Source organism: Bactrocera neohumeralis, chromosome 6 (assembly GCF_024586455.1).
Source record: "Bactrocera neohumeralis isolate Rockhampton chromosome 6, APGP_CSIRO_Bneo_wtdbg2-racon-allhic-juicebox.fasta_v2, whole genome shotgun sequence".
Lineage (NCBI taxonomy): Eukaryota > Metazoa > Arthropoda > Insecta > Diptera > Tephritidae > Bactrocera > Bactrocera neohumeralis.
The window spans coordinates 24,418,607-25,572,039 of record NC_065923.1 but is presented as its reverse complement, the minus strand read 5'-3'; the positions used below and the strand labels follow the sequence as shown (position 1 = coordinate 25,572,039).

The 1,153,433-nt window shown below is 36.2% G+C and overlaps 20 protein-coding genes across 35 annotated transcripts in view; 11 read left to right on the top strand and 9 right to left on the bottom strand.

Moving 5' to 3' along the window:
- LOC126761820 (mpv17-like protein 2) overlaps positions 1-727 on the top strand; it is a 1,208-nt gene extending 481 nt beyond the window's left edge. Inside the window, exon 1 of the mRNA XM_050478229.1 lies at positions 1-727. This exon is cut by the window's left edge and continues 481 nt beyond it. Coding sequence (XP_050334186.1) covers positions 1-381 — 381 coding nt within the window. The 3' untranslated portion in view covers positions 382-727.
- LOC126761819 (integrator complex subunit 10) lies at positions 728-3,360 on the bottom strand. The gene is made up of 7 exons (XM_050478228.1): positions 2,953-3,360; positions 2,808-2,875; positions 2,501-2,753; positions 1,980-2,448; positions 1,586-1,917; positions 1,345-1,512; positions 728-1,282 (listed from the first exon to the last, which is right to left on the bottom strand). The coding sequence occupies exons 1-7, from the start codon at positions 3,082-3,084 to the stop codon at positions 836-838; spliced, it is 1,869 nt and encodes a 622-aa protein (XP_050334185.1). The 5' UTR covers positions 3,085-3,360; the 3' UTR covers positions 728-835.
- Positions 3,361-3,702: 342 nt separating this feature from the next.
- Positions 3,703-7,639, top strand: LOC126763547 (DNA repair protein Rev1). Its single transcript, XM_050481152.1, has 7 exons — positions 3,703-3,808; positions 3,873-4,680; positions 4,748-5,222; positions 5,284-5,563; positions 5,626-6,055; positions 6,115-7,012; positions 7,088-7,639. Exons 1-7 carry the CDS (start codon positions 3,782-3,784, stop codon positions 7,251-7,253), a joined length of 3,084 nt encoding a protein of 1,027 aa, XP_050337109.1. The 5' UTR covers positions 3,703-3,781; the 3' UTR covers positions 7,254-7,639.
- A 322-nt stretch (positions 7,640-7,961) lies between these two features.
- LOC126763548 (staphylococcal nuclease domain-containing protein 1) lies at positions 7,962-14,222 on the bottom strand. Its single transcript, XM_050481153.1, has 4 exons — positions 13,886-14,222; positions 11,490-12,327; positions 9,696-11,134; positions 7,962-9,247 (listed from the first exon to the last, which is right to left on the bottom strand). The coding sequence occupies exons 1-4, from the start codon at positions 13,979-13,981 to the stop codon at positions 8,834-8,836; spliced, it is 2,787 nt and encodes a 928-aa protein (XP_050337110.1). The 5' UTR covers positions 13,982-14,222; the 3' UTR covers positions 7,962-8,833.
- A 591-nt stretch (positions 14,223-14,813) lies between these two features.
- On the bottom strand, positions 14,814-15,693 carry LOC126763549 (EEF1A lysine methyltransferase 2). Its single transcript, XM_050481154.1, has one exon. It carries the CDS (start codon positions 15,528-15,530, stop codon positions 14,877-14,879), a length of 654 nt encoding a protein of 217 aa, XP_050337111.1. The 5' UTR covers positions 15,531-15,693; the 3' UTR covers positions 14,814-14,876.
- A 633-nt stretch (positions 15,694-16,326) lies between these two features.
- Positions 16,327-19,370, top strand: LOC126762446 (ATP-dependent RNA helicase p62-like). The gene is made up of 3 exons (XM_050479180.1): positions 16,327-16,731; positions 17,128-17,903; positions 17,995-19,370. Exons 1-3 carry the CDS (start codon positions 16,515-16,517, stop codon positions 18,856-18,858), a joined length of 1,857 nt encoding a protein of 618 aa, XP_050335137.1. The 5' UTR covers positions 16,327-16,514; the 3' UTR covers positions 18,859-19,370.
- A 90-nt stretch (positions 19,371-19,460) lies between these two features.
- Positions 19,461-142,167, bottom strand: LOC126762449 (uncharacterized). 3 transcript variants are annotated; one of them, XM_050479183.1, is made up of 6 exons: positions 141,231-142,163; positions 71,632-71,705; positions 53,678-54,552; positions 37,990-38,127; positions 21,309-21,536; positions 19,461-19,824 (listed from the first exon to the last, which is right to left on the bottom strand). In XM_050479183.1, exons 3-6 carry the CDS (start codon positions 54,321-54,323, stop codon positions 19,793-19,795), a joined length of 1,044 nt encoding a protein of 347 aa, XP_050335140.1. In that variant the 5' UTR covers positions 54,324-54,552; positions 71,632-71,705; positions 141,231-142,163; the 3' UTR covers positions 19,461-19,792. The 3 variants fall into 3 exon arrangements, with proteins under 3 accessions (XP_050335140.1, XP_050335142.1, XP_050335141.1); XM_050479185.1 differs by lacking the exon at positions 37,990-38,127 and having other exon boundaries at positions 141,231-142,167; XM_050479184.1 differs by lacking the exon at positions 141,231-142,163 and having other exon boundaries at positions 71,632-71,724.
- Positions 142,168-243,183: 101,016 nt separating this feature from the next.
- Positions 243,184-321,958, bottom strand: LOC126762451 (uncharacterized). Of its 2 annotated transcripts, none has more exons than XM_050479187.1 (6): positions 321,829-321,958; positions 317,678-317,848; positions 280,248-280,663; positions 272,828-272,965; positions 251,900-252,079; positions 243,184-244,680 (listed from the first exon to the last, which is right to left on the bottom strand). In XM_050479187.1, the coding sequence occupies exons 3-6, from the start codon at positions 280,465-280,467 to the stop codon at positions 244,658-244,660; spliced, it is 561 nt and encodes a 186-aa protein (XP_050335144.1). In that variant the 5' UTR covers positions 280,468-280,663; positions 317,678-317,848; positions 321,829-321,958; the 3' UTR covers positions 243,184-244,657. The 2 variants fall into 2 exon arrangements, with proteins under 2 accessions (XP_050335144.1, XP_050335146.1); XM_050479189.1 differs by having other exon boundaries at positions 321,854-321,958.
- Positions 321,959-438,725: 116,767 nt separating this feature from the next.
- On the top strand, positions 438,726-439,588 carry LOC126762450 (39S ribosomal protein L17, mitochondrial). Its single transcript, XM_050479186.1, has 2 exons — positions 438,726-439,045; positions 439,107-439,588. The coding sequence occupies exons 1-2, from the start codon at positions 438,851-438,853 to the stop codon at positions 439,521-439,523; spliced, it is 612 nt and encodes a 203-aa protein (XP_050335143.1). The 5' UTR covers positions 438,726-438,850; the 3' UTR covers positions 439,524-439,588.
- A 2,416-nt stretch (positions 439,589-442,004) lies between these two features.
- LOC126762445 (uncharacterized) lies at positions 442,005-449,276 on the bottom strand. 3 transcript variants are annotated; one of them, XM_050479176.1, is made up of 14 exons: positions 449,084-449,276; positions 448,884-449,009; positions 448,521-448,745; positions 448,353-448,463; positions 447,959-448,273; positions 447,761-447,892; positions 447,455-447,694; positions 447,282-447,401; positions 445,469-445,730; positions 444,770-444,894; positions 444,575-444,706; positions 443,964-444,487; positions 443,259-443,348; positions 442,005-443,193 (listed from the first exon to the last, which is right to left on the bottom strand). In XM_050479176.1, exons 1-14 carry the CDS (start codon positions 449,133-449,135, stop codon positions 442,210-442,212), a joined length of 3,438 nt encoding a protein of 1,145 aa, XP_050335133.1. In that variant the 5' UTR covers positions 449,136-449,276; the 3' UTR covers positions 442,005-442,209. The 3 variants fall into 3 exon arrangements, with proteins under 3 accessions (XP_050335133.1, XP_050335134.1, XP_050335135.1); XM_050479177.1 differs by having other exon boundaries at positions 448,521-448,742; XM_050479178.1 differs by lacking the exon at positions 448,353-448,463.
- A 1,301-nt stretch (positions 449,277-450,577) lies between these two features.
- LOC126762448 (ZZ-type zinc finger-containing protein 3) lies at positions 450,578-452,423 on the top strand. The gene is made up of 4 exons (XM_050479182.1): positions 450,578-450,950; positions 451,022-451,135; positions 451,204-451,341; positions 451,406-452,423. Exons 1-4 carry the CDS (start codon positions 450,807-450,809, stop codon positions 452,069-452,071), a joined length of 1,062 nt encoding a protein of 353 aa, XP_050335139.1. The 5' UTR covers positions 450,578-450,806; the 3' UTR covers positions 452,072-452,423.
- A 5,991-nt stretch (positions 452,424-458,414) lies between these two features.
- Positions 458,415-900,546, top strand: LOC126762443 (uncharacterized). The gene is made up of 19 exons (XM_050479175.1): positions 458,415-461,222; positions 519,750-519,859; positions 557,129-557,357; positions 572,383-576,822; positions 582,822-584,431; positions 696,118-698,069; positions 704,383-704,965; positions 705,266-706,387; positions 708,444-709,442; positions 712,483-712,722; positions 861,560-861,632; positions 886,452-887,213; positions 888,832-889,054; positions 889,152-889,196; positions 889,384-890,128; positions 890,194-890,356; positions 890,432-890,538; positions 891,894-892,147; positions 892,218-900,546. The coding sequence occupies exons 3-19, from the start codon at positions 557,223-557,225 to the stop codon at positions 893,159-893,161; spliced, it is 14,397 nt and encodes a 4,798-aa protein (XP_050335132.1). The 5' UTR covers positions 458,415-461,222; positions 519,750-519,859; positions 557,129-557,222; the 3' UTR covers positions 893,162-900,546.
- On the bottom strand, positions 734,425-737,180 carry LOC126762447 (fibrinogen-like protein 1). Its single transcript, XM_050479181.1, has 4 exons — positions 736,499-737,180; positions 736,185-736,428; positions 734,723-735,232; positions 734,425-734,666 (listed from the first exon to the last, which is right to left on the bottom strand). The coding sequence occupies exons 1-4, from the start codon at positions 736,734-736,736 to the stop codon at positions 734,534-734,536; spliced, it is 1,125 nt and encodes a 374-aa protein (XP_050335138.1). The 5' UTR covers positions 736,737-737,180; the 3' UTR covers positions 734,425-734,533.
- A 2,573-nt stretch (positions 900,547-903,119) lies between the features above and the next one.
- On the top strand, positions 903,120-907,893 carry LOC126761895 (ankyrin repeat domain-containing protein 18A). Of its 4 annotated transcripts, none has more exons than XM_050478329.1 (11): positions 903,120-903,270; positions 904,095-904,304; positions 904,393-904,551; positions 904,648-904,845; positions 904,913-905,125; positions 905,348-905,368; positions 905,601-905,760; positions 905,827-906,179; positions 906,305-906,396; positions 906,452-906,554; positions 906,845-907,893. In XM_050478329.1, the coding sequence occupies exons 2-11, from the start codon at positions 904,182-904,184 to the stop codon at positions 907,370-907,372; spliced, it is 1,950 nt and encodes a 649-aa protein (XP_050334286.1). In that variant the 5' UTR covers positions 903,120-903,270; positions 904,095-904,181; the 3' UTR covers positions 907,373-907,893. The 4 variants fall into 4 exon arrangements, with proteins under 4 accessions (XP_050334286.1, XP_050334288.1, XP_050334285.1 ...); XM_050478331.1 differs by lacking the exon at positions 903,120-903,270 and adding an exon at positions 903,926-904,015 and having other exon boundaries at positions 906,473-906,554; XM_050478328.1 differs by lacking the exon at positions 903,120-903,270 and adding an exon at positions 903,926-904,015.
- A 1,255-nt stretch (positions 907,894-909,148) lies between these two features.
- LOC126761984 (ATP-dependent RNA helicase DDX54) lies at positions 909,149-912,321 on the top strand. Its single transcript, XM_050478441.1, has 9 exons — positions 909,149-909,256; positions 909,316-909,513; positions 909,589-909,937; positions 909,999-910,178; positions 910,244-910,407; positions 910,469-910,879; positions 910,942-911,220; positions 911,294-911,455; positions 911,518-912,321. Exons 1-9 carry the CDS (start codon positions 909,254-909,256, stop codon positions 912,226-912,228), a joined length of 2,457 nt encoding a protein of 818 aa, XP_050334398.1. The 5' UTR covers positions 909,149-909,253; the 3' UTR covers positions 912,229-912,321.
- Positions 912,322-912,427: 106 nt separating this feature from the next.
- On the top strand, positions 912,428-959,958 carry LOC126763552 (integral membrane protein GPR155). Of its 3 annotated transcripts, none has more exons than XM_050481161.1 (13): positions 912,428-913,401; positions 952,833-953,122; positions 953,187-953,326; positions 953,385-953,713; positions 953,778-954,375; positions 954,449-954,602; positions 955,112-955,204; positions 955,271-955,616; positions 955,683-955,890; positions 955,979-956,154; positions 956,236-956,361; positions 957,986-958,007; positions 958,783-958,881. In XM_050481161.1, exons 1-12 carry the CDS (start codon positions 913,169-913,171, stop codon positions 957,987-957,989), a joined length of 2,697 nt encoding a protein of 898 aa, XP_050337118.1. In that variant the 5' UTR covers positions 912,428-913,168; the 3' UTR covers positions 957,990-958,007; positions 958,783-958,881. The 3 variants fall into 3 exon arrangements, with proteins under 3 accessions (XP_050337118.1, XP_050337117.1, XP_050337116.1); XM_050481160.1 differs by lacking the exon at positions 957,986-958,007 and adding an exon at positions 959,095-959,958 and having other exon boundaries at positions 912,430-913,401; positions 958,783-959,028; XM_050481159.1 differs by lacking the exon at positions 957,986-958,007 and having other exon boundaries at positions 912,430-913,401; positions 958,783-959,958.
- A 21,941-nt stretch (positions 959,959-981,899) lies between these two features.
- On the top strand, positions 981,900-1,007,415 carry LOC126762511 (prostaglandin E2 receptor EP2 subtype-like). The gene is made up of 5 exons (XM_050479303.1): positions 981,900-982,702; positions 1,001,048-1,001,264; positions 1,001,485-1,001,677; positions 1,006,317-1,006,606; positions 1,006,730-1,007,415. The coding sequence occupies exons 1-5, from the start codon at positions 982,449-982,451 to the stop codon at positions 1,006,898-1,006,900; spliced, it is 1,125 nt and encodes a 374-aa protein (XP_050335260.1). The 5' UTR covers positions 981,900-982,448; the 3' UTR covers positions 1,006,901-1,007,415.
- A 23,702-nt stretch (positions 1,007,416-1,031,117) lies between these two features.
- LOC126763308 (prostaglandin D2 receptor) lies at positions 1,031,118-1,069,011 on the top strand. The gene is made up of 5 exons (XM_050480657.1): positions 1,031,118-1,032,589; positions 1,063,798-1,064,014; positions 1,064,234-1,064,426; positions 1,067,613-1,067,899; positions 1,067,960-1,069,011. The coding sequence occupies exons 1-5, from the start codon at positions 1,032,333-1,032,335 to the stop codon at positions 1,068,206-1,068,208; spliced, it is 1,203 nt and encodes a 400-aa protein (XP_050336614.1). The 5' UTR covers positions 1,031,118-1,032,332; the 3' UTR covers positions 1,068,209-1,069,011.
- A 3,123-nt stretch (positions 1,069,012-1,072,134) lies between these two features.
- Positions 1,072,135-1,081,312, bottom strand: LOC126763307 (zinc finger protein on ecdysone puffs). Of its 3 annotated transcripts, none has more exons than XM_050480655.1 (4): positions 1,081,133-1,081,302; positions 1,079,336-1,079,678; positions 1,076,343-1,076,560; positions 1,072,135-1,074,198 (listed from the first exon to the last, which is right to left on the bottom strand). In XM_050480655.1, the coding sequence occupies exons 2-4, from the start codon at positions 1,079,642-1,079,644 to the stop codon at positions 1,072,716-1,072,718; spliced, it is 2,010 nt and encodes a 669-aa protein (XP_050336612.1). In that variant the 5' UTR covers positions 1,079,645-1,079,678; positions 1,081,133-1,081,302; the 3' UTR covers positions 1,072,135-1,072,715. The 3 variants fall into 3 exon arrangements, with proteins under 3 accessions (XP_050336612.1, XP_050336611.1, XP_050336613.1); XM_050480654.1 differs by lacking the exon at positions 1,081,133-1,081,302 and adding an exon at positions 1,079,803-1,079,950; XM_050480656.1 differs by lacking the exon at positions 1,076,343-1,076,560 and adding an exon at positions 1,079,803-1,079,975 and having other exon boundaries at positions 1,074,000-1,074,198; positions 1,081,133-1,081,312.
- Positions 1,081,313-1,083,649: 2,337 nt separating this feature from the next.
- On the bottom strand, positions 1,083,650-1,134,818 carry LOC126761692 (transient receptor potential cation channel subfamily A member 1). 4 transcript variants are annotated; one of them, XM_050478052.1, is made up of 18 exons: positions 1,134,668-1,134,818; positions 1,134,292-1,134,447; positions 1,113,936-1,114,092; positions 1,113,721-1,113,811; positions 1,111,495-1,111,690; positions 1,110,885-1,110,992; positions 1,101,989-1,102,177; positions 1,096,374-1,097,183; positions 1,095,971-1,096,285; positions 1,093,205-1,093,312; positions 1,090,839-1,091,083; positions 1,089,298-1,089,676; positions 1,089,118-1,089,234; positions 1,088,848-1,089,034; positions 1,087,846-1,087,958; positions 1,087,609-1,087,768; positions 1,085,835-1,085,968; positions 1,083,650-1,085,757 (listed from the first exon to the last, which is right to left on the bottom strand). In XM_050478052.1, the coding sequence occupies exons 1-18, from the start codon at positions 1,134,779-1,134,781 to the stop codon at positions 1,085,584-1,085,586; spliced, it is 3,753 nt and encodes a 1,250-aa protein (XP_050334009.1). In that variant the 5' UTR covers positions 1,134,782-1,134,818; the 3' UTR covers positions 1,083,650-1,085,583. The 4 variants fall into 4 exon arrangements, with proteins under 4 accessions (XP_050334009.1, XP_050334007.1, XP_050334008.1 ...); XM_050478050.1 differs by lacking the exon at positions 1,093,205-1,093,312 and adding an exon at positions 1,095,670-1,095,780 and having other exon boundaries at positions 1,088,848-1,089,010; positions 1,134,668-1,134,814; XM_050478051.1 differs by lacking the exons at positions 1,093,205-1,093,312; positions 1,134,292-1,134,447; positions 1,134,668-1,134,818 and adding exons at positions 1,095,670-1,095,780; positions 1,123,105-1,123,564.
- Between the last annotated feature and the right edge of the window lie 18,615 nt (positions 1,134,819-1,153,433).

The window sequence follows — 1,153,433 nt, the reverse complement described above, 5'->3', positions numbered from 1 at the left end:
CGAGTTTTTCGTATGTTTGTGGTGGGATGTTTACAAGGGCCATTACACCATTATGTTTACAAGTGGATGGATTATGCGATGCCAGTTCGTAACGTGAAGAACACTCTTTGGAAAATATTAATTGACCAAATATTTATGTCACCAGCTTGCATTTTAATATTTTTTTATTCCGCTTGCTATCTCGAGCAGAGGTCTGTGCAAGACACAAATAAGGAGTTGTGTGATAAATTTCCAATTATTTATTTAATGGATTGGGCTATGTGGCCAGCAGCACAATATATAAACTTTAGATATTTGGATACCAAATATCGGGTTATGTTCGTAAACGTATGCACAGCAGTTTATAATATATTTCTTTCGTATATGAAACATGACTATTAATGTGAACTTTTGCTGTATTGCTTTAATATACGTGTGATATCGTACCTAATAGAAAATTTTGTTTTTAAATAAGCAATTGAGTAAATCGTAACAGGCTATACCAGAAATAAATTTCTGATGGAAATGGCATTGTTGTTATACAACAAAAAATTCAAATTCAAATAAACGGTTATTCCACCAGCACGACTTCACGGTGTGGAATATCTTTATCACGCTCAGGATTAATGATATGGATAACTATAACACAATGTAGTTTTAATTTAATTTTTTAGAAATAAAAAAAATTATTTATTATAAAATATTAAATAAATAGCCATTCGTAGAATAAATAGCTATAAGAAGAATCCGCGTTGTGTTTTTTTATATTTATAGTTTATAAATATTATTTTCAACTTGTACTTATTTATTTATGCACAAATAAGCATTAAGCAAAAAATACACATTTGTATGCAAATTATTGGAATCCTACGTCATCAGTGACTGCAACACCGAACATGTTTCGCGCTAACTGCATATGTTCCTGTTGAATAAAATTGGCCATTAATGTTGTAAGTACCTCATTTGCTCTTAAAATCTGCTGCTTTATGATAATTCGGAAATCTTCACGGGCTCCTTTGTCAGCACCACGGGTACCAACGCGACAAACACTTGAGCCGGTTTGCGCAGGCGACAAATCAAACGCAAAGTCTTCATTATGTGCATGCCAAATATGCAAGAATTCTTCGATAAAATCGATTGTTATTATGTAGGTAGTAAATAAGCGATAAGCGAATGCTCTTCGCGATGTTATCAGCGTAAAGATTTGCTCAGCCATTAGCGTCTCACGCGGATATTCAAGTTGTAGTAATACCAATAAGTCACCCAGTATTTGATCAGGACAGTTAGGTTCGTAAAGCTTTCGCTGTAAAATAAAATAAATTTAATTAAAGATATTTCTGTTGTATATTTCTGTTTAATACTCACACTTAGGGTATTAATGATGGCTTTCGTACAGTACTGTATTAATGCTTTCTGTGTCAATGGTATAAATATCATATGGCGGGGCACCTTTAAAGTTAAATGTTCCAAATTATGTCCTTGGGTTGCTGGCAATTCGTCAATAATTTTGACTATGCATTCGAATCCCTGTAGCTGTTTAAAAATGTAATTTAAGATTTAAATTACTGTATTAAAACGTATATATAAGTAGGTCCAAACTACTTACCGTCAAATTTCCTTGTAATAGGTTTAAGCTTAATATTTGCAAATTCTGTACCAAGCTACTAGTTACTATCATCTCAGACATTAATTTCTTTGCCTCTTCCTGGTGGCCGAAGTATATCGCCAAATCAAAGAGAAATCGCGATATCCATGCAGCCAAAGGTAATGTGAGTAGTAATTTGCTGAAATCACGTTGAAATTGCTCCGTATTTAAAAGTTGCCAACATTGTGCGGCGTGAACAAATGCTTTGGAAATATCTTTGCTTGTTGGTGTGGTTAGTGAGATCTGTGGAGGCTCCATACTTTGTACATCTGGTGCTTCCATTTTCCAGTCAACTGAAATTTATTGACAATATATATCAGTTTATAAAAAATTTATAATTTTTTTTTAATTTTACCTGTGAAACCTTCCACCAAAACATGATTAATTCCAGCATCTTCTGATTGTGTATAACAATTCTTGATATAACAATGTAGTGAATAAATAAATAAAGTTGTAGCATAAAAAAGCACTTGGGTACTGCCAGCTGGACTAATTGACACAATTTCTATAAGCTTATCCCAATAAACATTTTGGCCCCAAGTTTTATTGAACGGTAAAAATGTTTCCCAACGTAAAATTTTACCACACAACATCAAAACTTGAAATATCTTTTTCCATATTTCAGTGTTATCACACTTATTCTCATCATCAATTATCTGACGTATATAATATTCCAATGAAATTGTGAATAATCTGCAAACGAGTACAGGAGGCAGCTCTGGTGTTTTGTGGTAAATCAGTGGTAATGCCTCTTCTACAAGCATTTCTTGGTATTTTTGAGGATTTTGTTTCATGCCGTCCGCTATCATTTCTAGTAATCTTGGCTACAATACAAATAATTAGTTATTATTCAAAGTATGTCACTTCTAAACTTACCGAGTGTGTGATGGCAGCTTGTGGGAAACGTTTCAATATGAGTAGCAATAATTTGCATTGATGGATACTGTTTTCGGCATTATTAACTGTAAGCAATAATATTTTATGCTGCACGTCATATGATACATGCTGGAACATTTTCACGTAGAATTCTTGTGCCGGAGTAATTTCATTTTCTGGAGCTCGCAGAGCATTGGTCAGCTCATTTACTTCATTCCACAATTCCGCATTTTGGTTTTGAAAGTTTAACGCTCTACAAATAATTCTATTAAAATGTGCCTTTTAAAATGTCGGTAATATTACTTACATATTGCTAAAGCATTTCGCAGCCTCTTCAAAGTTTTTCGATTCTTTCTCTAGTTTATATGCTTCAAACTGAAATTAGAAATAAATTATAATATACATATATATAGATTATAATATATATGTACATATATTTGTTTTGCGCTTACCAATATTTCAAAGCTGGTGGGATACAATGTTTTTGCTGTTATCAACCAGGCCTTGGCTGATGCAGCATCAGTGCTCCGGAGCTTTTGTGCCTGAGACACCAAATAACTTTCTTCAGAAGTAATTGTTTCCATTACTTATTGAAAAATTATAAAAAAAAACTGTTCAAAAAGTCAGGGTTCTAAGAGCAATCTAAGTTTTTTACAAAACCGGCAACCAGGAAGACTCGATTCAACAACAAATTAATTTATATGAAGAATCAAATGATGGAACCGTTTATTTCCTATAATGATGTTATGCTTGTTGGAAGCAAACGATGAACAATTAAATGAAGAAATGTTATAATATTTTACAGATTAGTTACAGCTCTACAAGAATTTTATCTGACTACAAATGGATATAAAAAAATAAAATTCAATGTTTCTCATAAAAAACCAAAACAACCTGAAGTTGGTTGTGCTTACAAATTCAAGTGCATGAAAGTACCCAGCAAGACATGGGAAGCGAAACTCCAAGAAATAATCTCTTAGTGTATTTCTTTTAGCACAGGAAAGTATAAAAGTTAACTGTTATGCTTGCTTAAGTTTTTATTTCTGAGCGTTGGCTGCTTAAAATGCGTGTACTTTCGAAACCGTACGGATTTGCTTCTGTCGCCTTTACAACGATTTCTATAAATTATCGATAAATGTTCAACTTTTAATAAAAGTCGATTTTTATCAATTTCACCATAACTGGTTGTGCAAAATGTGTAAACATCCATCTCCAAAAATCACATTATTTAAATTTTTAAATATAATATCATTCAAAGTTTTTTTTATTTTTGCTTCCAGTATGAACGCGAATGGGTTTGAACAATGGGTAAACATTAATAAAATGCATTTTTTCAGAAGAAAAATGTACATACTTAATTTGAATTATTTAGGGAGGCTATATGGAAGCAAAAATCACCAAGCTCGAGGAACAATTTTCCGCTGGTAGCAATCCCTATAGAAAATCTAATTTATTTTCTGGAATATCCATATTTGTTAACGGTTTAACTAATCCTTCAGCTGATGAGTTAAAACGAATCATGATGGTTCATGGAGGGATCTACCATCATTATGAACGTTCACATACTACATATATTATAGCATCTAATTTGCCAGATGTAAAAGTTCGTAATATGAATACCAGTAAAATTATAAGCCCACAATGGGTGGTCGACTCGGTAAAAGAAATGCGCGTATTGGATTATACCCGTTATTTATTGTATACAAATCAAAAAGTATCGCAACCAAGCTTAGTCTTTAAGAATGTTAAAAAGAGTGTTTGTGAGAATGATCAATCAAAAAAAGAAAATCACAACGCTACACAATGTAATAACGCTGTAGTTTCGCCCGATACAAGTACATTGACAGATGTTGATAAAATCAGTGGAAAAGATTTGGCGCGTACTGCTGTGGATCCGAAATTTCTTTCAGAATTTTATAATAATTCGAGATTACATCATATCGCAACACTTGGTGCTGGTTTTAAGCAGTACGTCTCCGATTTGCGTGATCAACATGGCACAAAAGATTTTCCAGCACGAAAGGAACTAAAGGAAAAACTAAATGTTGGTGGAAATCTAAACACTAAAACATCTAAAAAATATGTAATGCATATCGATATGGATTGCTTCTTTGTGTCGGTTGGCCTGCGGAAATATCCCGAATTAAAGGGTCAACCAGTGGCTGTGACACATTCTAAAGGTTTAATGTTCTTTAGTTTTCATCCATAAGTGTTATTAAAACTCTTTATATATCGTACATTTTGCAGGCGGATCCAGCGCAAATGAAGTGCCCGTTCACCCTAGCGCTGATCGCAAAACTGAAATGGAATTGTTTGCAAAGCGTTTTGAACAACATTTACACAATAATATTTTATCTGAGAAGGTACGTGGAGGTTTCGAAGCTAAAATGTCACTTTCGGAAATTGCTTCTTGTAGCTACGAGGCCCGCGCCAAAGGTATACGCAATGGCATGTTTGTCGGAAAAGCTTTAAATTTATGTCCCGAGTTAAAGACCATACCTTATGATTTCGAAGGCTATCGTGAAGTAGCTTACACCTTATACGATACTATAGCGCAGTACACCTTAAATATTGAGGCTGTAAGTTGTGATGAAATGTTTGTTGATTTAACGGAGGTATTAGACGAGATGCAAGTGGAACCCATGGATTTTGTGCGTGCTGTGCGCGAAGAAGTGCGAGCAAAAACTGGATGTCCATGTTCCGCAGGTGTAGGTGGAAATAAGTCAGTATCAAAGTACTAATTTCTGCCAGTGAGATGTTAATTGGATTTTTTTATTTCGCAGATTGCAAGCACGTATGGCAACAAAACAAGCCAAGCCAGATGGTCAATACTTGTTGCTACCAGAAGTTGCTGAGAAATATATGGCAAATATAAAAATCGAAGAGTTACCCGGTGTGGGAAGTAGCACGGCTTATACTTTGAAAAATAATAATTTAGTAACTTGCGGAGATCTTCAAATGATTTCGTTATTGAAATTGCAAATGCATGTTGGCAAAAAATTTGGAGAGACGCTTTATCAGTTCTGCCGTGGTATCGATAATCGACCGCTGACTTATGGTCAAGTAAGAAATATAGTAATTAAATTGAGTAGAAAAATTAAGTACACATTTCTTTTTAATTTCAGATACGTAAATCTGTTTCAGCCGAAGTAAATTATGGTATACGATTCAAAGAATTTAGTGAATTGGAAACATTTTTGCGGCAATTATGCACTGAAGTGCACACTCGCCTTACCGACATAAAACGACGCACGAAATGCATTACCCTAAAGGTAATGGTGCGTGCCAAAGATGCGCCCCTTGAGGCAGCCAAGTTTATGGGTCATGGCGTATGTGATCACGTGACAAAATCAGTTTCACTATCAGATTATACAAGCGATGTAGAAGTAATCATACGAACCGTAATTGCTACAATGAAGGCATTAACGATACCACCCAATGAATTGCGTGGCATAGGCATTCAACTTTCTAAATTAAATGATCCTAACGAAGGCAAAGCACATAAGGAGAATGCAATAATGAATATGTTTAGCAAAGTGGTGGAAAAGAAAAAAGGTGAAATGCTGTTTTTTTACATTAATACCAAATTACTAATTTTCAAAACTTTTTCTCAGACAAAATCAGTGAACCGTCCGATAATAATAGTGACTGTATTGTCATAAGCGATAATGCTGGTACCACAAATGCCAATGTGCCAATAATAAGTAAGCCAGCATCAAATGAACACAAATACGAACAAAACAATAAAGATATTGGAAAGCGCACTCGGGGTAAGGCCACTAGTGTTGTCTCGGAGAAGAAATCCAAAAAAACACCTGATATATTGGACTTGATGCAAAAGGCCAAACAAAAGCAACCAGTTGTATCTGTAAGTAACGCTGCGACTATTAATAATTCCATACCGAAGGATATCGATCCAGATGTTTTTGCGGCTCTACCAGCCGACATACGTAATGAAATTTTGCAAGCTCATAATGAAAGTATAAAACAAACAACGAAACCAGTTATGCCAGTTCAACCGCCAACCAATTCGAATTTAAGCATTCTCAACGAAAGTGATTTCCAACCATCAACGTCCAAAGCAGCAGAACACAGAAAACAACGTAAACAGCTGCAGAAATTACAAAAGCAACAAGAAAATCATCCATACGAACATAATTCATCAGATGTGCCGCATGTTGATCCGGAATTTCTAGCGGCGTTGCCACAAGAGTTGCGTATGGAACTTGAGAAGGAATATGCGCAGCTACCGGGAAAAAGCAAGTCACCTGATCTTAAGAAAATACCTAGCACACAGACAGCTGCTAATACTGACGCACAGCGGCCGGAAATACAAATATCTGCCGACAATATTTTCATGCAAGTGAATTGTAAAGAAATGATTTTAGCTTGGTTAAAGAGCGCCGACAAACCAGAAGCATATGATGTTGATTTAATTGCCAAACACGCCGAAGAAATGGTCAGTGCTGATGAAATTGATACACTATACACGCCGCTGATTTATCTCTGCAAGTACGTTTCCATTGCTTATAATTTAATAAGATGTATATATATATATGTATATAAAATATTTATTTCATTTTGAAGGTTAATAAATCACCAGAAGAGTAGTGGTACACCCAGTGATTGCGTGTGGCATAAAGCCTACCTTGACATAATTAAAGTAGTTCAGAAGAGAATGGCCGAAGCTTATAACGGCCGTAGTCTGTTTTTGGGCGCGAAGTTGAAATGTGATAATTGTGATAATTCGTAATTAACATATTTAGAGCTTTCCTACTCTCAAGTATTAAGCACTTCACCACCAACCACTAAGTGGTAAATCTGATGGCTCATTGTGGTAACTGACTTTGTTGGGAGTCGTAAAGTAACGTAAACGGCTACGAATTCGCTGGAGTTTATGGGGTAACTACCTTATCACTTACACAAACATTTGAGTGGCACAAAGCATTCAGTGAATGTTGTAAAGTTATCGAAAACTTGCCTCAGCGAGGTGTCAATCTACCTCTGTTAAACATAAGAAAACATTGCTTGAAAAATGTCATGTTGGAACGTGAGATTGTGAAACAATCTGGCGAACGGTGCTCCAAAAAAGAGTGTATATTTGAAGACGATAACAAAGATTTAAATTAAAATATGTCAGTATGCAGTTTTTTTTTTGTCAGCTTGGGACAAATCAGAAGGTATTTACAAAATACGTTGAATGAAGTGACCAGCACACAATAATGCGGTGAAATGAAATTGCGCACAACAATGAAAATGGAATTGAAGAATATCCACTGAGTTTATAATTTGCGTTATTGACTTGCTATCATGTTGCGTTTGAAAAAATCTCATTTGTCTTCATATTATCCCTCAACCTTGTACTTATTTATTTTTTTTTTTTAATATGTTTCTTTTTATAATGTGATATATTTATCGTTTGACTGTATATATGTAGTATATTATTTAGAAAAACACTGAATTTAATTCATAAAAAGCATTTTCTCATTGTTTTAATAAAAAATCATAGTAAAGAAAAAAATTTATAATCATAAAAGTTGGATTTTTGTTTGTTTGTAATAGTTGATTTTGTAGTTAAATTTGAAATGCTTTCATTAATAGTATGTTTTGTTTTGTTTTTTGTAGTGTAACAGCATACATAAGCAATGATATACGTAAGTGCGCAGCATTGAAGTTGTATTTGAAATTCATTTTCTCTTCCACATGCTTCTTTTAAACTGTTTCTTTTTTAATTGTCTCTAATTACCGTCCATAAAGTGGGAAGCGTAAGGATATTTTTAGGCATATAATAGAACGTTTTGTCATAAAAAATTTGGATTTTATTATTTTACAATTTTCGTGGCCATGGAAGTATATATATTTATATGCGAAGACTGTGTGGCTACTTCAGCATTTCTATAATGAGACATTGATCGTATATCGAGCTGTATATATAGTGGAATTGTTGTCGACGTTGTTGCGCAGTGTACAATTTATGTGAACGTCCTGTTGTTATTTGCACAACAATATCGATTTAATTTTTTGTACATGTGTTGTAATTTACATGTAAATTCTGAGCTTTTTTATTATATGTAATTACTACATATAGTTACTGAATCTCTGCTCGAATTTTCTTTTGATTTTACTCCACTCGAGAGCATGTTCTGAATCAATACTCGTCTTTTCATTGTATTTTTTTTTTATTTTTTTGTTTTGTATTCTTACTATACCTCAGTTTAATTTCATTTCCATTATATTCTTGTATGTATGTATGTAGCTATGAATGTTGTTGTTGTTTTTGTAGGGCGGGTATGTGGCAGACAAACATTAAAAACGCTATCGCGCACGTCCGTTTTAGCGGCTGAATTCAGGCGCATCGTCCTGGGTGATGTCACCATACTTCCAGATGACCAAATGTGCAGCCAAGGCAGCTTGTTGAGCGGCTCTATACTGCTCCACCAAATCCTTGAGTTTACGTTCGCGACGCTTCTCGGCTAACACATAACCATCGGCTACCAACTGTTTACCAATGTCCACATTGGTGGCTGGATCATGCACCGTTGCTAATGCCGGCCCAGTGGCAGGTTTTAGTTCGACATTCAATTTAACAGTACGATTGAGCACATCCTCGGCAAAGATACGTAAGGCTTCTTCCTTGTCTTCATTGTCGGAGGGAAGTTGTACCAAGGCCAGTGCATACTCCGTTGCGTACGGCCTGTCGCTGGTGAAGCCGGCTGGTAGGGAGGCCAAACGGCTTGTAGGCACAGTCTGAAAATGGTAGAAACTCGTAAGATATTGTATTTAATATATGTATGTAATATTATAGTGAAATTGTTGCGTGATAACCGAGCTTCACTGCACACATAATCTAATCCCCTAACATCTACCGTTGGCGGTTCAACCGTTTCGTTATCTGTGGCGTCACGGCGTTACATAACAAAAATATATTGTTTCTACACCATCAACCACGTCCAGCAATCGGATTGAATGACGCTACAGTCAAAATGACGATAGGGTTTATGCTCACGACAAGCAATGATTAGGCAGTGAACAATGCCGATAAGGCTTGCCCGATTTTCTCGCTATTTTCTCTAGCAAGCTTATGACTCATACGTTACACTTTGAAACGGTAACGGATCTAAGGAGCGTGCAATAATGACAAACAAATATAATGATTGCATAAAAAAGTATATTAACAAATTTTGGATATGCTTACCTCCTTGTTGCCGTAGTCGATGTAAAGCACGGTAGCGTTGTTGCCTTGCAAACGTTCGATCTTGGCACGATACCACTGATTATCGGCAGAAAATTGCGCTGCGCACACATCTCCACGTTTTGGAGTGTAGGCACCCACGATTGGTGGATTGGATTGAAATTCAGCGTGCAATTTGGCCATCATCGCTTCCAATTTGGCACCATTTTCCACGGCTTGTGCAAAGAAAGTCAAATCGGCAGTAATCTCAGTTACAATAACATCTTCATAATGAACTTTGCGTTCTACGGGTACTTTCTCGTCCTTCTCCTCTTCAACGACGACGGGTTTCTCCTCAATTACTTGCTCAACGTAATTGGCCCAGATGTTCTTCTTAGCCGCCTTGGCACGATCTTCGGCATTCTTAAGCTGACGGTAATATTCAGACTTTTCGGCACTGAAGTGCACCTCAGCAAGACCTTCCTCAACCAATGCAACCGACAAGTTCACATTATTGTCCGTCCAAAGCCAACCGATAACGGAAGAGCCGGCTTTATCGGTGGTATCAATATGTACTGATACATCACGTTGAAGAACGCGATCACGTGTGAATGCTAACGCCTCCTCACCATAAGGTTCGCCATCTTGAGCTGGGACATGTGGGGAGCTTAGAGCAGGGCGTGAAGAACGCGGACAAGAAATGCCAGCCAACAGGAATGTTACCAGACAACTATCTTTCGGCACATACAAACGCAGACGTGAACCACTAGCGACGAATTCAACAATAGCTTCGGTACGTAAGGCACGTTGCCAAGAAGGAAGATACTGTACTTTGATACGGGAATGGTCAACTGTCAAATCATTGATACGCAATGGCACATTATCTTTTTTGCCAAACATGCCCTTTTGACCCTTAATAGCTTGACTCTCGGCAGCTAAAAGCTGATCGTACACTGAAGAACGTTGATCATCATCTTGACGATGACGTACGCAGGTTGCTAAACCCTTAGCAACCATAGCTTCAGCAACATTTTGTCCGCCAATATTCACGGTATAACAATATTTCTCTGGGAAATTATCGCGTGCTGGCGAAATGTAATCCAAGTTACATTGCACTTTTTTGTTGATTAACTTTTTACGCAAAAATTCACGAGCTTCGAACATGAATGGAATCTCATAAAGCGGACGGTAGTTCTTACCGCGTAGAGGTACACCAACCTCACCATCAGCGCCGACAACTGAACGTTGGTCACGTGGTGGGCGTATCGAAGAGAAGAACACTTTCTTAACTTGTCCATTTGATAGGCGTACACTAACGGCATCCCCGTTGAAAACTTCTACCACTGTGCCGGTGAAATCCTTCTCCTTAGCATTAACAGTAGGCGCCTTGGATTGATAATCATGCCACAAACGTAAACGCTTTTCTTTAGCAGTTCGCTCGGCAGCACGCAACTTCTCGGCTCCTATTTAAAACAGGATAATATATGTTTTAGGTACACACATGTAAATTTGCATTTATAGATAAACTCGTAATAGTAATTTTACAAATGTACAAATAATAAAACCTTATTCATTCATACATGTGAGTTGAAATTGGAATGTCGACGGGGTGAAATGATCTTTTTGCTTATAAATTTAAACGCATCAAAATCTTGGAGTCCGTCTTTAATTTAGCATCACATTGTGTTAAACAAAAGCAGTTCAATGATATTACAAATTAGTGCTTTAGTAACACAAAATGATGCTTTCGTTGCTAACAATTTGCGAAAATCTATCAATAAACATCATTTTAAATAAATGTATGCTATCAAAACTTACCGCTCTTCATTACGGCCATAGACCAGTCAACACATTTGGCCAAACCTTCGCGCAGCAATGATTCAGCAATGTTGCCCTTTGGGAACAGAATCGTACCAATGAAATTTGAGTTGTTTACAGACTCGAGACGAATTTCTACTTCGCGTTGTAGCAATCGTGATTCTACATAGAAACGGGCTTCATCGGCAAAAGGAATTTTCACGCTTAAGTCTGGTTTGCCATCGGCATCAAGTTTCACACCTGGACAACGGATTCCCGAAATCATCAATGTTATGTATTGGAAATCTGGCAGGAGGAAGGCACGAACCGTCGAACCATCTCGAACATGTTCGATAATCGCTTTGACGGGTTTACCACCATAGTATTCAACGATATGGGCGGGATTCTCTTGAGTCCATTTAATATGGCGAACTTTTTCAACAGGTGGCACATGTGACCATTTACCGCGATTTGCACTTTTGGCTTGATCTTCCAACTCGATAAGTCGTTGCAATTCGCTGGAAGGTCTTCCCTCTCGACGAACAGTTACATATCCCTCACGCACCATGGTTTCAACAACATTTTCACCAGATTCCGCATCCTTGCCCAGCCATACGAAACCATATTCTCTATTAGAATTGGCAGGTTTTTCAAACGAGAACAAAACTTCTTCACCAATGAGTTTCTTTCTTAGAAATTCACGTGAGTCCCAGGCCCATGGTTCATCCTTAGTCTCATCACCTCCTGCACCGGGACGACGTGCTAACTTGGGCGCAAGAACGTAAGAGAATGTAATTTGCTTTTCCGGTGGTGGTGCGCCTTTTAATGCACGAATAACCACAGTGTCTCCCGAAAGTACCTGTTGAGAATAAAAAATTATTTATTATTTATACACATATAACAAGAAGGTTAAATACAAATTGCAGGTATATTGAAATTACTGGTCTTCCTCACTGGTATGTTGTAATTTTTTTAGGCATGTGTTTTAACATGAAATGAGTGAAGTGTGCTGCAAAAAATGAACAGCTTAGGTATTTTCTGCGCCATCTATATTTCATTGTGTGTAAGCAGTGAGGATCGACAGAAGTTTTTTTGATAGAGGAGCACGAAAAAAAATTTGTCAACTTTTTTGCATTTTAAATTTTTTTCTTGATTGTAAACTATAATAATTATAAATAATAATTTATGTTTACGTAGCACAAAAACGAATTATTTGATTCGGTAGTTGTGTAAACCTTTAACACTTGTGCACTTCGGCACATGAAGTAAAAAACAAATACGAGAGTTCACACTTACAATTTGATTAAATATGAAATTGCAATTTCCTTAAGTTAACTAAATTGGTCCTTACAAACATTATTCTAATTACAGGCAAAACTTCGTTAATCTTATCTAGTATTGTATGAATGTTTTGAGTTGAACTAAAGTCATGGATATTCGTAATTATATAAAATATGTATAAGAACACTTCTTCAATTACCATTAGTTTTTACTCTTTGTATCCGAGGATTTTTATGTTATAATCAAAATAAATAAATAAATATGAATTCTGTAGTGTATATTATTTTGAAATAATACCAATGTCGAACAATATATTCGAATAAAAAGTAATATAAATTTGTAAACTGTAAAAACCGCATAACAAAATGCGATCATTAAATATAGAAATTTAAAAAATGAATATAGATATGTGGAATAGCCAATCTGTTATCTATTGAAACATTAAAACTCTACAATTGGTTTGGGTTGAAAAGTTATGCTTGTGAAAAGTCCTATAATCTTGGATATTATGTTAAAATATGTATGTGGTAGCAGCATTTTTATCGAAATTGAGGTTATAAACGAACTATGAATTCTGAAAGCGGTGAGCAGGCAAACATCAAAATTTGCTGCTGCGACGATGTTAGGGGCAGCGACGCCAGCTGACGCTGCCAATGATGTGCTTGTTTGGTAAATACAAGTGAGAAATAATGCAATTATTCAACCGGCAAATTAAGTATTGTATGCATATGGATAATAATTAACAATGCATGGCTGTTTCTGAAGCCTTCGACGCAGAATCCTTTGCTGAAGTCATTCAGTATATACGCGTACATATATGAAAATACCAACAGTCTATTTCAAAATCTGCCAAGTTGGCACCTCCATGAAACTTTCATTTCATGTATTGCTGTTTGTACTGCTCACTCACTTTTTAATGTCTATATACATATCGCATTCACACATACATAAAAGCAACTCTGTCGGCGTATTCGTTTGTCGTCAGCACGCTGCCTCAATTTCATTCACTTTTTCTTACCGTCCCTTAAATGAAAATCTTCAAACACCAATATCTTTTAAATTTAATTCAAATTTCCCTGCCTTTCATATGTATATTAAGTAAAAAAAAAATAAGATTTTGAAATTATTTTACTGACCTGTTTCACAATACCACGACGTTTTGGTGCCGACGACGCGGAATCACCATCCTTATTTGTCGCCGTGGCTGGACTTGTCGATGCGGGTCCACTCATTTTCTTTAATTTTCAATCACTTTTTAGAGCGGGTGTGTTAGCACTGATAATTTATAGCGAATGCGCTATTTAATAAACTTTTTTCTTGCTTTCTGCAATTAAAATATAATTGAAAACGGGGAAAAATTATTCCTCTGCTTGAACTCGATGTCCACCTATCTGCTTCTGCTTCGTCCGTTCCACGTTTGCACGAGTACGAACACACCACCGCCCGTGAAATTTTGCTTCGGTTTGACAGAAGCTGCAACGAATACGAACAAACGTCAAATATTGAAGAGGTGTCATGTGACGTCATACACCGTAGAGTTGCTTTCATCACAGAAATTAATATAATTTTTTGTATTTTTAATTATCAAGTGGATTGAGTAAAATTTTTCAATTAAGTATATTAACATTTGTAAATTAAATATCGCAAAAATTCTTAAATTTTTAAACTGAAAAAATTCAAAAATAATTTTAAAAATTTTACATTACCTTAAGATTTTATTGGAAATATTCTAACAAATATATTAAAAAAAGGAATTCCAAGAGTCATGAATGAATAAAGATACACGTTTTATTTAAGGCTAAAATTCTTTTAAATTTATGTACGATAATTGAAGAAAACCGGAATGCTTCATTGTGAAATCAATGCAAACGCAATAATTTTAAGAATTTCAAAATGAAGAGGAATGTCAAATTTTTATGGCGAATTGAAGTTAACACGAATGCGAGGGGCGTTATAAGACGCATCTGAACACAGACTTACATATATGCATGTATGTGCATGTGCATTAACGTTTGTGTGTTTTAATATGTGTAGAATTTTTTTGTAAATAAAGAATTTAAAAACTTTCCACTTTTAATTATTTTTATTATTATGTTAAAATATCGTTATTTAAAAGTATGTGTACATCTACTTTTTTGAAAAGACCATGGAAGTGACAACACTACCGATCTTGCCACCGAATTTGAAAGTAGGTGTAGGAATTGAACATTGCTTAAGGAACTTATTTCCTAAACTAATTAAGAGCTCATCTTCCGTCCAATTGCAAGATGTTAAAATAAATAAGCTGTTCTCATCCATAATACTATAAACTGTATTAAGATATGTGTCACGTTTTTCTTTTGGATTGTCTGGACATAAGCTGATGGCATCATAGGTGCCTTTGTCATGAACGATTCCGAAAGTTCCGAGTTGTCGACAGAGTTCCGTATTCAATAAATCTACAACTTGATAACGAATGTTTAACTCCTGATCTTTGGCTATTTGCTTAGCTAATTCAATAGCGCCTTCCGAGTAGTCCACACCAACTAAATTGGAGAAACCTTCACGAGCTAGCTCTATTAAGAACATACCATTGCCACAGCCCATATCCACAATATTTACATCATTACTCAATGTATCTTGCTTCAATATCCAATTTATGATACGAATTTGAGAATCTTCGTCAAACCAAATTGTACCCACGTCTCCATGATTTTTATAATTAGCAATTTCTTGGTCATAGCTGTTATCCCAGTAGTTCTTGGTACCAAGTTCAGATCCTTCTAGCTCTTCCACAGACATTTTATTAAATTAATTTTTGAGTATGTGATTTTATATACATATGCAAAGTTGTAAGTTAAAGTAACTGCTATTATTTTTACAAAATGCAATGTTTATGCCCGTTCACTATATTTATTTACAAATTTATACACTTGCAATTGTATAATGGCCGGTACCCAATAATGTTATTATTCACAATAGCAGGTTTTTATGATTGCGAATTCGTTCTAGAAGAACAAAATTGCAGAATCATAGTTATTTCTTTCAGATTATTGTTATAACATATATAATACAGTAAAAACTTACATAATTATTATTTAAAACTTTTAATATGCACATATTTTTCTTACATAAACTTTTGCTGTCGAGTTGACAGTACTAATCGCTTGAAAATTGTATCTGTTTCGAATACGAAGATCCGACTGTTGCTAATTAAAGATTGTATAAATCTAGACTTAAGGTTTAAATATAGATTTATTCAATGGTTGATAGTTCTTGACCTGATAAAGAACCGGGTCCGTCTCGGTCACTTTGACCCGACTGTCGTAGGAATAGATCGGGATATCGTGGCTTGCAACCCACACATGATTTACTTTAAATTATTACATTACGTTATGTTTTATAACATAAAATTTTACTCATTTAAATGCATACATTGAAGTTGTGAAAATTTCACGCAAATAAATGCATTTCGCACGTTTAAGCTTGGGAATATATTTTCGCATGTATTGTAGTTTTAGCTTCAGTTTAAGTTAATTATTATTTTTGAATGCATCTACCGCGAATTTTGCTAATATACTTTGTACTTTCCGAACATTTCCCAAAAAATGCCAAAATATTTTCTCTGTGCCGTTTTGGCGATATTTGTGGGCAATTAGGAAAATAATAATAATTAGTTGAAACCCAATAAATATTTCTTCTTACTTGTCAATAAAGGGTGCATAATAAACAAAGAAGTTGTAAAAACTAAGTGCGAACCGTTAAATTGAAGAGTATATAAAGGAAATGCCACAACGCCGGATTGGTAATCGTCGAGAAAATAGCAGAGGAGGTGGTGGTGGAGGAAGTGGCGGTATGCGTGATGGTGGGCGTGGCAGAGGTGGAGGTGGCAGAGGACGCGATGATGGTGTACGTTCCGGACGTGTAGAGAAGCGCTATGATGATCGAAGCCGTCGGGGTGGTGGAGGAGGTAATAGCGGCGGTAACAACAACGACTTTGCCGGTAAATTTATTGTACAACTAATTTATATACTTATGTATCTACATGGTGTACCGCAATTAACACTATAGCGACTAATTGAAATAATGTTTTTTAATGTAATTGGTTATTTATCAAAGATCTGTTATTTTTATTTAAGTTTGGGATAAAAAGTTTTTTATGTTACTTACTGTTCACCCAAAATTATAGTAGATTATTAATTTGATTTCTGTTTTCCCTTTTTTTCTTGAAACAACCAGGTTTTGCTTTTAAAATCAAAAAAAAAAAATAGATCAAAATTTAAAATTTCCGTGAAAAAATAATATAAAAATGCATCGACTATTTAAATTTTTGTAGGCTTAAATATTTCAAAACGTATTATTCTTATGAAATATTCTTCTAATAATCCTTATTTTTTAGGACTACGCACCATAAACTGGTCAGACGTACGCCTGCCGCCTTTCCAGAAAAACTTCTACCAAGAACATCCAAAAACGCGAAATCGCCTACCACAAGACGTAGAAAGATACCGCGCAGCTCACCAAATAACGGTTCGTGGTCCAGCACCCAATCCAATACAATACTTCGACGAAGCCTGCTTCCCCGATTATTGCCTCAACGAGATCAGACGTCAGCGTTATACAGAGCCAACACCTATACAAGCACAATCATGGCCAATCGCAATGAGCGGATGCAATCTCGTCGGCATCGCTAAGACCGGCTCTGGCAAAACCCTTGCTTTCATTCTTCCCGCTATCGTACATATAAATAATCAACCACCATTGCAACGCGGTGACGGGCCCATTGCACTTGTTTTGGCGCCAACGCGTGAGCTGGCCCAACAGATACAAACTGTAGCAAATGATTTTGGCTCGAGCGTTTACGTGCGCAATACATGCATATTTGGTGGTGCACCAAAGGGTAAACAAGCAAATGATTTGGAACGTGGCGTAGAAATAGTAATTGCCACACCGGGACGACTATTAGATTTCTTAGCAACTGGCGTTACAAATTTGCGACGCTGCACTTACTTAGTTTTGGATGAAGCTGATCGTATGCTTGATATGGGTTTTGAGCCGCAAATACGAAAACTTCTCGGACAAATACGACCTGACAGACAAATTTTAATGTGGAGCGCCACTTGGCCAAAAGAGGTCCGACAACTGGCTGAGGACTTTCTCGGTTCGTATATACAGGTATGCATTTTCCGCTTCACATTACTGTGGAAAATATATTGAGTTATAATCTACCATCCATTTTGTTTTAATTTCATTTATAACTTTACAGGTCAATATTGGTTCATTAGAGTTATCCGCAAATCACAACATACGTCAATATGTCGACGTTTGCAATGAGCATGATAAGGGCACAAAACTAAAGGATTTACTTTCACACATTTATGACCAGTCACATGCGCCGGGTAAAATTATCATATTCGTCGCAACAAAAAAGAAAGTGGACGAGCTGTCACGCTTTATCAATGGTTTTGGTGTACGTGTCGGTTCAATACATGGCGACAAATCACAAGTTGATCGCGATAATGTGTTGGCCGAATTTCGTAGTGGTCGCTCGAATATTTTAGTCGCCACCGATGTAGCGGCGCGTGGTTTAGATGTGGATGGCATCAAATATGTCATCAATTTCGACTTTCCACAATCGTCTGAGGACTATATACATCGAATCGGACGTACTGGGCGTAAACATTCCACAGGTACATCGTATGCATTTTTCACACGCAAGAACGCCAAATGTGCGCGCGCTCTAATCGACATACTGCGCGAAGCTAACCAAAATGTAAATCCCGAATTGGAGTATATAGCACGAAGTTCGGGTACTGGTGGTGGGCGCAGTCGTGGTGGTCGTGGTGGAAATGGCAATAGTGGTGGTGGTAATATGACGTCGAGCAGACGAGGTGGCGGTGTTGGTGGTGGCAATAATAGTGCATTCAGCTCTGGTGGTGGTATGAGCGGACATTCTAGTTCTGGCGGTCCTGGCTACGGGAATGGTTATCGTGGTGCTGCTATGGCTGGCAGTCATAGCGGCAATGGTGGTTATGGTGCCAATAGTGGTACTGGTGCAGGTGGTGGTTACTCGAATGGCAATTTATCTGGCGGCGGTTCGAGGTCGCGTAGCTACAATTCCCGTCATTAAAAACAAACATACTGTGTAAAGACAATTGTGTAAAAATGGAGAGAACTTGTCAACTGCAAGAGTTGGTTTTGTTTAACATATACAAAGCATATACAGGGTATAAAATGAATTCGCATTAATTTCGTTTCGATTTTCGAATTTCGCAACGTTTCTTAAGACAAAGAAGAAGTATGAATTTGGCATGAGCGCGCATGTTGAAAATCCATATCACTTGTGCTTGATGTGCGGTGCAACAATCGATGGCAGCATGTTCATTCGCACCACACCAAGTCATAAGTTTACAACAGCTCAATTGTAAGCTGAAATTATTTTCGAATTTAAACACTTTTGGATGGCAGCAACCGAATTTACTATTTTTTGGCATATTTTCGGCATATCTATTTTACTAATGCATCAAACCCTTGGTATTTACGTTGGGGAAAGAAGATAGAGAAGAAAGAAGAGTTATCGCTTTGTATACAGCAAAAAGGAAAGAAGTGCACATATATAAATATGTACATTTTCGTTTTAAATACTTTACATTTAAACATTTGTAATTGAAATGAATGCATGGAAATAAAGCTACAACAGCAAATACTGAAGCAAAAAAAAAAGAAAAAAAATAAAGTTTTATTATTTTTATTTCAAAGAAGTTTGTTTTATTCTAATTTGTTGTGCAATACATGTACAATGTTGTATGTATGTATGTATATATTAAGGTATTTTAATTGTAAAAGACATGCATGTCCCTCCGCTGCGCGTTCTGCTCTACAAATTTAGAACTTAATACTTTATTATATTATGTAAAATGTTTGTATGTATATATGTATTTTAAGTATACACTAGTTCGTGTTTTTAAAAATAAATGTTAGAATTATGATATTTTAATTTAAAACCGCGTGCCCTTGTCCATTTAGCACATTTTTGATAATTTTTTTCTCTCTTATATCTCTTCTCATTGAGCCTGCTGTTGTGTTCGGCGTTGTCCTGCAATGAGAAGGAAAAACATACATGAATATAATGTAATTGAGGTACCATAATAATATATATGTATATATTTAAATTATATGTTTATTCTATTCAAACTGGTTTAGATTGATGAAAGAGCAATGAGATCGATGATTAAGCTAGGTAATATTACGCCTATGGACATAGTGGCAGTGATATTGCGGTGAAGGCTGCTTTAAGACTCAGCTAAGCTGAGAATAATTAGGGTTTCTTGGAAGGGACGTTCTGAAATCTTTTGCTACCTAATCGAAGCTTAGTTGGAAGACGTGATTGGGAATCTTCAGTCGGTAGCAACTAGAGTAACTTGCAAGTTGAGGTGGCTGCCAAAAAGGTAGCAGTAGTTTTACTGCTCCAAAATTCAGCATCCTTTCGTTAGCGAGTTTAAGTTGCAATACCAGGTTTGAGTATGCTCAAGACTAGTCAGGAGTGTCTGACTTCCCTATAATAATCCTATCAATAGCACTAAGCTACTCTGTTATCCGACATATTTAGGCCTAATCACAGCAGATTCGCCTGATACTACAAAGCCAATGAGTTTCTTAGGAAGGTAAATTTTATACGGTGATACACTTCTGGCCCAAAGTGGAGCGCAAGAGATCCTCTGAATTATTAGCTCTTAGCAAGGTACTACTCGCCATCAATGTAGGTGTTCTGACTGGACACTGTCCAATAGGTTCATACCTACATACCTTGTCGACCTCAAATAGCCAAAGTAGTATAGAAGTAAGGGATTCAACAAATCCCACAACAGCCGGTTTTACTCACCGTAATTGACCCGGATTTTATCCGGAAAAGGGTTGTTATTTCGGAGTTCTAACCCGGTTTAGATCGGCAAGTCTTGTCTTAGGGGGATTCAACTGGGGACGTTCATCGTAACTGTCCAGTTTTTGCCGGATTGGGATTGAAAAATCTCGGTAGTCACATTTTCGGGAAACCGCTTGAAGTGGCTAGGATTGATATTAATCACCTTAAAAAATTTGTAGTAGCAATACAAGTTCTAAGATCCAAGGCCATGATCCAAAACTAGTGTTCTGCTTAAACCCACTCTCAATTGCAACGAGTTAAGAAACTGTAAGTAAGCTGGTATTTTCACTTAATCTCTTTCGGTTGACGTATGTATTTCTCTAGTTCTACGGATTCATACTGATTCTTTGTTCAATTGGCTTTTAGTCGTTTAGCAATTTACTACCGGTAGTCGAATTGTAAAGAACTTAGTACAAATTTTTGGCATTACAAAGGATCTTCTTCGAGATTCTTGGTCCGTTCCAGATTCGTGGACCTGAGTTAAGGAAACAGGGGACAACCGAAAAATCAAACATAACCTAATAAATTAGTAAAGAACATTCTCTGAATACTTGTCGACATAGCGACAGCAGATTTTACAAGGCAATACAAAACTTATTCCGTTTCGGTTAGGTACGTCCATTTTGTTATTATAAATCTAAATTTTTCTATACATTTACCTTTATCCTTATGTTTGCGCTCCTTGTTGGACTTATTAGCCATCTTTGCGCCGCCGACATTACATCTCTTGGTGAGTTTGCGCATTGCCTCACAGTTTGAATCTGCATTGGTATCAGTGGTGTCAGTTGCAACAGTTGGATTAGTTGTTATGGCCGATTTCAATTTATCTTGTCTCGTCATTTGACCGTTAGTACATTCCGACCAGGCGCCCTTTTCATAACGGCAAGCTGTTGAAGAATGAAATTGTGAAAGATCGTTAAAATGGAATAAAGAAATAGGTTAAAGGAGTGAAAAATGCTTATTACTCAGGAAACATCAAAAAGGTAGTTCGAGAAAGTAGGTACTATGAAGATAAATAAAGATATGAACGAGTATATCATATCATTCACGAATATTTGGGTATAAGAAAGCTCTGGGCAAAAGGGTGCCGCGCGAGAGCTCTTTTGACCAAAAATAAACGACGAGTTGATGACTCGGTAGCTTTGTTTGACCATTTGAAGGACAAAATCGCCGAAAAAGCGGCCGCCTTTGAAGGAAAAGAAAGTGGTGTTTTACCAAGACAATTCAACGTCAGTCAGCGAAAACGATGGCAAAAATCCATGAATTGGGTTTAGAATTGCCCATTGAATTGAGATCTGTCCTTCAGTAATTATTTGATGTTCTCAGAATTCTAAAGAATGCTGAGAGTGTACACGAGGTCGATTCGGCACCGGTCGTAGCAACTCTGACTGACGTATGGAACAACATGGCGCATTTTACGTCGAAATCTTAAACCGTAAGTGTACAAAATACAGCTTGTGCAAGAACTAAAGTCGCTCGACCTTCTCAAGCGACATCGCTTCACTCTTTGGGCTCTTGAAGAGTTCCAAGAAAATGCGACGTTTTCGAGCCAAATTTGGTTCAGCGTTGGGGCCCATTTCTGGCTCAATGCGTATGTAAACAAGCAAAATTGCCGCATTTGGGACGAAGAGCAAAACTTAAGAGATTCAAGAGCTGTCATTTCATCAAGAAAAAGCAACAGTGTGGTGTGGTTTGTGGGCCGGTGGAATCATCGGTCAATAGTTTTTCAAAAATGATGCTGGTGAGAACGTCACCATCAATGGTGACCGTTAACGCGCCATGATAAGCGATTATTTGATGCCTGAAATTGAAGCTTGTGATCTCGGGGACATTTGGTTTTAATAAGATGGCGCCATTCCACACATCGCATCAATCAATGGATTTTGTGAGTACTTCAGTGAGCAGATAGTTTCACGTTTTGCTCGGTCGATTGGCCACCAAGATCGTGTGATATCATACGTTAGACTTTTTTCTGTTTAGATATGTAAAGTCTAAAGTCTATGCGGACAATCCTGTTTCGATTCAGGCCTTGGACCAAAACATCACGCGTGTCAATCGCCTCGAAATGAATCACCCTTTACAAAAATGGTATTGAAAAGTTGGAGGGTCGCTATAAACAATGTATCATCCTTGAATAAACAGAGCGAATTATGTAAAAAAAAATGTGTTTTACTTTGGTAGTCCGGGGACTTTTTAATTGACTTCTTATCTTGTCAAGTAAATAATTGATTCATACAACGACTTTTTTACGTCGTTTATATGTATGTACATACTTATATAATTAAATAGTTATAACAACAAAATAATGCTCGATCAGACGCTGGCTTTACACTCCCCAACATCCGCTTTAAAGTAAACTTTTCATTCGCAGAATGCTCACAATGCACAGAAACTAACGGAAATGCGCCATATTTTTATACATTTGAAGGGAAAATAAACTGTGCGCTGCTGCAGTTTCACAACCTGCCGCACCATTCCACAAAACGCGAATATGAAGAGCAAAAATTTGGTTTTCTTAAGCTTCCGCTGCGTCAAGCGTCTACTGCAATTGCATAAAATGCGAGAATGCCTTTGTGCAAAGCAGAAAAAAATTCTAAAAAAAAGTAAATGAAATACAATTTTACAATTTTAATTGGGGGTAGCCACAAAAAGTGAAAGTCGCATAAACACACACTCACACACATACATATGGCACACATACAACAAACTTTTGTCACCGTTAATATGCAGTGCAGCGTTCTTTACATACAAATTTATATACACACACATACATGCATTCAGACTTTAAGCGTATAAGTGTGTCACCGTGCGCGGTAAAGTGAGCAAAAGCTGTAAAGTGGCAAGTGCAGTGAGGCATTGAGCTACTGCGGTTCCACATACAACTATTGAGGCTATGCGCTGCCATGGCTGCTCCTAACCGTTAGCATAGTCAATTTAATTAGAGCAAGCGCGCGTGCAGACAAACATATTCACACACACACCGATGCATAATCATAGAAATATTAAATGCGGGGAGAAAGAGCTGCAACAAATGCACACTGCAACTGAAACTAGTCGAACTGGTTACATAAATAGCCACTTTGGAACTACATCGCTTTTGAAATGACCGCGGAGTCCTCGGTTATGCTCCCTGTCAGTGAAACGAGTCGTTGGCATAGTTCTGGGTTTTATCAGCGCGAAAATTAATTTTTTAAGGCCTTTTCAGCTCGGTGTAATATAACATAACCTCAAAAAACGATTGGAGAAATTTTGTTGTAGCGTCCGTGGAAACAAATTAACATTTTATACTTGAAAACTGAGTATTTAAACGGATTAGTATAGTCTTTCTATTCTTCTTCTTTACTGGCGTAGAAACCGCTTACTTGGTTAGAGTCGAGTTAACAATAGTGCGCCAGTCGTTTCTTCTTCAATTGGAGATTCCAGGTCCTTCTCCACCTGGTCTTTCCAATAGACTAGAGGTCTTCCACTGCTTCCCGCGGTGAATACTGTATCGAATATTTTCAGAGCTGCAGTGTTTTCGTCCATGCGGACGACTTGATCTAGTCAGCGTTGGTTTTAATTCGGGAAGGGAATAATGAGTGACTTATAGAGTTTTGTTTTTGTTCGTCGAGAGAGGACTTTACTTCTCAGTCGCCTACCTAGTCCGAAGTAGCCCCTGTTGGCAAGAGTTATTCTGCGTTGGATTTCGAGGCTGACGTTGTTGTTGGTATTAATGATGGCTCTAAGGTAGACGAAAATATCTACGATTTCGAAGTTATGGCTGTCAACAGTGACGTGGGATCCTAGTCGTGAATGCGACGACTATTTGTTTGATGACAAAAGATATTTCGTCTTGTCCTCGTTCACCACCAGACCCATTTGCTTCGCTACCTTATCCATTCTAGGGAAGGCAGAACTAATGTTAAGGCCAATGATATCAATATTTCTTTCTTTCTGCCTTCTACCTTCTCTGTTTAATTCTGCAGCTCGAATTATCTTCTCCAAGAGTAGAGTAAAGAAGTCACACAAAAGGGAGTCGCCTTGTCTGAAATCTCGTTTGGTATCAAAAGGCTTGGGAGGTCTTCCTCGATTCTAACGGAGATTTTGGTATTGCTGATTGTCAGTTTACACAGCTGTATTAGTATTAGTTTGCGGGGATACCAAATTGAGACATCGTGGCATAAAGGCAGCTCCTTTTCGTGCTGTCAAAAACAGCTTTGAAATCGACGAGAAGGCGGTCCGTGTCGATTCTCTTTTCACGGTTTTTTTCCAAGATTTGGCGCATTGTGAATATCTGGTCAGTAAGGTCCAATCAGTTTGTGGACGGTGGGCTTTAATCTTTCACACAATACGCTCGATAGAACCTTATATGCGATGTTGAATTGGGCACAGCGCACTTAAATTCCAGACGTTAGACATGCTTTCGTCCGGCCATATTCTACAAAGAAGCTGATGCTTGCTCCTTATCAGTTCTTCACCGTCGTGTTTGAAATGCTCGGACGCCAATCCATCGGTCCCCGCCGCTTTGTTGTTCTTCAGGCGGGTAATTGCTATTAGGACTTTTTCATGGTCGAGCAATGGACCGTCTCCGGTTCGCCATCTCCTCATGTTATGCCTTCATTGATATTTATTAGACTGAAGAAGTGTTCCCTCTACAATTTTAGAATGCTCTGGGCATTGGTTACTAGATCAACTTTGGGGGTTCTACGAGAGTATGCTCCGGTCTTGAAACCTTCCGTTAGTCGCCGCATCTTTTTGCAGAAATTTCGAGCATTTCCCCTGTCGGCCAGCTTTCCAAACTCTTCATACTCTCGCCTTAGTATAGTGTTTTAAAAAATGGTTCTAACTTTGACAATTTATGCTGGGAGTAAGGAAAAATTAATAAATCGAGACTCTCTCTCTTAGGCTTTATGAAACATATACATATTTGAGTATACAATAAATTTTTTTATTTCATATTTTGTTACAAATTGACGATATAATCCTCGCAATCACCTTCTTCAAGAGGATGTCTACTGGCGTCGGCCAAAAGTTTGATCTTGATCGGTGTAGCTGTAGCTGTATGTTATAGTGCTCCGTTGTGGGCGATTCCAACAACTAAGACATCTGAAAAACTGGGGATCTACATATTTCGCGTATATACAGACAGTCAGACGGACAGATTGATGACATGACTAATCATTTCAGCTAGTCAAGTTGATCACTTATAGAATTATACTTGCACTTATAAACTCTATAGAGTTTCCGTCGTTTTCTTCTGGGTATTACAAACTGCGCTGTTGGGGGTTAACGTGAAACTGCAGTAGGTTTGACAGACACATTTTTACCTTAAGACAGATTTTTATTTCGATTTTTCTAAAATCAAAGTTTTTACGCCAAAATGGCTCAAAGCCCAACTAGTCCGGCACTACTTCATTCCCCACCAGCATATATACCTGCACAAATGCAACGGAATGAATACGCATAAGTCAAATGCAACCCTGCGTGCATGCAGTAGAAGCTGCGCACAGCACAAAGCATAATTAAAATTCAAGAGAGTGAAAACGCACAAAACAGTCGCTGGAAATCCTGCAAAAAAGGACTTTAAACTGTTTGGCAGCCAACATTCAGCAATCAGCGGTCTCTGACAGTCGGCTTAAAAATGTCAACTGCAATCACATTACATTTATGCGCACACACTAACATAAATACATGCATACGCACACATACATAAAAACGCTTCGTGATTGTGCAGTTTTTTACATTCATGCGTGCCACTCAAGCGCATTTTAATATTTTAATTAGAATTTTCAAATAAAAAGCGGGCATAAATATTTGCGCACCCCCATGGCGTATGAGTGACTTTTTTCAGTGTGCTTACCCCAAACATATTACGAAGCAATAAAGGGCATGTGAAAGGCCATTTGCAATAGCCGAAATTGAAATTATTCATAAAAAAATGTATTAATTTTTTTCAAATTCATAGTTGCATTAAAATCGCAAACGTCAACTCTCATAGCAGGCGTGTATTTCATTGCGCTGTTTGTTACTCATACGCCCCCAAAGACCCTGCCTTCAGTGGCTCAGCGGTGCAACTCTAATGCGATTAGTACTTTCAAAAGTTAATAATATTTAAAAAAATGTGTATGCATATAAGCTTTTGGTGTATGGACGGTCTCCTTTGCTTATTATTTGTTTTTTTTTTATAAGTGAGTTGAATAACGAATAAGTTCGGAAAACTGTTAACGAATTTTATTAAAATTTTTTTTAAATTTGGAAATGAAGCTTATATACAATATGTAATGCATCTTTAGTGTGCTATGAACACTTGAAAAAGTGGATAAATAGTTAAAGAAGAGATAGAAAGAATTTAAAATAACTGTAGGTGCAATTGTTTATCCTTACGTTATACCTGTACACCTCAACGCAATTTTTTGTTAATTTTTTTTATCGTATTTCATTTAATAAATAACTAAAAAGAATGTAAAAAAATCTGTAATTCATTTTGAAAAATATTGGATTCTTCGATCTCTAAGAGGAAAAAAATGTATCGGGCGGATGTTAAGTTTATATCAATATGGCAGAAACAGTACATTTTACAGCGTAGATGTACTAGATCTACTTTTGGTAACAATCTCAACAACTACTCGATCGATACACGGTGTGAAAATGTGCGACAAATGTGTGGTTGCATCCTACAAGTTGTTTTCCAAAGTAAACAGGACCTTTTGAATCTAGCGCCACCTATATATCGACTGGTGCGTTAGAATCTGCTATCTTTATCGATGGTCCAATGAAAATTTCATGACTTTCATTTATTGGAAGTGAAATTATTGCGTTTTAAGTGTCAGTATGTTTGTGTCATCGGTGCGAAAATGAGCTTCGAACAAAAAGCCAACATAAAAGTTTGTTTTAAAATTGCCAATCAAAATCCGTGATCACCGGAAATTCCATCGAAACTGTGCGTGAATTCATCAAAAATCAGCCGAAATCATCATTGAAATTCATGGAAATGGAATTGAGCATCTCCAAAACATCGATTTATCGCATTTTGACCAAACATTTGGGCTTACGAAAGGTGTGTGCACGGTTTGTTCAGCACAAATTGACTGACGACCAAAAATTGCTCAGAATCCAACATTCGAAGGACACCGTTAAAGAGGTCAAAAATGACAAAAACTTCCTTTACAATATTGTGACCCAAAAAATCCCGCATGGAGAAGTCAAAAGAGAAAACAATGCTGATTTGTTTTTATGATTCCAAGGGTATTGTCCACAAAGAATTTGATCTACCCGGCGATCTACGTTAATGCGGTATTCTACCTTGCAGTTTTGAAGCGTTTGGTGCGCCGTATTCGATCGACGCTTGTGACCGATTATTTGATCAAAAATAACATTTTAACCATTAACTACTCCCCGTATTAACCTGATATGGCACCGTGCGACTTCTTCCTTTTCGGAAAAATGCATTTGCCCATGAAAGGTAAGCGTTATGCAGACGTAGAGGCCATTCAAAAGGCTTGCACCGGCATACTGGCGGCCATACCGGCCAGCGAACTAAAACACTCGTTCGACATGCTTTTGGACCGTGTAAAAAGCTGTATAGAAGCAGAAGGAGACTATTTTGAATAAAATAAATTGATTTTGCCGAAAAAAACTATTTGTTCTGCTTTTTTTAAGTCCTGTTTACTTTGGAACGCACCTTGTATATACTTTCAATGCATCGAAATTATGATTTTCATCTGATTTTTTTTACTTTAGTATATGTAAAACAAGCACTTACAAAGATATCGGTATAAAATGCCATCTCATAACCGAAAATTGTTCAAATTGCACAATAACTTTTCAAGCCCCCATATACCGAATATGTGGACTTCAGTGTCAATGTCTGATTATACTGAAATTATCAATCGATGAGTGGGATATATATTATTGAAATTAGTAGATAACATTTTTCTGATAAAAATGTGTTAAACTTTTTCGTGCCTGAATTGGTGTATGTTGATGTGGATGACCTTCGGTTCCAACAAAACAACCACCATACAATCAATTGGATCCACCCAAACTTCGCACTTCAAGTAATTACTCCCAGCAAACCCAGTAAAAATATACTAGAGTCAAATGACTGGTTTATCAATTTCCACTATTGACCATTCACTTCAAAAATAAAAAAAACGTTCAACTTAACAAAAATCAACTTCCTATATATGTACATATAAAAATGCAGTTACGTGCTTGCTCCAATGGAAAGTGTTGCAAAAACACTGGAAAAGGTCTCTCTTGCCATGCATTGTGACACGTAGAAAAAATCAGTGTCGTAAAAGCTCTGCCTGAAGACGTGCCACCATTAATAAAATGCAACAAAAGTGGCACGCAACACACCGAAACACTCAAGTGCATGCAATATTCACCTAAACGGTATATATGTATGTACATATGTACGTATGTATGGTGCTAGGACTTTGCCGCAAGCTAGTTGGAGCGATAGTGAAGTGTGAAATTCCTTTCTGACACTGTTATTTCTTCTGGTCTAAGCATGTAGGCATTTTTTTAGTGTGTAACTTTTGCCAGCAACAATGGCTGTGTTTTGTGTGCGTCTTTTAAGCTCTGGCCAAGCGTATCCTATTTTGCATTTTTTCCATATATTTGACTTCCGAGTAAGTGTTTGTTCTTTACTTCATTTGATTTTTCATTCTTTTGACATTTCAACAACAACTACAAAAGTGTCTTATTGCAATAGAACGATTTATTTGATTTTGGGGGAAAAAAATGTTGCTGTTATAATAAAAACTGAAAGTTCTTGGCTAATGTTTTCTTTTAATCTTAAGTTGAAGATAGGTTAGGTTCAACTGGTAGGCCAAGAAGCCATGTAGGCTGATACAAAGACAGAATCCGAACGTGCCAATTAACGACTGGAGACTGTTAAGCGTGGAGAAATCGATCAACGAAGATGGACGCCAAAGCTACATCCTCCAGATCAATAAGGCGGCAGAGGATATTCTGTACGCGAGGTTCGGAAAGATGACGTGGGCGTGGGAAGTGTGTTCCTTCGTCTCAAGAAATGCCATTCCGCGGACGGCAATAAAAACACGTTGGTGATGGGTGAAGTAGAAAAGGATCTCGGCATCTCGGGATCTACTTCACTTATCCTACTGGAGGTGGAGGTGGAGAAAGGACACAGTCAGCAGTCTGATGGTCCAAAACCAAGAGCTGAGGGTACTTTAAGTGAACCTCCACAAGAGTAAGATCGCCTCTGTCGAGCTTCTTCTCAATTTTAGAAAACGGCGGCTACGACATGGCTTTAGTCCAAGAACCATGGATTGCATCGGTTAATGTGGTCGCTTGGCTGAAGTCACAAAACTACACCCGAGTGTAATTAACAATGTAAGATCAGTCATATTGGTTAAAGTCAAGGATAGGTAAGAGAAATTACTATTGAAGTTTATACCGAACCTCTGATTTAGCTTCTACTGCTTCATTTGATAATGCAAGCACCAAGCAGGATAATATGGTCTCCTTTTAGCTCGACACACTTCAACCAGTGGTGCTCAAACTTCTTTAATCTATCTGAAAATACTTTTTTGGAGGTCTGCCATAAATAGCCTGGTACAATAATTCGGCATAGTAAAGACCTGTGATCAATTTCTTCTTCCACAAATAGTGGCAAAAAATGGTGAGCATCTCTTCTTCGGAGCTGGTTCGCCAGGCCATATCGATAGTTCGCGCGACGTGTTTCTGTGAGTGGTGCAAACCGAAAATGCATCGTTCGTTAGAGCAGTGCCCCGCGATTAAATTCTGTGTGAAACTCGTAAATCTCCGACAGAGACGTTTGATATGATCAGATATCGCTTTAGCAAGAAATGGTGTGTTTCGGTGGCACCAGGCTTTTTAGGACGGCCGGCGTCTCTTCGCCCTAAAAAGGGAAGAATGCGCAAATCCAAAGTGAAAACGATGCTCATTGTCGTTTTTGACACCAAAGTCATCGTCCACCATGCATTTGTTCCTCTTGGACAAACCGTCAACGCCAAGTTTTACATGGAAGTCCTCAAGAGACTCAAACTAAGGGTCAATCGGGTCCGACAAGACATCGCAGCCGATTGGAAGTCGCACCACTACAACGCCCCGGCTCACACCGCCATTCTTGGGAACAGCTACCTAATCAGGGCTGGCATCCCAACGTTTCCGCAGTCGCCCTACAGCCCAGATGTGGTCCCCCCGGTCAATCGGTCAATCCAAATCGCGAACTCTTTTCCTCCGTGGTAGCCATTTTCGGAGCACCTGGGACTGTCACAACAAAAACGACTAGCGATCTTAATGAAAATTGTTTCCCTATATTTTGACGAACGTTATCTAAGGAGAATAGTCACCGCAAACAGCATCCAAGCAATTTCAGCCTAATGCTCATTGTATGTTTCCCAAATTCATATTCAGTCATCTTGTTTAATGAAATTATCTTTTTATATATATTATAAAAATAATCGTTATATGAACTATGAGGAACGTACCGTCAACTCAGCGAGTTGGTGCCTAATTTACTGCAAACACTTTTTGCCAGAGCAAAGAAGAAAATATCGTCTTAAATATATACACGTAGTACGTGGTACAAGTCATAAGCATTTGCCCTGTAGAGGTATATAGAGGTTAGATCTGTGATAACTGTCAGTGTGAAAATTTCAGGTTAACTGGCCTTTCTTCTAAAGCGCCGCATGTGTACAAAGAATAACAAAAGGCAGATAAAATGTGGCAAGTGCAACACTTTCCCATGCACTCTGTGCTGTTGTTGCATTTAGTGTCCCTACCGTCGCATCAAGTGTGCTATTTCACACTTAAAACTATTGAAGTGAAATCTTTCCTTTAAGCAAAATTTTTTTCCAAGTCATTTTCATAGCAACGTGATAGTGTTAGAGTGAGCGGGTGATAAATAGAGTGTGTCAAACGTGTACCAAATGCACTTGCATTCGCTTACAACGTTATATACATATATACATATATGTATATATGGTATATAGAACTACATATACTACTACATATGCAATAAATTGCTTTCACAAGTTTTTCCAACGCTCACGTTTTCTTTCTTCTTTCAGTTACACTTGAATAAAGATTGTATTTACTTTCGCACACACACATCCACAAATTACACATGTACATATAAGCTAGAACTCGCGCTGAAGATATTTGCAGGTTTTGCGTTTGTGTGAGTAGTAGTGCACACGAAGGTCAAGCGTCTGTTTCACCAGGTGCTAACCCATTTGTTGCTGGTGGCACTTGAAATGCATTGCAAAGTGCTGTGTGTGTGTGTATGTTTATATTTGTGTGTGCCTGCATTGAGCGAAAAATTCCTAAAAAATAAACGAAATTTCGTGATAAAAGAAAATGTGCTGCTGCATTTGCTCACCTCTTCCCAGCGCCGTCGTCGCCATTCAAAGCCACATCAACTTGGCCACGTTTTTCTTGCTCTTCAGCGAGCAGCGAAAAGGTTGAAGAGGACTCGCTGACATTTAAAGCAATCACAAATGGTGTGGTGTGGTTCATTGCATGAACAGAAAATGAGCAAAAATGCAATGAGTTTGCTGTTTTTTTCGAAAAATTTCAAGGACGAAACGTGAGCAATTTGGAAAACCAGTAGTTTGAGTTTTAATTAAGCGGAAATATGGAATTTTGAAATAAATCGTAATGCCGTTTAATTAAGCGAATTAATTATCTGCCGAAAAAGTTTGTGATTACGTGTTCCTTTATTTAAAAAATCTGAATTTGAGGAATAAGAATGGACTAAAATTCGATGGGTTCAAACATCGGTTACAAATAGAGAAACATTTTTGTAAGGAAAGACAGATCTTGCAAAATGAGTATGCTTAAGAAACCCGATTTGGTTTTAAATTAATTAAATAGTAGAGAATAATTGTATAGGCCGAAAAACTCAGCAGATGCAAATAGCTTGTATTTGTTATAAGAAAACTTGCCTCAAGAGAGTCGTCCATCCACCTCTGCTATTGACGCTCGATAAAGTTAAATAAACAGTGCTTAAAAATCTTCGTATCGACGTAAGACTTATAGCAGAGTATCCCAATATTTCATATGGATTAATTCAACCAGTTTTGGTTAATTTATTAGTTAATGTATAGGTTAATATATTGGTTAATGTATTTGTTAATGTGCTGGTTAATGTATTGGTTAATATTTTGGGTATGTAGCATGTCAATGCTAGACTCGTACCAAAAAACTTAAATCGATATGCGGTCGCAAAAAAACTGCTTGACGACGTAGCTGAATACCTCACGTTCATCAATCGTATCATTAGTGGTGACGAGACGTGGGTTTATAAATATAACGTCGAAACTGAATAACGATCTAGCGAAAAGCGCTTCAAAAATGAGTCGAAAAATCAAAATTCGCTCGAGTGTCTTCAGCTATCCCAGTCGAGGCTTATAACATGTGTATGGAAAATTGGATAGTAAACAGAGATTTGTATTAAAATACGTGAAAGTGCAGTTTTTTTCTTTATCCGGATCGAATCTGACCTGAAGGTAATTTGAGTTTTCTACAGGGTGCATAATCTTTTCTGTTAGTATGTAGACATTTGGTAACTTTGCCATTTGCTATCAGAAATATTTTTAAAATCTTAACTTGGGAAAATTCTATCGTAAATCGCTTTACACATAAACGATGAGTCAAAAAGTTACAATTCACATTGAAAAAAGCCTCTGAATAGTGTTGTCTCAATGATCAAACCCATTTCACATTCAAGATAATGCTTGAGTCAAAACTTTCGCCATATTTTTGGAACAATACGGAAATCAGAAGATGGGAATAAATAACCATCCATGTTGACTCACTATTTTAGTCAGCGACAAGGTGGCTACTACCTTTCGTGCGACGTCTTTCATCTATTGCTGGAAACAATAATTCGAGCTGCAGATTTCAATAAAGAAGGTACAATCTTCTATAAGAGTGTACACCTGTCGGCGTACGCCGATAACATCGATATCATTGGCCGTAACAACCGCGCCGTTAGGTTTGCTTTCTCCAGATTAGACAAAGAAGCGAAGGAAATGCAAGAGGAAATACTTCCTTTCATCAAATAAACAGTACGTCGGATTCGCACAGCACAATTGATAGTCATAACTTCGAAGCATTAATTAGACAAAGAAGCGAAGGAAATGCAAGAGGAAATACTTCCTTTCATCAAATAAACAGTAGTCGGATTCGCACATCACAATTGATAGTCATAACTTCGAAGACGTAGATAATAACTCTTGCCAACACGTCCTACTTCGGACTGAGTAGGCAATCGAGAAGTAAATCACTCTCTCGACGAACACATACCAAAATCTATAAGTTACTCATCATCTCCGTCCTGCTATATGGTGAAGAAGCATAGACGATGACAACATCTGATGAATAGGCGTTACGAGTTTTCGAGAGAAAAGTTCTGCAAAAGATTTATGGTCCTTGAGGTCCGATGAGCTGTATGAGATATACGGCGACATTGACATAACTCAGCGTATTAAGAGACAGCGGTTACTCTGGCTAGGTCATGTCGTCCGAATGTATGAAAGCAGAGGAAGAGGAGGACCTCCACCTTTGTAAAGACCAGGAGGAAAAGGACCTGGCTTTGGAATTTAAAAAATACCATTAGTTATTTTATTTCGTTGCTTTCTGACCTACTCTGATAAGGCATTTCTATTTAAATGCTTTCCATAAAAATTCTTTATCTTGACAGCTATTTGCTAAAGTGGTCTGATCTAATCAACTTGTTTGGAGACTGCAGAGCTGCTTTGAAAATAGTCCTTGTCAAATTTCGCGCAGACATTTAATCAAATAAAATTGTATTCCATTATTTGCAGCGACTTGATTTAAATCGGTAATTTTATATGACAGCTATAAACTTTCCGATCTCGGCGATTCCGACAAATGAGCATCTTCTTGGTGTAAAAACGACGTATGCAAAATAATAGAACGATGTCTCAACAGAGGTACTTTGCTTAAAACACTACTCCAATGCTTTCAGAAAAATAAAACGTTTATTTAACCTTCATTTTAATTTGCGTTTAATAATAGGTCATGTATAATAGGACAGCTTTAGTATTGGAGGGAATTTTAATTATGAAAGACTACGGATGAGTGATTTCTCCTTCTTTGGATAGTATGAACGGGAACAGGAAGATACTAACTGTTTTTGCAAATATATAAGAAAATGTCTTTCAATCTTCTTTAAAGATTTATACATTATTTTGTATGATTTGATTAATACAAATATTTAATATGAAAGTATTTTAATTATATTTGAGATTAAAATACGTCATAATTTGTAGGGCATTTTTGCTCCGTTTTGTGGCACTGCAAGCACTTTGATGTGATTACTTAAATTAATTTTGCTACAATGTACTCCACTTTGGGAGCCACATAACGAATTTGAATCGATGGGTATATATGTATGTATAAGTATGTATGTATGTGTGTGAGTGTCTTTAAATTTCTCTGTTGCAGTACGCCTGCAAATATAAAAAGGACACATGAAAGAGACGCCTTTGATATACAAAAGGAGCATGCGGGTCAAGAGGGTGTGCTGGCTGCGTCAAAGGATCAAAAACAAGCAGATAACTTTTGGCCTGAAGGTATAATTAAATACGATATGCAGAACTAAGTTGACTTTATAGTTTCCCGTATGAAAGTGCTATTGTTAATGCATGGGCATATATTTGAGGTTTAATACTTTGTTGGTTTTAATTCACAAAAAAATACCATATATTGGAAAGATTTGAAAATTTTTAATTTTTGTTGATAGTAATTCATTAGCGAAGTAACGGTAAAATTTTGAAAGTACAAAAATGCATCCCTGGTGGAAAGGACACAACTTTCAGAACACTCCTAGCTTATCATTGTAATACTCTAATACTACATATGCGGCCATAAACATATTAATACACGTATGTACATATGTATGTTTGTAAAGTGACATTCTATCTTAATGACTTGTGTTTTTGACATCTGCGAAGTCTTTGTAATAATTTGTGTTCCTGTACAATTTGTTTGACCTTGCGCTGAATGACAGGCACGTGGATAATTACACAAATAAATATATGGTATATGGTAGTTCCGTATGCATGTATAAAAGTACATTGAGAGAAATCTACACAAAATATCCATATATGTATATATGTACGAGTATGTTGTCGATTGCAAAAAATTAAAAAAAAATTGTGTCCATGCTTGATTGCTTTGGGAGTTGGAAAGAGCAAGAGAAGCTTATACATACAATATTTATGTATGGATATGTTTATATTCTTATCCTAGCCTGACCAAGGTACCTAGAAAGCTGTGGTAATACAGTTTTTCGCTATTTTTATACTGTTGGAACATGTTGCTGCAGAGTATAATAGTTTTGTTTATCTAACGGTTGCATGTATCACTTAAAACTAATAGAGATAGACATAGGGTTTATATATAGAACTGATCAGGATGATGAGTCGAGTTGAAATCTGAGTGACCAGCTGTAACCTGTAAAGATTAAGATATCTTGATGAAATTTGGTACCCATGTTCCTTTGCAAAAAAGTATAGCGGTGATTCCCTTTGACAAATTTTTTGAAAAAGTGGGCGTAGCCCTGCATTTTATTTGGTTTATTGTATATATCACCTAAACCACTTAAGCTACAATAACCAAATTCGCTTACAGCAAATTCCTTTAGCACTCCTATATACACTGTAATAGTTGAAATCAGAAGATAACTCCGATCATTCCCCATATAACTTCACTGTAAAAAACCACTAAAAGTGAGATAAATCAATGACTAAATATGTCAGAGGTGTAAAATTTTACGATTGAGATTGTATAAGAAGACTTTATGGGAGCCGGGGTAAAAATTGTACGATGGGCGTGGGTGAAATCTCACTCACTTCCCTGAGCTCCCCATATACCTTATATTGGGTAGTCGAAAAAATCTTTTCGTATTTTGACAATAGATAACGTTGTAGTCGTATATCTCCAGTGCTACCAAAAGTTGAAACAAATTTACAGCTGTTCAAATATAAGTGGAATTAATGAAGAAATTCTCTATATTTAGAATTAGATAGAAATACAAAAAACTTTTTCGACTAGCCAATATAAAGATTTTCGAACTTCCGGGTGTCTTTATTCCGCATATATCGGCTAATAGGAGAGAGCGTGTTTTACTCATAACAGTATAACTTTGTGCCTAAAGTAGAGCATAAAGTTGGGCATAAACTTGACTTAACCCCCATATAACAAATATCAGGATTTTTGAACAATGATGAAACCTTGGGAGCATTGCATTTTTTTAGCCTGTGGCATTTTAATTGCATGTAGTATTAGCAAAAAATAGATAAAATTGGGTCACTGCTATCTCCTGAATACCTAACTTCAAATCATCAAAATTAACTGAGTGTATAATATTGGATATATTATAGTTTCGTGTGTAAGGTAAAGAAATTTTTAATATGGTTGACGTATTCTTGTTTTTAACTTCGAAATAATCTACAGACTCGAATACCGCGTCGGCAAATTAACTTATAAAACAACCTATTTTTATGAAGGCTTAACCAAATATTTACATAAAGGTAGCCCCAAGTTCGATAACATTTAATTTACTCAATCTCCCAACGGGGAATATGCGTGTTTTCCAACCCTTCGATGATTTTTCGCACAATTATGCTTCATAACTTGTCTCACTCCAATCCAAGCTGCGCAGTTAATCAGCTATTAAAGGCCTAATTAACTGACTACAAGCCTTTTAATACAAAAATATATATTTAACAGTGTGTACAGCATATTTCGTTGTTCTTTGCCCACAAATTTCTCATTTTCTCCGGAATGTAACTTTGTGTGGCAAATTTTTCATTTCCTTTTCCACTCAATTTTATTCCCACTATGAAATTTTTGTTCCCATTCGGTTATATTGTAAATACAGGGTTTTGCATTTAGTATGCTAGCTTTAATTGACTTCTGCTGCTTATATGTGGTACATATTGGGTTTCATTCAATTTTAATGCATAAAAATGCTAAAGCTTAAAATTTCGTGGGAGACCGCAGGGTTCTTGATTCCTGGAACCTCAACAAATACTTTTTATTTTATGTGAAATCAGCACATTTTAAAAATTATTTCAAACATCAAGGTTTGTAAAGTGGGTAAATTTGTTACATATCAACATACCGAAAAAGTAAACTTTAGTTTTGAATTCTTCTTTTTTACAACTTTTTTTGGAGGAAGATTTTAAAGATTTTTTGAAGTCTCTTTTCCTGTAACACCCTGTGCAACATTTGATGCTACCTCCAAAAGTTGATTATGTATTTATTTATCCCTTTTAAACAATTTTGCTTCTTTAACTGTAGTTATTTACTCGCAGATATGTTTGTACTTACGCTTCTTGCATTTCTTTTGCATGGTTCTGGTGGTCAAGCAATTCGCCTCGCCTTTTTTCAGCGTCAAAGTGCGTGTGCGCACATTGGTTTTGGGATCGCAATCGGTCCAAGCGCCTTTCGAGTAACGACAACTGGATTCTATAATATGTAAATAAAGTGAAAATATAAAAAATAAGATAAATAATTATAAGGTAAAAATAAAGGAAAAAGTAAAATTAAAATTAAAACAAAAAATTAAATTAAAAAAAGCTGAAAAATACTTGTAACAAAAGCGAACGGAAATAATAAATTGCCTACTAATGATTAAAAAATCACCTGAGAGGAAAATATTGGGTAATCAAGAAAGTCTTTTTGTATTTTGTCAATAGATGTCGTTGTAAATATTGTTGGTAATACCATGTTCCGAAAATTTAAAAGATTAAAAGCATTTCATAACCCAACAGTGTTCTTGCCGTTAGAAAATCAAATGTTATTGTCATTCAAGAATTCACATCGCTTAATATTTTCAAAAGAAAAGATTGTCATATGTATTTTGAAATTGTCAATAGATGTCGTTGTAGTCGTATATCTCCAGTATAGTGTTGGAAAGGTGAGAAGCGTAGTTAAGCTTCATTTAACCAAAAAAAATTAAATTTGGGGAAGTTGAAGAAAAGTTACAGCTGTTCAAAAATGAGGGAAAATAATGAAGAAATTCGTTATATTTTGTTATTTTACGGAGACAATGCTGTATCAGTTCGTACAACAATGGTTCGCTCGCTTCCATTCTGGAAATTTCGAAATTTCGATTTACACTGATGGAATAATGTCTCTAGCGGAAAAATGGCAAAAAGTAGTCGACCAAAATGGTACATGTTTGTTTATTTATTTATTAGTATAAATATAAAAAAATTGAAGTTTTATTAGAAATACCAAAATACTTTTCCAAATTCCAATATATTCAAGCTTCTATAAAGTAGTTAATGAAAACCTTCCTCTTTTTACATTGAGAAGCTTCAATGGTTTGGTATATTGTTAATTGAGTCCAAATTAATTGATCTTCGATTTCATTACCATCACGATCTCGACTTCGTTCAAATCTCAAATTAAATTTTTATTTAAATTTTTTTGATTATTTTAGTTGATATCATAGTATCGCGATATCATTCTATAGGATTTTTTTCGTAACCGCTTAGACCACAAAGTCAACACTAAATGAAAGATTTTCCAGAAACCACTGTCCATACCGCCCTTGCTATATTTGGACGAAACACAGCAAGACTCCTAGACATTCAGTTCGTATTACATGTAAGAATGATTATAGAGCTGAGACTACGAAAGTTCTTGTATACTTATACCAGTTTAAGGGAGTACACTTAGTGGGAAATTAAAAAAAAAAAAATATTTGTTTTAATTATTCTATAGGTTATATCTTCATACTAAAACTGCAATTCGATTTCCTTCATAGTTTTTGAGTTTCAATTTATCATTAAATGCGTTTTTCTCGAAATAGCATTTCCTCTGCATACTGTGTATATAGTTCTCCATACAATGACCTCCCAGTTGTTTTTATCTGATCGAAAATCGAATTTGGCAGACCCAAAATTAGGGGTAAAGTTGAACTTTTTTTAACGCCGCCATATTGTCAATTTTTGATTTTTTTTGGTCGGGTTAGATTTGTAAGGATTATATCTTCGGACAAATTTAATTTTGTATTCTCAAAATTTTCGCTGTGTATTCTTGAAACATGCTTAAATATACCTTGAAAATTTTAACAATTGATATAGTAACTTTTTCAATTCCCAAAAGGCGATGTTTGTTTAGGTTGTCACACTAGTTGTGCCTCTTTGGGGTTATATACAGTTAGAATTTTCAAAAAATCGTTTTTTTTTTTCTTAAAGTACATATAGTTCATATCGGCGACCAATATTACTCGAAAACGGCTAAACCGATTAGTCTCAAATTTTAACACGAGCTTCTTCTTTTTTTTGGGAAACCGCACTTGACTCCGATCGTACAGTTTGTGTGATAGCTATATGTTATGGTTGTCCGTTATCGGCGTTTCCGGCCGTGTTCAAAACTTCAATATCAATATCTCCGAACCTGAGAGACTAGCACACGTATATACAGACGGATGGATGGACAGACAGAAAGACATGGCTAAATCCACTCAGCTCGTTGTGCTGATCATTTTTATATCGATCGGGACTTCGACGTTTCCTTTTGGGTGTTACAAACATCCTGGCAAAATTAAAATAGCTTATTGAATTTTCGATAAATAGATAGAATAAAAATAGATATTTAGTTCGTCTAGCGATCTCGAGTAAAGCAGTATCAGTATATTGTATCCATATTTGCTCATGACTTAATAGTATGGGAGATGCTTGAATTTTTGCTAGGTTTTATGGCTCTAAAAATTATTCTACACAGTTTCATTCTGGAGCATTTAAAAATGTCTTCATCTATTCTAGTTAGTATTAGTATTTGCCTTATGCCTTAAAACTTAGTTTAATTTTCTAATATGTCTTTGTAACAGTTTATAATAGCAAACGAATAGTTCAAATAAAAAAAAATCTCTATTTTACGCGTACATTTATTTCTCAGTGTTAACTTGTTGTACAAAACGTGTCTCTGTACAGTTTTCTCGAACATGTGTTTGCACTCCACTAACTTTCACATTTCGACTCTTTGTATTACACACTTTCTATAAGCTCGACAAAGAATACAAAGAATTTTTATTAAGGCAATATGGCTTCAGGCAATTCGCTTAAAATTGAATTTAACATTTGAAATACTTTTCAAAGTTTTCCAAGTTAAAGCAGCATTATATGGACTGCACATTTATTTGGCTATGCTTTGTGTGAGAACAAATGGTCGACATCTGTATTTCTTTAAATTCGTGACCTTCGAACTTTTACGCTTCACTGCACTCAAGTATGCTTACATAGCTCACATACAAACACACAGAGCTACGCAATATTTGTACAAATAACTATACAGCTGCTGTACGAGTAATAAGTGTATATAACTATGTGAGTACGTATGTGTACGTATATTTGTTGGGCATTAAGCTAAGCTGTAGCATCGACTTTTTTGTGCCAAACTTCCATTCAATGTCGGCAAATGAGTTGCAAATTGGCTTTAACTGCGCACAAAAACCCACAAAATTCATCAACTCTTGTCATTGCAATTCCAGCCGCAGCAGCTCACATACGCATATGTATGTATAGTTGTATACATAAATGTGTGTATTTTCCTATTTTATCAGTATATTGTATGTATGTATGTGTACATAGCAGTAATAACTGATATGTACTATAAATGCATTAGGTGGGTTCGATAGCACTGAAAATATATTTAATATATTTTATTGGCAAATTTAAGTTCAAAAGAAATTTCGAAATTTTCTGAAATGTTTTTCGTAACTCTGTAGTCTTAGTCTTTTAATAAACATATTTTCTTAACCATTATACTTAAAGTAAAAAAAATCTTCTATTTCCGATATAGTTTCCTACCTATTCTCTTCTTCGGTTCCTCTTCCTTTCTCTATATTTTGTCTGTATAACCTAATACAAAGGGGCGGGCGGGAGCCGATGGATTGCCGGCCGAGCTATTCAAATACGTCGGCGAAGCACTGATAAGGAGCATGCATCAGCTTCTTTGTAGAATATGGTCGGACGGAAGCATGCCCGACGATTGGAACTTAAGTGGCCTTTGTGCAATCCGCAAAAAGGGAGACCCCACAATCTGCGCCAACTACAGTGGGATAAGCCTTCTCAACATCGCGTATCGAGCGTATTGTGTGAAAGATTAAAGCCCTCCGCCAACAAACTGATTGGTCAGTGTGGCTTTAGACCTGGAAAATCAACAACGGATCAGATATTCACCATGCACCAAATCTGGGAAAAGACTTGCGAAAAGAGGATCGATATCCATCACATCTTCGTCGACTTCAATGCCGCTTTTGACAACACGAAAAGAAGCTGCCTCTCCGAGACGTTCGATACCAAACGAGGTTTCAGACAAGGTGACTTCTTCAATCTATTGCTGGTGGAATTAACACGAACTGCAGAGCTTAATAGATATGGGACAATCTTCTATAAGAGCGTACACCTGCTGGCGCACGCCGATGATATTGATATCTAAGCGAATGCGACTGGTGTTGAACGAGGGCAAGACGAAATATCTTCTGTCATCGAACAAACAGTCGTCGCACTCAGTCATAGATTGCTATCTTGGAACCAGTATTAACAGCAACAACAATGTCATCCTTGAAATCCAACATACAATAACTCCCACCAATAGGGGCTACTTTGGACTGAGTATTCAATTGAGAAGTAAAGTTCTCTCTCGACTTACAAAACCAAATTCTACAAGTCACCCATCCTCGATGTCTTGTTATATGGTGGAGAGGCATGGACAATGACAACATCTGATGAGTAGGCGTTACGAGTTTTCGAGAAAAAGGTTTTGCGGAAGTTTTATGAGCCTTTGCGAATTGACAACGGCGAATGCGGTATACCATGGAACGATGAGCTGTACGAGATGTACGACGCCATTGACATAGTTCAGTGAATTAAGAGGCAGCGGCTACTGCTAGATCTTGTCGGCCGAATGGAGAAAAACACTCCGGCCATGAAAGTGTTCGACGCAGTACTCGCCGGGTGAAGCAGAGGAGAGGAAGAACTCCACTTCGTTTTTTCATACTTCTTCAAACATGTTGCAGTCAATGAGAAACTTTTTCGTGCCTGATTGATAAAGTATGTTGATGTGGACGACCAATGCATTGGTGCCAACAAGAAGCGCTATATGCCAAACAATCAATTTATTGAAGGAAACTTTTGGTAAGCGCATTATCTCGTCTCGTGGGCTTGTGGCGTGACCTCCGTGATCGTGCGATTTAACACCGCTGGACTATTTTTTGTGGTATGTGAAGTCGTCTGTCTACGCAAATAATCCCGAGATGATTGACGCTTTGAAAGAGATCGTTCGGCGCTAATTGCAGACATATGGCCCCAATTGCAGCAAACAGTTGTCGAAAATTGGGCCTTTTGGCTGAAATTTAGTCGAGCCAGCAGTTTTAGAACAAAATGACAATCTCGTATCCTTATAGAAAATTGTTGGCCATTACATTGAATTATATAAGTTTTACTTTTTCTTGAAAACCAAATGTCAAAACACCCTTAAGTCAAGTCTTCACTTTGTTCCTCATCGAATATTTCAGTGCTTAGTTGGAAATATTTGGACTTGATAAATATTTCCACTTCACTAGAAAGAAAGCTAATGCACTTTACTTTTATACGATAGAAGTCCACTTGGAAGTGGAAGTCCTTTGAGTTTTAAACCATCATCTACGTATCAAATCTGATCTAAGTTCTGCAACTGAGCTTATATGATATTGTGCTTATAACGGTGTAAAGGTATTTTATACAGCCATCCTTTTTCGTTATTTCTACTTACTTAATGGGAGTGACAGAGAGAAGATGAAGTTACCGTCTAGACAAGATATTATTTTTCGATTTATGGATATCCTGGTTATATACCTGTTTTTTAAATTTCTACATATCGTGAGCTTCTTATCATGATATGTCTTTGGTTGCAGTTATAAGAGTTTGAAAAAAACTGTGCCATAACTTAGTGTGCAGACCCAATGTATTCTCCCTTACATATACAAATATTTTACCATGAATGAGTACATTACGGGAAAACATAAATGTGTAGTTTGTCCGTTACATTAAAGCTGCCCCAAATGCTTTCAAGCTTATTTATTCTCCACCAAAATATGTACGCACATATGAATATACTTACATATACATATATTTAGTACGGATTTGTGTATGTCAGCGCAAGGACACAATATATTCCCATATTCGTAAAAACCTTGCCGCATGCACACGTAAAGCAATTATCCATACGTTTTTCGTTTTCATATCTTTTTCCACTTTATTCTCGAATGGAACTCCCGCAGGAAGCTGGACAATATAATTTTCCTTTCGTATGTTTTGCACAGTGATTCGTGTGGGTTACTATATAAATACGCACACAACCATGAAACTACTTAACGGTTGTCTCTACTTCTGTGCAGAGAAATTGCAAGGAATGTAGGGAATGCTGCGCATTTGTGTATGGAGTCAGTAAGCCCAAGCTCAAGTTATATACACACTATACATATATGTATCTCTGTATACTAGGTATATTTATGTGTGTTTGTAGTGTTGTATTGCCAATATATACATATGTATATGTATGTAAAATTCTATCAATTATGGTCTGTTATCATTATACATCGGCCATTAGCATACATACTCGTGTCATTCTACAAAAAGTTGGCCGTGCAAACGCCAGCTAAGCCTTAGTTTCAGCTGCTACTGACATGAGTCCGATTGGTATTTTTTTCCAAATTTCTTTCATCTAGTTTGTGGAAGTAAATGCGGGTTAGTACGAGTCTGCACTTAATTACAACTTTTTCATGACTTTCTGACAAAAAAAAACACTGGCAGTTTTCTTATTTGCCTTTCCTTACTTAATTTTTTTCTGTTAGCGTTTTTTGAGAAGTTTTTAATAAATTCACCATTTTAATTGTAATATGGTTTTGTCTCAGCTATCAATTTTTTATACAACTCCCAGTAGAAGAAATTATTATCAAAAGAATTGATTTTTTGGTAGATCTATGGTAAGGGTAGGACAGCTACATAGTATTCCATAGCCTCAGCACTAACGCAAGATAAGAGTCGAAATTTCAGCCAAATCGTATCGTTTTGATCTTGAGTGGCTCATATTATATCATGCTTGAAATATTTGGTACACGTTATGTTACTTTAGGTTAATCTGGTAGGCCAATAAGCCATGCATAGACCAGTTTTGGTCCTTTGCGATACCAGATGGAGTTCAGTTGCTAGGTGCAAGAGGAATAGTCATCCTTTAGGATGCCTGCGCTTGACGCGAATTTTAAAAGACCCTGCGGCCTCACTATCGATACCACCTCCAGCGAGGGGACCACAGATGCTTACACTATAGTCTTGCCAATGCGAAACAAGTGCTCCATTGTTTCCGATCTACCATTTGACATGACTTTTGCAGTTTTGCACTCAGGCAGCTCGTTCCATCGGATTTTGATTTTCTAACTTCCAACCACTATTTCATTGCCCTCTATGCCTTTGTGGCCTGGCACCCAGTAGAAGTGAAGCTGCTTGCTTCTGGCAACACTTTCTACTGCTGCCCTGTTTCCCAAGACACTTCTGGTCGATATGCGATATGAGGTTACCGCCTTTATTGCTGCTTAGATGTAGATGTTCATTTTGGAATTGTCTGCAAGTGCATTAGAGGCCAGCTCAGCGGCTTTCGCAATAGCAAAAACCTCAGCTTGAAATATACGGCAATGGTCCGGCAACTTAAAAGGCTGTCTTATGTCTAACGCACATACGAATATATAGTATATTCCTGTACCAAACTCATCGTCCATTTTCGAGCCATTCGTATAGATGTTTACCATAGTAACTTATATAAGAATAAGAGTGGTATAAGAAAGCAGTCGACGCATTGGATGCCACGGTGGCTCACTTTAGGCAACAAGCGCAATGGTGAGATTGCCCGAGATAGACAAAGTCTGATCCACATCGACCAGCCTGCGGAAGGAAAAAATGATCACAGAACTCTCCTACACCGAATTATTTAGTTAAATCAACGTCGAATTGCAGAAAAAAGGTTCCCAAAGACAATGTATCGGTTCACACCTTCATAATCGCAATTGCTAAATTGGACGAACCACTCCCCTATTCAACATATACTCCAGATTTGGCTTCGTAGAACTTTTTTATGTTTCCAAACATGAAAGAGTCAAAATTCTTTCGAAATTTGGGTTAAATGATAAGATGTTCACATTCACGGCGGTCTACTTTCAAGACCTTCAGAAAAAAATATTTCTCTGTTGCGTGAAAAAAGTTGGAGAATTGCTGTAAAACAGTTAGATCCCTTCACAATCACCCATTGCGAAATGGCAGCGCTATTGTCTAAGTCAAAAGTAATAGCTCAAGACAAATTCTAATATTGTCCGAAAATTTACTTATTAAAGTAATGTTAAAAAAGAGAAACCGTTTACTTCGGTTGAACCGAAACCATAATACCCTTCACAAGAGCATTTCATATAGCAAATAAATGTAGGTATTCATAAGCTCACGTCTCGTCACTAGTACTGTTGCCTTGGATGAATGTAGGGTTCCGTGCTACTGACACGCTTCATACCCAAAATATTAACCAAAAATGAGTCGATCCACAACTGATTTTGAGATCCCTCTGTAACTTTCTGATGACAATACGATGATTTTAAAGCACTATTTCTTCGAAGTTTTCGAGGTTATCAAGATTAACAGAAGTGTATGCTTATGTTCATGATAATGGAAATATCTCAAAAGACTTCTGGAACCTTTTCAACGATTCCGTAGCCGTTATGCCAATGGAAAAATAAAATATGTTGACAGACAGACCGAAAGAAAAACGGTTGATTTAGTCGACTGAGCTTGTTGCGCCAACCATTTATATATACTTCGCCTCACTGGGGTATACTCGTATCTGGTATAAAAGTTATGTGATTTAATTTAGCAACATAAAATTTTAATTCCTCCCATTAAATTTCGCATATTTTGTTAAAAAAAAAAAATAATTTGCTTTAAAACAGTCCTTTCTGCCTCGAGCTGTAGGTACTCGTATATGCAATGGGCTGGCGAATGCCTTCGCAAATTAACACTTCCACAATAACCGAAGAAAATATTTAAATACTTTGCATAACCTTTTTATTTCCCTTTATTGTATGAGCATACCTTAGGAAAAGGTGAAAAACGTCAACGTGATGCTAAAATGGAAATGGAATACCGTTAAACGCTGGTAATGGTAAATCTTAGTATTTTTTTATGCAGTTATTTATGAGAATTGATTTGCCATGTTTGGAGGTGCATATTTGATGTTGTTCGGCAATATCTGTCATTATTTTACGATCCTCGAAGATTTTGCACTTTATAGCTTTCAACTGCTTATCATAACTCTGGCTGGGTATGAAAGTGGTTATACGAGTATTACTGAGAATACATGCATACAACACGAGTGCACATAACGGCAATAAACATATTTTTGTGCGTATCCTTAGAGATTTTCAATGGAATACCCCAAATTCACACAGTGACCTGGTAGCTCTCAAAAATCGCCCATTCATGCCACACACAAGCATTGGTTCATACATAAGTGTGTATGGATGTGTGTATTTATGAATACTCATGGCAATAAATTGCGGCAGTAAAATTCGTATGCGTAAATGCAGTGCATGATTTCGCTTTATTTATGTTGTGAACGCGTGAGATTATCCAAACGTTCGCTTGGGAATTCATACGCTGGTACATATTCGGATAATATTATGAACCCTGGCTATGTTTATAATGGCGAAATCGTTTACTGCTATTTTAAAATTTACCACAAATACATAAAATGGCCTGCACTAAGCTCTTGGCGCGAAACTTTGCGTGAAAAAATCGTTTTTATTGTTGTAGATAAAGTGGAATCAACGTGGAATGTGTGTTGGTAATGAGGGTAATTATATTAAAAATAGAACATTTTCACAATTTATGTTAATGTATCAAGGCTTTGAAAAGTATACACGTAAAGAGTAAAGAGTTTGTACAGTGTACCTGAAAGTATTGAGCACTTGGTTCTCAAACAGTTTACCAAGCAAGTCGATTTCTACGCAAACCATGCTAAACAATCAGTATAAAATTTCATGAAGATCGGTTGAGTAGTTCTCCAAAAGTCTTGTCAGGCGTTTTAAAAACAGTTTCGAGAAAAACGCGTTTAAAGACGGCGCACTTCAGCCTAGCAAGCCTCGAGTGCACAAATTCTCAAGGCTTTATCTCCGAAACTATTACTCGGATGAACTTGAAAGTTTGGGACATTAGTCTAGTGGTGCTGCTGTAGAGTTCAATAAGGTAATAAAAAAATTTGATATTTTGAAACCAGTAAACCCATGTAACGCCTTAAGATTGAATAAAGATGAAAGTGACTTAAGCACAGGGTAACTGTGGATTTAAGGCATTTTTTATGAGATCGCGGTGAAGCATGGCTCAAGATTTTGTATAAATAAGCAAGTGAACTCGAAGGTTTTTTGTTTCACTTCTTGAAGAGAGAGAGAGAGAGAAAAAGATGTATTAAGGGTTATATCGACATGTAAATCAAATTTTGGGTTCCCTACGGGGGCTACGGACCTCTGAAAAAAGATGTCTTGCGAGAGATTGCTCTTCAGAAAATTACCTAAGGAATATCCAAAAACAAAAAAGTTATTACTTCAAAATTTTGATATTAGACAAAAGGGCGGCTTCTCAAAAAAAAATGTATTTTTGTGACAGAATCAAAACTTCAGTCCAGCCTAAAAATCGAAACCGGTATCAAAAATTTTATTCCTTCGATCTTTTGCGAGGTTTGACCAGAGACTTAATTTCGATACCACGGGCAGCAGGAGCTCTTGGAGCTCGCTCCAACCGGCTTATGCGGACTGCCCCCTTGGGGAGTGTCGTGGTGGTTGTGGTTAAAAACCCACCGACCTCGAATCGCTTAAATCGCTGTGTTTTGTTTTGAGCGCCGTGGGGTAAGGCTGTTGTCAGCATTTACTCACATTAAACACACTGGACGTTGCTGCGATCTTTATCTGACAAATATATTTAAAAATATCGATTTCATGTTGATAAGCATTTCGAGGAAAAAGTGTTTAAGTTGTGGGAGACGATTTGACGGATGAGTTGCAAAATTTCGAAGCGACTAATTTCTAAAGCTTTTGTCGTCCATTATCTTAGACTTTGAGAAGTTATCCAATAAGTTGTGAAACGACATGAGCTAGACCTGCAACGTATCTAAATGAGAACCAATGCCTTCGTTCAAAATCTATTTCTCAATACGGTCGGGCCTAGTAACAAAGATCAAAGGAAGAAGTTAATTGCTACAGTGTATAAAAAAAGGCTAGCAAAGACTCACCCCTGAACCTCCGTGTTCACATTTACGTTTCACGTTTAATGGGTATCTTAGCCAGCCGTGAAATCCAACGAAGAATAACTCTTGGTAACAGGTGCTACTTTGGACTAAGTAGGCAATTGAAAAGTAAATCATCACTTTCGTTCTGCTATATGGTGGAGAGGCTTGGACAATGACATCATCTGGTGAGCCGGCCTTAGGAGTTTTTGAGAGAGAGGTTTTGCGGAAGATATAAAGTCCTTTGCACATTGGCAACGGCGTTTACTGCAGACGATGGAACGATGAGCTGTACGAGATATACGGATAAAAGTGAACACTCCAGCTTTGAAGGTTTTCGATTCAGTACCCTCAGGTCGAGAAGGACCTGTACATGGTATCTCGAATTGGCGCCAAATAGCGAAAGGAAGAAATAACTGATACGCTGCTGTTAACTCGGCTATAACCGCCTAAGCGTTGTTAAGGTCAGTAAAGAAGAAGCAGCAATGAAAAGTGATAAAAGAGAATGGTTGGAATGGTTTTCAAGACGAAGTCACTATTGGTTCATACTTTCTTAAAACTGAAGATGGCACAACGAGAATTTTTTGGTTAAAACAATAAATCCAGCACTTGAAACTATCTAAGCTACGGCGAACCAAATTGAAACCATTATTCGATGCGTTACTAAGTTAGAGCCGACTTAAATCAAATATAAATCGATAAATACTTACTAATTTGAAAGTAAATTCTCATTGAAACTCACGTTACTATTGGCAAAAGACTGAAACTGTCGACTTTGATAAGCTACCTTTGAAAATTAATCGCCATACACAGAAATTGGTGCTATTTGGTGCCAGGTTCGAATTATGAGGTGGATGAAAAATAACCTCCTACCCAAGCTTTCGGAGATTCTGGCTGGTCACTTTCGATTATCGATGTGTATTGGCCAAACCTTTGCATTATTGATTTGATATTGTACAAAGTCATTAATGGCGTTCAACGATCTATTGGGAGATTTCCATACTAATGAAGTTGTTAATATCTTATAAGCCCCTTTTTTCTTTAAAGCTCCACCAGTTTTGCCTCAAATGAACAGAAGGTCCTTGAGTAGTCATATGCGTTTCTTTACTGGGGTAAGCTCTTCGAAAAATTGACGAACATACAAAATGACTTATGGTGAAATTTGCTGATGGATGTTAGTTGTAATGATTAGAAAATTGATTCCCATTTTCAATTACTTTCGTTCAACACTTTTCAATCCCAAGCATAGAAAATATTTCTATCAGCAACTTTCAAGTTCATTGGGTTAAGAGTAAGCCCTTTTTAAGCTATTATATTGTTAAGTGTCTGTGTGTATTTGGGCTCGAATCAAAGCGTATTGCTTATGAGAACCTCTGGGAAGTTAACGTCTCCATTTAGACACGCCTTTAATAGCTTCATCAATCGTTGCCCGCATTGACTGTTGCTGTCAGCCACAAACGAAACGCTTAACAACGCCCAGCTAAAAATTCTCAGCCAAAATACAACAACAACATACAAATTTTCTTTAACTGAAAGCAAAAGCAGTTAGCATGGCTTGTTGTTTCCACATTCATATCTTAAGCGTGAGTTGCCGGCGTCGGCATGGTGTTTTACGCTTATTACTTTCCTGCTTGCTTAAGTTCATAAATAAATGGGTAATTGCTTTGGCCAGTGCTGAGGTGTTTGTGTGTGTGTGTGGGTGAAGGGCGCGTATTGATGAGCACAAATATACAATATACATATGTACGTATATATACATATATATACATATTTATAAAATAAAGTGCTCAGTTGCTTTTGGTTATTTTCTTGCCCGACGCTCTCAACCATTTCGTTGTATTGGCTAATTTGTATGCAAAAAAGGTTGTGCGCAATTTTCCAGCAGCTCATCACCCTTGGGCATCAATACCAGCGCAAATAGGAGTATTTACATGCACAGCTTCTTGAACGAATGAGGTCAGTAACGGAATATTTGAGTGTATCGTGTTTCCACCCTTTTACGATTACACTATACATGCATATATTATTTGCAAGGCGAGCCAGTAGGAAAAATTTGAGCAGAAATAAATATAATATAAATATAAGTATAGCTGATCTGATCAAATTCGACTCGAACTGTCAATGAAAAAGAAAAACATTTTCGGGTATTTTAAAACAAGTCCTTATTATCGCCTTCAAAATAGGCTTCTGAGCCAAGAAAAGCCGGTTCATGTTTAATGCAAATTTTCATGCGAATCGGTTGGAATGACCTTCAGTAAAATTTTTGGCTTCCTATTTTTTATATTATCTTAATTTTTGGAGCGCTATTCTCTAAATTATTGGACAGTCTCGATTACATATTCATAAACTGACGTCACATCATCAGTAATCATGCGTTTGCTGAATGTACACTCCTCCATTCCATTGTCAAGCATCTACATATTTTGCAACCTCAACTCGACGCCGTTTTTGCTAAAGACTCAGATCTTTTGATATGATCCATTAGAGTTGTTGATATCTAAATACAAAAGCAACCAGACAAACCTTTCGCGTCGTGAACAGAACTGGTCCACACACACCAAATGAAAAATAGAAATTAAACTTCACGTAAACATAAAAAAGTTGCAATAATCTAGGATTTTTATTGATTTTGTTTACGTTCGCAGTTTGAATGGATTTATCTTCATTAATTCAGTCCCAAATCAGTCTCTCACACGTCGTTCTCAAGGGATGGGCATCTTTGTGACGACGTTGAGGCGAATTTTGTGAAAGATCTTGGCCTACATCCTTAAAAAATGAAATTGATGCAAGAACTGAAGTCGCTTGTTCACCAGAATCGGCGTATGTTCGTAAATTGGGCTGAGCAACAACTTGAAAATGATCCGGAATTTCATCGAAAAATCGTCTTCAGCAATGAAGCTCATGAATAACGGCTTCGTCAATAAGCAAAATATGCGTTATTGGTCAGGCCGCAATCCACACGTACTCCTTGAGTCACCATTGAATCCCAAAAAAATTACGATTTGTTGCGGTTTATGGGCCGGCGGCATCATTGGGCCGTACTTCATCCGTGATGATTAAGACCGGCCCGTTACTGTGAATGGCAATCGCTACCGTTCAATGATAACCGAATATTTTTGTCCGAATTGGATGATATGGACTTGGAAAATATGTGGTTCCAACAGGACGGCGCCACAAGCCACACTGCGAATGTCACAATCGATTAATTGAAAACTAAGTTTGGTGAATGTGTGCGAAATGGTCCATTCAATTGGCCGCCTCGACGATTGATGAATTCGTACGAATATCTAATGTGAAATTGCAGCAGTATCGGTCAATTTATGCTTCAAAATCGTCGAGAATTGGGTTTAGTGTCTGGACTTCTGGAAGAAATCGAGTTCCATACATAATGACATCGAATGAACAGAAGTAAAGAATTTTATTGATATCCCAAACCGTTCCTGTTTGTAGCGCTCTTATTGTAAATCCCGTTATATTGTAACCAAATTTATGTTATGTTTCTACTTTTGGGCAATAATTATAATATTGCTTACAGTTTTCTTTTGACTTTAGAAAATAGCAAATAGAAAATTTCGGAATTTCGAAAAGTTGACCTGGAATTTCCTACTGGGTGTGTTACATACATACATACAGTACTTTCCTATTGGGTACGCAAACCAGTTTATGTTATGACGTTGCTTTCGGCTTCCTTTAATAAACATGTATACTCTTCGTCGTAAGTATTGCTATTAATATTGGCATTGAATCTATTTTTGTTGCCTTAGGTTAAGTGATTTTGCGTTAATATGTATTCTAAATGGGAAATTAAGACATGTAACATTAAAGGCTTGCTTAAACAAAAAAAAAATTACCAATTTCTTTAGTCTCTTGCCTAGAAATAATGAAAATGGAATGGCAGTTATTGGAACCCTTAAGGGTATTACCGGAAAAAGTGGGCAATCGAAAGTGAGGTCTATCTTTAGTTGGAGGCATATAATTACTAAACTCAGTGTCAATAACGATAATCTGCTATCGAATGTGCATTGGACACTTCGGTTTTATCAATACCACAAAATGGTCTGAAGGAGTGAAATAGGAGCTGTTGGAGATCACACTCTTGATATGTCTTATCGACTTTACCGTTAACATGCAGAAGCTCACAGCTTCGTTTCTCTAGCTCACCATCCACGCAACCTCCAAAACTTGTCATTTTTTCTTTCACTGAATCAAAATAGTTTAGACTTATAGAGATTACTGGTAAGACCGTTTGCGGCTTTGTCTTGGGTTGAGCTAACCTGGAGTTTACCCTATAGACTTTATCTAGGAAGTTTTGATATTAAGGAAGCTAGGTGAATAATTTATATTAAATCGCTCTTAACTTTTAGAACTGTTCTATTTGTATGGGAGAAGTGAAAATAAAAATGGATAACCTTTTATATTCATCTTTGGATCTGAGATTAAAATTTCCTTCGCAGGAAATTATCATGATCTTACTGAAAGACCGCTCCGTTTGATATATTGCAAGAAAGGATCTTCGAAACCTTTATAACAAACTCATCAGATAATATCTTAAAGCGCTGTCTTCATCCCAGCTGCTTCTTTTTTTGACTTTGACTTTCAAAATTGATATTCGAAAATGTATTCTTGCCTTGCCGGTTATACATTTTTTCTACTTACATCTAATAATCTTGCAACTACAACTGATTAATTTAGTTTTTTGTCCACAACTTACGTGACTTTTCCGAAGTTGAGGTCTTCTCCACGCTCTCCATGCGCACTTTGGCGCCCGAACCACTGCCATTGCCGTTGCCGCCGCGTTTGCCGTGTCCCTGATGTTGTTGCGAACGCAGTTGCTGGCGTTGTCTGCCCTTGCCGCTGCCATTACCGTTACCACTGCCGTGATGCTGTTGTTGTGCTTGACCGCCAATTGCAGCTGAGAACTTTTTGTCCTGTTTCCGACCGCCGTTCGACGCATCCGAGCTCTTGTTCAATTTCTTATTATTGTTGTTGTTGCCATTCTTGTTGCGCTTTCCACCGCCAACAGCAGCTGCATCAACGTTGCTTGCGCTGTCATCGCCGCCCTCAACATTGGCACCACGCGCTGCACGCCGCACCAATACGTCACCCGACTCCATCGCCATGACAAGCTTGGCATTCGCCTGCTCAGCGGCCGAAGCGTGTGGTAAATGGGAGCGTGAACGTTTCACTTTGCCGCCAAATGTTTTGATACTACGCTGATGGTGGACGAGCTCGTGGTCGCCGTGGGTGTTGGGGACTGCAGCGGCGGCGGAGTTGTGACTGCCGCGTAGACCATAAATCAATGTTGGCTGGCAGATAAATGCCACCAGCAAGAGTACGCAGACCATTAGAAGATTCATTTTAACAAAGAGTTGACGTTTTGATTGGTGTTGTTGTTTTTGTTGCTGCTGTTGCTGTTGCTCGGCCTCGAGTGGTGTCGGTTTTCTAGCCCTGGTGACAGCGTTGCTAGCCCGAATCGCAGTGCGTGTGCTGCGGCTGGTTTTTCTCGTCGTCCAACGCCGTTGCTGTTGTTGTAGCTGTCGGTTGGTGTGCAGATTTGATGGTGAACTATTGGCCAAGAAGAAATCTCTGTAATGACGTTAGGAGAACAAAAAAATTTGAAGAGTTATTGAAGTGCAAGATAAATAGTGGTAACAATAGAAACATATATTTTGTGAGTGGAATTGGCTGAAAATTGCTTTGACCATTTCCAAAACTATATGTGTCAGTTCCAGGTTAAGATTAAAAAAGAACATTAGCTTTATAAAAAAGAGTTAAACCATTGAAAATGTAGCCTAAAAGTACCTGATAAAAACTATATGCCATATAGTAAAAAGGCAAATGATGGTCTAAGCCAGAGGTCGATATAAAGAGGTCTTTCTTTAGGAAGAAATTATATGATATAGGAACCCAATAACTACTTTGAAATGAGCGATTTCTGAGAATAAGAAACAATAAGAATCAATAGATATGTATCTATGTATGTATATTATACCATCAGATCAAATTTGACTCGGACATTTAAATGAAATTTTCATATATTTTAACACAAATCTTTATTAACGTTTTCAAAATAGGCTTCTTTGAGCCGATACAAGTATGTCAACGCTTAATTCAAATTTCTATATACCTACTTGCTATAAGCTTCGGCTGGGATGGCTTTCAGTGCCTTTAATGCCTTCAGTGCTTTTATTGGATTTTGTGCTTTTGGTTTCGGCTTATTTTTGGAGCGTCATTCGCTAGATTGTTGGTCAGTTTTAACGTCATATTCATAAAACCACGTCTCGTTACCTGTTGAACATAGCGATCCTCAGCTAAATTGTTAATACAACTGGCCACCATCTCCTGGTTCTTATTAGGATTCGTGTTTCGTAAACGTCAGTTAAAAATTTTACATGTGAATACAAGAGCAAAGATAATGAGTCAAATTTGATACAAAGAAGTATGCGGATAACTCTTTGAAATGTTATAACTGCTTCCTTCATTGTTTCAGGTTTTTCTTTTTGCAAATTATATACCAGTTTTATTAGAAAAATTACGGTAAATAGAAAAAGGTTTATTAAAGCCTTAAGACATGAAATGGGGTTTAGTTGTTTATAGAAAAGATAAGGCTCGAAACTAAGAGGTTACTAAAATGTAATTGACGCGCAAAGAAGTATTACTCCATCAAAGAGAGAAACGAAACCCCATGAGGACATGTTAGCGGAAGGTTGCATCGCAAACCCTGACAGTCTGTTTCTCAGCTCTATGTAAAATAAAGGAATTGGTGTTTGAAAATCGACGATTAACAGTCGGAGATCTTTCTGCCATCGTTGTCATATCGGCAGAATCAATAAAACCATTTTGAAAGATCATTTGGGCCGAAGTGAAAGCACGTTTGGTCCAAAGTCACTAATTTTTTTCGAAAAACGTATTACTACTGGCGGTGAGTCTTGCATGTATGATTACGACCCGGAAATAGACGATCAGTCGGCCGAATATCGTGGCAAAGGTAAGCCAAAGTTGAAAAAACCACGTTAAAGCAGGTCAAAAAACAAGGTTATGATGCCAGGTTTCTTCGATTAACGAGGCACCACACCTCTTAAATCTTTCCAAGCATCCAAACTGTTAAAAGGAATACTATTTGAATGTTATGGGTCGTTTTCACGAAGATATTCGTAAAAAGTGGCCGAAATTATGGGCCGACAACTCTTAGTATTTGCAGCACGACAATGAACCGTCGTTTACTGTGTCGATTCTACGTGAGTTTCTTGCCAAATTTTCAAGAAATTTCGTGCCGCAACCACCATATTCATCTGATTTAGCTCCGTGTGACTTCTGGCTATTCAGCAATTATAAACGAACGCTCCGAAGAGAAAGTTAAGAATTTTAAAATTGTGAACAAAGTCTTACTATTTCTTGATAGTAGTACATACATATATTTAAACTCTTTTTGGAACAATGTCTCAAAAACTCGGCATTAATATGGTCTCATAACCGTTAATTTCGAAATAATAAGTGATCTTCAGCTTGACTTATGTAGTGCGTTGAGTTTGTGAGAGTTGAAAATCTGAAATTAGGGATGTGTTATATCTATCGAGTCTTCATGTGTTTTTACATGAAGTCGTGCATTTGTTCGAGCAACCTAAGTTAAGAGAGAGAATAGGCCAGAAAAGCAAATTGTTTTGGAATTTGTCATGCATTGTAGCAGCTGCATGGTGTTGCTGTCATAGAAAAAAAGGAAAAAGATAACACGTCACGAGTAGTGAAACGATTAAAACTTCATTAATACCAGCACAGCGCAACATTAGCCGCTCACATTTCCAAACATATATTATACACATACAAGTATATGCAAGTATACATACGTAAGTAAAAGAAATGCAGCAAATGTGAAGGAAAAAGTGCACACTTAACTGAAACAAAAACAACGTTAACAGCAGAATCGAAAAACGGGGCATAGAAAGGGAAACGAAAAGTGTGAAATAGCACGAAATCCGCTACTAACCAATTTTCCATCATCGCCAGCTGCTGCTTGGATGGCACAGAAATGCAACACTTGCTTTATTTGCTTCGTTGCAGTTTAGCACATATGCACACACATACATATGCCACCGTGCGGATGGTTGCATGCCGTTCTCCAAGCGCGCATTTCGCAACAAATCAATAAGGCGTGATCGGAAACATGTGTGTCGTTTTTTCCACTTACGCCAACAGCCAACAAGTCTCTTCCTTTTCTTTTTTTCTTTTGAAAATGCGCGAAGATGCAGCAAATCAAAAACTTCATTTATCTGTGAAATTCGATTTTCAGAAATAATGATATCGTTGTCTTGTACATTCTCCTACGCCGTGTTGTAGTGAAGAATGCATGTGAAATGGGTTTTCGGTTAGTTGGTAAGATAGTTTGGGTTAAAGGCTATGTTGGATTATAGGTTATGCTGAAGTTGGAGTTATGTTGCGTTAAGTTATGTCTAACTGAGTAGAGTTAAAGTATGTCTTAGCACAAAAAAGTGTCTTTTGTAGTTTAAAGACTCACGTTTCGCGCGCTTTGCTCAACTTATGGTCACTTAATCGGCCTGCTGAGCGTACTATTCGCACGACTATCACCCATCTTGAGATCTAGCAATCATTATTAGATAATATTCGACCAAATAGACCACATCCAGCACGCTGTGTATCAGTCGTAGCTGAAAGTGTACACGAAGACCGTGAAGAGTCGATTCTGCGCCTTTCGCAGCAACTCGAACTGACATATGGAACGACTTGGCGCATTTTACGTCGAGATCTTAAATTGAAAGCATACAAAATACAGCTTGTGAAATATTTTTTTTTTTACAGTCCGGGTCAATTCTGATCAGATGGCATACCAAAACTTAAGGTGCTCGAGTTCGCTGCTCGATCTCGATTTTTGGTATATATTTGAAGGCGCTAGTATTGACATGTATTAGAATCTTAGATCTTTCTCGGTTGTTTGAACCATTTTATCAATTTTTTTTTGTTTGCGTTGTTCGACTAACTGAGGACCCTATATACTTTAAATGGCTTTCTGAGGAAAGAAGGTATAAATTCAAATATTTTCTTTCCAACCTTGGAAATTCAACTTAGTGATTGAAGAAAGGTCTATGCATTCTTCCCTAGTTCTCAGACTTACTTTTCGAAAGTAGTGTTACTCAGTGATGGATTAAATTTGCTATGGGAGGGGTTAGGGGTAAAGTAAAAGTAAAAAAAAAAATACTTTTTTTTGCGAATTTATGTCTTAAATATGGATTGAAAAATTTAATTCGGACCTTTTGTGCATTATTGAGCACACTTTTGGTAATATAGGGTAACTTTTTTCGTCACATTTTTAGTTCATTTCATTGATATCGTGCAAGCAAATACTTTACGTGAAAGCGCAAGCTTTGAATTGGATTTGTTTGTGGCACCAAAACCCAATTTAACTGCCTTTAAAACCAACTGATTCTGTTATAGAAGAGCGTATTTCAATTGTACTTATGTACAAACTCACTCATGTGAAATTCGTAGTTGTAAAAATTTCTTCAAACCGGTTGAAACCGCCTTATTAAAAATAATGTGAACTTTACGAAGCTTTTTATTGCTGCACTAAAAATCGGGAGATAGAGAGAGCTTTCACGAAAAAACTGGTGGCGCATTAAAAAAATCCATCTTATTTCTGCGGCTAAACTGCTGCTTATGGATTCTTTTTCTTTTTACGTCTGCCATTGGTATAAGCTATCGTTTAACTTATTTAACGGCAGCAAGCGTTTTTAATATCTCTTTGGTAATGAGTTGTACTAACTGTTTTTAAAAGAAAATATATATCTATTAAATTGGCCGTATCTCTTCACCAATATTAAACTTTCACGAGTGAAGAAAAGTTTTAAAAATAATTTATGTCGCTCTTGAATTTTATTAAGAATTTTAAAAACAAATCACTTACACACACATACACACAAACACACTAACCAAAAGCATATTTCAGCCACCGAACAATGCCATGCATGCATGTGTGTGTAATTTTTATAACAACTTTAATTACATTCTCATTGTGGTCGGCAATTAACGCTTAATTAATTACCCATTCAAGAGCGACAAGAATAAAATAAAAATAAAATAAAATTTGCACTTGCAATTTACATTTAATTGCAATTTACACTAGCCTGCCACACTTTATAGCGAAATTATGTGCACACATTTGCGTAAAATGCACATTTTCATGTGCAACAACAAGGCGATGCAACGTACATTTAAACGTGCTGCAATAAAAACGGCCGCTGAATAAACGGTGAAAGTCGTTGCAAGCAAGTTTCTATGTCAGTGGTGGTTGCAAGTAATGGCCTTTCTCATTTTTAGTAGCATTAGTTGGTGGAAATAAAGCGAGATAGCGCTGCTACTTTGACATTTGCAATGAATTTTAGAGTATTTCACACGGTGCTACGCGCCGTATACGTAACCTACTTGCTGAAGTGAGCATTTGAGCGCAAGTTTGAGGAAGAAATAAATTAAAGAACTGTTGCTTTAATTTTATGTGAAATAAGAAATTTTCACTGTTTTTTAGACCAATTTGATTTGCGTTTATAGTCTTTCTTAGAATTTGCTTGATGTTTTCTTTTTATTTTCGGAAATATCTTTGCGAGTTAAGCAGAACCCCTTATTGTATTTGCAAGTTAGAAAAAATGTGTGTAGCAATCGGTAGTTTTGAAAAATTGTAGATTCCTTGCCCGTAGAACATTTCTAGGAGCACCTTCGACAAAAGGTGTCTGGCGGCGAAGAAGATTTTTCGGCTTAAAATCAAGTTAGAAAAAATGTGTATACAAATCGGTGATTAGTTTTGAAAAATTTTGGATTCCTTGCTCCCGTAGAACATCTCTAGGAGCCCCTTCGACAAAAGGTGTCTGGTGGCGAAGAAGATTTTTCGGCTTAAAATTATTTCAAAACCAAAAAAAAAATATTTACTCTTGTATGATTGTGACTGACTTTTTGGCTAAACACGACAAGAGAGTAATCGTTAAGTTATTTCATTCGCCAGATTTGGCTTCCTGTGACTTTTTTTCTGTTTTCTAAACTGGAAAATCCGCTACGGCCCTAGTGTTGTACAAAAAAGCTATTTGGAACTATTTTGGAGGCGAAGATATATTTAAAAAATAAATGTTTTTTTGACAGTCCGGGTCATTTCTGATCATATGGTATACCAAAAACTTAGGTGCTCGCGTTCGCTGCTCGATCTCGATTTTTGGTTTACTTTTGCAGGCACTAGTATTTTCTTAGATAAATACAGGCAATGATCGAGGCCTTAAGGAAAATTTAGATTTTTGGTAAATTACCTGGTTCCCAAAAAATTCGTACTTTCTTAAAAAATTTACACTTTAGAGTGGCATAAAAAAATCGAAATTATTATTCAACATCTTATTCTATACATCATTACTGGCCAATTATGCCTCAGAAGGTCGTTTGAAAAAATCCAAAAAACTGTTCATTGACATACATATGTATGTATATGTTTGGCTAAATGTTTTTTTTGCCAGTAATCAAGTTAGGGTGGACACCCATTGAAACTTGTGTTTTTTGTTCGTTTCGTTAAACGAGTGTCATTTCAGCGTTCATCTACCGTCCATTAGCCTAAAATGCAACCTTGTCGACTGTTAATATGCGACTAAGAGAGCCAAATCGAGAGCTCTTCAAGATTTGTTGATTAAGCAAACAAATATTAGGTTGTCAAAAAGGTCTTGCGGTATTTTCGCTAGTTGGCGCTGAAAGCGCGTAGTTCTAGTTTTATTCGTTTAATCGGGTCATGCTATACCTTTTTGGAAAGCTCATTTCACGCGCTAACACGTGTTTGATTGATTGTCGTTTCTTTTAAGTCGTTCGTGAGTTATAGCGTCGCAAACATGGGGAAAAATAAAGAGAAAATACGGCATATAAATAAAATAATATAAATAAAATTTGTGCAGTTTATGGACCCGATACGGTTTCCATTTCCACCGCACAACGATGGTTTCAACGTTTTTGTTCTTTTGTAGAGGTGGTCGAAGATGCGCCATGCTCCGGAAAGCCTGTCGTCGAAAATTGCGATAAACTTGCTGAATTGGTCGACAGAGACCGGCATAGTAGCAGCCGTAGCATCGGTCAAGAGCTGGGCATGAGTCATCAAAATTTCATTTCAATTTCAATAAAAAAAAAATTCAATAAAAATACCGCAAGACTTTTTTGACAACCCATTATAAATGGGAAGCAAAACCAACTAATAAGTTTGATTTACATTATGAATAAATTGATTAGACGTAGGCTCTGGATTATACATCGAAAATAAGAATGTCTTTTAGCGATCTTTACTATAATTTTTTTTGCATAGAAATTATGGCTCTTGGCTCGATTCATGCAACAACACTACAATGTACTCAACAATAGCCATCTTCGATTCGCAATTTCTCTGCTCGCTATCCTTGAGCGCTGCGCTTTTGTCAAAAATTTTACCTGTGAAAGTAACAACAAAGTTAGCGCGTTGAAGTGTATGCGGATATCGCTTTAATGCAGAACAACAACTTTCTCAATGCTACCAAATTATGTTTCACAAATATTAGATCAGTTTTATCTCCTAACAAATTATTCTCAAAAAACACTTTTTATTGATCTTAAAACCTTTAGAAGCATAAGGGGTTACATGGGTTTACGGGTTTCAAAGAATCGATTTTTATTGTCTCATTAAATTCTACAACACCTCTAGAATATTGTCCTAAATTTTCAAGTTGATCCGAGCAATAGTTCTGATTTTCAGTTTTTTTCCTTTGTCAAAGTTCTAAGTTAAGATTTTAACTAAAACACGTTTGTTTTTCACTTTAGAAGATCTTGTAAGAAGTTGTCCCGCCAACGCCGGCGCATCTTTTTTCAGAGCGGTCACCGGAATAGCGTCGCAATGGCCCAGGGTAAAATATTTTTTTTTTTTCAAAAATTTCAGAATTTTTTTGTTGATATGGTAGTGTATGTTTGTAACAATATTTTCATATTTAATTTTTCATATGAGAAAAAAAATTGTGGAAAAAGGCTGTTTTTTACCCGAGGAAACCCATGTAACCCCTTAAGGCACTTAAAAAAATAATATTTTGTTTATAGAAACCGAGTTTTCTGAAATGTATTTTTATGCCGAAAGAAACATTTCTTCCAAAGAGAGGTGCTCAACACAACTGCGTATGCAAAAGCAAAAAAATAAACCAAAGATTTCATCGCAGTAGTACCACAATAGTTGGCATAGTTTGTTCGATACGCTACTCTCTACGCTTAGCGAAAGAAAGCTAAGATAACTCAATTTGTTCGATTTCTAATACCAATTTCGAGTACAATTTTATTCATTAAGAAATGACCTTACGTAATTCTTTGTGTCACTTAAAAATTTGCATTTTTAATAAAAATTTTCGAAGGTATATAAAGAAATACTAGTGTAAGACCCATTAAAGTCTCTTATCACCTTCATAATGCACTCAAATAGGTTGAACTAACCTAAAATTAAGCCAACTTATTTATGTGAATAGCTTAAACAGACGGCTTTAGTCTACTTTAATCAGATGGTATTTCATTTGTAACTCGCCTAAACTTTAAATATTGGATTGGTGGAATCAACTAAAAGTCCCTTTATGCTTGATTTAATCATTATAGCACCATTTTAAACCCCGCTTTGGTGTGAAGGATAAATATTAACGATATGTATTTCCAATGGATCCGATTTCGGTGCCAAATTGACTTCAAGTCAAGGTTCATTAACCGCTTTTGCGACCAAAAACTCGATATTCGAATAATCAAAAAACAATATTTTTTTATTTGATTGACTGTCATTTGAATACATTTTAATTTAAAAATCACTGCATACATCTTTATTTATTAGCGCAATTTTGTGTTCCAACTCATTGGAGAGTTTAAAACTGTCAGAGACAGAAGAGACGTAACGATGGTCATTTGTTTATTAGCCATTTTCAATTTATTACTCTCTCCTCGTCAATCATTTTTCATATGCAAATTGTTATGTTTGTATGTGTGTGCATATAGATTAAAGAATGGATTTCTGTACATATACATATATGTACTTGTATATATACTTATGTGTATGTGAATCGTATCGAGTTTCGTTTCATAGAAAATTTGAAGTTGGCAGCTATGGAGCAATGCATGGAAAAGTGCTTAATTGACATGCAGTGCATTTGCTGGATATTGAAATATTTTTGACAGTTTAGCAGGAAACCACTGGTCACCAACACACAACTCAATTTATGGATGATGAATGCCGTTGGGTATAAACCGTCTATGCACAATCACTTAAATCGGAAACATAGCTAGATATACACAATTACAATCACATACATTTGAATAAATATATATATATGTATATGTAGATATGTATAGGAAGCACTAGCAAATTTATAGCACATTTTGCTGCACAATTGTTTTTGTGCGCTTTTCTACTAACACTAACGAATTTAGTTGGCCGGATTGTTCGCTGAAAATATTTTCTGACACTTTTTCAAACTGACTTTATCGCAGTTGTTCATTGTTGTTTTTACATTTTGAATAGTTTTCAATGATTATTCATTTGGTACTTTACGTTGCTGCATTTTGCCTATTAAACAGCATTTAGGGCTGATTGCATGTCATCGATTTTTTCAATAATCGATATTTTGAAATAATTTATATGTAGTTTTTTGCAATAAACGATATTTAGATATGATAATCTATCGATTTTCCAAAACTCGATATTTTGGAATCGATTAATTTTCGGAAACATCTATTTTGGCTTAGTTTCAATAATTGATATTTCGAGATAATATGCATAGTTGTTTTTTTCAATAATCGATATTTCGAAATTATTATAATTCGATTTTTCCAATAATCGATATTTTGGAATCGATTAACTTTCGGAAAGAAATATTTCGGCTTAGTTTCAATAATCGACAATTCGAAATAATGTATGTATTTTTTGTAATAAACAATATTTCGAAGTGATAATATATCGATTTTTCATTAATAGATATTTTGGAATCGATTATTTTTCGGAAAAAAATATTTTGGCTTACTTTCAATAATCAATATTTCGAAATAATTTATATATGTATTTTTTTCAATAATCGATATTTTGAAATTATATATCGATTTTTCAAATAATCGCTATTTTGGAATCGTTTAATTTATCGTTTAAAGAAATATTTTCGCTTAGTTTCTTCTTATACGTTGACAAAGTTTGAACAAATACGTTCCACTTGTTTATCCTAAACTAATCGAATTGTGGCTATGACATGTTGCTGGTGGTTATCGGTGTATTTAGCAACTGATTATTATACTCAGTTTCAGGCAGTTACTTTTGTACGATTTTGTTATCTATCAATTGAAGTCTTAGACCAATATTTTCGACATAAACTTGGATTATCCATTGAGGTCTTTCCATTCGATATCACACATATCTATCGATTTCATATTACAAATTTTACATCTCTAACTTCTAAAGTTAAATGTATGAATGTGTGTGTACCACGTATATGTAACATACATATGTTTTGAAACATAATTGATGTTTCATGCGAAATTCGACGTTTTTATGATCAGAGTTACTTCATAACTTTTAATTGTTCCGAGTTAATTGATTTTTTTTTGAAAAATTGGTTGAACGCCATACTCAGAAGTAAAAATAATTTACTTTGATTAAGATTCCGATATTACTCAATGTTATCCCTGACGAAGATAAGGCTCCACTACTTCCTAGCTACTCGACGTAGCTGAAAAAACATTTCGATGCTAGTCGAAAAAAAACATCGCCATCTGCTTCATTAGAGGAGTTGTATAATCAGTGCCTTTTCTTCTTTAATAAATTTTTTATTCTGATTTTCTTGGCGATTCGGTTGATGTAGACCCCGAGGTAACTGAATCCTCCAGCGATTAAAGTTCATTTTAGAGAGACTTCCACACAAAATATATATCAAGCCGATCCCTTCGTAAGGGAAACTGGTTTAGAATATGAAAAAATAGTATTTTTTTATTAAATTTAGTAATTATAGGTATATAAAACTGGTTGTTATATGTTGAAGAAATGAAATTCATGTCTTTAACTTTATCATCAAAATTTATACTGCATCGCTTCGTCATAAAGTTAATGTTTAAATTTATGAAAGATAAAAATGCGTCCATTTAACCTTCTTGAAGTGCCAGTGCCTCTCAAACGTTCATTGGTTATGTTATGTGCAAAAAAATCAATCATAAGTTCATAACGGCATAAATACATCGTCTCACATGAAGCAATATCCTTTGGATATGGTGTAAAATATCATTCAAATACTCGTCTGTACGCACATGAGCGCTTCAGAAGTGGTTTGATATGGAATTTCCAATCAACAATTCTCAAGAGAAAATATTGCCAATACAAAGTTAGCTGTGAAACGGCATATTTCACCTAACCATACTTTCTACGTAGTTAATCCTAGAGGGTTCATACATGTTCATGTACATATATATACATATAAGTGTGCAATATTGATTGCAAATTTGTTTCATGCCATTTATTGAACTGTTGCGAGGGTTGCCAGTCATTTTTAATTTCAAGTTTTCTATAAAGAAATATATTTTTTGTGCATTTTAGAAGATATAGATGTTACTTATGTTTTGACAATTTTACTGTGATAAATATATATATTTTTTCTATCTTATTATCGATCATATTTTTTATAAAGGGTGATCCATTTCGTGGTTCCCTTTTTTATAGAAAAAATTTAGAAACCTTTATGAAACTAATGTTTATTATCATTCGAAAGAACATTATTTGGCATTTAGTTTTGGAAGATTGTCTCTTTCAAATGTTGCCGCGGCTACGTCTCAGATGGTCCATCCGTTGAGTCCAATTTTCGATGACTCGTTCAAGCATTTCGAATGGCAACTGGCGAATGACACGCGTGATGGTTGTTCCAAGACCAGAATCGAAGCGGGGTTGTTCCCATAGACTTTACACTTTACATATCCCCACAGGAAAAAGTCTAATGGTGTGATATCACACAATCTTGGTGGCCAATCGACTGGCTCAAAACGAGAAATTATCTGTTCACCGAAGAGTTCTCTCAATAAATTTATTGATTGATGCGATGTGTGGGAAGTGGCGCCGTCTTGTTGAAACCAAATGTCGCCGAGATTACGAGCTTGAATTTCAGGCATCAAATAGTCGGTTGTCATGGCGCGATAACGGTCGTCATTGACGGATACGAGCTCATCGGAGTCTATTTTAAAGAAATATGGACCGATGATTCTTTCTATATGAAATAGCAGCTCTTGAATCTCTTCAGGTTGCTCTTCGCTGCCTCTTAAACAATTCATAAGCTTAATCATGAGGAAAATTTTAATTAATTTATACATAAAAATATAAAATTTCTCCTAATCTTTATAGGTACCTCAAAAATCAAAATTATAATTTGCTACAGAAAGATGTAGTGTTGCGTGTGCGTGTAGTATAAAGACTGATCAAACTATTGAACAATACTTTTCTCTATACTCGTATGTATATACATACATATGTAATTGCAGATAAACTTTCTAATCATAAAATCTCTGTTTGGTTTTTCTTTTTATGGCAATGCAAACAATTGCTTTCACACGCCAAATTGTCAAGCCAATATTGCTGCAACAATAAATTCGTTACATTTTTACTTGTATTTTACCTTTCATGGCATACCATATTTTGCACCTTACCAATACCACAATGGCATGAAATATTTGTCAGCAAAGCAATTTATTAATTAAAAAATAACGAATAAGCAATGAAATACAGTTTGCGGGATCTCCAATACGCACACATACATATGTCACCACGCAGATATATGTATATGAATTTGTAGACTACACATATATATAAAGGACTTTTGGGTAGGAAAGAAATACCAGAAACAAAAAATCTAATAATTCCCCCAACGCTTGCGACTAGTAATAAAAACAATGTCTGAATTGGCCACAGCGTTATGTATGGAAGTATGTATATGTGCATATATCTATATATAAATGCATGTACCATATATTTATCTGCATGTATAAATTTATGTATGTACAATAACTACCTGCGTGGATATTAAAAAAAGCAATAAAAACCAAGGTATCAGCATTACAATGTCAAAAACCTTGTGGGGGAGAAGTAGAATAGTCAACGCGCCATAACGGAAAATATTGGATAAAGTGTTGGAAAATGTATCCTTGTTATTGTCGTTGTATAGTACAATACAGGTGAGAGGGGTAAAAAAGATGAATTGCAAAGCGGATTCACATACATGAAAATGAAAACTTTATATGTGAAATTATTTTAGGTTTTTTTTTTTTATATAATAAGTACGATGAAATAAATATTAAAATTAGCTCCTGTAACAGTTTAATGAGAAAAAGTATTCAATTAAATTTTTTGAATTCAAACATAGGTAATTTGCGATTCGTCATTGCGCTCACCGTAGTTGCACTACAATTTCCTGTAAAAAAGTTCTCATTTTAAAGCAACAACAATGGGAGACATCCGTCGGATACAGTGAAAAGTCGATGATTCATTCTGAATAGGAAGCTTTAATGGAAGCCGAATATCGAAGAGAGAGCATAACAGGCATCGATTGCCTTGTGCTGCTGTAGAGGGGTCATTGGCAAAATGTGGAGTCTCTCACCGAAAGTGGTCCTCTGGTTCTACGACACCATAGTCAAGCACATTATGTATGGCGACGAAAGTTGCTATCAGACTCAGAGAATCTGGATTTTTAAAAGAACACGTATCTGAACACTCGGATATCCTCACACACTTTTACTTTATACCGGATCACTTGGATCATGGAGTCGCCAAACCGAACTCAGGCGGCTGTTTCTCTGGCCATATATCGACAAGAGAGTTGCGGGTGAGAAGAACCCGTTGGAGGAGAAAGGCATGTGACAAAGCTTGGGGGAAGGTTGGTGGAGGGGTTTATTGTCACGAGCTTTCTATCACTCAGATAGGAGAGCGGCGATACTAGCCTTAAACTCATTTACAGTGCGTTCAGGGTAGGTCGAGGAGTGCCTAACCTCGCTATCAATAGCATCGAGTGTCTCTGTGAGAAGATTGGCATGGGTGGAAATGCAGGAAATTGCAAAGCTGAGGTAGCTAGGATAGGCACCCTAGAGCCGCTATCGGAAGAATGGGAGCGGGTTGGTGCTCCTGTATATTCTTGTGTTCTACTAGCTGAGCTTCGCAGAAGCTTGGCCAGCACTGAGCCACCATTGGTTCAAGCGTTGTCGCAAAAGCCGTTTACTCCAAGTTTGTTCGGAGGGGGATCTAGTGATTTCTTTGCCCTCAGTAAGGCTAGCCTCTCCCTAGTTGTGGGGAGTGGAAATTAAACGCCTGTGCAAATTTGTATTGGCTACTAAGCGTTTTGCAAATTCATAAGTGTGAAACAGGAGTTCTCTTCTCTATGGCTTCCTAAAGCACTACATTTAGTAGTCCACGTGCGATGTTCGATCAGCCGTAAAATGACAACAAAGTCATCACTAACAGTGAATACAAGAGACGTTTTTTTAATTCCTTTTTCTTATGTTTATACCGTTATATTTTTTGAATTCAGTTATATATACAACATACTAAAGGTCTACACAGGGTTAATATATGTACATATAGTACATTTTCGTTTCTATTTTAGACAGTTCAAATGCATCATGTGAGTAAGGTGTTTACCTTATACAAAAAAGATTAGAAAAATTGGATGAGCTGCTCTATTATTTCTTAACCAATTATATGTATTTAAGCTAATCTGTATTTCTATCATTGCGCGACGCGGAAATACTGTGGAATAAAATACTTTTTACGATCTGAAATATACAAAAAGTTCATTGACTGCTCAAACTACCCTCACATAGCAAGGACTTCATTTAGAGAACATTATAATGCCTACTTCAGCGCTTCGCCATTTATTGCCTGAGCCAACGTTTTCTTAAGTCATGCTTGAAAATAAAAACCCTTTCAAATAAAAATAACTACCATAAAATAATTAAAAAATATTTAAAAAAGACTTAAGTTGAATTTTAGTAGGAAAAATAGAGTGCCAGTGATGGATGACTGAACGAAACAGACGATTTTTGCACTTTAGTTATTACATACTTATTTTAATGGCTGGTGATAACTAAAAATACGAAGAGAGTGCCAAAATAAAAGCAGAAAAGTAAAAAAAAAGAGTAAATTAAAAAAAAAAAAATGAAAAAACGGAAAAGTGAGGAAAAGGAGAAAAAAAGAAAAGCAGAAAAAATTAATTTGTGAATGTAAAAAACAGAAGGCAAAAAGAAGAAGCGAAATGTTGAAAATTTCTTTTGGCAAAGCAAAAATGCTGGCGGAGCGGAAGTGGCAAATGAAAAAGGAAGGTGGCAAGGTATGGCAAAAAGTAACAACTTAGTGCAAAAGTAGTAATTGAAAAAATTTAGTAGCACTTATATAAATATATGTATGTGTGTATGTGTGCGAGTATAAATGAGTGCTTATTGCGAAAAGGGTTGTAGTTGTGCGGGAAATAATGAAATACTGCAGTACTCAAGAGTCTTAAAGGAACAGCAAACAGTTTGGGAGGGCAAGAAGCAGGGCAGTTGGTGTAAAATTTGAAGCTGACGAAGCTGGCGTGTATATGTGTTTAGGTGCGTGGGTGTGTGTGCGTGACTCTGAGTGCCAACTGCTTACATAACGAATACATATATTTGTAGTTGTAGTTTTTGTAGTACATTTATTCAAGTTTCTCGTATATAACCAAAAGAAGCTGGTTCAAAGAAAATAGAAATTAAAAAAAAAAAAACAAAACGACAACAGCAACAACAAAATTTAAGTAATTGTGGTTGCCTGCTCAAACACAAAGTATGGGTAAGAATTAATTTAAATGAACTAACGCTCACAAACAGTTCACGAGAGGGCGGGCTAAGTGGGCATGGCTCACGGAAGTGTTAACTACTAATTGAGATGCCATGTACCTACATACACACATACAAAAACATATACATAACCGTACATAGTTTGTATAATGAGTGACAAAGCCGCGCATTTTTCATGCCAAGGACCAAACCGGCAGCGCCGCAAAAGTCACGAAGACAAAAGTGGCGGAGTGCTGTATTATGTTGTATAAGACGGCAGCAAGCATAAGCAACAAAGGCGTAAAACAAGAAAAAAGCTGGTTGAGGGTATTGAGCGCGTAAGTCTCTGAAGAATTTATTGAAATAAGAATAAATTTGTTGACGCCGTGGGGGGAAGGTGAGGGGGCGTTGCTTAAGCTTCAAAAGCGGTTTTTGTCAGCCTGCAAATGAGTTGGGCAAATTTAATTTTTTTATCCCATTTTTACATAATTAAAAGCGTGATAAGTTAAATATATGCCAAAGCATGCCTTGTTGCGTATTTTGTGGCACAAAAGATGACAGGCTAGCTTCGGTAATAGTAAGGATAAAGAGCAATTAAGAAGTCGCAACGCGCACTTGCTGACTCACCTACTTGTTACCATGTTACATAAGATAGCAAAGATATTTTTAACACTTTATATATATTTTTTGCAAACCATATTTTATAGGTTATGTACAAGAGCCATTGAGAAACCGCATAAAAATCATTTTTGACACAAATTATCTAGTGTCTGATGTCGAGCGCCATTATTATTGTTGCGCTCAAAGCAAAAACACGAAAAAAGGAAACAAAAAAAAAAAAATAATAAAATGCGCAAAAATTTATGCATGAACGCTATTAGAAGTACGCAATTATTTTTCAGCTGACTGAGAGCGGCTTAGTTGGCGGCAATGGAGTTTGCGTTTGCTATTCGCCTCAGCGGCACTACAGTCCCTTTAAGTGCGCAAAATATCAGAATTCGAAAAATGCGGCTTCACGGTAGCTAGTATAATACCCTTCAGAGGTGCATTTCTTATGGCTTAAAAGGGTATAAAAAAAAGGAATTTATCTTGGTTTTGATGTGTCAGTTTGTATGATAGCTATATGTTATGGTGGTCTGAACTGAAAAATTTTTTTGGAGATTGGAGCGCTGTCTTAGGCAATAATCTCTGCCAAATTTCATGAAGATATCGCATCAAATGAAAGAGTTTTCTATACAAGCACTTGCTTCCGATCGTTCAGTTTGTATGGCAGCTATATGTTATAGTAGTTCGATCTGAACAATTTCTTTGAAGATTGTAACGTTGCCTTGGAAAATAATCTATGCCAAATTTTATGAATATATCTCGTTAAATTAAAAAGTTTTCCATACGCGGACTTGATTTTGATCGTTCAGTTTGTATGGCAGCTATATGCTATAGTTGTCCGATACCGCCTGTTCCGCCAAATGAGCAGCTGTTTTCAGAGAAAATGATGTCTGCAAAATTTCAGTTCGATATCTCGAAAACTGTGGGATTAGTTCGCGTTTGTATGAACTGAAATACCCTATACAGGGTATAGGAATTAAATAAAATAAGCCACAGTGCCACGCTGTCTATGTTTATCACGAATACCACGAATATGCAATATTTTATGTTTTTTAGGAATTTTTTAATTTTTATTTTTGGAATTTTTGTTGTTGATATCCTAGCTAAAAACCCTTACATTTTAGTGCGGTTTTCGAGGGGATACGCACAAATACTGACACATACACAGAAATACACGGTACATAGTTGCTTCGAAATCGTCATTTGTTGACTAACGGTGTAATTGTGAAATTTACTTACATTTTGCTTTTAATTGGAATGCCCAGTTTTATGAGATGACCGCCTTTAACGAGCAGCTATCGCTACAGTTTTGTCTGCAAAAAAAGTAAAAAACTAATAAGTTTTAGATATATATGTATGTATATAACTGTAAATAAAAACGTTTGTCAAGAAATATAATATAAATATCTAAATATAGTATAATAAAATGTTTTCTTTTCGACACATAAAAAGGCTAATTGGCGAATCGTATATGCAACTGGTATAAATCATAAATACTAGCATAATCTTAGAGTGGTGGAATAGAAGGAGCTTATACAAATTTTATAAGCTACACACGTATATTGAAATTAATGTGCAACAATGTTGTTGTTGTAAATATGAAGAACATGGAAGTGGTGAATCGAACAAGTAACTGGTATAAATCATTGAGACTGACATTTTCTTTTCAGTATTACTATAAATATAATTGCAAGCTGCCAAAAGTTTGCAATGCTGCGAATCGAACATGCAACTGGTATAAATCAAAAATACTGGCATAACTATGTACCTGCAATGGAAGTAGATTATATGGTACAAATTTTAAAAGCTACTTAGAACCTTTTCTTCATTAAAATCAATAAGTAATAAATAAGTCGTAAAATAACTGGTATAAGTCATATAGACTGACATATTGTGAAGAAAGGCAATGAAAAAGGTTGTAGATTGCAATATTTTAATGAGTTATTTGAACTAATCTTTTACTAATGACAAAAGCCTTCGTCAGCGAAGATAAGATTTTAATGGACTTAACAATACTTTCTTTTGTGGAGTAAAAGTATTAACCGAGACGGCAATTTTCTCATAGTACTGGAATATTTGATTGATAAACGAGGAATGCACCGCGACCTTAGGTCTACTGTACCTCTCCTAAATCACAAAGACTCATCTAGCCTCAAAATATTGATAAAGTCCAATATTCTGCTAGGTGCTAGCGAAGAGATGTGATCCCTATTTGGAAACATAGATCCAAGGGCCTGTCGCAGAACCGGCAATTTACGCAAGAAGCTAGGCCCATGTTGTGTAAATGCTTCTTCAGCTTACAGTGGCCAGTGTAAAATGCGACCAGTAGTCTGAGTTTATCCCTTGGGAGGTTGATTGCATATTTAAACTTGCTGAGGTTAGACCCCCAATACCAACTTGGCAAGATGTATTATAGTTGTTACCAATACCCTATTACTTCTTTCTAGCGGAGCAGTTTTTTTTATGGTATGGGGACCCACCTAAGTGTAGGGTTCAGGTGTTAGTGGATGCTACGAAGCGGGCGAGTTCATTAGCCAGTTCATTCCTGGCTATACCTTTGTGACTGGGCACCCAGATGAGGTGCACTTGGTTATGTTTCGCTAGGCTATTCAGTCGTTCTCTGCACCCCTGCTCCAGTAGCGATTTGATCTCATAGGAGGAGATTGCTTTAAGTGCCGTTTGACTATCACTAAGTATGGTTATAAATTCGTTGCGATAGTCGCGTTAGAGGTTTTTCTCTATGCACCGACTTATGGCAAAGACTTTTGCCTGAAAAATGCTCCCAAAACTTCCTATAGGTATGGAGAGTTTGGTGTGTGGTCCTGCACCGATTCCGTCCGACGTTTTCGTCATGGTATTTAAGTGCTTGTACCTCTTGATTGTACCATCTCTAAGCGGTAGTTCGAAAGTGGAATTATTCCATTCAGCCTTGCTGCCTAGGGTAACTTTGAACTCTTGGTGAATTCCTTTTGGCAATTGTTACTTGGCAGAAGGGCCAAAGGTATTGTACTATTTAACTCTTTCATCCGCTACGACGAGATTATCTTACCGCTGCCACATCCTTCTGCTGTCATTTGTTGCAGTGTGTGCTTGGCTACCTGACCGTTTATTAGATGAAATGGTGTGAGCTCACGCATGGAATATTTTCTTCAGGCAACTTGAAATTTTGAAAACATATGTACCATATACTCATAAGTATCATTTTTAAATATGATTACAGTAACGTAAACTTCTGCTGAAGCATGTACAAATAGGGGAGGCCAATCACGTTGTGAAATCGGGTTGTTAAAGATAAGGTTATAAATTGACCACAGAAAGATGTATTAAATTGAAGTGACATAGGAACATCAATTCGATTTCCTTTTATTTTATGGTTTAGGCTTCGAGGTACCAGTGGAGGAACTTAAAGAAACATTTGGTCCAGTACAAATATACTGGAAATTATATCAAAAGGCTATAAAAACAGATTTCCCCATATACAATTTAACATAACTGAACCTAAGAAAGTGGATAGGAAATACTTGTATAGCTGATTACAAGATTGTTTTAGAAGCAGAAGTGGAAATTCTTTTTGGATAAAAAAACGTCAGTCAATATCATGTCTGCCTAACACGAACTTCATAGCGAAGCTTATTAAAATGTCTTTTTCGAATAAATTTATGCTGAAATAAATTTAATTTTAACAACTACTAAACATAGCATTATGAAATGCATTTTAGAGAGACTGTATACATCATTGCTCTATGACTCGACACGCTCGTGTTTGTTGTTGCACATCTGTCAAAATTTTGATTTTCGTATTTTCAATGAAACTGTCAGCAACTGATGGCAAAGCGCACATTCGTATTACATTCAAACATTTAACGGTTTACTTATGTAATATTACAAATGCGTATATGTATGCATGCACTTATGTATTTATGTAAGCGCACTAACAACAATAACAACAATGTTGTTGTTGTTACAACATGCAACGCAGTTGCAAATTGCAGAAATCGCTCGCAATGAGCCTGACGGCAGCAACACACAGCATAGTACAAATGTATGTACGTGGCAGTAGCAACTACTTTAAAGCAACACCAACAACAGCCAGTGCAACACATTTTTCATTTCATATTCGCAGCGAATATCACCATTCAAGTGCGATAATAACGGTGCTCTCACTTCAAGTGCAAGGATTTTATACAAAATGAGTTCCTATTTTACATTTTGATTTCCTCTCAAATGCCATTGACGTGAAATTGATTTTGTTGAAACATACTCGCGTATACCAATGTATTAGGGTGATTCGATTTGTTGTAAAAAGTATAAAATTTTTTCAAAATTTCCGATCTCGAGTTCGAAAATCTTTATATTAGGTATAATGGGCAAAGGGAAGTGTTGGATTCAGCCCATTTGTGACATGCAGACATACTATCATCAGTAGAAGATTCTCTCTGAATTTCAGTTATATATCTCATATATTGACCGATATTTTCGTTAAAAAGTGAACTAAAAATACTAGGGCTCACATTTTACCTCGGTACCTAGGGACTTGAACAGTTTCGGTTCGATTTCAATATTTTTTTGGAAAAGTTTTTTCCCGCTACATTAATTGGAGCTTTATTTATACGCTGAAATGTGAAAGAATCAGATGGAATTTACAATTGTGTTATATAGGAGGTAGGCGTGGTTGTAATCCGATTGCCTCCATTTTTTACAGTGTAGCATAGGATTATATATTACTATGTAGCGAATTCGGTTCAAATCGGTCGAGGATATCCTGAGTTATGTGATTTTATTTAAAAGTGTGCGGCGCCACGCTCATTATCGAATTTTGACACCGGCTCCTATAAGACCCTCTTGTGCCATCCTGGATGTAAAATTTAATGGCTCTGATGCATTAATTCAATGATTAATCGCACTTTTAGTATAGTTTAACATAACAGTTTTGATGGCGGGGCCATCATCCGATTTTATTAGGGACGGGGTACGCCTGTCCACGCCCTTCGCTCAACTTATGGTCAACATAATCGGTCTACCAAGCTTACTTTTCGCAACACAAACACTAATCTTGAGACCCAGCACAGACCACGTCCAGCACGCAGTGAAAAGAATATAGCAGCCGTAGCTAAGACTGCACACGAAGACCGTGGAGAGTCGATTCGGCGCCGTTCGCAGCAACTCGGACTGACGTATGGAACGACTTGGCGCATTTTACGTCGAGTTTACAAAAATTGAAGCCATTCGACCCTACCAAGCAACATTGCTTCGCTCTATGAGGTCCTGAAAAGTTCTAGGAAGATCCAACTTCATCGATGAGACCCATTTCTGGCTCAATATGTATATAAAAAAGCAAAATTGCCGCATTTGGAATGAAGAACAATCTGAAGAGTATCAAGAGCCGTCAATGGCAACCGTTATCGTGACATGATAACTGCCTATTTGATACCTGAAATTGAAACTCGTCATCTCGGCGACATTTGGTTTCACAAGACTGCGCCACTTTCCAAACATCGCATCAACCAATTGATTTATTGAAAGAACACTTCGGTGAGCAGATAATTTAACGTTTTGGGCAGGTTGATTGGCCACCAAGCTCCAACCAAGCTTTTACACCGTTAGACTTTTTCCTGTGGGAATATGTAAAGTCAAAAGTCTATGGGGACAATCCTTCCAATATCTAAAGTCATAATATTTGCCTTAATTTCCACAAGTAAAGGATAACCAAAATCCGCTTGGCCTTAACCAGAAAAGGCTCCACCACAACCTCTATTATTGGACTTTATCTGAAATCAAAATGTTACTCTAAGTACAGTTGAAGTTATAACGATTATACTGAGCAAAAGGCACCAGTTGAAGAACTACTTCCAACTGGTATCCATGAAGTTTAAAGAACTTTCACATTTACATATTCAGACACTACAAGGCGTTTATATGTATATAGTATGTCGTAAAATGTGCTCACATACCAGCTCAACTCATTTATGAACTTTTCGTGGTAATCAAATTTTGCATAATGACAGTTTTCTAATAGTTAGTTTATCATGGCGTCGTGTTGCCGCAGTCCACACACACACCCATGCACACACCTGCGCCGGTATTCATGTATGTAGTTGCCAAAATATGCAAAGGATACAATGAAAACATGGCTATGCACGTCATCTGTGGCATGCGGCATGCCACGGTGCATAGGTGGCTTTAAGTCTCATAGTGCGGCATAAACAAAAAACAACCATTCGTTTGCTTGTTCGCTCGAGCTGTGTGCAAAGTTTAAGAATTTATTGGCAAGTTATCTCATTTAAGTACCATATAGTGGATTCTGGTTGCCCCAGAGGCGAGCAGAGTGGGTGGCTTTGGAGATAGCTTCGAGCTTATAGGCGAATTCGGCACTAAAGATGCGAGTGATTGAGTGGGTGGAGCGTGTGTGGCATGTTTGAGTAGGTGCAACTATGTTTGCACACATTTGTAGAGAGTTGCAGGTGAATATTTGCCCCGAAACGTCGGTATTTGTTGCTTGCGGTGCAACATCTCGGCAAATATCTCAATTTGGGTCAAATGCATTAGAGAGTGGCTCCAGACAGCCGCTTTATGGTTACTGTGTTCAGGCGAAATTCCAGCGATTTACCTATAAATATGCAATGAAGTTCCATGAATTGCACGCAAAGTTCTAATTAAGGTTAATTAGTGGAATCTTAATAAGACTCTACTAGAGTGTACATAAATATGAATTATGTTCATATATGTGGATGAATGGTGGGTAATGGTGACGAAAATTGTTTGAAGAGTGATTTCGTTAGCTAGAATTTTCCGATAACCATTTTGTAGTTTAGCTGATTGCGTGTCTAAAGTTAGCCAACGTTGATGTTGTGAAGACCAAGTAACTTAAGAATCTACACTGTTATCACAAGTGGTCTAGGAAAGTTTCTACATGCCTTTGTCTGGCATCAAAACGGTGGGACATGAAGCAAACATTTTCCATTATCTCACACTGGCGCAAAAATAAACTAAATAAGGTTAGGTTGAACTTGGTCGACCACGAATTCAAACTTTAAGTACCCGAAATACGAGGATCATCGCGGCTGGTCTTCAGTGATATAGCTTCCATTTGGTGGTTCTTAATTGGCGTAGACACCGCTTACGCGATTATAGCCGAGTTAACAACAGCGCGCCAGTCGTTTCTTCTTTTCGCTACGTGGAGCCAATTGGATATTCCAAGCGAAGTCAGGTCCTTCTCCACTTGGTCCTTCCAACGGAGTGGAGGTCTTCCTCTTCCTCTGCTTCCCCCGGTGGGTGGTGGTTCACTAGTTCAAATTTCGATTGAGGAGCATTTGTTAACTTATAAAGTCAACGAAGGTTTGACGTCCATCGAAAGTGTCTTAAATCTTATAGAACGGTATTGTTAGAAGTCCAAACAAATAAAAATAAAGCTTTGTCCAACATTTTATATACAGTCTGTAGGTTTAAGGTGATAGGTCTAGTAAAAACAAATCCATAATTTTTTCAATAGACAGCTCTAGTAATCTGTATCTCACCTTGTACAAGAGATTGGCAGGGTATCATCTACAAGGAGCTATTCCTCTAAGTCCACGTCCTTAATTCGGACACGTACTGTTAACTATTAGATTGTTGCTCATCTTTAGCCGTTAGGAGAGGAATTATGTTCAATCTGAAGCATGCCAGGCCACACATATCAATAGACACTCTACAGAAACTCCGGGAGCTTGGTTTGGATTTTCTTATGCATACACTTTATAGTCCGGACTACCTGTTTCTAAGATGGTGAATGATTTTGTTGAATTATTCGCTTTGAGAGAAGCTTGTGAAAATCGATTGTTCTAGTTTTTCGCCAATAGGGTCGAGGGTTTTCAGGAGAGCGTTATTATGAAGTTTTCTTCCGAATGGCAACAGTTATCGAATGAGATGAAAAATTATGGATTTTCCTTTTTTGAGACTGAACATATTATTTAAGTCGAAACGTTTTTGTATTAGATATCCTTTCTGAAAAACTATTTTTTTGTGAAATACAGTGAACTGGAGAGTTTGAAGAAGCTCCGCGCGATAGTTTTACTCTCGAAAAAATCTGCTCGGATCAATAAGAGTTATGCGAGTTCGTGAATTTCAATTTGTTAATATCCTTATCCGATTCTATTGTTATTTCCTTATTCATTACGAAAATCAGGCGATCTTTGACAGGAAGTAACTCAAAAAAATTATATCAACTAATAAACATCGTTTAAATTATAATTATTGATATTATTGGCTTTATTGGTCAACAATCCCAAATTCGATCCCGAAGCCGTCTTGAATTTGATCCCGATCCCGAAAATGGTTTTCTTATTTATGAAAATACTTAACTTCCCGAAGCCTATCTCGAATTCGATTCCGATCCCGAAATGTTTTTTCTTACTTACGAAAGTACTTAATCCTTATATACATGCAACCATTCGATCCCGAAGCCAGTCTCGAACTTGATCCCGATCCCGAAAATTTTTTTCTTACTTACAAAAATACTTATTGCTTATGGACATGCATACATTCGATCCCGAAACCAATCGCGAACTTGATTCCGATCCCGAAATTTTGTTTTCTTACTTATGAAAATGCTTTAACGCTTATATGCAACCATTCGATCCCGAAGCCAATCTCGAACTTCATCCCGATCCCGATTTTCTTTTTTTACTTACGAAAATACTTATTGCTTATGCACATGTATACATTCGATCCCGAAGCCAATCGCGAACTTGATCCCGATACCGAATTTGTTTTTCTTACCTACGGAAATACTTAACGATTATACACATGCAACCATTTGATCCCGAAGCCAGTCTCGAACTTCATCCCGATCCCGAAATTTTTTTTAACTACGAAAATGTTTAACTCTTATACACATGCAACCATTCGATCTCGAAGCCAATCTCGAACTTGATCCCGATCCCGAAATTTTTTTTCTTACTTAACGCTTATTTACATGCCACCACAGTTTAAGTCTTTCCACTAGCATGCGATTATTTTCTCAGTTTTACTCAATTTCTGCGAAAACGTTAAGGTGGCATGGAAATTCTTTCAGCAAGCAACGAAGGCTTAACCGAAAGCGAATTCATCTTGCGCACTACGCTGGCGTGCACTCCATGTATTTTGCACTTTAATAAATGCATTTTTCATGCTGTCATCACAATGTAACAGCTCGGAAAGTAGTTGTTAAATGCAATTGCAATATACGCTTATGCTGTCGTTTTTGTTGTTGTTGCTGTTATAAGATGTTACTAAAGCGTTATTGTTGCCGGCAGAACCGTTATATTACTAGTGCATATTTTCATTTGAAGGCAATAACAGTCAACAAACTGTCGCCGAGCTGTGATTTATGGCGTCAAAGTGGGGAGTAAGCAAGTTGGGCGGTGGAGATACGGAGAAGGAGAAAAAGAGTGAGGTGGCTACGTGAGAGGTGCTTAGGTGAGGGTAGTGATGGACAACACCATTAGCAACTTAAGTGCATTTGTATATATACGTATTTATATGCAGGTATACAGCTTCTTTACACACACACACATGAACATGAACACATACGCACTCATTTCCCTACAAAAACCAAAGAAAATATACAAATTCACAATATACATCTGAGTACAGCTGACCATCCCACCGTAAATTGTAAAAGCATCACGTTGCCGTTCAGCAGCCATTACCTCTTCACATTGATGATGTTGCACATGTGGCAACATCAATAGAGCGCATGTCGGATGGTTGAACGATCAACGCAGGCAAATACTAAATATAACAGTGCAGGAAAAAGAAACAAGAAAATAGTATTTTCCATAAACAGAGTTATGTAAGGCTTGCTACGCGAACGGTAGTGAAGTCGGCGAATTTCATGGTAGTGCGCCTGGATGTAGGCAATGTATAAAATGAGAAGTGTAGTGCACGTGGGCGGCGAGGAGTGTTATGTGAAATATTTTAGTGTATGCAAGGATTTCGGTTTTATAGGAAAATTTATATTTCGGGATCCCGATATTTTTCGGAATTTATTAATATACATGTGTACCTACATATGTATGTACATATGTTTATATATATATTTTAATAATTCAACGGAACTGCTTACGGTTGGAAATTTTATTTAGCGCATAATTTGCGGATACAAACATTTCGGTCTTCCGGGCTTATGAGAAAAGTATTTTTTCGGGATCCCGATATTTAGAGAAAAATTTATTTTTCAGGATCCCGATATTATTCGTGGTTTATGAAAATTTTTTTTCAACAGAAATGCTTAGTGGAAAGTTAGCGCTCAATTAGTGAATGCTAAGATTTCGGTTTTATGGAAAATTAATTTGTCGGGATCCCGATATTTTTCGGGATTTATTAATATATTATTTTTATTTTTGTATTCAACGGAAAATTTGAAATTTAGCGTGGATGCAGAGGCTTAAGCACACTCAAAGTAAAATTTTTGACCTTGCAATATTTTTAAATAATATACGAAATTACTTTTGGATACGTATGTATGTATATTTGCCGATTTTATATATGTATATGTGACCTGGTCTACGAAAAGGGGGCTTAGGTGTCAAAAAATAACGATAACGGGAAACTGACGAAACGAGTTTAACAGCTGTTTCCCAGAAAACTAGTTTTCGCACGTTAGCTCCCTTTTCGTAGACCAGGTCACATATAATGTTTTTTTAATTCTGAAATAATGCGCTGCTACAAACCGCTTTCTATCCGCTAAAATTTAGTATAAATAAGATGACTTCACATTAATTGTATTAATAAATACTTTCTAGTCTTATTATATTGCATACATACATATGTATGTATATTATATTAACTAGGTATAAACGTTGCCTACATTCAGGGGCTAGCCCTTAAAATTTGCCTCTACTCAATTTATTTTGTCATTATTACATTTCTAAACTGAATTTTAATTAAAAACATGTAAATGGAATATTTTTGAAAATTTCGGGATCCCGAAATTATTCATATACAATCCCGAAAAATTTCAAATGTAGTTTAAGGCTTCAGTAAACTTACATAAGAGCATTAAGTGAAAGAAATAAACTTTTGATATATTCGCAAACTTCGAGATCCCGAAATTATTTACATATCAATTTAAATACCAACATTTTTAATATCAAATTTAGCTTTTAATGGAACTCACATTTGAAATTATATAAAATAAACGCATTTAATATTTTATGAAAATTTCGGGATCCCGAAATTATTTATTTACTCTACCAAATATTTGTTATATGACATTTTAATTTTTTTTATTTACTCATATTTGTAATTAAGTATAATAAATGTGTGAAACTCAAAAGTCCTTGCAGTCTGAAGCCGCGTAGAATTCGGGATTCCGAACACTAACTTGACATGTGTACATGATTGAGAAAGTAATAAATACGCGCCTTTCTGAATGCAGTGCAACAAGGCAACAAAGTGGGCAACTAAATTTTATACTATATACTCGATTGTAAATACAGCATCCTACAACTGTTATTGTGTGCGTATATGTACAAATATTATTACTAATACATACATATATAAATATGCATTTTAATTTCGCTGTTCGGTTGCATACATATAAAAAGAACGTATGTATTGGCACTAAAAACCATTCAAGTGTAAATGGAAATGGCCATTCATGCTGCATTCTGTTGCAAGCAAACAATCGGCAAAGCAAATAGTGCAATGCGCCTACAAGTAGGCAATATAAAGTTAGTATTTGTGCTTTAAATGCATTGGCGCATGTCGCTGAGTTACACCCACAAATTGCGGGAGTAACGGTAGTTCGGTAGTAGTAAATGTGATGCTGGTAATATTTTTACTTGCAACAACAAAAGCAAAAAATAGGCGAAAGAAAAAATGCGACGAACTGGAAAAAGGAAATGAAGTGTATGGCTACAATAAAAACGGCATGAAATGTATGTAAAATTAGATTTAGAAATGACCAGAAGAGCAGAGCGTACACAAATAAGAAAATGGAAAGAATACAGCGAGAGAGATGATAACGGAAATGTTACGGAATATATTAGGAGTGTGCAAATGTATGTGTATATGTGTGTTTCTGTGTATTCTTGTGTGTGTGAGTGCTAGTGAATGCATTTACTTAGGAGCCTTGTAACCCATACCTACATACATACTCACACAAACATATATTTACATACATATATTTATATACACACACCCACATCCTCATGCTAATTTCATATATTTTTCTCTGCCTTGGCTTCGTGTTTCCGTACAATTCTATTGTGATTTCACATTTTTACACATTTTTTCTTTGCTGTCTACCGATTCTTCCGCCATTTTCACTGAATTTATTTATATTCAAATGCATTACATTATTCTATTTATTTCTGCTGGCAGACTTTGTGCAACAAATATGCAAATAAATGCCAACAAAGTGTGGATAAAGAGCATACACATTGTTATATTTGCCGATTGTTTAACTATTTGTAGATACAAACACACACACATATATATACACACACACTTGAAAATGCCCTTGCAACAACTACATATGTATGTGTTGCAAAAAGTGGTGCCGTGGCACAAAAAAACTTGCCCTGCCTGATAACGTAAAATTTATTATTTTCAACACAATGCAAAAATGTCTTTGTTGTTGTTGTGTTTTGTTGGAAAAAACTTTACTTTCTTTTTACTTTTAGTTGCTTTCTTTGTCCAGTTATTTGCAACTGATTTGTTTGCGTTGTTCGACTGAAATTGCTGGCATGGAATTGAAAGAGCAGACACAAACGAAGAGAGAAAAAAGTGACAAAATCCGGAAAATTTGTGAAATTCATCCAGTTACCTAACAATTTAATACCAAAACAGCTCAAGCTTGTATGCTAATAGAAAAACTTTGTTCGGTTACCTTTTTGCTATGTTCTCTTTCAGATTTGGACAATATTTGGGAGCTTTTAGTGGCGTGTGACAAATCCTTAAAGGACAATAACCCTTTACAGCAAAAAGATCGCAAACTCAAATGCTCCGAAGGTCATAAGTGGACATTGCACAAATTTTGTTGTTGTAATTTTAGGCAAAGTTTTAAATTGGAACCTTTTGTAAAGAAAACAAACTTAATTGACACATTGATACGTGTGTCTATCTGCTTACGATAAGCAGCTTAAAGTCTTTTGAAATCTACGAGGGTGATTTGACAGATAGATAACAATAACGAATTAGTATTAAAGAAACGCTTAATGCTGAATAAAGGTGCCTTTAAGATATGGTTTTAAGCTTTTTTTTTTTTTTTCTGCCCAACTAGTTATTATTAAGCTGGTCCGTGTGTTATTTTTTAGTTAGTACTATTGTACTTAACCTCTGGGTTGGATAGATAGACCAAAGTATTTATGGTGAAGGCTTTGTTTTTGATAAATCTGAATCATCGTTAGCTTTTTCCAACATTCTCAACGATTCCGCCCACGAATTTTGGTTAGAAATAGAAAATTTGAGACAAATTGTTTGCTCGATTTTTTATCCATTGTAAAAACCGCAACGCACTACTGAGGTTTATCGACTTAAGCAGCTGCTGTAAATTAATTGGTTGACAATTTCCATGTGTTTTTTGTCACAATATATATGAGTTTAGAGCGCGCATATTAAAGTTTATTTTTGCATCCTTAAAATATTTTCCATTAGGGTATATAAGCGTCGTTCGCCTAATGACCAGATTTCGGCAGAGGAATGTTACTTACATTAAGACTAAGTACTCTCCATACTCTATGCAACTCTTATTCAAAACTGGATACACGCCGTCTATGCTTCATTTTAGTTGCCCTATACTTAATATATAGCATTCAAGACCTTAATCCAAACATACTTCTCATATATTCAACAACAATTGAAAAATATTATATAATTGGGTCTGATCTTTATGCCTAGCGCCGAAAATGGAAAATATTCTCTTCCATACGTATGCCAAACCTAAGGTTTTTCAGAACGAATATGCTTTCCTTTTTATTTATAGTATATTGCAATCAAAATGTCAGTATAAGAGATATCTCACTAAATTTTATAAAACTGTGTATCTTATTTATAATAAAGTTTTGTTAATATCCGAAAATATTTGTGACTGCTTAAAACCTTACCAATTGAGAGAGAATACTAAATAAGTATCTTTCATATTTTTAAAGTCAGTTTATTTACATTATTTTCTAATAATGAAAATCTTTATTTCGTCACTTCTCCGATAATTTTGAAAATAAAATCAGAAAATGTATGTATAATTCCAGCACTGAAGAATTAAGTAGGCAGAAAATATTTTAGTTTATATCCAAAATTTCTTAAATGACGATATAATCTATTCTTTCCCTTATTTCGATAATGTAATGGGCTTTTCAATAAGAATGCTACAAATGTAGACCGATAGGGACAGCAAACGACGCCAAACTTTTTAACGTTGTTTTGACATTTCTCTTCAGTAAGTTCAGTTCATAACATTATGTAAAGATATACGATCCAACAACGAGTCAAAATTATTAAAATTTACTACCGAAATTCAGAGCCTCTAGCCTAAACTTTAAGGGCGCTACGTCCAATTTATCAGATCAACAATTAAGCCTCTAGTGAAAAAATTTGAATCCACAGGCACAGTACAAAATGAAAGAACAAAGAAGTGCCCATAGTGTCGAGAATATTGCTGCCGCTAGCGCATCAATTGAGGAAGACCCGAATCAGTCTCTCACACGTCGTTCTCAAGCGTTGGGCATCTCTGTGACGTCGTTAAGGTGAATTTTGGGAAAAGATCTTGGCCTACATCCTTACAAGATCAAATTGACGCAAGAACTGAAGCCGCTTGATCACCAGAATCGACGTATGTTCGTGAATTGGGCTGAGTTTGAAAATGAACCGGATTTTCATCGAAAAATCATCTTCGAAAATCATCTGCGATGAGGCTCATTTCTGGCTGAATAGCTTCGTCAATAAGCAAAATATGCGTTATTGGTCAGGCAGCAATCCACATGTACTCCATGAGTCACCATTGCATCCTGAAAAAATTAAGGTTTGGTGCGGTTTATGGGCCGGCGGCGTCATTGCGTGACGATCAAAACCGGCACGTTACTGTGAATGGGAATCGCTACCGCTCAATGATAACTGAATATTTGCAGCCCGAATTGGATGATATGGACTTGTATAATATATGGTTCCAACAAGACGGTGCCACAAGCCACACAGCGAATGTCACAACGTATTATCTCACGAAATGGCTCACTCAATTGGCCGCTTCGGTCGTGCGATTTGACGCCATTAGACTATTTCTTGTTGGGCTGCGTCAAGTCTATGGTCTATGCCAACAAGCCAGCGACGATTGATGAACTTCGTACGAATATCGAACGTGAAATTGCAGCAGTATCGGCCGATTTATGCTTGAAACCGTCGAAAATTGGGTTCAGCGTCTGGACTTCTGCAAGCGTGCCCGCGGTGGCTATGCAAAAGAAATCGAGTTCCATACACAATGGCATCGAATGTACTTTCATAGGAATAAAGAATTTCGTTGATATCCCAAGCTGTTTTTGTTTTATTTAAAAAAAACTTTTGTAGCGCTTTTATTGAAAGACCCGTTTTGTTGAATAAAAAAAGACAAATTTTGTCAAAAAACGGGTTTTACGATGATAGGCCATGGACTTTTCCTTTGAAATGTTATGCAGCAGAAGTGAACGCTTTTTCCTTTTCTTCTTCTCTTTTCTTTTTTCCGAACAATTTTTAAAATTTTTTGGAATCGTCTTTTTCTTTACTTAAAAAAATCGGATTTAATACCTAAACCTATAGGAGTTTTCAACAAATTGTGTATTCGACTGACCCCACAGTACAACTTCGACTCCATAAAATCAATATTTCCACACATTTTCTTTTCAAATTTATGCATTTTATTATTATGCCGCTTATTCACTTTATATTAATTGAATAATGAAAGCGCTCAGTTGTGGCATGGTTGCATATGTGAATATGCTTTGTGGCATGAAATTCCGCCACTAAAATTATTGTATGCAAACAAAAAAAAAAAAATAATAAAAAATGTGAAGTAAATCTCCAGCAGCTGCTGATGTAGCGCGTCTGTGCCACACATTTGTGCCACAGATGCACAGATTTTATTATTAACAGCGCTGCTTCATTGCCACTGCCAAATGCTGCGCTTTTATTTGTTTTTGTAACTGCTTTCTTTTCAACATTTTTATGATGCTTTTTTAATTTTTCTTCTCTTTGTACAATATACAAGTATGTTTTTGTGGAGCGATCATTATGGCTGTAGCTGCTTTATCGCAACATTTGCGCACCAGATGTGGCACGTTAAATGCTTTATTAACTTTGTCGCCTCAAACCCCCAATTACAAGCGCGTACGGTGCTTTAACACGACGCACGCACACATGGAATGGTATGCAAATGTCTCTCTGTGCGTGTGTGTGTGTGCACTTGAAAAATGGAGTGGGTGTTACGCGTGCAACGTCTGCTATTAATAATGCTTTACTTGAAACAGTTCTTTCGGCTCCATGAGCTCCATCCACAAACATACATACATACATACACACACGTATAGCTTCTATTTTAATTCAATTAAACGCTTTGTATACAAATATATGAATATGTGTCTGCCTTATTGCATTTATGCCTACATATGTATCTGTAAGCATGTGGGGGCATGTTGTTTCTTGTGTTGCACGCTCGTAAAATAAAATTGGTGTGAATTGATATATGGCCGTGGCGCTTGAATTACGCTCCATAGATGTGTCAGCGTCTGCCTGTTATTCGTTTTTGTGTCAGACTGTCTAGATTTGTGGCACATATGCATGTTGTTGGTGTGTTTGTTTGCTCCTCCAGTGTCTGTTGCATGTTCCTCTCCATAGAAATAAATCTGTCTGTTTCCCATACGCTGTACTTATTTAAATTCTAAATATCTTTTTAATGATCATGGAGTTGTTGTATAGTACAACAACGTTACAAAAAGCATTTGTGAGAGATCTATTCTGTGGTAAAAGATATTCGTCAAATCGAAAATAAAATAATTGTTGAAATTGTTCTTGTTGACGTAATATGAGTTTTTCACAATTTTTTTTTTTTTACTTTTTTCTATAATTTATAATATTTGGGGTACTCACAACCCGTCGTAAAGCATCGTAAAATCGTAAAATCATACATTTTTACACTTGTTTAAAAAAATTGTTGTTGGATTTCATACAAAAATGAGTTTACACATTTACTATTCTCAATGCTATGTTTTCGAATCGTTATAACTTATAACTTTATGAGACTTGTGAAAACCCTAATTATATTTTCGTTACAATTTTTTTTCAAAAACTTAATTTTTCAAAAATTCTCATTTTTTAATTTTTTTTTATTGTATTTTTCAAATATAGTATTTTTCGAAAAGTTTTGTTTCTCAAAAACATATTTCAAAAATTTTACTTTTCAAACATTTTTTTTCAAAACTTTATTTTTCAAAATTAAAAATTTTCAAGCACAAAATTTTATTTCAATTCCCTTTAAAAAATTTCAATTACTGCGTATCTTTCCTCATTATCTTTGAAAAATTTATGAATGTTTTGAACATACAATATTTTTTTCGGTCGAGAAAAGACGAATAGTGATGTACTACGTTAAGAAACCGATTTCAGAATAAGCGTCGGATCATATAGACTTCGAATTGATGCTTTTAATGTTTTAAAGATGTTCGTATAAAGAATTGCGTGAGAGCCCGAACTCCTTCTTTTTTTACATTTCGAAGAGTTATTACTCATTGAAATCTAATTTCTATACCTAAATTATTTAATCTTTTAAAAACTCATCTGTTTAACTAACACAAAATCTCAGTAAATCTAATCTCAAACGTTCCATGGCCTGCCTGCACAAATCGCAACCAGCTTAGGTTAGGTTACATCGTGGTTAAATCGATGAATCTCATTTGGCCAGAAGTTCGTCCGTTTGTTACACATAAACTCTTCAAAAGTTGATCACCAGTGCCTCATAGATCAGCGAATGGTTTTGAGTCTATCAGCGTTCTGATTGTTGACCACCACTTGATGAGCTCACTGGAGGTCCAAAGGTCTAACGCGAGAACGCAAGCAGACATCGGAGAACCGACTCGACCCCAACCTCCCTAGTCCCCTCATGGGCTTTGCAGTTTCCAGCAATTCCACTGTGACCATCGATACGAAACTAATGTAGAAGAAGCTTGATGGGAATGCTAATGAGGTCATGCACTCCTTGCCTAGTTTAGAGCTCAAAGCCCGTACAGACGCTGCGCCGTCGGAGTGAATGAACACCTCTCTGAAGGAAGCTTGTAGTATATCTACTGCTATTGGCAGCTACTTTCACTTGAAAGACGCTGTAGTGGTCTGGTAGTCTGAAACTAGAGTTGATATAGAGCTCCCGCCAGAAAACTTCACTACCCCCCTAACTTCAATCCATCTCTGAAAATGCTAAAATGCTCACTGCACCCCTTTTCCTTACTCCCGTAGCTTCTCTCGAAATGTATGGAGTTCACAACAAAGTCCTATTCGCTTGGTTGCTGCAAAGTCGCTTTTTCTGCGCAGTAAAGTTTTGAGCCTTTTTTCAAAGTTTATTATACTGGTATTGTCTTCTTTAAGAAAGAGAAGAACAATCTGTTTCTGAGCACGTATAACCCTAGTTTTTCGGATCCAGACTTCGGTTTATGTCCATATAAACTTGCTTTTTAACCCTGTAATCTATTCTTGGTCTCAAATTTAAAATATTAATTGAGTCAAAGATTTCTGCAGTGAACAGAGGTTGAACAGGTACTACGGGTATTAAATTTACAGCGAAGTTTGTAACGTAATATGCGTAAACCTTTAAAGGACCTCTTCGAGCCATTCGATATCAAACGAGCTTTCAGATAAGGCGACTCTCTATCGTGCGACTTCTTCGATCTAATTCTGGAGAAAATAATTCGATCTGCAGATTAGAATGGAGAAGGTACAGTTTTCGACAAGAGTGTACAGCTCCTGGCGTACGACGATGATATTGATATCATTGGCTTCAACAACCCCGCCGTTAGTTCTGCTTTCTCCAGGTTGGAAAAAGAAGTGAAGCAAATGGGTCCGGTAGTGACGAAATAACTGCTGTCATCTAACAAGCACTCGCGACTTGGCTCACACGTCACTGTTGACAGTCATAACTTTAAAGTCGTAGATAATTTCGTCTATCTTTGAACCAGCATTAACACCAACAACAATTTCAGCCTCGACATTCAACGCAGAACAACTCTTACCAACAGGTGCTACTTCGGACTGAGTAGGCAATTGAGAAGTAAATTCCTCTCTCGACGCATAGAGACCAAATTCTACAAGCCACTCATAATACCCGTTCTGCTATATGATTCAGAGGCATGATCAGCGTTACGAGTTTTCTAGAGAAAGGTTCTGCGGAAGATTTATGGTCCTTTGCTCATTGGCAACGACTAATAGCGCAGCCTATGGAACGATAAGCTGTACGAGATATACGACGCAACTGACATAGTTCGGCGAATCAAGAGACAGTGGATGAAGAGGAAGAGCTCCACTTCGTTGGAATGACCAGGTGGAGAAGGACCTGACATCACTTGGAAAAGGAAGGACAAATTCTTGTGAAATCGATCTGAAATTTTCCACACGTCTTTTTCTCCTCAAGAAATTGCAAATTTGTCAGAATCGTCCGTATCGCACCACAAAAGGATATATCTGTCATACAAATTGATCCATCAAAATCATACTTGAGAGATGAACTCTCAGTTCCGTGGGTGATTTTCCGTCTTCGTTTTGCGCTTCTTTGCAGCTGTTGTATAGTCAGAAGAATGGTGCATCTTTTCTATAAGAAAAATCGTGATACATATAAGTGAAACGAGTTGCTCAAGCTCCGTATATTTCTTCATAGATGATCACGTCATTATATAAATACGAGTACCACATAACGGTGTTTTTCAAAACCAGAAAGGTATATATGCTCAACACCCGGATTTACCACATTTTTCCTTTATTTCTCTTACAGTACCGATTAAGTCCTTCGAAGTGATCTTTCGAAGCTCTCAATGCAAATGGCTTTTATTAATTATGACAATAGCCGGCTGCATAAACAGTTATGTGCTGCGGCAACAAGCAATTTGAATAATAATTTAACCAACTGCCGCTTACTATAAAATTTTTGTTGTTATTTTTGTTGTTGCATGAAAGGGAAGTGCGCGTGACGAAAGGTAATTGAATATATTTGAAGCCAGCAAAGTAATGTTGCAACAACAGTAGCGCAAGTGGAGGAGGTGATGCCAAAAGCAATGGGAACTTACGTAAATATAACGGCAATTTAGGTTGTAAGACAAGGCAAGTCTTCAATATCACAGGTATATAGGCAGCCTTATGTAAATGTGTTGTTGTTTTTGTGCTTGCCACACTGTCGTCTAGTTGCGCTTTCACTAAGCAATGTTGCTGTTGTTGGCTGCAGCTGTTGTCTGGGTTGTCTGGGTTACTTACTCGTCAACGGTTTTACGTCAGCTCTCCAAGCGCTATTTTCGTCTGTGATGTGCATCAATATAATTGCTAGTTTTGCTACATTGACGGCTCGGCTCAGGCGACACGCGCACGTTGCACGTTGCCTGCTGCAGTATCCTGTTAATAATGTTGCATGACAATTTGCTACACTTCACCGTTACAAAGGCAATCTGCCGTCGTCTCATCAACTTCAGCGCCATTTGGCACCGCTCTCTTCTCCGCCGATTGCAGGTTGCTCACAGCATCATAGTCAACCGTTTCCTGTTACACTCAGTCGTTTTAGGTGGCAAGTGTGGCACTGTATACATACATACTTATATGCATGCTTATATAATGCACCATAATTTTATATGCGTCTACAAGTAAGCGCACCCACACCGCACTCTCTCTAGGAATTTGAAAGCCTCTCTTCCTTCCTTTCAAAAGGAGGGAGGGAGGAAGCGCTGCTCTGTCTTCCTCAAAAAGTGTTGCTTTGAAAGCGCAATTGCTTGTTATTGTTGTTATTTTGTTGTTGCTATGCAGCGTTGCTGTGTTGCATGCACTTTACGGTATTCTTTATAATTGAGCACTTACACTAGCGCGCTGACAATCATTAAACCAACTTAGTTTGTGTCTTGACAGTGAAATTTTCTTGTTGATTTTTCTTCACAATTCAACAAACACTTGCACACACACATATGTACATAGCTAGGTATCACTTTTTGTTTACATGCATTTAGTTTGCATTTGCCTCGAGTACTTGTTTACACTAGTGTTGTTGTAACAATTGTTGCTTTCGTTTTTTGTTTTCCTGTCATTATCTTCTGCTGTTATCCTATTATTTCAACTTATTTGCAATTACAGCATAGGAATGCGTTTTGTATGTATGTATATGTGTACAAGCGAACTTGTAAAGGCTTTATAAGCAATGCTACTGGGTCAGGTTGGCACAAACGGGCTCAGTGATTCGTGTGAAAATTTATTTGAGGTTACGAAAAACCAATGAGAGGAAGGAAGTTAGAAAACAATTAATTTAAAATTCTGAGATAAATATTTAAAGGTATACATATATTTTTTCATAACCAATTTTAGCTCTTACTTCCCTTTATATTATTGAAAAGGTAAAAATAAAAATAACGAGAAAATTATAGAACTAACACTTTAAGATATAATTATTAATAATACAAATTTTATTTAAAATTATTAATTATTATTTCGGAAAAAATTATTAAAAATAAAAATTTAATTAAAATATAATTGATTAAAAAATATATAATATATTTATTTTAATTAAAAATTAACTAAATATTTCATTTATTAAAAATAATGTTAATTCTAATTTTTTTTTTTAAATTTCAAAAAAATTAGTAAAAATAAAACCTTAGTTAAATAAAAAATTCAAATATAATAAAAAATAATTAAATATTTAATTTCTTAAAAATAATGAGTAGTAAAATTAACACCTTCAGAAAAAATCCTAAAAACATAAATTTAATTAAACAATAATTCATTTCAAAAAAATATATATTTAAAAAAATTAAAAATTAATTAAAATTTTCTTAAAAATAATGAATAATAAAATAAACGTTTTCAGAAAAAATTATTAAAAATAAAAATTTAATTAACACATAATTAAGTAAGAAATATATATTGAATAAAATTAATTAAACTTATAAAGTATTAAAAATTAATTAAATATTTTATTTCTTCAAAATAATGAATAACAAAATTAACATTTTTCGAAAAAAAATATTGAAATTAAAAATTTAATTGAAAGATAATTAATTTAAAAAAAATACATATTTAATAAAATTAAAACTGAATTAAAATTTTCAATTATTAAAAATAATGTAATTATTAATTTTATTATTAACATTTTCTAAAAGATGACTAAAAATAAAAATTTAATTAAATAATAATGAATTACAAAAGATATTTATTGTACATATTAAAAAATAATAAATAAAAAATTTAATTACTTAAAAATAATGAGTAAATAAAAAAATAACATTTGCAGAAAAATGCACAAAAAAAATAAATGATTTAAAAAGTATTTATTTAATTAATTAAAAATAATGAGAAATAAAATAAGTTTATTTAATGAAATTAAAAAAATTAAATACCATTTTTTATAATTTTTTTTGGAAGTTTTCGAAAATTGTTGATGAACTTAATTTATATAAAACTTGTGAAAAATAAGTTTTTGCTGTTAAAAAATTAATTTTTTGTTCTGTAACTATTCTACTACTAAGGAAAACTAAGAAGAACTGAATTGGGAAACATTTTTAAACACCAAAACTAGTTAACTAACCTCAAAAATGTTTTATGTAAATACACCACATAATGAAATGTTTACGGTCGACAAGAGATGGAAAAAATATGAGATATCCAACAGGTGTCTACATTATTTAAGACTATTGTTATTCAAAAATGTCTATGTACAAAATTTTTACTTTTTTTGAATAACGAGAAAAAAAGTATCCTCGAAGCTCAAATTTTTAACATTATGAAAAAAATACAAATTCACAGATTTATAATTACATCCTCTACGAAATGTTGCACCAAAAAAAAATTCATTTGAATTTTGATATTTAAACAATTCGTTCAACTAGTTTGGGAACCGCTGCCTACACTTTGCATCATTGCATATAAAAGCTTCTGCATCGTTGAATTTCAATTAGATGACTGCTGTCGATATTTGCATTTATATAATTATAATAATTGCTTAGAAATATTGTAGTATTTTACGTATTCATTGTTTTCCTGCATAAATACATACAAGTACTCATACACAAATACAAACATATCAGTGAACTGTAGTATTAAAATAATTGGTTTAGAATTGAGTGTAATGGATGATTGAATAACATATTATAATGAACAAGTGTGCTTATGTTTGTGCGTGTGAGTTAGTATAACAACAATAACAATAAATAACTGAGAATGCAAATTATGACAGGAAGTTACTCCAAAAGCGGCAAAGAACTTTTTTAAAGTGAAACCATTGATTAACTGTGCGATAATGCTCTAATCGTCTTAAAATGAATATATCTTTTTCATTAATGAGGGAAAATTATAAAAAAAGAAGATTCCATTGTTCCTTTGTTTAATTCAGAATGAGTTGAATATCCTTTTTGGATCGCCCTGTCGTTATCGTTAATGTTCAAGCCTCTGTTCCTACTTCAAGCTTCCGATGGGTTGATAAAATTTGTGGAGACAGAATCATACTAAATATAAATTAGTTCTTTAAGAAGGAACCTATTACTTAATGCTGAGGTTTGCGGTTTAGAACCTTAATTTTTATTGCAGTTTCAGGAATTAATTTTAAGGTATCTAAGTATTGTTTGAACGTTTCCGGTAGCATATTTCCGGTATTTGTATTTCGGATACAGCAAAATGTCGCATGAAGCAAATAAGGTCGCTCAATAAAGGCTTCCGTCTCATGTTATGTTAAACATTTTGTTAAAATTAAAGATAATTGTGAATATGAATCATCGCGATGAAAACTCCGTAAATTGTCTTTCCAGAATTTAAGACCTTTATGATAAAAAGTAAAAATAATATTCTTTACGATATTTTTGACGCTTCGTTTTTATTCGTTGCAGAAGAAAATGATGACTTTTCCATTGATTTTTATGTTCTTTAAGTGCCTTTCTATGGGACTACGGAATTGTCAAAAATTTTGCTGAAATATTTTGGGGAGTCCTCTTTTTCACGAACAGACGTATTTCAGTATCACAAAGCATTTAGTGAAGGAATTCGTGAAGTCTTCGAAAACTGGCCCCATGCGAGTCGTCCATCTACCGAGATAGATGGTTAATATCAGATAGATAGCAGAGGATCTCAACATCTATTATGGATGGACTTCACACATTTTGTCTAATGCTTTGGATATGAAGTGTATTAATGCTAAACTCGTACCAAAATACCGCTATTATTGGCAAAAACGACGTGAGTAGAGGTCGCAAAAGAAATGCTTGACAACGTAGCTGAGGACCCCGCATTCATTAAACGCATCATTGCTGTGAAGTGTGCGAGATGTGGTCTTATGAATATTTTAACGAAACTGTCCAACTTTCTAGCGAATGATATTTCAAAAATTAGTCGAAACAGAAACAACCAGAATTCGCTGAAGGCAGTGAAGGAAATACCAGCAGAGACTTATAATAAGTATATGGAAATGGAGTAAAAATGTGATGTGTTTTTGGTTAGGACGGAGCAAATTTAATGTGTTACGTATGTATATACTTAAGAAGACCCTTTTGACTTGGGAAAGGCCTTGCTAAGTATTATGCTAGCTTTATTAATACTCAAAATGGCATTAGTATCGAACATATGCAGTACTTCTGAATCAGATCTTGTCTATTTTAATCAAAATTGATTTACAAATATGTATAACAAATTTTTACAACAATTTTATAAGAAAAAATTAAAGTAAAATTGTGTCAACGCTCCGGCCAAACTAAAGTTATGAAAGAAAATATTTGAATGTAATTAATTCAAGGCAATTAGATACAGAAAATATAAAAAAGAAGGAAATAAAAATAAACGCAATAAATATAATTTTTCAGGCAATTTAAAAACTCATTGCATACTTTTGAGCGCCTATAATGATTGCTTTAGATCAAATCAATCTATGATTTTGTTGTTGCAAATGAAACAATTTTAAATTCAAATATAAGTCTACATATGTAAAGGATTCCTAGAAAACCATTTTAACGGCAGCAATTCAAGAGCTTTAATTTTCAAATGTACTTACATGGCCTAAGGGTATGCTATGTTAAATGACTGCACGAAAGGTCAGTTCATAAAAGACTGAATGTTACAAAGTAACTAGAAAGGATATGAGCATTTTAGAGAGCGAGGTAGACGTCTACAAACGATTGAGTCGTTGATAGCGAGTAAATTGTGAATATAACTGTTAGTGCGCATGTAAGTATGCAACAATAAATGCATATCTGTAGGCAGAAGGGAGATATAAAAGAAATGTAGAAACGAAGAAGCCAGAAAAAAGTAATTAATTACAAAGTATTTGATAAAAAGGGCAATGTATATGTATATATTTATAACATATATACTATATATATGTATATATACCATAAAAACTGTACTTATGTGAGTGTGTGCATATAGCATATATGTAGACATATAAATGTAGCCAACATTTCTGAAAATAAATGCTATGGAGCAAGCAAGGATTCAATAGCCAAAGCAGGACTTGCCTGGCATGCTGCGAATGACGCATTAAAGCGAAATAAAAAAAGCTTCAAAGCACTTCCACAAGCGCGCTTCAAATGTTTTGTTGTATTTTGTTTAAAGTTAAGCAAAGTTAAGTGATTTTAATCAGCAACCAGCCCACAAGTATTCAAGTTCATTCTAACCACACTTTCGGCACGCCAGAAGAAACTTTTCATTTTTAACTTATTTCGGTTTTATGGTGAATTTAATTTAAATTTGTGCCACACAAGAGAATTGCGTTGATGAATTAAATGAAAAGTTAAATATTTACATATCTTTTTGTTGCTGAAAAACATTATAAAATAATAAAAAAAACACACACGAGCGCTAAATTACACAAGCAATTATATTTTTTGCGTATGTTTGTGTGCATGTGTGAGAAAAAAAATTAAAAAAAAAAACAATTTAAATAATAAAAGTTCATAAGCAACAACAAAAATATTGTGAGCTGACGCGCAGAAAATAAATTACAAACTCACACACTTACATGAAAATTCCGCCAACCAGCATCACTTGGCAGCGATCTGCCACGGCTCATGCGAGACCAGCAAAGTTTGAATTTTTAACTAGATACGTGTAAATATTTGTGCACTCCATCCGCACGCCGTGTATTTGGCGTTGCCGGCGTTTGTTGTGACGACAAGCTTAGAATTTTAATAAGCCACATTGTCTAACCAAATTTCGGCGATACTACAAAGGCCGCTATGTTGGCTGCTTACCATGCGGCGGCAGCAACGACTTTTGTGTTGCGTTGGCCTTTGCGCCCGTAAATATGCTTCGCACAATTTCACTTCCGTGTGGTGGTACATGAACCGACATGCTTTATATTGTCCCCCTCTCACCTTTGCACTTGCTTACATGCGCATACTTTGTAGTTGCTTTTGTTTTAGGCTGCCATTTCGCTTTTATTTACTTGTGAACGATCGCAATCACTGGCGTAGGACGTGAGTGTAGTCGCCTAGAGAAGAGGTAAATTGGCGCAAAGAGGCATTGTGAGTGCGTGACAGTGAAGCGGCGCCCGTTTGCCATTAAAATAAACAGAGGCGCAGTGGGAGAGGTGGTGAGAAAAAATATTTCAAGTAGTGGCTGGTTTAAAACTTGAGATAATGTGATCCATTGGGGTCTATCTGAGTTATTGGTGGAGTATTTTTTACAGTTGAATCAAAATTTGTCAGCCAAATTGGTCCCTGAGCTGTTTCATAGTAATCCAGACTTTCTGTCAATATTTTTATGGTACTGAAAAAAATCAAGCTAACGTAAAACTGGTGTGATAAGCAGGAACGAGAGTAGTGTTTCTTTCCGAAAATTCTCAGGACGAATTAGCTAAAATTTAGCTCTCTTTTTCAGGTAGGTATTGTGGAAATTTTAAAAGATACCAAGAACACTTTCTTTTTGCCTAAGAAGGCAATCTGTTTTATGGTAAAGTTGCAGGGCGGTTTTTGTACTTGGCCACGCCATCGGACGACGGGTATTATCAAAATTGTACCCGAATCGTGCTCTTATTTTTGGTTTGGGCGCATGGGAAAGCAGGAGGGTCCGCAGATTTCAGGAAGAAGAAAGAGCAGTATCGGTGATTCGATTTTGGAATTTTGGAAGAGAAATCCCGCAATGATATCAAATAGGTGTGGGTGCTGCATACTATGGCACTTCTTATTCGATAGTGACCGTTAAAATTTGGTTTAATGGGTTTCGACGTGGTCACATCCGTGTTGATACGGAGGATAACGCGGCAAAAGTTCTCTATCCCGAGTGGGGATTGTAAATACACGAGATAGGTGAGACAGATATCTCAGAAGACCAGACACGAAATCTAAAGAAAGCTGCCGAAATGGTGGCACTCCAAGAAACAAGTTCAATTTTAGGAAAACATTGAAGCAAAATTTAAGCGAGATTGGAGGGACTATCAAACACCGAAACATTGATCCAATGGTACACATCAGAGGCTCAGAAAAAGTCAAAACAATGAACTTCATCCGAGGAACTTGGTCCGAGAAATGCGAAGACCGTCTTATCTAACGAAAAGGGGAGGTCCATGGTTTTCTGAAATATTGAGCTTGGAACAGCTGTCGCAGGGTAGCACTCTAAACAGCAAGTTGAAACATTAAAGACCAAAACATGGATCCAATGGTAAATAAAACAGTGGACTTCACCTGAGGAACATGTTCCGATGAAGGTGAAGACTGTCTTATTGTCCGAAAAGGTCATATTTATCGTTGGGCATGAGAAAGCTTTCGCGTTGTGGCCCTCCGAACAACAAGTTGAACCAACAAAGACCAAAACAGGCATCCAATATTTAAAACAGTGGATTTCACCTGAGGCACTTGTTCTGAAGAAGACGAAGACTGTCTTATCTGTTCGAAAGGTGATGTCCATCGTTTTCTGAAATAGTGACAGCTGTCGTCGCGGTAGGTGCCGCATTTCGAGCGACAAAGGCGAAGAAGTATCGAAGAAACATGGATCCAATGGTATACGCCAGAGACCAAGGACCACTCGAAACAGAGGTCATGCCCCGACGAATCTGCTTTGAAGAATGCGAAGACTGTTCTATCTGCCGAAAAGATAATGAACACCGTTATATGTGATTCACAGTAACTACTTGGATATGGTAAAAATGGTCACAAGGCCCTACCATGTAGAATTATTGGCCCGATATACATATGGAACTGGTCAGAAAGTTGTAGTTGTACCAACAAAAAAAAAAAAAATAAATGACAAAAACCCCTTTGTATCCTCTCTTCTGAAAATACCGAAACAAATTTCCTTGTTAATATCCTCAGACAGCCTTCCGCCACCCACCAGCCCACTTCCGTAGCGCCAGTGTTGTTCAGTTATTTGAATTCGCATAAATTTTAAATTTCAACAGCATCGATTGCGTGCTGACGCGTGTGCGTGCGCCTCAACGGAGCTCCCCTACTGTTAGCTCAACGCACACATCTCGCGTGCGCGAGTCGTCACTCGCACCGCACCCATCCCCACACCTATTGCTGCCAACACCCCTGCCGCTGATGGTATGCGGCGTTCCTTCACACAGCTCACGCGGCTGCTTCGACGGTCGTCGCGCTTCGCAGGCAACTTCACAGATTTACACTTCAGAACAAGTGATAAATGCAAGAATAAAATTGGGGAGCGTGAGCCCGAAAAAAAATTCGTCGACCAGAATATTGTGCGCGTATTTGATGAGAGACAATACAAGCCGCCTCTCCGCTGCCACCCACATGAATCAACCGCAAATATATGCAGACGTCTATTATATACATATATTATGTGTATTTGTGTGTGTGCGTGTGTGTCTGTGTTTGCAGTTGACAGTCGCTGTTGAACTGGCAGCGGGAACTGGCTCTGAACGCTTTATTAGCCTTTTATGGCTGTGTGCGTGCGTGTGGCACATGCGAGCACCCGCTTCACTCTTCGTTGAACAAATTGCCATGCAATGGTTAGCGGGAGGTGTGGTGGTTTGATGGTGCTTTTATTGGTGGCGGTTGGGGTGCAGAGGGCAGCCGATCTGTGTGGCAGCGCTGGTAAGACAATGCCTTGAATACCGTGAATGGCGTGAAATGGAGCAGACGCAACGTGATAGCGTCGTTGGCGAATGCTGTAATTAATGGAAGCTATGAGCCGGTATATGCAGGGTGAGGAGGTGGCAACATTTCCACATAAATGCTTACATGCATAAGTTAGCATAAGTCCGCATATTCATAGTGTGTGAAAGCGTAAATGTGTTGTAACTTGAAATTGGAACAAAATTCAAGTACAAAAAAAAAAAGGAATTTTGTGTTAGAATTATTGCTCGGAGATAGCGAAATCTCAGTGGCTATTTCGCCACACTCTTCATGTACGAAATTTTAAATTTATTTTTATTATGCGAATAATTACGAAAATATGTAGATTTGCGTGCGTAAGTCATTATTAATGTCGTACAATATCTACAGTCTTGTGAAAGCGTTTCAAGGGGCACTTTCAAAATATTTGCGAGGGAGTCTGACATTGAAAATATTTAATAAATTATTGAATGACTATGACATTACTAACAAGTAAGGAAGGGCTAAGTTCAGTTGTAACCGAAAATTTTATAGTCTTGTAACTTACAAGAATCAAAGTCCGAGAAGCTCTTCAGGAAAATATGGGAGTTGAGGGTAGTATTGGTACTTTATATTATATATTTTTGCTTGGCACGCAAATCACTGTTGACATCATAACTACGAAGTCGTAGATAATTTCGTCTATCTTGGAACCAGTATTAACACAAACAACAACGTCAGCCTCTACAACCACTGCAGAACAACTCTTGCCAACAGGTCCTACTTCGAACTGAGTAGGTAAAAATTGAGAACAAAGACTAAAGTAAAATCATATGGAACCTGGAGATGGACGATAACAACATCTGACGAGTCGGCATTACGAGTTTTCGAGGGGAAGGTTTTGCGGAATAATTATAGTCCTTTGCGCATTGGCAGTGGCGAATACCGCAGTTGATGGAATGATGAGTTGTATGAGATATACGACAATATTGACATAGTTCAGCGAATCAAGAGACAGCGGCTGCGCTGGCTAGGTTATGTCGTACGTATGGACGAAAACACTCCAGCTCTATAAGTATTCGACGCCGTTGGAAGCAGAGGAAGATCTCCCCTCCGTTGGAAAGACCATGCGGAGAAGGAACGGTTACACTTGATCGGCGCCACGGAAGGCATTCTCTGGAATAGCCTTTGGAGCCGAAGTGCATGCTGCTTGGATCCCCTCTGTCGTTTGAAAATGTTTGCCTTTCGTCGGCCTTTTCAGGTAAAGAAACTAAAAAATGTCCGGAGACCACATCTGTGCTGTAGGGAGGCTGCGGAAGCGTTGGGATGCCGGCCTTGGTTAGGTAGCTGTTCACAAGAAAGGCGTTGTGAGCCGGGACGTTGTCGAGGTGCTGCTTCCAATCGGCTGCGATGTCTTGTCGGGCCCGATTGACCCTTCGTTTGAGTGTCTTGAGGTCTTCCACGTAAAACTTGGCGTTGACGGTTTGTTCAGGAGGAACAAATTACTGTTGGACGATGCTTTTGATGTCAAAAAAGACAATGAGCATCGTTTTCACTTTGGATTTGCTCATTCTTCTGGTCTTCATCAGCGAGTTCTACCCGGCCCTCCAAAAACACCTGGTGCTACCGAAACACACTACTTCTTGCTAAAAGCAACATCTGGGTAAGTCTGCTTGATCATATCAAACGTCTATGTAGCTCGTTCGTTGGCTAGGAACGCCCTCTACCGAATACAGTCGGTGCGCGCACGCTCTGAAGTACAGTCGCGGCAAAAGAAAATCAGTCCTAGTACTTTCCGGACAAACCTTGCACAGAGATAATTTTATCAGGGGAGGATGTTCTGTGAATTTTAATTGTTCACCGATATCTTCGGTCAAATGTCAAACCTAGATAGTGGAGTCCACATTTCCGGTATTTGGGGCTTGAACAATTTTGGTAGAATTTAGACTGTTTTTGGTCATAAGGTGGCATTCTTTAAATAAATTGTTGGTGCAAAGTTGTATCCCGTTTTATTAATTTCTTCTTGATTTTTGTACTGGAAAGTGAAGGAATGAAGTGGAAGTTACTCTGTCTCCTATAAAGCCCTGTCATATCATCTCGGGTGTAAAATCTTATATCTCTGTCGTATTTGATTATTGATATATCAGCCTTTTGGTTTTTAAAAGAGAAAAGGAACTAAATTTTGCCCGGGATATACTTGCATTATTGGGCATAAATTCAATACCTGAGAAATATGGCACAAAACACCACCCGAATGAAGAGGTGATCACCAAATGTGAGGCCTATTTTGAAGCAAAGAACAGTTACCAACCGATCTACGACGAAATATAATATATATTATTATATAAGATAGTCAAGTAACTTCATTATTGAAAGCTACTACTATCCACTTGAGAGTCAGAAATATATTTCGATCCTTTGAAAATTTATAAGAATTTGGTGGCAATTTCATAAGACTCTTATCATCTAAGAATCTCAGCGTCTGTTTCCTTCAGAATGAAATATGTCAACTGTCCGTATCAGATTGGGCCCTTGGGTATGCAAACATAATTCAAAAATCCGCTTACAATGACAAGGGCAAGTCTCAAAGCATTGGAAAAAAATACTAAGAATAAAATACATTTACGCTTCACTGCTTGATTTAGGTAAGTAGTAATCGACACACTCATATTTATTTACCGCTATTCGACACATACCTCCATTGTGTACCTTTCTGCAACATATTCTTGCCAATATTTGCCGTTAAAGTGTCAAACACGATTTTCATAAGCACATTGACATAAAGTGTTGGCCAATATTAAGTCAAGCGCACTTCAACGCCTTAGAGCCATATTCCCTTTTAAAAGTGTAGATAAAAATGCAACAACACCAACAACAACGGCAACAGTAAAAGTAATAACAAAATGACATAAGTGTGAAAAATGCTAGCGAGTTACAAGAGAATTGACAGCATTTGAGAGGAAGCTATGAAAGTCAATAACTTTGGTGCTAGAAAAATGATTGGAAGTCACATAACACTAACACACACACACACGCATACATATATGTATATATATATATAATAAATACATACACTTGACACTATAACTGAAGTTTACAAAAGTGTGCAGAAAAATGCATGTGTGCGAAGAACAAATAAGTGTAAACAACAACAATAAAGTGCTGGCTTCAGTTGATGCCCAGGAAAGCTAGCAGCAACGTTGACAGGCATTCGTAGTAAGCTGAGCTGTCATAACGCTTTGCGGCAAAGCTATTGATAAATGCTCATTGAAATGCTGCTGGCGCGGGAAAAATTCTAAAAAATGTAGGTGTGTGTATGTGTGTGTTTGTATATCTTATGTAAGTGCAGTTCCGTAAGTTGTGGGGAAAAGTGCATAGTGCTTTTAAAGCTTTTAAGCATGGGTTAACTCACATTATACACCTACATATGTTTGAGCGTGTTTTGATAAAAGTTAGAGAAGAAGCAGCAGGTAAAAGAAACAAGAAAAAACGGTAACTTCGCTTGCACCGAAGCTATTAAACCCCTCACAAATTACAAAAGATTTCTTACAAGATCTTGACTCCGTTCGTTCTGTTTGTAGGGCAATTAAATGTATGTTATAGAGGTCGTTATCGGCATTTCCGAGAAATGTGCAACTTCTAGAGAAGAAAATGGCGTATGCAAAATTTCAGTTCGATATCTTAAAAACTGAGAGAGTAGATCGCGAATATACAAGCAGACGAACATGGATCATGTATATACTTTATATGATCTCTTTATCTCTCTGGCCTTTTCTTTTGGGTGTTACAAACATGAAAAACTTAATATTGCAAATCTAATATCTAAAAATCTAACCTATAAAATATATTTTTAAAATCGATTTTGCTCTGAAGCTTTCATCTTGGCTGTAAAGACTGAAAAATACATTTTCTGGAGGTCAGCACCTAAATATAGTATGTCCAATGCACCAAATTCGGAGTACACGGTAGATAGGGTAGAAGTTAGTAAACTAATTCGGTTAATTTGGTCGTGACGACGGCGAAGAGAAGTTAGAGAAGGAGCTGAAATTCCACGAAAAATACAAACTTTTGAAAAGAAGCCTAACCTAAACAGTATTTTTTCAAAGTCGGCGGGGAACAAAATCCGAATTCGGCTCTATCAATCGAAAATACGTGTTCTGGACGTCAGTACAGCAGCGACCGTCCTTATTCGACTCAAATTATTGCTCAGCGACTGACTTTTCAAGTTTGGAATAAAATATCCTGAGTTAAATCTGAAGAATGGAGTACTGATTCGGAAGCAAATTCGAACAATTTCGAAGTGACAAAAGCGGCAGTGTGAGTGGATGCTTTGTCGTGGTAGAATATCAACTTTCTTTCGCTAAATAGGATCGTATTTTCTCGATTCTCCATCGAATTGGTTCAATAATTCGGCGTAGTGGAGTTCTTTAGATCGTGTTGACCTCCTACAGATAGTCGATGTAGATCACATATTATAAACCGCAGCAAACAGTGGTTATTATCTTTCTGATCGACGATCGTCTACGTCTTCTTAGACACAATCTCGCCTAGTAAGCTAGTTTCAACTGTATTGTGGTCTCTTGTATGTACCAGTAGATCCTGGTTTCGTTGTTGTTGTTTTTGTTGGAGCGGCAGAATTTTTCCGAGTTGTCAGTCCTTAAACGGTTAAAAAATCCGGGTCCCTCCCGGTTACGTATACCCAACTGTCCTGGGATCGGATCCAGGTTTCGTCGATGACCACGGTACGACGCAGAAACTCCTTCGGACTGATCTTCAAAATCGTCAAACTTTGTTGTGAAGTAGTCTCATGGTTGTGCTTGTTATCGGGAGTGAGCAAACACGGCATCCATTACTCTGTAAGCTTTCTCATGCCACATATTTCGTGTAGAATTTTGAGCAAGTAGTCTTTTGAGATGCCTACTATTTAAGTTACCTTTGGGACCAATGTAATGGACGGTATTGTGGACTTTTGTGGTAGCTGTTTCGAGCTAGCTGGGCGTGGCTAAACAAAAACCGAAACTTGTATAACTATTTGTTGATGATCGCAATGGAAGGAGAAGAGTCACTGTATGCAGAATGCAAACGATTTTTGATTTCATTAGTCGACTTTTCTGATGAATTGAATCACCGATATAATGGGTTGTCAAAAAAGTCTTGCGGTATTTTTATTGAATGTTTTTTTTTTATTGAATTGAATTTGTGTCTTCGACCACCTCTACATCAGAACGAAAACGTTGAAACCATCGTTGTGCGGTGGAAATGGAAACTGTATCGGGTCCATATACTGCAAAAATTTTATTGGCGGCTTGAGATGCATTTTTGCCTTTATCGTAGTAGTACTGTAAAATATGCCGTGTTTTCTCTTTATTTTGCTCCATCTTTGCGACGCTATAACTCAGGAACGACTTAAAAGAAACGACAATCAATCAAATACTTGTTAGCGCGTGAAATGAGCTTTCCAAAATGGTATAGCATGACCCGATGCGACGAATAAAACTAGAACTACGCGCTTTCAGCGCCAACTAGTGAAAATACCGCAAGACTTTTTTGACAACCTAATATTTTGCCTTGATATTCAATAAATTTATGAAATGGTTACGTGATCGACAAATTATAAGGTTAAAGAGTCTTTCCGAAGGAATGAAATCAAATAAGATACTCTTGTTTAGAAAGCTGGATGCTTGACACCAAAAATTTTTTTCTTCTTTAAACCCAACACTTGAAAAGGCATTAAAGTCTTCCTTAAAGAACGCCGCCAGCATCCGGTGGTAAAATATATACACGCATTCATCCGCATAAAACAAAAATAACTAATCAAAACAGTTTCAGTTTCCCGTTATGCATGTGAAATACACGCATTCAAACATAAATAATTGACGTGAGTAAACCGAAAACCAGCGAAATTATTATATTCAAATTACCGTCGGTCCAAAAGATTTGCCTGCAAAAACTGCCGAACCTTCATAAACTGTCAGAAATATGCAAACAAACCGCAAAAATCACAAATCTCTGCAACAATTTCATACGTAAACTGCTGGCAAACGCCGCAACAGACGCCAAGCATTCGACGCTTGATTGCTCATACGCCCCGTGGCACTGGCACAAATGTGCGAATGTAGCGCTGCGCTGCGCTGAGAAACGAAGCAGAAACTGCCAAGCAACCAAAGTGATGTGCTCCACAGCAGAAGAAGACGGTGAGAGCTACAAGATGCGAGTTATGCGAGCATAAACGGGACTAAAAGCGATAAAAACGGTAAATTATGTGCATACCACGCTATAGATATATACGGATATGTATGTGATTGCATGGAAAGTGAAGCAGGCACAACCAAAAAGTACAAGCACTAAACACAAACAAAAGCAAATACACAAATTGAAAGCAGAAAGCAAAGCGATTTGAATGAGTTTTCCACAAATGCCCCGAAGGCTGCGCCGAACAACAAGAATCACATCAATGAAGTGAGGAAAAGCATCAGAGCCACAAATTAGTGTTTGGTTGAGTGTGTGTGTACTATAACACGTTGTTTTTTGTTTGTGATTTGCGCCCAAGGAATATTGCAAAGTTTCTTCGAGGCACATGTGCAAAAGTTTATTTTAGCCCCCATTCATTGTATTTATCTAGACCTTTCTTCCAGTATTTGTTTGTGTGTGTGTGTGTGCCTGGCTGCAGGTTCATAAATTTTTGTATATTTTGCCACATTTATTGCATGTAGCATCCGTACGAAAACGCTTTGAACTTTGCTTAAGTGTATTAGAACTGCTGCGCGTAACGGTGTACGTGTAACTGTGAATTTAGTTAAGTGCTTTGATTATTATTGACGCGATGTAAAAATTCCACAGACTTACAAATATATTTTATACAACTTAATTCGCCTGAAAATTGAGTAGTGATAATCTATGAATACTCTACTAAATTTCTCAAAATTAGCAAAATATTTCGTAGATCATGAGAACATGATATTTATGGTAGGGTTGCTATTATGTTTTTTTCTTAAAGAGATATATTAATATACATATATATATAATATAAATATTAATATATAAATTGAAAATTAAATATTATATTCACAAAATTTCGAAAATCTATTGGAAGTGAATATGCAATATCTGTATTATATATATTTCCCTTTTCTATTCGTGTGAAGTTTGATTTTCATATGTCAATTATAATGTACGAGTATGTGCTTGACTGCTGTTTGTTTGGCTGGGGTTTTTGGTGATTTTTACTATAAAAAAATATATAAAAATATTATATTTGCTTAAAATTTTGTGTTTTCAATGAAATCACGGCTACGGAGTCATTAAGAATGTTGCAAAAGGGTTTTGGTGACTCTATTTCATCACAAATACAAGTATTTGAGTGGTGCAAAACACTCAGTGAAACCATCAACAACTCACTTCATGTAAGTCGCCCATCCATCGCTGTAAATGCGAGGATCGACTCAACGCATTTTGGTTAATGTTTGCGTATGATGCGTGTCAATGTTAGAACTGTATCAAAACAACTGTATCTTTTTCAAAAACATAGTCGAGTAGAAATTGCAAAAGAGTTGTTTGACAAGGTAGCTGAGGACCTTACATTCATTGAATGTATCATTACTGCAGGCCAGAGGTGGGATATGAATGTGGCGCCAAAACTGTGCAACAATCTAGTAAATAGCACTACTAAAAGCAGCCAAAACCGAGAAACACAAATTTCTCTGAAGGCAATGAAGGCCATCGCAGCCAAGGCTTATAACAAGTCCAGGTCAAATTAGCTGTGGAATACTTCAGAAGACTCCTTTGGCTTGCAATTGGCCGAGCTATTATCGTTAGTGCCAGGAATACTCAACGAGGTATTAGTAAGTGTTTGGAAAATTGAATTAAAATACATGAAAATGTTGTTTCATCAGACGATTTAGCCACATATGTATGTATCTGAGCAGTGAACCATCTCAATGCTGAACGTTCAGATATAGCTGCACTTAAAACAAGTTTGTTTTGTGACACTTTTTCCATTCATTTCTGGTATTGGCTGATTATTACGATTCAATTTAGTAGAAGTTTTGCTGTGGACTCTAGACACTTGAGACGATAAAATAAAAGGAATTGTCAATTAGTGTTCACAGATCTATTAGTTTATTTCCAATGTGTTTGTACTCATATCGCTGTATTACTCTTGGAGTATATATTGGTTAGTCGAAAAAGTCTTTTCGTATTTTGTCAATAGATTGCGTTGCAGTCGTATATTTCCAGTACTACCACTACCATGTAGTTTTGGAAAGAAAAGAAAAGCTTCATTTAATCAAACATAATTAAATTCGAGGAAGTGAAAAACAGTTACAGCTGTTCAAAAACTAGTGCAATTTTTGTATAAAAAAGGGAAGAAGTCGATGAAATTACGGAAAAGATTGACCAGGACCATCACATAAGCAGTCATGACATCGCTAAGGAACTAAATATTCATCATCATAAGGTTTCGAAGAATTTAAAAAAGGGTGGCTACAAAAAGAAGCTCGATGTTTGGGTACCACATGAATTGTCTGTGAAAAATGTAATGGACCGAATTAACATCTGCGATTCTTTGCTGAAACGAAATGAAATCGAACCATTTCTGAAGCGACTGATAACAGGAGACGAAAAGTTGATGAAGTACGACAATAATGTAGAAACAGAATCATGGTTCAAGCGCGGTGAAGCTCAACAAATGGTCGTAAAGCCAGGAATGGCGCTTCGAAAGGTCATGCTGAATGTTTGGTGGGATTGGAAAGGAATCGTTCACTATGAGCTGCTCCAGCCTGATCGAACGATTGATTCTATATTTTACTGTCAACAACTGATGAGATTAAAGCAAGCAATTCAAAAACGGCCAGAACTGATCAACAGAAAGGGCTTCGCCTTCCATCAAGACAACGCTAGACCACACACGTCTTTGATGACTCGGCAAGAATTGGAAGAGTTTGACTGGGAAGTTTTGATGCGTCCACCATATAGCGCTGGTCTTGCACCATCGGACTACCACTTGTTTCGATCAATGCAGAACTCCCTTAATGGAATAAAGTTGGCTTCACGATAAGCCTGTAAAAATTACTTGTCGCTGGTTTTCGCCGAGAAACAAGAAGATTTTTACACTGATGAAATAATGTCTCTATCGGAAAAATGGCAAAATGTGGTCGACCCAAATGATACATATTTAGTAGACGGCTTTTTGTCTACTCTATATGATTCAGTTCAGAATTTCTGTCTATTAAAAATCTATTGGATTTTCTCGTTCTTCTTCGCTCTAGTTTCCTCAGTCCCTCTAAAATATGATAGTTAATTTCACGAGGATAAGTTGGGTTGACATTGATCAGGGTGACGTTCAAAGGCTTTAATTTAAAGTTACTTGCTTTTGAATCAAAATTTGTGGAAAAATAAAAAATTTTGTTGTTAAAGCTTTAAAGTTAGTGAATATTACGTTAGCTTCTTCATTTCGTTTCTGCGATTGATCTCATTTGAATTGTTATAAAGACAATCTTTTGTGAAGGTATTTTTGTAAAGTTTAATATCAAAGTCTTGGTGTAACATCCTTAGATCATTAATTGAATATTTTTCTGAAATTAAGTGATCCCATTATTATTTGATCCCATTTGTATTGTTATATACGTAGATAGCCTTTTCTGTAGACTGAAAATACTTATAGTTGTAGTTTATCTGATATAAACCTGCACGACTAAAAATGTGAGATACGAGGTAATTTTGAATTAACCTCGCTAAGAAATACAGTCAACAGAATATTGAGATGATTCTTTTTCGTTTTCTTCCAAGCAGTTGCTACAAATGGTATTCGGTGAGATTTCTAACCTTATTATGTAGATACCGATAAGGCAATGATCAGTTAGAGCCCCTACAATTTGGGGAAGGTAAACATTGTTACGGGCAAAGAACTGCCGAGATCAAGGGTTAGAAGGATCTTGCGACTGCTTTAGGTCGAGTAAGTAGTTGACCAGCGTTGGCTAAGCCCACTTGAGGCAGAGGCATTTAGTAAGAAAAAGCAATTAGGCAGTGGAGGTCCTTTTTTCAATCATTTTTGAGACTGGAGAAAAATGGCAGCGTAAAAATTTAAATTGTAAAATTATTTTTATCTTGTAATATTACATTTATTAAAGTCGCATATTTTATAAGCAACCTGGTGTACTTTAAAAGTTAAGTGCAATTTTTTTTTAAACAAAAAACGCATTTTTTTTGAAAGTGCCATTTTATCAAAAATAAAAATTTTGACGAGTCCTTCGATTATTACCTCTATTCATCTATAATAATAATATTTTTTTGGGGATTTTGAATTTGAATTAAATTTAAGCAAACAAATTTTCTCCTTATCTTGACACCTGTTTTCAGAGGTCCTGCTGGAGATTGGCTACAGGATCAAAGTTCATAAAATCATAATTTTTGAAAATCATTCATTGCTAATGTACTTAAATGTACAGTTTTTTTGTTTAACTATCAAATAGAACGCGTTCTTCTGACTTGCGAGCCTTGACCCGTAAGCGATTGTTCTTTTGCTCCACTTACTAAGAAGAAAATCGTTGAAGCTCAATAAGTATAAAAAAAAAAATTTTAGCTTTTGTTTAAGAAACTATTGCTAAATTAAAAGTAAAAACGAAAATTTAATACTATTTAATGCTTTTTTTAAATTTACATACTATTAATTCTACTTTGAGGTTAAGTTCGTTTGTAAGCTACTTACAATAAATATAACTAAAGAGGCTTTGTGCCTGTGAAGTGCAGTGAAAACCAGACAAAGAATTAAATTTAAAACAAAATTAAATAACTGCATATTTTCAACACAAAATCTGAGGAAATGGAATGCATTTTACAACAACAAGCGTTGAGGTGAACTTTGCTGCCAACACTTAAGAAATGCAGAGAACTTTTACAAAGGCTGAGTAGCAAAATATATATAAATACATAAATATTATAAGAGTATTTATGTATCGTACTAAGTAAATTACAGCAACAATGCCTTTTACAGTGTAATAATTGATTGTTTTTAGCTTTTACCATAAGTGCGGTTTTCAGTGTTATTATTATGATGAGTATTTGTTGTTTATTTATTTTGCCATATTTCTGCTGCCTTTGGCAGGGTTGCCACAAGCACTAAGCCATCAAAAAAAAGAAGAGAAAATAATAAAATGCTTTGAAGTCAGCAAGTGAAAATTTATAATTTTTGTGCAGCAGCCACTGACAGCTCGAGTGTAACTGTACATGTGTGTATGTATTACGTACATTTACGTGTGCGTTTGTGCTTTGAATGATGAGCCACCGACAAGATGTGGCTGCACATAAAAATTTAATTAAACAATAGAGTTTATTCTGTTTTATTTTTGTGAAATTTGCTTTCCTTGTTCAAAATATCAAGTGTTGTAAGTTGAGCCGAGTGCTTGTTAGCGCTTACAACGAACACTTGTGCTGGGCATACGAGTAGGTAAAACATAGCTCTGAGTGTTGCGCATAATGAGGCACCTTGTGCTAGTTGGACAACGAGTCTGACAGCAGTGGAGCGCTAAAGTCAATGTTACTCGGCCGGTTTTTGGTGGCATACGATTTCATTTGAGTTTGGCAGGCTGCGTTGCATTGTGACCCTCAACTCGATATTCTTTTACTAAATTTTTAGCCAAAGGTGAGATATGTTAAACTGGTTCTGGGTTAAAGGAACTACACTTGAAAAAATTATATTGTAAGAATATATTTATTTGAAAATTAAAGCTTACAACTGCCGATAAGGTAAGTAGTTAGGAAGGTGGCTGTCTCACAACGCTCATGGGCTTTTAGGAGGCCCATTGAATTACCACCGGAACTAAAGTCTCTGAACCATTCCCTGCCTTTCATGAAGTTCATCAGCATGAAAAGTTTTATCGAAGCAACCTCTGAGAAGTCGTCAAGAAACCCTCGAGTGATAGTTGGGATTCTTTTCCTATATAGCGCCTGACAATCACATAGAAGATGTTTGATTGTCTCCTCTGCTTCTACCTCCTGGCAGCCTCTACAATAGTCGTTATAATACGTCCCTAGTATATATGCATGTCTGTCTATTAGACAGTGACCTGTTAGTATTCCTACTTCTTCTTCTTCTTTACTTGCCCTCAATTGCCTACTCCGTCCGAAAAAGCACCTGTTGGTACGAGTTATCCTGCGTTGGATTTCCAGGCTGATATTGTTGGTGGTATTTATACTCGTTTCTACTAATGTTCATATATCATTCCTGTTCTGCTTAATTCAACTGCTTCACAGTTCCCTTGGATGTCGCTTTGTCCTTGGATCCATTGCAGGTTTATCGTGACGTTAGATCCATTAAGATATCAAGGTATTGTTTCGCTAACTTAGACGAAACGCTGTGAGATTTTAGTGATCTGTCAACTCAAAGCAAGCCGCCCTGCCTGGCTATCTGCATAACATATAGTATATTATATTCCCTGTTGTGAGCACACTAATTGTTAGAACAAGAAGGTTTTCTTTAATTGCTATAATCTCTGCTTGGAAGACACTACAGTGGAGTCGTAGACGGAAGGCGATTGTGGTATCTAGTTTAGCAGAGCAGACAGCACCTACCACTCGGTTAACTGTCGAGAAAGATCTATGTAATTAACTTTTTTCAACACTAGACTATCAAAAGGCGAGGTATGGAGATATGCACGTTTAGAGTTTTTAAGATATATATTGATCAATTCAAAGTTTTGTTTCAGCAAAAATGATGACATACCATAAGATCAAATTTGACCCGGACTGAAAAAAAAAACGTTTTCAAGTATGTTAATACAAACTTATTGGCTCCTGTTACAATTTAATCATGCCAACGCTTAATCCATTTCCAGCCACTTTTTATAAGCCTCGTCTGAGATATCTTTCAGTGTTTTGGATTATTTTTAGTGCGTCATTCCCTAGATTGTTGGACAGTTTCGATGTCATTTGCACAAGCCTACGTTACGCTACCTGAATATAGGGTCCTCAGCTACGTTGTCTAACTTCTCTTTGCGACTTCTAATCAACGTCATATTTGCAAAAGTTTTACGCCTTTTGGAACGAATTTAGCAGTGAACTGCTTTGTACTCAAAACATTAACCAAAATGTACCGAGTTGATCTATGTTTTATATGATTTATTAAGCGTTTGGTTTGTCGAGGTACAGAACCCTGATTTGTTCCATTTCTTGATAAAAGCTTAAGCTCAAAAACGACTTTACCAGCAGAGCGCGTTCCAAGTTTAAATAGTGGTCATTAAAAATATAGTATATCAAAAAATTCTTACGTTTAATTATGACTCTCTAACAGAAAAACAAACCGTCTAACTCGAAATTGCCTATTAAAAATACGGAACTTTGTTCTTCCAACATTATAACCACCCGCCCTTCTTCCCTGAGATGGAATATGCTTAAGGTTCTTAGATTTCTCCGAACGCAGAAATAGTCGAAGTTGACTAAACCGCAGTTCTCCAGTTAGTAGGTTATATTACAATGCATGAGCCCATTCAAGACTATGAAGTGGTTATTTTTATGAACCATCAACTGCTTATGGAATGTTTTATTTTGCAGAGTTCAGAATAAACTGGCATTGGTTCGAGAAAGACTCTCGGATATTTCCTGATAAAGCCGTTAACATTTTCAGCTTACTTTGGTTTTCGTGTTCCATCTGAATAAGCTATTATTGGTCAAATTATTTTATATAAAAACTTCGGCAAATAAAAATCACAGAGCCATGGTCGCTACGATAGTATGTATTCGACAATCACACAACTGTACGGTGATACCACTTCAAAAGAGCATTTCTAATGACAGACTTTTTGTGTGATTTCAGAATCGACCTGAGCTTCGGGGTATGTGCTAGAAATTGGGTTACAGAATTAGTTCGGTATACGTATAGTTGCTATGAAAAATGTACATCTGAAGGGTAGTATAGCTTCGGTGCCTCCGAAGTTAATGATTTTTTCATTTTTCAAGAATCTATACACAGTTTTTAATTAGAAAAGTTGTGACTCCGATTATTTAGAACCGCTTTTTTGTGATTGATGGTCAATTTTATACTTTAAAGATTATATAGGTCATACATCAAACAGGAGCGGAACTCCTAATTCAATTGAGTTCAAATATTTAATAAATTTGACTTTAAATTAAGGCAAATATCAGACTCACAAATGATATCATTTAAATTTAAATATACTCACACTGTTGAGGATTTACATAAGTATGCATGTATGTTTACATTATATAGTATATATGTATATATGTACAGAGTACTCATATATTCGACGGTTTAAGTGCTTTAATTGCACAAAAGCTCTTGATTTTTGTTAATTGTGTGCTCAACCTTTCGAAGAGTTGTGTGCATACAAATTTCTGTATAATCCATAAACTCACCTGCAAAAGAAACAAAACAAAGGAATTAGTGTGAATTACAATACAAACATCATGGTTCGTGGAAGTATTTAATTATTTTGATTGACAGAGTTTTGAAATGAAATGAATGTTTTTTGCAATTGATTCAATATTAGTTCACTATGTAAATTAATTTTTTTTGTTAAAGTTCATTTAAAAGTAATATTTTGTTGGAAGATAAAAGAAGTTGTAAAAATTGAAGTTTGATCAACATTGTTTTTCCAATGTCGTGTTCGATTCACCACTTCTCTGTTTAATATGTATGAGCTATGCTCTCGTGTTAAAAAATTTAATTTTGCTCAGAAATGTACTTCACCTAGCAATTTAAAATACTGGAATTATTTTATGATTCCAAATATGTCATTTGATTTCGTGGATTGGGTTATTGAAGTTGGTAAATTTAATTAACTTAAAATTACCCTCCCAACAACTAATAATTTTAGCTGTTAGCGATTTTTGTTAGAAGTTTTGTAATTTCTTTATTTTATTTATTATAATGTTGTTGTGAAAAAGTCCGATCTATTGCAGAATCAAACAAATACAAAGAAAAAATTAAAAAGGTGGCAACCCTTTTTATAAGAAAACGAAAATAACTTTAAAATAGCAAAGTAATAGCATTGAAACAAACTTTTAGAAAATTTTTTGCAACAGAGTTGCCACCCGATCAAAAAAGTCTTATTTTATCAAGAGTATAATAATTTTAAAAATATCCGTAATAACTACCTTGAGAACGAAAAACTTAGCAATATTATTTAAAACTTGCTTTTTGAGATGAGGAGAGGGAAGTTGTTGGTACAGTAGAGGCGCGCTAATCCGGACATGGCTTAATCCGGATTCCACTGTAATCCGGAGAGGGTTAAAAAACTCAAAATTTCTATTATATTCCTTGTAATCCGGACCGGAATTCTCTATCCGTATTCTCTAATTCGGATCACATGTTTATTATTCACTATATTCGCTTTTATGCTTTATTGCTTTAAGTTTTTTTTTGTTTTATTGGAACATGTGTATTATTTGTTATAATAAACAAACAGAAATTTATAAATATTTTTTCTTAATACATAGTTCTGATATGTCTTTGGTAATCCGGATTTCCTTATATTCCGGATAGGGGCCGGTTTTAATTGATCCGGATTAGCGGGCCTCTACTGTACATACTTCAATTTGAAAAAAAAAATCGCATAACAGAAAAAAATATAGAGTTGCCATATGGGTTTTTTCGAGAAAAAATGTAGTTATAAATAAAATTACTAGAGAAAAAAATTTTCGAGAAAAAATATAGTTATTAGGAGTTGCCACATGTTTTTAATAAAAAATAAATTTAATAAAAAAATATAGTTATAAATAGAGTCACAAGAAACAGCATTTAATAGATTTTATTAAGAACAAACAAACACTTAATAATAGTTTTATTATGAGGCAAAGCTGCCACATGTTTTTTAATAAAAATTAAATTTAATGAAAAATATTTTTAAGTGACAAACTTACAATAGTGTGTACGCAGTCATAAATGTATGCCAAAAAATAAGTTTTAGTATGAGATGAAATGGGGTTGCCACTCTTTTTAAAAATCTCTATTAATATTTATTTGGAGATTAAGTATAAAATATTTGAGTGAATTATTGTTTTTAAAGAAATTATTATTCCAAAAATATTTTCGACAACGTTGCCAGCTGACGTGAAATATAAAAATTTAAATATTTGTAAATGCTTAAATTTCTTTCCATATGGTATTTTAGGTTTTAAGCTTACAGGGAAACGACAGAATTTTGCTTCAAATTTGTCGGTAGGGTTGCCATTGAAATTTATTTGTGCATAAATTTTAATTTGAAAATTAACTGAAATAAATTATAATATTATATGAAAAAAATGTTTTTAATGAAATTATTATCAGAAAAAAATATTTTCTGATAACCTTGCCACCTGATTTGAAATATAAAAGTCTTAATAATTTTTAATGCTTAAGTTTTTGGTTTATGATATTTTTGGTTTTGGACTTACAAGAAAACGTCAGAATTTTGATTAAAATATTTCGTAGGGTTGCCATTGAAAATGTTTTGGTTATAAATTTTAACTTGAAAATGTAAGATGTAAAAATAATCCATTATCAATTTTTTTTTATTGACATATATTTTTACATATTATAAATTGTTGCAAGTATTTTGCGCAAAATCTCTGCAAATTTAATTGAAAATATTGCATTAAAGCAATAGGGCAACGCCACACTTTATATCCCAGCAGCAAGAATTATGCGAAACTTTCGTAACTTTTGCACTTTTGCGTTTTTGTTTTGCCTGTGTTGGCGCGCATATTACATAAGACATGTTGCATGCCACAACGTTGCACACTGTTTGCCATTCTGGCAGATTTTGCGACACACTGCTTTGTATTAACATATTATTGCTGACTATTTGTTTGAAAATAGACCCAAATACTTTGGCACATGAGAGCGCAACAACAACGCACACATATATGCATCTATATTATATATATTTTGGTGCAACTTCAGTTTTTCCCAGCCGCGGCGAAGTTATTGTTCAAAGTTTTTCGCTTTTTTTTGGTCGCCTAGTTTCGCAATGCGACTGACAGCGTACAAATTTCGCCACTTTGCGGAGCTTGCGCGCATGCGGCAATATGGGCGTTTGTGCAACGTGCGCAGAAAAAATATATGTTTTCTATAAATTTTCATGCAACTTTGATGGCAGCTAAGTTTTTTTTGTTTTGCGCGCAGAAGTGTTGCGTTTTAAGTCATTCTTGTCATTGTTGTTGTTGCTGGTTGAAACTTTTTAAGATAACAGCGCGTTGACAGCGCTTTGCCTGCAGAATGCTCTTAGCGGCGCAACAACAATGCACATGCGATAGAACTAAACAAATAACAGCAACAACAATAAATAACAAGAACAAAAACAACAGCAAATTGTTGTGGCAACTAGCATCACAACTATGTTGCGTGCGAGAAACGAAAGGTTCGGATGACATGCGTGCCAGCAACAACAAAAACGGCACAAACTAAGACTACAACAACAATAACAAATGCAAAATCAACGGCAACAACAGAAATAACAAATGTACCAACAACAACAAGCGCGAATATTGGTTAAGCATTTCCCAAGCAAACTCCAGCACAGCACTTTGCTGCCAACTGACTTTGCCGCAGCAGCCGCTTGGCGGGCGTTCGTGCCACATGTGGGAATTCCAATGCGTATAAAGTTGAAGTTGAGAAAACACAAAAAAAAAAAAATTGTAGAAAAAGTGGCAAACAAACTTAGATAGAGGAAAAATGCAGCGCTGGCAACAAGCTATCGCCGAGCAGCGACGTCAGCGCCAAAAAGCAAAAGATCTGAGTGCGCATCTTAGAATCTGACGGCGGCAAACTGGTTGCTGCGACCATGACTGCCACTGCCACTGCCACTAGAAGTTGGAGCTGCCTGCTGCCTACATGTATAACTCCACAAGCACATTTCTTCTGTGTTTTTTTCTTTGTGTGTTGTTAGCAGCGCTGTTGTTCTCGCATATGTGTGCGTGTGTTTGTGGCGTTTCTGGTGGGGCAGCCTGCTGGTTTCTGTGGCAACATTGTGCTTTGTTTCTTACTTGTCTACCCTGTTGTTGTTATTATTGTTGTTATTACTAATGCTGTAGTTGCTTTTGTCGACAAGTTTGTTCTTTGCTTGTTCTTGTTGTTGCTATTGGTACTTGTATAATTTCTGTAGAAAAGTTTGTTTTGAAATCGGACACAAATGGGAATCATTGGCAGCCAAAGTAGCAGCAGCCAAGTGTTGATGAAAATAGAAGATGCATTGTGGGATACACATACACAAGTATGTATATAGAGACCTACATATGTATATGTACATATATATATATATGTATAATCTTTCTATTGTACATACAGCCTTTTCTTGCTGTTGTTGGTGATTAAGGCGTTCTTTACTTCGTGTTATGTCATAATACTTATTTTTACCATAATTATCGCCTGTCGGTTGCCGGTTCGAAGAAATTCTAAAAATTTTTGTGGTTATGTAAGTTATTTGTTTGCAAACGAAACTGAAAATTTGTTGAGAAACGAACGCAACTTTGACCGACCAGGCATATTGCAGAAACGCTATATCATCTGATTGACCTTTGCACCAGGTTTGCCTGGCGATTTTTATCATGGAAAAGAAATATTTGAACATATTCAGTGAAGGCCGTGAAGTCTCAACTTCGAGTTGTCCATCTTCCACTGTTAAATACGTTAACATCGAAAAAGTTAAAAAAAAACATCTTTGAAAATCGTCGCGTTAGCATCAGAGAGATGGCAGAGGATCACAACATCTCTTATGGATTGGTTCAACATATTTTGGTTAATGTTTTGGGTATGATGTGTGTAAGTGCAGGACTCGTACCAAAAGCTCTGAATCGTTTGCAAAAAGCAATCGAGTACAGGGGTATAGTCATGGGGGTGTAATGGCGAACAGTCATGCTTCTAGGTGAGCATTTACAGTCATAGTACTAAACCCAATTTTTACTCTTGCGTCCTCGCCGCGCATCCTGGAAACTTGAGTAAATTTTATGTAAGATGCGGTAGCCAGCCCGACAAACGGAAGGTTTAAGATCGGAGCTTACTCTTGTAGGACCTGTAGCCTGCTGAACAGCAGTGTATGTGTAACATCTGCAGATGGCCAGCCCGATTGCGAAATCGATGACGATAAAGCAGATGTTCTATTGCCTGACTATGATGGAGTTCCTATAGAAATTACCCGCCTGAAGAACAATAAAGTGGCAGGGGCCGATGGATTACCGGCCGAGCTATTCAAATACGGCTGCAAAGAACTGGTAAGTTGCATGCATCCGTTTCTTTATAATATTTAATTTAAGTGAGCTCTGCACTATCCACAAAACGGGAGACCCCACAATCGGCGCCAATTAAACGCTCCTTAATATCGCATATAACGTCTTATCGAGCATAAAGTGTGAAAGACTGAAGCCCACGGTCGACAAACTGTTTGTCCTGAAAAAAACTGGCTTTAGTCCTGGCAAATCAACATCTGAGCAGATATTTACCGTGCGCCAAATCATGGAAAAGACCCGTGAAAAAAAGATCAACTCACACCAATTCTTCGTCCATTTTGACAGCAACAAAAGGAGCTGTCTTTATGCTGCTATGTCTGAATTTGGTATCCCCGCGAAGCTAAGAAGGCTTTGTAAGCTGACGTTGAGCAGGATCGTCAGGATTGGTAAGAATCTCTCCGAGCCGTTCGATATCAAGCGAGGTTTCAGACAATGAGACTCCCTATCGGGTTACTACCTTAATTTATTGCTGGAGAATATAATACGATCTGCAGAGCTAAATAAAGACGGTACAATCTTCCATAAGGGTATTTATAATAGCTGCTGGCGATGATATTGATATCATTGGCTTTAACAACCGCGCCGTTAGTTCTGTTTCTCCAGACTGGATAAGGAAGCTTAGCGTATGAGTCTGGTTGTGAACGAGGACAAGACAAAATATCTGCTGTCATCAAGAAAACAGTCGTCGCACTCGCGACTGGGCTGCCACGTTACTGTTGACAGTCATAACTTCGAAGTCGTAGATAATTTCGCCTATTTCGGAGCCAGCAATAACACCAACCACAACGTCAGCCTCGAAATCCAACGCATAATAACTATTGTCAACAGGCGCTGCTTCGGACTGAGTGGGCAATTGAGAAGTAAAGCGCTCTCTCGACGAACAAAGACCAAACTCAAAAGTCTAGCGAATGAATGAGTCGAAAACGAGAAAATTGGGCAATGGATGATAATAAAGATTTGTATTAAAATAAGTAAAAATGTCTTTTTGTAAGTCCGGGTCAAATTTGATCTGATGGTATAATTGAAGCTGGTGATATCCAGATATGCTGGTTGAAGATAATGGGCTCTGAAAATAATTTTGTAAAAAATGTTTTCAGAAACTATTAGAATATATTATATATGTATGTACATATATCATACATATTTGGGACTTCGATACTAGATAACTTTATTTTTTATATTTTCAGTATATTCGATACAACCCAAATTTCTATAGCACTCTTTTAGGCAAGGCAAATATCAAAAACTGTTTCCTTACTCACTTAAAATCGGAAGTTACCGATTATTGCTGCTAATGGGCGTAGTGGAGGGCGTACTTGGCGGGATACAACATGTACGTAAGTATATAGTGTATATCTATAATTCTCCTTCTTCTTCGTAAATAGAAGAAAGTAGAGCATCTTAATGTATCGTTGGATCAAAGTACAAAAGTGTCTATAAAACGGTTAGTTCACCTTCAAGGCTACAGTTATGAAGCATTTAAGAAGAATATGTGATCTGTTCACAGGAAAGTTGGATCTACGTAACCGGAACGAATCCAAAAATAACAAGTGAAAGGGAGTTTGTGAGATTTTCAACAACATTGTTAAAAATATCTTTTTTTTTTAAATCATGTGATAAAGCAACTTTACAGCTTTTTTCTCTACATAATATCAAAAAATAATGAATTCATTTCCCGAAGAATAATGTGTTTTTGGATTGGAGTGATCGTGATTAATTTTATCTTTAATTTTTTGAAAAAAAAATCATAAAAATACATGCTGGGCAACATTGTTTAAAAATGCCCAATTTTCATCTATTGTGAATGTCACTACAAACCTTGGACAGCTGTTTATCAAATTCTCAATATACTATCATTAAACATTATCTGTCAGTTTTAAAAAATGTGTTGTATCTTTTTGTAATAAAAAATGTTGTTTGCGTAATGTTTATCTTCAAATTTTATTGATATTATGGACAATTCAGTTTCCTCTCGAATCACCTACGAAATTTGAAATTTTTGGATGTTAATCCGGAGATCTGTCAGTGTATAAAAGACTGTAAGAAAGTCTGAGATCGGGACTGAGATAAGTAACGGTATGTAGTATTCGCCTATGAAGGAACTTATTTACTTGCTTACACGCTGTGCTGTTGCAACATGTTTAATTCTGTGTTAATTGAAGACATAACCAAATGAAGTACTGTTGAAGTCGACACTGAGAAAGACGTGGAGAAAAACAATGGGCGAGCTAAGTTGCACAATTGCAATATACAATGTTACATATGTACGAGCATATACATACATACGTACATACAAGCAAATGAGCACAAACAATCAGAAACGAGTGCTTGCAACACAATGTGTCCAACTCAGCAATTGCGCAGCCGCCTTGCCATTTCACTGCAGCCCAATGTGGATGCATTTCAGCGCTTTTTGCACACACTTGCATCCAGAAACATACAAACATACAAATATACACTGTGGTGTACTGTTTTCGCAATTACATGCAGCATTTACCTTAACAATTCACTGCTCGTTTGCTGCAAGGCAAGCAATGCGAGGCATGCAACTTCATTTTGCATATGCACTCAACTATGCAAGCACACACACATACACACATATAAAGCGTTTATTTACACAGGTGCACACGCTATCGCTCGCAGTCGTGCTGTTGTTGTTGTTGTCAGCGAAGTTGTGTTGTGTCGACTACAGTTTGGCGGTGCAACTGCAATTACAAATCTGCGTTTGTTGCATGCCACATTTTTAATTGTACTTGGTTGTATGGGAAACACGTTGCAGCATTGCGATAAGATATGCTTGCAAACACACACACACGCACACATGCAAATGCACATGTGGTATGCGCGTGCAAGACGTGAAATTGCTATGCTCCAGCAGCTGTGGCATACACACGACGCTTGGTGTTGCAAGTGCTGGACGAACGTACAAAGAAACCAGCTTTCCACATATATACAGAGAGACATAGCGATATACATATGTATGTGGCATGCAACTTGGTGTTGTCGCTGCCGCAGTGTGATTTTGGCGTGGCAATAGCATGTGGCATGATGCGGAAAACGAGAATCACAGCCGTTGACTGGTTAAACGGTTGCCTCCTGGTTGGCTAGTGGCCTGACTGTTCGACTACTTGACTGTCTTGACTGTGGCATGCAATGCTAAGTAAAATGTGGGTTGTTGTTGTTGTTGCTATTATTATTGTTGTTGTTGTTAGTGTAACACTACAAATCTAATACTTCCTTGACATTTAATTCTTTGTGGTTGCTATTTCTATGTAAATGTTGTTGCTGTTTTAACCACTGCATGCGTTTTCCGCCTGACGAGCAGCACCTGTATGCCTTAAGCCGGAAACTAATCAACAAGAAAATATGCGAAAAAATGATCGACAACAGGAATGCGGTTGTGACCGCTTTTCAACATTTCAACATTTCAACATTTCAGCTTTCCAGCTTTTCCATTTCCTTGGTTCTTTTGTCCGACCGCACCGCTGCGAAGTTGTGGTAAACGGTGAATTTTCATTTCACGAGTTGGCCTTTGTGGCTTTCGCAGCTCACGCAGCGCAAACGAAATGAACTGAAATATATAGTAAATACATATCTACAAGTACACATATCCACCGGTGTACAAAGTTTACGATGGCAGTTCGATAAGTCGATCTCTGTATGCCAACTCAATGATGCGAAGCCGACTGGTAAGGTTCGCTGGTTAGAGGCTATACTCATATCTATATAAAGGTTGGAAACTTGACTTTTTGGTATAAAGATGCATCTAGCCGTTCTTTGCTGAGCGTTCTCTCGAAAATTGGTTCGTGTTTAGTTATCTTTGAATTGAAAAATATTCATTAGTCTTTTACCGACACGGAAAGAGATTTATATCGACACTGCGATCGGTTTTTAAGACTTAAAAAACTTTAATCTTACAAGTGGACCAGTCTGCTAAAATATTGGGTAGTCGAATAAGTTTTTTCGTATTTTGTCAATAAATGTCGTTGCAGTTGTATATCTCTAGTGCTACCAATCACATTGCGTAATACCATATAATGTTGGAAAGGTGAGATTTTAAGCTTGATTTAACCGAATTAAATTCTGGGAAGTTGAAAAAAGGGAAGAATGCCACGTAAGCCACCAATGAAATTTGTGAAGTTTGCGTAGACGATGCTGTATCAGTTCGTGTAGCACAACAATGATTCGCTCGCTTCGGTTCTGGAAGTTTCGATGTGAAAGATGCACCTCACTCTAGTCGACCTATCGTTGAAAAATCGATGAAATTATGGAAAAGATTGAGCAGGGCCGTCACATAAGCAGCCATGGCACTTAACATTCATCATCAAACGGTTTTGAACCATTTAAAAACGGCTGGCTACAAAAAGAAGCTTGATGTTTGGGTACCACATGAATTGTCTGTGAAAAATTTAATGGACCGAATTAACATCTGCCATGCTTTGCTGAAACGAAATGAAATCGAACCATTTCTGAAGCGAATAGCAACAGGAGACGAAAATTGGAACAAATACGACAATTATGTGCAAAAAAGAACATAGTCCAAGCGTGGTGAAGCTCAACAAATGGTAACAAATCCAGCATTGACGCCTCGAAAGGTTACGCTGAGTGTTTGGTGGGATTGGAAAGGAATCATCCACTATGAGCTGCTCCAGCCTGGCTGAACGATTGATTCTACATTTTACTGTCAACAACTGATGAGATTGAAGCAAGCAATCGAAAAAAACGACTAGAACTGATCAACAGAAAGGGCTTCGTCTTCCATCAGGACAACGCTGGACCACACACATCTTTGATTACTCGGCAAAAACTGGGAGAGCTTGGCTGGGAAGTTTTAATGCATTCACTATATAGCCCTGACCTTGCACCATCGGACTACCATTTGTTTCGAACAATGCAGAACTCCCTTAACGGAGTAAAGTTGGCTTCAAGAGAGGTCTGTGAAAATTACTTGTCGCAGTTGTTCGCCGAGAAACCAGAAAAGTTTTGCACTGATGGAATGATGTCACTAGCGGAAAAATTGCAAAAAGTGGTCGACCAAAGTGGTATATATTTGGTTCATTAAAGTTCATTATAAATATAAAAAAATAAGCTGAAGTTTGATTAGAAATACGAAAATACTTTTTAGACTAATATTATACCAATAGTGTTTTAACATTCTCTATCCAATTCTCAATTCCATCAATTTACTCTAAGAAATAATAATATAGAACTGTTCTGATGGGGTTTATTTTATCGAAACTCTTCCAAACTCTTCTCACAATAATATTGATCGACTGGACTGCGGTTTTTAACCAAATTCTTTAATACAAAAAAAAAAAACAAAATACCTAACTAAACTTAAGTCGATTTAAGATTGATCGTGTTAAGTTTGCTTTAACATAAACATCTTGACATTTAGCATTATTTACATTTTATTTTTAATTTTAATTGCAAAGTAAATATTTATCGGTATACTGACCCACCTTTACCCCCTGACGTTGCCAACTAATCAGCAAACAGGCAGTTTTGTGGGTCTCATTTGATTGCCTTGATGCCAGCCATATGGCTAATGTGATTTCAGTCAATTAGATATACGAGAACAAATATATACATATGTACATATATATACATATATATGCGATTTAATATCCGCCAGAGAAATATATATATGTTTCGATATAAACATCTGTCAATAATCACACAGGTAATGTGATTGAAATGAAAACGAATTTATAAATAGAAAAATTAATCAAAGGTAAAAAAAAATATTTCTAGGAAAATATTATGAAAACATTCGCTTTAAAGCAAAACATCGCTTTTCTCATTCTTCATAATTTTTTATGCATATTTATAACTGTAAATAGATATGCATGTATGTATGTATGTACAACATCTATTTATCATTCATAGAAGTACTTATCATCGCGTGAATAATGTGGCAACCATATGCTTTATAACAGCGCCCAAACTTAATCAACAAAACTACAAAACACCCAAACAAAATAAATGTTTCACTTTAACGCCACAAAATTCAACATTTAATTGTGGTAATGTAAACTTTTACGTTTGTGAATTTTTCAGTTTCAACTGCAGATTTGATTAATAGCGCGCTATTTAGCATTTGCATGAATTCAGCCTGCGAGGGCAATGTGTTTTTGTGCCAACCTCCATGCCAGCAAATCTCGAAGTAGTCTTTGGAGATTTCGTGGAATTTATTTGTATCTTTTTAAAGTAAATTTTCGCAAGTTTTCATATATATATATGTGTATATAAATATGGCTTTCCATATGCTTATTTGTTTGTAATTAAAAGTCCAACGATTTGTGCGAAATTTCCAGCTGTTCAAGTGTTCAAGTGCGGCGATAAAATCGTTATTAAATTTTTTTGATACAAAATCAGTTTGTGAATCATTAGTTGATTTTTGAATTTGGTAAACTAATTAAATAATTTAATTGCATTAATGTAGCGTTATTATTGTTATTGATGCCGCCTGTGTCATTGTTTTTCATTGCTAATTTGCGACAAAATAGCGAAATCTTTTGAAGCTGTGCTTAATTACACCAATAAATAAGAACATATCCTAATATTATACTTTTGTTTTAAATTAAGAAAGTAATTTAATTATTATATGTTAATTTCATCAAACCCCGTTGAATATTATACACCCTCTACTGCCATGTTCGATTCGCCACTTCTTAGCTCAATAAGTTCGAGCTCTGCTTCTTTGCCCAAAAACTTACAGGTCAGATCAACAAGTTGTCCAGTTGCTTTGTTTAGAAGAGAGTATAATGATACTGTTATATTTTCTATAATCTTTTTCCATATCTTATTAATTTTTGGTCTATTTGTCTCATACCAGTTGCTTGTTCGATTCACAACTCCCAGATTTTATTTAACTCTTTAGTTGATTATTTTGGAAAGCCGCTTCTTACAAATAGAGAAAGTCATCTACTTCTATTAGTAACATTAGCTTAGTATAATTTTTTTTTGGCTAGAGAGTCAATTAATTACCTAAAAACATACCAATATGTTAGAAAACAAAAAAAAAATGTTAATTTCGGTACCATCGAAGTCATAAAACCCTTTACAAATAAAAGTTTTCATGCAAAAACTTGATTTTCATCGTTCAGTTTGTATGTCAGCTATGTCAGTGGTTCGTTAAGGTCGGTTCCGAAAAATTTTAAAAATTTTAGATCGATACTTCAAAAACTGAGGATCTGGTTCGCATACATATAGATGGATAGACAGAAAACTGAACTTGGATGAGTTGACTCAGTTCGTAATGTTGATCATTTATATATTATACATATACTATCATGAACTTTGCTCATAATTTTAAATTTCTTAATTAATCCCTCTATGGTCCCAATGTTTTCCACTCCTCGAAATAGTTGTTAAAGTCAATTTCCGGAATAGCCTTCAATGCGCATAGCGATTCACGTTTAATATCTGCAATTGACTTAAAACGGTTTCCCCGGAGCGGTCGTTTGAGTTTGCTGAATAGCCAAAAAGTCACACGGAGCGACGGTGCATTATTGTGGTGTAAAAACCAAGAGTTGTGGGCCCATAATTCCGGCCTCTTTTTACAAATGGCTTCGCGGAAACGACACACAACACTCAAGAGGTATTCCTTGTTGACAGTTTGGCCGGTCGGAGGGAATTCGGAGTGCACCACACCTCGATAATTGAAGAAAACTGTTAACGTAACCTTGATGTTTGACCTGCTGTGACGTAGTTTTTTCGGCTTCGGCTCACTTTTACCAGGATATTTAGTCGATTGATTGTCTGTATCCGGGTCGTAAGCATAGATCCCAGGCTCATCGCTAGTAATAGTACGTTTCATGACATCGTGGTAGTCGGAAAATATGGTTGCACAGATGTTAAATCGACGCTGTGCAAGGTTGTCATGTGACCTATCCTTAGATATCGTAGATTGGGACCAACATTTATTCAATATTGCATGATTTGACAGTACAAAAATGTTTATGTTTGATCCCACACAATTTGTCAATCGCTCAAATAAAGGTTCATGTCGATTGGTTGAGAGAAATGTTAAAAAAATACGACAACGGTTCGAAGCAGGTTTTTGACAATGTGACAGGTGATGAATCGTGGATTTATACATATGAGCCTGAAAATAAGCAGCAATCGACAGTTTGGGTGTTTCAAGATAAGCCGAATGCAATAAAAGCCATTTACGCACGAAGCACTTCAAGCAAATGGTTGTTCGTTTGTTTGGAAGAACTTGTCGCAACCATACCACTAGAACAACGCAGAACGGTAAATTCTTAGTGGTACATAACCATTTTAACCAAGTTTGTAACACCCAGAAGGAAGCGTTGGAGACCCTATAAAGTATATATACATAATGGGTTGTCAAAAAAGTCTTGCGGTATTTTTACATTTTTTTTTATTGAAATTGAAATGAATTTTTGATGACTCATGCCCAGCTCTTGACCGATGCTACGGCTGCTACTATGCCGGTCTCTTTCGACCAATTCAGCGATTTTATCGAAATTTTCGACGACAGGCCTTCCGGAGCGTGGCGCATCTTCGACCACCTCTACACCAGAACGAAAACGTTGAAACCATCGTTGTGCGGTGGAAATGGAAACTGTATCGGGTCCATAAACTGCACAAATTTTATTGGTGGCTTGAGATGCATTTTTGCCTTTATCGTAGTGGTACTGTAAAATATGCCGTATTTTCTCTTTATTTTGCTCCATGTTTGCGACGCTATAACTCACGAACGACTTAAAAGAAACGACAATTAATCAAGCGCGTGAAATGAGTTTTCCAAAAAGGTATAGCATGACCCGATGCGACGAATAAAACTAGAACTTCGCGCTTTCAGCGCCAACTAGCGAAAATACCGCAAGACTTTTTTGACAACCTAATATATAAATGATCAGTATGTTGAGCTGAGTCGATTTAGCCATGTCCGTCTGTCTGTCTGTATATACACGAACTAGTTTCTCAGTTTTTAAGATATCGTTTTGAAATTTTGTAAACGTCATTTTCTCTCCAAGAAGCTGCTCATTTGTCGGAACTGCTGATATCGGACCACTATAGCATATAGCTGCCATACAAACTGAATGATCGGAATCAAGTTCTTGTATGGGAAACTTTCACATTTGACAAGATATATTCAGGAAATTTGGTATAATTTTTTTTCTAAGACAACAATGTAATTGCTGCCATATAAACGGAATGATTAGAATCAATTGCTTGTATGGGAAACTTCCTCATTTGACGATATATCCTCACGAAATTTGACATGGATTACTGCTTAAGGTAATAACATAATCTCCGAAAAAATTGTTCAGATCGGATTACTATAGCATATAGCTTCCATACAAACTGGACACATAGTTACTAATAGAAATGCACCTGTGAAGGTTATATTAGCTTCGGTGCAGCCGAAGTTAACGTTTTTTCTTGTTTTGTTGTCTTTCAAGAAATCTGGAAAACCAACCACTGATGACGGATCACCACAATATGAGCTCTAACACATCGAATAAAACCACTGGATTTTTGAACACTTCAAACATTGATTGAAAATAGTTACATACAAGTATATTGGTTATATCTGATAGCGGAATCGTAAGCGATAAAAACTCTATTGTTTTTGTTGATACCTTGTTTTGTCATTTTAGTTGACGATATGTAGCATGTACCATAAGTCATTATGGATCTTAACTGAGAATATTTTAAAAAACAATAAAGCGTTTTTCGTTGATTAGTTTTTTTCTTTTTGTTCGCTAATGCCGAACTATATGTTAAAAGGCAACCTACACATGTGTTCGTTGTGTAATTTGTTATAAAAAATATTGTTTGCATTAATTTTTTGAAGACTATATGTTGAATACCTATGCATGCATAAGTTCATTAGCTGGATTAAAATATTCATATATTGGAAATATACATACTTGCATATACAGACAGACACATATGCTAGGTGTTTTGTCGCGTACTCATTTTTTCTAATCGCATAAATTAATTGACATTATCAGCCTAATGAATGCATAAATTTTTATGTTGTTTTTTTTTTTTACGAACACGGTCAAATGTAAGCATCAGTTTTGATAGGAGAAATCCTTTCATTAAAATCCAAATACTATATATTTTTACACATCTGAAAACAATACCCATTTTTTTACTTTGTTTTTTAAAATTCATGCAAATTCGGTTTCAATTAATTTGAATTCATCCAATTTCACTAACAAGTACTTATTTTTACACAATTTTATTATCATTACTCTCTTTCACAAACTTTTTTTGTTAGAATAATGTTTACCGAAACTATCAGATTTAAGTTCATTTATACATTAGTTTAAAGAAAGAATAAATGAGATTTGTTAACACATTTAAACAAAAAAGTTGGAAAAACAATTTTATGTACTTCATAATAATATCTAGCTTTTTGATGCGCATGATTTATGTAAGTGAATATTTATTTTTCATGTGAAGTACAATCGACATTAAGTTCTGAATATAACATCATTGCAATGGCCACCAAGACTTCTTTTGCACGAACGAGTTCGATGAACCCAATTTTCGAGTATTTTTTTCACGAAATCATGTCATGAATAGTACATTCTACATCGACTTGAAGAGAGTCTGGCTTATTGTAAGACAACAATGATTTCAAATAACCCCACAAGAAGTAGTTTAACGGTGTTAAATCACAACTTCTTGGGGTCATTCAATGTCAAATTTTCTTCAAATAATCGAATCTCCAAACATTTCTCGCTATAATTCGATTGTTGCAAGTGCTGTGTGACACTTAGCCCCGTCTTGTTGTAACCATATATTGTCAAGATTAACTTCTTCCAATTGCGGTCATAAAAAGTTGGTTATCATCGATCTATACCGCTTTCCATTGGCAGTAACAATGTGACTAGCTTCATTTCGAAAGAAGTACGGTCCAATGATTCCACCAAACCAAAAACCACACCAAACGGTCAATTTAGGTAAATTCACGAATATTATGTTGTTTATGAATAATTTGTGGGTTTTTTTGCTACAGAATCAAGAGTTTTGTTCATGTACCGCTTCACTCAGATGAAAGTGAGCCTCATCGGAGCAGATGATTTTCTTAAAAAAATCATTATTGCTTTCAAGTTGCTCCAAGGCAAAATCAGCAAATTTTATTCCAATAGCTTCAGTTCTTGAGTGCAAGCCCAAATCCTTTTTCAAAATCTGCCAGGTTGCGGTTTGAGACAGTCCCAATTATAGAGAACATCTTGGAATCGACAAATTGCCTGAACTGCGGGAATATTTTCATTACTTCGGTTCCTTGGCTTATTGGCACTTGAACATTATGACAATTGATTAAGTAAGTATGTACTTCTTGTAGTGATTTGCTCCATTTAGGCCGCCTAGAAGTCTTATATATACAGGGGACGTTAGACTTTTCGATGTTCGTCTGGAATTGAGATTGAATCTTAGTTGCGTGGATTGGGAGTGCATCAATTGGCTGTTCATACAAAATGTTTCAGAGAGTCTGTATGGCGATTGCCTGCACAAAATTCTCATCATTATTATTCACATCGTTCTTGTTTATTGGACAGTCGGTCTTGTCTTTACATTCCTGAATCTTGTAATTTGTATTTATTTTGAACTCGCCTAATCTAATGTTCTCATAATGGACCCTACAGTTGTTGTTACCGATTGGACAAAAATTAGGTTGAAAATACAATATACTGAGATTTGTTCACTTATAGAAAATAATTTGAATTGGTTTGACGGTCTAAGCTAAGTTTAGGTCATAGCAAAGGAATTTTGCTAGGTTTATTATTTATTTTAATTAATTTTTCCATTTCTAAGAATTAGATGTAGTATTACACATTTGGAAGTAAGATAAGCTACTCTGACACATACGGTATTACTAATGAGATATGAAAAGAACGTGAGAATACGAGGAAAAGATGAAGGAACGTTAATCGAGAATAGTAATAGGTGCAGAAAGCGGTCTTAAAATCGGTTTAGTCAAATAGATCGAACTTGAAAAGTCACGTTCACGTTGCTGACCTTATGGCAGCGATGAGGCCCATTTCTGGCTCAATGGGAATGAAAGCAAGCAAAAATGCCGCATTTGGGACGTAGATCAACCTGAAGAGCTTCCATTTCATCTAGAAAAAACAACATTTTAGTGTGGTTGAATTATCGGTCCTATGATAACCGATTATTTGATGCCTGAAATTGAAACTCGTAATCTCGGCGGCATTTGGGTTCAACAAGACGGCGCCACTTACCGCACATCGCATCAATAATCAATGGATCCAGTGAGAGAACACTTCGGTGAGTAGATAATTTCACATTATTGGCCGGTCTATTGGCCACCAAGATCGCGAGCTATCACACCACTAGATTTTTTCTTGTGAGCATAAGTAAAGTTTAAAGTCTATGCGGACAATCACGCTCCGATCCAGGCTTTGGGTCAAAAAATCACGCTTGTCATTCAACAGTTATCAGTCGAAATGCTCGAACGAGTCAACGAAAATTGAACTCAATGGATGGACCATCTGAGACGTAGTCGCGGCCAACATTTGAAAGAGATAGTCTTCAATAAATATATGCAAAAGAATGTTCTTTCGAATGATAGTAAACACTTTCCATTAAATTTGAAGTTGAAGTGTTTTTTCTTTGAAAAAGTTCAAATGGATTCCCTTCAGTTTTCTCCCTTTGTTTTCTTTCTTTAATTCCTATATTTTTAGTGCCATGTTTAAGATCTTCATTCCACTCTGGTCTAATCTAAGCCCATTCCTTACACATCAATTATTATTATTTAAACAAGAAGATATCTAATGACACTTTCAAAAGCTCTGACAAAGCTCATTTGTGGTCTAATTTACTAATCAGCGTGCAGCTGTCAAAAAATGCAGAAATATGTGACAGAGTTGTCACTCCCCACACGCTCACTTAACAAAACCTGCTCAATATGCGTTTTCAATTTCTTTGTTCATAATTTACATAATCTCAACTCGAATTATCCAATAAAACTGGTAAAAAAGTAACAAAGAAATGTCAGCGATTAACGCTAATCCCCTTAAGTGACATGTTGTTTTTGTATTTCTTTCTTACTTTTTTTTAATTTTTGTCTTCATTTTTTCTTTCTTATTGCTCTTTTTTCATTCAAATGACTATTAAAAATGAAAGAAAGCAAAAGCTTGCAGCAAAAGCGGGAAGGCGATTCAAAGCCGGCACGAAAGTGTAGCAAAGAAATGGCTAAGCTGGGGTGCCAAGCATTCATGATTTATGATTTATGGGCGCATAAATTGCTTTTGAAAATGTCAGCGCGTGAAATGAAGGCGGACAAGCGTTTAAAGTGAGTGACAAACGCATATATGCACCAAAGCAGGCAGTTATTTTTAATTTTATTATTGCTTTATGTACATGTGGCAACTCCACACGCACACAGCATGGCATATTTACCGCATTTCTTGTTATGAAATCGGCTTAGAATCACTTAGCAGCCTAACCATAAATAAATATTATTAATAAAATGTTATGCCATACTGCTTCGCTATAATAACAATAATAATAAATTTATATGCACACACACATATATAAACATATTTATTTAACCGTTTTTGTTTGTGCAACCAGTAATTATGCACAATAACGGTTAAGCGCCCAAAACACACCAATGCTGTTGAAATTGTTGAAAGGAAAATGATTATGCATTTTGTTGTTGTGCGTCCATCAGTCATTGCATAAGCACACGCTAGCATGTGAGTGACATTTTCAACTTGCTTACATAATCACATAGCTGGAAGTCATGTTAGGCGACATAATTTGGCACTTTTTTCACATAATTTATATTTAACAAGCGTTTAATTTGTGTAAAATAATTAAGCTAATGGCTAAATTATGCAATAACAAGCAACTAACATATATTTATATACATATGTATGTATATGTTGTATAATCTGAAACTTGCAACTTCAGCCAAGATGTCACAGGTGCTAATTTATACGTGGTTATAAAGTTTTATGGTGTGGAGTTGTGCCTTGAGGTAATTAATTGTCATAAACTTGGCTTGCGATGAGCTTCTTATTTCATAAGTCAGTTGAGAAGTACAAACACAGTTTCAACTATGAGGCAATTATGCGTTGTAAACGATCTTTAGGTTGAGAATTTCACCTTCTAAGCGAGAGTTTTCAATGTAATAAAGTTTCTGCAACATTTGCAATAAGTTTTGTTTGACATTTATGTGAATTAATGCATATATATACAACGACCGATCCGTAGAAAAAAGTTTTAAGGTTTTAGTTCGAAGGGATCGGCTGAAAAATCAAACTTTGGTAAACCAAAAATGACCAAAATTTTGGCTTTTAAGTCAACAGGTCAATTTGGGTCTCCAGCCTGACACTTGGATGTATTTACTAGCACTAAATTCATATAATTTTTAGTTAGCCCTAATTTCAAAAGGCGCTTGTATAAATTTGACAGCTGTCGGATCATTAGTTTGTATGTAAATTATATCATTTTGAGTGAAGCAACCCTGGTTATTGTGAAAAAATTTATAAAAAGTAATTTCACATGTTCAAAAAAATACTGCTTTTAAAGGTGAAAAATACAGTTAAAACCAAAACTTGTCATGATGACGAGCATCCGGACACTACCTCAGGAAAATCAACAATCAAGAATTGGTATGTTTAGTTTAGACGTGGTGAAACGGGAACCAAAGTCGGTGAAAGCAGTGGCCGCCCAAAAGAGTTTGTTACCGACGAAAACATCAAAAAAGTCCGGAAAATAATTTTGGTGAAGTGAAGTGAAGTTGTTCGAGATAGCAGACACACTAAAGATATCAAAAGAATCTGTACATCATAACATTCACAAATATTTGGGCATGAAAAAGCTCTTTGCAAAGTGGGTGCCGCGCTAGCTCACTTTTGAGCAAAAACAACGACGAGTTGATGATTCGGTGTAGTGTTTGGAGATATTCAAGCATAATTTACCAGAGTTTTTGCAACGATATGTTCCAATGGTTGAAACATGGATGCATCATTTCCCTCCGAAGTTAAATCGACGGTCATCCGAGTGGACTGCACACGAGGAACCCGCTCTAAAGTGCGGAAAAACGCAATGTTGGCTGGCAAATTTATGGCGTTTGTATTCTGGGATGCACATGAAACAATTTTTCTTGAAAAAGGAAGAACAGCAATTATTACAAAGCGTTACTCGACCGTTTGCCGAAATCACTGAAAAATGCCCACATTTGAAAAAAAAGTAAGTGCAGTTTCACCAAGTCAGTGCACCGTGACACAAGTCAGTAAAAAGAATGACAAAAATCCAAGAATTGGGCTTCGAATTGCTTCCGAGACCAACGTATTTTCCAGATCTGGCTCCCAAGCGACGATTTACTGTTCTCAAATCTCAAAAGAATGTTCGCTTACTATGATATCGGAGACTTTCCAATTAACTCTTAGAAAAAACGCTGCTGTTTTTTTTTTCAATTATTTAGCATCTTAACTCCAACTGGTATCGCAAAGGACCATACTGGTCTAGAACTACCAGACTAACTTAACCTAATCTAACTTTTGTCAATTATGTTTTTTTCGACCATAAGCCTTTGTATGGACAACTTCCGGTGTCCGTACCGGTAGCTTTTTACGATGGCCTTACCCCACGGCCTATTAAACCACGACCACCACGATAGTCCCCGTAAGGCCATGCCGCATGAGCATATTGAAACGTACTTCAAGGACTCCTGCTCCCCATTGTACCAAAACTAAGTCTTCCGTCATATTTCGTATCCGAAACTATTAATAGTGTCATTCACACAAAAAGTTAACTCTAATTCTAAATTAAACGCCTTCGCCGCATTAACAATTCAAATGGAAGCATAACATACGATCCCAACTGTTCGGCATACCGACTAAGCAAGAAGCAAGAAACCTAGTCCCAGACAAAATATGAAACCTGGGTTACGCTCAAGAAACGGAGTCCTGGATGTAATTTCCTAAGTACTGGAAAGAGACTGATGTCCTGATAAGGAGGGTCATTCTAATCTCATCAGTGGAGTTCAAAAGGTGAACAACTATAGCATTTTAGACTTGTGAGGTAAATATCCCTCCCGGATGACCTTATCAATAATGACCTCATCGTCTAACAGAGGAAAAGGAACCTCTTGTGCTTGAGGTGCCTGTACCTCTGACCAGGGAAGAACGCTCCTAACAGAACCCCCGCATACTCTTTACACGATTATCACCACGGTCATTGTACAGACAATATTTTGCATTCAACCGCTTTTAGATTTCATCGACGGAGAAGGTCGAAAACAATACAACACAGGATGACCTTTTATTTCAAGTGCCGTCGATTTTGCGACTTTAATTGCTTTCTTCAAAAATTTTACATTCTATTAAAATACATCTTCCAAAAATTATATTTCTGAGGCTGACACACTAGATTTGAACCTAAGACCTGACATATGACAAACGAACATGTGATATACATAGTTGCCAGAACTGGGATATTTCTCGAATATTGTAGCGTTGTCTTAAAAAATAATTTATGCCAAAATTTGTGGAGATATTTTGTCAAAAGTTTCTCATACAAGAATTTGATTTTTCTCGGATGGCAGCTATATGATATACAGGTTCGATATCGACGGTTCCGACAAATGAGCAGCTTCTTGGGAAGATAGTGACAAGTGCAAAATTTCAGATCGATTTCTCTAAAAATGAGAGATTATTTCGGGTATATACAGACAGACGGATATGGTTAGATTGACTCAACTCGTCCCGATTATCATTTATATCTACATATATGTACATATATACTTTATAGGATCTCCAAAGCTGCGTGCTATAAACTTTGGGGGAAAGAAAATATACCCTCTTCAGTGCATACAAATATTTTTGGCTCTTTTTCGGTCCGTCGAGAATATAAGTAAACTATGAAATTAATACTTTCACCTTTGTGAATCAAATTCTGTTTCCAGCTTACGTGCACCCACACATTCAAGAGTTGTCATATTATCTATTAAACGGCATACACAACCGTAATTAGCACATTTCAACATATTAAATAGTTGCGTGAGTATTGAAACATACATATTTATGTATGTAGGTATGCATGTGTGTGTATAAGCGTTAGTGTCAATCAGCGCTGACTTACAATGGCGGCCAATAAGAGCACACATGCACAGCACACTGTGACTGTTGATTGTGCATTAAATGCAATCGAAGACTACTTTCACACAAACACACACATATACGTGCATTATCCATGTGATTATCGCCACGGTTACGATATGTGTGTGTGTATGTGCGTGCGTCTACTTAGCAATAGTAAATTCGCTTCACATTTGATTGGCAGTGTCATTGCTGGTGTCACCAGCACACACACACCTACATATATACACACACTTAGATATAAGTACTTATGCACTGGCATATGAGGGAGTGTGTGTAAGCGCATTATTGGCTTTTATTGTCGCTTGTCAAATTGCATTGTTTCCAGGATTTTCATGCAGTTTATTATGTCTCTGTCGTTGCATTGTCTGTTCATTATAAATATACTCTATGCATTGGAATTTCTGTGTTTTTATACCCTGAGTAGGATATATATAGTCTCTCAGTTTTAGAGTTATCGGTCTGAGACTTTGCGCACTTTATTTTTTTCCTAGAAGCTGCTTATTTGTTGGAATCGTCGATATCAGACCACTATACCATATAGCTGCCATACAAACTGACCGATTCAAGCCAAGTTCTTGTATGGAAAACTTTTTTATTTGAGAAGATATCCTTACGAAATTTGGAATACGTATTTAAGCAAAAGAACGCTATATTTTCCTTGTATAATATTGAGATCGAATCACTATATCATATAGCTGCCATACAAACTCACCGCTCATAATCAAGTCCTTATATGGAAAACTTTTTTATTTGAGAAGATAACTTTACAAAATTCAGCAAGAATTATTGCCTTAGGCAGCGGTATAATGTCCGAAGAAATTGCTTAGATCGGACCACTATATCATATAGCTGCCATACAAACTGCACAAACAAAATTAGGACAAAGATATTTTTATAAATTTTATAAAGTGTATTTCAGCCTCGTTACAGCCGAAGTTAATGCTTTTTCCTGTTTTCTATACTTATATGTATTTATTCACGTATAGACATACATACATATATGAATATGTCTGTGTTTAAGCGCACTGTCATTGGGTTATTATTATAGTTCACACATAATGACAGCATATCACGGAAATTAACGACTATCTTTAAACGCTGCAATATAAGAATTATTTTTATGGATGAGTTTGGAGTATGGATGAGTTTACAAAGCATTAAACTGTATTTGTGCCATTTGCTATGCATAAAAGAAGCATTTACGGCATATATATGTATAAACATAAATGCATGCATATACAGATTATCATATATATACATGCATTCTGATATACATACATATATATGTAATTATTTGTGCTATCACTTCCTTTTAATGCAATTTGAACTATCTGCAGTGGCAACAACACTAAATGCTGTGTATTTTTGCAGCTCGCGTTGCAATCAAGCTCACACACAAATATATGCATGTATTTCAAGCATTGCTTTTGCAGAGCTCATATATCTGAACGCTGCAGTAACAATCCCTTTCATGAAAATCCATAATTGTTTATCAAACTTCCGCGCATGAAATTACTTATAGTCACATGAGCATTCAGCCACCTCAATCAGTGATAAAGCGGTTATTCCAGCCGATAAATAAAAAATTCAGCTCCCGCGGAATTTCATACCTAGAGACTAAGTGCTTTTTTCTTACCGTAGATTACTGCTGACAATTTGACAAACGAGCAATTAATATTCATACGAGGCACCTTAATTGCTCTGTTATGAGCTGGTGATGTGGGATCGTTGGAGATTTTAATTCTTGGTTTTAGTTGTCAAGCATACTTGTAGAATAAGAAGATGAGGTAGAAGATTTGTAAAACATTAATCTTTACATCAGACTCGAAATTCGGGTATTATGTTTCTCGAGCGTCCTTTAAGTTCAATAAGTTTCTGATATTTATGAAACGTTTTCTTGGTTTGGTATTATTCTTGGTGAATATTCCCACAATTAGAGAAAGGAACTATTTACCTATGAAAATTCTATTTTGAGGTCGTTAAGTTAATTTAGAGCTAATTTTTAACTTATAAAGTAAGCAAATAACTCTGTAACTTGGATTTCCTAACGTCGTTGGATAGAGTAGAGCAGTTCAGTGACTTATGCAAAATTCTGAATTATTTTAGAATATCTGTTTCACTATATTGTGTAGCACCTTAGATTGTTATGTATACTATATATGTATATATGTGACCTGGTCTACGAAAAGGGAGCTAACGTGCGAAAACTAGTTTTCTGGGAAACAGCTGTTAAAAATAAACAACTCGTTTCGTCAGTTTCTCGTTATCTCATTAATTGTTCTCCTTTCCAGAGGCTTCAAGGACGTCCAGTAAGTGTTGTTTTTGGTCGGAATATTATTATAGTTCATCGTGTAGGTTGCTAGTGTGTTCATTACAAAAAAAATTATATTTTTTCGTATTTTTAGTTTTCCTTCTCTACATTTTTAGGGAACTTTCAAACAAGTTATGACTTTTGGATTCTATCACGTGAAAAAGCATCTCATCTTCCATCCGAATCAACTAAAAAGTGAAAATTGATTTTTTGACACCTAAGCCCCCTTTCCGTAGACCAGGTCACATATACTTGTAATAGAGTGCTGTCCTGGCTGAAGATGTTCCCACACTAGCATGCCGATGAAGATTCAATTATGAAATCTTCATCGGCATGCTCCACATTTTGCTTTGCTTTTTCATGTCAGTGACATATATTATTGCATAAAGTCAACATCCGGTATATTAATACATTTATATCTGGTATATTACTAAATATAAGTACATATATCTGGTGTATTACTTAATGAACAATATATCTGGTATACTACATTATCTTTCAGGGTTTAGCTTCCGTTTAACAAATATAAATCCATATAACAAACCCAAAGGCGACGACCATAAAACTCTCTACTATTGTTAATGTTATATGGTATTATCTTCCAGTTAATTGAAGTTAATTTGAACTCATTTAATTAAATCTATCCTCAATTAGCTTTTTCAAAAATCAAGATTTCTCCTTGGTGAGATTTTTTTTAGGAACAAACCTGGTTAGGCTGACAGCATCATATCTTAGTGGCCAGGTGCTACACAAAGTTTTAGAAATTAGAAGTAGAATATATGTATATTTGAGACATAGTAAATAAAAATAAGTTTAAACCCCAGAGTAAGTTTCCAAAACCAGTCAAGCTAGACAAATTTTACTTTACACATAAATTTGTAAAAAGTTTTCGTCTTTGTTTTTAGCGCTGATCTCTCTCAAAAGTAGTCATAAATTTTTTTTAGATACAAAAAAGTAACAGCATTCCATTATACATACATACAATATCATAATATTTATAGAACTGATTGTTCGATTCGTCACTCGCCAAAGTTCGTCAAATCAATGACAACCAATAGCTTATGAACTGAAATCTTTAACAGATAGAACATTCTTTTTCCTTGTTAGGATATTTTAGAGCTTCTGCGATCAAGAAGAGAGACTTACTCTAGTTTTTCATAAATTGTCCCAAGTTTTAGTGCCAAATTTGAACATCTGTAATATACTTGGCGGTACACTGTACAACAATTAGCTGAGTATTGAACCAAAAGAATTTCATTCGAAATATTGTTTCGCTTTTCGAAAGTAGTCTTGAAAATCAAAATATTTGCCTTTAAATTCCCAACTGGAGTTTCAATATACAATAAACGTAATCATTAATTTTAGTATGTGAGTTCTCAAGGAATTAAAAATTTGGATGTCATCAACGTTTTCCTCTCATTTGAATGGTGATAAATGTGTTTTGATCAAGTTTACTAAACAAATGCGAAGAGTGATCAAAATCAGGCCAATATTTTTATGCTCTTGCAACATGTTGTTACAGACTATTGCATTTTTCGAACTTCCAGTTGATTTTAAACGGCATATATCGGCCAACATTTGAATTATCTCAATGAAAATGTGAGAGCGTGTTTTGTTGTTGTTATGTGTGCCTAAAATAGATAAAATTGGGCGAAAACTTGATCTAGCCACCATATAACAAACATAAAACATACGCGTGACTTTACTCCAAATGATTGGAAATGGTATGTGAGGTACCCTAATGCATCTCAGGGAATATTTTATTAGCATGTGGCATATGAATGGTATTTAGTATAGGCAAAATTAGATAAAATCGGGTCAATAATACTTCCAACCTTTTTATACTACATATGTACATATGTTTAGATGTCTTTCCATAACTCGAAGTCTCTCTAAATCGAAGTCTTCTTTTGGGGATCATGGTGATTCAGGTTGGGGAATTTCAGCAGTATACATAACTGCTTGCTTGACGATTTGCACCTTAAGATTTTTCCCTGCTTAAGTTGAAGGAGTATAAATTGTACGGTTACATTCATAAGTATGCAATATTTCCGTACTAGTTGATGTAGAAAATATTAATTTTTTACGAAGACCCGAAAGCGAAGCCATAAAGCAACTGTCTATATCAAGTAAAAAATGGTTTGATGAAATACCAAAAAAAAGTATTTTGAAGAAGAATACTTTGAAATTACTGAGTTACTTAGACCTAGGACACATTTTTTTTGAGGTTTTTTACAGGCCAATAAGTTTAACATCGCCATTTGAATTCCTAAATATCTTGGTTTCTAATCAAATTTAAATTATATACTAAATATTGTAAAGCGAGGCTAATTTCAAAAATATTTCCAGCGAGCTTTATTTTTAATTTTCGTCAAACTTAACTTAAAATTCACCCTGTAACTTAAAAAACAAACCGTTATGTAATCTAGAAATGGCTAGATCAATAGAGTAGTGTGGTTCCAGCTGTTGTGTGCTGATTATTTTTGAAAAGGGACTCCTTTTGATGCTTCGAGCATTTTGTGTTCTAACTGTTGATTGTCGGCTTCAAAATTATTTAAAGTGCACCGATTCATACATTTGAGTCGCTTAGTGTTAGTGTAATGTAATACTAAGTCAGCCTTCAAGAGGCAATTACGCGGTAACAAGTAAGTTCGGTCGTAATATTTTTTATAGTTTTCGACATAAGACTTCGGAAAATTATTTCTCTTCGTTTTGGGATGTCAACTATTTCAATAATTACCAGAAAGGATAATGTGTAAAGCCAACAAAGGGTGATGAGGGGTGGTGAAGGGAAAAATCGATTTGACACCTACGCATTTGTTGTTGTTGTTTGCATTTTATTAAGCATATGAAAATATGCAGATAAGCTTTGTTACCTTTTCAGATACATATACATACATACAGACATTTTATTGACTCATTCAAGTGGAATTGCATGCGTGTGTGTGTGTGACTACCACTTATAATCACAGCGGATTTGCCGACTTTTTATCTTACCTGCTTCTGTGTGGTTGAGTGTGTGTTTGTGTGTGAGCGGAGGCGATAAATAAATGGCAACGGAAAGAAAACTGCGCAACACGCAAGCAATTGCTTTGTTGTTTTTGTTATTGCTGCTGCCTTTACTTTGCTGTGTGGCTGAAGGATGCCGCTGGCGATGCTGGCTGACTCAAGCCCTATTTGTTGAATAAGCGGCGAACAAATGCAAATTGTGGTGAATAAACAAATACGACGAAGTCACTCTCGAAATTATTCGCGTTTAATTCGTGTTCTGTTTTTTTTTGCGTACACTTTTGGCTTTTTGTCAGCGAATGAAGCGTTCACTGCACTCTCCTGTCAATAAATTTGAGGTTTTGCGAGTACTATGCGCGCGCACTTGTCATACAATTCCCGTTATAAGCACTTACGTACGCAGTAGTTCAACACGAGCTTCAAGGAGGATATAGCACAGTGTTGTTGTTATTGCTATTAAGTCCTTTTGTGAGCGAATGAACGGCTAACAACGCCCACACAAACGCTTTTACACAACAGTTCACTAGGCTCAGCGGCTCACAATTATAACGGTATTCAGCTATAAGGCGCTCTCCGAAAAGGATATGAGACGCTCTGCTAAAAGAAGTTGAGATGCTTTCCCAAAAGGATATGGATATGTGGCGCTCAGCAAGGACTCTTTTTGCGCAGAGATGCTGTGTCTGAGTTTGAGAGCAATTAATGCTCCTTCTGTTACTTATCGTTGTTGTTTGAAACACTCACTTTATTTGCATTGAAAATTTCAAATTAAAAATCGCTATTTCTTTGTATCAATTTAATTGCCGAAAATATATAAGATTTTCTCGAAGTTATTACGAATCACTACAATCGTTTGAGCGCGTTGAAGTCAAACTGATTTCAAGTGGCGTACAATTCCAGCGCCGGGCAATGGTTATGGAGGTAAATGTGCTCACTACTTGGCCAGACAATGCGCGCAGACTGGTTGTTGACACCATTGGGTGAGTGGGAGAGAGATTGAGTGGATTAAGTGCTCTTGAGACCGCTGTGAAGCGGTGAACTTCTGATTTGACACCATTGAGTGAGTGGGAGAGAGAGTGAGCAAATGAATGGATGAGTGAGTAGATTAAGTGCTCATGAGATACACTGCGAAGAGTTTAATTTGTGAGTGAGCGTAGAAAAGTGAGTAATTATTACTTCAGTATGAGTGTGTTTATTTTCTATAGCTGTAAACTCGTTGGAGCGCTGAGTGCTTTGGAACTTAGTATTGAGCGAAGCTGTTTAACCGGCAGATTTTTGTTGAGTGCCCATTTTCTCAGTACTTGCAAGATTTTTATTTTCACTCCATCACAAAAATACTCTCTTTCAACTCAGTTTAGTATTGAGTGTAAGTCCCTATTTGCGCTTTGAGTGCCCTTAGTTTACTGAGAATTTTATAATTTATTTTTTGTTTGTTTTAATTTAAACAGGTTCTTTGCTCTGTGTTTTGATTGTCTTCGTTCTCATGAACTGACAAATGGTAATGGGAGCTTCTTAGGGTCAGCGCTTTTTTAGTGGCACTGCCACACATGTGGAGTTTTGTAGCCAAGTCACATACATACATATGTATGTACATATCCACATAACTTTATTAGATTCTTGTGCTCCATTCTAGCAATAAAGGGGAATATGCATATAAATACGCACTTTCCATTATATAATTGTTTACAACTTTTTATAGTCCATTATTTTTCTATATTTATTTCGCGGCGGTTCTTATCAGCACTTAGTACTTTAATGCAACTACTTTATATGTAAGCATACATAATACGTACATATACATATGTATGTAAGTATATACATACATATGTATGTACTTTGCAAAAGTATTCACATATTGCTTGTTGATTATTTGATGCTCGTGCCGGTGGGTAGGTCCACGTAAAAAATCTCGGATTCTATATGAAATATTAGTAGCCATATTTTCTTGTAAAGAGAAGGCAAAATAATATTAGACAAATTGAACCACGTTATTTAACCAACCAGAGAATCACAATTCGTCTAATATCCAAACATCCAGGATCACCACGTTCCAGGCAGTATCAAAGTTTCAAGCGCGTTTCTATAACGAAACTTTATCATAAAGTCGACTTTAGGTTTCGAGTCGGCTTGTAGAAACTTCTTGAGACTCCGCATTTGCAAAGATAACATAAAGCCTCATATAATAAAAGAGCCTGTTAAAGATCTAGTTAAGACATCCAACTACTCGACTACGAGATAGAACTTTAGATGCAAAAATAATCCTAAATTTCATAAATTTTTCAAAGTTTTCCACATGACAGATTAAACTTTATGTTAGAGATTAAAAAAAACTTAATACAAGGAGTCCAAAATGGACTGCGAAGTATGGGCGGGGATATATTCCAAGTATTTTGACATCTCTCTTTCTGTTCGTCAACAAAACTCAGGCCGCATCTTCCAAGCGGACTGTCTAGATCCATTGAATGGGTTATATTTATTTAGATTATGTTAATCTAGTAGGCTAATAAGCCACGCATAGACCTGTTTTGTGAGATAGAGTTCAGTTGCTAAGTCTAAGAGGAGTAGTCATCCTTTGTAATGTAATCGCTTGACGCGAATTTTAACAGACTGTGCGGCCTCACTATCGATACCTCCTACAGTGTAACATACCGCGGGGAGCCCAGATGCTTACAGCGTAACACCAGCACCAGTTACACCAGAGAGTGACCAGTTAGTATTCTCATCATTTTGCTACAGTCTCTTCTATCGAGTACCAATAGGAATTTTGTGTACTTCCGAACTACCGTTTTGTACATGACTTTTGCAGTTTTGCAGCCAGGTAGCTCGTTCCATCGGGTTTTGAATTTCTTTACCATGCTTCTGTCAAGATTGTCATATAGACAATGCATGGATCTTCATTCCATTGAATAACTACGGGAGAATAAAATTGCAGGAATTCTTTTAACTCACTGGCAGGTCAGCTCCACTTGCTCATACATTGGGTTTCCATTTAAACGAAATTTTTCGTCAACTAGAAGGCAGACAAGTTAGTCAAGCTAGGCGCCTCTGAGACGGAGTTAATTTCATCACCCTTGAGAGCAAACAAAAAAAGCGCCTATATGTGTGTATTCAGAACAAATTCCTCCTAGCAGATGGGAATCCATAACAAGCTGCAACACCATAAAACAGATATGAACAGACTCAGGAATAGAATCAAGAACTTATTGAAAATGTCCAGAAATAGTATACACAGATTTACAGCTACTATAATGGGGATACAACTTCTTATGTTGGCGTGAAATTTGATATCCATACATATGTATGTCAATTACTTTGTTTGTTTCTATATGACGAGGAAGGTTTGTTTGGCGATTTTTATCTTGGAAGTTTACCTTAAATTTTGTGTTTCCAATGAAATCATATCTACATAATAGTCGAAAATATTGCAAAAGAGCTTTAGGGAGTCTACTTTATCATGAACTCAAGTATTTGAGTGACACAAGGTACTATTATAAATAGCGCTATGATATCATGGTGTTGGTATCAGAGGAGTAGCAGAAAATCACAACATCTTATGGATCTAATCAAAACATTTTGGTTGATGTCTTCGCTATGAAAGGTGCCAATGCTAGACTGATACCAATTTTTTTAAATTTTAATCAACGTAGCTGAGAGTCCTACATTTATCAAAGGCATTAATGCTGTTGACCAAGACGTCGATTTATGAATATGATGTCGAAAGTGTCCAACAGTCTAGCAAATGGCGTTCCAAAAATTAGCCAAAGTTGTTTGGAAGAACAATAGGTAAAATGATCTCAACTCTTTTTTCGTGAATGTTCAACTTTTGTGAGATCAAATTGGAAAAACCACGGATCTTACGCCTTCAGATTAACATCCGTGAGTTATAGCGTCAAACATGGAGCAAAATAAAGAGAAAATGAATTAATAAAACGTTTAAGGAAATTTATTATAAAAGCTTGAGCAGCCGTAGCATTCAAGAGCTGGGAGTCATCAAAAATTCATTTCTTGTATGGAAAACTTTCATGACAATTATTTGACAATGTATCTTCATGTGAAATTTGGTATAGATTATTTTCTAAGGCAAAAATGTAATCGATATCGGACCATTATAAGAAATATAGTTCTTCTATGGAAAATTTTTATTTGAGCATATAGACATATTACTATATTTTGCATATAGCTTCCATACAAAATTGAAAAATATATTTTTTCATATTTAATACTAAAAGAAATGCACCTGTGAAGGGTATATTAGCTTCGGTGCAAGCAAAGTTAGCATTTTTGCTTATTTTATGTATCGTTCGACTTACGTCTAACCTTTTAGTCACCACTTTTGCTTATCCTGCAGGATACTTGCTTATTTTCATAAAGTTCTTTGATGATTGATTACCGTCTACAAATTGAATGCCTGGTTTCCACGGGGATTATTACTGGTGGTGGGCCGTCGAGCGTTTGAATGTCAGTGCCTGGTGTCGTCTGGCCTCTTAAATGGTTATCCCTGTGGCTGTATGCGTGTCTATATGTACATAAGTATGTATACTTATGTATATGTTTATTTGCAGAGCCAAGATGGATGACCGGCTGCAAGCTGCACGGCGAAGTGACTTCTTCTTCACGATTTTCACGCTCCAGTAGCGGCGCTGCACTGTTGCCTTGGCGACTCCTGCTGCTTCTTCTTCTCCCACGAGCGATAAGCGCGTCCAAATGGCGCATTTGCTGATAGCCGCCGACTTTTTTGTCGAGATTTTTTTTTTCGTCGAGAATTTTTATGTTTTTGCTGCAACGCGCTTTGCTTAATTCACTTCGCTTTTTTCATGGTTTGTTTATTTTTGTTTTTGTACTTGTTGTTTTTGCTTCTACACACAGTTTACTTACTATTTTGTTGACTCTGTTTACATTCGATGGTTGTTTGCATTTCGCTTCTGTTTTGCTTACTGCACAGCGCTCCATTAAAAGTGTATGCATGTGTGTGTGTGTGTGTGTTGTTGCTTGTGTGTATGCGTGCCTTTATTAATCAACTGTGGCGTTTATTTTTAGTCCCAATGCTCAACTGATAAGCGTTTGTTTTCTCAAATTGTTTTTATAAAAATTATTTATTCTTCGTTGTTGTTGCTATTGTTGTAGTTATTGATTTGCGTGCCTTTTTTTGTTTTTTGTGTTTATTTGTCAACGGGTACGTTGTATAATTTATGATTGGTAAGGTGGGAGATACCAAAATACCATTCCAAACCCACACTGTACCGCTAGAGTTACCGAATAACTGTGTTATGTTCAATTTCCACACACATACACACGCACATTTTATATACATATATACATACATACATTTCTCGTTAGTGATAACTTGTCAAAGCGGGTTATGCCGCAATTGAAGCGTTGAAATTAGAGCGAAAAAGTGTGGCGTTGCATTGATCTACATACATACATACATATATACATATGCATGTACATATACATGTATTTATTAGGGTGAGGAAAAAAAAATCGTTATTTTTTAATTTCTCTTTTGAAGAATTGGTTGGTCGACACCTCAAAAAAATCGCTGCAGGAATGAACTTTTAATAATTATATTTAATTATTTAATTTAATTAAAATTAATAGGAAGGTCCTGGACTTTTCAGTTTCCTATTTTTTCCTTACAATTAGAATGACTCTTGTAGAACCCCCAGAGGTGATCTCGTGACTGATGCCCAGAGCATACTGAAATTGTGGAGGAAACACTTCTGCAGCCTGCTGAATGACAGTGAAAACATAACACCAGCAGGTGGCGAATCCTATTCCCTAATCGATGACAATGGAGCAGACGTTCCCTTGTCCGACCATAAAGAAGTTCAAATAGCAATTACCCGCCTAAAGAACAACAAAGCGGGGGGCGCCGATGGATTGCCGGCCGAGCTATTCAAATACGTCGGCGAAGAACTAATAAGGAGCATGCTTCAACTTCTTTGTAAAATATGGTCGGACGAAAGCATACCCAACGATTGGAATTTAAGTGTACTCTGCTCGATCCACAAAAAGGGAGACCCCTTAATCTACGCCAACTAGCGTGGGATAAGCCTCCTCAACATCGCATATAAGGTTCGATCGAGTGTATTGTGTGAAGATTAAAGCCCATCGTCAACAAACTGAGTGGACCTTATCAGTGTGGCTTCAGGCCTGGAAAATCAAAAGCTAACCAGATATTCACTGTGCGCCAAATCTTGGAAAAGACTTGTGAAAAGGCAATCGACATCGGGAAGTTTTCAGACAAGGCGACTCCCTATCTTGCGACTTCTTCAATCTACTCCTGTAGAAAATAATTCAAGCTGCAGAACTAAATAGAGAAGGTACAATCTTCTACAGGAGTGTACAACTGTTGACGTATGCTGATGACATTGACATCATCGGCCTCAATACCCGCGCCGTTAGCTCTGCTTTCTCCAGGCTGGACAAGGAAGCACAGAAAATGGATCTGGTAGTGAACGAGAGCAAAACTAAATATTTCCTGCCATCAAACAAACAGTCGTCGCACTCATAACTTGGTTCCCATGTCACTCTTGACAGTCATAACTGCGAAGTCGTGAGCCTCGACGGCGAATATCGCAGTCGATGAAACGAAGAGCTGAACGAGATGTACGACGATATTGACTTAGTTCAGCGAATTTAGAGACAACGGTCATGTCGTCCGAATGGATGAAAACACTACAGCTCTGAAAGTATTCGACGCAGTACCTGCCGGGGGAAGCAGAGGAAGAAGAAGACCTCCACTCTGTTGGAAAGACCAGATGGAGAAGGACCTGGCTACACTCGGAAACTCCTATTGCCAACAAACAGCAAGAAGGAAGAACGACTGGTGCTCTGATGGAAACTTGACTATAACTGCGAAAGCGGTGTCTACGCTAATGAAGAGAAAGAGAAGGTTAGAATGAAAAGTTTATATCTTGGTATCTACTATGTGAAAAAAATATCTTGTCTTTTAGATTTTTAAGAAATTCAATTCTTTAGTGTTTATCCGTGGTAGTAAACTTTTATGGAGGCTAAGCGTTGAGGAAAGAATAATGTCTTAGTACCCGTAGACATTGTCAGCAGGTGCATTGCTGAAAAGTGAGCTCTTCGTCAATCTTAGCCTTAGGCTACCGAACCACTGTTGTGTTTTTCAGGCAGAAGCGGTAGACGTACTGCTACGAAGTGCAGACTCTTTCAGGGAGATGTGCATTCACTCCGTCAGCTGAGCGGCAATACTAGTACTAATAAGCTAGGCAAGGAGTGTCTGTCCTCATTAGAAATAGCATCAAGCTTCTTTATCATCAGACTCGTTGCGGTGCCTTATCATAGTGGACTCGCTGGCAACTGAGCTCACATCGGAATGGCACCGAGTGTGTTCTAGTTTGGTGTCTTGCTTTCTAGCAATTGAACAGAGGACTTCAAGTTATTTTTGGCTAAGAGTGAAACGCAGGAGATCTTCTTAACTAAATGCTCTTAACAGCGGGAGGCGACATATTAAGCAGAAACTGACATTAGCCGTCTGAAAAAAATGTGTTAGGCTCGAAACGCTTTGTCGATTTATGAGGGTCTTATGATCTATTATATAGGAGTTTTAGGTAACATAACGGAGAGCTTTTTTTGTCATTTCAGAAAAATGTGTTGGTTTGACCCACGTGTTAGGAAATTTTTACTAACATTTTCAGTTTTAGCCATCCAAAATTAGCAAGAAACAGCCTCTAACATCACAGTTGCTGAAGTGTCTACCAACCAATTCTTCTGAATATAAAGTAAAAAAAAAAATAATATAAATTTGTTGGTTTCACCCTAATATTTATCTCTATATATGTTTAGATGTATAGGAAATACTGGCAAACAAGAAAGTGTTTTCCCCAATCAGCTTGTTAGTAATAGATATCTGTATAGCTAAGTAAGTATATCCTATGTAAATATGCCAGGTAGTGTGAGGTGTTATACTCATGTATTCAAATGCTCGGTGCGTATGTATTCGTCCATAGTTAGTTATGTTAATAAGTAGTTTTAGTTATAATTATTTTAATTTATATTTTTAATGTCTTCTTTAATATTTTGATTTTATATTACGTACATTATACATTCATATATGTACCTATGTACATATGTATATGTATGTATATTAATACATATGTACATACATTTGGTTAATGCGTTTGCGCACTTTATGGTTTGAGGTAGGGCAATTTATTTTTGAGATTACTTAAGTTGTTTTTTGTGAGGTCATTGAACGTCTTGAAAGCACACGCACACATACATACATACATACATACATGTTTACATTAGTTGATACAGACAGCTGTGTGTGGTAGAGCTTTAGTGATATATTACCTTAAAATACTATTACATAAAGTAGCTCGCATATATATACATACATAAGTACATATGGGGTATTCCATACCAAATCGACCACTTTTGTACCCGACCCCTTTAGATTTTGCTGAAACTTAACCATCCTTTTCTACCCTTTGAAAAACATTTTTGAGAATTTTTTCAAAATTCTTTGTCCAACTTCAAAAAAAGTTATGAATTTTTCAAAAAAAGGCTTTTTTATTTTCAAATAGCCATAACTTTTGTAGAAATTGACTTTTGGGGACCTTTTTTTAAATTTTTGTTTTTGAATGAACTTTTCGAAAAAATACACGAAAAAAATTTAACACGATCAATTATATAAAATAATCGGGTTTTTAAGTAAAATCGTCATTTTTTGGAAGATCGCCATTTTTTGGAAGTTCGCCATTTTTGTTTTTTTTTCCCTCAAAAAAAACTTCAATAAGTTTGACAACTATCCCTGCTAATCCCGGAGTGGACCGATTTTTTTATTTATTTTTTTTTTCATTTTTGAAAATTTGACAAATTTTTTTTTAAATCCCGGAGTGGGGCGATTTTTTTTATATTTATTTTATTTATTTGTTTAAAAAATATTATCAAAAAGCCGCCATAAAAAGTGACTAAGCCAGGATTGATGGTAAGGATTCACGGCCAGTTAGGTTTTGCTATGTGGTTTGGATGGGATTCGAAAGGAATTACCTACCATAAGCCGTCTGAACGAAGTAAACGCCCATAAACGGCAGCTTGGACCAATAGGAGGGGAATAGTGTTCTGTCAGGACAACGTCATACGACTCACAGCGTTTGTAGCTCCTCAGAAGCTTCGGTAGCTTGGCAGGAAGATTTTTATGCATCAAACTTATAATCTAGATCTGGCGACAAGCGTTGACTAGCTGTTCCTGACTATGGCAAATGATTTTGATGGAGAAAAATTTGCCTAAAGTGAAGCTTGTGAAAATCCAGTGTGTCAGTAAGGAGGATCGTTTATCTGAGGGTGTCATTATGAAATTATTTTCAAAATGGCAAAAATTTATCATAAAAACCGGAATATTTGACTTAAATCGTATCTTTCAAGCTTTGCCAAATAAAACCTTCAGTTAATGGATTTATTTTTAGTAGACATTATAGGACCATTACTAGCATTGTCAGGATTGCTTAACCGAAACAGACCCGGATTCAAAACCGGCCAAGGCCTGTATTCAAATGTTACAACAACAACAACAGTATCTAATTCTTCAAAACTGGAACTAGGAGAAATAAGTGGTCAGTGGACTTACTATATAAGATTTGTTATGGACTTTCATATCGTTTGTCTGTATGTTTGTATAAAAAAGTATACATATGTATGTATTTGTATGTGTACATTCAGATACAAATGTATGTATGTATGTGTTATATAAAAGCATAAGAACACACTTCGCTGCCTCGCATTCATGAGTGAAGTTGTTAAACATTATTGACCGTACTCATTTGTTATTGTTGTTTTTTCGGCTCATATATGCCAGCGACGGCAGTCCATGCAATCAGCATGACCGTCATAGTATTTTCCTGCTCCACTGAAGTTGCTTTTGCTCCGCTGAGTTGAGTGAGCGCATACCTTTCCACTAACACTTCACTTGCAGCCTGTTGTGTGATCACATACTCATATACATGTATGTATGTATGTATGTATATATATACATGTCCACTATAACTCATGTGGTTGTTATGCCGCTGCGGTGGACAGTCGCGGACAGGTCTGCTAAGGAGTAGAATGCTCATACACACATAAACAACAACAATAATGGTAAGCACGGTTGTTAGGCTGTCAAAGCGATAGGCAGGCAAGCAGGCAGGTCGACCGGCAGCAGTCAAACGGGTCGGTGACTGGACTTAGCAGACACAGCGCACCAGTCCACCACAGTCACACACACCACTCACACAGCGGTGGGGCGCTTGGCATGTGGGTTGCCGGGCACAGCAGCAGCGGCTTGGTTGCCTGGTAGTCGATTTGTGTGCTGCGCTGTTCGAATTCTGTTTATTTATTTTGGTTTCAATTTTCAATAATTTCTTCTTCTTCCTTTTTACCAATTTCAATTGCTCGGCTGTTGTTCACAGTTTTTAGTGGCTCAAGTTGCTGTGTTATTGCAGACATCTAACATGTTGTTGTTGTTGTGATTGTTATTGTTGTTGAATTTTTTGTTATTGCTGTTATACTCCTTGTTATTGTTGTTGTTGCATTACTTGTTGTTGTACTGCTTGTTATTGTTGTTGTATTGCTTGCTATTGTTGTTGTACTGCTTGTTATTGAATTGTTTGTTATTGTTATTGTACTGCTTGTTTGTTGTTGTTGTTGTGCTGCTTGTTATTGCTGTTGAAGTTTTGTTTGTAGTGGCAACACGGATACGTTTGTTGTTGTCGTTTTTTCTTTTTGTTGTTTTCTGCTTTTGCTGTCTGTGTTGTTGTTGTTTTTTATTGTTTTTATTTTTGTTTACTGAATTTGCTGTTTTTGTTCTTGCTGTTATTGTTGTTGTTGATGTTGTGTGTATGAGTGGCAACATGGGTTCGTTTGTTGTTGGTTTTTTGTTGATTTCGGATCTTTTGTTGTTGTACTGACTGTTTATTGCTGTTGGTTTTTCTTTTTTTGTTATTTTCTGCTTTTACTGGTTTTGTGTTGTTGTTCTTGTTTTCATGTTATAGTTTTTATTTTATTTTTGTTGTGTTCATTGTTGTTGTAGTATGTTTTTGCTTTGTTGTTTTAATTTCAAATTTGTGTTGTTTTTATTTTTTTGTTTTTATTGCTCTCATTTCTCTGCTCCTTCCATTCCTTTACTTTTGCTTAGACCTCAATTTTGGCTTGGCATTTTCGGTATAAATTTGACTTCGAGTGGGTAAATATGCTTTTGGAGTATATTTGCTGCTTTTGTTGTTGTTTCTCCTTTACTCCATTGAAGTGAATTAAATAAGTGGAAGTTGTTGTTGGTAGTTAGTTACGAGTTCAAGCCGCCAGCGAAAGCCGCTACATTACAGCGATTAGAATGCTTTGAAGTCTTCCTCCAGCGCAGTGGTCCGTGCACTTTTTGCGCACACTGTGGTCGCGGATGTAAAAGTTATCGTTGCAACCTAGCGGCACATACCCACCCACACACTCACACACATACGGAGGACGTGTCTCTTGTGTATTTTAATTCCGCACTATGCTAATCTTTACCCGTTTTGCCTTTGCCGTTAATTTATTCCGCCATTTCGTGAGGATTTTTGTGGTGTCGAATATTTTCGTTTGTTTGGCATTTTTCGCCTCTTCGGGTATTTGTAATATTTTTATCATTTTAGCTGTTTTCAGCAAATCCGCCGACATGCGCAGTTGTTGTTGGCGCTGTTTCGTTTGTTTTGGTAGCGTAAGGTAGGGATTTGTGGCGAGGTACATATAAAGGTTTGATATGTGGTAATATTTACGTAGGTATAGGGTGATGCTTATCATGTTTTATTTTACAGAAAAGTAACTGAAGAAGCGCCAAGACCGTCTAAACGGAATCTTCGACTTTCCAATTGAAGGCATATTAGCAGTATTAAATTTGTCGGTGATCAGATGATTGAGATGATATATGTATATACTAGATCAAAATTTCATTAAATTTTGATTCGAAGGAATTAGCTTAGTAAATACTTGTTTACCCTTAATTGTCCATCATTTGCCAGACTGAGGTTGCAACATCTTGATAGACACACTTTCAGCTAACTGGCGAACTTGCTGCGATTGTTATTAGTCGTCTTAACAAATTTGTGGTAGGCTCAAAGCGTCTATCTATAGGGTTTTGGAGATCCATATCTAGCAGTTTTTCAGAATCACAAAGAACCAGTATTCACAGCCATCCAAGTGGGATTGTGCTTTCCCTTTGGTAACAAGACCAGCCCTCCTACTCAAACTAAACATATATTTCATAAATTTTTCGCAGAATCCATTTTAGAAACAACTGCACTTGTAGTTACAATTTTCGTTTGACAGATTTCGCAAGACTTCGTTGGTGGTTTCTGTTCTAAGAGTTTGAGTCCTTACATTGTTTTTAGAAAGTAAAGATAATTAGATGTTAAGAAGAGATTGAGCAAGATTAGAGCGGTTGCTACTGTAGAGAAAAATATAATGAAAGGTATGAACCGCAATTAATTGATTTAGGAACCAAAACACTAAGGTCTGATCCAAGAAGAGGTACTTTTTTCTATAGCCTTTTTTTGACAGATCCCGCGTGAGTTGTGTCAAGCTGTCATGGTATTTTTGTTCAATATTGTTTGGCATTTCATCGTGGCAAGACTTTCGCCCGAACAAAGTTTACAAATCGTTCAACGAAATACGAAAGTTCACGTTCTGTAAAGAACTTGTTTCGCGCGCTTCGCTCAACTTATGGTCAACAAAATCGGCCTACTGAGAGTACTATTCACAACAGCATCACCAATCTTGAGACCCAGCATTCATTATTGGATAATATTCGACTGAATTGACCTCGTTCAGCACGCAGTCAAGAAAATATAGGAGCCGTAGCTGAGAGTGTACACGAAGACCGTGGAGAGTCGAATCGGTGCCGTTCGCAGCAACTCGCTCTGTTTTTGGTTACAACTTGGGGCTTTTTATGTCGAGATCTTAAATTGAAAGCGTACGAAATACATCTTGTAGAAATTTGAACTAAATTTTGCCAGCGATGAGGCACATTCCTGGCTAAATGGGTGTGTAAACAAGCAAAATTGCCACATATGGGACGAAGAGCAACCTGAAGAGATCCAAGACCTGCCATTTCATACAGAAAAAAAACAACAGTTTTGTGTGGTTTGTGAGCCGGTGGAACCATCGGTCTATATTGCTTCAAAAATAATGCCGGTGAGATCGTGACCGTCGATGGCGACCATTATCGCGCCTTGATAATCTACAATTTGATACCTGAAACTGAAGCTCGTGATCTCGGCGACATTTTGGTTCCAACAAGATGACGCCAATTCCTACACATCGCTTCAATCAATGGATTTACTGAGAGAACACTAGGCTGAGCAGATAATTTCACGTTTTGGGGCGGTCACAATAATCTTCAAGAAATAATTTCCAAAAAATGAAATTTCCTAAATTATAGTCGGAGTCTTTCTGTGAAAAACAGTAATATTATGTATGAGGTATAATAAATTATATCGTGAAGTAATTACCACGAAGCACCCTGTATAGTAAATGCGGTGAAGATATAAGCATAACTTGATGGTGATGATGAACACACACAGGCAAGCACATAAAACCCATGCATAAATATATCTATATACATATATTTGGACATACATATCTATGTGTACACATACATACATACATATATTAATATTCGTGTTTATGTAGTCACACATGTCAGCAAAAGTGTGTGTTTATTTCCTTTTATGAGCTTTAGAACTTTCAAGCGATACAAGCTCAACACATCACCACATGCACATACACATACACACATACACATTTCTCACAAACGTATGTATGTACATTTACATTGCTTGTGTATTATTTCTGTGTGCTTTTCGGTGTTTTATGCATTGCCACTTTTATTTTGCATCCAAAAAAATTGTTTTTGTTGTCCAATTTATTTTTGGAGTTTTGCATTAAAAGCAAAAATTTCTCGCGTGAAACGTGAACATTTTAATTTATGAAATATTTGAATTTCACCAGGATATAATAATTTGCTATATGGATGTGTGCATGTAGGTGTGTACGCGAGGTAAAGAGGGGTCAATGAAATTTAGGTATGAATATCTGATTTGCATACCAAATGCTTTTGGGTTAGTGAGTAATTTTTTAGGGAAGCGCTTCTTTTATATTCCTTGACATATTTTTAACTCTTAAATTAAATTATTATACAAAACTTTTAGTGAAATAACGCCTAAGTGAAGCATAAGAAAATGTTCCAAAAAGTTGGATTTAGTAAATATGTTATTCCTTTCCCAACTTTGTGTAATTTTTTACTTGGAAAATCAGCAACTTTAAACAATTTTTTAGCGAAAAATTTTAGCAATTTTTCATGCATTAATTTTTCAACATACTACTGTGGGCAAAAAATAGTAAGACTTTTTAATAAAAGTTTCGCACGAAAAACCCATTCGTTGAAACATTTTTTTTTCCTGATTGGTATAACTGTCAGTGACATATGTGTCAAATGTCTTTCTGAAGTCGTAAAGTGCATTCGTCGACTTTTTCGATGAGTGAAATTATTCATTCCATTAAATTATGTGTACGAATCAAATTTCTGGCGCCAAAACGTTTAGATTGTTGTAAAAGGCCTTTGATGATAACTGGTTATCACGAGCAAGTGTTTTTGATTAGAACACATTATTTGAAGAGGGTCGAGAACGATTTGACGATGAACCACGTTCAGGATGGCCATCAACATCAACCGATGATCAACAAGTCAATAAAATAAAGGAATTGGTACATGCGAATCGGCCATTACTGGCGATGAGTCATGTATCTATGCTTACAGTCCGGAATCAGGCAAGGGATTACTTTGAGGAAGCGAAAACAATATATTTTGAAATTGATGAATATAAAAGTATATTTTATTATTATGAAAAAAGTTTGTAGGGATTACTTTGGGGATGAGTAGTATTTTGAAGAATAAATTCAATTTATTATTATGAACGTTTTACTAACATAACTTTCAATTTACATTTTTAACAGCATTTTTCATATTCCTATTACCAAACCATTTATCACTTGATCATCACTTTTGGTATCTTGAAAGCAAGAAACGCGATTCTTCGTCTTTGATAGCTATCGGGAAAAATATGGTTTAAGGGGCTATATACGTACCAGTGTAACGCATGAAAAATTAGGCGATTTTCTTGAAAAAAAATTACCCTACCGACCCCTTAAAGCTTCACTAATATATGAAAATACCTGCGAGCGGTCGCTCTTTAGAACGCTGCCATCCAAAAACTATTCAAGATACGACCTTGCCGATTTCACAGAATATTTTTGAAAATACAAACTATCGAAAAATCAAATAAAATTTTTTTTTGAAAGTGTTACACTGGTATAACCCCTTAAAGAGATTTAAAACATACAAGATTACGAAATCTTGTAGATCATAGACTGGAAGTGAACGAAATAGCTGAGACAGTAGGTATCTCATACATATCTTACATGGAGAATTGACCTTAAGGCCGTGAGACAAATTCACAACAGTGTATGAATTTGTTTAAGCGCAATCCGAAATAGTTTTTGAGATGTTTCGTGATCGTCACCGAAATATGGATCAATTAGGCTGGGAACGGCTGTCTATCTAAAATTCTTTTTATATTTTCATTTTCAGACTTGTAAAAAATGTTCAATTTCGCATATTTACATTATGTCAACATCCCTACTAATCTATAATAAATAAAGTATTTTCTATGATCATGAAGAGTAAGTGGTGAAAATTGCTATTTTGTATGAAACGTCAAATTATATTATACAGCTTTAGGTAATCTGTTTATGTATATAAAAGAATTCCACTCATCCTCTTATTAAAATAGTGCTGCACTTGTTTTGACCCAACTCAGTTTACTGCAAAACAAGTAAGCAAAGCCTATTTTTGGAATAAATTGCATCAAAATAAATCTCATACTTGGAGATTACGTCTTTATTGTTGGTATTTTTTCCAGCGAATTTTTTTGAGGCTTGAGATTAGAAAAAAATCGGATATCCAGAAATTACCATATGGTACGTACGGATGCAATTTGAAGTAATATTAGGTCTTATTGCCTCAAAAGCTTCTCTTGAGGTGAATTTTACACCAGCAAACTCATTCGCCATGTAATGGGATAGATATGATGCGATCTGGACAATAAGATGAATGCAAAAAAACCTCCCAACCAAGCTCTCGGAGCTGCTGACTATTCAATATCGATGCGTGAGGACGTTGTCGTAAATGATCCAAGTTGCGTTACCAGTAAGCATCCGCTTCAGAAATGAATTGTTTTTGTTGTGATTCAGCAGCGATTTGCAGATGGAAACTCAGGCTCTGAGGTTTTTTTTTTGCCGTGAGAGGTATGGTATCCATACTTCAAATGGATCCAATCGGCATTTTGAAACAGTGATCAAATAATGATCGGACTCGACGATTTCCAATATTTTATTGATTTTTTCGACAATTGACCATGGTACATCTTTGACAATTACAGGATATGAATTGAGGAATCCAAAATTGCAAATTGCGGAAAACTGCCTTTTTCCTGTGGTCTTATTAATTATATAATTTTATGTTTATAATACTTTATAGCGTAGCCCGGTCGCACTTACTTATACCATACAACGCGAGATAAAGATTTTTGAATTCATATATTGGAAAAATAATGGATATCCTTTACTATACCTATTTTTAACATACATAGAGATAGAAAAATTGAGGCTTTGTATTGCGACCTATGGTGTATTGCGCCCTCTCCTATATCACATATGGTCACAAAAGTTCAGCATTCTGAACAACTTAAGGAGCCTGCTGGGCGCGACTGAGGTGATGTGATCCCTATCCACGTAGATGGAGCCTAGGGCCTTGAGCCTGCTTCTGCAAATTGCTGGGCAATCCAGAATCAGGTGTGCTGGAGTTTCCTGTTCCATGTCGCAGAACCGACAGTTTGCGTAAGAGACTATGCCTCTGTTGGACAAGGGCTTCCTGAGTTTGCGGTGACTTGTATAGACCGTGACAAGGAATTGGTGTCGGGGAAGGTTGATCATTTCCTTAAATCTTGCAAGGTTTTACCCTCCCAGAAGTAGCTTGGCATGGCGTAAGTCAAAGCTGTTTTCTCCTCACTCTCTCCTTCGTGCGGAGCAACTTCTTTATGGCGTGGAACCCCACCGCAATTCATGGTTCTAGCCTAATCATCCTGGTCGCTGCCTCAGAGTGGGCTATGGTAGTTCGTCGGCCAGCTCATTGCCGGCAGATTATCCAAACTTCCTATGCCCGCGGCACTGGAGATTGAGGTTGGAAACTGACTTATAGATAGGCGAAAGATTCGGAAAACTTCCGTATGGATATATATCCCGCAATGCCTGCTCCAATGTCTAAATGTGTTTTCGAGCCGTCAGTCCACTGAGTGACGCGATTTAATCGAACGTGGTTCCATTTCATGTTGAGATACGCAAACTTTTAGTGTGTCTAAACATAAAGCCTTTCATAACAATCTGATTGAAATCGATGCTGTAAACAAAGTAGATACGTGGAAGGTGACATTATACGTGCGGCTACAGGAGGGGCCTCATCATGACAGCAATTCCTTTACTGCCAATTTCAAATGTGGCATATTTGCTTTTGATATGAAATAAAAAGTCAACAAAAGCAAACAACAAAGAAATTTACAATAAAAATCAACAAAGTTTGTTTGCCTGTCATTTTGACAACAAAAACAACAACAATCGAAATAAAACTAAGCGAAAATTTGCAATTTCCAGCCAAAGAAAATAATGACAATGTGACAATAATCAGACGCAACATCCACAAGAATATTCGATAACATATACATACATACATACAAATACACATTACATACATACATACATGGAACATATGCGCTTGTGAACTCATGCAAATTCTATTGGCGCCACAAAATAGCACCAAATAGCAAGAAAAAATAAGAAAATAGTAAAAAATGTGCTGAAAAGTGAATGTGGCATAATGCGCTGATGGCAACAGCAAATGTGAAAGGTGTTAACTGATAGGGCTGCCATGGCGGCAGAGCGCGCTACGCCAAGAAGTGCCAAGGTAAGTTGTTGCTGAAGCACCAGCCACCACTTGCAGACGCGTAAAGTGGCACTGAGCAATAAAAATCGACACGCTCGACAATTGCTTGCGAAATGCAAATACACACACATACATATGTACATATCTATGTAAATAGTAACGCAGGAAATATTTGAAAGTATAAGGCTATCAACTGTAGTTGCGACAGCTGAACGTCATGGCAGTTGCAAAGCGCAAATAAGTACACGTGTGCATGCATGTGTGTGTAATGACAGCTATGCCAGCGGATGCCCAGACATTTGAACTTATAAACATTTGTAGCAGAAGTGTTTGTGCTCAAGAGACCCTGCAGGAAAATATACTTGTACATTGTGTTCTGAAACAAAATAATTTTTTTGGTGCCAAAAACTTTATACTGAGCATTAAATTCAATACGTTTAAGGAGTGTTAGATAATTATTAACTGATACATATTTTTTAAAATCTGGCAACCTTCAACAACAACAAAATTAAAAATATGCTCCTTAAACTTATCTAGTTTCATACTCACATTCCATAATTCACTTATTTTATTAATTATATTCAACTACATTTTTAAATTAGGTGGCAACCTTTATCAAAAAATATTTCGGTAGCAGCTTTCTTGAAAAATTGTGTCTAAAACCATGTGCTGAGCATTAAATTCAATAAGTTTTAGCAGTGTTAGATAGTCATTAGTTGATACATATGTATTTTTTTAATATCTGGCAACCCTGAACAAAAATAAAATTAACAATATGCTGCTTAAACTTATTTAGTTTCATACTCATATTCCATAAATCGCTTATCTTATTCATTATATTCGGCAACATTTTCAAATCAGGTGGCAACCTTTAGTAAAAAATAATTTTGGTAGCAGTTTTCTTAAAAATCTTGCATTTTGATATAATATACGTATTATTAGTCTTCATTTAAACTGTAAAAGTTTTTGCAGTAAAAATTTTCCAAAAGTTGGCAACCATATAATTTTTGTCTTATTAATTCTTTCTGTTGGTTTCTTTAAGGGGTAGAAGTATTATACTCTCGATTCTGTCAAATATCTTGGAGTTAGCTTAAATAAAAAACCCAGTTGGAGAGAATACATTAGGAGCAGGGCCGCCATAGCCCTTATAGAACTCATGCAAAAGAGCCATGGCTTCAAAGGCGGGTTTATGACCACGTGGTTTAATGGCTCTATACAAGTGTGTCCCATGTCAATATATAGTGCGATGGTGTAGTGTATAGTATTATCGAACAATTGTCGCATTAAATCCTTGGAGCAGGTGGAACTAGCCTGCTTGCTGCGGATTACTGGCGCAATCAAAACTAAATCAGCAAAAGCTCTGGAGGTTATCCTTGATATCGAGCCAGTACATATTTAGGTAAAGCATGAAGCAATGCTTACGATCCAGCCTCGGTGCCACTACTGGAATGGTATCATGCTCGAACTTGTTAATGAACTCGAGCTTATTTGTAATGCTTTTGAGAAAAAGAAAACAATGAGGAATTAAACACAACGTTTTCATTCCGTGGAATAGAATGGACCAATGATTCTGTGAAACACAGTTTCAACGACGAAGTCTACACATTCATCGATTGATCGAACGGTGAAATAGGAACAGGAGCCGGCTTCTTCTGTAGTAACCCATATGCCGAAGGTAGCTTTTCTTTCATTCGGGTCGAAATTGTTGGCATAACAGAAGGTTCCGAGTAGGCTTCTGCTCTAACCCGCAAGTCCACAAACCTTCTAGGGGACGGCCAAGTGGCATTTAAGGGTATCCGTAGCGCCACTACTAAGCCTCACTGCGTTAGATTATACAAGGAGACAATAACTAGTCCTCAGTCAGTTAATAACACACGAAGAGGTATAGTAGAGTTGGCATGATCAGGGACAGCTGGGAACACAGTTTCCAGATCAGACCATTCAGTTACTTCAGGGGTTCTTTGAAGCCCAGAGGAACACCTCAGTTTTTGGACACGGGGCATACTACAATGTTACAATTGACGGTGGGCAGATCAAAAAGCTCCTACTAAGCAAAATGGGTCATCACAGGGAACCTGCTTTTAAGATCCCACCTCCAGAAAATTGGAAAAGTGGTTTCGATGGAATGCAGATCATTTAAATGCGCGGAGGCTGATCACACTCTGAAATATTATCTTTGCCCATGCTCAGCCGGATGAGATGGGATATATTCCCCGGTTCCCAATGTTCCAACTTAAGAGACATTGGGCAGTTGGGGCAGGTATGTTACCAAATCCACGGAGTTCCTGGACAAGCCTTAATTTCATTACGACTCGATGCAATCTAAATGAGTTTGAGTATTCCATATAAAGTATTAAGTTTACAGATATAAAAAGGAACCCATACAAATTCTCAGTAAACATTTCGTTCTTGACAATTTTATCTTCGATGGAGATGAATTTCCCTTTGTAATATATTTTCGAATTATATAGTAAACATTTCAAACCACTTAGCCAGATATTATTCATATGTCCTAAACATACTAATCTCCACAAACTCTTATCATTGTTAGGACCTTCTACTTCGGATTTATGTATTACACGGTATCAGAGCCCCTAGCATTTATGAAGTTTAGTAAGCCCTATCAGTTCGAAAATGATGACCCTAGCACCTTCATCCATACCATGATGGTATTCTAAGCTTTCTGAGAACACCGAAATTTCGATAAACTCCTTTACATCCCAACTTACTTTGTTATGGACAACGCCATTGCATTGGACAAAATACAAACAAACAGTTATCAACATTTGCGAAAATTGCTGGCACTCAAATGTGAACAAGTTGCAACTAAGTGACTGTTGGAACATTTGCTATTGTGCTACAGCAGCCGGCAGCAGGCGTCGAATAGCAATCAGCAGGCTTCTTTCTCTTCGCCGACCATAGCACGCCTCCCAATCGACAGGTGAATCAATATCTTGCCCAAATGTGTAGCCAATGGATTGTGGCATAAGTAGAAGCAATGTGCGGCAGCGCCACCGGTGACTGGGGATAGCAACAACAATAACAACAACAGCAGCGTTGATAGTAAATTGAGTCAACTGCAACGAGAGAGTGAGAAAATTTGGAAAAATTATTGAATTTCAATTGAATTTGATTGTTTTATCGCCGGTTCCGGTGCAGCGTCGACATCATATTACCATGCCACATTCCACATGTTGCCACTGCTGCTATTTTTCGCCTATTTCTCCATTCCATGTTCTTTCTCGTATTCGAGTTGGTTTGAATAGAATTTCGGTTCTGGTCCCGGCACGTTGCACACACACACACATACTTACATATACATATATATATAGACAACCTCGTCTGTATTTTAGAAATGTCGCATACTTCCTTGCCACACACATTACATACTTACGTATATACAAAGTTATTGCGCCGAAAAGCGCTCATGTGACACTTGAAAGTTTCATTCACACCGCTCGTCGTGAGTTCTTGGAAAGAGAGTGGGGGGCGTGGGGTTGCGAATGGTTGAAACAAATAACCGGTAAAGTGTGAAAAAACGTCGAAAATAAAACTTTCGACAATTTTGACAGTTATAAGGTTATTTGCGTACCAAAATATCACTGGCATATCGGATAGCTCTTTGGTTACATATGTATCTACGTAAATATTCAGCTGTGCCACAATCTTGTTAGCAAGTGTATGAAAATACATACATACAAGTATGTGAATACAAAAGTCAAGCTTGAGGCGATGTTTTTTTCTGATTTCTTCAATCCCTTAAGCTCTTTGGAATTAGCTACAAATTCTAAGGGGAGCTTAAACCCCAACTCGCTGAAAGCATCTATGAAATATGTCTCTCAAACAAACATATCTGCTCTGCTGAACTTTAAAGAACCCTGCACTCTTTGCTTTGAGGAAATGTCGATCCTTAAGGCGGTATTAGGTGTAGAAATTAAAACAATTCGAAAAAACTGTTTTCTTTATTCGATAGTTGAGAAATTCAAAAATATCCCTCTAAAACGGTTTTTCGAAATACACATTACTTCCAAATTATTGTTTACCGTTTTAGTGTCGTGTCAACTGAACAGGTTTAGCGAACGACTGCCACAATAGCCGACAGTAAAACTTTAAACGTCTTTTTTCGAAACTACTTTTTTCGATGGAGTTGCTACATACAGCTCAAGTTCTAATCAGTCAATTTTCTTGAAATATGGCATGAGTAATGAAAAATCGAAATTTTTAACATTAAAAAATGGACAAAGCTAAAAAATTGCTGAATAAAACGATTCGTGACTCATAATTAAAAATTTCGACTACCCCGATCTCGTAGTCGATCTCCAAGAGCATCTGTGAAAAACGTATCTGGCGGTGAGGAGGATTTTTCAGTTTAAAATTATTTCCAATTCAACAACATGAAAAAACGTTAACTTCGGCTGCACCGAAGCTAATATACCCTTCACAGGTGCATTTCTTTAAGTAACTATGTGTTCAGTTTGTATGGCAGCTATATGCTATAGTGAGCCGATCTGACCAATTTTTTAGGAGATTAGATTATTATATTAAGGTAGTAATCCATGCCAAATTTCGTGAAGATACCACGTCAAATGCAAAAGTTTTCCATACAAGAACTTGATTCCGATCGTTTAGTTTGTATGGTAGCTATATGTTATAGTTATCCGATATGGCCAGTCCGACAAATGAGCAGCTTCTTGAAGAGAAAATGACGTTTGCAAATTGATATCTTAAAAACTGAGGGACTAGTTCGTATATATACAGAAAGACAGACGGACAGAAGACATGGCTAAATTCAGCTCAACATATTGATCATTTATATATACATATACATACTTTATAGGGTCTCCGACGCTTACTTCTGGGTGTTACAAACTTCGCGGCGAACTTAATGTACCCTGTTCAGGGTATAATAAAAATGGTAAAACTGATTATTACTATAAGTGAATACAGACAATGATCGAAGGACTAGGCAAAATGTTGGTCTTTGGCAAAATGGCGGTTTCCCAAAAAAGTTCTTTTCTGTGAAAAAATTTACACTTCAGAATGACTAAAAACCCGATCCTTCAACGTTCGATCATTACTTGATAGATATACATATGTATCTAAAAAGCTGTTGTGGAAATTTCAAGCCGATCGGTTCAGCGGTTTCGGAGAAAATTTCTTCACCATCTCTGAAAACGGTGGTCCGGAGAAAAGCGTTTACAATTTTGGGCGCTTGTTACACTAAGATAAAAAAACTACCATAAACCATTTGCCGGATCAATTTAAATTTTTCGGAGAATATTCTCAAACATAAATACATTCGAAATATACGCATAAAAAACTCAAAAGAAGCATTCCGATTACTCTTTTTGAAAAATCTGTAAAATATTACAAACAGCAAAAACTCAAACATTAAAATAAGTGCTGACAGTTGGGTCAGAGATAATTAAAAAAAAAACGGAAGTATTTTTGGATTATTTAGCCAAAATATTTTCCTCATATGAAACACATCTTCATTATTCTACTGTTTCCAGTCAAGAATGCGAAGGAATCTCAAGTTGCACAAGCAGTAAGCTGAGTGAGGAAATCAAAAATCTAAAAAACAAAAAATCCCCTGATTACTGTCGAGGTTCTAAAACAGCTTCCTCCAATTAGTACAGTAAAAATTACCATTATTGGAAAATTGCTGAAGTTATGAAGATTCAAAAGTCAGGGAAACCAGGATATGATAGTATCATAACCATTCTACCATTGATCAAATCCACAGAATCATACACATTATTGAAAAAGCCTTTGAGGTGAAAAAATTCTCTTCTACCGTGTTTCTGGATGTTACAAAAGCGTTAGATAAAGTGTGTCACAAACTGATTTTTCGGAAGTGGCATTCTGATATCATAAAATCATCAAAAAAAAATTTATCAGGTCGCTACTTCCACGATAAACACGTAAAAAAGCAACAGTTCCACAAGGTGGTGTGTTGGTTCCTCTTCTTTATATTCTATTCACGCGTGACCTGCCAGTAGACTGCAATTATACAACAGCCACATTTGCAGGTGATACCGAGTTGCTTGCTGTTGGTAGTAGTGAACACGAGTCAACTATGTACTAATCTCCAAAAAGCTGTAAACAAAGTCCTACAATGGACAAAGAAATGGCAGATAAAACTCAATGAAGCTAAGTCTGTAGGCTTTATTTTCATACACAACCAGAAGAATACCATACTTTAAACCCGCTAAATTTATTTATTTAGGAATGACGCTTGACTCTAAGCTAAACTACATCCGACTCAAAAATATTAATTGATTAATGGGTAACAAATCAGTGTTATTCATCAAAAATAAGTTACATATCTATGAACAAAGCGTAATATATGCGTACACTCGCGTTACGCGGAAATTATTTTCACTATAGCTCCTGCAATGAGAAATTCGCAGGAAAATCGAAAAAACGGCTTTGAATCTAGAATAACTGAAGACGAAAAACGCCGCTTTGTTCTAGTGAAATGAATATCATAGAAGCTCAAATTGATCCTCTGTTTAAATTTAGTTTCTTTATTGGCGTAGTCAACGCTTACGCGGTTATAGGTTCGTCATCAAAAGGGGAGTCTCTCATCCAAGGCTGTTTTGTCCTTTTCATTGGAGGTGTTTTTTTACGTGGCGGGTCCCGAACCCAGCTCACAATCCTGAGGAGGGATGATTCGCTTCCTCACTTTGCATAATTGGTCTAAGACCGAAAGCCGTGAGCTGTTTGAGCCATATGTAAAAGAATCGTTTCTGCCCAATTTATAGTAAATGGTGCTCAGAGAACTTTCCGGACTTGTGTGAACTTTTACACATGGCTCTATCCTCATCTGAAGTTAGTTTAGTTTCATTCAAACTAACATGCCCAGAAGGAGACCTTACAGTACTCAAAAATGCTTTTAATATCATATCAATTTAAAGAGAACTTACAGTCTTTATTAAACGGTTTTCAAATTTTAATTAAAAGTCTTTAATAATACCCCTAATGATTTATCCGATTATCCTTTCATTGAAGATAATATATAAAATGTTATTGAGAGTTTCGACTGTTAGTCTTAACTTTTTCAATAAATTGAAATTCACAAAACTCATATTCGAACTCAGAGGCAAGAGTGGAATGCTGATTGGAAGTCTTATTAAAAAAATGAATACTCTTTTTTGAAAATATTTCCTCATTGGAGACATGACAGTTATCCGTAATTCGAATAAGTAATAGTGCAGCAAGGATCCACTTAGGTAAAAATATAGAATAATGTGCTTTGAAAATAAAAGAAATGACCATGTTCTTTGGGAGAAAAAAGGGTTTTATTTTGTAATTTTGTTTTTGTAAATATACCGAATTCATAGATCATCAATTCAATCCCGTAAATTTCTACATATTCCATTCCTTAGACACTTCTTCATTTCCTCTAAGAACTTTGCTTTTGCTCACATAGGTAGTTGATTGTCCAACAATCCTGGCTGTCCTAAAATAAAAAGGCGTAGAATCAGCTGCGCTCTACTGTCACAAATTCTGATCCCATATGCCTAACCAAACAGTTATAATAAACTTAAGATGGTAATTTTTAATCTTAGAGTATTTAATCGCTTTTCTTCAGAGGTATTATTCTGCTGAATTCATTCTACTTTTGAATATGATAATTTAGATCTTGATAGGACTAAGTTCCACCACACTAAATTCGGTGTAAGAGAATAGTTTCTTGAGCTTAGCATTGGTTCTCTTAACTATTTTTTTCAACTACTTGAACACTTGTGACAATTTGAAGAATCGATTAGATGAGAGCTGTACATATATTGCAGTCGTACAATTTGCTTGTCATCACTCATATTCCAAAATCTGTAGTAAAGGTATCAGTAGCCGTTTACTCAATACTTTATATACCATCTTAATTTGTATTCTTTTCACCTTCTAATTTTAACTACCCACATTACTGCCGATCTTATGCTGACTGGGTTCAATTGGTGAACAACTTTTCTAACAAAAACACAAAGTTTAGTAAATGTCGATATGCAAGGTAGACACACACAATACCATTAATGTCACAAAAAAAATTCACTTCAGTGTATTGGTGGCTTAAGGAATTATGATTGTTGACTATCCACAGCTCAAACACCTACTTGTATGTCCATACATTCTATAAATTCTTGTTTTTTTGTACACGCCCTCAGGGTAATCTTGTGAAATTTAATTTCACCAACTTGCAAATCGATTCGAAATGTGAAATGCAAAGTGTGAAATGAAACTTTTCAATAAAGAATTTTTCGCAAAATAAGAAATGAAGTCAACACCACCTACTGGAACTGTAAATCAAACTACAACAGACCTAAGGGAGTAAGAGCAAAAGTTCACTGTGTGGTCTGCAAGCATAAATGTTTTAACGTGAATTTGTGCAGACGAAGAGACATGTGAATATCACACAAAAACTTTTTACTATACAATAAATTGGATTGGGAAGAAGTTCACGAGGTAAGAATTTGCGAACAGAATATGATTGATATTAGTATTTGTGCAAATGTGGACGAAAGACGAAAATTCTATTAGAAAATCTTAAAGATTTGGTAATAGTATTTCTGGATAACCTTACGAAAGAAGCGTTCACATAATTGGAACATAGCTTGATCACTTAAAGATCCCTCGAAGAGAATTGATTTTGATATACTATGATAACAGCCCAGGTTTGACTTCAGTAACGAGTTTTTAAGTCAACAATAAGTTTCCTCGCCGGTGCAAAAATATTATTATCTCTGCTGTCATTGCTACTTTGAGCGAATTACTTGTAGACTCTGAGTTTGCTGTGAGAAACTATTTTTACTTTTAGAAACCGTTTTTTTTCAGGAATTTTTAAGCAATCATCTTTAGCATTGCTAAGGATCATTAGGCCTATGTCTGACGTGACTGCCGGACAGTTTAACCTAACCTAACTTCCGTTCCCACGACAGTCGGGCTTACGTAATCGGAACGGGCCCGGATTTTCTATTTGGCCAAGGACTGTCAACTCGGATTTTTTATTACATACCATCTATGAAAATTCTATAAAGCCTTACTTAAAAAGCCGAATATCTCGAGAAGTATTAATGATAACTGTTTTGACCTCGGATCTTTTTTCTAGCAAATAAAATTTCTTACAAGTTTGTCATGCACATCTTTTCTATAGCTCTTGTCGTTTACGAGATATATACAAAAAAATGCGAATTTCGTGAAAAGTCAGGTTTAGAGCCCCTTACTATCTCGTCGGTGTGAGTTTCGAATTTGACGCAATGAGTGCTTTTGTAGAGTGTTCAATTCTGAGAAATATCTGTCTAAAGGCAAACCGGTACCATAAAATGCCACTGAGCTATAGAAATCTAAAAGATAAAAAATCACGGTTGTCCTGTATTTTCTATGGAAAATTTTTACATGCCTTGGTCCAGTCCTTAATGTTAATATTAAGAGCTCAAATTTTTCTAGGGAATTTCCAAGGAAATTTCATGATGGGACTAAAAAAAATGAATAGTTAAAAAAAACACCCTAATATACATACATACATATATACATATGTATTTCTATTTTGTGTGCCACAATCATTGAAATATTTACCATAAATATCACCCGACTCAAACTGAAATCCGAAGCTCACTTTGTGTGGGTTCATGCTCATGAGTTTTCGATTATTTGCATTTGTCATAAGATTCAATTTAAATTTTCTCTTTGCCATTGAATGGCTTCACGCATAAGATGCTTACACAACAAGAATTCGATTTGATATCAACAATTCCAAGTGAAGAAATGCGATTCTGAAACCAAAATTCACAGATATTTTTATACCCATGGCTGGGTTCTTATGTAGAGATAAAGTTGTTCAACTAACGGTTTCTTAGTAAAAGTTGACACATACATTTTTCTCTACTAAATAAATTTAAATAACGAAACCAAGCAAACGGGTTATATAGGAAAAGGTTAGAAACAATGATCTTTTGAAAACGTACATATGTACATATGTATATCTATATGAATTGAGGCATTAAAGACTGGCCTATAATATTATGAAAATGCTGGGATCGTATTCTTGCTGATTATTTTATTTAATCTCCAGAAGCAATTTTTATATTCTCGCAACATGTAATGGATACAAATAACCACCTAAAACTAATGGAAATAGATATGGAGTTATAGAATAAAAGTATTCAGGATGACGGGATGAGTTGAAATCCGTTTGACTGACTATCTATTCCTCCTTACCTTTGCACTGCAACTTGCTGATGATGATTTTTTTCAATACCTCCCCAATCGGTGTGAAAATAGACGAAATCGGATAGTTACCACGCCCACTTCCCATAACGATTTTTTTGAAAACTACTGCAAGCTCCATAACTCAATAAGCTTTGAACTATACAGATGTTATACGAAAAGGAATATTTTTGTAGGAGCCTGTGACAAAATAGGAAAATAGGCGTGGCACCGCCTAACGTTAGGTGAAATGCCATACCTCCGCCTTGCTCAATCAATTTTGATTAAGTTCTATACATCACGCTATACTATCCTGTCGTTCCTATATTACGATACGAAAATTAACGAAATCGGACTTTCTATATAATGTAATTATAAATTCCATCTGATTTTTTTTCTTTCCAGTTAACAAATCAAGCAACAATGAATATATCAGGACCAATCTATACACATATAGGATTAAGGTTTGCCTTTTCACGACTAAAAGTCGAAATCGGACCCTAACTGTTCGAACCTCTATACATATACCGAATATAGAGACCTCAATGCGGTATTAACTACGAACTTTTTAGCAAAAATATCGGTCAATCTGTGTAATATATTATTGAAACTGGGAGTGATTATTTTCTTGATATTCGTGCGGTTGTCTGTACTAATTAAGTAGAATCGGGCTAATGCCGTTCTTAGACTTCACAAACCTTAAAGGAAGATTTTTCGAAGTTTGAGTGACTTTCCAAGGCATTTACCAGTCAATATGTGAGTTATTTTAATAGAATTCACAGAGTGTCTCTTGCCAACAACAGTGTTTCTTTGTGCCTAAAATAGATATGTACAACCGAGGGAAAATTTACTTTTTTGGATTTTTTTCTGGATTTTCAGATATTACATGTATGTATATGTATATTGTTCGTAGAGGTATCTTAAAGCAATTCTGAGAACATTTTTTTCTTCTGATTTAAAAGAGTGGTCTATATAATTCCTTTTCCATATGTTAAGTCTTGCCTATGTTAATCTTGAAAGAAAAATAATGTTACAGATCTTCTAGAATATAAGTATCTATCGCAATCCCTGCCAAAGCCAATTTTTTGTATATTCATTTCGCTAGTACCGTTATCAGTCGTCTCATAGATATCAATTGAGCTGTAATTTTGACATTTTAAGGAGCGCAACTTGAAGCAAATCTTATGCAAATCATTCTGATTAGATGAAGAATGCGAGAACCTTTCGTGATATACATATGTATGTAAAATCGGAGATTGGGAAACTCGGTTGTACACATTACAAGTAGCGGATTGAGAAAATAAAGTAATAATACTCTATCAAACGTGTGGTGTTGTATAAATATTAAAAATTCTTTAAAAAATCCACCGTATGTATCACTCTGTGTACATGTACATTGTATGTATGAAGGTATATCAAAGGACGGATGCATTTTTATACGTGTGTTCGAATTGATTTAAATATGTTTCTTTTTCATGCCTCATCTGTTGCCTTAGTGACATCGTAGAATGTTGAAATATATCATATGTATATGTATACTTATAAAGCATGTACATATGTATGTAACATATTGTAAAAAAGTTCCGTTATATACATACACATATTTGTATATACTACGTATATGCACAGTGTGGGTTGTATAATCCTTTTCAATTGAAGCTTTGATTGATTATGCGGCACATTGTAAGGGTTTCGCCTTGATTGATTGCGTATAATGCTTCAAATATATGTATGTATGTATATACATATATGTACATTAGGGTGATTCAAAAAAATTTTTTTTTTTATTTTTTCAATTGGTACTCGCAAAAAATAGGTTCCTAGACACCTCTAAGAAAGCCTCTCCAAATATGAGTTTTTAATTGTAACGCCTAACGGTTTTCTATTTTTTCTTATTATCAGATTAACCAACCGTTTAAAAGATATTAACGGTTGAAATTTGACTATTTTTGGAAAAATTCTTTTTTTCTTATTAATTTTATAACTCAATGAAAAAAAATTATTATGAATAGATTTTTGGAGAGGCTTACTTAGAGGTGTCTAGGAACCTATTTTTCAGAGTACCAAACGAAAAAAAAAAATTTTTTTTTGATCCACCCTAATATGCATTGATGTTTGACGATGAATATCTCGTAAACGCTTAACTTAATCGAAATATCGTAGTGGACCATTTTTACAGAGCAGTAAATTTCCTACAAAACTATGTGTATCATCATTCATAATAATTTTTTTTCATTGAGTTATAAAATTAATAAGAAAAAAAGAATTTTTCCAAAAATAGTCAAATTTCAACCGTTAATATCTTTTAAACGGTTGGGTTTACGAAAAAATCGTAAGAGACCATATTTTAGAGCATTCAATTTCCTACAAAACCTAATTAACAAAATATTTTTTCAAGTAGTTGGAAGCGAGATATAAATTTTTCTATCTGATAATAAGAAAAAATAGAAAACCGTTAGGCGGAGGACCTTCCCGTTACAATTAAAAACTCATATTTGGAGAGGCTTTCTTAGAGGTGTCTAGGAACCTATTTTTGCGAGAACCAAAAATTTTTTTTTTGAATCACCTAATGTACATATTCACGTTTATTTGAAAAAGAGTATAATATTTGCCCAAATAACATGGAAATGCATGGATAAGCGTTTTTTCCTGTTTAATTGTGCATGTAGCAAAAATAATAGATACGCACATAAAAAGAAAAAAATCGATATTATCGAAAAAAATATGTATAGTATATACATACATATGTATGTACATACATACGTTATATATACTTTAATTAATTTTATATTTATATTTTTTTTATTTTTGCAACATTTATCTTTATTTATAAGACTTATTACCTAACGGTTATTAACAAAAGACTTACTTGAGTGAAATTTGAAGCTTTTGTGTTCGGAAAATGTATTTTATAAGAATGCATAATGAAAAAAAAACCTTGTTAATAACGTCTAGCAAAATTTAAAAGAACATAACGATTGACTCGTATTTCTATAATATTTTTCTTTCATTAACAACAACAATCAAACGCTTTAATACTTCCGCTGCTACTACAGGAATGAATATAACCTTTCATAATCATATGTATTTCAATAAAAAAAATTAATTTATGTGTTTATAATATTCTCACATTGAATAACGGTATTGTAAACACTTTAAAAAACATTTAAGAATTTGAGAAGCAGTGAATGCGTGAGCATAAATAAATAATGACAAATCATTCACATATCCCTTTACTTTCTTTGCGACCGTGGGAATATACATAGATACATACATATGTTTGTATACATGGAAAAATATATGTATGTACATGACTATATGAGTGTATTGCATAATTAAAATATAAATATTCGGGCAAGAAAATGATATGAAAGAAAACGAAATGAAATTGGAAAGAAGTTTTACGGCATTTCGTACAAGTCAAAATCGATGTCGTAAAGTTGTTAAATTTCAATTTGGATTGAATTTTCTTTCTCTTAAATTTTCCTTTTTTAACGGTTGGAATTTAACTGCGCTCTTTCCAATTCACAAAAAGGGAGACGCCACAATCTGCGCCAACTACCGTGGTATAAGCCTTCTCAACATCGCTTATAAGGTTCTATCGAACGTATTGCGTGAAAAAAAGATCGACTCACACCACCTCTTCGTCGATTTCAAAACCACTTTTGTCAGCATGAAAAGGAGCTGCCTTGATGCCGCGATGTCTGAATTTGGTATCCCCGAAAAACTAATACGGCTGTGTAAACTTACCCGAGCCTTTCCGTACCAAACGAGGTTTCAGACAAGGCGACTCCGTCGTGCGACTTCTTCAATGTGCTGCTAGAGAAAATAATTCGAGCTGCAGAGCAGAATCGAGAAGGCACAATCTTCTGTAAGAGTGTATGCCGATGATTTTAATATCATTGGCCTCAACATCCGCACCGTTAGTTCTCCTTTCCCCAGAATGAATAAGGAAGCGAAGCAAATGGGTCAGGGAGTGAACGAGGGCAAAACGAAATATCTGCTGACATCAAACAAATAGTTGTCGCAGTCGCGACTTGGCTCCCACGTCACTGTTGACAGTCATAACTTCGAAGTCGTAGATAATTTCGTCTATCTTGGAACCAGCATTAACAGCAACAACAATATCAGACTCCAAGGCAGAATAACTTCTGCCAACAGACTGGACTGAGTAGGTAACTGAGAAGTAAAGTCCACTCTCGACGAACAAAGACCAAATTCTACAGTCAATCATCATCCTCGTCCTGTTATATGGTGCAGAGGCTTGGACGATGACATCATCTGATGAGTCGGTCGAGAGAAACGCTTTGTGGAAGATATATGGTCCCTTACGCATTGGCAACGGCGAATACCGCAGTCGATGGAACGATGAGCTGTACGATATATACGACGACATTGATGTAGTTCAGCGACTTAAAAGACAGCGGCTACACTGGCTAGGTAATGTCGTCCGAATAGACGAAAACACTGCAGCTCTGAGAGTATTCAACGCAATAGCCGCCTTGGAAAGCAGAGGAAGAGAAAGACCTCTACTCCGTTAGAAAGACCAGGTCTGGAAGGACCTGGCTTCATTTGAAATCACCAGTTGATTCCAAACAGCAAGAAGAAACGACTGGAGCGCTGTTGTAAACTCGGGCATAATCGCGTAAGTGGTGCCTTCGCCAATAAAGAAGAAGAAGAAATTGTTTTCACAATGACTTACGGTGGAAAAAATCAGAATTTGAAAGTGATATGCTATTACTGAAGGTTTTGACACTCGAAAAAGTATGCAAGAATAAAAAATTTGATCTTTCGAAATTTCATACTGTTGTAACCCTTAAATGTGGTATGTTGTTTAGTATTAAATTCAATGCGAGACGTTTTCATGGGAGTCATGATAGTCTTAAATTGTCTGTCAGCTTCGAGATCGGTTGGCCCTAGTTATGATATATCTCTTACTAATTGGAATTCTGTAGCTGCTATCTTTAGGTTTGGTCTTATAGGAACCAAGTCGTCTATAATATAAAATAAAACAATGACCACGCCTTCGAACGATACAATATCTAATAAAGCACCGTTAAGCAACTATCATGTTGAAGTTAAACTGCAGCGCACAAAATTGAAAGCATTATATTACCGTTACCATTATTATGATTATTTATATTGGTATAAATTTCACCGACTCATTTTCATTCAATATTCATAATATCAAATTCCGCTTTATGCGCGCCGCCTTCGAAAGCAGTTTCCAGTTTCCCCATTTGTTTAATCATAATTTGCGTGGTGCGCTTCGCATGCAGCGTGTTGCAGCGTTGCACTGAGCTCCCATTACACACTTCCGTCTCACATTATGCTTAAGTGTATTTGTGGCGAAGCGCGCGGAAGCATGGGCAGTGGAGAGGGTGTGGATTGTTTTAATCACTCTACTCGGCACGCCTACCAACAAATGGGCTGAGTAAATAAGTTTGCCGGCAAAGGGCCGAGGGACGACAGGTGGCGCATATGCATTGGTGGCTGCAAATAGGCTGTAGCGGCTGCCACACGAAGTGGCACATCATTGAATTTAATGCAAACGACGATGCGGGCGTTGGCACATTTGCACGTTGCATGCACCACGACAGGCTGGCAGTTTGTGGAATGTGTAAGTTTGTGTGGATGTGGGTGTTACCCTGCAAGAAATCAAAGAGAGCTATATGCTACGGTAGTCCGATCCAAAAAATATGTTCGGAGATTGTCCTATTACTCTACTTTGATATACCTTGTCAAATAAAAGGGCATACGTTGCGAGCATCTGAGCGTCGTGACTAATTGTCAGATAGCGAAGAGAGACCAAAGAAGGCATTGATTATCTTATACTGTTGCAGAGGAGCCTTTGGCAATACGTGGAGTCTCTCACCGAAAGTGGTTCTCTGACTCCACGACACTATAATCAAGCCCATTATGTTGTCTGGAGTTTTGTGTGGTGGAGGGCTCTAGAAAATACCACACTTGCAAGGAAATTCGAGCGCGTTCAACGAGCTGCGCTCACAAGTATGTGTGGTGCACTAAGGTTCACTCCAACCATGGCAAATAGTGCCCAAAGATATCGATGGAAAGTGTATGGCGGCGAAAGTTGCTATCAGCCTCAGTGAATCTGGGTTTGTAAACGAACATAAGTCTGAACACTCGGAGATCCTCACACGCTTTGACTTTATACCGGATCTCATGGATCATGGGGTCGCCAAAACGAACTTTATTGCCTTCATTTCTGTCCATATACAGGCGAGGGATCATTGGTAGAGGGGTGTATTGTCAGGAACTCTCTGTCAACTATAGGTTCAAACTTACTGACTATTGCAGTGTTTTTCAAGCCGATAGCAAGGCAACGTTACTAGCATTCACGGGATTTCAAAGGCATCGTGCAACTTTGTGATAAGGCTAACATTGTTTGGCAGGACACAGCAGAAATGCAGGTAACTGTAAAGCTGTTGAGTTAGCAAGAAAAGGTGCCCTAGCCCCGCGATCAGTAGAATGGAGAATGCGAACGGGTTGGTCCTCCTGTCTCATATACTGCTACCAGATAGCTGGTCTTCCGGGAGCTTGGTCAATGCTAGAGCTACGATCGGTTCGTGAGCTGTTCCAAGACTATTTTGACTCAAGTACGATCGTAAGAGATCTGGTGAACTCTTTGCCCTCAGTAAGGCTAGCTTCATCCTGGTTGTCTGAGCCATTGCCCTTTAGGCGGTCATGCTGTAAGATTGGAAATGTTAATGGAAGCCAACTGCAGATGCAGTATGGAAGAAGACGAGGTGGAATCATCTCAACCCTTCCGTCTGGATTGCTCCGCGTTCGGGAGCTCAAGGCTGAAATATTTGGGAGCGCATCAACTCTACCCAATTTTTATTGACCACTAGGCGCTTTGCTAACTTATGAGAACCAACACAGCAGTTTTATTTTTCTATTTATTTTCTTTTTCTTTGGATCTGCTATCTAATCTGAACTAACCTACATATATGCCATAGTGGTCCGATCTCGGCGGTTTCTGACAAATGAGCACCTTCTTGGAGAGAAACAGACGTGTACGATGCTTTCTTATAGGTGTTAGACACAGTGGACAGTTAGTAGAAGAAGAAGTAAATGCTGCCAAATCCGGTTTCAAAGAGACTTGGGAATTTGTTTTCTGTTTTATTGGTAGAGAGTCTTACATATCAATAGTAACTACTTTTTATAATTCTTTGAAAGGTTATAAAGGCTTTTGTTATTGCCTTTCAAAACATTTGTAATCGTTATTTTGGATTTTTTTTCGATTTATTGTTCCCGTATTTTTTTCAGGCCTCATAAGCATTCAACTCTTTGGAAAGGGGTTAAGCTCTCTTCTTGGTGTTTGGAACCATTTGCTTACCTCGTTTTCGACTTTGAAAGAACTAGTTCAGTAAGCTTATGAAATGGGTCAGTTTTTCGGATCAGATGCTTCTCAATAGATTCTCATCATAGTTTTCTTCTACTAGACCAGCAGCTTCGTCAAAACTTTGGAATGGAAAGTCGTGCTCATCGTAATTAATATGTTTTCAAGTTTGTTTTCTTCAAGATTTCGCTTTTGATTTCTACCAATGCAGCAGATATTTGCCTCTGTCGCCTTCTTTAAGTATGTCTCTCTTCTCTTATGATAGTACATCATTCCAAGACTGTACAGTGTTTTTATCGAACTCTCCGGAATCCGCACACCATTTACTGTGAGACCTGTGTTTAAGCATTTTCTCTCTTACGTCGAAATTTCTATTTATTACAGTTTATTTTTTTTAAGGTTTAAATATTAATATTAAATATTATATATCTAAAAGTCAAAATTTCTCACACGGTAGTTTGAATTTCCTTCACACTTATGTGTGTGCGTTATCATGGCGCACTGCATATCGCCTGTGAAAATTCACGCTTGCAAACAAGACCGCCGTTAACGTTATCAGCTGGTGGTTCGGTTAAGGTAATGTAATAGTGGATACAACGTTTGGTTTACATAAACAACAACAACAAAAGCACTAAATAGCTATAGGTTGCCAGCTACTGGATGGGTACGGCAACGTTGCACCATCGTGTTGCACACAAATTTTTATAACGGGATTAAATTGAGTTGGCGCTGCAAGTTGAATGCTGCTGCCTGCTGTTGACTTTTATACACTCGGATAATATTAGTTTCAGAGCCGTTGAAGCATAGTGGAAAGCTCTCCTAACCACTGCCATTATGGCTAAAATGTACGCGGCGTATGCTTCTGTGTGTGTGTGCGTGGATACGTTTATTTGATGTTCTAAAAATAATTGCGTTATTGTAATGACTGTTGAATAATGTGATCCTCCTACATTCGCAATGCAAGCAGATAATTTCCTGTTGTTGTGAGAGCAAAAAAATATCCAAATGTCGATTTTTAGGTTATTTTTCAGCTCAGTGGTATTCTTTGGGAGAAAAGTACGTGTGCAAAATTTCAGATCGATATCTGAAACACTGAGGGACTAGTTCGCGTATATGTAGACAGATGAATGAACAAAAAGACATGTCTAAATCAACTCCTCATGGCTTTCAGGAAGATACTCATATTTAAAAAAGCCCTGTAAAGATCGTGGAGAAATGTTTCTCTATAATAAATCTTCTAAAAAGTTTTATCTGAACCTAGCCATTAATAAAGTTGGAAATCATACTCGTTGTGGTATTCTTCTAAGTTAAATTAGACACTGTTCCCGATGACAATGAATCTAATGGTCTTTAAAACCCATAATGGATACTGAATGCATGATACGCATTTTGGATACATCTGGGGAAGGTTTCACTTCAACATTCCTCATACTTTCGCTACAAAAAATAATCTGAAACAAACTATAGCTCTATGCAAAGACTATCCGAATTGAGATCAGAAAATATTATTATTTCTCCCAATTACTCTCTAGTGTTAAAAGCATTGAGCTACTGTATTCTTACATTCTTTATTCTTAATATCAATCGCCGAGCACTCCCTGACTTTAATCTCAGGCAACTCTTTTAATCTTCTCATTTTGAACTTCCGGAACACTTTGACTCTGAGAAATTAGTAATAATTTATTTTGAGGCAGTAAACCGTAATTGGGTACTATCAGTACACAGATAGGAGAAAATGTTCATATTAATACTTATAGCTATTCATAAGCGATGAGTCCTCAACTCTTGGGAACTACGTTAATGCTCGCAGCTACAAATTTGAAAAAGTGAAGGACTTTGTATATCTCGTAACCATCTTAAATTCCATCAAGAATGTAAGATTGGAGATGAAGCGCAGAACAACTATTGTCAACTATTGGTGTTACTTGGAATCGGCGGCGAACAAAAAATACTCTCTAGAAGTATCTCATTATTCCCGTGCATTTATACTTGTATGGCGCAGAAACATGGACGATGACAAATTGAAAACACTTCGAGCATTCGAAATAACTGTTCTCCAAAAGCTCTTTGGAGCGGACCGCGTGAGCGATAAATATCGAAGAAGATGAGACCAAAAGCTATATGAGCTCTATGTTGATATTGATAAGTTACACGCTTAAAAATATCACGAATGAGCTGGTTAGGCCATGTCGTTCACGTGGAAAATGATGCGTCAGCGAATTTGATTCGAGACCAATAACTGGACAACGGAAGCAAGAGCGCCCAATCATCTAATATCAGAACAAGTTCATAGTGTTCTGTCTGCACTTGGAATGTATAACAGGCATGACAGTTTTGTGTTCTAGGCTCAGACCGATCCGCGATGGTAGTGCTAAAGAATAAGAAGATCAAAAAACATAAGCCATATTCTTTGGCCTGCCACCCAGCACGCATCTTAGATCGTTGCATTTCTGAGGTTATTATACTTAAACGCCTCTGTCGCCAGAAAAAGCTTATCATAAAGTAAAAAGATAACTTACGACTTACCATAAAGTAGAAGAGTTAAATACTACAGCCAATGAAATTCATTCATTATATGAACTTGCAGGTGCGAATGCTCCAAAAGAACATCCGCTCAAATTGCTAACATCAAAAGCAAATTAGCATAAATTAGGCTAATAAAGAGAAGAAGAAAAACAAATGAAAATTGATTGAAAACAAAAAAACAAAAATGTGTGCCAAAAATGAAAGATGAGATGGAGAATGAAACAATTGAAGTTTTGGAATCGACTAAAAGGGCCACCCGAGATAGCAGATTGCTGCATGTGTAAATGAGGGTTGTTGGATAAGTTAGTGAGTTTCTTCATTAACTAATTTTCTTGAATTGAATTCAAAAATCTTTATATTAGAGAGTAAATTTTCCTCCGACCCGAAAAAGCTCAAAATCGAGCAGAAGAGGTAACTCTGGTTACACTGAAGCATAATACCCTTCTTCTTCTTTGTTATTGGTGTAGTCATCGCTTACGCGGTTAAAGCCGAGTTTACAGCAGAGCGCTAGTTGGCCTTTCTTTTCGCTGTTTGGCGCCAATTGGAGATTCCAAGTGTAGCCAGGTACTTCTCCACCTGGTCTCAAAAACTGAGGGACTAGTTTCGCGTATATACAGACAGATGGACTTAACTAATTCGACTCTGTTCGTCATGGTGATATATGTATATTTTAAAGCGTCTCTAACGTTTCCTTCTGCGTGTTTCAATCTTCTTGGCAAACTTAATAACAGAGTATAAAAATGGCGCTTGAAAATCGTCGTGTTGTTGGCGACATTTTCGTTAACTTGTACCAACAGACTGCCCTTTCTTCTGCCTCTTTTGCAAAAGCGCCGCTGGGTAGAGGTCGCAAAATAGTTCTCGATAGTATATATGAGACCCTACATTCATCAGACGTATCAATACTGGTAACGGGACGTGGATTTATGAAAATTGTGTCGAAACTGTCCAACAATCTGGCGTATGATATTCCAAAAATGAGCCCAAACCCGTAAAAACCAAGTTTAACTGAAGGCCATCCCAACCAAGGGTGTGGAAATTTGGATTGAGCATTGGTATATTTGTTTTGGCTCAAACTGTGAAGGCTAGAATGAAAATTTGTATTAAAATGGGTGAAAAGTTTTTTTGTCAGTCTGGGTCAATTTTGATCCAATGTTATACCACTTTAAAAAAGTTGAATTCGGAGTTTTCTGAGGCAATTTGAGCAACCAATCCGTCTTTGAAACAAAAATTTGGCATCCACATATCAAATGCACTTCGATTCTTTTATTACCTGGATTTAAGTCTTTATAACTGTGTCGATTTTCGATTTCAGAGATTTGGAACTGAAAATTTTTGAAATTTCTACTAAATATACATAATTTTCAGGAGCACCGAAACTCTTTCGCATTTTCGCCAAAAACTAAGTAATCTGCTACGAAAATACGATTAAACTAAGCAAACCAACCGATGGCAGATTTGTGCAAAACATTTCGCATCCTTTGCGAATGGGAATCGGCGAGCGAGCGAGCGTCTGGCAAACACATGAAAATCATGAGGCCAAAAACAAGTATGAAATAACGGATATGCGGCACGGAAAAGTTAAATCCCATGAGTGCCGGAAGCCGGAAATTCGCACAACAATGCGAAATCCAGAGGCAATGGCAAAGCCGAAAACCAGAAACTAAAACTGAAACAGTGAAGCGTCAATGCGCATTGCCAAATATGTACAACTGGCGGCAGAAGAAGAAGAAGAGCAGCGTCGACAGGAGCGCCAAGCGAATCCAAGGGAAGTTGTAAGTGAGAATGTGTTTGTGTGTGTGTAAATGTGGCATTTGAGGGATATTGCAAAAAAATGAAAGGATTTCGGTTTGGCAAGGATCTGTAGCCCTAGACCGTTAGAGTAACCGAAAGTACGTACATACAGACATACATATATACATTATACGCTGACAACTTCGGCGCCTTATGATTTTATTTGCTGTTGAATATATGTATAACTATATACTTATATACAAAAGTATATGTGGTTATATAGTTCAGCTAATATACTTCTACACATACCTGTAAGTATATACATATATTCCTGTTAACATCGCAGTAATATACATTTATCCGAGCGTTTGCCCGGCGGGCGAAGCGAGTAAATTAGAAAATCATGCAAGCATATCCGTCTTATATTCCCCAAAAAGAAAATCAAATCGGAAAACGGAAATTACTAAAATACCTGTGCGGCGAGACTGTGGAGTTAGAGTTGGAGTTGGAGTGCATCTCGAAGCGCTGTCAACCGATGCTCTTGAATATTGCAGGCATGTGTGAGTGTGTTCGAGTCGCCGGTGATAAGAATATTGAATGTGGGGTTGGAGGTTTATAAGTATAATATAAAAACTTCTATACGTATAACAATAAGAGCTTCCTTTTAAGAGGGAATTTTGGGTATAGAAATGGGAAAAAGTCGAATTTTTTTCATTTAAAATTCCAATAAGTTTGGCATTCGAAAATATTTCTCTAAAAATATTTTGCAAAACTTAAGTAATATTAACAGTTACAGCCGTTTTTGGATCGAGGCAGCTAGATTCGGGCCTCCGGACTAGTATACCCCATTAAAAACGGTAGGAAAATCGATCACATCAAACTACTGCACGCTCAGCCACTTTAATAATTGCTTTGGTATCCTTTAATGTAAGTCTTGCATCACAGGGTTTGTTACTTTGCGATACCAGATGGAGTGCAGATACGCAAACCATGCGGAGTAGTCATCCTTTAGGATGCTTGCGCTTGTTGCGAGTTTCAATCGACTCTGTGGCCTCACTAACAATACCTCTTCTAGTGTCTCATATCGTGGGGCCTTAGAATGCTTAAAGCTTTGCTTTGCCAATGCAGGACAAGTGTTTGCAGTTTTGCATCCACGTAGCTCGTTTCATCGCGCTTTGATTTTCATCGTCATGCTTCTGTCCAGATCGTCGTACAGACAAGACATGAGTTTATCTGTGTTGATCATGTTTTCAAACGACAGCCATATATAACTCTTCGTAATTCCGTACACTATCTCGTTGCCCTCAAGGCTTTTCTGAACTGTCAGCCAGTAGAAACAAAGTCGCCAGTTTCTGACTGTCCTCTTCACAGCTGCCACGTTTTCTAAGACCTTTCTGGTTGATATGCGAAACGAAGTTAAAGCCTTGATTACTAAAATATATTGCAGTGGCAGCTTAAAAGGCTGCCTTAGGCTGACCTCTGGACGGTAAATCTCTGCACAACTCCGTCTTCTATTTTCGAGATGTATACGTACATATAAATGTTCAATGTGTTGCGAGGATCTAATATGCCTCTACGCCAACCATATCTTTCTATGTTTACTCCGAACATTTTTTTCCAATTGAAAAATAGAATCATGTAGTCGCTGCTGCCAAATCGTCATTACCCAACGAACTACTTTCTCAGTTTTCGAGATAATTTGCACACGTCCTTTCTTCCCCAAGAAGCTGCTAATTTGTAAGAACCACCGATATCTAATCATAATAGGATATAGCTGGTATATAATATATGATCGAAATCAAGTCATTGTATGGGAAACCTTTTCATTTGACAAGGTATCTTCACGAAACTCGGCTTGGAATCCTGTCCAAGGCATCACTACAATCTCCGAAATTAGACTGACTGATCAAAATCTAGCTGAAGATCGTAAAATATATTTTTCCGATAAACTCAATTCGACTTGATTGCTGCGAGCAAGTTTTTATGATTGGTACATTTTATTCAAAGAGGGTCGAGAACGCGTTGACAACGGACGCGTTGACAACGGACGGCCATCAACATCAACTGATGATCAACATGTTAATAAAATAAAAGAATTGGTGCTTCGAATCGACAATGGTCAGACACAGTTGAAATATGGAAAAGATCAGTGAAAACCATTTTGAAAGATCATTTCGGTCTAAGGAAAGTGAAAGCAAGATTGGTTCCGAATTCATTAATTTTTTTCGAAATACAACGTCGCGTCAACGTCTGTAAATTAATAATTTCCGACTATCACGATGTCATTATTACTGGCGGCGAGTCTTGGATCTATGCTTACAAACTGCAAACAGAAGATTAATCGGCCGAATATCGAAGCTAAAAAAACACATCAAAGCAGGCCAAAAATAAAGGCTAAGTTGACAGTTTTCATTATCGAGGTGTGGTGCACTTCGAGTTCTTTATGAATGAGGAAGGAACAAGCGAAACTTGGTAATTTTGATAACGAATGGCTTCTGAGGCGCTATGTAATACATATATGTTTAAGGGGTTACATGGGTTTACTGGTTTCAAAAAATCGATTTTTTTATTGTCTTATTTGATTCTACAATACCTCTAGACATTGAGCCGAGTAATAGTTTCGGAGATACAGCCTTGAGAGCTTGTGCGTTTGAGGCTAGCTTGGTTAAGTGCGCCGTCTTTAAACGAGTTCTTCGAAACTGGAGGCTGTTGGGAAAATTTCCAATACAACTATTTGAAAAAAAAATTTCGCGATATTATTATTTTTTTGTGAAAATATCTGCTAAAAATCCAATTGCCAGTTTTTGTTCCTTTGTCCAAGTTCTACTTGTAAGTTAAGGTTTTAACAAACATTTTTTCATTTTGAATGATACTGTACGGAGTTATTCTGCCATCGCGGGTGCATAATTTTCCGAGGCATCACCGGAAATGTTGTCGCAATGGCCGAGTTTAAAATATTTGCTTCCAAAAATTTCAGAATTTCTTTGTTAAAAATGTTTTTTTGGAACAATAAAAAATTATAATAAAAGAATTAATTTTTTATGAGAACAAAATTGTTGAAAAAGGCTGTTTTTTACCCGAGAAAACCCATGTAACCGCTTAAAGAAGTTCACGGAATTATAATACTTTTAAGACACAATGTTTAGATTAAATGTTTTAATAAAATCAATTGATTGCGATTTCTTCTTAAACATTACCTTTTTTGACCTTATAGTATACAGAACATAGCAATATGGACCTTGAAAATGGTACTCACCTGAAAAGAAAGAAAGAGAAAATGTTCGTTACAGTAAAGTTATCTCAATTTTGATAAGAATGAAAATTGATTTTATGAATATTTTAGGGACTCTATGTACGATAGAAAAATACGAAGCGAAAGCAATCATTTCATAATTATCTATTATTATATATACCATAACAATCGGCGCTGAAAGTCAGTTCACCAGAAGCTTAAAAATTTAGCTTCCTCCAACAGGCGCTCGAACGAGTTTTGGCATCACTTTGAGGCAGTACGACCACTTCCAAAATAACCACAACAAAGGTACAAAGTTAGGAATGATAGGACTATTGTGTCTAACCGACACATAAAGGGTTCCACAAACTTTAACCATCTGCGAACATCTAAATTGATTCATATAAAATGTTCTTTTATATTATTTAATATAATCACCAGCATCTTATTATTACAAATCTGTCTTCTGCGCTCTTCACTATATCAGAGTTGTATAATAAGTATGAATAAATTATGAAGTTATACTTTTTGTCATTACTGTTTCACTGCACATTGGTACCTTTGGATTCATCGCTTTGTCATACCACTCACCTTCCTGGTACATATTTGCGGCGCATAATTCCAGGAAGTGATTTTACCCGTGAGCTAAACAAGTTTGAAAATATTAGCTGAAACTTTTTGTGGATAAAATTCATTTTATGCGCAGAAAAGCAGCAAATGTATGCATACGAGTATATATGGTATTTGTATATATGTATACTTGTATATTGTATATGAGAGCTCTCCATACATATTAGCGTAATTGGCGAAAGTTTTGACTAAAAGTTATTTGCGCCGGAAACCGTGTGACAAAGTACGAATACATGCAGAAATATGCTTTCAAATACATAAGTATAAGTGCATTTACCATGTATGTACATATAAAATTGTATATATGTAACTATAATATGTATGAATATAAGACTCCAATGATTCGCGACAAAAGCTTGGGGGGTAAAACGGATTTTAAGAGCGTAAGCGTAAATCAAATCAAAGCAAAACGCAGCATAAGGACTTCATTAAGTAAATATTCGGAAAGATGTACATATATGTAGAAATATATATGGTACATATGTATCACTTATGCCCAGCAATAAATTAGATTGGCTCATCACCAGCATAATTTTGCCCAAATAACTTAAGGGGACACAGTCTAGGGTTGAAATACTTCGGAATGATATTTGGTTACCAGTCAGGTTTTATAGTTTGCTTGGAAACAGAAAGGGGTTTCTCTGAGCGTCATTCACATGGGAGTTGCTAGAACCAATACATTAAATATGGCTCAAGCAGCTCATGACTTTCGCCTGAAGGAGAGACCTACCTTTTGATGACGACCTTGGCAAATGCATTAAGGATTATGATTTAATGGTAAGCACCTGGAATGTTGCCGCTGCCAAACTGGTTGATGACCTCGTTAAAGTAAAAAATGATGTCCGAGAAATGCGATGGACGGGACAAGAACTGAGACAAGTATGGGATTCGTTGTGGGCGAGAGACTCCGTCGCTGAGTACTGTCAGGCACCTCGGTGGATGAACGTCTAGCCACAACCGGCATCAAAGCGAAGTTCTTCAACATATTGCTGATATGCGCCCACGCAAGGAGAATGACGATGTGACCACAGATGTCTTCAATGAGAGCTTGGACACACCTATGAGTGCTTCCCCCGCCACGATGTCAAAATCGTGCTTGGCGACTTTAACGTGAGGGTGGGCGAAAAATGTATCTTTGGCACAACGGTCGGTAAATTCACCCTCCATGATTCGCTGGTGCCCGAAACGGCACCGCTATTTGCCCCCTCATGTCAAACAGCAATACTACTTGCCGAATAAGGATTTCGGTATTCTCTTATACCAATCAATTATATAATAAAAGATCTCTATACAGAAATTCTACTAGACGACTGTAAGTTACCTCACGATAAGAAGAATTGTGAGGCTAAGTTCGAAAGTCTTAAGCAGTTAGCGAAGAGTTCATCCCAGAGAGTTTTATAATGCATAAAACCGTCGTGAAAAACAAACTGAAACTTTAATATACACCAAATGAATCGATGCCAGTTAAAAATTCTTTAAATGTCGAAAGTTTTGTTTCCCTACTCTGAGGAAGCATCGATCTTTCAACCTTGCTCATAATCATTACGGGATCGTACAAGTTCCAGTCCTATTTCTTAGTTAGTAAGTTGTCTTTCTGTACATCTGCCTAAAATCAGTAAATTGTAGACAAAGGTTTCTCGTTTTCTTCTCCTCTATATCAATATATTTTATTAAAAGTGAAGCTCTTATCTATTTCTATGAATCTTCTTTTGAAGAAACTAAAAACTTTCTGTCCTTTTGTCAAATTTCAATACCATTTAGATATTTGTTTAAAATCCAGTACTGTTTGTGAAATAATTTAGTCAAAAAATGAATATCGCAATCATCAAATGGCAGACCTTGTAAAGGAAGTGTTTCGAAGGAAGCGAATAATAGAGTTAGGAGTGCTTAAGTGATAGATTGGAGCTACGACTATGTAAGTGCTCTTTAATTATAATCAAATTTGAGTAACATAATACAGCTATTTACCTTGGAAGATAAACATTGGCTGCTCTTGAAGATAATACGTTCTTTGGGAACCCTGTCCCTTTAGTTTTAATAATTAGATTAGGTTAGATGAAGTAATCAGGCTGATATTCGTGTAGCTACGCATAATCCCACTTAAGCGTTTAGAAACGTCGGTCGACAAAAGAATATCGACAATGCGTTTTGGGTCTGTTACAAAGTTGTTAAGATGATTAATATCAACTTTAACTATCTCTCCTGATTTGGTGATAGTACGACTGCTGAGGTGTTTCAATATCAGTCTTTCAAAAGTTGGACATTGAAGGTTAAAATGTCTGGAATTTACTTATTATTGAGACGAGATAAACCTTGCAATAGCAAGTAATTCAAAAGTTCTCTAGCGTTCCATTCTAGGCCAACCGAACATATGCTATATACTAACTAACAGAGCTCGCGTCCATGCTAACTGCTAACTTGATGGATGCCACTTCTTCTTCTTGGACTAGCAGTCTGAATCGAGATTGAGAGCTCCCGAAAGGACTTACCCTCCCAAATTCCCACTGAGCTTCGATTCTTTTTTAGTTCTTAAGAATCGGTTACACTAATTGCAATCCTACAATAATAACAACGCTAATTGCACTGACGTAGTCACAATTTTCGAATGTCAGGTGTTTCATAAGTTCATAATTGAACCTCATTGCTGTAAAACAGATCAGTTGAGGGATATCTGCTAGGCACCTCGAAATTGTAAATGTATTCCTACAGGCAGTACGAAAATATCGTCAAGGAAATAATCATCCTCGTACGGATTACAAGGGCATACTGTTCAGTTCCATCTAGTGCCGGCCGAGTGTTGCTAAGAGCTTTGGGATTAAACTGAGTAGAGAAAGCTAAGCGACTAGTCTTATAGTAACAGCCACATTTGGCATTTACTAGCGGATATTGACATATTAGTTAAGAGCATTCATACTACAGTATGCGAGCATATCTATATAAGCATACATATCAACATAAAAGCGTCCTTCTAAAGAGCTTAATATAAATCTCCCCAAACACGTGCACGAATTTATTCGTATGTGTATATTTAATATTTATGAATTATGCAGAGCAACTCAAACATTTTCCTGTAACACATATATACATGTATATATGTATGTGTACGTGTGTGTGTCTCTTCAATCAACTGAATGTTAACTCGTGCTTTATACTGGCTCACCTTCAACAAAACTTCATTAACATAATCAGAACCTCTTTACTGAAAATGAGCCAGTAAGGACGAGCTACAAAAGAGTGTTTCTGGTAGGTATGTATGTATATGTATGTATATTTGTGGGAATGACTGTGGTTAGCCGGTGCGTTTTGATAGCTTAGTGTGGAAGAGGAAGCGAATCAGTACAATGGCAGTTACTAACTCCCTGAGTATGAGCATAATTGCAACACATTCTGGTGCAAAGGATACTATGGACATTTATACACATACTTACATATACATACATGGTACTTACTAAGTATATGGTGTAAGTATATTTCTGCTTATTCCCAACTGCATATGTATTTAATCACCACTATAATTTTTTATATATTCTGCCAGCAGCTGAAATTCCTATTAAAAGGTGTCACTCTCTTATGAGATTCGCACTAAAAGGATTTCACACACACACACATATACACACACACACACACACACAAATGCATTTATTAAAGGCGCACACCCACACTGTCTACATACATACGTATGTGGTTAAGCGGAAGACAAATGAGCTCCGTGTGTTTGGTGTGATTATTCTAAAGAAAAACGGAATAAAATTGCGATAAAAGCAACGGTACACCTACAGCCACGACAATAATTATATTTCTTTTAGCATGAAAATCCAATTATGTAGTTAGAAATTGTTGTTGTTGTCATTTGACATTGACTTGTATGGGAAAAGAGTTGGCGTCCAACAAAAAAAAGGTAAAGTGAATTAAGTTATTTTTTTTAGAGTGGCTTATTGCGATTTAGCAGATGTAAATGGTGAATGTGTGTGTTAAAAATGGCGAGATATGGAGACGGATAAGCTTTAAATTTGAAATAATATTATTTTATAAAAAGTTAGCGTTTTGTCTGTATATTTTTAATCAACAGACAGAAAATTATTTCATGTCAAAAATTACCACAAAATAAGAAAAGTAACGTTCGCTTCAGCAGAACTCCTCACAGGCTCATTTCTTATAGCATTAGAGGGTACGTTTGTTGCCTCTTATATTTCGAGATTGGGCAACCTTAATGTTGCAATCTGGCAACTGACAACTTGATCGTAAAGTTTAACAGTTTTGATATTATAAATGAAATTAAATCGTGAATATTTTAGCGCGATTATCAGCACAGTACAGTGCAGTGTATCGATGAAATCATTTAAACTTTTAGCGAAGGAACTTCATCAAAGATAGTGTTTATCGATTGTTATGCTGATTAACTACATATCATATCGAGGTATCCATAGATTACTCTAGTTTCGTGAAGGTCGTCCAAAATCTGTTATTGTGTAAAAAGAGACAACTATAGGCATTACATTTGGGACCAGCATACATTCAATTATGCATACACATTTGATTGTAAGAAATATTTGTTCACTTTGGAGTTCACACAATTTGGCGATCGTCCAAAAAAATGCTAGTGTCGATTGGTCGGAAGAAATGTTAAAAATAAAGTAGCGGTGCTTCGAAAAGCGTCCATGAACAATTTTGGTGTTCGCCAATCGTTATATTTTCGAAATATTTGGAAATACATGCGCAGCTAAGTCATTCTCAACAACTGATCTCTATTTCACCGGCGGGTACTTGAATCGAATAATCTGGAAAATATGGCATAGTCATCGTGGCCGCTGCCTCTTGATTCGCTGAACTATGTCAATTTCGTCGTATATCTCGTGCGGCTCATCGTTCCATCGAATGCAATATTCGCCGTTGCCAATGCGCAAAGGACCACAAACCTTCCGCTGAACCTTTCTCTCGAAAACTCGTAACGCCAAAATATTGGACGGAAATAATTAGGGACCTGTAGGTTTTGGTCTTTGTTCGTCGAAAGAGGAGTATTGACCCAATTCTCATTTTTGTTTTTTTAGTTCAAAGATAGAATTTTTTCTGTTTTAATTGTAATTCTATACGTTGGATATTTAAGGCTGAATTGTAGAAGCCAATGAAATCAGTTATCATCGGTTTGCGCCAGCAGTTTTTCTGTAACATATTATAGAAGGCAAAGTCCCATGGAATTTAAGCTGTGTTCTATGGTTCGTGTTCAACCATTTTCCACCAGCAATGGATTAAAGAAGTCACATGATATCGAATTTCCTTGTCAGTAAGAAATTGTTATTACTGTTAAAACTGGTTCCAAGAAGATGGGTTCTTATCGATCCTGATGGATGTTATGTGCTGCTCAACATCTGGACATGCGACACAAGCGTATGTATTTGTTTTACGGGAGATACAAAATTTGATATAGCACAACCAGACCCATTTACTTCGCATCCTTATCCAGTCTAGATAAATCGATTAATGGTGCGGTTGTTAAAATCAGACGAAGAAGAGATTGTATGTGTCTATTCCTGCTCTGTAACGTATTATATTCACCAAACGACAGGGAGATCCTTGTCTGAAACCTTTGTCCTGGAGAATTTCAAGAGTATGAACTATTCGGTTACATCCTAATATAGCCCTTTCTTACTTGTTTAATTATTAGTTTGAAAATGAAGAAAAAAGCTTTAATAACAATGTAAATGAACGAAAGCAGTGTAAAGAAAAAATTGAAAAATATGCGGATAGAAAAAAGGTGTGGGGTTTGAGGGAAAAACTTAACAGGATTACCATAAAGCAGAATTAGGGATGAAACTGTTGTAAATGCCCATTTAATCTGTGTCTGTATCCTTACGGTATAACAGAAAGTATATAGCACCAGGTAAAGGCAAAGCTGAAATAAAATCAACTCAATCATAATTAAACGACTGCCATAAGGAAGCGGATAAAAGGGAAGTGATTACTTACAATGCTAATTTGACTACAAACAACGGAATATTTTATGCATATGAAATGTGTGCATGCGAAAAAATTTCATTTTATTTTAAATTTACGAAAAATATGAAATTTTTATTAAAAAATATTTATTTTAATTAAAATTTATTATTTATTTTGGTTAAAATTTTGTCTAAACTAAAGTTAACAATTTAGTTTTAATTTGAATTTTTTTAATTCTTTATTATTATTATTATCAAATTCAATTTCATTTAGGTTTAATTTTTATTTTAATATTAATTTTAATTTGCATTTAAATTGGAATATTAATTAAACGTAAATTTTTAATATAAATATTAATATTAATTTAAGTTTAATTTACATTTAATTATAAATTTTAATATTAATTTGATTAAAATGTAAGTTTAATGTAAACATTACTTATGTTTTAAGTTTTTAGTTTTCAGTTTTTAAGTTTTAAATTTTATGTTTTAAGTTTTAAGTTTTAAGTTTTAAGTTTTAAGTTTTAAGTTTTAAGTTTTAAGTTTTAAGTTTTAAGTTTTAAGTTTTAAGTTTTAAGTTTTAAGTTTTAAGTTTTAAGTTTTAAGTTTTAAGTTTTAAGTTTTAAGTTTTAAGTTTTAAGTTTTAAGTTTTAAGTTTTAAGTTTTAAGTTTTAAATTTTAAGTTTTAAGTTTTAAGTTTTAAGTTTTAAGTTTTAAGTTTTAAGTTTTAAGTTTTAAGTTTTAAGTTTCAAGTTTTAAGTTTCAAGTTTTAAAGTTTTAAGTTTTCAAGTTTTAAGTTTTAAGTTTTATGTTTTAAGTTTTATGTTTTAAGTTTTAAATTTTAAGTTTTATGTTTTAAGTTTTAAGTTTCAAAGTTATAAATTTTAAGTTTTAAGTTTTAAGTTTTAAGTTTGAGTTCATTTTCGTTTTGGATATAATAATAAGAAGTAATGTATTTTAATTTTGTTTATTCAATAAAAGTTATTTGTATCGTCGGTTTACAATTACTTTATCATGTATGTATACAAACATATACATGTCTATATATTTGAATCTATGTACATATGTAGTAGCGCCCCATTACGTTTAAGCACTCGAAAGCAAGTGTTAACATTTCTGCTTGAGTTTGAACATCAACCGGAATATGGTTAATTAGGAAATGCGCCACAAGCTTTCAAAGCACTAAGCCGCACCGGATGAGACAAATGCCCGCAGGCCAACCAATACATTTACACATTAGTACAAGAGTGTGGAAATGCACACACAGACACACAGAGCTATTAATCTAAGCCCTTTTAAAGCGGACAAATGAACCGTTGGTCAAAGGCTAACCATTGAACATGCAAAAACAAAAGCAAACATTACTCATATCAAGCGCCAAGCACACAAGAAGAACCGGAAAAGGTAGGGCCGTGCGAAGTAAAGGGTAGCAAAATGAAGCGAAGCGCCTTTAAAAAATGGGTAACTAAAAGCTGAAAGCATTGCTTGACACAACTCCAACGGTTATTGGGTCGCAACGCCTCTAATTATGCAACGCAATAAATTATGACACTTACACGCCGAGTATGCTTATGGCGCTTCACTGTTGTTGTTGTGAGTTGTAATTTCCATTTTTTCTCCAGCGCACATTAGCATTTTATTTGTAATCGATGCATATACACACACACAGACACAATTTGTGTTAACAAATTTGCTGAGGGTTAAAGGTCTTGGCGGCAAATTGGGTTAGATTTGCTTTTGTTGCGGCGTTTTAGGCGCATATCTTAGCACGCAACTCCGTTTATAAATGCCAGCTGTGACAGCTTATTAATATCAATATACACTAGTGGCATATGCAAATAAGCAAACGAGGCAAATATGTGGCATGTTTTATGCGAGAGGGTGTGTATAGGTGTGTGCGTGCGTCTTTTCATGTGTATGTGTGACAGACTGATATGCTTCAATTTCCTCTTCATGGTTCTACCTCGTTTTTGTTTCGTATTGTGGCCGCACAGACATGCACTGATACACATCCGTAAGTCTTTGCCTACTTTTAGGGTTCGATTCGCAGACATTTTATGGCTGAGACGCTACCGCAATCGCTGGTAAATACAATTTTTTCCACTTGCGCACATTATTTGAAACGCTTCTAACACATGACAAGTTAAATGTCTGCCATTTGATCCGTCTGTCTGCGTTTAGACACGAGCATAAGCCGCCGGAATGTATGTGTCGGTAGCTTTTGTTGCGCCAATTTTTATGCAAACACATTTCGAGCATATAAAATGTTGACAAAGGACAATGCGAAGCTCACCATAAATATTTACGCTGAAACAAAAACATATTTATACATACATATTATACAATATATATATCTCTCGTACGACGTTCCCTTTCATAGGTATTGTGTTGCGTCTACATTGTGTCTTCCTTAAAGACGCATTAATTAAATGATGCATGTAAATGAAGTGAAATTATGGAAAACATACAATTTGAAAATGTTTATTAGTGCCACATAATGGTGGTCTGCTTGTAGCAGTGTGTATATACCATTGCTGTTAGTCATATCAAGTTAATGAGATGTAAAATGTATTTATATATGTGGCATGTAAGATTACAACTGTCAGTTTTGTTTCGGGTAAAATGGAGAGGGGTACTTTTGTTTAGCTTGAGCAACATTTTTTGTACTTTTTGGAATTGAAAATTTCACTGTTTTCACTTTACTCAGCATCAGAAGAGATAAATTCCCTTTTTAGGTATATAACTCTAGATGTTTTTTTGGAAAAATTTTTAAGGTCTACAGAGAAAAGTTTTTTCATACGACATCTACCATCTGCACAGATTTGATCAAAGAAAATGAAGGTTTGTAGGTAAACGTCTTATACGCGGGCATCTAAAAAGTATACCTACTCGAAATGAAAAGTAAAACAATAAATTAACACAAACTTCTGATCTGTGGAAATGCTTAGCAAAGAAATGGACGAGATTACTTCATACAATTTATGTGTATCAACTGGGTTTTTCAATAGGGTTCGAATAATATTTCAGTGACAATATGACAAGGAACCCGAAATAATGAAAATATTGCTGTCGTTCAGGCAAGTGTTGCTGAAGACCGCAATTTGTTCTCAAGAATTGCGACTCTATCAAACCATAACCTGGCGGATTTTGATAAAGGCTTCGGGCTTGCATCCATATAAAATTGTTCTCACTGAAGAACTGAAGCCATTGGACCACCGTAAACGTCGTGAATTTGCTGATTTTGACTTTGCACAACTTGAAAACTATAACAATGGTTCACTTTCATCTGAGTGATGCGATAAATAAAGAAAGCTGTCATTTCTCGTGCGAAGAAAATCCACAAATTATTAATGAAAAACAATTTTATTCAACTAAATTGACAGGTCATCGGTTCATACTTCTGAAGCAAATGAAGTTGGCGACATCGTTACTGTCTTTAGGCGACTTTATTAAATGGAAAAAGTACTCTGAAATTAGATTTATCGAATTCGTTCCTGCAAATGTGCACACCAAATGAGTCCATTCGCCATCGAGCGCAACAATTGGAGCTGTGACCACCCACTTTATGGCATTTTTTCCAGAAGGATTTTGGTTTGAAGGTTTACAAAATCAATCTCGTGTACGAATTGAAGCCGAAAGACCATCAAGCGCATCTCACGTTCGGTTAATGGGCCCAAAACGAGATGGCCATTGAACCTGATTTTCACAATAAAATTAATTTTGTTTATCGATTAAGATCACTTTTGTTTGAATGGGTACGTTAATAAACAAATTTGTCGCATTTGGAGTTTGATCACAAGCCATTGTTGAGACGCCGTTAAATTCTCAAAAAGTCAATGTTTGGGGTGCTCTATGGGCATACTTCTTCTAACATGAGGTTGACCATAATGTTGCATCTGAATTGGATATTATTGATGTGGACGACCTTTGGTTCCAACAAGACGACACTACATGCTTTATGCCAATGAAGCCTGAAATAGGTATATTGATGGAAAATTTTGGTGAACGCATTATCTAGCCTCCTGGATGATAGTGTGATTTAACACTCCTGTGCTATTTTTTGGAGGTTTATATGATGTCAGTTGCCTGAAACAATTGACGCCTTAGAATATAGTATTCATTGTGTTATTGCTAACATACATCCCAATTACTGCAAAAAGTGTCTAAAAAAATATAAACTTGTGATATCGGTCGAAACTTTTTCCCCTTAAACTCATTACTGTAATTTCAGACGTTTTGGTTGGCTATATATTATCTCTCAATGCTATTACAATGCTCTAGTGACATTCTAGTTTGGGACTAGTTGAAAAATGCTACATTTTCGACCGCTTCTGCTTTGGAAATCCTAAGCTGTCAAACGTGGCTAAAATTGGAACTAATGATAGAATTCAGATCTTAGCTCAGGTCCTCAAAGGTCCACCAAAACTTTACTTAGTATTTAATGAGCGATAAATATTTCTTCATAAGAAATCTTCTATTTGATGGATTCTTGAGTACCCTTACTCTTTTCATATTTAAACGAAAGAACTGGCAGCCTTAGCTCAGTACATCGAATGGGTCATAGACTAGTGCTATGTCAAGATCTCTGGTAATACTGTTTGTTGGCACGAGTGATTCCTGAGGGGATAGGGCATCTCAAAAATATGTGAGCTCTTGTGTTGTGTTGTGATTTAGGAAAATATTCATTTATGGAACAACGCTAAAATTACACCCTGAATAGAATACATTATAACCGACAATTTAACTTGGAATTTGGGAGCATTGAGAGATTCCCAGAGAATGTTTATATCAGTTTTTAAGATTATTCAGTTCTTGGAATATGGTCTTAGAACGTATGGAAATGGTCACACATTGCTAAAATAGAAAACGCAGTTCATCTTAAAATAATCTGAATTGCATTGAAGTCGAATTTCGAATTAAGGTGTTCGTATCAATCTAAAACATACTCAATATCATAAAATCGGGTTATTCTGTGCAGCATACAACTTTTCACAATGTGAAAGTGGTAAGGTATATTGAATGAATATTCCGTTTTTACACAACTTGAGATAAGTCTAGCTATAAAAGGATAAAATATGTCTAATATCGAAAATATGTATTCATAAATATGTAATGAATGGAAAAACAAGGAAACAAGTTTTATTGGGATAAGGATTATCTATTTAGCAAGATTTCTAAAAAGTGGTTTGTGCAATATTTTCTGACCCTTGAAAAACATCAGTTACATAAGTCTAAATATGAAGTCTGTCCAAGCTTAATGTTGTCTATATGAGGTTTCTTTAAAAAAAAAACCAAAATTATACGAGACCACAATCGTGACATTAAATTTCCTTAACCCATTGAGTGCATCTCAATTAGCAGCATGAATTGACTGCATTTACTTAAGACCACAAAAATTTAAGTCGTCAAACAATAACACGGTGAATAACAGAGAAAAGTGATTTGAGCCGATTATGTTGATTATATTTCTCCAATATGCTCACACACTTATCTCGCCAAATGCATCTCCATTTGCGTGCGTTTGTGCGTCTTTGTTATCGGAAAGTCATTTAGCGGTAATTTGGTTGACGGACCATTTCGCTAAGCAGCTTATAAAAGTTTTAAAACGTTTTCAATTTACTCAGCGCGGCGTGTTGCGTAAGCTACAATGAATGGAAGCGCGAACGCCACTGCGTTAAGGACACTACAAGTGTATGTACATATGTGTGCTAGGGTGGTCCTACGAAGATCTCAAATTAATGATTTTTTTGGGTGTTGGTGGTTATATCGATAAATTTCTAGTAAAAAATTATCTACCGGTGCGTTCCGATAAGTATTTAGTCTCAGCACACGGAGACTCTCTTATCGGTCGGAAAGGAGATGGTCACCTTTGTCTAACAAGTTATGATTTATATCGTATATTTGGAGAATGTTAAAACTGGGCTTCCTTTCAGTGAGCTGATTCGGAACGGTTCCATTTGGTAAAGAATAAAGTGCTCTTAGAGCACGACAATGTATCGGCTCCGCCATCACCACGCCCAAAATGGTCGAATTAATCCACGAACTTTTTCTCATCTACCGTATTTTCTACACACCGGTCAAAAACTTTAGTTGAACCAGAATGAGGAAAATGGGAATACCGTTATGGACCTCAAGTCCTCAAGAAAAATTTTTAACCGTTTAAAGTTGAAGCTTCACTGGATTATGAAGAAAAATGAGGGAGATACCGTTTGTGGGCCATTACGCATTCCCAAATTCATATCAAATAAGGCTCTTCAAATATAGTACTTTCGACAGATTGCGACAATCTGTTGTAAACATTTTTCCTTCTCCACTTAAGTGCCACCCTAATGTAGATACAAGCTTTCTAGGTGGTACCTATCTTCGACCATAACACTTTGAATAACCTAGGTTGAGAAAATCCATTAAAGAACTTTTTTTCTTCTTAAGTACCACCCTAGTACAGCTTCATAGTAAGTAACGCCACGGTCACTGTTCATTGGACGCTACGCAAAATCCTTCAAACCGCTAATTTATAGCTGTTGCTAAGCTGATGAGGCAAAGTCGGCGGCGGATGAGCTGTTTTGAGAATGAGTGATAGAAGCGCGCAGGCAAATAGACAGACCGAACGCGAGGAGAGTGAGAGAGTGCGAATACTCTTACATAGTTGCAATGAAAGTGTAGTCAAAGGATGCTGGAAAAAGCACACGTATAAGTAGTGAGACGCCCGCGATTGCTTTTTGCTGCAAGTCAGCAAAATTTATTAGCGGTAATTATATTGCCAAAGCAGAATCATTTTAAGCATTTGCCGAACGCCAATAAAAAGCTGGAGCCTTTGAGCGCGGCTAACGTGACGGCGGTATTGCGTAAATCCATCAATATGGATGATTCGACAATTGGCTGGACCGCAGGCAACATTATGCGGATAATACGACTCATCCATATCATCAGCAGCAACATTATCCTTTGCGTCCTCTCGTCCTCTTGTTAAGCCGCAGCAGCCAGCAAAGCGTACGGCATGCCGCTAAAGGCGAACTCCTTGCGCTTATAATCATCAGCTAACAGTAAAGAAACCCGAAAGAAACAATGGAAGCGCTGTGGCGCTGTCTGTAGCCACTCGTCGGCTGCCAGTCGTCAATTTGCATGACCTGAATGTGGGTGGGTGATTGGCAAGTGCTTGCCAGTTCGTGTTTGGAGCGCAGCGGATATCGCCGCTTTTCAAAGCTTTGCATTAGCAGCGATTTCCGTTCGTCATCGCTTGTCAATGCCGGAATACTATGTATACACATCACCAAAGCTGGATAATATCAGCTGCAAAATGCTCATATCATTCGCCTAATGAAATTTCAGAAAAATCTACTTAAGTCGATAATCGATATTGGATAACAAAATGGTTGTTAAGGCGAGAGCGTCTTTGCTGCTTCTTTGCACACACATACACAAGCATAAACGCAGCTGCAGGAAAGCAAATAAAAAGTTGATAGTGTAATAAAGAATACGCGCGTCAATTATGACTTTATTGTTGCAGCGTGATTTATGAAATCTGTGTTGCTGGTTAATGGCAAGCATAAACAAATGAAAAGTTATGTTAGGTTACGTTACGGTTAGGATTAATGTATAATAATGTTTAGACCTTGAGATCGAGGTGAGAAAAGTTTTAGCAGAAAAAATGTGAGCAAATTACTTTGGTCGTAAGTGTAAGGCCGAGACATTACCTAAAACTCAATAGGTAATATCAAGGTAAGCGTTATCCACCATCCGGGATAAAATATTTTAATAAACGTTTCATATATGAACAAAAACCTCTATCCGAAGAACTCAAACATCCACCGTCTTGTGTAGGTTGAACAGTAAAACAAAATCATGCCTCAAGATCTTATTTTCTTCTATAGGTTATAGCCTAATGTGGTTATAGCCGAGTTTACAACGCGCCAGTTTTTCCTTTTCGATGTTTGGCTTTAATTGGAGATTCCTAGTGTATCCAGGTCCTTCTCTAACCTGGTATTTCCAAAGGAGTGAAGGTCTTTCTCTTCCTCTGCTTCCCGTGGCGGGTACTGCATCGAATGCTCTCAAAGCTATCGAGCGTGACTGCTCACTCTTAATTGGCTCTCTCTCTCTCTCTCTCCGGCGTTGATATAAATCTGTCCTCATATGAACCTTCTCAATCAAAACTCGTAACGTCGACGCATCAGATGTTGTCAGCGTCCATGCAGGACGGGGGTGATGAGTTACTTACTGAATTTGGTCTTTGCTTGACGAGAGAGAATTGCCTACTCAGTCCAAAGTGGCACCTGTTGGCAAGAGATATTCTGCGTTGGATTTCGAGGCTGACGTTGTTGTTGGTGTTAATGCAGGTTCCAAGATAGTCAAAATTATCTTCGCCTCCGAATCCGCTGATATATCATAATATGTGCTATATAAATTAGTTGGATTTATAGCGGTTTTCTCGGTTACAGGTTGTCGTAAGGTTTGACTGCTTTACAGAATTTTAACAAATATATATTATTGGATGCCCACTAAAGTCATCTGTAACCTTATTTTGTAACAGATAGATGACTAAAATTTGATTGATTTTAACTAAGGAAGTGATTCACCTTCCTTAAATGCTTGGTTGTAAAGTCCATTAGTGGTGACCACCGAAAGATGGAGGATGCTATAAGTTTAAGCCTACGTTTTAAGTTTTAAAGGCCAATTGCGACGATTTTGTGGTTATTGATCTTATCTTCTATGCTGACTCCAAACGGTTCATGGATTTAAGGGGCTATACCAGTGTGACACTTTAAAAAATATATATTATTCAGTGAAATGTTCGATGAAAGTTTTTGAATTATATATTAAAAATATCCAGTGAAATCGGCAAGTCGTACTTAAAGTTTTTGAATGGCATTTTAACTACAGCGAACGCTCAGAGGTGCAAACATTCACCTTCATTTTTTTAAAAATCTTAAAATCCATTAGTGGTGAACCGATATATATAGTCTGTTATTTTTCAACATTTTTGTAAAAAAAAATCTACGTATTTAAAGATTATTGAAGTATTCGGCGATTTTATGGTTATATGATCTTATCTTCTTTTAAAAATCACGAAAATCCAATTTTTCGTGCGTCACACTGGTATAGCCCCTAACGAAATTGTTTAGATATCAAAAACCCGACTGAAAGTTAATGAACGAATTTGCTTTATTTTGGTTAGGATCGAACTCTTATTGATTCGCTTATTGTAGAAGAGTCGAATGCAAAAATTAGATCTTTGTAAGGCTAAAAGTGAATTTATTTCAAAAACCAAGGCTTTTTATTAAAATTTTGTTAGTGTTTCGATATTCTGAAACCTTAAAAGCAGCCGTCTGGGATCTCATATAAATAGAATATATCTAGAAACTGCCTGAATGTTCATCTAATACGTCCCAATTTCGAATAATTTGTTTAACATAAATGAGGTTTTAAAAATCCATTGCTCATTCACACTAGTTACTTTACTATATAGATGTCCCTCTCCCCCCACTAGGAGACTCATGGCTTTAACCTATGGACAAGATGAAGTACATGGGTATTATCTGTAATAGGAAACTCTCATAAAGCATAAGCATTTATAATAGAGTTAGGAAGGTATCCGTTACCCTACATTGTTGCAGATGAGCTATTGGGAAGAATGGATCCTGTTTCCGAGGGTTGTGCTTCAGCTAAACGAAACTGCAGTCATGCCAATAAACTTTTTATAAAGCATTCGTCTGGTGGACGGTGCTCGATAAAGCAACGGTCGGTAAGGATTTCAATTTGTTTGTTAAAAAGCACCATGAGACTGAGGAAAGTTGGCTATATGGAAGGATCCAGACATGGACATTTTGAAATTTAATTCTAATTCAACATCATTCTTGAAAACTTGAACAACTGTGTCGCAGAGTCTACTTCTGATAGCTTTCTCTCTGATCACATATCGGATGGGACGAAGTCGCTGAAGAAGAGGCGTAGTGAGCTTTATTGCGGTTAGTACTAAGTTCAGAGGAGAGATTTATAAAATGAGATCTGTGAGCTTAATTTTAGGATAACGAATCTCGGCATAATCTTTAAATCTCCTATTTCGGTACCAGTAGATATGTCTTTTACGGAAGTGAGCATTGCACCAGTTCTAGCGTTGAGCTTCTCCAATGTGCATTAAAAGTTTCTGTGCATTCAAAGTTTATCTTCACTATCAATAGCATTAATATACTCGTTTGGGTGCCTGGTCATAGCGGAATCGCTGGAAACTGAAAAGTGGATGAGCTGGCAAGAGGCGGCACTTTCGTTCCATTTACATCGAAGTGGGAACGAGCTGAATACCGCGTGAGCTTTGTAGACGTTGTTCGATGATCAGCTCCTGTGTGACTGGGAGACCCTACGGGCCTAGAACCCACTAAACTACTTTCTCTTAGCAAGTAATTGTAGCAGTTTTTACTAGAGATTGTCTAATAGGCATACATGCTGTAAGGCTAAATATCCTATCGGAAGAAATTGTTACAGTTTTATGGAAAAATATGAAATAGAAACATCCAAGTATTTTCTTCTCCATTGTTCATATTTGAGTCTGAGGAAAAATCTTGACAGTCATATATAATATATCTAATTCCAAGTAAGATTTCTATTATTTTTCAACTTTTTTTTTTCAACATTTAAAACTCAAATATTGTTTTTTCGAAGCGAGTTCTTAAATTGAAATATTCGTCTCTTTAATTTTTAAGCCATAAATGTATCTAAGCTACTTAGCTGCCTTCCTTTCTATCTTTAAACCACTTAGTCTCGCCATGGAATTTCTCATCAACCTTGCGGTTGGTGTAATTGAACCTTCTCCACCGAATTCCGCAAATATTTTAATCAACGGAAATGTTTACTGATCGTCCGCTTCCGATGCAATAAACAAGCGACACACTCGATACGCGCACGAAAGAAATGGGGAAATTTTGAAATTGTATCGCGAAAAAAAAATCAAAGAAAATCGCTTACGCTCCACATACAGCTAGGCCAATTACCGAAGTGTGTCACGCGTGGCAGTTGGCATGTTGGCATGCGATTTGTGTGGCAAGTAAACTTGACTTGAATTGACTGAGTGCCATCAAGTCAAGTGAAGTGAAGTTTTGAGATGCCAGCTAAGTGGATTTCAAACACACTAGTTGTCGGATATATGTAAGTACATATGAACAAATATATACATACTAAATGTGCTGTATATTGAAAGTAATTATTAGACTGGTTCAAAATTTAAGAATTAATTTTTATGTTTTTTGCAACAGAAAATTGAATATAAAATGTGAGAACGCTGCTAAAATTTATTAATATATTTTCTTCCCTTGTTATTCTTGTTATTATGTATGTGGCAACTCTATTTTAAAATGTATATTATAATGTAAGGTGGCAACTCTGTTATACCATATATTAATAGCGCAGATGAATGTGAAATACCCGGCATTCTTCAGCGTATTATTAGCTTTTTTGTGTTTTATAACAAACTGAGGAATATATTTGATTAATTTTCTTAACAGCTGGCAACCTTTTTCAAAAGATATAAAACTTTATTTCATGCAATGAGATATTATTATGGATTTGGAAGTATTTCCAAAATTTAGAGAGAAAAGGAAATGTTGCAATCTCTATCTCTCACCTTAGGTAAGGTGGCAACTCTGGTAGCGTAAACACGTCTTATTGACATCTTCGGCATATTACCAGTTTTTTGCTTTCTATACTACACTGAGCTAAATATTCGATTAATTTTTTTAACAGGTGGCAACCTTGTTCAAGGAATATATAACTTTATTTCATAAAATGAGATATTAATCTGGGTTTAGAGGTATTTCAAAAAATTTTTAGAGAAAAGGAAATGTGGATCTTTCTCTCTCTCTCACTTTGTCTAAGCTGGCAACTCTGTTGTAAATTGGTAGCGTAAATGTGTCTTATTGACATTTGCGGTATATAACCATTTTTTTGCTTTTTAAATGCCAAACTGAGCTATATATTTGATTAATCATAACATAACAGGTGGCAACCTTGGTCAAAGAATTTATAACTTTGTTTCATACAAAGAGATATTATTATGGATTTGGAAGTATTTCAAAAATTTTGAGAGAAAAGGAAATGTTGAACTCTCTCTTTCTCACTTTAGGTAAGGTGGCAACTCTGGTAGCGTAAATACGTTTATTGACATCTTCGGCATATTACTATTTTTATGTTTTGCTTTTTATATACTAAACAGAGCTATATATTTAATTAATTTTCTTAACAGGTGGCAACCTTGCTCAAAGAATATGTGATTTTATTTCATATAAAGTCGATATAACGAGAAATAATTCTATTTTTGGAAGTATTATATTTCAAAAATTTAGCTGAAAAAGAAATGGAGACCTCATTCTCTCTGTCTCTTTTTGTCGCTGCTACTATGAGGAAATGCCATTTAAAAGAAGGGACAAAACAAGAAGTTGCTTGTGAAAATGTGTTAACCATAAGAAGATATAATATATCGTGTATTCATTTTTGGAAGTCGAGATGCTTTTGATCGTACGCGAAGACGTCTGTTCCACTCCTTTTTGGGTGGGGTCTACATATATAAAAATAATAATTCGTTTTCGATATTGTTTAGACCATGTAATGTCACCATTGATGTCCATATAATATTGTTATCGATCTTGCAGAATCGTAGCAAGATCTGACTTAAATATATTCAAAACCTCCTCCAAACCACAAAATTCTTTAGTAGATACTTTACTCAAACACCAGTCGAACCCTATTAAAACCTAGTCTGACCTAATGTTGAAATATGGGAAAGTGTGTTGGTGTTTCCGCTGAAATTGACTTTCATCAAAGATGTCGAGTTGGTTCCGACAACCGCATCAAAAGCGTACTCATGCGGGGACAATGCACTTGTAACTGTGACAACTCGCTGCTAAGAGTTTGCGGTAAGTACTTATATGCCATACATACTTATGCATATACATATACATATATACATACACACATGTGGTTGTATTGGTTAACAGCTTGACATACATTTTTTATGTTTGATTAGTGTTTGATTTCACTTTAAACTTCCAATACATGCTGAACTATTCGATACACAAACAAATACAAAGCAGTATAGTTGCGAACAGTGGAGAAAACTATAAAGATCTCTTGTTTAAACGACATCCTAAAAGATGATTACTTTTGTTGGACCGAGGAACTGCATTCTATCTGGTATCGCAAAGGACCAAAACCGGTCTATCAAATCAAATTTGGCTGAATCTTGCAAAAGTGTTTTGGAAAGCCTCCTTTATCATGAAGTTTTTGACTGGTAAAAAAGCATGCAGCAAAAGTCGTGAAGTAGTCGAAAACTTGCCTCATACGAGTTGTCCATGCACCTCTTTTAACGACGATAACATTGGACATTTGAGAGATGGCATTCGAGTGATAGCACAGGATCTCGATATCGCTTCTGGATCGAGTCAACACATTTTGGTTGAAAGTATGAAGCATTTCCAGGCTAGACTCGTTCCAAAATACTTGAGTACTTTGTAAAATGTCGTCCCGTAAAGTTCACAAAAGAAATGCTTGTAACGCAGCTGAGGACGCTACATTCATGAAACATAACATTACTGGTGACAAGACGTCGAAACTGACCAATAATTTAGCGAATGGTGCTTCAAAAATGAGACTAAGCCGAAAAAACAAAATTCGCTGAAGGCACTGAAGGCCATGCCGAGGCCGAGGCTTATAACAAGTGTATGGGAAAAATGGATTTAGTCTTTTGAAGGCGATAATAAAGATTAATATTAAAATAATGATACATTGTTTAGACAGCGATATACTACTTGTATAAAAGTGAAAGGATTAGCAGATAAACTGACTTGAGTAGGGACCTGACAATGTTTTGTTGAGCAGAAAGACTGCGTTATTCCACGATTTTTTGTATTGACGGCAATCGTTTCTGAGCATAGTAATGTGTCATTTTAGGGTTATGTGAAGCAAAGTTTTCAGTAATGATGAAAAACAGGATAAATTGGGTTATGAGTTTGAGTTTTTAAGTTGTGGCAAATCCATTTTCAGTTATGGAATTAACAAAGTTTTGTTTTTAATAAAAATGCAACATAATGCGAGATTATATTTGAAAGAGTCCTTCGAAACTTCGACAAACTGAGAAAAGTACAAATAAGAAATGTTATGCGTACTATTCGCATCATCATCATTCATCTTGAGACCCAGCATTCATTATTAGATAATATTCTACCCCATAGACCACGTCCAGCACCGAGTGAAGAAAATATACCAGTCGTAGCTGAGAGTATACATGAAGACCCTGGAGAGTCGATACTGCGCCGTTCGCAGGACTGACGCGTCAGTCATGATGTATTGAACGACTTGGGGTATAAAATACAGTGAAGCAGCACGACCTTCACATGCAATATTGCTTCGCTCTAAGGGCTTTTGAAAAGTTCTAAGACCACTTCCCACACCTCGCATCAATCAATGGATTTATTGAGAAAACAATTCAGTGAGCCGATAATTTCACGTTTTTGGTCGGTCTGGCTATCAATACCGTGTAATATCACACCCTTAAACTTTTTTCCTGTGGGGATATGTAAAGTCTAATGTTTATGCTGACAACTCCGCTTCGATTCAGGCCTTGGAGCAAAACACCACGTGTGTCATTCGGCAGTTACCAGTCGAAATGCTTGAATGAGTCATCGAAAATTGGACTCAACGGATGAACCATCGGACAAGTAACCGCAGACAACATTTGAAAGAGAAACTCTTCAAACAATAAATGCCAAAGAATGTTCTTTCGAATGATAATAAACATTCCCCCTTCAATTTGAAGAGTCTGTGTTTTTTCTTTCAAAAAGCAGGGAACGAAATGGATCACCTTTTAGTTATACAACCAGTAAATTCGAACTGAAATGTCACACCACCGACTTTATTTGTCATAGAAGAAGTTTTCCAGAAAAGTGATGTTTAAAAGCATGTTTGAGTAACAGATCGTCCGGTTTACCTGAAAGCTCATCTGATTTTGGATGTATTTTCGTTGAATTCTTACCGACTAAGGTGCTGCAATTACTCACTTCGATGGTCTTTAATATTTAAAACTGTAAACTGGATAATTATTAACACATTGAACACAGTTGAGATGGCATTGCTGAAAGAAATTTTTTGTGAGAGAATTTTTTGGTTAGCACAGCTGATCATATAGACTTCTACTCTTTTGAGAGTGTAAGACCGCAGAAAATAATTCTGAACACAGTTTTATCTTGAATACTTCGACTCTTTATGTTAATGAAAAGCGTTTGTAATTCTCCCAAAATTTTTCAAGGATTCGAAAATCGCTCTCTATGTATTCGTGCAAAACTTTGAGTCTCTACTTTTCTTTTATGTAAGTTCTTTATGTTCTGTCTTTGTGGTTAATGTCGGATTTATTTTTTTCTCGGCTAACAGAACTGCTTTATTAAGTTACTGTACTTTAGAAATGAGAGAATTGCAATCATTTACGAAAGAAACATTCGACAAAGCTCTGTGTTACATTTATAAGAAACTTTAGGGGCACACCTAGTGTGAGCATCTATAAAAAGTCGTTTTTTGAGAATTGGAAGAAAGTACTTTTTTGGGTTATATTTATTCATATTCTAAGAATACACAGTAAAATGTTTGAAGAAAAAATTTTCATATTTCTCAAGTTACACGCGATCTCTGGACAGCGCTCAAAGAAAAGAGGTCCTCCACTGCAGCAATGACTACGACCTTTTCTGTATTGAAACCGAAAGAATATATTATCGGTACAATGACCTGCGGTCTAAAAAACCAAATATTTATGAAATGGTGGCGTTCATAAAAATGACATTTAGCTGAATGGTCGCTTTTGACCAAAATTCGAGTTTTGAGCAGACCAAAAAACTGATAGATAATTGAAACTCATAATTGAAAGACCAGGTGGAGAAGGACCTGGCTACATTTGGAATCTCCAATTTCGAAAACTTCTTTAGAAAATGGTTTCATATTATTATCATATCGAAATTTTGATTCCAGAATAATGAGTTCATATTTCTTGGCTTAAGGCAACGCCTTTATAATGCCTTCAGGGGTTACATGGGTTTACGGGTTTTAAAAAAAATCGATTTTTTATTGCCTTATTAAACTCTAGAGCACCTCTAGACTAATGTCCCTAATTCTTAGTTTGATCCGAGTAATAGTTTCGAAGATACATCCTTGAGAACTTGTGCGCTCGAAGCTAGCTAGGCTAAGTGCGCTGTCTTTAAACGCGTTTTTCTCGAAACTGTGTTTTTGAAGTTGGTTGGCAAGATTTTCATTGAAATTATCATTTTTTTGTAAAAATATCTGGACAAAATCCAATTTTCAGTTTTTCCCTTCGTCCAAGTTCTAAGTTAAGCTTTTAACTAAAACACGTATATTTTTATACGCTGAACAGGGTATATTAAGTTTGTCACGAAGTTTGTAACACCCAGAAGGAATCGTCGGAGACCCTATAAAGTATATATATAAATGATCAGTATGTCGAGCTGAGTCGATTTAGCCATGTTCGTCTGTTTGTCCGTCTGTCTGTCTGTATATATACGAACTAGTCCCTCAGTTCTTAAGATATCGTTTTGAAATTTTGCAAACGTCATTTTCTCTTCAAAAAGCTGCTCAGTTGTCGGAACGGCAGATATCGAACCACTATAACATATAGCTGCCATACAAGCTGAACGATCGGAATCAAATGCTTGTATGGAAAACTTTCACATTTGACAAGATATATTCACGAAATTTGGTATATATTATTTTCTAAGGAAACAATGTAATATCCGAAGAAATTGATCAGGTCGGTTAACTATAGCATATAGCTTCCATACAAACTGAACACATAGTTACTAACAGAAATGCACCTGTGAAGGGTATTTAGCTTCGGTGCAACCGAAGTTAACATTTTTTCTTGTTTACCTGTAAGTAGTTATCCTGCCAAAGCGGGCGCATCTTTTTTGCGCGGGGTCACCGGAAAATATTTTTTCCAAAACCTCAAAACTTTGCAGAAATAAGTTCAAAAGGACACCAGATTTTTCCCAAAATTCCCTAAAACTTGTGTTTTCGCTAAGCAAGATCATTTTCTGGTCCATTCTCCTTAGAAGACACCACTGTGCGTCTTTCTTATGATAAATAAGTGCATATTTGTATGTATGTGTTTGATTGACACATTTTAATGAAGCATAGTCGGGATGGGGGTCGGCAAGTAATTGTAAGGGGGCGACATTCAGGCGATACTGATGAGTACGAAAACTACTGATACGCAGCAAGCAAATCTAGTTCAATTACGCACACTTGCATACAAACACATACACACAGCTATATTTATGCGGCATATTTATAAAACAAACTTCTGCCAGCACTAAAACAATGTATGAGGGGCTCGAGTGAAAGTAAGAGTTATTTCTCTGTGCTTTTAATGCACTCGCATGTATATGTGTCTCGCTGTGTGTGTGTGTGTGTGAACATGTGTAAGCGCCTTGTTTGTTCACATTCACTATAAGATCAATCAACCGGTTCGCTTGGCGCATGCACTCCTCGAGACTCGATGGCACTTGTTATTGTGTCTTCTTTCAACGGCTCACACACACACACTGAGACAAAAGCCAGCAGCCTCGGCTGTGCTGTGTTGTGATAACAAAAGCCTGCAATAAACTATCAACTATGCAAGTCGGCTTCAATGTACGTGTGTTCAATGTATGTATGTGTGTATAGGTTTGTATGTGGTATAGGTAAATGTACTGGCAAAACATTGGCGACTTGCCCGACTTTCGACCAACTTGAAGTGCCTCTAAAAATACAAATGACAGCACACACACATGTAGGTATGTTTGTATATATATATAGTATATAGGTGTAAGTACTATATATAAGTCCCAACCCTTATACATACATATATCTATACTCTTAGGTATATTTACCTTATCAGCTCACCAAGTGCTCACCATTGTACTTTCGCTCAAGCACTCATTGGGCAACGAAATCAATTACTTCTACAACCGTTGTTCACATTGAACCAGCTGTGACCCGCGCAGCCCCTTCACCCACCCACCACTTTGAGCACAATGCATCGCCCGGTTTGTATGTATTGCAGGTCAAGCACGACACTGTCATACTTGTAAGTGGTTGTATGTATGTGCGTCTCATAGTTATTGCCGAGCTCAAAAGGACATTTGTTTAGGGCAAAAGTGTCTCCGCTGGCTGGTACACTGGTTTGTTCAAAGGAAAATGACACTCAATCATTGAGGGCGCTCGCTCTGCTGCGAGTCAAGTGAAAGTGTGTTGCTGTGTTGTTGTGCGGCGCAAAGTCTAGAGAATAGATGGGCCAGTGAATAACTGAGTGTATGTATTGTCGTTGTTATGAATTGTCTGTTCATCGATCACTTTTAGAGCGTCTCCGGCTCGAAGAACAATTAACGACAGATTTTGTGTATGTCTATATATCTCTTAAGAATTCAATTTAAGAAAACATGCGTGCAACATGCTTCACCGCAGATGTTGGAAGCGTCTAACAAATTAAAATGTTGCTCAGGTGATTTCGGTCCGTGTCGGCATTTACGGAGAGGACCTCGCCCAGATTCAAGTATACACATCTTCCTTTGTCCAAAGATAGCTGGATGGTTTGACTTCTAAAAAGTCAATTGAAAAGCCCCCGGCCTACCAAAGTAAAAGCCATTTTTTGCCAAAATTCTTTGTTTTTATCCAACATAGTTCCCTTCAAGGGTAAAGCATCGATTATAGCGACTCTCCAACTTTTCGATGACATTTTTGTTGTACGATTTGTTTGTTTTGCTTCAAAATAGGCCTCTTAGGTTTCGGCGATGACCTCTTCATTCAATGAAAATTTCTTACCCTTGAGCATTCTTTTGAGATTTGAGATCAGCAAATAGTCACAAGGGGCCTGATATAGATAACATGGTGGAGGCGGAAGCAATTCGAAGCCCAGTTTATGAATTTTGCCACCGTTTTCACTGACTTGTGCCACGGTGCATTGTATTGGTGAAACATCACTTTTTCTTCCTCAAATCTGGCCGCTTTTCGGCGATTTTGTCCTTCAAAAGGTTCAGTAACGCTATGTAATAGTCGCTGTTGTTGATCCTTCCTTTCTCAAGGTAGCTAATATAAATTATTACATGTGTATCCCAAAATAAAGACGTCATAGTCTTGCTAGCCGACTGTTGTGCTTTTCGACACTTTGGAGCGGGTTCATCATGTGCAGTCCACTTGGATGACTGTCGATTCGACTTTGGACTGAAATGATGGAGCCATGTTTCATCCATTGACACATATCGTCGCAAAAACCCTGGTTCATTACGCTGGAACATCTCCAAACACTGTTTCTAGTCATCAACTCATCGTTGTTTTTGGTCAAAAGTGAGCACGCGCGGCAACCACTTTGCACGGAGCTTTTTCGTACTCAAATATTCGTGAATTATTTGATGTACACATTCAGATGATATCTTTAGCCCACCTGCTATCTCGAACAACTTTACTTTACGGTCATCCAAAACTGTTTTCATGACTTTTTTTGATATTTTCGTCGGTAAAAACCTCTTTTGAAAATTAATTCAGTTCTAGTAGCGCCATTTATATGTTAGTCCGGGGACGTTTCGATTAACCTGTTAAGTTCGCCGAGAGTATTAGGTATGTACTACAGATCTCCGCCCAGTTGACGCGTTCTAGATACGTCTGCGGCCTTCACGGCCTTTAATTCTTCGACTTTCGATAGCTCTTTAGTTAATAATTTAATTCTTCGATCCTATCTTTCAAATTGGACTTTGAGTTAGATAAGTTTTGTTATAGCGCAGGGCTGGTGGTTTTCGCATTCCGCTAGCTGAGTTTGAGAACTGACATCCATCAGAAATGGCTGAAGTCTTACAAGTAATTCGCAACTGACTCCTCTCCATCCCGTTAACACTCTGGCTGGTTTTAGAGTACGGTCCCCCCGTCGCCGTTAAGTTGGTAAGGTAGGTGCTAGCAAGTCTGAGTGGGAATCCAATCAACATGGACCATTAAATTAAAAACAACAAAACAAACTATGGTAGAAAGTAGTCAACGGGAAGTGAAAATCCAAGCCGATACTCAGATCAATCTGGGGTAATTGTACTGCGTTTGGGATGACGAAACCGTTGTCAATTACAGGTAGTGAAATGACCGCTACCCCAGACATATGAAGTTAGATGGAAACCTCTTCGGTGAACAATAGGTTGGAAAAAGTCGGTGGGAATTTGACGGCAGGCGACGTGAGTAGAGAGCGAGTTTGGGCGAAATTCGATTTTTTTTATATAAATCGATATCAATTTTTAATATTTTTGTCGACCTTAGGTCATTGGACAAAAACCTCTACAAGAAATTTCGTTTAAGATTTCATTCACAGAGAAGGCCAAAATCATTGCAATATGTAGAGTATTTTCTTTTAGCGTCTTCAGAGATCGCTTATAAGTCTTAAAATAATAAATTTCTCTTTAGGCTATGGCAATTGGCTTCCCTCATATTTTTATTTCGAGCCTAGAAATCATCAATTGAAGGTACGATGTCGTTGCGATCCATTAGTCCAGTGCAATAGGCCAATTTTGAAAAGTGGAAGAAACTTGTGTTCGGAATTTTTTGTTTTAGATAGGAAGCAAAGCTGAGGCCCTTAGCATCTCCAATTGGATCGACGAAAAATCTCTTATGCTTAATGACTTGGCTTTAAGCGTTTTGCTACCTGACTAGTACCAAAATAGCATAATTTGTCCAAAGGATATAGAATTTAGGTAGCAGGGAAGATACTAGGAAGTCGTATTCATCACTTTTGATTCTCGGTGACTTCTACCCAAATCCGAAACTTAAATATACTTGTATATTCTGTAGACCGAGACATGAGTCATCTGAGGTTGCCGAAAGACTTTTGGCAGATAATGATTACCACAAAAAAAAAGACGCCTAGGTCGATTTTAACAGACTCACAAGTATAAAAGCTCTCATATAGTCGTTAGACCTATTTAAGTTTTTATAGCGGTCTTCCATTCGGCACTTATCTACGCACTTTGCTTGAGGACCCCTCTCTTGTCAAATAAATTGAACTATGGAATTCAATAAAAGAGAATTGTGGATAGCTCAATTGTGTGGTATAATCGTAGCTACTCTATACCTATTAATTTATACCAGTTGTTTCTTCGATTCACTACTCTCAAAGATTTGGCAAATCGAAGACAACTCATACACATTTTATGTTGTACTTGCACATACATATGTACTCAGTAATATTAATTTGAAGGAGAACACACAAAATTAAAACAATAATATATATATTCATAGTATAACCCATATCTACTACTACATACATACCTATATTCCTACATAAATTTAATAAGTAAACAGGGCACACAATCGCATAATTCCCAGCACACTAGTAAAACAGGATTATATCCGCTCGGTTGTGAGGACATAGTACGAGTGCTTATGTGTACGCGAGAGCAACAAAAAGCATAACAGAATTTGACACAGCTGTGTCCTGCTCGGCCTGACAGCTCGTGACACCAGCAGCTTTGGGAGATGAATAGTGCCGTGCGCGTCTGTATGTGTAAGCGAGCTGGAGTGCTGCAAGCGCATAAAAAGCGATGAAACGTAATTTTTGGAATGTCACACAAAAAAATATGTGGAATTTTGACAAGAAAGGATGAAGCAACAAAAACAAAAAAAAGAGAATATCGCAGGGAAGATAAAAAAGGTACATGATGAACAGTGAAACAAGAACACGGGGGTTGTCGAAGATTTTTTACAACGCTCTTAATATCAGCTCACGTAGATATGTAAGTTTATAGATCTAATCAAGGTGACTCTCCTATATACATAATATACATAATTGCTTTATAGGACACTATGACCAAATGGTGTCCAAATTTCTGGGAAATGATGCTCCGGTAGATATATATTTACATATATATTATATATTACAAAAGGTGGCATTAATTTAGGTCAACCGGAGCAAAATTTCCCAGAAAAATAGACATACATATTTATAAGTACATAACTTAATTCCACTGGAAATGACATTTTGCTTGCTCTTAGCTCTTAGCTGTAGGTAATATCAACAAAATTAGTTAAAATTCTGTTGTTCTCTCGACTTAACTAACGATGAGTTGAAGAGTCATGGCTTGGTTTAATAATTACAAGACCTTAGAGATGTTGAAGCAATTAAGGTTTTAATAAAATTTTCAACCAATTCAAATCTTTATCTGCCTATAGCATAATGCAGAAGATGGAATGGTCGTATGGGCCAGATATCACAAGCTCTATTTTGAATATCAGCAATTTCAAGACTTCGGACCGGTCAATTTAAATTGCGAGCGTTAGATAATCTATAGAGTTTTGTTTCCTAAGCTGGTAAATCTACTTTTATTTTCATGCGAAGTTTGATTCCCATTTATTAATTAGAGTATATTTGGCATGGAGGATCGAGTCATGGGCGGAAGCTCAAGAAGTTCATGACTTCCGGTTTCAGACCAAGTTTGCTCTACGTAGCCAAACAACATCCGTTTGAAGGCGAGCTAAGGTGAGAAAGCGAATCGTACCTCCCCACGGTTGTGCGCTAGGTTCGGGATGCCCCACGTAAAACAACACAAATAAAAATTGCTCGGATCACATTTATGTTCCAGTGGGCTGAACACAGATTTTCCTAATAATAATGATAATGCGAGTCATACATCCATTCCAGGTTACGACGATATCCTCGTAAAAGTTAAAGAAACAGTTTTTGAAAATTGTCATTTTGGGGTCATAGTTATGGTAGCGGACCTCAACCTCTTTTATGGAACGATTCAGCACACTTTGGTTAAAATTTTGGGTATGTTTTGGGTATACATACATATGTATATATTTGTCAAGGCTAGACTCATACCATAAGTCTTGAATCTTTTACAAAACCGAGTTGACATGCTTGCATTGGCTCGTGAGCATTGTTTGAAAGCGGTAATAAAGATTTGTATGAAAATATGTTAGAATGTAGTTTTTTGTCAGTCCGGCTCAGTTTTGATCAATTGGTATATAATCGGACGCCAATACTAATTTATCTTGTGAGATTCAGGGAATTCGAAAGACCTTAAAAGACGAAACCTTTTATATCGATATAGTATAGCCATCAGATTTAAGTGAATCTATTAATCAAACGCATGAAAATTGGATCAGTCGTACACCTAATACGCTATCAAGGTAGTAGCAGATATAGTTCTGCAAGTAGAGCTCCTATATAAGCCTTGACCTCGCTGATAATAAGGAAATTTAGAAGTACATAACCTCACCAGCAGTAGCATCAAGATACTTCCATATTAAACTTTTCCGGAAATTGTAAGGCCGATTATCTTGCCAGAAAAGGCCCAAGTCTACAGGATCTAAGTGTATCGCGCGAACTCAGAAACCAGCACCTGTGGAGTTTTGAATGTTTCTTAGCCCAGTGTGGATCGTAAAGGATCCATTGAACTGCTAGCTCTTACCAATACCTCAAAAATACTCGCAAGTCGACAAAAGGAGACTAGCTTTTACGGTGCAGTCACTTTTTCTACCCGTATTATTATACCCTGAACCAAATGTCCTCATTTTTAGAGATATGAATCTCAAATTCTGCACACTTTCTTTCCCGCTGAACTGTAGGAGGATTCATGTGGAATAGAACAAAGCCAGATTGTTCACATTAGCATAAACAGTAAATCCTGTCGTTTACTGTCACTTCTCCTGTGACCCCTTGTAGCCAATGAGCTACTGGAAACTGATAACTTGTACAGATGTCATAGCTATACTAGTGGCGTGCAAGTGCCTAAGCACAATTAGTAACATGATGGACAACGCTCTAAGGATCATATGCTGTTGATCGATATCGGCTAACCTTGAAGTAAATGCTTATAAGGCGGATATGGTACTCTTTAAAAGGAGGTACAAAATCCCGATATCAAAACCCCGAAGCTCAGCGGGGTTAAGTTAACAATTAAGCAGCATATCAAGTACCTGGGGTTAACTTTGAATGGCGCACTGATGTGGAAACCCAATCTAGAAGAGATAGAGTAAAAAATGCCAGTGGTGGTCTCTTTCTTGTAAGAAGATACTAGGATCTATGGTACATGGGGCTCTCTCCTGGCTTCATGTCAAGCCAATCGATTGCTCGGAGCTGGATCTCAAAGGTGCTATTCTTCTGGCTACGGAACCAATGTATGAAATATGTAAGTCACCCATAACGATAGGTAATCAAATTTTCGAAAGGGCTGACCAACAGATCAGGGTGAAATGAAATACTTTAAGGAAATGGAAAGGATCGTCAAGATTTTGTGTCAGGATGACGAAAAAAGAACTCCAAGCTTTTACATTTTTTATTCCTACTTTAACGAAAGAACTTTAGGAAGTTTGTTGGCCTATTGACAGGTCAAAACTTACTGGCGCCATATGCGAGCCGGATGGGCATTAGTACAGAAAAGTGTCCTATGCTTCTGACCAGCATTATCTAGAACGCGTCTTAGTTTTCTGGGAGCTTCGCAGTTCTAGGGAACCCATAATAAATCAGTATTAAACATCAGGTCGTTCTTAAAGTTCGCAAATACCATTGACTTCCTGTCACTGACGAATACTTCAGCACAAATTAAATTGAACCGCCGCCTGGCATTACTAAGGGCCACTGAGTCTATGTATGGCGTGAAGGCGTGAACCGGCCTTTATGAGCTAACTCAACCTAACCTTTGTTTCCTAAGAAGCTGCTCATTTGTTGGAACAGCCGATATCGGTCCACTATAAAATACATCTGCATATAACTAGACTTGGCATGGACAATACTCCAATCTCCGAATAAATTCTTCAGATCGAACTACTATATCATATAGTTGCATTCAAGTTGAGCGATCGAAATTAGGATAATGAAATGTACCTGTGATGGGTATAAGACTTAGCTTCGGTGCAGGCGAAGTTAACAGTTTTCCTTATTTTGAAAACCAGTTATATAATTTATAATTTTAAATCTCTGAATACACCTAAAGTTATCTGTGTGGAACCAATACCTTACTGTAGCCTAAAGTCTTAAAGGTATATGTTGGTGACCAACTCATATCCAATTCTACAGCATATCGAGTAGTCTCGCTGTACTTTCTTTAAAGATTGTTTGCTAAATTTTTTGCAGGTTATATACTAAAGCCATTTAATAATGTATAAAAACGAATATATAAAGTATATACGCATGTTTATTGCCTCATTTAGCTATTTTACATTATCCTTCAAGAGTAAAATATTCCATATAAAGCTTGGCAATCAACATTTCTTTTCCATTACCAACTAACCAACGGCATCGGCAAATGGAAAAATGTTTGACTTACCCTTTTCTTGCCCCTAAATCAAGCGATTGAGTTTCGCACGAGTCTAATCTGACAAGTAAACGCCACATCATTTAACCTTTTCCAATTTTTACCCAGAACTATACGCTCTAAAGGGGAAGCCAAAAATACGAACCCACACGCACAATAACTGAGAAGGGGGTGAGTTCTTAGCGAAAGATAAAAAACAAAAAAAATGTTGAAATGTTGAAACGTAGAAAAGAGTAAAGTGAAATGTGCTGAATTGTTTTTCCAAATGGCCAAGTTAACGTCAAGTCGACTAAAGTACGACTCCCGCCCCCAGAAAAGTGCGTACACGCATATCGAAGTACATTTATTTACATATCACGAAATGGCAGCTTACAGCATCAACGTCATATCTGAAAACGATTCCAGCATATCCAGTACAATGATGTCTTATTTAATTCTTTGCGTTTTTTGTTTTCGTGCTTTCGACGAAAACTCACGAACCAATAACTTTGCAAGTATAATTTAATGACGCAGTAATGTAGGTATGTAGATACTTGGATTGGCAGAAGATGTAGGGATTACGCGAAAATGTTCCATAAACTTCTGCAACAGGTTACTGAAGCAAACGAAATTGTAAATTTTGTGCCAAAGAAGAAAACTAAAATACTTCTCATATCAGAAATGTCATGGTAAAACGTTCTTAACTTTATCTCATATGAAGCGACGAGAAAAATTTGCTAAGATCATACAATTTACTCGTATAACATGTACAACGAAAGCGCAGAGTAAAAGGGTACTTTTAATTGCTGGATGTTTGCACTTTGAAGGCTTCAATTACTGATTGTACAGCTGCTGGCGTACGCGGATGATATTGATATCATTCACTGGCCTCAACATCCGCGCCGTTAGTTTTGTTTTTTCCAGACTGGATAAGGAATCGAAGCAAATGGGTTTGGTGTTCAAGAGACTTGGCTCCCACGACACTGTTGATAGTCGTAACTTTGAAGCCGTAGATAATTTCGCATACCTTGGAACCGGCTTTAATACTAACAACAATGTCAGCCTCGAAATCCAACGCAGAATCACTCTTGCCATAAGGTGCTACTTCGGACTGAGTAAGCAATTGAGAAGTAAAGTCCTCTCTCGACGAACAAAGACCAAATTCTGCAAGTCACTCATCATCTTCGTCCTGCTACACGCTGCAGAGGTATGGACGATGATAAGATCTGATGAGTCGACGTTACGAGTTTTCGAAAGAAAGGTTCTGCGCAAGATTCATGGTCCTTTGCGCATAGGCAGCGATGAGTCCTATGAGCTGTACGAGTTATATGGCGACATTGATATGGTTCAGCGAATTAAGAGACAACGGCCACGCGTCCGAATGGATGAAAACATTATAACTCTGAAAGTATTCGACGCAGTACTCGCCGGGGGAAGCAGAGGAAGAGGAAGATCTCCGCTCCGTTGGAAAGACCGGGTGGAGAAGGACCTAGCTAGACTTGGCATCTCCATTTGGCCCAATGTTCTGCTCAAAGGCGAAATGAGAGTTTTCGTTCCACCGCTGGATTCACCAGATTTGAGTACCGGTGACTGACACCACTTGTAACCGATTTCTAAATATGCAAGCTGTACTTTCGGGGTTTCATTCCTTTGAACGAAAAGTTGGAAATTGGTAGGTAAAAGAAAGAAAACAAGAAGGTAAAGTTTATGACTCAAGTCGAGTGAATTGGGTACACGTATTGGCAGGACCTTAGTTCAAATCAAAAGTAGGCAATTGAAAATGAGCTAAATCAGGCAAATAAGGTGCTGCGGCGCGATATTGGTTAAAATTCGGCGAAAACCTCAAGAAGAATCAATTCAGTATTCGACGGTGCAAAAACCAAGAGCTGTCGGTCTATAAGTCTGGCCTCCTTTTAAATACCTTCAGGTAATCGACGCATTACACTCAAATAGTATTCTTACTTAGTTGACAGTTTGGCCTGTCGGAAGTAATTTGGAATGCACTGCCCCTCGATAATCGAAGAAAACTGCCAACATAACCTTGATTTTCGATTCGCTTTGACGTGGTTTTTTCGGCTTCGGCTTCGGCAGTAATAATACGTTTCATGACAGCTTGCTAGTCGGAAGACATTGTTTCACAGACGTTGAAGCGACGCCGTTTTTAGGAAAAAATTGTGTGATTTTGGAAACAATATTGCTTTCTATTTTCTTAGTCGCAAATGATCTTCCAAAAAGGTTTTCACTAATGCTTCCGTTATTCCAATGCTACCAGTAAGATCTCTGACTGTTAATCGTTGAATCTCAAGCATCAATTCCTTTATTTTATTGACGTGTTGATGATCAGTTGTTGTTGATGGCCGTCCTGGACGTGGTTCGTTGTCAACACGTTCTTAACCCTCTTTGCATAATTTGTGCCAATCAAAAACACATGCTCGTGCCAAAATAATATATTATCCCCGAAGGTCTTTTCCAACATTCTGAAAATTTCGGCACCAGATTGAATGATATGTTGAATAATTTCACTCACCGCAAAAATCGCCGATTGCACTTTATGTACTTTAGAAAGACAAGCGTATACGAAACATTAATATTTATTGAACAACTGAAAACAAATATTTCAACGAATGAGTTTTCGCGCGAAATTTATATTAAAAATCTTACTATTTATTGCCCACATTAGAGTACCGCAGGCAGGGCATAAAAAGAAAGCAACACCAAATCTAAGCTCATGAAAGACGTTATCCCAACTAGAATGCTGCTAAATTTACTTTCTCCAAATTTCGCAAGCATTTTGGAGCCAATATCTTTGATTCACTTTCAATTTGCATTTAAATTTGTTTGCGCTTTTGACATTTCCTCACTTACAGCAAATGTTTTATCCTGCGGCAAGGATCCATTGATGTATTTAACGAGCGATTGTTGCAACAAGGAATACCTAACGGCACGTTCAACGGGTTCAAGTGTGGCAGCAAGAGCGAAAATAAAAGATAAGTAAAGATAAAGAAAAATAAAGAAGCTTTAGCTAAACTTTAGTCGTGAAGTGGAAGAATAAAAGTGTAAAGGTAACAACACTTGGCATTTACGCGAACACCTCGAAACACATTTTCAACTGCATGTACATACAGTTATACTTAAGCCATAGCGCTGGGTATTCCCCTTCAGCAAATCACGAAATCAAAAAATGTTTCTCGCTCACTTGGGATTGCACCTCGGCGCAGATGACGCAGAAGATGGCTAAGCTCAACCGACTGGAAGCACAGAACTCACATTAAATGTCGTTGAAAGCAACAAAGCATAAGCTGGATGAAAATAACAAAGCGGCAGGAGCAAAGAAAAAAACTACAAAACGAAATCTGAGGAAGTTCAAGTGCCTATGTTTGTGTATATGTGTGTATATGTGAGTGTGAACGACTGCAAACATATCCGAAACGCAATTGACTGGGGTACATATTGAATGAGCGGCCCAGCCATTGCACTGCAAACTTGACTGGGGATAAAGATAACGTACACTTATACATATAAAGCACGTGTTTGAACCTTGCTCACAGTATAAAAATTATATACCATACAAGAAAAATAACATATATGTATCTAAGTCCCAGATATGTTTATTTTTAGCTTCTTTATAAATTTTCTAATGTCTCGGACCAGTAAAAATTCGATAATCGGAGCAGACTAAGGCAAATATACGGCTCAAAAGGCTGTCATCGTCGAAATAATAGTTATGTTGGGGTCTCTTGGCTTCTTTTAAAATGTGTATGGTTATATTAAGGCAAATACTTTTATTTTTTGAAACTCAGCATCAAAAGAACACTCGCTTAAATAAACAAAAAAATATCGAAACCAAAAAATTTTCGAGATCAAACATTTTTCTTTGCAAAATAATATTTTTTGTATAAGTGAGCCAGAAAACACTCGCTAAAATAACAAAATTTCTGAAAAAAACAATTCTTACTCAACTTATTTCCGAGTTTGGCTTTGGTTTGGTTTGATTATGTACTGAAAGATTTCACAAAAATAAAGCGAATAATAGTAAACAAAAGTGTATTATACTCTTCTCGCTCTCTTTCATTACTGATACATATGTAAGTATATTACGGTGCAGCTACAACCTGCTAACAGAGTTCAGTGTTCTTTTGTCACTTGCTTACCAAAAATAATTTATTTTGTAATATTTCAAAGTTTATTTCATACTGTTAATAACTACAAAATATTTCTAGCTTAGCATAAATTCCAGTTCCAGCACTTACATACTCAAAATGGACCAAATTGTAACAGTTTTGAGCGAAAGTTTGTTTGACTAGTTCACATGGTCCTGCAGGGTATATACCACTCGCTTAAAATTACAAGTAAACTAAAGATGAAATGGAAATGAAATTGAAGTTGAGATGCAACGATTGGTAGCAGAGAGCATTTCACAAAGAATTTGTTTGTATATACATATGTACATACATATATACATACATATGTAACTATGTATATGACTTAATATACGTATGTATGTACATATATTAAATTTTGAAAATTTTTGTGCGCCATATTGAGGAGCCGTAATCGAACAAAATTTAGGTGAATGGAGAATGATATTTCCATCGACAATTTCTTAAAATAAAGGTATGTATATATAATTTGTATATTCTATATCCGCATATTTTTGTCTGCACATTTTTCTTAACAAATATATTTTTAATTTAACAAAAGTCTTTATCTTTTGGTTTAAGGCTTTTTACCGTATTTCTATGTCTCTCCCATAACTAGATTTGGCTCGATGGATAAGTTTTTTTTAACTACTACATATGAGCAAGTATTAGAGAATGCTCGAATAACATACAATGTAATAAACAGCTGCACAAGTCGACTTCCAGCATGTTTCAAGTCATTCGTTCGTTTAACATAACTCTGTAAAGTTTTTTCTTAACGAATGATACAATTCATGTGAGCACATGCAATAACATGCAAGACGATTTTCTTTCCAAGCATTGTTGTTTAAAAACAGTACTACAGTAGAAGACAATAATGGCAAAGGCAATGAAAATCAAGTAATTTGACAGTGTGCAACAAAACATTTTCCATATTTCTGTAAAATATTTGTGCATGTTATTACTATTAATTATTGGCTTTCTTATCACATTTATGTTCAGGATATGCAATATTATATCTCTCTCGTTATGAATACGTATTTTTAATAGGCATAAAATATTAAGAAAATGTTGGATATTTGTGTTAATATAAATTTAACATCATTCAAAAAAATCCTATGTACTTAATAACATAAGTTACATTATTTACTTCCGCTATTCATAAAATTACAAAGACTATTTTAATTACACTATTATTACATATTATAGTTTTGAATAAGTTTTTAGTGCACCTCGATTATGAAAATGTAGTAAAATTTAAATCGAAATGATTTTCTAACATTTTTCATTTCTCATACATAGAACACGCACTTTTAACAGTAAGTGCATAATGCACTCGTTGCTTTTGAGCTAGGCAATAAAGGGAATGATTTACATTGTATTGCCTTTTAAGCATCAAAACAGAGCATGTGCTGTTCGGTTTGTTTACAGAACCGATGAAGTCATGTTTGTTTGTGTCTTTTGCCTTCGTTGCTATTTAAGTTCACCACTTAGCATATATTGCTGTAAATGATATCAAGCGCTGTTAATACAGCAAGTCAGTCGTTGCTTCGCTGATATCAAGTGTACTTGTGCAGCAGCCTATTATATACAAATGTATGTATGCACATTTATTTAGAAATGTTTTAATTTTATTCATTTACAAGAGAACTAATTATAAATAATTAATTCACTGAGTTGAAGCGCTTGCTACTGAGGCCTTCGGCTCTTATATTACTGTACTATGTGTGGATAATTTTAGAAAATTCTTGATTACCTTGCTGCTGTCTTGGCAGCACAGAGATAGTACTCCTTATAATGATATGTAAAATTCCAACGGTTATGGTGACACGTTGGTCGTTTGTTACCGCAAATGAAGTGAGAGCGCCTGATTTGGATACATCGGTGTATATTTTTTCCGGTTTGTATTTTTCCACGTAATTGAATAGCCGGATATATTGCTCTGCATTGGTGGTTGTTTTTCTTTTCAAATGTGAAGGGCGTACTTATTATAGACGATTGCAGCGTCAGCCAGTGCGGATGAGTGTTCACTTTTGTGTCGAATTCATATGAAGCTGATTGATAGTATTCGAGCATTTTATGATCGTAGATGACTTTTTGATTTTATGATTCGTTTTTAATAGATTAAACAAGTTCGAGTTTATACAATGCAGAAACTTTGGTATGAGCATAATTGTGTTGAATTTTGTTCTATGATGAATGTTAGGAAAACTTAGAAATGTTATCGTAAAGTACGCGAAACGAACACAAACAACTTTGAGCTCCTCATAAATCTTGATCTTCAAATCCTTTTATCGACTTTTCTCTATAACTATTGGCCCAGAGTTCCCTCTGACACCTTGAAGATAATTGCTAAATCTGACTTTTTTTATTTTTATCGGGAGATGGCACCATCACCACCATTGTATATTTTGGCATAAAATCGGTACTATACAGCAACATATTTGTATGTACATCACTGTGACACATACCCAGGAAATTTTTACAGCATATGCGCCTTTGGATATGCAATTAATCAACAAAATTATGTGAAAGGAATATAATTTTATTTTTTTGTTGCATATCCAAAGGCGCATATGCCAGAAATCCCATGAATTAACATTTTTATGTGTTTAAGCCATTAAACACATTTGTTGCAGCTTTTGAAAGTTGTTAACAATTATTGTGCACATTCCTACATATATACCCCCGACAAATTTGTCATATAAAAATTATTTTTATTGTTTTTTCGTAATTTTCTGCTATAATTATTTAACCAATTCACTTCTAGCTCAGCTCTACGCTTTTCGGTGCGATTACACTGGTAGCTACACACATACATACATATTTCTCTTATCTAGCTCCTCCGAAACTCTCCATGTCTTCTTTTCCTTAATTGCCGTTGCTTGTGTGCGTGTGGGTGGCAGCACAGCTGTTCTCGCTTATCATTACTGATAAGAAATAGCATAATTGCCGCTATCTAAGCTGAGAATTTGTTTCAACTTCTTCAAACTTCTTCGGCAAGATTTTTCTTAGAATATTAAAGAAATTATCTTCAGCTGTGTGTGTGTGTGAGCAAATCCTCAGCAGGCAGCAAATACACTTGCAGGAATAACCTGCTGAACTTGGCACGTTGGTTTGCTAAGGAAAAAAAGAACAACAACAACAATAACGACACACACAAGCTGGAAAAATATGGCTTAGGCCATGATAAAGCGCCGCTAAACTTTCCATTTTCTCTTTTTAAATCCTTTCGTTTGGCACACAACCACAGGCGCACGTGCTGAAGTGCCCATATATATATACACACATATACATATATATATATATATATATATGGTTATATGTATATAAGCTTGTAGGTGTGTCAATATGGAAAATGAAAATAAATATTGACTTTGAAAATTGCATGGATTTTCGTTTGTAGGAGCGCACTCTCTCAACCTTAGACACACACGCAAACACATGCTAGCAAATTGAGTAAAAAAGTGTATTTTGCATATTTCTTTTTTTTTTTGCGTTTAATAAGAATAAAGTGTAGGAAGATGTTAGTCGAGAAACTTTGCACAATTCAAGTGCTACTTGTTATGATTGCTGCTTTGCCAATAACATTTGAACCCAAGCCTCCAACACTTTTTTGCAAATAACTCTTTATGCTGCTTGTTTATTATATTGTTGTTGCTTTTTTGAACCATGCCAAGAAATTGGATGATAAAAATGTTAAATGAAAGCTGGAGAGAGAAGTTCGGGTTGAAAAAACTATGAATATAGTAATAAAAGACCGTCCAATACAGCGCTGTCGGTCTACTGAAATCTTATTGTTATTGTAAAATTTTTCAAATTACAAAATATGTATATTTGAGAAATACTATTTTGTTGACAATTCTTAGACAGATATCTGCAAATCTGTATTGCTTTGTCTAAAAAACATGTCCTATTAGCCTAACTTAAAGTACATAACAATCACATTTAAAGAGTTAAACAGCTGAAATTTGGTACAAGCAATTGTTTTCACAAATGCCTCGACGAATTTCAATATGAACAAGATCGAAGTAAAATCACACCTACTTTTCAAATAACGGTTTTCTATTGGATTGACGATTCTTAAACAGATATACATATGTATGTCAATCCGTTTTGAATTGCCTTATGAAACATCTATTTGCCTACGTAACAGCTGCAATTAAAGAGACAAAAAGCTGAAATTTGGTACACGTAGTTATTTTCGAAAATGCCTCGACGAATCTTAATATAAACCAGATCGGAGGGAAATCTAATAAACTGCGCAAGTAACGGTTTTTTTATCAGTTCGACAATTTTTAGGCAGATATCCGTGTATATCCGTTTCATTCGTTTTAAGATCCCCTCCTATTTGCCTGACTTACGGTAAGTAACAGCTACAATTAAAGAGATAAAAAGCTGAAATTTGGTACAAGCATTTATTTTCACAAATGCCTCGACGAATTTTAATATGAACAACATCTGAGAAAAACCAACAAACTAGCTAAATAACGGTTTTCTATTATAAGTTCCGGTGAATGGAAACATTAACACACTAAGTTGAAGTTAAGTGCACTTTCTTGATCCAGGATCCAGCAACTGTGGTATGTTAAAAATCTTTCTTATTACTTTCATAACGGTTTTCGTTCTCTAAGGTTTCAATAAGCTTACGTATTAAAATTTGATATAGTCCTGCCTCTTGAGTCGAAAAATTTGAATAACAAAACATGTGGATATTTCCATAAAAAGCAAGCATGATGAGGTAAAAATTTTTTTTTGATCTTGGGAGCAAAAAATCTAATTTTTCCCTGTAACCTGCTTTAAATAGCCAAAAATAGTCAGAATCGGTTGAAGATCGTTATTGTTTTGAATAAAAAGGGTACTCTGTTAGCTATTGATTCAGAAAAAGTTGGTCTCACCAATTAGAACTGAATATAGTGATTAAAAGAAAATACGTGTTATAATAAAAGTTAAGGGTAGTTAATATACAGCCTAGTAAAACCAATTTATAATGATTCGATTTGCCATTTGAAGGTAAATTCATAATTACTGGACTATAAGCTGGATGTACAGAGTTTGTCCGGAAAGTAATAGGACTGAGTCGATTTAAAAAAAATTATTGAATCAATCGTTACAACTCTTTCTGCGTCGATAAAGCGCTGCCAGCGCGATTTCCAAGCATTGAAGGTGTCATGGAAGACATTCTCCGGAATAGCCTTGACAGCCGAGGTGCATGCTGCTTGGATACCCTCTGCCGTCTCAAAATGCTTGCCTTTCATCGGTCTTTTCAGGCAAGGAAGCAAAAAAGGCGGGGGGGTCACATCTGGGCGGTACAGTGGCATTAGAAGCTTGGGATGCCCGCCTAGGTTAGGTAGCTGTTCACAAGAAAGGCGGTGTGAGCCGGGGCGTTGTGGTGGTGCAACTTCCAATCGGCTGCAATGTCTTGTCGGACCCGATTGACCCTTCGTTTGAGTTTCTTGAGGACTTCCACGTAAAACTCGGCGTTGAAGGTTTGTCCAGGAAGAACAAATTCATGGTGGACGAAGTCTTTGAGCAATCCAGAGCATCGATTTCACTTTGGATTTGCTCATTCATCAGCGACCTTTTCCCAGCCCTTCTTGCTAAAGCAACATCTGGATAAGCCAGCTTGATCATATCAAACGTCCCTGTCGCAGATTTACCGAGTTTCACACAGAATTTAATCGCGTACCTCTGCTCTAACGAACGCTGCATTTTCGGCTTGCACTACTCACAGAAACACGTCGCGCGAAAATGTTTGTCCTGACTTCACAGGTGTTCGAAACTACTGACCAGCCGCTCGTTCGTTAGCTAGGAACGTCCTCTATCGAATCTAGTCCTGCGCACATGCTCCGAAGTACAGTCGTGGGATAAGAAAATCAGTCCTATCACTTTCTGGACAAACCCTGTACAAGGTCCCTCATCTAAGCTCCCGGCTTCTGGTGAGTCAGCGTTGATGTGTGTGGCCTGGTATAGCACTAATGGAACCCAATCTTTCTACTTGCTAAAGTAGTCTGATTTTGTGTGATTATTTCATTCCGAATTGTTGCCAGTACAATCTGAATTAAGAGTTTGGCTGTAGAAAGCAGCTCATAGTAGTTGATCCCCTGCCAATCGCACCAAACATATGTATATGTGGCTAAACCTTCCTGTTCATCAACCCAGGCTTAACCACCGTTTGTATCGGAATACCGGCATTCGGTAACAACCTTTTTCGCTTGAAGTTGCCGCAAGTGACCTACCTTTAATCACTTGTAACGAACCAGTTACCAGAATGGAGTCAACGAAATCAAAAATGAGTTTTATTGGCTGTTATAGTATTAAAACCATGGACGCTATTTACATGTTCAGCTGCTTCCATGCGTTTTCGTCTTGATCGAAGAACAATTGTAAGATATAGCGTATATTCACTTTGTTGGTATTAATACCGAGTGAACAATGTTCGAAAAGATTTTTTAGTACGATATCTTATGTTTTGTTTCCTTCTACTAGAGTAGTTGAGTTCCTTCTAGTGAGTAGTAGAGTAGTTTCCCTCTACTTTAACAGAAAAAAATCGAGTTCTGTAATTCTTCAAACCTCCCAGAAATTATGCAGCAGATGTAGATATCGGATTCCCTTCTCCATGTTGTTTTTTAGTTATCTTACATATACTCAAGCACTTCTATCTCTCTCCAGTGCTTCTAACATGCGTGTTCCATTATATAGCAGCACTCCTTAGCGCCTTTCAAGTGTAAATAACTGTCGAACCCGCATCCCATGTGTTTCAGCAATTATTCCCTTGCCGTTTATCAGCGCTTAATATGTATTTCTGCGATTTAATTCAGTCGACAAACTTTACGAATAAAAATGGCTGCCATTGCGGTTCAAGGCGCTCGCATGCTTTATAAATACAAAAATAAATATTGCTAAACTTATACTTTCACATATCTGTCTTTATATATACAAGATATGTAAGAACACAAACACACACACTTAATGGCCACCATTTTGGCACGATTACAAATATAAATAAGAAATATAAAAGAAAACTGTAAACCGACTAAGTCTTTCGACGTGACTTTTCGTCAAGTTGTCGCACTTTTAACCTGTTCAGTCCGCCTAAGCCACACTCAACACGACGAAAACCGAAATTTTTTACTCCTTTTACACTCTTTCTCCTTTAGCTTTGTCTTTCAATACCGCACGCTCCGTCCCACCTTGCTTCTCAGTACCTTATCCCTCTTTAACTGTCGGAACTGTTTGTATTTACCGGTCGCTCGTTTCGGCATTCCACCCTTCCCCCATCTTGCTGTGCTTGTCCCGTGTTTATCCGCCTGACTGACATTTGTCTGTCGTTTCGCATCCATTGCGGTCTGGTGGCGATGATCTAAAGTGCGCGTCCGCTTGTTTCGCCGTGCCGGTCATGATATGTGGCACACCGGTAGTGGCATTATGGCTATGCTGTGTTATTATGCGGCTTGTGCTAAGCTGTCGCTTGTGTTTTTGTTTTTTCCCCCTCTTTTTACTACTTGTTGTTTTGTTGTGTTTCATTCGTCCACTCCACCCTGAAGCTCAGTTCTTTATCTTTCTTTGTGCGCTGCGCTGCTCATCCCTTCGACGGATAATGCTTTCCGTTTGCAAGGGTTTCAAATGCTGAAAGCTAACCATTATGCATGTATGACAGACAGTTCACCGGCTACTAAAAGCCGACCCCACAACTTGATGGGATGAGATGGTGTGGAGTCAGCTTGTACATCTTTTATAGCTGCTCTGGTGACTCATTATAGTTTCAAAGCTAGAACTGGATGACGGTCGCTCCTTTGAGATTCGAACTTTGTGAAATTAACATAAACTAAGCATAAGTTTTTTGCGAGATATATACTAGACAATCGTGGTTTGACCTTAAAGCTCAAAGGCCTTAGGTGTACTATAGAGATAAGGACCGATTTAAAATCAAAAAACACTTCTAAACCATTTAAAATACTCAAGACACAAATAGTCTAGTCGGAGCTAAAAATCTGTCTGCATCCCAGCGAAGTCATCTTGCGCGGAATCTAATTTGATGGTGTTATAACCCTTACCAAGAAAAGGAATTAAGATATATATTTAAGAAAATATATTGGCAGAACCTTAGTACTACAATAGAGAGCTGATCTGGGGCGTATAAGTGTTACAGTTTACCTTAGCTAAAGTCTCTGATCGAAGTAAATAATTAAATATTTCGTTGATGGTCTATGAAAATACTATTCGGCCATAAAATTCCTTTTCCACTACGGCCGAGTTTACGTAAATGGACAGACGCGAATTTCGATCTGGCCAAAGATGGTCGTTTCGTTAAAGCTTGATCCCAACAGGGATCACATAAGGACAGCTTAGAAGTCCGGTTCTTTGTGGTACCTAAAAGCTCCAATATTTTGTTTATAAAGATCTTCTTACAGGGTTTGTCGGGAAAGTAATAGGACTGATTTTCTTCCGCCGCGACCGTACTCGAAGCGTGTGGGCATCGACTAGATTTGGTAGAGGGCGTTCCTAACTAACGATCGAGCGGCTGATCAGTTGTCTCCGAACACCTGGAGAGTCAAGACAAACATTTTCGAGCGACGTGTTTCTATGAGTGATGCAAGCCGAAAATGCTGCGTACGTTAGAGCAGAGGTACGCGATTAAATTCTGTGTGAAACTCGAAATCTACGACAAAGACGTTTGATATGATAAAGCGGGCTTACCCAAATGTTGCTTTAGCTAGAAGTGGTGTGTTTCAGGGCCGGGAAGAGGTCGCTGACAGCTGATGAAGACCGGAAGAATGAGCAAATCCAAAGTGAAAACGATGCTCATTGTCTTTTTTGACATCAAAGGCATCGTCCACCATGAATTTGTTCCTCCTGGACAAACCGTCAACGCCAAGTTTTACGTGGAAGTCCTCAACAGACTCAAAAGAAAGATCAATCGGGTCCGACAATACATCGCAGCCGGTTGGAAGTTACACCACGCCAACGCCCCGGCTCACACCGCCTTTCTTGTGAACAGCTAACCGCTCTACAGCCCACATGTGGGCCCCAGACTTTTTTTTGTTTTTTTGTCTGAAAAGGCCCATGAAAAGCAAGCATTTTGAGACGACAGAGTGGATCCAAGCAGTATGCATCTCGGCTCTCAAGGCTATTCTGGAGAATGCCTTCCGTGACGCCTTCAATGCTTGGAAACCGCGCTGGCAGCGCTGCATCGACGCAGAAGGAGCCTATTTTGAAAGTTTTGAAAGAATTGTAACGATTGGTTCAATAAATTTTTTTTAATCAGTTAAATCTTATTACTTTCCGGACAAATCCTGTAAAACGATAAACGCTACATGGAGGCTTTATCTCCAGGTTTGCCGAAGGTTTGGCGGCCAAGATGTTTCAACCTCGTACTTTTAAAATTGGGTAATGGAGGAGATAGTGCCTGGATATTTCTATTTCTTCTTCCCAACAACATGGACAATTTGCGTCCGACAAGTTGTTTAGCCTTAGCGCATAAATGCCTGTTGGACAATGTCTGAATACCGAGCTTGTGCGATTGCTGCAAGATGAACTTTGTTAAGGGTAAGAGATCCAACTCGTTCCCACTTCGATGCGAATGGGTCATAGCTATCCTGTTATGATGGCAGTTTCCAGTGATTTACGATATCCAAAAGAGTCTGATAATGTGTATAGCTTGCTGCTTTGAGCACACAGTTAGCTAGCTTAACATTTATAATGCCGCTTTACTGACGGAGTGACTGAAGCAATACATCTACTTCTTCCTTAATACCAGCCACTTCTGCTTAAAAAACACTGCAGCGATCCGGTGTCCAAAAGCTAAGCTTGACAGAAATCTCTTTTCGAAAACGGTCTGGGCTACTTTCGTTCGAAAATAGATTCAGCAAAAGTTTTACGATGTTTGGGTGCAACTTCCCAAAAGAACTAGCAATGCCTGCTGTATTTAGGTCAGGAAGTAGCTAGCACTATCAAATGGACCGCTCTGCATCGTAGAGTGTAAGATACCAGACTCTACTTTGAACTGCCATCAAATTCCGGCAGAAAGAAAACACGAGTTGAACAAACTCGGTTCGGTGTTTTCTGCCGAATTTTTCGATTTTTTAGTACCTTAATTTACCTCGATGTGATAGTTTATAAAAATTCGATTCAATATTTGATAAATGCACTTAACTTTTTTTAATAGTTTTAACAGCTATTGTTATGCTCTATTATTGTCATATTTTATGCCGTTATTTCCACACAATGCCCGAAGCAACAATAGTTCTTTTCGCTCGTAATTTCTCCCCAAACCCGTAATGGTCAACGTTGGCTTGCCAGCTAACCTGCCGAACGCGTTTTATTGCTTTATGATACTACTATCGCCAACACTAAATATGTAGCAAATATGTCTTTGTTATTTTCACCCCCACCCGCTGCCAAATTTTGATTTCATTCCATTCCATTTGGCGCGTGATTTAAAAGTGTAGAGCTTGAAAATGTCTCTCTCAGCTCGACGCAACTCAATAGAATGAAGTTATGCGCCTATTTATATGCTTTATTTTTTGTGCCGCAATAATAATTGCATGCTCGCTGCAACGTGGTCAGTGTTTGCACCCTGCAAGAAAAGCTACGTCTAAAAATATGTTTTGCCTGCGATAAAAGTCAACGGAGCTCTGGCGCTTAGTTATAACGAAAGAAATCTTAATTTTTTACCATTTTCCCAATAATTTTCTATACAAAAAGTGATATGTACTTTATATTTAAATTCAGCGCTCCAATATCACTACAGGGTCTGCTTTACGGTGCGCTGCACAAAAAATTTATTCCGTAGCGCAGCCATTGTTGTCGGCTTGGCAAGCTTGGCGGCATTATTCCCATCCATTTTGTGACTTCTTTCCATTGTAGCCAACGCACATTGTTGTTTTTGCTAGTTTTCGGTTGTTTTTGTTGCTTTAATGCAATTGTTGTTGAGTTTTTAGAGCAACAATTTTTTATTGTTGCTGCGTTGTCCGCTGTGCGCGTGACGTGGTCACATTGCGGTTTGTCGTTTCGGTATTTATGGCCCTCCGCTCTGCTGGTTTGTGGGAGTTGACATGCGGATATGGATGCGTTTTTGGTGCCTGTGCGAATATTTGCTCTTGTAATCAGTTTGAATTTCCGATGCAGATAGAATGTGGTTCTCGAGGCATCAGTCTCTCAAATAACAAGCACTTTTGTGGACTCAAATTGTGGATTATCGTTTTGGATTAAGCTAGAAATGTTGTGTCTGATTTAAAAATTAGCAACGTTGCAGATAATATATCTGCAAATTCTTATGTTCTCAGAAATTTAACGAACGAAGCCACAGTCTCGACTTGGTAAGCTAAAATCTGCATCAAAATGGTAAGGATCGTATTGCTTTCAGAGCAAAATTCGAACAAAAAGTTCAAAAAAAGCTTTGAGCTTCTTCACGGATGGGTTAAAGCTGTCGTTGGCGGAGGGGTCTACTGTCGGGAGCTCTCTATCAACTCCAGTTTCAGAATTTGTTACTATTGCAGTGTCTACCAGGCCGAGGTTTGCAGCCATGCAGGTAGTAGTAGATTTACTACTCCGGAGTGCAACCTTATTCAGAGAAGTGACCATACACTCAGATAGCAGAGCGGCGATACTAGTCTTAAATGCAGTTACAGTGCGTTTAGTGCTGGTCGAAGAGTGCCTAACCTCGCTATCAATAGCATCGAGTGTCATTGTGATAAGACTGGTATGACTGGTATGACTGCCAGGCCACTGTGGAATCGCAGGAAACTGTAAAGCTGATGAGTAGCAAGAAAAGCCAGCTATCGGAAGAATGGGACACACTCTTGTGGTACTGCAGCTGGGCGTCGCGGAAGCTTGGTCAGCGCTGGGACACAATCGGTACATGCACTGTTGCAAAATCCTTGTGGCCCAAGATCGATGCCAAAAGATTTAGTGATCTCGTTTCTCTCAATCAGGCTAGTCTCTCCCTAACTGTGGGACTTGTTAAAGGCCATTGCACTATTTTCGTTCATGCAGTAAGATTGGGATTTCTACCAGACGCCATCTGCAGAAGCTGTATGGAAGAAGATGAGGTGGAGACAACTCAACACTTCCTTCTTGAGTGTCCAGCGTTTGGAAGGTCAAGACTTAAGCACTTGGTTGCGTATACCTTCGGATATCCCACCGAGCTGGCGGGAATGGTAATTAAACGCCTGTGCAAATTTGTGTTGGTTACAAAGCGTTTTGCTAATTTATAGTTCCAACACAGTTGTCGTTTTTTACGGCATCACAAAGGACTACATATAGTAGTTCATATGTGATCTTTGATTAGCCATCTACCCTAACCTAACCTAACCCCATCCTACTTTCGATAAGCATATAGTATATGTTCAGTCATTATTTTGAGTAATCGAAAATATTTTGTATTGGGAACTAATCAAGGAAACACAGAACAAATACAGAGTGCTAATTTTAATTTAATAATATCAGATTGCAAGATCTGATCATCATATCCATTTATGAAAAAATCCATTTATTGAAATAGTCCAAAATCTAGTGTTGGGATCATGATCTTCTCAAAAACAAAAATGGTCTTGGAGGTTTCATAAGAACAGCTCACAACAAAGCAAACATGATATGTCAGAAGTAAAGTCTGTTTAAAAGTGAAGGTCCTTGTAAGTAGTTCATATCTTTTGTGATCTTAAGATCAATATTACCTCAATATTCGGACCAATACTAAAGTTAATGGCGCTGATACTATTAAGTAGATATTCCGTCGATAGAAATTAATAATATAAATAAATTTGAGAGGCTACTTCAAAGAAATATCTACCTGAGTTTCCCAAAGCATATGAGTTTGATAAAGATCCTTTATTCAACTTATTTTGTATTTTAAGTAAATGTCTCGAAGACCTTTCAACGGCTAAAGGGAGAATGTAAAGGTAAAAGATGAAATGTTGCAAGGTGTCAATTAATGAAGGCAGACGGATTTGTAGACATTGTTTTAGGTATATCGACTGGACGATAGATGCCACAATATCAAGCATCGTAAAGATAAGTTGAGCCTCTACTAACTAGGCATGTACAATAAATGGGGTTTAGACAAATACAACTTTCTAGAAGGATGTTTGTTAAAGTTAACTTACTATTTTGACATTTGTCATTTGCATATCGTAAGAAATACTATACTTAAGTTATTTTTGCTCCTAAAAACAGCGCGCGACAACGTCACTATATTGGGAGAACACTGGTTGACAAATTTACATTGTTGGTTATATTATTTCACTTATTTGATGTATACTAACATTTAGTGGAGGTACGTATATGGTTTATGCTGATAAATCAGATCTGATCAAACCGCTCGAAATCAATACTTAATGTGTGGTGGGATAAGGTACTACAAGGTGTGTTCCAAAGTAAACAGGAACTGGTGCGTTAGAATCTGCTATCTTTATCGATTGTCCAGTGAGAATTTCATGACATTTCATCTACTGGAAGTGAAGTTATTGCGTTTTAAGTGTCAGTATGTTTGTGTTATCGGTGCGAAAATGAGCTTCGAACAAAGAGCCAAAATTAAATTTTGTTTAAAAATTGGTAAAACTTTTACCGAAACGTTTCAATTGATGAAACAAGTTTATGGCGATGATTGCCTATCCCGAGTTCACGAGTGGTTTCAACGTTTTCAAAGTGGTCGTGAGGATATAAAATACGATTAACATGTGGTCCAATCAAAATCCGTGATCACCAGAAATTCCATCGAAACTGTGCGTGAATTCATCAAAAATCAGCTGAAATCATCATTGAAATTTGTGGAAATGGAATTGAACATCGATTTATCGCATTTTGACCGAACATTTGGGCTTACGAAAGGTGTGTGCATGGTTTGTTCCGCACAAATTGACTGACGACCAAAAATTGCTCAAAACCCAACATTTGATCGACGCTTGTTACCGATTATTTGACCAAAAATCACATTTTAACCATTAAACACTCCCCGTATTCACCTGATATAGCATCGTGCGACTTCTTCCTTTTCGAAAAAATGCATTTGCCCATGAAAGGAAAGCGTTATGCAGACGTAGAGGTCATTCAAAAGGCTTGCACCGGCATACTGGCGGCCATACCGGCCAATGAGCTAAAACCTGGTTCGACATGCTTGTGGATCGTGCAAAAGGCTGTATTGGAGCAGAAGGAGACTATTTTGAATAAAATAAATTGATTTAGCCGAAGAAACCATTTGTTCTTTTTTTTTTCTAAAAGACCTGTTTACTTTAGAACGCACCTTGTATGTATATTCGAAATAGTGGTACAAAAATAAGTATGCGGATCTGTAGGTCTTTACACGAAGCAGTTGACAATTTCATATTATTTCAGTGTTTTATTTGAAAAACAGTTCTATAACTACACAATAGTAGACTAGTTGAACTCCGTATGCCAAGATATGTGAGTAGATCTTAGTAAATGGTTGTTTTTTGTTGGTCGGCAAACCATTTGATGACAGAAGATGGAAACTTGGTTCATTTTCGTAATATCACGCTCGGATTCGCTGGGTCAAGTCTAATGTCTTTGAAAGTCGATTTAGTCGACTTAGTACCGTCTGTCGGACCTTTCGCCTGTCTGCCGCTGTATTTGAGATATTGATCTGAAAATTTTCACACGTTCTTTTCCCTTAAAAAGTCGTACTATAGCCTAGAGCTGCCATACAAGCGATAGGAATCTAGTCCTTGTATGGAGAACTTATTTATTTGATAAGATATCGTCACGAAATTTGGCATGGCTAGTTATCGGAAGCATAGCTGCAATCTTCGAAGAAATCCATGAGAACGGATAATTATAGCATTTAGCTGCCATAAGGACTGAACGATCGGAAACTAGTGTTTGTATGGTTTATTCTAAGGCAATAATATAATCTCCAAAGAACATGTTCGGATCGGAATCGAGTTCTAGTAAGGATTTTTTCGCATCTGTTGGTGTTGGTGCAACTGAAGCTTACATTTTTTCTTGTTTAATTTATTTATTAAACAAAAAGCCGCTTTAATAAAATTAAATTTACTTTTTCAGTTAAACAAGTGGTTATATCCCCTTCAACTGTTGTTTGACTCTCGAGTTTGCACAGAGTCAACGCCGTTGTTATTATTTTGCGATTTGCCCGCAACTGTGACAGCTGTTGTCTGAATATTGAATACTCCATCATGTGGTTTAGGGAAGTTAATTTCTTTTTGGATTTTATTTCGTGTTTGCAAACTCGCCCTCACGCGGATTTAAATGCAAATTCAATGCACCACCTAGTCATCACCTATTCAAGTTATAAGCACACCGATGTTGTACCACCGACCACAGACACGCTTTGAAGTTCCTGACTGCCAGCTATGCGTGTGTGGCTATGGTGTGCATGCGTGTAGCATGGCATGGCTAACGGTTTCGTTGCCATTACCATTGTTGACCGGCAGCGTGGAATGGATGTACTCGCATCATCAACTACAAGCAAACATTTTTACAACACATGTGTGTGTAGGTGAGTGTGTGTGGGTAGCAGCATTTGTGATTTGCACCAACCCATTTCAGCGCCGCACGCAGCTGCTTTCTTTTGCCTTCTGCCCCGCTCTCGGTCGTCGCTCGTGTGCATTCGACCAAATTTTAATGGCTTACACACAGTGTATTGCCGTGGGCGCGGTTATGCTGGTCATGGTGTAACGGGCACTGGATGAAATAGGATCAGTGGCCTGCTTTGCCCGGATCTGGCCAGCGGCGGCGCCTATTTAATGGTGAATACATAGAGTTGCTGAGTTGTAACGGCGCATGCTGTGTATGTGGAGCTGTTGTTGTGGCATACAAATAAGGCCGCAACAATGATGCAGGGGAGCAACTGGCACACACGCACACACACATGCATCTTTATATGTATTCATAACAGTACTCTCGCTGGCATTTCCCTCCTACTTTCCGCTCCAATTTCGGTTGAGTACTGTTGCACAGGATAGTACTGCATATCCTGGCACTTTTTTCGCATTCTCCATACAATGACACGTACCGTTATACTGTCATTGCGTTGTTATTGTTCTCTTAAATGTTCAATGGTTATGTATTGTCTCGTAGTTTGATTTTGTGGCACCTACTTTTTTGCTCGAATTCTTCATGGATGGCATTATTGCCATATCTCATAGATAACAGTTACTGGATGACGAAGGTATCCTTAATTTTTAAACGAGGAACCAGGGTCTAATTTTTGTTTCTTTTATTTCAATATAATACTCAACAGATTACTTAAGTAAAGTATAAAGAGTAATTATATCTCTTACAGCTCATCGATCCATCGAATGCGATATTCGCCGTGGCCAACGAGCAAAGGACCAAAAATGGGTCGGAGAACCTTTCTCTCGAAAACTCGCAACGTCGATTCATCAGTTGTTGTCATCGTCCAAGCCTCTGCACCATATAGCAGGACGGGAATTATGAGCGACTTATAGAGTTTGGCTTTTGTTCGTCGAGAGCGGACTTTACTTCTCAATTGCCTTCGAAGTAGCACCTGTTGGCAAGAGTTATCCTGCGTTGGATTTCCAGGCTGACTTTGTTGTTGGTGATAATACTGGATACTGGTTTCAAGATAAACGAAATAATCTACGACTTCGAAGTTGTGACGTGGGAGCCAAGTCGGGAGTGCGACAACTGTTTTTTTGATGACAGGAGATATTTCGTTTTGCCCTCGTTCACTACCAGACCCATTTGCTTCGCTTCTTTATCCAACCTGAAGAAAGCAGAACTAACGGCGCAGTTGTTATGGCCAATGATATCGATGTCATCGGCGTACGCCAGTTGTACACCCTTACAGAAGAGTCTGTTTACTTCTGCAGCTCGCATCATTTTCTCCAAAAGTAGGTTAAAGAAGTAGCACAATAGGAAGTTTCTCTCGTTTTCTCAAACTTCGTTTGGTATCGAACGGCTCAGAGTGATCCGTTCCGATTCTGACAGAGCTTTTGGTATTGCTCAAAGTCAGTTTACACGGCCGTATTAGATTTTCGTAAAGATACCATATCAAATAAAAAAGTTTTCCACACAAAAATTTGATTTTGATCGATTAGTTTGTATGACAGCTGTAATAGTTCGGTTACGACAAATGTTTAGCTTCTTGGGGAGTTATATGGTGGATAGGTAAACTTTTTGCCCAATTTTATCTATTTTAGGCACAAAGATAGTCACCTGGAAGTAGGAAAATTTATGTTTTAGGTATATGTGAGCTAATTTAAAAATTCTATTCAACCCATTTTCGATACACAGATAAGGTTGTTAGGAAAAGATTATCCCAAAATGTCAATTATATATAGTATCGCACACAATGAGCGATATTTTTTGTCAAAAGTCCACTATACGTACTGGGGTCCAAGTATTCGATACCTAGGGCCTTGAACAATTTTTGTTGGATTGGAACAATTTTTGGTCATATGGTGTAATACTCTAATGGGATTATTCGCGCAAAATTTCATATCGTTTTATCAACTGCTTCTTGATTTGTGTACTATAAAGTGAAGGAATCAGATGGAATATGTGTTGTATGGGGGAGTGGGGGTGGGGGTTATCATCCGATTTCATCAAGATATCTTAATGTTTAGTTACAGGTATGCTAGCTGCGCACATTTATATGGATAGCTCGAAAATGGATGAAGGAGGTTGAGTAGGGATTTACTGTTCAGAGTTAGGACACGTTGACTACGTTGACAGCCAAGCAGCAATCGAGGTGGTAACCTCGTTTCGTATATTGGCAAGAATTGTCTGGAAAAGCAGGACAGTAATTGGAGAGCGCCTCCAATACAAACGACTTTCCTTCTGCCGCGTGCCAGGCTGTCATCCGACGTGACCGACGTTGGTAAAGCCATGTAGTGTCTTTAAGACGACCAGAGCATAGCAAGGAAGAGTAAAGTTCGATGGAATGCTATATCGGGATACAAAACTGCAAAGATCATGTGCGAAGCGGTGGATTAACAATGCACAAAGCTAAGCAGAAGCTTTATAGAAGAGTTTGTAGGAACATGATTAAAATAGTTACTGGTCACTGTCTGGTAACAGCACACATGTGCAGAATGAGGCTGACCCATCGAGATAACTTCAGGAAATATCAAGAGCAAGACAGCAGGGAAACGATGAATTGTGAGCCCAAGGAGATAAAACACTGGAAGAGGTGTCGAGAGTGAGGCCGCAAAACCTATTGAAATGCACGTCAAGCACTGGCGTCCCGAATGATAACTACTACTGTGTGCAGTAAATAGTAAGCCTTTTAAATTTAAATTCCGCGCGAAACCCATTCCTAGAAATATTTTATTTCTAGATTTGTATAACTGTCAGTGATATCTTTGCCAAATGTCACATCAAAATAATCATTAGTGTTTGGTTTAAGCTTGTTTTTCTGAAGTACATAAAGTACATTCGGCGAGTTTTCCGATGTGTGAAATTATTCAACACAGAAGTTCCATTAAATTTTGTGTGCGGAATCAAATTTCTGGTGCCGAAACGTTCAAAATGTTGGAATAGGCTTTCGGTAATAATTGTTTGTTGCGAGCAAATGTATTTTGTGTTTTTTATTGGTACCAATTATTCAAAGTGGTTCGAGAACGCATTGACGACGAATCGCGCCCAGGACAGCTATCAACATTAAGTGATGTTCAACTCGTCGATAAAATCAAAGAATTGGTGCTTGGGCATCGACGATTAACACTCAGCGATCCTACTGGCATCGTTGTAATATCGGAAAGACCAGTGAAAACCATTTTGAAATATCATTTGGGCCTAAGAAAAGTAAAAGCACGATTAATTCCAAAATCACTCGTTTTTTCGCATAACAGCCTCGCGTTAACGTCTGTTCAACAAAACGTTCTGACTACCAGGATGTCAAGAAATGTATTATTACTGGTGATGAGCCTTGGATCTATACTTACGACCTGGAAACAGATGATAAATCAACCGAATTCGAAAAAAACATATCAAAGCAGGCCAAAATCAAGATTATGTTGACAGTTTTCTTCGATATCGAGTTGTGGTGTACTCCGAATTTCTTCCGACCAGTCAAGGTGTCAACAAGGAAATACTATTTGAGTCTTATGCGTCGTTTATTCGTAAAACGAGGTCGTAGTTATAGGCCGACAGCTGTTGATTTTTGAACCACGTTAACGCACCGTCGTGAGTTTTTTTGGCAAACTGAAACGACCGTTCAGGGAGAACTAATTTGAGCCAATTGACGACATTAAACGTTAGTCGCTACACTTATTGAAGGGTATTCCGGAAATTTACTTTAACAACTGTTTCGAAAATTGAAAAAAACGTTGGAACAAGTGTATTGGGGCCAAAAGGGGTTAGTTAGAGCTGGCCTATATAGATTGAGAAGAATTAATTAAGAATTTTAAAATTATGAGCAAAGTCTTGGTGTCTTTTGGTCATAGTAGTACTTCTCATTAGCAGATTAACGGGACCCCAAGTACCAAAAGTGGGCTTCGAGCCTCAAAGACAGAGCCTTACTTTTTTGGAATAAAAAATGTAGCACCTTAATTAAAAGACAATTTTTATAAACTAACATCAAAAAAAATTCCAAAAAATCCTATATGAACTATAATGAAAATACAACACTGCGCTTTGTGTTTTTTGTTTGTTTTTATCGTAAAGTTTTTTATTTACTTTTATTTATTTGTTTAAAATTTTATATTCTCAGTTATTTCTCATATACGTCATTAAATGTGTCTTGTTGTTGTTTTTTGTTTCTGTTGTTGTTTTATGTTCATCTGTTTTGTCCTTCTATTAATGTTGTTGCAGTGTTTAGTGTACACATTTGTTGTTAAATTTATTGTTTTCCATATTTGCATATCTGCCATTTATCGGGTCTGTCGTTTTTATATTATATATAGTATATGTATATATATTAATGTAAATATTGTAACTGTAATTGTAATTTCCATCGAAAATAATGCTCAGACAATTAAAAACACTCATTTAATTTTACTGCTGCTTCGAGCGCTTAGTACATACAATATCAACTATTTTTGTTCTTGGTTATATTTTGTTGTTGTTGCTGTTGTTTTATTACCATTTTTCATTGTTTTGTAGTGTGTGTTTTCATTTGTGTGCGTGTGATTGGTTTGTGTTTTTATCTGTTTTTGTGAATTGTGATTGCTGCTTCATGACAGAAGATTTATTTGCTTTGCTTTTTGTAGGAAGGAGAGTAGGAAGGATGGAGAAAGTTGTTGTTTGTGGCTGTTGAGTGTTCCTAAATAATACTGAAGAACTTTGATTTGAAATTTGGGCAGTTTGATGATTTCGTGTGCGATTTTTGTGATGATAATTGAGTCTTTTGATTTTTCCTTGTGTTTAAGTGTGTATGTGTGCGTGAGTGAGTGTGTGTGTGTTCATCCTTTCTTTACAATATTTACAGATATTAATATTTAAATTTCTAAAAACCTGTTTAAAAGTGTTTTGTTGTTGATTTTTTAAAACTGTGTGTATTTTGTTATCGCTCTTGATTTTCGTTTTCTTTGTGTTTGGGAACTACTTGATTTACAAAATTGTGGAATTTCATTGGAAATGGGGAAAATAAAAATTTGAAGGAAGCTGGGCGGCTTTAATGGTTTCGCCTGTTTTTAAAATAATAAAAATTTAATTTCAAATTGAATAGATAAAATTTAATACATTCGTAAGAAATATATTTTTTGTAAATACATATTTTATCTTCAAAAAATTTAATATCGCTTGTAAGGTTTTATTAGTGTTAACAAATTTATTAAAATAATTTTTAAATACTTTCCCCTTACTTCAAGCAATAAAAACCAAATTAAATAAAATTTATTATTTCAATTAAAACAAAAAAATAGTCAAAAAAATTATTTCGTTTCAAATAAAAAATCATAATTTAAATAAGTTAAATAGAAAAAATAAATTTTTAATTAAAAAAATTTAAAAATTAATTTAAATTAATTATTTAAAATAAAAAAATCAAGAAATTAATAAATAAAAATTTTAATTTAAATTAATTATTCAAAAAATTAAAAACAATTATTTTTAATTTGAAATTAATTATTCGAATTCAAATAAAAAAATAGTTAAAAAATAAATAAGAGAAAAATTTAAATTTAAATGAATTATTTAAAAAAGTGAATATATATAATTAAAAATAATAATTAGCAATATTCTCATAAATTGCAAATTAATTATTTAAATTCAAATAAAAATATAATAAAAGTAATTTATTCATTTTATTTAAAAAATATTAATTTTAATTAATAAAAAAATTAATTATTTAATTTCAAATAAACAAAATATTAAATAAAATAAATTTAAAAGAATTAAAAAAATTGAGTTTTATTTTCAATTAATTGAAATTAAAACTTAAAATTTATTGAATAAAAATTTTAACTCAATTAAAATTTATGAAAAATTTATTTCTTAATTAACTAACCAATTTTTTGATTAATTAGCTAATTAAAATGAAAACTATATATTTATTGACAAAAAATTTTTACTCAATTAAAATTTATAAAAATGTATTTCTTAATTAACTAACTAATTTTTTCATTAATTAGCTAATTGAAATTAAAACTATAAATTTGTTGAATACAAATTTAAGCAGAGTTAAAATTTATACAAATTAATTTCTCAATTATTTAATTAATTAAAAAATTTAAATTAATTTAAAAAAAAATAATGAAAATAACCTTAATAATTGCAGAGTGCTTCTTAAATTACTCAATTAGCAAATTTTTCATTGCGTTTTTAGTATAGCGAATTCACTAATTGACTAAATTAGGAGGCTGACTGAAAATATTTCTGAAAGGACTCTGAACAATATTTAATTAAATTAAACAAATTTTGAGTGATTTTTTCACAGTGATTGGTATACGCTACGCCTACTTTATGAAAAAAATTAAACTGATTTAATTCGTTTCAATGTTAGGCGTTCAAACAGGCCCTCAAATGAGTCCATTAGCAATTTTATAACAGCAGATATTGGTATGAATAAAATGCTAGTGACTAAAGTAAAGGACTAACGGACTAATGCAGCTGGTAAAAGTTATATTTGCAGATTGATGAAGTAAAATTAGCACGTCAGACTGCCTTAATTTACTCCATTAGCAATTTTTACTTTTGCCGGCTCGTGCAAGCAATTTGCTGATGGAATGTGTTTAATTTAAAATATAATTTAGAAAATATTTAAATATTTAGAAAAATTACAAAATATATGAAATATAAAAAAATGTATAAAATATAAAAAAATTAAAATAAAAATTATTAAAATGATAAAATATTAAATATTTTTTTATATGAAAGTTTTTTGTTTTCTAATAATTCTATTCCAGTCGTTTAAGAAAACCCTTAATGTTGTAATTAATTAACATTTTTCAGACTGAAAACGTGCAAAAAGTCACTAATTGACTAAATTAAGTGTCTGCCTTAACACACATATAAAGGTATTATGAAATAGTAAGTTTAATTCAAAAGAAAAAATTTAGAAAATTTAAAAAATACATCAAAATTTTAGAAACCAAAATATATATGAAAAGTGTTAAAAAATTAAAAAAAATATATAAAAAATTTAAAAACATATAAAAAAGTTAAAGAAATATATAAGAATAATTAAAAGAAAATACATAAAAAAAATTATACAAATATAATAAAAATTTTATAAAAGAATTATAAAAAAATTAAACTCACCAAAATTATATAATTTCTTTCAGTGTAAAAACTTATTTGCGGCCATTTTGTAGTAAGTAAGAAGCAAAATAAGCGTTTTCCAGCTTTAAACTCATTAAAACATTTCTGTAAATAATACACTTGTGCGCAAATAAATTGCATTCGTAAGTTTTTTGCAAGTCTGTCGCTTCCACTGCTTTTATGTAAGGGTTATTTAATTAGCTCTCTGTCAACATAGAAATGCAAGTATTTATGAATTTATTCACTATTTTCGGTAAACTGGGTTTTTTGCTTGGAAATTGTTTAATATTTAATTGTTTTCTGCCTTCATCTTCCATTTCACTTTTATAGTAAAATTTATTTTTTTTATTTTTGGATTTGGCTTTTTTCTAAATTAATATCTTAATTTTTTTTCTGTGTAAAACAAATATGTATAATTTAAATTTGTTTCATACTCTCTCAATATTTTTCGTATTTTGTTTTGTTTTTGTTGTTGTTTACCACCTCATTATGTATCGTATGTATATAAGTAATAATGCTTAATTTAAATGCTTTTGCATTTTTTTAATTTTTAATTTTTTAATTTTAATTTTATTTCTTTTAATTTTAATAAAATTTAAATTTACTCGCTCACGCTCGCTCTGTGAACTCGCCGCGCCTGCATGCAAAACCACAGCCACAGAGAGCCGACATACCGACATGTGAGTGTGTGTGTATGTGGCTCGAGTCCATCTCGTTTCGTCTCGTCGCGTCTCGGCTGCCGATTTGGGTCCATTTAACTGCATGCTTACTTTTACGGTATGTGTGTATGTATGTATGTATATAAGTTTACTGGCTCCTATTTTCATTTCAATAATTTTTAATTAATAATTATTTTTTTGTTTTTGTTTTTGGTATGTAATTGCAACTCTTCTTGTTTTTTAGCAACTCTTAATGTATATATGTATATATATTTATATATATACTTATGTATATATATATGGTATATAAGTCTGTCTTTTAATTTAATTTACTTTTTAAACTTATTAATGTGTTGTTGTTTTTGTTCAGTATTTACTATTTTGTTTTGTTGTAATCAAATTTTGGAGATCTCTATAAATAATTTTGTGTTTTGTTGTTTTTTTTTTCTTGATTTTAAGGGTTCACACTTTTGTTAATTGTTTTTGTAATGTCACTTTTGCTGTAGCTATGTATTTGTTGTATTTGTTGATTAATTTTATATAACTTTTTAAGTCTGATTTAATTAAATTTTATTTTACTTGCTATTTTTTGCTTTTCTTTTCATCTCTTGGTTTATCGCTTTTACTGTTATCTATTATTCGTTTTACTTCTTGGTTTTGTTGTATATGTAGTTGTTGTAGTGGCTCTTTGTATGAAATCTGTCAATTAGTTCAGTTTTTGTTGTTGTTCTTGTGCTTTGTATATAGTTTGTCAGTTGGTTGTGTTGTTGTTGTTGTGATTCTTTGTATGAAATCTGTCAGTTAGTAGTGTTTTTGTTGCTGTTTGATTCTAAAAATGAACTGCTCTCTTCCTCTTCAACCTGCGCTTTTGTGCATTCATTTTGGTTTTTGTTGTTGTTTGTGTTTGTGGCGTTGTTGCATGCGTTTTTATATGTGTTTTGCATAATGTTTCAACGAAATCAGTTGTTGTTTTTGCTTTTGTTTCTGAATTCAAATTGAAACAGTTCGCTGGGTTGTTAGTGTGTTGTTGAAGAATTAGGCGCGTGCTTTGCGAACACCTGCAATGAGAGAAAGAAAAAAGGGAAAGGATGTGAAAATTGTATTTAATTTCAAAAGAGTATTGAAGAAAACATAAAACAGAAATTTTTCCTGTGAGCCAATTGCTCTGGATATCTCAAATTTCAACTTTGATTTGCGCAAAATGATTTCGAGAAAATATGGAAATTTGAAATCAATTTTTCCGATTTAAGGCAATAAGATTACATTTATTATTATATTGTCTATATGTCAGAGACTGGAAACTAACACTTCGATCTATAGTTTATCCTGGTAGTAATAGTTACGCTCTTTAGAAAACTCGAATATATGTATCCATAAGTCACTCTTTCCTCAAGCTTTGATAAGTGAAAGAAACCTCGTTGGAATTGGCGAGCAAATGTCAGAAACAGTAGCCACTTCATACATTATGGAAGCATTCATTGTTGTTGTTGTAGCGTCAGAAAACATTACTGAAGTAATTTCGATGAATGACAGTTGACAATTCTTGGTCGAATATAAATCTAGATTCATTCTGGTTACTTAGACCACACTGTCGTAGAAATATTCCTCTTATTTGTCGGTATTAAGGTCAGAATTGTTTATTAATGCTACAAAGCTTAGGGTTGACAATTATTGGAACTAGTCTTAGACCTTTTATCATGAGATCAAATTTGATCCGGACTAGCCCACTTCAATGTATGATACTTTAAGATGTTAATAAATTGGTACAACCTAATAGAAAATCTTACAGAAGTGTTTTGGGGACTCTACCTTAACACAAACACAAGTACATGAATGGTACAAAGCTTTCAGTGAGGGTCGTGAATTCATTGAAAACTTGTCTCATGTGTGTGGTTCATTCTTTTTCTTATTTGGCGCAGACACAGCTTACGTGGTTATAGCTAAGTCGTCCATCCTCCTCGATAAAATTAAAGAAACCGTAATTCAAAATCGTCGCATTGGCATTAGATGGATAGCAGAGGATCTGAGAATTTTCGTTAATGTTTTGGGTATGAAGTCAATGCCTTGCCAGGTGGTACAAATCCTAAAACTATCTCAAGACTCTAATCAGGTCAGTCTTATATACATTTTTCTTTAAGCTGAGAAATCTTTCACATCCTTTCAAGATCCTTTGTCAGTTGTTTCGTTATTTTCCAAGAATATTTTGAGGTTCGAACAAAATTGAAGTCATCTCACGAACCATAGTGCAAATTTGGCTTAAAAGTCAATGGCATAAAGTAACTCTAAAATACTGAGTCGGAATTGCTCCAGTAAACGAATAATGTTGAGGCCAACAAAAGACCTCCAACCCCTTGCGATCACAATTCTAAACTCTAAACACACTTTTTAAACTGAACTCGTAAGTATTTTTCCGAAACTAACTCCCTTTTGAAATATTCAGGAATTTGCTGCACGTCAACAAGGGTTCGCATGTTAGCACTTTGCTGCCAGCCACACCTAGACGCGGAAAGCGAAAGTCAAAAATAACTTCACGACGATTGCTATACATGCTCATTCCCTTATGAAATTCATGTTTCAGACGTTTATTTACCAAATACGCTGGCTATAACGGAACAAATATTTGAGAAAGGGCAAATGGCAGAGCGGCGCTCAAATTGAGTTGATTAATTCCTGGTGTGAGCGTGTTGATAAAAAAAAGGAATGCCAACAGCAGGCACCGCCATAAAAGCAATAATAACCCGAAGTTCATGTTGATTAGGGAAAACGCGGCAGGGATTCAGACGAACCTTGCATAACGGCGCAAAGCGTTAAAGGACAGCGCAAACTTGCCCGCTGTTACTTAATAATGCAAAATTGTTCGTGGAAATAACGCAGATAGACAGCGTTCAATTAATTTGTAAACTCATTTCTCGCTTTTTCTTTGTACAAAGTATCATAAACAGGAACGCTCCCAGGGAACTCCTGTCATATTGTGGGAGGTGTGGGAAAATAATAAAAAAAAGACAAGAATAAAATATGACAAAGTGTAATCGAAGCTCAGTTGGGTGTACCTTTGGCTAGACAATGTTTGATAAAGAGAATACAAATAAAAGCGCCGTGGGGGTTTCGCTCACTAAATTTTACTGTCTGGCTTTTAATAAACGAGTTCAACACTGGAATGACTTTATATTAGTTTTTACTTTGAGGGATAGAAGAAAGAAATACCATAAAACTTTGAAAATAAAATGCTATTTTTATGCCCTGAATGGAGTATATAAAATGTGCCATAAAGCTAGTACCATCCAGTAGGAAAAGTCGAGACCCTATAAAGAATATATACAATAGATGTTCAGGGTCACGAGTTGAGTATATATTCAGCCAAGTTCTTCCGTCTGTCTCTGTACGCAAAATAGCCCCTCCGTTTTCGAGTTGTCGATCTTAAATTTAGCACTCACTTTGCGGAACGGTCGTTCTTGAACCAATTGATCATTAAGTTTGTCATACAAACTGCTCTTCACCTAAAGTTTTGCTAAGTAATGTAGATCTGAGAATCAAGAGTGACTTTGAAGGAATCTCTGTGGAATTTCAAAGCTTGGTTTACTAGAAAATGAGCTCTGACTGCGATGTGGTACTATGGTAAATGATGCCTTTCCCTAATCTCAATCAAACTATAAGATTGGAAGTCTTCAAAGACTGAAGACTGCTTTGAACCAGAGAAAGTTTGTACTTTTTTGGTAGATAATATATATTTATCCGAAGCCATACTTCTTCCGTTTGCATGTGCACAAGTTTAATTTTCGTTCAATTTTCCCGGATTTTTGAAGATCATTTATGTGTGTGGATTTGTCAAGCTTGGTTCCGGTCCTATCGGTAAAACTATGAAATTTATCTGTCCTTGAGAAGGACTCATAGAAAACGGCGGTGCTTTAGGTATTTCCTCGATGTATTTTCTACAACATAACCTTACAATACAAATATTAGGGACTGAAGATGAGGGACATATTATGACTTTAAGTAATCGGGGTTTCATCACGAGCTCTGTATGAACCATATTTCTCCTGCATATGCTTTTTCACTGTCTTTTTATTTGAGATCTACTCAGCTACCTTAAACTCCACCGGCCATCCACTTACATTTGCAAATCGATATGTTTAATAATGCTTAGCAGACATATCCCTAAGAGAATTGCAAAGGACACTTGCTTTGCGGTCAAAGGATAATAATTTACATCGCTGCTTATGGTCAGCATTGCATGGAATTAGTTAATTTAAATTGGCAATTAATTTGAGCGAATCGAAAGCGGAGCACTAACACATATTGAACCGATAGCGCAGAAGCTCGTTAGAGAGATATTGCCTGTTGCTCTTTGTTGGCTGACAGACTGATTTAAGAGGTTATGGGTATATGTTAAGTATATAACTATTTGTATTCTCATATGAGTAATGGGTTATTATATTGTCCTTTGTGACATTAATGGAAGTAAGTGTGAGAAATGAATTGTAGTTAGGTTAGAACATCTCAAAGGATTTCACTTAGTAAATTAGAACATTGTGTGTCCATAGTTCTGTCTGGCACTGTCTCTGTAGAGCTTATGGGTTTTTTGTGAACGTAAGGTCAACGATACAACTTAACAAGTAAGGGAATGCTAAGTTCGAGTGCAGCCGAACATTTTATATTCTTGTAACTTACAAGAAACAAAGGCAGGGAAATATCATAAGGAGCAAATCAAACCAGTGGATCAACAAACATATGATCGTTGAATCGAATAAGCGAATTATAAGTGGTTGTTGGATTTTTTGCCAATAAGAGTGGCTTTATATATATATATATATATATATATTTATAAAATAATTTAATCTATTTTTGATAAGTGTATTAACATGCCCAAAGTATTAAAATGTTCCCTGAGATTCATGGTACCTAACATACCATTACATTCATATGGAGTAAGGTAACATGGGTTTAAATTTGTTATATCAAGTTTTTCATCAAATTATACGGGCACAAAGATAATCTGCTATCAGAAAAACACGTTTCTCTCTGAATTTCAATTGTATATCCCATTCATTGAGTGATATTTACGGTCAAAAGTCAGCTTAGATACTGGGGTCCAAATATTCAGTACTTAAAGGCTTGAACCGTTTTGCTGGATTAGGAAATTTTTTGGTCATAAGGTGGAATATTCTAGTGGGATTATTCACGAAACGTTGTATTCTGGTATAATAATTTCTTATTGATTTCTACACTGGAAAGGAAAGAGTCAGATGAAATTTAAAATTATGTTATATTGGAAGAGGGCATTTTTGCGATCCGATTTCGCCCTTTTTCACATTGTAACTTAGGTATGAAATTTTACCTAAGAGTGAGCAGTGCCACTCCAATCGTCCAATTTTTACATCCTTTAAACCATCTTGGGTCTGTGGCATATTAAGTTATTGATTTATCGCGCTCCAAGCAGTTTTTAACCGTCCAGTTATAGGGGTGCGGTTATCTTCCGATTTTATCCACTTTTACACTGTTGGTTAGAGTTCTTAGAGGAATTGTTCTAATTTGGCTATTGTGGCTTTAATGGTCAGGGCGATATGTATATCAAACTTGTTAGAGGCCCCCTTTTTCAAAAATTTTAGCCCATAAGTGCCTTTTGCTACTGCGATCCTCTGAGCTAAATTACATGCTGATATCTTAAGTTGGTGCTTAGTTATGGCACTTTATTGGTTTTTCTTTAATGGCGTTTTTTGTGGGCGTGGTAAGCGTTCGACGATACAACTTTAATTTTTGGCCAGGAAGGTGAGTACTAAAATGAGCCTATATCAATATGCTTAGTTGAAGATGATTTTTTAGTGCTGTGCCCAAAAAAAAACATTTGAAATTAAACTGCGCGCGTCGAAGGATATGGAGAATTATTTTTTTTTAGGTTAGTAGTACTCTCAGTCACATTTATGTAAAATTTCATGTCAAAATATTCATTAGTGTTTGAGATACATGTCGTTTTGTGAGCTGCTAAAAGTGAGTTTTTCGTTTTTTGCGATGTCGAAATTTGTTGAGCAAAGAATTTGCATTAAATTTTGTTTACGGAATCAATTTTTGCTGCGGATACGTTGAGGATGGTGCAGAAAGCCTTTGGTGATGAGGCTATGTCAAAAAAAAATGTTTACAAGTGGTATAGTGAGTTCCAAGCCGGCCGTGAACGTGTCGAAGACGAAGAGCGTCCAGGGCGACCATCAACTCAACCGACGAAGCTCACGTTCAACAAATCAAAGATTTGGTGTTGAAAAACCGTCGATTAACAATTAGAGACCTTGCTGATGAAGTTGGCATGAATACCATTTTGAAGGATGTTTTGGGCCTCAAGCGCGTCAAATTCCGACTGGTACCGAAAACATTGAATTTTTGGAATAAAGGCGTCGCGTTGAAGTGTGTGAAACGATGCTTTCCGACTACCAGGGTGTCATGAAACGCATTATAACTGGCGATGAGACTTGGATCTATGCTTACGACCCCGAAACAACCGATCAATCGAGCGAATATCGTGCCAAAAGAGAGCCGAGATCAAAAAAATCGCGCCAAAGTCGCTCAAAAATCAAAGTCATGTTGACTGTTTTCTTCGATTATCGTGGTGTTGTGCATTATGAATTCCTTCCAACCGGTCAAACAGTCAACAAGGAATATTATTTGAACGTTATGCGTCGTTTGCGTAACGCTATCCGCCTAAAAAGGCCGGAATTGTGGAAAGACAATTCTTGGTTTTTACACCACGATAATGCACCATCCCATACTGCCCTCGTAATTCGTGATCATTTCGCCAAAAACTCAACCCATATCGTTCCGCAACCACCGTATTCATCTGATCTGGCGCCGTGCGACTTCTGGCTGTTCACCAAGCTCAAAAGACCGCTCCGGGGACACAGTTTTTATACGATAGAGGAGATTCAAGCCGCAGACGGAACTGAAGGCCATCCCGGAAAGTGACTACAACCAGGGTTTCGAAGATTGGAAAATCCGTTGGAAGTGCATTGCATAGAGGAGGATTTTTGAAGGGGATGAAAATTTGGAAGAATAAATAAAGAATTTTCAAAATAAATACAATGTCACCTTATTTTTTGGGCACAGTTAACCGTTAGGTGAATAAAACTATTATACTCTGTAGCAACATGTTGCAAGAGCAAGAGCATATCTAAAGTAGTCGATGCTTATGAGGTAATACGGTTTTGAGGTTAGTGTGTCAGAAAAACCGTACCACTAATTGCTTTTTGATTTCTTTGGAAAAGAAAGAGTGAGGTGGAAGTTAAAATTTTGGTATATGGGAAGACCGCAACTGATTTCGCCCATTTTCATCCTGTGACATTAGAATATTATAAATTAAAGAAAACGCCGGGAACCTTTGAAAATGTTCTCTTATTTCGACATATATGTTTATTTTTGTATTAATCGTTCGTTCGATCGAGTGAATATTGATCAAAGTGCCGATTAGGAAAGTGTAAAGATATATCTGGAGTTCCATTTTTGATTGTATTATTGTTATTTAGTCCAATACAATGGTCCTGAGCGCACATCAACTTTGAATGTGGAAAAAATTGGAACCAATTTATCTATAAGCTAGGCTAAAACTTATGCTCAGGGTTGATAGAAAGTTGATGGTAGAGTACTTTCAGTCCAATTTTGTCAAATGGCGGAAGTTTAATTAAAATATTGTACGGTAACCAAAGGAATAATGGAAAAAATTTGTTTGTTCTGTGCCATTAGGACTACATCTACTCCTCTTTTTTTTTGGCACTGCAACTGTAAGTCAGTCTGGGTCGAGAATACAAAACTTCGCTACTTGCCGCTTTCTTTTGCTAGGTCGCCAGGGCATCTCAAGTGTAGGGAGGTACTTATGCGCTTGGTTTTTCCATTGGATGCGTCGGCGTCAGTGCTTTCATAGTCCTCATGGGTCTCGAAGCAGTTTTTCGCAAAGCATCGTTTTCTATGCGTACGACATGGCCTAATCAAGACGCTAGGAATCTATATGTGTGGCCTCTTAGTACTTTGTCTTGTTCCTATTCACCAGAAGGACAAGGTTTCATATATATTCTATAAATTAGTGACACCATAAATTATTATTATTATTGAAGCCATAAAAGACATTAAGATCACATTTTCAAGCTCAAACCGCGGTCTTATACTAAGAATATAGCACTTCAAGGTTTCAAAAACCGACTTCACGTACAAGAAGAATGCTTCAAAGGCCTATCGCTATCATATACATACATATATATATGTAGTATAAATTACTCATCAATCATATTGAGCCACACTCACCTTTATCCTTATTCTTACGCTGCTCCTTGGCGCTCTTATCCTTGGACTTGCCGGGTTTGCAATTCTTCTTGATGACACGTGTTGCTTCGCACGATGGATCGCTGGTCGCCTTTAATTTGTCAGCGCGTGTCATTTGACCGGTGGCACACTCAGACCAGGAACCCTTCTCATATCGGCAGGCTGCACGCACCACAGATTAATACGAAGCACATGCAAAGAAAAAGAGAAAAATAAAGGCATAAGCTTTCAGTATAATATTGCCAGGCGATGTAAGCAAGAGGAGATTAATTGGAATAATTACATACATGAATATAAACGAATGCTGCAGTAAAGATAAGCGCGTGCGATTCTAATTGATGGCATAAATTGGCATCTCGATAATATTACACATATTTACTTATATATATACATACATATGTGTGTGTCTGTTAGTCATTGTCTAAGCAATAATACAAATAAATTGCAAGACGAGTATCGAGTCACTAATTGAATTCAAGTGGCAGCACTAAGCACCAGCATTGGTTAGTTGCATGTGTATATGTATGTGCGTATGTACATAAACTTATGTGTATGTATTGATCATTATCACTGTTATATATTAAGTAATTAGGCTAAATTTCTTCGATTACCACATTGCCGCATTATATAGTATCTTCTTTGGAGTGGTTTCAAGTGAATATATAGCTCAGACATCTGATAAATTTATGACTAATGTTTGCTATTGGAACGGCGTTAAGCTTTTTTTTTGCAGAAATGCACTGTAGGTACGAAATTGGCTTCATAGGTCGGAATTCTTGCTCGAACCTGGCTTTTTCGAAATGGGTAAGGATTAGAGATTGGCGTATACACCTCTTACACCAAGCGAAGCCAGGTCCTTCTCCACCTGGTATTTCCAACGGATTGGACGTCTTCCTCTTTCTATGCTTGCCCCGAATACTTTCTCAGCTGGGGTGTTTTCGTCCATTCGCACGACATTACCTAGCCAGCGTATCCGTTTTAATTCGTTGAACTATGTCTATGTCGCCATATATCTCGTACCGGTCATTTTAAAGGCTCATAAATCTTCCGCAGAATCTGTCCCTCGAAAACTCGTAACGTCGACTCATCTGATGAGGAGTAACTTAGAGAATTTGGTGTTTCTTCGTAAAGAGGACTTTACTTCTGGCAAGAGTTATTTTATTCTGCGTTGGATTTCGAGGCTGACATTGTTGTTGCTGTTAATACTGCTTCCAAGATATATGACGTTATCTACCACTTTGAAGTTATTACTCTCAACTGTGACGTAGGAGCCTAGTCGCGAGTGCGACCACTGTATGCTTGATGACAGAAGATATTTCGTCTTTCTCGCATTCACTTCCAGACTCATTTGCTTCACTTTCTTATCCATTCTGAAGAAAGCAGAACTTAAGACGCGCTTGTTGAGGCCAATGATATCAATATCATCAGCTGTAACTGTAAGAAGACGATACCTTCCTTGTTTAGTTTTACACTTCAAATTATTTGCTCCAAGAGTAGATTGAAGAAGTCACACGATAGCGAGTCGCCTTGTCTGAAACTTCGTTTGGTATCGAGTGGCTCGGAGAGGTCCTTCCCGATCCTTGCGGAGCTTTTGGTATTGCTCAACGTCAGTTTACATAGCTGTATTAGTTTTGCGGGGATACCAAATTCAGACATCACGGCATAAAAGCAGATCCTCATCGTGCTGTCAAAAGCAGCTTTGAAATCGATGAAGAGGAGGTGTGTGTCGAGTATCTTTTCACAGGTCTTTTCCAAGATTTGACGCACAGTGAATATCTGGTCAGGGTTGAATTTCCAGGCCTAAAGCCACACTGATAAGGTCCAATAAGTTTGTTGACGGTGTTATCCTTTTCCACGGTTATACTTGTTCTACGGTAGTTGGCGCAGATTGTGGTGTCTCCCTTTTTTTGGATTGGGCAGAGCACACTTAAATAACAATCAATGGGCATGCCGACCATATTTTACAAAGAAGCTAAAGCATGCTCCTTATCAGTTCTTCGCCGCCGTATTTGAATAGCGTGGACGGCAATCCATCGGCCTCCGCCGCCTTCAGACGGGTAAATGCTATTCGAACTTCTTCATGCCTGCTCCATCGTCATTGATTGGGGAATAGGGTTCACCATCTCCTGGAGTTATGTTTTCACTGCCAGTCAGCAGGCTGGAGAAGTGTTTCCTCCATAATTTTAGTATGCTCTGGACATCAGTCACTAGATCACCTTTGGGGGTTCTACAAGAGTATGCTCCGGTCTTGAAACCTTCTGTTAGTCGCCGAAGTTTTTGGTATAATTTTCGAGCATTACCTTACCTCTGTCGACCCGCTTGTGAAGCTCTTCGTACTCACGCATTTTGGCCTCTATTTTTTGTCTGTAAATGTGTCTCGGACTCCTTGTCGTACCAGCTCTTCTTTTGCATTTTCTGAAAACCAATGGTCTCATTTGCAGCTGTACGTAAGGAGTTTAAAATCGATGCTTACAATCGAAAAATATGAAGCTAAAATCGGAATCGAGAATCAGTGCTTTAAAAAATATTTCCATCGCTGTTATTAATGCAATTTCTGGCACTGATTTTCACGGTCCAAGATCTAGAGTCAGCAGATTGAAACATCATGGTTTGAGAAGTTCTGGTTCTCACTGATAGAACAGGTTTTTAACTTCTTAATACAAATTGAAAATATTCTGCATCTTTGGGTTTTAATATAGTCCGAACTCTAAAGGTGAACCGAGACAGCTTTCTTGTAGTTTTGGTTTTTTGTCAGTCTGGGTCATATTTGATCAGATGTTAAACATTAAGAATGTGACAGAATTATTGGATATGCCAATGTTTTATTATTTGTTCCACAAGTAAGGGTTCTTAAGGCCAATTTGTAGCCAACTTTTGTGCTGACTATAAAATAAATTGTTTTCTTTTTTACTCCAAATTAACTCGTTCAGAAGTTGCCATTAACAGTACTTCGCTTACGACTTTTTTAGTGCTCTTTAAAGCAACAATTTCCACTAAAATTAACTTTTTAAGACCACATTTGGCGCTCTTAAAAATAGTGAAACATTGTGCCATAACTGACCACAGGCTGCTCGGTCATACGAAAAAGCGAGCCCCCTGCCCGCCACCAACCGCCACCTCGCTTATCAATGTGAAGAATCTACAATAAACCACCGCAAAATAGACCATTTGTGACTACTTAAATGACCTGCAGGCGCAATAACACATAAAATGCAACAACAAAAGCAGCAACGACAACGGCAACGACAACAAATAAATGAAAATAAGCTGAACAACAATGGCAAGAGGTAATATAAAACCGTTGGCCATTTGTGGCAGCCAAGTTTTTGACTATGGTCGTAAATTCTCGTAAATTCATACGAACAACAATGTTACCACGAAATTGGCTGCTTCCCGGTGTGTGTGTTATTGTGTGTTTGTGTGCGTAACTGAGCGCATAAACAAAAGTGCGTCTGATTGTGTAAGTAAATGAATACCGATATCTGTGTATATATGTATATAGGGCTGTGAGCCTATATTTGAATGTTTGCTGGAGCAATAAAATCCGAGCCCGAGTGTACGAGGAGTATGCTGCGAAATTAATGATGCATATGTGAAGCGTGCGTTCGTTCGTGTCCTGTACGAGGCCGGAAGGACGCAGCGGATACGAGTTATAGTCGCCGTTAAAACGTTATCTCCGACATGTGCGTTGGTATGTGTGTGTTTACTCAGTGTTTTTATGTTTACAGTACGAGCGCAGTTCGATGCGTCCCTTTTAGTAGGCGCAAATGCAACCCTGTTGCTGTCAAAGATCAGCTGTTTACAGACAGCTGTCAAATATACAGTATACTTAAGAAATTTGGGCTTACGGCGTTTGGAGAATTTTAATATTTCATCAAAACAGTTAAGTTACTAATGAAGTCCAAGGAAAATCCTTTCAAAATTTATAGTTTCCATATTTTATAGAATGATTTACTGAAATTCACTAAGCACGATCGCACAAACTCTGAATTGCGGGTAGTTCTAAGCTCATAGTCTACCTGCTGCAAAGGTTCATAGAAATAAAATAAGCTGAACTAAACACTACAGATCTCAGACGATCATACCAAAGACTAAGAAAGTTAAGGGATCGAAAAACAAAAGTTTGGCAGTTGGTTGGATCATCATAAAACTTGCAGCCGAGTTTGAATGAGCGACGACGTTTATTAATCGTGTGTAATCGAATAAAAAATGGCAGCACATGGGAAACGCTGAGAACTCTGTGTTTAAAGATTATTAAATAATCTACTGTTTGTAGCTTCGTAACTTTTAGGTTACGAAATGAAAACGGATTACGATGAATTTTATTCGGATGACACTATCTGATGATGACTTCAAATATACTAAGATCCTCGTCAAAGTGAATGGTGAATTTAAAGCATAAATGGTCTTTCAGGAAACGAAAAGTATATATTCCTTTGAAAAATTAATCAGAATGAGCATTATATAATCAATCATTATCAAAGTTGTGAAAAGTCAACTTTTAGACACATAAGTATGTACATTTTTATTCAGTTATAGAATCCCCTGGTTCTGGAACTCAGAATGTGATGCCAGCGGCGTTGTGTAGATAACTAAATTTTGGTGATTGCTTAGAAAAGCTGCTAACGTCGGCACGCCAAAGAGGTTTACACAACCGAAACGAAATGGGATTTTTTCGATCAAGAAATGTCAACGGCGGCATCTTCAATGGTTTAATGAATGTTATACCCCCTCTACGCACACAAATACAACCACACATTAGGACACCAAGAGCTAAAGTAGGTTTAACCGGAATTTAGAGCAAAAATGCGTGACTGAAGAGTCGCATGGCTAAGCTTGGCCCCACGATGTAATGCCTAACGGCAGTCCCGTGGGCCGAATACAAGCAATGACGACGGAGTTCAATACGAATCGTGAATATCGTCCGGAAAAATGACGATTACTTGTACTCCTCCGAGAAAACAAAAAAAAAAAAATAAATAAAATAAGAACCCCACGCTTTATACCACACCAAAGAAAAACAAAAGCGATCGACGGACGATATCGTCTTCTTCTTCTTTTTCAATACGACTAGGAGTACAAAGGTACGCGTTCATCATCCATTTCCAATTTTCGCCATAACTTTTCGTTATCTATTTTTCCGTGTATTAAAATGTGAGTCTCCCGAAACTGTGGAGAGTATATACATTAGGGTGATTCAAAAATATTTTTTTTTTTTTTTTCAATTGGTACTCGCAAAAATAGGTTCCTAGACACCTCTAAGAAAGCCTCTCCAAATATGAGTTTTTAATTGTAACGGGAAGGTCCTCCGCCTAACGGTTTTCTATTTTCTCTTATTATCAGATAGAAAAATCTATAACTCACCTCCAACTACTTGAAAATATATCTTGTTAATTAGGTTTTGTTTTGCTCTAAAATATGGTCCCTTATAAACCCAACCGTTTAAAAAAGATATTAACGGTTGAAATTTGACTATTTTTGGAAAAATTTTGTATTTCTTATGAATTTTATAACTCAATGAAAAAAAAATTATTATGAATAGATTTTTGGAGAGGCTTTCTTAGAGGTGTCTAGGAACCTATTTTTCAGAGTACCAAACGAAAAAAAATTTTTTTTTTTGATCCACCCTAATATGCATTGATGTTTGACGATGAATATCTCGTAAACGCTTAACTTAATCGAAATATCATCGTAGACCATTTTTATAGAGCAGTAAATTTCCTACAAAACTATGTGTTTCATCATTCATAATAATTTTTTTTCATTGAGTTATAAAATTAATAAGAAATAAAGAATTTTTCCAAAAATAGTCAAATTTCAACCGTTAATATCTTTTAAACGGTTGGGTTTACGAAAAAATCAAAAGAGACCATATTTTAGAGCATTCAATTTCCTACAAAACCTAATTAACAAGATATTTTTTCAAGTAGTTGGAAGCGAGATATAAATTTTTCTATCTGATAATAAGAAAAAATAGAAAACCGTTAGGCGGAGGACCTTACCGTTACAATTAAAAACTCATATTTGGAGAGGCTTTCTTAGAGGTGTCTAGGAACCTATTTTTGCGAGTACCAATTGAAAAAAAAAAAAAAAAATTTTGAATCACCCTAATATACATACTCAAAAATATCAGATAAATTTCTTCTACTGCTATAATTACAACAAGAGGAAGTATCAGTATTGCAGCCCACATCATTTTTCAAGGTTTACTTCCGAGCTGCTTGATTCAATATATCCAGATTTTTATCTTTGTAAAACTCGCAAACACTCACGGCAAGCATAGGTTGCTAGTTTCAATTTCGATAGAACGGCGGCGCAATAAAACGCCAGATATAAAAGTACTAAGAACAACGGACTTCATCCTGTAGTTTTTCTGGAAAGTTCGGGTATGGCATTTTCAAATATGGCGGTTATAGAAAATTAGCGCAAAGAAGAAGAATCATAAATTTTGTACAAACACCATCGACAACCCCAAAAGCGCTTCAATATTTGTAGGTTTGATTTTTGAATACCATTGAATATTGTTGGATGGGTCGGCATGCTGAAAGCTGGGTGCATCAAGAACTAACGTTCTAACGAACAACGTGATACTGTTTCCAAGTGCATCCTAACTAATTTCGGTTCAAGTGAAGTTATATTGCACCGAACTCTCATCGGTTTTGAGTTTTCCTCTAGATGGTGAATTTCGTTCTTATTACAGCGAACCCGGTTCAACGACGACTTATCAAATTACTGGCAATTGGAAGGGCTTCTGAAGGTTGTTGCGCAATGAAAAATAACAGTTTATACGATTGAATACTGCTTATTCGGAACACGGCCGGTATTAGTAAAAAAACAAGAGAAATTGGAAATGTTGAATGAACACTTTCGACATATATTCTTAATACTTTAATCTATAATATCGGATGGGGAGTTTCAGTCATTCGAAGCATATGTACTTATATGATTCTGGACATGCATCATCAGTCTGTCTTTTGATATGGCCGACGCAGGGCGCTGAGGATATTAAAAACAATCACTATTCTTGGGCTACAGAGATAAGAATCTGTTCTACATCTTCGAAAACGAAAATTCCATTTTCTACTGAGTCAACGACGTTTGTAAAGCTGGGTATACGGAATGGATATGTATTGGCTATCTCAAAAAGGTTTTCAATAAGAGCGCTACAAAAGTAATAAAACAAATTTAGTTTAGCATATCAACGAAATTCTTTTATCCTGTGAAAGTACATTCGATGCCATTGTGTATGGAACTCGATTTCTTTTGCATGGCCAGAATTCCAGGTGTTGAACTCAATTTTCGACGGTTTTCAAGCATAAATCAGCCACTGACTTGTTGGCATGGACTATTGACTTGATGTAGCTCCACAGGAAATAATCTTCAAATCGCACGACCGAGGCGACCAATTGACTAGGTCATTTCTTGAGATAACACGTTCACCAAACTTGGTTTTCAATAAATCGATTGTGACATTCGCTGTATGGTTTGTGGCGCCGTCCTGTTGGAACTACGTGTTGTCCAAGTTCTTATCATCCAATTCGGGCCAAAAATATTCGGTTATCATTGAGCGGTAGCGATTTCCATTCACAATAACTCGACCGCACCAAACCGTAATATAGTATATTCGTGATGCAATGGTGACTCATGGAGTACGTGTGAATTTCTTTCTGATCACTAACAGATATTGTGCTTAGTGACGAAACCATTCAGCCAGAAATGAGCCTCATCGCTGAAGATGATTCCTCAATGGACGTCCGGATCATTTTCAAGCTGTTGTTCAGTCCAATTCACGAACAAACGACGATTTTGGTGATCAAGCGGCTTCAGTTCTTGCGTCAATTTGATCTTATAAGGATGTAGGTCAAGATCTTTACGCAAAATATGCCACAATGACGGTACAGTGATGCCCAACGCTTGAGAACGACGTGTGAGAGACTGGATTGGGTCTTTCTCAATTGATGCGCTAGTGGCAGCAATATTCTTGACACTACGGGCACTTTCGTGGCTAACCGAGATGGTCACAAATTTCGAAAATAATTCTTCAGTTTTTGAGATATCGGTCTGAAATTTCGAACAAGTCTTTTTCTCGACAAGAATCTGCTTATTTTCCGCAACCGAAGATATCGGGCCACTAGAGGATGTAGCTCCAATACAAATTAATCGATGCAAATCAATTTCGTGTATGAAAAACTGTTTTATTTCACAAGTCTTTTCACTAAACATTTTACATAGTCTAGCTAATTTACTTTTTACAAGTTATTGAATCAATCGCCGAACATGTTCTTCTCTAACAATTGGTAACAATAGAATATAGTTGCCATACAAACTGGCTGAACAAAATCAAGACAAAGAACTCTTTATAATTTTTACTAAAAGAAATAATTCACAGGTGAAGGGCATTTGAGCTTCGGTGAAGCCGAAGTTAAAGTATTGTTAGGTTTTATGTTTCTTTTGGCGAGGGATCAGTCTTAAACTAGTATATTTTAAGGTGTCAGAAAGTTGAAAACGAGCCTAAAGCCGTGTGTAAGTTAGAGTTTATCGAAAACTTTGTGAAACGTATCGACTTATCGAGCTACCCCCGTTTATTTTGCCATCGTATGTTTACTATAACTATGTGGCGGCAGTTTCGGCAATAAAATTTAAACGAAATCCTGCCAATTTACATTTTACAATCTGTGTCGCCGAGCAACGTTATCAGTGACACTGAATGGCACGAGCCTTGGATAGGCATATGTGGCATGAATGAGCTATATACATACATATATATAAGCCAATATACCAAAAACCATATATACAGAGGCGACAGTGTGTGGTATATAGAAGGCCGACTGTGGTTAATGTGCGTGCCACGCCCATGTGGGTCAGCTATAAAAAGCGGCCAAAAAGGGAATTATGGGTTTGTGGCGCTGAAGGCACGGTGTGCCAATACAGCCATGTATATGTATAAATGTATATGCATATATATTTCTGCTATTGTTGTTTTTATTGTTCGAACGCAAGCTTATTGTGCATTTCATGCGTTATTGTGACCGTTAAGCGACTACTCTCATACAAATACACATATTCATCCACTGATATATGTATGTAGATTAAACAACCTGTCTGTTGCTCTGTCCAACTGTCCGTCCATTTGAGTGCTGGTCAGCCAATTGGACAACAACATGTCAGTTTGTTCACGCGCGTTGCCAATGCAATTTGCTGCATTGCTACTTGGCAGCTTGTTCGCTCGTTTCTGCCACATGTCTACGGGGGACATGAGAATTGTTGCTGTTGTTGTTGCTTTTATTGGTGCAGCTGCTGGTGCCGCTGGCTCGTTGCAATTGTTATGTTAATGCAGACAAACGAGATAAGGCAAACGCGCACACAAACTGCCTTAGCACCAATTTATATTTATGTGTGTATGTGTGGCAAGTCTATATGTACATGTACAGAGGCATGTGTAAATGTGTCCCTTTGGTGAGTGCATTTCCTGGTTAAAATACTATGATAGTTTGCAAAAGAATTAAATTCATGTTCCTGCATGCCGAATCGGAAGAAGAAGAGCTTGAGCGCTTGATTGTGTTTAAAGTGGGAAAATCATGTTATTCTCTTGCAATTACCCACACGACCACAAGGACAATTAACGTCGACCAAAAAAAAAAGCAATCAGCGCACAATTCAGAGGTTGAATACATATGTACTATTACTGTATATACATATATAAGAGTATGTGTAATGGTACAAAATTGTTCATTATGGTTTTAAGAAATATAAATATTGCTAAATTATTCCCTGATCAACTCAGCTATCTTCCACAGATACACTACTCTAGTAACGGGGTTTTCAATCAGTTTTTTTTAAATAAAACAAATGCACGCTGAACCCAATTTTCCACGGCTTTCGAGCATAAATCGGGCGATACTGCAGCAATTTCACGTTCGATATTCGTACGAAGTTCATCAATCGTCCCTGACTTGTCGTCATTGACCATAGACTTGACATAGCCTCACAGGACATGGTCTAACGGCGTTCCTCAAACTTGGTTTTCAATAAATCAACTATGACATTCGCATATTGTACAAGTCCACATCATCCAATTTGGGCCAAAAATATTCGATTATCATTCAACGGTAGCGATTCCCATTCACAGTAACGTGTCGGTCTTGATCATCACGGAAGAAGTACAGTCCAATGACGCCACAGGCCTATAAACAGCACAAAACCGAAATTTTTCCGGCATGCAATGGGTACTCATGGACACTTTGCCTCACTGGAAAGGGAACATTTTGTACTGTGACTGTGGATCCAAATTTTTCCATTTGACGCTCAATTGTTGATCTGACAGGACGATTATGAAGACCATAAATCTGACGTAGCGCTCTTTAATTTGAGGCCACTGAATCAAAGTTTCGGTAGTTAATTTTAATAATTTCGACTCGTAGTTGGATCGCATATCTTTCTATGATGAAATGGCAAAGATTACTGAAGACAAATGTCAAAAGAGCTGTGAAAATTATGGCCCTGTTTGTAGCGTTCCTATTGAAAAACCCGTTAATATTCTTCCCTTTTTCAACGTGAAGAGACAAATTTGTCCGAAGGTTGTAGCGTTGCTTTGGTCAATAATCTATGACAAATTTCGTGCCGATATCTCGTCAAATGAAACAGTTTGCTATACAGGGACTTGAGTTTGATCAGTTAGTTGTATAACAGCAATATACTATAGTGATACAATATTGGCGGTTTCGACAAATGAGCAGTTTGTTGAGGAGAAAAGGACATGTACAAAATTTCAGAAAAAACACAGGAACTAGTTGGCGTACAAACAGACGGACAAATGCACATAAATAATTCTCAGTTTGTCACGATGATTATTTATATACATATAGTATATACTTTATAGGGTATCCAACTTTTCCTTCTAAGCAATACTTTCGGACAAACTTAATACATTTACATTTATTGGTGCTTGATTTGTATTTTGGAAAGTGAAAGAATCAGATGGAATTAGAAATTGGGTTATATGGGAAGTAGGCGTGGTTGTAGTCCGATTACGTTCGTTTTAGCACTGGGATTTGATCGATATCGGTCGAGTAGGTTCTGAACTGTAGGCTTTCATCGAAATGTGGGCGGTACAACGCCCTTTTCTAAGACTTGCTAAACGTGAAGAAAAATGTTTTTTTTTTATTAGTTGAGGCAATCAAGTTTAATTTGAGACACAACGAGAAGTCACGAAAACTCTCTAAAGACAATACTAGACATAAAAAGATAAAATAGTTGAAACACAAATATATGGGTAATTTCTATTTTTAAATTCGACACTCTTTCTTTTTTTTTTCTTGGGCTCAGGCGTAAAAAATGTTTGAACATCCCAGATCCCTAAGATTTTACAGCTCTTTCGAAGATGTGAACTCACATATACAATTATTTAATCTGCAGGTTATTTGTGTCCTTGCCAAAATCTGATTTTCAGTGTTCATTAGCTACTTTAGCATTGAAAAGGATTTTTCTCTATCTCAAATTCTACCAAAATTAAACTGTAGCAATTGCGAGTTTAAAATATGCTCAATTTGCTCAGCGGGCCATCAAATTAACCATACCTGCATTGCAAAAAACTGAGAAAAAAACTCTTTGATTGCAAGTTGAATTCAAATAATTCTAGGTCCGAATATAGAGCAGGCCGCAACAATGCGTTCGAGCGCAACCGCTTGCCTGCTGCATATAAGCTATATTATTATACCCTGAACAGGGTATACTAAGTTTGTCACGAAGTTTGTAACACCCAGAAGGAAGCGTCGGAGATCCTATATACATATGTATATACATATATACAGTATGTTAGCTGATATATATATGTCCGACTGTCTATATCCATTCACTTTTTAAGATATCGTTTTGAAATTTTGCAAACGTCATTTTCTCTTCAAGAAGCTGTTCATTTGTCGGAACTGCCGATATCGGACCACTATAACATATAGCTGCCATACAAACTGAACAATCGGAATCAAGTTCTTGTGTGGAAAACTTTCACATTTGACAAGATATGTTCACGAAATTTGGTACAGATTATTTTCTAAGGCAACAATGTAATCTCCGAAAAAATTGGTCAGATCGGTTAACTATAGCATATAGCTGCCATACAAACCGAACGATCGGAATCAAGAGCTTGTATGGAAAACTTTTGCATTTGACGATATATCTTCACGAAATTTGGTATGAGTTATTGTTCATAGAAATAATGTAATATCGGAAGAAATTGTTCAGATCGGCTCACTATAGCATATAGCTGCCATACAAACCGAACGATCGGAATCAAGAGCTTGTATGGAAAACTTTTTGCATTTGACGTGGTATCTTCACGAAATTTGACATGGATTACTGCTTAAGGTAATAACACAATCTCCGAAAATATTGTTCAGACCGGATTACTATAGCATATAGCTTCCATATAGACTGAACACATAGTTACTAAAAAAAATGCACCTGTGAAGGGTATATTAGCTTCGGTGCAGTCGAAGTTAACGTTTTTTCTTATTGTTAAATGTTTTTTGTTGTCATTCTTATTTTTTTACTTTTTTATTACTGCATTTCCGTTATTTCGCATACATTTCTCAGTGCTTGTTATCCGGGCGCTGCGGTGCTAAAGCCATAACCAGCACAGCGGCCACAGCTACGAGTGTGTATGTGTGGAAGGTATTCGTACATAAATATATATGTGTGTGTATAGTATGTCTGTGGCAATGTGGCAGTGGGGGTAAAACCGTTTTTCATAGCTGTTAAATTTTTTATTGCTGCGAAATGTAAATTTTCTGTTCGCAGCGCACAAATTACCGCTCAATCTCCAGGATTTCGGTTGTTAATTTTTGGTAGCTAGTATAAAACAACAACAACGTAAAACAAAATAGTGTGGAAATGAATGTAAAATAACGGTAGGACAATACATGCACATTCCATCAGTGCAGCAATATTTTTTCCCACTAAAATGTCAGACTTTATTTTATTTATTACTTTAATACACACATACTCGTATTTTTTGGTGTTTTTGTATTTTTACCAACAGCGTGGAATTTATGTCGAACGTGTAGTTGCGAGTAATTATGGAAATATGCGAATATCTATGAAAGTATGAGCGGGTGTGTGTGTGTGCATGTGAGGAATGGCTTAATGAGCGCAGCGCGGCGGATATGAAGTCACCAATACAGTGAAGTACGCACACACACATATACATTTGTAGGTACTTATAGGACTGCAGTCCACATCCCAATTAAGGCATTTTTCTGTTAAGCCTTTAATTTCAATACCTGCATAAGTCGAGTTAAATGTTTCGTTTTCGAAAAAAAAAAAAAAAAAAAAAAACGTAATATAGGGCTACACCTGGTCAGTGTAAAACCGATGACTTTAAGTTGGTATGTAATGTGAGAGCAATATTGGTTATTGTTTGAGCGTTCTTCCACGAACAATTTGATTTCATGTAGCTTTGGCTGCCACCTGGACTTATTCTGATTTGCAGGCAGTTTTATGAAGCAATAAATTTAATAGCAGAGGATAAACTTCGTTTAAAAATGTCATACTAAAATCTTAAATCGACATCTCAAACATTTTTTGAGTTAAAGCCTTCTAAAGTGCAGCCGTAGTGTTCAGTATTTTTGGCTTTTCATCATTGAAGGACCTACGCCTGAACAACGTTTACAAATCGTTCAATTTACTACGAAAATTCACTTTCTGTAAAGCGCACTTCGCTCAACTTATGGTCAACATAATCCGGCCTACTGAGCATACTATTCGCAACACCATCAACCTAAGACCCAGCATTAATTATTCGATAATATTCCACCGAATAGTTCAGCTTAGATAGCTTGTGCAAGAACTGAAGCCGTTCAACCTTCCCAAGTGGCATCGCTTCGCCCTATGGGCTCTTGAAAAGCTCCAAGAAGATCCGACGTTTTCGAGTCAAATTTTGTTCAACGATGAGACCCATTTCTGGCTCGATGGGTATGTAATCCAGAATTGCCGCATTTGGGACGAAGACCAACCTGAAGAAATTCAAGAGCTGCCATTTCATCCAGAAAAAACAACAAAATTCTTTGTGGGCCGTTGGAATCTTCGGTCCATATTTCTTCAAAAATGATAACGGTGAGAACGTAGCCGTCTAAGGCGACCATTATCGCGCCATGATAACTATTTGATGCCTGAAATTGTAGCTTGTGATCTCGGGGACATTTGGTTTCAAAGAGACAGCACCATTTTCCCACACATCACCAATCAATGGATTTATTGAGAGAACACGTCCGTGAGCAGATAATTTCACGTTTTAGGCTGGTCGATTGGTTGATTGAGTCGTGTGATATATAACATCGTTAGACTTTTTACTGTAGGGTTTTGTAAAGTCTAAGGTCTATGCGGACAATCGCGCTTCGATTTAGGCTTTGGATCAAAATATCACCCCTGTCATTCGCCAGTTACCAGTCTAAATGCTTCGAACGAGTCATCGAAAATTGCACTCAATGGATGGACCATCTGAGACGTAGCCGCGGCCAACATTTGAAAGAGATAATCTTGAAAATATAAATGCCAAAGAATGTTCTTTCAGATGTTCTTTCAAATTTAATGGGTAAAATTTATTAATTAATTCATTAATATTACCCATTAAATTGGAAGTTTTTTCTTTAAGAAAGTAGGGCTCCTCGAAATAGATCAACTCCACGTTGGTATAAGAATAATAATGGGTCAGGAAACCTACTCCGATATTAGATACAAACTGAAATCCATCGTTAAGATTTTTAAAAGCTCCGCACTTTCGGAACCAGTTTAGTTCAATAAACCCAAATTGATCTCTAGTGTGCTGGAGATAGTACAAGGTGCGTTCCAAAGTAAAAAGGACTTTTTGAATCTAGCGCCCCCGGGTGGCGCCATCTATATATATCGACTGGTGCGTTAAATCTGCCGTGCGACTTTTTCCTATGATGATCTTTTGGAAGCAATCAGGAAAAATTGAGACTTTTGAGAAAACTGATCACCTTGGAGTCCTTAAAACTAATGAAAATAGTTCAGAAGTTCAGCTCAGGTTCAGAGTGTTCCTTGAAACTTTTACTTGACAATTTTTTTTTATTGATTTTCTGTTCAATTTGACTTCTTCCCTTTGAACCATTGAACAAATGTGCTTTGTAACAGTTTTCGATTCGCGTAATTGTTTGTTCCTTGCAACTTGCCATACGAAATTTCTTTCCAACCGAACTTTTCTTTCGAAACTCGACGTTTAAGTAATTTTGTAATTTCACCATTGTCAGCGAAAAAATATAAACTGCCGAAAAACAACAACAAAGACTACACTTAAAATGTGCCTCAAAGTATGTCAGCAAACTAACAAAGCGTAAAAGTTCGTTAGCATTGCATTTCAGGACACAAAAGAAGGGGTACAGCGGAGAGAATGCAACACTGCAAAGGAAATGAACAGAGTGACGGCGCAGAGAAACACGTTGGAAAAATAGAAGAAGAGGAAGATGTCGAAACCAAACAGGAAACACGAAAAGTGCAACTCAATGCAAGAATGAGCGAATTCGCGTGAGTTGCACAATGCGAAAGGATGTAATGACGAAAATGGAAAAAAAATTTTAAATAAAGAAAATAAAGAAAAATAACACAAGATAAGAAAATACGTTTACTTCAGCTGCAAAGAAGCTTTAAGCCCTTACATGTGCATTTTTACGTGTGTATTTCTATAAGATATAATGATGTATAAAATATTTTTAAAATGAGTTTTTAGAAAATAGTCTATTGTTCGTAAAGTTCGCACTTCATTCGGATCGTTCAGTTTGCTATGACAGCTATAATATCCGATCTAAATAATTTCTTCGGAGATTATAGCGTTTTTTCAGAAAATAATCTATGTCGAATTTCGTAAAGATATCTCATCTAATAAAAAAGTTTTCCATACAAGCACTTCATTCCGATCCCTCAGTTTGTATGACAGCTATATCTTTCAATGATCCGATATCGGTGATTCCCACAAATAAATCGCACCTTGAGAAAAGAGAAACTTGTGCAAAATTCCAGATCGATATCTCAAAAAGTGAGCGAGCAGTTCGCATATATATCGACTCAGCTCGACTGACATAACATCTTGTCAAAATTGATCCGGACCGCTGCTAGACAATTTTAAACTTGAATGTATATACTTTCTAGGATATCCGACGTCTACTTCTGTGTACTACAAAGTTTTTAGCAAACTTAATACACGCTGTTGAGGGTATAAAATTAAAAAAATTAAAACAACAACAAAAACAAGCGAAGCAAAGAAAAATTGCAGAAAATCGTTACTAACAGCGAAATCAATAACAACGGTAACTACGTTAAAAGCACGCAAGAGCAGTGACTGTGTGATTACACAAGTACCATTATCTCAGTATCTATGTATATACGTGTGTGTGTGTGTCGCTGATGGAGGATGTGCTGCACAATCAGTGAAGCCAATAATAGCACAGCGAAGAATAACAAATGCGAACGAATGATGGAAAAATTACCAACAACCCTGCATACGTATATTCATGTGTATGTATTTAAGTCTGTATGTATGTATATGTGTTTATTCGTGCACGAGCGCCTATCTAATGCTTGCTGCAATCACATGTGGAAATGTGCAACAAGCCGTGCTAAATGTGTGGCAGCAGCGGAATTGACGCTGGCAAAAGCATGAAGCATACACACACATACATACTAAACACACACACACACCTACAAATATACATATAATCACACAATACCAAAACCAAAAATATATTTTCTCATACATATACAACGATCTATTGTAAAGTTTTGGCTAAACGCTTGTTCGCATGTCAGCGGAAAATTTGCTGACTGCAAAATAAAGGCAAAAATTGTCAGAAAATTACTGTGTAACGGTAAAAAATACGCTGCGAAATTGCTTTGTGCACAAGTATTCGGTTGCATCATTTGTTATTATTGTTGTTGTTGTTGCTATTTTGTGCTTTTGCCGCATTATGTCTGCAAAGTGAAGTGATAGGAAGCGATCAGAGTTCATCGCAATTATCCGTTAATATCCGATTGTTGTCGTCATAAATGCTTGGACGCGCTGCGCTGTCATTCGTTTGGAGTCACATTTCCGCTGCTGTCAAAGAGCATTGATTTCAGTGTAATTTATGGGTTGATAACAAACGAGGGGAACTGAGATTGATTCAATAAGAAGTAGATTCTTCTAATATCTCTAAGTAAAGCTGAAAGAGTTAATATGCCGTCAGCAAAATAGTGAAATACGAAGTCCACTGCGACGAATTCCGAAGTTAAAAAACTATGGAAGCTTTTAGGCCAAGCTTCTAATCATGATTTGTTCTTAAATGCTGTTCTGTGAGGTTTATATTGGACCAAAAACTGCACTTCGGCAGTATGACATGACGTATACGTTATTATCCATCTCATGTTACCCACTAACTTAGCATCAGACTACTTATATTCAGTTTCAGAGGTTTCAGAGATTCCAAATTTCACACTCTATTATTTAGCCTAGAAAATGCTTCCTAGTTTAGCTCAGATTTTATATAACCGATAGGCGAACATTTCTTAAGCCATCGAGTTCTCTAAACGACATGGAAATAGTTTCAAGCTAGAACACCATTCACAAATTGAAGTGCTCTCATCTATCCCAAGGTGTCACCTATCAACTTTCTCCTAAACGTTTAGATCGACTTATCCGATTACTTGCAGGAGGTTTTTGCACCGGAAGTCAAAAAGCAGTTCTATGTGGCCGTATTAAGACGTTTGCGTGAGAACATCCGTCAAAAAAGGCCGGAATTGTGGAAGAGCAAATCAAGCATAATGCAAATCAAGCATAATTGTGACCGAATTTAAATCCAAAAAACGCAATGCAATACAATCGATCAACCACCGTATTCATCAGATTTGGCTCAGTGTGACTTTACTGGTTCCTGAAACTGAAATTGCCGCTTCTTGAAACCCAAAAATGGAGGAAATAAAATGATACAAGAGGTGTCTCTAGAATTGACTGAATTCCACGAAAAAATGGAAATCTACCTAAATGTGTTTTTGCGACATTAGAAGTACTAAATATTGGACTATGTGTGACTTGTGGTAAATCATTGCTTGACTACGAAAGATGCCGAGATAATGAAAAATGGGTCCGAAAATAAAACTGAAAATTTACGAAGTGAGTACGTTATGAGCAAGGTTTATAATGACTGAAAAAGGCAAGAAAAATCCAGGTTTTTAGAACTTTCTTATATAGAATTATTGAAAAAATGTATGCAATACTTTTGAATACCCCACAAGTCCTTTTTAGCATGGAAAACCAATGTTGAGGAAGCGGTTAGAAAGGTATTGCTTTATAAATATGTTGAAAAAGAGGTATTAGAAAGCGTTGGAGTCTCTCAACAAAAGTTGAGCTTTGATTTTACGAAACCACAGTTAAGCGACTACTGTTTTATGGCGTATTTGCCTGGTGGACTGCGCTCAGGGGAAGGCACATTCACTAAACAGCTGGAACGTGTTCAACGAGCGGCTCTCAGTGACATCAGTACTTGTAGTTCACCACGAACTGCACCTACGATGACACTAATATAGTCGGCAGATGAATAGCTGAGAAGGTTGCTATCAGATTCCGGGTAACTCTACATTTTCAACTCCGAGGAATATTCTCAAATCTACTCTCACTTCGACTGCATCCGTGATAACTTGGACCACGGGGCCGCAGAGCCTACTCCGAGAGTATAGTGGAGAAGAGGCGGCGCAGTGAGCTATTTCACGGATTTTCAAAGCTCAAGGAGGGCCGGTGTTCAGTCGGCAGTTATCAATTAACTTTTGTATCAGAGTCTCAGACCACTGTAGCGTTTTTCAAGCAGAATTGGCAGCCATCAAGGTAGCAACAGATGTACGATAGCTGAGCTTATTATACAGGCCTTGAGCTCACTGATAATGACCTACTCTATACTAAACTTTCTAGGTTTCTGATAACAGCGGAATTATCGGCAACTGTAAAGCCGATGAGCGCGCTAGAAACGGCACTCTTACCCAAATCCAAAGCAAAAAGCTTACAGTTGATCTAACTATATGAATAAGTTCCTACACTAGTCCTTTTCCCAGTAAGACGATATCATCAAGAGGACGAATTTCACCGAGATTTGAAGTCACTCGGTGTAGTTCAGAGAAATCACTATTCATTGGAATACTGACATCTCTGAAATGGAGGAGGGCATTGTTGCAGGCATTTCTCGCACTAAGGTCTCTTTGCCTATGGACAGCTTTCCGATAATAATGGATAACAATAAATCGGTGTGCAGAGATCAATTTCCAGCGCAACTATCGGAATGGCCGTATTGCTGTATTCAGCAATAGTCAGACCGCAATCAAATCGATTCTACGAGATCAAATCGCTATTGGTTAAGGAGTGTGTAGAACGGCTTAACAGGCGATTTTGAAGTGACCGAGTTCACTTCATTTGTGTACCGGGAAACAAAGGTATAGCCGAGAATGAAATGGTTGACGAGTTTGACCGATCAATAACGACTTCTATACCGCTAAGACCAGAACTCTTCAGTCCATTGCGGCCAATAACATAAGATAAGAAGGAGGAAAGGACAGAGAGAGATAAGCATTGACTGCAAAAATCTGGGTTGTGCCATACAAAACTGCAACTGGAGTGTAGAACCTCGAGAGGTTCAAGTAAATAATAGACCTCCAGACAAATTCAGGCTCCTCTTCTCAATATACACCAGTCAATGCAAGCTCAAGAGATGCCCATATAGTAAGGGTTTAGTCTCATCTGTAATGTGTAGATTCTGTGACATTGAGCCATGCGCAGAAATAAGACCTTGAGATCCTTGTATCCTTGCAGGGAATACATCTATTCTCCATCTATCTACCAAGATCCGTTAATTTTTAAGGGTCTTCGGCCAAAGTGAGTTAATTTGAAAGAGAGGAGTGCTTAACAGACCATAGGTCGAAGTGCATACCTCAATAACTTTATATTCTTCTATTCTCCTCAAGAATCTCTTCATTGTAAAAATGTTTCTGACGCTTTCAGCCAGTTTACAGTTATTTGCAATTCTGAATTAACTATTAATATCCGCAAAATTTGCCCATTTGCCGTAAATGCGCCTGACGGTACACAGCTGCGTAGCTGCCATTTTTATTACAAGTACACTCACGAAAAAATACCAGCACCGAAGAACAAACACGAACACGCAAAAGTACATTTTGACTTCTTTAATTTCCACGTCAACAGTTTCATGATAACTGGTCGCTCTATCTTTCACGCGCTCTCGCCTACACTCTCCCCCCCAACTCTCTCTCTCTCACCACCTCTATCACGCTGGAGCTTTGCGCTTTGCTCAAGCTTCAGCTTGACTTGCAACATTTGCTGCCACACGCTGTGCCACAGAGAATAATAAAAAGTAATTACGCGCCAGCGAGGCGCAATAATGATGATGATGGTCGTGACGTCGGTAATTCGCCAGTGCAGATTGTCGAGAAGTTAATGGTGTTGGCGTCAAGGCGCTCACTCTCTCTCTCTCGCGCACAAACAAACAAAAGCAGTGGAAATGGCAATTGCAGTGGCAATAATGTCAGCGAAGCCAACAAAGTCAGCAATTATGTGTGTTGCTGCAAGTAATGGCGTGCCGGCTGATAACTTTTGTGTGCATGTATGTATGTATGTATGTGTGTGCTTGTGTTTTTATGTTCATATTTCTGTTTGTGTGTGTTTTTGTGCGCTTTGCGTTTTGGTGTTGCTGATCGCATTTGTGAAATTGCACTGCAAAGTGCCGAAAACCATTTGCCAAAAGTTATTGCCTACATTTAGGCGTAAACGACGTTAATCTGACCAATTTTAATATGCAAGCGTAAGTTCCATAATAAATTTTTAAAATCCATATTGTTGTAAATTTTTGATTTCCCCATTTCGCTTACCTTTTTTGCATTTCTTTTGTATGGTTCGCGTTTGATCGCATGCCGGATCGCCCTTCTTCAATGTCAACGTTCGTGAGCGTGTGTTGGTTTTCTGGTCGCATTCAGTCCATGGATTTTTGCCATAACGACAGGAGAGACCTGTAAATGAGAATATATAAATTTATAGCGGTAAATTTTTAAAAAGTTGTAAGCGAAATAAACCGTTATACCTAAATAAATTTTTCATGGAAGACCAAATTATATACATATAGACATTACTTTTTATTGAGCCCATCATCATAATTGATTTTTTATTTATCGTTGAAATTGTTCCATAAGTTTTTTATAAAGTCGGCTTGATCACGAGCTCTTCATTCGAAACAGCCTATATCTCTTTTAATGACGGTAATATTGAAAAAGTTAAAAAGCAGTGCTTGAAAATCGTTGTGTTGGTATCACAGGATCTCAACATCGCTTTTGGATCGACTCAACAAATTGGGTTTAAAGTTTCGGCTATGGAACACATTTTGGTTAATGTTTCGGGTATGAAGCGTGTTCAAGATAGACTTGAACTAAAATATCTTAAACTTGTTTAAAAACAGCGTCGAGTAAAGGTCTAGTGACGACTGATAATGGAACTGAACACCCTACATTCATCACCGAAATCGAAAGAACTTCGACAAAGTCGGTCAAAAATCAAGGGGACGCTCATTGTTTTCTTTGATTGGTGCCGTGGTCCATCATGAATTCATTCCACCGAATGAAATGGTTAATAACCAATATTACTTGGACGTTTTGAAGCATCTGCCTTAAGCAAATCGTCGTAAATGACCGGATTTATGGCCAGAAAGTTCATGGGGTTTCACCATAATAAGGCTCCGTAATATTCTAGCTTGCTTGTTATTGACTTTTGTTCAAACTCGAAACGACAGTCTTTGCTAAGATACTGAATACTTCGCAAATTGGAAATGCGGGCTTTCCCAACGGGTGTGAGTGGTTCTACAAAGTACTTTTCAAACTGTACTCAAGAAAATGCTTATGTGCGAAGATCAAGAGCTGTCAACTTCTAATCCAAAGTGTTATACTACTCATGTGTCAGTTTGATGATATGCAGCCAGGAGGTAAATTAATAGGAATGGAGCCTTCCCAACACTTGTCGCCTTGGTAAGTTACCGAAGTATGACCGCTTTGTGGAGCTCTAGTGTTGCGGAACATTCCATTCAACATAACTACATTGAACGCGATAGTTCATTGCAAAGGGCCGAGGGTCGTAGTAATCACATGACTATAACGACAAACATACACAACAACTGCTATGAATCCAGCGTAAGAATACAAAACTAAGCCGGGAAAAAGTCGATAGTTCAGTTTCCTGGAAACGCTGTCACCAAATGAACGTTTCGTATTTGATGGCATGCCAGGTATGATGATATAAACTTGGAGTCGTCAGATCTCAACTAAAGTGGCAGAGCCTTGTGTAGTTACAAATGACAAAGAAATCGAGAACCCCACAAAAACCGCTTGCTGCAGGATACACTGCTAGGGATCGGGTGACCCACAACGAAAAAGTACCGGGTGAAAATAGAAGACAAAAAAGGGGCGGCAGACTACCTTTTCAAGCAGCTGTCTAGATGGTCCTAAGCACCCAGACACCGTAAATCAGAGGTACGTCGAAACAGGAAAATTCCCAGACGAGAATGAGGATACTTCTCTGGCAGAAAAGTGGGACAAATACAGCTCCGTGTGAGTGAGAGAAGCAGCAATCAGAGGCGGTGTACTTTAACAGTAAACGGTGGTTGTTAGTTGAAACAGCGAGATGGTGATGTCTCATAGTACAATAGACCGAGCTGTAGAAAAAATGAGCGAGATAATAACACCTTATAAGTCACCTAACTACAAGATGCCAAAAACAAAATCCGTTTTAAAACCGTGCATAAAGTCACCCTCAAAAGGCAATTTATCCGATAGATGTCGCAACGATAAAGATATTTCAATTGATAAGTGGTGCGATCTAACTGAATATGGGTTTTTACTTTAAAACACTTGAAATATTTTTTTCTCAATTTTCTCTGTTGTTGCCTTAAGTGAGTTTACCGGGAATACGTTTTACTTTTACATATAATTTAGGCTGGACAAACCTAAACTATTTGTCGCCAATCTTACTCTGATAGAGTAACTTCTACTGATGGAAATACTAAAAAAGTGAGGGATATGGTGATTGAAAATCGTCAGACAAGTGTTAGAGAGATGGCAAGAGAACTCCAGATCTCTCACGGGTCCGTTGGTGGATATTTTAGGTATAAAGCACGTCCTTGCTTGACTCGTTTCGATAAAGAGGAATGTTCCTCAAAACGAGTAATGTAAACAGGTCTCTTTAAATTTGCTTGATCGTGCGAATACTGATCCCAAGCGTTATAAATGCCGATAAGACGCTTTCAGTCGATGGAAGAGATAAAACAAATCTCGCTGAAGGAGCTGAATGTCATCCCAAAAAGTAAACTATTTCGAGGACTGGAAAAATCGTTGGCATAAGTGTATTACATCTGGTGGCGATTACTTTGAAGGAGACAAAATAAATATTGATGAATAATTAAGGGGGTATTCTGGTCTAGAAGCATGAATTTCAGGTAATTTTTAAAGTGTCGTAAAAAAAGGCAATTAATATTTTTACTATCCATTTTTTTATTAGTTATTTGTTAATTTTAGAAGACTACAGAAAAAAATTAAAAACTAAAAAAAGTAAAAAATTTCAAAAATTATGAGCTGACGAAGTGGGGGTCTCTAAAAATTTCCACGTGACCATACCCATGATTTCAACCCTCCTACTTATCTGAAACCAAAAAAAAAAAAGATTATTAATCTAGAATAATGTCGCAATGGCCGGAACTACGGAAAAGTGGGAAAAATTTTTTTCACAAAATGGCGATTGCCTGAAAAAAAAGTTTTTTTGGATCACTTTTTCTGACTATTTCGAATTTTTTAAAAATAGAAAAAATAAAAATTTGGGGATGGGGCTAGTTCCAAATATAGACAAGCTTATAAAGAAGACTCTATAAAAATTTCAAGTAAATCGGTCTAGTAGAACCTGAGAAATCGTGGGTATCGTTCCGAAAAAGTCAGTTTTGAGAAAAACGCGTTTAAAGTTTCGCGTAAAGTCTTTTGTTCGATTAGTTCCGGCCGAACCAGTTTGATTGCCGGGTCAGAAAAATGCCTATATCTCCGAAAATAATTTGAGTTTTGAAAAATCCTCTTGTACACATATTCTTGAATAGTTAAACTTTGAAAATATAAAAAAAAATTCGATTTTTTTTAATTTCTAGACCAGAATACCCCCTTAAATATTTTGTGTTCTCATCTTTCTTATCCTTAATTTCCTACAATCATTCAAATAAATTGGATTAAGATTTCATAGAATTTGCCAGTTTCGGCTATGTTTCCTGATTCACCGAAAGTATGACTGCCGAGAGGTTTCAATCTTAGGCTTGCAAAGCTGGAGAATGGAGGTAAAAGCGCCTGGCTGTTCCTGCCTTAGCTTTCACCACTTTTACAACTTGCGTCCGATTGCATTTTTAGGCTTACAGCGCGAATGCCTATCGGACAATACTCAGTAAGAACTCCTACAATTGCAACAAGTTGACACTAAGTCCCAAAGACATTAGTTTGTCCTAAATTTTTAGCTTGAACCCAAATCCGCGTTTGGTGAAATTTAAAATTATTTTTTTTTCTTTTGGAACTCTATACTAAGAGAGTAGTTTAGATGCACCTTCCGACCATTTGAGGAGCAATTACACAGTCGCATGTCAATACTTTTTTCATCGAAAATTTCATGATCACATCAATTTTGGCCACTTGGCACAGAACATCCACCAAAAATTCGTTAAAAAGTAAATCAAAACAGCGCTGTGCTCTCACGCCTAGAGTTCATAAAATTAAAATGTAATGTTCATCTTAATTACATAATGGAAATGTTATGTTAGGTCGTTAAGCATTTTCATTTCACACAAACGAATTCGAGGCGAACGCAATTTAAACACGTAAGCTAATAATCGTAAAACCATTGAGTAATGCCAGCAAAATAAAAAAAATCCCAATTAAATTAATTTGTAATTAAAACGACAACTGACAGCCATTAAAAAAAGCGCGATTAATCAAATTACAATTTGAGTGTCGTTAGCGCGCAAAACCTACCAAAAAAGAGAGGAAAAATGGTAAAAATAAAAATAAAAAATGAGAGTACGGAGGCAGCGTGAATAAGCGAAATGAAGTCGGATAACTCAATGGTCAGAGCAGTTAGGGGACCATAGAGAATTTCTGTTCTTAGCGACGTCACATCATTATAATCAATCTTGCACATTTAAACAAAGAGCTTAGAGGAGCCAGCGGTAAGTGCGAAAATAACGGTATTATTTTCGGTACGAATACAGTGGTGCTTATAAACTGAGGCAGGGCTAAAAACTGAAAGTATATATTCTTCTAAATTCAATTAAACAAATTATTTTAACAGAAGGGTTGCCAAGTAACGAAGATTGTAATGATAGCAGGAATAGGAAATTATAGTGAAAGTTTTTGACTTGGCAATATTTGACCGAATGAATTGTATGTTTGTCCATTTCGGTTACGAATATATATAAAGATTAGTGCGAGCGAAAGGCCAAAGAACAGCTGGAACGATGAGAAGTGCAGTGTCACAGTGAAGAGAAAACACACTGCCTACCTCGCAACGTTACAATTGACCACAATACAAGTATGTGCGGGAAGGGATCGTACCGAATGTTGAAGAGGGAAGCATGACGCCTTTGGAGGCAAACAAAAAGAGAAGCCGAAATGCGTGAGTACGAAGAGCTTGACTAGCTGATCGACCGAGGTAATGCTCAAAAATTCTATGAAAAAATTCGGGGATTAACAGAAAGTTTCTAGACCGGAGCATACTCTTGTAAAACCCCTAGAGATGATGCAGTGACTGACGCCCAAAGCGTACCGAAATTGTGGAGAGAACACTACTCCAGCCTGCTGAATGGCAGTGAAAGCATAACACCAAGAGATGGTAAACACTTTTAACCAATTGATAACGATGGAGCAGACGATCCATTGCGCGACCCTGAAGAAGTTCGAAAAGCAATTACCCGTCTGAAGAACAACAGAACGGCGGAGGCCGATGGATTGCCGGCCGAGCTATTCAAATACGACGGCGAAGAACTGATAAGGGCATTCTCTTTCTTTCAGCATTTTTGTGGGATACGGTTGAACTAAAGGAAATTAAGTGTGCTCCGACCAATCCATAAAAAACTAGACTTTACAATCTGTGGCAACTACAACGGGATAAGCCTCCTCAACATCCCATATAAGGTTCTATCGAGCGTACTACCAGTAGTAGAGTAGCGAATATCTGCGAACAGTAAAACTAGTGAACTTGAAAGGAAGAGTTCTCTCGTACGATTATATTCGGACTGGGCCCAGATGGAAGTTCGTTTTTATGTGGAGGTTAATTGTTCCGCAGCTGAGCCCCACATGAACTCAGACAAAGGTTTGGTATCTGCCGTTGGGAAATGACTGAACGAACCTGTTCCGAAAGACTAAAAATTTCGTCTGAGCAATGTGTATTCTCTGCCATATGGCAAAGCAGATTCTCTAACTTTCAAGCCTTTGAAAAATGTTTTTCAAAATATACTCGTATTTGAGATAACCCCAAAATTTATCCATACGCGTACTGATTCCTCATTCCTAATCAGCTTGTCTCTTATGAATGGTCAAGACATTTTTCTGCTCACGTAGCGACGAGAGAAATATGGACGTTGAGAAGTCGCTGGAGAAGTAGAAGTGAGAGCTTATTCATGGATGCGTTGAAGAAAGGAGGAGAGATTGAAGAAAAGTCGTCAGTACGTAGCTCCCTGACAAGCTTGGCTTTAGGCTGCCATTAAGGTAGCAGTAGACGTATTGCTTCGAAGTGGTGCCTCTTTCCGTAAGGTGAACATTCACTCCGACGGTAGAGTGGCAATACTAGCGCTGAGATGCTTACTGTGCGCTCAAAGTGAGTCACGGAGTTCCTGTTCTCATCATAGCTACTTCATTACCAGACGCCCTTGGATACTGAGTCATAGTGAAATCGCTAGTAACTGTAAAGGCAACGAACTAGCAAGAGGGTGCTCCTTTAGGTAAAGTGGCTGTCTGACGACACAAATAGGCATTTGGGAGCTCCATTGTGATATCACCGTGGCTAATTATCCCTAACTCTATTGTCTCTTCTATGAATCACCCTGATGAAGTTTATCATCTCATGTAGTTTTTTTTCAGCTACCTTTAAAACGTCGTCCAGAAAACCTCGGCAGATAGTTGCGATTATTTTTCTGTTCTGTAGAGCCTTGCATTCGCATAGAAGATGTCTCCTCTTCTTCCACCTCCTGTCAACTTCTACAATAGTGTCCAGAGGCAAGTAAATACCTTCTTTTTCGGAGTCTAGTCGTTGGGTAGTGCCTGTTTTGTCTAGTTCATCTGCTTCACAGTTACCAAGGATATCACTATGCACTGGAACCCAGTGCAGATTTATCGTGAAATATGACGTTAGATCCACTAAGAGATCACCCCCACTAACTTTGACGAAACCTCAGTAGACTTCAGTGATTTCAACGCCGATTGTATATCCGCATATATAAATATATTCCTTGTTGTGAGCACGCTCTTTGACAGAACAACAAGACCATCTTTGATTGCTGTGATCTCTGCTTGGAAGACACGCTGTGGTCTGGCAAATGAAAGGTCATTTTGGTATATAATATAATTTTGCTGAAAAGACACCACCTCCCACTGTCGGGCACAGCACCCGCTAAAAACAAAGTGGGAACGAAATCCTTGTGGATTAGATCAGAACGCGGGAGACCTACTGAACTACTTGCCCTTAGTAAAGTTCGTCCTGTCGTCATCTTGGGATTTCTTACTGGGCATTGTTCAATAGGCTTTCATGCAGCAGCGATAAAAATATTGGCAGATGCAAATGGTCACAGTTTAATGGATGAAGCTGAGGGGAATCATTTAGGTGTTTTCACCTCAATGTTGTAGCCTTTACAGTACTGAGGTTGGAATAATTAGTCGGACTTAGTTTCGGTGAATCAGGAGAGCTGAAACTAACAAAAGCCTCCTTAAGAAATTTGGATCAGGGGTTCGCCCATTTATGAGTGTCCTATGGTGAAATATATAGAAGTTTTAGCTACACAAATAACAGGCGTTCCAAGCTGTCCAAGGCAGATCCTTGTCAGGTTCGATCTATTAAGCTTGCCTTACCTTAACTTTACATTTTCTGTCTGAATTTTTGTTAATTATAAAGAATATTGTGATTGCTATAAGAATTATGGATACAGTTAACTTAAGATAATGGATCCCAACTGAATTTCCTTCTTTAGAAATGAAAAATGTGATTAAATTTAGTGCTTCTTTGCAGTCAACTCACCATCGCTCTTTGTGCCGCGTTCGTTACGTATCAAAATCTCATGATCGTCTTCCTCCCAAATTTCGCCCGGTGTAGCCGTGGTCGGCTGTGTCTGTTCGGCGACGGGCAACGCCAATGGCGTCTCCTGCACCTCTGTCGTGGCGCACACGGTGGCTGGTATTAGCGCCAGTGCTGCCACACAAACACCAATCGACAGCGCAATTAAATGGCAACTTCGCATTGTGTGCTCAATAAAGTGCTCGCGTGCTCGGGCGTGTGTGCTTTGCTGGGTGTATGGGTGCACGGTGCTGCGCGATGATGAAGTGCGTGAGGGCAGAGGTCTGGCAGTCGAGATGTGTGCGTGCCTTATTTGCTGTGCTTGTTGTTGCTATTGTGGCTGCTGCTGCTGCTACCTTTGCTCTATATTAATGCTTTACCTGCAAGTAGAGAAGAGACAAAGGCATATTTAAATGATGGCTTTTGTGTGCAACAGTAAGGGGTCAGAATTCTAAGGAAGCTTGAACTGTCTGTAGTCGCCTGAGGCCTTTTCTGCGGTGCGCCGGCATGAGTGTAAAAGGAGAGATGTGAATGTGGAGGGATAACGGTACAAAGTAATGTTGCTGCTGTCAACTAAATTTACATTCGCATGTCTGTGTCGTCTCATTTCACGCCCTGACGCTCAAGCTATCTACGTGTCTGCCGCTGTCTTTGCCCGGTGGCGCCGTCAAACAGTTGAAATGTTGTTGGCCTGATTGATGTGCGCTTCGTGGTTGCTGTCATACAGCTGTCAGTTGGTTGACAGGCCTCAGCTGGCATTAATATGTTTTTCGTTGTTATTGACAGCAGCGAGTGAGAGGAATGTAGTGTTGGTGAGAATAGTGAAATTAAGTTTAGAAGTGATTAAATTTAAAATTTTAATAAATATTGCACATAAATTGGAAAAATATTTGACGATCTCAGAGCAATGCATTGTAGATTGAACTAATTAAGAAGCTAGTGGTTGACAAAGATTCGAAAATTTAAGACGAAATAATTAGTACAACAGCCTTAATTGAAGAGGAAGATACTATCCCAATCTAATGGAAATGGAGGTCGCGGGATACTCCAAGGATCTTGACATCTCTCTCTCTCTGTCCGTCTAAATAATTCAGTTAGCATCTTCCAGGTAGAAATACTAGTTATAGAGAGAGCCTGCGAAGTTATATTCAATAACGATGTGACGATACTGAAAGCAATCATATACACAGTCAGTCGTCTCGGCACTACAAGAGGCAGCCCACAGGGTGGAGTGCTATCTCTCCTGTTATGAAGCCTTGTCGTGAACGAACTACTCGTTTTGCTAAGTAAAATGAGATCCGCTGTCAAGGATATGCGAACTACGACATTATCAAAGCTAGAGGAAGATTTAAAGACAATTTCAGCGATGTCGTACAAAGAGAATTCGGCCCTTGAAGACGACCATCGTCCCCTTTACAAGTCGCAAGTCCCGGCTTGGCCTCAGGAACCTATCCCTTGGTGCCAGAGAGATAGAGGAAGCATACTGGAACTCACAAAGCTTCACAAGCACACACTGCTTCAAATGACAGCAGAAGGGTTTGGCAGAGGAAAGGTTATAAGGTTCCTAGCGCATGAAGAACTTAAGTGGCTCTTCTCCCAAGAAACATCATTACCAAAAGTGCAAACTTCATTAAGAATTTCAAGGTTACGCTTACCATTAAAACTGAATGAAATGATTCCGCTCTCGATCTACTGCTTAGGGTAGGTACATTCAACTGGTACATCAACGGCTCGAAAGCGTCGGAGGGAATTGGTGCAGGAGTCGCAGGACCACGCACTAAACTCTCCAAACCTATGGGAAACTTGCCGACTTTGAACGTTCAGAACACCACAGCAGCGCGTAGGCGCAGGATAAAAGCCTTGGATCCATGTTTCTAAATAGGGATCACATCGCCTCAATAGCACCTATGTAGCAGTACATTAGAGATTAGAATATGCTGCGGCTAAGTGAAGAAAAGAATCACACTTGGAGTTCTGTTATTCGATAATACATATATGTACCTATACTATAAAATATTCAGTTCTTTGTGAAGCCATAAAATAGAACTTCTGTTATCAGATCTTATAAGTCGACAAAGTGCCTTAAGGTCATTACAAATGTTCTGAGACTTTTTATTTCTATTCCCTCCAGCTCAGCAGGATGCCTCCAAAGTGTTTAAGTCTTGATCTCGCAACGGCGAGATAGTCAAGAAGAAAGTGTTGGGATATTTCTATATCGTATTCTTCCAAACTACTTCTGACAAAGGGGTCCGGTAACGTTTTCAACCAATGATTAGTTAGAATAACTACATATAACTAGAGAAAGGTTGGGTTTACTGATGGCATAGTACATATTGGATCTCTTACGATCCACCTTTTATCAAAAGGTTCTGACGATAATGGGAAAGCTAATTTTAGCCCAACTCTAGTTAAGCTCCAGCGAAGCCTAGCTATTCAGTAGCAGAACGCACAAAGAGAGCGGAATACCTACCTCTTCCCGTTCCACTGATAGCTGAGCTAGTGTGTCTTTTATTGCCAGTTGGTCAGTTTTTCAGTAACCTGCAATTCCACTGTGACCAGGCACCCACACTAGTCCTATCGCAAAGTGACTTGATGCTATTGGGAGTGAGGTTCAGCGTTCCCTAAGTTACTTTGAATGCACGGCAAGTAAGGTCCAAGTATCACCGTCTTGCTATCAGAATGCACAGTCACTTAACTAAAGTAGGCCGCTCTCCGAAGCAGTAGACCTACCGCAAACTTAATGGCAGAAACCACGTCTTGAAAAACCCCTGTGATAGCCAGGAAGCCTGAAGCTGGAGTTTGGATGGGTCTACTTTTTATATTCCTAAAGATTTTGGAAGTAGGATTTTGGAAGTAGGATTTTGAAACGAAAAAGCTTTTTGATGACAAAAAATTTGAGCGAACATTGTTTGAAGGACAGACAGGTTAACCGAATTTAATCTGTGATTAACTCAACCGTAAAACTGTTTTCGGATAAGTATATAAGAAAAAACCCTGAATAAGGCTTGAAAGGAACTTAAATTTTTGAACCACAGTCCAACTTCACTGATAGCATTAAGTGACGTTTGAATGATTTCCAAAGAGTAAACGCCTACAAATTAATTAATGGTCAATATTTTTCCTCAAAGCATCGCAGGAAAATACATTTATGCAGCCATATATGTACATATGTATATATTATCTCACACACATATATTTTCATGGTGTTTAAATAGCTTTTCACCACGGGAAAAACCCATCTCTCACATATGTATTCGTGTAGAGCATGAAAGCCTATTGGTTTGAGTACTCATTTGCATTTTAAATGAATGCGGTTTCTCATATTAATTTATGCATATTTGTGGTTTCGAATTTAATTATTTGCTGCATTGCACACGCCCTGTGCAAATAAGTGCATGTCGAATAAATGAAACCACGAAAAAAATCGGTTTTGCCGAGGTGACCCAAAAGGAAAAGTTTGGTGGTAGAGTAAGTTTGGATAATTTTTGGAGAATATATACATATAATAAGATTTTTCGTTATGCTATGATGATATATTTCGAAGAAAAGTCTTTCATAATTAGAGAGAGTTGAGATAATATCGACATATCGTCACCGAAAATGCAAAGTAACGTAACATCACTTTTCATAAATTTATAAGTTTACAGATGAAGGGAAAATCATATAATAGAAACCACTTATATTAAATCAAAATTTGAGTTTTGATTATAAAATGGTTATATACTATTTATGTATTGGTTATATATTAGTTATATATTGATTATGTATGATATATGTACATATATGCTGTAGTGAATCGTAAGCAATAAAACACTAAATTTCGATTTTTTTTGATGGTACGTTCTTTTGCATTTTAGGTGACGATATGCTCTTTCGTTGAATGACAAGAGAGCAGAACATTAAGTTTAAGAGAGAACAAGCTTGAGATTGAACAGAATAATGGCGAATCGAACACCACTGGCTGGAAATTTTCTTTATCGAAAAATTTATTTATTAATTTTAAGGGTGACATCCACTTTTGAATTTCAAAAACTCTTTTTTTTAACATATATCGATGTAGGTGTATTTGAGAACATTCTCCGAAAATTGTTGATCTGGCAAATAGTCACGAAGATATGAGTAAGTAATAACTTCTGAGTTTAGTGCAATCGGCTCTCAAAATTTTAAACGAGTTTCTCTGGATACGTTGTTTTCAGAGTCGGTGAGAGAAATTTCTCTGAAACGGTTGGACCGATCCCGTTAAAAATTTCGTACGAATTTTTAGATATATTTTTCACATACCAAAAGTAAAAATAAGATTTTTAATAATTATTTCGATTTTAATATAAGTGTGTTGGATATATGTTCATTTCTTCATAAAAAATGATTTTTTTGGCAAGTCCCCATTTTGTGCAAAATTAAAATTTCGACCGGTCCTTCGACCACATCCTTTGTATAGTATAATATAATATATAATATATATGTATAATATTTCATTTTGGTTTTGAAACTATTATTTGAGATATTTGAGTAAATTTTAAGCAGAAAATTCTTCCACACTTTCAGAGACCTTTTTTCAGAGGTGGTCCTGGAGATCGACTACGGTATTAGGGCAATCAAAAATTTTTTTAAAATGAAAATTCGATTATTAATAAAAAAATTTCTGAAAATTTAATTTATTGTACTGTGAACAGGGTGCTCGTTTATCAGGTTTGCTACAAAGTTTGTAACATCCAGAAGAAAGCGTCGGTGACCCTATACAAAATGTATATATAAATAATTTGTACATTGAGTTGAGTCAATTTAGTCCGTTTGTTCAAAAAAACCGCAGAATTGAACGTTTTTTCTTGTTGTTATTGTTTTTTTTCAATTAATTAAATGTCTCTTTAGGAGAAAATTCATCTCAAGAAATGGACCCGATAAAAAAATTTAAAAAAAAATTATTTATAAATATAAATAAGTTGGCCACCAAGATCATCCGATTTAACGCCTTTAGACTATTTTTTGTGGGGCTACGTCAAGTCTAAAGTCTACAGAAATAAGCCAGCAACTATTCCAGATGGAATTTAAAATAGCTTTGGAAGACAACATTTCCGAAGAAATTCGGGCTATTCCTGAGATATGGCCGAAATGCTCGAAAAAGTTGCCCAAAATTAGTGTTTCTGACTTTCCGAATGGACCACCTAAGATCCGATTTCTTCCATTTTTGAACTGTATATGGAAATGCAGCCGCGGTCAACATTTAAATGAAATTATCTTCAAAAAGTAAATGTCATGAACCAATCTATACGTTTCAAATAAAGAACCGATGAGATTTTGCAAATTTTATGCGTTTTTTTTTTTTAAAAAGTTATCAAGCTCTTAAAAAATCACCCGATACATTTACATTTCCGATAAAAAAAAATTCATAAAAAAACTAAATATAAAAAATTTAATTTTTCCTTAATCTGCTAATAACAAATTTTTCCATTAAAAAATTTTCCAAAAAAAGGTAAAAAAGTTGCAATTTTTTCCTATTAGGCCACTTGATGCACATATCGCTTGGCGCTTAATTTTATGTTTGCTTAAGTGGCATATGAATAAATATTTGCCCATTAATTTTTCAGTCTGTGTCTGTTGTTGCTTTTGCGCGTAATTAGTGCGCATTTAAAAAATATACATATTTAATACATATTTTTGCTGCTCTTGATTTTACCGTTACCACACTCGACACGTTCTGCTACGGTTTTGCTCATTTCCGCTGCATTGAAGCACACATACACTTACATTTTAAATTATTTTTTTTTCTATATTAAAAAAAAAATTTTTGTGCATTAATAATAACTTTTTGTTGTTGCTGTTCAATGAATATTCACTTGTTCTGTTGTGGCTGCGCGTTTAATTTAATTTATTGTTCTCATTTTTTATGCCGAAATTCTCCAATAGATAATAGCAGCTGTTTATTAATTCCTTAAATAAAAGTTACAGCGAAATTATATATTATTATATTAAAGTATAAATTTGCTACAAAAAAAAAAAATCCATTTGATTGGAAAATTCAATATTTGCTCAAACAATTGTTCATTTGCGCCATTGTGTGTGCTGGCCTGTGCTCTCAATTAAATTGAAGTGGCTGATTTGACAATTGAAGGTTTTTAAGGTTAACAAAACAATTTATTGCAAGAAAAAATTGCAAATGGAAAAAAGTTTTAAATGAAAAATATAAAAAAATTATAATATGCAAATTAAGTTTCATGGAATTTCTCATTTTATATCTAGTTTAAAGTTATTCCTTTTCAAACATAATTGACAGGTTCGATTGATATCTTTTTCATGTGTGTCTAGTATTGGTATTCGGTTTTCATTTCATATTTATTTTTCCAAATTTAGCTTAAACTAAGAATCACAGTATCATTTTAGTCTAAGTCCATCAAATTTTAGTTTTTTTTTTTTTTTTTTTTTTGAAATAGCAATGAAAGAAACAATTTTCTTTATGTGTATTATTGTAAGAGTCTGTTACTTAAGGAAATCAAGTACATTAAGGATGGCATAGCTACCGATTACTTTCAGAAATACACTCATGTTTTAGCTTTTTAACTCAAGAGAAAGAGCTGTTCTTCAGTTCGGCATGCTTCTAAGAGCTTGTGATTACTTTCAGATATTCGGTTAGGGTACTCCATAAATGCAATACATTAACATTGAAGATGGAGATTATTATATATATAGTAGTATTTATTCAGTTTAAAATCATTGGAGGATGGAGTCATGTGAGGTAAGTTCTCTGATCGCCATTCACTTGGGAGTGGCCAGAAACGATTCTTTTACATATGACTCAAGCAGCTCACTACTTCCGGTCTTTGACCAAGTATCCTCTGGGTAGCCTAAGAACATCCGTTTGAAGGCAAGCTAAAGTGAAAAGGCGAAATATCCCCTACATAGGGTTGTGCGCTGGCTTTGGGACCCGCCACGTAAAAAACAGTACCAATGAAAACTAAACGACAGCCTCGGATGAGAGACTTTAACTCGGCTATAATCGCGTAAGCGGTGTCTACGCCAATTAAGAAGATTATCATGGTGGAAAAATTACAAATTGACCTTCTAATATCAATTCCAACTAAATTGAAAGAACACATTATGAATGACACTGCTAGTGATCAAGTTCATCTTTGAGCTTCAATCGTCACATGACTTTGTCATTATGCAAAAGGCCTTTGCATCTATCTATCAAGTAGTCAATAAGATATTATATTTCTTTGGTTTTCAAAGCACATACTTTTTCTGGAAGCAGCAAATTCTAGAAAAGCCTTCGCCGATTGTATCAAACAGAGGATTGTACACCATATCCCCCCTCTGACTAAATACATAGCATAGTTTATAGTTAGTTCTTCGATCTGCATACATAGAAAATCAGAAATTTGGTTTACCTGAACATAAGCGAAGAAGTACGAAGGCTGCCTTTCTATTTGTGTTGTTTACAGTAACTTAAAATACTCATTTCGGACAAAAAATTGATTATTTATTACAACTTTCGACGTGAATTATCTCAGCAATAGTTAAACGATAAACTAATTCAATTTTGTAACGACGAAGTTTCATCAAGGACCAGTTGTTGTTATTGTAGTGGCACAATTTTGCTGAGTTGACAGTCCTTGACCGGATAAAAATTCCGGGTCCGCTCCGATTACTTACACCTCACAATCGTGGAAACGGTACAAGGACCAGTATTTATCGATGGTATGGTGAATCCAATCGAGGTCGTTGATGACTCCAAGGCGACTTTCATGAAGGTTGTTCAAAATCAGTTTTGTTTCGGAAACTATTGATGCTGTGTTGGCAAAATAATATTGCAAGATCGGCATGTGATCTATCATGAGATTGAGACGACTATAGGCATTAGAGGGTGACTGTAAAAATGTGTTCACTTTGGAGCCCATACAAATTGTCAATCGCTCATAAAAAAGTCTTGTGTCGATTAGTCGAGAGAAATGTTAAATAAATGCGATAATGATGCTTCGAAACATGTCTATAAGTACGAGACAGGTGATGAATCGTGGATTTACGCGTATGAGACCGAAAGTAAAGAGTAGTCGACCGAATGGGTATTTCAAGATAAGCCGAAACCAACTTAAGCTGTTCGCACATGAAGCACTTCCAAGTAAATGGTTGCCTTTTTTTTTGGAAAAACTAGACAATTCACAATCATACAACTAGAGCACTGCAGAACTGTAAATTCTGAGTGGTATACAACCACTTGTTTGTCAGTTTGTCTTTCAAGAAATCAGGAAAACCAACTGCCTATGACTGATGACTCTTTACCACGACAACGGAAGCCCTCACACATCGACTGAATCAACTGCATTTTTGAGCACTTAAAACATCGATTTGATGAGTAGTCCACCGTACACTAAGAGGTGAACATTTTTTTGACACCTGAAGAAGCGGTTATGCGCTCAAAAGCCATGTTTTGGAAATATCTCAACCAGAGTGGCAAAAGTACTTCGACAAGTGGTTCAAACGAAGGCAAAAGGGTATAGATCTCAATGGAGAATATTTTGAAAAACCATAAAGCGATTTTCGATAATTAATATTTGTTAAAATGACTTATCATAATTTGAAGGTCTGAGACCGAACTGCTTTCAAAAATAAAATGGGTTGAAGTCTCGAATATTTTGGCCGGAATAGCTCAAATTGTTCCCAAAAATCATAATTAAGTCACGTTTGGCAAAAAAATGCCGAATGCAAAAGAAGCTCTGTATGGTGGCCACATGAGTTTACGTAAAAAGCCTCACGGACCCTATTTCCTTCCGCAAATCGCCACTAAATCGCAAAAATTTATCTATTTTTGAAAAGAATTTTTCCTGGAGCTTTAAAGTGTATCACTTACCGCAACGTTAAACGAAAACGGTCGTGGTTGACCAGCAATCAACCCGCGCAAACTGTGACCAAGCTAAGACTGACGGTCAGTTAAGTTTTTCTATGTGTTTGTTGGATTTGACCGGGAACTGTCCACTGTTGCTGTTCTACGGCCAGATTTATAATTTTGGTCTGTACTATCTGAAAAAGCAATCGGCAAGCTTTTTCTAATAGGCGAAGGATTGTGTCTCATCTAGACAAAGCCACGCTACACAAATCGTCAGTGTCTTCCCAGAATATCCACGAGCTCGGCTGGAAGTTTCTTATCCATGCACTTTATAATCCTGACTTGGCACCAGAGACTACCACCTGCTCCGGTCTATTACAACCTTTTTTTCTTTAGAAAAAATGTATTACCTAACACCTTTAGTTATGCATACGGATATGCTTGCCTATTAATTGAAATGACTAAACTACGGTTTCCCATTAATTTGCAACAAAACTCTTACGCTCTTTCCAACTAAAGTCTTTGAATAAAATTTCAAGCTAAAGGCCTGCATTTCCCAAGAAAAAAACTTTAAATATGAGAGGCAGCATGACTACAAGTAAATACAAAAACAAACACAACAACAAACAACACTATCAAGTATGCAAATTCATGTTAGCAGACGTGTAAGAGTATAATGAGAGAGGAAAGTGACGTTAAGATAACGAGCGGAGCGCACTTGCCGGTGCAGTGGCGTATGAATTGCAAGTGCCGCACGAATGTGCTAAGAGTACATAAACATATATATATTTGTATATATATATATAAAATAAATAAAAATATGCAACGGTATTTGCCAAGCATACAAGCACATTGAAAGTTGGTGTGTGTTGTGCAACCGCATATGAGTACTCGGGGCGCAGCTGGAGTATATGTGGCAACAAAAGCGTGCTGCAACACACACGCATACAATTTTAATACCTAAATATACATATGTATTATGAGCAGGAGCAGAAATATTCAGCATTGTATAAATACACTTGGCAAACGGTGTGGCTTGCATGAATTTGCAGACACACATATACACGGCGTAGTGCATAAGTAGCGGATATAGATGGCGCTCACGTACCTTGCCGCACAGTCAAATGCAAATGAAACGAAGCGTGACGTTCTAGTGCATGATAAAGCCGTCGCGTCGCATTTGCCACTACAGTGTACACAGTGGATACTACTATATATATGTATGTATGTATGTATATAAGGGTCTCTGTTATTTTCGAAGTTGATTTTTTTTGGAAACGAACCTGAAGATTATGGTTTTTGTTCCAAAAAAATATGTTCAATGCAATGAAGCTCTTTATATTTAATTTAAATGTGTATAAAATATTTTAATGGTCCAATATATTTAACATGGGATCTTTTGATCTTTGCAATAATTTGTTTTCTCCAAAACGGTAAAACCTACAAGATTGAAAATTTGATATTCGAGTAGAAAAAATGCTACTCTACAAAAAAGGTTTTAATAATTTTTTCCATTAAGTCATTCTTTTAAAAGTAGTACGCAGTTGAAATTATGCTTCAAATGTACTATACTGTACTCATATGGTACGCCATGTCGTATGAGTAACACAAAATGTAGTGAAAATCAGTTATATGAATGCCAGTATACTTGATATATGATTTCGACAGCGTATAACGTTTAAACGAATGGTTTTATGAAAAAAATAATTAAATCTTTTTTGTAGAGCGAAAAATTTTGTAATAGAATATCACTTTTTCAAAACTGTAGATTGACTTGCTTAATGCTTAATAAAAAAATCGGCTGCTATACTAAAAATAATGAGCTTGTTTGCTTTTCAAACTTGTTTTCTTCTTTATGTAGCATTTGCAAAAAAATTAAAAAAATAATAATAATAATATGAACTTGCCAAATAACGAACACCCTAATATCAACACATCCATATACAAACATAAACATAAAAATATACATATTCGCCTAACGCATATGCAACTTCACTAACTGCCGTTGCCCATCAACGACATTGCCGGCTGCTGCTGCTGAAATTTTGTTGTAAGTTAACTTAAGTAACACAAACACATGCCAAGGCGGCTCTCTGTAGGATTTTCTACGACTCACTGATATACCCAAATAAATTTGCATACAACATATTTTATTTAACTACAATGGAAATATACTTTATTGTGGCAAGTTGCGTGGCGCAGCAGACTGCGTGCTGGCACTGATTTTACTAAAAACAAAGCGGAAGAAGCACTAGAAATGTAAAATGGCTGCTATTAAGTGCCAGGAGATACGAAAAATATAACAATCTACACACTTTATGCACTGACATACATATATATACACAGACTTACACATATTTACATGTGCATATGAATTTGTGCAATCATATCTCCGCTAATCATTTAATAAATCACTTTTGATCATGCAAGCAGCTGCTGAATATAACAGTTTATCATTGCATATGTCATGACGGATTTGAAAATAAAGGCTTTACCAGCTGGCGGCAGCAGAAGGTGTAGCATAATACTTGAGAAAGATAGTTAGTGCTGGGCTCTAGCACTTGCAGCGATTTCGTACAGGAGCACTGAAACATTCTTTTCTATTTCTGATCACAGTAGAGCCCACTTAAACACCATGCACCTGGCGCACAGTTCATAGATTTTTAGGACTTTTTTCTTGCTGCTCCAACAACACACAACAATAAGCATCTTTCACAGGCTCGAAAGGCCAATGAAACTTAAGTTTTATTCTATAATGACTTTCAATATACAAAGCTATTCACTGTAATATGACTTCAGTTGTTTTACAATTTAAGTTTTCTTAGTGAAAATCTCAAAATGCTGTTACCTCAACTATTTTGCCTATGTTCAAGGATTTTAACCCATCGCGGAAATTTTTCCTGCTCAAGTTTTTCTTCACACAAATTTTGTACCAAGCACTGGCTCAGGCTCTGTAAAATCTAAAGAAAATGTGAGTAAAGCTGATCTTAAACTATTAATAAAGGTCAAAGACAAGCTCTTAACTAGCTAGCTTATATTGTTAGGTTAGTTGCAATCAGCAATACGTGGTACTTCCTGATCAGGCTAGGTAGAAAATAAGAACTCTTGGCGTTCTTTAGACTGAAGCTAATAATATAACACACCTTAAGCATCCCTTAAATGCCACATATACCTCCCTCTTCGCAAGCACTCTTTGCTTAGAAATCTACAAACTACTGAGAACTACTAATACTCCACTCAAACGACAGATATGACTATCTTTCCAAAGTAGCTTGTAGGGTAAACTCAAGATATTTTACTTGAAAACTAGACAGTTTCTGAAGTACCTTTGAGTCTGTGTCATAGCGAAGTTGTTGGTTTGTTTCTAGTTGAGGCCTCTTCTAATTTGTGCTCAGTCTGGGTTGCTAGTATAAAAAACCTTAGAAGTTTTGTAAAATTGCGTAGGAAACCGGTTTTTGAAACTGACTACTTACAACAAAGTATATTACATCAAAGTACTAGTTCTTTCACAATGCCGACAATTTTCGATGAATTGAACTCTTATTGAACATCTGTACCTCCGGAACGAATTAACGATGCACCAAGCAAGGAATATACTATAAGCGTCACATTGATTTTTGAGCGGCTTTGGCGTGATTTTTTTAGTTTCGGCTCGTTTTTCTCTCCATTCCAATGTTTGCTGACTTGTTTGCATGTTAAACTCATAAACCCAAGCTTCATCGGCCGTAATAATGCTATCCATGAATGAGGGATCGGATATCGAAGCATGTCCGAAAAACATATGTATTTACTTGTCATCTTTCTGAAAAAATTCACTTTATCGGGACGTGTCGCGTGACGATTTTCAGACCCAAAATTACTTGTTTAATATTTACATCCGTTTGAGATGTCGATCTCTCGACTTTGAAGGCTTTGTACCACTCATAGGCTGTAACACGGCATTGTAAAAATCGTAACACACTACTGAGGCGTACCGACTTAAGCAGCTGCTATAAACAAACTGGTTGACAGATCGCTCTCATATTTGGCATAGTAATTAAAAACAGTCCATCCAACTTCGAATGAATTAACTTGCGATATAGCAAGTGCTTATTTAAATAAGTAACCTAAAGGGTGCCCCTAACTTGAAGAAAATTTCAAGGAAATTGTTTTTCAATGGTATTCTAATATTACAAGAATATAGGAAAGAATAATGGAATAAAAAATTTAAAAATCTCAAAAATTATCAGTTGCTAAATGGGAGAGATCTCAAAAACTGGCACATGACCTTTCAGATTTAAACCCTCTTAGCAATTTAAAACAAAAGTCAAAACCAAAATTAGTAATCTAGTAATAGTGTGGCAATGTCTGAAGCTATGGAAAAGTTGAACAAAACTTTTAACGTAATGGCGACTGCCCGAGAAAATGGAAACAATTTTTGTACTATTTTTGTTGTAAAATAGTAAAAATTTAAGTTGGCGATTTCAGCTAAATCAGTCGAACACAACCTCAGAAATTGTGAGAATCGTTTAGAAAAATGCAGTTTTGAGAAAAACCTGTTTAAAGTTCCTCACGAGCTAGTTTGAATTCCGTATCAGCAAAATACCTACATCTCCGAAAATAATTTGAATTTTGAAAGAATTCCTCGTAGGCATAATCCTGAACAGTTGGACTTTGAAAAACAACATTTCTAGACAACAATATTCCCTTAAGAAGTTATTATTCGAGAATAAAGCGTTGGTTTACAACGCAGCACCCTCCACTTTACTTTTCTTCTGACAAGTATCAACTTTTCTGAATGGATTTGAAACAGAGTTCAGATATATTATTTTTTATGAAAATTAAACATTTACATAATGTATATTGTAATCTTTTTAACTCTCAAACAAAAACAAAATTATTATAGTTTTGTTCACATAACGGTTGATTGTAAGTCCTAAAACTAAAAAAGTCAGATATAGGGTTATATATACCAGGGTGACGAGTAGAGTCGAAATCCGGATATCTGTCTGTCCGTCCGTCCGTCTGTCCGTCCGTCCGTCCGTGCAAGCTGTAACTTGAGTAAAAATTGAGATATCATGATAAAACTTTGTACACGTATTCTTTGGCTCCATAAGAAGGTTAAGTTCGAAGATGGGCAAAATTGGCCTACTGCCACGCCCACAAAATGGCGGATTTCACCTAAAAGGTCAAACAAGCCATAAAGAAAGTTGTAAAGTGAAATTTGGCACAAAATCGCATTACAGTTTTGAGCAAAATTTTTTTGGAAAAGTGGGCGTGGCCAGAAAAGTTTTTTGAATATCTCGGAAACTACTATAGCTATGTCAAAAACTCTACAGTCATTTTTTTCAAGCATTTCCAAATAATCCAAAAATGGAAGAAATCGGATAAAAACCTCGCCCACCTCCCATACAAAGGTTATGTTGAAAATCACTAAAAGTGGGTTAACCGACTAACAAAAAACGTCAGAAACACTAAATTTTACGGAAGAAATTGCAGAAGGAAGCTGCACCCAGGCTTTTTTAAAAATTGAAAATGGGCGTGGCCTCGCCCACTTATGGACCAAAAACCATATCTCAGGAACTACTCAACCGATTTCAATGAAATTCGGTATATAATATTTTCTTAACACCCTGATGACATTTACGAAATATGGGTGAAATCGGTTCACAACCACGCCTTCTTCCAATATAACGCTATTTTGAATTCCATCTGATGCCTTCTCTGTATAATATATAGTACATTAGGAACCAATGATGATAGCGGAATAAAACTTTACAAAAATACGGTATTTGAAAAATATGTAAATGATGTATATATGAAATATATATCACTTTATATATATATATATATATATGTATATATCTTACTTGTTCTTTTTGAAGTTCCACTTTTTTTGAGGTCGAAAATTATATATATAAAATTCTAAGCTCAAACGTTCTACTATATCTACACAAAAAAATATAAACTCACACATATAGCAATCTAACTTAAGTCGTACCAAAAATCGCCTTCCATATGAAAGCAAAATGATTTTTACAAAAAAACAAAAAAACCAAAACAAATTTGAATAAACTGCAAATCCGTGGAATGCTACTCAACGAAAACGCGCCAGCTATTTCCGCTTCCGTTAGAAAAAAATTCGAAACCCTTTCACACACACGCACACATGCATATCTTCATGCATAAACCAAACATATTTATATGCAAACACAAGCGGCTTACAGCCAGTTTTGTATGCAATTTGAATGCGCCTTGGCTATGGCGGCGCATGTCGGACGGGGCGTATGAGTGATGAAACTATTTGCAAACTTTGTGCGCGTCACTTTTACATGTGCACGCAACAACAAAAACAACAAGGCATACGCATATGCTTAGTTGCTTGCTTCAGCTTATGTTTTCTCCACTTTGTTGCTACTAACGGTGCTTATATTGGCTAACGGCGTTGCAAAGCAACAACAATGACGTTGATGTTGGCATTAGCGTATAAAGTTGGTATTTTTTGCGCTGTGTGTTTACAAAATGGCTGGAAATGTAACGGTGGATTTGTATATACATATGTATATTTACATATATGTGTGTGTGTTTTTGGTTTAGTTATATTTGCATGTATGTTTGTACTTTGCATACAAGCCAGACATAAATGCGCAAGCTGACGTAAAGTTCTGAGAGGTGTTGAGTAGTTTTATGTTGCTGTCTTGTTACGTAATACTGGCTGGATATGTAAAATGATTTCTGTTGTGACTTATTAGAATTTTTGCTTAAGGTTTGGCTTTGAAGTAGAGCCTTTTCATTGCCTGGCACGCTTTAGTAGTGGTTCATGTATGTTTCGTAGGTTGAAAGCTTTTATTCGAGTGATGTTAACAATGCTTGCAGAGGTCAAAATTGTAGCATTTTGTGATATCTGCTGATCTAGAGAGTTATCTTTTAAAAAGTGTAAGTATTTCTGCATAATTTATGCCAAGAATACAAGAACTTGAATGGAATGTTCCGCCAGCTTGTATGAAGCTATATGTTATAGTGGTTCGATCTGAACAATATACTCGCAGATGATAGATCTTTCTTGGACAATAATCCATGCTAAATTTCTTAAACATGTCTTGTTAAATAAAAAAATTTTGATGCAGGAACTTGATTTTGATGGATCAGTTTTTATGGCAGCTATATGCTATAGTAGTCCAATTCAAACAAAACGTTTGAGGATCGTAGAGCTACTTTAGATAATAATACGTGCTTGATTTCATGAAGATATTGCGCCAAATAGAGAAGTTTTCCGTATAAAAGCTTAATATTGATGGATCCGTTTGAATGGCAGCTATATCCTAAAGTAGTCCGATTCAAACAATATGTTTGTAGATGGTAGACCTTCCTGCAGTAATATTTGTTACGAAAGTTCGAAAAGATATCTCATCAAATAAAAGAGTTTTTCTATGCAAGAACTTGATTTTGATAGGTCAGTTTATAAGGCAGCTATATGCTATAATTGTCCGATATCAGCGGTTTCGACAAATGAGCAGATTCTTAGCGAGAAAAGGGTTTGTGCAAAATTTCAGATCGATATCTCAAAAATTGAAGGACTAATTCGCTTATGTACAGACACTAGAGCGGGTTGATTTTTTTCCACTAAATCGCGTATGTGGAAAATGTGAAATTTTGCCTAAGAGACTATGGGTCTAAATAGGTTTCGAGACGGTGATTTTTAATGCCAAGTTAAAATTTTTTTAAGAATCTGTTATATGGGAGATATGTTGTAGGGTTGTGCGATCTAGCCAACTCTCACAAATGGTCAATAAAATATTAAAATATACCTACATATTAAATTTCATTTGGTTATCTCAAAAACTGACGAACAAAGTTTTGTAATCCCTAAGAAACTTTATCCTAGTTTTTTAGGCAAAGTTATCCAGAATGATCCGTAGAACATTTCTCAAGAGTTCCAACCTTACAGCATGGACGCCAATAGGGCAATGACCTGTTGAAAGTCCCACAACTAGGGAGAGGCTAGTCTTACTGTGCTGGCCTAGTTTACGCGAAGCCCAGCTATCTAGTAGTAGAAAACAATAGGATACGGGAGCACCGCCCCACTCCCATTCTACCAATAGCGGTTCTAGGGTACGATTCCTTGTAGCTCATTAGCTTTGCAATTTCCTGCAATTCCACTATGGCCCGGCATCCCTACCAGTCGTATCACAAAGAGACTCATTGCTGTTGATAGCGCGTTTAGGAACTCCTCGATCAACCCTGAACGCACTTCAAATGAGTTCAAGTCTAGTATCAGCACTCTGCTATCTGAGTGAATGGTCACTTCTCTAAAGGAGGCTGCACTCCGGAGTAGCATATCTACGGTTACCTCGGCTTGAAAGACACTGCAATAGTCAGGATGTCTGAAGTTGGAGTTGATGGAGAGCTTCTGATAGTAGAAAAGGCACATGTTTAAATCGACTCAGTTCGTCATCTTTTATAATATATACATACACATTCCTTGTATAAAAATGGTGAAGTGATAGTAATTATAAACTGTAAGCTAGTAATCATTACCTAGACGTCTTCTGTACAGATTCTCTTAAAACCTGAAACTTGCTAGAATTGCCCAGAAGGCATTTTCTCATATGGCCACATGGATTGAACCAACGATAAATTATCTCTTTATTATTTCCTTTCTAAAAACATTCTGCTGCATACTTTCAGACTGGCAGCTTTATTCTTTTCGTTTGTGGAACACATTATTGTACTTCTCAAACGGTTAAAGTAATAATACTTTATATAGCTCAAAGAGTTACATGATGTATTCTGAAGAATTATGTTGAGATATAACAGAAGAATATGATTCTCCAATAAAATTTACGGTGGAAAATACTCTGTTAACCAAATCTTCTTATAAATTAAAGTATTAAAATGGAATGTAATAAAATTTAAACCACTTAAGGTGGTCATCCCATGTGATGGGCTCAAAATATCTATTTTTTTTCATAAATTACTATCTTAACATGTCCAGAATACGGTAGTAAAAGGATTTTTGAAAATTCCAAGTCGTTTTAAAGATTCAGCAGGTAGAAGTAAGTGCTGTTCGGAGCGCTGAGTTGGCTGTTACGGTTGGAGCCTATGTATTGTGACTTGAAACTTTAAACGCGTTTTTCTCAAAACTGTATTTTTCAAACTTTCCTCCATCGTATCTCAAAAACGGCTTGACCGAATGATTATTATCAATATCGCAAAAAACACAAAAAATAGTGCAAAAAAACGGAAAAATCGGAAAAAATTTTATTTCAAATGTCTACCAAAAGTCCAATTTTTTGTATATTCATTTGATAAAAGTTCATTTCATTTATAAAGTTTAAACGCCGTTTTTTTTTTTCAAGAAAGGCCAATGGAATCGTAATGCAAAAATTTAAACAACATAATTTTAGTTAAAAATTTATATTTATATTGTCGAAATGTATATTAATAAATAATATTAAACTTAAATCTCTATCTATTTACTGGTCGAAGATATATAAAAAATTCAAACACAAAATAGTAATCATGGTTATCAGTAGAAAAAAAAATTGGTTTCAAATGCCCCTTTTTTGCCCGCGAACTACTAAAACTTTTACCAGAAGTTAAATAAAAACAGTATTGATATTGAACCCTGGACGACAAAATTGTGGGATCAACTAAATGATGACCTAAACGAGCTACACAATCTACTAAAAGACACATTAATATGAACGCCACTGTATATATTTTTAAATTTATTGCATTTTACGTTGCGCTTGAATGTTTGCAAAGTTAACGTTACTGGCTTTATGCATTTCATTTTCATAACCCTTCAGTCCTCTTTGACATCGCCACATAGCTCATTTTTATACTTGAAATACACAACATTTTGCTGTTGTTGCCTTGTTTGTTGGCATTTTTTGATGTTTACCAGCTGTTAACATTGTTGAATTGTCAAACGACATTCTTGCTGCTAAATCTACAATGCTTTTGTGTCAGTGTCTAAGTAAGTAAATGTGTAGAAGTAGTCTTTGAACCCTTTAGGAAAGTACAGAAAGTCTAAAGTGATGAAATATAGAACATTGTTTTTAATGGAAAAACACATTATACTAAAATTTGTAAAAATATGAAAGTAAAAAGTAGTTTCAAGTGCAACTCATTCCAGACACCCTAAATGTAGGCAACGATTTATTCATTGCCTACCTTTAGGCTAATTAATATGCAATATTTCAGCACTCTGAGAGAAACAACTCACATAAAAATGAAGAAAGACTTTCTTTCCAAAGAAAAAAGTGTTTCTGAGCTAAATTATATACATTTATTTAACACTAGTTCAGGTATGCCCTGCAGGGTTCATGCTTGTTGTCGCGCAATGCCACTTGTCACACATTGACATTCGCATAGGCAATGAACGAGAGTAGGTTGATTGAAGCATACAACTGTCACAGACGAGATATGCTTTTTAAGCATTACATATTATCATATATAGTAAAAATATGTTTATTCGTGTGTGTTAACGTTTGTGACTACGCCTGACGCGCGTTTGCATGCAAATTTATTTTCGCTGCATTCGTGTGCCTGCTGCCTGTATCATCGGGCCTCTGCTCAACTCAACATATACTTTGAGTTCAAGTGCCCTCAAGTGTACGGCTATGCGCCGACAGTCATTCTAAAGTACAAAACCATTGAGAAAGCGTGTTGGTACTTACAAAGGAAATTTTTTTGCAAACGAGAACATATGTAAATATCAAACATTTGCATAAACTTTTGTGTGGATGTGAAATTATGAAGAATTTTCTAGCAGCGAATTTAAATTTGTAATAAATTTTAGTAAGAATTTTTATTGAGATTTAAAGCGGCGGGACCAGATGGGATTATCTCCATAATTCTGCAGAAACTAAAGGATCCTATTGTTCAAAGGATCATAATTGTATATCCCAAGAAGCTGGAAAAGAATCAAGGTGGTGTTGCCACCAAAACCAGGCAGAAGAACACACAATACTGCTTCAGACTTTAGACCCATTAGCCACACGTCCTTCCTGCTGAAGATCTAGAGAGGCTAACGGACATTAGTTCAATTAAAGTGGATAACGTATCAACTGCACAACATGCATACATTAAGGGTCGATCACAAGAAACTGCACTACGCGTAGTAGTAAATATAAATAAAAGTCATTGCACCTTAAGCAATTTACAATGACTGCCTTTCTGGACATAGAAGGAGCTTTTAACATCATAACTAGAAGTAAACACGATCGCAGTCTCCGACACAGAGTGGTATAGACGGCAGGGTGTGCAGATAGATTCCAGCAAAGCTTATGAGCAATATTATTATAGCATCCCACGGCTGAGTGATTTCCTCTGTGAGTGCCCAACTCTATTACAGATCAGACATCGAAATTTACATTTACAAAACCTGTATGTATGTCTATCAACAAAAAGCATAACGGAGATATATAGTTTCAGTGAGGGAACCAAATGGTTTGAGCACAAAAATGGATTGTGATATCAAGATATATTGGCTTGCGAAAGTGTATCAGAATGGCGCTTCCGACGCTAATTGATCCCGAAGGAGCAGTACTCTTACCCACATATCTTCTTCCCAAGAAGCTCATTTTTGTTGAAACTGCCGATATTAACCTTCTATATAGCGAAACCAAGCCCCTGTAACTTTATTGTTTAGCAAGATATCCTCCTGAAGTTGGCTACAATACTACAATTTCGGAATATATTTTAGATAGGACCAAACAAACTAACTGGCTAATATATGAAATGGACCTGTGAAGGATATTACAGCTAAGGTGCAGACGAAAATAAAGTAGATAACAGTACATAATTATCAAATGTTGCAGAAAAATTTCATCACAGAGGTTCGGAGTTGCCTCACGTAAGCATTCATTTTGTTCTTCTTATTTCTTATCTCTCGCCACTTAAGATAACGATCTCCGGGACCTAACTAGAAAAGTGAGAAACCCCCTTATAAGCGGATATTGAGTTTGACGAGTGTTCGGTTAACAATTTTTTTGTTGGTTAGAATTTTTAAAGTTTAGAAACTACTACAAAACCTCATGAAAGTGGAAAATCAAGAAAAAATCACTTAAAATTTCATAACCAACTGTGAAGTTCAAAAAAGCTTTGCTTTTGAAGGTTCTGTTGTTGTTGTAATTTCATTAGTGATTTAATTCCCGCTTGTGGGGTAAGGTTCGGGTGGATCGTTATCGAAATCATCTAACGCTAGGTCCAGGAATCGTGGTATTTCGAAGGGATCGCACGATAGGGAGAGGGTTGTTATATGAATGGGGCCCGCTCGGCATGCAAAGCGGTGGTTAGAGTCATGCGGGGACTCATTACACGCAGGTCATGTATTGGACACGGGGTTTGATTCTGCATAAGTAAAAATTTAGCCGGCTACATTATCCAGAACGAAGTTGCGCAAGGGTTACCTCAAATTCTCGTGGAAACTCGTGCTCTTCGTCTGCAATGAGTGGGGGCTTGACTCCAAGTACGCCATTTACCGAAAAGTAGTCGGTGAAGGTGTTAATGGCTTCACTGTGAATGGTGGTCAGTGCGGGTCTAAAGTTAATGGCCTCCGAAGTCTGGTCGGCGAAATGTTTGATCTCGTCGACGTAATCAAAGAAAGAGTTCATGATGTTCTTAGTAAGCGACTCCGCTTCAAGCAGGTGACTGCAAGGATGGTTTCTGCATACAACCCGGAGGTGGATGGAGACATGCGCAGAAATTCACGCAAATGAGAAAAGTTTTCTGAGCGCCATTCACTTGGGAGTAACCAGAATCAATTATTTTACATATCGCTTAATCAGCTCACGACTCCCAGTCTTAGATCAAGCATTCAAAAAAACAGGTAGCCTCAAAACATCAGCTTGAAGGCGAGCTAAAGTGAGAAGGCGAAAAATGCCTCCCCAAGGTTGTGCGCTGGGTTTGGGACAGGCTACATAAAAAACACTCCCAGTGTAAAGAAAAAAACAGCCTCGTATGAGAGACCCATCTTTTGATGACGATCACTGAAAACGTGTTAAGGATAATGATTTAAGGGCACGCACCTAAAATGCCAGGTCCTTTAATTGGAAAGATGTCGCTTCCCAGTTGGTTGATGTCCTCGTTAAAGTGAAGGCTGACATCCCCGCCGTCCAAGAAATGCGAAGAACCTTACAAGGACTTAGGCGACTAGGTCCTTATGGCATTTATTACAGTGGTCGAGCGCTAATTCGGTGTGGGATTCACAGCGGGATAGAGACTACGTCGCCGAGTCTTGGCATAATTAACTCGCATCTCTGCGGCTAGTTGTATCAGACAAACTGCGTAATCCAAATCACTTTTTTAGGCACTAATGGGTGCCAAGGGGTGACATGTTTGCACAGTACAGCAGTTTTCGGTCGATTTTCAAGCTCTCAGGAGAAATCTCCGATTGGTGACAAGTAGTGAAACAGAAGAACGTCTAGCGCGCTGTTGTAAACGCGGCTATATACCCTTAAGCGATGTTTACGCCAATAAAAAAGAATAGGAAGCATATATTCTCTTAAAGCGAAAAGAGTTACCTGATCCTGTTTATACAATTTTTGGTTATATTCATGCGTATTTGATACTTCTGATCCTCAAATAAAATTTTTAGAACTACTGAGAGCGAGACAACAACATCTCTACCCTCAGTCATATCATCTTCCCCAATTTTCTAAAGCGCTTCGAGCGAAATAACCGAACAAAAAGGAAAATAAATAAATAAATTATTTACGCAGACGCTCATTTTAGAGCCAACAGCATTAATGCGCCACCCCCCTGCACCGCCATACACCGCTCACGTAGCATAAATACATTAAGAGTTTATAAATAAAAAATTTCAAATGCCAAAATTTAAAAAATAAAAAAAAAATGCAGCAAAATAAATTCAATTACATTTAGTGAAGAACATACAAATTACAAAAACAAACATGGCACAAAACTTAGCCAATTTGGTGGGGGAACGCAACTCCGCTGCTCAAAGTGAAAGCTTAGACAGCATCAGGGGTGTTCCGCTATGACAAACAAGTGTGGCAGCAGCGGCAGCTGAAGCAATGTGGCATAACGGAAATATGTAAGTGAAATTATTCAACAGTATTAGCTGTAACTCTAGTGTTGTTGTTGTTGCTATTTATATTTTATTTTTAACATGTTTCACTTTAATTTCGCAAAGCGACAAGCGAACTGAATGAAAGCGGCGGCAAGCAGAAAAGCGCAGCGACACAGCTGTGTGACAGAAGGGGGTGGAACGGATGTCTGAGGTACAAGAACATAGCCATGACATTCGTAGCGACCGTGGCGTGCACACAAACAACAAATAAATACGTGTGTCTATCCACACCACGAGCGTCCATAATGTCAAGGCTTTGAAGATTGTCTCTGCCGCCACACCAAGCGCGCAGTGGGGGAGGTGTGGCAAGGGAGTTCATGTCTAAAACTCACCGGCTGATTGGCTCGTGAGCTGCTGAATTGCTGTTGCCAAGCAACCATCGCTTGTGGCGCGCTGGCTTAGTCGCACGTTGCTATGCTGTGGGCATTCACGTAGTCTGCTTTAAGGCGCATTAAAGTGGTGATTTAAAATTCATTTATTAGACCGTTAGTTGTTTGGGGCAAAACACGAGCAATTAATTTATTAAATGTCTATTTGCTTTATAATTAAGCAACGGAAATGCAAATGCTAATTTTTGTTAGAATTTACGTGCACACACATCCACACACAAACCTTTGTGTGTCCATTTGTAAATGAAATTTCCAGAAATTTTCGCCAATTTAGGAAAGCGTAAAACTTTGCAATTAGCTTGAAATCAAAAGCGCATAAACAAATAATTTATTTATCTCCCAAAAAAAATACAAAAAAAGAATGTCAAAACAAATGCAAATAACAAAAATTGTATTTGTTTTCAAAGCAAACTATTGGCTTTCCGGTCAGTGAGCTTTTAAGTGTAAGCTTTGGTAGTGGTGAAATTTTCTATGGAAATTAATTTTTTTTCAAACGAAAAGCGAAAAAAAATGTGTGTGTATGGTATGTATGAATGATTTGTGGTCAGAACTTGCTTCAAAACAAACACACTCCAACTTGGAGGTGAGTGCAAACAATATTGTGGGGTGTGTGTGGTATATGATATATAAGCCTCAAAGGGACTGAACTAATGTAAAAAATAGGAAAACAAAACTATTCATTTTGATACCACCCAAAAAGTTGTTAGATTTGTAAAAGTATTTCTGTGGTGTATCAGGTACAAATATTTTGGAACTATAAAAGTTTTTGTACAATAGAGTAGCCAACCATTTCGAAAGTTTTTCTCTAATTATAGAAATGAGAAAATATAGACCCTTTTTTCGCAGAATTGCCATTTCATCAGCAAAATATAATGGGTTGTCAAAAAAGTCTTGCGGTATTTTTATTGAATTTTTTTTTTATTGAAAATGGTCATGCCCAGCTCTTGACCGTTGCTACGACTGCTACTATGCCGGTCTCTTTCGACCAATTCAGCGATTTTATCGAAATTTTCGACGACAGGCCTTCCGGAGCGTGGCCCATCTTCGACCACCTCTACACCAGAACGAAAACGTCGAAACCATCGTTGTGCGGTGGAAATGGAAACTGTATCGGGTCCATAAACTGAAACAAATTTTATTGGCGGCTTGAGATGCATTTTTGCCTTTGTCGTAGTAGTACTGTAAAATATGCAGGATTTTTTCTTTATTTTGCTCCATGTTTGCGACGCTATAACTCACGAACGACTTGAAAGAAACGACAATCAATCAAACACGTGTTAAAGCGTGAAATGAAATTTTCCAAAAAGGTATAGCATGACCCGATGCGACGAATAAAACTAGAACTACGCGCTTTCAGCGCCAACTAGCGAAAATACCGCAAGACTTTTTTGACAAACTATTATTAACATAATACCTAAAGTTGCCACCAATCAAATATTTATAAATAGTAACAAATAAAAGAAATATGAGAGTATATAACACTTGTGATATGTTACTGTGGGCAAAAGAGAGTAAGACTTAATTTCAATTTGACGCGAAATTCGTCAAAATATCTTTTTCCTAGGTTGGTATGACTATTAGTAACATCTGCGCCAAATGTCACATCAAAATAATCATTAGTATTTTTAGTATACGCTTGTCTATCTGAAGTAAATAAAGTGCATTCGACGATTTTTGCGGTGAGTGAAATTATTCAACAAAGAACATTAAATTTTGTGTGCGGAATGAAATCTCGTTTATCCTAATTTCAGAAGTTAAAAGTCTTTCGGTAATAATTGTTTTTAGCAATTGTTTTTATTGGTACAAATTATTCAAAGAGGAACGAGAACGCGTAGATTACGAGTCACAACCAGGACGGCCATCAACATCAACTGATGATTAACACGTCAATAAAATAACGGAACTGGTGCTTGAGAATCAACGATTAACAGTCAAAGATCACACTGCCATCGCTGGATTATCGGAAGGATCAGTGAAAACCAATTTGAAAAGTCACTTGGGCCTAAGAACAGTAAAAAGACGATTGGTGCCAAAATCACCTTTTTCGAAAAACAACGTCGTGTTAAAGTCTGTGAAACACTGCTTTCCAACTACAGTATGTCATGAAACGTATTATATATTACTGGCAATGAGTTTCACTTGTATATCTGTGCTTATGACCCGGAAATATACAGTCGACCAACCGAACCTCGTGGCAAGGATGAGCCGAAGCCGAAAAACCCACGTCAAAGCAGGTCAAGGTTATGTTGACAGTTTGCTTCGATTAACGAGGTGTGGTGCACTCCGAATTCCGGTCAAACTGTCAAAAAGGAATACTATTCATATATTATGCGTTGTTTGCGCGAAGCTAATCGTAAAAAAGTGCGGAATTATGTGCCAAAAACTTTTAATTTCTGCTGGACGATAATGCACCGTCGCATACTGCATTGATTCTTAAATGTTCAATTTTCAATCGATATCGTGCCACAATCACCGTTTTTGGCTAGTTTAGCCTCGTGTTTCTTCTGGCTATTCAGTAAACTAAAACGACCACTCCGGGGAAACCGTTTTGAGTCAGTTGAATACATTGAATGTGAATCGCTACTCGCATTGAAGGCTATTTCGGAAATTGTCTTTAGCAACTGTTTCGAAGATTGGAAAAAACGTTGGTACAAGTGTATTGAGGCCGAGGAGATTACTTTGAGTGGGGCGACATAGATTTTAAAGAACAAATGAAGAATTTTAAAGTTATAAATAAAGTCTTCCTATTTGTTCCTCATAGTAGTATGCACGTAAAAATATTTTGATTTCTATAATATCTCCCTTCCGAAAATGTCACCATGGATAAGCCAGCCGGCGGAAGACCTGGGGCGATGAATTCCGATCGAATCATGGAAAACATCGAGTTAGAGCGGCATGTGGCATATCGTGACATCGTTTCGTTAGTCACCAAACCATTTTAAACCATCTGCAGAAGGCTGGATACATAAAAAATCTTGATGTTTGGATGCCGCATGATTTGACGCAAAAAAACCTTCTGGACCGAATCAACGCCTGCGATATGCTGCTGAAACGGAACGAACTCGACCCATTTTTGAAGCGGATGGTGACTGGCGACGAAAAATGGATCACATACGACAATATCAAGCGAAAACGGTCGTGGTCGAAGGCCGATGAATCGTCCCAAACAGTGGCCAAGCCGGGATTGACGGCCAGGAAGGTTTTGCTGTGTGTTTGGTGGGATTGGAAGGGAATCATCCACTATGAGCTGCTCCCATATGGCCAGACGCTTAATTCTACCATCTACTGCGAACAACTGAACCGCTTGAAGCAGGCGATCGACCAGAAGCGTTCAGAATTGGCCAACAGGAAGGGTGTAGTGTTCCACCAAGACAACGCCAGACCACACACTTCGTTGATGACTCGTCAGAAGCTACGGGAGCTCGGATGGGAGGTTTTATCACATCCACCATATAGCCCGGACATAGCGCCAAGTGATTACCACCTATTCCTGTCCATGGCGAACGCCCTTGTTGGTGTAAAGTTGAACTCAAAAGAGGCTTGTGAAAAGTGGCTGTCCGGGTTCTTCGCAAATAAGGAGGGGGGCTTCTATAAGGGGGGTATTTTAAAGTTTCCGTCTAGATGAAAACAGAATTTCGAACAAAACGGCGCATATATGAACTAAATCCGATGCCTGTAAAACTTTTTATAAAGCATTAAATAAAGTGCAAAAAAGCGGAAGGGAGATATTTGACAATATTTGTTTTCAATTCTTTGATAAGAAACACACTAGCAATACCATATATTAAATATACAGCGTGTCTATATCAGAGCTCTGAAACCTTAGTAAACATGAGTTAATAAAACTATCGTAGGGGCGCCAACGATACGCAATTTAAACAATAAAATCTATAGATGTTTTAACAGAAAATTAATCGAGATAGATATAGATTTACATATGTATATATTATATAAATGATCAGAATAAAGAGAAGAAAGAAAAGAATTCAAATCCGATTTGTTTGTTCGTCTCATACTCTGGGATACAACAAACTTTTAAATCTCATATCATCCTTTCACTTTCATTTTACGCCCAAAAATTTTCGAAATCGGACTTTAACTTTTCAAAGACCCAGACTCTAAATATGTAAACCACAGTGCAAAAAACTGATTTTTTGACGAGCATATTGGTTAATCTGTAAGTTCTAGTATTGAAATTTGTGGAGAAAATGTTGGTGATGACAGCATGTCCGTGTGCCAAAAATGGCCGTATATCGTATTGACCGATATACATATATAGAATCATATATTTCTATGCAAGCAATTGAACAATTTCAAAAAAAAGTGTTTATCCTACTTGAAAACCTGTTTCGAGTTCGAATAATTTTGTTTTAAAATAAGATAAAACAATATATTAACAAGTAAGGAAGGGCTAAGTTCGGGTGTCACCGAACATTTTATACTCTCGCATGATAAAGTGATAATCGAGATTTCATTATACGTCATTTACATATTTTTCAAATAGCGTATTTTTTTAAAGTTATATTCCGCTATCATCATTGGTTCCTAATGTATATATTCGTATTATACAGAGAAGGCATCAGATGGAATTCAAAATAGCGTTATATTGGAAAAAGGCGTGGTTGTGAACCGATTTCACCCATATTTTGTACATGTAATCAGGGTGTTAAGAAAATATTATATACCGAATTTCATTGAAATCGGTCTAATAGTTCCCGAGATATGGTTTTTGGTCCATAAATGGGCGACGCCACGCCCATTTTCAATTTAAAAAAAAAAGCCTGGGTGCAGCTTCCTTCTGCAATTTCTTCCGTAAAGTTTAGTGTTTCTAGTGTTTCTGATTTTCAGCATAACCTTTGTATGGGAGGTGGGCGTGGTTATTTTCCGATTTCTTCCATTTTTCAACTGTATATGGAAATGCCTGAAGAAAACAACTCTATAGAGTTTGGTTGACATAACTATAGTAGTTTCCGAGATATGTACAAAAAACTTAGTAGGGGGCGGGGACACGCCCACTTTTCCAAAAAAAATTACGTCCAAATATGCCCCTCCCTAATGCGATCCTTTGTGCCAAATTTCACTTTAATATCTTTATTTATGGCTAAGTTATGACACTTTATATTTTTTCGGTTTTCGCCATTTTGTGGGCGTGGCAGCGGGCCGATTTTGTCCATCTTCGAACTTAACCTTCTTATGGAGCCAAGAAATACGTGTACTAAGTTTCATCATGATATCTCAATTTTTACTCAAGTTACAGCTTGCACGGACGGACAGACGGACGGACGGACAGACAGACATCCGGATTTCGACTCTACTCGTCACCCTGATCACTTTGGTATATATAACCCTATATCCGACTCTTTTAGTTTTAGGACTTACAAACAATCGTTATTTGAACAAAACTATAATACTCTCCTTAGCAACTTTGTTGCGAGAGTATAAAAAAAATTGAAATAATGTAAAAAAGGATCATTAAAGATTAAGTAAAGTTTAGGATTTGTTTTTAATTTTTCCAAATACTAACCTAACTCTCCTCATTAGAAATCCATTTTATCTGATTTGAAATTATGTTTTCCAGCAAAAATGAAATATATTATATATTGATGTACATTTTATTTACAATAAAGTTGTTAACATTTCTCTTATTTTTTTAGTAGATTTGTTTCCGATTTTGTGATTCTCTAACAAAGCACAACTATGTTCAACTTATTCGCCATTCAATCCACGTATTGCGGTTCAATGAATTTTATGTAGTTTTTTTTTATTTTTTATTTGTATTCCGCAATTTTCGCTTTAGCGCTTGGCTTTTGTTTAGCCAACTTTTCAGCTAACGGTATTTTAAAGTAAGCACCAATTAAAAGTCAGTTTTTATGTAGTTGCAGAACAGAAAATGTGTTACCAATACATACATATACAAAGTAGCTTTGAAATTGGCATGCACTTGCTCAACACACACATATACACACGTATACACACACACATATACACACCCATAAACACAAGCTCACCTTACCACCTCAAGCCAATTAGTCTCGAGTTGCAATTAGTTCGAAGGAAAGGTTCGCAATTTGTTTCGAGTTATCATGTTTCGCCATCTGATTTGTGTGGCGTATAAGAATTTTAAGTGGATATATGTATGTATGTGTATGTGTATGCATATGAATGTATTAAGCTAGAAAGCAATGAAGTGGATTAGTGATTGAGGTTTAGAGGTTGGGTTAGAAGTAAGGGTTTAACTGTTGCGAATCAAGGATATATGAGTACATCTATATACTATATGTAGAGGCAACCACAATTTTTCCAGAAATGAAATATTGTCGAAAATAAAATTTGGCATATTTCGCTAATTATTGATTTTCAGCGCCTATTCAGCTGATAACAATGTTTGCTGAATATCTGAAAAGATTGAGAGAAGTTTCACTCTAAATATTAAACTTTTAAAATTGGAGCAGGATTGAAATTGATCAAATTTGTTCCAAAAGCAGCTATTGGCTTGATTATGAGTTTACGAATAGTTCCCAGGAAAATCAACCATTAAGGAATGGTATGCTAAGTTTGGATGTGGTGAAATAGGCATCGAAGACAATGAAGGCAGTGAACGCCCTAAAGAGGTTGTTATCGAAGAAAAAATCAAAAACGTTCACAAAATAATTTCGGTTGTCCGCAAAGTAAAGTTTTTCGAGACAGCAGGTACTCTAAATATATCAACTGAACGTGTACATCATATCATTCACGAATATTTAGGTATGAGAACGCTGTATACAAAGCGGATGCCACGCGAGCTCACTTTTGGGCAAAAAAACGACGAGTTCATGATTCGGAGCAGTGTTTGGAGATGTTCAAGCGTAATGAACCCGAGTTTTTGCGTCGATATGTGACAATAGATGAGGCGTGGCTCCATCATTTCACTCCGATGTCCAATCGACAGTCACACGAGTGGACCTCACATAATGAACCCGCTTCAAAGCATAGAAAAACGCAACTGGACCATCAAAATCTATTAGATAGCGTTATGGGAACGTTTGAAGCACGATATCGCCCAAAAACGGCCACATTTGAGGAAAAGGAAAGTGTTGTTTTACAAAACCAATGCACCGTATAATAAGCTAGTGAAAACGGTGGCCAGAAATATTGAATTGGGTTTCGAACTGGCTCCCTACCTACCGTAATCTGGCCCCAGCGACTATTTCCTGTTCACAGATCTCAAAAGAATGCTCACTGAAAAGAAATTTTCATAAAACGAAATGGTGTTGGTCGAAACTGAGGCCGGTTTTAAAACAAAGGACAAATCGCACTACAAAAATGGTAACGAAAAGTTGGAGACTGACTAAAATTAGTGTGTCAGCCTTGAAGGGAATTATGTTGAATAAAGAAAACGAATTTTGCAAAAAAATTTCTTTTACTAGTTTTACTCTTTTATTAGGCCGGAGACTTTTCAATTGACTTGGTGATAAGCTTAAGCAGTTACATGGGTTTCCTCGGGTTAAAAACAGTCTTTTTTCAACAATTTTTTCTCATATAAAAAATGAAATATTTTATCAGAACTTTTTATTATTACAAACATACACTATTAACAAAGAAAAATTGAAATTTTGAGAAAAAATATTTTAAACTTGGCCATTGCAACGCCATTTCCGGTGAACCCTCGGAAAAAAGATACACCGCGTTGGCAGGATAACCGCTTACAGGATCATCCGAAGTAAAAAAAATACCTGTTTTAGTTAAATCCTTAATATATTTACACTCGTGGCCACGCAAACTTTACCATTAAAAATTTTCATGTATTATGCATTTTTGACTACATTTTATAACGGTAATTTTTGGGGTATAGAAATTTTTTATTTAGAATAAGTTAATGACATGTTATTAATCAAAAATATCAAAAAACTGAGCTCGAAATGTAAGACACTGACATTAGATGAAAAAATGATAAAATTTATTTTTTATGTTTTTATTTTTATTTCATTTACACTATATTTGAAATTAATATTTTACTTTGTTTTTAATTGAAATACGAAGTTTAATAGGCGTATCATTTTAAAAACAATAAAATCGGCCGCTTTTGTATAAACACTGAAAAACTAATTTGTATTTGACTCATTAAACGTAATAAATAAAAAACTATAATAATAATTAGATAATATAATTTAGTTTACTTCTGCGTACTAAAAACTTACAAAAAATAAAATTGAAGAAAATCCCGAACGAACGAAAAAGTCTGAAAAAAATATTTAAGAAAGTATAGTGGTAAGGTTTGCGTGGCCATGAGTGTATTATATATTTTTAACTTGGTCGAAGGAAAAAAACTGAAAATTGGATTTTTGGTGGACAATCGAAAAAAAATCCTTCACCCAAGTCTTTAAGAATTTTATCTCAAAGACTTATGTGAAATTTTATGAAGAATGGTTGAGTAGTTCTTAAGAAATTTTGCCAACCGACTACCAATACACAGTTTCGAGAAAAACGCGTTTAAAGACGGGGCACTTAGCCTAGCTAGCCTCGAGCGCACAAGTTGTCAGAAACTATTACTCGGATCAACTTGAAAATTTAGGAAAATATTCTAAAGGTGTTGTTGTAAAATTTAATAAAAATCGATTTTTGGAAAGCCGTAAACCCATGTAACCCTCAAAGGAAGAAACTGGATGAAATACATTGTCATATTATAATCTGTTCTTGAAAAGCTGGAGAATCACCGGTACTTACAGGGCAATGTTAATAGTAGAAAGTGTATAATGCTTCATTCACTTACAAATCAAATCTCTCTCCAGCTTCAGTTTTAGAAATCCTCTTTGGTAAATATAAAAAAAAACCATGTGGACTAGCTAAAAACTCTTCCCGTTCCATACTGTCAAAATTGTCTGAAGCTGCGACTGAGAATCTTGGCTTTAACTTCAACACTTGGCTTTAACTTTAACCTAACTTGTGAATTACCTGTTATTAGAATTAGTCACCTCAACAGGTTTGTGTTGGGTTCTTTCATTTCAATATTTATGGCTTCACAACGGACATTTTGAAAACTATTTGTGAGTGATATTGATCGGGAATCAACCATAGCTAAGGCAAACCAATGAAAACATAGGAAAGTATGTTAGCATTTAAGTGGAAAAAAATGTAAAAAAAAATCTTTTAGTTAATGTCAACATTTCCGTTAAGAGATTAGTCCTTCAAAATTATTCAACAAATACAATTTTTCCTCATATACCTAAATATCTAATGCCTGAAAAAATTCTTTAATATTTTAAGATATTTTGCAACATTCTCTTGCATAAAAAGTATACACTTTATGTACTCTTACTTATGTCTCTTATTTTCTGAATAGAGATATATATATGCATATATAGGGTATACTATACTTCAAGTATCCTTTACAGCCTTGTATCCATCTCGCATCTGCGTGTATTTCTTTGTTACGAACATTTGTTACAACGATACGTTGGCATTCAGTTGTATTCTACTACTCAAGTTTACTGCATTGTTGATTTCTTTCATCTTTTCTAAGCAATTTTCAATTAACTTTAAATTTTGTTTTCTAATTTTCAAAGAATCCACAATAAACAGAAAACTTTGCTGCTGCTTGGCAAATTATTACGAAAATTTCGGAACTCGAGGAAATTGAAATGCAGATATACCAAATGCTTCAAGTAAATTCATGCATAAGCATATAAAAATACATTTATATATATATGTATATATGTAGGGTTGAAAGTTGAGTATTGCTTGTAAGAGATGTTCTGGAAATTATAAGAAAGGCTGTCTTTGTTTGAACAACTGATATATGCAGTAAAGTTTGTTTGTAAAAAACGTGCTTAGACTTTTTGGCGTAGTATTTGTTTGGTGCTCCATAGAAGATGGAAGAACGAAAACAGCATTTTCGGCACACTATTTTACTGTTTTACTATCAAAAGAGTAAAAATACGGTTCAAGCAAGGCGAAAATTTTTTGATGAGTACGTAGAAGATGTGCTGACCGAAAGTCAATGCCGAATTTCGTTTGCAAAAGTTTCGCTCCGGCAATTTCGATCTTGAAAATGCACTGTCCTGGTTCTGGAGGGCCATTGTCTTGCAGCCAATGTGGATAAAATAATTTCGTTGGTTGATGCAAATTGAGAATTTGCTGAAATATTAAATTTATCTAACACGACCATTCAGAAGCACATGGATTCATTTCGAAGAAAAAAATATTTTTTGTGAATTTTGTGAAAGTTGCCTACATTTAGGAGTTTTTCAAAATAAAAAGGGGGAAGAGTAAGAAAAGGTGCTTTAATATTTTAAAAAACTACTTTCATAAATTATTGAAAAGTTCAGAAACGACAAGTAATAATATTTTGCTATCTAACACCGCTAAAACCTCTTAAATCAGGTTAACACAAATAAATTGTCCTGGTAAACACTTAACCGCTCTCGCAATAAAAATAGTATACAATTTCTAATCTAAACTCCGCTAATGCGTCAACTTTTCAGAAGAATGCTGCAGCGTTCGTTTTGCCATATAAATCACTCACATTGAACGATTACTTCCTCCTGTCGCAACGCACGACCACAATGCGCCGCATAAATCCACTGGTCATGGCAATTATTAACGCTTTGCTGTTCGTGCAGCTTCCTGCTACAAATAGCTGCGAGCTCGCTACGCGATTTCGTGTGTATGTGTGAGTGTGTGCGAGTTCGTGGTTCGTTTGATGTGCGCGGTCCCTTGACCGTTTTCGAGTGTCAGCTTGAAATATGAGCGTCATTATGGAAACCCATCTTAGCCCGGCAATAATGACCAGCATTTTGCTGCAAACATTTACAACAAGTACATATGTACATTTGTGCTATAAGTGTGTGTAGAAAATGTTTATTTGGGCTTAATGTACCGTTAGTTTAAATTTTAAAGTATTTTTTGAAAATTAAAAATAATTTCTGTTAGAAAAGTACAAAATTTATAAATATTTGTACCAAAAATTATATGCCAAAATTAGTCACCCTGTACTTTTTTCTTAAATTTTGAATTATTTAAAAATTGTTTTCGAAATTAAAAAAAAATATTATAAAAAATTAAATATTAATCACCCAGTATTTTCTTTTAAATATTGAATTATTTAAAAATATTTTTCTAAATTAAAAAAAATATTTTGCTTAAAAAAATTATTTCAAAATGTGGCGGTCAAAAATAATTTTTATTAGAAAAATACAGAATTTAGACAAAAAAAAAAATAAATAAAAATAAAAAAAATTGTCGCCTTGTAGTTTCTTAAATTTGGAATTATTTAAAAAATAATTCTAAACTTAAAAAAACAATTAATGAAAAAATCCTCAATTTAGAAATACTTGTAGAAAAAAAAAAAAAATAAAAATTAGTCACCCTGTATTTACTTAAATCTTTTAATTATTTAAAATTATTTTTCTAAACTTAAAAAACAAAATAAATTTTGCTGAAAAATACAAAATTTAGAAATATCGCAAAAAATTACGAAAAAATCAAAATTAGTCACCCTGTATTTTTTTAAATTTTGAAGTATTTGAAAAATTTGTATAAACTTAAAAAAAAATTGATAAAGGAAACCAAAAATTAGAAATACTTGTTTAAATAAAAAAAAATAAAATAATAATCACCCTGTATTTACTTAAAATTTGGAATTAATTAAAATTATTTTTCTAAATTTAAAAACCAAAAACATTTTGCTGAAAAATCCAAAATATAGAAAAATTAAAAAAAAACATTTTGCTGAAAAATGTTTACATTTTTTACTTTTCATGGCTTCAAAATAATTTTAGTGGAAATTACAAAATTTAGAAATATTTGTTTAAAAAATTCAAAATTAATCACCCTGTATTTTTTTTGCACTTACAATGCTGACGATGCGATTTCTAAGCAACGCTAAATATATATAACGGTAAAATATATCATTCACACATGCACCCTTAAATGTATTTGTTTGCTTTTGTGTTTTCTTTTTGTTGGTCTGGTCCCATGCCCCACGGCTGCCATTAAACGCTGATGCTTGGTCATAAATAAACGCCAAATGTAGTTGTTGCTGCGGCAAATGTTGTTGTTGCATTGTAAAATGCTGCTGGCGCACACGTGTGTTATTATTGTCCTTTTGAAGTGCAATTTCTGTGTGCATTTGAGTGTGTGTGTGTTTGAGTGCGCCAGGATATGAGTTATTCGTTTTAAGTACGCTTATTTGTATTTGTTGTTGTTTGTGTAAACAGCTAGACTTTCAACTCTTTTAGCTACCGATAAATCAAACGTTATTTGGACAGCCAAAAATGCCAACTCGCCGTGGTTCAAGGCAAACGAACGCTTTCGCAGCGAAAACGATGCAGAAAATGCATTTGTCATTCGGGCTAATCGCATTAATGCATCGGACGCTGGCTCAGAGAGTTTAGTAAGAGCATGGGTGCATAAATTTTCTTTATGGGATCAATACCAGATACAGGCATAAATTTATCATTGGATTTATGTGTGTAGCTGAGGTTAGTTTGATTGCCTTACTCAACCAGAAGCAACTACCAAGACGCTTTCAACTGATTCACAAAGGATTACTCAATTATAATATATTTCTATTTCTCAAAAATTAACCTACAAAGTAATTTAAACTATAGCTCTGCCAAAAAAAAGAACAATGTAAACTTTTAATATAATATATTGATTATTCATTGCCACCTGATCAGATTTGAGTCGGAATAGTTAAACTGCGTGATGCAAAGCATTCAGTGAAGGTCGTAAAGTTATCGACGGTACTCGAAAGTACCCGAAAATTGTAATTAACTTCCCCGGGTAAATTATATTAAAAAAATGTTTTCTGCTAAGTTAGTTGGATTGTCCTTAATTACTGTGCCAAATATGAACGCGATCTGTCAATCAGTTTGTTTACAGCAGCTGCTTAAGTCGGTACACCTCAATAGTGCGTTGAGATTTTTACAACGAACAAAAATATCAAATACGGTTCGTTGAAGACATGAGTCGTTCTGGATGACTTTCGACCTCTTCAACTGATGAAAATATTAAAAAAGTAAAGTACATGGTGCTTGAAAATCGTCAGGCAAGTGTTAGAGCGATGACAAGAGAGCTTGACATCTATCGTGAGTCCGATTGAATGATTTTGGTGGATATTTTGGATGTGAAATGCATTGCGAATTTCGATCACTTGACTCGTTCTGAAATGCAAACAAGTCAACAATTCTTGGAATGGAAAGAGTAGCCTAGAAATCTATGAACATGCTTGAGTCATGCGAAGACGGTCGATGAGGAGTTCTATTTGGTGGTTTTGGTACTAACGATCAATCACAGTATTCTCCACAGTTTGTTTTATGAAGAGCATCATAGCTGACATGGGTTTATGATTCTGAAATGCAAACAAGTCAACAATCATTGGAATGGAGAGGAAAAAAACGAGGCCAAACTAAAAAAAAACTACACCAAAGCCGCTCAAAAATCAGGGTGATGCCCATTGTTTTTTTAGATACCTGTGCTTTGGTGCATCATGAGTTTGTTCCGGAGGTACAGACGGTCAATGAGGAGTTCTATTTGGTGGTTTTGGTACTAACGATCAATCACAGTATTCTCCAGATTTGGCTCTGTGTGATTTTTTCTTCTTCTCTATTTTGTTACGTTGTATATGGTAGTAATTAATCAATACATTTCCCTGACCCCCATACACTGAAAATAATGATTTCCGGCTATTCGATTGGTAGCACAAGCTATAACACTTTTTTAATGAAGACTCACGGTTGCCGTTGGAATTGTATTTGTCGAATTTGAGACAGGTTTATAATAACACAATTAAAAAAAATTGTAGATTATACCCAAGGAATTACTTATCCAAATTTGACTTCGACGTTTCCATACAATTTCATACATGAAAGATAATAAGGCGATTAGTATGCCTGAGGACATCGATAACTGTTGAGCAGCTTAGTTAGAAAAAATACTAAAGAGACATTGTGTTAATTCCACATGAATAATACTTAGAAGAAATACGCTTAATAACAATTTAGAAGCAGCTTTCTGGATCAAAAAACGATACTCGAATATTTTAAATTTAATTTACCCTAAAATAGTGCTTTTATATTTACAAATTATAGAAGAGAACAGAAAAAAAATAATAAATAAAACGACTTACCACTTATTTGAAAATCCGCTGCAGGTTATCTGAGAAGCTGCTGATTTATTTATTCCTAAATTTCTTTACGGAACACTAATTAAGTTCACCAATGTAAACAGTTCTCAATTCAAACACGCGACGACTGAGGTCGATCGGATTGTTTGGTTTTCAATTAAAAACACTGTCACTCTGAAAATTAAGCGGAAGTAAGTGATTAAACTTTAGCGTTTTGAAATTTTTTTTATTTATTTAGCACTTCTTTCGTTTTGTTGTTTGTTTGTGTAAATTCTGCCGCTGTTGGCATGGTTGTAGAGTTTATGACTATTGTAATTTCTACATTCTTCAGGCTTGATAGATTTTATATTTACAAGGCAGAGATAAAATGATTTTATTTTGGAACAGATTTAACTTTAAGTTTTTTTATTCATCTCTGAGTAGAGTTTTGATGATATATTATATGCATATTGAAAATGATAGGAGTTTTTAAGCAAAAGCACTACTAAACATTTCTTTTTTTTCCCACATACATAAACTATTTCTTAGATTTTCAGATATTGAAGGATATTAGATTGTACTCTTTAACATAAACTACGTTTGGGGGATGAAAATCATTGGTCTTCTTATAAAATAAGTGTAAGCAAATACCGTCTCTTAAGGGTTAATATTTATTCAATAGGTACAGCTGTAGAGTCGTAGGTGGTGTTTTCTCAAGACATAAAATTATTACGCTTTGCTGCCAAAATGTTTCATTATCTAATCTTTTTTTATATTGAAAGATGCAGAATAAAATCTTTTCAGGATATTAAATTAAGAAATTGGTCTTAATACCTAAGTTATAATTGTATTCTTTCCAATGGGGTGTACATTAAATACACTTAGATCTAGCTATATTTTGTTCCTATGACAGTTAAGGCCATCCGTGATGGGTTCTTCCAAGCTATTTTCAAAATGTCCTATGCTCCCAACGAAAACACTGAATTTAGGAAAATCAAGCTTGAACAAAACATAAATACTTTCAATCCAACAAAAATCATATACAACATTAGCATGTGTTCTTTCAATTCCAGAGTATTACAAAATAATGCAATGGAGTATATTACTTGATATTGGCTTTTTGGAATGATTTTTATTGTTTAGAATTTTGGTGACTCGAGAAATCACAATTAGAGAGTTTTAGGTACGCTGTTCGTAAAGCATTCTAACACACATCGAGACGAAATATGCTATTTCGTAAATATTTTCGACTAATTTCGACAAAGAAGTGATTACCAAGTTGTTTCGGGAAATGAAGATGGTGAAAAAGGATTTATTAGTTTACTAACCTTCCCTCAGAATTATTAATAAGAAAATCGCTCAGCAATAGATTTACTTAGCCGCTTTTCTTTATATTGCTAATATTAAAAAAAAAATATTATGCAAATATATGCAACTATTATAAGCCAATTCAAGAACCATTTTAATGACATATAGATATTCTTATTGGAATTTATTTTTATGCCCAGAACGGGGTATATTAAGTTTTCCCAACAGGAATCATTAGATACTACTCTATAGAGTATACAACGACCCCTAAAACGCAAAACAACGTTTCCTCAAAAAAAAATTAAATATCGTTGCCTGATATAATAACCAATATATAACCATTGTAAAACGAAAACTCGATTTTTTTTTAATATGAGTGTGTGATAACCAATACATTGGGTAGTCTAAAAAGTCTTTTCGAATTTTGTCAATAGATGCCGTTGCAGTCATATATCTCCAGTGCTACCAATCACATTGTGTCATACTATATAAAGGTGGAAAGGTGAGATTTAAGCTTTGTTGTACCAAAAAAATTAAATTTGTGGAAGTTGAAAAAAGTTACAGCTGTTCAAAAATGAGTGAAAATAATGAAGAAATTCGTTATTTTCTGAAATTTTTGTATAATTAAGAGAAGAATACCACGAAAACCATCAATGAAATTTGTCAAGTTTACGGGGACGATGCTGTATAAGTTCGTGCAGCACAACAATGGTTCCTAGCTTCTGTTCTCGAAATTTCGACTTACACTGATGAAAGTTTTACACTGATGGAATAATGTCTCTATCGAAAAAATGGTTTGGTCGACCAAAATGGTACATATTTGTTTACTTATTTATTAGTATAAATATACAAAAAAAAAACAAGTTGAAGTTTGATTAGAAATACGAAAACACTTTTTCGACTACCCAATATAACCATTTTATAGCCGAAACTCAAATTTTGTATCAATATTAGTGGTATATATATGGTTTTTCCTTCGCCTGTAAACTTATGAAAAGTGATGTATAAATAATCTGCACGACGAGCTGAGTACTTTTAGTCATGTCCATTTGAACGTTCGTCCATCTGTATATATGCGAATTAGTCCCTTAGCTTTGAGGCATCGATCTGAAATTTTGTAAACGTTCTTTTCTGACTAAGAAGCTCCTCATTATCTGTCATTCAGGCTGAACGATCGGAATAAAATGTTTGTATGGAAAGACTTCATGAAATTTATCATGGGTTATTGTCCGAAGCACAGCTGTAATCTTATCAACTTATTCAAATCAAACCACTATACCAAATAGCTGCCATACAAACTGAACGATTAGAATCAAGTTTTTGCATGGAAAACTTTATTATTTGAGGAGATATCTTTACGAAATTTCGCATGAGTTATTATCTGAGGTAGTGTTGTAAATTCCGCAGAAACTTTCCAGATCGGCTCACTTTAGCATACAGCTGCCATACAAACTGACCAAACAAAATCAAGTTCTTGTATAGAAAACTTGTCGATTTGATAAGATATCTTCATGAAATTTAGCATGAATTATTAAAGCAAAGCAAGGCTACAATCTGTGTATAAATTGTTCAAATTGGACCAGTATAGCATATAGCTGTCATACAAACTGATCGATTCAAATCAAGTCCTTGTATGAAAAACTTTTTTAGTTGACGAGATATCTTCATCAAATTTAGCATGGATTATTATACAAAGCAATGGCATAATTTTCGAAGAAATTGTTCAAATCGGATCACTGTAGCATATAGCTACCATATAAACTGTCCGATCAAAGTCAAGTCCTTGTATAAAAAACTTCTCGATTTGACAAGATATCTTGATGAAATTTGATATGAATTGTTGCCAAATGCTAGGCTATAATCTATGTAAAAATTATTAAAATTGGATCAGTATAGCATATAGCTGTCATACAAACTGACCAATAAAAATCAACTAAAAGATATTTTGTACACTTATCCCCTGTTAGAAAAGCAACTGTGCGGGGTATTATGCTTCGGTGCAACTGATGAAAACGTTTTTCTTGTTTGGTCTTCAAATTCTGATCATGTTTGGGACAAAAATTTTTTTTCGAAATTTCATAAATATTTTTTTAATTTTTTATTGCCATATAGAAGGCTTAGAATAAAAAAAAATATATAACAGATAGTTTTTCTAGATTTTTAAAGACATTTTTCATATTATTTTCATTTGTTCACATATTTCATCATTATTCGTTAGTATTTGTACAACTTTCAAACTTTTTTCAATGTTCCATATTTCTCAAATTTGTAAGATACATTACTGTAATTAAGTTTGTTCATCAAATTTTAACTATACGCCAACCAATTGCACAATTTACACCAACAAACAACAAAATTATAAACGTTTTTAATATGTTTTGAGCACTTTTGTTTTGATTTTATTAAAAAATGTATTCTTTATCTTAGATTCTTGTTGACTTTCCAAAAGTTTTACTTTAAATTATTAGAAACACTTTTTTTTAATAATCAAACTCTGAGCACAAGCATTTTCTGCCACTTTTTGTATTTTTTAGTGTTTAGACATATTATATTAAATTTTTATTTCAAAATTTCTTTTTTTATTTTTGTTTTTTTTTTTTCAGTAAAATATTTGTCTTAACACAAGAGTAACGCTTCTGTTAACGCACACTGTATATATACACACACACACACACACGCACAAAAATCACAAAAGTCAGCCAACAATGCCACGTCGCTGTCTGTTGAGGTGAAAAGTCCTCTCCACACACTTTCACCAAACAATTTCTTTAGACTTTTGAAAAATTCGTTCGAAAATCACTTTTTTCAAGTTAAAATATTTCTTTTGTAAACCAAATTTTCCATAAATAATAACTCTATTTTCTTACAAATAAAACTGTTTCAATTTTCAACCATTTGATTTGCTATTTGCTCAAAGTGAGTTTTGCCTCTCTGCGTTGCCAAACTGTGCACGTTGCACGCTGCCGTCGTACTGAACACAACTCGAACTGGAACTGAACTAAAACTTTTCAATGGCTGACATGCTGACTTTGGCGTTGGCGTTGGCCAGCGTTTTCCCAGCGCTTTTGAAGAGGCACACAACGCACGCACACATACGCGCACAAACACACACACACACATATCAACTCACAAAAACACCCACAAGTTCCAGCAGCAAGCAGCAGAACCTGCGAAAATGAATGAAAATTCTTAGAATCCGAAAAAACGATGGTAAAGCAAAAACAAAGAGGAATGAATGAAATGAACGGCGAGCGCATAAATTATTTTTGCATTCAGCAAATTCATTCCGTGGCTAACGGTATCCTTGTAATGCAGCGCAGCTAAATATCCTGCAGGATATACACCTATATTGCGTCTCAGCGTTACACAAGCACACACACACACCCACACATGCGCGCCACAGCATCTCAAATATCACCACTATACACTCGTTTGCATTCGTCCGCACGAACGCAGCTCGAAAGTATTCAGCTGAGCAACTCGTGCATTCACAGAGTTAATGCGCTCCAAGTGGCATAACTTTTCTCCCCCATTTACTCAATCCCTGCGCTTTTGAGCGCGCTCAATCTCGCTCTCTCCCTCTCTATTGTTTTTCCTATATCGCCGCGCTTTGAAAGGTGTGCAAAAATTGTTGCGCATGTTCCAAAAATAGTTGCCTAACACTAAACAAACCAGTTATTAATATTCTTGTGGTTCGTAAATAAATTCATAGTTCGTATTTACAGTTACTAAAAATATCCATATTGCGTGCATAGCTGTTAGGTACACTGTTAACTGATGAAAAAATGCGCTCAACATGCATTCTTACATTGGGTGAGTGTTTCTCTTTTACTCACTCAAGCTTTGCACTCACTTCCTGATAAGAGTTATCGGAAATATCGATGTTGTTATTGTAAAATATGTTCCTTAAATAGTTGTAGGGAATGGCGTTCTGTTGAAATGCTTTTATTGAATGAAAGCTGGGGTATTTCCTGTTCATGTACCATATATACGAGACGATAGTGGTAATGAGCTGACCTTCGATCTTTTGAGATAGTAATTACCGAGCTTCACTATCCCTTCCAGCATTTTTAGTATTATCACAGAGTTTATTCGTCCCATCAATGGTTAAGACGTCAGTCCTCAACCGATAGCATTAAAAAAAGTTTCGACTTTAGTATAGACTAAGTTAGATCATAGGGTTATGATCCACTTATACAGCTGTGACTGCTGATCCTTTGTGTATCCGAACACAATTAGATGTGGCTCCCCTGACACTTATACACCGAAGAAACGCTTGAGCCTACCACAAATTTGTTAATCCCAGCAACTTCGCCGGGTTCGCCGAAAGTGTGTCTACCGAGATGTTTCAACGTTAGTTTGGCAAAAGCTGTACAGTTGAGAAAAAGTATGTAGATGATTCCACAACACCTTTTTCCATACAATTTTGCTAATTTCTGTTCGATAATGTCTAGTCAGCACGCCTGCCTTGGCGGCAAGATAAACCTTCCCAATAGCACGTAGCTCAGAAGCCCCAGGGTTCCACTTTGAGCCAAAAGGATCTCGGAGTTGAAAGCGTACAAAAACCAGCTTGTGCAAAAACTAAAGCCACTCGACCTTCCCTAGCGACATCACTTGACCTCTTGAAAAACCTTTAAGAAGATACGACGTTTTCGAGCCAAATTTTGTTCAGCGATGAGATCCATTTCTGAAACAATGGATACGTAAACAAGCAAAATTGCCGCAGTTGGGACAAAGAGCAACCTGAAGAGATTCAAGAGCTGCCATTTCATACAGAAAAAACAACAGTTTTGTGTGGTTTGTGAGCCGGTGGCATCATCGGTTCATATTGAGAATGTAATCGTCAACGGCGTCCGTTATCGCGCCATGATAACCGACTATTTGTGATCTCGGCGACATTTCGTTTCAACAAGACGGTGTTGCTTCACACACATTGCATCAATCAATGGATTTATTGAGAGAACACTTCAGTGAGCAGACGATTTCATGTTTTGGGCCGGTCCATTGGCTACCAAGATCGTGTGATATCACACCGTTAGACTTGTGCGGATATGTAACGTCTAAAGTCTATGCCGACAATCTCGCTTCGATTGAGGTCTTGAGCAAGACATCTCGCGTGTCATTCGCCAATTACCAGACGAAATGCTCGAACGAGTCTTTGAAAATTGGACTCAACGGATGGACCGTCTGAGACGTAGCCGCGGCCAACATTTGAAAGAGATAATCTTGAAAAGATAAATGTCAAAGAATGTTCTTTCAAATGATAATAAACATTCCCCATTAAATTTGAAAGCTTTCTGTGTTTTTTCTTTAAAAAAGTAGGGAACCTTAAAATTGATCACCCTTTACTTGCCCAGAGCAGACGATTCTTCGGCTTAGTAAAAAACAAAAAAAAACGTTGCACCGAAGATAATATACCCTTCACAGTTGCATTTCTTTTAGTAACTATGTGTTCAGCTTGTCCGATAGACATTATATTATTACCCTAAGCTAATCCATGTCAAATACGTCAAATGCGAAAGTTTTCCATACAAGCCCTTGATTCCGATCGTTCAGTTTGTATGGCAGCTATATGCTATAGTTAACCGATCTGAACAATTTCTTCGGAGATTACATTGTTGCTTTAGAAAATAATTTATACCAAATTTCGTGAATATATATGTTATAGTGGTCCGATATCGGCAGTTCCAACAAATAAGCAGCTTCTTTAAGAGAAAATGACGTTTGCTAAATTTCAAAACGATATCTTAAGAACTAAGGACTAGTTCGTATATATACAGGCAGACAGACGGACGGACAGATGGACGGAAATATAGACGGCCAGACAGACAGACGGACATGACTAAATCGACTCAGCTCAACATACTGATCATTTACATACATATATACTTTATAGGGTCTCCGACGCTTCCCACTGGGTAACACTTCGTGGCAAACTTAATATACCCTGTTCAGGGTATAATTACTCAAAAATGATTTACATCCAAGGGTATTGTTGAAGGCAAACTTGGTCGGGGATGCTAATGGGATGGCGACGCCATTTTTAAATCTCTCTTCTTTAATCGCTGATCTCACCAACATCGGGTTGCATTCTGTGGATCACAAAATAGGCTCTGTCGATCGAATATATGTAGATTTTTTACTGTTGATCTGTTAGTGGACATTTCAACCCGAGACCTTGAGATATAACATGCTATCAGCTGGCTGGAACTCGGTTTCGAAGACGAAGGGTAATCCACTTGGCGGATATTAATTGTTATGAAAGTAGCACTAAAGCCTCAGAAAATTACTCTAAACGGCGCTAACAGCAGGCCAAAGGCCACAAAAAGCTGTAGCATCGAAAGATGATGTTGATGATCTGTCCAAGTAAAGATCACCCCTCTAGAAGCTTCCACAAATAAAGGGAGCAAATAACTGAAAATATTTATGGTATACATTTCCATACTTAATAATTCCAAAGTAACAGTTTTATATTCGTAATAATTCAGATAGGAGGAAATAGCAATTTAGATATCGAGACTAATTTCAAACAGCGATAGCGTTAAGTAAGTATATTTTGAAATTCTATTGTTGCTATGCTATGCTTCTTTGAAACGCTTAGCCAACCAGTCGAACTAGCGCCTAAATATATACTACAAACGCGTTCACATTAATATTCCCTAAAATTCATAGAAATATGTCGAATTTCTAGGTATAAAAACTAATTTGAATAATATAACAAATATTATACTACAACTACAACAACAGCTCAGAACTTGTAAAATGTAATTAACAACAAATCTAAAAATAGACAGAAGCTCAACGATGAATACTACATCTAAACCAGCAACAACATAAACATGACGACACATTTACGCCCCTGTTATTCTCTAAGCTCTGCGTGTGCGTTATGTGTTCACAGGTGTCCTGATTTAGAGCCATCAGCACATACATACACTCACACGCATATACATATACTATATGTGATGATGTGTTGTGTATTTTTACAATCAGCATGCAATTTTATGGCATGTTTGTTGAAATCCACATTTACATAGCATGGCATAATGGCAGCGTTGCATTTGCACAAAAACAAATGACCTGTATGTGTGCATGTTCAGTTACACTTATAAAAATATTCAACATTCTTAAAGTATAAATCTATACAGTTTTGTTGTGGTGGCAATCATAATAAAATATAGCATGACTTAACGTAACATAACATAGAATAGCATTTTATAACATGAGATAACACAACATAACGTAGCATAGAATAAGTGAAGATAACTGCATTTTTCATGAAGTCTAATGGCAGCGTCTGTTCACCAAAGAAGCGGTTGCGAGTGGGCTCCGGTCGTTAAACAAGCGGCTCGGAAAATAAATGATCGACGGAAGAAAAGGGCGATATGACCAAAGAAGCCCAAGGTGAGCCAAGAAGACAGCTTTGGTACAACAGTTGGAAAATTCAGCGTTCATGGCGAAATCTCTCCAAATGGGTTTAGGCTGATTGACTTCGCAGGAGCCCGAATTATGGTTGTCTACAGTATTAGATTCCAGCACAAGAAAATTCATCAAGCTACTTGGCTGTCTCTGGATCGAAAAGTTCGTAATCAGATCGATCATGTTGTAAGAGACGGACGACACGTCTCCAGTGTCCTTGACATCGACTCGGACCACTATCTTGTTGTACCGAAGATACGCACCAGCCTCTGTGCAGCAAAGCTTGCGCGTCAACGAACACAGGGAAAGTAAGACGTCGAGAAGCTGCGTAATGGTATTCCACTCGACTTGCACTCCTGCTATCTGAAAGCATTCATCAGCAACTCGATATAAGGGAACTGAGAGACGGCAAGAATCGGGAAGGACCTCTCCGAGTCGTTCGATACCAACCAAGGCGGACAGATAAGGCGACTAGCTACTGTGTGACTTCTTCAACCTATGTATTTCTGGAGAAAATAAGACGATCTAGATAGAGAAGGTACAATCTTCTATAAGAGTGTCCACCTGCTTTCGTACGTCGATGAGATTGATGTCGTTGGCCTCAACAACGGAGCCGTTAGTTCTGCTTCCTCCAAACTGGATAAGGAAGCGAATCGTATGGGCCTGGTTGTGAACGAAGACAAGATGAAATTTCTCGAACGTCACTATGGACAGTCATAATTTGAAGTCGTGGGTCCTCTCCCGACACACAAATACCAAACTCTGCAAGTCCCTCATCATTCCTATTCTGGTATATGGTGCGAAATCATGGACGATGACATCATCAAATGAGTCAGCTTTAAGAGTGTTCGAGAGAAAAGTTTTAAGGAAGATTTATTTTCCTTTGGGCATTGGCACAGCGAGTCCCGTAGTCGAAGAAACGATGACGATGTACGAGATACGACGACATTGATATTTCAGCGAATCGAGAGCGGCTCTGCTGGCTAGGTCATGTTGACGGATGGAAGAGAATATTCCAGATTGGAAGATTTTCGATTCCCTACCGGCCGGTGAAAGCAGAGGAAGAGGAATACCTCCAGTCCGTTGTAGAGATCGATTGGTGAAGAACCGAGCTGCATTTGGTATCTCGAATTGGCGTCAAATAGCGAAAAAAAGAAACGACAGGGCGATAACCGCGTAAGCGATGTCTATGCCATTAAAGAAGATATGCACCTAAAGTATTTCGATATGCACCAGCTACATTTAATCAAGACAAATAGCATTGATAATCGCAACATGATCGATATCCCCATATAATTACATTTGAAAGATACGAGGGACCTTTGCTCATCGCTTGAAAAAAAATATATTCTCAAATTCTGCCTCGAGCACTTAATACCGTGTTCCGATCGAGACTTATCACGAGATTTAGGTGGTTGAGTAGATTATCTAACTAATCCACTAGATTTAGCCAGATTTCGCCATACAAAAACAATTGTTAATCTCCTCACCGAGGTGATTTGAGGCTCGAAATTTCACTGTGTGACTCTGATTTAGCAGAAATTATCAACTACCACATGGAGAAACAGCAAATATTTGGTCGAAACATGGTACAAGATCGAAGTTCACACGCAATCCCCACAAATTGCAGCGCTTCATACTCCCTCTCTGAAAGTATGTAATGTCAAAACCCTAGAACGATTTTTATAATTAGTAAAACTTTCGAACTTTATGTTGAGTGGCTTTTCGTTGAACTACCCAGAGGTTTATATAATATAAGAGTTGTTTCAAACAGAGAGGGGCTTTTAGAACATCTTCCATGAAGTAAAAAAAAAACATATTCCGAATTATATTTTTTTACCAACGATCTTCTAGGAGAACTATAAAAGTTTGATCTCTCTATAAAAGTTTAAAAACATGAAATGATTTGAAAATATCTTATATGACCACACAATTTCTCCGAGTGCATAAAACATATTAATTTACTTATGTATATGCAAATGTAGGTAAATGCAATTTCCACGCAAGTAAGAATTGGTCGTCGAAACGGAAATTATATTTCCCATGTCGAATCGTATGTATTATTTTCATAATATTAAAATCATGAATTATGAGATTTTAGATATAAATATGTACCATGTACCATGGTATACTACTGTGGGCAAAAACTAGTAAGACCTTTTAATTTAAATTTCGCGAGAAAACGCATTCGAAGAAATATCTTTTTTTATAGGTTGGTGTAACTCTCAGTGACATCTGTGTCAAACGTCATATCAATATAATCATTAGTGTTTAGTATACGCCTGTCTTTCTGAAGTACATAAAGTGCATTCGAGGATCTTTACGATGAGTGAAAATATTCAACAAAGAAGTTCCATTAAATTTTGTGTGCGGAATCAAATTTCTGGTGCCGAAACATTCAGAATTTTGGATAATTGTTTGTCTTCGGTGATAATTGTTTATTGTGAGCAAGTGTTCTGATTGGTAAAAATTATTCAAAGAGGGTCGAAAATGCGTTGACAACAAACGACGTACATGACGGCCATCAACATCAACTGATGATCAACACCTCAATAAAATAAAGGAATTGTTGCTTGAGAATCGACGATTAATAGTAAGAGATTTTACTGGCAGTGTTGGAATATCGGTAGGATGAGTTAATACCATTTTGAAATATAATTTGGAACTAAGAAAGGTGAACGCATGATTTGTGCAAAAATCAATAAATTTTTTCAAAAAACAGCGTTGCATTAACGTCTGTGAAAGAATGCTTTCCGACTGCCAGGATCTTACCAAGCATATTATTACTGGTGATGAGTCTTGGATCTACACTTATGATCCGGAAACAGACGATCAATCTGCCGAATAGCGGTGTAAATGTGAGCCGTAGCCGAAAAAACCATGTCAAAGCAGGTCAAAAATCAAGGTTTTGTTGACAGCTTTCTGGAATTACCGAGGTGTGATGCTCTCCGAATTCCTTCGGACCAGCCAAACTGTTCACAAGGAAAACTATTTGTGAGCTAAGCGTTAGTTGCGCGAAGATATTCGTAAAAAACGCCGGAATTATGGGCCGACAACTCTTGAATTTGGCGCCACGATAATGCACCATCGTAAACTGCATTGATACTTCGTGAGTTTTTCGCCCAGTTTTTAACGAATATTGTGCTGAAACCACCGTATTCCCTGATTTAGCTTCATGTGACTTCTGGCTATTCAGAAAGCTTAACTGATCATTCCGGGGAAACCGTTTTGAGTCAATTAAAGACGTTAAACGTGAATCCCTAAGGCTATTCCGGTAATTGACTTTAACAACTGATTCGAGGATTGGAGAAAATGTTGACACAAGTGCTGTGACCAAAGCGGATTATTTTGTGGGAGACGACATAGATTTTGAAAAAAATAAAATAAATTATGAACAAAGTCTTACTATTTTTTGCTCATAGTAGTGAGAGATCCATTTTTCGGTCAAGTTCATATGACAGATGCCGTAAAGCGCAAGTATTTTCCATTTCAAAAATACTAGCCCGACTTATAAACTCTATAGTTTCTCTCATATGACCTTGCATACTTAAAGGACAAAATTCTGTGGTCCACTAAAAGAAGACCTTTCTATATTTAAATCGAGGTCAACTTTACTTGACTGAATTAAAATTATATATTCTTACTCAAATAGAATGTTAAATAGTCGAGTGAGCATTATATAATCCCATATTAGTCAATGTTCCTTAAACATTTTTCTACCTGTGACCACAATCACAGTTTGGAGCTATGTTAAGCTTCACGTCCAATAACCTCCACAAAAACTCCCCTTACAACCCTACAAAGCAACGCTTGTCACTTTAACATCGTTTACTTTAAATCATTTAATGAAATTCAACGAAAGAGCCGTTATTGCTCCATTACATTGTCACCACGTCCATTTCCCTAACTGCATATACACAACCAAATCTCCAATACAGCACGCTGTGGACCTTGTTTACCGTTATCAAATTTAATAATGCAAACCTAATTAACTTGTATTGTTCCGTAGTTGGTTTGTTCAAATCTGATTAACACTCAAACGGTCGAACGGCTGGACGGCCGGACAGGTCGACGGCTGTTGGGCATGCCCTGTGGCACATATTCGCCACCTATCAGGAGAGCGGCCGCAAGGATGGTAATTACGACTGCTCATCAAAATAGCAGAGACCTGTCGATTCAGCGGCGGAGAAAAACAAAAACTACAATAACAACAAACAGCAACAACCATGTGAAGGGCCCGACACTATAGTGTGATAATAATAATAACTTGTCATATGTGAGTGAGCATATTTGCATTAAGTGGCATATAATATAACACGCACACACACAAACACACTTACATTACTAATTAGCAGCAGCCGAAATTACGCTATAAATATTTATGTAATTTTTATGACTGCACGCAGAATTGTTTGTGAATTGCGTACGCTTACGCATTTGGTGCTGGCAGTGAGAGCAATTACTCATCAACTGGATAATAACTAGTAAGAAACTCATGACTAACTGGTTTGTCGGCTTGTTCACATTGAATAGGGTATACAAAGGGTTTGTAACACCCAGAAGAAAACGTGTGAGGCTCTATAAAATATATATATATAATTTATCAGCGTTGGGAGCTAAGGATTTTGCCATTGTCCACCGATAATATTTATGCCAATCAGGCGCTCAGTTTTAAGATATCAATCTGAATCATATGTCTTTTCTTCCCAAGAAGCTGCTCTTTCGCCGGAACCCCTTTATCGATCAATACAAGTTCTTGTAATAAAAACTTTTTAATTTGTCAATCGACCGGCCCAAAACGTGAAATGATCTGCTCATCGAAGTGTTCTCTCAATAAATCCATTGATTGATGCGCCGTATTGTTGAAACTACCTGTCGCCGAGATCACGAGCTTCGATTTCAAGCATCATATAGTCGGTTATCAGGGCGTATTTTGAAGAAATATGGACCGATGATTCCACCGGCTCGCAAACCACACCAAAGCGTTGTTCTAAATACGGGAATTTTGCTTGCTTACTTACCCATTGAGCTAGAAACGAGCCTCATCGCTGAACAAAACTGTGAAAACGTCGGATCTTCTTGGAACTTTTCAAGAGCCCATAGAGCAAAGTTCTTTCAGAAGCTGTATTTTGCATGCTTTCAAATTAAGATCTCGGCGTAAATGCGCCAAATAGTTACATACGTCAGTCCGAGTTGCTGCGAGCGGCTCCGAATCGACTCTCCACGGTCTTCGTTTACACTTTCAGCTATGGCTGCTTTGTTTTCTTCCCTACTTGGATAACCCGTTAGAAAACTTGATCCGAATCGGTCCAAGGGTTGTAAGATATGATATTTCTTCTAAAAACGGCTGATATCCTGATCCGCATGTGAGCTAGCACTGGCACCCTTATGACCGAATTTCATATTTGTAGTCTTAACGGCAGACAAACTTTGTGGAGTTGCTGCATAAATTTATAAAAAAGATTCTGGTTTTTTGACTAGTTCTACCTCTACCAGTTAAATACTAGTTCATTTCCTGATCAATCGCTTGTTTTACCTTCAAGGTAATTTAATAAATTGGATGATGTATGAATGATTAGCAGCAAAATGAGATTATGCTCTTAAGGTCTATATTGATCCGGACTTGCCCATATAAACTACGCTGGGAAACGAATCAATAAATTTTACTCCTGACTAGGACAACCTTTCTTATGTTCGTGTGAAGTTTAATATAAAAGCCGCTCTCGAAAAAACCGACAGGAGCTGACTATTGCAGAATAACATTGATTACAACCATCAGATCCTTGAAAATTGCTCTGTACGCTGGCTGGCTCATGTCGTCCGAATGGTTGAAAACACTCCAGCTCTATGAGTATTCGACGCAGTAACCACTGGCGGAAGCAGAAGAAGGTAAAGACCTACATTCCGTTGGAAGGACCAAATGAAGAAGGACCTGGCTTCGCTTGGAATCTCCAATTGGCACCAAACAGCGAAAAGGAAGGACGATTGGCACGCTGTTATATACTCCGCTATAACCGTGTAAGAGGAGTTCATGCCAAAAAAGAAAAGTGCTGAAAAAAGTGATACGTACCGCTAATCTGAATCGCAGTGGCACTGTTTATTCTTAAAGTACAGTTTTACTAAGAGATAATATTGACATTGTGGGACCTAACAACAGAGCCGTCAGGGTTAACCATTTCCAGCCTGGAAAAAGAAGCGAAAGAAGTACCTAGAGGCCCCACACAAAGATTCCCCGCAACTTAAAAACTATGTCACTGTTGACAGCTATAAATTTGAAAAAGTTAAGGAATTTGTATATCTCGGCATAAATTCCACCAACAATTTAAGACTCGAGATGTAGTGCAGAACAACTCTTGCCAACATGAGCTACTTTTGGATCCTTGGGTAATTGGAAGCAGATCCCTCTCTAGATAAACAAAAATTACTCTCTATAAGTCTTTCAATATTCTCGTTCTATTAAACGGCGAAGAAACTGGAACGATGACGAACCGAAATGAGAAAGAACTTAGAACTTTTCTTCGCAAAGTCTCTGGAGCCATGCCTGTAGGATAGCAGTATCGAAGAAGAAGACGTAGTTATAAGCGCATAAAAACCGAACGAATGCTCTGGTTATGCTAAGTCATTCGCATGGAGGATGATGAGTCAGCAAAAAGCTTCAGGACAACGAAAGCACAATGGAAGGACCGTAGCGAAGTATCTGCGAAGTTTTCAGTTCTCGGCGCAGACTGACTCACAGTTATAGTGCCAAAGAGAGATAAGCTGAATCTCCATTTGTCAATAATAATGTGTTTTCAAACTCCAAAATCATCGAAAACTTGCCTCATGCAACCAAACTTCTGTAAACAAGCATAAAAGCATAATGATATTTTAAAATAGAATTGATTCGAAGAGATCATCCCATATTCTCAAGCGCGCATGGTTCAGTAGTTAGTCTTTAGTAAATTTTCAATGTAATGACGATGGATCGCCTTCAAATGGGACTTTGACTTGTGTGATCCTCTTTTGAACAGAATTTCCCTACTTAGTGAGAACCATTTCTTTTGATTAAGTTCGCTGAGATTAACAGTTAACGTCAATTGGACCAGCATTTTCCACATTTAGATATATCATTTGATACACCGCTATGTATGGTCTACTTAAAAAGTTCAAAATTTTGTTCCTTAGCTGAAGGATTCTTGCTACTGGTTTAACTTTAGATTTTTACATGTAAAATCAACTGGTTTCCAAAAAATAAAGACTTTAAGTGGACCAATCGATAGCCTGTTTTGAAAAAAGAAACGTTGAAGATATGCCACTCCAGGTTTTCCTCCCAAAACTTATGGGATACGATGGATTCTTGGCTACTAATGTCATTAACCAGCATTAATAGCTCCTTCGGGGGAGACATATTTAATCTGGTAAATATAATGGATAGTGAGGAAAATAGATAATGGAAAAATAGTCAAACTCCCTTTCCCTCGAAATATGTTCAAACATTGTTGGCAAAAGAACCAAGCTCGATCAAAAAGCTATTATCTGTTAAATCAATAATACGAGTAGAAGAGAAACAAACACGAAAACGAGTTTTCCACAACTTATAACCCTTTCTTCAATAAATTTCCCTGCTTAAAATTTATTGAGTTTAAACCATCATTAAGTCAACCTGAAACTAAAGCGACTCAATTTGAAAAACTATTTCGCTAACTACATCATTAAGTCGCTATACTAATATATTTGCGGTACAAAACCGTTACTGATTTATGTTTGCAATTGTAATGCTGTCAAAGTTTTTCCAAGTCCACGCCAAGGAAGGCGAGAGCACAGCTATAAACTACGCTTCGCCAAATGCTATAAATCATTTGGGAAAATAGCCAAGTTTGAGGTAAATGGCTGAGCATAAGATAATGTCATATTTATTGCCTTCCTATGCGTTGGCCAATTCTCATGTGCGGCCAATAAAATGAAATTAAATAAAATAAATTTTAAGTGATTTAAAGAATACTCGGATATACGTAATAGCCGAGCAAATTATGTGATTCAACTGTGGAGAAATAAATGCAGTCGACCACATAACGGATAACGGTGCATTCAAGTGCAGTGAAATATGGCAAATGAAGTTGGCTGCAATGAATTGAGAGCAAGTGACCGAGTACAAAGGGGAGATACTATAAGTAGACCAGCTGATAGTGGCGTAAACATGTGTGTTCTTTCAAGTAGATATGATTACGTGAATCAAAGAATATCGGTGGGGTGGGAAAAACACTTTCAGCAGAACTCAAAAAGATATATGCGTTGAGTACCAGATTATGCTTTCCGAATGCGTTAACTTCGCTTACTGATCATTTGGACCGTATCTACCAGATCCCAATTTAAGTCTAAACAAACAATTTTCTATATTGAAACCCCCTGGGAAGAATGTTGTTTCACATATAGAACTCTGTAGCTGACATATATTCATATAGACATTCGCTAGGACATCCCTTAATTGCCTGCGACTTATACTATTTGGATGTAAGTTGGGTCGGCTATTCGCGGTGCATCCTTAGTAGTGATAAATGACCCACAGTCTTCTTGTCTTAACTCTTAAGGAACCTTGACCTCGTATCCGACTCAAAATTTGATTCCAGGACTGATGCCTTTTTTTTTGGATTCGGTTGAAACCTGGTATTACATCACCTGAGTATGTGGATGTGACACTCTGCAGAAATTATTGGCTAGTTTATTCCGAGAATGCCTTTGTCCCGTTAAAACCCTGGCAAGCCTAATTAATTTGACGCAGTAGGTGTATGTTGAGAAAACTTCCTCTTTGCGCTGATCAGACCTAAACATATTCTTCCGTAAGGACGTTCGTCAACCCCCATCTTAAAAGAGGTAACCTTGGGACCATTAAAGACGACTAACTTGCGGGCGTTGGAACGAAGCTCTGAGAGGGGACTTAATAGACAAAAATAGTTAGAATAACAATGACGAAATGGATGTGCGTGCAAGTAATCCAGCATCGACCTTTAAATCGGACATTGTCCGGGGGACGGTATCGTCCTCTAAGAAAATTAATGAAAATACTTATCCTTTGAAAATGCGGTTACCGGCTTTGAATGGTAAGTCAGTCAGCAGAAGACTGCTTAGCTGGATGCGTAGGTAGAGCTGAGGTGCGGCGCGGAATCGCCACTACCTACAGAGGAATCTCTCTTAGGTTGACGATGGGTTCGGTAATAACAGGCAACGTTAAAAGCCCCGTTAGTTAGCAGGCGACGGCAGAAAGAAAGTTGAAGTCGGACCGCCCCTTAAGATAAAAGTTCACTACGGTGGCAGACAGACTTTTCAAGATCCTGAGGTGCATGCTAGCGCCAGTACACTTGATTGGGCTAGAGTGGTGCTTAGCGGTGGCCAGGACGACGGATAAGCGGGCTCAAGTGTGCTCCAACCTAAAGTTAAGTGACATGAGGGGGATCATTCTCCTGTAAAAAGCAAAATAGATCGAGAAAATCGAAAGACTTTTGCCATCGGGGAGTGAAATTTAAGCTCAACAGTCACCCATAGTTAACAATCTTCCCGGTAACAACTACTTACTACGACTTCCTTTCCTTTTTTAGCTGTGAGCATACCAAAATTGATTTCTCTCATCAAAACCAACGCTTTCTTAAATACCAGTGATACTTTTGGCACAAATTCCCTCACTTTAGCCAATCAAATATATCTCATAAGCCAAACTTTAAAAATTGCATAAGCGCCTGCAACTGCAACTTGCAGCTTCTCTTTAATTTAACTCGTTCACTTAAAACCTCGGCTACCTCGCTGCATCCACCGAGACGGAGTGCATAAGCTTGGTAAGCGCCGAGAAAGTTTTCGCAACATTTTTCAATTAATTCTTGCTGCCTTCTGATAACTCGTTTACCTCAGCGTTTCAGCTGCATTTTCATATTTTATATTTTAAGTAAACTTTATAGTAAAAGTTTATGTTTGTGTCTTATGCGTCTTATGCGGACACGTTTGCCACTTATTTCTGTGTATGTATGTGTGTGTGTGTGCGTTCTTAGAGCTGCCAGTTCTGCAGATTGTGGAGGCTGCCACCAGCTGCGGGGCGCTTGAGTGACTTTGCTCGTTGTCAGCACGAGAGACTGGCTGGTGTCTGACTTTTGTTTATAATTTGCAGGATTGCGTGTATGCGTGCGTATATGTATGTATGTGTGTATATATGTGAGTGTGACTTTGTCTATTTTCAGTTGCTGCCAAAGTTTTTGCAGTGTTTTTGTTGCTGTTTTACAGCAGTTAGCCAAAGTAGTTAACTGCCACTATTTGTTGCACGTTGTCGCTACTGAAATGTTGTAGGACAAATCTGGTGACAAGAGGTTTGTTGGTGGCAGTGGTAACACCACTGTGTAAATGGAGACAGATTATACTTCGAAGACGTATTTTTGGAAACGCCCGTTTATGAACACTCTAATGTTTTTCTTCCGCTTCGGCTTTGATCACTTCAGTCCGACGGTTTTTGGTATTACCGAAATAGCTCGGGGCTACAGATAAAGTCCACTTCCCGAGTTATTATGGTTTATGCAACCGTTCACGTATATTCTCTCTTCACCCCAACCAATAATATGTAATTTATTTGGTAAAGAGCTTAACAGAGAACTCTGTCCCTCTTATTCTAAGCCTGCAGGTCAGATATGCTTCGGAAGTACTAAAAAAGATCATGTACCGTTTTGGCCCTTTCCTGTTTTCGGCACAAAAAGTTGGCCTTTCTTTGTTTCTACAAACCTAAATCTTCTCACAATTATAATTAGAAGTCCTCAGGTCGGTTTAAAGGAAGACAAGATAACTTCGAAGTCGTAAATAATTTCGTCAGTCTCGAAATCCAACGAAAAAAGTTACCCGCCCTGCTGTAGGGTGCAGAGACATGGACGATGATAACATTTGTTGAGTCGGCGTTACGAGTTGCCGAAAGAAAGGTTCTGCGGAGGATTTATGCTTTGCGCATTGGCCACGGCGAATATCGCATTCCATGTAACGACGAGCTGTATGAGTTAAACGCGACATTGGCTAGGTCATGCCGTCCGGAGGATGCAGAGAAAGAGGAAGACCTCCATTCCGTTGGAAAGATCAGGTGGAGAAGAACCTGGCTACACTGGAATCTTCAATTGACGCCAAACAGCGAAAAGGACGTAGAGAGTATAGCAGTATAGTGACGAACTTAATATCTTATCTGAAGAGATGACAAACACATGTTAACTACACAAAAGCCATAATACCCAGGTACTTTTCTGTAGCATAAAAGGGAGTAAAAAAATTTTTCATCTTCATTTTAATCGGTCGGCCAGCTATAGGTTATAGTCGCTCAATCTGAACAATATTTTCATAGGTTTTAGCGACGCCTAAGGTAATAATCTTATTTCATGAAGAAACCTTATCAAATCAAAAAGCTTTTGAATCAAGGACTTCATTTTGATAGGTCAGATTATATTGCAACTGTATTATATAGTGGTCCAATTGATATCTACATATGTAGTTGAGGAATATATTTCTACACAGACAGTTAGACAAATGGACAGGTTAAATCGTCTCATCTTGTTACGCTGATAATTTACATACCTAAATATAGAGTCTCCGATATTTCCTTCGGAGTGTTAGAAACTTATGTAATTGATAGATTTTCTTTTACAGATCCATATTCATGTCCACCTACCTACCACCGACTGTTACGTTTCAATCCTACGCGCCAAATCTGATTACATACCATAAACATTGATTTTATAATATGTAAAAATTCACTCCTATAGTCGAGGTTTCTTTTTAAAAGAGGACTAGAAGTTTCATCAAAAGAAGGATAATTCGGATAACATACTGAAAATGAGGGAAGCTTTGGAGTGTGGTCTTGCTTCTGAGTACGCAGCTACCCAAAAATACCCAATTTCTACTCTTGCGTCTTCTCCGCGCAACCTGGAAGTGAGTAATCCTTGAGTAAGTTGCGGCAGCCAACCCATAAGCAGCCTGGTTCGGTTTTAGGGATCTTAGAGATCTAATTGCAGCGTCTGCTCATCAGAGAGGCTTCGAGTCTAGCGAAGTTGTGCGCTGGATTTAGGACCAACCTCGGATAAAAGACCAAACTCTACAAGTCTCTCATTATTCCCAATGACAATGTCATCGTCTGATGAGTCGGCCTTAGGAGTGTTCGAGAGAAAGGTTTTGCGGAAAATTTATGGTTTTTTGCACATTGGTAACGGTGAATAAATGAATGGTGAATTTAGTTCAGCGAATCAAGAGACAGCGGCTGCGCCGGCTAGGTCATGTTGGTCGCATCTAAGAAAACACTCCAGCCTTAAAGGTTTTCGATTCAGTGCACGCCGATAAAAGCAGAGGAACAGAAAGATCTCCGCGTCAAACAGCGAAAAGAAGAAACGACTGGCGTACTGTTGATAGTTTGGCTATGACCGCGTAAGCGGTGTCTACGTCAGTTGCTTGCCCTCGTTCACTTCCAGACCCATTTGCTTCGCTTCTTTGTCCAACCTGGAGAACGCAGAATCAACGGCGCGGTTGTTATGGCCAATGAGGTTGATGTCATCGGTCCATCGGAATAAGTCTGCAATTGTAGATTCGTGTAGATTATTGTACTTTCTCTTTTCAGCTCTGCAGCTCGAATTATTTTCTCCAAGAGGCGATTGAAGAAGTTGCATGATAAGGAGAACGGCTCGGAGAGGTCCTTCCTGATTCTGTCGGAGTTTTTGGTATTGCTCAACGTTAGTTTACATGGCCGTATTACATTTGCAGGAATACTAAATTCAGACATAGCGGCATGATCGCATCTCCTTTTCGTGCTGTCAAAAGCAGATTTGAAATCAACGAAGGAGTGATGTATGTCGCTCCTCTTTTCACGGATCTTTTCTTGTTGGTTTTCCAAGCCTGAAACCACACTGATAAGGTCCAATCAGTTTGTTTGTGTGCTTTAATCTTTCACACAGTACGCTCGATAGAACCTTATATGCGATGTTGAGGAGGCTTATCCCACGATAGTGGGCACAGATTCCAATCGTCGGGCATGCTTTCGTCCGACCATATTCTACACAGAAGCTCATGCATACTTTTTAACAGTTCTTCCCCGCCGTATTAGAATAGTATGAATATTCTAGATTAGATTTAAGCAAAAAAAAAAACGATTTTCTGAAACCGTCACACAGAACGAGTTTCTAAACACTAGAAGAACTACTCAAACAATAAAGATTCAATATTGTGAAAGAAGCTTGGAAAATGTTAACCTTGTAGTATATTTATTTTTCTAACTCAATGCTCTCACACATATTTTCTGTCAAGCACACTCAGATCTTGAAATATGAAAATCCAATCTTCTCAAATCCAATCAAGACCTACTGCAATAATACAACCGACACTAAAGTGAGTCAAGTTGTTGTTACTTAACAAACATTTATGTAATTGTTTCATAAAATCCGCTGTTTATCATACAGTTAAATAACAGTTATGCGAGTATTTACACAGACTTTATGGCAAACAGGAAAACTGCAAAACTACACGATAATGAAAACAGTTGCTGGCAGGCGGGCGGACAGGCAGAAAGGCTGGGTCCCGTAAGGGTGCATATTTTAATTAAGTAAATGCCACTTTGAAATGCGCTGCACCATTGTTGTTTTGCTAGACTCGCGCGCGCTCTATTTCGACGATAGTCACGCAACTTGAACAAAAAAGGATGCGCCACACAGTGGAAGTGGCGGCTGACGAGTGGAGCGCAAAACAACACGAAAAAGTGTAAAATGTAAATAAAGTTACGCTGTTTACAATTCCTATTTTCCGCTTCAATATTTTTTATTTCAAGCTCTTGTTGTTGTTGTTATATCTCTCTTTGCTGTCACCGCTTTTGAATTGTTTAGTGGATTTACGAACTGCTGCAACGACTTCTTCAGCGAAAGAGTAAAGCAAACAAAAATATTAAAAAATAAATCTCACATTATCAGAAGGAACGCGGTACGCCCACGCTCAAAAGAAAGCCGGAATGGGCGGAAATCTGCAGATGGACAGCCGACTGGAGATCTGGAACCAGAAGAGCGCGACGAGAAGCGACTACCAGGCATTAAGTAAACGAACGGAACGCACAAAGCCGCAGCGACAAACCAACAAAGCAACCAACAAACCCTAACCAAGCGACCAATGTGCAAACAAACTCGAGCTCGAGCTCGCCCGCTTAAGCGCTCGAATGACACCAGCCGCATGAAGCGGGGGCAGCCGAAAGCCGGGAATGGGGCCGGTAGTAAGTAGCAACGGCGGCAGCGACAATAATCAGCGGCAAATGGCATTAGCGTGTATTTATGAGTATTTAAGCGGAAAACCGCTTAAAAGCTTTTCAGCGCGCCGCAGTGTCAACAAAACTCCGCCGAGCGGAGAGCGCCGTGGCGGCAAAGTTGGTAGTAGAAGAAGCTGTGTAACGTCAACAAATGCAATGGTCGCAATTTCTGTATGCAGCATCATAATGTAAACTTGCCACAAGTGGCGCGGCGGCAAGGCATGCAACTCTGCTGGCTCACCTAATTTTGCGGGCCGAGCGCACGAACGTATTGTGACAGCTGTAGAGACCAAAGACGAAGTAGTCTAAAAAGACATTGTTCTCGCGCACACATTTTCTTGTTGCTGCTGCTGCATTTTAGTTGTTGCTGAGGATTGTGCTCGTGTCTGTGGCGACAGCGTCTTCTTCGGTCGTTGCGAGCGCCTCGACCAAGTTGCCGCGTTGCATAATTATTACGCGCATAAACTGCTTTCTCACTTCAGTGTGCTTTCTTCCTTTGTCTTCTCTAACCGCGTCTTCTCTCTGCGCCGTGTGCAATCTTCCACGGCTGGTGACAGTTTTTGGGTTGGCTTGTTTGAATTTATCCACTTTGCAGAAATGCTTATTGTCTTATTTGCATTTTGAAGAGTAAATGAAATTATAAATTGAACTTGAATGCAATTTTCGGGTTTTCAACACATAAACCGTTAAGTTTGTGTAAATTGTAGTATATTTTATAAATATGTTAACGAGTTATTCTGAGATTGCTCTCCAACCACTGAAATGTCAAGACTTTTGTTTTTCGTCTGATAAACTAGATGCCCTTATTTATGTGCTGTCATAAACAATGGATCTGAAGCTGCGACTTTGCTGTAGTACACGTTTCTAAACGAAGCCTCTTACAAGAAACGACGTATTTTACTATAAACTTAGTGCGGTCGGATGATATGTAATTTGTGTCCGAAATCGCCTCGTTTGCCGCTGAATAAAAATCTGTCTCGCATACCCAAAACAGTTACAAAATATCAGACGATGAAACTGTATCGTGAATCAGCAATCCATTATAAGAAAAACAGCCCCAAACCATCCTGCTTACTCTCTGGCGTACTGTTGTCTGAAGTCATCCTCGGCTGAACAGTTTTCCCGAACTCTTCTAAACATGGTGAATACCGTATGATCCAAATATATGAAACTTGAATTCATTCGAGAAAAATACGATCTGCCACTGATCAACCGACCAATTTTATTCCACCGATACATACCTCTGTTCCTCATTCGTTTGCTCAAAAAGTATTTTTTTGAATTCTGCCTCTGTCAATCTCCATAGATGTATCCACTTCACTCCTGTCGAATCACTAAGATCCTATTTAATATCTTACTTGGTTTTAAAGGGAATCACTAGACAAAATCGTCGGATGAGCCGCTCTTGGACGCCTGTCGTTTTTCGGACCCTTCCAGACTCATTTTTTTGTACTATAGATGTATTCTACCATCAATCGATGCAATTTCGCTATTCTGGATTTTTATTGTACGTACCAATAGTAGCCGGGATAGAGCTCGCCATCATTGCATGGAAGCTGCAAGAAGATTAATGCAGAATGGAACGAAGCCAAATTGCACAGATTAAAGTGAACAGGAACTCCTCCCGGCGTAGACTGTCGCCTCTCCCATGATCACTTGTAGCAAATGAGTTACTGTAAAAATTTGGGAAGAGCATCCAAACTCATACCAAATGCAGATTACTCAATTAGTAGTGCGATGAATATCGCTCTAAAATATACCGCGCGTTCAGAAAATGGATGATGATTTACAAAAACGTTACACAATGAAATTTCCAAAAGGGCTAACAGGTGGTCCCTTATGCAAATAAACCAAATCGGCCCGGAAGCCGATGTAAAAATTGGTCAGTGGACGTGGCACCGCCGACTTTCTGGTGAAATCCCATATCTCGGGATCCGACTAACCAATTTAGACAAAAATTTGTAAGTGCAATTTTTCTCATATTCCTGTATCACAGTTTAAAAATAGACAGCATCGGACTACAATCACGCCTACTTTTCATATAGCACAATTTTTAATTCCACCTGCTTCTTTCACCTTCAGCAAATCAAGAATTAAATACTATAACGGGATAAAACTTAGCAGTAAAATTTCATTAAAGTAGACCACCTTATGACCAAAAATTGGCCAAATCCAACTAAAACTGTACAAGCACCTATATACCGAATATTTGTCCCCAGCACCTTTAGTTGACTTTTGATCGAAAATTTCGTTCAATGTGTGAAATATGTAATTGAAATTATGGAATAATCCTCCTCGGATAATGGTATGTGTGTATCTCAAAAATTTGTTGAATCGGACCAATGCTTCCCTTAGCTCTAAAATACCTAATATAAAACTCTTCGAACTTCCTGGTGACTTTCTACCCACATCTCGGCCAATATGTCAGTTATCTCAAAGAAAATGAGAGAGCGTATTTTACTCATAACAGAGTATCTTTGTGCCTAAAATAAATGAAATTGGGCAAAAACTTGACATAGCACTTATAAAACTAATATCAGGATTTTCGAACAGCCGGATGACTTTACTCTATATGATTCATTTTGCAACTTAATGTATTTCCTTGGCTTTGATTCTTGCAAGTTGCAAGAGTATAAAATGTTCGGTGGCACCCGAACTTAACCCTTCCTAACTTGTTTTCCAATAAACTTAATTCACAGAAATATGTATATATCGGGTGATTTTTTAAGAGCTTGATAACTTTTTTAAAAAAAAAACGCATAAAATTTGCAAAATCTCATCGGTTCTTTATTTGAAACGTTAGATTGGTTCATGACATTTACTTTTTGAAGATAATTTCATTTAAATGTTGACCGCGGCTGCGTCTTAGGTGGTCCATTCGGAAAGTCCAATTTTGGGCAACTTTTTCGAGCATTTCGGCCGGAATAGCCCGAATTTCTTCGGAAATGTTGTCTTCCAAAGCTGGAATAGTTGCTGGCTTATTTCTGTAGACTTTAGACTTGACGTAGCCCCACAAAAAATAGTCTAAAGGCGTTAAATCGCATGATCTTGGTGGCCAACTTACGGGTCCATTTCTTGAGATGAATTGTTCTCCGAAGTTTTCCCTCAAAATGGCCATAGAATCGCGAGCTGTGTGGCATGTAGCGCCATCTTGTTGAAACCACATGTCAACCAAGTTCAGTTCTTCCATTTTTGGCAACAAAAAGTTTGTTAGCATCGAACGATAGCGATCGCCATTCACCGTAACGTTGCGTCCAACAGCATCTTTGAAAAATAAGGTCCAATGATTCCACCAGCGTACAAACCACACCAAACAGTGCATTTTTCGGGATGCATGGGCAGTTGGCCACCAAGATCATGCGATTTAACGCCTTTAGACTATTTTTTGTGGGGCTACGTCAAGTCTAAAGTCTACAGAAATAAGCCAGCAACTATTCCAGCTTAGGAAGACAACATTTCCGAAGAAATTCGGGCTATTCCGGCCGAAATGCTCGAAAAAGTTGCCCAAAATTGGACTTTCCGAATGGACCACCAGCCGCGGTCAACATTTAAATGAAATTATCTTCAAAAAGTAAATGTCATGAACCAATCTAACGTTTCAAATAAAGAACCGATGAGATTTTGCAAATTTTATGCGTTTTTTTTTATACAAAAGTTATCAAGCAATTAAAAAATCACCCGATATTTATTTCCGCAATTTTCTGTACGAACCATTAACCGAGTGGGGTCATCATACGCATTTTCATAAATTTTCTATTAAAAACTAAATTTTTATTATACACCATATTGTTTAACCCAGAGTAAGGCTGTCTTGCCAAGCAACCTTATTTTTGCTGCTCGAGTCCGTGCATGTCTATATGATAAACATATGCAGTAGTTTAAACTAAATCGAATAAAGTGCGCTAGCAAGAAAGGTCATTGCAAGATTAGATGGAGGAAAATTTGTTGAACTCCAAGTACGTGCTCCAAGTTACAATTACCTAGCAGCGCATAGCAGAGTGTTTATGCAACATAAAAGTATATATTCGGACACATATGTATGTGTTATTGTGATGTGAAAAGGGGACCTGCTTCCACACATACACGCCGGCGGCAATTGAAAGGCACTTTAACAAGCAATTGATCATTTGAATGGAGGCTCATGAACTGGGGATGCCTGCCTATTTACAACCTTCATTCAGGTAAGTAGTGGCAGATGTTTGTATGTATTGGTGTGCGATTGTGGTATAAATTTGACTAAGTAGTATGTCCAGTAGAGAAATCTTCTTTTTTTGAACTAATTTAATGGTAATATATACCATACAAATGTGAGCTCCTTTACTTTCTAGAAATGCTTTACAATTTTTAGCAACACCAAAAACCAAACTTTATAATATGAACTTACTTATTTTCAAAGTTATCTAGGCTAGAAACCGAATGATTTGCCCAATAAATTGTATCAGTGTTAAGGCTTTCTGCTGATCTTCTGACCCAAGCTTTGTTTTAATTTATGTTTCGTCCTTTAAATTCGGTTCCATGCTAATAAAACATTTATTTTTCCTACAAGGTACGAACTTTTTTGTTCTGCTCGGCCTATCTCGTGATAACAAGTGCATTGCATCTTCCAAATCTGCAACGTACTGTTTACAGTGCACGGTTAGATTAATAGAAGCTGTTTATTATTCGTTAGGCATTGGAGAGTGGCGAATCAAATAAGCAACTGGCATACACAAGACGAATCCGCTAAAAGTCTAGATCATTTGGTAATTGAAAAGGAAATGTCTTTCGACTTAGAAGGCATTTGAGTGTCACAGTTTCCCAATAATTAAGGGAACAAAATGTAGTTAGCATGGTAAAGCTGTGGAAACAGTATGAGCGTTCTCAACTCGATTGATACCACGCATTTGTTGTCTCTAGGAAAATATAAGGCCACTTGAGGCTTCCGGATTTCCTCCAAAATTATTAATGGTAGACGATCAGTGTTCGTTCTGGTCCTAGTACAAATTTGAAGTATCATTTTGATAGCAAGTAAAAAATTCGTTCCACCTCGCCTTCCAAACGAGGTCTTTCATTCCTTATTTTATATTGGTCTTATTGACCAATCAGCAAAAGGAACGAATCCACGCATGATATTCGCCTAACAGAAGTTTAGATATTCGTGTAAATCTACAACGAGCCAAAGAATAATTCGAGAAATCAACGACCTTCATACCATTAATAAAGGGAGGTAAGCTTTATTCAATTGACATAACTGAGCTGATCGCTGTTATTTGCTTTGGAAGAGTTTTTCCTCCTTGTTTTATAAATATTTTGAGTATCTTACAGACGTCCATCACTAAATGCTAATAAACTCAGTTGAAACTCTGACTTCCTCTTTCTACTTTCATAATTCAATGGCGTTCAATCGAAGTGCGACTCGGCAAGATATTCATTAGAATATATTCACACATAGATTCTTTTTGTCGGCCAAATCGGCTTTTGTTGGAAAGAAGGCGACGAGAAAAGACGAAGGAACCTTGCCAATAGTACTCTGTGTCTATTCTTTGCTCCCAAAACTAAAGAGGCCCATGAAACGGATATGACGCCACGTTACGATTGTGGAGACAAAAACTACATCGAAGAAGCAACTAACCAATATTACAAAATATAGCTTTTATAAATGCTTTGAGGATTGACAAACACGCTGGCAGAAGTGCAATAATTATTTATATTACAAGGAGTATTCCAAAGTAAACAGGACTTTTTGAATCTAGCGCTTCTGGTGGCGCCATCTATATGCGACTGGTGCATTAGAATCTGCTATCTTTCTCGATTGTTCAGTGAGAATTTAATGACATTTCATCTACTGGAAGTGAAGTTATTGCGTTTTAAGTGTCAGTATGTTTGTGTTATCGGTGCGAAAATGAGCTTCGAACAAAGAGTCAACATTAAATTTTCTTTTAAAATTGGTAAAACTTTTACCGAAACGTTTCAATTGATGAAACAAGTTTATGCCGATGATTGTCTATCCCGTAGAAGAGTGCACGAGTGGTTTCAACGTTTTCAAAGTGGTCGTGAGGACATAAATGACGATCAACATGTGTGCCAATCAAAATCCGTGATCACCAGAAATTCCATCGAAACTGTGCGTGAATTCATCAAAAATCAGCCGAAATCATCATTGAAATTCATAGAAATGGGATGGAACATCTCCAAAACATCGATTTATCGCATTTTGACCGAACATTTGGGCTTACGAAAGGTGCGTGCACGGTTTGTTCGGCACAAATTGACTGACGACCAAAAAGTGCTCTCATCGACGCTTGTGACCGACTATTTTACCAAAAATCACATTTTAACCATTAACCACTCCGCGTATTTACCTGATAAGGCACCGTGCGACTTCTTCCTTTTCGGAAAAATGCATTTGCCCATGAAGGGAAAGCGTTATGCAGACGTAGAGGCCATTCAAAAGGCTTGTACCGGCATACTGGCGGCCATACCGTCCAACGAGCTAAAACACTCGTTCGACATGCTTTTGGACCATGCAAAAAACTGTATTGAAGCAGAAAGCGATTATTTTGAATAAAATAAATTGATTTTGCCGAAAAAACCATTTGTTCTGTTTTTTTTTAAGTCCTATTTACCTTGGAACGTACCTTGTATATGGTGGTGATTACTTTGAAGACGATATTCATGAGTAAATATACCGTTTCTTAAAAAAGAACGCGTGAATGTCGAAGATCCTCCAGGACGGTCACCAACATTAACTGATGATCAATACGTCAATAAAATAAAAGCTTTTGTGCTTGAGAATAGACAATTAACAAATAGCGATCTTACTGGCATCGTTCGCAGATCGAAAGGATCAGTGATAACCATTATGAAAGATAATTTGAGTCTACGCAAAACGTAGTCGGAAAGCACAATTGGTTCCAAATTCACTCGATTTGTTTGAAAAACAGTGTCGCGTTGACGTCTATGAAACAATGCTTTCCGACTACCAAAATGTCGTGAAACATATTATAACTGACGATGAGTCCTGGATCTATGCTTACGACCCGGAAACAGATGAATAGCCGAATATTGTGGATAAGGTGAGCCGAAGCCGAAGCCGAAAAATCCACATCAAAGCAGATCCAAAATCAAGGTTATATTGACAGTTTTCTTTGATTATCGAGGTGTGGCGCACTCCGAATCCAAGGAAATACATGCAACCACTTAAGTTAACTTGACTTTGCTTATTATAATCTTTGGTGTACTTATGTTGTTGAACAGTGCTGTAATGCACTTTACAAACGAACGCTGCAAAAACACATAAAAGCGAAATACAATTCCGCACAGGGGAATTTGGAAGTGAATTTCGGTATGACAGGTTCAAATGTTAGCATTTCAGAGGACTCCAAGCGGAAATTAATGTTTGTACTAATTCAATATCAAAGGCCTAGGCAAATGCATGAGTAAACACATGCAAATACACACACACACACATACATATATATATATATAGACAAATACACATATGTTATTGCTAAGGCTTCAGTTTCGGTTTACATTTGCTAATTGAATTTCGCAGAGATCCACAGACTTTCACTTATAATAAATTCAAATTGTCACCGACAGCTTGCAGCAAACACACACCCAAACATACAGAGACACATACGCATAGAGGCACTTAAGTCGGCATTAAGTCACAAACTAAAAGTTAGTGCCAATCCACTATGCAACTACGCATTCATATGAGTTTAACACAAGGAATTGGACTTCCGTTTGCAGCAGCAGCAGCAGCAGCATCAGTGGGAGCAGCTTTGTGGCACAAACACTCATATATACATATGTATGTTGATTCATAGACGCATGCATGACTATGCAGGCGATGCATATTAATTTGTGCAACGGCATGTCGCAACAGCCGTCTAGTAGCATTTATGCAACTGCAACATATGTGCGGCATCAGCGCGCCTTACCAATTTCTGGCTTGATGATAAGCCATCGCCAGCGACATATGAGGTCTGCACTTTCCAAAATAACCGCAAAATTCAATTCCACACAGGCCAAAGCCGGAGTGCGCGCCACAGAGCACACACCACACACAAATCCATATTTGCTTATGTATGTACGTATGTATGCTTGCAACATGCATGTGGCAAGTGACAACTGCCAAAAGAGCTGCCACTGGCAATTGCCCAGTGCAGTAATATTTTCAAGGAAATTAAAAAGCGCTTCAAATAAAACTATTATGTGCGCGCATGTCTGTGTGTGTGTGTGTGTGCTTGAGAGTTCGTGGGGCGCAGCAGTGCCGGGAAATGGCATAGAATTGAGGAAGTACCGAAACGTGACCACAAGCGTCGGTACTTCATCCGCAGCGGGCGCCATCTCGCTCTAACTAGATTGCTCACGCTCATCTCCCACTCTTCTCCTTCTCTCCACCTACCCCTCCTGCACCTGCTCGTTAGTTGCTTCGCCTGCATTTTCACTCCAAATTAGCATATTCGTTTTGTGCTCGCGTCGGGTATTTGGCAGCGCTATGCTGCATTTAATGCGCCGGCTGCAGGATGACTGCCAGCGCAGCGAGGTTTTGTGGCCGGCTTTGGCTCGGTCAGCGACTTTGGCTGTGTGCGTGTTTTTCATGTTGCACGCTGCTGTAGCTGCAGTTTTAGCCGCTTTGCATTGGAATTGGCTTCAGCGTTAAACGAGCTGAAATGGCACACGCACACATACACACATACCCACATGCTTATATTTCTAATATACCTTCATGCACGTGTGTGTATGCATGTATGTATGTGTATGTGCGTGCAGCTGATCCAACAGCTTTTTGCATTTGCCTGCCACTGCTGGCATGCACTGTGGTAAATCTTTTCTCTGATTACCGCAAAGCTCGTGCACACAGAGTAGCTATTTGAGCTTTGCAGCGGTGGATAAATGTCCGCCAATGCACTTTTCGGTCGAAGCATTTTCGCTTCGATGGCAGGCAAATTTCACAATACGGGGGGAGAGGCAATTATTTGATAAGCTCGGGGTACATGTGTAGATAATGCAAATGGCAAATGCAAAATTTAGAATAAATTGAATTTTAGAAAATGTGCAGCTAAAAGCTACAGTCAAAGCTCATATCCCTTAGTCTTATCTGTCACTTTCTCCATTGTTCTCACTTTAAACCAAAATCAAGAACATTTTGAGGTATTTTTGGAAATTTATCCAGAAAACTGTATATTATTTGAGGTTATATTGAATTAAATTGAAGACCCTTTGAAGCGTATTTAGTAAAAGATCAGTGTGACGAGCTGAGACGATTTACCCTCGTCCTTCTGTCTGTACGTGTGTCTGCATACAGGGGAACTAGCATCTTACACGTCTATTTCTTCTCAAGAAGCTGCTCATTTTTCGGAACTACCGATATCGAACCACTGCAGCGTATAGCTTCCATACAAACGGAGCGATCAAAATCAAGTGCTCGCATGAAAAACTTCTTTACTTCACGAGATATTTCCAGGAAATTTGAATGGACGGAAATGGATGTTCTCCGAACATATTGTTTGGATCAAAGCATATCTTATTCTTTTTCTTCACTGTCGTAGACACCGCTTACGCGGTTATAGCCTAGTTAACATCAGCACGTCAGTCGTTTCTTCTTTTCGCTATTTGGCGCCAATTCGAGAAACCAAGAACAGCCAGCTCTACCTGATCTCTGTGAAAGTCTTCCTCTCCCTCTGCTTCCCCCGGCGGGTAATTCGCCGGTCCATTCGGACATGACATGACCCAGTCAGCGTGAGAGTGAAGGTCTTCCTTTCCTCTGCTTCCTCCGGCGGGTAATGCGTCGTATACTTTCAGAGCCGGTCCATTCGGACGACATGACCTAGTCAGCGTAGAAGTTGTCTCTTAATTCGCTGAACTATGTCAATGTCGTCGTATATCTCATACAGCTCATCGTTCCTTCGAATGGGGTATTCGCCGTGGCCAACGCGCAAAGGACCAAAAATCTTCCGCAAAACCATTCCCTTGAAAACTCGTAACGTCAACTCATCACATGTTGTCATCGTCCATGCCTCCGCGCCTCTGCGTTTGATTTCAAGGCTAATATTGTTATTAGTACTGATTCTGGTTCCAAGAAGGATGAAATTATCTACGACTTCAAAGTCAACAGTGACGTGAGAGCCAAGTCGCAAATGCGAAGACTTTTTGTTTGAAGACAGGAGATATTTCGTTTTGCCCTCGTTCACAACCAGACTCATTTGCTTCGCTTCTTTATCCAGTCTGGAGAAAGCAAATCTAACGGCCGAGATCTAAGAGGCCAATGATATAAATATTATCGACGTACGCCAGCAGCTCTATACTCTTATAGAAGATTGTACATTCTCTATTTAGCTCTCCACCTCGTTTTATTTTCTCCAACAATAAGTTGAAAAAGTCACACGATAGGAAGCCTTGTATGAAACGTTCGGAATGGTCCTCCCCGATCGTGACGGAGCTTTTGGTTTTACTCAACGTCAACGTACACAGCCGTATAAGCTTTGCGGGGATACCAAGTTAAGACATAGCGGCATATTCGAACCTCATCCAAACATCTATTCCACTGTCATCGATTGGGTTCACGATCTCCAGATGTTACCTATTACTGCCGTTCAGCAGGCTGGATAAGTTTTTCTTCCATAACTTCAGTATGCTCTGAACATCAGCCACTAGATGACCACTTTGGCTCCTACAAGATGATGTTCCGGTCTTAAAACCTTACGTTAGTCGCCGCATCTTTTCTTAAAATTTTCCAGCATTATTTTTATCGGCCAGCTTCTCATACTCTCCCCTTTTCTGTCTGCAAATGCCTCTCGCTGCCCTCTTCAACTCTCTCACCCCGCTCGTGTTGTGGTCACTCGCAAGATTGTGAGGTAGGCTGTCTGCTTTCTCCCTACTGCGACACGACAGTCCTCATCGTACCAGCTGTTCTTTCAGTCTTTACGAAATCAAATGGTAGCATATCGCTGACATATAAACTGTTTGCTTAATGTCAAGATAAATATTTTGATAGTCAGATTTAGCCACAGTCACCATATAAGCCTTTAAGAGCAGAGCAGTGTGGGCTCCAAGTAATAATAATACTGATCAAAAAATGTAGATCTAGTTAAAAGAAAACCATTATTATTCCAGTAGATGCCAATAGATGGCTTTTGTGCTCTGCATCTCGCCTTATATAAGTGCGGTCAAGTTATGCTATATGTCGTTATAAGGGGAAGCTTTCTTACTAAGACTTTTGTAATTGCTACACCCAGTATTGTTTGGACAATAGATGGACTTTATACTACCTGCAATTGTGGTTTTGTTCATTACTTTTCGGTAATTTGATGTCAAAGATGCATCATGCTCTGAAAGCACAACTGACGAAATTATCGATCAAATAATGGAAATCGTCGAGATCGACTTCATGTAAACACAGTTTCGATTTCCCAGGTGATAAAATTGCACAAAAAATCAACTAAATAATGCTGCATACAAACAGAGCTGGATGTATTGTTGTCGCACGAGTTAACAGAAAAAACAGATCCATATCTGAAGCGGATGGTTACTGCAAGCTGAGGCCATTCCAGGATTTTATGTTTTACTATGCGTTTGGTGAGATTGGATGGAATTCACCTTCCTTTCCTTTACGGCCACACTCTAAATTTGAACATGGGATGTCAAAAATTGAACGATGTGAAGGCAGCAATCGTCCAAAAGCGGCCAGTCTTTGCCAATAGAAGAAGAATTGTGCTCCATCAAGTCAACGTTATGCCAAAATTTGGCAGTGCGTAGTTGGAAGGTTATCCAAATTATAGTCCAGCTCTGGTGCCAATTTGCTTACTACCTGCTCCTGCCTGTGGCGAATGTTTTTGCTGGTGAGAAAATTTATCTCAAGAGAACCTTATAAAAATCGACTCTCTCAGTTTTTTGCCAATACTAACAAGGGCTTTTATGAAAATGCCATATTCGGAACATACTAACTATGCTAGATATTACTTTAGATGCGGGAGCTCTCGAGAGATAGCCGAAATTATATATAGTAAGTCTCTCAATCAAAGTGGATCTCTAATATTTTGTTTAAAAAACTTCGTTTGAAGTTAGAAGTTTGAAACTGATGCTGAACGTCACTGTGTAGTATGAAAGCGCTTAGAATGGAACCAGAGTTAAACTTTTCCCGATTACACAGTTTTGTAAAGTTTGAATACGTAGTTGGAGAAGGTAAGTCATCACAGGATCACATTGTGATTTAATAAGCTTGATCTAATTCAGAACAATTACAATATCAACTGTTCATTTATAAACCTGCTGAAAAGAATCACAAAAAACAAAGTTCTGAGTCCAGCCAAGTATTTTACCGACTGCCCCTGAGATCAACAATGTCTATGGACTTGTAATGTCTTTCCGTCTTCAGGTTGCAAATTGTTTAACACTACTGATATATTACTTACTATGGTGGAAAACGTTCCTAAGCCTTCAGCAGGTGCCAAAGTTCCTGAAATTGGCGAAACCGATTGTAACAGTTGAGAGCCTATGGAATGGATTTCAAAAAATACAGATACCCTTACTTTATACATGGTTGAAGGCTTGCCAAACCGCAGGAAGTTCCACAGTTTCTGAAACTCGTGATTCCGATATTCGCAGGTGGTGTGGATCTATGGAATCGATCTCAAGTACAAATACTATTATTTTAATCGCTTAGAAGGTCTTCCTAACCGGATAACCGAAGATCGTGAAACTTCTTGGTGCCGATATGCACAGATGAGAATCTATGGACTCGAACTCAGATATACTGACACGATTATTTGAATCAAATTTGAAAGACCCCCTACCAGTAGTTGTCAATTTGCGGACATTCAGAGATGAGGATCTAAAGCCTCCCTACCAGAAGTTCCAGTCATGATACGGACACTGCGAGCTTTAGGTTCTAAAGCCACCATACCAGATGTTTCTGAGTTCCCCCTACTCATGATGCGGCCATTCAGATATGAAGATCTATTGGATCAATCTAAAAAATACATATACTATTACTTGAATCATGACAGAAAGCCTTCCGAACCGCAGGAGGTACCGAAGTGTCTGAAACTCGTGTTACAGATCCAATTATTTGAATAAAAGTAGAAATTTCAACATTCAAGAAGTACTTAAAAGCCTCCCGAATCGATGTTCTTAAGACTCGTGATAGGGATATTCATAGAAGATTCTTTAGAGTCGATGTCAAAGATACAGTTACCATTATTTTAATCATTGTAGAAAGCATTCTAAACCGCAGGAGGTTCTGATGTTTCTGAAACTCGCGATACCGATTGTCGCAGGTGAGGGGCTGTGGTCAATGGAGAGATCTCATAGATATTGAGTTTCGGATGGATATACATACGACGAGTTTTACTTAACAAGAAGGGAATTTATCATATAAGTAAATTCCTTAAGATGTCGACTTCGCTTAGATGTAAAAATTGTTATCACATAAACTTTGGCGATGCTTTGTGACTCTGTGTCTTAACTTTTAATCTTAACAGATTCGAATGTACATTTCCTGCCTAAATTTTAATTTTTCTGCCGACAAAAATATACACATGTAACGGCATCTCGATCTGCGTCTCCCTACATTGGTATGGTATTTGCAGCAAAGTTCGGGTAAAAAAATGTCTCTGGTTAAATCTTAAACGTGTTCGCCATTAGCACGATAACCGCAAAATTTCAACTAACCTCCAAGTACTGTGTATGCTTCCCGCTCACATGCAACCCTGCGCACCGCAATCAAAGCGTCGTACATTTACATTTGCCCGACCGACAACGAGAAACTTGGGAAGTATCTAGACAACTCCAAGTAAGTTAGTGTGTGTGTGTGGATGTTTGTGGCTGTGTGAGTGTGTGTGCAACATTAGTGGCAACGCTCAAGCAAAGGTGAATGAATAGTCGTGAGTGGCGCTGTGGTTGGGCTGGTCGAGCTGCGAGGCAGCCAGCTAGTCGGCCGCACAACCGCATTCGCCGACTGTAATTTGCAACTTGAGTTGTCCTCCGGCGCCTGCCAGCTACTGCAAATGAGCAAAACTTCAACACACACGCATACAATCGCTTGAATGTACATGTGTGGGTAATAATTTCTATGCGAATATGTGTGTGTGCGTGTGGAAGATGTATGTAGTTGGCAGTGCAAAGCGTTGTGTTGGCCACGGCATGACCGTAACTTTCAACTTTCAACTTCGCTATGGACAATTCCGTTTGCGGTATAAACAACGCTTCAGCATTCGGTTTCGCCGCGAGCGCTCCCTGCTTCTACGTGTGTATGTATGTGTGCATCACTTTGTAATTACTGCGGCGTATACGTAATGTGGCGGTGAAATGGAGTTCTAGTCGAGCAAACTCAACTTGCAAGTGTTTGTGTGTGTGTATGTGTGCATGCTTGTCTTACCACATTTATCGTCGTAGTTGTTTTTGTTTTTAGTCGCTTTTTTGTTTGTTTGTTACTCGGCTAGCAGTTTTTTGTGTGTTGCAATTCAGTGAATCTCATTTTGTAATGTTTTCCTGCCAACAACACTAGCAACAATGATAATGCTGATGTAACTCGCTAGTTTGTTGCTGACTCAAACTTTTGCAGCGCTGCAACGCGTTTGTCGTGGGCGCTTGGTCTAGACTAGCTATTTTTATCTACCCTTAAATAGTAATGGCAATCGAAATTAGTTGAGTGAAAATTGTAATAAAAACTGTAGTATAAAATTTCGGGATCCCGAACTATTATTGTTAAGACTTCGGGATCCCGAAATTGGAGTAAAGATAAACTAGTTAAGTGTCGAAAAACTGTATTATAATTTTCGAGATCCCGAAATGTTAATAAAAACTGTACTATAAAATTTCGGGGTCCCGAGCTATTATATTTAAGATTTCGGGATTCCATAATAGTAACACTGCTAGACTAGTTATGTGTCAAAAAACTGTATTATAATTTTCTAGAAATTCTAACCTTAGTAGTTCGGGATCCCGAAAATTCACAAAAATATTTGAAATGTTTGTAGTATTGAAAAATAGATATTTTATTTTGTGTATCTTTAACTTTCCATATAAGTTCTTGAAAAGTTGGAACATCTGTACTAATATCCCAACCATACTACTTCGGCACCCCGAAAGTTCACAAAAGTTTTTGAAATGTCTGCAATTTTGAAAAATATGTAATTTGTGTTTCAAGATTTTTTGGAACATGTGCGCTAGTATCTCAACCATTGTAGTTCGGGAGCCCGAAAGTTCACAAAATTTTTTCAAATATCTACGGTATTGCAAAATATGTCTTTGATTTTTTGCCTTCTTTACTTTCCACATAAGTTCTAGAATATTTAGAATATCTGTACTAAATATCAAAGCTGTAGTATTTCACAAGTTTATAAATAATAATCTCGAAATGCAACAGTTCACTTTTGGATCCAGCAGTGTTACATGCGCGAATTGCGGAGGCACCAAGCCTCGCTATTTAGTAAATAACGGTAACACGTTAGACTAATGCTGATTTCTGCTGAATCAATCAGACAAAGAAAAAAGAAAAATCAGAATCTATAACCCTCATTCCTTATTTCTTGATAAAAAATCAAAATCTATATCCCTCATTCCTTAAAGTCGCCCGCACAGCCGAGGAAAGGATCAGTAGTTCTTGGTTCTAGTAAGGACTCATGGACATACGATTAACGCATTTCAGTATTCAAATTGGCGATGGTTCCATAGAATATATTATTCAAACTGTGCTAGAAAAAATACCTGGGTTCATTGGGTACCAAGATTCGCCTAATGTGGGTGCGCTTTAGAATCGAAAACCTCATTTTTAACAAAAAGGAATGAGATTACGGATTCTACTATCTTAAAGATACTCGAACGAACAAACGGGATATGTATATCTAAGAAGTTTTTTTTTATCCTGTGGAGAAATCTGAAGGATTTGAAATAATAAAATTAAGACTCTTTCGAAGTAATGTCTTTACTTTTATGGAATTACGTCGAAGAAAAGTTTTAGTTAAAAAGATAGTATAATATGGACGTAGAATACGTTTTTTAGGTCTTTCGGAATAAAAGTCTTTCTTATAACAATGGGACGAGGCTACGGAAATCATATATAGGGCCAGGAGAAAAATAAGATTTGAACAAGTTCTTTAAGTGCTGCTTAGTCAAGTTGTCCGCAAACAAATATGTCAAGTCTTAATATCAAAGTGTGAGATGAACGTAAAAAACTACTAATACTAACGGATGAACCAAGTGGGAGTACTTTTTTCAATTCTGATTTCAACTTATGGTCAACGCAATCGGCCTACTGATTGTGTTTCGCAACACCATCCATATCTTGAAACCCAGCACTCATTATTGGATAATATTCGACCGATCATGTCCAGCATGCAGGGAAGAATATACAGCAGCCTCTTCTGAGAGAGTACACAAAGACCGTGGAGAGTCGATTCGGCACCGTTCGTAGCAGTTCGGACTGACGTATGAAACGACTTGGCCCTTTTTACGTCGACATCTTTATTTGAAAGCATACAAAATAAAGTTTGGGTAAGCGGCATAGCTCGCTTTATGGGTGCTCTATGGAAAAGTTCCAATAAGATCCGAAGTTTTCAAGCCAAATTTTGTTCAGCAATGAGACCCATTTCTGGCTCAAAGAGTATGTAAACAAGTCAAATTTTGCATTTGGAACGAAGAGCAACTTGAAGAGATTCAAATGCTGCCATTTCATTCAGAAAAACCAACGATTTGGTGTGGTTTGTGGGCCCGTCGCATCATCGATCGACATTTCTTCAAAAATTATGGCGGTGAGAACGTAACCGCCAATGGCGACCGTTATAGCGAAATTGAAGTTGGTGATCTCGGCGTCATTTGCTTTGAACAAGAGAGTGCCACTTCCCACACATCGCATTAACAAATGGATTTACGTCACGTCACGTGGATAACGTTTTCGGCCGGTCGATTGTCCAACAAGATCGTGTGATATCACACTGTTAAGCTTTTCCTGTGGAGATATGTAAAATCAAAGGTCTATACGGACAATCCCGCTTCGATTTAGGCCTTGGAGAAAAACATCAGAAGTTTCATTCGCCAGTTACCAGTCGAAATGCTCGAACGAGTTATCGAAAATTGGACTCAACGGATGGATCACCAACATTTGAAAGAGATAATATTCAAAAAATAAATGTCCATGTCCAGAATGTTTTTTGGAATGATAATTAACATTCTGTGTTTTTTTCTTTGAAAAAGTAGGGAACCTCGAAATGGATCACCTTTGAAATATAATCAATTTAAGCACCATGTCAAGTAAGCAATAGAGAAGGCGGTAGTTGGTTCACTCATGGCCGAAGTTTTTGAGGTATTGATCTTATATTTGTTGAAACCGCCGATAGCTGACCACTATATCTTGTAGCTGCCATGCAAATTTATTGGTCGGCATGAAGATAAAGATCTTCTTATACCAGAAATGCACCTGTGAAGGGTTTTGTAACTAACATTTCTTGTTTTTCAAACTTCCATCTCGAAAATTCGAAATATTCTCATTTTAATGTCGACATTTCGGGATTGTCATTGACTATATACATAACTCAACACGAACTTCCACCAACCAGCATTGAGGTAGGTCCACGAGTTTTAGTGACTGTGCGGTTGGAACCACAAAAACTTTTCACATTGCGCCAGTGGCAACATTTCGCAACTGTGCAACAAAAAAAGCAAGCACGTATGACAGTAGTATGTGTGCAACGATGAACTGTATCTATGCGTGAAAATGCACAAAATGCAGGAACAAATTTTGATTTTCCACCCGCAATGCCGCTCCCTTTTTAAATAACCTCAAACCTAAATATAATTAAATGGCTACGCTTTGACCTTTCGCCCATCTTTCGCACGACCAACACACAAACACATATATATACACATACATACATACATATGGACAACTGTAGCACTTCTGTGTTGTGGTTGCTAATGTTTATTTGTACATTTGTTGCTGGACTACAAACAAGCGGCGCAAAAGTTCCGCAACACCCACAAGTACCCCTTCTGAAGTGTATATATGTGTGTGTTGCATGAGTGTGCGCATGTAGTTGTTATTTCGTGTAGGTAAATTAGCTACTTTGCCAAAAATACGACGCCGCTTCACTGCCCTTCTTGCTGCTCGGCCGAGTTCCGTTCCGAATTGTGTTTACGAAAATGCTTTTTTGTGCAAATATTTGTTGGTTGCCTCGCTTGAAGAGCTTTTGTATGACCCTTGCTTGCATTTGCCGGGACTTGTAGTGGCACCTTTTTGGCTGTGTTAGTAAGATAAATAGGCATTGTAAATGATTACAAGTGTTTTTCTTGTATAAATATTTATCTGGCAATAACCAAAGTCAAGCAGTGCACAAAGTGTGTAAAGACACTAACACTTACACACATTCAAAACACACATTTTGGTCGTTGTTTCTTCGGCACTTGTGTAATTGAAAATTGAATTTCAGGTGAGCCGGTATTTTAAACAAGAAAGAAGCGTTGTTTGTGGCAGCTAATGATATTTTAATGGTGTAGTTGGTAGGAATACCCATAAATTTGCTATAAAAAATAAATGCATGATGTTTGGAATAACGAATTACAAACACCAGCGAAACAGAGAAATTTCGGGAACTCAATTAATTCTTTACTAATAGTTTTAGAAATCATTACGAATAAAGAATCAATAATTAAGTGTTTTATGCTTAGGGAAGACTGTAATAAATCCTTTAAAACTCTACTAATATTTATTGGATGGCGCCGAGTATGAACTGGTACCGACATTAAATTAAATTTTATTAAAAATAAGAAAAAAATGTTAACTTCGGCTGCACCAAAGCTATATACCCTTCAGATGTATATTTCTTCTAGCATAAAGGGTATAAAAAGATCTTTATTTTGATCGATCGAGAGTATGACTAAATCGACTCATCCCGTCGCGCTGATCATTTATATACATAGTATTTGCTTTTTAGGGTCTTCGATGTTTCTTTCTGGGTATTACAGACTTCGTGGCTAACCTTATATACCCTGTTCAGAGTATAAAAACAACTAAAAGATGTATACATATAAGTCAACTAGACTGAGAAATAGTTTACCAACGTACAGTTATTAATTGGACACCATCACTTTCGACAATATCTTTTTAGAGAAAGAGATAATACATATCAAAGGCTCTTTTTTCTCTATAACAAAAAATTTGGAGATGGATTAATACTAAAATAACGCAAAAAAGAAACTAAGAAATTCGAATATATAAAACTAACGATTCCAATTATTCAAGGCCTTTGCGAAAACTCGTAGTTATTGACACTCGGCATTGAGAAAGCAATATATTATAAATGAGTTAAGAGGAATACAGAGGGTTACCGACGTAGCATTTAAGGAGTCATTAGATCTTATCAAAACGTGGCCCAGAGTCAGTTACTTAGTGACAGACTAAGGAAATTGGTAAGTTTGACTCACATTCAAGTTAATCATAATGGAATCCTAATCAAATACTCCTTCTTTAGGCCAGATTACAGGTTGAATTTCATGAAATGTATGCTTTTGATTTTTCGATCAAGTTATGAATGGAAAGACAGCTCCAATGAGAAAGAAGGCCACTGTTTTGAACTTTATAGAAACGTCAGAAAAGGACTACATTCAGATATCTTTTTATTTTATTTTATACCAAACTCGACTAGCATCTACCGAAAGGAAGTAGCCATAAAAAGAATGTATTTACGGACATAGGGTGCCTGCAGAGTGGACGCTTAAGCCGAGCCGAGCTCATTTAACCATATACGCTTTACGCACATTTACGCTCGCCTCGGCTTTCAGCGTTCACACTGCAGGCAACCTAACAACCAGATTAATAAAAAAGCAATACAAGGTGTGTTCCAAAGTTCCTTTTTGAATCTAGCGCCCCCTAGTGACACTATCTATAAGTCGATTGGTGCGTTAGAATCTGCTATCTTTATCGATTGTCCAGTGACAATTTCATGACATTTCATTGGAAGTGAAGTTATTGCGTTTTAAGTGTCAGTATGTTTGTGTTATCGGTGCGAAAATGAGCTTCGAACAAAGAGCCAACATTAAATTTTCTTTTAAAATTGGTAAAACTTTTACCGAAACGTTTCAATTGATAAAACAAGTTTATGGCGATGATTGCCTATCCCATAGCAGAGTGCACGAGTGGTTTCAACGTTTTCAAAGTGGTCGTGAGGACATAAATGACGATCAACATGTGGGCCAATCAAAATCCGTGATCACCGGAAATTCCATTGAAACTGTGCGTGAATTCATCAAAAATCAGCCGAAATCATCCCTGAAATACAAGGAAATGAAATTGAATATTTCCAAAACAACGATTTATCGCATTTTGACCGAACATTTGGGCTTACGAAGGGTGTGTGCACGGTTTGTTCCGCGCAAATTGACTGACGACCAAAAATTGCTCAGAATCCAACATTCGAAGGACGATTATTTGACCGATTATTTGATGAAAAATCACATTTTAATCATTAATCACTCCCCGTATTCACTTGATATGGCACCGTGCGACTTCTTTCTTTTCGGAAAAATGCATTTGCCCATGAAAGGAAAGCGTTATGCAGACGTAGAGGCCATTCAAAGTGCTTGCACCGACATACAAGCGGCATACCAGACAACGAGACAAAACACTCGTTCGACATGCTTTTGGACCATGCAAAAAGCTGTATTGAAGCAGAAGGAGACTATTTTGAATAAAATAAATTGATTTTGCTGAAAAAACCATTTGTTCTGTTTTTTTTTTTAAGTCTTTCAATCCACACAGGTGGAGCACAGGGTGTCGACCTCTCAAGAGTTTAAGTTTTACTTTAAAATGAATACAGATTTACCTAAACTATTAGTTTAGTCATCTTTGAAATATAAAGATGGATGAAACTATTTCGAGGTTCCTTACTTTTTTAAAGAAAAACATAGAAACTTCAAATTTAATGGGAAATGTTTATTATCATTCGAAAGAACATTCTTTGTCTATATTTTGAAGGTTATCTCTTTCAAATGTTGGCTGCCGCTCTCTCGTAAGAGTCGCCAAGTCGTTCCTTACGTCAGTCCGAGTTGCTGCGAACGGCGCTGAATCGACTATATACGGTCTTCGTGTACACTATCAGTTGCGGCTGCTATATTTTCTTCACTGCGCGCTGAATGTGGTCTATTCGGTCGATATTGTGCAATAATGGATGCTGGGCCTCAAGATGGTTGATGTCGTAGCGAAAAGTTCCCTCAGTAGGTCGATTGTGTTTACCATAAGTTGAGCGAAGCACGCGAAACACATTCTTTACAGAACGTAAATTTCATAATAAAGTTGAACGATTTGTAAACGTTGTTCCGGCGTAAGTCTTTCCATGATGAAATGGCAAGCAATACTGAACAAAAATAACATGACAGTTTGAGACGACTCAAATCTGTCAGTCCGTGATCTGTCAAAAAAAGGCTCTTGAAAAAAATATCTTAACTTGGATCACCTGTTAGATGTTTGGAAAGTAAATAAGAAAAAAAGTGGGGCAAAATAAGGCGAAGAATAACTTTGGTTCAAGGTATGTAGGTAAAACTGTAAAAATTTACCCTTATCAAAACGTCTTTAAAATCTAAGTTATGACAAATGAACCAACACCTTGTAAAGGAAGGGACGTTGATGTTACAGCCTTGGTATACCCACTTAAAGATGGTTCTGTAATCGCAACATCTAGTTTCTGGTTCGGTTGAGGTGGGAAAGCAAGCATTGTGTTTGAGATCAAGCGGTTACATGTATGTTTCTTTCAAAGAAAAGGGTGTTGAAATATACAATTTCCAAAAACTACGGAACACCTGGGAAGCGTCTAACCTCCGTTTTATAGCCCGAAGTAGTTAAAAAACAGCTTTAGCCCAATTAAAACCATATATATTTTAAAGTTTTCTGCTTTAAATTTATATATTAAATATACTTCATAGCTTCACCACTCTCGCCCCTAAGAAATGCACTCCGCATTCATCACAGATGCAAAAAAAATATCAAAGTTAATGACTAGGTTTTAATGACAGCACAATTTCCACTGAATACCTAAGACAATTGCATGCGGAATGTTAAGGTTTATGAACCCAAAAAACCCGAACTCACTGGCACATGCCCGCAGACAGTGCATTAGCGTCTTTTGTGCGAAAGCAACTGCAGCAGCAACAACAACAATAGCAACGAGCTGACACTTGCCAACGCCATTGCACTTTGACTTTCTGCACAATTTGCTGCTGCCTCATTTTTATTTAAATAACTACTGACACACACATACACCCGCACACCCTTGCAGCACTTTGAACAATCAAGGAAAATTGTCATAAATGCCAGAGTGAGCCCGGCAAGCCTATGCAACGCTGCATAGAAATATATAAGTGCGGATGTGTTGGGGAAACATCAGTGCCAGCAGATAGGCAATAGGTTAGGTACTCCGGCAACGGTCGTCGAAGTGGAGAAGTGCTGTGGCGCAAAGGCCATTAGACACAGAAGAAACGGAAATAGCAGCAGCAGCAGCGGCGGCAGAAGAATCAGTAATACTTTACAGTTAGCATTTCCCCCCGTTTCTGAGCCATTTAACATTTTTAATTGCAGCGAGTGATTAAAGGAGTGTATGCTTAGCGTTTGTCGGTGTAGAAAGGGTGTGACAATATGGGGCAGTTTATTTAGGCATATAGAAGTTAACGGTTACGTGCCTATACGTATGTTATCCAATAAATGAAAAATCCGATAAGTTTTACATTTTCAGTTCTTAGGAACTTAGAAGCCTAAAAAAACTCTTACCTAATTTAATTTGGTCAGATCTTGAATCTATGAGCTCTGAACAGCGGTTTTGAACTGAAATTATTAGCCTATAGCAAACACTCATCCACGATTATTTACGGTTCTTCCGACTGTACTAATCCGATCCGGTCCAATTTCTTTTTTGATCCGATCGGTTAAATGATCGATCTTCTCATTGATCCGACAAGTTTTGGGCTCTGGTTCTTATGCCATGTTGATATTTAAAGCGTCAGAAGAGATCAGTTTGCTGAATGGTGCCTAAAACTTCAGGAGAAAACAGCCAAAGATCTGGACCATGTGAATTTGAAGGATATTTCAAGTGACCTTTCCTAAAAATTAGTTATTAAAATGATACTAAGACTGTATTTGGGATAACGTTGGTTTTAGCGCATCGGCTGAAACCATTCCGTTGGATCTGGCTTGCCCTTCAGGAAACTCTACCCAAATGTCTGGAACATTTATATCGCGAAGTCTTTGAAGCTCTTTTTTGCTATCTTCTTAAAAACGAAGTGTTTCCGCGGAAAACTTCGCCTTTTATCGAGCTCCAGTTGATTAATTTAATATTCTGCTGGTTCTAACTTGTATCTTCAGGAAAGCCCAACCAAATGTCTGGAACAGTCATATCGCGAGTTCTTTAAGGCTCCTTCTTGTTATCTCCGTAAAAAAAAAGAATGTTTGAGCGGAAAACTCTGGTTCAGAAGATCTTCTCTCAGGGACTAGATGTTATCCCAAACCATATCTTCTATTTTTACTGTCGACGATGATAACCTCATGCCGGCACTTCCTTAAAGTAGCAATTTCGGATGCCATCAATCTAGCTTTAGGGTACCGGATCCTTACCCTGCTTTTATCAGAATATTACCAAGTTGGATCACCTTTGCGTCTTGAGTTCTAGCGTGCATTTAGCAGGCGCCAGTAAACGACCAGTTTTCGTGCTACCCCGAGGTCCTTTTGACTTAGAGTGGAACACAACACAAGAGATCGACTGAACTACTTGCCCTAAGCTAAGTTCATCTTGTCGTAATCGTAGGGATTCTTACTGGACACTGTCCAATAGGCTTTCAAATTTAAGGCCAAAAATCTTGTCGGACGCTGGTTGTCAAAGTTGTACGAAGGAGGGTGAGGTCGAAACATCCAGACAGTCTTCTCCATTGCCCAGCCTTTGCAAAACTGAGGCTGAAACATTGCGGTAATCTTACGTTCGGCGAACCAAAAGACATAGCCGAAACTGATAATAGCCGTCTCAACAAACTTGTGACAGGCTCAAAGCGCTTTGTCGACGTTCTAAATTCCAACTGAGATCCCTCTTAGGATCGACTTCTTAACATTATCTAACAATGGTGTATTACGAGATACTTGAAATTGACGTGGAACGACGTAGGTTCCCGAATCCAACTGCCAAAACATTTTATCCATCTAAGAGTGGAATAAGTCGTCTGAAATTTCAGCTACGTAATTCATTAGTGAATGAAACAGGCTCCACATATTTCACCTCCATGGGTCTTAGGGCTCCCTTTCGTCTAAAATTAACTATTAATAACAGTCCTGCATACCAAAGCTGAGAGGGCCTCCCAAAAACAATAAATTCTTAATGGCGCGCAAGGTCTTGCCACCCATCCCACCTAGAACACCCTTTATAAAAGGCTTACTTTATCCATGTTTAGTGCGAAATGTAGGCGCGTGTAGTTGTGCAGGTGCGTAAATTATGCAGCATTGCAGTTTTACCGTTTTAAGTTTGCCGCCTTCATGTTTTGTGGCTTACAAAACGTTTTCACATTTTACCTTGCTCCGCATTAGTGCATACTTTTAGGCTGCGGCCAAACTATCTAACTACCATTGCTGGCAGTGTAATTATGCGGCTAATAGCTGTGAGGCAGTTAAGTTGAGCGTAGAAATCATAATTCAGCGAAAATTGTGGATAAACTTAATGACAACACTTGTGCGACTAAAGTGACTTCGTGAACTCTTAAAAGTATGTTAAAAGGATTGTTTAAGTTTTGGAAAGTATGTCGGAAATTATTTTTCTTAATGATGTCGGTCGGTTTTGGGCGTAAAATATACCTTTGTTTTTTATTGTACTTCTTGTTATAGAGTTGTTGTAATCCTAGAAATTGTTTCAAATGCCATTCAGACTAACTCTAATAATAATAAGGGTACAGTATGTTTAAGCTCGGCACAGAATTCTATTACCGAGTTCTTGAAGACTATTTCACCCATTTGACCTTTGTAAAATAGAGTTAGTTACACGATATTGAGGACTGGTTTTTCGAACAACTTTGGTTTTAGAAGCATCGGCAGATAGCATTGCGTTAAATCTGGCTTGCAACTTCAGGAAACCTCGATCAAATGTCTGGGACAGTCGCTTTGGGAGCTCTTCAAGGCTAATTCTCGTTATCTCCTCAAAAAAATTAATTATTTATGCTATTATAAGGGACTGTTTTGTTAGATTCTGCACAGAATATTTCCAAATGCTTCTGGTTAGAAATGAAGAACCTCGTTGCGATTTCGTTGGTGTTTCAAGTTTCTGTTTCTTAATAGGCAACACATCAGAAATCGTCGTGAGCTTCTTTTATGAAATATTTCTACAGCATTCTTCTCCAAAACTTTTCTATTTAAGATCGCAAAGGCGAAAAAAACCATTCTTTGAGCTTGAGGGGTTTTTTTCTCATCCCTAGTATGAGATCTCAACTATAATTTTGAATGAATATACATATATTATAATTAAAATAAGAAAACAGTTGTCTTAGAAATTAGATCAATGAAAAATGGAAAGCGCTTGGATCATTTTGTGGTTCTCAATAAGCTCCTAGGATATCCTTCTCTATATCTTTTGCTTCCTAATTGTAAATACTGGATTTTGCAGTAGGCGTGATACAATATCTAAAAGTCGTTTCGGCCATTTTTAATATGTCCTGATCTGTAATTATTCTTTACTTTGTATTCAGGTATGTTTACAATTTTATCATGGAAAGATATACGCAAGAAAAATGTTTACAAATTATTCAACTTTCGTCTCAAAATAATCGTTCACCATTTTATAGTCATAATAATCGGCTTGCTATTCGTCGAATTATTGAAAATTTCGAGCGCACATAATAAATAAGAACAAGAACCGCTCAAAGTAATTAAAATATTCTGCCGTTCAAGCAAGTGTTGTTGAAGACCGCAACTTGTCGATTCCAAGACGTTCTCATGAATTGTGACTGTCTCAAACCACAACCTGTCAGATATTGGAAAGGATTTGGCTTGCAATCGTATAGAATTGCTCTCACTCCAGAACTGAAGCCATTGGACCACGATAAACTTCGTTTGCTGATTTTTCCTTGGAACAACGTGAAAACGATAACGATTTTTTATCTTCTCTATTGAGACAGACTTTCGTCTAAACAAACCAAACTGTCGATTTTGAACAAAATACATAAATTGTTCATGAACAACCATTACATTCATCTAAATTGACATTTTGGTGTGGTTTTTAGTTTGGTGGAATTATCGGACAGTACTTCTTTCGAAATGTAGCTGGTGATGCCGTTACTGTCAATGCAGAGCGGTATAGAACGATGATAAACTACTTTTTATGGCCGCAATTGGAAAAAATTGATCTTGACAACATCTGGTTCCAACAAGACGGGGTTATGTGACACACAGCATGTGCAACAACCGAATTATTGCGAGAAAAGTTTGAAGATTCGATTATTTCAAGAAATTGTAACATTGAATAGCCTCCACGAAGTTGCAATTTAACACTGCTACACTTCTTGTGAGATTATTTGAAGTCATTAGTCTTTTGCAATAACCAGACTCTCGTGCAGCTTTAGAAGTCAATATTAAACGTGTTTTTCATGACGACTTGATTTAATGAAAAGTATTCGAAAATTGGGTTCAGCGAATTCATTCTTGCAAATGAAGTCGTGGAGCCCATTTGAATGATTTCCGACTTAATTGTATCGATTGTAATTCACAATACATTAAAAAATTGAATTTACTTAACAATAAGTGTGTTTTTAAAAGAAATCATATAACTTTTATTGGAAAACCCAGTATATGAGTAATCATGAACAAAACAGAAATATAATTAATAAAAAGAAGAAAGGAAAATAGGTCACTAGGAAAAATCAGCAGTGAACAGTGAAAAGTGCCTGAAAAAGAATGAAATGTAATTCATTATTTGCAGATGGATTGCGACTTCGAGGTGATGATAATCGTGTAATTCTCACTATAATTTCACAGATTCGATTCTTAGTAACAGCAGCAGCTGTAATCCATTCATGAACAGCTCCAGGTCTAGTAGTAAAGGTTGATGGAACCGCTGGTCAATTAAACCAAACCAAATTTTAAGAGTTGAAGGCATATTATTGAAAAGCTTTGATCTAAATTTATCTGAAAAAGTCACTTTTGACTACAATAGATGTGCAACACCAAAATCATTTAATATTCAGACCTAAGTTGAATTTTAGCCAATCTCACGTATTTTCGAGATGAAAAAGTTGATTTGGGTGTGAGTCACACAGGCACGAAATATTTTTCTAGGTTGGTATGACAACATTCGGCGATTTTTTTGGTGAGTAAAATTATTCAACAAAGAAGATCCAGTAAACTTTTGTGTACGGAATAAAATTTCTGGTTCCGAAAGGTTCAAAACGTTGGAAAAGGCTTTCGGTGATAATTCTTTGCCGCGAACAAGTGTGATTGGTACAAATTATTCAAAGTGGAGAACGCGTTGATAACGAACCAAGTTCAGGACGGCTATCAACATCAACTGATCTTTTTAGAATGATGCACAAAGTTTTACTTTACGGTACGGTATTGGCTTAGTGTACTCGACTTTGACCTTCTTTGACAAACCGCCATTTTGTCAAAATTAAAAATTTTACACTAGTTGTTCCATCATTACCTGCATTTGTTTCTAGTATTATCGTATTGGTTTCTAGATAGGAGATAATCTGAAGAAACGGAAAACCTTCGTCGTAGATCGACAGATTTCTTCGGAGGCCCTTCTGGTGACCGGCTCCGGATCAAGGGAATCCAAAAGTATTGAAGTACAATAAATCCTATAAATTTATTTTATTATTTTTATACTCTCGCAACAATGTTGCTAAGGAGAGTATTATATTTGTTCACATAACGGTTGTAAGTCCTCACACTAAAAGAGTCAGATATACGGTTATATATACCAAAGTGATCAGGGTGACAAGTAGAGTTGAAATCCGGATGTCTGTCTGTCCGTCCGTCCGTCCGTGCAAGCTGTAGCTTGAGTAAAAATTGAGATATCATGATGAAACTTGGTACACGTATTCCTTGGCTCCATAAGAGGATTAAGTTTGAAGATGGCGGAAACCGAAAACCTATAAAGTGTCATAACTAAGCCATAAATAAAGATATTCAAGTGAAATTTGGCACAAAGCATCGCATTAGGGAGGGGCATATTTGGACGTGGCCCTACTAATTTTTTTTTACATGTTTTGGAAACTACTATAGCTATGATAACCAAACTCTATAGAGTCGTTTCCTTCAGGCATTTGCATATACGGTTCAAAAATGGAAGAAATCGGATAATAACCACGCCCATCTCCCATACAAAGGTTATGTTGAAAATCACTAAAAGTGCGTTAACCGACTAACAAAAAACGTCAGAAACACTAAATTTTACGGAAGAAATTGCAGAAGGAAGCTGCACCCAGGCTTTTTTTAAAAATTGAAAATGGACGTGGCCTCGCCCACTTATGGACCAAAAACCATATCTCAGGAACTACTATACCGATTTCAATGAAATTCGGTACATTTTATTTTCTTAACACCCTGATGACATGTACGAAATATGGGTGAAATCGGTTCACAACCACGCCTTCTTCCAATATAACGCTATTTTGAATTCCATCTGATGCCTTCTCTGTATAATACATATGTACATTAGGAACCAATGATGATAGCGGAATAAAACTTAACAAAAATACGGTATTTGAAAAATATGTAAATGACGTATAATGATATAATGATTATCACTTTATCATGCGAGAGTATAAAATGTTCGGTGACACCCGAACTCAGCCCTTCCTTACTTGTTTTAATCGTCTTTTAATACAAGAAAGTCAAGTACAAATTCATAAGTTCTGGTTTGAAGCATCTTGGGATACTAGAGTTGCTAAGGAATCAACATATTTGGGGTCTAATGAAAAAATTGTCTAAGCCCTTCAAAATTGTAGCAAGACTTATGCTAAAGTTATCAAAAAAATTTAAATCCATAAGCAAAGTCGTCTCTTTTTTTATGTTTATAATAAATATTCAATGTTTTTGCTTCAATTTGAGTTAACACAGATTTCCTCAAACACACGTGCATACCTAAAATCCGAACTAAATTTGTACTTAGACCCATAAATATTTTATGAAACACCTGTATGGATGTATGTATACTTAAATGTGTGTCGGAGAAGTATTACAGTTTTATGAATAAAATACACGTACAACAGTTGGTTGCCACACTCACACAATATATATATATGTGAACGGAAGAAAATATATTTAATGCATGCATTGTTGTTGTGTTACTCAGCAAGTATTATCAGTGAGTATATTTTAAATATTAATGACATGTTAACTGCAAAAATTTACGAATTTCACATAAACACACAATCACTTTCATTTATCATTCACACACATGCACGCACACCCACATACGTCCACTTATAAATATATTTGCATAAAAGCATGTACTGTTGCTATAATTTTTGTGTAGAAGTGTAACTTGAGTGTAGTAGCCCCAGTAGGAAATGTAAAAGGTAGAATAAAAAGTATATTGAACGACAACTCAATAATGAGCTTAAACAAGAAACGATCTGAGAGAGAGAGAGAGTTTGAAGTTGTACTTTCTCTCATTTAATACGACTTGCTTTTAAAAGTTGCGTATACCACCTGTATACCCCGTCCGAAGAATAATTTTTTTCTGGAGTTAAAATGTAGACAAATAATTAATTCGTTTATAAGATGTGCTTCCTTTATTTATTCTTCCAAATCGATTTCATCCTCTTTAAAGTAATCCCCGTTCGATAAAACGCACTTTTCCCAACGTTTCTTCCAGTCTTTGAAACAGTCGGATTAGTTATATTCCGAAGTAACCTTCAAGACCTTCTTCGATTCGGTTTTTATTTCCTCAATCGTGTCAAAGCGGCATCCCCACATTGACCTTTTAAGTTTTCTGAAATGGCAGTAGTAGCACGGAGCCAAATCGGGCGAATACGAGGACTGCGGAAGGATATGAGTCGAATTTTGGGCAAAAGATTTTCGAAAAACCAATGCAGTATCATGAAGAGACCAATCGAGACTTGATGCGCTTGAGAAATAAAACATGCTTCTAATGGTTTAAGCTGAGGCAAATGATATTCCAACACTACTAGCGAAGTTTCCAATTGTCAATCGACGATTTTTAAGCACTTTTTTCACTTTGAATTCACTTTGGTAACATTAGAGTTTATGGCCTTTGGCAAACAGACCCTACCAACCATCTGCCTGATACGTTTTTATGGCAATTTCACCTTAGTTTTTGATCACAGTAGTATGTATGTTTACTAAGAAGTGCAAGAACGCCTTCGCAATTTCTTCACTTTTCAAAAGTAAATTACTGTGTGAGGTATCTGATGTATTGATTTTGCTAAGTTGTCATTATAGAAATATGTAAACCGATCGTAGAAACAAAAAAAAATATTACAACACGAAGTATTGGAGTTAAAAATAACGATTTAAAGATGGTCTCAGCCAATTGCCACATCGAAGTAGTTCTTACTTTTAGTATAAGCTTATCTTTCTGAAAAATGTACATAAAGTGCATTGGGCAATTTTTACGATGATGAAATTTTTCAACAAAGAAGTTCCTTGATTATTCGTAAAATATTTTTTTATCAAATTTTCAACCAATACCATGTCGCGTCACCGTATTCCCTGTTGTAAACGATGGGCTTCTGGCTTGTCAGCGAACGTTATTACATGGAAATGCTTTGAGATCAATTTAAAATAAAGGTGAATTGCTACGAGCATTGAACGAAATTCTCATTGACAAATGCGTCGAGGATTAAAAAAACGTTAGCACATCATATTATCGCCAAGAAGGATTACTTTGACGGGACGATATAGATTTTGAATTTTAAAATTATGAACAAAGTCTTACTATTTTTTGCTCATGGTAGGAAAAAGCTGATTAATGAGGAGATTTATAGAACATCTGCGTTTTGGCTGAACCCATAGTTATTCATACTAAAAATATAAGATATTTGAAGGTTCAAAAACAATGCCGTATACAAATTTTTAGTGAGTATTTGATTATTATAACGCTAACTATAAACAAGTAAGGGACAGGCTAAGTTCGGGTGTCACCGAGCATTTTATACTCTCGCATGATAAAGTGATAATCGAGATTTCATTATACGTCATTTATATATTTTTCAAATACCGTATTTTTGTAAAGTTTTATTCCGCTATCATCATTGGTTCCTAATGTATATACTCGTATTATACAGAGAAGGCAAATGGAATTCAAAATAGCGTTATATTGGAAGAAGGATTTTCGAATATTTCATACATTTCAGGGTGTTAATAAATTTATATATGATTTCATTGAAATCGGTCTACCAGTTCCTGAGATATGGTTTTTGGTCCAGTTAAGTGGGAGACGCCACGCCCATATATTTTTTTCTAAAAAAGCTTGGGTGCAGATTCCTTCTGCCATTTCTTCCACGTCTTTTGTTAGTCGGTTAACGCACTTTTAGTGATTTTCAACATAACCTTTGTATAGGAGGTGGGCGTGGTTATAATCCGATTTCTTCCATTTTTGAACTGTATATAGAAATGCCTGAAGGAAACGACTCTATAGAGTTTGGTTGACATAGCTATAGTAGTTTCCGAGATATTACAAAAAACTTAGTAGTGGGCGGGGCTCTCCCTAATGAGATCCTTTGTGCCAAATTTCACTTTAATATCTTTATTTATGGCTTAGTTTGACACTTTATAGGTTTTCGGTTTTCGCCTTTTTGTGGGTGTGGCAGTAGGCCGATTTTGCCCATTTTGAAGTAATTCTTATGGAGCCAAGAAATATGAACCAAGTTCATATTCAATTTTTTTACCTAAGTTACAGCTTGCACCGACGGACGGACAGACGGGCGGACATTTGAACTCTCGTCCGCTTTTATATAAATATCGACTCTTTTAGTTTTTGACTTACAAACAACCGTTATGTGAACAAAACTATCATACTCTCCTTAGCAACTTTTTCCAGTGTCCATTTTTGAATAGAAATCACAACTAATAAATTAAGTAATATATACCTTCTAAATAAATTCAGATTCCGCAAAGAATTTTAGAAATAATCTGAATTATGACTCCAAAACTTATTAAGCTGCAGGATAGATGGCTCGAGCACCAAATTATTTATAGATAGACTTAAAAACCGAAACTAAACACATATAGTATTGTCGATATATGGCAATTTTTTTGGAAAACCAGTAAATTTTGATATATTTCCTTCCAAGGCAATATTTACTGTATATGTTCATATTTGACTATCTGGTTATATATTTCTTCCAATATACATAAATCAATAATAATGAATAAAATTGGGAAAAATTCTTTCACAAACTAAACAATTATAGCTGGAAAAGTATTTCAGTTAATAAAAAGTTTAAATATTTCTAAATTTTAACATTTTAGTGCACTCGCTATCAACTTTTAATATAAACTGCAATCTATCGATTAGCCATACGATTCTCAGCAATTACCTTTACCTGCAGGCAATCTGTTCGCCGCTCACCACAACACATGACAATCGGTTTTCAAACGAAAATGAGCGCACTGCTGTGCTGCCGGGTTGAGTAGTGGTCTGTAGAATGGACGGACAGGAACTAGGAAGTGCGAAAGCATCAATGAAAGGACTTTTCTTAAGTGCTTTTGCATATTCAAACATGCGACGACAGAGAAACCGAGTGCGACTGACAGACAGACAGACAAGCAGCTGGGCTACCAAACACTTTTACTTACACTATGTACTTGTGTATATGTGCTTATGTGGACTGACGTTGTGTCAACTCGTCGGTGAAGAAGTAGAAAGGCACTCAGAGCGAGAGCACTCTCTAGAGGTAAGCACGAGAGTGTAAATGTAAATGAACGAACACGGCGTGGGATGGGGTTAGTGGGCAACAAGCATACCGTACCGTTATGATGGCAGCAGAGAATGCGCTGACAAAGCAGCATTTGTTTGCATAAATATTCGCCGAGGAATGAATACACTCGACTATGTTAAGCATATGAGGAATTTTCCCAAGCACAAAGTGCGAGCTCGTACAAGGAAGTTGCAGCTCATGTGCTCTCATATGCGTGCTTGTATGTGTGTGTGTGCGTGTGTTCGCATGTTTTTAGCAAACTTTTAACATTTTCAACTTTAATGGAGTATAAAGTGTCACACAGTCGCACACACACGCACACACACTCACATAAATATGCAGCAAAGCAGAATATTCATGCATCCATCTGCCTGAGTTGCACAAGTATTTGCCACTTTTACTTGTCCCTTGTTGCTGCTGTTGCTTTTATTGTTATTATTTTAGTGTCATTAAAAACACCTGCTCACATAAACAATGAAAGGCGCTGAAGACACTTAGAGCATGTCTTAAAATTGTTTTCAGAATTTCCTTTTACGCCTTTAGATTGAGTAAGCGTGCGTTGAAAGGATGTGCAATCGTGAGTGAAATGAAATTCATTAGGCGTGAAGTATAACTTATAACTTATGCAAGTTACAACAAAAACACACCTGTGTACATACATACAGATAAATTTTCATCTAGGAAGCAGAGCTCAAATGAAGCGAATGTGTATAAGTACCTAAACGATTTTCGTTCTACATGAAAACATTATTTTATAGTGACTACACTCTAATTCTTTAGCCGTTTCTGTGGTTTACTCAGTATGCTAATTGCTTATGATAATTTTATTGTTTTTCGTGAGCTGCTTTTTAAAGCCTAAAATTCTCCTAAAGAGTGGGCATTATATACCAACAGCCGACAAGTGTTGGAAAATAACTACAATAACGATTTTGAGTCCTGGATTTAATCCTGGAATTGGATATGAGTCGTTTTTCATCGAAATTTTAGTAAAATGTATTTATGTATTTTATATACGAAATGACCTTTACATAACTCTTGCTTTTATACTCTCGCAACAATGTTGCTAAGGAGAGTATTATAGTTTTGTTCACATAACGGTTGTTTGTAAGTCCTAAAACTAAAAGAGTCAGATATAGGGTTATATATACCAAAGTGATCAGGGTGACGAGTAGAGTCAAAATCCGGATGTCTGTCTGTCCGTCCGTCCGTGCAAGCTGTAACTTGAGTAAGAATTGAGATATCATGATGAAACTTGGTACACGTATTCCTTGGCTCCATAAGAAGGCTAAGTTCGAAGATAGGCAAAATCGGCCAACTGCCACGCCCACAAAATGGCGGAAACCGAAAACTTATAAAGTGTCATAACTAAGCCATAAATAAAGATATTAAAGTAAAATTTGGCAAAAAGGATCGCATTAGGGAGGGGCATATTTGGAGGTAATTTTTTTGGAAAAATGGGCGTGGCCCCGCCCCCTACCAAGTTTTTTGTACATATTTCGGAAACTACTATAGCTATGTCAACCAAACTCTATAGAGTTGTTTCCTTCAGGCATTTCCATATACACTTCAAAAATGGAAGAAATCGGATAATAACCACGCCCACCTCCCATACAAAGATTATGTTGAAAATCACTAAAAGTGCGTTAACCGACTAACAAAAAACGTCAGAAACACTAAATTTTACGGAAGAAATTGCAGAAGGAAGCTGCACCCAGGCTTGTTTTTTAAAATTGAAAATGGGCGTGGCGTCGCCCACTTATGGACCAAAAACCATATCTCAGGAACTACTAGACCGATTTCAATGAAATTCGGTATATAATATTTTCTTAACACCCTGATGACATGTACGAAATATGGGTGAAATCGGTTAACAACCACGCCTTCTTCCAATATAACGCTATTTTGAACTCCATCTGATGCCTTCTCTGTATAATACGAATATATACATTAGGAACCAATGATGATAGCGGAATAAAACTTAACAAAAATACGGTATTTGAACAATATGTAAATGACGTATAATGAAATCTCGATTATCACTTTATCATGTGAGAGTATAAAATGTTCGGTGACACCCGAACTTAGCCTTTCCTTACTTGTTATTTCTGAATCACTATTTACTATAAATTGTTGTCATTATGTGAAGATATTTCAACACTATTAATGCAGTTCGGTTACACCTGAACATAACGGGTGACCCAAATGCAGAACTTTTTTCAATAGCTTTTTTTTTTGGCAGATCACGGGTGAGTCGTGCCAAGCTGTCATGTTATTTTTGTTCAGTATTGTTTGGTATTTCATCATTGAAAGACTTACATCTGAACAATGTTTACAAATCGTTAAACTTTTCGTAATAAAATTCTCGTTCTGTAAGGAATGAGTTTCGCTCGTTTTGCTCAACTTATGGTCAACACAATCGGCCTACTGAGCGTACTATTCGCAACACTACCACCCATCTTGAGACCCAGCATTCATTATTGGATAATATTCGACCGAATAGATCACGTCCAGTACACAGTGACAAAAATATAGCAGCTGTAGCTGAGAGTGTACACGAAGACTGTGGAGAGTTGTTTCGGTGCCGTTCGCAGCATCTTAAATAAAGCTTTTGCAAGAACTAAAGCCGCTGTACCTTTCCAAACGACATCGCTTCGTTCTACGAGCTCTTGAGAACACTCGACGTTTTCGACATTTTGTTTAGCGATGAGGCCCATTTCTGGCTCAATGAGTATGTGAAAAAGCAAAATTGCCGCATTTGAAACGAAGGCCAACATGAAGAGATTTAAGAACTGTCAATTCATCCAGAAAAAACAACGATTTGGTTTGGCTTGCGGGCCTTAGGAATCAAAAGTCCATATTTTTTCAAAAATGCCGGTGAGAACGTAATCGTCAATCATAAATAAATTGATTTATTGAAAGAACACTTCGATGAGCAGATAATTTCACATTTCGGGCTGTTCGATTGACCACCTAGATCATGTAAGATCACATCAATAGACGTTTTCCTGTGGGGATATGTAAAGTCTAAAGTCTATGTGGTTAATCTCGCTTCGATTCAGGCCTTGGAGCAGAACATCACGCGTGTAATTCGCCAGTTACCAGTCGAAATGCCCGAATGGTTATCGAAAACTGGACTTAATGGATGAACCATCTGAGACATATAGACCATAGATAATCTTCAAGAAATAAATGCCAAAAATTCTGTTTCAAATGATAATAAACATTCCCTATTAAATCAAAAGTTTTTCTGTTTTTCTTTAGAAAAGTAGAGAACCTCGAATTATATCACATTTAGTTACTTCTTTTCAAATTAGATATACCTTTTCTTAATTTTAAACTCTTCTTCGAAATGCGTTTGAGATGACATAAACTTTGTATTACTTGTTTCTAAACCGTCCATGGTATGAACTTGCAAGCTCAGAAAGAAATTGCCGTCTTGCTGTCCTCGAGGACAAATCAGAACGGAAATCTCAAATATTGTGTAATGTAGCCTTTTTAAAAAAGTATTTTGTATTGTAAACGAGCGCATTTCTTTTAATACTATAGTGGTGAACTTTAGTTCTAATTTCAAATTTCATACTTGTCGGTTTTCGTAAAATGTCTTCTGTTTAGTTCTTAATTTCAGTTTTTGGTAGTACTGAGTCAAATATAAGATTATTTTTAAACAAACCTCACATCCGCCTACTCTCGAAAACATCTGAAACAAATTATCGATCTGATTTTTCTTATCAAAAAGGTCAAATACTTTACCACAATCGTCAATGAAAAGCTTATGGTTGTTGCCCCAGCTAAAGGTAAATAGCAGGGTCATTCACCTCATGATGACTTGTTGACTTCGCTACAGGTAAACAAAAAGATAACTTTCAAAGATCATTAACCTCAAGAAGAGTTGGTACAAGTTGTTTGTATTGTCTAAAACTACTAGTGATATGTATATGTATAAATGATCAGGAGAAAGAGACGAGTTGAAATCCGGGTGGCTGTCTGTCCGTAAGTCCGCCCATCCAAGCCTAGCATCTTGAGTAATAATTGGGATATCTTGATGAAACCAGGGGCACATGTACCCAACAAATTTTGAAAAAGTGGGCGTGGCCCCGCCCTCAATCAATGAACTGTATATACAATACATATATGCTTAATCACCAGAATCGTCGTATGTTCGTGAATTGGCCTGAGCGACAACTTGAACATCTTCAGTGATGAGGCTCATTTCTGGCTGAATGGCTGCGTCAATAAGTAAAATATGCCTTATTGTTCTGACTGCCATCTACACGTACTACATGAGTCACCATTACATTCCGAAAAAATTACGGTTTGGTGCGGTTTATGGGCGACGGCGTCTTTGGTACGTCTTCCGTGATAGTCAAAACCGACATGAGAATGAGAATAACCGAACATTTTTGACCCGAATTGGAATTGATATGGATTTGGACAATATGTGGTTCCAACAAGACGATGCCAAAAGCTACACAACGAATGTCACAATCGATTTATTGATCGATTTGAGAAGGGTGTTATCCCAGTCACTTGGCCGACTCGGACGTGCGATTTGACGCCGCTAGACTAAATCCTGTGGCGCTACCACAACTTCGCACGAATATCGAACTTGAAATTTGAAGCAGTGTCGGACAATTTGAGTTTGAAAACCGTCGAAAATTGGGTTTAGCATCTGGACTTCTGCAAGCGCGCCCATGGTGGCCATGCAAAAGAAATCGAGTTCCATACATAATGGCATCGAATATCATAATGAATTTCTTTGATATTCCAAACCGTTTTTGTTTTATTAAACGCTCTTATTGAATCCGTTATTTGGAGAGCCTTTCTTAGAGGTGTCTATCAACCAATTTGCTGAGTATCAGTCTTCTTGGCTTTATTCACGCTAATGCATATGTTAAGCTTGCGGTTTCTTTTTTAATATGTGCATACGCTAAATATAGCTGAATTTAATACGCGCGATCATTAGCACAAAGCCAATATAACAGTAACAATGCCCGCTGGCCTATTTTCCCAGGCGTCTCCAGTTTCAGAAAACACTTAAACTTCTACTTTTCTACTTTTCCTTCAGGAAACTTAAGCCACTGGGCTGAACGTCAGCGCTAGGGTGCAATTTATGCAACACACTTCCTTTCCCTTCTTCTACTCTCCATCTTCCGCAGCGTTTTCGTTCCCTGTGGGGACGTCTAATGTTCGCAGCCAAAGTTTCTTTTTCACTTTCACTTAACTCTTAACAAGAAAATATAAATGTTTTGCTATTGTTGTTGTCAAGCTTTGGCAAAGCACATAAGCACATTGGCTAAGCAGCTCGAATTCCATACACAATGCAATGACCACACAGCTGGCGGTTCGAAGATGGCAGACGAAGAAGAATTAAAAAGAAATTTCAAGCAAAGAAATACAATATGTTGAACCAAATATAAATGTGTGTATGTGTGAGTGCATCTGTGTAGGTTTTTGAGTTCTCCGTGCGTGTGTGTGTGATACTGTGTGCGTGCCTTTGGAAGGTGTCAGCCATGTGATTGGCACCGGTTGGCATGCTAGACAACTGCGTGACGGACATCATCAACGCCAACACCAACACACGCACAGCACTAAGTACCTGCAACAACAATAGCAAAAATGCGAGTGGTATATATATATATATATGTACATATATATGATTGTGTGAGTGTTGTCAGCTGGTTGACTGGTTGGTTTTCAACGTCATCGCCCTCACCATTCACCGCTCACCGCTCACCACTCACCACTCACCACCAGCAAATGCCGCAAATCCCGCGGTCCCAATGGCGTGCGTGCCAATTGTTCACGCTCCGACCGGCCAGAACACGCGCCGCACAATGCGCCCAGCCATGCCGTGCCAGCGAATACAATTGTGGTCGCGCGAAAATGCCGAGCATTCACACAACATAACCGTTACATTTGTGCGATTGTGTGTGTGGCAGCAGCTGAGAAAAGCAATAACAATTATAATGGACACTTCGCAGCGTTTATATTTGCAGTTGAATGTTGGTCAAGGGGCCGGTGAGCGAATGACGATTGGCGGGCGGGGCGCGCTGACTGACTCTGACTGACAACCGCAGAAACGTTAATTGCCGTAACGCTTATGATTGCGTGAGCGCGTGAAAGTTCGCATTCACGCGCCTATTACGTTTCAATTATCTGCCAAAATTGTCAAGAAGTGACGCACTAACAACAACAACATGGCTTAAGTTGCCTATTTGCGCAATTTCCTTGCACTCAGTTGTTGCCGCTAATTGCGCGCTACTTCGCCGCACTGATTTCTTAACTGCCGTCGTGTAATTTGGCGTACCTTTGTCAACGGTTTTAACTGTGTTGTTGTAAAATGTTGTGTTTATTACCTGTTATGCACAGTGCGCCTCAAAGTATGCTTTGTAAATAAAGAGATATACTTAACGGCGCCTAAAAGTATGCTGATACGAATTTTTTTCAAATTATTAGTTTAGCCAATTTTTGTTCTTGCACAATATTAAGTAGGTAAGTAGGTAGACTGACTTTCTAACGACGCACCTCGACCCTTAGGAAGTCCCTTATGTTACCATCGGGACTAAAGTCTCGTACTCTATTGACTCCTCTCTGAAGCATTCCGTGCTTTTGACGAAGTTCATCACTATGAAAAGTTTTATCTGTGCAACCTCCGAAACGTCGCCAAGAATCTCCCGATTTTTGGTTGCGGTTCTTTTTCCTATATTGATCCTTACAATCGCATATTTAACATGGGCCCAGCTTCTTGTGCGAATTGCCACTTCTGCGACATGGAGCCTGAAAATCCAGAACACCTGCTAATTGACTGCACAGCAGTCTGTAGGCATAGGATAAAGGCCCGTGGATCCATGTTTTCAAATAGAGATCTCATCGCCTCAATAGCACCTAGCAGTATTATAGAATTTATAAATATTCTGGGGCTAAGTGAGTCGTTGTGACTTAAAGCGCAATAGACCTTAGGTCGCGAAGCAATCGTCTTATTTATCTAATCTAATCTACAACCGCATAGGTTAAATTTAATGGATTCCTCCTCTTTTACTTCCAGGCAGCTTATACAATAATCTTTTTATGGCATTCCTAGTCTACTGGCATGTCTTCCAATTTTTTTTAACATTAATTGTCGGCATGTGAGGCCCATATTCCATGCATGTCACGTTTGTCTGCTTCTTGAGAAAGTCAGGTATTGATTCCGCCGAGACTCAGCTATATTTATAACGTGCTTGTCGAATAAATATCTGCAATTAGCCAGGCATATATATTTCTTCTTTTCCGGACTCTAATTGTAGGCTTTTGCCTATTCTGGCTTGTTCATCTGCTTCACAGTTCCCAGGGATATCACCATTTCCTGTAATACAACGCAGGTATATCTTGAAATAGGATGTTACATCTACTAAGATATCAGGTCATTCATTCGCTAATTTAAATAGGTGAAATCCTGAGGGACTAAACGTTGCTTTTGCCCAATCGATAGCCAAAGCAAAAGCGGAATATAAAAATTCATTAAATAAGCACTCTTGACCTAAGGCTGCTTTAAATTCAGTAACTAATTGAGATGCAAAGCTTCTCTTGGCGATATTTGACAGATGATGGAGACACGTGGTCAGTATAAGTATTATAGAAAAAATTATTACGTGAAATGAAAAACTTAATTTAATATACTTGAAACATTCAATTAGTCTACAAGCTCAACCTTTTTACATTATTTTAGAAATAACTTACCAACAACAACATTTTATTTGAGGACTTGAAAGAGGCGTACATTTTTGCTGAAAACAAGAAGAAATTGAGGTTAGTTTTATGTGAATATATGAAATTGATAAATATTCGTTTAGTTCATTCGATCATAATTTTCTTAATTAATTTAAAGGTGTTATTAATGCTCAGACACATTAACAGAAGTAACTTGAATATCAATCCCCAAAAACAATTTTATTACAATTTTTTTCGAAGTTAACTTTAAATGTACTTCGATTAATTTTGTATGACAACGACAACAACAACACATCGTCTGTTGTGCAAATATGACTTAATCCACTGCAAGAAGATAGTGTGAAAACCCAAAAAAAATAACTTTTTAATTAGAATATATAAACAGTAGAGTATTTAGAAACAAGCCTATAATTGGAGACTGCATCCTTTTACTACCTTTAAGTATAGGAGTAATAAATGTCAATTTCCAATCTAAAATAAAGTTACCAGATGACAGAGACTTATTGAAGAGAAGTATGAGAGGATAAATAAAGGCAGGAAATTGTTTTTAAGTACAGGCGGCATCCCATCAATCCTGCGAAAGACACAGTGTGCCAAAATTACAGATGAAAAATTATTCGCAGAAAAAGTAGAAGTACTTCAAAACTCGTAATAATTTGATTTTAAGAATAAAGCAAACAAGTTGGAAGTTTTACTAGGAGACATGCGGACATTTCCTTGACTTTGTCCGTCGATATGCTTCCAAAGTTAAAATTACTGTTTACATATTGTTCTTTCTCGTGTTCTTGGAGTATGTTGTGTTCATCTGGAGACCATATTGTATATTCTCAATTAATAGAATTGAACGCGTTCAAAAGAGTTTTCTACGATTTGCTCTCCGCTCCTTAAAGTTTTTTGAAGCCATACCATACCTTCTTATGAAACTCGTTTATTGCTGTAGACCTTTCACGCCATACATAGATCTATAGGTCCTTTGTAATGCCAGATGGAGGTTTTGTATTAATAGGAGCTAATGTTTACGTCGTGCAGGACGTCCACGCTTTTTGCTGAGATTAGTAAAGACTTGATATCTAATTTTGATGCTTCCTCCAATCCCTTGAATTATGACTGTTCTCGATATCGCCCTTTTGGCCTGTAAGCCAGTATATATGCAGCCGACCACTCTAACAGCCATTTTCAATCGGTACGTACATATATGATATATGTTAAAAATTCTGCTGGTGGTTCGCGTACCTCTGATTCATCCATCCTCGTTTAGCGTGACTTGAAGCCCTTTCTTTCAAATAAAGCTTGCGAAGCTTATCCACCGATCCCCTGCCTATCGGGCCATGTCCGAAGGTTCTTGCGGGAGCCGAGCTTTCCGCAGCAATGCCAATTGATGACAGGTTGAGTAACCTTTCAAGTGCAGCCGTTGGCGTAGTTCCTCCCCATTATACAGAGATCACAAGCCGAGCCGCTGTATTCGCTCCAACGGTTTTCTATATAATATTCTACTGGCTGCCATCCACCACACAAAAACACCGTAAAGTATGATTGGCTTAAATACTGCTGTGTAACACCAATACATACATAAGGACAGGTGATTGATCCCATCTTAACCCTAAGATCTTTTACATGCGCAAAGGGCACCACTGGCTTTTTTCACCCTCTCTTCCACACTGAGCTTCCATGTCAGTTTGCTTTTCAAAATTTCTTCCAAGTACTAGGTCTTTAACTCTTCCTCATTGAACCTCGGAGGGTGTCGGAATTTTGTACCTCCCTGTGAAGAGTACCATATTCGTTTTATCGGCATTTACCTCTAGGTTAGCCGGTATTGCCAATTGTTATATGACTTTTATAGCGCTATTCATCACGCTACCAATTGAGTCAACAAACGCGTCTGTCACTAGTATAGCTACCAGTTTCGGTGCTCATCTTTCAAATTTTCCCAGAAGCTCATTTTCTACAAGTAATCACACGAGAGGCAACATACACCCATCTTGGCAATCTGACTTCATTACAATCTGCATTAATCTTCCTGTAGCTTAGTAGAACTTTTGTCCATTCTATGACGGTGGGCTCTATTCCGGCTACTTCCAGACTATTAACGATTGCGTCATTGGAGAAATTACTAAACACTCCGCTAATGTCAAGAAATATCGCTCTGGGCCTTTCTACGAATCTAAAAGATCAGCTTAAGATAACTCTTCTCATAAACCATTATTTTGCCTTCCTTTCGACCAACATAAAGCTAGAGACTATCCAGTGAGGCTCACACTCATATGTCCCTAAATACATAAGTATGTACATACGTACAAAAACGTATGTTGTTGCACTTTACTCAGACATCTCTGCACAATGCACGTAAGCCATTCCATTATACTCGTAGTCGCAGCAATCCTTTGGCGTCATTTAATGACTGTCATAAAATCCCACCAAATAAAGCATTTCCTGTCGAAGCTTTCAATGTTTTATTTGGCACTGCTGGTCTGCTCTTCGCTTTTATGCTCAAATGAAACGTGGCGTTGGTTATTTTGGCATTTTTCCATAAGCCTCTTACGGTTTTTTGTGCGTGTGAGCTTAAAGTTGAAATCTTCTAATTAACGCTTTAGTAAAAAGTTTCAAATAAATTTATTATTTACGGTTGAATATTATAATTGTAATAAAAAACATCAATTTTTTCGCAGTTTTTGCAACAATTATTTGTCCTCAATTGACAGTGAGCGATAATTTTCAGATGAAATGTTGCGCGGATGAATTTTAATTTTGTCTTACGTTGAGTAAGTTTCTATAATATTTAAAAAATGTGTTAACGGCAGTTACATAATAGCATTACGGCCTCAAAATACAAAGCAATCATTAAACGTTCAGAGGAGAAGAGGATAGATGTTCTTATAAACAAAGTTGGTTAATCTGTACCGGATCTACCAATAATTTCATTCATTCTGGAGATTTCAACTTCGACAATCTGTAGAACTCGGAGCTTTTATGGCATGCGTTAAGCTATGCAACGTCTTTTACATTTAGACCCCTTAGATCCCATTCCCTACAACTATTCAACCACCGAAGACCAAATACACGTCAGTAATTAATTACATGGAGGATGGAGTCATGTGTAGAAGTCCACGCAAGTCACGAAAGTTCTCTGATCGCCATTCACTTGGGAGTGGCCAGAAGTAATTCTTTTACAAATGGCTCAAGCAGCTCACAACTTCCGGTCTTTGACTAAGTATCCTCTGGTTAGCCTAAGAACATCCGTTTAAGGCGATCTAAAGTGAGAAGGCGCAACACCCCCTCCGCAGGGTTGTGCGCTGGGTTTGGGACCCGCCACGTAAAAAACGCACCGAATGAAAAAGAAACAACAAGCCTCGAATGAGTGACCCCCCTTGTACCTTATCAGTGTGGCTTTAGACCTGGCAAATCAACAACCGACCAGATATTCACCATGCGCCAAATTTTGGAAAAGACCCGTGAAAGAAGAATCGACCCACACTACCTCTTCGTCGATTTCAAAGCTGCTTTCGACAGCACGAAAAGGAGTTGCCTTTATGCCGCGATGTCTGAATTTGGTATCCCCGCAAAACTAATATGGCTGTGTAAACTGACGTTGAGCAACACCAAAAGCTCCGTCAGGAACGGGAAGGACTTCCCCGAGCCGTTCGATACCAAACGAGGTTTCAGACAAGGCGACCTTATCGTGCGACTTCTTCAACCTGCTGCAGGAGGAAATAATTCGAGCTGCAGAACTTAATCGAGCAGGTACAATCTTTTGTAAGAGTGTACAGCTGCTAGCGTATGCCGATGATATTGATATTGAACGATGACAACAACCGGTGAGTCGACGTTGCGAGTTTTCGAGAGAAAAGTTCTGCGAAAGATTTGTGGTCCTTTGCGCGTTGGCCTCGGCAAATATCGCATTCGATGGAACGATGAGCTGTATGAGATATATGACGAAATTGACATAGTTCAGCGATTTAAAAGACAGCGGCACTGCTGGCTAGGTCATGTTGTCCGAATGAACGAAAACACTCCAGCTCTGAAAGTATTCGACGCAGTACCCGCCGGGGGAGCAGAGGAAGAGGAAGACCTCCAATCCGTAGGAAAGAGCAGGTGGAGAAGGGCCCGGCTTCGCTTGGAATATCCATTTGGCGCCACACAGCGAAAAGAAGAAAAGACTGACGCGGCTATAGTCGCGTAAGCGGTGTCTACGCCAACAAAGAAGAAGAAGAATTAATTACATAACATTGGTCGGCGACCAGTACCTCTCAGATTAAGAAAAAGTGCTATATATATGCATCGGAGCTCTTCGTCCGTGGAAAGGCAATTACCAACTTCACTTAGTTCTTTCTAAAATGTGATGTGGACTAGTGAGTCAAACTCTCAATTCATAGACATGAAGAGTTCGACCTTCCCAAGCGACATCGCTTCGCTCTATGGTCTCTTGAAAAGTTCCAAGAAGATCTGACATTGTGGGGGAAAAATTTGTTCAACGATGCGACCCATTTCTGGTGGGTGTAAACAAGCAACATTACCGCGTTTGGGACGAAGAGAAACCTGAAGAGAGCTGTCATTTCATCCAGAAAAAACAACGACTTGGTGTAGTTTGTGGCCGTGATCTCGGCGATATTTGGTTTCAACAAGACGGCGCCACTTCCCACACATCGCATCAATCAATGGTTTTATTGAGCGAATACTTCGGTGAGCAGATAAGTTTTGAGCTGGTCGATTTACCACCAAGATCGTGTATTATCACACTGTTAGAATTTTTCTTGAGAGGATATGTTAAGTCATGCGGATATTATGCGGATGATCCCGCTTCGATTGAGACCTTTTAGCAAAACATCTCGCGTGTCATTCGCCAGTTACCAGTCGAAATGCTCGAACGAGTCATCGAAAATCGGACTCAACGGATGGATCATCTGAGACATAGTGGTGGGGATCATTTAAAAGAGAGGGTCTTCAAAAAATTAATGTTCTATGGAATGATTATAAACTTTTCCCACTAAATTTGAAGTTTCTGTGTTTTTTCTGTAAACAACTAGGGAACCTCGAAATGAATCACTCTGTAGAAAGAAACAAGACGAGAGAAAATTTGAAACCACATATCTTTGAGATCTAAAAATCTTTCATATTTTGCTTAAATGAATTTTGGAATAGTTACCCAAAGTAGCAAGGTCGGACTCCGAACAAGAGAAAATAAATTTTTAGTTTTTTGATCGTCGGCTTACGCAGTGATGCCTCGAAGGTGAACCCATTGCTGTTAGCCTTGAAGTCATAACTCCGAGATCTCTCCGAGCTTTATGAAAATAGGAAAAGATCTTATGTTTAATTGCGAGTTGGATTAACTCGGAAAAGGAGAATGAAGGAAAGATTTCAAATTTCCTTTCACTTCAATAATAAATATCGGTCAAAATACTATTACATTTGGTTTGTCCGACTTTAAAATACTAATATTGTGGTTAATACCAGTAAGGTCACAAATATGCCATTGTGTAGATTTTTTTATTCGTAGATGAATTCGAGCTGGAAGCTTATTAAAAGCCCTAGAAAGTATTCGTATTGGGTAAACATTGAAAAACGTTTAATTCTTCAAAGGTCAGCTTACCACTGCAGCGTGTGGCTCCGAGGCGTAGTCTCATTTGATTTATGAACTTGAGCTGGATTGGTTGATAGTGAATGACTGCTTGTTTGCAATGATTAACTGGTTTTGAAAGAGACTTCAAGGCTGATAGGCTCGCTAGGACAGGTACTTCAGACTCAATAACTGCAGAATGGTAACATGTTTGAACTCTGTTGGCTTTCTGAGGTACACTATTGGTTTGTTGGTGCTCAGACCAGTTCAGCAAGTATTGGTCAACTACTAGCAGTTGTAGAGCCGTAAGGTTCTTCTGTTCTAGGTTAAATCATAAGTGAACTCTTCGCTCGCAGTAAGGTTCACCTTTTAATGGCTGTAGGAGGTCTAACTGTCACCGTCCGATTGGAATTCAGAGGTAAGATTGAACATTTTACTGGATGTCAGTTGGATCAGCGGATATAATGATCTCAACGCTTCCACCTCGATCACTTTGGAACTACTTTTAGACATCCGGTTGAAAAAGTGGATATAGAAACAAATTACGAAATACTCCAGCTCTGAAAGTTTTCGACGCAGTACCCGCTGGGAGAAGCAGAGAAAGACGTCCACTCCGTTAAAAAGACCAGGCAGAAAAGGATCTTGAAATCTCCAATTGGCGCCACATAGCAAAAAGGAAAAACGACTGGTGCACTCGGCTATAACCAGTAAAGAAGAAGAAACAGATTTTTGAAAGGCTTAGCATGATTTGCCGATAGATGATCTCCAACTACAAGAGTTTTTCATCTGGCTCCACAAAGGATTGTTTACAACAGTCTAAGTGTAATCTCTCACCACATTGAGCGATCACCCATCTAACCTAACATAACCCAACGTTCAACTCTCTCAAAGGCGAATTAAGAGGCCTACCGAACAAATTACTTCGAGGGCGAACCTATCTAAATTTCAAACTTTCGCAAATATTAATAAGCGCTCTAAGCTCGGCGCCTAGGGTAAACAAATGCAAAACCATACATTTCTGTCAACACGCTGCGCCTCTCTCAACGCACCGCTATAAAAGCACATTGCCACGCCCCCGAAAAGTAAATATTCACAAATTTTAATTTAAGTCAAATGCAAAACCACACTTCATCCAGCTTTCTGTATGAGCGTAAGTTCAATCCACGTTTACCACGACAACAACGCTTCGCTTGACTTGGTACTTTGGTTCTGCTCTTTAAATATTTCAATTTTCTTTGACTGCATTTATGCACACTTACGCCTATTATACGCCTCTATTCCTACGCTTACGCGAGTCTTGGGTTTTTGTTTTTGTGCTGCGGCTCAGCTGCTGTAGAGTTGGCTTGTTTCACTCGCTTCAGTTGTGCGCTACGCCTTCTGGGAGGTCCTATGTCTCTGCACAAAGATTAAGCGCGCCCACACATGCTGTGCAAATACACTTTGGAAGTTGTTTTGTTGATTTTGGCTCTGGCTCTCGGCTCTCGTGGGTCTCGGCAACAATGGCAAATCGAGCGAGTAGGTGTTACATAAATACATGCAAAGATTAACACACACACACAATGCTAGTTCTACAAAGGGGTACTTATAAAATAATATCAAAAAGGTGTGTGTTTTTTGGGCTCGCACTGGGTTCCATGGTGCCGCAAATGCCACTGAGGGGTTTAATATTTATTCGCTGCTGAACTGCTTAGCTGGAAATATATTTTTAGCATAAAGGAGAGTGGGATGAAGATTGCTTCGTAAAGTATATCTAAGTTATTTACTTATTTCGCACAAAACAGCTTGACTTTTAGCTGAGTTCGTTTGTTCTATCTCGAATCTTTAGTATGGATCACCGAAATTTTGCTACCTCTTCGAATGGACGATGGATATATGAGCACATTTTGGGGCATGTGACACCGTGAGCTGAGAATGATCAATTCGAAACTAGCTATTCTACCAATAATGACCTCCTGCACCCTTGAAGCCATCATAATACATTAAAATGAATTTGATCCCAAGTCCAACTCAATCTAAATAATTTTTAGTCTCAAATATTAATATTGAATTTGATGAAGGTGTCTAAACACGGCTTTAAGTCACTGAAAAATTCCCGACGAAACTCTTTGATATTGACTTAATAAAGGAAAAAAATTTTGGATGAATCGAAACTGGAACTGAAAAGTTGATGTGCTTGCAAGATTGTGCACTCTTAACATATTCCTAACAAGATGGGCACGAGCCGGGGTTCCTCTGTCCCATTATGTTTTGGCGTCGGATTTATGGCCTTGCTCGAGCTTAGAAAGTATCTACTGTCCAGCTTTTTTCATATATTCTAGGAAGCAGCCGAATAGGTTAGAACTGGGACGCTGAAGGCGCTTTGCCGATATGTCACTTAGGACTTCTGGACATCACAAACAACCCCCACTTCAAACCCTACAAGAGGAATCATTCGTCTCGACGAATATCAGCGTGATAAACTAACTTTTTCATTTCCGATTCGCAGTTCTCTTTCAGCTCTGTTTTTTCTGGATAATATTTTAGTAATCTGTAAAGTTTTGGCGGGTCCTGATTAGAACCAAATATGTCATTTTTTCTCAGAGTACTTTCGACTTCTTTTTCTTTATTGGCTCACGCAGTTATAGCCCAGTTTATAAGAGCGCGCCAGTCGTTCTTCTTTTTCGCTGTTTGACGGAGATTCCAAGTGTAGCCAGGCCCTTCTCCACCTGCTCTTTCCTACGGAGTGGAGGTCTTTCTCTTCCTCTGCTTCCCCCGGCGGGTACTGCATCGAATGCTCTCAGAGCTGGAGTGTTTTCATCCATTCGGACGACATGACCTAGACAGCGTAGCCGCTGTCTCTTAATTCGCTGAATAATGTCAATGCTTTCGTTTATCTCGTACAGCTCATCGTTTCATCCTCTGCGGTATTCGCCGTTGCTAATGCGTAAAGGATCATAAATCTTCCACAGAGGCTTTCTCTCGAAAACTCGTAACGTCGTCTCATCATAAAGTTGCAGGTCCGCTCCGATTATGTTGAACCAACGATGGCGATAGTTTGGCTAAAGGAAATACATATCAATATTTTGTAGGTATAAATTCTGGAGAGGATCGAGAGAAATTACATTTATGTCGGCAAATCATAGATTTTTCACTTATAGCAAAAGAAAACAGGGTACCAGATTTCTAGGCACCCATAACCGGTATTCCATACCAGATCTCCCTGTAAGCTTCAATAAAGATCTACGGTAAAATTCTCTTATAAAAGCTTAACATTTAACCTCTTCAAATTTAACAGCTATGAAAACCCCCTTTCTCTCTCCCACCCTCAATCCCTCGCTGCGAACACATTTCTTTGCATGAATATGTGAATTTGCACAAGCACAAAGAGACAATTGGTTGCTGGAGGAAAAAAAATCACGACATCTGTATCTTCATAGCTTCCACTCCAGCGGAGTTTTGTGCCCGCCTGCGACACACTGCACTCACACACACAAACAAAAGCTGACACAAGCGCACACATATTCAGCATGCTGCCTGCTGCCTGCTGCATTTTCAGCGTCGTTTATCGTCGCCGTGATTGCACGCGCAATGCGTAAAAAATATGCTATTTTCATTTCCGAATTCCTTATCGCGCGAAAAGTTGGATTTCGCTGCACGACAAACCGCGCCATTGAAGCGTGGGCATGCCAAAAATATTTCCGTTGCAGGCACGCGAGCGCTGTGCGCACACATGACGGCGCCGCGGTGCGGGGTGTGGTGGTGTGGGGTGTGTGTGTTGTACAGCTTGTTTGCGCAATTTCGTTATTTGCCATATTTTTCGCAGAAAATTGCTAGCAAGTGGAAAGTGAGCGCGACAAACAAGTTGTTTTTTGTTGTTGTTGGTTTTTTTCTGTGTCGAGCATTTTTCAGCAAACTGCCAAGCATGATATGCACCGGCACGAATAACTGTAAACACACAAATACTTGCATATAAACATTTATATATGTGTGTGTGCAATAACTTATGCTCACATCAGAAACCATTGCATACTTATTGGCGCGCAGGTTACCAGGAAATACTGGCAACGTCATCTTATCTGCTTGGCTGGCAAACTGTCTACTTTGTGCGCGTTTTCCTTCACTTTAGTCTTGTAGTTGTTGTTTTTGTTGTTGTGTACTTTTTCTTGCCTCTTATGTTTGGCGCTTGTCGCCTGTTGTCAGCTGCAGACACCTTGGCTCGCTTGTGCACTGCGCTTTTTTGGCGCAAGCGAATAAATTAAAAGTGCTTCGCACAGCCAGTTGATAGATGAGTGCAACGCTATTTCAGAAGACTGCAACAAGACGTGCTGTTATAGTTAATTCGGAACGTCTTTCTTCGCCGTCATGTCCAGACGTTCCCTTGTACTGTAAGTTGGCACTATTGCGAAATGCCAAGTGTAGGCAAGTCCATCTATAATTAGTATTTCCAGCGTAGAGAGAGCTTCTTAAAACATATAGTTATTTTTGAAAATTTCTCGAGCGTCTAAAAAGTCTAATCTCTGATGGCAATCTAGGACCTCAACAGCATTGCAATTAGCTAAACTACTTCAATGATATCACAAAGTTCTTCCCGTGGGATATTCTTTTCCACTCCCTTCGTCAAGTCAGCAGAATTTTCGCATGTTCCAACTCTGAAAGATATAATTAGTTTATTTTTTATAATATTTTAAGCTCACTCGTTCAGGTTGCACTCTCAGTAGACAGGCACCAATATTTCATGCAGGATATGTCCAACTCGGTTTTCTGAGATGCCTGCTATCTCAGTTATCTCTCGCTTCATCAATAAGACGTCTGTCAATACGAGAGCGTGGGTTTTTTTGGAAGACGAAAATGCCAGCAGAGAAGGAATGACTATTGTAAAAGCTGTCAAGAGATAGAAGAAGATGCCGTAGAGCTTATTCTATGCGAATGCTAGGTTTTGTATACGAAATTAATTGCAACAGGCAAACTATCGATCGTCATTCTATTTAAATTCAAAAGGAATGGTTCTTGACGATGCCTCGAGAAGTTGTATCAAGAAAACATGCCGTAGAGCTTATTCTATGCGAATGCTAGGTTTTGTATAAAATTTTTGTATTGATGTATAAAACAAAAGTTTTTGTATTGAACTTCATCAGGAGCACATGATGATTCAGAGAGGACATAATGGAGTGAGGAGATTTCATAATGGGCTTTCTACAGACCTAGGTGCTCCGTCAGACATCCTTTTTACCTACCTATCTAATAATACGGCATCACGTTGCATTTGGAAAAACGTTTTTCAAACCTCAAACTAAAGAAAATTTCTTCATTATAGTTAGAAGCCATCTTAACTACACAGATAAGGCAAGTAGTCGATTTATGACCTTCCTTAAGTCTTTTTCAGAATTCTTTATGTAGCAGCTTATTATAACAGAAAATTATCCAACCTAGTGAGGTTCAGGCGTATCATTGGCCATAACAACCGCGCCGTCAGTTCTGATAATTTCGTCTATCTTGGAACCAGCATTAACACCAACAATAATGTTAGCGTCGAAATCCAACGCAGAATAAATCTTGCAATAAGGTGTAACTTCGAACTAAGTAGGCAATTGAGACGTCTATAAGTCACCCATCATCCCCTTCCTATTATATGATACAAAAGCATGGATGATGACAACATTTGATGAGTCGACGTTACGAGTTTTCGAAAGAGAAAAGTTCTGCGATAGATTTATGGTCCTTTGCGCATTGAAAACAGCAGTCGATGGAACAATGAGTTGTACGAGATATATGGCAACATTGATATAATTCAGGGAATCAAGAGCGGCTGGGATGGCTAGATTATGTTGTCCGAATGGAAGACAACACTCCAACTTTGAAGGTTTCCGATTCAGTACTCGCCGGTGGAAGTAAAGGAAGACCTCAGCTAATAAGCTTATAATTGGTCCATTCCTGACACCTCTATACGACTGGTCCCTTTAGTGATAAACCTTACATATCGATATTGTATATCAAAATGGAAAACCTATCTTCATTGACGAAAAATTTAAACGAGGTCTAGGACTGACCTCTATGGGGAAGTCGTTACTCCATAAATTTTGATTTTTTATCAACCGGGACTTGAACCCGTCAATATTCGTTCAAGATGACCCCTCATATTTAAGAGAAATGTGTCGTTGATCCCCTCACCGGTCATCACACCCACTCGCCACTAATTATTTTTCTTATTTATTTTCCTTATGGATTTTATCACACTTGTTTTACCCTACTTGTAAATAAACTTGTAAGAGCACTTCAAAATTTGATTGACATAATGCAGCTAATTCAGACATATCCACATAAATTGTGGGCTTGTGGTAACTGTAAATGGCAGATGGAAAATTGCATTGAAGAATTGCTCTGCTTATAACGTTAAATGTAAGCGAAGCGTGTAGAATGCAGCAGACATAAATATGCAGTGCAACACACATAAGCCCATTACATATATAAATATATACTCCACAGGGAAATCAGATTCGAAATGCACTAGTTCGAAAACGAGCAGACTTGTTCGATTTTCGTTGACCCCTCTGAAAATGTAAAGTCACAAAGTTGTAAATAGTAAAACAGGCACCACAATATGGGTATCAATGTAAAGAGCTTTATGAGAGCTTACTGCTTAGAATTATGGTAAAGTTGTTGCCACCTGTTTAGGAATTGAGAAATATTAAAATTGATTAATATTCAAATTAATAGGTTTCATTAGTAGTTTTGTCTGAGTTATTGCTTTCTGCAGGAAAATATTAAGTTTTGACATTTTTCAAAAGCGTTCACAACATGGGTGCGTAGAGATAGAGGTTTAGAATATTATTAATTGAAAATGTTTTTAGAAAGGTTGCCACCTGTTTTAAATTGCAGTATAATAACATTTGGAAACTAAAGTAATTATAGTAATATGTACAATAAAATTAATAAATTTAAGAATTTTTTTTCTACAAAACATTTTCAGGAGTGCTGCCACGTGTTTGAAAATTTTTGCATAATAATGATGATATACTAAAGAAAATATAACGTACAGCAAAAGTTATAGATTTATCAAGAGTTACTGTCCGCGATATTTTGAGAAGAGCTGCCACCTGTTTGAAAATTTTAAGTTCGAAAAATTTTACGTAACCTTTATAATATCCATATGTATGTATGTATAGATCTTAAAAGAGGTTTAGAAGGTATTTTGTTGAAATTAATTTTGTTCGCGGGGTTGCCACCTACATATTTCATTTATTAATTTTATAAAATGTATGAAGTAAGTAAGGTATTACAAAATGAAACAAAACGAAAAAAGTTGAAAAGACCAGCAGTGTAAAATATTTTTGAGATAGGTTGCCACCTGTTTAAACAAATTTATCTCAACTGAATTCAAATAAAAGACTATATTACAATATAATCATCAGAAAAAACATACATAAGAAAGTTTATGTAAAAGATCAGAAAAGAGTTGCCACCTATTTGGAAAATTTAATTCTAACAAATTTTTGTAGCAACTTCTCTTATCGAAATTTAATAGTCGATATCTCATACGATATCGAAAGTTATAGTCTGCTCCCTAATTGACTTAAGTTGTATACTCACTACTCACTGTCACTATTTAATTTTCCTACAGGGATATTTTCGAATGTACTCTCTAAGTAGCACCTACATAAGCAGTTGTCTACTAAACATTTCACACAGATCCACAACCATTCACACTTTAAGTGCTCATTGGAGCTCTAAGCATAAAATATACATACATATATATTATATACTCGCACATAGTCAGTGTATAACAGTGTCTACAGCGACCATATCATGACAGTAGAAATATATAGTATAGTGCTTGGCTGACGTTCTAGTCAACAGCAATCAGCACTGAAAGCAAACATGGAACATATGCAGACAGACGTTTCCAAGAACGCAATAGAAAATATGTAAGAGTAAAATGCAGAAGAAGCGGATATGCGGAAATGACATAAGCGCATTCAAGATGGCGCGGTTTCCTTCGTCTAAGTTCATATAAAACAGACGCATACATGTGCCTTGAAAAAATTCGATGAGAAAATAGAAAGCAACTTCAGTTTATGTGCAAGTATAGGTTGTATGAGCAACTTATGCATTGATATAAACTAAATTATAGGCATCTTCTATTCGACACTTTTCTCTACGGTATGTTTTATCTCTAGGTAAGGTTAGTGACTCAGGCTGATACTCATGAAGTCACGAATGATCTCACTTCCACGCTATCGAAGAAGACTTTTCCAGCGATTGTCCTGTCCTTTTTTATTAAAGACTTGTACACAGTCTTCTACTTAAAGATCTGATATTTTAATTATTCTCTTTAGTTATTTAGTTGGGTGTTCGATTCGTCACTTTTCAAGTTTTGGTGTATTGAACAGTTTCTCTCACAATTTCTATTTTTCGAGACTTCAAAGATATTTTTAAAAATGTGTTGACTTACTGAGATGTGCTCACTTCGCTCTATGGGCTTTTGAAAAGTCCTCAAAACTATACCCCATACAGGGTTGTCCGGAAAGTAATAGGACTGAGTCGATTTAAAAAAATGTATTGAACCAATCGTTACAATTCTGTAAAAACTTTCAAAGTAGGCTTCTTTTGTGTCGATGCAGCGCTGCCAGCGCGATTTCCAAGCATTGAAGGCGTCGCGGGGAGCATTCTCCAGAATAGCCTTGAGAGCCGAGGTGCATGCTGCTTGGATCCCCTTTCATCGGCCTTTTGAAGCAAGGTCCGGGAGGCCACATCTGGGCTGTAGGGCGGCTACGGAAGCATTGTGTTGCCGGCCTTGGTTAGGTAGCTGTTCACAATAAAGGCGGGGCGTTGTCGTGGTGTAACTTCTAATCGGCTGCGATTTCTTGTCGGACCTGATTGACCCTTCGTGTTAGTCTCTTGAGGACTTTCACGTAAAACTTGGAGTTGACGGTTGTTCCAAGAGGAACAAATTCATGGTGGACGATGCCTTTGATCTCAAGAAAGACAATGTTTTCACTTTGGATTTGCTCATTCTTTCGGTCTTCAACAGTGATATCTTCCTAGCCCAAAAAGCCTAGTGCCACCGAAACACACCACTTATTGCTAAAGCAACATCTGAGTAAGCCTGCTTGATCATATCAAACGGGTTTGTCGCAGATTTAACGAGAATTTAATCGCGTACCTCGGCTCTAAACACGTCGCGCGAAAATATTTGTCCTGACTGTCCAGATGCTCGGAGGCAACTGACCAGCCGCTCTTTCATTAGCTAGGCACACCCTTTACTGAGTCCAGTCGGTGCGCGCACTCTTCGAAGAGCAGTCGCGGCGAAAGAAAATCAGTCCTGATACTTTCCGGATAAACCCTGAATGTATGTATATTAAAGATCTCATCCGAAATAGTTTCAGTCAAAACATTCAATCAAAGTTCCTAACTCAATTGTAATTCATACCAGAAATAAGGACATAGGTCTATACCCATCAATCAATTACCAAATTTGATAAATGAGGGCATTAAATGAAGAATGGTTTCGCACCAAAACCAAATCGAACTTTAGTTTCTATACATCTCTAGATTGGTGAGTCTGCGTTGTATTTCAGTTGACGGTGGTTGCTCAATTTCGGCTTCCAGTGAAACTCCAGTTCCCTATCTCTCAGCGCTGTTCCAAAATTCAATTCTAATTCGGATCGCACTAATTTAAACTTCCAAGCAGTCTTGCTCAAGTGACCATGAGTTGGGATTACATATCACAACACCTAACTTCATATCAATCATACAGCAAGTAAACCAAAAGTTTAGTAATACGAAAAAAGAATTGTTACCACTGAAATCTAGCATAATAAGGATGATACCTTAATATTTTTTCTACAGAAAGTTTATGTCAAAGTTCAAGCAAAACAGGATGATATCTCTAACATAAAGTCTTATAAAACCACACCAGGCATTGATAATAATGGCACGAAGGGACTGAGAAGAGTTAAAGTTTCTACAAATTTTTAGAAACCACAGTGCTTCGGTTGAATAAAATTATTTAAAGACGATGAGATTTCGTGCAGACAGCACCGATTTGAGCATCGAAATAGGCTCCCCGGGCAACCCTACCATTTGTCACATTTTTTACGGGCTCTTATGCAATATAACCTTTATAAATAATAAGTTTTAAGTGCATAATTTTGCACGATTACATATATCCATGTATGCGCAGGCATACCTCGAGTGCACGTCTTCTCAATTACTGTGTCTCAAGTACGTTCCAACGAGCCGAACCGTTAAGTTTTTCAATCAATTCAATTCAATTGAATTCAATCTGCAACTACCGCCAAATAAATGACAGCCAATTAACTTAAATGACATTAAAGTGATACGCGACGCTTTATCATATGCGCCTGCAGTACAGAAGCCAGTCTATGCAATCAGTCAGACAGCCGATAGGTGGTGGTGTGCCCACTTCGTGACTACACACACACCTTACGCGCGCAGACAACAGCCGTGTCACGTGCCATACCACACCTCAGCCTACCCAGAATCTCTCATACACACACACACACACACACACACACATACCCACGTGACTACACTTCATCTGGCTACAGACACCTTTAATGCCGCCAGCTCCAGGCTGTCTCTATGGCATTGCCAGCGTGAAGTTTTCTTAACCTGGTTAGCAGCTGACATTGCGCGCAATTGAAAGTTGATGTTTTCAATTCATTTAAATTGCCGTTGTCGCTGCAGCAATGCGACGCTGCGGCTCTGCCCTCTCTCTCTTTTCGCAGGTTAGAGGTTGGGCCAATGTACCATCCGGCTGCAGTTGGCAAAGTGTCAAAGGATAAATACTGCAGCAGGCGTTCTCGCCGGCACATAACGGTCTTGCGACAGCAAATGCAGCTGTGCCTCGGCGCCAACGGTAATGATGATGAAGTTGTGCCGTTAATAAAGCGAAGAAGTAGGCTTCCGCAGCAGCATGAGGTGGTGGTGAATATTGTTGTAGTGAATGGTGGTGGTACTGTGCTTGTTGCTAGGTAGTACCGGTGACGGTGACTGGAGGTACTGAAGATGAATTTTAATAGAATTATGTTTGAAGGGTGAGTATAGACAGATGTATTAGTGTTTTGAGCTGTACAATCTTCTATAAGAAAGTACAGTTGCTGGCGTACGCCGATGATATTGATATCACCAACACCCGGGCCGTTAGTTCTACTTTCTCCAGACTGTATAAGAAAGCGAAACAAATGGGTCTGGTGGTGAGCGAGATCAAGACGAAATATTTCCTGTCATCAAAAAAACCTGCGACTTGTCTCCCACGTAACTGTTGACAGTAATAACTTTGAAGTCGTAGATAATTCCACCTTTCATGGAACCAGTATTAACACCATAAACAATGTCAGCCTCAAACAGCGAGAAGGAAGAACGACTGGCAGGCTGAAGTAAAGTCGACTATATCCACGCCAATAAAGAAGAAAATTAGTAAGTGTTTTCCTTTTTTGAAAAAATGTTTATAAAGAGGAATTTTGTTTAGAGGGTTTCAATTCACAGAGTTGTTTCGAGGTTCCGTTGTATAGTTGCCGAGAAAAAGGAAAAATTAGAAAGGAGTCGGAATCAGAAGAATGTTGGTTTTTTTTTCTCAGAACTACAATCAAAATGGTTAGCAGGTACATTTTTTCTTTGAAATAAAGTGTTCGAAATGTAATTTCTTACTGTACCAGCCCTATTTTGTAGCAAGTGGACTCGTAAGAGGGAACAAGAGCTTATTGATTTTGAGTTTAGGATCTTATATCCAGCAGTTTTTCATGAAAAGAATCAATTTTGCATGCATAAATCTAAGTTCTTGAGTATTGAGTGTTATAAACCCCTCAATTATTCTTTAAATTTTTCATAAAAAAGTAATTTTGCACAGAGTTGAAAGCCTGTTTATATAAGTAATGAGAGTCTAGATGTATGTACACCTCGCTTAGGGTGAAATTATTATCTCTACCTTGGTTGACAGACCAGTGTGATAGAGACATTGACCGTGCTATGGTTTGTGAATACTCGACTTGTTTTTCTTTGATGAGGTTGGATTGTCACTAAACGTAGGAATAGGTTAGATTGAACACCCTAAAGACAGGATCTTTGTGGTATCGAAAACTTCCGACAAATCAAGTCCCTTAAAAAACTGCCAGGCCAATTGCTTTCGTTTCCAGCGTATGGCTAAGGTATGAAATCCAAAATATTTCCATCTCAATCCAGAAGAGCTAAGCTGATTCTACCTTGTCTTCTTTAAAACTACTTCGATTGTTGACATCAGACATGGCTCTTAGCCTCACTGCAACGATCACAATTGAAGAGTGATAGGTCCCTGAAAAAATGAACCTTACTGAAGACAAGGAATATTGGATCTCTAGCGATTTCAGGTGCACTTTTTAACCGCAAAAAGCAAGTGAATAGGTCCCTGAAAAAAACCTTACTAAAGGACAACCAATCCTTCAACATAGTATGATTATCCCTACTATGAGGACCAAAATTTACTGAGGTTTCAAATACATTTAATGAGGCCATTTTCCTCAAATTTTCTGATCAAGCGAAAATATTGGCTTAGGAGACTGTTTTGAAAGCGAAAATAAAGAGATTGTCAAAGTACATAAATATGTCAGTCCGGGTCATATTTGATCAGATGGTATAATAATAAACATTAGGGGTAACGCTGCGATGCTGTAGCCTTTTCAATTTTCTTCTGCGCTCCCTTGTTGTCCATTCTCGAGAGAGCTTAGAGGAAAATTGTAGACGTCACAACAGCTAAAGCAAGAGGAAGACCGCGATCAAGATGAATGGAAGAACTCAATTTAGAACGAGAAACTCGAAGAAGACATGAAGAAGCTTTGCATACAAAATTATAAAGAAACCGCAAATGACCGACATTTTTGGAGGTCACATATACAGCAGGCCAAAGCTCACAAGGAGCTGTAGCGCTATAATAACAGTCCAATGGATTTTATCGGCTTGTTTAATATATTTGTACCACTCATTGGATAGTTGATAGAAGATCTTGTCAAATCAGTCTCTGCGCGCATTTTGGATGTTAATCATCTTTTCATAAAGATCCTTCAAGCATTAGAAAGTATCATATATTATTTAAAACATCAAAATTACGGCTTTTAGTTCGCAAAATGATTCAGAAACTTGGTTAGATCTATTAATAGTTGTCTCTTTAAGAATACTCGGATTAACCAAGAAATGCTTGGATCCCTCTTTCGTAAGAATAAAAACTATACCGCGCTTCGTCATAACCTCAATTAAGCGCTTTAGTTACACAATTAAATGAAAGTCTATAAGTCTTTCAATATGGCTACAGAGTTTTGCATCCCAGTCTACTTCTAAGCTCTTGCTGGACTTAAGCTAAACACGCACGTACGCAAAACCCCACAGTTAATCCAAAACACTCAGGCACAGACGAAGTTTCGAAACAAAATGATGAGCGAAATAAGAAAAATAAAGTTCCGATTACAAAAGGCGAAGAAGAATAAAAATAATTAAGTAAATAAGAACAAAGAAAAAGAAATACTAAAGAAACACAATAAAAATAAAAGCAGAGGAGACAACAATGCTTACAAAAACAATAGGCAATATCATTAAGGACGACCCAAAAATAATAATGAGCCGGCGAAGACAATGACAACAAGTCAATGGGCGAGCGACAAAGTAAAGTAACTAAAAGCCAAGAAGGTGGACACGACTTGACGCACAAAGTCAATAACAACAAAAACACATAAAACTTTCGCAATCAATTTAACAAAACAAACTCAAACAAGAAGCTAAAGGACAACGCACAAGGTATGGAACCACGGGGTCACATTAAGTTTAGCATGAGAAACAAACCCGCACACACACCAACACATCTATAGTTTGCAGTCTATTGAATGTTTTCGAAGAAAGATGAGTGGAGAACATCGGCAATAACAGTAGCTAACAACAATAAAAAGCGCAATAACAATAATAGCAACAGAAGTGGAGACAAAAGGCAAGTAATGACAAAACAAGATTTGAAGTGGACAAAAGGCAGTCAAGTTGAAGTGGCAAATGTTAAAAGCGACGAAAGAGGTGGAAAAATAATAAAAATTAATTTCGTCTTTTATCAACAATATGACGCAGGTAAATAGACAATAATAGAGATAGGTTTTTGTAAAGCGATCGGACCGGCTCATGGGTATTCCGTTGGGAGTCGCAGATCTGTAAGTAAAATCAGTTAGGCAATGAATGTTAAAAATTAATATACTTAATAGGCTGAGGCTATCCGAGCATGATTTTAATGCACGTGTTATTAAGATAACGGTTTATTGGATGATTGGTAGAAATGTCGCTTGTGTATATTCACAATACAGTGCCTAAGTGCCGCTAGAGAGAGATGAGTGAGCTACACGAAATTCATTCAATAAAGTATATTGCTTACGAGGGTTAGAGAAAAAGGAGAGAGAGAAAAGAATAAAGGATTGAATTTAGTGTAAATATCAACCAGTATTTGGCACTTACTTGGCATATTAAAGGTCCAAGCATACATTTTTACCCAAGTTAGATGGAAACTGACTAATGGACTGCGAGCTTAGGTCTTTTGTGCCTTCCCCCGACTAACATCACATCACCCACTCTAAAGGTAATGAGAACGACTAACAACGTGTTTGGGCTAATAAGTACTCCCTACACAGATATGTATATAGTTCTGATGACTTTGCTCCTCCTTTTTGCAATTGTTTCCTTCGAATTCAAGGAGTAAATACTCTGGTGTAACTGTTGACGGACATTTTCCGTCGACAAATTTCCACTTTCAGGACTGGAGTATTTTCATTCATACGGACGACGTGACCTAGCCAACGTAACCGCTACCAAGTCGCAAATGCCTGTTTGATAACAGGAGTTATTTCGACTTGCCATCGTTCACTACCAGACCCATTTACTTCGCTTCCTTATCTAGTGTGGAGAAAGTAGAACTAACGGCCCGGGTGTTGGTGATATCAATCCAACTTCCAACTATTTGAAAAATGTATATTTATGTCTGACCTTTTTAAGCTGTATATTTACGGAAAGAGCTCCGCCTCAGCTCCGCCTCAGAGGTAAGCAGCATATACCTCTTTTCAGTTTTTTTCTTCCGGAGCTCTCCCTGAATGGTGAGTGGACCACCCGCTAAATTCTCTTTCGTGGCTTTGGCTTACTGGTCACCGCTTTCCTACAGAGATAGCCAGCAATCTCTTCTTTCCGTATATCCATAATTGATCAATAAGTATTCAAAAATTAAAAAAATTTGCAATAATTGAAAAACGTAGTCGCCTTTTAGGCGCCCATAGGATTAAGAAATGATTTAAAAGCTAAGGCTTTTGAAAAGACAAACATTCGTAAACAAGCAAATAAACAAAAAAATTAAAATTAAAAGAAAAAATTGAAAAAGTCAAGTGTAAACAAATTGAGTCATTTGGCGGTGTTTTCCAAACGCTGTCACACACACACCCAAACTCACCAACTCACCCACAGAGCGATATTTGGACATGCGAAAATATAAATACTTTTGTGTTTATGCAACAGCGCGCCTCGATGCATGTATGTATATCTGTATATATGTAAATGTAGAAACAATTCATATACACATATGCATATGTTGGTCTATATGTGTGTGGTGATTAATGGCAAAAGTTGCAGTTGGCAAACAGATTGCTTGCGTCGTCGGTGTACGGTGTGTGCCAGTCATCTTTGCTTTTCTAAAAACAGTGCGTATGTTTTTATGCCTGTCTGTCTACATAGACACACATACAGTATATATGCATGCATATGAACATTGTATAATATATATATATATAGAGATGCAGACATGCTCTTGTTGAGCGCAGATAAAAACTTTTTATTTATTTTGGTGTTATGTTGCAGTTTTTTCTAATTCATATACACACATGTACATACATATGTATGTGTTTTCTAATTTTTCTCTTTTCTCATGCCGACAAATGTTTTTTGGCAAACAACAACACTCCAATGAAGTTGCAAGCAAATGCGGCGTTCGCATTTTCATTTTCTTTTGTTTATTTTTATTTAGCAAAACGCAAAGTAATAAGTATGTGTTTGTATGGGCGCCAGTGAGGATACACTTCCATAACAGCGGATGAGTGAGCGCATTTTTTATTAGTATACTTTTGTGCGCGCACCATACACACGATGGTTGAACTTGTGGCGGCCATTTAATCATAGAATATTGTGATTTGTCAACATAATTGCATTTGCTTCCAAGATAATGAAAGAAATCACTTTAATTAAATCATTTTTTTGTGAGTATATATAGCAGCTAAAAGATTTTTCAATTATAATAAGTAAATGCTGCCAACCTAGAGCAAAATAGGCAGATCTATTGCCTATCATTCAGCCAGTTATAAATTAAATACCCTCACGAACACAACTGAAACTTTGTTTCCACCAAAGTGAATGGTTATAACAAGATGGTTTGAGTCTCGACACGAAGACCGATAAGTGTGCTTAAGGGTACTCGTTTGTTCTCTCTCCATTTAATAAAATTTTATCCAGGGTTACATGGATTTACGGGTTTCAAAAAATCGAATTTTTCATTGTCTTATTAAATTCTACAACTTCTCTCTAAAATATTGTCCTTAATTTTCAAGTTGATCGGAGTAATAGTTTCTGAGGTACAGTTTAGAACTTGTGCGCTCATAGCTAGTTGGGCTAAGTGCCCCGTCTTTAAACGAGTTTTTCTCGAAACTGAGTTTTTGAAGTCGGTTGGCAAAGATTTTTCGAGAAGTACTTAACAGATTTTCATTAAATTTTACACATGGCTATGAGATACAATGTTTAAAGACTTGGACAAAGGATTTTTTTCCATAACAACTATTTGGAAAAAAAAACACCATTTCACTGAAATTTTAATTTTTTTGTTAAAATGTCTGCCAAAAATCCAATTTTCAGTTTTTCTCCTTCGTCCAAATTCTAAGTTAAGGTTTTAACTAAAACACGTATTTTTCTTTTTAGATGATTCTGTGAGGAGTTATCCTGCCAACGCGTGCGCATCTTTTTTCCGAGGGGGTCACTGGAAATGGCGTCGCAATGGCCGAGTTTAAAATATTTTTTTGCAAAAATTTCAGAATTTCTTTGTTAATAGTGTATGTTTGTAACAATAATAAATTCTAATAAAATATTCCATTTTTAGTCCATTTTTGATATGAGAAAAAAATTGTTGAAAAAATGCTGTTTTTTACCCGAGGAAACTTGTTACATAAGTAACTTTAACCCTTAACTAGAACCAAATGACTACTAGCCGTTAAAAATTTAAATAGTCGCATTATTTACACGCCAATATTGTAGATTTTAGGACGATTCTCGAAGGAGATTTTTTAAGTAGAATATAATTTCCTAGACGGATAGCTGTCCAACCAGCTGTCAGATTAGATACATTGTTTTACATTTATGTTAAGTATACTTCGATAAACTGAACTAGAAAATAAATATTCAGAAACGAATTCAAAAAACTTATATGCGGAACTACAAACAAGATAATAATCAGCAGGAACTGGATCTGAAACCGAAAATAGGCTTGTGAATGTACACGGCTTTCATTAGAACAATTCTTACATATGGAGCATTGGTTTTTTTGCCCATCATTAATGAAACAATATAATGTCACAAAATTAAATGGAAAACAGTTCGACTGATTCACTTCTCATATATGCTCCTGCAACCGCCACCCATAGGAGTTTACATACGGAAAGCAGCAGCATGTTCTGCTATAATAATTATGATTAATGTGCTTGGAATAGGAAGAGATATAGCGATATTCTGCACCAGTTCGAAACAAATTCAAATAAACCAGACTATATTCAATCAAGGTTAGATATCAAAAGTTACTTCCAGGGTAGAAAACATTCCAGAAGTGAATACAGAAGAGATTTAATAGCATTTCAAAATAAACTAATCGTCTAACGAACTCAACTAGGCATGGAAAAGGCCTGTGAAGTTTTACTATGTGAAGTCTACCATATAAAAGATAATCATCGCCAAATATTAATTGTAAAGTAGTCAACACATGTAGGAAGACTTTCAGTTCACTGTCAGATCAACTCCACTTGTCCATAATTTAAGTTCCCAGTCACAAGAACGTTTTTGGTAACAAAAAGCGGACGAGTTCGCCAAGTCAAGAGCCTCTCTAGACGAATCCGAGGGAGATATAATATCTTGTGCGCTAAAAACGATCAAGCGGGAGCTCAATACACAATTTGAACAAATATCTCAGAATAGATGGAAATTTATAACCAAATGTGAGATAGCGAAGCAGATATGACCAAAAATATATCCAGACACCAAGGCCTTATGAAATAGGTTAATGAAATAGGTTCCGGAAAAATATATACAGACTTACAACTACCATAACCATTTGCAGAACATGTGCTAAAAGTGGGAATATCTCATAACAATATTTGCCGCAACCGTGAATGTCTATCTACAAAAAGTAAAACGAGATAACAATAATTAAATGTTTTACGATAATGTACCAAAATGCCTACCTACCCAAACTCCGACAGATGATCATTTAATAACTTACACTGAAATATCGGCATCTGATTTATTTTCTAATCTCTTACACGCTTTCAGAGCTTACATCTGTATTTTAAAGAAAATACAAAGAAAATAAACTATGAACCTTCCCTTAAAGGCGTATTGGTTTCAGCAGAAAACTTTTTTGGCTCGTACTTTTGGTGACCGAATCTTATCGGGAAATGGGACTGTCAATTGGGTTGATGTTCTTATCTTTTGACCCCATTAGACTACTTTTTATGAGAAAACGTTAAGATAATGGTCTAGTATGCTGAAAAACTAGTAACCCCGGTTCACTTGGAAACCAACAGACTATGAGTTTTTGAGGGGCGGCCCAAGCAGACGGGCTATGTTGGAAGAAAGTGATGCAAAAATGGACCAACAAAAACAAAATGAACTTTCCAGGAATCAATCACCGGAACCATTACACAAAATTCAGAATGAAATTTATTTTTTTCCGTTTTCAATAACAATCCCTGAAGGTAACGTATGAAAGATGGCTAACAAACTGAATATCCACAAAGAAAGTACGAAGAAGATACTTTGGGCCCTAAGAGGCAGATGACTTCAGTATATTCCTCAATCCTGCCGAGTTAAAAATATTACACTGGCCTACAAAAACAAAATTTTTTTGTTTGATGCAGCTCTGTGTGCATCAGTAGTCGGTGTAGTAGGTAGGATGAACCACATTCCCAATACATTTTCTTCTTGACTTGTTTTCTCGTATCAACTCACAAAATACATCCAAAATCAGGTATAAAATCTTAGGCATCAAAATGAGTGTAGGCCAGTGTTATCTGGATGTCGATAAACCTAACTATCATTCAAAAAACCTAATCAATGTTTCATTATCCTTCTTTGAGTTTGAATGTAAATGTGTTGATCGGATTCAGATCGATATCTCGAAAACTGTGATATTAGGCTTTCACGACATTCTGGACAGTTTTAAGCAAATGTGTTTATTTCGGAACCAGCGTCAACACCGGATTGCCTGTCTAAATAGAAGAGTATCAAGAAGTAAAAGAACAACATTTTCCGCGGAGAAGCTGCCATCGAGAGCAAATTCAAATTATATTCTCCTCGAAGAAAATCATAGAATATAATCTCTTGCGAGAGTAGTTGTTCTTTATAATTTAAAAATCTTACCTAACTAACTGGAAAAGAGCTGATAACAAAAGTGTGGAACCTTATTTAGGCATATAGGTATGAGAGCTTAACTTTTTTTTTATGACTTCTCATACCTCAAAGAGAGAAACACCTCTACTGTGATCACTCCATCAAACCCCGAAATCTGAAGCGCATTTTAATAACCTAAGATAACAAGAATCCTTCATCAATTAGAAATATCAAGAACACTCGCATTGAAAATAATGTGAGGGAATCTCTGAGGTACACAAATCCATTACCACATAACCTTCACAGTTATATTTAGAATATTTGAGTTCATTTTTGTTTATGAAACTTGGAAAAAAATGCAGTGGGAATACAGTGATTGGGATTAATTTGCATAAAAGCCCAATTAGACGCCTATCGCCACACACGGCTGCACGTAATAAATTAAAATTCCATATCAAGCCTATTATGGAGTTGCAACAAGCACGTCATCAAACACCCACACACACACTCGCGGGATCCCAACACTTTCAGGAAATTGTTAATTTACTAAATTGCGGTTGCGCAGCAGTGCGTAAATTAGCGAATGTGTGTAAAAGCAAAAAACAAAAAAGTACGAAAACAAAAACAATATTCTATGTTGCAACGACGTTGGTAATAAATTTGAAATAAAAATGAGACAAACACATATGCGGCGGTAAAAAGCGTGTATGGAGCAATATGTGTGTGTGTGTGTGTGTGTGTGTTATAAAGTTGCAATAACAGTAAAAAGCTTTAAATAATAAAAATATTGTCAACATTTGTCCTTTGCGGTGTTTGGCGCGTGCAGGTTTTAATTTTATGGATGTGACGTTCGCGGGCGAATCAGTGGGGGAGGCGGAGGGTCGTAGAATCCTGTATTAAGCTAGTTTATACAAATTTTTAGAATATTTAACTCTACCGAAAAGAAATTTAAAATGATAAATACAAATTTTTTTGAGGCAGTGGCAATCCTATTTATAACGGATAATCCAATTCGAGGTTCACTACTTTTTTAAAGAAAAACATAGAAACTTCAAATTTAATGGAGAATGTTTATTATCAATTGAAAGAACATTCTTGGCATTTATTTTTTGAAGATTATCTCTTCAAATGTTGGCCGTGGCTATGTCTCAGTTGGTCTATCCATTAAGTCCAGTTTTCAATAACCATTCTAGCACTTCGACTGATAACTGGCGAATGACACACGTGATGTCTTGCTCCAAGGCCTGAATCGAAGCGAAATTGTCCGCCTAGACTTTAGACTTTATAATATATATCCTCACAGGAAAAAGTCTAACAATGTGATATCACACGATCTTCGTAGCCAATCGACCGGCCCAAACCATGAAACTATCTGCACACCGAAGTCTTCTCTCAATAAATCTATTAATGAATGCGATGTGTGGGAAATGGCGCCGTCTTGTTGAAACCAAATGTCGCCGAGATCACGAGCTTCAATTTAAACATCAAAGATCCGATTATCACGGCGCGATAACAGGCGCCGTTGACGGTTACGTTCTCATCGGCATCATTTTTGATTAAATATGGACCGAGGATTCCATCGATCCACAACTCACACCAAACCTATGCTTTTTCTGGCTGAAATGGCAACTCTTGAATCTCTTCAAACGACCCTCCACGGTCTTCGTGTATATTCTTACCTACTGCGTGCTGGCCGTGGAACAGCTTGTCAGGACAAACACGTCAAAAAAAGGCTATTGGAAAGGCTTTGATCGCCCATTAAAACTAACCTTTTGGCCCGCCCTAAACAAAGATGTCAACTTACTTGCTGATGGCTGAATTGTCAGCCGGCAGTAATTGAGTAGCTGATCGCGCAACGGTGCCGTTCCGATGCCCGGACGAGGACGAAAGTAACTAATATCTTTTCTCTGCATGCCGGGATCAAATGTGAACACCAACAACAACAATAACAAATGACACCTTGTTGACTACCGAAACGACTACGGGGACAGCGGCAGCTTTATATTAATCCGATGAAGGCAACTTCCTCACCCCCAGTCAGGAAACGATAAAGACCATTACCGGTTGTAACAGCCAAAGTTAGTCAGTAATGGCAGTAACATAAACAGAGAGTACTAAAGAAAGTACCCAAAGCACGATATGGAACCGTCCACCTCCAAAGCAGAAAAGAATTTCAACCAGAGTACTCTGGCTGACAAAGCGAGGTACAACGCCCAAAAAGGGAAGAAATTCCAAAACCAATTGAGGAAAAGTTGGTCCGGAGGGCAGTCTCGGCAAGAAAACCTATGATCAGACTTCTAACAACTCAGTTGACGAAGAGGAGATAAAGCGCCAGATACAGATTATAACGGAGTACGGAAGTTTTTGGCAAAGGTGTCAATCAGGGCCTCCCGCGGAGACCGCCTAAAGAAACACGCATGAAAGAAATCGCTCCCACAATGAAACATTGGAAACTCTGCCCAAAACTCTTAAGCACAGGCAGCCGAAACAAACAGCTAGATACTTTTGTGATGTGGCCAAGGACTGCCTGCAAATGTCTATAATAGACGATCTATAACAGACAAAAACTCACCAAACAACATTCAAGAGAGATGGGTGGGGATTGATGCCAGATTGTCGAGTCTAGTGCTAGGCCACGTTCTCGACAATCCGGCGGATCCCCATCCAGAGCTTGACTCCTGTGAAACTTTTACAGGGCAACTAAATGTGCGGACCAGGCCTCTTTGGATTATCTGGCGGGTAGTCTCGCTAAAATTAACAACGCCTTTGAAGGCCTCAAACCGAGGCTTATATCCACCAAGGATATACCAAAGAGACTGCGTGCCTGCTTTTGGTTTCCCCCTCAAAAAGAGCCAGATGAAAAACTCCTTAGATGTATTAAGCTGCACAACAAGTCTGTACCAGGACGACTCCTTAATAAGGTAGAGAAAACTAATAAGTCGAACAGACCCACACTGGTGGCAATTTGCAAGAATCGAATCTCAATCGAAAGCTAGCAACAAGATCAGTTTTGGTATTCATAAAGCCCGGATTTCAAAACGACAAAGCGGTTGATGAAGAAGACACGGAAGAGGTCGACGACACGAAAGAAGTTGATGACAATAGTCAATTGCTGAGAAATGTTGAAAAACACCTGGATTTCTGACCGACTTTGACATGGTTTTTTCGGTTTTTGGCTCACTTCTGGAGCGGCATTCAATAGAAGTTGGACAGTTTCGACGTCATAAACATAAACCCACGTGTGGTCACCAGTAGTGATGCGTTTGATGAATGAATGGTCGTCAGCTAAGTTGTCAAACAAGGTCGCTTTTGCAAAAATTATAGGTCCATGAACACCAAAAAGTGGTATTTTCGCGAGCTGAAGCAAAATTTCATTTATGACAAAATCACTGTTTGTAAGTAGTTGTAATGTTAAACACCAAAATAGTCAATAAACTCGAGTTTATGGTGACACAAACTGAAAAAATTGAAGTTCCTCATCAAATTCGTTAGTCCACCCTCCCAAAGAGTTGCCAACGCCGCCACTGTGTGCGTCAACTACTCTAAAAAAGCATCTGGCGGTGCATATGCTTTACGCAAATAATTTTTTCTCTAAATGTACGCGTGTGTGAGTGCGCATTTGTTTTACAATTTACATTGACATATGCTGTTGCATGCCACAACTGCGCATGTGGTTGCTAGTTGCAACATACGTTGCTGCATATGCATATACTCACATGCATACGTGTATGTGTGTGTGTGTGTGTGTTTTGTCAATGCATTTTTCATATTTCCATTTTCATTTTATATTGCACCGTTATAATGTTAGTATTTACGAGTGCGAGTATGTAGTGGTTTTACGCTTCACCTCCACGCATTGTTGTTGCCGTTGTTGCCTTTGTCGCGCAAATATTTCAACAACTTTATAAATTTGCCAACCAGCAAGAGAGCAACACACACACACTCACACGCGTTTGCTTTTGTCATTGGCGTGTGGATGCAACAGCACACCTGTGTTGCAACTTGCAACCACAAATGGAGTGGTAGGGTTGACATTGTTGTTTTTTCTTACAGTTTTCGAGATTTTTTTTGTTAACGTATTAAACTGCCACATTTTGTGGCACTCGTGAGTTTATTTAGATAATAATAATGTGCGGTTATATTAGCAATTTATTATTGTTCTTGTTGTTGTTTTTTATACTCTCGCACCGTATTGTAATAGAGCATAATGTTTTTGTTCACCGAACGGATGTTTGTAACCACTAAAAACAATCGAGCGAGTTAAAAATTTATATACATACATAAAGGGTACTCCATTTCGAGGTTCCCTATTTTTTGAAAGAAAAAACTCAGGCTTAATTTCTTCTCTGAAATGCCTTTCTCTCTTTCTCTCTGCTATCACTTTTATAAAGTGTGATCCATTTCCAGGTTCTCTAATTTTTGAAAGAACCTTCTTTGTCATTTATTTTTTGAAGATTTTCTCTTTCAAATGTTGGCCGCGGCTACGTCTCAGATGGTCCATCCGTTGAGTCCAATTTTTGATGACTCGTTGGAGCATTTCGACTGGAAATTGGCGAATGCCACACATGATGTTTTACTTCAAGGCTTGAATCGAAGCTTTATACTTGTAGCAGAGTCGAAAGAGGACTTTACTTCTCAATAGCCTACTCGGTCCGAAGTAGCACCTGTTGGCGAAAGTTATTCTGCGTTGGATTTCGAGCCAATTATTAAATTAAAATTTTCCAACATATAGCGACTCTTCATTTTAATTTCGAACGTAAAAGGTCAGGAAATTTATCGCAATATGCATTACACTTAGCGAAGTCAACAACCCCAAGGCTCATTCTCACCCCAAATATTGTAAACCACGCTAAAGGTATACAAAAGAGTCTGAGATGCCACAGAAGGTCTTTTGGTTTAATTGTTATTGTTGAGGATAATCTAAAGAGTCATTGAGTTCAACAAACAAACAAATTGTTGATCTCAGTGTTGTTGTCTTCGCTACAAAGAAGCGAAAAGGTCATTGACCACACCAAAGGTTCGCTGCAAGGATTTTTGTTCAGACTAAACCTAAGCAAAAAGATCAGTGACCTCTAGAATTCTTGTTGACCTTGCCAAAAGTAAGAATGGTCGAAATCAAACTGTACGAGTAATATCAAGCCACCATATGCGTACCTCGGTATCAACAAATGACTTTTTATCGAAAAAATTAGTGAGATATATTACTGAAATACAGATACATTATTGAGAGCATCTTTTCCGCACAATAATTCGTCCAAAATGAGTAAAATCAAGTCAATCCTTTGAATCACAAAAATCGCGGAAGTATAAAATTAACGGTTACACCCGAACTTAGCACTTACTTACTTGTTTTTATTATCTTGTCTGAAGTACTTATTTGCCTATCCTCTGCATTTTGGTTGTGGTACGCAATTTATTTATGTTGCAACTAAATTGCATGCAACAAAATTTTCGAAATTGCTTTTGGGAGGAAGCAGTGATTTATTAATTAAAAATATTTTGATTTCATTTGGTATTACGTCAATAACAGATCCATTGGGATTAGTTAATTTTCTGATGATTTAACAGCCAAATGGTTGCGCATTGTCCATTTCAGTCTTGAAAAGAGCATACGGTCTAAATTATAATAAAACCTAAAAGTTTAATTTCCTGTTATTTGACATAAGTACATCAATGCAACGCTGCTTATGAAACGTCTCTGCTCTTCTGAAACATTTTAAAATATATTTCAGCATTCTGAGGGTTTTTATACCAAAATTATAAAACTATTGGATCTTGCTTAAGGACACGGAATTAAATGGCAATTTGATTCTGAAAAGATTCTTCTGGAGAACTGAGAAGTACATTACTTGCTCAGAGAAAAAATAGATCAGAGGTATATCGATCGATAAAGGTAATCTAAAAGTATTGGATTATATACTTTTTTCAATAGCCTCTTTTTGACAGATCACGCGTGAGTCAAGTCAAGCTGTCAAGTTATTTTTGTTCAGTATTGTTTGGCATTTTATTATGGAAAGACCTTCGCCTAAACAACTTTTATAAATCGTTCAACTTTATTATGAAAATTCACGTTCTGTAAAGAATGTGTTTCGCGCGCTTCGCTCAACTTATGATCAACATAATCGGCCTACTGAGCGTACTATTCGCAACACCATCACCTATCTAGAGACCCAGCATTCATTATTGGATAATATTTGACCGAATAGACCACGTCCAGAACGCAGTGAAGAATTTAAATCAAATCAAAAAATAAATGCCAAAGAATGTTCTTTCGAATTATAATAAACTCTCCCCATTAAATTTGAAGTTTCTGTGTTTTTCCATTAAAAAATTAGGAAACCTCGAAATGGGTTTTTAGCGAAGGTCTGATGGAAAAAATCACTAATGAGTTAAATTGAGAAGACGACTACAATAGCCAATACATAGATGGTAGTTACAATTGCATCTTTCAGGTCAATATTGTGGTTACAACGTTAGGTATCAAGGAGGTTTCTAGGTTAACCATGAATACTGTAGAACGTAACAAAAATGTTAACGCTTCATTCTCTGCCGTAATGTCCCTTTAAATGTTGATTAAAGCAGTGGATGGCAGAGGAAATAGTTTAGGGTTGTGGAGCACCACAAATAAAAGACATAACTCAAAAATTCGAAATAAGGTGGATGATCCTTGGTCTTCAACCTGTTGTGAAATGCATACTTTGCGCGTATTAATTAAAAACCAAAACTATTCAAACTTAAACTCTTGTTGAAGAGTTGAGTAGTGCACTGATCGATGAACTCAAAGAGACGAACGAGTAAAACTGGCGGATCTAAGTAATGGTTCGGAAAATCTAGAGGAACATACTTGCGGAAGCAATTGTTTATCCATCACATGTCTTGTCCTCGAAACTGTTATTAAAGCCAATTTATGGAATAGCCTTCAATATGCTTAGCGATTCCGGTTTAATGTCTTCAATTGACTTAAAACGGTTACCCTGGAGCGGTTGTTTGAGTTTGCTGAATTGACAGAAGTCACACTGAGCTAAATCAGGCGAATATGGTGATTACGGCACGACATTGGTTGAAAATTTGACGAACAACTCAATAAGAATCAAAAATCTAGTTATGTCGGCTCATAATTCCGTACTCTATTTCTGAATAGCTTCGCGCAAACGACGCCTAACACCCAAGTAGTATTCCTTGTTGACAGTGTGGCGGGACGGAAGTAGTTCGGAGTGCACCACACCTCGATAACCTTGATTTTTGACGTACTTTCACTTTCCTTAGGCCCAAATGATCTTCCAAATGGGTTTCACTAATCTTTCCGTTATTCAACACGTTCTAGATGCTCTTTGAATAATTTGTGGCAATTAAAACACTTGCTTACGACAAAAAATTATCACCGAATAAGGTCTTTTTCAACTTTCTAAAGGTTTCGGCACCAGAAATTTGATTCCTTCTTCTGTGTGAATAATTTCACTCGTCGTAAAAATCGCCGAATGCACTTCCTGTACTTCAGACAGACAAGCTAAAAGCCAATGATTCGACGAATGGGTTTTAGCGCGAAATTTAAATTAAAAAGTCTCACTGTTTTTTCCCCACAGCAGTACATACATACACATATAAAAAACTCTAAAATTATATAAAGCAGAAGAAAGTTCAAAAGTGAATCAGTCAAGATATACACGATCTATGATCCATAGATAAAATTAGAAACGGACTTATTCACTTAAAATTTGAGCGGCACAAATCATTCAGTGAATGTCATGCAGTCATCAAAAGACTCATGCAAGTCGTCCATACACTTCTGTTATTGATGACAGATCAACTCATCGAATTTCAATTACTGGTATCAAAAGAGCTTGATAACATGGCTGCGAAGCCTATGAGCTGAGGGTGTATAAAGACCACGTCGAAACTATCAATCAATCTAGTGAAGAGCGCTTCAAAAACTTAACCGAAACTGAAAAAACTCAAAATTCTCTGAAGGCAGTGAAGACCATCCTAGCCGAGGCTTATAACAGGTCAATTAAAGTCCCCGGTCTGGCACATAGATGGCGCCACTAGAATTAGATTCATATGATTTTTAATTAGTCATAACCTTCAAAAACCGAGTAAATAATTTTTCGAATCAATGGTTTGTGAATTGTATCATTTTGAGTGAATCAACTTTTGTTATTGTGAAAAAAATGGATAAAAAGGAATTTCGCTTGTTGATAAAATATTGCTTTTTGAAAGAAAAAAATACAGTTGAAGCAAAAACTTGGCTTGATAACGAGTTTCCGAACACTGCGCAGGAAAATCAACCAACACGAATTGTTTTGCTATGTTTCGACGTGGCGAAATGAACACCGAAGATGATGTAGACAATTGACGCCCTAAAGAGGTTGTTACCAACGAAAAGATCAGAAAAGTCGCCAAAATAATTTCGGGTGACCGTAAAGTGAAGTTCGAGATAGGTGCTCTAAAGATATCAACTGAACTGGGTTAGAGAAGAGAATCACTTTTGACCAAAAACAACGATCTCCAAATCTGCCACCAGCGACTAATTCCTGTTCTGAGGTCTCAAAAGAATGCTCGCTGGGAAGAAATTTCCTTCGAATGAAAAGGTGATCGCCGAAACTGATGCCTATCTTGAAGCAAAGAACACATTGTACACAAAAAGTGTATCGAAAAGTTGGATGGTCGCTATAATCAGTGTACCACCCTTGAAGGGAACTATGTAGAATAAAAAAAAAAAAAAAAAAATTTGGCAAAAAAATGTGTTTTATCATGTTATGCCGGGTGCTTTTCAATTCATGACCAGATGATAGAACAAAAATCAAATCAAAACTCTTTCTTAAAGAAATATATCAACTCAATATTTTTTAAAGCAGAAGCACTAAAAATGTTGCCCCTACTCTTAAACCTTTTCTGGACTTCACCGCCACCAACATCACGTCCAGCTCATTCATACGCCCCTATTTAACAGCTTGGTCTCTTATTCCAGCTCACCGACCATCTCACTATTTGTATTTGTTGTTTTGGTTAGCACAAGTGCACCAACATTGGTTTACGCGTTTCCCGGGTCCACGTGACAATACAACACTGGCCAATATTTGTGAGCAAACAACAAATGAAACACACACACACACATACATATATACAAAGAGAGACAGCCGCAATCGCACACAAATGTGTAAACAGTGCTTATTGTGCATGTGTTTGTGTTTGTGCAGCTCATTTTGTATTTGCTTGCAGCAGCTTTGTATCGTAGGGGGGTGGGGAGGAGATTGCATTGCTGGCTATGGCAGCGGTGCCGACTGCGCTGCTTACCATTCATCTGTTTCCTATGGAGGCGGAAACGGAAGTACAATAACAATAAATGCCATGCTAAGGATAGCGTTGATTTTTCATCGACATTGTTGGTGCTGTTGGTGTTGTTGTTGTTTGCTAACGAGTGGCCATTGTTGGCATACACATTAGCCATGGCGTTGGCCGCTGTCGATTTAGGCGGGTGTTTTCTTTGTTTGTCAGCTTACAATACATTTGTTGGTTGTTTTTTGTTGTTGTTGATGCATTGATGCCACACGTTTTGTCGCGCTCCATTGCCATTTATTTCACAAACACGAGTGGCGTGCGATTATTTTTGAAAAATAAAATGAATTTTCTTTAAATTTTCATTTTTCCTTTTTTTTTAGTTTTTTTTGTTGTCCCAAATTGTTGTTGTAAACGCATCAAAACAATGAGCTTGTGAAAAACGGCACCTTTCCATGCAAACAATGATGGTGTACAATTGACGGTGCGAATGGTGAATGACAAAACGTTCTCATATTCACACAAAGAGATAAGAGCCGTTGCCGTTGCTTTATTTATTTGTAGTGGTTTGTATGTGTGACAAAGCATAAATGCGTTCAAGACATTTGGAGCAATGATTTCAAGTTCTTCTTGTGGTTGTTGTTCATTGCTCTACTTTAGCTATGAGAGTCCATAAAGGTGAATTCAAGTTTTGTGGGATTCTTAAGACTCAAGAAGAACTCGTGGTCCTGACCACCAAAATCAAAAATCAAAGCATCAAAAATCTTTCTTAGAGAAGGTCTAGCAATAAAAAATCCATTACATGAAGCCACTCTCATAGTAACCATCGTTCATATTGGTAAAACACTGGAACACTCGATTATCACACGATTAAGGCGAAACATTCACGAGCAAAAGCTATCGCGATGGTTAAAAACGGATAGTAATCACTTAGTGCCAGATCTGGCCTTTAGGTTGGATTAGGACAGGCTAATCTGGTAGGCCAATAAGCCACAAGACCAGTTTTGGTCCTTTGCGATACCAGATGGAGTTCAGTTTCTAGATCTACGAGGAGTAGTCATCTTTTAGGATGCCTGCGCTTGACTGCGGCTTCATTAACGATACTTCCTCCAGTGTATCATACCGTGGGGACCCCAGATGCTTACAGGGTAGTCGCACCAACGCTCCATTGAGATACTCCATTGTTTCCCTGTTACCTTTCTCTAGGCATATTCTGCAGGCTTCTCGACCTTTCTGCCCCATTCTGCGACCGTGTGCCGCCACCAGACAGTGATCAGTTAGTATTCCGATCATGTTCCTACAGACTCTTCTATCGAGTGACAATATGAATTTTGTGTACTACCGAACTACCGTTTTGCACATGAGTTTTACAGTTATGTACCCAGGCAGCTCGTTCCGTCGGTTTTACCTTCAACATAAGATTACTGTACATTTTTTTCGCTAAGATCTAAGGGTTAAATGTGTTATCTATCATTGGATCTCATCTCTCTCATACCTACTTCCCTGCACCTTCTACATGTATCATCGTTAATAATGCTCATATGGATTCCATGTGCTCCCAGTAACGTGTGACTAGGCCAACAACCGTCCAGCATTATTTTCGAGACCGTATGAATAGAAAACTTACCCCCTTGCACATGATCTTGGCGAGTGTGCATGCCTCTATGACAATCCATCTATCAGCCTTTTCGGAAATTTGGTTGCGGATAGTTGAAGAGGAAAGCGTGACGCATTTGCTGACAAATATGTAAGAGAGAGGTCGAAATGCGTAAGTACGAAGAGCTTGACAAGCTGGCCGACAGGGGTAATGATCGAAAATTCTACGAAAACATGCGGCGATCGCACGAAAGCATGACGGACGATTGGAATTTAAGTTTGCTTTGGTCAATCCACAAAAAGGGAGACCCCACAGTCTGCGCCATCTACCGTGGGATAAGCCTCCACAACATCTCATATAAGGTTCTATCGAGCGTATTGTGTGATTAAAGCCCCCCGTCAACAAACTTGGAAAGGACCCGTGAAAAGAGAATGGACATACACCACCCCTTTTACGACTTCAAAACTGCTTTTGACACCACGCAAAGGTGTGTAAGCTGACGTTGGGCAATAACAAAAACTCCGTCAGGCTCGGGAATGACTTCTCCGAGTCGTTCGATACAAAACGAGGTTTCAGAAAAGGCGACTGCCTATCGTGCGGCTTCTTGAATCTACTCTTGGAGAAAATAATCCGAGCTGCAGAACTAAATAGAAAAGGTACCATCCTCTATAAGAGTGTACAGCAGCTGACGTACGCCGATGATGTTGATATCATTGGCCTCCACAACCGCGCCGTTAGTTCAGCTTTCTCCGGAATGAATAAGGAAGCGAAGCAAATGAATCTGGTAGTAAATGAGGGCAAGACAAAATATCTCCTGTCATCAAACAAACAGTCGTCGCACTCGTCACTGGGCTCCCACGTCACTGTTGACTATTAGAACTTCGAACTCGTAGATAATTTCGTCCATCTTGGAACCAGTAATAACAGCAACAATAGAAAATAACTCTTGCCAACAGGTCCTACTAGGCAACTGAGAAGTAAAATCCTTTCTCGACGAGCAGAGACCAAAGTTTATAAGTCACTCATCATCCCCGTCTTCCTATATGGTGCAGATGCATGGACGATGACAACATCTAGTGTCCGCCGGGGGACGCAGACGAAGGGGAAGACCTCCATTCTGTTGGAAACACCAGGTGCAGAAGGACCTCGCTACACTTTCAATCTCCAAACAGTGAAAAGGACGTTCTTCTTTTGGCGCGCTGTTGCAAAATCGGCTATAATCACGTAAAGAAGAATAAGAGACATAGTGGGCGGAACTAACGGCGTTATTTAATTTTAGAATATAAATCTGCCTTCTCTTTGTTATATCCTTTTTCGCAAAATGGTTGTCGAGCTTACTTATATTTGAATTAAATTCTGTTTTCCTGATCCGTCGAACCTCAAAATTAAAATATAATACCAAACAAGGAACTCTTAAGCCGCTTGACGGCATGCAGTTGAATTGGAAACTTTTCAACCCCAACGATAAGTCCAACGCCAGCGTTACGAACAAAATATGCAACAACAACTGCAAACAAAGTGATCAAAACTGAAAATACCTTAGCGCAACTTTTCGCCGAGGCACACTAACGATTGCACACTTAAAGTTCCGTTTGGGCTACATTTCGCTCACATAATTTTTATTTTTCACAATTACACCAACTTAGTACCGTTCGTTCGTTGCCGGAATTTCACGTTGCCGCAGCACAAAGTTTCGCGCAATAGCAAAAATACACGAACACTTACCGAGTTGGGATTTTCAAAGAGCACACACACACACACAAACCAAGCCAACAAGTCAGAAACAAGTGAATAAACAACAACAATGTTGGCAACAATCGCAGCATTACCATAATCCAAGTACGAGTACGAGTTGCACGGCGAAAAGTTTCCTCTTAAGCCCCTCGTACACTTCCTCGTACAAAGCGGTGGGTTGTGCGTCTATTTCGGATTTGGGATGTCGGCATGACGGCATGACGGGGACGGTGGGGGCGATGCTTGAAATTCTAAACTTTATCTAAGTCGCCACCTGCAGTTGATGCAGTTAATTAAAAAGTATCATGGTCACAAAACTGGATAGACCAAGACCAAGCCGAGCATCGCATGCGAACAAACCATTTCCCGTTAGCAGGGAATTCCGGCTGACCTAACAAGTGTTGCGCGCTGTACTTATACTTGTACTTGGAAGTCAAGTTTCAAGTTTCAAGTTGTAACTCATCGCAAGTCAACGCAACAATGGCATAACGGGATGTGCAGGGAGTGAGTGGAGTGGCGTATAGCGCCAGTTTCTCGAGAAAAGACATCGTCGGCAATTCGCATTGTTGTTATTTCTGTTTATGTAAGCGTAAATACAGTTTCCCTGTGTTGTTTTACTTAATCCCTTTTCGGAAGTTATGTCTGTTTGTAAATTAAATTTTAATTAAGGGAAGCATTTAGTAGGTCGATATGCTCGTGGCGCTAATTGCGTGGCTAATAATTACCGTTATGAAGGCTTGAGTACGGAAAATCGTTTGTTGAAGAAAATTGATATGAATTGAACTTGAGCTAGGCGCTTATTGTAAGCCATAAAAAATGATTGAAAAACTGCCTTCTGAGGGCAAAAAATAAAGAAATGAAATTTGAAACTCTTTCAAGACTTTGAAGATTCATTATTTGTGAGATCTGAAGTTTATTTTTAAAGTGTATGGTCCCACAACCTGGAAAATCAACAACCGACCAGATATTCACCATGCGCCAAATCTTGGAAAAGACCCGTGAAAGAATAATCGACACACACCACCTCTTCGTCGATTTCAAAGCTGCTTTCGACAGCACGAAAAGAAGCTGCCTTTATGCCGCGATGTCTGAATTTGGTATCCCCGCAAAAGTAATACGGCTGTGTAAACTGACGTTGAGTAACACCAAAAGCTCCGTCAGGATCGGGAAGGACCTCTCCGAGCCGTTCGATACCAAACGAGGTTTCAGACAAAGCGACTCCCTATCGTGCGACTTCTTTAACCTGCTTCTGGAGAAAATAGTTCGAGCTGCAGAACTAAATAGAGAAGCTACCATCTTCTATACAGCTACAGCTGCTGGCGTATGCCGATGATATTGATATCATCGGCCTCAACACCCACGCCGTTAGGTCTGCTTCATCCAGGCTGGACAAGGAAGCACAGAAAATAGGTCTGGCAGTGAACGAGGGCAAAACGAAATATCTCCTGTCATCAAACAAACATTCGTCGCACTCGCGACTTGGCTCTCACGTCACTGTTGACAGTTATAACTTTGAAGTTGTAGATAATTTCGTCTATTTAGGAACCAGCATTAACACCACCAACAATGTCAGCCTGGAAATCCAACGCAGGATTGCTCTTGCCAACAGGTGCTACTTCAGACTGAGTAGGCAATTGAAAAGTAAAGTCCTCTCTCGACGAACAAAAGCTAAACTCTATAAGTCGCTCATAATTCCCGTCCTGCTGAATGGTGCAGAGGCTTGGGCGATGACAACAACCGATGAGTCGACGTTACGAGTTTTCGAAAGAAAAATTCTGCGAAAGATTTATGGTCCTTTGCGCATTGACCACGGCGAATATCGCATTTGATGGAACGATGAGCTGTACAAGATATACGACGACATTGACATAGTTCAGCGAATTAAGAGACAGCGACTACGCTGGCTAGGTCATGTTGTCCGGATGGATGAAAACACTCCAGCTCTGAAAGTATTCGACGCAGTACCCGCCGGGGGAAGCAGAGGAAGTGGAAGACCTCCACTCCATTGGAAGGACAAAGTGGAGACGGACCTGACTTCGCTTCGAATATCCAATTGGCGCCACGTAGCGAAAAGAAGAAACGACTGGCGCGCTGTTGTTAACTCGGCTACAATCGCATAAGCGGTGTCTACGCCAATTAAGAAGAAGAAGGTCCCACAACCAAATATTGAATAGATCCATATGAAGTCCTATATTAATGGTTACTCAACTTGCCATCAATTGGCATTGCAGTGGAAAGCTTGGCAGCGAAATCAGCTGCAAGATTGGCGACGCTGGGCGATTTTCCACAAGAACAACAAGACATAGCTCGAAAGGCAGAGGGTCGGTGAATAAAATAGACCACATAACTTCACGCTTTAACTGCGAGTGAAGGTTCAAGTCACTCTAAAAGAGGAGCGCAAGTCTCAACATATACACGGACGGACCAAAAATGCTTGATGGAATGGGCGCGGTGATCTATTGTACGGAGCCAGATCTCCGGCAGCTTGAAAAGTTACTGCAGTATTTTCCAGACAGAGGCCAGGCACTTGTTATTCCGCGTTGGATTTCGATGCTGACATTGTTGTTGCTGTTAATACTGGTTCCAAGATGGACGAAATTATCTACGACTTCGAAGTTCTGATTGTCAACGGTGACGTGGGAACCAAGTGGCGAGTGCGACGACTGTTTGTTTGATGACCGGAGATATTTCGTCTTGCCCTCATTCACTACCAGACCCATTTGCTTCGCTTTCTTATCTAGTATGTAGAAAGCAGAACTAACGGTGCGGTTGTGGAGGCCAATGATATCAATATTATCGACGTACGCCAGCAGCTGTAACCTCTTATAGAAGATTGATTCACCTACAGAGTGGAAAAAATTTTCATAGGGATTTGATGTAGAATTTTTTATATCCGAAATTTCGACTGGACCGGAGAATTATTTAATTTGAATGGAATGTATTTTCGTACTAAATAATCATTTTCACAATAAAGCTTTTGCGAAGTAAGTTCGGTAATGATATCAGATGTCGACTCGACTGTCGGACTCTTTCTCTTTCGTATAAAACAATAAAATTTGGTATAAAATGGTTAAGCGCCTATTCTCTACTATTTTCAGCATTAAGCAGTAACAGTCTGTTCTTAACAACTAAGTCAATGTGACAATATAGCACCTGGTTAACGGTAAATGCACAGTAGCCACAAAGCATTTCTAACAAAAATCAATGTTTCAATTTGAGCAGCGTTTATTTATCCGACCAATTAGTCATAACGGCACTTGAGAAGTCGCAACAAATTGCTTAGCCACCTCTCTGCCTCACCTACAACAACAATATACTTTCAATATAACACAAATACACGTATATACATATATATGTACATATGTATGTGGGTACAAGAGTATGTATGGGGGCCTTACTGCATTGGATTGTTATGACTATTGCTGTCGTTTTTGCATTTTGCCAATTGAGCGCAAATTGGCTAATTAAATTCACTTGCGAACATTTCGTTGCTTTTGTTGTTGCCTTTGGCCGACGCCGCCGCTGCAGTTGACAGCCCATCAGCACCTAACATTGCTACACTTTTACGACTCCATTAGTTGCATAATATTCGCCGATTGGTAATGTGGACGCAGGCGCGGCGCATAAGCGGCGTACCAGAGGCGGCGACAGCGGAGCAGGTTATGAGCGCAAGGGCGGTGGCACAAGGGATGTACTTCAATTACAAGTCAATTCTTATTCAATTAACCGTTAGCAATAAAAATCAATTTCAAGCAGCGAGTTGTTCTAGGCAAAGCCATTGTAATTATTATGAATGTGCTCGGCAAAGTAAGAGGAAAATCAAATTACACAAAACAAAAAGCAGAAATAAAAACAACTAAGAGAAAATAATAGAAGAAATTATTATAATGAATTAGCAATGCAATCGTTTGGCAGTTCGGCTTTTGGCGATTGCGAGTGACTTTCCAGCAGTGTTGTTTAATCAATTGGAAAAGTCAAATGGTTATTAGCAGAATTTTTTTCTCTTTCTCTTTTTTGTTTGTTTTTCTGAACATTGTTAAGCGAATAGCTGTGACGGTAAGGTAGTATAACTATGTAGCTATGTAGAATGGACACTTTCAGTTCTCAGGTCAAGAGGTCTCATAATATTCTAGATTGGTACAACTTTGGCTTGTAGTAATGACAATTCATTAGGAAAGAGAAAAAATTTGATTGCAATTTTTTTTACTGAAAAGTAGTTTGAGAGCGGCATGACTCTTGCGGGAATACGTGAAAAATGCTGATTTAATTTTATAAAAAAACGTTAACTTCAATTGCTTTGAATATACCTTTCATAATTAAAAAAAAAAAGTTGTCTATATCCAATACATATAATACGTTCGCCTAATTTTTCGAAGACATCTTACATATTGACTGATATATATTATGACTGACCCAGATGCGGAAATTGTAAATAAAATGCAAAATCGTCTTCAAAGTAATTCCCACCAGATGTAATACACTTATGTCAATGATTTTTCAATTCCTCGAAACACTTTTCAATCACAAGGTGGTTGATCGATGGTATTCATTGCGTTTTTGGCTTTAAAGTCGGTCACAATCGTAGCTCGATGCGATGGTGCATTATTATCGTGTAAAATCCCTGAATAGTTCTTCCACAATTTCAATCGTTTTCGACGAATGTTCTCATGCAAATGCCTCTATTCGGTCAGCTAGAACTCCTTATTCACTGTCTGTCTCTCCGAAACAAATTTATGATGCACCAACCCACAAATATCGAAAAAACCAATGAGCATAACCTTCATTTTTGAGAGGCTTTGGTGTGGTAAAACTCATAAACCCATGTCTCATCAGCAGTTATAATGCTCTCCATAAATGTAGGATCGGAATTCACACGATCAAGCATGTCCGAAGAGACCTATGTATTTACGGTACTCGTTATGAAGGAAATTCAGCTTTATCGGGACGAGTAGAGCAAGAACGCGTTTTCATACCCAAAATCATTCGAACGGACTCGCATTGATGCCGAGCTCTCTTGCCATCTCTTTAATACTTGCGTGACGATTTTCAAGCACCATATACATACTTAACTTTTTTTTATGTTTTCATCAGTTGAATAAGGCCGTTTAGAATGAGTCATGTCTTCATGTGTATATAAACTATATGAAAGCGAGCTTTATTACGCCATAAAACTACCAAAAGTACTGGAAGCAGTATTGACCCGATTTTATATTACTCATTTTTGATACAAGGGCATATTATTAACACGATGGATTAACAAGATTCACACCGAATTTCAAAACTAGAACACACAAATTGGCCGATATTTTCGGGAGAAATATAGCCATACGCAGTGGAGTCACCATACTCGGTAAAGGTGGACTTGAACAATTGTAGTTCGATTTTGACAATTTTTAGAACTAAGACGGTACACTTTAAAGACATTATTTTGCAAAGTTGGTTTTTGACATATTCATTGGTGCTTCATTTTCTCGCATTAATAAATTTATCACAATGTACATAGGAAAAGGTATCACGCCCACTATTTTTTTTAATTTTTAACCCACAGAAATTCTTCTCCACTGCGATCGCTTGTACCAAATTACAATATCGTATTTATTTTGGAGCTTAATTATATTATAGCACTAATATTGTCACTTGATAGTATTTTGTGGGCGTGACAATAATCCGATTAATGCCCATCTATAATACCAACATCTCCAAAAACCCAGCAAACGGGTACAAAGTTTCAGGGCAATATCTCACTTTTTACTAAAGTTAACATTTGCACAGACCAGAATTTGTAAGCATAAAACTCCGTTAGGTAGTCAGTAATTGAAAAAAAAAAAAAATGCCGCTTGTCTTTGGAAATACTGAAGAAATCATTTTTCTAGCAATAATCACTCCTCAAAAAATAGTAAGACTTTGCAGTGGATAGTGACGGTCGTCCTGGATGTGCTTCGTAGTCTACGCGTTCTCGTCTTTCTTTGAATAGTTTGTACCAATCAAAAACACTTGCTCGCAACAAACAATTATCACCGAAAGCCTTTTCCAACATTTTGAAAGTTTCGGCAACAGAAATTGTATTTCGCACATAAAATACTTGTAAATGTTCTTTATGTTCTTCAGAAGAACAAGCGTATAGTACTAAACACTACTATTTATTTTGATGTGCCATTTGGCACAGAAGTCACTGACAGTCAAATTTCGACGAAGGGATTTTCTCGCGAAATTTAAAAAGTCTTACTATTTTTCACTTCCCACAAGAAAATAAGGAGTCTGTTAGCTTTGTGTCTTCTTTTTGACACTTAAGCAAAAAATATCGCATTTTCATATAGTATGTACACTAGAGTGATTAAAAAAAAAATTTTTTTTTGTACTCTGAAAAATAGGTTCCTAGACACCTCTAAGAAAGCCTATAAGTTTCATGATTCATAATATTTTTTTCATTGAGTTATAAAATTCATAAGAAATAAAAAATTTTCCCAAAAATAATCAAACTTTAACTGTTAATATCTTTTAAACGTTTGGGTTACCAAAAAAATCATAATAGACCTTTTTTGTAGAGCATTCAATTTCCTACAAAATCTTAATAACAATATATTTTTTCAACTACTTAGTTGGAAGCGAGATATAAATTTTTCTATCTGATAATAAGAAAAAATAGAAAACTGTATGTAGGAGGACCTTCCCGTTACAATTAAAAACTCATGTTTGGAGAGGCTTTCTTAGAGGTGTCTAGGAACCTATTTTTCCGAGTACCAAACGAAAAAAAAAAAATTGTTTTTTTGAATCACTCTAATGTACACACATGTGAGACCCATTGACTTAAGCCAAACTATCTGAGGTGTCTCTTCGTTAAACCTAGTAAATCACTGCTCTGATGACTGTTCTTAGAGACTCTTCTGCTCTTTCGGTCCTTCCACCATCATAGGCTCCAATCGAAAATTTGACACTTTTCTAAAATTTCTCTTAAATCACTTAATCAAGTTTTCCCAAACGTTCAAAAATATTTTTGAAAGATAGATCGGCCTTCAAGTATCGGCCTTATATTAGTCTAAAGTATAGAATGCCGAGCAAGCAAACGAACTTTCTATGTACTTATGGTATGTACCATTTATAAACTTTACGAAGCTCAAATTTTATACATTTTTAAAATGTTTGAAAAAACTAATTTATAATTTTTGCCCCTCGACGAGTATATCGTCACTGAAAATGCAAAACATCATATCATCAAAATAATCGAAGTTGAGTTTTTTATTGCTTATGATTCATTACATCCAGTTACATATATGGTATGTATCATAAAATTTTCAGCTTCCGCAGTCAGATATAACCAATATATAACCGATTTAAATGAGTGTATGATAACCAATATAATATATGTATAACCATTTTATAACCAAAACTCAAATTTTGTTTCAATATTAGTGGTTTCTATTATATCGTTTTTCCTTCACCTTCAAACTTATGAAAAGTGATGTTACGGTATTTTGCATTTCAGGTGCCGATATGTAGGTATTCATAGTTGTGTCACTAAACTTGTATCCAAATATTTATATTTTCCCTGACATTTATAATAAATTGCGGCGAGTTTATGTGGTTAAGCAACTGCCTGCGGCTTGCTGACGCGTCAAATTGACTTACGCGCTAAGCATTCAAGGGGCAAAGTGTCAACCTTAGCAAATTACAAGCGGGTAATCGCGTCAAATTAATGAAAGTGTGCAAAATGAGTGGGAGACATTTGCAATGCAAGTATGATTAGAGTGAAATATTTTACTAAAATATAGGGTGTTGTTTTAGAAGCATGGAGTTTCCCAGAAAAAATGACAAAGTAAACATGCTTAATTGACATTTATGTTCAGTGTAATGTGACAGATGACCAAACAAAGGCTTATAGCGGAAAAACATTTTTAAAATTTCAAGGCTGAGCTCTAAACTTTAGTTCTGTTGGATCTTTAGTGATTAACCGTATTTCTGGCTTAAAAAAAAATATTTTTTTTACATATTCTGAAGATAATCTTTAGGCTACCTTTTAAAAGAAAAAAATAATGTGATTTGAATGACAATTTTTGATCTATACTTTTTAAAAATGGAATAGAACTTTACGGTGAACACTACAAGCAAAAAAACCCAAAATTTTTGGTCACCCACATCAATATCATTCGGCTAAGTGTTAAACCGCTTCGAGCTTGTGAAATCGCCATTTTATTGAAACGAAATTTTGTTTATACTTTGAACGAGGTGTTAACCGTCGGAGCTCCTCAGTTTTTGAGATATCGATCAGAAATTCTGCACACACATCTACTCCTCTCCAAGAAGATAGAAGATATCAGACCACTATACCATATAGCTGCACAAACTGATCGATCAAAATCAAGCTCTCGTATAGAAAACTTTTTTTTGACATTAACATGAACTCAAATATTCACGAAATTTCGCAGATTTTAGTTTTTGGACGCTTTGGTTTTTCGAATATTTTCTCCAACGCCTAAAGCCCTATATTTTTACGAACTCATAATGAAATTCCCAGAGCGTTGACTTTCTGCAGCAATTTAAAATTAATTCTTAGTAAAGCTCAAACTTTCGCCCAGTCATTGGTGAGACAGCCACCAGCCGTCAGTGGTGTTAAATTCAGGAAGTGTTTAGTAAATATGTAGGTATGTATTTTCTCCCCATCAAACTACTAAAACCGCCGCTAAATTTCGACTATGCAATTAAGCTACGCAGTTTTGTAACCAAATTACTGTTAGCCGGCTAAAATTTAATTTCACTACCGTTAATCGCTAGAGACGCGCCGAACATAGCAAATGAGTAACCAACAGGTGACTCGTACAAGTATTTTCAACGCTGATTGAAGCTGAGAGCTTTTGCCCACGCATCAACGTGCTTTCAGCTAAGCTTATTGCGGTTTATGAGTTGATTTTGTCTAAGCCGTCAATAAAGTTTAACTAATTGAATAGTAAATTAAAAAAAAAAAACTGTTTAGTACGGTGGAACAGTGTGTGTGTTAGATGTGTAACAGACAGGAGTTTTCTCGACATGTAGCTCAATGTCATGCAAGGTTCTACTCGTATGAGCAGAGCAAATAGAAATATTAATGAATGTGTGTAACAAATTTCGTTCTACAACACAGAAGCAGTGAAAAAGGTACTCGAGCAAATGAGAAGGGTATTCGACAAATAATCCGAATTTGGTATATGTGGTATGTAGAATGTAGAATATTCAGGATGGATAAAGTAAAAGTTGAATATTATAGTTGAATAGTACATTCCTAGTATATAAGACAATTGGCGAATAATTGCCCGTCTAAAGACCTGACTACTATAACAGCCTTTTGTATTACGTAGAACCACTGATCACAATATACTCGAAAAATGAAGAAACTTTCAAAATTACATGAGTTTTGAACCGAAGTAGCGTTCCGTGACTACTTTTGATAACATAACCTCATTGATATGAAATATTTGAAGAAAAAAACTTACCTGTTACTCAGCCAATTGTTACACATCCTTACAAGTTCTAAAATAGAAAAGAAAACAAAAATTAAATGAAAAGTTAGATAAAAATAGATTTAACTATAGAGAAGTAATAAAAAATATAATGAAAATAGTCTATATAAATATAAAAATCTTCCACAAAATTGTCATTGTTAAATAAAGTACTTATACTACTCTAAACAAAATTATTTTGAAGGAGAAAAATGAGCGCGCTAGCCTCGAATAGTTCTTTGTTCTTCTTTATTGGCGTAGATACCGCTCGTCTCGTAATTCACTGAACTATGTCAATGGCGTCGAAGAACTCGTACAGCTCACCGTTCCAACAACTGTGGTATCCACTGTTGCCAATACGCACAGGAAACTCTCCCGAAAACTCGTAACGTCGACTCATCAGATGTTGTCATCGTCCATGCCTCTACACCACATAGCCGCACGGGAATAATGAATGACTTATCGATAAAGGTCTTTACTTCTCAATTGAATACTTAGTTATTAGTGATTTAACAATTTTAAAAAGGATTGCGCCGTCACCATTCAGCTCTGCAGCTCGAATTATTTTCTCCAGCAATATAGTGAAGAAGACGCACGACAAGGGTTGCCTTATCTGGCACCTCGTTTGGTATCGAACGGCTCGGAGAGGTTTTTTTTCGATCCTGACGGAGCTTTTGGTATTGATCAACGTCAGTTTACGTAGCCGTATTAGTTTTACGGGGTTACCATACAGACATAACGGCATGAAGGCAGCTCCTTTTTGTGCTGTCAAAAGCAGCTTTAAATTCGACGAAAAAGTGGTGTGTGTCGATTCACTTTCACGGGTCTTTTCCAAGATTTGGCGCATGGTGAATATCTGGTCAGTTGTTGATTTTCTAAGCCTCAAGCCACACTGATAAGGTCCAATCAGTTTGTTGACGGTGGGCTTTAATCTTTCACATACTACGCTCGATAGAATGTTGACGAGACTTATCCCACGGTAGTTGGCGCAGATTGTAGGGTCTCTCTTTTTGTGGATTGGTAAAACACACTTAAATTCCTATCGTCGGGCATGCTTTCGTCCGACCATATTCTACGATGAAGCTGATGCATGCCCCTTATCAGATCTTCGCAGCTTTTTTTGAATAGCTTGACCGGCAATCCATCGGCCCCGCCGCTTTGTTATTCTTCAGCCGGGTAATTGCTATTCGGACTTCTTCATGGTCGGGCAATTAAACGTCTGCTCCATCTTCAGTGAATGGGGAATCGAATCCACCGTCTTCTGGCGTTAGCTTTCACTGCCATTCAGCAAGCTGCAGTGTATTCCCACCATAATTTTAGTATGCTCTGGGCATCATTCATTAGATCGCCTCTGGGGCCGCATCTTTTCGTAGAATTTTCGATCATTACCCCTGTCGGCCAGCTTGTCAAGTTCTTCATACTCACGCATTTTGGCCTTTCTCTCTTTTGGCTGCAAATGCGTTTCGCTTCTCTTTTAACGGTATCTATCCCATCCAGCATGAGTTGTGGTCGATTGTAACTTTGCGAGGTAGGCAGTCTGCCTTCTCTCCATTGCGACACGGCACTACTCATCGTATCAGCTGTTCTTTTGGCAAGCCACCAATGAAATTTGTGAAGTTTTCGCAGAGATACACCTCACCACCTTTCGTTGGAAAAGTCGATGAAATTATGGAAAAGATTGATTGACCAGGACCGTCACATAAGCAGTCATGACTTCGCAAAGGAACTTAGCATTAATCAACAAACCATTGAAACATTTAAAAAAGACTGGCTACAAAAAGAAGCTCGATGTTTGGGTACCACATGAATTGTCTGTGAAAAATTTAATGAACTGAATTAACATCTGCGATTCTGAAGTGAATGGTAACAGGAGACGGTGGCTCAAATGCCATAATAATGTGCGAAAAAGATCATGGTCCAAGCGTAGTGAAGCTCAACAAATGGTCGCAAAGCCAGGATTGACACCTCGAAAGGTTATGCTGAGTGTTTGGTGGGATTGGAGAGGAATCATCCCCTATGGGCTGCTCGAACGATTGATTCTACAATTTACTGTGAACAACTGATGAGATTGAAGCAAGCAATCGAAAAATTACCAGAACTGATCATCAGAAAGGGCTTCGTCTACCATCAGGGCAACGCTAGATCACACACACCTTTGATGACTCGGCAAAAACTGGGAGATCTTGGCTGGACAGTTTTATGCATCTACCATATTGCCCTGACCTTGCACCATCGGACTACCATTTGTTTCGGTCAATGCAGAACTCCCTTAATGGAGTAAAGTTGGTTTTAGGAAAAGCCTGTGAAAATTACTTGTCGCAGTTTTTCGCCGAGAAACCAGAAAAGTTTTACGCTGATGGAATAATGTCTCTAGAGGCAAAAGTGGTCGGCCAAAAAGGTACATATTTGGTTCATTAAAGTTCATTATAAATATTAAAAAAAATAAGTTGGAGTTTGATTAGAAATACGAAAAGACTTTTTCGACTACACAAAATATTTTTATTTATTTTTGGATTTGGATAATTAATTTTAAGCGGAAAAATCGTCCTCACCGACAGACATCTTTTTTCGGATGTTCTACGGAGGATCGGCTATGGGATCCCATTTTTTTTTTTGAATGAATGAATTTGTTAAAGAACATTAATAACTGTAAAACTGTAAATGTAAATTTACTTCTTGATTTTTTTTATATATTTTGTTTAAAGAGCTAGATAAACTTAGGTCCTAACTTCTTCCTTACTATTTTCTCCCTTAATTTGCTAATCTTCATAATCGCTTTCTTTCCATACAAATTATACACCAAATTATCGCATTTTAATTTGCCAACTCACATGGAGACACCAAAAGGAGCAAAAATAACGAAAACTTAACGCGCTATAAACTGGGCGTTTTGTCACCGATGAGTAATGACTTGGCAGCACATAAGCTGTTAAGGCGCTGTTGACAGGCTCTGTCCCCGTAAAACCATAAAGGCAGGCGGCAAACAAATTTGAGAATGAAAAATGACTTTGCAAAGCCTTATTAACAGGCTAATAAAAAAAAATATGAATATGTATGTGTTTGTTTATGTGTGTGTTAAGTGAAAAAAAGAGTGTTATGACATGCACGTGCAGCACACAGCGGCTCCAAAGTAATTAAAAGCGTGCTTTATCGCAAACTCGATTTTGCACAGGGCAATATTTCAAAAGTGGCCAAAAAAAGCGAAAATAAATATTTCGGCGCGATAAATATTGAACTTAATAAATGTGTAGTCGTACATGCCAACATATTTTGGTTGAAAATTATTTTCAATTTTGGCGTAAAAAATTCGTAAATTTTTTCAAATGTTGGTATTTAAACTAGCAGACCGAATAGTTGTATTGTGTTACTAATTTTTCAGTATTTTGCGTGGTTTAATATTTTAGAAAAAAACAGAGTTGCCGTTTTTTTACAAATATAACTGCATTAAAAATTTGTCCTAAACGTTTTTGCAGTTTCTCCCATTTGCAGTTTTATATATTTTTTTCACTAAATACATATGTGGCAACCCTGCATTTTCTCAAATGTTGATGTTTAAGCTAGCAAAGCGAATAGTCATTGTTTTATTAATTTTTTAATATTTTGCATTGTTTTAATATTTTATAAAAGGTGGCAACTCTGTTCAAAAAAAATTAATTTTAACGCTTCTCCAAATACTTTTTTGAAGATTTTCTTAATCTCCTTGCATTTTAGACTTGTTTTGGAATATGTTGTTTAGTTTTCTGATAGAGTTGCCATTCTCTACTCGAAAATATGACTAAATCAAAACTTTCAAAATTTTTTTGGACTAATTTTTTATTCCTTTATTTGTTTTAACAATAACAATCTTCATGCCTTTCCAACTACATGTGGAACTCTGTTATTTCTAAAAATTAATTAGTGGAACAGTGCCAGATCGCTGTTATCTGAGAGATTTAATCTAGGCATCACAGGTTACTCTTATAATTTTTTCAGCAATACCCACTTTTACGGCACCAAGCTACCTGGCTGTTTCCGGATCGGAAAACTACGAAAAAATGCCGCGACTAACAGAAGGTTTGAAGACCGAAGCAGACTCTTATAGAACCCCCTGCTGAATAGCAGTGAAACCATATCATCAGGAGTTGGTGAACCCGTTTTTTCAAGCGGTGACGATGGAGCAGACGTTACATTGCCCGACCATAAAGAAGTTCGAATAGCTATTACCCGTCTGAAGAACAACAAAGAGGCGGAGATAGAAATCGCTATCGAGCGTATTGTGTGAAAGTTTAAAGCCCACCGTCAACAAACTGATTGGAACTTATCAGTGTGGCTTGAGGCCTAGAAAATCTACCAATGACCAGATAGTCACCATGCGTCAAATCTTGTAAAAGTCCCGTAAAAAAAAGATCATCATACAACACTTCTTCGTCGATTTTAAAGCTGCTTTTGACAGTACGAAAAGAAGCTGACTTTATGCCGCTATGTCTGAATTTGGCATCCCTGCAAAACTAATACGGCTGTGTAAACTGACGTTGAGCAACACTGCGTCATGATAGGAAGGATCTCTTCGTTCGATACCAAACGAGGTTTCAGACAAGGCGACTCCCTTTCGAGGGACTTCTTCAATCTACTGCTAGAGAAAATAACTCGAATTGCAGAGCTTAATAGAGCAGGTATAATCTTACATAAGAGTGTACAGCTGCTGACAATATCTGATGAGTCGACGTTACGAATTTTCGAGAGAAAAGTTCTGCGGAAGATATATGGTCCGTGTTATACGACATCAGTGACTTAGTTCATTGAATTAAGAGACAGCGGCTACGCTGGCTAGGTCATGTCATTCGAATGGATGAAAACGCTCCATCTGTGAAAGTATTCGACGCATTACCCGCCGGAGGAAGCAGAGGAAGCGGAAGACCTCCACTCCGTAGGAAAGACCGGAAATATTTTCGACTATCAAACGAGTTATCTATATAAATATCTATAGGCCCACACCTGCTAACAACCTTCAAAATTTATCGCAACAACTTTCAAAAATTGCTTGTTTAGGTAAGTGTCTTTGTTGTTTTTGTTTTCTACACTTCTTCGTACAACGTGTGTTTTTAGTTTGTAAATTTTGCTTACTCATCGCAGTGGCATGCCCAAAGCTCTTCTTTCTCTTCTCTGTTTTGTCAAAAATCAGCACTGCACACAATGCATGGTCCACCTCAAGTGCCCCGACAACAACATCTTAGCCAATTAGTAAAATTTATTGTTTCAACAAATCAAAAGTGCAATATCACTACAAAAACCTCACCCAATGCCCTTGTCTGTGCCGTCTGCAGCGTGCTTGCTTCAAATCATTGCACATCACAACATGACAACCACATTTCCGGTCTAGAACGGAAGTGTGTAGAAACGTAGCTATTTAGGGACACAAGAACTACAAATACACTTTAGCAGTATATATAAACACATACATATATAAATATTTCTAATCTTATGCCTTCACATTTAGATACGTATGATATACATATGTACATTAAGGTGTTCTTTTTTCCCAAGCTAATTATTTTTTTTTTTTTGCAAACACCCCCTGAACTGTCAGTTTTAGCCCTAGAGCAAGGATCCAACGTAAATCAGCGTTTTCTTTTTCAATTTAAACCTAAATCATTTTACATTGCATACAGTACACCATGTCGTATGAGCAACACAGAATGTAGTATAAATCACTTCTATGAATGCGAGTACACTTGATGTAGAACTTTAACTGCGCATAACTTTAAAAGAAGATGTTTTATGGAAAAAATTATTAATACCTTTTTTGTAGACTGATAAATTTTGTATTAGAATATATTCTTTTTAAAGTTCTAGGTTTACTTGTTTTATGCAAAATATCAAAAATGTTTTTCAAGGCACAAACTGAAGCTTCCGTCTGCCAAAAAAGTCAATGGACAATAACGGACACCCTAATATACATATTTATATCTATGCATACATATAATGTCAAATTTAAATGTACTAAAATGCAAACATGTTGCTCAACTACTCTTTGAAAATAAGGTATAGCAAACACATTGTTGATGTTGTTGTTGTTGTCAACTTCATTTGTTGTACTTTTGTTGCTGAGAATGATTCATCTGTGTCTTATATACGTATATTTGTATATAGCGAGCGGCATTGTCTTGAACAAAGAAATTGTGCGCCGGTCAAGCATGACGCAGCAACCAGGAGAGGTGCTAGTGCGTGTGAGTGAGACTTAATCGAGAAGAGGAGTGTTGTGTAAAGAAATGAAACTCCTCTGCGCTGCCTACACGATTTTGTTGCCAAAAATTTGTGAATGATCTTTTCATGCACATTTACATGCTGCATATACATACATATAATATATGTACATACAGTTGTGTTCATGAAAATAGTAATGCTACGGTTTCTTTTATATAAAGATTTTTTCTAACATATACTGGCTTGCCAAGTCAATAAATAAATTATTTTGTTAGAAAAGACACTTCAAAAGTTATAACCGAAAAAAAATCCCGTTACTTTGGCTTACGCTGTCTTTTTATGACGCATTTTTGTATTTTCTAAAAAAGCAAAAACACACAGATAATACATGATGTAAAGAAACAAGTCCTAAGCATCCTCAAAAATGATAAAAAAAAATTATTTCAGCTTGTCGGTTACCATTCTAACAAATCGTAGAAGAGCATTTGAAAAGCAATTTGAAGTTTAAGGGTCCACGCAGAGTACTTTTTTGACGAAGAAACATGTGGCTGCAAGTAAAATGTTTGCAAAAGAGCATTTCAATGGATCATCTACAAAATCATCCTTCTCTTCTGGAGGAGGATTCAGCTGGGAGTGTACACGCAGACCGTGGAGAATCGATTCGGCGCCGTTCGCAGCAACTCGGACAACTGGAACGAATTGGCGCTTTTAAGTCGAAATCTTAAATTGATAGCGTACAAAATACATACAACTTGTGCAAGGTCAGTAGCCGCTAGATCTTCTCAAGCGACATCGCTTTACTTTATGGGCTCTAGAGAAGTTCCAAGAAGATTCGAACAGATAATTTTGGACCGCTCGATTGGCCACCAAGATCGTGTGATATCACACCGTTAAACCCTTCGTTGTTGGAATATGTAAAGTCTGAAGGATATGCGTACAATCACGTGTTTCATTCGCCAATTTCCAATCGAAATGCTCGAATGAGTCATCGAAAATTGGACTCAACGGCTGGACTATCAGGTCGTAGCCGTGGCCAACATTTGAATCAGATAATCTTCCAAAAATAAATGCCAAAGAATGTTGTTTCAAATGATAATAAACATTCCTCATTAAATTTGAAGTTTATGCGTTTTTTCTTTGAAAAAGTAAGGAACCTCGAAATGGATCATCCTTTTTATCATCATGGACCAAAACAGGTTAAACCAGTTGAAATGTTTGCTGGGAAATATCTATAAAAAACTTTTAGATAACGACCCAAAACATCAACCAAACTTGTTTGACTCAAAAGTAATCGGATGGACCATCTGACCTAAATCCAAACGAATATTTTTGATGAGATGTTAAACGTGTTGTAACATTAGCAAATTTATCAACCAGCATGCAAAGTTTTCTAGTTGTCTAGAAACCATCGGCTCAAATCCATATCTTTATGAGGCGACGTCAGGATCTGATAAACTTAGTAGGAATGCAATGCGGATGTATGGATGTATTCAAAATAAAGGCTTTATAACTAATCATTAGTCAATAGGAAAGAAATTTTAATTGTTCACCGAACTTTTTCTCTTTTTCCTTTAACAAAATAGGCAATACTATTTTTATGAACACGGCTGTACATACATACATATGTATATACATACCTTCCAAGCAAATACAATATGTTTCTCACATTTTATGCTATTCCACTATACAGGTACGTTGCACACATGTTGTTTTTATTGTTGTTGTTGCTAGCGTTTTCATTTAGAGTGCAAATCGAGGAAGTGGTTTGCAAATTGTACATTTAGCTCGCTTTGAAGTACATATATATTAGTATATTCACACACACACACCGACATAAGCACCTTGCAAACAATACAAAAATGGAAAAATGAGATTTATTTCTCGCTACACTTGACTCAACGATGCTCTATCTTCTTCGAGCAGTCTAAAAAATAAGCCGTCTGGTAGGTCCCCGTCGCGGCGATAACCTCCCCATTCGACTAAAATTTTTCCCCAACGAATTACTATTTCAAGCTGGGAAACATAAAAAAGTCACAAGATTGAAATTTGTAGTTCGTATCCTAGGTTTGTTAAGGTTTGAGGTACATTAGAAATCGGGCTGGCGACTGCACATTGAGTCGCAAACGCGAAGTCGCTAAAGTAAAGTACAAAAGAGGCACCCCTTGGAGAGTTTCGAGCAGGCTGCATAGTCTTCTCAGACTTTCTAGATGAGCACCGTTTCTATAGACCTTTTAGGTTCATGGCACCGGACAACATCAAACCTGCGGAGCTCGGCATGTGATTAAGGAGTCATGAAGTTGATTAGATCAGACCATTTTCGGGAAACTTGCTGAGGGGTTAGGGTAACACGTATCCCCAAAACTGTTTAAAGCTCGCACATCACTGCCAAATACTCCACTTCTAACAGTACTTCCACGTGTCTATTGAAAACGTTGAAAAGGCCCATGAACCTGACCAGCCCGAGTTTCTAGAAATAAGCCGTCAAAGACTCAGCATGCCTACCCTAATGGCAGATCGATCGATATTAGCTTGTAAGGACGGACGGACAGACAGACAGACGCACGGACTTCAACTCGTCTAGTCATCCTGATCATTTATGTGTGTATAACTCTATATCTATCTCCTTTAGTTTTAAGTGTCACGTACAACCGTTAGGTGAACAAAACTAATATTATACTCAGTAGCTCCATGTTGCATGAGTATAAAACTGGAAAGTATGAGAAAAATCTAAATCAAGTATATATCTACACTGAATTCAAAAGAAAAAATATTTTCAAACCCTTCTATTTTTACATATTTATTTTTAACTTAATAAGATGTTAATCGGAGATTATTAAATTCCCATATTTTCTTTGTGCATCCATAACTTGCTTTTTTTTTCAAACTTCACTTAAATTTTTTTTGTATTTTACAAGCCCCACAACACTCAAGTGAACTTTCATCTATTCCCCTCACTGTCGGAGAGTTCCGTTACATTGCATGCCAGCCTTGATGAAGTTGCTGTGAGCGCAAGCAATCTAAAATGGTCGATAGTGCGCTCATACATGCCTATGATATACTATATTCATAGATAAATATGTATGGATATGTACATACATACATACATACATATATGCAAGTCAGGATGCCATTTTATGCATTTATTTTCATTTACTTCACGCTTTGCTAGCATTTCCATTTTAATTCTACCGCACTGTAGCGCATAGCACCATTCGATGTATGCACTATTCAACACAGTGTTGCATTTTATTGGCCACACGGGGGCGTAAAATGCACAAAATACCTTTGAGGCGTTAGCTGCTGCTGTAAATGCTGGCCATAGATACGTGCTGTGCGTTTCCAATACAAAAACAAAAAATGCAGTCACATACATAATCAACACACACACACACGCACGCATGCGAATGTAATAAATTCCAATGCAATTGACCTAAAAGGATTTGTTGCCGCTCCACAGGCTTCCGGCGTTGGGAAAGCATTTTGCGAACTATTTGTTTTTTGACGACTTTTTTTTGTTCTTTTGCTTCATTTCACTTTTTTTCTACCTGTGAATTTTTACATTTTGTTTGTAGTTCGGCAATAAAATGCCCGTGGCCAGCAATTGAACTCAGTTGGTGCGTTGTGCCCCCCTTAGTATAAATGGGTGGGTTGTATCTGTTGCAAAATAAGTTGATGAGTTGTTGGCATGTTGAGTAGTGAGGCTGTAAATGCCACGCAAATGGAAAAGTTAACAAATAAGTGAATTTGTGGGGTTTGGGTCACTATTTATTAGTGGAACAGCGTTATTGCATCCTTATGAGGTAAAGTATGTCTGCAACTTTAAGCATATAAGTAGGCATTATTTTACGATGAAATCTTAAGGACGATAAATTGAGCTGCTTGATATAAAATAAAAAATATATATCCTTCAATTTGTTAAAGCTTTCTCAAATTTGAACAAATTGAATTTTTCCAAATTTTTAACACTTCCTTCCACTCTATTAGTATCCTAAAGCACTGTGCTATTACAATAATTCAATCTACTACCTACGTTTGACAGCAAACAGCTGATTGTGATTTGACAACCCACTCGTGCAGCCCCGCATCGCACTATTTACGTAAAAATCTAACACCAATTGCGGCATTAAATATTACCGCACAAGTTTTTTAAAACAATTTATGAAATAAGTGAAACATTAAAATGAATCAAGCCGACGTTAGTAAGCTGATGTCGCAATTGCGTATCGCTGTTAAACCACATCGTAACCTACGTAATCCAGATGGTCCTGAGGGTCGTTTATTGAAACTACGCAAAACTGTGACGGCGCTAGTGAAGCATGAGCGCATAGAATTATACTACAATAGAGCTGATGAAGCGCGCGGCTATGCAGAATTGGTTAGAAAATTATAGCACAACAATGTGTTAACATAATAATCTTTTTTTTTTACAATTGCAGTTAATTTCCAATGCGATACGTTATGGCGATCGTCATAAAGCTACAATGGAGTTGGCGGATTATTGGTTGCTCGAAAAACAATTGGTGCATAAACTTTTCAAAGTGCTAGTGCCACGATTGGAAAACTGTAATTTTTCATATACCCGCATGTACAAAGCACCGCGTGATTACCCTGGCATGTATTATAGAAAATCGGTGCTGGAGTTGCGTGGCAATCCATATCCATCGTTATTGCCTGATTATACAAACAATCGTAATTTAATACATAATGTTTTATTGGATGAAGCACGAAAAGATTATAGACGTGAAAAGCTAGCAGAGCTAGCCGATAAAATAGCTTCGGAATCGGCGGTGAATGCTGAGAAAGTAGGGAGTGAAGGTGATGCCAAAGGAGCAGAAAATGTAGAGAAAGCATAAAAATTGTGCTTTTTACTTAATATAATTGTTAAATTAATAAAAGTAATTAAATATTAAAGAAATCATTTAATATGCTTTTTATTATACGGTGTCACAACAACAGCAACATTGGATTGTTATTAGAACTTGTAATGTTAAAATTTAATTTATTGCGCCGCTTGAGATGGAACGGTATAATTTTTTAAATATCTTCAAATGGACTATGAGAAGTGATTAGAACAGCTGTGTCATGTTTATAAGCTATGCTTTTAAGCTGCAAACATTGGGCGTTACCGAAAAAAGAGCAACCGCATATTTGTCATGGCTTTAATAACTAGGAATTTCAGTTTTTAATTCATAACTACAAAGAACACTGTAAATTCGGTTTTAGACAACTGAAACGTAATGAATTTGTTGTTTTTGAAAGGGCTTTAATTGTAACTGCTTCAATTCGATGCTTGATATCAGATTTTTAGGTTATACCCAACCATTAAAGCATACATTTTGAGAAGATTTGTCACCTCAACTTCATGTGCATACTAATGCACATAGAAGCTTATGCTGCTACAACAACACACTTTTGTTAAAAATATTATTGCAGCTGTAAATTAATAACATTCTTTCTAAGCTTTATTAAGTTGCAGCTGTAGTGCATTAACTGTACGAATTAAACACAAGCCTCTCATATTTAGTCGGTTGCTGCTTTTTAATTATTTATATAATTATTTTAATTAATTTATTATATCAAATACACTTTAAGGGTAGCAATTGTTAATTTGTAGCAAATTATAAATGATGTGGCTTACCTTGAAACCAAAGACGATTTCTACTTGTTATTTATAATTTTTGGAAATACACAAATTATACAAATTCTTCACATCACTGTAGTGAGAACGTTCTACACAACTTTTCTAAAAGTTTTTGGTTTGATTTTAGTTATAATTGTTATTTACATATTTATAAATTTCACTAAAACATAAACTATTTTTTCACGGCATCATTTTAATTCCTTCCGTCGATGTTGCTACGCGAAGCCGATAAGGCAGTAAAATATAAAGGCAATGCAGTTCAAACAATAAAAAATTGGAACTAAATTACTGTACAATATTTGTGCACAAGTGATTTCCTGTGTTTTGAATCACATTTATAGAAAATAATTGATTACATATACATATGTACATACATATGGATGCGAATATATGAGTCTGCATATAAAAACGCTGCAGTCGGTATATAGATTGCTTAGAATTCCGTTTTTGTAAGCAAAAGCAACTACTTCAATTTTAACAGTTCATATTACTACATACATATATATTATACATATGTGAATATATACTAACGGATTGCATTCATGTATACATCTGTATATGCATGTACATACATATATACATATAAATTCAATATGCGAGGCTCACTTGGCGAATATTTTTGAGGTTATCTCACCTAAATCTAAATCCATTTAATGAATTCAGTGGAAGAACACCTGGACACCGAGCAATTTCTTATTAACCGTTGTAGGTTAATTTTGACATACACATACATGCATTCATTTCATACCTCAAAATTGCAACCAATTACTCATAAAACTCTACATTAACACTTTTCATATTTAAAACACTTATACATACGTCCATATATTCTAAACATATATAATATATACCGCTTTTATTTAATTTAATAAATATTACACTCGCGGAAGCATTTTACCCGTTTCCGTCGGCTTACAATCGCGAAACTGACTAAGCAGACGGATATCTTTGCTTTCTACTACTTGAGCTTTACAATTGGCAATGCAGTGCCGGTAATAAGGCGGTAACGCGTTCCAGTTATAGATGCCACACCAGAATTTCGCATTCTGCGCAAGGTTTTGACAGTCATTTTTAAACTATCTTAAACACAATGGCAACACTGCATTAAAATCACCGCCAAATTGTGTGTTTGACATTCAAAATTCTCCACTTTAGACTCAAAGGAAAAATTTTTTTAATTATTTGGTTAAATCATATTTTAATTAAAGTGAAAGGAATTTATGTATAATATAGTGTAAATGCTTCAAGCTGCAGAAATTATAATCAAAGACATATTTTGGAAAATATCGGTATTGCTTCTTAGTGCTGCATTCAATGTTAATTTGTTTTGATCATCATGGCGAAAGTTTGTAATGAGAAAATAAATATGTGGGAATAACTGTCCTCGGGGATCTAAGAGAAACTGTTGCATATCGGAAATAACGCGACATTATCTGTTACGAAATGATGAATAATAAAAACAGTACCGACTCTTGTAAGTTTGACTTTATCCGTTAAGAGATGAGATAAAAAAAATGCTGTCGCCATACATTACTAAATTTTATCCAAACAAGCAAGTATTCTTTGATAATATACAATTTAGTGCGGTGAGCCACCATAGATGTAAATATATGTATATATTTGTAATCCTGTACGTAACGGCAAGAGCAGCCCATTAACCTAATCAACCAACCACAATACTTTAACCCCAATGTTTTACGTGCGCGGAAAAAATTTTATTTGTATAATATGCATGCGTGTAAGTGTAAAGTACAATTTTGTATAAATATGTATAATCATTTAGTAAATAGTTACAACATTAAAAATGTTTACAATATGGTATAGGCACTAAAGTGCTTGTTATAAAGGCCTCAGTGGTATTTATATTTCGTTGTGCGTTGTTAAAACAATTTGAAACGTTAAATTTGGCATATTGAATAAGAACCACCACAAATATCACATTTCTGCCGTCTATAAGAACTATTCGGATTAAGTGAATTAAAGTAGACATTTAAAGCGTTCAATATTTCAAGCTTTTTGTCATATAAGTATGCAAATGTTTGTGATGCGCATCTATTTTCGACATACAAAAAAATGCGATAAAGTATAGTCTCGGCGGATATAAAAATTTGTATCGTATTCCTTATCATTTCTAATTTTGTTTCAACAAATTCTTGTGCCAGTTTCATGAGGAAATCAAATGTTTGCTGTGAAAAAGCATCAGCCATGGTAGTTATGATGTCATCAAAGCTGCCAGGATTAGCGATAATATCATAAAGTCGCGTACCATATTCGCTTAGTGAAATTAAGATATTATTCGGAAGCATAATGCTACCCATGCCGATGGCGACAGCGCTTGGTTGAGCTGATGATTCGCTTTTATTGTTAACGTTTGAGAACAGTAATTTGGAATTGCTAACGGCATTTACTTCAGCATGCGCTGTAGGTATGGGTTTGTTAACCGAATTTAGCACATTAGGACCCTTATTATGTTGAAGATTATTGCGTAGATCGTTGGTATTCACTGCCACATCATTATTGAGCACAACTCCTTCCCCAGCTGCGCCGAATGCAGGTCGTACCTTAGCTTCATTTAATTTCTTGTTAATTTTGTAAAGATCATTTAGATATTGTTTGCTAGGCATATCATTAGCTCCACGTATAATATCTACTTTTCCTTGTTGTGCACCTTTGATACGAATTGTTTCCTTTGACATTTTGTCAAATATTTTTCTCTGGCGATTACTTAAAGACTTTCGGTAGTCCTGTATTGTGGCACTATGTGTATCATTTACTAGTGTTGATGCCATACGGAAATTCGATACAGAATGTGTGAAGAGTACCAAAGAGGCAGCCAATTGCACCAGTTCCATACTTGTCACCTCCTCATCATCGCGATATTTCTAAACGAAATATTAAAGGTGAAATTTAAACTAATAATGATTGTAACATATATATTTTAACTTACAATTAATAGATCTAGAATTCCATTTGCAACCCCGGTTCCTGACAGAACAATAGATGAAATGTTCATACCGTTTACAAGTAATTCGGTAGCCTAGAAACAAAGCATGCTAGTACAGTATTTTAATACAAAAAAAAACAAGAAAAACAGTTATTTCGGCACCGCTGCTATAATATATTTTATATGTACTTTTCTTAAACCATAAATGGCTATCAAAAAATATGTATCTTGATTTTGTTCGGACAGTTTATATGACAGCTATGTGCTATGTATTGTGGTCCGATCTGAACAATTTGTTCGGGGATTGTAGCGTCGCCTTGAAAAATAATCCATGCCGGATTTTGTGATATCTCGATAAATAAAAAAGTTGTCCGTATAAAGACTTGTTTTTGAACGTACAATTTCAGCTATATCCTATAGTGGTCCGGAATCCGCGACTCCGTCAAATGAGCAGCTTCTTGGGGGAGAAAAGCTCATGCATAAAATGTCAGATCGATATCTGAAGACTGCTGCACTAGCTCGCGTATAAGAGCCACAAGTTGGTGGTAAATATGACGTTGCCACTTGCAGATGAACCTTTATGTATAACTAACAATTCACCCAAGCTTCTTCATGATTCTTTAAGGCGTTGCGTTTGTTGTGGCTGTAGTTGATTTTGTTTTCGCAGTCGAAATTCATAAATTCATAAGATTTATAATTTTTACTTACCAACGATATCTCCTGTCCGGCAGCAGCTGCTTTTGTCATGACATTCGTAGCACCTGAAGCACCTACACCAACAACACCAGCTCCAACACCTATCCAAGCATTTCTAGCTTGCGAGTTATCTAACCCGATAGGCTGTTCGTGTTTTTTACGATCTACTAAATTGCATACTGAACGTACGGTTGAGTATGCCGCTGTGGTAGCACAAACAACACCAGCACCAGCTATTAAAGCCGGCGCTACCGTCATCATCATTGCTGCTAATGGTATTGCAGCTGCACCAAGTCCGGCTACAGCCGTCGCTGTATCTGCAACACCCAGTACCTGTCTAGCGGCGCTACCATTTGGTGTAGTATGCACCTCTAATTGTACGCGTCCGTTATAATCGGTGGTATAAATACCGTTAAGCGGTGCAATCATCAATCCACTTGGTAGTTCATTATTTGCCAAAAATGTTTTCCAATTTTGATAAACACGTCCCAGTTCATCAATGAATATCATACAACAATGCGAACTATCGCCATCAGCTGAGCAATTATATACATACATACATTTAGATATATCAATTAAGCTATATTTGCACATAAGCGGAGATAATTCACGAAGGTACTTACTTGTACATTTTCGTGTTCTAAAGACGGGATGACAGGAGAATTTCTTAGCGTTTATGGCATCTTCTTTATTATCGCAATCGGTTACAAACACATAAATAATTGCACTCAAAGAGTTTCGGTTAGTGTATTTTCCTGAACGATAAATTTGAAAGTTAGATAAAAGTGGTGAGGTTTCATTTTAGTTTGCATACTCACTTTGTGCCCAAACACTGTCAAATATTATTTTTCGCATTTCCACTATTTTTGCATTTCCTTTTTTTTGATCAGGAATTAGATTGTTTAACTTATCTTTCAACATTCCACTTTGTTCTTCAGCTAGCCTGTTTGGTAATAATAAACATTTGAAACATTAATTTAGATAAAAAAAAAACAAGAAAAAATGTCGGCTACGGTGGCACGGAAGCTATAATATCCTTCGCAAATACAACAACAACAAATTTAGTATACCGCGTTGCAGGTATAACAAATTCCACCAAATAGGCAAGCGTGTTGTTTTTGTAGCGACAGAGAACATTCCTGAAATAGATTTTAGGAATACTATCGAGTTTGCAGTACTGGGCTGTAGAAAACTCGTAATCCGTTCCAGTTATGTTGGCCTGACCGTCGTAGGGACTTTTATTACAAATTGCTAAGGTTGAGACAAGCGTTCATTCGACAGTCGGGTCTAAGTAGCCGGAACGGACCCGGATTTTTATCCGCCCAATAGCTGCCAACTCGATACCATGCCTTGAAATTATTTCAGTTACGTTTTCTGCCACTACAAGAACAACAACAACAACAGGGTTAAGGCAAACTAAAAACTACAATCACAGCAATAAGCGTGCTAAGGATATTTATTTCGGTATAAACATAGTATGTAAAGATGTATGTACATGTATACATATGTGTACTCACAAGTCCCAAATAATTTCCTTCTTAAAACCGCTGTTGTTTGCAAAATCTTGCTGCACTTCCAGAACTGTACGCATTTTCTTTACTGTTTTTGGCGTCGGCTGTATGTATAGATTTACATTGCCATTTTCATCTAATGTGTATTCGCCATTAAGTGGCGCAACCATTATACCTTTTGGTAGGTCATTATCCCTGAGATAATGCTCCCAGCTCGAATATCTATTGCCTTCTTCGTCCTCATAAAATACTTCAGCTATAGATTTAACTGCCGCAAATAATAATAGTACAATGATTAATTAAAATGTTAATAAATTTTACAGTTACAGTATTGAAGACATAAAATGCTTATATAACATACAATATACTTGTAAAGGATTACGATTTTAAATTAAAACCGTAAATAAATTTTCATTTATACAAATCATTGTTATCGTCAACGAAAGTAAGACCATTGGCATTTCGAAAATAATAAAAAATGTTAATTTCGGCTCCACCGAAGCTTCAATGCTCTTGAACAATAAGTTGCCCACAATTTAGTGAAGATATTTTATATGATATAGTAGTCCAATATCGGCAATTTTCACAATGCAGCAGCTTCGGAAGCTAAAAACTTCTGACAAGCACTGACCGCCATTCACAGTGGAACGATCAACACCTTCACCTATTCCCACCCATTGCAGACGAAGAGCTCTTTGCACTTACCGATCCAAACGGGGTTAGATCGCCGAAACTTGCGCAACTTCGTTCTGGATACTGTAGCAGGTTAAACTCCTACTTATCCAGAATAGACCTGACATACCCGACATGTCCACATGCAACGAGTCTCCGCATGACACTGACCACCTCTTTGCATGCCCCATAAACCCCACCCATCTAACACCCTCCTCCCTTTGGTCCGACCCCGTCGAAACAGCACGTTTCTTGGGCCTACCGTTAGATGACGTCGACGACAACACAAATGACATTTACCATCCCAACGGGGATTGAATTTCCGTTAAAACAACAACAACAACAAGAGCTCTTTGCATGCCTCCCCAGCCCTATTCATCTGTCACCCCTCTTCCTTTGGTTCGACCCCGTAGAAACAGGACGTTTCTTGGACACACTAACCATCTTGGTAGGGTCTGATCGAAGGATTTTATTTTTTTCGAAAATTTCGATTTTTTAAGCCCAATTAACCGTTGATTTTTTCGCAAAAATTTAGAAAAAAATTTCCTGAGGACGCCATTTTGTTAATTTTTGAAAAAAAAAAGAAAATCCTTCGACCAGGCCCGAGTTTATCTATTTATAAAACTAATTTTTTTTGGCCGATTGATTTTAGATGAATCTCCAAGGACTTATGGTTGTCACCGCAAGTACCTTTTTTTGGAACAGGGTCATCACAAACACTAATAACTTTGGAAATTAATAATTTTTTTTTTGAAGTTTTCGAGTCAACACATTCTATAACAATGCCATATTACTACTTTTGTAAAATAACACGATTTAACAGCAAAAAAAAAAATTCTGAAAACTCTCATTTTTTCGTGCCTCTGACTACCTCTAACCCCTTAACCATTGTTTGATCGTTCATTAATTGTTTTTTTTTTGCAATAGCAGTGACTAACTTCCGATTCCCTAAATATACTGATAAGTTAAGGTATAAGTAGTTTCTGGAAAAATGTGATAAGATTACACAAATTGCCTGTACTGCAACAGTTTTATTATTTTTTATCTTGTGTACACCGTGTTACTTTACAAGTAATGTATAATATATGTTATTTATTTAACTGTTACACGTCTAATTAAGATAAAACCAAAAATGAATATTTCTTACCTGTATACCCCTTTCGTTTAACGACAAAGTCCTGAAATATTTTTGCTTCCAGCACATTTTCATGTTCATTGTTTGTGACCAGTATGTGTAGAATAGACGTGTCAGCATTCAAATATTTACCTGTAACACACAAAAACAACAATAAACTACTTTTCAACAACTTTCCTACTTACTCATTGTTGCGTAATGTTGTTGCAGGTTCCTAATGGTAATATCATCTGAGTTTTGTGTTGACTTTGGAATGCAAGCCGGCGTTAAACATATCTCCAAGTCGACATTTCCATCCTTATTGAAGCTGTAAATACCATTTAGTGGAGCAACCATAATGCCTTCGGGTAAATTATTCTCAGTCAGATATAATTGCCAACAAAAATATTCATTATTTGCGTCGTCTATGAAAAAGTAACTTTCAGCTGTAAAGAGAAGTTTTAACAGTTTTACACATATTGAAGCAAATTGATGGCTTATTTTACACGTACTTGTAGCATTTTGTATCCTTAGCACTTTATGAGTTGTAAACTCCTGTGAATTCATGGCATCATACATGTTAGTTTGCTTTGTGACTAACACATAAATAATGCAGCTTGTATTATAAGCATCGGATGCACTATCTACAAAAGCAATAAAATGAAAATATAGTAATAATGGGCTACAATTTGATTTTTTCATTTAATAACCTTTTCGCGCCTTATGATTATGATATTCATGAATCGTAAGCGACTGACGGCTGTTGTTGTTGTTGTCGTTATAGCTACATTGATCGCTGATGTTGTTGTTGTCGTTATAGCTACATTGACGGCTGATATTTATGTTTGGTTTATTTATAGCTGCTGTTTTCCAAGCTTCAAGTTCGACTTGCCCATTTGCAGCTATCGTGTAACGTCCATTTGTGGGCGCGACTAAAATGCCAGCACCCAATTTGTTTTCACCTTTGTAAGCCTCCCAATTTTGGTAAGTGTTACCATCTTCGTCTACAAATGTTCCATTTCGTTCTGCAAATTGTTTAATAAAATATATTACAATTACAATTTCATATCAAAATTAGTATAAACATATAATATAAGCATATACCGGAACGTATTACAGGGTGATAACTAAATACTCGGGAATTTTCAGCTTCTTTCAAGTCAGTAGAATTTGTGACCAAGACATATATTGTTTGTGAACTGCCACTTGTTTCATCTTAAGACAAGGACAATATAATACATTAAGTATAAAAATATATAATAAAAAATTTACCATCGCCTGCAAAATCTTGTTGTACCTCGCGAATCGTAGGTCCTGCAGAAGCGGCTGGAGTTTCGCTAAATTCTAGTTTTACTTTTCCAGCTGCATCAAATGTGTAATAACCGTTCAATGGCGCAACCATAATACCACCCTCCAACGTATTTACATTCTTGTACGAATCCCAATCAGGATATATTTTACCATTTTCGTCTGTAAAAGTTCTGCTATCACCATCTGCTAAAATACATATGTACATACATATATCAATGTAGTGATAGCAATCTCGTTAATCAAATAATTGATCAGTGGAATGATAGAAAATTTCCATCACTATCTCTATCAGTCTAGCAAATATTGAAGTTACAGTTGACTCACCTGGACCTTTTCTTAGCTTGGCGATAACTTGATGGCTCTTGAAGTCCTCGCAATTCAAAATATCTGTAACATCTTTTTCAACCACTATAATAAGGATCCTTGTCACAGGCAAATGCGATAAACGCACTTTTAGTTAACACAAATATATGTGTAAATTATTAAAACATTTTATACAAGTAGTTTTCAGAAATTATATTTACCATTTTTGTTAGCAAATTCTTGTTGTGTGTCAGCAACATTTTTGGACGACATATTAAAATGTCTAATTTGTAGAAATTTCCACGGCAGCTCGAACTAAACTGATGTCATCTCTGCTGATGTCTTGCACTTGCAAAATATTCCTCTTTATACTAACTAATAAGGGGTTCCCCAAATTATAAAACAAATTCACACAGCATAGACAAAGCCAAAGAGATTGGAGCGTGTTTTGTTTATTCTCTCACTTGTCAGCTGAGCTTGTCAGCTGGCAGCGAACCCTGATCTTTTTTCTGAGTTGGCAACAAAACACAATCAGGGCCCCGTCAAGTGCTGAACACATAGAACGCGACAGGCAGCAGCAGCACGACAGTGAACTGAAAACGTCGTTGTGCATCTTACTACATGTACATTTGTGAGAAGCAGCAACAACACAATGGCCGGCATGTACACAAAACAACGCAGTTGTCCATTTTGTATGTACACAATTTCGTTGTGGCCATACTAATTCCTTTCACTTCAATGAGATTTTAATATTTTGTTCAAAGTGAAATTTTTTATGCAAAAAATAAGTAAATAGGTAAATATTTTTGCTTTAAATTATCAATTATTATTACAAATGATATAATAGAGCTATTTTATGCTTTTATTTGTAGAATACCTTCAAGTTTGTTAGAACTGTGAATAATTTTACATTTTACATATTAGTGGCATCACCACTCTACCTCATCTCTCTATCTTCCATTCTACTGTCAACTTTACTGTCGTCCTACTGTCGTTGGCAAATATAGGATTAAATTGAAGTTAGTTAAACGACTGCAAAATTAGTGCGTTGCTGAAATTCTGTATATTAGATAATCATATTATCTTTGCCCACAGAAAGCTTTTATTCAGTATTTCCAACTTTCAAAAATTTTTCCCCTTGCTACTCCAATGAAAATCGCCTAAATTCACTTAAAAACTAATTATCATTAAGATAATTAATAAATTATTTTTACATAAGTTATATATTCAAATATAATATTATCTAATTATTTATATATTTGTTGATATAAATTATCATATGTTATTGAATTAAAATTTTTTATATTCTATTTTTTTATATAGTACTATAAGTATTGAAAATTTCTCCTTGAACCTATGAAAGCGACAGACTTATAGCGACATCTGTCAAATTTTAAAATGCACACGTTCTTAAAGACGCAGTTATTTGGACAGCTGCACCACTACATAACTGTATCTTTAAGAAAACGTGTATATTAATATATGACAGATGTCGCTCACTATGTGTTCAGCACATAAAAAAACCTCTGAAAATAGAACTAAAATTATTTTTTTACTCCCAAATTTAGGGGAAAACGCTGGTAACACTGATTTTAGAACACAAAAGACTTGCCATACGAATCACTTCTTTAAAAACTGCTCTTTTTATGTCGTTTCAGGTAATTTTCAAATATTTAGGTACAAGTGTGCTTGAAACAAACGATGTTTTATGATAATCGCTTTCTTGTACTTTTTCTTTGGAATAAAACTGGAATGAAAAAGATGAAGTAAATGTGTTGCCACTACAGTTACGATATTCAATACGATCTACAGCCGTCAATTATTGCACAATATTAGTGCACAGCTGATTAGTTGCTCACGCTCTAGCAGCTGGAATTGAGAAGTTTCCGTCTAATTTTACTAAAAGTGAATTTTTGTTAATATTCGCAATATTTACGATTTAAAATGGACGAAAGTGATAGTTGTGAAGATGATAATACGTTCTATTTTGAAAGTGATCATCTAGCTTTACGTGGTAATGCCGATTACACAAATATGCTGCGCACTATAGCCGTGCTGGAGGTGCAAAGAATGCGCGTGCACAAACAGGTAGCAACCATTACATTTAAAAAGAAGAAAATAAAGAAAATTGTATCAATATTAACAAATAAATATTGCAGTTAGAGGAGTTGGAATTGGCGAGACAACGTTATTTAAATGATCCAGAGTTACTGCTGCAAAAACTGCGGAATAATGAAGAAATTATAGCGCCAAATTATATGACCATTGAAAAGGCAAATCTTAAACCGATTGATGTATTATAAGCATAATGCTAAATTCCTTTATTATTTCTTGCATACAGTTGCCCGAAATTACCACCAATTTGGACTTGCTACCGCCTGTAGACATCAAAATCAAAGAAGAGTCTGATCCTGATACAAAACCCGCAACAGTGCGTGGGCGCGTTGTAGACGAGTCTAAGCCCGAGACATTTAATCAGGTTAGTACTAGTGTATATCTACTTAAATAACCTACAAATTCATAATTACATTTGTTTTCCACAGTTGTGGTCGTGCGAAGAGCAACGTCGCCTAGAAGAATTGCTCATCGAATATCCGGCTGAAGCGATTGAAAGTCGTCGTTATGTAAAAATTGCCAAAGCTTTGGGCAATCGTACACCACAACAGGTGTGTAGTCGTGTGCAAAAGTATTTTCAAAAATTACACGATGCTGGTTTGCCCATACCCGGACGTCGGCCAAAAAATCGGCGCGGTGGACAATCGAAAGCGAAGCATTTCTTTCGGCCGACCACTTTCTTCCCAGCCTTTAATGTGCCTGTACATATGCCGGAAGATGACTTTTTAATGGGTGATTTACCAACGTCAAGTTCGCCATTGCCAACAGACGCGCGTAAAGTCTTAACGGAAACGCCACTAGAAGATGCCATTGCGAACGGTATTGAGGTGCAAAACGATGACGACCGTGAACGTATAATAAAAATATTGACAATGATAAAGGATGAAAAGTTGAAAACACCTGAAGGATATAATCCAGATCCATTGGCGGCCATGTGTGAAACATGTCGCGTTACCGCCATTTCACGTTTACGTTTTCGTTGCAATACCTGTTATATATATTTGAATCAATGTTCCGATTGTATTGTGACCCAATTGTTGGCGCACAACTTCGAGCATCTGTCACACGATGTGGTGACCGAGAGTGATTTGTAGCAGTCACAAAATTGAGGTGACCGCCCGTACGCCTGTGTTTAATGTTTAAGCAATAACCATTTTCACCAAAATCACACATATAGTTTTTTATTAAATTTATATTTTCATTTAATCGTTATTTAAATTCGGTTCTAAGTTCATTAAACGCTGCAAAAATATTAAAATTTCGATGGTTTCGGTTAAAGAACTAATTTGAAGAATAATATAGTTACTTGTAAGCATTCATGCAGACACCGTGTGTGCAAAGGTGAGGTTTTAATACCATTATTTTTGATTAAAATAAAATGTATTTCATTAGTGTCACATGTTACATCATCAGCATCATTAAATCCAACTACAGTTTATTTTCTTATTTATTTGTAGCCTCAAAAGCCACATGAAATTCTAATTATCGACATTTTTCTTCAATCCAATCAAGTATTGAAGCAGTTGAAATACACTCATACAAAACTATTCATTCATCAGTTCATTTCAAGATATATTACTAATTTATTTTAACCGCAAATATTATTTAAGACTGGTAAGTGATTATATTTTCTTTCTTAGTTTCTATTTTATTTAAAGAAATTGTTGGCAAAGCTGTGCTAAGAAGTTATGATTATGTTGCCTCTTTTTTAGCAGAAGATTCACTAAAGTCGGTTGCCTTTAAGTTTTATTTATTCGTTTTTTATTGCTGCCGACCACTTACTGCTCGGCGTTTTATAAGATTTGGTATACAGTTGTTTCTGGATATTGCATACTGATTTTTAGAAAGCCCTTTCGCATTTAGCAATTGGTAATTGATATAACTAATTTCTAAAAAATATATATATTAATTTTCAAAGACCCCTTTGTTTACATTATAAGCTCAATGACCCTTTTTTTACATTTTGCCGAGTTCAATGACCCATTTGTTTACATTTTATGATCTTTTTGTTAACATTTAGCCTAGGTAACAACCTTTTGTTTACATTTAGCCAGGGCAATAACAACTGTTTACATTTAGCTAAGACAGCAACCTTTGTTTACATATTAGCTCAATGACCCTTTTGTTTACATTCTGCCGAGGTCAGTGACCTTTTTGTTTTCATTTAGCCATGTTCCAAACCCTTATTACATTTAGCCAAGGCAACAACAACTGTTTACATTTAGCTAAGACAGTAAACCTTTGTTAACATATTGGGTCAATGACCCTTTGGTTTACGTTCTTATGTGGTCGATTACCCTTCTTTTTACATTTAGTCAAGTTCACAACCTTTGTTACATTTAGCCAAGGCAGCAACAACTGTTTACATTTAGCTAAGGCAGTAACCTTTGTTTACATATTGGGTCAATGACCCTTTTGTTCTGTCGAGGTCAATGACCTTTTTGTTTTCATTTAGCCGTGTTCACAACCTTTGTTTACATATGAGGTCGATGACCCGTTTGTTTAAATTCTGTTTCTTTCCTTTCTTATATAGTTTCTTAATACTTATAAATTGAATTAAATGTTATTATAATTTTTTATTTGTTCGATTATATTATTATTATTATTGGGGTACTCTATACAAGGACTTGACTCTGATCACTAAGCTAAAAGGCAATTATATACTATAGTGCTTCGATATCGGTGGCTCCGACAAATGAGTAGTTTCTTACAGAGAAAAGGACGTACTCGAAATTTCAGATCGATTTCTTGAAAACTGAGGAAACAAGTCTCGTTTATGCAGACAGACGGACTTGTTTATATCGACTCTGCTCGCCACGATGATCATTTATATACAAATATACTTTATGGAGTCCACTAAGTTTTCTTCTGGATTCTATAAACTTCGTAGCAAACCTTCTGTACCTTGTACCCATAGGATAGATTTAATAAATATTAAGATCCCTTGCATAGACGGGTCAGAATAAAGGACACAGTTAGAAAATTTCGTATTGTTTTTATGAAACTGCTTCTCTGGTATTGCATTCCGCTGTTTTGCAGTGAGACCTAATCACCAAAAGACATATGTATGCATTTTATAACTGTCGGATAATTGGTTACTGAGATATAAGTTTTTCAGTGACGCAAGTTTTAAATTACTGAGTCTAGTAATCACAAATCTGGCAAAAAAAATATATCGGTTGGTACTAAATATTATTAATACTAGTAGTATTATTGCTTCGTGTTTGGTATTCGGCAACGAACAAATTTTTGAAATCTGTCCATACTTCCGAGCCCTCATACATTACGCAATGTAATGGCTTCCGTCGCTTTGCTTGTCTTTGTAATTGTATTTACATTTTAATATTTACAGTTAAGCGAATATAAATATATATTTACAAACAGTTATACACATATATCAAAACGTACATATTTGTCTATGGTAAACCCTTACTTGCATTTTGTACACCACTGCGTATAATTAATTTAAAATGTCCACATTCATACTTGATCGTTACGTATACGCCATGGTGGCGTGCTGGAAAACCCAAAACACGCTAAATGTGTTAACAAAACTTAGCGAAAATTGTCATAAGAGATATTTGTGCATGTATATATTTCTAAGTATATTAGGGTGGGTAAAAAAAAATAAAAATGGTGTTATATAATTTTTCGATTAAGTTAAGCGTTTATGAGATAACCATCGTCAAAAATCAACAAAAAAAAAGAAAACAAAAAAATAAAAAAAAATATCAAAAATATTAAAAAGAAATAAAATTAAATTAAAAAAGAGAAATCTAAACGTAAAAGAAAAAAAAATAAAACTAAAATAATATATAAAATAAAATAAATATAAAATAAAATAAAATAAAATAAAATAAAATAAAATAAAATAAAATAAAATAAAATAAAATAAAATAAAATAAAATAAAATAAAATAAAATAAAATAAAATAAAATAAAATAAAATAAAATAAAATAAAATAAAATAAAATAAAATAAAATAAACTAAAAATTAAATTAATTAAATTAAATTATATTAAATTAAATTAAAAAATTAAATTAAATTAAATTAAATTAAATTAAATTAAATTAAATAAAATAAAATAAAATAAAATAAAATAAAATAAAATAAAATTAAAATAAATTAAATTAAATTAAACCAAATTAAACTAAGTTATATTAAATTAAATTAAAAAAGAATAAAAATAAAAAAATAATACTAAAAATAAATAAAAATGAAAAAAAATAAAAAAAAAATTAAATAAAAATAGCAGACCAATTTTGGATAGCTTTTCCCACAATACTATTAGCTTTGCAATTTAAAATGATTTTTCTCATTGAGTTATAAAATTCATGAATCGAAATAATTCTTCAAGTAATTGGAAGCGAGATTCGAATTTCTCTATCTGATAATAAAAAAAACAGAAAATGTAAGGCGGAGAAGCTCCCTCATACTTGAAGAGACTTTCTTAGTGTTGTCTAAAAATCAGTTTTTCAGAGCATCAAGCGAAAAAAAATCGGTGTTTTTTACCCACCCTAATACACATACAAAAAATAATATTCGGGGTTTTTTGGACCCACCCTAATGTATGTATATACATATCTGTGTGTCTGCTTGTGTTGCCGGCTGCATCCTGTTGCTGTTGAAATAAGCACAAGCACACAGACATATGTATGTACATTAACACTCGCACATTGGCTTTTTGAGACTCGACAACAGTTATTGTTGCTGTTGTTGTGCTGTTCGACAAACAAATTGAATTGAAAATTAATTCAGTTACTAATTTTCATGTTCAAATGCCATTGCTAACAAACAAGTTGTTATTGTTGTATAAATGTGTATGTGTGTGAAGGTTTCAGCTGTCTGTTGGAGGCAAGAGGGGGTTCTAACAAATTCAAATTGCAACGCTAACGGTAACTGTGTTAATTCGTTTGACAAAGCAGCAACAGACAGCGGTACATACAGCCAATCATATATATATGTATGTATGTGTGTATACGCACACACACTCACGCCCGCAATTTCGGCAGCCAGACAGACCTTTTCCGGCATGAATATTTAAATTTCAATCAACGCGCGTTGATGGCGCTGCTTTCGTCGTAATCACACTGATTTGTTGTGACGCCACGCCGCGCCAGTCGTGCCGACGCAGGTGGAGGGGGGACTCCAAAGTGGCCCGACATGGCTTGCTGAAGACAATAGCTGATGGTAAAGCTAAACAAAAACGGAAGACATTCTGGCGACAGTGAGAGAATACAGCGGAAAATTAGCTATATATGTGTTGTTCACACACATCTACATAAGCACAGGCACATACACATACATACTTGCTTTTTTTGTATACATACATATTTAACCATATACATACATACATATATACTATACATACTATACATAGCTACAAGGAAACATGCGTTCGACCCCGAGTTGAGACGATAGTTTTGTGTGCCAATGTTGTTGTTGCTGTTTTGTTGTTAATAAGTAGTTTGTTGCGTTTATGGCGTGTGAAAGCTATAACGCGAATGCTCGACGCTGACCTTTGGTGGTGATAATTGGAAGCAAAGCTTTGCCTTACATCGCAACGGACCGGTCCCAAGGGAGTGTGAGCGTTGGGTGCCGAAAGCTTTGGCACTTTTGTTGTTTTTTGTTTTTGTTCTATCTTTATAAAGTTTGAGGAGTTGCGAGCGCTGCATAGAGCTGCACAGAGCACATAGTGAGAGTGAGAGCAGGCGGCAGTTGCGCTCAGAGCATATAAAATTGAAAAAGCACGAGAAAATCGTCAATTAAATTTGCGTAAAATGAAATTAAATACAACAAAAAATATATATAAACAACTTTTAATCAACGACAATTACAAAAACAACAACGTAAATGAATAAATAATACTGGAAAGGAATATACTAAATTTAGTCTTCGCAGTTAAATCATATCAAATAATTCTACTGAAAAAAATTATAAATAAAAAATAAAAATTTAAAATTATAAAAGTTTTACCAATAATAATGTAAATAAATAAATAATAAAAAAAAAATAAACATAAAAAAATAAAAATTATAATTAATAATAAATAATAAAAATAAAAGTTAATAAAAATAAAAAAAAAAAAATTAAAAAAAAAAAAAATTAAAAAAAAAAAAAAAAAAATAAAAAAAAAAAAAAAAAATAAAAATTATAATTAATAATAAAAATAAAAGTCAATAAAAATAAAAAAAAACTAAAAAAATTTAAATTATAAAAATATTACAAAAAATAAAATGCAGAAATAAAAAATATTTTTAAAATTAAAAAAATTAAATTGGGTAGTCGAAAAAGTCTTTTCGTATTTCTAATAAAACTTCGACTTACTTTTTTTATATTTATAATGAACTTTAATGAACCAAATATGTACTATTTTGGTCAACCACTTTTTGCCATTTTTCCGCTAGAGACATTATTCCATCAGTGTAAAACTTTTCTGGTTGCTCGGCGAAAAACTGCGACAAGTAATTTTCACAGGCTTCTCTTGAAACCAACTTTACTCCATTAAGGAGTTCTGCATTGACCGAAACAAATGAAAGTCCGATGGTACAAGGTCAGGGCAGTAGATGCAGCAAAACTTCCCAGCCAAGCTCTCCCAGTTTTTGCTGAGACATCAAAGATGTGTGCGGTCTAGCGTTATCCTGATGGAAGACGGAAGCCCTTTCTGCTGATTAGTTTTGGTTGTTTTTTTTTGAGTGCTTGCTTCAATCTCATCAGTTGTTGACAGTAAAATGTAGAATCAATCGTTCGACCAGACCAGAGCAGCTTATAGTAGATTATTCTTTCCAATCCCACCAAACACTCTGCATAACCTTTCGAGGCTTCAAACTAGCTTTGCGACCACGCTTGGACCATGATCTTTTTCGCACATTATTGTTCTATTTGAGCCACTTTCCTCTCCTGTTACCATTTGCTTCAGAAATGGTTCGATTTCATTTCGTTTCAGCAAAGAATCGCAGATGTTAATTCGGTCCATTAAATTTTTCACAGACAATTCATGTGGTACCCAAACATCGAGCTTCTTTTTGTAGCCAGCCTTATTTAAATGGTTCAAAACCGTTTGATGATTAATGGTAAGTTCCTTAGCGATGTCATGGCTGCTTATGTGACGGTCCTGGTCAATCTTTTCCATAATTTCATCGACTTTTTCAACGATAGGTCGACCAGAGCGAGGTGCATCTTTCAGACAACGTAACCGAAGGTCGAAGATTTCAAGAATTCATTAATTCTTCTGAAGAATCCTGCTCGGCTATAAGTTGGCCGCGGCGCCGTCCCTGATCGAAATTTCCAGAACAGAAGCGAACCAGAACCATTGTTGTGCTAGGATGAACTGATACATCATCATCTCCATAAACTTCACAAAATTCCGAAGAAAGAATTTCACACCATTATTTTCTACTTTTTCTACCTAAGAAAGCCTGCTCGACGAAACCAATTTTCGATGACTCGTTCGAGCATTTCGGTTGGTAACGGGCGAATGAAACATGTGCTGCACTAAGACCTGAATCGAAGTTTTTTCTGGAAGAAACTTTAGCTCTTGAATCTCTTCAGGTTACATACCCATTGAGCCAGAAAGTTCGAAAACGTCGGACCTTCTTGGAATTGGAATTGCTCAGGAGCCCGTAGAGCGAGGTGATGTCGCTTGGGAATGCCACGGTTAGCTCCAGCCCTGATACAAATGCCATTTCTAACTGGAATCTCCTCCAAAAAAATAATGCTGAGTTCTAGAAACAATTTGAGGTCTCCGTAAGGCATAAAGGTCACCACTTGGGGGTCTTTGGTCAAAAATTCTTTTGGAATTTAGATCCGTTTAAGGATAAGACTGGCTGCCAAGAATCTCTGCGATTGTTGCGACATTAGACGCTGCTGTGGTTCAATTGAAAGCTGTCAAAAACAACAACAAGAACGTATTTTTTTGTTAGAGAGAAACTTCGACACAAACAATAACTCGAAAGAGCGAATGAGAGTATGACAAAGGAGCGCAGAGCGAATGAGCGAGCGCACAAACAACGAGTGTACATAACGGCGTTGCTGTGCTGTGCTTCTGTGACTGCTCTCGACCTGCTTGCGCTTTTTAGAACACACCCATCGGTTAACCGACTTTTGACAGTTGTGTGAAAGCACGGCAAAATGAAAACAAAACTAACAACAACAAGAAGTAGGTGAATGGATGCTGCGATAGGCGTGCACCAGCCGCACCGCTCAACCGCCCGAATGGGTGATTATGTGTTGGTGCATGTATATGTGTGTGTAGATGTATATGTGTCTGTGTGGGTACATCTATATATTTATATGTGTGTGTGTAAGTATAGAAAGCTAACGGCACCCAACTGACAAGCTTGACACGAATGTCGCCGGAAGAACAGGCACAAAAGCGTGATAAACAAAGCTGACGATAAAGCAGAAGAACAAGACAAAGCGCAGATGCAACAATAATAGCGACAACACATAACGGCATCCTAACGGTATACACAAACACATATATGTATGAATATACAGGCCTATCTACACTTGGCAGCGAATGAATTTGTAAGCATAACGGATAAACGTGCTGCCGAAAGTGGAATTCGCAAATTTGCTGGCTGCTGTAAGCGAAAAGCTTCGCAGGATGATTCAGTTGATTTGGTTGGAGCGTACGCAGCGTTTGTTTATCGCGACGGTGAAATCGAAAATATTCCAAGCAACTAAGAAATGCTTACTGTTTTTTTTGGAGATGACTTAAAAAGGAATTGCAAAAATACAACAACAACAACAATGTGAAAATCAGAAGCAAAAGCAAGGAAAATGAAAAAAACAACAACAAAATAGAATTTAATAAAAAGTAAAAAAAAAAACAAAAACAAATATGTGAGTAAAACGAAGTGTGCAAACAACAACAATAAAGAAAAAAATAACTGAAAATACAACAAGAAAAGAAAAAGTACTTAAAAGCAACAACAATAAAGAAATAGTTAAAAATTTTGCAAAATTAAAAAAACAACGTCAAAATAAAAGCAAGTGAAAAGCAACAACAATAACAACAAAACATAAAATAAAAAACAAGTGAAAAGCAATAACAACAACAATTTAAATAAAACCAACAAGAAAAGTAATATAAATATAGTGAAAGCAACAACAACAACAAAATTAATAAAGTTAAGCAAAACAGCTACAACAACAACAAAAATTAAAAAAAAATGTTAAACAAAAAAGCTGCAACAACAGCAAAATTAAAAAAGTTGAGTTAAAAACTACAACAACAACAAATAATAAAATATCAAAAAATAGTAAAAAGCGCTCAAGCGGTGCACTTTCGTGTGGCATGTGCTTTGCAAATCTAAAAAATTACACACTTACATACCTATATACATATGTGTATGTATTGGTGAAATGTGTGCGGTAGGACGCAGTGGCGCTTAACCAAATACTACGCGCGTACGGTAAGTGTATAGCAAGTGTGCAACCGAAAGCGTGGCGTGTGAAGTGAAAGAAAGTGAAATATGCCGTTAAGTGTTGGCACAAAAAAGATTACGCCCAAAAAAATGTTTTTTCCCCAAAGTGCTTGAAGTGAACTCCGAATTTCGGCGCACTAGACGCGAATTTGCGCAAATTGCACATGTGTGCGTGTTATGTATGTGTGTGTGAGAAAGCAAGTGCAACTACACATACGTAAATCTATATGTAACGGTAAATATTTTGCTGGCGAAATGTCAGTTACGCCCGCGAATACGCCAACAAAGCAGTAGTGGAGCGCTTGAAGCACACACATACACACAACTATAAGCAAGTTTAATTACCCACTTTTATGTGAGTGTGTGTGTGTATGTATACGAGAGTGTAGTGTAGTGTCGTGTGGCAAGTGTTAAATATGTGCCAGCCAGTCAGCTAGCGCGCTGAAGATAAATGCACGTGTATAAGTGTTGCAGCAACGGCGGCTGTGGCATGCTTTAAATGAGTGCCGTGGCATGCAACACCACGAGTGCCAGCAACAGCAGTGCGGCCGCAACATTACACGACTGCCGTAGTAAATAAATGTGGCGTGTAGAAAATTCTGTGGCAAACACACATACATACATACTTAGTAGTGTATACATAGTATATGTACATACCTACTAATATGTACATATATACATATACGTGCGTGTTTTTAAATATGTGTTGGAAAAACGTAAGCGCGTAGCAAAGATTTCGCGTGAAACGAGATACAACAGCAGCAACAACAACAACAACAACAAATGAAAAGTGGCTGAAAAACTCATTGATAAGGTTAGCCTGTGTTGCCCTGTTATATGCAAATACACTCATATACATTCATACACATATATGTGTATGTATGTATATACATATGTATGTGCCTCCAATTTTGTATGCCAAAATGCTCCATTCGGTATCCATATTTAACAATTTGTGCGCATTGCCGCATATCTCTCAATTTTAAATAAGAATAAGCTTATCTACGTAGCATGCTTTTAGGCGCTTAAGCGGCATACAATTTGTGTTGACTGACACATCTATTTCTTATGTGCTTATATCTAAGCATGCACCAGTCAGCAGGCATTTTATGTTTGTTGCGGGTAAACGCCCAAAAGTATGCAATTTAATTTTTAACTTGAAAAAGTCTGTGTTTCGTGGCAAGCCGATAAATTGTGCGCAAAAATGTTTGTGGTTATAGCGTAGGTTTTTGCGTGAAAATTGGTTTTAGTGAGTTTGTTGGTTTGTTGTTTTTTTTTTGTGGCACGAAAGTGTTGAACAGTCTATATTTACTGAATATTTAAGTTTTTGAGTGTTTTTGTAATTATATGACGAAAAGGGAGACAATTTTGTACGAATTTCCTTTGAATTGTTAAGCAGTGTTTACATGCAACAAGTTCAGCGAACTGCATGAGACAGTTTTCGTGGAAATACTTAAAGGGTTTCTCGAAACTTGAGCAAAACAGCTAAAACTAAAATAAAAATGCGCGTAACTTAAGGATTTCACGCTAAAAATATTCTAAACTCGGGCATTGCAACGCCATTTCTGGTGACACCTCGGATAAAGAGATGCGCCCGCGTTGGCAGGATAACTTCTTACATTATTCTCTAAAGTGAAAAAAGAGAAAGTTTTAGTTAAAACCTCAACTTAGAACTTGGACGAAGAAAAAAACCGAAAATTAGATTTTTGGCAGACATAAAAAAAAAAAATAAAATTTTACGACAATTTTCTTTTTTGAATTCGTTGTAATCGAAAAAAACTCTTCGTCTAAGTCTTTAATAATTGTATCACAAAGACCTGTGAAAAATTTCGTTAAGATCGGTTGAGTAGTTCTCGAGAAATCTTGCCAAACGACTTCAAAAACACAGTTTCGAGAAAAACGCGTTTAAAGACGGCGCACTTAACTTGGCTAGCCTCGAGCATACTATCTCTCAAGGCTGTATCTTCGAAACTATTACTCGGTTCAACCTGAAAAGTTAGGGCAATATTGTAGAGGTGTTGTAGAATTTAATAAGACAATAAAAAAAATCGAATTTTGGAAACCCGTACACCCATGCAACCCCTTAAAGAACACATTCGATAAAAATCTGATGTTCAGGGTTTTATGTGGCAATTATTAACAGTTGCTTCAAAAACAAAGCGAACGGCTTAAGTCAGATATTTCAAAAAAGTCCATAGAATTCTAAAATAATTTTTTATTCACTGCGCAAGTACATTGTGACAAAAAAGTACACGGAAATTGTAAATAAAACAAAAACTATTTAATTTTTCATCAATATTTAGTTTGACGCCTTCAAAGTAATCCCCATCAGAGGCAATAAAGTTATGCCAACGATTTTTCTAGTTCTCGAAACACTTTTCATAAGCACTTTTTGAAATGATCTTGAGCTCCTTCAGCGAATTTTGTTTTATCGACTGAAAACGGGTTCCATAGACTGGCAGTTTCAGTTTGGAGAACAAGAAAAAAATCACACGAATCAATCATTCCATTGATTGTTGACTTGTTTGTCGTTGTGGATGTTGGAAAATGTTTACGGTGTTTCTACTTCATCAAAAACACAAGCCTATGAGTGGTACAAAGCTTTCAAAGATGGTCGAGAGATCCTTGACGATTTTTCACCTCTTCAACTGATGAAAATATTAAAAAAAGTGAAGGATATGGTGCTTGAAAATCGTTAGGCAGGTGTTAGAGAGATGGCAAGAGAGCTTGACATCACTCGTGAGTCCGTTCGAATGATGTTGGTGGATAATTTGGGTACGAAAGACGTTTCTGTTCAACTCGTCCCGACAAAGCTGAAGTTGGTTTCAAAAAGAGTACCGTAAACAGATCTCTTTGGACATTGTTGGTCGTGCAAATTCCGATCCCACATTCATTGAAAGCATTATAACTGTCGATGAGACATGGCCCATTATGTAAAAAAAACTTCGACAATCATCGAATATAACCCGACCGATCGAATCAAGATAAACAAAATTCATGCAACATTTTTTTCATTTTCAAGTAAATTTTATACAATTTGAATGTTATTTTTATCAAATATCTTAGCTACACAGACCTAGCCAACCTTTTCTCTAATTATGTTTGGAGGAAATTTTCGACTACCGCCATATGTTTGATAGATTTATACTTCGTATGTTTTATTTCAAGTGATTAATATTACCTAATTGAATGAAAAATGTGGCTTTTGGGAATATATGCAACCCAGCGCCACCTACCGGGTATCGAATGTTATACAATTGTTGAAAGAAATATGAATAAGATAAATTTTATTTGGGTTAAAGGTATGACCATAATTTGTACTACTTTTACTAAATAAACAGCAGTGATGAGCTCACTGAGCATGCCTTGAAGTTTGCTCGAAATTTCGAATATTTTTTAATCATGACGTTAAAAGCTAAAAACCCAAAAAGCGTACAAGGATTTTTTGCTAGACTTTTTCAGGATCGCATCGGTCTTCCTTGAATCCGCGAAAAATTAAAAAAAATACATGGATGTCATTATTCTTTCCGAGATTTCTTCACGACCGCCTCGGTCTTCCCTGAACCCGCGAAAAGTAAACTACACAGTTTCGCTTAAGTTTTAAAATATAAGTTAGGTTAGGTTTCTTTCTTCTTCAGTAATGTTGGATTAAAACTTTATACAGAGGTCAAAAAAAGACTGAAAGTCAAGGAAGCTAATCTTAATCTTGTAAAAGTGGTACAGGCTGGAAAGAAATTCCAATATAATACTACTTCACTACATTCCAGACAACTTCGATATACGAGGTTTGACAATTAAGTAATGATACTGATTTTATTGCCGCGCTTGTGGTAAACCTGTGACCTTGAAATTCCCTTTCTCTTTTTCCGCCTGCTGCGTCAAGTTGAATAGACGTGTGTTTGTAGTGCTCGTCACGAAAATGGAAAAACGAAATCAAGACGCGTCGCGATATAATTTTGCGCCAGATTGGGTGAAACAGCTTCGGAAACATACGCTAAAATTATAAGAGTGTATGGTGATAGTGCTCTTAGTCGTGCCCAGGCTCACAATGGTTGTCTCCGCGCGCCCCCCGCCCGAAAAAAGCTCGCATGAGCAAGTCTAAGGTGAAAACGATGATTATTGCCTTTTTTGATAGCCGTGGAATCGTCCACAAAGAATTCGTTCCACCGGGGAAAACTGTGAATCAAGTCTACTATTGCCAAGTACTCGAAAGATTGCGAAAACGAGTCAACAGGGTGCGCCCAGACATCGCTCGTAACTGGATCCTTCATCACGACAACGCGCCGTGCCACACCGCCCTCAGCGTGTCCCAGTATTTGGCCTCTAAAGGAATCGCCGTGTTGCAACAGCCGCCTTATTCGCCCGACATGTCACCCTGTGACTTTTTTTTGTTTCCTAAAACAAAATCGGTGGTCCCATTTTGAGTCGATTACGGACATCCAGGCGGCCGTGACAAGGGTACTCGCGGACATCACAGTCGAAGCGTTCCAGAAATGTTACGAAGCATGGAAAACGCGCTGGAATCGCTAAATAGCTGCCCAAGGAGACTACTTTGAAGGGGTTGGCAGCGTTGTAGAATAATTTTCAAATATACGGTTTTTATGGAATCAGTCTCATTGCTTAATTGTCATACCTCGTAAAGCTTAAGAAACTTTAATCAATCGGCAAATCGGATTTAGTGATTTACCCCATAACATAAGGACATTCGTTGGACTTATGGAAGGTCGTGGTGTTTAATAATATCTTAGATTTTAGTGGACACGACTGGGAACGCGTGCTTCCAGAGCGGTAATAATGAAGCGACTGCACCTTTTCTGACGAGCTCATTGGACTTAGAGTCCGCTACTGCCTGGTCGTAAAAAATCGGGCTTACGATGAAATGCTAAGTGCAATCGAGTATCGCTGCGAAAAGTAAATAAGGCCAGTAACACCGAATTGAAAAGCCTGGTAATGGTTCCTTGAACATAGAACCATAGATAAAAAGTTTGTCAGCTTTCGGCTTCCAATGCCTGCAATAAAGTTCTCTCTCGCTGGTATGCGCGTGATTGTGGAGCCCAAGTTTCTAAGAAGAACTAGCGCCACCCACGCACCCAGCTTTCCTCAGTTTAATAACAAGAATATGAGATTGGTGGTTAATCGACTCGACAAGGCAAACTCTTGCAAGACAGCTTAATTTATTTACCATATAAGAAATTCTTTGAGCTGACTGAAAATTCCATCTTCTCTCTTTATCCAAGCACATAAATATTGTACAAATGTTCCTTACGCTACAGCCAAAAAAAAAGAACACATACTTCTGCGCAACTAATTATATTTTATACGAAATCATGAGCATACTTCAACTGCAGCCGCAGCCACTGCAGCCGAAATGCTAGTAGCGAAATAAGCATAAAATGCGGCAGCCATAAAAGCCAGCGAATAAACTATAAAAAATGCGCAAATGTAAGTGAAGAGGAAAAAAATACTCGCAATAAAAAAATTATACTCCAACAAGAAAAAAAGAGAACTAAAAATAAAATAAAATAGAAGCAAACGTTGCCAGTTGAAATGCGAACACATCAGCATCAGCGCTGTGGCCAAAGTGGTGGTAAAGCAGAAACGAAATTCCGAAAAATTTATAAAACACAAAAAGGACCATCAAAGTCAACCAAAAAGCTAACCGCATTGCTGAAAATTGAACCGACCGAGACAGAGAAATGCACAACGACTCTGAATGCATACATAACTACGGACATATGTACATATATTATACATATGTATATAAGTATAGGTTTATATGTAGCATCACAGTTAAATGCACATGCATTTTAATGCCATGACTTCTATGCGCACATTAGGGATGCACTTAAGTTGAGGCGTGAAAATTTTAAATGGTAAAAATTTAAGTGAGATTTTTCTTCAAAAGCTCACACTTTTACAAAAAGGTTTGCATTAAATTGGATTACGAAAAATTATAAAGAATATACATATGGTCACCTAAAAATCGTATCATCGAAAAATAATCGAAAATCGTTGTCGGACATAATAACCAATATATAACCATTTTATAACTAAAACTCAAATTTTCTTTCAATATGAGTGTATGATAACCAATATAGTGGGTAGTCGAAAAAGTCTTTTCGTATTTCTTCAATAGGTCGTTGCAGTCGTATATGTGATATAATCCAGTGCTATCAAAAAGTCTTTTGTCATTTCGTCAATAGTATTGGTCGTATATCTCCAATGCTCACATAGTGTCATTATTATAAATCAAAATTATATTCGTGGAAGTTGAAAAAAAGTTACAGCTCTTCAAATATGAGTGAAAATAATGAAGAAACTCGCTATATTCTGAAAGTTTTGTATAAAAAATGGAAGAATACCACGAAATCCACCAATGAAATTTGTGAAGTTTACGGAGGCGATGCTGTATCAGTTCGTGTAGCGCAGTAATGGTTTGCTCATTTCCGTTCTAGGAATTTCGATTTACACTGATGGATTCATGTCTCCAGCGGAAAACTATAAAAAAATTGGTCGACCAAAATGGTACATATTTGTTTATTTTTTTATTAGTATAAATATAAAAAAAATAAGTTGGAGTTTGATTAGATATACGAAAAGACTTTTTCGACTACTCAATATAACCATTTTATAACCAAAACTCAAATTTTGTTTTAATTTGAGTGGTTTCTAATTTATCGCTTTTCCTTCGCCTTCGTTTGATTATTAAATATTTAATAGAAATTTACTCTAAAGTTTTTTTTACAACCTGGAGAACTTGTTTTGTATGAAAGTCACAATTTCGTTAATATTTCGCCATAAATATTAAATGAGCCTAATTAAAGGCTTATTTCGTGGGTCTTCGAACACTTCTTTCGAAAAACTTTCCGCGCTTAGGCCAGTTTTCGACGACCCTGTTCAGCATTTCGGCTATAGTACTCTGAACATTGTCTTCGAGTTCCACGAGCGTTGCTGGTTGGTAGGCGTTAACCTTTGATTTAACATAAAATTGCGTTTCCTGAACCACGCGGCGATTTGACTCAACACTACAACCCAACAATTTTGTCGGTTGACGAAGCTATTAAGCCAGAAATGAGCCTAATCTGGTTTTTCTTACCGGAGAATGTGAATTTGCGTATTTCTTGCTAAATTTCCAAACGTTGTACCAAAGTCAAATGGTCGCGCTTTAAAGATGGACGACTGCCTGAAAAGCCGTAGGTATTTCTATAATGTAGTTACCAGGGGTGTTTCTAAAGTAATGTGTGCCAAAATCAACTTTCTCTCCTATAGTGCTTTTGAAAAATATCGTTCTGTTTTTGAGTTATAGGAATTTTCTAAGACTCGGAAAGCTTACCACGGATCAAACGTCTCTCTTCTTTATTTCAAATATGAGTATTCCAGCTTAATCTTTAACTTATGGCTAGTAGAACGTACTAATATTACGAAGAACTTACCAACAATTCCCCTGCCGATCGCCGCTTAGCAGATATTGAAAAGCTTTTGATATTTTTTCTGGATTGAACAAGTTTATAATATAATTCGTAAGCAGATCTGAGATAGCTTAAAACTTCTAGGTCTCCTCGTTTATTGACTTTAGAGAACAAATGGTCAGGATAATTATAATTAATAGGGGTAAGCACTATTCGTACGACCCTGTTGTCTATTGTGTCCTCCCCACTCCTTCTTTTGGCGTCAATTGGAGATTCCAAGTGTAGCCAGGACCTTCTCTACCTGGTCTTTGTAATGGAGTGGGGGTCTTCCTTTTCCCACAGCGGCTAATGCGTCGAATACTCTCAGAGCTGGAGTGTTTTTATCTATTCGGAAGACATGACGTAGCCAGCGTAGCCGATTTCTCTTAATTCGCTTTCGTCGAGAGAGGGCTTTATTTCTTAATTGCCTACTCAGTTCGAAGTAGTACCTGAAAGGCAAGGGTTTACACAGCCGCATTAGTTTTGCGGGAAAACCAAATTCAGACTCACCACTTCACAACGACTTATTTAGCCTTAGCAAACTAATTAATTTTGAATTGCTTGGAATTTTTAAATGTGAGAGTTCTACAGAGCCTCCTATAGCTTGTTCGGCATTCCAAAAATAGATGTTCGCTATGTAAATGTTAAAGAGATGCCTCTAGAATCTACAAGTGCTTGTATCTAGTGCCTCAAATAAAACAACAAATTTTCTTCCTGAAGATAAACAGCAATTTGATATGATGACTTCAGAACAGTCAGATAGTAATGTATTTATTAAATAAATTTTTATTCCATTAAAGTTTGACAATAACTATAATAATAATAAGACTCTTCGCATAAGAAAATCTGAAACACACATGAATAGCTAAATGTTAGTAAATTTTTTGTGATATTACGATTTTCGATATCCAAAAATTGTTTCATTTAACCTAATTTAAAAACAATTAACATGAATTTGATTTTTTTCAAAAACAATTAACAATGTTTCGAAAATCTCGTTTGAAAAATGGCAGCCAACTCATGATCAATATTTTCTTGCCAATAAAAGCAGCAAATTGAAATTCGCGAGGTTGCACAAGCGACTGACTGACGAAGATAGATTTGCAGAATTACAATTTATTGGCTGCAGTCGAGCAGCGATGAAACTTAAAGCGAAATGAAGATGACGATGTTCACGTATAAACAGTAAAACACGTTCGCAGTGCAAAAAATCAAAGAAAAAACATGAAAAGGGGGGGAAAAAACGGGAAAAAGAAAATAAGCGGAAAAAAGGAAAATAAGACAAGAAAACAAGACAGAAAAAAACTGCGTGAAAAAAGCAAAAAATGTGTGCTACCACTATCACACAGCTGCTGTGCCAACACTTTTTGCAAATATACGCGCATAAAAGTATGCAATGACTACTACATACAAACGTAGGCTTTTTCATTGCGTTTCTCTCTTTAATTCCGAATGTGTGAGTGTGTTTGTTCGCGTTACTTTGGCGAATTTATGTGAAATTGTTGGTTTGGTTTCTCTTCTTTCCCTTCGTTTTTTTCTCGAACCGCTTGCACACAGCGCTTTGCTGCGATTTCAATTCAACGACAGCGGTGACGAACGCTGCGTCGGTTTCGAATTTCATTGCCATGCTTCAGTGTCTGCCAATTATTTGCGCACTGATTCATATCCTGCAAAAGTTCGTCCACTTTGTCTAGAGATTTTGCGCTAAACTTTTCGCTGCGGGGCTTACATATATGTACGCACCCATTTACTATATAAATACATGCTGCTGTGGTATATATTTATTTTTTTATGTACTTTACATTTTTGAAAGGACATATGTATATAAATGTGTGCGGTGTATTTGCACTTCATGAAAATAAAATTCTCGTGTCTGCGAATCCGCATTTACTTCATGTGGGCTTCGTGAACACGCTCAAGTGCTTGCTTAAGCGCCTGAAAGTATGTATTTCACATTTAAAATTTAATTCGCTGAAACTACAAATTTTAGGGTCGTAGGCTCACATGCTTCTAGTATGAGTGGCACTTACGTGAATTACCGCTTTTATATATGTACTTACTATACATAAATATATATGTATGTATGTATATATTTTTTTGGGCCCGTTGCGCGCGTTTAAGTCATTGACCGACGAGTATTGGTGAATTTGTCTGAATGAAACTTAAAAAAAAAACAAAAAATCATCGTCGACGAAGTAACAGTAACGCTACGCTGCTTAATAGTTCAAAAATTGTATATATACTACTGATCAAATTTGAACCGGACTGTCGAAATTCAAATTTATCGTTAATTATATATTTTTATTATTGATTATTGCCTTTTAAATAGACTTCTAAATCAATACAAACATGCCAAGACTTAAGCCATTTTTCCATACAATTTTTATGTGCCTCGACTGGTATGGCCTTGAGTGTCTGCAGTATGTGTCGGTTTTATCGCTTTCGGCTGATTTTTGGTACGGCATTCGCTAATATTGTTGGACAGTTTCAACGTTGAATTCATAAAACCACGTTTCATCACCAGTAATGAAGCGTTTGATGAATGTAGAGTCCTCAGCCTCGTTGTTAAGCATGTCTTTTGTGATCTATACTCGGTGTTGTTTTGGCGAAATTTTAGTCCGTTTAGCATGAGTATAGCATTTACATGCTTCATACTCAAAATATTAACTAAAATGTGTAGCGCCGTTCCATCAAAGATGTTGAGATCCTCTGCTATCTCTCTGATGCCAGAACGATGATTTCCAGGCATCGTCATTAATAGAAGTGAATGGAGGTCTCGCACGTAACTCACGTTTTCGATGACTTCACAAGAATGCTTTGTGCTAATCAAATACTTACATATGATCGTGATGAAGTAGACTTCCCAAAACATGTCTGCAACATTTTGAACTATTTCTCAATCGTGATTCCATTGGAAATACAAAAGTTTAAGCAAACTAACAGATCAATTGAAAAGTCCCTGGCCTGCCATAGTAAAACACATTTTCTTTTGATAAAATTAGCTTTCTCCATTCAACATATTTTCCTTCAAATTATGCTTCTCTGATTAAAGCGACTTTTCAACTTTCCAATACCATTTTTGTAGTGTGATTTGTCCTTTGCTTCAAAATATGTCTTAGTTTCGGCGATCACCTCTTTATTCGACGAAAATTTCTTCCCGGCGAGCATTCTTTTGAGATCTGAGTACAGGAAATAGCCGCTGAGGGTCAGATCTGCATGCGGAAGCACTTCAAAGCCCAGTTCAAAGATTTCAGTCATCGTTTTCACTGACTTGTGAAACGGTGCATTGTCTTGGCACTTTCTGTATCTTCGAATGCGACCGTTTTTCGCCGATTTCGTGCTTCAGATGTTGATGCTTCTTCTTTTTTTTAAGATAGTCAATAAAAATTTTGCTATGCACATCCCAAAATACAGGCGCCGTAACCTTGTCAGCCGTCTGTTGCGGTTTTCCACGCAAAATGGATTCATCGTGTGCAGTCCACTCAGATGACTGTCGATCGGATTTCGATGTGAAATGATGGAGATATGTCTCATCTACTGTCACACATCGACACAAAAGCTCGGGTTTATTACTTTCGCATATCTCCAAACACTGCTCCGAATCATCAACTCGTCTTTGTTTTTGGTCAATAGTGAGCTCGCGCGGCACCCACTTTCCACATAGCTTGCTCATAGCCAATTATTCTTGAATGCTACGATGTACATGTTCAGTTGATATCGTTAGAGCACTTGCTATACATACATACATATGAACAACTTCACTTTACGGCCATCCAAAATAATTTTGGGGTACCTGCTCGAATAAGTTCTGCAGCTTGAATTATTTATTCCAGCAGCAGATTGCAGAATTCGCACGATAGGGAGTCGCCTTGTCTGAAACCTCGTTTGGTATCGAACGGCTCGGAGAGGTCCTTCCTGATCCTGCTCAACGTCAGTTTACACAGCCGTATTAGTTTTGCGGGGATACCAAATTCAGACATCGCGGCATAAAGGCAGCTCCTTTCGTGCTGTCAAAAGCAGCTTTGAAGTAGAATGAAGAGGTGGTGTGTGTCGATTTTTTTTTCACGGGTCTTTTCCAAAATTTGGCATATGGTGAATATCTGGTCCGTTGTTGATTTGCCAGGTCTAAACCCACACTGATATGGTCCTATCAGTTTGGTGACGGTGGGCTTTCATCTTTCACACAATTCGCTCGATGGAGCCTTATATGCGATTTTGAGGAGGCTAATCCCACGGTAGTTGGCGCAGATTGTGGGTTCTCCCTTTTTGTGGATTGGACAGAGCACACTTAAATTCCAATCGTCGGGCATGCTTTCGTCCGACCATATTTTACAAAGAAGCTGATGTATGCTCCTTATCAGTTCTTCGCCGCCGTGTTTGAATAGCTCGGCCGGCAATCCATTGGTCCCCGCTGCTTTGTTGTTCTTCAGACGGGCCGCCTTAGGTTGAGACAATATTCATACATATAAACAAATATTCTGGTAGCAATGCCTGGTTCTGTGATAGGACTTTTTGAAATATAGATATATTCTGACACCCATAAAGAAAGAGAAAGTGGAAATTCTGTCCGAGTGTGTGGTTATATTCAAACATGCTTTTCATAAAAAAGTTTTTCCCTCTTCAGAAATAAATGTAAACTTATTTTGAACTCTCTGTTGGAATACGATTAAAATTATAGGAGTACTGGAGCGCGGACTGGCTTAAGATGATCTGGAATTATTAATTAGAATTAAGCCTTGCTGCAGCAGATGTGTTACCAGATACACTCAGCTATTTTGCTGATATGAGATCTAGAAAGTCTAAGGGGCTTATAGAACAACCTTTTTCCGAATTGGAATAAAAAGTATAGCCAAAAGATTTGATAATATAGCGTGTGGCCCCATGTAGTCACGTTTGGGGTCACCCAATTTGGATATCTTATGTAAAACAGTTGGATAGTATGAATTTATTTCGATTTAATTTATTTAATTTTTTTATATTCAATGAATAATGAATTAGAAATATATCAAAAAAACAAAAAACAGTGGAAATAGACTCCCATGAGTTCTTCACAGCCTCCCATAGTTGCGTGTATGTACATCTGGCTACCAACTCCTTGACATCAGTCCACAAATTTTCGATGTTTTTGATGTCAGTGGACTGTGGTGGCCATTCCATTACCTTCACATTCCTCTCCTCATGCCATCTTTTAGCAAATTTACTTGTGAGCTTGGGTTCGTTGTCCTGCTGTCACTTCCAAACAAGCGGCATTTGTTCACTGGCATATGCCGGCATGGTGTTTTGGAGTATTTCGACATACCGATCACCACACATATTTTCCTTAATCCAATAAATGGGTTCTACACCTTGCTAAGAAAAGCATGCCCAAACTATGAAATTCGCTGCTCCATGTTGTATCGTTTTTGTTGTACATTTCGGCTGGTATTCGGTATTGGGTGGACGTATTACATATTGACGTGATCCCTTTCCGCCATACTTAACAATCTTCGATCCGTTTGACCATAAATATTGTTGAAGAGCAATTTATGGCAAATCGAAGTATTTTTCTCACATGCGTTTTAGACAATATCGGCACTTTTCTTGGACTGTGGGCAATCAGGTTGTGATCGCGCAAATGCCTGTGTACAGTTTCAATACTTGTAGCTACATTAAAGACATCTTTTATATCTGTAGCAGCCGCAAATGGAAATTGCTTTGGGAACTGACAATGGAATAGACTTCTCTCACTGACATTATTGGCTTCTTTCCTCGTTTTTTATTACTTAGTTGCTACGTGATAGCGGTACGTACCATTGTGGGTGAGCAACCAATAATATTTTAGACTACATACATAAATTTTGCTCTAAAAAATCAATTTTTATTTTTAAAATTGTCGGTCGATATAGTACCTTTTGTAAAAAATGGAGTGGTATTAAGGGGTTACAAGAGTTTCAATTTTTTTTCTCATATTAAAAATGAAATATTTTATTCAAATTTTTTATTGTTACAAACGTACACTATTAACAAGCAAATTCTGAAATTTTTGGAAAAAAATATTTTAAACTCGGCCATTGCGACGCCATTTCCGAGTGACCCATCGGAAAAAAGATGCGCCCGCTTTGGCAGGATAACTCCTAACAGGATCATCTAAAGTGAAAAAATACGTGTTTTAGCTAAAACCTTAAAAACTTAGAACTTGGACGAAGAAAAAAAACTAAAAATTGGATTTTTGGCAGACATTTTTACAAAAAAATGAAAATTTCGCCACATTTTTTTTCAAATATCTCAAAGACCCGTGTAAAATTTCATGAAGATCGGCTAAGTAGTACTCGAGAAATCTTGCTAACAAAAACACAGTTTCGAGAAAAACGCGTTTAAAGGCAGCGCACTTAGCCTAACTAGCCTCGAGCGCACAAGTTCTCTAGGCTGTATCTCCGAAACTAATACTCGGATCAACTTGAAAATTTAGGACAATATTGTAGAGGTATTGTAGAATTTAAGGAGATAATAAAAAAATCGATTTTTTGAAACCCTTAAACTCATGTAACCCCTTAAAACCGTTGATTAATTTTGAAAAATTTTGTATACACTTGATCCCGAAACCGATCTCCGGGAGATTCTAGAAAAAATGTGTCTGGCAGTAAGGAAAATTTTCTGTTTAAAACTTTCAAAAATCGAATAAATGTATTATTACTATCGGGTGATTTTTTTGAGGTTAGGATTTTCATGCATTAGTATTTGACAGATCACGTGGGATTTCAGACATGGTGTCAAAGAGAAAGATGCTCAGTATGCTTTGACATTTCATCATGAATAGACTTACTAACGAGCAACGCTTGCAAATCATTGAATTTTATTACCAAAATCAGTGTTCGGTTCGAAATGTGTTTCGCGCTTTACGTCCGATTTATGGTCTACATAATCGACCAAGTGAGCAAACAATTAATGCGATTGTGACCAAGTTTTGCACTCAGTTTACTTTATTGGACATTAAACCAACCACACGAATGCGTACAGTGCGTACAGAAGAGAATATTGCGTCTGTTTCTGAGAGTGTGGCTGAAGACCGTGAAATGTCGATTCGTCGCCGTTCGCAGCAATTGGGTTTGTGTTATTCGACCACATGGAAGATTTTACGCAAAGATCTTGGTGTAAAACCGTATAAAATACAGCTCGTGCAAGAACTGAAGCCGAACGATCTGCCACAACGTCGAATTTTCAGTGAATGGGCCCTAGAAAAGTTGGCAGAAAATCCGCTTTTTTATCGACAAATTTTGTTCAGCGATGAGGCTCATTTCTGGTTGAATGGCTGAACTGCCCATGCATCCCGAAAAATGCACTGTTTGGTGTGGTTTGTACGCTGGTGGAATCATTGGACCGTATTTTTTCAAAGATGCTGTTGGACGCAACGTTACGGTGAATGGCGATCGCTATCGTTCGATGCTAACAAACTTTTTGTTGCCAAAAATGGAAGAAGTGAACTTGGTTGACATGTGGTTTCAACAAGATGGCGCTACATGCCACACAGCTCGCGATTCTATGGCCATTTTGAGGGAAAACTTCGGAGAACAATTCATCTCAAGAAATGGACCCGTAAGTTGGCCACCAAGATCATGCGATTTAACGCCTTTAGACTATTTTTTGTGGGGCTACGTCAAGTCTAAAGTCTACAGAAATAAGCTTTGGAAGACAACATTTCCGAAGAAATTCGGGCTATTCCGGCCGAAATGCTCGAAAAAGTTGCCCAAAATTGGACTTTCCGAATGGACCACCTAAGACGCAGCCGCGGTCAACATTTAAATGAAATTATCTTCAAAAAGTAAATGTCATGAACCAATCTAACGTTTCAAATAAAGAACCGATGAGATTTTGCAAATTTTATGCGTTTTTTTTTTTAAAAAAGTTATCAAGCTCTTAAAAAATCACCCGATATAAATGAAGGAACGAATGACGGACTGGTCAAAATTTTGATTTTCAAAATGGCGGTTTTATAGATAGCAGTTCTATATGTGACCTGGTCTACGAAAAGGGGGCTAACGTGCGAAAACTAGTTTTCTGGGAAAAACTGTTAAAAATAATCGTCAGTTTCTCGTTATCTCATTAATTGTTCTCCTTTTTTTTGACACCTAAGCCCCCTTTTCGTAGACCAGGTCACATATATACTAGATATCTGAAGATTCACTACCAAAGGTGCTATAAAACATAAAACAACAACAATAAAAAATCATTTGTAGTACTGCGACTATTGTTCTAAATGCTGCCACACCCTAAAAATATGCAGTAAAAATTGCCATAAATTCGCTTTTGCACAAAATATACTGAAAGCATACTTACAGGCGTCTGTCGAAGCCATTTACAGACACACGCAAACAACTATGTATGGATGTGTGTAGATGCAAAACACGGCTAACGGCATATTTGCCAGCATAATGAAGTGCTGGCGAGAATTTAGAGCGCATAATAAAGCAAATAAATAATAACAGCAACAACAAATGAAACAACAAACACAAAGCAGTGGAACTATGTACATAAAATATAACGGTAATAAGTGCCAAAAGAAGCGCAGTGCATAAAATGTATGAGAGTTGGCATAGACAAGTCAAAAAAATAACAACAACAATAATCAACTTAGTTTGTTGAAGTTATGAAGTCAAAAAAAGCAAGAAAAGTAAAAAAGAAATATGTAACTGTGAAATCGTAAATAAACTATGCCTATACATCTATTTACTATCACACACACACACATATACAGCTGCATGCATGTAAGCATTTAATACAAAATCGCTTAAATGAAATCCTAAAGTGAATACATTAACCTACACTAATACTTTACAAGGAAACGCAAAATGCACGTTTTTCGCATAAACACTCACACACACACACACACACACACACACACACTTACACTTACATATGTATAAGCACGCCTTCAACGCATTCTCTTGTTGTAGCGCATGCAAAATTGAGTTGTGCCACATTTCTTGAGGCCAGTGTCAGTGCTGTGTAGCCAAGTATGCGCAAAACGTGTTAAAGTCTCGCCTTTAGCTAAGCTCTAGCTTTGTCTGTTCGCACCAAAAACAGCAGATGAGAAATAAATAAGAATTTTTTGTAAACTTTTTGCTATTTTACACAACTTTCATGCGCATACTCCCACTTACATGCTCCCGCTCCCGCTCTCGCGCACCTCCCTCGCCTCCAGTGCTTTCGCTAGCAATGTGTCACAACAGCAATAACAACAAGTTCTATATATCAAAACTGTTTATTACTCAGCATGCAGTTCTCTCATTGAACAAAGTGCCGTTAGTTGACTTTTACACGCTCTCACATTCGCTTATTGTTTGTTGCATGTCATTAAAATACATGCATATATGTATGTATATATGTAAGTATACTTTCACCTATATATTTACATATTTACATACATACATGTGTGTACATATTTATAGTGCACACATCCATATGTAGTTCTATGTTGAGACATACTTATGGTGGAGCAATTTTTGTTGTTTCTGATTTATCACGCGCTTTTACTTATGTTCTCCTATCTGTTGCAGCACGTTTTTGCAACATTTTATTCCGTTATTTATTTTTGTGCAACTTTTACATACGTTGATATAAGTTTGCTATGAAGTTTTAAACACCCACAAGGAAATGTCGGAGTCACTTATATACATACATATATACCAGGTTGTTCAACAAGTTTTGTCGTTTGATAAGAAAAACCTAATTTTACGATTCAAAATACACTTTATTATTCAGTAAAATCTCCCTGAACATTAATACATTTGCTTTAACGACCTTCCAATCTGTGGATCTCATCCCTGAAGTGAGAATCCGGAAGGTCTGCAAAATACGCTACAACAGCTGTTATGACCTCTTCATTTGATGAAAAGCGCTTGCCACGCATAAACTTGTTGAGTTCTGGAAACAAATAGAAGTCGCCAAAACTGGTAAAAATCTGATAAATACGGTGGATGCTCCAACAATTCGAACTTTAATTCATGGATTTTAGCCATTGTCAAAATGCTCTTGTGACACGGTGCATTGTCCTGATGAAAAAGCAAACCGAATATTTTTCACGAATTTTTTCCTTCAACTGGTCCAAAAGGTTGCAATAATATTCAGAATTAATTATTTTTACCAGCTTGCAAGTAACCCGCTAAAAAAAATTCCTCTCGCATCCCAAAAAACTGTTGACATAACCATCAAGGCCAATTTCCGTACGCGAACTCGTTTCGCAGCCGAACAACCAGGTTCACACCACTCTTTAGCCTCTTGTTTTGATTCAGGATCATGATGATAGACCCAAGTCCCATCCATAGTCGCGCTCAATAATCCAGTCGGCCCATAAATCGCACCAAACCGTATTTTTTTCGGGACGCAATGGTGACTCATGGATTATATTTTGCATTCAGCCAAAAATGAGCCTCATCGCTAAAGATGATTTTTCGATGAAAATCCGGAACATTTTCAAGTTGTTGCTCAGCCCAATTCACGAACATACGACGATTCTGGTGCTTAAGCGGCTTCAGTTCTTGCGTCAATTTGATCTTGTAAGAATGTAGGCCAAGATATTTTCTCAAAGTTCGCCACAACGACAACTCAGAGATGCCCAACGCTTGAGAACGACGTGTGAGAGACTGATTTGGGTCTTCTTCAATTAATGCGCAAGTGGCAGCAAGATTCTCGCCACTACGGGAGCTTCTTTGTCTCACTGGCACGCGGACAATTTGTACTGTGCCTGTGGAGTAAAATTTTTCCACTAGACGCTCAATTGTTAATCTGTTAAAACGATTATGACTAGTATATGTATAAATAAGACGTAGCGCTCTTAAAATTGAGGCCACTGACTCCGAATTTCGGCAGTAAATTTTAATAATTTCGACTCGTTGTTGGATCGTATATCTTTACATGATGAAATGGCAAACCTTACTGAAGAGAAATGTCAAAAGAGCGGGAAAAATATGGCGTCGTTTGCTGTCCCTATCGGTCTACTTTCGTAATCTCCCTGTGAAAAGAACCCTTTACATTAGTAAATTAATTAAAATAGTTCCAAATTTCAGCTCAAGCTCTAAAGGCTGGCATTTAGATTAACCGGGCTTCTAATAATCAAAGCTTTAAAGCGTCATATGTAAAAAAAATCGTTTGTTGGCCACTAAAATCCAATAAAATATAATGTTAATGCAAGTGAATGGCGATCAGAGAACTTTCCTCGGAAGTCGTGAGCTGCTTGAGTCATATGTAAAAAAACTTCCGTGAACTTCTACACATGACTCCATCCTCCAGAATGAAGAGGAATGGTTTTAATCTTCTTTAGACGAATTAACAAAGCTTTGAATACTACTTTTTACTATTCCAACCGTCGAAGTCTGAAGGCTGAAACTGACTTCAAAATAACTCTAAAAGATTATTTAATTATAATTTTTTATTACCTAAATTTTATAAAGAAGATTGTAATCTATTCCAAAACTAAATTGATCAGTAACATAAAGTTTATATGGAATTTTTCCTTCGTTGGGTTAGGTTAAACCGTTTAACTGTTCTTTCTGAAACCTCGTTCTTGAAAAAAAAACCTCGTTAAATTTCCACCCATTTCTTGTCCTCTCATTACTAAAATAAAATATAATTTAGAGAGTAAAACGTCGAGCAAGTTGTTTTCTAAACAAAAACGCATTTTTTGGTGTGTGTCTTGGGTAAAATATGCCTAATTGTAGGCAACGTTTTTCCATATTCAATAGCCGTTTTATTCTGTTTAGGGAAATTCGCTTCATGGCTTTGTTGTCTTTTTTATGGCAGATATTTGTTTTTTGGTAACTGATAAAAGCCATAGAAAGCCAAATAACTTCTTTGCGACGAAATTTTGTATGATATATATCAGTCTACAATGTACGAGACCATCACAGAATGCTTTGTACTACACAATTACTTTTGTATTGGTTAAAGTAGACTCTCTTAAAAAACTGGTACAAACTCACAGCCAGTTTCAAAGGACCAGCTCACCATTTTATTAGAACAAATACTTTTTAAAAGCCAGAATAAAATCGCTCGTTAAAAAATGCAATGAGAGCACTTACTCTCACAATCAAAAGACCCAAATATTTTAAAGGCAAAAAGCTTTCAAATGGGAAAATTAACCTTTTATATCCATATAAAGAACCGTTGTTTGAAGTCACCCGCTTCGACTACGTACACACGAAAGGCACTCACTATACAAATTCAAGTGAACTGCTTTACATACTATACATACATATTTACATATGTACATACATTTGAAGTGTCATTAAATTTTATTTGTATATTATATGCATAATAAAATTGACTTGTATTTCGCTCTTATGTACCTATAGACCGTTATTATTATCGCACTTATTACTTTTGTGTTTTTTTTTTGGTAAAAATTTTCAACTTTTCCGGTTTGTGCAATACAAAAGTGAAAGTTTTTTGGCTGACTACAAAATATTTACTTGTTTGCACTCTCTTGTTACTGCGCCATTTTCATAAATAGAAATTCAAATTATGCATATTCGTGCTGTTTGAATGCTCTTCTAATGCAAAGTGCCCGCAGAATGCCAGGCCACAAGTTAATTGGAATTCTTTTCACACCCGAAAAACTTTTTCGTTTTTGATAGTATTCGGTTTATGAAATCAGAATACGAAAGCAGTTTTCAAAGTAGGAATAAGTGAAAAATAAAGAGGAAGCAGATAGGGGATTGAGAATGGAAGAATAAAAAAGGGAAACAAAGAAAAAAAATAAAGCAGCACAACTCCAAAATGGAAAAATATAATATTAAATTAAGAAGGAAGGGCTAAGTTCGTTTGCTACCAAACATTTTATACTCTCGCAACTTGTAAGAATCAATGCCAGGGAAATACCTTAAGGTGTAAAACGTCAACCAGAGGATCGGATATATCGGACTATGTATAACTCATATGCTGACAGACACATAAGGTTTGTTAGAAAAACGAAAACCATTATATCTAGTATATAGAAGTTGGTGTAGTATCGACCAAATTTAATCTATTTTTCCCAATACCACAGACTGTTACCATGCCACATACTAAAAAACCAATCATATAGAGTAAAGTCAGGATGTTCGAAAATTCTGAGATTTGTTATATAGGGCTGGGTCAAGTTTTCGCCCAATTTTATCTATTTTAAGCACAAAGATACACTGTTATGAGTAAACCACGCTCTCTCATTTTCATTGTTATAACTCACATATTAACCGATATATCCAGCATAAAATCACCTGGAAGTTCGAAAATCTTTATATTAGGTATATGCGGCCTCAGGGAAGTATTGTCCCGATCTAACCCATTTTTGACATGCAGACCTACCATTATGAGAGTAGGATTATCCCTGAATTTCAATTATATACATACATCGCACGCATTGACCGATATTTTCGAACAAAAGTCAACTATAGATACTGGGGTCCAAATATTCGGTAACTAGGGGCTTGAACAGTTTTTGATCGATTTGGAAGAATCAAGTGAAGTTTAAAATTGTGCTATTGGAAGTAGGAGTAGTTGTTATCCAATTTCGTCTATTGTTCACAGAATAAGAATAAGAATATGAGCAGAATTTTTTTTGTTGAAATCGGTTGATTGGGTCCAGAGATATGTGATTTCACGAAAAATTGGCGGAGCCACGCCCATCGTCCAATTTTCACACCGATTCCTGCCTTTATGCAACAATAAAAAATGCAATATTTTATTAGAACTTTTTATTGTAACAAATATACACTATAAACAAAGAAATCTTGAAAATTTTAGAAACAATATTTTAAACTCGGCCATTGCGACGCCATTTCCGGTGACCCCTCGGAAAAAAGATGCGCCCACGTTGGCAGGATAACTCCCTACAGGATCATCTAAAAAGAAAAAAATACGTGTTTTAGTTAAAACTTTAATTTAGAACTTGGAGGAAGGAAAAAAAAGTAAAAATTTCCATTTTGGCCGACATTTTTACAAAAAATTAAAATTTCGCGACATTTTTTTTAAATATCTCCAAGACCCGTGTAAAATTTCATGAAGATCGGTTAAGTATTTCTCGAGAAACCTTGCCAACCGACTTCAAAAACACAGTTTTGAGAAAAACCCGTTTAAAGATGGCGCACTTAGCCTAGCTTGCCTCGAGCGCACAAGTTCTCAAGGGTGTATCTACGCAACTATTACTCGGATCAAAATTTAGGACAAAATTCGAGAGCTGTTGTAGAATCTAATAAGATAATAAAAAATAATTAGATTTTTTTTATCCCGTAAACCCAAGTAACCCCTTAAACTAAATAGACTGCTATAGTGATACTCCCACAAATTAGTGGCTTATGTGCCTAGTTATGGTCTTTTACACGTTTTTGATTAATGACGTTTTGTGGGCGTCCGATTTTGCCAACCTACGAACTCGATTTGAACTACTTCTTCGGAGACTGCATTATTAGACAATAACCCATGCCAAATTTCGTGATGATATCTCGTCAAACACAAAAGTTTACCATACAAGCTTTTGTCTCCGATTGTTCAGTTTGTATGGCAGCTATATGCTATAGTGGTTTAATATCGGCGGTCCTGACAAATGAACTGCTTATGAAGAAAAGGACGTTTGTAAAAGTTTAGATCGATATCTCGAATTCTGAGGGGCTCTTATACCACTCGGACATGGTTTTATCGTCAAAGCTCGTCAGGCTGATGATTATCATATATATATACTTTATAGCATCTCCGACGTTTTCTTCTGGGTGTTACAAACTTTGTGGCAAGGTCAATATACCCTCTTCAGTGTATAAAAAATAAAAGCACCCAAGGAAAAAGAATATAGGTAAATGTGAAAGTCGTTGCAAAGTGCCGCCAAAATGAACCGTTGCTATTACAGTACAATAGTACTTCCGTTTATTTTTATTTATCCTTGACGTTGAGAGCTTTTACCGCGTCACCTAAAGTAAGTAAACAAATAATTTTGTGCGCGCTGAAGAAAACAGCATATTTACAGCGTCTCATTTAGCTTTTGTTTACCAACATTAAGGCGACTTAAAATCTCCGAGTAATGTTGTATGGTTGCGTAGCAACAATGGGGACAATGCCATTTTAATATGAAAGTTTTGATTATAAGAAATTTAATAATTTGTATGGCTTTTAAAAAATTTCCATCTGACTGAAGATTGAGAGTAAAAATTTTGGATATTTTTTCATTCATTTGAAGACCTTTTAATTCAGGATGACGAGGAAGGTTGAAATCCGGGTGACTGTCTGTCTGTGTGTCCGTCCGTCCGTGCAAGCTGTAACTTGAGTAAAAATGAAGATATACAAATGTTTCTTGACAAAAAACTAAGACGAAATTCGTTAATGGGCTCATGACGCTGAAAAATGGTTGAAATCGGAAGATAATTCCGTCCACTCCCCATATAACGGTAATGGTAAAAATTGAACAATGGCGTAGAACCGCCCACTATTTAGTGAAATCACATATCTCGGGTTCCGCTCGACCAAATTCAACTAAATTCGGTATAAAACATTGTCCTATGATAACATTCCTATTTCACAGTGCGAAAATGGGCGAAATCGGACTGCAACCACGCCTACTTCCATTTAGCACAATTTTCAATTTCATTTGATTCTTTCAATTTCCAAAGGGGTTAAAACTTTCCACAAATAATCTTTTTGGAGTATACCACCTTATGACCAAAAATTGTTCAAATCAAACCAAAACTGTTCCAACCCCCAAATACCAGAAGTGTGGACTTCAGTATCTATAGTTGACTTTTGACCGAAAATATAGGTCAATGTGTCAGATATACAATGATAATTCAGAGAAAATACCATTCTGATAATAGTATCTCTGTGTATTAAAAATAGGTTGATTCGGAAAATCACTTTCATGAGCGCCGTATACCTAATACAATGTTTTTCGAACTTCCGGGGGATTTTGTACCGCATATATCGACCAATATGCGAGTTGTCTCTATGGAAATGAGAGGGCGTTTTTACTTACAACAGTGTATCTTTTTGCCTAAAATAGATACAATTTGGTGGAAATTTCATCTAGCCCTTATATAACTAAAATTCAAAATTGGATTCACAATTTTTCTAACTTTTGGCTTGTGTCTTCGGTTAAATGTGCCTAATTGTAGGCATCGTTTTTCTAACTTTTGGTTTGTGTCTTCGGTAAAATATGCCTAATTGTAGGCAACATTTGCCATTTTGACGTTTTTTTTGTAAGACTTGCCTGTCTATCTGTCATCTGTGTTTTGATTCTCCTCCTAAGTGCTAAATTAACTAAAAATCGTTATGTCTTGATGGAAATGTTTTGTTGAACTTGTGGTAGTTTGTATTGCAGATAATTTCACTCATAAAAATGTAGTATTTATATCAGATACATAGTATATATTCGATAGAAAAGCGATCAACAGTTGTATTGCTGATTTTTGTTATACTTTTATTTAGAACTTTTATCGAAATATCTTCGATGGTTTCAGTAAAAGCACGTAATGCACAACATCAATTTTTTGTATTCATTACTTGTGCCTTTGTGACTGCGTAGGCGTTTGAGTAATTGCATTATGCTGAAATAAAAATAACACCAAAATGTTTGGCTATAAAAATTCTTTTATTTCCGTAGGCGGCTTTCGTGCGTTTTTATCCATATGTATACTTCATTTGAATTACCCCTCAATCTCCACACACTGCGCTCAATAATAAAAACAACAAATATACACATGCAATTGATTTAAATTAACAGAAGCTTTTCAAGCCGTAGCCTACACTTTACTACCTTTAATATTAACGTAAATAAATAATACATATTTTAATTTGCGCTACTTCATTACAAATTTACTCAATAAATTTACACTCAAAAATTGAAAAAAATTACTCCTGCGTGTGTGAACAATACTGAACTTCATGAAAGTAGAATGTTATAATAATAAAATTTATAATTTCTACAAACAAAAGAACAATCTAATAAAAGCCTTTGCTGAACATATACAATATACATATATGTACATATATACAAGTACATATACACATACTTGTATATAGAAAATATTGTGAAATATTGAAACAAAAAATGAAGGAATCATTCTGGATAATTTTATACTACTGTCTTTTAGACTTCAGAATTCATTTTAGGGTTTTCTTCCTAACTGAAAATTATGCTAGGTGGCACTGCGATGCAAATTAATATAACCAAATTTCTTCTTTTACGACTTTCTAGTAAAATGGAAGTTAAATTGAAAGCAGTTATGAACGAGTAAAGAAATTTTAGAATTTTCAAAAATAATCCTCTCCAATCGTCTGCCCAAAGAGGCCCGCTTGAAAAAGGTGAATCTTTAGATTTCGCCCCAGTAGTGACCATTTTATTTAAAAATATTGTTATAAATTTTTTATATATGGTCAAATACATTTTTAATAAAGCGTGAAAAAAAAGAATTTCGATCTTTTCCCTTTCTCTCAGGAAAATTGTCAAATCTAGTGATCTAGATGGATCTAACCGCTTAAATCAAATTCCCACTTTTATAAAACATGATCCATTTTGAGGTTCTCTACTCTTTTTTAAAGAAAACCCACAAAAACTTCAAATATAATGGGGAATCCTTATCATCATTCAAGAGACCATTCTTTGGCACTTATTTTTTGACGATCGCGGCTACGTATCAGACAGTTGAATCTCTTGAGATTTGTCTTTCTCGCAAATTCGGAAATTTTGCTTGTTTCCTTCCATACCCATTGAGCAAGAAATAAGCTAAATCGCTGAGGCTAGACGTGGGCTATTTGGTCGAATATCACATAATGAATTCTCATTCTAAGCGCCTATAACTGTACATACTATGTTCCTGAACCAGGAAAAAAGTCTTTATTGCGTTAATAGTTGCTATAATTATAATGTTTTAGATACTATAATAACAATTGCTATTGTTATACTATTTGCTATAATTATACTTCTTTGCTGTTGTTATAATTCTTGCTTTCTTATATTACTTTGTTGCTGTATATTATTTTAATTCTTTATTGCTATAATAATAACAATTATTAATATAAACTTGTTATAATTATAATATTGTACTTTATTGCTATAATAATAATTGCTATTTCTATAATATCTGGCATAAATATAAAACTCTGTTGCGTTAAATTTTAATTCTTTATTGCTATAATAATAACTGCTATAGCTATAAACTTGCTGTAATTTTAATATTGTATTTTGTTGTTATAATAACGGTTTCTGCTGCTATAGTACTTACTATAATTATTATACTTTGTTGCTAAAATAATAATTGCTGTTTCTACAATAGTTGCCATAATGATAATAATATATTGAATATAAATTAAAATTTTTATTGCTATAAAAATAATTACTACAGCCATAAACTTGCTATAATTGTTATAATTTGTTGCCATATTTTTCGGCAGCTATAATTCTTGGTACAGGTATAATACTTTGTTGCTGTCATGCTAATTGTTTTTCCTATAATATTTACCATAATTATAACACGCTGTTTCTGAATATAATTTTAGTTTTTTATTGCTATAATAGTAACTGCTATTGCTATAAACTTGTTATAATTGTTGCTATAATTTTCTGCTGTTATAATTCTTGCTATAATTATTTTTATTGCTATAATAATAATTTGTACTGCTATAATTGTTGCTATAATCATAATACTTTGTTGCTACAGTAATTGTTGATGCTATAATTTTGACTATAATATTGCAAAGGAATTTATACTGCTATAACTCTTGCTATAATAGCTTCCTTACATCGCAGCGTAAGTCTCGAAAAGCTTTAAGTATATAGTACATATGACGTATTATTAATTAAGAACATAGGATTACAAACTGAAAATTACCACTGGTATTTATCCATATACTATATAGCTAGCTATACATACATATGTACATATGTATATAAATCTTCTAATTCAGTTATTCTCCTGAGCATCACAGCTGCTTGCGATGTTATCCGCTTTATTTCTATGGCAACATATTCGCTTCGTAATTATGTCCCAGAAAATGACAAAAAGCATTTGCGCATATTACCGTTAGAAAATAATATATACGCGCGTGTGATGGCTAAAATGTATGGCAAGTAATTGTACCACACTAACGGCACACAGCTGACTGCTTTTGATTATTTTGCCAAGTTCTTTTTGGTCAATATTTATTTTTGTTAAAATTGACAGCACGAAAAGTTGGCCAAAAGCTGTCAACTAAGAAATGAGATAGAAAAATATTGAAATAAAAGAAAATTAAAATTTTTGTGGCAGCTATTCTTTTGTGTGCTTTGAAATAATATATCATAAGAGGCTGGGATGTAAGCTTCATGAAAAGCGACAAATGAGATACGGATCTCATATACTCGTATATGGTTTGTTATATACATATGTATATGTAGATGTGTCTATGTACCATATGTAAATGTGTCAATATTCGTATTGTGTCATTATTTCTACGATTTAATTACTGTACTTGCTGTTATGTCATCTCATTAACCACGTTCCTTGTATGAAAAGTAGGATATTTTCAAAACCACCATAAAATAATTTAAAAAAATTTGCCAACAACTAGGTGCATTTTTGTCGAAGTCGCACCCCAATTCAAATCTTACTATCAGTAATTTTTTTTTATGGTGAAAACCAGTCTATATTAAATACAAATCTACATTTTCTTTTTAGAAAAGCAATTAGTAACCGGGTAACTTAGGAGCGCTATACCATAAATCAAAAAAATATTGTTGCCTACAATTAGGCGCATTTTTTAGCGAAGTCGCACACCAACTCCCACTAGATTTTTGATATTGTGGAAACAGATCCAGTGAACTTATTCACAATTGCTTCTCTTAAAAAAAAAATTGTTGCCTACAACGCGGCGCATTTTTTATCGAAGTCTCACACCAATGAACTCACATCTGACTTTCAGTAATTTTTCATATTATGAAAACTGATCTATAATAAATATAGGCAACTACGAGTCTACATTCGTAATTCTTCCAAAACTACCGCTATAGATTTTGTTTTAAGAAAAACGATAAGAAATCGGGTAATTTCAGGATTCCTAAAGAAAAAAACATTGCCTACAACCAGGCTCATTTTTATCGGAGTCACACACCAGCAATCATTATAATCATACAGATTCAGGTAACTATACATCTATAACAGTATGTCTCCTAAGAATACTTAAAAATATCGAGTTTTTTTTTTGAGAAACACCCCACTTGGGTGTCATGTTCAAAAATGTACGAATATCGTATCTAACCTCAAGATTCAGTTACAAAGTCATCGTTTGGAAGCTTTATTTTTCTCGCATCCAAATTTCCTACTAGACTAGAAATACTTGACAGCTTTCAGAGCTTACAGATTAAATAACAATTTCTTTTGTTGTTGCATTGTTTATCTTACTTACGCCACCACATTCTAATATAAACATTTTAGACCGAAATAGACGAGAACTTATTACTTAATCCAAAGTAAATAGAAAAACAACAAACAAAGTTCCAATTTTTCAATCCGCCTAAGTGACCCCAATAGAGTGGCAAGCGGCTGTCAAATGAAGCGTATAAATCTTATTCACCGCTAATAGCACTTGTCACTCTAAATAGAAATCTAAAGCCATCTTCCTACCCCCGAAAGCACACAAAACACACACACACACACACATACAACTTAAACTTCGGCAAGTGCCTCAATAAAAATTAACAGACCTTTAACAAAGCGGGTCACATGCTGCTATTCATACAAACAACCAATCAGCACTAGTAGCTGCGCACGCCTCTTATTTACATATTTACATCAATAAATTTCGACAACAATATTCCGGAAACTTTGCCAATTCTGAATTAAAAGTTGGTGGCGTGGCAAAGTTTCTCTGATTTCCCGCACCTTGAGCAAATTTCAAATATAGACATACATATGAATGTATATATGTATGTATATAAAAAATATATCAGTATATATGTATGTAGAGCAATCTATTTTGGCTATTCCGACTTTGGTGGCGTTTGCATGGATATTTTCGCTTATGTATGTATATATGGCAGATATTTCGTTGTCCCACTGTTTACATAACCTCAACTTTTTCAATGAACTTTTAATCGCCATCTTCATAACAAATTCGATTAGATTTTACACGCACTCATGTATATATGCATATAAATCTTCATTAGGGTGTGCCTGAAGGATGAACATCTTTCATTATATTTGGAAGAAATAATGTCAAAAATTTTGTCGATTTCGGTTGGAAATAACTGAAAAGTATCCATTTTTATTGTAGAGAAGACTGAGTCCGAGATGCCGATTATGCCTTTAGCAATGACATACTAAATCTGGAAATTGATATCGCAAATAGTTCTTGGAGTTATAGCGCTCTAAATTGTTGCTGCTAAACTCAGTCACTTCAATCAGGTTTCCTTTGATCCTTTCTTTCTTCAATACTACATTTTTCAAATTCGACAAATAATCCGATGACTATCAAAGTTTTTGGCATATTTTGCATATAGTTTTCCGTACAATGATCTTCCAGCTCTTTGATCTGATCAAAAACCGATTCGCTAGTCAATTTACAGACAATATCTTCTAATAGAAAATTATACCTACATAAATATCTTGTCTTGACAAAATCAGTGCTCTAGAGGTACTTTGCTATTCTATTAGTTCCTTTACAGTTCATATATTTCTATACTACCCGAGATATCCACTTAGAATTAAAAGAATAGACCAAACTAAAATATATTGCTTAAAACGACCTAAGGGAAGATAACAGGCCAATTGAAAAATCCCCGACCTGCCATAGTAAAACAATTTTTGTTGACAAAGTACGTTTTTTCTTAATTCAACATATTTCCCTTCAAGGTGATACAGTGACTATAGTGACCCTCCAACTTCTCGATACCATTTTTGAAGTACCATTTGTCCTTTGCTTCGGAATAGGCCTCAGTTTAACATTTCGCTTGAACTTCACTGCTCCGAACCATCAACTTGTCGCTGTTTTAGTCAAAAGTTAGCTAGCACGGCACCCACCTTGCACAGATCTTTGTCATACCCAAATATTCGTGAATGATAAGGGAAGATCGATTTCAAGGTTCTCCACTTTTTTTTAAAGAAAAAACAAAGAAACTTCAAATTTTTGGGGAACGTTTATTATCACTAAAAAAAAAAATTATTTTTGAAAATTATCTCTTTCAAAATTTGGTCGCGGCTACGTCTCAGATGATCCATCCGTTGAATTCAATTTTCTATGACTCATTCGAGCATTTCGACTGGTAACTCGCGAATGGCACGAGTGATGTCTTGTTTCAATGTCTGAATCGAAGCGAGATTGTTCGCCTAGACTTTAGACTTTACATATGCTCTCAGCAAAAAGTCCAACGGTGTGATGATCATAGTGGCCAATAGATTGGCCCAAAACGTGAAATTATCTGCTCATTGAAGTGTTCTCTCAATAAATCCATGGATTGATGTGTGGGAAGTGGCGCCGTCTTGTTGGAACCAAATGTCGCCGAGATCACGAGCTTCAATTTCAGGCATCAAGTTGTCGATTATCATGGCGCGATAACAGTCGCCATTGATGGTTACATTCGCAGCGGCATCATTTTTTAAGAAAAAGAAATAGAGACCGATGATTCCACCAGCCCACAAACTACACTAATCGTTGTTTTATCTGGACAGAATGGCAGTTTTTGAATCTCTTCAGGTTATTCTTCGTCCCATATGCGGTAATTTTGCATGTTTACATAACCATCGGGCCAGAAATGGGCCTTGCTGAACAAAATTTGGTTCGAAGCGATGTCGCTTGGGAAGGTCGAAACGATGATTTATTTTTCAATGTAAGCTCCATTTAGCTTGTTATTTCATCCAGCAAAGCTCCAAGGTTTTCCAGCAAAGGTCCAGGAGTCGGACTCCAAGTCTCGTCTAAAAAATGCGTTTCTGGAGATCTGCAAGCTTGATTGCGCAGCAGTTCGTAGCCCGTATTTTGCGGGTGAAGATGTCAGCTGATGCCGTTTTTCTGCAATTTCCCGTTGAATTGGCCCAACAGTTCATCATTTTAGAGCCCACAAACATCAAAATATCTTAACTTATCTGTATTAGGGCGGAAAGCTGGTTGGGTAGAGAGGAACTTCATGAAAATCATGCAATAAAAAAACGCATTTATTTCAGTTTTGCGAACCACCCTAATACAATTTTACATCAAGAAGGTCAGACTTCACTCGAATTTCAAACTGTTTGCTAAAGCTTCTATAGTAGTTGTTGTTATCCTTCTTGGCAGTCGTGTCTGTCGCGCTGTAGTTTCCAAATTTACATAGAGTTTTTCCTCTTGATTTTTACTCCAACGCCCGCAACCGGATTTGGAAGCGTTAACTTGCAATGAATTAAGTCAAGTTGCTGACAATGGCCAAGCGGTTGACATTGCTGCGCTGACAAGCTGCGGTTAGTAAACAGCGCCAGCGTATTGCCAACCCCGTTGAACTGAAACTAACTCAAACTGCTGTTGACATTTATCGGGCGAGCGTTGGTAACCGCCCCGCCCTACCAGTGACATGACAATGTGTTGGCTATAAAATTTTAAGTGTTAATATGAAAATGTGATATTGCAAATAGATTTTCGAGTTGATTTTATGAATACTTAGCCAAATTGATTGAGTCGAAATGTTTTGCGAATTCTGCACTCGTATTATACAGTTATATTTACATAGTTTGGTTTGGCTTTGTGCAAAAAGTTGTAAATATGAAGCGATTTTCCGGTACATTTATTTTATTGACTGCCTGCCATGGTGGCCAAAATCGATAAGTGGTTTGTGTGTATTTTGTAGTTGTACGTTTATTTTATGACTTTTTAACTCTTCGTTTGTTGACTAAATCCTTTTCGTTTGCAATTTGTTGTGAATTTGTTTGCTGACATACGGTATGGGCATTTAAAAGAAAGTTATTGGTCAATTTCCGGTATGTTTGAGAGCTGAAAGGCAACAAAAGTTATTGGCATTTTTATTTTATTTAGTATATGCACTACTTCTTAGCATACTTTTAGGCTTATGTTTTTATTTACTTGACCGTATATTATTGTAAACTTCTCAAACGGGTTATGAGCTTTGTTGAGGTTATGCTTTATCCTGCTAATCTTCTTCTTCTTCTCTACTGGCATAGATACCGCTTACGCGATTATAGCCGAGTTAACAACAGCGCGCCAATCGTTTCTTCTTTTCGCTACGTGGCGCCAATTGAATATTTCGAGCGAAGTCAGGTCCTTCTCCAACTGGTCCTTCCAACGGAGTGGAGGTCTTCGTCTTTCTCTATGTGTTGGTTTAACTATATAATTTTGTACATTGCAACTCCAAGTTCTTTTCTTCGCGGAGTGTCACTTATAATGGAAATAATGTATAATTTCCGCGCCTGATCCCAGCAGAAGATGCTTGGAGAGGAACGCAATCTGTTCCCGAACTGGAAGCACACAAGTTTACCAAGAAGTTGTTCTATGAGAAACATCAGAAGTCTCTTCATCTGCGTTTCAATACATCCACCTGACTATATCGGTGCTGTGTAGTTACGGAACGGCCGGCCGATTGTCCGTTCCTCAGTTACTGCTGGCTGGCGATTTGAGAATTTTGTTGCGGCTCTACACAATAATCGCGGTCGTGTGCGAGTATAAAGGAGCACGAGACTGTCAAGTTGTAACACCTAAAATGTTAGGGCTATTGACAGTCGTAATTTTAATTCTTAGAGTGTGATATTAAGATCAGACATTTACTGCTTCGTCTAGTTCGTGAATATGGTCGCCGAAGATTTAGTTGTCCTTGTTGTTGTAGCGGCAGAATTCAGCCGAGTTGACAGTCCTTGACCGGATAAAAAACCCGAGTCCGTTTCGGATACGTAGACGCAGACGGTCGTGGGAACATAGATTTAGTTGCGGAGAGTGTTAGTTTCCCTGCAGATGAGAAGCGCGAAAGATCGGAGAGGTAGCCGTTGACTTTTGAACGCATGTCATCAGTTTATATTACCTGACTTTAATAACGTGTAATTATTTGAGCATGAGCTGATTGAAATTCCTGGTATTTTTTTTGGAATTAACCGTAGCGATTAGGGAATACCTTCCAGTGGAACTTCCTGGTTAATTCTCCTGAACTTAGAATTTTGACCTCGAAATAGTACAAGTGATTGCCGACCGCTCAGTTAGTTCATGGTCCATCTCTTCAGCCCTGGAGGTAGCTTTGCTTGTTCGGTGTATTTTAGTGTTCTGTGATTGATTGTGTCAAAAGCTTTTGACAAGTCCAATATTACTAGGATTGTGTAAATCATAAGCATAAGCGGACAAAATGGCCGAAGTTTGCAGAAAAAATGCACGATCTATTTTAAGCGGCAGTTTACACAAGGCATTTTACCACTTACTTTGACTGATGAGAAGGTTCAAAGTGTCGAAGTCGTCGTAAAGCATCTAGACCCGACGAGAGTGAAATACCTAACCAAGTTTCTTAATCAGTTGCTGACCACTCTTCATATACCCGATGTGCAGAAAGTCGAAATAATTTTTCTTCTACAGAAACGTGGGGAACCCGCTAACCCAGTGGAGTCTTATCGCCCGTTAACTCTTCTTTCCACAATAGTGAATACCCTTGAGGCCTTGTTACTCCTGACCAGATAGATCGTGGCCGAAAATCAGCTCATAGATGTATCAACAAGGTTCGTTTTTGAGGAAATTTTATTACGCGTGATTGTTGTAATTTACTTTTCGGAAGGTCAATAGACCTAGGCATACCTTTTTTTTTTTATTTGGCAATGGTATTATATCTAGTGACAAAAGTATTTGGAGAACGATCACGTTTTCAACTACGCGTTGAAGAAAATGAGGGCTCTTTTTTGGCCATTTTTCGGCTAGAGACAATATTCCATCAGTGTAAAACTTTTCTGGTTTCTCGGCGAAAAACTGCGACAAGTATTTTTCACTGGCTTCTCCTGAAGCCAACTTTACTCCATTAAGGGAGTTCTACGTTGACCGAAACAAATGGTGTAAGGTCAGGGCTATATGGTGGTGGATGCATCAAAACTTCCCAGCCAAGCACTCCCAGTTTTTGCGGAGATATCAAAGATGTGTGTGGTCTAGCGTTGTCCTGATGGAAGACGAAGCCCTTACTGTTAATCAGTTCTGGCCGTTGTTTTGCGATTGCTTGCTTCAATCTCATCAGTTGTTGACAGTAAAATGTAGAATCAATCTTTCGACCAGGCCAGAGCAGCTTATAGTAGATGATTCTTTCCAATCCCACCGAACACCCAGCATAACCTTTCGAGGCTTCAATACTGGCTTTGCGACTACGCTTAGACCATGATCTTTCTCGCACATTATTGTCGTATTTTAACCACGTTTCTTTTCCTGTTACCATTCGCTTCAGAAATGATTCGATTTAATTTCGTTTCAGGAAAGAATCGCAAATGTTAATTCGGTCCATTAAATCTTTCGCACACAATTCATGTGGTACCCGAACATCAAGTTTCTTCTTGCAGCCAGCCTTTTTTAAATGTTTCAAAACCGTTCGATGATGAATGTTAAGTTCCTTAGCAATGTCATGGTTGCTTATTAGACGGTCCTGGTCAATCTTTTCCATAATTTCATCGACATCTTTACCGATAGGTCGACCAGAGTGAAGTGCATCTTTCACACCGAAATTTCCAGAACGGAAGCGAGCGAACCATTGTTGTGCTACACGAACTGATACAGCATCATCTCCATAAACTTCACAAATTTCATTGGTGCTTGCGTGGCATTCTTCTCTTTTTTATAAAATTTAAATTTCATAATATAGCGAATTTCTTTATTATTTTCACTCATTTTTGAGCAGCTGTAACTTTTTTTCAACTTTCCCGAATTTAATTAAAATCTCACCTTTCCAACAATGTATGGTATGACACAATGTGATTGGTAGCACTGGAAATATGCGGCTGCAACGTCATCTATTACAAAATACGAAAGAACTTTTTCGACTAACCAATATATTTTTCACGTCTAGGTTGTACTTGTGAGTAATCTGTTTGACAAATAGTGTGCTGTCATTTTCAGCTAATTTCAGCTTTTGTATTTGACATGTTTGTATTTACTAATTGATTTTTGGCTAATATCATGTAGTTATATAAACATGTTATATATAATGAGGCTGTTAACTAATTAATTAAACCTAAAATTGTTCTCAGTCGTTAAATTGGCATTTTCCTCTTCTGCTTTAAGCAAATTCCACATATTTTGCTAGCCTTTTGTGGAATATAATTTTATTTCTCAAATATATAGGTTTTTGATACATAATGGCATTATATAATAGAGTAACATGGCGGTAAATAAAGTAAATTACATTAATACACATCAACTATGACGGAAATATCACACAAAGCCGCTGTAAGTTAAGGAGGCCACCGCAACTGCAAGCTGTGAATATGCAGTCTATGGCAATTAATGTAAGCTCTATAAAAGCTATCGATGTGATTCTTGAAAATTCTTCAATTAGTATTCGTATCGATTATTTGCTGCCAAAACATAAATTTCTGGAAAATTGATTTCGAACCCAAAACTACTTCGTATAACATAAGTTGTAGTACTTGAATTAATGCAGAAAACTGGATTTATGTGGGAAAGCAGGAAACTCAGTGATTAACATTATTGACGGTTTAAGTGGAGAATCCATTCTACGACCTTTGGACTTACGCAGTCGAAGCTGAAGCCAATATATACTTAAATTAAATTCTAAGGTGTTCAAATAAAATCACTTTGAGAATTTAGAATTTAGAATTTTTTACCTAACCTAATAATAATCTAAGAGGCGAAAATTAGGTGAACGAAAGGTGATTCGCCATTTGTCAATGACATTCAACTAGATAGATTGGCTTAAAAACAATGTGGTTCTAAGCACGTTCTTACTTTTATGTTAATTTCAAATTTGAGAAAGAAGGTTTTTCGAACTTTGCCTTCGTGCCAGTTACGAGAACAGCCCAAGCGGACATTCTATTTTTTTTGTCTGATTGCTGTGACAGTATAACCTCTCTCAATGAAATTTTTGTTTATTCACTGGGAAATATTTTTATACTCTCGCAACAAAGTTGCTAAGGAGAGTATTATAGTTTTGTTCACATAACGGTTGTTTGTAAGCCCTAAAACTAAAAGAGTAAGATATAGGGTTATATATACCAAAGTGATCAGGGTGACGAGTAGAGTTGAAATCCGGATGTCTGTCTGTCCGTCCGTCCGTCTGTCCGTGTAAGCTGTAACTTGAGTAAAAATTGAGATATCATGATGAAACTTGGTACACGTATTTCTTGGCTGCATAAAAAGGTTAAGTTCGAAGATGGGCAAAATCGGCCCACTGCCACGCCCACAAAATGACGGAAACCGAAAACCTATAAACTGTCATAACTAAGCCATAAATAAAGATATTAAAGTGAAATTTGGCACAAAGAATCGCATTAGGGAGGGGCATATTTGGACGTATTTTTTTGGAAAAGTGGGAGTGGCCCCGCCCCCTACTAAGTTTTTTGTACATATCTCGGAAACTGCTATAGTTATGTCAACCAAACTCTATAGAGTCGTTTCCTTCAGGCATTTCCATATACAGTTCAAAAATGGAAGAAATCGGATAATAACCACGCCCACCTCCCATACAAAGGTTATGTTGAAAATCACTAAAAGTGCGTTTACCGACTAACAAAAAACCTCAGAAACACTAAATTTTATGGAAGAAATGGCTGAAGGAAGCTGCACCCAGGCTTTTTTTAAAAATTAAAAATGGGCGTGGCGTCGCCCACTTATGGACCAAAAACCATATCTCAGGAACTACTCCACCGATTTCAATGAAATTCGGTATATAATATTTTCCTAACACCCTGATGACATGTACAAAATATGGGTGAAATCGGTTTACAACCACGCCTTCTTCCAATATAACGCTATTTTGAATTCCATCTGATGCCTTCTCTGTATAATATATACATATACATTAGGAACCAATGTTGATAGCGGAATAAAACTTTACACAAATACGGTATTTGAAAAATATGTAAATCACGGATAATGAAATCTCGATTATCACTTTATCATGCGAGAGTATAAAATGTTCGGTGACACCCGAACTTAGCCCTTCTTTACTTGTTTATATTCCGCTTGTATGGCGTTGTTTTGTAGTAGCCGAAACGTTTAATCGCCGGGAGCTGTACTTCACCACGGTGAAATACTGACACAACAGCGAGTTTCTTGAACTATTCACATTTTTAAAAGACTGTTGCTAATGTTACCATATTGAAATAAGGCAAGGCGATTTTTATAATGGAAAATTATCGAAGCTTCATTTCTATTATAGGAAAGTTAGACCTCAATTGCCACTTTTCATTGACAAGCTGGAAAAATTTGATGCCGTCATCGCATATGAGAATATCGAGACTGGATTCAGAAGAACTCGTTACATGATACAAGAAAGGACATGTACAGAATTCGAAAACCGATTCAGATCATTATATTTTTGCAGCTTAATTAACTAGCTGTGGAATAAAGTGGTAAGAATATGGAACTCCTCACTTAATTTACTTTGGATATGGTTGGAAAAGAAATATAGACTTATTTGTCGAAAAAATAGTGGATATTGGTACCCGGTAAACTAAAGAAAATAGGTTAGATTAAGTTAGGTTAGATGGCTGATCTAGAGAGATCGCACCTGGACTGCTTAATGTAGTCCTTTATGAAGCCAAAGAGAAGAAGAACTCCTGCGTTCGAACTTATAAATTAGCAATACAAATTTGCTTAGTTTTTCATTCCCGTCAGTGCGCGCCCAAGTGTCCAAGTCGTGATCTCCCAAATGCGCGACAGTCAAGAAGAAAGTGTTGTGTTGTTTTCATCTCATCTTCTTGCCTACAAATTCTGCACATGGCATCTGTTAAGATTCCCAGTCTTACAACATGGACGCTAATAGAGCAATGAGCTGTTCAAAGCCACATAATTAAGGAGAGACTGGCCTTTCTGGGGAAAGGAGATTACTAGATCTCTTGCGATCAATCTTGGACCAAAAGTCTTTCAAGACAGCACATATGCCGATGGTGGCCCAGCGCTGGCCAAGCCGGCGCGAAGCCCAGCTATCTAGTAGTAAAACACGAGAGGATACGGGAACACCGACTTGCACCCGTTCTCCTGATATCGGTTCTGTGGTGCCTTTCCTTGCTAGCATATCAGTCTTATCAAAATTACACTCGATGCTATTCATAGCGACGTTAAACACTTCTTGAGCATAGATTTGTATATGATCGGCGAGCCAAACTGAGTCCGCTTGTCTGTATATACGCACACTAGCTCTAAGTTTTTGAGATATAGATATGAAATTTTGCACACATCTTTTTCTCCTCTAAAAGCTACTCATTTGTTGAAATCGTTGATATCAGACCACTACAGTATACAGCTGTCATACAAACTGATCGATCAAAACCAAGTCCTTGTATGGAAAACTTTTTTATATAGCGAGATATCGGCACGAAATTTGGCATGACTTATTGCATAAGACAAAGCTATAATATTCGAAAAAATTGTTCAGATCGGAGCATAATAGTATTTAGTTGTCATACAAACTAAACGATCAAAATCATGTCCTTGTATGGAAAACTTTTATTAGAAAAGATATTTGCACGAATTTTGGCTTGGATTATTACCTAAGGCTAAGGCTATGCAAAAGCAATATCCGAAAAAATTGTTCAGATCGGAGCACTATAGCATATAGCTGTCATACAAACTGATCGATCAAAACCAAGTCCTTGTATGGAAAACTTTTTTATATAGCGAGATATCTGCACGAAATTTGGCATGAATTATTGCATAAGACAAAGCTATAATATTCGAAAAAATTGTTCAGATCGGAGCACTATAGCATATAGCTGTCATACAAACTGATCGATCAAAATTAAAATAGTGATAGTTGTATACCGCTTTATGCCTAAAAAAGCAACTGTTAAGGTTATTATAGCTATTTTTCTTGTTTCTATTAAAATAATCACGAAACACAAAAAAAAAAAAGAGTTTGCATCCGACTTGCCAATCGGAAGCGACGGCATTGCTGCGATGTCACTTGGCCATAAGAACGTTTGAATAGTAATACCAAATTCCAAATGTGCCTTTCACATTGTGGAAGCTGTGATTAAAATGAAACAAAGAGTCTGCACAATTGTCAGTGTTGATTAAAGTAGCTGGTGTTGTTCGGGTGCAGAAAATTATAAGACCTTCTTGGCGCGCTAAAACCAAGTGGAGAAGCAGCATAGGTTCACTTGAAGCTTCAAACTGACGCGAGTATCCGAAGCGTTGAAACGACTGTCGTGTTTTGATGTTTATAAAAATTGAATTGGAGTATTAGAATTTTGTAATCAAGTTGAAAAATAATAACTAATAAGTTAAATGTAGGCATCAGAAAGTTTCTAGTTGATTAAGCTATCTGTCAGTAAGAATTTACGACATTATGGATCGCCATCAAAACTCTATATTAATATTCCAATTGAAAATTTTTCCACGCAATAATAAAATTAATCATTTGCAACACTGTTTCCACTCCTCTAAGAAGCTCTCCATTTACTTACTCAAAGCTTTCCCCCATACACGGTCTCCCTTTTGACGCACGAACTCAACATTTTTGTCATTAACATTTCAAATTTATCACATTTAATTACATTTAAACTTATAATACAATTGCAAATTTGCCAGAGTTTGTGTTCATGCATATTTTCACAGCTAAAATGCTTTACCAGGAATACTTTGTGAATAATTTGTACTTGGCCCCTCCTGCCTCCTGCCATTTGCTGTAATTAAAAGTGAAAACTGACATAACTTCAGCACAAAAATGTGTAAATTTGCGCAAATATAAATATGTTTGTGTATGTGTGTGTGTGTGTGTGTGTAATAAAATTAAGAATTCATATGCAGTGTTGACGCCTCAACTTAATGCTGCCAACACATTTACAGTTATTTCGAATAATTTCGAATTCAAAAAAGCCACGTAAGAAAACAGTTGCGCAGTTTACGCACGTCTACTCGCTTAAATATTCACAAATTGCTGCAAAGCACAAACACACACACACACATACTGCGAATATGAATGTGCGACTTAATAATTGCGCGTGTGTTGGTGAGGAACTATTTCGCCTGCGGCAAGCGGCACTCGAGACAAATGCTTGTGGATTGCCAGCTTGCTTGTGTGTAAACGATACTTTCTTATAGCAGTAAGTACTATACTAAAAAATTTAACCACGTGCCAAACACACAAATTTACTTCCTCTCAAGTGCAAGCACACAATGTTGCGCATACGCCATGTAGCACCTGTTCCAGTGTATGAAACAGCAGCGTACAGCAAGGGCAGCTCAAAATTGTTGTTGAAATTTAAGACTTTTGCGGTACTTTTGGCATATTTTTTGCATGTAAGCTGAGGAAATGCTTTTATATATAACACTGGTCTGCAAAATATTTATTTTTTATGGTTTCATATTTTGCGCGTACATTTTATATATTTCAAGAATTGAATTCGTGCACTTTCTTTTTGAAAATTTGGACGTTTTTTAAGAAAAACATCTAGCATATAATTATTAAAAGTATTGCCAATCTGAAGCTATAGAATTTTCTCATCGTTTTGGACATTTTTGGACTCCTATCCCAAAAGAAAATGCGGCGAAAAAGCCAAGAATGAATCAAGCAAATTTTTTGATACTCTATTATAATGTGAACCGTAATCCAGTGAGAGGATTTTGCTTGCACCGGTTCATACGGTATTCCGAAAAGGCAAGGTCTGTGCTGTAATAAGAGTGACGTAAAACTTCACAGACGAAATTTTCCAAATAGTTTTTAACCGGTCTTGAAAAATGCGTTTGAGCGTTGTTATTTTGGAAAAATCTTGACACTTGTCTATTCGCTCGGACATTTTTCGGCAATCGCTCTTCACAATTTGATGAATTTTTGTCGGCAGTATTCCTCATTAATCATTTCACCTAGTATAATTAGAAGCTCATAATCCTGAACGCCCTTCAGATTCCACCAAATTCAGAGCATTATTCGGATTTGGATTTTTCATATATATGATTAAAAAAAAAAATTTTTTTAGACACAAATTTCGACATATTCCCGTGAAAACAAAAAAAAAGTTAACAAATACAAGATTTTGTAAGGAAAACTTTTATCGGTCAGTAGTATACATTGTTTGCCGTTTAAATGCTTTTTATGGCAACCTTAGTATTGGAATCTGGCAACGCAAGTGTTGCAATCTGGCAACCCTAGTTCTACAATCTGCCAACTTACAACTTTATTATAAAGTTTGACATTTTTGATGTCATACTTATTCAAAACGTTTTAACATACGAGCGCTATTTGTGTTGTTTACAGTAACTTAAAATATTCACCTTGGCCAAAAAATTTAATTAAATCGCAAATATTTGCCAGCGATTTTTTTTTAGAACTTTCAACATGGATTTACTCATCGAGCGTGTATCGATGAACATAATTCAGTTTTTGGCGATGAAGTTCCATTAAGAGCCAGTGTCGATGATATAGTGATTTCAATAGAATTCGTAAATTGGTTCAAGACCAGTTTCGTGAAGGTCGTCCAAAATCAATTGTTGTTCTGGAAACTGTGCGCAAACTGATGCTGAAAGATCGTCATATGAGCTATCGTGAAATTTCGCCAATTAAAGGCATTAGTTGGAGCTGCATACATTAAGTAAAAAAAGGGTCCGTGTCGAAAGAAATGTTGAAAAATACGATATCTGTAGTTCGAAACACGTCTATGAAGTCCTGAGAAAGTAAAGATCAATCGACTGCAGGGGTGTTTCAAGATGAGCCGAAACCAACAAAAGTTGTTCACGCACGAAGCACTTCCAAGTAAGCCATTTACCTGTATTTTTTGGAACAACTGGATTTATGGAACAACGTAGAAAAGTGAATTCTGAGTGGTATAAGGTTAGTTTGCCATTTGTCTTGCAAGAAATCAGGAAAATCAACTGCCGAAAACGGATCACTCTTCACAACGACAATGCAAACTTTCACACATCTACTGCATCAACTGCATTTTTGAGCAAAACATTGATTTGTTGTGTTATCCAACGTCCTTTCTTGACTACAAATTCCTGCTTTTAATTCCCGTACGTAAACAATAAGCTAATCAGTAAACGTTTTTCGACACGTGAAAAGGCAGTTGATGCGTTCTGAATGCATGTTTTAGAGATACCTCAATTAGTGGTGTGGATTTGAACAATTTCTTTGGATATTGCCTTGAACAATAAGTCATGCAAAATTTCGTAAAGATTTCTCGACAAAGCTCGACAATATCTCGAAAAAAGTTTTCTATACAAGCACTTGACTCCGACCTATCAGTTTGTATGACAGCTGTATGCTATAGATCCGATCAGAACAACTTCTTTGGAGATGGCATCCCAGCCTTAGGCATAATCCATACCAAATTTCTTAATGATTTCTGGTCTAGCGAGTTTTTACGGCAGCTATTTACTACAGTTATTCGAAACAAAATCTAAAGAGTGATTAATTTCGCTGTTCTCTACTTTTTTTTTTTTAAACTTAATTACGAAAGAATATTCTTTGTAATTTTCTATTTTTGAAGATTATATCCTTCAAATGATGGCCGTGACTACGTCTCAGATGGTCCATCCGTTATGTCCGATGACTCTTTCGAGCATTTCGACTGTTAATTGGCGAATGACACGCGTGATGTTTTGCTACAAAGCCTGAGTCGAAGCGGGATTGACTGCACTGACTTTAGACTTTACTTATCGCCACAAGAAAAAGCCTAATGGTGAGCTGTCACACGATCTTGGTGGCCAATTAACCGGCCTAAAACGTGAAATTACGTACTCACCGAAGTGTTCGCCGAGACCACGAGATTCAAATTAAACCGGGATCTTTTTTGAATAAATGTGGACCGATGATTCCACTGGGCGACAAACCACATCAAACCGTTAATTTTTCTGGATAAAATGGCAGCTGTTGAATCTCTTTAGGTTTAGGCTCTCGCTCAACAAAATTTGGGTCGAAATCTTCAGATCTTCTTGGAACATTTCAAAGTCCATAAGGCGAAGTGTTGTCGCTTTGGAAGGTTGAGTGGCTATAGTTCTTGTACAAGCTGTATTTTGTATGCTTTCAATTTAAGATTTTGACGTAAAATGCGCCAAGTCGTTCCATACGCCAGTCCGAGTGATCCATGAGGAAATGCCAAGCAATACTGAACAAAAATAACATGACAGCTTGGCGAGACTAACACGTGATCTGTTAAAAAAAGGTTATTGAAAAATGTACCTGTACTTGGATCACCCAATATATCAAATTTCGTAGAGATACCTCGTCAAATAAAAAAAACTTTTACACAAGGACTTTATTCCAATTGTTTCCTTTGTATGGCTGGCTTTTGCTGTTGTAGTCCGATAGCGGCCATTTCAACAAATAAGAAGCTTCTTGGTGAGAAAAAGACGGACGCAAAGACCACATTCGGTTCTTATCGATATATTAAAAACTTAGGTACTATGTCGCTTATATACAGATCGACCGACAGACAGACGAACATGTTTGAAATAGCTGTTTCCTTTCAGTATCCTTTTAATAACAGAATATATTGAAAAAATGCGCAGAGAGTTTTAATAACATTGTAGCAGCAATTCCTAAAAATGCGCTTATCGAATTAGGTGCGTGTCTTCGATAAAAAATTTTAATGCTGAGCCTGACTGTAGGCTACGTTTAGGTGCGTGACTACGATATAATTTTTTTTATGCAGAGCCTCACTGTAGGCTACGTTTTTCTTAGAATGTTTTGCATCTCATTGATATTAATGCAAACCTTTCTCTACATTTAGGGTGTGAGAACGGTGACTTTGAGTTAAATATTAATAAAAGTATTTGCATTTAAAACGTTTGCAATAATGAAAAGCAATAGACCGAACCATATATTTGTTGATGTCTTCTTGTGTACTTTTCGTTCTTAAAAAATACTTTTTATGTGTCTAATAAAAATATATTACATTTCAATTTTGGTTGCTTTCAAGCCATGAACTTGAGTATCTGTAGTGTTATGCTTTTTTTCTCAAGTGCACCGCAGGGTTTATTCAGCTCTTTCTAATAATTTTTAATAACATAAAGCAATATATTTACATACATACAAACATATGTGCATATTTTAATTCGCTTATGCCAGCTAATTTTACTTTCTGTGCGTCGAAGTCAAAGGAAACCCCAAAGAGATTTATCATTCATAGCTTGCCACATCTCTACATCCTGCCAGCTCGGCAGTGTTATCTAGCAAAAAAAAAGAGGGAGAAAAAGAAAATCGTAAAATAAATTCATAGCCTGCGGTTGGTGCCCCACTAAGCTGCCGACTTGCTATTTGCGGCTACATTTCTTTTATTAGCCAGCTTAGATATGCCCATTGACAAAACGAACATGCGTAGAGATTTTAAGGATAACGCAGACGAAGGCTAATACTAGTGAAATGTCAACGCACACACACAACGAGTGAATTTATGTATGCGAGTGTGTATGTATGTGTGTTCAGGAGCAGTTATGACTTTAAAATTCACACATGCACTCAAACTCACACTCACTTTCATGTACATATGTATGTGCGTCCTTAAAAATGGACACAACTGTTTGTGTGTTTGTGTGGCATACTTCTGTATGCGTGTAAATACATACATACATACATACATGCGCGCAGACAGCAGTTGATATGCTGGTATTTGCTTTGGAAATCTCTATCCACTAATAATATCCTTACATGCTCACGCTTGTCTTGCGGGAATTGTAGTGCGCAAAGCAGAAACAGATGTGAACACACACACAGATTTATATATGTATATGTATACACACGTCTGTGCTTATATGTGTTATCGATCGGCTTGTGATTTCATCGTGTTTTTTCGCATCTTTTTACAGTTGTAAAATGATCCCCGTTGTACCTTGCTGCAAGCACGTACAAGGATACTTTGTAGAAATTTCTGCTTTAATGCTTGCACACCTATATGAATGTGTGTGTGAGTGCGCGCGTATGTGCAACAATGGCCTAGCTCCACTTAATGCTCTTGCTTTTCAATTTCCTAGAATTTTTCCGCTTAATTTTTTCTACTTTCCTTTAGAATTATGTTAACTGCGCGTGTGTGTATGCGTGTATGTGGGTCAATGCGCAAGTGAAACTGTTTTGTGCTTATACTTTTATCTCTCAATTTCAATGTAATCAATTTTTGTTAAAAAAAATTTAAGGAAATCAAATTAAAGTTTTTTTTATTTTAAAATATTTTTTTTTACTCATGTTGCCAAAGAGTATAAGAAGAGAAATGAAAATACATTAGAATAGATGCAGAGTTACATTTTATATAACAAAATTTGATATTTTATATAAAAAGCGCCAACTTCGCCTCGTCAAATAAAAAGTTTTCCGTACAAGGAATTTATTTTTATCGGTTAGTTTGTGTGACAGCTATATGACTTCTTGGACCGATCTGAACGATTTTTTCCGAGATTATAGCGTTACCTTGAAAAATAATATGTGCTAAATTTCGTGAAGATATCTCGTCAAATAAAAAGTTTTTAGTACAAGGACTTCATTTTGATCTGTCAGTTTGTATGGCAGCTATATGAATCCGTTGACCGATCTAAATGATTTCTTCACAAATTATAGCGTTGCCTTTGTAAATAGTATGTGTTAAATTTCGTGAAGATATCTCATCAAATAAAAACTTTTCAGTACAATGACTTCATTTTGGTTGGTCAGTTTGTATGGCAGCTGTATGATTTAGTGAGTCGAACTGAACAATTTCTTCGGGGATTATTGCGCTGCCTTGAAAAATAATGTGTGCCAAATTTCGTGAAGATATCTCGCCAAATAAAAAACTTTTCAATAAAACTGGTTGGTTTTGTATGGCAGCTATGATTTAGTACGAACTGAACCATTTCTTCGGAGATTACTGCGCTGTCTTGAAAAATAATGTGTCATTTTTGAAGTTTGTATGACATTGCTATATGGTCTGGCAGCTATATGATTTAGTAAGTCGAACTGAACAAGGAAATTATTCCGATAAAACCAAATAAAACTGTTTTCCATACAAGTCTTTACTTCCGATCATTCAGTTTGTATGACAGCTATATGCTATAGAGGTCCGATATTGGTGGCTCCGACAAATGAGCAACTGCTTGCAAGGAAAAGAGCATGTACAAAATTTCGGTTCGATATCTCTAAAACTGAGGTACTAGTTCATGTATATACAAACTGACAGACAATCATGGCTAAATCATTAAATTTAGTAACAAAGTTAATATACACTGTTCAGTGTATAATGACGAAGTAAGATGAGCTATTATATATGTTTATGTCTGAGTTAACTAGACTAAAAATAGATATCTTGATAAAATGTGGACACATCTTTTTCGGCACTCTGAAGAAGTTGGTATTGCAAATAGCCCAAATCGGTCAATGATCACGCCTCCGAAATTACGTTAATCGAAAATATATAAAGTGATATAAGTAAGCCACAATCTAAGAATGTCTATCTTTGGAGTCTATCATGTACGGTTTAAATTTTGAAAAAGTAGGCGTGCCCTCCATCGAATCTCCCTTTAAAGGTTTTTGTTCACATACATATCTCCCAAACTACTGAAGCTTTAACATTAAAGTATATTAGCAGTGTTTTGACCACCATCCTCAATACACTCCAGAATTGGGCATCGCAAGCCTGTCTGGGGTTGAACTCTGAGAACACGGATCTGCTTGTGTTTACAAGAAAGCAAAAAATTCCTTCATGGAGGTTCACTTCTATCATCGGACTCTCTCTCATGGACCGCACTAAGTACCTTGAGGTAGTCTTCAACAGCAAAGTACTGTGAAAGCACAATGTGGAAGAAAAAGTGAGAGAGACTGCCTGAGGGCTATATGTATCGATAGTGTGGTTACAGAGTCTGTTAAAATTCGCCTCAAGCGCAGGCATCCAAAGGGCTCCTTATGGACCTCGTGACTAAACTCCATCCGGTATCGCGGGTGGATCATCGGTTCATATTTCTTCAAAAATTATGCCAGTGAGAACGTAACCGACAATAGCGACCGTTATCGCGCCATTATAACCGACTATTTGATGCCTGGAATGAAATTGAAGCTCGTGATCTCGGCGATATTTGGTTTCAACAAGACGGCGCCATTTCCCACACATCGCATCAATCAATGGATTTGCTGAGAAAACACTTCGGTGAGCAGTTATTTTCACGTCTTGTGTTGATCGATTGGCCATCAAAAACGTGTGATATCACACCGTTAGACTTTTTCCTGTGAATAAATATAAATTTTTAAGTCTATGCGGACAATTCCACTTCGATTCGGTCCTTGGATCAAAACATCACTCGTGTTATTCGCCAGTTACCAGTAGAAATGCTGGAACGAGTCATCGAAAACCAGACTCAACGGATGAACCATCAGAGACGTAGCCGCGGCCAACATTTTAAAGAGATAATCTTCAAAAATAAAAGCCAAAGAATGTTCTTTCGAATGATAAAAAGCTTTTCCGATTAAATTTGAAGTATTTGTATCCTTTCTTTAAAAAAGTAGGAAACTTTGAAGTGGACCACCCTTTACCACTTTCATGTCTCTCTGCAAAAGTGTTTCAGGTTGAATATTTTGAAAGTTATAAAACATCCTTAACGTCAATATTTCACCAGTTTCCCGCAGCACAAAAAAAATTTAAAAGTCTCAACCAACTTCATAACTCATTTTACTGCACAAATGCATTAAGCAACTCACCCGCAAACGCTCATCAAACGCAATGTCATGCCCGTCACTTCAGCGCGTTCGAGACGCCTTCACTACTCTGCGAATTTTCATTGCTTTTCTCTTCGGTTTTCGCAAAATTTTATGTTCGCGTTAAAATTCGATCGTAAAATTTCTGTGCGGAATACAAATATTTGAATAAATTTAGCCTTGCCGGAAGTGTTAATTTAATGGATAGTATCAAGTACGTACATTTGCACCAGCGAGAGGGGGCAGCCAGTGCAAAGTGTTGTATCGCAAAGCAGAACCTTCTAACGGTATAATAAAGCAGTGGCAAACTTTTATGCGCGAATTTTAGCTTTTAAATTGGCAATTTAAGTGGCAGCACCGCCACTCTCTCTCTCTGCTTGGCAATTTATTTTAATCAGTGACATTATTTGCCTGGTCGGTGGTATATCTTTTAAGGATTTGTGCCTAGGTGTGCGCCATTAAATGGCAATAAAATGCTAAGTAGTGATCACTATGAGCACTCAGCTGAGCAGTCAGTAATGAGCCATAACGGATATAAATCAAAAGGCAACTAGAAATTTGCTGCTGGTAATTGGACATTTTAGAAATTTATGGATTTGTCAAATCTGGTAAATGCGTTATTAAATGGAGAACTTAAAATAGTTAAGCCACAAATGAGGCCGAAGCTCGTTTACGGCATAATTGGAAGTAATTGAGTAAGGACAGTGAGGAGAGCTCGTTTTTTTCTGAGAAAGAAGTGACGAAGAGAAAAATTAAGTGAAGAAAGAGTCGGGCATCTTTTAAAATTATTTAAACGTGATATTATCTGCTCACCGAAGTGTTCTCTCAATAAATCCCTTGATTGATACAATGGCTGGAAAGTGGCGCCGTCTTGTTAAAACCAAATGTCGCCGAGATCAAGAGCTTCAATTTCAGGCAACAAATAGTCGGTTATCATGCGCGATAATGGTCGCCATTGTTGGTTACGTTCTCACTGGCATCATTTTGAAGAAATATGGACCGATAATTCTACCGGCCCGGAAACCATACCAAACAGTGTTCTTTTCTGGATGAAATGGCAGCCGTAGAATCTTTTCAGGTTGCTCTTCGTTCCAAATGTGGCAATTTTGCTTATTTACATACCCATTGAACCAGAAATTTACCTCATCGCTAAAAAAATTTGCAAGGAAACGTCTTGGAACTTTTCAAGAGCCCATAGAGCGAAGCGATGTCGTTTGGGAAGGTCAAATGGCTGCAGTTCTTACATAAGCTGTATTTTGTACGCTTTAAGTTTAGATCTCGAGATAAAATATGCCAACCCGTTCCATACGTCAGTCCGAGTTGCTGCGAACGGCTCCGAATCGACTTTCCTCGGTCTTCGTGTACACTCTCAGCTGCGGCTGCATTATTTTCTTCATCGCGTGTTGGATGTGGTCTATTCGGTCGAATATTATCCAATAATGAATGCTGTGTCTCAAGATGGGTGATGGTGTTTCGTAAAGTACGCTCAGTAGGCCGATTATGTTGACCATAATTTAAGTGAAGCGGTCTCTAAATCAAGTTCTTGTATGGAAAATTTTTTTATTTGTCGATATTAGCTTCGATACAATCATAGTATTCGACATTCTTGTTTTTATTTTCGGTATTGATTACAGAAACTTTTTAAATTATTCCGTCGAGCACTTATTGCTCACTTTAATATCTACCAACCGGCGTCAATAATTTCCTTTCTCGACTTGCTTTCACACTGATTAAAGATAATTTAGTTAATTGCTAACTCAATATTTACATATTCAAGATTGATGAGTCGTTTTTTAGCTGAATGAAATGCAAACTAATGTTGGCAACAGCAACTGACATTGATGGAAGAGCGCAGATTATTGGAATCTCATCACGCACGTGGTTGTAATTGAGAATGTTTGGGTAGGAACAGTTGTTATCAGTTAATAATGCGTCTCCATGATTTAATGCCACCAAAATTGTAATTGTAATTATGTTGAATGGAAATTTAATTACAAAATCAATATTGCTCATTTATACATATAATATTTGAAAATATATGGAGACTGTATTAGAAGTAGTATATAACAATTTTTGCGAATATTATATGCCATAAATAATGAAATGGCAAAATATACTTGTAGACTAATTTTGTGGTACTTAGTGTCGGTCAAAATGTTAGGTAAATAACAACCTCAACCTCCTCCTACGAATACTTTTATGTTTGTCCCATATAGACGGTAGTCATAGTAGGAATTCAAATCACATGACCTAAGTGGTTATTTGACGAGTCATTTCTTGACATATTCTGTTACCAAAAAGTCGTACAGATTAAGTGACGGCTTCACACGTTGTTGCTTTATAGCACTGTTCTATGAGAACCATTCCCTATTTAAACGATTGATATCCATGTGGGGAACCAAAAAGTCCTAAACATTTGCCTTTGGAACTGATTGACGGAAACGTCGTCTGCCATCTTCACGTTTAAGGGGTTTTCTAGTCTAGAAATAAAAAAAAATATTTTTTTTTTATATTTTCAAATTTTAACTATTGAAGAATATGTCTGGAAGAGAATTTTACAAAATTTAAATTATTTTCGCATATATGGGTATTTCGCTGACCCGTCATTCAAACTGGTTCGGCGACTTTAACAGCAGAAAACTTCAAATTAATTTTTCTCGAAACTGTCATTTTCAAAACTATACCCATAACAGGTTCCAAGGGACCATCACAGGTTCTACTGGACGCATTTACCTTAAGATTTTAAAGAGTCTTTTTTATAGACTTGTCAATATTCGGAACTATCCTTATAACTGAATTTCAATTTTTAAAATTTTTTAAAACTCCGAAACAGTGAAAAAGTGTAAAAAAAATTATTTTTTCAGGCAGTCGCCATTTCGCAAAAAAAAAAAAATTTCCATTTAACCAGACCTTGCGACATTATTCTAGATTAATATTGTGTTTTTGGTTTCTAATTGCTAAGATGGTTGAAATCACATAATTTTTGAAATTTCTAATTTATATTTATGGTAGACGTTGACTTCAAAAATTATTTGCTAATTAGTCTTCTATACTAGAATGCCCCCTAAAGGGGTATCTGTATCAGATCTACAAATAGAAAAAAACGAATTTCCCAACATTTTTTCTGAGAAAATTTTATACACATATTATGGTATGTTTTAACTGTATTTTAAGGTAAACTAGTAACAATATTTATTTGGGAAGACACTGCAGCTAATCTTTGGGAGCTTTTCTAAAAGAAGACGTTTTGCGGTGACCTCTATATCTCTGAACTGGATCCTCTGAAATTAAAAAACCAAACAGATTTCGTTAAAATAATGTTAAATCTAGTAAAGCAAATCGAAGGAATAAGCAAAATAAATTTTTTTGACAAAATGGCGGTTTCTCAAAAAAAAAAAATTCTCAAAAAAAATCGATTTTTAACCAAAATTTTGGTTTTAAATTGTTAATAAAAAATATTTATCGGTTAGAAAAAATTTTCGATTAATTACTGAAAAATATATTTAAGAAGCTCGTGTTAAAATTTGAGACTAAGATCAAGAAGGATCAACTATGACGTAATGCAAATCATATCAGATAATACCTTTTTCTGTAAGCAATCAAAATGCAGAGTTTTGCAGCATAGTCTTCATTTCGAACTCTAAAATTTCTTTTTTCTTTTTTCTTTATTTTTTTTTTATGTACACAGAAATATGTTTCATAAATGCAGATCCCACACGACGTGAGTTTTGAAAATTATAACGATATTACCACTATTTGTAAAGGTTATTTCGGTCTTGGATTCTGAACGGAAGTCTTAAGATATGACTCTTCTTTGACCGGTGATTTGATAGCTACGCTACCAGGAATGTTATACCGCTAAAGACTTGTTTAAGACCTTTTCAGAATATTTCACATATGTCTTTATTATTATGCTATCCCACCTGCTATTCACTTTTGTGTGTGTTTTTGAAGCTACCTTTTAAGAAATATACTTTAAAGGAGAAAAATGAAACAAAGTTGCTTTCTTTGTACTTCTGTTATTGATTTTACGTCACGCCTCTTACTTTGCACAGTCGGAAGCTTACGTAACAATGGCTGATGTTAGCGGAAATTTCCGAAAATCTCTGCAACCATCAATGATGTTGTTAGCTGAGTTCACTCGAATGAGCACACACAGATATGTTTTGTCATATGAAGAAACCCAAAATGCATGTAGGAAGAATTTATACTACCTACAAATATGTTAACAACGTCCTTTCTCAAGCCATAGGGATATTTTATCAAAGTTTTTTTTTAATATTTTACAATTTTGGAAGCGGTTACTTCTGTTATTTAAATACTCTTTGAATAATATTTCAACATAAAACCGAATATGGGGAGCTCTAAGTAACTTAAATACTATAAGTCTGTGATATTTCATATTTTTTATGATATATGTACATGTATATGATGATGAGAAGGATAATACATATAGTCGTAGTTTTTCCTCTTATTTTTTTTCTTTAAATTGAATTTTACCTTAGAACACAAAGGCCCAGCCGCAACTTGGTCGCCAAAAGCCGACTTCGGACTTCATGTGCCCACTGTTTTGCGTATAATATCGAGACAAATCCTATCTTAGGAAAAAATGTCGAACCAATCATTGAAAACAATTTTTGATAGAGATGTTGACTCAATATTGATGTTTGAATTCCATAACTAGTGCGCGTTTGTCAGATATTTGTTTACAACCCGAAGGTTTTATCTTGCAAAAGCATTTCGAGGAGTCTACTTTATTACGAATATGCGTATTTGAGTGGCATAAAGCACCCAGTGAAAGTCGTGAAGTCATCAATAAAAATTATTATGCGTATCCCAAAATATAGAAGCCATAACCTTGCCAGCCGACCGCTGCGTTATCCATGCTTTGGAGCGATGCATCGTATGCAGTCCACTCAGATGACTTTCGTTTGGACTTCGGAGAGAAAAAGTGGAGCTATGTTTCATCCATTGTCAGATATCGACGCAAAAGTTTGGGCTTATTACGCTGTAACATCTCCAAACGCTGCTCCGAATCATCAACTCGTCATTTTTTCGGTCAAAAGTGAGTTCGCGCGGCAACCACTTTGCACAGAGCTTTCTCATAGCCAAATATTCGTGAATTATATGACGTACTCGTTCAGTTGATATCTGTAGAGTGTCTGCTATCTCGACCAACTTGACTTTAAGGTTATCAAAAACTATTTTCCGGACTTTTTTGATGTTTTCGTCGGTAACAACCTCTTTTGGGAGTCCGCTGTGTTCATCGTCCTGGTGGTCATTTCATTACGTCTAAACTTAGCACACCAATCCGTAATGTTTGATTTTCCCTGTTCAGTGTCCGGAAACGCGTGATCAAGTTAAGTTCTTGCGGCAACTGTATTCTTTCCCGTCAAAAGACGATATTTTATCAGCACGCGAATTTTTTTTTTATTCATTTTTTTCACAATAACAAAAGTTTTTGCACTCAAAATGACATAACTCACAAACTAATGATCTGACAGCTGTCAAATTTATACACGCGACTTTTTAAGATTAGGGCTAACCTCATTTGAATTTAATTCTAGTAGCGTCATCCATGACAGTTAACTTTTCAATTGAAATGCTAGGAATCGGCTCAAAATATTTTGATTAATATTTTGGTTAATAGTTTTGTTAATGTTTTGGTTATTGTTTTGGTTACTCTTTTGGTTAATGTTTTGGTTAATGTTTTGGTTACTGTTTTGGTTACTGTTTTGGTTATTGGTTTGGGTATGAAGCGTGTCAATGCTAGACTCGTACCAAATATCAAAAGATCTAAATATTTTATGAAGTCGAGTAAAGGTCGCAAAAGAGGTGATTGACAACAAGTCAAAAAGACAAAAGTCTTATATTGATAAACGTTACTTGTGACGCGACATGGGTTTATGAGTATGATATCGAGACTATCCAACAATCTTAAGAATGAGCCGAAACCAAAGAAACCACGTCAAAGGCGGTCAAAAACCCAAGTGAAGTTCATCCTTTGCTGTGATTGAAAGGTGCAGTTCACCATGAATTCGTTCTATAGTGTCAAACGGCAACAAAGAATCTTACTTGGCTTTTTTGAGGCGTCTACGTGAAACAAGTCGTCGTAAACGACGGGATTTTTGGGATGATTGTGACGATTTTCGGTTAAACACGGAACCAGAATCATTGCTCAGACCTCTTGTTTCACTTATTGGTTTCTTTATTTTTTCTTTTCGAAACTGAAAGTTCCTGAAATTGTTTTTAGCTCACAGCCTTCAAATAATTTGCTTTAATTTAAAAATTTTCCTACAGGGTATGAACTATAGGACAGAATTTGCTCATAAATGTAGGCGAATTTCCTACACTACAAACGAACGAGCAATTCTGCTCAAATGAGATAATATGCAGTCGTGTATTTGTTGGAAACTGACGAGTGTTTTGTGTTTGCTGCCCCTGGAGATGTCAAAATTACTGAATTCATCAGCCAATATGCTTGGTTGTGGGGCGGAGTGATCACTGCCAGCACTTTGCATGACAAGACGAAATTCAAGTACAAACATATACACACATGTGACTAATCACAGTTAACGGTATTGTAATGCAGCAAATTGAGATAATACACAAAATAACAACAACAACGCAGAGCAACTATAATAACAATACAAATAAACAAAACAGTTGAACAGATGCGACTACGAAAACAATCATGATAACCGAAACCGGATATTAGTATGCTTTAGAAACTATATACATATGTATTATATTATTTATACAAAAGTTGTTACAATTCATATACAGGACACTCTAACGGTCCTGGTTAAATGTGTGTCTGAGAAATATGAAAATAACGGTGAGTGGTTGGAGTGAATACACACTGCTGTTGCGAAGGGGTATAAATCTTGTTGGAGTCTGTTATGGAAACAGCGAAAAGGACATGCCGCCCAGTGGCAGATAATATGAAACACGATGATAAGAAGATATTTTACGGACGAGTGGACGAAGAGCATACTCCAATGAGAAACAACAACACTTACAAACAATGCAAGGACAGTAACTTCAACTTGTACGTAAACGAAAAGGATAAAGCTACTCCACAAATATGGAAGCTTACGTTAAATAGGAGAAGCTCAAGGCTACTAGTAAGTAGAGAAAACAAGAAATGAAACAAAATATTAGTAAGAGATACAAAAAACAAAAAAAAAAAAAACAGAAAAGTAACGAAAAAAGAACACAAGCGAATAAGGCGAATTAAATCAACAAACCAAAAGGAGAAGAAAAAGCAAAATGACTGCCAACTACCAAACAAACACACTAACAGATGCGCAGAGTAAAGCAGAGGCGACCAACAAACCGACAGTGAGTGTGCGAGTCAGCTGCTTAGACAGAGCTAACTGTTCGTCTATCTGCCGGTCTGTCCGTACGTCTGCCTGTCGGTCTATCTGTCTGTCAGCGACACGATTGAATGCACCGAGCGTCGCGTCAATGTGGCGTGCCTGTCATTGCCGCTGATAGATGAACTGAACGGATGCTGGCTGGCGTTAGGAGCTGTGGCAGCGTAGAGGAGCCGTAGCAGCAGCGACAGTAACGGTTGTTGACTTGCTATCCGACAGCTGGCTCAAGTTTATTGTTTTTCCGCTATTTCATTTTGTTTGTGGCGTGGAAAATACATATTTTCCGTTATGCGCTTTCCTTATTACTCGCCCGCTCATTAAGTTGTCGAGTTCTGTCACAATTTTCCCTTTTCCCTTTTCTCTTTTGCTTGCTTTTTTGATTTATGTTGAGTGCTGGCATAGAATTGGCAAAGTGTTAAATAACAAATGTGATCGGGGTTAGAAAAATACAAATATTTTTGCGGCCGAAATATATGTAAGTATATTTCTCGCTTGAGTAATTACTTTATGGTTTGCAGTATTATTTTAAGAGAGAAGAGAAGTCTGCTATAATTACAACAAAATGTGGTATTGAGATGTGAACTTTGAATATAAGTTATATTAATTCTCGTATTAGAACGCCAGTTATATGAAAATATATAATAGAGTAATGGTAGTATAAAAAGAAGTATAACAAGATTTCGGTTTGACTTTTAATGGTCGCTTTGTATGACAGCTATATGCTATAGCATTTTGATTCGCACAATACGTCCGGATATTGTACTGTTGCATTTCACTATAGCCTAAGCTTAATTTCATGAAGATATCTCGTCAAATATAAAAGTTTTCCGTACAAAGACTTAATTTGTATCGATCAGTTTATATGGCGGCTATATGCTATAGTCGTACGATCTGAAGAATTTGTTCGGAGATTGTAGCGTTGCTTTGAATAATAACCCGTGCCAAATTTCGTAAAGATATCTCGTCAAATATAAAAGTTTTCCGTACAAAGACTTCATATTTATCGATCAGTTTATATGGCGGCTATATGCTATAGTCATCCGATTTCAACAATTTGTACGGAGCTTGTAGCACTGTTTTTGAGCAATAATGTGTGCCAAATCTCGTGAAGATATCTTGTCAAATTAGAAGGTTTCGGTATAAGCGATTCGTTTTGATTGGCCAGTTTATATGACAGCTATAAGCTGTAGTAGTTCGATTCAGGTAATATCTGCAAGGATTATCGACTGGCCTTGGAAAATAGTCCATACCAAATTTCGTGAAGATATCTTGTTTAATATAAAATTTTTCCATACAATAACTTCATTTTGATCGCTCAGTTTGTATGTATTGTGGTCCAATATCGGCGATTCCGACAAATGAGTAGTGTTTTCGGAGAAAAGCACGTCTGCATAATTTCAGATCAATACCTCCAAACTGGAAAGACTAGTTAGGGTATATACAGGCGGACAGACAGACGGAAGTGGCTAAATGAACCCTCCGTAATATTATTTTCAATTATAAGTCTTCTCAAGCTTCTTTAGTTGGATAATTCTATTTTAATACCACTGATTTTTTAATGTTATTGAGTTGAAAAGGTTAACAGGTGGCAACCCTACAAAAAATAATATATTTCGGAATTACTTTTTCAAGGAAATCACTTTAATACTCACATTGTAGCTTTGTTAATTATGTGAATTATGTTATTTAAATAGGTGGCAACGCTTTTCAAAAATATTTTTTAGGAACTTCTTATTAACTAGCTTGATTATAATATTTTTCAAAATTGTTAATTGTGTGAATTAAATTATTTAAAAATACATAAGTGGCAACGCTTTTAATTAATATTTTTTTAGGAACCTCTTATTAATTGGCTTGATTTATTGTTCATTATTATAGTTTTCAAAATTGTTAATTATGTGAATTAAATTATTTAAATAGATGGCAACCCGCTTCAGAAATATTTTTTTTAAACTCTCACTAACTTGTTATATTTATTGCTTATACCTTTTTATTTTTGAAATCAGTTTGATAAAATATTTTGAACAGCTGGCAACGCTCATTAAAAACTACTATTTTCCATAATTGACATTCTTATACCGTTGAGCATTTACCCACACAATTTCTTCTTAAATATAGTTCAGTGCAAATCCTACACAAATATGTTTCGATTGTTATTTGTGTTGTATTTCGATTTATTTTATAAAATTTATTGAACTACAATTTTATATACATACATAGGTGGCAACATCAAAAAAAATTGTGTACCTTAAATTACCGAATTTTTGTTAATAAAATGGTAATAGTTATTACATACAAGTTTATTCATATGCTTATTGAACTAAATTTTTTTCAAATAGGTGGCAACATCAAAAAAAATTTTGCCTTAAATTACTAAATTTTCACCAATGAAATTGTTGTTGTTATTATATTTATTCATACGTTTATTGTATTAATAATTTTTTTAGTTCAAGTGGCAACGCTTCTTAAAAATATTTGCGAATAATTATTGATATTTTAAAATTTCAATATATATTATTAACAATTTAAATATGTTTTCTTTTTTTAATTCTAACAAGTGAATTTTAAAATTGCCAAACAGTTGGCAACTCTTTTCTTTAAATTTTCTTAAATAAATTTTAGACATACACCTTTTTTAGACCAGTTAAAATAGTACTAAAGTCTTCCTATAACTTTTATAAATTTTTTTTCAATAAAATTTCCATCATGTGGTAACATTTTATCTTGTTTAAGCCAGAAACGTAAAATTATTACAATATTTGAATAAATATTTTTTTAATTCTTCACTTAAAATTTTCATATGGGATCCTTTCTATCTGAGAAATAAATATATACTTCAATTATTTTCATTAATTTTGGCACAACAATTTTCATCATATGGCAACCCTTTTATCTTATTTAAGCCAGTAGTGAGAAATTAATAAATACTGAAATTATTTTTATTAATTTTGGCGGTACAATTTTCATCATATGGCAATCTTTTTATGTTATTGTTGTGAGAAATTGCTGTAAAATTTGCATTAAGTGGCAACTTTTTTTTATGCTATATAACCCAGTTATGATAAATTAGTCGAAAATTTCAATTATTTATTATTGTTATTATATTTTTTTTTTTATGTAAATTTTTCATCATCTGGCAACTCCTTCACACCAAGTACTAAAAAATTATTCACAATATTTGTAGAAAAAAAAATTCTGTCATGTGAAATTTTAAGAGTAATTCGCTCAATTGCTACACATGCTATATATTTTGGTCCGCCATTCAGCATTGCACCCAAAATACAGTTATTTATAAATATTTGCACTTTTAGCTTTATTCATATTGCTTTTGTTTTCGCGCTCCAATCAAAATATTGCATCGATTTGCAAATTCGACAATTCAATGCTTGCTGTCGATACCTTCATGGCGCACATGGCGTATACGTAACATTTAAATGCGCGCTGCCATTGATTGTAAATGTGAAAAAATAGTAAATGTATGCGGGGCCATGAATGCAAACATCCACACACAACTAACGAGCTATTGCTGAGTGCATGAGCGCATTCTCAGTGAAGTAGCAAAACAGATAAGATTTTATTTCATTTTTCGATACTTTTTTAAATGCTCACTCTCTCGCAGTGGCATGAAGCGCTTTCAATATTTGCTGCAGCTGTTGACTTTGTTGTGTCGTTTCACTTCGTTATTATTCCCACAACTGGTGCGGCGACAGGCAGCATAACAACTTAATAAAAGACATGTTTTTCTCATTCGTCAATAACAAAAATTATTTTTGTTTTTGTGGGTAACAACTCGCGATACAAATGTATATGGGAGGGAGGAATGCAAAGTGAGTGGCTGCCTGCAAGGAGGCGATTATTGACAATTGACCGGTCATGGTTTTTGTATAACACAGGAAATAGTGAAAAGGTTGCTGCTTTTTCTAAAAAGTATTGCATAGCACAAGCGGCTTAGTTTTGACACTTGGTTAGGGTAAAAAAAATATATAAAAAAAAATTTGGTTTTTCTACATTTAGGTGCCCTTTTTTAAACTACGGAGAGTTTTTGTTATATGATGCTATGTTTTCTGTTGTTTATACTTGAATTATGCGTGGCACCCTGAGGAGTAGTAGATAATAATGTTTTATTGCTAATTAAATGACTTGTCATTTAAATTTAACTAAAATTTATCATCATTATAATGAAAGATGCTAAATTTTGTATTTATAGATCCACCGCAAAGCATCTCTAAGCTATGTCTATGAGGGCCGTTCTTTGAACATGCACCAGCTGCTTAACTGTGTGGGTTGTTCGAGCGAACTCCTTCATATAACAACCCCATAAAATCTTATTACTTTAACTGTGATTTCAAAGCGCCAGAACACCACCTCTGGTGAGAGGCCGCACTTCTTCCCAATTGCTCCTCTAAACAGTGAAAGTTGAGCGATGCTTTCCTCACTCTGTTCTCGTTATTTCACTTCTAAGAGATTCCTATAATGATCCCACTGCATCCTCGCACCAAGTTGAAGAATAGAGTCTTCCAACTTAGTAACATTAGATATTTTGTTTCTCCTAGTAAATAAGACTTGCTCAGTAATATTTGGCACGCTTAACTTTATGAAAATTTATTAAGTTATTTTGCTCTGTAGTGCTCTTAGAATTAATAACGAGATAATAAAATCCTGATTTTTTTCCTAGCAATCTAGACTAGATTACCTCTTTAATATATATTTTGTATAACTTGTATTTCGAACCATTTTTATATATTTATGTATTTATTTGTTTTTGTAACACACTTTATTCTCTTCTCTTTCAGACATCGGTCAAAGCAAAATATACTTTCGTGTTGCCAACTAATCGTTATAAAATGCACTCTGACTCTTCTCACATTGAAATAACAAATCACTGATATGAAAAAATATTTGGGTAAGTGGTTTTCCTAAAAGTTTTTAACAATATATTTACCACTATACTTACATCTCCTAAATTATAACATCAGCGAGAAAATGCAGTTACTATTCTAAGAAGCAGTTCCAAAGTCTCTTTCGATCAAATTTGAATGAGCAATAAGTAGTCAGACTCTATTTATAATTTTAAAATTCTTAATTTATTCTTCAAAATCCATGTCGTCCCTCTCAAAGTAATCACCTGTGGCTCCAATACACCTGTACCAACGTTTTTTCCAATCCTCGAAACAGTTGTTTTCTAGACTACCTATCAAAGTGCTTAGCAATTCACGTTTAATGTCTACAATTGCCTCAAAACGGTTTCCCCGGAGCGGTCGTTTGAGTTTGCTGAAGGAAGTTAGAATTCAATCGGAGTTAAATCAAGCGAATATGGTGGTTGCGGGACTGTATGTCGGTTGAAAATTTGGCGAAAAACTCATGAAGAGTCAATAAAATATGCGACGTTGCATGATCGTGGTGCAAAAACCAAGAGTTGTCGGCCTATAATTCCGGGCTCTTTTTATGAATAGATTTGCGTATATGACGCATAACACTTAAATAGTCCTCGTGGTTGACAGTTTGGCCGGTCGGAAGGAATTCGGAGTGCATCCACCTCGGTAATTGAGGAAAACTGTCAACATAACCTTGATTTTTGACCAGCTTTGGCGTGTTTTTTTTCAGTTTCGAATCATTTTGGCCGCGGTATTCGGCCGATTGATTGTCTTTTTCCGGGTCGAAGCACAAATCCAAGACTCATCGCCAGTAATAATACGTTTCATGGCATCCTGATAGTCGGAAAGCATTGTCATTGTTTCATAGAAGTTAACGCGACGCTGTTTTCCGAACAAATTGAGTGATTTTGGAACCAATCGTGCTTTCACTTTTCTTAAGCCCAAATGATCTTCCAAAATGGTTGTCACTGCACTTTATATACTTCAGAAGGACAAGCATACATATACTAAACTCTAATGATTAGTTTGATCTGACATTTAGCACAGATGTCATTGACAGTCATACTTGTACCAACCAAGAAAAAAATATTTCGAATGAGGAATGAAATGGAATTTAATTAAAAAGTCAGACTATTTTTTACCCACAGTGGTATAATGTTCATGGAAGAAGATGCTGCAGAAACATGTCGCCATTGCATTCTATGTGGAAAGTAATATTACAGGGTCGAAGTGTAACCAATTAAAAAAGCCATAAATTCGGTTTGGAAAATTATTTTTATTTATTTTAAAGTACAAAATGTGTGAAAATAATCATAGATTTAGGACCAATTCACTTTTGCTTGATATGACCACCTCTTGCCTTAACTATGGCCTTGAGACGGTCAAAAAACGAATCGCAAGCTGCCCGAATGTGACTTGCCGGTATTGTGGCCCCCTCACGGACAATGGCTTTCTTCAGCATCTCGAGACTGGTGTATTTTTTACTTAGGACTTTGCTCTCCAAAATGGCCCAGAGAGAATAATCCTTTGGATTCGCATCTGGTGAATTCGAGAGCCATTATGTAATGAAGTTCGGAACGTTGTTTTTTAGCCATTCTTGGTTCACACGCGCTTTGTGAGACGGTGCTGAGTCTTGTTGAAACGTCCATGGTTTGCGACCGAAATGTTTGTTTGCCCACGGCTTCAAAGCAGCCTTCAGAACACTTTCCCGATAATATGTCGCATTTACTTTGACGCCAGGCTCGATGAAAACAATTGGAGAGCGCCCATCTACGGTGTCAGCGGCCCAAACCATTATTTGTGGCGGGTGCTGCCTCCTGGTGGCCAACCGATGACTTACATTCTCGTATGAACGGTCGGTCAAGTAAACCCTATCGTTTTGAGAGTTTACGAATTGCTCAATTGGAAAAAAATTTTTCGTCAGAAAATACAATGTTCGGAATTTGACCGCTTTCGGCCAAGCGAAGCAACTGCCTCGCTCTCTCAAGTCTTACTTGTTGCTTCTTCGGTGTGAGATCATTGGCATTTTGGAACTTGTAAGGCTTGACCTTTAGCTCATTTTTCAATATGCGTCGGATGCTGCGGTTGGGTTTTTTTTAGTTCTTTATCCATTTGATTGGCACTTCGTCGTGGATTTCGCTCAAGTCGCTTCTTCACTTTCCGAGCCATCTCACGTGACGTTGCAGTCTTTTTATGACCACCTCCATGGCGTTTTGCGATGCTACCAGTATCATTGTAACAAGTCATGGTGTGATAAACAAAAACTTTATTCACATTAAGGTGTTTGAGCTCACGAACAAGTGCTGGCTGTGATTTTCCAGCTAAATATAAAGCAATCACATTATTACGTTTGAATTCCATCGCCGATCACTTTTTTTGTGTTCACTTTTGGCAAAACGCTTTTGTGCACTTGTGAACAATATGTACTTCGAACTGTCATTCAGCAAATTTATAAACAGCTGATTCCAGTGCGACGGCTGCGCGAACGTACTGAAGGTGGTTAACTTCGAGTGCCGAACTATGTAGTATGATCAAACAGTACAGGTATGTGGGGTCTTTCTACTCTGTAAAAGTCTGTGGGCATGCAATGCGTTGACTCAGTCTATCCAACAGTCTACTTTTCATGGTCCCATTGCCATTTTACGCCAAATTCTATAACAAGAACTGGTATATAGTCATGGTCATGTATCAATGAGGCTGAGACCAGGCTGACTGCTAACATTTTACATGGAATATTTAATGTTCGAGGATCCATAATTACTTCAATGGACCTTATACTCACAACATTATCATAGCTGCCGTAGTTTGATGAGATTTTCAGTGGTAGCGTTCAGTATACTATAAGTAATGAACTATTTTTTATTAAAGGTACTGTTTGTACAGATTGTTTGAAACGAAAAATTATATATATAATATACTATATCCAACATGTTGCAAGAGTATTACAGTAGCTTATTGAACCACTCTCACAATAATATAATATTTTTCCAATAACTTCAATAAACATTTGTAAAACCTTTGTTATGGTCACCCAAACTATGTTTTGCCGCTACTACAATGAAAGTCCACTGAAATTGGTGCTGCAAAATGTGCGAGTCAACCATTGTATATTGTGTGTATTTGGCTTTTAAACTTATCAGCATTATTTTCGAAGATTATATGCACTTGTGCAAATTTATTTTATTTCTGCTGCTGGCGGTTGTTTTCGGTTGTGTACAGAGGATTTGCAGCAATATGAAAATTTCAAAAAAGGAGAGTATAAAAAGAGTACACCCACACGCACATACATATAAACTCGTATAAAGCACAAAACCCGAACAATTTTCACTTCATTTAACTCAGTCCGAATTGCGCAAAGCTAGTGAGTTGTAAAGTTTTTTCTAGAAAATCCGGGCGAGTGTGTGCTCTCCAAGGATTAAGCGGTTTTTTGCTTTATTTGTACATATGTATTTATGGATATATGTATTTGTAGATAATGTATTTATGTATACGATGCTTAGTATATAGCGCATAACCGTAAACACAAAACGCACAAACGTAGTGAGCAGGTAAACCGACCCTTGTCAAGCGAAAGTTAGCCACCCACTCAACACTTGGTGAGCGCTTACTCCCGCAACTGAACCGCTACATACAAGTTGTAGTTACATGCGGATATTTTCATGCGAATCTCCATCGTCCATTTCGGTGGTTTAACTCAATTTGACTTCGTACTGCTCGAACTCAATTAATTGATTGTATAATATTCTATGAGGCCGCCAGCAAGTTGTTGATAACTTTGAAAACAAAAACGCTATGAATGAATTAATTTACTGTGAGCAGTGAGAGAGTGTTTGAGGGAGAGTAAATGTGGGTATGTTTGGCAAAAATAGCAAATTCTGAAAATTTACGGCAAAAGAAATACAATTACAGTTATGTATTTGGAGCTAACAAAGAAATTAGTATACCTCAGGCATAATTGTGGGTGGCCGGTGGAACATTGGAGCTCGAAGGCAGTGGTTTTGTTACAATTAATTGTGAGAAAAAAATCTGCATTAAGTGAAATGGTTAGGGTTAATACAGAATTTTTTGAAAATAAATTTAAATAATTTTTTTGCGCTCCGAATTAGCGTTATATTTCACTATCCATTATAGAATAGAATTTTAGAATACTGTAAAATTCGGTTGTCTCTTATATTTGCTACAGAATGAGTTTGACTTATGCATATTATTTTTTTATTTTCAAATATTTTGCATAGCGCTCCGTAAACCATGAAACATTTAGGGAATATAAAAAAAGAGGGAACGAAAAGATCATCCTTTAATTTGTAACAGTTGTTACCTTTTTTTAATTCAAAGAGGTTTCTACCGCCTCCCTTACCTAGAATTAATAATGCACTTCATAGATTTTTCGTGAGTTCTTCCCTAAATATCAACCAGTATTCGCCTGATTTGGCTCCACGTGACTTCTGATTATTCACCAAACTCAAACGACCGCTGCGAGGAGCCAATTGAAGACATTAAACATGCATTGTGAAGGCTGTTCTGGAAATTTACCTTAACAACTGTTTTGAGCACTAGAAAAAACATTTGCACAAGTGTACTGGAGCCTAGGTGGATTACATTGAAGGGGACGACATAAATTATGAACAAAGTCCTACTATTTGTTGCTCATACTACTATATATATGTATACTCGTTGATCAAAATTAACTCTGACTGACTAAAAACTATCCATTTCCAGGTATTTTAATAAAAAGTTTTATTATCATATTCAAATTGGATCCGACGTCGTATTCATAAACCCAGCTCTTGTTACTAGTTATCAACAATCTCTTTTGTAATATCTACTCAACGTCGAATTAACAAAAGATTAAGCTATTTTGGTACGAGTTTAGCATTGACACGAACCATTAGCAGTAACAGCTAATGAGAGATGATATGCTCCGCTATCTCCCTGAAACCATAACAATGATTTTCAAATACATTTACACAAAAGGAATATTATGAAGAGGATTTTAGCAAGAAATTCAACTCTGAGAACGTAGTTTAAAAAATTAGCTACGTGGAGCAAGGTTGACAGAATCATTTTGTCACAAAATACTCAGATTTCAAAAAATTATGGTGTAATCTGTAACTTGAAATAAATTTATCCATATGAGTGGCGGAAACCCCTAACTTTCTTTTAAGTACAGCGTGTTGTTGCTTGGCCTTAGTGGAGATTTATATACAGGAATCATCACGAATTTTCCGTCCCAAAAAAGCAAGATTTCTTAAACATGTCGTTTAGTTATTTTGATATTATTTCTCAAAAATTTTGTTTTCTAAGATAATTTTAAGCTGCCTCCTTTTGAGATGATGTTTACTGTGTCTATGAGAGAAATCTCACTGTTCTACATTTTTGTTCTAGTTATGAAGTTTGAAGAAATTCTGGAAAAGGTGCTAAAGTATCTTCCCATTTGTCGGGGTTTTTTATTCGGTAGACACCAGATAGGTTAAATTAGGCAAAGATAGTTGAAAATGCCTTTATAAAGTTTAAAGATTCTACTTGGACAGCTGAGAACCCTGACACACTGGGATACCTAAATACTCCTGAGTATTGATCGAAAAGGCACTCAAAAGTCGATAAAGTTCTTTAAGCACGCCAGCAGTTTGTTGAGGCGTTTAATCTCAAGACCGGCTATTTTTTCAGGTTCGCCGAAGATATCTATGCCGAGATGTTTCAATTACAGTCTTGAAAAAGCTAAATAATGAAGAAAAATGTGTCTGAATGTTACCACCTCACCTTCCACGACAAAGTTGTGATAATTGGTGTCGGACAAAATTGTCAGCTTAAACGCATGTACTCCGCATTGTGAACAATAAATATACAGTAAGAACTCCTACGATAACAGACAAACCTTGCTGACAGAAGGTGATTTAGTCAGCCAGCAGGAACTCTCAATCGCATAGGAGCTATTTGTTCATCTTTAGAAGGTAAAAAGGCATCGGATACCAAACTCGTTCCCATTCCAATTTAACCGACATACGGCTGCTCAGCGATCTCATGCCAGTTCTTTGGGTTTGTAGTTTTTAACGATTTCGCTATGCCTAGGCACCCAAACGAGTCTGGTGAGCACATACACTATTTTTACTGTTTTGCTGTCGGAGTGATTGCTCACATACCTAAAAGAGGCTGCTCTTCAGTGTGCTGCAAACTTAGTGGCAGCTATCTCCAAGGAGTAATTGATGCTCATATTTTTGAGTTCTAGTAATTCTTCCTGAATATACCGAACTTGAGATCCGCGCTTTCGTTGAACTTGATTTGAAGTTGGATTTAGTCGAAGACTTCTGCTGATTTTAGTAAATTTTATCGAAAATTTCATCGAACTAATATTGAATCCATTCGAGATTTTATTGATAGCAATTTGGCTCTTAGCTTAAAAAACAAACCCCTGCTTAAAGGAAAAAAATGCTTGAAAACAAACTGTTGGAGTATTTACTCTCAAAAGTAGGTTATTCAGCGCCAGAACTCAGCAAGCTTTACCTGCAAACACCCACCCAGCCAATTAGTTCCTTGCGCAGTTCGGCGTACTCACTGATGAGCTTAATGAAGTGAACTGAAGTGAAATGAGTGATGCCGCATCCCGGTCGAGGTCTTTTGTTCTTCTTTGACGCCGTGTGGCTGCCGTTGAGGAGAGAGAAAAATGAACAGGCGAGACGTTAAAAATGAATGCATGGATGACTACACAAATGACCAGCGCAGTGCAGCGGCGTTATAGTATTACCCTCTCAGGTGTAATAAATTACAAATGCGAGCGATTTTTTTGCTTTCTTTCTTCACACCTTTTCCTCATTTTTGCTTTTTGTTTTTTCTTTCATATTGTCTTTTTTAATCCATTACGGGCAGACAGACAGCTTTTCAGAAAAACAAAAATGAAAAAAGTCCAGCAAATTTCCTTTGTGTGATTTATTTACCGTTAATTTAACATTGCTTACTCTGCTTTTCTGTGCATGTGTGTATGTCTGTGTGTGTTCGCAATTGCGTTGAAGTTTTTTTGTCTGCAAATCATTAGGTTTGCCACCTTACTTTCACCTCTACCCCACCTCACTTGCTGTTCCTTTTATGACACTGACACTTGACCTTGACTTTAATCGTAGCACAATGCTTGCGCGTTGGTGTTGTACTGGCGCTCTTGCTCCAGCTTGACGACGACATTGATAGCCATACCATCAACTCAATGACATTACCGTTATAACATTGTGGTTGTATGCAAATGTTTGTTTACTTGAATGCGCCTTTGCCTTTGAACTCCTTTGAAGCGGTGGACCAGCCGCAACAGTAGGTCCAACACTGCCTGCGGTGGGTAATTGTTAACGTCAAAAATGTGGTTAACCAACGTGCTACCCCGCTTGTTGACGACTCTTCTGATGTGGTTAAGTAAGTTAAACAATGAAGAATTGTAAATCATTAAATTTAGACTGGGAGCTTATGCGTTTCACCGTCTATTCAATTTGAGCACAGAGGAATATAGTATGAGAGCAAGTTCTTTTTATGTGTTGGAACTCTCTGCTCTTTAAATAACCGAGCGTGTTTTATTCCCAGAATGACTTTGTAAATATGAAAATTGACAAATTATGATGACTTGTGCGTTTAATCAGCATTTCAGTTGTGACAGCTGACAGATGACAGTTGACAAATGGCAAAGCTTGTTTCTTCTAAGCTAAAAAATGATTTACTTTTAAAGCGAACACGATATTTACAGATTTTCAGCCAAGCTTCATTAATATTTTTTAGGTTGTTGTGTTATTATTCAAAAAAAAAGAGGTTGTGAACCGTTTAATAACGAAGAAGCCGTAACATTAAGCCAGCTGACTTTATGTGAATTTTGAAAATTGAAGCTTCGCAGATAATACTGTTTGAAATAAAGCTCTATAAAAATCAACTAAATTCGACTAATTATCTAATCAGGCTATATGTTCTAAAGCATATACCGTCTGATCAAATTTGACCCGGACTGACAGAAAACAACATTTGCACGTATTTTAATACAAATATCTTTGCTTGGCGAAACTTTGGTTTATTAAAAAGACATTTCTTCAAGTAACATATTCCGAGATTTCTATCAATAGTAATTTATTTAGACGGATATTGGTTCTAACGGTATATGTTGGAGATCCATAAACCTCGTCTCATTCGCTAAGGGTGTGGTATTCAATCTGACTGAAAAACAGAAATCTCAACTGTACTCTTTTAGGTAAAAAGGACATGCTCGCCCTTTGGAGGCTTGCCAACTCTTAATCCAAATTTTCCTACACTTGTTATAAGTCCCGGTTCAACGAAATCTTGTTTTCTCTAGTTTCAATTTATTTTTGGAGCGCCATTCGCCGGAATGTAGTGCATTTTCGAGATCATTTTTATAAACCCACGTCTCGTCACCAGTCGTTTTCGATCTCTACTCGACGTCGTTTTGATTAGAGATTCAAATCTTTTGCTACGAGTATAGTATTGATATGCTTCATACCCAAAACATTAACCATAATCTGTGGAGTCGATGCATAAGAGCTGTTGAGACTCCATGCTAACTAGAAGTCATACCTCTGATACTAACGGTATGATTTTCCAGCAGTGTTTCTTTAGCATTTCCGATATTAACGTCCACAACCGAGGATAGTGGTGGATGGACGACAGGTATGAGGCAAGCTTTCGATGACGCTCTGACAGATTCACCGAATGATTAACTGAATTATTAACCGAATGCTTTGTGACACTCAAATACTTGTGACCTTTTGTAACATAAACAGCTGTCAAATATGCACTTACTGACATATTGAGACCAAAACGCGCATGCAGCATTTTAAATGGACCAGTCCAGGTCAAATTTGATCAGATGATAGTGTTAAGAGTCTACAAAATTTTATTTTTATTTGTCGAGACTCAAATTATTACTATCTTAAATTGATTAATCTTTCTTGGAATCACTCCTAAGCCCATATAATAACATTCCTTATGACTTTTCTACTTTACAGCTTCTTTATAGATTTTTTGAGGTACCATCTCACGTCTAAAAACTGTCGAAATCGAGCCGAAACTGTTCAAGTCTAAGGTATAAAATATGTATGTGAACCCCAGTGCGTTTGACTGATTTTTTATCGAAAATATTGCTTTATTTCTGAGACATATTATTAAAATTCAGAACCAATATAGTTGTACTAGTATGTCGATAAATATGAGCCATCATCAGCCATCATATCAGGTAATTTAGTGACACTCAGAGAACATTGTCTTCTAATAATAATATTTCGTAGTACCAAAAATGGTTAAAATCGGCTCCACACTTACCAAAGGCCCCCATATACTTAAAATAAAATTTTCAAACTTCCGCTTCGCTTTATATCGTATTATTAATCAATATATACTTGTATTATATAAGAAATCGTTGGTAAATTACATTGGTGAATATATAGTATTGGATATACTACAGTTTATGACCGAATCGAATAGTAGAATGGGAATGATGAGTGACTTGTAGACTTTGGTCTTGGGCTTTCTCGTCGAGAAAGGACTTTACTTCTCAATTGCCTACGCAGTCCGAAGTAGCACCTGTTGGCAAGAGATATTCTGCGTTGGATTTCGAGGCTAACGTTGTTGTTGGTGTTGATGGTTCCACGATAGACGTAGATAATTTCGAAGTTATGACTGTCAACAGTAACGTGGGAGCCTAGTCGCGAGTGGGACAATGGTGTGTTTGATGATAGAAACTATTTCGTCTTGCCCTCGTTCACCACCTGATCCTTCCTATTTTGGTTCGCTTCCTTATAAAGTCAGGAGAAAGCGGGACTAACGGCGCGGGTGTTGAGGCCCATGATATCAATATCATTCTTATAGAAGATTGCAACTTCTCTATTTAACTCTGCAGCTCGTATTATTTTCTCCTGCAATAGATTGAAGAAGTCTCAGATGGATCCGAGAGGTTCTTGCCGATTCTGACGGAGCTTTTGATGTTGCTCAACGTCAGCTTACACAGCCATATTAACTTTGCGGGGATACCAAGTCAGACATAGCGACATAGAGGCAGTTCCTCTTCGTGTGTGTGTCGATCTTCCTTTAATGGGTCTTTTGCAGGATTTAGCACATGGTGAATATATACAGGGTTTTTTCCAGAAAGTAATAAGACTGATTTTCTTCCGTCGCGACGGTACTTCGGCGCAAGCGCGCATCAACTGGATTCGGTAGAGGACGTTCCTAGTTAATGAACGGCGGCCGGCCAGTTGTCTCCGAGCACCCGGAGAGTCAGAACAAACATTTTCCAGCGACGTGTTTCTGTGAGTGGTGCAAGCCGAAAATACAGCGTTAGGGCAGAGGTACGCGGTGTTTTAATTCGACTCAGTCCTATTACTTTCCGGACAAAACCTGTAGTCAGTTGTTGATGTTCCTGGCCTAAAGCCACACTGATAAGGTCCAATAAGTTTGTTGACGGTGGGTTTCAGTCTGTCACACAATACGCTCGATAGAACCTTATACGCAATGTTCAGGAAGCTTATCCCATTGTAGTTGGCGCAGATTGTGGGCTCCTCCGTTTTGTGAATTGAGCAGAGTACACTTTGGTTCCAATCATCGAGCATGCTTTCATCCGACCATGTTCTAGAAACGGAGCTTATGCATGCTCCTTATCAGTTCTTCGCCGCCATATTTGAATAAATTGACCGGTAATCCATTGGTCCCAGCCGCTTTGTTGTTCTTCAGTCGAGTAATTGCTTTTCGATCTTCTTCATGTTCCGGCAATGGAGCATCTGTGCCATCCTGAGCGAGTCGGGAACCGCGTTCGATATCTCCTGGTGTTGTGCTTTCACTATCGTTCAGCAGGATGTAGGGTACAATATAACGGTAATTTCGTTAGTGTGTACTTAAAACATAGTATTGCTAGCGGAACTACAATTTACCAAGATCAGAAGTTTTGCAAATTAATTTACAGCTTTGGGCACAAAAATAGAAACTACCAAATTCGGGTTCTTTAAGAATATGTAGCTGTGTCAGAAGCCTCCAGCAAGCAATTTCATTCATAAACTAGATAAAACAGTAAATCAGTAATTTTTTTGTCTTCTAATACACACACACTCACCCGCATCTTATATGTATGTATGTATGTATATAGTATAAGGACATTGCTAGATTTGTCTGTGTTGTTGAAAAGCACTTCCGGCTACCAGACATAAAATTGAATTTCAATTGTGTCCAATAATGAATGGAATTGTTATGTAACCATACACAGGCACACATGTAGCTGTCTGTATGTATGTGTGCATGTTTAAAAGTATCTGAATATAGCATGCCCGCAGTTATACACACACATGCACAGCAATTATTTTGCCCAAAAGCCCAAAGACAATTTTGCAGGCGCACATCGATTTGCTCTCATATGGTTGGTGTTTGTTGTTGTTGTTGGCATTGTTTTTGTGCAGTCTTGTCATCACCGCATTGGTTTGTATGGTTTTGTATGTGTCTACACACACATATTTACAATGCAAATGAAGCAGCATTTACATTTTTATTGCGGCAGGCAACAACAACAACAAAAATAGCAATAACATTGTCATCGCACTGAAAATCCGACAAATTTGAGTTTGTCTATTTTTGTGCACACAATTTTAATGAATTCATGTTGACGCAAGCAAACACACACGCACACACACATATGTACATATGTAAAGGCAAACATATGCATGTGTTTGTATGTGTGTATATGTGTATTAGTCACTGGCTTTAATTGCGCTCATGTGGCAAAAGTCAATGTCAACGAAAGTTGCGCAAAAATGAAAACCGAATGAGATTAAAGCTGTGTCTACATACACATCCACACACACACGCACACACTCATACATATGACAACATCAAAAGACTTCATTTTCCATTTCATTTTGATGAACGATAAAAAAGGCGCATCAAATCAAAAGTTGGCATGGAAATTAGACAAGTTAATTTAAATTTGATTAAAAACATATGTAAATACCGTAATCAGGTCAAAAGGTCATAGCGCCTGCAATCACAGCGCCGCCATCAAAATGAAAGGAAAAATAATTTGTATAGACATTGGAAGTGAGAAAGGTAAATGAAACTGGTTAAGGAATTTCGTGAATTTCTGGCGTTTAAACTAGTTCATATGCAACAACAACAACAGCAAGCACAACTGCTGCTTTGTTGTATTAGAGCTAAAGCTAGATAAACTGCCTTTCAATTCACCCCAGCTCATTTATTCAACCTTAGTGCGCTTATCGCTTCAAGAACTCTCGACCTTTGAATACCATTAGACTCAACCGCTTCACTTTTGGGTGAGGGCAAATAGCAGTTGTTGTAGAAAAGGGCCTTGAATGGTTTAATTAAATACAGGTGATGATGATTAAGCAGTGTTTTTGTTAGCTTAAGGAAATAATTTTTGCTTTAAATGTGGAAGCTTTCAAATTTTAGAGTAATTACCCAAGGAACTACATACAAATGTATATGCATATGTAGCGTAACTTCTTCCGGCTTTGAAGTGCTAATACAAGGTCTGTCGCAAAAGAAACAGGACTGTTAAAAAAACAACAAAAAATTAATATTTTTCAAAAGTTATATTTTTTTATTCAAAGTAGTTTCCTTGTGCTTCGATACAGCGTTTAACCCGGTCAATTAGCATTTCAAATGAGTGTTTAAGGTCATTTTTCGGAATGCTCTTGAGAATATCGGTCGTCGCCTTTGGATAGCTGAAATGTCCTGAAACCAGTGTCCTTTCATGGGCAAATAAAGTTTTCCAAATAGGTAAATATCACAGGGTGCCAGATCAGGTGAGTAGGGTGAGTGATTAATGGTTAATATGTAGTTTTTTGTCAAAAAATCAGTGACAAGCGTCGACCGATGACACGGCGCACTATCGTGCAACAGGCGCAGGACCCTGCCTCACGGTATTGTGGTCGAGCACGACGAATGCGTGACAAAAAGACGCTTCATAACACCAAGGTAAAACACAGCATTAATCGTTTGGCCAGGTGGGACGAACTCTCGGTGTACAATACCCTCGGAATCGTAAAAACGAATCAGCATTGTCTTTATTTTTGACTTCTGAAGACGACCGACTTCTGATCGTCACAGAGGTCCTCACGACCTTCTTGGAATCGCTTAAACCACTCATGCACATTACTATGGGTTAGGCACTGATCACCATAAACTTTTTTCATCATTTGAAATGTTTCAGTAAACGTTTTCCCAAGTTTAAAACAAAATTTAATATTTGCTCTTTGCATTTTACGGCCGATGACCAAAAGCTGCTGTCACTTTTTGATCGATAACATCGATTGTAGTTATCCAATTGTCTTAAAAATTTTACGAAATGTCAACAAGAGATCAAACTTTTTATTTCATATACCCACCAATAGGTGGCGCCACCAGAAACACTTATATTTAAAAAGTTCTGTTTCTTTTGCGACAGACATTGTATGTAGAGGCCGACAATAATAACAGGTCAATTGGAACGAGTTGCACTATGGATTGGAACATTGTCTTGCTGGAAAGTCTAATTGTCCTCGTATAATTGGCCTGCTATCCATTCACTATCTCTGAAGTTCATAACTGTCCAAAGCTTCTGTCAAGTTATGTTTTTTCGATTGAAATGAGTTACTTCCTATTAGCTATGAATACAAAATCGAGTCAAATGTCATAACCTGAAATATATCTGTGTCTCATAACATTAGGTTCTCCAGATGGGAGTACATTTGGGCGATATCGCTCTGTGGCATGCGGTAAGCGTGTTGAATTATCGGACAATTTTACTGATATAATGAAAAGTTTTCAGAACTGTAAAGGCCTTTTGGAATGTACTATACCAAGACCAAAGATTTTTTAATCGAAAAAACTCTCTTTAACAGCTTCTAAACCTCACTTTTATTGATTAAAGCAGTTTCTTAGTGTTTTCCTTGACTCAAGTGATTTACGTTTGTGTTTGACTGTGCTCCGTCTGCAGATCTTTAGAGATCATGGTATTCTCAGCAAGATGTTTCGTAATGGGATTCCTCTTCTATTCTTCCGTTATCTCTTATTTTTTCATTTTTATAGCAGGGTATATTAAGTTTCAAGATTTTTAACACTGGTAAAAGACCTTTCGAAGTCTATAAATAAAGGGTAATCCATTTTCAGATTCCCTACTTTTTTAAAGAAAACTTCAAAACTAATGGGCAGTGTTTATTATCATTCAAAAAAACATTCTTTGGAATTTATTTTTTTTTTTTGGAAGATTGTTTCTTTCAAATGTTGGCCGCGGCTTCACCTCAGATAGTCCGTTGAGTCCAAACCAAACCAAACCATTGTTTTTCTGGAACAAATAGCAGCTCTTGAATCTCTTCAGGTTGCTCTTCGCCTCAAATATGGCAATTTAGCTTGTTATTTATCCATTGAGCTAGAAATGGGCCTCATCGCTGTACAAACTTTTCAAGAAATGCTCATAGGGAAATGCTTGGAATGGTAGAAGGACTTCAGTTCTTGCAAAAGCTGTATTTTGTACGTTTTTAATTTAAGAACTCGTTGTAAAATGCGCCAAGTCGTTGCATACGTCAATCCGAGTTTCTGCAAACGGTGCCGAATCGACTCTCTATGGTTAGGACTGCATTATTTTCTTCACTGCGTGCTGGACGTGGTCTATTCGGTCGAATATTATCCAATAATGAACGCTGGGTTTCAATATGAGTGATGGTGTTGCTAATTGTACGTTCAGTAGGCCGATTATGTTGACCATAAGTTGGGCGAAGCGAGCGAAACACATTCTTTAAAGAACATGCATTTTGATACAACTCCACGTCTAAAACTCGCAACGTCGGAAACCTTATAATATCCATATATGAGGGATCAGCGTGACGAGTAAATAATTTAGTCATGTACGTCTGTCCGACTGTCTAAATATATGTTGCTAGTGCCGGAGTTTTTAAGATATCGTTCTGAAATTTCGCATCCGTCTTTTTCTCTTTAAAAAGCAGCTCATTTGTCGGAATCGCAAATATTGGACCACTTTAGTATATGACTCTCATACAAACCAAACGATGCAAATCAAGTTTTTATATGGAAAACTGTCTTGTTTGACAAGATATCTTCATGAAATTTATCATACACTATTAACGAAGGCACCAACACAAGTTTCGAAGAAATTATTCAGAACGGTCATCTACATACTCGCACTTCCTCAACATAAGATCCCCGATTGAAAGTCGGCGCCATTAACAATTATCTACTGTATTCAAGCTTTCGAGGCTAATTGTTCTTTCTTCTTCGCTTCTTCAACCCTTTCCGTTAAATATTACTAATTTTGTAACGATTCCTCTCCCGTTAATTTATTAAAACATGTGAAAATGGAAAACTCCGCGAAAGATGAAAGCAAGAAAAATAAATAATAAATCAAATGGCAACCAACGCCTCCGAACATACATTTTATGGGCAGCTTTCAACACGGCCCACTCGTTCTCTGGTGTTGCATATGTTGTCTGCAGAGCGGGCCAATTGCTAGTGTGTACTCTCCAGTTGTCTGGCGCGGCGCACAGTGTTTCCATGCGTCAGCTTCAAGGCTCATGTCGGCAGCAGACGAGGCTCCGGCTCACAGAGGACGCCTTGTCAATTTCGTGTCTACAATGCATCATTGATGCTTTAGCACGTACAACACTTTTACAGCTTGTCTTATGACGTTCTTAAACGTTGTTGTTTCCGCTGTTGTTGTTGTGTATTTATTTACCCTTCATATTGTTGTTGTGCTGGATGCTGCTTCCTTTTTGTTACTTTGTGTGTTGAGCGGAGGTGTTTCACTCTTGTTGTTGTTGTAGTTGTTGCAGCCTTTATTACTTATGCTGACAGCATGCTAACCCAGTTTTCGCACCACCAACAACAATTTGTCGTTGTCAAGCGATTTTCGTGTTGCCTCCGGATCGCGTTCTTCTTGCAACAAAAACGAGTGAGACGAAAAAAGATGCGGTGAAGGGAGAGTCGGTGGCGACGCGCATAGTGGGAATATGAAAAATAAAAAAAGAGAAGAAAAACTCCCAAAAAAAAAGAGAATAAAAGAACACAACAACAAAACGGCACAACAAATTGCTGGCAAAAGTGCTACGCGCTCTATTAACTGCTGACTGAGCCGCTGCTGCTGCCACCACCGCCGCTTTGATGATGAAGCCATTTAACAATGCAGCGCTACAATAAACTGCCCCCTAAGCGACACTTAAGTGAGGCCCCAAATTGCGAAAAGAAAGTAACAAAAACCTGCCTGCGAAAGATGTGGAAGCTCATCAGTAGTTTTGCCTATAAAAAGTGTGTGTGAGTGTGTGTGCGGAAGCCTCATGAAATGTTTTCCATTTTGAACCTTTGTGTGTCTCACTTAATGGCCACTTTTTCTTGTCTTGACAAATTCTTCTATCTTTAGCACTTTTTATCCTAACAGGTATTGCAGTGTGGTTCGACATCTAAGCACTTTGATGTCTAATTTGTTTATGTGAAGAAGGCTTTTGAGACTGCCAAATATAGCGAATATGAATCAAATACAAATATTTTTGAACGAATTCGTCGGGTGGATTTTGAAGTAACCACACCACAACGGAAATGTGCAGAGTTCTTAAGAGAATTTGGAAGCAAAGTTAATGTTAGTTCAAATTTGTCCGGAAAAGGTTGATACAGAAAAATCGTTACAAATTGTTTGTGATCTCGTAAGCTTTAATGAAATATTTTTACTAGGGTTGCCGTTTATGTTAACATATTAATTTGATAACAAATAGTAATCTATGAAGACTTGCTTTTCAAAATAAAATTCCACTAAAATCTATCCACTTTTGCATCCGTTTGAAACAATTGTCGAAACACTTTGGACGCGAGGAATCGCCAAAACATGCGTTCTAAACACATCAACTGCCTCTTCAATCGTTGACCTCTTTGTATATTTTTTTGGTGCGAGAATAAAAAAGTTATTCGATGTCAAGTCAAGACTATACCATACCATCGAATCGATATTTTGAGTGCTCAAAAATGCAGTTGTTTCAGTCGATGTGTGGGAGTTTTGATTGTCGTGGTGAAGAGTGATCCGTCTTCGGTGGTTGGTGGTTCTGATTTCTTGAAAGACAATTGGCAAACAAATACCAACAAATACTACTCAGAATTTACTGCTCTGCGTTGATCTAGTAGTTTGGCAATGACATGTCCACTTTTTCGAGCCAAATAACCAACTATTTGAACCCTTATTTGGCTTCTGCAAACGACTTTTGTTTGGATTCGGCTCATCTGGAAACACTCATAAAGCCGACTGCTGCCTACTTTCGGGCTCATACTTGAAAATCCACGATTCGTCATCTGTCACGATTTCATAGACAGCCAACATTTATCACAAATGGCCACGAGCCTGTTTTTAAGTGATTGATAAATTGTGTGTGATCCAACGTACACAACTGACCTTTTTTGCAGTCAAACGTTCATGCGTTTTTGAAGCTGGTCACACTAATGCCTGTAGTTGTCACAATATCATGATAGGTTACACGACGTTCTTGCAATATCAGTTTGTGCAGAACATCAATGGTTTCTGGGTGACCTTCACGGAATTCGTCTTGGGTTGATCTACAATCTCGATTGAATTCACCATACGATCGATAAACACTGGTCCTCGATGGAAATTCATCGCAAAAATTGAATTATATTCATCGATGTACTTTTGCTGGTTTGTCCACGTCGAGAGTTGTAAAAAAATTCTCGCGCAAAAATGTTGATGATGCACTTCTTTTTTGGCCGCGATGAATGTTTAAAGTAACTGTAGATAACACAAATAGCGCTCGTATGTCAAAACGCTCTTTTTTACTCTGGAAACCAGTTGCTACAGAGTATCATAGTTTTGTTCACCTAACGGTTGTACGTATCACCTAAAACTAAACGAGATAGATATAGGGTTATGTATATATAAACGATCAGGATGACGAGAAAAGTTGAAATCCGGGTGACTGTCTGTCCGTTCGTCCGTCCGTGCAAGCTGTAACTTCAGTAAAAATTGAAAAATCTTGATGAAACTTGGTACACGGGTTTCTTAGTAAAAAACGAGTTCGTAGATGGGCGTAATCGGATCACTTCCACGCCCACAAATCGCCATTAACCGAAAGCCTATAACATGCCATAACTAAGCACTGAATTAAGTTATAAAATCGTAATTTGGCACAGAGGATTGTCGCAGCAAAGGACACCTATGGGCAAATTTTTTTTTGAAAAAGTGAGCGTTGTCCGCCCTCTAATAAGTTTAATGTATATATCTCCTAAGCCGCTAAAGCTACCACAACGAAATTCGCCCAGCACAAATAAAACGAGAATTGTGTGAAAATGGATGAGGTCGGATGAAAACCCCGTATCCTTCCCATATAACGGTACTGTTTAAAACTACTAAATGCGCAATAAATCAGTAACTAAATGAACCAATTGCCGCCGGAATGACATGAAAAGGCTTTATATGGGTCCGGGTAAAAATTTGGCGATGGGTGTGGCACCGCCCACTTTTTGGTAAATCCCATATCTCGGGACCCGACCGACCGATTTCGATAAGATTTCGTACGTGGCATTGTTTTCATATTCCTATGTCATGTCGGACAATTACCACGCCTATTTTCCATATAGCACAACTTTAAATTCCACTTGATACGTTCAGTTTCCAGCACACAAATCAAGAAGCAAATAATATAACGGGATAAAACTTTGCACGAATAATGTTTTTAGTATGTGCCACCTTATGATCAAAAACTGTGCAAATCCAACAAAAACTGTTTAAGCCCCTAGGTACCGAATATGTGGATCCTTGTACCTTTAGTTGACTTTTGTTCGAAAATATCGGTCAATGTCTGAGATATATAATTGAAATTCAGGAATATTACTTCTCTGACAATGGTATGTCTGTGTGTCAAAATGAGTTGAATTGGACCAATACTTCTTTTAGCCTCCATATAACTAATATCAGAATTTTGGAACATTCGGCTGACTTTACTCTATATGATTGGTTTTTAGTATGTGGCATGTTAATAGTGCATACATATGCGGTATTGGAAAAGTCGAGTCAATACTACCACAACTTATATACTACATACAAGGTGCGTTCCAAAGTAAACAGGACTTTTTGAATCTAGCGCCTTCTGGTGGCGTCATCTATAGTCCAGTGAGAATTTGAAGACATTTCAAGATTGAAAGTGAAGTTATTGCATTTTAAGTGTCAGTATGTTCGTGTTATCGGTGCGAAAATGATCTTCGAACAAAGAGTCAACATTAAATTTTGATAAAGAATTGGTTACATATGCCACCGAAACGTTTCAATTGATGAAACAAGTTTTTGGCGATGATTGCCTATCCCTATCCTATTGCACGAGTGGTTTCAAAGTTTTCAAAGTGGTCGTGAGAACACAAATGACGATGTGGGCCAAACAAAATCCGTGGTCACCGGAAATTCCATCGAAACTGTGCGTGAATTCATCAAAAATCAGCAGAAATCATCATTGAAATTTTGGACCATGCGAAAAGCTGTATTGAAGCAGAAGGAGGCTATTTTGAATAAAATAACTTGAATTTGCTGAAAAAACCATTTGTCCTGTTTACTTTGGAACGCCCCTTGTATAATGATTTTCGTTTTCTAACAAAACTTTACGTCGGTCAGTGTTTATAAGTTTTATAGGTCATATGTATGTGTATCTAAAACTGCTTAGATTCTTATCCTCTGTTAGACGTTCTTCACTTTTAGGTATTTCCCCGGCTTCGTTTCTTGCAAGTTGCAGGAGTATAAATTGCTCGGTTGCACTCGAACTTCGCCCTTTCTTACTTGTTATGTATAACATCAAAAGTGCAAAGCTACAACATCAGCTAGCAACATTATAATTGCCAAATCCTGAAATCTTCGTACAACTTGGGTCAGCTAGACAATTAACATATCAATCACTGAGTCAGTTAGTTCACCAGTTTGAACATAGTGCATAAATGATCAACTGATTATTCTAACTTATACCAGTAGCCTTCTATATTCAATTATCTACATGTATTCTCATTCAAATATACCTTACCCTAACCGATAAATTAGTCATAATCTATATACACAACTCAACAAATATGTAGATTTATCCACAAATTTACTACATCATCCTAAGCGTTTGATTGTAGAATTCACAAAAAAAAAATAAGTTACTAAACAACCAATTTACTTAGTGTTAGTTGAAATTAGACCTTAATATGCGTTGGAAGTGTCATAATACATACTAATAAATATAATATTATCACATTATGTAAATTGAGCGCACAGTGATGTCACAAATCTTACTCTTAACTGCTTCCTTTAGCATATTATTTTGTTTTTATTTGGTTTTTTGTTTTTTGTTTGTGTTTTTTCATTTCCTTTGACCTTAGTTTACAGTCTTTGGTCGTCGTGTTCGCCCACTGTCATTAACATTTTGACCTCGATTGTGAGAGAAAAAATAAAGATGCGTGATGAAGCAAGCAATACAAGTAATATAAATGAAGGCAAACATTTTTTTTACATTAAAGCTCGCATTAACTTAAAGAGATAGTATATTAAATAACTTAAGTTTTTGTAAGCAAAACTAAATAGTTACTCATACGCAATGGTTTCGTTCACTGGAAATATATTAAATATTAATTGCTGCTTTGTTTGAAGTACAGATATTTTATGCTGTTATTGATCGACTGGATTCGGTAGAGAGCGTTCCTAGCTACCGAACGAGCGACTGGTCAGTTGTCTCTGAGCACTTGAAGAGTCAGGACAAACTTTTCGTGCGACGTGTTGCTGTGAATGGTGCAGGGCGAAAATGCAGCGTTCTTTAGAGCAGAGGTGCGCGACTAAATTCTGTGTAAAAATCGGTAAATCTACGACAGAGACTTTTGATATGAGCAAGCAGGTCTTACCCAGAAGTGGTGTGTTTCGGGGGCACCAGGCCTTTTTGGAGGGCCGGGAAAAGGTCGCGGATGAAGACCGTGCTGGGAGATCTGCGACTTCGACAAACACCGATAATGTGACTCGTGTGCGCAAAGTTTTCAACTCATACCGTCGACTAAATATTCCTTTAATTGCCCAGATATTAAATTTATCAAAATCTGTGGTTCATGACATTGTGACGCAGCACTTGAACATGCGCAAGGTGTGCGCGAAGTTGTACCATGACAACCTGCTTTTCTTGTGAACAGCCCGGCATCCCAATGCTTCCGCAGTCGCTATACAGCCCAGATGTGGCCACCTCGGACTTTTTTTTGCTTCCTTGCCTGAAAAAGCCGATGAAAGGAAATCACACCTCGACTCTCAGGGCTATTTCGGAGAATGCCTTCCGTGACGCCTTCATTGCTTGGAAATCGCGCTGGCAGCGCTGCATCGACGCAGAAGGAGCCTATTTTGAACATTTTAAAGAATTGTAACGATTGGTTCGATAATTTTTTTTTTAAATCGCCTCAGCTTTATTACAAACCCTGTTGTATTACATCTGATAGGGATTACATTGAAGGCGACAAAATAAACATTGATGATTTCTTGCGCTTTACTTATGATTTCCGGTTATTTTTTTGTCACGCTTTTATTCCCGAAATTATTTCCCGACTCATCTTCAAAATTTTTGGAGAATATTCTCAAATATTAGGTGCTCAACTACGTTTTCGTTTAATCCAAGTATTACCCATAGCTAGCCAAAACACTTTTTCATTTCTCCGGCAAAGCTCGAATACCATTACGTTAAAACTGTTCACCCTGTGATGCTATTCATGAATCATGCCATATTGCGATGTCGTCTTGTGAGTGGAACTGCTTTTGGACTAGATTGTGTGTCATCCAACAGAATAAATAATAATCGGAGTGAGCAATATTTGGTGAATCTGCGGCTGGGGTAGGACTTCCTATTTAAGTGTTGCCAGGTAGGTTTTAGCGTGTTTGACAACAGCAGAACCACGTTTTTGTGCCTCTTGGTATTGGGGTCATAAGGAACCCAAGCTCTGTGTTTCTGAAACATTCCCAGCGTAGTCGCTTTGAAATGGTTTGGTGGGTGACTTCCAAAGCCGAAGCATTGCGTTTGACACGGATCCTCATCTAGCAACGTCTCCATATCACAGTCTTTGAAGATTCTTGGCCTTCCTTCACGCGGACGATTGTTAATAACAAAATCGTCCATTATGAAGCGTCTAAACCAATCAGCTAACTGACCTTTTAGAATACGGTATGCTGTTCATTAAGTGATTTTCCAAGGATGTTTCGGTATCCCCATATATTATATAAATTTTATGGTGATAGCAGTGTCTCTTTGTAAATCTCGAAGGACAACACAAGTTGTCCGTACGTCACACGCCATTGCTTTATTAAGTCGTTACGCAAATCTTTTGTGTTTCACACTCTTGCGGCGACCAAGCCTTAGCCGAGAAACTACGAACAATATGAAAAGTTCCGCCGCTTGTCAGCTTCCGCATTCAAATGAGTCTTTATATAACCTTTTCGCTATCAATATTTCATTCATGGCCGTCTAAGTTTTACCATCTATCTACTTGAAGTTCTTCAGCTTGTGTTGTTTTGCTGTTGTTTTGTTGTTTTTATCTTTTGTTTATTCTTTTACTTTGCGCTTTTGAGTAGATAAATATGACGATGTTGTCATTATGGACATTATCGCCGTTATCCTTATATCTCGCTCGCTAAGCAACTACGGTTAACACTTTTGCTGTAGTTTCCGGTGAACACTTTGCACATGAGCGCACACAACAGCAACAACAATAACGACAATGGCAAACAAAATGACATTAAAGACTATAAACGTGCTGAAGCAAGAAATATTACTAGTCGTAAAGAAAGTCTTGCGAAAGTGGAGAAGGCAACGCAAGCTTATACGCGGAAGTCAGGCAAACAACAACAATAGCAAGTGTTGAAAGAAAAACACGTTAATTTCGGTTGCATCGAAGCTGTAATACCCTTCAGAGATGTAAAAATTTCTTCAAGAATGTGATTTTTATAGATCAGTTTGTATGACAGCTATATGCTATAGTGATCCGATCTGAACAATTTCTTCGGAGAATGTACCGTTATTCGATACAATACTTTACGCCAAATTTCGTGAAGATATTTCGTCAAATAAAAAAGTTTTCCATACAAGAGCTTGATTTTGTTTGCTCAGTTTGTATGGCAGTTATATGCTATAGTGCTCCGATCTAAACAATTTCTTCAGAGATTGTACCGTTGCTTTGGGCATTAATCCATACCAAAGTTTGTGAAGATAGCTTGTCAAATAAAAAAGTTTGCCATACAAGAACTTTATTCCAATCGTTCGGATTGTATGACAGCTGTAAGTTATAGTGGTCCAAACTGAACTATTTCTTCGGAGATGATACCGTTACCTTGGAAAATAATCCTTGTTAAAGTTCGGGAAGATATCTCGCCAAATAAAAAAAATTTCTATACTAGAGCTTGATATTGATCGTTCAGTTTGTATGACAGCTATATGCTATAGTGATCCGATCTAAATAATTTCTTCGGATGTTATGGCGTTGGCTTAGAAAGTAGTCCATGCCAAATATCGTAAAGATATCTCGACAAATAAAAAAGTTTTCCATACAGAACTTTATTCCGATCGTTCGGTTTGTATGGCAGCTACAAGTTGTAGTGGTCCGATATCGACGGTTCCAACAAATCAGCGACTTTGTGGTGAGAAAAGGACGTATGCAAAATCTCAGATCGATATTTCCCGTATATTCAGACGGACAGACAGATGGACATGGCTAAATCGTCTCAGCTTGTCATGCTGATCAGTTATATCTATATTTTTTATAGGGTCGCCGAATTCTTCGCAAACTTAGTATACCCTGCTCAGGGTATAAAAACAGCAAAAACGCTGCCAACACTCTGCGTGTGACAGACGTGCTGTGAATCTTTAATTACGAGTTTTATATTATGAAACTGCTTATGTATGTGTGTGTGTGGCTTAGTAATTATATATACACATACACGTACGTACGTGTGCTTACGTTAAGTGCCCTCCGGCTACGGTTTTGTTATTCTTTCCCTAGCATGCTTAAGCATTTGCCATTTGTTCCTGCGGCGTCCGCTATTACCGACCATTACCGTCTGTCCCCATCAGCCGCCGCACTCATTTGTCGTCGACCATGTCCCCCCCAATGCCACAGAGCAGCTGCTGCTGGTCTTACGTCCTTTTAGCCTTTATTTAATACATGTGCTTTTGTTTGTGCTCACCTCCTTTCTTTTAAGTTCTTTCTTACCATCGCTGTTGTTGTTGTTGTGTTTTCTTCTCTGCTTTCGCGTGCACGTGTTTATCAGTCATTATTTTTCATTTGCTTTCACCACTTCCGGTGCAGAAAGTGGGTCAGTAAGCGTTGTGGCGCATTCATTTGCTGACACAGGCACACACACTCTCACGCACACAAACACCTACACCCGTTACACTACAGCCATACACACATCACGCTGACTCATACATAGTCCAAGCGTTAAATGCTGTGCATCCTTCAACATCCTGCCGCATTCTGCATTCACTTTTCTGCACTTTCTCTTGCGCATCCTTTTGTGCTTTCGCTACTTGAGTCAGCCCTGCAACATTTGCAACATGACTCTTCGAGTCTTAATGCTGGCCAACTTTTGCCGTCGTCTTTTATTAGCCGCATCTTTATTGTGGCAATTTGCAGTTGACTTTTATTGCAAGCAAGCGCGGCAAGTGGGTGCCAGGGCGATCCGTCCGTCCGTCGAGTCCCTTTTGGTATAGTTGTAGTTGGAAAGTTTTCGTTGGTCGCACAGCTGCAATTATATAATAAGCGTGGTCGTGTCTAATTCCGGTGTTTCGCAGTTTTAGAGACTTTACACAGCGGCATGCCGGCGCTTGTCGGCCACTGCGGAGCATTCTTTTTAATTAATTGTTCTAAAGCTTTAAGCTATTAAATTTATGTTTGGGTTGCTGTAGTTTTTATGTGGTAAAACAAAGTATCCCTGAGTTAGCGAAACCACACCGTTTTTAACTAGATTATGACTAGTTGGCAAGTAGTTGAAGTTGAGTGATCCTCACTCAGTTTATGGCAAGAAATCTACTAAAATATTGACGTTATTTGAAGTCTTGAAAGTAAAAAATGTCTATACAAAGAAATCAGTTTGTATGGCAGCTATATGCTATATTTGTCCGATCGGCGGATGCGACAAAAAACAGCTTTTTGTCGAAAAGGGAGGAAGATAAAATTTTGATATCTCAAAAACTCAGAGACTAGTAGTTTTCGTATATACAAACAGACCGAGAGAGACATCCGACGTTACTCACTGAGCTTTGTAAACTTCGTGGTGTACTTAATATACCAGGGATCAGATATCATACCACCGCACCTTAACTGTAAGAATCTTCCCCATATGTGCTTTAATCAAAAGCTGATCTTTTCAAGATGTGGTCTAGTATTTGTTATCAGCTGCTGAAGCCATCTCCCATAGCCATTTCTCTATGAACTGCCGAAACTTTCAAATTCTCTGTTGTGTTTTGGAGGTATTCCATCATCTTTTTTGAGTTGGAATTCACCGCAAACATTCGGTTGAGGTAGAGTTCTTCTTAAGGATCTTGTTATCATTGTCTAGTTTTACCAAGTTCATCAAGAGGCTTTCAATCCAGTCGTATAGCTAAGACAATCGATAACTCCGGATCGATTCAAAAACCAGAGATTAATTTCCTGCGTAACTGCTATGGTTTTCAACTGAGAACCTTTTCAAGTAAGCGTTAAAATTTAAAATATTTTAATACATCAGGTCTGCTCTATAGAATCTTCATTTGGATTTTTACATGGAATCGACTCTTTGGTTTAAAAGATAACTCGTAACGCCTACACATCAGATGTTGTCTTGGTGCCTTTGCACCATATAGTAGGACGGGAATAATGAGTGACTTGTAGAGTTTGGTCTTCGTTCTTCGAGCGAGGACTTTACTTTTCAATTGCCTACTTAGTCCGAAGTAGCACCTGTTGGCAAAAGTTATTCTGCCTTGGATTTCGAGGTTGAAATTGTTGTGGGTGTTAATGCTGGTTCCAAAATAGACGAAATTATCTACGACTTTGAAGTTATGACTGTCAACAGTGACGTAGGAGCCTAGTCACGTGTACGACGAAAGTTTGTTTGATGACAGGCGAATGTTTGGCGAATTAATCAGTATTCTCTTTTCCTGTGAGCCAATGGTCGATTGTATAAAGTGTGTTTTGTGTTGATGGGCAGAACCAAGAAACTAACATAATCCCCAACTACCAAGCCTAAATTGAAAACTGAGCCACTTACGACAACGTCATGCAAAGCTAGGATCAACGCTCAAGTAAAAATTTTATGAATGTTTGAAATCATCTACTATGAGCTGCTGCCCTTTCGACAAACTCTTATCTCGAACTTGTACTGTCAAAAATTGGAACGTTTGAAGGTAACAATCACCCAAAAGTGGCCCGCTTTGAATAATAGGGCAGGAATTGTATTGCTTCAGAATAATGGCAGCGCACACACATCGCTAGTGATTCTAAAGAAGCTTCGGGAGCTTGGCTGGCAAGTTCTTATGCCTCCACTTGATAGTCTGGACCTGACATCAAGAGACTACTACCTATTCCCAATGTTAAAATATTATTTTTAATGCAAAAATAATGGATTTCTTTTAAAAACTATAGAACTTGAAGTAATAAAATTTCCACATAAAACTCAACTTTAGTCAAAATTGGAAAGCAGAGTATTTGATAAAAAACAATTTTCAGTATACTAGTGTAGGCAAAAAGTAGTAAGACTTTTATTTTTAAATTTCGCGAGAAAACGCAATCGTCGAATTTTTTGTTTTAATTAATTAGAATAAATTCAGAATTCTAAAAGTCTACTATTTTTCAGCTCCCAGTTGTACTCCTTAGTCTATGACCACTTAATTTACATTTAAAAACTGAAAATGCATAACCTTCTCCTTTGCAACTCAAAACTTTAGCCTCAGTGTACTGTTCTTAAAGAGCTTCTAATACATAATTTGTAGCCATCTTGGGTTATCAACGCTTAATTGGTCACTGATTGGCGCTAATTACAACCCTGAGTCTTGGAAATCATCTTTCCGTTTAATTAATACCACCCTGTTTTCTCCCTCTCGCTCTGCCTCTCTCTTGTCCTATCATGCACACTACTAATCTTATGCTATTCTATACGTAGGTCAGCTTATTGCATGATTTAGTTGAAGATAACGGTTAATTGATATGTATCGACAATATTATTATTAATTATATGCTCTGCAATACCTCTTACAAGTAATTAACCAAAAATAATAATAATAATGAGACATTAGTTAAGCACAAAGTTAAGCCAAGAACAGATTTGCATACTTTTACCTGTGCGTGTGTGTGTGTTTATGTAACAGCACGCTGCAACATTTCTAATTACAACAAAAATCTCCCCGCCGTAACAGTAATTGAACGCTCAGGTATTTGTATTGCACTTATAATTATCATTCATTATCTGCTTTCTACATTTTGTGGCCATGAATCTCAATTATAATCGATTATTCATTCCATTCTCGTACATTATATGTATTACGGTAAATTAATATATATACATATGCATGTAGTTATGTATGTATGAAAGTGTAAACAAGGTTAGTGCTAAATATACCTATGTATGTTGTTAAACAAACGAATTTTTCTGCTGTAATACAAAAACAGGGTGATCAATATAATAATTTATTTAAGAAATAATTATAAATGCCTTCAAGATCAGATTTGACCCGGACTGGTCACAATAATGCTTGAATATTACGGCACATTCAGGTATTTTGGTACGAGTCTAACATTTACCCGCTTCCTACCCAAAATATTAACCAAAACATTAACTTAAACTTTAACATAAATGGTTTAATGATGTTGAGGTCCTTTACAATCTCTCTGAATCCAACTCAACGATTTTCCAACACTGTTTCTTTAACTTTTTCGATGTAATCGTCATTAACAATAGGTGGCTGGACGACTCACAGGACTCGTTGTTTGATTTTTATACCCGGAACAGGGTATATTAAGTTTGTCACGAAGTTTGTAACACCCAGAAGGAATCGTCGGAGACCCTATAATGTATATATATAAATGATCAGTATGTCGAGCTGAGTCGATTTAGCCATGTCCATCTGTCCGTCTGTCTGTCTGTATATATACGAACTAGTCCCTCAGTTTTTAAGATATCGTTCTGAAATTTTGCAAACGTCATTTTCCCTTCAAGAAGCTGCTCATTTGTCGGAACGGCCGATATCGGACCACTATAACATATAGCTGCCATACAAACTGAACGATCGGAATCAAATGCTTGTATGGGAAACTTTCACTTTAGACAAGATATATTCTCGAAATTTGCTATATGTTATTTTCTAAGGCAACAATGTAATCTCTAAAAAACTTGTTCAGAACGGATTACTATAGCATATAGCTTCCATACAAACTGAACACATAGTTACAAACAGAAATGCACCTGTGAAGGGTATTTAGCTTCGGTGCAACCGAAGTTAACGTTTTTTCTTGTTTTTATTGATAAAAACACCAGACAAACTGGAACCTAAAAGAGATTATACCAATCTCTATTTATCGATTTGGCTTGCGCGCACAATTTATTTGAAACAGTCCGGGTCAAATTTGATCTTGAGTGTAAATGAAAATATTTATATTTTTATATGCTACTACTTTATTCGAAGAATATTAACGATTCTATTCAAGTTCGAATAACCAAATCTTAATTATATAGTTTTTAATACCTTTCTGAATTTATCTCAAGAAAGCCCTACTAAGTATTATTTTGAACGTCTAAATAGTAAGTAGAATTTCCATGAAATATATCTCTTACCCAAAAAAAATCTAACGACATCAACTATTGATTCCAGAGTTGTAAATTGACACTACCGGGAGGGTCATAGCACCCTTACCGAACTTGGCACTCAAGAAAACGACTACGCTCCGAGTTAAGTGTAGAATTACTCACTGAAATCAAAGTTCTCTCAACTTAATTTTTATTTAATATTCAAGCGTAGAAATCTTTTACCTCCGTTGTATTCATTGTGGAACAAAGTGGCGTTGACAGCAGTGTTTTCTAAGCAAAATCAAAACCGCGGACTCATTAAACTGTGATTTTGTGATGCTGTTTTAACTTCTCGATGATCAAGTTCGGATTTCTCCCCCCATATCCGACTGTGAGCTCTGACGTTGAGGAAATCTTTAGCAGTCCATTCTATTTCAGGAAGGTGCATTGTTCTGTGAGTTATGCAGTTATGTAAAATTCTCTCTCGCCCCAAACATTTTTAATGGGTTTTTATAGATATAGACATATTTAGACCTACAACTTCTGACTTAAAAATTTCACTGTCATAATAATTTTTGTATAATTTCGTTCCACCTCTGTCGGCTTTAGCTTGTCAATACTTTGCCAAATGTTGATTTCCAACTGGTCGGTCAAAGAAGGTTTATCATCATATGCCATTGACATGAGGGTAACATTGGTCCAGTTTGAAAAAAAGTTTCGACAATTAATTCCTTCAGTTTGCAAGGCAGAATTTTTTTTTCTGGTTGCAAGCAAACCTGGGGCGTCTCAGTTTGCAATAAAGTACGGACTAATATGACTCAACGAGACAGATTTCATAAATGGTTACCTATTTCGAGATTTCTTACTTTTTTTAAGAAAAAACACATAAACTCCAAATCTAATGGAGAATTCTTTGGCATTTATTTTCTGAAGATTATCGCTTTCAAATGTTGGCCGCGGCTACGTCTCAGATGATCCATCCGTTTGGTCCAATTTGCGATGACTCGTTCGAGCATTTCGATTGGTAACTGGCGAATGACATGCGTGATGTTTTGCTCCAAGGCCTGAATCGAAGATAGAAGACTTTACATATCCCCACAGAAAACAATAACCGGTGTGATATAACACGATCTTTGTGGCCAATTGACCGGCCCAAAACGCGAAATTATCTGATCACCAAAGTGTTCTCTCAATAAATCCATGGATTGATGCGATTTGTGGGAAGGAGCGCCGTCTTGTTGAAACCAAATATCGCTGAGATCACGAGTTTCAATTTTAGTCATTAAATAGTCGGGATTATGGCTATTGACGTTCTCAGCGGCATTATTTTTTGAAGTACTATGGACACAAACCACACCAAATCGTTGTTTTTTCTGAATGAAATGGCAGCTCTTCAGTTGCTCTTCGTCCCAAAAGCGAAATTTTACTTGTTTGCATACCCATTGAGTCAGAAAGGGGCCTAATCGCTGAACAAAATTTGGCTCGAAAACGTCGGATCTAACTTGGAACGGCTGATTAGTGTTTATAAAAAATATTTTCATGAGCGAAAGATGTTTAGAAATATGACTGTGTATGGTTCATACTAAAAATATTGAATTATAAATCAAATTCAGATAAAAAAATATTTGTAATAGTTCTTATTTTTCGCATGATCGTATATATTTGGTGAGACATTTTTCAATTTTATAAATAATCGAAAGAAAATTTAGATCTTTGATTGATTTAGTGTAGATCGCAGACTTAGGTCTTTTCTTCAATTAGGACCTCTCCTTATAAATAGTTCGCTTACAACCGTGAACTTCTTCATGCAGTACGTAACCAGTGTTCTCAGTATGTTCAGTTTTTAAGAGCTAACTTAATAAGCGTTCCTGGTATATAATTACATATATTCGTTTACATTATTTGTATGTCCCTTATGTACTAAATTAAATCCATGTATCTATTAATTGTTGCATAACAATGTGGTAACATTGCTTTTCGCTCGCCGGCCAACGCAGTGCTCCATGGCATCCATTACTCACATCGAAAAGAGGATTAAAATTTGCAAATTAATGAGCACACAATATGTTGGCGTATGTTTGTAGTGGCATTAAGTCCAGGTGACGCGGTATAAATTACGGCCTATAACAGTTAGTTTGGCTATTTTCCACGCAATTGATTGCCCAAATTGGTTTAAGTATTTTGTTGCTTTTATTGTAAGCTTATTACAAATATTGGTTTCATTGCAAATATTTGCAATTAAAAGTTTGTTTTATTAAATATTTTCAACTAAATAAATTTTACTAAGATAATTAGCAGTGAACAAATGCAGCAAATCTAATTTATACGAGTAGAATGTTTAATTTTCGTTTATGTTGGAAGCGGAAGACTCCCACTCTAATGGCTGGTCGAATATGAGTTTGGTTACCAACAGAAATAAATTCACCGCACATTTGGATGTTGTTCGGTTCTTTATAATATTTTTGCTCTCATGAAAGTATATATTGGAATATATACAAGTAAATTAGGGTCCGTTCTCTGTTAAGCAAGCAGAGTTAAATCCGCCTAAATACTGTAAAAAAGTTCTCATATTGGAAAGATCATTTACTAAGGGTGTTATTTTTATTCCTCATTGAAGCCCTCTAGTGCTGAAAGCCGATTACAAACGGTTCAAAACTAATCAAGATAGAAATAGTGTTAGATTAGCTTAAGGTAGGTTAGGATCCCACTTAGATTTCTAAGAACATCGGCAGTTCAATTTGATGAACAAATACTCCTATGTACTGATTGTAATGAGCGCTTTGTTAGGGTTGGTTTACGTTAGCTAAAGAGGCTCGTGAGGTCACAACTAAACACACCTGGGGGCCTATTCTGTAACTCGATTCGAAAATGTATTCTATTCGAAATTCGGATCTACTTTATAATTATCCGAAAGTGGCACCACCCTGTGCCAGAATAAAAACGTACAATATTCGTTTTTGCTTTCTACAACCCAAAAGCTAACGAATATTTTATTCGAAAATTGGCTTGAAAATCCGAAAATCGAGTTACAGAATATAAAAAATCCGAATTCGAGTAAATTGTTTTTCGAATCGAGTTACAGAATAGGCCCCCTGGTCAGCCAGAGGCGCCTGTTCGTTGTGATGCTCAGAGTTTCTAGTTTAGGTTTGGTTAAGTTCGATGGTTGATCCAAGGAACGCACTTGGACTACTATATGTAGTCCTTTTTGAAGCTATAAAAGTAGAACTCTTGTTTCCGAGCTTTTAAGTCGACAAAGCGCTTTGTGACCAGCACAAATTTTCTTAAAAATTCAAGTTCTATTCTTAGCAGTTCAGTGGGAAATCTGGAAGTGTGAGCTTCTAGGTTTTTCAGCCTTGATCTCGCAATCTCGGAACAATCAAGAAGGAAATGCTGAGATGTTTTCACCTTCTCTTCGTCCATACAGCTTCTGCAGCTGCCATCCGGTGATTCTCAACCGTATAATATTTAAGCCGATGGGACAATGGCTTGTTAGAACTCTCACAAAATGGGAGAGGCAAGTCTTATTGATGGCAAAGAGCTTATTGGGTCTCTTACGATCGATCTTCTGCGAACCAATTCAATTGCAATTTCCACCGGCTCGGAGGGACATTTGAAAGTGCTAGCTTCCAAGTCTTTCAGCATGGATGCCGGTTATGCAATGACCTGTTAGAACCCCCAAAACTGAGAAGAGGCAAGCCTTACTGAGGACAAAGAGCTCACTGGATCTCTAATGATCGATCTTGGGCCAGAGAATCTTGCGACAGCGCATAAAACTATTGTAGCCCAGCGCTGATCAAGCTTCTCTCCAGCTATCCAATATTAGAAACCACGAGAGAGTGGAGCACAGACTGCTTTTAATTTCACTGATAGCGGATCTAAGTTGGTTTCTCTCTAGCTATGAATACAAGGTTAGTGAGCTCAAGGCTAGTATCGCCGCCATGCTAACAGAGCAAATAGTTACTTCTCTTAAAGAGGCTGCAACCCGAAGCAGTAAATCTATCGCTGCCTTAATCGCTGTAACCTCGAGTTGAAAAATTCTAAAAACGAATGCCAAGAAGTCTGAAAGAGAAATTGATAGGGAGTCTCTTCCAACAACCCCTAAGTAGGATCGAAAAACCCATAGAAAGCGCCTAGATCCTGCCACAAGCCGAGATGACTCAGTCTTAGTCTGGCAAAAGCTGGACAGTTTATGGCAAAATTCTTGATATTTCGACCTCATTTAGTTTACTTCAACTTTGACAAGTTGGGTCCGCCAAATCTTTAAGCCTCACCGCGTGAGTTCCTAAAAGATAGTGTCCAGTTGGGGAACTTGCTTCCACTCTGTGTCAAGTTTTCTCAGCCCCACAAATGCTGAACTCGCACGAAGTCCATAGATCCAACATCAGAATGCACGATGAGAGGGACTCACGTGCTCGTTCCCATTTTGATCAAATTTGGATATGGGTGCTCTTTCTTGTAAATTCATCACCTTTACAGTTTCCAACGATTTCGTTCTGATCAGACAAACTACACATAAAGCTTGATGCTACGGGCAGTGAAATCATGCATTCTTGACTAGCTTTGAGCACACTGTCAGCGAGCTCAAGGTCTGTACTTGTATAGCGTCTCTGCTACTGGGGTAAATATATATCTCGCTGAAATAAAAATAAAATTTTTGATGCAGAAATATAAAAAAATGTGTATTTAATTCTTATTTGTACTCCAATTTTGATCTTCCTCATTTTTTAACCTTCGTATTTATTTATTATCAACTCTTCAAAGCCAACAACTGAAAAACTTCTCAAATTCACTGCAGTATTACTTCTAAGCCAGCGATGTCTCTACCTTGAGTACACCTAAATCCTTTTCTAAATACTTTCTCTCTTCTCTTTGCCCACTTCGCTCGCATTCATTCAATACTTGATATGCCTGCATTCACCATTTCTGAACAGCGACTTATTGACAATTGTGCCTGCGAGCGTGTAAGTGCCTTGAATTGGCTGCTGGCGGTATGCAGCTGGAAAAGAATGCTGCCATCGCCCCCCGCGCGCAATCGATGTGACAAGCTGTGACCGCGCTTTTCACCAAACGTGCGAGTAAATTGCCTCAATATATGCCTCTACGCCAATCAATTGCGCATATTTGTATGTATGTGTGTATATATGTAGTTGTTTATGTGTGTATGCAGGTCTGCCTGTATTGTATGTGTGTGCATATATATGTTTATATGTGACGTGTATATGTATGTGTTACCTTCTCAATATTTTGCTCGTTACCTTTTGTCTTTCATTCATTTGCATTCGAATTTGTATGCTTTTGTATGTGTATATATGTATCTATGTATCTATGTATGCATGTATGTATGTATGTATGCACGTTTGTATGTATGTGTTTATGTGTTTATTTCCATTTGTGTATGGCTGTTAAGCTTCTGTAAGCGCTTTATTGACATGTCAATAATTTCTTGCTGTTGCAGCTGTTCTGTCAGTCCAACGTTTTACGCCATTTCAATTGCATTTTTTCCTCTCTTCTTCTTCTCCTCTTCTTTATTGACAGCGAACGTTGACATTATTGAAATTTCGCACATGTGTGCCTCCTGTTTTCTACATTCATGTTCACCTGTACACTAGTAAAATGAACAGGATAGTGGATGAGGTTATAAACAATTTGGTTCTTACTTTTCAATTCTACGAAATCACAGATTTTTGTGACATTCATTTATAGGATTCATGTTTTTTCTTTTTTTTGTTGAATGATCTTTTTGTGTCAAGATATGGGTGTTAGAATGATGAGAAGGTGGGTTAATATTGTAAGAAATGGTCGTATTTCGGTCCCATGATTTAAATTAATCATTTGTTGTCTGTAGCGATTAGTAATAACAGTTTCACCAGATTTTATAAGCTTATGACCTACTCCACACGCTTCTGATCCCACCAAACACAAAGCATTGCCTGCTAACCGAATCTCTGATCTCCATCTGCTTTTCCAGTCTATGTTGCTGGTTGTCCCGATTTAAGTCATGATTTTCTCCTGGATTCTTCCTTTTGGATTCCTGAAATAAATCCAGTTTTCATCGCCAGTGACAACTCGATGCAAAACTGATTTTCTTTCGTTTCTTTGAAGCAAAATTTTGAAAGCTTTTTTGCGGTTTGCCATTTGTCTTTCATTCACATTTATTGCCATTATTTTCCACACTTTTGGGTCTGCCCCACAGCTTTCAAACGGTCTGAAATTGTTTGTTGTGCAACATTTAACATGGCTGCCATTTGCTTTTGACTCAAAGTATCATCTTCATTCAATATTGCTTGCAGTTCGGCGTCTTCAAGCTTTTTTCGTGGTCTTCTACGTACTTAACTTCTCTCATCAAAATCATTTTTTTCTGTACCATTGAAACCATTTTTTGCAGGTTGCTTTTGATAGCATGATCATCATATGCCTCGACAAGTATTCGATGCGACTCTGCTGCACTTTTCTTCAAATGGAAACGAAAACTTAATGCGGTACAAAATTTGACATTTTCAACACTATGAAAAAAATATGATATTGTTTGTTCAACGACTGTAAGGTTATTGAATATGTTCGACAGATGTCATGCCAACGAAAAAAAAAAATTAAGACTCGTTCACAATAAATGTTCCCTACCAACACATTTGTGCCTTAACGCTCAATTCATGCCGGTGCACCTGGTGTATGGCGTTTATGAGGAAAATATCAACCAAAGGATGGGAAATCACAATTTCATTGTGGACTAACCATTTTATATCGTGGGTGGGAGCTGGAGTAATTCTTGGTTCATTATCGCATATTTTCAGCATAAACTATAGTACTATATTTTCAATATCATACTTTTCCTTAATTATGCTAAGATATAGCATATATATTGACATGTATCGGTCAATATGATTTAAAGCCACCCGGAAGTTTGAAATTCTTATATAATTCTTATCAAATTTCTAATATGTGAAAGGTATATATCGGTACGTTGAGCCGATTTTTCTCGTTTTAGTAGTACAACTTATCGTTACTAAAAATATACACACTAAAAAAATTTCGAAATGAAATTTATAAGATTGACCAATATGTAAGGTATAAAGTCAAGCAGATGTTTGAAATTGCATATATTTAGTATATGGGGACTAGAGGAAGTAAATATTGTCCAGCTTTCACTCATTTTAGGCAAGAAGATACGCTGCTTTAGATTCTGAATTTAATTAAAATTTCTAACATATTGGCCGAGATAGATACGGTATACAGTAAACCGGAGATTCGAAAATATTTATATTAGGTATATAGAGGCTGAGGACAGTATTCATCTTCTTTTACTTAATTGTGGCACAAAGGCATACTATTATCACAACAATATTCTCCCTAAATTCTAACCTACACCTCATAGATTGGCCAATATACTCGATAAAAAAGTAGCAATATACACTGGGGTTCAAATATTTGGTAACTGGGTGCTTGAAAAGTTATAGCCTAATTTCGACAATTTTTAAGCCTAAGATAAAGTAACTTAAAGGCACTATTTGTGCAAAGTTTTATTCTCATAACTTCTTTGTTTGATTAGAGTACTGTAAAGTGATCAGAAAAAGTGTAAAGAATCAGGTAGAGTTAAAAAGTTTGTTATATAGAAAAAAGGCGTTCTTGTCATCAAATTTTTTATATTTTCAGTGAGAAAGTAAGTTCTTTAGACCGCTTTTTCAAAAGTCTTTTTCTCGAAACTACATTTTTACAACTGCCGTTTACGATTTCCCAAAAATGGTTCTCTCGATCGCTTTGAAATTTTATTAATAGATTTATCACACATGTGGCTATCGCCCAAACTAGGATGTTTGAAAAATATTTAACTTGTTTTTTTATCATAAAAAATGAGCTGCAAAAACTCATGACCTTATTCGGTTTTAACGTTTAAAAACATTAAAAAAAAAAATTGTAAAGACTTGTAAAAGACCTAATATTCGGCTATACCTACAGATGAACATGCAATTTGTTTTTTTGATTTTAGGTTAGCCAGTCTGCTGGAATCATAGACGCCGCTTCCAAAAAACACGGTTTTTGTGACTTAAAAAATCGAAATTATTATCAAAATTACAATTCCATTCCTTCTATCAGAATCTCTATGTAATATCTATAATGGCGGTGTCAAGATTTCAAGCCGATCAATCAATTCGTTTATAAGAACTTTTCTACGCCTACTTATACTCAGAAAACACTGTTTCGAGAAATAGTGTAACCCCTTGAATACGGTCATTTGCAATAAAAAAAAAAATACTTTAACATACCCAAATCTAAAGTAATATCGATTTTAAAATATCCCTTAATACTCAAATGTTAAATGTCAAACTCTACGATAACAATATCATATTTGACATATGGCAATTCATTTAATCTAAACCTTCTCCACGGATGACGACACGCAGCTTCTCTAATTTGATGAAACATCTAGCAATAATATATTTACATACTTCCAAAAATTATAATAAGTACATTGTTGTTAAGTAATAGTCCAAATTTCTATAAATATTTTTAACAAATATTCGTCACCGTGATTCTTTATTTTTAGCACAATGTCACAACGGCTTGACAGCATGAGAGTCACTGATGAAAATAACTTTCATTTAGCATTGCTATAATTACGAAATAATATACGAAGGAAAATGACGTCAGAAACCTATTTGGATTTGACCTTTGACCGCAGCGGAAAGAGTGGCAAACGCCCAATCAGACCAAAATTGCTGAAACTAACGGATGTCACGATGCCACATCGCAGTCGGAAGAAGACCAAAGTCAAGGTGAGTTAAATATAGCGCACTGCTATAGAATTATGAGTGGCAGGTGTGAGGGGCAAAAGAAAAAAAGTAGTAAGTTTTTAAAAACATTAGGTTCACAGACACAGCTTTCATTTAAGTCGTTATAAGGATTGTTTGCATTTTAATTATAATCGAAATTTAATTTAGAGTAGTCGAAAACGTCTTTACTTATTTCTAATCAAACTTCAACTTATTTTTTTTTTTTATATTTATGATGAACCAAATATATACCATTTTGGTCGACCACTTTTTGTAATTTGTCCGCTAGATTGGATTATTTCATCCGTGTAAAACTTTTGTGGTTTCTCGGCGAAAAACTGCGACAGGTAATTTTCACAGATTTCTCTTGAAGCCATTTACTCCATTAAGGGAGTTCTGTATTGACCGAAACAAATGGTAGTCCGATGGTGCAAGATCAAGGATCATAAGTCATCAAAGATATGTGTGGTCTAGCATTGTCCTGATGGAAGACGAAGCCCTTACTGTTGATCGATTCTGGCCATGTTTTTGTGATTTCTTGCTTCAATCACATTAATTGTTGACAGTAAAATGTAGAATCAATCGTTCGACCAGGCTGGACCAACTCGTAGTGGATGATTCCTTTCCAATCGAACCAAACACTCAACATAACCTTTCGAGGCGTCAATCATGGCTTTGCGATTAATTGTTGAGCTTCACCATGTTTGGACTATGATCATTTTTGCACCTTATTGTCGTATTTGATCCACTTTTCGTTTCGTGTTAGCATTCACTTCAGAAATGGTTCGAATTCACATCGTTTTAGCAAAGAATCGCAGATGTTAATTCGGTCCACTAAATTTTTCATGTGATACCCAATCATCGAGCTTCCTTTTGTAGCTAGTTTTTTTTAAATGGTTCAAAAGCGTTTGATGATGAATATTAAGTTCCTTAGCGATGTCATGGCTGCTTATGTGACGGTCCTGGTCAATCTTTTCCATAATTTCATCGACTTTTTCAACGATAGGTCGACCAGAGCGAGGTGCATCTTTCACATCGAAATTTCCAGAACGGAAGTGATTGAACCACGAACTGATACAGCATCATCTTCCCTTTTATATAAAAATTTCAAATACGACTTTTTTGACTATCCAATATTATGTGATACCCATGTATTTTATTGGAAACTTCAAAAAATCAAGTAAAAAAAAAACGATTTTGAAAAATATTTTGATAACAGCGACACCTGTCGACCAGATGTTTTTCAGAATCTTTTTTTTATTATTATTTAATAAACTCAAGTTTCGTCTACACATATATCACTTTTGTTGCTGGTTTTCCTATCACCGAAAGCTCTTTTATCATTTCACATCGTCACAAAGTCCGACAACTTATCTTATATAGCTATGGATTGCATTTCTTGTACGTATCATATATTATGGACTCTTGTCTTTGTGCTTAAAGTTTGGACACTTGCCACTTTTCTTTGGTCTGTCACTCTGCTGTTAAACAAAAACTGAAATTTTCAATGACGAATAACAAAAACAAGATCCAAAATTTAATGAATGCAAAATTCTCCACCTGCTTTTCACAGACCTTGTCCAAACTGGCTGCTCTTCTTGCCCAGGTTGTTTGTAATCATTAAAAATTAATTAACACACAAAAGTTGCCTCCTGCTCGTTTAGCAAGTGAAAGAGATATTTTCCAACGTAATTTAAGACAATAGCTTTATGCTACATTATACCAAGAAAGAGCACAATAAAAGTAGCAGAGGTGAAAGAAATGGCTAGCAGTCTATGGTACATGTTTATCAAAAGCACCAGCTGCTGCTGGAATATTTATCTTTGTTTTCGACCGCATAAAAGATTATTGATTCCTTGTAGTTTAAGGCTTAATTTTAGGGCATTTGATGGAACTGACAAACAGGAATTTTCTAAGTGAAATATGAGGCCTTATTACAGGTTATAAATATTTGAATCTGTTTGAAACGAATATGATATCGAAGTCACTGAAGAGGATTGAACTTCTTATTAGTAGTATTATTATACTCTCGCAACAATTTGCTAACGAGAGTATTATAGTTTTGTTCACATAACGGTTGTTTGTAAGTCCTAAAACTAAAAGAGTCAGATATAGGGTTATATATACCAAAGTGATCAGGGCGACGAGTAGAGTCGAAATCCGGATGTCTGTCTGTCCGTCCGTCTGTCCGTCCGTCCGTGCAAGCTGTAACTTGAGTAAAAATTGAGATATCATGATGAAACTTGGTACACGTATTCCTTGACTCCATAAGAAGGTTAAGTTCGAAGATGGGCAAAATCGGCCCACTGCCACGCCCACAAAATGGCGGAAACCGAAAACATATAAAGTGTTATAACTAAGCCATAAATAAAGATATTAAAGTGAAATTTGGCACAAAGGATCGCATTAGGGAGGGGCATATTTGGACGCAATTGTTTTGGAAAAGTGGGCGTGGCCCCGCCCCCTACTAAGTTTTTTGTACATATCTCGGAAACTACTATAGCTATGTCAACCAAAGTCTACAGAGTCGTTTTCTTCAGGTATTTCCATATACAGTTCAAAAAGGGAAGAAATCGGATAATAACCACGCCCACCTCCCATACAAAGGTTATGTTCAAAATCACTAAAAGTGCGTTAACCGACTAACAAAAAACGTCAGAAACACTAAATTTTACGGAAGAAGTGGCAGAAGGAAGCTGCACCCAGCCTTTTTTTAAAAATTGAAAATGGGCGTGGCGCCGCCCACTTATGGACCAAGAACCATATCTCAGGAGCTACTAGACCGATTTCAATGAAATTCAGTATATAATATTTTCTTAACACCCTGATGACATGTACGAAATATGGGTGAAATCGGTTCACAACCACGCCTTCTTCCAATATAAAGCTATTTTGAATTCCATCTGATGCCTTCTCTGTATAATATATACATTAGGAACCAATGATGATAGCGGAATAAAACTTTACAAAATACGGTATTTGAAAAATATGTAAATGACGTATAATGAAATCTCGATTATCACTTTACCATGCGAGAGTATAAAATGTTCGGTGACACCCGAACTTAGCCCTTCCTTACTTGTTTTTATTTGAACTCTGTTCTGCTTCAATGACCATGCTATAGCTTTTGATCCTAAATATTAAGTAATTTTTACGGCTTCTCCACGTTAGGTGCTAAGAATGATGAATAATTTTTTACTTTTACTATAAAGCATGATTTATTTCGAGGTTCCCTACTTATTTATAAAAAAAGAAGCTTTTATCGCTTTCAAATGTTAGCCGCAGCTAGCTCTCAGTTGGTCCATCCGTTGAGTCCAATTTTCGACGACTCGTTCGAGCATTTCGACCGGTAACTGGCGAATGATAAGCGTTATGGTTTGTTCCGAGGCCTAAATCAAAGCGGAGTTGTCCGCATAGATTTTAGATTTTACATATCCCCACAGGAAAAAGTCGGAAATGTCTGTAGCAGCTTTTGAATGTCTTCAGGTTGCTCTTTGTCTCAAATGCGGTAATTTTGCTCGTTTACTTGACCATTGATCCAGAAACGGACCTCATCGTTGAGCAAAATTGTCCTTCTTGGAACTTTTCAAGAGCCCATATTTCGAAGCGATGTCGCTCGGGAAGGTCGAGCGGGTTCAGTTTTTGCACAAGGTATATTTTGTACGCTTTCATGTTAAATGACATAAAATGTGCCAAGTCGTTCCATACGTCAGGCCGAGTCGCTGCGAAAGGTGCCGAATTGAGTCTTCGCAGTCTTCTTATGCATTCTCATCTGGGGCTGTTATATTTTCTTCTCTGCGTGCTGGTCTATTCGATTAAATATTATCCAATAATGAAGCTGGGTCTCAAAATGGGTGATTTGTCAAGAAAAAATCCTATTGTAAAAGTATCTCTACTTGCATCACCGTTACATTTTATTTATTACGAGCCAAAATATTTCGAAATAACCTAACCTCGTCTCATATTTCGAAGGGACGGAGACAGCTTTGAAACCATACCGTCAGCCCCAAAACTCGGAATGCCTTAACCACAAGGCCAGGTTTCAACGAAATGAGACACCAAAGTTCTTATCAACAAACCGGGTTCATTGGTTCGTTAGCAGTTTCCCAACTGATCAAATTTTATCCAAGCTGACAAAAAAATACTACATTTTCAAGTATCTGAATACAAATATTTATTATAGCCCTCAATATAGGCTCCTGAGTCAATACAAGTATGCCATTGCCTCAGAATTTTATTGTTTTTTTTGTTATTTTGGAGCAGCATTCGCTAGATTTTTGAAGAGTTTCGACTTCAGATTCAAAACTCTCACTTCGACAGCAGTTTGATGAATGTAGAATTCTCAGCTATGTTGTCAATCCCTAGACGTGATTTTGGGCTTTTAGTACGGGTCTAGCTTTAACGCGCTTCATACCCAAATATTAAACACCATCTCTTATAGAAATTCTCAAACTCCGAACGTCTTAAGGAGTTCAGATACTAAGTTTTAATCGAAGTTCGCGTAAACAAGCTGAGGCTCTTAAGAAGCCTGATACGCCTTGAAAGTCATGAGTCAACGTCCGGTGTGTTTAACGTGGGTACCTGACGGCAGCCTTACACCACGGAGCTCCAAAGCACAGAGGATCAAAGCAATGCGTCGATCAGCGCCCTGAAAATGTCAGGTATATTCATTACCAATTGGCAATGTGGAATGTATGCACTAACCACCTTGGTGGGGTTTGAGGCGCATTTGAAACCTTTACCGTACTTGGGTAACAAAAGTTTTTCCCGCATTCGGGCTTTCACCTCAACCACCACGCTACTCCTCGAGGGGCCAGTCCGCATGAGCAGGTTGGAGCGAACTCTAACGGCTTCTGCTCTCCGTCAGAATTAAGTCACCGGTCAGACCTCGTAGTCGAAGCTACTACTAGTTGAGCTTCCACATTACACGCACATACCATTCATACAAGAAGCTAACCCTAATTCCCAGTATCCCCACAGGGGATAAATAATTCACGCGCAAATGACCCTAACTATTCGGCATTCTGACTAGTGGAGATCACACCGCTAACATCTAAAGGTCCATCGGTCCAGCTAAACGCTGTACCACCCAGAACATTAATCTGAAGTCTAGCATTGCTTTTCAAGTTCTAAGTGAAAACCAAAGAATCCAGCTAGAACTATCAAAACATAGACCGGATTTTAAAGCTTTCTTAAAGATCTTTCACTGATTTGCAACGTTCCAAGAGCCTTCCGATATTCGTAGGTTGAAAATAGGTTCCCGTAAAAGCTCATTCTAATCAAACTTCAGAGTTCTGACGTCGGTTCTACTTGATCACAGTTGAAAGTTAAGTTGAATATCGTGTCTAATCCTCACTTCCAGCACAAAGAGAGCGATTATAAACTACTCCAGGGTGATCCGTACAAACTAATACAATCTTTACAGTATATCTACTAAAGCTTAATACCAAAAGTTCCACGACCACTTACTGCATTAAATATTTACTCAAGTAATATGTGTATTTCTTGTTTACAAAAAAAAAAAAACGAAGAGTTTCATTCCATGCAGCTAATATGTTTAGCAGGGACGACCTACTTCGCTACATAGAATCCCTCTTAAGTAATCACTTTAACTTTCTGCTTTACCTGTTGCCTTGTGAGCTCCAGCACCGCTTGGCTTGCACATCCTTCCTGCTCACACCGAGCATCCATTAAGTTGGCGTTCACAAGGAATTTACAATAGCCAATTTGCACAAGCTCAACACACACAGACACCCACCAGGCTATGGCTAACGGAGCGAGGTAGAGGTACTGTGCTGGAAGATCGTGCTATGCTTCAATTAGAATTTTTAATTAAGGCTAGTCACGTTACCGCTGCCCATCTGCCGAACGCAGCTCCTTTATGCAGCGCATTCTAGGCGTCACTCAGTCTGCGCCGTAGCGCTCTGTAAGTTATAGTGCGAGTATTACGTGGAGTATGAATTTCGCTTGCGATTTCATTTGTTCGTTGCTTCGATTGTTAGATTGTTTTGTTCTTAGCGTAAATTTACATTTATTTGTTATGCATAGAATGTATTTACAGCGTTCGTAGTATATTAGGGTCGTACTTATTTGTATTTACATATAATAGAAAATTAGGGGAAGAGAATATCGTTGAGAGTCAGATTAGATTACGTTAGGTTAGATGGCTGATCCCTCAGTAAGTCGGCGGACTGTTATGTTTAGTGCTTTCCTATATCCTATCTTCTCCCAATCAGCGTGTCTAGCATCCGAAATTCAATATTATTGCAAGAATCCCAAGTCACAGTGTCCACTTAGAATTCCTACAGTCTTATTTTCGCGAGTGTAGTCTATTCCAGCACATTGTGGGCTTCACTATGGCTAATATTTTGTTAGAAAAAGCCATCCTTTTGATATAGTGGACGATGCTCTGCCCCATGTGACCACTCTGAACTTGGAATTAATTGTTGTGTGCGGTGTAGAACTTCCGACAAAGAGCTTAAAGAAGTAGCTAAAGTCACCATTTTATTCAAGTCTCTAGTTCTCAATGAGACACTGAGTGTCAGAATGCAAGGGAACCCAGCATCTTAATATTTCTCTACTTTTGAAACCAGCTTTTCTTCTTTGAATAAAATGTATCTAATCGAGGATCTGTAAAAACAGTTGTTGAAAGCAAGTCCTTCAATATATTTGGATTACTTAAGTTCCAAACACTTATCAACATTTCTCTTTGCTTTGCAGTTTACGGTTAGAAACTTTTATATTAGCCAATGAGAGTCTGATAAGTCCACTCTAACTTCTTCTTATCCTATCTGGAATAAAAATGTAAGCATAATTAAACAGAACTATCTAGACACTTTCTTCCGAACTGTCCAGCTTTTGCCAGACTGAGGCTGAAACATCTTGGTACACACATTTTCGACAAATCTAACGCAGTGGCACAAATTGATATTAGCATTAACAAATTGTAGGTCGGCTCAAAGCGCTTCCTTAATCACTAAGGGTCTAGTGATCGATATCTAAGAATTTTTGCAATCACAATGGCATAGCTGTCCAAGTGCGATCCTATTTTAACTTTGGTTCGAGAATCAGCCCGAAGACCTAACGTAATCTGACCTAGTCTCATACAAGATCTATTTACTGACCCTTTTCGGTTGAGTGTGGAGTAAAAAGGGAAAACTTAGCGAATTTAAAGGGTTGTTGTTTTGGGTTATGTAAAGTACATGACAGTTCCGATGATAAAAAACAGTACTCTCAATGTTATGTTAGATTAGAGTATGAGGTTGATGCTAACAGGGATCTCACGTGAACGGCTTAGAACACCGGTCCGTTGTCTTAGCTAAAACTCCCATATAATAGATCATAAGAACCTTACACAAATATTGTTGAGTCTGCTAATGTCAATTAAGCCTTTGTCTCCTAGTTCGCCGAAGATAAGACTGCCGAGATGTTGCCACCCCCTCATACATGGGTCATGAGGTCATACACTCCTTGGCTTGGGCGCAGAGTATTCGAAGCAAAGTTTTCCAAATAATTCCCACAACAGCCGGTTCTACATTACCGGAATTAACCCGGATTTTATCCGGCCATGGACTGTACTTTCAAAGAGCTAACATCGTTTGGATCGCAAAGTTTTGGAATAAGATTGTCATCACTGGAACAACGCCTTGCAGCAGGGTTGCTCTTTATCTTCCTGAATTGTGCTGGCATTGAGTCCAACCCCAGCCTATAGACATTTTTCTGGTGGGTCTACGCTAAAAGGCTTCATCAAAACTCCACCTCGGTTAGGTGTAATACATGCAATGGATGGAGCGATCTTAAGTTCTGTCTGCTCAGGCCTTAAAACACATCGGTAGTGGCGCCATGCTGCCAACGCGCTACTGCGATCTTAGTCTCTACGGCTGTGCAATCTGCAACAAGTTCGCGAACTGCGCCGCCATTCCACCCGAATGTCCAACAAAGTACCCCTACGGTTCACAGGAGCGCAAACAGGCAGCATGACTTCCATTCTGATCAGTATCAGGTTAAACTCCTACTTATCCAGAATCGAACTCGACATATCAAATATATGCTCAGCGTGCAAGGACTCCCCGCATGACATTAACAACCCCTTTGTATGCCCAGAGAACCCTAACCATCCGGCCATCTCCCTATGGTCCGATCCCGCCGAAACAGCACGTTTTCTGGGCACGTTTTCATTCAACGGCATGTTACCAACCTAACGGGAACGGGTGTTAGAGAAGAAGCCAATAATACGTATTATGGCTCCATGAGATGGGCGGATTGGTTCCCATAACTTTTTTGACCACCCTAATGTATGCATATTGCTTATAATAACAACTTATTTACAAGCTTGCTTGGGAGTTGAATGAAATATAAGTCGAACAATGGAAATTCTCTTCGCACAACACACACACACATGTATTGTATATACATATATACAAGTGTATATATATTCACACACACACACACAAATTGATTCATACTCACCAACGCCACATATTTAATTGTGCAACACCAGTGATTTAATTTAAAATTTGCTCACTTCCACCACACACTGTTGGCTCAACGATAATTAATCACTATAATGAGTGAGTATTCACTGCCGAACACAAGCGCAATCCAAAAAAAAGTACAACAACAGCAACAAATAAAATAAAATTAATAAGTTGCGTGAAGCTTTTGCGGTTGCGAGGGCATATTGTAAAAATGTTTTTAAGTGGAAATTTCAAGCATGGCGATTAAGTAATTATTTGTGTTGGATTTGGCTCATTTCATGCACCCACATGTATACATATGTATATATATAATATATACAATATAATATATATATTATGTGTATATAGATATCTGTGTATGCTGCTTGTTTATGTGTGGCTAAAAGGACTTAACGACTGCCGTTACTTAAGTATGTAATTAGCGCTATTGATTACGTGACAAGAATTTGTAATTAAACAATTTAATTATTAATGCATTTTTTGCGCAGATTCAATGAATTTTTTCTTAAATCAATCGCTGAGAAGTAATTTTAATTAGTGATAAGTACTTTCCGAGAATTGCGACTGGAAGCAAACTTTTGAAATGCACTTAAATGATATGGCAACTTAAATGGAAGCATATTCAGTTATCAAATGTGTTCTAATAATATTAGAAGAGTTATGAGTTCGGAAAATAAGTTCAAGTGGCTGAAGAAAGAGTACAGTCTGACGGTAAGATTTTCTGGCGAGCTAAGCGTTTAGTGGGGAGTAGCTCATAACAGATTATTCTTTGCCAATCTCTCCGAACACAAAACTGCCTGACCTTCATTCTGGCGTGGCTACTATTTGCGTCAGCTACAACCGTTTCCACTTGACGTTCTTGTCAAGTAACCATCCGCTTCAGAACTTATCGTTTTTGTTGCGATTCGCAGAAAGAAACTCACCACATGAGGTTTTTTACTTTAACTCGTGTTTTTTTCTTATAGTAGGAGGAAGTATCGAAAGCCGAAGTGCTGTACTTGAATCCGCTAAACCTAACCTACTCCCAAATCATATCTTTCCCACGGAACCACCGGATTAAGTATTACTTCATGAGACTGACTGACGCCTGATATACTGTATATGGCTTAGTTGTGTCGTAATTAGAGCTGACGCTTCGCTAACAGCTTTCCATTTACCAGAGGACTGACATATGTATGAGTGCTGTCAAATGCTCCACCGAAAAACTACCGCCAAGTGAAGTTTTTAACTTCTAACTTACTGAACAGATAGCTTCTAAAGCATCCATGTGCGTTCAATATTTGGGTTAGGTGGAAGTCTAGGTCCACATTTTGTCTATCTATCCACGAATGGATGTTCGGTATTAGTCTGTGGGTCCACCGACCAAACGCTGTAGCTTCTACGAGTCGGGAAACATCCCTTCTATTAGACACGCGTTGTACATTTTGATGAATAAACTGGGTCTTAGAGTCATTGCTTCATTTAGTGCTCTATTTGGTATACCGTCAATTCCAGATGCCTTGGTGTTTTTAGTTTTTTTAGCAATTGTCAATATTTCATCTTCGTGACTATTTGGGGTGACTCTGTAGTTTCGTTTCGCTTAGCATAGGAAATGGGGTCATGTAACGGAAATAATGTTTCGACGACTTTCCTCATAAACGAGGGACTCTTTGTTTGTGGCGACTTATGTCTGTTTTCAGTAGCCTTTTTTGCTTTTAAAAGTATTCTGAGGTGGCCTTCGTTAATAATGGCCATGTGATCACTGTTTGTGTACAAGTCCGACTTCCAAGAGGAAGTTTTCGAATTCATTAAGAGGAGTTCATTAGGACGAGCCTAGCAGCTTACAAGATATATTTCGTGTATGTTCACCCATGTAAAACTGTTTAGAGCTCCTCTGGAGCATGATGTGAAAGTTAGTTCTTTGCGGGACCATATTGCTGTCTTTCCACTCATATCTGTGATCCAAGTGCTTTCCGAACGCTGGCTATATTGATCACTTAGTAAGGCGACATCTATGTTTTCTTCTAGAACCATTTGTTTTAGCAGATCTTGTGCTGCAGCGCAGTTATTGAGGTTTAGCTGTTATAACCTCATTTTATCATTGCCTTCATTATATCTGCGTATTTCGGACAGGTCATACTCAAGATGCAGTGCTTCTCTTTGCAAAACATACAGCTTGGGGCATTTTTACACACCTTTGCCACGTGCCTTCAGATATCGCTAAAGTATAGCGATAAGATTACGAGATTAATCGTTGTCTTTTTATATAAAATGAAATTCAAATGGCCTGTGTTCGCTTGGATACGATTCAAATTAGGCTTATACCAATTTTCGATTTTCATTGCTGAACACTGTTGACACCTTCAGCAAGTTTGTAGAGCATAGCGAACCATGTATTCAATATTAATAATTTCTTCTATAGAAATATCTATAATCCGTCTTAGAACAGTCTTTTCGAAGTTGTTCCATTGTAGTCAAGCTCAAAGTGCCTCCTGAGGCAGACCCTCTCTAACGGCGTTGGAACGTTCTATCTGCTAACAAAAGGACATCAATCAAGTTGAAATTGACCATTAAGTTATAGGATACTGTTTTAATATACATAAGAGGAATAGGAAAGTCCCCGACCTACCATAGTAAACTTGTGGCGGATTCAGATCCGCGAAATGCTCCCCCATTTAACCAAGAATATGTGGTCGACAAAAAAAAATGCGAGAATTTCTGCGTGAGAACTTGCGAAGAATGCTACAAGGTAGTGTACATTCTTCTGTTGGATACAATCGGCGAAGTTTTGAAGATGCGTTTTTCTAGAAATGTATTGGATGCATTTCAACCGAGTTTGCTGCTTCCAGAAAAAGTATGTGCTTTAAAAGCCAAGGAAATGGAAAATCTTATGGAGTGCTTGATAAATAGATTCAAAGGCCTTTTGAATAATGATAACGTCTTGCGACGTTTGAAAGTCAAAGCTGAACTTAGTCACTGGCGCTGCCATTGGGGGCAGAAGCAAAAGTTAAAAGTCAACATGTTACTGACTACTGCATTGAAAACGTTGAAGAACTGCGGGATAGACCTACACCCCATAATTCATATTTTTTTCGCATATTCTGTACACTTACTGTCACGAATGCGAGCTCTGAACGCGCTTTTTCGGCACTTCACTGCATAAAAAATGGCTGAGAACGAACATGCTTAAATATACATTGAGCCACCTGCCGTTGCTGCACACGCATCATGACATTGAAGTCACTGCAGAAGAAGTTCTCGTAATATTCTCAAAACTTGAACTCCTACTTCCTTTAGTAGCATTTGAAATTAGATGAATTCAAATATTTCTTTGTAAAAATTACTACATTTAATATATTAATCTTCATGTTTCAAGTAAATGCTTATTTCACTGCTTCGACGTCATATTAATAAACCGATTTCTTGCCACCAGTTTGATAAATATATGGTACTCAGCTACGTTATCAAGCAACTATTTTGGGATCTAGACTCGATTTTGTTTGTTTAAATGTAGCAGTCCGGTTCGTATTTGATCGGAGGAATATTATTTTTAATGAGTCTTGAATTAGTTTCAACGTGAATTTGAACTCGATTTGTGTCCACATTTAACAGTTTAACTAAATTAAAACGAGTTGCCTTAATCTCCTTCGCCGCCTACAAAAGTACATTTATACAAAACTCAACTTTGTATACAACAACAACAATTTTATACTAACTGTAAACGATTGCCAATCACTTTTCATATCCAAATTGGATAGAAATAAAAACCATTAACGCAAATGTAATCTAGAAACTTCCAACAGAAGTGGGTTACTCATACGCCATGTGCAACTTCATAGTGGGCGATACAAAAGCCAAAACCGAGACAATATAACAATATTTCATATGAATATGTATGTATGCAGAGGTGGGTGTGTGCACCTCGAGCGGCTGGCTATAGAATTTCGTAAACAAAGGCGCGTCATGTTGCAGGTGGCAGGTGTGGCAGCGCTCTATTTCTATGGCGCATGCCAATACTGGGGATATAAATGCTTTTAACGCTAAGCTGTTTTTACTTTACTCCACTGATAAGCGAGCGTATAGTTGTGGGTGTGTGTGTGTTCACTGAACTTTCACACACACATTCATGCATACATATTCCTCCAGCGTGCAGCCATTCAATGCTCTCACATTGCATTTACACGCATCGAGTGCGGTTTTTAGCGACAACGGGAAACTTTTCAATCAGATTTCCGTTTCCATCAACGTTTCCGTAATATCGCCAATTCAATGCGTACAACAATGGCAATAACAAAACCGAGTGCGAGGCACGTACAGCACAGAATGTGCGGCATGCCACCACATGTGGTCGAATTATTATTGCGATTGTGAATTGAAAGCTTGAATGCTTGAGCGGAAAGAGGCGTTGGCATCGCTTGAAATGTGTATGAATCGTACACTAAGTAGCACGCGTGGTTTAGAGCTCCTGTTCGGCTTGAATTTATTGCATACGTTGACACCGATTGTCTGCTTGTCGCGCAGCACATGGCGGTCGAATTTGTCTTTGTGGAGTTTTTGCACCGTACAGTCGGTCTTTTGTGGCCCTGCCGCTCAGTTATACCAAACTGTGAAGAAAAGCGAAATTGAAGTGGTAATAAGAATAATACTATGCTCACATTCCACCCCAACAACGGGCTCAAAATCTCGTGATTGTAATAATATGTTAAAATAAGACCACTTTTGAGCCATCTTCACTAATGCATGCTCATTTGAGACTATTCAGAGTGATATGGTGTTCCCAAATAGTTCTTGGGTTAGAGATCCAGCTTCATCTAGTAGCCGTAATACCTTTGGTACCATCCAGTTTATCGAACGGAACTTAGATTTTGAATAAATAGAGCTCGGGTTAGTGATACAGCTGCATACAGTACTCATAATACCATTAGTACGCTCAGTTTATCGAACGAAACTTGGGTTTTGAATATGTTCCTCTTCTGACTTCAGTTCTTTAGTGAAAGATCGGAACCTTGAAATCACTGCATAGAACATTAAGTAAGCCTATTTGGAAAAAGTCGCAGTTGCAGACTTATAGATACTTCGTGCATGCAATGTTAATTTAGACAATCATTCCAGCTTTTTTTGAGTAAAGTTACTGGGAACCCCGAGCGTAAGACCGAAGTGACCAATATTCCGTCTGAAACCAAATACCTCAGTGCTTCACAGCTAAAAATGTTATAGAGATTTGAAGGAAGCCACTGTCTCTTTCCAGCAAGTTCTCTCGAAAAAGGTCTGAGGCAGTCCACGTCGGTAACAAGTAGTTGAACACCAGCTTTTGTAAGTTCGGATCTTCGAGCTGTGATCATGCCAAGCTAGATGCTTGATCCCATGTAAGATGGCATGAGCTCGTCGAAAGAGAGCCAGAAAGAAGAAGGAAGGGAACCACTATCTCTCTTCTGCAAGTTCACATGGAAAAGGTCTGAAGCAATGTACGTCTGCACTCGAAATAGATAGTCGAACACCAGTTTTTATAAGCTGGGATCTTCGAGCTGAGATCATTTCAAGTCAGAGAGAGTCAGGATTTTCGAGCCCCGACTCTTGATGAGGATTACCGTAGTATACGTCTCTCTGTGAATTCGTCTGGAAGTCGCGAGATCTTGAGATCATTCCAGAAGCTTGATCTCTTGTAAGACGACATGAGCTCGACCAAAGAGAGCCAGAAGGAAGCCACTTTCTCTCTTGATCCAGGAGTCTACGTTGGATGAATACCAGCTTTTGTAAGTTGGTCTTCAAGGTGAGATCACCAAAAAGCCGATCCGATGTAAGACGACATGACCTCGTCCAAATAGAGCCAGAAGGAAGGAACCCACGTCTCTCTCCTGCCAGTTCACTCGAAAAAGATCTGAAGCAGTCTACGTCGGCAAGAGGTAGTCGAATACCAGCTTTTGTAAGTTGAGATGTTCGAGCTGAAATCATTCCCAGCCAGAAGCTTGGTCCGATGTACGCCGACATGAGTTCGTCCAAAGAGAGCCAGAATTTTCGAGCCCCGACCCTTGAATGAGGATTACCGTAGTTACTGTATCTCCGCTGCAAGTTCACCCGGAAGCAGTCAGAATCAGTAGAAGTCAAGGCTAAGAGGTAGTCAAATAGCAGCTTATGTAAGCTGTACTAAAAGGAATCGGGATCTTCGAGCTTCGTTCAATTCTAAGCCTGAAGTCCTAATATAAGAGATTAGAGATTATTAGAGTTTATTTGGAAGAAATGAGGGTTCTCTTACTAATAATTCTAAATTAAAATTTGTAATCTTTCAGATTCCTATTTAATGTCTTCGAATAATTTAATGATTAAAACCGTTTAAAGCGTAATTCTTTAAGCTCAGCTCTGAGGAACTCGATAAGGGGCGTCTCTACAATAACAAAAAATCTTATTTCTAACCGGTTGAAGCTTCAGGCTATTTAAATTATGCAATCGTTATGAATTTTGTAAAAGTCCAGTTGTCTGCGTTACCTAAAGTAGAGTATTCATTCCCATATTTATTCCCATTCTTTACACCAATTCAAACTCATCATTGTGCTGTTATCATTTATTTTTTGCAGAGCAAAGACCGGTCGGTGTCCTCAGTACGTGACCGCATTTACGACGATCCAGCATACACAGACGATATCAGCCACCTGGCGAACCCACTACGCCGCAACAGCTGTTCGGGTAAAGCGGACGGCAAAGCGAAATCCTTTGCCAGCGGCAATACGGCGAGCAACTTGACGGCCAGTGGCAGCAGTTCGCTTGGTAAGCGCAGTAAATTATCCAAGGAATTTTTGCAGCAAAATAAATTGCGCGATGGTGGCGCCACCTATGAGCGCGACGCATCGAGTAGTTCAGATGAGCCGCTACGTTCGGAGAGTCAATCCAAAAGCGGCGCAACGGCAAGTATCGGACGACGTGGACGCAGCCTAGAACGTAGCACTGCTGCTGCGGCTACAGAGGGCAAGAGTGGCGAGCGAAAACGTGAGAAGCGCGAACGCAGCAATAAACAGAAAAGCAATACGACGAGTGTGGAAAACAATGCACTCACACAACACGCGGAAATGCAACAAAAACAAGATAGTTATATTGAAACCACAAACAACACGCGCGCGTCAAGCAATCGACGGTCGAAAACGCAGTCAGCCATGATGACCAAACAGTATAGCGATGGCGCTGCAGCCGATTTACAATGGGCGGTCGAACAACAGCAAGCGCGCGATGAGATTTCATCCATGCACAGCGGTGCGTCTGCGGTGAAGGCTGTGGCAGCAACAAGCGCCGCAGGCGGTGCCAGCTCGAAAATGCAAATTGGCAGGCGCTTCTTGCGCGGTGAAATCGGCATTAAGAGTTTCAATTACTACTTACTCAAGGAGGGTATTAAGAGCTCGAAGCGCTTTGTGGAGAAGCAGCGCAACTCATTCACCAGCGGCTTAGCGAGCGCGGCAAGTGGCAGCAAGAAGACGCACTCACGCAGCGAGGAGAATATCTATGAGGAGATTTTCTTCAAGGACGCGCCACCATCCGATGATGAACAACAGCAGCAACTGCAACAAGAACAGCAACAGCAGCAGCAGCCACCACCGTTACCGCTGCAGCAAAGCAATAACGCACAGACGCATGCACATACACAGCTGCAACAACAAACGCAACAAGCGCCGCACACACAACACGCACATCAAGGCAGAGGCGCCGAAACGCCCATATCACAGTGCAGCGGCAGCGAGGAGGGTGTCTACGCCGACTGTGAACTCTGTCTGCAGCAATGCACCAAGGAGAATTGCGAATATTGCTACGCGCAGCAGGCAACGGCTGGCGCGGATGAGCACGCGCAAAGCGCCAGTAAAATACAGCGCGATATGGCCAAACCGTATGCGGTCGTGCCATTACAACAACAACACACGCTCAATAAACTACCACAACAATTCGATGCGCCGGCGCGGCCATTAATCACACAAGCGCCTAGCGCCGCGCCCGCCGACTACAACAGCTCGAGTAGCAACGGCGGCAGGGCGAGCGCGCAACTACCCGCCGCGCACATACTTGAGTTCCAATCGTACAATCCGAATAATCCGGGCGTTTACAAAATAGAGACAACACCGGTGGCCATTACCGGTGAATACAATCCGATATTGCAATTTCAACAGTCGTCACCGTCGACAGGCACCGCAACAACAACAACGCCCAGCATAGAGCTACAGCCGCTGGGTTTAGCGCAACATGCGCCGAATATGGCGCATCAACAACAACAGCAACCACAATTGTTACAACAAGTAAGCTATCAGCCTGCAGTACATCACCAACAACAACAACAGCAGCAGCAACCCTTGAAACACTCAACCAACAGTTACCTACTGCAAACGGGCGGCGTTGGTGGCGGCGGCGCGCCAACCCATCAGCACTACCATCAATCACCAACAGTGGTCACCAGCAGCGCCGGCATACTCATAACACAACAGCGCGCACGCGGCCATCGTATGGGCAGTCATCAACACCAACAACAACACTCACATTATATGCTCACTTACCAGGCGCCTGCAATGGCCGCAGGTCCGCCTATCTCCGGTGGCGGTGGCATGCAACGCATGAACACCAAATCATCATCGTCCAGCGATTCTTTGCAACAGCATCAACATTTGCATAAATACAATACGATGTCACGCCTTGAGGCGCAACAAGTGCTGTTGGGCGATCCTTTCTATGGCGGCGCCACTGTTGGACCGACGCATTCGCTCATGTTTGCCGCCAGCCGCCCTATAGGCGGCTCACAAATACTCGTCGATTCGTACGAATTGCCGCAAATGTACAAAAGCGATTCGCGCGCCTCCATACTGAGCGAGTACTCGTTGCGCAGCAGTGACAACTCGCATCGCTATAATCGCTTTCGTTACGCAGGCGGCGGCGGTGGCAGTTTCAGCGGCGTTGCTGGCGGTGGCGGGCAGGTGAGCGACTCCAGTCTGGGTGACTCACTGTTTTCCTGCACCTCCGCGCAGCGTCGCTACTTTGGCAGTTCGGAGAGTTGCCGCTTTGGTTTCGAGTGTCGGCGCTGCAGCTTGGATGGCGGCGAGAAGTGCAGCTTCTCCGACACTTGTCGCTATGAGTGCCGCAACTGCGATTGCTCTTCCAGCTACTTCTCCTCGGACTTCGATGATATGTATGGCAGTGTAGCGGGCGCTGGTGGCTCGGCAGCCGCCCTTGCAGCACAGCGCAGCAGCGGCATACCGCGCAAGACTGCGGCGGGCACACTGCCGCCAAGCGCTGGTAACGCGGAGTACGAGCGCAAGCAGGAACAACTCGACTTGAAGCAAAACAAGTATGCGCAGGATTTCTTTAAACATGTGAATGATGTTAAGCGCAGCATTTACCAGTCGGAGATGCAACGCAATGCAAGCGGCGCTGCCGAGTATGCAGTCAGCAGCAAATTTGAAAGTAATCGCGCTAAAGCTGCTGAGCGCGGCGCTAATGTGCAAGCGCCAGAAAGCAGTCCACGGCGCTACGCTGCCAAAGATGCGCCGCAAATAACTACATTACCGCTGACCAAAGAGCGTTCGCGCACAGCGCGCGTCCCTGCTGGCACGCATACGGACAGCTCGACTACGCCTACACCAGCGCCTCGCACTAGCTTGCAGCAGGCACAACCACAGCCCACACAACGCGCGTCGCGCCACTCAGCGGCAACAACTGCTTACGAGCGCCACAGCGAATATCCTTCATTGGATCGCCTGGTGGCAAGCGCCACGGGCGCCATACCAAAAGCAACAACTGTGTGCTTGCAAAACGCTGGCGGCGCTAAGCATAAAAGTAATGCAACCAACACATTGCCGACGACAACCAGTGATATTAATAGCAATAGTGATCAACCGTTGCGCAGCGAACGCCATAGTCCGCGTCACAGTCCGAAGCATTTGAAAATTACCGATCGCCCACTCGGTTTGTCTGCCGCCTACGTGCAAACCACCGATGCCGAAACGGTCAAGGCCAGCGCGCGCAATACACGCGTCGCCGCTGAGGCGCTCACAAATAATAACAACAATAATAACATCACTGTAGCATTAGCCGATGCCAATCACAATGAAGCGCCGGCAGCCGCTTTATTGGGCGCCAGCACAGCTGGTAGCGCAGTTAGTGGCGGCGGCGGCAGCTCAATGAAGCGTGAACCACGTTATCTAAGCGTTGAGCACAATACCGGAAGCGCACCTGCAGCGCATACTAGTAAGCGCCATCACCGCAGCTCTTCCGCCTCCAAACAGTCATCACTGTCCGCGACGCGCCGTAGCAAGGACATACCGGCGCCACCGCCGCCATCGCCAGCCACCTACTCAGATCTGCAGGAATTGAAGGTGAACATTGAGAACGCGCAGCAGCCAAAGCAACTGGATGAGATTGAGTTGAAAAAGTGCTCTGCTGAAAGACGCAAGAAGAAGCATGCCAAAGCAGATGGCGAAGCAGCCGAAAGTCAGTCGAAAAGGGAAAAAGAAAAAGATGCCCAGCGCCAGCTGTCACTGCAAACAACTAAGGACGCGCAGTTAAGTCCGACCAGAAGTGGCAAACACGACACAGCCAAGGCGACAAAGTTAAGACTGCCAGCAACAGCAGCAACAACAGCAATAAAAAATGCTGACAGCTCTTTGCGTCAGGATTTATGTGAGCGCCCAGCTGTTGCATTGCTGGCCGCCGCAAAATCATCTGTGGTTGCTGCGGTGGCTGTGGCAGGTGCTAATTGCCTGCCACATGCCGCAACGAAACAGCAGCAGCAACAACAACAACACTCACATCTTCAAGAGCGCACACATGACAAGCTGAACAATGCAAATTGCAATAGCAAGCATGCCGCAGAGGCAGTCAAGCAACTGGAAATGTGCAACAACGCACATGCCACAGATGATGATGATGTCTTTTATGATGCGCGCAGCGAGGACTCCGGTGGCACGGTGTCGAGCAGCTTGCTGCGCCGCCAAAAAGCAACAGCAGCGGCGTCCGCGGCAGTCAGTAGCGGCAGTGAGCGACGCGGCAAGGTGAGTAATGCAGAGTCTGCCTTTGTATATATGTGTGTGTTGTATGTGTATATTTTTATATATGAGCGTGTGCGTTTGTGCACGCTTAGACATGCTTCTTGCATTTGCTCTTTTGCTACAAACCCGCTGCGCCGCAATGCTTAGCAAAATTTCACTTAAACGCAAATCTTAGCATACCTACAGGCGCCGCCGCACATGTTTGCACTCGACTTCAACGTGCCTTTCTTTATTTGCGTGGTTGCGCATAGCTGCGGCATACTCAAAGTCGCCTAACTTAGTCGCTTGCCTAACTTTCATTGCATTACTTTGTTTTTGTTGCTGTTGTTATGCAGCGGTTTTTGTTTTTATTGTAGTATTATGCATTCGTTGTTATGCAGCGCAAGTTGTTAGCGCGTTGATTGTGCAAGCAAAGTTCTGCCACTTTGTAAGTTTTCTTCTTTTACAGTTACTTTTTGTTTATTCGCTGAACCCGCATGTGGCGCTGTCTACCTTTCCACCCACCTTCTTCCTTGTTGTTGTTGTTGGCGTTGTCTGGATTTATTTCACTCAAGTCTCATGTCAAGCCATGTCTTTTTCGATTTTTCTTCGCATTTTGACATCGAAAACTTTGTCCTGCGCTCCACGTGTTGACGCGCGCGCCAAGTCGGCGTTGTTGGTATTCTAGTCTATGCGGCGCATGGCGCGCGGTATGAGATGTGCGGTAGGCGCAATGCCTTGTGTGTTGCATAATCAGCGCGCCGCCCTGCCGCTGTACTTTTCATTGCATTGCATTGTTGGTATATTTCATTAATGAAACAATTTATATTAAATGAGTTGAAGCCGCAGAAGTCAAGTCAAGCGTCAGCAACCTGGCAGGCAGGTAAGCACAATGGCACGTCGCCCTGGCGCTGTCGACAGCGGTTCGGTTGTGCATGTGCGCACGTAGGCCTAAGCAGCTGTGGTATGTTTGGTATGTGTGGGATTTTGCATATCTATGTTTCTGTGGTTGAGGGATGCATATACTCGTAGGTATGAATGTAAGCGATTTGAACTCAAGAAATGGTTGTAATTGCATAAATGTATATAAATGTATGTATAAAAAACATTGAGATGGTTTTGACAAGCCCATTCAAAATTCAAGAAACACCTCTGTTTAAAGAAATGAGAATATTTGGACCGGCGTTTGAGGTTAAAGCATACTCATAATTACTCTCCCCAACGGCGTGGAATGGAATAGTTTTGACGGTTATAGGTTAATTTAGATTAGGAACAGTGACTGATCCTTAAGTTTGTGATCGCACTTGAACTACGCTATGTAGTCCTTTTTAAAGCCATAAAATTGAACTCGTTCAATCAGATCTTATGGTAAAAGTGCTTTGAGGTCAATACAATTTTGAGTTAGAACCGCCACAATTAGAGAAATACTAGACTTAAGGAAAGAAGAAGAAATATGGACCGATGATTCCACTGACCAACAAATCACACCAAACCGTTGTTTGTTTGGATGAAATGGCAGCACTTGAATCTCTTCAGGTTGCTCTTCGTCGCAAATGCTGCAATATCGTTTGTTTACATATCCATTCAGCCAGAAATAGACCTCATCGCTGAACAAAATTTGGCTCGGAAACGTCGAATCTACTTGGAACTTTTCAAGAGCCCTTAGAGCGAAGCGATGTTGCTTGGGAAGGTCGAGCGGCTTCAGTTCTCGTACAATCTGTATTTTGGATGCTTTCAATTTAAGATCTGGACGTAAAATGTGCTAAGTCGTTCCATACGTCAGTCCGAGTTGCTGCAGACTTCTTCGAATTGACTCTCCACGTGGTCTATTCGGTCGAATATTACCCAATAATGTATGCTGGGATTCAAGATGCTTGATGGTATTGCGAATAGTACGCTCGTTAGGCCGTTTATGATGACCATAAAATGAGCGAGGCGCACAAAATAGATTCTTTAAGCACGTGAAGTGTCGTAAAAAGTTGAAATATTTGTAAACGTTGTTCAGGCGTAAGTCTTTCTATGATGAAATCCCAAACAATAGTTAACAAAACTAATATGACAGTTTGACACGACTCACACGTGATCTGTCAAAAAGAGGCTATTGAAAAAAAGTATCTCTACTTAGATTAAGATACTTACCTCCGGAGACGGTATATGCCTCCCGGAAGAAACTACGTAAAAATTGTGTCCACAAGACTCTTTCCTAACCATTTACTTAGGATAGGATATATTTTAAGCCTAATTGAGTCAATTCTAATTCAAAATGCTTTATTTAAGTAAATGCTTCATAGAAGCCGCTAACACCAACAACCGACTTTAATCGATACATGTAATATAGTTTCTTAGGAGCAAGTTTAAGCAGTTTATAGGGCATCGGTCCAAATCGGGACAGAGTGCAGGAAATATAGCCTCTTACACTTCATGGCATTTTTTATTTGCTTTCTCTCCGTCCCTACTTTCTTTGTCTATTTCCTATTCTATATGAGTTTTACAGCATAATCGGTTATCGAGTTGGCTTGATGCCATATATTTCTCTGAATCTATCTATATTATTATAATATTTATGGCTACCGATTAGAACAATTTCTGTTATGGATAGCCACGTTTTTATAATATTTATATCTTTGTCGACTATATCTTCGATTACCAGGCAGGTTATACCTATGATTATATCTTCAGGAGGTATATATGTTGCCGACAGTGATTTCTGCATAGATGGTTCTATATAGTTCTTGAATTCTCTATCAACTCTAGCTTCACACTTCCAGAAAGCTTTTGAATTTTTTATGCACAAGTGACGCTACAGCGAGTTCATCGTCGAATTTTTACCGTCCTTATGCACAAAAAGCCTCGAAATCAGATACAAAAACCGATGCTAATAAAAATATTTCTGGTTAGAATAGGGTAACAGAGTACGAAGATTTTGGAAACTATTGCGAAAATATGTATATTACGGCTTGAAATTGCCGCGAGATCTAATTCTGATGTACTTTAGAAATTTATTCAGTAAGACAGTAGGAATACCATACAAAACCTACGAACATTAGGTCGAAAAGATGTTCCAAAAATGTTTAGCTGCTCTGTTTTATAGCAAAACTTTCAATAAATTCGAATATTTCACAATTTCCGTACAGAACTTTTTAAAACCTTTCTGAGAAGCACCGACACTGAGCACTTTTATAAAAGTCTTCTGAAGTAAAATATTCCAAAGCCTTCCAAATGATAGCAACTTTTATAACGAAAAATTTAGGGGACGAGAGACAAGACGAAATCCGAAAAAATCTTAGAAACAAAATGACATTTCCACCAAGTTAGCGATTACGTTAAATATGTAAACAAACAAACGGCAACTCACGAATATTTAGCAAACAACAAACGAAAAGTCAATGAAACTACCTAGAAGTTTCCCTCATAATCTCTGCTCGCGGAGTGATGCAGCAAGAATAAACCAATCAAAAGAATGCCAGGCATTATTTGTAGCTATGCGAGGTCGGCAAACTTAAACAAACGCCGCAGGGAAGGGGTGTAGAGTAGGGTGAAAATGAAAAGAAAAGGATGGTGCAAACAAACAGCACTGACAATGAATTTCAATTGAGAAACCCTGCAGCCATCCACGACACCTGCGAGCGGCGCGGGTGGTGTGTAGATAAGTAAGGCGCTCAAAATCACAGCAGAGACAGTATTCTTCACACAAAACATTGAGCTCGTTGTGCCTTTCTCACTGACAAAATCATTAGCAAGTTACTGGTGCTTCTATGGCCGTCCGTCTCTTAGTTTGCGAAGACAGGTAAGCTCCTCTGCTTTTTTCTTCCACTTATCGTCAACTGTGCGGCTGACAATGCCAATGGCCCAGACGTTTTGCATTTCGACAGACTTGAGTCAAAGTAAAAGTTTTTCAATTAATTGAGCAAATTTGCTTAATGTCATATTTCGCGGACGAAGACAATGGCACAAACAGATTAGGTGGTGAGCTATAACGGTAACAATGCCTAGAACAAAGACACATTCGTGAGGTGAACAAACTGTCGGCCATATTGAGGAAGTAAAGATTGCCTAGCAGTTGTTGGTAGTAACATTTAAGACTTTCACGGAATGCGGGTAGAGTTGAGACAATGTCAGATTTGTGTTGGGAATAGTTGTGCGTGTAATAGTATTTGTAAAGGTCTTCGCAATGTCGGCTTAGTAATAACAATAAAGCTAATAATAGTTTGTTAAGTTGAATGGCTTGAGGACGGAAATGTTGGAGCTTTTGTTATGAGGTTTTAGACCTTTTTAATGCAACAATGGTAGGACTCTTCAATATTTTCAAGCACCTTTGAGGATTATGTGAGCTTTTCGACCAGAAATATGAGGGCAGGATCTAAGGTTATGTAAGGTTAAGTAAATATTCTGATTCTCTGTGAGGCCACTTGGATAATTAGAGACAACTAGCGACGCCCGTCCGTTGTACTGCCCAGAACTCCTAGATATGGATCAAAAAGACCGTCGCATATCTACAAAACGCCTAGGGCTGGCAAATTAATTGGGTCGGCTACTATCTACTCCTGCCAATTCGTCGAGTTCGTAGCAAGTGTGGCAAAGTAGTTGGGTCAACCTTAGTCTGGTGAAAACTGGACTGTAGTGGAGGAAGGGTCTAGATGTTTCCATCTCATTTTCCTTCCTGCAACTTTAGCGTCCTCAATAATTTTTAACCCAACCGCCTGAGTTCCCATGAGACAGTATCCAGTTAGACCACCTATCATTGCGGCCATAAGAAACTTGCTAGGAACTAGTAGTTCCATGGATCTTGTAGACCAGATGGTTTTCGCTCACGTGAGGCCCACAGATCTAGCGCCCTAGGCAACGAAGCCAGGGGAACACCTGCTTGTTCCCGTCTTGGTGTGATTTAGGTAAAGATGCTCTTTCTTGTGGGTTCATCTGTTTTACTGTCTCCGACAATTCCGCTGTGAACAGACACCCACACAAGTTTAATATAAAAGTAGAGTTCAACTTATCTTAAGAAGGTTTACCCTAAAATAAGTCGTACTTCGTAGAAGTACATCTGCTGCTACCGTAATGGCTGCCACTTTTATTTTAGAGCCACTACAGTGGTCTGACAGTCTGAAACAAGAGTTTGAGAGCTCCCAACAGAAGACTCCCCCTGAAAACTTCCTCAAACATCCACATATCCCTAGGAGGTATATCATCTAAAAAATGGACGATTTACCTTTCTGTTAAAATTATTCAGCAAAAGAGTTTAACGAGCTTCCATAATCCGAAAATTTCCTTCTTTTTCCTTCAGAGTTCCCCTTATGATACTAACAGAAGTCGTATGACTCAAACGCAGGTTAAGTAGAATATAATAGTGTTCCTCAAAAATTTATCGGATCTCTACTGGTCATCTTTATATCTTACAAACTTGATCAGAGAGATACTTTTACTGAATGGATTTCTGAGACCATCCATCTTACAAGTTGTTGTTGCCTCAAAACTGGTTTGCCCCGCTTTGAATTTCAGAGTTAAGCTACCGCAGAACAATAGTTTATGATCGGAGAATAAAATTCGGATATACAAAGTTCAGACTTAGACTATCAGATTACAGACAATTGTCTGGTACAATTCAAAAGAGGATTTAGTAGGGCATTCGGATTGACCATTTCTTAACGAACCAAAGATAGCCAGCTGGAATTAATGGACATAAGCAAATACTGCGAGAAATGTGATGGATAACCCATATGTGAGAAAGGCGCTGACCTTCTTCATACAATGTGGTATTCTCAGCTCAAGGTCACGGCGAATCTAAGTTCTGCTCGTATAGCCGGCTACCGAGAAGTATACTAATTATAGTTAGAATATGGAAGAAGGCTGGAATCTTAAACTTCACTATACCACTGCCGAGCCGAGTTTTAAATTTGGTCGAATTTCATAGCCATACATTTATATACATACCTACACACATACTCCCATTTACACAATCTTAACTCTTTTTTTAAGCGAATTCGCACGACTGTACAGCGCACTCTAAAAAGTACCGTTTCTTACAGGCAACAACGAGCCCTGAATTCAACCGGGAGCAACATAAAGCAGAAGAAGAAGCAGCAGCGCTAGGCGAAGAGCCATCACATGAACACATAGCCAGCGGCAGCGACATTAAATTGGACACGGACAATGCTGGCGCAGTGCAGTCGGTCGCTGCGAATGACGAGGCCAATGCGACCACAGTACAAACGAAATCCAAGGACACGCTGGCGGCTAACAGCGAGAGCGTCAAAACTGAACGAACGAAAAGCGCAACGAGCAAAATCAACAACAACAACAAGACGACGACGACCAACGGCGAAGCTGCCAAAAGTGCAGCAGCACAAGCTGAAGCAACGAATGTGACAAATGTTGCTGCAGCCGGAGCAACAGGGTACTCGGCGATGGCATTGAACCTGGGCGACGAGGCAAATGCAGAAAATGCGGCAACCTCGGCAACTACAACACAGTCAGGCAGTAGTGAGCAACACAAAAATGTAGGCGGCAGTGGCGGCGCCTTGGAAGGTGGCAGCACCGGCAGCGGTCACCACAGTCGGCGAGAGAAGAAACGACGCGCCGCCACCAGCAGCAGCAGCCGAGAATCGTCTGGCCGACAACATAAAGCAGCCACCATTCCGGCAATGACTATAAGTTGCGATACATGTTGCCAGATGGAATGTGAGCAATACCAACAGCAACAACAACAACAACAGCAGCAGCATACATTGCTGTACTCACAGCCCAGCCGCCGCCATGAGTCGCGTGCCGAAACGAAAACCAAAACAAGTAAAGCCGAAAGAGCGAACAAAATAAAAGACGAAAAGTGGAGAGAGCGCGCCGTGGCAACAACAAAAGCTAGCGCTAATGAGCAAGCAACAATTGCGCCAACAACAGTGCCAGCGTTGAGTACGAGCACAAGCGTGTCAGCTGGGAAAGAGCGGGCAGACTCGCCGCTGTCGTCGTCGTCGCCGACATGCGCAACAGCTATGTTGACACGCGCGAGAGCCGAAGCACAAGATACACAGCCAACTGTAGTAGAGACGCTGCAGCTGCCTGCCATGGCAACAACAACAACAGTAAACACCACAATTACAACAACTAGCACAGACATGATGCAGGCAAAGGCAGTAATAGTGGAACAAATTGGCGCGCAAAGTGCCAACAGCGAGCGCAACATTGAGTCGCACACGCAACATGTTGCTGAGCATGTTGCCAACAGCGCTGTTGTTCAGAATGTTGCCAACAGCGCTGCTGCCAACGAACAGTCTGTTGGCAAGTGCGTAGCAGACGAGGAACTCTCGGAAGTTTCCAGCGCAACAACAACAACAGCTACAACAACAAACGCCACCATCATTATAACGCCAGCTGAAGCCACAGCAGCAACAACAACAATAACAGAAACCATTGCCGCTTTAGAGGAGGCTGTAGACTCGGGCGACGCCACAGTGGCCGCCAAACTGTTAACAGCCTCACCAGCAGCGCCAGCAACATTAACGCCGACGCCAACGCTGGCAGTGACGTCAACAGCGCCAACTGGCGAAGCCATCACCGCAACAACTTCGCCATGCACCAGTGCGGCCAACTCGACGGTCAGTTGTATTTCGGATATCGCAGGTGTCACTACGCCTTCGTACAGGTATGTCGCACGCGCGCGCATTTCACATTTTCACATTTACAGTTTGTTTTGTCTGTTCTTACATTTGTGAGCAAAAAAGTACCTTCGCACCAAAAAAAAAAAAAGAAATTGCAAATTTTCGCAGATATATTATAAGCGGTGCGGTGTGGCGCGGTGCTAAGTCATGTTATGTGTGTGTGTGTGTTTGTGCCTGTGTGTGGCTATGAAGCAAAACGTTGCAGTGCGCTAAAGTGTAGGTGATAATAAATTGGCAGCGAGCGAAATAAGCAATTTCTATATTTTACAAAAAATTTGCTTCGTGCAACAACAACAACAAAGATTAGTTATAGCAACAACAAAAACACCGTTCGAAATGAAAATTTTTTAGTGCTCGCGCGAAATGTGTCGCAGCAATATTTTGTTGCTGTTGTTGTGTTTTCTTTGTTTTTTTTTTTTTGGTTGTTGCATGCATTGGCTGTCTTGAGGTTTTGCTTGCAACAGCGCCAACGTCGATTTGCAGCCATTAATTGTTGCTGCTTGTTACTGTTTTTTCTTTGTTTTTTTTTCGTTTGTGTGTGGAAAAGTCGTCGCAAAAACGTGTGTACGGTATTTATTGGCGATTTGAGCGGGCAAAGTGCTGTGGCAAGTAACGTGTGTGACTTTTTACTATTGTTTTTGTTTTTATTTTTTTTCTTTTTTCGCTCTTTCCAAGGCATTGCATTTGCTTGTGGCCGGTTCTGTCTTTGCCTATCCGCGCTTAAGCTGACTTCCTTGTTTTACTCGCAATTCGTGATTCGGCCGAAACGCAACACGTTCCTCGGCGCGCGTACTTAAAGTTGGTGTGGCGACCAGTCTAAGCCGATTTGACATTTTACGCACCATCTATGCCAGTGCCGAGCGACACAAACGTACGCATGTTTTAGCTACCGTTATCCGTTGCTGTTGTTGTTTTCGTGTTTATTGTTGGCGCAGCTGAATAAGCTCAATCGGGCGGCGGTTTAAGGCCTTGTGCCCGAGTGTCCTTCTGTGGCAACGCACTTACACACAATGCTGTATTTATGGCGCTGTGTACGTGTGTGCGTGCAATATTTTTTGCAACTAAATAAATACAAATATTAAATAGATGCGCTAAAAAATAAATTCAAAATAAAATTCATGAAGAAAATTCAAATGTAATTTACGGAAAAATTTATAAAAATAATAAAAGGTTTCTAAAGAATTATATTAAAAAATATATTTAATTAATTGGAACATTAAACAAGAATATAATAACAAATATATTTATTTTAATAAACACAAAATTAATCAAAAAAAAAAATTAAAATGATATTTGCCCACAAATTTATAAAAAAAAAATTTAAAAATTTTAAAAATATTATAAAAATATAAGCCAAGAAGAAATTACAAATAATTAAAGTATAAAAAATTATTCAAAACTAAAATAATTAAAAATAGTAAAAAACTATAAAGAAATAATATTGCAAAAAATGGGAACAATATATTTAATAAACTGAAATTTTAAAATAAGAAGTAACAAGTTGCAAACAAAAAAATATAATAAATTAAAAAAATATTATGTAAAAAAAATTAAATTAAAAAAATATTAAATAAAAAAATTAAATTAAAAAATTATTAAATAAAAAAAATTAAATAAATTTCATAAATTCAACTGAATTTAACAATTTTATTATTAATTTTTTTATGCGTATATTATTTTCTGTTAAACTTATTTAATTTTTTCGAATGTTCTTACGCAAACGCCTCAATACGGCCAAATTGAACTTCTTATTGACCATTTGTCCCTCCGGAACAAATTCATGATGCACTAAACCACGAATGTAGAAAGAAACAATGTGCATTACCTTGTTGTTACCTTGCTTTTAGAGCATTTTTTTTTATTTCGGCTCGTTTTTTCCCTCCATTCCGATGTTTGTTGACTTGTCTGCACTTTAAACTTATAAACCCATGTCCAATCGGTACGTCAAAAAAGCGACTTGTTTACGGTACTCTTTTTGAAAAAAAAAACAGCTTTATCGGGACGAGTCGAGCAAGAACGTGTTTCTTACCCAAAATATCCACCAAAGTCAAACGAACGGACTCGCGAGAGGTGTGTTAGAGAGATTACAAGTCTCTAACACTTGCCTGACGATTTGCAAGCACCATATCCTTCACTTTTTTTTTAATTTTCCTCAGTTGAAATGGTTGAAGGTCGTCCAGAAAGAGGCATCTCTCGTCCGTCTTTGAAGGCTTTGTACCAGTCGCAAGCTTGTGGATTTTAATCACCGTAAGCCTTTTCCAACATTCGAACTATTCCGCACACGAAATTTGGTTAGAATTACAAAGTTTGAGACAAATTCTTTGTTCGATATTTTTTTCCATTGTAAAAATCGCCACGCACTATTGAGGTACATACATATACCGACTTAAGCAGCTGGTGTAAACAAACTGGTTCATAGATCGCTCTCATAATTGGAATAGTTAAATATCATTTACCCAAGGTATTTAGTTTCAATTTCCGAGTGGTCTTTTGTCTTAATGTAGTGTATATGAAACATATGAATAAGAATTAGCTTAAAATTAATTAAACGAAATAAATTTGATAAAATTAATATTATTCGGTATAAAATTAAAAAAAAAAATACTTAATTAATTTAAATAATTAATATATAAAAAATAATATTATATCAGTATAATTAATTAATTAAGGAAATTTAAAAATTTAATTTATTAAAAATGGTAACTTTGGCGTAAAAATATTAATTAAATTAAAATTTAAGTTTGATTTTTAATTAAACAACTTTTTTGAACTCAATTAAAATTAAAATTTAATGATAATTAAATTCAAAAATAATAAAATATTATACTTGCAAAATAATATTAATTAAAATACCAATATCTACAGTAAAATCAAATGATTTACTTGTTCAATTATATTAATTTATTTAATCATTTGAAGTAAATTAAATTAACTAATTAAATAATTGACTAGTTAAATCGAATCATGGAATTAAAATATCTAAATTGAAATTAGTTTGTGGTAATTAAATTATTTATTTAATTGTTTGAAATAAATTAAGTTTAACTCATAAATCCAATTATATAATTAGTTAAATTAAGTGAAATCAATTTAATTAATTATTTAAATTAGGTTTAATTAGGTAATTAAATTAAAGTAATTTAAAACATTAAAATTACGTAACATAACAAAAAATAAAATAACTTAACATAACAAAACAAAAAACATTTAACAATTAGAATAAATTCAACTAATTTTAATATTAATGAAAGTAAAATTAAATATAAATTAACAAAATTTAATTGTGCTTTATTTCAATTAATTCAAATTAATCTTCTTATTTTCATTAAATTTAATATTATAAATTAAATAATAATTAAAATTTGATTGCTTAATTAAATTAACTAAATATACTAATTATATCTAATTATGTATAATAATTAGTTAAATTAAGTGAAATGTATTTAATTAATTATTTAAATTAGGTTAATTAGTTAATTAGGTAAATTAAATTTAATTAACTTAAAATTTTAAAATTACGCAGCATAACAAAACATAAAATGACTGAATGATGAAAGTTTAACTAATTATAATAATAATGAAATTATACTAAAATTATTAAATTTATTTTAATAGCACTTTATTTTATTTAGTTCATTTGAAAGTTTTTATTTTAATTATGTGTTAAGTAATATTATTACTTAAATTTGATCATTTAATTAAATTAATTAAAATTTAGTGTAATTAATTGTTTCAATTATAAATTTAGCTTAATTAAATTAATAATTATAAACTTAATTTCTTTAATTAAATTTTAATATAATTTATTGTTTCAATAAAAAATTTAATTAAATTAATAATTTTAAATAAAATTTTTTGAATTAAATTTTAATATACTTAATTTTTTCAATTCAGATTTTTGTTTAATTAAATTAATAATTTTAAGCTTAATTTATTTAAAAAATTTAAATTAAATTAATTAAAGTATAATTAAATTAAGTTAAATTAACATGCAATAAAATAATCTTATAGCATAACATAAAATAAAATAAATAATGGTAATTATATTACCAATAAAAACCAAATGCTCCAAAAATAACTTATTTAAAAAAATAAAAAATTCATAAGACAAATTCTAAACTAAAATCATATCATTGCTACATTCGACATTCGTTAGATTTTTCCTGCTTCGTTTGTGCCGTACGAATACGTTACCATGAAAAAATGCGTATGTGTGTGTTTTTGAATATATACACGTACATAAGTATATATATATGTATATATATACATATATATTCATATATATAAAAACTCAAAAGTCAGAAGCATAAAGTGCTCTTACACATACATACATACATGCATATGTACATATACATACATATGCAATAGCAACTGTAATTCAATCGACACCACTCGTGCATAATTTTTACGGTTTTTTCGTAATTTTTTTTTTGGTTTTTGTTTTGTTTTTATTTATTTTGGTTTTTTATTTCTTGCGCATATCAATCAAACATGTCAAAATCTTATTTTTATTTAGTGGGAATATACTGAGCCAATTGTGGAGTGAGTTCAAGTGTTATATATCAATGTACATATTTATCGATATATATTATATGTATGTATATAAGTGAGTGTGTGTAATTACACTCGTGTTCGCCGCGTATGTGTGTGTGCTAAAGAAGGAAAAAAATAATGATTGCCAGAAATTAATACAATTACAACAAAAAATTTGCCAAAATTAAAAGAATTACAAAAAATCGTTAAAATAAAGTTAATTAAAGAATAAGCGCAAAGGCATCGCCATAGCAGCCAAGCAGCAGTAAAAGTGAAAAGTGTACAACAAAAACAAAAAAAATAATAAGCAAACAAAAAAATTGAATAAAAAGCAACTACAAGCACTTGGAGAGCCGGACAGGAGTACAGCTCACTGCAAGCGATTTTAAGGAAGTGGAATTTGCGCTTCCGGCACGTACGTAGCTCCTTACATTTTGCACATACAAACATTTTTGCTTCACATTGCATGTACATGTGTGTGTGTGTGTGAGTGTGAGTGTGAATATTTGTGTGTTGATACAAAGCATTCTCCAAGGAAATCGCTGCTGAATGCAGCACCAACACGCAAGCAAGTGCATGCAGATACAAACACAAACACACATACACTGAAATACATGCACACATACACTTAAATACATGCACACACTCACACACATGCGTTTAATAAATGCATACCTTGGCTGAGTGCGTTTATTCACGCGACTGCGGTGTTAATATTAGAACTTGCTGTGTATGTGTGTTTACTGCTTCACATGCATGTATGTGTGTGTGTGTGTGCCTTGTTATTTTTACTATGAGAAAACTGTGTCACATGCGGTAATTATGAAGTGCCGTTGCAGCTATTTCAATATCCTGACTACTAAGCATACTCACATACACATATATATGTATATATATAAATATGCGCTTACACACATACATACAAGGTACTTGTGCCAGCTGGTGTTTTAATAATCTCTTATACTTATTTCTGAAGAGACTTTCCAAAACGTTTTTGCTTAGCTGGAGCTATGTATATATATATATATATATGTATATATTCATAATCTAAATTTGTATGTATGAGTGTGTGTGTGTGCGCCTGTGTTTTCTCGCTCTCCTTAAGTTTGGCTTGCACTTAAGAAATTGCAGGCAGCCACCTACTCTAACTGTAACTTAGACTCGCACCGCATATTTGCCTCCGGTTGTGCATACATTGACACTACTTCACAAAAGTGTTGACGCCAGCAATTGGTTATTGACCCAGTGCGCACCGTGGCGCTTGCACACACTTAATGTGAATTTGAATTATTACTGTAGAATTAAGTAAATTTATGTGTATGTAAGTAATTATTAATTATTTAATGCCAAAAGTTGTTAAAATTGAGCTAGCTGGCTTGAGGTTGAAAGTTTTATGTAGCAAAATTTATCATTATTGCTGATTTTTCTGGAAAAGACAATTAGTCACTTGAAAAAATCTAAAAACTTCTCGAAGACCGGAAATTCATGCACTAAACAAATTTTATGAAGTTTTAAAAGGTTTCCTTTAATGCAAAAGATTTTGAAGACGCCACCATACTGACTGCAACTTGTTTTGCTAAAAGAATCTCAGAAAGGAAACTATGCAATTATGAGGAATCAAAAGTCTTTTATATAAAGTAAATAGTGATCCATTTCGAGGTTGCCCCCTTTTTTAAGGAAAAAAACACAGAAACTTCACATTTAATGCGAACTTTTTATTATCGTTCGAAAGCACATTCTTTGGCAGTTAGTTTTTGAAGATTATCTCTTTCAAATGTTGACCGCACCTATGTACGTCTCACATGGTACATCCGTTGAGTTCAATTTTCACTGACTCGTTCGAGCATTTCGACTGGTAGCAGGCGAATCACATGCGTGATGTTTTGCTCTGAGGCCTTTGTTTGTTTTCAAAAGGGGAATCTTCCTTAGATACTGATACTTAGTAGTATGCAGTATGCACGATTCGTAGTGCTCGCTAAAGGTACACCCCATTCGTTACCACGCCTAATCAGTATTATCTTACTATATTGGACTACATACTAAACCCTTAACTCCGTCACCTGTAGCTTTGTGGAAAGGCCCTGCAGTACCGCAGTACCAACTTAGCCTATTGGCTCACGTCATTAGCTCGTTATTCGCGGCTCTAGCTTCACTGCTTCTTTGTTGTTCGGCTCCTCTCAGCTCTTGTAGAGCTGTCGTCCTCTCCATGGCATAACATACTTGTCTCGATTGCAGCATATTAGGCACTACATTATCAGGTGTTATCCGGCCAGCCAATTCCATCTCCAGATCCTGCCGCTCTGTTGTAAATCTCGGGCAGTAGAAAAATAAATGCTCCGCATTTTCGCTACTGCTAACATAGAAAGAGCAAGTAACTCCATTGTCATGACCGTACCTATGCAGTTACAGTCTGAAACATCCTTGTCTTGATAGAAACTATTTCATGTAAACGTCTATCTCGTCGTGCTTTCGTTCCACTCATGCTTTTACATTTCCGATTAATCGGTGCGTCTGTGTCCCAATGATTTTGCCATTCCACCCTGCTGACTTGTCTTTTCTCTTTACTTTTCTCGAGCCATTATGTCTGGTGGCATTATACCAGATATAATGCTAGCGGCTTCGTGCGGAATGCGCTAATAGTTCTAATTGCGCTTAGCCGGAAGGTGCGGCATACTTTAAAACTGATTGGTTATCCATGGTCAAAAGTGCTTTGCTGTTTTTTTTGGTCCTCCATGATTCTAGATAAGACCGCATTTACACGGGCAACTTTTTCGCACACTTTTTCAATGTGGGCTTTGTAGCTGAGTCTCGCGTCTCACCAAGGTACTTTATCGCTGATTATTCGTCAATATTTGGGAGATATTCTTGAGTTTTTGTTCTGTAGTTGAAGTTTTGAGCTCTTTAGCCAATGCTCCGAGGCCTGAGTCGAAGCAAGATTGTCCGCAAAGACTTAAGACTTCACACATATCCCCACATAAGAAAGTCTAATGGTGTGGTGTCACACGATTTTGGTGTCCAATCGACTGGCCAAAGACTTGAAATTACCTGCTCACCGAAGTGTTCTCTCAATTAGTCCATTGATTGATGCGCTGTGTGGAAAATGGCAGCTCTTGAATCACTTCAGGTGGCTCTTCGTCACAAATGCGGCAATTTTGCTTGTTTATGTACCCTTTGTGCCAAAAATGGGTCTCATCGTTTAACTAAATTTGGTTCGAAAACGTCGGATCTTCTTGGAACTTTTCAAGAACTCATTGAGCGAAGCGATGTCGCTCGGAAATGTCGAGTGGCTTCAGTTCTTGCACAAGCTGTAGTTTCTACGCTCTCAATTTAAGATTTCGACGTAAAATGCGCCCAAATACAGGAATTTTTGTAATTAAGCTGAACGATTTGCAATCGTTGGTCAGCCGTAAGTCTTTCCATGTTGAAATGCCAAACTATACTGAAGAAAAATACCGTGACAGCTTGACAAGACTTACGCGAGATCTGTCAAAAAAATGCTATTGAAAAAGTACTTCTACTTGGTTCACCGTGTGCCATATAATATCCAAGTCTTAAGAAGTTAGTCTATTCAGTTTATGATTTAAAAATTATTTTTTTACAACTAATTAGTTAGCAAAAAGAAGTTAGTCTATTCAGTCTCTGAAATTAAACAATTATTCGAAAAATTGCGTTTTACATAAAGGAACTTATCTGAACTTATAATCATTAAATGTTTAGTTGCTATGTATATTTCTGGCCTAATAATGTAAATAGGCATATTTATCAACGTAAATGGTTTTCTCTTTTTTAATTTTTTTTGTCGATTGCTGTTTTGTTTCGGGCTCATACGCAGAGATCCATGATTCGTCACCTGTGACGATCTTATAAACGTCTTTTGAAGCACCGCGATCGTATGTTTTCAGCATTTCTTTACACCAATCCAACGAGCCTTTTTTTGAGCGATTGTCAAATTGTGCGGGATCCAACGAGAACAAACCTTTTTTACGGCCAGGTGTTCATGCAATATCAATGTATGCTTTTTCATGCCTCCTGAATTGCATTTTATCAGTTCACGTCGGCGAACTTTCTGGCACAACGGCTGTTTTTGGACGACCTTCACGGAATTCGTCTTTGAGAACGTCGGCCGCGATTAATTCGTTTTACCAGTTTTTCACAGTGCTATAGGATGGTTTCATCTTTAGTTGCACTTTTGTTGTGATAATCTACGTCGAAAGTTGTGAAATATGATCGACGAAAATGTTCACGAGTTAATTCCATTTTTCTGGCCGAGATAAATTTTGATATCGTAAATAAAACAATTCCCCAGTTCTAGTGATGTTATGCTAAAAAATGTCAAACTTTCCAATGGAAATGTCAGATTGCACCTGGCAACACTTAGTGTTGCCCTAGGCCAGAATTTATATAGCAGATCTCGTATCGTGGACTGGCCCAGTAGCCGCCAGTTTGTATTCCAATATTTGTATAAAATTTATGATATATGCCAGTCTCTTTAGCTTACACCAGCTGCTTCTTCGTTTTGCTACTCTACAAATTTTTCCAAATCGAAGGCAGCTAAAATTTACAAAACTTTCTTCCCTCCAACTTTCCAAAAAGTCGTTTTGCAACACACACATGCTTTAATAATGGGTTTTGAGCTCATATTCCCTGCACAGCAATTACCACTTGCTGGTATAAGGACCCTTAGTGATAATTATTAATTTAACTTTAGTTATTAAAATAACCGTTATTTGCAGTCCGCACTTCAAAAAGTATAAGTTCGTACGCCACTATCCCTCCAACAACAATTACAAAGTTGATACATCTGCTGTCATAAGTGTATAAGTATGCGTAAGCCCACCATTTTTAGTTTTTTTTGAGTATTTGCCTTCCGGTTTATCAGCAGCGACGCGGCGCTAGATATATGTATGTATGCATGAAGTGAGGCACACTTAACCAAACACTAATTTCATGGCGAGGTCATTAATCTGTGCTTCAAAAATTCCATTCAACTTTTCACTTGTGTCTCACTAATTTGGGTTTTATTTTAAGTATCTCCTACACATACTTATGCATAGAAGTATAGAAGTCTGTATGTATATATGTATGTGTGGGCATATGTTCTAGGCCCTGTACATATATACAGTTGGAATACACATGTGCTTTTCGGCTGAACTGCGTCCTCTGCATCTCCCGCTCTGCCTCCACCTGCCTCCTTTTTCCACCAACTCCGCCGGTTAGCGCTTGTTTACTTGGCTGGTGGGCGAATGCCATTAGTGTCAGATTGGTTTGAGTCATTTGCCTATCGAATGCGCACTGATTGTGCGTCTTTGCAATTTTGTCAACTCAAATGTAGCAAATTGTACCGTGTTGCTGTTGTTGTTGTGCGGCGTATTTGTAGTGCTAAATAGGATTGCAGGACGCAGCTGACGAACATAGAGTCGCGTTGGCTCGGGTTGAGAGTTCAAATTGTTTCAAATGTGTAGGTAAAAACTAAATAAAGGTTCGTGGTATCCACTTTTCAATTCACACAAAGGACACATTAAGCGGATTCATATGTTTGCCGTCCTTTTCAATTCTACGCGTACATTGACCCCTGAAAATATTTAAATATTTAAAGAGACGATGTGTTGGTGAGTTGTTAGCGTGCGGATTCAATTGAAATGAGATAACAAATTAGAGCTGTTGTCTTAAATTAATGTTTGCTCGGAAATTAAAGCCAAAGTGAATGCAAAACAAGGAAAGACTGTTAACGTTGGCTCTATGGAGCCTATATGGCGGCAACTGCGTCGATACTCCTGAGCTGGAGTGCTCACATCCATTCGGACGACATGACCTAGGAAGCACAGCCGCCGTCTCTTAATTCGCCGAACTATGTCAATATCGTCGTATATCTCGCACAGCTCCTCGTTCAATCGGCTGCGGTATTTGCGTTGCCAATGCGCAAAGGACTATAACTTGCAACACCGATTCATCATTTGTTGTCAACGTCCATGCCTCTGTGACATATAGCAGGACGGAGATGACGAGTAATTTAGAGAGTTTAGTCTTTGTACGTCGAGAAAAGACTTTACTTCCAAACTTGCACCTGTTGGCAAGCATTATTATTTGTTGCATTTTTATTCTGACATTGTTGTTGGTGTTATATGTAATACTACTTCTAAAATAGACGAAATTATCTACGACGTCGAAGTTATGACTGTCAACAGTGACGTGGGAGCCAAGTCGCAACTGTGACAACTGTTTGTTTGATGACAGCAGACATTTCGTCTTGCCCTCGTTCACTACCAGTCCCATTTGCTTCTCTTCTTTGTCCAACCTGGAGAAAGCAGAACTAAAAGCGCGTTTTTTATGGCCATTGATATCGATGTCATCGGCGTATACCACCAGCTGTACACTCCTATAGGAGATTGTACTTTCTGGATGCAGATCTGCAGCTCGAATTATTTTCTCTAGAGGTAGATTGAAGAAGTCGCACGATAGGTAATCGCCATGTCTGAAACCTCGACAAAAAGACGGGCATAGTTAAAACGGCACCTTTCCAATTGAGAACCGGACATTCCAGGTACATGCTCTCAAATCCTGATCCTTAATACGTTTGAGGTGGTCTTTATAAAAAGGAGGGTCTTTCATTCGAGGCCGTTTTGTGGCAGGTCCCAAACCCAGCGCACAACCTCATGGAGGGAAGTTTCGCCCTCTCACTTTAGATGGCCTTCAAACGGATGTTTTTTTGGCTGCCCAGAGGATATTTGGTCTAGGGCCGGCAGTCTTGAACTGGTTGAGCCTTAGGTAAAAAAATCGTTTTTGGCCACTCCCAAGTGAATGGCGCTCAGAAATCGTACCTCACTAGGGTGAACTTTTCCACATGGCTGTATCCCAAAGCCCAAGAGACAGACAGAGCTAAATCGACTCAGCTCTTCACGTTGAAAATTCATATACATACTCGTACTTTATAGGATTGTTGAGGTTTTCTTCTGTTTGTTAAAACATTGTATCCTATTCAGGGTATACACATTGATTCAGAGATTAGATTACACGATATCTTTGATAATTTCCACAGCTGAATACTGTTGAACAATGATTATTGTAATCAGCCATTGAATGCCATAACTGTTATATTCCGTGATTTTCTTTCTTCATTCAAAGTAGACTGGAACACATAAATATTAAAATTGCTTCTAACATTGCTCTGAGTGTTTGTACTGAATGATGGGGTTACAGCAAATGTATACTACCAAGAGCTTTCTTTATGTAATAAATTGACTCTTATTATCTATTTTAGGATCCTTCGCCTTCCCGTTGTCTTCTCTATTGGACTCATTTTGGGTTCTTTCGTAGGTGCGTGGTCAATAAATGTTTTCCGAATGAGTATAGTAGATAATGTACTTATCTTAGATTATGTTGTTCTTGAGAAAAAGCGAGCAACTGGAAAACCAGGAGAGAATCTTCATTAAGGAGATATGAAAAGTGACTATGGGAAATCCTTAGATTAAGCAAGTATAAGATTGACATTCGATTTTGGGTTCTAACTGAATACGACTTAAGCTGGGTCCTATTGGCTTATATGACCGAAGTTTCAAAATTGTTTCCTATTCACTACATTGTAGTGACATGAAACATAAGCAAGCAATTTTATGGAATGCTGCCTACTTGCCAGTCTCTTACTGGCCCCGGATTCATGTGCGTTCCGGTTAGGCGCTTTTGTAGTTTTAAGACAGTATTTTTGATCCGTACTTAGGATTACGTGGTCTCACGTATTATCAGTCTATTTATCTTACATAAGTTTAGTAGTTACAAAATTTATTCCTTGGTCGGTCAGATGGACAAATGCTCGGAAGTTAATTCGTTTCCTTGTTTTGTTCATTTCGCTCTATTTAATTCTATTTTTGATTAGATACTGCAGGGTCCGGCACTCGAAGTGTAACCAATTAAAAAAGCCAAAAAATCGGTTTGGAAAATTATTAATTTTTTTTAAATACAAAATGTGTGAAAATAATCATAAACTCAGGACCAAGTCACTTTCGCTCGATATGACCACCTTTTGCCTTAACTATGGCCTTGAGACGGTCAAAAAATGAATCGCAAGCTGGCCGAATGTGACTTGCCGGTATTTTGGCCCACTCACGGATAATTGCTTTCTTCAGCATCTCGAGACTGGTGTATTTTTTACTTCGGACCTTGCTCTCCTAAATGGCCCAGAGAGAATAATCCTTTGGATTCGCATCTGGTGAATTCGAGAGCCATTATGTGGTCGTAATGAAGTTCGGAACGTTGTTTTTTAGCCATTCTTGGTTCACTCGCGCTTTGTGAGACGGTGCTGAGTCTTGTTGAAACGTCCATGGTTTGCGACCGAAATGTTTGTTTGCCCACGGCTTCAAAGCAACCTCCAGAACACTTTCCCGATAATATGTCACATTTACTTTGACACCAGACTCGATGAAAATAATTGGAGAGCGCCCATCTCGGTGACAGCGGTCCAAACCATTATTTATGGCGGGTGCTGCCTCCTGGTGGCCAACCGATGACTTAGATTCTCGTATGAACGGTCGGTCAAGTAAACCCTATCGTTTTGAGAGTTTACGAATTGCTCAATTGGAAAAAATTTTTCGTCAGAAAACACAATGTTCGGAATTTGACCGCTTTCGGCCAAGCGAAGCAACTGCTTCGCTCTCTCAAGGCTTACTTGTTGCTTCTTCGGTGTGAGATCATGGGCCTTTTGGAACTTGTAAGGCTTGACCTTTAGCTCATTTTTCAATATGCGTCGGATGCTGCGGTTGGGTTTTTTTTAGTTCTTTATCCATTTGATTGGCACTTTGTCGTGGATTTCGCTCAAGTCGCTTCTTCACTTTCCGAACCATCTCACATGACGTTGCAGTCTTTTGATGACCACCTCCATGGCGTTTTGCGATGCTACTAGTATCATTGTAACGAGTGATGGTGCGATAAACAAAAACTTTATTCACATTAAGGTGTTTGAGCTCACGAACAATTGCTGGCTGTGATTTTCCAGCTAAATATAAAGCAATCACACTATTACGTTTGAATTCCATGGCTGATCACTTTTTTTGCGTTCACTTTTGGCAAAACGCTTTTGTACACTTGTGAACATTACTCCGAGCTGTGATTCAGTAAATTTATAAACAACGACAGCTGCGGGAACGGTCTGAAGTTGGTTACACTTCGAGTGCCGGACCCTGTATTATATAAAAACAGTTTTTAAAAGCTTTATACATTTTTTTTTAAAGTAGCTCTGCTATCATTGCACTTATGTTCGAACTAAACTAACTGGACTTCGAATAAAAATTCATGTTTACAGATACAACTTATTTTTGTTGTTTACAGAGAACTTTAAAGAAAATTTTGACTCCAATTTTCAAGAAAGATTTTCTTAAAAAATATCTTGAAATGGTGTAGAAAATGTATGTCAAGAATGAAATAAAAAATTTCAAAAAAAAAGTGTTTGAGAGCAAAATGGTCTGATTTACTATGATAAAGTATATTCATAAAAATTTAAAAATAAAAAAGATTTAAATATAAAATTTACATTTTTTTTACAAAATTTTTTCTCGTAATTTTCTCTACAAAAGTCCAAATGATGCACTCCACATAAAGCTTTTAAAATTAAATGTCGTGCAAGCCTATCTCTAGCATGCTCTTCAAACATTTACAAACACATACACACGCTCATATATACCCATATTTACATATAAAACATTTGGTTAACCAAAATGGCAAAATAAAATGGAAACTTTTGCCCAAAGTTATAATCCTCAATGAACAACAAATATTTGATGTGGGTTGCACCGAAAGACAAATGGTGAATCGATGACCGGTAATCTTTTAGAGACTTGGCCAAGACACGAGCGGCGCACAAAGCAAACAACAAACAAACACACGCATGTACTAAGCTGTGTGGTTGTGTGTCAATATATGTTTGAGTGTAGTTGTTGTTGCTCACATTTAAATGGCCAAGCAACGACAAAATTAAGAAACCAAGAAAGAAGTTCAATGCTTTTTAAGACAAGACAAGATTTGTTTCCACACGCTGCTTTGTACTCTGCCTACATTCGGGTTGTGGGCGTACGTAAAACAATAACAACAACATGCGGCAACACTAAACGCACAGCTGCGACACTTTTGCGGCCAGCAACAACACGAGCTCTTACTAATTTTTATTAAGATCTGTGTGTGCGTGTGTGTCGGCCGTTGCGTACACGCACTTCTGTAAATGGTAATGACAGCGCTACATGTTGTTGTTGTTGTAAATTAGTTTTACTTACACCAGTTGCTGCCCACTGTTGCCTTAAATATTAATTCACTTTTGTTGTATAACATTGTCGATTGACGATTGTTGTTGTTGTGATGCTGCTTTAGCCATTTGATTATTTAGTATCTGGTTGTTCACTTGAAAGAAGTGGAAATCTCCGCATTTGGTCAAAGCTATTTGAGTGGAGCCACCAAATTCTGGAGAATGACGCAACTGACGGCGATTTGCTCCTCAATCAGAGTTTGGACAAATTATTTAGCTTGGACAATTGGACTGTTAATTAAAAAGTATGTGTGTTTCCTCTGTCAGATTTGTTTTTTTTTCTGTTTTTATGTTCAGGAGTTTTATCCACTTGTGAATTCGAAAAAATCGATTTTTGGTTTTGCTTTTATATCGAATATATCATGCATATATTTGGGAGTATTCTGATATATATATATATATATATATATATATATATGTATATACATATATGTATATATATTAGGGTGTTTTTTTTTTGAACTATTAATTTTTTTCAATCCCGTCACGAAATTTCCTTGGAAATAGCCTAAAAAAATTCCCTGAAAATTTTAGCCCTTAATGTTAATATTTAGAACTGGACCAAGGCACGTAAAAATTTTCCATTGAAAATACACTACAATCGTGATTTTTTATCTTTAAATTCCTACAGATCAGAGGTGTTTTATGGCATCGCTTTGACTTTAGACGCATATTTCTCAGAATTGTTCACTCTACAAAAGTGCCCAGTGCAACAAAGTCATAACTCACACCGGCGAGTGGCAATATGTAGTACAGGGCTCTAAACCCGATTTTCCCACGAATTTCGCATGTTTGTTGTATATATCTCGTAAATGAGAGAAGCTATAGAAAAAATGTTCATGACAAATTTGTAGGAAATTTTATTTGCCGGGTCGGAGCTCAAAATCGCTATATTAATACTTCTCGTGATATTCGGCTTTTTAAGTAAGGCTTTATAGAATTTTTATAGGTGGTATGTATTAAAAAATCAATAATATGCCAAATATGAGCGCGGTCTGTGAACCAGTTTGTTAGTCTGTTCCGATTTTTAATATCGAACGAAGATTTTGTCTCAAATTTGGTATTTATAACCAAATTTCTTATGACGAATTGTTGCGAATGATGGAAAAGGAATCACCGTAATTAAGTTTTATCAAAAAGCAAAACATTCGAAATGGATCGAGAGATCGTTGAAGACATGCATTGTGCTAGAGGACCTTCGACCTCTTCACCTGATGAAAATATTACAAAAGTGAAGAATATAGTACTTGAAAATTGTCAGTCAAGTGTTAGAGAGATGACAAGAGAGCTCGGCATCGCTCGCGAGTCCTTTCGAATGATTTTAGTGGTTGTTTTTGGTATGAAACGCGTTCTTGCTTGACTCGTCCCGATAAAACGAATTCCAACCCCATATTCATAGACTGCCGATTACACATGGGTTTATGAGTTTGACGTATATCAGTGAGAATTCTTGATGAAACTCAAGGTCGTGTTTTTTCTAGTAATTATATTATATATTTTGACGTCAAAAATGGATACAATCGACTGAATACTTTATACGGGATCAAATACATAATATAGAAATTTCAAACTGGATAAATTTGTTAAGTATGTTTAACAAGGAATCTCAGATAACAAAAAAGACCTTGTGGTGCCAAAAATAAGTTCAGTACTTTCTATAGCACTCATATACCTAATATAAAATTTTTGGAAATCCCGTTACAGTTTATTTCGTATGTATTGGAATAATGTAATAAAGCTTAACGTGGTATTCTAAAAATAAAAAAGTCGACTATATTTATTTTTATATTTTCTAAGTTTAACTATTCAAGAATAAGTCTTCATGACGATTTTTCGAAATTCAAATTATTTTCGAAAATAAAGTAATTTTTGGATGCCGATCCAAACTAGTTTCAGCAGTTCGCGAAACTTTAAACAAGCTTTTCTCGAAACTATCTTTTTCGAAATGACAACCACGATTTCTCAGGTTCTATTATACTAACCCGATTTATCTGAAATTTTGGATAGTCTTCCTTAAAGGCTTGTCTATGGTAACTATCCCTAAATTTCATTTACTGTTTAAAGAGGTAAAAATTGTATTTTTTCGGGCAGTCGCCATTTCTTGAACAAAACTTTAAACATTTCCGTAGTTCTAGATTCGACATTATTCTAGATTAATAATGTGTTTATTTTTTGGTTTCAGATTGTTAGGAGGGTTGAAGTCGTGGGTATGGTTTGGTTTTGAGACCCCCACTTTATGCGCTGCTAATATTTGAAATTTTTAACTTTTTTTATTTAATGATTTTTTCCCGTAATATTGGTAAACAAGGGCTAGAAAAATGGATAGTAAAAATATTAATTGCTTCTTCGGACGACACTTCAAAAACTACTAGAAATTCATTCCACTAGAATAGAATATTCCTTCAACATAATAAAATTAATGTATAATTTACAATGTAGCATAGTTTGATCCGGAAATGTGTGAAATCGGTCCATAAATAACCATAGGCCCTATTATTAGCCATATGTTTCATCATATAATGATTTCGTTAGTAAAGTACATTTTACGTCAAATAAATATATCAATGTTTGAGTTACAGGTATCTTAACATAATATTTTAACATAATGAAGTGGAAATATGTTCTCGAGACCGTCAGACCGATTCTTGACCGCACGCTACCAATTTTCGGCTTTTGGGTTGACTTTATGCAGTGTATGATATAATTTCTAGTTATATGAACTTCATTATTTGTCCAATAGATGACTTCAGTAATCTATATATTGCCTTGTATAAATGCGATCGAGTTACGCTATTAGGCGTTAGAAAGTTAAGATTTTGTACTTAAAAATATTTCTTCGACAGTTTTGTAATTGCTTGACTTAGGTTTCTTTGTTTTCCTTGAGCTCCTTGAGAAGTATGCCATATTTTAAAGTTTTCTGCGATAAAGGTGAAAATGAAGTCTAAAGGCCTGATGATGTTGTGAATATTATTATATTATTATCATACATATCTATTAATATAAGAATTTTCGTATTTCTGGTGAACTTTTTTATTAGTAAAACAATATGTTTATTCCCAAAGCATTAAGACTATATAGTTTACCCGCAAAATATTTTCAGCTTACTGTTGCGAGCTATCAAAAAGCACTCATTGTTATCCCTACCTTAATAACATTGGCTCCCGTAATCCTCTAAGCATAATATAATTTGAATATAAAATGATTTACCCAAAAATGTGTCGAAAAAAAATATTTTCCTCTACCAATAAATTAGTTTCCACAAATTATGATGAAATTTCTTGATTAAAAATTGTTCTAGGAAATATTGCGATTTCTGAGTTTATTTATACATTTTGATTGATTGAATTTCGGCAGCTAAAAGCATTACGAAATTCAAGTGAAACTCGTGAATTTTTAATAGGCGAGCGAACGGACGAAATTTGGAATATATTTGTTGTTGTATTGTACATATACATACTTATATAGCTTATATAGAGATAACCCGAGATTGAGTAGGAAGCGGCGGTAATTATTTTAGGCGTAAAACCGCAATTTCACAAAGCCAAATTTAGAATGAGAGATTGATTGTTGTTTTACATGACGCCAACGCCAACGCCAAATAAAACAGCAATAGCAACAACAAGACGAAAAGCAACCACAAAAGCAATAATAACAAGAAAAACAATGGCATGATAAAAGCAATAACAAGTATAAAAGTATTAACAACAACAAAAGCAATTACAACAACAAAAGTAGGAACAACAACAAAAGTAGGAACAACAACACAACAACAACATTCTATGCGATAACAAAAATAAATGAAATAACAAAAACAATAGCAGCAATAACAAAAACAACAAAACCTTTAATAACAATAACAATAAAAACTGAAATAATAACAACAACAACAAAAGCAACAACAACAAAGCCTTTAATAACAATAACGTCAAAACTAACAACAAAAACTTAAATAATAACAACAACAACAAAAAATAATAATAATAATAACAAGCAACAACAAAAAATATAATAATAACAACAACAACAAAAATAAGAATAACAACAACCAAAACCAATAACAACAACAAACCAACCAACAATTGCTTACAAAGTTTTACAACACAACAACTACAACAACAAGCAATCAACTTTAATGCCCCATATTAGCCGCTTGTGGTCAAACCGCAAGAAATGTGTCGTCCAAAGGCGCCAACAGTCAACAACGGCACTTTATTTTAACTCACCTTTTCCTACCATCCATTCATCTTTCCCAATTCCCTTTAAACACCTCCAATTCTACATTTTGCCTGTTTCTGCGGTGAAGTTGTGAGAAACCATGAAAGTTGCGGAAGACCGCTACAACAGCAACAACAACAACAATGAAGCAGATAAATCGCTAAACTGCGAAAAACTATTGTATACCGTTTAATCTCTGTGCGGTTGTTGTTGTAGCGTGTTGAATGATTACTTGCTGATTAGTTCGCCGTGCGGTTCGCTTTGGTGCGGCCGATGGATCCATTGCTGGCTGCTTGAGCTTGATTAATGATGATCAAATGCAAATTATATTGAATGCTGTTGACAACTGCATGTCGGTTGCTGGCGTGAAATATGTGCATATTAAAGTATATACCATGCACATATGTGTTGTTGTTTTGTATGTGGCCTAGTGAGGAAATGTCATCAATCGTCTGCTGCCTGGTGGTTTACCAGTGTTTTTTTGGCGCATAACTAGAGTGCGGTTTATTTGCATAACTCGTGCATTTTTGCGGACTTCATTTGCCGTTATTTATTGTTATTTCGGTTTTGTTTCACAGTTATTTTCCTGCTGTTGTTCGGTTTGTAGATGTGTCATAGCAAGTTCGCCGTTATTTCCTCAAACGTCACATTTACATATTTGTAATGCCTTCTGATCAAAAATGACCCGGGCTGACAAAAAAAAAAAAACATATTTTCACAAATGTTAATATAAGTCTTTATTATCGCTTTCAAAAAAGTCTCAAACCAACATTTAAACTAATTTTTCGTGCACTCGTTATAAGTCTTGGTTGAGTTGCCCTCCAGTGTTTTCAGCGGATTTTGGATTTTTCGGGTTCGGTTCATTTTTCGGAGCGCCATTCGCTAGATTGTTGCACCGTTGCATAGTCATATTCATAAACCCGCGTTTCGTCAGCATTGTATCTTATTTGTAGATCAAAACTGATCCCTCAGTATTATTTCTAAGATTCCTCAAATATTTTTTTTGAAGAAATACTAAATAAATTTGAAAAATATTTGACAAATATCGTCAATTTGTGACAAAACATTTTCTCACTCAGACAACTTTCTCATTAACATCACGATTATTTTCTTAGACCGTTATATTGAGAGAAACGAGTTCTACACTGTAATATTTCCTTTAATTGCAGTTGACTGAATACAAAATTAAACAGGTGGCAACTCTTTTCATAACATGTAAACTTGAAGCCTTCTTAAACCCCTTTAGTTTAACATCAAATTCATTTATTGAAAAAAAAATATATATTAACAAAAGGTGGCTAAGTTCGCTGGTTCAATGAATATTTTATACTCGCATTATTAAGTGATAATCGAGATTTCATTGTACGTCATTTACATATTTTTCAAATAACGTATTTTTGTAAAGTTTTATTCCGCTATCATCATTGGTTCCAAATGTATATGTATATTATACAGAGAAGGCATCAGATGGAATTCAAAATAGCGTTATATTGGAAGAAGGCGTGGTTGTGAACCGATTTCACCTATATTTCGTACATGTCATCAGGGTGTTAAGAAAATATTATATACCGAATTTCATTGATGGATAAATGGCCACGCCCATTTTCAATTTTTAGAAAAAGCCTGGGTGCAGCTTCCTTCTGCAATTTCTTCCGTAAAATTTAGTGTTTCTGACGTTTTTTTGTTAGTCCGTTAACGCACTTTTAGTGATTTTCAACATAACCTTTGTATGGGAGGTGGGCGTGGTTATTATCCGATTTCTTCCATTTTTGAACTAAATATGGAAATGCCTGAGAGAGTTTGGTTGACATAGCTATAGTAGTTTCCGAGATACGTACAAAAAACTTAGTAGGGGGCGGGGCCACGCCCACTTTTCCAAAAAAATTACGTCCAAATATGCCCCTCCCTAATGCGATCCAAATTTCACTTTATTATCTTTATTTATGGCTTAGTTAAGACACTTTATAGGTTTTCGGCTTCCGCCATTTTGTGGGCGTTGCAGTGGGCCGATTTTGCCCATCTTCGAACTTAACCTTCTTATGCAGCCAAGAAATACGTGTACCAAGTTTCATCATGATATCTCAATTTTTACTCAAGTTACAGCTTGCACGGACGGACGGACGGACGGACAGACGGACGGACGGACAGACAGACATCCGGATTTCGACTCTACTCGTCACCCTGATCACTTTGGTATATATAACCCTATATCTGACTCTTTTAGTTTTAGGACTTACAAACAACCGTTATGTGAACAAAACTATAATACTCTCCTTAGCAACATTGTTGCGAGAGTATGAAAAAAAGGTGGCAACTTTCTTGAATGAATATTTTCAGCTGTTTGATTTCACAATTCGTCAGTTGCACATATTAAAGTGCAATACTTATTTTTTTAATACCAATCCATTTAAATTTTTTCGAACTGGCCACAACGTTTCTTCGAAATATTTTCAGTCATATACATACGTGGCCATTTATATACCATTCTAATGACTATAAATCCATATTTTAGTAACTCGAAACTGCCTAGGACCCTAGGCAATGAGCTTCCTTAGGATATTCGACTAATTATCAAATTCGATTAATTATCTGTTATCGATTTTTCAAAATTCGACATATCATTTCGACATCGACATAGCTAGGATATACGTATTTGCCAAACAAATATCGAAATTGTATACTTTTGTGATGCATAAAAGTTGTAGAATTGTCGAATTGCATGCAAGTAAAACATTTGTTAATAAATATCGACATAAAATTCTTTTTGGAAATTTTGCCGACAGTAGTAATTTTTTATGCATAAATGCAGCTTATACAACACTGAAAATATCGCGTTGCGTACGTTTTGAAAAAATTATTGAATATCGATATTTATTATTAATTATTAATTATCTAATATCGATATTTATCGAATATCGATAATTTTTTGCTTCTAAATTTATCTCGGCGAGACATCAAAAATAATGAATTCCATAAAATTCAATACTGACAATAACTTTTCAGTAATTAAGCAAAAATTTCGATATATTAAGTAACTCATATCTAAGATAAGCATATATAGTATTTCGAATACAAGTTCAGTTCATAGAATCGTCAGATAATTAAAAATTTTGTACTTTGAATTTCAAAGTTTAAAAGAATTGTTGAATTTCGGTAATCTTCTGGTGCTAAATTAGACAAATAGAAACTTAATAAAATGTCGAATTAGAAAATAGCGTTAAATAAATTCCCAATAGTAATTTCAAGTTCTGGAATATATCCATATAATGGATATTGATTATTTGCAAAAAATCGATTTTTGTTCATATTTATACTTAAAGTAATCGATTCTTTAAATTATCAATAACTGAAATGATGAAAATATGAATTCGTTTAATTTACTTAAAGTAATTATCGATATTTATATATAATTATCGATATATGAATTGAACAACATTTTAATTTGTCGATATTTAAATGCATACAAATTTTGATATATCAATGTTTCAATTCATCGAAATTACATTCAACTCGTTCTAAAAAAATCGATATTTGAACAAACCGATTTTATGAAATATCAATATTTTTTATTTACAAATATAAGCAAGTAAGAACTAAGGCATGCTTAAAACAAACTTTAAATGCAATATATGTACATATCTAGTCAAATATTCGCAAATAACTTCCGGGTGTGCATAGAATTTTCGAGTTCATAAATACTATACCTTCATATCTGTATATTAATTACTTGCTCAAAACGCGTTGTTTTAATTGCCGTTATTTAGAAAAATATTGTTTATATTTATCGATAGTTGAATATATGCATATTTGAATTTATCGATATTTTTTAATAAATATAATAATACAAAATTTAAAACATCAACATCAAAATTTTAATAAGCTCGTTTTAAAAAATCGATACAGAAATGTATCGATATTTGAACATATCGATTTCTAAATATATCGATATTTTTACTCACCTACATATATAAAAGATGAAAAAGCAAGTTAACATATCAAATTTATTTCCGCTTAAAAATCGATATTTGAATGTACTGTTACTACAATAGAGCGATATTGTAACTTATCGATATTTTTGTTAATCAGTAATCTAATTTATCGATTTTTAAATTTCTCCATATTGGAGGTATTAGTTTAAAATATCAATAGGTAAATAAATATAATCGATATTTTAGCATATCGATTGCAATCGATACTTTCAATCCATCTACATACATATATAAAAGAGATAAAAACAATGAAAATTCTATATTTTAGCGTACAGTATCACATAAAACTTAAAATTCCATAAGTTGTCTCTAATTAAATTACTTTGCTCTCGCAATATGCTGCACAAAGTATAATAGTTTCTTGTAATAGTAGTATGAAAAATCGACACAACTGCAAACCATATTTGATGACAAGGAAACTCTTTATTAAGTTAATATTTAGCTCTCCGCATCCTAGCTCAGAGTCTATTTACAAATTTGCTAAGCTGAAAGGATAATGAAGCCGCACAGTCGGCGCTGTCAATGACTGAAGCGGCACTAGAGTGGCCAGAACAACAACCAAAAGAACAGTAACAACAACAAAACAAACCGAGTCAGTCATACAGCAGCAACGGCGGTCTGGAACGGTGTGATATCAACTTAACGAAGGTATTAAATGTGAAAATTGTGGCAGGAGATTTTAAATCAGATCATAAAATGCAGACAGAAGGAAATGTTTGACAGGCTAAAGCGCAGTGAGCATACGTGTGTGTGTGTGTGAGCATGAGGAGGGTTGAGATTGTGGAGTGTGGAGCAGAAATGAAGTAGAAATGGCGACGGAAATAAGGAAGTTCGTTTGTCTGTTTGTAATTGCAAATAATGACACGGACTCGAATGGCAAGCAATGAGCTGCGATATTATATACTATATATGCATGTAGATCTGTATATAAATATGTATGGTATGTAACGCTGAATACATGTGTTTGTAAGTATGGCAATCGACGTGAAGTGAATAAACCATTGAGACTGAGATTTCTGTTGAAGAACGGCGAGAAAACTAAGAAGCTTTCAAGTTGACGCGTTCAGCGCCGCGAATGAAGTGGACGGCACTATATAGTGCAAATATACATATACACATATATTATATACCGATTTTTATTAATACATACATATGTATGTATTATTGATTGCAAAAGTGCTTTCGAATGAATTTCGAGTACATTTACCTCGCGCTGGGATGAAGAAACTGCTGTGGTAAACAGCCGCGACCCAACAGCTGGAGAATACAATTAATCATAAGACTCCCTTGGGTGGGATTAAGTAGGGGCAGAGCGCAGCGCAAATATGCAGGAAGTAACAACAACGGGAGTAAAATGGAAAATAATCGAGATTTGGTGAAGTAATCGCATTTATTTCGGCGATTGCGGGGCGTGAGGTTCGCGCGCACAATTGGCGACATCAGCGAATTTTCAGCGATTGCCGAGGGAGGCAATTTACATTTTTATTATTTATTGTATAATTTTTTCATTTATTATACCCTGCACAAGGTATATTTACTTGCCACGAAGTTTGTAATACCCGTAAGGAAATGTAGGAGACTCTAACGAGCTGAGTTGATCTAGCCATGTGTATCCATTGGTCCGTCTATACTTGTATATACGCAAAAGAGTCCCTCAGTTTTCGAGATACCGAACTGAAATTTTGTACACGTCACTTTCTGCTCAAGAAGCTACTTATTTGTCGAAGCAAAGGTTATCGGTCCACTTTAGCCTATAGCTGTCAAACAAACTGAGAGATCAAAATCGAGCCCTTTTTTATTTGACGAGATATCTTCATGAAATTTGACAGGAATGCTTACTCAAGGTAACATCACTATCTTTGAACAAATTGCTCAGATCGGACCACTATATCATCTAGCTGCCATACAAACTGATCGATCAAAATCAAGCCCTTGTATGAAAACTTTTTTATTTGAAAAGATATCTTCACGAAATTTGTCGTGGACTACTTTCCAAGTCAATGTCATAATATGCGAAGAAATTGTTTAGATCGGACCACTATATCCTATAGCTGCCATACAAACTGAGCTATCAAAAGCAAGCTTTTATATGGAAAACTTTTCCATTTGACTAGATATCTTGACGAAATTTGCCATGTACTATTGCCCGAGCCAACGTCACAATCTCCGAACAAATTTTACAGATCGGACCACTATATCCTATAGCTGCCATACAAACTGACCGATCAAAATCAAGTTCCTGTATGAAAAACTTTTTATATGTAAGGCATAGCTTCGGTGCAACCGAATTTAACAGTTTCTTTGTATTTCCATGTTTTTTGTTATCTGCATTAATTTTTTTTTCATTGAATTCGTTTCAATTCGATTATTTGCGCTCAACAAGAGACAATTGAGAATTGAAGCGCGACAACAGCTGCAATTTTCCTGCGAATTGACACTGACAAAAGGCAATGCACGGCCTCACAAACAGGGTTAACGGAAAAAATGTGCGCAAATGCGGAAATAAGAATTAAGCTTGAAAATTAACGCGCCGCAACAAAGACGCCAGCTTTCCCTACAAATATGCGCACAAATTGAAGATTCTCCGCACAAACGAGCAGATGCGCATGTGTGTGTTTGTTAACTGTACACTTGTAGACTCCGGCACAGTGGTGGGCTTAGTCGGGCTTTTGACCGTCTGTCGTCCACCGAGGGCTACAGGTGTGCTGTGCAGCGCACAAATGAGCAAAAGTGGCACAGTTGCTGGAGGCTGCAGGCTGAGCTTGCCAGGCTCAAAGGCTCAGCGCATGCAGGGTGTTAGTGTTGCTGTTGTTTTGCTTTTTTATTTGCTGTTGTTGGCGTCAATGAACTGTCAACTGCGAATTGCGGCAATTTACTCGGTTGTGCCGTTAGCGTGGCAATCGTGTCTTCTTGTGGCAAGCGCTCGCACATATGTTTGTGTGTAGGTGTATCTCTTCATCTACTACTCCTTCATATCTTCACTGCCTTTAAAGAGTCTGGATTTCAGTGGTATTACGCACATTTGATTTCTACGCTCGCAGCATGAGTTCTCTATTTGAAGATAGTCATCAGCACTGGCTACAAATATGGGCACTTATGTAAGACAACCATTTTGTACGAGCCCTCAAGCACTCCGGCTACTTCGAGCCAATTAATGCAGGAGTTTATGATGATTTTGCTGTCAAACACATAATTCTTTAAAATCTAAGTTAGTTGGTTGCTTAAAAGCTGAGGTGGACCTGACCGCAGTCGACCGCACTTATGTACGTCATCAGGTGGGCTTATTGTGTCACCCGCTTGCAATTCAACTACTATTATGTGGTATTAGTTTTCTTGTTATAAAATTTTAAATTTCACTGCCGTGTTGCTAGCTTATTCTATATTTCGATGAATAATTTTGTATATTTCTTAAACTGAAACTCACCAAAATTGAAATTCAGTTAAGTAATCATAAACCTACTGTATATTTTCGAGACTATCACAGTAACGTTAGAAGGGTTTTCCAGGTATCTAACAGCGTTCAATGTTCGTGATTGGGCATTTTGGTGTGTCCCGTCTTCAAACTACAAATTCAGTTCGAAAGTGAACGTTGTCCAGTGATACCAAAAACCCTAATAAGATAAGAATTCTCGTAGGTAAAGACTTAACGGTCTCTTTATATTGATAAAAGCGGAAAAGCATGTGAAAAAATGTCTCTTGATTCCGTCTCATCGTTCTCCGAGTTCTCCATACAATATTAAAACTATGTCCACGGTTTGACCCTTGGAACATCCATAGTGTGGCGCATTAAAACAAATTTACGTACAGGCGATATTCCAGAAAGAAATAATTCATAATCAATACTTGATGATTATATTTATCAATACTTGCTAATTATTTATTACTAGAACCATTGAAAAATTTACCTGTAATAATTATGTGAGCAATTTGTATAATGAATTTCTAGAGTCACACATGCGGAAACGTCGAAAATTAAAATTGATGGGTTGAGCGGAAGGTGACTTTGTGAGTTGAGCAAAACAATTTCTGGTTAAAATGACGACACATTAATTGTCGGCATAGCAATCGTTTGTCAATTTGTACGTTGGTTGCAAACACATTGTAAAACCGAAGTTAGGTTAGGTGAGTTTTAATGGAAATTCGTGAGAAATATACTTTGGTTTTAATCAATTAAATATTCGTATAGTTGATTAAGTGCTCTTTGCAAATAATTTATGAATTGGAATATTTGAAAATTAAGAGAAAACACTTTTAATAATATTTTATAGAAGTAGATTGACTTTTTTCTGTTTTTATGATCCTAAATGTAGGCATTTTCTCGAAAACGTTGCCTACAATTAGGCGCATTATTTAAACAGTACTTTAAGCAGATTTTTTGTATGACGAAACAGTTAAATTTAACGAATTTGTAAATAAATTTAGTAGTACATTTTAGTATTATAATAATGAAAAAATAATTTTCCAAAAATACGTTACTTTTGAACTAAAAATTTTACCAGCATCAGCGTCTGAATTTTAAGCTGTAGACATTCGCTGCCGTTATAAAATGTCTTATCAGCCAATTGCAGTGCTTAAGTCCACCTAAAAAGCACATAATAATGCGGAATAAGCATTTTATTACAAGAATAACAAATAAAAATGAAAAGTGAAAAAATGGAAAAATGGCTAAATATGAAACGCAAACGAAATCAAAACCACGCTATGCACGAAATCGTATTAAAAGTCAATTCACCCAGCGGAGGTTCCATTTCAGAGCATTTTTCGTTCAGCTCAACAAACACGCAAGCTTAAGAAGTCATACTTTTGGCGTTATTATTATTATTATTTTTATTTATATTTAAGAATTTAATTTCGAATTTTTTTTTATGGTTAACCATAACCCGAAATTCGAAAAAGGTATTCATCGAACTAAATTGCAGTTGCTGTAACTGAGTCTTCAAGTAAGCAGTCTAATTCAATTTCATAGTAACATTAGGGAAGGAAATTTGTAGTTCTAAAATTTTTGAAAAGTGGGCGTGGCATCACACTTTTGTATCTTTAATGAACATATTATAACTCATAAACTCTTTACAACAGCGCGACAGTCGTTCTTCCTTTCACATAAACTACCAAAATTATTTCAATGAAACTTAGTGATAACCTTCATTTCAATCACTTTATGTCTTAGAGTGAAAATGGACGAAATCCATTAACTACGCCTACATTCTATATGTGACCTGGTCTACGAAAAGAGAGCTGACGTACGAAAACTAGTTTTCCGAAACAGCTGTTAAAAATAAACAAATAAAAAAAATATAAAATAAATTGATTTTTTGACACCTAAGCCCCCTTTCCGTGATAACTTTCTAAAGAAATTTTCAGAAAAGTTTCATTTAATTATAGTGCGCCATGGTAGACTTTCCTCAGAATTCGGTCGATAATTTAACAATGACCATTGTCTCCGCCTTCTTTTATTTTAGTAAAATTTTCATACCTGAGCAACTAATTGGCCGAAGAAACTTTCGGCAAATACACTCTCTCTCTTAGTTTATTTTGGTAAAATGAACATGAACAAGCAAGGAAGGCCTAACTTCGGCTATAACCGCACTTTTCATACTCTTGCATTTTCCAAGGACTAAATCTGGGGTAATACTTTTAGCGACATAAGGATTGTTTGTTATATGAGGTCTAGTACGAGTTTTCACCTGATTTTATTCATTCTCAGCACAAAAATAAGCCCCTTTTTAAGGGGTCACATGGGCTTCCTCAGGTAAAAAACAGCCTTTTTCAGCAAACTTTCTCTTAGAAGAATCAAATATTTTATTAGAATTTTTTGTTGTTACTTGAGTAGTTCACAAGAAATCTTGCCAACCGACTTCGAAAAAACGGTTTCGAGAAAAACGCGTTTAAAGACTGCGCACTTAGCTTAGCAAGCCTCGAGCGCATAAGTTCTTAAGGCTGTATCTCCGAAACTGTTACTCGGATAAACTGGGACAACATTCTAGAGGTGTTGTAGAATTTAATAAGAAAAAAATCGATTTTTTGAGACTCCTTAACCCATGTAACCCCTTGAGATAACTCTCATTATACCGCATATAATGTCACCTGGAAGTTCGAAAATCTTTATATTAGGTATATGGGGGCTAAGGGAAGTATCGGCCCGATTCAACTCATTTTTGTTATACAGAGATACTATCATCAGAAAGGATTTTCTCCAAATTTCAATTATTTATATCACACATTGACCGATATTTTCGGTAAAAAGTCAACTATAGGCTCTGGTGTCCACAAATTCGGAACCCAGGGGCTTGAACAGTTGGTTGGTTGGTTCCATTTATACAATTTTTGGTCATTAGTTGTCACACTTCAAATGCATTAATCGAGCAAAGTTGTACCCCGTTATATTAATTGCTTCTGAAGTCCAGGCTCAAATCAGACCTACTTACACAAAAATTCATGTATCCCAAAACAATGGGTTATTCTATCAAAACCTTTCCGAGATTTCTTTATTTCCAAATACGAGCCCCCAAAATAAAAAAAACGAAATAAGGGCGGATTTCGAAGGCGTTGTACATATTAAGTAAATATTTTATTTAGTTATATATCAATTTAGAGTTGCCACCTACAAAGAAACGTAAAAGCCAAAGTAATAAAAATCAACGTAAACCTTTCGCAGACTATTCATGGTCAAAGCGCATGGCTTTGAGGATTTGTATAAATGAAAAGAGTTGCCACCTGTCGAAAAATTTATAAGAGGAAATGTAATAGTTCTACACCTGCTTTAATATTTAAGAATTCCCACCAAATTTGATAAAATCTGAAATAGAGCTGCCAGCTAACGAAATAATTAAATTGATCCATATGTATCTTAACCTTAAAAAATATATGGAAACAGAGTTGCCGCATATGCTGAGTTTTACAGCTAAAAATTTTACAGTGCACTTATTTATTAATATACTAAAGGTAAAAGTTATGTAAGCTATCAAGACAATGTTCGAAAAATAGTAAATTTTTGGAAATAGAGTTGCCAGCATTTTGAAAAAGTAAACCGAAAATAATAAAAAAAACGTTTATCACGCGTGGAATATTTAATAATGTTGATAATGAGGCTTCATTCAAAAAAATATATTTTATAATAGAGTTGCCACCTATCGACAAAAATTAAATCTAAATTATTACAAAATACGTAATGACACAAAAAGTTTAAGAAAAGCTGCCCGTTAACATTGAATAGCTCTTCAAGATTATCGGGACTAATATATTGGAATAACATTTGATTCCGGTCAGCAGCGTATTATAATACCGGAAGTGATTTGAATTAGGTCCATACCTTTGCTCAGTCGTTAACTTCAGTCCAGTCCATACCCTTGCCTGCATCACAACCAATAATCTTATTTATGTAGCCCTCTTTGCCCCACTTATGTATTCTAGTAAATTTTCTCTCGCCATGATCGGTTAACATAACTGATACCTCCATATAGTTCGGTCAAAATCTACCATTACCGAACACAAGCCAAATTAATGCGCTTTAAACATTAAACTTTTATATTTATCTATCGACTCTTTTTCACTTTAATTTGTTTTATAATGCTTTTACTTTAATATACATTTAAGACTCGCAATTTCACTTCCAAACACGAAATTGCAAGTTCACGCGCTTGTCACCCTAAAAGTAGACTATAAAAATCTGCGACAACTCAACAGCAACGACAATTTCCTTTCTGCTGTTGCTTCGACAGCGAAAATTTTACGACCACAATACTCGTACGAGGAATGGAAAAAAAAAATACATAAAATGGCGAAAATCCATTGCTCGTCATTGATGGCTTGAGTCTTCAAAGAGCATGTCGATAGCAACAACAAAAAATGCAATAAAGAAAATTACGAACAATTTTAAGAGGTTGCGAGTTATTTTGCTTTTGTAGTTTTCGAAATTTTCAACGAGAAATTGAAGCAAACGGCAGCAGCTGCAATGACTTTTGGTTGGAAATTTTGGAAAATGCAAATAAAGCGATTGCACCCGAATGCTGCTGTGTGCTTTTATTGAGCTTTTTATTGGCACTACAGCATAAAATCAAATATTGGTGACTTCATTAGAGATGTGAAATGCATAAATTTTTGCTAGAAGCCATTGTCAGTCTTCAGTTGCTGAAGAGTTAACATACAAATTGGACTTTCATAGTTTCATAGTGCTGAAAAATTCAGTTTTGAAGTGCTCGTAGTACATGTGTCATTACCCAAGGAGATCCACTTATTACGTCATTTAATTGAAGTATTGAATTTTCGGAAATTTCAACACTAGTTTTCGAGTTAATCGATTTCCTGGTATTCTCTCCGATTTAGGCAGTTTAAGAAAAGATATCATGCTTAGAATCCTTTTTTCTACCAGCCCAATCATAAAACCAGTGCTAGATTAGGTTGAGTAAGATGATCAGACAGCAAGGTGGAGTATCACAGACTGTGCAGCCATACGAAAAACACCTATAGTTGGAAATTACCCCACGGTGTGAATGGTGTGGACCTATCACTATCTTTGCTTAGGTGTTTTATTTATATTTTTGTTATAATACCAGTTCCGAGCAGTTTCTGCCTTGCTCTGACAAAAGCGTTACATTCGAGTAAGGAGTGTTGAGATGATGCATATATTCTTCCACACAAATAATGCAGCAAGCATCCGGTAGGTTGTTTAAATTTACTGCATCCCGATCGTGTCTAATAAGAACTCCTACATCCACAGAAAGTTGAACTTTGTTGAAAGCAAAGAGCTCCCTAGACTAGACCTCTTACGATTTATGGGAAGAAAGACCTCACGACTTCACAGTTGCTGCTGGTTGAGCTACACTTGCTGAGTTAATCTGAGATCCAACAGTTCAGCAGTGCTCCACAAGAAGCCAACGGAGCTACCACCCGTTCCCATTCCGCAGTTATTGACAGTGAAGTGGCAGTGTTAGCGAGCTCATCTTATATTTCCTGCAATATCGCTGTGTCTAGGCACCCAAACCAGTTGAGTCATAAAGTAACTCGAAGTCAGAGATAAGGAGTCTTGACATTCTTTCACTACTCTTAAGCGCATAGTCAGCGAACTAAAAGCTAATATTGCTGCCCTAATACCGACGTGGATATCACCACTTAGAAAGGCGCTAGCCTTGTTCACTTGAAAGGCGCTGCCTAAAACGGGAGCTGAAGAGAAGCCAAGCTAATCTCGTCGACCTGGTAATTCACGTATTTTGGAATGAAACCAAAATGTGCGAGGATTTCAGATTCAAATCAATACTACCTACTTTCATGAAAGCTCATATGTACATACTATACTACTCGTATATCCCAAAACGAGAGTTTTTTAATTTATCTTGCTGTCCCTTTGTTACTCTATAAAACCCTTCCCATGATTGCCTTTTGTCCAAATATGGGCTCTCAAAATAAACAAGAAATAAGCGTGGAGTGCGAAAGCATAATATTTAGGAGATCTTTTATTTAAATATATATCAATTTAGAGTTGCCACCTATACAGAAAATTGAAATTAGAATTATTGCAAAACACATAATGGTACAAAGTCCTTAAACAAGGCTTTCCGTCAATGTTGGGTAGCTTCTCATTTGAGAAATATTTTGGAATAGGTTTCATCCAAAAAAATTTACAGATAGAAATATTTTGGAATTTAATGATGATGCCAATCAAACATATTTTATCCTAAAAAAAAAAATTAATAAATTATTACAAAATGTGTAACGACGCAAGAGTTTAAGAAAAGCTCCCCATGAACATTTGGTAGCTCTTCAATTGATAAATATTTTGAAATAGGGTGGCCACCTTTTCACAAAATTAAAACTGAAATTGCAGATGTGACAGAGAACCTTCAAAAACGTATTCGATGAGCTTTAATTTAAGCATGTTTTATAATAGAGTTGCCACCTTTCAAAAAATAAATGCTTTAAATAGTGTTTATTTTGATTTTTGATGTTCAAAGAGCCCTTGCCACTATTATTCGTTCAATCAGAATGTAATTAATTTTAAAATGGAAAATGGCAATTCCAAAATTTTCCTTTCCTTCGATATATGCGTGTTTGTTAGCATATGCGAAAAATATTTGTGGAGAAGTAAAAATATTGTGACAAAAAATATGAGCAGAGAAGAAAAACTATATATTTTTAATCGCTACTAATATCAGATTAGCAATTTTCCACACCATTAAGTACCTACTGCTTATGATAATATCCTTGCACTGCAGATCAAGCGCCCAGAAACTTGACCCTACGTAAAACGAAAGCTTGCGCCTGAAACGAAAAGCTTACAATGCGCAATTTTTCATAAGCACTTTCAGTTAAGTGCGACCATTGTCGGGCGAGCCAACTGACAGTTGACAGCTGACAGCTCAAGGTGACCATTTAGCCATGCAAAAATAACAAGAAAACGTCTACGAAAGTACCTATAAAAGTGGTAATTCACCTACTCAAAACGGTGCATAAGCAGCAATGGCTTCTTACAACGTGCTGCCGACACTTTAATATACATAGTTGCTCATGCATTTGTATGTGTGTCTATATATAGGCAGCATATATACTTGAATATCAAATGACTTGACGGACTGTGCCATTTTCTTGACATCAACGATTGCCTGCCAACTGCACTATAAGTGTTTCCAAAGTCAAACACAGTGCGGTGTGTGTAACTGTATAGGTGTATTTCTGTGAATATCAGTGTATGTGTGTGTGTGTTTGGTGCCACTAAATACAAGTCAAAGTGTGATTCTTGTGCTAAATTGCATCTACCGCCGAGACATAATGAGCACATGCAATACAAGTGCATACTTCTCCAACTACAATTTTGAATGTGTCTACCTAGGTGGGTATGTGTGTGTTTGTGTATTAGGGTGTGTGTTTTATCACAAATTATTATTTTTTTTGAATATCCTTCCTAAAGTTTAATTTTTTGGCTTTATTTAATAGATCAAACATAAAAAAGCTCTTATTTTCCATGTAAACCGTGAGTAAGTCATATTCGGTGTATAACTTGGTACTTTTGATATTTTGCATTAAAAAAGTAATCGTTCAATCTTCAAAGAGTGATATTCTTGTTCAAAAATGTTCGCTCTAGAAAAAAGGTTTTAGTGAGTTTTTTCAGAAAACCACTCCTTTTAAAGTTATAGGCAGTTAAACTTATACATCAATTGCACTGCGGACAACCCATACGGTACACCATGTCGTATGAGCAACACAAAATTGACCATGTGTAGCACTTGTACCTGTATGAATGCCCAGCATAAAGGATGTCTAACTTTAACTGCGTATAATTTTTAAAGAAATATTTTCATGAAAAAATTATCCAAACCTTTTTGTAAAGCGAACAATTTTCAATTGGAAAATAAATTTCTAAAAGTTGTAGTTTTATCTTAGGAGATAAAAAATTTATTAATAAAGATTAAAAAAACGCATGTTAAATATATGTGAAAAGTGAATTGATTTAGGCACAGTTTAAATTGAAAACAAGAGTAAGTGTTAATTAACGAAGCTATAATACCCTTCAAAGTTGCATTTTTATAGCTTAAAGTGGTATAAAACGATCTTTGTCTTGATTTTGATCGTTCAAATTGTATGGGAGCTATATGCTATAGTGTACCAATCAGGAAATTTCCACAGATATTTTAGCGTTGCCCAAGCTTATGATTCATGCCGAATTTCGTGAAGATATTTTGCCAAATAAAAAAGTTTTCTATACCAAGACTTGAGTTTGATCGCTCAGTTTGTATGACAGCTATATGTTATAGTTGTCCGATCTGAAGAATTTCTTCGAAGATTATAGCAATAATATAGGCAATGACCCATGCCTACTTTCATAAAGATATCTTGTCAAATAAAATAATTTTCCATAACAGAACTTGAGTTTGATCGCTCAAGTTGTATGAGAGCCATATGCTAAAGTCAACCGAACGAGAAAATTTCTTCAGGTATTTTAGCGTTTTCTTAGCTAATGATCCATGCCGAATTTCGTGAAGATATCTCGTCAAATAAAAATATTTTCCATACAAGCACTTGATTTAGATTGTCCAGTTTGTATGGAAGCTATATGCTATAGTGACTCAAGCTGAACCATTTCTTCGGATATTGCTCTTTAGCCTTGGATAATAATCCATGCCAAATTTCTTGAAAATATATTTTCAAACTCAAAAGTTTTTCATACAAGCAAATGAGTACGATCGTTCAGTTTCTATGACAGCTATATGTAATAGTAGTTCGATACCAACGGTTCCGAGATATGAGTAAGTTCTTGAGCAGAAAAGGTCGTATGCAGAACTGGGGATCGATATTTCAAAAACTGAGCGAGTAATTCGCATTTATACACGATATAACAATCAACTTGCTAACTAACGGACACCCTAGCGTATACGTGCTCGTCTGTGGGTGCTTGTTACCACTACAAGCGCATATATGTTAATTTGTTGGCAGGAAACGTGCTGACTTTGAAGTAGCATTGCACAATATGCGGCAGCAGCACTGACAAGTGACAAGTGCACTGGGACAAGGACGCATATTCATAAGGAAAGAACTGAAGAAGAAGAAGAATAAGAATAAGCAGCAGCAACAAATAAGAAAAGTGTGCATTGTCTGTCTCGCTGTCTTAGGTGTTATACATTTAAAAGTTAATGGCAAAACAAAAGAAAAATCCATGAAAAAATTAAAAATAAAATGGCATAACGGCACATACTTTACATACACATATACACATACTAATACACCTCATCATGTATGTGTGTCTTTGTGTGCCGCCTACAACATTCACAATTATTCTCAAGTTTTAAAGGCGTAATTCAAGCACCTCGTTGAGTGTGCTCTCGAAAAGCAGGCGCCCCTTAAAGTATGCTACAGCACAAATTGCTGCGAGCTTAGTTGGCAACATTGTTGCTCCTTTTGATTTTTCAAGCACTCCTCGCATTATGCACAATTTAAGGTGGCATATTTTGAATTGTTTCGCGCAAATCCGTCGGATGAGACGCGCGTGCGTTGGTGTGCGGGGGTGTTGTTTGTTGAAAAACGGTTTTCGTGGATTTCAAAAACATGCATAGATATATATGACTTTGCCGTTTAAATCAAGCCAATTACAGCATGTTTTCGGCGCAAACACAGCCGCTCCTTTGCTTTGCTGTTAGCAGCCGCGTTAATTTGTGTAAATTTCCGCATAATTTCATTTTAACCTTTTCACTTTCTTTTGTTGTGCATTGTTTGTTTATACCTATAACCCTCATTTTGTATTACGCCGAATTTGCTGGAAATTATATACATTAGGGATGTGCAAATTCAATTTGGTACGCATTTTTGTGTATATTATATATATTTACTTATAAAATTTGCTATGTCGCTATGCCGTGTTATGTTATGTTGAGCTAAACTTAGGATGAAAAAGTTGCACATACTATTTATGCTATGTTGTGTTAAGTTATATATGTTATGTTAAGTTGTGTTACGTTAAGTTATGTAATATTATGTTGAAGTATGTACCGTTATATTAAAGCTTAAGTAGTGCTATGTTAAGTTATGTTACGTTAAGTTATTCTAAGTTGTGTTATGTTAAAAAAGTTAGGTTATGTTATTTTACATTATGTTGAGTTATGTTAAATTATGTGCCATTATGTTAAGTTATTTTGCGTTATGTTGGGTTAAGTTAGGTTATGTTAAATTGTTAAAGATTTATTATCTCTATTAAAATATACCTACATGTGTTACATTAAATTATCTTATGTTAAGTTTTGTTATATTAAATTGATTTAGGTTATGTTATTTTACATTATTTTAAGTTATGTTATGTTACGTTGTGTTATATTAAGTTATTTAACGTTATATTAAGTTAAGTAATGCTATGTTAAATTATGTTATGTTACATTACGTACCGTTATGTGAAGTTATTTACGCTAAGTTATTTTACGATATCTTGAGTTAAGTTAGGCTATGTTAAATTATGTACCATTATATTATATTATATTAAACTACATATATTACGCTTATTTACATTAAATTCTGTTATGGTAAGTTATGTTACGTTAAGTTAAGTTTTGTTATGTTATGTTGAGTTATTTTACGTTAAGTTTTTTATGTTAAATAAAGTTGGATTATGTTATTTTATATATAGTTATGTTATATTATGTTATGTTAAATTGCACATATACCGTTATGTTAAGTTGGGCTACGTTAAGTTATGTTAGGTTTTGTTATGTTAAATAAAGTTAGGTAATGTTATTTTGCAATAAGTTATGTTATGTAAAATTATGTTACCGTATGTAGCGTAGTCTAAGTTCGACTCGTAAACCATTTTCATAAATCCATATGAGCTTCGTAGGCTTCGAAATTTAGACATCAGTTTGGTCTTTTTGTGTTTGATTCTTTGTTATTTTAAGGGGTTATCGACCCCTTATGCATTACAGAAAACGCGTTTTTCTGAGTTATTTTCTTTTTTTTTTTGAAGGGATATTTTATTCAATAAATAAATAAAAATTCTTTGGATTTAGGGTATGAAATGGATTTAAATAATCGAAAATTAATTTTGAAAATTTGCATATATCTTTGATCCTTTAGCTGATTTCCAGAGAGATCTCGGAAAAAGGTGCCTGAGGGTGGTTAAAATCATCTTAAAACCAAAAAAAGGTTCAACTGTTAACGATTTCTCGCATTAAATTTCAAAGGGATATTTTTTTGGTGGTAACTTTTTACAAATTTTGTATCGAGAAAGAAATTAAAATGATAACGGAAAGCAGTAAAAGAGTTATCTGGTTATTTGAGCCTCTCTGCAATATGATAGTAACCCCTAATGGCTTTTTCCTAATCTTATGTTTGCCGTTGATGTATCTTTAATTGAGCTCTTTAAGCTGTCATATTCTAAATAATAAGAAAATCTTTTCTTGGAACTCTAAATATACACATTCTGCCGAATTTCCCTCGAACCTTAAGCCTTCAACATAATATTGCCTAAACTCAATTGTAAATTAAAGGGTTCTGTCAATAAGTAGGCAATATTAATAACAGCAAAACTTTAATGCACATTTGATAATGTCTTAACGGTACACACGAACATGCATTCACTCTCCAACAATGCCACCAGCGTTCGCCTGTTTAAACGCGTCATTGTACTGTGTTAACCTTTAAAGGCACACCTCAACGGTCGCCGACAACAATAGAGTAACGGAAATAAATGCGCTATATATATATACTTTGTATACCCGATACCAATACGTATACAAATGTAAGCATGGATATACCCATCGTCGTTTATCGAACTATATTTATGAAGTTGCGTACGTAATTATATGTAGATCTGTGTGAGGCCATACACATTGGCCCTCGTTTGTACGTATTTAATGACGTAATAGCACGTGCCGAGCAACCCATCAACCGGTGTCTTTATGTCGTCCTCTCTCTGCCACTCATAGTACGAGTATTTATATCGTAATACAACGACTTATATTTAGTTATTTGCCCTCACACGTATCCGGTTGCGTAGCGTACACAGACACATGCCTTTTACCTTCTAACTAACGTGCTTTTAATTGGATATGTTGGTCAACGGATATTGTTGCTCACGAGGAAATCCTTGATGAGACTGATGAGAGATGTACTCGTACAGCAGGAAAAACATTCAATAGTGACATTGGTAAATTTAAATATATTTTATGCTAAGTTTTCTGTAAGTTTTAGGGACTTTCGAAAATTTTGTGCTGAAAATGATTCATAAATAATATTTTGTTTTAATAAGTCATCGATATTTCTTTCAAGTACAGTCTCTTAAAATCAGTTGCAAAACCCTAGTAGAGCTTTGTCTACCTTTTTAGCTGGAGACTCCGAATTTCTTCGAGTATCCTTCCAAAGTTAGGTAATCTTTAAATTTATTTTATTGTCTCCATTTTATGATCATAGGTTTATTCGAGAAGTTGGTACAGGTTACCTTTTCAAGATGTTCTCTAATGATAGGGTTGCCACATTTACAAAAAAAAAAAAATTACAAATATTCATATGAAAAAAAGCAACAAGTTATACATACATATGTATGTATGTACATAAAATTAAAGAACACCATTGTATTACTAATTTTTTTTGCACAGTGTTGCCACTATTTCACTAATTAATTATTTTTAAATACTAAGCTAATCAAAGAATTCTCTGACAAACACTTAGGGCTACTTTTCAAGATGTTCTCCAATTGGAGGGTTGCCATATTTAAAAAAAATATAAAGATTCAAATTAAAAAAAATACAAATTCTATGCAAAAAAATATCAAACCTTATTTTATTACTTAATTTTTAAAAGTTTTTTTTTGGCACAGGGTTGCCATATTTTCAAAATAATATATTTACATACATACATATGTACATACATATATAGTCAATGAATCAAAAGCAGCAAATTCGACATAAACAAAATTAATTATTTATGTAGTTATATTTTGGGCACAAAGTTGCCACCTAGTTGCAATAAATAAAATAATTGTTAAATACTGCGGTAATGAAGGAGTTACTATATTTTAACAAATAATAAAACCTTACTGCTGCTTTATTTTGCAGCAACAGCATCTAGGTTGCCATATATTTTGAATTTTGTTCGTTGTGAATGTCAAAAAATTTTGCAAAAATGTCAGCAATTAATTCTCATTGAAATAAACTCGAATCAAGATTATTACTTAAAATATATGCAGCAAAAATCGGTATTGGTGTTGCCACATATGTAAGTTGTAGCATAAAATTTATTTATATTTTAGTTTTGTTAAAATAATTGCAAAATGTAAAGGCGAAGTACATATTTCTCTAAACAATTCTTTAAATTTTTTGGCCAAGGTTGCCACCTAATTGCATTACAATATTTATTATTGTTGTTAAATCAAGGAATTTTTGCGGCAAACAGTAAAGTTTTACTTTGAGAATTAAATTTTTTGTGGACAATGTTGCCACCTAATTGCAAAACAATCTTTAATATTGCTAAATACTGTGCTAATCAAAATATTTTTGCGGCAAACAATAAAGTTTTGCTTTGCAAATATTTTCCACCGACAAGGTTGCCATATATTTCGAATTTTACATTCGTAAAATGCAAAAATATGAGCAGCAGTAAATTCGAATTAATAGATACACAAATTAAAAGTAATGTTGTAATAGTATTTAAAATATGTATGTATGTATATTCAAGTAAAAACTAGTTTGGTATTGCCACCCCTGCAGTTAATAGTACTTAAGCAGTTAAATCAAAATTATATGTTTTAATTTTGTTAATACGGTTACAATTTCTAAAAGAAAACCACGAAAACAAAATGTTTATGTAAACGATTTTGTGTAATAGGGTTGCCACTTATTAAAATTAATATTTGCATAATAAAGCAAATTTAGAATCCTATAATGCAGTTTGAAAGCAAACTGCTTACAAGTTATAATTGGTATGGTGTTGCCACCTAATTTTTTTCTTTTAACAAATGCAGTTTTTAAAATACATAGAAGTACAAATATAGTGAAAGTAGAAATTTGTTTCAAAATGTTTCTCTAAACGATTTTTTATAATGGAGTTGCCACTTATAAAAAAAAAATTATATTTGCATAAGAAATCAAAATTAGAGAAGTATAATGCAGTTAGAAAATAAACTATTTACAAGTTATAATTGGTATGGTGTTGCCACCTAATTTAATTTTCTTAACAAATGCAATTTCTGAAATACATTGAAATGAAAATATAAAGAAAATAGAAATTTGTTTCTAAAAAGTTAAAATTTAACATGGTTGCCACCTATTTAAAGTTAAAAAAAATGTTCACAAAAATCGAAATTGAAGCCAAGTAATTAAATTGTCCAATAACATTTCTTGTTTGAAGTTGCCACCAAGTTAAAAAAATTATAATTGTTTTATCTCATTTCTACCAAAAACTTTTTACCGCAAATTTTCCTACAGGGTATTTGCAACATGTCATATTTTCAATCCACACACATGCATATTCATATGCTCAGATAAAGATAAGCATTTAAATGCATATAAAGTGTCCAGCTTGCCACTAACTATGTGAAGCTTCCGTTTCTTTTATCCCACATTCTATTTTTCCTACGTTTTTTGATCCGTTATCCTTTTGGCAACATTGTGTATACACAAGTGAAATGATAACACAGTGGCCTCATGCAACTTACACACCAACACGCACACATACCAATGCTTATGAAAACGTACATACACACACGCACACAAACAAACGTGTATCGTTCACATGTTGCACTAATGTCATGCGTGCTTAACTCGATAGTGTGCTTCACTAAGATGGGTTATAAAAAGATATTTCACACACACACACATGCGCACACTATCATACATACATACATACACATATGTACATGCATTACGTAAATAGTCGTCTAATAAAATGGAATGCTATGAAATGGCATATAAATGGTTGTGATGCGGATGTGGCAGGAATATGATGAAGAGATGGTGCGTAGATAACGGTTGTAGTGTCAGGCGAGCATGTACAGTTATGCATACATTTGGACAATAGTAATGCAACAACAACAATGTTGACAATAATGTAAGCAAGTTGTGTATTTATAAATTTGTATGTTGTTGCTGCTGTTTTTGTTGTAGTGCTACAAACTTATATGAAATCACCTTAAAGCACAACAAATTGTCCTGCTGTGTGTCTGGCGACCGGAGCATGGAACAATGTATATGTATATATACATATGTATATGTGTATGTATATATGTACATAGACACATATATTTGTAATTTAGTATATAAATAGCTATATAATCACAGGAGTGTTTACTTAATAGCATATGCTTGTTATATTCCTCGTTCTTTGTTGTCGTAAGAAGCTTTGCTTTACTGTTATAACAGTTCATATTTTCCCCTTAAATGTACGACTGCAGACCAGAAGTTAAATTGTATTATTTATAACGGTTATTTTAAAGCTCACAACCAGAAGGAGGACTTCTGAGTTGTATTCTTTCATTATATCAGCCACACAAATATTATACCATCTGATCAAATTTGAACCGGACTGTCAAAAAAACCAAATGTCACGTGACTTGGTACAAATCTTTTTTGTAGGCTTTAAAATAGGCTCCTGCGACAATACAAACGCGTCAAGACTTAATAAATTTTTCATATAATTGTTATAAGAGTCGGCTTGAATGGCCCTTAGTGGCTGTTTTTTTTTTTTTTTTTTTGTTATTCTCGATTTCGGCTCATTTTTGGAGTGCCATTTGCTAGATTTTTGGACAGTTTCGATGTCACATTCATAAACCCACGTCTCTTCAACAGTAAGTATGAGTTTGATGAATTTATGTTGTCGAGCATCGCTTTTGTGGCATCTACTTGACTTCGTCTTGAAAAGTATGCAGATTTTTTGGTACAAGTTTAGCATTGCCAAGCTTTAATAAAATTAAACATAAAACGATTCATACCCAAAACATTAACCAACATATGTTGAGTGGATCCATAAGAGATGTTGAGATACTCTGGTGTGTCTCTGATGCCAACCCCTCGGTTTCAAAGCCAGGTTTCCATAACTTGTTCGATGTTTTCGTCATTAACGACGACTGGCATGAGCCAAGTTTTCGATGACTTCACCACCTTCATCGAATACTTTGAGCCACTCAAATACTTGTGTTCATAAAATTGACACTTCTGCAACATTTTCAACGATTTCGTAGCCGCGAGTTTATTAGAAACACATAATTTCAAGAAAACTCGTTCTTCAATTTTTTCAATGGTAAAAATCACTAGGAAAACTTTTTTTTTCGAAGTTAATTAAAACAGTTTTTCTAACTGTTATATGCTCAGAGGATCAATTCAACCGACTGGTTTGTAATACCACTTAGAGAGAAAAATTCTTCCAGAGTTTCTTTCTATGCAGCATAAAAAAGTAATATCCTTAGAATTTTGGTATAAAATGAGAAATCTTCGAACTTGTTTCCACTTGATTCCAAGCGAAGCCAGGTCCTTCTCCACCTGGTATTTCCAACGGAGTGGAGGTCTTCCTCGTCCTCTGCTTCCCCCGGCGGGTACTGCGTCTAATACTTTCAGAGCTGGAGTGTTTTCGTCCATCCGGACAACATGACCTAGCCAGCGTAGCCGTTGTCTTTTAATTCGCTGAACTATGTCAATTTCGTCGTATATCTCATACAGCTCATCGTTCATCGAATGCGATATTCACCGTGGTCAATGCGCAAAGAACCATAAATCTTTCGCAGAACCTTTCTCTCGAAAACTCGTAACGTCGGCTCATCAGATGTTGTCATCGTCCACGCCTTTGCTTTGCAGCGGCATCTTCCCAATTAAAGGACCGAACATTCCCAGTGCATGCCCTCAAATCGTAATCATTAATGCGTTTGCCATGTTCAAATGGGGGTCCCTCGTCCGATGTTGTCGGTTTCTTTTCATTGAGGGCGTTTTTTGCGTGGCGGGTCCCAAACCCAGAACATTATGTACTGAATAATAACTACATCATACTTGAGAATTTCCAATGTCTTGCTGAGATCTTTCTCTGATATTACATAAACTCAAACGTCACTTCCAAATCCTGTTTCTGTGCTGGACCTGCCCTCGAAGAAAATGTTTCTTGTTTAGATATCCCCGTAGATTTTCGCTTTTCGAAAATCACCTTGGAGCATGTCCGATCTCTCTGGATCGATGTGAAATGTATAGACACTACTTTGAGTGATATTTGAAAGGTGCCGGGTTTTCGCAGAGAGATTGGCATATTGGGTGAAAGATGTCGCAATGGCAACATTTTTTATCCATCTGAGCTCACATTTCCTAACATCAGTACCTAAAAGTTGAAATCTCCATTGATACAAAACCATTTCGCTAATGCTGACTTTTGATTAAACCTCGAATGTAAAAAAAGGATAGTGCTATCAAAGACCTTAATTACGAACCCAAGTGTTTGTTCGAAGTCTTCGCTATGTAATCGCCAAATTTAACTGTACTATACTTAACTTAATAACGTCTAGCGACTAACTCAAACTATTCTCTACTATTTTATAGATTAACCGAATTATTATCAATTTAGAGTTCCAATAAGAATGTTTTCTGATTGTTTTCCGAAGTGCTAGTATTCAATAGTAGCAGATCACTTGCATTACATTATTTAACTATACTGAGCACTGAACTATTCGTTAAATTATCTTTACATTCTGTCGTTAGTACAATATCTATAGCGCCATCTACACTTCTCTTAGATTTCATGAAACTTTTAAACTCGAAACGAAAAATAGATATCACTCATTCCAATATTTCCTATCGAATTCTGAAAACTCTTGTCAGTTCAATACAGTATTAGATATTTTAGTGAAATTTGAAGGATATTGAAGATGTTAACTGTGAGATGCTGTGGCAAAACAAAGAAAAAATGGCTCACTTTTAGCAACGGTTTTTGAAAAATCACAATATCGACTCATAAATACTATTGAATTCTAGTTAAGAGTATTTCTGCGTCCCTCTGTCAACCTATAATATACGCAATTTTGGTTTGAAGCTAGAGATCAGCCCCATAAATTTATTTTTATAATATTTTATAACAAGCCTGGGCACCGCCCCCTTTGCCTGAGTATATTTATAAACTGAGCTGAAATTGTATTTCAACTTTCAATTTGACTTAAACTCATTTTTTGTGCAATTTTTATATTTGCACAGACATCTAAGTTACGTCTGCTCCTTCAAGCCTTTATTGCATGAAATCGTGTTTTTTAATGTGACACACTTAAAGCACCAGTACCAGTGTAGCTCTCTTCTTAAAGCCGTGCTGATTGTATTCATATTCATGCTGCGTTTTTTCCTCGTTTTTTTGGTTTTTTCTTTTGTTATTGCTTACCCCTTTCGTCTGGCCCCACAGCAGTTTTTACTCCTCTCTAATGGTGTTTCTTGAAGCGCGAAATGCTACAGCTGCTGAATCGCCTGAGCAAACACTTTGATCTTTGCACAAACAAGAACAAAACACACGCATACTCAGTTCCCGCAAACATACACCGTTATACAAAACTACGAGTGTACGTTTTTGTGAACTGATGTGCATGGAAACGTGTCCATATCATTCCACAAATGTTAAGGAGCAAAGTAATTTTTCACAAGAGATCAGTGAACTCCTGGAAATCACACTAGGAAGTTGTATATCTTTAAAGGTGGTATTAAAGAGTAGTTAAGACTTATTTATGTATATTTTTTAATGAAGTGGTTGAGAATTATAAAAATTTTTTTGAACTAAACGAAAAACTGAGGAAAACTACAGTTGGGTGTTTTACTAGGAGCATTTTTGACTTTTAATTTTGTTAACGATTAAGTACTTAATGAAATCTATTGGGGTAATTATTTCAACTGAGGGTAAATAAAAGAAATTTCAATATATAATATTTAGAGGAGAGAATTTTCGAGATGATGATAATTATAGCTTAAGTTTTAGACTTGCAATGTGATTTGTTATGAAGATCAACACCAAACAATTAGATTACCAGTCAGAATTATTGACGGGACATAACTTTACTTAAAATTGACACCAATGACGAAAGAGAATAATTTCGTTCTCATATCTGCGATAATCTGGATGATCCAAAAGGTATAAATTCGAAAATCTGGTTAAATATCACACTTATACCCATCAGCCTCCCCTCCTTCTTACTAAAAACTCTGGGGAGTCAGATGGACTGGTACATAAGGAGGCGCATTACGAGAAACTACTTATCAGGAGCGCAAAGTGCTTTTTGTAAAGGCAACTCAGTGGATGCTGCCCTGAATACTATTGTGTCATGGCTTGAGAAAACTATTAGGGTTAAGGAATTCGCTGTTGGGACCTTCTTTGATATTGAGGGAGCTTTCAATAACGTCCTGTAGGAAGCAGTCGTAACTGCTCTGGACAGTCTTGGAGTTGAATCAAACCTCAAACACCTCATTCTAAGTCTTCTGTGCGACAGAGTGATTGATACGTTCGTTACTGATCGTTAACGATCGGTTAAAAAAACCTGAAAATCGTGGCTGCCGGGTGAATGCCTATGCAGACCATGTAATACTTATGGTCAAAGGGAGTTCCGTGTACGAGCTAACGCAGGGGTATCTTAGCGTCGTAACAAATTGGGCAGCAGGAAGTGGTCTCGTCATGAACCCAAATAAAACTGAGATGGTTTAATTTACTAGAAGATATAAGATTTCTGTGCCACCGCTGCCGCAAATGGGAGAAATGGAAGCTTTTATGGAACCCGAATATCGAAGAGAGAGCAAAAAAGGCATCGATTGCCTTATATTGCTGTAGAGAAGCGATTGGCAAAAGGTGGGGTTCTCTGGTTCTATGTCACGGTAGTCAAGTCCATTAGGTTCTATGAAGTCCATATGTAGTGAAGGACTTTAGAAAATACCACACTTGCAAGTAAACTCGTGAGCGTTCAATGAGTGGCGCTTAAAAGCATGTGTGCTGCACTAAATTCCATTCCAACCATAGCACTTAACGCCATCTGGCAGATAGTGCTTGTTGATATCCTCGGAAGGTGTATGGCTGCGAAAGTTGCTATCAGATTCAGAGATTCTGGGTTCTTAAAAGGACATGTATCTGAACACTCGAATATCCTCACAACTTTGACTTTATACCGGATCACTTGGATCATGGAGTCGCCAAACCGAACTCTGGTGGCTCTTTCTGTGCCCATATGCGCTGTCGCAAAAGCCTTTTGGCCCAAGGTCGATTGAAAGAGATTTCATAGCTTCAGTAAGGCTAGCCTCTCCCTAGTTGTGGTGCTTTTCGTAAGTCATTGTCTGCTTGTTATTATAAAGCAGAGAGCTTGAAAAGAGTATCAAAAACACAACACAAAAATATAATTATAATTATAGAAGAATTATATTTGAAAAGTATTGGAAAAACCGTTGCAATAACCTGATATCTCAATTATAAAATGGCGTCATAAAAATTTCGTATTGCAGAGTTCAACCCAGTTCTGTTGGCACTATCGTGTTCTGGTAGTAATTTGAGAGTTTTGTTCTGACACCACCTTTAATACTGTTACACATTTAACCGCCTTTGCAGTCAGTTTCCATAACTAACTACTGCTCCTTCCAGCAACCACTTTAGCGACTCCTCGCCACGGGACCTACAAAATTCAGTTGTTATTGTCATTGCAAAACTACTTTATCATTCAGCATGTGCCAAAATGTGATTGACAATTATTTTGCTTTCATATTTTTCGTTGATTAAAATGTATAAACTTTTTCAATGGACACTCGCAGAAGGGAGAAAAACACTTTGTAAATATTATTTGCACTGAAGGACACACATTCGGTTATGTACCAGATACCACATAACACATACTTATTTGTACTTATTAAGGGTGTTTCGCTAGATGTCTGGAACTTTGGTTATGGATAAAATAAAGAAAAATTAATGAAAATAACCAGCTTTTTGGCTTGGGAACTAGAACAAAAATTTCGCTCATGCGGCCAATGTCGCTGAGTCTCATGAAGAAAAGTTATCTAAGGAAGACAAATAATATACTTTACCTAAAGTACAATTGAAGAATTCTTTACTGATTTTATTCGATCCCTAAAAGTTGGTCTTCTTGCCTTCCATCCATCTTGCTTTTAGACGACTTATATTGATCTGGTAATCCGAAAGCGTTGCATATCTTTTGACTATGTCGCTTAGCATTCATGGTAAAGTTGGTACCGTATTTCAACAGAAAGTGAACCACTAAAGCCTCCTCAATGCAAACCACAACAAATTGTAAGTTTTCTTCGTTGCAATGAAGTTTTAAGAGTCACTCCCGAAATGTTAGATCATCAAATATGGACATATTATTAATATACCCTGAACAGAGTGAGTCGATTAAGCGATATCTGTCTGTTTGTCCATTTGTATACATGAGAACTAGTCCCCGTCCTGTTCTCACAATGAAGCGGCTCATTTATCGCAATGGACGCTATCGGACCACTATAGCATATACCTATCATACAAACTGACCGATCAAACTCAAGTCCTTGAGGAGCTACCTTCCCGATATTTGGCATGGTTTACTTTCTAAGATAATGGAGCAATCTCCCAAGAAATTGTTTAGATCGGCTCACTATAGCATATAGCTGTCATACAAACTGAACGATAGCAATAAAGTGCTTGTACGAAAAACATTTTTAATTGATGAGATATCTTCACTAAATTTGGCATGAGTTATTGTTTTGGGCAGTGATGCAATCTCCCAAGAAATTGTTTAGATCGAGTCACTATAGCATATAGGTGCCATACAAATCGAACGATCGGGATCAAGTCCTTGTATAGAAAACTTTATTATTTGATGAGATATCTTCAATAAATTTGGCATGAGTTATTGTTTTAGGCAGTGATGCAATCTCCCAAGAAATTGTTTAGATCAAGTCACTATAGCATATAGGTGCCATACAAATCGAACGATCGGGATCAAGTCCTTGTATAGAAAACTTTATTATTTGTTGGGATATCCGCACAAAATTTTGCATGGATTATTGTCCAAAGCAAAGGTACAGTCTCCCAAGAAACTGTTTAGATCGGACCACTATAGCATATAGTTGTCATATAAACCGAAATGCAAAACTTTTTTAATTGATGAGATATCTTCAAGAAATTTGGTATGAGTAACCGCCTTAGGAAAGTATGCAATCTCCCAAGAAATAATTCTTATCGAGTCACTATAGGATATAGCTTACATACAAACTTATTCAACAAAATTCTTTGTTTGCTCGCACCAACAGAACACCCGTTACATGTTACATTCAAATTCACCATCCGTAGGTATGCGTGTATGTATCGTCAGCCAGCCTCAAAATTGCCGCTAACCAACATCAAAATATGTGGCGGCCTCTGCTCAAAAACGAATTGTATTTTATTTAATAAAAGAAAATATTAAAAAAGTCGGCCAACTCGCGCGCGTATTTGCGCAAAATCATTTTATTGTATAACACTTGAATGGCAACACCGAAGGTCGCTGCCGGAGCAATATTTTTGGGATTATTAATTTTTTATGCGCCACAGCCTTTTGAATTTTCATGCACAGACAAATAAGTTTGTGCCTTTTTGCACATTTTTTTGTACCGTTAACAACATAACGGCGCATATGTGAGTGGTATGTGTTGACTGTGGACAGCTGCGTGCACATTCATTGACTGCTTACAATAAAATTGCGCGAATTCCGCACAACTCAATGCGCACTTTTACCGTTAGCAAACCGAAAAGTAAAAAAAAAAAGAAAAATATTGTTGAATTTTTATGTCTCGTGTTTGTTGTAATAAATATAATTAAAAACCAACAGCAGAAATTTCGCTTCCACGAAGCAACGCTTTAAAAATACCAACAGAAGCGGCATCCCAAAGGACACTTGATGAGTGTCCTTGGCGGCCGAAGGTTAATGCCAAGCGCGTGCGCTCACTCAAACTCGAACTCAAACAGTTGCGGCTACTCCCGCGAGTCTTTTCCGTTACTGCGCTGTGGCTGCCGAGGCACCGCAACTTCCTGCTGATTACTGCAGGCAGCTCAAGCACAATGCGGCAGTTTCGCCATTGTGTGCTCAAGTGGCAACGCCATGCATTGGCTGACTAGCGCGCTGACTGATTGCAGGCACGTGGCGCGATAAACCATACGCATTGTATGCATCACTCATACGCAATGACGCACCCCATGAGTGCAACGCGCGCCCTTTATAGCTCTCCATGAGTGCTGTTGTGCCAATAGAAATGCGAAAAAAATTAGAAAATTGTGGCAACTACTGCCATTAACGCTAAGCCGAAAAGTTTCACGCAGCGTCACCGCCTCGTTTTTATAACTAAATATTTACTATATGTTTTGGCTGCAGCAGCGCCACTTTTAGTTGACCGTCATGGCGAGCGAGTGCTGAAGCCAACAATTGCCACTTTGCTTGCCACCAGCACAGCACGAAAGCCACCACATCAAATAGTCGCACTTCCTGGCGTTGTGGCATGGCAGTTGGCTTATGGAAGTCCTTCAGTGTCAGTGCAAACAGCAGCTGCCTATTTTTCTTCCACTTTCCCCTCTTTTGTGCTTAGAAGAGGCGCGAGGTACAGTGTGACATTTTGATTGTTGTGCGGTCGGATTATACTGAAAATCCTGCATATTTACAACTAGTATTGTATGTTGTTTTAGTAATATGACACGGAGGTATATTATCTACGAAGGACATTTCCGGAAGGGTGACTCGGTAAATCAGGAAAAAGGCGTTCCATAGAACTCTTGATATAATGGAAAGCGGTCTTGTTATACAGTTTATACGTAGATTTATAGGTTTTGAATAAAAGACCGCTAACAGTTATTCAGTTATTCTTAAAACCTCTGGTTCGAAATGTATTGAAGATCTTGATAATGTTGGATAGATCTGTTATTATATGGTATGACAATTTACGGACTTTGAACAAATTCTGACATATTTTTGTAAACTTTTCTAGATAGGAACCTACCTTCAGGCAAATGATCCTATCCAAAGCAGTAGTTTTGCTATGAGTAGAAACTCTCTTCGCTTTAATGTGAGTAGTTTGACTGGTAGGTGTGAAGAAAAATGCTTAAAGACCCTAGCCTGCAAGCGTCGATACGATATTTTACAATTTGGAAGGAAAGCCAACCTAATCAGTATATCTCTGACTTTGACACAGGCATAGATTTCCTTTCATCCAGCAGTTGGGGAGAAACTAGAAACTAAAAAGATAAGTGCTCTGTACTAAATGCTCTTCTGTATTACCCGAGAACACTGGGAAGAGTTTAAGAATATTAAAAGTTTCACTCGTCTACCCTAATCCTAATAACGTTTACTCAGTTCTCCAAAGGAAGTTTGATGTGTTATCGTACGGGAGTTGCCTTTCTACGAGGAAGCTGATGAATTTTCCAACAAAAAAATTTTGTGAGTTTTTCTGGAAACATTTCTCTTACTGTGCTTTTAAAGGCAAATGCCTTGTCTCTCCATTTTTTGCTGTAAAGGAAACGAAAGGAAGCCCTGCTAGATTATCTTTCCTTTCTGATTATATGTATTTATATATCTGGTATAACCTGAGTATTTGAACATAGCAGTACTTTGTTTTGGGCAGAGCGAAATTTGCAATGTATCAATTAAACATGCTCCTAAATGTAGGCAACGTTTCGTAAGCTATATTATTTCAAGAAAGATGGGTTGCCACTCTTTAAAATCTAAGCTATGATTCAATACAAAAAAAAAAAAAATAAAAAACATAGTTGCCATCTAATTATGGAACTAAAACAGTTTAAGAAGGCTTGCGTTGAAAATATTTTTTTAGAAGGGTTGCCACCTTTAAAGAATTGTAGTTTATTCATTTTTACTTCAGATAAATAAATAGCTGCAAACGACTATCGCGCTGAAAATGTTTAACCAGGTTTGTGCTTACAATATTTTTTTTAGAAGGGTTGCCACCTTTTAAATTTTTTTTTTAAGATAAACAAATGGTATTGAAAAGTTCTTGAGTTGAAAAATAAATTTACTCGTATACCGAATACCGAAGAATTGCCATCTTTTTAAATTTTTGCTTACTAAATTTTTTTTTTTTAAACAAATAGTTGCAATCGAGTTTCGTGCTAAGAAAGTTAAAAAAGGTTTGTGATGAAAATATATTTTTAGAAGGGTTGCCACATTTTAAAACTAAAGCTTTCGAAATGCTTTTCAGAAAAATAAATAGTTGCAATAGAGTTTCGGACTGAAAAGGTTTAAGAAGACTTTGTGCGAAAATATTTTTTTTAGAAAGGTTGCCACCTTTAAAAATTGCAGTTTTTATTTTTTTTAGAAAGTAAATAGTTGCAATCGACTGTGCTAAGAATGTTTATCCTGGCTTGCGTTTATAGTATTTATTTCAGAAGGGTTGCCAGTTTTCAAATTTAAAGGTTTTCAAATTTTTTTGAAAAAAAAATTGGCAAGGCTTGTATTGGAAAATTTTTGGAAGGTAAAAAAAAAATGTTTCTGAAACAAATAAATAGTTGCAAACGCATTTGCGCTGAAAATATTTGAATTATAAAATAAATATTTAAAATTATACAATAGATTTAAGGACGCTTTAGTCGAAAATATCCATCTTTTTAAAATTATTTATTTTTTTTTTGAAAATAACTGGCAACTATTTAATCTTTGAAAGGTAACCAAATTATTAAAATAAGTGAAAAATATAATATGAAATCGTTTTTGACGAAAATATTTTAATTAGAGTTGCATATTTCAGATAAAATTTTATAGGAAATATTTTTAGCCAGAACAGGGCATATTAAGTTCGCCACAGTTTCTGCTCAGTTGTCGGGCCGTTATATAAGGAATATCTATAAATGATTATAAAGCTGTCGATAAACTGAACGTCCATCTGTTCATCAAGTGTTTGTATGGTGAAAACATTTGATGAGACCTAAAATCTTGCACACATCTTGGCATAGCTGCTCATGGCCTAAGACAACAGTACAATCTCTGAAAAAAATATACAGATCAGACTACTATAACTTATTGCTGCCATACAAAGTGGCTGCTCAAAATCGAGGCAGTTATCATCATAAAATATTTTTTCCTTCTTAGTTATCGATTTGAATGTTATTTCTATCAATCAACAAGCCTAGAAATAAATAACCGACTTGGTTTTATTTTATTAAAATACAAAACACACCACTGTGCCGCACAATTTCCTGAAGAAAAAAACGAAATACCACTGCTGGATACATTTAATGCATTTACCCTTTTAATGTGCTTAGCCGAGCGCTGGTGCCTGTGTGTGTGAGTGGCAGCCGCCATTACCGCCAGTCAGCAGGTTGCATTTTTATTGCCGCGCTAGTTGGATTTTTGCATGCCAAACTAAAGCGGCAAAGTCACAGTCACCGTTGGAGACAGAGACGGAGGCAGGGGCAGAGTCACAGGCGCAGCCCGGCAGGCGTTTATGTGCTTTAGTCGGTGATTATAAATGTACTGGCAATGCGGTTAAGTGGTTACAATTTGCATACAATTCTTATGCAAATAAACACACACACACATACATACATACAATCACACTCATGCACTCACCAACACAAACAGAGAGAGAAGTATTTAAATAATTTAAAGCATAAGTTGCGCCAGCGAAAGAGTGCTCCTGGCCAATTTCGCTGCTGATTGTTGCCACCACTCTTCTTCTACGAGTAGCTGCTGTTTTTGTTGTTGTTTCACCGCTTCTTCGTGCTGGTCACCTCCTCGGCATTGCTTAACGTTTTGCTTGCCTGCATGAATTGTGTTAGTCAGGTTGGAACGAATCGGTAAATCCGATTTGTGTGCCGCGTGCCGCGCGCGCCTCCCACCTCGCTTTGTCGCTTTCCTCTCGTTTGTCCTGCTTTGGCTTGCCGCACTTCCTCAACGCTTTTGCCGCACATTTACCAAAAGCTAGCGTTGTTGTTTTTGTTATTGCTGTATTTTTATTGCAGCTGTTGGAAAAACAAAGCGTGGCAATAAAACAAATAACCGTTATGCGCTGATGTGGAAGCGCATGTCTATACACGGTGGCCATGGGTGGCAATGGCTTCCGACGAGTAATCCTTTTTGTTGTATTGCCCCGAGTGCTGGCAGTTTTGCCTTACGGATAAGTGGGTGTTGACGTTCTGTAAATATTGTTTTGCAACGTTATGAATAATTTAATATTTCTATTCCGTCTCTCTTCGCTTCACTATTGTGTATTGCCTTGTACTCGCCCTAGTTGAGCGCATATTTCGGTCTGCGCAGACAGTCGTGAGGGAATTTTAATTTTTTAATAAATTCGTTTGTACTTGAAATACATAAATTGAAGCTGATACTATAGTGAATGGCTCCAACATCCGTGAAGTTGTTGTAAATGCTTGCAATCTTGATGTAAATGAGTAAAGCAAACGAGCGGATTTGCTCTTGAAAATGTATTGCAATTTTTCTGCAGATTTTCATTACTTAAAAATATATGTGTTCATATTTGCTGGTTAGCAACTTTCAAATCGACGAAGAGATGATGTATGTCGATCCTTTTTCAGTGGTCTTTTACCACCATCTCCTGTTAGGTTAGGTTGTGGGTTCGATCCTATCAGGATCAACATCAGCTGAGAACGTCGGTCCATTGTGTTACCTTAAACTCCTATATAAAGGATCATAAGACCCTTGCAAATCGACAAAGCGCTTTGAGCTTATCACAAATTTATTTTTTATTATGACGGCTAATGTCAGTTTCGGTCTCCTGGTTCGCCGAAAGTAAGACAGCTGAGTTGTTCCAATCTATGCTTTGCAAACTCTGGATAATGGAGGTAAAAGTGTCTGGATGTTTCCAGCTCACTCTCCTCCATACATCTTTGATAACTTGCGTACGCCAAGATTTTTAGCCTTACCACATGAGTCTATTGGATGGACAATGTCCGGTAAGAACATCTACAATTGCGGCAGGTTGAACTTTCCTAATCGCTAGTAGTTCAGAAGATCAACTGTGTTTTAGTCTAGAGTCTAGTCCAAAAGGATCTTGAAGACGCACAGGAGGGGGTCGTTAACCAGCGCCTGCGAAGCGGGTCCATAGGTCCAGTGCAAGAACATAAGACGCCAATGGAAATCCTACTCCGTCCCTGTCCGTTGTGAATAGAGCAATGGTGTTCAATCTGTCTTGTTTGGCTTTGTACTCGCCAGCGATTTCGTTATAACCTCCTAAACGAGTCCGATGATGAAGTAGCTTATGTTATTTCTGGTGAGGACAGGCACTCTTTGATTAGTTTTGAGCGCACAGCTCAGTGCTGATATTGCCGCTCTGTTGTCGAAGCGAATGTTCACATCACTGAAAGAGGCTGAACTTCGTAGCAGTATGGTTACCACCACCTTAATAACAGCCAATATAGTGGTTCGGTAGTCTCAAGCTACCATTGACGATGAGTTCCTTATAGAAAACTCTTCCTCCAACCTCTTAGTTTCGATCCATCCGTGCGAAAACTAACTGCGCGCCTTCTACAGCGACTTCTCCTCATCTATATATCGCTCGCCGGTATGTCAACAGAGAAAATGCCGCCAATGAGTAGCCTTATGCAGATCCAAGTTTTCAGGAATTCAGTTAAAGGAGGAGAGAATTTGGGCGTATACTTTTTCTGACCATTTCATATGCCCATCTCAAGAGAGCCTTAGAGCTCGCTGCGCAGCAATAATTTCGGCATTCTTTCATCCCTGCCAAACACCGCCTTTGGTGAGAGTCTTTATCTTCTCACTATAGCTCCTCCATAACAATATAAGGAAACCAATGCCTTGCTTACTATGATATTGAATATCTTTCTCCTGCTTTGATCTTACTAACTGTGAGGGATTGACTTCGTTTCTATACCTTTATATTAAACTAATATTTATCTTCTTTTTCATTCCACTTTTTGTTTAATTTAATATGTTAAAATCAAATTTACTTTATTGGCACTATTTTTCTAATAATTATAATATGCCATTTCACCTCCATCATCGCCGCCCTGCAAGTGAAATTGAGTAAGGACGAAAGGGAAGTCAACCAATCTTCCATTATATTGCAATTGGTGTGAGATTATTTACATTTTAATCGAACGATTGTTTTTCTTTGTTTAGGAATTTGCTCATTTGCATATTGTAGGGATTATTTTTATGATTCAACGCACATTAATTTAAAACAATCTTCGATGAAAATTTGCTGGCGACAATATAAAGTAATCAAATTGTTGAGTGATTACTTTGTAAATATTTTGAATGAGATTTTGTTGATTAAGTGCAGCTGTCAATAACATTATAACGGCACATTCGCTCAAACATCTGTTGTTGTATGCTTAGAGCTGTCATTTCTCTTACAAAAAGATGAGCAGAGCTTCATTTGCTGGCCTTGAAAACTCCCGCTTTTGTAACGCTGCGGGCAAATCGACTGAGTGAGAAAAAGCCTGGCGGCAGAAGCACTTAACAACTCCAAAAAATACATGGCAATAAATGGAAAAAGTAAAACGCTGTCGACTTGAGGCGCTTGCCTCTGCGAGTAGTTGGAAGTATGAAAAAATACACTTAAAAATTGCAAATGCATCAGAGCAGCTGTTAAGCACAGTGTTCTTGTGGTTGGCTCTCAAGTGTCAAGCAATTACCGTTATCTCATCCAATACTAGTTATGTAACTCATATTTGATGATCTTACCAACAAGCTGGGTTAGAAGTTAGAACTAAGTGGTAGAACAGTAGTTTTATTCGCACTTTCAATGTCATGTCTAAAGTATTCTTCTTCTTCTTAATTGGCGTAGACACCGCTTACGCGATTATAGCCGAGTTAACAACAGCGCGCCAGTCATTTCTTCTTTTCGCAACGTGGCGCCAATTGGATATTCCAAGCGAAGCCAGGCCCTTCTCCACTTGGTCCTTCCAACGGATGGGAGGTCTTCCTCTTCCTCTGCTTCCCCCGGCGGGTATTGCTTCGAATACTTTCAGAGCTGGAGTGTTTTCATCCATCCGGACAACATGACCTAGCCAGAGTAGCCGCTGTCTTTTAATTCGCTGAACTATGTCGATGTCGTCGTATGTATATCTCGTACAGCTCATCGTTCCATCGAATACGATATTCGCCGTGGCCAAATGCGCAAAGGACCATAAATCTTTCGCAGAATTTTTCTCTCGAAAACTCGTAACGTCGACTCATCGGTTGCTGTCATCGCCCAAGCCTCTGCACCATACAGCAGGACGGGAATTATGAGCGACTTATAGAGTATAGTTATAGACGAAATTATCTACAACTTCAAAGTTATGACTGTCAACAGTGGCGTGAGAGCCAAGTCGCGAGTGCGACGACTGTTTGTTTGATGACAGGAGATATTTCGTTTTGCCCTCGTTCACTGCCAGACCCATTTTCTGTGCTTCCTTGTCCATCCTGGAGAAAGCAGAACTAACGGCGCGGGTGTTGAGGCCGATGATATCAATATCATCGGCATATGCCAGCAGCTGTACACTCTTATAGAAGATGGTACCTTCTCTATTTAGTTCTGCAGCTCGAACTATTTTCTCCAGAAACAGGTTGAAGAAGTCGCACGATAGGGAGTCGCCTTGTATGAAACCTCGTTTGGTATCGAACGGCTCGGAGAGGTCCTTCCCGATCCTGACGGAGCTTTTGGTGTTACTCAACGTCAGTTTACACAGTCGTATTAGTTTTGCGGGGATACCAAATTCAGACATCGCGGCATAAAGGCAGCTCCTTTTCGTGCTGTCGAAAGCAGCTTTGAAATCGACGAAGAGGTGGTGTGTGTCGATTCTCCTTTCACGGGTCTTTTCCAAGATTTGGCGCATGGTGAATATCTGGTCGGTTGTTGATTTTCCAGGTCTAAAGCCACACTGATAAGGTCCAATCAGTTTGTTGACGGTGGGCTTTAATCTTTCACACAATACGCTCGATAGAACCTTATATGCGATGTTGAGGAGGCTAATCCCACGGTAGTTGGCGCAGATTGTGGGGTCTCCTTTTTTATGGATTGGGCATAGCACACTTAAATTCCAATCGTTGGGCATGCTCTCGTCCGACCATATTTTACAAAGAAGCTGATGCATGCTCCCTATTAGTTCTTCGCCGCCGTGTTTGAATAGCTCGGCCGGCAATCCATCAGCCCCCGCCGCTTTGTTGTTCTTCAGGCGGGTAATTGCTATTCGAACTTCTTCATGGTCGGGCAATGGGACGTCTGCTCCATCGTCATCGATTGGGGAATCGGGTTCGCCTTCTTCTGGCGTTGCGCATTATCTGCCATTCAACAGGCTGGAGAAGTGTTCCCTCCATAATTTAAGTATGCTCTGGGCATCAGTGACTAGATCACCTTTGGGGGTTCTACAAGAGTATGCTCCGGTCTTGAAACCTTCTGTAAGCCGCCGCATTTTTTCGTAGAATTTTCGAGCATTATCCCTGTCGGCCAGCTTATCAAGCTCTTCGTACTCACGCATTTCAGCCTCTTTCTTTTTCTGTCTGCAAATGCGTCTCGCTTCCCTTTTCAGCTCTCGGTATCTATCCCATCCCGCACGTGTTGTGGTCGATCGTAACGGTAGGCAGTCTGTTTTCCCTCCGCTGCGACACGGCACTCCTCATTGTACCAGCTGTTCTTTTGCACTTTCCGAAAACCAATGGTTTCGGTTGCAGCTATACGTAAGGAATTTGAAATGTCGTCCCACAGTTCCCTTATACCGGGTTGTTGACGCGTGCTCTCAGAGAGCAGGAGTGCAAGCCGAGTAGAAAAAGTTCCTTAAGAACTGAGCTGTTCGAACAATAACTAGTACAGTTTTCGTGGATCTTTCCTTCATACCACTTGATTTTACAGCTAGGTCTCTACACATTTTCGTACATTGTTTTGAACTTCAGCTGAGTTTAACTTTCAGAATATGCGTTGGCATTCATAAAGCATATCCTTCCCTCAAGGCAACCTTTCCGTTCTTAAACCTAGCAGACGCACATCGAGTCTAAATCTAAATTCGAGCGTGCGTGCGTGTGTTTGTGTGTCTGCACCTATAAATATGGCGTCGGCAAACACTTTGTTCGTGGCTGGCATAAGTTCAGTAAACAACAATCTAACTGCTTGCCGACAGAAATGTCGAGGCAAATCCCGCCGGATTTCCAGGAAAGACGTTGGTGGCATAGCCGGCACTTGGTGGAAGTCACCAGGGTTGCTTATCGCAGAAAAACTTCGCCAAACATGGACGCTGTCTCGCTGGTGTCACGTGCAGTTGTCGACTCCGACAATTCGTGCACATAAATTTTACTACAACAATAACACACAGAAACGCATAGCAGCACATAGCGGCACATATGGCGTCTGACTGCGTGAAAGTATGACATATTTACGCACATAACTGTACTTATGTATACCAAAGTAAATTTAAGTGTGCGTGTGTGTGTGTGTCGCCTGCTGGCTGTGATAATAGTACCGTTGTTTTTGTGGATGTGTGCAATGCCGATTATGCGCCTGACTTCGCTACACTCTCGGCGCTAAGTTGCGGTCGCCGCTTGTTACACACAACAATAGCAACAAAGCGTCAACAACAACAACAATTGCACGTTATCAACGAATATGTGTTTGCGTTTGGCCCCGAGCCTAGGCGTAGAAGTTGATGACTTAATGCGGCCGCAAGTCAAATTTGATGGTGCACCTGACATCAACACACACACACGCCCATGTATACATAAACTCTTTCACTCACGAGCACACACTCGCACACGAGGCCGGTGACACGCCCACTTTTGCATAAATGCCCTTAAATACTCTATGTAATGAAAATTGTGGGGATTTCGCTTGAGTCCTTAAATGAAGTGCTGTTTATTTGAAAGCTTTCAAATTATGTGTGCCTCACTTGTCCTTCACCTGCAATTCTCAGCCGATTTTACATGTTTGTAATCCATACTTAAGACAGCATCAATGTTGTCAGAGCTTTTGTTGTTGTACCCTTCGATGGTGAAAACTGAAAGGTGATTTGCAATCTGACGTGCTGTTGAGTCAGAAACTTTGACTCTGCTAACCAATAGTCAAAGGTACATAGCCTACCGTTATGTATTGGTTTTAGCAGCTTTGATGTGGTAATAGCCATGGCGTTGGTCTGGTCAAACGCACATTCGATGTCAGAGAACTAGAAATAACACACGCATGATCTAACACTTCTTTACGGTATGGCATAAATTCGAATTTTTGATATTCTGAAAAAACTACTAATCTTTTTTTTCATATTCCCGGAAATAAATAACCCACCACCACCAAAATTGTTCTGCTTGTTCTGCTTATTCATTATATAGATCTCCATATAAAAACCTTTCAGTTTTTAGGTTTAACGGGTTTTTTCAGTAAGAGCGCTACAAAAAGCTACGGTTTGTGATATCAATGAAATTCTTTATTCTCGTGAAAGTACATTCGATGCCATTATGTATGAAACTCGATTTCTTTTGCATGACCACCACGAGCACACTTGTAGAAGTCCAGTCGCTGCACCTAATTTTCGACGGTTTTCAAGCATAAATCGGCCGATACTGCAAATTTTACGTTCGATACTCGTACGAAGTGCATCAATCGCCGCTGGCTTGCTGGCATATGCCACAGACTTGACGTAGCTCCACAGAAAATAGTCTTACGGCTCCAAATCGCACAACCGAGACGGCCAATTGACTGGGCCATTTCGTGAGATAACACGTTCACCAAACTTTTTCAATAAATCGATTTTAACATACGCTTTGTGGCTTGTTTCGCCATCGTATTGGAACCCCCCAGTTTATATCAACCAATTCGGGCCAAAAATATGCGGTTATCATTGAGCGGTAGAGATTTCCATTCACAGTAACGTGCCGGTCTTGATCATTAAGGAAGAAGTGCGGCCCAATGACGCTAGCGGCTCATAAGCCGCACCAAACCTTAATTTTTTCGGGATACAATGGTGACTCATGGAGTACATGTGGATTTTTGCCTGACCAATAGCACATATTTTGCTTATTGACGAAGTCATTCAGCCAGAAATGAGCCTCGTCGTTGAAGATGATTTTTCGATGAAAATCCAGTAATTTTTAAGTTGCTGCTCAGCTCAATTCACGAAGATTCGACGAATCTGGTTGTCAAGCTGCAGTTCTTCCGTCAATTTGATCTTGTAAGGACGTAGGCCAAGATCACAATATTCGCCACAACGACGTCACAGAGATGCCCAACGCTTGAGAACGACGTGTTAGAGACTGATTTGGGTATTATTCAATTGATGCGCAATCAGCAGCAAGATTCTCGCCACTACAGGCACTTATTTGTCTCACTGGCACGCGAACAATTTGTACTGTGCCTGTGGAGTAAAATTTTTCCACTGGACACTCAATAGTTGATCTGGCAAGACGATTATGACGACCATAAATTGGACTTAGGACTCTTAAAGTTGAGACCATTGACTTCGAATTTCGATAGTAAATTTTAATAATGTTGACTCGTTGTTAGATCGTATATCTGTGATGAAGTGGCAAACGTTACTGAAGAGAATGTCAAAAGTGCGGGAAAAATATGGTGTCGTTTGCTGTCCCTATTGGTCTAATTTTGTAGCGTCCCCATTGAAAAACGTATTACAGTGCGATTAAAATGCCTCGACATGTCTTTTTGATTGTGGGATAAGGACATAAGTACCTGTGGTATACATATACTAAGTGTTCGACCTCGATTCTAGCAAACACAGAACTTTATTTGAATAGCATCTAAGTTTTTAGTAGATATATGGTTTAGGAAAGCTATAGGGGGATCAAATTTGACCCAGACTTTCCGCGTTTTAATAAATATCTTTATTTTGGTCTCGACATATTTTTGGAGTGCCATTTGCTAGATTGTTGGACAGTTTCTACGAAGGATTCATAAACCCACGTCTTATTATCAATAATGGTGTATTTGGGGAATATAGGGTCCTCAGCAACGTTGCCAAGTACATTGGTTTCGATCTCTACTCGAGAGATTGCAAAAGACTCAGGACTTATGATACGAGTTTAGCATTGACACGCTTCATACCTAAAACAATAACCAAAATATGTTGAGTCGTTGCATAAGAGATCTGGAAATTTTCTGCTATCTCTCTGATGCTAATACGACGAAATTGAAGCACCGTTTCTTTAATTTTTTCGTTGTTCAATTCTCGTTCCCAAAAATCGCCAGACAAACTTTTTGCCTCGTAACGAACTTAAAAAAGATTTTACGAAAGTAGATTTTTTTAACGATTCGGTTTGCGTTCACAGTTTTGATGAATCACTAATTAATCTAATTTCAGCCCTTTGTAAGTAAAATAGGTAGTAGCCTATAGAAAGTACCATTGAAATTATTCAAGTCTTCAATAAATTTACCGTCAATGTAAAGGTGAAGCATAGTCTTTGTTTTAAGAAACAGAGTCATTTATCATTTCAAAATATAAACATAAATAATTGCTCGGCGCCAGATGGTCTTATTTCTATAAATAAAAAAGAGCAACCGGAGCTCCATGTCTTCCCCCGCAGCAACACAATAAAAAAAATTTCATTCACTCAACGTCAACCGGAAGTTCAACACTTGACCCTCAGCTTATTAATATCCCAAATACATACATACGCACACACAAACATACACCTTCTCAGGGCTTTTCATTAATTCATTAATAATTTCGCTTTCAATTTGTAAATTTCATGGCTGATCAGCTGGCTAATGAAGCCGCACAAACGAGATGGACAAATTTAAAGCATTCAATTAGCTGGAAACAACGACAGATTAGGCCAATCAAAAGTGGAATGTAGTTCAATACTCAGTTTTAATGCCATTTTCGTATGCCATTGACTGACTATTCTTCACGCCTTCTTGACGGTGCAAAGTGTTTGACTTGCCCACTGACTCGTATTTCACACATTTGACTCGTTGCTTAGCTGCTTATGCGCTCGTAATCATTTCTGCAATTGCAGGTAAATATTTCTCAGTCTCTGTACAAAATATGCTGGAATGTCGGATTAACATATGGTTAGCAATAGTACCTACTTAGACTTATTTACATATCTGTGTGTATGTGCATTGCTTGCATCTTAATAGAAGCCAACCATAAAATGGCAAATAAACAGGTTTGCTTTAGTGGCAATAGACACTCAAGAATAAGAAAAATATCGCAAAGAAAATAGTCTTAAAGTCAGCTTATGTAAGACGTCATAGCGCGTTGGCAACACGTAATTAAAATGTAGAAACTAGAATTACTGCGGCAATAGCCAAGCCAAAACACGCTATTTAAAGCATTCGCGACTAAGGTCTCTCACTTTTCATTAACACCACGTGATTGTCCAAATGCGGAACTTCAAATTCATGGATTTATATACATTGAGACGAAAAAACCTCTTCAACTGATGAAAATATTAAAAAAGTGAAGGATATGGTGCTAGGAAATCGTCAGGCAAGTGTTAAAGAGATGGGAAGAGAATTCGACATCTCCTGCGAGTCCGCTCGTATGATTTTGGTGGATATTTTGAGAATTTCCGAGTACTTTTTTGTGACAGTGTATGCACGTATTTACAAATTTAACTCCATTTCTTAGAGGTCTTAGAAGCATTTGATTTTCTGAAAAGCATTCAGGTGCTATCGTGAAGCATTTTAAACGCATTTTCTTCTTTAAATTATTGTATAGATTACTACGGAAACACAGACATAACAAGTCAATTGGAAAGACTCTGGCCTGCCATAATAAAAAACATTTTTTTTTAGCAAATTTCGCTTTTTTATTCAACATAGTTCCCTTTAAGAGTTATACACCGATTATAGCGGCCCTCCTACTTTTCGATACAATCTTAGTAGTGCGATTATCCTTTGTTTCAAAATAAGCCTCAGTTTCGGCGATCACCTCTTCATTCAATGAAAATTTCTTCCCACAGCGCATTATTTTGAAATCTTAGAACAAGGAAATAGTCGCTGGCGGTCAAATATGGGGAACATAGTGGATGCGGAAGCAATCGAAGCGCAATTCATGGATTTTTGCCATCGTTTTCACTGACTTGAGACAGCGTGTATTGTCTTGGCGAAACAGGACTTTCTTTTTCTTCAAATGTGATCGTTATTCGGGGGCTTTGTCCTTCAATCGGTCCAATAACGCTACTTTCACTGTTAATGGCGCTTCCGTTTATAAGGTAGTCAATAAAACTTAACCTAGCGCATCCCAAAATACATAAGCCGTAACCTAGTCAGCCGACCAGTTTTGGCCTATGCGATACCAGATGATGTTCACTTGTTAAGTCCATGAAGAGTAGTCATCCTTTAGAATGCCTGCGCTTGACGGGAATTTTAACAGACTCTGTGGCCTCACTATCGATACCTCCAGTGTATTATACCGTAGGTACCCGGTAGTCATACCAATGTGGGATAAATACACAAGAAATTCTCCATTGTTTCTCTGGGGCCTTGCTCTAAACATTTCCTGCAGCCTTCTCGATCCGTCAATTCCAATCTGCGGGCGTGTGTCGTCACCAGTTAGTATTCCCATCATGTTCCTACAGCTCTTTCTATCGAGTGCCAATAAGAATGTTGTAAACTTCCGATCTACCATTTCGCACATGACTTTTGCAGTTTTGCATTCAGGTAGCTCGTTCTATCGTGTTTCTGTCCAGGTCGTCATATAGACAATGCATGAATTTCTTAAGGTTTATCACGTTTTCGGGTGTTAGCCGTACACAATTGTTGCCAATCTCGTCCACTATTTCATTGTCTCGATGCTTTTGTGGCTTGGCACCCAGTGGTAGTGAAGTTGCTTATTTCTGACACTTTCCACTGCTGCCCTGCCTCCTAAGAAGTTTAAAATTTATTCTAGAAAGTGTTTTATAGAAACTTGGTTTTAAAGATTTATGAACATAAATATTAAATTATGTTTGGAAAAGGATTTCGCTATATTATAAATAATAAGACTTGTCAAGTTTGAATAAAGGACTTCGTACCATCGAACGGCAGGTCCAGTTTTCGACTAGTTTCTGAGACAACTGGTGGTGTCTGTTCCAAGTCGTCAATCTGAGCTCGTCTGAAAAACAAGCGATCTTATAGGTCACATCACAGACCCACGACGCGAGATAATGCACTCACCAAAAGTTTCCTTCAATAAATTGATTGGCGATTTGTGGTCGGGAAATGAAGAAGAGAGACGTGGTTGAACTTTTACGTGTTAAGAAAGGTGTATCTAGATTTCAGGCAAAACTGAGAGTTCTATAGGATAAATGTACATGGCAATATCGTAGCTAATGAAAACGGTAATGACGCTTTTGCATAACCTCAAAAATTATGTGAAAATTTCAAATAACCAAGCTTTCGGTTTTTTTATTTTTTCTTGTACAAAGTAATTTTTTCTTTCACGAAATTTTCCAGTAAATGTCTTACGTCCCAAACACTAGAGGGGAGTTGGCTCGAGTCGAAAGTAGAGATGTTTGCCAATACTTTTCAGATTAACCAGTTTAAAGGAACTTATCTACATCAGCATCCACTACCAGACTATGCTGAAGCTTGTTCTTAGATTTAGCCACATATCGGACTATATCGCCAAAATTTTTATATACATACATACGTACATATATGGTCTCATTCATGTGCCCAATAATAGGTTAGGTTAGGTTATGTTAATCTGGTAGGCCAATAAGCCACGCATAGACCAGTTTAGCCTTTTGCGTTACAAGATAGAGTTCACTTGCTAAGTCCAAGAGGAGTGTTCATCGTTTAAGTAGGATGCCTGCGCTTGACGCGAATTTTAGCAGACTCTGTGGCCTCACTGTCGATACCTCCTCCAGTGTATCATACTGTGGAGACCACAGATGATTACAGCGTAGTTGTGTCAATGCGAAATAAGTGCATAAGAGATTCTTCATTGTTTCCGTGGTGTTCTGCTCTAGGCATTTTCTGCAGTCTTCTCGATCCAGACAGCCGAAAAATAAATACGATACGGAATAAAAAAATATTGTGCCGAGGAACTCTTTATATATCTCAAAGTTATTGATGAAAAGATCTCTAAGCTGAGCTACTCTTTCGATTTGCAACATTTCAACATGTTCCAGCCAATCTAAACCTTAATATATGTCGTCACACTGGATGGTTAATGGAATTTAAAACGACTGAGAGGAGACTTTGTCGAATCTTCCCAAAAGCTGAAACTGAAACACAACCCACCGCTAACTTCTTCTTCTTAATTGGCGTAGACACCGCTTACGCGATTATAGCCGAGTTAACAACAGCGCGCCAGTCGTTTCTTGTTTTCGCTACGTGGCGCCAATTGGATATTCCAAGCGAAGCCAGGTCCTTCTCCACTTGGTCCTTCCAACGGAGTGGAGGTCTTCCTCTTCCTCTGCTTCCCCCGGCGGGTACTGCGTCGAATACTTTCAGAGCTGGAGTGTTTTCGTCCATCCGGACAACATGACCATCCCCACCGCTAACTATTTTATGTAATTAGAAGGAGCAAACCAATATAATCTTCTCCGTAAGTGTAGCGTATAAATCTAAGAATCGTAAAAAGCGCAAAAATTACAACAAAATAAAACGTGACATACACACATCATAAGACACCACAAATACCGCAAAACAAGGCAATAAAAGCGAATTATGTGTGCACGTTCGCTGTAAATGGCGAAACGACTTCACTTTTATTAGCCAAAAACGACCGGCGACGAGCGGTGGGCAGCGGCGTTAGTGCGCAGGCGCAAACGTAAACGCCACAAACTGGTTTGCGGCACGTCGCCAGCGCAGCTAGATAGCACTAGCAACGTGCGGAGCTCAAGCGCTGGCTAAGTAAACTCGCATACGTGTAGTTGCTGCCGGTCGCTGTGCTGACCAGTTCAAGCGCCTAACTCATTTGCCCCTCCGGTTCTGATTATGGTTGTTGTTTTTCACTGTCAGCCAACCAGCCTGGCACATGTTGCCACTGCACGGCGCAGCCTTTAACTAATTCACATTAACTTGTGTAAGTAGTGCTTTTCCATGTTGCAAGTTGCCAAGTTGCCGAGAGTTGCATATCCACTTGCACTTTCAAGTGGACGTAATGGCAGCCAACGGTGGCTGAGTGCTGTGCGCAACAACAAAAAGGTGTACAATTTGTGTTTTATATGTTTGTATGTATGTATGTGCTCGTGTTTGTAGTAGCTTAAGCGCTTGCCATGTTCCACGACGGCGTGTAGCAACCGCAACCACAGGGTGACTTGACATAATTGCCTCGCAAACTCAAGGCGGCGTGGCCCACAAGCGCACTTGTCGTTGTTGTTGTTTTGTACTTACTTGGTGCCTGCACTAAACCCGTTTTTGCCATGCCTTGTGTGCGCACATTTATTTTTTTTTTTTTTCTCATTTTCGGTCTCAGCAGTCAATCGATTTGTTCGATCTCTGTGCCACTTGTTGTCTTCAATCGCATAAATCGCTCGAAATGCTAAGCATTTTTTGCATGCCGCGCATGCCTTTTAGTTGTTGTTTTATTTTATTTTTTGTTTTTGTTTATCGCTGCGTTTTTCTCCTTCACTCTTGCTTTTTTAGCGCTTTGGCAAACCTTGGCTTCTTTGTTAGGCCAGCAACCGCTGTTGACTTTTCAGTGGCCCGCGCGTCGTTTGCGGCCAGCGGTGCGCCATGTGTTTGTTAGCAGCCGCACGTTTTGTTGCCGTAGCGTTTTGCTAATTTGTTGTTGTTGTACATACAATATTATGTGCCGTGTTTTTATATCTTTTCCTCTCACTTTCGCTTTCCGCATACCGCATGAGTCGGCTGTTAAATATAGCTGATGGCGCCATAGCTATGTCTCTCCTCTAGGAAAATGGTTGCCGTTTTTAACTTTGTGGCATAATTTTTAACTCGAAGATATTGCTGCAGAACACACAGACTCCGCTGCTATCAATAAAATTGATGGAAAGGAAACACAGGAAAATCTAAATAATTAGAAGCTTAAAAGATATTTGAAGAAGAGAAGACCAAAAGGAGTGTAGAATGCTGCCGTTATGTGAGCAAATTTTACTTAGACTGTTAAAATAAGCATTATCACATATTTTAATACCAGTCCGGGTCAAATTTGATCATTAAAGAGGTATCCAACTTGTGTTGGGAACAAAACGTCGTATATAGCGGGGTTTATATAACTTCGAGGGGTTAATATTAATCACGTCCAGAGCCCTCAAAAGGTCCAAATTTGGTCATTTATGAGATACAATTTTACCCAGATTGACCTAAAAATCGGCATTTTCACATATTTTAATACCAGTCCGGGTCAAATTTGATCATTGTTGAAGTATACATTCTGTAAACAAATTGTGGTTTTTAGAACGGTTTATAAAAAGAGTGCTCTCGAAGTTAATATTAGGCACGTCTGAAGCCCACAAAAAATGTCTACAAGGCAAGGGTGTTACAAGCTTTGCTCTTCAGGTATAAAAACGATATCTCTGTTCTTTAAATTTAATAATGTTTTCAAAATATAAAGTGTATTTTCGAAAAATTTACATCCACCTTTTTAACTTTTTAATCGATTGACTTATAGGGTAAAGGTTGGTTATGATGATTCCGTCAAAAATATGTAAGCTCGTCAGAAAATGTTATTCGAAAATGCGATTTTGGCGAGAAAAGTCTCTCTTAAAAAGTAAAATCGCTTCGCAACCAGCTTAAAGAATATTATCTAAGAAAGATAGAAAGAGAAGGAGGAAAACAGAGAGATTGGGAGCTATGATGTTCCCTTCAAGTTAAAAAATTCAAAAACGTCACAAAAGTAATAAGTTCAGTTGAATGCAAAACAAAGTAGATATTCACTCCCTTCTTGAGTCCAAAGTGCTAAATAGTATCAGATAGCAATCAAATCAGCAAAATGTTCAAGCACCAAAAGGCATTTTTGGCAGCTAAAGATTTGAAGTCAATACTATGACAAGCTATCGTAAACGAATACCAGCTTCTAGAGCTGGTTGTCAAGTAAGAAAACTCGGATCTCCTACCTCCGATAGCACATTGGTTAATTAGAAATGAGGATGTTGAACAACCAGACCGCAGGCAGACATACCCAAACCTTCACTAAGCACATTGTATTCTCAGGCGGTGTACTTATTAAGTCTTATCGAGAAACTCAGTTGATTTAGTAAAAAACGTGAATTTTTCCATACCCGCTGCCCAATATCGCGAAAACTGGTGCATTGGCAGCCGTAGAAGTTTGTGCATTCCAAAAGATAATGTTTCAGCGTCTTATCATCTTTCTTACATGCTCTATTTTCCGCCGTATCCACTTTTTGAAGATGGATTTAAGGTTATGTGCCTTGTGGTAACTCCAACAACATTACTAAGTTCTCTTTTGCTTTTTGTTTGAGTTTGTCCATCATCTTTAGTTACTTCGAGTTAGTAGTAATCTTGTGATATGCCAGTGTTCCAAGACCAGATGTGTTTTCTTCGCTTCATTTGAGCTGTATGTTCTAGGGAAGCTTATGAACATTATGTTCTTAGCTGTCTTTTCGTTTTATTCTATTCCTATAAGACTGGGTACCCAGATGATTTTAACTGAGTTACCTGCTGAAACTAGTTATTGCCTGCTTGCATAAACTAGTACAGTGAGACTTAGTATAGACGATACGGATGACCTTAATTGCCACCAGGCTGTTCACTAAAAGAGTTATGGACTTTCTAGTTAGAGAATTTTTGGCCTGAAAGACTGAATTGTAGTAATTTAATTTGAAGCTACCTTCTGCGTTTGGATTACTACAGAACTCTTTGATCCGTGGTTAAATATGTATTGTCGTTGGAGCTGTTGATTTCTACTGAGTAATGAAAAAATTAATGTTTAGTTCATATTGGATTCCGTTTTCTAGATCGCATTGCCAATTTAGCCCGAGTTTAACATAGCAAGTTTTAGGGTCGAATTTCGGGCAGATCTAACTATGGAATTGTTGAAACACCCTTCTGACAGCAGTAGCCGGGCAAGTAATGACAGATATTTGTCTTATAAGTCAAAAATTATATGTTCAAATGTTAAGAAACTCATTATCTTATTCTCACCCATAATCTCTTACGAAAAGTATTATTCTCCCTTTTCCAAAATTACGTAAGCATTATCGTCGTTGGCAATATACACATAACTATATGCCTTTTAGAGATCTACATTATTAAAAAGCATTAAAATATTATTTCTAATAAATTCCCATTTTCTTTTATCTTTTCAGGTAAGTTACTTAAAATGAAGTATTGAAACTCAAATGGTGAGCAATCGGTATTCAATTCCTTCTTAATTTTACTAATATCTGAACTGATGGGTAAGCACTTATGGAGATTATTCACTTTTGGTTATTAAATTTGGTTAGGTTAGTTAAGATGAAAGTAAAAAAAGAACAGAATGAGAAGTGATTCCTGAAAAACTAGCTTTAATAATGGAGCATTTCCCAAAAACGATCAATTTCCTGCTCGAAATTCTAAGAACTGTATGCAGGTAAATCAGCTTTGATATCTTTTCTACATACATATACAGACGACAAGTGCAATTCTACCAATAATACGTAGGTTGCCTTTTATATTTCGGGATTTGACAACCCTAGTATTGCAATCTGGAAACTCATAACTATCGTAAAGTTTGACATCTGAGAATGTTTTAACATACGAGCACTATTTGTGTTGTTTACAGTAACTTAAAATATTCTTCTTGATCAAAAAAATTGAAATAAAACGCGGACTTTTTCCCGTGATAAGGTTTCGACGTGGATTTTCTAGATTAACTTATTTCATCAGTTTTTGGGCTAGGAAGCTTCATCCAAGAACCAATGTTTATCGGTGGTATGGTGCATCCAATCGAGGTCGTAGATCACTGCAAGATTAAATTCGTGAAGGTCGTCGAAAATCGGTTGTAGTTTCGGAAACTATTGATGCTCTGCGGAAACTGATAGTGCAAGGTAGTCATGTGGCCTATCGTGGAATTGAGATAGCTATAGGCACCACTGGGACCATCATACATTTAATATTGCAGGAGCATTTGATTGTTGAATAATTTTATTAACGTAGGATCGCACACATTTGCCAATCGCTAAAAAAGAGGTTCTTGTCGATTAGTCGAGAGAAATATAAAGAGAAATAAGATAACGGTGCTTCGAAACACATCTATAACAACGTGACAGATGATGAATCGTAGATTTATACGTATGAGCCCGCAAGTAAACAGCAATCTACTGTCTGGATATTACCAAATAAGCCGAATACCTAAAAGGGGCTCGCGCGGGAAGCACTTCTAAGCAAATATTATCTGTTTTCTATCTCTCTATTAAGTATTCTAAAAATGTCGCGCCCATTCTCTTTTACCTTTTGATTTTTCATATCTGCATGCATCTCCAGCTTTCTTGTTTTAGGCCTCCTCCAAATTCCTTTCACTGTCGGTATTTACCTGTATGTAGGTTGAATGTCCAAACTGGTTTTTAATGCTCTCCACAAAATATTTCCCGACTACGCGTTTTCCATCGAAACGTGAGGTCAAATACCAAACAACAAAAGCACAATGAAGAAATACCCAAAAACGAATTAATAAACAGTGGGACCAGCTCGTTGCCCACTCCCTTGCGGCAAATGCTGACAGCGTATTTATTGTGCAACGAAGTTGCGCCCCGAAAAACATCAACTACCATCAGAGTTATTAAACGCAAATCGCCATCAAAAGCGCACATACAGACGCACACACTCGAGCTGGCTTTTTGCTTGCAACCGAGCTCGGCAGCGTATTAATTGAAGTCAAATTTTGCGGAAAATCTGGTGTCGATGATTTGTGTGTAAGTGTTGTTGTTGGTGCCGATGGTGGGCGAATTCGCCTCTGGCGCACAAACTAACGGGGCATTGGCTGCAGCTGACAGCTTTGGCGAGCAGCAGTGAAGCGCATTGACAGCATTGAGGCGCACTCACTGGTGGTTGGTGGAGTTAAAGGCGCATAGAAATGACCGCCAAACTTTTTAATTGCTACACCTCATTTGGAGCGTTTTGACCCCATAAGCAATCAGGAAGCTCTGAAGCTCTTCCTCCAAATTCAATATATATATGTATATTCAACGAACTATAAACGACCTTTGAGAGTACTAGTATTTTTACCACTAGAAGGGTTGGCAGTGTTTAGCATAAAATGTTATAATCCAGAATTCACGTTTTCGACAGATTCGTCTTTCTTGATTTTTGTGGACCATGCCAAAGCTTGGATGCTCTTGATAGTCTATTTCTACACGGTCAAATAAAAGATTTCATTGACAATATAGATATTTCCAAACGTGTTATTCAACGAAAGGAAAAGTTGGCGGGGAGTGTTATCTAACTGGTCTCTTAACACCGGAATTGCAGAGTCTTTCAGGCATTTCTGCCATTGCGGTAGGATCAGACTGATTGCTCCGAACCGCGGTCTTTTTCAGGGAAGTGATTATTCACACATTTTCATGCCTGGCCATAGCGTAATCGCTGGAAACACCAAAGCTGATGAGCTCGCTGAATGTGGCACCCTTTTGCTACTTAAATGGGTGTGAGTACGAGCTGAATCTCGTACATCTGCGTTCTAGCAATGAACCTATGGGCGTGAGCTTATCAGGTGTTGGTCGAAGAAAAACTGCGAGTCTTTCTAGGCTAGGAGATTCACTGAACTATGCTTTTAGGAATTCTTACTGTACATTGTCCATTAAGCATCCATGCAGTAAGGTGAAAATCTTGTGAGACGCAAATTTCACAGTTGTTTGAAAGAAAGTGAGGTAACAACATTGAAGCACTTAATCCTCCATAGTCTCAGTTTTGCGAGACTGAATTTGAGACATTCCATGCAACAAGAAAGAAGGCCGACACTGTTATTACTGGTCTCCACAAATTGCTAACAGGCATTTTAAGATCAATATGCAAGTGTTGTGGGTATTACAACGGACCGTCGTTCTAAGCTTTCCAATGGAAATCCCTATTGGCGCTTGAAGCAAGACCGGTCATAAAATGCGATCCACTTTCTACTCAATCGATCTAGCGACAACACAAGAACTCAAGGCATTAATCAAGCTCCAGCAAAGCTCTAATAGGAGAGCAAAAGAAGAGAATGGAACGTATACCCGTTCTCATTTTATTGATAGCGGAACTAAGATACTTTTTGTTAGCTTTACAGTTAGCTTTACGGTTAGCTGTAAGAGTTACCTGAGATTTCAAAATGGTCTGGCTCCCTTACTTTTCTTGTTGATTTTAAAATTTATTGAAATAGACGAAATCATTTGGAACCCTGTCTGCCATATATAATTCTCAGTATTTGCTCTACAACGGGGGGTTGTGATTATATAAGTATAGTATCCTTTCTTCTACCTAGGCAAACTTTCTTAAGTGAAGTGACTGTGAAAAAATAACAGTTTATCAAGCGGCTTAGTGCGCCGGGATTTACATATTGGCTTTAAATCAATTTAATTTACATTTAATTATAGAAAACTATGTGACTAGCTGTGAGTCTGGAATTTTTTCATAATTTTATAACTTTTTTTCGCTCACAATTTAATTGTGATTTTTAACCACGAGTTCGACGAGTTTCATTAACAAGTCATTCTGCCATTGTTAATTAACGGAATATCTGGCATGAAATTTTTAATTGTTTGACGTAAAGTGTTTTAATACTTTTTACAATGCTGTTACATTTATGCCAACATTGTTAAAATTTTTTTCAAGTGCAAAGACATTGTGTTACGCAACAAAAATTCGTCACACTCGCGGTATACCCTACATCATAGATAACCAGGGAGATTGAATGCAAGCGTTTTTATTTTGCAGAGTTGCCACCTGTTCGAAAATTAAAAAAAAATGAAATTAATACTAACAAATATGTGTCACAACAAAGTGATTTCAAAAAGCTTAAATTGTTTACTGAAGAGGTTGCCACTTAAACCATAAGTATATAATAATTCATTAGCATCGGTAGAATATATGATGATCATTTAATAGTATTATTACGTTTGCCTTAAAAAAATATTGCTTTGAAATTTTTTTACAATTTAATTTTCGTAAATGTTGCCACCTTTTTAATAATTTTTATATAATGGCTTAAATATGTACTTGAAATAATTCTACCTATATATATTGAAAACGCATTTATGACAGACAATATATATGAGTAGTGTTGCCATATGCTAAAATTCATAGACCTTTTTAGTTATTTCATCAACTAATATAAAAGAACATGAAATAATACAACCTGTAGACATTAATGAAATTTTTAAACATAAAATATTTATTAGTAGGGTTGCCGAATATTTAAAAAATTTCATTAAATAAAATTTGTTTAATGCAAATAAAGTAGAAAGTCTGCATTGATACCTTTTTAAAATTGTATTTTCAGAAATGTTGCCACCTTTTTTAAATATTTGTATACTATTGAATTGTTAAAGTAAATTAAGTAAGGTTGCCATGTGTTTAAAATCATTAAGTTTTTTTTAAATTTTAATCAATTGAATTGAACTAACAAAATTAAATAATACAAACTGTAAGCATTTATGGTATTCTCAAGCATAAACATTTACTCTCGGGGTTGCCATATGTTTAAAAAATTTCACTAAATCAAAATTGTTAAACGAAAAAATTAATTTGAAGGCCTACATTGAAATTTAAAATTTTTTTGAAAATGTTGCCACCTTTTTTAAATTTTTAAATTATTTTTTATACAATTAAATTGTTAAAATAAATGAAATAATTCTACCCGTATTGAAACCCATTTATAGACTTTCAAAGCAAAAAATATTTATAAGTAAGGTTGCCATATATTAAAAATCATTAACACCGTTTAATTATATCAGCAACTAATATAAATAAACATGAAATAACACAAACTGTAGGCACTTATGGGTTTTTTAAACATGAGATATTTAGTAGTAGGGTTGCCATATGTTTAAAAAAAATTTAATAAATCAATTTTTTAAAGCAAATAGAATAGTTTACTCTGGTCACTAAGTAAACAAAATGTATTATACCACTTTTTATTTTAATTTTTTTTATTTTTTGTTTGTCCGAAAGTTATGCCTCTGAATTATGAGTATTGAATTAATTCCAATAATGTTTCTTTTTTGTGGCTTTAATTATCACAATGAATTAACAGCAATCTCGTAACAAATATTTCACAATTAATTATATAACTTTAGAGATTTTTTTCATCAGCTCTGCTTGCCAGTATTATTAACAGGTGTAAAAAATTGCATATATGTACATATATTATTATAATTATGAAGTGTACTATATACTTTTAGTATATTATATACCACTTATCCACACATAAAAACTTCCTTTATCGCATTAATATAAATATTTTCACACAAATTAGTTACTTTACTCGCTTTTTTTTTTTCAATAACTATTTTTAATATATTTTTTTTATTGCACACCACTGTACTTTTTTTTAATAATTGACCGCAAAGTTAAAGTCATCAATTTGCGCTCGTTAAAAAATCGACAACAATGTGGCAATATTGATATGGTATGCGGATTGCGGCTGCGGCAATCATAGATATACATGCAATATGTATATAAACATATAAACAGTTATATGTGCCTATGTATAAGTAAATACAACTGTAACTATACATACATACACATAAAGCGTATTCTGCAGTTGTGACCTCGCCAACGGCTATTTTCCGACACAGTGCTACACACGCACACACACAGCCTACGAATATTGCTAATCCGAAGCTCATCTTCGTTTTATATGCAAACTAGCAGCGATAATTCTCAGCCAGTCCTCCATTGCTCAGGGGAATACACAAATTGTGAGAAGCGGTAAATTTTATTTTATTTTTATGTAACTGTAACTGTTTTTGTTGTTCTCGATTATGCTTGAAGTGCTGGCGAATGAGTAGCTTTGCTTGTTAGATTGAGTGATTGATTTAGAGAGTTTGTTGTTTGTGTCGATTATTGTGTGAAATGTCAAAAGATTTTGCAATTACTTGACAGCTAAGAGGTTGTGAGGAGCTGGCGGTAAATGGACTTAGGGTATTACTATTTTGTATATATAGTACGAACTCTCTTCACCACTTGCATACCATACATTAAATTTTCCAAACTTTAGGTTACCATTATTTTCTGAGAAGTTTCTTAAAACTAATTATTATTATTAAATTATTTTCTACCTCTAACTAAGCCATCTTCGACCGACGTAAAGTCTTCTGAATCAGAACCTATAATTTGCAAATTCACAACCTAAAGTTTTGCAACATTTTATCGATATCTTGAGCTATACACTTTTATAGAAGATTGTATCTGTTCGATTAAGTTCTGCAGCTCGAATTGATTTCTACAGCAGTAGATTGTAGAAGTCGCTCGATACGGAGTCGCCTTGTCTGAAACTTCGTTTGGTATCAAACGGCTCAGAGACTTTCTTCCTGAATGCTGACTAATCTGTTGGTATTGCCCAACGTCAGTTTACGAAGCCGGTCAGTTGTTGATTTTCCAGGTCTAAAGCTACACTGATAAGGTCCAATCAGTTTGTTGACGATGGGCTTTAATCTTGCACACAATACGCTCGATAGAACCTTATATGCTTTGTTGAGGAGGCTTATCCCACGGAAGTTGGCGCAGATTGTGGCGTCTCACTTTTTAAGGATTAGATAAAGCATACTTAAATTCCAATTATCGGGCATGTTTTCGTCCGACCATATTCTATAAAGGAGCTGATGCATGCTCCTTATCTGCTCCTTATTAGTTCTTCATCGCCTTGTTTGAATAGCGCGACCGGCAATCCATCGTCCCTTTTCGCTTTGTTGTTCTTCAGACGAGTAATTGCTTTTCGAACTTCTTCATGGTCGGGTCACGGAACATCTGATTCAACGTTTTCGATTGGGGAATCGGGTCTCCCGGTGATATGTTTTCACTGCCATGCAGCAGCCTGTCGAAGTGTTCCCTCCATAATTTCAGTATGCTCTGGACATCAGTCACTAGATCAACTTCTGAGGGTCTAGTATGCCCCAGTCTTGAAACCAACTGTTAGTCGCCGCATCCTTTCGTTGAATTTTCATGCATTACCCTTCTTGTTTCATCGTTGTACCAAAGATGCTTTCTTTGTCCACCCTGGCACGATTTTAACATCATGGCTGAGGCAGCTCTCATGAGTGCGCTCCAAGCGCTCATAGAAAACATATTTGGTCATATTGTCCTTCTCTTCCGACGGGTCGTCGGCGCAAATCAGTGATATGTTAAAGAAGTCTCTCTCCCAAATTTGCGCTTCTTTATATGGCAACTGTAGCAGATGCCACAAGGACCTACTTGCTTCAGTCCGTGTTCCGTCCATCGCATTTCTTGGACGGCGGTGATGTCAGCCTTCACTTTAACGAGGACATCAACCAGCTGAGCAGCGGCCCCTTCCCAATTAAGGGACCGAACACTCCAGGTGTATGCTTTCAATTCATAATCCTTGTTTCGTTTGCTGTAGTCGTCATCAAAAAGAAGGTCTTCTCCTTTTCGTTTTCTTTAGCTCGCCTTCGAACGGATGTTCTTAGGCTACCCAAAGGATACTTGGTCTAAGACCGGAAGTCGTGAGCTGCTTGAGTCATATGTATAAGAATCGTTTCTAGCCACTCCCAAGTAAATGGCGATCAGAGAACTTTCCTCACTTGCGTGAACTTCTACACATGACTCCATCCTCCTATGAAGGAATTAAAGAGCAATGACGACCATATTATTTACAGTTGTTGAGAATTAATTTAAATTGCTTAGCAATATAACATTATTTAATTACAATAAGAACAATCACACGCTGCTAGTCAAGTGAACGCGCCACTTTGTGCATTCTCCAGTGTAATCAAACAAATGTTGCTCATACGCCATGTCGCCAAATCGCCTTGGCAATGCTGCAAGCGTATTTTCGATTATACAAGCTTCATAGCGATTATTTACACTTCAAATTTAGTTCTTCACATCCATGCGTGTGTGTGCTGCTATATACATATGTATGTATGCTTACGCATATATTTCTTTGTTTCTATTATACATATATAAAGATGTTCACGTATTTATTCTACATTGTTACCTAACCAAGAAGGTCTAATGAAATTAGAAAATTCCAATCAGCTTAGTAGTTAATCGAAAATCAATCAAGCCCATACTCTCTTAGCATTTCGTGAGCAAGGTAACGGTATAATGTCATTGTGTATGTATTTAATCACTCGTTTTTTGTTCCCGGAAGTAAGCAATTTGCTATTTTCTTTTCGTTTTCTTTGGCAATGACTTTCTGAAATAAATCGAAATTTGTGCGGCTTCTTTTCGTTGGGGTTTTATTGCTAAAAATAACCACTTAAGCCTTGTTGGCACGCATGTAAATTGTAATTACATTAATTTGATAACAACAACATAATTATTGTGAATTTATGTGGCTTCATATATGCATATACATATGTAAGTATTTATATTCCACATTAGGGTGTGCAATATTTTTCAGTTATTGTTGATTTTTTTTCACACACTCTCTGAAAGTTCAATTTTTGTCTTAACTAAATTAGACAGCTTAAAAAACTTTTTATTTTCAATTTAAACCGTGCCTTTGTTTCTTTATATCGGTCAGTTCGTATGGCAGCTATATGCTACAGTGAGCCGATTTTAAAATTTTTTTTTGGAGATTATAGGCCTACTTCGAAAAATAATTTCTGCCAAATTTCGTGAATATATCTTTTTAAATTAAAAAGTTTCCCTTACAAGGACTTGTTTTTGATCGATCAGTTTGTATAATAGCTATATACTAAAGTGATCCGATATGAACAATTTTTTGGGAGATTGTACTTTTGCTTTGGACAATTATCCGTCCTAAATTTTGTGAAGATATCTTGTTAAATGAAAAGGTTTTCCTTACAAGGACTTGATTTTGGACGATCAGTTTGTACGACAGCTATATGCTATAGTTATCCGATTCTAAAATTTTTTTGGGGGATTATAGGGTTGATTCGAAAAATAATTTGTGCCAAATTTCGTTAAGATATCTTGTTAAATGAAAAAGTTTTCCTTACAAGGACTTGTTTTTGATCGATCAGTTTGTATGACAGCTATATGCTATAGTAGTCCGATTTGAACAATTTTTTGGGAGATTGTACCTTTGCTTTGGACAATTATCCGTCCTAAATTTTGTGAAGATATCTTGGAAAATAAAAAAGTTTTCCATATAAGAACTTGATTTTGATCAATTAGTTTGTATGAAAGCTGTATGCTACAGTTATCCGATTCTAAAATTTTTTTGGGGGATTATAGGGTTGATTCGAAAAATAATTAATGCCAAATTTCGTCAAGATATCTTGTTAAATGAAAAAGTTTTCCCCACAAGGACTTGATTTTGAACGATCAGTTTGTACGACAGCTATATACTAAAGTGGTCCGATATGAACAATTTTTTGGGAGATTGTACCTTTGTTTTGGACAATTATCCGTCCTAAATTTTGTGAAGATATCTTGTTAAATGAAAAGGGTTTCCTTACAAGGACTTGATTTAGAACGTTCAGTTTGTACGACAGCTGTATGCTATAGTGGTCAGATTTGAGTCGTTTCGACATATAAGGAGCTTTGTAGAGACAAAATGAGGTGAGTACAATTTCAAATCGATATCTCAAAAGCTGCGGGACTACTTGGCATATAAACAGATAGACCGACAGAGGGACATGTCTAAATTAGCTCAACTTATCACGCTCATCATTTACATACATAATTCAAAAGTTCACCGACGTTGCCTCTGCGTGTTATAAGCCACTTTGAAAACTTAATATAAACTCTCATGGGTATAAAAATGTATATTCTTTAATTAATCAATTTGATGAAGTGTGGTTGTTCCCTCGAAAAAAAAATCGAAAAAATTTTTCTCTGTACTTCAATGCTAAAACAAAAAATTGTTGCGCAAAATACTTAACGCTACTCATTCATTCCCCGCTATAACCCAAAGCTCTCTTCTTTACCACTAAGTGTTCTTTTTAATGCGCTTGTTCCCGTCGCTTAAGCGTTTAACTTCCTGAAAGGGTATATGTATATAACTTTTCTTCGAAATTGTTGCGCTTTTCAGCTTTTCAATCCACTTAATACATATAACCGTTTCTGCATGCCATATAATATATATTTCTCTAAATAACATATATGCATGTATGTATGTATGCGTACTCACTTTTGTCTGCATAAATTTCAATTTCACCACGCACGCAAAGCCGTTTAAGGTTGAACACATAAGTCACTTACACGCAAAGCTGGCGAAAAATACAAACACCGCATAATTCGTATTTCGTGGAAGAAGTAACGGTAAATGCACAGCCGCATTTGTACAAGGTCATGTGCCATTTCCTTGAGTGGGTCTTTGCATGACGATTTCGCAGAAACCACAAAGAAGCAAGTCCTGATTAATATTTACATACATACATATGTATGTGTATGAGTGCGGGCGTAAATGGAAATGTGTGGGTGGTACTGCTTAATGTGCTCTGGTAATAAAAATAATAACTTGTTGTTGTTCTTGTAAGTGAGTAAAATGTTTCTTGGAAATTTAAAAATATGAGAAATATGAAGAAGTAATACTTGAATGGCGATACACCAGACGCAGTACGATTGAATATATTTGATTACCAGGAAAGATTTGTGATAGGTGTGGTTCCAGTCGATACTAAATATTCGTATGCAGTGCTTCCATAAGTTAATCCTTCAGTGGTGGAATGTTTGCTACTTTTTTCAATCCTCGGGCAACAATTATTTTCATACCTATCATACCTAACCTATATATTACCTAAAAAAATTAAGATATTATAGAAAAGATGTAAAATACATAGAAATATATAGAAACAGGGCATTGTTCTCTTTTAAGTTTTTTTTTATATAGTAGATGAAAGCATGGAAAACCGGAGTGCGAAACTTTAATAAACATAACCTCACGGAATTACTGGTGAGGTATTACGTCGTGTAATTTTTCTCTAGATATCCTCTAATGTGCAGAGAAAATTACGTTTAAGGGGTTACATGGGTTTCCTCGGGTAAAATTCATCCTTTTTCCACAATTTTTTCTCATATAAAATATGAAATATTTTAGCATTTTTTATTGTTACAAACATACACTATTTACAAAGAAATTCTGAAAATTCTGTAAAAAATTATTTTAAACTCGGCCATGTCCGGTGACCCCTCGGAAAAAAGATGCGCCCACGTTGGCAGAATAACTCCTTATACTTGTAGTATCATCTAACGTGCAAAAATACGTGTTTTGGTTAAAATCTTCTTAGAACTTGGACGAAGGGGAAAAAAGCTGAAAATTGGATTGTTGTTAGATATTTTTATAAAAAAATGAAAATTTCGTGAAATTTTTTTTTTCAAATAGTTGTAATCGAAAAAAAAAGTCTTTCGTCCAAAAAAGATTCAAGAATTCTATCTAAAGGACCTGTGTAAAATTTCATGAAAATCGGTTGAGTAGTTCTCGAAAAATCTTGCCAACCGACTTCAAAAACACAATTTCGAGAAAAACGCATTTAAAACCGGGGCACTTAACCTAGCTAACCTCGAGCGCAGCAGTTCTCAAGGCTGTACCTCCGAAACTATTACTCGGATCAACATTAAATTTTGGGACAATATTCTAGAGGTGGAATTTAATAAAATAAAAAAAACATCGACTTTTTGAAACCCGTAAACCCAAGTAACCCCTTAATATCTTTATCAATGCGTTCTTCGAAGCTTTGTATTAGATCGTACAATTTTTATAAATAAAGTACCATCTGATCGAATTTTACCTGAATATTACATTTTCAATTATTTTTATACAAGTATTTTTCCGTCTATATAGTAGGATTCTTTTGGGCCAATACATGCATGCCAACGCTTAACCCAAATTTTTAAACACTTGTTAAATGACTCGGCTGGGATCTTCAGAGACTTCATTTGAATTTTAGTTTTTTCGGTTTTGGCACGTTTTCGAAGCGGCATTCGCTAAATTGTTGAACAGTTCCGCCGTTGTATTCATGAGACCACGTCGGGTCACTAGTAATGACACGTTTAAAGTATCTACTTCTAATTCCTTGATTGATCCTCGTTAGCATAACTGTTTGAAAAAGAATCAGATCACCGAAAATGTCAGTTCTAAAAATCTGAAAATAAATTAAAGGAATTGGAAGTTGAGTTAAATCATCTTGGTTTTTTCTGAGTTCTCAGGAACAGTTGTAAATTGTATCCCTAGCTTTGATGAGATGTAGCTGGCAGCACAAAACTCTTAGCCGTTTTTGCATCAGACCGTAGTCAACTACTTATCTAACCTTGTATGAATTATATGATTTAATTCGTGAAGAGAATACGTACAATGGCATAAAAGGGCCAATAGCATGATACAGCATCGTTAGTTCAAAAAGACGGTAGTTTGTGGTCTCTACCTATCTGCGACTATTAAGTGTTACAGAGTACCGATAAGCTACGTTGCCCATCTGGCATTTTTTATTACCAGGTCTTATACAGTGGTATCTCTGACGACCAATCGATTCACTATTTTTTTATTTAATACTTTCATATTAGCTTTAATAACACTATACCAGTAATTAAGTATACGTAAACGTGATCTATGTTTCCATATGTCGCACATTGCCTTTTCATCTCTAACTTTTATTCACCAGGAAACCTGTTTGGAATATTCTCATTACCGCCTTTGTACAATAGCTAAACAAAATTTTTCAGTAAGTGTTCAGTATTCGAGGAAAGATTTTATCTATTACCACTATCGCTAACTAGTGATAGGTATAGAATTAATAACGGACCGAAGTGACCCACTGATCTTGAATGCAGCGCTCTTATTAATACTTTTTAATCAAAAAATAGCTACTGGTTTTTGAAAGCTGGGTTTGGTCATGGCTGGTTCTACAATAATATTGAGCAATCGGTGTATTTGTTGCACTCTTGCATTTCCCTAGTCCACCTACATATCTATGTCATGTGTTTTTCGAGACTTGTTTTCCTGGAAATCAGTTCGGATTAGCTTAGATTTATAGTATAGCGAGTTCTCTGCTTTCTTACCTATAGAAAATCTTTCACTAAAATTGATGTCTTCTATTTGGTTCTCTAAAATAGCTCTTTCGATACAGCAACCTAGAACCTCCTTACAGCGGTTCGCTTCCAGAGTTATTCTTTGTCAGTATTTATTTAAAATATTGAATTAGCAATAAAAAGAATGAAGCGGTTGGGATCTCGAATTCGTAAAACTTCTTGATGACGAGATATAGTCAGAAAAAAATTTCATTTGACTTAACTATGAATCAAATAAAGATATCGGAAGTCATATGATTGCCTTATAACTGGCCAGATCAACCTAACCTAATATTCCCTCAAAAACGTTATCATAAAAATTTACAAACTTGCCCCTACTTCCTTGTCATTAAATTCAGCCTCCAAGCCAACATAAAGGTCTTCTCCATTTCTTTTCGTTTTTTACCTAAATTTATCTTTCGCTTAATTTTTAACTTCCTCTTCTTCTTAACCGCGCTCTAAGCCGTCGCCGCCTACTAAATGCAAATCCCTATAAACACGCTAAATGGAAAACAAATAAAACAACAAACAAAGAACAATAAAGCAGACGCAAACAAAACATAATAAAAGCAGGCAAATAAAAAACAAAAAAACATATAATTTATGCTGTTGTTGTAAAGTAAAGATGAAAATCTGCGTGCCGCCTTTCCACGCTTTGCATTCTTTTCATTATCTGGCGTTGAACTGGGCGCGTTTTTACTACAAGATACGTTTCAATACAGCAAAGTTCTATTCTGTTATATCGTGTGCTACAGAAAAATTAAATAAAATGGCGTAGAAGAGCACGCTCAGGGAGACCAAGAGGAGGGATAGTAAGAGTTTGCACTTATTTTTATACATAAAGGGTGTAGTATTTAGAGGCTTAGACATGTTCATTCAAACAAATTGTAAAAAAAAATTGGCTTGTTTAACTCGCTAATATCGGTCGGTCACCAGGACCTCAAAGTGTATCCTGTGGGAAAAATTCAATTTTGAAAACTTTATTTCGACTTTATTTCGCCTGTAACATCTCAAATATTCACTTTCAACGTGATGTTAATCGGTATAAACTATAAGCTTGTCTAAGCTCTACAAAATGCAGTTGAGTGGTTTCAAATCATACCACCTAGGTGGTTCATTATTATGGGTATTATGAATTTACTGAACACTTTTCTATAAAAGTGAAGGTTATACTATGTGATGTTTCTCAGTTCTAGTAGAACAATTCAGTAATGAGATGACTGCCTATAACTTCTTCTTCTTCTTTACTGGCGTAGAAACCGCTTATGTGGTTAGAGACGAGTTAACAACAGCGCGCCAGTCGTTTCTTTTTTTCGCAAGGTGGCGCCTATTGGAGATTCCAAGCGAAGCCAAGTCCTTCTCTACCTGGACTTTCCAACGGAGTGGAGGTCTTGCTCTTCCTCTGCTTCCCCCGGCGGGTACTGCGTCGAATACTTTTAGAGCTGGACCTTTTTTCGTCCATTCGGGCGACATGACCTAGCCACCGTAGCCGTTGTCTTTTAATTCGCTGAACTACGTCAATGTCGTCGTATATCTCACACAGCTCATCATTCCATCGAATGCGATATTCGCCGCGGCCAACGCGCAAAGGACCATAAATTTTTCGCAGAACTTTTCTCTCGAAAACTCGTAACGTCGACTCATCAGTTGTTGTCATCGTCCACGCCTCTGCACCATATAGCAGGACGGGAATAATGAGTGACTTATAGAGTTTGGTTTTTGTTCGTCGAGAGAGGACTTTACTTCTTAATTGCCTACTCAGTTCGAAGTAGCACCTGTTGGCAAGAGTTGCTGATTGTTATTTTTCATTGGGTGCTCTTTTTTAGGTGGCGGGTCCCAAACCCAGCACACAACCCTGTGCAGAGGATGTTTCGTCTGCTCACTTTAGCTCGCCTTCAAACGGATGCTCTTTGGCTAGCCAGAGGATACTTGGGATAGGACCGTGAGCTGCTTGAGACATATGTAAAAGAATCGTTTCCGGCCACTCCCGAAAGGCGATCAAAGAACTTTTCTCACTTCACGAACTTCTACACATCACTTCATCCTCCTAAACTGAAGGGACTAAAAAGTATCTAATAACTAACCAATTCGCGTCAAGCATCCTGATACTAAAGGATGACTATTCCTCATGAATCTAGTAACTGAACTCCATCTGGTATCGCAAAGAACCAAAACTGGTCTATGCGTGGCTCATTGGTCTACAGGTTAACCTAAACTAAACTAACTAACATACAGAGCTCACCACTGACTAACTAGCTTTGATTCCATCTTCCGTTTTATGGATCAAAATTGACTTCGACATACGCAATATGTTTTTTTGTGCGCTAGGCACGGAGTCTGGAGAATTTCTCCGGAATTACTTACTCTTTGAATAAGAAAATTTTGCTTATTTATTTATTCTTTAAGAAATATGTTTACTTGTAAGTCAGAAAAAACCCGTTTTTGAGTTTGATTTTTAAGAAAAACTCTTTGTTTTTAATTCGATTTTTTGAAACTCATAAGTGTATATAATCCGTTAACTTGCCTAGAAAAAATTTTAAAAATATTTTCAAACTTTTTAAGATTTTTTCAAATTACACTAAGTATAAATGTCAAGCAAATTCGACAGCTGGTTTGACAGCTATCCTGCATAATACTCATATGCCATCCAATATCTCCAAAAGCAGCACCCTTTATTATACATATTTGTCATTATTTCCGTCAGATTTTGAAAGTGAGAAATATTAAATGAAATGAGTAATGACTGAGCTTTTTTACTGCAATTTATTTATTTATTTTTTGGATTTATCTCGCCGTATCCAAAACGAATTAAGCGAATTTCAACACTTATAACTGTTTATACATACACATATCTACATATTTACATAATACTTATATACTCATACATACTTATCCCGAATCGCCAGTTTTCCATCTCATTTTATGCATAACAATTTCTTTTTCTAATTTATTTACTTTCCTCTCGCACTCAAAATCATTGCCACGCTTCGCTTTTTGTTGCAGCCACAGTTTGGCCCCAACTCTCTTCACGCCCATTTAACACTCTCCTGTTTGCTTTTTGCTCGCTTTTTGTTGTCTGAGTAGCAGATTTTAATTTCCTGCAACAGCTGGCGAGTTAAGCGCCAGCACAATACAAGCAACAGCAACAACAACAAGAAATAGATGAGTGTTAAAAAACGGCAAATCACAAGCCTTAAAAGCGGAAATGCGCTAAATAATAGAAAATAAAAAAATTTGACGAAGGAAATTTTAACGGCGCATAGATAAATGAGCAAGGAAAGCTAAAGTTATCTAAATAGAGGCATATGTATGTATGTAAGTGATATAACGGTGACTGGCAGAAGGGTTGACAGGTTGGGTGACAAGCAGGATGTGTGTGAAAATTTTAAATCTCCATTTAATTTCATATTTTTGTTGTGTGTGTATGTATATATGAAGCAGTAAAAATGCCTTCCTCACTCTCTATAACGGAAAACTTCAAGAACTAATTCTTGGGAGCAAGATACGTAACATGTGACTAGTATAATCTATAAAAGGAATAGGTGACGAGTCACTGCTGCGAAATCCAATTGCTAAGTATTTCTGTTCCTTAAAGAAAAGAGGATACGAGCTAAGATTATTGAAATTGATATTGATATTGATAGTGATATTGATATTGATATTGATATTGATATTGATATTGATATTGATATTGATATTGATATTGATATTGATATTGATATTGATATTGATATTGATATTGATATTGATATTGATATTGATATTGATATTGATATTGATATTGATATTGATATTGATATTGATATTGATATTGATATTGATATTGATGTTGATATTAATGTTGATATTGATATTGTTAGTGATATTGTTATTCACAGAAAATATTTGGTTGTATATCTCCCTTCCGCCTTTTGGTCCTTTGAATTTCGCGGCTATGTATAAAGCGCTACAGTGCTCGCATCTGGCAATACTATACATCTTTGAAAGGTCTTGACATAAACTACAAAACGACGCAATGCATGGTTAGTTTGGATATTGTGTTCAATTATTATAGACGTGTGAACATGGAGTTCACTAACACCGAAATTCGCGCTATTTTAAAGTTTTCTTTCGTTAAAGGCAAATCCGCTAGAGAAACGTTTCGTGAGATTAATGGTGTTTTGGGGGATCATTTCGAACTGCTGAGGAATGGCTTCGACGATTCAGAGCGGGTGAAAACGACACCATGGATAACCCAGCCGGCGGAAGACCTGTGACGACAAGTACCGATCAAATTATGGAAAACATCGAGTTAGACCGGCAGGTGTCATCTCGTGACATCGCGCAGAAGATAGGAGCTAGTCACCAAACCATTTTAAACCATCTGCAGAAGGCTGGATACACAAAAAAGCTTGATGTTTGGGTGTCACATGTTTTGACGCAAAAAAACCTTCTGGACCGAATTAACGCCTGCGATATGTTGCTAAAAGGGAACGAACTCGACCCATTTTTGAAGCGGATGGTGACTGGCGACGAAATATGGATCACTTACGACAATATCAAGCGAAAACGGTCGTGGTTGAAGGCGGAAGAATCGTCCCAAACAGTACCAAAGCCGGGATTGATGGCCAGGAAGGTTTTACTGTGTGTTTGGTGGGATTGGAAGGGAGTCATCCACTATGAGCTGCTCCCATATGGCCAGACGCTTAATTCTAGCAACTGCTTCGAACAACTGGACCGCTTAAAGCAGGCAATCGACCAAAGCGTCCAGAATTGGCCAACAGGAAGGGTTTAGTGTTCCACCAGGACAACGCCAGACCACACACTTCGTTGATGACTCGTCAAAAGCTGCGGGTGTTCGGATGGGAGGTTTTATCGCATTCACATAGCGCCTAGTGATCACCACCTGTTCCTGGGCATGGCGAACGCCCTTGTTGGTGTAAAGTTGAACTCAAAAGAGGCTTGTGAAAAGTGGCTGTCCAAGTTCTTCGCAAATAAGGAGGGGGCTTCTACGAGGGGATATTATGAAGTTGCCGTCTAGATGGAAACAGATTATCGAACGAAACGGCGCATATTTGAACTAAATCCGATCACTGTAACGCTTTTTATAAAGCATTGAATAAAGGGCAAAAAAGGGGAATGGAGATATTTGACAACTTTATATAAATTATTAATAATCAGTATATTCTTCTATAAACATAAATTTCTTTTACCGTGAAAACGCCTAATTAATTTTCCAACGATTGCATTTTCCAAGTCATTAAGTTCAGTTATTATAATAATGCCACAACAACATTGTATTCCTCATAAACGTACATACCACAAAAATAACTGTATTTTAGTGTAAACGAAAATACACATTAATCGCAAGCGCTCCTATAATTACCAACAACACTTTTGAAAGTTGATTGTTATCCAATTGCCTCTCACCACTATCTTCCGATCTATTAAATATCGTATATATGTACATTTTGGCCAGTTAGATGCTATAAATATATAAAAACATATACAAAGGAGCATTTTGTATGTAATAATTGCATACATTGAAAGAAATTTACTGTACATGAATGACTTAAATATATTAAGTAAATGTAAAGAGGCTATAAGATAATAATAACTTAAAGTAGCTTGAGTTTTTTTTGGAGATTTCCGAAGAAGTTCGAAGTTAGACAAAATCAAACTTGTTTCTCATTTTTTCATATTGCTTTAATTAAATCGAATAACAAATAGACTTGCCACTAATTTTACCACGTAATTCCTTTTTGACATATCAGCGAGCGCTGATCATTTACCATCTCTAGTTAGCATATCAGCATCGATATGTTACTGACAAATGCTCTTTAGACTCTACTGGTGATTTCTAGCATTGGCTTAAGATATGGCTGCTAGAAAGAGGAGGTTAAAAATTGATTGATATCATTAAAATCAAATAAGCTCAACAGCTTTGCATTTTATAGCTATTCCCTTAAGACCCGGAATCCGCAGAGCACTCTAGTCGCAGGAGATGCAAAAAACTAAACTCAAAGTCAATATGCCAGTCCTGTTATTGCTGTAGAAGCTTATCTCGCTGAAAGAGAATATTTTTACAAGCAATAAATCTTACGCTTTAATAATTACTTATATAGCCTGTAACTACTACAGAGTAATCGGCACCACGTACTAATTTTCTTCACAAGCAGCACGCATGTATTCTTAATAAAGTGCTAAGGAATAGCTACTAGTTGTCTACAGCCTAGCTCTTTAGCAAATGTAGCCTTTCCCGGACCAATTTATAATACAGAAACACTGCTATGAGCTTAACTATGGTTTTATAATTCCAATAAGACTACTGAGACCTTTCTCTCGTCAAACTTAATATTTTTTCCTTCACATTTTTCTCTCTAAAATGTAATTAAGGTATTTTAGCTTATCAATAAGTTTCCCCCATTGAGTAAAGAACAGTTTCCAGATTTTCTCTCAAATTTCTACTATAGAATACCGCTCAGTTTGTTCCCAAGGCGCGATAGCATCTTAAGTTCTGATCATTCGCATAGACTTCTTCACTTATACGAGGCTGTTGTTTCCTTTTCGTGGATAGTGTATTTTACGTGGCGGGTCCCAAACCCAGCGCACAACCCTGTGGAGGTGATGTATCGCCTTCTCACTTTAACTCGCCTTCAAACGGATGTTTTCTGGCTACCCAGAGGATACATGGTCTAAAACCGGAAGTCGTGAGCGGCTTGAGACGTATGTAAAAAAATTGTTTCTGACCACTCCCAAGTGAATGGCAATCAGAGAATTTTTCTCACTTGCGTAAACTTGTACACATGACTCAAACCTCCATCTATCCTTTATGCCGCCTTATCTAAATTTGGTGTCCCCCGCAAAACTAATACGGCGGCATTGAGCAATAGCAAAAGTTCCGTCAGGATCGGGAACGACTTCTCCGAGCTGTTCGATACCAAACGAGGATACAAACATGGCGACTTCCTATCGTGCGACTTTTTCAACCTGCTAATTGGAGCTGCAGAACTTAATCGAGCAGGTACAATCTTTTAAAAGAGTGTGCAGATGCCGACGTAGATAATTTCGTTTATCTTGGAACCAGTATTAACACCAAAAATAATATCAGCCGCAAAATCTAATGCAGACTAACTCTTGCCAACAGGTGCTATTTCCGATTGAGCACGCATTTGAGACGTAAAGTCCTCTCTCGACGAACAAAAACAAAACTCGATAAGTCGCTCATAATTCCCGTCCTGCTATATGGTGCAGAGGCTTGGACGATGACATCAACTGATGAGTTGACGTTGCGAGTTTTCGAGAGAAAAGTTCTGCGAAAGATTTATGGTCCTTTGCGCGTTGGCCACGGCGAATATCGGGGTGGATGGAACGATGAGTTGTACGAGATATACGAAGACATTAACATAGTTCATCGAATTAAGAGACAGCAGCTGTACTGGCTAGGTCATGTCGTCCGTATGAATGAAAACACTGAGAGTGTTCGACGCATTACCCACCGAGTAAAGCAAAGGAAGGGGAAGACCTCCTAAGCAGTGTCTAGGTCATTAATTACAATTAAGGACAGTCCTACCAACCTAGCAAAATACAGTTTTTTGAAATATCATTTGGCCGGGGTATTTAAGTACAATTTCCGGGCTTTTTTCACAATGTATATATAAATATAACAAAAAGAAATATATATATATATATGTATATGTATATATGTATATTCTCTAAAATGATTTTCAAATTTCCTTCGATCAATACTAATAATCTTTTTTCGAAAACGATGACAGACAGACCGCTCACCTGTTAGCCAATTTTTCCAAAGTAACAAACATTTTTCCGCATAAATGAAAATGGCAAAGAGATTAAAAAAGAAATCACAGGCGAAAATGTGGCAACGTGCAATCATCATTCATTACTTCATCGAACTCACATAAATACTGGATTTTCTAGTTTGCCTCACTGGCGCTGAAGTGATTGAACTGCACCGGGCGGCTGCAAGTGAAGCAGCGAATGTGGCATGTCGGCATGGAGGCACAGAGGCATAGTCTTTAATAATAACAACCTCTACGTGCGGCTGCTGTCGGTGTGCTGCCTGGCATGGCTGAGATTATAACTGAGAGCGCACTACATCAATCGGCAAATGGACAGCTGGTGTCATTATCAATGCACATGCACACACACACGCACAGGCGAATTAGTGTGTGGAACCACATATGCGCTCTTCTTGTGGCCGTTCACTTGAAAGCACCATGGGTGTGCGCGTCGGTGGGGGTACCATATAGTTCAGGATTTTAAATTAAAACTTCCTTTGAATTGGCATTGACTCAGACTGAGAGCTGTGGCGGCTTGAGATGTTTCTTTCTGCTTTTCATATAAGCAATGTCCTCTGTGGGGAGACGAGCCTCATTTTTTCAGGATCAGACTAAATTTTCTGTTATTAAAATGAATTAGAGGCGCAAATATTGGGAAGAAAGAAAAGTTTTGAGCTCCGTTTCACATGTTGTATAGGATACTATCGGAGTTTTTTTTTATATAAAAAGAGAATCAGACTTTTTTGACACTATTTGGACCATTTGCTATAACCCAGAACCGGCTCTTGGGTTTGAGTTAACAGGCGGCTTTCACGAGATATTTTGAAAATGAAAAATTTCAGCTTTTCATGATGAAAAAGAGCACATCGTTTCTACTAAGCATTTAGTGACTGTTCTTTAATCTCACTAAAACTAGTCTCTCGTGGATTTTTTTGGTGCTTTTAACGGACCATTGCCCCAAGAGATTGTCGTCCATTGCAGTAAAAGTAGGCTGGGAATCCGTTCGCGCAGGACGCCATCTGCAAAAACTGTATTGAAACAACTCAAAACTTTCATCTTAATTGTCCCGCGTTGGAGAGGTCTTTACTCTATTAAAGTTCGGTTATAAAATTTTGCGTAGAGTTGCCTACTTATACGCAGCTTCTGGTGAATACTTTATGAAATATTTAGAATTGATATTTTTTAAAAGGAATTACTTTTTTGCGCGCCTTAACTTTTATTATTTAAATATATATTATTCATTGATTTCAAATTTTAAGTTCTGCTAACACTGTTCATTTAAAATCCATCAAATTTTGTCAATTAACGAATCGTACAAATAACTAGTATAACTCGCATAAACTGGCATAATCAAATAGGCATCGTTAGGCCTTATACCTGTTGAGTGAAGCATTCAGAACACTCTTGTATTAGAAATACAACTAGATAACTTTGTTGCGCTCTATCATAAAGATTTTTGGATAATAGAAGAGGTCTCATATACAGCAGAGTGCAAACGTTGCGAGCGCAGAGTACGCGAATCGAACACGTCTCTTATAATGGTCATATCGAGGTTAATAGCCCTATGAGAATGACTAGTTTATAATGTGTTTTGACACTTTGTGTGGACCTGCCTGAACTAATTTTGAAAAAGAAAAAATATCTCATATTTCTAACTTTAAGGCATCACTTAACTAGCTATCCACTTGACCACTCCGATCCCCTTTAAGAAAATGTCTCCTTAAAAATGTCAGTAAAAACACACATAAATGCTTCTGCGTATGTATTTATTCGTGTTGAATTTAAATTACCCGGAGCTAGAGCTAGGCCTGTCTCGGAAGTGGCAAATACTAATGTGTTGCACGTTATCTTTTATTGCCATCAAATGAAGCGAGAGAAAACAACAAAAACGGCAACACCAATTTGCTGTTGAAAAGAAAGTGATCTGTGCCGAGCAATTACGAATGAATAATATAAAATTTGAAAAGCATTTCTCTGTGACTTTGCTTATCTACAGTCCATAATTAAATAGTAATTTGACTGACGGTTGGATATGTATAGATTCATATATGTTTATATGGTCTATTTATCATACCATTGTAAAATGTAATTGTTAGTAAAATAAATTTCGGAATTATAATTTTTGCAGATAATGGAAATCGACAGAGCTGTTTGTACGGTTTGGTGTGCTGTTCACATACATATGTATGTATTCCGCATATGCCTATATAACTACAAATATTGCTGTGTGAATCAACTAGATCTTTAGTTAGATCTGAAAGGTAGAAAATTAATGAAAACTGTTATCGGTTAAATAAAGTAGGACACATAAAGATATATGTGTATAAGTAGAAAATATTAATTATTTATGAATATGAATAAAATAATAAATGGTTTTTCAATAAGAGCGCTGCAATGGTTTAAGATATCGATATAATTCTTTATTTCTGTGAAAATACATTCGATGCTATTACATTATGTATAGAGCCCGTTTTCTTTTGCATGGCCGCCACGGGCACGCTTGCAAAAGTCCAGACGCTGAACCCAATTATCGACGGTTTTCTAGCACAAATCGTCCGATTCTGCTGCAATTGCACGTGGAATATTCGTACGAAGTTCACCAATCGTCGCTGGGTTGTTCACATAGACCATAGACTTAACGTAGCCCCACAGGAAATATTCTAACGGCCATTTGACTGGGCCATTTCGTGAGTTAACATGTTCATCAAACATTGTTTTCAATAATTGTGACATTCGCTGTGTGGCTTGTGGCGCTGTCCAAGTCCATATCATTCAATTCGGACCAAAAATATTCGGTTATCATTGAGCAGTAGCGTTTCCCATTCACAGTAACGTGCCGGTCTTGATCACCACGGATAAAGACGGCCCATTGACGTCGCCGTGCATATTTTGCTTATTGACGAGGCAATTCAGCCAGAAATGAGCCTCATTGATGAAAATGATTTTTCAATGAAAATTCAGATCATTTTTAAGTTGTTGCTCGGCCTAATTCACGAACATATGACGTTTCTAGTTGTCAAGCGGTTACAGTTCTTGCGTCAATTTGATCTTGCAAGGATATAGGCCAAACCCTTCACAACCAAGCGGAGGGATGGTTCGCCTTCTCACTTTAGCTCACCTTCAAACGGACGTTCTTTGTCTACCCAGAGACTTGCCCTAAGACCAGAAGTCGTGAGCTGCTTGAGAATTGTAAAAAAATCATTTCTGGCCATTCCCAAGGGAATGACAATCAGAGAACTTTCCTCCTTTGCATGAACTTCCACACATGACGTCATCCTTCCAAAGTTGGAAGTGGTTGATCCTATATTGGATTATGTCATTGTAGTATGAAATCTATTTTAATAAAATTATTGTGATGATATATTAGAGTCCGTATAAAAAAATTTTACTTTTTGTCTTACGACATTTCCGATTAGATTCTAGGGTAAGTTTTCCTTCAAACTAATCGTTTCAAACTTCTGAATCTCAGTAAACTTTATTATAACCAATGAAAGCCCTGAATAGAACAGTTTACAGTTCTTTTTTCATATCTGAAGTTAAATTTAATGTAATAATTTAAATTCTTGATTCTGGTTTTTATTCAGGTTGAGTATGCTAAGTGCTTTAGATAGCCAAAATCGGAGAAGCTAGGCTCCACAAGGCGTTTTTAAAAATTTCGAACACTCCGAAGAGGCAATCAGAGTATTGGAATGATCTCGACGAAAATTGTTTAGGTTTAGTTTTAGATCTGGTAATAGTTCTCCATCATCTGAGTTATGTAAATCTTCTGTTCAAGAAAATCGCACACATTCTTAATATAATTTACGAAATTTCGCCAGATATCAGATTACTTGACAAATAACCGAAATAATACTTTAAGCTAGGCAAATATTTTAAAGAGTGTTGCCACCTATTTGAAAAATAAAATAGTTTAAAATTTTAATAGCCAAAACTAAAACTTGCCAAATATCTGAAAGAATAAAAAGTTGAAAAAAAAATATTTTAAAAGGGTTGCCATTTGTTTTAAAAATAAATTAAAAATGTATTAACAGAAAACAGATATCAAGTGATACTTGACAAATATTTAGAGCGATTCGAGATGAAACAAATATTTATAACAGAGTTGCCACATGTTTGTAAATATAAAATTAAAAAAATTTAGCATAAACTAATATCAAACAAGTGCTCCTTGGCAAATATTTGAAAATAAAGCGCAGTTCAAACATACAGTTTTAAACAGAGTTGCCAGCTGTTTGAACTATAAAATAAAAATGTATCATTATAGAGCAGGTATCAAGTGAGAAACAGTATGTGAATGAAAACTCAAATCAAATAAATATTTTATTCAGAGTTGCCACATTTTTATAAAGAAAAATTAACCATGAAAGTGTGAATTTTATATTAAAAGTGAACTTTCCTAAAGGTGTTATGCAAATCCGGAGATCAAAAGTAGAAAGAAGTCAGTGTGAACTTATAATGCTTTCTTCCAAAATTCATTCACTTGGAGATTCATTCACATTTCATCTCTCTCAATATTAAATAAGATAACTTATGGGCTTAATGGTATTCTTTAGAAGAAGAAAATGGCAGTACTGAAAGCAGTACTTGGACTGGAAAAAAATTTCACTTCAAGAAATAAAATAAAAAAAGGTTATGATAGGGCTCTCATGTGGAGCGGGTTATTTTGGTTAAGCTCAAGTCTACTGAACCACAGAGAGCAATATGTCTGTAGCTATACTGAAACTAGACTTAATAGTTTTTTCCCTCAGAGCACCTACTTATGTACATATATATGGATTTAAAAACTATAAAATTTTCTCCTTATATGTATATTTTTAACATAAAATTTTGGTCATAATTTCCGGTTTAACACTTTCTCAAGTACCTTAAAGTTCAACAACTTTACACCGAAAATTTTACAAGTAATTTGCATAAATAATTTATATCACTACCAAGCAAACATACATACACATGCTCTCACATATGTCATGCGGTCGCCTCCAACTAAATAGTTCCCAGCTAGCCCCATATCTGTCTGTTTACTCGAGCATGCGCTTGAATCTTCGGCCGGAAAACCTTTTTATGACCCAACAACAAAACCACGCAGCGGAAAGGTCGTTGTGCTGTTAATCTTCACAACTCGAGTTTGTTAAAATTTTCACTTTCCAATTTCTCGTTATTCGTGTTGCACGCACCACGCTCGATTTACAACAAACAAAAGGCGACCTTTTGTGCGACTACGTGGCGGTTTTGGGTAAAAATGGCAGCGAGAACGACGTACGTGTTCTCGAAATGTGTACGTGCAATTATTTTATGACACCAAACTACACTCACACACACACATATGTATATATATTTTTTGCATATTTTCGTATATGTATGTATGTGTATGTGTATAGTTCATTTTAATATCAAAGCCTACACGGCGTATGAGTGATGCCTAGTAAATGGTGGAAAATATTCTGCTTCTTCTCGTTGCTGGTGTATTTGCAACGCGTGCATGAATGTCTGAGTTCTTAAGTGTTCTAATAAACTTAGGTTAACAACTATGCACGCATGCATGTCTGAACATGTCCCTACTGAGTTGCGCTAGAGTAGTTATCTAAGCGTGAGTAGTTAGTTAGCCAATCGTTCATTAGTGCAGACGGCAAACGAATTTTGCTGGATAGCTAACTATCTCGAACAGTGTGTGGTAAAAGTATTCAAATCTATTGAAATTTAATAGTTTTGGAAAATCAATTAAAGGATATTTGAGTTATTCCGACTAATTACAAATGAAATTATCCTCTTCTCTAAACACTCCAAATATATTTTATCTGCTGGAGACAGTCTATTCCATATATAGATTTTCTGTTAACTGAACGAAACAGAAGTTTTTTGGTCTGTCCATCATTATTAGTTACTTTGGGGAAGTAGTAATTTTCCAAGACCTGAGGTGTTCCTCTAGGGTCCTGGGAATTAAATAGCTTTATTTTTAATCGTAATCACCAAAAGAGTGGGTTTATTTTCGTCTATAAAAGAAACTATCGAGAGAATAAGATTAATAATCAGAGTATAAATTGCAATTCCATTTTATAAAAGGTAGTTACCCATATTTTTTTAAGTAAGGTGGCAACCCTATTTAAATGAAAATATTTTCCTTTTTTGTTTAATTTAATAAAAAAATAGAATATATAGGAGATATTGTTTCAAAATTTTTATAAAATAATTTATATTTTGTATAGATGGCAACCCTTTATTAGCTAAAAAAAAATCTTACATATTTTATTTTCTTTTCTGGTTGTCATTATACTGTGCTTCACTTTAATTATATTAAATATATTAAATAATTAAAAATATAATTTTCGTATTCTGTGGCAACTCTACTCAAAATTTCTTTAATACATTTTTTTTTACATTTTATAATATTTATTTTGTCTCTTCAAATAAATATTATATTTTATTTCTAAATATTTAAAATACTAGTCTAACATTTTTAATAAGAGTTTGTGGCAACCCTTTAAGGATTATAAAAGTTAAAAAAATACCAATATAGTTGATTCCTACTGTACCAGTTCCTTTAAATGTTTGCCTGTTTCTGTTTATTAATAAAAAAATTTAATTTTAGTGTAGGTGGCAACCCTAGTGATGAAATTGTACTATATATTTTGTTTTTTACATTTCAGAATATTTGTTTCAATATTTCAATTGCGTATTATATATTATTTTCAAATATTTAAAATACTATTCCAACATTTTGAGTAAGTTTTTTGCGTGGTGGCAACCCTTTAAAGAATATTAAAATAAAAAATACCAGAATATTTAGTTCCTACGGCATCAGTTCCTTTAAATGTCTGCCTGTTCCTTTTTATTAATAAAAAATTTAATTTTAGTAAATTTCGGTTGATGGCAGCCCTGCCAATAAAATTGTTATACATGTATTTTTTTTACATATTAAAATATGTTTTTTAACGATTCGAGTATTAAATACTTGTACAATGAGAATAATATTCCAGCATTTTTTTAATAATTTTGACGGTTATAGGTGGCAACTCTTAAAAAATCAGAAAAATTAAAAATCGTACGTTTTATAGTTTTTTTTATTGTTGCTGTTAGGTAATGGCAATCATTGGCTTCAAAGTTATAAAAGAATTTAGCCTTAATTTTAGTGTCAGATGGCAACCCTAATATTTTTTGAATTTTTTTTTGCAATTTTTCGAGAACATTAAATAAATCAAGTAAATAAACTATTTTCTATTTTCTCTTATTTCATAGTTTGTTCCACTATTTGTTATACACTGTGCGTTTATTCCAGCTTGTACATGTGAGATGAGAATTTTCGCTCTCTGTTGCATTCACCTCTCAATTAATGCTAAGTGTAAATCAGTGTAAATGTAACGGTAAATATTTTCGTGACAGTTGCACAGATTGTCATCGTCAATTCCATTACAAAATACACGAGTGTAGATCTATTAATAATGTATAGAACGGTTGTTTGTTGAAGGTATGTGTATATCTGTATATACATATGCACATACATACATATGTAATGCAATGGCTACAAATCAGTTTTATGTGCAAAACGGTCCATTTTTATTAAAAAAGTACCTAAGGCAATTCCTTCTCATCAACTGATTTTCCTCTTATGTGTGCTTAGTAGTCATTATTATTATATTTTCTACAAATACATAACCTCAAAGATTTCGCCATTTATTTCATTTCGCACAATCGACTTTATTTGCTTAGGCCAATTTTTCTTGCGATTCTTCTTCGCTTATCCTTCGGTTTCATTCAACTTTTCAGCGTGGAAGAAACCAGAAAAAACAGCAAAGAAAGAAAAGTTTTTGTCGAACTTTCTCCATAATTAATAACGGTGAGCACATAATAATTATGATTAGGTTCTTTCACTTCATTGCCAAGCAAGAGTGGGTGGCAGAAGACACTATCCTTTACACATACACATACGCATTTCCGCATGTGTGTTCCGCCTCCCAGATAGCTACAATCTTCGGATTCCGAGAAACTCTCGCCAAGGGCGCAAAAACTTTATTTTTAACCCAAATAAAGTCAATGATAGTTTTGGGAATTGTATGAAAGAGATTCGAAATGGAGCGATGCTGGTAATTAATTGCTTTTGACACATAACTGTATGTATTTACTGCGTGTAAAGCTTTAAAGTTGTTCGGAAAATTATTTTAAAGTTTTTGCGTTTGCGAGAGTTTTCCGAAAAATTGTTATTATGGAAAGCAGCTAACACAATTTGCAATTGAATATGAAAAATGTAGAATATCTCTCAATAATAAGAAAAGAACGCTTTGATAAGTATCTTAAATGCAATTTTTCCAGTTCAATCAGAGGCAAGTTATCTGCGGTTTTCTTCAAAAAAAAAGAAATTTAATTAGGGGAAGTTGAAAAAAGTTACAGCTGTTCAAAAATTAGTGAAAATAATCAAGAAATTCGCTATATTTTGAAATTTTTGTATAAAATAGGGAAGAATGCCATGCAAGCCACCAATGAAATTTGTGTGAAGTTTACGGAGACGATACTGTATCAGTTCGTGTAGCACAACAATGGTTCGCTCGCTTCCGTTCTGGAAATTTCCGATGTGAAAGATGCACCTCGCTCTGGTTGACCTATCGTTGAAAAAGTCGATGAAATTATGAAAAAAGATATATGAAAATTGACCAGGACCGTCAGCTAAGCAGCCATGACATCGCTAACATTCATCATCAAATGGTTTTGAACCATTTAAAAAAGGCTGGCTACAAATAGAAGCTCGATGTTTTCGTACCAATAGAATTGACTGTGAAAAATTTAATGGATTGAATTAATATCTGCGATTCTTTGTTGAAACGAAATAAAATAGAACCATTTTTGAAGCGAATGGTAACAGGAGACGAAAAGTGGATCAAGCGTGGAGAAGCTGAACAAATAGTCGCAAGGCCAGGATTGACGCCTCGAAAGCTTAGGCTGAGTGTTTTGGGGGATTAGAAAGGAATCACCCACTATGAGCTGCTGCAGCCTGGTCGATCGATTGATTCTACATTTTACTGTCAACAACTGATGAGATTGAAACAAGCAATCGAAAAAAGGGCCAGAACTGATCAACAGAAAGGGCTTCGTCTTCCATCAGAACAACGCATATATTTGATGACTCGGCAAAACTTGGGAAAGCATGGCTGGAAAGTTTCGATGCATCCACCATATAGCTCTGACCTTGCACCATCGGACTACCATTTACTTCGGTCAATGATGAAATAGTTTTCAGCATAAATAACCATACTACCAGAAGAAATTGATCCGTACCATAAGAGCAGACTCTGCACTCAATACAAGAAAATCATATTGTTACTTGAGATTGGTGATAACACTCAGCCGACGCTTATCTAATAGAGTATGTTTTGGCTTTAATTAAAGCCAAAATATCAAGCAAACATTTAACGTCAATAAAAGATTTCGTTCAGCTACCCAAACATATCTCGAGGTGTCTGTCTGGGGTATATGCGGACAATTTAGTTGTAAGTGCCCATCAAAGAAGTCAGGCTATAATGGGCAACACAGTTGATTGGAGCTCATAATGAATAAATGACAGATGTATACTTCACAGCCATGTACTTTCTATAATTTACAACATTTTTCCCAATAAGCGCTAACTACAATCTGGAAAACAAAAACATTTTTTTGTGAACGCATTCTATATGTGGTTTGTCTATGTAACGCTTGAGATTTGAACGCTGAGTTTACACCCATAATGCATTAATTCAAAAGTGCCGCCCAAATGTTGTTAAATCGAGCTAAATTTTGTATGCTTAGTATCCATATTATCAATACAAATTGTTGTGGTACTAGTTACGGACCAGTTAAATTTAGACCAGTTTGTATTTTTCTTCTTAAATATATTTTTAACCGAAAAGAAAATATATGTTAAAAATTAATTGCAGTGATACTAGTTACAAACTAGTTGAATTTAGACCAGTTTATATTTTCTCTGTTTCTTGCATATATTTTTTACCAAAAGGCAAATTTACGTTTAAATCTGATTATATTGATATTGGTTCCGAACTAGTCGAATTTAGACCAGTTTGTATTTTCTATAAAACTTTGATTTTTTCCAGTGAAGAAAATTATTCGATTTTACCACAAAAAATTTCTGTTTCTTAAATATGATTTTAACCGAAAGCAAAATATAATATACATACATATATACGTTCTAAACTAATTGTAGTTATACTAGTTACGAACCAGTTACATTTGCGTCAAATTGTGTTTTCGCTGTTTCTTAACTATATTTGAAACCGAAAGGAAAATATACGTTAAAAATTAATTGTAGTGGTACTAGTTCCAAACTAGTTGAATTTAGACCACTTTGTATTTTCTCTCCTTTTAGGCCAGATTTTTTCTCTGTTTCTTAAATATAGCTTTAACCGAAAGCAAAATTTACTTTGAAACTAATTGTAGTGGTACTAGTTTCAAACTAGTTGAATTTGGACCAGTTTATATTTTCTATGAAACTTTGATGCCTGATTCAGTAAAGAAAAATATTCGGTTGTATTTCAAAAATTGTGCTATAAAAATGCCCCTATTTCTACAAACCATTTAATTATTTTTTCACAAAATCATATTATGCCATAAAACAACAATATTAATAAGAGTTATCTGTTGGTGAGTAAGTGAGTTTTCTAGGTGCCACATTGAAATGAGAAATGCCTTCAATTTCATCTGCGCTCTGATTGATGTCCTCGCATTGCCTGTTCAGGCGACGCTCATCATTTCAGCTGTACTCAAGTAATTTTCCGACTATTCTCATTTTTTGCTGCAACAATAACACCATAAGCTAGTTGAAATTTCTGTGAGCATTGCTCGATTGCTCTACATATCAAAGTGTATACCGTCGCATATCACATGACATCACAAAAACATCATCTCTTGTTTCTCTAAATGCTGGTGTGTGCTTAAAAGCACTCTGCTCTCATTCCGCACCAAATTTCATTTATGTTTTTGACAAAGACAGATACCACGAGAAGTTTATTCTTTTTTTCGGCTGTCTAAACATAACAGTGCCATATAATATTTATATATGTCTGTGTGTATGCATTTCGTCAACTTCAAGCACTTAAGACCACACACACATACACACCCACACTTGCAGATAAAGAAATCCACTGCCAAGAAGTTGTAAGTTATGAATTCATGTTGCTGACATGCTGTTGCCCCATCAGCCGTAACCATCTTCCGTTTTACTCCAGCGCACTCGCGTGCTCGCTCTCTCTGGCTGTGCTCCGTCTCACTCTGCTCGAACAATTTCAAATTGATGCTATCAGCCAACAATTGAGACTGCATCATAAATCACATTCAATTTATTTCTTGTGTTTTTCAGCATTGTTGTTGCTGTTGTTCTTGTTGTTATTGCTGAAATTTTTATTGTTGCTCTTCTTCTTGTTGTTTGCTTGCTTTTTTGGCTGTCACTCCAGATTGGATATTCGGCGTGAACTGATTTTCTGCGTAAAATGGCTTACGCTTGGCAACTCTGTGCCGGAATTTTGATATTGTTAGCGGTAAAAACTATCGCTAACACACACATTCACATACTATATATTTGTATATAGCTTCTACCTATGCATCTATTATTTTCGTCAGCATCAACTTACCTCCAGTCATTTGTGTCAGCGCCAAATATGGTTTGCTCTGATTTGATTTTAAAATTTGTGAAATTATTCGGCTTTTTGTTCGAAAAACATTCGAAAAGCGCAACTATAGTTTGTGTGTGTGAGTATTTGTGCATATGTGTGTTCTTGTGTCTGTCAGTTGACACCATTTGGGTTTTCGTTCCGTGTGGGTGTGACAGTTAATTGACATTTCCAGGCCAAGAAACTTCGTAGGCATTTCAACTGGTTAGAAATAATGAAATATTTATTTCGAAAATAATTTTGCGCTCAAATTGAGGTTAAATGTGCGCTTACAAATGCGGTTGCACTTTATAATTCATAATATATATATACATGAGTAATAACCGAATAAACATGAGTTTGCGACAAAAGTTTCTAGAAAAATATTTTTCTAAATTAAAGTAAAATTTAACTAAATTGGGTAGCTTTGCAGTTTCATAACCAGAAAGTGAGTGTGCATATGATATGCAAAGAATAAATTGATATACACATAAGCTGTTCGATTTTCAACTTCTCTCTTATTCGGGCTATATTCTCTGCTTAAAAAGCAACAACTCACTTGCTAATAAGTAAAGAGTAAAGCTTAGTTCGGATATAACTGAGCCTTTCATACTCTTACAACTTTTAAGACTCAAAGCTGGGAAAAATTCTTTTCGAATTTCAATAGTATTTCTAATGGGTTGCCCAATATTCTCGGTAAGAAGTTGGTAGAAGATACTGGGGTGCATATATCCTATATCTGGGAGCTGGCATTGTTTTGATCCGACTTGGACAATTTTGATCATAAGGCGACACATCTCAAAGGTACTATTCGTGTAAAGCTTATCCATATACATTGATCAGCTGTGAACCATTCGGGGTTCCCTATTTTTTTTTAAGAAAAACACTGAAATTTCAAATTTAGTATGGAATGTTCATTACCATTCCAAAGAGCATTTTCTGGCTTTTATGTTTTGGAGATTATCTCTTTCAAATGTTGACCGCTGCTACATCGCAGTTAGTCTATCCGATGAGGCCAATTCTCGATTACACGTTCGAGCATTTCGACTGTTAACTGGCGAATGACATGAATGTTTTGCTCCAAGGACTGAATTAAAGCTAGATTGTCCGCATAGACTTTAGATTTTGCATATCCCCAGAGTTTAATGGTGTGATATCACACGATCTTGGTAGCCAATTAATCGGCCCAAAAAGTGAAATTATCTGCTCAACGAAATTTTTCTCTTAATAAATCGATCGATTGAAGCGAAGTATGGGAAATGGTGCCATCTTGTTGAAACCAAATATTATTGAGACCACCGACTTCAATTTCAGGCATCAAATAGTCGGTTATCTGGCGCGATAATACCCTTGACGGTTACGCTTTCATCATTTTATCGTTTTTGAAAAAATATGGACCTATGATTCCACCTGCTCGTAAACCACACCAAACCGTTTTTTTTTCTGAACGAAATGGCAGCTCTTGAATAGCTTCAGCTTGCTCTTCGTCGCAAATGCGGAAATTTTGCATGTTTACATACCCATTGAGCTTGAAATGGGTCTCATCACTGAATAAAATTTGGTTCGAAAATTTTGTATTTTCTTGGAGCCCATAGAGCGAAGCGCTGTCGCATGGGAAGGTCGAGCGGTTTCTGTCACAATCTATATTTTGGTACGTCAAGTTTTTCCATACGTCAGTCCGAGCGCCAAATCGACTCTTCACGGTCTTCTTGTACACTCTCTGTTACTCCTGTTATGTTTTCTTCTAGACGTGATCTATTCGGTCGAATATTATCCAATAATGAATGCTGGGTCGCAAGATGGGTGATGGTGTTGCGAATTGTACGGTCAGTAGTTTTGTGGATTATAAGTTGAGCGAGGCGCAAGAAACAGACTCTTTACAGAACCTGAACTTTCGTAATAAAGTTGAACGATTTGTAAACGTTGTTCAGACGTAAGTCTTTCCATGATGAAATGCCAAACAATACTGAACAAAACCAACATGACAGCTTGACACGGCCCACGAGTGAACTATCAAAACAAGACTATTGTAAAAATACATCTACCTCGATCATCCGTTATAAGTACATTTCATATTATGAAAATCGATTTTGTGAAATTAAGAAGTAGGTCTCTCGACTAAGATGGATGGAACACAGCGAATAATCTGATTTAGTTATTTATACACGCTGTTGCAAACTCGTCACCTGTTGAGGTATTTGAGGCTGGTGAGTACAGAAAAGGAAAAGATCGCCAAAGCGCTAAAATGCATGCCTTTACTGGTGTTTCGAAGCTGCGGCAACTTGAAACTGAAAGAAAGTTGAGCTCCGAAATTTATTAACATTAAGTAAAATATTAGGTGATAGACAGAAAAAGGGAAGAGAGAGAAAAGAAAAATAGAGAAGCCGTATTAATCAGCTGTTGTATTCTATAATATTTAGAAGACTTATACTATAAAGGACGGCTCAAGAACATGAAAAATAAACTGCAATTTCTCTTTGTATATTTTCATAACAACAAAATCGAATCACAATTAAAGCATGGATATAAATTATAAAAGCAGACTAATATATACATGTGTAGGTATTCATAAGTTACTTGAAAATCAAATCCGCCAATCCACAACTCAAACAGAATATATTTAGTTAATCCGCCATTTAGAAATTCATGCTTGATCGGGTTCCCTTCATGCAAATAATGGAGTAGACATTTTATACGCACTCATATGTATGTATGTATGTACATGTGTGTGTGTGTACTGGAATGTGTGTGAGTAGTGAAAACTAAAAGCAACAAAAATGTACTTATAATAAAAGTAAAATATTTGGCAAAGGCAAACAATTGAATCATTTTTATATATGTGTGTGGGCTTATAAACGCATATATGTGTGCATGTATTTGTGTGTCCACATTATAACTATACAGATCACTGTTAAGCTCTTCATGCTTATTTAATTCAGACCATAGAATTTGCAGGAAGAAAAACATTTTAAATGAATGAAAATCATCGCAGTAATGGCCAAAAATAGTTTTTCAGCTAAATTCGGAATTAGAAGCGATTACGTGATTTATTTATATATGAATAATTATATTATATTATTTATTTAATTTAAAGCAAATGTGTCTTTCATTGAAAAGCATTACAAATTGAATGCAGTCATATGGATATGAATATACATATGTATGTATATAATGGGCAAAAAATAGTAAGACTTTGTTCATAATTCTAAAATTCTTAATTTATTCTTCAAAATCTATGTCGTTCCTCTCAAAGCAATCCCCTAGGGACCAATACACTTGTGCCAACGTTTTTTGCAATCTTCAAAACAATTGTTAAAATCAATTTCCGGAATAGCCTTCCTTCCGGAAATGTCTTCAATTGACTCAAAACGGTCTTCCCGAAGCGGTCATTCGAGTTTGCTGAATAGTCAGAAGTCACTCAGAACTAAACTGAGCAAATACGATGGTTGTGGAGCGATATTGGTTGAAAATTTGGCGAAAAACTCAAGCAAAATCAATGCAGTAGCAACGGTGCTTTATATTAGGCCAAAAACCAAAAGTTACCGGCCCATAATTCCGGTCTCTTTTTACGAATAGCTTCGCGCAAACGACGCATAACACTCAAATAGTATTCTTTCTTGACATTCAAATAGTATTCTTTGTTGACAGTTTGGTCGGTCGGAAGTAGTTCGGAGTGTACCACGTCTCGATAATAGAAGAAATCTATTAACATAATCTTGATTTTTGACCTGCTTTGACGTGGTTTTTCGGCTTCGGCACACCTTTGCCATGATATTCGGCCGGTTATCGGCTGTTTCCGGCTCGTAAACGTAGTCCAAGACTCATCGTCAGTAATAAAATGTTTCAAGACTTCCTGATAGTCAGAAAGCAGTGTTCTATAGACGGTAATACGATGCTGATTTTCGAAAAAAATTTGTAATTTTGAAACCAATCATGTTTTCACTTTTCTTAAGCCCAATTGATCTTTCAAAATGATTTTCACTGATCCTTTCGATATTCCAACAATGCCAGTAAGATCTCTGACTGTTAATCGTCGATTCTCAAACACTAATTCCTTTATTTTTTGACGTATTGATCATCAGTTGTTGTTGATGGCCGTTCTGGACGTGGTTCGTCGTCAACGCGTTCTTGACCCTCTTTGAATAATTTAAGTTTGGACAACAACCCGAACTTGTCGTTTGGCAATATGCTTTTGTTGCAGATAAATGTGCAAGAGAGCGGTTTTTATCTGTCAATGAAGGGACTAACTGTTTGTGGCATATATAGATTCTCTTTTTACGGCTTAGTATACTCGTACAGTGTTTTGGTTAAAGTTTTGGTTAAAGTTTTAGTTAAAGATTTGGTTGAAGTTTTGGTTAGTTGTTATAAAGTTTTTTTCTTTTCAGAATATTTAGAAATTTTACATAGTCTACTATTAGCGACCAGCACATTAAAAAGCAATTTTTCCCAGGCTATCATCAATTTACCATTTCTCTCTATTTTCAAAAATGCAAAAACAGACTAAAAATTAATGCAACTCTCATTTAAGTGGCTAAGCTTTCTTTTGTGGTACATACAGCATATTTTTCTTTCTAATTCACCCAGGACCATTGTGGCTTTGACAAAGTGTGAACTCCTCATTGAACGAACTTTTCTACTTTTAATTCAATATGTACATATATATTTTTTATAAATTATGGTTTGCTTCTTGAACTGTCAAATAGCTCCAGTGCTTCCCAACAATTTATTCAGTATGCTCAAACATATTTAATTTTTAAAAGTTCTCTTACAGTGCTGTCAGTCTGCTTCAACAGCTGTTAAAAAGTATTCGATTTGCGATGCGCTTAAACATGGCGAAGCAAAAGATGCCATTAAATACTTTATTTTGATTAAATTAACCCTTTCACTTTCACACTCTGAGCTTTGTTTCGTTTATTTTAAGGGGCCTTTTTTTATCAATACTGACACTTGTAAAATTTCATAATTTTTTGGGCCATAAGGTATTTTTTGATTTCCTAAAAATCTTATACTGGCCTAACCCTTTAAGTCAGCAAAAATTGTTTTTTTCATAAAGTACCGTTGTTATTTATGAGAAGAAATTAGTTAACTTTCTTCTAAGAGAACCAAGCAAATCGTCGTTTCGTACATTAACCTCCACTCATTTGATGAAAAACTCAATAACCGTTATTTATTGTAGTCCATATGTCCAATACAAACATGATTAATAAACTCGCATTTCACATTTTCCATTTCGTCGCCCACTTTCACACCTACTATGGAATATTTAACTATATCCATGTTGTATATTAGGGTGAGCCAAAAATAAAGTTTTGGAAATTTGGCTTAAAATTGTGCCGCTATATATGTATGTAGGAAAAAATATCCCTGCAGTGAAGAAACAAAATTTCCCATATAAATAACCCTTTATATTAGGGTGTATATTATGGAGAGCCAAAAATAGACTTTGGATTGCATTTGTGTCATTATATATAAGAAAAAAATATCCCTGTAAAGAAGAGACAAAATTTCCCATATGAATAACCTCTTATATTAGAGTGCGGAAAAAATAAACTTATAGAATTTTGGGGTAAAATTGTGTCACTATGTACACATAAAATATCCCTGTGACCCACAATTTTCCATAAAAATAACCCCTTACATTAAGGCGAGCAAAAAATAAAACTTATAGAATTTCGGATTAAAATTGTGTCACCATATACACAAAAAATATAACTGTAACGTAAAAATATTGAACTTAATTTTAAGAGTTGTCGTTGACCGTTTAAAAAATCCCATTTAAATAACCCCCAAATAAACTGTTTTCATTAATAATACCAAAAGCTTTGGGAACTGGGAATATTTGAGTAATCAACGACACATTTTAAAATTAAACTGAAATACTTTCATTGCAGGGATATTTTTTCGGATCAAAAGTTTAGGAATTTTAAATAAAAACAAAATATTTTTTAATGGAAAGATTTTAAAATTAAGCCAAAAATGTCCCTTGTAGGGATATTTTTCGCCTCATATATATATTCGTATTAACCCATGAGTTGAATAGGTATTTTTTTTTGACGCACCCTAATATACATATATACCCATATGAAGTTGCAGTGGTCACTACTGCCATCCATTACAGTGTGCCCACACACAAACATAATAAATACTTGAAACACACCTACACATGCACACATACGCGCACAGTAGTTGACAATGGCCAGAGCTGCTCGTAAAAGGTTATGCATTCCGCCTTTAATGGTTGTTGACCGCTGATGATGTTATAAGAGAAATGCATTAAAAGAATGCAATCGAATATTTGTGCCACACACACACACACACACACACACAAAAACAACAAATAAATAATAAAAATTCTTCACACACCCATAGACACCCAGTTACAGCCACACATATGGCATAAGTGACATAAATGGCGTTTAGCATGTGTGTGTGTGTTCGGCACTTCGTTCGCACTCCGAAGTGGGTCAACGTGGATTATGTAATTAAAAACAACAACGTCGGATATCTGCAAATCGCTGAATTGAAGTAGAGCAGCAGAAATTGAATTTTAGTAAAGAGACAAATGCAATGCTAGAAAGAAAAATGAAAAAAATACAAAAAAAAGGCAATAACATGAAAATGGAAATGGCGGCGGAAATGGAAATGAAATTATGCAAGTTATTTAGAATTGAAGCAGCAAAAAGAATAACACACACACACACTGCATTGTTGTGTTAGCACGCTCTCAGTTATTGCCGCTCAACAATGCGCACTTGCAGCATGGCGCACACCTTGGCGTATACGTGACCTGAAATATGCAGCGGAGATATTTATAATAACAATCGAGTTTTATAGCACAGCGACATTGTTGCAGCCAGCTATATTACACTCCTTGCACATCGGTGACAAGTTTTTATGCTAAAAATGCAAAATCAAAGTAAATGCAATCTACAGTTAATCCGACATGTTTGCATACTTGTTGCCAGAGCAACGGCTTGTGAGAGAGCTGTGGTGTTATAGAGAACTTTTTGTATTAAGAACTAGAAACCAGCTAGGAAAGTGCTTCAGCTTGGTGTTTGGTAGGAAAGCTGGTAAAATTGATGAAGTGAAACACTAAATATTAAGACATATTTATTTATTATTATACATTTAAGAGTTATGAAGTGTGGAGTCCTCGAAGAGGTTAAACTTATACTGGGAGTAAGGAAGAAGTACCTTATTATCCACTAACAGGTTTTATTATATATGTAGTTGAGTATATAAAAACAACTTGCAACAAAGTTAAGCTGTAGCTGTGCAAGGACTTGATTTGACTGATCAGTTTATAAGGCTGTCTGATCTGAAAAATATATTTAGAGATTGTAGCGTTTTCTTGGATAATAATCCATGCTGAATTTCATGAAAATCTTCTTCTTCTTCTATATTGGAGTAGACACCGCTCAACTCGCTTAACAACAGCGCGGCAGTCGTTCTTCCATTTCGCTGTTTGGCGACAATTGGAGATTCCATGCGAAGCCAGCTTCTTCTCTCCCTTGCCGTTCCATCGGAGTGGAGGTCTTCCTCTTCTTCTGCTTCCCCCGGCGGGTAATGCGTCGAATACTTTCAAGGCTGGAGTGTTTTCATCCATTCGACGACATGACCTATCCAGCGTAGCCACTGCCTCTTAATTCGCTGAACTATGTCAATGTCAGACGTTGTCATCGCCCATGCCTCTACACCACATTTCAGGACGCAGATGACGAGTAACTTGTACAGTTTGATCTTTGTTTGTAGAAAAATTACTTCACTATTTCACACTCCGAAGTAGCACCTGTTGACAAGAGTTATTCTGCGTTGCAATTCGAGGCTGACTTTGTTGTTGTTGTTAATACTGGTTCTAAGATAGACGGATATTTTCTACGACTTCGAAGTTATGACACTCAACAGTGACGTCGGAGCCGTATCGCGAATGCAGCGTCTGCTTGCTTCGCTTCCAATCATCGTTTCCGCCGCTTTGTTGTTTTTCAGACGGGTAATTGGTATTCAAACTTGTTCATGATCGGGCAATGGAATGTTTTCTCCATCGTCATCGATTGGGGAATCGGGTTCACCATCTCCTGGTGTTATGCTTTCACTGCCACTCAGCAGGCTGGCAAACTTTTCCCTCCATAATCATCGTCATCATCGGAAGGTTCTACAAGAGTATGCGACGGTCTTAGCGCCTTCTGTTAATCGATAACGGAGGTGCCGACAAATAGGCAGCTTCTTGGTGAGAAAGGTAATAGGCTAATGTTCAGATCTGTATACACAAAAAATGTATTACTTAAATTGTACGATCATTGGCTGCATGGAAAGTAGCTCCGTTTTGTTGTAACCAAAAGCCTTCCACATTAACATCCTCCAATTCAGGCAAGAAAAAGTCGTTATTCAAGACTTTATAGCGTTCCGCGTTGGCTGTTACATTATGGGCGGCTTCGTTTTTGAAAAAATATGAACCCATAATTCACTCTGCCCAAAGAGTACTCCAAACCGTGACTTTTAGCATGTAGCAGCATTACAACATTGGCCTCTGGATTATCATCGCTCCAAATGTGACATTTTTGTTTATTAGTATACCTATTCAACCAAAAGTGAGCGCGTCTACTCTCTTTCTTTCTTCTCAGGAGATGGCACCATCCTCCTAGCCAGTCTAGTTTCAGCACTCTCTTGTCGCTTGATAGTTGATTTAATTCAATCGGGTGGGTTTAGCTCATTTGCACTCTCTTAGCCGACTCAGATATCTGTTCAACGCTTGTTATCGTGGCACCCGTCGCGCAACATTTCTTTTTTTTGCCTTTGGCTGTGAAGCAGCGATGTAGCTTTCTAGCTTTTGTTGTCTTTTTTGCAACCTGTAACATCCCTCATGCATCTACCGTTTCGTCCAAGTTTATTTTGTTTTCAAGTGTTTGCTGTCTATGCTTATTGGATCCGCACTCAGAGCCGTTACTTGTCCTCCGAAAATATCCCAAGGTTGCCTCAGTAGGAAGATCAAGTCGAGGGTTCACATAATGAGGCTATACGCTCAACCGACCACGTCGATTCAACATACACTTACCACGCCCCATTTAACGACGACGGGAGTGATTGCCTATCAACCGTTAGGTATCAGTCCAGCTTACTCAGATGGCAGAATGACGCAACCGCCCGCTGAAGGTTCTAACAAACTCTTAAAGAGCTAATCCTGCATCATAATCATGAAGATCGCAGGGCATTTAGCGTTACTTACGATGCACCAACTCGGAGGCGCCCCAGACTGCATTCCCTGTGGGTCTTGATTTTTCAATATTCACTGATTTAGTATCTAGGAAACCCATCCGTCTTCAAAATCCCTTATAAATAGATGTGATATTTCTCATAATAATGATGCTTTACTGGAGGCAAAGTTGAATTCAAAAATTAATAAAATTTGGAGAGCTTTTCCAGATAAAGTTTCATAAAGATTAGGGATTCTAATAAATCAAAAACTTGAATATGAAATCTATGCCGATATATACATACATTCCACTCAGCCTTACAAAACGTTGATTCCACATCATTTATCTCCTGGAAGCGATAGAGATCTCTTATAATATGCTTTTTTAAAGAAAGAGACCGAGGTCGCAACTAATTGCTCGCTATCTCAGGAGCAAAAACGTCTTAACTGCTCTAAATTATACCCAAATCGTCAAGATAGAAAAAGCTTTCACAGAAGAGCTTGACCGATAGTAAGCTCACATTTTTATTAATGTTTTTGAGCTTTGTCCATAATATCCATCTCATAATAATACTACTTTTCATGATTTTTAATAAAACTATTAGACTTTGATATATATTAATATTTCTACTTATTTACACACATATTCGCAAATAATATTTTCAAGTACCCTTTATCAACTTCTTGCTTTCCACTTTTTCTTTTCAGTTCCGCTAATCTACCCACAATAACCACTACAGCACATTCATCACTGGACTCCGATCAACAAACTCCGCAACTGAAAGCGCCACGCGATCAAGGTAAACGACCACCGCTCTACCGGCAGGACTACTCCACCTGCGTGGACTCGAGCGAAGCGCAGTCGGACGATAGTCACCTAACGCGCGACTCTGTAACACGCGAATCACAGAACGACGAACTCTCCTCCTCGACACACGACAAACTTGACGTCAGCACACTACCGTTACCCGCGTTACCGCCCAAAAAGCGACGTACACGCTTGCGCGCCAGTCCATCGCGCCATCATAGCGGCAGCAGCAATCGCCGTGGTTACGAGCATGACACGGCTGCTGTTGGCGGCAGCGACGAACAGCGACACAGCAACATAACAACTGGTGCGCTAAACTTGAAAGTAGCCAACAACGCGTCTGCTGGTGCTGGCAGCGGTAGTGGCGGCAGTTGTGGCGAAGCCACACCACACCTCTCCGCCTTTCAACAGTACGTGGCGAAGCGTCGCGAAAGTCTCGAGGCATCAACGCGCAGCTTCAACGAAAAACTGGAAGCGCGTAGAATGCATTACCACATGGGTGGTGGCGGCGGTAGCGCAACGGTAGGTGGGCCCGCGGCCGGCGGTGGCGCTCACATGCCCACCTATCTGTTTGGTGAACATTATTATGGTGTGCCCGCGAAAGTAACGGGCGCGCGCAAGTCGACACATGGCAATAAAGAGGAGATCTTTCTCAACAAATCCGGCTGGGTGCAGGTGAACACAAAACGTAATAGCGAGGAAAACCGCGGCGGCGTTGGCGTTAGCGGTGGCGCTGGCTATCGTAACGCCAGCTATGCGCATCAAAATGGCGGTAGTGTTGATGGTGAGCGTGAACGCGAGCGCGAACGCGACCTGCGGCGTACAGTGCGCGTCATACAAATCGATAATACGCGACGTTCGGATAGAGCGCGTCAAGCGCTACAGCAACAGCAACAATATTCGCTGGATCCAGCATTCAGTATGGGTAAATATCCGGCCAGCAAAGTGGAGGAGCTGATACAGCGCAATCAAGCGCGCGCGGGCAACGCGGGCGGTCCGGTGTTTGTGACAACGCGCGACAATGCTTTGCGTCCAGGCTATCGAATCGTCGATCCGCAGCTGGCTAGCATACTCAATGAACGTCCCGGTTTCCTGCCAGTGCGTAATTTACACGATGCCGACTCCCCACCGCCCATTACGCCCATCCTCTCGCCACCTCCCGCTTTCCAAGATAGCAGTAAATCGAAATATGTTGACCGTCGTAAAACCATACCGATACGTCAACATCAATCAGCGTTAACCGCTAACAATTTACTCGTATCGAATGTGAGTAACGGCGGCGCTGGCAAGGGTATGGTGTTTTCACGCAGTTTTGAGTATGATGCGCGTCGCAATGTGCCAGCCGACACTTATGTCGAAACATTTTCGCGCAGTTTCGATGGTAATCTGTCGGAGCGTCCACCACTGCAGCGCGAACGTTCGCCGAACTTCAGCACGCTCACCGGCAATTCACCCAACTATTTGACAAAGAAAGATTCGGTCGGCGGCAGCAGCGGCAGTTTACGTAGCCGTGATAATTCGCCGAAGTATCAGCACCCACAAACCACTGCCTATTTGAACGCGTCCATAAAGGAGGCGCCGCCCGCCTACAGTTTGGCTAGCGCGAATGCGAATGCGGGCGCCAGCAGTCGTTTTTCACCGCGTTCGCGTCATGAGCGTTCGTTCGAGCGCTCGAAGAGCCACAATGTGTTGGTGCGCTCGCGAAAGTCACAGTTCAGTCGCGGTTCCAGCGGTGGCGCAATTGTGGGCAGTCAACAACAGCCAATGGTCAGCGTGGGTATGTCACGTTTTCGCAGTTTCGACACGACGGCGAGTCAGCGACTGAACTCATGCGATAGTGGCGCGAGATCAGGTGAGTTCGAAGAATAAATTGTGGTCTTGTAAGAGAAAATGTATGGTGTGTATTTCTGTTGTGGCTTCGTAGCTGTGGCTAAAACTCCAGAGCTTCTATAAATTAGCGATTTCTAGTTTTTAAATTTAATTTCAGGTTCCTGGCCGCTTTGATTTTTTTTGTACTATATGTTATTATATATTATAAGTAATTGCTCTTCGCCTTTCTTTTTTTATACTTCAGCGATTTTATCGCAATTTTCGAGAATACGTGGCGCATCTTCGACCACCTCTACACCAGAACGAAAACGTTGAAACCATCGTTGATGCGGTGGATGGAAACTGTATCGGGTCTATAAACTGCACAAATTTTATTCTCTGATGCATTTTTTTTCTGTAAAATATGCCGTAGCTTTTAAGCATGACCCAATGCGACGAATAAAACTAGAACTACGCTGCTTTCAGCGCCAACTAGCGAAAATACCGCAAGACTTTTTCGACAACCTATATAAGTAATTGCTCTTCGCCTTTCTTTTTTTTTTACCTTCCGTTTAACGTTCGAGAATACTTGTTCACTTACTCTTACTTAACCTTTGATCCGCGGGTCTGCTTCCCTCATTCTCTGTCGCATTTTCTTCTGCACTAGTTTTAACTTAACACTGCGCGGAACCAAACCCATCTGTATTCCATTATTGAAATCTTCCTCTGGAAAAAGACTGAACCATCGCTTCTTTGATATAGACTTTAGAGCACTACTGCATACTAATGTTGTCCCTTGCTTAGTCAATGTGTTTCTTTGATTTCACAAATTTTAGCAGTTGTCTGAGCTTTAAAGTCTCGTCCTCAACTATTTTCCCCAAGAATCTAGAGTAACCCTTGTGGAACTTCGAGCTGTATATTGTAGGAAATTAAACTCCTACTTATTCCGTGTTGACCGCGATATATCAATATATGGTGATCCATTTCGAGGTTTCCTAATTAAAAAAAAGATAAGAAACTTCAAATTCAACATTCTTTGGCATTTATTTTTTAAAGATGGTAAATCTGTTAATGACACGCGTGATGCTTTTCTCCAAGACCTGAATCGAAGCAGGAAATGTCCGCATCGATTTTAGACTTATCCGTACAGGAAAAAGTCTAATGGTCTGATATCACACGATCTCGGTGGCCATTTGATCGGCAATTGGCGTGAAAATATCTGATCACCTAAGAGTTCTCTCAATAAATCCATTGATTGATGCGATTTCTGGAAAGTGACGCCGTCTTGTTGAAACCAAATGTCGCCAAGACCGCGAGCTTCAATTTAAGACATTAAATAGTCGGTTTTCATGCCGCGATAATGGTGGCCATTGACGGTTACGTTCTTTTCGGCATCATTTTTGAAGAAATATTGACCCATGGTTTCACCAGCCCGCGAACTACACCGAACCGTAATTTTTCTAGATGAAATGGCACCTCCTGAATTCCTGCAGGTTGCTTTTTGTTTCAAATGCGGCAATTTTGCTTGTTTACATACCCCTTGAGCCAGAAAAGGACCACAACGCTGAACAAAATTTGGCTCGAAAACTTTGGATCTATTTGAAACTCTTTAAGAGCCCATAGAGCGAAGCAATATCGCTTGGTAAGGTCGAGTGGCTGCAGTTCTTGTACAAGTTGCTTTTTGGACACTTTTTTACTAAAGATCTTGACGTAAAACGAACCAAGTCATTGCAAACGTCGGTCCGAGTTGCTGAGAACGGCGCCGAGTCTACTGAACGGAGTATATTAACCGCTACAACATTAACAAAAACTTAGAAGGAAACCTTTTTGGAGACTACATATTAGAACCATGCGCTTCTTTTTTTCTATTACCAAGAATACCAGATAATGAATGATTCAGGCGTTTTAGATATGATGTATAAAAAGAAAAATTGCTAATTCGCTCATTTAATGGCTTGCTTGAAACGCTTATAAACCCAGTCCAAGCAAAAGACTTTCTTAATTGTTCAATTAGTCACTCAATTATTGACTTATTTACGTTTTAACTTGGTGCGAGTAATTGCTTCAGTTCATAACCTACCGGAGACATTTATAAACTGAAGACGCTTAGATTTTTAACTCAGAAAGAGTTTACGACTTCTTTAATTACTCAATTACTGGTTTAATTAACTTGCTAAGCAGTCATTTAATATAAAGAGGCGCTCCATTTAACCTACCCTTTTTGTAGGCCTGATAATTTTTTAACATACCATATATTTGAAAACATTCTATTTGCCTCAGTTAAGAGCCTGTTTGAAACGCTTATAACTCTGCATGATTTCAACAACCGCTTAATTATGGCTCAATTAGCAGTTATAGGGTTATAATTATTCAATCAGCAGCTTAATTAATTCATTCACTCTTTAATTAATAAACTTTACTTAAAGAGGCACATGCTTTAAGCCTGCTCTTTTACATTTGAAGCTAATAAGTTCCTGGTTCATATGATCTCTTCTGGTATATGCCATCAATTCATTTGCACATTTTCATTGAAAACTCAATATTTTATTGCAGCTTTACTGAACATGGAAAAAGGCAATTGAAAAAGTTTGCAACTTAACTTTAAATTATTTGAAATGCATTCATTGCAGCCGAGCCGAGTTGTGCATGTAGCCGGCACAGCGCGGCGTCAGTTGCTGCAAAGCTTCACGAAAGTTTCAAGGATTCGCTCATTCGAGCTTAAATCAGCTCATATGCACATAAGTATGTTTGTATGTATGTCTCCATTATATTATATAAGCATATATACGACTCCGATTTACATACAGATGCCTGCTGCTGCATTCATTCATCGCTGACTACCGTTAGATCCCCAGATCCGTTTTATGTGCGTGTGCAATGAAGCGCAACAACGGAATGAATGCGAGCATAATGTCAAAGTTCCAGCGTTGCTTTGACAAATGCAAAACTCTCGTCGACTTTGGTGGAATGTGTAGGTCGTCTTGGCAGCGGAAGAGCATAGGGATTATATTAGTGAGCTATACGTGGGTATACGCCATAAATACAGGTGTGAAAAGTGACTAATTTTCGTTTTTTACTTCGTTGCACTTGGTTCTTAAATTCTTAAATAGGATAAGAGTCAACGAACGTTTAAAAAAGCGGGGGATTAAAGTTTTAAGTTTTTGGAATTGAAAAATTTTGATAAATGTAAGCAAGAGTCTTGTGAAATAGAAGAAAGGAGAAACACTTACATATATGACTGAAGATTAGAATATGTTAGAGATAGAGCCAAAGTTCTGGTGGTAGGCAATAGTTTGTTGTTACTTTTACAGAAGTAAACAACATTCTTCAAATAATTTTCAGTAACTAAGTCCTTGGCCAAATAAAAATTCGAGCCCGTTTCGCTTATACCGAGCTGGCTTGTTGAGTAAGCAGATATAAAAGGGTTTCTTTACTCTGCTATGACTCCTGACTCTTGATTAACTTATACACCAAAAATAGAGATTTTTCAATGGCAAATGACAGGTAGAAAGGAGGCTTGGACTATTCCACAATAACTTTTGTATATGATGGAAAAAATTAGGCAACTTTTTAAGGAAGACCGGATTACATCCCGGGGGACAGGATATGAGTCAGAGTCACGTTCATGCCGCAGGCTGGCAGGGCTCCCATGTTACGGCGAAGGACTTCTGCTCCATCAGCCTCACCTTCTTCTTACTAAAAACTCTGGATAGACTAATGGTTTAGAATATAAGGGGGAGCATTCCGAGGGACCATTTATCAAGAGCGCAACATGCTTATTGTAAAGGCAAATCGTGTCATGGCCTGAGGAGGCTTAAAGAATTCGATGTTGGAATCTTCCTTGATATTGAAGGAGCTTTCAATAACGTCCTGTAGGAAGCAGCCGCAACTGCTCTGGACGGTCTTAGGGTTGAATCATACGTCAAACACCTGATTTTCAGTCTACTGTGCGACAAAGTGATTTTCAATCTGGAATGGAGAAACTCACGTGCTCGATGAAATGTGAGTAGGGGAACCCCACAAGCGTCGCCTTTTCCATGGATCCTGATCGTTAATGACCCGCTTAAAAACATGAAGATCGTGGTGGCAGGGTGATTGCCTTTGCAGACGATGTGGCGCTTATGGTCAAAGGAAAGTTCCTGAGTACCGTTTACGAATTGACGCAGAGATATCTCAGCGTCGTAACAAATCAACCCAAATAAACCGAGATGGGTTTATTCACTAGAAAATAGAAGATCCCGGCGGCACCGCTGCCGCGAATTGGAGAAATCCGTCTGTAACCAGCGGATACAGTAAAAAATCTAGGGTTCATTCTGGATAGGAAGCTTTCATGAAAGCAGAATATTGTAGAGAGAGAAAAAAGGCATCGATTGCTTTGTACCGCTGTAGACCATTGGCAAAAGCTAGGGTCTTTTACTTAAAGTGGTCCTCTGGCACTACGACACCGTAGAGGGCTCTAGAAAAAACCACTCTTGCAAAGAATCTCTCAGAGCATTCAATCGGTGACGCTCAGCAGAACTTGTGGTGCACTAAGGTGGACTCCAACCATGGCACTTAACATCATCCTGCTTATATTGCCCGTGGCTTTGATTTCATACTGCATCACTTCGGTCATGGAGTCGCCAAATCAAGCTCTGGAGGCTCCTTTTCTTCCCATATACCAGCGAAGGTGTAGTTCTTATCCACGGGTGGGTCAAAGCTTTAAGGAAATATTAGTGGAGGGGTTTACTGTTGGGAGCTCTTCATTAACTCCAGTTTCAGACTTCCTGACTATTGCAGTGTCTTCCAGGCCGAGGTTGCAGGCATTAATAGCAGTAGATTTACAACTCCGGCGTATAGCCTCCTTCAGAGAAGTGACCATCCAGTCAGATAGTAGAGCAGCTATACTAGCCCTGAACTGATTAACAGTGCGTTCAGGGCTGGTCAAGAAGTGCTTAACCTCGCAATCAATAGCATCGAGTTTCTATGTGATAAGACTGGTATGATTGCCAGGCCGCATTGGAGTCGCAGGAAAGTGTAAAGCTGATGAGCTAGCTATCTTTAGAATGGGAACGGATCGGTACTTGGAAGATTGGTCAGCACTGGGCCACAATCGGTACATGCTCTGTTGCAAAAGCCTTTTGGCCCAGGAGCGATCGCAAGAGATCTAGTGATCTCTTTGGCCTCAGTAAGACTAGTCTCTCCCTAGTTTTTGGACTTTTAACGGGTAATTGCACTATTGGCGTCCACGCAGTAAGGCTGGGAATCCTACCAGACGCCATCTGCAGAAGCTGTATGGAAGAAGGAAACAACCCAGCACATTATTCTTCACTGTCCCGCGTTTGGGAGGTCAAGACTTAAGCATTTGGGAGCGCATACATTCAAACATTCCACCGAGCTGGCGGAAATGGAAATTAAACGCCAGTGCAAATTTGCATTGGCTACTAAGCGTTTCGCTAGTTTAAAGTTCTTACAGAGGAGTTCTTCTTTTCTAAGGTCTCACAAAGGTCTATATATAGTAGTTCACGTGCGATCTTTGATTAGTCTAACCAATTAACTAAGGAAGCCCATCATTTTATAAATAAGATTTTCGATAGATAACAAATCGGCAGAAAAGTTCGACCCCTTTGAAAGAAACACAGCTAACCTCGAACTCATAACTCATTATAGTTTCTATCGTGGTCAATACACCAATAACAGTGGTAATCCAACTTCTCAATATCATTTCTGTAGGACTGTATGCCTTTTGATTCTAAATACATCTCATTCTCGACACCTCCTTTCCAGCAATTATTTTTTTAGATCGGAGGACAGCAAAATGGCACGGTGGAAGCAATTCGACTTGAATTGTCATTGACTAGTAATAAGGGATCATAGAGCCTTCGAATATCCATATAACGTCCGAGGATATTTTTTTGCAGTAGAACCTACTTAATTATGAAAGCAAGGATTTCATTGACCAGCTTTTTCGTTTGAGACAAAAATATTTGTACTGTCCATTAAATATTGCCTTGTTTTTATTTAAAGGCATGCTTATCTTTGAAAAAAGTTTGTTCGAGATTTATGGTCACCATTTAGACACTTGAGAGCAATTCTGTGAATGTTCATAACCTACAAATTTGATAATAATAACTGACAGTCAATCCAACTGCGTTCCTTCTTTTGACACAGTCTCTGCGAAGCCTATCTCTGTTTTGGGCCTCGTTTTTTGCTACACACCACGGAGTCCAAAAATTCCATATTTTGTTGAATTGTATTATAGAAATAGGATACAATTCCTTCGTTAATTCTTCCGAAGTGTGCCGCCAAAAATCTATAATTTTTTCATTACTTAGTTACTATCTCTCAATTATCGTCATTTCACATTTTTTTTACAGATCTCTCTAACGACGAATTGGATTGCGATGACGACGAAGGTTCGAATGAATTCCTCACCGCCAATTATCATCACAGCATATCACCATTGAAAACGCAACGACAACGTTCGCTAACGCCCGAACGTAACGAATCGCATAGCTCATCGAGTAGCATACGAAAGCAACGATCGCTAACACCCGAATCTCGATCACTCACGCCAGAGGATCGACGCCGAAAAGGCGGCTCACAAGCATCGTTAATGGGTTCACGACAGAATTCGAGTTCACGCAGTAATACGCTCGAACGTAAACAGCGTTTAACTGAAGGTCAACCCGCAACGAATATATCGCGTAGCTCGTCAAGTTCAAGTTATAGTGGCGGCGGCGGTGGGGTTGTAAGCGCTGAACAACTTGATGGCGGAGTTATTAATGTCAGTGCTGCGGTTGGCAGTGTTACTGGCATGCCGAATACCGCTTTGGTAGGAGGTACTGTGGTCAATACAGGTATGGTGGCTTTGACCGGTAGTGGTGGACGTTCACAGCATCGACGCTCGCTGGGGCGGAATGCCAAGCAGGTGGATGAGCATCGTATACGACGTTCGAGGTGAGTTTGAAAATTAAGAATCGCATAGTATTAAGACGGTATGCTTGGTAGTTCACAGTTTAGAGTGCAATTTCGGTCTGACTGGACTAGCTTACGGAAACTGACTCTTTTTTCAGCAACCGCTGGCTCTTTAAGAGACTTTCTTTGAGGTTATACACTATTTTCAAGGCTCTACTAAAGCTTTTTTCATGCATCCGATAGCCAAAGCTTGTATCAAGGTTTCTTTAGTTTTAGTCTCTTAAACTATTTGGACCTGCAATTAATCTTATTGACACTCCTTAATCTTTATATTACCCGCAGGTCTCTACAGCTCAGCGAACGTTCACCGAACCGTTCGCACAAAGTTATCGTGTCCATGGGACAATCACAAGGGCCCGCCGTTACTTATCACACACCAAACGCGCAGCCCACCTACCAACAAGCCGGGGTACGGATCAGCAACGGAAACGCCATGCCTGCGCGTCCACCCATACGCACTAGCAGCAAATCGCAGTCGCTACTACTGAGCGGCAACAACACGAGTGCCGGACGAACACGCAATAATGATATCGATAAAAGTCGCTCCTTCGATTTCGACTACTGCAATTACAGCACACAAGTGGCGCTTAAGGGACACAGTCACGCCGTAAGCGGCGGCGGTGGCAACAACCCGAACGTGCCGCTTCGCTTGGACTTCGACAAGAGTCGCTCATTCGACGAAGACTATCGTGATCCGTTAAACGCGATCAGCAATAATTTGGCCACAGCCAACGGCAGTGGCATGCGTTATTTGCAAGCAATCGCCGACCCCGGCATGGGTGGCAACACTGGCAGCAATAATAATAATAGAAGCAGCCGGTTGCGACGCTCTTCACCCGTCGGCACGGGTAGTGGTGAACGCAACTCACGTTCACCACAATCGTCGGGTTCATCATGCAACAATCTCAATATACCACGACAATCGACGAGTCCGCAAAATTACGGCACACGCCTATGTGATCATGAACTCACCTACGATATGTTGCGTAAATCACTCGATCGTTCACCGATTATGGATTTTCGACGCGGCGATAGTGGTGAATATGATTTGCCGCCAGCGTTGTTGCGTAATCGCGAAACAATCAATAGCGGCGGCAATAGCGAATTGAATTTCTTCAATAACGATCATATCTACGAACAGCCGACCACAAGCAAAGCTTCGGTGAGTGCAACGGGCAGCTCGTTGAAGCAGCAACGTTCACTCGGTCATACACACAGTCCCAGCGAGTCGCAGTACTCGCTGGAGCGTCAACACAGCAACACAACGGGACGTGAGAGCCAGCTGACGCCGGAGAGCGCAAGCGGTGCTGGCGATTACCGTGGCGAGCATATCTATCGGCATCCGCATACGCGCGAATCGTCGCGAGAGAGCGCTGCACGCAGCGGTGGCAGCAGTCGCAACAGGTATTGAAGAGCTGCTCCAAGCCTTCTGGTCCGCCGAATTTAGTTAGATTTCGGAGAGGTGCAAACTAATAGAGAGTGCACGTGGGGTTCATATGCATGCGAATCGGTGGCGGCGAGCTCACTTAACATTAACTATGACTGCCTTATCCTGCCTGTTTGTCTGCCTGTCTGCCTGCTTGCCTGACTGACTGATTGCGTAGCTGCACGTCGTTAATATTAACCACACTATAATAATACTAATAATAATACTAATGTCTAACTACGAGCGAATATTTTAAACACTAACCGTTATTAGCAAATAGTTGTTTCTGTCGCTCATTAACTCACCTCGGTCTCGTATGTGTGTGTATGTGCAATTGTAAAGTAAAAGAGAGTTATAAATTACTCACCTCAGCTGTGCAGCATAATAATAATCATTGTTACCACTCTCTCTCCCCTCTCTCTCTCTCTCTCACGCACTCACCACCCTAGTCATTGTCTCATATACTTGCTCGTCCGCGCATTATAATGCGTAATTTTTATAGCATACGCACTGAAATAGCAAATTCACCACCGTCACTAAGACTGCAACTCGTTAGTATGCACGAAAAGTATGTTACGAACGAAAATACAACGCTGCAAGAATTTATCATCTCCAAAATGAAAAAGCGCAGCATTAAACGCCATATTTTCACCACATAACGAGTACAGTAAATAAACTAAATGCATAAATATACCACATGTGGTGAAAATAGCATAGATAACGGCAAAAGATATGTTGAAAATATAAAGCATGGTGTAAGTGAACATATAAAACTGCAATTTTTGTTGAAAAATGTGAAAATAATACTGAAAACCGCTATGGTGAATATGTCTAAAGTAATTAAACTTGTGGTGGATACAAAGTAACAGTACTGAAATGTTAACCATGAACTCTTCGCAATATAATTAACTGTTTTGTAACGTTAAAGCAGTGTTAGGCTATAATAAGTGTGGTGAATAACGTATGTAATTAAGTGGCAACGCTACATATGCTGCAAAAAGACTGCTTTAATGAAAAATTAAATATAATAACTCGAAAAAAGTAAATATGGACATAATTTAGAAAACTAAGCTTACAACAACAACTGAGTACTAGACTTAAGTGATTACAGTTACGTAAAAAAATAATATTATAAAAAATAGTAATCAATAAATTAAAATAAATAAAATAAAATACAGCTAAAATAACATTGAAGTTCTTACATTAGTGACTAAAGTTAGAAAAAAATTAAAAATTAAATTTAAATAAAAAACACACCAAAATCTTACAGAAAATTCAAAACTATAAATTTTAAGCATAAAACAGTATAAATATAGTGCTAGTTATAAGTAAATCATAAAAAAAATCATAAATTAATATGGCAACTACCAGCCATTTTAAAAATGCAATAAATTTCAACTGCAAAAGCTCCAAAAATCCCTTAATAAGTCAAAAAAATTCGTTAACACCACTAACCTCCAAAACTGTCAAATATGTGCACTTTTAATTTTCTAAACATTGTGTAAAATTTTTATATATTCCCCAAAACACCAATCAAAGCAATTAAATTGCAATTAAAATTCACCACTAACGCTTACTGAGCTCATCACTAACAAACCAGCGTCTGTATATTAACACCATAAAAACGCATTGTAAGTAAAACTCATGTATGATGTTCAAAACTCACCACTTAAACAAAAAAATTTCAAAACTCACCACTGTATACACATGAACTGATTTAAATTCACCAAACTTCACTAACCCGAAATAAAATTAAAAGCACCCTGCGGCTATTAAACTTTAATAAAATTAAGTCACGTTCATGTATAATAAACAAAACTCACCACTAACCCGCCTTCTAAGTATAAGTCATATGCTTGATCGAGACTCACCACTCAGTGCACACTAAACCGCATTGTAGATGTTCATATTGGCAGTGAAATGGAAATAACGGTATATAGAATTCACCACTAACACTAATAGTCACCACGCACAACCTATAAGGTGTAGTAATTGATTGTGCCTAAATCTACTTCTACTTCTCTTGTTCGACAGTCAAAAATTGACCAACGCGAAAACGCCCACAGCAAGTATGTCAACATCAAGACCAATTACAACAACAACTGTCAGGTGCAATAAAAATCCTTTAAAACGTCAAGAGGCAGTATTAAAGTCGCAAACCACCTGTTCATTTTGGCCACATTGCGGCGCTTGCAATCCGAATGCTACGCCCCACACCCAACACGACGACGCCGCCTACGCCAAACGTCAAATGTCACTGCAGGAACAAAAACATTTGACAATGAATTGTCAGCGCGCAGCCGAAGTTGATGTGCCACTACGTCGCTATCACTCCGCACACGCGTCTAACGGTATGGCCGCCGAGACAGTGTCGCAAATGAGGAGAAGTGGGCGTGAAACGCAAAAATCACCATATCCACCACACTTAAAACGGCACAATTCCAACATTTCTACTGTCAGTGTCAATTCTAATTTCAATGTAGCGGGAATGGAGCACAAAAATAATGGTTCATTGGCAGGTGTCACCCGTAGTAAAACGCAGTGGACACTGTTATGTAGCGGCGCTACACTTATGGATTGTATCGAAGAATCGCATGCGAAGCCAACAAAATATATTACAGAAAACAAAAACACTAAGCGCGGACTACCAACAAAGTCGGCTACCACCGACGCCGGCTCAAGTAAAAATGACACTTTGACAAGTCGTGCTGCGGCATCGTTTGCTGTCAAATCAGCCAGCTTGCCGGTAACGGGCACTTCGTCGATATTTTTAGGCGAATGCGAGATGCCAATAACGCGCGAACGCGAAACATTCAGGCGTTATAATCAAGACGGTAAAGTACGCGAACGTCAAAGGGAAGTGGTAGGCGAATGGGTGTGGAAACGTGCGTCTGATAATGCTCGGCAACCCATTCGTCGTGCAACTGCCAGTGTCGACGACTACCGAACGATAAGAGATAAACGAAACAGCGAATACATCGATTTCAACGCGATGAAATACCGAAGTCAGTCCGAGGATGTAGGACTTTATGGGTAAGTAGCGAATTTGTATATAATATATACTAGTGGTTAGAGGAATCATATAAGTAGAGGGTGATCCATTTCGACGTTCCCTACTTTTTAAAATAAAGTACAGAGAAACTTCAAATTTAATGGGCAATGTTTATTATCATTCAGTTGGGAAGGTCGAACGGCTTCAGTTCTTGCACAAGCTGTAGTTTGTACACTTTCAATTCAAGATATCGACGTAAAATGCCCCAAGTCGTCCCATACGTCAGTCCGAGTTGCTGCGAACGGCGCTGAGTCGACTCTCCACGGACTTTGTATACACTCCTATATATCCGTGGTCTATTCGGTCAAATTTTATCCAATAATGAATTGAATGCTGTGTCTACAAGATGGGTAATGTTGTTGGGAACAGTACGCTTAGTCAGTCAATATATTCTTTTCTGATGAGAAACGCATTCTCCGTGGAGGCGTTCTATTTCGACCGGAATAAATAGTAGTTTGAAGGGCCAAGGCCTCGGATATAAGGCAGGTAGGGCATAGCTTCCCAGCCGCTGTTTCCAAATAGGTTTTAACCGGTCTTGCAACACAGGGCCGATCGTTGTCGTATTGGAAAATTACCTCGTGGACAGTCGCAAATTTCAGATTTTTCGGCAATCGCTTGCTCCGATTGGATGACTTATTGTCGTTAACCTTCCTTGTTGATGGTTTCCCATTGTTTTATAACTTCATAATACGAGTACATCAGTCTGATCCCTCCCTGATAAAGAGCATAACCTTGGTGTCGTTGCCATTGATTTGATTGGTTGGTCAAGTTTCAAACTTCAATTTTTTTCATTTAAGGTTATCGTAATATACGTAGATATAATACATTGAAATGACTGCTTGAGACTTGGCTCCTATAAATTCTAAGATCTCGTTGTGTTTGGCAACATCCGGCATTTAGTAATGCTTCTAGTTCCTCATCTTCAAATTTTTTTGGCCGCCCACCTCCTTCAAGTTCGAAATGTTATCGAAAGTTCAATATATCCTTTGGATAACTTATCGGCTGATCGTGATAATGTGAAGACAATATTTGAACCAAATGATCCGATTCGGCAACGTTGGTCGCTATATTGGTAGTTACATGTCGATGTTCTAGAACCAAACCTTTTTTTTTAACCTTTAAAATTATTTGAGCGAAAGAGTAATAAAGAACGCAGTCATGAAATTCGGTTAAAAAATTATTTTAAAAAGCAAAAGGGGTTGCCAGCATTATATATTTTATTACAATAAAACATTTTACTAATCAAACACTTCAAAGCTGTATTTAATAACCGACCAAAAAAGTTTTCGACAAGTTTTATCAAAATATATTTTTTGACAGCGTTGCCAGCTGCCGAAATGATGTAGTTTTCCAAACAAATCTATGTTGAATATAACGAAATTAAAGAAAAGTTTTGTGGCTACACTTTATTCCAAAATTATATTAACAGAGTTGCCATCTTTTTGAACAAGAATTAATATTATAATAGCACGCATAGGAAGCATCAAACCTGTTTTCATTAATATTCGAGATCAAAAAAGGTTATTTAATATATTTTTGAAAAGAGTTGCCATATATTTTAAAAATAATTAATATTAAAAAAAATCACGCATAGGACGCTTCAAAACTGTATTCTTTAATATTCGATTACAAATTTTATTTAACATATTTTTGAACAGAGTTGCCATATTTTTTAATAAGACTTCTAATTAAAAAGAAACATTTCACGCATGGTACGCTTGAAATCTGTATTCATTAATATTCGCTCAAAACAGTTGATTTGATATATTTTAGAAGAGAGTTGCCAACTGCAGGAAAATAGTGGCTTAACACAAATCTAAGTATATACATTACATATATGTATGTATGTACAAATGTAGGTATACGAATGTTTATTGCTATGAAAATTTAACAAAAATTGTGTAGCAATGCTTTGTGCAAAAATTGTTTATCAGAGTTGCCATATTTTTTAATAACATTAAATATTTAAAACACAAATCTATAAGTGAACATACATACATACATACATACATATGTATGTATGTATATAAGTATAAAATATTACGAAAATTAAAGATACATTTTGTGGCTATGCTTAATTCCTAAATTATATTAACAGAGTTGCCATATTTTTCAAAAAGAATTAATATTAAAAAAAAATTCACGCATAGGACGTTTCAAAACTGTATTCATAATATTCGATCAAAAAGGTTTAGTTAATATATTTTTGAACAGAGTTGCCAACTAGGGCAAAATTATAGACTTACCCAAAAAAATCTAAAAAGTGTGAAACAATATTAAATATTTCAAAAATTAAACGAAAATTGTGTATGCATATTTTATTTATAATTTTTTGTGACAGAGTTGCCACATGATTTTTAGAAAAATTTTTTAAGTTAACTTTATATCGATACAGTCTTCGCCTATAGCATTTGCAATTTCACATCTTACACGAACTTAAAATATAACTCATCTAGGCGAACACACAAAGCCACAACAAAAACACACAAACTCTGTCAATTGCACTAATTGTCATTTACTTGCTTACATTTTTCAACAAACCACAACAAACTGCCCGTATACACTTGCTCTTCAGTGGGTTCAATATAAATTTCTCGCCTCTTACTTCACACATACAGTATTTAAGTTCATATATGTACATATGTATGTGTGTATGTATGTGTGTGTGTATGTTTGCTATTGCCATTTCCGCCAAAGTCCTAAACAGAATTGTTTCATTCAAATAGCGGCGCATTAAAAAATCCACAAAACCGCTATAAAACATTCCAACACGGAACAGGATATAAACATATAGACATGTGTATACAGACAAACATACAAACATACATACTAAGGCTGCAGCATAAAATTCAAAAATCCATTTGTAAAATCGCCAACATTTCATTTTTCAACTTCACGCGCCAACAATAGCATACATACATATTTATGTACAATATAAATATATATATACATATATACTACAAGCATTTCTAACGAATTACAAATTTTCTATTTGTGTTTGCAACAAATATGCATTGGTAGCGGCAACATGGTGGCAAATGCTTGTAAAACTAACAAATCTAGACCGGCAGCTGCAGTTAAAGTAATGGCAACAACAACAACAAAAACAAAAACCGCAACATCAACATCAGTATTTGGCAAACATGCAAAACCATTGCCAACAAGAACAACCAGCACAACTGCAACGTGCGGCATGCCACATTTGAGAGAACGCTATTGGCGCAGCAGCTCACTGCCGAATATATGGTTACCGAGTCACGGGTGAGTACAGAGAATATTAAATATACTTTCACATTCAATCATTTCGATATACTATATGCATGTATATGATACAAATGTACGTCTGTGAATTAATCAAATTGAGTGTGATGTATGGATAAATGACGATCCATATTTGACTTTTCGTACGAGGAGGGTGAAAGTTTAAGGGTGAAAGCTGCAAAGTTTTAAAGAAAAGCTTTTGCAACACTGCTCTCAACACGCTTAACAATCCAGGGCTAAGCTTAAGCAAGAGCTTTCTTAAAAATACAAAATTTTAAGTGCCTCACATCTGATCAAATTTGACCCGGATTGACATCAAAAAATACATTTTCACTTATTTCAATACAAATCTTTATTATCACATTCAAAATAAGCTTTTGAACCAATGCAAGCTAGTCAACGCTAAATCCATACATTTTTTAAAAGCCCTTGTACTCTTTGCGAATTTTATTTTTTTTCGGTTTCGAAACGTTTTTGGAGCGCCATTCACTAAATTGTTTGACAGTTTCGTGTCCTGTAATGGCATTTGATGAATTTAGGGTCTTCAACTAAGTTTTCAAGCATTTTCTTTGTGTCCTCAATTTCAATTTCCAAAGATTAAGGCCAAATATTTAAATGTGATCAGATGATATAAAAAACAACAGAATTTTATCTAGAAATTTAATAGGATCGACCAAAGAATTATAGTGAGACAATATTTGTCCAGTATTATCCTATTGATATAACTATTATATTATTTACATATTACTGAAAACCTCTATATATATATGTATATCATCCCCTCTAAAGTTGCAAAAATAAGATTTCTCTGGTGTAAAGTCCACCATGGGAAACGTATTTATCTCGCATTGTATAAGTTCCATAGAGTTACGTTATGAAGGCTTAAAAAGATCAGATTCCCCACAAAAACAACTTCCTAGGCGGTTTTGTGATTACTCAACATGGTGTTGCTTGAGCACGTGTCAAAGATGGTCTGAATTTTTACAGCCAATTGAACGGCAATTTTGGTTTCATGGATTCCATTCATTTAATTAAAAAAAAACCTCACCACGCTCTGTAGGGTTAATTGTCGAAGATGGCGATAAAATAATGGAGAACGTCGTGTCTGATCGTTATGAAAACAGGATTGCATAAAAAAAACCGTTTATCTATTTTAAAAAAAGGTTGGATACAAAAAGAAAAAAAGAAGATCGATGTATGGGAGTCATACGAATTGGCAAAAAAAACTAAAGGACTCATAAATTTTTGAAGGGGAGTGTTACTGATGATGAAACATGGTTCAGTTATCAAACAAAAATGCTCGGAGTTGACCAAGCCAGGCGTGATGGACAGGAAGGGTTTTGCTATGTGTTCGGTGAGGTTAGCAGGGAATCATAAACACTACATCTAACTTAAGTCGGACCCGTACTATCAACGAATGGACTGTTTGAAGGAAGTAGTCGCTCATATGCGGCCAGTTTTAGCCAATAGAAGAATAATTGTATTCCATCAAGACCACATTCATCGGGATATTCTTATGAAGTCTCCTTACCTGGTCCCCACCTGGGCCGAAGAAATTACTACCTCTTCCTGTCCATGGCGAATGAATTTTCTGGTGAAAAATTCGTCTTTAGAGAAGCTTGAAAAATACGACTATTCACTGTCAAAAATAAGGAACTTCTTTTTATTTGACCTTATATTTAATGTTCTGTGTTACATATAGTAAGAGGAGTATTTTGGATCAGACCTTTATTTGTCTCGTGTAGGTATTATATGCTTCAATTAACCTGTATCTTTTTTAAAAAGTATTTGCAAAGGAACACTGCCTTTTTAACAACTTCGTATTTTGTCCAGTAGACGAGTGTGGTGCCAGTGGTGTGGAGTCAAAGGCTTCGCTGGAAAAAATATGTACAGAATTAACTTTACTTCAGCTTACTTTGCACTCTACTGTCCGCAATCTCTCACCAATGGGGTCTTCTGTGAACTCCTGTTATTATTAAACTGGACCCGAGGTTAAAGCATAGGAGGGCGCGTGCCGATTTTTTAGCCTTAGAGTAAGTCTATTAAGGCAACACGCATAAATTCATGATACAAGTTTGACAATCCTCTTTTAAGAATTTCTCAATGGAGGTTTAGGTAGGATCAAAATTAGATACTGAGGTAAACAAAAAGCGAACTTTCTTATATACAAGCTGCCTTCCAAAGTAAACAGAACTTAAAAAAAAACAGAACAAATGCCTTTTTTCGGCAAGATCAATTTATTTTATTCAAAATAGTCTCCTTCTGCTTCAATACAGCTTTTTGCACGGTCCAAAAGCATGTCGAACGAGTGTTTTAGCTCGTTGGCCAGTATGGCCGCCTTTTGAATCGACTCTACATCAGCATAACGCTTTCCTTTCATGGGCAGATGCATTTTTCCGAAAAGGAAGAAGTCGCACGGTGCCATATCAGGTGAATACGGGGAGTGGTTAATGGTTAAAATGTGATTTTTGGTCAAATAATCGGTCACAAGCGTCGATCGAATGTTGGATTCAGAGCAATTTTTGGTCGTCAGTCAATTTGTGCGGAACAAACCGTGCACAAACCTTTCGTAAGCCCAAATGTTCAGTCAAAATGCGATAAATCGATGTTTTGGAGATGTTCAATTCCATTTCCATGAATTTCAATGATGATTTCGGCTAATTCTTGATGAATTCACGCACAGTTTCGATGGAATTTCCGGTGTTCACGGATTTTGATTGGCCCACATGTTGATCGTCATTTATGTCTCATGATTACTTTGAAAACGTTAAAACCACTCGTGCACTCTGCCACGGGATAGATAATCATCGCCATAAACTTGTTTCATCAATTGAAACGTTTCGGTAAAAGTTTTACCAATCTTAAAACAAAATTTAATGTTGGCTCTTTGTTCGAAGCTCATTTTCGCTCCGATAACACAAACATATTGACACTTAAAACGCAATAACTTTACTTCTAATCAATGAAATGTCATGAAATTCTCACTGGACAATCGGTAAAGATAGCAGATTCTGACGCACGAGTTGTAATATTGTTTTGCAGATGTGCCAAATTAAGTTTAAAAAGGCCTCGAACTCTGAAAGATTTTATTCAAATTCTTTACCTCGTAAATTTTACCTTCATAAGCTAAGTAGAGCAAAACCAGTGAGGTAATGTCGAAGTTTTAAAGCATTCTCTTTTATAGCAGGGAACATTCAACCAATTTCAGCGATGTATAGATATGATCTGTGTCTTTAGGTTAGGCATCTACTTGACCTTTGACATCTTTGAAAAGTATTATTAAAGCCACCTATTCGAAAAGTAATGGATTTCTTTTTTTCTTAAACGTTATAATACTGAGATATTATTGAGTTATAATTCCGGAAACTTCTCTTCCAAACGCTGGGTTATAAGACTAAGAACTATGAAAGATTTTATCTCAAAACTTTTTCTTCCTACTGTAGCCTAAATATTTCATACCGTTCCATTCTCTAAGAAATTGGTCAGCTCGACTGGAATGAAGTCAAAGTTTTTGTTACGAAAAGTGAACTGCTTATTAGCGATTGACTGGGTACGACAGATATGAATTATTAAACTCGTAGCGGTAACATTTTTCTCAATAATTTTGTATTCCATTGGCATAAATACAGACTTCTTTGGTTTGGATGTGTTGGTAGTTACTAGGTCAGAGTTGTTTGGCTAAAAATTCTGTGCTAAGCTTCAAGAAGTATTAGGGCAAACGTCAGTGCAGGCTAGATGTAATTACTGTTAGGGGTCTAAACGTACAGGTCTTTAATGTTGAGGGAATTAATTTGATTTTTTTCTTGTTACTTTTGGCTTCCAAACTCACCGCTCAATCATTTTGTTGCAGTCTCTGCAGAGACGGCGGTCTTGCCATCGTTATGCAAAAGTTTAGGTAGTCATAATTTTACCGCCGCCATTTATGGGGAGTAAACTGTCGGTGTCCTTGAAGTTAACAATTACTCAAGCGCGACTTTATTACGATTTACGACTGCTACATAAAAAGTTTAGTACTACAGAAGCTGAAAAGTATCTAAAGTACAGCGGCATGGAACTGCGTTGAAACAATACAACAACTAACTTTTTTTTATTAATCTTCAGTCTACATTCTACACTACACAGCATAATTCAACTAATAAGCTCTGCATCGCTCATGCTGCACAAAAAAAACTGATTTAACTTTTCTTCCTCCGACGTATTGTCTGTCACAGAAAAGTTTACGGTTGGGTGTAAAAAAGTACAGGGGCTCTTAAAATAAATATCCGCACCGTTTGAAAAGGCAGAATTAAATTGTACAAAAATCAAATGTTTAACAATGCAAACTTTGGAAAAGTGTTGAACGCTTTTAATTTTCCTGCTAAAGGACAACGGACAGACAATAAACGCCACAACGGCACCTGCCATCACTTGCAGGCGCTGCTGCTGACCTTAGAACGCTCACTGCTGTTGTTGTTGTTGTTGGTGTTGCGAGCCAGTTGTGAGTTTGTTTGCTGCTTTTCCACTTTTCGTTTTCTTTTTCTGCTCGTCTTTTGTTTTAGCAGTTTCGCCTTTTATGCTGCTGGTAACTTAATTCGATTGAAAGTTGTGTGCCGTTTGTGTGTATGAGAGCGTGTGTGCGTAAATTTTAAAATTTTTCGCTAGACAGTTTGTAGAGTGAAAGTAATGGGATACTTTCGAGAGAGCGACAAAAATTTAATGGCTTAATGCACTGCAATGTAGCAGGAAGCTTCGTAGAAAATTTTCAAATTTTGAAAGTTATGGCGCAAAATTTTGAATTACGAAAATTTATGCTAAAATCTCATGAAACCAACTTATATTTTAGTTTTTTTGTGTTTGAAGTACTTTTAATTATATTTTTAAGAACTAAAAGCTTAGGAATATTTTCGCATTGAACCAAAAATTTCTGAATGAATTTAGTCCATTAAAGTAGCAGGTGGCAACCCTATCAAAAATTAAAAATTTGTTCAAAAAGCAGCCTCTACTAGTTTAATACCTGGTTACATATTTAAGTATTTTAACTGTTTTACTTAAAAACATGCACATGGCAACTCTGCAAAAAAAACGCAAAAAAAATTTTTTTTTCAGAATTGCACTCAATGGCTTATAATTTTTTCTTAGGCTCCAAAATTCTGTTTTCCTTTGTTGAGTTTATTAAAACTAAGCTCGCAACCCTGCCATATTGCTTAAATTCATATTTCAAAACAAATTGCTTTTGCAACACCTTGCTTTGTTATGACATTGATATTCTCGAATTTTACAATTCAATATTGAAGTTATCATACTTTGCATATTAAAATATTTTTATTGCGATTCAAGTACGTGGCAACTCTAAACAAAATTATTTTTTTTATAAAACGTTGTTATCAATAATAAAAAAATATTTTAAATCTCAAATTTCATAAAAGGTGGCAACAATTTGCTTTGACACTGATATTCTCGAATAGTTTTACATTGACTGAATTAAGTGGCAACTCTACAAAACAAAAAAAAAAATAGTTTTTTACAAAACGTTGTTATCAATAATACAAAAATTTAAAGCTAAGATTTCAAGAAGGTGGCAACTCCTTTCTTTGTTATGAAGTTGATATTCTCAAATTCTGTAGTTCAACACTGAACTTAAACACGTTGTTATCAATAAAAAATAAAAAAAAAAAACAACAGTAAAACAACAAAAAAAGTAACAGTTTGCTTTGACATTGATAGTCTAGAACTGTACAGTTCAATATTGAACTTATGCAATACTATTATCAATAACAAAAAATTTTAAATTTCAAAAAAGGTGGCAACACTGCTTTGACATTGATATTCTCGATCTCGATTCAATATTGAACTTACCATACTTTGCTTTTATTTTTTTATTGCGATTCAATTAGGTGGCAACTCTACAAAGCAAAAAAAAATTATTTATTATGAAACCTTGTTATCAATAATAAAAAAAATTAATCTAAAATTTCAAAAAAGGTGGCAACACTTTGCTTTGATATTGATATTCTCGAACTCTGCTTTACATATTTAAATATTTTTATTGCAATTCAAGTAGGTGGCAACTCTATGGAATTATTCGAAAAATTTTATTCAATACATTTTTTAATTAAACTTAAAATAAAATAAACCAAAATTGAAATTAAAATTAAAACTAAATTGAAAATTAATTCAAATAAAAATACGAAAACAGTGGCAACATTCTTTTAAAATATTTCTATTTTTGTATGACTGAATATAATTTTATATTTTCTTAGCACATACTTTTTAATATTTCACTTCTATAAATCTTCCAAAAATATCTCTTATTACTTGAAGACGAATTTTCTGTGGCAGCTCTTTACGTAAATGCCTCAGTTTAATACTTTAAAAGTATTTTTCTTTCAAATTAATGTTTTTAACTTTTCTATACGGGATTTTATACAAATTACTTCGAAGAAATTATATTCGATAATAATAAATATTTGCACGGGAAGCTGGCAATCTTTACGAAACTTATTCACGGTTTTAGATAAATTTTTGTTACGCAGGTTGCCTTTATATTTCGGTATTTTGCACCCTAGTTTGCGATTTGGCAAGTTATAACTTTATCGTAAAGTTTGACATTTTTAATGTCATGCATACGCAGAACGTTTTCACATACAAGCGCTATTTGTTTTGTTTACAGTCACTTAAAATATTCTTCTCGACCAAAAGTGGAATTAAAATTTAAAAAAAAAATTACTTGAAGACGAAAAAAAATTTTAATTTATTTTTTTTTTACAACTTTTGGCGTGTATATACTCAGCAACAACGCATCAATATATTTATTTAAAATTTTGCCGATGAAGCTCCATCCAGGACTAGTGTTTATCGATGGTACAGTGAATGCAATCGAGGTCGTAGATCATTCCAAGATGGATTTCGTGAAGGTCGTCCAAAATCAGTTGCTATTCCGGAAACTCTTGTTGCAGCGTGGCAGCTGATGTTGTAAGATCGTCATGAGTCCTACCGTGAGATTGAGACAACTATGGACATTAATAGGACCAGAATATGACTCAATATTGCATTGATTGTAAAAAACATTTGTTCACGGTGACAAGTCAAGAATCGTGGATTTAGGCGTAAGAACCCGCAAGTAAACAGCAGTTAAATTGTAGTTGTGCGGCAACATTTGTTTCAGTTACAAGATCTTGGAACCAGCACATTTAAACTTAAAAATACATGAGACATAGGACAACTTAAGGCAGAAAGAAATTGCTTAAAAATTATAATAATAGCTTTCCATTTATTGCTTGAAAACAAACATTTTTGAATTGAACAAAAAGACTTTCTCCAAAAGTATGAAGATTAAAATTACTTCATTGTTCTAAAAGAGATTTAAAACAACGTAAAACATTGTTAACCACATTCAAATCAACTGAGCAACTGTCAATTTAATTTCACTCGCCGAATTGAGTGAGCAGAACAGTAAAAGCTTTAGCTGTCAAAAAGCTGACAGTTGCTCGATTTAGAGCAAAAAAGCAGAAATAAGCAGGAGATTGACTGTCTGCGAACAGATGAGGTTTGAACATGCCGACATACTTAGTGATTGAAATGTGTAGGTATGAAGTACTCAAATATATTAAAAAATATATATATACATACATATATTTACCGTTTACTTTAGGCGATACGGTTAGAGGGTGCGAGTGAGCTGTCAAAATGACAACTGCTGTTGATTGTTGCTGGCATTCGAAATCGTCGTATATTTATAGGCGTTGAAGTGTGCATTTTGTTGTTGAAGGTTTTCACTTCCAAATTTAGTTTTCGACTTCCATTTAAATTACTTAAATGGTAACCCTTATCAAAGTGTTGAATTGATTTGCTGTGTGAAATAATACCATTTTTAAAGGAAAGTGATGAACCTGGTTGAGCATTAAATAAAAGAAAGTTTTAGGTATTGGGAAAAGTGCTTGAGATCTTGGTGAGGTATATTGCGAGCAGTGGGGTGTTAAGCTAGTCTTCTAAGTATATACTAATATTTGAAAAGAGTTAGGAGTTGTTGAAAAATAAAGTTTTTTAAATTGATTCTCGTTGCTGAAGGTCGATTGCGGTTCCCTTACCTTTTCATTCAGTCTTCGAAAGAACATATTAATTGTATTTAAATAGAATCCTGGCTCAAAAGTGGACTCCTATTTAGCTTCCAACATGGCTTCAATAATTTACGTAATCAAATAATCTTCTCTTAAAATCTTTAAAAAGTCTTAACCAGATAGATAACCGTTAACGTAGCGCTTTCTTTCAGTTCTTAAAACTGACTTGTTACAAAGACTTCTGCTTGAAAGATGCTCGGAAAACGTTCCATTTGTATGGGTAGCTTGGTATGCGGTCCCGCAATATCTGCTCCAATGCTTTGCTGGGCCTTCGAGCCATCAGTGTACCACTGGACCCACAGAGCTGCCCCTGAGTAGTATGTGGAATATGGAATTACTTCCCTCCATCTTACTTCCCAGAGCAACTTAAAACTTCTTTGTGAAGTTTACCCCCTTCGTAACACCGTCTCTTGGAAGTAGGGCCAGTGGTGTGTGTTCCTCTAAGACCTTCATTTCTTTGTTATACCCGTCTGCCTGTTTGATCACTAGATGAAGTGGTGTGAGCTTTAGCAAGACTTCAAGTGCTGCGGTTGGGCAAGTGTGCATTGTCCCTGAAGAGCAGACGTAAGCGAGTCTTTACAACTTCGATAGTTGTAGACCTACCGAAGACTGATATATGTATACCCCCTGATGATACCTGGCATGCAGCGCCAGGATCTACCGTCTAGGCATCTGCATATCATGAGGGCTTTGGTGGCTGTAGACAGTGTTAATTCCTGGGGGTCTCAAGCCTGGAAGAGATCTTCGCTTTGTAAAAGGAACGACGATTGATTTTGACGAGTTGATGTTTAACCTTAGCCAGATGTAATCCCTTTTGGACTATGTCGCAGAGAGTATTCTAAAATTTACCTCGTGCCATTATAACAATGTGCTCAGCGTACCCTCGGCATCGAATCTCATTGTTTTTAAGCAACTCAAAGAGCTCATCTACTACTAGGCGTCATAGTAAGGAGGATAGAACTCCACCCTTTAAGCAAACCCTCTAGTACCAAGACGAATCTTTCTCTTCGCCAGAGTGGTTTCAGCTATCCTAGTACGCAGTACAGTTTCTATCCATCTGCATACTGGAGCCACCACATTCCTTTTCTTCCGTGCCGTGAGGACACTGATGACACTTTGGGTGGGACACATTGTCAAAATCACATCAAGACATGTTGTCTACCAAATTTTGAGGAGCGATTTTGATATGTTTTCTCACGAGTCCTTAACTTTGTTAAAAAATCTCTTGCTTATTGGAACGGCAAGGAGATCGGTCTAGCTTACCATCCAAATATTGTCATAAATGCTCAATAGAATTTTAGGCACGGCTTTGGGTAGGCCGGGGTAGGAGATCTATCAAAATATTCTTTCACCGCCCGCCTTGAATGTTTGGGGTCATTGTTCTGCTGGTATATAAAGTTATCTTGTAATTCCATTTTTCGCGCTGCTGGCTCTAAATTTGTGCTCTGGATCTGTACGTAGGACACTCCAATCATTTTGTCTTCGACTATTAATAGATTTGATAGACCTCTGCAGTAAAACTAAAACATTTTCATCTCCGAACTTTATGCTGCTTTGGAGGCACTTACTTTGGCGTCTCTCACGACTTTTTCGTCAAGTTTCTTCTCCGCCTTTCGTAATTTTTAATTCGAATTTGCTCTTATAACTTCAAATTATTATTATTTTTTTTTCAAAAACTTTAGCGGCATTTGAAAGTACTTTCTGGCAATTCCAATCGCGTTTTCAAGTTATTTTAGTTGATGAAAGACTTTTCGATCTTTTAGCGGCTGGAATAACCATCTTTTTGTGTCGCAATCGGTTGAATTCTTTCCTCAAAAACATTTGTTTGAAGGCTCGGCTGAGTAAATCGGGCTGTATTAGTCGGGCCTTTCTTTACTTCTCTGTGTGTTTTAGTCTCTTCGCGAGCAGTGGTTGCCCTTGGGCGTCCTGATCTTGGCGCATTCTTTAGTCCACAATTTTTCTTACAGTATGTACTAATAGTATGTGCAATTTTTTAATTGCTGAACACTTGGAAGAAATAAAAAATGTGGTGGAAGTATTCATAGTTTTGTTGGATGGATTAGTATAATGTAAACCGACAGCCTGACGAGCTGAGTCGATTTAGCCACGACCGTCTGTTTGTATATACGCATCCAAATTCGCTCAGTTTTTGAGTTATCGATCCGAAATTTTGCACACAACCTTCTCTCTTCAGGAAGCTGCTTAAGTGTTGGGATCGCCGATATCGAACTACTATAGCATATAGCTGCCATACAAACTGATCGGTAAAAATCAAGTCCTTGTATGAAAAGCTTTTTTATTTGACAAGATATCTTCACAAAATTTAGCACGGACTATAGTCCTAAATCATGCTACAATCTCAGAAGATATTGTTCAGATTGGATCACTATAGCATATACCTGTCACACAAACTGGCCGATCAAAATCAAGTTCTTATATGGAAAACTTTTTTATTTTACAAAATATCCACACAAAATTTGGCATGGATTATTGTCCGTGGAAATGGCATAATATCCAAACAAATTGTTGATATCGGACCACTATGGCATATAGGTGTCCTATAAACTGATTGTTTAAAATCAAGTCCTTGTATGAAAAACTTTTTTATTTGACAAGATATCCACACAAAATTTGGTATGAATTATTTTCTAAGAATAAGATTTAATATCTGCACATATTTTCCAGATCGGAGCACTATATCATATAGATGTCATACAAACTGGTCGATCAAAATGAAGATAGCGATCTTTTTCTAAATTTTATACCAATGTGCAGTCAAAATTAACGGTTTCTTGTTGTTTTTTTTTTTCTGTGAAATACGTTATAGACATACCATAAAAACTGTAAAATATTTGTATTTAAAATCCGTACCTATATATTTATTTATCTCCGTTCGTGCTTATGAGATTTATTTATAGAATTCGTCGTAATATATCTCGATTGAAGGATATCGAAAACGCACCAAAAGTTCTTTCACACCTAGGCGTTTTTTCAAAAAAGACCGTATAACAAAGTTCCCAGAAACATATCAAAGTATATATTATATATCTATGTATATACATACATATGTATGTATATAGAAATGCACATCTTTCTTCCGGCCTTCAATAATGCTGCCTGGTATAACTTCCTCCAATATATGTCAAACAGTCATCACACATTTTTATTAATGTCGGCTCTTAAATCACCGGCGTAAAGAAATGATTTACATAAATTTCTTGGAAAATACCTACATATATAAATATAAACATACATACACACACATACATCTCCATTTGTGCTTAAGAAATCAATCGAAAGCGAAATCAAGCTGCTCGCTTACTTGTTTTCCTATAAAGTATCAAAAAACATATGTAAATATAGTCCTTACACACACATATACATACACATTTGCAAATATATATATGTATTTGTAGCTGTGTGCATGTGCGGCCATTTAGCGATTTGTCAAGGTTGCCAAATAGGTTTTATTGTTGCGCAATGGTCCATTCACATGTGCACACACACACACACACATCTATGTATTTATTGTATGTATATATATGCATGCATTTGCAATTCTTTAGAAGAGTGCAGGCCCCCCGCTAGCATTTGTTAGAATTCTGTGCAGCTTTGCTTTGTTACTTTTCCATGAAATTCCGAGTTTCTATTCGCATCGATTTATTTGGAAGCCATTGCGGTGCGCTCATTTAAACCATGTTGCCATACAAACACATACCCATGCATACAAATATGGGTGTGTGTGTGCGCAATTCACCTGCTGAGCTGAGCTTTGCATGCTTTGTATGCGAGTGCTTTTTGTGTGTGGATTGCTAAGGACACCAAAAATATCCATATCCGCTGGTGTTTTCCAATGTACCGATTTTCATACACACAGTCATACTTGCACGTATATATACATATATGTATTTGTATGTATATACTTCTATGTATGCATGTGTATACTGTGCTGCATCTGCTTGCTTGTATCAATTTGTTTATTGCACAATTCATTCTCATTCATTTGTTAAGCATCCCTGATGTTTGTGTGTTTACCGTAATTCGGTATTATGTCAATTTGATGGCGGTTCTAATTCAGCACATTTCTTTATTGCTTGGCTTTAATATTTTATTTTCATACATATGTACTTTTAGACCTTTACATACACACATACATACAAGGACGAATTTTTTCGGGAGTTTTTCATAACGAAGCCCCTTCTACCTTCCAATTACTGAGCAAAAATTAGTTCAGGAAAGTTTTCCATTTTAGTTCTCTACAATTAAAATGTGATTGTTTTTATTTCATCTCAAAATCTTCACAACCAAATTATAAAATTTTCTAAAAATATTTAATAATATACAGGGATTTCCAATAAGATTTCTTTTCAAACCAAAACAAACTATTTGTTAAGGAAATTCAAGTAAAACCATTGGCTCTTCTCCCAAGGGACAGCAATACCAAAATGGTAAGCTTCACCAAGAAGTTCAAGATTACCTTAGCAGTATGGCTGAATCGAATGATTACACTCTCGAGCTACTGCTTAAGGATAGTACAATCAAGTGATACACCGACTTCTCGAAACGGAATTGATGCAGGAGTCGCAGCACCGGGCACCAAACTCTCCATGACCATGAGAACTTTTCCAAACATATTTCAAACAGAGGTCTTTGCCATAAGTCAGTGCATAGAGATAAACCTTCAACGCAACTGTCGCAACGAACGTATACCCGACAGACAGCCAAGTGGCACTTAAAGCTGCTCCGCAAGAAAGAAGGAATATAGAGACAGAGAGGTATTGATAACAATTCCAAGCATGCGCCATGTCTAGTTGCTAATGGGTAGTTACAACCGCAGCAGGTTTAAATATCAACATCCCTAGGGGCAAACACAGGCTACTTGTCGCATTCCACAGCGGTCACTGTCAGCTCAAGAAGCATTTACATAACATGCGATTAGTTTCTTGTGCAAATTGCCGGTTCTGCGACAGGGAGCTTGAAATTCCAAAACAGCTGGTAATTGACTGTCTGTAGTCGTAGGATAAGCCTCTTGGAACCATGTTTCCAAATAAAGATCACATCGCCTCATTAGCAACTGGCAGGATATGGAAATTTATCGATATGCCCCAGTGGATATTAATCTCATTTTATCTAAAGTAATTCAAATCTTTTTATTTAAGAAGTACCATCTATTCAATTAAGTTCTGAAGATAACATCATTCAAATGACATGCACGACTTCCTTTGCCAGAAGAAATTCAATGAACACAATTTTCAAGTACTTTTTCACTAAATTAAGTCATATGTCATGAAAAGCACGTTCAGTATTGGCTTCTAAAGCTTGAGGAGAGCCTGGTTTATTGTTAAAGACCAATGACTACAAATAACCGCACAAGAAGTAGTCTAATGGTGTTAAATCACAACATCTCGGAGGCCATTCAATGTCACAATTTCTTGAAATAATCGAATCTCCAAAATGTTCTCGCAATAATTCGGTTGTTGTAGGTTGCTGTGTTGCACGTAGCCCCAACTTGTTGGAATCAGATGTTGTCATTTCCAATTGCGGTCATAAATAGTTGGTTATCAGCGATCTATATCGATATCAATCTATAACGCTCTCCCCTGGCAGTTATGGCGTCACCAGCTTCATTTCGAAAGAAGTATGGACCGATAATTCCACCAGTCCAAAAACCACACCAAACTGTCAATTTGGGTGAATGTAATGGTTGTTTATGAACGATTTGTGGATTTTCTTCACACCAGAATCGCCAGTTTTATTTATTTGTCGTATCACTCAGATGAAAGTATGTCTCATCGGAGAGGACTTTCTTAAAAAAAATCGTTATCGTTTTCAAGTTGTTTCAAGACAAAATCAGCAAATTCACGACGTTTACGTTGGTCCAAAGGCGTCCACAGATACACTCTTGTATTGCTTAAGGTGACTAAATGTGCTGAAATCAACCCCTTGGAAAAATTGACATAATTGATTTTACAACTTGAGATTCAATATCTTCTTCTTTACTGGCGTAGACACTGCTTACGTGGTTATAGCCGATTAAAACAGATCGCCAGTCGTTTCTTATTTTCATTATTTGGCACCAATTCGAGATACCAAGTGCGAACAGGTCCTTTTCCATCTGATCGATCCAATGTAGTGTGGAGGTCTTCCTCTTCCTCTGCTTCTTACTCCTTTTATATAAAATTTTTCCAATACAAAGTATGATATTTCTAAGAAAAAAACTTGTCACAAAATATTTATCAGAAATGTATGCAAAAAAATTAATTGGCAACTCTAAAAATGTATTTTCATATATGTGACTGCAAACTGCTGTATTAATATTTTTTACAAATGCACCATATATTCGAAATTTAATGAGATTAATTTTTTTTAAATATGGCAACCATGGTCAAAAATATAATTCTGTCCTTTTTATACATACATATATATGTATTGTTAATATTTCAAATTATGATATAACTGAAAATCGAAATTTTGAAAACAGTATTTTATCAAGAACTGTAGCTTGCAAATTAATTGGCAACTCTTAAATTTTTTACCACTTACATATGTGTGTGTTTACGTACATACATAAATTTATTTATAATTAACCTCCTCATAGAAGCACCATAATTTTCATTTTATAGTTTAATTTTTTTCCAAAATATGGCAACCCTTGTCAAAAAATTATTTGTATGGCAATGTACTGCATTAATTTTTTTATAGAAGCACTATATATTTTTATTTTATTGCGCTTAAATATTTTTTTAAATATGGCAACCCTGTTCAAAAATTTATTTATATGACATTGCATTGCATTAACTTTTTTAAAGAAGCAACATTTACTTGTATTTTTATTTTATAAGTTTATATATTTACTAAAATATGGCAACCCTGGTCAGAAATTAATTTTATAGCAATGAACTATATTAACTTTCTATATAAAAGCACCATCTAATTCTATTTTAATCAATTTATTTTTTTGACATATGACCACCCTGATCAGTACAAAAATATATTTATTAAATATTCGTTACAAAATATGGCAACCCTGGTCAAACACATTTCTATTAATTTGCATAAAAAAATATTTTATTATAAAAATGTAAACAACAGTGATAGTAGTTCGAGGTCATGTACAAAAATAATTGCATGCATAACCAAACCCTTTACAAGCAACAATAGCAACAACATATGGAATATATCAACTAATGCAACTCACTAACAAGCGAGAATCTGAAAATTTGCCAAACTGCAGAGTTAAAAAGGTTACACTTAAATAAACCGAAATGAAAACCAAATGGAAAGTACAATTTATGTGCAAATGAGGCAACAACAACAACAACAACAACAACAGTGAATGCAGCAGAGGCTGCTAAGCAATGCAATTTCGAACGAAATTACTCCACGCCGTCGCACTTCTAACTCACTCCGTTGGTCATTTAGCAAGGCAAAATATATGAATGACAAAAACAACAATAACGAAAATCGCAAAAAAACTAGTTAGAAAAAGTTAGAAAAATATGAAAGTGGAACACGGCAAACGGAAAGAGTTCTGGTGAAGAGACTAGCCGGCAGTCGAGCTGACCTTCCTGTTGCTCAACTGCTAGGCTGCTTCTTCTTCTTTCTACTTCTCACGGCCGGCAACGATATCCTTGAGAGCCTGCAACTCATTGTGGGCGTGAAGCGTCGGTAATGTTTTATGGCCCACTGTTACTTAAATTTAGTTGCCACAAAAGTTGGCAGCGAAATAGTTACGGCGATACCGTTACATATGGTGGAATGTCTATGTGTGTATATGTATGTGTGTGCCTGTGTTTTTCTAAAGTTTTGATGTTATTTCTTTGGAAAAGTCCTTGGCTGAGTAACATTGGCGAATCTCTCTAATGCACGGACACGTGTGCAGAGGTAAAGGCCATTTGTATTTAGCCTACAAGGTACTTCACTAAATACCTACATACAAATATATAATATATTGTATACATTCACTGAATTTGGTCTAAGATACGTTGCTTTTATTGTAGTACGATGGCGATACCAGAAGTGCTCGACTTGATAGAGAAAGTTATAAAATTGGTATCGGGAATAAATGGTTACGATTCTCCTTATCTTTGAACAGCTTGCTAAAAGATCAATAATTTGGATATCTCTTTTCTAGTAGAAATCATAAAACATTGCCAACCTCTGTTAGTTGCAGAATCTTTCTCATGCTGCTGAGATACGTTCGTTTTAGATTTGTTAATGAATATAAAGGGCGATTCATTTCGAGGTTCCCTACTTTTTTTTTTAAAGAGAAAACACATAAACTTCAAATTTCATGGGGAATATTTATTACGTGGACTGCCAAGCAGCAATCAAAGTTTCAACCTCGTTTAGCATATCGGCTAAAAGTTTCTTGGAAAGCAGGCCAGCAGTGGAGTATGTCGCCAATTGCAAGCAAATTTACTTCTCCTGGGTGCCAGGTGACAAAGGCATCGAGGGCAAGAGAAAGGCACCAGCGAAATAGGAGCATCTCTTGTCTCGCTTCGACAGAAATACGCCTCAAACATTTGAGGGCCCCAAATGTGAGATATTGGAAGAAGTATCTATGTTAAGGCCACAGAGTGTATTGAAATTGCCATCAAGCGCTGGCATTCTTAAGAAACACTACTCCTCAGGGACTCCATTATGGAACTTCATCTGGTAACGCAAAGGACCACACTGGTCTGGTCAAACTGTGCTGCTTATTAGCCTACTGGACTACGTATGACCTTTATTTAACATAGTTAAATAAATTATCATTTTGAAGGTAATTTCATAATGCCATTCTCGTGGCGTCCTTTCAGTCGAATTGTACAAGCTTAACTAGAGGCGAATTTTTGACCTACAAACTCATTCGCCATATACATACAAGGACTGGTAGTAAGCACTTGATGTCAGGTCTGAAATATTATATAAGGGGCATGCAAAAAACGTGAGAACTTAAATCCAGGAGCTTCTGGCGAGTCACTTTCGATATTGTTGGCCTGACTTTGTGCTCATGGAATCCAACTATTGTTTACTGCAGACGATCCAAATGTTGACAGCACAAATCTGACTTAAGAGTTCCGCAGCAGCTTATATTATACGATCCAAACAAACACATAGCAAAACCTGCCTGAAGATATCTTCTGGTTTAGCCTTAGTTTGCGCCAGCTTATCGTGATTCGATCACGATCGAGTTTTGAGAGTTTTCGGCGCTAAACCATGTACATAAGTTTCCTTTAGTATTCCACATTAGATAAATGGCTCCAAACTGTTTTTTTGTTTTGCATTTTCATGTCAGCCACCTAATTTGCAGTTTCGTTGATGAAAATTTGGCTAAAATGAGTCAGAAAATTATAAAACTGTCAGAGAAATTTTTTGGAGAAAAAAACTTTATCTTTCTAGCGCCATATAGTGAGACACAGATTACTGAAGCCATTTGTATATTGGGAAAATAATGAATTTATTTTTAATAGATCTAATACGTTACCCAAGCCCAAATTATCGATATCAAGTTATCCGGTTTTTACGAACAGCTTCTCGCAAACGCTGCACAACATTCAAATAGTATTCCTTGTTGACAGAGTGGTCAATTGGAAGGAATTCGGAGTTCACCACACTTCGATAATAGAAGAAAACTGTCAACATAGCCTTGATTTTTGACCTGCCTTGATGTGATTCTTTCGGTTTTGGCTCAACCTTTGCCATGATATTCGGCCAATTGCTCGTCTGTTTCTGAGTCGTAAGCATAACATAAATTTTGTGATTTTGGAATCAATCAAGCTTTTACTTTTCTTAGGCCGAAATGATATTTCAAAACGGTTTTCATTGATCCTTCCGATATTCTAAGGATACCAGTAAGAAATATCTTTGTTGAATAATTTCACTCATCATAAAGATCACCGAAAGCCCTTTATGTACTTCAGAAAGACAAGTGTAAACTAAGCACTAATAATTATTTTGATGTGATATTTGGCACACATGTCACTGACAGTCATACCAACCTAGAAAAAATATATTTCGACGAATGGGTTTTCTCGCGTAATTTAAATTAAAAAATGTTCCTATTTTTTGCCCACAGTATCCATCAATTTTCTTTGTCTCTTGATAACGTCATTATTTCTGTTCATAAACTTTCAAAACCTTAACTTACAAAGCTCTCCCAAAAATATAAACCGAAATCTTCAAGCTCTCTTAAGACTTATTACATTTTACTTTCTAAATATCCATCCTTCCTTACTTCTGTTTTAAAGCAAATTTAACCCAAAAAGTTAAAAGTACATCACGCGCTCTCTTATCCACAATTTAACAAACTATCCAACTTGCCCATATTCGAGCACTCAGACATGCAGCTCTGTGCATGCGAATGAGCAAACATTGAGCACTGACGCATAACATCCACATACAAGCATGTATGTAAGAGTATCTACAGAAGTACGAGCCCACTAAAGCAATAATATAATTGCAGTTTCCAGGGCCACTCTACGCCCACTCTGGCCGTTATCTTCCAGGTAAACAACTCGAAACGATTTTCATTCGAAAGCACTACAACTTTAACTCGTCGCTCAACGGCTAACTGCCCGGCCGCTTTACTGCCTCACAAACCCACAACTACTACCTGGGATTCTGCATATTTTTCAGCCATTTCAATTTGCAGCACCGACTCTAGCGACATACTCACATGTGGGGAGGGAGGAAGACGGCATGTAAAAAAAAGGCCTCTTTGAATGGACTGTCACATGTACACAGCACACGATTTACCTTCTCCGTGTATTTTTGCTGTCGTCCTTTTTTTCGTATTTGCTTTGTCTCGTCGTTGGCGAAAATGAAATGTATACCCATTAGGCAAAATAGGAACACAAAGCATCGTAAAGCATCGCTCGCCAATTGCGTCTTCCACCGCATAGTATTTGACAATTCTACGAGCACAACAACAGCAAGCGGTTGCTTTCAATTCGTTAATTGTTTTGCTGTGCTGCGCTGAGTGTGGTTCGGTGAGACAATGAACTTTTCAACCAAATGTGTTCATCACCATTAAAGCGCTGAAGAAGAATTCAATTTGACTTCAATGGATATTTTTTGATTGAAACTCATTTCTTTTCTATGCTCCAGAGAAAGAAGTCTCATTTTTAAGCTGCTTAGCTAGAATTCAAAGTCTAATGGGAAGGCTTGAAGTGGTCTGCCTTAAGTTTTCTTAAAAGCGCGATGTAATGTACCATTTGGATTACCAATACCAAAAGTACCTAAAATACTTACGTAGATTAGGTTAGGTTAATGTGGTAGGCCAATAAGCCTCGCATAGACCAGTTTGGTCCTTTGCGATACCAGATGGAGCTCACTGGCTAAGTTGAAGAGGAGTAGTCACCGCTTAGGATGCCTGTGCTTGACGCGAATTTTAACAGGCTCTGCGGCCTCACTATCGATACATCCTCTGCTATATCGTACTGTATGGACCCCAGATGCCTACAGCCTAGTTTTGTCAATGCGGAATAAGTTCACAAGGGATTCTCCATTATTTTCCTGGTGTCCTCCTCTAGACATTTCCTGAAGTCTTCTTGATCTGTCAGCCCATCTTGCGGGCGTGTGTCGCCTTTAGACAGTGACCAGTCAGTATTCCCATCATTTTCCTATAATCTCTTCTATCGAGTGGCAAATAGGAATTTTGTGTACTACCGACCTACCGTTTGACAAATGACTTTTGCAGTTTTGCACTCAGGTAGCTCGTACCATCGGCTTTTGATTTTGTTTATTCTGCAGCTGTCAAGTTCGTCGTATAGAGAATGCATAGGTTTCCCAAAGTTGACGTTTCAGATCTTAGCCGCACATCATTCTTGGCAATCTCGTCCACTATTTCACTGCTCTCAAAGCCATTGTGACATGACACAGAATAAAAGTGGAGTTGCTTACTTCTGGCAACACTTTTCACTGCTGCCTGCTTCCCAAGACACTTCTGGCCGATATGCGGTCCGAGGTTGCTGCTTGGCTGTCTACGTAGATTTTCAGTCTGGATTTGACAGCAGGTGAATTAGAGGCCAGCTCCGCGGATTTCGCAATAGCAAAGGCCTTAGTTGGAAATATACTGCAGTGGTTCGGCAACTTAAAAGGCTGCCTTATGCCTAACTCTGGACAGTATATTTCCACACCAACTTCATCGTCCATTTTCGAGTCATCCGTATAGATGTTTAGAGTGTTGCGCGTAGCTAACATACCTTTACTCCAGCCAGCCATCTGTGGGATCGTGTAGTCGGTGTTTGCCCAACCACCATTACCCACCGAGCTATGCCCGTAGGTTCTATAAGTAAATTTGTAAGAGATATGCTGATATTTATAGACAAAGCTACCAGACTCATGCATTTTAGGCCAAAAACCCAGATAATTCCTCATTAAAGAACGTTTTTTAAGTTTAGATACGATATTTAATCGTCCTTCTTCAAGAGTAACTGCATTCAGCACTTATTAAAATTTAAAGATGTAGAATTCTGCTGGAATCTGCGACTTTGTAAAATCAAATAAAATGAAAACACGGGAGTTCGTAGAACTAAACCACCAACCTCTGAAAGACTTTTGCTATGAATAATTGCTGATGAAGGAAATCCGTGCCTCAGTGGATACTGCTTATCAGTATGGGATCTTGAACTGCTGAACTATTTTTTTGTGATTTCCGGAAAGTATTCTCTTGCATTTGATGTCAGGCTTTAAATTTTAAACTTTATAGTTAGCTAAATTCCTGAAAATAGTTAAGTTATGCTTCACTTGTGCCTTCAATAATTCGAAACACAATGTCCAAACTCTACCTTTTTCATCCCTACTGAGCACTTATTCTATGGCCCGCTGCGGAGGATTTGTTTTTACATTTCCAGAAATACCCCGATTTGTGTTCGAAGTTTTCGACACTTTAATCCTATTTATCCGAGCAATTAGTTCAAATCTCTCCATGAAAAGAATACTCGTTTGATTATCCCTGAGAAAATCATTTGTGAATTTCTTCGAAGGTGCAATAGAGTTTCGAAGAAAAATCAACAAACTCACCTAATCACTTATTTTTATACCCTCAACAGAGTATGTTAAGTTTATCACGAAGTATGTAACACCCAGAAGAAAACGTCAGAAACTGTATAAAATATCCATATACATATACATACATATAATGGTCAGTGTGACAAGCTGAGTTGAGTTATCCATACTATATGCATGTCTATATATAATTGAAATCGATGGAGTGAGATATCGATCAGATATTTTGCAGATTTCTTTTTCTACCCAATTGATACTGATCATTTGTCGGAACTGTCGATATCGGATCACTATATCTTATAGTTGCCATACAAACTGTCCGACAAAATCAAGTTCTTATGCGGAGTATTTTTTTATTTTAGAAAATTATTGTAGCTTCCGTTTTCTTGTTTAGCAATAATTGAAGTCTTGGACTCTCACCTCAACGTCTATTGAACTTTCTGAAGTATATTTGAATGCTTGAACGAGCTTCGCTCAGAAGAAGGCTCTCTCTTAATTAAATTGAGATGCTACAAAGCTCAATGAAACTTTTAACAACACTTACTTTCTCAAATAGTATTAGATCTGCTAAAAGGTCGGCAACATAAAAGTACTTTTCTAGGAAGGTCTGTGAACTTTATTGAACGGTGTTACTTTTTTCTCGATTTAATCGATTTAAGGAGTTATTTATTGGAGTTAGTAACAGAATAAGTAAAAATATTTCTTGTTTTATACTCTATAGCTTAATTGCCATTGTACTTCCTTGCGCGCACCATCATTTTCACGGTGCTTAACGGCTTATCCCTATAAAGCGTCGGCCACATAACACCCTCATAGTTGGCCGTCAATTGCTTAGAGAACGGGCTGTTAAGATTTCTAGAAGAAAGAAAAATTTTTGCAAACAAAGGTTAATAAAATATATATTCGGTTACCCGACTTCGCAATCCTTATACCACCAACCAGCTTGCATTTTCTCCGCACACTTTCCCTCATTATCCCTGTCGTAGGTGCTGAACTTTTGTCCCTTGCTCTCTTTCAAACTATTACCTGCCGATCCACCATTTTGGCCCAATAAATTCAAAGTGTAGTTTTGTTCCTCATCCGCAATGCTGAAGGCGTCGTAGCGATACCAACGAAAGTTGTTATCAAAATCTAGCAATAAAATGGCCAACTCATGCAACATGCTGTGTGTTATGGCCCAAATCTTCTCCAGACCCAACCAATAACTGCCATCTATAACACCGAAACCCGCACGATAATCTGCCCAGGTGCGATTGAAGTCGATAGGTGGGTCGTCGAAGTCACGTTGCTGTATTACCAACCAGCCGTGGTCATCATCATACATAACTTGACAATAGACCATGAAAGGACGATGACTGTATAACGCTACACGCACCAAGTAGGCACCGCTTGTGCTAACGTTGTCACAGTCTGGTTGGATGCTGAAAAATAAGAAAAATAATGAAGAGTTAATAACTTAGGGTAGGAAGAACACATAGACGGGATATTCTCGAAATCCCCGATATAAAAAAAATCGCAAAATTAAAATCGCCTAACTCAAAAACGAGTTCTAAGCGAAAGAACCAATGCGAAGAACCAGTGTTGGATCGGTTATGGTTTTCTTTTTAAAGCGCGGCCGAAGACCTCTAATGTAAAAAGGAGTATTTTAGAGACTTTGAAATCGGGGATTTGAAGCCTAACCCCATCCAGTCGTATACTGATCTGCAGTATCTACTAAGCCATGTATCTCCTCAATCGCTCGTTGCAAGAAATTGGCTAGTCTGCCAAATATTGTTAGCCTTATATCCACCGTGTTTTAAAAGTATTGCCAATTCATTTCGTCAATTCTAAAGGGTGGCTTCTATTATAAAAATAACTCGTTACCTCAATATGTCAAGATTGATTCTGTCGATGGCGAAGTATTTGGATCATCAGCTTAAACGTATGTGAGGCAACTGCTCATTGCTATATTGGGTTTGGTACCCCGGTCCATAAATATACCCCTATGTTATCTTTTACACATCCCGTTTCAAAGAATATATTTTGAATGTTACCGATTTTGGTTTTATTCTGCTCTGGTCATATTTCCATTTTGAGAGCCTTCTTCGGTGTACGATAGTATAATGGTTTTATAGGGTTACCAGAGTGATAGAAATAATCGATTTTCATCTCAATTATGATGTTGGAATTAGAACCCTCAGACTATTCAAGTCATATCGATGGAACTCAGACAGAAAGGTTCAAAGTTAGAGACGCATGCAGGTAAGGTCGAAAGGTTTCTACCCCAAAGGAGATGTGTATATATTTCGTAACCGAAACTATATTCAAAGATACACCAAAGGCTGAGATTATGAGTAGGGTTTCGGCTCTTTCGGCTAAAAAAAAAGTACTAACCTGTATTGCACATCATTATCCACTTTCTCGTTTGTATTTTCGTTCTCAACTGGTCGGTTCTCTTTGTTTGCCTCAACGGTATCATTTTTAGAGAAAAAATAGTTAAAAATGTAGTAATTCCCAGTTGAGGACGTGAGTGCTGCCAAGTCATTTAGAGGATCTGCTATTGGCTGGCCTTCTGATGGACGCAAAGTGGTGGCGATGTTTGGAACGGAAGCTGAAAGTGCTGCAGCCATTGCGAGCTCTATAAGTGTGAAATGGGGATGCAACTTGAAAGCTCTAGAGATAATATTTCATAGAATTCTTTGATTTACCTGATATATTTGCCGGAACGGTTGAAACACTGGTTGTTGCAGCCACAGCTGGTTTAATTGTTGCGGAATTTGCATTTACAGCTGTCGATGTATTATTCAAGCTCAACTTCATAGCGGCCTCGTAAAATTTTAAATGACTCGTCGGCAAATATGAAAGCCACCATCTCCCCTGCACAAATTCATTTGTTTCGAACGCAAATAAAACCGATACTAAAATTAAAGCTCTAATTATGAACATGGCAAAGTTAGAGTATGTTGTTGGTTTGTGAAGTTTTGATGTTATTATTTCTAGTATTTTTGTTCTATTCTTTGCACAACTTAGACTTTTAGAACATTCCACTTTGCTGGTTCACTTTAGAATGAAATGCTTAACAACACTTTCATTAGCTACAGCCAGCTGTATTGAGGTTTATTTTAGAACTAATTAGCAATGCTGATAAAAACTTCGAATACAGGGTCGGTTTTATAAGTCAACGAACGTTTGACTTTTTGGTGTGATGTTTTGCTCTAAGGCCTGAATCGAAGCGGGATTGTCTGACTTTAAACTATCCCCACAGGAAAGCTCTAAGGGTGTGATATCACACGATCTTGGTGGCCAATCGACCGGCCCAAAACGTAAAATTATCTGCTCACCGAAGTGTTCTCTCAATAAATCCATTGATTGATGCGATATGTGAGAAGTGGCGTCGTCTGTTGAGACCAAATGTCACCGACATCACGAGCTTCAATCTCAGACATCAAATAGTCGGTATTCATCGCGCGATAACGGTCGCCATTGACGATTTCGTTCTCACGGGCATCATTTTTGAAGAAATATGGACCGATGATTCCATCGTCCCACAAACCACACCAAACGGTTTTTTTTCTGGATGAAATGGCAGCTCTTGAATCTCTTCAGGTTGCTCTTCGTCTTAAATCGTAAAATAAAGTTAACTTTTTCTTGTTAATTTTATTTAATTTTAATGTTTTTTTTTTTAATTTCCATTTTAAACTGAAAATATTTTTTTTTAACAATGGTTCTAGGTTTTTGTATATTATTTTCTTACTAAAATATTAATCAAATTTTTTTTTTGGAAAAAATATATGACTTAATTGTTAATAGGTAATTTTCATAAACTAAATAATTTAATTTTTAATCAACTTATTTATTTCTGAATGACATTCGGAATATAATTATTATAATTTTTTCTTACTTAATGGTTACAAATTATTTCCATTTATATTTTAAACAACTTAATTATTTCTAAAGTATATTAATTAGTTTAATTTTCTTAATTAAATTTTATTATTATTATTTTTTCTTGTTTAATGCTTAATAATTTTTATAAATTATTTCCATTAATATTTTAATTAACATTTTTATTTTTGAATAATATTAATTAATTTAATTTTCTTAATTAAATTATAATTATTATTATTTTTTATTACTTAATGCCTAATAATTTTTATAAATTGTTTTCATTTATATTTCAAACAACTTATTTATTTCTAAAGTATATTAATTAATTTAATTTTCTTAATTAAATTATAATTATTATTATTTTTTCTTACCTAATGCCTAAAAATTTTTACAAATTATTTTCATTTATATTTCAAACAACTTATTTATTTCTAAAGTATATTAATTTATTTGATATTCTTAATTAAATTAAAATTATTATTATTTTTTACTACTTAATGCCTCATTATCTTTTATAAATTATTTTCATTTATATATCAAACAACTTATTTATTTCTAAAGTATATTAATTAATTTAATTTTCTTAATTAAATTAAAATTATTATTATTTTATCTTACCTAATGCTTAATATTTTTTATAAATTATTTCCTTTTGTATTTTTAACAACTTTTTTATTTCTGAACTATGTACATATGTATGTACATATATTACTTAATTTAATTTTCTTACCTAAAGTATAATTATTATTATTTTTTCTTACTTAGTGTTTAATAATTATTACTAATTATTTTCATTTATTTTTTAACCAACTTATTTATTTTTAAATTATAATCATCAATTTAATTTTCTTAATTAAATTATAATAATTATTATTTTTTCTTATTTAATAAATTATTTTCATTTACAAATATTCTAAATAACTATTATATATTATTTCTAAATTATCTTCATTAATTTTTGTATTTATTTTAGTATATTTAATTTTTTCCTGTTTCAAAATTAAGACAGAATTTTATTTTTATTCAACTTTATTTTATTAGTATAATTAATTTGATAATAAAATATCATTAACTTAATATTAATTTTAAAAATTTAATTAACATAATTTTTCATATAACTTATTGCTTCGAAAATTTAAATTTTCATTAATATTTTTCAATTACCACTCACTAAATAAATGTACTTAATTAATTATCAAACATTTTCTTAAATATTAAAATTATTTTTATTAGTTTAAAAAGCTTCTTCACTTTGCCTTCACTGTATTCGCCTCAATCCGCCTACGAGCGTTAGAATTTTCTCTGCATATTTATAGGCGTGCAACGCTAGTTACACCTCTGCAAACACACACACACACGTGCAGTATAACAACACAAGCAAAAATAAGCTCCAAATTGCTCCAACAGGTTCGAAGCAAAGTTTGTGGATTGTACGAAGGTACTGTGTAACGGCGGCCCCCCAACAAAGGGAGGTGGCGCATACAATCCACAAACACAAAACGCCGACAAGCTTCGAACCGCACAACTTTTGCTCTCAACAACAAGCCAAGCAAAGCGCGCTTCGTGTATTTTGCTTGTTTATTTGTTGTTTGTTTGTTTGTTGGCGAGCAGCCGAACAGCATCGTGTATAAACAAATGCATCGGCTGATATACATAAGTGAGCTTGTGTTGTTTGTGTGTGTGCTTGTGTGTTTATTGCACCCAAGCAGCATACCGTTTTGGCGTTGTGGGCGCGTCGAACACGTTCTGGCGGCATGTTGCCTGCAACATGTTGCATTGGCGCCTGCTTAGATATAATTTTTGCTGTGTTTTGCAGTTTGTTTCTTGTTGTTTTTAACATATGACGCTCGAGTCGATTGCGCGGCGGTTAGCGGTTAAATATTTCTTTGCAATTATTTGACATTTTGCTGCGGAAAAAAGTGTGAAAAAGTGCAGTGTTTGTGGAAATAAATTAAAATAAAATTAAACCTGTCTTCGGTGTGATTTGTGGTGTGTGATACTTGCAATAAAAGGAGCTCTGTGTATATTGGCGACGAAGTTGGACAAAAGAACGCGACAGAATTTTTGGGCTAACCGTTTGTGCCAGCAACTCTGCCCGCCAGCGCAGCGCTGCAGACGCGTGTGAAAAAATAATTGAATTCTTCTTGTACAAAATTAATATGTAGTGTGAAATTATTTGTTTAATTAAATCGAAACAACAAAGTCAATTAAAGTGAAGAGTGATTTTTGAAAAACAAAAAAAATTTGAAAAAAAATAAAATTTGGAAATTTTTTTTAAAACGTATGTAGTATACTATATACAAAAAATAATAAATAATTAAAAAAAAATAAAAAAATAATTTTCAAAAATTTTGAAAAAAGAAGTTTTAAAAAATTATTGAAAAAAAAGTTTTGCAAAAGTTTAAAAAAATAATAAATACATAATTTTCGAAGAGAAAATTTACATAAAAAATATTTATAAATTTTTACATAACAGTTTTTGGCCACCTCAGTGGTACCACACTGCCATTGTGTATACAAATACTCGCTCCTACTCCCGCCACCTCCCGCGGCAATGTCAAAGTGCTCGACAATTTGTGAGGTCTCCTCTACCACTGTCAGTGTATAAGTGCGCGCGTGTGTTTACCCCTTGCACCAACAACAAAAATAAGTTTTCACTGCATTTGTGGTTAGTGTTGCAGCATTCTGTTGCACAATCGTGTGAAGTGTTGCAAAATCAATAGATTGCAAAACAAAATTTTATCTACACAGCTGCAACCCGCTCTGCTACACCCACCAACACACAGCTTTTTTGCGAAAACAAACTACCCCCGCCCACCAATTTGCTGTGGCGACGACCGTGGGGTTTCGTGTGGCAACATTGCTGTAAATAATTTTATACGCATATTTGTTGTTGTGCAAAGAATTTTAGCTAACACACTTGCTACAACAAGTGCAAAAAACGCTACGAAAGCAACAACAACATCAACTACAACAATAAGTTTTCGATAGCAACACGCAACATTCACAAATAAAATGTCTGCAACAATAGAAGCGAGCTCCAACATGGACTTGGACACAGGCACACAGCCCGAAAATAACAGCAACAGCAATAACAATACGAATAATAACGCCAACACGCGCTGTAACACCGTCAATGTGATACAAGTGGGTGGCGGCGGCAGCAGCATTGTTGCTAACGGCATTTGTGCGTGCGACGAGTCGCAGCAGGCGTGTCCAATACTAATTACCAGCACACAGCAACAGTTACAAGACGAACAGCTGAAACAGCAACAGCAACAAGAACAAGAACAAGAAAAACAAAGCCAACAACAACAGCAGCAATCGTTTCAGCTGCAGGACATTCCCGCCACCGATAGTGGACGCGCTTCGGTAAATGAATTCGATACAACAACAACAGCACTGGAAGACACATTACCAGCAACTGTTTTGGAGCTCACAACCACAAGCGAGGCGGGGCATGTCTCAAATGTTGCCAGTTTTAAAGACGCTGTTGAAGCAGTTCCCGCAACTATTGTCACCGTTGGAGCGGACCATGTGCCGCCAGCGCGTGAACAATATGTTGCAACGGATTTTTATGCCAGCAGCGGTTCCCAGACCAAGTGGTATTTACGTCCAACGGAAATTTGTGGCGATACGGTGAGCTGCAGTGTTGCGCCGCCGTGTGTTGCTGTCAACAATGTTGTTATCATTTCGACCTCGGGTGGTACCGACGTGCACCAATTTGCCTCGCAATCAACGACAAGTGGCGGAATCGTTAAGTGTACTATGGACGATAAGGGGTAAGTGGCGTTAAGGTTTTTAAAATAGCTGTAGTTTGGTTTTGTGACTCATAACTCATTTTCTCGAGTTTGACAAGTTCGGTAATATCAGAAATATGTTCAAAATTAGATGAAAACAAAAAAAATATTGGGGGCGCTGTCTCTTCCTTCGTATTTTTTATAGGTTCTTGTAGTTAGTTTAGGATTTGGGCTTGTTTTATATACCGCCCTTTTTGATGTCAGAAAACGAACTCTTTGTTAACTATTAGATCTCAGTGTAGAACCCATCACAAATCTGCTTACACATAACATAACATAATATTTCTAATCCCGACATCTAATATGAATGTTCGAAGGGATGAGTTCGCAAAATCAGTCAAGAAAAACTCGTCTACTTTTGGCGTGGGTATAATTTTTACCCTTTTACCGCGCACCGATAAGTTAAACCCTTGTTAAAGCCTCAGCAGCTAAGGTTAACCTTGCTGAAAACGGATGACTCACTAAACCCCGTGTGACTAATTTTGGTCCAGATAAATCTTTCAACATCGCAGGTACTAGACAGGTTTGCTTAGGTTAGGTTAAAAGGTCATTCAAAAAATCATCTCACTTGGACAGCTTAGAACGCTAGTATGTTGTGATAACTATAAACTCCTCAAAACTGGATCATAAGACCCTTACAGATCGACAAAACGCTTTGAGCCTGTTACAAATTTGTTGAGACGTCTAATATCACTATCGCCTTTGTCTTTTGGGTCGCCGAAGGTAAGATTAGCGCGATGTTTCAGCCTCAGTGGTACTATAGTCCTGACTTGTCACCGAATGACTTCTTTTTACGCCCGTACGAAAAAAATAAACGTTTTCGACACTGAAAAGGCGTTTAATGCCTTCACAAGCCATGTTTTGGAGAGTAGTATTATTATTTTTGGGCCTTTTTCGAAACCTTCCAATGGTAAAGTGGGTTTCCACATTAATTCTAAAGGTATAAAAGAACAGAAAATGTAAAAAAAAAAAAATTGGAAAAAGGTTATCCTACTAACCCCTTAATTCCATTTTTTGGCCGCGAAGAATATTTGAGGTTACTTTAAACAACACAAATAGCGCTCATATGTCAAAACGCTCTGAGTATGTATGACATCAAAAATGTCTGACTTGTCAAATTGCCATACTAGGGTTGCCAAATCCCGAAATATAAAAGGCAACCTACGCAATGGGGCTTAAGTATTAAGAAGCAATGTGAGAGGTTAGAGCTTTTCTGAAAAAACTTTTTATGATTCTTATCACAATAACATTTCCCCAAAAGTGTTTTTAACTGATACTTGTTACAGACTGTGAGAATAGTCGATAGTTGACGATAGCAATAACTTATCGAACGAGAGGTATGGGCAAAGTATAATATGGTTAATTCTCTCATATCATCTGTTTTGATTCTTTCGTGATTCGTCAAAGAACATTCTTTGACCGGCATTACGTCTCAGATGTACCAGATGTACGTTGAGTCCAATTGTCGATGACTCGTTTGAGCATTTTGACTGGTAACTGGCAAATGACACGTGTGATGTTTTGCTCCAAGGCTTGAATCGAAGCGGGATTGCCCGCATAGACTTTAGACTTTACATATCCCCACAGGAAAAATTCTTGTGATATCACACGATCTTGGTGCCCAAAAGGTAAAGTTATCTACTTACCGATGTGTTCTCTGAATAAATCTATGGATTGATGCGATTTGTGGGAAGTGGCGCTGTCTTGTTGAAATCAAATATCGCCGTGATCACGTGCTTCAAATACAGCCATCAAATAGTCGGTTATGATGGCGCGATATCGGTCGCCATCGACGGTTACGTTCTCACCGGCATCATTTTTAAAGAAATATGAACCGATAATTCTACCGGATCACAAACTACACCAAACCGTTATTTTTTGTTGGTGAAATGCCAGCTCTTGAATCTCTTCAGGTTGCTCTTCGTCCCAAATACGACAATTTTGCTTGTTTACATACCCATTGAGGCAGAAATGGACCTCATCGCTGAACAAAATTTGGCTCGAAAGCGTCGAATCTCCTTGGAACTTTTCAAGAGCCTAAAGAGCGAACCGATGTCGATTGGGAAGGTTGAGCGGCTTTAGTTCTTGTACAAGCTGTATTTTGTACGCTTTCAATTTAAGATCTCGACGTAAAATGCTCCCTTGTTACAGAGTTGCTGCGAACGGCGTCGAATCGACTCTCCACGGTCACGTTTTCAGCCACGTGTACACTTTCAGCTATGTCTGCTGTATCTTCTTGACTGCGTACTGTACGTGATCTATTCGGTCGAACACTAACCAATAATGAATGCTGGGCCTCAAAATAGGTGATGGTGTTGCGAATAGTACGCTCAGTTGCCGATCATGTTGACAAAGTTGAGAGAACCGCGCGATTTGTAAACGTTGTTCAGGTGTTAGTCTTTTCATGATAAAATCCCAAACAATATTGAACAAATATACCATGACAGCTTGACACGACTCACTCGTGATCTCTCAAGAAAAGAGATAGGAAAAGCTTGGATCGTCGGTTATAGTCAAGAGCTATGGATCATATTTTAAATGCAGCTGAAAATATTTTTCTTGGAAATTTATGGTATCACGATGGAGTTTTTCCGCCCATAATTAATGTAAGTGAGTCATGTGTCAACACGTTTGTGTGTCTGATGAGCCCACTGATCATATTTTGATAAAATAAAGCACGCCATAAGTCCTTAACTGATAACTTTAAATCGAATCGCATATGAAATTTTTAAGTCAGGAGTCCGCATTTACATATCACATCTATGTAGATTTATATATGTAGGTATATACATGCATATAAGTATGTATGTAGATTTTCAAATTAACCTTTTCTGTATAATGTAGTCTACTTAAAGTTGTGTCTCGTCCTAGTTTCAGTTACTCACTAAAAATTATAATTAATCTCTCATATTGTTTTTTTTTACACTTTGCCACAAAATTATTTCCTCCACACCATCTTACCTTCCGCGCTATAATGTTTGTCCTACATAATTATATTCATACATATGTATGTACACTCAACATGTGCAAGTTGGTGCTATCAACCACAAATTGCATAACCGTTGAAAATTCGAAATTGCTTGTATCCCCCTTTCTTCCGACTGCACCGTGCACTCTATGTAGTCGAGCGACACTATCAGGGTGTCTGCTAGCCACACCACATACATATGTATGTATGCGCATGAATATTGCATATCAACGGCTGCCGGCGATAATGATCAAAAGTCAACGTCATTATCATCAGCTCCGATGGCTATTCGGCCCTTCCCTGTGCATACAGAATGAAGAATGACACTTGAAATTGCAATTGAGGTGGTTGTTTGTTGTTTTAGTTTGATATTCGTGCCTTTCCGTTCTTTTCCTTTTGCTTCATTTATAACTCTTTTGTTGTTGTTGTAAGTTTGTATATTATGCTCATCACTATTTGCTCAGCAATTTGCGGACATTCGTTGACTTCGGATCATTGCATTCATTGTCGTGCTCGCCAGCCGAATGACATTTATGTAGGTTATTATGCGCGAGAAGGGTTTGTGCTCAAATTCATATTTCATGTCTTGCTTGCCAAGATTACCGCTGTCCTTGCGCGTTTTGTTTTTCTGTTTATTTTTCGCTTTACATTTTTTTATGATTTTTCCCTCCGTCATTTTCTGCTTGTAAAGCAAACAGCTGTTTATTATTTATATATGTACACATGTAATGTTTATATACACCACACCGTCCCACTCAGTCGCCCATTCATTTGTTGTTCATATTTTTCCATGTGCGCTCATTCATATGCGAAGTAGATCGTGAAAATTCCACCCGACTCATTAATGCACCCTTTCGCATCCTTGAGTGTTGGCAACTGTTACAATTTGCCCAGTTTTATTATCATGTTAATCAGTTCCCATCATGACGGTTTAACGCTTAATGTGATTCGTAACGATTGCTCACCGCGCGCTCTTGAGTGATTTCCCGCTTCATCTTCGTTATTCCAGATGAGATAATACATTTTGAAGTGCCGTCAAGAGTTTTGTGTTGCTCGGCTGATTAAATTGCCACTTCCGTTATCACATCACATGTCAGCACAATCTACATTCGAGTACCTTGTTCTGTCTCTCACACACTCTCTCTCTCTCCTTCTGTCATTGCACATCTGTGTTTGGTATTATCGGATAATCGTTTTAATTGCCTGTAAATAATTGGATTACATAACTTTCCGTTTTGTGGCGATTTTTTATGATATCACTCATTCTTCTTTTTATTATTCTTAAAACCTGTTTATTTCAGACAGTTGCTGAAGTATGTATACATATATAACCTAAAAAACACGTGTTCATATTCTCAACGGCCTTGAGTTATGCAGTAAAGTTCAAGCATCTTCCACTCTCAATTAAGCTACCATTGTTTGGCTCTTTTGCTACGTAAGGGTTGTAGTTTTGATCTGGGTGACCCATTTAATGAGGCTGTCAATCAAAAAAGGCGCCAAATGTTTAGGATCACTCTTTTGGTATGACTTTTTTCTATGTCTCTTTTGCATATGGCATATTTTTTGGAAGAGACGTGCACCAAAATTAATCAGTATTATTCAAAGAATAATTTTGCTTTAGCAGTCATTCGAATGTATTCGAACACTTGAAACTCCTTACCCTTCATTTTCAGCAAAGACTGATCCCTCATCTATGGAACTCGAACAGAGATATACTTGTATGTAGATTTCGACCTATGACATTCCTCCGAAATATGTGAGAAATGTTTTCTACTGCTGCAAGAAAGTGAATCTGTTAAAAGATCAATCATTCAAACCAAAAAAATTCTGATGTAATATTATTATTTTAGTACCTTTCAGCGATTAAGAATGCTCAAAAGTTTCTCGAAAAAAGTTGACAAATTAATATTTGAGTTTTCCTAACATCACAACATACATATTCTATAGGTTCTATCCATTAAAAATGAAGACACTGTTTATGTACATACATATATGAAATAAACAGTATCTTCACTTTTTCTTCATCTATTATAGCCTCAATGTTTGTGCTATAGATTCTAGGATCATAACCCTCACGTAAAATACAATTTTCGAACATTACAAAATATACATGTAGGTATGTATATGTAGGTTCTAAATATATGTTCTGTCTATAGAAAAAAGTATCTTCGCTGCTTTTTCATCATTTATAGCCCCAATGTTTTCGATATCATATGATCATAATCTCTCACTTAAAATAATTTTTGCGAACATTACAAGTTATGTTGTAGATTCTAAACGACCCTTTTTTGGACACAAAAAATGTCTTCACTGCTTCTTCATTCGTTATAACCTCAAAGTTTCAGATATACTTGTGGATCCTAGCATCATAACCCTTTACTTAAGTTTAAATGTTGAAACATTAAAAAATATGCTGTAAGTTCTTAATCGACCTTTTTTAGGTTTAAAAAGTGTCATTACTGCTTCTTTATCAGTCATAACCTCAATGTTTCTCTTATACATTGATATCATAGAATCATTATCGCAATATCACAAGATATACTGTAGGTTTTAAATAAACATCTTTTCTAGGCATAAAAGGTGGCTTCACTTTCTCTTAATTTTCTTGATAAATTTTAAACTCAATATTCTGCACATATGATAGATCATTGGATCATAACCATTCTTCAAAAGATTCACTCTCAGTAAGCTTTTACTTTCATTTTCGATTTCCAGTTAGCCTCAGCTCACCTAACCCCACTTTACTATCACATTTGTCCTTAGGATAATAAAATAAGTACTCCAAACCTTCATTTTATTACGTAACGTCAATACTTTGAGGAATTTTCTTAAAGAATAATGCTTTTGGGAACTTTAAAAAGTAGTCTACTTCACCTTCTTACTTCAGCAGATTGAGGTTATGTACCGTCGCACTTAGCTTTATAATGTTCCAGGTGGTCTTGAGAAGCTTTTAAGAAGCAATTTAAAAAGTACATAAATATATTTCGAATGCTGGAACTATAGTGTGATCCATTTCGAGGGTCCCTACTTTTATAAGGAATTTAAGGATTGTCTTTAGGACATTGGCAGACAATATAAAAAATACATAAAAATACTTCGAACGCTTGATATACTTACAAAACAGTTTTGTTTTGTCACCCTGTACTTGTCGATTGACATACATAATTAAGAATCCGTGCGCTCTACTAAAATTCCGTCTAACATTTACTGCAATGGTAACCCTATATGTTTTAGTATTAAAGCTCACATGCCATTAAAGTTCCGCTGCCCGTCAATTAGTCCAAATAATTTGAATTAACACAAAAGTTGCCTAATTTGAGAAAGTTTCATACAAAAACAAAACGAAAAACTTATGAATGAAATTTTCGTATTTTGTCCACAAATTCTCCACTTTTCGAAAACTGCAACAGGACGACGACAAGTGGCGACGAAAAATATATTACATTATGTGCTTACCACCAAAAATATGCAACAACTTGTTCCGGCACATGCGGGTCCATAAATTACAACGCCGAACTAAGTACGTGACATGCATTGATCATTTGAACTGTCAGCGGCAGCTGAATTCCATTTGGTGACAGTTACTCCGATTTTTCGTACCTTCTTTTTGTTGCTTTTTCTTTCTTTTTGTCGCATTTTTGTTTTAAGCACAACATGCGTGTAGCAACTGCCACTCTTTGTCGTGATTGAGGTGAAAACTTTTACTTTCGTTTCGGTAATGGATGCGAACATTTATGTAAGACTTTCCGCAAAAGGAAGTTCTACGCCAAAAATGAAATTTTTTATTAACGCCATATACTTGGTGTTATTTAATGAAGAGAGACTTTAAGCGTTTATGAAGCGACGTAGTCGATTGTATGGAGCGTGTTCAGTTGTTAGCGAGTTTGTAGCTACTAATTGTTAGTTTGTGGGTTCAAACACACAGAAAATATAGGAAACATTTTTTATTGAGATTAGCAATTGCCTCTCGCTACCAAAGTCGAGCCCAACATCTAGTTAAAGGTGTAAGTGTCCACTATAAATAATGAAAGAGTTGAGTTGTTTAGCAAGTCCTGAATTTATTTCAACCAGAGTTTGGCTTAGTTTAAAATATAGGGCCGTTTTTATAATAGAATTGTGAACAAGTTGCGAAATATTTGTAGTATGTATATATTTTCACATATCCTTGACGAAGCTCTACGGCCAGTAATATAAATCAAAAACTTTCTAGCGTAGTAAGATGTATACCTAAAGGTTGATCCATTTTGAAGTCGCCACTTTTTTAAAGATAAAACACAGAAACTGCAAATTCAATGGAAAATGTTTATTATCATTCCAAAAAGATTTTTTAGCATTTTTTTTTTAATATTATTTATTTCAAATGTGGACCGCGACTACGTCTCAGATTGTCCAACCGTTGAGCCCAATTTTAGTTGACTCGTTCGAGCATTTCAACTGGTAACTTGGCGAATGGCATGCGTGATGTTTTGCTTCTCGATAGTGAGGTGTGAGAACAGTATGAACTACTGCAGTATTTTGTTAGAGTTAACTAATGTTAACGATTACTGAAATATAATCAGGCTAAGTAATCGGGCTGGTACCAACATCAACAATCTACAGCAGTTCCAAGTTGTTGGTATAGAGCTATAAAATTTATAAAATTCTTTTGTTACTTGGGCAGTTTATCTGCGAACGGAGGATCAAAGAAAGACATCAGTACAAAAAAGGCAAACTTTCGTCGCCCTCAATGCTGTTTGGAGATCCTCTATCGGCGGCGTACCAAAACTAAAATATTCAACTCCAATGTTAAGTCCACACTTCTATGAAGCTGCAAAGCAAAGGATCTCATAGCCTCTGACTTCCAAAGGCTGCAAGTTTTCACAGATCTTCGCAATATTTGTGGCCTTTTCTCGCCTGTCGACATCACTAACATAAGCTTTTGATCACGCACATATCAAAAACGCCTGTGAGTCAAATTTCTCAAAAAAATAAGGCTGGCTTAGGCATATTCTGAGACGAGAACCAGACACAATCACTCGAAACGCTACCAACTAATATCTACAAGGCAACCGATAGAAAGGCCGACCCATTCTAACCTGAAGAAGAAAATTGGACATCGAAATATTTAAGGTTCACTAAAGTTGGAATTAAATAAAGGGGCTAGCACAAGATCGAAAAAAATTGGAAGAGTATTGTTGTGGCCCATTGCTACCCTCGGAGCCAGAGCATAAAAATATACCTGCATATAATCAGGTTCTTTGAAACTTCTGTGCGTTTATAGATTCTACTTAACGGTTTAGGGTACTTATAGCTCATTCTAAGATACCGAGAGTGCGATAAACATCAGAATAACTAAATATACGTTTAGAGTTACCTGCTCAATTGAAAATCATTTGAAGGACTCCGGATGACTTTAAATGTCTATTTAAATTTAACCTTACTGTAAAGATTCTGATGATAATTGTTTGGTGTTTAAGCAATAAGAGAAATTCTTGTTATTATTAGCGTCAGGGAAGTTTTCTGAAAAAAAAAATGTTTGAGATATTCTAAATAATTGACTGCACTAATAATATAGGATAGTCGAAAAAGTCTTTTCGTAACTCTAATCGAGCTTCAACTTATTTTTTTATATTTATAATGAACTTTCATGAACCAAATATGTACCGTTTTGGTCGACGACTTTTTGCCATTTTTCCGCTAGAGACATTATTCTATCAGTGTAAATTTTTTTCTGGTTTCTCGGCGAAAAACTGCGACAAATAATTTTCACAAACTTCTCTTGAAGCCAACTTTACTCCATTAAGGGAGATCTGCATTGACCGAAAAAAATGGTAGTCCAATGGTGTCAGGTCAGAACTATATGGTGGATGCATCAAAACTTCCCATCCAAGCTCTCCCAGTTTTTGTCGAGTCATCAAAGATGTATGTATGGTCTAGCGTTGTCCTGATGGAAGACGAAGCCCTTTCTGTTGATCAGTTCTGGCCGTTTTTTTCGATTGCTTGCTTGAATCTCATCAGTTGTTGGCAGTAAAATGTAAAATAAAACGTTTGACCGGGCTGGAGCTCCTCATAGTGGATGATTCCATTCCAATCCCACCAAACATTCAGCATAACCTTTCGAGGCTTCAAACTGGCTTTGCGACCATTTTTTGAGCTACACCACGTTTGGACCATGATCTTTTTTGCACATTTCTGTGGTATTTGATCCACTTTTCGTCTCCTGTTACCATTTGCTTCAGAAATGGTTCGATTTCATTTCGTTTTAACAAAGAATCGCGGATGTTAATTCGGTTCATAAAACTTCTCACAGACAATTCATGTGGTACCCAACTATCGAGCTTCTTTTTGTAGCTAGGCTTTTTTAAATGGTTCAATACCATTTGATGATGAATTTTAAGTTCCTTAGCAATGTCATGGCTGCTTATGTGACGGTCCTGGTCAATCTTTTTTATAATTTCATCGACTTTTTCAACGATAGGTCAACCAGAGCGAGGTGCATCTTTCACATCGAAATTTCCAGAACGAGAAGCGAGCGAAGCATTGTTGTGCTACATGAACTGATACAGCATCGTCTCCGTAAACTTCACAAAATTCATTGGTGGCTTGCGTTTCATTCTTCCTTCCATAACTTTTTTCAACTTCCCCAAATTTAATTTTGTTAAATAAAGCTTAAAATCTCACCTTTCCTGGCTCTCTTCCTTTTTTAGTAAGTTTTACGTACTTTCTGCACCCTATATGGAAATTTATGATGCGCATAGTTGCTGACGACAGCCACCGTAATAATAATATTCTACTGAAATCAGAAGCCAAAAACATTTTTGTAATTTCAAATACAAATGTACTTTGCTAATATTTCAATCGTCTTTTGAAGGTTGCCGTTTTTGTAATGACACAGCAAATAAGCTGTTTGCTTCCATATACACTTGCTATGTAGTACATATGTATATACATGCACATGGTTACACACATAGATATACATGTGTCAAGGACTGGCTAATAACTTTTTTGCACCTCATTTTCCAGTTGCTGCTTACGAAAATGTTTTATTTTAATGACCAAAGTGTAAATTACATCGCTGAATGTGCATGTGTGTGTGTATGTGTGTCTTTTTACTGTCATTTAAATTTGCAAGTGACAAAAAGTTCCACATGCATACATACACCATATATACATAATAGCTAAATTTATATTCTTATGTGTGCATAGACAATTTATGTAACATAACTGCCTCTTGAGTGCAAAAACAAAGTGTGTTAAGTAGCAGCAACTTCAATTTCGTTACATGATACCTCAAAGTCTCGAAAAGACACCACAAGATTGCAGTGAACAGCGAATGTGGGGCTAAACAATGCAAGAGGGCCAGTAGGAAATTGTTTATACTGCTTATTAGCAAGATTACAAATGAAAGTAGAAGTCCGAGCTCGCGCAAATGAGAAAATTTATAGGAAATTTATTACATTCAAAACCTCTCCTAGGTCCCACCTATATACATATATTTACAGATGAGTCTAGAACTCTTTATAAAGCAGGTGTGATTATGGAAGACCACATTCCATCCCGTTTTCATATCATATCATAAAAATTTGAGCGCCAGTTTCAACCCGATTACATCTTGACAAAAGATTGACAAATGTTATAATTTCGGATAGTCAAATGCATTTCGCCTGTTTGGCCTGAATCGAAGTGGGATTATCTGCATAGACTTAAGACTTTACATATCCCCACAGCAAAAAACTCTAACGATGTGATGTCACGCGATCTTGGTGGCCAACAATCGACCCAAAACGTGAAATTATCTGCTCACCGGAGTGTTCTCTCCATAAATCCATTGATTGATGCGATGTGTGAGAAGTGGCGCCGTGTTGTTGAAACCAAATGTCGCCGAGATCAAGAGCTTCATTTTCAGGAATCAAATAGTCGGTTATAATGGCACGATAACGGTCACAATTGACGGTTTGTTCCTTGTTTGGCCTTGTCGTAATGAAGTACAATTCCTCTCCTTTCAATTTCTGGTCGATCCTTCCTTCAGACGGCCTAATTGTTGGTAGTATAGGTATGAATTAAGAGTTTAGCCGTAATTACATTTTGAATGATATCCTGGCAATCGCACCAAACACATAGCAAAACCTTCCTAACCGTCAATCCTGACCCAGCGTGGTATTATGGCGACCGATGTCGCTTGTCGTTGTCGCAAGTGACCCACTTTTCATCAACAGAAACCTTTCGCTCCAAAAATGGAACAGACTTGATGATTTGCATTTTTATATCGATATTTTCGACAATTGGCTTCCTGGAACCGGTTACAACTTTGGCATCGTTTACTGTGATGTTATAGTACATCGGTTAAAGTTTCTTTATAATACCAGTGAGACTAAACAATTTTTAGTAAGTTGCAGGCGTTTTGTGAACCTCATTTCCTGTCATGGCTAGGGAGCTCGAGCTTTCTAGTGCTGGCTTAGGTTTGGATCAACCAAAATCAATGGATCTCACTTGGACAGATATTCGTCCTTTATATTCCCAGTGAATCCGCCAGGTTCGTCAAAGGTGTGACTAACGGGATAATTCAATCTCAGTCTGGCAAAAGCCTAGCAATCGAGCAGAAAGTTCCTAGATGTCTTTAACTCGCTTTCTCCATACAGCTTCAGCAAAGAACGTCCGACCAAATTTTTTGCCGCACCGCATATGAAGCTATTGGACAGTGTCCAGTTCGGAGGACATCTTATGGTTTACTCTGTGCTAGAAGAACTCGCTGTCGCACAAGTTCTGGTTATTGACCAGTGATTGCCGAGCTCACTGAAGGCTCATATGCTCAGCCGGAGGACAACGTTAAACTAACTCGCTTGAAATCTGATGAAATTATATCAAGTGTGGTGGTTTCCTCCCTATTCAGCTGCATCCCGGCACTCATACTAGTCTCATATCGAAGAAGCTTGAAGCTGTTGCTAATGGGTTCATGCACTCTTTGTCTAGTTTTGAACACACAGTCAGCGAGCTCAAAACCACTATTGGCACTCGGCTAACAGAGTGAATGCACACCTTTCTAAAGGCAGCTGCATTTCGGAGCAGTACAACTACTGCTACCTTGTTTGCAGCCATCTCCGCTGGTCTGGTAGCCTGAAACTAAAGTTGATGGAGAGCTCCCAACAGAAGACTCCACCTCTTAAGTTCAATGTTCTTTTAATACCAATATATAAAAACAAGGCAATATAAAGAAGACCTTCAAAATCAAAGCCACCAATCTCTCTCTCCACTCCTTAAAAATATGAATTTTTTCCTACTGGGGTCGTATGTGTATTAATATTTCACCGTATACACACTGCCAAGCCGAGTTTGTGGGAAAAATTTACCTGCTCAGTTGACGTACGCTTATTTTCATGAGACACTGTGTGGTGTCTGAGTATGCGACGTGTGATTAAGGATAAATTGCAATTTGTTGCAAGAACGAGCGCGCATAAAATCGCAACAATAACAGCAGCTGCTTTACGGGCTGTATACAAAATACCTCTATATATAGTATATACATATATGTATATGCACTTGAGCCATGATGTAAATAAGAGAAAAGTGCTGCCACAAAAGCGGCAAAAGATGTAACAGCAACCTACTTTTGTTGCAAGCAGCAGAATAACACTTGCAACAGTTATACATGCGCACAAACGTATGGGTGCTTGGGGCCTTATCTTGGCCGCCATACGAGCACTTGCATTCAGTGGCAGCAGAAACAAGAAAACAACAACAAACACACACCTACACACAACTGCATATGAATGTATGTGCCACATCACTGTTGTGCTCATATTCATGGACGCAGGCGGATTGTATGCCCCGCTGCTTGCTTCGTCTTCATTCTTCCTTTTCATTGCTTGCCACACACCTGCCGGCATAAGCGGCGCTGCGGCATTGTTGCATGCCGCTGATATGAATAATCGCTTGCATTGTTGGTCGCTATGGCAGCATTGTACAGTCAATCCGGGCACTTTATTTCGCGCAAAAACATTTCATTCACTCAAACGAGCGCGATTTGCTCCTGCGGGTTGATCCGCAGCCGCTGCGATGACTTAACGTGCAATACCATGTTAAGCTATGCTACATTATGTTACCTTATTCAATGCTGTGCTGTGCTATGTTATTCTATGTTACGCCAAGCAGTGTTATATTGCGTAATACGAAGATATGAAATGTCATTTTATGTTATGTCATGCTATGCCTTGCCATCCTGTGTTATATTGCGTAATGTTAAGCTATGTCATAGTAATATTATGCCATGCTATTCTCTGCTCTTCTATGTTGTACTTTGCTATGTTATTCTATGTTATCTTGTTCTATGCTATGGTATGTTAATCCATATGATGCTATATTATGTTATGCGGTGTCATGCCATATTATTATATGTTACGTTATGCTATGCTGTGTTATGTTATCGAATGTCATCCTGTGTTACATTACGTATTGCTAAGATATGCTTTGTCATTCTATGTTATATGATGATATCCTATGTTATACTAAGCTATGCAATTATATGTTATGTTGTTCTACTCTATGTTGTGTACATAAACCTATTTAAGGTTATGTTATGTTATGCGATGCCATTCTAAGTTATTCTATTCTCCGTTGTGCTAAGTTGTGCTATGTCATTGTATGATATTCTGTGCTATGTTATTATATGTTATGCCATGGTATGCCTTGCCATTCTGTGTTATATTGCGTAATGCTAAGTTATGCTATGTCATTCTATGTTATGTGATGCTGTTCTATGTTATGTTATTCTATGCAATGTTATGTAAATCTGTATTACGCTGTGCTGTGTTATCCTGTGCCATTCTATGTTATTCTATTCTCCGTCATGCTAAGTTATGCTATGTCATTGTATGATATGCTGTGCTATGTTATTCTATGTTATGCCATGATATGTCGTGCTATTCTGTGTTATATTGAGTAATCCTAGCTATGCTATGTCATTCTATGTTATGTGATACTGTTCTATGTCATGTTGTGCTAGGTTATGTAATGTTATGCTATGTTTTTCCTTGCTATTATATGTTATGCAAGGCTATACTATAGCTTTTCTATGTTATACTATGCTATGTTATTCTATGTTATTTTGTTATATTTTATATTATGTTATGTTATTTTATTCTATGTTATGCGGTGTCATGATATGTTTTCTATATTACGTTATGCTAAGTGATGCTATATTATGTTCTGCTGTGCCATTCTATGCTACGTCATGCTATGCTATGCCCCGCGGATACCTCTTTCCCACACCCAAGTTCGCAATAGCATTTGTATGTGTGTGATTATGTTTTTGTTGCTTTTCCCACCTGTATGTTAATTTGCATTTTTTTTAATATTTTTGCCTTAACTTCTTTTATTTCTCTTCTGTTGCGCTTCTTCAATCCTCGCCCATTGTCGCATTTAATTTGTTAGCGAGTGACGGCGCAAATCGAATTGTAAAATGCCATTGTTGCCGTAATCCTTGACAAAGTTGGCAGGCAAAGCGAAAGCGCTTTTGAATGTTAAATAAATACACACACACACACACACACGCTTTTTATCGCCAGTGAATTGTAATTGAAAATACAAAACTTAAAAAAATGAGTAAAAAAAGCAATAAACACACACGCATACACTCGCACACACTTATCACTTACGCGTTTTAATTGATTTGTTAAGCCGCATTTAATCCCGTTAAGAGCCTGCCTTTTAGGTATTTACACTTAATTAATTTACATGAATATGATTTTTAATATTTTTCAATATTTTCCTTTTTTTTATTCATTTTTTGTTGTTTTTGTGCTTCCACGATGCTATTGCATTTGAATTGTGTGTGTGTGTGTGTGTGTGTGAAGTGCGTATGAATTAATTATATAAATTGATATTTATGTGTGTGTATGTAGGTGTTCGCTTTTCAACTTTACAAATTTTTCACCTCGTTATCATTATTAAATTCGTTAATTTTTTAACCACAATACACCGGTGAACACAAATTTTCATTTCTACATTTTTTAATATTTTTTTATTTAAAAAATATTTTACATGGTACTTTACACTATTTAAAAATATATTGTGTTATCGCCTTACTAAAATACGCTTCGGAGAGAAATGGAAAATTATTAGCGAAGTGTCAGCATTCTTAAAGACTAAACTGAGACTTCCTCAACAGATTAGGCGGGCGTCAGTCCATACAATAGAGGATACTTAATGTCCTGTCGCTCGCACGAAGTAATACTTAACTTATGGTTCCAGGTGAGAGCCTTGAGTTGGGAGTAGGTTAGGTTTAGCGGATTAAAGTTCCTCACTTCAGCTTTCGATGCCTCTCCCTACTATAAAAAAACCTTTGCAGATACATTTGTTATAGAATGTATGCCTAAATTTGAACCTGCAAACGGTTTACAGCTATCGGAAAACGGTTCTAGTTTGTGGGCTTACATAATCCAATTCGTGCAGAAATTGAAGCCAAACGACCATCAAGTTGATCCTACGTTCGGTGAATGGGCCCTAAACGAGAGGCCAATCGATCCAATTTCCAATTAGAAAATTTTGGTCTACGTTGAAGCTAAGTTTTGGTTGAATATATACATTAATAAACAAAATTGTCGGATTTGGAGTGATAATCATCCAGCGTGATACTTTCCATCTGATAATAAGGAAAAATAGAAAACCATTTGGCGGAGTACCTTAACAAGATCCAATTAAGAGCTCTTACTTGGAGGGCTTTTTTTAGAAGTGGCTTTTCAGAACAAGCGAAGAAAACATTCGTTTTTTGATCCTCCCTAATGTATATGTAATAACGGGCTTTTCAATAAGTACGCTACAAAAGTATGAAATATTCTATTCCTGTGAAAGTACAAGTATATTCGATGCCATTATGTATGGAACTCGATTTATTTTGCATGGCCAGCACGGGCACGCTTGCAGAAGTCCAGACGCTGAACCCAATTTTCGACGGTTTTTAAACATAAATCAGCCCATACTACGAAGTTCATCAACCGTCGTTGGCTTGTTGGCACGACCGAAGCGACGTGAGATAATACGTTCACCAAACATGGTTTTTAATAAATCGATTGTGACATTCGCTGTGCGGCTTGTGGCGCCGTCATGTGCGAACCACATATTGTCCAAGTCCATATCACCCGATTCGGGCCAAAAATATTCAGTTATCATTGACCAATAACGCACATTTTGCTTATTGACGCAGCCATTCAGTTAGAAATGAGCCTCATCGCTGAAGATGATTTTTCGATGAAAATCCGAATCATTTCTTTGCGTTCTGATGAGACTGCCTACTTTTGTAGCGTCCCTATTGAAAAAATCATTAGAACCTCTCTCTTATTCAACCAGAGTTTTATATGTTGTGAATGTGATTTTGCTATAATGGACTCTTTCGCAAAAAAAATGTATTTATGGAAAAAAATAATTCCGGGTTTCTAGAAACATCAACAGCTCACTCAACTTTACATTACATAAACAGAATATTTTCGTAGGGCTTTCAACATTTGAAGAATTTTGTTGAATGGTTATAGATATGTTTGAGATTTTCATGGCCTATATTTCTAGCATCTAATTTCGTAGCGTAGCACCTCACATAAACCAGGAACAATTTAAACCTTTAAGATACGTTCAAACGCAATGCTTGATTTAGTAAGCAAAAAAAAAACATTTTGTATCATTAAAATGATACAAAAAGCCACTTTCATTTAACCACCACCTTTAACGGTAATACCGATTCCCAAAAGCAATTACAAGTACTTAATGGTAACAACAGCACAGCAAAAGCAACAACATTAATGGTGAATGTGGGGAAAAAAATTGCAGAGCAACACCAGTAAACGTCAGTGGTCTCATAAACGACAGAGGCGAAAAGTAAAAGGCAAATCTGCAGACGAAGAAATTAACGAAGATTCGCAATTATACACAGCTCTATCCATTACCAAGCTTCCGTTGCTGCAAGCTCACTTCATAACACTGTGAGTGCCACCTTGCCACTGGTTGGTGGCATGCAACATTTGCATTTTCACTGCAGCAACCTGACGAAATCAGCATGGACCAGCGTCTTTAAATGCATTTCAAGGCAATTAGTGCGATCTTTCTGCTTTTGTTTCTGTCTTTTTATAGATTTCAATCTGAGAATTAATCGGTGCGAAATTGAGTGAAGGGAAATTTGATTTGTGTGAATGAAAGTAATGTCGGAGATTTAGTGAATTCGAAATGCAAAATTGGCGCGTGAAAATGAAAACTGTTTGTCTACCAGAAATGCTGCATAAACTATTTTAAGGTGAGGTTAGATTAACTAGTAAAATGCGTTATTTTTCCTTAAAGGTGGTAGTCCCTTCAGGCCTCCTAAACCTTTACAAATATAATTCCCATTCGTTTCTGCCTAAATTTGACAAACTCAAAACATTTCTAGATTGGAAATTCTTTCTATATAACACGACAAGAAGAATGGAGCTTGAGATGTTATAGTGTTTTATGCCTCTTTCCTCATTTTCCCCATCACCCAATCAATCCAAATCTGTTTCCCAGTGTGATTTTAGAAAAACTTATTTGTTATTCTTTTTAATATTCCCTTGATCGGATGTCTCGTTTGTCTATACAACCTAAATATCACAACTTAAGACCTCTAAAGCCCATATTATCTCATAGATCCAAAATTCTCGACCTACCATGTATCTAGAATTTTATTGGCAATCCGCCGTAGTTTTCTTTGATGGCCTTTTTTGCCTTTCGTTGTTCTATCAAAATATGAATCTCGCAGCTCAAGATCTTGAGAACTCCGAACGTTTATTGTATTCTTATAGCGAACCACGTAAAACACTAATCGCAGCTAAGTTAATGAAATATATCGTTATGAATACCTATTTACTTCTGCTTTTCATAAATATTTATGACATCACTCACAATTAATAATTCTTTTCACTCATACATATTGCAGAACATGAATGAAGAGCATCTTAAATATTTCGTTTGTAACCGAAAAAACTCTCTTCATAATACGAGCTCAAAGGAATGAGTTAAAGAAACTTGTTGTTTAAGCAAAGCACAAAATACTTCGCATTCCGAAAATAACTTCAATTAAATATGCAAAGCGCCAAAGAGAGCTTTCGTTATTCATGAGTTAAAAGAGTTGAATATTTATTTACTTCAAAATGGGCGGAGAAAGCTAAACAATTCGTGATAAAACAATTGCATGAATAACTAGAAATGAGTAAGCGAGAGTGGAATTTAGAGATTAAACTTCAGAAGAAATACCATACAATGAAGTATTGTGATTCAAACAAAAACAAAAAATATGAAAAAACGTAAACTTCGGTGGTACGAAAGCTATGATATCATTCATCGTTGCATTTCTTATAATATAAAAGGGTATACAAAGATTTTTACTTTGGTGTTGATCGGTCTAATTGAATAACAGCTGTATGTTATAGGCGTCCTATATCGGCAGTTTCGACATATGAACAGCTTCTTTGGGAGAAACTTTACTTTACTTCTCGAATACTATAATTAAATTGTTATCCAAAGACTCTGAAACCCAATTGGCAAGCAACGTTCTTTATCATATTCACAAACGAACTTACGGTGAACAAAACCAAAACTAAACTAAACTTTTTAAGAAAAAATACAGAAACTTCAAATCAGACGGTTCATTCGTTGAGTCCAATTTTCGATGACTCGTTCCAGTATTTTGACTGATAACTATATAGCGAATGGCACGCTTAATATTTAGCTTCAGTGGGTATTCTAGTCTAGAAATTTAAAAAATTCGATTTTTTTTATATTTCCAAAGTTTAACTATTCAAGAATATGTGTACAAGAGGATTTTTCAAAATTCAAATTATTTTCGGAGATATAAACATTTTTCTGACCCGGCATCCAACTGGTTCGGCCGGAACTAATCGAACAAAAGACTTTACATGAAACTTTAAACTCGTTTTTCTCAAAACCGACTTTTTCGGAACGATACCCACGATTTCTCTGGTTCTACTAGACCGATTTACTTGAAATTTTTATAGTGTCTTCTTTATAGGCTTGACCTTTTCCCAAATTTTTATTTTTATTATTTTTAAAAAAATCGAAATAGTCAGAAAAAGTAATCTAAAAAAACTTTTTTTTAGGCAGTCGCCATTTTGTGAAAAAAATTTTTTCCCACTTTTCCGTAGTTCCGGCCATTGCGACATTATTCTAGATTAATAATCTTTTTTTTGGCTTCAGATAACTAGGAGGGTTGAAATCATGGGTATGGTCACGTGGACATTTTTAGAGACCCCCCACTTCGTCAGCGCATAATTTTTGAAATTTTTTAGTTTTTAATTTTTTTCTGTACTTTTCTAAAATTAACAAATTACTAGTAAAAAATGGATAGCAAAAATATTAATTGCCTTTTTTAAGACACTTTAAAAATTACCTGAAATTCATGCTTCTAGACCAGAATACCCCCTTCAAGACCTGCATCGAAGCGGTACCGTCGGCATAGATTTTAGACTTTGCATATCCCAATAAGAGGAAGAAGTCTAACGGTGTAATATCACATGATCTTGATGGCCAATCGACCGGCCCAAAAGGTGAAGTTATCTCTTTACCGAAGTGTTGTCTCAATAAATCTATTGATTGTTGGGATGTGTGGGAAGTGGATTAAAGAGCACCAGGCGCATTATCCCAACAAGATAATCTTTTAAAGCAACAAAGGCTAAGCGTCTCTAGGAATTAATTTGCGATCTTCTATGACTTTGTTTTCCCCTTCATCCTCCATTCCTTCGTCTGCTTCTTCCTCCTCATCTTTCTGGGCAGCGTTTGCTTATTTGCGAGCGATTTACGGTTAAGCACAGCTGTTGTCGGCTTGTTGCAAAGCTTGTTTTAGCTCTTCATTGCTGACCTTCAATAGCAAAAACAACGAAAACAACATGCTTCCCCCCACTTATTAGAGCGGCTTATGTCAGGTGATAGTTGGTTGCCAAGCAATAATGTAAGCTTTAATGCCACTGCAAGTTTCATGCATGTATGTGTGGGTGTGTTGTGTTGGTACTTATTATTATGGTAGCAGCTGTAATTATGCACTTCAGTGCTTTTGTCGGGTGCAAATAATCCCATTACCTTTTAATAACCCGCTTTTCTGTCAATTGTAGCAACTAAGCATGTTTGTGTGTGTACGTGTATGCTTGTATAGCAGCATGTTGTTGTAATTGTTGCGCATTGTAAGTTGTTGCTAAGCGGCTTTAACTTTTCATTTTTCACTTGAGCTTTTTTTGTTGCTGTTATTTATACCCTAAACAGGGTGTATAAAGTTTGCAATAAAACTTTTAATACCTCGAAGGAAATGTCCGAGTCTCTATGAGGCAACCTAAGAAGCAAAATATCGGTCTGAAATTTTGCACACGTCCTTCCCTCTTCATGAAGCTGTTTATGTGTTGGGAGCACCGTTATCGGACTACTACAGCATATAGCTACCATACAACCTGATCGGTCAAAATCAAGTGCTTGTATGAACAACTTTTTTATTTGACGAGATATCTTCACGGAATTTGGCAGAGATTTTTATTCAAGGAACACTATAATCTCTGATCTTAACGTTCAGATCGGACAACTAAAGCATATAGCTGCCATACAAACAGATCGGTCAAAATCAAGTGCTTCTATGAAAAACGTTTTTATTTTACGAGATATCTTCACGAAATTTGGCAGAAATTATTACTCAAGGTAACACTACAATCTCCGAACATAATGTTCAGATCACTACTGTAGCATATAGCTACCATACAACCTGATCGGTCAAACTCAAGTGCTTGTATGAACAACTTTTTTATTTGACGAGATATCTTTAGGAAATTTGACACGGACTATAGTCCTAGACCATGCTACTAACTCAGCATATATTGTTCACATCGGATCACTATTGCATATAGCTGCCATACAAACTGACCGTTTAATATGAAGTCCTTCTATGAAAAACTTTTTCATTTGACACGAAATTCGGCATGGTTACTCAAGTCCCCGCTACAATATCCTTACATATTGTTCAGATTGCACTACTATATCATAAAGCTGTCATACAAGCCGATCCAAAATCGAGATCGAGATAACGATCTTTTTATACCCTTTCATGCTATAAAAAGTGCACCTCTGTAGTGTATTATTGCTGCGTTGCAGCCGAAATAAATTTTTTTTCTTGTTTTATTTTCATTTTCTATACTTTGTGCCACATTTTGTGGCAGTCATCGGTGGTTTGTAAAGTTGCCACCAACAACCGGCCACTGAAGTGTTGAGGCGCTCACACTGTGTCTTATCGGTAAATGAAAGGTGACTTCAAATGTAGCTCGCCACTTTGCTTGCCTCTTTAATTTCACGCTCCAAGCCACGCGTCGTTCTTACCACTACTGGGGCAACGTGTTTGTTTGATTGTATGTGTTTTCGAAGGCGCCTCTTGTTGTTGCCGCTTGTAATAGTGTTGCTAATTTTATTGTTGTTGTTTTAATACCATTGATAATTGTTGGGATAGTGATGTTGTTAGTGTTGTTGTTGCTCTTGTTGTTTTTGGGCTTACAAGTAACCTTAGCAGTGGTATATAGTCACTGGAGCACTTACAACTTTGTCTAACTGAACCGGCAGCAACTTTTAGTGGCGTGTAAATTATGTCAATATAACAAGTGTACCTCTGAGCGTTTTGTAATGTATTCAGAAAGTTGCCACACATTCAAGCGCACTTACCATACATACATATATGTATGTAGGTATATAAGCTCAGTTATAAGCCTACTTTGTTGAGTTGTACTCGAGAGTACTTTTATCTTCATAACAGTTTGTTGTTGTTGTTGTACTATTTTTATGTACAATGCATATATGTATGTACCTATATATATATATGTACATATGTATAAATGTGTATGTATATATATGAGTATATACATACATTTGTATAGGTATTTTATATAACACATTGCTGTTAGCAACATTGCCTCATAACATAAAGTTGCTCCTGATGATACATATTTATATATTTGAAGTACTATATGTGTAGATGTATAGGTGCTGTTGTGTAACATTGAAGCGCTTTTTCCCATATTTTCTAATAGTTTTAATGACTGTCTTTTAGTTTTGAAGAAACTTAATTAAAATTGTGGTGGCTACCAGCTTAACTGCCATCACACATACATACATACACGTTTCATACAAGTTAGAGTTCATTTGGCACTTTGACACTTGGGAATGTTTTATGAGGTACCTAAAGCTAATAAAACAACAAATTTTTATGTTTTTATTTCATTTTCTTTTGCTTGAGAAAATACCATAAATATTACTCTTACTTAGTGGCAACATTTAAAAATTGCTCTAACATGATCAATATTTTGAAATTTTCTCTTTATGGGAGGAAAGTCAGATTACTGCAAAAATTGTCTAAATTTTTTTGATGCAAAACACTTTATTCGAAAATTTGCGATAAATTATTTATATAACAATCAGCTATAAGGGGCCTCTCCAACCCTTAGAAACAGGCTCAAGACCCTAGTTCCACGTGGACAGGGATCATATCACCTTAGTCGCGCCTAGCAAGCTCCTGAAATTATTTAGAATGCTAGACCTTTGTGACCATATGTGATATAGGAGAGGGCACAATAGACCATAGGTCGCCTCAAATTTTAATCTATATATCTAACCTTTAGAAGAACACATGTAAATAAAAATTGTTCCACCCTTTTCGTACTTCTGCAAATTGAAACATTAGAAGATACCTAGAAAGTGCCAACTTTAAAAAATTTCTGGTTTAACATTTTGCATTCCGGTGGCAACTCCACAAATTAAATTGTTAATGCATTGTTATCTTTTCCATTACTGCATGTGTGTTTTTTTAGCTGTAAGCTTAATGCATGTTCAAAAATTCTATAAAGGTGGCAACGTTGCTGCAAAAATTTTGCTCAAACTCAGATATATGTATGTACATATACACAATTTAAAATTTTTAATCAAAAAATGTTGTCGCAAATAGGAATAAAAAGGATTATTGTTTTTTTAAGCTAATATCGGAGTTAAAAATTAAATTTTTAGTACTAGAATCGGAATTCTTTAAATATTCTTAATTTTTTAATTAAAAAACAATTATTTTAATTTTCTAATTATAACACTAAGATTAATTTTTTTTTTCAATTTGCTTTTTCGATTTAAATAATTTTTAATTTTTTGGGATATTTTGAAAATTTAATTTTTTAAGATTTTCGGCATTGCAAAATAAAAAATATATATTTAAATATTAATAAAATTGCCTTTTTAATGCTGCATTACGGGCAACCGTCAATTTATATGTACATACACATATACAAAAATATAATATGTCTTAAGGAAGATTTATAAAATAAAAACAAAAATTACAAAAAAAAATAAGGTGGCATCACACGAAAATTATTTTTTTAATAAAGCTTTCGGTTTTTATTTTTTGGATTCAATTTATATTAGATATTTCTTTTATACAAATTTTAAATAAAGTAATAATGTTTTTAATTTTTAAATTAAATTTTTAATTTAAATTAATTTTCTATTTGTATTACTTTTATTTTTGTTTTATTTTTTAATTTTTTTATTTTACCTGTTTTCTATTAACAATTCTAATTAATATATTTAAATTATATAAATTTTTAATGTAATTGCTGTAAAATTAATTTTCCTGGTTCTAAATTTTCCTGATTGATGCAATTTATGATTTTATTACCTAATTTTATTCTATTAATTTTTCTTTATTAATTAAATTTTTGATTTACATTCGATTTTTAATATAAATTAGTTCTCTTTATAATTTTTTTTTGCTTTATATTTTTGAATTTCTTTATTTTATCTTTTTTTCTATTAATTTGTTCTAATTAGTATAGTTAAATTATTTAAATTTTTAATTTAAATGATGTTAAATTAACTCTCCTAATTAATAGCATATATGTATATTTTTTTGCTTTTTTTAATTTGTTTACACAATTTTTTCCACTAAATTTTTCTTAATTAATACAACTTAATTCATTAATTTTTTATTTACATTAAAATTTTAATTTTAATTAACTCTGCAGATTTTTATTTTTTTTTTTTTGTTTTATTTTTTTATATTTTTTAATTTGACCTTATTTCTATTAATATATTCTAATTAATATAGTTAAATTATTTTTTGTTAATAATTGATGTTAAATAAATTTTTCTGTTTAATAATATATTTTTTTTTGAGTTTTTAATTTTTTAATTTACTTAATTTTTTCAAATTACTTAATAAATACAAATTAGTTAATTAAATTTTTGAATTACATTAAATTCTTAAATTAGTTTTCTTGATTTTAGTTCTAATTTTTATATATTTTGGATTTTTTTATTTTTTATACAATATTTTTAGATTATATATATTTTCTATATATTTTTTATACAATATTATTTCCTCTAATTTCTTGCTTAATTAACACAACTTATTTATTTTCGCATACAAAATAGCTTAAAAATTTAAAACTTTCACTTATAACTCACAAAGATATTTTTCAATTAAGTTTTTAATTATTTTTATTCCAACTTACTCTACCTTGACTTTCCAACTATTTGTAGTATGGCAACACCACCATTACTTACCTAAACCTTCAGCTTGACATCATAAATTGCATCCTTGCTGCCTCTGCATTTGTAATTATTTATTGAATGCATTTCCAATTAATTTGGCATTAAGTGAAAATATATTATGCAAGAGCAGCAGCTGTCTGCACATAATTTCACAGTGACACAACGTCACTATGAATTTTCCACACATTCATAAGGATTTGCGCTACATTATTTATAAATAGAAACACCAACACATACACATGTTCGAATATGTAATGATTTTGTGTGAAAACCTCTATAACTCTTGGGCCACAAACACACTTCCTTATTAAATCTTGCATTAAACCCAGACGAATTTCTCATATTTCATTGGTTTTGAGGTGAGACCTCAAATGCAAGACAACAACTGCTTGATGGCTCAAAAATAAGTATGTATGCATATAAGTATTTACTTGATTATATATGAATACATACATATATAAATGTAAAGATTTTACTTCCTGCCACTGGCACTCAAACATTTCGGCTTACAATTTCCAGCACTGAGCCGATTCAAAGATGAATTCGAGCAGAGTGTTTGTTTAGTTTAATAGTATTAACGAAAATTTCAATAATCAATAAAATCCGAAAATAGACACAAAATGTCAAAAAGTCATGTGATTTAGTGGCATACATACATATGTACATATATGTATATATGAATACACATATGCATATACAACTATGTTGTCTTACCCACTCTCCAGTTCGTGCACATAACAATTATCAGCGCTGACCCTTTATATGGCATGTCAAACCTGTCACCACTAATGACATTTTTACGATGTGTCATCGCGTGCACATTTTATGATTTCCGATTGTTTTATATTACTATAGTTGTTGGTATAGTTAAGAGCCTACATACATATATAAGTATATAATCTTGTTCCAAAAAGCATATATTTCGTTGGAAAAAAATATTCATACGAAAATATTTAAGTTAGCCGAACAGTTGACGAACATAATGGTATGATTTTGGTATAGAAAAGTACTTAGGTCCATATTAACTAGATATAACTTAAAACTCTCTAGTCATTTTGAGTGGAAATACCTTCTAAAATATGTACTGATGTTTTCCAGGGAATTTAGGACCCATGAAGCGCAATTGGACTGTTTTTAATTTGGAGCATTTTAAATAATGTTCAGGAGGCATTGTAAGCAAATATTGAGGTTAGGTCTATTATGCCCTCCCCTATATCACCAAGATCCAGCAACTTGAACAATTCCAGGTGCCTGCTGGGCGCGACTGAGGTGGTGTGATCCGTGTCCATGGGCAGTCCAGAATTAGGTGTTCTGGGGTTTCATGTTCCATGTCGCAGAACCAGTTTGCGCGAGAGACTATGCCCATGTTGAACAAGTGCTTCCTGAGCCTATAGTGCCCTGCATAGAGTGCGACAAGGAAGCGAAATTTGTCTCGGGGGAGGTTGATCATTTCCTTAAACCAAAAGCAGCTTGGCATGGCGCATTCCTACTGCCTTCTGCCAAAGCTGTTCTTTTCCCACTCACTCCTCCGTGCGGAGCAGCTCCTTAAAAGTGTGGGACCCCTCTTCAATGCATGGTTCTGGCCCCATCGTTGGCCGGTTCATAGCCGGCTATCCATATATGCACCCGGCACCCAGATGAAGTTTATCCGGCTACACACTGATAGACGGTTCAGCCTACCTATACACTTCTTCACTAAAAGCGATTCAACTGCATATGCTGAGATCGCCTTTAGTGCCTCTTGACTATCGTTAAGTATAGCGATACGCTGGTTGAGATAGTTGCATTGGAGATTGAGTTCTGCGCACTGGCTTATGGCAAAGACCTCTGCTTGAAAGATGCTCGGAAAACGTCTTATTGGTATGAATAATTTAGTATGCGGTCTCGCAATGCCTGCTCCACTGCCTTCTGGTTTTTTCGAGCCGTCTATATCTTCGATGCCAATCCAAATTAATAATGATAGGTTCTTATCTTCGCCATATTTGGCGTAGATTATTGTTCATGGCAACGAAATATTATTCGAATACACCTTTCAGATCGGACCACTATAGCATATAGCTGTCATTTAAACATATCGAACAAAATTAAATCTTGTATGGAAAGCTTTTTTATTTATCGAGATATCTTAACGAAATTTGGCACAGTATGCAAAACTTTTTTAATTGGCAAGATATATTCATGAAATTCAGCTTGGAGTATGCTTCAGGACACAGCTACAATCTCCGATAATTTTGATCGGATCGGACTGCCATATAAACGAAAACAGTATGATATCTGAGCAAATTGTTTCGATCGAGCCACTATAGTATATAGCTGTCATACAAACTGAACGATCAAAAGTAAGTCGTTGTATCTAAAACTTTTTTATTTTTCGAGATATCTTCACGAAATTTCGCATGGGTTATTTTCGAAGGCAGCGCTATAACTTCCAAACATATTAATCAGATCGGACCACTATAGCATATAGCTGTCATACAAACCGGCCGATCAAAACCAAGATAATGATACTTTAATACCCATTTTTACTTAAGCAATGCAACTCTGAAGAATACTAATAGCTTCGGTGCAGCCAAGGTTAACATATTTTCTTGCTTCGGATTATACTCAACAGCAGCAGTGTTGCATTTTATGTTAACACCTAAAAAATCATAAACTCACACACTACTCAATTTAAGCAACCTTCTATGCATATATTACAAACACTAAAATATCTGTTTTCATACCAAAAAATAAATAATAGTTAATAAATATATAGACCTGAAATGCAATTGTGAAAAGCAACTAAATTTCCAAATTAATTGCTACGTTTATCCCTTGTGCACATATCAATTTATTATTGCTGCTGTCGGCCGCAAAACTCTTTACTCTAAGCTATAACACAAGGTTTACTTGCGCTTTGTTTGTGCTGCTGTTGTTGTTATTGTTGTTTTTGCTGTTGTTTCACACTCTGCAAGCGATCATTTATGTAATTACAGCAATTCGCCACACACTGACCTGATTCGAGTGAAATGAAATGCAGACTTATTGCAACAATAAATATTTCCAACTGGCACACATTTACATACACACATACTTATGCACATACTTGTATAAACATATATGCACCTATATGCACTGCTACTGTGTGGCTTAAAAAAGTGCGCCCTACAGCCACCTGCCAACTAATGATCGATGTTGCTGCAGAAATATGCGTTTATTTTCACAAATTAGTCGAAAAAGCGTTTAACGAAAGTCGTTATCTTTAATTAATGTAATTATCGAATTTTAATATTTAGCCTAAAAAATGTGTGTAGACTATGTATGACTATTGTACTATATAAGTTTTAATGGTGGGTATATATACACATATATGTATATGTATTAGCTTAGATAACCCGCAGCTTGGAGCATTGAAGTTTGCTGAAACAAAATTTTTTTACGAAAGTTGAAAATAAACAAGTTATATATTATATATACAGAGATATATCCAGTTTAAGGCCTGAATATCTATCTACCTTTAATTTAGCCAGCAGCTAAAAATAATTTCTGTTTGACTGCTTACAACTTAAAAATATTAATTTTTTAATTCAAAGCTCTCATTTTGAACCCAAAAGTGTTTGAAAAAATACTTAATTCTAGTAACAAAATTAATGCAGAAAATCCAGAGTTATAACTCACACATGTCGATTTTAAAAATTTTGCGAACTATATACCATCTGATCCGGACTGATAACTTGAACTGAATTTTCACGTATTTTAATACAAATCTTTAATATCACCTTCGGAAGTTTTGCAAAACATAAGGTCTTTTCATACAATTCTAGCATTGAAACATTTTATACCCAAAAAATTAACCAAACTGTGTTAAGTTAAGATATGTTGACATACTCTAATATCGCTCTGATGCCAACAGGGCGATTATCAAACACTGTTTCTTAAATTTTTCGTGGTTATGGTCATTAGCGTAGGTTGACGGACGTCTCGCATGAGGCAAATTGTCAATAACTTCATGACATTCAATGCTTTTTACCACCCAAAAACTTGTGTTGTGAGAAAGTAGACTACGCAAAAAGCTTCTGCTACATTTTCCGCTTTTATATAAAAGTGATTTTAATGAAAACTCAGTTTTCAGTTTTTTCCAAGTTAAAAATCGCCAAACAAACTTTTAGTGTCGCAAACAAACAGCTGTTAAACAGCCACGCAGTGTTTGCATGGACCAAAAAACTCAAAAGTTCTTTAAAAACCGAAAAGTAAGAATTTTGAATGACTCAAAAATAGCTGCTAAATCTCGAAGAAAGTATAAAACTTAGAATTCGGTCTGACTGTGGCATTTTTCCGTCATATCCTCCGGATTTTCTGCAGGTGAAGTCTATTTGTAGGCTCAAAACTAACATTGAAAATTGAAAAGACGTTATTGTCAACTTTTGAGGGTTTTTTTGTCATCTAATGTTCCATGCTCTTTAGATTGACTGTATTTTTTATATTTGCTAATTATTTGGACTAAACTTATTTAAGAATATTCCTAAATGAGACCATTCTCCGCTGAAAATATACACGAAGATTTCGAGTGCTATTTCTTAATAATTCAAAGGTCTTCCATAGACAGACGAAATTCAAACTTCACGTCTTTTCAAGTAGTGGCAAATTATTAGAAAAGAAAGTAGTGAAACTATCCTGGAAATATTTTTTATTTATATTGCAATAGAAAGGCTACAGAGCGTTTTAAGGCGATAAGTAAGTCCTTTCTATGAAGTCGCTCTGCGCGTATTGTTTTAGAACGGAGCTTTTGAGAAGACAACAAAATAATGAAGAAACAGCTCTAATAAATATAGTGCGCATTTTAGGTATAAGAGCACTTGGACCCTGATCAAATTTGACCCGGACTACTCCATATATACTGCACGGGAAAACTGAAACGTATTTTTTCATAGCTTGGTGCAATGGTTTTGCATGTTTGTGCTAAAATACCTGAAAATAAACATAGATTTTTTGTCAGTCCGGCTCAAATTTGATTCATATATACATAAGTTAAAATGTAAAATCAAAGAAAATCAATAACGAAATCGAAATCTCTAGACTATCCGCTAATGTGTGTACTTTTGCTCGATATGACCACCTTTTGCCTTAACTATGGCCTTGAGACGGTCAAAAAACGAATCCCATTAGCTGGCCGAATGTGACTTGCCGGTATTTGGCCCACTCACGGACAATGGCTTTCTTCAGCATCTCGAGACTGGTGTATTTTTTCTTCGGACCTTGCTCTCCAAAATAACTCAGAGAGAATAATCCATTGGATTCGCATCTGGTGAATTCGAGAGCCATTGTGTGGTCGTAATGAAGTTCGGAACGTTGTTTTTCAGCCATTCTTGATTCACTCGTGCTTTGTGAGACAGTGCTGAGTCTTGTTGAAACGTCCATGGTTTGCGACCGAAATGTTTGTTTGCCCACGGCTTCAAAGCAGCCTCCAGAACACTTTTCCCGATAATATGTCGCATTTACTTTGACGCCAGGCTCGATGAAAACAATTGGAGAGCGCCCATCTACGGTGACAGCGGCCCAAACCATTATTTGTGGCGGGTGCTGCCTCCTGGTGGCCAACCGATGACTTAGATTCTCGTATGAACGGTCGGTCAAGTAAATCCTATCGTTTTGAGAGTTTACGAATTGCTCAATTGGAAAAATTTTTTCGTCAGAAAACACAATGTTCGGAATTTGACCGCTTTCGGCCAAGCGAAGCAACTGCTTTGCTCTCTTAAGTCTTACTTGTTGCTGCTTCGGTGTGAGATCATGGGCCTTTTGGAACTTGTAAGGCTTGACCTTGAGCTCATTTTTCTATATGCGTCGGATGCTGCGGTCGGATATTTTCAATAAACAAAAACTTTATTCACATTAAGGTGTTTGAGCTCACGAACAATTGCTGGCTGTGATTTTCCAGCTAAATATAATATAAAGCAATCACACTATTACGTTTGAATTCCATCGCTGATCACTTTTTTTGCGTTCACTTTTGGCAAAACGCTTTTGTACGAAGAACTGTCATTCAGCAAATTTATAAGCAGCTGATTCCAGTGCGACAGCTGCGCCAACGGTATGAAGTTCGAGTGCCGGACCCTGTAAGGGTTTGTGAGCTGTAATCGGCTAGGTTGAAAAATTCTTTAAAATATAAAATTCGATTGTTTGACATTTAAACGTGGTTTTAAGTCTAATAGAAAAATGGAGGCTTTCGTCCATGTAGAAAATCCTCTTACAATCTTCTGTACAATTATCCATAGTCTAGCTTTCGTATGACAATTGATCCACACAAGCGTGTATCTTCTCTAATCCATCCAACACTCATTCCTAATTAAAAAATAATTATTTTCTCATCAGTTGCGTCAATGCAAAAGTTATCCACACACGCATGTGAAAGACTGCTGACAAACGATCTAATTGGGTAGACTAATATAATGTGTTGTTTTATGAATACAAATGCAAACATATAAACATACCAACACCTACGGTCATATATGTACATATGTATTTACATATGTGCAGCAGCAATTTCGAACGAATTTCCATAGAAAGTGAAATTCCATTGGCTCGTTAATTAGTTGCGGTAGCCTACGCCTGGGGTTTGCAGCTTGGGGCGTCATAGGTCAGGGAATACCGTGTTGATAAACAAATATAAGCAACGGTAATAAACAAATACCAGCTGGTGGCAGTCTACATACATATGTTCGTATGTGTGTATTTATTTCTGTGTGGGTGTTCATGCGGAGGTGACAAATTTTAATGAGGAAGTAGCTATGAGAAATCACCGTTAGACGGAAAGTGCGTGGAAATAAATTTATGGTCTTGCTAGCTAGTTTTCTGGCCACGCATTTGTATTAATTATAAAGTTATTATTTAGAAATTCGAAAGAAAAAGCGACAAACTTTCAACCAAAGCAATTAATTAGCGTTTTTTAGAGGCGAAGTTTGTTTTTGTTATTTCAACATTTTATTGTTGTTTTTTTTGTTACCGCCTATAAAACAGAGTCATAGGTGTATCTACGTACATATGTAGTACATACATATGTGTTTATATTAAGTAGCATAAACATTCATGGCTTTGACCGTTAATCGCCTGCCTTTTGCCTCGTTGATTCAAATGGAAGTTTTTCTCTCTTCTCGCTTTCATTATCTTTCCATTGTCATTTAAATAGATTTTTTTGATGTGCCAGATAAAATGTACATATGTATATACATTTGTTTATATATATCTTCTTCTTCTTCTTTACTGGCGTAGACACCGCTAACGCGGTTATAGCCGAGTTAAAAGCAGCGCGTCAGTCGTTTCTTCTTTTCGCAAGATGGCGCAGATTGGCGCAGATGGTCCTTCTTTACCTGGCCTACCAAGTGCGAAGTAGCACCTGTTGACAAGAGTTATTCTGCATTGCATTTCGATGCTGACATTATTGTTGGGGTTGATACTGGTTCCAAGTGAGACGAAATTATCTACGTCTTCGAAGTTGTGATTGTCTACAGTGACGTGAGAGCCAAGTTGCGAATGCGACGACTGCTTGTTTGATGACAGGAGATAGTTCGTCTCACCCTCGTTCACTACCAGACCTATCTGCTTCGCTTCCTTATCTAGTCTGGAGAAAGCAGAACTAATGGCGCGGGTGTTGAGGCCAATGATATCAATATCATTGTCGCCTTGTCTGAAACCTTGTTTGGTATTGAACGGTCTTTCCCGATCCTAACGGAGCTTTTGGTATTGCTCAACGTCAGTTCACACAGCCATTTTACGAGTAGTTTTGTGGGGATACCAAAATCAGATCGGGGCATAAAGCCAGCTTCTTTTCGTACTGTCAAAAGCAACTTTGGAATCGAAGAAGAGGTGGTGTGTGTCGATTCTCTTTTCATGGGTCTTTTTTAAGATTTGGCATATGGTGAATATCTGGTCAGTTGTTGATTTGCCAGGTCTAAAGCCACACTGATAAGGTCCAATCAGTTTGTTGACAGTGGGCTTTAATCTTTCTCACAAAACGCTCGAACCTTATACGCGATGCTGAAGAGATGTTGTTCTTTCACTCCTAAAATGTCATAAAAAAAATATTACCTTAAAAGCGTGATTTGAGCTCCAACTGAAGAACTAATCAATCAATGTTAAGATCATACTGCGAATCATGAGCTAATAAAATTCGAAGAGGTTTTAATCGCTGAGAAATTTCAATTACTCCACAATACATTTTTCTTTAGAATTACTGAAAGTCAAACTGTTTTATGATGATATAAAGGATTTGATTTACTGAATTAGGTAAAATTTTTTAAATATCATAAATCAATGAATTTTAAAAATTTTGAATTTTTATCGAAACGAAAAATGAAGAGCTACGATCGGACATAACGTGCAATAACCTACGGTCGAAAAGAAAATTAAAATTGACAAAATGTCGGCAGGTTAACTTTACTCAAATATTAGTCGTTTTGGCCTGACAAAAAATCGATTTCTGATCAGATCAATAAACTGGTAGCTCATTGTATATATTTTAATTTTACGCTAAGTGTTCCCTACCCATTATAGGTACCGTTACCTTTGAAAAATTCTAATAATTCATAGGACCTCCCCCATAATTTCCCAATATTGACTTCTTATCTAAGAGTTTAAGAAATACCTCGAAAACAAGCTTTTTGGTTTCATCACACGTTAGCAAATAGCGAATCGAACAAACAGCTGGCATAAATAACCAAAACTGCCAAAATTAAAACAAGATTTTATCAAGTGCTTAACCATTCTATTAAGACTATCATATACTCGCTTACTCTGGCTTAAACTGCAACTTTGTCTGTGCTTTCGTGTTTAAATTTTACAAGAAAATAACACAGCGAGCTAGAAAGTGGCGTATCGAACACGACTATACCTCATGTACCGCATCTATAAAGGAGATGAGTTGGAAGTTGCAATGCTATTATCTGTTTTTGACTTTCCACCATCTCAAAAGTATAACAGCAACATTTCTGTGCTTGAATTAAATATTAGGGAACTTTGTGGTTTCCAAAAAAAGAAGATTAGTTGAATATAAACCCTTCCACCAACCAAAAGAATATTTCGTTTTCCATTATCATTATTAAAAGGTGACTAGCACCGCGCCAAGAGAGCATTACTTACCTTTTTACCAACATCATAGCCGCCCCACACACACATACACTCACACACACGTCCGACGATGACTTTTAAGTCTTTATCATATTACCGCAATTTGCAAATTTTCGCAGCCATAAGCAAAGAACCAGCGCCAGGAAGCCAACAATTTGCGGTGGCAGAAAAACTAGACAAACACACACATGCTTTTACTCATGTATGTATGTATTTACATATGAATTTATGTTACAAGTTGCACCGCAGCAGCAGTCAACCGACAATTCAATCAGTCATCCCAGCCAGCTTGAATGGTCGGGTCGAAGCGCCAACCATACACACATACATACAGATATATACATATGTACATATACACACATATGTATATATATTTTTATAGTTGCCATAATCCGTGCTTTCGCGGTCAACGGCATGTAACGGTAATGTAATTTTTCACTACAAATGCCAACAAAAGCGCCTTACAATTGGCATTGCTCCAATTTGTTGGCCGCCGCTGTATTTTTTTCTTTTGTTGACTCTTGTATAAGCGCTGTCTGCCAAGTATTTTTTATTTTACTTTATTGTAATGTGTTTATGCAATTTTTTTTGCATTGTTTTGCTATTTTTTTTTTTTTTTTTGATACTTTATACCCTATACAGTTTATATGTATGAAGTTTGCCACCAACTAGTCTCTCAGTTTTACAGATATTATTCTGTAACTTTGCGCACGTTCTTTTTTCCACAAGAAGCTGCTCATTTGTCGGTATCGCCGATATCGGACCACTATAGCATATAGCTGCCATACAAACTGACCGATCCATATTAAGTTCTTGTATGGAAAACTTTTTTCTTTGACGAGATATTTTTCCGCAATTTGGCATGGTTTGTTGTCTAGAGAAATGCTACAATCTGCGAACATATTGTTCAGATCAGACCACTATAGCATATAGCTGCGATACAAACTGACCGACCATATTAAGTTCTTGTATGGAAAACTTTTTTCTTTGACGAGATATTTTTCCGCAATTTAGCATGGTTTGTTGTCTAGAGAAATGCTAGAATCTGCGAACATATTGTTCAGATCAGACTACTATAGCATATAGCTGCCATACAAACTGACCGATCCGAATCAAGTTCTTGTATAGAAAACTTTTTTCTTTGACGAGATATTTTTCCGCAATTTGGCATGGTTTGTTGTCTAGAGAAATGCTACAATCTGCGAACATATTGTTCAGATCAGACTACTATAGCATATAGCTGCCATACAAACTGAACGATCCAAATCAAGTTCTTGTATAGAAAACTTTTTTCTTTGACGAGATATCTTCCCGAAATTTGGCATAGATTGTTCTCTAGAAAAATGCTACAATCTGCGAACATATTGTTCAGATCGGTCCACTATAGCATATAGCTGCGATACATGCTGACTAATCCATATTAAGTTCTTGTATGTAAAACTTTTTTCTTTGACGAGATATTTTTCCGCAATTTGGCACGGATTGTTGTCTGGGAAATTGCTACAATCTACAAATATATTGTTCAGATCGGACCACTATAACATATAGCTGTCATACAAACTGAACGACTTAAATCCAATTTTTATATGGTAACTTTTTTTATTTGTTAAGGGTATTTTATCTTCGGTTAACGTATATTTCTTGTTTAGTAAGTTTTCGTCTTTTCTTCTTCGGCTGGCGCTTGTTTGCGCTCGAATGGCTAAATAACGGCAATCATTCTGCTAATATTGATGCGTTAATTCATCGAACCGCATTTAATGCCAGCCATTATTTGCGCATTTAGCTGCCGTAATTGTGTTGTTAAATTATTTGATTTGCCAGCGCTTTTGCTGGCGCTCGCATCTGCGAGATTGGCTAGCGCTTGCCCCCAGTGGTGGCCCCTGCGCCAACAATCGATCTAATCACTTCAAATACAATGGTCATCATTATAAGTGCGTTGGAATTAGTTATTGTTGTTGTTGTTATTATTATTGTTATTGTTGCTCTCATAATTGTTGTTGCTATTATTATTATTGTTATTGTTGCTCTCATAATTGTTGTTGCTATTATTATTGTTATTGTTGTTGCTGTTATTATTGTTGCTGTTATTATTGTTGTTGTTATTATTGATTTGGTTTGCATTTTCTTGCAGCTTCTGTTTCTTTTGTGTTTCTTCTCTCTCTTAGCTGTTTCTTTTTGTTGTTTTCAGCCGTTTTTGCTTTTCTATTTTTTATCTTTTCTATGTCTAGTTCTTTATTTTTCTTCTTCTTTACTAAGTCTTCTAGTCAACTATGCTTTTATTCCGCAAATGCTCTGCGTTCTCGCGCCTTTTTCCCCGCTCTTTGCAATTGCTTTGATTTGAAATGAGATTTTTTTCCATTTTCTGCAACTATCCGCCGCATTGACTGGCATTCCTGCATTTCTTTTCTTTCTCTCTGGCTCAGCGTTACAAAATTGCTTTGAAAGCAATTTTTATTTTCCAATCATCTATTTGTTGATTACACTTGTGACTTAAGGCCAAAGTTGTTGGGAGGGCAAGTGACTGGGTATTACATATCTGCGCTGAAGTTATTTATTATAATACTTTTCTAAATAAAGAAGAAACAATACGTTAGTAAATAAGCATATTATTTAAACATTGTATGTAATTGAAAAATTTAATATATTCAACTGAAGCTCTAACGAGGCACGAGATATGGCTCAAATTACTTGATCTAACCAAAATATACCCAAAACTTGAATTGTTACCCGGAACCCGTCACTATTTGTACAGATTGCTGGTATTTTCCCATATCCAAGTTTGAATCCAAGTTCGCTCTGTTCCATCTTCTCAATTTTGATCCCGTAGAAAAAAGACGCGGATGTGTAAGAAATCCTCTCTATCAGATACATACTATGTATATGTTTCATACTTAAATTTTTGTGTTATTCTAAAAAAGTTTTAGTTAAATTTTTGATAACTTAAGTTGGACTTATCACAGTATGCTCGATAGAATCTTATATGTGATGAGGAGGCTCATCATTCAGATTGTGGGGCCTCTCTTTTTGTGAATGGATTTGAGCACATTTAAATTCCATCGTCACACATGCTTTCTTCCGACCAAATTATACAAAGAAGCTGATTCATGCTCTTTATCAGTTCTTCGCCGCCGTGTTTGAATAGCTCAGCCGGCAATCCGGGCTATTCGAACTTCTTTATGGTCGGACAATGGAACGTCCGCTGCATCGTCATCGATTGGGGAATCGGCTTCACCATCTCTCGGTGTTATGCTTTCACTGCCAGTCAACAGGCTCCATAATTTTAGTATGCTCTGGGTATCAGTCACTAGATCACCTCTGTGAGTTCTACGAGGATTGATTTTACGATGTCAAAAATGTCTTTATTCACAATACAATCTGTCGGTAAATTTAAAATTCCTGACATATGGGCGTCCACTTTGCACAGAGCTCACGCATTCCCAAATATTTATATATCCAATACGTTCCTTTGATATCTTCAGAGTCTCAGCCCTCTCGAATAACTTCACTTTACGGGCAGCCGAAATTCTTGTGGGAACCTCTTTGGCGGGTCCACTGCGTGTATCGTTCTCGGTGCTTATTTCGCCTCATTTAAACTTAATAACTCAACGAGTGATTTTCCAGTTTCGGAGATACAGCCTTGAAAGCTTGTGCGCTCTAGGCTAGCTAGTGAAGAGTGCCGTCTTTAAATGCACTTTTCCCGATACTATGTTTTTGAAGTCGGTTGGCAAGATTTCTCGAGAACTACTCAACGAATATTCATGAAATTTTTCACGGGTCTTTGAGAGACAATTTTTAAAGACTTGGACGAAGGATTTATTTTTCGATTACAACTATTTGAAAAAAAAATGTCGCGGAATTTTCACTGAAATTTTAATTTTTTTGAAAAAGTGTCTGCCAAAAATCCAATTTTTATTTTTTTTTTCTTCGTCCAAGTTCTAAGTTAAGGTTTTAACTAGCATGCTATTTTTTTCACTTTACATATGTAGATGTTCCTGTAAGGAGTTTTTCTGCCAACGCGGGCGCATCTTTTTTCCGCAATGGCCGAGTTTAAAATATTTTATTCCAAAAATTGCCGCATTTCTTTATTAATAGTGTAGTACAAAAACATTTTTTTTGTAACAATAAAAATTCCAAAAAAAGCTATCTTAAAAAATAACTCCCGGTGCCGTTGTTGATTTTGATTCTTCAGAACACATCTGAAACATAAAGCTATCGCTGGATTTTGACTTTTCAGAACAACCAAATTTTTGAAGTTCAATTAGTTTTTATTTTAAAAATTTGATCGTAGTCCCGGCGATAGATATTTAACACAATCTCAGTTTTCTTAAAAAAATTATAAAAATTCACTAAACAAAGTAGTTTATAGTAGTTCAGTGCATCTAAACGAAGAGTTCCAAAATAGTCTCTTAGGCTCGTCCACATGCTTTGAGCTCTGGAAGTGAGTTCGAACTCAGCATTTTCTGTTCAAAAAAATAGTACTATAATATAATATATGGTAGAAATAGTTATAAATAGATGGCATGGAATTAAATTGACGTGTTTCAGCTAACCTTAGACTATATTGAAACTCTTCGTATAGATATACTGATCCACTGTTTTCTTGTCTTTGTAAATTTTACTTAAAAATTGTGAAGAAGTGTAACGTGGATTTCAAGAAATTGTCGCCGTTTTCAATAAATTTTTAGAATATTTTGTTTGTAGTGTTCATTTTTTTGTGCCCGGTTTCAAAAATTACTTCCTTAACAGACACTATTTTGAAACACACCAAGTAAATATAAAACTACTTTGTTTAGTGAATTTTTATATTTTTATTTAAGAAAAACCAAACATTACCTTTGAACAACGCCATAAGGAAGCAATAAAGTAATGCAAATATTTTTGCAAAAAACTATCCATGAAATGTCTGTTTTTTGCAATTTTTATAGCAACTACTTTTCTCTTTTTACATTTTTTGCCATTTTCTATCTAAGTTCAGCTTAGACGCGACCATGGCGGTGATATTTGGCATGCAAGAAGAATGCCAAAGAAGCAGTTATTTATGCATGACTTTCAATGTCAGTCAAATTACTTAGTTTTTTGGCTTTTTAGCTATTAAATTAGACTTTAATGTTTGTATGTATAAGTCACCGAGCTATTTGTTTTTGCCGATATTCATATCTATCGACAGAAGATGTCAAGACTTTCATTTTTTTCGTACGTTTTCGGACTAAGAAATCACTTTGCTTCTTTGTCATGGAAATATATTTTATTCTTTTTATTTTTTTAGACAGTTTGGTTTGGGTAAATAAATAGGTGGAGACGCCAATTGGTTAGTAATTTATTTTGGTGCAGACTTGAATACAAACTCTATAGTGCAAGGAAACCTCTACGTGCAAGCAAAGCTATTTATTTTAGAAGTATCGAGAAAGTCGATTTGTTAATTGAACAATTTTTACGAATTATTTCATATGATAGATTAGGTTAAGTTAATCTAATAGGCCAATGAGCCGCTCATAAACCATCCTGGAGTAGTCATCCTTTAGGATGCCTGCGCATGACACGAATTTTAACAGTTTTTGTGGTCTCACTATCGATACCTCCTCCTGTGTATCATACCGTGGGTTCTCCAGGTTCGTACAGCGTAGTCTTGCCAATGTGGAACAAGTGCACAAGAGATGCTACATTGTTTCCTTGGTGCCTTGCTCTAGACATTTCCTGCAGTCTTCTGGATAAGTCAAAGACCAGTTAGTATTCCGATCATGTTCATACAGTTTCTTCCATCGATTGCCAATAGGAAGTTTGTGTACCTCCGATCTACCGTCTTGCACATAGCTTTTGCAGTTTGCTCGTTCTATCTGGTTCTGATTTTCGTTACCATTCTTTTGTCCAGACCGTCGTACAGACTATGCATGGGTTTTGCAATATTGATCACGTTTTCTGCTGTAAGCCGTACACCATTCTTGGCATTGTCGTCCACTATTTCATTGCCCTCAATGCCTTCAATATGTATAGTTTCAAGTATAAATTAATGGCGCCCAGCATCATAGATGACACATCCAGTTCATGCTTTGGTATCTCGAAATCCCGGCACTCGACAGAGGTATAAAAAAGAACTTTGTATACATGATGTAGAAATATGTATGCAACTGAAAAAAAGTATATTGAGAAGAGGTTAGAGATGAACATAAATGACATAGAGGGACATCGAAACAGATAGAGATGAAGATCAATATACATATAGATATAGAGAATATAGATATAGATATGGATAGAGATATGGATATAGATATAGATATAGATATAGATATAGATATAGATATAGATATAGATATAGATATAGATATAGATATAGATATAGATATAGATATAGATATAGATATAGATATAGATATAGATATAGATATAGATATAGATATAGATATAGATATAGATATAGATATAGATATAGATATAGATATAGATATAGATATAGATATAGATATAGATAGATATAGATATAGATATAGATATAGATATAGATATAGATATAGATATAGATATAGATATAGATATAGATATAGATATAGATATAGATATAGATATAGATATAGATATAGATATAGATATAGATAGATAGAGATAGATATAGATATAGAGATAGAGATAGATATAGAGATAGATAAAGATAGAGATAGAGATAGAGATAGAGATAGAGATAGAGATAGAGATAGAGTTAGAGATAGAGTTAGAAATAATTTACGCAAGATTGAAATTAAGTATAGGGTGCCTCGACAGCTGACAGTTTACGCTTAGTAAAAATGAAGTGTTAAACGATAGAATAATGTGTCTTCATTATTTTACAACCTTTCAAAAATAATTAAAGCTTGGCGGCCGCAGTTCGAAAATTTCATCCAAATTATGGTTGGAATAGTGTTTTAACTTTTTCAACTGTGAAGAATATTAGAAAAGGTGACAAATTTTAATATTGCGTCAATTTTGGAACTCCCTGTAGAAATAGAGATAGAGCTGGAGAAAAAGATAGAGATTATGTGTATAGCCAGATATAAAAATAAAAATCGAGAAAAGGTTAAATATAGATATAAACATTTAAGTGAAGATTATAGGGATATAAAGATACATATGTATATATAAGTAGAAAAATTCCAATAGACAAGTGGAGTAGAGAAACAGAAACGTTCATCTTCCAAATTATACGACTTCACCGAGATCCTCAGCTCTCAGCAATCTCCAGCTTTACTATGTAATGTATTTTCTATAACCCTTGAAGGGACCTTTCAAGTGATCATAGAATATTTTACTCAAGAAAAGAAAATGTTCATATTTTCTATATGGTATATACTATGTAAGAGAGTGATAGAACACTCGAGTTAAATGAAATCAAAGTACTCATGATGTAATGAGTACAACACAAGGTCATATGAACATCTAAAAGTGAAAAAATATTCACTTTGTTTTTTTTTTTTTAATTTTCAACATTTTTTAAAAAAGTAACAGCAATAGCTGTATAAATAAAGCAATTTGTCACCTTTGATTTTATAAAAATACATTACTTACTTCATTGTTTACAATATTACTCGAAACATGTATGTATGTATGTATATATAGGTTTATTTGCTCATCTAAAAATCTAAACAATTTCCCTAAACTGTTTTCACAATTTCAATATTGAGCCATTTTCTAATAGCGTTTTTGTTTTTCCTGCACATCTGTCGTTGATTTAATTTGCATTTTTCCCCATTTAAATTTGTTTTATTTTTATTTTAGCTGCGCGTCGCCATCCGTTCGGGAAACTTTTGCCTGAACTTTCGTTGACTTTGCAATTTTGTTTATTTAACTTCATTTCTTTTATTTTTATCCACCTGTATTTTACCTCTAACATTTTCTATGCTCACACACACACACATATGCATGTAGCTAAGTATGTTTGCCGTTATTTTTATAGCCACCTGTCATATTAAATGGAATTTGCAAATTCTTTTATTTGCTTGGCACACGTGTCCATTTCTCATAGCTCAAAAGCTTTGACACTTTTTCCGAGTTGATTTATTTGCTGAAAACTTTCCTCTTACAAGTCTGGTGGTATGTAGTTGTTGTTGAATTTAGATAATGAACGATTAGGATTTTAAGTATTTAAAAAAATAAATATAAATCCGACTAAGCAGACTCAATTTGAATTCTAAATATTTCGAAATTCGAAAATAGCGAAGGTCAAAAATCGGACGAGTCCGCTGAAGGCAACCACAACTATAAAGGCCATCGTATATATTATCATATTCTTCTTCTTTATTGGCGTAGACATCGCTTATGCGGTTATAGTCGAGTTTAAAACAGCGCGCCAGTCGTTTCTCCTTTTCGCTCTTTGACGCAGATTGGAGATTCCAAGTATCGCCAGGTCCTTCTCCACCTGATCTTTCCAAAGGAGTCGATGTTTTCCTCTTCCTTTGCTTCCCCCGGCGGATACTGCGTCGAATACTTTCGGAGCTGGAGTGTTTTGGTCCATTCGGACGACATGACCTAGCCAGCGTAGCCGCGGTCTTTGGATTCGCGGAACTATGGCAATGTCGCCGTTTATCTCGTACAGCTCATCGTTCCATGGAATACGATATTCGCCGTTGCAACTGATCAAAGGCCCATAAATCTTCACAAAACCTTTCTCTCGAAAACTCGTCACGCCAACTCATGAGATGTTGTCATCGTCCATGCCTCTGCACCAGCAGGACGGGGATGATAAATAACTAGTAAAGTTTGGTCTTTGTTCGTCGGGAGAGGACTTTACTTCTCAATTGTCTACTCAGTCCGAAGTAGCAAGAGTTATTCTGAGTTGGATTTCGAGCCTGACATTGTTGTTGCTGTTAATTATGGTTCCGAGATAGACGAAATTATCTACAACTTTGAAATTATGACTGTCAACAGTGACGTGGGAGCAAAGTCGCGGGTACGATGACTGTTTGTTTGATGACAGGAGATATTTCCTTTTATCCTTATACTTTCTCTACTCAGTTCAGCAGCAGAAGAAGTCACATGATGAGAGTCGCCTTGTCTGAAACCTCGTTATTACTTTTTCGGGGATACCAAATTCAGACGTTGCGGCAAAAAACCACTTTTTGTGTTTCCAAAAGCAGCTTTGAAACCGACGAGGAGGTGGTGAGTGTCGATCCTCTTTTCACAGGTCTTTTCCAGCATTTGGCGTATGGTGAATATCTGGTAAGTTGTAGATTTTCCATACCTAAAGCCACACTGATAAGGTACAATCAGTTTGTTGACGGTGGGCTTTAATCTTTCACACAATACGCTTGAGGTTCAACTCAGTACGCCAACTGCTTGTATGTGAGGCTAGGTTATGTATTTACTAAGGATGACTCGCTGAATATATAGATAATAGCAAAGCCATCTCAAATATATAAATTATTTAGCTAATCTCTCACGCATCGACAAAGCGCTTTGAGCCGTTATGTCTTAAGTGCAAAGGCAGCTTCTAGAGTTAAAATCGCTTTTTAAGCATGAAGCTACAAACCATGGTACGCCAAAAGAAAGAAGAAAAACCTCTCACATTGCTTTCGTAATTGATGAGTCAAACTTGTCACTAACTTACGAGGTGCTAAACAGAATAGTTCAAAAATCCACCGTAAAAAAAAAAAAAAAAAAATATATACTTAAAATTGAGTCTGTAAAGTCTTTCGTCGCTAAGGATCTCGATTTACTTTCAATATGGTCAACAAAATAATACATCAGACGAGCCATGACATTTTAAATAGAAAGATTTTACGGAAGATTTCTTAACATTTTACTACTATTAACGTCGCATTGCTCGAAATAAGCTCCCGCCAATAAAATATTCCAGATGTACATACCTGCTGTCTGTCGCTATGCTCAAGCGAGTTGAGTTAGATCAGCTACCGCAGTGGGCTTAACTCGGCTTACAGTGTCAATCATTGGTGTGGATTTTTGTTATAAAAAAAGTTCTACAAGAATCCATTAGACGTTCGCTGACAACATTAATTCGGCACGTCTCCGTTTGTTGTATAGTACAAGTATAATGCTGTTGGCAGCTGAAGAAGATGAAGGTTCATTTGATATTTGAAATGCCTCTTATTGCTTTTTTGAAAGTGCTTTTAGATATCTCTTAACATATGTCATGAATTACGCATGTCATTTAGCGCAAATTATCTGATTAATGTCATAATTTATTTCAGTTCTTATGAGAAAACTGATATGACAGGTGATTTTGGAAGAATTGTTGGTGATGTATGTAACTGCACTAGCATCATTCACAACAAGGTTGCGTGTAGATGATGATCTAACATCACTCAGCATCACTTGTCATATCAGTTTTCGTACACAAATTAATGTGTATTTACATATAAATTTACATATATGCAGTTGTAGTCAGCTAAATATGACAAGAGAGCAAAATCCCGAGTTTGGTTTACATATCTTCGAATTTTAAAGCACTACTTAAGAAATGAAATTTTTATTGTCTCTCACGTTATTTAGAAAAATTTGAAGTTGAAGTTTTATAAAATCGACAAAGAACATTATACAAGGAAATTAACTGGATGAGTGAAAAGATTTCACCTTTGACCGAAAACTTTCGTTGACAGCATTTGGACAAAATTTCAGTCATTCTGCAGCAGTTCTGATATTTTTCCGAAGCAGTTTGCAATGACTAAATCTTTAGAGCGAGCGGCTAGAAATTATCTGCTCACCGGAGTGTCCATAAGTCCATTGATTGATGCGATATTTGCAAATTGCCGGGATCACGAACTTCAATTTCAGGCGTCAAATAGTCGGTCATGGCGTTATAACGGTCGCCATTACCGCTTACGATCTCACCGGCATCATTTTTGAAAGAATAAGAACCGATTATTCCACCTGCCCACAAACACTACCAAACCGTGGTTTTTTCTGGATGGAATGGTAGCTCTTCAATACCTTCAGGTTACTTTTCGTCCCAAATACGACAATTTTGCTTCTTTACATACCCATTGTTCCAGAAACGGACCTGTTCGCTGAATAAAATTTGGCTCGAAAACTTCGGATCTTTCAATTTAAGATTTCGATGTAAAATGCGTCAAGTCGTTCAATAAGGCAATCCCAGTTGCTGTGATTCTCCACGGTCTTTGTGTACAATTTTCTTCACTGCATGTTGGACGTGGTCTTTTCGGTCGAATAATGTCCAATAATCAATGCTGGGTCTCAAGATGGATTGTAGCGTTGCCGATTATGTTGACCATAAGTTGAGCGAAGCGCACGAAACACATTCTTCGTGAATTTTCGTGATAAAGTTGAACGTTTTGTAAACGTTGTTCAAGCGTGAGTCTTTCCATCATAAAAAGGCAAACAAAAATAATATGACAGTTCGACACAGCTCACGCCGAATCTGTCAAAAAGAAAAGCTATTAGAAAGTATCTCTACTTGGATTACCCTATATAAAACAAAACATTAAAAAAACAGTCAGATTATTCCTGGTAGACATGGTTCCAACCCTTGTGGTGATATAAAACAAACAAATCGAAAAAAATCTTCGGTAGTTAAGATGCCGTTATCGGATTGACATTTATCAAAAACTTTTAGAATTTTTTTTAAATGCTTAAAACTAAAATTATCCAAAATCCTATACAGACGCAATAGAAAGATGTATAACAAAGACTTTTATCAAAACTAACTTGAGATATCAAGCCTCAAAAAAGTAGGTTCGAGATTTAAAGTTAACATTTACCATGATACTAAAACGGCTATAACTTCGGAAATAATTTAAAATTAAAAAAAAAATTGTAGTGACATATTTTTGAATATCTAAACTAACGAATTATGGAAAAACATTATAATTTTTCAAAGTTTCTAGACAACAATACCCTCTTATTTTGAATAATATTTAAGAAGTTTTCAAGTTAGAGTAAAGGCTCCGCAAAACTTGAAACGACTTTTTCTCGTAACGCTGTTTTCGGAGTAGTGAGGAAAATTTCTCCGTAACGACTGAATCTATCGGCATAAAATTTTCACATGAGCTTCTTAGATAAATTTGTTGGGTTATAATTGAAATAATAAGATTTTTGATAATAATTTTTCACGATTCTTTAAGTCACTCATAAATGGAATTTTTTGAATGTCAAAAATCAACATTTTTATTAGTGCTCCGGTTCTTACCGATATTCATCTATAAGAATGACATATTTGTTTTGGTTTTACGGTTTGAAATAATTTTAAGCAGAAAAATCTTCTCCACCGCGATACAACTCTTTTCGGAATTTTCCTGGAGATTGTCTACGGGATCAAGCGAGTCCAAGATTTTTCAAAATTAATCACCGATTATTAAAGTACATTAAAAAAACACTTTTTTTTATGTGCAAGCGAATATAACCCCTTAAGTAATGCTGCCTGGTAGCCCAACGGCCATAGTACTTTTGCTAATTTCATTACAAAATGCTTTTTCAGGTCATAAATGGTCTTATATGATCTGTGGAAGGTAAATCATGGATAAAATTTTTTTTCTATAAGTTAAAGTGCTACTTTTGCTAAATATCGAACTTCCATGTCCCCAAAAAGTAATCAGATGTACCTTTTAGGTCTCGGTTACACTCGACTCACGAAGTAAATGATCGCATTAGAACGGTACATATCTACATACATACTTATGTCATAAATTAACAATATGCAATAAAGTATAGAGAATTCATAATAAATTCAATGACATTGCATTGTTACATTAATATGACTACCACTGTATTTACATACATTCTTGTATATGTACATATATTAATTGAAAACCTATCTAGATCTAAGATTTATCCATTTTCATTACGATTTACAAAGAAAACTGTCTGTGATGATTTACTTACAAAATTCTCTCTTTTCTATCTTTCCAGGTAAGTTACAACAACAACAAAAAACTAAATATTGAAACAAAGATTACAAGATTAACACATCATCAGTGCGAGACGCGCCTACTCAAAGAACAACAACAAAAAGCGAACAGAAGTTGAAACAAAACATTCTGACAGCAAATCAGTTGTTGAAAACGCTTCGTGGGTAAGCACGTTTCGGGCGGGTTCGTGAGCGAAGCTTGTAAGCGCTTACAGACATATGTATGTACATATGTAGATGCCTTGTCGCTGCATTTGAATATGATAAACAATCTAACAGCAGCAGCAAGTACAACAACAACACATCATGTTGATTGAATAATACAACTTGGCCGCCTGTCCAACAACAAATAGATCATGCTGGTAACAGTTTGCCAAGCGGTCGATGTGACACGCACACTCTGTCACACAGTTGTTGTTGTTGTTGTTAGTGCTGTTGAACAAAAAAGTAAATACGCACCAAAAAAAGGGGCAAATTGTGTTTACAAATTCCGAACAACAAAGGGCTCCACCTTTTCTTTGCTCTGCACCGACTGCTGGTTGTTGTTGTTGTTGTTCCTGTTGTTGCTGCTGTTTGCTGGAGACATGTGGCTAGACGCCTGTAAGTAGACGCTCGTGTAAATAGTGGCACTCTGTGCTTCACTTGTCAGTCGGCATGTGTAGAACTTGCAACAGCTTAATCATCTTCAGTCGCAACAACAGCAACAGCAGCAGCAACAACGCTGACACAATAATGTTGAGGGGAATAAAGCTGAAGATCAACCGTCTAAAGAAATGTAAATGTTTTTTGTTTTTGTTGTTTTCGTTTTTATCTCTTTTCGCCCTTTGTTTGTTGCGAGAAGTGTGAATATTGAGGAATTGGTTGGAAGTTTTGTGGTCGCTTTGGCTTATCTTTACTGCTTTCTTTTTATTTACCCTTTGATTGTGGCCTGGTTCGTCACTTATGTTTCTTTTTTTCATCCTCTCTTTTGTAAATCATTTGTGTGCCGCAGTTTGGCGGCAATTACTCACTCACAAGGTGCCGCCTTGAACCATTAACCCTTGGAGTTGCATGCAATTCAGGAAATTTATGTCTAGTCTTATGGGAGGATGGAGTAAAGAATACACGATTTTAGTAGTAAATACGAATTCTAATAAGAACTCCAGATGATCTGGTTCAATTAAAAGGCATAAATAGCTACGTGGAACCATTGACTTGGCTATTTAAGCTAAAGAAACCAAGACGAATCCAGTTTTAAGGACAGAGACTATTCGAAAGCTTAAAATGCCATTAAAATCTTCTTCATATCTTCACTTGTAGTACTAGAGATCTGTTGGGTCTATAAATCAATGAAGTATGCGACGATGCATTGTCGTGGTGCAAAAACAAATTGTCAACGGCCCATAATTCCGGCCTCTTTTTACGAATAGCTTCACCCAAATGACTCATAACACTTAAATAGTATTCCTTGTTCACAGTTTGACCAGTCGGAAAGAATTCGAAGTGCTTCACACTTCCATAATCGAAGAAAACTGTCAACATAGCCTAAGTTATTTACCTGCTTTGATATGGTTTTTTCGGTTTCGGTTCACCTTTACCTTGATATTTGGTCGATTGATCGTTTGTTTCTGGGTCGTAAGCATAGATTCGAGACTCATCGTCAGTAATAATACGTTACATGTCGTCTTGGTAGTCGGAAAGCATTATTTTAGAGACGTTAACGCGATGCTGTTTTTTCGAAAATTTTAAAGATTTTGAAACCACTTATGGTTTAATTTTTCTTAGGCCCAAATCTTTCTATAAAAATGGCTTTCAGTGATTCTTCCGATATTCCACCGACGCCTGTAAGATCTCTATCTCTATCTCTATTAATCGCCGATTCTCAAGCTACCGATCAAAATGTCCCGAATGCGCTTTACTAATTTCAGAGAGACAAGCGTATTTCAAACAATGGTGATTATTTTGATGTGAAATTTGGCACAGATGTGACTGGTAGGAGAAAAATATTCTCTAGTTTCTATCATCTGGCAATATGTGGGTTCCATACCATGATAATTGCAACTACTTGGCAGCGCTGAATGAATCAAGCCAATATTTGGTACCGTGTTCGGTTGATCCGTATTAGAGTAAGGGCGTACTGCATCGACCGGAACAAATGATAGTCAGAAGGGGCAAGGTCTGACGCCAAGCATTGTCATAATGGAAAATTATTGCAACGGCTTTCGTCGCAAATTCCGGTCGTTTTTCGTCCATAGCTTCCTCCATAGTATTCCTCATTAAAGGTTTTACTCAGTTTCAGAAGATCAGAATACAGCACGTTCTTCAGATTCTACAAAATACAGGTTTCACATATGAGTTTTGGCCTCCAGGGTTGTCGTAATGGATCCATTTCACATTACCAGATGCAATCCAATGCAAAAAGGACTGATTTTTTAGCATTCGTGATAGGCAAAATCGTCGTATACAGCGTCCAGTTAGTTTTCACTCATATGGAACTCAATTTCCCTGCTTTTGAATGTATCCGGTTGTTTTTACCAATTGAAATGGCTGCTTGGGTAACTCCCAAATATATTTCGAGATCTTCTTGTGTTGGCAACAACCTTCATCGAGTAATGATTTCAGTCCTTAATTCTCAAACTTTTTTGGCCGGCTGCGAAATTCCTCATCTTCCAAACCAAAATTTCCATTATTAAATCATGCAAACCGCTTTTGGCACATTCGCACAAAAATTTGGTTTAACTTCTATAAGGGCATAAATATCTCCGAAAAACACAACTACTTCTTCTTAATTGGGTAGATACTGCTTGCGAGGTTATAGCCGAGTTTACAACAATGCGCAGGTCGTTATTCCTTTTCGCTGTTTGGAAGCCAGGTCCTCCTCCACCTGGTCTATCCAATAGAGTGGAGGTCTTCCTCATCCTCCGCTTCTCCCGGCGGGTGCTGCGTCGAATATTCACAGAGCTGGAGTGTTTTCATCCATTCGGACGACATAACCTAATCAGTATCACCGCTACCTCTTAATTCGCTGAACTATGTCAATGTATATCTCGTCCAGATCATCACCAACCTGTATTAAATGTGCTGATTGTTTCCGGCAAAGTAGAGAGTGCTTTCCTATACTGTCTTTGAAGCGGAGCTGGGTTCATCCTCTAAGGGACCAGCCATATTAGAAAGACTTCTTTATTGTTCTAGCCTTTCCTTCGTAGAGTTTTGACCCCACGACTCCAAAACTAAAGAGTTCGCGCGCAAAACTATCGGGACTACTAGGCGAAAACACCGTCATCTATATTGATTGAAAATGAAGGTAATGACATTTTTTTGGCATATTCATGCTAAATTGATGGCATCAAGACTTGAAGTCTCTTAATTCGACTGACGTGGCTTAAGAAAGCTTGATTTTTAATGCAGTGCCTCGATCACTCTGGTATCATTCGGTTATAGAAAGTTTTTCAATGTAGCAGAGGGTCAGTGAAATTAGCTCCCTCTTAACACACTCTGCGCTGGTCTAGTTCCAGTAGAGTGTATTTATGTGGACCCACATAAAAGTATAATATACTACTACAATCGTTTTTTTTTTTTTAATATTCATTGATGTAATCTTTTATTCACATTTCCACGTATATACACACGCACTATATTGTACAATATAAAATGGCAATATTGGAGTGAAAATGCAATTTGCAAAAACCCCTCAAATGCGCAATGGAAAAAATGCAAATCTCCAACAATTGAACAGGAAATACCCATATGTTAAAAAATGTGCATGAAATAAATAAAAATTGAATTGAATGGAATACTCGATTTGCGCGCTGGCCTCGCTTGCATCGCTCGCGGCAAAGCGCTCATAATGCAACATTTCCCGTTCAACTTTAACCTCAACTTTTGTTGCTCGCAACGGTGCATAGCTGATGAAAAGAGCGATTGTTTAAACGGCGTAGTTTTTCCTCTCCATTCGGCTTTTGTTGATTTTACGCAGTAAATGGGAAATATAAATAAATACATAAATTAAAAAGGCATGAGCTGCACTTGATGTTCGCAATTCGCAATTCGAAATTTATAATTTCAAACGCACGCACCACGCATAGGCTGTGCACTTTGACGGTTTTGACGCTTTAACGGTAATGTTGTGTGATTTTCCACCTCATTGCGTTTCTGCAGTTGCCGGCATGTCTACAGCGGTGAGCGAAATAAATTGCTTTATTAGAGGTTAGCAAAAATCTGACTGGAGTCAATATGGAAACGAAGAAGTCTTACCGTTAAGACTGTGAGAACTATTGCTTTTTCAGTAGACTCATGTGTTTTATGGCCTCAATTTATTGTGCGCTCCATACAACGGACCTTTCTTAAAGTAGCTCCACTCACTCTTTCAGATAGCATAAAGGGAAGACATTAGATTTCAATATTTGAAGGAATAATTTTGTGCTTACATTTTTTAGAGAGCGGTCTTCTAAGGTGAAATCTCATATTCTTTCTTATTTGGAATTGGTAACGAGCGAATAATCACTCTCGATTGTCATTTCCTACATATACTGCTATGAGAAAAAAATTATAAGGCTTTGTTCTAATTTTAAAATTCTTAATTTATTCTTCAAAATCAATGTCGTCCTTTTCAAAGTAATCCCCTTTGGCCCCAATGCACTTGCGCAAACGTTTTCCCCAATCCTCGAAAGTCAATTTCAGGAATAGCCTTTAATGCGTGTAGCAACTCACGTTTAATGTCTTCAATTGGCTCAAAAGGATTTCCCCGCAGCGGTCGCTTGAGATTGCCGAATAGGCAGAAACCACATGGAGCTAAATCGGGCGAATACGGTGCTTGTGGCAATTATATCGGTTGAAAATTTGGCGAAAAACTCATGAAGAATCAATACGGTATGAGACGGTGCATTATCGTGGTGCAAAACCCAAGAGTTGTCGGTCCATAGATCCAGTCTCTTTTTTCGAATAGCTTCGCGCAAACGACGCAAAACACTTAAATAGTATTCGTTGTTGACAGTTTGATAGCTCGATAATCGATAATCGAAGAAAACTGACCAGCTTCGCCGTAAGCATTTTTTCGGGTCGTAAGCATAGATCCAAAACTCTTCGCCAGTAATAATGCGTTTCATGACATCCTGGTAGTCGGAAATCATTGTTTCACAGGCTTTAACGAGACGCTGTTTTTGGAAAAAATTTAATGATTTTGGAACCAATCATGCTTTCACTTTTCTTAGGCCCAATTGATCTTTCAATTTGGGGAATAGTTTTCACTGATCCTTCCGATATTCCAACGATGCCAGTAAGAACTCTGACTGTTAATCGTCGATTTTCAAGCACCAATTCTTTTACTTTGTTGACGTGTTGATCATTGATGTTGATGGTTTTTGCTACTATTTTGCTCACCATTGTACTTAGACATATACTATATTATAGTTATGATGGAGTACATTGAACTATACATATATGTAGAAATTGTAAAAAAAAACTCACAACTAGTCTAGTGGAAGAAGAAGGAAGCAACCTGCTTCAATTATTTTCCATATTTGCATTACTTATGGATTAAGGCTTTCCTCGTTTTTGTTTGGCAATGGCAAAAACGCACTTCGGGGCGATTATCAATTGCATTTCATCACATACCTGTACTATAGCATTTCTTCCGTAATTGTCTTTCTTGATTTTTGTATATTTGTGGAGCCAAATTAAGGGGGTGTATCGGCATACAAAAGTTAAAGTATATATGTATGTATACATATATATATATAGTACATATGTACTCGCGCAGTATACTGTTTCGACTGTAATTTGGCCTCTGGTGGGTATCAGAGTATCCATTTTTGGTTGAAGGACACGTGGCAACTCAGAAACTCCTTCGGTTTACGCGTTTACGGAGTCAAACACTAATGAAAAGTGGACTCATAGTTGCGCTTATTATAGGATGTGAGCAAACGCTTCATCCAACATATCAAAAGCTTTTTCATGCCTAATATTTCATGCCTGAAATTTCATAGATATTGCGAGGATTCGCAGTATTTTGGTATGTCTACTGTCTCAGCTATCGTGTAGACCTTCATTAGGCGTCAAGTGAATATTAGATAGAGGGCTTTTCTTGTATTACAATCCGTAGTAGTAGTCTTGGCCGCCTGACGGTGGTGCATCAAACACCAACGAACGACATATGCAAATCGCAAACTTTTATACTGTATCCAGGGTCTCTTTGATTTCAATGCGCGATTCTATTTTCAAAAACAAAAATGAAGTTATCGCGCGATAGTGCCCTTTTCAACTCTCTCCATCCATGGTTAAGCTGCATTTCATGCGCGGTTAAAATGAAACTACGAGTCCGTTTCGGTCATATTAGTTGGATCACAAGCCCAACTGGTCATCCAACTTGCTTAGTGCCATGCAAGCCAGTGATATTTTTAAACTATTACCAAATGATAATTATCATTATTATAATTGTCGAATATCAGTCAGAAACCTGACTACCCACTACCCAGTAAAATAACCAGTTAGAAAATGGTTTTACAATTTTATGAGTCTCATATGTATATCTCTGTCATATGGAATTTTTGACCAATATTGCTGTATCCGATTAAATAGTAAAATTGATTCTTTAAGTTTTTCGTGGTTTCAAATGGCTGACGCCTTCTTACTATATACAAATCGAGGCTACTGTTACTATTTCCCTAGGAACTCAATTGTATGCAACATTTGGTTAGGTTAGGTTAGGTTGCAGAGTTAATCCTCACACCAAGGTAATGATAAATGCCATTTGAACAGCTATCAACGCTAGTCCTTTTGATATCCAAAACTTTTAGATTTGCATAGATCAGCCCATATAGATCGACGAAGCACCTTGAGTTTATCAAAAATTTTTTAAGGCGGCTAACATCAATCCCAACAACTTCACCAGGTTCACCGAAAGTACATCTATAAAGATGTTTCAACCTGAGTCTGACCAAAGTGTGACAGTTGAGATGAAAGTGTGTAGATGATTCCACCTCGCCTTCTTCATTTTGACAAATCAGAATTTGCGTCCGACAAGATATGTTATCTCACCGCATGTAAGCTTATTGGATAGTGTTGAGGCTTTCTCCCTTGCCGGGAAGGTTATCCTTGCTAAGATCAAGTTGGACAGAACGTTGGCCTCGCGTTCCACTTTGGGCCAAAAGGATCTTGCTGACGCACCAGTTTGGGTTGTTGGTCAGCGCTTGCCAAGCTCTTGGTAGGTTCATAGATTCCACGCTACAACGCAAGAAGACAAGGAAGTTCCGTGGTAAGGGTACTCTCTCAAGCAAGCTCATTTGCTTTGTAGATTTCAGAGATTTCGTCGTGCTTCGGTAGCCAAACAAGTCAGATACAACAAAATAAAGCTGATGAAAACACATCGAGGCCCTCGCTGGAAAGACACCCGGTCTAATCTTTCTCCAAAAAACGGAAAACAGATCCCTGCATCTATTCTCCAGCAGCTTTGTTCCATCCACATTTCTCTATGTGCCAAAGAAGGAACCGCAAGTTTTTTTAAGACATCAAAACTCAAACATACTTAGTAGAGAAATTGTTGAGATCGGACTACTAAGCATAAAGTTGCCATACAAACTGACCGATACAAATCAAGTCCTTCTAAGGAAAACTTTTTTATATGAGAAGAAATCTTAACGAAATTTGGCGTGGATAATTATCCAAGGCTTAAATACAATATCCGAAATAAATGCTCAAATCGGGCTACTATAGCATATAGTTGTCATACAAACTGATCCATCAAAATCAAATTCTTCTAAGAAAACTTGAACCTGTGACGAGTTTTATAGCATCGAGCAACCGAAGTTAACGATTAAAATTCAATATTATTGCCAACGTTATTCATCAGATAGGGATTTAGCTGCTGACTAGTAAATATTGAACTGATAAATTCTGCAACTATTTATGAGTTAAATTGCAACTGGATGCTCCCCCATTGAGCTTCCTACTCATATTCTTCACTCACCTATACATAGATTTGCTCATATGTATATACACTTTTTTACATATAAATAGTAAGTCTCCACATTTCTTCACATGCCCTTACGAGTGTTATATGAGTCTGTCTTCTTATTGCTCTGCAGTTCCGCAGTTAACTCGCTCCACTAGAACAGCTCACCTCGGCTCAGCTCAGTCAATGAATCGCACTTGATTTATGGGTCAAGTTAATTTCTTTAAAGTATTTTCTGCTCGCCGCTTCACAAAAGTTCTTCAGCTTTATTATTTATTTTAGTTTTTTTTTGTTTTGTTTTGTTTACTTGGCTTGCTCACATTGCGCTACTCGTGTTATTCACAGAATACTTTGCAACTACTTTGTTCTTTCATTCTTGTTTTCGTTCTTCACCGGGATCTATTTTGACTCACGCTTCGGCTTCACACTACTGCTTACCCTAAGTTCATTACAAGCTTACATACTTATGTAAGTACATTTGTAACAGTCTTTCTACGGTCTTCTTACGTGAATATTTAATGCATTTTGTTGTTGCTTTGTTTTAAATTCAATTACCGTACAAGTACCTTTCTTCCTCGGTTAAGTACGCACACACGTATATATTTGCATATGTATGTAATGTTTGTAATGTGTGTGAACCCTTTTGTTGTTGTATGTTGCTCATATGTTCATTATTTTGTTCATTACACGTCGACTGTGGCGCCAAGTTGAGGTGCTGAGCACTATTTTTTGTTCGTGCCACTTGTCTAATTGTTATGTGAAAAGCTATTTACAGTTAACCGTAATTTTCTACCATCACGCCGGTAAACTTTGAACATATCAAATATTCAACTTTGTTGTTTTTTGTGTTTTTGATAGTCAGCTGTTGACTTTGAATAGTTTGTTTGGGTCATTCACCCACAAATGTGGGGTCATAAAGTTAAAATTATTACCGGGTAAGCCGTGTACATATAAATACATACATATGTACTTAAGTGTATACAGAAATGATTACTTTCTTGAAATTTTCGAAAGCATCAAGTGTTTTGTTAAAATATTACTTTTTTCATTAAAAATCATATAATTGTATTAAAAAAGTCGAAATTTTTGCCGTTAAACTTTCTTTAGATAACCGCTTTAGATTAAACAACTTAATTTTTCTTGCTGAAAATTTTTTCAAAACCATTATTTATACTACATATGGTATCACTAGTTGATTGTATGAAAAATTTTTTCTAATACCTAACAAATCTCTACTCACCCTGGCACGAAAATTTTATTTCGAATTTATTATTTTCAAAAATCATCCCAAATGGTTTAGTTGGAATAGCTACCTTCATTTTGAAAAATCTTCGATTTCTTTATTCGCGCAGTCGATCTTCTGGAGTACCTCCGAAAAAAGTTGTCTGGCGATGAGGAAGATTTTTTTGCTTAAAATTGTCTCAAGTCCAAAAACCCCAAATTTTGATTTTGGACAATATGGTAACTTTCCAAAATAAGTGGTTGTTTGTGTAAAAATTTCTTCAGTTTGGTTAAAAAATCGGGGTTAATTTCAAAAATATTTTCTGTTCAAACAAAATCTAAAAAATATGTATATCTAAGAAAGTCTTATCCAATTTTCCAAATCCATCGGTTCAGCCTTATGGAGAAATTTTTTTTTCGAGGAAAAGAAGTTTGGCAGTAACTGTCTTCCAAAAAAAAAAATCACCAAAAATGGGTCAAATAGATCCCAAATCACGCCCACTTTATTTATTTCTCACAAAATAAATCTCATTGAACCAAATCACCTAAAATTCACCAGAAATTGACAAACTAAAAAAACTCTTCATATTTTTCTAGCTTCCATCAGTTCCGCCTGGCCATAGCCCGCCCTTACTTGTTAATAATGAACCCTCTCTAACCTTTCTAAGCCATTTCAACGGAAATTGCCTATAAAAGGCAAACACAAGTTGTTGTTGTTATTTGTTATTGTGCTTTCAGCCACACTCATGCTACTCACTTCCCTTTTTCTTGGGTCTCTTACCAAAGTAATTGTCTTTTATTGCTATAATTATGGTTATAGTTAGGGCTCTTTGTTGTTGTGCTAATTACTTCTATTTTAGAATAAAGTGTCCGCCACAGACCCTATTATGACAGTCTTTGTAGCGGGAAACAACAAAAATAATTATGATAATGCAGGTGTGTGTATCTACTTGCCTCTAAGAAGCTTTTGTTTGCTTTAAAAGACGTTTTTGCCAATGTAAAGTCTTTAAACACTTGTCAGCGACCAGAATGACCTAAGTACAAAATCAGCTCTGTACACTTTTAAAAGATCTTTTGAGAATATTTTAAGCAAATTTCCCATATAAGTTTCGAATAATTTTGAAGCTTAAGGTCATTTACAAACCAAAACAGGTCGCATACCAGCCATTGCTAGTGTACGGCTCCTTGTTTATAGAGATCGGTCGCATGGTGTTCATCCTCATAATAATTAAGAGATAGCAAGTTCTTGAATTAGCTTTTCGGCAAAAGATTAACGAAAAATTATTTCGACTGGTAACTGTCGAATGGCATGAAGGATATTTTGCTCCAAGGCCTGAAACGAAGCTGGATTGTCCGCATAGACTTTAGACTTTACATATCCTTACAGGAAAAAGTCTAACAGTGTGATATCACACGGTCTTGGTAGCCAATCGACCGGCACAAAACGTGAAATTATCTGTTCACCGAATTGTTGATGCGATGTATGGGAAGTGGCGCGATCTTGTTGAAACCAAATGTCAAATAGGCGGTTATCATGACGCAATAACGGTCGCCATTGACGGTTACGGTGTCACCGACATCATTTCTTTAAAAATGTGGACCGATAACTTCACTGGCCCACAAGCCGACCTACAAACACCAAACGGTTATTTTTTTTGGATTTCTTGACTCTATTTAGATTCTTCCCAAATGTCGCAATTTTGCTTTCTTATCCATTGAGCAAGAACTTGGCCTTATCGCTGAAAAAGTTTGGCTCGAAAATGTCGGATCTTCTTGAAACTTTTCAAAAGGCCATAAAGCGAAGTGAAGTCGCTGGGGAAGGTTGAGAGGCTTCAGTTCTTGCACGACCTGCATTTTGTATGCTTTCAAGATCTCGACGTAAGCTGTGCCAATTCGTTCCATACGTCAGTCCGAGTTGCTGGGAACCGCGCCGAATCGATTCTCGACGGTCGTCGTGTACACTCTCAGCTACGGCTGCTATATTTTCTTCACTGCGAGCTGGGCGTGGTCTATTCGGTATATTATTCAATAATGAACGCTGGGTATCAAGGTGGGTGATGGTGATGAGAATAGTACGCTCAGTGGACCGATTATGTTGACCATAAGTTGAGCAAAGTGGGCGAAACACATTGTTTAAAGTTGAACGGTTTGTAAACGTTGTTCAGGCATAAATCTTTCAATGGTGAAATGCCAAACAATATTGAACAAAACTAAAATGTCACCTTGACACGAATCACGCGTGTTCTGTCAAAAAGAGTTATTGAAAAAAGTACCTCTACTTGTATCACCCGTAACAACCCAAAAAAGGGTCAGTATGTCACATTGGATAGAAAGAAAGTTCAAGCGCTTAAAATGTAACAGGCAACGTCACTAAGTTCCACTGGTTTTTCTTAATTACCTACTAGGTTTCAAAGTATCTCCAAATAATACAAGGTCACTTCAAGTTAGCAACATAGTCAGCGGCATTCCATTTTCTCTTTTGTAAAGAGGCTGATTTAAAGCAAAGCTTTTCGAACTAAATATTCAGTTATAGTTGATATTCTCGGTGATTCTACGAGTACTTGTGTGGCTTATCATTAGACATTTCTACTGATGATGTTCAGGCGATCTGATGTTTCTGATCTTAGAAAGAGTCTAGTATATGTATGTCGATTGAATTCATCCTCAAAAATATTACGACTCATTATGATGACTTTAGATTTTTTCAAATGCATAGACTTTTTTAAGTCACTTATTGGAATGTTCTTCGGCACCGCGTCTACGGCTGCTTGAATGGCTGGGATATCAGACGATTACGGAGCGTGGTTGATGAAAAAACCCGTTTTGTCATTTAGAATAAAACAAGCATAGACTTTGCGTTGACACTAATATTCTGTTAAAATTCTCCAAATAACGTTTTTACTTATATTTAATCCTTCATGTGACACCATCTTTTCAACGGACTTTTCCCACCATTTCAGCACGATTACTAGTTTCTGGAAGATTTTGGCCTTTGGTCGACTAATATCAGATTATTTAGATCTTATAGAGGAAATTTCCTTTAATAACACCGACTATTAATATTGCTATTACGCTACTTCACATGAAATATATACTCCGTTTTCAGTAGAAGTATAAGTAAGAATTCTCCACTCAAATGGTAATATCGATTCTTCGATCTGCTCTGAGATATGCAAGCTTCGATGAGAGAGTGGTGTTTCTAATCCTCCATGAGATGGTGAGAAAACTCAGATCTGCACTTTTGGTCGTAAACATAGGAGCCAGTAAATCCGGAGATACTACAACATATGCTTTTTGTGTCCTGCTACTGTTTTCGTGGTCCTCGTGATAACTCTCTCTACGTTTGCTAGCTACTACGCTATAAAATTACAATGATGCCTTGACTCGAAAGATACTATCGGCGTGTCTTTCAAAGTATTTCGTCTTCCCTCAACAGTAGACGAATAAGAAGGAATATATCCGGATGTCTGCGCTTCCGACTTAGCAATTAGAAAAATTTATTATTTTGGGTAACTCTTATAGATTATAGAGGGTATGTATGTATGTATATAAATTAAGTGCCAAGTGAATCAAATATGCACGCCGCCATAGCAAATATGCAACTCAAAGACACATTGTCCATGCAACAAGAAGATGTATGTATATGTGTATCTCGATATGTGCTATGTATGTAGTTATGTATTTCGTATATATTTCCATGTCTTCCAGCGATTTTGCCGCCACTTCATTTATTAAGCCGCTACTTCACGTACACACATTGTAGATTTATGTGGACTTCCTGCAGACACACGCACACACAGATCCAATTCACGAATTCTCCAAACGCTGCATTGTCTTTGTCTTTGCTTTCGACGCTTTGAGGCATAATTAATGCCACCGCTTTAAATTCTTAATAATTCATAAAACGTATCAGAAACCTACATACTTCACACACACACATACGCACATACTCCGACATAGATAGCACTGCATATAGCAAGCAGTGTTGCATGTGGCGCATGCAGTTCTGCCACTGAAGTGGTCGCATGCATTCATGCTTGCCGCATATGGCACAATTTGGCTGTTGCACGTGGCTTGTTTCATCACTCTTCTGTGGCAAGCACTTGAATGCATTCTCTCTCCACACGCTTTGTATCAGTCACTTGCAACGTTTACGGTTACTGCTAGGGAAGTAGTAGTGCTGGGGTCGCACTGGTATTGCTGTTGTGGGCGTGACTGAGGAGGCGCACTCGTTGCCGCTGCTTGAAGCCACGATTGGACTATGCGTCATACTCGCTAGCAGCGCCGGTTTTTAATCAAACATTTCTACTTTTATATATATTTATATATTCACCTAGATTTATGTACATATATATGTATGTATATATAGAAATAGATCTGCTCTTTGTTATATATATATATATATATCTGTGTATATGTACATATATGCTATATATCTACTTGTTCTCATTCATATAGTGCGTAGTATTAGAGTGCTTCATTTGCACTTCAAAAAGATGCAATGCCATGTGGCAGGGTTAGGCATCCTCCATATAAAAGTTGCACATAAAAAATGCCAAGACAATGATTTTTATGATATACCATAATAGTACAGTAGTAGTCTTTAAAATAGAACACGGCTGCAATTCGCTTGCACTTGGACTTCTGTGTGCTTGTTGAACACTTTGACATTTTATGGAAACATTTTTTCGATTTTTTCGCATTTCGATGGGTTATACCTTTAAAACTAACATAGTAAGATTTTAAATCGATTTGTCAGATAGTTTTTGAGTTACAGCCTTCTAGAGGCTAATCAGTTTATCTTCAAATGCGACATTCGTATCAAAATTTTTCAAATTTACTTTTGTTCTACATATTCTGTATAAAGTTCCTCTTGGAATCATTAATTGACTCTTTGACTTCACTAAAAAATAAGACAAGTGACGAAAATTTTAGCTTAAATGAATTTTTTTTAAGGCCGTTAAACCGTTGTCCTTAGTAACAGAAATTTTCGAAAAAATTTCAAAACTTCAAATAATCTTTTTAGAGAAATTGAAATTGAAATAAATTAATGATAGAACTTCGATTGATTTCATTTCTTTGGAAAAGTTTGTTTTTAACCTGAAATCCGATTAGAATATCACTGTTAGTCTTCATTTCGAATTAAGAGACATTTGAGTAACTGATCACTTGTTCTAGTATATGGTAGATCTTTTTGGTCTTACGGGCACTTAAAGGTGTATTTTAGACTAGAGGCACGAATTTCGAGCGTTTTTTTAGCCATTAATAAAAAAAAACAAGCAAAAACGTTTTTTAGCAATTCACAGGTGCAATAAAAAAACAAAACATGAATTATTTTGTCAAATGTATTCATTTATATATCAGTTTGCTGGCCGCTATATGTTATAGTGGTCCGATATCGGCCGTTCCGACAAATGAGCAGCTTCTTGAAGACAAAAGATAGTAAGACTTTGTTCATTTTTGAAATCGGACATGGCTAAATTTATTTTTCGATTTATATCTATGTCGTCCCCCTTCTGGGTGTTACAAAAGTGGCAAACTTAATATACCCTGTTCAGGGTATAAAAACATTTAATGTATTCTATATATATGTACTGGTATGAGCAAAAGATAGTAAGACTTTGTTCATTTTTGAAATCTTAATTTATTTTTCGAAATCTATGCCGTCCCCCTCAAAATGATCCCCCTTGGACGCAATACACTTGTGCCAACGTTTTTTTCAATCCTCGAAACAGTTGTTAAAGTCACTTTTCGGAATAGCCTTCAGTGGGCGTAGCGATGCACGTTGAATGCCTTCAATTGACTCAAAATGGTTTCCTCGGAGCGGTCGTTTGAGTTTGCTGAAGGGTTAGAAGTCACACGGAGCTAAATCAGGCGAAAGCGGTGGTTGCTGCGCGATACTGGTTGAAAACTTGGCGAAAAACTCACGAAGAGTAAATACAGTAGACGACGATGCATTATCGTGGTGCAAAAACCAAGAGTTGTCGGTCCATAATACCGGCCTCTTTTTACGAATAGCTTCACCTAAATGACTCATAACTCTCAAATAGTATTCCTTGCTGATAGTTTATCCGACCGAAAGGAATTTAAAGTCCACCTCACCCCGATAATCAAAGAAAAGTGTTAACAAAACCTTGATTTTTTACCAGCTTTGATTTGTTTTTTTGGCTTCGGCTCATCTTTGCCACGTTATTCGGCCGATTTGTCGTCTATTTCCAGGTCGTAAGCAAAAAACCAAGATCTCAGTGCCAAAAATAATACATTTCATGACATTCTGGTAGTCGGAAAGCATTGTGTTAACGCGACGCTGTTTTTCGAAAGAATTTAGTGATTTTGGAACCAATCGTGCTTTCACTTTCTTTAACACTAACTTAAAGTATTGGCATAGATCTTCATCAACGGATCGACAATCTAAACCATTCCACTTGCTGCTGAGGGAGTAGGGACATTAGACATACCATCTGATCAAATTTGACCCGGTGGTTTTAAATTAGCCGAATTCGAAAAACACAAACTTCGCTGAAGATAATGAAAGCAAACCCAGCTGAGGCTTATAGCAAGAGTATGGGAAATGGGATTACTTCTTGGCATGTTTGTACCAGAGAATACAAACCCTAAACACTTGCAGTATATTATAACATTTTTCGTTGTTATCGCCTCAACCTTCATGCGATATCTACTCTTGCATTTCTTCCCTACCAAAGACTATTTAAGTATACTTGTATTCACCTGCATGCAAAGAGGTTATTATCATAAAAAGAATACTGAACAGACAGTGATCCAAAAAAGGGTTGTTTTAAAAAGTATGCACATGCATTTCCGCTCTTCTGGTTTGAGTTCCCGTTTTTTGCGTTGCTTTATTAATATTGGCATAACCACTCTGATTTCCTCTTTATTTATGCTCTCTACACACATAAAATACTCGAATTGTTGAATTTTTTGTTTTCGTATATGATTTAACAAAACACACAGTGAGTGCAACGTGTGCAATTAATTAATGCTCGATTCTTTGTAAGCGGATATACGACGTGCCACATAAAGGGTTGCATGTTTGAATTTATGCTCTCATTTCTCCTACCACCTTTGTGAGTGTACCAAGTGTAATTTCCGTTGAGCTTAAGGGGTTATAACATTTTTTTTTGGAAACATTAAGTGATAGGTTCGTGGAAGGTATAATCAAAAATGTTTAACAAAAAGTGGATAATTTTTTTCTTTTGAATCGATAGACGCTTAAAACTTCGTAAATAAAAGTCAATTTTCATGACTAAAGTTTAGATTATGAAAAATCTGAATTAATTTTCATAACACAGGAGCCTCTCTTTAAATCATAGTAAAGAATGCCGTAAAACCATTAGATTAAAAAAATATTCTCCAAACTGTCCATTCACAGATTTTTATAAATCTCCAAAAGCTTACTACGCACTGAAATTAGCTGGAACGAAACCGGATTTAAACTCGTAGTTTCTTATCCAAAGTTATTCAGAATGAGCCGCGGAATATTTTTCCGTTTTTTTCATCCCAAATCGGCTCGCTTTAGTTTGCAGGCACATTTTATAAATTCATACTATAAACTTCCAACATCCAGCGCCATTTGAGAACCTGAAGAAGATCTTACTAGACTACACAGACTTTCTTGTTTTTTGGTATTATTCTGTCTAACTTCAACAGCAGAATCATATAGTCTCTCATTTATCGAAAAGGGTTTCCGGCTCTGTCCATCTATCTTATTTTTGAGTAATTTGCTGTAATAAGAGAGATGTGAATTGATTTGTCAGAAAAGCATAACATTCGATTGCAATCTGTTGCATCTCATCTCCGATCTTTATTGACCTACAGACCCTATCGATATCTTTTTAAGTGATACTTTAACTTACAGATAGATAGAAGGATAAAGGGTTTCTTCTGATAATATCTTGTACGTATTTAAGTTTCATGAGTATCTGTATCATCTCTCTGTACCAGAACTCGGCACTAACTGCGTAAGCGGTGTCTACGCCAAAAAAGAAGGAGAAGAAGATTTGTGCCATCTGATCAAAATTGACCCGGACTGACGAAAAAGTACATTTACACGAATTCAGAATAGGAATAGAATTTTTTATTATCACCTTTAAAATAAGCTCGTGAGCCAAAACATTTTCACATGGATGGCCCATTAGTGCCTTCGGCGAAAATTGGGTTTTTCGATTACGCCTCATTTTTAGAGCGCCATTCAAGCAAACTCCTTGTTTAATTTTTTCATGGTAAAAAACTTTTCACGTTGGTCAGAAAAACTTTTCACGTTGTAAATAAAAAGCCGTCAAATACACACTAATTGCCATATGAGATAAAAACACGAACATAAAAAAGTTCTAGCAATCTAAAAAAAATTGCTTTATCGATTCGGTTTGCGTGCTCAGTTTAAATGGTCCAGTCCGGTTCATATTTGATCACATGGTAAAGCCAGTAAACATTTTCCTACATCATTGGTTGTTTATAAAGGGTTAGGCTTAGAGTGGGATCTAAGTTGGACAGCTTAGAAAATGGTTCGCAATTATCAGCTATTTTGGGTTTCAAGAATCCAGATGCTAGGCAATCTATTAGTAAACTATCTGAGAGGAGCATATTCTTATTAATTCACTTTTATTTTTATTCTTATTTTATCTGTAATATCATTGAATCCGATAAGTAAAATGTTTTAAATATAATAAAGGGGTTTCGAGATTCCCTACTTTTTTAAAGAAAAAACACAGCAACTTCAAATTTAATGGAGAATGTTTATTATCATTCGAAAGAACATTTTCTGTCATTTATTTTTTGAAAAATATCTCTTAAATCTCGGCCGTGGCTATGTCTCCGATGGGGTTCATACGTTGAGTCCAATTTTCGATGACTCGTTCAAGCATTTCGACTGGTAAGTGGCGAATGACAAGTGTGATGTGTTGTTCAAAGGCCTGAACCGTAGCGGGATTGTTCGCTTATACTCAGACTTTACATATCCCCAGAGGAAAAATTCTAGCGGTCTGATATCACACTATCTTGGTAGCTAATCGACCGGCCCAAAACTTGAAATTACCGGCTTATAGATAGAATAAATCCCTTAATTTATGCGATGTGTGGCAAGTGATAAGGAACTTCAATTTCAGGCATCAAATAGTTGGTTATCATGGCACTATAACGGCCATAACGCCATTGACGGTTACGTTCCCACCGGCATCATTTTTGAAGAAATATGGCCTGACCAAACTGTCATTTTTTCTGGATGAAATGGCAGCTCTTGAATCTCTTCAGGTTGCTCTTCCTCCCAAATGCTACAATTTTTCTTGTTTACATAACCGTTGAACCGGAAATGGGCTTCATCGCAGAACAAACTCTGGCTCGAAAAAAGTCTTATTTTAAGGGATTCTTCGCAGTTGGCGCCATTTAATTTAATTGTTTTGTCATTTTCCTGGTTTAGTACATTTTTAACCTGTGCACTGGTATGCAATGCTCTCTTCGAATTGAATGCCTTAGTCATCTCTTTAACTGCAATACTAAATTTTACTGGAAATTTCTTTTAAAACTGACCCAAATACCTCGTGCAATTTTTATTGTCTACCCAGCTATTCAAAATTTTAAAGGCCTAGGCAAACACTTGCGCAAATATGCAGTTATCTATCTAAATAACTGTAAAAAGTGTTTAAGTTGTTGTTTTTACATCTATTCACACGTCACCACAAATGGTGATTAGGGTTTCTCTCTTACACCAACACCATTAGCAGCAACTCTATTGACTATTTCACTCAATATCGGCCAAAATGAAAACTAACTGTACACTTGCCGGCTTTGTGCAAAAACTTTTCCAATTAACTTGTATAGAATATGTTGGAAGAAGTGTTTTGACCAAGTGCAACCCAACTACTTTGTTGCGAGTGTGTTGCTCAATGAGACAAAGCCAACAAAGGCAAAGGAAAAAAGAAAATAGAGAGCGAAAAGCCATTACAACTCAATGTCTGGCATAGAAAAGAGAAAGAGAGATAGCAACAACAACCATTAATGCATGTGGAGGACGGAAGGAAGCTGCGTCGCGATTACGTCCAGCCATTCATTCATATTCGCGCAGAGTGGTTGATATCTGTTGTGTCCCGCTGTGCGTGGCAGGTAACTGTTCGCAGTTTGTTTGGATGAGTTCATTTAGTCTGCTGTTACTTTGCTATTGTTGTTAGTATTTGTTAATAGCTAGTAAAAGTTAAACAATGAATGACAAAAGGGAGTAATGACAACAAACCGCAAATTACAAACTGTTGGACTTTTGGCGCGAGTCGCTGACGTGACGGGGACATTGAACGCTAATGACAGCGCGACTTCAACCAACGACAGGAAGAAACACAAAGGCAGAGCTGGTAAATGATTAGCTCGATTGTTATGGTGCTAGTGTGTCTAAAGTATATACTTTACTCGAATAGAATATGTTATGCAAGGTAATTATAGATTTGGAATTGAGCCTTTATTTTTAAATGAACCCAGAGACCAAAGAATTTCATATTAATTCGAAAGATCTCGTTATAATCTCATATTAAGATAATAAAATATTTATAAGTAAGACCAAATTCAGTTTAACGGTAATTCTTTTATGTACTTTATCGAAATTTGGCTCAAATAGTGATCTCTAATAACGAAGTAAGCGGCTCCCAGTGTGCTCGCGGTAGCCATTTTGTCGATCTCGAAAAAGTACTCTACACTCAGTATTTGAACTTTCCTTCTTGAACTCTATTCGTTACCGCTAGATACTGGAACTCGCTTTTTATGGTTTGGCTGATATCTCTCTACAGCCAAATAGTCAAAACCATAATAACGCTGAAGTTCGAGCAAATTTTTATGGACAATGCTAGTTTTTACTCAGACCGAAGTTTATATCGTCGATACTAAAATTCTGGAAATAAGTAGCTCTAGTACTTCGGAAGCGTTTAATAACTTCAAAACGAAGGATAAGCTTCTGTTCCCGTAATATGTACTACAAGATTCTTTGAGGTCACGGATGAGTGTCAAGTGTGGTGAAGGGTAAGGTAGTCTAGATTATGCAGTCAACTAATTTGTTTCCACTACTGTTTAGTATCCACATAAGGATCGATTAAAGAAGTGGAAATAGGTAGAGGTGGTAGACATACGATTTATCTAAATCAGAAGTGTTCACGCTATAGCTCGCTTCGTTCCGTTAGTGTCCCTACAATATCAAGTGCCTTCGTTTGGTTCGCAACACAATACAGTCTTTTTTAAAAACAAAACAATGGCCTCAGCAAGCAAGTTGAATTCCTCCAGAGCCGTCTGTTCCACCGCGAACCTTTCGAAATGAACTTGATAACCGTCATTCAGTCCCTGCTGGCTCGCATTAAAGTCATTTGATGTTGTGAAGTATATATGATGACCGTAACCGTTCCCACAACGGCAGAGTCTAGGTAACCGGAACGGACCCGTATTTTTATCCGGCCAAGGACTGTCAACTCGGCAGAATTCCGTCGCTACAATAAACATTATTTTTTTTGTAACCATATTAGATGAAAATTATTGAAGGGCCTATTTTTGTGGAATTGTTGCCTTGTTCTTGTGAAAAATTGAGATAATCACGCAGCAGCCCAGAGTTTCAACTACGAAACTAACTGGATCTAAATAGTTTGATGTCAGAGTTAGGAAGCGCGAGCAAAATGATAAGCTTTTCAAGTGTCAATGCTAATTTGTTTGAGCTTGAAAATTCTAGAAAGATTCGGATATCTTAAACGTTCTTAATCTGAACTGACCTTGCCGAAGCAGCAGACCTCAGAAGATCCGTGAGGTAGGCTCGACAAGGTTCAGCTTCATCAATGAAATTGGTGAGTTCGTGCTTATCAGCCAGCGAATCGTTGAGTCGTTAGACAGTATGCATGAAATAGGTTAATATTTTAAGTTATTTACTTTGTTGGGTATATGGCTATCAAATATACAGAGCAGAGATGTGAGCACCAGTTATTTACTGATACGTATGCCTCTGCAGATTGCAAATCGGTTTTCTTGAAAGACTCAAGCAAGCCACATCCATTTTATTAGCCGCAGCTTCTCGGTCATAACACATCTTAAGATGCCAGAGCAAGTGTCCAATTTCACTGATTTGCTGCTGATCTGCGGATTTTCAGGTTTTGCTAGCTGGAGATTTGTATACCTATGATTTTTCTACATTCTTGCGCTCTAGCTCTAGCCCTTCTTGTGCAACAAAAATGGGTCTGCTCAACATTTGCTTCACAGCGCCTGTGGCTTTTAGCGTTGTTGAGGTCCTTAACTGTATTTTATTTGAGATATAAGTATGTTTATATACTCTCACTTAATTCCATCACATATATCACATTATTTCTACGGATGAACGCACATTGCGAACTCACGAACTTCCCACTTGGCCGAACGACTTCTATTATTAGCTCTCTCAACTGTGTACGGTAACTACATACATACTAACTTTAAGTAGCCACAAACCGGCGGACCGACAAGTCAACACAACAGCCCACACAAACGATGTATTTGGAACGCGTCGCAACAACAACAGCAACAAATATTTCTGTGTCTCTGACAAGTTGCACGAACTTAGAAGTGCAGCAAATAAACGAGAACAGACGACAACGAATACGCAAATTAACTGCAATCAAAGCGCAGAAGTTGGAGCACACCAACAACAACAACAGCGAAAAATAACATTTAATGCCATAGAAGCCAGTAGAGTTGCTGTTGAGTGCAGTTGTTGTGTGCTGAATTAATAGAAAGTGGGAGTGTTGGAGTGGGCGTCTTTTGTGCCGGTCCGTCTGTTCGTCCGTCCGTTCGTCGCTTAGATCTTTGACTGATGCGCTACACACAGCGATTGCAATAGCAACAACAAAACTATCGCATTATAAACTTTAATAGCTGCAACTAAAGCAAAAGTGAACTGAACTGTGTGAGCTGAGACTGACTTCACACAACAACAAATCATAACAGACAGCAACGACGGTTCTTGACAGTTGACACAGCGGGAAGAAAAACAACAAACATACAAATTTGTTGTATTTTTATTTTATGATGTCACCGTATATATGTATATAACAAGAAAAAATTGTATACCCTTTAGAAGTAAAAAAAGTTTTTTTATATAAAACTTGGTCAGTTTGTATGGCAGCTATATGCTATAGTGATCCGATCTGAACAGTTATTACGGAGTTATTACCGTTGCTTTTGATAATAATTCGTACCAAATTTCAGGAAGAAATATTATCAAATAAAGAAGTTTCCCATAAAAGGACTTGATTTTGATCCATCACTTTGTATGGCAGCTATATGCTATAGTGGCCCGATCTGAACGATATAGTCGGCGATTGTAGCCTTGTCTTGGGCAATAATTGGTGCCAAATTTCGCTAAGATATTTTATCAAATAAAGAAGTTTTGCATACAAGGTCTTAATTTTGGTCGGTAAGTTTGTATGACAGCTATATCCTATAGTGATCCGATATCGGCGATTCCGACAAATAAGTATCTCCTTATGAAGTAAATGCAGTGTGCAAAATTTCAGTTCAATAACTCAAAAATTTGGGTCTATTTCGCGTATGTATAGACTCGGCAGACCGACAATTCCACGACAGTCGGTTCTAAGTAACCGAAATGGACCTGGATAATCTGACTAAGGACTATCAACCCGGCACCATTTCTCAAAATTATTTCCGGAATGTTCTCTGCCGCTACAACAACAACAGATATGACCGAATTGACTCAGTTCAGCACGCTGATCATTATCCTTTTTAGGCTCTCCAACATCTCCTTCGGCACTTCATGACAAACTCAGGCGAAGTGAGTATAAGGATGTTCTCGTATGTTCAGGGCATAAACAGCTAGCGGCATAAAAAAATAATAATGTGGGAGCTGACAGCTTTTATTTGTGAACTATATAAAGAGTAAACTCGGGTTTCATTCAAGAAGGGAAGACACTCGCCTCAATGTGCATATGTATGTCTCGTACATTAGTTATAATTTTAGGCAGATGAAGTGACGAACTATAGAGAGACTATGTACTGGGAGCAAATAAAAAAATATGTTTTTCTTTCAAAAATGCAGCTGGCAACGCTGCCAGACATAGACATAATGCAGACAAGTGACATTTGTTGGATTCAGCTGTACATACAGACCGACAACTAAGCAAACTAACAGCAGCATTTAAATATAATGGAAGAAGATAGCGCAAATCAGAAAAAATAGTATTCTAAAAGAGTTGATGATGTCGTCTTTCCTGTCACAACTCCACAGACATATACTTATACCATATAGACGCATTTTTTTGCTAAGCGCCCGGTGTAGAACGCTTGACTGACTGCAGACGACAAGCCAAGTTAGCTGTAGTGATGCCAAAGCAAATATTTCTTTTTGACATGCAAATGTCATTCTTCTGCTATTGAAGAGGAATTGAAGAAGCAGCAGGCAGATTGAAGAGCAGCGCCAATTATACCAGTCTCCATTTATGGAGGCGCATGGCCAGTTATGACGACAAATGGACAAAGCAAATAAGAGTTTGTGTATATGCATACAGTTATAAACATATAGACATATATATGTATATAGAAAACTAAAAACCTGCAAAATTATGAAATCTCTCTACACTTCAACAGACAGACATAGAAATGAGGTGGCTTCAAGCCATTGTAGGTATGCCAGCAACAACTATGACAGCTTGCGGAAGTTTTGTGTTAAACGTCAGACATTGACGGATAATTAAAACAAATTGTCGGCTTAGCAAAAAATAAATGAAAATTATTGTCATGGCGTCATCATAGCGTCACCAGGGGATCAGGTTGCTAAACGGCAAAAAGAATCTTAAATAATTTAAGTTGTGGAAAGAGTGAAGTGGAGAGACAAGAATTAAATGACAGAAGATCTTTATTACATTTTTCAACAAATTATTAAAGGTACTTTTCTGTGAGGTCGTTTTCAATATAAAAATGAAAGCAGTGATTCAAATTCAACGATCTATTCTATGAATATCTTATCTTATACTATACATGGTTTTTTTTTTACTTAAGGAGTACTCGCAGAGCTCTCGCAAACTCGTAACATCGACTCATCAGATTTTGTTCATACGTCCGCACCATACAGCAGGACGGCATGACGAGTGACTTATAGAATTTGGTCTTTGTTCTTCGAGAAAGAGAGTAGAGACTTTACTTCTCAATTTGAGAACAAGGGATATTTCGTCTTGCCCTCATTTACTACCAGACCCATCTTCTCTATTCAGATCTCCAGCGCCAATTATTTTCTTCAGCAGTAGATTGAAGAATTCCCGCGATCTGATACCTCGTTTGGTATCGAACAGTTTACTCTTACAAGAACATAAACCAGCTGGGCAGCGGCACCTGCACCAATTAAGAGACCGGGCATTTCAGGTGCATGCCCTTAAATCGTAATCCTTAAAAAGTTTGAAGTGGTCGTCATCAAAATAGGGATCTCTCATCCGAAGCTGTTGTGTCCTTTTCTTTGGGGTTGTTTGCTTACGTGGCTGGTCTCAAACCCAGTGTACAGCGTATGTTTTTTGGCTACCCTGATGATATTTGGTCTAAGACCGGAAGTCGTGACCTGGTTGAGCCATATGTAAAAGAGTCGTTTCTGGTCACTCCCAAGTGAATGAAACTCAGAAAACTTTCCTCACTTGAACTTCTGCACATGGTTCCATCCGCCCTCTAGTTACTAGGTAATGTTATTTATTGTGAAGCTACAGTTAAAATTTTAAGTGGATACGAGTGTAATGATACTCAAATACCAAAATCTTAGCGTTAAACTGTTTATTCGAAGAGACCGATACCCATATCTGATTCGAAACATGCAGTTTCGAGAAAAAGGAGTTAAAAGCTGAAGCTGACTAATTAAAAGTCTTTGGTAGAACTTTGATTTGAACGCTTTGGCGCCAATTGGATATTCCAAGCGTAGTCAGGAGCTTCACCACATGGTCTTTCCAACGGAGTGGAGGTCTTTCTTTGCTTCCACCGGCGGGTATTGCCTCGAATAATCTCATAACTAGAGTGCTTTCATCCATTCGGACAACATCTCTTAATAAGCTAAACTATGTCATTGTCGTCGTTCTATCGACTGCGGTATTCGCCATTGCCAATGTTCAAAGGATCCTAAATTTTCCGCAGAATCTTTGTCTCGAAAACTAGTATCGCCAACTCATCATATGGCAGGACGGGAACGAGTGCCTTATAGAGTTTGGTTTTTGTTCTTCGAGAGAGGACTTTACTTTTCAGTTGCCCATTCAATTCAAAGTAGTACCTCTTGGCAAGAGTTATTCTTGCGTTAGATTTCAAGGCCGACGTTGTTGTTGGTGTTAATGCTGGTTCCAAGATAGATGAAATTATCTTCGACATTGAAGTTATGACTGTCAACAGTGGCGTGAGAGCTAAGTATGCCTTCTGTCTTTGGAAATGGTGCCCACATTTCGACGCAAAGATATACATATGTAAAATCCCTTGAGACGAACAAGCTCGAATGAGAGGAGAATTAACCTTTATTTTTGAACTGAAAAAAATCCTGTTACCAACAAAAAATGAGTATTAGTTTTGGAATGATTCTGGGAATCCCAACATTTGAGTCCTTCTAATGTAAGTAATAATACTTCTTGGTAGTATGTTTGTAGTAAGAAGGGGCTAACTTTCAAACTTTAATGTTTTGGAGTACCTTGAAAATACCATATAAATATCTAGTTCCATAAAAAATATTACTCGAAAGTACACTACTGATCGATTCATGAAATTTAACGACAACAGCTTTATTTGCTAAGATATAATGAAACTAAAAGTGCACTTTGCCATCGCAAATGAATAAATCTATTTTTTCAATTCTCAATTTATCGTCACTTATGTACATAAACGATAAAATAAAATTGATATTGCGGCATAAGCCAAAAAATTGGTTGCTTGTTGCCAATGCGAATCACTTTATTCATATCGAAAATGTCAGCAACAATATTGCGGCACAAATCTCATTCAGTGTCTGCAGTAAGAACACATTGCTATCAATATATAAAGCTATAAGTATGTAGATTTACTACTCGTTTTTATATGAATATAATACATTAGGAAGGGTCACTTTCTGAGAAGCAAACTTGCATCGTATGATTTTTATAACTTATAGTTAAGAAAAGCACTAGTGGCTTTATATCTGAAAAATCTAACCTGGTTAGCGAGTACTACAATCATCCGTCATGAGGTTTCTTCTGTCTTATTTAGAAGGTTTATGGAAATTTTTAGTGGAAACATTACCTGAAGTTTCCAAGTAGGTGAAATGTAAAATACCTGATATTACATACTTTCAATTAAATTATCGAGTAGGCGAAATGCAAAATCTTTCACCATTATGATATTTACTTAGATATATCTTTATAGATTCCTATACTATAAACTGGAGTATAATTAGTGATCCATATGCCCCTCCACTTGCATATAAATAAATTCGTGTTATAATTATCTATGTTGCAAAGCTAATGATCCCTTCTCAGATCTTAAGTCCGAGTTCTTTTTTCAAAACTTTTCTAAAAAACTGTCTTGAGATATATTGGGGCTGGATTACATAGTTCACCGGATGATTTCATATGCAAGATTACTCTAGAAGTTATGCAACAGAATTTCTTAAAGTTTTTAAGAAATGTTAATTTCTTAAGTTTCCGTTCTTGGAGGATTTTCTTTACTTAAGTGACTTCGGTAGTCAAGATTTATTCAAAATTCCATGTAAGTATGAGGAGGAGATAATCAGAATATTAGAACGCATAAAGAATTTTATTTTTCACTAACGGAACTCTACGTGTCTACATAGAATGAATAAATCTGCAAAAGCTGTGACGCTACGAAACGTTCCCATATAGGCATGAGTATTTCTTGTTGATATTTTCACTGAAAACTGCCCATTATAAGACCGTGCCACAAGCTCCGAGGGAGAAAGATTACAATTTAATTTAACAACACTTTTAAACAAAACTTTCAACAGTCAGATACATACGTATTTGGGCGACCGATATAGAGAACTTTTCTTGTAGAAGAATATCTATCCTCAATACTCTTTCTTCTTTTCGGCTTTTTAAGATTGTGGATTTGGAATCCAAGACCGCTTGTTATTGATTAATAAAATAATAATAATTTTATGGTTTATACAACTTCTTTACGTCCAAAGGTTTAGAATGTCTGCCCAGTGCTGACCAGTCTTAGAAGGAACTTTCTTGTACCCATACTTTTCAATTTTCTAGTGAATCCAAGCACAGCTACGCGCAAAACTCTTCAGAAACTATCGTTACTTTCTTACTATCTATCTATCTAGTATCTATCTAGTAGAACAGAGTATATTAAGTTCGGCAAGTACTAGTTTGTAACTACCAGATGGATAGGACGGAGACCTGTAGAAGTATATAGTTGTATGTATATACATACAGCCATGTCCGACTGTCTGGATGTACGGGTTCGTATATAGTATATAGTCGCTCAGTTTTTGAGATACCAATCTGAAAATTTGAGCATGTCCTTTTCCTACTAAGAAGCTGCTTTATCAACCTCTATAGGATAAAGCAGTCATAGAAACTGATCGATCAAAATCAGGCTCTTTTATGTAAAACTTATTTGTTTGACGAGATATTGTGACGAGATTTAAATGGAGAGAATCTAAGGCAACATTAAAATCACCGAAGAATTTTTCAGAAAACACAACTACAAAATATATGTACAAATTGGTAGATCAAAGATCAAGCACGATAAAAATTTGCTATAAAAATTGCTATAAAAAATTGCTATAAAAACTTGCTATAAAAAATTATAGCATCTTTGCAGCTGGTATTGATGTTTTTTCTTAACTTTACTCCGGGCTTTACTTATAAAGGGTCTACAATTTGTAACTTGAAATGTGATAACCAGTCAATTTGACCTGTATGCTCAAGCTCTATTAGATAGATCAGCATAGTTGCTCCACACTACTATACACTTATCTTTCCTCACAGCGCATTTAAGCCAATTGAATGTCTAAGCCGAAATATAAAATAAAATAAAACAACAACAACAAGCAGGAGTATGCACTGCGTCATCTTATGAGCCAAAGCCAGAATGTGTTGTTGTTGTAGTAGACTTTGCACCGCAGCATAAGCTCCGCATGTGATTTCGCGGCATGTATGTACCTACATACATATATGTAGGCGCTTAGGCGTGTGAGTGGAGATTATATAAGGATTCTAAAACTCCAAGTTAAGTCTACGTGTGTGCCGCACACTTTCTGCACACAAATTTCGACGCGTGTTGCTTGCTGTTGCTGGCAAGATACACGATGCGGTGGCATGAAGGCGTTGTGCGGCGTCAATGCACCAACGCGAACAAACACGACGTTATATACATACATATGTATGTCTGTATGTCTGTATTGTGTGTATGATTGTGGCCAAGAAAATGACTTTAACTTATTTGCATAATATTCTTTTAAGCGTTCGGTGTTGTTTTTGTTTTTCGCCGAGCGTGTTTGCTTTTTTTTGTTTGAGCTGGATTTTTTTTGGTTTTTCTGTTCTGCTATTGCCTTTGGCTTATTGATTTGTTGTTGCCTTTGTTGTATTTTTTGTTCTCGCCTCTGTTTCAACATTTTTTATGGCTAACGCCGTCATTTGATGCTTTGTCGCGCTGCGGCTAATTGAATTTATTGCTTCATATTTATCTGCCTGTTGCTATTTTGGTGACAATCTGCTTCAATGTTTGGCTTTACCATGACTTTTTCATTGTTTTTGTTTCGAAGAATTCTTTTTGAACAGTTCTAAGATGGAGTCGGGATGAGAAAATTTTACTTATAGTTTATATGTGTATTTGTATAAATTATATACATATACATATATGTATATGTGTGACCTTCGCATACTCGCTTTAGCGCCAACTTTCGCTTTCATTTACCTTTGAACCGCCTTTCACAGCTACTCCTTATTGTTACTGCTAATATCACCTTACAAAAAATTAGATTAATAGCTCCAAGTACATATGTTTGCTTTTATGAAAATTCGTAAATACATATGTGTGCCTTAAGGCAGAGTGAAATTATGTCTATTATTTTTATCTGGACAATTCACGAACTCTTAATGCATGCCATTATATCTGAACTTTTTTATTGTTAATTTTTGGGGAAGAATTCTTTTTGAACAGCAGAGTGAGAAAATTATAGTCTTTAATTTGAAATATTTGTAAAAATATCATTTACTATGTATATGTTGAACAGTTTGAATGCAATCATGGTCCTATAAAAAGTTTCGAGCTGAACCAGTTTGTTCGACAAAATAGCATTAGAATCTCGTTCAAACTAAAAAGTTTTCCATATAAGCTTTTGATTGCAATCGTTCAGTATACAAATTGCTAACTTCTATTGTTAACCGGTTTCAGCGATTCCTACAAATGGACAACTTCTTGTCAAGAAAACTAGATAAGCTATAATCGGTTTGCAATATCGATTTGTAAGGGTCTTATGATCTATTATATAGGACCAGCGTTCTAAAATGTCCAAGAGAGATCTTTGTTAGGATCGACCTCTTAACCGAAGCTAACCTAAATCAACAAATTGGATGTGAAAGTATGAGCCGCTTGCATCCAGCAGAAAAGTAGTCCGAAAACTGATCGCCAAATTCTACTGAGATACCTTCCATATGAAGACACGAGTATAATCGTACAATCTGATCCAAACTTACTCACTTTGTAGGGTCTAGAGATATGAAAGGACCATTTCTGTTATTAATTTTTAGCACCAAGCTGCGGTATGACTTGATAAAATATCTTTCATACTACTCGACATTTGTATAAAGAGTTAAGTCAACAAAAAAAAAAAAAACGAAAGTCGTTTCATTATTTTCATTTTATGGTTTGATTTCTTCTAGAGAGAGCATTGACCAGATTTTATAATTTTTTTTTTTTTTGTCATAATTACGCATTATTATCAGGAAAATTTTTAGGCTAATTTTCTTGAGATTTCTGCCAAAATACAAGTAAGCGATTTTTTTGATATAAAGTTAACCATAAGTACGGAGGTCTTAATATTCGGTGTAGGAGAGCTAGAAAATGTAAGGTTCAACAATTTTTAGATTAAAGCTATATAGTGCTAAATTTTGCCACGACAGCTTACTTCATGATTGATCCATATCTGCAAAGTCAAATGAGGTGCAGGAATTAAATATTATGCCTTTTGAGTATGAGGTCTTATTCTGGTCTGAATGAAATTATTTTCAAATTCCTTAGTAGAGACAGATTCTTTTGATAAATAGGGTTAAAAATCAACCTTTGGTACTGGGATCCAACTATTTAGCACCTGCGACCTTGAACTGTGTTGGTTGGGTTTGAATTTTTTCACAAGGTTGAAATCAGTCAGGCGGTTTTCGAGTTATGTCCTCCATTAAAGCTCCGACATACCATCTCTGAGGTAAAATTTAATGTCTCCTTCGGATTTAGTTATTGATTTATCGCGCGTTTTAATAGTTTTTAAAAGCACCATTATATGGTGGTGGTGTATCAATCCGTTTCTGAAGCGTGAATATCTTTAAACTGGAGTCATAAAAATCAAAAATGTTTTGCTGTGAGTTTGTTGGTATGAGCAAGGCCTCAACTTCTATGAGCTGTTCCGCTAAGGCCAAACTTTTAATTCGAACATGTGTTGTCACATAGGAAAAGAATTATGTTCTATCGGGTGAATGAGAAGTCACACCCATCGAAAGTGAAATCAAGTACAAAAATAATGCATTTCTTTTTACTAGACCTTAGTATCGTTACTTTCCGAAAAAGATGATTCTAATAAGAGCATAGTGTCCACACATTGTTACAAAATATTTTTTACTTAACTTCCATAATGAAATATTAAACATGACCAAGTCAAACAATCCTAATGAAAAGTGACTGACATTGAAAACGAACCTCTATTAGAACAATTTTTTCTGAAAACAAAGAGAATTCTGCGAAAAACACCCACATTGTTTGCGCTATCACTTACCGAGCACGAAATGGAAAAATTGGTAACGAACCAAAAAAAATAGCGTGAGCTCAAACTCCAAGCAAGTGAAATTGATGGGAGCGAAAGGTGAATAGTTCAGAAAATTGGAAAATTGGCACACCGCAGGAAAGCAGTAACAATGGAATCGGAACCTAAACAAAGGCTCATTAGAGGGAATTCCCAGCATTTATGGCACATTGATCATTCGTGACGCTATGGGCAGCTCGTCATGGAATATCGCTATTTGCGCACACAAAAGCCGCTGGAAAAAGGACACGCTGTTATTAGTTATCATGCCCCCTCGGCACGTCTTCCGCTCAGCCAATAGCCAATAAGCCACTGAGGAGCAGTGAGGTTTTAGTTGTCAGGGTGTGTGTGTGTGTGCTTGTGTACGTGCGGGAAACAAAGGCATGCGACAAAGTGTGGAAAGGCCGAACAGTAGGTGCACAAGAACAAAAACAATAGAATTAGAATTTAAGCAGAATGCCACACAGATGTCGAACATGCTTTTTTCTAATTTTTAATTGTGTTTTCCGAAAACACTGTTTCAAATCAATGACAGTTTTCGAAAAAAAAAAAATTAAACGATTTTCACATAAAGCCATATACTTCAATTGGCAATGCTGATAAGACATGTGCACTGCCTAAATGAACTGAACCTAGTAAAATACGAAGAAGAGTTCAAAAGTCACCGCTAATTGCTGAGAGGAAAGAAATATTTGTGTTTTTGGTGAATCCGTGCGGGGAGTTCCATTAAAGTGCATTTAGCACTAGTCTAAAGAAGAAACCTGTTTTTTTTTTATTTTCCTTTATTTTTTGTTGTTGTTATTATTCTCTTTGGATTTTTATTGCCGTCATTTGCGTAATGGTTATTACCATGGCCACCAGCGCTTGTTAGGTAATTGAAAGATCGCACACTTGCTTTATGACTCCACCATAATGGACTGAGTATTTATACATACATATTTAGACAGATATACAATTTCTTAGCAGTTAGAGGACGAATATAACCAGATATTCCTGTTAAACAAAACCTCTCTAGTTAAATATATCTTTATATACCCTGAACAGGCAATATTAGACTTGGCACAGAGTCTAGCTCCCAGAATGAACGTTGGAGACCTTATAACAGCGTTTTCAGTAAGAGCGCTAGAAAAGTTATTTTTTAATAAAACAAAAACGGTTTGGGATATGAATGACATTCCTCATTCTTGTGAAAGTACATGCGATGCCATTATGTATGGAAACCGACTTCTTTTGCATGGCCACCAAGGGCACGCTTGCAGATGTCCAGATGCTGAACCTAACTTTCGACGGTTTTCAAGCATAAATCAATTTCACGTTGCATATTCATTTGAAGTTCACCAATCGTCGCTGGCTTGTTGGCATGGACCATAGACTTGACGTAGCCCCACAAGAAATAGTCTAACGGCGTCAAATCGCACGACCGAGGCGACCAATTGACTGGGCCATTTCGTCAGATAACACGTTCACCAAACTTGGTTTTAATAAATCGATTGTGACATTCGGTGGTGGCTTGTGGCGCCGTACTGTTGGCATCACATATTGTCCAAGCCCATATCATTCAATTCGGGCCAAAAATATTCGGTTATCATTGAGCGGTAGAGATTCCAGTAGCGTGCCGGACTTGATAATCACGGAAGATGTACAGGCCGTACATAAACCCCATCGAACCGTAGTTTTTTTCGGCATGCAATGGTGACTCATGGAGTACGTGTGCTGCTTGACCAATAACGCATATTTTGCTTTTGACGAAGCCATTTGGCAAGAATGAGCCTCATCGCTGAAGATGCTTTTTCGATGAAAATCCGGATCAAGTTGTTGCTCAGTCCAATCCACGAACATACGACGATTCTGGTGGTCAGGCGGCTTCAGTTGTTGCGTCAATTTGATGTTGTTAGGATGTAGGCCAAAATTTCGCAAAATTTGCCACAACGACGTCACAGAGATGCCCAACGCTTGAGAACGAGAGGAACATTTATACTGTGCCTATGGATTCAAATTTTTTCCACTAGATACTGAATTGTTGATCTCACAGGACGATTATGATGACCATAACTTGGACGTTGTGCCCTTAAGTTGAGGCCACTGACTCGGAATTTCGGTAGTAAATTTTAAAAATTTCGACTCATTGTTGGATCGTTTATCTTTCCATAATGAAATGCCAAACTTTTTTGAAGAGAAATGTCAAAAGAGCGGGAAAAATATGGCGCTATTTGCATTCCCTATCGGTTTACTTTTGTAGTGTTCCTACTGAAAACCCCGTTATATAACTATTACATCTAGTAAAAAAAAAATATTTTTTCCAATAGATGACCTTTGTAATCGTATGTCTCGCTTTGTATAAGTGTAATTCATTTGAGGACCTGTATTGTCACCAATTGGGCCGTTGATCGCCCAGAAGTGACAGCTTTGGTCAATCGGAGAGGAATTATTTTCAATAGTGTTTTACCAAAAGCTCTAGAAATTTGGTTTCTTATGAATCTGTCTTATAGTTTGAACCTACCAACAACTGATTACTACCTGTTTCGGTCTATGGGAATGATTTTGCTGGTGAAAAACTCGTCTCAAAGGAAGCTTATGAAAATCGAATGTCACAATTTTCTGTCAATAAGGACGAAGTTTCTATGATAGTGGGATTATAAAATTACCTTCAACATGCCAACAAGTTAGCGAACAAAATGCTAAAGACAGACGTGCAATTTACTGCAAAAATAATAGATTTTTATATATAAATGATCAACGTGACGAGCAGAGTCGATTCGGTCATGTCTGTCTGTTGGTTTGGCTATATATACGCGAACAAGGGCTTCACTTTTTCAGATAACGATCTGAAGTTTTGCTCATATCCTTTTCTCACCAAGAAACCACTCATTTGCCGAAACAGTCTCCATCGAACCACTATAGTATATAGTTACCTTGCAAACTGATCGATCAAAATCAAATCTTTGCATGGAAAATTTTTTTATTTGTCAAAATATCTGAATGAAATTTGGCGTAAAATATTTCCCAAGATAAAACTACAAACTCCAAAGGAATTGTTCAGTTCAGATTGACCTCTCATGGCATACAGTTACCATACAAACCATGGTAAACGTTTTTCTCGTTCTTTCTTCGTCTGTTATTTTTTTCTTCTTCTTCTTCTCATTACAAAAATAATACCAACAAACTCGGATTTTTTTCAAACGTCGTCTGACCTAACCAATGTAGTTCCAAGTAAAAGAAAATAAACTATCAAGGCGGTACATAGTCTTAGAATTGGTCAAGAAGCTAGAGTTAATAAGGCAGTTCGCTCAACTCTGTTTCTGTTTCTACTTCTGTCTGTTTCTGTTTCTGTTTCAGAGAAGCAGGAGCTAAGAGGAAGCAATATTTCTGTTTATTTCGAATCGATCCTTCATAAGAAGAGCAATCCATCATAATTCTTTTATCTGTTTCTGTTTCTGCTTCTGTCTTTTTCTGTATGAAGAAGGAACTAACAAAAAGCCATATTACTGTTTGATAGAATCGATCCTTTATAAGAAGAGCAATCCACTTTAGCAGCAGTTTGTTCAAATCATCATAAGTCCAAAAAATAATTATTCTTTCAAAAATTATATTGCCTCCACTCTAAATACACGATCATGGAATCAAATACAAGGTCATTACAGCATGCTCATGAGTCAGACGCGAAAAACTAGGCAATGACTCATTAACACAACTTAACATTTCGAGGGGATTTAACTCTTTCACTGGCCTGCGCCATGCAACTGCAGCAACGCCATTATGCCGTAATATAATCAACAAAGGAGCTCGTTTCGCGTGTGCATCCAGCGCCGGCGGTTTAATAGCCACGAACACTAGATACACGACAGACACAAGCGCACACGCGCCGGTGTGAATGGGAGCGAAATGCAATGTGCCACAAAATGTGGCATAAATTAGGCGCCACAATACGGTTCGTGGCAACATGTTCGTTTTTGCCGTTCAATTGTGGCAAGTAAGTCTAGTGCATGCGCGAATGCAATATGTACACACGCACACACTGAGATACACTTGTATATGGTTTTGTTGCATATGGCATTGAGCTGCATGCAACACTGGCATACTCAATGTGGCGTTAAGTCAGCGTAGCACATAAACAATGCATTGTACTCATACTGCATTTATGGGTGTGTTCGTGTGTGTGTGTGCGGCTGTGAATACATGTTATTGCTGCCGTAATTATTGTTGCATTGCATGGCAGATGGCAGGCAACACAGCGCAGTCGTAATCGCGGTCGTAAGACGCACGCGCAGAAATGTTGAATTGGCGATTTGGCGCTTGGAATTTAACGGATTATATAATGCATATGCATAGCTGTACGTAAAATGGGGCGAAGACACAATGTGAATTTGAAAGAAAAAATATTTGCAAAAATGTTTGAAAGTCTATTTTTTTGCAATACATATAGTCAGCTCAAAGTAGAATATTTAACGAACGACCGTTAAGTCGAAATTTATATTTTATAGAAACAAAAATCGAAGCTGCTAAATACTTTTTTACCGCTAGGTGGCACATCGCAATTTATTTTCGAAATCCCTTTATTTTATATAGAAGTAGTTACATATAACTCCAAAAATTTATCAAACTATTTTATAAGAGATATTATCCTTTCGTTCTGGAGAGAAAAGAGAGAGAAGAGAGGGAAGAGAGAGCAACTACTGTCATTCCAAGTGTCGTAGCTTCGTTTACAATGATTGTTTCACCGCTAGATGGCGCTTGAATACATATTTTTCAGAACATACCATTAGATTATAATGATCACATGTACTTACAAATAAAACAATAGTATTATCAAGTATTTTAAGATAAATTTTGACTAACGCCTTCAAAAAAGGTTTCTTTTGAACCGTTAGAAGCATCCCAACGCCTAATCATATTCCACATATACTTGTTATAAGTCTCGGCTGGGCTGACTTTCAGTGGTCTCAATTAATGATGAAAATACTTCAGTGGGTCATAAACGAAAATGATGCTAAGAGCTTTGACTCTAATTCTTCGTGAGTTTCCCAGAAAGTCAGTCACAATCATTTATTATTAAAACTGTGTCGACGTATTATCGTGGTGAAAATCTATGAATTTTCTGCTCACAATTCCGATCGTTTATGATGAACTCCTTTATGTAGACGCCTCAATTCGGTCAAGAAGTAATATTTCTTATTGACTACTTGACTATAGAGGGAATTCGTGATTAACTCCACCGCGGTAATCGAAGATAAGCTTCACATTGGTTTTCGATCGACTTTGTCGTTTTTTTTCGGTTTAGGCTCATTTTAGTGCTCCATTCGCTAGATTGTTTGTCAGTTTCGACGACAGATTCATAAACCCACGCCTCGTCATCGGTAATATTGAGTTTGATGAACGAGGGTCGCTACGAGAGAGCTACGTTATCAAATATCTCTTTTGTGACAGAACCAGTTTGAAAAAGATTTAGGTCTTTTGGTACAAGCTGGCACTGACACACTTCATACCCAAAACTTTAACCAAATTGTGTTGAGTCGACCCCTAAGGGTTGTTGGGATTCTCTACTATCTCTCCGTTGCCAATACGGCACGATTTCAAAACACTATTTCTTTAACTCTTTCGATGTTTAGGTCATTTAAATCTTTATATTTATAGCATCATGTTAAAAGAGGAAAATGTTTCTTATTTGGAACAAAATCCTTGTGCTTTTTTTCAATTTGATTAAATAAAAAAGTTTTGGAAAGAATACACAAATTGTTCCACACACTCACTAATGTGCTGTAGAAGTTCAAACTTCACACACCTAGACCAAAGGATTTAAAAAAAAATCTATTTGGTTTCTGCGCGCAGTTTACATGGACCGGAGTCCGGCTCAAATTTGATAAAATGTTATATTTATATAGACTTATTAAAGTACATATATGATATGGTTAAAAGTTGCCCAGAATGATAATCATTTTCAAAAATCTAAATTTAAATTTTTATAAGATAGCAAGAGGTCAGAAATACCTAAAATCCTATCCGAATATGTACTATAGCAATTATATGGCGTGGAATATGTTTGTGACGCGAGGCTCTTTGAGTGAGTCAAAGCATCAAATCTCTTCATCTGCATGCCAACTGCCATATTGATTGTATTTGAAATCCATGATTTGCCATTAAGTGAAATGTACTTTGGATGGAAATGGAGCGTTTCATTTGGTATGTGTCAGTTGCCAAGTCGCATTTCAAGAAACTGCTGAGCCAACCTTGCCCTAATTAGCAGAGGTATTATATCATAATAATTTATGTGAGAAATTCCGTGTATACTAATGCTTTCTAAATATACATAGGTTGCGTCTTAAGGTGCTACATAATAAATATATGATATATAGTATGTTTGGCTTAAGTTACCATATAATCATTTAAAGTCAAATCTCAGTAACTAATCGACCAGTTTTCTCCAAGTTCGGTATGAGACATTTTCTTGACATTTTAACATAACAGTAGACCGTTGAGCACAGCTTATTTCTCAACTTTTAATCTATCTCTCACAACATTAAAGTTTAACTTTAAAAACTACAACAACTACAGCTACCTATTATATAACAAAGATTTTAAACTGTTTCTTTCACTTTGCAATGCATAAATGAAGCACCTATGCAGTCATCGGAATACAACTTTTTTCCTGTTTGAAAATGGTGGCAAACGAGGCATAAATTTGCAAGGCCTCAGATACCGTATATACATATGTCCCTCAATGCCTTTGGTTGGCTTTAAGGGTTTATATCTATTTGCTAATTGGAAAAGTACAATTTTTTGTACTTTTTTTTTGCCGAGTAATTTTATTTAATAAATCAATAAAAATAATGTACAGAATTTAATGTACTTTAAAAATTAGTAACTTACGAGTATACCATTGATTCCTTAGCCGACCTACAGGAGGACCTCCAAAAAATAGCATCTGAGGGGGTGGACGATCCCTATACGTATATCTTAATGGAACTTGATATACATGGCCCGTGACACCCAAGGTGGTATTGCAGATCAGCCGAATCGGACCATTGCCTCATCCACAAAATAACATTACTCGAAATCCTATACAGAGACATAACTAATCACCTCAGCAAGACCAACATTCGTTCAGGGCATATTTTTTTGGCATACCCACACTGTGCGAATGGGTGAATTCGAATTAGTATAACCCCGCCCACTCGCCATATAACGGTTTAGTTTAAAATTACTAGTTGTAAGTATAGCATAAAATAAAAATATTTAAATGAATGCGCCGGAGACATAAAATATTACACCCGTCATGATACGCGAGGGCTTTATAGGAGCCGGTATTCAACTAAATTTGGTATGGTTTTTACTTTATTGTGCGCAAATGGGCGAAATCAGACAAAAGCCTCAGCTTCTTTACATATAACACAATTTTATGATCTGATCCGTCTGATTCTTTCACTTTCCAGTACACAAATCAAGAACCTGTGTATATATCCGGATAAAACTTTGCGCAAATAGTGCCTTTGAGGTGTGCAATCGTACATATTACCAAAAAATATTCCAAAACGGTCTAAAATTATTCAAGCGAATATGTGAACCCAAGCTTATTCCTATTGCGTACTTTTTAAAGAAAATATCGGTCAATCTTTCAGACATATTATAGAAATTCAGAGAGCTTCCTTTTCTGATAATAACATGTATTGAATCGGGAGTTATTGATATTGATTGTTCACATATATCTAATAGAACGATTTTCGTACCTCCGGCTGGCCTTATTTTATAAAATTAATTTATTAATTAATATAAGTTAAAAGGATTCCAATTTGATGATAATCTATTAATGATTTCGTCGAACAAAGAATGTTGAATTCTTTCGCAACATTTTTAAAGTAAAGTTTTGCTAACACCTGAAAGTATTTCCCCGCCTTGATCTTGGCAAGTTGCAAGAGTTTTAAATGTTCGATTATACCCGACCATAGGCCCTCCTTACTTGTTCAAACACACTCATATCTCCAAAACTATTTGCCGGATCAACTTAAAGTTCCCGAAGAATATTTTTTTATACCCTGAACAGAGTATATTAAGTTTGTCACGAACTTTGTAATACCCAGAAGGAAGCGTCGGAGACCCTATAAAGTATATACTTATATAAATGATCAGTATGTTGATCTGAGTCGATTTAGCCATGTTCGTCTGTCTGTCTATATACGAACTATTTCCTCAGTTTTTAAGATATCATTTTGAAATTTTGCAAACGTCATTTTCTCTTCAAGAAGCTGCTCATTTGTCGGAACTGCCGATATCGGACCACTATAACATATAGCTGCCATACAAACTGAACGGTCGGAATTAAATGCTTGTAGGGAAAACTTTCACATTTGACAAGATCTATTCACGAAATTTGGTATAGATTATTTTTCTAAGGCAACAATGTAATCTACGAGGAAATTGTTCAGATCGGCTCACTATAGCATATAGCTGCCATACAAACCGAACGATCGGAATCAAGGGCTTGTATGGAAAACTTTCGCATTTGACGTGGTATCTTCACGAAATTTGACATGGATTACTGCTTAAGGTAATAATGTAATCTCCGAAAAAATTGTGCAGATCGGATTACTATTGCATATAGCTTCCATATAAACTGAACACATAGTTACTAAAAGAAATGCAACTGTGAAGGGTATATTAGCTTCGGTGCAACCGAAGTTAACGTTTTTCTTGTTTTTTACATGTCGAGAAAAAAATGTGGGGAATTTTAAATGTTTCCGACTTATCAAACTGCCTTCTTCACTCGTGAATACATAAAATTTCCTGCCCGTGCTTCTATATTAGGCGATTAGTTTAATTTACAAAATATTTCTGGAGTGGTTTAACGTGTCAGAGAGCAAATCAGAAATCAACTCTTCAATGTGGCCTCTGTTAGGAAATATGCGTACATGTACATTTATATGTATATTATATACATGAGCACTTACAAATATACTTTTGTATATACATACATATGTACTTATATAAATTCAATATTTGCGCTGCCGTCTTCTTTAAGTTGACACAATTCTCCATGGGTCATCATGATATGAAATTCTATTTTAAAATTTCAGAAGAGTGTAAATAAATATAGTCACTTGTCTATCAAGATAGGCGTGTTGATATACTTACTTATGTGCGTGCTGGCATTTTGGAAGCCCTCAATGACAAAATCAATTTGAAAAGGTTGCACACAAATATTCACTCACCCAGCGATACATGTGTAAGGCACTTTTCGCATTAAGGCCTACGGTTTGCTTATGTAAACATTATTATCTTCAAGCCTCCCCTGAGGTTGATATGAAATTCCACAAATTCGTTATGTATATATGGCTCATATGTATTTTTACATAATAACACCGTTTGGCAAGAACTGGCTGAACTACATACATTTCTGTTATAGTTTACAAGATATTATATTAGGAGAAGTCAGAGAGGGAAGCATAAACTGAGCGGTGACTTTTAATGTGTTAGAAAGGGTTTTTAAAATTTATAGCTCAGCTTAAAAGTATAATTTCTGGTATTAAACAGACGGCTTAAGTCACACAGGCAAAATCTGGAGATTGGAGCAGCAATTAAGAGCCCAGGTTGAGGCCCATATTGCCACAATGACAGACGTCCTAACCGACAGTGAGCCTAATATTTTGAAGGACGTTGGCTTTCACCAGATTAAGGCTGGATCATCTGGATTGCCATAGATATGAGCCGTATGAATAAATCTGTGTCAGGTTTTAGTCGTTCTGGCGATAAACAGCGGTTTTTTTGATCCATGCTTAGAAGTTCTGGGACTTCACAACGGACAAGCCTCTATAGCAGTACAAATAGGTATATTTGTGGCCTCACGAGTTATCAGCCTATTAATCTAACATAACCTATCGGGTGATTTTTTAAGAGCTTGATAACTTTTTAAAAAAAAAAAAAACGCATAAAATTTGCAAAATCTCATCGGTTCTTTATTTGAAACGTTAGATTGGTTCATGACATTTACTTTTTGAAGATAATTTCATTTAAATGTTGACTCATGTGGTTTCAACAAGATGGCGCTACATGCCACACAGCTCGCGATTCTATGGCCATTTTGAGGGAAAACTTCGGAGAACAATTCATCTCAAGAAATGGTCCCGTAAGTTGGCCACCAAGATCATGCGATTTAACGCCTTTAGACTAAATTGGACTTTCCGAATGGACCACCTAAGACGCAGCCGCGGTCAACATTTAAATGAAATTATCTTCAAAAAGTAAATGTCATGAACCAATCTAACGTTTCAAATAAAGAACCGATGAGATTTTGCAAATTTTATGCGTTTTTTTTTTAAAAAAAAGTTATCAAGCTCTTAAAAAATCACCCGATAGTAGTCTAGGTCGACCAATTTGATCGTAGCAATGACAGCGCCAACTTTTTTCAAAACAGTTTCGCAAGAGGTAAAGCTCGGTTTTTCGACTGTACTTCGGTCTTTGTATCAGTAGATCCATGTTTCTTCGACATTCACCGAAAGAGGCGTTCTCAAACAGCTTTGTACTTCTCGTTAGCTTAGAACGCCGGCCCGTTACGATTCTTAAAACTGCTATGTATTGATCATAGAAACCTTCATAAATGCACAAAGCGGTTTGAGCCTACCAAAAAATTTGTTAGTCGCCTGAAGATCGATTATGGCTAGCTTTCTTGATTCACAGAAAGTATGTCTGCTGAGCTGTTGCAACCTCAGTCTTCCAAAAGTTGGTCTCCAAGCAACTGGAGGAGAAACTGCTTGGAGAAAATCCAACTCATCTCCTCACTACAACTTTGACAATTTGCGTCCAACAAGTTTTTTTGCCCATTTCTATTAGGTCCAGTAAAAATTCCTACGATTGCAGAAGAACCTTGCTAACACCAAGAAGCTCAGTGGATCTCCTGCGTTTTACTATAGACCTAAATGTTTTTACAGTCGTACTGAAGCTAGTACACATTAGCTTACTCAAGTATAACCTGTCATGAGGAGACGACCTTCAAGGTCTTTCGTTCGTCGTCCATGAAAGATGGCTATAGTGTTACGGCCTCAGTTACGGCAACCCTAACTCCAGAGATGTTGAATATTATTTCATTTATTAGATTATTCAGTGCACAAATTTTGTCCTAGAAACTGAGCTACTGGAGATTTACTTCATTATAAATAAGCGGACACTTGTCGAAGAAAGTGCCCTGAAGAATTAAATAACTTCATATCCTTGAATGGATTCACAACCAGTTTTTTTCTGATCAGCTACTGACAATAACAAAAATTTGGATTTACCGACTTTATTTCTAGCCCTATAGAACCTACTATTTTTTTTTGTTTTGACTTAAGGAATTTAAGTAATTCTGTATATTCAATTACACACTTCCTTGCGACTCAGCTCCAACTTTGTACTTTTCCGCCATTTATGCTGTTCGACATCGAAATCTATCCTTTCTTATGGTTTAACAAGAAAAAACGTTAACTTCGGTTGCACCGAAGCTAAATACCCTTCACAGGTGCATTTCTGTTAGTAACTATGTGTTCAGTTTGTATGGAAGCTATATGCTATAGTTAACCGATCTGAACAATTTCTTCGGAGATTACATTGTTGCCCTAGAAAATAACATATACCAAATTTCGTTAATATATCTTGTCAAATGTGAAAGTTGTCCATACAAGAGCTTGATTCCGATCGTTCAGTTTGTATGGCAGCTATATGTTATAGTGGTCCAATATCGGCCGTTCCGACAAATGAGCAGCTTCTTGAAGAGAAAATGACGTTTGCAAAATTTCAAAACGATATCTTAAAAACTGAGGGACTAGTTCGCATATATACAGACAGACGGACAGACGGACAGACAGACGGACATGGCTAAATCGACTCAGCTCGACATACTGATCATTTATATATATACTTTATAGGGTCTCCGACGACTCCTTCTGGGTGTTACAAACTTCGTGACAAACTTAATATACTCTGTTCAGGGTATAAAAATATCATGGACAACTTGATTTGTGCAAAAATAAAAACAACCTCTTAGTGTGAAAGGGTTAATGAATCGTTATCGCTCTTTGATCTAAACCCACTCCATCCATACTCTACCCCCACCAGAAAAGCGAGCAAAAGCATCACTGCAACAAAGTGTAAACACGAAAAGTTTTTTCAAAGTTCAGCAGTTGCTACCCACCGGTCACCAGGGCGCCCAGCACTTATCACAATCCACTTTACAACAACTTGCTAGAGAGTAGCGTAGCGATTTTTTGCTTTGTGATTTCGGTTGTTGGATTTCTTTTTGTTGTTTTCGCTACTTTGCGAACATCTTTAATCTCGGTTAAACCCTTTTCAAGGATATCTGCTTTTGCGAGAAATCCTTTTCGGATTCATGTCTTTAATATGTAAAGATGTGTGTTCGATGTATGTATGTGTGTCTAAATAGTAAAAAATTTGGTAGCGGAAACGACATCTGTTTTGGTATGTCAGCAATTATAAATTCTGTTGATTTTGTTGTTTTTTATTAAAATCAATTAACATTACTTCCTCTTTCGAACATTTAACAGAGATTAATGTGGGTTAAATTAATTAGAAAATTAAGAAAGGAAATCTGTTTTAGATAATATTTTTGTAGGTGTTAAGTTGACTGGTTTTAATCCATAAAAAATGTTTAAGGTTAGAAATAGATTCTACATACCTAGACATGGAATATATAGTATTTACAAAACCAATTGTATTTTTTATTTTTTATATGAATGTACTTTTTGCGTGTAAAACGTTTAGTTATAAGTCAGCGTATTTTCGGTTCTCTAAATAATTCACTAATTCCTTCCCGGAAATTGTAAATAAAACGCAAAATATTTAATTATTCGGCAATACAATATTTATTTTGTCGCCTTCAAAGTAATCCCTGCCAGAGCTTATACTCTGATGCCAACGATTTTTCCAGTTCTCAAAGCACTTTTTGGGATGGCCTTCAGCTCCTTCTGCGATTTTTGTTTTTATCTTTTCGATCGACTGAAAACGGGTTCCACGGATCGGAAATTTCAGTTTGGGGAACAAGAAAAAATCACAAGGAGCCAAATCTGGTGTATACGGTGGTTGACCGTCTTTATTACGTTTTTGGCTTTAAATTCGGTCACAATCGGGGCTCGAAGCGATGGTGCACTATCATCGTATAAAATCAATCCATGAATTGCCCTTCTACAATTTCTGCCGTTTTTGACGGATGTTCTCACGCAAACGCCTCAAGATGCCCAAATAGAACTCTTTATTGACCGCCTGTCTCTCTAGAACAAAATCATGATGGACCAATACACGAATATCGAAAAAAACAATGAGCATCACCTTGATATTTGAGCGGCTTGGGCGTGGGTTTCGGCTCGTTTATTCCCTCCATTCCGATGATTGTTGACTTATTTGCATGTCGAACTCATAAAACTATGTCTCATCGGCAGTTATAATGCTCGCCATAAATGTGTGATCGGAATTCGCACAATCAAGCATGTCCAAAAAGACCGGTTTACGTTACTCTTTTTGAAGAAAATACAGCTTAATCGGGACGAGTCGAGCAGGAACGCGTTTCATGTCCAAAATAGTTACACGAGAGTTGTCGAGCTCTCTTTTTATTTTTCTAATGACTATCAAGCACCATATCCTTAACTTCTTTTATATTGTCATCAGTTGACGAGGTCGTCCCGAAGGAGGTATCGTCTTTGAAAGCTTTGCTTTTGATAAAACTGAATTACTTTAAGTCTTTTCCAACATTCACAACGATTCCGCACACGAAACTTGGTTATAAATACAAAATTTCCATTGTACATAAAGATCGCAACGCACTACTGAGGTGTACCGATTTAAGCAGCTGCTGTAAACAAACTGATTCACAGGTCGCGCTCATATTTGGCATAGCAATTTAAGGACAGTCCTGTCAACTTAGCAAAATTAATTTATTTTAAATACGATTTACCGGGGGAATTTGATTGCAATTTCTGGCTGATTTTTTGTCATAATGTATATCAATGTGTTTCTAATACAAAATTATGAAGTCAAATTAATTCGCTTCGTACATTTTTTCATTTTTTTGATACTGTATTTGTTTTTGCATTTTCAATAACGAACATTAAAAAAATTATATTACGTTCTAAGATGTCCAAATTGAGAGCGGTGACATGGTGCAGAATAATACTGAGGAATACTGCTCACCGGTGATTGGTAGTAAATGCCTCTTTAAAATTCAAATGTAGGCATCACCCGACCATCATTATTCTATTCTTTTGTACCGTCATAGGTGAAGCAGCCCCGTACCATTGTACCAACTGACTGTCTTACATACAGTAGGCAGTATGCATTCAGTTTTGTACCTTTCGCCAAATCTGCGTCTCATATATTGAATATCATCCGATCCAAAGTGGTTAAACTTCGTTTCATCTAAAAAGATAACATTCTTCCAGTGATCAACAGTTCAGTTTTCATGATTTTTGGGTCATCTTTTTTGAGGTTTTTTTGTGTTCAATTTTTTTTTTTCATAGGATGCCTTCCCACAAATCCGACATTTATCAATCTCCTACGCTCGGAAGATGAAAGTATTTTGAGGCGAGATGCATGCAAGAACTCTTTCCTAATGTCTGCCGAAGATTTGAATCGGTCGTGGATACACCACGGCTTAATCGGCGCACAGTGTTGCGAAACCGGAATTTTTTGGAAATCATATTGCCTAAACTGTAATTTTCATTGTATCGATGAGAAACTTCTACAGATTGGTCAGAATGAAATCCCAAACAGAATGAGTGAAAAAAAAAATTTACACCGAAAAAAATTGTTGGGTCAAATTTTCAACAAAAGTAAAAAAAAAAAGTTGTTCCAAAAATTTACAAAAAAAAATGTATTTTAATTCTTCTTCTATTTCTGATAAATACCCTATGATTAGTTTTTTAAATAAAGTATAGGGTGGTCCGAACAAGAATTATAAACGTCAAATTTTCATGATTTTTCGATATTTGTTGAAAAACTCTGAAATTTTATATAAAACCAAAATCTATTTCATTTCTTATTTGAAAGGTGGCAATAAAAGCTTTAATTTGATACCGCTTTGAAGTCAATAGCTTCAGGTTTAAGAGAGTTATGCTCATTTTTGTGGAGTGCTAGAATAAATGTAGAAAAAAAAAAATAAGTGATTCCGAGAATTTCCGTTCTATTTCTATGGAATAAATACTGAGAGTGATATACTAAAATCGCTATAACTCCCAGGAGGGCAGGTATGGGCAGCTGATTTTTTCACAGTTCGTTGAAAAAAAATTATGTAACATTTCTGTAGTGGTTTGGAACTGGTACTCTCTGGGACTTTTTAGATATTGACTACCTAACCCAAATTTAAAGGAAAAATGGACCTTTAGTCGGGTTTTCGCTCTAAAAAAGTTGCATAAGAAAATGTCTCAAACAACATTCCTTTGTTTTACAGAAGATACTTGTCCGAAGGCAGATTTTTTTTCCGAATCAAAATATCTGTCACCAAAATCAAATGAGATCATTTTGAATACAGCCCTGAAATCCCCTCTTTTCGTGAAAATTTTGTATATTTGACTTCTAAAATCAATTAAAAATCAACGGGCCAACATAAAAATAAGCTTTATGTGTTTTTTGTTTACTTGGAATGTCTGTGACAAAATTGCATCATTAAAAATACTGAAAAAAATAATCGGAGAAAAGTTACTTTTCCACTAGCCGCAACACAGTGTGGCGGGCAAGTTATTGTAGAATTGGATAGACATGTACTCGTATAAACCTCGGTTCAGATGTTCGAAAAAGTAACAGAAAGCTAAGCGCGCTCGGCGAAATTCTCCCCTCTACCTTTCTTCACTTGTAGTGACGTTGGATGAAAAGAAGGTTGAAAGGATAATTTTCTGTAAGGGGCTCTCCATCAATCTTAGCTTTAGACAACCCGACCACTGTAGTGTTGTTCAGGCAGAAATAACTGCTGTTGAGGTGGCGGTAGACGTACTGCTACGAAGTGCAGCCTATTTCAACGTTCCCAGTTTTTGGGAGACTGCACGATCCTTTTAGCCTATATTAGAACTCAAGAGATCAAGTTAACTACTTGCCTTTAGCAAAGTTCATCTTGCCGCAATCGTAGGGGTTCTTAGTGAACACTGTCAGTGTTCTTGCAGTAAGACTAAAAATATTGTCGAAAACTTTTAAGCACTTTTTCTCTCCATTGTCCAGCCTTTACAAGACCAGAAGAAATAGCCGAAATGTATGATACGCTCAAAGCGCTTTGTCGTTTTGTAAGGGTCTTATGACATATTATCAAGGAGTTTTAGGTAATACAACGGATCGGAGTTCTAAGTTGTCCAAGTGAGAACTCTGTTGGGTTTGACCCTTAGCCTAACATAACCTATCCTAACCTATATGGTTGCATAAAATGGTGCTAGATAGAATTAGAGAGAGCCTCTCGGGTTCTTTTGATATCCAATTATATAATAATTTTATAAAATCCAGCGCTGAAAGTATTCAATGTGGCACCAGCAGTGGCAGCCGAGCAGAAGAAGAGAAATGTTGACGCTAGTCAGTGAAGCCTGACGCTCCATGCTGACTCGATCGACTTAAGCGATGAGTAACCGTTGAGTCATCTCTGCTGTGATTGGTATCGAAGCGCTTAAGCCAGAATTTGATAGCTTGGTTGATTCATTTACCATAAATGCAGACGAAGCATGCTACTTTTTACGAGGTGTTTGAGATGGCGAATTTAGAGTGTCGTCTATTTTGCACTAGATAGATATGTATTTAATAATTATAAACCATTATTACTTAGTCAATAAGAAGAAGTAGAAATATTTAAGCTACTAAATAGCATAACTTTCTTAAAGCGGCTATCAATGTTATCACTTTTTTAGTCCAATATAAACTCCTCGAAGCAATTTTAGCACCCACTACCACATTTAAATGGCACCGTTTAAACGGTTATTTTTCCAATTTTCCACATACACGCCTTTTCTTGATTGTCAAATAAATTGTTGCCAATTTGCAGTCGATTTTATACTTGAAAAGCCACATTTCTAATGCGATTCGGAGGCAACGGCAACAGCAAGAGCAAAAGCAGTGCACTTGCAACCGGCGTGAGGCATGGTGTTGTGCGCAATTTTCGCCACCTTCACGTGCTAAGCGAGTGGGTACAAATGTATGTGTATATGTATATCCATGTGAGTGTTTTTGTGTGTGCGTGTAGGCAAATGTTTCGTCGATTTGCGCGTGTTTATGCGCTGCAGCTGCCGCCTGGCTTGGCTTGACTTGGCACGGCGCGATTTGGCAGCGGGCAATTTGCAACCTTTTGGCGAATTAAGCAATTTACATTGGCGCGCCACATGCGGCGGCAAATTGTCACGACCACAACTGCGACAAAAACAACAACAGCAGCTGTAACAACAACAAGTGCTTTGGCAACAACAACAACTCCAAATGCTAAGCGAACAATAACAACAGCAGCTGCAACAAAAACAACAACAACATAAGTTGCAGCAACAACAACAATATCAGTTGCAACAACAACAACAACCTCAATTGCTTCGACATAGAATGATGGCGTGTACCTGCCGCCAATGCATTTACGTCTGCTTACTATTGCTAGCTGCTTTTGTTGTTGTTGTTGCAAGCATTTAATGCATTCTGTGCGGCAGAACGTGCCACATTACGGTTCGCAGCATTTTTGTTTTTGTTTCAGCAGTTGCTATTTCCCGTCGCTTGTTACCTGCATTTAATGCGCGACGAGGCCGTTGGCTTAGCCGCTCGCCTGTTGCACATTCGCTGTTGCCACCGCTGCCTGCCACCGTGGTGCGTACGCGTAGTTCCAAAATTAATTTATGTGCCAGTGCATTCGCATAAATTCCTAAGTAAACATCCTTGCATGTATGTATGCATGCGTGAGTGTGTGTGTGTGTGAAGTGTAATTGGCAGAAACCTGTTCAGTGACTTTTGGCATCGTTGTGTCGCATTTGTTGTTGTTGTTGTTAATGTTGTTGTGCGATTGGTTTGTCGCCAGAGTTTACAACTTCTCGCATACCTTTACCGGCCGCTGTGCGTTTTTATTTTTAAACTTTAATTTTCAAGAATGTCAAAATGGCTAAAATATTTCTCCTTCCATGTTCGCCAAATACCAGGCTCGTTTATCTGATTTGCCGCTGCACACACACTCTGATCACGGCTGACGTCTAATATGTCTATTTATACTATTGCACATGAATATGCATAGTGGCGTAGTTGTAAGTGGCAGTAATGCAATTTTTTTGAAAGAAAAAAAGTATAAAAAGTTTTAAAATCACATCCTGAAAAAAAATCTAAGCTTTTTAATTAAAAAGTTCTTTTCGATGCGTTAAAAATTACAAAAAAAAATATATTTTCAAAATTTTTCCACATCAATATTTTCTTACATATAGCTTGGATCGACCCATGATGACTCGAAAGCATACTAGTTTTTACTTTTTAATATTCGAAACACCCTGTTTTTTCATTTCATTATCTTTTTTTTTAATAAATAATCTTCTTTGCGATAAATGATTATCCTTCTCAATACTACATATAACCAGTATTCAGCACCGAAGCACTGTCGAATATAAAGAAATCGTGCGGTAGTCAGTAGATCTATTGAAATGCTTTGAATGCATTGAATCAAAGCCAGGTCTCCAAGAGCTCTTACAGTCATCGTTCAATCTTAAGAAAATATCAAAAAAATAATTTTTGAAAATTATCTCTTTCCAATTTTGGCCCGTGCTTCATCTCACATTCCATTGAGATCAATTTTCGATGACTCGTTTCCACTGGTAACTGGCGAATGACAAGCGTGATGTTTTGCTTCACGGCCTGACTCGAAGCGAGATTATCTGCAGAGACTTTAGACTTTACATATCCCAAGAAAAAAAAGTCTAACGTAATATCACAAATTTTTGGTGGCAAATTGACCGGCCCAAAACTTAAGATTATCTGCTCACCGGGGTGTTCTGTCAAGAATTTCACTCATTGACGCGATGTGTGGGAAGTGGCGCCGCCTTGTTGAAACAAATGTTACCGAGATGACAAGCTTCATTTTCAGGCATAAAGTCGGTTATCATGGCGCGATAGCGGTCGCCATTGACGGTTACGTTCTTACAAGATTCAATTTTGAAGAAATATGGACTGATGATTCCATCGGCTCACAAAACACACCAAACCGTTGTTTTTTCGCGATAAAATGGCAGCTCTTGAATCTCTTCAGGTTGCTCTTCGTCCTAAATGTGGCAATTTTGCTTATTTACATACCCATTGAGCCAGAAATGGAGCCTCATCGCTGAACAAAATTTGGCTCGAAAACGTGGGATCTTCTTGGAACTTTTGAAGAGCCCATAGAGCGAAGCGATGTCGCTTGGGAAGATCGAGTGGCTTAAGTTCTTGCACAAACTGTATTTTGTACTGTTTCAATTTAAGATCTCGACGTAAAATGCGCCAAGTTGTTCCATATGTCAGTGCGAGTTGGTGCCAACGGCGCAGAATCGACTCTCCACGGTCTTCGTGTACACTCTTAGCTACGGCTGCTATATTTTCTTCAGTGCGTGATGGCACGGCCATCCGTTCTTCGCTTCAGTCGAATATTATTGAATAATGAATGCTGGGTCGCAAGATGGATGATGGTGTTGCGAATAGTATGCTCAGTAGGCCGATTATGTTGACCATAAGTTGAATGAAGCGCGCGAAACACATTCATTACAAAACGTGAATTTTCGTAACAAAGTTGAACGATTCGTAAATGTTATTCAGACGTAAGTCTTTTCATGATGAAATGCCAAACAATACTGAACAAAACTAACATGACAGCTTGACACAACTTTCGCGTGATCTGTCAAAAATGGTCTATTGAAAAAAGTACCTCTTCTTGAATCGCCCGTTAAAACTATTTGAGATATATATAGAGTTATGTATATAAGTAGCTATAGCGCCTCATTTTGTCACTGAACTTGATCGCAGATTGTAAAGTCGGGCTCTTCCTGTCAAGTTGTTGATGCGATTTTGATACTTTTGAGAATCTTGATTAATAAAATAATGCCGTCTAAAGGTACGTGAATCGTAATAGCAAGATGCGTACACCTTCCAGAGAAATTCTTTCGCGAAATATCTGGCTTTGCTGTCAAAGAATGGCAATCTCATTATTCGGTTGCTTACGCTTCTAGCGAAATATAGTCGTATTCCATTGATATATTGAAGGATCTCACTTAATTTTTGAATACTTAAAGCAGTCACTACCTATTGGGAGATACGGTATATCTCTCAGCAGTTTCTTTATGAGATGAAAAAATATAATTATGGAGCGCATACATACCATATAATATATCAACATATACATAAATACATACATACTAAATTCAGATACAAATTTCAAATATTTTTTGTCTGAAACGCAATTTCCTATCAATTTTCAATTAGAACACTGCAATTTAAACATTTCCGTCTCTCAACAATTGAAGCAAAAAGAAAAAACATTCAAATTGAACGATACTGGCTCTTAAATACTCCTCGATACATACATACATAGTACACATATACAAACCAACATGTGTGTTGATGATTTTAGCAATGCACACCTGCTAAATGTGCGGAAACAAGCTGAACAAGTTCCTTTTTCTAGCCTCCGCCAACATCCTGTGCAAATACATATGCATATGACTGGGCTTGAAAATGTCCCCAGAAAAAAATATATATGTATACATATGTATGTATTCGAATGTGTATATACATATGTACTTATATTGATAACCTATTTCTTTTGAGCAACCACATCTGTTTCTATGAGCATCATTCATCCTGACTTCGGTTTTCATGCGTACATTTGCCCGCCTTCGCCACACGAACACTCAAGCTTAAGTAGTTCGTGTATCATGTTACGGCAGCGGGAAGTGGGCATGTAAAGACGGAAGAAAGGAAGGAAGAAAATATTCCGTAAATACGTAACTGAGAACCAATAATAGATAATGTTCTCATGGAAATATATTTGGATTTCCATTTCATTTGATTTTATACGCATGACTTTTCTTCCACGCTCTCATAGATCTAATTACGGAAACGAAGATTCGTATGAGCATATGTATGTGTTCCTTTTTATTCTATTCCGTTTCATTTCAGTATGCCAAAAAAGGTGACATGTTTTATAATGCGAATCGGCATATTTGCCAAAAGTTGAGTGTTAAAGTATGGAATCAAGCTAACGAAAATTGTGGGCGTTTTCGATGCTCCAAATGGTGTAGCGCAGCGAATCGAAGAAAAAACTTTTATAAACTCACTAGAGATTAACATAATTAAATTGATATAGAATAGGAAGCGAATATAGCATTTCAATTAGATATCCAGCTACTCTCTTGTATCGCTTTCAATAACTTTATTGTTGCTTTTCAAACCTATGTAAAAATTTGATAAGCATAGCTGTTGTTGTAAATTTTAATAAAATATGCTGAGATAAGAAGCTTCAAAACACATATTAAACTTGTTATATCTAAGGATTCAAACTCCCAAACTTAGCGGCAGACCCCAGCTGAGGAGAAAAAGTTTCGCTGATCACGTTTATACAGCCAGGCGCTTACTCCAAAACAGACGCTGCGTGGCGGCCGCACCCCTGGTGGACACACGCTGCAACCTTATTAAACCCTTAAACCGATTACTTCGAAGCGGCCCCATCAATGCTCCTTATCTCTTAGCCGTGACCCTGAGATCCACAAGGGTTGGTTACCGCATCTCACTCAAAGTTGTTCACGTTGCCCGGGGGGCTCGTGGCGGACGCAGCAGTTGGAATTGAGTATGTTAGCTCAACTGTGGCTGGATATCTATAGTAACCACCACACCCTATTTACAGCCTAGTCACTACCATACCCCATTTACAAGATGAAACCGCGAACGATATGAGCTATACGGCGGCATGGATATAGTTAAGTGCACAAAAATTCAACGAATGCGCTGGTTAGCCCTTATCGTTCACTGTTCTAAAGTTCCTTCTACTCGAGAGCCATGGATAGACAACGGAACCAATTCCTCAGCGACCTCTGCACAACTGGCGTGACCTCATAAAGGATAGAGGCAACTAGCGAAGCTTGGCCCAGACATACCCATGGTTGTACTGCCAAGAAGAAGAAGATTAAGAAGAAGAAGCCGCAAGTTTAAAATATTCGGCTGCTGCCTTCTACACATAATAATTTTGGTGCTTGAAATAGTTTATTTGCAGACTAATCGATTGTGATCGTATCTAAAATCTTATAAAAAAAAGTTTGTCAGAAAACATTTCTTAGTCGAGTAAAAAACAAGAAAAAACGTTAACTTCGGTTGCACCGAAGCTAAATACCCTTCACAGGTGCATTTCTGTTAGTAACTATGTGTTCAGTTTGTATGGCAGCTATATGCTATAGTTAACCGATCTGATCAATTTCTTCGGAGATTACATTGTTGCTTTAGGAAATAATATATACCAAATTTCGTGAATATATCTCGTCAAATGTGAAAGTTTTCCATACGAGAACTTGATTCCGATCGTTCAGTTTGTATTGCAGCTATATGTTATAGTGGTCCAATATCGGCCGTTCCGACAAATGAGCAGCTTCTTGAAGAGAAAATGACGTTTTGCAAAATTTCAAAACGATATCTTAAAAACTGAGGGACTAGTTCGTATATATACAGACAGACAGACAGACGGACAGACAGACAGACGGACAGACAGACAGACAGACAGACGGACAGACAGACAGACAGACGGACATGGCTAAATCGACTCAGCTCGACATACTGATCATTTATATATATACTTTATAGGGTCTCCGACGATTCCTTCTGGGTGTTACAAACTTCGTGACAAACTTAATATACCCTGTTCTGGGTATAATAAAATAGTTACGCTTACGTAGACCTTACTGTGGTGAGAAAGTCTTATAAGTTAGGAATTTACTTTGCAAAAAAAAATTTCAAGTTAAGTTTTCGTTAACTAAAACTAAACTTCTCGTCCCCCAAAAATCCCGAGAAAATCTTTAGATCGGACAGGATAATCTGGTTCTTAGATTTTTCTTAAATTCCTCTCCCTTGCCCAATATACATATGTATGTATATGTCGAATATGCGCTAAATTGAGACATATTGGGTCTAGATAGATCTAGGAGATCTTAGCTTTGAAGACGAAAAACGTCCTAAGCGACCAAAAAAGTGTGAAGACGAAGTTCCGGTAGTATTACTCGATGAACATTGTTTGCCAAATATAAGAAGAAGTTGCAAAACTCATTCAAGCAGCCATTTCAAAAGGTTTAAAAGTAGCCGGATACATTAAAAGATATGGAAACTGGATTTCAAATGAATTTAAGCCAAGAGACGTTGAAAGGCGATTTTGCAACACACTACAAAAACAAATAATTTTTGCAACGGATTTTGACTGGTGCTGAAAAATTGTTCACAAGTTAGTTGGTGACAAGCCTAAATGCCAGAAATCATAGGTGAAAACTGGTTAAACAATCAAATCAACGTCAAAGCCGAATATACATACATATGTATATGACGCCAAGGAAATGCCAGCGGCTGGTTGGGAAGTTATGCGTCAGCCACTTTATAGTCTAGACCTTCTCGCTTTTGACTGCTACTTTTTCCGATCGATGCTGAGCGTCCTCTCTGGGTTAGGGTTCACACCAGAAGAGGTATCTAAAATTGCTGTAAATGGTTCTTAGCCACCATGCTGGCGTAGTTTCTTTGGGATGGACTCCACAAGTTATCTCAAAGTTGTGAAAATGTTATAGCTAGCTTCAGATGGGCAATACTTCGAATAATAATATTGTACATCGTTCAATTTTTGACAAAAGCAATGCACGAATATAGCACTAAAGTCATGAATTTCGATGATAAATGAACGCCAGCGGCACCTGTCGGCTTAAACCTCTTCCTGTGTTCAAAATATAAGCTGCTGTTGAAAATTATTAGTTTTTAGAATAAATATTGTCGCTCGCACCTCCATATATGTATGTATGTATGTCTTTAGCATCATCAACATTTCTTTTCTCAAATATTAATTACGAAGCTTTTTGTTTGAAATCTAATCGAGATTTCCGAGCACAAATAAATCAATTCTGGGAATAATAAAACAATGAATGTGCCACCCAACTGTTGCACATATGTAACTAGAAACATTTATGAATAAACATACATACATACATGCATATGTACATAAGGCGTTTGTATGGATCTTAAGTGGCAACAGCTGCGCTTTAATTCAAACGAAAAACACTCTGCATTGTTTTATGTATTTTTGTATTCATATATGTATGTACATATGTATATAAATACGATGAAGCCATAGTGATACGGCGAAAAATTTTATTGCTGACAATGCTATCGAAGAAGCCACCGAAATACTACTCGGAAATCGCTTGGACTTGATTGAATGAAATCAAATACAAATATCTTCATATATGTACATACTTATGTACATATATGAGCAGTAAAATAGACAACAAATACAACAAAGACTACACCTCGAACGCCTACACAAGCTCACAGCGCGCAGTGTCAATGCCAATGCCGCATCATCAGCATCAACGTCAGCTCACCAAGATCGGGACTATAAAGTGCATGAATTAATTACACGCATACACACAGCCATATACATACATATGTACATACATACAGATGAGTGTGTCTGCTTACAGTTATTGAATGTGCAATCCGAGCGGCGGAGATGCCGCACGTTCGATGTGGCTTCTCTAGAATTCAGCTGCTTGAGGAGCATAAAATGCATTTGGAGGAGATTAATGGCATGCCGTGCGACACATACACACTCACACAGGCACGCACGTGTTGGAGTGCATATTTCAAATAAATATTTTCTCGAGTATTTTGTGCATTCGTCTGCTGCGTTTTTATTTTCATTGTAATTTCTTCAAATTTTTTTGGCGCACGCCACAATCTCGCTCCCAGACAGACAGACAGTGTGTGCATCTCTTTGTGTTGTCTGCGTGCTAACATGCCACACACTTGCCTTGATGGGTGAGGTGCAAGGGCAGCGTTTGTAGAGCAGCTGGCGTACATACTTAAAAATCTCCAAATACAAAAACAATGTGCAACCAATTCATTGACAGCGACGCACAGTGGGATTGTAGTAAGGAAAAAATAAGCAATTTGTTTTTTAATTTTTTCTCTTTTTGAAAACATTTTTATACGAAAGTATTAATTATAAATTTCCAACAAGTTGACTATTTGTACAAATTGGAAGGTTTCGAGAGCCAAAAAATATTTTATTCAACTTAAAGTGTTAGATTTACAAGGAAGGAAAAAAGTTAATTTCGGCTGCATCGAAGCTATAATACCCTTCATAGGTGCATATCTAATAGCTTAAAAAGATAATAAAGGTATTTTTATCTTGATTTTGATCGACCAATTTTTTTCTGGATGAATGAAGTCTTTGTTCCTTGGCCATTAAATGAGAATATTTTTACTAGTTTCCGAAAATGACAAAATATAGGAGAGTCCTCTCCAGAACAAATTTCGTGTTCGGTGTTAAAATTAAATTTTCGATACATCTTTATGTTCTTCAGAACATTTGATGAAAATCCCATCTAGACGGATATCTTTCGCATCTCTTCTTCTTCTTTGGCACTACAACCGTGGGTCGGGGTGGGTCGAGAGTACGAAACTTCGCCTGTCTCCTCTATCCGTTTGCAAGGTCACGCCAGTTCCACATCCCAAGTGCAGACAGATCGCTATGCACTTGGTCCTCCCATTGGACGCGTGGGCGCGCTTCCTTCCGTTGTCCATCAATGAGTCTCGACCCAAAGTAGCTTTTCACTGGAGTATCATCTTTCATGCGAACGACAAAGCCTAACCAGCGCATTCCTTCAATTTGTATGCACCTATCTCCATCAATGTCGCCGTATAACTCAAATAGTTCGTGGTTCAATCTTCTTCGATACTCATCGCTTACGGGGACGGTTCTAAAATTCTTCCGAGAGCAGTTCTCCCTAATGCTCCAAAAGCTTTCTCATCTCGGGTCGTCACCGTCCATGTCTTTGTGTCGTTTAATAAGACAGGAATACTGGGAGACTTATAAAGTGTATTTTTTATTTGTCGTGAAAGGGAACTCCTTCTCAAATGTCTACCGATCCCAAAGTAGTACTTGTTGGCAGGTGTTATTCCGCATTTGATCTGCAGGCTTATATTATTGGTGGAATTTATGCTGGTTCTGAGATATATAAAGTCCCAACTTTCTCAAATTTACAGCTGCCAACAGAGACGTAGTTCCTAAGACGCGAAGAATCTTTGTATGGCCTATAGCCTTCGTCTCGCCCTCGTTCACCACAAAACCAACCTCTTGTTCTGTACTTAGTTCGCCATAGAATGATCCACCAGTTTTTGATCTGACCAAAAATCGAAATTTGGCAAACCAAAAACGAGAAAATTGTTGGGTAAAACCAATCTTTTTGAAAACGTCGTGTTTTCACAATTTTTGATTTTTTTAACCGTAGTTCATTGTATGGACAATATCTTTTTGTTGAGTACTTTTTTTTGGATATCATCAGCGGAGAAGGTCGGTATGAGAATTCAGTTTCGATTAATACAGCAACGTATTTAATTTCTAAAAACCTAATATTCTAGGCTGCCATACTAGGTGCACCCCTTAAATACACATAAAAATCGTTAAAAGAAATCTTCCAAAAATGTATTATTATTGGACCCACCCTTCAATGCATTTTAGGAAAAAGTATATAATGATAAGCAAATATGCTTCGAACTTCGTCTTGTCCTTCCAATCCTACAAATTTTTACAAATATTTATATGAGTTTGTCCCACTATGCGACATCCTCAACAGCACCCTGAAGATTATTTTCCACTATTATTTTTTTTTGTTTTTGCCTTCTCTCAACTTTAATCTGGAGACATTTGCGCTTTATTGTTTTTATTGCGCTCCTACCGCGTCTCCATGTGCCTGTGTATGAGTGCTGGATTTAAATCCCTACAAATACAACAAATCCAAGATTTTGAGTTGCTTTAAGAAGCAGATGTTTGTACATCTTTCGTTTCGCAAGCCAACATTACAACAAAAACTGCGCAGATGTAGTCGAAAATATGGGACAGACGGTTGAGTGAGAGTATTCGATTTTTGTGTAGTGGTTAACTGTAGAAAAATTTATTGCTGATTTATGTACACGCTTACATACTTCTACAATTTTGAATTCTGTAATAATTTTTTTACAGTCATGCAATTTTTTGCAAGCCATTGTGTCATATAATCCATTTATTTTGATACCGATAGCTTTTTCTGTTCGAATTCATAATAATTCATGCGAAATTTCGTGAAGACATCTTGTCAAATAAAAAAGTTTTCCATCTAAAGACTTAACTTTGATCGGTAAGTACGTATGGCAACTATATTATATATTCTATCTGTGCAAAATTTCATATCCATATCTCAAAAACTGATGAACTAATTCGTTTATATACAAACGGAAAGATGGGCAGGGATAAATCGACACAGCTTGTGACTGTGATCATCCCTATATATACTTTATACGATCTATGACATTTGCTTCTGTGTGTTTCAAACTCTGTGACAAGCTTAATTTACCCGGTTCGGGATATAAGAGAAGAAGTTATAATCTCAGCTATTGGAATTTCATGACTTTTAGTTTTAGTACTCCATATTTAGATAAGTCTTTCTGCCATTTTAACTAACGCGTCAATTGAAATGTCGTCGGCCTATCATAGTAAATTTTTTTTTTTGGCAAAATTCGTTATTTTTTTCAGCGGTGATACACTGATTATAGTGAGCGTCCCACTTTTCGATACCATCTTTTTAGTACAATTGGGCCTTTTCTTCAGTTTCGGCGATCACCTCTTCATTTGACGAAAATTTCTTCCCAGCGAGCATTTTTTTGAGACCTGAGAACAGAAAATAATCGCTTGAGACCTGATCTGGAGAATACGGTGCACGTGGAAACAACTCGAAGCCCAATTCATGGATTTTTGCCATTGTTTTCACTGCCTTGTGACACGGTGTTTTGCCTTGGTGAAACAGCACTTTCGTTTTTTTCAAATGCGGCCGTTTTTTGGCGATTTCGTCCTTCAAAAGGTCCAATAACGCTATTTAGTATTCGCTGTTAATGGTCTTGCCTTTTTAAGGTAGGCCTTATAAACTATTCCATGCACATGCCGAAGTACAGACTACATAACCTTGCCAGCCGACTGCTGGCTGACGGATGACTTCGGAGTAAAATGATGGAGCCATGTTTCATCCATTGCCACATATCGATGCAAAAATTTGCTTTTATTACGCTAAAGGAGGGATAAGGTTTTAAAGGCAAAATTCATTCCATATCAAAGCAACAACAAGGTTATCTAATTTTAATACAAAAGAGTGAAGTAAATACTTATTTCTAATCACTCCTCCTTTTTATTTTTACTCAACTCGATTAAGCTTTTACTCGTATTGCAGTATTATAAACGTAGCTTGTTCTATTCGCCCTGCACCAACTTTCAGTGAATTTAAAATTAGTGAACAAACTGGTTAATAAAAATATAAATAATATCCTTTCTTCTCCTTCATATTGATAACACTATCAAATTCAAATTATTTTTAAAGCATTAAAAATTCGACAAGAAATAGTTAATGCCTTTGACTATTAAAAATACTTTGTTGAAAATATTTATTCCTGAAAAAAACCAAAGAAAAAGTGTTTGAGGCACAGAAACACTGCAGCATTCCTTTATGGTCCTTTATAGTCCGTATTGTCTGTTTGTTCATATGTCTTTCTTGGCAGCTGCATCCTTAATACGAAGGAAAATATAAAAGGAAATTACTTACAGCAAGAAGCAACAGATTACCGATAGGACATGTTGCACAGCAGCTGTTATCAGCTGTCCTATTACATATGTATGTATGTATGTACCATATGTCCGAAAGAGGACATAGGGTCATGCTGAGCAATACTGTGGCACCTATAGTACATTTAGTAAAAGACGTGTTGTACAAGTAATACATGCGGAATTATGTAGATATGTATGTACGCCAGAGATGAGTTCACAACTGAGTGACAAAAAATTCAAGGACCAAATATTAATTACAATTAAAAAATCGAGGAAAATAAAATAAAATATATTAATTAAAATAAAATAATGAATAATGAAAAAATAAATTAAATAAAACAAAATAAATTAAAAGAATTAAAATAAAATAAAGAAAAAATTTATTAAATTAAAAACTTAAAATAAATTGAAATGAAAAAAAGAGAAAAATAAAAACTTTCAAAAAAATAATAAAACAGACATAAAAAATTGTATATACAATTAAATAGCAAATACTAAATAAATTTAAAATATAACATAAAGTACAATAAATTTGAATTTATATAAAAACAACTGAATCAATGAATAAATGAAGAAAGTAAAATTGGTAAAAAAAATAATTAATATATAAATTATCCCAAAAAGAATGAAAATATATTATAATAAAATAAAGCAAAGTAAAATAAAATAAAAATAAAAAAAATTAAATTAAATGAAATGAATAATAATAAAAAATAAAAATAATATATTATATTAAATACTAAATAAATTTAAAATATTAAGTAAAATAAAATAAATTAAAATTTTCTTAAATAAAAAAACTAATTCAATTTATATATTCAGAAAGTAAAATTACCAAAAAATAATAATAAATATAAAAATGTAATAAATAATAAAATTAAATGATCTTAAAATAAAAATTAACAAATTTTAAAAATAGATAATTTAATAAAAAAATTAAATAAAAATTTCATTAAATCTAAAAATTATTTTTAAATTTCTGGAGAAAAAAAATTAAAAAAAAATATATTTATTCTCCCCCTTGTGGCGCTTGTTTCCAGTAAGTAAGTCCAAACTAATAATGTTATGAACTTCCTGATAAAAGCGTGTCGCACAACAAAACTTAATAAATTATACATAAAAATGACACAGTCGACCCAAACATGTCCCGTTATATTATTACAAAAACAATCAAAACATTAATTTTATTGTTATGGATTTCCTTTATGGCATACTTTCCCACTTTAATGAGCTCTTAGTACATCATATTTTGCTGCTCATCTTCTACATTTTCAATTTTTGATTCTTAAAATCACCCTTCATGCATATGTACATATCTATGTATGTGAATGTATCTGTATGTATGTATGCTTTTAGCTCACTCAAGTCGGCAATATAATATTTAGGGTGCCTCTTTGGCAGTAGTGCGATATATGGCAAGTTTGAGTAAATTTTAATTAATGCTTTGCAGCATTAAGGAGGTGCATTAGCTTTATGGTATATGTGAAAAGAGTGATAATAATGGGAACATTTTAATTTCGTATTGTTTTTCTAACTTCCGAAGTAAATTCAATATTTTTTGTGCGATTCAACTCTGGTGTTATAATGATTTACTGTTATCATGTGGCTCCCGAGGAATAGAAATCTCACACGTCTTTTCCTCTAATTCCCAGAGAGTGACCTTCAACGCCTTCAGCGAATTTTGTTTTATCTCCTCGATCGTTTGGAAAGGGGTTGCACCAAGCGACAATTTCAGTTTGGGGAACAAGAAAAAATCACACGGAACCAAATCTGGTGAATACGGTGGTTGAACGCTGGTATTCATTGTGTTTTTGGCTTTAAATTCGGTAATAATCATGGCTCGATACGGTGGAGCATTATCATCGTGAAAAATCCATAAGGTATTCTTCCACAACGACCGTTTTCGACAGATGTTCTCACGCAAACGACTCAATACGGCCAAATAAAACTCTTTATTGACCGTCTGTCCTTCCGGAACAAATTCTTGATGTACCAAATCATGAATATCGAAAAGAACAAAGAACATCCTTTGATTTTTGACCGGTCTTTGTCGTGGTTCTTTGGTTTCGGTTCATTTTTTCTCTCCATTCCGGTTATTCAGCTTTATCGGAGCGAGTCGAGCAAGAACGTGTTACATGCCCAAAATATCCACGAAAATTATTCCAACGGACTCGCAAGAGATATCGAGCTCTATTTTCAATTTTTAAGCACCATATTCTTCACTTTTTTAATATTTTCATGAGTTGAAGAGGTCGAAGGTCGTCCAGAACAAGGCATATCTTCGAAAATCTCTCACTAGAACAACTTTTGCTCCCATTTTCCAACTTTTTAACTTCACAAATTCATAAACGACTCACAGTTCGAAAAACTTAAGCACCACCCTAATATATGTATAAGAACACCATAAGCATGTATTTGTACCGAAAAAACACTCACTCAACCACAAAAAATAAAATAACTCAAAAGATGCGCCGTCTTGCCGACATTGCAGCTGTTGCTTATTGGCGCTGCATGCCATGCGGCTGCGGCTACCAAAGAATGACAGAGGGACCGACCGATCGACCCAGCGCACGGCCACCAAATGTGTGTTCTTTGCTACTACAAGCATGCATGTATGGGTGTGTGTGATACTTTTGTTGCATTTCAGTTGCTGCCTGCCGTTTTGATGTTGTTGCTGTTATGATTGCTGTTGTTGTTGGTGGCGGCGGCAATGGTTCATTTCGAAACAATAAGCCTCAACGAAACGAATCGGGTTCAAAAAGTAAACGAAATATATTTATATATGTACATATGTATGTATGTTTTATGTATATTCATGTGTCTATGTATGTGTTTGTACATGTGCATGCCTTTGGCTTTTGGCTGACTGTTAGTAAATGAGTCAGTTGCATTTTAAACACCGGTCGGGGTGTACGCATACGCCGGTCACAGCGCGCTTTATCACTTCATTCAAACGAATTTGTGGACTGTGTGTGGTTTTTTAGAAGTTAACATATTATACATGTATTTACTTATACATATTTATTATTTATATAAGTGGAGTCATCAAAGGGAGCGAAAATAATTAAAAAAAAGTGTAATAACAAAAAAATCAAATTAACGGAAGAATTTTAAAAATAGTTAGCTTATATACTTTTAAATACATATACATATGTATATCTACACACATAGTAGATATACATATTTACATAAATGAAGATGCGCTCTAATTGCAAGGAAATTGCCAAACAGTTAACTCTCACCTTTCTCCCTTCAACCTCTCTAATTGTTAATTAGCTAATACCGTTATTAACAATTACAAAACAAATTAAATACATCTGCAGCAGAGCTTTATAAGTTTAATGTGTGTCGGCAGCCGTTTTCTGCAGCTCCAAATGCTCTTTGGTGGCAAAGTGCAAGTGAGCTCCGCGCCAAAGCGAATTAAATGTGAAGAAGTGTGGTGAAGAGAGTGCAAAAAATTTAACCTTAGCCATTTAAAGTGGCAGAGTGTGCAAAAACAAAAATTTACAACAACCAAACCTTACACCAAAAAAATACAACAACAAAAACATTTATACAACAACTCAGGAATTACAACAACAAAAATTGCAACAAAAATACAACAACAAAACTTACAACTATAAAAACTTGCAGCAAAAATTTACAACAACAACACAAATTTACAACAATAACAATACAACTACAAAAAATTGCAACAACAACAATACAACTGCAAAAAGTATCTGCAACAAAAAATAACAACAACAACTAAAATAAAAATTTTACACCAACCAACAAACTGCTTCTGCTTGAGCCAGTGCGCATCTACATACATACAAAGGTACGTAGATATCCTCCAAAAGCCCCCTACCCCTAGGGCCACGGTCATTGTCAAATGCAGCTGCGCGAATCGCATGTCAGCTGTTGCTTTGCCATGGTCAGCCAGAGGTCAACAACTAAAACTGCTGCTGCAACAGTTGCAGAAATGCACATCGCACCGGAAACAGTTAAGGGAATGGAAATACGGCCAAAGAGTGCTACAGCTACAACAAATAAAACAACAAAAACCAAAACAGCGACAAGTTGGTTGTGCCGAGCGCACACTTTGCAAAGGCGGTAAGTTTAGCGAGTGCGTGCGTGTTTGTGTGTGTATGTATGTGTGTAGGGAAATCAACTTAAAGTGAAGGGGAGATAAGTTGACCGTCGCCGCGTTACACTTTTAAAGCTGGAATGTGGCTTCGGTTTTGTTTTCTTTATTTTTCTTGAATAAAAAGAGGATATTGCCACTTTGATGGTTCTATGCAGTTGTTGATATAATTATATATGACGCAAGGCTTTTGGAAGCGAGGTGCAAAAGAACATGCCAAAAGCGTTTAGTATATTCTTTTGCTGCATGAATTGCGGTTAAAGTGAATTTTTATTGGCGTAAAATGCCAAAAAAAATTAAAATTGGAATTAAGAGGTTGATAAATTAAAAATATATAAAAAATTTATAAATTAAATCAACGTGAAAATATATATCTTAAAAAATTAAATGAAATTAAAAAATATTATATTAAAACTTGAGTTGGAACTTGTTGAAACTCGACGAATTTAATTTATTTTGAGTTCTTCGAGATTTTTTACTTCACGTTTTCACTTTTGAAGCATTTTTGTTCAAACTCTTCGTATTCCGGAGTTTTTCTTAATGGTCTATGTCAAAGAAAGGCTAATCGATTTTGTGTGCGGCTTTTTGTATGACTGAGATACAATCAAAAGTAGAAAGACCGAACTAAATTTCGGCGCTATAAAAAATTTCTAATAACTATGGAATCATTAAAAATGTTGCAGAATTGGTTTGGGGAGTCTACTTTATCTCAAACACAAGTATTTAAGTGACACAAAGCATTCAGTAAAGGTCGTGAAGTCATCAAAAAGTGTATCAAGCGAGTCATCCATCACTGTTAATGACGAACGATAACATCGAAAAAGTTAAAGAAGCAGTGCTTAAAAGTCATCCTGTTGACAATAATGAGATAGCAGAGGATCTCAACAACACTTATGGATCGACTCAGCACATTAAAAAATGAGCCGAAACCGTAAAATACAAAATTTACTGAAACCGTAAATATCAAAATTCGCTGAAACTCCTCCTGAGGCTCATATAAAGTACCATACATGGATAATTGGACAAGTGTAGTCATACTTGTAGCGGGATATTTTGCAGACGATAACTAAAATTTTTATTCAAATACATGAACACTTTATTTATTTTTTTGTTGTCAGTCCGGGTCAAATTTGATCAGATGTTGTATATAATTTTTTTTTTTTTTTTGGTAATTTCAAAAAGTCCTCAAGTTTGATATTTTCTTTTCATTTAGTACTCTAAGTGGCAAATTTTGATATTTATGCTCTCAATAGAATTTTAGACCAATTTTAATAGTTTTATCAGATGAGAGTATATAAATATCCCTACATGTGCCGATATTTATAAATTTCGTACAAGTTAGTGGTAGCTAATACTCTCTTCTGCAGTAAAATAATGCATGTATAATTCTTTTAAGACTGTATATACAACTCTTTATGAGAACTTTATATCTATTTAGTGGAATTTTCAATAATTCGAGTCCTTAAAGTTGAGACGGCCGCCTCTACCTTAACTCATTATTTTTCATAAGTACATTTTGATCATTCAGCTCTTACAAATTGGACTTTAAATATAACATTTCTAAGAAAAGTCAATTACACAGGAAAATTCAGCATTCAAGATCATAAAAAATTGATCAATTTAATGAAATATAGCGAGCTTTTATACTGTGGTGGTCAAAACCCAATTTAGATAAAGCTGTATTTTACCCACTCTACTCCTTAATTGTCGTTCAATTGGAAAATTTGATTTTGAGATTTTTAACAACTCAAAAGAAGCTTCGAAACTTGAAAAACTAAATTATTATTAAAATTCTTACTAATTTTTTTGATAACATATTCGATTTCTCTAAAAATTTGTTTCCAAAAAGATTTTTTCAATAAATTGGCCTTATGTTAATGAAATTGTCAACATTATCTACCCTTAGAACCTCACTTACCAAACTAATTCTAGGCTCAAATACGAGGCTTTGTGAATTTCAGCGAATTTTATAACAGTATTTTCTATGACATTTTGCTTCAAAAATTTATAGAAAGTGCCATTGTAAATATATAGTACATACTTACATATATGATCAACTAAAATGCAAAATAACGTAACATCAATTTTCATAAGTTCACAGGCGTAGGAAAAACGATATAATAGAAACCACTCATTTTGAAACAAAATTTGAGTTTTGGTTATATATTGGTTATAAAATGGTTACATATTGGTTATATTTGATAGCGGAAGCTGAAAATTTTATGCTACATACTATGTAATATGATGTAGTGAATCGTAAGCATTGAAAAACTCAATTTCGATTCTTTTGATGACATGTTGTTTTGAATTTTTTTGTATAAAAGCCTAAATTTATGTAAAGTAATAAATTTCGTCAATCGTTTTTTATAATCTTTCGCAATATTAATTGCTTGTCTTTGGATTAAGAACATCATTTTAGATACATTTCAAGTACAACAGCTGAGCTGAGGGGCTTTAAAGACAAACAGACCAGCATACATACATATGTACATATGTATATAAATTATTAATTAATTAAGCAGAAAACGGATTTATCACTTAAAGTGAAAGCCCCAACGATGAAAGAAGCCACAAAAGAATAAAATGTTACACATTTACTCACATAAATGTATTTATTTGTATATACATATATGTATACTATATGCCTACATAAATGAGTAAGAATGCATATTTTCACTCTCCGAAACTACGAAGAAATTTTAGTTGAGTCACTTTCTTATTCTTTGAATGACCAAATGAAAGTAATACAAATTGTCACGTCGTTTTGTCATCAACTACCGTCGACGCTTACTTTCAAACACACATACAAACATATTGATGCACATAGCGTACCTACATATATGTAAGTATATACTATAAATGCATTAAGGGAGTTTGGAGCCAAATAGTAGCCATCGAAAACTTATAGTCGACAGCTCGTGCACGTGACGAGAAACTGTGATTGCAACAACAGCTGACACTGTGAAAAATGCAGCAAATGTGCCACATGCATTCAGAAAATATTTAGATTTCGTTCCACACTTGAAATGCATTTGCATGACTTTGAAATGCTTTCTAAAAGCAAAAAGAAAACAATCAACTCACCCTTAAACTTGTGAACACACCTACATATGTAATATTAACAGCTGGACGTTATAAAAGAGAAAGCCACCCTGTATGTACATATGTATGTGTATAATATTCTCTGTTGATAATTTTCTCTTATATCAGACCATCAAATCGCTTTGTCGTGCTAACAGTTAATCAATCTTGCTTCTAGAAATCATACTGATCAAGTTATATGCTATCTCTTTCTTGCATGCATAGGTATTTTAATTAGTGTTGTTTGGTGTGGCCGCACCCTTAAAGAGTGGAGGAAATTTTCAAAATATTGAGATGGTTTTCGAACTTCAAAGATAAGCATAAATTAGCTACAAAAAATTCTTCCAATTCTTCCAACCAAAGTGCCATATGCCCATCCTTTAGAATAAATAACATGAATTAAGCCTAAGCACGTAGTCAATCAAGATACTTCTTCTCCAGTATTTGTGAAATTAAGTATTTAAAGACTGTTAATTTGCTACATGCCGCAATTCTGTTCCATTGTAGAGATTAGTAAATCGCTTTTTGTTGCGCAATCCATAATCCATCCTCTTCATTTCACGCTGTTTATAGCAAAAAAGTATATATTCCGGTACTAGTCAGTTTTTGAGAAATCGATCTGAAATTTTAGGAACGACGTTTTCTCCTGAAGAAGCTTATCATTTGTCGGAACCGCCGATATCGTACTTCTATAGAATATAGCTGCCATACAAATTGACCAATTGAAATCCAGTCTTTGTACGGAAAACTTCTGTATTTGTAGAGATATTTTCACGAAATTTGGCGAGGACTATTTTCAAAGGTAAGGTTACAATCTCTGCAGATACTATTAATATCGGGTCACTATAGCATATAGCTGCCATACAAATTGACCAATCGAAATCCAGTCTTTGTATGGAAAACTTTTTTATTTGTAGATATATCTTCACGAAATTTGGAATGTGTTATTGCTAAAAGACAAGCTACAATCTCTGCAAATAATATTACCATCGCACCACTTTAGCATATAGCTGCCCTTCAAATTGAACTTTCCATATCAAGTTCTTGTATTGAAAACTTTATTATTTTAGAAGACATCTTCACGAAATTTGGCACAGATAATTCTCCAAGGTGACGCTACAATCTCCGAACATATTGTTCAGATCAGATCACTATAGCATATAGCTGCCATATAAACTGGCCAATCAAAATCGAGATAAACAACTTTTTATACCCTTCTAAGCTATAAGAAACGCACTTGTGAATGGTATTATAGCTATGCTGCAGCCAAAGTTAATGTTTCTTCTTGTTATTCTCTCGAAAAATAACTGCTTATTTGCCTTAATATGCAGCTGTTTGTTCAACAAGGACTGTATGCGCCAGCACCGCGATACACAGCGCCAAGCATACATAGAAACATACATATTTGCTAAATAAATATTGAATTAATTATTACGGTAATGCCACACCTATTGCAACACAAGCACGTAACACAAACAAATATTTCTACAAAATATGTATGTATGTGTAATTTGCGTTTCGTGGACTTTCCAATTCTCGGAAATTAGTCAAATCACAAACATTAAAAGGATAACCGCCGAGCAGCCTGTGCAACACGTTTATCGCCACATCTTCTTTTTTCTCTCATTAACGATTTTCACTTATTTGCTTTTGGTGCGCCGCCAACGCCGCCGCCTCACTTGTCAATGCAAACAGCAAATGTCCTTTGAACTGGCATGCCAACACGTAGGCATATTGCACCTACCAGCTACACACATACAATACATGTGTACATACATATATTTATATTGTGTTAGTATATAAGTGTGTGCTTATATATTTAGTGATATGCACCTTTCCGGATTATTCTCTCACTTCTCTCTGTTTGTTAAGCATTTTGTGCTGGATAGTTGCTTTGCTGCGTTTCCCACACTTACAATGCACACACACATAGGTATGTATGTGCACACGTACTCTTGTATATACATACATATGTATGTGTGGGTGCCGCAACAGTTTTGCATCTTTTTCCTATTTTCCCACCATTCTTCGTACATACCGAGAATCGGAAATTCCTCACTGCACTAATATTTACTTAGCCGCTTGTCCTGTCTTGGCGTTAACACGTAAGGAATGTTGGAATTCCTTTGTTCTCTGCTGCTGGCCTGCAAAAGGCTTGCGACAGCTGGAAATTGCGCACAAAGTAATATTGCTTGAGCACACAGTTTATACTGGTGATTTGCGCTAACTCATGTATGTGTGCAGAATTGTTGTTGCTTTTGTAAAAAATAATTTGTTTTCTAGTAAAAAATTCGTTTATTTTTTATATTTTGAAATTCAATATATTTTTGAGCGAAAGTGTATAATTTTTTTTGACATATATTATGACAAAAAAGTACCCGGAAATTCTTAATAAAACGCAAAGTATTTAATTAATCATCAATATTTATTTTTTCGCCTTCAAATCAATCCCCACCAGATGTAACACACTTATGCCAACGATTTTTTCAGTCCTGGAAAGAATTTTCATAAGCACTTTTTGGGATCACCTTCAGCGAGTTTTGTTTTATATCTGCGATCAACTGAAAACTGGGACTCGGGGCGGCTATTTCAGCAAGAAAATATCACACGCAGCCAAATATGGTGAATACGATGGTTGATCGATGGTATTCATTGCGTTTCTGGCTTAAATTTCGGATATTCTCAAACTCCTAAATTTATCTCTCATCGGCAGTTAAAATTCTCTCCATGAATGTGGGATTGGAATTCACACGTTGAAGAATGGTCAAAGTTACCTGTTCAAGGTCTACATATTCCTTATGTGGAGGTTTGAAATCTGTGATGTGAAATTTTAAATAAAACACAAAATATTTAATAATTCATCTATATGAGGCGGAGTCACCCTGTGCGTAGTGCAACTCTGACAAAGCTTTAAAATGCAACTCTAAAATAATTAATTATTTATGGGATGGCTTTCAGCTCTTTCAGTGGGCTTTGTTTTATCTCTTCGATCGACTGAAAACGGTTTTAGTTTGGAGAAAAAGCAAAAATCACAAAAAAAATCTGGTGAATACAATGATTGATCGGTGGTATTCATTGCGTTTTTTGGCTTTAAATTCGGTCAAAATCGTGGTTCGTTGCGATAGTGCATTATCATCGTGTAAAATTCATGAATTGTTCTTCCACAATTCCAGCTGTTTTCGACGAATGTTCTCACACAAACGTCTCAATACGGTCAAATAGAACTCCTTACTGACCGTCTGTCCCTTCGGAGCAAATTCATGATGCACCAAACCACAAATATCAAAAAAACAGTCAGCTTCTCTTTGAGGTTTGAGCGGCTTTGGCGTAGTTTTTTTTTGGTTTCGGCTCGTTTTTCCCCTCCATTCCGACGCTTGTTGACTAGTTTTTGCATGTCAAATTCATAAATCATATCTCATCGGCAGTTATAATGCTCTCCATGAATGTGGGATAGGAATCCACATGATCAAACGTGTCCAAAAAGACCTGTTTATACGATACCCTTTATGGAAAAGATACGGCTTTATCGGCACGAGTCGAGCAAGAAGCATTTCTTACCAAAATATTCACTAAAATCATTCAAACGGGATTGCGAGAGATGACGAGCTCTCTTGGCGTCTCTCTAACACCTTCATGACGATTTTCAAGAACCATATCCTTCATTTCTTTAATATTTTCATCAGTTGCAGACTTTCAAAGGTCGTCCAGAACAACGCATGACTTGAATGATCTCTCGATTGAAGGCTTTGTACCAGATTTTTATTGAGTAAAAATACTCAAAACTATCATTTTTAGAAAGAGCTATCCTTCCGAGATATTCCAAAATAACTCATATACATATATTTAAAGTAAATTATCATAAAATATTAAAGTTAGTACACACACAAACTTCCGAAATAATCCATACGCTTTTAAAATTAATTTCCGGCACATATTAGTCCTTCAAAAACAAGGCCCAGAAAAAATTCATACTCTTTCTAAAAAAATTTTTTTTTAACATAAAAATCTATTTCCATTCTCTTTTGCAACCCACAGTTAAATTAAAAAAAATTTATAACTTTCAGTCCGAGCAGTTTTTTTTTACTAAAATTTTTTTAATTTCAAATTTCATTATATTTAACCGTAAAAAATATTTCTTTATGACACAAATAAAAAAACATAAAGTTAATTCAACATTGCATTGTATAAAAGTTGTTGCAAGCTAATAACATCTACACTCTTGCGTTTCTTTCAATTAATTTATATTTTGTTACAAGCCTTCTCTCTCCAAAAATAAACACTGTGTAAGCCTCTTTCTTTGAAGCTTGTAAATATGTATGTGCCTTTAAATTTTATTGTCCACTTTATGGCATGCGAGTATGTATCTGTCTCTGCGCCGAAGGCAATTTACCGGAAGTTGTTTGGACTTTTTACGACTTGCGGCATTTACCCTTTAACCATAAAAGCTTAATACCCTGATGGAAAGCTTGTGCGGAAATATATGAGAAGAAGTTGGAGTGTGTAAAGGAAAGTGATTAATAAAGAATTGTGTAACTAAATTACATTCAATTCACTATAAAACAGCTAAAATAATATAGTATTAAAGATATAGGAATTTAATTAAAAAAAAAAAAACTTTTTTTAAATTTTTTTATAAAACGTTGGTTCAAAAAACTTTTAATTTTTTTTTTAATTATTGTTTAAAAACTTCGTTTAAACAAAAAAATTTTGTACGCCTAAACTTATTTTAATATAAAAAAAATCCAAAAAAAAATATTTAAAAAAAAACAAAAAGTTAATTTTTGCAAAATTCCCAAAACTGTTACGGAAAGCTCAACAAAAAAACTCCGTTTTCATTTAGTAATTTTCTTCGAAACCTTTTCCTACTGGGCACCTACATTTTCTGTGTGTATATTGTTGCGAGGTGTATGCAAATAATTCTTTACAGAATAATAACTATAAAATACAAATACCGTTGCAATAAGCTCTTTACGATGATTTAGCTAAGCAATTTTCAGGTTATAACTTTTATGGGCTTTTCATCAACCACGATATTTTATATCAACGCAATTTACTCTGTTGTGTTGGAGAATTAAATTTATCTACATTTATTTCAAATAAAAAAAAAAATATTTTAAAAAAATAAAAAAAAATAGTTTTTTTTTATTAAAAAATTAAAAATAAAAAAAAATTTTTTTCATAAAAAAAAAATCATAAGAAAAAAAAAAATTAAATTTATATAAAAAATTTAAAAAAATTAAATTTATATAAAATTTATTTATTTTTTTCCAAAAAAAGTAAAGTTTTTCAACCAAAATCTTATATAATATTAATTTTATATAATAGAAATTAAAACAAAAATAATTTTTGAAATTTTAAATTAAAACAAACTTTAACATAAGTTCAAATCATACAGTAAGGTACTTAGGCGGGTCGAGTACGTAAAAGATAACGCTTAAGTTCTTCGAAACGAGTACTTAACACAAAAACATTGGTTATTTAAGCGGCTTCGGTACATAATTGGGGAAGATTTAAGCGGGCTTTACTTTACTTGAGGTGTTTAAAATTCGTAAAGAAAATTATCTAAAAAAAAACCATAAATTTGGGGAAAAATTAAGAATGACAAGCCTACATTTGGGCGCCTAACTACACACTATAAAAATGAGAAGCATACATTTTGGCTTTTTGTTGTAAAAATACAAAATAGTGGCCTATATTTTGGCGCTTAGCGTTAAGTGTACCAAAATTTGTGGAAATGTACTGGTGAAAATGAGTTTTTTATCAAGTATATATGCGAAAAATTAATATAATATATATTTATAGAGGTATATATACAGTACTTAGATATATATATACAGTACATTCTCCCCTAAAATGTAAATTAGTAACATAACATAACTTTTCATAAAGTTACAGGAAAAGAAAATACACTATAGAAAGTTTTCTCATTGAAGCGAAATTTGAATTCTGGTTATAAATTGGTTATGTCTGATAGCAGAAGCCTAAGATTTTGTATTATAAATGTGTAATATAATGTAGTGAATCGTAATCAATTATAAAACTCTATTTCGAAAGTTTTTATGATATATTCTTTTTACAATTAGGATGACGATATGTAAAAAGTCCGTATAGTATATGTAAAGCCCCTTTGCCTGAACAGCCTACCAAATCAAAAACATTTTCTATGTGAACCCTTTTTGCCTATGCTTTAAGGATTATTTGCCGCATGAAATGCTGATTTCAAACTATTTTTGCTTATATTAAACCCTAAATCGTTACTGTTGCCTCGTGCCTCCAACTACAAACAGTGCAAGTTAAATATTTATAAGTGTGCTTATATGTTCATATGCATATTTCTTGCTAATGCTACCTCGAAAATCACCAAAATAATGCCAAATACCTCTGCTGTAAGCGTGTACCTAATGAAACAGAGCAATGTTTTCCACATTTTAATCTATTTTGTTGCAATCATTTTGAACCGTTTCTCTTTCCTCCTCTTTCCAGTTCACCCAAAGCCAAAAATCCCATTGCATTACCAACAGTTAATGATGTGAAAAGCAGTTATGCGCCGAATTTGGTAAGTTTTTTTATTTATTTTTTATTATTATTTCTTTAAGTGTATTTGCACGCAATTACCGCTGAGTTAATGCTTTTTTCAATAAAAAGCGTAATTAGCTGAATTCCACACTAAAAAGTGCAACATATTTGTATGCAAGAGTAGAAGTGAGTATGTTTTATTCACTCAAACTAGCACACACACACACATTTTGGCGCGCAAACGAAGAAAATTATTCAAGCGTTATGGCATTTAATTAAGAAATTCATAAATTTAATAGTTGTTGTAAAGTGGATATTTGTTTTTGTTGTAATGATTACATATGTAAATAGTTCAGTGCGTAACAACCTACTCACATATGCACTCGTATAAGCATACTTGAATTAAGTGGAATTTTGAGCGCTTTTCATGAACCCTGTAGGAAATATGAGCTGTAAAAAATTTAAATTTTTTATTGGAAGTGGATATTATGAAACTTTTTAGCTAAATGTAAGCGAGAAAGAAATATTTTAGCAAAATAATAATAATATTTTCGAATTAAGAGTGGTCTTAAAGTAAACCCGACATGTCAGTGAATGAAGTTTGTACTAAAAATATGTCAAAAAAATTTCCTTAAAATGTTTTCGGAACTAAAATTTCTTACCAAAAACATTTCTGACGTTTTCAAGGATAACGTATGTATCAACTCTATCATCAATTCATCTAAAAGTAGTCCACTCACAAAACCCTAGAAGTTAAAAAGTGTTTATAATTCCTAGAGGGCCAAATCTCTTCACAAGTGGACTTGTAAATAGTAAACAGATTGCTGCAAATTAAAATTAAGGTTATAGTAATACTATTTTTGTCTGTCCAAAAACAAACCAGTTGCTTATATAATAGGTTGTGAATTATATTGTAGTTGTTGTTGATTATATAGTAAGTTGTGGACTAAAAATAACTGCTTCTCTAATATAAATGATTCAAATATTTCTCAAACTGTATATTTTCCACTTATGTACTTCTAAGAAATTTAGCATTATAACACACTGAACCAAATGTTGGCTAAATCTGCCACTCAAGCCCTTAAGCTTAATAGATTATAGACATATTTTTAGATTTTCTCTTTAGATAAGTATGGGCATTATCGTATTTTCCATTTAAATAATAATAATGCGCAATAAAATGCTAATGGAGTACAAATAACAAGCAATCCCGAAAAAATTCCGAACCCAAAACCGAAATTTCGGGACTCTAACGGAATATTATTAACACGGCAGAATATTTTAAAGACAATTTGAAATTTGAACAAAAATAAATTTCTACTAAATCCCGAAAGTAAAAAAACCCGATTTTAATATTTTCAAACTGTGATATCGAGATCACACTGAATCAAATGTTGGCTAAATCTGCCACTCAAGCTTAGCTTAATATTAAATAAATATAATATATATTGGGCATTATCGTATTTTCCATCTAAATAATAAGAATATAAAATTCTATAATCCCGAAAAATTCCGAACCCAAAAGAACTGTTCAATTAGACACGGCAGAATATTTTAAGGACAATTTGAAATTTGAACAAAAATAAAACTAAATCCCGAAAATAAAAATTTTTATATCGAATCCCGGGGCGTTATAAATAAATATAATATAATATATATAATAAATTTAAATTTATTTAACAACAATCGTAGTCCCACAATCGTAGCCTACTTTTACGCATAATGTTTATAAGTGGCATAAATTGTTAACTTGACATTCTTCACTTGCAAGCAAAAGTATAATAAAAATAATCTTATAATAATACACAATCTTAAACTGTTGTTTTACAAAAAACACAAAACCCGAAAAAATGCCGGACCCGAAACTGTCATTTCGGCGCTATACAGGGATGTTATTGACGTTGTACAATAGTTTTAGGACAATTTCGGTCTAAAAATAATTTTCTACTAAATCCCGAAAGTTAAATCCCGATCCCGAAACTGTCATTTCGGGATTCTGCAAGGATATTATTGACACTGTATAATATTCTAAAAACAATTTTTGGCATGAAAATAATGTTTCTACTAAATCCCGAGAGTTGAATGTTTGCACTTTGTTTTGATATCGGGATTACGCAGCGTAAAAGTTAACCACAGCGTTAAAGTTAATTTAAAACACAAACCAAATTAAGTAATTTTCCCACAACTTTAATTACCCAAATCCGAAATTAGCAACGAAATTGTAGTCTACTTGTAGGCGCTTCAAGCATGTAATTGGCATAAATTACAAACCAGACATTCTGTGATTGCAAAATTTTCTTCTAGCAAATAGTATTCGTAATTATAGCTTAAATATACATATATGTATAAGTTCATGGATACAAAAATATTATCATAAATAACAACAAATATAGACACAGGTGTATATAGTAGATCCAAAACATTTGTTATTACAATAATTGCCACAGTCTCGGTTGACCCAGTCACAACGACAATCACAATTATCACTTATTTATGTATGAGTATGAGTGTGTTTGTGTGTGTATATGTGTGCTCTGCATTCCCACATGCCATGTTGCATTTTTGCAACGTCACAACTTGAGAGGCATAACCAGCCATTTTAATGGGTCAAAGATACGAGTGTACGATTATCTCTACGATGGGTAATGTAAATATGTTTCTTTGGCGGTATGAATAGTTTATTTGTGTCAATAATTAAAATGTATGAAATCACTGTTGGTTATACACATACATATTCATATTTGCTGTTGTATGTGTGTATAGTTAAATTCACACTCGTTAATTGGGCGCCTTAAATAGATAAAAAGGCGGGATGGCATGTTAGTACCACTCCTGGGCAAATTTGTAGACTTGTTATGTAGGCATTTAGAGCTCGCATATTAAAGATCTTACAAATTCAGATATCTTTGCCTATTTTATTTACTATGGGCAAAAAATAGTAAGACTTTTTAATTTAAAGTTGTTAGTTGTGCTTTGTCACTGAATCTAAGTTCTTCAGACACCTGGTATGTCTAGCACTCGGGTTTTATCGTATAAATTACGTATTTTAATAATTTAATGCAAATTATGGCGCGATAACGGACTCTACATACTGCTAAAAATATATAAAATGCCGCTGATAAGTAGATACTGTTATGTTTTTATAAGCTATCAACAAAACACAGCCTTAAAGCGCCGTAATATTGCTATGAAACGAATCTGCATAGATGCCCAGTAGGAAATTCAGCAAATGTAAATATGAACGATTGTGTTAGATAATAATTTAATAGAAGTTGGGAGCTAAGCACTTTCCTGTGTAATTTTTCAAGGTACCCAGACAATATATAGAGCTAGCAAGACTTAGAAACCGTTTAAAAATTTCGAATTCCGGTGTCAGGTGGTATTGTGAGTGTGGGGAAGAAAATTTTCATATCGACCTACCCAACAGTTACGTAATTTAATTAAAAAAATATGTACTTAAAATTGTTATGTAATTTCCACTGTCCGGCAGGGCTTACAAATGTATGATAACTATACATACATACATATTTTATAAATAATCAGCTATTGTCGGTATTTTTTGAAACGCGAGTAGCAACGATAAAATTTTAATGCCACTTAATCTTGCGTGTGATTAGCGGCATATACGTTTGTATGTATGCACTTTTATGTATATACATATATGTATATTATCTATAAAAACCTACATACATTTATATGACATTCGTTGTGTCAAAAACATTTTCTCACATTAATTTTTCATTTTTGTGCCTTTTTCTTGTCTCTCTCTTCAATTTAAGCATTTTGCTTGCGATCTTTGACCTCTGCCTTTAAAGTAAATAATAAACAAATGTCTTGAGTGCTCAAGTGCTGCTAAAACTAATGTGATATATGTGTGAGGAGAAGTCACGGTTCACACTTACAGAGATATGTATACATACATGTATGTATGTACATTTTTAAGTTACAGTGTAGTGCTGGCAACATTTTATAGCAACATATGTTTCCAACATTTCAACACCGACATGACAAGCACAACGATTTTGTTTGTGAACACGGATAAAGGCGCAAGCTGCACAATTTTTACTTTTTTCTTCCTAAAAAGATTAAAATAGATCGCAGAGAAAGTTCATTGCCACATTCTAATTTTAAAAGTGAGGAAATTGAAGGACTTTCTTTTGGCTTTCTTTGAGTAAACTATATGTTTTGCTTATATTACTTTTTTAATTGATTGAATTTTTTGAACACATTAGGGTGGTATTTTTTTTTTTAATATTTATATTTTAAGCAAGGTAAATTTAATAAGTTTGCCGATATGTTCGAAACACCCAAAATAATACGTCGAAGACCCTTACAAGTATACATGTATACAAATTACCAGCGTATCGTCTACATGTCTGTATGTGAACTAAACTGAGGGGCCACAGTTTTTGAGATACCGATCTGAAATTTTATAAACATCATTTTCTCCTTCAGAAGCTGTTCATTAGTCGAAACCGCGGCTATCGGAGCACTCTATGATATAGCTGCCATATAAACTGATCGCTCCAAGTCGAGTCCTTGTATGGAAAACTTTTTTATTTGACAATTTATCTTCACCAAATTTAGCAGGGATTATTATCCAAGGTAACACTATAATCTCCTAATATAATGTTCAGATACGATGTTCAGTCACGATAGCATATAGCTGCCATATAAACCGATCGATTAAACTCAAATGCTTGTAAGGAAAACTTTTTTATTTGAAAATATATCGTCACAAGATTTGCCGTTGATTTTTATACTCTCGCAACAAAGTTGCTAAGGAGAGTTTTATAGTTTTGTTCACTTAACGGTTGTTTGTAAGTCCTAAAACTAAAAGAGTCAGATATAGGGTTATATATACCAAAGTGATCAGGGTGACGAGTAGAGTTGAAATCCGGATGTCTGTCTGTCCGTCCGTCTGTCCGTCCATCCGTGCAGGCTGTAACTTGAGTAAAAATTGAGATATCATGATACACGTATTTCTTGGCTCCTATAAAAAGGTTAAGTTCGAAGATGGGCAAGATATGCCACGCACAAAATGGCGAAAACCGAAAACCTATAAATAAAGATATTAAAGTGAAATTTGGCACAAAGGATCGCATTAGGGAGGGGCACATTTGGACGTAATTTTTTTGGAAAAGTGGGCGAAGCCCCGTCTCCTACTAAGTTTTTTGTACATATCTCGTAAACTACTATAGCTATGTCAACCAAACTCTGTAGAGTCGTTTCCTTCAGGCATTTCTATATACAGTTCAAAAATGGAAGAAATCAGATAATAACCACGCCCACCTGCCATACAAAGGTTATGTTGAAAATCACTAAAAGTGCGTTAACCGACTAACAAAAAACGTCAGAAACACTAAATTTTGCGGAAGAAATGGCAGAAGGAAGCTGCACCCAGGCTTTTTTTTAAATTGAAAATGGGCGTGGCGTTGCCCACTTATGGACCAAAAACCATATCTCAGGAACTACTAAACCGATTTCAATGAAATTCGGTATATAATATTTTCTTAACACCCTGATGACATGTACGAAATATGGGTGAAATCGGTTCACAACCACGCCTTCTTCCAATATAACACTATTTTGAATTCCATCTGATGCCTTCTCTGTATAATACGAGTATATACATTAGGAACCAATGATGATAGCGGAATAAAACTTCACACAAATACGGTATTTGAAAAATATGTAAATGACGTATAATGAAATCTCGATTATCACTTTATCAAGCGAGAGTATAAAATGTTCGGTGACACCCGAACTTAGCCCTTCCTTACTTGTTTTCCATCTATCACTGCAATCTCCGAACAAATTTTTCAGATCGAATCACTATACTATATAGTTGCCATACTAAATGACTGATTCAAATCAATATAAAAATATGTTTACACCCTTTATGCTATAAGAAATGTAACTGTGAAGATTATTAATGTCTTGGCGCATTTTTCGTGTTTTTCTAAAATGTATTAACACATTAGGGTGGTACATTTTTACGTATTCATCTTTTTTTTTTAAATATATAAGATGAAAAATATATGCAGGAATAAAAAGATATTCATTTTTAGAGTAACAAAACCAATAACTTGCATTTCACACATAAAAACACACATTTTTGCATATTAACATGCCACTTTTACAACAAACTAGCAAAATTTCTGATTACACCGTGCAACATTTTCATTCATAAATGATGTTAGAGTGGCGTTTACTAGCTGCATTGTCATTCACAACACTCCTATATATACATATATATATATAACAATATACGTACATATGTATGTATGTACATATATATGTTACTCTCCATTCGTACCTTCGCTGGCATATAATATCGTTCTATATGAAATTCTTGGCACTTGACTGCTGCTTACATTTTAATTCAAACTTCTTGCAGTCGTAAATTCTCATCCGCAACATTTTTCACTGAAGTCGAGTGCTTTGCACTTTTCCTTCCGCCCCTTGCTTGGCAGTTTTGCTTTGGCTTGTCTAACTCATCAGCTACTTGAGCGATAATTTACGCCTTCATTTAAAGTTTATGAGCAAAAAGTGAAGGAATTGTACTTGAGCTGCCGCTGCGTTTACAACAGGAGCAACAACATCAACTACAACAATTGTAGATTCTTACACACCTTGCTTTCATATTTACTTCCTGTTTTCATTTTTTTATAAATTTTTTTCGTTGCAATACTACAATGCTGCAACTCAACTGCCAACCCTTTGGGGTAGTCCACCTCCGTAACCAAACATGTTTCTACAATATATATTTAGACTTCATATGTACATACAATACATACATATGTGTATAGCTATATGGATTTACACTCGCATGCTATTGCCATTGGATCCATGCTGTGCCTTCTTAAGTGGTATTTTGTTTACTAGTACTATTTTACATATATTGAATGGTTGTATGCACACTCCTTTACATATAAATATACATTCTCTATATGTAAATCTATGTACATACAATTATATATGCATGTATATATAGTTCTATAGTCATTCTATAGTCATATTTGTTATTTGCGGTTTCCAGTTGAAGTGTTACTTGTTTATTCAGCGTTGTATTGCCAGAGCGGAAATGCATTTTTAGTAGCGTTTTGCACACACACATACGAATACAAGTGAGTCTAAGTTGGCTTAAGGAACTTCTTCGTTAGAACGGAAGTATGGTACGAACTATTATATCCTTCACAGGCGCATTTCTTTTACCATAAAAAGGTATATGAATATCTTTTCTTGATTTCAAACGGTCAGTTTGTATGGCGGCTATATGCTATAGTGGTCCGATCAGAACAAATCTTTCAGAGATTGTCGCACTGTCTTAGACAATTATATATATCAAGTTTGGTCAAGATATCTTCCCAAATAAAATAGGTTTTCGTACAATCACTTGATTTCGTTCAGTCAGTTTGTACGGTGGCTATATGCTATAGTGGTCCGATCTGAACAAATCATTCAGAGATTGTAGCACTGTCTTAGGTTATAATCTGTGCCAAATTTCATGAAGATATCTTGTCAAATAAAAAAATTTCCCATATAAGCACTTGATTTCGTTCAGTCAGTTTGTATGACAGCTATATGCTATAGTAATCCAATCTGAACAATTTATTAAGCGATTATAGCACTGGCTTGGAATATAATCTGTGATGAATTTCGTGGATGTATCTTGTCAGCCTAAAACGTTTTCTATACAATGACTTGATTTTGATCAGTCAGTTTGTACGGCGGCTATACACTATACTGAACAAGTCATTCAGAGATTGTAGCACTGTCTTAACCAATAATATGTACAAAATTTCGTGAAGGTATCTTTTCAAATAAAAAAGTTTTTCTTACAAGCACTGGGTAGCGATCGGTCGGTCATACATGTCACGGTGACGCCGACTGTTCTAAATATTAATGTGTAGCATTAGTGCTCACTCAAAGCTAAGCTAAGTTTTCCAATAAATGCAAATAAGGACTTATGTGCTGCAAAATGAGTAACCGTTATACATACTTCATATACACAAACAACTAAAGATACATTGTATGTAAGTGCATACAATTAGTCTACATTTATGTAGAATATGTATGTATATACATATATGCATTAATGCAAATGTGTGCCAAATACTCCAACGCTTACGTATGCTAATTGCATTTACGACTTTTCATAATGAATATCTTTCCCAGTGCGCATGCGCACAGTCATTAGAACCAGCTACGCTGTCTTACAGCTTAATTCAGTTAGCGAGCAGTCGAAGCGATTTGCGCTAAAATGCAATTGCAGTGAAAAAACAACTTCGAAATTGTTGTTGTTGGGGAAAAAAGCAACAACATGGCAATTTGAGCATACAAATGAAGCCGTTAGAAAGAGTCACTACACCTATACATGCACACAAGCACACGTATGCATGTTTATGTGAGTACGTAATCTCTATCATTTGCTCCGGCATATGAAATTTGACGTAAAAGGAGCAACACGAAAACCAGAATTGGATAATCGAAGTTTGATTTCCATATTACTCGACTAGCTCGTCGCGAAAACTGGGTCAGCTCGATTAAAATGCGTTTGATTGCGTTCTGAATGCTTGAAGTGCTTGCGTATGCTATACATATGAACCAAAGGCATACATATGTATTTTCTAATGCAAAAATGATGTTGCCATTTGATGTGAGATTTCACAGATGAAGCTTTCTGCCTCGAGAAGTAATGGTTGAGAATGCTGCCAGATATGTAATAATGGCAGTTAATTGAGGGAGATATTATACGATTATTGTGATAGATGTATGTATGTATATTTGGTGCTTTAAAAGTTATGTAAAAGATCCAAAAGTGTGGAAAATTAGTGCCACATGAATTGAAAAAAGGCAAAGGGAAAATAAAAACAAAAACACTTGTGAAATTATGCCTCAAAGACACGAAAGAAAATCAGTTTTGCATCGAATTATCACTGGCGTTGAAAAATGGATTTATTTTAAACGGAGAAAAGCATGGGTTAATCCTGGGCAACCATCAACATGAACTGCAAAAACAGATCGATTCAGTACGGTGTGGTATATCATGAGCTTTTAGAGTTTGGTGAAACTGTTAATACTAATCGTTACAGACAACAAACCATGCATTGATCGAAAAACGACCAGGTTGGCCCAGAATATGACAAAATAATTTTGTTACACGACAATGCACCTGCACACAAAGCAAAATCAGCTCAGGATACAGTCAAAGTACTTGGCTGGGAGCTACTGCTCCAACCGCGGTATTCACCAGATTTAGCCACTTGCGATAACCCGAACGGACTCGGATTTTTATCTAGCCAAGGACTGTGAACTCAGCAGACTAAAAAGATTCTGCCGCTACAACAACAACAACCATTTCTGTTCTTCGATGGGATACGCATTGGCTGAACAGCACTTCGATTCCTACTATTAGAGCGGGTCGGTTTTTTCAAATATAAAATCGTGTGTTCTAAGAACAGCTTTACCAAAGAGACTGTGGGTATTAAACCAGTTTCGAACCAGCGATTTTTTAGATAAAGTTGTTTACGGATCATACAAATTTGTTTCTCAAGTTTTGAAATATACGAATGAATTTTAATACGTAGGTACATTTTGATCACCTATTGATCATTTGCCGCAATCCGTCAGATCAGACAACTATAACACATATCACAACCGATCATTCAGATTTTTTCCAACTTCACCTTAAAAGGCGCTGACTCGAAACCGATTTTAGACCCCAGCTAGATTAAGGTTTGTCGCATGTTCAAGTAAGGACGAAAATAGAAAAAAAAGCAAACCAATCATATTAACGAGTAAACTTAAAAAAATTAATAAAAAATAGTTTTACTTGTAAAATAGCTACCACACTCAAATTATTTTCTAAAAATTCTTATAAAAATATGAATATATGAATATTAAAATAAAGCGTGGACAAATTTTACTAACTAATTTGAAATAGAAATTATAGTTCCTGTTAATATGAGCTCAGTTCGAAGTCATAACCGCGTTTTAAAATGTTAAAAAAAATAGTAAAATTAAAATTTTTTATAAATATTAACAATAAATAATAAATATACGTAATTATATTAATTTACGCATATACCGTTATCTCATCAAGCGTTTGAACGCACTAAAACTAAACTATCATCTAATCAACTCTAACAAACATCTCCCATTCAGCGCAGCCAATGCTGCTATAGCGAGAATAACAGCATTTTATTGCAATTGTGAGATGCCTGCTTGATCTCATGAAACCATGCTTTAGACGAAGAGGTTTAGCCGCAACTTATGCACTTTATTTATTGATGTTATCATATAATCTGTATGTACATATGTATGTATGTATTATATATGCATATAAGAGCTATGCGCTAACTCCGCGACTACGCAAGTCATGTGATATCCATGCGAGAGTACGCGTATTAAGCGAGAAGTCATGGCACTCTTATGCGTAATCATGACAATTGTCAATAAATCCGAGGCAATGACATCTGCGACTGACAATGACAGTGCTACTAAGCAATGCTAAGGTTGCATTTGTAATTATTGTTGTTGTAATTGTAGATTGCTTGGAGTATAGTATGGGCTTGCATATTTGTTGTTTGTTTTACGCAATTAGTGTATCAATTACTTATTTCATATAGCTGGGAGAGAAAAAAATTAACCACAAGTCATTCAACTGCACTGCAGGGAATTCCTATACGCATATCTATGCATATATACATATGTATATATGTACATGTTAGTTGGGTGTAATAATTTTATTTTTTTTCTTTTATTGTATAATCGAAGTTGAAAATTGGTTATAAAGCAATAAATGAGACTTTTCATAACATATGTTATATGTATATGTATGTTTCTATGTATGTTTCTACATATGTATAAATATTCTCACTGAAACCATAACCAACTTCCCGCTGCATTCAAAGAATCACAGCGTTACAATTGAAGCTGCAACAAAGCAATTCAACACCATCTTTCCAACAATACGCTGGAGAGTCGGACTTTTAGATGTTTTTGTTGTTTTTGTCACTGTACTTCGGTGTAAAATTTTCTTAGTTTTTAAAATTTTCCAGTTTTAACTGTTTCTGCTCTTCACATTCATTTTTATACCCTGAATAGGGTATACAGTGAAATTTCTCATAAACGGACATCAGACGTGTTTTGTCCGGTTAAGGGAGCTGACCATTTATGTGTTCATGATGTATTCTTAGGGTCAGATAGTCAAACTAGGCTATTTATTTGTCTGAGCCGCCGATATTGGACCACTATAGCATATAGCTGTCATACAAAGTGATCGATCAAAAGCAAGTCCTTGTATGGGAAACTTTTTTATTGGACAAGTTATCTTCACGAAATTCCACACGGATTATTATTCAAGGTAACGCTAAAATCTCTGAACAGATTGTTCAGATCGGACCAATTATAGCATCAAAATGCTTTTTTTATTGCCCTAAATAAAGCTAAAAATTCTCACACATATTATTTAAATAGAGCTACTAAAGCATATAGTTGCCATGCAAACCGACCGTTCAAAATCAACATAAAGATATTTTTTATATAATTTTATGCTACAAAAAATGAAACTGTGAGGGGTATCATTCTGTTTACGAAGTTATGTCTTTTTTAATGTTTCTAAATTTTTTTCAATTTTTTAACTTTTTACTTTTTTTCACTATTTTTTTCTTGAATGATTTTTCCTATCAAATCATTTTACAATTCTATATTTTTTACTTTTTTCATTAATTTTTTTCTTGAATGATTATGATTTTTTCTTTTCCAAGCATTTTTTTTTTTTCATTTCATATCCTTTTCTTATAATTTTTTCTTAATTCTTATTTTTGATTTCCCGACTTCCTCTGTGTGGCCATTATTTCACTGCAAAGTTCTACCTTCACACTGAGTTCTTACTTTCCCCATCTATATTTTTTCGATTTTTTTTTTCGCTTTACCTTCGCCTTTTATACTCACTGCAGTTTGATTATAACTTCAGTGTAGTTTTTGCTGGTATTCGCTGTTGCATTTTTGTTGTTTTTTTTTTTGTAATTTTTTTTGTTTTTGTGCTCGTCGACTGCATAACTACGCTAACAGCTCACATTACTCACAAGTTTCAATTTTTCTTCATAGAAAATTTTTCTTTTATGTACTTGTTTTTAATACTCACTTTTCGTATCATCTTTCTTAGTTTCCTTTGCTTTCCCTTGACACACATACAGACATACCTGCAAGTATATATGTATGTATGTACATATTTCTTGTATGATTCACTGCACACCAGCCATCATCATTATAATCATCATTAACTCAGTCATTTTTAACATGCTGACTGCAGGTAAAACGTTCGCTTCTCACTCAAACCCTACTTCATTAGGACCCCTCACATCGACACTAGCTGAGTTAAGTTTTGTGTGGCCCCACAGCATATCAGCAGTTAGCATGTAACTGCTTATTGACCACCTTTCGCATTTATTTGCTTAAATTTGTGCTGGAAGTGCTTTTGGTCGATATTCTTTACACCTTCTGTGAGTGTGGTCGCACCGCTTTGCGCCGCTGCTTCACTTACATGTATTCAATATATAGTAAAAGTGGTATACATAGTTACTTAAATACATACATATAGTATATATGTTTATATTAAGTATGGATGTATCTACTTTCCCAAGCAGCTACCCCTCTTGTAATGAGTAAGTTATTTGCGGTCAAATAAAAGAAGGCCTGGACATTTTGCAGCGGTTTTCCGGTCAACCGAACAATGAACGAAATTAAATTCTCTCATGTCATAAAATCATTTGCTTTATACAAATTCTTCGCTGCTGCTCATTCTCAACATTTATACCAGAATACTCGTACATATGTATAAGTACGTCTAAGTAAATTTACATGACCCCGTAGGGAAATGTTTGAACTCCGACTTACTTACTAGTTGAGTTAGAAATCGTTATAGATTTATTTCACTTTGTAAATTATAACTAACGGTAAATGATTTGAAATTTGTCGAAATTGTTGTTGTTGTACCATTATAAAATATTTCCAAATATGTAAATATGTAGCGTCAAGTAAACACAATGAGTCGGGAGACCCTGCTGTCATTGTTCAGCCAACGAACAAGTTTTTACTCTTCCGGTTCATACCGATATGCTCCTAGCCGTATATACTTGTATAACGTTTAAGTGAAATTCCACTAAGTTCGAAAATTTCAAAAATGATTTTTAATTTAAAATAAAACTTTCGGTGGAAATTTTATTTAGTCAAATTTTTTAATTTCTGACTCTTTATAACGGTGAAGCAGCAAGCTTCAGTACAAAAACTAAAAAATCAAAATTGCATAAAAATTAATATTAACTCATATATAAATTAAAAATTTATATTATATAAACAATATATTTTACAACTGGTCGCTTTTGAACTAGTTAATTACTAGTCGCATACAAAATAGAAAGTTTTTACTCCAATGATCACTATTTGCGAAAAAGAATATTTGCAATTTTATTTGCAACTACTCCGTTCACAACTAGTTGGTTACTAGTCCTTGACCATCCAGTTGCATTTTAATTCAAATATTGAAATGTGTTTAAATTAAATATTTTTTTTAATTTAACATTAATTCAAGTATGCATTAAAAACCTCTATTATGTGAAATATATTTAACAACTAGTCGCTTTTGAACTAGTTCATAACTATTCACATATAAAATATTAAATAGAAAATTTTACTTCAAAAATCACTATTTGAGAAGAAATAAATATTTGTCATTTATTTGCAACTACTCCGATAATAACTAGTTGCTTACTAGTCCTTAACAAACCAGTTAAATTTTAATTCAAACCTTGAAATATACATATTCAAATTAAAATTTGTGTAACATCAAAAATCACCACACCACTTGCAACTAGCCTATTATTAGTCACTTTAAAACCAGTCTATTTTATTTATCACAATTTCTACAAAAAATCATATTGCTCCATGCAAAACTACTCTCAAAAGTATATACAAACTTACACAGTTAGCAAGTAGACTTAGCAATTGTTCATTTTTGTAAGTGGAAATGACTGCTCTTAGTATGTACATATATACTTACAACAGTACTATATTTTACATAATGTAAAATGTAATATTTTCAACACTCCAGTAGAGTATCTACTTCACACAATTAATTGCTTTGTGTAGTGTTAGGTAAAAGTATATTCGCGTATGTGCGTCTACCTTTAATTACTTCCACTTCAATTAAAATTCAACCACCACTAAAAGTCATTGTGCTCGCCGGCAATTATATATTACATTTTGCCTGACGATCCTGCTCAAATTTCACACTTTTATCATAATGATACTTTTTGCGTGCGTTCAACTTCAATGAATGTACTTTAGGCGGTAGGTATTGAAGGTATTGGCTGCGTCTAACTGGTAGAAAATTGTACCTGTTTGGAATGGTTACGAAAGTAACTTTTTGCGGAGTGGTACTACTTTAGACTACTTGCAAAATAATACAAAAATACCTAGAAATTGATGTCCTTGAAATGTCCATCCTCGATTATTAATATTTTTCATACAAATCACCCTGTTGAATACACAAACACACATGGGCATATGCACTAGGCAATCAATTCATTTTAATTATATTCAATTATTAATATATTGCTAATGTCTACAGGAATATGCAAGTATCAGTGTGTGTTTGACTATCAATAAAGTACCTATAATGAATAATCGCACGAGTCCTTGTTCGTTACGCAATAAAGCCGAACTATAAATATTAATAGCATTTCATAGAAAATCTGCACAATGAAGTAGCAATCTATGGGCAAACAATATCGGCGATTGTTGGTTAAATACAAGCAGCTGTCCACCATAAGTCGATCGAGAACAAACGTAAATACATATTTATGAAGAAATATATAGTAGATACTTAGGTAAAGCTACATTTACAGTGATGTTCATAGAAATATAAAATACGGCCATTTTTATTATTTCAGAAAATGTAGATCTTATAAAAACTCTCTGAGATTATGAAAATTTTATAAAATTTCGTGGTAAGAGAAGAAGAATTGATTTGAGGAATTACAAAACTATTTTTTGAAGGAGTTATAGTCTATAAAAGCGAACTTCAGAAGTTTTAACCAAATTAATAAATGCAATTTTAGAAGGAAAGTTTATATATAATACATGCCATTTGATCAAATTTGACTCGGACTGTTCCAATTGTTTGAAAACTGCATTTTTCATACATCTTTTTTATCTGCTACAAGTATTTGAAAACTGTAATTTTTTTGAATTTTTTTATTTTTTAAATTAATTTTTTTTTATTTTTTTAATTATTTTTTTTATATTTTTTTAATTAATTTTTTTATAATTTTTTTTTAATTTATTTTTAAAATCTTTTTTTTTTTCGCAACAATGATTAATTTTTTTGTTCACATAATTTTTCCTAAAACTTCAGATATAGGTTATAGTTTTTTAAAGCTTGATAACTTTTTTTTAAAAATATTTAAAACTTTGTTTTTTAAGTTTATTTTTTTAATTTATTTAAATGTTTTTTTTTTAATTTTTTTAACTTTTTAGCATTTCGGCCGGAATTTTTTCGAAATGTTTTTTGGAATAGTTGCTGGCTTATTTCTGTAACTTTAGACTTGACGTTTTAAAGGCGTTTCGCATGATCTTTTTTGCATCCCGAAAAATACTGTTTGGTGTGGTTTGTACGCTGGTGGAATCATTGGACCGTATTTTTTCAAAGATGCTGTTGGACGCAACGTTTGAAATCGCTTTTTGCTAACAAACTTTTTTGTTGCCAAAAATGGAAGAACGAATGGTTATATTGGTTTCAACAAGATGGCGCTACATGCCACACAGCTCGCGATTCTATGGCCATTTTGAGGGAAAACTTCGGAGAACAATTCATTCAAGAAATGGACCCGTAAGTTGGCCACCAAGATCATGCGATTTTAGACTATTTTTTGTGGGGACTTTCCGAATGGACCACCCAAGACGCAGCCGCGGTCAACATTTTGAAATTATTTATTTATGAACCAATCTAACGTTTCAAATAAAGAACCGATGAGATTTTGCAAATTTTATGCGTTTTTTTTTTTTTAAAAAGTTATCAAGCCCTTAAAAAAACACCCGATATATACCAAAGTGATCAGGGTGACGAGCAGAGTCGAAATCCGGATGTGTGTCTGTCCGTCCGTCCGTCTGTCCGTCCGTCCGTCCGTGCAGGCTGTAACTTGAGTAAAAATTGAGATATCATGATACACGTATTTCTTGGCTCCATAAGAAGGTTAAGTTCGAAGATGGGCAAAATCGGCCAACTGCCACGCCCACAAAATGGCGAAAACCGAAAACCTATAAAGTGTCATAACTAAGCCATAAATAAAGTTATTAAAGTGAAATTTGGCACAAAGAATCGCATTAGAGAGGGGCATATTTGGACGCAATTTTTTTGGAAAAGTGGGCGTGGCCCCGCCCCCTACTAAGTTTTTTGTACATATCTCGGAAACTACTACAGCTATGTCAACCAAACTCTACAGAGTCGTTTTCTTCAGGCATTTCCATGTACAGTTCAAAAATGGAAGAAATCGGATAATAACCACGCCCACCTCCCATACAAAGGTTATGTTGAAAATCACTAAAAGTGTGTTAACCGACTAACAAAAAACGTGGCAGAAGGAAGCTGCACCCAGGCTTTTATTAAAAATTGAAAATGGGCGTGGCGTCGCCCACTTATGGACCAAAAACCATATCTCAGGCACACTAGACTGATTTCAATGAAATTCGGTATAAAATATTTTCTTAACACCCTGATGACATGTACGAAATATGGGTGAAATCGGTTCACGCCTTCTTCCAATATAACGCTATTTTGAATTCCAACCAATGCCTTCTCTGTATAATATATATGTATGTACATTAGGAACCAATGATGATAGCGGAATAAAACTTTACAAAAATACGGTATTTGAAAAATATGTAAATGACGTATAATGAAATCTCGATTATCACTTTATCATGCGAGATTATAAAATGTGCGGTGACACCCGAACTTAGCCCTTCCTTACTTGTTAATCATTTTTTTATAATATTTTTAAAATTTTTTTAAATTTATTTTTAAATATAAAGCTATGGTATGACACAATGTGATTGGTAGCACCGGAGATATATAAGTATGCACTTGTACTACTGCAACGACATCTAAGCTAAGAAATGCAAAATTTCTGATTTAGTGCTATAATTTGTTTATATGAAACTAACTGCTATTTTCTAGCGCATTACTGTATTAACGAACATATGTAGTATTAGTCCTATTATTAATGACATTTGAATGCTTAATGCGCAACAGTTAACCTCATAGTAGTATATGCCACTCACACACAACATTGTACCTACATACATACATACAAAAATCATTACAAGGCAATGTTAGATATTTATGAAATGATATGATAGAATTTCTGCGGCATTAATACGCACAAAAGCCAAACGCCAACACAATGCCAGAGTTGAATTTAATATATTTAATAGGTATATTTAGTCAGAAGATATAATAGTTACCTGCGCTGGCTTCCACAGGATCAGCCTGTGTGCTGCCATTTATGGCTGCAACCTTCAGTAACCAAATAATGGCAGAGGCAGTTCAATGGAAGCCAAGCAATGACAAGCAAACAGATTTATGAGCGCACGATTAAATTCAACTCATTGAGTTTGCTATAGCAGCGCAACAACAACGACAACACCAATAAATGTGTGCAAACGAGCTGCAGCCATTATGCGCCTGCAACTATGCAACGATTATTGAGCGATTGGCATCTGACCCCACCTAAGCAACATTGCGTGTACCCGTCAACAAACAACAACAACAAAATGTTTTTTATTATCAGCATGAAAGCGTCTGCACCTGTACTTGTATTGGTGTGTGTGTATTAGAGCAACATGTACAACATGTTGCCAGCGATAAAGGCGAAGTGTGTGTGTAATGAAGACAAAGCGAAATTGACTTTTTGCTCTGGAGCAAATTAAAATAATCTTGAAACAAAGTGGCATTTCAGCAGTGAGACAGCTGTTTGTGCCGGCAGCGCGATGTTGTTGTTGCTGTTGCTGTATTTGTTGATAATACACCTGCGTAATCAATATTTGCCTATTTGTTGATATCCAACAATAATAACAACAACAAAAGCAACAACAATACTAACAACAACAACAATAAGAAATGCTAAAACAATAAGAAACACAACAACAATAATAAATACAAAAACAATAAGAAATACAAAAACAACAACAAAAGCACATCCATTGTGACTTTTAGCACTCAACAGCGTTTGCTGTTGTTGCTATTGTTATTGTAATCATGCATCTGTATGTGTGCGTTACGTCCCTTTGGCGTGGATTGGCCAAGCAATGTTAAGTGTTTCTAGAATTAGTTCAGCTTTATCAGCGCGTCGGTGTTGACATTGTCGGCAAATCTGAATATCTAACGGTATCTATTTTGAAGTTGATTGCTGGCTTCTAGTGCCTATCGGTGACTGCTGAAACGCGCTTGAAGTATCGCAGCGCGTGAATTTCATAAAAAAACGCGAACGCAGCAATTGTAACGGGAGTATTGTAGACTTTACAAGTGTGGACGCGTATTTACACGCCGAGCGCTTGATTGGCGCTTCTCTTCCGGCGCCATGAAACGTCTCATCATACCGACGCTGATAGACACCTATGGCCTAATTAAGTTCTGGGACTTCGACGCTGGACCGCCGGGCGTCAGCGAACGTGCGAAGCGTGAATATGACAGGAATAACGGCAGTCGGCGGCATGGACGCTACTCCGTGCGCAAAGAGAAGGTACAGACAATGGGTGCTCTCGCTTGCTTTTAATTAATATTTCGGCGTTTTATTTTTGTTTTTATGCATAAATTGCCAGAAAGTAAGAGTTATTCTGTCAATATTTATAAAACAAATAAAGTTGAATTATATAGAGTTTAATTAAGTGCAGGGGAGAGCGAGAGCGCAAACAGCAATGCAAATTGCAGCAAACAAGTGGCGTTAACTAGCAGTCAACAATGACCATTTGAGAGATTTTATGTGTGAATATGTTTATATACATACATACATATGTACATATATAGGAGAATATTCTCCGAAAACTTACAGTTGATCCGGCAAATATGTAGTTTTGGAGATATGAGGGTAAACTTTAAAACTTTACTTTTTTTCTCGAAACGTCGTTGAGGAAAATTTCTCCGAAACGACTAAACCGAACGATTTTCACATAACTTTTTTAGATAAATTTTTCAGTAATAAGATTTTTGATAATATTTCGAGTTTTTGGGTCACTTTTAAATTAAAATTTGTTTTTGCAAAAAATAACGGATTTATTTTTGGAAAACCGCCATTTTGTCTAAAGTCAAAATTTTGACTAGTCTTTCTTCATTATCCGTATTCCTATATTCCTATATGTTTTCTGTTTAGATTTTTGGATATTCAACGAACATAAAGCCTACTGGCTTCTTAAGAAAATCGAATATATTGATGTGAGAATTTTTTTTTTGTGAAAATTTATGTTTGTTTCCGATATTACAGTTTTGAATGCATTTCCAAGCACTTTGAAACACCTTTTAAAATTTAGGTGTAACTTCGAAAATATTCACCGGAACGATATAAAATTAAAAAATCGATTTTTTGAAAATTCTAACTGTATATGTATAACCCCTGAAGTAAAAATGAGGAGAATAAAATAAATATTAAAAATAAACAAAGAATATAGTGCATTTGAGACATAAGTTATTAAATTTGCACAGTTTCTTGAAAAAAAAAACAAAAACAATTGTGTAAAAGGTAAAAATAAAAAAAAAACTTGATTCATTTAATTTTTCACATACATTTTGAGGTTATGTGAAGAAGGTGATGAAACAAAAGTTTTAGATCTTTTCATTACCTACAACGTTGCCACATAACTTTTTTCTATAAGACCCGTAGTTTTGCCGGAAAACGATATAAACCGTTTTTAACCCTTAAAAATCCGCCACGCTCCTCCCCTTATTCTTTCCGACTACAGAGTCTAAAAATTATTTTTCCTTTAATTTTTCGTTTTCATATATTTTCTTTACAGTGGGATTGGACCTACTATGGTTTTTTTTATAATTTTAACTACCTTCAAAACCTTCTCCACTGGTCTATATTCCTAAAAGTTTATTGAGAAATTATTCAAAAAATTAGAGAAAGAAAATTTTAAATGTTCTAAGCAGATTTTAGTTAAAATTATTGATAGAGCATTGTGATAACTTTTTCTCTTACCTCGTATAAGTCGAAATTTTTCAAGAGGTGCTATTAATGCTACTGATCTTCGTTTTATTTTATTTCTCTTAATAAAATTTACCATATTGGTAAGATAAGGTTAAGATATTCACTAAAAATTTGTATTTAGCTATTCCCAATGAAAATACGGTATTCTTTAAACCGGTATGAGAAATGAAATTATTGTCTTAAAATAATTTAAAAAAAAATAGTAATTAATAAAAAAAGCTTCCAAAAGCTCTAAGAAAGCTTTATGCAATTGCCAAAAAAAAAAGCTTTATACAATTTTTTTGACTAGGAATTTCGTTTGAAAAAATCTAAATTTCAAAACCTAAAATGTTCAATTGAACGCTAATTCTAAATATTATAGTATTTACTTTTTTAATAGTTTGAAAAATTCGATAGGTGTCGCTAATATCAAAATTAGTCAAATTATTGATAAAAAATGCATTTAGTAGTCAATTTCGAACCAAATCTTGAATTTTAAATATTTTGTAAACTTTCAAATTTTTTTAATTTTTAAAATTTTTTTTATTTCTTTTCTTAATTTTTGTTTTTTAAATTCACTTTTTGTACTTTGAAAAATTCAAGAGCTGTCGCTACCTATTTCCATATTATTGAGAAATAACGCATTTAATGCTCAATTTCGAATCCAGTCTCGAACTTTCTAACATTTTTTCAATATTTTCTAAGTTCTTTAAGTTTGTACTCAGCCTAAAATAGTGCTTAAACTGCAAATTTTCACAGCAAAAAAGCTTTATTAGTAAAAATTCTTTGCAATTTCACAAAAAAATGTAAACTCATATTTTTCGGTTAACGGTTTTCGTTATCAGTTTAACTACGCAAGTGGCCAATTGCATAACTTAAGCATTTAAATTGTAATGAAAAATAGTTGATATCACAGAATGTTGTGGGTATGTACATACATATATATGCATGTATGTATGTATGTACGCAGGTATATCGCACATCTACTTGAAGTACTTCTACATTTTAATAATAGAAAGGAAAGATAGAGTAAATTGTTCGACGCCAAAATGTCTTGAATCATTAGTCATTTTGTTAAATTTATAGAGCCTGCAACTGTATGTTTGCATATTGTAAATATGTACAAAGGTTCATATGTATGTATGCCGAATAGCATCTAAATTTGTTATGTAAAAAGCGACACACGCAGTTGGCAAGGCACAGTTCACTTGTACAAATGCTGTTTATCACATGTTGATCATATGTACAGCTATCAATTGCTTTGTGATATACGCGTACCTGGGTTGTAGCAACAATATTGATTATGTATGCATGTACACACATACATATATGTTTTATTTAAGCACTTTGATAAAATATAAATGAAATGCACGTTGACTTCGTATGCCTTTGAGTTCATGATATGTGGAAAACGCTTATATATGATCAATTGCTTAAGGTATTATATATATGCACATAGCTGTATATAGTTTAAATGTAGCGTTTATTTATGGAAGCATGTTTACCTGACAAATGATTGATTTGCTAAATTTTTATCAATAATTCGTTTGTTTGAAACGCTAGGTATATACATATGCATTAATGTATTTACATATATAAGGAATATATAAAAGAAAATACTCAAAATATGTAAAACAATATGCTTACACACGTGTATACATATATATTTACATACCAATATACATGTATGTACATATAGGTATAAGCGTGCCGCTTTGGGAATTTCGAATTGTATTGTCTGGCATTCCACACTTTACCATACAAATGATAAGCGACACGTTTTTGCGCATATGCGCGCACCCAGTAGGAAAAACAAAACATATGTATACGAGAAAAATTTTAAGAACATACCGTTGATTTTACAACAATAAAAATAGAAAAGAATACATAAAAGTTAGAAAAGTAGCAAAAATAATAATAAAATAATACAATTACAAAAATAAAAAATATAAATAAAAAATAATTTAATATGTTAAAAACAAAAAAAAAAATTTAAAAATAAAATAAAAAAAAAGTTTAAAAATATAAATATAATACAAAATAATATACACAAATATTTTGAAACAAAATTACAAAATTAAAAAAAATTTATATAAAAGAAATGTTAAACAATGTATTAAACATAAAAAAATATATAGAATAAATATATAAAATATAAAGTAATATAAAAATATAATTTAAAAATTTACAATGGTCAAAAAATATAAACAATAAATAAAATAAAATAGAGTAAAAAAATATAAGAGAATACAAAAAACAAAAAAACTTAAAACAGAAGCAAAAATAAAAATATATTATAAAATAATTGAATTCAAATATTTAAAAACTATTTTTTAAAAATTACAAAAATATTATAAATAAACGATAATTTAATATATTAGAAACAAAAGTTTTGAAAAATAAAAATATGGAAATATAACTAAATTAAGAAAAACTAAATAAAATATAAAATAACAAAAAATATAAATTAAATAAAAAATAATGTAATAGAAATAGTTTAAAAATATATTTTTAAAAACTTACAAAAATAAAATTTTAAATTTACAACCATAAAAAATACAAATGTAAAACAATTAAAAATAAAATTAGAAATAATAAAAAAAAATTAAAAAATGAAGCATAAATAAATAAAACAAAAGAGAAAAAAATATAAAAAATTACAACAAAATAAAAAAGATAGAAAGGAAGCAAAAATAAAATATAATATAATAGAATTAAAATATTTAAGCAATATTTTTAAGAAATTTCAAAATTACAAAAAAAATATAAATAAAGGATAATGTATTAAAAAAAAGTTTTGAAAAATTAAAAAATGGAAATAAAAACTATAACTATAAAATATAGAATTACAAAAAAGTTAAAAAAAATATGAAATTATAAAAGAACGAAAAGTATATAAATTAAATATAAGCAAATATTTATAAAAATACAAATGCATTTAAAAAATTTTGAATTTACAACAATCAAAACAATAAAAACAAAAAACAAATAAAAAAATTAAATTAAAAATAAAAGAGATTGTAAAAAATATAGAATGAATAATAAAAATATTTACAAAATAAAAAACTAAAAAAAAAACACAATATGGAAATATGGGCATATAAACAAAAAATATATAAATTAAATAAAAAATATTATAATAAAAATAAAAATATATAGCAAAAAAAATTTATAAAAATTCAAATTATACCTTTAAAAAAATTTTAAACTTGCAACAATCAAAAAAATAAAAATATGAAATAAATAAAAACATTAAATAAAAAAATAAAAAAAAATTAAAATGTAGAATAAATAATAAAAATATTTAAAAAATAACATTATATTATTAAAATTAAAATTTAATTTAAATTAACAAAAATTTATAAAAACGTAAAATAAGTAAATAAATACAAAATAATATTAAAATTTAGCTAAAAAGTATTAAAAATATTTATAAACATATTTATAAAAATACAAATGCATTTAAAAAATTTTAAATTTCAAACAATCAAAAAAATAAAAACAAAAAACAAATAAAAAAATTAAATTAAAAATAAAAAAAATTTAAAAAATATAGAATGAATAATAAAAATATTTAAAAAATAAAAAAACTAAAAAAAAAAATATGGAAATATGGGCATATAAACAAAAAATATATAAATTAAATAAAAAATAGTATAATAAAAATAAAAATACTATATTGTAAAAAATTTACAAAAATACAAATTATGCATTTAAAAAAATTTTAAACTTGCAACAATCAAAAAAATAAAAATATGAAATAAATAAAAACATTAATTAAAAAAAATTTTAAAATGTAGAATAAATAATAAGAATATTAAAAAAATAATATTCTTCTTCTTTAAAAAAATTAAAATTTAATTTAAATTGACAAAAATTTATAAAAAGTAAAATAAGTAAATAAATACAAAATAATATAAAAATTTAGCTAAAAAAATATTAAATATATTTTGATATAAAAAATTTACAAAATTTAAATAAAGAAATTTAATGTAAAAATCCGTACCCTCAAACACCTAGGAAACTACTGCTGCTGTTCTGCTACAATAGCAAAAACAAAAGGCACCAAAATCATATTCAGCCCTACAGGGTACTTGTACACATTTTTCTCAAATTTTTTTCGCGGCGCCAGCATTAAATGGGCTTACAAGAATATCACTTTTAAATAGATAAGCGTTTAGAAAGCAAAACGTTAATTTATTTGCGATACAATTTCGAATAGACGCGAATTTCCATAACAAACTTGTTGAAAAAGTGTTCGCAATTAAAATAAATCAAAGCGTAAATCACTATTTGTTGTTATTTTCTAATTTTAGTTTAAAAAACAAAATCTTTTGTAGTTAATGGCGCTTATTTGACAAAAATATTTATATTTTTTTAGATAAATAATATTTTTTTCATTATTGAAAATATTTAATGAAATATTTATTATACAGGTTTTTTTAATCTGAAATGTTTAAAAAAAAATTAAACTTAATATGTACATAAATAATTTATGTATTTTTTATTTTCCTCTTCAATTAAATTTTAAATTATGCGCCAACTAGCTTCGCTCTCTCACGTTCCTGTGACCAACATATCAATAACTTATGTTGCTTTTCTCCTTGCAGACCCACCAAATGCGGGCCGTCTCGAGCCCTTCCCTCACGGATGCTCTACAGGAGGAGCTCAACTACGCTTCCGTTGGTCCTGCTGCCGCTCCAGCCGTATTTAACACGCATACAGAAGATTCCGGTGCCTCCGGTGAGTCCACACCGACAATGGTCACGGCAGCAACAAATAATCAAAGCAACAGCAGCAGTACCAGCAATAACAATAACAACAGCGTCCGACCATTAGGAAGCCTGCCGAGTAGTCAAAGTGTGGGTGTGTTGCAGAAATTCAAACGCACGCTCACCAATTTCAATAAGCCGACGCAACAGCAGCAGCAACAACAACAGCAGCAGTCGCAACATATAACAAGCAGCAATAGCACACAAGCGCTTGTCATGAGCAACTCAACGTCGTCTACAAGCGCCACCATAGCGGGTGGTGGTAGTGCCGGTGGCATCAATGCGATTGCCAGTGAAAATCAATCCGATCAATCCACGGCGAATGTCGCACTCGAGGGTACAGCGGGCAAATACCGTTTTGGTCCGCTAATATGGCGCTCATCGAAGGAGCGTCGCAAGACGAAGTACAATCGTCGTGATAAGTGCAATAGCGGTGACTCGGGCATACAAATCGAGCTGGACAATGATGAGCAATTCTCGCGCATTATGCTGCCGGCGAATTGTATTGGCGGTGGTGGGGGTGTTGTTGGTGGTGTCAGTGCGGCCACTTCGGGTGCAACGGCCTCGGCGACATCGGCACAACGCATTGCAAATGAGAAGGTAAGTGTCATTAGAGTGGACTTGTTGTTGATGGACAGCTTTTAATGAGCTCTGAAGAATACGGAGAGGGGAAGAGGCAAATTTGTGGTTGTGTGGAAATTCGGTTACTTTCAGTTGGATAGAGCTAGGCGTCTAATCCAGACTCTTGGAAAATTATTAATAATGCCCTTCCGAGGCTCAACGAAGGCTATCATGAAGATATGGGAGGGAATATTGTCCATAATACTCCTCTCAGTTCACCTTATAGCTAAAATTTTACTTTTTTAAAGAGAAAATCTCTCTCAAATTGACTTAAATTGGTCACTTTTGGGTCAGTTCTAGTACAGTATGCCGATTTATGGGACTCGGCATGTATTTAAAAGTGAGGTTATGTTGACAAAAAAGTTTTATCATAGTTCAGACGTCTGCAGGTTGGTGTTTAGTATGACATGGAGCAGAAGAATATGCCCTTACACTAAAGTACTTCTTCGAGGGTCTGAAACATGGAAGAGCCAAAAAAGAAACAGCAGTTTTTCATGACATACATATGTAGTATTTTTCCAATCCCAATCAGCACGACATCCACAGATCCAGCACCAGAAACCAAAAGGATAAAGAAAATTAGCACGTTCCCATGTTAATAAGATTTTGGTAGGGGTGTCCTTTCTTGCAAACTCTTCGGCTCTACAGTTTCCAGCGATTCGAAGTGAAAGAAGGTTTCAGAACGCTTCCTTCTGGGGCTCTTAATGCACCCGGTTTGGTGGATTCTGATAGCAGATCAAATCAGCAGGGATTCAGTCGAAGTGAAAGATGGTTTCAGAACGCTTCCTTCTGGGGCTCTTAATGTACCCGGTTTGGCGGATTCTGATAGCAACCTTAAACCGACAATATCCACGGGGACTATGTGTAGAAAAGCTTAAGGCCATCGCTGGTGTTATACGTAGTGAACCACTAATGCGAATGAGAGCCACTCGGTCAACATGTTCTGGCTGTTTAGAGAATATGCTTTCCCAGCGCACTCCACCAGACAAATACACCATAAAACCTTAATGGCTTAACAACGATTTCATGAAGCCTAGGTGAGAGACCCCACCGCTTCTCAATAGCTTTTTTAAAGCAATATAAAACCACCGATGGCTTCCTTCCCCATCGCTTCCCACTAGCTTTTTTAAGCCTATTATGGCTGCCTCAATCTCGCCTCTGTATTGAGCCTTCCTGACAGCTTCTCATCGAGGATGAGTCCTAACTTTTTAACCTTTCGAATTTTTATAAAATATAAGCCTTAAAAACTGAATCTTATTTGGAGCTTTTTTATATCAGGAAAACATTCACACAACGTCTGCTTAAGTTAGATCATCCTTAAAGCAAAAAGTGTTTGTCATGCATTCAACTAACGCCACTACCCCTTGAATAAATATGTAGAATAGCAAGTAAGCTAGGAGTTGCAGACAGCGTAAATGGCCGCAGGCGAATACAGAACCTCTTGAGAAGAGGAAACTAATTTTAAATGCCCTTTTTTTGGTCCCCTGTGACCCGCAGCAAGCAACTAATAACCAGGCTTCATTCCACCACTCACTTGTCCCAGCGCATATCGTTTTAATTGGTATTTAATTAACCGGATTCTCTCGTTTCGTTCAAGGTCACGCAGAAAATGCGCACTGTGCGACGCGCCAACTCAGCCAAAGCCACCAGCATGACAGATCAGTCAGCAACAGCAGCACTCAATGCCAAAGCAAAGATACTCAAACGCATGGAAATGTACGGCGGCAGCATGGAACGGGAGGCGCCCGAATCGCTACCGGCGCGCTCGCTAAGTCAACCCAATGGCTTGGATACGTGCGGCATTGGCCGAACAACTGGCGGTAAGTCACATACACAAAGGACGAAATTAATTCGAGCAATTTGTTTGAAGTGAAGTTGATTGCGCGATGCTCACGCGTTTGATTTGCTTTCTTACAGATATGGAAGACAGTGATAGCGACAGCGTAACCTCACATGAAGAAGGTAAGTCAGTCGAGTCAGTTCGTGAGTTTGTCTGAGTTCATTTGTTATGCAAGTGGTGACATAACCGACGCGACGTCAGCACAATTAAATTCAATTAAAGTCAGAGTACACTTTCGACTGTCTGCGATTTTAATAAGCACAACTTTGTAATGCTCTTTGCTCTTACATTTGACTCCTTCACTTGCAGCGCCCAACTACTATCCGATTTATGCTGAAGTGCTGTACAGCTTCACGGCGGCCGGTCCCCAGGAGCTCGGTCTCGAACGTGGCACACTAATCGAAGTGCTGCGCAAAGAGGTCGGTCCCTGGTGGTTTGGACGCATACGCAAAGATGATAATAATACGCTAGTCGAAGAGATACTCGACCCCGAACTCGGTTGGTTCCCCAAGGAGTTCGTGCGCGTCATACAGTGTCCCAAAACGGATGTGTTCTTCCTTTCGCAAATGTCGACAAATGCCCCCACAAGCGCTTGCAATACACAACAACAAGCTGTAACAACAAAAAGTGGCAGTTTTAGGAAATTTACAAAAGCAAATACAGCAGCCACAACAACACCTCCAACAGACTCGACCACCACAACAATGCCGCAATCATCAACAGTCACAATGAGCTCCATTTCCACGGCTGACTCCACAGTCGATTTGGATGCGACCATTGTGGATGAGAATAATGTGACGACCATTGTGATTGAATCACCCTCGTACGCGAGCTTCACCAATGCGCCCTGCAACGACAGCAGTCACGCGCCACTCAGCGTTAGCGGTGGTAGTGGCGTCGCAGCAGACTCTTCGAATCCCTCAAATGCGCTGGCTCCATCGCGCAGCATTAATGTGATACTCGACAGCGCGGATATGCTGCGTCGCAGCGCGGTCAAAGAGTTGCTCGACACCGAGGTTAACTATGTCAAGCTGTTGGCCGCCATTTGTGAGGGGTGAGTAAAACGGGATTTCACTTTTTTTACCTTTACTTATCGCTTTGTGCATTTTTCTTTTGCAGGTATTTGCCGGCAATGAGCAAGCGCATCGACATATTTTCGCCGAATAGCATTCGTTTGATTTTCTCAAACATCACGGCGATCTACAAGTTTCAGCGTAAATTTCTCGAGGCTTTGCGAAAGGGCATCGAACAGAATCAAGTGGCTAAAGTATTCTTGAAAATGGTGAGTTGGTATTTTTTTTATTTTTTTCATCGTACAGTCTGTTATTATGTTCACCATTTTTTATATAATTCACAGCACAAGGGTTTTCTCTGCTACTCGACCTATTGCAATGCATATCCACGTGCACTCATAGAATTGGAGACTTACGATCGCATCAAAGATGCTAGAACTATTTTAGACAAGTAAGTAAAAATATTTACAGTACTCAGAATTGGAGGTTATTGGACTTCAAAACCACTTGATATCCACTTTAAGATAATAAAAGGAGGACGTAGAGAGAAAACTGGGGTCCGGGAATGATTGTAGTGAATTGTTGGAGAAAAAAATCTGCAAAACACTGTTGCAAAGCAACGGAATCCTCTGAGGCCTTCATGCTCGGTTATCGTCTCTTCTTCACTGGGTTCAAGTATGAGGTTCGGGGTTTGACTTCATTAAAAATATTCCTCTTATACGAGAAAAAGTTCAATGCGCCACTTTTCTGCTCGGTAGCAAGGATAGATTGTGATCGTCTCTTCTTTACAAATTTTATAATTGGAAGGAAAGAGAAAATTTTCTAGCAAAATTCGATAGAAGATAATATAAATATACCTCTTTAAAGTTCTAGCTTACAATTTGATATTATGATTACGGCATTCTATATGATTTGGATAATTTATTTGCTCGATTCGCTAACCTCAAAGGCTTGGCCAGCTAAAGTTAGATCTCGGTAATAGTCGTCGTGAGTATTCACTTAATTAGGGAAGGGTTTTTTCGGAACTTTTTTCCTGAATTGGTTCAAATTTTTTATCTTCGTATGAAGTCGCGTGAAGTCATCGAAAACGATCCGTTCATTCACCTCTGTTAATGACGATAACATCGTAAAGTTAAAGACAGTTCGCACGACAGTCGGGTCTAATTAAACGAAGCGAATTTTTATTCGGACAAGGACTGTTAACTGGGCGCAATTACTTTTGAAATGTTTTCTGCCGCTACAACAACAAAAGTGAAAGAAATACTGCTGGAAATTCGTCGTGTTGGTATCAAAAATATAGCAGAGGAACTCAACATCTTTAATGGATCGTCTCAACACATCGGTTAATGTAAACTTGAGCCGAAACCGGAAAAACCGAAACTTGCTGAAGCCACTGAGTATGGAACAGGTGTATCGAAAACAAAGCGTCAGCATTGTATTGACTCAGGAGCCTTTGAAGACGATAATATTTTAATATTTTTCTTCAGTCCGGTTCAAAATTGATCAGATACTAAAAACATATTTTTTTATAAAAGTCTTAGAAACGACTTTCTTCTCAAATAAAAGGTTAAATTTCTTAAAAATTCGAGTACCCGTTAGAATAATTTTGTATTCTTTTGAGGTTATGGCAGGATTTACATAAGTTGATTTAGAATAAGTTGATTTGAGAACCCAAGTATAACACTAAAAGGTTCTTAGCAAATTAAAAAAAAAATTAAGTTAAATTGTCCAAAATTTCTACAGTTCAAACCACTAACTTTGACATAATTTCAAGAAAATTATTAAATTATATTTTACTTATTTCAGTTGCCGCGAATCGGAGAACCTTGCTGAGCTCCCACTCTCCGCACATCTCTTGGCACCCGTACAGCGTATCTGTCGCTATCCACTACATCTCAGCGAAATACTCAAGGGCGCAACCAAATGTGGCGAAATGCCCGAGCATGAACTGGGCGAGTACGAGCAAATAGATGTCAGTCAATTGGATATACCCGATACATATGAGAAAATCGATTTAGCATTGGAGGCAATGCGCGGCATAACAGAGGCGGTGAATGAAGGTGAATACTGACCGCATTTATAGACTGCTTTTTACATATTTTATTAAAAATGTCCTACACTTTCTCACAGGCAAACGTCATAGCGAGACAATTGCGCGCCACCAGGCCAGTTTCCAGAACTTCAAAGGTCCACCACTGCACTTGCACAGCACGCGCTTCTTCCTGCAAATCGACGCCACGCGTCAAAAGCAAAATCTCTGGAACAGCAGCTGCACGCTCTTCCTCTTCGACAACCAGCTGATCTACTGCAAGCGTGACATCATCAAACGCAGTCACTTCATTTACAAGGGACGCATCTTTCTCGATCGTTGTCGCGTAGTAAACGTGCGTGACGGCAAAATGTTCGGACACAATATACGCAACTCGTTGCGCATTTACTGTGAAGCGCGTGACAAGTGGTTCGATTTCAGCTTCCGCTCGGCCAATCGCAAGCATCGCTTCCTCAGCACGCTGGCATTGGAGCGGCAATTTGGCGGCAAGGCTTTCTATGTCTCCGAAATGACCGGTTTCGAGTACGCCTACGATGAGCGCGACTACTCGGATCAATCCGACTACGAGTTGCCCGAGTGCGAAAACAGTAACAGCAGCGGAGGTGGTGGTAATGGCGCTGCTGCCGGAGTAGGAGCTAACGCTGGTTTGTCTGGCGCAACGCGTCACTGGTCCATGGCGGATGTGAGCACGGCTAATGCAGGCGGCGCTTCGGCAACCAGCGGTGATAGTTCGGTACCGGAATCGCCAGTCAAACACAAATACAGCGACACTTTGCCGAAGAAATCGCAAACACGTGACGCTTGTGGCGGCAGCGGCACCGTCAGCGAAAGTCAGACGGGCTCACTGGGACGCCGACGTTTGGGTAATTGGTTCCGCAAGCCGAAGAGCAGCAACTCAACGCCGAATCACTCGCCCACGCACAAGGCCAACGAGCTGACGGCGGGTCTAGTGGGTGGCAGTGAGAATAATATCTCGATTAATTTGGGTAGCGGAAATTATATATCGTCGGGCTCGTCGGCGTGAATGCTCGGCTGTGAGTCAATAACATTTTTGAAGCATTAAAAAGAAAAAAATTAAATGAATCTCTCATGAAATACTTAAGCACTCGTGTCACAGCGTTACACGAGGCGCGCATTTTACGACACACATACATACATGCAGTTGTTATATAACGACAAATGCAAATATTAAAAGCTAATGCAAGCATAACTTGCGTACACACTGTGCAACTATGTATTTGCTCTGTAAAAGTCAATTATGTATGCAAATACAGGTGATTGCTTTTGTTATTGTTGAAATATTTTATAAAAAAATTTAAAAAAAAATTCTGCTAAAAAAGCAGTGGTTTTATTACAAGACACAAGCAGCGCGATATGTCAACAATAGTGTAGTGGTGATTTTCGAAAATTTTACAATAAAAAATTGAAAAAAAAAATTAAGTATTGAAAAATTATAAGACAACAATGCAACAAATAGTCAGTTCATGTCATAGTCATTACAAAAACTTAAGACATTGCATTAAAATTGTTTGTGTATAGGTTTCGTTGTGTAGTGGTCACATGCGTATGGACGTATGCTGTATAAGTGAAAATTCTCAAATATTGTGCTGAATACTTCAAAGCAATTGGTAGAGTAAATTTTAACATTTTTCTAAATGTACAACACTTTTATGCCAAACTGTACTCTACTACCCCCCGTTTTCCTTTATAAAATTTAAAGTAAAAAAAAAAAATTTAGCGAAAATTAATGACATTGAAAAATGAGTGTTAACATGAAAAGCAATTGTTTAGTGTGAATAAAAACAAACGTTTATTGTTTAAATAGAAGTAGAAATGTAAGTGCACACACACATATATACAAATATGCAATAAAGCAGTGCACACATACACATGCCAAACAAGAAAACCATAGTTACAGTTATGTGTTATGAAAAATTATTGCAGAAAAATACTAAAATAAAAATTTAAAAAATACGAAAATAAAAACAACAACTCAACAACAGTTATAACGCCGATGTGAATTGTTTTAAATTTGTTTAAAAATAAAATTCGTTATTAAATATGGTTAATTAAATGAATAAAATAAAAATATAAATACTCTACGATTAAAGCCAAACATTATTTTATGAGAGTATTTTATGAAAAACAATATATTTTATAAAACGAAAAATGCAAATGTTTTATAAAATATTGTAAATACAAGAAATCAAAGCTGTTTACATAGAAGAAAGCGTTATTTGTATATTAACTTAAGTGTAAATTATGCATACGTATACACACATACAAATGTAATACCATAGTTATTGTTAAAACAAAAATTATTAAAATTAAAAAATAAAAAAATAAAAATTAAAAAAGTTAAAATAAAAAAATGAAAAAAATTGGATATTAAAATTAGAAAACAAAAAATAAAAATTAAAATAAAAATAATTATGAAAGAATTAAGAAATTAAATAAAAAATTAAAAATAAAACTATAAAATATTAAAAATTAGTAACTTAAAATTAAAATAATTAATAATTAAATAATAACATAAAAAAATAAAACTATAATTAAAGAATTATAATTAAAAAATAAAAAATTAAAAACCAAAATTTAATAATTTTAGCAACTATACTCGAACCAATTTCGAAAACTAGAAAGTCTGTAACTGTAAAAGTAACAAATAACCATTTAAAACACATTATTATTATTTATTTATTATTTTATGTAAAATTAATTATTTAACAATTTGCTGTTGTATTTTTTATTAATGTTTAAGTTTTCGCTTAAGTTAAATTGCTTATTAATAAAAATTAAAAATCATATACTCATACAATAAAAAAAGACTTTTATTTGTGCAAAACAGAAAATAGTTTTAATTTATTTATACGAAAAAAATTTAATTTCTAATAAATTAGCTTTTCAAGCATATTTTCCAAACTACAAACGGTCTAAAACAGTAAACTATAGCCACTAGTGAACTTGATGAGAGCAGAATTGAACTCTAGCTATTAGCAAACAGCACAAAAAGCAGCAATATACATACAAACAAATAGCAAATATTTCAAAAACAAAAAAAAAACATTTAACAAACAATAAAAATATTGAAAAAAAAACAATAAAATATTTAGCAAACGAAAAAATATTTAACACAAAAAAATAAACAAAAAACATTTAATAAAAAAGTATACAAAAAATAATATTAAACAAAAAAAATTAAAAAAAAAAACATTTAAGAAAAACAATTCAACAAAAAAATTCAACAAAAAATATTTAACAAAAAAAAACTTCACAAAAACTATTTTGGTAAAAAATAAACAGTTAAACAGCAACAAAATAAACAATAAAATTAAATAACCGTTAAGCGTCTGCGTTGCACTGCAAACAATTTTAACTGCGTTGCATTAAGCACACACACACGCACGCATTTTTTGCAAAATAAAGTAATATTCGTTTAACGTTTGCAGCATTTTACAAAAACAAAAGCAAAATATAACAATAATTATAAATAAACAGTTAAGCCAAAGAAACTCAATACAGCGCCACAATAGAGTAAATATTTGCAGCAATAATTAAAGAAAGTAATCAAATAAACAACAACAGCAAATGCAACACGGCAACCTACCCACAGTATTTACTTAATTGTAGAGGCAAAAATACACACATATACTATAAGTACATAAATTATTAACTATATACACATACAGCAACACACACACACGCGCATATTTGGTAGTCAACATTTGAAATGAAAATAATCATTGCGATGGTAGAGAAATGCTTACAAATCAGATTGACATGAAAAAATCAATACAACAACAAAAAATTCATCAAATTTATACAGTATGCAGAAACACTCAAATGTTTTTGAACTCTGAAAATTTTACATAAACTTGAAAAACCTTTGTTTTGAGTTTATTTCCATCTTGGTCTACTATATACCATATTTTGGTCTCCTCTTTTACTAAAAAATTAGATATAAATAGTTCTGTTAAATGGATGCCTAAAAAATTACCAAATTCGAATACTCTATATCAATATAACATTTCAATAATGGTTCAGTGGTGCGAAGCTTCGAAGCATTCAAATCATTTTATTGTTCGTTTATTGCCTTTTGTCTTCCTCTTTTTCCGCCGAGCCACTTTTTGAGTCTGAGAAAGAGAAAATAATAACTGGGGACGAAGTTTGGCGAATGGGAGACTAGTTCATTGCTTATCTCACACAATTCTTCGGTTAGATCAGAGGAAGGAAGAGGGAACGATTTCCAAAAACGCGGTACCCAACACGGCAAAGCCTTTTAACTTATAAAAGTTGCTCAATAATATGGTCCAGGAGTTCTTTATAGAGTCTTCGCGGATTTTTCCGAATCTTCTGATGTTACTGCAAATTGGGGTGCATCATTTGCAAAAGATTACTATTTTCAGATAAGGATCGAGACTTTTTGATTGTAGCGTGAGCTCTAGGTCAAACTAAATATTTTTGAATAGATCAAAAGATCTATCTTGAAAATTTTACTTCTAATAAAAGAAGTTGAACCCAGTCTTGAAACCCAAAAACCCCCTGCACTGACATAATGCACATCATCTAAGCAAAATATGAATTCGACTTCAAGAACTTTCTTTTAAAGACCAAAAACAAGAAAATGTATACTCCGTGGTCTCTCGGATATCAATGAAATTCTTTATTCCAGTGAAAGTGCATTCGATGCCATTACGCATGGAACTCGATTTCTTTTGCATGGCCACCACGGGCACGCTTGTAGAAATCCAGACGCTGAACCCAGTTTTCGACGGTTTTCAAACATAAATCGGCCGATACTGCTGCAATTTTAACGTTCGATATTCGTACAAAGTCCATCAATCGTCGCTGGCTTATTGGCAAAGACCATGACTTGACGTAGCCCCATAGGAAATAGTCGCACGACCGAGGCGGCCAATTGCTTAGGCCATTTCGTAAGATAACACGTTCACCAAACTTGGTTTTCAATAAATCGATTGTGACATTATTTGTGTGACTTGTGGCGCCGTCCTGTTGAAATCATATATTGTCCAAGTCCATATCATCCCATTCGGTTATCAATTAGCGGTAGCGATTCCCATTCACAGTAACGTGAATCTTCCGTCTTGATCATCATGGAAGAAGTACGGCCCAATGACGCTGCCGGCCCATAAACCGCACCAAACCGTATTTTTTCGGGAGTACGTGTGGATTGCTGCCCGACCAATAACGCATATTTTGTGTCTCAACGAAACCATTCAACCAGAAATGAGCTTCGTCGCTGAAGATGATTTTTGGATGAAAATCCGGCTCATTTTCAAGTTGTTGCACAGCTCAATTCATGAACAAACGATGATTCTCGTATCTTCGACACTACGGGCACTTTTTTGTCTCACTGGCACTGTAACATTTTGTACTGTGCTTGTGGATTCAAATTTTTCCAGTAAACACTCAATTGTTGATCTGACAGTCCGATTATGACACCATAAATTGGACGTAGCGTTCTTAAAGTTAAGGCCACTGACTCGGAATTTCGGTAGTAATTTTTAATAATTTCTTACTCGTTGTTGGATCGTATATCTTTTCATGATGAAATGGCAAACCTTACTGAAGATAAATGTCAAAAGAACGGGAAAAAAATAAGGCTTCGTTTGCTGTCACAATCAGTCTAATGTTTGCCCTGTGCGTATATCATATATGTATATGTAATTAGTCCGTCATCCTATCTCACTAATTTTTTTTCCTTTCTAAACACTTGTTTTTTCGGTTGAAATTTTACCTCTTCTATGATCTTATATGTTTCACCTAAAAGTGTGGCAATGATTATCGATTCATTTTCAGTGAACTTATGCGAAGTCTTTCCTAAAATATATGCCTCGTAATAGTCTGGCCTATTGAAAATTAATTAAGAGACATATTCTTTATAAACCGTCCTAATCAGAGATTATGAAATTCCGCTCCCTGTTTTATTTGATATACATATGTAAGTTCTGCACAAACCACTTTGGTTATGACAAGCATAGAATTCGATGTCTTTTTGGATGAAAGCCTTATCTTTTCACACTTCAACTAATTACGGTGAAAACCAAGCAGTGTTACGAGAAAAATGGAGAAACAACTTACTCTTATAAGAGCGAAACTAGTTCTATGGTAAGACTTTCGTTCCGAAGCCGATTTTTTTCCTTTTCTTGTCAATAATGCTAAAGGCAGTGATATAGCAGATTCTTTGAATCTCTGAAGTTCGATGCATTACTAATTTTTGACAAGGGGAGTCCTTCATCTAACCACAAAACCATTAGCGTATATATCTCTCAGGCTTGGGTTCGTTCGAACTTTATAAATATATACTTTTCGAAAGCTTCAAGCGTCGATTCAATCAATCTTGTCGCCGTCGGACCTTCTGCAACATATTTTTGTGAAAAATTTCATTTAAAGCAGAACCTTTTCTTTCTCTCAATGTTTTACAAGATATGCTACTTTTTGGATCAATTAGTATCCTAATTACTATGCAAAAGTTGAGCCTAAGGTAGGTAAGCTGCCTTATATCCATACAATTGAACACAAGATAACTCAACTTAACAAAGACACTGAATTTGATTGCCTAAACAACTATGTATCAACTCATTTTCCTTTCACCCCTACCATTAGTTTATTAGATCAGCAATTATATAAATTAATTAAGTCTTAATTAGGCAAAAATCAGAAATACTGCTTGGAAAGCAATATTTATTATACGATAAGTGAAAAGCTAGAAATTATCGAATTTAATTACTATATAAAAATAATTTGGAGACATTAGGGTGTGCATTAAGCAATTGATCGTCAGCATGCTTATTGGAATTTTGCATACATAAGTATGAATGAAATTAATTAACTGAAGTAATTTGGAACAAGGAATGCTTCAATTGCTTCGTTAAAATGCAGAGACCCTGTCGGAAATTGAGGAACTTTGTTATAAATAGAACAAACTACTAAACGCCAATGGCAGTTTCTAAGAATTGATTTAGGAATTAAAAATTTTGCTATGCGTTTAAGCAGTGTTAGTCAAAATTTCAATTAAATACTAATGAAAATTAACAAAAACGCCAAAATTAAATAACTAATTTAAGCAATTCACTATATAATAGTAGACTTATGTATATGTACAGTTATACTCATAAACTAAGTTAATGTTTAAGTAGTACTCTATAGTTGAGGTAATAAATTGGTATTTAAATAAGAGAAATGGAAAATAAACATTTTACATACATTATTTAAAACCAGGCTCAATGAAAAATTTGAAGTATGGGATGTAGGATCCGTGCTTCAAAGTTTGAAATGTGTCCAATTAATGGCAAAAATTATCTACCGTCATCACTGAAGATTCAGAATACCTGATTTTATAATTTAGAGCTCACTTTTCCAAATGAAGAAGATGCTGTATCTGATCAAAACTGACCCGGACTGACAAAAAAAATATTTTTAAGTATCCTAATACAAATATTTATTATCGCATTCTATATGTAATCTCTTTTGTGCAGAGAAAGAGAGAGGGGATGGGTTGGTGGTTACAATTCCGGCCGGGACCGGTTCTCAGAGGGTCCTGGTGCTGTGTAACAATTTTTTTCAGATTGTTTTCTTCAACAGTTGGCTGCAAGCATCCCCTACTCGACGTCGATATTGTAAAAGATTCAGGTTTCTTGGTACGAGTCGAACATTGACACGCTACATACCCAAAACATTAACCAAAATATGTTAAATCGGTCCATAAGAAATACTGAGATCGTCCGCTCTCTCTCCGATGTCAACACGATCATTTTCAAGCACTGTTTCTTTATTTTTTCTACATTATCGTCTTTAACCGAGGTGGATGGATGACTTCCCGATCTTTTTAACCACAGATACAAAATCAGTCTAGACGTGTTAACCCTATATTTACGTCACTTATTTTGACAAAAAACTAAAATTGAATATAAAGAGAAAGTACGGAGTTATTTTAAAAGGCTTCGCGACTTTCTTTCGTAAATCTTTCTAATTATTAATTAAAGAATCACTAAAATAGACTGCAAGCAAAATTTGGCTACTCAAATTCAATTAAGAATACACCGATACACGCACGCACACATTCAGTTGTAGAGAAATGTATGTATGTATAGACAAATATAGTATATTCCCGACTGATTGTAAGCAATTCTTAAGAATCAGTTGAAGAATTAGCAATACAAAAACAAAATATTCTCACAACAACCACAGTTTCTGCTATTTACAGCCGTACATAATAACAACATACATATATACACACTTGAATATAAATATACATAGATATGTATACGTTATACTATAGGTTACTAAAACTTCTATATGCATAATTATATAAAAAATATGAGAACTGTATACAAATATATACGAACAAAAGATATGCCAAATAAAACGATAAAAAATAATAAATTATTTACATTGTTGTTTTACTTCAATTAAATAAAGGGAGGTGATTAAATTCATTTTCTAAATGGTGACATTGACTTCATCTAACTTTGTCTCAACATATGTATGTATGTACATATGTATATATATTTTTTTCGCCAAAGAATAAGGAATATTCTAAGAAAAAAGGATTTGAAAGAACGGCTGGGAGGAAAGTTCCACTAATAAGTAAAAAACAATATATTTCATTAAGGGAGACATCACCTGTCAATCTAAATATACATAAGCTAGGCGCCTAGAAACGGTTTTCGATCCTAAATACACAAAATCGGTCAAACGAGGAGAAGGAAATATAATGTTATTGAGATGCTTTTCCGTCAAGGCAGTTGGTCCAATGTTCTGAATAAAATAAAAACTGTGTGCCACAAACTGCGTTCATATACTGGATAAGGTCACTTCCATATGCAGAGGAAGAAATTGTCATAAGGTGGAAGTTCATGCAGTCCGATGACCCCTAACACATTCTTAAAACTTACTAAAAAATAATAACATAGCAAAAAAAATAGTTTGATTGATTGGCCTAAACGGTTTGGTCTGATCTAAAACCAATAGCTCACTTTTGGAAGACATCAAAAAGGTATTGGTGGCTTTCAAAGAAAATATATATTAGTATTTATATATAAATCTAGTGTTTTAAGTTTTAAGCGTTTCGTTTCTTTTGTAATTTCCAAGTGCACAAAGTGAAATTTAATTTTTGGTTAATTTAAATTATGAACCAACATGTGCCTGTTATTTTTCCCAACACTGTATTTTGAGCATTTACCGAACATATGTATGCATGTATGTATGTACATATGTATATCGCTTAACCTACAAGCAGGCACTTGACTTTATTCACAGAGTCTGTCGCGCGAGAGTCAGATTTACAAATTTACTCATCTGATTCTTTCTTGTCAAGATTCCATAGACAAACTCACCCAATTTATAACCGTATGTAAAAAAAAGCAATAACATTTCAACACCTTTAACTAACTCTATCCTTGTATTTCAATCAAAATAAACGATAATAGTTGTATATGTATGTACAATTGCAAATACATACATATGTATGTACATAGTAAAAACACAAATACGTACCAAAAACTGACATATGACTAATTAATAAATAAAAGTAACTCTACCATGCTTATAACACCTTCGATAGAGCCGTTACAATTTTACACTTGCATATTTGGTATACAATACATGTTTAATGCTTGTATACATAAGTATATGCAAAACCCTTAACTCATCATGGTTTGCTTATGTACTTTTCAATTGTATGCAATAGCAATAAAATCAAACAACTTACCAATTAAATTTTTAACCAGTACATAACTTTAATATACAACAGCCCAGCGCATTGTAAGTGATTGAAAACATAACAACAGTTATATATGTATGTACATGCATATATGCACTGTACCGCAACCGCGAATGCATTCAGCAAAAACACCTGACAATGAACAGGAATCTACAGGCAACGACTTGCACAGCAAACACATTTCACACTCACTTCACTTTATTTTTATTGTAATATATTAAACTACAGAGAAATTCACCAGCACATATTTGACAATAAATAATAATATTAACTCAAAACTTAATTTATTTACACTCTTAAACACCGGCAATACGCAGCCTGCATGATCACTAGAACACGAGATGTGTAAGAGAATAAATATTACAAGAATCAGGTGATGTGTCAAAAATGATGATAAAAAACGAAGCATTAACACTTCAAATCGCGCTAACACAAAAACAAATTTGCAAAATGAATCCTCGGGCAAATGCCGCCACATAAATATGTGTTTGTGGATGTATGAACATACATACGTACAGCCATGCACATGTAACATTCATACGTACGTATAAATGCATTTATTTAGCAATGCAGGCACGCAAAAAGAAAATTAAAGCAACAGCAACAAACTAATCAAAAATATTACAAATAAGAATGGGAGGAAAGCACACTGCGTTTCTGTTAGGCTTAATATCGCTTGCTGTAAATAGATATGTACACATACATATGTAGTTATGCATCAATTTCAGTTATGTATGTTTACTTAGCATGTGTTTTCATAGGTAAATTTCGCGCATTGATTTATATTTAATTGCGTAATTCGTCAACTTCTTGACTTTTCAATGAACTCATGCAAATACTCGTATTTATGTACCTATTTATATACGTATATATATGTATGTAAATATATTAATACATATGCATATACACTTGCTTTTTCCAAAGCAGCGAATTTAATTGCTTCCGGTTTGATTTAATTTATTTTTTTTTATTTGTACGAATTGCTCTCAGCCGCAACAAACGGATGTGAATAAACTCACAAACGCGCAAATATACAAAGGAATGAACGAAAATTCATACATACTACACAAACAAAAAGCATACATCTAAACAGACACACATTCATATATCTATGTACATCTGGACGAACGAAGTCGAGCAAAGCGCTGAATGCATAAGAAAAATCAGATTAACGTTAGAGAAAAATCAGGAAAAAGAAGAACGGAAACATTGAAAGTGACCAAGCCAGTTTGCGCAACGCATAGTCAAGTGGAAGTATAAATGTATTAAAATTTGTGTTTGCGACAAAAAGTTTATAATATTATTATTAGAAATTGTATCAAATTGGTAAATACACTAATTTATTGCTTTATAAGTGTGCAAAGATCGAAATCATGCTCAGATATTTGGTAAGTACACAGAGTGGCGCTTGGAAATAGTTTTGACAAAATACGTTTCTCCGCCATTTCCGTACTTTGGCGACATTTGCAGAGCATTATGGCATTTCCACGACACAGTGTCACATTTGTTGGTACTGGACGCCACTAGTTGCACTTCCGTTGAAAGTAACTAAAGCGATGCTACTATTTTTTAGTTAAAAAAAAATTTTATCAAATATTTTCAAGTAATTTGTGAATTGAAATTATAATTTAAATAATCCATATTTATATAATAAACAATACATACAGTGGTAATAAGAATAAAAAAATATTTATCAAAAATAAAAATTATAATATTAGAAAACTAAAAAAATAATAAAATACAAAATATATATTGAAAGTAAATTGCCGTACATATTTCTAAACATTTATTAAAATAATTATTAAAAATGTTTTGGTCTAATGAAGAAGTCGTAAAGTTATTTCATACAATACATTCTCATAGAAAACGACTAAAAATTTAATTGAAAATTCCTTTTTTAAATATGTTACTTGTAATTTAAGTCACAAAACTTAAATATCAACTTTTTAAATAATAACTGCAGTTCTTCAATGTTAAAACAAATCAAACATTTGCATTACTATAAAATGCAACCCTGCGCTGATTGTTATTGTTGTTGGCATTTTGTTTTTATCCACACTTGGTCAACGAAGCAACATCACAAAACGAATCGACGCGAACGAAGTGACGGAAAAGAAAAAGCTTGCTTTTATTGTACGTGCGCCTTGTTTCCTTTTCCTTTAATTTTAATTTTGTTTTTGATAAATTTAACAAATTCCAAATGTTTTCACAGATTTCAATACACCAACATTAACAGTCGAGTTTGTGACACAGTCTCAGTACGTTCGAAGCAAAAGGCATAGTGAAACGAACGTGGAAAATGGTAGGCGGCGGCGGCGGTGGCGACAATAAAGTTGTGGCCACTTTACGAGCGGATGGAAGTGTATATCCTGCAAGTGGCACTTCCATTGGGCAATTAGTGAATTTAATGAACTATAAAATTGTAAGTTTTACTACAGCTAACAGTGTTGCACCATTGTTTAACAATTCCTGTGTTTGTATTTGTTGCAATTTTTAATTTGGTGCTATAGCGTACGGAAGTGGATGTCAGCAATAAGGCGCTCAATACATTCAATGTACCAACAACCGTAGTGGATTTGGGTAAACAACTGTTACAGTACGCGCGGGACGGTGATCTGAAGGGAGTGAAAAATATGTTGTCGCGCGGAGCACCATTCACCTCGGATTGGGTATGTATTATTGTGTGGTTGTGGCTGGCGGTATGCTGTTGGCTTGGCAAATTACTGGATGGATAATAACATAAAATTTTATAATTTTATTTGTAGTTGGGCATGTCGGCGCTACATTTTGCAGCTATGAATAACCAATATGAGGTGTGTGACGCGCTTTTGAAGGGCGGCATCAATAAGGACTCGAAAACAAAAGTAGATCGTACACCGCTGCACATGGCGTGCTTCTACGGCAATGAACGCATTGTGGAACTTTTGCTAGCCAAAAAATGCATAGTAAATCCACGAGATATGGTACGTTTGTGAAGTTTCCTCGTAAGCAATTTATTTATTTATATATTTGCTTTTTCACACTTTTTAGTTACGCATGACACCTTTGCATTGGGCTGTGGAAAAAGGTCATAAGTCCATTGCGCGTCTGCTGCTTAAGCACAACGCTGACGTGACGGTTACTTCCAAATTCGGCAAAACTCCCATCGCTCTCGCAGTGTTGACAGAACAAGCTGACTTACTTGAGGAATTGGAATCTGCACGGCAATCGCAAATAAACCGCAAATATAATGAGGAGCATGAGGTGAGCATAAGTTCTAACAGATATATAATGAGTGCTGTTGGTTGTGGCACTTTTGACAGCAACATTTAGTGTTACATTATAATTCGCAGTTATATACATAAATATGTATATTTTACAAAGAACCCCGCTTAAATTTTTAATTTTGTTTGTGCTTTTCTATTACAAATACGCGTGCATTCATACATACAACTTATGCTAAAAAAATCATAAATATGCTCACAGGTGCGGGCCAAGCGTTTCAAAGTAGGTATTCAAGTTAGCTTGTTTAGATATATGTATGTATGCCTTTTCGATATTAATTTGTTTTTGTGCGTATTATTAACAATTTGGCCGAAGACAATGCTTCAAAATTTATCTAATAATTTCTAGTAGTATATTTTTCTAAATTTCTGTTAGTACTTTTGTGCATATAGTATATCTAATACAAATGTAAAAAATCATATTGAATATATTTTAATGAAATGCCACATTGCAGAAAGAGACATCTGATGCGGTGAACTCCATAATGGGTTTGACAAATTTTAGCGCAGAAGAAGCGGCAAGCTCCACAAAAATCACACTGGAAGTCGACGATGAGCTAACAAATAATAGCGACTTCGCAGAGTCCAAAATATCGGATTTGGCAAACATTAAGGGTATTTATTTTTAACATAAACCAAGTGTTGTAACTAATTATTATAATTGCAATAATTTACCACTAGAAACCGGCGTTCTGGACAAGACCACTATCAATATGCTGAAGGACCATGGCATTTCGATGATGCCAGAGGACGAAGACACTTCAAAGGAGCTGCTCGCCACTGCCTTGCAAAACGGGCGCCAACTGGTGCTGTCCGAGGGTGGCAAATTGTTGCTTAATGAGACTAAAAAAATACATAACAATAATAACGGTAAAAGTGCCTCCAGCAGCAGTGGAAACGCGAATTCCAATACCAGCAATGTACGAAATTATACGGTCTTGCCCGTGCGCGGCACGCTAGCATCGCGTACGCAAAATTACAAAGCGCGAGCGAGCATCATATCCAAAGCGAAAGATAATCTCAATATGTACAAGGTTAGTAGAAGCTCTTAGGCGCTTGTGAAAGTAATAAGATTCATGGAATTGAATGCGCTTACTAACTCACACAACACTTTACCGAAAAAAATATTAAAAATTAAAAACAAATTACTCTTTTTCAGAACGTGCGCATCATTTCACTAAACGATTTTAAAAAGTTCTACGGCAATACAAACATTAAAGGCGTGCAAAAGATACCTGCTTCCATGGCGAGGTAATTCAGTCTACATAAATCTTATATCTTAATTAGAGCTCTTCTCTATTTGTAGTGAACGTTTGGCGCGTATAAGACAAATAAGCGAAGAACAACGAATACTTAATCCTGGTAATCGACAGGTTTACACCAATACACGCACCTTAGCACAACGACAGGTATTTTCAATTACTTAGCCAATAATAAATGTCAAGTTGTTTTATAAATAAACACATACATAGATTTTTGTAAACAAACGTGTTTTGTGCGCTTAATTTAATTTCTTGTGAATTTATTTAAATATTTTTTATTATATAGTTTATTTATATATTTTTTATTATATAGTTTATTTATATATTTTTTTATTATTAATTAGTTTTATCATTTATTTTATGTTTTTATTTTTCTATGTAACAAAATTTTTCTTTCAACTTTTTAACCATAACCAAAAAATTTTGTCTCCTTGCAGTTGAAAGCTGGCCAAACAGTGGTAAAGACGGAGCAACCGTCGACTATAATAGCCGAGGATGATGATATTGATTCGATAATACAGCTGGCACCAACCGATAGTGATACCGAATTGTCGGACAGCGAACATACACAGCAGCAGCAGCAACAAACTCAACAAGCCCAAAAACAAAATCAGCCACAGCAAAAACTATCTAACGTCAGCATACAAGGCACTAAACAATTGTTGAATATCGCTGCGCCGCAAGTAATACGTCAGTTGACGACCAAGCAAGGCACGCTGGTTGGCACTAAACTCAGCATGTCCGGCGGTGAAGCTGCCAAACCACAAGCAGGCTCCACTGTCATCTCTCTGCTATCTGTGCCGGAAATATGCCGTCAACTATACGAGCTACGTCGGCAGAACGACGATTTGAAGCGCAAATTCGATGCAGCACAAAAGGAGAAGGAGGAGATGCGTCAGCGTTTGGATCGTTTGGAGGAGCTGTTGCTAGTGGAGAAAACGGATGATGGCTATGTGGATACCTAGTGGTAGCCACTAATAGTATGTCATTTAGTGGTATTCATTAAATTTCTTACTTTTTATTTAATTGAAAGTATTTTGTAATTAGCTACAATATACAGGCATAAACACGCAAACAAGAAGTGTAGTTGTGTAATGATCATTCGAGTTGAAGCGCCTTTAATTGAATGTGGTGGCATTCGCAGTATGCATTCGTTAAGTAAACTACATATATATTTAGTCATATAAGTTATGCGCTCGCTTGCAATAATTGTGAGCATTCATAAATAAGTTGAACTACCATTTAATTTAATTCTTAACTGTAAATATTTAATTTTATGTCTTTCTTAACATAAAACAAATGCAAAGCGTTGCACTTCGCCACTGAATTAGTAAGCTCTAAAATGTTGTCTGCTAAATATTCATAAAATTTCAATAAGCACCAGTGTTATACACACTTTAATCTTCTCACACTAAAAACAAAAAAAAAATACCAGCAAATTAATATTTTGATTCAATAAAGGGTTTACGTATTGCTGTTACTTTAATTTTATTGTTGTTAACGAAAAAATAATGCAAGGAAACAACTATATACATACAAATTTGATATCTCACAAATTGTTAATTCTTTAAGATTTTTATATTTTTCTAATGACAAATATGAAATACAAATGAAACAAGTTTGGTAAACACACAAAAATCATAGTAAACTGTACATGCATTAAAACATAATTATATTGAAAAAATTATATAAAAAAAAATTATTAGCAATTTTCTTGTATGTATATATGAAGTAAGCATTATTTGAAGTCAAAAAGCTAAGTAATATTTTTGTTTACATTAATGCATATGTATGTAGTTTATAAGAAACGCAAATAACAAAAAAAAGTGAGAATTTAAATTAACACGCATACTACAAAAACGTTTTAAAAATATGTAAGTGAGTTTATGTTATCTCGTAGTTTGAATTAATAAAAAAAAACATTTTGTAAAATGTTAAAACAATGGTCAGCATTTTGGAAAATTGGTAAACATATTGAAAAGTGCGAACTCAAAACTTTCAATGTAGAAGGAATAGCTGTAACTCGGCATCATTGTGGCTATGAAGTATCAATCGTTGTTGATTTTGTTGTCCTCGTTCCAACAGCAGTTATATCTACCCAACCGTGCCGACTGGGGCTTATAGTATTTTTAATTTCTACCAAAATCAGTTCTGCGTTTGTAATCATATATACCTATTGTTAAAGATCCACTGTTTAGTTCACAAGAAATAAAACTCCAAAAAGGAGCAGAGACAAACTTTTGTAATCGCAACTAGGGTTTAGTAAGTATATGAAGGAGTTTCAATCATAATTGCATAACATTTGATCGCATAAAAGTTTGAACGGACATTATCAAGAGCTGTGGCGTTTATGTGTGTTATAAGTGAGGTATAATCGGTACGGCTTATCGGCGAATTATTTACATACCTTTTCTCACATAAAAGGTACTCTAAGGACTTAAAAATTCAAAAAACTGTTTTCCCGGCTAAAATAGGTGCTGTTGGAAAGTTGTCGGGTTAGTGCATAGTATTTTATACAGTTATGCAATGTTCCCATTGTCCGACTTTGTTATTGTTGTTGCTGTAAGGACTTTGCATGAATATGGACATTGCTTGCTTACATTCCAATTTGGTACTTAAAGTTTTTTAATATTAAATAATTGTTAAATAAAAATACTTGTAATGGGTTAAATTTGAACTGCATTGTCGACCAAAGCAGTCAGCTGTTCACTGCCGTTTTGTTTTTTTGACATTTATTTTATTTGAAAACCGTCACCAAAACAAATCAAGTTGCACGTGTCTGAAGCTCCGCATTTATTCTGAAAAACATCATAAAAACTCTATTTAACAGACAATAAATTTCCGAAATGGTAATATTTTACAAAGCTTCAAAAATCAACTTGTAGAAAATGTGTTTTTTAATTTATAGGGTAAGAAACACGACGATATAGACTTACCCGGCTTTCCATCTCTGGATAATGTTGGCGGTGGTGACAATACGGAGACTGTTAAAGGTAAAACCAAATCTAAGAAAAGCGGAGGTTTCCAATCGATGGGTCTTTCCTTTGACGTACTAAAAGGTATAACTAAGCGTGGATACAAAATACCGACACCTATACAGCGAAAGGTACACTACAAATTGTGACAAAATCAACACAAACATTTTATATTTACATATGCATACTTATGTATTTCGGTTTAGACCATACCGTTGATACTTGAAGGCCGCGATGTTGTGGCTATGGCTAAAACAGGCTCAGGCAAAACTGCCTGCTTTCTTATACCCATGTTCGAAAAACTTAAGAGCAGGGAACCCACTAAAGGTGCGCGTGCTCTAATTCTCTCGCCCACGCGCGAATTGGCTGTGCAGACTTACAAGTTTATCAAAGAATTGGGACGTTTTATGGATCTGAAAACAATTTTAGTACTTGGTGGTGATTCAATGGACTCGCAGTTTTCTGCTATACACACTTGTCCCGACGTTATAGTGGCTACGCCAGGTCGTTTTCTGCATTTGTGTGTTGAAATGGATTTGAAATTGAATTCAGTTGGTGCGTTAAGATACTTTATGAGTTTTACTGTACTACTAATTTCACTATATTATTTCTTCAGAATATGTGGTGTTCGATGAGGCAGATCGTCTGTTTGAAATGGGCTTTGGCCAACAACTGAATGAAACATTGCACCGTTTGCCAGCGTCCAAGCAAACCGTGCTCTTCTCGGCTACTCTACCCAAACTTTTAGTGAATTTTGCACGCGCAGGATTAAACGATCCAGTTTTGTTGCGTTTAGGTAAATACGAGTATATGGATTTTTGGTCAAAGAATGTTCGGCTTATTAAAATTCTATATTAACAGATGTTGAGTCTAAATTACCGGAAGGTTTAATGCTTAAATTCTTATACTGCCGTCCGGACGAACGTTATACCGCCTTGGTCGTGTTGCTCAAATATGTAATACCGCAAGATGCTCAAACCGTGGTCTTCGCTGGTACACAACACCACGTTGAATTGATATGCTATGTAAGTAGATACTGAGTATTTTTTCCTAAAATATAAAATTATTTATATTCCCTGCACTTAGATCCTCACCAAATGCGGTATTTCCAATACGGCCGTATATTCTAGTTTAGACCCCGCCGCACGTAAGATTAACACAGCCAAATTTGTTAATAAGAAAGTCTCGGTGTTAACTGTAACCGATGTGGCGGCACGTGGTATCGATATACCCAGCTTGGATTATGTTGTAAATTTGCATTTCCCCGGAAAACCGAAATTATTCGTACATCGTGTCGGACGTTGCGCTCGCGCTGGCCGCACCGGCACCGCCTACTCCATATTCTCCACTGATGATGCTGCGCATGTGCTTGATTTGCATTTATTCCTCAATCGCCCATTCAATATAAATGACGACAAAACGGTGGGCATTGCACCGCAGGAGCTAATGGAGGAAGAGCATCTATCTGTGACAGAAGTTAAGAACAGTCATGATATTGTAAGTGATATTAATTTCGACAATTTTAGGTGTGTGTTTCAAATAAATTTTCGTTTGTTTAGGCTGGTGTACTACGTACAAGTGAAAACGCATACAAAAAATATTTGTCGTCGCGTCCTGTGGCCTCAGCAGAATCCAATGCACGCATTAAGAAAATCAAGTTTTTCAGCTGCAAAAACTTAGATGATTTTCTAGCAGCAAATATATCATTGCGACAATCGCAATGCGCAAATAGAGAAAATGACAACAAGTCAAAGGAAGATTTGGTGGCTGAAGATCGTAAATTACAGGAGGAGAAGCAAGATTTGTTGTTAAAAATGCGGAATTTTAAGCCATCGACGGTTAGTAATAACACAGAAATTCATAAGTAATTTTAACATTTCTTTTATTAATCTTGATTTGCCTGCATTTCAGACGATTTTCGAGTTGAATCGCAGCCAAAAGTCTCTACCTTTCACTATTATGAAGGACAAGCGCACCAAGCATACCAATGTCATTGAGAAGTACAGAAATAAGATGGATGAAATCGAAAAGGAGGAAGCTAATAAGCAACTGGAAGCAGATGAAAAGGAAGAAGTATGTACCAATTAATTTTTACACGCTTTTACTTTCCATTTTCACTTTTACATTATTTTTAGGCTGATGAAGCCGACGCCGAGGAAATTAATCAAGCCTTCAATAAAATTGTTGCACCGAAGAAACGGAAAAACCTCGAGGATCTTTATAAAGACAAGAAGAAAAAAAAGAAGAAGACACATGCCAAGGATAATGAACATTATATTCCCTACCAGTCGGCGGATAAACACACCGAGGACGGTCTGGCGATTAACTCTTTTGAGCGTCAAGCCATGAATGCTGAGTTTTCAGTGGTCGAACGTGATAATGGCTCAGATTTTCGCCCCAAGCCGGGCATGAAGAAGTGGGATCGCATCAAGAAGAAAATGGTTTCTGTGCAAGATCCACGCGCAGGCAAAATACGAACCGAATCGGGTGCCTGGATACCGGCTTCTTTCAAGACGGGCCGTTACAGCGATTGGAAAGAAAAATCCAAAATCGAAGAGCAATTGCAGCGTGAAAACGATGGTGACGATGATGGATTCAAACCATTGTCGCATGAAAAACGTCATCCAGTTCGACGGCATGCGCGTCACAATGCCAAGGTGGCTGCCAAGCAGCGCGCAGGCGGTGACAGTGAATTGCGGCATCCGGAGCAGATTGTAAAAGCGCGTATGCGCTTGGAGTTCATCAAGAAACGTAATGCTGAGAATGCAGTACGTAAAGCAGAGAATAGAAAACGTAGCATGCGTAAAAATCAACGGGGTAAAGTAAAGAAAGGTGGCAAAAAGTAGGTGTATATTATTCATGGCTTAAGTTAGAAAATTATTGTGCTTTTTATTTTAATAAATATTAAATAAAAAAATTAATATATCATTTTCTTAAAACAGTTTCTAATTCTTATTGAAGCGATGGCAACTCGAAAAAATCAGCTGTTCGTAAATTGTCACCAGGTGTCGCCCTGTTGCTATCAAATGAAAAATTTATTTTGACATTAGTGGCTATGTGGGAAAACTTGTTTTTTTATTTCTTCCTGAGTTGAAGCAATTCTGTTTCGGCATAAATTAATCAAATTCGACAAAAATACGTCCAAAGCATGTAGTGGCTCCAAACAGTGATAACGTATTCCGGCTCCGCAAAATATAACAAAAACGAAAGTGTTCCTTCCTGATATAATTAATCAATATGTGAAACATATACATAGGTGGATTAAAGTCTTTGGCCAAGAAAAAAAAAATTGCAAGTGACAAAAAAAAAATTAAAATAAACACCACTAAATACGAGGTCAAACAATAACATCGCGCCGTAGTGAAAGTATTTCGAGCGCTACACATTATATCATTATTTCGGTATTAACAATAAACAGTGATAACTACGTAAAAGATTATTTAAAATCAAAATTCTTGTTACCAAGATCCATTATCTGCCCTGTCTCAAGTGTCTGCGCGTGGAATTAGCTAAAGTGTGTCGGTGGGAAAAAACACCCCAATTTTATATTAAAAGCCTTTGCGCACTAAACGGCGGCTGCTGAATCATGCGGCCATCGTTGTTCGTTGAAAAGTGGCAAATAATTTGCTTTGTGTTTGTTTAATTAATATCAATAACCCAAGCAATATAATTTGTGCGTGCACGTAAATTATAATTGCAAATATTTTGCAAAATATTTAGTATATCTAGTATATTATTTGTGTAAATCGTGGCATAACAGTGGGTTAAAAAATAAAACAAAGCAAAATGGATAGTTCAATGGTATTCGGCGTGTTTCGCAATTTAACCTCAAGTACATTGGATGCAAATAGCGCTGAGGCGGACATGGATTCGGAAGATATGGATACCATGTTTTCAACTTCCACTACGTCAGCTGTTTTGACTACCAGCACCACTGCGGCACCGGACACCGATCCGTCTGTGTCAATGAATAATTTCTATCCTGCTTTGGTACAATGCTTTGGCATCATTATATGTGGGTGAGTTAAACAATAATCGTATAATGTCAGTGGTGATAAATCGGTGCTAAAAGTGAAAGTTAATTAGAATCGAAGGAGTGGGTTGTACACCCACGAACAAAGAAAATTCATATTCTAAAACCCTGAAGTAATTGTCACAGCTTTCCACTGCATATATTCTTGCAATAGCCATGTTGTGCATATCTACATAAAAATTTTGATATATCAATAAATTCTTTGTTGTGAAAGTGGTTTTATATTTTTACGCAAAAAGGGTTTTTTTGCATGAAGTGATTGTACTTGATAAATAAATTCCTTTTGTGGTGGGCGTTTGACGCAAATATAAAGTGGTCATACTTAGTATAATTATTAAAGCATACGTAAAAGAACTGTACAGATATGGCGCAGATAACCAAATCAGATCCTACGTGGTTTATAATACATAAGTATAATTAAAAATAATATTTGGAAGATAAAATGTTAATAGAACTTATTACGAATATTATTTGTGATAACAACGCAATGCTTTAGTAGTATTGAAAAAACATTAAACGAAATTTGTTGGCTTGTGAAATAAAGAAATCAGCATAATAATTTAATTTTTTAAAATAGAAAAGTTAAAAATTTAAAATAGAAAAGTTATTATTTCTAAAATAAAAAAATATTTGATTTTTATACATATATGACAACCTGTCGTTCTTTATTTATGTATGGAATATAATTATACTATATAACCGCCTAAGAGGTGTTTACGCCAATAAAGAAGAAAAGAATATGATGTATGTCGTTGTAGAAACCAAGTGCGAAATAATTTTCAAACGTTTTGCCGACTTTTGGTTATGTAGACTAGACTGCCGTGGGAACGGGGAATATTATTATGGTTTTAGTCTTCAGAAAAGCATCCCGATATTTTCATATTATGTACGTACACCTAATTACCATGGAAACAAAGAAGACTTATAAAAGGTTCTTTGTATAAAAATAGACGCGCTGTTGTAAAGACAGGTGCATGCTTGGGCGTCTTAGCAGAGGACAAAGTGTCTGTTTTGGCTTATCTTTGGTGAGATTGGTTTCATTTGAAAAGAATTTTCATCAAAGTCTTCAATTTAAGGCTTTTCCAACGTTTGATATTAAATGTGCACATATGAATGTATATTATTTGAATTATGGATAATATTTTCCTTATTTTAAAATATGTGTGATATTTTTATAACTTACAAAATAAACAAAATAAAATTTATGTATTATTTAGTAAACAATAATAACAGATGATCACTATATATAGGCAAACAATAAACAACAACAAGAACAAGAAAAAACGTTAACTAACGGATGCACCGAGGCTGTAATACTACTACGAGTACTACGCAAATTCAAATGATTCCATACCAGATCTTGCTGAGTGTATGCCATAAAGACCGTCTGAATAATTTATTAGGAGATTTCAGCATGTTCTTGGCTTTGATTTTTCAGTTTATATGGCAGCTATGTATGTATATGCCACAGTGGTCGGATAGCGGCGATTTCGACAATTTAGCAGCTTCTTGAGGGAAAAGAAGAACTGACTGAAGAACTAGTTCGCGTGTATACGGACAGATAAACATTCTAAATCGACGCAGCTCCTTACACTGATCATGTATACATACATACATATATATGTACATACATACATATACTGTATAAGGTCTCGGAAGTTACTTGCCGTGTGATGCAAACTTGGTTGCAAGTTTAATATATACTGTTCAGGGTATAAAAAGCTTATTAAATAAATGCAGTAAAGTGAAAGAATTATTGAGTTATGTAATTATACTTTAAACATGTTATTTAATAATACAGTTGCTGGCAGGCTTCAAGTTTAATAATGTAAAGAATTTATGAGACTTTAGAGCCTAATAATAATTCTGTTTACAACCCTTATGTTATACAACACGAACTTCCTTCCTCTTCTTTACCAATTAAAAAGTATTAAATTTGCTTTTTGCATTTGTTTTGCGATATGTTTTGTTGTAATTGATACTTATATCAGGTTTTAGAATGCAAAGCAATTAATTCCAACTTTTCTCACGTTATTAAGGCACGTCTTATAACTTTATACAAATTATCGCTGCTTGTCTTGTCATCTTTGTATAAACAGAGTAATATATTGTTTTCGATCGCATGTTAATATATTGTTAACAAATTTCTATAGGTTTTCTGCTGCTCCTAATTATTTTATTTGTAAATAATTTGCTAAAAACTTTATTTTATGCATAAACTAATGCCTTTAATGGCTAACTAAAAATCAGGCAATTGCTTTCTATATCGTTTATTCATTCTAATTACCCATCGAGGTGTTGAATAAATGTATAATTTTTGTTGTTGCTACAATAAAGCGCTTATCAAATGCGGTGAGTAACCAACCGGTCGCACTTAACTTGACTTGATAATAGTGATTTTCCTCATAGTAAAAGCCAATACAAATGCAGTTGTATTTAAATTAGCTTACGTTCATTGTTTTTGTTGTAATATTTAAAGTGTTTGAGAATGCAATTAAATGGGAAAAGGTTGGGCCAAATGACAGTAATGTTATTAAATAATCTCTTAACTGTGTTTGTAGTGGCGCGGGGTCCTTTCCACTTTTTGTGTGTGTCGGGAGTTGTTAATATAATATTTAGACATTTTTATTTAAATCTCGCGCGAAAACAATTGCTCCAAATATTTTTTTATGTTGGTATGACTACTGTCAGTAACATCTGTGCAAAATATTCATTAGTGTTTTGTATACGCTTGTCTTTCTGAAGTACATAAAGTGCATTCGGCGATTTTTTCTATGAGTAAAATTATTCAACAAAGAAACTCCATAAAATTTTTTGTGTGGAACCAAATTTCTGGTGCCGAAACGTTCAAAATGTTGAAAAGGCCATCGGTGATAATTGTTTGTCGCGAGCAAGTGGTTTTGATTTGTACAAATTTTTCAAAGAGGTTCGAGAACGTGTTGCTGACAAACCACGCCCAAAACGGACATTAACTGATGATCAACACGGCAATAAAATATCGGAATTAGTGCTTGAGAATCGACGTTTAACATTCAGAGATCTTACTGGCATCGTTCGAATATCGGAAGGATCAGTGAAAACCATTTTGAGAGATCATATGGGCCTAAAATAAGTAAAAGCACGATTGGTTCCAAATTCATAGAATTTTTTCTAAAAACTGCGTCGCGTTAACGTACTGTAACTGTGAAACAATGCTTGAATAACTTGTTCGGTTAGCTCCGAACTCTTTCCTATTTGTTTTCATTTTAATAACAAAATTTCGAATTTTACTAATGTTTACAACACTACTAATTGTGTATTTGGGGCTCAGCGGAACTAATAACGGTCATTAAACAATTGGCATACATATGTATGTACATACATATACATAAATATACACCTATACAAATATATAAAGAGTACGCACTTTCAACTAAAATAAAAAAAAAAATTAAGTGTCAATGAACTATAAAAATAAATATTTCTTCTTTGTCTAGCAAAGCATTGTAAATTTATTTTGTTTATAGACTTGTAAATCAAATATGATTAATTTATTTTTAATAATTTCCATTGTATACAATTACCTGTCATACAAATAAGTGAATATAATAACACTTACGCTCAAACATACATACAAAACATAGATATGTACATACATATATATTTGTGCATGCATATATGCGCCTAGGCATTTTTCACTTATCTCTAAAAAATTGTTTCACTGAAACATTTCAATTAAATAATCCGTACTGAGATTATTTTCACGTGATAACGCGGAATCACAAAGGCAAAGTTCCGCTTAAATTGAATATAAAGTGAAACGAATTAATTTGACTCGTCAGAGCGTCCGTTCGCCGGCACTCGTTCCAATTTATGGGTCAATTTTCTAGTTCACTGAATGCGATAAAGTAAAGTGAGTCGCTTTTTTGTGAATGCATTTTGTATTTATGTGTATAAAAGTGTTATAACGGTTATTATTTAACAATTTAACTACTCGAGACAGTTGTTGCATATGTTATAATAGCTTGACACTTGCACTTTCCGTTATCTTGAGCAATTGAAAATGCTGTTGGCGAGTATTTTAGCGAATAATTGCATTTCTAATTTATTTTTAAATGGAAAAGTGGTATGTAACGGTGCTTAATATAGGATTTATTGCTATAATAATCAATTTCTTATTAGAAGTGTTGCAAATCGTTTATTTATGTTTTAGTTATTAATTATTATTGTTTTTTTTTTTTTCTTTGTTTTGCTGTTTGGAACTTGTAAATGCTACAAATATTGTTTATATTTTGTATTTTGTTGCAGATGTTTCTTAATTGTATGTACATATGTATCTATAGTGGTCCAATCTGAACTATTGATTCGCTTGGGCAATAAATCATGGTACAAATTCCCATACAAAGACTTGATTTTGATTGATCACATTGTATGACAGCTACATCCTATAGTGGTCCTATAGCTGTTTGGAGATTATACCGTTACATTAGATAATGATCCATGCAAAATTTCGTAAAGATATGTTCCCAAATAAAACAGTTTTTCATATAAGGACTTGATTTTGATCCGTCAGTTTGTATGACAGCTATAAGATATAGTGGTTCGTTATCAGCTGTTTCGACAAATGAGTAGTTTCTCGGAGAGAAAAAGACGTATGCAAAATTTCAGATCGATATCTAAGAAACTAAAGAAGTACATATCAGGCGCAGAGTATAAAAATTTTTAATTGGTGACATTCTCTTGGTTATCTGAAAATACCTTGAATCAAAATATAAAGATTATGTCTTTATCAAAAAATTTAGGTTATGTACATATTCTGTCATCTGAAATACCATTACGGTGAAACTGCTCATCTTGTGACGCTATCCCAGAATCAAGACATTTTTCGATTTCGTGTTAGTGGAAAGGCTTAGAGCCAAGCGATGTGCCATTGAACGTAACAAATAATAAACGGACCGTGCAATATCTGGGGAATATGGCAGATAAGGTTGGACTTTCTGTTTAAATGGTACCAGGTAGGTTTTAAAGGGTTTGGCAACGTAAGGCCGGCCTTTGTCATGCAGCAGAATCACTTTTTCGTGCCTGTTGTTGTTCTTGTAACGGGTATTCAATCCCCGGTAGGATGATAAGGATTAGCTAAGATGCCGTTGAAGACATCCAACCCAAGAAACGTGCTGTTTCGAGTGGGGTCTGTGGGCATGTAAAAAGGTGGCCAGTGGCTTGCGGAGACTGATTGCACGACATATATTACAATGGATAGCCAATTTTGAAGCGAAGAAATCACGCACGTTGTTTCACTTTTTCACTTGGAGCAGCACCTCCATAGGCCTTAGATCAGGTCAATGTCGTCTAATTTATACATTTCCCTTATCGACGGGCCTTGACCATTATGAAATGCGATCTCGCTTCGAGCTCATTAAAAGTATTTTATACTATTTCCTAGTAACGCAGATGTAGATCTATTCATATGCTTCAAAACAACCTCACATTAAGAACAAAATAACGGTTTAAATCTAAAAGTGAGTTCATAAGAATAAAAAGATTGCCATGAATATTAATAAAAACTATGTACATATGTTTAATAATGTGGGCGTTGCTTTCTTAAAATGAAACTTTATTCAACAAAAACTTTGAATCACAGCAAAAATTTTCCAGAATTCCTAACATACTATTAGCAATATCCAAGTTGCATGTCAACATGATTGCATTTACACAATTCTAAACTCGATTTAATTTCGAAAAAAATGCTTGCCGCACAGAAATAGTAGACTTAAGTATATACTTAGATATATATATGGCATTGTATGTGTGTGTAATTGTACAGGTATTCGGATTTTTTCACAGATACTGCAAATTTATTGATCAAACTAAACTTTAAGTAAGTATAACTGTGAACTTGGTGAAGGACAAATGTTGACCGAATGAATGTATACATTTTGACTATTGAATTGGATACATCTATATACATATGTATATGGTTTTATATGTTGTACATATGTATGTATGTAGGTGAATATAAGCCGCAAATATTTTATCACAATTTGTGTGAATACCTTTAATTTGTTATCTTTTTTACCTTGTTTGAGTTACTTCTCACTAATGCAATATTTATACCCCGGAGTAATGTGGAACTACTTTTTTGTAAATATTTGAATTTTTTTCTGTAAGCAAAATGGTATTTTAATGTTCGATTAATTTATGAACTGATCAATTTGCATTTGTCAACAGAACGACACATAAAAGGCGCTTACATACACATATATGGCTATATATAATATTAGGGTGGGTCAAAAAAATAGGAAAGTTTTGAATAGCAGAAAATTTCATACAAGACTATGAGCTTAGCTATTTAAAATAATTTTTATTTTATTTATTGAATTATAAAATACTTATGAAAATATTTTCTGTCTTTAAAATAGTCAAACTTTAACAGTTCACTTCTTTTAAACGGGTCGGTTTACGAAAAAAATCTTTATAGACCTTGTGTGTTTTCCTAGAAAATCCGCAAAACTGAAAATTTTTTCACTTACATAGTTGGAAGCGAGATAAAATTTTTTCTATTTGATAGTAAGAAAAATATAGAAAACCATTAGGCGGAGGACATTCCCGTTACAATTACGAGCTCATACTTGGAAAGCCTTTATTAGAGGTGTATATCAACCAGTTTACAGAGTACTAAAAAAAAGTATTCGGTCTTTTGACCCACCCTAATATACATGGTATGACAGATGGTTTAAAAAAGAAATAAAACGCATATCATTCAATGTTAATAATAATGTTTATTATATTGCTATTATGTTCTAAAAACGATTTCGAGCAACTGACCGCCTCGACTGACTCGCATTCCAACCGTGAGGCCGAATTTTCGCTTACTTTTTGCATCAATTGGGGCCTTATGTCAGCAATAGTGCGTCGCTATCTTCAAAGGAGTCAATTGCTTCAGGCTTTACTGCGTAGATAAACGACTTCACATAACCCAAAAAAAATCCAGCGTTTTTAAATCGCACTATTAACCAAGACTCTGAAGCGTTCCCCATTGACAGTAATATTATTACCGCCTTCATTTTTTGTAGAAATGTAGACCAATAATTTCCTCTGTGACCAAACAATGACTTTTTGAAGATGTGCCCACTTTGATACTCTGCTCCACAGCTGTAATAGTGTCTTCGTCGCGCACTCTACGACGTCTCTGAAGATGCGCATTATCCGCTAGAGCAAACTATGTGTGAAACCGATTAATGGTTGCTCGAATTATCGACTCTCCACTATAATACTACTACTAACACTGGACGCAACGAATCGAACGAACATTTTTTTTAGTAACAAATTTCCACGTCAAGTAACAGTCATCAAAAAGGCCAACTCCGAAAAGAGTATTGCCTCATTGAAAACCAGTTGTTGACAGTCATAACTTCGAAGTCGTCTATTATGGAACCAGCATTGATACCAACAACAATGTCAATATGCTACTTCGGACTGAGTAGGCAACTGAGAAGTAAAATCCCCTCTCGACGAACAAAGATCAAACTCTACAAGTCACTCATCAGCTCCGTCCTGCTATATGGTGCAGAGGCATGAACGATGACAACATCTGATGAGTGCGCGTTACGAATTAAGGAGATATATAGGTTTTACGAAAGATTTATGGTCCTTTGCGTGTTGGCCACGTGAATATCGCATTCGATGGAACGATTAGCTGTATGAAATATACGACGACGTTGACATAGTTCAACGAATTAAGAAACAGGGGCTATGCTGCTAGGTCATGCCGTCCGAATGGACGACAATACTCCAGCTCTGAAAGTATTCGACGCATTACCCGCCGGGAGAAGCAAAGGAAGAGGAAGACCTATACTCTGTTGGAAAGCCGAGGTGGAGAAGGACCTGACTACACTTGGAATCACCAATTGGCGTCAAACAGCGAAAAGGAAGAACGACTGGCGCTCTGTTGTAAACTCGGCTATAAGCGGTGTCAACGCCAATAAAGAGGATACATTCAAATTACCTGTAGATATGTTATTTTTAAAAAGATCCCCGCATAATCTTCATCTTAAAAAAATCAAATTTATCCTTTTGGTAAAATTTTAATTACTTTAATTGGAGAAACTTAAAAAGATTCTCCACATTCGATGTATATTTCCCAAAATAAAGATTAAAATCTGCTTGTTAATGATATACCTGGCTCCAAAACCCTGACCTAGCGGAACAAATCACCGGGAATAAACTAAAAAAAAAATGAAAGTAAAATAATTTGATTTTATTAAATAACAAAACTCAATTATATTAGTATTTCACAACAAAGGTGTAATAGCACATATCTTCGTTATAAAATCGTATATATACAGTTAACATGATTGTGTATAAATAATACAGCTAATTTCCTTTAATTAGCCAAATTGAGCGTGAGAAATACTAGGCGCAGGCAATTAGATGTTTGCGAAATTGCCAGTGATTTGTTTGTAAGCACCTAGTTAGTTGATTTTTAATATTTAAAAAATTAAAAGTAAACAAAACAAAGTTTTTTCGATTGCGCCGTAGCTATAATACCCTTCTTAAATCAAAAAGTTTTCCATATTGGGTCTGCAGTGTGATCTGTCAGTTGGAATGATGGACTCAGCTCGTCACGCTGTTCGTTTACATGTATATTTTTATAAGGTCTCCGTCGTTTCCTTCGTCGTCGTTTCTTCTTTGTGTTACAAACTGCGGAGCAAACATAATACACCCTGTTCAGGGTATAAAAATATATATTGAAACAATTTTCATTATTGTGAAATTCATAATAGCTCGTAATAAAATACATATTTATCAGGAACTAATAATTAACTTAATTTTATTTAATTTGCAAGGCTTTTCTTAATAAAGATCCGCTTAGTTTTATTATAGTCTATGTTATGCAAGTAAAAAGGGTGTATTATACATACATAATATAAATTATTATTATATTCAGGTTATTTAATATTTCTATTTTTTAATTTGAATTTATTATTTTAAATTTATTACATAAATTAATTAGTTACTGTTTGTGCTAATAACAATAATTAAAATGATTTTCCATAGGAGTCTTATTTGTGTTGTTGTTGCTAAAAATTCCTGTATACTGGTAATACAACTAGTCACTCTGAACTCTTTTTCTTCTTCTTTATTGGCATAGACACCGCTTAGGCGGTTATAACCCAGATTATAACAGCGCGCCAGTCGTTTCTTCTTTTCGCTATTGGGTGCCAATTAGAGATACCTCCAATGGAGTGGAAGTTTTCCTCTTCCCCTGCTTCCACCGGCGGGTACTGAATCGAAAACCTTTAAAGCTGGGATGTTTTCTTCCATCCGGACAACATGACCTAGCCAACGCAGCCACTGTCTCTTGATTCTCTGAACTATGTCAATGTCGCCGTATATCTCGTACAGCTCATCGTTCCATCGACTGCGGTACTCGCCGTTGCCAATGCACAAAGGACCATAAATCTTCCGCAGAACCTTTCTCTCGAACACTCCTAAGGCCGACGATTCATTTGATGATGCCTCTGCACCGTATAGCAGGACGGGAATGATTAGAACTTGCAAAGTTTAGTAAATGTTCGTCGAGAGAGGACTTTACTTTTCAATTGCCTATTCAGTCCGAAGTAACACCTGTTGGCAAGAGTTATTCTGCGTTGGATTTCTAGGCTGACATTGTTGTTGGTGTTGATGCCAGTTCCAAGATAGACAAAATTAACTTTAAAGTTACGACTGTCAACAGTGACGTGTGAGCTAAGTCACGAATGCGAAGACTGTTTGTTTGATGACAGGAGATACATATTTCATCTTGCCCTAGTTCACTACCAGATCCATTTGCGTCGCTTCCTTTTCCAGGGTGAAGAAAGCGGAACTAACAGCGAGGTTGTTGAGGCCAACCATATCAATATCATCGGCATACCCAGCAACCTGTACACTCTTCTAGAAGATTATACCTTCTCTATTTAGCTCCGCAGCTAGTATGATTTTCTTCAGCAATAGGTTGAAGAAGTCACGCGATAGGGAGTTCGCTTGTCTGAAACCACGCTTAGTATCGAACGGCTCAGAGAGGTTCTTCCCGATCCTGACAGCGCTTTTGGTGTTGCTCAACACCAGCTTACATAGCTATGTATATTAGCTTTGCGGGGATACCAAGTCCAGACAAAGCGACATAGAGGCAGTTCCTTTTCGTGCTTTCGAAGACGGCTTTAAAAGCAACGAAGAGCAGGTGTGTGTCGATCATCCTTTTATGGGTCTTTACCAAGATTTGGCGCATGGTGAATATCTGTTCGATAGTAGATTTACCGAGTCTAAAGCCACACTGATAAACTCCTAATAGTTTGTTGACGGTGGGCTACAGTCTTTCACACACTACGCCCGATCTTATATGCGATATTAAGGAGACTTATCCCGTGGTAATTGACGCACATTGTAGGGCCCCCGTTTTAGTGCATTAGGCAGACCACACTCGAGGCATGCTTTCTTCGGACTATATCTTGCAAAGACGCTGATCCACTGCTTGGGCGGTAATCCATCGGCCCCTCGCGCTTTTTTGTTCTTCAGGCGGATAATTGGTATTCGCACCTCATCGTAGTCAGGCAATGGAAAATCTATTTCAATGTCATCGATTGGGGAATCGGGTTCGGCATGTCCAAATGTTACACTTTCACTGCCGTTCAACAGGCTCTTCAGAAAGATCTGGCAGTCACATAGGGGTTGGTCGTCGCCAAGCTGCTCTACATTCCATTCATATGCTAAGTACCATAAACTTTACGAAGTAACAAAACCAAAAAATAGGCTACTTCATTATTTTTTCTGTAACAAATTGGAATCATTTTTTTGTATGAAAATATCTCAAACTGTTTGACGGCGTGAAATTAGATTTCCTTAAATTAGCTACGTACTGTATACACCCTTGTAGTTCCCCGATTAGTTTACACGTGTGGTTCACTTACAATTTTATCACTGTCACTAAATACCACGCCCAGGTGTTGTAAGTGACTTAAACTTGTTCTAGAAACTGTGGCAAAATCTGAGACTAGTTTTCTGTATTAAAATACCCAACTCTGATAGGCAACCTTATATTGCCCATATGTAAACAAACATATGTAGATATATATATATATGAAGTCATAGGAGGTAATTGCATCGAATTATATTTTATTGCTTACTTTGATTTGAATAATTGTATCAGTTGTCAGCAGCGCCTCACATGCGCTGTCAATCAGCACAAACCTTCCCATTCAGCATGCAAAGACATAGGCACGAGGAGGTGGGGTGTGTCTGCTTTGCATGCTGCATCACTCACGCAACTTTTGATGTGTAATTTCTGCAAAAGCAATGCATAATTGTGACCATTCAATTGAGTTGTGGTTAAAGCAATGCCTTTTGATGATCAGTTGAACACATATGTATGTATATCTATATGTGAACATATGGGACTTGTGTACTTAAGCTTTATCTGCCATTCTTAATGATTGCTGATTGTCTGTGACAACTTCAAAGAGCTCGACAAAGGGTTCCAGTAAACCAAGCCTGAGCAAAATGGTGAATAAATTTAACTGAAATGTGTTTTAATGGCTAAATAATGAAAGCTTCAATATTTTTGTCTTAATACGAATTAATTATTTAAAATGAAGTTGAAATCAGTGAACCCATGAGGAGGGTTTAAGCTACAGTGCGCTTACATAAGTGGAACCACAAATAAGACACTACAGATGTCTGAAAAAATTACTGTAAGAAATCGTTAAAATGTCGAGTTTCGAAATATTTTCGTTCGTCAAAACCTTAAATATACTAATTGTATAGGCCTCTATACATGAAGCTGAATCCACTATTAGAATTTTCTTTAAGACATCTCCTTTTAATGAAAAAATGGTGAAATTGAAATCAGTGTAGTCGTCATATTACTAAGGATTGAAGTCACGGCCTAAATCTATCCGTATGGAATTAAATATTCCCAAATAATTGCCTTCAGTTTTGTCGTTAATTGCTTTAGTCCCTTACCATCTGTTAAATGAAAGAAGAAAAATATGATAATTCACTCTAATTTCACACTCTACCCATTATTAGAACAATTGGGCAGTTTGTTTTTGCCCATCTGAAGGTATAAAATTTTCCCAGCTTTCTGGCGATTTGTCGATACCGTCCCAAAAGAACTGTGCCGGCCTGATGGCTATAAAAACAGCAGGCCAAGTTTCGATACCTTTTTTTAAGCCCAGTGAGGGCGTTCTTGATATTGATATCATCGGCCTCAACACCCGCGCCGTTAGTTCTGCTTTCTCCAGGCTGGACAAGGAAGCAAAAGAAATGGGTCTGGCAGTGAACGAGGGCAAGACGAAATATCTCCTGTCATCAAACAAAAAGTCGTCGCGCTCGCGACTTGGCACTCACGTCACTGTTGACAGTCATAACTTTGAAGTTGTAGATAATTTCGTCTATCTTGGAATCAGCGTAAACACCACCAACAATGTCAGTCTTGAAATCCAACGCAGAATAACTCTTGCCAACAGGTATTACTTCGGACTGAGTAGACAATTGAGAAGCAAAGTCCTCTCTCGACGAACAAAAACCAAACTCTATAAGTCACTCATAATTCCCGTCCTGCTATATGGTGCAGAGTCTTGGACGATGTCAACAACGGATGAGTCGACGTTGCGAGTTTTCGAGAGAAAAGTTCTGCGAAAGATTTATGGTCCTTTGCGCGTTAGCCACGGCGAATACCGCGTTCGATGGAACGATGAGCTGTATGAGATATACGACGACATTGAGATAGATCAGCGAATTAAGATGCAGCGGCTACGCTGACTAGGTCATGTCGTCCGAATGGATGAAAACACTCCAGTTCCGAAGATATTCGACGCAGTACCTGCCGGGGAAGCAAAGGAATACCGCCACTCCGCTAGAAAAACCAGGTGGAGAAGCACATAGCTACACTTGGAATCTCCAATTGGCGGCAAAAACGGCGACGAAAAGGAAGATCGACTGGCGCGATGTTCTAAACTCCGCTATAAGGCATATGCGGTGTCTACGCCTATAAAGAAGAAGAAGATAAATGTATTTCAACGTATTTTGACTCCAATTCAAAAGGCATCCAATTTCTATGTTTTTGAATGTATCCAGCCACTTTCAACCGTTTTGAACAGGCTGTTTGAGAGGCTCCCAAAGTTTTTGCGAACTCTTCTTGTATTTGGAAATAAATTAAATGTAATGCTGCTTCCAGTTCCTTATCTTCAAACATTTTTGGTCACCCTGCATGTTCTTTGTCCTCCAAGCCAAAATCATCATTTTCAAATCGTTCAAACCACTTTTGGCGCGTTCGTTGAGTTAGAGCATGTTTGCTATAAACTTCCACCAAAATACAATGACTTTCGGCTGATGTTTTTTTTCACATTGAAATAATGAAAAGACAGTCTGCGCAAGAGTACTTGTTCAGAACAAAATTCGCCATATTTGCGCGAAAAAAAGATGAGAGTTTACGCTCCATATAAATGGAAAACACTGATAAAGACCACACAGGGACAGTAGGTCTCCAACGCCTGTTCGGAATATTGAAAAAATGGCTTAATAACAAAAGGTGAGCATGTTCAAAGTCAGTCGGAAAAGCAACCACTTTGGTGAGGTAATACCTCAACCATCAATTCTTTCACCTTCTCTGAACCTTGGAGTGGCAAATAATGGCATAATCACGAATAGAATAAGAAGTTGTTATACCACTTTGATGAAGTATTATTGCAGTAATCAATTCTCACACCTCATAAACGCCTCCTACCTCACCACCTGTCACACCGCTTACCTCAAAAACCAACACTTTATCTTGTCTGTATGCTTAAGACAAACTAAGTGAAGTTCTAGAGAAGCAAGCGAGTTATTCTTGGTAAGAGTTGTAAAATACAGCACTGTAATTTAATTTATTTTTTTTATTTACAGTCTGTAAGCACCTTTCATTGAATGCAGTAAGTAATTTTTACGAGTTCTTCAGTGATTGTATAAACTATTAGCATATTACAGCACCGTTCTTACTACCATATATTTATAAATGTATATAGACAGATATATATATTGCAAATTAAATATGCATTCAGCATACTAAATAGAAAATAAATGTGTAAATCCGTTTCTTGTTAATCACATTTGCCATTTGTCAGTCAATTTATATATATATAAAAACAATATATATATTCCTATAATTAAAATTGTTGAAGCCGCAATTGTGCCAATTAAATATTTTTTAATTGTTTAAAAATACAGTAAAAAGTGAGACAAAGTGACAGCTTCAATCAATAGAAGAAGAATATAAAATAAATAATTAACATTTAATTGCTAGCTGCGTTGGATTGACATACTTGTACATACCATCATGGTGTGTTATGAAATAATGAATTTCTATAAATTATCTTCGGAAATACACACTTCAAAATGTGACAGTTGTGTGGGGTCGTAGTTGTCTGGTATTTATGCATATATTAAATATATTATAAATAATTAATTAATCTAAAATATCTATACTCCTGCATTGCTCTAGTTTAAGACTCACGTTTAGGGTGTGGTGAGTAAATGTTTTATTTAGAAAATATTGCAGAAGGTTGATTTTTTTTTATTAGAATTTGATTTCGCATTAGAAGCAATTTAAACTGTCCTTTAGAGAAATCGTTTCTTATAGTGGTTTGCTATTTTTCTCTTATTGTTCCTTTGAATCTTTTCTGGAATCAAAAGAATTTTGTGGATGTCAATCGTTTAAAAGGAATTGGTGCTTGAGAATCAACGATTAACAGCCAGAGATCTTACTGGCATCGTTGGAATATCGGAAGAATCAGTAAAAACCATTTTGAAAGTTCACTTGGACCTAAGAAAAGGGAAAGCACGATTGGTTCCCAAATCACTAAATTTTTTCGAAAAACAGCAACGCGTTAACCTTTCCTACTATCAGCATGTCATGAAACGTCTTATTACTCGCGATGAGTCTTGGATTTATGCTCACGCCCTGGAAACAAGCGATCAATCGGTCGAATATCGTGGCAAATGTGAGCCGAAGCCGAAAAAAGCACGACAAGACAGGTCAAAAATCAAGGTTATGTTGACAGTTTTCTTCGATTATGGAGGTGTGGTCCACTCCGAACTCCTTCCTCCGACCGTCCAAACTGCCAACAAGGGATACTATTTGAGCGTTATGCGTCGTTTGCGCGTAGCCATTTGTAAAAATATGCCAGAATTATGGGCCAACAACTCTTGTTTTTTGCACCACGATAATGCACCGTCCAATACTGCATTGATTCTTCGAGAGTTTTTCGCCAACTTTTTATCCAATATCGTGCCGCAACCACCGTATTCGCATGATTTAGCTCCGCGTGACTTCGGGAAACCGTTCGAGTCCATTGAAGTCATTAAACGTGAATCGCTACGATCATCGAACGCTATTCCGGAAATTGACTTTATTTTGAAGAATAAATTAAGACCTTTAAAATTATGGACAAAGTTTTACTATTTTTTGACCATGGTATATAACATTTTAATGGGGTTGAATACGGTTTTACCAGATAAGGTTACTTGGAGAAAACCATAAAAATTATGTCGTATATTTTAGCAACATAACAGATCTAGACTGATCACAAAACCATATGAACGATGTTATGCCTTCGATATTAAAATATCATAAGCTCTTTCCAGACTAAATCGTTCGAGTAAGGAGCCAAGAACGATTATTCATAACCCCAAAGACGGCAACTATAAGAACCACAATAAATATGTATAAACTACAACATTAACATATTTTTTGTTGTAAATCGCACACTGATCGATGATAAAAGATTTCTGCTATGCTTGAGCTTTAGTAATGATGATTTTGTTGATAAATCTGCAGTATCATATTGCAAAAACATATCTGTACAAAAGCATATACTACAAACATGTGTATATATTTAAATGCCAGTATCTGCGATTACTTGCGATAAAGATGCTTGCAAACGCCATTAATCAGTTCCGCATTAGAATTTAATTTGTTCATCTGTAATTTGTAATCTGTAATGTAATCGGAGTTAAAAGAATTTACAAGCTGTGCACCGCAACGTGATAATGTTTTTCTATAAATCTCGTGTTTTCGAATGCAATATAAATGTTTGTATTATAATATTCACATACAAGCTAACATACTTATATACATTTATATGTTGAGAAACATATTGGATTCACCTGTGCTTCCAAGACATAGTTCATTGCTCGTGATATTTGTATTTTGTTACCTGAAAATAGAGAAAACAAAGCGCTTGGTTGGCAGCGTACAATTAAAAATTATAAATATGTACAATTAATTATATATATAAACGAACATATTTATACCATAAAAGCATCTAAATAAAATACTGTAATTTTTACAATATGCAAATATGCAATAATTTTTCTGAAATTTTATATATTTTTTATTTGGAACTTTTTATGCATGGCAATTTGCATAATGGAAAATCCTGTAGGGAATTTTTTTAATGTAAAATAAAATAAAATATTATTTCCGCATCGAAATGTTTATATATATCTATAAAAGTATATGGAAGCTTCCAAGTCATTATTGATATAAAAATTAAATTACTGTAAGTAAGTCTATTGTAATTAGCTTAACGAAATATCTATGTGTGGCACACTACCAACCGGAATTCATCTAACCTGACTTTTCGTAATCGTAAAGTTCAAAGAAAATAGTCTTAATACTCGAAAAAAAATATCAGAAAAAAAATTTTTGTGCAGGAATTTATTCCAGCCTTCTCCATGGAAGAAACTTAAAAAAATTATCATCTGAAGATATTGTCCATAGAATGATCTGCGGTCGAAAAAAAAATCAAGATGGATAAATTGGTGGCGTAATTAAAACAGAAGCTTAATTTTAACCAAATGTTGGTATGTTTTGGCATCCAAATTTCGATTTTTGATGAGAAAATGCGTTTTTTTTTGTCATTTCACGCTAGACCATAAAGGGATCTAGCATTTGAGCACTTTAAAAAGATATATTCAGCTTGAAAATGGTGATCTATATCGAAGTACCCTCCTTTAAAAAACAAACAAAAACACAAAAACTTAAAATTTTATGGGGAATGTTTATTATCATTCAAAAGAGGTTTATTTGGCATTTATATATTTTTTGAAATTATTTCTTCGTTCCCGTTCGAGCATTTTGACTGATAACTGGCGAATTACACACGTGAAGTTCAGCTCCAAGACCTGAATCGTAGCGGGATTGTCCGCATAGACTTCAGACTTCACATATCCCCACAGAAAAAAGTCGAACGGTGTGAGATCACATGATCTTGGTGACCAATCGACCGGACCAAAACGTGAAATTATCTGTTCACCAAAGTGTTCTCTCAATAAATTCATTTATTGATGCGATGTGTGGGAAGTTGCGCCGTCTTGTTGAAACTGGCGTCCTGTATGTCGCCGAGATCACGAGCTTAAATTTCAGGCATAAAATAGTCGGTTATCATGGTGTGATAACAGTCGCCAAAGACGGTGACGTTCTCTCCGGCATCATATTAGAAGAAATATGAACAGTTGATTCCACCGGCCCACAAACCACACCAAACTGTTGGTTTTTCTGGATAAAATGGTGAATGTCTTGAGGTTGCTATTCGTCCCAAATGCGGCAATTTTGCTTATTTACATATCTATTGAGCCAGAAATGTGCCTCGTCGCTTAAGAAAGTTTGGCTCGAAAACGTCGGATCTTCATGAAACTTTTCAAGAGCGCATAGAGCGAGACGATATCGCTTGGGAAGGTCGAGCGGCTTCAAGTCTTGCACAAACTGTATTTTGTACGCTTTCTATTTAAGATCTCGACGTAAAATGCGCCAAGTCGTTTCATACGTCAGTCCGAGTTGCTACAAACGGTGCCGAAACTACTCTCCACAGTTTTCGGATGTACTTTTAGCTATAGCTGCTATATTTTCTTCACTGCGTTCTGGACGTGGTCTATTCGGTCGAATATTATCATTAATAATGAATGCTGAGTCTCAAAATGGGTGATGGTGTTGCGAATAGTACGCTCAGCAGGCTGATTATGTTGACCATATGTTGAGCGAAGTTCGCAAAACACATTCTTTACAGAATTTCGTAATAAACCAACAACCTCTTAGTATTAAATGCAATGCTCTTCCTGCCGGGTACCTATACGCTGCAGTTATATAAATTTGCAAGCAACACAAACACATACATATATTTATATGTACTTATGAATATATATATTTACTATTATTTACATACTTTGGCTGCTTAAGTAGCTGTTTGGAATTATTGGCTCGCAATTCAGTTTCAATTATAGTCTGCGGGCACTGCTGCCGCTATTGTAAAGCATTCCCTACACCTGCGGCTTATACACGCATACCCACACATTGATATATAATATATGTACATATGTACGAGTATGTTGTTGTATGGATCAACTATAGCGCTTGGCAATGTTTGCACAGAATTAAGTGAAACAATCGCAAGACAAACAGATTGGTGACGGCATGAAAGTCAATTGCATTGAATAACTGCTTATTGGCCGCGCTTTGTAGTTCATTGTGGCTTTGGGGTTATTCCACTTGTTTAAATGCATGTTCTAAAGATATGTATATATGTATGTATGTGTCATATATACACATATATAACATGCACGAGGGTGGTACGATAATGAGTTAACCTCACGCCTACTAACCACTAACGGAAGCGATACGTAAACCGCTACTGTGGATGCCAACCGAATCGGATTCGTTGTTTTGTTTTGACCGCATTTGGAAGCGGTGGGTGTTTCCATTTTGGTTTTTGGCAGAAAATCGTGCAAAATCAAGGAGTTAGTCTAAACTTGATTAAACTGGTTTCGGTGTATGCATCCTGTATTGTTTCGTGACCGTCGAATCAATATACTTAGATCCACTGGTAGAACCAGAGACCAAGAAACCGTCCCAAGGTTTGAATTCACCAACGAAAGTGCGCCAAAAAAGCCGATGACTGCCGTTTCGACCGAAAAATTAAAGAAATATACATCCAATGATATACCCAGAGACCAAGAAACCGTCTAAACAGTAGACTCCACGATGAACTTGATTCAAAGAAGATACAGTCTGTCCTCTCCGACGGAAAGACGATGGTTATGATGACCGTTTTCTGGAACGACTATCTGGTGAGAGTCAAACTGGTTACAGTGCATAATGCTGATCCACATTGTCGAAAAAAAAGTGATCTTCCACACTGATTTATACCTGCGTCCTCGTAACGATCAGATTGGTCGAATTGGTGCCCCATGCACCGTATTTTTCATACTTGCTTCCATACGACCGAATTTATGATTTCAAATACCCAACACTCTGTAAGTCGCTGTTATTTGGTCTTGAGGCATGAGCGATGACAACATCTGATGAGCCATCGTTACGAGTTTTCGAGAGAAAAGTTCTGCGGAAGATTTATGGTCCTTTGCGCATCGGCAACAGCGAATACCGCAGTCGATGGAACGAAGAGCTGTACAAGATATATGTAGTTGTGAATTAAGAGACAGCGGCTACACTAGCTAAGTCATGTCGTCCGAATGGATGAAGACACTCCAACTCTAAAAGTATTCCAGGCAGTACCCGCCGGAGGAAGCAGAGAAAGAGAAAGACTTCTACTCCGTTGGAGAGACCAGGTGGATAGGAACCTGGCTACACTTGGTATCTCGAATTGGCACTAAATTGCGAAAAGAAGAAACGACTGGCGCCAATAAAGAATAAGGACGTAAAATTTGAGTCTAAAGCGGTGGTTATCGCTGCCACTGATGTTTACTTCGAAAGCGACCATAAAAAGTAGCATCGTTTTTCAAAATTTAAGTTGATAAAAGTGTATCGTGTTAAAAGAAGAAGAAAATTTTTCAAAATTTTCGTGTTTCTTTTGTTAGCTAAATAATTATTATGCCACCCTCGTATTTGTATTTATCAACATTTTCGCACAGACGAGCAGACTTCGAACATTTGCTTTTGACTCATAGTTTATGCACCTTTTTATGCGAAAAAAGTAGCTGAAATGTTTTCAAAATTGTCTGTATGTCTAAATGCCGATAAATATGCGTTCTCGTGCCTTATTTTGCATAAGTTTGTTTTTTAAATTATGCGAAAAAACGAATTTGCTTTATTATCTCCAATTTCTGTTTGTTGACCACTTTTTTTATGTGTGTAAAATACGGCAAATTAACCAGTTTGTTGTCATTATCAGATTGTGGGTTTTACCCACCATTTTTTCGGCGCTCAGTTCAATACTTAGTTGCATCAAAAATGAAAATAAATGAAAAAAATTCATACGAATCGAATTAAATAAATCAAGTTGTATTACGTACGTTTGCAAAAATTACTCGGTGGTAATCACAGGCCGTTGCCTAAATTGCACACTTGCGGTCACAAAATGTAGCGCACGCGTCACAATTCTTCGAAAAAGTCCGGCGAAGCATATGCAACAGTTGGTTAGCCCATGAAATTTTCACTTTTATTAAAAATATTTGAAATGAGTAATAATATAATATATACATACATATGTTAGGTTAGGTTAGGTTAGATGGGTGATCTAGAGAGATCGCACGGACTGCTATACGTAGTCCTTTGTGAAGCCATAGAAAAGAAGAACTCCTCTGTTCGAACTTATAAATTAGCAAAACGCTTAGTAACCAATACAAATTTGCACAGACGTTTAATTTGCAGTTCGTTGAATGTCTGATGGTATGCGCTGCCAAGTGTTAAAGCCTTGACCTCCCAAACGCAGGACAGTCAAGAAGGAAGTGTTGAGGTGTTTCCACCTCAACTTCCCTACAGCTTCTGCAGATAGCGTCTGGTAAGATTCCCAGCCTCACAACATGGACGCCAATAGGGTAATGGCCTAATAAAAGTCCCACAACTATGGAAAGGCTAGCCTTACTGAGAACTAAGTGATCAATAGATCTTGGACAAAAAGACTTTTGCGATAGCCACCGATGGTGGCCCAGCGCTAACCAAGCTCCCACGAAGCCCAGATATCTGGTAGAAGCCAAGAGGATACTGGTGCACCGCCCGCTCCATACCAGTCTTATCACAAAGACAGTCAATGCTATTAATAGCGGGGTTAGCACTTATTGACCTATCCTGAACGCACTAACAATGAGTTCAAGACTAGTATCGCCGCCCTGCTATCTTCACTTCTCTGAAGGAGGTTGCACTCCGGAGCATTAAATCTACTGCTATCATAATGGCAGCAATCTCGGCGTGGAAAACACTGCCATAGTATGGGGTTGACATAGAAGTCTTGTCACTAAACTCCTCCACCAACCTTCCCCCCAAGCTTTGACCCATGCATAATGAAGCTCACCTCCTACAACGGCTATTTACACACATACTCCTATGTGTTATTATATTATCAAGTTTCATTGTATAGTTGGGATGCCCTAGTTCGTTATCAGTTTGTCCATAATTTGTTGACTGGACTTTACCATATGTACTGAAATGTTCTTGACATGACGTAGTTCATTTCTACTGGGTGCCATCAACAGGGGCAAGTTAATTAGGAGGTTTCGTGATGTACAGCTGTCACCTGAAAACATGATCAACATTGGAAAACCTAAGCATTGTCTATACGACGATCTGGATAGAAGCATGACAAGGGAACTCTATTTGGAATCATTTTCCTGGTTGTAAAACTGCAAAAGTCATTTATAAAATGGTAAATCAGAAATATGCAAAGTTCCTACCTGCACTCGATAGAAGACATTATAGGAACATGATTGGAATACTCACTGCTCATACTCTGGTGGTGGCACGCACCTGCAGAATGAGGTTCACAGATCGAGTAGACTGTCAAGAACTAGGCACCAGGGAAACAATAGGGCACCTCTCATGCACTTGTCCCACATTGGCAAAGCTACATGTAAGCATTTGAGGTACCCACCGTTTTAGACATTTGAGTAGGTATTGTTAGTGCATCGGTTGAAATTCGCGTCAAGCGTAGGCATCCTAAAGGACGACTCCTCTTGAAAGACTTCGTAACGGAACTTCATTTAGTATCGCAAAAGACCAGAACTGGTCTGTGCGTGGCTCATTAGACTACCAGACCAACATAACATAACCTAAAGGCAATAAGAGTAGGATTATACGCATCGTTATCGGACCACTATAGTATATAGCTGTCATACAAACTGACTGAGCCAATTCAAGTTCTTGTATTGAAAACTTTCTTATTTGATTTGCAGAGATGATTATCCATGGTAATGCTACAGTCTGCGAATACAATTCTCAGATCGGATCACTATAGTCTAAAACTGATTGTTCAATATCAAGCTTTTGTATACAATTTTTTTATTTGCTAAGAAACCTTCACGAATATTGTCTTGGATTATTGTCCAGGGCAACGGTGCACACGCAAGGTTCATTCAACCAGGAAATTATTCGGACCACTGTGACATATATAGGATGAATATATATAGGTTCCCTACTTTTTTAAAGAAAAACACAGAAACATTAAATTTAATGGGTAATGTTTACTATCATTTGAAAGAACATCCATTTGCTTTTCTTTTTGAGGATTCTCGCTTTCAAATGTTGGCTGCGGCTACGTATTAATTCATCCATTCGTTTAGTCCAATTTCGGATGAATCGTTCGAGCATTTAGACTGGTATGTTTTGCTGCAAAGCCTGAATCGAAGTAGGATTGTCCGCATGAACTTTAGACTATACTTATCCCCACAGGAAAAAGTCGAACATTTTGATATCACAGCTCTTCAATGCTTGCACAAGCTGTATTTTGAAGGCTTTCAAATAAAGATCTCGGCGTAAAATGCGCCATATAAATGCTTTTCATATGTCAGTCCGAGTTACTGTCAACAGCGCCAAATTGCCTCTCCACGGTCTTCGTGTACACTCTTAGCTAGAGCTGCTATGTTTTCCTCACTACGTGGTGTGGACGCAGTCTATTCGGTCTAATATTATATAATCATGAATGTTGGGTCTCAAGATAGGTGATGGTGTTGCGAATAGTACGCTCAGCAGGCAGATTATGTTAACCATAAGTTGAGCAAAGCGCGCGAAATACATTCTTTGAGTTTTCGTAATAAAGTTGAACGATTTGTAAACGTTATTCAGGTGTAAGCCTCTCCATGATGAAATGCCAAACAATACTGAACAAAAATAACATGACAGCTTGACACGACTCACTCGGGATCTGTCAACAAAAGGCTGTTGAAGAAAGTACCTCTACTTGGATCACGAACTGACCTATCAAAATCAAATTCTTGTACAGAAACATTCCTATATGTGTAGGATATTCTAATTTGGGTGCAATCGAACTTAACGTTTTTTGTTGTTATTGTGACTATTTGACAGCTTTTATTCTTCAAAGCCTGTCTTAATTGCATGTACACATTATCACTTACAGTTCTCAATTACTCAGATCACTTGTTGCTATTATGTAAAACTATTACGATATCTATCTAGCTGCTGAGTCTAAGTTGTAATATTGAGTTACCGCATAGTAGTACTTTGTAAAGCGTATATGTATGTGTACAACAACAGCGTCGGTAAACAATGAAAAGTAAACATGTCAGACGTAGCTGTGGAAATTTATGTGAGTAAGAACGATAAGGCGGGAAATTGAAAGCGAATTAATTGGATAAAAGCAATAATTGATCATCTTAGTGCATATTTTATAAAAATCAAAACAAAAAATAATAAAAATAAAATAAATAGGTTAACATACAAATAGTTGAGTTTACATAGACAATGATATATAGTGAGAAATTACAAAAATTATATTCTAAATGAGTTCATATCTCAAAAACTGAATTTTTGTTTAAATTTGATTAAACTTTCCATTGCTTAAGTATTTCACACTTAAAAATTCTCACAAATTAATAAAACTTCGTATGTTATTAACAGCACATTGACTTAATTTTCAATTCATTAAGTGTAATTAGCTATTTATTTAGCTCTAACAATACCTTCAGCCTTTCAGTGACCTTAATTTCTATTGCCCCGTTTTCCTTTCCTTTTGCATTTCATTTAAGTTAGAAACTATGACTTAATAATATAATAAATACTCGTATTTATACGCGGTTTCGCGCGTAAACATTGCGTCTAATATATGTGGGACAGAAAGCAAATAACTGTACTTGTGTTGTGAAAGTCTACTATTTCTCAGCGATGTTATTTTTCATGTCTAAAATTTTTGTATAAACAGCTGCTGTGTTGTTGCTAGTAAACATAAGTCGTTTGCTTTAACAAAATCGCTCGCAATGAGAAAGTAACGTTAACTGCAGTTAAGCTCTTCAAATGTATTGTTTTTGAAAAAATTTCTTCAATTTTCGGTATTAAAATAAGCCTATCGCAATAGTTGGAGCTGAGCGCAGGGCAGCGAACAACCTGAAACAGTTGTCCTAACAAACGGCCAGTACTTCGTTGCAACCTTGGGTTAACATATGCTCTGACGCAAGTGCAATATTTGTACTCATTTTAGGCACTTACAAGGTGCGTTCCAAAGTAAAGAGGACTTTTTGAATCTAGCGCCCCCTGGTGGCGCCATCCATATGTCGACTAGTGCGTTTGAATCTGCTATCTTTATCGAGTGTCCAGTAAATTGCATGACATTTCATTCATTTTAAGTGTCAGTATGTTTGTGTTATCGGTGCGAAAATGAGCTTCGAGCAAAGAGCCAACATTAAATTTTGTTTTAAAATTGGTAAAACTTTTACCGAAACGTTTCAATTGATGAAACAAGTTTATGGCGATGATTGCCTATCCCGCAGCAAAGTGCAGGAGTGGTTTCAACGTTTTCAAAGTGGTCGTGAGGATATAAATGATGATCAATATGTGGGTCAATCAAAATCCGTGATCACCGGAAATTCCATCGAAACTGTGCCTGAATTCATCAAAAATCAACCGAAATCATCATTGAAGTTCATGAAAATGGCATTGAACTTCACCAAAACATCGATTTATCGCATTTTGACCAAACATTTGGGCTTACGAAAGGTGTGTGCATGGTTTGTTTCGCACAAATTGACTGACGACCAAAAATTTGCTCGGAATCCGTCTCATCGATCGACGCTTGTGACCGATTATTTGACCAAAAATCACATTTTAACCATTAACCACTCACCGTATTCACATGATATGGCACCGTGCGACTTTTTTTTTTCGGAAATATGCATTTGCCCATGAAAGGAAGGCGTTATGCAGAAGTAGAGGTCGTTCAAAAGGCTTGCACCGACATACTGGCGGCCACACCGGCCAACGTGCTAAAACACTCGTTCAACATGCTTTTGGGACGTGCAAAAAGTTGTATTGAAGCAGAAGGAGACTATTTTGAATAAAAAAATTGATTTTGCCGAAAAACCCATTTGTCCTCTTTTCTTTTTTAAAGTCCTGTTTACTTTGGAACGCACCTTGTATGTATGTGTCATTTAAGGCGCTATATCCAATTGCATGTAACATAAATGAGTTTTTTCATAATATTGTTTTTGAAGAGATACATACATACATATATACATACATAAAAATATTGTACATTTATAAAATTTAATGTACATTCATAATTAATGAGTCGTTTTGAAAATTTTTGATTTCTAACCTTCAGAAGAACTTTCAAAAGTCAAGGTGCCTGGCGGTTAAGAAGATTCAAATCCAAAAAGCCCAAAAACTTATAATTACTGTAGACGAATACAGGTATTGATAGAAGGACTCGCCAAAATTTTTGTTTTTGACAAAATAGCTACTTCCCAATTTAAAACGCGTTTGGTGTGAAAGCTTTAGAGTGCCTTAAAATCGAAAATATTGCCAATTTTACTACTTTTATCATTACCTGACAAATATATCAAAGAAGAAAAAATTTTCAAGTCGATCGGTCAGTCGTTTCGGAGAAATTTTCCTGCTTTGACTCTGAAACAGCGTTTGAAGTTTTGAGAGCCGATTATATCATATTAAAAAATTCGTAAAAGAAACTCTCATACCTCCGAAACTATTTGCCGGATCAGCTTCATATATTAGTAGCATATTCTTAAATATGTGTGCCCTTTATGCACTATATATGTAGATACATATGCAAAAAAAATACTTTTTAGAGATAGATTTTTATTTTTGAATATAACTCCTTAATGAAGTCTCCGATTACTCTCTAGGATCAAATTCAACTCGCTTACTTTGGCATTATTTCCAATTTTTGACAAAAGACCACAGATAAAGCGTGCGGAAAAATGGTGAAACGATCACGGCTATAAGATCCTTAATTCCTCGACATTATTTTATATTTTCCATAGGTTGCCTTTTATATTTTGTGATTTGGTAGCACTAGTGCTATTATCTGCAAACGCACAATTTAAGCGTAATGTTTGACATTTTTGATGTTATACATCCTCGGAATGTTTTGGCATAAGAAAGCTATTTGTGTTGCTTACAGTAACTTAAAATATTCTTCTCGGCCAAAAAATGGAATTAGATCAGGAACATTTTCACGCAATTATTTTTTACAACTTTCTACGTGGATTAACCCAGCAATAGTGCATTATTACATTTTTGACGATCAAGCGCCATCAAGGACCAGCTTTTATCGATGGTATAGTGAATACAATCGAGGACGTATCTAATATCTAATATCGTACTCTAAGACGAATTTCGAGAAGGTAGTCAAAAATCAGTTGTTGTTCCGGAAACTATTGATGCTGTGCGTAAACTGATATTGCAAAATCGTAGATTGAGACAACTATGAGATATCTAAATGAAACTTGGCAAAAAAGTAAGGCGGAGTTCGTAGATGGCCGTAATCGAACCACTTTCACGCTCACAAACTGTAATTAAAGGAAAACGTATAAAGTGCCATAACTAAGCGCTTAATGAAGCTAAGAAATAATTTAGTACAGTGGATTGCAGTATTTAATGTAAATATCTCTCAAACTGTTTAAGCCAAAATAACTAAATTCACTCTAGATAAATCCTATAAAAACCCCTACTGACAGTGTGAAAATTAAATTAATGAAATTGGGCCATAACCCCGCTCACTACCCATGTAACGGTATTGTTAAAAACTACTTAAAACGCGATAAATAAATAACTAAACAGATAAACATTAAATTTCACCCGCGAGATAGTATAACAGGGCTTTCATGGTGCCCGAGCCAAAGTTGGACGATGACCATGGCCCCGCCCAATTTTAGATGAAAAAACATATCTCGGAACCCGATTTCAATCCTAATTTGATATGTAGCATTCCTCCAACATTTTTATGTTACAGTGTGAAAATGGGCGAAAGCGGACTACAATCACGCCAATTATAAATTCCATCTTATTCTTTCCTTTCGAGTGTACAAATCAAGAAGCAATTAATATAGCGGGATAAAACTTAAGCTAAAAATTGTCCAAATCCAACAAAAAACTGTTCCCTATGTACCGAATATTTGGGCCCAAGTACCTATTGTTGACTTTTTACCGAAAGTATCAGTCAATACGTCAGATTTATAATTGAAATTTAGAGAGAATTCTTGCCTGATGGTAGTATGTCTGTGTGCTACAAGTAGGTCGTAGGACCTATATACCAAGTATACCAATATAAAGATTTTCGACTATGTGAGTTATTTTAATAAAATTGAGAGAGCGTGTTTTCTAAAAACGGTGCGTATTTATGCTTAGAATGTATAAAATCAGGTGAAAGCTCGCCTTAGATACCCTATAACTGAAAATTCTTATGTACCTGAAGATACTTCCCTGGCTTTTATGCTTGCGAGTTGCAAGAGTATGAAATATTAAGTTATGCCTGAACTTAGCTTTTCCTTACTTTTTTTTTTAAAAGTTTGATGTTGAAAGGAGAAAAAGATATAATAAGTGTAAGAACTATCCGTTAAAAACCAAACTTCTGGCAAAATATGATGACAATTTGTGAGGATGGCACCATTTGGAAAGTTTTTCTATAAATTTGCGATATGTTTCTTACAAAAATACATACCCATAATTGATATTTGTTTTGCTAGGAGTATTTCTATTTTATGAAACCCTTTGGTAGTAGTCAGTTATTTGGTCTTGCTGTTTAACCTCACCTTTTCTAAAATAAATAAGGTCAAAGCGCACTCCACGAATTTCTAAATAAAATTAAAATTTTTCTTTTAAATATTATTATCCCAAAATTAATATAAATATCGTTTGTTTACTTAGTTTTAAATGGAATTTTTTAAATGATGTATTTATTGTCTGTTTCTCATGACGCTTGTGCATACAGTTCTTCTGAGACAATCATTACATGGAATTTCGGCGCACCCACTGGAATATTTTCAACCAAATCCGCAAAACCGCAATTCGCTTTATGCGAGTACATTAACACAGTATCTTCTAAGACAACAGTTCATTCAACAAAATTTCCTCAAATAAATACAATTGTTTTATTATTATGTTAAATATATATTGTATGGTTCAATGACGCAAAAGCACCGGCAAAAATTAACTGATTGGATCGTTTTGCTGGTTTGTTTTATCAAATCATTATTTTGTATTATGTAATTTATTTATTAATGCGTCTCGAAGCAAAAGAACTTTTAGCAAACATTTTCCACATTTCTGGTAATAATTTAAGTTTTCATAGTGATGCAATCTGAACTTAAAATTTCGAGTTCAGTTAACAAAATTTTTAGGGGAATCACAGAAATTTATTTATTTCTTTTTTCAATTTTTTGTATACATATGTATATAAATGACCTCTTTTTAAGGTCGAGTAGAAGTGAACAAATTTACGCGTTTACATGTATATACATGCATATGTATTTGACAAAAGTAGACTAACCCATTCCATTTCACTACCTCTCTTTGTCTTGACCACTCAATTTTTAATATAATCAAGGCTAAGTTGAAATTACCACTTATTGATAAGAGTATTTTTTTATACCCTGAACAGGCTGTATTAATTTTGACGTGAAAACATCGGAGACGCTATAAAGTATGTTTATAAATGATCAGTATTCCGAGCTGAGTTGATGTAGCCATGTTCGTCTGTGTAAACGCAAATTAGTCTCTCAATTTTTGAGCTGTCGATCTGATATTTAACACACGTCTTTTTCTCTCTTTTGTCAGAACTACCTATCAAAATCCAGTCCTTGCATTAAAACTTTTTTATTTGACGCCGTCTTGTGGAAACCGAATGTTGCCGAGATCGCGGGCTTCAATTTCAGACATCAAATAATCGGTTGTCATGACGTGATAACGGTCACCTTGGAACCTTACGTTCTCACCGGCATTATTTTTGATGAAATATGGTCCGATGATTCCACCGGCTCACAAAGTACACGAAACCGTTGTTTTTTCTGAATGAAATTGCAGCTCTTGAATTTCTTCAGTTGATTTTCGTCTCAAATGTGGCAATTTAACATACCAATTGAGCCAAAAATGGGCCTGAGCGCCTAACAAAATTTGTATCGAAAACGTCGGATCTTCTTGGAATTTTTCAAGTGCTCAAAAATAATATGACATCTTGACACGGCTCACGTCTGATCTGCCAAGAAAAAGCTTTGAAAAAAGTACCTCTACAAGGATCACCCATTATATAGAACTTCTCTGCTCGTAATAATCACCAGATCTTGAACATAAAAGCACATACCCTCATACATTTTTTATATATGTATGTAACTAATACAGTTAATAAAAATAAGCTTCCCTAATATTCAAATAATTCCACTTCCTTCAAAGCTTCAAATATTACGAAAATGTGACTTACACGCTTTTGAAACGCGATCGCCAAAATGCAAATAAGGAAATATTTATACACCACCTAAGGGCAGGCAAAAAGTCGTTTACAATTCGCATTTCAATATTAGTCATGAGCGCGAATTAAAAGTAACAACTGTACAACTTGTCTGTCTGTATGAGCGGTGTCTGCGCTGCAGTTATATTTAAAAAGAGGCCGGCAAAAATAAGTGAAATTATTTGGTTTGCATTTGGCGCGAGCGTGATTTCTTTGTTCAACTTGTATGAATGTATGTACGTGTGTATGTATATACATATGTAGGTATATAGTATGTGTATTAAAAATAAGCTAAATTAATTTGTTTGCTTATCGCTTCGTTTGTTGGTTTTTTCAATAAAATTTTAAGATGTTAACATGAATTATTGGGACAAAGTATTTCAACAGTAAATTGTTTATATGCCATACAATTTTTCAATAAATTTCGGGTTTGGTGATCCATTTAGAGGTTCCCTACTTTTTTTAAGGGGGTATTCTGGTCTAGACGTTTGAATTTTAGGCATTTTTTAAACTAAGATAACAAAAAATGAAAAACATTTTTACTATCCATTTTTTTATATCTTTTTTATTGACATTTTTATAATATAAAAAAATATTTCAAGAAAAAACAAGAAAAAACGTTAACTTCGGTTGCACCGAAGCTAAATACCCTTCACAGGTGCATTTCTGTTAGTAACCATGTGTTCAGTTTGTATGGAAGCTATATGCTATAGTCAACCGATCTGATCAATTTCTTCGGAGATTACATTGTTGCTTTAGGAAATAATATATACCAAATTTCGTGAATATATCTTGTCAAATGTGAAAGTTTTCCATACAAGCATTTGATTCCGATCGTTCAGTTTGTATGGCAGCTATATGTTATAGTGGTCCGATATCGGCCGTTCCGACAAATGAGCAGCTTCTTGCAGAGAAAATGACGTTTGCAAAATTTCAAAACGATATCTTAAAAACTGAGAGACTAGTTCGTATATATACAAACAGACAGACAGACGGACAGACGGACAGACGGACATGGCTAAATCGACTCAGCTTGACATACTGATCATTTATATATATACTTTATAGGGTCTCCGACGATTCCTTCTGGGTGTTACAAACTTTGTGACAAACTTAATATACCCTGTTCATGTTCTAAAACACAAAAAACAAGAAGATTCTTCATTAGTAAGGATGTCGTTAATGGGTTGACCATTTCAAAAAAAAAAAAATAATAATAATATATGTATATATAATAATATATACCAAATTTCAAAGGAATCGGTTCAGTAGAACTTGAGATGTCATGTCAACCACCTCAAAAAAAGTAGTTTCGAGAAAAATGCGTTTAATGTTTAGGAGACAATTCTTGTGAACACGGACGCCACGTCACAATATTGGCTGTATCTCCGAAAATAAGTCGAATTTTGAAAAATCCTTCCAAGGTCATATTTTTGAAAGTCTAAACTTTCAAAATATGCAAGAAAAAAAATCAATTTTTTCAAATTAAGGAAAAACACAGGAACTTCAAATTTAATGGGGAATGTTTATTATGATTAGAAAGGGCATTATTTGGCATTTATTTTTTGTAGATTATCTCTTTCAAATGTTGGCCGCGGCTACGTTTCAGATGACCCATTCGTTGAGTCCAATTTGCGATGACTCTTTCGAGCATTTCGACTGGTAACTGACGAATGATACGCATGATGTTTTGCTCCAAGGCCTGAATCGAGCGCATAGATATTCAATTTTACATATCCCCACAGGAAAAAGTCTAACGGTGTGATATCACACGATCTTAGTGGCCAATGGACCGGCCAAGACGTGAAATTATGTAACTGCTCACCGAAGTGTTTTCTCAATAAATTCATTGATTGATGCGATGTGTAGGCAGTGACGCTGTCTTGTTGAAACCATATGTCACCGAGATCACGAGCTTCAATTTCAGGTAACAAATAGTCATGGCGTGTTTACGGTCGCCATTAACGGCATTATTTTTTAAGAAATATAGAACGATGATTCAATTTAAGAACTCGACGTAAAATGCGCTGCTAATTTTCTTCACACCGTGCTGGACGTGGTCTATTTGGTCGAATATTATCCAATAATGAATGCTGGGTCTTAAGATGAGGGATGGTGTTGCGAATAGTACGCACAGTAGGACGAATTTATTGTGTTTGAATTTATATATTTATGATGGCAATATTAAAAAAATAGAAAACATTTTAAAGTCAAGTCATAATAAATCATATCCTTGTATAACCTCAATTTTTAATGCATATAAATTAATAAAATAATTAATTTTTATAGTGAAATATCCCACTGTGCCTATTAATTACGAATTAGTAACTTACATTTCTACGTCACAACACTACTTACACGGCAATTACAACATTAGAGAAACTTCCGCTGGTCCATAGCAATCAATCTTTCGGCTCTTTCCAACGCTCGCAGTATTTGCTTGTTCTTTTCGGCACTTTATAATGTCATGCTTATACTTGCATACATGTATGTATGTATGTATGCATGTAGACTCAATTTAAATGCAAATCGCAATTTGTTATTTTAGTTTGCGCGGAAACGTTGCAACGGCGGGTGTAAATATGTACATATTTGTATATGGTATGTGTGTATGTGTATGCATGTACATATGTATGTGGTTTTGCATATGCAGAGTGACATTAAACGCAAACTAAACCGCATAAACATCGGAAGCAGACACGAAAATAATATGAAAATTTCACAAAGCACATACACACTCACTCATATGTGACTCAGTGTGTGTGTGTGTGTGTATGAATAAGCCGCCGGCGGCATACACACCCCTTTTAAGCCCGCCTACAAGCAATTCGCTTTTGCTAATGAGCTTACAGCTTGCATGTTTATAAAATTCGCAAATGCAATTAAGAAGTAAAAATTAAAAATAAAAAAAGTATTAAAAAATATAAAAAAATATTTAAAATAAAATTATGAAAAAATATAAAAATATTAAAATAACTAATAAATAAAAAAATAATAATAAAAATATATAAAATTAAAAAAAAATGAAAAAATAAAAAAATAAATAAGAAAAATTTTAAAATACTAAAAGACATCTAAAAAATTAGATAAAAATTATGTAAAAATATAAAAATATTAAAAAACAAATATTAAATACAAAAAATAATAAAAAATAAAAATAATTAAAAAATGAAAAAAATAAAATGAGAAAAAATTACCAGATACAAAAAAATACATATAAAAATAAAATAACAATTATGCAAAAATATTAAAAAAATAATAATAAAAACAGAAAAAATTAAATTAAATAAAACTAATATAAGAAAAATTAATAAATACAAAAAAAAAACATATAATAAAACAAAAATTATAAAAAATAGTAAAGTAATAATAACAAATACAGAAAAATTAAATAAAAAAATTGAAAAATTCAACAAACGTATAAAAAAATAATAATTATAGGAAATAATAAAAAAATTTTAATAATGACAAAAAAAAAGAAAATAAAAAATGCAAAAAAAAAAAAATTAAAAAAAAAATATATAAAATATAAATTATTAAATATAACAGAAATTAAATAATGCAAAAAATATACAAACGCAAAAAAATAATAATAATCATAAAAATTAAATATACATAAATATTGTTAAATATGTATAGGAGAAATTAAAGAATACAAAAAAATATACAAAAATTTAAAAATAATAATAATAAAATACAAAAATAAATCGAAAAGCTCAAATGAAATATACACACTCATGCATTCAAGTAAATACAGCCAAGTAATATTGCAAAAACGCGAAGCAGACAATTAAGTATGTATAGTGGAAAAGTAATAACAAAATGAAAATAAAAATAAAAACAACAATAATGGCGTTTTTCACGTGTTACAGCCGCAGCCAATGCGTCAAACCTTATTGTCACGCCCCAATTATATGAAATTAAAAATACCGTAAACAAAAAACTAGATATAACTGTGCTTTAATTTCATTAACTACGGCATTTGCAAGCGTTAAACACTTTACGCACGAGCTTTTTTAACTGTGTTTTATGTCAACATGCAACTTCATGCATGGAATGGGCGTTACATACAATATTATATTATTTATATAGTTATTTATATTTAGACACATACATACATACATATGTGCTTAGCTATAGAGTACTTGTGCCCAAAGTCCAATAAATGCGTTTGCCAAATTTGCAATACCTCCTTCGCCGACCCACACGTATAAATAAACCACGAAGCAACAAGTTTCTTGACCTCTAGCAACACGCAGCTTTATATTTACATATACATATGCATATATGTAACTTGGTGTATGTATATAAAGTACAAATATACATATACTTATGCAAATTTATCTTTTTTGGTTTTTTTTTTTGTTGCTGCCTACTAAATTTAGCTGGCGCGTGTCGCCGTCTTAGAAACGGCAATTAATCTTAGAAGCCATATTCAACAGCTCGCTGATTGTTTTTTGTATGTTATTGTTGTGTGTAATCGAACGGAAATGTCAAAGTAAATTGAAAGTTGGTCAAATATACATACTTATGTAAGTAAGAGGGCGATGAAAAGAAAGGTAGTATAAAGCAGATAAAAATAATTTTGTTTGTGAAACGTCTCTGACTCCGATACCTTCTAACCTAACCTAAATAAATAATACACAGCTATGTCACTTACCTCACCCCAGAACCCTAAATTGCTTTACAATAACTGTTAACCACAAACTCCACATATTGAGTGTTGGCAAGCCGTTTACTACCGAGCCATTTAAGCAAGACTTCGAAAAGGTAAATAATCCGAAAGAGCCATATCTGGAAAACTTGATAGAATGGAGAGCAGATCAAACATTAACCATTGATTTGAGCAATTTGGAAGACATTTTTTTTTAAGTTGACAGTTGTTATACCCTGAACAGGGTATATTTAGTTTGCCACGAAGTTTGTATCAACCAGAAGGGAATGTCGGAGACCATGTACAGTACTTATGTATGTACATATATGAATACATAAGGTGACGAACTGATTTAATCTGTCTGTCTATATATGTATACGCAGTATAGGTTTTTCTCCTCGCTCATTTGTCGGAATCACCAATATCACTATAGCATTAAGCTGAAATACAAACTAAACGATCAAAATCAAGTTCTTGTACTGAAAACTTTTTTATTTTATAAGATATCCTTACGAATTATTTTTTCAAGACAGTACCACAATCTCCGAATATATTATTTGGATCGGACCGCTATAACTGCTATACGAACTGTCAAACAAATCAAAATCAAGATGACGATCTTCATAAAATATCTTTTTTCTTAATTAAGTGACCATATTTCGAATTGAAGGTTGTTTATAGTTATCAAGCAACAGAATGATAAGTAGAACGAACTATCCAAAAATGTTTCGTTGGATGCAAACCGTTGCCGGGTTACGTTTTCAGATTTAGTAGTATGTATAGTGACTATAAGAACGACACCCGTAAAGGTGAAATATGGGGAGACACTACAGTGATATTGCAGGAAACTGTAAGGCTGATGAACTTGATAAGCAGGTACTTCAGTCTCAATAGTCACAATAATTGTGGGCGCTCCGTTGGCTCCGTTTGCTACTGTATCGACGGACCTCAAATCAGCTTCAGCAAGCGTTTGTCAACTACCAACAGCTATGAAGTCGCAAGATCCTTCAGTCCCGGGGTAAATCGAAAGAGGTCTAGGGAGCTCTTCGCTCTCAGAAAGTTTAATTTATCTTGGTTGTATGAATTCAAACCAAACACTGTCATCGGGATTCATGCAGTAAGATTGATTATCTCACCGGATGCCAGCTGCAGCAGATTCCACAAATGTCTCACTTTTGCCAGATCAATGCCAAACCCATCAAGCTAAATAGCGGAAATAGAAAAAAACACCTAAGCAGTTTTGTTAAAGATTCAGGGCGCTTTACCGTTAGCTAATACAACTACAAGAGATTTTCGTTTGGCTTCACAAAAAGTTGAACATAAAAGTCTAAGTGTGATGCCTCCGCCATGCCACTGTTTGGCGCCAATTGGAGATTCCAAGTAGAGCCAGGTCCTTCTCCACCTCGTCTTTCCAACGGAGTGGAGCTTTTCCTCTTTCCCTGATTACCCCGCCGGGTACTGCGTCGATTACTTTCAAAGTTGGCACGTTTTCATCCATTCGGACGACATGAACTAGCTGGCGTTGCCACTGTTTCTTAATTCGCTGAACTATGTCAATGTCATCGTATATCTCGTACAGCTCATCGTTTCATCGACTGCGGTATTCGCCGTGGCCAATGTGCAAACGACCATAAATCTTCCGCAGAACCTTTCTATCGAAAACTCGTAACGTCGACCCATCAGATATTGTCATCGTCCATGCCTCTGCACCATGTAGAAGGACGGGGATGATGAGTGAGTTCTAGAATTTGGTCTTTGTTCGTCGAGAGAGGACTTTACTTCGCACCTGTTGGCAAGAGTTATTCTGCGCTGGATTTTGAGGCTGACGTTGTTGTGGTGGTTAATGGTTAATTGTGATTCCAAGAAAGAAAAAATTATCTTCAACTTCTAAGTTATGACTGTGAACAGTGACGTGAGAGCCAAGTCGCGAAGGCGACGGCTTTGTGTTTGATGGTAGGAGATGGAGCCATTTGTACAAGTTCACGCAAGTGATGAAAGTTCTCTGAGCATCATTCATCTCATTCACTTGGCAGTGGCTAGAAACCATTCTTTAATATATGGCTTAAGCAGCTCAAGACTTCCGGTCTTAGACGAAGTATCCTCTAGGTAGTCAGAAAACATCCGTTTGAAGGCGAATTATCCCGCAAACGCCTCGGATGAGAGACGCGCCTTTTGAGAAAGCTTCTGCTTATTCAAAAAAACAACAACAAAAACCTTGGCAAATACTTTTAATATAAAAGATCCTCAAATGAATGGAACATTATTCCAAGAGTTTCCTTTAAGATTCGAAGTTAATTAGTATACGAACAAACTGTTTAATGTATACTCATTTGAATTTATTCACAGGAAATTTTGTCAAGCTATTCAATTTCGATGTATTTTCTATTACTTGTTAACAACTTTTTTATCTGAACATAAACCTTTCTTTTTCCGTTGAATAGACTGTAGGTTTCAAAGAAAATTTAATGCAAATTTCGTGAAAATTAAATATAAATAGACAATTAGCTAATTGTATATGTTAATTTAATTCAATTAAGAATTTCAATTCAATTAAATACAGTAAAGATGTTTATTCAAAAAATAATATCAACCAATACCCTAGGCACTCCACCATTCATGATTTCTTACCGTTTTTATCGCTTATAACAACAACAAAAAGTAATATTACTATGAAAACGTGCCAACACAATGGCAAATTAATGTCAGCTGACTATTCTTTTTTCAAATAGGCTTGTCATTTGACACTTGAAATGTTAACTGACATCGCAAGGCGCATGCCAATTTATGCTATGCAAAAGCACAGACATAAATGAATGATTCAGCGAGAATAATGCAATAATGCAATAAAAGTAAATAAGATAAATATGTAAAGCCATTGGCTGAGTGGAAAAGAAATGTGTTGCCGACGATCACAAGACGCTAATGCACTTGTTAATTCTGTTTACTACAAGTGAGCAGAGTTCGTTGCAGGCAGACAATTGCCGGTCATGTGACACAGGAAGCCGCGTGTGGTTGCGTGAAAGTATTGTTGTCCAAGCTGAAGGCAAAAGAGTAGTCTGCGACAGCTACTTATTTTTTTAACGAAAATCTTGTTCCAATAATAAGCATAATAAGCAACTATTTATATAAAGGTATGTGTACATAAGAATAGCGTAATTCATTGTTGTTGTAGCGGTAGAGAACATTTTTCAAATAACTTTGAGAGATCTCACCGGATTAACAATCCTTAGCAGGACACAAACTCGGTCCGTTTATGTTTCATAGACTTCACCTTGGTTGGAAAGACGTAGTGGTCGCAATCTTTTGTTTACCAAGGAGTGTGAATTTCGAACATTCCTCTTCTACAGCTGCAAAAATCCTACGTCATATCATACTATGTTATATCAAGGGTAAACAACTCAACTGTATGCCTTGTTCAAGGCAATTATCACAATTGCTATGAAATCCTTTTAAAATTTATCTGCAGGAAGTCTTCAATTAGCGCTTCCTCAATCATTGCGTTGGCGTTTTTAGGTTACAGTCTTAGTAAAGTAGTAAAACGATCAAATCGAAGAATAGTCGTAAGTTCTCAGAAAATAATGAGTTTGATACTGAATGTGGATGAACGGCAGGCTAGAAATGTTCCCTCCAAAATTTCAGTACGCTTTGGGCTTCAGTCTCTAGATCACCTCGGGGGTTAGTCACCGCAACTTTTCGTTCGTAAAATAATGACCCCTGTTGGCTAGCTTGTCAAGTTCTTCGTACTCATGCATTTCGGTGTATCTCTTTTTCGTCTGAAAATGCGTCTCGCTTCTCTCTTCAACTCTCGGTATCTATCCTATCCTTCACGTGTTGTGGTCGATTGTAACGTCGCGAGGTAGGCAGTCTGTTTTCTTTCCACTGCGATACGGCACTGTACCAGGTGTTCTTTTGCATTTTCCAAAAACCAATGGCTTCAGTTGCAGAGTATTTAAGGAGCTTAAAATGCCGTCTCACAGTTCTCCTACACCGAGTTGATGATGAGTGCTTTCAGAGAGCAGGAGTGCAAGTCGGGTAGAAAATCGTTCAGCTGTCTGTTGTGATTGCAGCTACACGACCTCGAATCTTGGCTGCAAGATAGTGGTACAAGTCCATGTTAGGACCTCGGAACGTATGCACGTCTAAAACACTGGAGATGTGTCTTCCGTCTATCACAACATGATCGATTTGGTTGGTGGTTTTTCGATCCGGAGACAGCCAGGTAGCTTGATGGATTTTCTTTTGCTAGAATCTAGTACTACAGATAACCATATTTCGGACACCGGCAAAGTCGATCAGCCTCAAGCCACTGTAGTAAATGCCAGAAGAACCTACTCGTCTTAGTCCTTGTCCCGTCCATCACACTTTTTGCACGGCGGTGATGTCAGCCTTACGAGGACATCAACTTCCCAATTAAAAGACCGGACATTCCAGGTGAATGCCCTTATATTGTAGTCATTGATACGTTTGCAGTGGTCGTCTTTCGATGCTGTTCTACTAAAGCGCAGAATCCTGGGGAGGGCTGATTCGCCTTTAAACGGATGTTATTTGGCTACCCAGAGGATACTTGGTCTAAAACTAGAAGTCGTGAGCTGCTTGAGCCTTATGTAAAATAATCTTTCCCAAACTGCGTGAACTTCTACACATGACTCCATCCTCCGACGAGTATAAAATTAGCTAAAATAAATCCTTTGAAATAAATCCTTTCTTGGTTCTTGGTTTCTACCGTTAGTTCAAATTCATCAGGACCGAAAATAAAGAAATGCAATCTCAAAAGTGGTAACCTCATAATCAATATAAAATAAATGAAAAGAGTAGTTTTAAAAAATCTGATTTAAACTTTATCTTGCTACATTTAATGATCTCTCTATTATATAGAATTGGAATAATATTAGAATGTTATGATCAGCTTCGAAAAGGACGGCCACATTGAACACAATCTTTAACGGTTTAGAAATATTTATGTAAACCTAACCTCCAAAAAATTTAACGCTCCACATAAATTTGTATAAAAGTATTTGTTCGAAGCTTTTCTATTCACTCACACAAACATTTATGCGTTTCTTTACTCCACAGTTACATTGCTGGCCGCTTCAAAATCATTTCGAATTCGGAAACTAAAGGCCTTGGCACATTTGTCGGCACATTTGCATTGCCGTCGCTAATCTTTCTCTCGCTGGTCGAGCTTGATTGGAGCACGGTAAATTGGACCTTCTTACTGGCCATGACGCTATCCAAATCGATTGTATTCTTCGCTGTACTCGTGATCTCACTGCTCATTACACGACCGCTAAATTATGCGCGCGCCGGCCTCTTGAGTATTTTCTGTACGCAGAGCAATGATTTCGCGATCGGCTATCCGATTGGTATGTAGCAATGTTTGCCTCGAAGTTACATGGAAAATTACATTTATTTACTTCCTCTTTGCAGTGATGGCGCTGTACAAAGACGTGCATCCCGAGTATGCCTCATATTTGTATTTAATGGCGCCCATTTCGTTGGCGCTGCTCAATCCCATCGGCTTGGTGCTAATGGAAATCTCGAAAATCATACAAACAAAAGCCGAAGCGGTGAGTTTAAGCCACAATTTTTTTTTTTTTAAATCTTATAAAACATACACAAATTCAGGCACAAGAGTCGACCATCTGCCCGGACACTTGCCCGGCCGAACAGCTGACGAAGCGTACGCGCTGCTTGGGTGAAAAACAGCTTTTGGTGCTGCACACACTCAAATCGCTCTTCTTCAATCCGATGTTGCTGATGACGCTGCTGGGCGTCGGCGGCGCCTTTGTCTTTCCGAATGGTCTGCCCGAAATGATAGCGAGCGTTTTGCGCGTCTTTGGTCAGTCATTCTCGGCGACGGCGCTTTTCCTGTTGGGTTTGAAAATTGTCGGACAAGGTGGTTCATTGCGTGGCGCAGGCTTTCTGCTGCCCGGCATCTTGATATTGGTTAAAATGTAAGTTTTTGCAAAAAAACATTGCCTACATTTAGGCGTCATACTAATGTTAACTTTTTTACAGTTTGGTCTTGCCGCTAGTGTGCCGTCAAACGGTGAATATCATGCAGGCCGGCACAGATTTCAATGATACAACCGAATTGAGCACCTTCGGCTTCTTATATGGCACCTTTCCGGCGGCACCGGGCGCTTTTGTCATCGCCACGCAATACAATGTCGAAGTGGAATTGGTCGCTACGGGCATGGTGCTCTGCACATTCATCTCCGCACCGCTTATGTTCATCTCGGCGAAAATGATTTCCATCACCAATCTGAATCCAGTCGACTATATACATGAGTTGGATGTGTTTTCGTTCGATATCAGCGTTGCCGGTGTGGCCGCCGCCGCTTGGGTTTTGGTGTTATTGATTGTGACGAAACGTTTTAGACGCATGCCGCATCGCGTTACATTCTGTTTGGTGCTGTCGCAGCTGATATGCTGTGCGGCCGTGATTATCTGGGCGAAATTCGATCATGCCGAGAAGTGGCTGATTTACGTGCAATTCTTCCTCTTCAATATGGGCACATTTAGCAGCCGTTTATGGACTGCGATATTGGCGATTTGCTTGCTCTTCCTGCAGTGTCGCAGCTTGTGCTTCGTGCTCAACATGTGGCCTTATATGGTGAGTGGCGTGGTGCTTAGTAGCCAACATAACCGCATTTTTAATTAATTTTTCAATTTCTACCAATCATTAGATCGCCTTTGCGTGGGGCGTGCCCGCCATAATATCTGGTCTGCTGATCGCCTTGGATAGCAAGATTTTATTGCCTGATAAGCATAATGCCTGCTTTCAATATGGCACCGCGCAGGCTGCAGTCACCGTCTTTATGCTCGTCATGTGTTTCTTCGGTAAGTAGAGCTTCATTTTCGGTTACTTAAGGGGTTAGGCCAATCTAGAGCAATAAAAAATACCAAATTTCGACAATTTATGCTGAAGAAAGTGTTCAGATCGAACCACTATAGCATATGGCCGAAATGAAGGTTTTTTCTTATTCAATATTGCCTCCAGGACGGCGATGAATCCCTCTAAGAGATTTTATTTTAATCTTAGACTGGCCTAACCCCTTACAAATTCTAAAACTTTCTTAATGATGAAAAAACTGTGTTTGACAAGTTAAGACAGGCTTCACACTACACTCGCGTCAGTCAACACACACGAAGTAACTGCTCAGGACGTGTTATGCCGCTTAGACGCAGCTACAGATGTTGCGTGTTTGCTGACAAGTTTGTACGTCGAGCGCTGTGTGAAGCTTTGCAGTGATGCTCTCAAAGTTTTCAATCTGATACATATTATCATATAATACAATCCCTACAAGTGAATACCGTTATTTAAACTATATTATGTCATTTTCTTGCAGTAACCGTTGGCTGTTTGGTTATGCATCAGCGTTATAAGAAGCGTTATGAGAAATACCTCACGTATACACGTGAACTATCCAATCCAGATTCCGGTGAGTTAACTTAAACTCTCTCTTTTATAATTTTATTTACCAAAATTATAATTTTCCTTTACCTAGAACCCTCAGATCTACAATCCACCATATCAACTGCGAATTTGCTCACAAATACAGATGGCGCGCGTCTCTCCAGTGGCAGCGTGCCGGCACAGAGACGTCGCTATGGTTCTTATTCTTCGTCGGATGATGACGATATTATCTCGACAACGGATAATGGTCCCAACACAATCGCTGGTGGCTGTGGCGGTGGTGGTGGCGGTACTTGTTGCACCAGCACTACCAGCCCAACAACTACGACGGTTGTTGTAGATATCGAAGATCTGCTGGCCAAATCGGCTGCCGAAGGCGCACGTAAGCGAAGTCACGAACCAGCCACTACGCCATCAACAGATCAATTCGAAGATGAGTAAGTAAAGCTGGTTTGGCACGCTATCTAAATTTATTTTAATACCACATCTCTTTTCTCCTCTAGGAATCTCGGCATACGTTCGGGCATCTGTAGTCCGGCTTTCAATTGCGGTGCGGGTTCTTCACGTCAAAATTGCCAATCGATTATCGAACGCTATCACGATCAATCACGTAGCGGGCTAGAGCCATTGGAATATGCTAATGATGCTGATGAGTATCAGACTTTGAAGCATACAGTTTTGCTGATCTTGCTGCTCTGCTCAATGTTTGTGGTATGTATAATTAGAAATACCAAGACAATTTTTAAAAAGTTTCCGTTTACAACAACAAATTAATAACTCTTAAACTATATTTTTTCAGGGTCTCTCCGTCTCCATTTGGACTTTGGTAATGGATGGCATGTCTGGTATTTACTTGGAATTGAGTTTTCTCGACGCTTTCTTGAATTTCGGTCAGAGCTTAGTCGTTTTGGCGCTGTTCATCACTGACACTAGCGAATTGCTGACACCATTCGTGAAGATTTGGCGCAAGTTGTGGTGCGTAGCAGTTACTTGCGTCTTAAAAATGCTGTTTACTAATGAATTATTGTGTTTTTCGTTTTATTTGTATTTGCTTAGGTATGGCGCAAACGTATTAACCCTACCACTATGGACAAGCCTCACGCCGGAGACCAAGCATATTTGTGAGCAGTTCCGCAATCATCATTTGGAGAATTGTAAGAAGGATATTGCCAAGGATCGAAGGTTTGTTTCATACTATATTCTTTGTGCGATTTCATTTTGCATATTTTATATATTTTTACAACTATAAATTTCGCGAAAAACATCCATTTAGCTCGCATTACCCAATTTTTCAATGAAGTAAATTTTATTTTTAAATAGAATTATTAGATTTAACTTTTTTTGAAATATTCCAAAAAACTATTTTCAAATTCTTTGCTTTCGGTTTCGATAGGTGTTTTAGGGATATACAGGTAATGAGAGCAGATAACATATTTGTGTTTACTCAATTGTTTTGCAAGAGTAGCATTAGCACAACTTTAATCTCTTTTAAGAAGGGGCTAAAACATAGTATAGGCAGAATAAAATTTCTGCAATGTTAAGGTTAGAATTTCAGCAGAACATCTAATAAGCGTTTTGTAATTGGTTCTTAGATTGCTTTATCATCAATATAAGAACAGGAACTTTTTACTAATCTGAACTTACAGCTTTTAAAGCGACTCCTACTGATTTTCATATCACTAATTATATGCGAATAAGTCAGACTGTTTGTTGGATCTCAGATGAAATACTGATTGTTTTTGGTATATCGAAAAAAATTAGTATTCAATTTTTTCACGCTTCTTTAGAATATCAAAAATTAAGATTTTGCCGAGAAAAATGATTACGACCCAAATGATTATGACCCAAATGAGAGTTGGAACATAAGTGAAATTGAAATATAATAATACTTTGTGGCTTTGATAATTTATTGTAACTTTCTGTAATTCAATTCTGAACCAAATTTTTACGAAATATTCGATCAAAAATGACCCGGACTGTTTCAAACTGTGCGCGATTCGATAAAAAATATTTCTGGACTCGTACCACATTTTTTATATTCGTGAATCTTCTACTTCTTTATTGATAGACACCGCTTTCGTGCTTAAGCTTAAGCACCAGATGTTAATTAATCTGTGTTTGGAAGCTACGACGCGAAATATGTATTTGTCTGACAGTTTTGTGTTTCCAATACAAAAATATTCATTGAAAATCTTGCAAAAGAGTCCCCTTTGTCGCGAATACAAGTCTCTAAGGCACAAATCATTCAGTGATAAAAATCTTGAAAACTTGCCTCATGCGAATCATCCATTCTTGAAGATCATCGTGTTGGCATCAGGGAGTTAACAGAAGAACTCAAGATCGCTTATAGATCGACACAACACATTTTGATTCATGTGCTGGATATGAAATGTTTCGCCCCAAAAACCTGAATCTTTTGCAAAAACGACGTCGAATAGAAGTCTGAGATGCTTGACAAGCTAACAAAGTATTTACAAATACCAAACGCATCATTACTGGTGACGAGACTTGGGTTTATGACTAAAACTGTCGAAACTGTCCATTCATTGCCGCGAATGGCGCTACAAAGTTCAAGTTGTTAATGTTTGAAACTTTAAGCAAGCGTTTGTATGATTATACTCGTATTTTTCTTAGTAATCTAGGTCATATTTGATCAGATGTAAATATAACTTGATTTTAAGAAAGTTGTATCATCCTTTTATGGTTATCATGCATTCATGTATTCATGTTTTCGGATATATTTAACATTTAGTTTAAACACAGTCAAGTCCATTTGATACTGCATAGTATTTTCTTTTAATATCAGCTGATTGAAGTGTTTTTAGAAGGTATGTAATTTCAATTTCTTCAGCAATCACAACATTCAGCTGCTAATGCCACATTTACACCGCAAAAAGCTAGTTGCAGAAGAAAATTTTACATGCATTTTAATATAGCGCTTGGAAATTGGTTGAATTAGAAATTAATCATTAATTGCTTTTTCGGCATTATAATATTGAAAGCCATATGCTATGTATTATATTGAATAATTACACTATGCATGGCATTGAACTAGTTTTTTGTTTATTTATATTACTATAAGATTGTTTATAATCTGATAAAGCTCTAGCACCGGTGATATTGATCTTACAAACTGACACGTTTTGGAACAATTCGCTCATTTAGTGTGTTAGTGCGTAATTTTTAGGTTAGGTAATTTTATAAAATAAAAAAAATTTAGATTTCTAGACGGCACCCCAAACCTTAATAGTTAAAAAAATAGGGTTGCAAACAAACAATGCATTATTGAAATGACATTTAAATTAAATATATTTTTTTTGAAATTTCAAAAAAGTTAAAAATAATTTTCTTATCTCTAATACTGGATTGAAAATTATAAAATGTATGTTTAATCTCTAAAGCCTACAAAAGAGGGCTGTTCACTTTAATTTTATATTCAACAATCACAATCTCATTTATTTTCGAAATACTTAATTATTTAATACTAAACATAAATTATTTATATAAGAAATATTTCTTAAGAATATTCTGCTACTGTAGCACACTTTCCCTTTCAATTCAGCATTTTCATAAATTTTTCAATTTTGTTTATATTCCTAACAGGTGGCGCATCAGAGTGTATCGCAAAGTATTTTACGGCACCGAATTCGTGGATTGGCTACTCGAAGTTGGTCTTGCCAAGGATCGCCTGGAGGCTGTGCATTACGCTAGACATTTAGTGGACGGACGTGTTTTACGGCATATAAACAATGTTTATCATTTTGAAGATAAACAGCTATTATATAATTTCTGTGCGCGCCTGTAAATTAGCGCAGCAACAACAAAACGTTAAATACGAAAAGGAGCTACGTAAGCAACAAGAAATCTATTTTCCTCTTTCTTCTTCTTAGTTTTTAATTTTTTAATTGGATGAAGTTGTACCAAGGCGTTGGACGTGGTGCTGTGATGCGTGTCAAATGTTATTTTCATATAAATTTATAAGTACATATAAATGTATATTATAATACACATATACATACATACACACATATAGCAGCATATATAGTTTATATATATTTTAGTTATTGAAAGTTACTGGCGTAAGCAGCCATTTGCGTGATTAACTTGCATATAATCTTCCCACTAACCGCAATTAGTAAAACATTATGTCTGATTGATTTATTACAGTTGCGATTTATTGTAAACTTTGATTAACGGTTAAGAATTTGTATTAACTAGTCGTTCTAGTTTTTAATTTCATTTGTATGTGTGTGTGTAAAAATCATATCACAAAGAATTTTTAGCTTTCAATTTGTAATTTGTAACAATTGTGCAACTATAAAGTATTTTCTTGTAGTTTAATTCGTTTTTGTGTTTTATTTTATTTTTGTTTTAATTTTTCTTTTAAAAATTTTTTTTTTAATTTTTTTTTAATTTTTTTTTTATTTTTTTTTATATTTCTTTTTTAGTTTTTGTGCAATTGTTTTACTCTATAGTGTATTTGAATTGTACATACATACATATGTACACGCTATGCCAAATATCTATTGTAAATTAGGGAATTATTTAGAGGTTAAGTAATCGAAACGTATTTTTTGCATGGAAAAAGCGGATAATTTTATTGTGAAAAATTTTGAAAAATTGCTAGGCGTAAGTTGATATAAAGATTGTGATTGCTTTTAAGCACTATTCGGTTTATAAGCAAGTGCAGTTAGCTGTAATATTTTATAAAAATATAAGAAGATAATAAAGAAAACGATAATAAATTTGCTACGGTCACAAAGAAGCTGAAAAAAAGAATGCGAAAAATGTGTTTTTAATGTTGGAATGGAAATATTTTTTTATTGAAATTATAATATTTTAGCTTTTCTACACACATATTCGACGGCGGTGCGATAAGTACTCAGTCTCAACATCCATATTATCCAAGAAAAACTAGAAAATATATATATGTTGTTGTAATGGTTGTCTAGACACTGTTTGGGTGGGAAGACGCAAGTTATACATATATAATCTAGTAGATCTAAAAATCATGATGTTTTGATAGAGGAGCTAAGTATTGATTCTACAGTTGGGTCTATGTAACCGGCACGGATCCCCAGTTTTCTTCGCCCACGGACTATCAACTCGGCAGCATTCCTCGAAATTACTTAGGAATGCTTTCTGTTGCTACAACAACAACAACAAGTGCTAAGTGAGTAGGCTACATGGTCATGCTAAGGGTTGTCTACATTCATGTAAGAACTCAAGTATTACATAGTTTTGGGGTTTAGGGGTCGATTTTAACCATGTGTGTATCGGTAAGTAGGATTGTACCGCGACCTAAGGTCTATTGTGCCCTCTCCTAAGTCACAACGACCCACTTAGAAATAGCATATTGATAATTCTAATGTACTGTTAGGTGCTAATGACGTGATGTGATGCCTATTTGGAAACATGGATCTAAGGGCCTTTCACCTGTGTCTGCAGACTGCAGTGCAGTCAATTGGTAGGTGTTCCGGAGTTTCAGGCTCTCTGTCGCAGATCCAGCAATTTGCACAAGAAGATAGATCCATGTTATATATGTAAGTGCTTCTTGAGCTTTCTTTGACTGATATAGTATGCGACAAGTAGCCTGAGTTTGTCCCTTGGCAGGTTGATTACATATTTAAACCTGTTGAGGTTGTAAACTCCCATTATCAACTTGGGATGGGGAATGCCTTGGAGCTGCTGCAATCAATACTTCTCCCTGCCTACTCCGTCTTCCTAGCGGAGCAACTTTTTTATGATATGTAGGGTTCAAATCCTACCATGTTTGTGGATGTTGCGATGCGGGCGAGCTCATTAGCCAGTTCATTCTCGGCTATACCTTTATGACCAGCAGAGGCGGATCCACGGCTATATATTATTTCCATCTCCGCGAATAAAAAGACTTTGTGTTGCAAGTACAAAATTATATAGTCCAGAGTGGAATCGTTCCATTCAGCCTTACTGCTGAGGGTAACCTTGAACAGTTTAGTAAAGTTTACCTTTTTGGTAATACTGAGAAGAGTCAAGTCATTTCACCACCTAAGTCCTTCATACCCTGGTATGACATTACCTTATCTCTGACAAACCCTTCGGCTGTTGTTTGAAGTAGTCTGTATTTGGATACCTGACCGATTAGTACGTGAAGTGGTGCTAGTGAGAGTGATGTGAAGTAGCAAGTTGAAAATGTAGTAATATGAGTTGGTGGTACCATACTTGTATGATTTATAGGGGATGCGTGGACCAAGGATATCTCCTGAGTGGAATAATTGGCCCGATTTGACCCCGAATCGCAGACAAAACATCCCATTTGGGAAAGAAAAAAATGCTTTTTTACTCTGTTTCACGCACCGATTTGGCTGCCATGCCTCCGTACTTTGTACACCTCCAGAAACACATTTTTCAAAGGCGTTGAGGAAGTTGGAATATCGGTGAGTTAAGTGTATCAAGCTTAAAAGAAATTATAAATTAAAATATAATTAATATAAAACACAATTTTTCAAATTTTTTTTTCTTCCATACCTTCGTAAATGGTATAAAGATGGATATTTTTGGAGTCGCATAATTGTTGGGTAAGATTTGAAGAGACCCTTTTCGTGACAGAAATTTCCTTAGCGCTGAGACTAGTATTATAATGGTATAGAATGTACATATATAGAAATATTGGGGATGATATAAGTTTATATATTACAAAATCTTCAGAATAGCGAGACTAATTAATTACCGTACGTCTGTCTGTCGACTAATTTCAACTAAATATGATTCATATTATACATATATATTATTGATGTAGCATGAATTATGGACTTTTAGCTATTTGATTTTGTCTTTAGAATAGAAAACTCAAAGAACAACAAAGATAGTTAAATGAATTCAAGGAAAAATTTTTATTGTGCCCTATGACTACTCTGATCAAAAAGGGCGAAATATCTTCCCTAGGCTCACAATTAACGAGTATGAAGATGTTAACAATAATGTACTGTACTTTGGTAGAAAAACTTGTTATAATTGGAGCTTATGTTTCTCTAGTCCCAAATACCGAAAAAAAATTGGTTTCAGTTCTAATTTTGACTCTTTACTATATAAATTATCACAACAAGCTTAATAACATAACACAATAGGTCAGCATGTTATGTTTATTTCATAAAAACCTTAAACTTGATTAAATTAATGAAGAGTTTATCGATTGCTCATGTACTCGATATATCCCCTACATCGGGTTGTAATATACAAGGTATACTGGTCAGTAAGTTTGCGATTACATGCGGCAACTTTAGTTGCTAATTCTCGGGCGATTCTCTTTTGCTGTCGCCCATTACCTTCATACGAGCAACTTGTGTTGCGCAACTCTGCTCGAGTTTTTTTCTCATTCCCTTTCACTTTACTTTAACCCATTGTCTACTCTTTACTTTAACCCATTGTCGTTTCTTTTTCCTTATAGGTATTTGGGCCACTCTATCACATATATTAATTAGCTCTGTCAATTAAGAAATACATTTTATTTATTAAAACAAACATATATCACCCTTTTTACTATCGTCTGAATCAATTTGTATGGCTTCCTCTATACATTTCACTGTTACGAATAAGAACACAAAGCGAGTTGCTGAACACTGGAAACTCGGCGCGATTCTCCTCTCCTCGTCGCCCCCTCGCCTATAAACTAAGAGTTGCCGCAACAAAAGTTGCCGTGTGTGATAAGGCTCTAAACGAACAATTTTCGTTTGTGTTTGAATTGAGGTTTTTTTTTAATTCATTAAATGCTATCGATAATATAATATAAAAATATTGTTGCTGCGCACGCTCAGTAAGCCACACTCTCGAGCATCAGGTACGTGTTCAAAATGAATTGAAATTGTACCTGAACTACCAAAACAATTTCGTATGACAGTGGCGTTTTTATTGACCATTATATATTATTTTCGATAGTTAATTTTTATTTCATAAATATTTATAAATCGGTCGTGCGTACTATAGTATGTATGTATGTATGTCTTTAAAATAATTTCAACTACATAAAATATATATACGTATAATTAATATAGAAATTTTTCAAATAATATTGGAATTTAGACAACAATTGCTCGTATGCAAGCCTCTTTGCTGAATTTCAATCGGCTGAAGTGGCACAGATATTTTTTTTTTTAATGTGGCTGTCTTTTGTGCAAACATTAATAAGACAAGTAAGGAAGGGCTAAGTTCGGGTGTCACCAAACATTTTATACTCTCGCATTATATAGTGATAATCGAGATATCATTATACGTCATTTACATATTTTTCAAATACCGTATTTTTGTAAAGTTTTATTCCGCTATCATCGTTGGTTCCTAATGTACTATATATTATACAGAGAAGGCATCAGATGGAATTCAAAATAGCGTTATATTGAAAGAAGGCGTGGTTGTGAACCGATTTCACCCATATTTCGTACATGTCATCAAGGTGTTAAGAAAATATTATATACCGAATTTCATTGAAATCGGTAGAGTAGTTCCTGAGATATGGTTTTTGGTTCATAAGTGGGCGAGGCCACGCCCATTTTCAATTTTTCTGCAATTTCTTCCGTAAAATTTAGTGTTTCTGACGTTTTTTGTTAGTCCGTTAACGCACTTTTAGTGATTTTCAACATAACCTTTGTATGGGAGGTGGGCGTGGTTATTATCTGATTTCTTCCATTTTTGAACTGTATATGGAAATGCCTGAAGAAAACGACTCTGTAGAGTTTTGTTGACATAGCTATAGTAGTTTCCGAGATACGTACAAAAAACTTAGTAGGGGGCGGGGCCATGCCCACTTTTCCAAAAAAATTACGTCCAAATATGCCCCTCCCTAATGCGATCCCTTGTGCCAAATTTCACTTTATTATCTTTATTTATGGCTTAGTTAAGACACTTTATAGGTTTTCGGTTTCCGCCATTTTGTGGGCGTGGCAGTGGGCCGATTTTGCCCATCTTCGAACTTAACCTTTTTACGACCAAGAAATACGTGTACCAAGTTTCATCATGATATCTCAATTTTTACCCAAGTTACAGCTGGCATGGACGGACGGACAGACAGACATCTGGATTTCGACTCTACTCGTCGCCCTGATCACTTTGGTATATATAACCCTATATCTGACTCTTTTAGTTTTAGGACTTACAAACAACCGTTATGTGAACAAAACTATAATACTCTCTTTTAGCAACATTGTTGCGAGAGTATAAAAATGCCAACTAAAATAAGTTCCTTGAGTATATGTGGATGCATATATATCGATTTACTATCGAATAGTTTGTTCTTTGTTTCATTTCAGCATGTCAATAGCCTTAAAATTAATTCCAAATATTGTCTCTATGTTCCACTTATCTTTGGCAGGCCACCCAGTCGTTATAAATGCGGGTAAAGGGTGTCCGTTTTAGAGTTATATAACATTTATTTCAAATGAGGACACTTAAAAATTACTGAAACGTTAAATTGTTTGGTGTCATTGGTTTGAAAATTGTTATAGCTTTAGTGATTCAGGTTAACTTTAGGCATTCGGCATCTTCAAATGCATCTTACGAAAACAAGTCGGTCCAATTTTGCTAACATAGCGTCAAAAAATAGGATCAAATCAGGTCAGTGTCATTTGCAAGTACTTTATCAACAAACTCTATTTTCTTGATGTATCCCTGTGCTAAATTGACAACAATTCTTCTATTTCGAGGTTTCCTACGTTTTTAAAGAACAGCACAGAAACTTCAAATTTATTGGAGATTGTTTATTATCATTCAGAACATTCTTTGGCATTTATTTTTTGGAGATTATCTCTTTCAAATGTTGGCCGCGGCTACGTCTTAGATGGTCTATCCATGGAGTCCAATTTTCGATGACTCGTTTGAGCATTTATGTTTTGCTCCAAGGCCTGAATGGAAGTAATGGAAGCGGGATTGCCCGCATAGACTTTAGACTTTGCAAATCCCCATAGGAAAAACGATGTGATATCACACGATCTTGGTGGCCAATCGACTGGCCCAAGCCAAATTGTCTGCTCACCTAAGTGTTCTCTTAATAAATCCATTCATTGATGCGATGTGTGAGAAGTGGAGGCGTCATATTGAAACCAAATGTCGCCGAGATTTGGAGCTTCAATTTTGGGTAACAAATAGTAGGTTATCATGGCGCTATAACGGTCAAAAGTGACGGTTGCGTTCTCACCAGTATAATTTTTGAGGAAATATGATTCCACCGGCCTACAAACTACACCAAACCGTTGTTATTTGAGGATGAAATGGCAGCTCTTCAATCTGTTCAGGTTGTTCTTCATCCCAAATGCGGCAATTTTGCTTGTTTGCATACACAATTACCCAAAAATTGGCCTCATGGCTGAACAAAATTTAGCTCGAAAAAGTCGGATCTGAACATATCGTTATACGGAACAGAAATCTCAAACAGATATGTTAATTTTGACCACTACTTTGATAGCTTTACTTCTATTAAGTTCGATAGCTCTAAAAAAGTACCCTACACATATCTCAATCAATAGTTGTCTCGATCACGTGTGCTTTACACGGCGCATATGCGCAGTCTCTGTACATGAAATTCTTACTCCACTTTTGTTTACTGTTACATGTAACATACCGGCATACACATGTACATAAATATCTAAGTTATTTGCTCAGCTTACAGTTTATCTGTAAATGTTTTCACACAGTGAGCTCACAGCACATTAATTTCGAATTCAGCACAACTACCGGCACTTCGACGATTGATTTAAAATTGCGTGTGGAGAAATGTAAATCTGGTTGAACAATTAAATGTCAACACATTTCTGACAGCTGTTATTAACATTTTACGTAAGCACAACAACAAACGAAACCGCAAAATACTCTTACTCGATAGCAAAGAGAAAAAATCCATTTAATTAGAAAGCTGTTAGGGTAAGGGCTTGTATTGACATGAAATATTATAATATGTAAATGAAAAATCGTGTCAGGATGACGAGTGTGACGTAAGAGGTTCAATTAAGGGTTAGGCCGGTTTAGAGCTCAATGAAAAAGCCTAACTTTGACCATTTGTTCAGGGTGGAAGGCATTACATTTTTTCTTTCAGGTTTAATTAAATATATGTTTGTCAATAGATGGCTCCAGTAGTTAGCGGTGATCGATTTTGATATATCCGATGGATTGCCGACTGAGCTATTCAAACGCGGTGGCTAAGAACTGGTAAGAAGCATGCGTCAGCTTATTTGTAGAATATGGTTGGACAAAGCATGCCCAATGATTGGAATTTAAGTGTGCTCTGCCCAATTCATAAACAGGGAGACCCTACAATCTGCTGCAACTACCGTGGGATAAGCCTCCAGAACAGCGCATATAAGGTTCTATCGAGCATTGATCAGATATTCACCATGCGCCAAATCTTGGAAAATACCCGTTAAAAGAGAATCGACACACACCACCTCTTCGTAAATTTCAAAGCTGTTTTTGACAGCACGAAAAGGAGCTGCGTTTATGCCGCGATGCCTGAATTTGATATCCCCGCAAAACTATTACTTTGAGCAATACCAAAAGCTCCGTCATGATCGGGAAAGACCTTTCCGATCCGTTCAATACCAAACGAGGTTTCAGACAAGGCGACTACCTATCATGCGACTTCTTCAAACTGCTCTTGGAGAAAATAATTCGAATTGCGGAACTAAAAAGGAAGGTACCATCTTCTATAAGAGTGTACAGCTGCTGGCGTACGCTGATGATATCGATATCATTGGCCTCAACAAACGCGCCGTTAGTTCTGCTTTCAAAAGACTGGATAAGGAAGCAAAGCATATGGGTCTGGTAGTGAACGACGGCGAGAAGAAATATCTCCTGACATCAAACAAAGAGTCATCGCATTCGTGACTTGGCTCCCACGTCAGTTTTGACAGTCATAACTTCGAAATCGTAGATAATTTGGTCTATCTTGGAACCAGAAACAATGTCAGCCTCGAACGCTAGGTTCGTTGGCTGAGTCGTGTAGTCCGAATGGACGAAAACACTTCAGCTCTGAAAGTATTCGACTCAGTACTCGCCTTGGGAAGCAGACTAAGACCTCTACTCCATTAGAAAGGTGGATAAGGACCTGGTTTCTCTTGGAATCTCCAATTGGCGTCAAGCAGCGAGAAGGAAGAGAGACGGGCGCGCTGTAGCCGCCTAAGATTTGCTTACGCCAATCAAGAAGTAGAAGAAAGAGTGTACCTTAAGGCAAAAAGTTTTTTTTTTAGATATAAGACTGACGTAACCCCTTAAGTACCCTACAGCAATGTATATTTATGTCATCGTTTAGCTTAAATTTTCCTACAAGGTTTATTCATAGATTAATTTCACTTTTCTTAGTTTTACAAACTACTTTCTTTTTTTTCTTTGTCATAGTGCCATAATTTTAATATAATCTTATTAATAACATATATTTCTCTAATTTTACTACAATTTTTACCTACATACATATGTGTAACTTGAAATAATTTGTTTACTTTTTTGAACTTTTGCAAATAATTAACTCGCTTATGTGAATGTAAGCACAACAAAATCCCTTCAATTAAAAATTAAGTTTGCCGCTAAAAGGCAAGCAAAATTAATTTGATATTCTCGCAATGCAATTTCAACAGATCAAAGCCGCTTATGCTTACACGAACTTTTCTTCCTTCATTCCCTATTTAGTATAGCGAAATTAATTACCCTTTTATTAAATTGCACAATATAGGGCACGAAGGCAGTTTGACATTAGTAATAACGTTGCCAAATAAATAGATTGGTTTATACTCATTTATATCTGTATGTATGTACTTTTATACAGTACATAACCACATACATAGCTGCTAGTTATATTTACACAAATTCAAGTAGACAAAAACCAAGGTATTAGTTATTATAAATTCACTTCCTTCGAGCTATACGAAACCCCTAAGTGCCCTAAAAAATAATATTCTGATCCAACAGCTTGCCGTAGAATAAAATAATTTTCCAATTTTAATAACACACATCAAAAGTTTTGCCAATAAAAGATTCATCTTCCATGCAGCCTTAATGAGATTTTCGAATTATAACCTCAATCACCTTTCTAATCGTTTCTCACTTGGGTAATAAGAGCGCAACCCTAATAACCAACCCAAATAGGTTAATGAACTCGACAGCTGCGCAAAGCATAGTTTGTTAAATAGTTATTTCCTCTTATACAAATCTATATATATACATACTTATGTATATATACTTCAAGGAAATCATATTATAGCGGAAAATTGTGTGCTTTTGTAAGGTGTCTCTGTGAAGTGCTTGCAAATAAATAAACGAAAGCTAGCAATTTATTTTTGGCATGTAAAGGGAAATTCGAGAAGGAATGATGTACCAAAGTAAGGGTAAAAAAATCCAGAAACATGCGTTGAATAATGGCAAATTGAAGTAGTTCCATGAAAAGTTTGGGTTCAAATTAAATGACAGCAAAAGTAAATAAGCATGACAGTTAACTGTTCCTTACCGCAATCGTACAATGGGAAAGTCAAATGGCTGCTGTCATTGGCCGCCTTCGCACTTTTGAAGGTCAAGTGAAAATACCTAATGAATCATGTACTTATATGGGCATGAGCATAGAATGTAGCTAAATATAAATAGGTTGCAGTCTTACCCATTAGTCTGGATTTGTGTTATGTAAGTCATTGGGGAGATAAATTTGTCGCAAAATTGGGCTGAAGTTGAAATTTAGATGGTGTTTACTTCCATTCTAATTAAATAAATACTCGTCGCATAATGAAAGCAATTATATGCTTTGACGAATTTATGCTCACAACTTAAGTTTACTATTTAATATGAAGTTTTAATGGCAGTGTACTATATGTATTTGAATATTTATATATATTTAACAGGAGCGTGACTATTCTGTTAATTATGAAACACAGTTTTGGGGTATCGAGTTGCAATTTACATACTATTTTCCCACCAAGAAGTTTATTACGAAAATTATGGTCAACATAATCGGCCTACGGAGCGTACTATTCGCGACACCATAACCCATCTTGAGCCCCAGCATTCATTATAGGATAATATTCAACCGAATAGACCAAGTTCTACCCCCAGAGAAGAAAATATAGCAGCCATAGCTGAGAGTATACACGAAGACCATGGAGAGTTGATTCGGCGCCGTTCCCAGCAACTCGGACTGAGGATGGAACGACTTGGCACATTTTATGTCGAGTTCTTAAATTGAAAGCGTACAAAATACAGCTTGCGCAAGAACTGAAGTCGATCGACCTCCCCAAGCGACATCGCTCGCTCTATGGGCTCTTAAAAAGTTCTAAGAAGATCCGACGTTTTCGAGTCCAATTTTGTTGGGTATGTAAACAAGCAAAATCCAAACGGTACTACTTCCGACACATCGCATCAAATCAATGGATTTATGTGGGGATATGAAAAGTCTAAAGTCTCTCCCGACAATCCCGCTTCGATTGAAGCTTTGGAGCAAAGCATCACGCGTCTCATTCGCCAGTTATCAGTAGAAATGCTAGAACGAGTCACGAAAATTGGACTCAACGGATGGACCATCTGAGACACAGCCGTGGCCGACAAAGAGATAATCTTCAAAAAATAAATGACAAAGACTGTTCTTTCGAATGGTAATAAGCATTCCTCATTAAATTTAAAGTTTCTGTGTTTTCCTGTCCCTCCGTTCATTTGTGCAAGCGATAACTTAAATAAAAAATTGAGTTATCTTAATGAAAGTTGGTATTATTATTACTATTATTATTTAGGCTCTGCACCAGCGAAACCAACCGTTGAAAAGTAGTTTGCTAAGTTTGAACAAATCAAAATGTGCTCCGAGGACGATGAAGGCAGTGGACGCCTTAAAAAGGTTGTTATCAACGAAAACATCAAAAAAGTCCACAAAATAAATACTTTGAAGATATCAAAGGGATACCAAAGGAATCTATTTGATGTGTTGTGAATAAATATTTAGCTGTGGGAAAGCTATTTGCAAAGTGGGTGCCGATCACACAATCCTTCAAAAATCGATCAGATCGAACTGATAATTCCGAGGAGTATTAGAAGCTGTTCCATTGTAATAAGACCGAATTTTTGCGTCGATATGTGACATTATATGAAACTTGACTGCATAATTTCACACCGAAGTTCAATTAACAGTCAGCCGAGCGGACTGCACGTGATGAACCGTCCGCAAAGCGTGGAAAGACACAAAAGTCGGCTGGCAAAATTATGGCATCAGTGTTTGGGGATGCTCATAGTAAAATATTCATCGGCTGTCATCAAAGGGAAAAACCATTAACAGCGACTATTACAATTCGTTATTGGAAGGACGAAATCGCCGAAAAACGGATTCTTTTGAAGAAGAAAAAAGAGCTGTTTCATCAACATAACGCACCGTGTCAAAAATGTCAAAAAAAAAACTGGATTTCCGGCAGAGCTATTTAAAGACGGCGGCGAAGAACTGATAAAGAGCATGCATTAGTTTCTTTGTAGAATATGATCGGCCGAAAGCATGCCCGACGATTGAAATTTAAGGGTGCTCTGCCAAATCCACAAAAATGGAGACCCCACAATCTGCGCCAACTACCGTGGGATAAGCCTACTCAACACCACACATAAGGTTCTATCGAGCGTACTGTGTGAAAAATTAAATCCCACTGTCAACAAACTGATAGGACCTCATCAGATATTCACCATGCGCCAAAACTTGGAAATGACCCGTAAAAAGGGGATCGACACATACCACGCCTTCGTCGATTTCAAAGCTGCTTTTGACAGCACGAAAAAGAGCCGCCGTGACTCTTTACTTCTTTAAGGTACTTTTTCAATTTAATTAAGTTGGCCATTTAGCGATATATTGAAATTAAGCATATATATATGTATGTATATATCTCACTTCATATTTATCAATTGACGTTAACAATTACCGTGTCCTCATTTACTAAACATAAATAATAGACTTGGCCTATTTGCAAAAACTCAAACAAACAATTAAAACGGTTAGTTCGTGGCGAAAAGTGTGAAAATTTTAGGCAATGAAGGTCATAAGACGCCAATCTACTATCGTCTAGACAGCAATTTACTTTCATTGCGTTTTTATTTGCGAAAAAAATATGTGTCACCATAAGAATGCAATATACAGACACTCAGAAGCCTTTAGATAGAATTTTTACGATATAAATAATACGAAGGATCATTATACTAAACTGACCGCAAGCAGTGCCTTGGCTCAAATATTTCATACAGGCTTAGCAACTAATTCCTCTGGTTAGCACAACCAGCTTTAAAACATACAAAGATTAATTTTTGATTACATTGTTAACAAAAAAGAACGATTTATGCCAAAAAAAACATTGTTAATTTGTATATTACAGATTAAGCGTATTTTATATGTGACCGAAGCCTTAATTTATGGTAAATTGAGCAAAATTTATACAAAAATAATTCTAAAAGTGCTCTTTTGAGTCTTTAAGAAAACAAATTACCTCCAGTAATTGTATATTCACACACATACACCTTTATTCATAGGCATATGCATTAACATATAATGAAACCTGTGCGTATGAGCAACATTATGCTTGATGTGCGGAATTTGAAATTACGCATACGCCATGGGACCCAAAATGTTTCCTGCAGATATGTAAATAAAAAATGCGATTTTAGCTGCATAAAAAAATTAAGATTGATTTTGATGTGCTTCCAGAAAACCATTACACGCATACTTATTTGCATACGAATAGCGCCGACTCACTGCGCCTGCGAAACTGACGCACCCATTTCAATGTTTTTAAATAATAAGTATGTGCACTGTTCATTCCAGAAAAAACTCAAATCGATTTACAATTGCAAGCAAACATTTTTGGGGACAAAAAATATGTTTGGATAAATTTGTACTAAAATAAAAGTATCAAACTTAACAGCTGAAAGCTGGCGGTTAAAAAAAGTTTCTAATAGGGTTGCCACTTGTTTGCAAGTTTTAGATAAACAAAATTATAAAATAATGTAATACTACTATATGGGTGGTAGAACAAAGAAGATTAATAGTTATTTCCGAAAAAAATACCAAATTTAGTTAAAGATTTTATTAAAAAATTCGTCAAATGGGTGCCAAACTTAAGAAATTTTAGCGTTTTAAGGTTGTTACTTTTGGGTATTAAGATGGCTTAAAAATAATAATTTTACGTCAAATTTTTTATTGTCTTATTAAATTCGACAACATTTCTAGAATATGGTCCTAAATTTCTAGTTGATCCGAGTAGAAGAGTTTCGGAGATACAGCCTTGAGAACTTGTGTGCTCGAGGCTAGCTGGCGCTAAGGGCGCCGTTTTTTAACGCGTTTTTCTGGAAACTGTGTTTCTCGAGAACTAATCAACCGATCTTCATGATCATCATCTTACGCAGGTCTTTGAGATACAATTCTTAAAGACGTGGACAAAGAATTTTTTTTAGGTTACAACTACTTGAAAAAAATGTTTCGGAATTTTATTTTTTTTGTAAAAATGTCTGCCAAAAATCCATATTTCATTTTTTTCCTTCTTCCAAGTTAAGATTTTAACTAAAACATGTATTTTTTCACTTTAAATGATGCGGCAAGGAGTTATCCTGCCAACGCGAGTGTATTTTCCGAGGGCTCACCGGAAATGGCGTTCCAATGGCCGAGTTTAAAATATATTTTTTTTAATTTCATAAATTCTTTGTTAATAGTATATGTTTGTAACAATAAAAAATTGTAATAAAATATTTCATGTTTTATATGAGAAAAAATGTTGAAAAAAGATGTTTTTGAAGAGGGCTTTTACCTACTTCAAAACTTACACTACAAAACTTGATGAGAAATTCAATTTAATAAAATGGTCAATTTTATGTATAAAAATTAAACGCCTTTTTGTATGTCCGCGGATAACGCCCGAACCACAGCACGGAAAGAAGTGAAAATTTGCACATGTATTCCTTTAGTCCTGCAGAAGATCCTAACGGCGGCAAAATCACGCTCGATTTCGCAATTTATGTCTATATTTATAACTCAAGAACGGATAAACCAATTTAGCTGAAAATTGGCGATGAAGTAGCTTGGAACCTCGGGGCGGCCATAGGCTACTTTCTATCGTTCTATGTTAAAAGTCACAACAATTCATAAATAGAAAAAAATTAATTTAAATTAAAAAGTCTTACTATTTTTTGCTCATAGTGGTGTATTACAATGCTGGAATGAAATAAAGTGTATTTTCGAAAAATTTTATTTAATTAAATTTATTAATAATTATGTAATTTTGGGTTCAAAATGGGAACGGAAAAAGATGAATTAAACTCTATTGCTCTACAATATTTGATGATACTTAAACACTTGATCCATTGATTGATTGCCACACGCTTCAGCCGCGGTAAGCAATCACGTGAAAAATCTCAAACTAAAAGCCCACCTGGTATTCGACTGAACCTCAGCACTTTTGGGATCATCAAAGTTTGAGATAATATCAAGGTATTTTCCAAAAAAAGTGGAGAATTAAATAAACGACTGTCTTTTTTCGTCACTTTGTATTTACACTGCATGCATACAAATTAATAAATGATGCATTGCCTGCTACCTACCGGCCGTCGTGTAATTGCGGAAGCTGAAATTGCATGCCTACTGATAATTGCTTGAAGCGAGTGCATGAAGTACGCGCAAGCGCTCAACGCCTACTCAAAGTTATTCTTTGCAAACCCAGCGGTTCCATTCTGCCGCCGCTCAAAAAGATGCCTGCATTTTTTAAATTCATAATAAATACTTTTCCACCGCCTTCAGCCTTCACTTCGTCGGTTTGTGTCTAAAATTGCCAATAATTGCATTTCGCATTCCTTAAATGAATTACTTGCAATAAAAGAAAGCGAAATTACTTTAAAAATTATTATTCACTGCAGAATTCCAATGCATTGCTTGCACAATAAATATTATTGTTTGCGTATGCTCACGCGTTTCGCGGCTATTCTTGGGCGGTTCAAGCAAACGCATGCTGCTGAATATTCCCATTTACATAATGCTTCGCATGAAGCAATGCATATCGGGCATTTGCATGCGGACGGCAGCGCATACTCGCAAAAGAAAAGAATATTAAAATCTTCGAAAAATGGAAAAGTATGTTTCGTTGCAAGCAGATGCAATTGGAATTTGGACTCTATAAATCGCAAACAATGCAACAAATATAAAAGAAATGAACATTAAATGTAGAAAATGCGTCTAATGAGGTAATAAGTGATTCAAAATCGATTAAAAAATAGTTTTTAATATTTGTGCATTTTAGTTTTGGAAAAGGCATATGATGGGAAACAAGAAAAAACGTAAACTGCGATTGCACCAAATACAAAATATTCCTTAGAAGAATTTTGATCGGTCAATTTTGTATTAATTTGTAAAATTTAAATAAGACATCTCGTCAAATAAAAAACATTTCTATATATAAACACTTGATTCTGATTCCAGTTTGTATGCCACCTATTGGTTCGTTCAAGTGATATCGTTGTTATTGTAACTTAAACACGATTTTTTATTGTTAAAAACATTTTATATATTCTCCATTTTGGTTCAATACCTTTTGCCATTTTTCGAGCAAGAGAAAGAATCCACTCTCATAAAATTGTTGATCCAATTAGGACAAAAACTAGTCCAAGTGGTTCTTGAAGTTTCGATTTGAGGTTAAAGTTCTTCCATCCAAAAATTTTGCAGATACCAGAACAGGTAATAATCCGAAGGTGCCAAGTCTAAACAATATGATGAGTGTGGTAGAACATTCCATTCACGAAGCAAAAGCTTTTGGCAAGTCACCAAACTTGTATGAGATTTCGGGTTATCCTGGAGGAATACTACACCTTTTCTATTCATCAATTCTGGTCACTTCTGTTTGAGTGCATCACTCAATTTGTCCAGCTGATCACAATTTACTTCATAATTAATAGTGTTATGGTCGGACAAAAGCTCAAAATAAACGGTTCCTTTGAAATCCCATCGAACAGGCAACATAACTTTTTTTTTTTTTGAAAAAGTTGTTCAAAGTTTTTCATGGCAGCTATGGTATATTAGTGATTCCATCTGAACCATTTCTTCAGAGATTCCAGTTTGTCTGGTGATGAAAAAATGGAATAAAGGTGTTTGCTTGCAATTTTGTATTTCCAATGGAGTCACTGGCTATGAAATCGTTGAAAATGTGGCAGAAGTGTTTTGAGTAGTCTGGGAAGGTCGTGAAGTCATCGAAAACTTGCTTCATGCTATCGAAAAAGTTAATGAAACAGTGCTTGAAAATCGTCGAGTTGACATCAGTGATATATGAGAGGATCTCAACATCTCTTATGGATCAAATGACGACATTTTTGTTAATGCTTTGGGTATGAAGCGTTACAATGCTACACGGTCTCAAAAAAGATGCTAGACAATATTCATTTATTCATTCATTTAGGGCCAACAAACAGATTCTCGTTCTCTATGATCGCCAACAGCTTATGACTCCTCGTCCCCAATTCATAGATATCGTTACGACGGTTCACGGGAGAGGTCTTCATCGGCTCCGTCTTCATGGAATCTCATCATTCAGACTCTCCATCAAAAACGCTAGTTCAGAGCCCGCCTCATGTTCGACCCGTTCCACCACGCACAGCCGTCCAAGACGTTCATCGGCATATCTGATTAGCTTGGGAAAACCATGGTGCCATCCGACACTCTTACACTTTGGAAGAGGCCTGGGATTCCCACCGACTACCTGCGCAAAGACAGCGAAGATGATCTAACATTCTTCTTGGCAAATGGCACGATCCTCTCTGCAGCGGTCGAGCTCGTCATTTTCTATTGACTTCAGCGACTTTAGCGATTTCGCTGAAGTTTTGCGCAGACGCATCCCGTTCGCGGTCTTTTACCAAGGCAGGCTTCCCCCTTATGCTATCTGGCTTTAAGCTCACTGGCCGGTTAACTTCGCTTGTCCATAATTTGGATTCTCAGCCACAAGAACTCCTTCAGAAACAGAAAAGCAGAGCTGGCCAGAGGAGGAGGCTCTTTGGACGAATAAAAAGAGAACTTTGTAGTCATTTTTAACAAATTGCTCCTAGCAGATGAAAATCTGTAACTAACTGCAAGATAACGAAGGAACTATTACTTAAGTCGCAGAATAGTATTTATAGACTTACATCTACTATAATGAGGCACTGAAATTTTTTGGAGAACATCCGCTAAAATGAGTCTGCCCTATAACAAAATTGCTGCAGCTGCAAGCTAGTAGGGAATAAGGAAACCTTTTTATATTTTCTCAGTGAATGCTCAGATCTAACACAAACCAGACACTGAATACTTGAAACCTTTCGATCAGGTACCAAACGTTGAATGACTGTCTACAAAAAGCCTAACGGATATAAGTAGTTTCATTAAGAGCACGAAATGGTTTGAGCGCAAAGAGTGAGACAGCAAATTTAAAAAAGTCCTACATGAAAGTAGCGCATTCAGCACTAATTGAGCACAGAGAGGCAGTACTCCTATATACCTACCTCAGCGCTTTTAGTGCATTCAAAAATAAGAGTTTCTTATACACTCGCGTCTAGTCTCGCCCGGTCAATTTCGCTTTCATTCAGCAGCTTCTTGGTCCACTCGAGTGTGTCAGTATGCTGCTAAGACACCTGCTCAACTTGCTTGTGTAGAGAAATCATGTAAAATTAGGGCTTATATTGCCATTATAATTGATTCAGTTATTGAATTTAGAACATATTCTTCTAAATGAAAAGTATATGATTTTTTAAAATACTAGTATTGTTAAATTTAAACTCATTTTAGTTAAAAAAATGATGCATATTTTAATAATAATTCAACTTACCCTTTTATTTATTATAATCCTAAATGCTCGCTTTGAGCAATATAATGGCAGTAACCATGAATACTAATGCTCATCCTCCAACAAATGTCTCTCTTCTCAACTGCTTTGGTTACTCAACAAAGGAAAGATTTCCAAGAAATTTTTGAGCTTCTTAGGAAAGCCGTGGAAATCAATTGTCTCTAAACTTTTTGACCAAGAGATAAAAGTTTTAGAATTAAACAATTAATCTTAAATCTCCTTTCTTCACTTCATAGAAATTTAAACTCATCCTTGGGACAATTATGACCTTTACATTTAATATATTTATGTATATTTGAAATTTCTATTTGCGCTTCGTCAACAATTTCAATTAATTAGTTTCAATAAATACGCAAACACTCAAATGTCGCAACAACATAAAAGGAACAGCGAAAACATGAAAAGGCAGCGAAATGAAGTGAACTGAAGTAGAGTGGAGTACCTAAACCACTGGCCACCGAACAGCTTGCTTGATATATGTATGTATGTATTTTGCCAAACCTGTCAAATTGCCTATATAACGACCAATGTCACATATACAGTTACATATTTATTGAACACAAATAAAATTTGCTTCGACATGCAAATACTCAAATTTCCACTTGCTGTTTTGTATACTAACACGTATGTATGTATATCTTAGTTTATAACACCATATATGTACATATGTTTGTGTTCGGCTGCTCTTTAACACAAATAAACAATTTCGAATATTTATTTTGGACTCACTCGTTTACTTTCGAACAGCTGTGCATCTATATTCATCGACAGACGCGTTTGCCCATCCGCATGCGCTTTTACTTTACCAAATTTGTTTGCCTATTAATGTAAACGCAGACATTTGCCGGCCGGTCTATCCTTGTTAACGGTTTCACTTTATTCTGTCATTCCAATTTTGGTTGCCTCTTTTATTGTAAAACTGTCCGGTCGTTGTATTTTTATGCCGACAGCGACAAATTGGACACTCGTAAAATACTGAAAGCTGTCAGAAGTCATGCACGAAGCAATCAGAACTAGAGATTTATTTGCATTGACATAAACATTTTTGTGCATGCAGACCGCGTGTGAAAAAAATTAGTTCATGAAATTAGGTACTAAAACTTAAGAATTTATATTTTAAGTCAAAAGTTTTTTAAAACTACTAAAAGCTCTTTTGTATGACTGTGTTATTCCTGATCTTGGTGGATCAAAAATCTGCTTTTTTGCCTAAAAGAAGTTATCAGCTTGTTAAATGATTTTGAAATTGCCCTGAAATCGACCTTAACAGCTGCCAAAAGTGCATAAGTGTTTAACTAGAGCTATTAGAGCCAAAGAAAATAATCGTAAGGTCTTCCAGCCGCAACCAATTTTTCATCTCAGAAAATTGAGTCGGTATACCATCTACATACGTAGGTTGCCTTTTATATTTCGCAATTCTAGAACAAAAACAAATTATAATCATCGAAAATCGCTTTATTGTTTTTCAAAATATTCTCCATTAAGACCCATACAATTATGCATGAGTTTGAACCGTTTGTCCAAGCACTTTTGCCACTCTGTTTGAGGTTAATCCAAAACATGCGTTCTGACCGTAACAACAGCCTTCAGGTGCCTTGACCTCATAGTTTATTTTTTCCGTATAGGAATGAAAAGAAGTGGTTCGGTGCCATGGCAGGACTATAAAAAGGATGACTCATCAAATGGATGTTTTGAGTACTCAAAAGGCTTTGGAGTAAGTCGATGTGTAAGAGTTTTCATTGTAGTGGTGAAAAGTGATCCGTTTTCGGCGATCTTGAAAGACAACTGGAAAACAAATGATTGTGTAGCACTCATAATTTACTGTTATCCATTGTTCTAGCGGTGTGGCTGTTTCTAGTTTCTCCAAAAACCAGGCAACCATTTGTTTGGCAGTGCTTCGTGCGCGAACAACTTTTGTTGGAATCGGCTCATCTTGAAACACTCATACAGTTGACTGCTGTTTACTTTCGGCCACATACGCGTAAATCCACTATTCCTCATTTATCACGATGTCATAGACATGTTTCGAAGCACGCCTATGGTTGGTTAACTTTACTATCGACTAATCGATACGAGCCTTTTTTTGAGCGATTTACAAATTGTGTGGGATCCAATGTGAACAAATATTTTTTGCAGTCAAATGTTCATGAAAAATTTAATGTATGCTAGTTCCACTAATGCCCAAAACAATTGTCTCGATTGCATGATAGCTCACATGACGATCTTGGAAATATCAGTTTGCCAACAGTACCAATAGTTTCCGGAACAACAACTGATTTTGGACGAAGTTCACGAAATTTGTCTAGGAGTGATCTACGACCTCGATTGAGTTTATCATATCATCGATAAACACTGGTCCTTGATGGAGTTTCATCGACAAAAATTTAATTAAGTTCATGGATGCACTGTTGCTGAGTTAATCCACGTCGAAAGTTGTAAAAATAATCGCGCGAAACTGTTGGCGTTTTAATTCCATTTTTTGGGCGAGATGAATATTTTAAATTACTGTAAGCAACACAAATAGCCTATATAATAGCCAAGGCACTCATCTAAAAGTGACAAAGAATAAAGCCAGTCTTTAAAATGTAGCAATCGAGATTTAAGTCCAATATAAAATCGGTGCAGAAATGGTCATCGAAAGAACAATTATTTGATAAAGCTATTCTATCAACTATGAATAAAAGACCCGATTTGTATAACTAAGGGTTCCAATTTAGTTACCAAAGCAGAACTTACCGTTTCTTATGCCGTTGCCATAATAGTGAAAATATCGCTTTAGCTGAACTCTTATTTTACTTCCCAATGCTGGCGTTGTCGGTTAACTTTGCTTTCAAGTAATTTAAGATAATTTTTTAAAATTCTCAAAAACAATTGTTCTCCCGTTTTTTAGAAGTTTTAAAGTTTCCTCTTTCGTTAAAGGCTTGAGATACAATCGCCTTCGAGATCTTACACATAAAAACTCATAATCAAACATACATACATATGTTTATATAGACTGTTGAAATTCCCAGTAGAAACGATCACTTGCATTTTAACTACGTTTAAGCCCTAAATGAACTCGCTAGCTCTTCATAGAGATTATGGAAACACAACTTTCTTCAAAGCAGCAGAGTTTGAAGAGTTGCGAATCGAACAAACAACTGGTATAAATACAACAGACTGGTATAATCAAATTAGATTAGAGTAAGAAGCGACTATATCACTTGACTGTGTTAGTCACATATTTTCTTGTGTTGATAGATAACTTTTTGACAAAAGGACAGAACTCATAGCGAGTTGGGTTTTTCGCGAATAGAAGTACACTAATACCAGCTCAGGCAAACAACTACATATTTTATGTAGACAGTTTTTATAATTCAGTAAGGAAACAATGATTACATCTATATTAAAAAGTTACTTTAGATACCAACTGAATGAATGTTTGAAATGAAAAATAATTAGATACAAGTATTCGAAGCAATATCAGCTGGTTGTGACAGAGAAAAAACAAGTTGTCTTCTGCGCTACAAATATTAAATGAAGAAAGGCTTGTTCAGCACTTTATGTTGCTGTTGTTGTAGCGGCAAAATTCTGCTGAGTTGACAGTCCTTGGCTGGATAAAAAATCCGGGTCTGTTCCTGTTGTGTAGACCCGACTGTCGTGGGAATGGTTCAGCACTTGATCTTTCGTATTGTCTTCAACCGACAATATCAACAGAAGCATTCTTGTTGACTAATCGAAAAGCTTTCAGAATGTCGCCCCTCAAAGATTATAGAAAAATTTGTCCTGCGCAAATACCAAAGTGTATAAGTATATACTCGTATGTAGATATGTATGTTTATGTATTCCTTTGTTGTTCTTTTCTACGAAATTATGGCAGGTAATAAGAAAGTTAATAATAAGTAGACTTTGAGTTTTAACTTGACAAATTAAAGAAGAAAAACTTTTTTGAAGTATGTTTTGAACAAAAATAAGAAAAATTTGTAGCTTTGGTTTCACAGAAGCTATAATACCCTTCACAAATACAAAAATTCCTTACGAGAACTTGATTCCGATTATTTTCCTTGTATGGCAGCTATATGCTACAGTTGCCCGATCTGAATAATTTCTTCGGAGATTGTATTATTGCCTTAGAGAATAACCCTTGCTAAATTTCATGAAGATATCTCGTCAAATGAAAAAAGCTTTTCATACAAGCACTTGATTCTGATCATTCAATTTGTATGGCAGCTATGTGCTATAGTGACCCGATAACGGCGATTCCGACAAATGAGCAACTCCTTGGAGAAAAAAGAACGTATGCAAAATTTCAAAGCGATATCTCAAAAACTGAAGGACTATTTTGGGTATACACAGACAGACAGTTAGTCGGACATAGCAAAAACGACTCAGCTTGGCACGCTAATCACTTAAATATATATTTTAAAGTTTCTCTGATGTTTCCTCTTCCGTAATATGCCCTGTTTAGGGTATAAAAACATAAAAATGTAAATAAGTCCAGAAAGCATTCGCCTCTCCGCTTACAAACCATTCTGCATTAGACAAACAATTCAACATCACACAAGACACAAGTTCAGGTAATACCTCACAACGCTACCGTCAAAAGCAGAGACAAAGGTAATGAATCAAATCAATACACACACACACACACTTCAGGAGTGCAAATGACACCGTGACGCAAGGCAAGCTTCCGCAGTTACTTCATTTCTTACAAAGCTGCCGCGCAACGTTGTTGCTCTTCTGCTTATAATTATTATCAGCATTTATAAACATCGCCGCGGCATCAAGTGGCTCTGTAGATGCCATTGCTGTTGGCGTCGCTGCCGCAGCCTTGCGGTTAACGCTGACTTTAGCGCCAGCAGCACCGGCGCTGCCACCGGCAATTGAAATATTCCAGTGGCACACGCTCCGATAGTACGCCACGAGCCGCGTAAACGATTGGTTGTAAACAGTTTCAAGTGCGCATAACACCGCACAGTACGGCATAGCAGAGCACGGCCAGCGAGCGCACGGCGTTTGTGTTTTGAATGTGTTTGTGCAAACTTTAAGTTTTCAACTGAAATTTAATTCATAAAATGAGTTGAAATTATAGTCAACTGGAAAGCTGGAAAGTTGCATTGAAGAACTATATGGACTATACACATATGTACATAAATACATATACATATGCAGTGTGTGTCTACAGAATTTCCGTTTGAAAAATCAGCCGGTAAAGCGTAATTTGAAACTTGTTTCCTCAAGTTTGTTCAATGATGCTGCACAAATGCAGTAACGGTATATTTTTAAATGGAATAAATTTAGAAAACATTTTTTCTAAACAACAACAAAAATTTGTGTGAAATTCCTGCAAAAAAGAAATGTGAAAAACGCTACCAAAAATAACAGTGAATTCAAATTGTTTTGCCTTTGTGTTAAGGCTGCGAATTCTCGCTACTTCCGCTGAAAAGTTCAGCGATTTATAAGCATAAATAAATTTAATATATAATCATGGCAAATATCAGCGTTTCAACTTTGATCTCCTTCGATTCGGCGGAAACCACAACAAGTGATTTCATTGCGAATCTCAGCTCAACCACAGCACCAAGCATCATCGAGCAGTCCTTGGCGTTGTATCACAATCGGCGGCGCTTCTTGTTCAGCGGCATTGTGCTGCTGCTCGGCGTTATTGGCAACTCCTTGGCGCTGGCGATTTTGGCGCGTAAAAAGGCGACGAAGAACAGCAAATATACGTTGTTGTTGCGGTAAGTTTCAAGGATTAAGGAAATGAAAGTGAAGAATCGTTGAAAATAGTTACTCTTAAATATATTATCACACTTATTCACACTTCATCACACTTATTGCAATTTATTGCAATTTTTTTGAAATTTAGTTCTAGAATACAGCATAGCTATACCTCTGAATCAGCATTTTTTCCATAAAAATGTAAATCACATTGTTACTGACAATGTATCGTGCACTAGGCAGCTTTGTATCAGTTTTTAACTAGTATAAACCTAGTACATTTTTACCCAAAACCTGACAATTGATATTTCTTAGGATAAATACGCACAAAAGATTTCACTTGGTACGGCAGGGAGACAGTTGCTTAATTCGTTTTAGTTGGATACCAGTTGATTTCGCTATCTTTACATATAAAAAGTACGTGTCCCGTTGTTTGTCCGCGATGGACTCCTAAACTACTGAACCGATTTTAGTAAAATTTAGCATACTGTGTTCAGTTCAAACCAACTTAGAAGATACGATAGTTAAAACAATTGATAAATAAAGATTACAGTGAAAACTCTCTTAATTGGATGCCCTATTAAGCGGGCATCTCCATTAACAATGGACATTGTTGATGTTTATTAAGTACAATCTATTAAGCGGACAACTCTATTAACTGCACAGAAAGGTTGGTAACCAGACATTGAGAAAGCAGCCTTAAACCTCCTCCAATGTCTTGCCAATGCAGGACAGTGCATAAGACATTCTCCATTGTTTCCCTGATGCCCTGCTCTATACATTTCCTGCAATCTTCTCGATCTGTCAGCCCCATTCTGCGGGACCCAAGACACTTCTGGCCGATTTGCGGTACTGCCTTTATTGCTGCTTGGCTGTCAACTGCTACGGAATTGCCTGCAGGCCAGCTGCGCTGCTTTCGCAATAGCAAAGACTTCAGCTTGATATATACTGCAGTAGTCCAGCAACTTAAAACTGTGCCTTATGCCTAACTCTGGACTGTATATTCCCGCACCAACTCCATCATCTATTTCAGAGCCATCAGTATAGATGTTTATAGTGTTACGCGTAGCTAACATACCTTTACGCCAGCCATTTTTTTTGTTTACTTTAAACCTTCTTCCCCAGTTGAAAAGTGGGGTCTAAATTTTTTTAATTTAAAAAATTTATTTTTTTCCTTATATTAACCTAACAACGGAAAAAAATCCAATTTTTAATCAAAAAATCTCTGCTCAAAATTTCAGATTTCTTTAAAATTAGAGTAGGTCTTAAATTTACTAAAATCTCTTCTTTCTGATGGCATTAAACATATATACATTATTATGATAAATTTGCTCAGAAACGGCAAAAAATGTACGCTCGTCTAACACGGCGTATGAGTAATATTTCAAAGTAATAATTTTACTGATTTTTTTTGGAAAAATATGAATTAACCTAACAGTACATTTAAATAGAAATACTTCTTTAAAAATATTTGTTATCAATAAAACACTTTTTACTCAGAAAAAAAATTTACCCAGCGAGATTTCGTATTTAATATTATTTAGAGTAGGTTTTATATTATACAAAACACAAATAAAATCTTTTCTTCTGATGGAACATTGAAAAAATATATATGCCAATTAATTTCTTAAAAATATAGATTTTTTTAAAGTCTTATATAGAAAGTATATAGACACTTATACGAGGAGAAAGGACGACCAATCAAATTCACAGTGATACCACCTGTTACACTATCAATATGTTTTCCCTTCTCTTTACCTCTTAAGCTACCACATGTAAAAACAGAAATATATCTATGTTCCATATCATAAAATCAACATTACTTTAGTATTAAGTATGTGTGATATTTATGCTGCAAGCATATTATATGAGGGCTTATGCGCGATACTTGCTTCGACAGTTTAATTATCTTTGCTAATTCCTTACACAAAAATATTGCCTCACCTGCACTTCAGCTCGCAAAATAGCATTATGCTCAGCGTATGAAGCACAAACTTTGCACTGTTCTGTCCTCTTATGTACTATATATGTATGTATGTATGTCTTTTTGTTTGCCTTTTTTGCTCTTTTTCAGCATAAATGAATCCGAAAGTATGTGTAGTGCTTGTAAATAATACAAGCTTATTTTCATTGTCCACTGCTGGTTATTGCTTTATTCTTTTCACAAATATGTCTACTTCGCTTCTCTTGACCTGTGTCCTTCTGAATTTTATATTAGTAATTTGTTAACCATTCTACCGGTGAACGACACTCAGAGAAGAAACCTTTCTCAAGTTTAATAGCCTTCGGGAAAATAAAGCACAGACAATATTTTTTACATTTTTAAATTCAACAAAAGTAATATGTGTGTGTGTAAATAAGGGTATCATAAATAAACTAACTTTCTATTTCTTAGATATAAATGACGAGGCGAGAATGTTTTTCAAATTTAAGATATGCTCTGACCATTAATTTGAGTAGGAGACGAATGACGCTGTTGAAATCTATCATATTCGCTTTTTATGCTTTAAAAAATATTTCTTGGCATATTTCATGATATACTTAGGTTCATAGGCTTATTAGTAAATACCAACAAAGTAGTCTAATGGTGTTAAATCACAACTTCTTGGAGGCTATTCAATGTCATAATTTCTTGAAATAATCGAATCTCCAAACTTTTTTCAATATAATTCGATTGTTGGACGTGCTGTGTGGGAAGTAGCTCCGCTTGTTGGAACCAGATTTTGTCAAGATCAACTTCTTCCAATTACGGCTATAAAAAGTTGGTTATCATCGATCTACACCGCTCTCCATTAACAGTAACGGTGTCACCAGCTTCATATTGAAAGATGTACGGACCGATATTTCCATCAGATCAAAAACCACACCAAACTGTGAATTTAGGTTAATGTAATGGTTGCTCACGAATAGTTTGTGGATTTTCTTTACATCAAGAACGACAGTTTTGTGTAATTAACGCACCATTCAGATGAAAGTGAGCCTCATCGCAGAAGATGATTTTCTTAAAAACTCTTTATCGTTTTCAAGTTGTTCCAACGAAAAAACAGCAAATTCACGACGTTTACGGGGGTCCATTGGCATTAGTTCTTGAGTGAGAAATATATTATATGGATGCAAGCCCAAATTCTACCAGGTTATAGTTTGAGAACGCCTTGGAATAAACAAATTGCGGTCTTCAGCAACACTAAACGGCAGCAATATTTTCATAACTTCGAGCGGTTCTTTGTCTAATTGACACTTGAGCATTGTGTAAAGAAAATGTACGCTGGAAATTTTTAACAATTCGACGAACAGTCAGCGGAGGTGCACGATTATTTCGGCCATAAAATGGGAAAATCGCATGAAAAGTTGTAATTGGAGAACGATTTGAGAGACCATAAAATGGGAAAATCGCATGAAAAGTTGCAATTAGAGAACGATTTGAGAGGGAGTAAAACTAAAACTACTAGTACGGTATACAGTCTGACTTCTATTTTTAGCGAGAGTTTGTAAAGCTCCGTAAAACTCCGAAAAATGTATTTATAAATACTATATATATGTTTTATTAGAAGTCCCTTTTCCTTAAGTATGGTCCAAAATATTTGCTTAAAAGGACTGTATTTAAAAATCACTGAATGTATAGCATAACAAGTGTACCATATTACAAAGACTTGGCAATCTTAAGCTTTTTCAGCGAAGCATTTCATCGCTTTTATCATTAGTCTTATCATATTCCAGACAGATTATTCCATACGTTTATGTACATATTTACTCGACGTCTTATATTTTCGTTCCATTTTGTAAAATAATCAAAAATTTTACAAATAAAATTAAAATTTCGGTTGAAAAGTGTGCTGATGGGCCCTTAGCTGCTAGTCGCTCTATTTAATTTAATAGCTTGTCAGAAAAAGGTCACGTTTTTAACGTTTACTACTTGCATGCGATTGCACTTGAGCATGAGATTGCGTACTAAAATTCTAACGGAAGCGAGCGAACCATTGTTGTGCTACACGAACTGATACAGTATCTGGTGGCTTGTGTGGCATTCTTCCCTTTTTTATACAAAAATTTCAAAATATTCACTAATTTTTGAATAGCTGTAACTTTTTTTCAACTTTTCCGAATTTATTAATTTTTTTTTATTAAATAAAACTTAAAATCTCACCTTTCCAATACTATATGGGATGACATAATGTGATTGGTAACAGTAGAGATAAACGACTGCAACGACGTCCACTGACGAAAAGTCTTTTTCGACTACCAATATTATAAGAATTTTAAAAGAGTTTTCCAATTGTGAATTTTTCAGAATATTTAAGAACTTTTAAAGAGCTTTCCAAATATGGTCTGTGCTCTTGAATCATATATTTTTTTTCCATAAATACATATGTGATCTGATTACATTTAACTTCTAAAAAAACAACATTGTCCATTGTCATGTATTTTAATACAAATACTTATTATTCCCTTCAAAATAAGCTACTTTTGAGCTGATAAAAAAATGAAAATGTTTAATTCTTCCATACTCTTCTTATGAATTGTAATAAAACTCAGTTGGGCTTCACTGGTCTTCAGCGTCTTCAGATAATTTTTAGAAGTCGGGGCCACGGCCACTTTTTCAAAAAATGTCACCCACAAATGCCTTTTGCTACTACAAACTCATGTGCCAAATGAGTTTTATGTCTTAATTTAGTGCTTAGTTATGGCACTTTATATTTTTTCGGTTATTTGCGATTTGTAGTCCGATTACCCCCATCTACGAACTCGTAGTTTTTTTTCCAAGAAACCCACATACCAAATTTCATCAAGAAATCTAAATTTTTTCTCTTTGAGATGTCCAGATTACAAATTTGAGTTCAAAACTCATCACAAACATCTGTTTTTATCATTTTAGTAAATGGTGGTGGTTTCACCGTTCTACTCCTTGACCACAGCACAAAAACTCCTACCTTTTAAGGAAATTTTTGCTATCATTTTCAGTTTCAAAAGACTGTCTACAACATTACAGAGCAAAATGAAAACTATTGTAATCGGTGCAAACAAAACAAAAAAGGAAACTTGAAATTGTGTTTAAAATGGTCAAGCTCTGTCCTACCGAAACGCCAGTCAAGCAGGCAAGTGGAATGAAATATTTCATTAATATCAATAACAAGGTCGTCATGGTCTACTGGCTTCAGTCGGTAACAAGTATTCAATTATCCAATTCTTTATTGACCCCATGTGTAGGAAAATTTGAAATTATGGTCACAAAGTAACATTTATTTCCCATATACTTAAGCAAACTAACTAATACTTGTGGGCTCGATGCGACCCGCATTTGATGACCCTCAGAAGCACATTGAAAACATTACATTGAAAACATTTTAGTGCAGAAACTCTTACATCCATATCTATTTCAATGTCTGCTATTGTAAATTGTCAATTTTGTAAGGAAATAACTGCTCCTGCTCTCTTCACTTCAATGTCCCATTTAAATTGGCGATTTGTTATTACTTTTTAAATAAAATAAATAAAAGATTTCTAACGAACTTGGCGACTTGACGGGCATGTCACAGCCGTTGGTGTCTAGTTTGCCACTTGGGTACAATAAATCTATTCAGCTAGGTTGCTTATTTGCATATATATCCTTATAACTTCCACCAATATACATACATATGTACTATAAAACTTGCTTAGGTGTTTCTATGCATATAATCTTCCGTTTTTTGACAAGCTTTTGCCAAAAGCGTTACGTGTTGTAGCTGACAGCATAGTATTTTTTGCTTCGTCTTACATTTTTCCACTTTTTTCTTGCATATTTATGTCGAAGCCATCAATTTCAATTTCGTTTTTCCTCATTTATGTCGCATATTCATCATGATATGCTGTCTAACAGTCCTTCCTGCATAAAGTTCATCATACGCAGTGGCCAACAAAAAGTGCTTAGTGCTTCTATGCAAACATATAAGCATATATTATGAACATAAGTACAAATATATTGCTAAAAGCGCAATGATTTTCATGTATTTGCTTTCGACATCTACAACTCACTAATCTCTGAAGTGTGAATTGCTCTGATTGGCACGTGTAAATCGTGATTGAATTAACCTAAACTACTATATTCGGTATTCACTCATCCATTTAAGTAATAAGTCAATAGTCGAAGAAGTCATCGCTTTTCGTGTAGCGAATTGTTGCTTGTGTACTTGGTTCAGGCGTATCGAATTGTGTTTACGCAATAAAATGTGACTAGCATATTCCCCATAGTGTGGCCAGCGCTAGACCACAATAAAATATTCATTGCTCGGGGTTCGATGACGCTCCGGTAAGAGTTTAATGTAATATTTGAAACTTAAAGGTGATAAAGATGTGTAAGGTAATATTTAAAGCAGGTAAAGATGGCTTTTCAGATGTAGAGTAATAAAAGTAGTAGTAAAAATAAAAAAGATCTAAGGATACTATTTTTCAAGGACAAATATTTTTTCCTTCTTTTGCTTATTACTATTATAGGAGAGCAAATTATTGCAAATCCAGCAGTCCTTGACTAAATAAAAAATATTACCTGAATAATTCAATCACGATGCCTGATGTTGTCGAGTATAAATAAACAGTGCGTGTTACATATGTATTTGTAGTTTGTAGCTGTAATGTTAGTTTGTTGTTTACAGTTTGTAGTTTGCCACTGCATCATTTGCTAATCGATTCTAGCATTCTCAGTAATTAAAAGCGTAAAGGTCGCAAAAGTTCATAGGTGATCATGAGAAAACCATTTAATTTTTAGGATCTCACTTGGACAGCTTAGAATAGCGGTCCGTTATTGTACCTATAAACTCTTAAAAACTGCATCATAAAATTCTTACAGATCGACAAAGCGCTTTGTCTCTGCGGCTCTGAACTATCTGCGTGTGAAAATTTTTTCTGAAAACACTTTAAGCTCTTGAGCAATATACTTGTAAATCAATGTTAAACAGTTCTGATACGGTTCGTACTTCAGTTAAACCTCCATCTGGATTTTTGCGCATGTCCTTGAACCGAAAATGAACAGCTGAGAATTTATAAGAGATGCATAAAGTTTACTTTTAGGGAAAACCAATTTTTCACTGTTTATAGAAAGCTGCCTGATCGTTATCGCTATCTGCGAAGTTAGGTTATACTGGCCGCCTATCACGCTATACATAGACCTATTGATCCTTAGTAATGCCAGATGGAGGTTCAGTTTAGTTTGAAGTGAAGTATTCGTCACACAGGACGTCAACATTTTTCGTATATACATAAATACTTCAAGCTCTTAAGGGATCATATCAGTGCGAAATTTTCGAAAAATCGATTTTTTTGTTGCATTATCGGAGAGTATACACTGTAATAAAAATTCTCCCTAATTTTGAAATCGAAATTCAAATTATTCCGGTCGCTATAGCGTTTATTGCAGAAAGGGAACAGAGTGGGGAACGTAGCGACTCCAAACTTTAAAGCTTTTTTCTCAGAATAGTGTTTTTCAAAAGGGTTTTCACTCTCAAAGGAAGAGTTTTGAAGATATCTTGTTTCAATTTTTTAAATCTTTATTTCAACAAATTTATTTAACTGCGAGAGGGCCCGTCCACGCTTTACTGTGGCTGATTCATAGATAGTACTACTAAAACCATCTATATGCTTCCTATTAGTTAGATTTTAACTATTAGTTAATAAGAAGGTGAAGCAACTTGTGTTAATTTACAAAAGCAATGAATCAAAAAGCATTTCGTGTTAATAAAGCATTGCTTTTTGGGGGAAAAATATTGTTGACTTTGGGCTGTGCACCAGGGAAATCAACCGAGTCTAATCGACAGTCAGCCTAGTAGACTGCATATTATGAAACGGTTCTAAAGCGTGGAAAGATCAGTCTTTTGGTATTATATTCATCGAATGATTACTGAACCATTTATGATCTATTGCACTGCGTATTTGATTGCAGTTCTATTCTAAGAATTCCCAATATTTAGCAAATGTATATTTTTTTCGGAAGGGTCAGTTTGAAATTGTACGCGTATACTTCATCGTTTACGTTTAAATGTTTCACTGCTCTGTGCAATGCTTCGAAAAGATTTCTGTATATCTCAAATTATAATAGATCTTTTTATCAACAGTCCAGTTATTCCCGGCCTTTGGTTTGTTATGAATGCATTTACGTCCTTCGCCCATAATCTAGCAAGTAGCCGTAATGCCTTGACAACGAAAATGTCAAAGCCATTTTTTGTTGTGATATTAAATATATCTGACGGGTTCGTCCTAAAAAAACTGTATGGTTCGAAGCAACAATCAATATAACCCATATACCAAGAATTTTGAATAAATGCTTATGATTTGAAATATAATTTTTGTATTAATTAATTGTATTGAATTTTAACATAAAGAGATAAAAACGTATCCTATGTCCTTGGGCTATAAATGGAGTAACTAACACGACTTTCTTTTATATAAGTATATAGATTATTCATCGAATAAATAAGCATAAACAAATCATTTTGTATTCGTCATGAATGTATTTATTTAGGACGGGAACAATTAGTTAATTTCAACACCCCGATAACCTAATTATTATACTAGTTTGTAAGGATCATCTCATTTAAAGTAGTGAATCCATCTATCTGATATTTTTAGGAGGAGAAAAGCAATGTAAATTTTTCCACGATTAACTTTGCTGCTGCGTTCTGTATCACTTTATGGCGAAATAAATATGCGGTTTTATGGCCTAATAAGAATAAATGTATTACATTACAAAACAACGGATACATCAAAGAGAAATATTCGGTTAATATGTGCTAAATTTTTCATAAAAAACATTTTGGAATTTCATCCATTGGTAGCTGATTTCCGGAGGTACTGTCAAAAAACGTCTCCTAGCGGTGGTTAGCATGACAGACAAAGGATTCATATAAATTAAAAAAATAAATTTTCATCGGTTAGTAAATAAATATAAGTCGCCATTAATCTAAGGATTTGGAAAAAAATTAATTTTTGCCAAACAGTATGATATAATGGAAGGTTTTTGTTATTAATTAAAGTTGAATTTAATTACAAAAATATAAAAAATTAAATAACTAAATATCATATAAAGAATTTCTACATACACAAATTCCTCATATCCAATGAGAACTTGCTATAAACACTAGAACTTATCTAAATATAACCATGACACCCGGTTGGTTGAAAAATCATATGCTCACTCATCGTTTTGTAAATGATGTTTCAAAGATTATATGTATTTTTGTGTCTCAAGTGACCATGCTTAACAGCTCTCAATGTAAAAATTCCTGCTTATACATATTCAACAAATTCCCTTAATAATTAAGAAGGTTAATACAAACTTTACACATTGTAGAGTGCAATCAAGTCTCCTCTTGCGATTAAGTAACGACGTGCGAACACTTATTGAATTGCGTTTTAGCCGCCACTCAAGAATTAGAAGTATTTTATGCGATTATTTGTTGAGCTTATATGTAAGTGTTACTTTCTCACGTGTATTAATATTATGTTTTTTTTTATTCTTAACGAATTGCACAAGAGATAATTCACTTAACGTGACAAGGTGTAGAGAATAGATTTCAAGATGTCTGGCATCGTTAAATTGCATATCAGACTTTTCCAAAATCTGGATTGGACACAGGATTCATCATAACAGCTATAAATATAGTTCAAGTCTGATAGCGTATTGAAGCCAAGAGAGAGTATGTCTCGACAATATGATAAACATAAAATAACACGAGAATAGGAATAAAATTGATTAATGTACGTATAGTATTTTCTAGAAATCCAACCATTTCAAAGAATGTTTTAAAGATTTCTGTCGTCGTCATGATCGTAAATGTTTGTAAAGAGGTTTTAAAATAATCAACATCTATTTTTAACTTTTTCTTAAAGCCATTTTTCCGAGTTTTCGGTTCAAAAGCTTTTTTTTTTAAAGGCAAATCCGAAAAAAAATTGAGTCGAAAGAGTAAGCCATTTTCTATTACTGGAACCCTCAACAAGCTCTCAGATTACGAATTGAAATTTATATTATTAAATTATAGGTTTCTTTCATAAGGGGCTTATGATAAATTCAATGTACCTATACATATTTGCAATGCTGAATAAAATCAAAAGCTCACTCTCATTACCTGTGAAACATACACTGTACATTATAAGTATATACAGGGGTTTCCAATAAGAGTGATATGAATTAAAAAAACACTAATTGTTAAGGAAATTCAAATATTTTTTAATTAATGCGAAATACAATCAATACAATTAAGTTCTGAATGTAACATCAAGTGGCCTCCACTACTTGTTTTGTAGGAACGCGTTCGATGAACCCAATTTTACTTTTTCCACTAAATCAAGTCGTACGTCTTGAATAGCACTTTCAATATTGACTTATAATGCTTGAAGAGGTAAAGACCAATGTCTTTAAATAACCCCGCAAGAAGCGGTGCAATCGTGTTAAATCACAACTTCTTGGAGACAATACAATTCCACAATTTCTTGAAACAATCGAATCTCCAAGCTTTTCTTGCAATAATTCTGTTGTTGCACGTGATGTGTGGTTCTTGTTGAAACCAGATGTTGTCCAGATCAAATTCTTCCGATTCCGGCCATAAAAAGTAGGTTTTTATCGATCTATACCGCTCTCCATTGACAGTAACGGTGTCAACAGCTTCATATCGAAAGAAAAACTACACCAAACTGTCAATTCAGGCCAATGTAATGGTTGTTCGTGAACAATTTGTGGATTTTCTTTGCATCAAAATCGAAAGGTTTGTTTATTAACCGCACCACTCAGATGAAAGCGAGCCTCATCGGAGAATATGATTTTCTTAAAAAAAATGTTATCGTTTTCAAGTTGTTCCAAGGCTTAAGACTTGAATATTATTAAAGAAAATATACGCTTGAAATTTTCAAACAATTCGCCCCAATAGTTATTACGACCGTAAAATGGTAAAATCGCAAGAAAAGCGTCAATTGAAGAACGATTACATTGATAATAAAATTTAATAAGTTGTTAACGTTTTTCCTGAGCATAACCTTCCATCACGAAATCGTAAACATTACTGAATACAAATGGTCGAAACGACTCATAAATCATATCATCCCGATTGGAAAACCCGGTATTTTTGACTACATACAAATATGGTAACGTCACACACTGGTAAAACAAAATTAACAAAGTTGCTGCTCATTAATGAGACCGTGTAATTCATATAAAATGAGGAGAATTAGCGAAGTCATTAATTGAGGCTCTGCATGCGGGATTTTATACGAGTTATGGCTCACTTAAAGCAATCTCCACAAGCATGTGGTACATTCATTAAAACTATTTTATAGTCAATATTATAATATGTATATATAGTATGTATAATTTAATGTCTGTGGATGATTAGAGCACAGCGAACCGCTATACGATTATATCAATATTGGGGAAGAAATCAACTATGTGAAAGTCAATCCATTTTTTGTGTAAAAATACAATTAATCAGACCAATCAATGGAGATATTGTTAGATACCATATTGCCTTCTGATTTAAGAAAAAGTATCGAAAAGTAAAATGGTCTATTATTTTGAAAATGTTTCAAATACTACATACTGCTTTCAAGTATACATTATTTTTTGAAAAAAAAATTTTAAAGATATTTTTGATTGAATTGTACTTCAAGATAGATAGATCACTTTACAGAATGCTCTAGAAATAATACTCGCTTGATTATATTGTGATATCCGAACTATCGACTAATATATTTGTTATAATATTACGCAGAATGAAGTTATCGTGAAGATATGTGGATAAGAGTTCCCACAAGTACTTGCTCTGTTATCGTTTTGTGTCATGTCTGTCATTTATTTTAGAGTTATAGCTTGTATATAAAATATAATATATTAATGTTACACAATCTATGCCGTGTACAAAACTCGTTGAAAATGATGGATTGGTTCGTGGTAGAGATCGCTCTTAGTTACTCGTTTGACTATCAAGTTTTTCAATAGTTTTGAAACTAACAGGATTTTCAATAGGGAGCTTCAAAAGTCGATCGATGGTTACAGCAAAGGACGCCATATTTCCCGTTTTTTTAGCATTTCTTTTTAGTAAGATTTGCCATTTCATCATGGAAAGATATACGATTCTACAACGAATCACAATTATTAAAAATTACTACCGAAATTCCGAGTCAGTGGCCTTAACTTTAAGGACCCGAGGTGTCGCTAGCGCATCAATTGAGGAAGACACAAATCAGTCTCTCACACGTCGTTCTCAAGCGATGGGCATGTCTGCGACGACGTTGTGATGAACTTTGCGAAAAGATATTGGCCTACATACTTACAAAATCATATTGACGCAAGAAGCCACAGAGCGAATGTCACAATCGATTGAAAACCAAGTTTGGTGAACGTGTTATCTCACGAAATGGCCCAGTCAATTGGTCACCTCGGTCGTGCGATTTGACGCCGTTAGACTATGTCCTGTGAAGCTATGTCAAGTCTGTGGTCTATGCCAACAAGGAGCGACGATTGATGAACTTCGTACGAATATCGACCATGAAATTGTAGCAGTATCGGCCGATTTATGCTTGAAAACCGTCGAAAGTTGGGTTCAGCAGCTGGACTTTTGCCGACCGTGACCGTGACCGTGCAAAAGAAATCGCGTCCTATACATTATACTCGTAGCATCGCTTTCACAGGAATAAATAGAGGAATGTAGCGCTCAATAAGAGCCAAAATTCTTTACAATATAAAGAACTATAGTATTAAATAATCATCCAACAACACGTTCACGTTTTCGTGTAAGTGTTTGAGAATGTATGGTACTTAGCTACGTTGTCAACGTTGTTCTCTTTTGTGAACATTTTCGCCTTCGTTTTTAACAAGATTCAGGTTTCTTAGTACGAGTTTTACCATTGCCACGCTTCATACCCAAAACATTAACCAAAGTGTGTTGATTTGAATCATACGAGATGTTGAGATCCTTTGCTATCTCTCGCAATTTAAATGGACCTGTATGAGTCAAATTTAATCAGATAGTATAAGTGTATTTAAAGAACACTACATTGGTGCAATTCTGATTCCAAGTGTGCACAGAAGAGGCCTTCCTATTTCACTATAACAAATGTAAGTCCAATTTCAACACTTTTCTTAGTTACAGCAAGATCGTGATTAGTTTAGGCCTGCTGCGAGAGTATAAAAAGTGTAATGAATTCATGGATCAGTTTTAAGTGGACTCTCGAAGTTTTTTTCCAGGTTAAAATATCAAAAATTATGTCTACCGTAGTCAGTAGTTAAATATTTTTTAGTCAAATAAAAGACAGCAAATTTTTTAAGTTTTCACTACTCCATTCCTCCTTTTAGTAGTTACAAGTAAAAAGGAAGTCGAAATTGTCCTTAAAATTTAATTCAAGGATTAAAGGAGTTGAGCAATTATATCTGCAAGAAAGAGGTCAGGATTGTGAAGCAATTCATTTATAATTAAACAGCCACTTCTTGGTTTATTTTGGGTAGATATTAAAATTATAAGAAAGTTGCCAGAAAAGTACTCATTAACACCGTAACAAAAACAAACTTTCAAGGTTAGGATTAGCCAAGCAAACAACCTCAAATGAGCCTTGAAACAACGAATAAATGTATTGGCAACATTTTAGTGCTTACAAATCACATATTACCATTAATGTAAGGTAGTAAAGAAAATAACAAAATTCCAGGAAGAAAGGTTTGAAGTGTTCCGCTAATTGCTTCTTATTCCTATTTTTTTTATATAGGCACGTGTATGTAGTCAATATCATTTGATTACTCATTACAAAAGAGATTTTGGTTTATGCTTAGCAAACTTTATGGAAAATTAAAAAAAAAAATATTTGAATTGCAGATTTATTTCAATATTTTGCTGACTCTTTAAATATTATTTTTAGCTTACTGCGGCATTTTAGGAACTCCACTCTCTTGCTTTGTCTCTCTCTTACACTCTTTCTCGTTGAATCTCCTTTTGTTGATTTCATTAACCGAATGCTATCAAGCGAATTTTCTACCTACCGCACAAATGCGTATTCAATCAATTCATTTACATGTAAATACGCGTTAATGCAATGAAATTTTATGCATCACCAGCACACGCACTTGCCAATGATGATGAATTACCCGGCAATAAAACAATCGAAAACGGTTTTATACATTTTGGCCCGATAACAATCTCTTATAAATATGCCGCATATCAGGGTTGTAGCTTAATTTACCAAAAGAATATAAAATTTGCTATTTCTGATTTTTTTTTTTCAAAAACCGTAACAATGTTTACAAATTCCTTTTTTCAATTTTTTTTTTAATAAATTTTTTTCGATTTTTTTACCAGAACCGCAAATAAGTATATTCATTATGAGCGATATTCTGATGACCGGAAAAGCTAATGAGCACTCCTGTTGATAACTAATTCCCTGATTATCAAAGTACATTGAACATGCCACATTAAAATATATTTACGCACGTGTATATACATACATATATGTACTCTAAATGTGCGTTCATACTCCCGTACGTTTGTAAACATTTCCCTGTTGTAGCAGCAACCATGTATGTATGTATACGGGATGAAGCACAAGTTCAAGGTATAAAGTTTAGTATTTGTAATAAAAGAGCAATATATATATGTATAGACGTGTTTGTAGGCATACGATATATATGTACATGTATGTATGTTTATATAAATGCGTGTTTTATGATACAAAAACATTTATACAGAGCTGTATGGATATGTGTATTCCACACACACTCTTAATACTGAGAAGTCACAATTGTCGGCTTTCGGCAATTAAACATCAAAAGCATACAGGTGTAAACATATACTATACATAAATACATATGTACATATTTTCTAAAATTTGTATGTACATATTAGCATAGAAAGCTTTGACAGACATATAGTATATAGTTAATTCTTGAATCTGTTTAATGAATAATGTGAAAGCTATGGAAGTTTAAAATTTAGATTACTCATGAAATTTTATGTAGAAAAGACGGCAAAATGGACAGGAATGGTATATGATAGTCTGCATAACAGTGACTGTAAGAGATGTAGGTATGACTTTTAACTATATCTCTTCATTGTAGGGGTTGTTGTTTCTAACGTTCATCAAATAATTAACTACTTGACTAAGTTGTGACCTCTCTTCTAAAAAAGTATTAGGATACTACGCACTTAGGATTTTCTTCACAGCCTCTTAAGGGACACGCCTAGAGTGACAGCACAGTAAAAAACAATTTTTGTGAATTTAAAAACAAACTGCTATTCCATTTATTTAAAAATTTTAAGGATATATTTATTCATACTATTATACTATAATAGTTAAGAATACAGAAAATTGAATACCAAAATTTTAAAGAATAAATTAAATATTTCGAGATCCATGTGATCACCGATGGCCCTAAAAAGAGATCCTCTACTACTGTAATTAATTTGGCCTTCTCTATGGGGAAACAATCAAAAATTGATCTAATATCGGCGTTTTAAAAAAAATTAATTTTACCCAAAATTTTGGTTGTTTTTGGCTTGCTAAAATTCGTTATATGACCAGCTAAAAAAATTTGTGGGTCATTGTATGGAGAACTGTATACAGAACATGAAAAACGCATGTAAGTCACCCGGAAAGAATTTACGAAATAAAAAACATTCAATCTGCACAAACTTTGAGAATAGTTGCTACCTGCATACGTAGGTAGGTAGGTAGATTGGCTGCCTCACGACTCACCTTGGCCTTTAGGAGGCTCATTGTTATACCACCACTATCACTCTATTGACTCCTCTCTGAATCACTCCTATTTGCTGATGAAGTTCACTAGCGCGAAAGTTTTATCTGAGCAACCTCCGAGACATTGTCAAGAAATCCTTCATCGATAATTGCGATTCTTATCCAATATAGAGCTTTTCAAGATGTTTGATGGTCTTTTCTCTTCCACCTCCTGACAGCTTCTACAACAGTCGTTATAAGGCGTTCCCAGTCTACTGCCTTGTTTGTCTATTAGACAGAAACCCATTAGTACGCCTACTAGAGTTCTTATATCATTCCATTTAAATTTTATTAGTCGGCATGTGCGGGCAAAATACCATTCACGTCACTTTTGCCTGCCTTTTGAGTAAGTCAAAGATTGATTCCACCGAGAATCAGCTAAATTTATAATATAATTGTCATTTAGATATCTGCAAACAGCTACAGGCATAAAAATTTCCATTTCCCGAAGTCTAATTGTAGACCCTGTTCTGATATCACTATGTCCTAGATCACATTTCAGATTTATTGTAAAATTGTTCGATAGATCCACTAAGAGATCAAGACATTATTGACTTAAATGAAACCTTAAGACACTTAAGAGATCTCAAGCCCGTCTGTATATATAGATATATTCCTTGCTATGAGCACACTTCTTGTCAGAATAAAAAGGATTTCTTTAATTGCTGCGATCTCCGCTTGGAGGACACTACAGTGGTCTACTAGATGGAAGGCGATTTATGTTTTTGGTTTTGCATGAAAGTTACCACCTCCTACTCGGTTATCTAGCCATCCGTGTAGATGCTTAACCCTACGCTCTTGTCTACTTTTGTCTAAGTTTCCAAACTTCAAAAAAAATAATATTTTGATCGTTCTGTTTGTATGCCAGCACTATATGGTATAGTGGTCCGATATTGGACAAATGAGCAGTTTCTTGAAACACTGAGAGGCTAGTTCGCGTCTTTATAGGCATATATACATATGTATATTTTATAGGGTCTTTGACATTTTCTTCTGGGAGCGAAATCGTGGCAAACTTAATATACCCTATTCAGGGTCATGTTAAATTTTAGTTGCTCCAACGCCAAAAATCAGGCTCACTCGTATCAGGCAAATGCAAATGCAAGAGCTAAAGATAAAAAATCCAGTGTTTTTCAGTGTCTAGAATCAAAATTTGAGCATGAAAACAGAAAATATATAATTTTTGTTTGTTATATTTATTTTCAATTATAAGTTTGTTATATTTATACCGGAAGAACATATACCCAAAGTCGTCAAACATGAAAGTAATATTCATCCATTCAAGATTAACAAACCACAGCAACAGACAGGGTAAATAAGAATGTCAACAGTAGCCCGGAAAATTATACCATCTTCGTATTGCTGGTATCAGATTGAATTTGTAGCTTAACTCCATTGCATTTACGCCATTCATATTTTATTCAAATGAATCATAAGCGGCTTTCCTTTTCATTTTGCGCATTGAAAATCGGTCTGAACTTTTGTATTTACATATTTGGCCCGTTAGCGCTTTTGATGGTATGAAGCCAGCAAAAGAAACATTAATGTATTTAAGCTGTTAAGGCGCTATTTTATAGCCACGTGTATACTATATGTATGTAAGTAAATGCACAGTCATCGCTGAATTGTAATAAAAATTGACTGGAAATATTGAGCTATTTGCATATGTATCTATATTTAGGAGCATGCGTGTCTAAACGAGACATAAGTCAAGTAACATTCTGAATTTATATGTTTTCCAACCACACGCTTGCAAATATGTTTACACATTAAACGACCGTGAGAGTAGTAAAATTGTATCAGACGGCGAACATTGAATGAAATAGGAAGAGATGTATGGCAAAAAGTTATCAAGCAAAAGCCTGGCAGTATAAGGATTAAAAATCTTTAAGGCGTTACATGAGTTTCCTCGGGTAAAAAACAGCTTTTTCAACAATTTTTCTTCTCACATAAAAAATTAAATATTTTATTGCAATTTTTTATTGTTCCATAAACTACTAACACAAAAATTCTGATATTTTTGGAAAAATATATTTTAAAATTGGTCATTGCGATGACATTTACGGTGGCTCCTCGGAAAGAAAAAGCACCCGTGTTGGATCTTACAAGATCATCTGAAGTGAAATACGTGTTTTAGTTAAAACCTTAACTTAGAGCTTATACGAAGGAAAAAAAACTAAAAACTGGATTTTTCGCAAACATTTTTACGAAAAAAAAGAATTAACATTTTAGTGAAAATTTCGCGACATTTTTTTTCAAATAGTTGTAATCGAAAAATATGGTAATCCTTCGTCCAAGTTTTTAAGAATTGTATCCCAAAGATCTGTGTAAAATTTCATGAAGATCGGTTGAGTAGTTCTCGAGAAATCTTGCCAACCGACTTCAAAAACACCGTTTCGAGAAGAACGCGTTTAAAGGCGGCGCACTTAGCCCAGCTAGCCTCGAGCATACAAGCTCTCAAGACTGTATCTCCGAAACTATTGCTCGTATCAACTTGAAAATTTAGGACAATATTATAGAGGTGTTGTAGAATTTAATAAGATAATAAAAAGATTCGATTTTTTGAACCTCGTAAGCACATGTAATCCCTTAAGCAGCAATATCTAACTTTACACTCTTTCTTATTGCAGTTGCTTGGTGTCGAATAACCTTATCGGCCTGCTCGGCATATTAACAACGTTAATGCTTAAAATATATGTTCCCGAGGATGAGTTCAAGGCCTACGTGCGTTGGGATTGTACGCTCAAAGTTTTATGTCGCTTCTTTGGACTCAGTTCCGGTTGCATTGCGGCAGTGATGGCGATTGAACGCTTTATGGCGCTAGCCAAACCATTCATTTATCATAAGGTTCGTATGTCATCATATCAATCACATATCACAACATTCTTAAAACGATTTAAAGCCCAAAAAAGCTTCAGTATTTCTAAAGTTCAAACATTCAGTAAGATGCTTGTGTGTCGAATGTGTATAAAAATTATGACCCAATAATGTTTATAATCGAAACTTAATTCTTCTTAATGTCTAATTTTGTTTGCTCTTTCTGTTCTCCTATAACTGTACATTGCAGCACATCACGTACGCGCTTGTTCGTAAAACCATCAATTTATTGGTGTTTATTGCGGTGGTCGTCACGTTTTTGCCCTTCACCGGTTTTGGCGCCTACATCGATGAGAGTAATCCAGCAAATCCGAAGTGTTTGCGTTACCGCGATGCTGAGGGATTTTGGAATAAAACATACTCCGTGTTGTTTATGTCTTTTGGTGAGTTTCTTTACTTGGCTTATTAAGAATACATAATTTTAAGTTTTGTTTAAACTTCACGATGATTTTTGGTGTGTAAAAATACTTGTAATACTACATTTCGGATTAGGAGCCGTCGTCTATATAAGGTGCGTTCAAAAGTAAACCGGCCTTTTAATAAAAAACAGAATAAATGGGGTTTTCGGCAAAATCAATTTATTTTATTCAAGCCAAAAAGGAGCAGTCGGAGTCCGAGGAAGACGACGACATGGGTTTCGGTCTCTTCGACTAAACAACTCAACACTATAGTTGAGTCTTCTCCTTTAGTCACCTTCTGCTGCAAAAGCTGTCGAACGAGTGTTTTAGCTCGTTGGCACGGATTTTGATTGGCCCACATGTTGATCGTCATTTATGTCCTTACGACCTCTTTGCAAACGTTGAAACCACTCGTGTATTCTGCTGCGGGTTAGGCAATCATCGCCATAAACTTGTATCATCAATTGAAACGTTTCGGTAAAGTTTCACAAATTTTAAAACAAAATTTAATGTTGGTTCTTGTTCGAAGCTCATTTTCTCACCGATAACACAAACATACTGACACTTAAAACGCAATAACTTCACTTCCAATCAATGAAATGTCATGAAATTCACACTGAACAATCGATAAAGATAGCAGATTCGAACGCTCCTGCCGACATATACAGAGATGGCGCCACCAGGGGAGCTAGATTCAAAAAGTCCTCTTTACTTTGTAGCCCTACTTGTAAGAACAACAGTTAAATAAAATTGGCATAGGGACTTAATTCATGAAATATCATGGATAAGGAAACAATACAGACAAAACTCACTTATTTAGGAGTAAGAACCACGTTTCTCATCCATGAATTTATTGCCTGGAAACATTTATACTGTTAGTCAAAATATGGATTTATCTTTCATACAAATTCTGCAGGAGAAACTTATAACAGAAATCGTTACGAGAAATGAAGAATGTTGAATATGTAGGGAACTATTCTTTATAGAAACCAAAATATTACCTTTTTGTAGTGACACAGTTGGTAACGGGCACCTGTGGTGCAAAAATTTTGGAAAAGTGGGCGTGAACCTGGCATCTAATAGGTTCAATGGACATATCTCCCATAAAACTAAATTTACTATAGCCAAATTCCCTTAGAACAAATATTATAAGAACTCCTATTGATAGTGTTAAAATGGATGAAATCGGCACACCATTAGTACCATTTAATGGTACTGTTAAAAACTGCTAAAAGCGCGATAAATCAATAACTAAATACAAAAGCGGCATTAATTTTTACTACCCAAATGGTATGAGAAGGCTTTATACAAATCGGTGTCAAAATCGGACGATGAGCCCACTTTTAGGTAAAATAACATATTTCATGACCTGCTCTGTCAATTTCAACCAAATTCGGTGAGTAACATTCCTCTAATATTCTTATGTGCGAAAATGGACTAAATCGGTCTACAACCACGCTTTCATCCCATATCACACTATTTGAAATACCATTTGATTCCTTCACTTTTTTGTATGTAAATCAATACGCAGTTAATTCAACGAGATACGATTTTGCACGAATAGTGCCTTTGAAGATATTTCCAGCAATTATACAAATCGGACCAAAACTATTCAAGCCGATGGGACCGAATATGTTGACCCCAGTACTTTTAGTTGTTTTTTGGCCGAAAACATTGTTCAATGTGTTAAAATATATCGAAATGCAGAAAGGATGCTTTCCTGATAATACCATGTCTGCGTGTCAAAAATGGGTTAAATCGGGTCAATAATTTCCTTAGCTACTATATACCTTACTCATAACAAGTTGATCAAAAAGAGAGAAATTTTAGTGAAACTAGATGGAATAGTTTTCTTAAAATTATGTGGTTTATATACCTGTATGCTAAATTTACCGAGTTAACATCACATAAGTCGCATATCTAATTTGAAGAAATTGTTAATATAATTTTATCTGATACGAAGTAATATACATATAGCCTTCTAAAGCGCGCCCGCAAAATTCAATCAGTTTATCTTTACACCGTTTTCTCCAAAAAGCAATATCGGTGATTCCTAGGAGACAATTGATCCGATCAGTATCAAATGTTTTCTACATGTTCTGTAATTCTGCATTAAAAAACGATTTATTGCAGTCCATTTTTTTCTTTTTTGGATAAAATTACGGTTGAGATCTGTAGTAGATTTTTTTAGGTCGCAATAACATGAAATTTTTTCCTTCAAACATTTTATTCTGTTTTCTTAAAATATGAGTAAAAATAAATTCTCTTCTGCTCTTCAATTTTCATTCAAAACATTTTAGTTAAGCTTTTGGGTATAGAGTGTGTTCTCGCGTAACCAAAATTAAATCATTCGTAGAAAGTATGACTGATATATGTATAAGTCAGGAAAGAAACACTTCCAAATAATGTATTACTTTGGCGTCTTTCACCAAGTGTTTGCTATGAGACGATTGAGGGAATTCAAAGAAAAAATCTGTTGGAAGTAATGGTCCATTCCGTTTGGTGTGTTGGCAAAAAGTAATAAAAAATGCAAAAGGCCTTCGGTGATAATTGTTTGTCGCAAGAAAAAGGTCTTTATTGGTACAAATTATTCAAAGAGGGTCGATAACGCGTTGACATTCAGGACGGCCATCAACATCAACTAATGATCAACACGTCAATAAAATACAAAAATTGGTGTTTGAGAATCGACGATTAACAGTCAGAGATCTCAATGGCATCGTTGGAAAAGTGAAAGAACGATTGTTTTCAAAATCATTACAACGCTTTCCGACTATTAGGATGTCATGAAACACATTATTACTGGCGATTAGGCTTGGAGCTATGCATACGACCCAGAAACAGACGATCAATCGGGCGAATATCGTGGCAAAGGTGAGCCGAAGCCGAAAGAACCACGTCAAACCAGGTCCAAAATCAAAATTAATTACAGGGGCCAGAATTATAGGCTAACAAGTAAGGAAGGGCTAAGTTCGGGTGTCACCGAACATTTTATACTCTCGCAGGTGATAATCGAGATTTCATTATCCGACCTTTACATATTTTTCAAATATATTTGTGTAAAGTTTTATTCCGCTATCATCATTGGTTCCTAATGTTTATACTCGTATTATACAGAGAAGGCATCAGATGGAATTCAAAATAGCTTTATATTGGAAGAAGGCGTGGTTGTGAACCGATTTCACCCATATTTCGTACATGTCATCAGGGTATTAAGAAAATATTATATACCGAATTTCATTGAAATCGGTCTTAGCTCCTGAGATATGGTTCTTGGTCCATAAGTGGGCGGCGCCACGCCCATTTTCAATTTTTAAAAAAGCCTGGGTGCAGCTTCCTTCTGCCACTTCTTCCGTAAAATTTAGTGTTCCTGACGTTTTTTGTTAGTCGGTTAACGCACTTTTAGTGATTTTGAACATAACCTTTGTATGGGAGGTGGGCGTGGTTATTATCCGATTTCTTCCATTTTTGAACTGTATATGGAAATACCTGAAGAAAACGACTCTGTAGAGTTTGGTTGACATAGCTATAATATGAGATATGTACAAAAAACTTAGTAAAGCCACGCCCACTTTTCCAAAAAAATTACTTCCAAATATGTCCCTCCCTAATGCGATCCTTTGTGCTAAATTTCAATTTAATGTCTTTATTTATGGCTTAGTTATGACACTTTATAGGTTTTCGGTTTCCGCCATTTTGTGGGCGTGGCAGTTGGCCGATTTTGCCCATCTTCGAACTTAACCTTCTTATGGAGCCAAGGAATACGTTAATCATGATATCTCAATTTTTACTCAGTTACAGCTTGCACGGACGGACGGACAGACGGACGGACAGACAGAATCCGGATTTCGACTCTACTCGTCGCCCTGATCACTTTGGTACATATAACCCTATATCTGACTCTTTTAGTTTTAGGACTTACAAACAACCGTTATGTAAACAAAACTATAATACTCTCGTTAGCAACATTGTTGCGAGAGTATAAAAACTTTTTGCATCACGATAATGCCCCGTCCCATATTACATTGAAATTTTCAACCAATATCATGCCGAGTGACTTCTGTTCATTCAGCAAACTCAAACGACCGCACCGGAGAATAATTTGAGTTAATTGAAAACATTAAACCTGAATTCCGGCATTGAAGTCTATTCCGGAAATTTGCGTTGATAACTGTTTCGAGCATAGCAAAAAACGTTGGCGTATGTCTATTGGGGCCAAGGGGGATTACTTTGAGGGGGACGGCATAGAAAATGAAAATTTGAATAAATTAAGAATTTTAAAATTATGAACAAAGTCTTACTAATGGTTGCTCAAATTATTTACTTATAATCGCGAACGAAATAAATGAGAAAGTACAATGCCAGCTCTCTAAACACAATAAATCTTTTTTGAGAACATTTATCCAATATCATGGTAATACATTGTATTTAAATTCTTAATTGCAGCAGTTACCAATAACCTTTGATAAATTCGCATTCAATTACTCCACCCACACAATAAATATCAATAATTAGAAATCAATACGAATTGCCACTTTATTTGATAAGCGATCGACCTCGCGCTTGCTCCCCAACTAATCCGCCAATTGTCTGTTGGTTTTTTCTATTTCTTTTCACATTGCAGGCACCCTTTTGTGCGTCGTAATTGTTGCTTGTAATTTGTTCGTGATGCGTGCCCTGTGTGTAATTAGCCGCAAGCGTGCCAGCAAACGTCACATCCACTACGACACGCTGCAACGTGATAAGGGCAGCATACAGTGGATCGAAGGCAAATCGAGCAGCAGCGGCTCGTCACTGTATCACCGCAGCAATAGTGGCACCATGACAGCCAATACGTCCCCCGATGAGATTAAATTCGCCAAACTGATGGCGTTCCTCAGCATCTCCTTCGTGATCTGTTGGATGCCGCAAATGGTAAGCGTACACCGTGCGCCTTGAGCGCGCTCAATTGAATAAACAACCATTGACCTCAATGTAGCAATTAAATGTGTCTTACATACTTGTCATACATTTTTTATTTTTTCTTATGCTTCGCAGATTGCCATACCCATGGCTATTCTACCGAACCGTGTGCCGAAGGCGCATCCTTTCTTCATTTTGGCCGACGTGCTGATGGCATTGAATTTCACCTTCGACCCGTACATCTACGTGCTAAGCCGCACCAAACAGTCCCACCTAATGGGTTGCATTAAGGACTGTCGCTGCTAGCTGTAATGGTCACAAACTGAAGGACTGAGGGGCTGAACAGTTTGATAGCGGTTTGTCTACTCGAAAACTTGCACTTTAAGTTGAACTGATTGAGATTTTACATTGTACATAATACTCAGCTACTGAAGCCTATAAGGATCTGCTACAATGTTTTATATACACAAACTTACATACATATGTACATATATTGTACATATAATTTTAATATATAAATACTACGAAAAAATTCGATGAACAAACCGAAAAAGCAGCTTCAAGCTTTTAAAATATGTAAAGATTTGTTGTTACTGTTAGGAAAGCTTGCACCGCTGGCGGTGTAACTCGCACTTTCTACCATATTTTGAGTTGCTTTGAGCATAAATGCCTTTTTTATTGAAATTGTACTTAAAATTTTTTTTTTAAAATTTTATTTACAAAGTCATGGCTGGCAATTTTTATTACTGTTGCTTAATTTTCTATAAGAAAATTTAACAAACATTTTTAAGTATTAAATAATATTTGATTAGAGTATATTTGTATAGCATACGAAACTTCATTTTTGCTAATTTATAAAATTTAAATGTATTTGAAATAAAAATGTTTGTATTTATATACCTAAATATACGTTTTCGCAGTGTGTGCAAATAAAATTTATTTTTGAGGAAATAATTGTTTTATTTCAAAGTAAGCTCAAAAATTAAATTAAGACTTTGGTCATAATTTTGAAACTCTAAGTCATCACCATAATCCCAATTGACCGCAATATACTTGTGCTAAAGTTTCGTCCAATCCTCGAAACAGTTGCTAAAGTTAAGCTCCGAAATGTGCGTAGCGATTCACGCTTAATGTATTCAATTGACTCAAAACTGTTCCCCGAAGCAGTCGTTTGAGTTTGCTGAATAGCCAGAAGTCACACGAAGCTAAATCAGGCGAACACGGTAGTTGCGGCCAAATATTGGTTGAAAGTTTGGCGAAAAACTCACAAAGAATCAATGCAGTATGACGGTGCATTATAGTGGTGCAAAGTCAAGAGTTGTCGGCCCATAATTCCGACCTCTTTGTACGAATAGCCTCCCAAAAACTTCGCATAATACTCCAACAGTATTTCAGTTTGGCCGATCGGAAGGAATTCGGAGTGCAACATACCTCCACAATCGAAGAAAACTGTCAACATTACCTTGATTTTTGACTTGCTTTGACGTGGTTTTTGGTTTCGGTTCACCTTTGCTACGATATTCGGCCGTTGGATAGTCTGTTTTCGGGTCATAAGCATAGATTCAATACTCATCGCCAGTAATAGTACGTTTCATGACATGCTGGTAATCAGAAAGTATTGTTCACAGACGTTAACAGCGCTGTTCTTCGAAAAAATTGAGTGATTTTGGAATCAAACGTGCTGTTACTTTTCTTGGGCCCAAATGATCTTTCAAAATGGTTTTCACTGATCCTTCCGATAATCCAACGATGCCAGTAAAATCTCTGACTGTTAATCGTCTATTCTGCGCACTAATTCCTTTATTTTTTTACGTGTTGATCATCAGTTTATGTTGATGGCCATCCTGGACGTGGTTCGTCGTCAACGCATTATAATAATAATAATAATTACACTTTTACCAAGAACAACAAAACATAACAAACCTTTATCATAGCAGAAACTTTCGAGGACACCGGTATCGTTCTAAGTCTCTTCCCCTAAACATCCCATTCGGGCAGTCGGCCGTTGACACAAAACAAAGTTCTTTTTTCTTACTCTTACCCCAAAAATTCAAATTTTTGGCACAAAAAAATATAGAATCTGTACTGAGATACCTTGGAGTGAGGTTCAAAAGTTATAACTCTATGCAGCGTCGCTAAAATCTGTGTGGGCATACAAGGAGGCGAATAACAAGTTCATGCAGAAAAAATTTACGAAACGAAAGGATAAAAACACGAAAAAACGTTAACTTCCGCACCGAAGCTATTATATCTTTTACAGGTGCATTTCTTAAAGCAACTACATATACATATGTACAATTACATCTAAAAGTGTAAATGGCCAACGATTTGCATTCTAGAGTTACATAAAAAGACATTTTATGAAGATCTGTATCTTGACAAATAAAATAAAAAAGTTTTAAAGCCAAGAACTTGATTTGGATCGATCAATTTTTATAGCAGCTATATATGTTTATGCATTTTGTATGTGGCTCATACCCGAATATTAAGCCAGCTGCAAGCTAGTGACAAATAACTATTATGTTTTCCCAGAAGATTTGCATGTAAATATCAATAGTTATTTTCCCTCAACAGCGGGAGTTCTACATAATTTTAGCTGCGAATAGCTGAAGATCAACCCAAACATTTTGGTTGTTATTTCTATAAGCACTTTTCAAATTACAGATAATATAAAAGTCTTATGAAATCTTTTAACTTTGACCATACCTTATTGTCTTCATAGAAACTTCCAAGAGCAATGAAAGCAACAAACTAGGTGAAAAAAATATCAGGCAACAACAAAGAGGTAGTTCTTTCCATTTTTAGCGCATTTAGCTGCCTTTTATTATTGTATATTTTCAGACTATCAGAAAAAGCATACGTACATATACATATATATATAATGTACATATTAACATGCACATGTACAATTATAAGCCTCCGATGTGATACGAACTGGCATTGCAAATTCTTATTTCATTTATTAGTTTTTTCTTGAAAGCACTCACCTGAAAATGTAGCGAATTCGATAAACTGGTCTCTGAAGTATATATTTATGTATAAACACAAGTGATCTTCATAGATTTCTTATACTTTTTAACACAAATACATTTTCGCATATGCACTTTTCTACCAACGAATTTTTCACTGAACAATACGATTTTCTTTAACAAATAATAAGGCCCGCTTACAATTTTAACTTGATTACAATAGAAATTACTATTATTATCGATGCAATTAAGAAATTACCGCACTCATAGCCAAATTTTAAAGAAATTTGTTAATTTTTATAAGCCACTGCAATTTTAGCAAAAAGTTTCTCACTCGCGCCAACGGAAACTGACAGAAGCGGTTGGAAGGAACTGGAATAGTTATTACGCAGGGTTTCATTCTCGCTTAAATAACTTTTATGTGAAAATAAATATTTTTATTTCTATAAAAATAATCATTTTTAAAAAGTGTAGTTATATTTTAATAAATAAATTTGACAGAAAAACACTTTATTAAATTCCATACTAAAGAACAATGAATAATGTTATTTGTAATCATCATATGAATTATACTTGCAAACTATCAGATTTTTTATTACATATATAATTTATTTTTATAATATAATTACATTAGTAAGTTTGTAAATGTATATATTGTTTTAAAAATCTAAACTAAATAATGAACGCCTTAAATTAATTACAATAAAGGAAAATTAATTAATGTCCGCTTTACACAGTAGGGCAACTCCTTGCTTCTGTCAAACTTCCGCCGCCATTTGAAAAGTTCCAATTAAATTAGCGCGTCGCGTGTGAAAAATTTGCTGAAAAGTGTAATTTAACTAATTAATTTATTGCGAAATATAGTAATTCATCCAGAATATAATTACTGACTATGTTTTAGTTCTTTTATAAAGTGAATATGTTATAAAAATAATTGGATTTCTGTACAGTGTATGAGCAGGTGCAGTCTGCTCCCAAAGATGCGAAAATTATTAAATATTTAGGACCGCGCATGTGTTACGAGTTTAGTTACACTAGATGCGTTTTTCGAGGTCAGCTCTTTTAAAACCAAATTGCACAAAAAATAATAAATCTCAATATGGTAAATATCTGCATAAGCTGACATGGGCGGCCTTAAGCCTCTATGAGCACCAATTTTAGTTTGTTGTTGTACGAAATGCATTTACGACGGCGACATCTGTTCGTCAATCTAATCAAACTAACCAGCGTTACCAAATATTCATTGAATGTCAACTGAGATCTTTTATAATAAGTAAGTATAAGTGCTTTAGACAGATGGCGCACAAATTAATTTTATTTCTTTATATTTTTAGGGTAAACTATTATATAATAATCATGAATCATTTATATTATTTAACTAATGAAGCGAAAGCAGTGCTCGCTTGGGTCAAGGGATTAATTTAACCAATTATTTAATATTCGTTTTTTTACGAAAGAATTCTGGAATGAATCGGAAATTTTGATAAGGTACTTTATGAACTAAGTCAATTTCAAGAAAAAAGATATACATATGTATGTAGGTAGCAATGGTATAATTCTAATGAAATGATATTAGAAACAGAGCTAGTTGTAGTACCACAGCAAGTCGATTTATGGAGTTATATTCACTTTTGAATTCCAAAACAATTTTGTTTAGTATATATAGCAAGTAAATATACTTGTATTTGAGAATATTTTCTAATTTGAAGTTGTTTTGGCAAAATTATCTCAGAGTTGTCAACGTATTGTAAAAATCTTTAAACTAAAATATATCGGCTACCAAAGCTTTTAAACGTATCACGAAACGATGATATAAGAATCGATGAGGAATTCTTTTCCGAAGCGGCTGGACCGATCGGCGTAAAATTTTTTTACGACATTTTTACATATCGTCACCTAAAATGCAAAATAACGTACATTTTTTTCAAAAGTTAACAAGTAAAGGAAAAACGATATAATAGAAATCACTCATATTGAAGCAAAATGTGAGTTTTGGTTATAAAATGGTTATATATTGGATATATTGGACAATGAAAAGCTCAAAAGTTTATATGATGTTGTGAATCGTACGCAGTTAAAAACTCAATTTTGAATTTTTTGCTGATACGTTGTTTTGCAATTTAGGTGACGATTTATTTCTTAGGAAGGAATAATATTTTTTGGAAACACTTTCGAATTTTTAAGCCAGTGAAGTATAAAATAGTTTTTTGGGAAGCCGCCATTTTGTCAAAAATCTAAGTTTTCACTACTCCTTCAATCAGTACCTTTCGTGAACTATTGTTATACTATTTTTTTGGATTGGAGATAATTTTGAGCCAGAAAAATCTTCCTCACCAACAGACACTTTTTTTGGAAGTTCTCTCGGAGACCGGCTTCGAGATTAAAGGAATCGAAAACTTTTGAAAATGAATCGCCAATTATTAAAGCATATTAAATAAAAATGTAAAGGCACATTGTTTATATTTATTTATTAAAAATAAATCAGAAAAACTCCGTTTTCCCCTTATAAGTCTCCTTTAAACATTTTTCCGTTTTTAAAATTGCAAATCGTAGATATTAAAATTTTGCCAAAAATCTTAGCAACAGAATAAAAATAGGCAATAAATTAATTCCGTTAAAAATTAGGATGAGTTAATGTTCAAAACGTGTTAAATATTGTTTAACAATTTCGAAATTATGGCTGCGACATTTTTAGTATAACAATAACGACTCCTCCAACACTTAATATTTATGTGAATGCTCAAGCACATAGTTAAAATCATTTTCATTTATATTTTTGTTAATAATATATTTGTAATTTATATGCTAACTATAGATGCGACTATTATTGAAAACAGTTATTAGCATTTGCACAGATTAATTCCTCGATTTCGACGTCAAAACCAATTATGCACATATATAATGTATGACAATTAAGCATTTCTCAAAAATGCTTAACTTATTATTTATTTAAACAATTTTTGCATTCTACGTTCGGTGACTGTTAAAACAAAGGGGCGCCAGGAATGCGCGCAGCTCATTGCGCATGCATAACGACGCCACGCTCTCGGGCGTGAGTACGTGTTCGCAATGCGAATGCACATCTCAACTGTGATAGTATTTTATTTTCGTGCAACAGTTGCAATTTTATCTGCCATTATCTTCTGCGGAGATTTATTTATTATATAAGATATTTGACAAATAATTTATTTTCCTCAAAGATATGCGCGGCAACAACAAAAAAAGTATTAAAAAGAAAATGAAAATAATATAGCAACAAATAAATAAATTGCACAAAATAAAAATAAATACAACTCAAAAGTAAATAAAATATAACTTAAACACAACGCCAAAACTGCTGCAACAACAATACATTTTTTATGTTTCCCTTAAAAGTGTAAAATCACCCTCGCACACAGTATCGATTCGAAACTATGTATAGATTCAGAATAATACAGCGGATATATATAAAATAATTGCTCGTAGACAACAGGCAAGTTAGCTGAATTTTAATCACCAACGGCCGCACAGCTTGCTGAAAAAAATTATTTTGCGTTCTACACAAAAAAAAACGCAGAAATTTTGCCTATTGTGCGTGTGGCGACAGAAATTGGTAAATATAAATATCAATTAACTATTTAATAGTACGTGTGCTGCCGCATTTGGCTCGCTGCTAAATTTAGCAAACAATGTTGTTTAAAATAATTTTTTAACATTTTCGTTTAATTTTCTTTGATATTTTTTTACATATTCGCGCTGTGTTCTACAAAATCACAACAAAAAAAATATATATTCTTTTATAATACAATTTTATAAATACATATTTACAGTCGGTCAAATAAGCGTTTACAAATTAGGAACGTTAAGAGAGCTTTCACGACTTAAGGGCTTACTTGGGTTTACGGGTTTCGAAAAATCGATTTTTTATTGTCTTATAATATTCTAGAATATTGGTCTAAATTTTCAAGTTGATACGAGTAAAAGTTTCGAAAATACAGCCTTGAAAACTTGTGCGCTCGACGATAGCTGGGCTAAATTCGCCATCTTAAAACGCATTTTTCTCGAAACTGTGTGTTTTGAAGTCGGTTGGCAAGATTTCTCAAGAACTACTCAACCGATCTTCATGAAATTGCACACAAATCTTTGAGAAACAATTCTAAGGGATTTGGACAAAAGATTTTTTTTCGATTAAAACCATTTGAAAAAAAAAATGTCGCGAAATTTTTACTGATCTTTCTTGTTTTTGTAAAAATGTCAGTCAAGAATCCATCTTTCAGTTTTTTTCCTCCTTTGTCCAAGTTGTAAGTTAAGGTTTTAACTAAAACACGTATTTTTTCACTTTAGATGATCCTGTCAGGAGTCAAACAGATGTTCACAGAATTAAAAGAACGAACTCTACTGTGAGCAAAAAATATTTTGACTGTGTTCTAAATTTAAAAATTATTAATTTATTTTTCAGAATCTATGTAGTCACCCTAAAAGTCCTCCTTGGCACCAGTACATCAGGGCCAACGTTTTTTCCAATCCTCGAAACAATTGTTAAAGTCAATTTCAGGAAAAGGTTCGTTGGTTTAAAATTTGGCGAGAAACTCACGAGAAATCAATGCATTTTGCGAAGGTGCATTATAATGGTGCAAAAACCCAGAGTTGTCGGCCCATAATTCCGGGCGTTTTTAGGAATAGATTCGCTCAAATGACGCTTAACAGCCAAATAGTATTCCTTGTTGACAGTTAGGTCGGTCGGAAGGAATTCGGAATGCATCCCACCTCGATGATCGAAGAAAATGGTCAACATAACTTTGATTTTTTACCTGCTTTGACATGGTTTTTTCTGCTTCGGCTCATCTTTGCCACGATATTCGGCCGTTGGATCGTCTGTTTTCGGGTCATAAGCATAGATCCAAGACTCATCGCCAGTAATAAAACGTTTCATGACATACTGGTAGTCACAGAGCATTGTTTCACTGAAGTAAACGCGGCGCTGTTTTTCGAAAAAATTCAGAGATTTTGGAATCATTCTTAGTTTCATTTTTCCTAGGCCCAAATGATTTTTTAAAATGGTTTTCACTGATGCTTTCAATATTCCAACGATGCCAGTAAAAGCTCTGACTATTAAAAGTCGATTTTCAAGCAACAATTCCTTTATTTTATTCACGTGTTGACCATCAGTTGATGTTGATGGCCGTCCTGGACGTGGTTCGTCGTCAACTCGTTCTTGACCCTCTTTGATTAATTTGTACCAATCAAAACTACGACACGACAAACAATTATCACCGAAAGCCTTTTTCAACATTCTGAATGTTTCGGCACCAGAAATTTGATTCCGCACAGTCATACTAATCTAGAAAAAATATTTGGCGCGAAATTAAATTAAAAAGTCTTACTACTTACTTATTACCCACAGTAATAAAATAGCTTTCGTCGACATTTAAAGATAAAAAAAAGGGGCTATAAGTGTGACACTAACGGCTTATATATTCTTATTCTGTGAAATCGCCGAGGTCGTATTTTCATAGTTTTTTGACGACTACAATATATTATATTTTTTCGATGACATTTTTCAAATTTGCTGACATTATAACTCAACGAGAAATTAACCGATCGACTTCAAATTCTGGATATAGTCAACAATAGACTACGATCTTTTTGATTGGCTGATCAATTTAGCATTAAAAAAACGAAATTTTTTTTAAAAAAAACGATTTTTTTGTTCAAAATTGCCCCATTTTCTTAATTTTTGTTTCTAGCATTTAAGACTTTAATAAACATTTAGAATTTTTTTGTTTCAGGAGAAAACAGTTGAGGCACTTTTTTTTTTTTACTTCCGCAAAAAATGTTATTTTTCTTCTAAAAATATCAGTCCTGGAGCGACTTTGCAGACTTCACACGAGTTACATTCGTTCTTAAGATTTCACATTTTTTGACAATACAAAATTATATTTTTTCGATGACATTCGGTATCCCTACACAAGTCTGAAGTCAACCGTAGCCGCGTTCGATCAAGTAGTGCTTGAACAAAGTTTATGTTACGATCATAGGTTACAAAACCTGTTGAATCTGGCGTAAAAAGGGGGAAAATTTCGGTTAAAGCTCTGTAAAGGAAATAAATGTTTAAAACAAAATATAATTTGATAATGCAATCATTCTGTCATTATTTATCATACATTGGTTTTGAGTTTATTTCATTTGACGTTATTTTTAGTATTTTTTATACGTGCAGAGCTCGGACAACACTTCTTAAGCTACTTCTTGGCATCAGCAGCAGTTTTTAATCCAAAATACCATAAACTCGCCTTGCCTCGCTTAAAAAGCTATATCTCATGTCCAACTCCATGCCACGCGCATGCGTAACCACAAAGTCCTCATTTGCAATTCCTTTTGCATTTTTAACATGCTCACAATCAGTGCTACCCCACATTTAGAAAGAAAACAGTAACAACAATTACATCTGATTTCAAATTCATCACAACCGCTGGCTGCTCTGTTCCCCTGGTTGTGCGAAAATTAGCATACGAATCTTGTTAAACGATCAAATGTCAACACGCTTCTGACAGCTGTGATGTACTATGTTCTTCTTCTCCTTTATTGGCGTAGACACCGCTTACGTAGCAATGTGCAGCATATTAAAATTAAGCCACAAGCAAAATCACGCAAAACTATCTTCTGTACATTGGAGAAAAATTATAAAATTATTGAAGGCCCTTAGTAAGCAATATGGGTAGCTTTTCGAATGGACAACAACTATGATTGCGCAAATCAAAAAGTCGTGGCTAGGGCTGATAATAAGAATATTGTGTTGATGCCTTTATTTGTAAGTAGTGCGTAATTTAGAGAAAGACTTTATCTCATTCTTCAATAATAAATAAATAAAGGGTGATCTATTTCGAGGTTCCCTAGTTTTTAAGAAAAACAAAGAAACTTCAATTTTAATGGAAAATGTTTATTATCATTCTAAAGAACATTCTTTGTAATTTATTTTTTAAAGAATATCTCTTTCAAATGTTGAACGCGTTACATCTCAGATGGTGCATCCATTGAGTCAAACTTTCGATGACTAGTTCGAGCATTTCGACTGGTGACTGGCGAATGACACGCACGGTGTTTTGCTGCAAGTGCAGAATTGTAGCGGAATTGTCCTCATAGACTTAAGACTTCATACGATCTTGGTGACCAATCGAGCGGACCAACAGTTCAAATTATCTGCTCACCGAAGTGTTGTCTCAATAAATCCATTGATTGAAGCGATGTGTGAGAAGTGGCGTCGTCTTATTGAAACCAAATGTCGCCGAGATCACGAGCTTCAATTTTAGGCATCAAATAGTCGGTTATCGTGGCGCGAATACGGTCGCCTTTGACGGTTACGTTTTCACCGGCATCATTTTTGAAGAAATATGGACCGATGATTCTACAAACCACACCATGTCGTTGTTTTTTCCTGGATCAAATGGGAGCTCTTTAATCTCATCCGGTTGCTCTTCATCCTAAATGCGGCAATTTTGCTTGTTTACATACCCATTGAGCCAGAAATGGGTCTCGTCGCTGAACAAAAATTAGTGGAAAGCGTTGGAATGAATGCTGGGTCTCAAGATTGGTGATGGTGATGGACGAAAAGTCGGTTCAGTAGGCCGATTCTTTAAAGAACCTGAATTTTCGTAATAAAGTTGAGCGGTTTGTTAACGCTATTCAAGCGTAAGTTTTTCCATGATGAAATGCCAAACAATACTGAAAAGGATAACATGACAGCTTGAAACAACTCACGCGTGATCTGTCAAAAAATGCTATTCTCGGTGAACAAGTAGTCATGGTTTGACTAAAATGTTAGTGATTTTCAATCAGTTCACACTTTATCTGCGTCAGAAAATAGCAAATTGTTCAAAATAATACTGATTACTAACCAAGTGTAGCTGCCATGTGTTGTAATATTCGCTCTGATTCAGACTTTAGAAAATGCAATTCTATTTTTTTGTTACATAGCTAAGATAGTTATTACTATTGTTATACAATCATTACTCAGTAGATGAGAAAGCAGTATTTTTCAGAAAACCCCTGCATTATTGATATTTCATCATATTCAAGATTGCTTGCAGGTTTCCCTCTAGTTGCGCAAGAACAATACTTCAGACTGCTCTTTTGCGCTCAGAAGCAGAGTAAATCTAAAGCTCGTCGTAAGATTTCCATACAAAACAAATTCAAAAGTGTTATTTATTTATATTTTCTCATGCAACTAAAAATCTCTAATTTCTATTTGGCTTTTCAAAGCTTAAGCTTTAATTAAAATGAATTTATGACGCGGTAAGGGTAAGAAAATACCCTCAAAACCAAAAAGTAATAAATTTATGCCACCAAAAGACACGCGTAGTGCACTGTAGACACATATTTTCCCTCGACGCAATTTCCATACACCAAAGACATTGATGCTTACGCAGCAAACTCCCGCTCTTTCGCTCGGCTTGCGCGAAAGTTAATTACCCTTTTATTGAATTGCAAAATATGCGACACAAAAAGCAGCGTCACCCATCAGACATCAGCGGGAAATTAGGCAAATTAATACTGGCTTGTGTCTGTCTTGTGTATATTAAATATATGTTTGTGTATGGTAAATATGTGTCGATATAGCCTTACGTCACTAATACTCATAAAGCGATTACAAGCATTTTCGCAAGAAAAGGTAAACATAAACAAAGATAAAAAGGATATTAAATTCACATTTTATTTGTATACAAATTGACACTAATTGCCTGAAAAATAATCGATAATTGAAAAATATGTAATTTGTTTGTTTCTTTATGATTTTCTATATGTTTGGTGTGTTGAAAGTCTTTAAAGTCTTTCCAAATAAATCGTTTTAATTTTTTTTTTTTCAATTTTATATTTATTTCATGGCATAAAAAGTGATCAAATTGAAAGGTGAATTTTTAATTTAAGTATACTTCGCGTTTTTTTTGAAACGATAAATCTTTTTCTGTAAGTTGGTAATACTGTAACATCTATGCTAAATTTCACGTCAAAATATTCGTTAGTATTTGAGATACGCGTCGTTTAGAGAGGTTCTAAAAGTGAATTCTTCGATTTTTTCTGTCTGAATTTTTTAAGCAAAGAAGCACCATCTCATACTGCATTGGTTATTCGTGATCATTTCGCCACAGTTTCAATTAATATCGTTTAACTTCGTGTAACTTCTGGCTATTCAGCAAATTCACATGACCACTTCGAGGACACCGTTTTGACTCATTTGAGGATATAAAAGCTGAATCGAAGAAGGCGTGATGGTCATCACGACGGAGGAAAACCAAGTGCTATGATGACTGGAAATTTCGTTGGCATAAATATATTGCAGCAGGAGGGGATTACCTTGAAGGAAATGAAATGAACACAATTCACCTTTCAATTAGATCACAGTAGTACAGTTTCAAATTTAAGTTCATATCTAATTTTGTTATTTGTGTTAGGGCAACTTTCTCAGAAAGTCTAATGGATTTGTAAGAAGATTTGTTTTCAAGTTAGAAATACCTTCAAAGTATTGAAAGTGTTTCGAAAATATCCACCATTAAAATATAGGTTACGTTAGACTGGTAGGGCAATGAGTCAGACAATAACCATTTTTGTTTCTTTGCGATACCAGATGGAGTTCAGTGCCTAGGTCCATGAAGAGTAGTCATCATTTACGATGCCTGCGCTTGACGTGAATTTTAACAGACTCTGTGGCCTCACTGTCGATACCTCTTCCAGTGTATCATACCGTGGGGACCCCAGGTTCTTACAGCGTAGACCTGCCAATGCAGGACCAGTGCACAAGAGATGCTCCATTGTTTTTTTGGTGACTTGCCTTTGGAGGATTTGATTAATGGCCTTTTGTGGACGTGGCAGTGGTCCGATTACGTCAATCTACGAACGTATCCTTACTTTTATGACAAGGAATATGTGTACCGAGTTTCATCAAGATATCTAAGTTTTTAGTTAAGTTACATTATGCACAGACAGGCGGACGGACAGACGGTTTTATACAGAAAATACTTGTAGATAGTTTTATTGTAACATTTCCATACAATCAAATTTAATAGTCGCTTAAACAAAGGAGTTTATCCCTTGTACAACAGTATGGTCCCAGTCTTTAGTATATTAAATAAAAGAATATATGCGCTGCAAGCTTTCAAACCCATAATAGCCTAACCATAATAGTTTAAACTTCAGTTAATGACTGAGCGCGTAATTGCCTTTGCAAAGAAGGACTGGCAAATTACAGTCATTTTAAGTTTACTAATTAATAACGAGCATATCTGGGTTAGTGTGTATGTATGTTGCACACTGGAAAAGTGAATGAACCCAAACACTACAGCAGCCAGATATCTTGCTGCATGTAATATAATGTATAACGGAAGCGATTTCTGCGACGATGCGTGTTATTTATGGTTACGCATTTGTGGCTTAAACTTTAAAATTAAATTTATTTTAAGTTTTCATTGCATTACGGCTTTGTTGTCGTTACTAAATTACTCACAAAGCACTTTGAGAAGTTGCAAAATTTTGCAGTGATAATTATTAATTGAATACCGATAAGTTCGCTTCGTAAAATAGTATGATCTTATTATAAAATTGTTGTATTTTTAGAAAATATTATGCGTATAATAATATGTGACCTGGTCTACGGAAAGGGGGCTTAGGTGTCAAAAAATCAATTTTCACTTTTTAGTTGATAAGATGAGATGTTTATTTTTAACAGCTATTTCCCAGAAAACTAGTTTTCGCACGTTAGCTCACTTTTCGTAGACCAGGGACCCGGAACAAGGTATATTAAGTTTGCCACGAAGTTTGTAACACCCAGAAGGAAGCGTCGAAGACCCTATAAAGTATATATCTAAATGATCAGTATGTTGAGCTGAGTCGATTTAGCCATGACCGTCTGTCTGTCTGTCTGTATATATACGAACTAGTTCCTCAGTTTTTAAGATATCGTTTTGAAATTTTGCAAAAGTCATTTTCTCTTCAAGAAGCTGCTCATTTGTCGGAACTACCGATATCGGACCACTATAACATATAGCTGCCATACAAACTGAGCGATCGGAATCAAGTTGTTGTATGGAAAACGTTCGCATTTGACAATGTATCTTCGTAAAAGTTGGCATAGGTTATTTTCTAACATAATAATGTAATATACGAAAAAAACTATTTAGCTGCCATTTGACGATCGGAATCTATCTTGGAAAACTTTTGCATTTGACAAGATATATTCACGAAATTTGGTATAAATTATTTTCTAAGCAACAATGTAATCTCCGAAAAAATTGTTTAGATCGGTTAACTATAACATATAGCTGCCATACAAGCTGAATAATCGGAATTAGATGCTTGCATGGGAAACTTCCTCATTTGACGATATACCTTCACGAAATTTAGTATGAGTTATTGTTCATAGAAATAATGTAATATCGGAAGAAAATATTCAGATTGGCTTACTGTAGCATATAGTTGCCATACAAACCGATTGATCGGAATCAAGGGCTTGTATGGAAAACTTTCGCATTTGACGTGGTATCTTCACGAAATTTTACTTGGATTACTGCTTAAGGTAGTAATATAATCTCCGAAAAAATTGTTCAGATCAGATTACTATAGCATATAGCTTCCATATAAACTGAACACATAGTTACTAAAGGAAATGCGCCTGTGAAGGGTATATCAGCTTCGGTGTAGCCGAAGTTAACGATTTTTCTTGTTTTATTATAATATTATTTTTGACAAAATAATTTATAAATATTTTTTTAATATTTTTTTTGAATATTTTTTTTATTATTTTTTCTTTTTTTAGAAAATCGTATACCTTATTTTAAAAATATTAAAAACAGTTGTGTACTTTATTTTCTATAACAAAAAAATGTATTAAAAAAAAATATTTTATAAAATTTTATTAAAAATATATTAATAATAAAATGTGTTTTATAAATAAATCCAAAAACCAATCTGCAGTATTTTTCCATCTCAAGTTCATATTAATAAGATTCCGTAAATATTAAATGTATTAAATTGCGTAAATTAATACATATGCACACTGTATTGCGTATTTATATATTTATACGTCTAATCTTGTCACACACATACGCATACAAGTACATTAATTTATATGTAATTATACAAGTACTGTATATAGAACATGAAATCGAGACGTTATTAAGCTTATTATGCGCTGGTCAATAGCGTTTATCTTTTCCAAGAAAATTATTTCTATAAACACATTTTCGTACACATACCTACACAGACATCCTTGACTTACTTAGAAGCTTTCTAATCCGGCTACCAAATTCTATCATCAAGAATAACATTTTATGCAATGACACCAATTTTGATATTAATTGATGGCTTAGGTAGACAAAGCGTGTAATGTGCAAAAATATATACAAACACACTTACATAAATATAAGCATTTGGCGAAAAGTGCAAAATTAATTGGCAAACTTCATAAATTTATTAGTACAGCTTTTAATACAATCCGCTTAAGTGACCGCCGGCATCTGACTTTAAAAATTGGCAGGAACGCTTAATTAGGGCAAATTTATTCAATTAGTTCAAATTTTTGCGTATTATTTTCTTCAAAAATTTTCACTTTTTTATCCTTATATGTATGTAATCTTGTTATCTTGACAGCTAAAATCGATCTGGAAAAATTTCAAATTTCATTTTACTGTCATGAAAAGGCATACACACCCAATAAAAATTATATGCGCCAATGTGCTTAGTAATGTCGATATGCTGCCGGGGCGTATGAGTAATATGCATAATAATTGGGCACATTTAATATTACGTATACGCTATGGGTTCTACATACATAAACAGACACTAGAGCAAATCGATTTACAGGGAGCAAAAAAACGGTAAAATCGCACATGCGGAGACTGTTCTTTCAATCATTCTGAACAACTTTGCATAAGAAAATATGGTTCTAAAACCGGTTTCGAGCCAGCGATTTTTTAGAATTATACAAATTTGTTCGTTAATTTTTGAGATACAAGAAAGAAGTTTAAATCATAGGTGCATTAGAATATTGTATTGATCATTTGTCGGAATTGATCAGATCACATATATCCCATACAACCGTTTATTCAGACTTTGTAAACCTTTGCCTTAAAAATCGTTGCTTCGAGTCCTTTAGGCAAAGTTACGCGATACGCGAGTTTATAGAAAAAAACGAGCCGCCCTAACGTACACATATACTACATAAATAATATTAACGCAGTTGCTTAATCAAACAATGGCTACAAAAATGTATTTTTGATACTTGTACACAGCAAGCCAAAAGTATTTTGTTGCAACAGGTTCACCAGTGTACTATTAATTTTATCAAATTTTGATTTTAGATCAAAAATTATTTCAATATTAAAATTTTGCAGAAAATGTATGGCTTAGACGAACTGAAATCTGCTGGAATGACTTTTCTATTGACTGTTTTTAATGGGAAAGGAAATAAAACAAGAAAACACGTTAACTTCGACTTCTTCGGAGATCACATTGTTGCCTTAGAAAATAACAAATTTCGTGAATATATCTTGTAAAATGTGAAAGTTTTCCATACAAGCATTTGATTACGATCGTTCAGTTTGTATGGCAGCTATATGCTATAGTGGTCCGATATCGGCCGTTCCGACAAATGAGCAGCTTCTTGAAGAGAAAATGATGTTTGCAAAATTTCAAAACAATATCTTAAAAACTGAAGGACTAGTTCGTATATATACAGACAGACGGACGGACAGACGGACAGACGGAAATGGCTAAATCGACTCAGCTCAACATACTGATCATTTATATATATACTTTATGGGGTCTCTGACGATTCCTTCTGGGTGTTACAAACTTCGTGACAAACTTAATATACCCTGTTCAGGGTATAAAAATGGGTTCTAGAATTAGGTGATAATACTAGCGAATATTTGCATACAGTCTCAAACCTCCTGGACCTGTTGCATTTAGTTAAAATGGCACGAAATTTCTTCCAGATATTTGCAATAGGGAGGCTAACAACTTTTAAGTTCTGCGTTTTTTTACTGGTTTTAGATTTTGTTGTTGCACTTTATACTAAAATGGCTATGGACGTAAAATTTACCTCTAATGTGAAAAATAAACTATGCCCTTTGAAATTAACACTTTTAAGTGTTGACAGAACCAAATTATTTAAATTATTTTCTTGACAAGTTTTTATATATTTATAAAGAGTTTTCGTGATCTAATTTCGAATTTTACTCAACACTTTGGTTTTGAGTTTAAAAAATTGTGCATACATTTTTTAAACTTTTTCGTTCAAGTCTTCAGGTATAAGGTGTTTTATTCGAGGAACTTTTATTACAAAACGAAAACAGAATTTTGATAAAGTGACGGAAATTTTGTCCACTTCCTTCCGAAAATTTTATATTATTTTGTATTTCAGTAGGATTTCGGGCCTATGGTCGTATGAACTGCGTCTTATGAAAATCATCTTATTTGCCTTATCTTACCTCACTTCGAGCATAGCTAACTTTATATTGCCAACAATACGCAGAGTTTTATTTTATTTCATTAAACATTTCCAGGTGCAATCTTTAACTATATTCAAACTATACCTCATACAAATTCCAAGTTAAAAAAACTCCAAAACAATAATTAAATATTCCCTAAATGATGGCAACCTTGTGCTACTTCAATATACCCAAAGCAAATTTTCTCCCCATTCGTCGCTGATTATAATATCAATAAATTGTTTTCAAACATCTTTTGTTTTCAGCGTTGCATTCTTCTGCTCATTTGCAACATTTCAAGGTCATCTAACTCTCTTACTGCAGTTGCATTATGCTTTACGCATTTATGGCGAATAATTTTTCATTAAAATCAATTTGCTTGAAATTCACTTGTTCCACGTATCTTTTGCTTTCAAAATGATCAGCATATTTCCACTGAGGCAATGCGTGCAGCATGCAAATTCCATGACTACTCACACCTACTTACATACATACCGATGTTTTGTGGACTTCTACCGAAATGCGTATGCACATTTTAATTGCTGCCGTCGAACAATAATATTGTTTGTTCAATCATATTGTTCACTCAATCACTGCAATTAAGCAAAAGCAAGTAAGGCAGAGCTAAGTGCGCTGGGAAGTCGGAAATTGTAAATAAAATTTATGGATGCCTACCTCTTGCAGAGCATATAGGATTAACCATTATCGTTTTGACACGATTGAGGTAATAAAAACCGAATCGCAGACGGTCTTGCAGTCTATACCAGATATAGATTATTTCGACTGCTTCGAAGATTGGAAAAAGCTTTGCTAAAGTTAGGTGATATAAACAATTATGCTTCGTAGCAACATGTTGCGGGAGTATGAAAATAAATATGGAAATTAAAATATTTTCTTATTTCATTTAAGGAATGCAATTCAATATATTTCGATTGCGATCATTAGTCATTGCATTTTGTAAGCGCGGAAAGTAATCAAGAAAATACAAAATAAAAAATTGAGCAATCGATTCTAGTTGTATATGCGTGGGGCCCCACAGCTGCTTAAAATATTTGTTGGTTTTGAGTAGAACATGAAGTCGCAGCGCATATTCTCACTCGCTTTGACGCACTGCAGCTTAGCAAGCCAAATGCATAGGCACATTGCGTCGTGCTAACGACTTCCGGTTGAAAATTACAGCTACAAATGCCTTTATGGGGTCGCTAGATAGTATTGAGTGGTACTCATTCGAGTGATCGATTTGCATGCAACAAGAGTAAATTGTCATCGCGAGTACTGCTGCGAAGTGGACTTTTGTGTTATATTGATCAACGTTGTATAGAAAATGAATGAAAAAATCCTTTAAAATTCATTCAACCTCCTATGGAAGTTTTTTCATTGGATTGATGAAGAAATAAATTTAATTGTAGTCAATAAACTATGTAATTAATTACACATTAGTAGCAATATTCCACAATATCACACAAAAATTATTCAAAAAATAATAATTATTTTAGCTGCAACCGAAGCCACGATCTACCTTCACTAATAAGATGGTTGACATAAGTTGTGAAAGTTGACTTTTATAGCAATAAATTTAATGCACTAAACTATATTATACAGTAAATATATTATACATTAAATAACGACTCATTTTATCAACTATTTCTTAGAAGTGTTTACCTCGTAATCACAGCCTAAGATATTTTTGAATATTACAATGTATATATAACATAAAATATATTTATAAAACAAAGTAATAAAATTTATAAAATATACTTACTCTAATTCTAAAAGCGATCTTCACATAAAAAAATAGAAAAAGTCGCAAAGTATTCGCCTTACATTAGGTAACTACAACAGTGTGTGTAGTCTTTTTCTTTACTGGCGTAGACAGCATGATTTTGATATCGTGGCAAGGGCAGCTCTCATAGGTGCGCTCCAAGCGCTCAAAGAGGGCATCTTTAGTCACATCGTCCTTCTTTTCCGTCGGGGCGTGGGCGCAAATCAGCGGTATGTTGAAGAACTTCGCTTTGATGCGGATTGTGGCTAGGCGTTCATCCACCGGGATGAATGACAAGGCTCGGCGAAGGGAGTCTCTCTCCCACCATGAATCCCACACTGAACTTGCGCTCATTTATATGGCCACTGTAGTAAATGCCACAAGGACCTACTCGTCTCAATCCTTGTTCCGTCCATTGCACTTCTTGGATGGCGGTGATGTCAGCCTTTATTTTTACGAGCACATCAATCAGCTGGGCAGCGGCACCTTCCCAATTAAGAGAGCGGAAGAGAAAAGAAAGACTTTATTTGCAATTTTGCTTTTTTCAGTAAAATCGCGCATACTAAATCATGGAAGTTGTTACAGCAGCTTTTTTGAGTGACACAACGCATTCAGTGAGTGCCGTCGAAAACTTGCTTCATGCGAGTCGTCTACATGGGTTAATGAATATGACATCTTACTTAGTGTCTGAGCAGTGTTATTGACTCAACAAATCTGAAAGTAAATTTGCGACTGATGTACTAAGAGATATGTGGAGTATTTGAGGTGTTCTGATTATTTTAGTTCAAAAATTCTCCATCACGTACAGCTATTTTGGTAAACGTTGGTTCTATGAGCGCAACGAGTTAGGAAAATTTACTGATATTTTTCACATTTGGCAGCCAAAAATTATCAAGACAGCCTCTAACAACAAAGTCTCAGAATGACGGAAAAGTAGTATAAGCTAGCGAATGGCGTTATAAAAATGAGCCGAAGCTAGAAAAACTAAAAATTCCCTGGAGACACTTAAAGCGCTCCCAGCCGAGTTTTACAAGTAGGTATATGGAAAATTGGAATGAAAAAAAATTAATCCGTAATACTTGTGTTGGCCCAGTGGACAGTTTTTATAGGAGCTATATGCTTTAGTGGCCCGATATCGGCGGTTAAGACACATGAACAGTTACTTGGGGAGAGGACGGGTGCAAAATTTCACTGATATGTCAAAAATTGAGGGACTAGTTCATTTATACACAGAAGACATGACTAAATCGACTTACTTCTCAACAGGATCATTTATATATATACTTTATAGGGTCTACGACTTTTCCTTTCCGGTACCTAATATACCCTGACGATGATGATGATATGATGGCAAAGTTATTCAGCCATGTAATGGTTATTTTACTGGTTATTTAGCTTAAAAATTCATGAATCTTTTGGTTTTAGTTCCGCCGAATAAATCTGGGTTTGATCCGGCTACATAGACGCGACTGTCGTAGACACTATATTGCTTTACTACCAATATTCTAATATAATATCGGATTGTTCTAATTTGAATATATAATGTTATGAGTGGAATTTGGTTGAAAGTTGAAATTTGGTTAACCTAACAGCCTATTATTCCTTAAAGGCTTTCTACCTTCTAAATTCCAATCTCAATAAAGAAGTTTTCAGCGAGATTTTGTCTTTTCTCTGCCTGCAGCCTTCTGAAGATAGCAGAAATGTTATCTCGCCGATACATTAAAATACCGTTATTTACGAATTTAAGCGCATTAATCATTGCTTTTGAGTTTCATTTTAAAAATCCTTGTTCATGATGAATCTACTTTATCATAATTTAACCTACACCCCCTTAGGTGTATACATATATGGTATTTATAAGCATAAAACTGTTTATTTACACTTCTAGAACAATTTCAATTAATTAGCTTCTATAGCAAACAATCAACTGCAGCAGTGACAGCAAAAAGTCGAGAGGAAACAAAAACGGACCACTAAACCCTAACCACATATTAACTAGAGTTAACGGGGTCAACGTTGACAAGGGTTCGAAATTGGTTACACGCAGCCGTGGCACACGCTGTGAGTACAAAAACGGGCTCAAATATCAAATGAAATTTAGACAAACGCTTATACTTACATACAGGCATAAACAAATTGCCAGAAATATTTATTTATATCTACATATACATACATATACTCGTATATTCGCGGATGTTTCTGGGCTTTCATATGAATGAAAGCTGCCGCACTTTTATTGCAAGTACATACTGACGCATATCAATGATTGCACACGCTGCTATATACTCGTATATATGTATGTATATGTACCACTGCTTTTAACGGTGACTGTGCGCCTGCTCATGCATCCACCTCTCTATAAATACATTTGTAGTTGTAGTACAAATGAATGAGCCCACAAATTTGCCGGCCGGCCTTTTCTCTGCATATTTTTTCTGTCGATTTTTGCTCTTTTGTCTGACGCTTGTTTGGCAAAACTATCCTTTCACTGTGTGCTTGTATAAGGAGCGACAAATTGGACACTCATAAAAAGCTGAAGGCTGTCAAAATTTATGCATGAAGCAATGAGAACTAGTGATTTATACAAATAACTCTGCAAATATAAACATATGTATCTCTGTGGTCCCCACTAGGAAAGTGTGGACCAAAAAGAGTTTTTAACAACAGCGCGCCAGTCATTTCTTTTTGTTCGCTTTTTGGCGCCAATTCGAGATACCAAGTACAGCCAGGTCCTTCTCCATCAGATCTCTCCAACGGAGCGGAGGTCTTCCTCTTCCTCTGCTTCCACCGGCGGGTACTAAATCGAAAACCTTCAAAGCTGGAGTGTTCTTTTCCATCCGGACAACATGACCTAGTCAGCGCAGCCACTGCCTCTTGATTCGCTGAACTATGTTAATGTCGCCGTATATCTCATCGTTCCATCTCCTGCGGTACTTGCCGTTGTCAATGCGCAAAGGCACATAAATCTTCCACAAAATACTACTATGGCCGACTTATTGATGTCATTGTCCATGACTCTGAACCATAGAGCAGGGGGGAATGATGAGGCGACGAGCCGTTCCCACGACAGTCGGGTCTACGTCAAGGACTGGATTTTTTATCGGTTAAGGACTGTCAACTCGACAGACTTCTGCCGCTACGACAACAGCATGGGAATAATGAGTGACTTGTAAAATTTGGTCTTTGTTCATCGAGAGAGGACTTTACTTTTTAATTGCTTACTCAGTCCACCTGAGTGATTCTGCGTTGGATTTCAAAGCTGATATTATTATTGGTGTTGATGCAGGATATTTCGTCTTGCCCTCGTTCACTGCCCGACCCATTTGCTTTGCTTCCTTATCCTGTCTTGAGAGAGCAGAACGGTGGTGTTGAGAAGGCCAGTGATATCAAATACATCGGGTTCAGATATTTGGGGTCTGGGTCCTTTAAAAGTTATACATGTAGTCCGATTTCGACAAGTTTTTAGCATAAAATAAAATATCTTAGGGATATTATTAGCGCAAAGTATCCAGATGTATTGATTGGTGTTTGATTTGTATAATAGAAGTGGAAGAAACAGATAGAATTTGAGTCTTTTATGGGAAGTTAATGTGATTGTGGCCCGGTTTCGCCATTTTCACAATGTTTAATCTCAAATACCAAACTTAGTTGAAATACGTCAAGTAGTTTCAGAAAAACAGAGTTTCACCTCATGGTGGGTGCTACGCTTTTGTCTAATTTTTACCTCTGCTCTTATAAAACTCTTCTTTTTAGGTGTGAAATTTCGCCTGTTTTCTCAGCCTATGAAATAGAGCTAAAAATATTTTTTCATATGTCAAGAAAACTCGTATTTCAATTTTTTTAATGGTAAAAATCGCCAGACGAACTTTTCGCGATGTAAACAAACAGATACCAAACGCAAACATAGCACGAACATAAAAAAGTTTATCAATCCAGGAAAAAATGTACCGATTCGATTCCAATCCAGGTCGTATTTGATAGGATGTTATTTAATTAATTGATTACTAAGATCTCTGACAAAAAAATTAAATGTTTCGACCTTCATCAATTTATCAGCTCTTGACAAGATCATGTCTTTCGTATGCAATAGATCAATCAGTTTTGACAGATCACGGTGAGTCGTGTAGAACTTTCATGTTATTTTTTTCAGTATTGTCTGGAAAAACAGCTTGTGCAAGAACTGAAGCCGCTCGACCTTCCCAAGCGACATCGCTTCGCTCTATGGGCTCCTGAAAAGTTCCAAGAAGATGCGACGTTTTCGAGCCAAATTTTGTTCAGCGATGAGGCCCATTTCTGTCTCAATGGGTATTGCCGCATTTGGAACGAAAAGCAACCCGGAGAGATAAAGAGCTGCCGTTTGGTATGGTTTGTGAGGAGGTGGAATCATCGCCAGATCTAGGCGACATTTGGTTTCAACAAGACGACGACACTTCTCACACATCGTATAAATCAATGGATTTATTGAGAGAACACTTCGGTGAGCAGACAATTTCACGTTTTTGGTCGATCGAGCCGGCCAACAAGATCGTGTTATATCATACCGTTAGACTTTTTCCAGTCGAGATATGCAAAGTCTATGCGCACGTTCCGATTCAGGCCTTAGAGCAAAACATCACGCGTATCATCCAGTCATCGAAAATTGGACTCATTGTATGAACCATCTAAGACGTAGCCGCGGCCAACATTTAAAAGAAATAATCTTCAAAAAAGAAATGCCAAAGAATGTTCTTTAGAATGATAATAAAAATTTCCCATTAAATTTGAAGTTTCTGTGTTTTTTTGTTCTTTAAACAAGTGGAGAACCTCGAAATGGATCACCGATTACTACGGAAAGACCGATTTACCGACACTACTTTAAATCTAACCTTACTTCTTACTTGGCTTCATAAAATTCTTTATCTAAAAACTGAAAATAAACTTTATAATTTTACTGACAATTAATTGTAGTTCAGGGAATACCACATTACACTACCGGCAAATGTATAATAATTCTTGCTATTATTGTGCATTGTGTCTTAATTGAAATACAAAAATACATAAACACTACTATGGAAGTCGACGTCGACGTCAAATTCACCGCACGAGCTGTCAAGCTGCGCAGCAACTTCGCTACGCAAACACGCGCTTGTAAGCGTTATCACAGCTGGCTGAGCTTCGTCTGAACGCTTCGGCAGCAAGTGACTGCGCTGCATTGGCGTTGCGTTCGCGTTCAGCGTCGCTGTTATCGCTGTTGCTGTCGGCCGGTGTCGGTGTCGGAGTCGTCATGCAATCGCATTAGCTCCAGCAGCTTTTATGCTTAGCGCTACCGGCAGTTAAGGCATTCCAGTGGCACACGCTCGAACAGTACGCCACGAGCCGCGCTAACGATTGGATGTAAAAAATTTCAAGTGCGCAGAAAACAGCTGTTCAAGTGAATTGTTTACAACGAGCATATGAATCGCGTTTGTGCAAAGTTGGAGATTTTTGTTGCGAAAAAAAGTATATTTTTTGAAAACATGTAAATTTTAATTGAAAGAAATAGTTATTACTGAAAATTGTTTATCGGTGAAAACTAAAAAAAAATTATTGCCGAAAATTGGAAAACATTTTTTTTTTTTTGCGTAAGTAGAAAAAAAAATAATTGCGAAAATTGGAAAAAAATAATTTTGGTGAAAATCTAAAAAAAAAGTTTATTGGCGAAAATTTACATTTTTTTTTTTCGCAATCGAAAAGTTGAATTGGACTGCTTATATAAGCATAGCACAAATCAGTTTCAAAAATAATTTAGTGCAATTGGCTCAAAATGTTTTTATTTTTGATTAAAAACAACTCAAACGCAGCAGAAAAGTAATTCGAAACTTGTTTACTTTTGCTTGCATTAATGCTGCACCGGCAGCTTCCACCAGTGCAACGCCACACGAGCAAGTGCTTCGATAAAGCAGCCAATAAATTATTTTTAAGCTATTTGGCATTTAAGTGGATTTGAATGTTTTATGCGCAATAGCAATAACAACAACTAATGTATTTACAAAAACAAGTAAATCAAAATTTATAAAAATTTGAAAAAAAAAATAAATTTTAAATGTAAAAAAATTAAACTCAAGTTGCAGAAAAATACAGAAAAACGCGAAAAATATATGTATGTATTTAACAACAACAACAACAATTTGTTCAAGTTGTTGTGAATTACAGTTTTCACCGGCAGCGCAAAGGTGATCGTTCATCGCAGTTGAATGTTTTGTGTTTTGCTTCGCTATACTTTGTTGTTGTCGTCATACAAAAAAAAAAATAACGCCAACCACGATATGTATGTACGTACATATTTTATGAGCCATTTAAGTGAGAATAAACTATATATTAAGTATACGCCCGGCTGAGAACAGACACATCTGCTTTCGCGGCGCATTTTTGTCAAACAAGCAACAACAAAAACCAGTTATAAAAAATACAACAATTATAAAAAGAAAACAAAAACAATACAAATATAAAACAATACAAAATCGCAAACAAAAACAATAACAACACATAATACTAATAATAATAGATAAAATCTAATACAAATAACTGTTATGGCGAACACCAGCGTTCTATCTTTGATCTCACTCGATAACGAGGCGGCGACGACGGCCGACGATTTCGCCTGGAATGTCAGCACGACTGCAGCACCGAGCATTGTGGCTCAACCGTTGGCGCTCTATCACAATCGGCGCCGCTTCTTGTTCAGCGGCATTGTGCTGTTGCTCGGCGTTATTGGCAATTTATTGGCGCTGATCATTTTGGCGCGCAAAAAAGCGACAAAAAATAGCAAATACACGCTTATGCTGCGGTAAGTGCAACTACTGTTATACATATGTATATGAGTGTGTGTGTTGGTGTTTGATTCGCTGTCAGCGCAGTGAGCCTACTGTGGTCTGTACTCAAATGCTCATTAAAGTGGCACTTAATTGGTTCAGCGACCGTTTGGCTTTGTGTGAGGTTCAAGGTGTCGCCGCCAGTGGCCACTGGTGTCTGCCGAGCTGTCAACACGTAGTTTATACAAGTATGTGCAGCATGTGGAAACTTAGGAAATTTGTGCGCAAAACCAGAGCGTTAAGAAGTGAAGAGTGGTGGGCACATAAATTGGCTAGATTTAGTGCATTTTCAGATTTTGGTTTACAAATGTGTAACTTAAATGAGTTTGAATTCACAATTTGGCTTTGGTTTTCATTGACTTTTTGTTAATGGTATGGGAAAAACAAGAAAATACATTAACTTCGACTGCACTGAAGCTATAATACCCTTCACAGTTGCATTGCGTATAGCATAAAAGTGTATAAAAATATTTTTGTCTTAATTTCGATCGGTAAGTTTGTTTGGCAGCTATATTTCGTAAAAATATCTTGTCAAATAAATAAGTTTTTCATATAAGAACTTGGTTTTGAACGATAAGTTTGTATAGCAGCTATATGTTATAGTAGTCCGATCTGAACAATTTCTTCGGAGATTGTACCCTTGTCTTTGGAAATAATTTGTGGCAATTTTCGTGAAGATAGCTTATCAAATAATACATGTTTCCATATAAGGACTTGATTTTGATCGATCAGTTTGTATGGCAACTATATGTTATAGTAGTCCGATCTGAACAATTTTTTCGGAGATTGTGCTGCTACTTTAATTAATAATCTGTAGCCAATTTCGTAAAGTTAACTGATCAAATAAAAAAGTTTTCTCTAAAAGAATTTGTTTCGATCAGCTAGATTGTATGACAGTTATACGCTATAGTGGTCCGATCTAAACAATTTGTTCGGAGATCATAGTGTTCCTTCGAGTAATAGCATATGTCAAATTTCATTAAAATATTTTGTCAAATAAAAAAGTTTACCATATAAGGACTTCACTATGATCGGTCAGTTTGTACGGCAGCTATATGCTACAGTGATCAAATATCGGCGATCGCAACAAATGAGGTGCTGCTAAGGGAGAAAAGAATGTGTGCAAATTTTCAGATCAATATCTTAAAAACTGTGGGACTACTGACTACTTAATATATCCTGCTCAGGGTTTAATATAGTATGCTGGTCTCGAAAGTTTGTTCGAAAGTTTGCTCACACGCTTAATATTACATTTTAAAAGTCTATCTAAATACTAGAAATTTCATTCCGCATGGTGTTTTCATTCTAGCAGAATAAAGCAGATTTTCATTATACACAGACAGCTTACATTTCGGAAATAGTACAAATCAAAACTCCTCAAAATTTATTTTAGGATTTACTGTCAGTTTTCAGTTTTTACGCCAAAAGTAAAACACGTCACATAAAAAAGAAAATACCTTAGAATAACTAGGCACTAAACGTTTTATATTATATCCTAAATATCGAAAAAAATTTTAAAAAAATATATATTGAATTTTTTAAATTTTTATTAGAATGCTCTTTTTTTATCTACACTCGACAAAAGCAAATTTTAACCCTTCAATGTGATATTATTGCAATATTTAATTATATAATACGAGCTCTCTAATTCGAATGGAAACATGGCATCACGGCTACGGAATCGTTGAAAATGTTGCATAGGTGTCTTTGGAAGTGGCACAAAGCATTAGGTGTAGGTGGAGAAGTCAGTCCGGTGAAATCTGATCAGCTGTATAACCAATATTTCTACTTGTGGCCACTTCACAACTGACCATTAGACATTTTTCAAAGTATTTCGAAAGTAAGTCATTTTTTGGACTTTTTAAAACACTAATCCTCTATACTTTTTTCAATATTTCTTAAATTTCGTATGTGAATTTCAACATGAACCATATCGTGATAGTTTTGAATGAATAGTTTTTTTTTACTAATATCCGACGATGTCTCATTCTCATTCAGTTACATTCTAACACACAATTCTCACACCACACCAAAATTGACTGACCAAACAGCTGATTCACCATTTTATTATTTGTCGTTATTATCAGTCATCCGCTTTAGAACTAGCACGTTTTAACCCTTAGGGGGCAACACGCTATCACAGGAGGTAAATATGTATATACATATACTTGAACATGTTTATATAAGTATATGTAGAGATTCCTGAAGTTTTATTCGCTTAGCAATTAGTTCGAACGTGGCGTATTCGCTACTAAAGCAAATAAAAGCGCTGCGTTATGTCGTCTGTCTGTCTGAGGTTCAAAATGTCAGCGGTGCGCATAAATAAATTAGCTTATCACATTTAAATTCGGTGTCAAAGAAATTTAGAGTGAAAATATGTAATGACAAGGTAATTTAAACGCTATTATGCATATTTATAATTACTTATTTTTAGATTGGCATTTTTTGGGCACAAGTGCAAAATTACGTCTCATGGATTGGTTAAAATTGTTTATAGTTCGAAGCCGTGCAGAAAAACGTGGTCTCTTGCTGCTAGAAAAGACTTGCGGGGTTCAATGGTTCTCTGATTTAAATATATTTCTTTGTACCTTCAAAAACTCGAATATTTTCACAGTTGAACTTCCCAAACTCGAATCACCATATTCCACAAAAAAACTTCAAGTTAGAGACTCTTCGAGTTGTGGAAGGAAATTTGTATGAAAATTTACTTCTCTCTGATTCAAGTATATTTCTTTGTACCTTCAAAAACTCGAATATTTACACAGTTGAACTTCCCTAACTCGAATCACCATATTCCACAAAAAAACTTCAAGTTAGAGACTCTTCGAGTTATGGAAGGAAATTTGTATGAAAATTGACTTCTCTCTGATTCAAGTATATTTCTTTGTACCTTCAAAAACTCGAATATTTACACAGTTGAACTTCCCTAACTCGAATCACCATATTCCACAAAAAAAACTTCAAGTTAGAGACTCTTCGAGTTATGGAAGGAAATTTGTATGAAATTTGACTTCTATTGCAATTTATGAGTGTCAGTTATGGAAAACTTCGAGTTATAGAAGTTCGAGTTATGGAAATTCAACTGTATTTCTAAAAATTACATGACAGACATAGATTTTGTCGACACTTTCCTTGGTGAAAAACTGTGTGGAGCCGATCTCCATCAGGACCTCGCAAAAAAATTTCTAGCGGTGAGGAAGATTTAGTTCCAAAAACCACAAAATTGTATGATTACTGTGGATAAACACAGGTAATAAACGGAGGACTGCATTTTTGACAAAATGGGGGCTTTCCGAAAAAAGGTAATTTTGTGAAGGGAACTACACTTCGAAGAGGCTTAAAATCAACAAGTAGGGCTAAGTGCCGGTGCAACCGAAAATTGTTTACTCTTGCAACATGCAGAAATCAAAGACAGTGAAATTCCTTAAGGTATCAAACGCCAACCAGAGGATTTCAACTCAGTGTATGAGACATATTCGGCATAAGGTTTTTTCGAAGTAAATACGAAAACCATTATGTGTAGTATATGGGAGTTGGGGCAGTATCCACCCGATTTTATCTATTTTTCCCAATACCTTATACTATTAACATGCCACATACTAAAAATCTAATCATATAGAGTTAAATCAGCCGAATCTTCGAAAATCCTGATATTAGTTATATGGGGGATAGATCAAGTTTTCGACCAATTGTCAGCACAAAGATACACTGTTTTGAGTAAAATAAGCTCTCGAATTTTCATTGCGATAACTCAAATATTCGCCGATCCAAGCAGTATAAAGTCACCCGAAAGTTCGAAAATCTTTATATTAGGTATATGGGGGCTCAGAGAAGTATTGACCTGCTCCAACGCATTTTTGATACACACAATTACCATTGTCAGGAAAGAATTATCTATGAATTTCAATAGTGTATCCCATACATTACTCGATATTTTAGGTCAAAAATCAACTATAGATGCCGGGGGACACATATTTGGTACCTAGGAGCTTAAAAAGTTTTTGTTTGTACTTTAAAATCATTATTCATTGAAAGTTTTATTTCGTTATATTAATTGCTTCATAATTTGTACACTGGAAAGTGAAAGAATCAGCTGGAATTTGAAATTGTGTTATATGGGAAGTAGACGTGACGTTGGTACAATTTAGTCCGCGTATTTTCACACTATAACATAAAACTGTCATAGAAATGTCACTTATCAAATATTGGTTTAAATCGGTCGAGCGGGTCTCGAGATATGTGTTTTCACCTAAAAGTGGGGGTGCCACGCCCAGCGTCCAATTTTGACCCCGGTTCCATTAAAGCGCTGGCATACCAGCTCGAGAGTAAATTTTAATTTATTTTGAAGATATTCTCCTCACCGACTTAGAAAACAGTAAAGGAAATTGCCTTGTAAGTTTTGGGAGCCGATTACACCAAGCTAAAAAATTCTTACAAATGCGCTCATATCTCCGAAACTATTCGCCGAATCAACTTGAAATTTCGAGGAATATGTATTCTTAAATATATGTGCTTTTTATATACCACATAGGCAAAACAAACAAATCGATTTTTACTTTGAAATTCATAAGTGGATATGCGCTAATAAAGAAACCCCTGCATTCAATGAACTTTTTTTTACTAAACTGTTAAGGTTCTGCGCAGTTAATTTATTGCAATAAGATTTAACTACTCATTAAAAGGCCTTACTAACTGTCATAAACAACGAATGCATTATACATATGTATATTATTATTATTTTTTGTTACTTAAAGACTCTTTGCAATTTGTTGTAATTAAACTTAAGTACATATTTGAGCAATGTAAACGAGTGAAAAATAAACAAAATGCTGAGGAATTTATTACTTCGAAAAACAAAAAGTTTACAAGCCTATAACATTTATAAAACAATATAATAAACAAATTATTGCACTAGGCAATAATATTTACAAATAATATATAATAAATTTATTTTCTATTACAAATAAATACCAGATTTTGTAGACGTTCTAACAACAAACTTTAAAAGTTTAATATAATTATAATAAACTTCTGTGACTATGATATTTGAAAACTACTAAAGTCCAATTGCTTACGCAACGCAAAAATACCACAAAATACCTACAAATGGCAAATATTATATATTCACGTGGTAATAAGCGCTTTCGATTCACCAATAAATTGCTCACTAAATTAGGGATCTGCTTACTATTGCCACAAAATATTTCTATTAAAGCAACAATACTTGAATACAATTCAACTATGAATTTATTATACTTTTTATATTCCATATCCAATTATTATGTGAGTATATTTAATTTTCGCCACGACTGGTTAGTCTAAACGTCACAGGCACTTTCGAGGTGTTATAAAACTTTTAAATGAAATCTGTAACAAAGTAGTTTCAGAGTCGATAGAATGTGCACATATTTGATATACTATATTAGTATCTCTGTTTTTCAATACTGTATTTAAGATTCCGAATATATTAATGTTACATACAGACCCTGTAGACATAAAGACTGAGTCGTTACAATTCTTTAAAAACTTTCAAAATAGGCTCCAAGCCTTGAAGGCGTCACGGAAGGCATTCTCCGGAATCTGGACCTTTTCCCGGCTCTCCAAAAAGGCCTGATCATATCAAACGTCGCTGTCGCAGATTTTCCGAGTTCCACACAGAATTTAATCGCGTACCTCTGCTTTAAATCTGAACTTCCAGGCAGCCAATCATCTGCAGCTTTGAGACCAGGAATATTGCTTTTAAACCACTTTTGAGTGATTTTTGCATTGCGTGCTAAAGTAGCATTTTGCTGGAAATTCTAATGCTCTCAATCGAAAAGAATATTACTTAGCTGCTTTACACCGGCCTAGAAAACTCATTACTGATGCAGTTTGGGCAACAGTCTTAACCCCATTTTATCAAAAGTGATGTAACGCCTTTACAGGAGACTTCCAAACAAAAACTAACATGTGGTGACCACGTTGAATCTTGGGAATAACATGTTTTGCGTCTTTAGTAAATGTTGATGTTTGCTTATTAAACAGCACTTTTCATGTGGAGATCAAATAAGTCTCGCCTTTGATCTGATCGATATATCCATGTTCTTGGAGACAATTTTCTGTTTTTTAATAGAATTTCTGTGAATGCGTTCACGAACAGTTTTTATGACTGTATTGGTTCAAACGGCGCAAGGACGGCTATTTCCTTTCTAACACCAACTGTAGAAGTTTGGGTCCACGATTAATAGTGCGGTAATAGTTGGGTTTTTTCTGAGCAAATTTGCCATAGTAATGTTCAGTGAAATTCCTCATAACCGGATACCCTCAACGCAGAACTTTTGCTACGGGAGCTACATATGGGGCGAGGCATAATCGTGTGCTTAATATATATTTTTACAGACAGAAGCTGCAATTCAAAACTATATTTCTACTGAATAAATATATGGTAGCCAATTTCGTTAAAAGGATTTAGTTTTGTATGAAAGTATTAATGAAAATGTGTGTTTAAAAAAATCTGGAATTTTAATTGAAAGTTGGGACTTTTTAGATATAAGATTAATATAAAGAGAGAAATATATTTTTTGAATAAAAACACAGTGACCCTAAATAACATAAAAATGTAAGTTTACACCAATTTTAGTAAACGAAAGAAGTTTATTGTACAAGATAAAAATAAAAATCCCAATACTTGGGTTATTTAAATGTTTCACATAGATTTTGAGGTTATGTGAAAAATGTTTATTTTCTATAGGACTCGTAGTTTCGCCGGAAATCAAGATAAATAATTTTTAACATTAAAAACTTAAGTACGCGAAAATTATTTTTCCCTTAATGTTTGTTTGCAGCACTTTTTCCTACGAATTTGTGCTCTTCCTTGTATTGGCATAAAATCTGTTACAATATTTACAATGCAATTAACTGAACTTTGTAACAGATTTTACGGCAATACTAGGTATAGTATATATGCTTACAGTAAAAGCAGAGTGGAAATTATACATTGTTAAATCATTTTTCAAAGATATCGATCAAGTATTTATTATATATGTATGTGTCTATGTTTTAAATCTAAATTTTGTAGAAACAAACTCAATATATTCTAGTTGAATTATGATGTTAACGTTCATAAACACTCATTTTTAAAAAGGTTACTATCTAGAAAACTCAAAGAACGCCAAAATCTTCAAATCAAACTGAGACGCTAATTCCAAGTTTTGGGTTATATTTCTTTTTCGGACGCCTCACAAGAATCTTGCAATAGTCTTTCATGCTTTTCCAGAAAATTTTGCCACACAAATATAATAACACCAAAACATAAAAGCGGATATTTACTATAATAGAATTCTGCAGGATGGAATGAGTAAAAACAGACACGGAAATCGAAAGAGAAACCTAATAAACACACGTCACAAATAAATTTTCATGACGGCGTTGGCTTCCGTAGGCTGCAATAAGAAAAAAACAACACATGAGCAATATTTCAATACTGAACGCACAAGATAAAATAGTTGCGTTCTCTATTTTTCTCTGAAAAAATAATACTCACATGTGAAACCAAACACTTGTAAGTATGTAAACACGTAAATTGAAAGGAGTCGTAATAAAATCTAAAAATAGAAGTTTTAGTGTTACACAGGCAAGGATGTGTTTACGTACACATTATTGGGATATAAATTTACACAAGTTGACCGGAAATGACCAAAAGCAACTAACCACTTGATGAAAGTAATATAAAAGCTCAGGAAAATCCATTTGAGCGCTTGGCATGTCTGAAAAGGTTAAGATAAAAGACTAAGCAACATTTACTTTATGGGATTATTCGGGATTTCATTTGTTTGCGTAAAATATTACACACATACACATACTTGTTTGAAAGCAGAATCACAGGAGTATTATTTTTATGTGCTGTTAACCAAATATTTTGGGATTGACACTGTAGAGATTTTAAGCCCTGACAATATACCCAAAAGTGGTAGCTATAAGAGCCGAATATTAAAAACTTATTCTCGGTAACCCTTTAGCTACAAATCCTGCACACTAAATTGATATTGATGTTAGAATTTTTGAGAATATTGAGGAACATATCTACGAAACTATGTAATACACTTTACATTTTTAGCCTCAGGAAAGCTTAATAGTTTCCTTCTAAGCGTATTGGGCTAGAATAAGCCTAAAAGTAGGCAACATCATATATGGCTAAAATTGTTGTCTACTTTTAGATGGCAGGCAATTATTTTTGTGAGATTTGTGCTTTAATTTCAAAACGACTGAATATAAATTTGTTAAAAAGCTATATTTTTCATTCATTACTTCTCCCCAACAAAGGAAAGTTCATTGAAAACATTTTTATTTTTTAATTCTTTTGAACCAATTTCTGTCTGGCAACACCAAAACATAAATTTTATAAATTAAAAAAAAGTATATGGTGTCAACGGCCTTCTGTTGAGAAATACTGTTGACTACTAAGTTTGATCTTGATAAGAATCACAAAATGAATTTGCACGTTAAGATAGGACTATACGACAAGGGATCGATAAATTCAGGTTTTGGTGATCAGAAATTTATTTATGCACCATATATATGGTATTGTGTTATTTCAGCCTTTTCTTACAGCAATCCGAAATTATTACGAACTATTGTTTTCTTTGCCAGACTATGAAGTAAAATCTTAACTAGGCTCAACATATTTTGACTAGAGGTAACATCCACTTTTCAGTCAAATAACATAACTCGTAGACTTCTCAAAATATATGAACCAAATTTGGTCCGTCTTCAAACACACCCAATTCCTATATGACGCCAATATGACTGTAAAACTCATCTGTCTTCACAATAGATATCAATTGTGATCTTGTTTATCAGTTACCTATCTGGAGAATATCCCATTTCATATCAAACTAAAATTCAAATTATTTCGTATGTCAGAATTCAATTTTACGGGCCTCATCGCTGAAAAAAACAAATTTGCCTCGAGCTGAACGCTGAAAACGGATCTTCTTCGGTGTCTGAAAACGGTTTTGAAATTTTAGTTATAGGTTCCCAGTAACGTCTTCTAGCAACTTCTAAACAATTAACTTTAATTTTTTTCGGTGTAAAGCTAAAATAGTACATATTTCAAAGGGTGATTTATTTCGAGGTTTCCTACGTTTTTAAAAGGAAAAAGCAGAAACTTCAAATTTAATGGGGGATGTTTATTATCATTCAAGAGAATCATTCTTTGGCAGTTACTTTTTGAAGATTATAATTTTAGCTGATGCGTAATAAAATATAGCAATAAAAGCAAGTCTAAGTTTATGGCCTTCAATATAAGCTAAGAAGATACTAAAATAGATTATAATTTATTCATAGTTTCTTAGAATAATGGATGTTTGATTCTTGGCAATAGTCATCACTTCATTTTTGAAGAAATATGGACCGGCCCACAAACCAAACCAAACCGTTCTTTTTTCTGAATGAAATATCAGCTCTTGAATCTCTTCCAGTTGCTCTTCGTCCCAAATGCGGCAATCGTGCTTGTTTACATAAGCATGGAGACAGAAAACGTCGGATCTTCTTGGAATTTTATAATTTTTTCTATTTTTAATTTTTATTTTAATCGCATTAGTTTCATTGACTCAGAATTACAACTAAACTGAAAATACAAATCACTTGCAACAATTAACTGTAACAATACTCATTCTCTAAGAGATAGGGATTTCCACGCGCTGATATACAAAACCATTTCCAAGAGGCTGCTTAGCAGTAATGAAAGAGTAATATACGAGTAATGACTTTATCACTCAAATAAATACATACACACATCCTTACATATGGACAACTGCGAAAGCCCGCAATCATAGATCGTTGATAACATTGACACATTTCTTGATGCTTTAGAGGTTAGCAGTATTCCAATGAGTTTCTCGAGAAAATCGTTTGCCTTACTCATTAATAAATTGCATACTTAAGCGCTGACATACAGACAGAATAAGTATAGTACAGACCATATTATCTTTCATCAGCTTGATGAAATTATTGCAACGCCTTTGGATTTCCAATTGAAATGTCGCACTAAGCGCGATTTCCCACTTTCAGTATTGTAGTAACGGCTCAGTTTCATCTGTTTCATTCTCAGCCTTACAAAAACTGCATTTTTGACATCATCGTTGTTGGTAGAATGCGGGCAGCATGTTTGTTTGTAAACTTTATATTATGAAATTCTCAGAAATCCCCTAAGCATTAAAATTAATTGCATTCGCTCATATTGCGAAGTGTTTATGCGCTGTCGTATTCTTATAGAAATATATACCATATACAAACATACAATTGCATATATAGTACATACATACATACCATAACGTTCAATATGCCATTACCCATAACTGTTGCATGACGTTATTCTAATTGTTAAATGTTCGGGGAAAATATGTGTCAGAAAGTTATTGTATTATGCGCAGTTTTTTATACCCTGAACCTGGATATAAAGTTTGTCACAAAACTTGTAACACTCAAGAAAAAGCCTCGGAGGTCCTATAAAATATTCATATCCATATACATATAGGTGCAATGTGTAGGAAATTGTACATAAAACACAAAATATTTAATTATTCATCAATATTTATTGTGTCGCCTTCAAAGTAATCCCCACCAGATGTAATCCACTTTTTCGAGGTTACTTTCAAGTCCTCGAAAAACTTTCCATAAAACCTTTTTGGGATGATCTACAGCTTCTTCAGCGAATTTGTTTTATCTCTGCGGTCGTCTGGCAACGGGTTCTACGGAGCGTCAATTTCGGTTTGGGAAACAAGAAAAAACACACGGAGCCAAATGCGGTGAATACAGTGGTTGCTCGATGGTATTCACTGCGTTTTTGGCTTCAAATTCGATCGCAATCGTGGCTCGATGCGATCATTCAGTATTATCGTGTAAAATCCATGAATTGTTTTACCACAATTCCGGGCGTTTTCGACGGATGTTCTCACGTAAACCCTCAATACGGCCAAATAAAACTTCTCATTAACTGTCTGCCCTTCCGGAACAAAGATGTATCCATGCATCAAACTATGAATATCAAAAAAAAAAAACAATGAGCATCTCCAGAATAGCCTTGAGAGCCGAGGTGCATGCTGCTTCGATCCCCTCTGTCGACAGAAAAATGCTTGCCTTTCATCGGCCTTTTCGGGATCATACTCAAAAATCCATTACTCGTTACCTGTGATTACATTGTTCAAAAATTGGCGGTCACTTTCACAGATGTTCAAATTTCTTGGCACACTTCCACTCGCCGCAATTTCTAGTCGTCAGTGAGCATACAACTTGCTTCAAGTGCTCCGTCACAATGTCATGAACCACAAATTTTGATAAATTTAACATCTTAACATCTTAATTAAACGAATACTTAGTCGACGGTCTGAGCTCAAAACTTTACACACGCGAGTCCCGTTGTCGGGGTTTGTCGAAGTCGCAGGTCTCCCAGCACGGTCTTTATCAGCGACCTCTTTCCTGCCCTTCAAAAAGACCTGGTGCCACCGAAACACATCACTTCTTGCTAAAGCAACATCTGGGAAAACCTGCGATCTTTGTCGCAGATTTACCGAGTTTCACACAGAATTTAACCGCGTACCTCTGCTCTAACGAACGCTCCATTTTCGGTTTGCACTTCTCACAGAAACGCGTCGCGCGAAAATGTTTGTCCTGACTCTCCAGGTGCTCGGAGACAACAACCCCTCCGAAGTGCAGTCGCGACAAAAGAAAAGAAATCCTATTACTTTCCGGATAAATCCTGTAAGCAGTTACTGTCAACCAACTGGTTGGTAGATCGCGCTCAAATTAAGAGCAGTTATTAAGGACAGTCCTACAGGCTTAGCAAAACAACATTTTTTTTTGAAATATCATTTACCTGGGGAGTTTAATTAAAATTTCCGGATGCATTTTGGTCACAATATAAGTCAACGTTGAAAGTCGTCGATTTAGCCAAGTCCATCAATCAGTCTGTCTGTGTATGTACCCGAAATAGTTCTCAGTTTTTGAGACATCAATCTGCACACACCCGTTTCTCTGCAAAGAGCTTCTCATTTGTCAAAATCGCCGATATCAGACCACTATAGCATATAGCTGCCATATAAACTAACCGATAGAAATCAAATGTATAGAAAATTTTTTTATTTGACACGACATCTTTACAAAATTCGCAGGAATTATTGTCCAAGGCAAGAAGACCCACCAAAATCAAGAAAAATATATTTTTATACTCTTTTATGCTATAAGAAATGCAGGTGTGAAGGGTATTATAATAACCTAGGTTAAGCCAAAATTAAAGTTTTTTGTTTTGTTGTTTTATCAGTCACGTGATTCAAAAGCAAATAGTTAATTTGTTTATATTATACTAACAATTAGTGTACAGGTGTCTAACGGCGTGAATACAGTATTATGCTTGAAGTTTAGCAAACTTACATATTTATAATTAGATAAAATTTTACACGAGTGCAATAATAATACGAGTACACAATAATAAAATAAATTGTTTAAGGTTTCTATTACTAAAATTATTACAAGTTTTTGAGACGACGGCCCTTGCATTGCATGGTGGAAAACGCATTCCTTCGTCGACTTTTTTGCAGGGCGAGTTTGCAGGCTTTACCCAGTTATTCTTGGTGGTACCCATTTTTGAGACATCTGAGATTTTCCTAAGTTACTTCCCTTCTAAAAGTAAAAACCGAAACCAGACAATATTATTTCGTGGACCTGCCCACATAACATATTTTTCCAAGTAAGCGTCTATCAGAAGGTATGTACTTCCACTTCTTTTTGCGATGATGGCAGTATTTGCAAAGACAAGCGCAAAATATCTGAGACTTACAATTGATAAGAGATTGATAGGAGACATACATCGAGACACCACCAGAAAATTAAGAGAACCCAACTCAGTTAGGATTTCCGCAACTGTACTGGCTCCAAAATCAAGATCTCGACTCAGTCTAAAGAATAAACTGTTCATTTTTAAAGCAATATTTAGACCAATCTGTTTGTATGGAATTCAGATCTGGGGTGCACCGATTTATGTTAGAAATGACGTCTTTATCTTAAACCGCTGTAAGAGAGACTATAGAAGAATTTAGTAGTCGTCACCGCTCTCGATTAGAGAATCATGATAACGTACTTGCGATTCAACTTCTGGATAAAAGCGACTAATGTAAGATATTAAAACTATATCATCCATTGATTCTCCTTTTTCGATTCAATTGATCTCAAATTAGCAGCTTCTTAGAGAGCAATCAAAGCCCTCGACTTCTTGATAATAAAATTCCTCATACAACACGAAATTTAGGTATTTCCTACGAATTGAGAGAGTGCATAAGGTGCGGCTGTCACTGAACTGAGATCCTCTTTGCTCCTTTTAATACAATCAAAGTATTCTTACATAAAAATGCTTTAAAATTTTCTTAGAAATGAGAGTGTTTTATAAAAATTAAACTTTTCATTTTTAGGGTTGCCACATAAATTTTATTAAAATATCTTATGAATTTTCTCAACTTTGAGTGAAACCCAAATAGTTGAACAGAGTGTTTTATAAAAATTAAACTTTTAATTTTTAGGGTTGCCACATAAATTTTATTAAAATATCTTGTGAAGTTTCTTAGTTTTGGGTGAAACCCAAATAGTTGAACAGAGTGCTTTATAAAAATAAAATTTTCATTTATAGGGTTGCCACATAAATTTTATTAAAATATCTTGTCTAGTTTCTCAACTTTGAGTAAAACCAAAATAGTTGAAGAGAGTGTTTTATAAAAATAAAATTTGGTTTTATAGGGTTGCCACATAAATTTTATTAAAATATCTTGTCTAGTTTCTCAACTTTGAGTAAAACCAAAATAGTTGAAGAGAGTGCTTTATAAAAATAAAATTTTCATTTATAGGGTTGCCACATAAATTATATTAAAATATCTTGTGAAGTTTCTCAGTTTTGGGTAAAATCAAAAGAGTTGATTAGAGTGTTTTATAAAAATAAAATTTGGTTTTATAGGGTTGCCACATAAATTTTATTAAAATATACCTTGCGAAATTTCCCAATTTTAGGTAAAATCAAAACAGTTCATCAATATACTTGTATATAATTTTAAATCGACATACAATAAAAATATTGAAATTCTAAATTTGATTGCCTCAAAATTCGTTTTCTGTGTTTCTTAATATCAATCAGTTTGAAAAGCATTAAAATTTCCATTTATATAAAAAATTACACGTTTCCTAATTACTTTAACTGTCGTTTACATGACGAATATATGGACATAATGTATTAGATATTTTCTGCGTGCTTGCAGCTAAATAGGAAGGGGGAGGTACAGCTATTACCGAGTTCGGACAAAAATTCGCAAATCACTGTTAGAATATTACGTGTGGCCTGCGGGCGGGGACCAGCGTGCGCATAACCATAAAAATGAATGAACAAATGATAAATCATTAATATTGTTGAATGTGCGGATTGAAATTTGTAGCTGTTATGAGGCGTTCGATTTGATTTGACTATGACAAAAGCGTTGCTTCGCAAATTTGTTAAATAAAACCATTTATATGATTGAGCACATTTTCGCTGTTGGCTGGAATTTTAATAACTTTCCTATTGCGTCGAATGAAATGAATATGTAATTTAGGAATGAGACATAGATTCCATTTGTCACTTGGATTACGTTTTGTTAAGATATTTGCAAGTGCATAAAATCGCACTTCATTTTTGATTTTATATTTGTTGTTATTGTTTTTTTAATATATTTCTGCTAATAATCTACAATAGTTAGTAAAACGAAATTTTTTAATTTTTTTTGTTAAAAAAATTGCTAAAAATAATATTAATATCTTTTTTTAATAAAAAACAAATTTTATAAATTAAAGAATTCTAAGGTTGATATAGGAATTTAAATCAAATTTGCATATATGTCAAATATTGGAGTTAGGTGGCAACGTTATTTATGAAATTTTAAGTGGCAACATTACATCTATAAATTTAAGGCTTATAAGGTTGTTATTCATATTAAAAATGCAAAAAATATATTAATATTTTTTTTTAATAAATAATTTTTGTTTTGAAAAAATTGAGTGAAAATTGTATGAATTAAAGAAGCTTGTTATTGGTGTTTATAAAAAATAAATTTAAACAAAAATAATTAAATTTACATACATTTAAGTCTCTCAAATGTTGGAGTAAGGTGACAACTTTGTTTAGGGAATTCTATGAAATATTTGGAAATTTATAAAGAAATTAAAAAAGTGGCAATACTGCTGAAAAAATGTATAACTAAAAGACTTATAAGGTTGAGATTTATATTTCTACAAAAAAAAATCGAATAAATATAAAACTATTTTTTTAATAAATCACTAATTTTTTGAAAAAAATGAGTGAAATGAATGAAAATTGTTTAAATTGAATAATTCTAAGCTTGATATTAGTATTTATAATAATTATATATTTTAAGAAGAAGTTTAAAAAATCGGTTTTATGGGAGATATACTGTATAGATGTACGATCTGACCGATTCCGTCAAATGATTAATGGAATATCCTAATACACTTTCGTATTAAATCTCATTGGAATATCTCAAAAACTGACGAACAAATTTTTATAATCCCTAAAAAACTTGGCCCACTAATCGCTGATTGGAAACCTTGTTCAAAATGAACCGTAGAGCATTTTCCGCATACGCGATTTTTTTTCGTTTTTTTAGCTCCTTGTAAATCGACCCTTTCTAATGTATAGTATATGCAAGAAGTTAATTACTAAATAAAAAAATTAAAAATAACGATATTATTGACAAAAAAGGTGTAATAATACTCAGAAATATGCACATATAACAAGATATAAGAGCGCTAACTATTCCTCACGCGACATAAGCATGCCAGGGACTTTTAAAATTTCCAAGAAATGCGAATATAAATCCCACATACTTGAGCTTATCACACTCCACTTTGCAAATCGCAAATAAAACACTACAAATCGGCTGTACTTTTCGCTTTTCCTAAAATAGCTTATACACTTACTTTATGTTTGTTAGTTCATTATTGGAATTTATTGTTTGTGAAGTGCGAGCATTAGCAAACAAAGGCGTAGGTGCTTAAGTTGATTTGTGCGAATTATTGACCAGTTTTTAGTCTGGCAAATCTTCAACGGAAAGGTGGGTATTTATTTTAGACTTAAATTGTATTTGTTCTCGCAGATAATTGCATTCTGATGTGCTAAAAGTAATTTATAGGCACCTGAAAGAAAAGTTAGTTCGCTTGCAGCAAGCACACATGTCGTATGAGCAACCTTTAGTTGGCTTCGCTTTCTTCCAATGAACTCCGCTTAAATTATGTTGTCTTCTGTCTTTATGGCTTCGCTTTGTTGCTGTTGACATTACTTTTGATTTCGAAATCCATGCGCTGTCTAGTTTATCTAATGCTCTGGGGCAAGTCGTATATGCGCTTCGCAGCCTAAAGTTCATCATACGCAGTGGCTGACTTGTATGCTGAATTATTTATGTGCCAAATAATTAATACACGTGTTTATGTCAGCTTGGGAGTTGGTATTTTTGTTGATTATTTTTAGAAGTGGAGATGTGAAAATTTTAGAATTTTTTAAGAAATTAAATAAAAAATATTTAAAAAAGGAATACATAATTTTAATTGCAATGGTTAAGCTTGCTTATTGCTTGCTTTATTTTAAGAACTGCATATTAATTCACGAAAAAGCTTAAGTAAACCTGGAATTCGGTATATTCAACATGGGAGCTTTAGAAAATCACTAAGATAGCAAAAAAGATTTTAGCGCTTGAAATTAACAACAAACAAAAGTCTGAGACACTTATTTATTGGAATGCAGGACGACTTAAATATTAATATTTAGAATTATCAGTAATTATAATTTGTTTTCAAACATTTTACGATAAAAATATGATATTGAAAAGCGACTAAGGACTTCAAAATAGTTAAAACGATAAAAATTTTGTCCGACGTTTTTAGATAATAACAAAATGGATACGTCGGAGAGACTGAAGAAGCCGGTCATTTGTCAGAATCGTCATTATCGAGCCAATATAGAACATAGCTGCCATACAAACAGACCGTTTATAGAAATTTTTTTAGTTATGTAGGGTATTCCAGCTCCGGTACAATCAAAGTTAACGTTTTACTTGTTTTTTATTATCTTATAACCAAACTGTTACAGTTGCCACAAGCTTAGGGCAGCATAGTTATCAGGACCTCCACCTACAAAAAGAAATGAGTTGTTCTATAAATAACTTTTCCACAGTAACCTTGATGTTTACTATGTACATTTTTATATAAACAGTTATGATTGCGATTGTTTGTACTAACAAAGTAGTCATATATAATACACCACTGTTGGCTCTCAAAGTGCTTATTATTCTCATATCCGTATCTTTCTTCTTTATAATCAAAATGTGTGTAAAGACGTTTTTCATTGAATCAGACGCACAAATTACATTCTAATTTATGATGCAAATTCCAACCACGTGATTTGTAAGATTTGCCCTTGCATGTGACTCATTTTATTTTCGAGTTAGTCTTTTAATAATGGAAGGACAGTAGAATTCTCGTTTAAAGAAATTTAAGAATAATATTTTTTAAGAAAAATACATACACAGCTTTTTACAAATATAGACAGTTGCTTCAATAATGCTGGAAATTTGTTCCTCTCTTCTACATTTCAACGGAAATAGTCTAACTCAATATAATTATGCTTTAATTTTGATATAAAAACGGCAATGAAATAAAATATTGCCTACATTTAGGCGGTTCTTTAATATGTAGCGAGGTCGCAAACCCAAAACAATCAAACTTTTCCAGTTAGTAGAATACGAGAGTGAAAAGAACTGCTAAATATGTTTTTTATTGTCATAATACATAGAATATTTGGTATTATTTCTTTTTAAGCTCAACTATAAATTCTGAAGCTATTTCCTTAAATGATCATTTATGGAAAAACATAAGCTGCGTGTATCGGCGCTGGGTTAGATCGTTTTTGCAAGAAAGATTAAAAAGGGGTTTCCAATGCAAATGTACCTCAGTAGCTAAACGATTCTTCGAGTATATAGCTGCCTAAGAAATTCCTCTTAAAACATATCAGCATTTAGGAGACGGCTTAAAATATGTGATGACTACTCCAGTTCTTGCGTAATATGAAAGCAAAGAGAAGCATCTGTCAAAAGATTGCTGACGACAAAATTAAAAAAAAATTTTGAGAACTGGGATCAAAGAATGTTTTCAAATTTTTACTCAAATAAATTTACTGATGATTTGCAAGAAAACTAAGATGCCTGCTACATATATGATAGAATAGTATTTGTTTAGACATTTTGAAGAAAAAATGGAATAAAGGAAACAATTCCAAGAGGTTTAGAACACGATTAAATAAATTTTTGAGAAAGGTCACCACTTATTTCAAGAAAAAAAGATAGTTTAATAAAATTGCTAAATTAAGGGGTTACATGGGGAGTAAAAACAAACTTCTTTCAAAATTTTATTTTTTTATAAAAAATTAAATACTTTATTGGAACTTTTTTTCAAACATACACTATTAATAAAGAAATTCAGAAGCTTAAAAAAAATTTTAAACTCGGCCACTGTGACGCCATTTCCGGTTACCCCTCGGAAAAAGGTGCGCCCGCGTTGACAAGATAACTCCTTACAGGATCACCTAAAGTGAAAAAACTTGGACGAAGGAAATAAAAACAGAAAATTGGATTTTTGTCAGATATTTTTACAAAAAAAAATGAAAATTTCGCGACATTTTTTTTTCAAATAGTTGTAATCGAAAAATATGATAATCCTTCACCCAAGTCTTTAAGAATTGTAACTCAAAGACCTGTGTAAAATTTCATGAAGATTGGTTGAGTAGTTCTCGAAAAATATTGCCAACGACTTCAAAACCACAGTTTCGAGAAAAACGCAGTTAAAAACGGTGTACTTAGCCTGGCTAGCCTCGAGCGCACAAGTCCGGAAACTATTACTCGGATCAACTTGAATATGTAGGACAATATTCTAAAGATGTTGTAGAATTTAATAAGACAATAAAAAAAATTCGATTTTTCGAAACCCATACCCCATTAAACTTCGCCTTAAAAATCGCTGGCTCGAAACCGGCTTAACACCCATATCTTAGGTATAGTGGCTTAGAATGATCCGTAGAACATTTCCCGCATACGTGATTTTTCCTGTTTTTTGGCTGCTCGTAAATCAACCCACTCTAGTATATATATATATGTATATATACATATATAATGTAAATATATATACATATATATATAATATATATTATATTTCTATATGAATAAAATTTCTGATAATAAACAACGCCATCATCACGCTCAACATTTCCTCATTCAACATTCATGACTTTTGAATTTTCAGCATAAGCACAAAGCAAATAAACAAATACAATATTGTGAGTCAAGAGACCACAGATTAACTAATTGTTACGGGATTTTATTATATATTTGTTTATGTTTATGTTTTTATTTTTTTTCTGCCTCTTCAAACACATTCTGGCCATAATTAGCAATAAACGAGTGAGTACTCCGCGAAAATCCAGTAAAAATCACGGAGTGAAATACAAATAAATATGCATACATACATATGTATATACTTAATTACATAGTGACATTCCTGCCTTAAGTAGAACAAATACTTATAAAATACAGCGCAAATAGTGACCAATGACTTGGTATTAAGCATTTGACACTTTTATCGGATTCGCAAACACCAAGTGAGTGCATACTATATACACACACATACACATATATACTTTATACGAGTTTAGTTTTGCACATATTTATGTGCATAGCTGTAATTGTGGATTGTGCAAGCGCTCGTATATAAATATTTATTTGTTTTTGTAATTAACGCGAAATCTATTTTTAATCCAAATAAACTTGTTCTTGAACAAACTGATTTTCCTTAGTTGAAGTACTTAATGCAAACTTTTACTAGTGTGACTTTGTGCTTAAATGTAATTCCACATAAATACTCTAGAATTTATTTGCAAGCATTTCAGCGCCCTCTTCAACTACATTGTGGTTATAGAACGGAATTCATCAGTCTGGATTATTAATCATTACAATTTTGTTTATAAATCACTTTCACTATTCTTAAAAAAATTATGAAAATTCAACATTCAATTTATATACAGACAAATTTTTCCGATAAGTTCTACTCTAGAGGTTATATCACTTGTAAATTTCAAAAAAATCGATTTTTTTATGTACATTAGGGTGGGTTAAAAAACCTAGGATTTTTCCATTTAAGTATATTTAAGAGGTTATATTCAATTCAGATTTTAGAAAATCGTTTTTAATTTTTGTATATACTACATGGAACGTACATTAGGGTGTACAAAAAAAAAATTTTTTTTTTCTCTTGGAACTTTAAAAAATTGGTTCATAGACAATGGGAAGATCGTTCGACTAACGGTTTTCTATTTTTTCTCATAAAATTCATATCTCGCTTTCAACCGTCAAGCTATACATAGATCTGGCCTACTGGTCCTTAATAATGTCAGATGGAGCTTGAGTTTAATTAGGGCTGATGTATTCGTCATACAGGACATCAACGTTTTTTGCAAACTTTAATAGCGACTTGGTATCTAATTTTTATATTTCATCTAGCCCTTTGAACTCCAAAGCTCCTAGATATCTAAGATGAGTTCTAGATAAGGCTAGAGAAAAGCACAGGAAGTGCTCCAGCATCTCTCTCATGCAAACTTCCATGCACTTTCTACCAAGGCTCTTGCACATGGCGAACCTGCATGTACCTAAGATATCCTACCTCACCCTAATTCGTCTGTCAGCTACTTCGTAAAATTCGATGTAAATCGTTTTTGGTAACTTACCTATTTCCTGTACTGTTTCGGTAGCCCGACAAATGACATTTTTGACAATCTCATCCAATATTTTATTTCCCGAAATTCCTTTATAGCCTGGGAGCCAGTATATACGCAGCCGCTTTCCAACAGCCAGTACATCTTCTGCCTCCATGCTTCTAAGGTCATTCTCTTACGTAATGCGATATGAAATTATTGCCTTAATTGCCTCCTGGTCGATATCGAGTATATTGATTATCTTTATATTGTTTCCTGTGTTTTTAGTTACATCAGCCGCTTTCCTGTCTGCAAAGACTGCAGCCTGAAAGATACTGTAGTATTTTGAAAGCGGTGGTTGCGGCTGATATTGGTTGAAAATTTGGCGAAAAACTCACGAAGAATCAAGGCAGTATGCGACGATGCATTATCGTGATGCAAAGAGTTGTCGGCCCATAATTCCATTCGTCCTTTCACTTTTCTTATACCCAAATGATCTTTCAAAATGGTTTTCACTGATTCTTTCGATATTCAAACGATGCCAGTAAGATCTCTGCCTGTTAATCGTCGATTCTCAAGTATTTCGCGACAAAGAATAACCGAAGGCCTTTTCCAACATTCAACGTTTCGACACCAGAAATTTCATTCCACACAAAATATTTAATGGAACTTCTTTCTTGAATAATTTCACTCATCGTAAATATGCCTTTATGTACTTCAGAAAGACAAGCGTATACTAAACACCAATGTTTATTTTGGGGTGACATTTGGTACGGATAAGCTTGTAATGTATTCTTATGTTATTTTAAGTTATGTTAAGTTATTTTTATTAAGTTATGTTATGTTAAAGTAATATTTTACCAAGCAAAAAAGTTGTTAAAGGAAATACAGTTTTTCGTTATCAGTTAATATCGAGTATCAGGCCGCTTTAACTATGATAAAGCAAAGTATGCACCTTCTACAAATATGTGAGAAACAAAGTACATACATAATTAGCATAGTGATTACACTCGTTAAGAGTGATAAAAGTTTGTTGTTAACTACCTACACGTTCAAGGAAGCTTGTATATATTCAATTTATCCTATAGGAAAGAGCACAGGTATTATTTATAGAATGATTCCAAAAATTCATATGGTATCCATAAAAAAAAGAAGACAAAGCTAAGAGCTAGGGGTTCGATTAACATAACCTATAAATAACTTATTTTCCTACAATCGATCACAATACGAACATTTTCCTATTATGTTTCCACAAAACCAAGCGATCAATCACAATTTCGCGGTTAAACATATGCGGCATTTGAACGTTTTTTGAAAGCAACTTTTTTCGTCATATATAACGTCATATAAAGTATATATGTACGTCATAAATAGCGAATTTCGCTTACACTTCAAGTTAGATGACAATTCTAAGTGAGAGGTTAGAAAGTTTTGTTTCAAAAGATATACGGAAAATACCATGGCATGTACAATTGACATAGACTCTTGTTGAAGAGTTTTGTTTTCATCGTTCATCCTAAGGCTTAGTCGCAAGCGAAGTCAGGGTAGGATTGGGAATTTCCTTCTGTTCTCTCCATCAACTTTCGTTAGTTAAGTAGCCAAATTTGCCTCTAAGATGACGATATGGAGACATCTGTACAAAATTTCCTGGACTGTATAGATTTCTCTAAGCTTTAGTTGAAACACCTTGAAGCTCATATCTTCGATTAACGAGCGAATCGGCTCGAAACGATATTAAGCGCCTCAATATATTTGTTATAGACTCAAATTTTTTTCTTAATATGTGTCAAATGGTCACTTGATTCGCACCTAACTGTTGTAGTATCATAAAGTGCCGGTGTTTCTATTGTTCAAATGGGATTCTACGATTTTCTTTGATGGAAATAACACCGAAACCTAACAACATTACCAAGCTTAAACATAGCCACAGACTCTCTAATTTCACTGCGAACCTAAGTAGACTCTCTATTCACTTGTTGAGTGCTCTGTTTATATTTATGCACATACATATGTAAATTTATACTCTCACGTTTTTAGTTCATTCACTTGTAACTGTTAATTAACGAAATTGCCACTCGTTAATGCGTGTTTGTGTTACATGCCAAAATAACGGAAAATTTGCGATGGCATTAAGTAGGTTTAGTATATCTAGTTTGGGTTGTGGTAGGCGTTATAAGCTGTTAAACGGCTTCAGCGTACTCAAATATCAATGATTAAATGGATATCAATATGTACACTCTGTCAAAAAAGTTACGGTATATGAAGTTAAATATTTTACGTGTTAATAGAAATATGTATCTAAACTGCACTCAAATTTAAATTTAATTAAATAAATTTTAAAAATTAATTTAATTAATTTTAAACTTAAATTCGTTCTAAATTTTCAATTTGCCTTCAAAATATTCTTGTTTGAGTAAAAAAATTAATTTTAACTTAAAAAATTAAATTAATTTTAATTGAATTCAAGTAAATTAATTATAGGTAATTATAATTAATTTAAATTAACTTAATTTTTAAATTTAATTTAATTATAAATAATGTTTATTTTTTAATTTAAATTTAATTAAATTAAATTAATTATAAAGGATTCGAACATTTTAAATTTAAAAATTAAATTAAATTTCAAATTTAATTTAAATTAGTTTATTTTAAAAAATAAAATTGTAATTAAATTTAATTTTAATTAAATAATAAACTAATAATTAAATTGAATTTAAAAAATTTTTTAAATTAAAAATATTTTTTTTTCTTAAATAAGAATACTTTGAAAGCATTTTTTTAAATTAAATTTAATTTAAGTGGAAAAAAATTTATTTTAATTTCAGAAATTTACATTTTTTCGCACTAATGCTACTTTTGTGCCTTACTGTTAATAAGCACTTACGCTATATTTGGATATTTAAGCATGTCGGTTAACGAGCAAACATAACACAACGGTAACGGTAACCAACAGCCTGTGGCGCAAGCCGTAGCTGTCAAGTGTTTGTGTGTTTCAATGTTCATTAACTGAAAGTTCTTTTGCGAATATTTATAGCAGCTTATTTCAGGTCAAATTTATTGAGCTTTTAGTCCTTTTCACTTTTTTATCTAGCACTTGTTGATTGTTTGTCGGGCAAATATTTATCATTTTGTTATTGTATGGTTCCAACAGTGCGTGACGGTGTTGCTCGTTCCAACATGTGCGTGCCAAAGGTGATTGAGCAATTTTTTGTTAGAATAAATTATAATACAAATCAATTTATACGTGTTAGTGCTTAGTTAACTCCTATTCAAATCTCCTTAAATTTCGCACACTGGTTCAAATATTTTACTTAATTTAACTTTTCCGACAGTTGGTAACTCTTATACAAAACGCATATGGAATAATTTCCCAGAATTTTTGTCTCTTTTATGTACATTTTGTAATTATTTCGAATTTTTCGATAGGTGGCAATTCAATTTCCAACCAACTGTATATATTTTTCATACAATTTTATTAAATACATTAAACCATATCTTATTAAGTTTAATTTTTGCGACAGGAGGCAACTCTTTTACAATATATAGAACACTATCCTAGAACTTTTCTTCCCGTTTATGTTTGCCACACAGTTTCAATATTTATATTTTAAGATTTTTGTTAGGTGGCAACTCTATTTCAAAATAAATTCAGGTAATATCCGTAAAACTGTTTTAAATACATAAACTTTGGCCAACCTTTTTGAATATCTACTTAATCTGACTTTTCCTGCATATGGCAACTCTTACACAAATTAATTTTCCTGAGTTTTCGTCTTTTCTTATGTACGTTTGTTAAATATTTTCAGTTTTTGCGATAGATGGCAACTATTTTTCATAAATTTTTGTACTTTTTTACAGATTTTTATTTATATGTTAGGTGGCAACTCTTTTTCAATGCGTAGATCACTATCCTAAACATTTTTTTCGCCTTATGTGTGAAAAATATTTTGTAATATTTTCAAAAATATTTTTGCAATAGGTGGCAACTCCATTCTAAATATTTCGATAGATTTTCATATTGTATAATTTTTGTTTTAGAAACCGTATTTGCATTTACATACATATGTATGTACATATACATATCTCATGTATCACATGAGACGTCACAATAAAGCATAGCGGCTGCTTTTCTCTCTGAGTGTAGTATTTGTTAGGTTATTAGGTTAGATTAGGTAAAATTTAAATGGCTATCCAAAAAAGCGAGTTGCCTACCATTCTCTAACTCTTTTTTAAACCCGTTAGAATTTCACGCCTGTTATATGTATCTGCAGTCATCAGATCGCCTAAATTAAATTAAAAGCATTAGAGCTCTTGTTACAAAATCCCAGCCATGTCGTCACCATCAACCCACCTACCAACATTTAGAGATTTGATAAACCAAATCGTTGGAATTTCAGAGTGTATAAAACTGATATCCAAACTGCTTTTATTCAGTTACTTTTAGTCCTTCTGAGAAATACCTTAAACCCTCTTAATCCCTAATAATAATCTTAATCCCCCACAGCGGAAGTAGATAAACAAATACACATGCCAATATACATATGTACATATCTACATATTTACACTTTTCTTCACTTTACACATTTTATTTGCTTTCTTTCGTTGCTAATTTGTATTCATTTGTAGCATTATTGAGCAATCAATTTTTGGCGAATAAAAATTTCACCCATTTATTCATCTCACTCATATAGGAAAATATTTATTCTTAGCAATTTATTTGCATTCCTGCTGACTCTTTAAATATTGCGCTGAAATTGTTTGCCAGCATTTTATTTATTATTTGCAACGCTCGTTTCATTTTTATTATGTAAGTATGAGTGCGCTCCAGCTTCTTACCGCATCGAAGTGTATTATTTAACTCATTTATATGCAAATATGGAAACATCCATGCTAATGAGGGATTACATAATCGAAATTTGTGTCTGCTCAATATGTACATATGTACATGTACATTAGGATATCCGTTATTTTTCAAGTTCATTTTTTTGCACTGGTCATATATGGAGGGTCTTCAATTGATCTCTTGTTTCAAATTCTGAGCACAGTGCAGAAATCCTGGAACAAAAATTCTACTCATACTCGCCAAATCACTCAGCCACCTTTAGCAGCTCACAGTTTACTACGAGAACAGTCACATCTGTCTCTTATTATTCGTTTGGAATTCTTTTAGGTACATAACAGGTCAATTGAAAAGTCCCCGGCCTAACACATAGCTGGCGTTACTGGAATTAAATCCATTTGATTTTTAGTTATTTCTAACCTTCAAAAGGTGCGTGTATAAATTTGACAGCTGTCGGATCATTAGTTTGTGAATTATATCATTTTGAGTGAAGTAACTTAAGTTATTGTGAAAAAAAATGGTTAAAAATAATTTCGCTTCGAGATAAAATATCGTTTTTTTAAGAAAACAAGTAAGGAAGGGCTAAGTTCGGGTGCCACCGAACATTTTATACTCTCGCATGATAAAGTGATAATCGAGATTTCATTATACGTCATTTACATATTTTTCAAATACCGTATTTTTGTAAAGTTTTATTCCGCTATCATCATTGGTTCCTAATGTATGTACTCGTATTATACAGAAAAGGCATCAGATGGAATTCAAAATATTGTTATATTGGAAGAAGGCGTGGTTGTGAACCGATTTCACCTATATTTTGTACATGTCATCAGGGTGTTAAGAAAATATTATATACCGAATTTCATTGAAATCGGTAGAGTAGTTCCTGAGATATGGTTTTTGGTCCATAAGTGGGCGAGGCCACGCCCATTTTCAATTTTTAAAAAACGCCTGGGTGCAGCTTCCTTCTGCAATTTCTTCCGTAAAATTTTGTGTTTCTGACGTTTTTTGTTAGTCCGTTAACGCACTTTTAGTGATTTTCAACATAACCTTTGTATGGGAGGTGGACGTGGTTATTATCCGATTTCTTCCATTTTTGAACTGTATATGGAAATGCCTGAAGAAAACGACTCTGTAGAGTTTGGTTGACATAGCTATAGTAGTTTCCGAGATATTTACAAAAAACTTAGTAGGGGGCGGGGCCACGCCCACTTTTCCAACAAAATTACGTCCAAATATGCCCCTTCCTAATGCGATCCTTTGTGCAAACTTCACTTTAATATCTTTATTTATGGCTTAGTTATGTTACTTTATAGGTTTTCCGTTTCCGCCATTTTGTGGGCGTGGCAGTGGGCCGATTTTGCCCATCTTCGAACTTAACCTTCTTATGGAGCCAAGAAATACGTGTACCAAGTTTCATCAAGATATCTCAATTTTTACTCAAGTTACAGCTTGCACGGACGGACAGACGGACGGACAGACGGACGGACAGACAGACATCCGGATTTCAACTCTACTCGTCACCCTGATCACTTTGGTATATATAACCCTATATCTGACTCTTTTAGTTTTAGGACTTACAAACAACCGTTATGTGAACAAAACTATAATACTTCCTTAGCGACTTTGTTGCGAGAGTATAAAAAATGCAATTGAAGTAAAAACTTGGCTTAATGACGAGTTTCCGGACACTTCTTGAGAAAAATCAACCATCAAGGATTGGTATACAAAGTTTAGACGTGGTGAGTGAGACGTGACGGTGAACGCAATGGACTCCAAAAACAGGTTATTACCGACGAAAACATCATAAAAGTTCACAAAATAATTTTGAATGACCATAAAGTGAAGTTGGTCGCGATAGCAGGCACTCTAAAGATACGAACTGAATGTGTACATCATATTATTCACGAATATTTGGGTTTGAGAAAGTTCTGTGCAAAGTGGGTACCGCGCGGGCACACTTTTGACCAACAAGAACGAAGAGTTGATGATTCGAAGCAGTGTTTGGAAATATTCAAACGAAATAAACCCGAGTTTTTGCATCGATGTATGACAATGGATGAAACATGGCTCCCTCATTTCACTCCGAAGTCCAATCGACAGTCATCTGAGTGAACTGCACACGACAAAGCCGCTCCACGCTTCAAAGCGTGAAAAACGCAACAGACGGCTGGCAGGGTTATGGCATCCGCATTTTGGGATGCGCGTGAAATAATTTTCATTGGCTACCTTAATGTACCGTGTCACAAGTCAGTGGAAATTATGGCAAAAATCCATGAATTGGGTTTTGAATTGCTGCCGCATCCTCTGTGTTCTCCATATCTGGCTCCAGCGACTATTTCCTGTTCTCATATCTCAAAAGAATGTTCGGCATGAAGACACTTTCGTCGAATGAAAAGGTGATCGCCGAAACCGAAGCCTATTTTGAAGTAAAGAGCAAATCGTATTTCAAAAATAGTATCGAAAAGTTGGAAGGTCGCTTTAATCAGTGTATTAGCCTTGAAGGGAACTTCTTATTCTTCTTTATTGGCGTAGACACTGCTTACGCGATTATATCCTAGTTGACAACAGCGCCCCAGTCGTTTCATTTTGCTGTTTGGCGCCAATTGGAGATTCCAAGTGTAGCCAGGTCCTTCTCCACTTGGTCTTTTCAATGGAGTAGCTGTCTTCCTCTTCCTCTGCTTCACCCGGCGGGTACTGCATCGAATACTCTCAGAGCTGGAGTGTTTTCGTCCATTCAGACGATAAGACCTAGCCAGCGAAGCCGCTGTCTCTTAATTCGCTGAACTATATCATTGCCGCCGTATATCTCGTACAGCTCATCGTTCCATCGAATGCGATATTCGCCGTGGCCAATGCGCAAAGAACCATAAATCTTCCGCAAAACCTTTCTTTCGAAAACTCGTAACGCCGACTCATCAGTTGTTGTCATCGTCCATGCCTCTGCACCATATAGCAAGACGGGGATGATGAGTGACTTGTAGAGTTTGGTCTTTGTTCGTCGAGAGAGGACTTTACTTCTCAAACTTCTTTACTTCTTGAAAAGTTAGATTTACTATACTTACTACAAAAAACCGTTAGGTAAACAAACCATCAAACTAATTACATTCCTGTACAACATGTTGTGCGACTATAAAAATCGATGCATGAAAAGCAGTAATTTATCTCGAATATTAAGGTTTACATTTCCGACACTTGTGGCTTGAATTTATTGCCATAAATGTTTGCTAGGCACAAACACATAAAGCACTTCGGCGAGGAGATAAAAACCGCATGTTGTTTGCTTTACATTAGGCTTATTATAGCTCTACGTATATCTACGTGCACATGTACCTTTGGACTTTCCATTTTTTATTACAAATAGCGCTTTGCTCCATTGGATGCTTTATGAGAGAATGTGTATCAGCACGCATGGCTATAAAGTAGCACTTAATTTGGGACATTTACCACTCTATCGTTCCCTACTGACCGACCAAGGGCGATCGTTTGATTAGTTATGTGTTAGAAGAAAAGAGGAGGATTAAACTCGTAACATTCATTAGATTATCATATTTGGGAAGTAGTTGTGCTGACCATAAGTAATGTAAAGAAAATACTGTAATGTCTATTGTTTGCAGTATGCGTAGATATGTATATTTGTACTTTCAAAGGTGGTTCGATAAGTACACAGGTTTACAGCCCGGAAAGTTCCATAGACGGATGCTATCAAATATTTTGAAATCAAAAAGAAATAATATCGGCCGGTGATTCGATTCTCGTTTTTAGAGGAGAAATTCCGCAGTAAATTCAATGATGACACTTCCCCTCCGATGGCAAAAGTTAAAAATTAAATGAAGAAGTTTCAACGTGCTCGTTCGTCGATTTTTGATGATACCACACCCAAGTTTCCTGAAAAATGGATAACATAGCCACTATTTCTCATTGCAAAACCGTCGATTGAAGTTCCTAAAGATCGCTGAGATCGTAAGAATGTCAAAATACCGACGATAGTCGGGTCACACGATTGTCGGATCTATGTAATCGGAACGGATTTGGATTTTTATCCGGCCAAGGACTGTCAACTCGACAGAATTCTATCGCTACAACAACAACAACCGACGACAGTCAGGTCTAAGTAATCAAGGACTATCAACTCAGCACCACTCCTCGAAATTACTTTAGGAATACTTTCATCAGCTATAACAACAACAATCATGTGAAAAGGCTGTCGGCGCCATGTAGTAACAAATGTAGTTGTGAAATCACATTACAGCAGTCGTTTCGTGAAACATTATAAACACCTGAGACCAAGTAACGGGGCAGTAGACTTCAACTAACAAACCCGCTCTGAAGAAGACAAAGACTGTTAAGATTAACATCCAAAACGGTGCTGGCTACTGTTTCTGGGATTCACAAGATGTAATCTACATCAGCAACCATTGAAGGACAAGATGGTTACAGGGCTATACTATACTAACTTATTGAGCCGATTCAACGACTAATTGTAGAAAAAAGTCCTATCCGGTGAAGAAAGTGTGCTTCTCAACCATGGTAACGCCCGGCTCCCACCGCTGCCATCTTAAAGGCGGAACTGGTTACTGATTGACATTTATTTGTTTCCCTACTGAGAATTATTAATCTTCTTCTTCTTTGTTGGCGTAAATACCGTTTACGCGGTTATATCGGAGGTCTCAATCGAGGCTGTTGTGTCTTTTTCATGGAGGGGGTTTTTTTACGTGGCGGGTACCAAACCAGCACACAACCCTGCGGAGGGATGATTCGCCTTTTCACATCAGCTCGCCTTCAAACGCATCTTTTTTTACTACTCAGAGGATTTGGTCTAAGAACGGAAGTCGTGAGCTGCTTGAGCCATATGTAAAATAATCGTTGCTGGCCGGTTCCAAGTGAATGGCGCTCAGAGAACTTTCCTCACTTGCGTGAACTTCTACACATGCCTCCATCCTTATTAATAGCAGGGCACAAATTTTAGTCGTATGAGATAGCTATCGTCTTCTGGGAGGTCTACTTCGCAGTTTTCCAGAAAGGAAAATTTTATACCGGTTGAAAAGTGGAAGCATCGTTCGTCAAGGTCAAAGTGAACAAAAACTGTAAATCTAGATTTCCTTCATGGAAACCCACCGCGTATTGGTTAAGAATTTGACGATTTTAAACCACTGCCTTAACTTTGTTCAATAATTAAGTGGGGTTCCATTTCATATATTGTTCGACTTGCACACGAAAAACAGCGTAAGTTCCCCAAGTCTCTTACTAATCTTTAGTGCTTATGATGCTGGCGTTTCTAAGTGTTTGTGCCTTCTTTGGAAACAGTCCTGCTTAATTTCCTTTGCATTGTTTGTATTAGTCTTAAGCTCCCACCACGCTTTGGGAGCCCTTTGTAGGCTTTTGTGCTCCGCTGTTTATTACACGATTACAAGTACAAAGATCTCCCATACATAAGTATGTGTGTACTCTTAAGCACTCATGCTTCACAATAAATATGCCTTGATATAAAATATAAATATATTATGATTTTTCTTTTCTTTTCTTTTATTTTTTCATTTCAGCTGCTTAGCGTCAAACAACCTTATCGGCCTGCTCGGCATGTTAACAACGATGCTGCTGAAAATTTATGTGCCAGAGGAAGAGTTCAAGGCCTACGTGCGTTGGGATTGCACGTTGAAAGTGTTGTGTCGCTTCTTCGGCCTCAGTTCCGGTTGCATTGCGGCAGTGATGGCCATTGAACGTTGGATGGCGTTGGCGCGGCCGTTCATCTATCATAAGGTTGGTTAACACGTGTGCGTGCTATTTTTAGTCCAGAGATTTCCAATTCACTGTCGAATTGTTTGCCGCACATACATATTTCTTTGCATTATACATAAAGGCATATGTGTATTATACATATGTATGTATACAGAAACTTATGTATCTTTCATCGTCAAAATTTTTACACGTGTCTAACATATAAATACATATATATTGTTCCTTCTATCGCCCTCGCAGCATATCACATATGAACTTGTGCGCAAAACTATCAATTCGCTTGTGCTCATCGCGGTTGTTATCACGTTCCTACCTTTCATCGGTTTTGGCGCCTACATTGACGAGAGTGACCCAGAAAATCCGAAATGTTTGCGTTATCGCGATGCCGAAGGCTTTTGGAATAAAACATATTCGGTGTTGTTTATGCTTTTCGGTGAGTTTTGGTACTATTACTCTTTTATTCTTTGACGTATATCCAATAAAAATATAACTGTTTATTTATTAAAGAATCCTCTAAGTTGGTATTTTTATGTTAGTGTGAAAAGGTTGTAAAAAATGTTAATTAATACATGTACACTGTGTAAAATTTTCTGCAAAATCAGGGCATTTAGACGTTTTCACAGAAGTCGAGTCTAATAACAGCATTTTTCCAAGTTATTTGCGGAATCAAAAGAAAGTAGTTTTTGAAAGGTCGCTCGAAATTTTACTGACAATTTTATTTTCCGCATTCAAAGTTTTATTAATGAAAAGCTCCCCGAAATCAGTAGATAAAGAAGAAGAAAGTTAACTTCGTCTACATCGATGCTATAATACCCTTCAAAGGCGCATAAAAGGGTTTAAACAGATCTTTGTCTTGATATTAATCTGTTATGTGGTTGCTATATGCTATAAAAAAGCGATCTAAGCAATATTTTCGAAGATTGTATGATTGTGCAAAATTTCGTATCGATATCTCAAAAACTGAGGGACTAGTTTGCTTATATACAGATGGAAAGGCAAAAGGACATGACTACAGTCGATCTGTACTGCGCACATCGATAATTTATACAATACGAGGGCTGCTATATATATTCTGGCCTAGGACAACACTAAGTGTTGCCAGGTGCAATCTGACATTTCCATTGGAAAGTTTGACATTTTTTAGCATTACATCACTCAGAACGTAACTAGTGAACATTTTCGTGCGATCATTTTTCGCAACTTTCGACGTGGATTATCACAAGAGTGCATCGATGAGCTAAAATCTTTGTATGGCTATGAAGCACCATCCTATAGCACTGTGAAAAACTGGTACAACGAATTGCCAGAAAACATCGATGCCGTACGTGAACTGATAATGCAATGTAACATACCTTCAGATGGAGGCATGCCTATGCATTTCTCCCACCAGCATACATTCGATATTGCATGAACACTGGTCACTTCGATAATTTATGTATATATATTTTATATGGTGCTTCACTTATAAGTTCGTCACAGGTGTTAAATCTATGCGTATGAGGCAAAACTTAATTCAAATAAAAAATAAATAAAAAAAATAAATAAAAATAAATAAATAAATAAAATAAATAACATTTTCGGTGATAAATACTATTTTCGTTCTGGGTGAGGAAACCTAATTCAAATACCTTCTAAGTATATATAAAGGGTTTACCAAGCTTTTTTAAAGAAAAACACAGATACTTCAAATTTAAAGGGGAATGTTTATTATAATTCGAAAGAACATTGCTTGGCATTTATTTCTTGAAGACTATCTATTTCAAATGTTGGCCGTGCAACGTTTCAGATAGCCAAGCTATGATCAGGAAGATTTTGCTATGCGTTTGGTGGGAATGGCAGGGAATCATGACATTGAACTGCTTCTTTACGGTCAAACTCAAATTTCGAACTTATACTGTCAACAAATGGGCAGTCTGAAGGAAAAAATCGCCAAAGAAACAGCCAGATTTTGCCCATAGAAGATGAATTGATGATTCACGGAAAACACCGGTAGCTTGGTTAGCCAACTTATACTCCGCAGCTAACACTAAGTGATTACAATCTGTACCTGCATGCGGCGAAAATTTTGATGGTGTAAAGTTCTCTCCAAGTGAAGCTTGTTAAAATCGACTGTCCCAGTTTTTGACTCATAGAGGGGGGTTTCTACGAGGATGACATTTTGAAAGTACCATAAAACGGCAACAATTATTGAAAAAACGGCGCATATTAGACCTAAATCGGATCTTATAACTAACCGTAGTATCGAGAATATTACTGCCGCATCAATTGAGAAAGACCCAAGTCAGTCTCTCACAAACGTTTGGAATGTCTGTGACGTCGTTGTGACGAATTTTGCGAAAATATCTTGGCCTACATTACACTTACAAGATAAAATTGACACCAGAACTGAACCAACAAAATCGTCGTATGTTCATGAATAGAACTGAACAACAACTTGAAAATGATCCGGATTTTCATCGAAAAATCATCTTTAGCGATGAGGTTCAATTCTGGCTGAATGACTTCTTCCGTGATGATCAAGAACGGCACGTTACCGTGAATGGGAATCGCTACCGCTCAACGATAACCGAATATTTTTGGTCCGAAGTATATGATATGGACTTGGACAATAATTGGCCGCCTTGGTCGTGTGAATTGACGCCGTTAGACTATTTCTTGTGAGGCAACGTCAAGTCTATGGTCTATGCCAACAAGCCAGCAACGTTTGATGAACTTCGTATGAATATCGAACGAACGTGAAATTGCAGCAGTTTCGTCCGATTTATGCTTGAAAACCTTCGAAAATTGGGTTCAGCGTCTGGACTTCTGCAAGCGTACCCGTGGTGATCATGCAAAAGTAATCGAGTTCCATGCATAATGGCATCGAATGTACTTTCACAGGAATTAAGAATTTCATTGATATCCCAAACCGTTTTATTGAAAAAACCCGTTATTGAAAAATCCGTTATACTCTCAATTGAGTTATACGACGTTCCTTGAAAAAGTATCGCGAATTTTCTATTTCTTAAGAAAGTTTTTATTCCTTCATGAATGCCTATTTTGTTGCCTTCAAAGTAATCCCCTCAGGCACTTCAGCCAGCCTTTTTTTCCAATAGTCAAAACACTTAAAAAGTATTGTTTGTGGTCTTTTTTATCTCCTCCTTCCATGCCGTTTTTATCTCCCCAATCGTAGCGCAGCTTCGTCCTTTCATGAGCTTCATTAGTTTTAGGAACAAAAAAGTCACAGGAAATAGTAAGCAGGGTCGTTATCTTAGCTTCACTATATTCCACAGTCAACATTCGGGATGCGTCCGAGCCATTAAGTTTTTGTAGAATTTTATACAAGTTATTTGATCTATTTTTTTTTTTTTGAAAAAATAAGCTAAAATCGAAGACGAACAAAAACGCGTCCAAGCAAACCAGTTGTCAAAAATTGACTAATCATGCAAAATGACCGACTTTGTCAGCATAAGTAAGGGATATGAATACCGAAAATCGAATACACGTAGTCCTCGAAAATTCAGACGAAAAATGCAAACCTCGTAATTACAATCTTTAATCTCTGATTTACAATACTTTCTACATATTTTTCAACTTACCTACTAAATTTGCATGCATTTGCTTTGCTCGCTCATTACAGGTTCACTTTTGTGCGTCGTCATTGTTGCTTGCAATTTGTTCGTGACACGCGTACTCTGCTTCATCGGACGCACACGCACCACCAAGCGACACATGCACTACGATATGGTGAATCGCGAAAAGGGCAGCGTAAGTCGCATTGAGGGCGAACCGAGCAGCGGCTCCTCGCTGTATCATCACAGCAACAGTGTCACAATGACGGCAGACGCCTCCCCCGATGAGATTAAATTCGCCAAACTGATGGCCTACCTGAGCATCTCCTTCGTCATCTGTTGGATGCCGCAAATGGTAAGCGACAAAAGAATAAAACAGCAATTGAGCTCCTTATTAATGCTTTACGCTTCGCAGATTGCTATACCGATGGCCATTTTACCGAACCGTGTGCCGAAGGCGCATCCCTTCTTCATTTTGGCCGATGTGCTGATGGCACTACACTTCACCTCGGATCCATACATTTATGTGCTCAGCCGGACGAAGCACTCCTACATTTTGGGCTGTTTCAAGCGCTGTCGCTGCGAACTGCGACGCTCGCATAGTGATCAGAGCCGGCTGCGTACCACCATCGAGCAGAATACGTCGGATTGTGGACTGAACTGAGGTTCGTGGCGTGGCGCACGAGCGCCGGCGCGTACAAGTATTTTGAATTTCTAGTTATATGTACATATGTCATATATATACATATATGTATTTAATATATATTTTTTACTCTATACTTTTTTAATGGAAAGTGAAAGTGTGTTTAGAGAGTTGGTTAGAAAGTAACGGTGCAAATGCTTGTAATGACTGCTGATTGGCAATGGTTGATGGTTGATGTACTGGTGTGAATGCTGAACGAACAAAACCAAATAATTATACATACCGTTATTCCTTAAAGACATGTCAAAGTATTTATCCTAAAATTGTACTTAAAAAGGCGTATTTTGAAAATCCAAAAAATTTATAAATTTATTAGTGTTTGTAATAATTTCTTAGGGGTGCTTAAAAACTAAGTTGTATAGAAAACCGCACAAAAAATGTTACAAAGTGATAATTTTACGCCATTGTTTAACTGCACGCGAAGATCTAAGTACGTATATATACTATGTCTGTCCATAAAAACTTTTGTTTATACGATTTTGTAGTCACTAGTACATATTACACACATCTAAATATAAATTAGCTTGTAAGTTACAAATAAATTCGAAATTCTGTACTTATAAAGTATGAAATAATATTTGTTTGGCATAAATCTAAATAAAATAATATATTTTTAATATACATACTTAAATAAAAAAAAAAAATAAGTTTGTAACGTCATTTAAATACACCAGCGTACTATTCCAGACATTCTAGAATATTTTTTATAACCTCAACAGAGTATATTAAGATTGCCACGAAGTTTGTACGTGGTCCGTAACACCACTGAAACGGCAGAGACACTATGGAATATGTATATAAGTACATACATATACTTATATATAAACGACCTTTTCTCCCCAAGAAGCTGGTCATTTGTCAGAACCATCGATATCGACTCATTATTGGATATGGCTGCCGTACAAAGTGAGCGATCAAAATCAAGTTCTTGTATGGACAACTTTTCTTCACGAAATAGATTATTATGCAAAGCTTCGCTATGCAGGGTTTGTCCGGAAAGCAATTGGACTGAGTCAACTTAAAAAAATGTATTGAACCAATCGTTAAAATTCTTTAAAAACTTTCAAAATAGGCTCCTTCTGCGTCGATGCAGCGTTGCCAGCAAGGCGTCACAGAAGGCATTCTCCGAAATAACCTTGAGAGCCGAGGTGCATTCCGTTTGTATCACCTCTGTCGTCTCAAAATGCTTGCCTTTCATCGGCCTTTTCAAGCAAGGAAACAAAAAAAAAAGTCCGGGGGACACATCTGGGCTGAAGGGCGGCTGCGGAAGAGTTGGAATGCCGGCCTTGGTTAGGTAGCTGTTCACAAGAAAGGCGGTGTGAGCCGGAGCGTTGTCGTGATGCAACTTATAATCGGCTACGAAGTCTTGTAGGACCCGATTGACTCGCTCGTTTGAGTCTCTTGAGGACTGAACCACAGATTTTGATAAATTTAACATCTGGGTAATTAAAAGAATACTTAGTCGACGGTCTGAGCTCAAAATTTTGCGCACATGAGTCATATTGTCGGTGTTTGTCGGAGAAATGTTCTCCTGATGTTCCTAAAAGGCGGTTCCTCTTCTGCGAGGGTGATTTCTGCGAAAGCAACCGAGCAGGAATTGCTTGGAGAGGCGATTGTTATACTCTTTTACAGGTAGCATGCATGCGGATCTCACAATGTACTTGTTCAATGAGAGACATCGGGAGACGTCCTGTTATTGTCCGGAGTGCGGTATTTTGACAGGTTTGTATCTTCTCCATCTGCATCCTGCTTCATTCAGGCGACCATATTAGAGCGCATAATTTATAACCCGCAGGCCGGCCGTTGACCAGCAACGTTTCTTTGTGCTACCTGAGGATGACGATCTTCTTGTACTCTGTACTTTTGTGACAGTCGCGGGTGTGTGCGGAGTGCAGACTGTCGAATGTTTGTGAATGGGTGACCGTGGATTTAGTAGGGGAAAGTTTAAGGCTCCTAGCAGTGAAGAAGAGAGAAATTTCTGAGAGATAACATTTACTTTTCAACATGGACCATCAATGCCATTGTCCGGCACAATTATCATACAATCATCTGCGTACGAGGTTATAGAGACTCCTTCTGCTGGTTGTGGAAGTTTCGAAATACAGTGATTAAACCGTAGTGAGGAGAGGACAGCACCCTGCGAAACTGCCTGTTTAATTTTTCTGAATCTAGAATGTCGGGCGCTCGGGTAGTACATTGTCCACCTCTTGAATCCTGGAAGAAGCGTGGTTTGTTCGATATCCTTTAGTAGTGTTGCATGGTTGACTGTGTCGAAGCCTTTCGGCAAGTCCAACGCTACTAGTGCAATCCTCTTTCTGGGCAGTTTCTGAAGTTAAGTTAAGGATCCGAGCTACATGGACGTTCATGACGCTAAGTGCTGTGCTGTCTTTTGACTTTTTGTGCAGCCATCGGGTAACACATCTTTTCGCCTTATCCACCTAAGGGCGCACTTCTTCAGGTCCGAGGAGGCACGACCATCGAATTGGATTTCGACTCAATTACCGTCGTGTCTCCTCGGATTGGACAGGGATTTACGCAAGCTTGCTCACTCCAGTGGAACGATTGTATGCCTTAAGGTGCTCTACCCATTTCGGCCATTTATGCTGACTTACCAGTTGTCGAATTGAAGTTTAGATTCCTTATGCGGGGATCACAGGGATCGACCAGGCATAAGGAGTCGTGCTCATTTGATAAGACTGATGATTCGACTGGGAAAATGGGTCGAACTTCTTTGCGGTTGCGCAAAAAGGCTCCAACATAATTTCACTTTGATTAGATGCAACTCATTGTAATGGTTGGTGCCTTTTTAAGACCTCTACAGTCGAACAAAATGAACCTAGATGGCGCATTGGGCCGCCACTTCAACTGATTGGCCAACAGGGAATCTCTACGATCCCACGAGCTCCACTAGGCAGCATGGTTTCAAGTCTGATCAAGGGGAAGGCATATAGATAGTTGCAGTCTAAGAAACCAACCTAAACAGCCCTTCTAAGATGCGCTGGTTTCAACATTTTGTGTAAAAATCGCGAGCGAGATAGTGATGCTGGCCTAGCCTTCATTTGCACCACACCGTGCATTATCATCGACATCGACCGCGCCTAGGAACATCAAGGTCATTCCTCAATTACGTCGACGGCATCAGACAATTTGCCGACCAAACTTCGGACTCAACAAACTTCCGACAACTACTGACCGCCATTCTCAGTGGAGCCATCAACAGCTTCACCGACTCCCTTCAAGTGAATGGCGTACTCGGAGTCAGACTACCACCCATTGCAGACGATGAGCTCGAGTTGCCGCGAGAAACGAAAGTGAACCTTGCGCAGCTTCGTTCTGCATATTGTAGCGGGTTAAACTCCTACTTATCCAGAATAGACTCCGACATATTCAATATATGTCCTGCGTGCAATGAGTCTCTGCATTACACTGGCCACCGCTATGCATGCCCCACCAATCCCACTCATTTGACACCCCTCTGCATTTGGTCCGACACCGTCGAAACAGCACACAACAGCCGCACTTCCCTAAAATGTCAGGGTATAACAATCCGGACAAGCGATGTCAAACAATCCCTGCCCGGATAAAAATTTCGTTCCGGCTAACTCTTACTGTAAAATGTGTTACTTTCTTGAAAGACAACCCCATTCTAACCTACGGTGAGGGTTATCCAACATCTTACATTCACAAATATGTATTTAACAAAATTAACTGTGTCAGCGAATAGAATAACTTGTACTAATTTTATTGCTTATGAAGGGGATGCGTTATGAATAAACTAACCAACAAACCTTAATGTGAGCTTGAAAGCTACTTGCAAATACTGCCACTCCAATAAAAATACGTTATAAAGTGTCCTAATCCACAACAATAAATGAACACAAAGTCCGTTTTCTATTTTGTACATCTAAAGGTTGTTTTATTTACCTCTTAAAATATGCTTTTACATTTTATAATGCATAATACAGCATCAAATCCAGTGTACCTCTTCGGCTTGTGATTCAAAACACCACACACAAGACAATTCTTCTCTTCAAATACTCATTCACACATTTGCAAAAAGGTTTGCATGTGCGCCCCTTACTCTTTTTGTTATGATTTTGACAATATTTACTGGCTTTGTTGTGTCTTAAATGTTTTTCTCATTGTTTATTTTGCTTTTAGAGTAGAATATGTTTTAATCGCATATTTCAATGAAATATTACTTTTCCATAGATCTTCAGCAAGAGTATGATTACTGCTAATGAAGTTTGCAATAAGTTAATAATAAATTATTAATGTAGAATAGGTATATATTGAATTTATAGTTTTGTTTATTAATTATATCTTGTCAAGTTGCAAAACATAAGGGTTTTTTGTTTTTATGTATAATTTGTTGGAAAGTAGTACAACTAAACTTAAATAGTGGAAATCATTATTTTCTTTTAATTTTTTGTTTGTCTAGTTAAACGTTTACACTCAAACTATTTGCTTAGTAGCGATTGTAACGTCCACGTCCACGACCACGCGGCGTTGCTTTTGGTGCGGCGCGAGCTGGTGTTGCTTTTTTGGCCGGCGATGTTTCAGCTGTGGGTGTGACTGGTGCTGGTGTTGCTGGAGCGGGTTTGGCTGGTGTCTTGACAGGCTCGGGCTTTGGCTGTTCTTTAACAGGCTCTGGTTCTGGCTCTGGCTCAGGCTCGGGATCGACCTCAGCCTCGGCTTCGCCATCTTGTTCTTGTGCCTCCATTTCCTCATCGCCGGCCTCTTCGTCGCCCTCCTCGCCTTCGGCGGCCTCACCATTCTCATTCATCTCTACATCTTCATCATCACCAGTCGCCTCGGATGGATCGTACAGTTCACCCTCGGCGGCTTCACCACCCTCACCCTCACCCTCTTCACCATTTTCTACCTTAACTTCGGTGGCAGCTGCTTCAGCTTCCTCCAACTTGCGCTTCTTGCGTTCACTCTCCTCAAGAGCGGCGGCAGCGCGTTTTTGCGCGATCTTAGTATCGCTCGCTTTCTCGTTAATGAACTTCAAGAAGTTGCGGTGATGGGTAACGGTGCGAGAATGCACCTCAACGGTCTTTTCTGTATCGAAGAATTTGCCGCATAGCGAGCACTCGAAGCACTCCAATTTCGTAATGAGACCGGAACCAACTGGACGTGTCCAATTGTATTTGGGCAAACGTGTATCGACTTCAGTCGGTATTTCATCACCATCAGAGAAGTCCAAAATGCAGTCTTCTGGATCGACGGGCAAAGCGACCTCTTCCTCTTCTTGTGTTTCATTTAAATCTTCGCCCTCTTTGGTTTCATCAGCGCCCTCTTCACCCTCTTTCTTCTCAGCCTCTTCGCCTTCGGCTTCCTCACCTTCAGCAGCTTCTTCTCCCTCCTTCTTGACTTCACCCTCACCCTCGGCCTTCTTGGCAACAGGCTTCTTCCTCTTCTTTTGTGGTGGACGCAAGTCCTTCGACTCCTCTTCTTCGGTATGAATAGTCAATGTGTTGCGTTTACGTTCACCAACCTTGGTATTCTTCTCGGCGGCCTTTTGCAAGTGATCAGCGGATAACAAATGTGTATCGTAATCAATGCGTGTAGCGAATTCCTTATTGCACTCAATACATTTGGGATGCAAGAACTTCTTCAAACTCAAGTGACCCTCCGATTTACGATGCGCCGAAATATGACCATGGAAATTCAAATCGCACATAGTACAATATTCCAATTGGCGTTGCTTGGTCTTGCCCATGCGCTTCAAACGATCCAATTCAATCGATTTCAATTGCTCAGCGATCTTGGCCTCTTGGCGTATCATATTAGCCTTTAGGCGATAGCTCTCTTCGATGCCCTCGCGCATCATTAAATGTGTGCGACCCTTAATGTGATTCTCGAACGAGTTGGCGTCCCACATATGTTTCTTACACAAATGGCAATAGAACATGTCGTTGGGTACGCTGGCATAGGGTGACTCCTTGCTGTTGTTGTGTAGTGAAATTATTCACACGCAAAACAATTTGGCATTTCAAATTTGTTTTGGATTTTTTGAGTTGATAGAAATGGAAATACACATAAAAAGAAAGAATATTAGTTTTCTGTATTTAAAAATCTTTTGCTGTAATAAATATAAATAAGGAAGTAAAAATGTTTATAAATTGGGGCAACGCGATGGATTTCGATGTTAATGTGTACTAAAAATATTACATTAGGTGTGTGTTAAATTTTGAAGACAATAATACGAATGAGGCATGAAAATGGATCTGAGAAAAACGCAGAATTACACCGCATAAGAGCGGGCAGTTTAAGTGACATGACTTCAGTGATTTTATATATGTATGCTACAAGCGGTTCAGGGAGTTTCGACATTATTGCTATCTTTAAAGATGGAATAGGAAGAAGCCAGTGAATTGTCGAATGGTTATTGAGTTGCTTTATATTTTAACATTGGAGTTATTAAAAGCGGATTAAAATCTGAAAATAAATTTTAAATAAACTGATTTATTGAGTTCTAAAAGCCCCTTAGGCATTTTGAAATATTGCATAAAAAAAATTCAAATTGAAGGTATACATACATAAATAAAAACTTATTGGTGCAGAATATTTCTCACGCTTTTAGATAAGTCTGTTCTTGGATATATAAAAAATATATATAATGGGTTGGTTATGAATATAAATATTTCTACAAGTTCCTCTTATGACATTTAATTTGTTAAAATCGTTAAAAATTAACTTTTCATATTAGTTTCATAATTTAACACACTGCTAATGAAATATTATCCAAGTCTTGAAGTGATTTTCTCTATCAATACGCAAATTTTATTATATATTTATTTGCCATTTAATTCACTTCTAAACCGTACACAAATCTGTCTTCATCTAAAACAAATAATATTTGTACTTGTCCTTGAATTACGAGCGATTTTTCGAATTAATAGAAAATTCCTTTAAAAAATTATAGTTGTGACTTACAAGTGCTTGACATCATGTGTTGATTTAACATTCAATCAAAACATCAGCTTAAAATGATTGAAGCAAAAAATGCGGCAACAGTGCAACGCTGGTGCTCAGCTGTTGGTTTGCAAAAAACTGTAGTCTTGTTTGTATTAATGCAGTGGCATTTTAAAAACGTTTATAAGGTGACTTACATATTTTAATGCGTTTTTTTTTTAATTTAGCAATAGCGATTGACAAATAGCAAGTAAACGTTAACGTTAACGGTACAATAGTATACACAGCACTTTCCATAAAATTCGGCCACATTGTTAATATAAAGAAATTGCAAATTTTAACAAGAAAATCGCTTAATTAGCTGAAAACAACAAATATAAAATGTTTTCTAATTTAAAAAAATCTCGAAACACTAAAATCTGTGCATTTGTGGCATTTTACTCTGAAGAGAAACATCATATTTGTATATAAGCATTGCGAAAATTTTTTAGGTTTATAAACGCTCATAATTCCAAGAACTGATATTATTTTTAGATAAATAAATTCAAGGTAGCCTGTAATACGTATTTTGATGATAAGATAGTATATAGGTGGAAAATGCGCCTCGGGTAGTTAACAAATAAAGTAAAAATGTTAAGATATTTAAAATTGTAATTTAAAAAATTAAAATAACATGTCCGCTGAAAATGTGCTTTAAAAATATATATAAAATGCTATATAAGATATTAAAATAAAAAAAAATAAATAAAAACAAAACACAGTTAAATTTCATGATCGTACATCCCGCCCAGAACCCACATTCCCACCTACAGGCTTTTTATCATCATTCCACATCAACTTGCCGCCCCTCCATGCATATGTATGTATATGTAACGTCAACAGACGCAACTATTTGCGCACATTGCTTTTATTACAGTAGGGACACCCATGTACAATTAACAATATATAAAAAATGGCATAGAAAGTGGAAATGCTTATATAGTAATATGTATATTGGGTTATAAAGAGGAATCCCCATTAATATATAGATATATTGCATTATAGTTGGCTTAAAAATGATGTAGGTTTTTTTTATTATTATTATGTAAATATTTTTGTTTTGGTTCGAAATTGAAATTGTAGTAAAAAACTTGTTGAAAATTCTTTTTGTTTTTTGTTTGTGAAAAACGCTTACCTCTCAGTTTTCTTATCGCCAGAAGCGGTATCCTTCTTTTTGTTATTGTTGGCATTTTTAGCCAAAAGTTTCTTAGCACGATCGAAAGCATTCTGCTTGCGAATTCCGCCAGCGCCTTGCTTTTGTGCTGATTTAGCACCAGCTGCGCCACGGTTTTGAAAACCTCCTTGAGCACGGCGATTATTAATGCGATTGCCAGGAGCACCACGATTGACCATCTTTTTTATACAAATGTTATGTGATTTGTTTTATAATTTAATATATAGAATATATTTAGAAATATATGCGCACACATTTTCGTATTTGTATTGATATTGGAAACATGCATGAATTTTAGTTTCGTTTCCACATGTAGAAAGAGAAACAAATTTTTTTTTGTTTTTTTAATGATGCATACACATAAAAATGCAGCGTGTGAAATGCACAGATTTTTTGCAAATATTTTCATAATAGATTATATTAAGTTTCACATTAATTTGCATTTATAGAACACAAATTCAATACATTCATTCAATACAACAGTAATTTGCATTTGACATTTGTATATACATTTTTTTTTTTAATATTCGAAGCACAATTCATCATCGTCGTGGAAATTGTATGCGTACAGAGGCGCATTTACACATTTTTTCATATTGTTTAGTAATGTCGTTGAAGATTTTTGTTTTTATATTCATCAGTAGTTGTAATATTGTATATAGATATGTAATAACATACATAAGAATTTTTAGATATCCGTAGAACACATAATACAATATCAGATATATAGTTTCGTTTTTTTAATGAATTTTTGTTCATGTTTGTTATATTATAATATTTCGTTTATAAGATGTGTCAGTTCGTTGGCATATTTGGCAATCGGCAAAGAATGGAGCATTTAAAGTGTAGACGGATTGGTAGGATGGCGGAGAGCAGCAATGGCATCAGCAACACACATGCACATGAGCACAGGATTAGCCGAAATGGCATCATGCATGAGCGTGTGTGCGTATATACAGATATGTATATATATATGTATTTGCATATTTGATGAGACAACATTTATATATTATTGAAGTTTTTAATCAAAGTATTCAAATAGAGTCGTTGAAGTTTTCATTGCATATATCAGATTTTTGATATAACCCATGGTGATGTGGTTAGACATTTTAAAAATACACATTTATGCGAACAATTGCAATTCGGTTCGGGGAAAACGCGTTTCATCATATATCGTTAGCATATCAGATTTCATTTGTAGTTCAATATTTTCGTTTTGGTTTCGATTTTTGCATCAACATAATTATAAGTTAGAAATAATTTTGGTTTTAAAAAAATTTTCATTCAGGTTTGTTTTTTTTTTCGTTTTTTTGATTGTTTTTCAGTCAGCAGCATTTGAATTGCAATAAAGAATCGTTGAGAAAGCACCAGACCAGTAGTGTACATGTTGTAGCAGTTAAAACAAGCAGTAGATTAGGCAGAGATCATCATCGACCGATCGTTTTTGTGTATGAAACAGTTGTGAACGCACCAACAGGTTGAAGACATCGGTTGCACATTTACATTCGATCAGTAATTGCATTTGTAGGCGGCAGTTATGCAGCGTGAATTTGAATAGCGTAAATGCCATAAGTGTGTTTGGTTGTGTTTGTTCGCATTTGCGTCCACATGTACAATTATATGATTTTCGATCACAATTATATATTTTTGGGGAAGGAAAATGTGTTAATTTTTGTACGTAATAGAAATTCGAAAACCAATTGACATATTGTGCGTGATAACGCAGCATAAATGACGCAAGCGATTACAAAACATCAATAATAACAACAACAGCAGCATACGCATTATCATAACGCGAAACATAACCGCATCATTGCATTTGCAACATTTTCGATCACAATCGACACGCGTCAGATGGAACAATTGAACAAATTAGAGGTTCAGTTCAGTGCGATTTAGGGTTTTGTTTTGTTTTTGTACATATATATATGGAGAAGAGAATAAAAGAAAGTAAACAATTGCTAATTAGAAACTTGGAATTAATTATCCAGCGTATAAAAGTACAACAAATTAATTTTGTTTGCAAGTCTTAAATTATAAAATATACATTTTATGAAATAATTCATAATAGATATACGCTGTTTGACAGTGGCTTAAAGTTAATAGTTGGAAGAAACTAAAAGAGCTAAAGTACTTGTAGCTGAATTCTGTTGTATTACACAACATTATTGCATACAATTGATATTACAACTAAGTGTACTTTTTCTTACTATATCATATAGAAAAATTATAAGGTACATTTTAATGGTACTGCTAAAAAAAATTGTGCACTAATACAGAATAATTTTATCTCCTCTCTTGTGTACTGTAAAAATATAGCATTTAAAATGGGCAAATGCTTTTTTACTTGAAAGCCTCCAATGCACAATCCTTTTACAATTCGTATCAATTTACAATTTGGATAGGTGAAATTTTTAAAAAGCTACACATTATATTCAAAAAAGTTTAATTACAGTATTTGTCCTTAAAACTTCGATGCTTCTCGGTTTTGAAGTACAAAATGAATTTTAAGTGTTATAATTCTTTACAAAATACAAATATATATTTTAAGCATAAAATTAATCGATACTTTGTATATCGCATGTGTGATAGATATTAAAATCAACACTTTTCGATTAACCAATTCAAAACGGAGAAAAATTACTTTGAAATGTCTACTTCTGATAATTTCTTTTTTTAAAGACTTGCTTTTTACAGATCTCAATTTGTAATACACTTTTTTTTATATCTATATCGCATTACTACTAAACATTTGAGTTTAAGAAAGCAAATCATTATTGTTAAAAAATCATTTCGTCTACCCCACATGCGATATACATTGGTTAGCACTTCTGCAAACTGTTCCAGTCCGCATACAGCATTTGTGCTACCATAAGTAGTGAAAACAAAAAATTAACTTTTATAAGAAAACTACAACTTAAAATTTGTAAAACGGGAAAAAATCATATACATACCGGTCCGCCGCGTTGATTGCGATTGCCCATACCGCCTCCTCCGCCGCGTGGCAGATCCAACAGAGATGGTGGATTTTGGTTTCTGAACAAGTTGTTCAACAAGTTATTAGCCAAATTAATGGCCTGTGCGTTCATGCCTTGGCCACCGCCGCCTTGACGCATGTTGCCACCGCCAAAGTTACCACCGGCATTTGGGGTATCCCACGGCGACATGTTCATGTTTCCCATGCGATTGGCACCCATTGGGCCACCACCATAATTATTACCGCCGAAATTGCGGTTGCGATTCTGATTACCTCGGAATGCCATTTTCTTATTTGTGTTGTTATTAACCTGTTTAACGCTATAACAAAATAAAAATAAAACATATTAATATACATATATTTTTTTACATAATGCATTATATAAATATTATTCAAAATTAAAAGGTTAAATGCTGCAAAAGCCGCATAGTCTTCTCTGCATACCTGGGAGACATTTGGTTTTGTAAAATTTTAAATTTAGAATTTCCAAAAGTTGAAATAATAATAATCAACAAAGCACATACACAACATTCACTAACATAGAACAAGCGTAATAGCTAGTACTTTATTAGTTTTCTTTTTAGAGGATTATCTAAATGCAAATGATCGAAAAATATCTGAAAAACAAAAAGAACAGCAAAAATGTGTGCTTTAAATTATCAGCAACAAAATGATCATTAATTTTAGAATAGAATATTTACATTAGAATTTTGTAGTAAAGAAATTTTGAAAATGTTAGTTTTCTCCTAAGACATATGGTTATTGTATATTAAATGTAAAAGTAACATATATATATGAAGGTAAGCACGACCGCTTTTTCACATTTTGTGTATGTACACTTATTTCACGCGCGAACGAGTGGGTAGTATACAACAAAAGTGTAGATACTCACGAAAAAGCGGGAGAACGAACATAAACTTGTTCGCATATTATTTGCCCGAACGAACGAATATTCTTGCCCTGTTAACACCAGAGAAAAAACTAAGCAAAATGGCTTAAAGCACAAATACAAGTGTGAATAACCTCATTTTTACAGAAATCCATTAATCACGTTCTACCTGATATGAAAAGATGGGCCTTGCAGACACAAAATGGTAGTTTTGGAGAAATTAAAATAAGCCGACCGGCCGGCATTTAGGAAAATATTATAATGAAGAGATGTTAAAAAAGAAACTTTCACAACTTTTTTCTAGAATGTTATCTAAGCGTGGTTGAGTCACATTTTTACAATTTTTCACCAGAATTTTGCGGAACTTGTCAAACAAGTAGCAAATTGTATACACACACAAAACGATTTGCAAATGGTTGTAAAAAAAAAAGAGAAAATATGTAAAGGCGAAAACAAAATGGCGCCTTCTGTGGCAAATTTTCTAAAACTGAAATTTTTTCTCAACTGTTTCGAAGAATATTTCATAAAACAAAACTTTTAACAAACTTTTTCGGAAAATTACAAATGTATAACACGTAACTTAAAATAGACTCTTGAAAATTTAGTTGCATAGTACGACTGTACTTTTCTTTGCATGCGGGTTAATAATCCAGAAATTCAGTTAACATTCGACTGTTTTTTAATTGTAAGCGAATAATTTATGCAATGAACTTAAAAAAGGCATTTAATTGTTATAACCAGTTAAAATTGCAAGCATTTTACTTAAAAAAAATCGATAACATTTTCACCAGTATACATACTAAAATCTATGCGAAGAACCCTTACCAAGGAAGAAAAAGTATTCTGTTGTATTATAAAACCTTAATCGAATAATAATTTGCTCACCTTCTGACGAAGAATTAACTTTCACAGTATTATATTATGATATATTTGTAAAATTTCACAATCTTTCTTCAATTGAAGAAAATTAAAGATGGCGACGGTGTAATTTTATTTTTTATGAACAAAATCGCGCTCACGCACAAGTATTACACGAGCAAAGAACGAAGAACGAATGAATAAACGACATCGTTTGGAAAACTTCGAAAGCAATCGTCTGGATGTGAAAACGAGCGAGTAGCCACAGAGCATTGCCAGTTTGTTAATTTTCAAATCTATCGAGGTATAGGTAACACTGTGTTTACACAATGTTTTCTAGTTCGAAGGGAATACGTTTTGTTAATTATAATATAAAACTGCATTGGTTTTTCACAGTACTTTAAACCTAAAGTCATAAATTAGACGTTTATCACAAAAATTTATTTGTTATTTTAATGAGTGCTTGAATTTATTATATATATTTTTACTTTTTTTACACTGCAATGTTATTAATTTTTTGCTTAATATTTTACTCTTTTTTATGAAGGGAACTGTAAATATGTTGTGTAGTAGAAAAATTTATATATAATTTAATTAAAATTATATATAATATTTATATATAATTTATTTAGAATAATTTTGAAAAAATTTTCCTCGCTGCAACCCTGTACTCGTAAACTATTTTGGCGGAAAAAGAAGAAATGTCAGTAGTTTTGGTGGATTGCAGTGAATTGCAAACGGATCTCAAGTTTTCTGGTTTAATAAAAAAATATAAAGAACTAAATAATTTCTAAAACAAAAAAATCTATGTTGTTATTGTATTTTCAAAGTGTATATATTTGTGTATTATCTATCTATCTAATATGTTCCTCTCCTCATACATAAAGGAATTAGCAGCTTCGAGTTTGCAGACGTGAGCTTTGCGCGGAAGTGGCAGTTAATAGGTAACGAGTTGTAAGGAAATAGCTATTACAATATTGAATTACTAATGTATAAATATGTTTTACCATATGCTTAGGTGAACAAATTGAGAAAAGATATGAAAATTGGAAACGAGGAGCCGATATAGTTTTATTATTGTTTGGTAAGTCAATGTATTTGCATATCATATATTTTTGGCCAATTTGTTTTTGAGGTTAGTTTTTGGATGTAAGTACTTGGTATAAGGTAATGTTTGTACGCCACAGAGGAATAGAGATAACCAAATGATATTATTGTTGTTTTTAACTTTAAATTAAATGTTGGTAGAAGTGAATTGAATTTCAATGACTTTTACTAGCACTCGTTAAAGAGCAAGGTTATGTCTCCGATATTTAATTCAACATTATTTTATTATTGAAAAGTGTTGAATATGCAGCAATAGAATGTAAAAGCTGGTAGTCTTTGCTATTTTTTTATATATTTTAATTATATAGAAACGCAAGATGTAACATTTTGTTTATCGCTGTTGAAATGCTCAACTCATGGAAGAAAAATTTCTACTCGTTACTTTTCTATGAACACACGGCAGCTCTGCAATATTAATATTGCTTTATTCAGCAGCGTATATTACGCTACGTGACGTTAGATGGCGCTAGTGCTCCTTAGTGTTGAAATTTGCTTTAAATAAATATTTGTTTAAACACAAATTTGGCCCTCAGTAACTGAAATTTCTAGAAATTGAGGAAAATATTACATTGCTACTAAAATATGAAGCGCGTATGAGTTTGTATTATTATTTACCAAACTTTTTGTTAAATTGAAGAGCATTTCCTGTACTGTGTTTATGTAAAGGCATGTGGACTTCTTTGGATTTATCAACCCGCTTGCTACATTGCAGTAATTACTATGAAATATAAAATCTAATAATTTGAATATGATGTGTGTGCAGTCACATCCAATTCCCACAACAGCCGGTTCTACGCAGCGGAATTGACCCGTATTTTATCTGGCCAAGGGCTGCTATTTCTGAGATCTGATCCCGTTTAGATCGGCAAGTAATATACTATATGTACATATGTATATTCTATATGATTGACGCTTTAACCACCAAATCTATTTCGGCGTAGCCATTACGCAAAGGTATATTTCAAGTCCTTTACTTGGGTTTTCCAACGCAGGGGCAGTTTCGCTTTTATTTATTTGTTCTTACAAATTGCCAAATATAAAATTATGTACAACATTTGATACGCAACATTCGAAAAAAGCAAAAATGTGAGCGAGTCGATTGCTAAATTATCTAAATATCTGATTAATGAAAATCTAATTTTCATTGTGAAGAGCATTTAATTTAGAAAGCTTATTCTTCGTGAAAAGTTGACCTAGATAAACTTGAAAAATCTCTAAATATTCTTCAAGCGCATTTTTTCCTTTTATTTCTTTTTTTAATCAATAAATACAGAACATCAGTAATTTTACTCAGTTCAGGTATGTTTATATTTCCAACATCAATTTTACAATCATTTTTATTTAACCAATAAATCTATTATAATTTATTTAAAATGTTAATCCTGTTCAAGGTTTGTTCCAGCTAAAATATGCATATTTTCAAAAATTTTATTTCGCTTTTTCGTGTACATCTGTTACAATACATTTGTGCGAAATTCAAGCCTATGTATGTATGTACATATGTATATACTGCTTAAATTGTTGGTATATAAATACAGCAACAATAGTTAAAACATAAATACATACATATAATATATAAGGATAAACCAGGTAGCCTGTGTTTAAATATTAATACATTTTCGTGTAAATCAATTTTTAAACATTTATCACAAAACAATTTGCAATACATACAAACATTAACATTTTCTTTGAATATTTTTTTTATTTGTATTTTAGTTGTTTCAATCATTTTGCTATTTTATTCGTCTATTCTAGATAGAATTATAAATTCGTCTTTCCGGCAGCCGCCTTTATTTCATTGTATACCTGTAGTGTGCATATATAGCATGTATTCAATATATATTATATGTAAGTACAAACCTACATATTCCTCATACAAAACTTCCCTTCATATCTTCTCTTATACTATATATGTATGTACATAAGTATGTTTGTATATATAGACAAATAACGTTTATGAGTGCCGTTATGTGTATAAATAACAAAAGGTAGGGTGGTTTAAGAAGCATCTTAGAACAATTCCTAGACCTCTAGAAATGAACGAAGTCATTTAGATGTGTGAGAACATTTTCAAAAAAAGGTGCTAATAATACATACCTACATACATATGTGATTATGTATACATGTGTGTAAGTATGTATCTACTATTATTGAGCCGTTTCAGCGATGATTTTGTTGCCTGTTCCAGTACAAGTTTGGGGATTTTTAAGTAGAAAATGTTGATTTAAAAATTTTATTTTCCAAAAGTGGAATTAAAAATTGAAAATGTTGTTTGGTATTGATTTTTTTTAATTTCGTATTAAAAATTGTTAGAATATAAATCATTTGAATGTGTAAGCTTGCCGACCACAGCTCTAGAGTATTGAATATGATGGCTCTGTGCGAGCTGTAGTTCAAAATCGTAGAACATGAAGTAGGCAAGCGTGAAAAATGTAAATTCTAAAACTATTTTATTTTTAATTTTTATAAGCTCCCGATGAAAAATTTGTATACTTGGTACTCGGAAATAATTATTGATTTTTTCTTACTAAATCCGTTTCGGATTTTATCCGGCTAATATATTTCGGCGATCTAACACTATTTGGATTGCTTCTATTTAACCGTTACAACAGAAACAATAAAATTTGGCAAACTACCTCCGACGCTTTACAATAAAGAACGTTGGCAGGGAACATTATTTCTCGTATAACTCGGAGTATCACTTGTCGAGAGAGCAAAGTAAATATGAAAGAGCTAACTAACGGTATAGGAATACCTCAAATTCCAAAAGAGTGCAGAAATCCATTCTCTGAGTTCAGGTTTCAGACCGTTCCAAGGACAGTCGTTTCTATGTAATCGAGACGGACCCGGTTTTTCATTCGGTTAAGAGCTGTTAACGCGGCAGTATTCTATAATATTATGTGAGGAATACTTTCTGTCGCCACTACAGCTACAACAATGAGATCTCAGATACAGTAGACTAAAAATACTATTTTTTCTCCACAAAAGTGAAATTTTTATGGTTACAGAAGGCTGTATATTGGGCTCAAGCTTCAAATAAATTATTTTTTATACGCTTGTAAGTAACTCTTATAACAACAAAAAACATTATGGTATAAAACTACATGAATTAATAAACATAGTTAGAGAGTGCGAACTTTGAGGTTAGGATTCATTCTTCAAATACACTTATCCTGAACAGGCTCATATAACAGTAGTTTACAATATGAAATTATATAATTCATATGATAATTATGCATTGTAACACTTGTGGCATTCTCTAAAGAGTGTTATTTGGTGTCAGTGCTAACAAACAATCTCATCTTTAACCTAGATACAACAAATTAGTGCTACAATTTTTCATTTCATATTTTTCTGTGTCTCGACGGCTTCTATTCATAAAGACTTTTGTTGAAGCTTAGCGCCGCTCGCAGCCGATTGCGTATGCGTGGCGAGGTCCAACGTGAGCCTGGCGCCGGTCCCGTGCCATAAACTGAAACAGCTTTTAGATCGTAGGGCGATACACCTTCGTCCACATCGTCCGCCTCGGTTTTGATTTCCATTTTCTGTGGGAAAATATACATTTTTTCATTAGTATGATCTCGATTTTGCTGTAATTTCAAATCTCAATTTTTCGTCGCACCTGTACGATCAAGCGCAAGAGTTGATGCTGCTGATCCATTAGACGTGAGATGTCACGTAATTTACGACGTTGTCGCTCCAATTCATTGTTGATGAAATCATCGTTGTTCTCGAAAGAGATCGTATCTATTGAAGCTGTGGATAAAAGCGAAATATTTCGTTTACATATGTACATGCATTTATCAGAGCATAAAAGAGTATAGCGGGTAGATAAGAGAAATTCTATGCCAGGTGGAGATTGTGGCGTGAAGGTCTGTCGTCAAATCAAAAAGTTTGCTGTACAAGTACTTGATTTTGATCGACCTGTTCATTGTCGTCGATGTCATCAAACGATAAGCCAAGAAACGTGCTGGTGGGGTCGGACCAAGGAGAGAGGAGCCAGTGTCATGCCTAGACTCATTACACGCAGGTCATATATTGTATATGTCGGGGTCTATTCCGAATAAGTAGGAGTTTAACCTGCTACAGTATCCAGAATTAAGCTGCGCAAGAGTCATTCTCGTTTCTCGCGGCAACTCGAGCTCTTCATTTGCATTGGGAGCGAGTCGGTGAAGGTGCTTATGGATGCATTGTGAATGGCGGTCAGTGCTTGTCGGAAGTTAGTTGCGTCCGAAGTCTAGTCGTGGTAGTTGAGGAATGACCTCGTGATGCTTCCAGGAGGCGGCTCCGCTTCAAGCAGGTGACTGCAGGGATGATTTCTGCGAAAGCACTCTAGCAGGAATGTCGGCTACTTGGAGAGGAGTTCATTATGCTCCTTAACTGGGAGTATACGGACCTCACTATGCAGGTATTCGATAGGATTCATCAAGAGGCATCCTGTCGTAGTCCGGAGGGCAGTCTGACAGGTCTGAAGCTTCCTCGTCTGTGTTACACTGCATCCAGACGACCATATTGGTGCGGCGTAGTTAAGGACTGGCTCGGCCGATTGCCTTGTAAGTTGCCAACAACGTTTCTTTGTCCTTTCCCCATGTTCTGCCGGCTGGCGACTTGAGGATTTTGTTGCGGCTCTGTATTTTGACGATAATCGCGGTCATATATGAGCACACTACTATCAAAAGTTACACCTAAAATTTCTGGATAGAAAGCCTTTGAACACATGCCATCGATTCCATGTGTTAGACAATAGTTAGGAACGGACCCGGAAGGTTGCCGGAATTCAAATATTATATTTTGAAAGCCTATATAAATACTAGAAATTTTATACTTCTTCCAGGAAAAGAGAGCTGGTTTCGAACTTGGATCATTTGCCATCTAAAGTATGTATATAACGTTCTTTGAGAAGGCAAATAAAAAGAAATAATCTTGTACTCTAGTGACCAGATAGATTTTTTCTTTATTCGACATTTTCAAGGCTATAACTCGAGCTTGTTTGGCAGCTCATGTCCCTCAAGGGTTTCAACCAGTTTCAAACTTGCTTCTAACAGCTGATAAAGTTAACGAGAATATTTTTTGTGCCAGAAATATACAACGGGGTTCTAGGAAACTAGGAAAGATTTATGGTATACTAATTTCTGCTACAAAGGTGTCAGCTGCAGAGCTTTAATTGTTTTCGATCTTGAACGTGTTGTGTTTTAAGTCTTTAGCTTTGAATATTCATGTATATAATTTAGGTAGGATCCATATAGCTCTATTAGAAGTTCTATTAGATGCCGTGTCCTTATTGTTTCTAAATTACATCTCTGTTTAAATGGCAGTTCAATGAGTCCTGATTTAAGTAGCGAGTCGCCAATCTAAGGTTATATTAAATACATATTTTTTAAGCTTTACATACTTACAATCTTCGCTAAAGGGATTTGAGAACCATTTGCGTAGAATAAAGTCAAGGAAACCGAGTTTGCACTTTGTGTTATTTGGATACTCTATCAACTCGACTTTGTCGCCTTTCGGTAGCCAACTTTGAGGTAATTTGCGCTCCAGCTCGGTATGTAAGACCACCTAAGGTAAATTAAAATAGTTAAAGATTAAATTTTAATTCAATATGAATCGTAGTTATAGGAAGATCGCGACAATACCTGCATAGCCAAACGCTTGAGCTGGGCGTTGCGTCGTACAGACTCGATGTCGCCAACCGCCAAACCGATGAGTAGATTCATGAGTAGAATTGGCATGAGAATCATGAAAACACCTGAAATGAGATTTGGATTGAGTGTTAGTGATCGCTTTATTTTGTACTTAAGAACCGGAGAAAGTGAAGATTGGATTTTTGTCTGTTTTTCAAAGTTCTTTTTCTAAAGATCGTAAAACGGTCGATGTTCTCTTGTTAATTGAGGAAAATTGTCTTTACTTTGTCGAAGTGTTGGATTCTTTAAAGAACTTTTTGTATTTGCAGAAATTGTGAGTACTGTGGGACTTCAACAAAGGGTCTTGAGCGACTTGATCGAGAATTCTCAGTTCAAAAACTTTTAAACTATAAGTTACTAGGTGTATTTACAGCTTTTCTGTTGATCAATTCTGACATCTTCTGTTTGCCAAGAAAAAGCTGAAAATAAACGACAACACCGCCTTTTTTGGTGACTATCGGCCTTCGAAAGGGTTTGAACTGGTTCATCCTTTTTAGACCACGGCTTCTCGCGCTTTACATTCTTGTAAACAACCCACTTTTGTTATTGTTGTTGTAGCGACAGAATTCCGCCGAGTTGACAGTCCTTGGTTGGATAAAAACGGTTACGTAGATCCGACTGTCGTGGGAACGGCAACCATTTTTGTCGCCGGAAAGAATGGGATTCAAATCGATATTGTGCGAACCAATTTTGGCATTGGCGTTCGGTCAATACATCTACACCCTACACATTACATATTATTCGCCTTGCTTGAACTATATTTTCACCCGTCTGTAAATATGAACGACCCAATAAATTATTAAATATGGGTTATGAAAGTCTGGACTTTACCAAACCTTATCAAAAAGTTCTATACTCTGGATGTACCGTTATATCTGTCTTCCTTGGACTTTATTCTTCAGTATTATTTCGCGGATTAGTACAACTGAATTTTTTATTATAAAAGTTACTTACATAAAATGAGGAACGACGTTATTGGCACCTTCAATTGATCGCGGTAGTAGGTGTTAACATAGGTGCCCACAAAGTCCAGTTCGCCTAACATCATGGAGAAGGTGCGCAACAGCGACATCGGTATGTTCGAGAAGGACAAATGATTCGGTTGGGCATCGTTGATCTGTAAAACAGCATAGATCCCACACTACATACATATATGTAACATAAATACACAAACATATATACAGTTATAGAAAGTGCCAACAATGACTGATAAGTGATATTTACCTTCGATAAGAGAATGTAAAATGCCAAGCCGAAAGCGATGATCAGAATCGAAAAGACGATCAGCACCTTTATCAGAGTTTGCAGAATCTCCAAAAACATCACCACATAAATGCCGACCTGATGGGCGAAATTTATAAATATATATATATATTATTTTCAATAACACTTATTGGAAATTACTTGATCGAAACGCTGGAGCATAAGCAATAGACGAAACCATGACAAGAATACCGCCACCGCCGCCGCTGAGTAATGCACGGTGGATATGTGTCCCTCGCAAAAGAAAACTGGCCATACCATGATCAATGCGGATATGTATAGAACCCATGATATTAAATTGTCGATCTCGAATATGTAGTGCAGCCGTTGTTGGTACATTTGGAGAAACTCACGCAGCGAATAGCCGCCAATATAAATGACAATTACGATGGCGCAAATGACCAAAGCAGTGGTATGTTGTAGGCGCTCATAAGACTCACCATATCTCATTCCAAACGATTCGCGCCCTCCACCGGCGGGGTTTTCAGGCCACTCATTGTTGCTGAGGTTCTTTTGGAGGCTGTGGGGGATGTAGGGATTTTGAAATTTAGTTATGAATTCTATTCCATTTTTTTATTTTAAATTATTTCGAGACTTGAGGGCCTTTTAACTTTTCTGTAGATACTCTCATGTTCCTTAAATATTCGGGTACCAAGCTCGAAGAAAAATATGTGAATCAAGGGCGAAGAAATGGTTAATAATTTCTTATTGGCAGGATTTTATCAAGCTGGACGCTGAGTCCAGGGTTTATAGTAAGCTTCTGCTGCAGATAAACCAGCGGTTTTTATGAAATTATAGTGAACAGCGGGGATTTAGGTATGAAAATTGAAACAAATATGTTTTTAAGGTCGAGGGCGTTCATAATTAATCGATCTTGCGGATTGGGCTTCCGGTAATCGGTATGGTACTTGCCTTAATACTCTCATATTCTCTAAAACACGATTACCGAGGCTTTGTATTGACGGATTGTTTTTTACCGCAATGTTGAGGACTTCTAAATTCAGAAAAAGGAGCTCCAAGCATTTTTTGGAAGATATTTGAGCCCTTGATTCGTTTCCGCTAATAATATTATTATTATTTTCAAAATGCCAAACGGGGTACTTAGTAAGAAAAGTTCACAACTTCGACAGATTCGGCCTTCGGAAGTTTGTTTTGCGGAGTCGTTGTGCTGGAAGGTCTTTGCGAAGACCGGCGCTGAATATTTTAGCTCGCTCATACTAAATTATACGCGTCGAGGCCGAAGAGATGTTTATGATATTTCGGGACGTGGACTACGAGTTCCACGGTTTATCGTAAACTCAAACTGCAGATAGGCCATAGTTCCTTTATAGAAAACTCGTCAGTACGCGAGAGTTTGAGATTTAAAACTAACACAAATATGAATTTAAGTTGGAGAACGAACAGAATTTACCGATTTTTCAAGTAGATTTTCGGTAATCGATATAGGACGATTCATAAGGTTCATCAGTTAGAATTAATTTATAACAAACTGGTTTTCAGACCAAAAATATTTTGTTCCCAACCCACCCCGGTTCAATAAATAAATTTTTTTTCGAGGGTTTTCTCTTAAAATACCTTTTCTTCCTTAGATTCTGGACATTGCTGTTCCCTAGGTTTTTAATTCGATTCTCAGAGACTTGAATTTAAATATACTATTATATAAATGGTATTTATTAACTCACTCTAAATTGTCTTTGCTCTCCGATGCATTTGCATTGTCCAACATGGACGCATTCAAAAATAACGGACGTATTTCGATGCCGTTCATCATCAGGGTGGAGAAAATCGTCACAAATAACAGGAAAATTGAGTAGATCAGCAAATTGACGAGATGAAAATATTTGCCGTAAGAATTCCATTTCATTTGTAGATATTTTTGACTCAGCGGATGGGCGAGCAGCTCGACACGACCATGGGTGACCATCGTCTGGCAGGCACAAATTGAGTCACATGAAATACATATTTATTTTAGTACAAACATAATTTGAAGGTTTAACTTTCATGGACAGATTAAACGACAAGTGGAAAGCCATCTACACAGACACAATTAAAGTAAGGCTAAGCGGATGGTGAAGCGTAAGGCACAGGCAGAGATTATGGAAAATTGCAAAGAGTTAAGCAATGGAAAGTGAGATATTATGTAAATATATGTATATATGTATGTATGGTATTTATTACTTACAATAAACATGCAAAAGGAGGTTATGATTTTTAGATTTTTGTTTGGTGCATGTAATAGATAACTGTAAACTCAAAACATTCAGAGAGACAGTGAATTAAGAAAACATAGATTAACGGTAACATGAAACAACATAAAATTATAATACAACAAGAAAAAACGTTAATTTCTGGTGTACCGACGCTATAATACCCTTCACAGGTGCTTTTTTATAGCATAATATACGTAGAATATAAAAAGATCAGCTTGAATGACAACTACAAAGTCTACCAATCGGGATGACTTGAGTTTGACCCGTTCCCACGACAGTCCGGTTTAAGTAACCGGAACAGACGCGGATTTTTATCCGGCCAAGAACTCTCAACTCGACACCATTCCTCGAAAATGCTTCAGGAATGTTTTATACCGCTACAACAACCACAACAACAACAACGTGATTTGGACAGCTCGTGGCAACTAAGTTTGTTTACGGATTTGTGTAAAATTTTGTTAGTGTGCTCAGTAAGGTTTGTCATTGCGTCAGGTCATGTTTTACTTTGGTACAAAGCAAGTACGCAAGTTTAAGTTGTCCGTAAAATTCACGTTCATCGAGAAATAATCCTCTCAGATGAGACCCATTTCTGGCTTAATGTCTTCGTCAACAAACAAAATCTTCGCTATTCCGATGAGTCCAATCCTCAGGTGGTTCAGGAAACGCAATTGCATTCCCAAAAATTGACCGTTTAGTGCGGATTGTGGTATGTCCCATTAACGGACTTTATTCCTTTCGAAAAGAGGCAGCAAATGCTGTTACTATCAATAGTGAGCGTTATAACAGGATGTTGACCGAATTTTTTTTTTCCGGAATTTGATAAAGTCAACGCGGTCGTGGTTCAACAAGACTCTGCGCCGCCTCGTATTTAACGTACCCTACTTTTTTAAAGAAAAAAGCTCAAAAGCTTCAAATTTAATGGAGATTGTTTATTATCACTCGAAAGAATATTCCTTGGCATTTATTTTTTGAAAATTATCCCTTTCAAATGTTGGCCGCGGCTACGTCTCAGATGGTCCATCCGATGAGTCCAATTTTCAATAACTCGTTCGCCCATTCCGACTGGTAACTAGCGAATGACCCGCGTGATGTTTTGCTCCAACGCCCGAATCGAAGCGGAATTGTCCGCATAGGCTTTAGACTGTACATATCCCCACAGGAAAAAGTCAAACAATGTGATCTTGGTGGCCAATCGGCCAGCCGGCAAAAAAAGTCAACTTATCTGCTCACCGAAGTGTTCTCTTAATAAATCCATTGATTGATGCGATGCTTGTGAAGTGGCTCCATCTTGTTGAAACCAAATGTTGCCGAGATCACGAACTTCAATTTCAGGCATCAAATAGTCGGTAATCATGGCACGATAGCGGTCGCCATTAAAGGTATTTTGTGCGCTTTCAATTTAAGATTTCGCCGTAAATGCCCCCAGTCTTTCCTGCGTCAGTCTGAGTTCAAGTTATAGATATATTTCCAACCTCGAATAATCAGCCTTTCGTATATGTATGTATGTAAATAGATCAACTCACATTGATAATCGAAAAATTGATTGACAATCTCCGAAAACTGACTTTAGAATTTTTAGTTTGTTCAGATTTTAAGAATATAAGACTATATACAACAACACAAATATATACATTGTTAGACATATTATTTGCGAAAACAGTTTAGAGACGAGACATTTTATATCTTACAAACGGACACAGTAGATAGCAAGTGAGAGTTAATGACACTTTTTAGAGACTTCCAATTGGTTTCTTTTAAAAAATTATTCAATATATTTGGACTTTGCTTAAGGCAATACATAAATTAGATGATAATTTACTTCACATAAAACGACTCACATTTATGGTGAGCAATGGTTCGGGTCTCCAAGTGGGATCATTAAGCATCAGACGCTTCTTAGCAATCTCGTCAGGGGATTTTTGAATTGGATGAAAAGAATATTTTATCTGCAAACAGAATTGATTTTTTTATTTTTAATTGTGAATATTTTCATGTTTTGTGGATAACCTTGTGGCAGTGAAGAATGCTGAAAGTTGCCTAGGTAAATAAATATTTAATCTAATTGTGCGGAATTTTATATATCAGACTCGTTAGATGAGTCAGCGTTTGTTACGCGATAATGATTCAATTATAGGCGATAGTAAAGTCTTGGCTAACGTTCGTTGAAGCCAGCTTTTAGACAAAAAAAATCCATTTTTCAGAACTACCCTAAACATAGGTTAGAAAATGTTTAGCAACAATGTTTTCCATAACTTTCAATACTTTGTGAGTTTCTTAATTTTGTTGTGGTCGTATTAGAATGCGATCTAGACTTTACTATAAAAGAAAAAAATCATTAAATCATTTTGACCTCGTTGTTATCAGAAAATGTGTCTCAAAATTTTCGTACAACCCAATTATTGTTTTTTAAAAGCTGTAAGACTTTTATACTTTTAATTATACATTATTTTCTGGGTACTCTATATATTTTGTAGTAGAAAAGTTTACATATGTACATCTCCGTTGTGGAAAAAAATTTGTTTCTTCCGACTTAACAACAGCTCTCATTTAAATACCATAGATATGTTTTAGGAGTTACTGAGACAAATATCATTTGAAATGTTTGGAAGTCATCGAGGCCGTTTTTGGAAAAGATTCAGGTCTTTTGATACAATTCTAACACTGATGCTCTTGATGCTCAAAACATTAACCAAAAGGTGTTGAGTCGATCCACAGATGATGTTGAGACTCGCTGCTATCTCTCTGTAGCCAACTCGATGATTTTCAAGCATTGTTTCTTTGATATGTTCGAAGTTGTGTATGGATGACTCGCGTGAGGCAAGTTTTCGATAATTTCACGACCTCCATTGTAGGCTTTGGGCCACTCAAATGCTTGTGTTCGTGATAAAGTAGACTCCTGGAAACACTTCTGCAATATTTTCAACGATTGCGTAACCGTAATACCCTTGGAAACACAAAATTTCAAAAAGTTTATGTAAAATTTGTTTCCATAGTAAAAATCGCCACGAAAACTTTTTGATGCTGCCAAACACACATTAATTCTTCACAGGAAAATATTTTATTTATGAGATCCACTTTAAGTGGTTACATGGGCTTACGAGTTTCAAAAACTCGAATTTTTTATTACCTTATTAAACTCTACAACATTTTTAGAATATTGTCCTACATTTTCAAGTTGATCCGAGTGATAGTTTCGTAGTACAGCCTTGAGAACTTGTGCGCTCGAGTTTAGCTGGGCTGAGAGCGCCGTTTTTAAACGCGATTTCTCGAAACAGGGTTTGTGAAGTCGGTTGGCAAGATTTCTCGAGAACTACTCAACCGATCTTCATGAAATTTTAAACAGATCTTTGAGATATAATTCTTAAAGACTTGGACGAATGATTTTTTTCGATTACAACTATTTGAATAAAAAAAAAAAATTCATTGAAATTTAATTTTTTTTTTTTGTAAAAATGTCTGCCAAAAATACAATTTTTCAGTTTTTTTCTTCGTTCAAGTTCTAAGTTGCGGAGTTAGCTAAAGCACACTTTAGATGATCCTGTAAGGAGTAATCCTGCCAACGCGGGCTCATCTTTTTTCCGAGGGGGCGCCGGAAATGGCGTCACAATGGCTGAGTTTAAAATATTTTTTCCAAAAATGTCAGAATTTTTTTGTTAATAGTGTATGTTTGTAACAATAAAAAATTCTAATAAAATATTTAATTTTTTGTATGAGACAAAAATTTTTGAAAAAGGCTTTTTTACCCGAAGAAATCCTGGGGTTACCCTTAAATGAACCAGTCCGGGTCATTTTTGATCAGATGTTATATATTGTTATATGTTCACCTATATGTAAGAAGCCCGACTTCTGACTCCTATTTGGCGCTGACGAGGAAGTCTTATGTATGTGTACACTTATCAGGCCGTTTAGTACCGTTTTGCTAAGAGCTGCTTGTATATTATATTTTATATTTGTATCTTTCCTTCTTTTAATACTAAATACACTAAACACATACAAATTAAAAAAAAATACTAAGTAAACTAGCTACACTATGTGTGGAAGATTGTAATCACAATTATTTAAAAAGCCAAGCATTACATAAGAAATATCGTAAGAGGCAGGCAGGCAGGCTGTAAATCATAAAGAGACAGAGAGAGATAGAGAGGGAGAAGGAATGTGGGCAAATATTTATAAACTAACGGCAATAAAAGAAGTCGCAGGCAAGTACTTTTGCTTATAGATAGAAGTGAAAGACATAGAGGCAGGCGGGTAGTCAGGCAGTTAACGGTATAAATATGAAGTCGATGACACATGCTCTGCTTACATTTAACGCCGGCAATGGTGTCAAATTCGAATGAGCTATCGTTTCGTCGGTTTTCTCATCCAATTTATCAAACATGAAAGGACATTGCAGATAGGAAAACGAATATTTTATCTGCAGTTGAAGATGAAGTGTTAATAATTTTATGCATTTTACCGCTCACAAATACTCATTTGTATATAATTGCAATTAATTAAAGACAACTTATTATATAAGAACTATCATATACGAACTCTCGAACTTGTGAGACAAGCGCAGACTGAGAGAGAGTGTTGACGACTTAAACTACTGAAACCGTACTTACGTAGTAACTCTTGGAATCACGCTTGCAGTTCGCCTTTGTTATGCACTTGTCCAGCACAGCCTCGAACACTTTTGGCATCGACGCGATTAGTGCCAGTATAACACAGGGATACTTGTCGGAGCGCAATGCCATCACCTCATTGGCGCGATTCTCATGTGTTACCATAGCCAATGCCGATTCGGGATATTTGTAATAGATGGCATAATCGATGGCGCTCATATCGATGTTGTTGTAGAAGAGTTTACAGCCCATTGAGAGTAGCACGGAGATGGCGTGCGGTTTATTCTCCATTGTGGCCAAGTGAAGTGCGGTATTCTGCGGAAGAAAGTTGAAGGCGTATTGGGTTTAATGATTGTTACATTTTTTCGAAGCTCTGAAATCAATCTATGCAAGTCATACTCACGCCTTCCTTGTCGACCTGATCGAGCAGATGTGAATGCACCGAATGCAACAATTCAATCGTCTGTATGTAACCGGACATCGCAGCCAAATGCAAAGGATTGCGTCCATTATGATCGCGATGCAAGAGCGCACCCCGATTTAACAGCAACTGCACCACACGCGTATGACCTTGCTGTGAGGCGATATGTAACGGTGTCAAGCCCTCGCCATCACTTTCGTTGATAATGAAGGAACCCTTCTCCGAATCAAGTAACTGTTTGACGGTATTAAAACGTCCATAACGTGCGGCAAAATGCAAAGGACTCTCGTTGTTGTTATTCTTGAGATTAATGCAAGCCCCGAGACGTATTAGATTCTCCAGCGAACGTATGTGCCCGTCACGACTGGCATAGTGTAATGGTGAACAGCCTGAGGCATCTTTTTCGTTGAGCAGCTGCACAAGTTGAGAATGTGATTGGGTCTTGTTCACTTCCTCGGCGAACTCTGGCAGCCGGCCACCATTCATGATCACAAAGTGCAAGACGTTGCGTGAAGATGCATCCTTGACATTAATACCAGCGCCGAGACGTATTAGCAGATGTACAGTTTTCCAGCCGCTGCGCGATGCGGCGAGCAAAATCGGTGAGCGATGCTCTTTGTCGAGCGCATTAATGTCAGCGCCCTCCTTCACCAAGTATTCGACAATGTCTGGGTGATCAAACATGGCAGCGCAGTGCAGCGGTGTCATTTTCTGAGCGTCAGTGCAGCTGAGGCAAGTGATCTTCTCCGACGGTTGCATGCTGAACATAAGTTTGACGATCTCGATGGCACCCTGTATGAGAGAGAAGCAACGTAAATATATAGTATATCATAGAAGGAGGCTATTATATGATTTGATTTGAACAACTGTTTGAATAGTTCTCGAATACCGAAACGGGAGAAAAGCTAAAATTTAATATAAGGTTTGTCCCGAGTTATGACTAGGTTTCACATTAAATAAGAAAACAGAAATGTTAAGCATTATTTGAATAAGATTCTTCAGCATTTAAACCAACTCATGTGTCGTTCCCTGATGTTATGATATAAAAGATACAAAGCCATATTAAAGTATATGGAAGTGAGATGTTAGTTTTAGTTAATAGATATGTACTATATATCTGACTGCTTCCGTTCCGAAGACAGTCGAGTATGTGGAATTAGGTGTATGGATCACAAAGAACAACGACTGCCAACACCTCAGCATTTCGGAAAACTTCTAAGTATCTTCCATAATTGATAGCAGTGGCAAAGACTTCAATAAACGTCCGGAAACTAAGGAAAGTCTATACTAAATATCGGTTCACAAAGAAGTGATGAAATTATTGTGAGTTTGTGGAAAGATCGCCTTCGCTGTTAGAGATAGTATTTATGGTATTTATTCGGGAATCGGATACCAGGATCAACTTCGGACTGAGCAGACAAGTGAGAAGTAAAGTCCTCTCTCGACGACAAAGACCAAACTCTACAAGCTACTCATCTATATGGTGCAGAGGCATGGACGATGACAACATTTGATTAGTCAGAGATCTATAACCGCGTAAGCGGTGTCTACGCGAATAAAGAAGAAGCAGTTATAGTCTTCCGAAAAGGTGCCATCGGTGCGTTGACAGTTTACTAAAATGATTAGTTAAATTTTTCTCAGGCGAGATCAGATAAAAAACCTTATGGCTAAATTCTTCATTGGTGCTAATACCGTACCACCCGAGACTTCGAAATTCGTTCTCACGACAGTCGGGTCTAAGTGGTAGGAACCGACGCGGATTTTTATCCGGCCAAGGATTGTCAACTCGGCAGCAAGCCTCGAAATTATTTCAGAAATATTTTCTGCCGCTACAACAATAACTTTTTGGAAAAAAAATCAGTAATTGTCATTAATTTGTAGTTTTTGTATTGATACTTGTTGCAATTTTAAGAAAAAAAAAACGTTGTAAGATCAAGAGGTTTATAAAAAAGCAAAATATTTTATCAGTAAGCGGTTGCCACCTACTTTTAATATTACATGGTATGTTTTCTTTTTTTTAAATAAATTGATAAAAGAAATGGATTATTTTATTCTGCGCTCAAACTATTGGGCTTGAAGAAGATTTATAGGCATATTTCTAAATAGGGTTGCCAGATGTTAAAAATTTTTATTAAAAAAACTAACAAACTAAAATAAATGTTAAAATGCAGCAACAAAACAAGAAAGGGTTTCATGGGAAAAAATTTTGAAAATAGGGTTGCCATATTTAAAAAATTAAAATAAAGAAATTATATATATTATAAAAAAATGCGACAATGCGAAAAATTTTTAGTGGAGAATTTTTTTGAAAACAAGGTTGCCATATTTTTAAAAATTTAATATTGCTAAAATTATTAATAATAAATTAGTTATTGTAAAACGAGTGTCAAATAACTGCTATTTCAGAAATGTTTGTTAAAAATTTTTCTATGGAATTAGCACATTCAGAGAAGTCTTATTTCTGAAGCGCGTGTTTTACGCCCACAATTTATTTTATTTTCAGTAAACACAGTACCGTCTTCAATTACCAAATGTCAAATGACAGAATTTGAGGTTATGTAAATACATTTATGGCTCTAATAAGTAACCTCATATTTGTTTGATGTTTAACCTGGCATATTGCAAATTTGTTCTAGGAATTTTCTATTTCTAAAATATTGTATTCAGTTAATATGTATGTATATATTAAATTTAAAAGAAAATATATTTTTTTCAAACAACCAATGCAAAAAAGACTTCTATAGCAGTCGGCCACCTCTGACTACCAAGCGATGTTGCTGACTTTAAGTTTCTTCGAAAAATTTTCTTTCAGCGCGCACACCTTCATTGAACTGCAAGGTGGTTATTTGTAGCGAATATTGCAAATATGCTACTCATATACGAGTATATGCGTGTCTGTATGTGTGTTTAGGTTATTGTCTATGTTTGCATAGCAATTCGCGCCATTTTGTTTAGCAATACATGTGCGCACAGCTTAGTGTGTTGCTAACGTAGCAGAAAATAAGCGCAATGCTTGACGGATGATTCAGCAGATTGCTTTGCCGCCAGTTCGCACACATTGCAAAGTTGTTGTTGTCATGTATTTTGTGTCAGTTATTAATGTAAAAAAAAAAAATTCCTGTGCTAATTTGAACAACATTCCTTGATGTTTGTATGCTTGTTATGCGCATGTAACTATGTGCCCTTATGTAAGCAAGAGTAATGTGAAAGTCATTCTCGAGATACCTTAGTCTACCTATGTACATATTTACCAGTAGCAAACAGTACTCGCGACCGTGAAATTTTTGTGTTTATATAATTTTTTTTTGTGCAACCACTTAGAAGCTTGCGAACAAGTGGCCAAATGTAAACAATACCCTAAAAAGCCTTCTTAGAAAATTACCGGCAGCAAGTAAAGGAGAAACCAATAACTGCATGTGCCCAAATAAATACGAGTTATTATTTGACTTCTCGACTAATTAAATTGTCGAGATACTAGAGCCTTGTAGCTTTGTGTTATCGTAAATATTTTCATTATACATTTTTAATTAATAAAATATCGCAGTTGGTTTTTTTACGTGCTACCGTTAATACAGAACGAAATAAATATGTCTTGAAACTTAAAACTCTAATTTCTCCAATGCTGAGCAGACTATCATCTTCTACCAACACCTCCGTTCACCAAAAACCATCAACGATGGGGAGAACGAACTAGCAATAATATTACCAAAAAATTTCACCACGATGAGACTTATCGACATTAGCATATGGTCTCAACATTTTACCATTTCAAAGAACCAAACCTTAATCTGTAATATATTTCCTGCTGAAGTTTTTATCGATATTGACACTAGAGAAACGAGTATTTTTAAAACTTTTGCCGACAGCTGCCATCCATTTCTGTTGTGTGCATTGATATTGCCAGAAAAATGGAGGGCTCTTAAATTCCGTAGCCATCGCCGAATGACTGACGACTTTTTATAGGAGGTTCCTTCAAAGAAAACTCTTGCGCATAGCTTAGATTATTTTGCAGTCCCGATCTGGGGTCTACTATAGGTCTTAAAGGCAGTTTTTATGCTTTAAGCCTCTACCATCTAACGAGAAGTACAGGAAAAAAGATGTTTTTTACGATATGAACCAAATTGACATTTGTATTAGATTCCTGAGGGATCATGTAAAGTAATTGTCTGTCATAGGGGAAGTTTCTTAAAATGGTTCTTATGAAAAGAAATTAGACGATTTGGCCTAAACTACCACAACAATCATTTCATTAAGCTTCCTCCCTGTAGAGCCTCTCTGTAGTAAATGGTATCCAGAAGTTGATGGATCGTGTGTAGGTATTGCTATATGAGGTCTTTTTATACCAGAAAGATTGGCTTGATATCCCAATGTGATGTTCATCAAGTTGTGAGAAGCCTTGATATTTTTTAATAACCACTTTACCTCTATAGATATCTTACGCTTCTTTATAGATCAGCAAGATTTGTGAATTAATTTTTAAGTGGATATAGCTTTGATGTCGCTGATTTGAAGGGAATTGCCACGAGAATCATTCGCTATAAGCAGGAAGAGGGAGTAAATACTTAGTGCCAAGCCTCGATTATATAGTAGATAGAGCATAACAACCTCTCAACCAGCGAGCCATTATCGATTTGTGTGGCTTTTCGATGTCCTGATGCAACACAATTCCTCTCCTATTGGCAGCTTCTGGGCAATCGTTTTCTTGAGACGGTACAGTTGTTGATAGTTCAGGTTCGAAATAAGAGTTTGGCCGTAGGGGAGTAGTTCATAGTACATGAATCTTTGTGAACCCTAGCAAACACACAATAAACTTTACTGATCGTGAACCCTGGCTTGGCTACAGTCTGTGCCGGCTCACAGCGATTCAATCGCAATCATTTTTGGTGCTCCTAAGCAATCGAAACTGTGGTTAGATAGTGGTAGAACTTGACAATTTGCATTTTATCACAATTGCAAGTGATTGGTTGTTACCGTATCAGAACCAGAAATACTATTAAAATTTTCCCTTACCTCGTTAATGTTTTCACTTTTATCGAAGAAGAACAGTAAAATGTGGCGTGTTTTCTCTTTGCTTTTGTCATGTGCTAAACCAATGCTGAGTAAATCAATCACAAAACTGTCTGAAAGTACGAAATCTTATCTTTCTAACGTCATATATGGCAGTGTAACCCGTTCGCACTCATACAACGCGAGATAAAGATGACTAAAGTCATCTCATGGAAAAATAGTGGATTTCTTTTGACAAGACCTTATATGAGTACCTATGTATAAATGAATTTATATACTTAAATCCCCTTATAAAGTGAGAGGATGAAATCATACCGCTGACTTGAAGGTCTATCACAAAAATCGGTTGAGGTTATGTTAGTTTGCGGAAAATTTTACTGTTGTTTTGGTGTTTGAAATTATGTTTTGAAAAAAAAAAACAGGGCTATGACAGCCTTTGGTTCCATTGATTTGAGAGCCTGTGTAGATTCTGGGATTTTCACAACATTTTTTGGTACTTAGGGGTTTCTTCGAGGTTTTTTCAATAATTTGGTGTACTTCGAGGGAAGTTCTTTATGCTCAGTCGGCAGACTGAAATCACACACACTCACCTGTGCGCAAGCCAAATGCACTGGCGTCGAGCGATCATGTTGCTGCTTAGAAATTTTAGCGCCTGATTTCAGGCAGAGCTCCACCGCCTTGATATCGCCGCCATGCACAGCCGAGTGTAGCGGCACATTGCCCTCAGAGTCGAAGAAGGACATCATTTCCTCGCGCAGACGGCCGCGTTGCTCGCCCCACTGTTGAGAAAAAATTATAATGATTAATGTTTACAGGGATATTGATATGTACAGAAACGGTTGTGGTAGTTAGATATGTATGCATGTATGTAGTTGTGGTATCTAAGCATTTTTTTACTGTTGTTGTTTGTTCTTCAAAGAATTATGCACATGAAATGATAAGAAATAACATTTGACACTTGATTGGGTTTTCATTTAGCGAATATTTATGTTGTTGCTGCTGATAAAGTACTGGATAATATGTAAATTACTAAGAAACGATATAGAGACAAATTTTATAAGAACAAATACTGAAAGTGAATAGTACAATTAAATTTCGTAAAGATATCCGGTCAAAGAAAAAAATTTCTCCAAGAGCTCTAGTGGTCCAATTTCAGCAGTTCTGATAAATTAGTAGATTTTTGGGGACATGAACGAACGAAACTTCAAATAACTATCTCAAAACTGACTGACTTTGCGTATATACAGACAGACATGGGTAAATCGACTCGGTTTATCGTTCTGATCATTCAAGAGGTCTATTGAAAAGTCTCCGTACTAAAACACATTTTTTGGTAAACTTCATTTTGTTTTATTCAACATACCTCCCTTCAAGGCTCATAGACTGATTATAGTGACCCTACAACTTTTCGATACAATTTTTGTATTTGGATTTGTTCTTTGCTTCAAAATAGGCCTCAGTTTTGGAGATCACCTCTCCAATCGACGAGAATTTCTTTCCTGCGAGCATTGTTTTCAGATCTGAGAACATGAAATAGTCGCTGGGTCCAGATCTGGAGAATACATTGCGTGCGAAAGCAATTCGAAGCCCTATTCTTGGATTTAAAAATTATTAATTTTAATAGTAATGGCTATTTATTTTGATTTAGCCCCACCCAAGGCTCGTTGCGGTAACCATCGCTAATCGTTGGAACTTACTTAATCTAAAATCAATCGGACAAAACTTGATCGAAGTTTTTATGGAAATTAACAAAATGGCGACCCAACAAAAATTATTCCAAATTTTCGGGAAAAAACTAACGGTTAATTGATTAATACTTTGATAAGTCACCACCTGTGTATGTTTTCAAAAAGCTGTGTTGAGTCGAGGTGCAGGTACATGGTCGCCTGTTCAAAGAACATAGTTTTGAAAAACACATTTGAAGTTTTATATGAACATTGCAGATTGCCCGAGAACATTTGCTAATTAACGAATAACTCGAAAATTGTTTAGGCTTATTTACTTAAAGTTTTCAGAGAATATTTCAAAGATATACGAGTTTTTGAAAATTGGATCTAGCCTTTAGCCCTTATACCAGAAATATGCTCTTCTTCTATTGGTTTGCTGAAACCTTTGGGTTAGTTGATTTCGATCGATAGTAGTGTAGCGGTAGCCCATTTCTCTCCCAGTTACATGACCGTGGTCGTAATATATTTCAGTAGAAGTCGAAAGAAATGCTTGTCTACAAAACACGCGCAAAAATGATAGCTCTGCTATTTCATTCTTAAGATTTGAATCCTTGAAAGTTCAATAACAAACTTAACTAAACTTGCATAGATTTGTATAGATTTATTAATGTCTTGTTGAGCTGAAATGAATTGGCTCTCACATAGGATATTTTTATTATCGCAGTTATGTAAATTCGAGGCTCATATGTTTAACAGAAGAGCATCACAACCTGCAGAGTCATACGATAAAGCGTTCGACTCTCGATTTTTTTTTACAGAAATTTAGGAATCGAACAGTAAACCCAGAAATTTGATAATACCAAGGGACTTATTGCTTTAAAGAAAAATTAAAGATTCAGATCTCCAAAGCCGATTTTGAAGTTTGGCACCAAACGTGTCTTCTATCAATTGTTTAAAAGCCTCAGAAATGCCAACCTTTAATAAGTTTAAGAAATATTTTTATAACGGTAACTTTAGCAATCCTTCTACTGTGTTTACTGAAATTATCCGCTCAGCAGTGTTGCTGCTTAAAAAGTTTTGTCAAAGCCAAATGCCGCACTCAGGAAATGCTGAAGTTGCTTGTAAACATTTAAGCGAGTTTAAGTTTTATTACGACAAATTGCATTTGCATTTTAGACAAAAACAAAAGACATGCCAACGAGTGTTACACGACAGTAAGCAGTTTTTAACAACTTCCTGTTAAAAAGGTATATACTCGTATGTAGGCAGGTTGCGAAGGACATCGAAGGTAGACCAATAGAAAATAAAATCTCTACTTGGAATCTTATATTTTATTCAGGTACAGTTTTCGGCAGAAGTACTTTTTTTTACATAAGAGCTATCAATTACCTTGCCACTCAGTCGACAAGATGAATAGGCTTTGGTTTTTAAAAACACCTTGAAAAACGAAAAAAAAAATCAATCATTTCGCTTTAGTCGACCACAATTTGAAAATATACCATTTAACTTAGTGTTTATTATTTAAAAACTATATTTCTTGAAACTATTTGGAACCTTTCGATTTTTTTTTTAATTATTGAAGCCTTCTGATAGTATTCTTGAGAGAATTCATCGATCTTCTAGTAAATATTTCGTCAAGAAAAAACCAATTGCCATAGAAAGATCTATATTTTACTTCTGTAATACTGAAATCCTACCGCTGAGCTACTCTGTAACCATGTTACTTTTAATCTTTATACCATCCGATCAAATTTGACTCGGACCATGTAGTCCATTTAAACTTTTTTTATGTTTGTGTGAAGTTTGATCTCCATACACCTATTAGTGTGTAAGGCAGCTAATTATTTACGTCCCGAAAAGTTTGTCTTGCAATTTTAACATGGAAAAAGTGAACCTCGCTTGTTTTAAATTTTGTGTGTTTGAATGGAATTACGGCTATGGAACCTATGAAATGTTGAAGAAGGATTTTGGAGGTCTATTTTATCACGCACATAATTACTTGAGTGGCAGAAAATATACAGGGAAAGGTCGTGAAACTTGTCTCATGCCAGTCGTCCATCCATCTCTGTTAACAACGATAACATTAAAAAAAGGAAAAGCAGCGGCTATTGAGAATCGTCGTTTTGTTATCAGAAGGATAGCAGTGGATCTCAACATCTCTTATAGATCGACTCAAAACATTTTGGTTTATGCTTTGTGTATAAAAACTTGAATCTTTTACAAAACCCTTGTCAGGACCCTACATTCATCAAACACAACATTAAAAGTGACGAGAAATAGATGTATGAATATGATGTCGAAAATTTCCAATAATTTCCTAAGGAATGACGGTTCAAAAATACGCCGAAACCGAGAAAACAAAGTCGGTCAAAACCACAGTTCATCAACATCATTGTTTTCTTTGAGTACCGTGGTGTGGGTCACCATGAAATCATTCCAATCGGTCTATAAGGAATACTACTTTTCCGTTTTGAGGCATCTGCGTGAAGTAATTCGTCGTAAACGACTGGATTTGTTGATAGAAAATACATAGAATTTTTTTTTTGGCCAAACACTAAACGGCAGTCATCGCTCATGATTACTTTGTTCTTCACTTCAATATGTGCTTAGCCTAAGCTTCATAACAAATTTAATATATGCGCTTTCTGGGACGTAGACAAATTTGCTTAAATGGTTGCGGACAGAATCTGGACAAAGGAAAGCAACAAGTGTTTCAATAATTTTCGAAATTGTGCTGCTTTTCACTATATACCGACACACATAGTTTTAATGAACTACAAACATTTAAGTATATTTTTTGTTGTAAAAAGGATTTTACTTGGCTCAAATGAATAAAGTCGGTTAATAACAAATGCTCGTTTGTAGAAGGGTAGATAGACGAGATTATACAAATGTATGATAAGATTTATATGATATGATTTTTTTTCTATAAAATCGCATATGCGGGAAATGTTCGACTGATCATTCTGAACATTATTGCCAAAGATACTATAGATCTAAAAGCGGTTTGGAGCGATTTTAAGGCGAATGGTATGGGAGATATGTGATATGTTGCCCCTCTGGCCAATTCCGACAAATGTTTGATAGAATATCAAAAAGCCTAAGTATGAAATTTCATTGCGTGATCTCAAAAACTGAGAAATAATTTTTATAATCTCTAAAAAAAACTTCGCCCTAAAAACAGATGATCTAAAAATCGCTGGCTAGTAAATGGGTTTTAGTTGCTCAGAAGGATTCGTAGCTTTTTCCGTTTTTTTTGGCTCGCTGTAAATCGACCCACTCTAGTATACATACACACATGCAGTACATTTTGATGAAGGCGCACGTGAAAAATGCGATTTTCGCCAAAAAAAATCAATGTCTCGATAGTTAACTCAGTATACAAACCTACAAAAGTATACTTGCAGTATATTTTTGTATATACAAAGAAAGATGAAAAGATCAAAGTGAAGAAATTCAAATGAAAAGCTACAAACACACATTTGCAGGCCACATTGTGGTTACATTAACGAGACAAGAAATCTGTGTATGTATGTATGTGTGTATGTATGTATATATGCCAGGATGTGTTCAAAAGTGTGTCTTTAACCAGCAAGCAAGAAAGCTTAGTTAGTAATTGTATATATGGTCTCAAAGACTTAACCACACACAGCCAAACACACTCATACACAGTGCTAAGAAGTGCTTCTGCAGGCTACCAAAAAAGTGTAAAGAAAGATGAGCAATGAAAGTTTGCGCGTATGTGTGCTTGGGTTGGTAATCTTTGTTGGAATAGCCTTCTATGAATATTGCCATTAAATCACTATTTTCTTACTTAAATGGATACATATATACATACATATAATGCACGTTTAACTTTAATCTAAGGTATGCCGGTTACTTGTGCAAAAAATTACATAAAATAAATTTAATGGCATGGCGATTAGTGGTAAGAGTGATCTTTTTGCCCGTTGATATCTTATAAGATTTTTTTTATTTGCGAAGGCTGTTATGACTTTAGTAGAAATTAAAATTTTTTCTTATTAATGCTCGTCCCCTCGTATATACAATGTACGAGTACATACATATATCCGATTTAACTCTGGACGAGCATCGTTGTTAGGTTAACCATTAAACGTTTGGTTTTTGGATCGAAGTTTCGAAAATGCGGCTCCAACCATATGACTCCGGCGTTCCTTAAATATGCTTCTGATGTTCACTTTTGGCAATGTCGTGAAATTTTGACAGTATTCAGGTTAAGAGGCACACGAAATATGAAAATATGATTTTTTTATTTTTTTTAGAAAACTCTTCACGATTCTGTAGTGATTGGGCTTTCACCGTGATTAAAGAAACAAAAAACAAAAAACATTGGGTAGCCGAAAAAGTCTTTTCGTATTTCTAATCAAATTTTAGCTTATTTTTTTGTTTTATATTTATTATAATAAATAAATAAACACGTATGTACCATTTTGGTCGACCACTTTTTGCCATTTTTCCGCTAGAGACATTATTCCATCAGTGTAAATCGAAATTTCCAGAACGGAAGCGAGCGAACTAAATGAGCACGAACTGATACAGCATCGTCTCCGTAGATTTCAAAAATTTCATTGGTGTCTTGCATGGTATTCTTCCCTTTTTTATACAAAATTTCAAAATACAGTCGAACTTCCATAACTCGAATCACTATTATCCCAAAAAAAAACTTCGACTTCGGGAGACTTCGAGTTATAGAAAAAATTTTTTTTTTAAAGAAACTCAATTGCTACTTTAGAGTATATTAAATGATGAATATGTATTTGTTGTTTAAAACACACATTACAGAAAACTGTAATAAGTTACAGTGAAGTGAAGTATTCAGAAATTAGTGACTGAAAATTTTCTTTTTTTTTTGTATTTTCAGTATAAAATGACTCTAATTTGTTTAAAGCCGTATAGTGCTTATCAGTTGTAGTGTCATTTGTTTGCAAATATAAACTCAATGTTCGGAAAGCATTTGGAGGCTGGTGAATAGTTTCTTCTACCGATCCCTCGCCGTCACTCTCCGTTCCGCTTAATATTGGATCATCTAATTCAGGGCAGTAATTCTCAACAATATCAGCATCTGTAGGAAAGCCAGTTGTGCAAAGGTCATTATCTACTGCAATATAATCCTGAAGAGTAGCACTGCAAGTTATTTTGTTTGCTTTTAACCATGCTTCGTAATCAGCTTCAATTACATTTCGATATTCATCAGTAGTACTTAAAAACTCAGAGATATGCCATCTTCCTCTTCCCATTCAGAGTATTGACCAAATCCAGCTTTTTTGAAGCAATTCGCTATGGTTTGATTTTTGACGGCAATATCCCAAGCTTTTGTTACATGATTGATGTAATCCGTAAGTGTAATATCTTGTTTTTCGTTTGCCTCTATACGCTTTGGTGCTTCTTTTACTATTCTGGTACGATAAAAAACTTTCAAGTTTTGAATTACTCCCTGATCCAGCGGCTGTAATTTAGAGGTCATATTCGGTGGAAAAAATGCCAGTTCAATGGCTTTCAGTTTGCTTTGTACGTCTTTAGAATGTGCTGGGCAATTTTCAATAAACAATAAAATTTTTCGGCCAGTACTTTGAAAGCGCTTATCCAAATTTAGAACCCATTCTACAAAAATTTGGCCAGTCATCCAGGCCTTGGAGTTATAGGAGAACTTCGAGTTATGGAAGTTCGAGTTACGGAAGGAAATTTATATGTTAATTACTCTCTTAATGCTACTGCCAACCCATTTAGTTCGATTTAGAGAAAATTCGAGTTAAAGAAGTTCGAGTTATGGAAGTTCGACTGTATATACCAAATTTCTTCATTATTTTCACTCACATTTGAACAACTGTAACTTTTTTTCAACCTCCCCGAATTAAATTTTTTGTTTGGTTAAATGAAGCTTAAAACCTCATCTTTTCAATATTATATGGTATGCCACAATGTGATCGGTAGCACTGGAGATATACTGCAGCGATATCTATTGATAAAATACGAAAATATTTTTTCGACTACCCAGTATTATTAATCTGTAACAAAATTTTTCAGGCCATTTGGTATGTGAAATGTAGGATTTTAAGTAGAGGTTTTTGTATATAGTTGAGGTTGGGGAACAGAATTCGTCAAACGATTCTTGATTTCTGAAGCCTCCGCTAATATTTTATATCTGTTTGCAAAGTGGACTGTTTTGGAAAGAAGCTCTTAAGACATATTATTAAAAAACAAAGATAGAGAGAGTAAAATTGATTCTGGGCATTTGAGGTATATATTGAATCGTATCTTGAAATGACGCTAACGCTCGCTATGTTTCATAGCTTGGTTCTTTTTTGAGGTATTCTATCAATGGTTTGCACTCGACTCTGTCCCTCAGTTTTTGAGATGTCGATCTGCAATTTTGCACTCGTCGTTTTCTCTCAAAGAAGCTGCGCATTTGTTAGAATCGCCAATATCCGACCACTATAGCTTATAGCTGTCATACAAACTGATCAATCAAAATCAAGTGCTTGTATGAAAAACTTTTTTATTTGACGAGATAACTTAAAGAAAATTTGCATGGATTATTGTCCAAAGCAACCATATAACATCCGAAGATATTGTTCAGATTGGATCACTACAACGCATAGCTGTCATACAAACTGTTCGAACGAAATCAAGTTCTTGTATGCAGTTTTTTTTTTGTTTGATAATATATCTTCACGAAAATTGGCATGAAATACTTTCAAAGTCAACTGTACAATCTCCGAACAAATAGTTCAGATCGGATCACTGTAACATATAGCTGTCATACAAACTGATCGAAGAAAATCGGGTTCATGTTTTAAATTTTTTTCGATTTGTGCAGGGTATTATCGGGGCAGTAGAAATTAACGACATTTTGGCTTTAAAATGCAATGAAAAGTGTTCTTATTGCTAATCATTTGCTTTCATCGTATAGGTGACCGGTGCGTATACGTAACCTTTTTCTTGCCTTTTAGCGATAAAAAGCAGTATTTCCAGCTAAATGATTTGTCTAAACGAGTTTTAACGTTAATTTAGTGGTTTTATTGTACCTTCTTACTTTCGTTACCACCACTGGTGTTTGTTGTGTTTGTACATACATACATTAACACATAGTATGCAACAGACTTTCTTCAACTATACTGACTTTTGTAAAAGTAAAGTGCATCTTTAAGGGTTGTAATATATAAAGCATAAGCAGTAGTTTACTTAGCAAATTATTATTTCTTAACTAAAATATATTTGAGAGAAATTTGCGAAATACTTCCCACAATTTATCCTTTACTTTGTATAACCTCAAGAGACCATTTGCGGAATGGCATGTGGCTTGGACAAATATTTGCGAAATAACACAATAAAATAAGCAAATAGAAACAGTCATGTGGTATGCACACATACATACTAACATATTCATATGTATATAACAGCAAGGACAGCAAATATGTAAATAAATGTTTTGTGAACAAGTGTTTGTGTAGATATTCACAAGTAAGCAAAGGTTAACAGTACCACAAAATTTAAGTAAAAATATATATACGAAAATGTCTACGAAGTCATGTCAGCGTAGGCGTGCCGTACAATTATATATATATAAACACATTTAGACGCTGCAAATGTCAAATCAAAAGATACAAATAATTATGTAAGAAATAACTGTGAATATAAAGTGTGTACATATAAATTTAAGGTTTGAGTCCACTAACTACTAATACATACAAACAAAACTTGAAGAGGGAACTATGGATGTGCATGTGTTCGTTCAACATTTTCATATACACACACACATACACATTTTGTATGTATGTACATATATGCGTTTACTTGCCTGCAAGAAGACCTCCATCGTTCTGGAGCTGGCATTCTTAGCCGCTTCGTGTATGGGATAGTAACCGTTGTTGCAAGGTGTGCGGGGACATGCTTCGAATTCGGTTATCTGGAAGATACGACAGACATATGCAACACGTATTAAATGGTGTTCAAATGACGCTACACAACAATAACAAAAAAAAAAAAACAATTAAAACTACTACAATAACAATAACTACTTGTATAATGATGGGGAAATTATGGTAACAAAAATAATAATTATGAATGATTTTAAAGAAAAAAATGATGGGAGCTAACGAACACATACATAAATGTGTTAGTGGTAAACCATATAAGGAAGATATGTAGGAAATGTATGTATGTGAGGTGACGTAGAATCGGTTTTATATACAAATGTACTTATGTCTTTAGTATAGAAATTAAATTAAAGAATTAGTATATAAATATTTTTTATAAAATATATGTTTGTTTGAGCCTATATGTATATACTAGTGTCCATACAGCCTTAATTTACACTCATCATACTTTCATACACACATACATTACACTTTTCTTGCATATTCTCTTCTTCACACATACAAAGATCCATTTTGCAATTGCTCACTCACCAGTATTCTGGCGCACTCCTCGTGATCATAAATGGCGGCCAAGTGTAAAGCTGTGCGTCCATGTTCGCCGCCTTGTTTTATATCGATTTCCTTGCGGTATCTGCCCATAACTCGTAGTGCCTGCACGTTATTCAGTTCGGTTGCTAAATGTATTGGCGCCTGTTTCTTCTCGTTGAGTAGGCCGGTATCGACGGGTCTGTGGTGAGTGTGAGAGCATGGAAATTAATTATTAAGAGTTGTTCAGACAAGTTTTGGTTATTCTTAGGTCAAATAATATATTTCTTTCTTATAATTTATTGATTCGAAAAAGCCTCTTGATTATATTTAACCGATCTTTTTGTATTGAAACTTTATGTTATAATATTCCGATCTGAATTGTTCGGAGATTGTCCAGTAGGCTTTAAAAGTAATTCAAGCCAAATTTTGTTAAAGTAGTTTGTCAAATAAAAAAGTTTTTCATATAAGAACTGGATTTTAGTCAACGAGTTTGTATGGCTATATACTATAATGGTTCGATCTTAACAATTTGATCGGAAATTATACCATTGGATTACATAGTAATTCGTGTCAAATTTCTTGAAGATATCTCGTCAAACAAAAAATTTTTTCATACAAAAACTTGATTTTGATCGGTCAACTTGTATTGTGGTAGTGATCCGATATCGGCGGTTCCGACTCAGCTCGGCGATACCATTTAGATATATACTTTATAGTTTCTCCGAAATTTGCGTTAGTGTGTTTAAAAAGTTCATAATTTTCGAAAAATTTGTTACCAATAACTTTATGTTTGATTTTCATTTATTTATTAATATTTGACGAAGTGAGTTAGTTATTTTATATATGCTACACCGATTCGTCATGCCTGTTAATATAGCCGCTGACATCAGACATTTTTTGTCAAGCAGTTTCTAATATGTTTCATATATGGTTTGTAAATATTAATATTGATATTTTCCGAATCAAAAAGTTCAATCTAAAATATTGTATTTTATTCAAGTACAATCTTCTACTATCTCGTTTACTCTTCAAGTAGAGTCCATATAAGCATATCTTAGAAAGATATAAGTATTTACTCCGATACTGATCTTGAAATCACTGACTTTACGTTTGTAACTAATCGATCGGTTACTCCCGATCGACACCCTACGTATTACGGCTTGTATGGTCATCTGATTATAGTTGAACCACAATTAAATGGATAGCTTTGCAGTGACGCTAAAACTCTCGACATTTCGTTCTTCAAAAGTGGGTTCTTTTTTAAAGATTGAGGTTGAAATTCCATGAATCAGTTAGCTCTAGTCATCCTGGTAAACTAGCGGGAATGGAAATCAATCGTTTGGCCATATTTCTGATGGGTTTAAGGCGTTTTGTCTTTCCATATTTAAGATCTATTGTCATTCCAAAGCACTGGTTTAATTCAAACTCCGCCTCAAAGATCAATCTTAATACCTGAAATTACCTAACCTAACCTCAACCCTTCGATAAGTCAATGAAATCCTAATATGAAATATGTTAGTGGACCATAGTCTGAGATATCAAATACATTCTCTTTTACAAAATACTTTTAGGGTTTGCTAAGTTTCTCTTATTTTTAATTTTAAAACAAAAAAATGTTTTTATTTGCTTTTTCGATAGCTTATATTTCCATAAATATCAATGGAAATCTTGAATAGTTTTTACAGCGTTTTAAAGACGGACCGCTCAGGCACATATAAATGAACTCTAAAGGTATTTCAAGAGACATTTTTCAGAATTGCTGGCGTCATAACTCAACGAGAAATTGACCGATCGACTTAAAATTAAAACTGAGTATTTTGAATATATTTACTATACAAACGATCTTTTTGATTGGTTGAAAATCGTCGACTTGACATTAATAGAAACGACAATTTTTTACCTAAAAAACGATTTTTTTTTCAAAATTACGCCATTTTGTTAATTTTTGATATATTCAATAACCTTTTTGAGTTTCTTTTCAGCTAATCATTCGGCAATTGGGGCACTTCCGCAGACAGCACATAACTCCGTTATTTTTCAATATTTTTGTAAAAAAACAATCTTAAAATATAGTTAAAGATATACCTTATTACGTTCAAAGAAGTTCGAAATATTCAATCGCGTACTTTCTCTTATAAAAATTCACGAAAATCGTTTTTTTTTTATGCGTCACGGTATACTTTAATTCTAATATGTTTTGTGAATCAATTTTCAAATATATCTACTTACATAGAAAGTAGATAACTAAGTGCGTCGAACGAATTATTCTCAACTGCCACATGCAGCGGCGTGTTGCCCGCATTGTCCTTAGCGTTGAGATCTGGAAATAGGAAAACAAGGCAGTTAATAAAATAAGTATTCAATCAGAAAATATAGAAGATGCCATTAACACCTTAATATATATGTACATATATATTTACATACAGTATGAATAAGCAACCTACCTGCACGCTGATCATTTATGTAGCGCAAAATATTCACACGATTTCGTGCCGCTGCCTGGTGTGCTGCTGTGCGCCCCTTGCTGTCCCTTATCGACAAACGTGCATTATCCGACTGATATAGTCGCTTAAACTCATCCAAATTTCCTGATTCTGCTGCCTGTAAGTCAAGCAGAAATGTAACAAATTACATAAATGTAGATATTTGACTAGAAGAAGCTATGGTAAGTGTATGTTTTTCATCTTATAAAGAAATGTGTTCGAATTCAGTATGAATAATTTATGTAAATATGTATACATAGCTAGCCAACTCAGTACTCTAGTAGCTGTCATGAAGGTGTAAAATTCTTCGGAAATTTATTATTTAATGCTAAGTTGCTTATATGAATTATTCATTCGAGTATGAAATCGCAAGTATTTTTCGCTTTACATTATAATCTTATAGCGGAAAAATTAAGTTCAAAGCAAAAATGAAAAGAAATAAATCAAAAAGAGTTCATAAAATGTTAATAACTACTTTTTAAAATATTTTTCCGCCAACTACAATGGAAATTGCTCCTCATATTAATTATTTGCTCTCATACTAAAGGGCATCAGTGCGTATACGCAACCTATTTTCCTTATTACTCGTTCGCTAGCAATAAAAAGCAGTAATTCCAGCTAAATCATTTATCCAAACGATTCTAATTAAGTTTTCATAATAATTTATTGCTTGCTTTTCATTGCAGATATACATATATATGCATACATGCATACACTCGCTTGTACATATATATTTGAATAGATTAGTTGCTACAGAAGGTAATGTATGTAATGTAATGTATAAATATATTTTCTGACGCTATTTAGCTTATTAAATTTTTGCATATCGGAATGTTCGAAGTAACGCATTTCTAGACATTCCATATTACTCCTAATTATATCTTAATTTCTTGTTAGTATATCCATATACTTGTATGCATATTGGTAATAGAAAGTAGGAAGAGAAGTAGATATGCAGTTATAATATTGGAATAATTTAAAAGATAATGATTTGTAAGCAAGTGAATAAGATAAGTCTGTACAAGCTGCTTGATTAAGTGATTACATGGGTTTCCTCGGGTAAAAAACAGACTTTTTTCAAATTTTTTTTTCATACAAAAAATTAAATATTTTTTTTTAGAATTTTGTATTGTTACGAACATACACTATTAACAAAGAAATTATGAAATATTTGAAAAAAAATGTTTTAAACTCAGTTATTGCGACGAACTCCTTACAGAATCATCTAAAGTGAAAAAAACTTGTTTTAGGTAAAACCTTAACTTTGAACTTGGACGAAGGAAAAAAAAACGGAAAATTTTATTTTTGGCAAAAATTTTTTACAAAAAAATTAAAATTTTATAGTTGTGATATAGAAAAAGAAATTTTTTCGTCCAAGTGTTTAAGAATTGTACTTCAAAGACCTGTAAAATTTCAGGAAGATCAGTTCAGTAGAAATCTTGTCAACTGACTTCAAAAACACACGGAAAAAACTCGGTTAAAGACGGCGCACTTTGTCATATTTGTTCGAGTTTCTTCAATAATTGAGATATTGAAATCATTTAGTAAATTTAATTAATAAATAAAAAGTTTTATTAATAAATATCAATTTTTGTACTAATAAATGCAATTAATCTTATCTTAGCTCAAATGAGTTAACTGGGTGAGGTCGCCGTGGCGGATACGTAACCTTTTCTCATACGATTGGAAGTAAAATTTCTATAATTTTTTCTTAACGAATGAATTATTTCTTATGCAAATATATATGTATATATATACATATATATCATACACAAATCTCTTATACACATTTTATATTTTTATTTGTTTTTGTTTGAAAGCGAAGCATACCTAAATGCAATAATTAGCTACCATAAACTTAGAATAGCCGAACATACTAAAACATAATTATAACTTTCTATTACACACACTTAAAGTGCATGTTTCTCCACTACAAATTGCTCTTTTAAAGCATATTTTTGTAGCATACGGAAAGCACATGTGTATTTTCAATTTTATTTGTAAAACGGGTGAATCGTACATACATACAATAATAAAAAAGTTATATCCTCGTAAGTGTGATTTGCTGTCGTCGTCGGTCAGTAAGCCCATAAGACTGCGTTGCTCTCTTGTGTGGCTGATTGGCTATTTGTCAGTTTGTTATTGAAAGTGCTTGTGGTAAATTTCAAACAAAAAAAAAAAAAAAGAACACAACCCACAAGCAGTTAACCGCAAGTGCACTTATTAAAACCAGCAAACCAGGATATAAAAATGTGTATTAGAGCGGAGCAGTTTCGTCGAAAATAATATTCAGTTGAGCTTCTTTAACTCGAATCACCATAATCCACAAAGAAAATTCAAGTTATGGAAGGAAATTTATATGCAATTTGACTACTATTGCCAATTCAATAGTTTGGGTTATGAAGACCTTCAACTGTGTTTTTAAAATTATTTTATTTTATATGATGAATTTTATTAGACAACATATTGATTTTTTCGTTCTTTGTGTTAAAATTTACCCTTTAGAGAGTTAGAGAATCGGGATTTATTTTTGATCGGTAAGCAGGTTCTGTCAAATGCAGTCTTGCCATATGGAGAAATTTTCCTCACCGATATAGGACAGGAACTATGCATTTTAAAAGTTATTATCGACTTTATATTAGTCAGATATTCTTACGAATTTCAATCGTCGCTGTCTGGTTTTGATTAGCCCCACAGGAAATAGTTTAACGGCGTCGAATCACACGACCGAGGTGGCCAATTGACTGGGCTATTTCGTGAGATAAAACGTTCATCAAACTTGGTTTTCAATAACTCGATTGTGACATTTGCTGTGTGACTTGTGGCGCCGTCCTGTTCGAACCACATATTTCATATTTGTTCATTTTTCATATTATAAATCGCAGCAAACCGTAATATTTTCGAGATGTAATGGTGATTCAATGACATTTTGCTTATTGCCGAATTTGGAAATAAATGTATTTTTACCCACTCTTTTCAATAGACTGATTTGGGTCTTTAATGATGCGCTGCAGCTTTCGACAAAATACTTTTTTGTCTCATAGACGGGAAATTTTGTACCGTGCTTTGAAAAAACGTTCAATAGTTGCTCTGAGATTATGATGATCATAAATTGGAATAGAAAATGCCAATAGTTTACATTGTTACAAGTAAACTTTAGAACTGCTTAAATTTGACATAGTCTCAACCTTTTACATATAGAAATAGAACCACTGAAATTATGACATTATTTCGCGCTGCCCATAATGTATAGAAAGTTTTGAAAAGGAAATTCATATCCGAACTCTATTGTTTATGAAGTAGGTATTGCTGTAATGATGACGGAATTATGACAGGATTATGTCAAATTGCTCAAATTATAATGTTTCTGTCGTAAAGTGTTCAATATACTTCATAGTGATATTTTAATGTTCTTCTAGCGTTCCATAAACTTGAACTATGGTTCACACTCCGAGATTAACATACGAAAGTAAACTTTAAGTAATAAAAAAATGCTAATATATTAATTGTAAATGTTTATTTTCTGCTGTGATTTTTAAGCTTTTTGCAATACTTTTTTTGCGATCCACTCTAATGTAATTGCAGCCACATAAACTTGAATGCAATGCTGTCATTAAATAAAGTTCATCAGGCGAGAGAGAACGAAACAAAGTGAAATGATTGTACAAATTATGCAAAAAAACAAAAAAAAAATCGGAAGAAAAAATTAAAATAAACGCAAGCTATTTATTAAATACAATAGTAAGATTGTTCAGTGCCAAAAGTTTAAAAACAAAGAAAGATTTCCTTTCGTAAAATGCAACATGCCTCAAAAAGAATGGCTACAAATTGGGATGACAAGTTCTCGCCGCATATTAAAGACAATTTTTGTGTTAGAAATATAATTTGGTTATATATTGTACCCCTATGAATATTTATATATTACACCAGTTAACAGTGATTCTGTGACTCTGATGTTAGAGGCTGTTTCTTGCCCATTTTGGGTTGCTAAAACCAAAAATGATAGTAAACATTTCCTAATACTTAGGATTTTTGTATTGTAGACAAGAGGTGTAGGGGTTAAACCACCGCCATTTTTACAATGACAAAAATAGTTGCACGTGATGGAAAATTTCTGAACTCAAATTCGTAAACAGCACACCTCAAAAACTCTACAGATCTCTCAGCACATCAGTTGCAAATTTTTCCTCCACATCTGTTGAGTGGTGTTATTATATACACACATGAGTGCAGAATTTTTACAGTTACTTAAAGTTGCCAACAGTAGATGCCTTCACTTGGCTTACAAGCTGCAGTTGACAGTTTGTCCACATAACTGCACTAACACTTTCCAGTGACCTTATAAATTTTATATTATTTATGGTAGTTTTCAAATGATTTTCTTGTTGGTGAAATGATAAATCGAAAGCTAACAAATGAAATGAAAAACGATGAAATGCTGGCGACAGTGGTAATCGAAAGGAAATAAATAGCAGGACCTGGGAAGTGAGCAACAATGTATACTATGCAGTGTTAATGCTTTAATTCTTTGTGTGTAAGAAAAAATTGCATGGAAAGTTTAGTGGGTTTGGATGAAAAGAATCAAACATCTTCAGTATAGTGAGCAAATCTTGTTTTGATCTAATTTTTCAGAGTTTGTGTATTGTTTTTAAATATCTGATCTTTCTGTTAGAGAAGCCTAGCTGGGTTTTCAAATAAAGCCATGAGACCATGCTACCAAGATCAACTGCTGATTAACATATCAATAAAATAAAGGAGTTGCTGCGTGAGAATCGTCAGAGATCTTACTGGCATCGTTGGTATATCGGAAAGAACAGTGAGAACCATTTTGAAAGATCATGTGGGCCTAAGAGAAGTGAAAGTACCACCATGCCTCTGGACCATATAGCAAGACGGAAATAATGAATGACTTATAGAGTTTTGTTTTTGTTCGTCGAGAGAGGACTTTACTTCTCAATTGCCTACTTAGTCCGAAGTAGCGCCTGTTGGCAAGAGTTATTCTGCGTTGGATTTCGAGGCTGACATTATTATTGCTGTTAACACTGGTTCCAAGTTAGACGAAATTATCTAGAACTTCGAAGTTATGACTGTTAACAGGGAGTGGAATCTAGACGCGACTGCGACGACTGTTTGTTTGAGAACAGGAGATTTCGTCTTGCCCTCGTTCTCTCGTTTGAGGCTGTTGTTTGGAGACGTTTTTTGACGCTTTTTGATAAATTAATCTTAGTTAAGAAATTAAGCTGGAAAATACCGATGGTAGAACCAGTCACCACAGAGTCTGAGAGGGCATATACTTAAAGAAAAACCTTACTACTACCTTTTTCAATACAAAAGCTGGTGGCAATGTCTTCTTAAATTCGAAAGCCGGGTGCGTATACAGACGAGATCCATTTCACATTAAGCGGCGTTGATTATAAAAATAGAATTATATGGTATCACGGAATACAAATAAGATCTATGAAATATGCTTGTATGATCTAGTCCGTCATGTTACACTGTGAACCAAACTATTAAGTTTCTAGTACAAAAATTCCTAACACGTCTGATGTCAAAACAATGACATTGATTGGCTCCTCAGATCTCCCAATTGTCTTCCCCTGACTTCTTCTCGTTGCTTTGTTTGAAAAACCAGCAATTTTAAAGCACTGCCGAGCTAATGAAAAATGTAGCAACGCAACGCAAACGCGATAACACTTTTATACAAAAAATTTGATGAATTTTGGTATTCGCGCAATTTTTTGTGGTTTTCGTGCAGCTTCGCAACCAAGGACTGGTGTTGATTGCGTTTCTGCATATGTATGTACATTAAGGTGATTCAAAAAAATTTTTTTTTTTTTTTTCAATTGGTACTCGCAAAAATAGGTTCCTAGACACCTCTAAGACTATTTTTGGAAAAATTCTTTTTTTCTTATTAATTTTATAACTCAATGAAAAAAAAATATTATGAATAGATTTTTGGAGAGGCTTTCTTAGAGGTGTCTAGGAACCCAGTACCAAACGAAAAAAAAAAAATTTTTTTTTGAATCACCCTAATATGCATTGATGTTTGACGATGAATATCTCGTAAACGCTTAACTTAATCGAAATATCGTAGTAGACCATTTTTTATAGAGCAGTAAATTTCCTACAAAACTATGTGTATCATCATTCATAATAATTTTTTTTCATTGAGTTATAAAATTAATAAGAAAAAAAGAATTTTTCCAAAAAAAGTCAAATTTCAACCGTTAATATCTTTTAAACGGTTGGGTTTACGAAAAAATCATAAGAGACCATATTTTAGAGCATTCAATTTCCTACAAAACCTAATTAACAAAATATTTGTTCAAGTAGTTGGAAGCGAGATATAAATTTTTCTATCTGGTAATAAGAAAAAATAGAAAACCGTTAGGCGGAGGACCTTCCCGTTACAATTAAAAACTCATATTTGGAGAGGCTTTCTTAGAGGTGTCTAGGAACCTATTTTTGCTAGTACCAATTGAAAAAAAAAAAAAAATTTTTTTTGAATCACCCTAATGTACATGTATGTACGAGTGTGAACTACATGTATTACATGATAGTAGAAGTTGAGTTTGGCGTTCGTTTGCCTCGGAAACTTCTTTTTTTCTTATTCTCTCTCATTCTTTTTTGCTCCCATACGGAGAGTGCCGTAAGGCTGTTCAATGCTGCACTAACGAGGCTGAAAACAGAGTTGTGTAATTGAAGTCACTGAAGCCATTGGATACCATGTGCGGTTATTTACCCAACTTGGCTGGCTCAGCTGAAAGCCTTTGGCCGTTATGTCCCTTCAACGATTGCAATTCTATCTTATCTACTAGAAATGTAAAGTATTGACTATTGCAGGCAATTAAATTGCTATTCTTCGCCTATTAAGTGGTGTATGAATGAAAAGTGTGCAACGGTAATTGTGCAGAACTGATTGATATCTTTATTTTATATGTATTCTGCATTGTAGGTGACCAATGTGGCACACAAACAGAATTGATAAAGGTCAAAGTCGGTCAAAAATCAACGATGACTAGCTTTCTCTGACTACCGTGGTGTCATGACCCCGAAATCGTTCCATAGGGTCAAACGAGGTCAATAATGAACACTACTTTCCGTTCTGAGGCCTCTACATGAAGAAATTCGTCGGATTTTTAAGAAGAAAATTCATGGATTTTTTGCAACAATAATGCGTCGTCACATTCTAGGATGATTGTGACTGTCTTTATGACCAAACACGACGCGAGGGTCATCCCTCAGCCACTAATAGGACTCCTGAGTTAAATGATGTTCTCATTGAGAGTAATCAGCATTGAAGATACTATTAATATAATAGGAAAATCCAAAGTCAGAACTTCGGATGACAAGGGCTTGGACTTTTCAAATATTTTATTGATTTTGTGTAGTTCCGCAAAATTAATATGGCTGTGTGAACTAAGCTGGTTTCAGGCAAGGCGACTCTCTTCTTCAATCTACTGCTGGAGATAATTATTCGAGCTGCAGAGCTTAATCAAGAAGGTACAATCTTCTATAAGAGTTTACAGCTGCTGGCGTGTGCCGATGATATCGATATCATTGGCCTCAACAACCGCGCCTTAAGTTCTGCTTTCTCCAGAGTAGATAAGTAAGCAAAGCAGATGGGTCTGGCAGTGAACGAGGGCAAGACGAATGATCTCCTGTCGTAGCACTCGCGACTTGGCTCCCACGTCACTGTTGATAGTCAAAACTTTCAAGTCCAAGAACCAGCATTAACACCAATAACAATGTCAACCTCGAAATCCGACGCAGAAAAATTCTTGGCAACAAGTGCTACTTCGGACTAAGCAATTGAGAAATAATGTCCTTCCTCGACGAACAAAGACCAAACTGTATAATTCACTCATTATTCTCGTCCTGCTATATGATGTAGAGGCATGGACGATGGCAACATTTGATGAGTCGACGTTACGAGTTTTCGAGAGAAAGGTTCTGCAGAAGGTTTATAGTCTCCTCCACATTGGCAACGGCGAATATCAAAGTTGATGGAACTATGAGCTGTACGAGATATACGACGCCATGGACATAGTTCAGCGAATTAAGAGATAGCGGCTACGCTGGTTAGATCATGCCATCCGAATGGATGAAAACACTCCAACTCTGAAAGTATTCGACGCAGTATTCGCCGGGGAAAGAAGAGGAACAGGAAGACCTCCACTTCGTTGGAAAGACCAGGTGGAAAAGAACACTTGGAATCGTCAATTGGCGCCAAACAGCGAAAAGGAAGAACGATTAGCGCGCTGTTGTAAACTCGACTATAACCGCGTAAACGGTGTCTGTGCCAATAAAGAGGAAAAAGACTTATGTTTGGATTCTTTGAGTCTTAATCTCGCATTCTGTTTAGTACTGGTAGCTCTACTATATGTAAGATCATTTTTCTTAACCCCAGCTAATGAGCTGAGAAGTGAATATGAATTCCAAGCGTTGAGTCTGAGTTAAGTTTTTAAATATAATTTTCTCGGAAATCGGAGGACCGGTAATTAGTTATTTTAGTCCATGTGCCAGGGTTATTGTCAGATGAAGTACCTATTTGGCGTAATTAAATTCCGTTAAATTTACTCGCTTCAAAAGAGCATTCTGTAAGTCTTATTTCCATACCAGGGCCTGCAAGATTTTTGGCTTTCATCCCATATTCAGCTGCAGAGAAAGATTGCTGAATAAAGTGCTGACTAGCGCAGCACCTGGAGAGGGCTTGGCGTGGAGTTGCACCCAAAATGAGCTTAGAAACCTAATACGTTCATACAAATGCCCTCAAGTCTAGTCGCATATTGATCACCGTTATCGTATGTAACATGCCGTTACTTGCTTGTAACGTAGGCAACGTCATAAATCATAAATTTCAGCCAAAATTCTTCACTGAACACATCAATCAAATTCGGAGCGACTAAACAGCAAGAAACACCGTTACTTTATCTAGCAACATATTGCGCTTGTTGTTGCTGTTTCTAAGCCCCGGCTCTTCTTACATAACGTACACATGTTATTTGCCCGCCGCTCTAATTGCTTAATGTTATTCTTATTTACCCGAACCCATTCTTCTCTACAGTTATCTGAGTGCCTGCATTGTTTTGCTCTTTAAAATTCATGTAATTTGTTTAGCTTTGTTTACCTGCAGAAAATCGTCAGGGCGTATTTTTGGTGTTGCTTGCATTCTTAACATTCGTGTCCACTGTGTCGAGAGTTTTAACGGTGCCGTTATACTTAATTCGGCGCCACGTGCACATCCATTAATTAAACAACGTAGTGGCCTTACAACAACATCGCGTTTTGATGTATTTTTCATTTTATTTCACAATTCGGATTTGATACGAGCATTTATGTACTGAAGTATACGTGACGGACCGATTACGGGCGATTAATTTAAATAATTCTTCGGTCGTGTTTTGATGATTTATTTTTTGTTTGGTTAAGAATTTACGGATTAGTCATTATTTCAACCATTTCTTAGTTAGGTTTCGCACCTTTTTTTATTTATTGAATTTTTTTTAGCATTTTTTTAATTTCTTTAATAAAATATGTTTTTTAACTACAAAGTTTTACTGTTACATGATTTTCTTGACGTTAATTGCGATTTTCTGAGTGAAATATATTATTTTCTAATTTACTAATATGCAATAATTTAGGGGTTATGTAATTTTATAAAGAAACTAAGGATCTTAAAGTCGTTCTAATAAAAATAGAAAAAAAATTTCAAAATTAAAATTAAAAATAAAAATGGTAAAAAATAATTAAAAAACTTAAAAGTTGGGCTTCGAGTTTTTAGAATTGTCACGTCTAACTTAATAAATGATCATTTTACCACAATAATTTCTATCCAAAGGGTCCGAAATGTGTATATCCACATGTCTGAGTATATTTTTCGATGCATCATATTTTAACAGAGACACTTGGTGCCGTTTAAGACTTTGGGGTGGCCTTCAAAATTCGATAAGCTTGTGCATTACGAGTCAGTCAGCTATGGTGGAGAACAAAGAGATCATATTTCTAAAGCATTAGAAAGTTACTTTGAATGGACTCCATACATTTCGGTTAATATTTTAGAAACACGGTGCTTAACCACCTGAATTATCCTTATATACAAAAATTTTATTCCACCCACAACGGAGGTTGATATGTCTAACTCAAGGAATTTGGTTCCGTATCTCTTTTATTCAACTACTAGAGCGATCCTATTATCACCATCTTATGGCGCCACTACTAATTTTCCTCCGGCAAATTAACTCCGAAGAGGATGAAAGCTGTATCCCTGACCCACGTCCTACATTTAAAGTGGCTACGTCTGACGCTAACCATTTCTTTGCATGCCTCATCAAATTCAACGCTCTTAACACCTCACTCCCTTTGGAATTCTGCCGTGTTGACAGTCCTTTACCGGATAAGAAAAACCCGGTCCGCTGTTACGTAGACCTGACTGTTGTGGGAACAGTCAAGTTTTCTGGTCCTTCTGTTCTATGACTTCGACAAAAATTTATTTATACTTTCCCCCAATCATGTTCTAGATACTGTAACAAAAACAAGCCTTCTGAAATTCACTACTTGAGAAAGGACAAAGGGTCACAGGACTACGATAACAATTAACTTACACTTTCCCACAAGCAAGCTCTAGACATTCAGATGCCAAAACAACAAGCCTTCTGGGATTCACTATTTGGAAAAGGGACACAGTACTCTCGTATACCGAAGCATTGGACCAACTTGACAGCATTAAATAATGGCCTCATTTGACGAAGAAAAAGTCCTCCTAAATTATTGAAAAATCGGTCGAATTGGTCTACAAATAAAAGCTAAATTTTCCTCTCTTAATTTCCTATTTCTTTGTGGTTTCGTCTCGTTAAGATGATCGACTTGACACTTTTGAAATCTTTGGTAGCTTTGATCGATCGGATAATCAAAGAAAAACCTTTTTGTCTATCGTGTTTAAAAGAGTACTTTATAACAAATGGAAAACAAAAGAAATTTGATTTTTTTTTTACTTTTTACTGTTTACCAGTATTCACTGCGTTCCGCGGCTATCCTTTGAGCAATAACTTATGACTGAGAGGTCTAAATATGTCTCAAAGAATCTCCGTCACTATGGATTTCAACGCCTTATTGGGAATACTTCTGTCACTTTATACCGTCACTATAGGTTAAGGGATACCATAATATTATGCAAGAATTTCAAACTATAAATTTTTGCTTTTACCGACAATCCTGACAAAATTTTATAGCCTTACACATTTATATGTCAGCTGGGACATTTGTGGACATTGACAATGACGTCATCATATTAAAGTGCATAATTTTTTACTTTAATAAAATGTCGAATATTATCGGCTTACAGTTGTGGTAAAATATTTTTAATTCCACATTTTTTGACACAATTTAATTTCGTTAAATGCTTAAGGTCCGCACCTCTGAGAACAAGCGATTATAAAGGAGTACAAAGTGTAGACCAAAATCTAAGTTCTTGCACCTAAATGTATTGCAAACGCTTGCAGTCAAGCAAATACTTTTACGGCTATGCAGCCAAGTTCCACACTCACCACAAACGGCATAATTAAAATGATTTAGCGAATTCAATTTGTACACGGCCTCAGTCATTCCGGCATAATTAAATGCACAAATTTAATTAGTAAATCTCTGTAACTATGACAATTTGGATGTTTTTCGGTTTCCCGTGCTTCAAAATTACTTGTTGTTGTTGCGTCTAAAATATGCAACTTTGTTTCTTAGTTGTTGCATTCTCTCTTCTTTTCCTCGCATAGCAGACCCAAACTCGCTCAGCTCGCTGTCACTTCGCATTAAGCGGCCAAATTGAAGAGGGTAGCAGTTTGGCAGTTTATAAAGCCTATGCCTACACACGTATACATATTTATATATTCAGAAATACATATGTATATGCGTATTAGGGTGTCCGCTTTTTTTCTAAGTTGGTTTTTTTGCAAGTGCTCCCTAAAGTTTTAGTTTTAGCCCCAAAAACAAAAGAAGTTCTATATTATAACCATATAAATATAAAAATTGTGACAAAAAAGTACTCGGAAATGTACTGTAGATAAAACGCAAAATATTTGATTATTCATCAATATTTATTTTGTCCCCCTCAAAGTAATTTCCAATTTACATGTAATACACTTATGGCAACGATTTTTCCAGTACTCGAAACACTTTTTGGGATGGCCTTCAGCTCCTTCAGCGAATTTTGTTTTATCTCTTTGATCGACTGACAACAGGTCCCACGGGTTTGAGAAATGAGAAAAAATCATACGGAGCCAAATATAGTGAATACGGTGGTTGATCGATGGTATTCATTGCGTTTTTGGCTTTAAATTCGGTTACAATCGTGGCTCGATGCTATGGTGCATTTTCACGTGTAAAATCCATGAATTGTTCTTCCACAATTCCAGCCGTTTTCGATGGATGTTCTCACTCAAACGCCTCAATACGGCCAAGTAGAAATCCTTATTGACCGTCTGTCCTTCCGTAATAAATTCAGGGTGCACAAAATCACAAATATCGAAAAAACAATGAACATTACCTTGAGTTTTGAGCGGATTTTTCGTGGTTTTTTCGGTTTCGGCGCATTTTTTGTCGTAAACCTATGTGCCATCGGCAGTTATAATGCTCTCCATGAATGTGGGATCGGAATTCTCACGATCAAGCATGTTCAAAGAGACCTGTTTAGACTACTTAAAAAAAAAAAAATCAGTTTAATCAGGACGAGTTGAACAAGAACGTGTTTCATACAAAAAAATATCCACCAAAATTATTCGCAACGATTCCGCACACGAAATTTTAATATAAATACAAAATTTTAAAGAAATTCTTTGTTCGGTATTTTTTATCCATTTTTGTCACAATGTATATGAAATTTACTAACTTGTTTATTTCAAGAGGCGTTTACAATAAAAAATAAAAAAAAAAAAACTTGGAGATATCGGACACCCTAGTGTATACTTGTGTGTGAGTTTGTTTCTGAAATTACAAATTTCTTGGCGAATTGGTTCACTTAGTCGTTTGATTTCGAGCAATTTAATGACAATGATTTTATTCTTGGAAAGTGAAATATTTTGGGAAATAAAAATATTTTTTTGCTATTTATATTAGATTTTTGTTAATATCTACAATCAAATAGTCAAAGCAGCCAAATCGTTCTGCTTCAAATTTATTTATTTTTTAAATTTTTTCAACACCTGTAAATGTAAAAATTTTTGAATTACTAACTCCACCTTGATTTTTGATACCACAAGCATTGCTTCTAACCTCCTAAGTCTCGTCCTAAACTAGTTTAGTCATACGACTAACTCGTGTGGAAAAATTTTGAAATTTCGAATACCTTCAAATTATTCTGGCATGCACAATTCGAAATTTTTTCTATACTTTATATTAACTATTTAGCTTCAATTCTGAAATAATGAAAGACCGCGCGAACGCAATTTCGTTTGATCAGCAACAGTTTTTAATGCGTAGTCTCGAAGGAATAGAATCCGCCGACACATTAAATTCAAAACAAGATTCACATAACCTGAAGTGTGATTAATATGAAAGCTTTCAACTGTATTTCAGTATTCAAGTTTGTTTACTTTAACTGAAATTTATGTAATGGTAAATGCCTTTTATGTTACTCTTCCTCGTTTGAATTCCTAATTAGATCACCTTTGGTTTGGTTTGTGATTATTTCGTTGACGACTTTCACTTGCCACCTTTGTGGCCATCCGTGAGGTAATATAAGCAATTAAATGCTCAAAGCACAGAAATATAAAAAAATATCTCGTAACATTTCTTAATATCAAATTTATATTAAGATTATTATTAATATGTACATATGTATGTATGTTTAGTATAACTTAGTCTCATTATCCGCTGAGTAGTAATTACGAGTATGCCGCTTTTCGCAGTCTTTTTAAAGAGAGTATTATTTTTTCTTCTATGTTTATGATTATCAACTGATATTGAAGCCTGACAAGGAAAAAATAATGAATAAAATATACTTTTACTAGAACTATGAGTTTTTAACTTGAAGATTTTCTTTTGAAAAATAAATCATAATCACTTTGATTCCTGAAATGGTTAGGCAAGAAATAAATATGGTTTTGTTTTGATCAGGCGCTGAAGTAAGGAGATGATTAGTCGACGCGTTGAATATTGCAATTCAAACAGCTAACGCTTAAGACATGTTGCGGAAATGATCTCATTAAATATTCGAGAGTACCCGAAGTAAAGCATTTTAAATTTGGATTATACCTCCAAACAAGGAAGGACCACTCGATGAGAAGGATTTGGCGTTCGCTTGGAATATCCAATTGGCGCCACTAGCGAAAAGAAGAAACGACTGGCGCGCTGTTGTTAATGCTATTTGTATATGTTACGCCAATATTAGCTAGAAGATTATTTCTCTTATATGTTTATGAACTACTGATCCTTGAAAGTTGACAAGGATAAATTGAGAAAGAAACACTTTAAGAACTATGAGTTTTTAACTTGAAATTTTCTTTTGAAAAATGATCATTTCACTTTGAAAAATGTAACTTTCCTATGGTTTTGTTTTATCAGGCGATTAATTACTATGGAAATGATAAGTCGAGCGATCTGTCAATTCCACGTAGTTTAAGTTCAGCTGCAAATGTCATTACATCCTCAGAGGTGCGTTGCGATTTTCATTTTAAAAAATATCGAACAAACAATTTGTCTCAAATTTTAAGTTTTTAATCAAATTTCGTCAAAGACCCTCGACGAACAAAAGCCAAATAAAAATGTATTTGTAATGTTGCAAAAAGGTTATACGGTGATTCAGTTTTATCAAAAACTTACTATATACATTGAGACAAGAAAGCACTTGATGTAATTGAGAGATCGTTGAAGACAAGTACTTTCTGAATGAAATGCGACCTCCTTCAACTGATGAAAATATTAAATAATCGAAGGATATGGTGTTTGAAAATCAGTGGTGCTTTGTGATTTTTAGAAGAAAAAGATCGCTACGAAAGCTCTCAAATTTTGCATTTTTAAGTTCGTATCGAATGATCGTTTTTGGAAAAGGCTTACGGTGGATATTTTGTTTATCAAAAAACACAATTCTACGAGTGGTACAAAGCTTGAGGGCTGAGACTCGTCTTGATAAAGTTGAATTTTTTTCAAAAGGAGTACTCGAGCAGGTCTCTTTGGCCATGCTTGATCGTGCGAATTCCGATTCCACATTCATAGAAAACATTATAACTGCCGATAAGACATGGGCTTATGAGTTTGAAATGCAAACAAGTCAACAATCATCAGAATGGAGGGGAAAAAACGAGCCGAAACCAAAAACAAACACACCAAAACCGCTGAATAATCAAGGTAACGCTCATTGTTCCTTTCGATATTCGTGGTTTGGTGCCATGAATTTGTTCCGAAGGGACAGACGGTCAATAAGGAATCGCATTTGGCCGTATTGAAGCGTTTGCATGGGATCATCTGTCGAATACAGCCGGACTTGTGGAAGAGCAATTCATGGATTTTACACGATGATAAAACACCATCGCATCGAGTCACGATTGTGACGAACTTAAAGCCAAAAACGCAATGAATACCATCGATCAGCCATCGTATTCATCAGATTTGGCTCCGAGCGAGTTTTTCTGGTTCCCCAAACTGAAATTACCTCTCCGTGGCACCCGTTTCAGTCGATCGAAGAAATAAAACAAAATTCGCTGAAGGAGCTGAAGATCCCATCCCAAAAAGTGCTTATGAAAAGTGTTTCGAGTACTGGAAAAATCGTTGCCTTACAAACTGATCAATCAAAATCCAGTCCTTGTAAGGAATTTTTTTCTCTTTGACGAGATATCTTCACGAAATTCTGCGCGGATTATTGTCCAAGGCAACGATATAATCTTCAAAGAAGTTATACGGATCGGTACACTGTAGTACATAGCTGCCTTACAAACTGACCGATCAATATCGAGATAAAGGTCTTTGTATACCCTTTTATGATAATAAATGTATCTGTGAAGGGTATTAGAGCTTAGGTATAGCCGAAGTTAAAATTTTTTTCTTGTTATTTTTTTTTAACATTTTTATTGAAAACTAATTCGTTTCGGAAAATTTTTGGAATAAATTATTATCTAAATCCTTATTGAAAAATAAAAAAAAAAAATTTATATTTAACAAGTAATATTAATAATAGTTTTCTTTATTCTTAAACAAAAAAATAAATAAAAAATCAATCACTATAAAAATAATATATTTTTAACATCCAAGAATTAGCAAGTAAATTAAAATGAGTTTTTTAAGATTTAATTTTTAAAGTGTTAAATGCAAAATTTTCGTTCGTTCTCTGGCTTTCCACAGTTTTGTATATTATCCTTTCTTCAAGAATAGTATTAATGAGAGATTTCAGAATTGTTAAAAAAATATTTCATATTTTATTAATTATTTCATAATTTTTAATTATTTATTTTTTTATTAATTACTTTTTTATAATTTGAGGACTTTATAATAATAATTAATTAAAATTATTAATTAAAAATAATTATTATTAATTGTTTATAAGTTTCTGTTATTACTTATTTCAGATTATTTTTAAAAGATTTTAAGACTCGTTTAATTCATATGTGTTTAATATAAGCTGATTTGACATATTTCGATTAAATTTTTATTTCACAGCTGCTCACTTTATATTTATAACAATTTATCGCATATATTTTGCGCATACATGGTTACATATTTTCAATTTTATTGCAGCAAACACTCAACCCAAAAAATATTCACTAAAATCTCAAACTGCTGGTAATTTGCGAACTTCATAAATTTTTATTTTCTTAAATTTTCATTTATGAACGTTGAATTTGCACTTTTATAAAATAGTTAATTCACAAAACACTTATTTAAAATATTTTAGTATTTTAATAATTTTATTATTTCAAATTATTTTATATTAATATATTTTCATTCAGCAGTTCAACGTTTAAATTTCACAATCACTTTTTAACGAAAGGCTCTATTCAATAATTCGCGCCGAACTGAAAATCTAATCCCGCTGTTGCGTGCTTTTATAAGCGCAAAGCTACCCCGCTGTGCCCCGCATTCACATACATAGCAAGTGTATCCTTTCGGGATGTGCGTGTTGTGCGTTTTGTGCGCCATTGCGCGCGCTGTGGTGAGTTTTTATTCACCTTTGCCCAGTTGACTGCACACCTTCCCATTTAGTTCCTTTATCGTAGACTTTTGCTTAACTTTTTTCTTGAAGCTTGCGTTTTGTTTTGCTCCACTCATTCGTTGTTGTTCTTTCGTGTTTCCTTTGTTTACTTTCACTTCGTTGATAGCTTTATGTAATCGTATTTGTCGCTGTGGTAGATTTACCGCTTTTTCTTATCACAGTCAGATGTGCAGCTTTAGTCGGCAACAGCATCCCTTTAATCACGAATACTTTCGTGAATGTGGGTGAGCTTGCTTATGAACCACGTGTTCATTATGTGAAAGACAAGTTATCATTTCCAGTATTTCTTATATATAGATATACATACATATGTATTAGTTTTTTTTACACATTGGTGGAAAAAGAATTAATTTCCTGTTTTATCGTTTTTGAAACATAAAGTTCCAGTAATTTCTTGAAACTGCTTATAATTTTTTTATAAATGTAAAATAGCCATTTTTTCTTACAGAAAAAATATGAAATTAGCTGAAACACTTATGATCTTAAGTGAAAAAACCTCAGTAAAAATAATTCTGATTAAAAAAAAATTATATAGCAATACTTTAAGCTTCACTTGGTTGTATAATAGCAGTTTTCAAAGTGAAACTGCCTCACCTCGAAGTTTGGCTGAGAAAATAGCCGTTATTTACACGATTTTCGACGATAATTTGACAATTTCTTATTGACCTGCCGAACCTTTAAGAGTGTTTTTAAATAATATACATACATATGTCAGAGAATATATTAAAAACAATCTCCGTAATTGAAGTGAGGAATTTTTGGACCAATATTTTTGCGTGATCCAGCCTGGCACTCTTTGGGATATCTCTAAAGCAGAATAGGTACTGAAAAGTTTTGTATTGAAGCCATCAGCGAGCTTGATTGAATCGATAAGAGATTTTTTTTAGGAAAATCTAGATAACTTCCTTCAGCTTTTTCGGAATTATTCTATATATGCCTAAATAGACCATATAGATCTTTCAAGAGTTTTTTTGAAATAATGTACCACTCGCTGCAGATATTTTCTAGATTGAAGCGACGAAACTTTGGACCAAAAATGTGTTCAGCTGGGCGCTCTGTCGGGTATTTACGGAGCAGAATAAGTCTAGTTACTGAAAAGTTTGATGTTCAACTCATCAGGAAGGTTGAGTGGATCTAGGGGAGCGACTTTTTTGAAAAAATTTAGATGGCACCATTAAGATTTTTAAAAATTTCATATGCCTAAACAGATCTGAAAGAAATCTGTGTTTGATTTCTGGCTTTTATTGGTATATCACCTATGTACATTTTTTTGAGGTCAGAGATTTATATCACAAAGTTCTTTAGAATAATAGCCAGTAATGTGAGACAGTGATATTCTCTGTGTTCTCTAAAATATAATAAATGATGTTCACAGAGGATAAACGCTCATAAATCTTAAAACTACCGTTCATTGCTAACCATGCTTGTAAAAGTTCAGTCGATTCTAACAAGGAATTAAGGGAGATAGGCTATTACAAACAAGTCATTGTGATCAAGCACATTGATAAAATCTCAGTAAAAATTAAAATGACAGACTTTATTCTCTCAAAGTAATTTTTCAGTAAAAACTTTCGAAGGTGGAGTGAGGCCGAAGAAGAAAAAATATATTCGGGAGATAATGCAAACAGGCTGGTCCACAAGGGTTGGTGGTTGTTAAAAAGCTTCTAGAAAGTCAAGTGTTCAATTAGTTCCTAGAACATAAAAAAATTATTATATAAATATTGAAGAATCCTTAGCATGCTCCTGGTATCAATCTTTTTTTTTGCAGTATTTCTTATTATAAGGTAAAGAAAATAAGTAAATATGGCATAATCGAGGATGCAATTGGATGTTTTTTATCTGTTTCTTATACTTTCGCCCTTGTAAAGTGTGAGACTTAAATAAAACAAGAAAAAACACTAACTTCGACTTATCGAATATATACGTTAATTTTGATCGGTTAGTTTGTACGACATAGGCGATTGTAGCATAGCCTTGGACAATATTCTACACAAAATTTCGTGAAGATATTTTCTCAATTAAAAAAGTTTTCCATACAAGGACTGGATTTTGATCGATTACTTCGTATGACAGCTATATGCTATAGGTGTGCGATATACGCGATTTCGACGAATTAGAAGTTTTTTGATAACGAAAAGATGTTTGAAAATTTTCAGATCGATATCTCAAAAACAAAAGGAGTAGTTCGCGTGTATCCAGACGAATAACGACTAAGCTCGTCACGCTGAGCATTTCTATAATTATAAAATAATTGAATTTACTAATCAACACAACACTATGTGGTTTGAGTATTTGCTAAGTAACTCGGCAAACACTCATACGCCATGGCATCCGTAGATTTCCTAAAAATAACATAGCATTCGCACTGGGAAGTGTCCCAATCTAAAATAAGTGGACTTTAGCATAAATTTGCCTTTTTTAAGTTTTATTGCTGAATTATTATATTCATAATTGTCTTTTGTTACCAATAAATCATGACAACGTAAAAAGCTTAAATTTGTGAAGCTTTCACATCAATTTAAGAAAATAAATTCTAGAAAATCGATCATTAAATACATATACGCGCTACACGTGATTTAAATTGTTTGTTATGTGCATAAATATGTATGTATGTGCTTACACGCATGCACTTCAAGTTCACCTTAAATGTGCTCTGAGTACCTTGCAAGGAAAATTTTACAGTGCGTTCTGACCGCAGCGGAGTGGTTAACCCAACAAAAGCAATGCAAATCATTCGAACAGCATTGGCAAGGCAACACTTCCTACAGAGAACAACACAAAAAACACTGTTATAGTTGAAGGAAATAACGAGCATTAAAACAATCGTAAACGACACGCTAAGACGAAAGTCATCAAGCAAATTGAGATTTCAGCCATGCGAGTGCCCACACTTGGCCCTGTTGATTCCCCAAACATTGATGTGTGTGCGTTTGTATGTATGTATGTCTGCATCATAACGTCAATTCATTGCTGATCCGTAGCATTTATCTTGGCAATTTATTGCCACTTCGTATTCACTATTTGTTGTTGTTCACTTTTCCCCTATCTTATAGTTCTTTATTGAGTTGGCAACAAGAGTGAGCCAACAAAAGTCTGAAAATCACTATGAAAAAGCTCACTTACCCTCAATATCCTATAGGGACTATCTCGCAGCTGACAAACTTGTTCACTTGGCTCCGGCTTCAGTATGGACTCGAGCGGTGTGTCGACGTCCTCAATCTCCGCCCGCTTACTGCCCGCCGAGGTTGCGCGTTCGATTATCATGGAGAATATCCAGAACTGCACGGCGACATGTGTGTTTGCAGCCGAATTAAAAAGAAGTTAAAATTGATGAGTGCAAGGGTGGCAATGAAAAACAAAAACAAAGGAGAATAAAGCAAAGAAAAAACGCAATATTAAATTGCCAAATGGGCGTTTAAGCTCAATCGTATTTATTTTCAATTGTAGTCTCAATTGAATTGATTAAATTGCTCGAGGGTTCATTAACCTCTGCACTTACCCTGCCGTGTTGACGCTTATTTCTGTAAGAACCGGATAGAAGTTGGGGTTGCGACTCGACAAGTTCGGGTGTTATGCCACTGCTATTGTAGAGACCATTCAAAAATTTCGGCATGTCGACTTCTTGCAAGCGAAAGGGCGACAAAGTGATGGGAGAGCTGAAAATTGTATGGAAAATAAATTGTAAATATTAGTAATGATTAATAATAAGTGGGCAGTTAGATAAGTCAATAAAAAGTTTTGACTTCGTATGTAACACTGTTGTGGTTCTACTTGTAATTCTTCAGAGATTCATGACAAAACTAAACTATATTACATAGGTATTAATTTTGCCAGACGTAGAAAATGTAAAATTTTTCTTCTCCTTAGGTTAGGTTAGGTTATGACTGATGGACTACTAAATGTAGTTCTTTGTGTTGCCATAGAAAAGAAGAACTCCTGTGTTCGAACTCAAAAATTGGAAAAAAGCTTAGTAGCCAATACAAATTTGCATAGGCGCTTAATTTCAACACCCAGCAGTTCGGTCGGATGTCTGAAGGTATGAGCTCCCAAATGTCTCAGTTTTGACCTTCTAAACGGGGGACAGTCAAGAATGAAGTGCTGAGTTGTTTATACCGCATCTTCTTCCAAACAGCTTCTGCAGACGGCGTTTGGTAAGACTCCCAATCTTACAGCATGTCTCCAATAGGGCAATGGCCTGAGGGCTATACAGAGGGCAAAGAGATCGCTAGATCTCCTGTGATCAATATTGGGCCAAAAGGCTTTTGCGAGCGCGCAAGTACCGATAGTGGCCCAGCGTTGGCCAAGCATCCACGAGGCCCAGCTATTCAGTAGTGGAACCACAAGAGGATGCGGAAGCAGCGATCCGCTCACATTCTACCGATAATGAATCTGGGGTGTCTTTCTTTGCTACTTAGTTCATCAGCTTTGCAATTACTTGCGATTCCGCTATGGTTCGGCACCCATACCAGTCACAAAGACACTCGATGCTAATGATAGCAAGGTTAGACACTCTTCGACCAACCCTGACCGCACTGTAAATGAGTTCAAGGCTAGTACCGCCGCTCTGCTCTCTAAGTGGAAGGTCACTTCTCTGAATAAGGCTGCACTCCGAAGCAGTCTACCGCTACCTTAATAGCTGCAACCTCGGCCTGGAAGACACTGCAGTTTTCAGGAAGTCTGAAACTGGTGGCCTATTCTGTAACTCGATTCGAAAATGTATTCTATTCGAAATTCGGATCTACTTTATCATTATGCGAAAGTTGTACCACCCTGTGCCAGAAAAAATACGTACAATATTCGTTTTTGCTTTTTACAACTCAAAAGCTAACGAATATTTTATTCGAAAATTGGCTTGAAAATCCGAAAATCGAGTTACAGAATATAAAAAATCCGAATTCGAGTAAATTGATTTTCGAATCGAGTTACAGAATAGGCCCCCTGGAGTTTATAGAGAGCTCCTGATGGTAGACCGGTCCATCGACCTTCCCCCCAAGCTTTGTCCCATCTGTGAAGAAACTCACTGTCCCTCTCCTCCAACGGCTTCTTCTTACCCACAACTCCCTCGGCGGTATGTGGTTAGAGAGAAGCCGCCAGAGTTCGGTTTGGCGACTCCATGATCCAAGAGAACTGGCAGAAAGTCAAAGTAAGTGAGGATTTCCGAGTGTTCGGATCCGTGTTCTTTTAGGAAGCCACACTCTCTGAGTCTGATGATCGCCTTTTGCAACCATAAACCTTTCGGCGATGTCCACGGGCAATATGTGCAGGATGGGTTTGAGTGCCACTATTGGGATGGCCCTTATTGCACCACACATGCTGATGAGCGCCGCTCGCTGAACGCTCTCGAGTTTCTTTGCAAGTGTGGTTTTTGCTAGAGCCCTCCACCACATACAGACTCCAGACTCCATAGAACATAATCTCTATGGTGTCGTAGAGCCAGAGGACCACTTTCGGAGAGAGGCTCCACCTCTTGCCAATGGCTCCTCTACAGCAGTATAGGGCAATCGATGCCTTTATTGTTCTCTCTTCGATATTCTTGAAAGCTTCCTATCCTGAATGAACCCTAGATATTTCACTATATCCGCATTTATCTGTATTTAAGAGGTTAAAGGCCTTGAAAGTGAGCTCTGCTAGATAAAAATTCAATACAGAAAATATAGCAAGTATTCTGGATGGACTAAACAGGTTACTAACAAAAAAATAATCCGAAAAAAATTAATTAAAATCATTTTATATAATCATAATCATTAAATTCTCAAACCATCCATATTTCAAATAATTACTACCACACATTATTTTCTTATTTTTTTATAACTCAATACCGAAACGCACATACTATTTGCTTTCTCCTTAAGTGATTAAACCTAATTGTTTTTATTATCATCCTCCCACTAATCACAGCTGAGTGCATCGATTGCTGATAAACTAATATGATAAAATTATGGCTTCGAAATATACACATGTGCTGTATATGCAATATAATTTTATGAATCAGTCTGTAAATATCGAAAAAACTCAGTTGGGCTTATCAGGTACCTGCCAGCACGGTGCCATCCCCCAATTAAATGATTTCTCACTGATAAGGGGTAACAACCGCAAACGATTTGTAACCATCTAATTTCGTCTAATTACAAAGATAAAAATGGCGCAGTTCCTGGAAATCATTAATTATTCGGTAATCAGTGATAAAATCGCATTAATGGTTAGAACAAATATTGAAATTGCGTTGGAAAAGTGGGTTTAAGTTCTGCTAACACTTCTTCTTCGTCTTTACTGGCGTAGACACCGCTTACGCGATTGTAGCCGAGTTAACAACAGCCTGCCAGTCGTTTCTTCTTTTCGCTACGTGGCGCCAATTCAAAATTCTAAGCGAAGTCAGGTCCTTCTCCACCTGGTCCTTCCAACGGAGTGGAGGTCTTACTCTGCTTCCCCCGGCGGGTACTGCGTCGAATACTTTCAGAGCTGGAGTGTTTTCGTTCATTCGGACAACATGACCTAGCCAACATAGACGCTGTCTTTTAATTCGCTGAACTATGTCAATGTCATCGTATATCTCATACAGCTCATCGTTCCATCAAATGCGATATTCGCTGTGGCCAACGCGCAAAGGACTATAAATCTTTCGCAGAACTTTTCTCTCAAAAACTCGCAACGTCGACTCATCAGATGTTGTCATCGTCCATGCCTCTGCACCATATAGCAGGACGGGAATAATGAGTGACTTATAGAATTTGGTCTTTGTTCGTCGAGAGAGGACTTTACTTTGCAATTGCCTACTCAGTCCGAAGTAGCACCTGTTGGCAAGAGTTATTCTGCGCTGGATTTCAAGGCTGACGCCTTATCTACGACTTCTAAGTTAAGACTGCCAACAGTGACGTAAGAGCCAAGTCGCGATTGCGATGACTGTTTGCTTCTTTATCCATTCTGAAGAAAGTAGAACTAACGGCTCGGTTCCTGAGGTCAATGAATACGCTAGATAATAACCCACGTCAAATTTCGTTTGCAGATTTCCGATTAAGGTTTTAGAAAGAATTTTTACAAAAATCCATTACTAGTCTGAAGGAGATTTAAAATTGGCGTCTAGGGGTTTCTCTTCACTTTATTCTTTATACAATCATTGTCGCAATCGCTATTTCGATCAGACTTGCATAGTCATCATGATTTGGTAAGCATCAAGGATTACACAACAAAAATAATGGCGCGGCTTTAAATGCAATTAGCAGAACATTTTTATAACCTCAATGTGCTCAAAAAATTGGTTTAACTGCGCAAAAGCAGGTTGATTCCTATGGGAAATGGTCATCATCACGCATCACGCGATTTTATAAACAACGCGTGGTGAATAAGTGTGGAAACCATGAAATTTTATCACATTCAAACGAGTTGAATGACCATGTTTTATTCACCGCTAATTGGCTACTAGTTAATTAATTTGTTCACTTATTGGTCACACTATTGAAGAGAATATTGTTTACAAAACACAGGAAAATTTTCACGCTTAACGAAATGTGTGCATTAGGACGTTCCAAGGAATGCGGCAAGAGTTTTTTTCTCGATAATTCAATCGCGTACTGCCACATTTTCTTTTGAACTGAACTTATTTGCATATATAAAAAAATATAATTGCGACTGAAGCATGACATCCCGTGCCGACTTGATACCGAAATCTCTGCACCATGTAAATTCCAGTACTATCGTTTTGTAAAGCACCACTCAAAGGAAATTAATCGTGTGAGCTGTATGGAGCTTTTTGCGCTCAGAAAGCAACGTCTTTCTAAAAACTTGTGGCAGAATAAGCCCAATGAATGCACTTAACCTCAAACGAAGAATCATACGCAATTAAATTCATATCAATTTAATGGAATTTGTGAATAAATTAAACTTCTAAATTGAAAAAGTTTAAAGAAGTCTAAAGTTGACCACATTATAAAGGTGCATGACTTGACTAAGATATTTCAATAATGCGCCCAAGTGTAGGCAATTTTTATTTTTTTCATTATTTATTATGTTTTCAAAAAATAATTGCTGTGAGCTGTATGGCGCTTGATCCGAAGTTGAATTTTTGGAAAAATTCTGTTGTGTAATCATTAAGTAGTAATTGCTTCTGCTAAACTGTTCAGATTTTTTTAGAGAAATATTGAAGAACATGGATTTACTGCTTCAGCTATTAAAGAGGACCAACTGGTAGTTCTATTAGTCAATTTAGCTTGTAATGTACTTAGATGTTTCATCGATATATTTTATTAAGGATTGTAAATTATAGCATCACAAGGTGTGATCCTCGATTCGGATCAGCTAATCCAACCTGTGTTGCTGGTTTAAAAAGAAATTGTACTGAATCAAACTTATGCTACTAAAAACTCAAAAATATCATGCCTCGTACATTTAACTGTTAGTTTTTGTAAGATGTTTAAAATGTTGTGCACGGAAATTGATTCAGAGAATTTTGTTTTATCTCTTCGATAGGCTGAAAACGTCATCCATTCCGATGATTGTTGACTTATTTGCATGTCAAACTCATAAATGTCTCATCGGCAGTTATAATGCTCTCCTTGAATGTGGAATCGGAATTCGCACGATCAAGAATGTCCAAAGAGACCTGCTTAAGGTATGCTTTTTGGAAAAAAATCAGCTTTATCGGGACAAGTCGAGCAAGAACGCGTTTCTTACACAAAACATCCACCAAAATTATTCGAACGGACTCGCGAGAGATGTCGAGCACACTTGCCTGACAATTTCCAAGCACTATAACCTTCACTTTTTTAATATTTTCATCAGTTGAAGAGGTCGAAGCTCGTCCAGTACAAGGCATGATTTCAATGATCTCTCAACCGTCTGTGAAGGTTTTTTCCACTAGTAGTCTTGTGTTTCTGATAAAACTGAATCACCGTAAGTCTTTTCCAACATTCGGAACGATTTCGAACACGAAATTTGGTTAGGAATACAATTGGAGACAAATTCTTTGTTCATTATTTTTATCCATTGTAAAAATCGCAACACAGTACTAAGGTGTGCCGACATCAGTAGTTGCATTAAACAAACTGATTAACAGATCACTCTCAAAATATGTATTTTTTTTTGAAATATCATTTACCTAACATCACAATAATCTTTAATGTTTCTAAATTTTTTATACCCAAAACAGGAAAGACACGCTGACTTCTTCCAGAAAATTCTTGTGTGTCTTTCCCACACGAGCACTGATCGTGTGTGTATAGTATATTTTATTCACTGGTTTTTGACCGAATAATTTAAAATTTTCGTCAATTTTCTTTTCATTAAAACTGTTTAGGTTTAAGTCTTCACTATAATTACAAAGGACTTGGAGTTCCAATCTTGCTCACAGTTAACGTCATTTTATCCTTCATTGGTAGTAGTGGCGGAGGAACTGCGGATAATGGGAACCCTACCAGTGTATGTTTAACAAAAATATTTCTTTTTTATAAAGCCATCAGCCGCTTGGAAGTTAAGAACGTTTGTTGTGGCTGCCGTAGATAATATATACACAATCATTCGTTAACAAATGTCGATGGTAATGTTATAAGAATGGAGTTTAGGGTTACATTTTCAAGGGTTTTCACATATTTTTAAATTTATAAAACTTCCGGCCAAAATGAAACCTTATAATATTAACAAAAACGCAACGTTTTCCACTTGAACACTTGATAATTATATTTTCCACTAAAGAAAATCTCTTCTAAAAATCTCATTTTAAATTTTTTCATTTTCACTTAATTTAATTTGAAACCTACTTCCATGCCTGCTTCTTTTCCATGTTAATTTAAAGTGCCAAAAAAATAAACAAACTTTTTCACTAAAAAATATACTCCGTTTCGATTTGAAGCTCCTTCTACGCGCGCGGCCACCAGCTTAGTACAAGTCAAACGCATTTGGCCCGCCGTTATAAATCTATTGTGGGGATAAGTGTACGCAAATAAATGTATAATTTCGGCAAACGACGAGAACTTGTTGAATAAAAAACAATAAGAAACGTAAACTTCGGTTGCACCGAAGCTATGATACCCTACACATATACAAAAATTCCTTACAAGAACTTTGCTCGGTCAGCTTGTATGGCAGCTATATGTTATGGTGACTCAAGCTGTAAAATTTTTACCGGAGATTGTACCGTTAGCTTGAAGAATAATTCATGCCAAATTTGATGAAGATATATCGACAAGTGGAAAAGTTTTCAAAACAAAAATTTTGTTTCGATCGTTCAGTTTGTGTGGCTATATGTTCTATTGGTCCGATATCGGTCGTTCCGACAAATGAGCAGCTTCTTGGTGAGAAAAGGCCATTTGCAAAATTTGATATCGATATCTGAAAAACTGAGGGACTAATTTGCACCTTCCACGCTGATAATATATTTCTATACTTTGTGGGATCTCCGATATTTCCTTCTAGGTGTTTCAAATTTCACGGCAAACTTAATATATTCAGGGTATAAAAAGTCGCCTAAGTAAACTGTTATTTGATACATTATATTTCCTCAAACATACATTCATACATACATATGCACTACAATAGTGTGTAGGAACGCTTCTGCGCCTAGTTAATTTATGATTATAGCAAGTAGCCAATTGCATGTTTGAGGTGTTAGTATGTGCTTCCTGCGAGTTCTGAAAATTAAAAAAGTTGCCTATATATTGCATTGCATAGTTCATAAATAGTTGGATTTTAGTTAAGTTTGAGTCACTACTGGTGGTTTCCTTAATATTTATGTCCTTAATGCTTTTAATCTTTCATTTCTATTTAATTTAAGTCAATTCTTATTATAAATATATAATATATGTATATATATTAATATATTAATTATTGGTTATAAAAATAATATGTTGCCTACAATTAGGCGCATAATAATTATTTTTTTTTTAATATTGCACGCCTATTTTATCAAAGTCGCACAGCTGAAACTCAAAAAAAAATACCAAAAATTAAAACTATTTGTTTTGCTGAAAAAATATTTTTATGTAGTGTTTAATGGATTTTTTTAAAGCAGCAAAATATTATTAAATATTTATTATTATTTTCCACTTCTAATTTGAAATTTTTTTAGTATTTAAAAAAAATTGTTTCCTATACTTTTATTATTTTTAAAATTTTTTATTGTTTTTGTAATTTTGCATTTTTTTAAATTATTTTTTATAATTTTGTAATTTTTTTTTTTTTATTTTTAAATTTTTTTTATTATTTTTAAATTTTTTTTTATTATTTTTTTACACAATTATCTTTCTAAAGTGGAGCTAGTAAAGCATCTTCAACATTGTGCTGATAGAACCTTCCTATAAAATTTATAGCAGAGTCAAAATTTTGTGGCGACCACCTTGTAATATTTTCATCGCTTCATTGCATATTTTCTGGCGACGAAAGTATTATAAAACAACACAAGCAAAATGTCGCAAATAACTGTGCAAATATAATTTTTATTATTGCTTGAACAATAAGCCCAACAAATGCACATAACCTCAAATGGAAACTTAACAGGTCAGTTAAAAAGTCACCGGCCTGACACATTATCCTAACCTTCAAATAGCGCGTATATAAAGTTGACAGCTATCCAATCATTAGTTTGTGAATTATATGATTTTGAGTGAAGAAACTTTTGTTACTGTGGATAATGGATAAAAAGAAATTTCGTATACAGAAAAAATATCGCTTTTTGAGCGGGGAAAAACACAGTTGAAGCAAAAATTTGGGTAGTTGGCGAGTTTCTGGACACTGCCCAAGTAAAATCAACCATCAAGGTTTGATATGCTAAACTTAGACGTGGTGGAATGAGCACCGAAGCCTGTGATCCAGTGGACGCCCAAAAGAGTTTGTTGCCGAAGAACACAACAAAAAAGTCCACACAATAATTTTGGATGACCATAAAGTGAACTTGTTCGACATAGCAAGGACCCTAAAGATATCAACCCAATGTGTACAGCATGGCATTCACGAATATTTCGGTATGAGAAAGCTCTGTCCCAAGTGTGTGCTGTGTGATCTCATTTTTGACAATAACCAACGAAGAGTGGATAATTCTGAGTAGTGTTTGGATATATTTAAACGTACTATATACGAGTTTTTGCGTCGATTTAAGGCAACGGATGAAACATAGCTCCATCATTTCACTCCGAGTTCCAATCGACAGTTATCCGAGTGGACTGTACACGATGAACCCGCTCCAAAGCGTGAAACCTTCAAAAATAAAGCACCATAAATAGCGTCCATTGTATAGCGTTATTGGACCGTTTGGACGAAATCGCCTAAAATGGCCGCATTTGTAGAAAAAAAGTGCTGTTTCACCAAGAAAATGTACCGTATCACAAGTCAGTAAAAACGATGACAAAACTCTTTGAATTGGGTTTCGATTTGCTTAAGCATCCACGGTATTCTCCAGATCTGGCCCCCAGCGACTATTTCTTCTTCTCAGATCTCAAAAGAATGGTCGCTGGTAAGAAATTTTCGTCGAAAGAAGAGATGATCACCGAAATTGAGGCATATTTTGAAGCAAAGGACAAATTGTACTAGAAAAATGATATTGGAAAGATGGAGGGTCGCTATAATCAGTGTATCAACTTTGAAGGGAAATATGTTGAATAAAAAAACGAATTTTGCCAAAAAAATGTGTTTTATCATGGTAGGCCGGGGACTTTTCAATTGACCTATTATACATATTGGATATAAACATGGCATACATTAGGTCGACTTATAAGTATGTTGGTACGATAATTAAAGTAATAAATATAAATAAAAACTACATAATAAAATATTAACAAAAAAGAATAAAAAAGTCTACGTTTTACTCTAAAATCAGACGCTAGAATACACCATACTCGTATTATAAAAGTGCATGACTTGGATAAAATATTACAATATTGCGCCTAATTATACACAACATTTTTTCAATAATTTATATGTTACCTAAAATGAAACTGAGTCCACATTTAGGCATGATTTTTAGTAAATAAAATTAATTTCTTAATTTGTATAATTTAAGCTCACGAATATGATATGGGACTCAAAAAATCGTCCTTACTTAATACGCGCTTTATTATATGTGTCACACGACGAAGCAAATAAAGGCTGGGAAGCACTAAAGTATACATACATACAAATGTATATTTGTTGCTTTGTGTACTACATATGTATATAAACGTTGAATTTTTTGCCGTCTCTTATATGTTTACATAAGTATTAATGCAACTATGTGAAACCATAAATTATAGTGAAATTTATATAGTTTTTTATTTAGCATTACTGGCACTTTCGACGAGTGAGACTTTGATGTTCTCAATTATGCAAAATTAATTAATTAACTTAAGTAGTAATTTTAGATTATTTGTGTGATTAAGTAGATACCTTCTTGGTAAAGGTCATTACCACATCGTTATGTGGCAACACAAGTAGTGATAATTTGATTAATATAATAATAATTACACTATTTGCGTGGAATATTAATGCTTATTGAAGTGAGTATTAACAATGTTCGAAACAAATGCTTTGAAAGCCTATAAATAGAAGACTCCTAAAGTGATGAGTTTGGTAATATGGCTATGAGATGTGCATAATTGATAACGTGACGTTCTTGAATGTATGTAAGGGTTTAACCTTGACTCCTAACAGTGACCATGAAAGGTTACAGGAGAGGTTATAGCTCATATCCGGACAATTGTATATTATTACTATATACATATGTATTATATAGGAGCTCCTTTACAATTTAAGACAAAAAATCAATGCTGATGATGTTGTTATAAAGGGTGATCCGGGTAGAGATACTTTTCTCAATAGTCTTTTTTTTGACAGATCACGCATGAGTCGTGCCAAGCTGTTATATTATTTTTGAACTGAAGCCCCTCGACCTTCACAAGCGAACTCACTTTGCTTTATGGGATCTTGAAAAGTTCTAAGAAGATCCGACGTTTTCGAGCCAAATTTTGTTCAGCGATGAAGGCCATTTCTGGCTTAATGGGTATGTAAGTAAGCAAAATTGCCGCATTTGTGTCAAAGAGCAATTTTATCTATAAAAAAAAAACAATGGTTTGATGTGGCGGTTTGTGGACAGGTGGGTACAACGATCTATATTTCTTCAAAAATGCTGCCGGTGAGAATGTAACCGTCAATGACGACCGTTATTGCGCCATGTCAACCGACTATTTGATGCCTGGAATTGAAGCTCGTGATCTCGGCGACAATTGGCTTCAACAAGACGGCGCCATTTTTCACACATGGCATCAATCATTGAAGTTATTGAGAGAACGCTTCGGTGAGCAGATAATCACGTTTAGGGCTGGTCGATTGGCCACCAAGATTGTGTGATATCACACGGTTAGACTTTTTCCTGTGAGGATATGTAAAGCTTAAAGTTTAATCGGATAATCTAGCTTCGATTCAAGCTTTGGAGCAACAGAACGCATGTCATTCGCCAGTTAGCGGTCGATATGCTCGAACAAGTCATTGAAAATTGGGCTCAACAGATGGACCATCTGAGACGTAGCCATGGACAACATTCGAGAGAGATAATTTTCAAATAATATATGCCAAAGAATGTTCTTTCCAATGATAATAAACATTATCCATTAAATTTTAAGTTTCTGTGTTTTATCTTTAAAAAAGTAAGGACACCTCGAAATAGATCACTCTTTAGTATCTTGTGTTTACTTTCTCTTTCCCAGAATTTTTTACAGTACCGGTTTGTCTATTGTTTGACCTCGTACGATTTGTACGATTTGAGTTTCAGAAAGAGCTTAAGTTAGCGATATCTCAAAGTATCTTATTATCTTATTAGTATTCGTAGTATATTATTAGTATCTTATTTTTAAGTTAAAAGTTTTTTTATCAGATTACTTTTAACGATTTCGCTCGCAATATTTCTTATTGAGCATCGTGTGAAATCGCAGAATGTGAAATTTTACCAAGCAATGTTCGTACCACTACGGTCTTGCCTCAAAAGGCCGTGTTAAATTTGACAGTCGAAACCCAATGGCTAGAAAGAGTGTTAGAATCTAAGGTCTTCTGGCTGTAGATCACCGTTTTTTACAAAAAAAAAAAAAAATACAAATTTATGTCTTTCTATAGCTTTGTGGCTTTTGATATGATTTGAATTATAAACAACACTTTCATTTTTTTACAGATATGCATATTAAAGATCTATACTTCGTAACTTCAAGAATGACTCTGATCATGACACAATTTCGGTAAGTTGAATGCTTTCTTTTACAAGTACCACTACATACATACATCTAATATTTGCTGTATGTAAATGAATAGTAGCACCAGCCAAAAATATAGCAAATATAGCACCACATAAGGTTTATATTTAAATTTCCACTTCATTTCCGATATAAATATATTAAGGTGTTTGGTTTACTCTAAGAATAATACCCACATATTTCATATATTTTGACTATACTTGTAATATTTTCGAATTCTATGGTCTTAAGTGTTTCAACAGAATCTCAGAAACATGTATACCAAGGTTGAGTCTTATGAATGGCATTATTCAATTCTTTTACTTTTCTAAAAATATATTTTTTTTGTAATCGTTCTCAGATATCACTCTTCAACTTACTTGCACACGCTTTCCTAGTCAAGCGTTCCTTGATTCTCCAATTTTTTGCTCTTGAAGGACAGTTTTAAATGTTTAGTTATGTAGACTTTGGAACACAATCTTTTAAATGCTTAGAAACTACCTTAGATTATGTAAAAAAAGGTTCGTGGGTCAACGTAGAATACAAGTTTAGTTACCGTTATTTAAGCAGTTAACAATATAGAGACGCATTAAACAATTTGATAGCTGACGGAGCTTTACGTCATAAACTATAAACGTTATGTAAAATATACTTTACTCATTTTAGGGGAATGTTAAATAACATTTTTTATATCATGTCAGAATATATGGCGTTCTCAACCAAATGTCATTATGATTCTTTTGGAATGACACTGAACTAATGCAATGGGGTATCAAATTTCTCATTAGTCACAGGTCATTCACTTGAAATTATTTCAGTTTTTTTATCTATATGTAGTATATTTACTGTATACAGTGAAAATATATGTACTATGTATAGTAACTATATATAGAAATATATCCAATTATTGTGAAATCGCATTTATTGGATTTACAAATCTATTGAAATATTAGTAATTAGTGGAGCTTTTATCTATCCTGAAGGAGATTTTGTTAATTATATAATTGGATAACGATTAAATACAGCATTTAACAGATAAGATAATATAACGGCATCGTATATTATATAAAGCCATTATGATAGAGGTGCCTTGTCAGGTAATTTATTGCGTTGTTTTCCTTATTGGTATTGAGGGTATAGCATGAATTGAATTGAAGAAAAGACGCCGAAACTTCAAATTTAATAGGCAATGTTTATTATCTTTCGAAAGAACAATCTTTGGCATTTATTTTTTGAAGATTTTCTCTTCCAAATGTTGGCCGTGGCTACATCTCAAATGGTATTATTTGAGTCTAATTTTCGAGTACTCCTTCCAGCATATCGACTGGTAACTGGCGAATGACACGCGTAATGTTTTGCTCTAAGGCCTGAAAGCGAGATTGTCCGCATAGACTTTAGACTTTACATGTTCTCACAGAAAAAGTCTAACGGTGTGATATCACATGATCTGAGTGGCCAATCGATCGGTCCAAAATGAGAAATTATCAGGGCACCGAAGTATTCTCTGAATAAATCCAATGGTTGATGCGAAACCAAATGTCACCCAGATCACGAGCTTCAATTTCAGGCAACAAATAGTCAGTTATCATGGCGCGATAAGGGTCGCCATTGACGATTAAGTTCTCATCGACATCATTTTTGAAGAAATTTGGACCGATGATTCCACAAATCACATAAAATCGTTGTTTTTTCTATATGAAATGACAGCTCTTGAATCTCTTCGGGTTGCTCCTCGTCCGAAATGCGGCAATTTTGTACGTTTACATACCCAATGAACCAGAAATGGGTCTCATCGCTGAACAGAATTTACATCGGATCATTTTGGAACTTTTTAATAGCCCATAGACTGGCTGCTTGGGAAGGTCGAGCAGCTTCAGTTCTTGCACAAGCTGTATTTTTTACGCTTTCAATTTGAGATCTCGACATTAAATGTGCCATGTCTTTCCAAACGTTAGTCCGACTTCCAAACGACTCTTCACGGCCTTTGAAACCTTGCGGAAAATAATTGACATTATTTTTCTATACAAAGCCTTGAATTCGCATTGAAGATGTTCAATGGTTTTTTCTAGTTCTACTTCCTGGCAACTTCTATAATAGGGGGTGTATGGTGATCCCAGTCTGCTGGCATCTCCTCCAGTTGAACCTGTTGGCTCACATACTACAGTTCTTTAGTCATACATACATATGTACATATTTCATTCAAGCCATGTTTGCCTGCTTGCTGAGCAAATTAGGTATTGACGCCACCGAGACTCATATGCGTACATACTTATATCTATGACATGTTTGTCTAATAAAAATCTGCAAGTAGCCAGAGGCATATAAATTCCCTCTTTTTTGGGGTCTAGTTGAAAGGTGGTGCCAGCTCTGAACACTTCGTCTGCTTCACAGTTAACAGGAATATCATTATGTCCTGGAACCCATTGTAAGTTTATCGTGAAATAGGATGCTAGAAGCATCAAGATATCAATGTATTCTTTTTCTATCTTTGATGAAACCCTAAGAGACTTTAGTAAAGTGAATACCGCTTGTCCATCACATATATATACTACATGTAAATAAATATATTTCTTCTTCTTATATATGTCTTTCTTTAATTGCTTTGATCTCCGCTTGGAAGACACTACAGCGATCTGGTAGTCAGAAGACGATTATAGAACTAATTTTGCTGAAAAAAACACAAATGCTTATCCCAGCGCCCTTTCCCACTTTTCTCTGGAACGTAGGCAATATTGGGGACCTAATTTAGATTCAATTCTATACGATTATGAAAATCTGTGGTATTGGGTAAAAACAGGAACTTACTAAGTATCATAGAATGTTCCTTGTTACTGGCGAATTGTCATGAAGATTTCCTCAATCTAACAGCAGACTTGCTTGCCATTTTCTTACAATACAATTCTGTTGGCATTAAGTGTAAAATTACCTTTAATGCCTGTCTTGGCATTGTAGAGCTCTGCACTGTTGTAAATCTAGCTGCTCTTTGTACTTTTTATATACCTTACCGCATATTCCTTTTTCTTTATTGGCTGCTATATCATTATAACAAGTCACATAATATTTTCGCACCTCATAACAAATTAATTTTTGCTATTATTATCATTAATTGAACTTACAATTTTCAAATAATCTACTATTTATATACCAAAACATTGGGTTTTCAGGTTAAGTTTGATAAAACATTTTAACATATTCTCAATTTGGCGCCTTAATGTAGGCAACATTTTTTTAGTATATGCTTATAGCTCCAACTATTGTCGACATTTTGAATAATTTTGATGATGGGCTAGCTCTACGGAAATATAAAAATCAAATGCAAATGCACGCAACCTCGTATTCGATATACCATCTGATCAAATTTGACTCAGATTGAACAGAACGCGTAAAAACTTGCCTCATACAAGTCGACCATCCATCTCTGTTAAAAGAAAGTTAAAGAAACAGTGCTTGAGGACAGTCGTGTTGGCATTAGTAGCATAGCAAAGGATCTCAACATATCTTATGGATCGACCCAACACGTTTTGGTTAATGTTCTGGTTAATGTTTTTGTTCATTTTTTGGTTAATTATTTGGTTAATTTTTTATTCATTTTTGGTTAGTCTTTTTTATTTATTTTTGGTTGATTTTTTGGTTAATTTTTGATTAATTTTTTGGTTAATTTTTTGATTCATATTTTGGTTAATTTTTTTGTTAATTTTTGCTTAATTTTGTGGTTAATTTTTTGGTTAATTTTTTGGTTAATTTTTTGATTAATTTTTTGGTTAATATTTTTGTTCATTCTTGGTTAATTTTTTTATTCATTTTTGGTTGATTTTTTGGTTAATTTTTTTTTTTTGTTTATTTTTGATTAATTTTTTGGTTAATTTTTTGATTCATTTTTGGTTAATTTTTTTTGTTAATTTTTTGTTAATTTTTGATTAATTTTTTGGTTAATTTTTTGATTAATTTTTTGGTTAATATTTTTGTTCATTCTTGGTTAATTTTTTTATTCATTTTTGGTTGATTTTTTGGTTAATTTTTTTGTTTATTTTTGATTAATTTTTTGGTTCATTTTTGGTTGTTTTTTTGTTTGATTTTTTTGGTTAATGTTTTTGTTAATTTTTTAGTTAATGTTTTGGGTATAAAGCTTGTCAATGCTAAAGTCATAGTCTGAATATTTTGCAAAAACGACGTCCAGTAGATACCAGACATCATCTGTTGATCTTTCATTCTTCAAAAGCTTATTACTAGTGAGGTAGTGCGGGTTTATGTATGTCGTCGAGATATAGCGCTTCAAGAATTAATCGAAACCGAAAAAATCAAAAAGACAGTCCGGGTCAAATTTGATCAAATGATAAATTATAAATTTTATCGATAACAAATTTTGCCAATAAAAATGTCATACATTTATATATAGTATTCACATCAGAATTATTTTATTATTTTTATTTTTTATTATTATTTTTTTATTATTTTGATTTTATATTTTTTTCTATTATTTTAATTGTTAATTTATAATTTTTTTTCCAAAAAAATATCTCAAAAAGTTATAAAAAATTTTTTTTTTTATATTAATGTAGTTTTTGTAAGATTTTTATTATCAATGTAATATTTTCTACGAAGTGCCTTTATGTGAAAAATATTAAAAAAAATATATTTAATAAAATTTCTTTAATATAAATAAATACTAAAAATAAAAATAAAAAAAGGCTCACCTTATATGCTTCCTTTGCTTCCTTTTTGATAAATAGTTGTAGATAACTTATATTTTCCGAAGACACTTCAACACTTCCACGGCTTCAGTACCAACTGTCACAAAAGCCGCACTGGAATGACATTTCGACGCAATACATAGACACAATAGATGCAAAGTATTGTATATGGTTTTTTGTTAGCTTAAATTGTGAAATACCATAAATGGCGCAGAATAGAAACGAGGAGCACAAAGACACTTCTACGCAGCCGAAGCACAAAAAGTTTGCTAGAGAAGTTTATTTTTTCCTTTTGTTTTATTATTTTATTAGATCACACTTCTAATCAATAAAATAGCTGCAGTAAAGTAATTTTGAAAAAATACCGTTAGTATAATTAATTAAAAAATGGTGTACGTTGCTTGTACAACGGTTTTAAACTGAAAACCATTGCAACAACAACGAAAGCTGCAATATGGTGATTATCACGTGCTGATGGGCGAGAATGTGGTGCTACACGATGTTATGACTGTGTATGTACTATATGTGAATATGTATTTGTGGAAATATTAGTTCTCACACACACACACACGAACGCCTGATATTTTAATAATTTTCACTTTTCTTCGACTTTTTTGTGGCCACTTCACATTCTCTTCGATTAAGTTTGAAACATATGCGGTTTTTGTGCGTATATGTGTGTGTGTGTGTGTACCATATGCACTCTTGACGCACCGGCGCGTAGGACACAGTTTGACGAAATATGCCAAGCGCGCTCGCTTGTACTTTGTCGCTGCGAAGCTGAGCTTTCACTAAATTTGAAGACGCTTTGCCTTCACGCAGGTCAAAAACAAGCTAAATATTTAGTTGATACCGTTAAGTAGCGTGTCAGCTTCAGACTTCACCCACTACTGTTGATTTCTCCAAGGAGTTGAACCGCTTTTGTTAAAAAGAGTGTTCGGGAACGCGTTCACTTGCACGCCAGCGTGTCCTGGCTCTGCCAATTGATGCCTTGCCTTTCAAAAGTGCGTCACACACACACACACACACATACACTTAAGAGTGCGCTTTGTACGCTGCGCATCTGACTTGACATGCGATAATTAAAGTAGTGACAGCAATTCGGGCAACAACAAGTCGTCGTCGTCGCTGCTTGTTAAAGGTTTTATGGTTTCCTTATGCAAATCTAGCGACTATAACGGCACTATGAGTGAAGCGTCAGTGGTGATATTTTTATTTTTTTATATGCAAATAACTGTACTTGATGTCCCTTTTTGATATTTTTTCCAACACAGACCACTAATTCACTGGCATTTCCGTCTCCAGCTTGGGATATCCGTGCGCGTCGCGCGATAGCGTTGAACTGTTTCGTCAAGTGTCTCCGTAACTGCTGTCTGGCTGCATCCAGACTTATCCATTGTCACAATATCACACATATTATCTATGATTATTCGTTTTTCTTTTTCTTTTTTGTATTTGTAACGCTGATAAAGGCGTTAATTATATCTGCAAGTATCTATTTTCCGTCAACACACACACACTTCCCTTATGTGTGTATATAAGGTATGTACATATGTATATACATAAGCTAAATTGCGAAATTACTATTTTGTGTCAAGTTTTTTATCTGCACTTATATTGTCATCGCATTTTCGCCCCCTCATGTGGTTTTGTTCTTCCATTCATTCATTCGATAATTGAGTTATACTATAATATTAAATATAAAGAATATCCTTAAGCAATCGAAAAAACGAGAAACTGAGCTAAAAACAAGAAAAAACTTTGAGTTCGGTTGCACCGAAGCTATAATCTTCTTTTTTGTTGGAGTAGACACCGCATACGCAGTTATAGCTGAGTTTACAACAGCGCGCCATTCGTTTTACCTTTTCGCTGTTTGGCGCCAATTGGAGATTCCAAGTGTAGCCACGTCCTTTTCCAGGTGGTCTTTCCAAAGAAGTGGATGTCTTTCTCTTCCTTTGCTTCCTCCTCTGCTTTCTCTCGAGAAGTATTAACCACGACAGATTAGATGTTATATCGTCCGTGCCTCTGCAACCTTATAACAGGACGAGGAAAATGAGGAACTTTATTGCTCAATTGCCTACTCAGTTTGAATAGCACTTGTTGGCAAGACTTAATCTACGTTGGATTTCGAGGCTGACTTTGTTGTTGGTGTTGATGTTGGTTCCAAGGTAAACGAAATTATCGAAGTTATGACTGTCAACAGTGACGTGGGAGTCAAATCGCGAGTGTGACGTCTGTTTGTTTGATGACAGTAGACATTTCGTTTTTCTCTCGTTCACCACCAGACCCATTTGCTTCGCTTCCTTATTCATGCTGGAGAAAGCAGAACTAACGACGCGGTTGTTGAGGCCAATGATATCAATATCATTGGTGTAAGCCAGATAATTACCCTCGTCAA

Excerpts from the sequence above, each read along its gene's own strand:
- LOC126763552 (XM_050481160.1), top strand. The coding sequence starts at position 913,169 with ATGGATAGTTCAATGGTATTCGGCGTGTTTCGCAATTTAACCTCAAGT. Across the intron at positions 953,123-953,186 it reads CGCGATCGGCTATCCGATTG|TGATGGCGCTGTACAAAGAC; the intron begins GTATGTAGCAAT and ends TCCTCTTTGCAG. Across the intron at positions 954,376-954,448 it reads TCAACATGTGGCCTTATATG|ATCGCCTTTGCGTGGGGCGT; the intron begins GTGAGTGGCGTG and ends ACCAATCATTAG.
- LOC126762449 (XM_050479183.1), bottom strand. The coding sequence starts at position 54,323 with ATGAATCTTCTAATGGTCTGCGTACTCTTGCTGGTGGCATTTATCTGC. Across the intron at positions 38,128-53,677 it reads CTCAACTTCGGAAAAGTCAC|AATCCAGTTGTCGTTACTCG; the intron begins GTAAGTTGTGGA and ends TACATATTATAG. Across the intron at positions 19,825-21,308 it reads GCGCAAACATAAGGATAAAG|GACAACGCCGAACACAACAG; the intron begins GTAAATGTATAG and ends TTCTCATTGCAG.
- LOC126761895 (XM_050478329.1), top strand. The coding sequence starts at position 904,182 with ATGGTAGGCGGCGGCGGCGGTGGCGACAATAAAGTTGTGGCCACTTTA. Across the intron at positions 904,552-904,647 it reads CACCATTCACCTCGGATTGG|TTGGGCATGTCGGCGCTACA; the intron begins GTATGTATTATT and ends TTTTATTTGTAG. Across the intron at positions 906,555-906,844 it reads GCACCTTAGCACAACGACAG|TTGAAAGCTGGCCAAACAGT; the intron begins GTATTTTCAATT and ends GTCTCCTTGCAG.
- LOC126762450 (XM_050479186.1), top strand. The coding sequence starts at position 438,851 with ATGAATCAAGCCGACGTTAGTAAGCTGATGTCGCAATTGCGTATCGCT. Across the intron at positions 439,046-439,106 it reads CGCGCGGCTATGCAGAATTG|TTAATTTCCAATGCGATACG; the intron begins GTTAGAAAATTA and ends TTACAATTGCAG.
- LOC126762443 (XM_050479175.1), top strand. The coding sequence starts at position 557,223 with ATGACGTCAGAAACCTATTTGGATTTGACCTTTGACCGCAGCGGAAAG. Across the intron at positions 576,823-582,821 it reads GCAGTGAGCGACGCGGCAAG|GCAACAACGAGCCCTGAATT; the intron begins GTGAGTAATGCA and ends CGTTTCTTACAG. Across the intron at positions 698,070-704,382 it reads CGATAGTGGCGCGAGATCAG|ATCTCTCTAACGACGAATTG; the intron begins GTGAGTTCGAAG and ends TTTTTTTTACAG.
- LOC126762445 (XM_050479176.1), bottom strand. The coding sequence starts at position 449,135 with ATGTCGTCCAAAAATGTTGCTGACACACAACAAGAATTTGCTAACAAA. Across the intron at positions 447,695-447,760 it reads AAGGATACAAAATGCTACAA|CTGAAAGTTACTTTTTCATA; the intron begins GTACGTGTAAAA and ends TTCTCTTTACAG. Across the intron at positions 447,402-447,454 it reads ACAACATTACGCAACAATGA|GTAAATATTTGAATGCTGAC; the intron begins GTAAGTAGGAAA and ends TGTGTGTTACAG.
- LOC126761819 (XM_050478228.1), bottom strand. The coding sequence starts at position 3,084 with ATGGAAACAATTACTTCTGAAGAAAGTTATTTGGTGTCTCAGGCACAA. Across the intron at positions 2,754-2,807 it reads GCGAAATGCTTTAGCAATAT|AGCGTTAAACTTTCAAAACC; the intron begins GTAAGTAATATT and ends AATTATTTGTAG. Across the intron at positions 2,449-2,500 it reads AAGCTGCCATCACACACTCG|CCAAGATTACTAGAAATGAT; the intron begins GTAAGTTTAGAA and ends TTTGTATTGTAG.
- LOC126762446 (XM_050479180.1), top strand. The coding sequence starts at position 16,515 with ATGCCACAACGCCGGATTGGTAATCGTCGAGAAAATAGCAGAGGAGGT. Across the intron at positions 16,732-17,127 it reads TAACAACAACGACTTTGCCG|GACTACGCACCATAAACTGG; the intron begins GTAAATTTATTG and ends CTTATTTTTTAG. Across the intron at positions 17,904-17,994 it reads TTCTCGGTTCGTATATACAG|GTCAATATTGGTTCATTAGA; the intron begins GTATGCATTTTC and ends ATAACTTTACAG.
- LOC126762451 (XM_050479187.1), bottom strand. The coding sequence starts at position 280,467 with ATGCGAAGTTGCCATTTAATTGCGCTGTCGATTGGTGTTTGTGTGGCA. Across the intron at positions 252,080-272,827 it reads ACAAAAGAAATGCAAAAAAG|CCTGCCGATATGAGAAGGGT; the intron begins GTAAGCGAAATG and ends TGGTGCGTGCAG. Across the intron at positions 244,681-251,899 it reads GCGTAAGAATAAGGATAAAG|GTGTTCGCAAAGCACGCGCC; the intron begins GTGAGTGTGGCT and ends CTCTCATTGCAG.
- LOC126762447 (XM_050479181.1), bottom strand. The coding sequence starts at position 736,736 with ATGTTCATAATTAGAGCTTTAATTTTAGTATCGGTTTTATTTGCGTTC. Across the intron at positions 735,233-736,184 it reads GATAATGATGTGCAATACAG|CATCCAACCAGACTGTGACA; the intron begins GTTAGTACTTTT and ends CTTATTTTTCAG. Across the intron at positions 734,667-734,722 it reads TATAAGGATTGCGAAGTCGG|AAATCTTAACAGCCCGTTCT; the intron begins GTAACCGAATAT and ends TCTTTCTTCTAG.
- LOC126763308 (XM_050480657.1), top strand. The coding sequence starts at position 1,032,333 with ATGGCGAACACCAGCGTTCTATCTTTGATCTCACTCGATAACGAGGCG. Across the intron at positions 1,032,590-1,063,797 it reads AAATACACGCTTATGCTGCG|CTGCTTAGCGTCAAACAACC; the intron begins GTAAGTGCAACT and ends TTTTCATTTCAG. Across the intron at positions 1,064,015-1,064,233 it reads GGCCGTTCATCTATCATAAG|CATATCACATATGAACTTGT; the intron begins GTTGGTTAACAC and ends TCGCCCTCGCAG.
- LOC126762511 (XM_050479303.1), top strand. The coding sequence starts at position 982,449 with ATGGCAAATATCAGCGTTTCAACTTTGATCTCCTTCGATTCGGCGGAA. Across the intron at positions 982,703-1,001,047 it reads AAATATACGTTGTTGTTGCG|TTGCTTGGTGTCGAATAACC; the intron begins GTAAGTTTCAAG and ends TTCTTATTGCAG. Across the intron at positions 1,001,265-1,001,484 it reads AACCATTCATTTATCATAAG|CACATCACGTACGCGCTTGT; the intron begins GTTCGTATGTCA and ends TGTACATTGCAG.
- LOC126763307 (XM_050480654.1), bottom strand. Across the intron at positions 1,076,561-1,079,335 it reads GCAATCAACGCGGCGGACCG|ATGGTCAATCGTGGTGCTCC; the intron begins GTATGTATATGA and ends TGTATAAAAAAG. Across the intron at positions 1,074,199-1,076,342 it reads GGCGATAAGAAAACTGAGAG|CAAGGAGTCACCCTATGCCA; the intron begins GTAAGCGTTTTT and ends ACACAACAACAG.
- LOC126763549 (XM_050481154.1), bottom strand. The coding sequence starts at position 15,530 with ATGTCTGTGGAAGAGCTAGAAGGATCTGAACTTGGTACCAAGAACTAC.
- LOC126761692 (XM_050478052.1), bottom strand. The coding sequence starts at position 1,134,781 with ATGCCGAAATTTTTGAATGGTCTCTACAATAGCAGTGGCATAACACCC. Across the intron at positions 1,097,184-1,101,988 it reads TGCATTTGGCTTGCGCACAG|GGTGCCATCGAGATCGTCAA; the intron begins GTGAGTGTGTGT and ends TCTCTCATACAG. Across the intron at positions 1,091,084-1,093,204 it reads AACCATTGCTCACCATAAAT|ACGATGGTCACCCATGGTCG; the intron begins GTGAGTCGTTTT and ends TGTGCCTGCCAG.
- LOC126761984 (XM_050478441.1), top strand. Across the intron at positions 910,179-910,243 it reads TCCAGTTTTGTTGCGTTTAG|ATGTTGAGTCTAAATTACCG; the intron begins GTAAATACGAGT and ends CTATATTAACAG. Across the intron at positions 910,408-910,468 it reads ACGTTGAATTGATATGCTAT|ATCCTCACCAAATGCGGTAT; the intron begins GTAAGTAGATAC and ends CCCTGCACTTAG.
- LOC126762448 (XM_050479182.1), top strand. The coding sequence starts at position 450,807 with ATGGACGAAAGTGATAGTTGTGAAGATGATAATACGTTCTATTTTGAA. Across the intron at positions 450,951-451,021 it reads GAATGCGCGTGCACAAACAG|TTAGAGGAGTTGGAATTGGC; the intron begins GTAGCAACCATT and ends TAAATATTGCAG. Across the intron at positions 451,342-451,405 it reads AGCCCGAGACATTTAATCAG|TTGTGGTCGTGCGAAGAGCA; the intron begins GTTAGTACTAGT and ends TGTTTTCCACAG.
- LOC126763547 (XM_050481152.1), top strand. The coding sequence starts at position 3,782 with ATGAACGCGAATGGGTTTGAACAATGG. Across the intron at positions 3,809-3,872 it reads CGAATGGGTTTGAACAATGG|GGAGGCTATATGGAAGCAAA; the intron begins GTAAACATTAAT and ends TGAATTATTTAG. Across the intron at positions 4,681-4,747 it reads GGCTGTGACACATTCTAAAG|GCGGATCCAGCGCAAATGAA; the intron begins GTTTAATGTTCT and ends TACATTTTGCAG.
- LOC126763548 (XM_050481153.1), bottom strand. The coding sequence starts at position 13,981 with ATGAGTGGACCCGCATCGACAAGTCCAGCCACGGCGACAAATAAGGAT. Across the intron at positions 11,135-11,489 it reads TATGGCCGTAATGAAGAGCG|GAGCCGAGAAGTTGCGTGCT; the intron begins GTAAGTTTTGAT and ends TGTTTTAAATAG. Across the intron at positions 9,248-9,695 it reads TCGACTACGGCAACAAGGAG|ACTGTGCCTACAAGCCGTTT; the intron begins GTAAGCATATCC and ends TACCATTTTCAG.